The following is a 1069288-nucleotide window of genomic DNA, read 5'->3' as shown; positions in this document are numbered from 1 at the left end:
TAAAACCCCATGATCAGTAATGGAATAATGTTCCAGGTCATTGTATTTTACCATTAGTCATCAGGTTTTTTAATGTTTTTGGTCTAGTGAAATGGACCAGTGTTATTATGGGGGTGTATGTGGAGAGGTGTATATAGGCTGACAGTCACTCTCTAATTGGTAGTCAAGGGTGTTTTGAAAAATATACCATGCATTATTTCAGCTGTTCCAGAATCTACATTTTCTAAATTGCTGAGCACGTTTGGCACATGTTTCTAAACCGCTTCAGCGATCGTCTGTCAGAGTAAATCAGCAGGGATGACTCATGATGTGGTTTGCAGAGAGCAAGATGGTGAGAGAGTATGCTCGGTGAGAAACACAAGCAGGCTCACACACACACACACACACACACACACACACACACACACAAACAAATCAACTTCTTTGAATTATTCAATCTATTTCTCAGGAATTCCTCCATCTGTTCCTCTAGAATTCCATCAATTGTTTCTTTAGAATTTCTCCATCTATTCCTCTAGAATTCTTCCATCTACTCCTTTAGAATTCCTTCATCTATTCCTTTAGAACTCCCCCCAACTATTTCTCTAGACTTTTACCATTTATTCCTCTAGAATTCCTTCATTGATACCATCGATTTATTTCTCAAAAATTTCTTGATCTATTCTGCTAGAATTCTTCCATCTATTCCTTTAGAACTCCACCACCTATTCCTCTAGAATTCATCCATCTACTCCTCTAGAATTCCTATATCTATCCCTCTAGAATTCCTTCATCTGTTCTGCTAGAATTCTTCCATCTATTCCTTTAGAACTCATCCATCTATTTCTCTAGAAGTCCTTCATTTATTACTCTAGAATTCCTCCACATTGCTCTAGAATTCCTCCATCTACTCCTCTAGAATTCTTCCATCTATTTCTTTAGAACTCCTCCATCTATTCCTCTAGAATCCCTCCATCTACTCCTCTAGAATTTCTTGATTTATTCTCCTAGAATTTTTCTATCTATTCCTTTAGAATTCCTCCATCTATTCCTCTAGAATTCCCTCATCTTTTCTCCTAGAATTCCTTCATCTATTCCGCTAGAATTCTTCCATCTATTCTTTTAGAACTCCTCCATCTATTCCCCTAGAATTCCTTCATCTATTCCTCTAGAAATCCTCCATTTACTCCTGCAGACTTTTTCCAGAATTTCTCTTTCTATTTCTCTAGAATTCCTCCATTCCTCCAATCTAATTGTCTAGAATCTTTTCCTCTAGCTAAAAGACCTACATAGGATCTACTCTTTCATAGATCTTTTGATGATTTGCTCATTTAAATGTATATTTAGGGCAGGTACCAAGCCTCAGCACAGTGCTACTGCATTAAGGGACTACAGGCATTCAGGACAGTAGTTGCAGTCTGAAATGCTGCCTTTGCCAAAATCCATATGAATGCTGTACCCTGCTCTAATCTTCTTATGTAACTGTTCATTCATGCTTCATTATTCAAGAGGTCCTGCACTGTGTTTCATGGAAAAGTGATGACCACTGAGGCAGCATTCGCACAGATGTCATCTGAAATGTGTGTGATGTGTGTATTCATCCTGCTATACTTTTGAATTGTGTGTGTGTGTGTGTCTGTGCATAGCACTCAAATGACTGATGTGCCATAGAAACTGTGGAAGAAGTCTTAGAGGACATGAACAGATCAATCTGTCTTGCAGTTAGAGTGTAGAGAGTGCATGTGGGGTTCACAGGTGGCCCCGCCCTCACTGCTCATTCTGACTGAGAAGGGCATATTATGCAGTATGTAACGGGTTCAGATTCATCATCTGTGACGTCCACACACTAGGAGATCGATATGTGACCTAGAAATTCCAGGAATTCTATTGGTGCTAGAGCTCCCCACATGCAGTTATTGACGATGAATCAAAAGCAAATCTCCAGAACTGCTCCTCAAATTAGCATGTATAATTGCCCATACAGAAGGATTTTCACTGGGAAACACATTCTCGCCATAAAAAGCAACATGCTGAATGTATTAGTTTCTTTATCTAAATCAGTTGGCATATTGCTGCAATTTGATTCACTGTGATGTTCCCCCTGTCAGTCATAACCTGGCGTGTTGGTCTTCAGTGGCAGGCAGGAACACCAGTACAGCGTGAGGTTTTGCTGACTTACTTGCTTTTTTTTATTGTGTTTTAAATTGTCTTTTTTTATCATGGTAACAATACCATTTAAATGAATTCAGAGCATAATTTTTGAAGGCACATGGCTAACTTAAGTGATTTGATTTGCTTATTAATATTACAAGACATGGCAATATTGCAAAGGGATCACGTTTTCTGCAAACCCTATTCTAAAAAAATTGGGACAGCATGTTTACCACTGTGTTACATCACATTTCCTTCTAAGAGAACTCACTAATTGTTTGGGACCAGAGCACAGCAATTATTGTAGTTGTAAAATTGGATTTTTTTCTGATTCTTGCTTGATACACTTCAGCTGCTCAAGAGTCTGGGGTCTCTGTTGTCATATATTGTGCTTCATAATGTGCCACTTGTTTTCAATAAGAGACAGGTCTCGACCACAGGCAGGTCAGTCTAGCACCTGCACTTCCTCACCTCAAAGTCATGCTGTTGTAATACATGCAGATTACAAGTAGAGCATCCCTGAAAAAGATGTTGTCTAGATGGCAGCATATGTTGCTCCAAAATGCATAGATACCTCTCAGCATTAGTGTTGTCTTCATAAATGTGCAAGTTACCCATGCTACTGGCAGACCATGGACTGTGAACCACACTGGGAACAATCAGGGTGGTCTTTTTCCCATTGTGGACCGGAAAACATGGCATCCATTATTTCCAAAACTATGTCAGCAACATCCAGAAAAGCTGCTGACTTCTCTGGACTAAAGCTCATCTGAAATTGACTAATGCACAGTGGAAATGTTTATTGTGGTCCGATCAGTCAACCTTTCAGGAATAATAGACATCATGTTTGTCTGGGCCAAAAAAGTTAAGGACCATCCAGATTGTTACTACTGTATAGTCCAAAAACCAGTTCATATGAACGGTAACACACCTTTTTCTTTAGTACAGGTCAAACAGAATTTACTAATCACTGATTTCTTTTTGTATTAGCATTTCATACACTGTCCCATTTTTTTTTGGATTGGGTTTGTGCTGTGAATCACTCTGTTTGTTGATTGGAGCTTTAATTCCACCTGCTATGGTGTTAATCACTTTTTCTGGTTACTGTAGCTGTCTATAAGCCACTGAAGCTGTAAGTCCTTTTTATAGCCAAGACTGCAAATAATGTATAAGATGAAACTGAAAATGAAACTTAAAACAATGCTTTTTATTAAAGTCACATGGCGTGTAGGCTGGCAAAAACAGGGTACCAGCCAAAGCTGAACCACGTTTAATGGGTAGTCCTACTCCTTTACGCAATGAAATGTAGTGTCACTATATAATTTTCAACACATATAATAATACAAAAGCAGCATATCCATCCAGAGTATGTGTATGATAGCAAATACTATAAATACTTTTAAAATATTCACTCGTGGTTCTTGTTAATATCCCTTCTCCAAAATTAAACATCGTTCGACACAACATATTACAACGAGTTTAAACATCCTCCCCCCATCTTTAAGCGAAATCAGCGTCCATGCTGCTGGTACACAGTTAATGACCGTATTCCAACTGTTGCTCTGCATAATTCATGTTGGCGTTTCCTCTGTTTCTGTTATTGTGGTCAGTTTCTGAGCACAAAGAAACTATATGTCATGTCAGTGTCACTGCTGTGTTGAGAGTAGCCCATCATTCAAATACTCAAATGTAGGGTAGCTAATAAGTTGGATTACAACAAATGTACAATCTGTAACTGTACACCTATATGGTGGCCATCATAAATTATAAGCTAGTTATTTCTAATAAAGTGAATGATGAGTGAATATTTCATACTGCTCTGTTTACCATCTAAGAATTAGATTTACTTTGCATATAAACTGAAACTTTAGTGTGTAAATGACTGTAAAGTGTGCACTGCCAGAAACACATTCATTAATTCACTCATACCCTAGAAATCAAAGATGAAAGGACCAGGCACAAATCATGTGCATTGCTGTTCTGCTCTTGCCCTCTTTCTGTTCCTTCTTTCCTCCCTCTCTCTCTCCCCTCCTCCTTCCCCCTTCTCACTCTCCGGTTTTGTGCAGAAATCCTCAAGGCCTGTGAAGCTGTTCTCTTGCTTTTTGCCCACTGACACACATTTCTGATGACCTACAAAACTCGCTTTATTCTCTTGGCGGCTCCCTCCCTGCAACCTGCATTTGTGTTGGTGGTAATCTGAGTCAGCCTTCTTTCTTTTTCTCTCTCTTTCTCTCTCTCTCACCACTCCTCCATTGTGTTTCAAGAGGATTTCCTAATTATTTGCCATGTTTCAGATCTATCAACTTTTACACTGTGCCGGCAATGGAGTTATTCTTATCTGCTACAGTTCAAACTCTTGGACTTTTACAGATAGCTTACGCACTAGAGCCTCACAATATTGTGAAAATAGTCACCTCATGATATTTTCACTTTTGCAACAAATATTAGGTAACACTTTGCAGGCTATCTTCATACAGAGTTCATGAGAGGCATAAGCATTTAATAACATTTAAAAAGTAATACTTGAGTATTTATGGGCAGCTTATGTCAATATTCACAAGATGATATAAGATTATGAAGTAAGCAACATTGTATTGACTGAAGTAATGTTCTTAAGCATCATTAACTAGTAATGGAACTTGGGACATCTTAAGAATGCCATATGTTGTGGAATTTGCCGCAAACTAACAGGGCTGCACGATAAATCGTATTTTTATCGTTGTCGTGATATGAGTTTCCACAGTAAACACTTTGTTAGAGCGGCAATGACAGAACAGATCTAATTATCTCATACATGCAGCACCAGGGAGACGTCATTATGTTGCCGGCACAAACTGCTACAAGTCTACTTCTCTGCACTGGGACTGAACCTGCTGTCCCATGCGGAAGATGAGCAACTTAACCATTCGGGTAAATGGTCAACTACAAAACACACACTCTGAGACCTTACAATATCGGCCCATAACTCAGCTTTAATGGAAATTCAACTCAAAACAAGCTGCAGCAAAGGGGGAAACATGCAGCGCACAGGCTAGCTCAGGCTCTACTGTTTTCATGCTAGCCAGCTGGGCTACTGAAGCTTGCTACCTTACACCCCCCAGAGTGTGTCAAAATAAGAGTCCTGGACTAACTAAGAACACGATGCCTAACTGCATTCAATAAAGAGCAAGAATGTTATTCTTAAATGAAATACAACCCGGCGTGTCTGACACCACAATATTGAACTAAACAAAAAAATAACATGAAACAAGAATATGTATTTGTTCTTGTGTGTCTATATAAAATATAATTGTATATTTATTTGGTTTTATAGCCTTTATAGAAAAAGCTGTTGAGATATTGTTGTTTCTCAGCTCTTCAGTGCAGAAAAAATGTAATTGCAGTTGTGATGTAAGTAGTTGTTAGTATTTCATTTCTTTTTATTTTGCAGAGTAGTAAATGGTGCTTTTGTAATTATGTATTTTGCTATTTGTTTCGTCAACATTGCGACAAAACCTCTCACACCAGAGAAACAGTGTCCACCCTACACTGCAAAATAATGAGTCGTAAATATTGAACGTTTCATATTTACGATTTACAACTGGGGCAGCCCCAACTGGATTGGGAGTAGACTGGAGGAGTAAAGATCATCATTTAACATCACCTTGAAATCAGGAGACCTTTTGTGATTGCCAAGAGGAGCAAATAGCCATCAAAATCGGCCTGATTATCCTGTAGTGTGGGCATCACTTTATAAACGTCATTTTGCGAATATTTTCTGTGCTTCCTTTTTAAAAGTGTAATTTGATGCTTATGAAGCCTTTATGTGCATAGCCTCCAAATAAAGTATGATATTTGAAAATAAAAAAAGGTGTTAAACATTTACCCAGATAAACTATTCCTAAATGGAGCTGATTAATCCTTCAGGCAGTAGAAACAGAGCATTTTGCGGAGTGATTAATATCAGGAATTAATGCAATATTCTGGTTAGAGCTGTAAAATATAGACAAAGTCCCTCATTGCAGTAATATTGATGCGTATTGTGACTGTAATGTAACCTCAGGCACAATGAAAACACATTATGTGACCCCTGTATGTGATATGGATAAGGATCGGCCTGCGTTATTTTTGACCGAGTTATTTATTTATGTACAGTGAGGTGCATGCCCACTCTTAGAACATGAGCATGTGTCAGTCCTCTTTTCAGCCTGCCACAACAGAAGACCATCTGTTTTGTAATGATGTGATATAATCAAACTATATATAATAGAAGTCCAAGAAGAATGTCCAGTAACAAAAGTAACAAAAGTGCCATAACAGTAATAATAGTAACTGAAAAATTGCACAATGTATTTTCTCCTTTCTCTTTTTATTGCTTGAGCAGTTGTTGCTCAAAGGTTTTTTATACTGCATGTTGGTGTCAGCTGTCATGTGAGAGGTGTTGCCGACTAAAATCACGATTACGCAGATGCTTTATTGTGTTGCTTTGCAGCGGTGCACGAGGGCTGCTCAAGGTCAGTGCAGGAACATAAGCGCTCGTGCTCTTTGTGTTGGTAAATCAGTCTGTGTTTGTGGAGAGTGTGGTTTTGTTGGAGATAACAATAGACTCACGTGATGGCAGAAAAGATGGCCCTTTCTGTCTTCTGTCCTTCTGCTCATTCTGACTGAGTCAAGTGTAAAGCATAAACTAAAGGTCAGGTGAAATGACCATTGACATTGGTAAAACCCTCTCAGGACACATCATGTCTGAAATGGATTACAGAACAAATTTTTAATAGGTGGGCCCAGGTATCAGCACTAGGGGCACAAGGTAGCTCTGTGATGATCATGAAATTTTAGTTGATCAGTAACTGCCATACACTCTCAGAAAAAACTGCCACTGGGGCAGTACCCCTCTTGTCACTGGGGTGGGACCTTCAAGGGTACATCTCAGTACCTTTAGTCAGGGAACATAATTGCACAATAATCTGTTGACAAAAATTATATTTTCTAAGTTGTATTGACTCCACACACCCCGTCTCGTCTCCAGGCTTTTTATTTTATTGTTCTGTTTTAAAACATTCAGTTATGAAAAGGTACAAATACATACTTTTCACCTGGAAAAACTTATTTAAGGTACTTAATTGCACCTTTACCCCACTGTTGTACCTTTGAGGGAACATTTACGTTGTTTGTACCTTGATGCACGAAAAATGTAGCTGCACAGAAACTTTATTTCTAACAATTTAATTGCTTTTCATTCTATTCAACTATTAAAGAACAATCCATAAGTGGGCAAATTGGCTGATTAGCTATCTTGCTTCCTGGCTGTGGATACTTAGTAGCTTCCAACTGATGACAGAAATTCAAGCTCTAAACAAACAATCGTTATTTTTGTAAGATGTTGCAACAAATGTGTCGAACAAAATAAATGTGTTAGTAAAAGAATACCTTCATTCTCTCAAAGGGTGAGGGGGTGGGGTTATGGTAACTTTCTGGTGAACAATACTTTGGGCAGCCTTGCACTACGCAAATTGGTTCAGCAATGCCTGCCCTCTAACAAAACAAACCCCAAAATTGCAACCTCTATAATCCCTTGGCCTCACAGAAAAAGCCCAGTCTGAATGTGGGTGTGTGTGTAGCGTTAGCCTCTCCTTCTCCCACCCACTTTACTATGATAGGTTGCAACTGTGTTCCTAGTTTTGATCACTGCAAGTTGTTTCCATGAAAGACAGCAAATGAGAGACCATCATTAGACTCCCCGATAACACATAGACCACCACCACCAACAACAACCAATACACAACATGCTTACTTCAACTTACAGAAGATATAAAGTAACTTAATCGCTTTAGGGATTGTTTATCACTGTTTATCACTATCGCTTCATTTGGTTTTTCACAGCAGTCACTCACTATCAAGACAACACCGTGCATTTAGTCCGCTCCCAGAATCCTGTGTTACTGCTAGCAGGGTGATTAAACTCACATCAGCTCAGAATTCAAAACTCACTCACAAAGTAGCAGAGCTGTATTTTCATGCAACGGAATATCTAGGATATGATAGGATTAGTAACAGCAATTCATACCAAAAATATAAGTGCAGGACACATGTGGATATTATACAGTAACAGCTAGTAAAAGTTTTTTGACCCACATTTAAAATAAGTGGAGCCATAATATTTGATTCTGCTTGTATAGCATTGTTTAATTGCAGTGACTCAAATTACATAAAGGAGAGAACAGATGCAAATGTTGGTCCCTTGTGCACAGACACTTAGCAACTTGCACAGTTTTGCAGTGCTTTTCTTACACTTTTCATTGTAGTATCGACACACTAATAATTCAGCAGAGCAATGTTCATAATTCATCAGGGGACAGGAAATCATTTTAGCTGACAGGCAAAGTAAAAAGAATAAATCTCCTTCTTGGTGCTCATTTGAAATGGCTATACTTTTCTAGCGGTGCAGTCTGTGTCAGGGAATTTTAGAGCCTGTGCAGCTGTAATGGAAGCAGCATGACCTGGATCTGTGAAGGGTGAAGGCCCATGGAGCTTAAAGGGATGATATGGTAGCTGTGGCCACCTGCTATTTCACGGCTAAATTATTTAGCCCTTGGTTTCTAAGCTTGGGTAATGCAATCTACCAGGTTTCCTTAGGCTTCTTTTATCAGGCTAGCTCACTTACAGCCGTGGACACGAGTAATCCCCCTTTGAGTATACCCTAGCACTAGCATCCCCATGCTAGCTTAGCCAGCCACAACACTCCTGTTTAAAGCTCAAATTTTTGTAGCACAGAAAAGAGAAACCTGACATCTCAACAAAGTATAAGACAGAAAGAAAGAAATGACATGAAAAAAGGATTCTAAGGCAAAGAAGGGTTTAAATTCAGTCTAACTGAAGCGTGCAGCCATGGAATCCTGGATTAAAGTGAGCTTTAGCAAAGATTTAATTTCACCCATTTAACTGTGATAAAAGTGGTCAAGTGAAAGGGGGCTCTGTGTTCTGAGCGCAGACATTGATCCCATTATGAGCCATGGACAGAAAGATCAGCAGTGCAGACAGTGCTTTCCCATTCAATCACCAATTCACCACCATTAAACCACAATAGGCCCATGTGCATCATCTCTGACCTCGGCTGGAGATGAAGTCCAAATGGAAATCTTAGAACTAGAGGCCCTTTAGCCCAGAAAGCTGTTTTGATTTCTTCCGACATTCTGCTTAAATTTTTAACGTAATGTCACATTATTTAAAAGAGGCAAATGAAAGGAAATATACTGAGTGAAACCAAAGAAAGAATGATTTAACTTGACAAGGTCATCTACAGAGGAATGCTAGCAAAAGAGTCCAGATAATGCTTAATACAGAGATTTTGGAGTTTGCATAGTTCATGACTTTGACAAGTCATGCAGGGGCTGTAAATGTAGACCCTAATTCACAATGATATTTTAACCAAATAAGGCAATCAATACATTAATGTGTAGAATGCAGAATCACCATCAACTAAGCTCTACATTTTTGTTCCAAAACATGGTCAGTGAGTGGCCAGTTTATAACATTTACGTTTGCTGATCTGTGTTTGTGCTATCTGTGCAATAATGATGTAAATAATGTGAACCAGGTAAGCAGTAGCGCTGTATTTGAATGCCACTACTACACATATACCAAAATTTCATAGCATAATTATGCATGACTCTTTGTGCTAAACTGTTTGAGCCAAACAGTTTATTTGATTTATGTTATTTAGGTAGGCAACTTTTTTTTTTTGATCACTTATGAATTTAAAATGGCAGTTTGACCCACTAATGTGCAAATAGTGTGATTCATATTGCAACTTAGGCTAATCAAAAATACTGGCAATGTGCTAGTGTGTTTCATGAGTTCATTAACCCGACACATTATGAGCTTTGGGAAAAAATGGCTGATAACATTTGGCCAAATGTGGCCATCAACCAATTTGACTGTAAAGACATTGGTATCAGCCACAAAACTTCATGATTGGCACATCCCTAGAATAGACCTGAAAGCACCACCATCAACCTGAATTTGGCCCATTCACTCAATAACTGATCAGTTTTTTTTTAATTCATTAAATTCATTCTGATTTTAAACACATGTATTTATTTATGATTGCATTTTAGGAACTTTTTGAGTGGGATGCTTAGTGATAGTTTGAGCTTGGCCTTGAATATTGAATACCCTATGAATAACTTTCATGTCGTGTCAGACTTGTTAAATCTGAAACATTAGCAAGGTGTTGCCAAAGTACCAAAGTTGGTGAGGGCCCACAGTAATGGGCTCTGCAAAGCCAGGGCAGTCCATTTCTGTTCTCCATATCCATTAACCTCGCTGCTAATGTAATATATAAAAATAGAAGGGCACAGCTGGGTTTCCATCCAGGTTCATATTGAAGGTTCTCTCTCTGTCTCTCTCTCTCTCCCCCTCTCTCTCTCTGACAGCTGCACTCTTTTGCTTAGAAGAACACAAAGTGTACAAAGTGCATTTCCAGCATGTAATGTGATGGACATTCAGGTTAACCTAACCTGCATCATATTGTAAACTCAGACTCCAATGCCAGTCTAAAACCCAACCATAAATGCTACCTATTTCAGGCTTTTATGTGAAAATGATGAGTAAAGAATTTTTTGTATTTCTTGTATTTTTATGGGCACACTTATAAAGAGAGGCGCTTCCTATACTCTATTGACACTATGCACTAGTGGTGGTGGCCAATCTAGCAGCTTAGAATTTACATGCAAATGAACACAGGCATAATTTTGTAAGTAACATATGACCACTGTAATATAGTCTCATGTTTAGCTCACATACGTTTTGTATAAAAGGCCATTTCTGTCAGGCAGGAGAACAAAAAAAGACTTTATCTTTCTGTTTTAGGTTCAAACTGTGATGGTTTAGGTCAAAATAACATCAATTTTCTCAAGCTTTTGACATATTACTTATTTTTTCTTTATGTGTTTTAGGTAGAAAAAGCAGTAGTAGTAGTATGTCATTATTTCAACATAATACGTCAGAAATTCTAGAAACTGAGAAATGAGCTGAACATGAGTTCTTTGCTGAGTGCAGGAATAACAAAGTAATGACAAGCTTCAGTCAAAAGAGCCGTAAGAGTTTCAATATGTGCTTTTAACAATTGCTTGGTTTCATGCTTAACCATGAAACCCATTTCATGAAGATCCCAAAGCACTGCTCTTGTTGCTTCCAGAGGCAGATTGGAAGCTTTATAGTGAGTGAGGATAGGTGATTTTTACACGCTACATGCTTCAACACTTGGTGGCCCCACTCTGTGAGTTTGTGTGGGCTTCATGGCTTCTAGATGCTTCCATTTCACAATAATAACACTCACAATAACACTCTGTAGTTCGACCCATTCTGCTGACAGTGTTTGTCTATGGAGGCTGCAAGGCTATGTGCTTAACTTTATACACCTTTTGGCAGTGGATGTGGCTGACACACCTAAACTCAATAATTAGGAAGAGTGTCCACATAGTTTTGTCCATGTTGTGTAAATGTGTTGGAAAAACTCCTTATTTTTTTCTGAGCACAAACAATGGAGTTAAATAGTGCACAGTCAGTATTTACTATCAGGGAAAATGTCATAAATGCATATGCAGTAAGGCAAAACAGAAAAAGAGCAGCGAACATCCCTTTGGTCTTTGGACAAAATAAGATACAATAACATAGATAAAGGGTGCAATGGTGAACTTAAAACACTTGTAAACATCACCTTTAAAAGTAGTCGTTGCTAGTAGTTGCTGTTATTACTGTCAGAAAACAACTGTATAATCAGTGACTTACATTCACTAATCAGTGTCTGGTCTACAGAGTCATGAATTTCCTCTCATAAAGGAATTCTAAAATACTGAACCACTGAAATGACAGTCTTTTTTTTCTGATAAGTGTCATGTCATTCCACTCTCAGTTGTTTCTCTCCCTTTTAGACACTTAACATTGTACACCCTGGTTGAGGCTCCCTTTCACTAAGATGCAGAGTTTAAAGGGATGTGCTGTTAACCTTGTTACAGCGTATTTGGCTCCTGTCCGAGTTGCCGTGGTGCACTGGGGCTGGTCAGCGGTGCTGCAGGATCGATCCTCGCCTGCCTCCTGGTCTGCTGTGGGCAGGAGTAGAACTGGGTCACGAGTTTGGCAACGCTCCATAAATCTGGCCTCGGCTCACTCCCACTAACCCAATTCAGCCTGATCAGAGCGTAGTCCTGTCAGATTCAGACAACACAGTTCACCCAGGCTAGCGCACACAGTTTTACTGAGAAGGAAACAAAATCAGGTTAGTTCAAAAACTAATCCTTCTCAAGAGGTTTAATATTACAAAATAGCATTTTCTCTTGTGAATGTCTTTTCTAGTAATGTGTAATGTGTAATGCAGCACAAAAAGAGGCACATTTGTGCAATATCTTTTAATCCAGTGCTTCAAGTGGACAAACACTCTGACTTCAAAACGCCACACAGGGCCAGGGCGTGAGAAGGCACAGAGCAAATGCAGGCACATGCATGCACAGTACATCTGAAATTAACACTGTTTAAAACGATTCCAGCTAATCATACCAACTGGCCGCCTACCAATTGTCCTTTGTTTATGAGGCATGGGGTAAACAGCAGAGTCAGATGGAGATGTCATCAAGTTCAAGACAAAAGAGAAAGTTCTAAGATAGCAGAGTTAAAAATTTGTTGTTCTACTCTGGCTCAAAAAACAGAATTTATAAAGCAATAACACAAAAGACTAATGGCTTAGGTGTGCCTATGTGAACTCTGGAGATGTTTTGGCAGCTGAAATTGTTTTAAATATTCTGAAATATTCTTTCAGTACATCTTTGAGGCCTGTGCCGCCGCTGGCTGCTCCGACTGCTGCCGCTGTTGAAGGATGTCTCCCAGCAGCACGCTTTTGAGACACTATCGCTGATTTATGCCTGGCTTAGAGAAAATTTACACAAAACTGCCTGCTGAAACTTTAGTAAATCATAAAACAGAATACATAATCACTTCCAATAGCTCCATCCATTTTTGCCCTATCCTCCTGTATTTTGTGCAGTCCTCTGTCAAATGTAAAAGAGTGAGAGAAACACATTTTGTATTTTTCATGTAGTCTCTACATCCAAAAGTTTGTAGACACCTGCTCATCTAATGTTTCTTCTGAAAATGTCCCCCTTTGCTGCAGTAACAGTGCTTTCTGTTCTTGAAAGGCTTTACACTAAATGTTGGAACATTGCTGTGAGGATTTGATTGCATTAAGCCACAAGAACAGTCAGGTACTGATATTGTAACATTAGTTCTGGATCACAAATGCCATCATCCCAAATGTGGTGCTTCATCACGCCAGAGAACGCAGTTATACTGCTCCACAGCCCAATGCTTGGAGGTTGTATACCTCTCTAGCTGACGCTTGGCACTGAGCATGGTAACCTTAGGCTCATTTGCAGCTATTTTAGAATGTCCCATTCTATTAGCAATGCATACAAGCGGTGTGTACACAATTCAACGCCTGTGTCAGCAACTGGCTTTTTCAGGCAGAAGGCCTCCTATTCAGTCTTAAAACCAGGTGCAAATGGCTTATTATGTATGGTAATGGACAAAGTTTATGTCAGCTACAGTGGCAAAATGTCCTTACCATAGTGACACATATTGCAGATAGGATCATGCTTGCTCCTATATGTCCCAATCATGCAGTGGCACACTTCCCCCTTGCAGATGGATCTAATTCCATGCTTGTGGCCCTCTGGAGGAAATGTACTGTAGACAGGCACCAGCTAATCTGAACTTCAGCTGTCATGAGTACTGTAATGATTTCTGAGTAGAGAAAGTTCTCGCTTTGAAGCAGAGAACATGGGAATCCGATATGTTCTGGGATTCACACCCATGCTGCACTGTCCAAGCTTAAATAACAGAGGTGCTAAACATGGGACTCTTAAACCACGTTTTACCATATTGAGCATTCAGTTTTGGTCCTGACAGAGTTATACAGTATTGTGCAAAATTTCAGAGACCACTCTTTATTTATTTTATTTCCAATGAAAACTGCCATTAAGTACAGGATATTCATTCTTCAGTGTCAGGAAAAAAAAACAGCAAACATTGAACAGAAAATTACACAGAAACCCCAACAACTAAATATAATATCACATTGTTTTCAGTATTTAATGTGTCTGCCCTTTGACCTACTTTCTAAGTGGGTTTTAAGAGCAAATTTCTTCTTAAGAACGGTTGGTGAATGAGGCCCTTTCTTCTTTTTTGTCTATTTTCTTTTCTTAGTAATGGTTTCTTGAGAGCTATGTATTCTTTCAGACCCATAGCATTGGGTTGAAAGATGAAGAGAAACATTTCAGATTATTGTTTATCTGATGGTGACAGTTTGATGGTCTGTTGTTAAGAGTCCCATTTATTCTGTACTTTTTTAAACCATTTTTTGAACTCCAGTTTTGGAAACTCTTGCTCTTTCACTTATTTTCCTTTGTCTTTCCTCTTCCTTATGCAAGTGGATTGGATTATATCTATAATCCTGTCTCTAAAAATGTTGGGTCATTGTGCAAAATATAAATAAAAACAGAATGCAATGATGTGCAAATAATTTATACCCTGTTTTTAATTGAAAATAGTACAAAGACAACATATCAAATGTTGGAACTGAGAAATTTTGTTGTTTTTTCAAAAAATATATGCCCATATTGATGACAGAGGCATGTTTACCACTGTGTTGCATCACCTCTTCTTTTAACAACACTGTAAGCATTTAGAGACCTGAGAAGACCATTTGCTGTAGTTTTAAAAGTGAATGAAATGTTTTCCCATTCTTGTTTGCTATAGGATTTCATCTGATCAACAGTTCGGGATCTCTTTTATCACATTTTATGTTTCATAATTTGCTGAATGTTTTCAGTGGTGACAGGTCTGGACTGCAGGCTGGCCAGTTTAGCACCTGGACTCTTTTGTTATAGAGCCATGCTGTTGTTATACATGCAGAAAGTGGTTTGGCATTGTCTTGCTGAAATAAGCACAGCCTTCCCTGAAAAAGATGCTGCATGGCAGCATATATTACTCCTAAACCTGCATATATTGTTCAGCATGATTGGTGCCTTCACAAATGTGTGAGTCACCCATGCCATGTGTACTAATAGCATAGCATCACAGATGCTGGCTTTTGAACTGTGTGCTGATAACAAGCCGGATGGTTCTCTAGCCTGGAGGGCACAGTGTCCATGATTTCCAAAAAAAAATTCAAATTTTGATTTGTCAGACCACAGGGTACTTTTCCAGTCCATCTTAAATGAGCTCAGGCACAGAAAAGGCGGCGGCATTTCTGGATCCTGTTTATATATTGTTTCTTCCTTGCATAGTAAAAGTTTTAACTTGCAGTTGTGGATTCAGTGACAAACTGTGTTTTCCTGAGCCCATGCAATGATTTCCACTACAGAATCATTTCTGTTTTCAATACAGTGTCACCTGAAGTCACAGAAGATCACAGTTATGCAATATTAGTTTTTGGTCTTGTCCCTTGCATACAGAGATTTCTCTGGGGTTCTCTGAATCATTTAATGATTTTATGGGTTGTAGAAAATGAAATCCCCAAATTCTTTCCTTTTTTACTTTGAGACACTTTATTCTTTAATTGTTGCAGTATTTGCCCGCACAGTCTTTCACAGAGTGGCGAACCCCTCAATATCCTTACTTCTGAAAGCCTCTCTGGGATGCTCTTTTTATGCCCAATTATGTTACTGACCTGTTGCCAATTCATTTAATTGGTTGTGAGATGTTCCGCCTGTTCCAACTTTTTTGAAACATGCTGCTGCCATCAAATTTAAAATGGGCATATATTTTTCGAAAACCAATAAAATTCCTCAGCATTTGAATCATTGAGCCTTTGGATCATTTTGAATTAAATATAGGGTTTGAATGATTTGCACATAATTGAATTCTCTTTTTATTCACATTTTGCACAGCGTCCCAACCTTTTTTGGAAACAGGGTTATAAGCTACGTCTACTGAAAAGTAAAAACCTATGGGCTGTTTTGAATGAGAAGAGAAAGGTGCTTCAAAAGTATTTTTGACATCCCTCAGACAAAATTAATGCTTTCTTTCTCTTTTTCAGGTTAAGCTATTAACGTATCTCCACAAGCATATCTCCACAACAAAGGGAGCATTTTCATTGTTATGCCTTTACAAGCAAGGCAGTTTACTCTTTTTATCTGTAGGAGACTTCCTATATTATAAATACGTTCAGCACTTTAAGCTACCCCTTTCATAGTTCAACCAGTGATCTCCTCTGATAATGCTTCTGACTTTGAAATTTGACTTTACAAGGCTGTACTGGCTCGAGTCCCGAATAATACATACTCGAAAAGACATTTCTGAGTCTCAGAATTCATTTTTCTTTGAGGTTAGCCTGTTCCCCTAAGGTGAACATCTGATTCCATTTCAGCAGTGAACAGAATTTGAGGCAGGGCTGCTGCCTGGAAATTAAGAAGGCTTCAGCTAATCATCACTGGGCTAATGTTAATTGGCACTTGAGCAGGCGGGTGTTCTGCTGAATGGCTGTTAACTAGAACGGCTCGAGGGCCGGGCAGTGCTCTTTAGCCCTGCAATTTACTCTTGCTTGGCAGCAAGTTCCTAGAATCCCATTTAACTGTACTGATGAGAGTCAGACAGACAGGCAAAGCCTTTGGCTACCAGCAGAGATGTAGGTGAGGTGCTGCAACACATGGCTAATGACTATAATAATTACTTATGAGGTAAGAGACACAGTTGGCACGCTGTATTTCTCCTCCAGTTAAATAAATCATGCAATCTAGGATTGCCGCCGTAGCAACAGTCACCGTCCTCAAATTGATGGTTTTATTGTCTTCTGATTCGACTTTGCCTATGACGTCAAGAGCCAGTTATGTTTTTGTGTTCTTAGAAAATTGCTTGAAACTGCTTTTTTAAATAGAACATATGTACAGTAAACTACGTGCAAAACAGAGGCGAGCACTGTATTATACTTTATGAAATAATAAATGCCAAATATTGTTTTCTGAACCACCATTTCCTTGAACTCTATAAAAACATGTTTTATATGTAATATCCTGAGGTTAGAAAATAGTCTCTGCTTTGAATTAAACCGGGTTGTTTACAGGGAGAAATAAATATGATACAGTATTGAATTTGCTGAAAGTGTCTTATTAAATAGCTGGTTTAACACATTCACAGACTCAACATCAAATTCCTTAATAATAATAATAATAATAATAATAACTATTATCTTTCTTATTATTAGACACTATAATATTATTAGAAGTAATAAAGCAAAAAATAATATGAGGGTGGTATAATTATAACTCATAATGATGACCTGATGTGGATTTTAAAAATGCAGTAAACGTTAGAGTGCACTGTGTTGTGTTTATGGCTCTATGCTTGTGCATGGTTGTTGAATGCTATGCATTTCTTTAACACTGTCCTTCCTCAAATCATCACAGCTTCTCGGCTTTTGAAATACTGACGTAAGAGGCAAGCAGAAGCCTTGGCTTGTTCTCAGTGTTTCCTGACTTTTTGTAACAATAGTGGATTTTTGCCCTCTGTACAGAGCGGAATTTTAGGATGTCATTAGTTTAGTAAACTGCTGTGATCAATAGCTCAATTGACGTAAATTTAACATGGCACAAATGCACTTCCAATAACACAGCAATGTGAAAGCCTGTAAGCCTGTAAGCCTGTAAGCTTCAGTGGGTACAGAGGGTGCCGTGCTCCCATGACCAACTACACAGACATGCCTTGCGAATACATTAGTGTTTTTTGTAATATGGTAAAATATTTTCTGGCCATTTTCTGTCAGTTTGCTCACATCAGGAGTAGCTAACATATCTTACTCCTCGTTCCACTGCTGTAGGTAGGGTTAACAGTCTATTTCAGTGGAATCATGCAAGTCATTTTGAGCGCCAATCAGAATGTGATTGACACAATCATATCCTGATGAGGAGAAATCAGGCTACAACTAGCTAGCACTCTATACACAGAGTGATTTCAATTTAGCAGCTTTGCAACAGAGTGAGTGAACCCAGAAACCTCATCAGGCTAAATAGGGGGAAAAGTTAGCAGTTGAGCAAGGATAAAACAAGTGAACGCAGTCTGTCTGGAAGTAAATAGCTACACAGTACTACAAAAAATAAAGTGGAAAAAGTGACTGCAGGGGTTGATGAACACAGACATACTTGTTTATGTGAAACTTTTTTCCTCAGTTTAATATATTTCCCTTTGCTCTTTGAAGGACATCTATGATGAATAGGGGAAAAAACATTTTAATACAGCTTTTGTATATCGTATCTTAACCTATAATTTTCTCATGTTTGAATAAAGAGTCGTTTTCTGGGCATTGATTCCATATTCAAATGAGAACACTCATCAGCCAACTCTTTGTGCCTGTTCAGAACATGTGTGAGGGGCAGAGTCAGAGTCTTCATTGCGCTGCTATGTTTGTAGCTCAACAAAGGCTGCGGTGGATCACAGCACTGTAACACTGTATAGCATCATGTAGCAGAGTGCTGCTATAGAGTGCATGCAGTAAGAGGGTCAGTAAACAAGTTCAAGTTCCTTTTTACACTCCACTCGATTAAATTCAATTCAATTCAGCTTTCGCTTTGTGAGTGTATGGTGGTTCATTGACAATGCTATCTTGCTGACTTAGCAAACACACAGGAATCTAGCGATAACCATCCTATATAGACCAGTCAGAGATGTCTATGCAATATGAGAAAAATATCAGTTTTGTATCTCTAGTCTGACTAAGTTGAAATATCACTCAAGTCACCTAGTAAGTGCATTATTTTTCAAGAGCTTAGCCAAGAAGTGTCATCTTCAATCGCAAAAGGTATGCAAGCATTCATCCGAAGGGCACGTCATGTTACCAGTGCTACTTGCCTATACAAGCTACAGCTTGAAATGACCCACTGGAAGCCTGGCATCCAAGGACAGCATATTTATTCTAATTTATGTCTGCCATAGAGTTCAATGCGAATTCACATTGGAAGCAACAGTGGCGGCAGGACACTGTAAAGACAAAAACAGCACAGACTTCACAGTTGCTCAAATGCATTATACACAGAGAAATATAAGTGAACTGGCAAGAAAAATGCAGTTTTGTTTACTTGGCCTCTTTTAAAAAGTGCTGAGCTGTAATAATCAGAGCATTGTTCTTTCTTATTGTAGAAAAAACAAAGTTGCAACATTTAGAGTGTGACTTCTTTAAAAATGATTTAGCAAAGATTTATTCCTCGATCTCACCTTACAGGTCTCTCTCTCTCTGTCACTCTCTCTGACTATTGAGTTTATTTATGTCTTTACCTGTATGAGAGACTGCTTGGCTGTAGTATCTAAATATATTAACATCACATTTCTGACTGTGTATGAAGTAGTCAGCACGCTTACCGGAGGAATATATCTAAAAAAAAATCAAGTGGATAAATTGCTGCTGTCGCTGATGATGTTAATGGTAGAAAACTACTATACAGCTGTCAGTGAATTTATATGGCTTAGAGGCTGTGAATATAACACGTCTACAAAAATATTACAATGAGTGAAAATATTCTTATCCTGCAGCAGCAGTCATTATTGCACAATAGCTAACATATTTGCTGTGATACCACAGTACTTACAATACAATATTTTTAAAATCTAATTTCTATAGGCTCCTGGCTGTGATGGTAACTGAATAATGATCATGTATACGTGACTTGAGTTGTCTCTATAAGCATTTGGCTGAGCCACTTCTAATGGAAGAGTGTGCTGGCTCCTAGCAACAAGCCATCCAAAGTGCATGTGTGCATGCCAGTGGTGGCTCTTCCTACTTACATAGCAACCGTCACTAGTTAGGCTTATGGTTACCCCGGAGCTCTTAAGTGGAAAGTGCATAGTCATGCTCCATACGTCACAGCCTGTTCCCTTCCATTAATTTAAAGAGCTGTAATGATGAGGATGGTTATCTTAGGCCATCTATCATTTCCATTTGAAGAGTTCATTGAACCAATCAGAGAGATCGTCACCTCTGGTGCTTGTGCTAAAATTCAGTTCAGTTCAATTCTGTTTTATTTATATGACAGTCACAAAGCAGCTTGTTTGACCCCTAATGAGTAAGGCGAGGTCGATAGTAACAGGAACATGAGGAAGAAACATTGAGCGGAACCAAGACTTAAAACTCAGAAACATCCTGAATCTTTAGAAGGCTATAATTCTTTATTATAGTTATTATTATCTATGTGCTATACGTTGGATTCACATTACATGAGCTTTTATGTGCAATTACATATTTACATAACATGTTACATGGTTTTAGATGTAGTTCATGTAATTATTACAATAATCTCTGTAATATTTTTATTTTTTTACATCCTGTGTTGACTGATTTGAGTCTTCTTTTTTCAGAAAGTCCTGGTTGGCTTTTTCTTCCACAAATCAAGATTATATGCATTAGATTATAACTTTTGAATACTATTATAACTTTGAGTATTATACACCTTTACCAGTCTTTTTTTGCCCATCACAACCTTTTTGAAACGTGTTGCTGGCATCAATGTCAAAATGCGCATATATTTTTTTGAAAAACAGTAACATTTCTCTGACGGAATAACAAAAAAATGTGTTGTTTATTGATATTGTGAGCTTTTGTTCATGTGTGCACAACCTATAAGCTTAATCACATGGAAACATGGATAATACATGTTCATATTTATTGTTTTATATTTAGCTTTTACTTTATTTACATTTTAAAAAAATGACATTTATAGGTCTGATAAAATCTGAAAAAAAGCTTTTTTTTCGTATGTAAGTTTTACTGGCTACTGAGTTACCTTACTTTTACAGCTGTTATGTAAAAATACACGTGTTTAATGCTTATTTTAGCAGCACACAGCTACATCACAGTAATCTTATGGTCCAGGTGTCTGTGGAATATCAGTATTCAGTTACTATTTTATCATAAAATACAGTACACCAAATTACTGGGAAAGTAACGCAACTAGTATCCAGTACATTACTGCAATTTTACGATGTAAGAAGAGGCTTTTAAAGGTGTCTTGGGGGACCTTGGAGGGTAAAAGATGTAAAAATTGGCAGATTATATGGATTCTGTCATTGTATTATTTGCCTTCCACAGTGTTTAGTGTTTGTTTTACTGAACAAACAAGTGAATGGACGTCTCATTTGGTCTTCGGAAGCGGAAGCTGCAGTTTGAGCGATCAGGCCTTTAACAAGCGAGCTGTGCTTCGAGAGGCTGCAGACAACACGTGTCCCATCACCCACCTGACATCCATCAGGAAATGAGCGGTCCTCTGCACGTGGTGTGGTGTTAAGCAGAGTTATTGCTTTTCTGTAACCTCGCAACTGCTTGAACGCGTCCAGGCAAGGCAAGAAGAATGAGTTTTTCACTCTGAAATGGAAATGGAAATATGAAGGAAATAGAAAGAGGAGAGGTGGATGGAAAATGGGTCGCTGAGAATGAAAGTTATATTAGCAAAAGACGTCCCTAATTTGGGAGTCTTACAAGCCTTTCTAGACATGTCAGTCCAAACAAAACACACACAAAAAAAATACAACATTTAACAGTGTGTGAATATGGAAACAGTTTAGAGTTTACAGTTTATAAATTATAAACATCATATTTTATAAATTTACAATTTTAAATGTACAGTTTTAAATGATGTTATTTCACAATTTATTAAAACAATATATAATTGTAAAACATAAAACAGATTTTAAAAATGACTTGTACTTTATGATTTTCTCTCCAGGTTCTTATGCAAATAGCATCCCACAGAGTGAAAAAAAATAGCTGTGCAGCATTTTCAAGCATAATTTTTTATGGCAAATGCAAAGAAAGTCAAGAAAAAAAGGAAAAGCATTACATGTGTCCATTTTGCCTGTCTTTGGTTTAGCAAATCTGATCCAATTACATAAAATTTGATGGCAGTCTTTGATTCTGCTGTAATACTCTGAATACTGGCAGCCCCTGTAAAAAGGAAATCAATTTATAGTGTAAAGGGTAAAGCTTGTAGATCCATTGTCCTCTGTCCAGGCCTGTCTGGGTACGTGTGCCACGTGTGGAGAGCATGTGCCAAATAGGCAAAAAACGTGTTGCTGGCATTTCACTTAATGCAGGGATGAACTGGAGGGCGCTGGTTCTGATGCAACGTATTCAGCTGCAGGTATAAACATTCATTCTCACCTGTAAGAGGAACATGAATGAGGGAATGAATGAATGGAGTTCAGTTACTTCAGTGCATCTGAAGTAACTCTGGGGAGTCCAGCTCAGCTTAAATTTCCTGTAACAAGAACAGTTCATTGAGTACGTTCATGCTCAAATCAGGAGCTGATGAAACGTTGCCATGGCCATGCTAGGATTATCTCTGAGTTTAGCAACAGAGAGAATGATGAATGTGCGCATTGGGATGCTTCAGTGGATTTAATCCTTTTTCAGTGCTGGTATTTGGAAGCCTCAGTTGCTCCATCAATACCTTTGGGATGAGTTGGAATAGTGTTCTAGAACAAATCAGCCAACATCAGTACCTCATCACATGAATGTTCAATCAAAACCTCACAGCAGTGTTCCAACATCTAATGTAAAGCCTTTCCAAAAGAATAGAGGCTGTTGCTGCAGCAAACAGGGGTGAGGGGGAAACTACCCATTTATATCCTTGATTTCAGAAGAAACGCTGGATGAGCAGGTGTCTACAGACCTCTGAACAGTCAGTCTAAGATTCAATGCTTATTTTATGCATCCCCCAGTTTATGTATTCAAAAGAACTGGCTGCTTAGTTGTCACATGGTTAGTTGTGTGTTATTGCATTATTAGTTGATGCATAGGAGAGTTGATCAGAGTATGTGAGTGGTGCAGAGTGTGAAAAGAGTAGGGAGTGGCGCTGCATGATTTTTCCCAGATCCCAGATCAGCTTTTCAGAAAATCAGAGCATTATTGTTCTATCTCACTCCCAAATCGCTCCAGTAAAGCTCCATACCATGACCCAGACCTTTTTCCACATTCACTACCTCTGTGTGATGAGTGATGTGGCAACATGACAATACTTTGAGTGAGGGGCAGAAACGTCCTCTCGCTTTACTTCACTCATATACTCCAGTCTAGATGTGATAGCTGTTGCTGTTGCATCAGAAAGAAATATCAAAGCCACTAAAGCCACTTTAAGTCTTTAAAGACTGAAAATCAGAGTCAATAAAACATGGGCAAGTAACCTGTTTATCTAGTCATTGTGTCATTTAAAATTCATACAGTGCAGTGGTAAATGCAAAGATTGCGTCTTGACTGTGTCAGTAGGTGCATGGAATGTGTTCACCATGTCAGTACTTGCAGCTGAATCAATGTTATTGAAAGTAATGAAAAGTGCATTCAGTGTCTGGTCAAAAAATGAATTCAGGCAAGTTAAAGTTAAGTGGGGTAGACAAAGGAAACTGTAGGTACATTAAATTCGAACAAATAAAGCTGCAAACTCATAATCAATTTTGGTGACCTTGTAGCCTTGTAGCCAGTGGTCTTTCTTACAGAGAAAATGAAATGCCTCTAGTGGCACGGGTGGCCTTAGCTGTCTTTATGAAACATAAAAGGCTTGATTTATGCACTGGAAAGTCTAAAAGCTTAAGGTCTGACTTTAGCTTTACCTATTGAGATGCATTCAAGCTTGAGTGTGTTTGTGGAGCCATGCCATTTCACCAGCCATGCCTAAGTCATTTTACATGCCTTTAAGACGGATATATTTAAATTACATCCTTCTGACCAGCTGCAATATGTTGTGCTTCCTTCAAGAAGACTGAAACTATCCTTATTACTTCAACATGAATGGATGGTTTAACTGCTGTAGGCTTAATGGGAGGATACATGCGTTGTTTTACATGATGTTTTATACAACACATTACATTACAAAAAACAATGAATTCCAAACAGGCTGTTTTGGTAACTAAATTTTTATATGTGGACTATGTGGACTGGAGAGTAAATGCATGTTTGAATCTGTAATGGTGTTTACATACTACATGAAACAATTATTTAACTAGTGTAAATAAAAGTAGGGTTTCCATTATATTGGCCATTTAAAACATAAAGTCAGAATTAATATTTATGCAAAATAACTTAGAAAAATAGACAGAACACCAAGGCAGAGCATGTGTGACATATGATCAGTGTATCTGAATTAAGATGTTGCTTTAATGAGTAGATGGGTGCTGATGCACCGTGACAGAGCTGTTCACAATGACAAAGCTGCGCAGAAGTAGGCTGCTTCAAAAGCCTGTGCAAACTGATTGGAGAGGTGAATCACTGCCATGACTCTGACATGTATATGAGTGCTAATAATTGTTAATGGGGCAATGAAGTCTATTCACAGATGGCAACCTGTGGCTTCCGTCTGCTTACTCTGATGAGTCAGAAGCTGACAGAGGGCAAATGAGTCATTTACACATCTCACATATGTCTTTATATGTAGGGGTGAAGAAAAACATGCAAGGGAGTCAAAAAAACAGAGACATAAGATATAGACAAATCCAGGGTTACATTACAGGAGTTGTACCACACATGATTCGCGCATTGATTCTGTGCTGGGCTGCAGATTTTGGGGCACGTTTCTTTTGCTATGGGCGCATCCTAGTATGTGAGCTTGTGTGTTCAGTTTGTTTTAATATCTCAGCCACCAAAAAATCTAAAAAAATCTACAGAAATCTACGTAAAATTGTGAGATACTCAGTAGTAATCTGTTTGGAATAAAAGTTGTGTACGCCAGAGATGGGGGCTCAAGTCAGCTCAAACTGACCCTTTACTTACTTGCGATTCAACTTGACTAAAGGCTAAAAATTTTAGCCTGAACAAAATGGATTAAATTAGGACCGACAACCTTGAGTTGGTAAATGAATAGAACATTTAATTTTCAATCTTACATGTGTGAATTTGTAAGTTTTGTCAGTTCTGTCAGTTTTGTTAAGCTAATGCACAGTTATTACTGCAATGCCGTTTTTCTGCAGCATACAGCAGTGTCAGGTTCTATATGGCTTCACATAACGAGTTTTTCATTATAGAAAAACCTTCAGTCTGATGATCAGAATGAAGTACTACATACATTAAATGCCGTGTTTAAAGGAAAGAGGCAAAATAACTTGAAATGGTTGGCTAGCATGTAGTTTTTAGCTACCACATTGGCTAGTTTAGCTGTAATTGTCAGCTAATGTATCTGAAGTTTTAGTTTGTTACTGATCTAAAACTTCAGTTGGACTACCTATTTTATCTAGCAAGCATAGCTGCTATACAAACTACAACCAAAAGTTGTTTTGCCTTTTTCCTTTTAGAAAACATTGTATTTGCTGTGTGTAGCGCTTAAGTTGTATCATTAAGACTGAAAGACTTGTTATTTAGAACTTATTTACTTTTGTACAATGCTTTTTGTACAATGTCTGTAGCTAATAATGAGACTAAACTACAGTTACCTGCTAAAGACTTGTACTCGTGGCACTCCAGAGATTTGAGACTCAGACTGGCACCCCAGAGACTCCAGACTCAGCTTGAACTCTTACAGAGCTAGAGTACTCTCTGGAGTACACTCTTTAAAATAAAGGAGCTACAACAGGTTCTTTAGAGTGAGGCCATAGAAGAACTACTTTGCTTTCATTAACAACCTTTCGATAGATGTTTTTTTGGAGAATGATTTTTTTAAAAACGAGATTTGTAAAGTTTAAAGAATGTCCACATAGTGTAAATTGTTTATTTTTAAGGAAGTAAAGTACATATTTATGCACTATGCCTATTTATGCAAGATTGAATGAGACTTTTTTCTTACAGAAAACAACCATGCATTAACACAAATTTCATGTCCGGATTGCATCCGGATTTACTTTGGCCTGATTTAATTTACACTTTTCACTAAAATGTACCCCCGGTGTGATTTTACTTTCCGATTTTACTGTCCTGTATAAAAAAGCACATCAACACATAATTTATTTGTCTTTTTGGCTCACCTTCATTGGCCCAGAGGGCAAGAAGAGGTCTGGTTTCGGGATAACTCTAGCCTCACATATTCTTGATCTTGCGTTTCCTTGTTTACACTCTCACCTGCCAAGGAGCATTCGGCAGATGCATTTCTGCTTACATAACTGTATGCGGATATAGTAAACCGCATTCCATTTACACACGAAAATGGTCACGTTCCATCTCTGTCCACCTCCGAATGTGGTTTGTGTGATCCGATCATTATCCGATCACAGCACATCCTGGATGTGTTTACACCTGGCCTATCATGTGGTTAAGTGAAATCCGATGACCAAAACCACATGTTCATGCAAGGTGTAAACAGCCTTTGTGGTGTCTAGAATATTGCAGACTGGGAACAAACAGCAAGGTTTTCTGGCTCAATCCAGAGAACCTTAGGCACCTTTATTTTTAAGGGTGTAATATTTACAAGATTTTACAGTAACAGCTTCAGACTGTTTACCATCCCTAATATCTTCATGCCCACAGCAATGCTGCAACATCTGCAGGTTGAGTTTGTTAGTTAAGTTGAGTTAACTACAGTTACCAGCTGACCAGCTGCCGTCCTGTGTACTAACATACATCTTGAGTGCTGGCAAAGAGTCTACTGGTCGCTTTTGGCTAGCATCATGTTCTGTCCTTTATGCATGTAAATTGAGTTATCTGCTGAGATTCATAGTCATCCATGCAATATCTGCTCATGCTGTCAATTTGCATTGTCCTCACACTGCTCTCCCAATGTGCCACAGAACACTTACGTAACATGTTTACTCTCCTTTGCCATTCTCACCTTTGCCAGAAAGTTGTGCTGGCTGATTTGTGAGGAGTAAACAGCCAGTTAGCCTTTGCTTGGATTATGAAATCTTTCCGGTGCTGCCAACTGGATAGGAATATGCCTCAAATGTGAATGTTATTCAAAGGGCATATTTTCAAAGCCATCAAAGCTAAGTACAGGAGGTAAATAAACAGAGAATAAGTGTCCTGATTGGGTCTGAGGACGTGTCTTTAAAATGTTCTTTTTGTAAATGTAAAATATGGGCCTTAACTAACTGATGTGATTGGTCCCAATTAGAGAAAAATAGTTCAGATGACACTTGTATATATAACGGTAAATACCATATTAGGAGTCTTACCTAAAATTCCTATAATTAATAGTACATAGTGAAGAACCCTCAGAGCCTTTCAGGAGATTAGAGAAGGCCTAAAGGCTTCTGTGAATTTTTTTGGGGGAAAATAAAAACACATCTTTTATTTTTAGTACATTTTACTGAATATGATTATTTTCCTCACTGTACTTAAACTCTGCAAATGCTATGATAATGCTCGTATTTCATTGCTAGGCTTTGAACATCCTAGACCACCTAAACCAAAGATATCTAATCCTGGTGTTGGAGATCTACTACCCTGGAGAGTTCATATCCAACATACCTGACTCTACCTGACTGATGTTTAGATGTCTTTCAAGGCTTTTGTTAACTGACTGTGAGTACAAGTGGTGGCCTGATGCATTTCAGTCAGCTGTTAGAAATGGAAAACAGCAGCTCTGTTCTAGGGCTCTTTACTAAAAGAGTCACTGTTAAATTGCTGCATGCTATGTCAATGACAGTTACAAGTTCAAGATAAAACATGGAATGTTTTTACAAGCTTCAAATGTTTTTGCTTAATCTAGAACAGCCAACAAATATTAATGTGATATAGTGATAATGTTAGCAGAAATTATCATTATTGTAGAGGTGTTTTTTGCTTTTTTTTCACCAAATTTTGGCCTGAACTGAAGCCTAGCTCTAATAGTCACATTTTCCACTGAATAACAGTGGCATTCCTACTTTGTTAGGTAAACTGAGCTTTCAGTCTTCCACATGCTATCCATTTTGCCATTTAACTGTTTTCTGGTCTTGCTGCAAACATTTCAGAGGAACATGACTTGACGTTTTGATATCCAGTATGTTTTCCCTCTTGAACCCTTGACTGACATTTAAATTCAGAAGGGCTGGGGCCTCACTTTGTGATCTGATCTAATGAAAGGTGGAAGTATAGCGTGCAGAGCAGGTCTGATAAGCGGCTTATCTTGGGTACAGCAAGAGAGCAGTAGCAGCTCCCCTGGTGCGAGGTCACTGGCACATCATCAGCAGTTTTACACTCAGACAGCTGGATGTCTCCCCGCTTGTCTGTATTTTTATCAAATGCTGTCAACAAGTACCTCAACCATGATATCCACTGGATGCTTTTTAGAAAAGCATGCTTTTAGAAAATAGTCTCTACACTCTTTAAAGGGAGATTTCACTGATTTTTCTGTGTTTCTGAACAATTGAATTTTTAAGATATAAAGTCATTAATAGTGGTTTGATTTGAAATGCTCCTTTCTAGAGAAAATTACTCAGAATGGTTCACTGTGGTTATGACCAGAGCCAGACATCTGAAGCTTAGAGCTTAAGGCCTCTAAAAGCTACCTCACAGAAAGTTATTACATAAAGTGGTTGCAAAGCCACTGTCTGATGTCTTCCTGTAGTTTTGAGATAAGGTTTTGGCCTAAAATGAATTTTTATGATATACAGTCATGGCAGAAGGGTACATGTAGTGGGCTGTAAGGCAGAATAGTCCCCAAAGGTAACTTTTTTTTCGTGTTTACTGCTATTTTCGCAACATTGCAATATGTTAAGTTTTACACCTTATGTCTAAGATGAGAACCACTTGTAGCCTGGGGACAAACAGTGAATGTTTCCTGCTGAAGGCAGAGATTAGTGCTTTCTAAAAGACACTGTAGATGAACTCTCCCTGGCATCCGTCTGAATACCTGCTCTGCTTTAGCGTTCTACCCACTCAACTATATCACATGATGGTCCTGGTAGAGAACAGATCAGGCAGTTTTCTCATGCGATCCTGCTGCCGTCCATTCATAATCCAGTGCAGATTAATGAGAGGTGGAATAAACTCAGAGCATTGTTAGGAGGAGTTGTTAAGAGTGCAGTGAAGTGCGCTTGTTAAAAGACATCTTGTCCAGCACAGTGCGTTTGTTCATCTTGTTGAAATTTGCATGCAAAAATAATACTTGAGCACACAGGACTTTTTCTACAGCATGTTTTCCGCAGGCTCTATCTTAACTCCACTATCTAGTCTCACCCAGATGAAAATGGGTTCCTTTTTTGATTGTTGGTTCAGTTTTAGTAAAAAATTCAGGGCCGTCAAAGCCAGCACATGTAAACAGCTTTTTCCCCAGAGCTGTAGTGCTCATTAACCACTTTAGACTCCTCACATTTAAAATTAAACTGAAACCAACAAACTTACCTTACTGACCTCTGTAACATAATGCTTATGCATTGAAAGCAATGCCTCTGATAATAATGAACAACTGTGAGCTATTCAGAGCAAACTATCTTCAAGACAAAAGCTTGTTCTGCTGATTAGTTTCCTTGTTCATGATGCACATGGATAATTCATTATAGTTGGATGTGTGTATGTCAGTTTCAGGGCACAAGTCTGTGCACATTAATGACAAATACAAGTCAATGTGAACCATCATGTTACAAAGACTATCTGGGCAAAAAATCATTATTGAGGCTTGTAATGTGAAAGCAGTCGAAATTTCCACTGACCCTAGATCCTTCTTTAGTTTTGCACTGGAGCTATGAAGTAAAGTACTGGAAGCTTATAGTATTGTGCAAGCTGCATGGTCAGATCATCACTTCAAATGATCAAGTTGTTAAGAAATCTCAAATCAACCTGCTGATGTGGTTTCTGACACCTTGTCTTCTCTGTAAAAATGAACAATAGTAAGTAGCAAAGCTAAAGCTAGTGGTGAACCTGAATGAACCTGAATTTTGTACATTCTTTAGACTTCAGACTTGGACTAACTACTTTTGTAGCTCCAGTACAAAACTAAAGAAGGAAGCATGTCTTGGCTGATCGATTCCATTGATTTGGGGAAAGGAGAAAATTGTGAAAAATTGATTTTTTGCCAAATTCTCACTTCAAGAATGAAAAAAAACAGCATAACATCTGCTGCTTTGATCTCGCATAATAACAGGTTTTTGTACAGATGCAGTGATACACAGAACTGTCTTAGCCACTAAGTGACAATTATGTGCAGAGTTGTGCTGGGGTCACCGGCAGTCTAGTGAAAAAAGCCGCCAACCAGAAGGTAACAAGTTCAAATCGCTGCCTGGGTATACCTAGTTGTGCCCTTGGGCAAGGCACTCAATCCCCCACTGCCCACGTTTTTCCTGAATCTTACTATCCATTACTTTACTTCAGTGTTACTATGTCAATATCACACATCTGTACCAGCTGGAAAGTACAAGGGAAAACCTAGCAGTTCTTTTAGCACTTTAATATACACTGATCACGCATGATATTATGACCACCTCCTTGTTTCTACGCTCATTGTCCATTTTATCAGCTCCACTTACTATATAGGTTCACTTTGTAGTTCTACAATTACAGACTGTAGTCCATCGGTTCCTCTGCATACTTTGTTAGCCCCCTTTTACCCTGTTCTTCAGTGGTCAGGACCCCCATGGACCCTCACAGAGCAGGTACTATTTGGGTGGTGGATCATCCTCTGCACTGCAGTAACACTGATGTGCTGGTGGTGTGTTAGTGTGTGTTGTGCTGGTACGAGTGGATCATACACAGCAGTGCTGCTGGAAAAAAACAAAATCAGTGATCCCTGTAGATAGTGTTCACTTATTCTCACTTAGAACATCAACAAAACATGTAATTTCACTGCTGGTGTTCAAACCATTGCATACAGCTATGTATAGAAAAAATGTATGTTTTAAATTCATCACACATAATTAATATTACTCTCTTAGAGACACATGACTAATGCAAATTATTCTTATCAGGTCCTTAACTGAGTGATTCTTCAATTCAAAAGACACTTTTGGCCTTGAGAATCTTGAGAAAACACACTTTTCACAATTTAATAAACTTGAGTAGTGACAAGATGTGAAAGTTAACACATTTGTGTCACTGGAGAATATTGTGAATTCTGTCTGTTTTATTCAAAATCATCATGAACAAATGTCATTTCCACCACATCTGAAATCTTTTTTTTAATAACATTTTAAACAAATAAATTGTGTTACTGTAACAACAACATGGTCCCCGCTCAAATATAGATCATATAGATCATGTTCAAATATAGATCATAATCTATTTGATTCTTCTCAAAATGTGTGCAGTGATGGAAATGACAGAGTGTAATGGAGATGACTGTTTATGGTGGAAATTGCACTGAATGAACTGTCTTTTTTTACTAGCAAGATAAAACATTAAACATTATAATGATAAAGCAATAGCAAAAGAGGCATTAAAACAGTAAATCTAAAAGACTAAAAGAGATTTCTGCTAATTTTACCACATTCTGTGGTGGAAATGAGCCTTTGGTATAAAACAGTAGAATCCTTTTTCATGCTAAGGCTAGTTTGTAGCTAGCATGATGTATCATTAAAGCACATAATTACAGTTTTTAAGCAACTGTTTATGTACAACAGTTTCAATACTTAGTACTAAAACTCTTCACACAGTTAGTGCAACAACACTCTGTTTGGACCAAACCATGAACAGTTTTTCCTTGTTTGAATACTGTATGCATTCAGTGATCCTAATTGCCAAAGTTCTGTAATTCTCTTCTCACTCAGTGTCAGCCTATGACAAAACTGTGTGTGTTTGTGTAGCTCAATTTGCAAATGCTTTCACACACTGTTAGAAAACTGGTCCACTGTTCTCCAGTATCTAACATGAAAACAAACTGCATGTCAGTTTACTAAATCACAAATACTATATCAAACAACAGCCAAGGCCCAAAGAACGATCACAGTTATAGAGACAAACTGCTGATTGAATGTATGTAAATAGGCCATTCACAACTGATTCCAGCCCAGGTGTTGACCATCTGTAAAAAAGGGGTCACTTCTGGAGTTATTTTGCTCAAAATGAACCGTCCATTGTAGGCACAACACATAATAAGCATGTGCTTATTTGTATGTGTATAAACAATAGAGGACATTAGGTTTGATATGGATGAGAATGTGTGGTCATAAGATTCGGATCAGGTAGAGTAAGCTCTTTCCCACATAGATTTACACAAACTAGTGGATCTTAATGCCAACAGTTTTTCAGATGTCTGCTCTGATTGGTAAGTATTCCTGTTGTAAGAACATTATTGTTGATATTTTAATTAAGTTAATCTATTTTGGGATGTTTCTGCAGTTCTGCAGGAACTGTTGCACTGAGCTGCGTGTTCCTGCAGAGAGGGGTATGGAAAGTTTTGAAAAAAGTGTACTTGGCACTATAAAAAATTTATAATATTTTCATTTTTTTATGCTGTTAGAAATAAAGGTTCTGTGCAGGTACATGTTTTGTTCATCAAGGTACAAACAATATACCAGTGTAAATGTACCTCAAAGGTACAACAGTGGCTTTAAGGTCCAATTTTATACCTTAAAACAGAACAACAAAATAAAAAGCCTAGAGACGAGACGGGGTGTGTGGAGTCAATACAACTTAGAAAATATCATTTCAGTGGATTATGGTACAATTATGTTCCCTGACTAAAGGTACTGAGATGTACCCTTGAGGGTACCACCCCAGTGACAGGAGGGGTACTGCCCCAGTGACAGTTTCATACCTTTATTTCTGAGAGTGTATATGTGTAATATTAGACAAATGGCATACATTCATAACATAAATTCTTACATGAAATGCATTTATAAAGTAGTGCAAATAAGAGATGGAGACATGATCAAAAGTCTATAACTTTTGATCATATTAAAACTTAAGTTTTAATATGAGCTTCATAAAATAAAATGTAAAATAATCCACCCTTGGGACCTAAAGTGCCCATGGTTACAGCTACACCTGCAGATACAACTGCAATTAGATTATAAAAATTTAACTGTAATGTGTTACACGATTTTGTGGAAAAAGTCATTATTATAACACATTACTTTGTACCATTACCACCAACACTGGTGTTTAGTACTGCAGTAACCAGGCCCAACTTGTAACTCATATTTTTAGTCAAATCAGAATTAGATTTGCGCTGACGATCATGAGGTTTCAGCATTTACTGGCTGAGAAATACACAGCACACTTTCAGTCTGCATCCAAGTTTTCTATCTTCTAGTTTTTATCTGCTGGCTTAGCATTTTGCATTTCACGAAAAAGACTCATTTGTATTCATTCTGTATTGGGAGCACCATCAGCATTTATTTAAAAGGCATTAGCCTGGATTCCTGCATCGATATACCTATAGACACACTGATTGCTCTAAGGCAGCAAGATCAATAGTCTCTGAGCAACAGTAAAACCTGCAGAGCTGCCCTAACACAAAGCACACTATTATTCTGTCCTCAGAAGATCAAACCAATTTCAAAATAGACAGTACTCTTAATCAAATGATGCTTTTGATTTATGTTCTACATGCTTTTTTTTTGCTTGTCTACTCGATAGTCTTTTTGATCATGTCATGAAAGGCAGAAGAGTATATTGCGTCTTCCACAGGGTTAAATTTTCGATTGTCCAATTGACGGTAGAGTGAACTTCTTTTGGTGAGTGGCTTACGTGTCTGTTGCTGCTACATAAATTTAGAGTCACTACTTAAACTCTCCAGAGGATGTGCAGACTTTGCTCTTATGTAAGGCTCTAATGAGATGCCTGATTTCTCCCGATTGTGAGACTTTTCTTTCCTGAATACTGAATGAGCAATGTTCTTCCTACGTGTGGCTGTCAGTTAATTAACACAGAGAGCGACTGAGAATTAACAGCAAGTATTATGATGTCTATTGTCAATGGGAATTACATAAACCTCAGACTGTGTGCTAATGAGGTAGACCATCATTTTTGTATAAAGACTTCAGTTCACACTATTTCATTCCTGACAAGGCCCTGTTGCACAACTGTAGCACTAATAGGATTCCAGTAGGCAACGGGACTAGAGCCATTTTACGTCTAATATTTGGGTCTTGTTGAAAGTAACGTGTCAGTTCCTGCTTTTAAATGACTCCGTTGATATGGGGCAGAAGACTGTCAGTGAATAGGCCTGCAGTGTTCTCTTATGACCTCTGTGAGGTGAATAAGTAATCTGACAATGACGACTTCTGAGTGTGACAGACCCACTGACCTAATAATGTGTAGCTAATGTCTTCTTTTCATAGCTAACCAAAGCCTGCTGCAGCGTATCGGCTGCTGTTCAAATGTCAGTAGGAATGAATGTTGCTTGTGAATGTGCTCTTTATGGATCCAGATGTCCTCAGAATAGTGGAACTTGTGAACATTTCAACATTGTGAAGACATCTGACTGGTTTTAATGCAGATTTTGTTTAACGTTGGGCAACACTTTAGTTCCAATGGCACAATCTGATTATCGAAAAGTGTTAAATTTTCATGCATTTTTTCGCAACAACTGCATCATTACGCTGAGAGCCGGTTGCTAAGTAGCGTCTTGTTTACTTTCACGTGACATTAGTTGCTTGAAACCTACATCAGACTGAAATGTGCTTGAGTTGCACAATGTAAATTGTCATTTGAAACTCAGTTGCATCAGCTGGAACTGTCTTAACTTCGTGGAATACGTTTTATGTAACAGCCAATCAAAACACATAACACATCACACATTTATGTCATTTGACATCATTTCAAATGACTGATTTCACTGGATAAATAAAATAAAACGGGAGTTTATCAGGCAGTTTATTGGGAGGTTTAATGAGCCGTTGAAAGAGAGACCCCTGACTGATTTTATGCAAGTTTGGTAGTTTTTATTTCGTCAGTTTCCTGAGCCACGACAACAAATTCGGGTTTCTCAAAGCAAACGTTTCAGCGTTAACAAGGCGAGTTAACACTGACAGCTTACTAAAACACCATTCATTCTTCTTTAGCCTGCTGCTAATGTGATTTACTAGATTAATTTGTTCCTCACTTGATGCCACCTAATTTTACACAGAGCTTCATTTGCCACCCAAAGAATGAAAATCATTACAGAAGGGGAGACGGAGATGTAGTTCGTGATGAATCTGTGCTTCTAGGACAGAATGAGTGAGACATCAAGAAGGCTATAGCTGTAATGACTACATAAACATTTTTTTAAGTGATTAACATAACCATAACAGATAAAAAAACCCTTGATTGTATAGTAAAGAGACATAGATAGATAGATAAATGACAGATATATTGATATAGAAAGAAAAGAACAATACTGACAGCTGGAAAAAATATACATGAAGATGACAAAAAATGAAAATATGTAAATTTCCACTCTGGGGATGACTTTACAGCGAGAACGATATGGTGTATCAAACAATATGAGCTCCTAATTTAGCTGCCCATTAGAGTAACTTTTTTGTATTGCTTTGTTTAACTGTGAAGTTGCACAGAAATAATGTTGCAGACAACTCACAACATGCAACTAGTTGCATGAAAGTTTCACAGTGTAAAGCCAGCCTTATTACTACATACCAATGTTTTATGAAAAAGAAAATGTATGTTTAGAAAATGTTGGATATTTGTTGAATGTGTGGCTTTCTCCCCTTGATTTTTCATTAAATAGTATTCAAACGTGCAACTAGTCGCATGAAAGTTTCACCGTAAAATGAGCCCTATTACACTTCTACATTACCACATACAAACTCAGAAAATGAGGTTTGTTGGATATTCGACCTTCCATGAAATGTCTAAAAATGATTAAACCTACATTTTTACTACATCACTCTTGAGAAAACAAAGAACAAACAACAACCAAATATATTTCAAAAATATTTTCAGATAACCAGTGTGAGATTAAGGGGCAATCTGAAAAGGGCATAACGTGAACGTCTTTTAAGTTTAATTTCCCATGTATTTACAATACAAAACTAAAACTAAAAGAAGGCAAAATCACATCAAATCTTTTTTAGTAAAGAGAGTGGCTTCTTTCAACTGGGATTTGCAGTAGGCTTAAAAGAAGCCACTCCCTTCAACAAAATATTATTTAGTTTTGTTTTAGCTAAATACACAAGAAACGTGCTATGCATTGCTCCCCTTGACTTCCTTAATGACTGAAGCATTGGTGATCTGTGTTTCCAAAACATTATGAGCAGCAAAATTTAACTATGCACATTGTTAAGATATATTTGGTAGTAATTTGTCCACTGTCCTTCAGGAGAGAGAAAATATAGGTTTGATAATATTTGGATGTTTATTTCATGAGCAATCGAAGAAAGAAAATTGAATGTCCAGCAAATGTCCAATACAAAACCAACTTCACCATTTTAGCCATAACACAAAAGAATGCTACTTTTTTGCCAATATTAAGGAAGGAATTGCCAATATAGGCTTGTGTCTGTGACCGAATCACAACAGTGATGTTATTCATAATAACACACTCCCTCTCATAATCTATGGCTTAAAGGGCACACAGTGATATTGATGCAAAGCGCTGCTCTTATAAAGCATCAAAAGTGGTGCCCCCTTGTGGAGAATTCTTAGCCTGTTAAACGTGAGTGAGTGAGTGAAAAAAGGCTAACCTTAGAATTCTGGAGTTAATACCTTCATTGTATTCATTTTGTATTTAATTACATAATAATTATGTGATGAATTACATTCATATTTGATTCCAATTCTGTATCAACATGTTCGAGTCTGCACTTCACTTTTTTCAAAAGCATAAAGGCCCATTTTTCTTTCAACAAAACAAGACAGTATGCGCAGTAATGACTTTTTATCAAATTCAAATCATGCTAAAATGTCTCCTCTTCTGCCTTTCGGACAGAAAACAAATGTCATATTGACTGGAATCAGCACTCCTGAGAGAACATCTTTGCTTGCTTCAATTAGGTATGTGTTAGAACTAATTAATACCGATTTATATTATGCCTTTGTTACTTGTAAGGACTGGAAAAGCAGCAATTAGCTATAGCAAAAGATGTCAGTAGAAATACTTCATATAGGAAGAACAGAAACACAGTGTGTGTGCCTCAGACATTCTGCTAGCTGTGAGGGGCAAACATCCTTTTTAGGGTTTAGTTTAATTTAGATAGTAAGGTTAAAGGTGGGGTTAGGTTTGCGCATACACATGGCAGTATGTGTCTTGTATAAACAGCCTATGTAAAGTGGAGTCAGTATGTTGTGATTTTTGTTAATACAAATCGATTTATTGCTTTTATTTTCAAGTAAACAGTGGTTCTTTTAAAATGATATTTGTGAAAAGAGCACCATCATCTGCCAGTTGTCTTCTTTCGACATTTCGTTTTGCTGATGATTCCATTCCGCAGGCACTACCTCATACCTACCGCAGTTATGATTTTGCTTTCTTATAACTTTTGCTCATCTTGGCATAAGCTCTCAGCTCAAATGCTCACTGGCTCTCACTCCTGGAAGACTGATTTTTTTTTCCTAGCAGGGGAATAAAGGGATTGCCCTGTCTTTGAGGTCCTTTCAGAAATTCTCATTCATCTCAATTCTCCATAGCTTTTGCCTTTCTAGAAAGCTCCACTTTGAAATACTCCTCTTCCTCCCAAGCAGTAAGGAATAGTTTAATTTCCAATCCGTGAAGATGAGTGGGTCATGGGTAAACTGAATTCTTTGAAGTTAGTGAACTGCTACAGAATTCTGCCATATGAAATGCAGTATGTAATCTAAATAATGTCTTTTTGACACTATGATTGCTGAATTCAGCAGATTTATGTATCTACTTTGCTGTAGTTGTGAATCTAAAAATATAAATGTTACATTTTGCAGATACTAAAGGGCCCATATCTTAGATTTTTCTTTCTTTTCCCCCAAAGATCCACTTATAATATGTGTAGTTTTATGTACTAAAAAGAGCCAGAATTGATTTTTTACATGACCATTTTTTAATCTATCTTTGTCCTTTAAACGGGCTGTTTTGGTCATTTGTCCATGTGGCCTTGGCTAAATTGGGAAAATTAAAAACGAGAATTTGCGAACATAGATGTACATTTAGAAGTAAAGATGAGAGATCTCCAGTAGTGAGGCACTTTAATAACTGTAGGCCATGATGCCAATTCCTTCCATTTCATGAGTTTGGAAATGGTGAATCAGTTGCCAAGGGGTGGACATTGTGAGAGATGCCGCTTGCTGAGAAAGTGGCTTGGTACATGTTCTCTCTGAATACAGTGAAGCCATGTAGCATGAATGAAGATTTCTCTTTTACTTGTTTTTGTGTATATTATGTAGTTTAGAATTATTTATTTACTATTTGTTGAGTAAAAATTGACCATTTTGATAACATTTTTTCTTTTTAATTTATTATTTTTTTATTTTGGGTTTTGTAGGCGTAATTGTTTTCCTGTTTTTGTCACTGTGCCTTTAAGACTGATATAAGATAAATGACCTCTGTTTTAATTCACTGTCCTGTATTACACCTCATTCAAAAAGCACTTACAGCTGAGACAATTCCTTGAACTTCAGTATGAATGGGTGGAGCTAAAGTGCTGTAGGCTGAGTAGATGGAAATATGTAAATGAGCTGGTTCTTGTGACATCACAGAAACGGGCTGTTTTTGCAGCACAGTTTCCATATATGGACTGGGTAGTAAATGGTATAATTTTAGACTTCAACATTGTTTACGTATTACATATTACTCCTTTATTTAAAAAGTGGGAGAAATTTCACAGAATGTAAGTTGCTTTGACTAGAAGAAAATGCCATAAAATGCCTCAGAAAGTGACTGACACAATTTCATTCATACATACTTATGTTAACCCAACATGACATGACATGACAGGAGATTAGGGGCGAAAGCAGTGGTGCTGGTTCTGTCTTTCTTAATATTTGATCATAATCAGATCTCATGTCAGTCAGGAGTGGTATCACTCAGCTGCCAGCGCTGCTAAGACCCTTTGGATGTAGAAAGCAGACCTATATAAAGATCTATAGACCAGCAAAAATCTGAGTAATTGGTTTCACAAGCAGAGTAAAAACACACTCTAAGAAGAGGTATTCATCATACATATCTAATAAGATACGTCCTTGAATGTGGCTAGAATCGTGTTAATTTTGAGTGGAAGGTCTTATACTGTTAAGTATACTGTTAAGCAAGCAGTGGCTTTTTAAAATCAGTTATTTTGTATTATATTACAAGTATAGGTGTCTGTCTTGTAGAAAGAAAGTTCATTTAAAAGGCCTTCACTCAGACCTGTGCATACATTCAGTGAAGGATTTCTTGGCTATAATCACTAATCACTTCTGCTCCATACAGCTGTATGACAGAAGCTAAATCAAAATGTCACTGTAGTGTACCACACTACTCAAATAATAAGCTGCTTTTAGTTTTCATATCTTGGTTTTCATGTATTCCCAGGCGACAAGTGACAAATAGATTTGTGCTGTTCAAAGCACTGCTTCAAAAGCACCTACATGAAGGATACTGTAGCTGGAGAATACTTTACTTCATACTGGCAGCAGGCTTGAAACTGAGTGGTTTGAAGTCACATTTTAAAGGCTCTTATTTGCCTGTGGTCCACCAAAAGGGGTTCTATTGTTACGATGTCAGGCTTTTTACAACAGAAGAAACTCTTTTTGGTGCCATATAGAGCCATCTACAGCACATTCTCCATCAATCTGAAGAGCCCTTTTAAGATGCAAAGAAGCTTTTATCATATAAAGAGTTCTTTGAAAGTTCATGGTTCTATATAGAACCATTTTCTTTACTAAAGAAACCTTTGAAGAACCATTTTATGATTAAAAAAAAACAAAACAAAGGCAAACTGCATTTTCATCTTTGTAAGTGAGCAAGCAAGTCAACATTTATAACAGTGTTTTTTTGTTTTTTTTTACTGTGTATTGTTTTATTTTTATCATGGCAGTTGTACACATTTGTTTATATCAAGAAAGGTGGAGTTATGCTGTTCGTTTTGTCTCGGCACAAGCTTCTTTGCAAAGAGGTATGAAGTGTTTTTACAACAGGGCTTCACACCCCTCCCCTTTCTGCCCCTCATTGCTTGCTAGCAGCCCAACACAGACTCATAACATTTCACATGCAGAAAGCTGACAGCGACCTGGTTAATCTGTCAACAGAGTTACAGGTAAAAATGTTTTATTTGATTAGATTATTTTAAAATACCTGAGTAGATTAGAGGGCCTACAGAAAGTGGTTCATAAAAACCAAAGTAAATAATAAAATTGTGGACCTCTTGCTATATATCATATACTTCTAGGGGGTCTGTGGGTCATGTTTAGAGAAATACAGATGCTGAAGATAATCCTTAATAGCATCTGCTGTGAATGTCACATCAATGGCATGACTCTCCCGCCCCAAACATCCTCCTTTTAGTTCTGTTAGCACTGTGACTAGCATTAATCTACTTTTTCCTTCCATTTATTGTCAGTCAGTAACCTATAAAAACTAAGATATGATGTTGTAGCTTTGTGTTTGAGCATTATATTACATTATGTTGACATATTGGTTGTGATTCTGTCGCTGGGAGCAGAATAATGCTCAGCAATGTTTAACTACATGGATGCATAAGTCTAAAAAAGGCATTTACTAAAGCAAATGGAGTTGGAAGAAGGAGAGAGTAGCACAAGTCCATCACTAAGTTTGCTGTGTTATTGAGTTACCTCTAGAGACCCAGACCATGGTGTGTTCTCCACAATGAGGCACTAAAGGTAACAAAGCTTCCATGTTGCTCATTTGGATCTTAAGGACATGTGAATGAGAAGAGAATTCATTTGCCAAAGGCTGTCCATCAGCAAAGCCCAAGAAAACACTTGAAAGGTCTTTTGTTAGAAGTATTTAGGACAATCTACATTGCCGGAAACAAGAAATTCAACAGTGAAAGCAAGGTTAGGTGGGTCAAAGTAGGTCAAGGAAAAGACTATTGAGAAACTCTGATTTCTTACAAGTCAGAATGGCTGGAATACCATTGTGCATTGGGAATGAATAAAGACAGACTTCTTCAAAATTCCATTGAATTTACACTTTCAATTTATTTTAAGTCAGATGACAAGCATTTTGACGCACACTGCACGTGCAAACACAGACGAGAACTGACATCCGTGACGTGCTGCATGTATTACATTGCAAATTGTATTGAACAAAAGTAGAAATGGATTGTTTTCTTAACACTGGCTTGATTGTATTTTATAAAGTGGCTACATTATAAATATGCTGATGAGTTGGTGTATATTACCTTAGAAATGATGTCACAGTGTATCATCTGTGTTTATGGAGGGTTCATGCAGTTACTCCTTTCACTTTGGGTTACTGTTAACTTTCAAACAGTTCAAACAGTTCTTCCTGCAATGTGCTGTGCTGTACTGTACTATACACCACAACCACAGTGCTCTGCAGTCCATTTACTGCCAATGAGGTGGTGATCCTGATCTGAGTTAAACAGACTCTGAACCCTCCAGTTTCCCTGCAGACGTGATGGTCATACTGATTGGGTTCTACCTCCCATGATGTCTTCTGCTTGCCATGCTGACAGTTGTGACCCTGGAGGTCTGCTCCTGCTTGGACCGGGTTATGTCTGCATTTCTCCTGGAAAGACTGATATATGCACTTTATGCGCCTGTCCAGAAGTCATGGTTTTTATGGCATTAAACTCTAGGAGATCTACATGCAGCTTATGCGACCAATAATTCACACTAGTTACTGAATGATAAGTTTTAAGATTAGTAAATAAATAATAAGCCTAGGTCTCAAGGGGCTTCAAGCGTTTAGCAAAAAAGAGGCTAATCCTCAGTGTTCACAGACTTTTCCGTCCAAAAGAGAAAAATATGCATGTAATATCAAACCACAGAAACACTACAGTACAGGAAAAAAATGAGGAAAAAGCATTGAAATGTGATAAGTAACATGTGTGGCTTTGCAAAGGAGAGGGAACAAACGCTAGTAGTATACATAAACTCACAAGTGTAGCTAAACATAGGTAAAACTAATCAAAACAAATAAGATACAGGTGCCTAAAGTAAGGAGTGTGAAGAGCCAGATTTAAAGTGGGCAGAATTAGCATGGGCCAGAGGTAGAGTGATGGTTTGGGATATTTTAAGTACTATGTTGAATCCAAATCATGATGTTAATATTAATCCTAACATTCCGTTAATGGTTTACAGCAGTTTAGTGGTGAATGAGTGTGAGTGTTGACCAATACTATTTGTCCAAAGACATCCAGACACCCATTATAATTAGTGAGTTTAGCTACTTTAAGGTGCACCAATTAGAACGAGAAGCATTGTAAGATGCTGTGGAGCTACCCCTACATGAGCCTAGGTCACATGCCCAATGCTAAGCATCATCTAAAGGGGTATGAAGCCCCCAAGATTTGACTGGGAACAGTGAAATTGTGTTTTCTGGAGAGATTTAGCACCATCCATTTTTGTGCTGGCTGTTTTCACAGGAGGGGGTTCTCACTCCTATGCCTTTCACTCCTCATTGCTTGCTAGCAGCTCAACACAGAGTCATAACATTTCACACACAGAGAGCCAACAAAATGACTCCAGTGGGGTCTGTGGCTCGCACTTAAAGAAGGATGTTGAAGATGACCCTTAATAGCTTCAACTGCAAGTGTCACACAGGGCTGGAATGTAATGGAAAAAGTATTTGGGATATGTATTCAGAATACAAACATTAAGTATCTTTATTTAGTCCAAGTTATATTTTGTGAAGGCAGTATTCAGAATACAGTGACGTTTTACAATTTTATGAGAATACTTTTAGAATACTTACCCACTAAATTAAAAAAAAAAAACATCTTTCAAAAAAACATTACTGCTTGTTAAGTAATAATTTAAAAATCAGCATACAACATTCAAAGACTTTCTCTAAAGAAAAACCAAAAAAAAACGCTTCTTTACAAACACTGAAGATGCTGCTAAAGTCTGAGTAGACTAATAAATCACTGTGATTAGCTAGTTATTAATCTGAGTGTTTGTAAACTCTTTTGAGGGATGACTGAACTGAACAGTCCACTCAAGAGTGCACATGTTCACAAGTGATAAGCATCTGGTATACTACCGGATTTGTGCATGCGACCCAGGCCATTGTGTGTTCTCCACAACGAGGCACTAAAGGTAACAAAGCTTCCATGTTGCTCATTTGGATCTTAGGGACATGTGAATGAGAAGAGAATTCATTTGCCAAAGGCTGCCCATCAGCAAAGCCCAAGAAAACACTTGAAAGGTCTTTTGTTAGAAGTACTTAGGACAATCTACATTGCCGGAAACAAGAAATTCAACAGTGAAAGCAAGGTTAGGTGGGTCAAAGTAGGTCAAGGAGAAGACTATTGAGAAACTCTGATTTCTTACAAGTTAAAATGGCTGGAATACCATTGTGCATTGGGAATGAATAAAGACCGCCGCCTTCAAGATTCCATTGAATTTATTTTTAGTCCGGAAGATGATGAGCATTTTGATGCACACTGCACGTGCAAACACAGATGTGAACTGACATCTGTGACGTGCTGCATGTATTACATCTCAATTGTATTGAATAAAAGTAGAAATGCGTCGTTTCCTTAACACTGGCTTGATTGTATTTTATAAAGTGGCTATGTTGTAAATACGCTGATGAGTTGGTGTATATTACCTTAGAAATGATGTCACAGTATATCATGTGTTTACAGAGTTCTCGCAATTACCTCCTTTCACTTTAGATTACCTGCTGTTAACTTTCTGCTTCACGCTGTGCTGTGGAAATCTTTTGCTTCCTTTGCTATGGTTTCTCTCACTCTGAGAGTGTCTAGTGTTCTGTTTTGTGCTGCTGTGCTGATGCGAACACTTCTTCCTGCAATGTGCTGTGCTGTACTGTACTATACACCACAACCACGGTGCTCTGCAGTCCATTTACTGCCAATGAGGTGATGATCCTGATCTGAGTTAAACAGACTGTGAACCCTCCAGTTTCCCTGCATATGTGATGGTCATACTGATTGGGTTCTACCTCCCATGATATCTTCTATTTCTGATTACCATGCTGACAGTTGTGACCCTGGAGGTCTGCTCCTGCTTGGACCAGGTTGTATGTCTGCATTTCCCCTGGAACCCTGACAGGGAAAGACAGATATGTGCATTGAGGCCTTTCCAAAAGTCATGGTTATTATCCCATTAAACCCTAGGGGACCTACATGCAGCTTATGCAACTAATAATCATGTTACTTACTAAATAATAAGTCTTAAGGTCAATAAGTAAATAATAAGCCTAAGTCTAAAGGGGGTTCAAGGGTTTAGTAAAAAAGAGGCTAATCCTCAGCAGTGTTCAAACAACAGGCAGGCAAGTTTTCACAGACCTCTCCATAATCATTATCCCAAAAAAGAGAAAAACATGCAGGTAATAATAAAACCACAGAAACACTACTGATAAGACATGAGAAAAAAACAAGAAAGAGATAAAATAGCATTGAAATGTGATAAAATAGCATTGAAACTAACACGTGTTGCTTTGCAAAGGAGAGGGAACAAACACAAGAAGTATCATAAACTTGACAACCTAACTAAACACAGGTGAAACTAATCAAAACAAATAGAATACAGGTGCCTAAAGTAATGAGTGAAGTAGCCAGATTCGAAGTGGGCAGAAGTAGCATGGATCAGTGCTAGACCGATGATTTGGCACATTTCAAGAGCTGTGGTGAATCCAATCAAGATATTGATATTGATCTTATCATGCTATTAATGTTTTACAGCTGTTTAGTAGTGAGTTGACCAACACTATTCATCCAAAGGTATCCAGACACCCCTTCTAATCAGTGAATTCAGCCACTTTAAGGTGCATTCATTGCTTTCATAGAACATGAAGTGTAATAGGATGCTCTGGAGTGGCCACACATGAGCCTAAGGTCTCCACGTCTAGTGCGAAGCATTAGCTAAATGGGTATAAAGTCCCCCTGTATTTGATTCTGGAGTTGAGTTCTCTGGAAAGATGGAGCATCATCCAATATCTTTAGGATGAGTTGACATGGCATTAGTGATCCAGAACTAAGCATCTAACATCAGTATCAGACCTCACTAATGTTCTTGTGGCTGAATGCAATCAAATCCTCACAAAAATCTTCCAACATCTAGTGTAAAAGCTTTCCAAAAGAATAGAGGCTTTTACTGCAGCAAAGGGAGACAAACTCCAAATTAATATCCTTGATTTCAGAAGAAATGTTAGATTAGCAGGTGTCTACAAATGTCTGGACATATATGGTCGGTTTTCCAAACAGGGACTAATTTCTGGATGAGCAGGTGTCCGCATACTTTTGGACATATATCGTATACAGTTTGTGGTTTGGGGCTGTCCCCTGTTGTTGACACTGCACATAAACTATTTGTCCTTTATTCATTGCTTTATCGCAACCTGAACTGTGCATGGTCTACAGAGCTATACACAAAAGATTATTTATTCCCCAGAAACTTGGTACTTTTAGACATATAGTGTATGTTGTAGAGTTTTTGAAAGGAAATTAGGTTAAGGGGATGTAAATAGGATGGTCAGATTTATGAAATCTGTTCTACTGTTACCACATGAGAACAAATACGGCAGAGCAGTAATTTCCACAATGCTGTACAATCGCCCACTCACACAGTACCTGAATCCAAGGCAGTGGGCAGCAGTTTCAGCAGTTTATATCTAGGTCATATTTGCCTTTGCTTTTAATGCATACACTGGACAATTCATTTTTTTTCTATTCAAAAACGATGACATTATAGAACTACTGTGCATCAGACTTCCATTCTGACTCATAGCACGTACTGTGAATTCCACACTCTTTATTGTATCTGACACACTTTTATCCTCTTTGTTCTATTTCATCCTGTTCTTTGCTGCACTTTATTACCCTAGTAAAACTTGCTTTTCTTTATTTTAACATATTTACTGTCCTGTGTAGCACTTAATTGCACTGCATACTGCTGCTACATATTCGTCTATGATTTTTATGACAAAAAATGTCCAGTAGTTCAGTTATAGAAATAGAACGCTGGACTACAACTAGATGACCTTAAACATTGCTATACATGTTTGATGTCTCAGGTCCCAATGTACAAAGCCTTTTGTTCCAGTTTCATGTGCAAATTTAGATGCATTTTGTCCACGTGTTATGTACAAAACTGGTGCACCATCCTAAACCTGCAGTTTAGGGGGCCATGTGAATGGTAACGCACCTCTTCTTCTCATGCATATGCATTTGAGGGAAGGCCGCACAAATGGTGGGAGGATCGTGCGAAACATTGGTGGAGATATTACTCGTGCAGCTGATTAAGTTTTAGTAACATGTGGTGGCTGGTTTTAGAACTCCACTCCTGTAGAATGTTTTTGTGGGAGGGTAGTTCATTTTAACATCACTATCTCTTCATTATTGAACTTGCATTTTATGTTTTGTCTCCAGCTTGTTGGCAGCTCCATTATTTCACTGCCTCTTTTGTGTGATAGGTCTGAGAAAAATAAATGTTCAGGGTGCATTGTAGGTGCATATCGCAGTCGCATCATTTGGCCTGCAGCTGCGCTTGTAATTACATCTTGCCCTCGGTGCCCTGTTTCATATTACATATTAGTTCACAAAGTTCTCTAAGTCTTTTAAGATATTGTCTTTTTATACAGGAAACTATATGAAATTACAGAAGAGAACTATTCATCCTGTAAATAACAGCAACAAACAGTGTGAGGACAAGGTAAAAATAACATGTATACCAAGAAATTTCATTTGGTGTCATGTCTGGTACATAAATCATTTTGTCACAATGTCACAATGGGTAAAGCTTAACTAATAAAATGGTAAATTGTTGTTTTTGAAACGTAACTGTTTTCAGTATAACAGCATTCAAAGAACTGTTATTGAACAGTTTTCTACTGGATGTTTGCCATCTGTAACTTTTTCACAACTCACATCTTAGTTGAATGATGAATGTCGTCCAACCTTGTATCTTTTGCCTTGACACAAATACAACACCCACCTGATGAACATACTCAGCTAAATCAAAACATCAGAAAATTCATTTTTCTCTAAATCGCCCAATAGCAAGGGTATAAATCTCTGCACATGCCACAGTTCAGTTTGAACACAATTATTTAGGACATGATTCAGTGCACCAGTCCAATTCTATTATTTTGGTGCAATTCGGAATTATTTCTAAAAATCCATTGAATGTCCATGCATGACTGGAGGAACTACATGTAACTTGGACAATAAAAACAGTAGCTTTGTGGTGAGATTTTTATGTTTCAAAATTTTATTTTGGCCAAAAAATGAATGGATTGTTTAAATCAGTTACTGTCAGTTCTACCATTCCAAAATTGATGCCTTCAGACTGATGCATGTTTACACTCCTAGTTATGAAGTGATGTGGAAGCGGGCTAACTGGGATCAGGCACTACAGCTAAAAGGGTCTTACGCTCAGACAGACAGTAGGGTGGGAGGGAATGTCTAATGAGCTTTAGTCTCGCGCTGACAGGCAGGTTATCTCCGCATGAGGAAACCAGGATGTGCTCTAATCTCACTGTAATCCCTGCTCTGCCAAGTCCTCACACGGGACAACACAAGCAGGGCTTTGTTGAGAGGCAATAAAAAGGCAGCGAAAGGCAGAGGGACGATTGCTTCTCATGAAGTTGCCTCTCACGACCATCAACTGTGTCTGCCCATTATAGAGGGAGACACTGCTTGGTCTGTTTTTTGGTGACAGAAGGGGCCGTGCTCTTTACTGGCATTTGTCACCGGGGTCTGTCGCTGTCTGACAAGGGGATTTATCTGGGGGCTTCGCAGCAAATGCAAACAGTGGTCTCCCAACAAGCTGCAGGGTATTTAGAGCAATGAGATTAAGAGCACTAAATTTAACCGTTCTCTCTCCAAACCACTCTAATGACGTAACAATAGAGACAGCATGGTGTGAAAGGGGGGCCACATGAGGCTTGAGTTGGCTGTCCTCAGGGACTGTGGTGATATTGAAGGCTCTCTAAAATGACAGGGGGATTGGCCTATCCATAATCTGCCCACAGATATCTTCTTTCATAGGAATTAACCGTTTTCAAAATTCTGACAAGTTCCGCCTCCCTTAGTTACTGTTGCTATATCCGTTAAACTTTCGGCTCAGGCCACATGGTAGCATCTGCAGCACTTGTGCTAACAGATTGAAAAGTTCAGATGCACGAAGGACAACAGTGAAGCTCAAAGAAGAGTGCATTAAACATAAAATATAATGTAATAAAGTGCACCATAAGTTTTGCACAGGCCACATTTTATGATTTTTTTTTCCCCCCCAGTGTGTTAAATTTAGCAAATAAACAGTAACTGTGCACTTTCAACAAAACATGTCATTTGACCATGGCGCCCAAACTTTTGCATGCAACTGACAATATGAATATAGGGCAGTTTAAAACAAAGAACAAAAAGAAATCCAGAAACCATGTTTACTTTAATCAAACCAGGGAAACTGTTTAGCTGCTGTGCATTAATGTAGCAGTTTTTCATGTCTAATAAGGAGGAGGTTTGAGCAACAGAAGTGGCCTCTACAAATGAGCTAATGCTTAAGCTCAATTTGTTCTGTAACAGTATTTATTGTTAGATAAAACATGAGTGTTGGCAAGTTTAAGCTTAAGTTTAGCTTACCTTAAAACAGTTAAAATTGGCATCTATCATTGTTTTGCAAATGGTCAATTGTTGCGAGGTTGGACGTGCTGTACAGAAATGAGTTTAGTTTGGAGTTTAGAGTCAATACATCATGTTGAGTTTCCATTTTAAAAATACAAAGCTGGACTGTGTTATAGATAATTGAAAGTAGGCAGGATGGAAAAGACAACAAATTTGCCATCATTGTAAGATTAGCTGGATTACAGAAATACATCTGATAGATCATAACCATACGTGACCTTTCACACTGTGATAAATATCATTTATTCTGAATTTAGTTATTTTTACAAAAACTGAGTAAGCTACAGTTCCACATTAAGTTTAATGAAAGTTTCATCGACATTCTGTAAAGCTTATCTAGCCTAATAAGAAGGAGCACCTCAGTGGACGGAGCATGGATTTGTCAATTACTGGCCAGAGCCACAGAATCAGTCTCAGTTAAAAGCATTGCTAAGATCCAAAGTTTGCTGTAGAAGTGAGTACAGTTGGTATGATTTGCGGTGCTCATCATGTTTGCTGGAAAAAAGCTTAATTACCATTTCAATATACCTTTCTTTATTTGGAGAATTAAATTTGGAGAATTAAATTCCACCAGCAGTGATTCCAGTTTAGTATAAAAACATGAAAATGTAGCTCAGCAAATCAAAGCTGCAGAATCGTGGGATACATATGGTCACTCAAAGTGACGGCATCTCTCAAGCTTCTGTTTAAATATCCGTAAATATGGATTTGAAGTGCTGTTAGTATTATTCAAGATTTTACAACCAAGTAACATTTGCTTGGCAGTAATTAAAAATACCTTGATAAATTTACTTAAATTGCTGTGGTGAACATATGAGGATGTGGTGTTTACTGGTGTAAGATAAATACAAAGTGCGCTCTTGAAAAGAAAGGCATCCAAATTAAACCAAAAATCGTTGCTTGGAGTGATAAAAAAGAAGAGCCTGTTTTGCTTCTAGATAAGCTTTCAGTCAACGATCCTTTATTGAACCATTTTTTGTAAATGACATGCGCAAGTGTGAAGAACCTTTCATGTTAATTAAAGGGACACTCCAGCCAAACTAAAAAATTTTGCCATTTCTACATCTGTTGCAAACATGCCAACACACCTCCTGCAGTGGTGCCACAGTAGTCTCTAGAGCAAGACTTTCCAATTTAGGCAGGCTGTTTTCATTTTTCAGGTAGCTGATTAATAGAAGGAAGTCAGATAAATAAGATAATATTATTGTTAGGAAGGACCTATCAGGTCTGCATAATGCATGCTGGATATTGTAGTGAAAGAACATAGATGGATGAAAACACACAAACAATGCAAAATTTAAATTTTTGTCATACTGATGAGGTTGAGGTATGCAATTGTGGCCTACAGTATTTTGCAGAACATGAAAAAAATGATCCTAGAATGCCTCTTTAAATTCTTTACCAAGAACTGCATGTCCAAGCCAAGAACCACTAAGGCACCTTAATTTTTAAGAGTCTGCTTCACATGCTCTGCCTAGATGAATACACTGATACTTGGGTGTGTAATCATGTTTGTGTTTCATCTTTTGTTCTTTTGTTCCACCATGTTCTACACACACTCACACGTCCACACACATGCACACAAACTTCCTGTCCAACTTATCTCCTCCTCCACCCCTTTTCTGAGCAGTTAAGTCACTCAGTTCACATTAGCTTGCTTAAAGAGATCAACGGCTGCAATGCCCCAACTTTATCATGCACCAGAAGACTTGGGTGTCACTTCGGCCTGAGTGTGCAAACAAATGGGGAAATGCTGGTTAAGTGGCCTGAGCTCACATCCTTTTGCAACACTGGTCTGCGCTGTGAGCGTCTGTGGTCATACTTTATTCTTAGCATGCACAAATATCTCACTTCTCAACTTCTTGTGTGATGTATCACCTCTTAGTTTTGCCAGCAGTGTTTCTCTCTAGTCCTCTCAGAGCTTAGTTTTGTTAGTACAGATGTATGTGGAACTTCAGAGCCATCTGGAAACATAAACCACTACTATCAAAGCAAAATAGTTTTGATGTCTTTGAGATATGAAGGGTTCATACTGATCTTTTGAGTTTTCATTTTGCCTGAAGTGTAGTTTGTCCACTGGGAGGTAGTAGTGGGGTGTTCTTCACACGCAGAAACTGAAAGCGACCCATTTACTGTGACGCTGTGGAGAGTACATACAACACTGAGGCAGATACAATAACAATGAAGGCAGATAGATTAGAAAGACGTTGTTACTTTAGTTTAATTAATACATCTTTGAATAAGAAGAAACAAGTATGTAGTTTGTGATATACGAGTCATTATAGAAGATGCGCTACAGGTCCACTAAAAAGGTTTTGTGAATCACATAGCAAAAGCTTTTGAAACTTTTCATTAAGAAAGGCACTCCTTTAAATGGGCATTTGGTCAGTGACACTGTAATGAAGCTTGAATTATCAACACAGCTCCTGGGAGGATCTGTCCAGCCCAGCCCAGCCCAGCCTATCTGTCCAGCCCAGCCATCTCCAGCATTGGTTCACCAAATCATCCTTAAGGCTCTTCTCCATTCCTCTATCATCGCTTTCATGTCCAAGTTCATGGCTTTCTGAGGATAAAAGTTTCTGAGGAAAGCTGCTGCTCTGATAAGGGAGTTTAGATAGCACTGTTTGAACTTCGGGTGGGTGGGAAAGTCTGGAGAAGATGAGAAGAACTTAGAATTCAATTCACTTTAAAGTGATCTCAGCCATGGGTTTCCTGCTCCAATACTTTGCATCTCTTCTTGGTCCTTTAAAGCTTATAAGCGTCTATAAGGGCACACACTTCAGTTCTTCATTGGTTGGTCAGGCAATAATGATGACCCAAGGTTTTAACATTAATTGCAAAAATATAATCGATAATGCACTGATAACGTGTTAAAGCAGCATTGTGCGAGAATTGGTATTGTTTGCTCTTGTGCTCCCCCTACAGTTGCAGAGTGTGTTTCACTTTTACACCACTGTTATGAATACAAATCTAGTTGTGAGCTCCCCTTCATGTAAACATGCATTTGTTGACAGAATCCGACTCCCCTTCACGTGCATGCAGGCCCTCGGACACTACAGATTACGTTTGCGATTTATATGTGTCTATGTGTAAACGTCCAAAATCGTGAGTGTAATCTGTAGCGTCCATATGACTGCATGATGTGCGTGCACGCTGAAAGCGAGTTGGATTCTGCCAGGGAGACGGAATTTGGCACCTGCAAAGAACATCAGAAGAGGAAGAACCATGTCGACTTACAAGGTAGTGTAATATTACAGGATTTTATTACAGGATGTTGCAAACTTTCAAGGCTTGGCATGAGATTGACAAAGACTGACCAAATTTTTGGTGTGAGATGAATTTATGTCTTTGCATGCCAGCCTAAAACGAGATTGAGTTTCTGAGGTTAGATGTCTTTTGGCATTTGGACAAGTACAAAACTCCATGAGACAGGAATGACACTGGTAAGGTTGTTGTTTTCCCGTTAGCCGTGAGACTGTCTTGCATCCTTTTATCTCTTTTAGCTCTCGCCAATGAGTAACAGCCAGTCCGAGATTTACTCTTGTCCGGTCTCTTGCTCAGTCACTTTCTCTTTTTCTCTTCTTGGCTTCCTCCAATGTCTTCTTCGGTCACTTCGCAGCCTCTGCCATGATGTCCATGCTGGAAATACCAAGCTAGCTTCTTATAGCTATCTGAAGAGCCATAGTTATTAATGTGTGTAACATAGTGCCATGAGGTGTTATGCCAGAGTTCTTGCCTGAGGTTTCATAAGTTACATAGCGCTACAGCAGGCGTTCCAGGCCAAGAGTGACAATGACAGGGACGCCCTATTATAAATCAGTTTACCATCAAAATGATTTTGAAGCTGTTATTTTAAGGTAAAATTGTTACATAATGTTGTTTTAAGTAAATTCAAACCATTTACACAAAGGTGATAAAACGTTTTGTCTTGGAGGGCCAAAGTATACTGTTCTTGTTGTGGATTGAGGGCCAAAAAGACAAAGCATTCCACAAATAAAGACAGTAGGTGGGTTTTAAATAAATATTTTCTAACATTACCATATTAGTAAAATAGGTCAAAAATAGAAAAAAAAAATTACAAATGAAATAAAAATGTTTGTACTTCCATTGGATGAGGGTGTTGGGCCTACTCATGGGCCAACTGCAAATTAAAAAATAGAAAGAGGTATTTAATATAAAACAAAAATGCAAAGAACTCTGGGTAGCCCCTCCCCCTTTGTTACAATATGTATATAATTATTCAAGATTGTTGTTTGAGTTTAAAGGGTACATTTTCTATTATTGTATACATTTTTGTTTTGTATTGTTTTGTTTGTGTGGTTTTATGTATCAAAAACAATCATAATTCATTTTTACATGGCCATTTTCCAGACTCTCTTTATCACTTAGAATTAAACACGCTGTTTTTGTTTCTGTGTCTTCAAGACTGCTATATGCAAATGATTTCTGTTCTGATTGACATGACCCATTCAAAAGTTTTTAAGCCTGAAACACTCCTTATGACTTCATTTTGAGTAGGCAGGGCTAAACCACTTTGGGCTGAATAGGCTGATTTATGTAAATGCATTGGTTTTTATGACATCACAAAAAACAATGCATTTGGTCTACTTAAATAGGGACTGTTTCTGAGAAGTCCTATTGTGTTCACATTTGTGAAGTGATATGAAGGAAGAAGAGTGATTAGAGAGACTTCTTAATTAGAGACAAGCTATGAGGAAATTCAAAGATGTGAACGCTCTCTGTGAATGTCTGTGTGTTTGCGCATGCAAGTGAATATCTGCGATGTGTGCGTATCTGTGAGTACGTTTGTTCAAATGTGTCTGAATGTGCTAATTTGTGTGCCGTGTTAGTTCACAGATTCCCCCGTGGCCGCACTGGTACAGAGTGACATGTACTCTTCAAATATTTATGAGGAGTTTTTTCATGAATAGCACAGAGACTGGAGCGATCATGCCATTCCTCACAGTCTGCTCTTGGGGGCCGGGTGCCAGAACCTGTTCTAATCTCTCAGCCCGCCATTGAAATGAGGCTTATCTTTACAGAGAGAATTAAGAATTATACCATATTAATAATGCTTTATATATACTTTATGTGGACCATTCTACCAAATTACTTCTAACTGCGGTCCCACAAAATCACCATTTATAGGGTAGTATCTATTGAGAGGTAGCTGTCCCAAATCCCAGCCCATAAAATTTCAAATAGTACCTACTTTTTCGCATGTTTTTCACTGTTCTTAAGACCTTTCGATTTCTTTTAAAGTTGAAAGATTTCGATTTCGAGTTTAATTTTCAAATAAAGAAACTTTATTCAAAAGATGCTGTCCCACGTTTTTATGTCAGTACCAAAATACAAAGAGTTTTAGTTAATAAGCGGAGCCTTAATTTAGCCATACCCCTGCATTTTAGAGCAATAAGTGACTGCATCCCTGTCCTTCATGGCCACATGGTGAGCAGTTAGAGCCCAATGTTTTGAAGTAAATGTGTCCCCTGAAAATCAGTGTGAAACCTTTAGAATAGTCACTACTTTTTTCAATTAAGTAAATGTTTTTGTGTAAAATAAAAAAATATATAAATTATTTTATGTGCATACAGCTATTTAAAGCTATTGTTTTGTTTACTAATTTTTGCTAATCATGCACTGGTTAAGGTTTTTAAGTTTTGGCCAAAATTAGCAAAAATTGTCACTAACAAAACAGTCACTACTGAAACATTTGGTAAAATTTGGTAGTGTTATGATTTGAACTGACAAAACGGAATGTTCAATTATTTGTTTTAATAAAATAAACATAATTAAGGTATAGGGTCTCTCAGAGCAAAAGGACTTTAGTCTAAATTCCAAGTCAGTCAAAAAAGTTTTATTTTTTGAGAGTCCACTGTAGATGCTTAATAGATGCTCACCATGTCTGAACCTACCATTCACCTAATTATCTATTATTTGTAACTAAACTTTAGGAATGCAATAGATGCTAATAAATCTAACCCAAAACATAATCCCAAACCTAACAATACCCTAACACTCTTTATAAAAATCTGATTCACTAGATAACTTGTTTTCAATTAAAACGTCTATAGATAATTTATAGGGGACTATCAAAAAAATTACTGTGCCTTTTAATCTGCGCTCCTTCTTTAATAACATGATTTCTCAAAGTTGCTGTTTCATTTATTTTGATGTGTAAATAATGTGTTCCAACAAAGTCAAATATTTTTATTAAATACCATTTTGCGCTGGCAAGCAAATGTGTATTTATTTGCATGAAACAAAACAATAATAGGCCTTTAATGATATGTATTCTTTTCTCTGTTTGTGCCCATTGCAATTGCTATGCTGATACATTTTAGTATGCCATATGTGGCCGTTTTAGCATGGAAGTAGATTTTAATGTATTCTGGAGAGAGATTTTAAAGCTGCACTATGTAAGTTTTGGCGATTTGGAGCCTTTTGCAGTGGCTAATGTGTAATTACACTCAACGTGCAAAAGAACATATTTTAATGTTAGTTGTGCTTCAGTGGATGAATCACGCCCCGAGTGGATGAATCTGATGACTGCTCGATGCAATGATTGTGCGTTGAGAGAATATTCAAGTCAGGATGTGTCGTCTGAGGAAGTGAAATATCTTCTGTTGTTATCATATATTCATCATGGAATATTGATTTTGTATTTGAGATGTAAACATCGAGCCAAACCTTGTTTTTAAGTCAGTGTTTGTGACGTTAGTATGTGACATATGATGTGGGCTGAAAACCTCCTGTGAAGTCTGACCAGACACCTCTTGTTATTTCAGGCTTTACAAGGCAACTTCTTTCAATTTTACAAAAAATCTTATTTTAATGATTTAAATGGGAGAAAGCCAAATAGCCAAATTTGCCTAATATAGCCAAAGTTAACTAAAAAGGGTGAAACTGCATGCATGCATCTAGATTAATCGAATCTATTTATCTAATCAAAGAATCAAAGAACCTATAAAAGACTTATAATCCAGAAATGATGAATTATTCAATAACTACTCTGCAACCAATGCATGTGATATATGTGGGTTATGTTGCTATTTAAGCGTAGGTGGTTCCTTCGGTGGTTTACATTGATCTTGGTCCATGACATATTCAAACACACATCGATGTTCATATAGAGCACAGATTCAGAAAATACTGTGGAAATTCCCCTGAAAGCTACTCCCACTGAACAGCACTTGAGTTGCAATGGAAAGTAGAGGACGTTAGCTCTTGTTTAGTTTCGGAGAAAGCTTGGATGTTATTCCCCACTGAGCAGATCTGTACTTCTATGCCTTTGAAGTGCTTGCTGCTTTTTCAGACACATTACCTATTCCATGTCTTGGAAGCCACTGGAGAGATGATGAGAACTTTCAGCATTGAAGACTTGCAGGCCTTTTCTCCAAAGGAAGAATTTGATGTCAGGTTTTTTATCTGGGCACCAGAATGAGGTTTTTTCTTGATTCTCTGGATGCACTCTTGTTTTTTTAGGAATGCTGTCTGGAGCATTGCATCATCCAATAAATAGCTTGGCATGTAGCATTTCACACGTCTCTGAAGACAGATGCAGCACATTGCGCCATGTGAGCATTCCCTGAACATCTGCTTGATAATCTGCAAAGCCTCTTTAGCCTGGAGAAAAGGTCCATCAATGTGCTTCCACATGGATTGTGTTGTTTTCAATGGGGTGAAGCCCCTCGCTGTACTTTACAGTGCATTCTGTAGAGTGTTAGTGTAATCAAGCTGGATCGTGGGGCTACGTGTTGATATCCACACCCTTCATTTTGCTCTGTTACTGACACTTAATGGCTGTATCAAATGAGGCAGCAGAGAAGATGAATAAACAGTAGTATCTAGAGGGAGGTGGTTCAGTTTCTGGGTTATTTGAATTGATGTGGTTGAGCCACAAAGATGAAACACAAAGATGCTCAACAAGGACTGTACTGCTGATTTTTACAACAACATGCTGTTTTCTTAAATTATGGTATGTTATTATGAATGTTATTGTGAACCTGTTCATTCTTTACAGGTCACTGTATAATTTACAGTACATTCTAGTAACACGAAGACAGGAGATTGCTTCAAATTCTGCAACATTATTAAAAACTTCATGAAAAGAAGATTAAGTGTTTATGTAAAGTTTAAATGCATTAGGCATTACAAATTGAGGTAACAAGCTAGTAGTTGGTTTGTATGACATTGAGAGCCTTTATACATGGCAGAGTGAATCAATAGGTTATTGTTGTCAGCAGTGCTACATTTATCTGTGGAGTCAGTGAATCAGTAGGTTGGTATGATTATCTGTCGATTATAGTTCTAATAGGTGGAGTCAGTGAATCAGGTTGGTATAGTTATCTGTAGCATGTAGTAATAAGAGGTGGAGTCAGTGAATCACTAAGTTGGTATAATTATCTCTCAAATGTAGTTCTTTTTTTTTTACCCGATTTTCTCCCCAATTTAGTCGTCTCCAATTCCACCCGCTAGTTAGGACTCCCCCAATCACACGATGCTATCAACACTAGGAGGGTGAAGGCTAACACAGGGAGGACCAAGGGAGGAGCAGGAAAACCAAAACAAAAACAAGAGCACATTACCAGAGACAGAAGGGAAGGTAGACACGAAGGTGAAAAAGACAAAGTCAAGGCTGAGGCAGGGCAGGCTGTAGGTTGGTGTAGTTATCTGTAGAGTGTAGTTACAAGAGGTGAAGTCAATGAGTCAGTAGGTTGTCATAGTTATCTGTAGAGCAGCAGTTCTCAAACTTTTTTAGCCCAAACCCCCCCTTATGTATATTAATTGTCAGTGCTCCACCCTCCCTTACCCCCCACATCACCCCCACTGACCAGTCGTTACTTTCACTTAAGGAACTGCACATAGAAGATATGTAGTGCCGTTGTAATAAACTGACAACATTAAACTTCCAAATATGAACACTTCTGAGATTTTTCGAGGGCCCCTAAGTGTAGTGTCAGGGGGCCAGGCCCTCAGATTAAGACCTGCTGCTTTAGAATAAAGTTATAAGAGATGGGAGTCAGTGAATCAGCAGTATGGCACATTAATATAGAAATCAATTCATGTATGAAATCACATGTGAGCATACTGAGTATTTTACAACAGCAACATGGCCCAGCCTATCAGATTTTAGAACTGGAAAAAACCCATTTTGTAAATATTATTTTGCCACCAGTGAGTATTTAGCAGATATCATAAGCCACACCACCACATCCTGACCTAAGTTCCCTAGTCTTATAGCCCATAGAGAGTTCATTTCACATTTGTACTAAAAATAAAATAAAAGGGCAATGTGACTGTGGGATCTGTAATTGCTGTTTGCTTCTAGGCTATAAGCAGTAAACAAAGCCATGTGATTTGTATATTCTCAATGGAAATCTGCTTTTCAAAAGCTATCCGTGCTGCTGTAGAATTTCTGCAGAAATAATGATGACTGGAGGTTGGTAAACATCAGCATATAGTTTAGCATATACATTAATGATGCAGTGGTTAAAAGGTTCAGTTAAAAGGAAACCTTACACAGCACTGTTGTGTTTTCCTTGTTTTAACGCCTGCTTCCATTCAAAATTAGTTCAGTTGTGCATGTTAAAGTAAGGAAATACAGGGGGTGAAATGGATAATCACTGTTCTATTGCACCCACAGATCAGATTATTCTCACATGAAAGTCATGAAATGTGTAGTGTTGGTCTAATATTCCACACTGTGGCTCTTTATAATCTGTTCTTACTTTTCTTTTCAATATTTACTTTACCTTATTGAAAAACCTCATAGAAGGTGTATAATAATAATAATATGCAATATTTTTAATCCAAAAACTGTGTTTAATCCAAAAAAAGTGCTTATAGATGTCGTTTTGCCATAGCACTTCAATGTAATTACAAATTTACATACGTGATGACATAGTGAGTTACGTAATGAATCACATTTGATTTACATTCCTTATCAACAGGTTTGAGTCTGACTTTTTTCACTTGTTTCGAGGTCAAGAAAGACAAAAACATGGAACTTCAGATCCTTAAAATATCTTCTTTTGTTTACGTCTATCACAAATGTGGCTCTCTGCTTGTTTTGAAGAGTGAGAAATAATTAACATTGCATCACACTGTGCTTTGGTAAGTGTTAACTGCCACTTCTAAGGGATAAAATGAGAAGCAAACAGTACTATTTCATGCTGTACCACTTGTCGTTCCATTTCTCTGCTGTTGTACTGAAAGTTGCATCATGCTTTTTGAGAACAAACCTGACAGACTGTAAACCTGTCTGTTTAGCACTGATTTATGTCTAGAAATAAAATGAAGAAGGTGACCACACTGCGCATAACGGCCCCATTTATTTATTTTTCTCCTCTCCTTTTACCAGATTTGATAAAACATCTGCTTTTTGCAACCAGGGGCTCTGTACAAAAATAGGCTACCATTTCTTTTCGATTATGTGCAGTAGTGGGACAACCAGAAGCACCAGGCACAAGGAACAAAACACTGACAAAAAGAATTTTAGAGAGGAGCTTTAGAAAGTGCACTCACACAGCATCTGATTTGGATTTGTTATGCATTACGTTAAGTAATGCTAATGCAAAAGAAGGCAGAATTTTTTTTATTATTCATTTTATTTATTGTATTATTTACTGAATACTATCTGACACAGAGAGTCATGTTAGAGGGCACTTTTTAAAGGTTGAGTAATAGCTTTGAAGACTACCTAAGTAGGGACTTCATAACACACACAAGCATCAAATAATGCGTTTTAAAAAGCAATACTTGAGTAATACTTAAATACTTCAGTATATATGAATGTGTTAATATTTCTAAGATATAGGATGTTTTATGAAGTAAATGACATTGTTTTGACATAATTTGTTTTTATTTTAAAGTGACAGATGTCTATTTTATGTTTAGCATTCCAGATTCTTAATGGAACTTATCATGAACAGGCCTAGTTAGGAATGCAGTATATCAGTTCTATGAAAGACCCTAATGCTCTTAAACTCAAGTGACCATTTTACAATACCACTTTAGATTGGGGGTATGTTTTATACCTATATATACTGGTCAGTCAGAACATTAAAACCACCTCCTGGTTTCTAGACTTATTGCCAATTTATCAGCTCCACTTAATGTATAGGTGCACTTTGTAGTTCTACAATTACAGACTGTAATCCATCTGTTTCTCTGCATACTTTGTTAGCCCCCTTTTACCCTGTTCTTCTATGATCAGGACCTCCACAGGACGACCACAGGGCAGATTTTATTTGGCTGGAGGATCATTCTCAGCACTGCAGTAACACTGACGTGGTCATGGCGTGTTAGTGTGTGTTGTGCTGGTCTGAGTGGATCAGACACAGCAGTGCTGCTGGAGTTTTTAAACACCTCAGTGTCACTGCTGGACTGAGAACAGTCCACCAACCAAAAATATCCAGCCAACAGTGTCCTGTGGGCAGCGTCCTGTGTCCACTGATGACTAACACAAACTGTGCAGCAACAGATAAGCTGTCGTCTTTGATTTTACACCTACAAGATGTACCAACAAGGTAAGAGTGTCTAATGGACAGAGAGTGGACACAGTGTTTAAAAACCCCAGTAACACTGTTGTGTCTGCTCCACTTGTACTAGCACAACACACACTAACATGCCACCACCATGTCAGTGTCCCTGCAGTGCTGAGAATGATCCACCACCAAAATCTTGGTCCTGTGAGGGCCCCAGCCACTGATGAACAGGATAAAGGGGGCTAACAAAGTAGAAGTAGAGAAGCAGTCTGTCTACAGTCTACAGTCTGTATTTATACAACCCCAATTCTAAAAAAGTTGGGACACTGTGTAAAGTGTAAATAAATGTAAATAAAAACAGAATGCAATGATTTGCAAATCTCATAGACCCACATTTTATTCAGAATAGAACATAGAACACATATCAGATGTTGAAAGTGAGACATTGTACCATTTCATGAAAAAACAATAACTCATTTAGAACTTGATGGCAGCAATGCATCTTAAAAAAGTTGGGACAGGGGCAACAAAAGGCTAGAAAAGTAACCGGTACTAATAAAAAAACAGCTGGAGGAGCAATTTGCAACTAACTCTCATGATTGGGTATGAAAAGAGCATTTTGGAGAGGCAGAGTCTCTCAGAAGCAAAGATGGGCAGAGGTTCACCAATCTGCAAAAAACTGCATCTGAAAATTGTGGAACAATTTCAGAAAAATGTTCCTCAACGTAAAATTGCAAAGACTTTGGACGTCCCACCACCTGCAGTGCATAATATAATCAAAAGATTCAGTGAATCTGAAGAAATCCCTGTACACAAGGGACAAGGCAGACGGTCAATATTGGATGCTCATGATCTTCAGACCCTCAGGGGCAGCTGCATTAAAAACAGGCATGATTCTGTACTGGACATCACTGCATGGACTCAGGAACACTTCCAGAAATCACGGTCTGTGAACACAGATCGCCGTGCAATCCACAAATGCAAGTGAAAGCTGTATCATGCAAAGAAGAAACCATATATTAACAGGATCCAGAAATGCTGCCAACTTTTCTGGGCCAAAGTTCACTTAAGGTGGACTGAGGTGAAGTGGAAAAGTGTCCTGTGGTCAGATTAAACAAAATTGCTGCCATCACTTTCTAAATGAGTTAATGTTTTTCATGAAATGTTAAAATGTCTCACATTCAACATCTGATATGTGTTCTATGTTCTATTGTGAATAAAATGTGGCTCTGTGAGAGTTTTTATTTCTGTTTTTATAGTGTCCCAACTTTTTTAGAATTGGGGTTGTAGTTCACATACATGGAAAGTGGAGCTGATAAAATGATAAATGAGTGTAGAAACAAAGAGGTGGTTTTAAAGATATGGTTGATCAGTGTATGACATTCTTAACTAGGCCTCAGACTTATACGTTCTGTTGCTTGGAAATAATGCTTCATAACAGTGTTATAAATGGAACAAAAGTCATCACTATAGAGTAAAAATAATTGTCCTTATGTCTCTACAATTTCATTTACCTCACAAAACATCAGTGTCATCTGTGAATGCTGACATAATTTATTCCTAAATACTTACTATTTCTTTTTAAGTAGATTATTCAGTGCCGTGCAGTCCTTATAGAGGTAAAAGACAAAAGACAACATTTTCCCCAGTTATCTTTGTTGGGAGTAATTGCAGCTCATTGTCTGATCACTTGGCAGAGAATGATCCAACAACAGTCTACAAAAGTTTGACCTAAGAACACAGTCATTTCTCGTTGTAACTGACCAAGTGAAATAGATGTTGTTTATTGCTTCATCATTAGGACACAATTCACTTCCTTTGTGCCTGATTTGAGTTTTTCCTCTGGCACGTTCAGCAATATCTACAGTAATAAAAAGCCATGATCAGTGAGGGTTTGTGCTGGGTTGGCTTTTTCTATCAGTTGATTGCACTCCAGCAGTGCAATGCTTCTTGCCCCTTTGCACCTTATTTGCATTTGACCCCCAAACACAGATCTCCATTAGAATCCCACCAAACCTCTCTCTTTCTTTTATTTCATTAGAAATGTTATTATCGTGTGTCTGGGCTTCATATCTGATCCATACATGTGAATGATACAGCATTTTATCACCCTCATCACAGGTCTTTGTTGAGATGATGCAGACTAGAACTCTTCTAGCCAGCATGGGGAGCATACACACAGCAGCATAGGAGATAGTAGATTGAGTAAGAGCTGGCCTAGAACATGGCCCCTGTCATTATGTATGTAGGTCAACTATGCATCAGATTGGGATGGAAGCATGTTTAGCAGACCCCCACACACACCCCATTGTTTATAAACAAAGAACCCTGTCTGTTAGCCATTAGCGGATTGTAGGACCCAAGCGAGTATTCCCGGTACACGTCTGCCGGAGGGCTGCACAAAGGTACCCAGTGTTGTTTAAAAACAGCCGAAGGTAAACAGCAATGGGCTCTTAATTGAGCTGTTACGTCAATGAGCTTTTTCCGGCATCCCTGTTCTACGAAAAAAAAGGAACGCTGTGGATAGCAGATAATGATTTTTTTTCATACCACATTTTCCAGTTTGATGAATTTGCATACAAATGAGGCTTAATTATATGCAGATTTGACAGAACTAAAAGCAATACAAACGCTAGTAGAGTTTTAAGTCAAGTAATTACAAATGTATTGTGTAAGTAGTGTGAATAATCTTCTTATGTAAAGTCTTTAATGGGAAGTTTGGGCAAGAAAAAATATATGCGAGTACATTTAGAAACATATAGCACTACATGCATGCAGGTTCACAATATACACTCAGTGGCCACATTTTTAGGTCCACCTACTTTATAGCTGTAACAAATTAGACAGCCATTCCATTTACTGTAAACTGCAAATTGCTGCGATCCACAAAATATAGCATCACTGATAGAAACTATTTTTAATTGCTTTTTTTAAGGAAGCCATTTTTTTACTTTTAAGAAGACGTTTTAATGAGTGCATGTGTAAGCCAGATGTTTTTACATATGTCCACAAAAGCATTTGTAAATATTTGCAAATATAGTATAGGTCCTTTTTTAGGTACAGTTCTCATTTCTATAAAAGATGATACATGCAAGCAGCTAGGCTTGAGCCTAAGGGTGGACTGTATGATGAAATCAAAGGGGTTCGTTTGTATGATAGGGAGAGAGTTTTATAGTGGATTTGGAGTGTACAAACCCACTCCAAATCTACTCAATTCAAAGACAAAAGCACATTTGAGTTCAGTGGTGGAAAATCATGGGCACTGGTCTGCAGAGATGTGGAAAAAGGGATATGGTTAGATGAGTCATCCTTCACAGTTTTCTTGATAAATAGGTGAGTGAGTGTAGGGCGTACACCAAGAAGCTTGAATGCTTGACCCCTACAGAGATGTGGTCCGGTGGCTCATGCTGTGGGGGACATTTTCCACTTGTCCTCTTAGAGGGGAGAACTCTTGATCAAATCACTGATTGATCAACTTTATCCTTTGAAGAAATATTTCTATGCTGATGAGTTTGGTGTCTTCTAGTAAAACAATGACTTCATTGACAGGACACAAGTAAATGATCTGATGAGTATAAAAATGATGTAAATCATATGCTATGGCCTCCAGCCATAAAATCATAACTCAATTGAACACCTATGGGAGATTTTGAACTGATGTGATAGACAGTGCTCTCCACCACTATCATCAAAATGCCAATTGAGAGAATATCTTTTGGAAGAATGGTGTCCCATCCCTTCAGTACAGTTCCTTAGACTTTAGAATCTATGCCAAGGTGCATTGAAGCTGCTCAAGAAAACTGTGGATGGCAGATAACATTTTTTTTTCATGCCACATTTACCAGTTTAATGAATTTGCACACATATGAGGCTTATTTACATGCAAGTTTGTGAGGACTGCGCAAATTAAAAGCAATACAAACATTAGTGAAGTATTTAACCCAATTAGTTACTTGCTAAGACTCTTTATGTTGGCTTTTCCTTGAATTTGTCAACCAGCTGTTTGTGTACACACAAAATGTCAGTTGTTAACTCTATGGCAGTGACACAGAACATGTGGAGACACTTTGTTTTCATAAATGTCAGCATTTGTTTGTACGCCTGGGTGTATATCTGTGTTTAAACGCACAGAAAGTCACCTTTTGATCCATGTAGTCTAACAAAACTTGAGCCTCTGTTGACCTTCTAACCTGTAAATTGCATCTCAACCACTCTATCCTACAGAAGGTCCAGAGGACAGCTGTGTCGCCTCTGGGACCCACTGTGTATTGACCATCAATTATGTTTCCCATCCATGGTGCAGAATCTAATTGTAAGCTCCTTATTTGGCTCCAGTTAAGCTTTTAATCAATATGACTACAGCACCAATGTACTGTAGCTGTAAGAGCTTCTAAGAATAGGCAGATGCAATCATTGTTAAGCCGTTTCATCGCTATAGCGATACGGACACGTGGCTTTGCCACTCCCCTGCCTTACAAAAACCACCATTTCCCTGTGGACTGCTTCCAAGGTTTTCCCCCTCACACCCGACTGACCCCATTGTCTTCCAACTAAAAACATCCAAGTCCTGTCTGCGTGCAGGACAGCGAAAGCTCTGCTATTTATAACAAAGCCGTCTATCTGTCTTTCCCAAGCCCCACAAGTCTGCCTTTTGTGGATTTTTAGTGGCACTTGGTCAAGTTGAAGTAGTGCAAAGAGCTTAAGTCCTGGAGGGTACCTGATACACCACTGATCAAAGACTAAAGAAAAAATACTCTTAGGCCTTTAGGCTGAGTTAACCCTTAGAATATTAGTTGTTTCTTAACCTGTAGCTTGTTTAATCAAGTAGTGAAATTCTGTCTGATGCATGAATAAACTTTTGGTACCTCGTTGTAAGTATAAGAGATGTTTTATTATGATTTGATGAAAAGTAAAAGACTTTTGCTGCACTATTTTCTTTGTCAGGGTGGAACAAAATTTAGGTGACTATGGGTAGTTTAGGAGTGATGTGATTTTGGGGAGAATGTATAGTTTAATGAAGAGCTAATGTCAGCTAGCTGACAACCATTAGCGACAAGTGACATTATGTTGAATAAGGAGCAGTTTATCTATTGAGTACTGCTTTACAGAAAGACTAAAATCATTAATAAGCAGTTACAACACAGAAATAAAAAGGGCAACAGTGACCTGTTGCTTAGCAAATAGCAAGCCCACACTTATTTATACTGTTAAACCTCAGGTCTTGGTGCTTACTTATCTTACTTTGTTTTCTCTATAAGTCAGCATTATACCTGTCAGCTTCATCAGATATGCATATTCATCAGATATAACAGGTTACTGTTGATCTATTCATGTGTTATACGTAACTACATTTTAATGATTTTAAGGTGTTTATGGTCTAATTCATATCCATGAATAAACTAACTTTATTAATGAATATTGTTTTCTACTGGCTCGTTTTCCAAGGTTTGCAAATTTGTCTGGTTAAAGATCACATAGTTGAACTCAGCAAAATTAACCACCACCAGAAGCAAATTCCTTTTTTTCACATTCTTGCGTCCTTTCCCATTGAAGTGAACTGGCACATTGTACTTGCGTATGGTCTGACCACTGCTTTATTATTTAAAGTCTTGGTTTATAGAGAAAAAACATCTTTTACAGTTTTGCCATCTTTTTGTCATTTATTGACAGTGGAACAAATAGAAGTCAGGAGTGCAAGCATGAAAATGATACTACAGAATGTTAGCTGAATAAAAATATAATTGCAATGTAATTAAATATGTCATTATATAGTTACATTTAAATAGTTTAGCAAGTAATATATTGACTCCTCAAAGTTAAGTCAGTTTGTTTCAGACTGGAAAGCAAAGCTCGAACAGGTGTGAGCCTCGGTCTTTATGGCACTGATGCATCTGTGCACACGTGCTGAGGCAATGTGACGGCTGTCTTGGTCTTTTCTTGCCACACTGTTTGCTTCAGTTTACAACTTGTGTGAAACTATTTGTTACAATTCAGCTGTGCAAATGTACAGTGTGCAAGACTGAAGACACGGAAATCATTAAATATGCACATCAAAAAAACAACCCTGTCTGTATTTTCAGTTCCACCCACGCGCTGTACAGTGACTTGTACGTGTTCTGGCTCATCTTCAGATTCTCAGCTGTAATGCCGTAATGGAAGTTTTTCTAAGGTGAGCCAAAGTAACACAACACTGAGGCCCACTAAGCTCAGTAAACCCTTTTACCTCCTTGATGGGCCCAAAGCCCAATCTTAAGCTTAATTCATACACCAAAGCTTAACATTAACTCCTGAAGCTTAGTGAAACCTGTGAGCTGTTTAAATGGTCCAGATAATTGAACTCCTTTCAGACCAGAGACAACTCTGATTGATAAAAAGTATGTGTACAGTACTATACAAATGTCAGAGACCACCCTTCATTTATTTAAATTCCACACCTCCAGTCTTAGAAGCTGGTTGCATTTTTTGTTTCTTACCATCCAAGGAACCCCAAATGCATTCAGTTATGTTGAGATCTGAACTCTGGGATGGTCAGTCCATTGTTCTAAGGACACCGGCAGCTTCTTTGTTTGATTTTCCTCTTTTTTGTTGGTGGTTTACCAGGTCTTGCATGGTTGTTAGGACTCCAGTTTTCTCTACATATAGTTTAAGAATGTTTTGATATCCAGTTTTGAAATTACTGTTTTTTTTTACTTCCTTTGACTTTCCCCTTCCTTACGCAAGTGGATTATCTTGTACACAGTCTCCTCATAAATAACTTGTACTCAATAGCCATTTTGTGGGTGTTTAATTGTTGTGAAACATTAAAGCCCTGTTGGATGTGTCCTTAGAGAAAATGGGTCTATTTGTTTTCATGAGGTTCCTCAGCCAGCCATTAGCTCACTGTGCTTTGTGCCAGGAGCTAGCTGTTGTTTGTGTGCTGAGCTGTGTGTACTGCCTTTCAAAAGGATCATCCTGTTTTGTTTGAGGTCGGTCTAACACATTGACCCAAGACTTAAAGTAGTATATGCTAGAGTGTTTACCTCCTTATCACAGGTTAAAGCTAAATATATCACAATGCTATTTAAAGGATGAAGTGTGACGAGATGTCCTAATACAAAGCATTCAGCTGTAAGGAGAGATAGAGACTGAAAATGGAATATTGCTGATTTAAAAGTAAAATAGTTTTAATGCCATGGAGGATGGTTCTTTTATGGCTGTTTATGCTTACACTTTCAATTGAAATGAGCTAATATTCAAATTGTAATAGAAAGTTAGAGATTGCTGAAGATTTGAAGTAGTAGTTCTAATCCAGTTATTCACTGCCAGTCAGTAATTTGTGGGATGGTGGTGAAACAAATCATTCTTTTAGATTGAAAGGAAAAATTGTACTGGTACAAAATCCCTTTAAATGCTACAAATCAAATTGCTATTGCTATGTATTAACAAAACAAACTTGTTTAAACCAACCCATGTGATATTTCAACAATTAAATGTGATATTCTCCTCCAACTTCACTGGCTTACAGAGCGTGAGTGGCTCAGGCAGCGTTCACAAGCTAACCACGGACAAATGCTAGAGGAAACACAAAACGAGAGATTTACAAACCGCTGCTGATCATAAACTAGACAATAGCCATCTATTTTTAATGTAATATTATTAGACGTTGACCAGCCATCGCTCCATATGTGAATGCACAGTAGTGTAGTTAGCTAATAATCACATAATGTCGATACACATAGAATAGTGCAACACCCCTAGTCTCCTTGCTGTTTAGTGGAATTTCATTTAATTGTTATTCTTTTACAAAATAGTTTTTTTTTAATGAATAAGTTTTTAAAAGCTTTTGTGAATCAAGTTGATTTACTCTTAGCTCAAAGATTAACACCCATATAGTGGAAACTGATACATTCACATTGACCATTCAGATCATTTTTAAGCAAATTTATGGCCAACTGTTAAGTTCTTGTTCTCTAATTTGTAAAACAGAGTGTGTGAATGGGTTTTAAAGCAATATATTGTTTTGAGGTTTTCAAGGAAAGAAAAAGGCTGTTGATATGTTTGTAAATGTTCAGCAAGCATTCATAGCCACTCAGTATTCACAACCACCAGCCACATAAAGAGAAAAAAAATTTTATTGATTGTGCCTTAAATCCCCTTTGACCTGCTGATCCTGAAACTCACCTAAAGCCCCTGAAAAGTAATTTCCTGGCAGTCAGTTAGGTCCTTCCTTTTGCCTATAAATAACAATGCACTCTCACTTAATAACTTTTGCCTGTATGCCTAGCTCCCTGTTAGCACAGTATGATAAATGATGAGCCTGAGCTCTGTGCTTCTGTCCCACACATGGACTACTCTGTTGTCATCTGTCCACATAATACACTCTGAAATGAATTTACCAATATACCATGGCATCTTTTTGAAACTTTGTGGAGAAGATATTAAATAAACTTAATTTAAATAAACTTTTCTACTATACATCTACTATTTATTTTACAACAGGCACATTCTTGACCTCATCTGATGGGCAAAGGGTGTTTTTTATTAGTGCTCAGTAAAGGAAAAGAATTAATTGGTTTGCCCCAAACAAAACATTTTGCCCCAACATAACACTCCTAAACCAGTTTAAACAAAATGTATAAACTGTTAACTCCATTCCTTTTACATACAGGGGGGTAGATAGAACTTTTAGAATGAGGCGGAGAGGTAAGACCCAGAGTATAAAATAAGTCTGAGATTTTAATGGGTTAAATAGGTGGTATATAGGGCTAATATAATATAAAATATATAAATATAATATAGATATAATAAAACAGTAGGTCTAAGCTATTATACAAAAAGTTTGTTTGTATAAATAGTAAGCAAACACAAATGAAATTTTGCTGTGAAATTTGTGAATCAGTAAACAATTCCAGATGCAATATTAAATGTTAAAAAATGCATAGACATGCTAGCTATACCTATCTAAATGGTTTCTCGCATCACGACACGATACAAACCAAATCATACGAGAGTGTATAGAAAAGCACAGAGGACACTTTTGTCTACTTATTCAATAAGTATTCAACCCCCTTAAGATTCATCTGGATTACAAATGACACTTTACTATTTTGTGCTGTCATGTCTTATTTGAAAAGACTGACCTTACCGGTGATGGAGACTAGTGAACAACATGTAATTAAACTAGTACTTCAATTACAGTTAGCAGTAGCTTGCTAGTATTATCTTTTTGCCTTTTTTGTGTAGTTAACTACTTAACTACAAACAATTTTGGGCCATAATAGGGAAGGAATGTGTCTATTTTCATTTTACCATTGCTTCTCTATGGTGATTAAAGCTCTGTGACCAGCTCTGCTTGCTTTTTCTTTTAACATAACAGTGTCATATATGACAAAGTGGCTGAGGTGGAAGTCTTTCTGAATTCCCCGGATGCGTCTCCACTAAGTTTTGGATGCTGCAGGTCAGCGGCTTTTGAGTGTTGGCAAGTACATTCACAGTCCCAAACGGAACCGCCTTTTAGTTAAGAACTTTGAGAGACTGCCGAATAAACAAGAGATTCTGCTCTGACATGTAGGCCCTTTGTGAAGACTGTTTAGTTGTTAAGGCACTTTTTGCAAAAAACACAATTTGCAAATTAACGTTTTTTTACAATTTCGTATCACGTGTACATTGTCTGTTTAATCATTTCAAGTAGTTTAAACTACTTTTTCTAAGTGGCTTTCATTAACCCAACTAGATTTCTCACTGTGGCTTTGGCATAGTCCAACTTCTTCCAGTGTGAAGTAATTGGCAGCCTGCAAAGCCATGCCTTGAAAGTAGATGAGTAGACAAGGCTGTGAGACCATGCCTCATGTTCATTCCCGGTGGAGCTGCCGTGGGAAGGCTGAGGCAACAGGGGATGGAGTAACAAGTTCTCTGTCTCCCCCTCGGCTCAGGTTCTCGTGCTTCCTTTAGCAAGAGCCCAGCTGACGGTGGTTTGGCCAGGCAGTGCAAGTTGTTTCCCATGGCTCTTGTTGGGGCATGGGGCTCAGGTTCTGGCCTCATGCTGCCTGGCACGTCCTCTCATTAGCATATTTTAGTATATTGGACAGTGATAGGTTCAAGACTTACAAAACTTAGTTGCTATGTAGTGCCCCTCGAATCAGATGTACTGAGAAAGCCTGTGTTTTCAATGTAAAATTGTGAAGTCTGCACTATAGTAGCACCTTTTAAACAAAAAATGTACAAACTCATTTTAAGCGCTACTACGAATGTGATGTGCATATGCACATCACCACAAAACTTGCATGCACAAACTTGCAAAACACTGTTCCAACCTTTCATTAATAGTCTACTGCTGACCACAGAGCAGCTCTTGACTGGTTATTTTTAGGGGGTGGACCACTCTCAACTTGAGAGTGACACTGACACATTTAAAAACCCCAGCAACACCGCTGTATATTATACAGTCTTACAAGCATGACACACTACCATTCCACTAAAACGTCAGTGTCACTGCTGTGTTGAGAACAGGACATCAGTTGGTTCCTGTGGTCATAAACTATTTTTCTGTGTTATGCTCACAAGGTTACCCACACAAACAAGTAAATAAAAATGATGTCGGTATTATTGGGACACAGCAAGAGAATACACAATGATATAAGGTAATGTAAGGTAAACAGGGCAGGATGATATGTGACAGCAGTTTGCACACTAATATCCAGTGATGTCTGTTAAAGGAGACTATGTTATGAGTTAATTTTTAAGTAATTGTTGTTAAGAACAGTAAAAGTCTTACTTACACCAAAGAAAATTGTTTACATTTTATCTTGACACTAAATGTTTTTTGTTTTTTTTTTTAATTTAAAACCAGTGGGGCTTCTGGGACTTCAGAGAAGGCGTAATAATTTCAGTTAAAACAAAAACTGCTTGTGTTCAATTTTTACTTCTTGTTTTTATTTAATAGTAACATTGTGCTTGTAGTCTTTAAACTTTGCATGTATTGTACAACTACTCATTTCTTTTTTGTTTTGTTTTGGATGAAAACAAAAGGGTTATATTCTTGAAACACCCAAAAGGAACTAGGTAGATACAGCCAAGCAAGCTTTCAGGTAAACTGAAGGCCTAACATGTCAAATTAACCACCAACATAATAATAAGGAACTGACGGTGGAATCAACTGATCAGAGGTAGTTGGGGCTCTTTACTTAAAGAGTCGCTATAAAACTGCAAAATACAAGGTAACATATATGTCCATTATTTCAAATTAAACATAGAATATCTTTTACAAGCCTCAAATGTTTGTGTTTTAAGAACATCCAAAAATGTTCATGTAATTGCTGCTAGCAAAGTGCTAGCATACTACTATAATTTTATAGGGGCACTAGCAAATTCACATGAGGTGGGTTTCTTTCTTGTTTTTTTTTTTTCTTGAACTGAAGGCCTAGTCTAGCTCCTATCTTTGTGGGGGTTTTTGTTTGTTTAAATGATTAATATCGTGGTTAGAAGAACGCAGATAAAATAACACAGTTTGGTTCCTGACTCCTCAGTGCACTCCACCCTTTGCATGGATTTGATAAATTCCATCATTCCATGATTAGCTGAACTAGGTATCGGATGGTGACTGTAAGTACAGGACTTACTTGAGGAGAAGTTTGGAAGAGGCTAAGCGAACACACTAACAGACATAAAATCACAATGTACTGTGTATGTGTTCATCTGGATTGGTTCTAAAGTTAGTGGAGTTTGAACAAACAAATGCCTGGATAAATGGCTTTACATATTACTTTCTCAGATGTTGAAGACTTTTGCATATAACTGTATGACAGAAAATGGTACCTAGTGTCTAAAATGACTTGCTTTTGTTTCTAAATGTTGTTGAAATGTTTTTCTAGTGAAGAATGTTCTGTTAAGAGGTTACGCCACTGAAGTGAGGATAATTCAGCTACGGAATCTGCCTGTTAGTGATATTAATACCAATGGCAAATATCCCCTGTTGGGATATTTGAATTGGGGTTAGATTGGCATGCATTGTGATGGAGGGAGAAAATCAGATAAGGGGCAGTTCTGTTGTCAAAAACTCTTCAATGAAGAATTAGCTGGAGAAGTACTGACAAATTGTGCATGACTACAGATAGGTTACAGTCTGTAATTGTACACAGTGGTAGGTGCTGCCTGTAAAGTGTCCAGTACATGGAAATACAAAGGCGTTTTTACTATTAAAGTGGATTGTGTATATATGACATTATATAAACACTGTTCGGTGCTGTTACCTTCAAATTTGCGTGTCCCTTAATATCTAAGTGACATACCATCAGGGTAATAGATTTATATAGTGATGTCAGCACATATTCAGAAGCAGACTATCTGCTGTTGGGTCTTTTGACACTTTGCTCAACTGTGTCCTAGTGACTTTTCCCTCTTAGCATCTGATTCCAATGAAGATGTATTCTTCAAATGGCACTTCGTCCCCAGGCATCTGTCAACTGTTAGCTTTTCCTTCTGTCATCCTTCTAACACACTTGTTTATGTAGTGGTTGTGCAAGTTCAGTTCAGTTGAGTTTTTTTTTCCTGTGTTTGCGAGTGACTGTGCGTAAAACGACCGGCATGAATTCTGATGCAATGCCTGTGCAACAGATTCGGTTTTCTCATTATGCGCAGCACCTCTCTATTGGCTGCAGACTGTAGCACCCCAAGTCCTGTCACTAAGAAGAACTGAGCAGGTCTTTGTTCCCAGGCTTAGTGATTCCATTCCACTAACAATATTCGTGGTTGTTCTTATGGTTTTAAGATCAACTAATTTGCTTGTACTTATCTAACTGACAATAGATATTCTGTCGCTTAATAGTATTGTAATTTTTTTGTGCCTTTTATTTCGTCAAAGGCATTCAGAGCAATACAAAGAAAGCCTCCTGCACTTGTCTGTTCCCAGAAAGCTCTGTCGCAAATCAGCCGACTGAAAAGAGGATTTTAAATAAAGAGGAAAAGAGCCCTGATCCTCAAAACACCCTTCTATAAGGCAGTAAGTCTATATAATGTTTTTATAGCACAAATAAATATGCATTACACATATCTAAATTAATCCAGCTATTAAATACCATCAATCTCTTGTAATGTGTTAACAGCATATTCTGAAAAAAATCTATGCTTTTAGGGCAAATCCATGTAAAGCAGATATCTAGTCATTAGCATAAGACTTCACGACTACAGATAACCCATCACACTTTTTTCACATCAGTTCTCTCACATCAGTATGACAGATTATCTGTTCTCCGATGACAGCGAGGGCAGACACCCGGTGCAATATAGTTTAGAAAAGTCAGACAGCTCTTCAGTCAGTAGAGCTATGTAGAATGCACAGAGGTTGGCTGATAAATAATGCTAAATTTAATGAGCTCCCAACAGATGGTAGTTGGTCAATACTTAAAAACTCTTCTGCTTTCCAGTTTCCATCTGGAATACCTCTCTCTCTCTCTCTCCCCCTTAATCTCTACTTCTCTCTCTTTGTCCTCTTTCACCCTATTTTGAAACCAATTCAGCACTCTGCTTCAGTGCTGCAAGCAAGAAACACTGTCCTATAACATTAGCCTGCTTCTCGTTTAAGGACAGGGTTGAGATTGGACGTCAAGTTTGCTCTCGTCTCAGGGTGAAAGCAATATAAAAGGCATAACAGAGCTTGCAGGGTTGGTTTCCCCCTCTGCCCTGTCTCTATTGACACTGCAGTCACAGTTGATTTCAAACAGAAGCCACAACAGTGCAGAGAAGCGTCCTGATTGTGACCCTAGGTCATCTTTGTCCTAGAAAGAAGTTAATCAAGAGTAAAGGTGGATATGCATCACAGTGCCAGGTCTGGCGTCCATTCCACCAGCTCATCAGCTAAAACAGCCAACGGATTTTAAATTGGATTTTGACCCCAGCAACACTACACCCCTGCTGTCTACCATAATAGAATCACTTCTTTTAAATGTGGGGTTATTGATTTCATAGAATACTTTTTATAGGGTTCAGCAAAAGTAGGACTAACTAGATCCATGCTGTATTGCTCTCTGAATTACAGGGTAATTTAAGAAGTGATTATTATGAATAATTACCTATCCAAACCATTTCTAAATAAAGAATGTTTGAGTGGTATGGATTGTTCTCTATTTAGAGACAATATTTTTTTTTTTCGGTCTACCACAGAGTAAAGGATGAGCGTAGCTATCTATTCACTGAATTTATTACAAAGCCAGAATTATTAGCGACTCAAGCATTGTCACCAAGCTACCAAACTGGGCTTTGCCAATAACCTCTTCAAGCTTTTGGAGTGTCCAGAAACTTTATGGGACTGAGGTGCCAACCATAGCAACATCTTACCATTGAGGACAAGGAAGCGTATCCACTTTCTTGTCATTTTGCACCTAGGACAAAGCCAATTCCTACCCTTAGCAATGAATAGCTAGCTGCAAACCAGAACTGGACAGGACCCACTGTGACAGTTAGTCTTTCAGCAAAATAATGAGAGAGAAAATAACCTCAAAATCATGAGCTCCTTCAATGGCTCACAGTGCTAAGTAAGGCCAAGTGAAAGGCCAAACACTGATGCCAACCATGCTCTGTAAAAAGAAAAGAAAAGTAACCATGTTTATTATGGTTATCTAGCTAATGTATTTGTCCAGAAGCTATGTCTGCTAGCATGTGTTGTTATTAGAAAGAAAATTAGCTTGAGAAAGTATCTGAAGCTAACAAAGTGGGTTCTGGGCTCTGAGACAATCAATCCAATAAGGCTAATGTTATCTGGCTAGCTAGCTAGCTAGTTACTCTGACCAGCATACCAGCATCCAAAACATAATATGTCGTTTTTGGTGGTGATCAGCATAACAGCTTGCACTGCTGCTGACCAATATACCGGCATCCAGAACTGAACATATGCTGGTTTTGGTGGTGATCAGCTATGCTGGTCTATGCTGTTTTTCTAGCAGAGTTTGCACCAACATTCAGAGGTTCTTGTCTAGGCCATACATGTATTTGGGGGGTTAGGCTTTGGAGAGAACATCTAAGGGAGGGGCTATTTATTTGTGCATGCCTGGAAAGGGATGATGTAGCTGTAGGATTACCGGTTTCATCTTTTCTGTGGTCCTGAGGTTATTCTTCCATGTAAGGGAATTGTAGAAACATCTGAATTGCCGTTTGGATTTAAAGAGAACAAATAAAAACAAATGATGAGAGATACACAATCATGTAGTAGAAATAGCCTATAAAACACACATTATTATCAGCACTTCTGTGTTGGGAATATCACATTCTCCTGTTAATATGACAGAAGCATCACTGATCAGTGAGGAATCTCCAGAGGAGGGGAGACATGCTGGTCTGAATTGTGTCTGTAGCTGAAATTAGCCTGCACTAATTCAGATTTTCCTAGGATGCTACATCCATCATTTCTTTCTCACTTGTAAATGTTGGATCACATCCTATGACTTTGAATTTGTCAGTGTTTAATAATGTATGTGTAATAAAACTGACTAGAAAATTACATTTTTTAAAGAATTTCAGATAATCTAAAGAGGTTTACAAACATGTTCTCAGTGTATTTGACAAGAGCTGGTCAGAACACAGAATGTATTTAGAAATCCTTTAACAAAATAGACTATGACATTTTAACTCATCTAATTTTTGAAAGTCTACTGCTTACTTATGTTCAACTAAACTATTAAGTTTGGGTTAAAGTAGGTTAAGTTGTGCATACTTTCAACTAATGGAGCCTGAATTTTGCTCTGTTAACCATAATCCTCAAGAACCTGAGCCTCACTGATATGACTTCATCACTGAGCTTCACCTTGAGCCCCAGCAGTACCAATGCCAGACTCCAGAGGATAACTTTAAAGTCTCCTGCTGCAGAAGTGAAATGAAATGGCTTAGACAGACATGAATGTACCAGGTTAACAGTGTTTTCAGCTGGCCTCCTGCATGTTGGCAGATGTGTGTATGAGTGTCCGTATCTTGCATTTCTCTTTAAATGTGTCAGTGTAGAAACTGTGAATTTACAAACCTGGTTTGATAGAGCAGTCTGCAGTGACAGTCATGCATTAACTGGCTGACACATGCAAATGTCAGAATCCTTATTAAACTCGGCTGTTGCCATATTTAGCTGTAGAAAAGGTCTGATGATCTGTTCCAGCGTGGAATCAAATGCCACCTTTCTGAAATGCTTCTTGAAGACACACCAATTGGCTCAGTTGTTTTACAACCATAACAGAGTGTCAACAATCTTTTATTGCCGTTGGCGATGAAATCCCAGTTAAGGAAACTCATAAATTATTTGAAAGGTTTTATTATTTGATTGCTGTCATATAATGTGTAGGACAGAATGCTTGTCGCTTAAGGAACAATCGTTGTTTGTCAAAACAAAGGATTTGTGTACATAGTGTGCACAAAAACAAACCACAGTGGTTGCCTGACTTTATCAAATGAATTGGATTTCAAACACATATATTTAACAGAACTTTCCACAGAAGCCTCAATAACTAAATGTCTAATTTACTATATTTAGTGCATCCACACTTTGCCTTTATTACAGCTTCTATTCCTTTTTAGTTGACTTGCTTTCAGATTTTCATAGAAATCTGCAGGCATATTTTTCCACATCTCCAAAGTTCAGTCTTCAAAGTTGCTTGCATTTTCTGCTCCTTTTCAAGTAATCCCAAAAACATTCAATAATGATGAGGTGTGGACTCTGGGGTGGTCAGTCCATTGTTCTGAGAACACCAGCACCTTCTTTGTTTAATTTGCAAATTTCATTTTCTCAGGAATTTTCTCCTCTTGGCAGCTACACATTCTTTCGGACCCATTGAGTTGTCTTCTCACATATCTATAGATTTTTTTCAGATCTGTAGCAAGAGTGGAGCTCTGTTTTCTCCTCCAATGAAATATGAAAGCTACTACTTTCTACTTTTACTTTACTTACTACTTTTAAAGTACTGTTGATTTGATGGTCTCAGGAATATCTCATGAAAAATTATGAAATGAATGAAGGCTGCTCTAAAGGGTGGTTTTGCACAGTACTGTACCATTTTTTGAGTGTCTAAGAGGAAGGAATGACCTTATTTGGAATGAGACTGAATACGTAGAGGAAACAGGATTCGAAAAAGCAAGCTCAGGCTTTGTGAAAGGTGATGAATGAATGGGGCCTGCTGCGTGTGCTGTGAGACACACAAATGCCACCCCCCTGTTGACATTTATCATTTGATAACAGGGAATTATCACATGCTGGGATCAAAGGAAGGCACTGGGGAAAATAGTCATTTATCCTACTACGGACGCGCGCGTCCCCTTTTCAACCCCTAGTTAACGTGGCTATTGATAAGGGAAAATGCCCACCCAAGGCTGTAATTAGGACAGTGAAGGTCAGTGAATCTGTGTGGCTTTGAACAGGCTATGAACTGCTGGGGCGACTGTCTGGATTGTGGATCTGCAGAAGCAGGCACTATAATTATTAATGAGAGTTATTAATGTCACTGTGAGCTTACAGTGAACGGTGCGCGAAGAGGCGTGATCACATGCTGAAGCGTGATGTGTCCATTCAGCTGTGAAAGCTGTAATCAGTGGCACAAAAATGTGTGTGCGTGAATGGATGTGCACGTGTGTGTGCGTGTGTGTGTGTGTGTTGTCACATGCGCCTGTCGAATTCAGCTGGTTTATCCAAAATCGCATTTCAGGTCATTTTTATGTTAATCTTGTGACGTTCAAGCTGAGGCGGTGTGCTAGTCATCGGCCAATGCATTCGTCACTAGGAAAGCGCCTGGATAAGAAACTGAATTCAGGCGGTGAATGTATGAGGCCGACCCTCCGAGATTGAATTAGGTGCTGTTGTGTTGTTGATCCTTCTGTGACTAGCCTCAGGGAGCACTTAAACCTTTCCTGAAATAAGGCAGAGAGGTTGGTGAAAACAATCAGAGCTGTTTGGCCTGCCCACAGTGAATAGACACGCAGGTGTGAGCAACACAGGAGCGTCCTTCTACTGACCCCTCATAGACGTCACTGTCCCTCGCATCATCCGCTATGCTCCAGGTCTTGTCTTATTTGAAAGCATATTTTAAAGCTTTCATACAGTAGAGTTCACAGTTCTCAATACTGCAAAATGCAATATCTTGACAAATCAACAGAAGTTATGCACTAGAATTTGCAGAAAACTGTCATTATTAAGTTTGTTCCCTTAGTTTGATTTAGGAAATCAACAAAACATGTAATTTGACCAGGGGTTGTATACCTATTATTTCTAATTATGAGATTGTTCTAAGACTATGCGGTAGACAATTTTACTTTTTTACATAATTTTATCCAGTGAAATGACTTCACTGCACTGGCAAATATCTTTTCTTGTTTTATGAAATAATAAGAAAAAATGTTTGAATGAAGAAAATTAGCTGCCAGGACAGTAAGATAATTTTACTTGATATGATTGCATCATATTAATAGAAATGTCTAGAAATAGGTTGGACAAGCTTAAAATATTCTTATAACAATGTCGTAATGATGAAGATGTAAGATTATGTAAATATGCTTTCACTTGCCAATATATCATTTTTACAGTGAATTACATTAAACCAGATTGGTTTGCGGACACGTATGAAATCATTCTAATAAATCTCTGAAGTCTTGTGTTATGGGCATGGTCCCAACTACTGAATGTTAGGAGCTCTGAGTCTAAGCAGTTTTTGTGTATGTTTATAAAATCATCATTAGTGCACACTGTGGTAAACAAAAATGTTTCTAAGCCAATACATTTTACTGTACATATATTTTTCCCTTAGACGTCACTAGATTGTCTGAATTATGAGGTTTAATGTTTAGCAGTCAAAACATTAACAATGCATTAACTAAAAGCAAGCTAACATTCCTTCCTCCTAACACGCACTTCAATCAATCAATCAACCTTTATTTAAACTTGGAATACATTAACGGAGACCCTCATTTACAATGTAGCCAAGCAATACAGAAATCAGGGATTGAGAACTGATTTGACATTGCATGAACATAAGTCTACTATCAAACAACATTGTTATATACTAACATGAGATATCAGTATATATACTAACACCAGCTATACACACCAACATCGGCTACAAGTATATACACTAACACTGGCTACCAGTATACATACTAACACCAGCTATACATGCTAATATATACATACATATATATATAAACACTAGTACCAAAAATGATTCTTCTATTGATACAAGCTTGACATTGTAACAATAGCAGAACCCTTTTTTGCAGCATCTGTTACTCATTCAAAATGAAAACTACCTTTTTCCCTCTGAACAATAAAATGTTTTCAGCATGTATTCATCTGCTTGCTTTTTGCACTGCTAAACATTTAGTTAGTTTAAAAGAGTAACATTAAGCCTCTAGCCCGCCGTTAACTTCGGCCATAATACTTTATTGTTCTCCTCTTTCAGATACTTGAATATTAAAATTGCTCACATTGCACATTCATAGTATTTATAAGTATTGTTCAGGTTTTAAAAATAATGTGCTTAACATTAACTGTTTGAATGCTTTGAAAGTATTCTGCATTATGCTTTGAGTGTTACTGCTTTGGGATTGGAATCTGTGAAGTAGAGATTTGGAAACTGATCTTTGGACTGTGCATGCTGAATATCAGTCTTAATGTTCAAGCATTTACAACAGCTCCTGAATGTTTGTTTGTTTGTTGTTTAGAGAGATAAACAAATACAGTGTTGTTTTTCTTCACTATCCAGCAGTCTTCATGCACTCTGCCACTCAGTGATAGAGCAGAGGAAGATTGCACCAATGTTGCACCACTTTGCTCAGTCTTATATCACAGCAGTTCAAAAAGAGAGTTTCTCTCTGGTGTTTTTAGGGTGCACAACTCTTCATGTGCTTTCCTCCGAGTTCACACATTCTGGATTTGTGAAGGAAAACAGCAATCCAAGTTGTGTGTGTGCATGTGTGTGTGTGGTGCAGAATGTGTTAGGTCTCACTGGGTGTCCTTCAGCTACCTACTTTAATGTAAAGTCATACACTGAACAAAACAATGTATTTGATTTACTTTAATTCAAATGTGAGGTGTTCATTTCCACATGAATAAAATATAACACATAAACAAAATTTTCTCTTTACATTCTTACTTTTGGTGGTAATAAATGACTGCAAATGGCATTTGGATCAAAGAAATTCTTATGTGGATGTAATTCAATTCAATTATACGTGTCAGTCAAATGTATGCCAAACTACTGATTCTGTCAGAGGTATGCTGTCACTGTATTCTGAGAATCTGGAAAAAGCAGATAAAATACATTTTGTCCAAAATAAATGAAAAAAGTGGTAGATGATCCTAAAACAATTAGAAAAGCTGTTATGACATCAAGTATGAAGTTATGAATGTACAGAATTGCTTGTGTTGTTCATTTTTCTTCCCAAATTGCTTAAAACATTAAGTAAAAGATCTAAAAGTACCATTTGTTGTGTTGTTGGTTATATTTAAATCTGCTATGTATAATTTCTAATCAATATATATCAAATACTGATGAACGCTTTAAGGACGATTCAAAAACGTGGCTGTTTCTGCTGTTTAATCTGCTGTTCTCTGTTTATCAAGTGATTTCTCAATACTGTTGTTGCATTTATTTAATATGTAAAGAATTATCTCCTTTGTGTCACAGACTACCTTTTTGAACAAGAAATTAGGAATATAGGTGACATAACAGTAACACTTAATGTTACTCTGGTTTGCATTCCCATGAAAAAACTCTGGACATGCAGGCCTCGTGCATCGTTTATGCAGTGATAGAAAACACTGTAGCACACAGAACTCTCCAAATCTACAAGCTGTCATGTTTCACTCTGGCTAGTGTGCACTTGCATGTGCCATAGTTCCTCTGGTGGGGATTTGAGTGAAAGGGGCCAAATTCTCACAAAGACTTGCAGGCAAGACGTTTAGTTCCGTCAGATTAATAAGGCAACATTCACATTACTAGGCTGATGTGGCACAAATCATATTTTTTGCCTTAATGTGACACATGTCTGTTTCAAATCATATCTGAGTCACTTTCATTTGTGGTCCTAAATTGGATACATATCCGATTCGTGCATGTGCACCCTTTACAAGAACAGCTGAATTGGAATTCACATTTTTTTTACAGCGCATGCACCATAATTCAATGTTACCATGTCTGCAGCACCTACTCTGAAGTTAGTGCCAATAAATGCTGCAAAAGCCATGCATCTGACCCTTCTTTGCCTTCGTCCTGCTCTAATAAAGAACACTTGAGAGCTATTCATAGCAAATTATTTTTGCAAGGTTTGTTCTTACGATATTAATTAGGACAGTGGTCGTCCAACCACAATTTGCCACAGCTGCTCCAGCTAATCAACCTCTTCCTAAGCCCCTGATTGGCTGGATCAGATGTATTAGAGGGACGGGGCAGCTTATTGGATACAGTTTGGAACTGAACTCTGCAGGATGGTAGTTCTCCAGGACAAGGGTTGGAGACCGCTGGATTAGGATGTGCACATGTGGATTGTTTCACGACACAGGTTTGCTCATATTAATGACAAATTTGAGTCACTTACCTACATGAATGTGAACCTTCAAGTTAGAAAGATCGAATCTCAGCCAAAAATCGGAACTGAGCAGTGAGGCACGTTATGTGAACGCAGCCTGTGACAAGTGGTCCCAAACTTTTGAACAGTCATGTATTCAAGATGTTAGACAACATGATAGATATTGAATTCAGTATGTAGGACAAGGTTGCAAATATCAGAAATAGTTTATACACTATACACTATTCGTTAAAGTTTCTGAAACATCCAAGTGAGGCTTTTCATCGCAGCAGGAGGGTGAATATTTAATAGCTTTAATGTAAAAAATACCCTCTAACCCCACTTATATTTGCATTATTCCATGGAAAATGCCCTACAGTGAAGAGTGTTCAATGCAAAAGTGGGCTGCAAAATGTTTTGCAGCATTCAAAGTCAGCCTGATGCCCTTTCTAGACTAATCGCTCCTAATGAGAGAAGAAGCATTTACACTGCTGCCAAGCCTGGGCCAGATGGGGGGTGGGCTACACCCAGGCATTTCTCACGCTGTATTGTACTAATGAGGATGGATGCCCTGCTCAGCGTGCTGGGGACTACGGTTAAATTTGTCAGCCCGTTCTGGCACATTGCCAGTTGGGGTAAAAATCACCACCTGTGAAATATTTATAACCCTCATGAATTATTCCGACCCACACCTGTAGGGAAAGAGGCAGTGATGTACACGCTGTATAAAAATAGGCTGTCCCAGCCATAGAGGGACGTTTCCTGAAGTCATAATGTTGCAGGGGAATGAATCTGAGCTAGAGACATTTTAGAGGACATGCGTAAATTTGTTAGTGACTTTAAAACCTTTAGAGACCTGGAGCGACAGTAATATGTTGGTTTAACTACAAGAAGAGTAGAGTCGCTACTGCCGTTTTAGTATTTAAACATAAATATGCAATTAGTTCTGCCATTGGAACTGAATGTTTAGGCCTTATGTTTATTGGCTCTAACACAGACCAGGAGTTACATGATGCAGACCCGCTCACCTTAAACTCCACCTTAAAAATACTCAACTAAATTTGTCCTGCTACATACACACGCAGCCTTGCAAAATATCTTTTTCTAAAATCTCCCTTATATCTTATTTTTAGCTGTTATTTATCATGTATATGTTACACTGAGATAACCAATGTGGCTAGCTAGTGGTGAAATGAAAACTACCAAAGCTTTAATCTTAAATGTGACATAATCATGAGAGTCAATATGCTACGAACTAATGCTGGCCAAGTAAGGTCCTGTCAACATTTCTTGCTGTACACCTGCTCGGATATGTCCTCATCCTCCTTGAGTAGCCTCCTTTTTGCATTTCTAGCCATTGCTGTCCATCTTCACATGATTCACAAATGAAAATTGCAAACAAAAAAAAAATAATGAACTCAGGGCACTGCTTGTTGTGTCAGATTCACACCATTGCACCGAATTTGATACGTTAATTTTGAGGCTGATGTTAGCTTCTTTTTCAAATTTCCATTCCACCTTAAATAGTGCAGCAGTTACATGTTAGCACCCATAAAAGTGTCTAGCTGCTACAACATTTAAGGTGGAATGGGAAAATAGAACAAGAAGCTTCAGCAAATCTCTATCCACCATAATCCAGGGCTGTACCATTTGAGGTGGGGGGCTGCTGGTTTAACCCCTAAACTACTACAGATACACAGTTGGATGTAACATTTAGGGCTTGTCTGAGCATTCTTGTGCTTAAACTCTTTTCAGTAAACTCACAGTAACTGGCCCAAAATGCTACTAGCCCACTGGGAATTCTCCTGACCCTCCGATTACCCACTTCCACACTACATGCCCCTAATGTCAGACATGCCAGCGTATACAACTGATTGATTTATTGCATTGTCGAAATGTCTAATAGTAAAGACAACAAGATTGTTTAAGCCTATATATCTATTTTCTGTATATTAAATTATATAGACATGTTAAATGTGAGCTTAGGTGTCCCTGTTGTCTGCCACTATATAAAAGAGATGAGATACTGCTGTTGTGACTATTGGATGCATCTGCTCCAGTTACAAAATGCACCCATATTTAACACCTGAGATTATATTCAGATCATGAATACTATCTTTTAATCTTTTTGATGTCTGAAACTTGTGTTACATCAGAGTATAAACAAAGTACAGCTGAAATGTTATGTTTATGTCATGTGTTTTTTTTTTTTTCCTTTTTTCTCAGTTGTAGTTCTTGACAAATTCCACAGTTTTTTGTCTGGGAGCTTTTCATATCATAATAGGTGGAAATGGCAGTGTTCTGAACTTGCGCCACTTGAAGAGAAGAATAGTTCAAAAGGTGCAACTAGTGACTTTTGTCCTCTGCACAAAGGGTAACTGTTCAGTAGCTTTTTAAATAGGTGTGCACAAATATCATTAATGTGTTATTAAATCATTAACACCTATTAACTATGGATGTATCATGCATATGATATAAACTGAAAATTAAGCTACAGGCCATGAGGCTAGTTGGAGCTATTGCTCTCTGTGTTCTGAGTAAACAGAACATGCATTCACACCTGATTTATCAACCAAGAGAAAGAGAGGCTATATCTTGGCCAGTGCCTCATAGAGTAAGACTGAAAGAGAAAGTTTCCTTGGCCAGAAAATGTGCTCTATTATCATCTCCAAGTGTTTATGTAAGTGAAGGAGGTCAAACACGTTCGCCTTCTTTTATACCAGGTCCTATTCTAGGGCAAGCAAAGCATATACAAATGCAAAGCAGATAAATGACCTTGCAGCAGCTGAACCTCTGAGCGCTGTTGTATTCATAATGTGCATTTAGGTCATTTCTCTAATGTGTGTGTGTGTAAACCTTTGCAATAGAGCACCATCACTATCATATTATGTGGCTGGCGTGTATTGGCTTCTGTATTATGCAACTGTAGTGGAATATGTCTTGGGGCCACATGTGCGGCTACAGTTAAGGACACACACACACACACACACAGTGCTGGTTACTGTCTCACTCATCTCTTCAGCCCAGTTAACACTCATCCGATGAGACAAAACAAGACGAGGTGGTTTTATAATAGTTTAAAATGAAGTTTGATCATTCTGACCTGTTTTGAAATGCTGAATTTCAGCAGTTGGCGTTTTAAAAATGTTGAATGTGTTTAGTTGTAGAAGACCGAAATAGGAATAGAATTGAATTTACACATTCAAATGCATGCATAATGTGTACATGATTTCTACATGAATCAGCCAACACCAATTTTGCTTTCATAGATAATACAGCATACATAATACATATTTCATATTTTAACTAGTCGTGAGTGCGAGTGCAAATGTGGCAGGAGTGTATTTTGTACATACTTCTCGTAGAACAGGGGAATATTTTGATGGAAGGTGACTCTATACACACAGTCTAAACACTGGTAGTGCAGATATTACAGGTTTTCATTGTCTGCTTTACAACAGTTCCATGCTGTAGACATTTGCATCTATTTAGCTTCTGAAAACGTGACTCACTGCTGCAGTTTGTGGATTACATGTGTTTATGGAACCTCTATAAAATATGCCAGGAATGACTCTGATTGGGACATTCATGCATGCTCTATATTTTGGCATATAGGCCTTGGTGACCTTAGGTTCGTATGCAAGTGCTCCAGAATGTCCCATTCTATTAACAGTGCTTTTCTATAGAGACTATAGAATATATAAGCTTTGTGTGGACGATTGAACACCTTTGTCAGTAATGGGTGCAACTTAAAGAAACTGAATTTACTGATAAGAAACAGTGTCTGGATGGTCTTGGAAATTGTCTATTTTCATGTGAAAATGATGTACTCATTGGAGCCAAATAACTTCATGGCATTACTCTTTTTCAGTGGAATAATCAACATGTCATGCCTGCAACGCATTTCATAAAAATGGTAAATTGATAAAAATTTGGACAGTGGAGTGAGAAGAAAGGAGAGAGCGTTCCTTCTTGCATTTGCTCTGTCTTGCCTGTTACTGAAAGTTGGTTATAGGTTATAGGTTAATAGGGAAAAAGTCAAGAAAGGCACCTTCCTTGATAAATGTTAAAACATGTGCCCTGACTTTGTAGACTTGGTAGATGTTTTCATTTCTGTTTTTAGTTTTTTGGTTTTTTTTTTCAGTTGACCAACACAGCAAGCATTTCATTAATCTTGTCTATATCCATCCACCTTGAGGGACTGATTGAAAGAATGTAAATCAAACAGATAACTACAAAACTTAGATTTCTGAGTTCTTAGTTTTTTAAACTGTTCTGTGAAACTATTATTCTGTGAAACTATATTTCATTATGAACATTCAATGTTAGTTATAGCATTCTTCAAAAACTGTTTTGTACAACTTTCATTGTTTCATTTTGCCTACTAATTATAAAGATTGTTAAGATGTTCTTGGCTTCAGGAGTTCAGCAGTTGTAGGCAAAATCTTTAACTGATATAGAGCCTTTACATTAGGTAAATATTCTTAAACCCCTTAAATGTCCAGAACCTGGCAACCATTTATCTCACACTTCAACAACCAAAGAGTAAGTCTGCAATGTTGTCAATCAATGATGAACTTTAGTGTGGTTTTGTTTTAAGTGGTTGGAATTTCTTCACACTACACTCACACATCTCACAAAAATTAGTCTTTAAAGAATGATTCATTGAGAGGTTTTTTCAGTGAAGCAAAAATTGTTTCCTTTATGTCATCTGTCTGAAGAACCCTTTTTGTAGGCTTGAGTATCTCAGACTAATTATTACATTATGACCATCATGCTACAGTTTCCAATAATCCACTGAACCTGTCAGCTAGAAAAACACTATTATTAGCTGTGCAGCTTGTGGATGAAAGTGCAGAGGCAGTAGGGAGTGGCGCTGGGATCTAGGGCAGCCTGGCTGTGGAAAGTAGGACTATTTTGGCTGCTGGTTTCCAGGCTTTATCTCTTCTTGTGTCTTTACACAGCTGTGGATTTGAAGGGGAGGTCAGAAAACAAGCGATCCCCTTTTAAACCAACACACAAAAGCCACTGTGCTTTTCCTCAGTCTGTGTTCTCATACAGTACCAAGAGAGCTGAAATAAAGATCAAAGGCCCTCTTTGATACTTTAACATTAGAAAAGTCATTTTACAGCATATAAGGATTGCACTGGTTGACATGATTTGGATTTGTGTTTACATTTTTTTGTGTCCCACAGATGTTTTATAAAGTCTTAGTTCAAGAGTCAAGAATAAATATCCAACATTTAGCTCTAATTTATAATTAACTTCTAATTTCTTATAAAGTATAATTAGTCATGACATATACAGTACTGTGCAAAAGTCTAAGGTCAAGTTTAAAATTCTTTAAAACTATTTATCCTGCCAGGATGTGTGTTTTTGTCTGTAAAAACACTAAGTACCATTAGAATAAACACAAATAAATTAAACAATTGTCAGATTTAGCAACTTTCAGCTTATATTTAAGTATAACGACATCAACACTGGACAAGCAATTTAGAGATCCTAGCCCCTTTTTCACTTATTCCTTAATTGCAGATGACCATAAGTAACTGGACATTGGAATGACCATTTGTTGTTTGCCCTAATAAGTAGAGCCAATAGAATACATTGAGTTGATTTGATATATAGAATTTACATCTGCTGCTGTTCTCCAGTCAGTGCAATTAAATCGGGCCATCACGCGGCTTAATCAGAATAAGTTAATCACAGACAGAGTCAAAATGGTTGGTATAATGTTAAGAAGCATGATTGCACTGGACAATGGATCACTACAGTGGACAAGCAAAGAATACTTCCAAGCATGAAAAAAATGTTAAACAGATCAAGAACACTATCCAAGTTGTAGGCATAGATTTATCAAAGACTATAAGGAAAGAATTCACCAGTACGACGTCACTCTATGATAAGATACCAACTATTGAGAACTCTCAAAAACAGAAAGACAGTTTACAGTTTTCTAAAGAGCACATAAAAAGCTATTAGAGGTCTGAGTCTCATTGGACAGATGAGCTGAAGATTAACCTGTAACAGAGTGTTGGAATGAGGAAAGTGAGGAGGAAAAAAAAACAGGAACTGCTCACTATCCAAAAAATACCACCTTATCTACGAAGCTATGTACCAGTGAAACTGGTTAACTTGTCTTTATTGATGCTATAGATGGTCACAGACTTCGCACAATCACTGACCACAAATTTGTCCCATTACTTAGGGTAAATTATTTTATTTCAGGGCCGATGTGTTAGACTACAAAGCTACACCTTTTGGAGTAATACCATAGGTTTTCCCAGCCCTGGTCCTGGCTGCTCCCTGCTCTGCAATTTTAACGTTTTCCTATTTTCCAACACACCTGACCTAACTAATCAGCTCATTAACAACCCCCTACTGAGCTGAAGTAGTTATGTTACATAAAGCAAGAAAGCACTAAAATGTGTTGGAGGTCTGCACAAGCATGAAATTGAAGCACAAACTTGACCCATACCTTCGACTTTGAGACCCAACCCAACCGGATTGGTCTGTTACTGATAAATTTGATACTCAAACTTGATCCAAACCTGCTCACATGCACTAACACAGCAGAGAGCAAAGTTTTATTCTAAGGTCATATGTGTATAGGAAGTGTCTCTGCTGGTCTGCGAGGGGATGCCAGGGAGCAAGAAGGGTATTGGCGGGGCACTGGGAGGTGAGGAGGGGTACTCCTCCTTTTCCCTACTCTCGTTGTCCAGCACCCCTCCAAGATCAGTCATTACTTTCCCTTAAAGAATGAGAAACATGTCTTACCAGGACCTAATTCATTTTGCTAGCTTTCTCTGCAGATATCACTGACCTGCACACACAAGACATGTGGTGCTGTTCTACATTACAGACCACTTAAGGGGGATTTGGTTTGACTGTGAATTGGGATTAGTTGGCACGTATTTCATTTTAATAACATTTACTAACATCTATCGCTTTTAAACAAGTGGATTTAATAATTTACAAAATTAAAACTTAGGCCCAAGACCCCCAGTTTGAGAACTGCTGCACTTACAGATAGATTATTGAACACGCAGCTTTTCACTAGACACTTGAAATGCACTAAAAAAATCTAGTTAAAGAACCATTTTTAATAAATGAGATGTGTAAGTGTGAAGAGCCTCATTATAGTTTAAAGAACCTCTACATAAAGTGAAAAGCTCTATACTAATTAAAGTTTTTATTTCAAGAATACTACATCTAAGAGAAGAACACATTTAGCCACTTATGAACTGCACTGTGTACACCTAAACAAACCCACAGATGGCCCTTGTATTTAATGTCACTTAATGTTAGAAGCAGATTTGCCAACTTTGGTGAGATGTGATATTTTGATGTGGCTGGAGTGAGACTGGAGTGAGATTTTCAGTTTTGCATGCACAACATATCTACTGTTACATTGCTTAAAATGCATTCCTCAGGGACCCCTAGCTGGTCCACAATTTTGCTTTAACTCAGCTCCTAACTCACCAGAACCACACTAAATGGCTAATACAGGTGTGTTTTGAGCTAGGATAGAGAAACAGTGTATTCTGAGGCAGCTGTTTCTGAACTGTTTCTACTGGCTAGTGTCTAGGTTTCCAGTAGCTGAGCTAAAGAACTTAGCGCTTGTTACACTCAAGCTTTCTAAAGCCACTCCTCTTGGCACCACTCACACACTCTGGTCACTAGTTGTGCTAGTGACAGAAAAAGGTGTAGCTTGGTTGGCTTGAGATTTCTTTGCACGGCATGAGAGCTTGAGAAAAGATCCAAAATCACAAGTCTCACACTAAAACTTTGAGTTGGCCACCCTGCCCAGTGAGAAGTTTTAGGCCTTGTCCAGGTGAAGTAAACTGCTGTGGAGTGCAGCCGTATAGTAGCCTGTTTGGGTTATGTCTTGTTGATCTTTCAAAGATACTTTCAACGCCAGCCAACCAGGAGGCTCTGTGAACAGCAGCCAGAAGTTTTGATTTCTCTTCCTGCTTACTAAACAGGTTTGCTTAGGTTCCACTGGCTGAATTTTCCTCTCAGCATGACACATGCTTTAGATTCCCTCTGACAAAGCATGATGGCGTTATGAAACAAGATCAACTCGGACTACGCCATTTATTTTTAAGGTGCTTCTGAGCTTAATATCTTTTTAATGCTTGCCAAGAGAAGTTTTTGTGTGTGTGACTGTGAGTGTCTTTGTGTGTGTGTGTGTGTGTGTGTGTGTGTGTGTGTGTGGGTGGGTGGCCATGTGGGTGTTAGTTTAGTCTCAGTTCAATTATGCATTATCAGATTTCAAGAGCTTCTATATTTTATGCTGTTGTGTATTATGTAAGCCGGTAAATCATTTAAATTAAGCAAAAAAAATTTAAACTGCAGTGTACTGACAAGCATGACATTTTCTGGCATCGATTCAAAGTCTGAAATGGCAATTGTTAAAACGGAGCCATAGCCGATCTACGTGCAGCCTGGATTTGTAGGTAACTGTGGATGCCTTGACATGTGTTGAAATGACAAACCTGAAATGGTTTGTCCCGTTTAGGAGAAAGAGGCATGAATTTTTCCACACACACAAAAAAATCTCTTCCCTGAAGAGATGATACATGCTTTCATGGTTACATTCATTCCTGAGAGTTGATTATTTTTTGTTACCGATTCACTTCACAGATTGTATCTATCTAGCCGTAATTGTGGAACTCTTGAAGTAGCCCTGGGTTCTCTCTGCCTTCAGTTACAGAGAGCATGGTAAATGTTACTGACATGTTGCTGCATTTTAGTGGGGGCTGTTCTGTAGCTGTTTAAGGCAAAAGCCACCCTGGCAGCAGCAACTGAAGATTTAAAGCCCTGAAAAAGTAAACACTCTTTTTTTGTGTGTGTGTGTGTTTGTGTGTGTGTGTGCATGTTTATATGTTAATTTAGTCTGCGCAGTCATGCATTCCAAATTTCAAGGTACATTTGCATATTGCATAACCCTGTAATTCAATCAAACAGAGTGATGATTTCTTAAACTCTATTGACAGGCATGTCATATGCTGGCAGTGAATGGAAATCACGAAACTGTGCATAAGCATGGTAGTTTTCTCCGATGCTGAAGGCTCCATTTTATCCTCAGGGCACTTGTGTTTGCGTGTGAAGCACACGCAGCAGCGTCAGTCTATTAGCCAGTCTCTTTTGGATTCCCGCAAACCTGGATTTGGTGTCAGTCCCATATCTTCTTTGAGTTAATCTCACAGTGACCTGTCTTGATGATGAATGCTCAGGTGCTGTGTGACTGGAACTGATTACTAATGCACTCACTTATATCTGAGCTTAAAGGGACATTCCAGCCAAAATTAAAAATTCAACCATCACTACATCTGTTGTAAACATGAATGTAACAGTTAAAGTTAGCATATTAGCTACTTTGCCATCTAGATATTTTACTTCTCTGGCATAAGACATGACAAATTTGTCCATTTTGTGCTGAGTAAAGATAGAATCACTGTTTTCTCAACAACACAACCTAGTTGAGTTATGATAATGCCAGCTTTGTTGTATCTGTCAGCCTATAGATCATTGGCTAGGCTAGCAGTTAGGATTAGTTGATACCACAGGGATTCCCAATGGTTGTATGATGTATTTGCATATCGCATGCTGGGTATTGTAGTGAGAAAACATTGATGAATGTTCAATTTGGATTTTTAAAATTCAGTTGAATTTAGTGTTAAATTGTGTGATAAATATGGTAAGTCTGTTTCAGATACCATATGAAAGTGTGGGTTCTGTTTAAAACCTTACTCAATTTAAAGTGGAAGTATGAAGCCAAAAATATACCTGAGTGAAAGTCAGAAAGTATCTACATTTAAGCATATTCAAGTATGTCAAAGTGAAAAGCAAATGCTTGATTTGGGACATGGTGGTGTGTGGTGGAGACTAATGGACAATACTGGTTTAAACCAAAAATATTGATTTGCATAGTTATGGGAGGTTTCATTTTACAGTGACATGATTGGAAGATTAAGAGATTTGTAACAAATATTTTGATAGATTTTTCCTCTTGGAAACATAACTGTGTAAGAATATCCTTTGTGAAAGAAAAATGGATGAAAGTGTAATTTATAAAAGTGTATTTAATATAAAATGTACATACTAGCTGTGCTGCACTTAAGTAAATTTAAGTAATGTTGTAGACATTTTAGGCCAAAACCTTCTCAAATTTATCATAAAACAATGTCTCAGGCATCATACAGCTTATTCATGACCATTTCATGGAGTCACTTTTTGTGATGTAGCTCTTAGAGGCATTAAACGCCGTGGATGTCTGGTTCCTCTCACCACTGCTGTGCTTAGTTCTGACTCAGCAAGTTTCTCTAGAATAGAACAATCCATATCAAACCCCTATAAATGACTTTGTTTGTATCGTAACAATTTAATTAGGCAGAAATTTTCAAAAATCAGTGAAATTCTCCTTTAAGTAGCAGTTGAGTAAAGTACAACTTATAATACTTATGTATAGCAAAACGATACAGTTACTTGAGACCTAAGTATTTTCCACTCCTATGTGCCATATGGATATTTACTTGCTTTATATTCTCTGAAATGATGCCTTTTTAAGGCTGTTTTTTATTCTTATTTTGTTTGTGTGAGCAAGTAATATTTGTACTTTTTCAAAACATCAACCTGCAGTTAGAAAAATATCCATTTGGCTAAATGTGGCACGTTTAAATTATGTAATAGTTGCTGATTAGTTTGAGATGTGATGGTTAACAAATAAAGCGAATGTGTGAAATTTACTGGAAGAAACTGATTACAGGTTTCCAGTTCTGTGCTGTGTAACTTAATTCTCTATTACACTTCATGTTTTCGTAAGGGCTTTAGACTGTAATATCAGTCTTGGTTGGGAGAAGGAGCTTCCAGACATGAGTAATGGACTCTTTGCTCAATGCAGTGTAATAAACCGCTTGCACTCTTGAAGCATTCGATCAATAGTGAGGAGTTTAGCAAAAGATATAACACAGAACACTGGTATGGAGCACTGAAACTCTGAGTGGTTTTGAGATTGATTACATGTAGCAGGGTGGGTTGTTCGGCAGAGAAGTTGTTGTCTGTGAGTGTGTGTGTGTGTGTGTGTGTGAGTATGTGTGTGGTAATAAGGGGGTAGTTGGATACAGACTGCAAACTCATTGCTTCCATAATTAAAGTTAGCTACATTGCAGTTTTCTCCATAACCCATAAATACACTTAAACCACATTTACCAGTCAGTCTCATGATGTCCTGTGTATGAGAAATGATGACTCATTATAATATTACTTTTTCTGACATGGTAGCAGGAATACGGCTGGCTTCAGCGAACTGGACATGTCTAGACTTGTTCTAGCACTGACTGCCAGGGATGGTTTACTCCAACTGCTGACTGCATTGGTTTGTGTATTTAGTTCAGCCATAGATTACAGGTCTCCCTATATCACCTCATGGTCTGACACTGTTACTGTGGAACTAAAATAGCTCTGCTGGCTGCCTAACATATGGTGTAATGTGTTTCGCCTCTGCAACACTTCCCGCCCCTGCTTGACCTGCCATTAGGGGCCATTATGTCTCCTGACTTTCACTACAGGATTGAACCTCTTAAGCCTTAAACTTCTTGAGCTTTGTTATTGTTTTGGGATGCCATTTATAGGCAGTTAGACAATTATGTTATGAATTACAGTACTGTGCAAAAGTCAGATACCACACTTCATTTATTTCATTTCCAGCCAAAACAGGAAAAAAAGCAGAAAACATATATTTAACAGAAAATGACACAGAAGCCTCAACAATTACATATAACATCAATTTTTCAGTATTTACTGTGTGAGCCATTTGCCTTTATTACAGCATTCATTCTTTTCAGGAGACTTGCTTTTGGTTTTTCAAAGATATTGAGATTTTTCTCAAAAGTTCAGTCTTACAAGTTGGTTATATTTTCTGCTTCTCAAGATCCAAGTAATTTCAAACACATTAAGTGTTGTTGAGGTCAGGCCTCTGGTGGTGACCAGTCCATTGTTCTGAGAACAGGGCTGGCTCCAACCTAAGAAAGTTTTTTTACGGGCTTACCATCTTGTTAGCTGATGTACTAGAAAAGGCTAACTAATAACAATGATAACTGCAAGCTGTCTAAATTATACAAATTTATAACTGGCTGATTTATGTATTTTTGATGATGTGGATGCTAGTTTGAGGTCCTGATAAGTTATAGTTTAAATTACAGATAACCTTCATTCTCTAAGCATTCTCAAACCAGGGCTCTGTCTCACACAGTATTTCTTACTGACCCAGCTAACTTAAAGCTTATTTGTATTGAATCCTGGTGGCAGTGGTGACAGTGTTGCTTTTTAACATTATAAACCATTTAGCATTATATTTTTTTCTATTTTTCCTTATTTGGGGACTTCTCCTCATGTTTTTGTTCATCATAAATGTCAAGCTTTAATGTGCATGTGCACAAGAATTAATCACAGCCTGAGTATCTAAACCTGGATTCACAGAGACTGTTGTTAACTGCTGTTGTAAAATGAGTTAACTGCATCTGTGTTTGTCAGGTTTAGTGAAGCTGAAACTTGGTCCGAAAGCCTGTCTAAGTTGAACTTGACAGACCCCAGATCCACTTCTTTTTGTCCAAATACAAGCCAAATACAAGTACCTTAAGCTGAGAGCAAGTACTTCATGATTGAGACATGATTAAACTGTTGCGGTTAGCCTTTCACTCGAGCATCATAGTCAACATAATGGTACAATTATTGCATAGAGTTGTTAGGTGGCCCCCAGCTGCTAACTAAGCAGCTGCTTATGTCGCTTATTAGGTAGAGGTGGTACTGTCTGAGAACATCAGCAGCTTCTTTGTTTATGAAAAGTTTCTTCTTAATTTTTGTTTGTTTCCTTTTTTCAGTTTCAGCTTCTTGACAGCTTTACATCTTTTTAGACCCATAGCATTGAGTTGTCCACTGTCCACCTAAAGTGGAGGGATAGACAGAAGCACCTGTGGAGCTTGATTTTCTCCTATCTCACAAAGATTAAAGACTGTTTATCTGATGGTGACATTTTTGATGTTCCACCAGGTCTTGCACGAGCATTAGGCGTCCCATTTTTCCTATATCTTTTAAAAAATTCTTGAACCCCAGTTTTAGAAACTGTTTTTTTCACATTGACTTTTATAAGTGGATTATCTTATATCTATGCTCAGAACAGTTTTACATCTGTATTTACATCTGATTTACATTCTGTGTTTGGAGAAATGATTCTGCACTTCAGATTTTTTCCCCTTTCTTTTCATGTCAACAAACAACAACCACATGTAGCTTTGAATAAGAAAAATTCATTTAAATTCATATTAAATTACACCAAAGTGTTGTTATCGCTGTCGATAATGGTGATTTCTAAGAGTTAAACCCTAAAAGCCTGCATGTGGGCATGTTCTTTAGTTCCTCACTCTCATAAATAATACTTATACTACATAAATGATATATTAGTAGTCATACTAATCATAGTAGTTATTGAATGATTTGTAATAGTTACTGAATAATAAGTCTTAAGATTATTACCTAAATAACAAGCCTAGAGAGTTAATGGGGGTTAAACTTGTCAGCTCTCTTATGGGAATGAAACGCAACAGATCTGATGATTTAGAATTTGATGCAATCCCTCAGAAATGTAAACATAAAGATGAGAAGTCTTTTAGAAGGAAGAAGCCATTTGAAAATGTAAGTTGAACCAACCGATTATTAAACTGAAATTATGAGGAAGACCTGTGGTAATGATATCCATCTTTGCACATCCAAGCAGTTGTTCCAAAGAAGCATTATTCATAGCCTCTCCCTCCTGCTCTTCTCTCCTCCTCCTTCTCTTCCCCCTCTCTGCATCGATAATTAGGTGCCGCTCACACGGGAGCGAAAGTGAAAAGAAAAAAAATCTGAATTTTAGATTTTGAAGTAGATGTTGCACAGAAGTAGATGAAGTCCTAGTTCTAATCTCGGATTAGCCTAAGCATAAAATTTGCACCTTGTATTTTATTTTTTATGTCTGCTTATAATGTTTTTATGATTTTATGTCCCAAAAAGTCATAATTCATTTTTACATAACCATTTTCTAACCTCTCTTTGTCTCTTAGAATTAAACAGGCCATTTTGGTTTCTGTACCTTTAAGACTGATGTATGTAAATTACCTCTATTCTGATTGGCTGGCATGTACCTAATTTGAAAAGTTGCCGGACTGAAACATTCCTTATAACTTCAGTGTGCATGGGTGGGGCTTAACTGCTGTAGGCCAAATAGGTGAATATTTGTAAATGTGTTGGTTTTAATGACATCACAAAAACAGTTAATGCAGAACAGGCTTAGTTTTTGTAGTTTAGTGTACAGTATGTTTTGAAACTTTAATATTTACACACAACATCAAATTCTTTTATTGTTTTCCTTTTTCCTTTAACTTTTTATGTCACACATCCCAATAAAAAATATTAACCCTACTGGACCAAAGACTGAAAAAAGCACAATAAGAAAATTAGACAATGTAGCCAAACCATTTGACCAATTTCATTTTCAGATTTGTGCTCCGTGGAGATCTAAGAAGTGCTGTAGTAAATGAAACTTTAAAATTCCAATATGGACATGAACGGGTTAAATGGGATGTATTTCAGTAGCCACGTTTACATGCAGCCTGATAATCCGTTAATAATTCGACTAATAGCTCAATCGGAATAGAATACGTCCATGTAAACACCTCAATCGGAATAGTCTAATCCGATTGAGGCCATTCGGAATACAATTTCTATCCGATTCTATCTAGGTGGGTAAACTTCTAAATAATCCGTTAAATAGAAGAATAATAGCCATGTAAACGCCTGAATCCGATTACATTCCAATCGGAACGTGTAAGTATGTTCTGCGCATGTGCGTCGCGTCACGGCGAAAGTTTACACCGCTCAACATGGCGGAGCAGAAACTGGTCTGGACCTCACGTGATGTTCGCTGTCATGGTAACGTTTACTCTAAGCGCTACTCCACGCATGCGCGTCATTTTGCATCGGATTACTTGTAGTGAGCATGTAAACGAAGATTTTCCATCAGATTGTTGAATAGAGTGCATATAAACACCTCAGTCTAAATCTGTAATCGGATTGTATTCAATCGGATTGGCAAAAAGCGTTGCATGTAAACATAGCCAGTGTTACTTAAATATAATGTAAGTGTATATAAATTGTGTTTAGTTAATTCTGATAATGTGTTTAAGTGTATACTTAATTATGTTTTATAAAAGTGCACTTAAATCCGTGTTTTATTCATTGAATGTATTTAAGTGTTCTTAGCAACACAGAAATACAAGTATTATAATTTAAAATTTAAAATTCATTAAAGTGCGTTTTAGTTGCAGCAAAATTCAAGAAGTGACACTGAAGTATACCAGTACATCAAGCAGTATATTTATGATGTATGTACTTAAGTGCAAATTAATACTTACAGTATAGTGCAACTTGACTTGTTTGAAAAAAGCTCTCAAAAGCAGTAAATGCATTGTGCATATATTTAATTGTAGCATAATTACAATTCAAATACACTTAAGTTGCATCAGTTATTCCACAATAATACATTTAACATGTATTAAAGTATATTTAAATCATAAACAGGAAAAATATGTACTTTTCATATTAAATCCACTTTTGAAAAGTACACTTAAATGCATATTCTTTCACGAGGTGAGCATATTCAGTGTCTAAAGTTAACAGTAATCTGGACATTCATGCCCAGCTCTTGTTATTTCAGTGTTTGGCAGAGATGGAAAAGTTTCCCACTCTTGCTTCCTCAGCAACAGTCACTTTATTCAATCCAGAACAATAACTCCATTTCCACTGTACCACTGTAAGTAACGTTACAGGAATCAAGTGTGTTTGTGTATGTATGTGTGTGTGTGTGTGTGTGTGTGTGTGTGTGTGTGTGTGTGTGTGTGTGAGAGAGTGAGTGTGTTTCCAAGGACAAGAATGAATCACCAAAGCTTCTTGCACATTTAGCATTAAGGTCGCTGGCTGCTTGACGTTGTCTTGACTTCTTGTGATGCTACAACACCAAAAAGAAAGTGCTGAAGAAGTTCCACGAAGGAATCATTTTAAAAGGTTCGTGGAAGCTGGGAGTGTGCAGTCACACGATGATGACTCCAGCAAGATTGAATTGAAAAGGGTGTAAGAAAAAAGGGCGTGGAAGCTCCACACAAGCAGCTCCGTGAAAGTGAGACAGATGTTACCACTCCTGACGTCTTTCTCACTGAAGTTGTGAAATTTCGTAGTTCCGTAGAGTGACTGTTGTGTGAGCCCTTCCTATCTCTGTGCGTGATCCCCCGAGGCCAATGAGAGAGGAACAATCTGAAATCGACTTTGTTTCTTCTGTACTTTTTCTTTTGACACTTACTTTCAGGAGTAGAAAATGCTAGAAGAGCAAATCACCTGTTTACACTGTTTACATAGTGCATGAACCAACTGTCAAATATGGGAAGAGTTTTGTTCCAAAATGCATTATTGTCATCTTTGATTAACTCTGAAACTAATTAATGTCTAATCTTCTAGATGTAGTTCCGTTATATTTTTTACTTCATCACTCACCTTTTTAACCATCCATGTTTGTGACGTCTAAGCGGTTTAGATGATGGATGGATGGATGGATGTTTGTGACGTTGTTTCATTTGTTCATTTTCCATCCCTGCATTCTTTCATAAACTGCTGTTATCATGTCATAAACTGATGGCCATTTATTTACCTATTTATTTTCACCAGAAAATACACTTTGTAGTTAACATTAAATTTGATGTTAATTTATACTAATTACAGTTACCCCCTTCTCTCTCTCTCTCTCTCTCTCTCTCTCTCTCTCTCTCTCTCTCTCTCTCTCTCTCTTTCTCTCTCTTTCTATGGGTGTGTGTGTGTGTGTGTGTGTGTGTGTTTGATCTCTTTTTCTCTCTGATTACTAAAAAGTGTACACATACAGTCGTGTGCTAAAAAAGGGTGCCCTGGTCAAATGACCTGGTTTATTAACTAATTATTGTTTATTTGCTGAACTTACATTAGAAAACAATACAACTTTACATGGCCTGTGTGGAGGTTATGGCACACATTTTCTATATTATGTTTAATTGTTTCCCAATATGTTAAACTCAGCAAATAAATAGAAATTGTGCATTAAAATCAGCAGAAAATGACAGATTTTAATTTATTGATGAGTACACTTATTTTCATAGAAATTTCATTTCATTTCATTAAAATAATAAAACAAAAAATATGTAATTTGACTGGCTATTTTGAAACTTCTAGATGCAACCATATGTCAGACAATGCTGTCTCTACCAAATATACTGGGAAGGATAGTAGGTTACTTATAAGGAGATTTAAAAAGAGATAATATATTCCTGTTAATTTCTGCATTATGTTTCATGATGCTATATACTAGTTAGCAATGGGCTTTCTCATGTTCACTGTAGTATATACTGAGCAGTCAATGCACTAGCGTCTCAATTTCTCATTTGATCAATAATATAGACAAAAATATAGACTATGGCGCTTGTGGCTAAAACCAAAGATGTTATATCCTGTCTGCTTTAGCTGAGCAGTTACTGCATCTAGGCTATAGCACGCTGATTTAGCTAGCAACATTACAAATGGCCTAAATAAAAACCCAATCATGGGGTTTGCATTTTACAAGCGGAACCCATTAACTGTCCACATAAACACCCATAAACAAATGTTCTTGCACTAACTCTTACATTTATATCATAGCTGCATTACCCTATAGTATGTGTTTTGCATGCCTATGCATTTCAAGAAGTCAAAGTAACTCTGGGTAGCACAGCATCTCATACAGAGATAAACATAGCAGACAACTATTGGCCAACCACAACTGTTCTGAGGTCAGTTGAGAACCACACACTGCTGATTGGATAGTCTTGGCATGTAAGCTTTTCTCCATAGTAGATTATGGCACTACCAGGACGTCACTGCTTCCACAGCAAATCTCATGATTGGCGATACGTGACAAAACAGCTGTCCACATAGCTACATAAGGCCAATGCCTCTGATAGACTTTCACTTGAAGCCTTAGACTTAGAGGAAAGCACCAAATGAACTAATGGTTGGTGTACACAAGTTACAGAAAGATTTAGGTTATTTATTCATTCATTCTTAATTTGCCCTTTTATTCTTAACACTCCACAATATATCAAATTAAGTTTTTTACTTATTTGTTTACTCTCTGAAAGAATGTTTTTTTCCTCTCATATTTAGTTGTTTTTGTTAGCTTTAGCTTTTTCAGCTATCCTGAAAACTGCAGACAATGTTATCCAATTCTCTGTGTTAAGTGTTGAACTTGTATTCTTAAAAATAAAGGTTCCAGAGAAGTTCTTTGCACAGTACCATAGAAGAACCACTTTTGGTTCAATAAAAGTCTTTCAGTGGATTTTTGTAAATTACATGTGAAGAAGAAGAAGAATTTTTTTAATGTGAAGGTCTTTAAAAGATGTATCACACTCACAAATCTCTTTTCAAACATGGTGCTTTCAGGAATCAAAAGTGGTTCTTCTCTGGCATTGGTGAAAGAACCCCCTGCACCCCACCCCCCTGCCTTCTAATAGTACTATAGTCTTTACATACTATATGGTACATTGAGAACAGCACAACTACTTCAACAGTGTTGATAGTCTGTGTTAAATGATTGTTAGAGCTTCTCTTTTTTGCTTTTACAAGTAATGGACGCTTATGTACACCAGTTAGCACCAAGCAAACTGGCTAAAACCATCACACACATGCTCCAACATGGTTTGAGTTGTTAAGTATTCTCAAATAGACCTGATATGGTTTCTGAAAATGTTAGGAATGATTTTTCCCAAAATCATCACTTTAATTTGGCACTGGTGAATTTGCTTTGCATAAGTTTTCTTTACTTCAAATACATCCTATAATGACCTTGTTAAAATAGACAAGAAAAATGTAATCATCACTTCATTTGTTGTAAATATGACTGCCTCCTAAAGTGGTGCCACCAGAGTTTCCAGTTTAGGCTAGGAAAATCCTTCTGATGACATATCTTCGATGTGGGAGGGATGTCTGAAAAACTACAAGAGCTTTGGGATGCTTGAGGGCATGCAGCTTGAAATATCAATCCAATAACTCCTTACAAGGAATACATTTGAATGCATTCTGCTTTAGCCAAGTTTTGTACAATGACTTATGTAACTGTATGGTTTTATGACGCTGTTGCAACAACACATGAGTCTCACACAGCCTCTATCAGCTTAGCAGTGAACATGTTTTTGTTGTCCCTTTTTACTTTCTTCTTTGTTGTCTCACAAACCTGTGTTTCAGCAAATAATTTTCCAGACCCATTGTTTCAGAGACATTCCTGTAATGATGCAGCCGTGTGTCACTTGTTTGCCCGAGCGGCGGAGGGGTTTGTGTTTTTCTGATTAGCAGCACATCAGTTTCCTGCACACAGTGCTGCCGCTACTGCTGGTCACGGCCGCTGCTCTCCTTCAGGTTCTTACTGGAGCCCCAGGCCTCCTGCTCAGTTTCCTGTTTACATGTCGTACAGCAGCTTGGTTATTTTGGGCCATCTGAGGTACTAAAGGGGAGCACACAAGCCCTTGAAAAAAGGAAGCATTAGAGACCTATAGAAAGAGTGTGTTTGCTAGAAGGAGGTTACAACATATCACAGGAGAAGAATCTCAATTAAAGTGAAACATGTGTCAAGTTATATTTTTAGAGCTGGAGTTTCACAATAAGACCCAAGAAGGAAGTAAGGATGTGTACTCCTTCAGGATCAAGTCAAGTGGCCTTTACTGTCATTCCTATATGTAACTTGTATACATTGGACTGAAATGTTGTTCTTTAGACACCGTGGTGCAACACACAACAGCAGTGACATATGAGATAATAAACACACAGAACAATAAATACACACTCTGACTAGACAGGACAGCGACTGACTTTTTACTGACTTGGACTTTAGTTTAAAATTCTTTTGCTTTCAGTGACTCTAAACCTTAATTATTATTGTTTTAATAGTGACTGTTTCGGTAGTGACAATTTTAGCTAATTTTAAGCATAACTCAAAAACGCTACCCAGTACATGAGTAGCAAACACACCTTTGAACAGCTGTACACACATAAAATCATAACAGTTTTCATTAAAACATAAAAAAGTTGATATGATTACAGAAAATATGTGGTTTTCTTTTTTTTCTTAGTTTTTTTTTATTTAAAAATTAAACTCATGATAAATCTAAATTAGTTCTACTGGACTTTACAAGAAATCAAACAGATCTTTTTAAAAACAACATGAATTTTACAATACAGCATGAAGTTTACAATACAATTGTTATTTTCACAAGTTGAAGTTTTAGAGTTTAGGGTTTGGGACTGCCACTTGCTAATAGAAAGTTCCCTATAAATGATGAATTTGTATATATTTAGCTTATTACTATTTCAGTTAATGCCTTGGCTTTAAATGGATCATAACATGATACTGGATAACATAAATATCTAAGGTCTGAATACTTTATTGTTTTTTAAATAGTTTTTTACTCTGGGATCACAGTTTGAACTAATTTGATAGAGTGGTCAATGTACGAATTCAGAGACATGTTCTTTGTTCTTTAATGAACCACCTTTGTAAATGTTATGTGGATGTGAAGACCCTCCAAATAATGTAAAGGTTCTTTACCAATTAAAGTTTTTTTCTAGAAATGTATACTCACACTAAGAATCATTTAGGGACCTTAATTTTTAAAGGGGATGAATATGGGGATGAATATGAATTTGCAGTAAAGCCAAAGATAAAAAATAAACAAAAGTAAACATATTTTATGAAAAATGAAGAACATTGGTTAGCTGGCTGGCCTTTTAACATCCATGTTGCTTTTGCTTTTCTCACATTTTTCATGACAAAAGCAAGAGAAAAAGAAGTCAGTGAAATAAACCCATGTACAAATGTAACTACCTAACGTGTGAAGAGGAAAAGGACTGTATGTGTGTGTGTGTTTGTGCATGCCTTTCCATCATAAGCCAGCCCACCTCACAGCCTCACAGTGCATCAGAAAACTTTAGAAAACAGCACAAATACCAGATATTTGAACTACCTCACTACAGTGCCAGCATAAACTAGTTAAATTAACTCATTTAATTCATAAGTGATTATTTTTTTACAACCTGTCCAAAAAACGAAAGTGAAAATGAGAGAGTAAATCAAGTGACGAGAAGAAGAGGTTATCTGCAGCAGGCTAAGTAAGTGGAGTTGCAAGTATGTGCAGCTGCAACAGAGGTCATGACTGGTGTTCTCGCTTGATGATTGCTCGAGGTGGTCGGAAAACATGCTAAGATGGTATTAGTTAGTGTCATTTTTTCCAGCCACTGGAACATGGTAACACAATCAGATGTTAGATGGCATTTAAAGGTGACAAATGTCATTACACATTGATCAAAGATTACAGAGAAATAAAATTTTGTCTTTTGAATGATATGACACAATGGATTGTGCTTAAAATGACCAAGGACATGAACTTACAAGGTAAAAAAAGGTTCATTTTGATTTCAGTGTGACTATAAGAAACACTGAATAAGAAACATTTATTTACCTATATCCTACATTTTTTCTTCATTCTGTTGTTCCCTCAAGTCCACTTATAAAGTTTGTGTAGTTTTATGAGCCAAAAACAGCCTCATAATTCATTTTTAAATAACCATTTTCCAACCTTTCTATTTTCTGATATTTTTGATGTATGAACTCTGTTAGAGTGTCCTATATTGTGAGTCATTCAAAAAGCAGTCTGAACTGAAATACATCTTTTAACTTTTGCCGGAATAGGTGGGGTTAAACTGTTTTAGGCTGAATAGGTGGATATATGTAAATGTGTTGATTTAGTGACGTCACAATTCAAAATGGTCTGTTTTGGAGGCTTAGGGGATGAGATGTTTTGAAACTTTAACAGTGTTTACCAGTGGTGGATGAAGTACACAAACCATGTACTTGAGTTAAAGTAGAGATACCCAAGGTAAAATACTACTCCAGTAAAAGTAGAGGCCCTCCCTTTAGACCTCCACTTGAGTAAAAGTACAGACGTTTTTCCCCTTAAATGTATCAAAAATAAAAGTACTAAAATATTAATTATGCCTCTAATGTCCTATTACCATTTTTGTGACAAGACTTTTGCTTCATTAACTCATTTTAGGTGAGAATACTCTAGTGTTACTCTTGGTAAACCAATCTTTTAATAAAATGTCATTAATTAGTCTGACACTAATGTCTATTAAAATTATCATAAGCACAAAACACTGAAGGTAAACAATTTCCATTAGGTAGAACCAAGTGGCTCTGAAATAACTTTTTACAAACAAGCAAAGTTTCAGTTTAAGATTTATCTGCAACTTACTTACAAGTTTAAGTTAAACTTGTAAGCAACTTGCTTTAAACACAGGTTCACAAATGTGTTTTCCGTTACTGTAGTGCATCTGTAGGTCTCTGTTCATAAAAATAAACTAGCCAAAACAAATTTACTATAACATGAAATAGTGTTTGTATAAATTCAGAAAAAAGACACACCAGTCACAACTGTATATGTGTACATATTTCTATATTGCTGTCTATTTACACAAAGTTAGGTTAGTTCCATCATTTATGTTGGGATAGACACTCCCAAAATTTGACGCTGCTGCACTGATGTTGAACCGTACGCTTGCACTGGGTCGGTATGTCCAACAGGTCAAAACAAGCTCAAAACAAAGTGTGCACTGTTCCCTGATTGGTGTGCTTCCCTCACACTTTTTTTGTTTTCACGTTATGTTTTTATACACACATAAGCCAAAAGGAACAACAGATTTCACATAATATAGTGGAGTAAAAAGTAAGATATTTGACTTTGAAATGTAGTGGAGTGAAAGTAAAAAGTCGCCCAAAATGGAAATACTTCAGTAAAGTACAGATATGCAAAAAAAATACTTCAGTAAAGAATTACATTTACTTCATTACTGTCCACCACTGGTGTTTACATACTGCAAACTCTTGTATCTTAAAAAAGCAAGGAAAAAATAGTTTTCCTTGAAATGGGCCCTTACAGTTTGAAAGTTGTTAATGAGCGTAACCATGCTAAATAAATCCTTGAGATGGGCCCAGGCTATGTTTGGAGTTGTGATTAGAACTCTCCTAATAGAGTGCTAAATGAGCTGTCAGGTAGAAGAAGGGACTCTCCTGGGTGTACCATCGCACTGAATATAGAACACTCGTTGGTTACTGTGGATGGCGGAATATGGAGAGCAGAATATAGAAAGGCATTTGTCAGTTGCTGCACCCAGAGGAGTCAGCCCTGTCCCCTATTCTCTCCTCCATCATGCTTGCTTTATCTCTCCCACTTCCTGTGCTCGTTCTGTCATTTATGTGCTCCTTTTGCCAGCATTTTCACTGCACCCTTTCTACCCCTCCAACAACCTCTCTGTCAGTCCCTCCTTCACCCTCTCGCTGGCTACCCTCTCTCCTGTTCTTTTGCCATAAATCAGCAGACTGTGTCCTGGCCCTGAGCGCTGGGAGTGGGCCAATGACCTGTGAAATGTGCCGCTGCACAGCCCTGCAGCTGCTAATGAGTTTCTGTCAGTGCTCAGCTTTTAGGCTGTAGTCCAGCTTGTGCCCCGCCCCTGCTCTGCTACTACAGCCCGCAGAAAGACAGATACTAGTGATGGGCATTGTCACCATTTTTTCTTTTTTGAATGTCTGCATTTTAAACAAATAGTATTCAAATATCCCAACAAGAAAATAGTTTGCAGTCTTATGGATAACAAACAGGAGCTACCATAAAAGATTTTGGGTTGGTTTCTTAATCTGTCTCTGTATTTTGGATGTACACTATCATTCAAAAGTTTGCAATCAATGTTTTCAATAAGATCAAAACAATTGAATTGCAGTATAAAATAATTTTAAATGTTTGTCCAGTTTAACTTCACAGGTTTCAAATATAAGTACACTAGGAGGCTGTAAATAAAATGTACAAAATTTTAGATGTGTGTAAAGTAGAAAATTGTAAAATAATATGGAAGTTAATCTGAATTAATTAGATTAAAATGAATATCCAGGAATTATCTGACTTTAGAAGTGAAGGCAAATAACATGACAAAAAAATAATTGTAAATAGACATACTTTTTTATTTAATAACTCTGTTCAGAGAATTCTTGAACTATTAAACAAAACATCTCAAAAATACCTTCCGGCAAATAGTTTGTAATATTTCAGTCTACATTATATAAGTAATATAGAATGTATATAATATTGTATATAAAATAAATTGTAAATATACACACATATGTAGCTTCGTAGTCCTGCTTAGAACATGCCATTTTGCTCAATGTGAGATGCAATCAGTTGCTTGTGTCCCAACATTTTCTGTGGTACTACATTTCACTGTAGTCAAAATAATGCACAGTAAAAAGATGATGTGGAATTTCATATGTAATTAAATAAGATGAAGTCAGATTTCCATATATTGAAATTATGACACCCGCCTACTGGTTACAGGCAGACAAAGAGAGAGGTGTGGCTGACTGTAAGGTTGCAATAATTTCTATAATCAATCCTCTATTATTGAGTAAATCGAATTGTGGTTTCTTTTCACTTTGCCCCGTCACAGCAATAGCTGCTTTAACGGGGGACCTGACTTGCCAAGGCCCTTTCTGGATAGGGGGCCCTCCAAAAGCCTTGCAATGAAATTGATTTTGGTTTCTAATTTTGCTAATTTTGAAATTTTCTGTTGTTATCACAGTAATATTTATTTCTATAATATGTTCTGCTTTTCTTCCTGTTTGTGTCTGCTTATTATCTTCCTTTGAGTAAATCTATGGTGTAAATAACGTGGCTAAAGAGAGCAGTCAGCGGTTTTCGCCAGCTCTGACACTGAAATGAAACCAAAACCAAAATCAGGATTTCAGAAGCGCAAGGACCACAGAGAGAGAGAGAGAAAGTAACTGAGAGAGAAAAAAATGCAACTGCTGATGAGTTTCTTTCAGTAAACAGGTGAGACACTTCCTTTTCTGATGCAAATGAGACAAGACGAGCTGACCAAAGCCTGTAGCTAACAAGTGCTGCAACTTCCAATCAATCATTTGTTGAGTAATTTCAGTGAAAATGACAGTAAATATAATTTTTTTGTTTTGTTTTGTTTTTCTATTTTGAATTTCTCTCTAATTATGTTGTTTGTCTTGAACAGAGACTAAATTTAAGTGTAATCCTTTTTGAACTTCGGCAAGACTGATGGTTCAACATTTCAAAAAATTTGTAACGGCAAAAAAAAGATATAAGCTTTTTATAAGATCACTTTACTCTTTTCAAGACATTTTTACATGTTTTAGGTCATTTAGTAAGTCAGATTATCTCACTGTATTGGCAGATATTTTTGCTTGCTTTAAGAAACATGAAAATGGCAAAATTATCTGCCAATATAGTGCGATAACTTTACTGACAAAATCTCAAAATGAGAAATATTATATATGAACTAGATTTAAGGTAATTTCACTTGATACCATTTTTTGCAGTGAAAGCACAACTTTTTGATTATTAGCTGTTTTCTCCTTAAATGCATACCAACCAACCTCATAAAGAAATACAACCTAATAAACACTTTTTTTGCTTCTCTTGATTTGGTAGGGATTGGCATTTGCACACTACTGTGCCAGGGGCCTAATATTTGGTGCTACACCCCTGGCTACAGGGCAAAAGACTTTGAGGGCATTAGGTTTGAAGGCTTGTGTTTAGGACAGATTTATGCAACATACAGGCTAAGTGTATATCGAACCCAATGAATTATGTTCTGGATCATGTCTTTATGGACCTCGCTTTGTGCTGAGGTGTACAATCATTCTGAAACAGAAAAGGGCCTTCCCAAAACTTTCGCCACACAGTTGAAATGTGTTTGTATGCTATAGCAATAACATTGCCCTTCACTGGAACTAATGGGCTTTACTGTTGGCACTATGCATTCCGGTAGGTTGCATTCTCCAGACTGCCAGATAGTGAAGCATGATTCATCACTCCAGAGAACATATTTCCATTGGTGGTGGCATGCTTTACACCACACATACATACACAGGGTACTGTGTCTGTGTCTATATATATATATATATATATATATATATATATATATATATATATAGATAGATAGATAGATATAGACACACATTTATGGAATTTTTGATAAGAGGCCTCAAGAAGGCCGAAGTAAGGACGTATAGAGAACCACATTATGATAAAATGATAAGTGTGCCAGTTGGGACTGGGCTGTAGTAACAGTTTCTTCTTTTATGACAACAAAACAACAGAAGCTGTATCGCCTCCAACACTTCCTGTAGTGTATTGCAATGTGCCATGTATCATGTATCAGTTCTTTTGTTTCTATTTAAATGAGTCACTGCCTTGCTGACTTTTTCCGTGACCGACATCGTGAACTTTTAATCTACCTTTTCAACTTTACAACAATCTGATTGTTGTTTTACGTCACAGACACTCTCCTGTCCCGAACCATCCTCCCACTGCAACCAGAGCCCCAGGCTGGGTCTGCCGACTTTGCCTCCTCTATTTTTATCTCTGTACTCGTGTTTACTGAGCACATGCCGTGCTGTGACACATGTGCAATTGCAGCAAAACTGCAGAAGGAGGAGAGAAATCACAGAGCTTATTTTTAATGAATGGCTTGTCTACACAAAGACTCCTGTGCCATTTCTCTGTCTGAATGAGCCACACAGTGGGAGTCCCCACCTTGTCACAGCACTCAGAGAACAACCACAGTTTCCTGACACTAGCAGCTAATTCAAGTCTGTTGTTTTGTTTTGTTTTTTTTTCATCAGGTTAGCAAACCTGCGTTAGCAAGCCTCGTGACCCACTTACATGGCACTGAAAAAAAAAATCAGCTACAATAAAAGCAGGAGCGCACGGTGCCTTTGTGGTTCTGTAGTGTGGTTTTAAACACAGAGAAAGTATAGGAATAAGGTCAACCCCTGGAAGCCTAGACTAGTCAGTGTGGTGGTTGCTATTTCTGGGTTGGTGACGTAAACGAAACACCACAAACAGGGCCTGTTTGGACCGGCTAGAACCCGTACAGTATTGAACACACCTGTAAATAATGCTCCTGGCTCTTAAGAAACCCATATACACTGATTAAAATATAACCTAAATATAAAAATACACCACCTATTTTACAGATTTTAATGGCTGTATTGGTATATGAATTTGTTTATCTTGTTGTTTGTCAAAGTTATTATGCTCACAGGCTGCTTTATTAGAAACACCTATACTATGGATCCACTTTGCTAAAGTACATTTAAAGCATATTTGTTACCATGCTCAATATGTGTTAGCCATCCTCTAGACCACTGGTTCCTAATCCTGGTCCTGGAGTACCTCCTGCCCTGCACGTTTTAGTGTTTTTCCTGTTCTCAACAAACCTAGAGCACTGTTTAGAGTACTGTAGAGACTAGAGTACTGTTTACACTCCTGAAAAATATTATTATATTTATCTATCAGTGTTTATTTGCATAGGAAAACACATATTAAAATAAATACAAATAACACAAGTACAAAAAGTGATTTTACATATGCCAGTGTATTCACTTAACCATATCCATTTCCTCTTCTTATAGCAGCCTAGCATTATTTGTAATTATTATCTAGTTTTTGCTAATTAATGGTTTAAATTAAGAGAGAGCTGCTGATTGAATTCAAAGGGCCTATTTCACAAAAAAAAAAATTCTCACTATTTTGAGATAAATGAGTTTGAAGTAATATGTTAACAATGTTAACATTTTAAAAAAAGTACCACTTACTCCCCAGTCCATACAGTCCATATATTTAAACTAAGCTCCAAATACAGCCTGTTATGAACACATTTTTTCTGTGATGTCACAGAACCAACTCATTTACACATATTTTCGCCCATTCAGCCTACAGCAGTTGAGCTAAGCCCATTCATGTTGAAGTTCTAAGCAAACATTTTCAGCTCGGAGTGCTTTTTGAGTAGGGCACAGTACATGTATCATACATATATTATACACAGTATTTCATATATCAGTATTAAAGGCACAGTGACAAAAAGCCTGTTTAATTGTAAGGGGTAAAGAGAGGTTGTAAAAATGGCCTTCTAAAAATAGTATATAAAACCACACAAATGTCATAAGTTGGCCTTAGGTGGGGGTACGTCACAATTCTGATATTTACAGCTAATTTAAATTTCATTTCATTCCATTAGCCAGTCTCACAGTTACACAGGTACTTCCCCAATAAAGACAACACAAACAGCTTTGCCACCCCAGCAGTCCACTCTCCAACACCTGAGCAGGAGAGCCTCGCTGAAGGTGCTACAAAGCCATCTTTGAATATGGGGTTTAATCAAAAGCCAATGCCAGATTTCTGGAAAGCGCTGTGCACGTTTGCACATGACGTGTGCATTAGTTATGAGCGAGTGCAATATTTATAACATCCAGCACAAAGTAAGCCCAAGTCTAGTAGTCATGTAGTTTGCTATTTCTTTATCATTACTCGTATAAAAGGCTGTGTTGGAGAAGGAGGTGTTGACTCGTGTCTTCTGTGCATTGCGCAATCAGGAGAAAGTACTGACACTAGAGTTAACTCATTTAGTATCTTTCACTAACTGTCATTAAGGTATTCTGATCCTTGCTAGTTGTGTACTTGAATTAGTTTAGTTTGTGGATGTGGTAAGTTTTTAGTTTGTATCTTGTTGTGAGTAGCACTTAGCAATTAGTATTTCATTTACAGTTTAGAGCTGCTTCATGTTGTAGCTCTTTTAAACGTTCTAGTAAAAGTTACCATGGCAATAATTGCAATTCGCTGTTCATTTCATAGACTTATGTCCTGCTATTGACCACTGCCTGTGCTACTGCTTTTGTAATTACAAATAAAGAAAGTTCTTTCCTCTTCCTGATCCCTGTGCTCTAAGCAGCACTTCAGAGTGAGCTACACATATAATACAGGTCTTACAAGCATCCCTTGCAAACATTATTTATTTTTTCAGTACCATATTCATATCATAGACGTGTTTGATACGTTAAGAAGGATTCATTTTACAAGGCTAAATGCCCTATGCCTCATGGTATGTGTTTGTAAGGAGCAAGAAAGGGGGATACGTGGCAAGAAGCTTAATGTCTGATGCTGTACGGGACTGAAAATAGTTTGGGAACCACTGGTTTAGAAGATGGCTGCCAAATTGTGCATAACAACAGATGGTCTGCAGTCTGTAATTGTACACCTAGGTAGTGGACCTGTAAGGAAGGTGAACCACATAAAGCGGCTGATGAGTAAAGTACAAGGTAGGTGTTTCTGATAAAGTGTATAGTGAGTGTATAGTACTGCAGTAGAAAGCTTGCTGTTTCCTGAAGCAGAGAAAGCGAGAAATGTTGCTCAGCAGGTTGAAAGTAATTCGCAGGAATTTCAGTTCTGAATTTGTTTACCTCATCACACCCTACGCATTTAGGATTACATTCTGTTCTCAGATGAACTCAGTTCAGCCTGTTGCTTGTTATTAAGAATCGGCAACTCGTGATCTTCACAAAAGAAGACACCTACTCATTCATTCATGCGTGCAAAGAGCCTCAGGTGAAGCAGTTAGTACGTGCTAACAGGCAGTTATTTGGAAGTGTTCAGACGGTGGCAAGCAGGTGCTTGCTGTAGAAAAATCTGGAGCATCATAAGAATAATAAGACAAAATACTAAACATATTGCTAGCTTAATGTCTTTCCCTTCCACACTGATGTGTACATCCATATGAATGCCTGTGCTTCCCACCCATAATGTGAATGCCAGAGGTGTCTGCCAGAGAGGTTTCAGTGGAATTCCAACCGTGCAGAGCTCCTGAGAGAGCAGGTGAGGCTGAAGCATGTGTAGATCTGACAGGTGGAGGTCGAAGGTTCAACTTAAACCATGCTCTTTAGCTAAGTCAGCAACTTCACTGTGCCAATCTATTTTTGTTCTATTTTGCTGGCTCTCCTGTGAACAAGTTACTCAGAAAACCTAACAGCACATTATTCATTTGCTGAATTTACTTGATTGAAATGTGTACCTCATTTCCACATGAATAAAATATACTACAGCAATGCAGTTTTGTCTTTCTGTTTACTTTTGGCAATTTGTCTTGATGTCATATATTTTATTCATGTGGAAATTCAAATCAAGTAAATTTGATGCTCTTTTTCAGTACAGAGCCCATATCATACATTTCTCTTGCATTATATAAGATCCACTTATAAAGTTTGTGTTTTATTTGTATTGAAAACAGTCATAATTCATTTTTATATGACCATTTTTCAGCCTCTCTTTATCCCTGTTGTTTTTGGTGCTGTGAATTTACTGCCCCCCCAACCACTAAGCTGCAAAAACAACCTATTTTTACTTAATTGTTTTTGTCATGTCACGAAAACCAATGTATTTAGATAAAAGCAGCAATTCCGCATACAACAGTTTAGCCCTTCCCATTAAACATGAAGTTATGAGAAGTGTTTCAGCTTGGAGTGCTTTTGAATGAGGCACAGTACAAACCTTATCTTATTATTAAGCTTATCAGAACAGACATGATACACATATATCAGTCTTAAAGCTTCTGGAACGAAAACAGTCTATTTATTAGTTTTAATTGTAAAGAATAAAGAGAAATTGGAAAATGGTAATGCAAAAATAAATGATGTCTGTTTTTGGTACATATAACCACATAAATGTGATAAGTGGACCTCATAAGAAAACAAAAAAAACAAGAAAAATGTAGCATATGGGCACTTCAAGATTTTTATGTAAATGAGCTCTATTCTGATTACTTGTCCTGCATTGTGGCTCATTTAAAAAGCAGTCTGGCTGGAAAAAGCACGAATGGGTGGGGCTAAACTAATGTAGGGCATAGACAGATACATGCAAAAACACTGGTTATAGTGACATCACAAAAATAATGAGTTAAACGCAGGCTGTTTCTGTATATACACTGTATAGACAGGGAAGTGAATGGTAGATTCTGAAACTTTAACAGTGTTTACATATTACATGAAACTCTTTTATTTGAAATAAAAGTTAGGAAAATTCAATTTTCTATGATATGGGCCCTTTATGCACTAGCCATTTACAGCCTTCACTATGAGTTTGTTAGTGGACATTCCTGCAGATTTGTAAGGGTGAGATCTTGTTGACTCTGCACATGTGCAGCTCATAGATGAGTGTTTTGAACTTCATGTGGTTTTGTTCCATTTCATGTTCAACTTGAAATACAGCATTTCTCTGATATCCCGTGCTAGCTAAATGCTATTCATGCATGAGTTCCCAGCAAGACGAGGTTCACTAGTTACTTAGTAGACAGACCTGTTAAGAGATAATAGACAGACGGTCATATACCACTGTATCACACTGAGGGATGTTAGCCTTTTTAAGTAGCTTTACTTTTAGCATAAGCAGCTGTCTGTTGCTAGATGTGCAGAAGGTTACTGTCTCTCTCTTTCAGAATTGCTTTCATATATATTCACAGTATCTCTCCTGCCTTTTGTGAAGTCTATTTTGAGGGATCTTTGTGGGTGACTAGTGGATTGAGGCTTGCCGGAGATGTGAAAACAAAGGAAACAGGAAGGAAGTGACGGAGATTTCACTTTAAAACTGCCACTCTCTCTCTTTGTCATCACCACCAGCTATGGAAACTTTTTTTTTCTGCTACTGGACAGCTCTGCTTGGTTCTCATGCTCTCTGTACAAAGATGCAAAACACACCGCAAGGCCGGAGCCTTTTGCAACCAAATCTGGTAAACAACCAGGCACGGCATGTCTGAGTTACTCACCCAGAGGGAGAAAGAGGCCAGAGTAAGTGTAGAAAAACAACTCAGAAATCCATCAATTATAGAATGCTCAAAGAAATGTGGAACAGCAATGCTGAGCTCACCTTACTGTAAACACTAGACTGCCCTGCATTTTTTAAGCATTATGATGTGATCTATGATGTAGAGGGTTACCTCAATCCAAAATAATCGCAACTACCAGTTGTTTGCATTTGGGTGTTCAACAACTGGCAAATTTGTCATGTGTGAACAATGTGCACTACCATTCAAAGGTTTGAAACGGCTATTCAAAAGTCTGGAATCACAGTTACAGGCAGTTGTATAAAGTGATTCTAATATGCTAGCCATGTGCATCATCACATACACTATATGGACAAAAGTATTGGGACACCTACACATTACACCTACTTTTGTGTACTTTTGTGAAATCCCATTTTAAATCTATAGGCATTAATATGAAGTTGGTCCCCCCTTTGCAGCTATAACAGCTTCTGCTCTTCTGGGAAGCTTTCTACAAGATTTTAAAAGTGTCTCTGTGGGAATTTTTGCCCATTTGTTCAGAAGAGCATTTGTGAGGTCAGACACTGATGTTGCACAAGAGGGCCTGGCTCACAATCTCCATTGTAGCTCATGGGGTTGTTCCATGGGGTTGAGGTCAGGGCTATGTGCGGGCCAGTCAAGTTCTTCCACACCCAACTGTGCCTTTATGGACCTTGCTTTATGCACTGGGGCTCAGTCATGCTGGAACAGAAAAGGGTCTTCCCCAAACTGTTCCCACAAAGTTGGAAGCATACTATTGTCCAAAATGTCTTGGTATACTGAAGCATTAAGATTTCCCTTCACTGGAACTAAGGGGCCTAGACCAACCCCTGAAAACACCCCCATAGCATTATCCCTCTTCCACCAAACTTTACAATTGGCACAATGCAGCCAGGCAGGCAACATTCTCCTGGCATTTGCCAAACCTTGTCCTTCAGACTGCCAGATAGAGATGGTCCAGTATGCTTGGCATTGTGCATTTTGATCTTAGGCTTGTGTGTAGCTGCTTGGCCATGGAAACCCATTCCGTGAAGCTCCTAACATACAGTTTATTTGCTGATGTGGCTTCCAGAACTTGTCCAGGCAATTCTGAACTCTTTAATGAGTGATTCAGCAGAGGATAGGAACTGTGTGCTTCAGCGCTCAGCGGCCCCACTCTGTGAATTTGCGTGGCCTGCTGCTTTGTAGCTAAGCTATTGAGGCTCTGAGGTGCTTCCATTTCACAATAATAGCACTTACAGTTGACAGGGGCAGATCTAGCAGGACAGAAATTTCACAAACTGAGTTGTACCAAAGGTGGCATCCTATGACAGTGCCATGTTTAAAGTTACTGAGCTTATCAGTATGGCCCATTCTACTGCCAGTGTTTGTCTATCGAGACTGCAAGGCTATGTGCTTAATTTTATCCACCTGTTAGCAATGAGTGTGGCTGGAACACCTGAACTCAGTAATAAGGAGCGTGTGCTGAAAGATGAACAAAGCTGTAGATGATTCTGAAATGACTGAGAAAGCTGTATAATGTCAAGAATGAAGTTATAACAAAATAACAAAATTAATAACCAAAAGTCATTATATTTCAAAAGTGTAGATCAAAAAGCAGATAATCAGACAAAAAAGGAATGTAAATTAATTAATTAAAAATGTATATGAATCATGAATTATTTAGCATTTTATTCACTTCTTTTTCACACAGTTCTTGAAATGTTGAGTAAAACATCTAAAAAATATCTTTTGACAAGTAGTTTGTAATATTTAAACCCATATTGTATAAGTTATTGTAAAGTTTAGTATGCAAAAGTTTAAACACCCCAGGTCAGATTACATACTTTGCTGAAGTGAAAAAAGTTAACACACCCTCTACAGAGAAGAAACTTAAATATGGCAATTTTTTCGCAAATTTATTGCACAGTTTCTATTTATTTGTTGAGTTTTTGCTAAGAACATATTGGAAAAAATAAAAAATGTGCCATAACTTTTGCAATGGCAACATCGTTATTACAACCTCAATTCCAAATAAGTTAGGATGCTGTGTAAAATGTAAATAAATGTTAAAAAAAAATGGAATGCAATGATTTGCAGATCTAATAGACCTATATTTTATTCACAATAGATCAGATAACACATATCAGATGTTGAAAGTGAGACGTTTTACCATTTCATGAAAAACAGTAACTCAGTTAGAACTTAATTGCAGCAACGCATAGGTCCATATCTGCCATTGTGTAGCATCACCTCTTCTTTTAACAACAGTCTGTAGATGTCCAGGAAGTGAGGAGACCAATTGCTGGAGTTTTGGGAGAGGAATGTTGTCCCATTCCTGTTTGATGTAGGATTCTAGCTTCTCAACAGTCTTGGGTCTTCTTTCTCTGATTTTTTGTTGCATGATGCGCCAAACATTTTTTATTGGTGAAAGGTCTGGACTGCAGGCAGGCCAGTTCAGCACCCACATTCTTGATCTGCGAAGCCATGCTGTTGAGATGGATGCAGTATGTGGTTTAACATTGTCTTGCTGAAATATGCAAGGCCTTCCCTGAAAAAGACGTTGTCTGGATGGCAGCACATGTTGCCAAAACCTGTATATTTCGTTCAGCATTAATGACGCCTTCACAGATGTGCAAGACACCCCTGCCATGTGCACTAATGCACCCCTATATCATCATGAATACTGGCTTTTGAACTGTGCACAAATAATAATCTGAGTGGTCTTTAGACCGGAGGACACAGTGTCCGTGATTTCCAAAAAGAATTTCAAATGTTGATTCGTCAGACCACAGGACACTTGTCCGCTCCCCCCAGTCCATTTTAAATGAGCTTAGGCCCAGAAAAGGTGGCAGCATTTCTCGATCCTGTTTATATGTGGTTTCTTCTTTGCATTTTAGAGTTTTAATTTGCATTTGTGGATGCAGCAACAAACTGTTTTCACAGACAGTGGTTTTCAGTTTCAGTTAAGTTTTTCTGAGCCCATGCAGTGATTTCCACTAGAGAATCTGGTTTTTGGCCTTGTCCCTTGCATACAGAGATTTCTCCAGATTCTCTGAATCTTTTAATGTTATTATGTACTGTAGATGATGAAAAGCAAAAGTTCTTTGCTATTTTACATTGAGAAATGTTATTCTTGAATTGTTGCACTATTTGCTCATGCAGTCTTTCACAGAGTTGTGAACCCCTCCTCATCTTTACTTCTGAAAGACTCATTGCATTTTGTTTTTATTTACATTTTGCACAACGTCCCAACTTTTTTGGAAATGGGGTTGTAGTTTTAATCACATTATGATGTAGAAATTGAAGTGTTATTGACATATTTATAATTGGTGCATTGTTTGCCAGCTTGGTCCATGCATTGCCATGCTTTCAGAGAATGTACTGGCTGGTCATATGTCACATGGTAACCTCTAGTATTTCTGACTGTTAGAGACTGTTGTCAGCTGTTCACCTTCACCTTCCTTGTTGTAAACTCTGAAGTTCATGAGTGTCTGAATACACCATTATTTCAAGAAAAATTACTTTTGTTTGCTAATTACAAGATCTTGTCCAGAACTTCATTCTCATTAAGATTTCAAGTTGTATGGCCTTCTCACTCTTATGCTTGATTGTATTTCTGTTTTTGAACATTTGAGGGCTGCCCAATTAGCCCAATTGTATTAATTTCTGTGTAATAATGAAAAACAATGAATATTTCACTAATTTTGATCAGGAATACATTTACTAAATGCTAAGGTAAACACATTAAAACAGTAGTTAAGTTTGTATGTAGCAAATAGAATCTTTAAAATAAATAATATATTATTACAGTATTTGTTAATCAATGATGCCTTTATAGGACACTTCATTTTCAGCCAGTATCCTGACTAACACAGACTACTAAAAGAAAAACCTTACATATTCAGGGCGCATCTCATGAGTGAGGGGCCCTAAACTACTGCTTATACCTCTAAGAGATTGTGTGCTTCTGACAGCCACTATACATGGGTGAAAGGAGTGGATAGCAAATGTGCCTTCTCACACTCCTCTCTCTCTGCTCTCTCTCCCTGATCTGCTTACTTGGCTATGCAAGGCCATGAAGTTGACCATCTGTTGTAATGATGAGCACAGTGGCACGCGCTGATGCGAACATTCAAGCATGTGCCAGGTCTCCTCCTGATAGTTCACCTTGGAGGAATGTGGACACCTGCAGATTTCCATATGGCTCACGTTCCCCAGCACTAGCGTTTGTGGGCATACCGTGGGCATATTGTATGTTAACCTTTTAATGCCAAGGCAAAAAAGCAGCTCTTTCTGCTTTTAATCTAATTTAATTTCTACTAGTTTTTTGTCACAAACTACCATTTTAAGCAAGTAAACAAATGCATAGTAATATAGTCATAGACAAAAGTTTGGGCACCCCATTCAAATGACATATTACGTTGAAATGTTTAGTGAAAATGACTACATATCCTCTACAGAGAACACGTTTGAAAATTTAAATCACAATTACTGTTTATTTGCTGAATGTAACATATTACAAAATCCTTTATTTTTATTCCAATGTTTAACTAAACAATACAACCCCATTTCCAAAAAAGCTGGGACTGTAAATAAAAATAGAATGCAATAATATGCAAATCATATAAACCATATTTTTAAAGGAAAATAGTACAAAATGTTTACCACTGTGTGTCATCACATCTTTTTTTAACAACACTCAAATTTAAGCATTTGGGAACTGAGGAGACCAATTGCTGCAGTTTTGAAAGTGAAATGTTTTCCCATTCTTGTTTGATATTCAGCTGCTCAACAGTTTGGGGGCTCATCTGTTGTATTTTTCATTTAATAATGCACCAGAAGTTTTTAGTGGTGACAGTTTAGCACCTGGACTCTTAATATGGAACAATGCTGCTGTAATACATGCAGAATGTGGTTCAGCTTAGTCTTCCTGAAATAAGCAAGGCTTTCCCTGAAAAGGATGTCATCTGGATGGCAGCACATGTTGCCAAAACACGTATATATCGTTCAGCATTAATGGAGTCTTCACAGATGTTCACGTCACCCATGCCATGTGCACTAATGCACCCCTATACCATCATGAATACTGGCTTTTGAACTGCGCACTGATAAGAAGCTGAGTGGTCTTTAGCCCAAAGGACACAGTGTCCATGATTTCCATAAAGAATTTCAAATGTTGATTTGTCTGACCAGAGGACACTTTTCCACTTCTCCTCAGTCCATTTTAAATGAGCTCAGGCCCAGAGAAGGTGGCAGCATTTCTGGATCATGTTTATGTACATATTATTCTTTGCGTTTTAGAGTTTTAACTTGCATTTGTGGATGCAGCGACGAACTGTGTTCACAAACAGTGGTTTTCAGAAGTGTTTCTGCGCCCATGCAGTAATTTCCTCTACAGAATCATGTCTGTCTTTAATGAAGTGTCGCTTGAGGGCCCAAAGATCACAGCCAGCAAATACTGGTTTTTGGCCTTGTCCCTTGCATACAGAGATTTCTCCAGATTCTCTGAATCTTTTAATGTTATTATGTACCGTAGATGATGAAAAGCAAAGTTCTTTGCTATTTTATGTTGAGAAATATTATTCTTTGATCGTGCAGTCTTTCACAGAATGGTGAACCCTTCCCCATTTTTACCTCTGAAAGACTCAGCCTCTCTGGGATGCTTTTTTATATCCAGTCATGTTACTGACCTGTTGCCAATCAACCACCTGGTGTTTTCTTTAGCATTACACAACTTTACCAGCCTTTTGTTGCCCTGTCCCAACTTTTTTGGAACATGCTGTTGGCATAAAATTCAAAATGGGCATATATTTTGCAAACAACAATAGAATTTCTCAGTTTCAACATTTGATATGTTGTCTTTGTACTATTTCAATGAAATTTAAGGTTTAAATGATTTGCACATCATTGCATTTTGTTTTTATTTATATTTTGCACAGTGTCCCAACTTTTTTGGTAAATAATAAATATTGCAGAAAAATGCTATGTGTACATGCCTTCTTTGAGGAACTTATTGTCACATAATACACCAACAAAATATTTAATTTGACAAGTGTTCAAACTTTTGCATACAACTGTATACTTTACACCTCAGACATATTTTATTATAACTTCATTCTGAGTGTTCTTGTATGCTTGCTCAGAAACTATCACAGTGCATCCCACAATAAAGGCAGCACTGTGCATCTTTTATATAGTCATAGAAAACACAGTAACAGGCAGGAAACTCCAATTCCATATGCTGAAACGTGTTACATTGCCCAATGAGTTCCCACTACTCTGGGGGCAGATTTTAAGGAGTTATTAAAGGGGACATTTGGAAACTTTGGCAATGTGTAGCTGACAGAACATAGAACAACCTGATGAAAAAAGAAAGCTGCTTGTTTAAATCTACCCTCAGATACATGCATGGCCCTATTGGCAACAGTAATATCATTTTATTAATGCTTACCATGCTGCTGTGTTTCTATCACTGTGTAAAACATCCACAAGGCTTCCTTTGTTGTTGGACAGTTCACAGTTCAGACCAGTATGTTCTTATTATTGATTTGTTTAATGGTAACATTTAAACTGAACCCTGCTACATAACATAATAAAGTCATAAATGTCATGGCAGAGATCATATGATTTGTCAGATTATAACCAGTAACATAACAGTGTCAAATTATCATTACCGTTGATTGTCTTAATGTCAAATATCGTAATATTTAGTGTCATGATGGCTTACTAGAGAACACTTTTAGTAGCATTTGATATAAACACACACGACAATCACAGTTAATGGCAACATGACACTGTCATTACTGAACAACATATTACATCTGCTATAATATGTACATGGCAATATGATTATGTCAATGTTATGTAGCAGGTTTCAAGTAAAGTGTTACCTGTTTAATCAGAATAACGATAAAGCGCAACTGATGTGTGACTTCTATTGTTATTTATGTTTTCTTGCACAAATGGTGACACAAACTGACTAAAATCTCTCAGTGTTCAACTTTGTTAAATCATGTCATTTACATATCAAAATGAAAGCAAAACCTGCATTCAGAAATCGCATTATTAACTGAAAAAAGTAGATAAAATGGTGGAAATAGCCACTTTTTGTGGCCTTAAACCATGGTTATATATGCAATGCTATCACTGCCAACATCTAGGCTAATGCTTTCTATTCTCCACAACCATTCTCAGATTTGCTTTGGCTACTTCATCAAAGCAAGAATGTCACCCTCTACATTTTAACACATCTTTACTCAAACAAGCTTGTTCAGTTACAGCTATTGCTGCGGCATTAGGACCTACTGACGCTTCCACTTCACGTCCTACTGGAAATACAGCATTTTGAGACCAATGCAATGAAAATTTTTATCACCTCCATTGTTTGCATTTTAATTGTTTATGTAAACAAACCAAATTTGCAAAGCTGGCATGTGCACCTGCAGCACAATAGCAGGTCCTGGTCAATTTATGGACAAGAATGTGGTAAGCATCAATAAAACCCATACAGAACCTCTACACGACCTCTTCTCCTGCAAGCAGTACAGTCTCTCATGTAATCTTAAAAAACAAAAGGCCAAGTTTACATTCCTGTGTAAGCTTGTGGTCCTGTCTGGCTTGTCTCTGCCCTTCATGTTTATGAGAGAAAGACACTGATGGGCACGGTGACTGTACTCATTGCCATCAGCACTGGTCACTTGGGATGAAAAAGCCAGAACTACTAATAATGTCTCTTCATGATGGAGAGCCGAGTGAGAAAACTGTCACTCGGACACTGAGGGCTGCTTGTCAAGTGTCGCAGTTTGTATTTGAAGCAGAGAAGAACACCATCAGCAATAAAAACCACACGTCTCCCTACACGTCAGCAGAACATTCTCAAAGCGAAATTGCCTCTTGTGCGGACGTCAGATATCTCAGTTCAAATTCAATTCAAGGCAAATGGGTCAATACTGCATTGTGCATGCAGAGTTCATTAGCAAGCAAATGGCCTATAATGGTCTCTGTGTCCATTGGAACTCTGGGGCCCAGCTCAGTCAGTCAATTCTCGTTTGCACAGATTCCATGTTTCAGAGAAGAAAATGTTTATTTATGTGTTACTCCATACACAATGTAGGTTTAGGTTGAGATAAAGCAATGAATAAAGGGCCAACTGCAAACTACAAATCTTAAACACTATATGTTTAAAGGTTTGTAGGCACCTGCTTATCCGTTACACATATAAACATATATTTACACACACACACACAATAATAATAATAATAGTTAGCTCTGAATCTCAAACACCACTCCACCTCATCCCAAAGGTACTGGGAGGTGCTCTATCACTCCAGAGAATATAGTTCCACTGCTCGATAGACCAGGTCTGTGGGGCTTGGTCAGGACCAAATTAATATCATGTGGTCCCCTTGAGCAGCACACTTATGGTGCCCTGTTCCCGCAAACTCATTGATAATAACAACATAACACAAAGTATGAGGCCAAATTAATCACTAAAATATTAAGCCAAAAACTTAAAATACCAAGAAACCACACGGGTGTTCAAAAATATTCTATGTGTAATAAGTAGCCTAGTTCTCTTAATATGAAAATCCTGAATTGTCTTAATGATATTCTTAATAATTCACTTAAATAATAGTCCAGAACACGCAAGTCCTAGACGCAAGACATAATTTAACCCAACAAAATGATAACTGTGGACAAATTACCAAATTGTTCATCATAAACACGATAGGCCTATTCTTTGCAGTACTTTGTGATATTGCAGGGATTCAAATACATTTTGGTGCCCCTGGCAATTTAATGCCTCTGTTGCCCTGGTTGCCTGTATAATAGCCAACTTTAAATCCCTTTAGCTGACTCTTGGAATTGGCCTTGTACAGCTGCTCCAGAGCATCCCATTCTATTAGTGCTTTTCTATGGTGATTATACAAGCAGCAATGAGCGCACCTTAAAGCAGATGAATTCACTAATTAGATATAGCGTATTTGACTGTTAATATGCCAAGGGCTTCAGATTTTTCCCACATGGTGTCGTCACACTTAGTTTGACTCACTCAGATCTCCTGTAAATGACCTATGTACCAACGACATCAAAGAGGTGGAATTTCCCCAAATACACCCCCTTATTCCCAATAGGGTGAATCAACAAGCAGAAACGAATCTTAATAATGGATGATTAACTGTTAGTTGTTAGTAGTTAGTAGTGCTAACTGATATGTCTATGATGAAAATTGACATGCTATGCAGCTTCAGTTTCAGTTGTGTGACCGACTTTGTTTTGGCTAGTATGGTTCACCATGGCAACAGATTCAAAGTGTCCTGTTGGTCTCTATGGAAAATAATTTTTTAGGTTGCACAGTTATGTTTAATGTTTATATGTACACTGAGTAAACAGACTATAGTAACAATGAAAGGATAACATTGAGAACATTTCAAATAAACTTAAACTGGGTGGTGTGGCATACTCTCCCCATGGTTTATTTTCATATAGTTGGACAAAGCCTAAATTTAATTTTCACTTATCACACGGATCTCACTTACATTAGACTTCAGTCTTTTTTTGACTAGCTGAAGTTTCACTGGAAACTATGACTAGTTTCACTATTACCTTCTAGGTGAAATAAAAAGACACCAAATGCTGTCTTCACACCATATTCAGGCTTGACTTCTGCCATAGTCTTACTTGAAATATTCAAATGTTCACACAAAAAAGAACAGTTTGACTTGTTTTGGAAAATGGTGGGGGCGAGGCAAGATGAAGGCATGAGCTTTAAAGATGAATTCAGCTGTGTTTTATTTTTCAAAACTTCTGCACAATTGCGTTTATAAGATGTAAACAAAGTCATTCAGAGCGGTTTGGTGTGAAATGCTCGGTTCTAGTGAAACTTACTGAGTCAGAATTGTTCACGGTGGTGGTGGTGACAGGAACCAGATGTGTGAAGCATTTAATGACTCTAAAAGCTCCCTCATAAAATGGTATTGGCCTGATAGTAAAATGCATGGCCTGATAGTTTTGTAAAATGGTTTTGGTCTAAAATGCTTTTTCTAAATACATTTCATGTTGGAGAGGTACATGTTGTGAGGCAAAATATTCCCCAAAGAAAAATTATTTCTTTGGATTTGCACTATTTTACCACCAACATTACATATAAAATGCAGAAGATACATTAAGTTCACTGGTCATTTTGGATAGAAAATAAAATGTTGTATGCATTGCAACCCCTGGTACCTATCACCACCACTGTAAGAAAATCAGACTCTGTAAGTTTCTCTAGAATGGGGCACTTCACTTCAAACCACTCTGCATGACTTTGTTTACATCTCACTGAATTATGCAAAAATGTTTAAAAATCAGTGGAATTCCCCTGTAAGTTTCTTGAAAAACAAAACACTACAAAGAAACAACAAATAAAACAGGGAAACTGACTCAAGACCAGGCAAAAGAGGCAGAGAAACTTGGGATGGAAGGATTACAAACTACTCACAGGGGGAAAATACCAATGACAAGTTAGGATGACGGAGAAAACATGAGAGGAGACAGGAGAGGGCGGAGCCAGGAATGGGAAACTGTGACATTTAGCATTTTGTGAATATTTTTTATAGCTTAAATGAATGACATTTCTCAGAGTAATTTATGGTATGTCTTATGTAAGGTCATATTTTAGTGTCTTATTGTGCTTTTGTTCATCTGTGCATTTATTTTGCCACTACTTTAGTCTTCATGATTTAGTTTTAGACTTTGTTTTAGTCAGTGTTTCAATTAGTTGATTTTAAATCATTCACAAGACTTTGATCACAGTGAACTTATCCTCTAAGGTTGCTAAGTTCTCTGACATAACAGCAGCTCAATCAGCTCCTATATGATCCAAACAGGCCCCAAAACAGGTGCCTTTGTTTTGTTCGGCCTATAAAACAAAAACATAAATACATGCTTGCCATTTGAAAATGAAATACAAGCCCTCGGAGAGGAGAATTTCCATGCAATCTCCAAATCGGAGTTCTCAGACTGGAGTCTGTCTCGTGACTCTTGCTGCTCTCCTGCTATTATTCCATTTCCTCCCTGCAAACGGAAGGACTAAAATAACTCCACTGATATCTATTGCTCTCCTGGGGGAGGCTTTTTGTGTTGAAAACACTGAGAAAGAAGAAGCCCACCCAGAGTCAGCGTGACATTATTTGGGGTCAATGACAATGCTGCTTGCTGCATGCACTCAAGGTGGGCACAGGACATGGTGTGCAGATTGAGTGTGCATGAGAGTGTTCTTTAAACTCGCACCCAAGAGTAGATGTTTTCCCACCCCCTCTCTCTTGCACAATGACTGTACTGTTCAAACAATCCCCATAATAAACTAACACATATACAAAAGGAATGAAGACTGGATGTGGGTGTTGTCTTTTGAACTGAACAGTCGCCTCAGTAGTGAATGTTCAGCTTAGTATCAGTGTTTTATTGGACTGTACTGGCATGCGTTTTGTTACACACATGCTATTAACTGAAAATCACATAGCTGCCCATTTTATAGTCAAATTTGCAAGATTTTGTTATTGGGATATGGTGAATTGTTTGCTTAGTTCAGGAGACAGCAGTGGGGTTATGAGGTAACACAGCATAAAGTGACATTACAATAATGTGATTACTTTTTTCTGTATCAAAGAAGTGTATTAAGGTTTCATTTCTTGTAATCACATTACAGTTACTGACTTTTGAAGAATTTTGTGACTTGCAAGAGTTGACTGTGCTTAGACTGGGAATATGAGCAGCCGTCATAATTTTGTCCAGTAATATAACAATGTCACGTTACCATTGCTGTTATTTGTCTTGGCAGATGTCATAATTTTTGATGTCATGACAGCTAACTAGAGCACACAGCAAAAATTAGCATGTGACATAAGCTGTCATGACATCAAACACCATCTGTCATGACAACTATTAGTAATGGTAATAAGACACTATAATATTACTGAGCAAAATCTATCATGACAGCTCATGACAGCATTAGATCTCACGTGATATGTTTATGTCAATGTTACATAGCAGGGTCCAAATAAAGTGTTACCTGTTTAACTGATGAACGACAAAGTGTAACTGGTGTGTGACATTCCTATTCAGGTATGTTCTTGTGCAAAATGGAAGCTTGTGACAAAAGCTGAAAAAAATCTCTGAATTTTAGGCTTTCTGGATTTCCAAATAAATGCAACAACAGCATTCAGAAATCACATTATTAACTGAAAAGAGTAGATAAAATGGCAGAAACAGCCACAGAAGGACTGCTGGGTTTTCCCTTGTAATTTCTAGATGGTACAAACAAAACTAAGGGTGCAGATGTGTATGGGAGTAGATTTGGAAGTAAAATAATATTACAGGATGTAATAAGAAAACGAATCCCATTATAGTTTACGTAGTTTATGTACTGGGGGGTAGCCAGAGACTTCTGTTTCCCACTCTAGGTCAATGTTTTGTTTTTGGTGGGAGTGGTTATATGGCTGAGTTATAACTATGAGGGGGCCTATAATCCCTCCATCCCCCCCTGGAATTACCCCTATGGGTGCAGATGTGTATTTGAGTAATGTAGAGATAAAGTAATGAGTAATATTATAGGATGTACACTTAGAACACTAATCCCATTACAGGGTTACTTTTTTTTGGGTAACTACCCCAGCACTGATAATTAATTATTTTATGTATTGAATTACATTTACATAGTGGTGAACCATGACTATTAGAGCTAGTACTTAAATTTGAGCCATAAATGTCAAAACATAGCCAAAACATAAGAAAAAAACATATGCTAACCTCTACGATAATGTTAGCATCCCTATTGGATTCTAGTAGTTTGTTCAGGCTGTGCTAATGGCAATTCACATGAATATTTTGGCAGTTCATGATTAATCACAGACGTTTGAAGCTCCTTAACAACATTCTGTGTTTTACTTTAAGCTTATGACAGACATGTTAGCATACATTTTACCTCGTAGCTGGTTAACAGTGTCTCTTTCGGTAAAGAGCCCTGGCACAGAGCGGCCACCACTGTTTTCTGTTTGTAACAGCCCACTGATTAGGCTGCTGTTCATATTTGCAGTCAGTGATGTATCTAGGGCTTCAAAAAGGCCTAGAGTGATGTCATTAAATTGGTCTCACCTATTGGAAATCAAACCATATTAGTTGATTCCTCTGTCACTTCATATTTAGCTGATGATCTAACATGTTAAGCCTTCTTCTTCTAAGATAAAACAGGTCGCTTGGCTATACCTATCTAGTTACCACAGAGAAAAACAATTCCTGATTGGCTCATTTTCCGCTGGACGTTTCAAGCTTTTAACCCTCCCATCGAAAGCTTAACACTGAAATAAGAGTAGTACTGTAATATGTGCAGAGTGTAAATAAAAGCATGATTCTACTGAATAAAAATGAACGAAAAAAAAAGATATGTATTTTTCAGTTGCCAAAAATCATTCTCTGAAGGCCTACAAAGCCCTGAGAATTCCCCTCTGCATTTGCAATAGGTTTACATTTTGTATTAGCAGGTTTAAGTCCGCTTTTTTTTTTTTCATATTTGGTTCAACGTCAAGAAATGACAAAGGCATGACAAAAATTTAAAAGATGTTTTCTTCTTCCTGCAAGACTGCAGAAACAACAATAACTTTTCATCATATCTAAACAGTAGTGGTTTGTGAGTGCCATAGACAACAGAAGCAATTGCCTAGGATGGCAGCTTGCCAGGGGCGGCACCAGTACATCATGCCCACTGTCTTGCCCCATTAAACACTGCTTATTGGTTGCCACCTGCCACTCTTTTCACTTTTCCTGTTTTCTTATATATTTAACATGTAAGACCACTTATCTATCCACTCTCTCACCACTTATATGTCTGAGTGGGGCGTGTCTTAAATAGCTGAGCAGTATCTGACACATCATTGACTAATCATTGTGCACAACAAGCACCTAAATGTCTGAGTAGGTTTATTATGCTATCTACTGACTTTTAAACAGCTCTGGATCTCATGTTCACCCCGGATTAAACTGTTTCCTAAAATGAGCTCCCATTAAAGCAGCACTGCACAGCCAAACATGGTATTGTCCAGTCCCACTTCCAGTTCTCATTAGGAACTACTAAGACAAGTCAAGACAAGAAATCAGTGAAGATCTACTGTTTTGTACTGCTGTGGGTGACTTGCAGTGCATATCAGTTCTGAGGCAGCCTGAGAATGCTAATGTGGGTGTGGCAGCTTTTGTCAGTCTTTCACACAACAGCTACTGTATATGATCTCATTAAGGAGAGTTTTGTTTCACTAGAATAAGAATTTTGTGATGCAATCCAAGTTCAGACTAAACAACAAGACACCAACACATAGTATATACATGCCTATATACACCAAGGAATATATACCTATATACAACAAGGAGCCTATACAAATGTTGAAGGAAAACAGATGTAAAAGAGAAAGAAAGAAATAGATATCTTAGATGTGTGGGTGCATCTGTACACAGGTGAAACAAGAGACTGAACGGTCACAATGTTCTAACCAACAACATGCATTATTTAAGCACATGCTGTTGTCTCAGCTTGGAAAGACCCATATCATCTTCTGGGTAAAATCTGTTCTGATGTAATGTATACAGTTCAGTTCACATACCTCTTTTTAGTTCGAACAATTTTGCCTTATGACCCCATTTATGCAACCTAAATAACTTAAAAATGCTTTTCTGGAATCCTATGAGGTCCATTTTGGGGTCCATCTTTAGCTGGATTGATTGGGGTTTTGTACACAGTAGAACAACTTTTAAAACTGGGAGTTCCACTGACTCAACATACTTCAAATACACCATGTCTTGTAGCGCATATAAATGTTGCCACGTCTAGGAGAGTCGTGTCCACCAGATTTATTGAGAACGCTAAAATGTTTTCAGACTGAAATCTGTAAGGAGCAACTGTATAGCACAATCACCACATAATATATTGTTGATGACTATATGGGACTGTGCACACTGAATTACGGTACTTTTCTATTGCATAACTTGCAGTATGTGAAGTCATGTCAACTTGATAGTATCCACAATGGGAAATAATTCTACGCACTATCAAGCAATCTTGTTTTTTAAGTCTATATGGCATGGATACAAATCAGGCTTTAGGATCACTCACAATCCACAGCCATTAAAACCCAAGATGTTTTATCTTTATAGTGATTTTATGTGAATGGGTCATTACTGTTAGTAATGGTCACTGATATGAGTAATAATAATAAAGTAATAAAGAACCCCAGTAATTTTAACCCCTTAAAGGGCCCATATTGTGTTAAACTGACCTTTCTTTGCTTTTTTTAATAAAAGATTTTTATGCAGTATGTAAACTGCACAAGTTTACATACAGTTCACTTCCTTGTCCATGTTCACTAAGCTGCACAAACATTAGCCCCACCCATTCACACTGAAATTATAAAGAGTGTTTCAGCCAAAACTGCTTTTTAAAAGAGGCAGTACACAGGGCAGCCGATCAGACAACTGAGGTAATTTACACATATCAGTCTTAAAAGCAAAGGAACAAAAACAGCCTGTTTAATTCTAAGGTGTAAAGAGAGTTTAAAAAATGGAATTATGATTTTTGGCTCTTTAAACCACCCAAATATTACAGGTTGACCTGAGTGTAAGATATGGGCCTTTCAATTACCTAGAAATCCATGTTGTACACTGAACAACTTGCTTAGATCTATTTAAAGGGATCTGTCCTTCTTCTTTGTTCACTTAAAAGAGGAAAAACACAAAATAATGACAGGATATTTCATGAAGACAATAGCACACTGCTCATCAGAGGGAGTGGTTTGAGGAGGAGGAAATTCAGGTGATGACATCGCCTGGACAAATCTCTTTGGGAACTTGTAGGACTACTTCGGGAAACGTGTGGAAAATACAACCACTATAAATGGACTGTGAAAGGTAGTGAAGAATGCATGAAAAGCAAGTCTTAAAAGGGAACTCCACCAGTTTTTTTCAAAATTTATACATAATTAAATGGTTAAGAGGTAAACAAAGTCATTCAGAATAGTTTGGTGTGAAATGCTCTGTTCTAGAGAAACTTACAGTCAGAATTGTTCTTAGTGGTGGTGATAGGCAGCAAAAGGTTCCTATCACCACCACTGTAAAGAAATCTTAGGCTGTAACTTTCTCTACAACAAACCATTTTGTTTACATCGCGAAGGAATTATGCAAATTGGTTGAATTTCCTCTTTAAGATTAACTACTGAATAATAAGTTTGGACTTTAAGGGGTTAACCCCTTAAAATCCCAGGCTTATTACATACTAAGGCCTATTATTCAGTAACTACAGGGACTTTAGTTCAAACTGGCTGGGCTATTCTTATAGGAGTGTGTAATAAAACGTTGAGCCCACTGGTGGCAGGGCCTAACAAAGAGCACCTTCGGTGCTTGACGTCTTGATGATGTTCATGCAAAAAGAAATGAGCACAAGTGATTTTTTACCGCTAGCAAACTGAACTGCTTACGACTGAACATACTGATGAGTCAGATTATGTTTACTACTTTTGCCTCACATCATGACGCATTATTTTGCAACAGCTTGCTCAGCCTTGATTGTTACTTATTTTACAATTATGAGTAATAGTAATGAATGAATGTCAGTCTAACCTACAGTGGAGTCAGCATGAACAAGTGGCAAAACTATCCATAAAGTTTAAAGAAAATGGGTTGATAGACTTTTTCACTACCTTCTTATGAGTTTTTAATGGCAGCATATGTGGAGGCTGAATCATAGCATGAATGTGAGCTGCACACTCAGCAGTGGCCTAGAAAACCTATGATGTGATTTTGCCTCCTGTTTGTTTGCACATCGAAGCAGTTAAAAGCGCAACCTTTTCCCGTGTTTGGAAATCAGTGAACACTCTTTTAAAGGGCATTCCAACCATTTTTCAAAATTTCTACATGATTAAAAGGTGAAGATGTAAACAAAGTAATTTAGAATGGCTTGAGGTGAAATGTTCCATTTAAGAGAAGCTCAGCAAGTCAGAGTTGTTCACATTGTGATTACATGAAATGGTTATTAATGTACTGCCTGATGTCTAAAACATTGATTTGTGATAGTTTTGAGAAAAGTTTTTGGCCTTTAAAAAAATCCCTTCATGGCAGAGAGATACTTGCAAGGCATTGTAAGGCAAAATAGTCCCCAAACAGATTTTTCACCATTTCACCATCATCCGCGTTACACATAAACACTCAGAAGACACATGTAGGTCACTGGTGGCTGTGAATGGTAAATAAAAGCTATATTTGTGTTGTGTTCCCATCACTATCACTGTAAAGAAATCTGAGGTAGAAGTGTTGTCTACAATGTCTCGTTTAATATCAACCTACTCTGATTGACTTTATTTACATCTCAATTAATGACGTATGTAGAAGAATGCAGAATCGGTGGAATTCCCCTTTAAGTTTTAATTCACCAGCGTATATGTTGTAGCGGTAACAAGCATTTACTACTAAAGTCCTTACTGTGCTTGGGTTAGTTGCAGAACAGTCCGCTTGGCCTGGACTGTTTAAATCTCTAGCCACTTTATACAGTGTGAATTGAGCATAGAGAAAACAAGCAATATCTCTTTGCCTGTTTGACTCCCACTACTTAATTAATTTATTGATAATGTCCACTGAGTATAGAGCTTTATAGGCTGATCTAAAGATCTGTCCACAGTTTGAACCAGCACCACCACAGTGAGGTGAAACTGCCTGGATTATTAATGCTCACATCAGGGTTCCCACTACCATGGAGTGGTGGTTTCCCTGTAGGTGGCAATGAAAAATGAGACAGCACTAGTGGAACTACAGCGGATATAGGCCCCAGCATTTCATATAAAAAGCAATTTTAACTCCTTAAATTCTAAGCTTATGACTGAGTTATAAAAGGGAAATTACAGAGATTTTTCAAAATGTCTGCGTAAATCAATCATTAAGATGTAAACTTATTCACAGCAAAAAGTTTGATGTGAAATGCTCCATTTTGAGAAACTCACCATATCAGAAGTGGTGGTGACAGAAAACAGATATTCGAAGAGTTTGGTGCACCTAAAAACTCTCTCACAGAAAGTCATTAAATGAAATGGTTATGAACACATTGCCTGATGTCTAAGACTGTTGATCTAAAAGCATTTTTTCAGATTTATTTTAACATTATCAGTATTACATATAAAGATTCAGAAGACATGTATAGGTTCACTGGTGGTTTTGGATAGTAAATAAAATGAATAGTAAATAAAATATATCTGCATTGTATACCCCTGGTTCCTTTCACCACCATTATAAAGAAATCTGTTTCAGCTGGTAAGTTTGTCTACAGTGAACCTTTTCACTTCAAACTACTCAGAATGACTCAGTTTATATCTCAATGACTGAATTATGGAGAAATTTAACCTTCATTATTGTAAACCTATCAGATTACAGATTACTATAAATGATTCCTTAAGTACTATGCAACTAATATGCACATTCTGTTGTTAAGAGTATGAGGAAATGAAGCATGGACCCACACACAGGCCCTTAGAGTTTAAGTGGTTAATAGTGGGTTGAAGACTGTAGCTGCTACACTAATGAGGGTAGATTCAAGAAGCCTAATGACAAGTGCTCGTATTAGTCGTGTTCACATAAGGAAACAAGTGCAGTTTCACACCATGCTGTGAGTTCACTTCATTAACCATGGCTAATGCTGCTTATCCTGCTGTTCATGGTCAAAATAGAAAGGAACTTAAACGCGACCTGCCCTAAATCTGATCATTCTGCACCATTGAGACGTTGTTGCCATGGCTGTCTAAGTCAGATAATGAGCAAATTCCCAGAGTCAAAATGATTTACACAACAAAATATGACACTAGGCAATATGGCCTGCATCCTGATTTCATGAGCAGTTTGAACATCATCCAAGGACACACAAAGCTCTCCGATCCTCTTTATATAAAGGCAGAAGTTCTTAGAGTACGCACGTCTGATTCCTTTAAAGGTCACAATACAACCTGAACTGAATAAGCAGACTATTATTGTTATCATATTGCTATAATGTTATCATATTGCATGTTTGGGGTGGATAAAAAACCTGTATGGCCTGTACTGTTCTTTTGTTTTTTATTGGTAATTTTGTGAGGTTCACAAAAACAAACCACATTTACCGCTTTAAAAAATAATACACATTATGCATTTGATATTTACATCTCAGTACATTACAATGTTTTTTTCTCTTTTGCACAGCAAAGATAGAACATTGATGTTTATAAGAACATTTAAAAGGAAACGGTAGTATGTACAAAAATCATGAACAGAACGACTTAATTACAGCACAGTGCAAAAATAAAGAACAGAAAATGGTATATCTTTAAAGTAGCTAGCATTGTCAGGGCAGTCGAGGTGAGTCTTCCTCAAACTACAAAATGGGAGTTACACCATTCAGGGCCATTTTTTTATTTAAAGAAAGAAAGAAAGAAAGAAATAAAAAGAAAGAAAGAAAGAAAGAAAGAAAGAAAGAAAGAAAGAAAGAAAAGAAAAGAAAAGAAAAAACACATTTCCTTTAGGGAAATGGATTGGGTAAACAAATGTAAAATGTACACAGCCAAGTCCCCAGTGCTGAATGAACTCTTACAGTGTCGGCCCTTACAGTGTTGCAGTATCTCATAGTGTTGGATTAACTCTCACAGTGTTGCATTAACTCCTACAAGGTAGTCAACACTGCAAGAGTTAATTCAACATTGTAGATGTTCATATCAGACTGTGGGAGTTTGTTCAACACAGGGGATTTCGCTGTGCAGCTGAGGAGAGCACCTTTTTGCTCCGTGCTCCTTGTTTCCGTTGGGAAGGAGCATGCTCTGAGCTCAGCCTGAGGCCTTCATTCTGTCCTACGGTTTTCTCTCCAGTCCACAATCATGGCCATAAAGCTGTTTAACCCCAGTCTTCTTTCAAGTCATACGGATAAGGTGGCACAAACCCCCCTCCCCAGCAGATAAATTCTGTCCACAACCAAACAATGGGTCACTGTAAACCAGACCAAAAATCTCACTGAGAAGTAAACAGAGAGGTTTTCTGGCTAGTTTGGACCTCAGCCCACCTCCTGCATGTGTCCGTCTTGCTCTGTGTGCGGCGGATTCCCCGTCTCTGGGCTGCTCTCGATGGACGACTCACTGCCCGTGCTTTCGCCCGACAATAGCCGGGTCACCCTCAGGTCAGCCCGCAAAGTCTGCACGTCGTTCCCGATGGCCATTTCGCCCAGGTCACTGATGATCTGGGCCAGCTCAGCCTGCCCGGCGCCAGTCAAGACCTCGTCGCCCTGGAAACGGGCGGAGGCCTTCTCCTCGGCCTCTTCTCCCAGAGAGTCCTCGGTGATGGAGCCCAGCTTGGGTGCGCTGCGGCTGCGCTCTACGGGTGGCCTGTAGCAGCACTGGCCGTTGAGCAGCTTGCGCAGCGGCACCAGTGGCACGGTGCGCTCACCAACCAGCTGCTGCTGCTGGTGCCGGGCGTCGTCACGCCTCTTGAGCCGCTTGAACTCGGCCAGTGCCGCCGCTGACGTCTGGTACAGCAGCAGCGCCATGGCCTTGGCCTTCTCCGGCTTGGACACCAGCACGGCGTGGCAGCGCAGCATGACGGCCTTGTGCTTCAGCTCATGACGATAGATCCAGGCGAATATCTTGGGCAGGCGTGGGTCGGCCACACAGTACGTGACCCGGTGTAACAGGTATAGGTGGCCTGGGCGGCGTGCCCGCTCATCTGCGTGCACCATGCGGATGCCCTGTGAGCTGACGGTCAGTTTCATCTTAGTGCCGCTCTTGCCCATATCACTCTTGGCCCAGATCTTGCTTACAGCCACATCCGTGCAGCCATCTCCTTTGGACTGGATGGTAGTAGCGTTGCCCAGGTACAGCACCGTGTACGTGGGGTCCTCACCAGTGATCTTCACCTTCCTCCTCTTGGACTTGAACATGCTGCCCACACGGTGCAGGGCACTCTCTGGGCACGACCTGGCAAAAGAGGTGAGCGCCGAGTAGTTCAAACTCACGGCATAGCCCTTCTGCTTCGACTGCTTGTCGTCCTCGATCAGATCAAACTTGTTCTTCTTCCAAGGCAACATTATATTCGCGCTGCACGCCGAGCAAAGAACTGTGCGCTCAGAAAAACAGTCCTACTGCGCCTAAACTCTTACTACAGACAGTATTGTACACATATAAGCCTAGTCCACTACATTCTTGAAGTCTCTGACCACTTCATTACTGTAGCAGCGAAGGTACTTATCAGCTGTTCGCTCCGCCACTCGCAGCATCGTAACAATCCTGAAACTGACAGACGCGCAGCAGCAACTCGCGCTTATGTACAGGACTGAACCATCTCCCGTTCTCGGAGGGGTGAACGCTGAGCGTGGGACGCACCAAAATCACGGCTCCCAGCCTACCTGCGATATTCACACGAGTTGTTTAACGTACATGATGAGTTTCTTTTATTTTTTCATTATACATATGTGATGGCACTCACTTTTTATTATTTATCATTCGACAAAGTTTATAATTCCCCTATCGTAGTTCGCTGTTCTGATTTAATATAACTTGGGACCGCATGGACTTCAACAGCTATCACAGCAAGACGTTTACAACAGCTGAATTTACAGTTACAAGAAGTTTACAAGACGTTTTTGTTTGAAAGTATTACATTTCCTGTCTTGTATGTGGTCCTGATGTTAATCATAACAACTCCCGAAAGAGATATATTTTCCACCTTATTTTGTTCTGTTTAAAGGTGAACCTGTTGTCTATATCTGAGGCATAATAATAATAATAATAATAATAATAATAATAATAATAATAATAATAACAATAATAATAATAATAATAATAATTAGAAAGGGAAAAAAAACTGCCAGGCGCAACTGTAGGCATATAAAATACAAAAAGGCGATCTATGCTGCCATCTACTGGGGGTTATAGGTATCTTCACTCTCGTATAAAGAGAGCCGTCATCTATGCTCATATAAACCAATGCCTGCATATTACACATGCAGTCTTTAATACATCACGTAAAAAGGTGTCTTTATCGGTCTCAGGTGGTAAAACGTCTACCCTGGATGAAGACAGGAAATCTCGTACTATCAGTCATTTTGCTTCATTACAAATGAAAAGAGGTGCACTGTTGATTCTAATATATACATTGGTTGCAAATGAATTAAATATATTGCGTCCACACAATTACTGCCACAAGTAAGTCAGTGAGGGACATTAATTGTTTCGCTATAATATTTTATTACATGACATCAACTATTCTTCAGATTCATAAATCCATATATATATATATATATATATATATATATATATATATATATATATATAGATGTGCATTCAAGTTAATATTTTAAAATCATCACAAAATGTGTGCGTGATAGAGCAAAACTAATTGAATTTTGGAACTCAGCATGCAAACGTGTATAAAGCACATATTATTTTTTATGTGACAAAGTGTGTTTTCAAGGCATTGAGTATGGTGACATTTGTATACTACATGTTCCTATACCAGAAAAAAAAACAAAACAAAACATGAGCAACAACATAGAACAGCCAGGAGGTGTAATTACACATCAAATAAATCATTAATTCAAAATGTAATTACTCATCAAATAAATCAGTGCACTGTCACATCTTTCTTCTTAAATTTTTCTCAACATCAATCTGAAACACTTCATTATAAGTACACTAAAACTTACGGATATTTATTTCCTTTTCTAATATACATAAATATTTTTTAATAATATAAAACCGATCTAAAACACTTCTAACCATTTATGTAAAAAATTTATGTTAAAAGTCTAAAATTTTTTTTACTTTATTATTGATCTTAGGCTCATGTAAAGCTGCTTCAGAACATCCAGTTTTATTGACGATGGAGATTATACAAACTTTGTACAAATATAAAGAAATACATTCCTTTTCATGACATCACAAAAACAATGGGCAGTTTGTGCAGCTCAGTGTCCATTTATGGACTGTTTAAAATGAGGAGTGAATTGTAAACCATTACCAATATTTTTATGGTATATCAAACTCATATTTAAAAAAGGAGGGAAATATGGTTTTCCATGACATTTGTCTTTCAAAGTATTTTTTTTTTCATTTTATTTTAATATGAAAAGTTTTGTTATAAATCACACCCATGTTGGAGTATAGTTTATACAAAATATATGATGTATGCATGTTTATTAGTAATACAAATCTTAATGTATAATAATGATGATTAAATAGAACAGTTTTGGTTACAGCTTTCAGGTGACAGCCATGAGTAAATATCAGCACCATGAGATGAATTTTGTCAAGTGTAAATTAACATTTTTCTGATCTCTAGGCCTACATATATTACAGTACTACACTGATAGGTGCAACACAGAGCTCAACGTGGACAGCCTGGGAGCATCGGAGTAGGAACCATTGTATTGGAGTAAGAGTTGTTACGACACTTTTTACTGCGGCACATTGGACTCGACCATAAACGTGTTTATATTTCGCTGTGTTAAGTTGTCTCCCCTGTTTCATTCGGACAAAACACATCAGACCCCACGAAAACAAAACGACTTCATACAAGCACATAGAGCTGTACACGGATACACAGGACTAATCTAAAACTAGTTCACTGTCCGTAATTATGGTAAATATCGGAACGGGCCACCACACGTGACGTCATTCTCCACCTTCACGTCCAGCAGAAGGAGCGTGAGTCGAGCTGAAAGTCTGATTATCTCCACACAGCGAGGCTGAAACCCGCTTCAGCATTTCAGCATGGGCAAGAAGAAGGCCACCGGCCTCGGGAGAGCCCTGATTAAAGAGAGACTCGGGGCAGGTCGGGCCAACAGGAGGAACGATTCATGGGTACGAGTGGTCGCGGTGTGCGGCTCTGTGCTAACATGCTAACGCTAAGTTAGTCGTGGGGTTTAATTTAGTTCAGACCTCGCAAACTGCGCGGTAACTTACTTTACTGATTAACTTCACTAATGTATGCTGGCTTTCACTGTAATGTCAACATTTCAAGACATTTTAATAGCACCTTTTTGATTGATATATAAAAGGTGACAGATATTCTGTATCGTTCTGAAACACGGAGTTCTGACTAACTAACCTACATTGTCGAAATGTCCTAACATAGGTTAGGTTAGTTAGCGCATATTTGTAGGAATCGCTCCACATTAAACTATAGCTTAGGTGTGATATTTTGATAGCCTAAATTACCCTATCAGAAAATGCTACCAGCAGTTAAATCTACAGGTAGGATATTTTGACAGCCAATATCTCCGCAGCAGAAAACGTTAAAAAGCACTAAAATAATAATTAAGATATTTTTTGATAGCCTACATCATCTTATCAGGGGGTAATAATAAGCTGAGTCCGTATAGAAATAGCATTAAAAACACAATAAGTTTGAAACACTCTTACTAGGCTATACAAATTGTTAGGCAACTCATGACTTTAGGATAAAAAGAGGGAATTCGTGATAACCTATCAGTTGGTGATGCTCTTATCGAATATCCTTCTTTTTTCACCATTACTGGTGTGTTGGGAGTGACATTAGCCATTCCCAATAACATGAGTGTAATGTTCGTCTATTAAGTATATGACTAAAATAACGTTAGAGCTAAAAAGTAGTATGGCGAATACGAAGCTCTCCAAAGTGGTGCAGCTTGAAGTTTTGTGAAGGGGTTTGTTATTCAACGTTTTCAAAACCAGTGCACATTAATGACAACTGGTGGTTAGAAGCATGAACAGCAGCTATAAACATACTCTATCCTGGACTGATAAAATTTGAAAACTTCAATCTTCTATTTTGCATGTGTTTCTTAAAGCAATTAAGCTAATTAGTAACACAAACATGATGCTGTGTTACAGGCATCTTACAGGCTCAAAATAGGTAGTTTGCTGGCAAATCTCCAGGCAAACTCATGCTTAAGCTTATTTACATATATCTTTGCCCAAATCTTTCACACATTACTTCACACTCAAGATAAGAGAGAGATAGATAGATAGATAGATAGATAGATAGATAGATAAATAGATAGATAGATAGATAGATCTTGTTATTGTTAAAACAATGAAAAAAATATTTAGTAGCTCTAGAATTTAAAGCAACGACATAAATAGAAAAAGAAAAAGACAAATAAAGCAAAAGACAGATAAACACAATAGTATATACAGACATACTAGTGCAAAATGAAATATAGTGCAGATATGATATAGAGTGCAAATATTTAGTAGCTCTAGAAAAGCAAGGACATAAATGGAAAAAAATAAAGACAAGGCTAGTATATACAGACATACTATAGTGTAAAATGAAATGATATATATAGTGCAAGATGAAAAATATCTCAGTCTTAGTCTTAGAGAGGGGAGGAGGGACTTAAGCATCTGACTGCCTGTGAGGAAGAAACTGTTTTTTAATTTGTTAGTTTTTGCTCTGATTTATCGGAATCTCTTTCTCGAGGACATCTCATTCAAGATACAATTGGCACTTTGCTTCTTTTAAATCAGTAACAAAGCTTCGGATGCCATTGATCATGTCGTATGTTTTTGGAAACTAACCCAAACATCGATGCAGTGCTCCAAAGTAAAAGTATGTGGAGTAAAGTATGTTTTTGACACATGTTCTGCCGCTTCAGTATCAAGGGTAACATCACTGCTGAAAAGCAATATTACGATATCTGGGTATAGACTGTGTGGTCTGTAAGAACCCAGTTAGCTCACTGATTGGACCATGCTAGGATTAAGGGGACTGTTTGCTCCACTGTAGGGATTTTATCAAAGAATGTACTTATAATGTACTTACACCTAAAACTTAAGCATTTGAGTTACGTCTCTTGTGTAGTGAAAGGTACTGCATACCTCACATTTAGGTTCATTCGTCCTAAATCCCTTATTATTTAATGACATTAATTATTACTATTTACTGACAGTATATATAATATGCTCCATGCTGTTAGTTTGCAGAGTTGCTTAGAAGAGTTCTGTTTTACATATGATGTATTGTTATTTACACCTTTGTTACTAGCAGATGTATATTATACATTCTAACATATTTTACATTATGATTCTTTTTTTTCACCAGCTTCATACTAGTGAACTGAATGACGGATATGACTGGGGTCGCCTGAATCTTCAGTCTGTCACGGAGCAGAGCTCTTTGGATGATTTCTTGGCCACAGCTGAACTCGCAGGAACTGAATTTATTGCAGGTAGATCATATATATCGTTTACACAATTAAAATCCAATTGAACAGGTTATGTTGCTTGATAAACAACAGACTCATTGTTGCTGTGTGCTAAAATGTTACAGAGAAGCTGAACATCAAGTTCGTACCAGCTGAAGCCAGGACTGGCCTACTAACAGCTGAGGAGTCCAAAAGAATCAAGAAACTACATGAAGACAACAGGCAGTTTCTTCGTATCCCACGAAGGTAGGCTTGCTTTTGAGCAGTATTGTTGCATGTACATTACGGCTGGGTGATAGGGCAATGTAATCGGATATTGTCAATGATGGATAAGTAATCTGATGAGATTGTATCAGACCAATGTGTAAAAGGCGATAATGGCTGTTTTGGTAAAAGAACTGAGAGAATTAGAGAGGACTAACTTACCATTAAACAGCCTGCAAAATACATTGAGAAACTGGAGTTCATGTTTATGAAGTGTGCGAGCTCACACACCAGTAGTCAGTTTCACAGGAAGAGACAGAAGGAGAGAGAAGTTTGTTAAGAAACTGCCTGTGTTATTTCTCTTTGTGCACTGTAATGCTAGTTGTACTGCACGGATTTCCCTTACTTTACGTAAATAGAATTGAAAATGAATAACGATGTGCTTCAGAACTTCAGCTCGCCACAAAGTGACTCGCTCCAGTAAAAAAGAAAAGAAAGAGCTAAAATGGTTGAAAGTTAGCGTAGAGCAGCTAAGTTAACTCTAACCTGGAGAGGAAGTTCCTCTGATCCTCATCTAAGGCTGGTGTTTCCAGAAAAAAGGTAATCCTGCTGAATAAAAAACATAGAAACAGTTAAGTGTTTCTGTTGGTTCCTGAAGGTTCTGTAATGTGTTTCACCTTTTTTGATGGGTTGATATCACCATGTAAAGGTTCCTAATGGTTTAACAGGTGAACAGTGGCTGATTTAATTGCATTTGGTTAGTTGAATTATGAAAATGCCGCTGTAACGACGGACAGCGCATTGCTTTTAATGCGGAAAGCAGTTGGACATGACTTTCAAAATCACTTACAGTCTGAAGTTTCTCCAGCAGGGAGCCTTATAAGCATGCAAGTGAACCTGCTGCAGAAGAATCTCATGAATGCACGTGTTTGCAGTAACGTTTATTAGAAAGTCAGGTGAAGTGGTTCTCAAAAGATGTCGGGCTGCTCAGTATCATCTTATTTAATATGAGTTTTATTTAAAAATGTCACTGAAACAGTTAATGTTTAAAAAAAAAACATATAAACTAAAAAAGAATAGAAAGTAGGCAAAAGCTGCCACGGACTGCGTGTATTTGTTTTGGGGCGAGGGCAGTATTATTGGTAATGATAACTGGTTTTTTTTTGGGTTTTTTTTTAACTAAAAAATATTGTACCAGTTATTTTTTGATATCGCCCCCAGGTCTAATGTACATTAGTATTACCTATGCCCTGACATTTATAAATATTGTAACATTATGTCAGTATAAACTTTTGCTGTTCTGATTCAGTTTTAGTGTGTTTACATTTGTGGTTTGGTTTCCTCCGTTTGGACCAAAGCAGAAAAAGACACATTATTGCTTTTTAGATCTGTTTTGCTTAGTGTTCACACTGACATAGTTGACATCCAACCAATAGTTGTGGGGGAAAAAAAAGTCATACATATAGTCACATCTAGTTGGGTGGATTTTATGATGTACATTTGGTAACAATAATGTCAGAAGAACTTTCTGAATCATGCTGTACTTTGGATTAACTGAGCTTGTGTCTTCTTTTATATATGTCTTTAGATATTCAGTAAGCCACAGGCTAAGGATTACCGTATTTTTTCCATGACATGAAGCAGGGTGAAATTACTGAAATCGCTAAAAGCATACTGCCTCAAGTGTCTTCCTGTTTTACAAAATGTTGAAGAATTGGCACTTTAATATACAATATAGTTGATGGGTGCAGTGATGAGTGTGTACATCAAGTATTTTGTAATGGCTTCAACCTCTTTTTAAAACTAAAACTAAACCAAAACATGTCAAAACAGCGTCAGAGGAAAACGAGTCATTCTGTCTTCGGTCTGTTTATATGTATTTGGTCCATTTTGCGTTTATATTTCAAACTAACCACTCCAGATTTTGTTTGGAAGTGGACAGAGACTAACTTTGTTGGAGGTGAGGGTCTTGGTCCACTAATTTGGGGCGCACTGGGCTTCAAATGGCAGCATTTTTATATTCTTTACTCACAAACCACACTAACAGGGCAGCCAGCGGGGTTTATTTTAATCAGGTGTGAAGTCCCCATAGAGTCCCTTTTGATTGCCTGTTTTTGCTTTTCTTTTAGACCTCATTGGGATGAGAATACAAGCCCTGAGGTCCTCCAGCAAGCTGAAAGAGACACCTTCCTGACATGGAGACGAGAGTTGGCAAGGTAAGTGAATAACTTTTGTTTCAGCTCTAACACTTTTTGTGTTGCTCTTAAATGTGTTCTACCAGTTGTACAAGGTGTATATATTTGTTTTTCTGCTTTCTACATTAGGCTGGAAGAAGAACAGAAATTGATTCTTACCCCTTTTGAGAGGAACCTGGATTTTTGGAGACAGCTCTGGAGAGTCATTGAGAGAAGGTACTTTAGCCAAGTGATTGACTTATGTTGTGTTTGGAAGAGTAAACAAATGTTATTCTGTATGTTATTATTAAGTTATGTCCTTCCACATATTAAGTGAAGTTGTTTTTTTAACATTTTTTATTTATTTAGCTAAGGTTAGAGAACAACATAGTCTCAATAAAACAGCACATCATTTAGAAGCGTGAGGGGAAAAAACACCTCTTGCATGTGTACATAGTGGCTATCTCTCATTGTGCACTGACTGTTCTCTTGCCACAAAATTAACAAAGGCGTTTATTCAGGGATACATAGACACTGGATGTATACACTAATACTCAGTTGACATTAATCATACTCAATCACAGCACGTGGTGCATGGTGACCACCCTTGTATTAGATGAATAAATATTTATCCCTATTTATAATTTACTGGTATATAGATAATCTCTGACTGGTTGCCATATTTTTCTTAAAATACTGGATTTGTTTATTATGTATCGTCTTTTCTCTAAATATAGGAAATTGGCAAGGTCCCTGATCCACGTTTCAAAAGTAGACATTGATTCCAATTTCCACATTTGCAATATGGCCTTTTTTACTTGTATCATACACAGTAAAATAACTTGTATTTGGTGTTTTATCATCAAAATTCTCTATTTCTCCCTGTATGCCTATATTAGGGTCCAGCTCCTATTAAGTTTAGTAGATATTTGTAAGAAACTCTAATATGAGATTCCAAAATGTTTGTATGCTTGCACATGACTATAGGGAGTGGAAAAGAGTGCCCTCTGCTGTTGTGCATTTGTTACAAGTAGAGGTTATCTCAGGGTAAAACTTGTACGGTTTTGATCTTGAATAGTGTAACCTATGTATAATCTTGAATTGGACTAATACATGATGTGCATTAGTGGAGCTCCTATTTATGTTCTCTAGGCACTAATTCCATCTCTCACTGGTAATTTCAGTGTTAAACTCTTTTTCTCATTCTTGTTCAATTTTCTTTGCATGTGGGTCCACAATGTCTAACAATTTTTTACAGTGAAATGAGAGAGCTCTACCACTCAGAGGACTGTGTTGAAGAACTGATTCAAGTGTTGGATGAAGATTTTTTTCCTGAATGTTTTCCAGTAAAATATCTTATTTGGAGTTAGCAGACAAATTAGAGAAAAGCAACTCAAATTTCACACTTGATCAAATGTTCCAAAATGATCGTCGGTGTAAGTCAAGTTTTGTTATAATTTCACGTTTTTTTTTTTTTGTTGTTTAGTGATGTTGTGGTCCAGATTGTTGATGCAAGAAACCCTTTGCTGTTCCGCTGTCCAGATCTAGTAAGTAACTAAAACTTCAATTTACAGGAGTTTATTCTGTGTGCTCAGTGTATCTTTCAACTCACTCCATTGATTTGATTTCCAGGAGAAATATGTAAAAGAAGTGTCCAGTCACAAGGTGAACATGCTGCTTTTGAACAAAGCGGATCTGCTTACCAGAGAGCAGCGACGGGCCTGGGCCAGGTACTTCCAAAAAGAAGGCATCAGAGCAGTTTTCTGGTCCGCGCTGGCTGAGGCGCAGAGGCTGGAGGGTGAAGAGAGGGTGAGAACGTCATGAGCTTTTGTGATCCATCAGCCGATTTAGATAGTACAAGTTGATTTGTGAATTATGAAGCCAGTATGCTCTGATTAACTTCTGCTTGATTTTAAGGGAGAAGATGTGGGTGAAAATGAGGAGCTAAGTGATACAGACTGCAACGAGGCCACAGAGATCTCTTCCGTCAGCCACAGTAGAACTGAAAACTCACCAGAGGAGAATGAAGATGATGATAAGCATGCTGGTGAGGAAGATGAGGAAGAGAGTACAGAAGAGACGTTTGAGGACTGTACTTCAGAAGCAGACTGGCAAACATGCTCAGAGGCATCGGGAGATGAAGGGGAGGAAGAGCAGTGCAAAGGTTCTTCAGATTGCTCTTCTTTTTATAACTCAAGCCGTCTGCTGCACAAAGATGAACTGTTAGAAATGTTTAAATCTGTACATTCTGGACCCAGATGCAAGGAGGGACACCTTACAGTAGGACTGGTGAGCTTGAATTATAAATATTTACACACAGCAAGTATTGCTTTTGTTTGACAATCCGAGATGATTTTATTTATCTCTGTTTAAGGTGGGTTATCCTAATGTTGGTAAAAGCTCCACCATCAACACCATCTTCAGGAATAAGAAAGTCTCTGTGTCAGCTACACCAGGACATACAAAGCACTTTCAGGTATGTTTTTCACAAAATCAGGTTGAAAAGTAGAGCTTCAGTGAGGCCTGAAATTTTGATCCAAACCCACTCACATAGCCTGAGAATCTTCTGCCTCTGACCCACCTGACCCTACAGTACCAAGTATTGAATCTGGACCCAACTGTAGCATGTCATTATCTGTCCAAACCCAGCCACCACTAACTGATAACTCTGTGTCAGATTTAAAATTGCTTTTAGGGTAATAAAAGTAGAATGGAAGGAAAAAGTAGAGTTAAAAACTAATTAAAGGTGGGATACAGGGTGTGATGAACCTGACCCAGAACCAATACATATATTCCATGTCATGGAAAACCAAAATTCCCTTAGGTTTTTGAAATATAAGAGTTTGTTGTAATACGTAACTAAAACATACCGTTCACTTCCCAGTTTGTATGATCTAAGTATATGGAAATTAAGCTGCTTCTGTCTGTTTCAAATTGTTTTATTGATGTCAAGAAACCAACACATTCATATACAGTTGTGTGCAAAGGTTTGAACATTAAATTACATGTTTTGTTGGTTTTCTGAGTGAAAATAAGTTAATAAATCCTCTACAGGGAACAGATTTGAATACATTTTTTTCTGTATATTTCAGTGCACAGCTACTTTTTATATGAGTTTAATGTTTGGGGAAAAAAATAAAACATAAAGTAGGATGTGCCATAAACTTTGCACAGACGATATTTTTCCTTATTATATTAAATTCAGCAAATAAACGTTCATTGTACATTAACATGCACATACATGTGCTCCTGGATGATTAGCACATCTTTCATTTTCACCAGGGATGCACCAACTTTTGCCAAAAACTACTGTATATATGTCTATTCAGCCAAATAGCCCCTACCATTCATGAAGTTACAAGGAAGCTTTCAGCCTGGACTACTTTTTGAATGAAGCACAAAACAGGGCAGCCAATTAGAATGGAGGTCAATTACATGCATTGACTGGGCACTTTATTAAGTACTTTTTCTTACATCTGCAATCATTGTCATTATCGGGTCCACTTACCATATTGGTGCAATTACACACTGTAGTCCATCTGTTTCTCTGCATACTTCGTTAGCCCCCTTTCACCCTGTTGTTCAATGGTCAGGACCCCCCAGGATCATTGCAGAGCAGATTGGGTGGTAGATCATTCTCAACACTGCAGTGACACTGGCGTGGTGGTGTGTTAGTGTGTGTTGTGCTGGTACAAGTGGATCAGATACAGCAGTGCTGCTGGAGTTCTTGATCCACCACTCACATAGTACCTGCTCTGTGGTGGTCCTGACCATCGAAGAACAGGATAAAAAAAAAAGTGGGCTAAAAAATTATGCACAGAAACAGATAGACTGTAGTAGTTGTAAAACTACAAAGTGCACCTGTATAGTACATCAAGCTGATAAATTGGACAAAGAGTGTAGATACAAGGTGAAGTGGCTGGGTGGTGTATATCACATATATTAAATGTACAGTAACAAAAACAGTATGTTTAGTTCTAATTGATTAAAGAAGGTTGGAAAGTGGTCAGGTGAGAAAAGGGTGGAGACTTTTTGGTACATTATCCCACACAAAACATTCTAAGTGGAATTCAGAGGAACACTAAAATGCAAGAAGAATATATGATATGGGCCCTTTTTAAAAAACATTGTCTATACCCAACCCAAAGCCTGTTATGAATTGTTGGGTCCCGTTGAGTTCAGATTTTAAGTTCTATTGCACAGCTGATTGTATCAGGTAAACATTTGTGTGTTAAACATTTGTGTGTATGTGTTGCAGACTCTGTTTGTTGAACATGGTCTCTGCCTTTGTGACTGCCCTGGCCTGGTCATGCCTTCCTTTGTGTCCACCAAAGCTGAGATGATCTGCAGTGGGATTCTCCCCATCGACCAGATGCGAGACCATGTCCCAGCTATTTCTCTCATATCCTCTCAATATCTGACTCCATAATTGCATTCACCCATATATCATTACTGGAATGTCTGAAGTCATATATGAGAAATATAAGTACAGTCATATTACATACAGTAACATATTCTTAAAGTGATGCCAAAGTACCAAAGTAAAACCCTTAACACAAATACGTTTGTCAGACAATTCCACGAGCTGTGCTGGAGGGAACTTATGGCATCAACATTATTAGACCAAGAGAAGACGAGGACCCTGACCGCCCACCCACCTCTGAGGAGCTGCTAATGGCTTATGGATGTAGGCTTCCAGTTGTTATATTATGAAGCTGACCATAATGTCATTACTTAAGTAGGCTATGATTTAACTTGGAAATGTGGTTTATGGTCTCTTCAGATATGAGGGGCTTTATGACAGCACACGGCCAGCCAGACCAGTCTAGATCTGCCCGCTATGTTCTGAAAGATTACGTCAGTGTAAGTATTTATTTTGCTGCCACTTTCAGCTATGTGGTTGTGAACATGAAACACCTTCAATGAAATGTAGCAACCACATGAAATAAATAAATAAATAAATAAATAAATATGGTTTTTGTACTTGCTCTTGCACCTCAACAGGGAAAGCTGCTCTATTGTCACCCTCCCCCTCACATCAACGCTAAAGATTTCCAGCCTCAGCACTTGAAGTTTGCGAATCAAGACAACAAGGGTGATCCTTGCATTCATGCTGTCAACCCTTCCAAAGTCAAACGGATTGAGAACTCTGTTGATAAAAACTTCTTTCATCAGGTGAGGCACCACTGTTCACACCTTTTCTTCTTGAGTTTGATTTGTTGGCTCACTAACATTTTCCTACTTTCTTGAGCATTTGGGGCACTTTCAAATCATAAGCTTCAAAAGCGTCTAAGCATTAGATCATTTGTTCACCACAAGGCTGGGTGCACATTGCTGAGCCAGATCAGCACAATTTTGAAAACCATCCACCTGACACAGTGTGTTTGTGTGGAGTTTTGCAAAACATGACATGTTTACATTATGTTGTATCTCAGTTTTAAAGCAAAAAAGGCTCTGGCTGTCAATTTTTGACAATACGAAGACCCTGCGTAAGAATGAGGTCATATGTCATACATCTTACACAACAATTTTGCCCAGTCTAAATCTCTGGACTCTGGCTCTGTGGTCTCGAGTCTCACAGAGAATGTAGGTCCAATGTCTGATGTTCTGTGAAGTGCTCAATGGGCTAATGTTTCTAAATTTCTCATTAGAAACACTAATAATGAGGGCAGTTCAGTTCAATTCACCGTCATGGTTGATATTGATAGTTTGTATACAAATTTTGTTTGTCTAAAATATGTAGTTTTTATTGATTTATTTTTTTTGGAGCTCCTCCCATTTCATTTTTCATCACGTGCACTCTGCTACAAATTTTGGGTAACTACACAAGCAAAGTCTGCTTAAGCCAGCATCCAAAGCAGCCACTCTGGAAGTTCACAGAAAAGCCTGCTCTGCAGCCTAGATGAATAGCAGAATTAGACAGCTCTACGGCCCTATGGACTAGGTACATACATGTGCATGTTACATCCTCTTGTCTGCAAGTCTGTAGGTTTAGACTGGGCATTTGTCTTATTGGCTGCACTTTGGAAAGGTCAGTGGCAAACTAGGTCAGAGTTAAATCTGATTGAACTTGGAGCTCTGCAGCAAAGCAAAACGGCAAATTCGAGTGGTGTGATCCTGAAGGTGTGATGCACCACTCTCTCCTTCTCTACGCTAACAATGGCAGAACAAATCTGTCATCTCAAAGTGCCCTTTCATTACATTCCTAATTGTTCACACAACTCTCAATGCTTAAAGTGCTGTTTTATCTCTCTCAGGAGAACGTACGGGCACTAACCAAGGGAGTGCAGATGGTCATGGGCTACAGGCCTGGCACCGGCCCTGTGGGGCAGGGGAAAAAAGTTGACTCAGAACAGCAAGTTGGAAAGCCCTGGAAAAAGCATGGCAATAGGAACAAGAAGGAGAAAGTAAGAAGACTCAATAAGCACCTGGACGCCTGAATGCCTCTGTGTCCAGCATAAATTTGGGACTTCAATAAAGGAGACACTGACATAGATCATATTTGAGCCTGTCACAGATGATGGGGAATATATTTTACTTCTTCAAATGCAAAGCTCAATATTTTTTCTGTATATGTGATGATTGCTGCTGATCATTCCACCATGAAAACAGTTTCTAAAGTTGCATTTGTTTGATAATGCAATGTGATTTGTGTATTGAAAATGTCAGTAAGTTTTGGCTGAAAACAAGTTGGTAGCACATAAAGCCATTAGGCCAGCTTTATAATAAATTAAACCTTTCTTGATATGCCTAAAATGATTCTGTTGTTATTTTGTTGCATATTTGGGCTATATATCTCAAATATCTTTTTATGCATTCAAGTGTGTTTAAGTGTCATGTTCTTTTCGATCATTTTTTTAAAGTGTAAAGCTGAGAAAATGTTTCTTTACTGCACGTTGTAGTATACACCGATCAGGCATAACATTTTGACCGCCTCATTATTTCTACGCTTATTGTCCATTTTATCAGCTCCACTTACTATATAGGTGCACTCTGTAGTTCTACAATTACAGACTGTAGTCCATCTGTTCCTCTGCATACTTTGTTAGCCACCTTTTACCCTGTTCTTCAGTGGTCAGGACCCCCATGGACCCTCACAGAGCAGCTACTATTTGGGTTGTGGATCATTCTCAGCACTGGAGTAACACTGATGTGGTGGTGGTGTGTTAGTGTGTGTTGCGCTGGTCTGAGTGGATCAGACACAGCAGTGCTTGGCAAAAAAGATGAGTTATTACAATAGCAAAACCCTTTTTGGTGGAACCCAGGCCCTTTAAAGAACCTTATACAATAGATTTTCCATCATGGAATAGAACTATTTAATCATGTAAAACTTTTTATGTATTCAAATGGTCTGAGTTGGCACCATTATCGCTGCCTTTACCAGTGAACCCTTTATTTCATGTAGAAATATAAGAAATTCCCCTTTTATGTCCCTAATTCCCGGCAGCTGCAGAGTCCCTAAGGTTACATGATGATTATATTTTAAAAAGGCGTGGCCACAGATTAATATAGGCCTACTTAACTTGTGGGCTCAATATAATAATTCATGGTCTCAATATTACAATTCATGGCCTCAAGATAGTAACTCATGGCCTGAATATAGAAAATTGTGGCCTCAATGTACAGTGTAGTAATACATGGCCTCAATATAACATTGTGGCCTCAATGTAGTAATTCATGGCCTTAATATAGTAATTTCTGGCCACAACATCGTCTTTACTGGCCTCAGTATAGTGAATTCTGGCCTTACTACGGTAATTTGTGGCCTCACTATAGTAACTCATGGTCTTAATATAGTAAACTGTGGACTCATCATTTAGTGGCCTCAAATTGTAACCTTAATACAGTCATTTGTGGCCTCAATATATTCATTTGTGGCCAAGCCACCGTCACCTTAGGGGCTCCGTACAAAACACTTTAAAAAGTGTGGGTGCCAATTTATTAGCCGGTGGTGCTCAAAATAGCCTATTACGTACTGCTTGTGCCCAAAAGTATTAAGTAGTATGCAGTACAGGACTAACATAAATTTCTCCAGTAAGGCAAAAATACCCGGATGACGTACTGCTCCGGCAAATTTTCCAGAGCCAGAGCCAGAGTTATCTCCGTGAAATACTGCATCCCAAAATGCAACACGGTTTTACAGTTACTTACTAGCTGATGTTGGTCTCGGCCAAACAGTCCGCTCAGCGCCGGCCTTTCGGACTCGTGTGTGGAGTCACACAGCTTATGTACAGTCAAACTGGCTGATATTACCAAGTACGAGTGTAACGAAAACGAAATGACTCGCAAACGGAGGAAAACAGGCGTATCTGGAAACCACACAGGTTTACCACACAGACGAATTCAAAGCTGACACTTTTTAAAGTTTATTTGTGGCTTTGTAGATGAGGAAAAACATCCTGTCCTCTGTCGCTGTGTGGGGAACTTTGAAAGTCACACAAGCACATCTCTCGACCAAAATATAAACGGACACGCTGAAAGGCGGCTAGCAACGGTTGCTAAGCAGTGATTGGAGGGCGGGGGGAATGGGGCGGGTCTTGAGCTGGTCTGATTGGCTCAGTCCCTGATGTTGGCAGGCTAGTTACGCCCCTTCCCTGTAGTACGGAACTCGGGCTAAGTTGTATAAGTTACTGGATCCTGTGCATTTTAATACTGACGAAGAGCAGCGTGCTGTATAGAGTCTATACTGATGCGGTATACGGTACACAGAATGCTATTTAGAACACAGCCTTAGTATTAAGTTACTTGGCCTCCGCCATCGATGTAAGGGTAGACCATTTTCCTCCCAAAGGCACCTGCAAAGTCACGTGACCTTTGCCCTCAACGAATTTACCTGAAGAATCACGTGACTCTTCCAACACATCCTACGTTTATCTGCTGCTGGTGTTGTGAAATTGCCTTTTTTCTAACTTCTTTTGTTCAGATATGTCAGTGTTATTCTTTGACAGTGATGGATAAAACAAAATTCTTAGACCCTCTCTCCTGGTGGGAAGACGTCTCCAGCTGCTTTCACACTGGACACAGCGGCTGTGTCTCAGGAGCTCTCGGCGTCTTGTCTGTGTTATCACTGGTAATGTCGTACTGCGTGTAAGTATGGTCAGCACGCTTAGCGGCTCACATTTTCCATATATTTTAAAAAAGTCTCGTCGATCTTTGTGTATGTATCCCGAAATTAATCTGAAACGGCTCCATAGCTTTCTCTAAATCATGCAGTACACGCCATTAAACTGATTTATACATAGATAATGCACGATGTGTCGAGTAGGGGAGCCATTCGGTATCCAGTCTTGGTAATTGCATTTACTCAGTTAAATGCCTTTAAGTAAAATTAAATTTTTACTCCATTTAGTCCTAATGTTCAATAATTTCATATAACTTCATTATATTACTGTGGTGACAGCATCTTTACTGCTTTATGGTTAATTAAACCTCTGACTTTTAAGGTGTATATCAGTTTATTTGAGACCCAGAGTGCATTAAAAACGAGCAAAGAGCCTTACAGACTTCAGTTCCTGTGCTGATAGATGCTGGAAGCATTGTTGTTCCATTGTAGTTTTAGAAGTTAGTCAGTAACTTCACCTAATTTCTGTATAATTCAATTGTTGATATGTAAACAAAGTAATTCAGAGTGGTTTGATGTGAAATAGCTCATTGTAGAGAAACTTACCAACTATGATTTCGTCACAGTGGTGGTGATGATAGAAACCAGGGGTCACCATGTCTACACTGCTAATGTAACCATTTTATTTCCAGTCCAAAGCAACCAGTGGGCCTACACATCTTCAGATTTTCTACATGTAATGTTTTTAGTGGTAAAATATAGTGTCGACTCCTACTTTACCTTAACTTTTAGCTTCTAAGATTCTGATCATCTTGTTACAGAATACGTTAGAAGTGTCACCTTGTTCGGCCTCTCGATTCAGACGCTGTGTCCCTTTTGGGCAGATCCCATAGGGCTTCTTCTGGCCAGCATCACCCCAAAGACAGAAAGCACCATAAAAAATAATTTTCTCCTCACTATATTGCCTCACAAAAACCCCTGCATGTACCTGTCCCCCATGAATGGCTGTTAAAAATTATGTTAGACAGTTACACCACAACCTTCTCAAAACTATTGTAAAACAAACTCTCAGGCATCAGCCTGTGTATTCATAATCAGTTCATGTATTAACTTTCAGAGGTGGACAGCTGGTTCCAATCACCACCACTGAACATTTTTGACTTGGCAAGTTTCTCTAGAATGGAGCATATCACAACCGACCATTCTTAATGACTGTTTACATCTTATCCATTTAATTATGCAGTCATTTAAAAAAAAAAAAATCAATGGAATTCCCCTTTAAGTAGTTTTTTTGACCTGGTACTTTTGTAGTTGTACTGAAATGTTTTTATTATTATAATTTCACTTATTTATTAATTATTCATTTGTAAGTACTCAAGTACTTAAGTCATCGTTTTACTGAGTTACATGGGTTTATGGGTAACATATGGGTTTATGTTACTGTGCCCACCTATGATCCTGGTCTTATCTGAGTTCTGTTGCCTTCTTGTCGCAGACTTTTGTGCCACAGCTGTAAATTAAGAGCTTGTAATACAGGCAGCACTGTAGCCAGTGGCCTCTATTGTTTAATAGGAGACCTATGTAATGCTGCTGGATCAGTTCTCTCTCACCAGTTACCCCTTCAGGTGAGACCAAGAAAACACATTTCTATAATATCTTTTTTTTTACATGCAAGCACAAAATAGTGTCCCTGTCTTTATAAAACGGCTCATCCTAATTTCTGTTGTAGATTATAATGGCTTTCTTTATGGCAACGTTGGACGTGTTTCTGTTAATCTCAGTCGTTTTTCCTTTTTGTTGGTGGCACCATTCAAAAACTGGTGAGCTCAACACAACTTACTCTTTCAATGTTCCTTCACTAATAAGTATTGCATTAAAATGACAAATATATTACTAAAAAAATACTAAAATAAATTCTATATCTGGAGCCCAAAAGTCAAGGTTTCTGTCTTGTTCAAGGAAAGAGAGTGAGAATGATAAGTAGAAGAAGGAGGCAGAACTCTCTTGCTGTGTGCCTGCTGTTTGGAATGGGAGGATATGTTCACCTTGGCAAAGTTGCACACCACAGCCAGCCACTCACCAGCACATCTCCGACCAGCAGGAGGCTACTGAGCATCTTCCTGCATGTGAGTGAAAGCTCCTTCCACAGCAGTATGTTTCTTTAGAGGCATGTGTAACCTTTTTGACAGATATGCAAAACAGATCTCATGCAAAGCACGAGGATCGTAAACCTCTAGCCAAACAGTTGTGGTTTGCTTTTGTCTCTGAGAATAGGACCATATTGAACTCCTTGGTTATGTGCTTGGTCTCCTGTCCTTTGTGATCAGCTGGACCTCCAGGTTTCCCTTTTTCCTTAAAGCTGTGAGTAACCTGCATAAGCATAACCAGTCCTCTCTCTTCAAACACTATTTTTCATATCTTGCCTTGTGAAACTCATCAGCATAAAACGTTACACATTTGAATTCAAATCTACCTTACCTCTTTGTTTGGATTTACTGTGTGTAATTTGCACCTTGTAGAGCAGAGGAGAGATGAGTAATCCACTGCACGTGTCCTCAAGGGTTTTGAGTACTTTGGCTGGTGCCTTTTATGCCTCTGCCATACTCATTTATGACACACGACTGGAGTCCATTGTCAGAGCCCTGCCGTGGATCCTCTCAGGAGCCTGCTGTGCCATTTTGGACGTTGCTGTATCCTTGTTTTTTTTTTTCTAAAGCACCTGTAGATGCACCTCTTCTCTTGTCACACACCAGTGTTTTACAAAGTCTTTTCTGGGGACACCATGCATATTTTTGTGTGTTCTTTACTGTAAAACACCTGACCTGGCTGATGAGGGAAAGCTCACCCGATTAAGTTCCAAAATGCACAAGGTGTCGACTCCTACTTTACCTTAACTTTTACCTTTTAAGATTCTGATTATCTCTTGTTACAGAATACATTATAAGCATCACCTTGTTCGGCCTCTAGATTCAGACGCTGTGTCCCTTTTGGGCAGATCCCATAGGCCTACTTCTGGCCAGCATCAGCCCAAAGACAGAAAGCACCATCTTCCCACACGGAAGAGCAGCTGCCCGAAAATGACAGAGAGGGGACATTACATGGATGTTAACATACAGCCTGTTCGAAAGGTCTGTATTCTGTTCTCATGTGACGGAGCCTCCAGATCAGTCATAAAATTTAAACATTATTTATGCCCCAATGGGGAAACATGCTATACTGTGTTTATTCTTGTTTTTTTTTTATATCATTTTATTTTATTTTTCCCTCTTACGGTTTATTTATAACATTTGTTCAGCTTTATGTAGCAAAAATGGTCATTTATTTGAGATAAATAAGTTCTGTTGTGATTGGCTGTCCTGTATTGTCTTTCATTCAGAAAGCACTCAGAGCAAAAACACTGCTTAGAACTTCAGTGTGAATGGGCACGGCTAACTGCTGTAGGCTGAATATATGTAAATGAGTCTCATGACATCACAGTAACAATGAATTCAAAAAGGTCGGTTTTTGCAGTGTAATTTAGAAATATGGACCGTATAGACTGGGAAGTGATTGGTACAGTTTGAAAGTTTAACATTGTTTGCAATTTACTTCAAACACCTTGATTTAAAAACAACTTGGTGAAATTCCCTTTAAATTCCCTGGATCCTTTAAATCATTTGGCCCCAGATCATGTACTCTTAGTTGCTCAATGGGGGGAACAGTTGTTTTAGGAAATGCTTTGATGCTTTGTTCATAGATGGTATTATATCCTTGTCCAGACACGCTTTCGGAAAACTCGTCTCTGCCTTGTTCTGTAGGTGTGTCTGAAAGAGGTGACGATCACTCGGGAGGGCTCAGCAGATAGCCAGCCTCTGAAGAGGTCTGTGAAGGTGGTCAGAGTGGATGAGTGTTATTCTTCAGGCAGCACTACAGACTCTTCTTCTATCAGCTCTGAACTAGAGGTTAGCAGCTTTTTTTTGGATGAAGTGTATTGTAGCTGAACATGTTGCAGTTCACCAACTGTCAAAATACTGTCTGCCAATAGGAGGCAGTAAAGTGTTTGGAAGGACAGAGAAGTATCCTAACTAAAGGTTTTATATCTCTGCCACTATTAAGGATGTGAAGCGTTCAGAAAGGTCATTAATCTATATTATTAGAATTAGCCAATATTATTTCTATATGATAACACTGTGATTTGTACAGAATTGTGCAAAAGTCAAAGACCACCACTGATTTATTTAATGTCCAGTTTAAATAACCATTAAGTATAAGTTATTCATTTTTTAAGAAATATAAATATATTTTTGAAGAGATTAGATATAAGATAATCCATGTACATAAGAAAGGGGAAAGACAAATGAAAATAAGTGGGGAAAAAACAGCAGTTTCCAAAAATGTTCAAAAAAAGTATTAAAAGATGCAGAGAAAATTGTACTCCATGCAACCATGTAAGACCTGGAGGACCACCAAAACTGTCACTGTCAGAAAAATAGTACTTAAAGCTTTCTTCTTTGAGAGATCGGAGAAAATCAAGCTCCACACTTAAGAGCTGAAAAAAATCCACAGGTGTTTTGGTCCATACTTCAGGGAGAGGACAACTCGACGCTATGGGTCTGAAAGGCTGTGTAGAAGCCATTTCTGAAAAAAAGAAATGAACTAAAAAGAAGAAAATTTGCAAATTAAACAAAAAAGCTGCTGGAGTTCTCAAAACAACGGACAGTTGTCAGTCCATCCTGTGCGGTCTGATGCTGTTGCTTCATCTGCCTCGATCGGGGGCCCACTGCTCACCTGTCTCCTGGACCAGTCTGACCACCATGGAGCTTCCTGCTGTACAATCTTGTGCAAACCTCACCTGCATGAACTGACCCTCCTGTTGATGCTGCCGCTGCTGTACAGATTCAGACTATTTAATAATAGCCATTGCTTCACCTGCTCTTCCCCTTTTCTGTATTTTAATATTTTATACTAATGTTAAAACTCTTATTGCTCTTTTGTTATTGTTTGCTATCTGGTGTCGACCAAAAGAGGATGGGTTCCCCTTTTAAGTCTTGGTTTCTTTCAAGGTTTCTTCCTCTTAGGAAGTTTTTACCTTGCCACTGTTGCCATTGGCTTGCTCATGGGGGGCTTGGACCCGGATTTTTCTGTAAAGCCACTTTGCAACAACGTCGGCCATGACATGGCATGGCCGACATGTTATGATAAACAGCTAGTCATGTAAAATAGGAGAAGTCACCAAATAAGGAAAAAACAGAAAAAAAGCATTTATAATGGTAATAAAGCAACACTGTCACCACTGCCATTAGAATTCAATCCAAATAGGCTTAACGTTAGCTGGGTAAGCAAGAAATGCTGCATGAGACAGAGCCTGGGTTTGAGAATGCAGAGAAGGTTATCTGTAATTTAAACTGTAACTGTGACCCCAAACGAGCATCCTCATCATCAGCAATACATAAATCAGCCAGTCATAAATTTGTATAATATAGACAGCTTGTGGCCATCATTGTTATTAGTTAGCCTTTTACAGTACAACAGCTAACAAGATAAGAAGCCCCTGAAAAAATCCTGCTTGGGGCCCCCAGAAGGCTGGAGCCAGTCCTGTTCTCAGAACAATGGACTGGTCACCCCTGAATCCAGACCTCAACCTCACTGAATGAGTTTGAGATTATTTGAATTTGAGAAGCAGAAAATGCAACCAACTTCTAAAACTTAACTTTGTACGTGTTAAAGGGTGCAAAATACTGAAAATTTTGATATTATATTTGGTTGTAGAGGCTTCTGTGTAATTTTCTGTTAAATATATGCTTTCGGCTTTTTCCTGACACTGAAAAATGCATCAATTAAAGTACAATCTTATGCACAATGGCTATTTGACTAGAAATTAAATAAAGAAAGGGTCTCTAAACATTACACAGTACTGTACATGCTAGTAGTGGATATCCAGTATCTACACCACTGGAATGTGATGAGGCAGTATGGTGCAGGTATCACTTTATGAACCTACACCTAAGTAAAACAGGAAATCTTTGTCAGAGTGCTCTGGTGTGTTCAAAGCATTTCTTGGCCCTCTACATTGCTCTTAAGAATGCCAGGTCATTGAGGATGTAATTTAATTCAAAAACAAAGGCAAATTGCTCAGGGTGAAAACAATTGAACTTTGTTTTATTCACTAAACAGGAAAAAGCAAACTATGTGAACCTCTTCACCGCTGTGGACTATGAAGTAGGTTATAGTCCAGTGTTCAGTCCTCCTGCTGTAACTTTGGCAACGGAGTTCTCAGTGGCTCCTTCTATAACAATAAACCTGAGGCTGGCCTGATTTGACTTTTTGTTTTCCTATCAGACACAGTGCTCAGGGTGAGAAGGACCCCTTTAAACTTGTGTGAACTGATATTACACAACTCTAGGTTAGGGTTTGAACTTGACCATTTTGTTTTGCCTCTTTTTCTTTGTTTGCTTTCACCTTTTGTAAGTTTTAAAATTGTGCATGTGATACAAACAGAGCAGAAGGTCAGTAATGGACATCCAGTAATGATCTGTTAGTTGAATATTTTCCTAAAGGTCACTAAGGCACTTGTATAAACAGTATCTAAGACACTCAGTTCTCAGTGGGTGACAAAAGTCCATGTGCAGTAATGCTAAGCCATCTTGTGTAATTTTCAAACACTCTATCTGCAGAAATACCAAATCACAGGAAAAAAAACTGAAGGTTTAAATTTCCATTAGATCAAAGAATGGTATCTTCTTATCTGTTGTTTTCATGGTGACATTAAACTCTGAAACATTAACTTATGTATTAAATTATGACGTTGTTTGGCTGTGTGAGTCCAGGCTCTAAGCTATCAAGCCTTGACCTCAACACAGTAAGAGAGCCCCAAAATTCTCCTCCATTGTGTCTGGAGAACAGTGCTGAGCGCCCAAATAGGCTGGGTCGTGGCACTGGAGCTCTTTAGACTTGCTTTGTGTCTCAATTGTTCTATTAGGAAAGATCTGTGATAAAAGAATAGGGCAGGACTTTGCTGCTTCGGAAGTGGTGGAAAATGGCTGTGAAGTCTGCAGGGGATTTGGCCCCCTACTCAGCTATTTTGGGAGCTGTTTTCTGTCTGATACCCAGGGAACACTGGGTTGGAGAACATATTTTCTGATTGCTGCTCTTCTACACTTCAGAGCAGGGGTGTCAGTGTCAAACTCAACCACTAAAAAAGGCCATATTAAAAATTCTCAACAAATCATTGGGCCAGAGAACACCTATGTTTTCATTTAACTCATTTTTAAATCATATTTTGATAGGAGTGAATTGTCACTGTTTATTCAAAATATGGCAAAACATCATCAGCAAAATACAGGCATTTGTAGTAGACCTTGAATTATTACTTGAAAACTTGAAATATTAAAAAAAGAAAAAAAATCCCCAGGAGGTAGGTCTTTTAAACCTACCTGTTTGCTTGAACTAGACACCTGGCACGTTTTCTTTGCTGCAAGTTAATTTATTCTTGGGATCAGTTTCCGAGTTACTGAGCAAGTGACACAGTTATGCACTTGGAACCCACCACACTGCTTCATGTGCTTGTGTCAATGTGCTTGAGCTTAAAGCTATTCCAGTAATGCCTTTAACCCTCCACTGCTTTTTCCTTTCTCGCAGTGGGACTTTGAAGAGGCCACTCCACAATGGAGTTCATCGAACGGAGACCAACAAAACCCAGAGGCGTTCCCTCTGCAGGAGCGCATGGCAGACCAGAGGTTAAAGTGTGATAGGTCAAGGTTTCATGCCTGTTTCTGCAACAGTGGTGGCCTGGAGGAGCAGAGAGTTACTGCATCACCTGACACTAACTAGAGCTTTCAGACTCTGTTAAATGATTGATTTCACACCAGTGTTCTGGTTACATAAATGCTTCAGCATCAGCATTTAATCCAGTGTGAAGCATAATAAAGGAGAGCAAAGAGTGTAATTTATTGTTGTGATGTGCAGTGATGTAGAATAAGGAGTTATATGACTGATAAACTTCTTTTCCATATATCATGAGATTGTCAACATGACTAAAATTGGATTTCATCCAGAAACTCTAAAAGTTATCCTCAACTGTTATTAAAAAATAAAAAACAAAGGTGCCAAAAGGGTTCTTTTGGGTGAAGATTTGGAAGAACTTTTGGTTAACTATAGAAGTTTTCAGTGGATAGTTCATTCAAAAACTTAAACAAGTGGAAAGATTTTTTTACAGAACCAAAAGTGGTTCTTCTATGGCATTTCTCCTGAGAACCCTTTTGGCACCTTCATTTTAATGAAGTCATTACAGCCTATTTGCAGCAATTCAAATACAAATGTGTAAAGTATGCCTATGCTTATACTTATTTTGATATCTCATGCTTTATATATCAATAATAACACAATAACAATATTCTTAATGGGCACAATGTACATATTCAGTATAGAGCACACGTCTCAGGATACAGTCCTCATGGGCCAAAAAGGTGAAGACTTCAGCAAACTGCCTAATTAAACACACATGATTCAGCTCTTAGCTAAATCCTTTAGCAAGGCCTTCATGAACTGAATTCAGAGCATTGGATGAGGGTAAACATGCAGCACCTTGGCCCACAAGGTCCCCAGTTTGACAAGCCTGGTATAGAGAGTCAGTTTAACTGTTAAGGCATAAGTCAACAGGCAATATTAGTGCATTGAGGAAGTGTTGAAAACAATTCCAGAGAAGGTTAGTGCTTCTTTCTTTTTGTCATTACTGATTATAACTTAACAAAACAACAACATATTTTGGGTTGAATTAGAGTTTTAAACTGTTATTTCTGGCTATATAATAATTGATATCGGGTAGCTCTTTGCAACTCGGCCATGTGCTTTTTTGTGACCATCCAACAACCCCCAGAATTATCTTTCATAATTTGAAGAAGGGGAATGGCCCCCCTGGTCCACCCATTAATTTACACCAGTGGTGAAGAGCCTATGCCTAGCTGGTGGCTCTAGTGGCCTGTTCTTTCCTCAGGGTAACTAACACTTTTCATTACTTCCCTGTTCGTCACATGAATTATAGTCAGCCTCACAAGGCACACCACTGATTAATGTGATGACACTGAAAGCCATATCGAGCTAAAACACAGACAAATGGAGGGAGGTGTCACATAAACTGCCCTAATGAAAACAGGATCGCCCTTTCGCAGGCCTAATAGTTCAGTGGGTCATTTCCTGTATTTTGATAGTTGGACAGTTTTATCTAGGCTGGACTGAAAAAGGCCCAGCAAGCCCTGATAAAACTGAGACTAGACGACCTGGAGCTCTTAGGTTTCTTGCTGGTCTTCCGCCTTGGCCATTCTTGTTGTGTGACTTGGTGGCTTGGGCTCATTGTGCCCGAGTCAGTCTTAGCTAACAGATGAGTACCACGGAGATTTCCTTGAAAGTCCGATAGTGGAACAATGTAGTGATTAGAGTTTGTCAAGCACATTCCTCTCCCCTTGTGGGGACATGTCTCGTGAAAGATAAGGTACCAAATTGGAAGGAGCTCTAATTCAAACACAGCAGAGCTGTAAAGCTGTTGTCTAATGTACACAGTGTCTGAATAATTTATGCACTCTCACTTTTTTCATCCCTTAACAGGAGCAGGAACAGATCTTCAACACCACCTCTTAGGCTTAATGTACAGTTTTGATGTATACAAAAGCAATGCTGAGCCATCAGTTCTTTAACAAAAAAACTAAATTTTACCTTAACTTCTGACGTAAATGGCCTAGCCTTTCTCTGATGTCATCCAAACACTGCCTGGGCTTTACTGAGTAGCTTGTCAGTGGGGCCGGTGCTTGAAGTCTATCCATTTCCCCTTTGAGACTTGGAGAAATAAAAACAAACTGTCCGGTCTGTATAAATAGGTGGAATTCTGTTTGCACAATAGACTGGGAGCAAGGATTAGGACATCTGAAGCTGCAGTTCGGAACAAGGTTCTTGTTTTTCTTTTGGATTCATGAGTACGTTACCCCAGCTCCCTGTAAGACTGAACCAGTCGGGATAAGCACAAGCTCGTTTAGCTCGTTGTTAGCTTCAAGTTCAGTTCTATCTTAGTATTTACCCACTGACACATTTTGGGTCTGTAAGGGACACTTCATGAAAACTTGGGTTTATTCCAATTTCACTTTTTTTTAAATGAGAAACAGGAAATACTACAAATAAAATAAGCAAGTTACAAAAGTAGCAGGACTTAAAAAATAGATTTATCATTTATGGCCTATGACGTACACTCACTGGCTACTTTATGCAACATTTTTCTGCAAATGTTAATGCTTATGTACTTTATTTTTTTAATAACAGGAAAAAAAAAAGATAACATTGCCATGTACAAACATTCAGACAGCCTTCCAATTGTGAAGTCTCTGAATTTAACTCGTTAGAACTTAATTGACTCATTAGGACAGGTTAGGCAGGTCCAGAATTGTCTCTAGGAATTGTCAACTAGTCACAATGCCTGAGCGTAATAAATTCCCTGGCTCTTCAAACTTTGTGCTAACACTTAACAACCATGGGTTCCCCTAGTTAGCTAGCTGAAGATCTGAAAATGAAGCTAATTGGCCTCAATCACCAAAGGTATGCTTGAAGAAAAAAAACAGCAGCCAACTGTTAAGCGTGCGGCTTTATCTATCATGTTTTTGGTTTGTGTGGTAGCTACTGGCACAGGAAATGTGACAGTCAGTCAAGAAACAGAAGCTATAAAGAGGTGGGCTTCTACAACAAGATAATGATCCAAAACATACTTCAAAATCCACCATGAACTACTTCAAGAAATGCAAACTGACGTAATTTGGCCAGGGGTGAACGGTAGATGCACTTTGTTATTCTACAATTGAACGGTTTAGTTCCAAAACACATCAGAGACCACTTTTAAGAATCTTCTTTTTGGGAGAGAGCTTTACACATACAAGAAATATCAATATTATATGATGATTAACACCACCTTTATTCGAGAAATAAAAGTGTGTTTTCTTATATGTGACCTGTTGTTATTAGCTTCAAAAACTTGTTATATCCTAAACTTGTTACAAATGGATATACAGCTTCCTTGCATAATTTGTCAGTCTCCTTTACTCTGCAGGACCGCCACTGAGCAGGTACTGAGCGGTGATTCATTCTGAGAACTGCAGTGACACTAACATTGTAGTGACATGTTAGTATGATCACACCCAGCAGTGTTGCTGGAGTTTTTAAACAACAGTGTCACTGGTGGTCTGAGAATAGACCACCAATCTAAACTATCCAGTTAACAGCATCCTGTGGTCAGAAACTGACTACTGATGAAGGACTAGAGGATGACTAACACAAACTGTACTACAGTTTATTATCTATCATCTCTAACATCTAAAAGGTGGGCCAATAAGGTGGGTGTGTCTAATACAGTGAACAGTAAGTAAACACTGCTGTGTCTGGTCCACTCATACCAACACAACACATAGGCCTAGTAATATAACAACCATGTCAGTGTCACTGCAGTACTGAGACTTATCTACCATCCAAATATTACCTACTCAGTGATTGTCCTGTCCCCTGATGCATGGGGCTTAGTGGGAGGGGGTGGCTTGAATATGTACAAATGACTAAATGAATAAAGAAATGTGAACAGACCATAGATCAGCATACCAGCATCTAAAGAACAGCATATGCTGATTTTGCTGGTGAGCAGCTTTGCTGTTTTTTTCTAGCAGAGATGCTCAGTACTTAGGGCTAAATGGAGTAAACTAAGAATGCAGAATGTGAACTACAGAGTCCCCCTACATGGTAAGTGCAACTGATAAAATGGACGCTGAGTGTAGATAGGTGTTCATAATAAAGTGGCCAGTTAGTGTATATTTTAGTGAGACGTTGAATAAACGAAGAGCTTCCTGGGGCATACTCTACCATATGTGCCATAACACCTGCACCCATCCTATATGTCAACACTATAGAGTGCTCTAGGTCAGCCCTTCAGTTAATATGAGTCACAGTCTAAGTACAGGGTTATAAGGACACTATGTTATATGCGCCTTGTCGATAACTACATAACGAGTCGAGCCATTCTTGATACCAAAACGTGACTCCCACTCGCTCTTTACACGCTTCTCCAATGATCTCATTTCCCGTAACCTACCTCACTTCCTCCACAAGCGTTGGCGAGCCAGTTCGAGGCGGTCGAAGCCGCAGGGCGCGCGCGCTCCGTCATCACGGCGTTACCGGGCAACTTCAGCACGGACAGCGCGGATAACACGGTCACTTCAGACACTGCTGCCCCACTCCAGCGATCACGCTCTCCTTCACAACCACAGCGAGCGGCTCCACCATGACTTTAAGGTGATCTTCTGTCCGGGTGGTTCTGGGTACGTACGTCGACCGAAGCTGCCCTAATACACACACACATGCCGCTCCGTACGCATGTGTCAGAGACGTGAGTGTGTGTGTGTGTGTGTGTGAGAGAGAGAGAGAGAGTGGCACTATAAACTGCGCTAAAACTGAAGGTCTGAAAGCTTTAACCATGTCTCTTAGGGTTTCGGGAGTATCTTACAACGATCACAGCTCGTGCCTCGCTCACCCTGTCGACTCTATTGATTTATGGCTAGCCGGCTAACCAGCTTGGTTTATAAACGCTAAGCTAGCTGTTTAAGCTAGCTTCTAGCGTTAGGACTAGATGGCCCTCTCCTAGGACTTTCCATCTCCGTTATGCAGCCCATGAGTCAGTCATTATACTGTCAGACACGTTAATCGGTCTCCATGGCTGGCTAGCTCTGCTGCTGTATAACATTAGCTAGCTAGCTACGCTGTGGCCGCTACTGCCTGAACAGCTCTGAGCTGTCAGACTGAACTTGGCCGTCGTCGTTGTCTTGTACCTCGCTATGCTGTCGTCCCTTCGTCCATTCTGTCTTGGTTAAAGGGCGTAAAGCTCGTCTCTACAGTTCTAGCTGGACGACATCTTATTTGTAGTCATTTTGTTTTGCCGCCGTATGTAAGCAGTGTATTGTCCTACAGTATCCGAGATTAGCCACGCTTTGCTAGCCGCGTTGGCTAACTTAGTGATGAACTGAAACGTTACCCGAGTCAACGATACATGTCGTGCGCTTAGCTGTCAGCTTGGCTGCTTGCTATGTGGAAGACGGTCATGAGCTCTCATTGAGGCGTTTGGTTTATGATCTGTGGCAAATTTCACTTCGTTGAATAGAAAGGACGTAGCCTGCTGTCTTTGCTGCGCGCCTGGTTTAAATGCGACTGTTCTTTCTTGGTTTGTGTTTCTGCTTTAAAGAGGGGGGAATTTAAAATTATTAGTATATGTTGAATAATTCTAATTATTAAAGAAAACTATAGCTAATCCAATTCAGCAGACACAAATAAATAGGATGATTTAGCTGTTAATTTGCTCTTTTTACCTTATTTTTTTGGAACTCACGAGGCTTAAACGCATTAGGATATCTCATTTAGATTGTTTTACACTTTCGTGTTATTTGCTTTGTTTTGAGCATTGTTTTTTCCACTAGTTCGACCATTTAATCACTTTTTGTCATTATTATTCCAGTCTAAGTTTCTTTGATGACTGTTCTTGTATGTCTCTTGACTCAAAATGACAGTGGTGATGTAGAACAGGCAACGTCTAGCTGCTAGTTGTTGTTTTCAAGCTGACTGCTTCAGTAATTTTGCATGAATCGATGTGTTGAGCTCTGAACCTTAAGCGTTTATTTGCTTGCTGGCTGCTTGTAAGCATGTCTGAACTGTTAATGCTAATAGGTGTCTTTTTTTTTTATTTAATACACTATTCTGACTTTGAATGGACATATCAAGGGACTTGCAGACCTGGGCCTGTATTCATGAGTCTTGTTAGAGTGGGAGTCCTGATCTAGGATCAGATTCTTCTCTTATTTTTGTATGACCTTACTAACAAGAACAGCTCTTAGATCAGCACTCCAATTCTGAGAAGCTTCCTGGATGTTGACTCAAGTGAAAGCTTAAAAATTGTCCTAATGAAAGGAAATGGTTTTTGCCTTCAGTGTATATGGACATACTATAATGATTTATTACCAGAAGGCCATTTACTCTAGATGTTTTTTTGAAAGGTAGTGTCAGTTTGCAGACTAGACTATTAAACATTTAGATAATATGTAACTATCATACTTTATTCTTTGTTTGTCTCAGTAAGCAATCCTTAGAAGTGTTCAGGTAGTACAGGAATTTGCGTTTTGTATTAAAAAGAATCTCTTTAATTTGATCATGTGTATAGAGCCACAAACATTTTAGTCCAAACAAACTTATCCTTGACTTCTGGTTGACCAAATAAACACAGTTCCAGTGCAGTGGAATTTGTGGAGTGTGGGCAGAGCACCACCATTCAGATTCAGTCTATTCAATTTGAGTGAAATGTACCAAATCCTGGTGTTCGTGGTGGCTGAGTTCATTTAGGCAAAAAGGAACAAAATCTGAACTTGCCTTCTACAATGGTGTCATTCATATTTTAGAATGAGTAATCAAGCTGGAGTGTCGGTCTTGTGCTTTATCCTGCCTGAGCACCAGATAAAACATAATGATTGCCTGATATGGCAAGAGTAATTAGGCTACTGAGATGAATAAATGCTGTTTTATTACTGGTCGATTTCAGTAAAGGCTTACACTTTCAGAGCACAAAATGGAAACGTCTGAGATTGGTCAACATATTTAAAGCTCACTCAACCAAAATTCTTGGGATCTGTTAGAGTGTTCAGTTGATATGTGTTTTCATTTACATGACACTCAACTGCAACTGTGTGAAATACTCAGATGTGCCTTGTAAGTTCTATTAAACAGAATTCTTTAACGCTACAAATCAGGCTCCATCAAGACATGAAATCTAAAGAGCTCATATAATGCATTTTTCCTTTTATCTAGGTGGATTATCTTTACCTTATCTAGCAAAAATATTAAAATCTTTGAGTCTTGACCTCCAAACCTGATGGACATGCCTTTACATACAAGTTCAGTAATTTACTCAGAACCTTCCACACCTTTGTCTCCAGGCTTGGGTGACATGTGCAACTTGGAATTTTAAAGGTTGCCAGAGAAGTGTTACACTTGTATACCCAAGTGCTTTGAGGCAAAGTCAAGCTTACTTTTCACAGGCTTGGTTGAAGGCATTAGTTTATGACAGAAAGTCTGCCAATGTTGAATCGTTACAGGGGTGAGAAATGTCCTGACATGGTGCAAGTCCCTCGAGCAATGTCGGGAGTGTTTGCCTTGAACAACCGAGGCAGGATTGCAAAGAGCGGGGCCTTTCTAGTCATTCGTACGCGGTTTACCTCCAACAAGTCCAAGATAAACCCACTCCCCTCATGGGCGATGTGATGAAGTACCATGGATTTAAAATAGTAACAAATGTGAAATTTGGGACTAAGGTGTGAACCAGTAACCTCGGATTACAGCCGAGAGAGCAACTTTGAACCTGAGCTCTTTAAGAAAAAGAGATTGTTTTGAAACTCTGTGTGGACATTTATAAACGATTGACGGCAATAGGAGCAATAGTATGTTAAGGGAATGCTTTAAATGCTTCCTGTTTATTTCTGTGAAATAATCAGTGATCATAAAGGCCTAATTTGCAGCTGCTCATCTAGTTTTTAGACTGTCATTTCCTGTCACGTTTTCTGTATTTCACCATTTTATAGTCGTAGTGTGATAAACCACACCTCCATTCACTTTCACATTTTATCAGTAAGACACTCCTGTTCGCAAAGTACATTGAGCAGAGAAAAGCCTGAGACAGTCAAGGTTATGTAAAACTATAGCGTAATCTCTTCGCGGTCGATCAGCAGTTTTTCCCAGGCTGTAGTTCCCATGGAGCTGCTAATCCAAGATCATGTGGCCTGACTTAGGTCTGCATTTTGTATTTGATCTTTTTTGTTTATTTCTTCTTACCAGAGGACCACACTCTAACTGTTCCTTCTTGATAGACACGCCTCTGTGCTGCTGAGGAATACATTCACTCTCTCCGTCTTCCATCAGTCACATTTTTGATGGGCCACTACCATGTCCACCTACTATAAGCATTAGTGTAGCCTGTTGTATGAGAGTTTTGAAAGACTTGATTTGTCAAGGATCTTTTGTAAGAGACAGAACAGAACAACCCTCATTTTAACGGTAAGCAATGTCGGTTTGATGTTGGTTTTTCTTTTTCTTTTTATCTACAGCTGGCCTCATAAATTTGGGCTGACCGCCATAGTTTTGGTGTTGATGCACAGTGGAGATGTTAAAACCTGTCAGGTTTTAATATCATGGATATCATCAGTATTGATAGTACCTGAACTTCATATTAAGTGATTTTGAGTGGTCGCCTGTGATGGTGGTTCGTTTGAAATTGAAAAGATGCCTTTTTATTTCTCTCTGCAGCCACCCAACTACTTTAATCACACATTCTTGACCAAATTTACTGGCACAATCTGATTAGGAGCCTTATGTGGACTGTGCAAAAATCAGATAAACAAAATACTTGGCAAAAGGCTCACGTATTTCTGAATCCCAGCAAGGGACACTATCTTTGGTGGTATGAATGAGACTATTGAATCTATACTGGATCTGCGGAATAGAGCCTGAAGCCTCATTGCTCAATGAGAGAAGAATATGACTGAAGATAGGGTTTTGCCTTTTTGGCTTTAGGTAACTCATAGTTGTATAAGAACAAGTGCTTTGCATTTTATTTGCATTGGTCATAAATATTGTGTGACTTTTCTCTTCAGTGCTTTCCGACTCCAAAAGTAGGCGTCATTTGCTGCTTTGTGTTTCACAATATTGGTGCAGCTTTGTCAAGTTCACAGTGGTGTCCTGGGGGCATGTCACTGAATGAAATACCGCTTACTATAAGGTTTTTTTTTCTGATTCATGAAAGAAATTATAGAGCAATACATTATTCAGTATTACCTTGGTGATCATAAAGTCCGTATTTAAGTATGTGCATGTAAAAATATTAGCACATATCGTTTATTTAGAGCTTTTAAATCCTAAATTCCTCTCTGGCATGTGGGTGTTTTGAGCACAAAAGAGCTGAGTGCTCTTTTAGTCCTTATTCAAGGAAATTGATATGTCTTTGAAAGTACCAAGGTTCATTTAAAATTGATGTGTAATACTATTAATGTATTGCTCTCCTAAGCAGGTTAAAGACTGAGCCAGTTTTGAGATGCTGGAGATTTTTTGAAGGGTACGCATTTGTAGCTGTGTGTAGCTCTTTTGAGTAGTTTGAGTAGTGTGAGGCTACTTATTTCAAGGTTATTCTTGTTGTTTATTGGGGATAAATTTAATGTCTCAGTAATAGGGTACTTATTTATAGAAAAGGCAAGAAGAGTATCTATCTAAAAGTAAGCTGTTGTGCTTAAACTGCTTAAACACTCTACTAACATGCAGTTAGAAATACACAGCTAAAACCCTATTTCAGACGAAAAACAAATACAGTTTTTAATGTAGTGCAAGGCAAGTTTATTTGTATTGCACCTTTCATACACTTTGAATTGCCACCGTGCTTTACACAAACAGAAAAACTAAAAGCATTTAGATAATAAAACAGCTTATGGCGTTTCTGAGATCTAGTACATCAGAAGGGCTTTTGCAAAGATTGTTGCAAAGACATAAGAAGTAAGAAATGCAATTGTGATTATACTCATTTTCAGCACCCAAAGTGAGGAAGACCACCAAAGTTACCGCTGTCAACTGTTAAATAGCAGCAGCAACCAAATAAAATCTTACTTTGAAGTAATGACAGCCTCTAAGCTGTTAATCAATCCTTGGAATGCCTCTGCTTGCAAACTTTTTAAAAAACCTCCAAAGAGTTAATAAAGCTTAGGAGAAACATTTATTTGTCAAAAATCAAATTCAGGAGCTAAAGATTAAAAATAAAATAAGGGATAAAAAAGAAACTGAAGTAGTGCTAAGATAAAGTGCAATGAGTTAATTAAAAGAAAGTACAAAGTACATACAGTAATATAATAAATTAAAAGACAATAACAACTAAAATTAAAAGACAATAACAACTAAAATAAAGGGTTAAAAGAAATTAAAATAGTGATTAAGATGTGACCTCCACACCAAGTCTTATTTATCTGTCAATCACTGTAGGAACATAGGTAGAAGACAGAAGAGGAAGAAAAAATAAATTCCTTAAATAATAACATGACATTAATTCAGTATTTATTTATTTATTTTTGTTTATTGATTTATTTATTTATTTATTATGTTTTACTTTAACTTAAAGGCACACTCCCTGGGAAAACCAGTCTTTTTCAGCTGTAATAGAGTGATTGTTTTAAACACACACATCTGTTACAAGTATTCTACAACTTTCCAGTTCCACATGGAGAAACATGCCTAGAACCACTCAAATGCTTAACGTTGGACGAGAAGTACAGACATAGGTGATCAGCCAGGAGTACAGGAGTGAAGCCACAGTTTTGGGCTGAACACAGCTCTGTATCACTGCTGCCCTAAACAAAAGGCCTTGTTCTAATGGACTGCGATTAGGAGGGGAAGTGATAAAGAAAGCATTTTGAGCATAAAGCACCATTGCAACAAAACATTTGTTCCTACGAAAGCTTCCATGAATTATTACTGCAGTCATTAGGTCATTGCTTATTATTAACAATTGTGGTGCCCCTGTTGCAGGAAGGGGTTGTGCCGAGAGGTGGGGTGTCCTTTTTTCTGGAAATTGGAGACAGGGTCTGTCAAAGTGCTGAAACGGCTGGTTTCTGCTTAGAGCCACACCATGCATGTGTAGCCTATGATCAAACAACCTGTCTAGTCCTTGCATTCTTTCTGGTAAATGTGATTTCCTAAACCTGCTTTTGTAGCGCTCCCTTTTTTTCTGGAAACTGAAACCGAGTCTGTCAAACTGCTGAACCTGCTGGTATTGAATGCTCAGAGGGATATAGCATGGATGTGTAAGCTGTTTTGAAACTGCCTTGTGCAACGATCTAGTTTTGGCTCTTGCAATGGTGTCTGACTTCCTAAATTGAGCATGTGGATCTTGCATTCCATCCCCTCTTCTGTGTTCTTTAACATCAGCTCACATGATCTTAAACGTCTGCCTGTGTTGCCAGTCGCTCTTAGCACAGACAGTAGGACATACTGGAATCTGTGCTATTGTTCTGGGATTTCACATTACAACCTGAATTTCTCTCTAGAATTTAGATGGAAGTTATTCTCTATCCAGACGTGTTTTATCTACAAATTGTGCAAAGTAATTCTCAGTCTTATCCGAGGTTAGGTTGAATATCCCGAAAAAGAGCACATCCTCAGAGGCTTATGTTATTGACTTTTGATGTTGAAGAGTGGTTTTAGAAGGTGAGGCCTGTTATTTGGTTTGAACCTCATGCCTCTGGCACACTTGAATGGACATGAATTATGGTTTGGGTCCCTTGGCTGCATAGCAGTAGACAGTGTAGTCTGAGCCTGGCCATGGAATGCTATGTGTAATATGTATATCATTGCTGTTGGGACAAAACGTTGTATCTCTATTTTTGTCAAATCAACAGCACACCTCTTTTAATTTAATGAAAGACTGATTAATCCAGTCAGGTAACTGCATATCTTGCCTTTCTTGAGGAGATGTTTCGAAGTGGTCCCAGGGAACACATTTAAATATTAAAATATTTTTTTTTAAATATGGGAAAAAAATAATAAAAAAAAAGTTTCTAAGATTCTGAAGGGCAGTGCTATGTTGCTAAAGCAGAGCTAAACACAATAGGGCGAGCAGGTTGAAATGAGTGAAACCGGCTCTACATACGTAGATGGTGTTTTAGACTACCCCAATGTGTCCCCACTGTGGCTCTGCTGGATAGGCATTCAGGGAATGCAGTTACATTGCTGGCTTGGCCAGAAGAACGAACAGTCAAAAAATGCTTGCATGACTGGTTGGATGAAAGGATGAACAAACGAATGAATTAACGGTTGGACGATAGACAGAAAGACAGAAGAGCTAGCTTGATAGCTTATTTGTGCTTCCTATGTTTGCTTTCACTTGGGTTGTTAGCTTTTACTCAGTATTCTTTTCTGACATAAATGGAGAGATTGTGGGAAATGCATTGTTTTAGGCCTGCTTGGTTTAATTTGAAAAGGGAGTGCCTTAAGCTAACAAACTTGCATGCAAATTGAATGTTTTTGTTTATTTGTGTAACAGCTTTTTTATTTACTTCCCAGATAAATAGCTTTACATATCAATTTTCCAGATGCCGAAGACTTTTGTACAGCACTGTATATACCACACATTAACCTAAGGTCACCATGCCTAATGCCAAGCGTTGGGTCATTAGAATTCAGTGGAATTGTGTTCTTTGGAGTGATTTAGCACCATCTTTGGGATGCATTGCAGTGGTGATTGTGATACAGAACTTACACTTAAGATAATTTTAACAGTTACAAATAAATAACCTACTCATTTACTTTACTGTGTGGTAAAGTTCATTTTAGGCTAGGTCTTTCTTGAAAATCCTGAAAATCCTCCAGTTATATTAGTATAATCTGCGACTGAGTATTTGTTTAAAAATCTACATTTCTCGTTGTCATGGGCTGCCGAATAGATCTGTCAGAGTGTGAGACTCGGGGAAACGCAGACCTCTTTCCAAGAATGTGTCCTGTTAATCATCAGTCATTGCTTTCGTTCATTAGCAACCGGTAATTAAGACATTGTAAATATGAAAGCTTATTCACAGGGTTTAAGGCAATCTTGTTGTGCAGCCTATGGAGGTGAAGATTACAAAAAACTCAGAGTCTGATTTGTGGTTTGTAATAAAGCTTTCTCTTTATATGTCTTGCAGGGGTCCAGGTCTGTATCGTGAGAGCGTGTGAGCTCTTCCAGAGGAAGGGGCTGCCTCGGGCCCTAGTGCCCAAGGTTCTAAGGTGAGACTACATTTAACTCTGTACATGTATGCCTTTATATTAAAACACTGTTAAAGCTCAACTCCACTATTTTCCGACGTGCTTTGTCGCTCCTGGCTTCAGGATGGACATGGTGAAAGATGATGTTGGAAAAAAGTGTGAAGTTAAAGCCGTAAGTCCAGTATTTTAAAAAGCTTCTTTTCAAACGAAAAGAAATTAAATATGAAATATGTTTCTGTTGTCTGACTGAGGTACCAGTCATGGTTAGGACTTGCACAGCATGCAGTAACAGTGTTTGAATAGAAATTAATTTCTTTCATTATAATTTGGGTCATCCTCACAATATCCTTTTGTCCTTGCTTCCTATATGAAACATGATTGGTTGGTCAAGCACACTTGGAATGGATGGCAGAAACCGTAGCCAATATGTGATGCTTGTCGCAGGAGTAGCTGGTGTGTCCTGCTCTTGGACAAGAAGAGATTTTAGGTGCATACTGCAAGCACAAGTGGTGCATTAAGGCAGATGTGAGAAGATATTACAGGACTCCACTAAGGCTATATGGCGTTTTAGGTCACTTCAGCAAAACTTCTGTTTTGCTCTAATTGTACTGTTGTGAATGTGAGACTTTTAAAATGTTCTCTTTCCCCCTCTCCCCTCTAGCAGATCTCCATAGAGGCTTTTCATTTTGAATTGTTGGGTTAGGGAGGCCGGTATTAAGTGGAGAACTGAAATTACTGACAGTTATCAGAAAATTGGGAACTTAAGGGAAGGAATTAACATTCCTTACCACATTTCCACTTCCTCAGATACCAGCAGACTTCCATTTACAATGAGCTCCAAAAGTGTATGGATGTGTTTTGTTGTTTTTCAGTCAAGGGAAAGACTGTCAGTTTTAGTTTGGAATTATTTTCAAACATGCGTTCTAGAGAACCAAATGTATTCGTAGAGTCTAAAGCAGTTTTCTTGTCAGGCAGGTATTCAGAGTTCATTTATCCTTTGATATCCATTTGTGGTGTAGAACAACATAAGGATAGAACAGAACAGTCTGTGGAGGTACAACAAGCAGTCATGTGTGTCATGATTAAGAAGAAAGATGATCTCACCAGCAACAAATGACCACATGGATTTAGTGTTGTTCTAGATGTAGTATGCATCTTGAACCTTGAACAATGATCTAACAGATTTAGAGCACAGCATGGTATATTTAGGCCATGATGTGGCAAAGACTGAAGAAAACTGCAGTAGCTGAACCTCAGATAGTACACCACAAGAAGCAAACCACCAAGTCCCAAGAATGGAGCTGTCTATTTGTAGCATGCTGAGTAGTATTTAAAGGAGCCTGTTCAGTACTGGAACAAGCTTGAAGGGGCAGATGAGACAAAAATTTGTTCCAATGAGATGAATGGAAAAAAGTAACTGCAGATGATCCAATGCAGATCACTTCATTAGTGAAACATGGGCGGATTGTTATGATTTGTGTCTGTATTTGTGCCACTGGAACCAGGTCATTTATCTTCAGTGGTGGCATGACTGCTGATTGTAGCAACAGTATGAGTCTTGATGTCTACAGGAAGATCTTGTCTGCTCAGATTCTGCAAGATCCTTCAAAACATAATCATGCCGAAGGACAATGACCCAAAACACACTGCTCTGGCAATTAAGGGGTTGCACACAGCCGAGCAGTCGGCTGTTCTCGTTCAGGTCAGTCATCTGATCTAAATCCGATAAAGCCCTTGAAGCTGCTGGGAACGACTGCAATACAGACCTGCCAGAGCGACACCAAGGAAGATCCCCAGCATCTCTTGATGTCTTTGTGCATAGCCTTCACAAAGTCAAGAGGTATTTAAAGCCATAAATCTGCATTTTAGCTAGGGCCTGAGCGGTAGTATCAGCTGATATTGATGTCCCTAGACTTACCAGCATCTGTGAAAATATTGCTGATACTCCACTGATAATTAGTTGCTTGTTTTGTATTGAAAGGAACATGCACTTGTAATCTGAGTATACTGTTCATTTCTACTACTTACGTCTGTGGATTTCATTGTATTCCATTTTATAGGAACTGCACATTACTATTAAAATGCTTTTAGAAGTCAAACATGGAGGGTTTTAAATACTGCCTTCTTTGTGGAATCACTAGCAAGCAACTTTGCAAATGTACAATTGCTTTATTTCCTTGCATTCATCCAGTACTACATGACAAAGGAGTGGGAAAAAATGTCTGGAGCATGCAGGTCAACTCTTCTCAATATTCATATAAATTGTGCATGACACTGGAACGTGGCTGTGCTGTGCCTGGTCGACTAGTTTAAAATAGTAGGAAGGGCACGGTCTAAGCTAAATTTCCCCTTTCCGTGGTGTGTTGTGCGGGTGCAGGGGCCAGATAAGATCAGGGCCAGAGGCAGAGTGCAGGGAGCAGGGCCGCACTGCCGCCATGCTGCCTCCCTGCTGCCCTATTGTTGAGGCGGATGGGCACCATGCCCTGCCAGGAACCTCAACTGCCTTTCTTTTTTTTCAGCACCCTTTTCTTTCTGTTTTTTTGCTTCTCTGTCTTCTCGACTAGCTCACAGTCTTTACTCACTCACAGTCACACGCAGGCTCTGTCTTAAGGTTGGACATTCTTTAGAGGACGGCACGCACACACACAAAGGGCAACTTGGAAAGAGCTTCTCCGACTCCCGTTGTGGGATTTAACCAGAAATATTTTGCCAAATGCAGTCCGTTGTTCTGCAGATTTTAGCAGTATGTGCATTAGCACTGACAAGGGAAAGAGAAAAACAGTTTTATTGCGTTTCAAGCCAATTTCAATTAAGCAGACCTCTGTTAGATAGACTGGATAATTAGGCAGTTGATTCGTGGCAGGCAGTGAAATACTACCAAGCAGGAAGTAACTGTGAACAAAGTTTGTCTTTTAGCAATGTCAGTGAGGTAATACCAAGTACCGTTATCAGGCTAATACCAGAAGAAAACGCTGGATCGAATATCATTGGAAAAAGAGTCCAATCTGATTCTGTTACAAATCTAGCCTGAAGTATCACTGACTTGTTTGTAGCACCACATAACGTAAAGTGAAGTAGGTCATGTAGTAACTGTAGCCTCATGTAGCCTAAATATAAAGGGGAATTCTTAGTTTTTTTTCCAGTTCTGATTGGTTTAATGTGAAATGTTCCCTTCTAGAAAACGTACTAATTTGACAAACATTTGATGCATCACAGAAAAATATTATAAAAAATGGTTATGAATACATACGCCTGATGTCTGAGACGTTGTTGTACGGTAGTTATGAGATGTTTTTGACCTGAATTATACTGTTTTTTTTATTCTTTGTGTGCTAGAGAAGCACATACAGGGTGTCGTAGGGCAAAACGGTTCCCAAAGAAAACATTTGTTTCCAGATTTGCAACTATTTTACTATCCTCAAAATTACATATAAAAACTCGGAATTCACATGTAGGTTTACTGGTCATTTTGAAGCACAATACGAATGGCACCTGATTCCAATCAACACAATTGTGAACAATTTTTACTCGTAAGTTTCTCTACAAATAACTGTTTCACTTTGAAGTTCAGTGAATGACTTTGCTTACATTACAATGATTGAATTATGCAGAAATTTTGAAGAATCAGTAGAATTCCCCTTTAAGAACAGAACGAGTAGATATATGTTGTGTATATGTCATGCTGTGTTGAGTTTATTTGAGCATGGTACTTGACCATCTAAGTAAAATGCTTCAATTTCAAATTTATATTGGTTTCAGCTGATGCTCAACATTTCAGGATCAGTATCGCATATAAAGAAATGGGGTTGTGCTATGTATGTATGGTAGTGATCGCATATTTGTATGAGAACCAGTATCGGGCTGATATTAGCAGAAAATGCTGGCTCGCTTTTGGAGGGTGTAAAAAAAGAATGAATCTGATCCAGTGCTGTAACAAATTTAGCCTGAACTTAATCACATTGTGCACTTGTGCATTAGCACTTAATAACGTTGTGTGATGTTCTTAGCGGTGCATGTCTTGCTGTAGGGTGTTGGTGTTTGAGCACTTTGAGCATGGTAAATTTGTTTTAGATGCTCATCTTATGTGAAGTGCTTCAACTGAAAATGGACCATTTTAAAGCTTATTCATTTTTATAGGAAATATATTGGATCAGTATCCAATATATTTGGAGCACAGTGCTCAAGATTTCAGTATTGACATGCCTCCTTCTTATGGCAGCTTCTTAAGTACATCTGAGTCATCATTAACCGAAACAACAACATCATAAATAAAGGATGGATCACTTCCTGAGTCTATAATACCAGTTATTTTATTGGGTGTTTTCATGACCACTGAACACTGTGGTCACATTGTGTGTTCACAAAGAGTCTGTGTGGGGTACCTCGGTATGATTCAGCTGCCCTGTCCTGCAGCTCTGGCATTCAGCTCCTCCAGTGACAAGGAGGCAGCAGCTACCATTTGCTGGGCTTGGTCATTATGGGTGGGTGTTGTGGTTTGGAATGAACACCTGCTGTACTTTAATGGCTATATGAGAAATTGGCAACATTGTATTTATGCCAGTGTGAATGCGTTTGCTGTTGAACCTTGTTGTTACTACAAAACGTATAACTTTCGTATGCCTCTTTTGAAATTAGTTGGTCAAAAATGTTAAAATGGGAAGGCAACACAACAGAACCATAGAACAGTGGTATCTGTTTTGACTAAACAGTAAGAGGGTTTAAAGTCGCTGGACTTTTATCAGCAGGATGTTCCCCTCTCTTCTGTCTTGTCTTTTAATGTGAAGCTAGCTTATAAGATGAGAGGCTGAGCACACAGGCTGCTGAGGTCATATTCCCATTCCTGATCAAGAAAACTGCAAGGCCATGCAGCACCAAGTCATCACATATTTGTTATCTTATCTTCTCTGTTTCACTAACCCCAACTCAAACTGCAGTGTTAAATATTTTTACTGTGTGTGTGTGTGTGTGTGTGTGTGTGTGTGTTTCAGAGGTGGGAACAGGTCATTATGTTAGAAGTAACAAGTGAGTCGCAAGTGAAGTCCCGAATCAGTATAAGTAGTTTTCTAGTTGAGTCCTGAGTCGGTAGAGGGAAGTCCTATACAAATTCCATTTCAACATTGAGCACCGAAAATCATGGTAATGGTAATATAGACTTTTTTGATAGCTTGTTGAAAATTATTATTAAATTAATGTTAATTTTTTATTAAGTATTTTTTCAAATTAGTAAGTCCATGTTACATGGATAACAATGTTGTAACTAAAAGTAAGCACAGCTACACATGAAAAAAATGGAAACAATGATTAAATGTACTATTGAAACATAATAATAATAATAATAATAATAATAATAATAATAAAATACAATAACAAAAAACAATAAAAATACCTTAGAGTTGAACAGGATCATTGAATTCAGATGACAGACAGTAGAATTCAAAATGATCATGAAGGCTTATTGATGCTTCTTTTGAATTTTGCTTGTTTCAAGCCTATGGAGTTAAACATATAGTTAACATATAGTTAGTTAAGCATATGCCATTAAGTGAGTCATTTTGTGTGAAGAGTAGCCGACCATGTAGAGATTATTCTCTGTTTCTTCCACTTTGAGTCTCGAGTCTTTCTGAGTCATAAAGTCCGAGTCCGAGCCTGAGTCATTGGTGTTCAAGTCAAAGTTGAGTCGCAAGTCTTTTTTCATCTTGTTGAGTCCTAAGTTATCAAATTCATGACTCCAATCTGACCCGATTCCAAGTCATGTGACTCGATTTCACACCTCTGGTGTGTGTTGGTGTAAGTGAGGGAAAACACTTGTAGATGGCCATGTGTTGACCCTAGTGTGAAATATGTACATGCCTTTGTGGGAACCAATGTATGAATTGTGTTTGTATCTTTTAACAACTGTCCAAAATTGCTCTCAGCATGCCACACAGCTGTAGAGGTCAACGTAGGGACTGACGGGAAGTTGTGTATGACTGTGTGATCTGAGGTCAGGAGCCTGTCTGTGGAGCACAATGATATGACAGCTGTTGTGAGGCGTTCCACACTTCACAAACTCTATCACACGCAAACAATGTTCAGTGGCTGTATCCGTGATTGCAGGTAAGCAGCAGTGCCCAGCGGAGAGGAGGTGGAACAGGAGTGCAGGATGGAGAAGGAGGAACTGAAGATGGTTAATAAGGGGCAGGAGGATGAGATGGTAAGCTCCCTGCCTGTACCTAGAACTCAGGTTTGAGGTACTTCACTGTCCAGCAAGGTGCTTGGTTAAAAGTAAAACTGTAGAGAAAGTAAAACCAGCAGCATTTTTTGACTGGAGAGCTAAAGTTCTTTTCATACTTGTTTTGGCACACAGGCCTTCATCAGGGTTGAGAGAAAATGAATCCAGCATAGTTTAAATACGCAATAAAGCAAGACCCTCCTTAGTCTTTTTAAGCTTCAGTAATTTTGAATGTCTCTTTTGTTTTTCAAATGTTCCTGCTGGAACAAAATACCAGGTAGAGGCAGCCAACTTCATACGTTTAAGCTTTATATTGGCTGGCCTCCTAACCCTCTTTGTTTCTGATTGGAAGGTAATATATGGGTGTGTGCTGAAGTTATTGTGTTGGTTTTTATAAAATGGCTCTTGCTTTATTGTGTATTTAAACTTACTGGATTTATTTTCTCTTAACCCTGATGAAGGCCTGTGCTGAAATGCATTGGTTTGAAATTGTCTGGAGTTCTCCAGTCAACAAATGTTGCTGGTTTTGCTTTCTCTACTGTACCTAGAACTTTCAGTATATAGTGACTTATTTGCAGTCTGTTTTCAATATGATGGTTGTAGTCAGATGGTCATGAAGTTGAATTTGTCTTGCAAACTCAAATATACGTAGGTAAAGCTACACTATGTAAGATTTTTTGTTAAAATTGAAAGAAGTAGCATTTTTAGCAGTCACACTAGTCACTAAAATTAGTTGTCTGTGCACTGCTGTGAGTCACCCTGGAAAGCCTGAAATAATTTAAGTCACAAAATGTTCTTCTGCACGTGTTGTGCAATTACACATTTCCACCAGAGAGGTCTCCAAATCTCCAAATGCCCCATACTTATGTAGCTTAAAAATAAAGCCTCAGTGCTACACGTACTGTTGCTTGATGACCTAGTGCCCTGGCACCCTACCTGCTTTGCTTGAGTAATGTTAGTGTATCAATAAGGCTGAGGCATAGTCTCATGCAGAGTGGTGCCTGATGTCCCCCACATGACCTCAGTCCATATGGCAGTAGTGGCAAGGTGCCTATTCCCATTAGAGTTTAGCAGTTTAATACTGTTTGTCGGATGCAAAGCAAGTGCTAATGTGGACTTTCTATGAGGGCAGGTGGTGCAGCTTCTCTATGTTTTATTTATGGTGCATACTGTGGAGGTTTGGGGATAGGAACAGATTATTAAAACAGATTATAATCTGATCATTCCTATGAGTAGGCAGCAATAAGTCAATTGATGCGATTTTGATGTAGGTTGATGTAGGTTAATGAGAAAGTTGCAATGCTTAGTCTTCTTGAAGTAGCTAATCAACTTTCTGGCAGCAAAGACTGAACACATGTATTAGATCTGCTTTCTGCGTCTGTGTTGCAGGAGCTGAGTGGGTATCGGCTGTGCCGCTGGAAGCTAGCTCTGGTGGCGGTGGGGGTATTGTGCACAGGAGGCTTTCTGCTTCTGCTGCTCTACTGGATGCCCGAGTGGTGCGTGAAGGCCACCTGCACCCGCACCACTGTCCGAGACGCCCAGGTGGTGCTGCTCCGGAGTACTGTATGTATTGGTCAACACACAAATTATTATTGTTAGTAGTAGTATTAGTATTGTTATTATTACTTTTACTGAGACTGGCTGTTTTCCTTTCTAATAGAGCTAATGTTTGTAGCACACTGGCTTGTATGTTTGCAAGTTTGTATGATAAGGTCTAAGAACCAAATAGAATTGAATATAATTGAGAGATAGATAGATAGATAGATAGATAGATAGATAGATATATATATATATATATATATATATATATATATATATATATTAGGGGTGGGAATCTCTAGGTACCTCACGATTCTAATCGATTACGATTCAGAGGGCTGCAATGCGATTATAAAACGATTAGCGATTTTTTCTATATAGCATTTATATTTTCTCACTGTGTGAGCTCAAGTTTCGAGTTCAAGTTTCAAGTTTATTTGTCATTTGCACAACATGTCAGGACATTTATGCATTGAAATGCTTGTGGTGAGGCTCAGCTAATCACTCTACAGAAAGTAAATAAGTAAAAATACAAGAAAGACCAACAGAAATATATTAAATATACACACAATATAGAGACAATATACATTGTAAAGTGACTAAGTAACTCTGTGTTATTGTTATTTAAAGTGACTTGGTACTTTTAAAGCAAAGTATTTGTCATGATCCATAATGAATTTACTTCCAATATCTTTTTTTAATAAAACAAATGGAAGTGATGTGGCAAGTGAACTGGAATGCTCTAAATGTTGCGGCTCCCAAGTTGGTTTGATTTTTGTTGAAAGGTCAAATTGTTAACATTTGTGTTGTGATTCCTGACCTAACCTGGCTTTAATGCAGAGGGAGCCGGTCGGATTTCTCACTCATCCAGTTGTGTTTTTGTTATGTGCCGCCACAGACTGTCAGGGTGCTGCACTTCCGCACTTCCAAGTACAACACACACAACCCCAAAAGTCCCTCTCTGTCTAAACATTTGATGAATTATATTATTCATTCGATCCATGTACATCAAGTTTCATTCAATATATATAAATTTTCATTCCATATATATCAATGTTCAATCAATATAAATCAGTGTTCATTACATATATATCAATGTTCATTCCATATATATCAATGTTCGTTCTACTGAGATATATGGAATGAACATTGATATATATGGAGTGAACACTGATATATATTGAATGAAAATTTATATATATTGAATGAAACTTGATGTACATGGATCAGACAATGAGATGAAAACATGAATAATATAATTCATAAAATGTTTTGTTTAGACAGAGAGGGACTTTTGGGGTTGTGTGTGTTGTAGCCTTGCACCCCACCCCCCCCACCCCCAAACAGACTGTTTACATTGTTATTTAATGTTGCTATGTTGTTGTTCTTCAGCTACAGTGTGTGTGTGTGTATGTGTTTACTGTGTTATTTTGTGTCCAGCTCAGAGTTAATTAGAGTGTGTTGGTGTTTGGTGACCATCAGAAGAAAGAGTAGGGCTAGCAGTGACCTACCTCAATTTTCAGTTGCTTTTCAAGTGGCATTGTTTTCCCTTGCTCTCAATAAAAGAGCATTTTTCAAACAGAAGTTATGGCCTGATCTGACTCTTCTTCTGCACCATGTCAAATTATGTATATATTGAAACTCCACCCATCTGTATCTTCACATCATATATCAGCCACTCTCAGGTCACTCTGTCCACAGCATCACTGTGTATAGATACTGGTCAGAATTCCCTTCCTTTAAGCTCCACCTGGAGTTTGTTAATGCCGATTTATTGATGTACAGTTTTTCTTGGCCATCCTCAACCCTTCAACAGCGACTTTCATTCAATATATATCTATGTTCATTGTATATATATCAAAGTCCATTGTATATATATCAATGTTCATTAAATATTTCCTGTTTGGCTTGCATATATGTATGTATGTATGTATGTGTGTGTGTGTGTGTGTGTGTGTGTGTGTGTGTGTGTGTATATATATATATATATATATATATATATATATATATATATATATATATATATATATATATATAATTGACATTACTGTAGTCCACCTGTTTTTCTGTGTAGTTTGCTAGCTCCCTTTCACCTTGTTCTTCAGTGGTCAGGACCCCCACACTACCACCACAGAACAGGTAATATTTGAGTGGTGGATCATTCTCAGCACTGCAGTGACACTGACGTGGTGGTGGCGTGTTAGTGTGTGTTGCACTGGTACAACTGGCAGTCGTCACTGCAAGACTGAGAATCATCCACCAACCAAAAATATCCAACAAACAGCATCCTGCAGGCAGCATCTTGTGACCACCGACGAAGATCTAGAGGATGATTAACACAAACTGTGTAGCAACAGATGAGCTATCGTCTTTGACTTTACATCTACAGTGTGGGCCAACAAGATAGATATGTCTAATAGAGTGGACAGTAAGTGGACACAGTGTTTAAAAACTCCAGCAGCACTGCTGTGTCTGATCTCCTCATGTGGTGGTCCTGTGGCGGTCCTAACCATTTAAAGATCAGAATGAAAGTGGGCTTACAAAGTATGCAGAGAAACAGAGTACACTCTGCAGTTGTTAAAAAAAAAGTGCACCTGTATGGTAAGTGGCACTGATAAAATGGACAGTGAGCCACATTCACCAATGTTTTTTCTTATATTTGTTCCTAAAAAAGATTTTTTCTTAAACCGCATTATGTTATATTGATACATAACTGCATATAATATATATTATATTTTTGACTTTGCTTGTGTGTGTGTGTGTGTGCGCACCAGGATGAGTTCAAACGCTGGTTCCGGGCTAAGGTGCGTGTGATGCTGGCCCCAGGGAGGAACCCTTACATCAGCTTGGACTCTCAGACCACCACCCCCATGGCCAACGGCCACACACCCCACCCTTCTGACACCTCAGCCGATGGGTTCATCAGGAAATATGCCGAGTACCAGCCTGTACAGGTACACATACCTGCCACTTTTCACAATCTCGCACATGCACAGACTCATATGTATCTACACACCCTGACCCATGCGTGTCCTCATGGGAGTTCCAGATAAAGTACTACTGTGTGAACGTTACACCCTCCTGCGCAGTCTGACTGAGGTATAACAAATATGCACAATGCCAGTCTGTGCAGGTATACTCCACCTGTACCTAAACATGACTGCCACAAAAAAACTAAAAACTAAAAGGGCCATTTCTGTAGCTCTAGCACTTTGCTGAGTAACCCTCTCTCATGCTTTCTCTCTCGCTCTCTCTCTCGCTCTCTCTCTTGCTCTCTCTCGCTCTCTCTCGCGCTCTCTCTCTCTCGCGCTCTCTCTCTCTCTCTTTCTCTCTCTTTCACAGATCCGGTATTTTACACTCCATAGCACAAAGTACTACTGGAATGACACTATCCAGAACTTTGAAGTGTTAACGTAAGCAACTTCCCTTTCTAGTGATTTCTGAAGTGGTGAATGCAGTTTAGAATGCCTCTAGGGTGTTTGACTTGTCTTAATCCTGCTGTGTTCTGCTGAGGACAGGGGTCTGGAGGATATAGGGGTGCGGTGTTCCACCATCCATTTGGAGCACAGTGCCGGCCTTAGGCAAGACCAGCAGGAGTACAGGTAACCCCTGCCCTGCACATTTTAGTGTTTTCCTTGCTTTAACACACTCATTTTAGTGCGGGAAGGGTTTAATTAGCTTTACCAGCTTTAGCTGCCCACATACGGTAAATGTGCCACATATCTCCAGAGCTAGATATTCCAGTTTAAGAAAACCCCATTGTGATGATGTATGTTGTAGGTGGAAGGAACTATTGAAAGACTACTAGCACTTCAGGAGCATACCTGAGGGGAGCTGCTTATGACATGTTTGCTTGATGCGTGCTGGGTAATGTAGGAGAGAACATTGATCACCAAAAGCACAGAAATTCTGAATTCTATCAAAAGAGTGAATTCTGTCAAACCAAAGAGGCTGTGGGATGCTAGCATATTAAATGGTAGTTTTAGGCCGGAATCACACTTCAGTAGTTGGATCGGGTATGCTGGAGAAGAGAAAACACCAGAGTATGCACAACATGAGTGCTCCTTCACCATGGCTGGGACCCACTTCCCTATACGAATTCTTCTGTGAACAGGCCGTTTTTTTGTTTTTTTTTTAAGAGAGCATAAGAGTATATAGAAAAATACATGCAGACATCTTGTTCCACTGATCAGTGGTAATATAGCATATTGGCTTCCTCTTCAGGCATAGACGGATAAAGATTGCATAAAAGGGCTGTGGCATTCCCCATGGATCACTGTCCTCTGTGAGGCAAAGACACATTAAATCTAAAGTTGGAGCTTAAGTTCTCGGTCTATTAGGGAAAGTCTTTTTTAACCAGTTAGAGATTTGTGGGGGCATGTGTAACTCGGTAGGAGATCTGGCCACTATACTCTGTGAGGATTCAATGCACATTTCCTTCGGTGACCTGCCTTAATCCGCCTTGGCGAGCCGCAAACTTGACTGGATTAGGCCAACATAAGTGGGTGTTCCTGCAGGTGGGAATATTTAACACCTAAGTGCATATGTGGAAGCATGCCACATTAGAGGATGAACAAGATGGTATATACTTTACTTTTTGGTGTGTAATTTGCAGTTTGCTTTGGTCTTTTGCAGGAGATTATTTTTTGGAGTGAATGAAATTGCTGTGAAAGTGCCTTCCCTTTTCAAGCTGCTAATCAAGGAGGTAAGACAGTCAGGTTGTGTTACATCAGCTGAGTTTAATGTTTAATCTAAACAAGCATGGACTTGCAAAACAAATTTTTAATGACTGTGCTCTCAGGTGTCTATAAAGATAGCAGTGTTTTTTAAAAGCTGCTGTAACATGATCTACAGAAAGGATCCTATCAGTCCCATTCAAATTTGACCTGGTAGCTATGGTCATGTCTTGTGGGAAAGGAGTTGTAACTGTTTCGCTTGGAGACACTCAGGGAAGTTACTTGTATTCTCTGTGGCCCATATCACGCTTGTAAGTGCTGCTGTACCTCACGTGCAATGTTGGACATTAGAACCTGTAATACATTAGGAAAAAAAAACTGTAGTTTGATTTCATGTGGTGATTTTGACTGTAAACTCCCAAGCTGATGTTTATGCTCATGAGAAACTATATTTACTACATCAGCAAGGTAGTTGGTTGAAATATAAAAAAACTATTAAATTAAATGTTAGAACATTGTTTTCTATGTGTCCAATCTCATTGTGCTCAGAAAATGTTCTGTTTCTCTTTTTTCTGCTTTCTCTCAGGTCCTCAACCCCTTTTACATCTTCCAGCTCTTCAGTGTTATCCTATGGAGTGCCGACGAATACTACTACTACGCTATGGCTATTGTGTTAATGTCAGTCATATCGATAGCTACCTCACTCTACACCATCAAAAAGGTGAGTAGGGCTCTTCACCCCGTCTATCTCAGTACTGCACACTGTGTGGGAAAAAAAAATAAGGGCCTTTGTCCCAAAGAATGCCTGCTCAGGGGAGCGAAGGAAGTCAGAGGGTCAAATAAGACTACAAAGCTGCTTAAACTTTAGAAAGACATTCTGGTAACATTTAACCATTTGCACTTAGGTTACTTCATAAAATGATGTCTGTTTCCGAAAAAGATTTTTAACACTGCAACAATATTTTAGCGCAACATTGCAGACTCATTAAGAGTACTGTAAAGCATTGAGGTGGAATCACCAGAGTCTGGGGCTGTTTTTTATACAGTGGTGTCAGTGAGACTGTGTTCTTCACTGATGGGGTGATGAACTCTGAAGTGTACAAAGCAGGGCCCACCTTATACCAGTTGACCCATAATTTCCTGATGATAGGGCGAAACCATAGACATTTGTGCCAGAGGGCAGGTCAAGATGAGGCACTTTCTGTTTAACTGTATAATAGCAATACAAGCTGAACTGGTGAAAACAATCATGTTAAGCACTACAAAAAATGTAAAATTCATCCAGATAAAACCTTTAGTGTAAGAATAAAACAAAAAATTAGTTCAAAGAACTAGTGGAAAAATAAGAACAATAATAGGTGATGAATAGAAATCAAAAATGCAAAGTATACTGGGTATCTTGGCTGTAGGGCTACAATATATTATTTAAGGCTGAGTTTCTGTTGTTTAAGTCTAAGAAGTGTTATACCTGAAAACTGATAATCATGTCAGTAAAGCGCTGTTTAACTAAAACTATTGGGGTTTAAAATTACCGTCTAAAATATGAATGTAAAATATTTGTTATCTTAATTTTTTAGCCCCCTTCAGTGGGTATCAGTAATGGACACACATTTTTGACCCTAGTACAAAGGCATTTTGTATGCAAACCTGCAGAAGTTTGTAAAGAAACTGCTCAAATGATAACAATCTCAATGACACCAGCAGCCTTTTGAAAGAATACTTTGTGAAGAAGAAGACTGCACTCTCTGTTTTAACATGCATGCCACATGGTTTGACATTGTTTTTTTTTAACACAATGAACTTAATATATTTTAAGTATGGCACAAATGTCTAGTGAGCCATTTATCAGTGAGCCTGTGGTTTTTGAGGTTTGCTGAGTAGTATAGGGTGTTCATACCTGTCCAATTTTTGTTCCTATTTTTGTAGCAATACGTCATGTTGCACGACATGGTGGCTGCCCACAGTATTGTTCGTGTATCAGTCTGCAGAGCCAATGACGGTATGTTTCATGCTCCACATTTAAGTTCTTCTGATCCATAACTCCCTTGAAACAGTGTGTTTATGCTGAACCCAGACAGTAAAAACAGAAGCTGTCGCTTAAAAGTGCATGGGCGTCTAGAGCCTGGAGGGCAGTGCTGCAAGGGTGGATTACCTGCCTGAAGGGCGGCTGGTGCAGTGGTCTCTTCCATGATGAGTCAGCATTCTATCTGCTGTGCACAGGGGCGTGGGTAATGAGGGAACTGCTGAGCCAGTCTGGGTTACTGATGCACGTATCCCCCCTCCTTTCACCTCACCCTCCCTCTTTTTCTCTCTCCCCATCTCCTTTTCTTCCTCTCTCGGTCTTATCTGCCCTTATACAGAGATTGAAGAAGCAATGTCCACAGACCTGGTGCCTGGTGACGTCATGGTCATTCCCAGCAATGGGACCATCATGCCCTGTGACGCAGTGCTGATTAGTGGAACCTGCATCGTCAATGAGAGCATGCTAACAGGTTACTGGCCGTGTCTTTGCATTATGTCATCAGCTGATGCTGTTCTGTTACAGGAGCTGAATCATGTATTCAATATCAGTGCTGATTCACCCCTATCAAAGTCCAGTCCTATCAAATGTTATTTTTTATCTCTGTTCTTTCCTGGTCAGAGTGTTCCAGTCCAATGAACAGCAGTGTTGTCAACAAACAGAAAATTCCCTGAATTGTTCCTTTCATTTTATGTGACTTTATTTATCTCCTTGGGCTGTTTTTATGGATCTACAAACTGATCAGGTCACATAAAACTACAGAACACAGTCCTTAGTAATAATAAAGAATTTAGTAAAATTTTCATCTCTCTTCTCTGCTTAATAGGCGAGAGCGTGCCTGTCACTAAGACTAACCTACCCAACCCCTCACCGGCTGAGAAGGGGGCAGAGGATGACCAAGTATACAACATGGATGAACATAAGAGACACACTCTATTCTGCGGCACCAATGTCATCCAGACCCGCTTCTACTCTGGAGAACTGGTCAAAGCTGTGGTTGTCAGGACCGGTAAGTGTCTATAGAAACAAAGTGGACATGTGAAAGTGTTCTACCAACTCTGCTTTACTAACTCAGTTCACATGAATGAAATCACTGAGCTGTATTCAAATGTTAGGTTAATTGAGCACATAAAAAACTCCTTAACATTTGGTGGATGTTTGTATGTTTTTTACTCCTTTCTTTGTTTCCTTCAAGTGCACCATACTCTGTTTCTCAGTTCTCAGTCATCTCTGCACTCGTTGGCTTATTTTCTCTATTCTCAGTGTCCAACAAAGGAATGCATTGTATCTTTCATTAGCTACAACTCCAGCAGCTCCATCCACTAGCTATGTTATTGTAGTCCAGTCTCAGATTGTTGTTCCTTGACCTACTGTGATCACTCCTGCAGAGTAGGCTAAAACGTTGCTCTAGATATGGTGTTTAACTGAACTTCCAACATCTTAGTGCTTAAAACAGCTCATCTTCCATGATCAGTACAAAACTGTCATAGTTTGCTATAATATATTTGAAGTTGGATATGAATAGCCAAATAAAAAAGTCTACCAAATTGGTGGTAGTAGTACAGTTCAAAGGGGAGTTCCTCAGATTTTTTTCAAAATCTGATTTTTTCAACTTTTTATATACAATAGTCATCAGGGGTTGTGATAACTACAACACAAATACAGGCATAAACAACCACTGAACCTGCATTTGTCTTTTGAGTTTTTTTACAAGTGACATTAATAATAGTAAAATAGTAGTAAGTCTAAAAAGTATGTTTTTTTTTTTTAAGCCCCATTTTGCCTTGCACTGCTAGGAATAATATCTTGGCAAGTGAAATCATCTTAGATGTAGTCTATGTATCCAGTATGTCTCATTTTCAGATTGTTCTAAGAATATTATAAGGTTATTTAATTTATTGTAAATTTCTTTACTTGTTTTAAGTCCTTTTTTGGAAATTGTCTTATTCTTAGTGAATAATTTGAATTATTTCTTGACAAGCAAAATTCTGTATGATGTCTTAAAACAAGTGAAAATAAGACAATTTCACAGCATAAAATGACTCAAGTAAAAATGTATAGAAATAAGTAATCTTAATATATTTTTACAGTAATTATAGAATGAGAAATGTTAGATAAAGTGATGAAATTGACAACTTGTTTTTAGACATTTTCACTTGCTAGTTTTTTTTGCAGTGTCGAGCGCCCTGCATGTACCTTTGTGCCATGAGTGTTTTTTATCTGGCAATGTATTAGTAATCATTTCATGTAATAGCATCCTGTCGTGTAGCTTTTAGAGGCATTCAAAACTTCCCACATCTGGGTCCTATCACAACTGCTGAAAAGCTGTGACTCAACACATTGTGAAAGTTTCTCTAGAATGGCACGTTTCACATCAGACCACTCTGAAACACTTTGATGGCATCTTGAAGATTTAATGACGCAGAAATGTTTGAAAAGTCAGTAGAATAACCCTGTAACTGTGAACCAGTGTGTGTGCATGTATTATACCTCTGTAGTGCATGGAGTATCACACACATAACATGAAGCTTTCTTTCTTCCAGGGTTCAGTACTGCCAAAGGCCAGCTAGTTCGTTCCATCCTGTACCCTAAGCCCACAGATTTTAAGCTGTACAGAGATGCCTACCTGTTTCTGCTTTGTCTGGTGGGAGTGGCTGGCATTGGCTTTGTCTATTCGATCGTCCTGAGCATTATGAACCAGGTAGGACATTGTCCAATGTAACTTAAGATATCAGTGTATTAAACTGAATAGAGTAGTTTGGTTGTGGTCTTTGATTATAGACTGCAGTTTTTTGCAGCTGTCTTCACTGAAGAAGAAGAAGAAAAAAAGTTAAAACTACTTTAGAAGTGAAAGTGGTGTGATTTGTGTAATCAAGCTTTTACTTTAACTCAAACTTCGTGCTTTCATAGGTTCCAGCTAAGACCATCATCATCGAGTCTCTGGATATTGTCACCATCACAGTGCCGCCCGCACTGCCTGCAGCCATGACAGCTGGCATTGTGTATGCCCAGCGGCGCCTCAAGAGGCTCGGCATCTTCTGCATCAGCCCACAGCGGATCAACATCTGTGGTCAGCTCAACCTGATCTGCTTTGACAAGGTAATAACCAGTATCCTGCATGTACTGTATAAACGGGTATGGATTCTTGTATTGTATTGTTTCAGGAGACCACCACGTAATGATGGTCTTATTTGCACACTTGCAATATAATGTCATAATTCAGTTTATTTTTTAGAAACTTATTGCTTATCATAATACAGCCCAGCTGTATACTTTGTTTGTCTCATCTGCAAATTGCACCTACGATATTTTTCACCTGCGCTTACTTTGAAATCACCTGTCTGCTCACTTTTATACAGTGTGGGAGCAACATTTGTGCTGATGGTCTTCATCTTATTATGCTGTATGCCTAATTTACTTATAAAGTAGAGCTGTTTGCATGTTTAATATATTTTTGCCTATGGAAGAGTAGTCCTGCCAAGTTTTTCTCCTTCTCTGTTTCTAGCTGCAGCTTGTCAAAATTTTGTCTTGGCATCTCAAAATATAACTTACTTTCTAAAAGTATGTACTTGGTTTGAAATAATGACCTATGTCATGTTATTGAATTAATTAAATATTTCATAATAAAATAAATATTTTGTGATACTCAATGTTCTGAGACACTAAATAGATACTTTTTCCTCTACATGTTGTATGATGAAAAATATTTACCCAAATGATTGGGCATCTCAAATAATGACTTACTATATCAAAAGAATCACTTATTTTCTCAACATATTGACTTGAAATAATGACTTAGTGTCATCTTGAAGTAATTATTTAATAACTGATTTTTTCAACATATTATCTCAAGAAAAGAGAAGTTAAATCAATATTTCAGGAAAACAAGTGATTATTTCAGGTTGATAAGTCAATATAAGTCAATAAGTCAAAGAAAAAATTTAATTAACAAAGAAAGTCATTATTACAAAATAAGTCATTATTTTGACATTCAATATTTTGAGAACATATATCATTATTTCGAGATACTGTTTTGACATACTTCTGCAAGAAATTGAGAAGTGGGGGCAAGGGAACAACAGGTGACTTTTTCTCTTCTACCTGGCAGGAGTGAGCTTCCGTACTTGCCTTATCCACTCATAAAAAGTGTGTGTAACTCTGTCTTTCTCCTGCAGACGGGCACACTCACTGAGGACGGTCTGGATCTGTGTTGCGTGCATAGAGTAGAGAATGGAAGGTGGGCATCATAACTTCTTATTAGTGGTCATTTGGAAATGATGACACACTTAAGCTGTGAGCTTTTGTTTCTATGTTTCTTTCACCTTTACACAGAGGTTATATAGGTTTAAGCAGACTTTCAGTTAGGATGCACTTATGTCCATAAAACTGGCCCTTGGTCTACCAACGTGGTCCTTGTATTGTCATAATGATGCTGGTCTTTTTCTCACTTTCTAGTTTCCATCACACAGAGGAGAATGCTTACAAAGAGAGCCTGGTGAAGTCTCACTTTGTGGCCTGTATGGCCACATGTCACTCTCTCACCAAGATTGAGGGTCAGCTCTCTGGAGACCCACTGGACTTGAAGATGTTTGAGGCCACTGGCTGGGTTTGTACCTCATTACTCCTATCTCCTGTTGCTATAGCTCTCTTATTAAAAAGAGACAAGTCCAGACAAGTGAAACGCCTGGACCAGCCCACTTGTGGGCCACTCCCACTTGTGGTCATGTATCATGGGATTTGAACTTGTTTAGCAGTGCTTTGCTTGAGTAACAAAGGCAGCTTTTTGATCTTAAAGCAATTAACTTGCAAAAGGACTCTCCCTGGTCACATCTATTGAATGCTGTCTGTTGGCCCAAGTGATTGGGTGTGTGTTTAGTAATTTAATTCAAAAATGAATGTTTTCATGCAGTAGCGATGTAAGCAAACTAATATAGCCTAACCTAGCTCATTTCTACCTGGTAGAGGAGAAGCAGTCTGCTCTGTTTCTGGCGGCTGTATGTCAACTTTAACTTACTATGTCAAAAATACGTGTTTACTAAGAATATAGACTTAGGCAACTTTTCCTCCTCTACCGTATGATAAGAAATACATATCCAAATGATTGGGTATGTATTTAGTAATTTATTTCAACACTGAGTATTTTCACAAAGTAGCAATGCACACAGACAAGACAAACTTGAATGTTTAAAGCCCCAAGCATTCGCAAACATTGTATGTCATGTGAAATGTAATTTTGTAATGAACTGAAACTGTTATTCAACTTGATTTCTATTATGTAAACTGTCCTCTGTTGATTTTGCTGTGTGTGTCTCAGATCCTAGAGGAGGCCACAGAAGAGGAGACTTCTCTCCATAACCGCATCATGCCAACTGTAGTGCGCCCACCCAAGCAGCTTCTTCCAGAGCCAGTGATGTCACCAGAGCAGGACATGGTGCGTTCATCTGTGTCCTCTGTACATTTAAATAGAACATTTCATAATGTTCTATTGTCTAGCTACTGCATTTTTACATTTTAAAATTTATTTACATTTAATTTAAATGTATTCACCTTCTACATTAATCATTCTGCTGAATCAATCACTGACATTCCTTGTTCTCACTGTTTGTGGTTATGTTACAGGAGCTGTATGAACTGCCGGTAAGTATTTGATGGTTACTAATTAATTCTGTAGCTGTATAAGAATGTGGAAGAGCGTGGCTTAATTTTATCCCTTGCAGGCATCCTACGAGATTGGAATTGTACGGCAGTTCCCCTTCTCCTCTGCCTTGCAAAGGATGAGTGTGGTGGCCCGGCTGCTCGGAGAAAAGCGGATGGATGCCTACCTCAAGGGGGCGCCAGAAGTGGTGGCAAGTCTATGCAAAAGAGAGACCGGTTAGTTGAATTGGATAAATTTGTGAAGTACTGTTAATCTGCAGGCTTATGATTCAGCTATTATGAGAGAAAGGAGTTAAGGAGGAGTTAAGTGTATATTATTGTTCTCTGCTCTGCTCACAGTGCCGCAGGACTTTGCAGAGGTACTAGAGGACTATACAAAGCAGGGTTTCCGTGTCATTGCCCTGGCGCACAGACGCCTGGAGTCCAAACTCACCTGGCATAAAGTACAAAACATTAACAGGTACTGGAGAACACCCAGTATTTCCTCTCTACTCCCATGAGGACTTGGAGCCATCTGGCTCCTCACTCATTGATATGCCTTACACCATCTGTTTACATGATGTAGGACTGTTTACTGATGTAGGACTTTTCAAGTGTATTCATGGTCTTTGGCTGAGGTGGTTCTTCACTTTATAGGTCTCAAAAACGCCATATTTAGTATTGTGGTTATGGTCTATAATTCATTAACAGTAATTCTGATTGCCACAATAAACGAATCATGGTGAAAATGTGTATTTTATCATACATTAAATTGTTACCTAAAGAATTATAATTGAATTGAGTTGTTCACAGACCAAATATTTACACCCCTGTTAAACTTTGTTCTTCTTCTAATTACATAGTTGGTTTTGGTTGTATTGACATGACTGATTTGAATCCATAGGGATCATATAGAGACCAACATGGAGTTCCTGGGCCTGATTATCATGCAGAACAAGCTGAAGGCTGAGACTCCAGGAGTGCTGGAGGACCTCAGACGAGCCAACATCCGCACAGTCATGGTTACAGGTACAGAAAAACCTACGTTCATCTTGCAGAAGATAGCTCTTTCTACACGTACCATCAAAATTCATGTTTTACCACTACCCACGTGTGACCCTGAGCAAGCTGCGAAGCTACACTTAAGGGCTGTTTTTAGTGTGTAGACTCCAGCAGCTTAATGCCACTCTCACCGGGTTCATTAGGTATTTCTGGAATCCAGACTAATAAAGATCTCAGCTCTGGCTTACCGACAGAGAGCTCCAAAGTTCAGTTAGGGCTCAATGCGGCATTGTGAATCTAATCACACTATTAAATTGAGCTGCCCGGCACAACCTGTGTATTACCCACAATGTGTCATGAGGGACGCTGGGTGCCTGCCAGTAGGGTCTGACCTTTTATAGATGCTCATGCCATTACTATTGAGGTTTACATTGAGTCTTCTCTCCTGTGCACAGGCGACAATATGCTGACAGCCATCTCGGTGGCACGGGACTGCGGCATGATCCCACCACAGGATCGAGTCATCATCGCAGACGCCCTGCCCCCCAAAGATGGCCAAGCGGCCAGGATCAATTGGCGATACGCTGATAACCCCAGCAAGCACGCCAGCAAGGCTGCTACACTAGAGGTCAGTCTGCACCCTCTGCTGGACTGACACTGCTATTGCAACAGCAAGTGTCAGCCCAAGCTCTCGTTTTAGGAACAGAAGGCCACAGTCCAACATGCTTTTTATTTATTGTGGGCAAAGTCCTTGATTTGGAGCCTTTTCAGATATCTTGGCACCAGCAGAAGAAAGCCAAGCATGACTTGGAATACAGCAGTGTGATTAGGTCGCAGGAATTGGATGAATAATTGAATGAGTGAATTGTTCTCCGCAGCTGCCCAGTGTTCTGTCCACCAGAGTAAACAGATCTGTACAACATGGTAGTTGATGCAGTAAAGCCACCATGGAAAACATTTAGCATATGCACTACATTGATTGATTTTGCTGTTAGATATAAGTAGCAGGGTAAAAGCTTAGCTTTGGCAGAAAAGGTTGTTTTAACACAGGGGTTCTCAACCTTTTTCACCCCAAGGCCCACCTGTGTATAACTATAAAGCATAGCAGCCCACAGAAAAACTAAAATCAACTTTTTAATTTTTTTTTTCTTAATTGCTCACATTGAAAACCTGTGAATTAGCGCCTGAAAAAGATCAGATTGTCCATTTCACTTGATTCACAGAAACCAAAATTTACAGTTATGTTAAACATGTTTGCAGAGTCAAAAAAGGGGAAAAAGAAAAAAAGGTAGATGTAGATGTGGACTGTGATTTGGAGCTGCTGTCCATCGCGATTTCCCTGAAAATACTCTTGTGGCTCCCACAGGAGTAACTGTTTGGCCTGGAGATAAACCTCATTTGAAATCTCACTCCACTCACGCTTTTGGATCAGCGTCGCTACAATCAACATTGATAATAAACCTTACTTAATATCTGCTTTATTGTCATTAGTTTATCTAGTTGAGCTTAATTACTCAGATCACTGATGCTCGGCCAGAAATCAAACGCAGATCTTCGCTCTTATTTTATGGCTCGTCTGTCGGTTTTTATCAGCTGCAGCTCGAGCTGCAGGAACGACATTAGAGCAGTAAGTCAGACGTTAAAACAGGCAGATTATACTGACAGTACAGCTGACGTGCTGCTAGAAGAAGAGGAAAGCCGGCTCTACTAATGAATTCCCTTGTTTCATCATAAAATTCGTCCCAACAGCAGTGAACTGAACAGGGTTTGATTGGTCCACACCGAACAAGGTAGGAGAAACACCCTTAGGAACGTATCAGTCTCTGGCTAACTCTGCACTGCATGCCCACGGCTGCATTGTCTCAAACTGATGATGTCTAATGAGACTGCGACTGCAGGGCTTTTGTTTATACGTCTCTACCGGCCCACTACAAAGTACTGCCTCCCCCTAATTCAGGCCAGCAGACCACTAGAGAGTGCCCACAGGTTGAGAAACCCTGTTTTAGCACACATAAAATTTTGCTGGCGACAGCTAGGCTTTACTGATGCTTCATTCCTAAGAACCTTGCTCATTTGTAAGAGAATGTTGTATGCGCTGATGTAGGAGGTGGAGATCAGCGTGGAGGACAGCCCTGAAGAACGGAAGCCAAAGGAACAGTACCACTTTGCCATGAGCGGCAAGTCATTTGCTGTCATTACTGAGCACTTCCAGGACCTGCTTCAGAAGGTTAGGATCCCCAGAATTTAATCATTTTATGTGTTGCGTAGAGCCACATGTACACTAGCATTTAGAAAATTGCAATCATTTGTCATATTAACTGTTGCTGTTACTCGGTTTTATTCAGTGTCAATTGAAATACTATAAGCTAGATATAAGAGGGTATTTGTAGTATTTTCTTATAAATATATGCCTTAAGATTTGACCACCACTTTTTACATATAAAGCAATCTGGATGTTAATTTTATTATAGTCTTAGCCTCAGGTCTGCCCTCACATAATACCGAGCATCTGATATCTAAAGTAGGTTAAGCATTCCCACAACTGTTGGGCTTTTGCTAGTTCCGTTTTAATTGGCTATCCCCATGTCCATGTGCATGCATTTCCGTGCATCTGGGGTTATCATGGGGAACTGGAATTCATGGGCATAACATCTTTAAAAGTTATTCAAGAGTTTTCTTTTAAGCACTTGGTTGCTTTTAAGTGAGAGATCCTAGCATGTTTGCCAGTGCATACCCTTATATTACATGTAGGTTTGTTTTTCTTGTGGCCACATTTTGGTATTCGCCTGCCCTTATACATCATGCTAAATCAGTGGTCTGTGGCTGGTTATTTTGCATGCCAGTTAAACTTTACTTTCCTCTCAAAGTGGCCAGTTCTTGGTCGCGTGAATGGATGCTTCAGACTCTGTGATGATGGGCAGAAGTCTGGCTTGCAAGATAATTGTTTTATAATATAGAATTATTTTGTATAATTTTATTTTAATTTTATTCTCAAATACAGCTTTCTTAGGCATCTATATTTCTGATCCTCATTTATTTTTAGAGCTTTCTACTAATTTATAGAAATCTGAAGTTGTGGAGTAGCAAGTAGTGTCATAATAGAATTATTTTTATATCTCCTTTTTTAAAATTGAAAACAGTGATTTCAGACATTCAAATTGTGATTCCAAACTTTTGGATGCTAGTGTGTGTCACATAATTTTAGATCTTAAGTATAATGTGCCAACTGTTTTAAGAAGATTTTGGATTAACCAGATTAGTTGTTATTTCAGTTTTTTCTTTCTATGTCCAAAGGCTGAATGTTTGTCTCTGTTTATTAACACTTTGCTGTAGCTGGTTTTGCGTGGAACAGTGTTTGCAAGAATGGCTCCAGATCAGAAGACCCAGCTAGTGGAGACACTACAGAGTGTTGAGTGGGTATTATGCCAAAACACACACCGTCACACTGTTCAAGTTACTCATAAACAAATACAGAAATGCATGTAAAATGTAAACTTTTGAATCTTTTTTTCCGTTTCTCTGTCCTGTCTAGTTACTTTGTTGGAATGTGTGGAGATGGTGCTAACGACTGTGGTGTAAGTCCATTTTTGGTGTACAGTACTTCTCCTTCCTCATTTTTAAGTAGTTTTATGTTGTAAGACGTTTGGAATCTAGAACATTATACAGTTATTTTGGTGAGGCAGCAGTGTTTTCTAAGTGGCTTGGCCCCTTTTTTTTCCTAAGGCACTGAAGAGAGCTCATGGTGGCATCTCTCTCTCTGAGCTGGAGGCCTCAGTGGCCTCTCCCTTCACCTCCAGAACTCCCAACATCTCCTGTGTGCCCAACCTCATCAGGTACAACAAGCTAGTTCAACATTTGGAGCTTGCATAAAAAGACACCAAACTAATACTGAAGGGTGCTCTAATGTATTTGATTCTTTAAGTTTTAGAAAACAATTCACACTAAGATGTTTTGGTATTTATAGTGGAAGCAAATAGTCAGATGCACTTGGTTTTTCTTATTTGATATGAAATGCATACGCACGCACACACGCACATACACGCAGGCATTATCTAAGCTGCTTATCCTTCTGGGTCACAGGGGGTTGAAATACATATATCCACTTCATATTTACATACATATTGCCTTTTTATTTTGTACATATAAAAAGTATATATTCATAAGCATGTGATAAATATACAGATATTTTTAAGATGTGATTAAAAAACGAATATGACCATTGTCTTGTTGAAACGTCCATCTTTTCCCCAGATTCAGTTTCTTGGCCAATGAGATTAAGTTCTCCTCTAAAATGCCCCGGGACATCGCTCCATTCATGTTTTTTTAGATGACGTTTAATGCCTCAGTACCATTTGTACAGAAGCAGCCCCATCTCATAGTTCACTGTGGGATCTTGTCTTCTTGGGATCATACTCACAGCCTTTCTTTCTCCAGACATGAGCTAAATTGCTGCCAGAGTTACATTGTTGTTTTGTCTTTGAACTTGTTTCCCCTCACTGTATATTACATGCAACTAGCATAAAGCACTGGTGAGGTCAGAAGTCAAATATCAAAAAGTGATATTTTAAGCATTAAGGACTAACCACAGTTGGCTGATTTCTGAATATTTAAGGTACATTTTGCAGATTCTGCTGATTGAATTCACCAGTGAGTTTAGATTTGTTGGCATATTTCCAGAGGCTTCACTAGAATGTAAACCTGAAATGCTATTTGAAATTATTACTTGATTCTTTCTCTTTTCCCCTCTCTAACTGGGCCAACAAATGCACAGGTTGCTTGAATGTTTTGTCTATCATAGAAAACCTGGCCACATGTCTATATTTATCAAAAGTAATTGAATGATTGGTGAAATTTCTCATTATATTAGAAAATAACACTTACCGCTGCTGTGTTAACACAACTACGATTGCTGTAGTGACTTCTGGTTGAACGTAACTTTAACTCTGTAATCCAGTTTCTTGCAGAAATTCAAAGTCTGTCAGAAAATTTAAGTGGCCCATAATCACAGAAAACTGAATTTCCAAGCTTTTTTTAATTGAACAGCTTGTGGAATGTAAACATTGTTGAAGTTACCTAAAACATACCATTCAATCTCCATACAGTCCATATATATAAATTAAGGTGCAAAAACAGCCCATTTGGAATTCACTGTTTTCGTGGTATGCATACACACACACACACACACACACACACACACACACACACATATACACTATATTGCCAAAAGTATTCACTCACCCATCCAAATCATTGAATTCAGGTGTTCCAATCACTTCCATGGCCACAGGTGTATAAAACCAAGCACCTAGGCATGCAAACTGCTTCTACAAACATTTGTGAAAGAATGGGTCGCTCTCAGGAGCTCAGTGAATTCCAGCGTGGTACCGTGATAGGATGATAAGTCCAGTCATGAAATTTCCTCGCTACTAAATATTCCACAGTCAACTGTCAGTGGGATTATAACAAAGTGGAGGCGATTGGGAATGACAAACTCAGCCACGAAGTGCTAGGCCACGTAAAATGACAGAGCGGGGTCAGCGGATGCTGAGGCGCATAGTGCGCAGAGGTCGCCAACTTTCTGCTGAGTCACTCGCTACAGACCTCCAAACAGATTAGCTCAGGAACGGTGCATAGAGAGCTTCATGGAATGGGTTTCCATGGCTGAGCAGCTGCATCCAAGCCTTACGTCACCAAGCACAATGCAAAGCATTGAATGCCATGGTGTAAAGCGCCGCCACTGGACTCCAGAGCAGTGGAGACGTGTTCTCTGGAGTGAGGAATCACGCTTCTCCATCTGGCAATCCGATGGATGTGTCTGGGTTTGGCGGTTGCCAGGAGAACGGTACTTGTCTGACTGCATTGTGCCAAGTGTAAAGTTTGGTGGAGGCGGGGGTTATGGTGTGGGGTTGTTTTTCAAGAGTTCGGCTCGGCCCCTTAGTTCCAGTGAAAGGAATTTTTGACTAAGGAATTTTGGACAATTTCATGCTCTCAACTTTGGGGATGGCCTCTTCTTGTTCCAACATGACTGTGCACCAGTGCACTTAATCAAGGTCCATAAAGACATGGATGATTGAGTTTGGTGTGGAAGAACTTGACTGGCCTGTACAGAGTCCTGACCTCAACCCGATAGAACACCTTTGGGATGAATCAGAGCGGAGACTGCGAGCCAGGCCTTCTCGTCCAACATCAGTGTCTGACCTCACAAATGCACTTCTGGAAGAATGGACAAAAATTCCCATAAACACACTCCTAAACCTTGTGGAAAGCCTTCCCAGAAGAGTTGAAGCTGTTATACCTGCAAAGGGTGGGCCGACATCATATTAAACCCTATGGATTAAGAATGGGATGTCACTCAAGTTCATATGCATGTGAAGGCTGACGAGCAAATACTTTTGGCAATATAGTGTATGTCCAATAACAAAAACAGCCTGTTTCTCAATAGAGAGAGATTGAAAAACATTGTCATGTAAAAATGACTTGTGAACACTTTTTGTACATAACCCCACATAAATAAAATGTGGGATATGAGCCCGTTACTTAAAAAATAAATAAATAAATAAAAAATATGTTGCCTTTCTACACCTCTATCAATCATTGTGTGGTCTGCAATGCCAGAACTGTCCTGATCAGGCAGGCTTCTTGGGTTTTTCTAGTTTTTCACTTCATTTGAATTGTGGTTTATTTTTTTCCCAAATCTGTCTTTGGCTGATGAATATCAAATAACAAATCTTTAGGATAATTGAGTTGTCAGCTGCTTTAAACCACAGAAAAAATGTCGGTATGCTTCTTATTAAAAACAAATATATGTCTTTCTGAAATCTTCACAACATCTGTTTGCAGGGAAGGCCGAGCTGCTCTCATCACATCCTTCTGTGTGTTCAAGTTCATGGCCCTGTACAGCATTATCCAGTACATCAGTGTCACCTTGCTTTACTATGTGAGTGTCTTCCTTCAGTACAGCCAGAAGACAAGGAACAAGTTTAATAATTTCCACACAAATTTCTACACATTTGATCTTTAGAAAATCCCCCTACTGTAAACTTTGTATTATATAAGCCACTATTCTTAAATACTCTTAAATACCCTTGATGCATAAATGTGTTGTCTTGATAAGAACCATTAATTATTGATTTGGTATTAACTTCCTGCCCTGATTGAAATTTGACTCAATGAAAATTCCCTTTTCAGATCCTCAGCAACCTTGGAGATTTCCAGTTCCTCTTTATTGACATTGCCATCATCCTTCTTATTGTATTTACCAGTGAGTTTCATTCATAATACAAATGTTTACCAGCCTGAAAGGTGTATACTTTCACTAGAATTAGGCTTAACATTAGAGTCCGTTCACTAACTTGGGTCCACCATCAGACCATTGGTGATAGTGTCTGACTGTCGCTCATATTTTATATGATGTGTCCCACACTGTTGGCCAACTGAGCTTGTTTAAGCTGATTATTCAATGCCAGTGCAAATTTTATCACTAGGAATGGGCATTTTAACCACTTAAAGTCTAGTTTACATTTGAAGCTTGTAAGACAGTCAAACAATATATTCCTTACTTTGTATGTTGCAGTTTTACAGACTACTGCAGTTCCTGCTATAGAGTTGTTCCCTTTTCTCTTACTCTCTCAGTGAGTTTAAATCCTGCATGGAAGGAACTGGTGTCTCGACGGCCTCCTTCTGGTCTGATCTCAGGGCCCCTGCTCTTCTCAGTGATGACTCAGATCCTCATCTGCCTGGGCTTCCAAACCCTCGCCTTTCTTTGGGTCCGTCAAGAGAGCTGGTATGAGCCCTGGACCCCTGTGTCAGAGTGAGTGCTCACCTAAATCATTTATCCAAAACTCAGTTTAGAACAATATAGGATGCCTTCAGACTTGCTGGTTAATGCTGGGTGGTGTGGATGATTTCTTGTCCTTCTCACTTTCAGTGCCTGCAATACCTCCTCCCATACCAACCTCTCAGAGAACTTCACGGAGATTGATGAACACAACATTATGAACTATGAGAACACTACCCTGTTTTACGTGTCCTCCTTTCAGTACCTCATCGTTGCCATTGTTTTCTCCAAAGGCAAACCCTTCCGTCAGCCCAGCTACAAAAATTGTGAGTCTTTCCACAATGTGCCATTTACACAGAAACAAAATGCTATTTTCTCAGTGCATATATTTAGTTCTCAGAATAAATAAATGCTGATTCTGTCAGCATTTGAATCCTTATATTGAAGGGTGATGTGAAAGTCTAATAAGATCCGTTAAGATCAGCTGAGGTAGTTGTGATTATGTGTGCACTTGCCTTTGTTTGTGTGTAATGTCTGTGTGTCTGTCCACAGGGCCCTTTATGTTGTCTGTGCTCAGCCTCTACATGTTCCTGCTCTTCATTATGCTTTTCCCTGTCCCTGCTATCGATTATGTTTTAGAGGTATGTCCAACTAAATCTTTCTTTCCTTACTAGAGTGCCTTAGAAGCAGGGGTGGGAATTGCTGAAGGCCTCTATAATATGATAATATCATAGTACTTGTACCACAGTATGATTCTGTTGCAAAATAATTAAAAATGTGTGATATCATAAGTATTGCTCTATGATATATTGCAACCGAGTACATTATACTGACTGCAGATTGTGAAATTGATGTTTACTTTTTGTTCATCTCCCTTCAATGTTTTGTTTTTGTTTTTGTTTTTTTGAGCAAAAGTGATCTGTAAAGTAGACGAATCAACACTAAACTCGCGCTCCTTACATTTGCATTTTTAGCACATGTAATTTATTTGTAAAGTTCACAAACATTATTTGAAAATTTCAGGTTTAGATTTCTGTCTGAATAGTAGGATTGATCTCTATCAGTGTGTGCAGTGTGCAGTGTAAACATCGCCATCTTGTGGATTAAGATAGAAATGTTTTGGCAATCTATTACTTTACCTAGAGGCCTGATACATGAAAAACACTGGGTCCCCATGTAGAATTATCACTTTAAATCCTGAAATATAACTATTATATTTAATATATACCTTATAGGCTTAATTCCTATCTAGAAAACCACCCCATATTGTGTAGAATGTGAGCTGGAAATTTCATCTCTTCCAGATTGTGTGTGTTCCTTTCAAGTGGCGTCTCACTATTGTAGTAATAGTGGTGGTCAACGCTGCTGTGTCTGTCCTCGTGGAGGTAAGTGGGGTATCACAAAGTTCTTTTTTGTTTTTATTGTGTTTTTTTGTGGATATTAATTTGCAAATAGAAAATTATACTAACATTTTCCAGTTGGGGTATTCTGTTTAACAAGCAGGGCAACAAGAACTCAGTTCATGTAAGATGGATTTCTATATTGATTAGACTTGATTAGAATGTTTTTTGAGCAATAGTAACTGATGTTTTTATGACTATGCAGTGTGATGCATGTCTTTCCAGTAAGAATATATTTTTTAAACATGTTCAGTGAACTGTACCAAACCATCAAACACTGGGTCAGTATATTTGCTCACGCTATAACCGAATTAAAACCTCCCATTCCTCTTGCTGGGTCTCACAGTCACATAGGTCAACTTACCCAGTAAACAGTAGTGTGCAAATGTCAGACCTCCCTTCATTTATTTAATTTCCAGTCAAAACAACCATCAAGTACAAGTTATTCTTTTTCAGGACTTCTTTCTCAGGAGATTAGATAGAAGATAATTCATTTGCATAAGGAAATGGAATATGAAGGAAAAATGTATGGAAAAAAAAATGGATTTTCAAACCTGGAGTTTTAAAACTGATCAAGAGATATAGAGAGTTTGAGGCTCCTAACCACCATACAAGGCCTAGGTTACCACCAAAGCTATCATCATCTAATAAACAGTACTTAAGGCTTTCATCTTAATGCGCTTGCTTCAGATCTGAAAAAGTCCACAACTGTTTCTGTCGATTCTTTCACTCTGAGAAGACAATGCTGTGGGTCTGAAAGGATGTGTAGCTGTCAAGAAGCCATTACTGAGAAAAGAAAATAGAGAAAAAAAGAAGAAAATGTGCAAATCAAAAGAGGTTGCTGGTGTTCAATCAGCAGTTCAGCCCAGAACTCAACGCCACTGAATGTGTTTGGGATTACTTGAATTGTGAGAAGCAGAAAATGCAACCAACTTTTAAGACTGAACTGTGCAGAAAAATATCCCTGCAGATTTGATTTTGAACTGTAAGCAAGTCTTCCAAATGGAAGAATAGAATGTAATCTGTATAAAGGCAAAGGGTGAACGTAATAAATACTGACAGAAGTGATATATTTGGTCGTTAAGGCTTTCTGACACTGGAATGAGTAACTTGTACCTAATGCCCATTTTGACTGGAAGTTAAAGAAATGAAAGGTCATCTTGAATATTTACTGTACTGTACACACATATACACCACATGCATACATACATGCATAAACATAGTAATTCCTGTTTGCTCTCTCATGCTGTTGCATAAAGCCAATGACAATTTAACAGTTGCAGCTGAGCTATGAAGTTTGTAGTGTGATCATGTTTACCTCAAGCTCCCTTTGACTGCCTTTTGAATCCCCAAGACGTAGAAACATAGAGAAAATGCCTCCCTCTCCGTCTCGGAACCTGTTCCACTGGCCGGGAAACGTCACTGATTGACAGCTGCCAGCTCTCAACTTTTCACTGCTCTGTAGTGACATTATCAGTGAGCTCCCTCCCCTAGAGTCTCCTAAGCCAATGAGCTGCCTGCCACCGAGCGCAGGTGACGCCGTCTCCGTCCCTCCCCTCTAAAACCGCCGTGTTTTGGCCAATCAGCAGGAAAGATCAGATCATCGTGACCAATCATGTGATTAGTGGCTATAGTGGGAACATGCCCAGTAATCTTTTTGTTCTTTAGATGAACTACTGACTATTTTACTGGTTTCTTGTTGTCCACAATAACTCCTTGGCTCTCTTTCCCTGTCTCTCTCCATGACTAACGCACAGCCTGAAATCACTCCACTTCTGAATAGGTGTTATGTAGTTTTGCTACTCAAACGACACTGCTGAAGCAATTGAGATCTTATGAAAGCGATGTGATCAGTAGCTCTTTTCATTCTTTCCGCCCCACTGCAATATTCCATAGACCCTCGTCCTTGACGTCGTCTTATGGAAGCTTGCGTTCAGCCGAGACAAGCAGGGCAGCTATGGCGTCCTACCAGCCGCCCCGCCACCACAGGTTGGGAAATCTGACACTTCTGTTCACCGTTGCCTTTTTCACATCCTCGTGTCCCCCTCTCTCTTTGACTCTCTCCCCCTCCCCCCCCCTCTCCCCCCCCTCTCTCCCCCCCCCTCCCCTCTCCCCCCCTCCCCTCTCCCCCCCCCTCTCCCCCCCCCCTCTCCCCCCCCTCCCCCCCCCCTCTCCCCTCTCCCCCCCCCTCTCCCCCCCCCTCTCCCTTTTTCACCCTCTGTCTCTCTCTGTCTCTCTTTTCGTCCTCCTGACTTTTCTGCACTGTGTGACTCAGCACCCTGTTGTAACGTTTGACTTATGCATGCGCAAACGTGATTTCTTGAACGCTACTTTGGGTCCCCCTAGTGGGCATCTCTTGTACATCATACTGTGGAGGTTTCGATTACCCCCAAACTTCTTTCTTCCTCTAATTCCTCTAATGCTTCCTGTGTAGTGGCTACTCTGAGCAACCTCTGCATGCATCTTGAACGCTTTCTCTCTATTAGAGCTGGGTGCATTGGGGATCATGGTCCAGGTATGTTTCCACCAGAGACTAAACGAAAGGGTTAAAGGGTTTTCCCTGTTTGGTTTTATGCTGTCCAGATCTGGGGTCAGTGCTACATTTTAACATTGGCATTGGTTTAAAATCCACTGAAAAAAGCACCTGTGGTCAGTCCATTTAACTACTCAGTATAATGCAAGAAGTATAATTCAACGTAAGATCAGAGATGTGATCTGCCCCGTTTCAACACTGGTTTTAACAAGCCCTCGCCCACTTGGGGGAATCCATGACACCATCTTATGGTCCATTCCATTCCTTATTAGCTTAAGTGAAGTGGAGGCGTGAGAGATTTGGCAGCAGAACTTGTCCAGAAACCTGGTGCTTTTGCTTTTCAAACCCGAAAAAAATGGTGGACAAAGCTGTTTTTAAGTCAGGGCAGGAAATTACTTCAAAATGTTTAACATATCAAAATTCAATTTGCTGAGCTTTAGGTTGCAGACTGCTCCATCTGTTATACAACTTCATCACTTTGCTCATCAGCATAGTGTTTTGCACAGTGGTATGTAAAAGTTGAGATATACCTGGTCGAATTACGTTTATGTCGATTTTCTAATTAAAATTAAATCTTCTGCAGTAAACAAACTTATATATGGCAACTTTCTGCAAATTTTAAAGTACACTTTCTTTTTATTTGCTAAGCATAACCATATCCGTTGTACATGCAAATGAATTTACAAAATAAAATGTGCAGACGTGTTTTCTCTATAGAGGACTTTTGCTTTCACGTGGTCAAAGTGGGCGAGGGCACGTTAAAAAAAAAAGATATTTGCTTTACATGTATTCACAAACGCAATGTTTTATTTCTGTTTTCTGTCGTCTTTAGCATTGCCCAAAACCATCTCAACTTGAAAATTCAGTATGAATGAAGAGCAGATGAAAACATCTTTTCTTCCTTTCCTTTCTTCTTCCCTGTGTTTTTTCCTGTTTTATTGTACGTGCGTGCGTGTTTGTGTACGTGTGTGTGTGTGTGTGTGTGTGTAGGGAGGACTAGACTACTGTGGATCCAAGCACTTCTCCTGGCTTTGCTGCCAGCGGAGGAGGGTGCCCAAAGCACGTTACATGCATCTGGCCCAAGAGCTGAGTGTGGACCCAGACTGGCCCCCCAAACCCAAAACCACCACAGAAGCCAAACCTCCCTCTCTGCCAGAAAATGGCTCATACCAAATCATGTCTACTTCCTAGCCCCCGCCTTGCTTAAACTGCTTTCACATTACACTGGGATCACCACTGGTGGGGGATGCTTTTGGATTCTTCTAAAAAGACTTTTTGATGAGAAATGTCCCACATAAGTTATGGGAGGGCAGGCTCCCAAAGTTAGGAAACAAACAGCATTTTTCTGTTTATCCAGAGGAATAGCTACGATGTTGTGAGATAGCATTCACACAGTCAGTGTGTGTGCTGTTTTCCCCTTTTTGTGCTGCTTCAGTCCCCCTTCTCCTGCCCCTTAATTAATGCAGGTGGGCACCATGGACTGGAACTGTGGATGCGTCGCCCCAGGGGGTGTGGTCTACATACGTGAGACCAGCGTCAGTCAACATGGACTCAACGGTCAACAATAATTACCTTCATTTTCACAAGGAATGGTTCATACTGTTGTCACAGAACTAATTATCGGAACTAATTTGGTGATGGAGCTGGATACTCCAGACCGAACTTGATGCATCGTCCTGTTAGCCACGTGTTTAATGTTGAATGGGCTGTGGGGTAGGGGCTGCATGTTAAACCCTTGGAAACATCGTCAGCAATCTGCATGTGGAGCCAACCAAACTGTAACAGCTTCAGCATACAGTATTTGCAGCCATTTTTAAAAATATCTGTAAACATGCAAGATCTTTTCCTTTTTGTATTTCTTCCCATGGAAGAATAGAGTGATTATTTTAGTGAAAGGCCATGTGTACTCTCTTAAAAGGGCATAGATGATACCTTTGGGCATGGCCAGTTGGTAAACTTGTTAGCAGTGCTAGCTTGAGTGCCAGTCAGGAGAGACAACTCATATGAATATGGCCGGTTCTCACTCAGTGGTTAAATGCTCATTTGAAAACTATACATTCACATATGGCAGTCTGAATCAGCACAGTGGCCAGCCAGTGAGATGGCCAGTAGACACTGAATATTTGTAGTTCCCGAGAAGCATTTGGGGGGGCCAGTTAAGACAAAACACCGAAAGGTTGTTGACTTTAGCATTTCCATTTTGCAAAAATCCTGAGGCTATAGAACTGTTGCAGTAACCTCCAGCATAGTTTCTGCTCCAACCACTATAAATTCCTTATTTGCATCTGAAGTCCAGAGAAAAGACTAAATCAGGAGAATATTGATTCTCCAATCCACACATTTGCAGCAGTATCCATAAAAACTAGACAAATTCTACCACGAGATATTTGTCTTTCCTCCATAAAAGCAGAGCTGTTAGCAAAGGCGTTATAACCTGGAAGGCGAATTCAGTTATACTCCAGCAATATAGATAATACACACATATTTGAATTTATATGTGAAATTTGTCAATGGTGCAGCAAATACAGGAAAATCAAGGCTACCTCTCGCCTGACTCCACGTTCCGCCAAACATACGCTTGCAACATTGTTAATACTCTGTGTAGTTCAATCCTCCTGCCGTCAACATGCAGTATTGTTGAGATCTCAAACTCATTAAATGTCTGTGTTCATTTTACATTGTAGCGACATATCAGTAAGAATTTAGAATCTTATGTCGTGTATGTTCATCCTAGAAAGACATAATCGACAGATTTAGATCCAAAGTCTGGTTTTTTTTTGTTTTTTTTTAAACAGGTCTGTATTTCCAGAGTCATTCAAAATAATGCAAGTGCTGCTTTTAACATTTCAGTTCTACACAAGCATTTGAAAGCATATTTGTATCGTATGCAGTATCAGTAAAGTTAGCCTTCTCAGTTTTTCAGTATGACTGATGCTAAACAGTTTGTATTTTGTGAAAGCAAAAGCCAACTAAAATACCTGAACATGCTTAACTCAGTGATGAACGTCACATTAGGACTGTGGTTGTTGGACACTAACGCAAGTCAGTAACCTTTCTACTAGATGGTTATTGGTTTGTTAATTTTTCTTTTGACTACTTCCTTAGTGATACATTTTTGGTGTGCCGAACCATCTTCAGAAATCTGTGACCTCTTTTTCTCTTTACTTGATCCACAAAATCAAATCATACGGGTTCACGTACGTATGAATTGGACAAAGACGCAGCCAGGCGTTCCTTGAAAGAAACGTCTGAAATGTTCAACAGCTTCCCATGAACCTTTGGTGCAATGTCTGTATTGTGCTATTGAAAGAGAAAACTGACATAATAAAAATATCTGGAACAAAAGTAGATTGTGTGTGGAAAGCACAGTCAAAACTAGATCAGCCAGCATAACTTCTCTGAAAGTGATTGATATTTTATTGTTGACTCGTAGGCTTTTGCTGCCTAGATATCTGTCTGAAAAATGTACGTCTATTTATGCTTGCTCGAACTTGGCTTCAGAATCAGCTGTCGATATTTTGTGTTTGGGGCCTTGATTATTATTTTTTGGTTTTATCTAAATAAGGGCTGTAGCTTTAGAAGTTTTTTTCCTTTGTTATCCTTTGGTACTGTTTCGTATTATAAGTGATCACGTTCTACTGTCTGTATATGTTTGTGATGTCCGCGTAATTGTCGCTGATTGTTCCATAGCTGAGTGTCCATGTCACTAGCGCAAACGGAATCTGTTCGGGCATTTCCGTGAGGAGGAATTGATTAAATTTATTACTGTAATTGTTTTAGATGATATGGACGAATCGTCTACAGTATCAGTGCGTTCAAAAACGTACAAAATCTTTATCTCAGTGTGTTTTTATCATGTAATGCCCCAAGGAACCTAAAAGAAGAACAGATGCATAAGGGATTCTGCAAAGTTTAAGATCATCATGCACTGGATCTGGCTCACATACATGACAATCCCTTGGGTGCTTTGTCCCTGTCACGCAACAACCCGCATGTAAGCAATGCTTTTGGGATTGGGGAAAGCATTTGATTGTTCTTACTCTTATTTTATTGTTGTCAAACTTTTATTTTATTTTTTTTTTTTATTTAAATCAGTTACTGTTGGAGGCTATTTTTTGTGTGGACATAGCTTCTTTACTTCACTTCTATGAGTGCTAGGGGATGATTTCCCTGCACGCCTGCACCTTAAAGCGCTAATCCAATATCTTGCATACCTGCAACGTAGATACTTAGGTGTCCTGAACTTCGTTTTAGTCGGTTGTAAGTTGAGATACTTAGCTCTCTGAAAAAGGTACAGAAAATCAATTAAGGGTGAATAGCATGCTGTCTTGGACAATGAGGTTGTTTGTTTTCTGTCCTGCACTAGGCAGAATGTCAGATGATGCTATTATGAGATATAAGCATAGACATCCATAGAAATGCCTGTGTAAATGGTGGCTGTCTTTTGTCCAGCTTTGTCCTCACACTTCCCCTGCAGGTGGTCATGAACGTGCGCACATCTGCGTATGTGTTCAATGTCATTTTTGACTCCTGTTATCTTTTGTTTCGCCATGAATTTTTTGAACTGTACATGTACACCTGTACATTTGGATGTGCTTACATGAAAACATTGGATGATTTATTCGATTTTGTTTCATTTTTAAGATCAAATGGTTTCATTTCCTCAGGGAAATACATTCATATTTGTTACAAAGAAATAATTGACGCTGAATAAATAACCGGAAAAAAATCTTGTGGGTCAGTATCTTGGGCATCATCTGTGTCTAACAAATATTGCATTTCTGATCCATAAACAGTGAAAAATCAACCTTTTAATCCCCCTTTTTGTAGAAAATTCTAAATGATACCTTTTTTATCACCTGTAATTTATTTTCTATTTATTTTTTATTTGCATTTATTTTTGAGTATTTTTGTTGATGATTGTAAATTTCACCTTGATTATTTTGGAATAAATGAAAAAAAGATCAATTTTGTTTTTCTTTCATCATCGTGCTTGATTTATAAGAGACCAGAACATATATAGATTCATACAGAGAGAAAGATTACACAATACAAGGAAGTTAGAGACCACCCTTTGTTTATTTAGTTTCCAGCCAAACTAGCCATTGAGTACAAGTGTTTCATTTTTCAGGAGATACTTCTGATGAGATTATATATAAGATAATCCACTTGCATAGTGAGGAGGAAAGTCAAAGGAAAATAAGTAGAAAAAAACAGTAGTTTCTGAAAGTGGAGTTGAAAAATAATTACAAATATAGAGTAAATTTGATTCCTAAAAATTGTACAAGATGTGGTAGACCAATAACTATCGCCATCAGATAAACAGTGCTTAAAGGTTTCATCTTTGAGAGTGAGGTGAAACTTGATTTAGTGTTTCTGTCCATCCTCCCGGTGCGAGAAGGCAAAGCGATGCCATGAGTCTGAAAGGGTGTGTAGCTGTTTGAATGTGTTTGGCAGTTCTTGGATTGTGTGAAGCAGAACGTTAAACCAACTTCTAAGACTGATCTTTGGAGGTGTGGAAAAATATCCATGCAGATTGCTTTGGAAAAAAAAAAAATATATATATATTTAGTCACTGAGGCTTCTGTGTAATTTTCCGATGTCCTGTGAGCTCATTTTAAGAACAGTGTAGTTTCAGATGTCTCCTGGACGTCCCCAGCCATCACGTACATTTGTTAAATTCCATCACCAGCACATGATTTAATGTAATGTAAAGCATTGATTATCCAAACCAGGATCATCAATGCTTCAGGTAATGCTGATCTACTTTGAGGAGAGGGCTGGAAAGAGCTAAACAAACACACTGACACATGTAAAATCACTACTTATTGTATTAATGTTATTTCAGGTGCCTAAAACTTTTGCACAGTACTCAATGATTTTTTTGTTCTTTTGAACTTTTTCTTCATTGGTGTTTTGACTGAAAATTAATAAATGAAGGGTGGTCACTGGCTTTTGCAGAGTATGTTATTATTATTATTATTATTATTATTATTATTATTATTATTATTATTTTGGTGATACCTTTAAACACGTTTGGTTGCAGATTTTTATTTTGCCTGACAGTTCAATATTGAAAAAACTGAAAAGAAAAAGGACTCATTTGATAAAAAATGTATATAAATAAATGTAATTACTCTTGTTAGATTTCATTTGCTTGTATTTTACTGCATTTCAGGTACTAAAGGTGAAAAGGTGAGAGTATCAATTCTACAGTGTCTGTCGAACAGCGCGAGAGGAGGGATAGACATTGCATTGATCTAACATCATGTTTTTTTTTTTTTGTTTGTTTTTTTTACTTTTACTTTTTTTGTTTGACAGACGATTAAAGGTTAATTCTTCCTGTCTGAGCAAATAATATGTACTGCCTGCTCTCGACATACTACTTGGCACTTGAAAAGAAAACTTGTGCTCTAAATATGAACTCATTATTTGCAGTTTATCTTGGTTATTCTGAGGGTAAGTTGACCAGAGGTGGACAGAGTTGCCAAAATAACACAACTACCCCTGTAATAGTGAGTGTTGTACAAATTGCACTTTGAGAGTTATTAATGCTTTTACTGTTAATGTTCTCAAACAGCTCACGTGGAAGGCCCATGTCATACAATCTTTGACCCTGTTTTGGGGGTCACTGTACAAATAGCCAGCATAACCTTTGACCTGGCTTAATGTAACACTTGTGTGCACATGTTTTGTTGTTGCTGAGTTTTGTCCACCATAAATGTACACATTTACGCAACTGCAACCGCCACAAGAACCCAACACTCTGCAACCTTTGATCAAGATATCGATCAGGCTTTAGTTTTTGTTCGGTCAGACTTTTCTGGAATAAGGTTGTTCTCTTGAGGAAAGTCACAGAAGACCCCATGATATCTACCACTGAGGGAGGAATTACATACATTCACTTTTATATAATCAGTACCTGCTTTATCAGACACTCATTGGATGTGGTGCAATATTTGACTGAGGAAATGAATTTATATTCTTGGCAAATTTGGAGAAACAATGTGACGACAAAGAGGGAGGCCGAATTTATATTCTTGTCACGTTTGGAGAAATGATGTGACAACAAAAACAGAGGCCACATTATTCTCTCACACTTAGATCTGCACATTGCACTTTGTACTATCTATTTTGTTTCATGTTGCACCGTGTTCCTTGGAGGAACGTAATTTCACTCCACTGTGTACATAGATTGAATGACAATAAAGCCTCTTGACTCGCGTGGAAGAACTCTGTTATGCAATCTATCTTTGCTGAACCAAACAGGTTTTTATTTGATATATAGGATTCACAAATACAACAGAAACAGATAAACAGAAAGGCTGCAGTACTGCTAAAATGATTCGTTGAGCTTTTTTTTGTCTTTTTTCTTTTCTCAGTAAGGGCTTCTTGACAGCTGCACATCCTTTCAGACTCATAGTGTTGAGTTGTCTTCTCACCGTGGAAAGATGGACAGAAACACCTGTGGATTTTTTCAGATCAGAAGCAAAAGTGGAGCTTAATTTTCTCTTCTCTCTCAAAGATGAAAGCTTGAAGTACTGTTTTTCTGACAGTTTTGGTGGTCTATGGGGTCTTGAATGGTTGTTTTTCTTTGACTTTCCATTTCTCTGTGCCTGTGGATGTCTAATCTCCCAAAAAATTAAAGTGTAACATGTTTTAATGGCTGTTTTGACTGGAAATTAAATAAACAAAGGGTGGTCTCTTACTTTTGCACAGTACTGTATGTATCTTTGATCCTCATCATAATCCACAGGCCCATCTTTTTCTTGCTCTTAAGTAACCCAACACTTTGCCAGAACTCCTCATGTAAGTCCGCCAACCATCCTGCTTTGCCGGGGCTGTTTCTGTCAGCATTTCATGTTAAATATTGACCTAGCCATGATGAAAGTGGATGTCCAGTTTGTTGAGATTGGTACTCAATGCTCATCCCAATATTGATTCCCTTTTAGTTATTTTCTTATCAACTTACTTTCTTGTCACTTTATAAGCTGTAAAAGCACTCAGTTATTAACACTCATAATGAGCACCACCACTTAAAAACCTGACCTTGACTTAAAGGGCCTCCGCTTACATGAGATGTTAGAAATAAGTGTGATCACTAGATGAAGTGCTTTGAAGTCACATTGACCCATGTCCCACCTGCTTTAACCTTAGATAAGAACATAAAAGAACAATCCAGTGAAAAATAGCAGTGTACACACACACTCCTCCACATTTGTGTTTGGAACCGTGCAGAGTTTTCGATGGGCGGGGCTCGGTAGCAGACCTTTGATTGGACACATCAAACTGTTAAATAATTGTGTTTCTTGTCAAACCACCAGAACATTGTGAAACCTGTCAAAAGAAGCACAGCAAATTCAGCGGTGGGTTGTTTTCTGGAAGACAATGAGTGGATGTCCATTTTTGACAAGAAAGCATCAGTACGTATCGATTTTTTCAAAAACTATTTTTTTAAAATAGAGCTAAACAAATTTTAGCTAAGCTTTTTTGTGCTTTTTTGACAAAAGGAAAAGCTTGTAATGTCTTTTACCGTAAACGTTTCACTTATAAAATGATCACCTTCATCTGTAATAGTTGTATATGGTTTTGTGGTTTTCTTATAAGTAGATTTAAAGCCAAATCCAGTGACGTAGATGATGCCCAGCAAGGCATCAACAATGCCACCAAGGGAGGAATCTCCTACAGAGACTACCTACAGGTAAATAACATTAAATAAATAAAACGAAATCAGAGTCTAAGTAGATTATAGTTGTATGCAAAGTTTGAACAGCCTTGGTGAAATTTCTATTTGTTTGGAGAGATTAACATATATGTTGTCAGAACAAAATCTCCATTTTTGTTATTTTTTTTTAATTTTTGACATAGTTTGAAAATGTCTGTTGTCCTTAACATTTATGGATGAAGTTCATGATGACTGGACCAAAAAAACAGCCCAAAATTACTCTGGTTCCATTGACTTACATTAAAAGTAAATGTTTTCCCTCTCCTGTGAAGTTGTCATTTTGGAGATAGGAGGTTTTTTTTCCGACAGAATGTTACAAAACGTCATTTGACCAGGGGCGCCCAAACTTTTGCATGTTTTAGCGTGTTTCTACTGATGGAAAATTAGGGCAAAACTAAATTTGAAACATGTGTTTTCACTCATGTCCAAGACAAATGTGGACCAAATCTCTAAGTCATTGTCGCTCCTCCTCTTAGCTGGATAAGATTAATAACGCTCAGGTTCTGCAGAGTGAACTGAGAGGCAAAAAAATCCATGATGAGCACCTGTTCATTGTCACCCACCAAGGTAAGCTACTCCTTATCCATTTTCATGTACAATGTCTTACATGTGTTTTAATATATGAACGGTTTGTTAGGACACATTATCATTGATTTTGTCATTGATCTCTAACTATAACCTTTCTTTTTCCAGCTTACGAGTTATGGTTTAAGCAGATTATATGGGAGCTTGATTCAGTGAGGAAAGTTTTTATCCACAATCATGTGAGTCAATATTCAACAACAAAGTATACAACACACTACATATACCAGAAAGAACTACACACAAAGCATGATCAGTACTGAAGTGGTGAAGAAAGTTTTGCTCTCAGGTTCGTGACGAGAGGAACATGCTGAAGGTGGTGAACCGGATCCACAGAATCACCATGATCTTCAAGCTGCTGGTGGACCAGTTTGCTGTGTTGGAGACCATGACAGCTTTAGACTTCTTTGACTTTAGGTAACCAAACGGGGCAGTAAAGAAGGCCCAGCCACACAACAAGGGGGCTTGGTTGCACATTTTCAGTCATTCTGTTTGATAACCTTCTCATTGTGGGGCTTTTTCACCTTTAGGCCTAGGAATGTATGCCTCGATTCGTTTCACCTCTCCTATTCTCCTTCCACCTGGACTGACAAGGTTGGAAAGATAGGTTTGCTCAGTGTAAAACCACTTTTTTGTTCATGCCTTGCAGGGAGTACTTGTCCTCAGCTTCAGGTTTCCAGAGTCTTCAGTTTCGCCTTCTTGAGAATAAAATGGGAGTTTCAGAAAATCTGAGAGTTCCGTACAACCGCCGCCACTACAAAGACAACTTCCATGGGCAGGAGAGTGAAGCTTTGCACAGATCAGAGCAGGAGCCTACTCTGCTGCAGCTTGTGGAGGTAAAACATCTCTGCATACATGAATAACCTGCAGCATAGAAACACTGTGGATTCTTTATGAAGTTTTCATCTTGTTTAATGTGGGTAAGAGAAATTGGCCCAGACAGTTGGATACACATTCAGCAATCACTCTGTAACTCTATCTTCTAGCAATGGCTGGAGAGAACACCAGGCCTTGAAAAAGATGGCTTTAACTTCTGGGGTAAACTGCAAGCAAATATTGAGGAAGGTTTCAAGTTGGAGAAGCATAAGCTTGAGGTTAGTTCAACAACAGTTTCAGAACCTACCATTTTATTTCTCTTTACGTCACAGTCTTTTACACAGGGCCAAGTTTGCTGAGTGTTTTTTCTCTACTCACAGAAAATGCCAGATTGTGAGACAAAGCAGGATATGCTGGAAGATCTCAAGAAGCAGATTGAAATGTTCACCTCCCTGTTTGACTCCAAACGGCATGATCATCTTTTAAGCAAAGGTTAGCGCTGACAATTTGCTGTTCACGAACTGGTCATCACATTTTAAAAGGCTAGTAAAAGTCTAATTTATCTGTAGGTCCCATTATGTGTAAGAGCGTGATGTAATGGATTATTAGCGATGACTGACAATCTGTTACTGCTGTAAATCACACATGCAGGCAAAGTAAATTGATAGAGAACTGTATACACCTAATTTAAGTTAAACAGCTTGTCAAACAATGACATCAATGAGTCACATCTAATGTGTTATTGTCTTGTGCTGTCACCCCAGGATTGTTAAAACCATGGATTATTACAGGATTATTGCCATTAATAAGTGATAGGCTACAGTAAAATAATTTCTGTAACACTTAATAATAACAATATGCCAAAGTTTGGGCACCCCTGGTCAAATGACATGTTTTGTTGATAATAAGTTAATACATCCTCTATGGAGAACATACTTCTGCACATTTTAATTCACATTTACTGTCTATTTGTGAAATGTAATATTTGGGAGAAGAAGTAAGCCTGTGCCACAATTTAAATGTAGTTTTGTTCAAACTTTTGTATACAACTATGTAATTGTTACTTATGCATTAATAATTTATTTTGTTTGAAATATTAACTGACTGACTGATCAGTAATTATTTTTAATTGTAGAAATTTTATTTATCATTTAAGCATTTACTTAGTTAAAACATTTCGTAATAATTATGACTGAATTATTTACATTCTGTTTTAAATGATTATGTAGTTATTTGCTCCCTCGCTATTCTGTGATGCATAAACAATTCCTTAATGTTTAATTAATTATTATTAATTGGCTTGTTTATATGCTTAATCCATATATATATATATATATATATATATATATATATTTCTTTTTTTAACATTAATAATCATTTATTTGACACCTTATATACCTGCAACTTTATAATGTATTTAAAACAATATATTACTGATTATATTACTGATTGCACTTAACCATAATACATTTGTGAAAAATTTATAGTGCTCAAATAATTTTTACAATCAAAGGGTTAATATTTCCCAATGGTAGCAATTATTAATGGATAAATAAGATTTATTAACTACCACTGACTGTTAGATCATGATTCGTTTACTATTTACAGAGGCCTGATTTTATAAAGTATTATGCAAATTTCCTATTTTCTGTCCCGCAGGTTTCTTAGATTATGATATTCTGACTGAGCCACATTTTAAGCATTTTCCCTACAGCTTAAGTTTAATTATTCTGTAAAAGTTGGAAATTTTATACTGCATGATTTTCCACAGCTATCTATAGCTGAACTCCAGGGTGCTTCTGCTATAAAGACCAAAAAATGTATGTTTTAGATAATCCCAAAGAACAATAAAATACTGTGATAATTATATTTTAAGATATTGCCCAGTCCTACGTCCCTCCAGTACTGATACTAATCTTGAGTACTGATGAATCTATGACATTTATGACAAAGACCTGGACCTTCAGTGTGTGTATGTCATTATTTCCATCGTTTCTCGACAGGTGATCGTCGGCTCTCCTACACAGCCCTTCAGGGAGCTCTGATGATTTACTTTTACAGGTGAGGAATCAAATTCTATAAGCTATCTGTTAAAACCTTAGATGATGCATGTTGTTCAGTAGATTCTACACTACAGCTCATGTCCTACAGAAGTTCTCACTTCTTTTGGTTCCGCTTTCAGAGAAGAGCCTCGATTTCAAGTGCCTTTCCAGTTTCTGACATATCTGATGGAGGTTGATGTACTTATGACCAAATGGAGATGTAAGTCACGCCCACCCACCAATGCATCACATGAATGACCTGAAATGCGTTTAAGGAGCATCTTTTCATTTATGGCTCCTATTAGCTCATTATCAGAAGATGACTTTTAGGTAACATGCACCAACCCTCTCTACCAGATAATCACGTGTGCATGGCACACAGAATGATCGGCAGTAAAGCTGGCACAGGTGGCTCCTCAGGTTACCATTACCTGCGCTCTACTGTCAGGTGAGTGTGACCGCTTACCTCAGCTTTGCTGTTTCGTTTCAAACCACGCACTTCATAATCTGACAAAAAGGCTAACACTCTTAAAAATAAAGGATCCACAAAGGTTTTCTGAGCACCACTTTTGGTTCCCTCAAGAATCACTTTTGAAAATTAGATGTGAGTGTGAAAAGCCCTTTTAAAGTTCACAGACCCTCTATATAATCTAAAGATTATAGACTAGGTAAAGGTATTTCCTGAAACTGTATGTAAAACCCAAGAACCATTTAGCAACCTTTATTATTAAATGAGAAACATCCAAAAGTGCACAGACTGATTGAGTGGGTTTTCAGATTGTGCAAAATGGTGAGATAGAATCAATGCTGACACTTCTTTTCTCATGTAGTGACCGTTACAAAGTGTTTGTGGATTTGTTCAACCTGGCTACATTTCTGGTCCCACGGGCCTGGATTCCCATACTGAACCCCAGTGTCTATAAGTTCCCCTACACGGCCGAGTGCAGTGACAGCTCGTACAGCTCCTGCGGCTCATGCAGCAGCGAGGAAGACTAAACAAACCAAGTGCCCTGGCATGGCAGTGATGTTCAGAGATGCTAATTCCTTCCAAAGAAAATGACTGTAAAATTGCTGCAAGCATTATTACTTGGTGACACCTAATGACAACATTGCATACAGGCTGCCTAGACTTCATAATTACCAAAAGAAACTTAGCAACAGTCACAGAAATTCATAGAATATTTGCTCATTAATCATGCCATAACCTTGTTGTGTAGAAACAATGTAGTCACTGTACACAGTATTTATAAGCTACCATGTGCAATCAGAGATATTAATCCTAGCAGCGCTTATCGTTTCAAATAAAACATGTTAATATGCTTGCAGATAATTCTTATGTACATATGATATGTATTTTAGGTAACTGTAGCCTAATGTGACAGTGCAATGTAAAAATGTATATTACAGTATATATTTTAGTAGAAACTGCTGATTTTGTCCTGCACATTTTTAGACACTGTGTAATACTGTGAATAAACTTTTCTACTCTCCCAGACGCACTGTTTTTAAACCTGCCTAGTGTTGTGTCTGTCATGAAACCGCAGTGTCTCCCATGTACTTGCTAACCTTAAATATTTGTCTATGTGCTAATGGTAGAGTTTAGTGACCTTCATCTGCGGCCTCTCACTGATCAGCTGCCAGTGCTGCTCATTTGGCCTTGCCAGCGGAGGTCTGGAGGGTCTGGTCAAGTACAAAGGAAATGACTATAATAAAAGCAGGTTTGCTGCTGACAGCATGAGCAGAAAGTCAGAAGAATGTGTTTGGTATGACGGAGGCTTTCAAAAACGTCAATAAAATCAACAAGTCTGGAACTACTAACAAATCTAGGCCTAGAGATTGTGTATATTTATAATGCTTTGTTAGTGAGCTCAGACATACGTCTAGGCCAGCTGTGTTGATATTTGTCTAAAATGCGGCTTTGCTGAGATACTTTCCTTCTATAGTGCAGTGAATCGTACTTTAAATGTTATAGTCAAAAAACTTGAAAATTTCAAAATTGAAAATTTTCAGTTTAGAAACTTTTCGAAATGTTTTTCGAAATGTTCTTGGGAATTTTTATCTACAGCTAGGAGCAGCATCAGGTATGTGTTCATTGGTGCTGGAACATTCAAAGAGAGTGCTATACCATTGGCTGATGTGGTGCACATGCACTAGTGGTGGCACAGCATTAGTGGTGATGCTGAATGGGAGCTCACTTTCAGCAGCATTTTTCACTGCATTGACAGGTATCAAAGCCAAACTGGCTATAACTCTTTAACCCAGTTTTCCACAAACAATCTGACCTTGACTTAGATCACAAATGATATAAACAGCAGTGATTCTGTTTGGTACTTCTGTCATAGAACAGTGTGTACTTTTGAACCTGATTGCCAGCTGTGGATTCATAAAACAGTTTCCTTATTATTTGTCACTTTTTAAAACCTATAGCTGTAAACCAAAACGGTGGAGGGGAAAATGCTTCCAAACGTGCCATTACAATCCAAAGATAGGAAAAAGGAAGCTCTTTTAAAATGCAAAGATACAAAATGTTTTACGTGTGACCTCAGCATCATAACAAACTCTAGAAATTAATACAGTGCATAGCTTGCAGGCACTGTAAACCTGAAACTAAAGCTGACTTTAAAGGGCCCATGTCATGAAAAACTGAATTTGATGTCATATGAAAACAGTGTTAGTTTCAAAACACACCTTCACTCTCTAGCCTATACAATCAATATATGGAGACAAAGCTTCAAAAATAGCCTGTTTTGAATTCTTTGTTTTGTGATGTCACAAAAACCATCATGTTTACATCTTTTCCGCTTATTCAGACTGCAGCAATTTAGCCCCACCAAGTTAGAAGTAGTATTTTGGCCCAGACTGCTTTTCAAAATGAGGCACAATACAGGACAACCAATCAGGACGGAACTCCTTTACGCAGATTACACCTTCAAGAAATAGCAACACAAACAGTTTGTTTAATTCTAAAGGGTGGAAAATGATCATGTAAAAATAAATGGTGACTGTCTTTTGTACAAAAACACATACAAAAGTTATAAGCGGACCACAGGAGAAAAAGTAAAACGCAACAAAAAAGTAGAATACGGGCCCTTTAATGTCAACACAAAACATTAGATTTAAAGGTCAGTTTTAATGATGCATAACAAATTGGGGGTAAAATTCACATCACAAACACATCCAGTCTTGCTTATACAAGCTAACTGTTTGCACTGAGGTGCACTTTGACCTATCACAGTGCAGGTTGACTCATGCCACTGTTTGGTTAACCTCCAGTTCACAGACACAGTGTCATTATATTGCATAATTGAATAAAATATAGTCCAGTTCTACTGTGGCCAATAGAACTGGACTTTATCCTATATAATTCAGTCATAATAATATAACAATTAAACATCAGTAATGCAGATAGATTGTACAAAGTTTGTAGACACCTGCTCATTTGACATTTCTTCTAAAATCAAGGGTATTAATAAGGAGTTTTATCCCTCTTTTACTGTAGTAAAGGCCTCTGTTCTTCTTTGCATTCTCGCTGTGAGGATTTGAGCTCAGGTACTGATGTTGGTTGATTAGTTCTGGATCACAAACGTCACGCAAGTGCATCCCAAATAAATTGATTACGCTGCTCCATAGCCCAGTGCTGGTGGCTGTATACCCCTTTAGCTGGTGTTGGACATCGGGCATGTTGATCTTAAAGAGGAATTCCACTTATTTTTCAAAATGCCTGCATAATTAAACAGTTAAGATATAAACAGAGTCATTCAGGGTGGTTTGATGTGAAATGCTTCGTTCTGTAGAAACCTACATAGTAAGAATCATTCACAGTGGTGGTGATAGGAACCAGATGTCTGAAGAGTTTAATACCTCTAAAACTCCCTCACAGAAAGTGACTACATATAAAGTGGTTATGAATACACTGCCTGATGTCTGATATTTTACAATAATTTAAGAAGGTTTCTGGCCTAAAACATATTATTTTAAATACATTAACGGTGGACAGGTAAATGCAGACTTACCACTGTTTAAATATATAGTTTAAATTTAAATATCAGCATTACATAGAAGAACACACATAAAGACACACTCCTTTCACCAGCACTGTAAAGAAATCTGAGTCTGTAAGAAGTTTCTCTACAATGAAGCATTTCACATTAAAACATGACTTTATTGCAAAATGAGATGTTTTTAAAAATCTGTGGAATTCCCCTTTAATTTCACAAGCCGCTGCTCCAGAGTCGTCTCATTCTATTAGCAATACTTTTCAATGGAGATTATATAATTGAACAACTGAACACTGAGTGCACCCTAAAGTATTGGAATTCACTAATTAGAAGGAGTGTCTACAAACTTGTGGACACACAGTGCACCTTAGACCCCTCCCTCTTACACTTTTACAGTCTCCCCCTAGAGGGCAGCAAGTGTGTGCCGATTGTGGTGATGCAGCTGCCTGTGGATGTGTGTTGTGAGCTGTTGGTGGAGCTGTTGAGCACTGACCACTGCTGGGCTGAAATGAGATGGGGGTGGAGGACATATTTGATCAGGGTTGAGGCCCTATCTGGAGGAAGTCCGTCTCCTCCAAGTCTTTCCCTTTAGACTTCATTTGAAAGCTAATTGGCACCCTCCCATTCCTATTTCCTGAGGTTATCTCCAATCAGGCGAAGTCAATACAACACAGCGGCCACCGACACTGGAGAAAAGAAACCACAGCCCAGCCAAAACATCAGGCCCGAGAGTAGACGTCCACTGCCAAAATAACTAAACTAAACTTTATAAATCTGTGGTCCTCGCCACCAGTTTCTTCTGAAAGCCTTATGTCCCTGTGAATAGTGCATTAATTAAAAACAGCATACTGAATTGTTCATTTTGTGTAATCGTTGGCAATGGTGTGACACTTCTCTGGAAGACAGCAAATCCAAAGGCCATGTTTTTAAACAGTATCTCATTATACCCCTAAAAAACCTAATTTCAATTACTCCCCTTTTTCTTTGTAACTCTTGGTCTACTTTGAACCTACTATGGCTCCAAACTTCTGTGGAAGTTCTGTGAAAAACACGTTGCATTTGCCAAAGCTCCACAGCAGGGCTTGTAAGCCCCAAGGCTTGTAAGCATGTTTCCAGAGAAGGGAAAATAAGTGATGTTTCGCCCCTTGCTTCTCCGCATCTGGTTGGCAGATTGCAGCGTGAGATTAATGGATCTGTCACTATGCACACAGACTTATGAATGCTCAACAGGTCTGTCTCTGATTAGCTGTAGCCCTTTGTATGGCCTTGATTACTGTGCTAAATGTGTCCTCTGAGAGGTATGTGCATAGTGGCTGGCATCTCTTTTCTATTGTATTTGTTTTCTTGCTCTTGTGTTCTGCCTTTTATTGTATTCTCATACCTCCCCCACACACTTTGCTTCCCTCTCTCCCTCTCCGTCTTCTTTTCTTTCTCTTTCACCCACAAAAAAAAACACGTTTTTGTCTCTCACACCCTCTTTTTTGCTTCCCAACACTGCAGGCTCTGCAAGCTCAGGTGCTCATTAAGCACCCACAGTTTAAGACCTTACATGGCACCATTTTCCATTACCGTCTGGTAATTGCACCTCTATTTAACAAGCAAGGCCCAAGGCTCTGGGAACCAAAAAAACAACCCTTTTGTAAACTTTTAAACTAGCTGAAAAACGAAAGCAGAACGATGTTAATGTTACAACCAAGTCAAAACCCTTGACCTGAATGTGGACTTGCGTTCTCTGCTTCTGGTGTAATTTAATGCTGGTAGTGAATTCAGTTCCTCCTGGCAAAGAGCTCAGCATTCATTTCCAAGCCCACTGAATAAGAGTGGAGATTAAGAAGAGGACATTGGCTCCTGCCTGGTAGAGTCATTACAGCAGAGAGAGCCAGCGGTCACATTGCTCTCCCTTCTTTATCTGCCACGAACATAGGCCGCTCATAATCAGTGGTCAAATTGTAAATCATTTTCAAGATTGGTGGTGGGTTCTGAAGAAAGCCTTTTTAGATGTCTTAAACTGTGAACTAATACCATTTTAGGTTATTAACTGCAATCAGCTATAATTATGAACAATCAAACATCTGAAAATCTCACAATGACTTTGTGTTTTTTTTTTATGGGTCTTTTTATATTTTGTTCATTCAAGGCTGAAATCTCAAATATGGATGGAAATAAAATATTTTTAGTAGACATTTTGAGTGATTATATGGCATTTATTCAAAGGGGATGTGGCAGTTTTACAAAAGGGATGATTTTTGTCATTTTGACTTTGGGAATGACATTCTCTTGTATCTCTCCTCAGCTCTGCCTGAAAAAGATAAAATCTCTCCATTTTTCATTGCTTGCTGTTGTATATTCATCACTTTACTCTCCAGCAGGTGTTTCTCTAACAGGAAGCTTTTCAGACTTTCCACACAGATTTTCCAGCAGTGTAATGGTACTCTGTCATTGCTCTGTTAACTTGATATTATATCTATTATATCTATCTATTATAAGTGAGAGAACTTGAAAAATAACACTCAAGAGAACTTTGGATCTTTTTTTGTCTTTTTGTTTATGTTTATAGTGAAGTTGAAAGAATTAGGTTTATCATGTGTTTCATTTTTAGATAAAAAAGTGCTATCCCACGTTTTCAGGTCACTACCAAAACGCAAAGACTTTTAGTCCATAGGTGGAGCCTTATTTTAGCCACACCCCTGAATTTCACAACAGGAAGTGAGCTGCATCCCTGTCCCTCAATGCCACATGATGAGCAGTTAGATGCAATTTTTTGTCCCCAAGTCTGAAAATCGGTGTGTTAAATTAGGAATTGTCACAACAGAAACATAAATTTTATGCAATTAAGTAAACTTGTTTTGTATTTTGATTAAAAATACAAAAAGATTTTTGTGTGTACGGTTCTTCAAAGCTGTGTTTGCTAGTCATGTGCTGACTAGCGTTTTTGAGTTATGCTTAAATTAGCTAATACTGTCACTACTGAAACAGTCTCTACCGAAACATTTGGTAAAATTTCGGAGGTGTTATTATTGTGCTGGTAGTGACAAAATGGAATGTTCAATCAATTTCAATTTTCAAAAAATGAACATAATTAATGTATAGTGTCCCTCAAAGCAAAAGTATTTTAGGCTACAACCCAAGTCAGTTAAAAGTCCAAAATGTTTTTCGAACTCGACCTTGAGCTTCAAATATTTTAATTGCATATTACTTAAATTAGTGAGACAGGTGAGAAAAATATTTTAATTTGACGCAACCCAAAAAATTTATTTCCATCACTCAGTCTAAACCAAAGTAATTTCACGTTGGGTTGACTGACATTAACTAATGTATTTGTTAACATTGCAAACATGAGATGAAGATTTAGATTAGGTGACCCTTATTAGCCCCACAATGGGGAAATTTCACCGCCCTATTTAACCCATCTGTGCAGTGAAACACCACACACACACTAGTGAACACACTAGGGGGCAGTGAGCACACTTGCCCGGAGAAGTGGGCAACCCTATCCACGGCGCCTGGGGAGCAGTTGGGGGTTGGGTGCCATGCTCACGGGCATTTCAGTCACGTACTGTTGGCTCAGGGGATCGAACCGGCAACCTTCCGGGCACAAGGCTGGTTCCCTAACCTGCAGCCAATGACTGCCCCCTGCAGATAGATCTATGATACAGATACTATGTTAATTGTCACGATTCCTTTCGGCTCTGAGGTCTCTTTGGACTCCATATCCCAGAACACCCTGGGGATCACATGACTCCTGCCTCACTCTCACGCTCCAATCAGTGCTCTAGCTCTCCAGAGTACGGATCATGTCCACCTGCAACTCATTGATTATTTAAGTATAAAGCCTGGGCTTGTAGGATAGGTTCTTTATGAGGTGTTGCTTCTGTCTCTAGAGCTACTGAGCGGTCATATCTGTTTGTTATTCTGGTTCTGACTTTTTGTCCTGTTTTTGACTTACCTTTTGCCTGACCCTTTTTCAGATTGTTTGCCTGTATGTTTGTGTTTCTGTGTTTTTTGCCCTTTTTGGATCTGACCTATGCCTGTTTATTGATTTCAATTTTGGATTGTGTAAAGCCTCTCATTCTACTTTTACCTGCGAGTGTCTGCATCATTCTGTCTTGTTACATTAATAATGATAACCCATCGTCTGTCAGCATAGGACCTAAAATTTGTATGTCAATAATCTTCTCTTTTTGGAATCTTTTGGTCAGAAATAAAATGCTAAAGCTCTAAAGTAAGAGATGTAAGAAACCTTTATTAACATAGTATTTTATGAGCTTCTAATGTCAACAAATACATTAGTTATGTTAGTCAAAACTTTATGTGAAAAAAACATTAAGTAATGCAGTTGTTGCTTGTTTACTTAATATTAGCTAACACATTGATGTTGTACCTTATGTGTTGTTCATGTTAACAAATGCATTACTTAATATTAGTTAGTAAATGGCAGCACTACATGAATAGGTATCAAAGAACAATTTAAAATTATTATACTTCTCAACAAACATTTGGACAAATCTGAATCACCTCTCAGGAGAGAATATTGGTTTCATGTACTTGTGCTAGACTAATCAGAAGCTGATCAGTAACCATAGCCAATCATTTTGTATTATGGTAGCTGGACAGGTAAACTGCAACACAAAATAAAATAAAATAATAAATACCTAATAAAATCAAATAAATACCTGTAAAATGCATCCAAACCTAAAACTTAGCATGAAGATATAACATAACCCAAAATGATCTTTTTTAACAATATTTGATGATAACTGATGAAAAATATGAACAATATGAGCTAAATACCAGAAACCAACAGACTGCTAAGAATGCTGTGAACCTACTCCTTCCAGCCCACTTTCTGTCCACAAATACGACAGCAGATGTAAAATTGATATCATTCAAGTATCAGTAACTTTATCATAAACATCTCAATTTACTTAACACTGTAAATATGATTGTACTAAATCAAAAGTTGCCAGTTTCATGAGCTCAAAAAGCAGAAATTGTTGAACACACTTAATATGTTTACTACAGTGTAGCTGTTGAATATATTTAGCATTTGTTTAACTCAATCTAATTAATGAACTTCAACATTGGGGTTCACAGTGTGGAATAAACTAAGCTGCTGTTATGATTGTCCACCATATGTAATGCATCTGCTCATAAATGACTCTATCATATGTTTGAGGCTGGGTGATAACATGTGCACCCAAGCAAGGACTACTACTGTAAATCTAATTACATCTGTACAAACAGATTCGTGCTATTCTTCTGAAACACGATCATGACTTATGAGACAGATCCATGTTATTCTTATAATGCGCGGTCATGATCATGTGTTTTGTAATTTCCTCTGCAATAAATGATGAGACAGTGTGAACCTTTTTTTTGGCGTCAATCATTCACTTAACATTGAAATCTCTAATGAATTGGTTTCTGTACTGATATGCAATCCGTGCAGTTCTCAGGAAGCTCTTTCTCAAGCGATTTCATGGAAAAGTCATTGGCTTTGCCACTTGGACCGAATGCAGCAACTCAAGCTCAGCATATTCATTCGACCCGATGTGGGACGTTTCAACAAGCCTAGTATGTCTCTCCATTAATTATTCACACAGTATTCAGGACAAGACAGTATGTACTTGTTTATTGTCTAGCAGTGTAGAATGTCTATTTTTGTGGGTCTTCTTCTATCTGTATCGCTCTTTGTTCTAAACAGTTCCACACAGATTCAAGGTCTCGCATCTCAAAACTCCACAGATGGAAAAAGCTTGTCATGTCCATGTGTGAACAGGCACATAGAGACTTGACTTACAACTCTGAGGACAGCTTAAAGTTCAGTAGCCAAACCTCACCCAATTCCACTGAATTTAAACAGAAAAGGAAACAACACGATGTGATCCAATAACAGCAGCTGCAAAGTATGGTCAATAGTTGCGCCACTAGAAAAATAAATAAATAAATAAATAGAACTTTCCATTGTATTCATTTATTTTTGTGGGTATTGGCTCTAAACACTTCTCTGAAAAAGCCTAAATTGCTAATCCTCGTTTTTCAGCAGAGTCTGGTTTTGCCTCAAGATAACAATTCTTGCCCGTTTCCACTGAATTTCACTAAAAAAAAAGAAAGAACATAATGTAATCAAGAGATGTGGCAGCTGCAAAGAATTATTGAGAGATAAACCACAGACAGAATCCTTTTGTGAATCATGGAGATTTCTGCAAGAATGGCTTTGATCTTTATCTAAGCCATAGCAATAAATAAATGAAGACTTATTTAACAAATAATGCATTTGTCTGCCATATTCTTTTTCCACATATAGTTCAAATAATTAGGGTCAATGATGAAAAAGTTTTCTGAATATGTATATGTCTGGAATGTATTCCTTGAATTTCCTGCTTCAAATTATATTTTTATTATTTTTATATTATTACTTTTTGGTAGTTTTTGTCTATTTCATTGTATTATTTTTTTCAGATCATATTTTTTTCAGTGGAAATGAGGTCAACACTCTGACATGGCTATTCTAAAATACGGAATTACTTCTGGTTGAGCTGCTGTGTTTTCTTATGTTGTGTTGTGTCTCCGCTCACTGTCCTGTTTCATGCCCTAGCCTTTTTTAAGTGTCAGACCCCAGAGGCTTTAGATCATGTTCTCCTATAAAATTTCCTGACAACTTAGAATTCATTGGTTCTCAGTGAATGCAAACTACCTAGGCTTTGAAGCTGCAAAGCAGCCCCACACCATTATACTCCCACCATCATGCTTCACATTCTTCATAGTCAAGAAAAGATTTCTGTTTTCTTTTTTTTTCTTCATTTACATATACAATTATGACATTTGGTAGATGTTCTTATCCAGAGAGACTGAATTCTAAGGCATGCCCTTATACTGGATTGTGCAGGCCACTCATTCCTATGAAGAGGAGCAGCAGTGCTGTTGAACAGAAATCCAGGTCAAACCATAACCTGGACCGACTGGAAAGCCTGACTGAAATTACATTCTTTCCAAAAGGTCATTCCCCTAGAAGCTGATATACTTTTCCATCAATAGCCTTGATAGTTTAAACCATTTGTTTAAATGATTGAACCATTTGTGTGAGAATACCTTGCATTCCTGCATTGAAAACTCATGTCTCACAGTCAAGATAATTGAATATTCTCTTATTGTGGTAAAGTAGGTAGAAGAATACATATGGGATCTGAGGCTATTCCTCCATTACAAATCTCTCCAGGTCCATTGACATCCACTGTCCTCAGATTAGGCTTTCCTTATCGTCTTACCCTATAGATTTTCAGGTAGGTTTTTGGATAAGTGGTTACTTGAAAAGCTTGGTTCTAGGATAAATGAACCATTGTGCAGATTTTGAGGGATATGTTTTGGATCATTGTCCTTAACCTCTTTGCAGAGAAAGCATTCATGGCATTGGATAGAATCTGTGATACCTTGTATCCTGACAGTAATCCCAGAAACTTTGAAAGAACAGTCACATGACATAACAGATCCACCACCACACGTCTCAATGGATATCATGTTATATACATTTTTCTTTGTTTTCTCATGCCAAACACATCTCTGGTAACCCTAATATGCACTCCTGCAAATGTCTAGCTCCTTGGAGAAAGTTTGGCCCTTCAAACTATTTTCCTCAATGTGTGCGAGGTCAAAATACATTTGTGTTCTACTCTGGGTGAGTTCATTGTGGCTTCAGTTGCTTTAATCACAATGTTTATGCTTTTTATCTAAAATGACCTTGTTCCTAGAATTATGGAGGCATTTTTTTTTCAACAAAGCCCAAATTGAATAACAGTCTTGAAGTTCAGCCTGAAAACCTGTTTAAATTTAAAATGTATATATAATGGCATTTTTAAAACTATTAACCCAGCCATTGGAACAGACCCTTCATTTTGCAAGACAATTATGCTGGAAAATGAAGTACTTATTAAAAAATGTTTATTGAAAGTTTAACAATGCCATTGTTTGCAACACACACCCCTTTATTTGTGTCTCTGTATTTTAAGTGAAATGTTATTCTGGAAATGTAACAGGCCTATGAAATGCCAAGGTCCTTATAAAAAAGTCTATCTACTCAACAGCCATTTTCGCATACAAGACCACCCTGCTGAAAACGGACCATTAGAAACCATTCAAATTAAAATCTAATGGTTTGGCTTTCCAATGGGAATTGACTTAATGATTTCCATAAGATATCACTAGTTTCCTGTAGAATACCTTTAGGACCAATGAAGAAACCACCAACTGCATTTAGAATCAGCCACTGGTCACCTGTTAAACCATTAGAATTCTTTACAATGTGATATCGACCCTTTAACAAAACCAGAACACATTACAAAACCGTGAGGAACCAACAAAAACACTTAATGGTTTCTATGAGTTTTTCCAGCATGGCAGGCTCCTATCTCTTTGAATGGGTAGAAACTAAAAGCTACATTAATGTCATAAAAACATATTTAAAATCATTTATAAAATCTTACAAAAACAGCATAAACAGTTTACAATGTCGTAGTGAGAAAACACAAGATTATTTCAGTTTTCAGGCTACTGCGCGTGCGGATATCTCTACAACGAGGGGTGGCTTTTCCCACTTGCGGCTTAAACAGCGAGCTGATTGGCTAATTTTATTGAAGGGCGGGATTAAACCTCACAAACAGACGCCATGTTTAGCGTTTTCAACTCTCTTATTCCTATTTGACAGTGACCTGTCAGCTCTTTATAGTGTCTCTGGTAATACTGAAAAAGTTTGATGATTTTTTTTCCTACAATCAAAATGTTAGCATGTTTATGTGATGCTGTATGTTGCTTTAAGAGGTAGCTGAAGACAAGATATGATAACTTACACACTGTAGCCTAAGACAAACAAGGAATGTTTATTGATGTGATTTTCTTCATATGTACTGCAGTTCGCTTTAAGAAAAATGACTGACTTTGCTTTCTTTGCTGTTCTGTGTTTCTCTTAACCAAATAGTCTTGTTCTGCACAGCCATGCCTAAAACAGAGGGTTGTTGTTCCTGTGTGAGAAGCTGTGATGGAGCTGTGTTGCATTCTTTTCTAGGTTATAGTAAAGTTATAGTATAATTCATATTTATTTGACAGTGTCATAGTTCACTTTGAAATACACAGTGATACACAAAAATGCAATAGACCCAGTGCACTTATCAGTTTTATCTCTGGAAATGATTCAGGCTCAATGGTGTAACAAGAGCTTTTAGGACAGGGTGGCCAGATAAGTCCCAGAGATTTTTTGGAAAAAAAGCCAAATAAGTAAATAAACGAATACTTTTACCACACTAAAATTATGTAAATTGATAGGTTGGTTTTCCTCTGTACATAATTAAATCTGTCCATTATTTCCACACAAATAAAATAGGCTATTACGTCAGTACAACTACTGCCAAAAATAACCTGAAAGACACTCTTTTCATTGCACAATGTTACCTTTGACTGATTTTTGATAATTAATTAATGCATCCTAACATTGAATAGCCTACTTCTTGATGTAGCTCACAGAGCAGCACTGCTGAAGGGCTATAATGTACACTGCAGAGTAAATCAGCCCATCACAGCAATATATTAATTATTAAATGCAGCATCATCAGACTCTCATAACTGACTGGGAACTACCCCCAATGGCAGATTTGCACTATAAAGTGTATTTGATGCTTCATTAATGAAGACTGGCTGACTGATTTCTAACTGTCTCACTTTCCCTAACTGGGGTGGCCGGAAGGGCGCCTTGCGTACTGCCTGGGTGACACTGGCCACCACTGATCAGACCTTGGCTATGCCTCTGTTCAGCTTCTCTCTAGGACAGACAATGGCTGATAGCATGGTCAGCTTGTAGTGGCTCTCATCAGAAGTAAGTAGTATTTACAGAGTTCCAATGTTTTTGTATAGTTTTTGAACTTCTATTCAAGTTGTTTTTTAAAAAGTACATCTTTTTACTGCAGTCATGATCTTACAGAAGTAACAATATTTTCATTCTTTTGTTCCTCCTCCTTCTCTCCATTCTCTTCTTCCCCCAACAACTCTGCCTCTACTAACTCACATGAATGCTTCTTTCTCCAGCCCCCTCTATTCTTTAAGGAGTTTTTTCATTATATATTTATATAATATAATATATATAATGAAAAAACTTTATATATATACAAATTAACATAGGCGCAACTTCATAATTAACACATGACCAGCACAAGAAAGCTATGTGTTTGGTTCACAGGCTTTTTGTTTCCACCAGGTAGGAGAAAAATCCTTTTTATGTGTCTGTTTCAGGTTCAAACTGTGACTCATTGGGTCAAAATAATGACTTATTCTATCAGAATTTTGACTTAGTCAGAATAATTATAAAGTTAAGTAAAAAAGGTTAATAACTCATCAAAAAAGTATGTTAATATTTCAACATAATTAATGTTTTTTAATGTAATACATCAGAAATTATTTTTTACTTTCTGTTTTGAAGCACACATTGATTTTCAGCTGGAGGAGATGAGCTGATTATTGTTAAATCCCTGATTAATTTCACTGAGCACACCCCAGCACACACATAAGCCACAGCGCAGGAATAATGAAGTAACAAGTAGCTTTAGTAAAGTAGGGATTGAAGAGACGATAATTTTCAGAGTGTGATTTCAACAATTATTCGGAAAAAAAAACTCTCAAATTATTATATAGGTAAAATATGCTCTATGATAGTGTTGTAACGTTTAAAAATATTATCAAACAAAAAAAATTACTTGGTTTTAGATTTTTTTCTCATCATATTAAGAATAACATGAGATGGCAGGCAACTTTTTTTTTCTTTAACAATAAATATATGTGTTGAACAAATCTCTGAGCATAGACAATGGCAGCCATGTTAATGTCAAAAATAAGACAAGTTTTTCACAGGCGTATTGATAAATGGGACTGTGTGCTTCAGTATAATAATCTCCTCAGCAGTTTGATCTTGGAGAGGGAAACTCCTATAAATGCATATGCAATGAAGCAAAAGCACAGAAGAGCAATGACTGCTCCTTTTATCGTTTTGCGGCAGTTAAAGCCCCGTTGGACCTGTTTAGTATATTGTGACACTTTTTAACACCAAAGTGAAGTTTGTGACAGATGTTAGTCTGCCTTCTGGACTTGTTTTGTTTGCTTAACTGATACTTTGACTTGGCTGTGAATGTGAATGTTGTGTAAATGTAAGTAGATGGCAAATTAAAGTCAATTTTGAACTGAAAATTGTTTCTAAGAAATGGTTTATACATTACTGTGATTTGTGCGGAAATAATCAGAAAGGGACTCTAGGTTTGGATTTCTGTACCAACAGTACAGGTGGCTGTATAACTGTTTTGAAATAACAGATCCGTGATTTAGAGATGTGGCAGCGGAGGTGTGGTTAGGACATCTGTGGGGTGGGGAGCTGGTCTCAGTGAGGCAGCTGACTGATTGGTTATGACACTCACCTGTGTGTAATTGTCTGTCAGACTACTAATGTGCCTTTCTTTCCCTCAGTAGAGTTGAGAGACCAGAGAAAGAGGAGCCACGAGACAGCAAAGGAAAGCCGAGCCTGAACTGCAACTAAGAAGTTGACAGACTTTATTTGTGTCAGTGAGAGCTGGTTGCTCAGAACTTATATATTTTTTTGTTTGTTTTTGTCAAATACAGTAAACCTCTGCATCTCCACTCCTGCCTCTGCTGTACTCCTTCCCTATGTAAACTGTGAGGCTATCACAAGAGATTTTTTGTGTAAAGTGTTTAGAGAAAATACAATTTGTGTACAATCTTTAATTTGTGTGAAAGCAATGAAAACATACAATGACTTTGCAAAAATTAAAATTGTGGTAAAATTAGGATGAAATGCATGTGTAAATTGTTTTGAGAGCATTGATCTTAGAGCACTGATATTAGAGAATAATGTCATATCATCTAAGATTATTTTCCTCTTAAATAGTGGATCTGGGGATTTGTGGACATAGTTGATTAAGGCAGATTCAGCTCTTGATTCTGTCATCACTTTCACTTGCTCCCTCAGGTTTGTTGACAGGGCTTTCAGAGTCCCAATTTGCACTATGATTCCACTCTGTGTTGAGTATTGTGCATGCCAACCATAATTAACAGTGTGTTATATTTCCTTAATGTATGACTAAGGAAATGTTGATATGATGCAAGAATGTGACAGGGTATTCCTGTTATGATTCCTCCTGCTTTCTGGGTCTGCTTGATCACATTTCATTCAATTCAATTCAGCTTTATTGTCGTTATACATATATGGGGGGGCAATAAATAAACATAGAATAAACTAGAGAAACAGAAGTACTGTGGTGTACAACAACTGTGCCTGATGCACATCCCAGCACTGCTTTTGCCATTTCTCCACCTGCCAAAATAAAGAATACCTCACCTGGGTACTGAGTAAAGAGTAGTCTATCCACTCAAACATCTGTCATGTTTTGTAGTTAACTTTTCAACTGCTAACCCTCACATGAACTTCTAAGCTGTTTCTTGGAATTGTAAACCTGCATGATGCTCATTCTGACCTTTTTACCTACCATGTGTTCATTTCTAATGGGCTGTATATGTCTGACACAATCACTAGTCCTCTTGATCTCTGACATCCCTTTAATTTTGGTTGCTAGTCTATCTTACAAATCTTTCCTGTGTAAGATCTGTGTGCCATTGTTTAATCTTATATGTAAACTTGTATTACTTGTATCATAATTCATATTCCTGGCACAGCTGAGAGGATTTCCCTTTTAAGCCATTGTTCTTTTCAGTGTTTTGCCCTCATAATCTTAGGGAGTTTTTACTTTTGAGTCTATGTACTTCTCAGTATTTCTTCCTCATGTTCTTAGGGAGTTTCTCATTCAACCATCACTCTTGCTCATTAGGGGGCTTATCTTGGTTTTCTGTAAAGCTTTGCGATGATAGCTGTAAAAGGTATTATCCAAAAAAAATGTTTATAAAAATTCCTTCTTGCTGCATGATTAAAGGAAGCCATGGTCCAGGTATGCACAACTCTGTCTTGGAGGGCTGGTGTACAGCACAGTTTGGAGGTTTCCCTACTCAGACACACCCATTAAACCTGGCAATTAACAGATGAGTCTAATCAGGTGTGTTTGAACAGGTAAATCACCAAACTGTGCTGGACACCAGCCCTCCAGGACCAGAGTTGTGCACCCCTGCCACAAACCCTTAGGGCCTTCTAGGCCTTCAAGAGGACTAATGATTTCTGTGAATTCAAGTCTATAATTTGTACTTATTTTTATTTAATATCATCATCATGCTTATTGTATTTAAACTCTGCAAGGATTGTAGTAATACTCTTGTGTCATTGTTAACTTTTGATTGGAAACAAAAGGGTTACATTTTTGATACACCCAATGGAAGATTGACCAATCAGTTTTTTTTTTTCTTGTGGTATCTAGGCAGATGCAGCTAAGTGAGCTTTTCCATTGGTTAGGCCTTCAAGAGCTGAACTGAAGGCCCAATACATCAAATTAACCACCAACATAATTAGGAGGTGACAGCGGAATCAACCAATTGCATTTTGATTTCCAATGAGAGGGATTCATTTTGTGAGAAAAACATCACTTTAGGCCTTCTGGAATTCCTAAATAAATCACTGATTGTGCATAGCAGGCGCAGTCTAACCAGGTTACAGTGAGTTGTTAGAAATGGAAAACAGCGGCAGCCAGGACTCTTTACTGAAAAACTGAAACATGCAAGGTGAAATATCTGTTAATATGTCTGTCACAAGCTTCAAATGTTTGTGTTTAATCTGGAACAGAATGGACAAAAATATTTTGAATTGCTGCCGGCTTAGCGCTAACATACTTCTAAAATCCTATAGGGATGCTAGCAGAAATTAGCATTATCGTAGCAGTGTTTTTTTTTTTCCTCATTTTTGACCAAGTTTTGACATTAATGGCCTGAACTGAAAGCCTAGCCCTAGTAATCGTGGTTCACGACAAATTGTAGATGACCACTTACAGTGTGCTTAAAAAGATGAATTTGAAAATATACATATAGATACATTTTGAATATGTCAGTTAGGTTGTGTTCATAAGAATTTCTTGGGGTGCCTAAAAAAGTACATTTTTACTTTTAATTAATTTACCTCACAGAAACAATATATTTCTCCCTTAATTTGTTAGGCTGATTACCAATAAACATATTAATAGCTTTTTTGCTCATCCTTACCTAATTTTTGTTTTTTCTTTACTTTTCATTACTGGAATTTCCCAATTATGAAATATAGAAGTTCCCTTCCAACCACGTTAGTACATGTTCACAATCAATGTGCCAACAGTCTGTCCATGATCAGCAGCAGCTGCATAATGTAGCTCATACATCACACAGTATTTACTTCTGCCAGAAGACAATGTATATATTTCATGTATTTGTATATACTGGCCATGCATGGCTGAGGAACAGGGTTCTGGAGAAGCTAACAGTGACACTGTTGAGAGGTTTATACTGGTCAGCAGTGAGTCAACAATTTATGGTTTGCTTCTCCCTTCCCTGGAAGTCAAACTCCTAACAGTTTACATTATTGTCCTGCAACCAGCTGCAACCGAAAAAGACCTGAGAAGATTCCTGCAGTCTTACTCTGAACTTTCTCCTCACTGCTATGATCTTCCCTTTCTATTAACCTGTCAGCATGACCCTCCTTTTTGCAAGGCCTGACTTCTGACCTTTCTGTCTGACCCTCAACTTTCTTCTCTGCCCTTTTGGCTCATGACCTTTGACTACCTATAAAATGCCACGAATGCTGTACTCCTTCTAGTTTGGTGAATCGTTCAACACCTGACTTCATGAAAACATAGTGGTCTTGTTTAGCATTGCATGCTAGTATGGTTTCCTATCTTACAGGCCTATAGTCTGTCTCTGCCCTCTCCTCACACCCACCCCCCCGCCAAAACACAGAAACACGCCCCACAGCCCAGGCTGAATGAAGGCTTGCAGCTGCCAGAATCCCCCCAGATTTACAGTGAGTCTCCTCTATTAAACGCTGATTAGTACCAGATGTCTTTCCCTCGAACCATTTCTGCTCTCAGTCTCGGGGGTTGAGAAAGATTTCTTTTTTATGCTTTCATGAGCTGAAAAAAAGGAAAAGAGAACAGCAAAAGCATGAGATCAGTGGAAAAGGCCTGCTGAGATCAGGCCAAAAGTCACTCTCCTGTAATAGAATTTTAAAACAGAAATGAACCCTTGCTTTGTGGGAGAAACACATGCCCATTTCCCTCCGTTCGCCACCAGGCAACTGTCCTCATCCAAAACAAAAACACTCAAACTTCAGCACACACAGTGACAAATACACATATATACATACACACACATGCACACACACACTCAGAATGAAGGCACAGACATTCACGATAGCACAAACATTAATAATTGCTGTTATTCTATTCAATAAAGATTCAATAAAAAATATTTTTTCAATAATAATAATAATTTTATTGCAGATATTTTTATAGAGGCAGGTGAATGTAGCAGTCTTGCTCAAGGAAACTTAGTGGTTAGCACTCTTGGGGCCCTCCCATCTACATAGTTAAAGTTCTGTGAAATTAAAGACTAACTAACAACAAACACTACAATAGGATGTCTGAATTCTATTCTAATTGTGTATTGCTGATGACTGGATGCTCATTTAGAGTTACATTACAATTTAAATTACAGATTACCTTCTCAGCATTCTTGATCCAGGGGTCTGTCTAACGATGCAGTATTTCTTTCTGACCCAGCTAACTTTAGTCTTAGTTCAATTTAACCCTGGTGGCAGTGGCGACAGTGTTGCTTTGTACCATTATAAATGATTTAACAGCATAAGTTGTTACTGCTGTTGTAAAACCACATTTGTGTTTGTTAAAACTTTGCAAAAGCCTGTCTAAGTCAACCCTGCTTCTTCGACAGACCCCAAATCAATGACTGCTTGTTGTCTAAGTACAAGCCAAAACAAATGTCATAATGTTAACACCACAAAAATCCTTATATGTAACATTTTTCTCTTCATTCTTCTCTGTTTCATCTCTGTTTTTTGGTTCTAGATGCATATGGAACATCACTTGAACATCTTAGATGATGTAAGGGTACAGCAGCCCAAGGGTTAGTAGGCCCCCTGGCAGCTGTGGGGCCCATAGCAGCTGCTTGTGTCACTTATTAGGTAGAGCTGGCACTGGGCAAAACTGGGAAACTGCGAGTTTTATCCCTGGTGATGCCGCAGCCATCCGTGGCCAGAAGTCCAAGACAGCATAGCTATCACTCTCTCTTTGGGTGAGTAGGATGGCCCTTCATCTCCCCACTTCGCTCAGTGCAGTGCTAGCCAATGCCATTACAATGGTTACAAATTTGCTGCTTGATGCCTGAGACACTGTTTTTTTGATAATTTTGAGATAAAGTTTGGTCCTAAAATGTTTTTTTCAATCTATCCAGGGTGGAGAAGTCCATGCAAGGAATTGTCAGACAAATAAGTCCCTAAATAATTTTATTTTTTCAGGTTTACATCATCAACGTTACATATAAAAACTCAGAAGTCACATGTAGGGTCGCTGGTCATTTTGGATGGTAAATAAAATGATAATGTTTGCAATGAACCATTTCATATCAAACTACTCTGAATGACTTTTTTGTATTTGAACAATTTAAATTAAATTACAGCTCTGTTCATCATTCTGGAAGCATGTAATTTCTTCTTCACTTTATACAACTTCGTATGAATTAGTTTAAATCTATGAAGTTCTAGAGGATTAGCATCATATTAGAATCACTTTATATATGTATCCTGAAAAAATATGCTTTTTGTTTTCATATGAATGAAAACAGTGATTCCAAACTTAAACTATACAGCAAAACCGACATACACAGAATGACAGCACACACCAACGTAGACAGGCTGCACATGCACACACACAGGCTTCCACTCTTTACTGTTTCTTGACGGAGCGCCATCCCCAAGCTTCCCCTCTACCTCATCTTCCTTCCCGCCAACTCATATAGTCCCCATTAGAGCCAAAGCTCAAAGTCAACACAACCATTTCAGGCAGGGAAAATATTCCTCTCTTCCAGAAACCCCTTTTGCCCGCTTTTTCCTTTGGCCTTCTTTAACACAAAAAACACGCCATTTACAATGGATCCAGTGTCTCGAGCCTCACTGCCCATTCCTCCACAACTTCTCTTTCATTATGTACCCATCCAGAGAGACAGTTTGATGTGGTCACACTCTCAGGTCCCCTTTTGTTCAGCCTCTTTCGAAGGTCTTTAGTGTGTAATGTCTTCACGATGTATATGTGTGGTGTATGTGTGTCTGTAGGTGGTTGAGGGAGATGGTGGTTGAAATCCACAGCAGGGTGGGTGGCACTCCTCTCATGAGGTTTACGAGTGTCATCATGAATTTACTGTGGTTGTAGAGATTGAAAATGTCCCAAACATATGATATTAGTCATCAACCATTGGGATTTAATGTTGCAAATTACATACTAGTCAGTTTGTGTATAATGTATGATTAAAATGATGATACACAAATCACACAATATGACAAATAATTTGTGCAGTGGGCCTTTAGCAAATGATGAGTGATTTTACATTTAGACTACAATCTAATAGTTTTAGAGTGACCTCTCGCACACACACACACACACCGCAACAACTTAGTAGAATACAGCATAAATTAATAGCTAGAGCTTAAATTAGCAAATCACTATGTTAATGGCAAGAAGGCCTGTATGGTGAATCATTTTAGCTTTTAATTCAAATTTTCTTAATATCACAAATGTAATTTGAACAAAAATCTAATTTAACTTTTACTAGTAGGATTTTTTTAGCATGTAGGATTTCAGTCCTCACTAATAAGCACTAATAGCTTTTCTCAACGCATTTGAATGGAAGGAACCATTTTTACTAGTACGAATTAAATTTTATGGTGGTAAAATTCTAATTATAAGGTGTTAAAATTGATGTCTTACTAGTGAAAACTGTATTGTTACACATGAAAATGTGAACATAGAAAAATGTACTTTTACATGTAAGAACTAAATCATTGTAGCAATAAGTAATGGCTTGCCATATAAAATTAATTTTACTTGTAAAAAATGGAATTACCACTATTCGAAATTAACTTAAATAAAAAAAGATTTCTTCTTTTAAAATGAATTGAGAAAAGCCATAAATCCACTGCTAATGAGAATTGAAGGCCATGCTAATAAAAATAATTACCACTTGTAAAGGTTGAATTTTTATATGTTGCATGGTGTTATGCATTTTTACATTACTAGTACACAACACTGTGCTAGTATTAATTACATTTACTTAATTAAATTGAATGTTGACTATCCAAAATTATGGAGTAAAAGCTAAAAGTAGTCTTTCCATAGGTCTGGGTCAACTTGCATAAAGCAAGTATTTATCTTTAATGCTTAAGGAATCCATTTAAAGCTGTAAATTTACAAATCTTTTTTTACAAATCTTGCAACTGTCAAAAACATGGATTTGTTTCACTTTCCTTGAATTTCACACAGTTCACTTAAGTTAAAGTCGAAGAGGAAACTTAAGGCCATGATGTTTATGCAAGGAACCATTGCAATCTGGTCTGATCTGGGTTTCCATCACGGTCAACAAGCGCTGATCTTGGGACAGTTTCTAAAACCACCTCAGGGGTTTACGTAATCAGTCGTGAGTGACTCTACACATTGGGGGCGCTGTTGATCTTTCAGAAAGAGAAATGGAAGTGAGGGGGCCGCTTCATTTTTTGCCGCACACACATCCGCCCCCTTTTTGGCTGAGACTGAAGTCAGGATGCTGGTATGATGCTGAAGAGATACAGATGTTTGGAGAGCTCTCCCACCCTCCACTGGGACTGCAGCTACAGCCCCCCTCTACCCTTTTCTCTTACTCTCTCTACAACTTATGTCTCTTCAGTACTCTACTGTTTGATATAGTCCAGAGCTCAGTTTCTCAGCTCTCCCACACCCATCCTTTTATAAACTCTCAAACCCTCGTCCCAATGATGGCTGATATCCTTGTGCATGCATTGACTCACGCCTTTCATAGTCCTACTGTGCATCGGAGTCATAATCACGTTCACCAGCACCTCTCACGCACATTGGATCTGCTTTGGCACTTTTGGTGAGGGTCTATTACACAACTCATAAAGGAGGGAGGACAGAACATAGTGAGGAATATACTCAGTATTTCACATAAACTAAATGCAGACACAGTATAAATGATGTATTGAGCTGTTCAGTAGCTTGCTTCTGATTTGTTTGGAGGTGCAGAAGGGAAGCTGGCCTGTCTTCCAGCTTTTACGAGCACTATGAGTTATTCAGTTTCCCCAGGTCACTAAATGCTGTTGTAATGGTGCCAGAAACACATCACATCGATTCGCAGTCAAAGGGGAATTAAGTGCAGTGATTTACACGGAAAGCATATTTTCTTAAAATGTCACAGCTTTCGAGGATGCAGGAAAAATCGTTATTGAAGACAAAATGCAAAATATTTGAAATGTACTTTTTGCATACATTTCTGCGTTTCGTGAAAAACGGCCTAGAATTCGGTCGAGTACAAATTTTAAAAAGCGAAAAAGTTGCTTTAAGGCGTTTCACCTACACCGCGCATTTCTTTTCCCACCCGTATTCCGACAAAGCCCTCCCCTTGTTCTAAGATTGGTTAATAGCCTCCCGCTATCTGCACTTGGATTGGCTACCAGAAATACCTGCTAATCCGAGCGCAGGAGCTGAGACACTACGAGCCAATCCCAGCACGGGTAGCGACATATTACTAGCCTATCCTACCGCAAGAATCAGACCACTACTGGCCAATCCTGCTGCAGCTGGAGGGAGACCACTAGTCAATCTTAGCCCAGGAGGCGGGGCATGCCTGAATACAGGTGGGAAAAGAATCAACTCCTCTTTGAGGGGACGCGTCTTCCCTCACACTGTCCGCTAGTGCCGAGGGTAGGGGGGATTAAAAGTATCTAAAGTTGATTTTTTTATCCTCCCTGCTGTTCCACATCCCCCGTTTCCTTCTCTTACATCGCCGGGTTTGCACGGTTAACGTGCGAAGGCAGCGCGCAGGAGCATGGCGCTGAGAGGACTTCTTCTAACGGCTCTTTGCCTCAGCTCACTGGGGCCAGGGCTGCTAGCTCAGGATGAGTTTAAGGCCGTGTTCAGAGGTAAGGAGCTCTTCTTTTCTCCTTGCTTTTTTTGCTTAGTGCTAAATTTTGGGACGTTTGAGAGTTTTGGGAGCTATTTTTTCGGTTTTATTGGTGAATTTATATGCGCTTTTACGCTTGAAGTTTAGTGGAAAAGTGTCCATGTAAGGTACAGACTGATGTGGAGCAGTGCTCGGTGTCATTTTAATTTCGCGACATTGTCGCACTAATTTAGGCGACTCGTGATGTGGTTTGTCAGAGAGTTGTGTTGAGAATGTTCTAAACTATGTTCTCAGTTCCTTGTACTGCATACACTCCAGCATCTCTAGCACACCTGACGAAGCTCATTTACCAATTCTCGAGTCCTTCATTAACTGGCTCAGGGGTTTTAGAGCAGAGAAAGCACTAAAATGTTCAGAATTCGTAGCTCAGGGCTGGGACTGCTGACAGGGTGTGGGAGGGTGAGGCGCTGGAGAGTGCCTACTGCACAGCTCCCACTCTGGGATGCTGATGTGCTTCAATCAGCTTTCTGCTTTCTGAACTGATAAATGCAAGGAAATTTTTGCTTGGTTTAAAAAATGTTCTACTTTAACAGTGAGCACAGTAAAGTGTGTTATAAAACCTGCCAGCAGTGCATTGAGGATCACTGATAACAAGTGGTACTCCAGATTGTATATGGAGTATGTGTATATTCAATCTCAGAGTTTGTCCATTTGGTAAAGAGAAGTCAAGTCTGGGATCAGGCCTAACAGAACAGAACAGAACTAACAGAAGGGAACAGACTTCTCTGATTGACTTCAAAAAAGGCGTTGAATTAAATATTTAACTAATAACATAAGATACTGAAAGTGATTGGAAAAATATGGAAATGTGTCACCATTGCAGCTGACAACTCTAATGAAAATCGCTCTAGTGTTTTACTGTACCTTGGAGTCATGTGACCAGGTCACATGACACACGCCCATCACCAGGTAGGTCAAGATGGTGGATGAAGGCCTAGCTCATTCTGGAGAATGGGGTTTATACAAGCAGATGTACAGATGTTTTTAAAGAGAATAGCACAGATATATACATTTGCCTCTAGCCCCCCCCATTTGTGGTTAGTGTTGCCCTCCAACAAAGGTTTAGCTTTCAAATTTCCCAATTTATTCCCCAGTTTTAAAAATTCCTAATCAAGTCTTGAGGTTTACGAATTTGTGAGTGCATTTGTCTTGTTGCTGATTCTGACTGACCGTTCCTTCCACTGTAGAATGCCCTGTGGACCTTTTCTTTGTGCTGGACACATCTGAGAGTGTGGCCCTCAGAGCCAAACCGCCAGAGTTTTACATCAACCAGCTCAAGACCTTCACTAAGACTTTCATCGATGAGCTGAGAGAAATGTATGTGATACAGATGAACTAGCCCTAAATAGAGCTTCACTGCTGTGAATGTTTTGTACTGTAATCATATTCTGTGTTAAGTTCTACCTAAACTAGGTCTTCATTTTAATGAAACTTGCCAAGCTTATGAAAATGTATTTTTGTCCTGACACTGATTTGACTGTGATTGTGTTGTGTGTTCAACATGTGTTTCTCCTGATTGCTAGGCGCCAGGCATGTGATCGATATGTGGCATGGAACTCTGGAGCTCTGCACTACAGTGACGAGATACAGCTGATTAAAGGCCTGGTGGACCTGAACACAAAACGCTCCGAACTTAAAACAGCCATAGATGGCATCACATACATCGGCAAAGGAACCTACACTGACTGTGCCATCAAGGAGGGAATTGCTGAGGTGCTCAGAGCGTAAGTAGAAACACATTCCAGAGCCAATCAGCATCTCTCTCAGTCTTGTGTAGACGGGTAGAGTCGTAGTCTAATGCAAATACTAACATGATTACAGGCATGGATTTTAGATTTGTTTGACACATAGAGACAAAAGATAAGGTCTCACATAGGTTACAGGAGCACACATTTGACCTTCATTGAAGTTTTGTACAGCACTGCTTACTGTGCTAGATAATTGGAAGAGTGCCATCTACAACTAGAACTCTCCACTGTTTGTTTTCAGTAGGTATTTTCTAAATGGTTATGAATACGCTACTCTAATTTTGTCCATGTATTGTGTTTGTTTTCAGAGGCTCCCATTATCATGAGAATAAGTACATCGTGGTCGTGACAGATGGTCATCCTGTCACAGGTTACAAAGAACCCTGTGGAGGGATACAGGAGGCAGCAAATGAGGCCAGACAACATGGCGTCAAAGTGTTTGCTGTGGCCATTACCCCTGACCAGGAGGTACTATACCCAGATAACAATCGCACCGCGCTATAAAAATATGCATGGCCTTCTAAATGTTTCATAACTTGAAGTCTTTAATGTTCAGTTGTATGCATAATTTTGTGCTCCCTGGTCAAATCACATGTTTTGTTGATTTTCTTAGTGAAAATTAGTGAACACATTCTCTACAGAGGACACACTTCTGCACATACAATGGACAATTACTCTTTATTTTTTGAGTTTACAGCATGATGTGTTAACTTATTTTCACAAATCAACAGAAGATGTCATTTGATCAGGAGTATTCAGACTTTTTGCATGCAACTGTAAGCCATCTCTTTTCTGCACAAAAGTGGTGCATTATATTTACTTGATTCAAATGTGTGCAGTATTTCCACATTAATAACATATATACTGAAATATATTTCATAAACACAATTTTGGCAGTAATGATGAGATTATTAATAGAAAATTTGAGAAGTGACTGACTAAATCTATTAAGGAAAATCAGAAGCTTTAATATCAAGATCTGTCTGTTAATCCCTAAAATTGGTGGTGATTTGTAACATCACCTGCTGGTATAAGAGCAATACCAAGTTATCATGACTTGTCAGTCAGGCAAGCAGAAATAACTGGTGCAACTCAAATTCATTTCAGTCAGAACTGTGCACCTGGTCAGTCAAGAGGAAAGCTACTGCCATAATTCGTGATCCTATGCATTCTCTTCACTGCTCTTTTCAGCTGCCACTATTAGGCCACTATTATAAACTGCCTTTGACCAAAACAAAATGTTTCAAGTTATTCCAGTCATACCAGTAGCTAATATCATCAATCAGTAAAAATGTGAGCATTTGTGGTCAAAGCTTATTTTCTGCAAACACATTATATGCAATTGTGCTACCTTACATGCACAGCCTTCCATATACATACATGCAACTTTATTTTCTGAATATATTTCATATGTTAATAGCAATTATGCCCAGGATGCTCTTGCACACTTCTTCGTGTCAACATGTCAAACACAGATTTTTATTATGATGGACATCATAGACAATGATAGACAGTAAACATCTTAAATCTAAAGCTGAATGTGGAAATAGCATGCAAATTTGGATCAATTAAATTTAAAGCATAAGTTATTATGCATATAAGTTATTAAAGCATATTGCAGTGTGAGCATTTTAGAATGACCTGCTGGTCTCTCATTTTTTTGCAAAAATCTGCATCTGCTGTTCAAAGGCATGTGCCTATAGCTGCCTGAAGTAGTTGAGTATTAAAGGACCCATATTCTACAATTTTCTTCAAAGTCCACCTATAACATTTGTGAAATAACCAAAACCAGGCATTCTTTCAAAAATTATTCAGTCATTTCAGCATGACCGTTTTCCATCTTGTCTTAATCCCCTAAAATTTAACGGGCATTTTTTTTTCTTACTGTGCATTTAACCCTTTCATTTGAACACAGTGGAATACTTGTACAAAGATATATTACTACTTAGATCACACTGACAACATTTCATTTATCAGATTCCTTTTTTTTTTCAAATTAGCCAAAGTAATCAAAAATTATGAACGTCGTCTATCAGCGGGTTGAGCTGACCATTGAAGGTAAAGTGGCAGGAACATTGATAATAATGCAGTCTTGCAGTTAATGCAGTTGCACAGTTAAAATATAATTGAATATTTTAAAATATTTAATCTCACACACCACTAGAGAGAGAAACAGATCATATATAAAATAAAAGAATGAAATTAGACCCAGAACAAAAGCTAACATAAACATATAAATAAATAAGAAAAATACATAAACAGTAGCAGAGATATAAAATAATGTACAATTTGAGTGTGTAGTTAATCATAATCCTGTATATTTGTGCATTTCTGATGTTTATGGCAAAAAGTCTCTAATATCATTGGTAACAAGTAAGTTTGTATTCATTAGAATATGCTAACTTTAAATGCATTTAAATGAAAAAGTTAAATTAAAAAAACTTTTTTGTTGCATCATCAATTACCCTTAACAAACAGCTCTACTGCTCACTTTTAATGCAGCTCATAGATATTTGTAGGGGCATGATAGTCATGTAATACCTTTATTATGAGATACATATTAGGAACAAGTTTAGGTTAGTTTCTTATTGACCTTTGAGACTTTGACTAAAATACTTGATTTTTTAGGGGTCTGCCCTGGATGACCACTGTGCCCGCTCAGTAGAATAAAATAGTTACTATTTTTAATTGTTTTTTTTTATTTATTTATAAGTGAAATGAGGCATACCACATCCAGGCTGAAATGTACGGAGCAAACTTTAAACTGAAATAAAGTTCAGACTCAAATCCTTAGGGAAATTGCATATTACCAAATGTTTCTTTTCAACATTTGGGAATAAAAATATTGAGGGCTGCAATGACACATTTCCTTCCCAACAGCCATGAACAGTATAACGTTTAATCATTTTTCCCTATATTGTCAATGCTACTCTACAAACTGACTGCTGTGATAGCACTTCTTCATGCCACTGTAATCAAAATCATGCTAAAATGCTGTATGCTGTATGTGTCAGAGTTTCGAATCTTTGGGTTGACTATGATTCGATTTGATTCACGATTTACTGGCTTCTGATTTGATTCAAAAATGTAAATAACATGAATTAGGAATGATTGGAATTGCTTTGCTACACTGAACAGCGATTCAGTTCAGCAATTCAGGCACCTTTAAGAATTATTATAATGAATAAAAGTACTTATATAATGTAGTGGGCTAAAAGACATCCTCTAAGATATCTCAGGAAAAAACTGAATCAGTCAAATTACTTCAGTAATGTTTATTACAACAATAGTGATTCTAAAGGAACATGCTCTAAATAGGCTAAATTATCTGGACATAGACTATTGTTACAGTATACAATAGGTGTGTGTGTGTGTACCAAATCACTAACACTGACACAAACAAATCAGAGATGGCATAGAAAAAAATAATTTTCCCAAAAATATTAGCTGATTAAAATGATGTAGCATTGATGATGTAGCATAGCGGTTTTCAAAGTAGCATTCAAGAAATATTTTAGCGAGGCTGTGGAGAAAAAAAAACCTCTTTTGGATAACATATTCCTGAGAATGGTTTTTCAAAAAAAAACTTTCCAGTCTTTCCCAGTAATGAAATTGTGGTGATGCCTCCTTTGCTCCTCTGCGTATAAGAAGAGGGCTGTGTTAAGCTGGGGGCACTGCAGTCTTTAGTTTAGTTGGTCAGCGAGTTCAATTTCAGTGTATCCTGCACATTTTACCAAATAAACCAGCTTCGTTTAGCTCGTTGCATCTCTGGTGGTAAATCTGCTAAAATTAAACCAAAACATTACAGTGCCTGAGCAGTGGTTTGCAAATGTCTCATTCTGTGCTTCTTCTGACATTTGTGTTCGTCATTTGATTGTGAACGCTTGTGAGCCATTCACTCACAGTAAGGCTTTTTAAATGTTTAAATATCAAATCACAATTGTAGTATTAAAAAATCGATTTTTGACTGATACAATTCAGCATTTTTTTTCCTTTCATCATCGGTGCAGTTGCCTCAGGTGAAATTAAACGATGCATCAAGAAAGCAAATAAATTGTTACAACCCTAGTAAATGTCTTCATAGTTGTGACATCACAAACATGATCAATTCAGAACAAGCTGTTTTTGCAGCTAAGTTTTCATATGTGGACTGTGTCAGCTGGGGAGTGAAAAGTACATTTGCAACCTTTCACAATGTTTAGCTTGTACAGCAAACTCTTCTGTTTCAAGAGAACAAGGAACATTCAGTTTTCTATTTAGTGATAGCTGATTTAGTCTCTTTACAGGTATGAGATGAGAGTGATGTCAACATAGAGTCATAAGAATAAGTGTAATTATGACTTCTATTTGTCTTTTCTCACACCTGATTTCCCCCACAGGACACCAGACTGTCAGTCATCGCTACAGATGCGAGATACAGACAGAACTTCACGGCTGCAGACAACACCCGGTCCACACAGCTGAACACGATTCACACCATCATCAACATGATAGTGAGTCCACCTACAGACATTGTCCCCAGGTCCCTCTGAATTTTAATGGCTACTCAAGTCTGTGGGAATACTCCTTATGTCTTTATGACATGATTATACATCACAGGCTGGTTTAACCTAGGAAGAATCCACTCCATAACTGTATAAATTATTATCAGTTTCATAGTAGTTACCAAATGTATTAAAGAATCATCATTGACAGTAGTTATTGAATAATAAATCTTAAGATCCATAACTGAAAGCCACGCCTGCAGGGTTTAATCATTTAGTTATGCATTACAGGTAGCAAGAGCTTCAGATTCATTGCTCTTTTGATTTTGCTAACCCTAATTGCTCTTGTTTTCTCTTTTATCTATTTCAGACCAATGAAACCAAGGATGTGGTATGTTTGTTATCCTCATTTTTTCATGACAATCCAGATATGTAACATACTAGCCTTTTGTGCAATAACCATATTTATAGTCTAACTATTTCCACATCTTTTTCTTTGCAGTGCTGCTCCTTTGACTGCACTGTGAGTATCCTCATTGCATGCCATAAGTGGTCCAAAGCACAGACGTGATTCATCTTAACGCACAGTGTAGATTGTTATCTAATTGTTTCATGTGATGTTTTGACAGGCCCCTGGAGGGCCGATCGGACCCCCTGGAGAACCAGGGAGTAGAGTAAGTTTTAATGACTGCATATAGATGAAAACATTTTCCACAGTTTTTCTTTCCTTCTGGCCATCTTTGCATACATCCTGCCTTGATCTTACTCATTTGTTCACCATCTGTGTACCAAGACATTTTTTCACTGCAACTTTGGACGAGTAACATGCATCATATGGAGCATAGTTCAGTACCACTGTGTAAACAGTTTCTTCCTTTCCTTTATCTCTTTATAGGGGGAAACTGGAAGACCAGGAATGCCAGGAGAGAAGGGAGACACTGGGCCTGTGGTGAGTATACATATAGTTTTCCATAAGGAACTAGCACATAAATGACACAAACCATATTGCATTCCTGTAGCACACTGTTTATACTTCTTGTAGCTACATTATATTTTTGCAAGACATTCAGCATATACAAACTTTACACAGGCCAGATTACATAGATAGATAGAATGACCTTTTTGTTTTCATAGTAGTGATGCCAGTTCAGTGTATTACAACTTAGTTTACGCTCGTAATTCTTTTAAACCTCCAGGGAACCTAAATCTGTGTTCTCTTTCTAAGTAGGTTAATCTTGATGTTGTGTGCACACAATATGCACATACAAAGTATGTTCTGTGAAAAACTTTACAATGTCCGATGTATTTTGCCTAAATTTTCCTCTTTTAGTGTAAACTGGGCAGTCCTTATCTTGGGTGGTGCTTACATAAGCAGTCCCCTCACCAATCACAAGGCTGATGTGGGTTGTCCTGCCTACACAGCTTTAATAAAACTATGTTCCACGGCAGTCAAGTGAAAGCTAACCTAGCAAGCATCACTGAGCTAGCAGGCTCGCTCATCAGTTTGCCTGTTGTTCATCTCTTACTTCGCTCGTCCATTCCTCCACGCCAGCATTCCCTGGACGCACATCCAGCAGTAAAGTGAATTACAACCTTATCTTCTTTAAGATGTCACCATAGAAATGCCAGATTATCTTTTTAGTGAGTTATGGACAAAAGGTAAATCTATAACACGACTTGCGTGTGTAGGGCCCATTTCACTCATTTCTCCCTGCTCACACTATTGTGTTTGGTTCTGACCTAGCTGGCTGGGACAGAGGAATGTCAATCATGGCTGCTTATCAGAGTATAAGGACCACACCTAGACAGTTCTCAGAGAGATCTGATAAGCGATTTTTGAGCTTTATCATGTTTCTATTTTTAATTCAGTTTTACTGGATGTTTAATATAGCATTCTAAATAGCATTTTAGTATCATAAAAACATTTTTAATATTTTATGCTGTGTTTCCTTGTAGTGTGATTCTTCTTTGTGGTGCTGTAGATTTCTAGTAGTCATTCTGTCAGTAGTTGTTAAAAGCTCCTGGCTCTCAATATTGGTGTATAATCCAGAGTGAAACTCTGGAACAACTTAATGGAAGGCTCACAGGACCAACACCTTTTTACCCTCCACAGCTGCAAGAGTAACGTGTTCAGTTTCAGACATTACACACATTCACTTACCTCATTAATTTGTAGTTACTGACACACACAATAGGCTGACACAGTTATGGGATAGATCCAGAAACTCCATTAAGCAGTGTATGTATAGCAAGCCAGCAATTCCATTATTTTGAATCAAATGTTTATAAATGTGTAGACACAACATCGTTTACAGTACAAAGTTATTACAAATGGGCAGCAGGGTACAGTCCTCGGTAGCCCGACAGGGTGAAAATTGGAACAGAGCTGCTACCACGGCCAGCCTCAGGATTAGAATGCAGCCTGAGCCTCGGTGTGCTTCTCACTCGAAGAGTATTGTCGGTTAGTGCTTGCCAGGAATGGAAGTGCAGGTTAAGAGCACAGTGTTAAACAGGACTGAGATATCCAAAAATGCTGTGCATGCGCGAACAATATTGTAAGATTAATGTTAGGAGTAATTGAAATCCATTAATCCCCATGTTATTTTACACTCTACTAGCTAAGGTCATCTCAGTGTACACAATTTTTGAACTTGGCTCTGAGTGTATTTTCCCTTTATTGTTAGTATTCTGTAGAATCTCATTTACAGCTCTATAATTATTGGTGTTGTTGTTGCTGTTGTTATTATTATCTATTTCTTCCTAATAGGGAAACCCTGGTGATCCTGGACCCGTTGGTTACCAAGGCATGAAGGTTTGTCTTTATAGTTAACTGTGAAATATTTACATTTCCTTCTGTTTTGGACTGGAAAAAGATCTCCCACTGAAATGGTATCTTAACTGTTTTCCACTTTTTCTTTGTTGTTCTTCAGGGAGACCAAGGAGAAAGAGGTGAAAAGGTAAAACAGCCAAATTACAGCGGAGAAAATGCCATTCGTTTTAATTGGTTGACTTTATTCCAAAAGCTACATGTTGATTGAGTGGGAGAAGTCTTTAATCTGGCTTTTTCCTTCTTGCAGGGAGAGAGAGGCCACAAGGGCTTCAAGGTAAGACTACAGTCACTCATTAGAACTAGTCGTCTGTCATTTTGTTCTACCTCCAAACATTTGGCTTATGCTGTAATGTTTATACTTGTTTCTTCCAGGGAGACAAAGGACATTCAGGAAGAGATGGAGTTGATGGACGTAAGGTGAGTGCTTTTTTTGATTATTTATTTCTTACCCTCAAGAATTGCAGAGAGTGCTCATAATAAGGTATATGGATCAAAACTCATTTCAGACTTTTAACTGACTTGGACTTTAGGCTTTTTGCTTTTGCTTTAGACCCTTTGCTTTGAGTGACTCTATACCTTAATTAAGTTTATTTTATTGAAATAAAATGACCGGACATTCCATTTTGTCATTACCAGTCCAATAATAACATCAGCAAAACCTGACCAAATGCTTTGGTAGTGACTGTTCTTATAGTGTCAGTTTTAGCTAATTTTGAGCATACCTCAAAAATGCTGGCCCTACATGACTAGCAAACACAGCTAAAACACAAATAAAATCATAATATTTTTCTTGAAAAAACATAAACAAAGGTTACTAAATTGCAGAACATTTGTGTTTCTCTAGTGACAGATCTTAACATTACACACTGATTTTTAGACTTTGGGACAAGTAAAAAAAATGGGTTCTATCTGCTCACCATGTGTCTATAGAGTCTTACTTCCTACTCTAAAATGTGGGGGTGTGGTAAAATAAGGCTCCGCTTATGGACTAAAACTTATGTTTGATTTAAAAATTAAACTCATGATAAATCTAAATCATTCCATTTCAAGAAATCTAAAAGAACACTGAAAAAATAATGTGTTATTTTTACAAGTTGAAATTTAATTAATGATGTACCCTATACATGATGATTTGTTTTACGTTTATTACTATCTCAATAAATTCATTACATTTAAAGAGATCATAGTAAAATCCTTGTAAATATGTAATGAATATCTACAACCCCATTTACAAAAAAGTTGGGATGCTGTGCAAAATGTAAATAAAAACAAAATGCAGTGATTTGCAAATCATTTAAACCCTCTATTTCATGTAACATAGTACAAAGACAACATATCAAATGTTGAATCTGAGAAATTCTATTGCTTATTGAAAAATATTTGCCCAGTTTGAATTTAATGCCAACAACATGTTCCAAAAAAGTTGGGACGGGGGCAACAGAAGTCTGGTAAAGTTGTGTGATAAAAAACACCTGGTGGTTAATTGGCAACACGTTAGTAACATGATTGTGTATAAAAAGAGCATCCCAGAGATGCTGAGTCTTTCAGAAGTAAAGATGAAGAGGGGTTCACCACTTGAGTGACTGCACGAGCAAATAGTGCAACAATTCTAGAATAACTTTTCTCAACGTAAAACAGCAAAGGACTTCTGCTTTTCATCATCGTCATCCCTATATGCAAGGGACAAGGCCAAAAAGCATATGCTGCCATCCAGATGACGTCTTTTTCAGGGAAGGCCTTGCTTTTTTCAGCCAGACAATGTCAAACCACATGCTGCATGTATTACGACAGCATTGCTCCATATTAAAAGAGTCTGGATGCTAAACTGGCCTGCCTGCAGTCCAGACCTGTCACCCACTGAAAACATTTGGAGGGTTATGAAATGAAAAATATGACAAATGAGCCCCTGAACTGTTGAGCAGCTGAAATCTTATATCAAACCAGAACGAGAAACATTCACTTTCAAAACTATAACAATTGGTCTCCTCAGTTCCCAAATGCTTACAGAGTGTTGTTAAAAGAAGAGGTGATGCAGCACAGCGGTAAACATGAACCTGTCCCAACTTTTTTGGAACGTGTTGTTGGCATCACATTCAAAATGGGCATATATTTTTCAAAAAACAATTCAATTTCTCAATTTCAACATTTGATATGTTGTCTTTGTAGTATTTTCCTTTAAAAATATGGTTTACATGATTTGCATATCATTGCATTCTATTTTTGTTTACATTTTGCACAGTGTCCCCACTTTTTGGAAATGGGGTTGTAATATCTAATCTCAATACTGGTTTTTAAATAGTTTTTTTTACTGTGGGACCACAGTTTGAATTAATATGATAGAATGGTCCACATACAGTATTTATCTGTAAACATCAGAGGTAGGTAGAGAAGCCAGATTGTGCTCAGGTACAAGTACTGTTAATAATAATAGTTACTTAAAATAATAATTATCTAAGTAGAAGCCTAAGTATTCATCTGAATAATTACTTGACTAAGAGTAAGAAAGCATCCAGTATTTAGTGAAAAGTAGTGAGTCAGGCTCCCATATGCAGAGCTTTGCACACTCAGTAGTTTTCAAAATGTGAAAGGCAACAACCAAATCTTACCAATATGACTTTATGACAGTATGACTAATGAGCAATGACAAAATATAATATAGCAACTAACACACCCATACAAACACCAGTGTGAATATGAAAGTGATAAGAGAGAATGTTTTTCTGCCCTTTTCGCAGGTACAGAAAAAAACAAACTCCTGTTAGAGAAATTAAAATTGTGCATGTCTAAATTTTACATTAATCAACACTAGTACCTTGTAGAAGACCCAGAGCAGGTTCTATTTAAGTGATGTTTAGATTCAACAGGTCTAGCAGTAATAATGCCTCAGTGTGGCTAGAGAAACAGAACCCAATAGTCAATTGAATTTGGTTAACTGGTTGATTTAGTAGCTAAGCTGTTTCCTTTTTCGCATAGGATCAGGGAGGGCTGAACAGCATTTTTCCTTCAATTAATGAAATCATTACTTAAAAACAACATTTTGTGTTTATTTGCTTTATCTTTGTCTAATATCAAAAGTAGTCTGATGATCTGAAACTTTTAAATATGCAAAAAATAGAAGAAATTGGAATACTTTTTCGAATACTTTTTCACAGCACTGTATGTCCATTTCAGTTGATTGAATTGTCCAGTTTTCATGCCCACTTCTGGCTTATAATTACTTAATTACACAGACAATGAAGTATAGCTTAAAACAGCAAAAAAAGTAAGGTTTTTCGTGATATATTTATTTAAGCATTTCCTGTTGCTCCTCTGTGGGTATTAAACACAAACTGTAGTGCCCTGTTACTTAAATCTGATCCTGCAGAGCTGCAGCACAGCTCCAACATAGCTGACTCAAGAAAATCTCGAAAATATGTTGGGGATTTTTGAGTCAGGAACCACACAGCGGATATGACTAACAGCATAGTCATAGTGTGTTCTCAACTTAAGCTTTTCCTATTCTTTTTTCTGTCTTATTTCTGACTTAAATGCAATATTTCTATGAATTAGGTGCATTTTTATATAGTGAATGTTCTATCACTGCCTCTTACCTCCCTATAGTTTTGTGATTTACTGAGTTTACTGTTTGTGCTGTATGTATTAGTTTCCTTCTTTTCTGTCTCAGTGTGTGGATAAGTTTCCTCTATTTATATTGAATGCCTTGCAAAGGGTTTGACAGCCTTTAGCTGAGCCATGTTTAGTGATTTATGTCAAATCAGGAGCTATTTCAGACTCCTCCTGAGTCTTCACACTGTACTCAAGCTGTGGGATGACCCTTTGTTTTTACAACATGCTGTGCCTCACTCTTAGTCCTTTTAATCTGGATATTTATGTTGGAAATTTGTTTGTGTTTTATCTCACAGGGTGAAGCAGGGTTTCCCGGGCTGCCTGGCTGCAAAGGGTCAGCTGGGCCAGACGTAAGTCTAAACCATCAATTTTCCAGGTGCTTCGAGGACTTTACAGTGTGAAAGCTTCTCCCAACCCTGCATGTATACATGTGTTGGCTAGTCATTAGCAGAACAGATTGCTAAGTGGCTGGGCTGTCTGTGTTACTCCTCTTTTAATTGAGAAGTCTATGAGGCAGCTTTAAGGTTTCTAGTCTGCATCATCTGACCTCATCGGGCTGTGGCCTCACAGCTGAGCGAAACTGTAAAGTTCTGCCACTGAGCTTATATTCTGTTAATCCACTGATTGTTAAATGTATATTTTTGTTGTTTTACCATGGTAACATGAAAAATATTTAAAATGGGTATGACCACCTCTCATTAATAGTAAGTCATAAATCTGATATAGAATCAGACATTTGTTCTCTATCAAACACCTGGTACTGTATAAAGTGTAGATATACATCCTCTGCTTTAACAATCACTGATTGGTGTCAGGAGGATCCAATCACAGTTCATTGGCTAAAACCACAGATGTCCCGCCTCTCAGGTCAGCTGATTGTTTTGTTCATCCGTCAGTCAGGCTCTATGTGTAGAGCGGCTGTTTCTGCTCAGCCTACATCTGGAGCACAGGACTAAGGATGTTTGCCTCTCAGTGAGCCAAACATTTACTAAATCTGACATCCAGGCCACACTCAGTGCTCGCACTCTAAAGACTGTTTGTGCTTTATTTACATTCTGTAATAATGAGTCCGCTAGTGCAGAGGAGTGGGCTTTCACTCCATGTCCTGTATAAGTTATTGCAGAGCTTAGCTCTTATGGCAGCCCTTTTTCTTCCTTTAATTAAAAATGAAAATTTTGCCCTCTATTACAGGGTTTGCAAGGGGAACAAGGACCAAAAGGAGACCCAGGTCCTTATGGACCAAAAGGAGGAAAAGTAAGGAGATGACATTCCTGTCAGAGACTTAACGTTATCTGTCATTTCGCATTACAAACACTTAGACGCCAGTACTGCTCACCCGAAATGTAAATGTTTGCAGCTGATCATAGAAGCTGAAGACCATAGTACACAGACATGAACAGGGGTCTTGTCTCTGGTATAAGTATGATAAGCTGAGCTTGTCTCTCTTAGGGTGAGCCTGGCAGAGATGGTGAACGAGGAAGACCTGGTAACTATGGATCTCTTGGGGATAAGGTACATCAGTATTTCATTTAACCCTCGGTAAAAACTCTAACATAGTTGCCTTAAAGTCATTGACACTTGCAACCGATGATGTTTAGAAGTGGATTGATTGGCTTTAAACATCATTAGCACGCCTAAATATGGATTTAGTTGTCATAATTTAGGTCACTGTCCCATCAACACATCTCCTGTGCTTTTTTTGTAGGGTGACAGAGGACCAAGAGGAGCCAATGGGGACAAAGGGGAAAGAGGAGATGATGTAAGTGTTTTGTTTCCTCTTCCTTTCTTTTTTTAATAACATTGGTGATAGATGAATTCTGCATGGTGTATTCTGCACATGGATTCTGAAAATAATAAATCTTGAGTCAGGGATTGATTACTAGCCAAAAAAACATGCTAGATCATGGTATAAATCGGCAACTCCTTTTGAGCAGGCCAGAGGACACAAAGAAAGATTAATCAGAGAGATGTCTTTGATAGTAGCTTTCACTAAACTGTATTTTTAAACTTTACCGCTTAGTTTTAGACCTATTCACATAATCACTATCATCTGCCATGCTAGTCATAAATTTTAAATATTTCTATATAGTAATACCTAATAGTTGTATGTGTGTGCTCATGTGCGTGCTATTGTGTTTTGTACATGTCGGTTTGCGTAGGTAAGACCACTGTGTACTAGAGATTAGAGATAAATAGCAGTGAGAAAGGCTGTACTAAAGCTTAGTGTGATGTGGCAGCAGAATACAGACGCTCGTGGATGTAAGAAGAATGACAAGTTTAATATAATCAGGCAAACAAAGCAAAAGGGCAGAGCAAAAACGAGGTCACAAAAACAGGCAAGGAAGTCAAAAACACAGGTCAGTCCAAACAGGCAAAGGCACAAAAGGGGTAAGGCAAAAGGCAGAGTCGAAAATACAAAATGGTGGTCAATAAACGGAAAAACAGGCAAGAATATACAAACGCTCAGTAGATCACAAGGATACAATACTTCGCACTTAGTCTATCTGAAGCCCGGGCTTTTAAAGTAAACTAACTAGTCATGTGAGCAGAAACACAGGTGACACCAGTTAGTATTCTGGAGATGCAGAGCGCTGATTGGTGCGCGAGCGGGAGTCAGAAGTCACGTGAGTCCCCACTGTATTGTGGGAAATGGAGTCCGTGTCTGAGTCCGAGTCGGAGGGAAGTTGCTCCGTCATGTGATCTCCCAGAGGAGTCTGGGAGATGAAGTCCGGTTCTTTGCTAGAGGCTGTTGAATGTGTGACACTTAGAGGTAAATAACAGTGATAAAGGCTGTACTAAAGCTTAGAGGTAAATAACAGTGCTAAAGGCTGTACTAAAGCTGAAAGGTAAATAACAGTGATGAAGGCTCTGTGTACTAGAAATTAAAGATAAATAGCAGTGAGTGATAAGTAGGAGTGATAAAGGCTGTGTGTACCAGGGATTAGAGATAAATAACAGTGATAAAGGCTGTACTACAGCTGAAAGGTAAATAACAGTGATAAAGGCTGTACTACAGCTGAAAGGTAAATAACAGTGATAAAGGCTCTGTGTACTAGAGATTAAAGATAAATAGCAGTGATAAAGGCTGTACTAGAGACAAGTGATAAGTAGCAGTGATAAAGGCTGTGTGTACTAGAGATTAGAGATAAATAACAGTGATAAAGGCTGTGTGTACTAGAGATTAGAGATAAATAACAGTGATAAAGGCTGTGTGTACTAGTAATTTGAGATAAATAACAGTGATAAAGGCTGTGTATGCTGGAGATTAGAGATAAATAACAGTGATAAAGGCTGTGTGTACTACAGATTAGAGATAAATAATGGTGATAAAGGCTGTGTATACCAGGGATTAGAGATAAATAATGGTGATAAAGACAGTGTATACTAGAGATTAGAGATAAATAATAGTGATAAAGGCTGTGTGTACTAGAGATTAGAGATAAATAACAGTGATAAAGGCTGTATGTACTACAGATTAGAGATAAATAATGGTGATAAAGGCTGTGTATACCAGGGATTAGAGATAAATAATGGTGATAAAGACAGTGTATACTAGAGATTAGAGATAAATAATAGTGATAAAGGCTGTGTGTACTAGAGATTAGAGATAAATAACAGTGATAAAGGCAGGGTATACTAGAGATTAAAGATAAATAACAGTGATAAAGGCAGTGTGTACTAAAGATTAGAGATAAATAGCAGTGATAAAGGCTGTGTGTACTAAAGATTAGAGATAAATAGCAGTGATAAAAACAGTGTATACTAGAGATTAGAGATAAATAACAGTGATAAAGGCTGTGTGTACTAGAGATTAGAGATAAATAACAGTGATAGTCTGTGTGTACTAAAGATTAGAGATAAATAACAGTGATAAAGGCTGTACTACAGCTGAAAGGTAAATAACAGTGATGAAGGCTCTGTGTACTAGAGATTAAAGATAAATAGCAGTGATAAAGGCTGTACTAGAGACGAGTGAAAAGTAGCAGTGATAAAGGATGTGTGTACTACAGATTAGAGATAAATAACAGTGATAAAGGCTGTGAGTACTAGAAATTAGAGATAAATAACGATGATGAAGATTGTGTGTAATGGAGATCAGCAATAAATAACAGTGATAAAGGTGGTGTTTACTAGAGATTAGAGATAAATAACAGTGATAAAGGCTGTATGTACTACAGATTAGAGATAAATAGCAGTGATAAAGACAGTGTGTACTAGGGATTAGAGATAAATAACAGTGATAAAGGCTGTGTGTACTAGAGATTAGAGATAAATAACAGTGATAAAGGCTGTACTACAGCTGAAAGGTAAATAACAGTGATGAAGGCTCTGTGTACTAGAGATTAAAGATAAATAGCAGTGATAAAGGCTGTACTATAGACGAGTGATAAGTAGCAGTGATAAAGGCTGTGTGTACTAGAGATTAGAGATAAATAACGGTGATGAAGGTTGTGTGTACTGGAGATCAGCAATAAATAACGGTGATGAAGGTTGTGTGTACTGGAGATCAGCAATAAATAACAGTGATTAAGGCTCTGTGTACTAAAGATTAGAGATAAGTAACAGTGATAAGTCTCTGTGTTCTTGGAGATAAATAGCAGTGGTTAAGCCTACATTACTACTACTATCACTACTGTGATTTTTTTTCTGTATTACAGGGACCACCAGGACCAGATGGCCCAAGAGGCGAAAAAGTAATTTTTACACTTAAATTTGTCTTTGTCACACTTTTATTAGAATGCAATATATGTGCCATGTCAATTGGAGGCCCTTTATAGAAAAAAAACATTTAATATTTCAATCCTGTAGGGTGTAGCAGGAGAGAAAGGTGAACAAGGGGGCCGTGGAAACAGAGGACCCAGAGGAGAACCTGTAAGTTACTACGAACCTCATCAGTTACATAACACATCAGCCCAAAAGAAGTGATCCATGTGTTTGTTCACTGCTTTTCATGAGCCCTAAACTTTTTACCTGTTGAAGCTGTATATAGATTAGTCAGAGTTACATTTTTTAAGTCTGCTTCATCTGTCATTGTCCTTCAGCTGGACGGGAGCAGTCTAACAGATGGGTATTTTAATGTTCAGAATCCACCTCTGATCTCCGCTGTGGGAAAGCCACGATAGTGTGAGCCTTTAAAGGAAATGAAACAGATTAATTACATATGGCAACAAATATGCAAGGGTACACAAGTGCAAAACATATGAGCTTCCCACATGTAATGAAGTTCATGAGGCTATAGACTGAAAATGAAGGACTAATCTTTTGTAAATAAAGTTGATGTTAATTATAACCTTTGACTTTGGTAGGGTGACCCAGGTCCACGAGGCGAGCCGGGACGTGAGGGACCATCAGGACCTAATGGTGACCCAGTAAGTGACAACCATGGAAACCAAACACCAGCACTAGTATCCCCATAATGTGACCCTCTCTCTATCTACATATAATGGACATAGACTTATTGGTCATTAGGCATCACACCTAGCTTTCATATTGGTTCTTTGTAAGGAGAAGACCTTTAGAGTTTTGAATAATTAAAAACAGTCAGTATAGATGGAGGCCTTAGCCCTTGTCTGACCAGATGATACATGACTCCTGATTCTTGAGAAAAGATGAAAGCTAGAAGCTGACTTCATAGCTCAGGCATTTTGTGAGGCCCCCTAATTTCACCAAGGTCGCTGTTGGGTTATGAAGCAAGCCAGAGAACAGACGAATACATCCTCGTGGAGGAATCAGTTGCTTATATCAGCTGAACTGGGGTAAGAGGATAAGAAAAAAAAAATCAAAAAGAAGAGTTTAAGATTAACGAGTTTCCTCAGCCTGGCAGAAGGACCCCAGATGGACATGGCTAACTCAGTCCAGAATTCTCTGCTGCATTTTACTTTCCCTTAAGTTTCTGAGTGAATGGTTCAGTTAACGTTTTTTTGATATAAATTAAAAGTCAAAATCAGATTTGCACTGGAGCTATGAGGCTAATGTAACAATTGGAGTGGACATTTATACCCCACCAATGAGAATTGTGCAGTCAGCATGACCAGCCATCACACACTTGCCTCAAACTCTGTTGTGTTGTTGATTAATCTTAAGTAGGCCCTGTTCACACCTACCATTAACATACGTCTTGACATACTCAGTGGACAGTACTCAGTACATGTCCAGTTCATCTCTGGAAATGTATTGGGGTCTGATCACAGAAACCACCCTCGAAGGTCATCAGAGAACTGTTATTTATAAAAATAGACAAAAGTATGTCACAAAGCTAAAAATAGTAGTACCAGCCATTTGGAAGTCTACGTTGTCTGTTCTTTGTTCATTTTTTCAATAACAGTATGTATACAGTGTCACAAATCACATAAACAAGGCTAGTTGACATTACTTAACAACTGCATGTGGTTTGAAGCAAGAGTGTGAGGATTAGGCATGCAGTTTGCACATTTAGTTTTAACACACCAAACATATCTTGGCATTTTTCACTGAGTTATCACTTTAACTGGGGTAGAAAGCTGGATTTGGCACTTGGTATCTGACTACAGTGTTAAGCTCAACTTTTGGAGGGTCACAGCACTGCAGATATTGTTTTCTGTTCTGCAACAGATGCTCTTTGCTTTAGACTTTACACTTTGGCTTTTTAGACAAAAACACATGTTGTATGTAGTCTAATACAAGCATGTTATATAAGGAGCCAGCTGCAGATCAGTACTAGAGTATATTGGCTGAGGAGTCAGGATTTCAGGCAGGCCTACTCAGTCACACTATGTAATAGAGTGAATAAAAAATGTAAATAATTATTGCATGACAAGATTGTTTGAAACATTTTAAATGAACTTGAACACTTAAGCCTTACAGATCTTAGTGGGTGTATGACAAACTAAGACCATATGAGTGGTGTTTTGTTTTGGGACATTAGAAATCCTAATTGAAACGTGATAGATGAATCTGTTTATGCAATTGTGCGTTCTCAGCTACACACAAGACAATTTTACAAGTAATAAATCGTTTAGCCTCAAATTGATTGAGTCAGCAAATGTGTCAAGTCTTGGTGTCAGTTCACACTATATTTACACTATCTGACTTTATCTGTCACTGTCAGTTCAGTACAAACTGTGTGATTTGTTGTTACACTCTCTAAACCAGAGGTGTCCAATCTTTACTGCAACGGACTGTTATGGTTGCAGGTTTTCACTCCAGCAAAGTAAAAGAACACATTGTTTCAAAACTGAAACCTACTGATTCAACAAGTAGAATCAGGTCTGCTGCACCGGCCCTTTGCGTATAAGATTGGACACCCCTGCTGTAAACTCTGTGGTTGAGTGAACAAATGCAAGACATTCTATCAAATTCAGAGAAAAAATGGGGTTGTTTTACAGTTTTGGGTCATGGGTCTTTTTATTGAAAAAAGATGGTGTTGCACAATGTAGTTTATTAGCTTTCTTAGATCAGCCTGCTGGAAAAAAAAAAAATTGTCAAGGGTGAAGATTCTGCAATAAAATATTGATAACAGAAGGCAAAACAGCTACAAGGTGATGTAAGTTTAATTTGCTCAGATAACACTTTTGATTAATGAAAACAATAATCACGAAGTCATCATGAAGCGGCTTCCAGAAATATTGTCATGGTTATTTCATCAGTAAAAGTGGTAGGTAATATGCGTCAGAGCAAAAGCATGAATGGTAATGCCCCCCTCTTAAAAAGCAGGCACGGTAATGACCAACCCCTGGTAAAATATGTATTTTAGAGCAGATAATAATTTAGCAGTTTTGCTTATCTTGATAAGAGAAAGTTTTCCAAGCTGTAGGGCTTAAAAAGGCAAGCTGTCAAAGTTGTAGGTTCAAGTTTGTTAAGAGTCCACCATGGAGTGTGTCTCAGCACATCTCCCACTCCACCAAGCTTAAACTAACAATCCACTTGAGAGCCTGACAGAGAACCACACTCACTTTGTGTTTCAACCTCTGCTTTGCATTTCCTGCTTGGCTTAAACAAGTGGTGTTGTAGTGAAATGGCACATGTAGAATGGCCTCCCAGACTCCTTTTCCTCTTAAAAGCTTTATGTTCCTGAGAAAGAGACACCACACCCATCCAGCTGTTTCAGTTCTGTCTGCACTGTCACATGGTCTGAAACAGGCAAAGATTGGCCACAGCCCAGATGTTTGGCTTCACAGCTATGTGTGTAAAGCCTGCTCTGTTACCGCCATCTCAAAAATTCACATCTTGTTTTATGGAGCTCGAGTACCAACTGAATGACCACCAAACGTCTCTTTTCTTTTTTCATGTTTTTTTTTTTTACATTCACTAGCAGAGACATTTTTTCCAGTAGAAGTGGGTGGGAAAAAGCAAAGCCTCCAAATAGGTGGAAATCTGGACGTCTTTCTTAATTCATGAGTAAAGGCCACCGCTCTTTCCAAATCCACCATTTTGCTGATTTAATTCTTCCATGTTTCAGTATTCCCCTTCAGGAAAATGAATGCTTCATATGAAAATAAACAGTAATGTAATTTCTACTGAGTCATTTACCATAAGTGTGTTTTTAGTTCATGACGCTAGTACTGCTAAAAGTCAGTAGAAAGCTGGACTTCAGATAACTGTAACTTCAGAGTTTTATCAAAGTTTTTGGTGCTAATTTGCCACAAATGCATTTCAGTATTCCCTGTCCACACCCTAGTTTCCTCAAAAGGCCTTATAAACATACACAGGAATTTGGACTTGATTAGATAGCTCAGCTATTGCTTTCAAAGGAAATCTGATCTGCATTTTCAAATAAGTAGCCACCACTTTCTTCAGGGAAAGTTCAGGCTTTTGTGAATGTATCTCTGAGTAAAATCAAATTATCTTTCCAAGTGAAATCTAATTACTGATAGTTCCGATTTTAAATAATCATAGTAACACATCCTGTTATTATGGTTCTCAGTATTTTTATTAAATCTCATATTTCAGGGTGAGCCTGGAAGGGCTGGGTCTCCAGGTTATCGTGGTGATGAGGGTCCTCCAGGGCCAGAGGTGAGAGATTTAAGCACTGAATATTTGCATTCCAATTGAACTTTGGCATCTATATAGTCAAAACTACACTTACTATGTTTTCTCTCTCTGCATTAGGGGCCAAAAGGACCCAGAGGAATTAAAGGAGCCCCAGGAGACAGAGGTCTGATGGGAGAGAGGGTGAGTCATGTTCGCTGTCTGTACAAAGTGACTGATACAAGTTTCCACAAAAAACTCAAAATGATGCCTGTGATGTTGATATTTAATTCATAGGGAGATGATGGGCCACCAGGCAATGGAACGGAGGGTTGCAATGGTTTCCAGGTATAACAGTTTTCTCCTAGAAGTCTCCACAATTACTCAAAATATGTGTGTTGTTTCTGTAGGTGATGTCTCTCTGTCTCTTTCTTAGGGTTATCCAGGTCCCAGAGGAGATCCTGGAGAACCCGTAAGTATCTAACAGTCATCGAAAGGCTTCTCTTCTATTCTTAAGATTCACTTCTGGTTCCATTTTAGTAGTGCCTCTGATTCATGTGAGGTAATGATACTGGTTTGATACATAAAGTTTTATGGCCACTATCCTGGCTCAGCTGGAGAAGAAGAAAATGGACTATAACTATCAGATTACAACAGACTACATACTACATACTACAGTGACTCTGCATAGACAGACTCTAAAGTCCCATTCTTTTTCCTTTCTTTTTCCCTCTCAAGGGAAGCAGAGGATCTCCTGGGCCAAAAGGAGATGATGGAGAACCTGGTGACTCTGGTTCAGATGTAAGTTGCTTTCTGTATAAATGAATCAATTTTATGTATATACCTTCCCTTCCCCTACTCAGTCCTGTCTGTTTTATTCCCTCGCCCCTAATCTATCTATCACTTGTTCCCTCTGCTTAACTTTTTTTGCATCTACTTGTTATTTTCATAGTCTGTCTTTCTGTCCATCCTCTGTCTAACTCTCTCATGTGACAGCTAGCACACAATGAATTGTGTTACTGAGACTTGGAGTCTTTCTCAGCTCGTCTGTCTGATAACAGTCTGGTTGCTGACTCCAGCTTTGAGTTCAGGCAGCTGTGTGTATCTTGTTGTCATGGACATGTGAAAGCACAGTTAAAGGGGAAAGGTTTTTTCTTGTGAGAAACCATATTTTTTAGACAAATTGGACTCTGGTTGATATGAGTTAAAAGGAAGTGCTATGATGATGCATAGTACCTTTATGTAGTGTGAGGAACTCACTGAGAGGCAGTGCTCCAGACTTTACTCTTCTTTTAGCCAAAATGACATACGCATGATCAACAGAGACTTGAAACTTAAGTTTAAAAGAACTTGTACTAGCTCAGCTAATGCTGTCGGATAAACAGCAGTTGTATTATTAACTGAAGATAGCTTCTGAGTCTGTAGCAGCTTTTTGTCTATTGTTAATTCGTTGGCCTTTGGAAAGTATGGTTTACGCCAAGAATGTACTTCTCTGAGGCCAAACTCCTCAGCTGGCCTGCAGTCTGTAATGGCTCCCATACGCTTCATATCCGACAGACTGATCCTTGGGTCTCGCAAAACAACACATGTGTACAGCCAGTGGATTGTGGAGATTGGACACAAGAGTGTTTTTCAGCATTCGTTTCTGTAGTGAAGTGGAAAGTCATGTGGTAGACTGGGCTGGATTAGTATAATTCACCCAGGCTGTGTAAATGAACCTAGGTTGAGCGCTTTGTCCCTGTTTGTATGGAGCAGAAATATGAACAACACTGGTGGTGGTGCAAAAGGAGAAGAAAGTGCTTGAATATTACAGTGCCAGTGGGAAGTTGCTTTTCGGCTCTAGGCTGGCATGAATTAATTTAGTAACGGACAGGAAAAGGAAAATGGAAGAAAGGAGGTAAGATGGGTGAAGAAGTAGCAAGGCTTTCGGGTGGTAAAACCTCAATTCAGCAGAAAGCGAATTCAGCCAAGAAAGCAGGCACAAGTGTTTCAGCACACAAGAGCTCAGATTTGTCACGTTGCAACCTGAGAATGCTACCAGCAGACGGCATACATTCTTGAATGCTGTAATTTCTGGTCAGTGATGCCAATGGAACACAGTGAATCACCTGGCTTGGAATCATATACCTGCATCTGTTACACTGTTGACAGATTCAGATGATCTGTTGATTTAAACCCTCATCTTCATGTCCAAAGTTTTCTTTAAAGCAGTGCTGCTTGAATATCTCCCTCTTTAGGAGTTGTGTTTAGACAGAACAGCCTCATAATTGCTTTCTGAAATGGGTAAACAGTCGATTAAACAGCACTAAGTCACAGGCATTTTTCGCTCTGTCTGTGTTTACAAGACGGTGGAAATATGTAGGATTCACTCCAAATGAATAAACAGCTCCGGCCCTCTAGGATGGTCACCAAAACCACTGAAAACGTTCAGCCTTGCAAGGCCGTGTTTATTCCCAATGGGATCTGCGAGCTGGAGAGGTCTGAATACAGAGCCTGACCCTGATAGGGTGGCCATATGGTCCTGTAGTCATGTACGTGTTTGCAAGTTTTGAAGGCTTCTGCTAGCGAAATGCTCAATTAAATGTATTATCCAACTTTTGGCATTTGTACCTTTTTGTTCTGGCAGTTTCAGGGTTTGTGCAGAACAGATGTAGCGCAGTATTTTAATTTCAGTCAGCACTTGTGTTCTCAGTCTCCATATGAACTAATAATGAGGGTGGGGAGGATATAGCTTGCTGTAAGACAAGCTTCCCTTTGGAAGTGAAAAATCAAAGGTCTGTCTCAATGATGTCATGCTCTAGATTCTGTAACATTGTGATGTCACAAAAGCAGATTTACACCTGGAACTCATTTTGAGAGCTCATGGTTTGGTCAAAGAAATGGATCTAGGCAAAATCCCCATCCTGTTTGCCTCTATATTTTGAGACACATGAGGAGGTCTTCAAGTTGGCTTTTGATGAAATACCTCTTATCGCATATTATATCGCTTATTATATTGAAACGATGAGGTAATTTTTTCAATCCTTTAAGAGATGACCAATATGGGTTATTTGTAGCTCTATGAACTAGCTTAGAAGTGTCAATTAAGTCTTCAGAATCTCATTAATTTGTCATCTGGGTTTCAATTTGAAGACATTTCTAAAGTCCAAGACCTCCAAGTCCTTTTGGAAAACAGCGAAGTGGGGATCTTATAGCCTTTCCTAATCCACAACTTCATCAGTGCAGCCTACATTTTTTTTAGCCTATGTTTTTAACCCACAAAGGACTGGATGACTGTGAAAAGGCTTCATATGGTTGCAGCTTCCTCATTTCAACATCTGCTTCATGGCTTGTGAGCCAAACCACATCAGTTTTGACAGAACAAAGTAAAAACATATGACATCAGAAGGACGTCTGAGTCTTTGGCCCAGTATAAAACTAGGAATGTTGGTGGCAAAAGAGAAATACTGACTGAAGAAAAGAGAACTGACGAAGAAAGGAATATCAAATTTGAAAGAAAAGCACCATTCAAAACATAGCTTCAGTCCATGTCTTCTGTCCCTCAACACTAAGCAACATGCGATTCTTGTTTAGCACCCTCTTTTACTTTGCCCATGCAAGCCTACCTCTTCATTCTTTGTGGAGGACCTTGCTTTATGCCATAAAGGCCCAGCAGTAAAAGCTTTTTGAACACAATTATCCATGCACAGACACTATATTGACAAAGGAAAATATTCACCTTGTGCCACAGAGATAAAACATAAGTAAAATAACTTACAACTTAGAATAATTAACAAACTTACAGTGGTCATAAATTAAAATGTTAACTGCATTTTAAAGTCTTAAGGAGCCTGCCAAATGCCTTTCTAATAAATAAAAGCCCTAGTGAGGGAGGAAAAGGTGAACTGTGGAGTACAAAGTAACCATTAGGAGAACACATGAGCAAGCTTCATTTTTTTCTGCTGAACTCAGTGGACGATAAAGACTGAAATGGCTGGCCGGCCAGTTAAAACAAACTTTGTAAGGTTAACATAAACTGCAATGATTGAATGCATAATCAACGGCCAGATGCAGAAAGCCTCTGATCAATCATTTGTCCAGTTTACATGATGTGGAAATGCTTTGATTTTGCCATTGATGTGACCTTTGAATTTTGTGGGGTACATAGGCAACCATATGGTGCTAGTTTTTGTAGTCCATGTATACTTCATTATGGTGGTCTTTTGGAGACGTACAGCCTGTCACGATGAAGTGCGTAAAGGGTTTCTAGTGTCATTTTGTATGCATAGTTGCAGTGCTCTGGTTTTTAGGCATAAGGAGTACATTTAGCTCTTGGATCATGACTGTTTCCTCTGGTATATCTCTATACTTTCCAGGGTTTCTTTCTTCTTTTTATATTCTTTTTATACTCTCTTCATTTCCATAAGAAATAACTGTACATGTCTGTAGCGCATGCAAATGGAGGTAAAGATTGAGCTTATAGTCTCTGCTGATGACAGTATTAACATCAAAGTATTAATCACTGATTCTCTTTTCTAGCCTACTAATTGTATTGTAAAGCCATTCTGCATTGAGTGAGACTTTGAGCTGCACAATACATTGTTTTTTAATCATTATCACGATAATGGCTTTTACAATTGGAATTATTCTCTAACAAATTACAGACTTCATTATTGTGTGCTGAAAAATCCTAGATGATCCAGATTTCTGTGGTGTTTTAATGGAATAAGGCATTCGTGTGATCCAAAAACGTGAATAATTTTGGTCAAAATAGTGCAGACCAGTTTTTAATCATGTCATTAGATGTTACCAGTATATTTCAGCATATTGCAAGGCATATTACAACTGCAGTGCCCCAAACACAGCCTTTCCATTGCTAGAGAGATAGCTATCTTTATTTGGCAATAGTTTATCTGGGAAAATGTTTTACCCCTGTTTTGTTTTTTAAATGCTGCTGTACTTGTCGCAAGAACCTAAAACTCCACTTCTTCTGAATATTGTTCAGCTCTAGTGTAAGTGGCACAATTCTTTTGCTCATCATATTGTTGTAATGTCTTTGGGTCTTCAGAATAAAACTTTTTAAAGTAAATGGACTGTGCAGAGGCTCCTCCCATGTAAAAGTGCTGATGAGAATTCCTCTGCTAATCTGATGTGTATCTTCAGTGCATCATGATCATCCATTGCTTCTCTTCTCCTGTTATGGGGTAGCAGTCATTTCATGAACTTCCCAGATGTCCCAAAAGTGGACATTACTAAAATGTACAGTCCCAGTGTTAATGTTACTCTTGTGAAAGTCTTGTGACTCTCACAATAGCAAGAATAAAGATGTCAGTATATGCATTTTGCATAGTTACTGCTTATACATTTGTAAGATGAAGTTTCACGTGAAGTGTTATTGATTAATAAGAATCTAACAATCTGAACCTCTTTTGCACCTCTACACCACATATGGCATGGCCTTCCGTGGTCTGGGGTTTCTCTTAAAGGATATTCTGCTTTTCTGCTCCTGATGATTATTTGGAAGTGTGTTTATAAACATCTCATGGAGTTCAAGCAGCCTCTCCCTGGCCCAGGGGGCCTTAGATGGTCCGATGTCTAACAAGTTAATCACAGTGAGATACAACAATAAACCCTGGTCATTCTGTCCCTACGTTAGACCCTATCTGTGACGCTTCTGAGTTTTAAAGCACAGAGTTTAAAGGTAATCAAACTAACATGGTTGGCATTATTGTTTCAGCTTGGCATAAATAAGTGTACAGTGAGTACAGTGTAGTTGTATTTGCAGTGTTTTTTTGGGATTGAAAAAAAACAGACAAATATAAAGAGGCATTTGTAGCATAATCGTATGACAACTTTCAACTGAAACATGAATTGGGTTTAGTACAGACATGCTATATCTGTAAAATACTGGGTGAGATTTGTGTACTTTAAGTTGTATTTGGTACATTGTTGTATTTGGTTCTAATGGGCCACAGCAAAGGCTTACAGTTGCGGAATGCACACAAATGTCTTTGAAGGATGCTTGTGTTTCTATAAAACAATCTGTAAATATCTGTTCTTAACAGTTAGGTCCAACCTTAGAGTCTGATTGGTTGAAAAGCATTCTCCTTATGTTGTTATATCTGATAAAATACAGGGTTGCCACCTCTGATGGTTTTGGTGTGACACTCATGATTTTGGCTCTTACTCTGTGCAAAGAAATTTGCAATGTTCTGACAAACTGAAATCTGGTACACCTACTAAATGTTAATCAGTAGGTTGTTGCGCTTCTGCATAGTGTCCTTTTTTCAGCATTAACTTTTTTTATAGTTTTACATGTGAGAAGTTGACCCTGCAAGAATCTTGTGTCATCGTTTGGCAGCCACCACTTTTGTTAGACCAGGACTACTTTTTGGTGAAATAAATTGCAAATATTTTTTCTGTTGTATAAAAGCAAAAGAAAACTCTGCGTCATCGCAAATAACATCATACCTGTGATGATCTGTGGTACTCGCCTTCTGTTCATACCTGCAACCAAATAACTGTGATCTTATAGCCACACTTGCTCTCATTTTCTATGTCTTAAATAATAAATTAATCAAATTGTGGATGCATTTGTGTCACCCGGAAGTGCTGTGCTACTGGAAGGGATTATATTGCACTCTGATATTATATTGCAGTATAATTCAGTATTGCCCACATTCATTCACTATCAAACAAATGCAGGCTTTGCACTGGTTGTGTACTTGAGACTGATTGGGACAATCTTGTATTCCACAGAACAGTCAACCAGGACGGCCTGGGCCTAAAGGAGCAAAAGGCCACAGAGGCCCTGAAGGAAAGCCTGTGAGTAAAGATAGCTTGACCATCTTTACTTTACCATATTTTGTACAATGTACTGTAAATAAGTGCAGTCATATTAATGTCACTTTTTGTAGGAGATAATTCGATTTTTGAAAAACACATGGCACAAAACTTTCTTGGATCATGCACGGAACGCAGAGTTTCTAAAAACACAAATGTCAAATAAAATGCACAACAATAAACAGCTTTATGATAGCCTTAACACAGCATGCAAAACAAACTGGACCACTTCTGACCATCTAGATCAAGTCTAAGAAGCTGTTATACAAAAGCCAAAAGCAAATATTGAAAACAACTGATAAAATATACTCATATTCCAAGGAACAAAAGATTAAATCTCTCATGCTGTGTCCGTCAGTGTTCTGAGTCTATTTGCGCATATTTCTCCAGTACTGATGATGAACGCTGTCTATGAGTTACGAGCCTGTGGGAAGAATGTCCAACCACTCTCAGGCAGCAGTTCCACCATGCTCTTCTGTGCTGCTGGACACCATCCAGAAAGGAGGAGACTTCTCTGCCTCAAAAATGCTCTTATTTGGAGCGGAATCTCTCTGGAGCTCTGTCTTCTTTTCTTTTGGCAGAGCCCATTCTGTGTACTCTTTAAGAAAACAGAAATTGACCTTAGCACTGGTTTGTTTCTATCCAGGTCAAAGTTATAGAGAAGGCACAGTGTGTTAGCATATGGTGTGGTTATCAATGTGAGCTATAGAAATCTGTATGTAATTGTTGTTCCCTACTGCTTTCTTTCTAATGTCCAGGGACCACCAGGACCACCTGGGCCTGCAGGAGCTGATGTAAGTTGGTCTTGAGTGTTTTAGCACATGATTGTTAGCCTCTGCCAGAATGTTTCACAAGCGATGGCTGCCGTACTAAACAGTTTCTGTTCTTAATCAAAACTGATAGTGGTGGAACACTAACATGTTCACGTATCCTTTTGAAACATACAAAACAGAAAGTTTACTATATGAAAATGTTAGTAACCTATGGGTTCAAGCAGCATATACAGGTGTTGCCTAGGGTCCAACAGATGCTCCATGCAAATTATCCCGCTGTGTAGTGTTAAATCTACATGAGATCTGTACCATGCATAGATAATGCACAGCCAAATACGATAGCACAATCCTCAGGAGTGGTATTTAACCAAAAGCCAGAGATCATATGATTTATTAGCATGACAACTGTGGTTATCCTTTAGTCCATGAAGAAATATGCTTTAAGAGAGAGACAGACTTCTTGCATTAATTGCTAGTCTTTGGAGAGAGTTGTGCAGACTGCAGAGCAGAATTTCTTCTAATTAAAACAAGATGGACATTTGTGGCTCCATTTTGTGCAGCAAAATGGCTGCCTGAATGTCAGTTACTGAAGATTCAGTGTGTCTCCCCAATTTAAGAGTAAGTCAGTTTACTTTTTCTGTTTCTTCTGCTTCTAGGACTGTGAAATCCTGGATATCATTATGAAGATGTGCTGTGAGTTGTGTTTTACTCTTGGCAGTCTGTGTTGTATTTACTCATTACTTGACAGGCTTTTTGATCTACAGTATCATACCTAAACTGCCATAAATGGGATCCCAGTCTTAATACCTAGCAGGCTAACAATGTAGGCTACACTTGGAAGATATATAAATGGTGACAAGGCATGATACAACACAGGACAATGGGCAAGCTGTTTATTTATGCCACTGATCCAGACAAGGAGTTAATAAACTGTTTTTCTGAATTCTTAGTATGGTAAGCAGTTTAAAAAGAGCTCTGAGATAGAGAAGCTTTAATTGTGATAAAACCTAATTTGATTTTTAACCACTGAGAGCTTGTTCATGACTGAAATACATGCTGTAAGGAGTAGGTGGCATACAATGTGTTTGAGAACATGAGTAATGTTTTCTACAGCAGCGTTCTCCCAATATTTAATGTGGTTTTATACAGGTTATGGCCTAGCCATTGTGAAACAGCGTGCTCCCATTGTCCTTAAATTAAAGAACATCTCAATGACCAGCCCAGATTGTTTTTCTTTTAGGAAAGTCATTTTCAGTATACTTAAAGAAGCAGCATGTGCTATCTCTTTTGTGTGCACTCTTTTGATAGCACATGCTACTTCTTGTATGCAGATCTAGGTTTTGATCCCTTGTGTGTCAAATTTTTTATCACTTCCTTTCACACAATGCAATGGAAATTAAAATACCTGTGGGTTTCTCTTTCTTTTAAGCTTGCTGTGGTGAGTATGCCTTTTTTCTGTTACTTTGAAGTGTATAAGAGGAAATGCCTTCAGAGTGTATTTGGTTTGGATTAGTATTTGTTGTTCTTTTTCTCATCTGTTGGAGATGACTGCTGATAGAAACGGTTGTTTTGGGAATTGTGGTTTAACTGATTCTTGTTTGTTTAGAGTGTAAGTGTGGACCCCTGGACATTGCCTTTATTGTGGACAGCTCTGAGAGTATAGGTGCCACCAACTTTGCCATTTCTAAAGACTTCATTATAACTGTCATTGATCGGCTCATGAAGGATCAGCAAATCAGAGTAAGTCTTCTGTGCTGACTGGTGCTCACTCAATATGTGGCAGCTCTTGTGCGGGCCATGTAGCCTTCATTGAAACGTTGACTGTTATTCATCAAAGTTGTGTAAAAACAAGCACATATTTAAGCTCCAGAAATGGAGCACAATTTACACCTGATTGACGGCATCAAAAAGAACGGTAATCTGAGTACAGCTGATGCATCAGCTACAGCTGAGTGGAAACAAGCACTAGTCCCTTACTTACTTTATTTACAAATGACAATTCCTAGTTTACCCTCATATGCATATATATGAAACATGAGCAATTCATCCAGGTGTTGTAATAGTGAGGCAATAAAAGGAAAGTACTCAGCAAGCTCTTGAGCCAATGGCATGGGCATTGAGCGAGTAAACGTTAGAGAGTCAATATGGAAGGAACCGCCGGAATGTTGGGGTAATGACAGCCTTTAGCCTTGATTTAGCTTTTAGCATAGCTGTCCACTAGCACTGCGTGCAGTGCGCCTCCATTGGTCAGTGGTCTCGTGGCCGTTGCTTCAACCAAAAATTTGGAATATACATCCTAATCTGATGGCAGATATTTAATTTGGGGATATTTAAGTAAGAGCATAAATCATGGGTGGATATGTGTAAATTGTTAATAATTTATTTTGTTTTCGTTATCGTACACTTTTATGATAAAGTAGATAATGTGATTGCTTTGCACTGCTGTAGTCTCGTAATATGAGCAGATCACACACCGGGAAAATGGTTTGTGATGTGCTCATAATGTTAGTTGATAGTATCATTATTAATTGAAAATATTTTTAATTTAAACACTACTGTTTGCTCAATCACAAGTCAGAATGCTGTCAAGGGTAAACAATGTACCATGCTCTTTTATGAATTATACTTTTATTTAGCAGAATGGCTAATTTGACTGTTTATCCATTTGGTTAAAGGACATCTGTATAACTTTCTTGCTGTTCCGCTCAGCAGTGCAAATGCTGTATGTGTGAACGACCCGCCCAAGCAAGCTGTAGTGATGGGGGGCAAATGACCTAGTGTCCCCTACCTGTTCAATAACATTTGACTGTGTGCAGCTTTGATGAATAAGGGTTGTTATCTTAATTTTCATTTTAAGCAGATAAAACACCTTTAATAATGCATTGATAATGTATCTAATTACCTCCGTCCATGCTGTGTGTAGTTTGGTGGGAATGAGTCCCGGGTTGGCGTGGTGCAGTACAGTGGAGAAAATGCACAGGAGGTCGTAAGGCTTGGTGACCCCAACATCCGATCCCTAACTGACCTCAAGCAGTACGCTGAGCACAGAAACACACTTCAACACACATCAATTTCCCTGCATATGTATATCTTCAGTCACCAAGTTGTGTTTCTGTATTCAGGGCTGTAAAAAACTTGCGCTGGCTGGCTGAGGCCACCTACACAGGAGAGGCCCTCCAGTATTCACTTAACAATATGATTGACCGGCTGGTAAAGGAGAGGAGCGTAGTGATTGTTCTGACTGACGGCCGTTCAGATACCATTAGAGATATTGTGCCTGTGAATGTGCTGTGCGGAAAAGGGCTGAAGGTAAGAAAAGAACATTTCATGGTATTAGCATTAAATGCGTGTGTGTGTGTATGTGTGTGTATATATATATATATATATAAAATTGGTCTAATATGATGCTAGTACTATGCAATTTTAAAAGTTCAGGTAATTTTAAGTGAAGTCTCAATGTGCGTACTTTAATGAATGACTTCTGTCCCCAGAATACTTGACATAGTGAATAAACATCTAAAGTTTTGTTGTATAGTATGTACTGTATGATGCAATGATTTTCTCTATGGTAGGTTGGTGGTATAGGTGTTGTAGACTACGCAGGTAGACCACCCAAGGGGGAACAACTGGATGATGTGGCCTGTCTAAATGATCCCAGAAAAGGCTTCTCCTTTGTCCTTGACAACTTTGCCTTGCTCCTGGATGATAGCTTCCTGCAAAATTTGACAGAGAGAATGTGTGAAGGTAAGATGCTTCATTCTAATTCTCAGATCAGTTCATCATCATAAGATGTGAAAGAGCTTTGACTGAGTGCACTTTTTTTCTTTCTTTTTTTCCACAGACAAAAAGTGTCCCAATTATACTTGTCCAAGTAAGTGTCAATGTAATTCTCTTAACGATACATATTTAATATATTTCCCCATGTCCACCCCCGCTGTTGATGATGAACACTTTGTTAAATATTTTCCAATCAAATGTTTAAGCCTATATGAACAGTTTGTCTAGTATAAACATTTAGATTTTGGCATTTAGAATGAATTAAACCCACAAAAAACATATAAGTTGACCTAACAGCCACAGTGGTTCCACTCTGGAACCAACAGCAGATGTTACTGCAACAGATGTTGATTACCTACCGATCATGTAATATGTGGACATATTCGACACCTAACAGTGTCTTTAACTAAACTAGTTTGGCTTTAAAACATAAGCTTTGAATATTTTATTCCAGTTTCCTTCAGTGATCCCACAGATATCATCATTATGATGGACAGCTCAGCTAGTGTGGGCTCCAAGAACTTCAAGATGACTCAGGAATTTACCAAGAAGCTGGCTAAGCGGTTCCTGTCTGCAGAGAGGGTAGGAAACGTCCAGGTTCGCGTTGCTGTTGGCCAGTACAGCAGCAATGCCAACATTGAAGCTGAATTCTCTAACAACGCCACTCAAGTGCTTGATCAGATTGCAGAAGCCAGCTTCAGGAACGCTGGCACACAGGTGACAGAGGCACTCACTTTGGCCATCAACCGCTTCAGAGGTGGCAGGACCAGGAAGAAGAAGCTGTTGGTGTTTTCAGATGGCCGTTCACAGGGCATCAACAACATCCAGATAGAGAAGGCAGTGGAGCAAGTGAACAACAATGGCATTGAACTTTACGTTCTGGCTGTCGGGAATCAGGTGAACGAAGCCAACCTGCGCACTTTGGTGAGTCGAGGGCGGCCCTACGACAACACTTACGCCTACCGCCATCTGTTCAAGGCCCCTGACTACCGTGCTCTGCTCAGGGGTGTCTTTTACCAAACTGTGTCACGAAAGGTTTCACTGGTCTGAGGGGAAGGGAATGTAAGCTAAGAAGAAAAAAAGTGATTGGGCAAAGGGAGGGGCAAAGAAAAAGGTGTATCAACAACAACAGAGTGGAGGGCACGGCAGTAGAACACAAGTTTGTTTGTTTTTTTTTCCTCAGTCAATTGTGACTCATATCTCAATTTACATCATGTAGGGTTTTTCATAGTCATGGATTATGTTTAAGAGACAGAAAATGATTCTGTGTAGTATGGACAGTGACCATTTGTATGTCACTTGTATGTCTTTGGAAGGAAAAGAGATTAATGAATGTAATCTCACAATCAAGTCATATCATAATATGCTTTTGTTGGACCCCAGGTTACTTTGGTGCTTCCAGCATATGAATTCTAGATTTATGACCATTCATATTCATTGGAAATTAGTTTTTCATTGAACATGTCCCTAGTTTTATACACAGACAATATTCCTATTTGCTGGTCAAGAGTTGAGCCTCTCTCTATGAGATGATGCGTACGCTGAGTCATCCTGCCTATATATGCTGAAAAAAAATCCCTGTTTGCAACAAGATCTTGTTTAAGTAATGTACATGCTCACATTGTGTGTTTTTTTCAGAAGCCTGGGGTAAAGCAGCCCTCAAAGCGGTCATTGGTCTCATTTTTGAATTCCATAGTGTATCACTTGAATATGAATTTGGTGCTAACAGTATACACTCAGGCTCCTCCGGTCACTCAAATACAAAAGCAAAGTTGTTTCAAATATCTCAGTGCCTTTAATCAAAGACAGCGTTTTTTTTTTACCACTAGGATTGTGTAAAAATTTATATGTTTCATAAATGTATTTGAAACCAGCCTTGGGGCTGCTGTAGAGGTATTTTCAATAAAGAATGCTTCACTCCATGACTGCTGCGTCTTGTCAGAAATCCAGATTCTCTTAAAGTAGCAATGGAAAATGCTAGATGTCACCAAATTTCTAACGTGGGTGTGAAATTGCCAGTTCACTGGCACGTTGTTAAGTACAATTTAGCTTCTTAACCTTGAAGATGGGGTCATTGATTCCAGGTTATGAACTTTACTTTTTGTACACTTCTTGTAATATTTGGCAAATTTGTAACTTTCTAAGAGCAGCAATAAAAATATACTGAATAAAATACATGTTAAAATGAAACAAAAATCACCTGTGTCGAGCCCAAGAAAACAAACATGATGCACACCGCCAACCAGTGGTGGATGAAGTACACGAATCACGAATTTGAGTTAAAGTAGAGATACCCAAGGTAAAATAGTACTCCAGTAATTAATGCGTCTGTCACTGATGTCTATTAAAATTATCATAAGCACAAAACACTGAAGGCAAACAATTTCCATTAGGTAGAACCAAGTGGCTCTGAAAAAACTTTACAAACAACCAAAGTTTCAGTTTAAGATTTATCTGCAACTTAGTTACAGGTTTAAGTTTAATAAAAACTTGCTTTAAACACAGGTTCACAATTGAGTTTTCCTTTACTGTAGTGCATCTGTAGGTCTCTATTCAAAACATGAACAAGCCAAAACGAATTTACTATAACATATAACAAATAGTGTTTGTATAAGTTCAGAAAAAAGACACATGCCGGTCACAACTGTATATGTGTACATATTTCTATATTGCTGTCTATTTACACAAAGTTAGGTTAGTTCCATCATTTATGTTGGGATAGACACTCCCAAAATTTGACGCTGCTGCACTGATGTTGAACCGTACGCTTACAATGGGTCGGTATGTCCAACAGGTCAAAACAAGCTCAAAACAAAGTGCGCGCTGTGCCCTGATCGGTGCGCTTGCTTCACGTTTATTTTGCTTTGACGTGTTATGTTTTTATACACATATAAGCCAAAAGGAACGACAGGTTTCTTATAATGTAGTGGAGTGAAAGTAAAAAGTTGCCCAAAATGGAAATCGAAAAAACTACTTAAGTACAGTAATTACATTTACTTAGTTACTGTCCACCACTACCGCCAACCAAACAGGACAGGAGGTGTTTCCACTGGCTTTTAATAATGCTGCCAACTTGGCGTCTTTTCAGACTCTTTTGGTGTTTGTTTTTTTTTGTTGTTGTTTTTTGGGGGTTTTTTTTATCAAAGGGCTTATAACGACAAATCTAGCGACTTTTTGGACAGAGCTATTTCCCTCTCTCTGCGTCTGCTCTGCCCAGTGAGTGGCAGAGAGGCGGAGCAGCACGTTCAGTCCGCACCGCCGCTGACAGACGTGCATGAACTGCGCATGTGTAGTGCGCACAGTGTTACTAAGGACCTGTGTTGTTTGCTCCTCCTGTGTTTAAATCTCAGCAGTTTGGTTTCAGCGATTTGACCGTTATCACTGTCATCACTCACTACCAGGCTGAGAACGTCCTTGTGGTTAGTTACCCAGACTGAGGCTGCGCGGTGTAAGAGAAAAAATAGGATGGCTATTCTGTCACTTCTAACTTTCTCTCTAAGTGATCATTTTACATGTAATTATAGCTGAAATCACAGCATCGCTGTTGTCTTTAAATTATGTGTATGATTTTGTGGTTATAAAACCAGAATTTTAGCAGCGCAGAGCAGAAGCTTGGAAATGGCTGCTAACTTACTTAACGTAGTCGGTCTTATACTCGTCAGTTGTCTAAGAACAGAAACAGAAAAATATATAAATGAGAACAGCTTTATTGGGAATTTGGTTCGATTAAAATACAGTACAAGCGAGCACAGAGAGTAGGAGAGAGGCAACCAGACGTAAGAAGCTGACACCATCTGACACTGGGCGGAATGCAAATACGATGCAAAGATGTGACGAATATGTGAAAATAATAAAAGTGCCAGTTCCACCACTACCTAAGACGGTTTACACTAACCAAACAAACCAGGAAAAGAATGGAAGAAGAGCAGATATTGAAGAGAAAAAGAACATACTTAAGACCCCTGAAGAGAGCCCACAGACGTTGGGGCCGAAGAGCGATGCTGATCTCTGTATGAGCCAGGTAATTATGTTGTCCAGCACATTTCATTCTCTAAGTCATTATATTTTAGCTGGTTAGCTAACCTAGCTAATGTAGTAGCCCACTAAACAGGCTAGTGAACTTATGCTGTAGCGCTACTTTAAAAATTTAGAGATATTAGTTAGCCTAACGAAGTGGGCCTTTGAGGGACTCAACAACGTAGACATACAAACAAGGCTAACATTAGCTACCTACCCTCTGTAAGCTAGCGTTGGCAGCATATGTGATAGTCTTAACGCTGCCTTTACCTGAAGGTAAAAGCTGTCAGGGCAGTTGTACGCAGCCGACGGTGACATGAAGCCGTGTCCATGCTGTCATAGTGGCTACTACATGGTGCCCATGTAGATGACGTAAATGCTCCTGTACTGCAGCAGGTAAATGTATGATAATGTACATTTTAGGTATAACATTTGAAACAAATTGTCGAAGTGGCGGGTCATTATAATAACCAGCCTCAGGGACGTCTTGAATGTTCTTCAGTGTTGCAAACTAGCTACTTTTGCCATGTAGTTAGTACTGAAGCTAGTTGTCTAGCCACATTTCTCTGAATAGTAGCTTTTGTGCCTTTTTTGGTACCTGGTAGTTTATCATATGTTTTGGGATAGCTTTCCCAATACAATGAAAAACCTCACAGAAAACAAATGTCTATCTTATAAAATCACATGTAATAATTTCAGTTACAAACAAGTTTTGTGTAGATTTTAAGAATTTTTTTAGTAATTAAGGATTGTCTTCTCACACCGTGTGTGTGGTTTGGCTGGCTTGGGAGTCTTCTCAGGGCAGCCCATCCATGCACCTCACCCATTGATGCCGGGCCTGATCATCAGTTTCCTTTAATAGCAATATCATATAAAACATTAAGTTTATTGCCCTGCAGTTTACCAGTTTATCACCAAACTGATAATGGGGCTAGTTGCACCTGGATTTCAAGGTCATTGCCTTCAATATGTAATTGATATCTTTATGTATCAAAAACACAGTGATACTCATTGCTTGTTGTAGGTGTGTTTGTGGTCAGAAACTCAATCAAACATGAAAGCTTGTAAGTAGGGATGTGTAGTCTGACTAATTCAATAAAATCAATAAACAGACATCCTGTTAACTGCAGGGATGTAAAAAGCAACAACAAAATGGGGAGGGGAATCAAACCACTAACTAGTTTTGGGCTGTAGGCTTACTTATTAGAAGACAGTACTGGAGGTTAAAATTTGAAAACATGTATTCATATTTTTTTGGGTTGTTCTGGCTACTGTGCTTGCGCAGGTCTCCACAACAAGGGGGGAGGGTCTTTCCCCACTCACACACAGTAACCAGTAAGCTGATTGACTCTTTTTCATGAAGGGCAGGGCTTTCTCTGCAAACAGACACTATGTTGAGCATTACAAGCTTTCCAGTAGGCCCTTTTCACATACTGATACCGTTAGGAGGAAATAGCAACAAAACAGGTAAAAACACATCCGGTTAGCCTGCCATTCAATTCAAAACATGGAAGACGCTTCACAAGTTATCTTAAGGACCCTCCTCATATCTCTGATTTCTAAAACAATATACACACAACACACACCAAGAAGAATAAAGGATATAGGCTGTTTTTCAAACATTAAATTTTTGACCCTCAAGGAAAGTTGCTTTAACATAGCCAACTAACTTAGCTAACCTGACTAGAAGTTGTTGACTTGTTTTAATATTTATATATATAAAAAATATTAATGTTTTTATATGTACGTCATTTGAATGAAGAAGAACGCTGAACCTCACAAAGTACAGGTTTGTCACAGTTATGGCTAGGAATGAGGAGAGAGCTGCAGCTGTAGCATTATAGTACTGAGTTGGACAATCTCAGACATCAGCTATGAGCAGTTTAAGTTTGCGGTTGTAGTACTTTTTAAGTTTATGCTGCTTTTGCAATATCAGTAAACTGTGAGACTTTGTACTTCTAATGAAGGTGAAGTAGGCTTGCAGGTGCTGGAGTTATGTTCTGGCACCTATATGTCATTTAAAGTGACTAATGCATTGTTTAAAGTGGACAGAAAATTTGAATGAGAAGCCGACTTCATTCACCTTCTTATCCTTGCTGTTAACATCTGTTTCAAGCTGTGTGAATGCTCTTGAATAAACAGATTCTTGATTCATGGGCTTTTGAAAGCTATCCCAGAGGAAACGGCAGGGTACAGCACCACCTCTGAGCATGAATCAACCTGAAGGAGTTGTAACAGCTACAAAAATGAATGCTCGCTGTGTTATCTCTCCTTCTCAGCAAAGATCTTATAGAACTTCATAATGTTTTATAATGTCCCTGTTCTCAGTCACTTACTTGGCAACATGGTCTTGTGTTTTATAGTGGCAAAGTATAACATATTTACTTGCAGAAATGAGCAAAATTGTAATAAGTTACAGTCCTCATAAAACATAACAGCATTTCCCTGATTTGTTAGTCTGTGTATTTTCCCTGTATTCCTATGATGGAAAATAATAAAACAGAATACTGGTTACAGTAGTCAAATGCGTTAGTGTCCTGTTAAAACAATGGTATTCGATGCTTTTTGTCAGATCCTAAAATGTTCTTGTGAATGTAGCCTGACACTCGCAGATAGTGCATGTGGTCTACTTTTAATTCATGTTCAACTCCTTAACCGCTATTTTTTTTTCGTTATACCAGTCAAACCAAGGGATTAGCTTTTCCACAGCTAGATTGAAAATTTTTAGCATCTCGTACTACTGACTTTGGGCCATGGTAATTGTACGGTTTCGGGATCTTTATCTTTAAGGAAAAAACACATTACCTTTTAAACAATTAACTTTTTATTCCGTCTATAGACAAATAAAACAACGTTCAAAAAATGGCAGCATGACTGATTAGACCTGATTCGTGGTGGATATTTGTGAATGTGTGAAAATTCAGCTGGTTTAGTGGTTTGTTAAAAAAGGAAAAAATCTCCAAGGCAAGTGGCCCCTCGGACCCCTTATTTTTAGTGGCCAAAATCTGAAATAATGTGACCAGGAGCACTGGGCAATAGGAGATGTCAACCCCTGACATTAGGTATGCATTCCTACAGTTGCTCTTTTACCTGCAGAAAAACATGGACTCGAGGTGTTGAAAGTGTTTTATTGGGACTCTGTTCCTTGCTGACTGAAGGTAGCAGATCTTTTAAGTGGACTGTTCTCTCACAGATGTCCATCTGGAATTAGATCCGTTGGTTGAGCAGGCTGCTCTGTTAAGATGAATTCTGTGTCATATTCATGGAAACATTCTTGAACAGTGTTGACATTATGGCAGAGAACATTATCCTGCTAAAGAAAATCAATTTGCATGGATTTCCACTGACGCATTTCTGCCATGATGATGATGATGGTGGTACATGTTCTGAAAATGACTACCTAAATCATTGCATCATCAGTAGCAGTTTACAGTGTTTATGCAAAGTATAATAGGTAGGTAGACTTGTGTTTTTCTTTGGCTCTTAACAGTGAGAAAAAATATAAACTGGGATTCATTGACCCATGTAGTGTTGTCCTAATCCTGTAGTATCCAGTGATTGTTAATTTTGAACATTGGCATGACAGTGGCCAGATGTCTTTTGAGTCGTGGGCCATTCCACATACACAGAAGACACTGTTGAGCTTGACAGAACCAGCACCACTGTCTATGCCATTCAAAGGTACTTGACTTCCTTTTTTCTTGGACACTTTCACTTAAACAAGGCATATCTCTTTACCCTAACTTAACCGCTTTATCTGCTCTATCTCAAGTGGATTGAACAGGTGAAAGGCTGTAGGACTAAAATACTATAAAGAGAGTCTTTAACCCTTCAAACTGGTATATTTGGGCCTACACTTCAGTTCCTTACTCTCATAACCAACATAATAGTGTCATTGTAATAAATAATAAATAGGTAATTTCTTTTCTTCCCATTTATGCAAGGTGTAGCTAGCGTAAGCTAACAGAGAAGTAGCAGCCTGCAACCTGTTAGCCTTGTTTTGTAGGTGACCAATTCAGCTAACACATCCTACGCTTACCTTACGTGGTCTTTGAGACAAGTAGGCTTGGCTACTCAAAGTACCATAAGTGTCATTAGCCTAACTGAAGTTAGTGAAGCAGGCAATGTTTGAGGAGGGCTTGCAGTGCAAAATGAAGCTGCTGAGTACTGACCTAGCTCAAACAGCCCAAAGGGGCTAGAGTAGGCCAGCTGGCTGATAGCGCCTTTAGCTTGGCTAACGCTGCAGCAGAGGACCGGCAAGCCATAACGGGGATCAAGGCTAGCAATGTAGCGGCAAAACTCTGCGGAAAGTCCTCCATTTCCCTGGGAAATGTAGCCGCAATCAAGTGGGAAACCCACTGATGCTAATGCACTCTTATTGTTCTAACGTTATAGTGTTAAGGGAGGGGTATTTGGTGTTATCAAGCCATAATTTCAGGCACACCAAAAATCCTAAAGTCAAAAATAATGAAAAACAGTTTAATGGTCCAACTCCACAATTCAGTACTATATATAAGTACTATAATATACTTCACAGTCTTTTCACATGTTTTCAGCAATTATTTTTTTTAACATGTATAAAGTGCTTAGAAACAAATCTCTGATTTCTTTTACACAGACTTTGTGGTCAGTGTTTTGAACACAATATTTTAATTAATACTTTACCCACTGAAAAACAGATCCATACAAAACCTTTGAAAGACTTCAAAGACTACAAAATCAGTGTTTTGTGCCCTTTGCCATCTTTTCATTACCCTTTGTTTTTCAAACAACGGAGACCAATACAACAAGGTGCATGTTGTGAGAGCAACTACTTAGCTATAGCCAGCAGTGTATTTTCCCTCTTAAAAACGTACACAAGTGATTTGTGCAGAGATCTTTTACAGCAGTTTTCCCCAGAACCAGAAAAAAAGTAGAAATTAATCTGGGTCTGTACCAGCTAAAAACAATGCACATCTGGATGTATTCTGCTCTCATTGGAAAGCTGTTGTGCCTTGGAAACAATGTACCATGTGTAAGTAATCAGATAGTATTTGCTTGTTTGTTTGTTTGTTTGTTTTCTTTGTTGTTTTGGCTCTGTACTCCAGAACACTGGAAATGAACTCTGTGACTCTGGAGTTTCAGACTGTCAGCCTTAATCCGAAGATGTTTACATCTGTATGGGTTGACCATCTTGGAAACAAAGCCCTTTTTGTACATAGTCGCACATAAGTAATTCGACAGTTGGCTTTCTTGGCCAACTGTGTGTCATTAGATCATTGGTTCATGCACAAGAGGGCTAAGAAAAAGAGTTGGATTGATTCTAGATTACCATTTATATCTGGAACATGTTGCTGTTGTAAACATAAGGGCCAGAGAACTGTCAGTATCAGTAAAGTAGATCATTATGAGGCTTAAAAAAAATAAATTCTTAGGTGCCAAATCAAGTATTTCATATATTGTTAAGATGCAACAATGCACTGGTGATCTTAGCAACAGTAAAAATTCTGGCAGACCAAAGAAGAACATAGTAATAAGTGAAGAATATAGAGAATATTACAAGCACTGCCAGCGTCCATAACAAAACGGCCAGGTTATAGTTTGTTAAAAAATACATACAAAAGTCTTATGTAGAAATAAGACAAAGATTAAGCTGTAACAGAGTGATCAAAGTAAGTAAATGTGGATGAAACAAAATGCTCTTAATCAGCAGCACGTCATTTCCTCTGTGAAACAGAGGAATAGGTGTGATCTGGTGTAACAAAAAGTTAAACACTCTTAATTGGCCAAGTCAAACACCTGACCTGAACTCCACTGAGCATCCATTTCACAAACTTGAAGGACAAAAGCCCCTGAAAAAAGCAAGAAGTTAACATGTATTACAGGCCAGGCAGATAATTTCCAGAGATATGTAGTGTTTCGGCTTTGCACATCCAAATAGGCAAAGTAAACAATTCCCAAGAGCAGCACTTATGCAAGGGTAGCCAAAAATATCAAAAGTATTCTGTGTCCTTTGAGAAACGTGATTGCAGAGTATGTCATTTTCCCAAGCTCTCTACAAGTACACACCAAACGGCTGAAGAATATTACAATCGTTGTTCAGGTCGCTGCTAATCTCACCAAACCCTTCACTAAAACCCTAATTTGCATGTGAATTTCCTAAATCAAAGACGCAAGGAAAAGTGTAGGATCTGCATTAAATAGTGTAGAAGACCATGTTACCAATTAAATCGAGCATGTCAGGTTAGCTAACTGGCTGACAGTCTTTTTTGTGTTATCTCATTAGATTTAGTGGCATATTTAAGACAACAAAAAGAAATAAAAATTTAACCTGAAACATGTAGACAAATAAGACACATTCATACAGGTAATTTCACTGTATCATTAATGTTTTAACTATATGAATGTATTTGTTCTTTTGTACTTGACGAGGGACTACAGTTGAAAATCAGCTAAACTGGCATTTTTAGAGAAATGTGTATTAATGTGTGTTGTCCCTTTAAATATAAGTTGAATAAACTAGACTAAATGAAACGGTAGCATTTTCTGAGAAGATGGCCTACTACTGACTGTCTCATCTCTGCTCTTACCATCCCTGTCAAGAGAGGGAGAGTGGTGAATGAAACCCATCATATGAGCTTAAAATACTGGTGAGCTTTAGAGCAAAATGGAGAGTGGTGACAGCCTGTGATGGCCTAATCACTGTTTGCTAGCTAGCTTAGCTCACACTGTAAGTATTTAACAAGATGTGATAGGGCATAACACTAAAGCTAAGCGCCGAAAGCTAGGTTCCTAATTAGCACTATCCTGTGAAGGTTTCTTGTTTGTATTATGTAACGTGGGATGCAGGGCGTAACAAGAGGAAAACTAGTATTTATCTCCATCATCTCCAGCAAAACATGCAGGACACCTTCCATGTGGTTTAGTGGAAACAGTTTATTGGCAGAATGTCAAGATTCATGTCTGCATTACTATCCAGACAGCTTTAAAAAACATGTCAGTGTGTAGGCTACAAACCCTGCGAGAGACATCATGCTTACACAGGGAGCTACAACTTAAACTCTCTTGTGCACACATGCATGCTGCATAGCCTTTTAAGCAATATTTAATGGCCAAAGTCCTGTTAATGTGAATGATGGTAAGCTGGCAGGTAAAACATTAATTTATAATTAAATGCTATCAACTCACCAAAGGCAGGTACATTTTACACTTGCCCTACACAACTAAAGAAATAGTCTATTGTGTACTTTTTACATTACATACATTTCACTGTCCTTTTTGAAACAGCATGCAGTACAATTTGCAGACTTTTGCTGTTAGCATTGGCTCTCCAATGGGCTAAGTACAGCTAGCCTTCCTACAAACACAAGCTGATTGTTTATAATTCACCTTTATACACTTTAGAAAGCCGACACAAACAGAACTAAACTAATTTCAACATATATACAAGCTTTTGGATTTCGGCTTATGTGAACTTGAAGACAGATGTGACTGTATATGCATTGTTCACCTCCCAGCATTTCTCTTGAGCTTTCTTCAGGTGAGACCAAAGACTGTAAAGGATGTACTGGTAGAAAATTGGCAGAAGACTTCGATGACATGTTCTATGTTCTAGAAATGCGGCTCACCAAGACAGCAGCCTATAGCTTTCATAACACTTCTTATTTGTTATCCTTAAAATACATGTAATCATATATTTACCTACCCTGCAGTACAATAACATACTCTATCTCCATGTCATCTACATGGATTGCTATAAAATGAAGGATTCTTTTAGCACTATTAAGCTACCAAGAGATATCATTATGTATGTATATTGTTCCAAAATGACTAAGAATTTAATGTGGTAAATCGAATTCAACTTGCAATTGAAAACTCAACAGACATGCTTGAAAGCTTGTCAGACATAGCAGTGTTAGGGCAGGACATAGCAAAGAGTCAATTCAATTAGGTCAGTATAGTGAGAAAATGTTTTCAACGTTTATATGCCTAACAGCTACATACAGTTGTGTCACTGGTGTTGCATACTGTGTTTACAACCAGGTTATTGAAGTGATTACACAGAGACTTTATATTTATTTATGGTCTGAACCATGCTTCACAGATTTTTCAGGGCTCAAGCTGGTCACTATGTGTTGCTTATTTATACACATAATCGCATATCTGTTAATGAACCGTTACAGATAATTGAATATCGAAATTAGTAAGAATGCACATGACTTATTGGTGTATGAGCCTATATGGGTGTATGGGCCTATATGGGTGTATTGACTTGATTGTTCTGTTCTGCTTCTTTTCAATTCACATGTTTCCTCAATCTGTCTGTTTGCATGTCTGCTTTTGTGGTTTAAACAGTCATTTCCATGTAACTGCAACATCCATTTGTTTTGAGGCTCTGTAGCAGTAAGTCAGCACAGAAAAAACGCTCATGGTTTCATAAGCTAGGGGTCAGGGCTGCATTCCCACAAATTCTGCTGTGAATTTTAAATGGCAAGACTGACAGCTTTTATTTTTTGCCTTCTTGGGAACTCAGGCTTTGTTTTTACTGAGAAACAAATTCTTTTTTCTTCCTTCCCATGCAAGGTAAGATTTACTTCAAGCTAGATTCGGTTTAGTGTTACTTCTTAACATGCAGATGGAGCTGAAGCTTAGTAAGCCAAATTCCCCTTTGATGTTTGGCACGAAGAAACTCCTATTTAATAACAGCTTAGAGAGCCTGTGGTAAAACAATCTATCATAGTGATAAGACACATACTCGGTTGTCTGATGTCTAGGTTAACTCTTTCATGATCAGTGTAAATGCTTTATGCCTGAATAAAGCTGCTGTCAGTAAGCGTGCATCGTAGTTAAAAACATACTTTGTAGATTGGCATTTTAGAGCAGTGTCATCTGTCTTTATTTTGCAAGCTTTGCAATTCATTTTAACATCTTATTCCGTTTAAAATGGCGAAATCAGTTATGGTCAAGAAATGTGCGTGTTTCTTTCCAAGCATGGACCGAGCCAAATTTGTGCCCTCTTACACATGTACAACCTTACACTCCCACTCAGAACTCCATGGAGGATCCAAACGAGGACTGTGGCCATGGAAATTCAGCCCGGCTGACTTGGGAGGGGTTTAGGAAGAGGGGGGCGGAGGTTTGGGAGAACAGGCCAAGCTAACGACTCCCAGCTGCCATGGCTCCAAGCACCAAGACTCAACATCTGGAGGAGATCTTCTCCATGAGGACTAGAGGGATAGAGGCAGTCACAGCACAATCTGGGCATTAAGGATGAAAAGGATGAAAGTTGTCTACAGAAAAAGCTGAAAGGCGAAGTAAGGACAATAGAGATGGAAGATAAGAAAGATACAGGGCTAGATTAAGGTTAAAAACAGTTAACAAAAGAAGTTACCACAGGAAATGGAAAATTTATTGTTTCTTTAAGATTTAATGCTTGAAGTGGGAATACATCTAAAGTTTTAAGTGGGAGTGAGCAATGGAGTAGAAAGTAGCATAATGGAGAAGAGAGAGATTGTGGGAGAGTGGATGGATGAAGTTGCCCAGTATTATGTCGGTCAGTTCCACAGTGTACACCAAATGTGCTTAATCAGTGAGAAGCTGCAAAAGCTCCATGGTGAGGCTTTTGGTTAAACAAGGCTCAGCCAAAACAGCACAAAGCTGGGAAAGCAGATTCATGGTTAAATACTTAACCACACACAAAAAAAAACTTGTATACAACACTGTGGAGACCCTGAGTCATACACTGACCACTAAAAGTTGGCTGTCCAACATCATCAAACAGAAGAGTTTCACATGACCTGTAATCCCTATATTGGATAACTGTCTGTGAGGAGATCTACCCATGACGCTTAGTGAATCATTCGGGTTGACAGTCTTCTCCTGATGACATTAGGGTTTACACCAAGATCTAAGCAAAAATAATCCTTCATTTCCTTGGAACAAATAAGTTAACCAATGAAGACTCAGTCTTCAGCTCGCACCTTTTACTTCCTGTCTTCTCCAACAAAATTTCACTCTGTCGCCAAAACCCATTTAGCCAGTCACAGAATTCGAACTCAGGGAACCTCGTGTGTTTCCTCTGGCCAGTACACAGAGTAGAGCCCAACCAACTGACAAACCACAGCTTGTTTGCATGAAACAGTGAGTGAATGGAAGCATCCACTCACCCCATTAATACTGTACTTGTAACACACAGACTCTTCACTGCCCTCCGCTCTGCTCTAAACACTAACTGAGGCATTCTTTCCATCTGACTACAAGGCTCCATTTTCAAATGGACCCACTATTCGACAGTTTCTTTCCTCAGACAGGCAGGAGGCCCTAATTAGAAAGCAGCGAGCAGGAGGAAAATGATTATGTAATCATGAACACTTGGTGGACTATAGTATTATTTCGAATTATACACTAGTTGTAGTGGAATTACATGAAAACAAGGAAAGAAATGTGGCAGGGTATAATCCTAATGCAGTGTGAGATTTATTTTGTGACTGTGCCTGATGTCATCTTGTACACTGTAGAAGTCTAATTATTACAAATTAGGACAATTTTATTGGATTTGGCATCCATGAGTTACACCAACCCAATGAGCTGCTAGACCGTAACATTTTATACAAGCTGTTTCATGTACACTCTCGGCAGAATTCACGGAAATAGAATGAGACACAGAAAATAATGTAATTTTGTTTTAATTCACTGTAATTGGTTTGGTTACTTAAAGAGGCTGTCTGTGTATTTTCTTTATTTATTCAGGGGTGCAGCACCAAATGTTGGGCCCCTGGCACAGTAGTGTGCCCATGCCAATCACAAAAAATCAAGAAAATAAAAAAATGTGTTTATGTTGTATTTCTTTACAAGATTGGTTGGTATGCATTTAAGGGTAAAACAGCTAATAATCAATATGATAAGCTGTCCTTTCACTGCAAAAATGGTATCTTAAGAAATTACCTTAAATCTAGTTGATATGTATAATATTTCTCATTTTGAGATTTTTGAAAGATTATTTAACTTATTTGTAGACATTTTTTCTTGCTTTAAGTAATTTTGTCAAGTAAAATTATCTCACTATATTGGAGGATTATTTTGCTGGTTTCATGTTTCTTAAAACAAGCAAAAATATTTGCCAATAATTTGACTGTTTTCTGAAAGAAACTTAAAAGCATGTGCCTGCCTGCCCTCTTTTAGCTTTCTTTCTTTCTATCCTGATTTTGGTTTTATTTTGTTTTCAGAGTTGGCGAAAGCACCTGACTGCTCTCTTTAGTTGCGTTATTCACACCATAGATTTGTGCACAGATGGATCAAACCACTTTGCTTTTGAGGCAGGAAAGGAGGCGGGGGGCAAATAAACAACATGCAAATAGCAGAACTTATCATGAGTTAGTATTTCTTTTTAAAATAAAAGAAAGTATCAAAATTAGCAAAATTAGAAACCAAAATCGATTTATTGAAGAAGCTTTTGGAGGGCCCCGCAACCAGGCAGTGCCCTGATAAGTCAGGTCCACCTTAACCCGCGGTCCGACACCCCTGAATCTATTCATCCTTTTAGCTGTAGGGTCCTACAACAATTTACTGTTATTTACTGGCAAATACAGAACATGTTAAACGATTTTGTCCTTTTTGTGTTTCCTCTGTTGGGATTGAGTTGGGAAACTTTTGGGAACTTTTTTTAGTTCCGAACTAAAGAACTGAAGAGCAAGCTAGCTAGCATTTTAAGCATCTTGTCTAAAACACTATGGCTGAATATGCAAACTGTACAGGTTCAATTTTGGAAAACTTCAAACACAAAAATGTAAGTGTAACAATATCAGTAATTGATTGCCAAAAATTCACAGTGATATTTATTGTTTTAAATATCTTGTAAAACCAGGTATTTTACCAAAGCTAAAGTTACTAAATTAAAGGATATTATTTTAACTTTGGCTTTGTTGTAAAACCTGGGGACACTTTTCGCTCCAATGTGCAATTGTGCCAGTGTGCTTCCCTTAAGGAATCCTGCAGTGCTGCATATAATGCTCTTTGAGCCTCTAGGCACGCCCCTTTAACATGCACTGCCTCATATTCTAAACGCATTACTCTCAACCAGTTACGCACTTATTCACGCGTAACAAGTCTTTTCCCAGTCATCTATGCAAAATACAAAAGGCAATAAAGAACTGGATTCCTCCTGGTGAATGATTCCAAACAGGCAACTTTGACGTCTTAAATTCATTTTTATATGTAAAGCAGGCCTGGCTTATAACTCACTAACCCACTTTGTCACGTTTAGTCTGAATATTCTCTACAAGAGGGAGTTTTGCATGCATCGTTGAAAGAGAAGGAAATGGCATTAGGGCCAGTTTCCCAGACATTGATTATGCCAATACTTGGACTAAATTGGAGTGACAGAGGTGAATCGCTGTTGAAAATTATGTGTAACTGGCCCTTTGAGTTGAAGGGGTTAAGAAAAATGAATGTTACCTCATGGGTAATATAGGTGTGCTGTGTAATTACAACACTGGAGGTACTTCCAAATCAAATGTTTTTCATGGCCGTGTGGGCAATGAACAGTTAGGTATTATGTGATGTCATATGTAGGATTAGAGGATTTCCTAAGGGAGGCACATTGGCAGCACAAGTACCCTGCTTGGTTCAGGTGTGTCAGGAGCTAGGATAAAGCAAAACCGTGTGGAGATCCAAGAGGACTGAGGTGAGAAACACTACTCTGGGAGGATCTTGTTTGTGAACCGCTAAAATGTCTACCAAGATAAGTTGCATGCTTCTTGAAAGAGGGAGTAGTTATACACTGAGTAGAGTGACCTAAAGGAGTTTTAAGTGTAAGGCTCAATCTGTTACAAAAAAATTAAATGATTTAACCCCTTAAATGGCCAGGGCCCACTGGCAGGCCTGAGGTTTTATTGCATACTTCCATAATCTAATAATAGCTCAGCCAATTCACACTAAACTCCCAGTAAGGGGTTAAATGAATGCTGGAAGTCACTAAATTGATAGCTACAAGTTTTAAGTATGCATATGGACCATGCTTATGAAGTAGGCATGTGTTATTTATTATTTATTTAGTAGGCATGTGTTATTTATTATTTATTATTATTTAGTCAGTTAAAACATTTCTCTTTCAGTTTGGTTTCTGTTTGTATCTCTGCTGTTTATTTATGGACAAATGTGAAGTGAAAAACTGTAGCTGCTTTCTTGTACAGATATTCTGGATCAACAACAAAGAAAAGAACATTTAAATAAAATCACTAATAAAACAGCAGCCACTTCAGCTGTGCAAGCATATGAATCACCTACATGAAAGCAAAACAATATTTGTTAAACTCTGGAGCAGCGTTCAGCAGAGCTGCTGCAACATCCAAGTTTCTCACTGATGGCCCTGCTGTGATCATATGTTATACTGTGAGATTTATTATATATCGTAATTGTTACATATTACGTTGTAAAAAGTTTTGTAAAAATACAAAGTTGGTGGATTGGTTAGAGTGGGATTTAAGTGTGTAGTTTAAGGGGGAAAGTGTGGAGTCATTCCTTCAGTATGAGTCATCCAAGCTTTAGAGACAGAACAGACACGTCCCCCCACGTCTCTCTCTCTCTCTCTCTCTCTCTCTCTTTCTCTCCCCCTTCTCCTTTTTAAGAAAAAACATTCCCCATCACCAAGACGAAGAGGAAAAAGCATGAATACGTTGCGGCTTTCCCCAACCTGGCTGTTGTCCATCTGCCTAAGCTGAAATGCCTTTTCCTTTCTGTTAACTATTAAGGGAACCTGAAGAGTGGGAACTATCTCCGCCACCTCTCTCCACATGGGCAAACACACAGCTCTGCATTTATAAGATTATGGTGCTGATCTGAAACCACTCAGTCAAACCTCTTCCACTGTTGTTGAGAGAGTGAAGAATGAAGACTGATCATGCAAGGCTGACTATGGTCAGAACGCTAGCACCAAGGTCTGTGTATTGTGGTATAAAGTGAAGAGTGGCCTGGCAGCTGGCTCTGAGGGTAATACAGTGACATTACAGTGATGGTTTGTCCAGAAATCTAACTTGCACAGTTGTAGTCGGTCAGCCATGTTCGACGTCCAAAATTTGCTTCTTTTTGTTTTGCACTGGAGCTGAAAGGCTAAGGTAGGTATCAAGTGATTGTTTTTGTCCCAGTACTCTTCAAAGCCGTGGGGAGACGCCCCACCAACTTTTCATTGAGTTCAACATGGTGCTCTGACCTATACACAACAGATCTATAGGTGCTAAAAAGTCAGACAATCAAACTCAGTGGCTGAACCACTTAAAATCTCAATTTCAGCATGTGGTGGGACATTTCCCAAATACTGCCATAGTTCACTAATCTGTTAAATGTTCTTTACTGTGAAGCATGAACTAATATTAATGCACTTCATCAGTGGACCTAACCACAATGTAAAAATTAACTAAATGTCAGTTGCAATATGTGTTAGTGCTACTTTAGAAAGGAAGGATTTGATGTTCTTCAGAGATGTTAGCTAGCAGTATCAAAATAAATAACACTGATGCTGTTGATAAAAGTGCCAGAACATATTGTAGCATCCACCGCTATTAAAAGAGACGCAGCTTTCACACAAGTCATGGTGCAGCTACCCGGTGGGCTCCATCCATGTACATAGTCGTTCCTGCTAAGTGTGGAGAGACTATAAAGGACTGTGATGGAAAATATATAAAGAAGGGACTTTGAACAAAGAAAATAAACAAATGTAACAGTGCTGAGTTATTAGGGGTTTTGTAAATAAACCTAGGTGTTGACTGTAGGTGTGCTGAATGGTGAATCCCTCTTTTATTTTGGTTTAACCTTGCTAAGTGGAATGTATTTAGTGTTACAGTGGAACCCCAGATGGTCCCCTTCAAACAAAGTAACTCTGGTACACAGGGTTACTTTTATTTCCCATATTTGTGTTGATTTTCTACATTTCAAGTTGTATGTTTTGTGCTCAGGTTTATAAATTCATGGCCATTTGGGGTAAAGAGGTTTTGACAAAAAAAAGTCTATGACTAACTATATACTAACCACAGTTAAAGTCAACAGTAGTGGTAAGGCTATGGCCATATACAAGGCTGAGCGAGATGAACGGCCTGTGGTAGGCCCAGAACCCGACTTCACTGCTTCAAGTATTACTGGGTTGCAATGAGAAGTGAGTTAAGACACCAGTAGACCTGGGCGATATGGCCAAAAATGTTATCACGATAAACAAAATTCATATCGTTCGATATCGATACATATCACGATAAATGTCAAATCATTATTTCTTTCAAGTTTGAAGGCTTGAAGGATTTTGGCTCCTGGGTGGTTAATTGCTGTTTTAAATTCTCCTTTATGGTCAGAGCATGACAAACACTCACCAAACAGTGGAACATTTCACAAATCTGTCATGGGACAGTGGGAGAAAGTTTCTGGTGAGCTGTTTTTATCAGCTGGAAAAGCACGACGGCCACAGTTTTTGTAATATTCATAATTAAGAAAGAAATATCTTAGCCATCTGGTGACGAGTACTCGGCTATCCCGTTACAAATGCTACACAATTGGCCAACAACAGTGCTAAACTGTTTAGTTTCTCAACAACGTCAACTTAGTATGAACAGCAAACATTAGCTGGTTCGGTTGGTCAGTGATGGATCACACCACCTTACTGCCATCACTCCTACCACATCCATGTCAGAGCACATCGCAGTATTCAAACTCCAGCTAGCAGACGGCTAGATTTCTCTATTCTATCATAGTAGTTTAAGGGGTGAACAGCAACATATCTGACACCAGACAAACGGAGTCCTCCTTTTAGGTACGTTTAAACTGAAAGCAGTGCTTTTGTGTCTGGTTTGATCTACAGTATCATCAATTCGTGTTATGCGAGTGACGGAGCACTGCTTTAAGTTAGCCAGCTGCTAAAAACAGCTAGCCTGGAAAGATAGCATTCTCCCACTCTCCAATATGATTTTCTGAGCGCTGTAACAGTGCTGTAGTTGAGAGGAGCAGACGTGATTTAATGCTGCTAAAGCTTGTTAGGATGTACGGAAAGAGGTGAGTTCACTGTAGGACAGTACAGTTATGCCACTTATCTCATCACTCACACTTGGTCACAAGAGAACAAATCGCCAGTCGCTCCACTCAAACAGGGAATGTATAACTCCACGTTTCATCCGTTGCTAAAGACTCATTTCACTCGTCACCCCCTCCCTCTCTGATCATGTCGAAAAACTCGGAAGTGTGCCCTTTCCTGGCAACAGCACAGTAGTGTTGCTTTCCTTGCAGTAGAAAATGCCACCAGGGCTTTCGCTAGAACATGGAAGTGTGAGAATGGTGTATTATATAAAAAATTTATCGAACCTTTGTAATCGCTCTATCGAGGAAAAGTTTTTTCGCGATAATTATCGTTATCGTTTTATCGCCCAGCCCTAGAACAGCGCTATTGCGAGGTCATGGAACAAATGTGTGACAAGGTAGAGAAAGATTGTGCCCAGTCAAGCAGGCTACCAAGAGTCAAATTCAAACATTAGGGCAGACAGTGGGGGATTGCCTGAAGAAAAGAGATATGCAACTGAAATCTGTGATTTAAGTAAAGCCCCTTGTTACATCAACACCTGAAATCAGTGACCCCAGTTCCACAGCAACCACGTTCTCATCTTCAACCCCTCAAGCTATTGCCAGTTGTTTGCACTCCATACCATATAAAGCACCTATCAGTTGAAGTTGAGACCTGTAATGACAGAAAGGGAAATATTGCAAGTAATCCTCAGAAACTGTAATCCTAAGCATTTTAAGAGGAATAGCGACAATGTTTGATGAACTTGTGCAAATAGGAACATTGTTGAAGACAGGTCTAAAAGAAGAGATGTCCTTTTGGAGGCAACAGCAACAACAAGAAACTACAAAGAAGGCCAGAGTCACAATTTCACAGTTCATTGTAAAACCTGAGGTGCGGAGATAAGATTTTTATCCTTGGAGGTGGTGATCCAAAGCCAGGTCTGTGAAGCCATTTTTGACACAGGAAGTAGCCATTCTTTGATCTAATACTCGCCATGGGCTAAAATAAAATGTCACAAATTTAAAATAAAAGCACAAACCTTGAAGCCTAGTAAGGGGCAGTCATTCACTCTAGCTTGAAATCTTTGTACGGAGCCTCAGTGTTCAATACCTTAGACCTCAAGAGTGGCTAGTGGCCAGTAGGCATGGAGGAGGATAGTACTGCCAAAACAGCATTTATACAATGATGATACTGTTGAATTCTCAAGTGATGTACAGCAGCGTTTTCAGCAACTACACCAGGTGTTTAATAAATTGCAGTTGGCTGGTCTTACACCTAACCTTAAGAAATGCCATTTGTTGAGCTGATCACTTTCATTCTTAGGACATATCATTTTTGAAGAAGGCATAAGGATGGACCTTTCCAAAGTTGAAGCAGTTTGGAACTATCCAATTCCACGATTGGTAAAAGATGTTCAGCGGTTCCTAAGTCTTGTAGGGTGCTATCACAGGTTAATTTCTCACTTTGGTGAGTATGCTGCATCATTGCATGCCTTAAACAGGAAGGATACAGTTTGGGAACAGGCCTCTAAATGTCAACAAGCCTTTGAAGACTTGAGGAATGTTTTGCAAGAAGTCCCTATCCTAACATCACCCAATTTTTCCAAGCCATTTAAGATTCAAACAGATGCCAGCAAGGTTGATCTAGAGGCACTGCTGATTTGCAAGAGCCTGAAGGTGGAGAGCTGTGGTTGCGTATGGCTCTTGACTGCTACATGGTGCAGAGAGGGCTATCTCAGTATTGGAAAAACAATATCTGGCAGTTGTTTGGGCAGTAGAAAATGGAGACAATACTGGAGGGGCAATATTTTGAGGTGGTCACTGATAGGGGTGGGTGGAAAAATCAATTCTTAGATGCATCGCAATGTGAATCAATTCTGAATCGATTTACAAATATCAAAAATCGATTTTCTAAATTTTAGTTGATAATGTAATGTTGACGAAACGCAAAAGGCGGAACTTTGCAAAGTGCAGAAGTGCAGCGTCCGGACAGTCTGTACTACACTACTCTACATTAAAAGCTAGTGCAGGGGTCGGCAACCCAAATGTTAATAAGAGTCATTTTGTCCTTTTATCAAAAATCAAACATTTTGGGAGCCACAACATTTTGAGTCCATTTTACCATCTTGGCTGTAAATGTGTCTCAGTACATGCTAATGTCCTAGTGTAGGCTAAAAATATAATACAAACAAAAATGCAGACTTACTTTGCCCTGCTTTAAGCTTTAGCTCAGCTGTAGCCGCTTTTTTGCATCACCAGCTGGAAACTTTTCCACAAAAGTTGAACAGTTTCTTGTAAAATGTCTCTCAATGTTCTACTTTTCACGAGGCTGAAGTCAGTTTCTCGTTCTCCAGCTTTTTGTTTGAATTTTCCGGTTTCACCTTAAATGGTGCCTGAGACATCAGAATGTAACTGCTGCACCATTTAAGGTGGAACGAGAGAATTCGAACAAGAAGCTGGAGAACAAGAAACTGACTTCAGTTTCACATGTTTTTTAAGTCTTTGACAGTTTCTTGTTGCAGATTAAATGTATCAGGAAACCAGCTGGAGTGATTATAAATGCACTCCAGATAAGTCAATTTGTCTCCAAATTATTGACTTTCATCTTAAATCTTTCTCTTTGCCTTTTCGTTAGCTACTAGCTAGGTGAACTAGCGGTCATAGCCTGCATTAATTCCAGCATTTAAGATCATTTATTGTTAAAACTGTGTTTGAATGATCAGCAGAGCTTTATTTTACTGCAAAGGAGGATTATTTTATTTTTACCTAGAAATCTAATTCTGATGTGAAGCCGCAACCGGCCAGTAAAAGAGCCGCAGGCTTCTGTGGAGTTGAGGGGGAAAACCATATTACAAGTTTCCTCCCATTTCCCGGTTGTAGTTGCTGCCGACCAGAGGACCATCCATCCAGCGATGTCAAATTTCCACCCAACTCGGAAAGGACAAAGCGAACTACAAACTATGTTGCACACTTTGGAGCCGAGATGCAGCATCCTGTCTCGAAGATATTTTATTGACGCAGCGACCCCTCCACTCTCTACAACGAGACCAAAACCGAAGTTATAGAATCACTGAAGAAAACAATATCTGTAATCTGCTGTGTGGACATCCATTGCCACAGGACCTTATTTCACTGTAACTGCACATTTTATCACAGATGAGAGGCAGCCAGTGTCTGATGTACTCCACACAAGAGCAGTGAATGAGAGCCTTCCAGTTCACTTGCCACATCACTTCCTTTTGATTTATTAATAAAAGATATTGGGAGTAAATTCATTATGAATCATTACAGATACTTTGCTTTAAAAGTTCCAAGTTGTTACACAGTGAGAAAAAAGAAATCCTGTATAGAAAAAAAGGATGCATCAATAATCATTTTATAATTGCATTGTAGCCCTCTGAATCGCAATCGAATCGTGAGGTGCCTAGAGATTCCCACCCCTAGTCGCTGGCCACTCTGCTCTAACTTGAGTTTTAATCATCCTCTGCCTACGTCTTGCTTCACCAAATGGGCGATATGGTTGCAAGCGTTTGTTTTCACAGTCTGTCATCGAAAGGGGCAGAGCCATGTTGTGCCAGATTCATTATCTCGCAGTCTGATTGATCAAGGACAGAACGCCCCTTTGGTATGTCAAGCCTACTCAGATAGCAATTTACCTGTCATTTGGGAAGAAAATGGAAGATGTCCCTGCAACCACTGTGGGATACAGACAAATCTTCATCTGTAGATTCCAATGTCAAAGAAAATAACTATTTATGCAGGAGTATCCCTAAAGGTCAATAGGGGCAAGCATTGCAGCTGGTCATATCAACAAACATCAGAACCCAATTTCTTCAGTTTGCCAATGACAATACTTTGAGTCGACACGGGCTGGATAAAGACATTGTTGAGGCTATTAGGTGTTGCATATTAGCTACCAATCCATGAAGATGTGTGGAATTACTCTAGGCACTGTGTGACTTGCCAACAGTATAAGCCACGGATAACCAAACTGTCAGGACACTCGCAATCCACACTCGTCACAGAACACAGAACAGAAGTGTGAAATCCAATGAACACCACTTGGTCATTGTAGATGACTAGAGTAAGTAGGTGGAGATTTTCACCTGTTGGGGATCTCCTGTTTACCAAATCAGATAAAGGTCCAGTTTACCTCTCATTTCTTGAACACCACCTGCCAACGATGGGGAATGATCAAAAGTTAACCACCGTCTACCACTCACAGACATATGATTGCTTCTTATGTCAAAGCGAATCACCATACATGGGATAGGTGGCTCCCAGAATTCAGATTTGCAATTAACACTGCCTGACAAGAGAGAACTGGTTACACCTCAACAGAAATAGCCCTTGGGGGCAGGCTTAAAGGTTCTTTAGAGCAGCTTTCACCGAGGTCCCCTGAAACAGAACACACAACTTACCATGTGGTAGAATAACATCAAGAGCTTATGGAAAGACTAAGAGTCAGTCTGGCTAAAACGCAAAGCTGTCAGGAAAGATGTTACAGTCTCCACCGTAAGCCAGAAGCATTCCATGAACGGGATATTGTCTGGGTTCTTGTTCATCCGTTATTTCAAGCAGAGGATGCGTTCATGGCCAAGCTAGCTCTTAAGTGGTGTGGTCCAGCCAAAGTGCTAAAGCAGATCAGCAAAGTAAACTACAGGGTTGAAGTCTTAGATATCCTGGGTCAAGTTGGTACATACCATGTGCAAAATATGAAACAATATGACAGCTTGGTTAAGTCTTTTTCTTGAAGGCGGGGGAGGTGTGACAGATGTAATCCACTGTCATGGTGCTACATCTTTTCTGACTTCTAGGGGTCAGTAGAGGCTTCTTTGTACCCATTCAAAGAAAAAGGGGAGCAGAAGAGAGTTAGTTAAAGTCACCCATAACAGATTCTTGCAACAGCTAACTATACAATCTGGTCTGGTTTTCGCCTTGTTGAGAAGTGATTCTGCTCTCACGTTCAACACGTTTCCTAAATTTTATGTAACCTCCCCAGACAAAAAATGAGTCAGCTTGCATTTTTAAGGTGGTAATAACTTAAGGCTCCTGCAGATGGAGTTGCATGAGGATGATCGGGCTATAAATACCTGCAGGTTTGTGACGGGATTCATAGATTGAGAAGAGGTGGTAGAGTGCAGTAAATGTCTGGTTTGATGTGTGGAAAATGGGTCACAAAAGCAGATGTTAATGATTGGCAAAAAGGAGTGATTGCATTTTGGCATGCCCATGGCCATAGTGTGAAGGAAGTAGCTGAATTTGCAGGTGTACCGAAGTGTACAGTCATACGGGTCTACCAGCAGTGGCAAAAATCCCAGTCTACAGGAAATTTTTGTCAGAATTGTGGCCAAAAGACGAAACCGTTGGACAGGCACCGCCTGCGTGTTTTCTGGCTTGTGAATAAAAATCGCTTCACTTCCAGGTAAGAACTGCTTCTAGAAGTCCATGAAAGTCCTTCACAACCAATTTCTGAAAGAACACTCCGCAGAGAACTGCATATAATAAACATATGGAGCAGAGTGGCACACAAGAGGCCTTTGCTCACTTCTGCTCACAAAGTTGCCCAGTTACAGTGGGTCAGGAGACATAAACATTGGACTGTTCATAACTGGAAACATGTTATCTGGTCATTTGAATCTCGTTTCTGCCTGTATGTGATGCTAGGCATTCCTCGTAGACCTCAGGAAGCTTTCAATGAGGACTGCATGCAAAGTGTGGTTCAAGCTGAAGGAGGCTTTGTGATATTCTGCGGGTGTTTTATTTATGTGGAAATGGGTTCTTTGGTTGAGGTGACACTAAATGTGAACCACAGTGCCTACATTGAGCTGCTGGCCAACCAGGTTTCGCCTTTTGCTCATCATCTTACCGAGGAACATAACATTTCTATCCCTGTATTCCAAGATGACAATTATCGCATTCACAGGGCTGCAAATGTGACTAATTGGCATGATGAACATTCAGTAGCATTCACACATCTGGACTGGCCTGCAAAATCCCCAGATTTTAATCCCCTTGAAAATCTGTGGGGCTACCTGGAACAACGAGTAAGACGCCAGGGAAGGCATTCACGAACCGCACAGTTCTTTGATGCAAGAGTGGCTGAACATTGATGTTGCCTACATCCAGAGACTTGTCCAGTCCATGCCAAATCGAATTGCAGCTGTTATTCATGCTCATGGAGATATTACACACTATTACGTACGTTTCAGTCACAGATTACTAATTTTTTGTCTGGAGATCTTATTTTATGTGGTCGTTGTATTTGGTGGTTAATAGTTCTGCTTTGAAACTTCTGCTTAATGTTTGGGACCATACTCCCACTGGAAGTTTTACCAGCAAAGTATGCACTTAAACAAGTGGACATGGAGGTGAAGTTTGTTGACTTTGGGTAACTTCTTACTTATTGGCTGCAAACTGAATTACCTCTCAAAGGATTCTAAGGACTCTAAGGACATCTATCTGTTACCATTATGTGGTGCCCAAGAAGCCTTAACAGCTACCCGGTGAGCTCCATTCATGTACATTGTCGTTCCTGCTAAGTGTGGAGAGACTGTAAAGGACTGTAAAGGAAAAGAAGGGACTTTGAACAAAGAAAATAAACAAATGTAACAGTGCTGAGTTATTAGGGGTTTTGTAAATAAACCTAGGTGTTGACTGTAGGTGTGCTGAATGGTGAATCCCTCTATTATTTTGGTTTGTTAATCTTGCTAAGTGAAATCTAGTAAGTTTTACAATATTATTATAGCTATGAACGAGGTTATATGTAATGCTGAAACTAAGTTTTAGTTCAATGGGTACTTTAGACAGTGGCCTAATTAGTCCCATGTCAATAAAAAAAGGAGAAAACCAGACCTCTCTTTAACTGCTGTTCCATTATAGTAGGCACACTAATGTCAAGTCATGCCAAGCAGTTTTTTAATTTTTATTTTTTTTTTTCTCACCAATGAATAATTTTTTTCCCCACCAGTTTTTGGAAGTGTGGTGCCACCCTGGTGTTTAATACTGTTTAGAATTTATGATTGGAAATTTTAATGCTGGTCACGATGTCTAAGAGTTATTAACTTTGCCAGAGAAATAGGTTAAATGCTGGTCATATATTGCTTTTAATATTGCACAATATGTACATTGTGTTATCACCTGATGAGATGGGCCATCCCATTTCTTTGCATGGTCTCCAACTACTATATATATAAAAAAAAACACAGAAGCCAGTTTTAAACTGCAGCACCTTGAACTGCAAACCTAAGAGCATTTAACAGTCCGTGTTTTATTGCAGTGGATTTATTCGCCATTAGATCTGTATAAGCCTGCATTGCTGCTCAAAAATAATCAAAGAAAGGATTATGCAAACAACATTTGAGCTGAATGAGCAAGTTATCAGCCTAATTAACAAGGGGACATAAGCTTATTAGCTCTGCCTATCACTACAGCCCAGCCAAGCTATTGGGTACATTTGAACGTCAAAATGGCAAAATATCTTTTTAAGGGTTAAAACAAAAATATCATATGTTTAAATCATTAAACAAACAGATACAGTAACATAATATGGGATATTTTCCCTTTAATTTCTTTAAATAGTAAAGTTTTATGGGTAAATTTGCAGAAAGTCTATTACAGAAAGAAGAGTCAATTCCAACAGTTGAAAAACATTGCCAAGTTAGTTTGTGTTTAATGTGAGAAAAAATATATCTCTATAGGGTTTCAATCTGGACAAAACCATCAGTAAAAGCCATTGAAGTTTGGGCTTGGCGTTTGAATTGAATGTCCAGAGGGGTTTTTAATTTACCGTTTTTTACCGGTTATTAACTGGTATATAACGGCTAATGGTCCCTAATGCTGTTATCCGTAAACATGGACAAATGTACGTCATATAGTTATGTCACAACAGTAGTAGCAGCCATCTTAAGGTCTGGATTTTGTCTGTGCTTTTGTCAGGTATTATAGATGATGGTATGTCATCAGAGATGGAAAATGTATAGTTAAAACTGTTCTTAGTGAAAATATGTGTACTTTGTGAAAGTTTTACTGAATTACCAATGAAAGTATAGAGCCAAAAAAATAATTAGTAAAAATAAAATGTATTGACACTCAAACATATTCAAGTATGTAAAAGCTATTAAAGCAGAAATGAAATAGTGGTGTGAAACAGTAGTCTCTGATGCAGTGACTAATCACTGGTACTAATTCTATTACAAAGGCGAATTAGCATGGTTATGGGCAGCTTAATTTTACACTGGTATGAATTTAGTTGGATGTTTCAATATAAACAATAAATTCAGTTGTGCATGAACTCATCAGATTTGTGATTTGTATTGAGTATTTCAAAGTTCTTAGTGAAAATGTGAGATGTAAAAAGTATTTTGTTTTCTCATGCTTACACAGTTGAGTAAAAGTCTGCAATTCAAGTTCAAATCTACCAAAGGAATTTTTAAGTACAGTAATGAAGTACAACTACTCAAGTAGTCAGAACCACATAAGAAAGTCTATTTGAGTCTACTTAACATCTCAACATGGTATTGGGGCAAAACTAAAGACATAACATTTAGACACAACACGAGTCTGATTGACCAGATATGGTGTTAAGGTAAAATTATGTAAATTTGTTCACAAACTGTCCACATGCAGTGGTCTGGACAATATAGAGAGACCAAAACAGCTGCAGAGTCAGAGGCCAGAGCTGGCCGTAAAGCTCAAACATCCAGGGTTGCATGTGAATTGTAATTCTGCCATGCACATGTTATATATGTTTGCACACATACCACACACAGTCTGTTTGAAGGCGTAAGGAAAGAATGGGGAGGGTTAAAGACAGCTGTAAGCTGCTGCCCCTTGTGTGAATGTGTGTTTATGAGTATTTGTGAGTGTGCTGGGATGGAGCTGAGTGAATGTATGAAGGAGTGTATGTATGTATGTGTGGGAGGTGGGGTGCTGCATTAGCCTCTTGTTAACAAATAGACCTACCACTAAGCTTTAAGAACTAGCCAAACTATGCTTTGGTATTCTTGTAGCTTTCATTTTGTTTAGCTGCCTAATAAGACAGCTTCAGCTGAATGCAATTAATTACCATGTTTTGTTCCAAAGAAAACAGAGTTCCAAGCTGGATCATCTCACTTGCCACAGGCTATAAGGAAAACTCCATTTAGATCTGCTATGGGGTCATTTGTAAAAGTGCTGCACATGTCCTTTAGGTATGCAGTAACTATTAATATCATTTATGGAGTGTTATAAACATGCTGTAGGAGTAGAGCTCCTACAGCCAGCACGTGTGTTTGTACATTTACAGTGAGAAGCAAAAATATCAGGACAATGAGTTTTTGATACATACAGCTGTATGTTAAATAGGGCACTCCTGCCCAAGATACATGTTTTGTTGATTTTTAAAGTAACAAGAAGTATAACACAACCTCCACAGCAAACTGTTGGACACCGATCCAGTTGTAAAGTCTCAGAACTTAATTCACTTGTCAGGCCTTAATTGACTCATTAGGACTCATTAGACAAAGCAAGCGTTGTCACTGGGGATGATAAAACAGATAGTTCCGGTCCTAAAACCTGATCGGCTGAGCCACGTTTGAAGCCATTGTAAAATCCACAATATATGCACACCTAAGACCGCCTCACAGCGAATGAACTCTGTATTACTGCGCCACAGGACCAAACATCCTTGTGTTAATTGAATAATCTTTGACTCTAATGCTGCTTGCAGCAACCACTAAATGTACTGACGAAGTAAGAACCTTGTTTTGTTTAAACTGAGGGGATGGCACTTTATTTTCTTAACTAGAACTAGGCTGGTCAGCTAGCTAACAGGCTACAAGAAAGCTAACAGCCTAAACATCTCCATCATTAACATCACAGGCTTGAATTAAAGTACTTACAATATGAAGTACTTTCTACGGTAAAACAGCAGTATAAAAGTCTAAACAATGTCACTTGCATGACTTGCGTGCTTCAAATGTCTGTATTTCATTCAGAAGTAGCGTCAAACCCAGGCTGAATCCCAAACAGCTCTGTACTCCCTAAATAGTGTTCTAGCTATGGAAGTTTAGAAATTCTAGCCTTTACAGCCAAATAGTACATCTTTTATCAAGTATGGATGTTGTAAAATCCCAAAATGACTTTTTTTTTTAATCTATTTTACACAGGTCGAGTTCAGGAATTGGTATTTAAAATCCTACATTAAACAGTGTTATGTTGTCATATGTTCATTGTTATACAACAAAAAGTTGAAAAGTGAATGAAATGACTGCAGTATATAGTGATGGGCAACCGAATGTTCTTCTGCTAAGACAGCAGTCCGTGGTTGCTTGGCAGCAACACCATATGCTAAAGGAACTACATATCTTGGCAGAATACTTTTATATGTCAATTATTATCAATAATAACTTAACCTATATTCTGAAAAAGTGTGTATTTTATCATAGTTTATGTTGGTTGCAATTGGACTAACATTGGACTAACCCCTTAACAACATGGGCTCCTCTAAGCAGCTTACTGAGGATCTGCGAATGAAGCTAACTGAAGCTAACTCAAGGGAAGGCTGTAAAACATTAAAGTACTCTCTGTTTGCTATTTACACTGTCTGAAATGTCATTAAGAAATGGCAGTTAGGAAACTGTGTGAAAGTCAAGGCAAGATCTGGAAGACCAAGAAAACTCACAGATAAAACTGCTCGTATGCTGGCCAGAAAGACAAAGCAAAATCCCCATATGACTTCAAAGAACGTGCAAACCTGTATAGCTCATGGGTGGGGAACTGAGGGCAGAATCCAACAGAGTTTGGTTACTTCCCTGTGATAGCACACCAAATAAACCTGGTGATTAACTGGTTTGAGCAGAAAAATCACCAAACTGCAGGAATCTGGCCCACCAGGACTGGAGTTCCCCACCCCTGGTTTAGTTGGTGCACCATTGTGGTACACCGTCCTATTGTGCTGCATTGCTCACACAAAAATGATCTGTATCAGGAAAGTTGTTAGAAAGAAACCTTACCTGCAACTTCATTACAAAAGTCAATGTCTGAAGTATCAAAACAACATCTAAATATGCCAGAAGCATTTTGAAGTGCTGTAAATCTTTGGCTAAAATCACCAAAGGTAGGTTTGGAGGAAAAAGGGAGTAGCATTTATTGAAAATAACACCTTGCCAACTAGTAAGCATGAGGTGGAGCTTGATTATGATTTGGGGTTGTGTGGCAACCAGTGGAAACATTGCACAGGTAGATGGAAGAATCCACAAGTCCACAAAATATCAGCAAATTCTGGAAACAAATGCGACTAAAACTGAAGCTGAAAAGAAGCTGGCTTCTACAACAGGACCATGAGCCAAAATATACAATAAAATCCACCATAAACTCTTTAAAGAAATGCAGGCACTCTTGTAAGTCACTCTGGGTAAGAACATCTGCTAAATGCTGTAAATGTAAACACAAGCTGAAGCTTTTGAAATGGCCCTCACGGTCGCCTGACCTTAAAATCTGTGGTAGATTTTTAAACATGTTGTGCATGCAAGATGGAGAAGCATTCTGCAAAGAAGAGTGAGTAAAAATTCCTAAAATAAGAGTAGAAAGACTCCTAGCTGGCAACAAAAAGCTTTTGCTAGCTTATATGACGATAGCTCTTTCACCTCCAGCTCAAAAATGATTAATGTTTGTTGGTTTAACTGATTTTAAAAATAATGTTATACGTAATCAGTTCAATCCAAGTTATACAACTGTTGCAACAAAAGCTATCATTCTATTATGATATTGTTTTCCTTGCGCAGACTAGAGCGGTGATGAATAAAGTTAAATCAGCTACAGCATTGGCATGGGATGCGATTGCTTTGGTTTTTGAGGATTTAATATTAGCTTATTAGACGAATGCCCTCAATAACCTACCCTGTATACATGTTTTTCTCCTTTGGTGTGACAGCATGATCTGTTGCTAACATGACCTGTTACATTATGAACACAGACCTGTGGGCCAGCTCCAGAAGCAGGCTTTGATGCCTCAGACATTGACTCCTCCTTCCAGTGAAGTGGTGTGCTTATGATCATTTGCAGTCTCTCTTTCTCCACACCATTTCCTTCTTATCTCTTTGATGAAGTTTCATCTTTACCTCATCTGTCTGTAAAGGTTTGTTTCAGTCTTTGGGCACTTATTTGTACTTCTTTGGAAATTCCAGTGAAAAAGCCGCTTCTGTTCCCGGGTCTGTTCTGCCAAAAGTGCATGCTGACACTTTCACCCCTGCACTCTGTAGACTACTTTGTATTTCTTTGGATGTTATTTTGGGGTTTTTTCTTTACAGCTGTAAAAATGTTCCTGTGATTTACTGATATGGCCTTCCTGAGAAGGCCTGATCGTCACTTTTGGTAGTTTCTTTTTTTTCCATACTGTTGTTTTTGGAAAAAAAAAGTAGCAAAAATAACCTCATTGTCTCATAGTATGTTTGTCACATGGCCTTCTTACATCTCTGGACTTACACTGTCATGATTCCAATCCACCTCCAAGCTATTATGTAAGAAGAGATCCAGGGAATTTGAGAGGGGATTCAGAAGATATCCATCCCCATTTCCTTCTGCTCTGCCAAAAGCCCACAAAGCTGAAACACAGGGTCAATTCCCTAAATGTGCCCATCTTCCAGAGTTGACAAACTACACGTAGCACACAGTAGTGCTGAACAGATGCATTCCCACATGATGGATAATGAGAATAGCTTTCAATTAGATTGGCTTGAGGAGCTTTTGCATGCAGATAGTGTGTGTGTGTGTGTGTGTGTGTGTGTGTGTGTGTGTGTGTGTGTGTGTGTGAACATCTGATTGTGATTTCCTCTTTTTTCCTCTTTCAAGAGAAATTCCAGGTTGAACCATGGTCTATGGTTCGTTTCTGTTGAAAAACGCTTTACTGCGTCATTTCATACATAGAAAAAGAAATAGAAAAGTTCATGTGTCCAACATTAGTCGTTTGAAGGCATGTCATGGATCTCATGGCTCTTTGTATGATCCGAGTGCCTCTGTTGAATCTTTCTTGTAAACTTGTACAACTTTCCACAGTGTCACCCAGGTGAGGATAAGTACTCTTTTCGAGTTTTAGCTCCTTTCAGTGTTTGTTCCTAACGCTCTTAGGGAGATTTTCCTGCCACTGATGCCCTTGGCTTGTTCACTGGGGGGTCTGGACCTGGATTTCTGTAAAGCTGCTTTGTGACAGTGCACTCAACAGTTCTCTAGACACAGACCCAAGAGTGAGAAGTTCATTATCAGACCTTATGGACATGTCATCTTCAGTGATGCCAGTGCAGCAGAATGCTGTTTGCTATTAGAACCTAGACAAAACACTATATATTTGTTATTCAGTGAAAGGATCTGACCATTCAGTTGGTCAGTCAGTGTTAATGAAAAGACTTTCTTTACTTATAATGGTAGTAATAGTTAATGTAACATGATTTTTTCCTAGTAATTCTGGATATTTCTATCACTCCATTCATCATTAAAATGTTACATGAAAATGTAAAGGGCAGCAGTCATTGGGCAGGTTTAGAGTTAGTTACACACACACACACACACTATATATGTATGTATATATATATATATATATATATATATATATATATATATATATATATATACGTGTGTGTGTGTGTGTGTGTGTATATATATATATATATATATTTATATATATATACATATATATATATATATATATATATATATATATATACATACATACACAATTGCATAATGCTTGAAAATTTGAGGAAGGTGACACAAATATTTTATTTCCATCACTTGGTGTAAGTAAGCCAGTGTAAATAGATTTAAGGTAATTACAAAACTGCAACTTTTTTAAATACTTTGTGGCAGTGTATCAATGGACTACGCCACAAGTAACACACAACTGGCTTCAAAATGACTAGAATCAGCTATTTCAGGATTGGTTTTGTGTACTTGTGCCAGTCTGTGCAGACTTACCCCAACCAATTGTTAACCTCTATTGTAGTGATAAAGCTGACCTTGTACACTCAAACTTAAAACACCATCATGGGAAAATAACAAATACCTGTAAAATGCATTTAAACCTAAACTTTGGAGTGAAGATCTTATAATCCAAAATTAACTTTTATTTAAACAGAAGAAAAATAAGAGCTTTTTAACAAAAGCCAACAAAACCTCACATTCTGCACTAAATCAAAATTCCACTGAATCAAAAGTTACCAGTTTCATAAACCTAAAAAGCATATATTGTTGAACACACTCTTTGTTTACTTTAGTGTAACTGTTGGATTTGGATTTTTCTTTGTTTGTTTGTTTTCTTTCCTCAAGACATAAGAAACCAGTAAAAGGACTCTTTGAAGCTGTTTTTACTCTCATTTCACTATTCATTTCATTATTATGTGAGGAGTTATTTTTTCTGAGTGTGACAGAAGAAGTCAAGCATGGCAGAGAGTCCAACAGCTCCACTGATGTTGCCTTACCTGTCACCATGGCAACAGTCACAGAGACAAAATTCCACGTATCATTGCTCATTTTCCACTCACAGTCCAATTTACTTATTTTTCCAGCAACATTTTCTATAGTCAGCAACATTATCTATAAAATCATCTTATATTAGAGTAATAACTGTCAGCTTATTTTCTAAAATAAGAATCTGTGTGTGTTTAAAATCAGTTTGAGGAGATTAAAACTAGTTAGAGCTTGTATGCAAGACAGTAATCTGGGTTAGGGTTAGGGTTCGTCCGAGGGTGGACCAGCAGTGGCAAACAGTCAGCGGGTGACTGACCTTATCAAGCCTTTTCTTTCGATGGCCCATATTTCTTTGTTTCTGGTCCAAAGGTTTTGTTTCCCGCTGGATTTCGAACTGTACAAACTCCGCCCCGCTTCATTGATGTAAACGCCTCCTAGACGGACAAGATCTGCGTGGGTCCTTGCGTTGTCTAAAGTGTAGCACCTCTAATCTGGAACCGCCTCGCGACGGTTGTTATTTCACACCGGACGCAACACGCGTCGCGAAGCAAAAGCGGTTGCTGTTTGCGTTGCGTTTTCACGTAATATAAACGTCTCCACTGTCCGTTTATTACTCATATAAACTTTATGTAGGTGACATAGAGATCAACAATAAACCTGACCTGCTGCCATGACTGTTGCTGGCTTTCTCACCAGGCGATGCAGCGCTGTATGAAGAGGAGGAGATGCGTGTGGCTTCGTAACATTAACCTGCTCAAAGGATCCGCCAGCCCAGGCGCCGCGCACGTCACGCAGCAAAATACACTGAAATAAGTCATGGAAATCAGTGGATATTAAACAGAAAACCGTATAAAAACTTACAAGCGCTCATTTTTAAATTAAGCTTAATTCTTGACGAAATACACATTCTGTGCTGAAAACAGATTTCCCGGCTTGTCTACCAGACTTGAAACTTTTGCCTTAACGCTCGTCAGAATGCTGTCAGGGATAAATAAATATACCGTGCAATTATATTTTTATTGAGCAGAGTAACTGATGTGACCATGTATCCGTATGGAGAAAGCAAGGGCCGCGCAAACACATCATTTTGTCACAACATCGTCTACTTTCTTACAACGTTGTCAAAGGGTGGTGCTGTTTACGTCGTGTCACCAAAGTTGTCGCACCGTTGTCACAGCGTCATTATTTAGTCACGTTCTCATACTGTATTATGACTACTTATCATTTTAGCTAAATTCAATGGAGTTCCATTCACAACATAATGAAACTTAGGAGGTCGTGAGGAATCACATTTCAAGGTTGTCGCAACGTAACTGTGTTTGCTGGCTGTATGTATGAAAGGCCAGCGCGTTTGAGCTGCATCGCTCGCGCCACGTGAAGGTAGCATGTGTGATCAGAAATATACCCAAATCGCGCGCGCATTAAGTCCGCGGTGCTGCGTGACGCGCGTGGCCGGTGAGAAAGACTACATAGATTAATAAAGGAGCGTAGCGGGCGCGGCGCGGTTACCGCGTCTGGTGTGAAATGGGATTGAGACAGTCTCATAGAGCGAGTCTCTGAACACTAGAGCTCAGGATGACTGTAGCTCTGCACATCTGGAGGCTTTCCTTCGAATTCCTGATTGAGAGCAGCTGCACTGTCCCAGCACGGCTCTACCCCGAACGTTTACTATGTGAAACTTTTGACAGAGGTCAGCAGAAAGCATTCAGTTCAAATAAAAAAGCCCATAGTTGACAACAAAAAAGCTTCTATTTCAGATAAAAATGGTTTGCTTGTTGTTCTCACCAGACCTATTTGTCTAAAACTGGAAACTACATTAGAACAAGCTCTGAAAGACTGGTCACCCTCACAGCCACCCACCCAGTCCCTAAATAAATAGCTAAATAAAAAATGAGCAAGAACGCTGATGGAGTTTAATCTTAATCTCTCCCACATGTGCCCCAGTGTTGGAGGATATCGCTGGAGCAGGTACACTAAAGCAGACATCTTAGGGCTTTGGCGAACAAAAAGAGGTGTAATTACGTTTGTGCAGATTTCAGTGAGGGTCAACACTGGAAAACAAAGTTCGACAAACTATCTGATCTTTAGGCGCACATGTGGGTCTCCGCATGCTGAGCACGCAGCGCTGCCTCTGCTTCTCACCGCGCCGCCGGAGAGTGGACAGGTCGGCAGTGTGGAGGCACAGCGCCGCCCCGTGGACATACGCGGGAGTGTCCTGCGCTCCGTCCAGCTTTGCTGGCTGAGGGAGGGAGAATTGGAGAGGAGGCGCACAGGGGACTGCAGCAACGGCTCCACTCCTCACCCACTCCTTCCCTCTTCAAGTTATTCTGCTCTTTTTCATCTTCGTTTTATTTTCACCCCGCGATGAAGGCTTAGGAGAACTTAACGAAATTATTCTGGGCGATCTGTGGAGGAAATCTTGAAGGAGAAGAAGAAGTTGTGACTGGGCGTGGGTGAGGTGAGTGTGAACTTTGGGAAACTTGGAGCTGCTGGTCTTTTGGTTGTCCGAGGAATGCAGGAGCTGGTCAGACAGCGCTTTGCTAGTTGTGGTAATAAAAGACTGAATTCGTTTTGCAGCTGCTGGCCCTGTTTTTTTTTTTTTAGCAGTGGTCTGTTAAGTGTTAGCTGTGAGGATTATACAGTGTATCATGACGCACTAAGCTTGCAAAGCTACGATTTGGTAAGATGGTTCAAAAATGCTGTACTGAGCATCTAAAATAATGCTCTATCTGCACGCTGAATAAGTTTAACTGTGCTAGCCAAAGCAGTGTTTCTCCCCGCACAACACGTTGTAGTTTGTTCTTTGCTCTTACACACCCGTTTCAACCTCACCAGGGTTTGTTCGTTAGCTGATGGGTCGGATCAGGTGTGTTAAAGCAGGGAAAAGCTGAAATGTGTAGTGCAGGGCTTCAGGGCTGGGAGACACTGGCCTACAGCCTATCACTGTTCTGCTTGCGGAGGGTTCTTAAACTTGTTCTTTGCCTGAGATGGAGATAAGACATTTCCCATTCCTCGTGAATTATCAATAATCCAGTGGGAATTCTCAGCCAAAACAGAGCCCTATAGCGTTCTGAAGGTTTTAAGCTTGCGGTTAGCTTACAGCCAAATACAAATCAGCTATAGTAAAAGGGTAAATGACATGGGCCTGCATGATAGTCTGTGTAAAATGTGCTAAAAAATAACATTTTTTGCATCGTTTCTGGATTTTGGAGTGTAAAAATGTGAAAAAAGATGCAGAAATGACCTCCATAAGACTTACACGGGGAACACAGTTCCATCCATTTTCAGGTTAAAAATGGTCTAATACAACAACAAGCTGATGTGTGAATTATGAATGAGCGTTTTAATGTATTTACTGAAACTTTGAAGTGTGTATTAGTTTGATAACTAGTGTTCTGACTGTACTAGCATCATTTGCATGTGTTCCTCCCCTGAGCGCTCAACTACTGTGGAAAGTGATGACGTAAAACGCATCACTACCCCGCAACATTTAAACTAAGGCGGAGCAGTAAAGTAGTCCCAATCAAATTCCAAAATAAAAGCATTCTGTTCTTTATCGGGTCTTGCCAGGAGACAAGAGTGCGTAAAATAAGCTTAGGCGACTTAAAGTTCATGTCCATAGTGAAGCTTTATTCAAATTAATCCCTTAGCAAGCTATATTGCACACTTCTATAACCTAAGAATAACTCCATTAGTTTGCGATTGAAGTCTCTGTAGTTACTAAATAAGAAGTAGTAAACCTGATTGTTAAAGGGTTAACTCAGCAGCCAGAGTACAATAGAAAAAAATCTCTTTTACAAAAAAAATCGCATACTTAACTACCAAACATCATTAACAAAAATAACAACAACAAATGTGCTTTTTAACAGGAAGGGGCCACGTGCAGGCACTACTTTGCATGCCACGCCTCTTGAGCTCCCACAGTAGCACAACTGCTGGAACATATTATATTTTTTTGTATTTTAGAGTTTTAAAAAGCTGTTTCCTGTGTATGTGTTTTTAAACATATGCTGTAAACATGTATTAATTCGTATGCTTATGCTCGTTAGAAACCTATCCCTGTATACCTTATTTGAGAAGTGTTTGCTTGAGTCAGATTCAGATCAGCATCTTGTAAGCAATGAGTTTAAGTTGGCAGATTAGTTCAGAATGGACTGTGAGGGCAGGTCTAATCTTATAGGGAAGCTCAACGTCATTGGTTAACCTTACAGAGCATAGGCCCGTTGAGTCAGGCAGCTTTAAAATGGAATAGGAACCCTTTTTAATAGTCTAAATAAAGTTGTAAGCCTGCTTCCTAAAGGTTTAATCTAGCCGTTGAGCACAAAGGATACGGTAATGACATAGGCCCACTGTATGAAGATCCAGAGCACAAAGCGAGAAAGGGCGACCCCTTTGCACATGAGGCAATAGTGTGTACTGTTACAGAATCATCAGCATATTAATCTCTACACTTTTCAACTTTCAGTACAATTCCTTGATCTGTTTTCTGGTTAAATTTGATACATGATCAGTTTTGGTTAGCCTGATTAGTGACACTACACATATTATATATTTATAAATATGAACAAAAGCATCTAGAATCATATAAGATTTGACTCTTTTTGTTTTGTGTTATAATACTTACCAGTTTGTTGAATTTGTTATTTGTGCAAGTACAATGTTATAAAAGAATAGTATGTAAAATAGTTGTGTATACAACATATTTAAATGCTTTGTCATTGCACATAAAAAGCAATATTTTAGATATGTTCAAACAACATTATGATACAGCATGCATGGGTTCAAAAGCTATTGGTGGCCCACTGGCACACACTGTGGACTGTCAAACTGCCAGCTGTCATACAGCTCATAGTATATATTTGCTGCTGTCCAGCACTACCATATGCTAAACATTTTTTCAAGAATTCCTCATTTTTGATATAAATATTTAACATATTAAATTGGGCTTTTCTTGACTGATATACTCACAACCACTACACAGAATTATATGTGGAATCAAACAGAGAATATCTTTCCCTGTCAAATGCAAAACAATGAGGAAAAAGCTTGAAAAGTAAAGAATTTGCTAAATTTTCGTTGGCAGAGAGAAGCTAACACCCTCGCCTTGAGTACCATTAGGCCTATTTGGTACCAATACTCAGCAAGAACCGAAACTAAAAAACTGGAGTGGCCAATGGAAGAAGCACAGTTCTAGTTTTCTGGTACCAAAAGTCCTGGTACTTTGTGCAGTGGAAAAATGCCTTTAATGTGTGAAAAATGCAGCTGACAGACATTTATCACTATTTATTTCTCTGGTCCTACCTTTGTCAAATTTGTTAAAAAAATGCTATGTACACAAAACTGCGCAAAAGTCAGAGACCACCCTTTCATTAATTTAATTTCGTATTTCAGCAAAAAAAATTATTATTCATTTTTCAGCAAAAACATGTATCACTGAAAATTACACAGAACTCTCAACAACTCAATATAAGATCAAACGTTCAGTATTTAGTGTTTCCACCCTTTGGCTTAATGACAGTGTCCATTCGTTTTAAGAGACATGCTTTTTTTCAGAGAAATCTGCAGGGATATTTTTCTACACCTTACACAAGTTCAGTCTTAGACGTTGTTGCATTTTCTGCCTCTCATAATCCAACTAATCCCAAACACATTCAATGATGTTGAGATCGAGGGCCTCTGTTATTTGATTTGCACATTTTCTTCTTTTTTTTTTTGTCTTTTTCCGTTTCTCAGTAATGGGTTCTTGACAGCTACACATCCTTTCAAACGCGTTGAGTTTGACTTCTCACAGTGGAAGGATGGACAGAACCATCTGTGGATTTTTTTCAGATATGAAGCAAGAGTGGAGCTTCAATTTATCCTCTCTCTCAAAGATGAAAGCTTTAAGTACTGTTTATCTAACGGTGGCAGTTTTGGTTGTCTAATTGCATTGTTGTTAGACGTCTATGTTTTGTTTTTATCTATGTCATCTAAAAATGTAAAACTCCAGTTTTAGAAACTCTTTTTTTCATTCTTTGTCTTTGCCCTTCCTTATGCAAGTGGATTATTTAGTATTCAATCACCTCAGAACTGAGAAATATCTTCAGAAAAATGAATAACTTGTATTTTGATGGTTGTTTTAAACAGAATTTAAATAAAGAAGGGTGGTCTCTGACTTTTGCTCAGTGCTGTGTATACATAGAATAAATAAACAGCATTTTACCCCATGCACGGATCTCAGGGTTTCTCTGAAAAAATGCAGACACAGCACTGACAGTAGTGATATTTAGCCAATTTTCTAGTCTCTCATTTTAGATGTGGCAGTAATACAGTGGCAAATTCATAAACATAAGCTTACAGTTAAAAGCCACCATGTTCTACCAAAGAAATTAAATGAAATGTAAATTAAATGGTAGAGATCTGCAGTTTCCAATATTTTGTATATTTGTATACATCTTTGCAAACACTAGGAGTACCTTTTAATGTCACATTTGCTGGGAGTCTGTGGACCACAGTGAAGTTTCTGTACTGAGATTATGTGCTAATGCAAGTTGCCCAATTCTCAAAAGTGTTTTTGTGATAAATTTCTACTTGACACAAAAGAGGGTTTTCCTCTAGGTATATTTTAAAGAACTGGGGGTGTATGAAAATGATCAATCTCAAAAAACATTAAACACGTGACAGACAAGCTCCTGTTTTCTGCTCCCCCTAGCTGACCAGTCACTGGTAGCACCTCATCCCACTGAAACACAAAGACATAATAGGTTTTACATCACTGAGTTCTTCTGATGCAGGATCAAAGCAAGGCTTTCAGCTCATATACAAAATGACAAAATGTCTAGGATATTTTTTCGTATCACATTTTTTTCATACAAGCCTCAATTTCAAAAACAGTTGGGACAGTATGTGCAAAAATGCTAATAAAGAACAGAAAGCAGTGATTAGTAAATTCTGTTTGGCCTGTATTAAATGGAAAACAGTACAAAAATACTATTTCATGTGTTGTCTTATGATCTTTATTGTTATACTTACTGCTCTTAGTTGTAAATGTTGTTAATTCCAAATTTGATGCTTGCAACAAGTTCCAAAAAGGTTGAGACAGGAGTATGTTTACCACTGTCACATCACGGTAACAATGCTGGTAACAATCGACCATGCTGCTTTATAGCCTGGTTAATGCGATATACATTATGGACAGTCTGAAAGGTTGAATTGTCAGACCACAATACATTTTCCACTGTGCATCAGTTCGTTTTGGATGAGCTTGAAGCGTTTCTAGGTGTTCTAGGTAAGGCTTTCATTGTGCATGGTAGTCTTAACTTGCATTTGTGGGTAGAGTGTCAAATGGTGTTTATGTAACAGTTTGTCAAAATTTTCTCAAGCCTATGTAATGATATCCATCATAGATGATATTATTATATTATATATATTCTATTTAGTATTATATTAAATATGACATCATCTGAGTGGTCGACGATCACGGGCATTCATTTGTGGTTTTTGGCCTTGCCCTTTATGCACAGAATTTTTTTTTCAGATTCCCATACATATTCCAGATTCCCATCCCTCATTTGATAGCATTATGCACCTTAGAGGGTGAAATACCTAGCATCAGCACAAGAACTGGGCATCAGGAGCTTCTTGAATAGGGTTTCCATGGCCAAACAGCTGCACACAAACCTAAGATCACTATGCGCAGTGCCAAGAGTCAGCTGGAGTGGTATAAAGCATGCCACCACTGTACTCTGGAGCAATGCAAACGTGTTCTCTGGACTGATGAATCTGGCGGTCTGATGGGCCGATCTTGAATGTCAGGAGAACGCTACCTGTTAGAATGCACAGTGTCAACAGTAAAGTTTGGTGGAGGAGGTACAAGTCTGGGGCTGTTTTTAAGGGTTTGGGCTTAGCCCTGTAGTTCCAGTAAAGGGTAATGTTGATGTTACAGCACAAAAAATATTTTAGACAAATATATGCTTCCAACTTTGTGTCAACAGTTTGAGGAAGGCCCTTTCCTGTTCCAGCATGATTGTGCCCCTGTACCCAAAGTAAGGTCCATAAATATATGGCTTGGTGAGTTTGGTCTAGAAGAACTCCAGTTTCTTGCACAGAACCCTGACCTTAACCCCACTGAACACCTTTGGGATGAATTGGAATGTCGATTGTGAGCCAGGCCTACTCATCCAACATTAGTGTCTGACATCACAAATGTTCTTTTGACTGAACTGGCACAAATTCCCACAGACACACTCCAAAATCTTGTGAAAAACCTTCCCAGAAGAGTAGAGGCTGTTATAGCTGTTAAGAGGGAGCCAACTTCATATTAATGAAGGGGATGTCCAGCAACCTCATATGTCATCCACATACTTTTGGACATATAGTGTATCTTTTGAATCATTGAGGTATTTTAAATATTTGCAATTGAGTTGACACCCCATTTAAAAGAACTGAGCTCAGTTCATTCTGATGCCTCTGCTTAACAGTGTAATGAATAATAAAAAAGTAAAGCCAAATTCACATCATCGACAATCAAAACTACTACAGGCATTAATGAGTGAATGGCGCAAAGTCAGCATTTTGAAAAAGCTGTGTTTAACCCGTCCACACAAAAACACAGTTTCTAAAATCTCCACTCTGTAAGAGTTTTAAAAAAACCTCCATTTTCAGTGATTGGAGACCAAAAACTCCAGTCCCAGTTTCACATCATTTACACGTTACACATAATTTGCAACGTGAGCCGCAGAGCGAGTGCTTGTTACTGCCATTCTACCACAGAGGAAATCGTCAGAAGAGGTATTTTTCATTTGTAATTTTAACACTAAGTCAACTTAGGGTCTTTTCACACTGAATCAATTTATTTGGATGAAAAAATTGGCACTGAAACTTTCGTGATGGAGTCTGATAATAACTATATTATTAAACAAACTCTGAATATGGGAGAAATTTTCACTGAGTAGTAACAGTAGTAACAATGTTATTATTTCTCTTTTAGGGTAACAGCCCATACTATTAAAACGTTTTAGTAGCATGGGGTCTCAGGCAGGAGCTTAAAGCTCTAAATCAGCCTCTGTGTGTGTGTGTGTGTGTGTGTGTGTGTGTGTGTGTGTGTGTGTGTGTAGAGTTTGTGGCTCTGCTTCAGCTCGGAGCTCCTACAAAAAAGAAGTGAACAAAGCAGCCATGACCTCTCATGTTAAAAATGGTATTAGTGTTGACATGTACATTTTCAAAATTGAATCTTTGTTGTTGTTTTGTTTGTTTTGTTTTGTTTTATGTTGTTTTTTGTGTCTGTAAAACTCAAAAAGGCTCAGTGTGAAAAGGCCTTGGGCTTTAACGCCCCCTCTAGCGCAAATGGAAAATGTCCTAGATATGCTGAATGTACCGACATTTAGTGATAGTTTTGTCTCGTTTTAGCGATTTTTCAACATGGTTATCGTTCTTATTATACAACCTGCCCCTTATTAACTTTTCACTTTGGTAATCCTGGCAGTTGTTTTTTCTTTCCTTTGCAAAGCGATGATCTTAACACCTGTTTCAGTATTAAGCACCTGAATCTGAATCATTTTCTGGGTCTATTTGCCACTAAACAGCAGAGGATGGTGAAAAAATATGTGGGACTTTGTACATCCTGACCATTTGTGGAAAATCTGAGAAGTTTCTTCCATTAATATTGTAGAGCAAAGTGGTGCGGTTGAGGGAGCAATGTGAATCGTTTAATAAACTCAAGTCAACAGGGCCTACTAGGCTATGTTATATTCAATTTTAAAGCTGCATTATGTAAAATGTTTTGTAAAGGGATCTACAGTTTTATGCTTTTGTATTCCTTTAGTGTTATGTGCTTCTTTTGCATGCAAACTGTCTGCAAAGTTACAAAGCGCAAAGTACACACGAAAGAGAGAAACTCTCTCCCACAGAAACCACTTTATTCAGCTGCCTGAAACGCCTCATTGGAATTGCAGCTCTGTTGCTTTATTACAAAATAATGCAAACTCGTAACACAATCCTTATTGCCCACCTACCACCATTCTTGGCACATTCTCACACGAGAGCTATAAAGTTAAAAACATACCACTCTGAAACATCCTGCTCCAGTCGAGCTTGCACAGGTGGATGGTGTCTACCAACTTGTTCTACCTGACTTTTAGGATTGGACTCTGGCTTAAACTGATATGACAGAACTGATGCCAGTGTAAGAATAGCCACAGCGGTGTAGAGGCAGAACTTGTAGCAGGATGCCATTTGGCGGTTGACCAATCAGAACAGAGTGGGCGAGCAATCAGAGCACACTGGGCTCATCTGGCAAGGGGGCTTAAAGACACAGGAGCTCTAACAGAGCATTTCATACAGAGGGTGAAAAGAGATGTACAGTGTGAGAGAAATAATGTGTTTTTGGAACATGTAAATCTATTCTAGTAGACCCCAACAATAAAATTATGGACACTGAAAATTAGCGTATAGGTCCTCTTTAAAACTGAAAGAAGTAGCATTACTCAGGAGAAAAATACAAGCTCAATTATGGTGCTGGTGCGCTGCTGTGAGTCGCCCTGTTAAGCCTGATATACTAATTTGAAACTCAGTGGTATCAGGTTGGATTTTGTGCCAGGCCATGTCATAGGCCATAGGCGTAGATGTATAAACATCACACTCACAGACTCAAAAAGAAGTTTTAGATCAATGTTTAGGTCTTAAATGCAAAATCAACATTATACTGATGAAGATATGATGACAATAGAGAATCATTCACTTACATCCTCAGACAACACGTCCTTCACCAAGTTTTGACTGAGTTCTCTTTGAATATTCTTCTAACACAGTCATCAGATTCATCCACTCGGGGAAGGAATCTGAAGAATAACCGACGTTGCATAATGTTCTTCAGCATGTTAAGTGCAAATACACATTTTCACCAGAGAGGTCTCCAAATATCCAAATCTTTGTGCAACTTTAATATTAAATTCTTTTAATCAATTTGTTTGCTTTCAGCTTACTCTGCTTTCAGACTGGAGTCGTGTTAAACAAATGTTCATCCCATGCATTTATATTCTGAGGCTGTATCAAAGAATCATACAGTGTGAAGTCAGATTTGAGATCACGTCTGTTGATAGTCCACAACTGAGAGACAATATTGGCAGATGTCTCGTTATCTAGTTTGTCTAGGTTTTTTATCCATTTTCTTCAGTGTACTTCTGCATAATTTCAGTTTCTTTGTAGTGTCTTTGTTCCAGAATATACTTATAAATTTAACAGTAATCTGAAAATGAAACCTATAGAGAAAACAAATTAGTTGAGATAACTTGACAACTAAATATTATTATATTTACTTTATTATATAGTACAACAGAACACTGCAACTTCTTGGGTTCTTGGGTTTCTGTTGGCCTTGCTGTGCGTTTGATCATTGCACCCCAATCCCTTCAATGTAGTGAACAAAAACAAAAAATTGCAGAATTCTAATGTGATTATACTCATCATGTACATATAAAGTGCTACCATGAATGAATCTGAGATAAAATACAGCGTAACCATGTTAAAGATATGGGTTTAAAATGCTGAATGTTTACAGGATAACAAAACATGTTTCTTTTTCCCCTGAAAGGAAGAAGAGGAGGATGATGCTGACGAAGGTCATTGCTCTGTGCTTCCTGTATGGAACTGCAGTCTATGGCCAGGTCCCCGCATGCCACCGTGAGTGTCGCTCACCTGATCACTGTTTGACTGATTTGTTTATTATGTGATGATTTAATGAACTGACTATCAATCATAAAATGTCACCCTGAAATGCTGAAAGAAATACTGTGGGGTCCAAAAGTCTGAGACCACTGAGACCACATGTGCTTTTGTTTTGCATTCTTTTCTATTTTAATACAAAATATTTTACTGCAAATTATATTATCAAATGTAAAATACTTGCATAAATTTCAGAATTTCTTAGTATTTGGTCCCCTTTTTATTTGAATGACTGCTTCATGGCGCTGGCACAAATGTGCACAAAAGCCTCTGATGACTCGGAGAGACTTCTGAACACGTGCTTTAATGGAAAGGCCAAGACTTTTTAAAAAATCCAAACTTTTTGTACAAAAGCTTTAACATGGTCAGTGTTACATGTATGATGAAATATAAGTAGTGACCCAGAAATAGTGCAGAATCTTATTAATTTTACTTGCTTAACCTTTGTTATGTTTAAAAGTGCTTAAGTGTAAATGAAAAAAAATAACAGATTTTCAAAGTGATCTCAGACTTTTGAACCCCACTGTATGAAGTAAAAAAAACAAAAAAAGTCTCTGTGTTTGTTCATCAGTATACTGTTTTAAAATGATAACTATGAGGTTGTCATTTGGGATTCTTAACTTTTTCACAGTGGGCCCATTTTTCAAAAATATTTCACCCCCTTTTCTCCCCCCCCTCCACGTGGGTCACCGCACATGCCAGTATACACATTACAGAAATTATGTAAGAATAATCAAATAGTGAGTCTGCTCACTTAATGGGATGAGTGGGCCTGTGTTCCTTAACTAACACTCTGCCACAAACCACAAATCTATAGCCTGCTTCAAGTTTAGCACTCCATCATCTTTTAGTTCAGTCAAGACTCTCCCTCAAGCTCACCCAATAGAAATTCGGAATGGACATTAGCCTGTCTTCTGTGGCCCGCAGGTGGAGCTATTAGGCAGAGCTTGTGTGCACTTGTCAAAATAATTTTCTCTATAATCTTACATAAAATTTTTAAGCTAGCACCACTCTTGTGACCCCTTTAAGACCCCCAGGTTAGGAGCCCTTGGTGTAGGATGTCTACTTTAATTAGAAGATATTCATGTCTATGATGGGGAAACCATATAGGAGCCACAGCCATTTAATCAGGGAGGCACTGACGTAAGGTTTGTGGATCATTGCTGATATTTGGTATTTTTCATGTATGTATCTATTGATAAGGACGCAGATGCCAATACTCACATATTTCAAAAATTACAAATTGGGACTACATTGACCTGGATTAATGTTTATTTTTATAGGCTTACAAGTACAATAAAATGAATAAAAAGCAGACATTTTTAGCACAGTAGCATTCTGCTCTACTGAAATACAATATTTGCATCACCAAATATCACTGAATTATCTGTCCAATGCTGTTTTTTTAAACAATTTTCTGCCCATACTAACATAATACTGATATCATTATGCACCACTGATTTTCATATAAATAGTGTCTGCAAGTCTTTCAAAAGTCCTAACTTGTCTGAAATTACATTTTACAAATTAAATAATACTTAAAATACTTGTACTTAAAATAATATGAATGTGTATGAAAGTTCAACAGCATGTAAGATTTAATGCAAGCCCCTGTGTGTAATGATTCAACAGAATTCACACGCTTGCGGTTGAAGAACAAAAAGGAGGCTTTACTAGTGAAATCAGAGTCCAAGATCGTGGTCGAAAAAACAGGCAGGGTTCAAATCCAGAAGACACAGCAGATACAAACAAACAAACATATCACTCTTGCGATAATCCAAAAGGTGTAGGCAGAAGGTGTAGTCAAAAAACAAGCAAAAAGGTCAACAACAGTAATCAGAGATCCAGGGCAAACAATCCAGAGGGCAGAGCAAAAGGCAGAGTCGGAGAAACGAAAAGTACAGGTCATTCACAGAAATACACAATAGATACAACGCTCAGTAGTTCACAAACAGAAACAATACCTCGCAGCTTTCTATGACTAAAGCCCGGGCTTATAAGCTAAACTAAGAAGGTCATATGATCAACTACACAGGTGTCAGACATCAGTATTCTGGTGATCTAGAGCGCTGATAGGAGTGGGAGGAAAAGTCATGAGTCAGGTGATCCCCCAGAAGATTCTGGGAGATGGAGTCTGTGTGAGTGTCCAAGTTCGAAGGAAGTGTAGAAGTCATGTGATCTCCCAGAGGATTCTGGGAGATGGAGTCCGTGTGAGTTTCCAAGTTTGAAGGAAGTGCTTGCCTTGCTAGGATCCGGACTTGCACACTGTGTTGTGCGAGTATCCGTGTGTATTTTTATACTTGGTGTGCATTAATGAGAAGTCGGTCTTAAATTACTTATTTGAAGTGGTATTATAAAAGTGGTCTTAAAAAGTACTCTTTTTGAACTGTTTCTCTATGATTCCAAGTATTTTTAAGACATTCACTAAATTGTTCTGTCACATTGATTTCGTATTGGAAAGCTCAGTCTTGTTTTCTTGCTTCTTCATGAGGTACCCAGCTCCACGATATGGACATAAAATGTGATGTTGGATACCACGAAGATGATAAATTATTATTAAAATAGTGTGCCTTTGATTGGAAGTACAGACCTTTTTCTTGTGTAACCAGAAAACTAATTAAAATCTAAAAAACTAAATTTAAAAAAGCATTATTCATTATTGTGCAAAATAAAAATAATAAAATGCTGCAAATACATCAGAACTGAAAGCACATTTTTTGTGCACTGCAAAGGTGAACAAGGACAGAGTTTCAGTAGCACTGCTCTTATGAAGCATTAAAAGCTGCCCCCCGCAACCCAGAAGGATAAGAGGTCTAGAAGATGATGTATGTGTGTGTGTGTGTGTGTGTGTGTGTGTGTGTGTGAAACGTGAAAGAGTTGACTCTTCAATCTAAAAACAGTCAGGATTCTCTGAACACCTTTTTTATTTGTGTTTGTTGTCAGGCTACAAACACAAATTAATATGTATGTTTAGTTTTAATATTGGTCTACAAAAACTAATAAAAAGCTGTTTATGATGATGCAGATTTGTTGTGACAGAAGCCATTACTACTTCTTACATTTTACAATACAGTCTTATCTGTATTGTACTTACCATGTTAACGACATTTATCGTGCAGCCCTATAATAGACAGTTTTTTTGATACTTATCTTTTAGCCATTTTTGTCCTGATTCTTCAGTCTCATGATGACCTGCTGTATGGTGTTGACATTTTTGGTACCCCTGTAAAGAGACAGAAGCAACAGACAACACAAGTGAATGCCATGTCTAGAATTAACTCTAGACTTTTAGCTCTACAATGCATAGACTGAAGAGCTAAACTGTAGAGCCAACAGTCCAGTTACTTGGGGTCACCCGAAATGAGGGCACTATATTACTTGAGTAACCACAGTTCAGTATTTATTTATTATTCGCTTTTTTCATGTTAGTGCTATGGTAAAAAAATCCAGAAGCAGTTTCAAATATCACACTGTTGCTTGTTCATTTGTGACTCGTGTCTGTGTGTGTTCTGTTATTCAGAAAAACCAGAATGTCCCATCGACTTGTATTTCCTCATTGACACGTCGGAGACTATTGCTCTTCAGGAGAACCCGCCAGGCAGCTTGGTGGAGAGCATCAAAGATTTCACCATTGCCTTCGCTCAGAAGCTGGAGGACCAGGACTACAGGGGCCTGGTAAAGATCAGCTGGTCTGTGGGTGGCCTCCACTTCTCTATGACACAGAGGACCATCTCTACCTTAACCAACAAGAATGAGTTCATCCGGAGAGTGCGAGATATCCAGTATCTAGGCAAGGGCACTTTCATAGACTGCGCCATCACCAATATGACTAAAGCAATGATCAGTGCACCTCCCAAGGCCAACGTCAAGCGCTTTGCAGTGGTCATAACAGACGGTCATGTGACGGGGAGCCCCTGCGGTGGGATCAAGGTGGCAGCAGAGCGGGCTCGGGATGAGTTAATCAAGATGTTTGTCATAGCGTCGTCCAAGAACCTTGAGGAAACAGCACTGAGAGAGATTGCCAATTCTCCGGTCGGGGTTTATCGCAGCAACTACATGGCTGTCAACCTCACATCTACACGGCCCGCCATTTTAGCCAGCACGATTGACCGCATCTATGAGGCCATGGTAATGTATCTCTTTGAATGCTGTTAATGCATCTCTTTGTATATGCCAGGTCTGTCACAATTGGTACTTTATCAGCTGATTGAAATTATTTATGCTGGCCGCAATTATTTTTCACACTCATTAGCGTTCACAATCATATGTTTACATCACAACAAACATAATATGATGTGGTTGCCTCACTAAATTGAAGCAAGTACATGTAAAAAAATGTAAAAAAAAAAATGCATTTATTGGGACACATGATTTATTGAGGCACGTTCTGACTTCTGCTGTTGTGCTTTTACACCTTTAGAGAAAACTGTTTGGTAATGTTTTTTCATTTGAGCTCAAGCTGTTTCTGATGTCAGTTGCAAGCTGGTAAGTATCAACAGCTAGGACGCAAGAAAGCTAATTAGTGAATTTGACCACATGAGGCTTGTACTATAATCATTGCATACAGTGAACAAAGAAAGACTAATTGTTAATTGCAGTTATTCATATGGCAATTAATCATCAGCTAAAATGTTGTGATTGTAACATGAAAGTATTATATTTTTCATAATAATGGTCACTGAATTGAGGTCAGTTCCTCATGTGCTTAATACTGATTGGCTACCTCAGCATGTTTGCATTTTTGTTTCACTTTGTACAACCTGTGTGATGACTAACTCTAATCTCCCTTTCTCTCTCTACAGCTACATCTAGCCTACGAAGAGGTAAGATACCACTTACGTTGTTTGTCCTTCTTTTGTGATTAGCCATCAGTGGAGTGTCATATTGTTGCTGTTATACCAAAACTTTTAGATTTCACACTTTTCAGAAGAAGGAAAACCTTTCCTATAATATATGTTAGTGTAACAAGATTTTATTCCAAGTAATTTTGTACCATTTCTGTTGATCCATATGACAAATGTATAGTTTGCAAGGTGTTATAAGTCTAAAGAAATAAAACTGACAAAAATATTTGATGAGTATAATTAATAATGGACTATTATACCAAAGGAGGTCCCTTCAAAGCCAGGTTCTGATGGATATTGCATGTAGACTTTAATTTTTCACCTCTAATCACCTCTTTATAATGTTCTGACAGTGCTATAGCCTGAAATGCTTGGAGACAGCTGGGCCTCCAGGTCCACCAGGACTCAGAGGACAGAAAGTAAGTCTGGACTCCATCAAACATTTTTTTTAAGTTATGCCTGATGGCAAGGTTACTGCTGTTTTGCTCTCTTTCTTTGACTTAACTAATTTGATATGCTGATCGCAGGGTGCCAAAGGAGATAATGGTGAACCTGGTCTTAAAGGTGAAAGAGGCCGTCAGGTGAGTACAAAAGAATTGCTGCATTCATTGACAGGTCTCACATACTCATAATGTATAACCTCAGCGAGAGTTTTACAACACCATAAACCAGCAAACCGTTCAACAGGCAGCATTAATTACAGCATTATGTAGTTCACTGGTTGTTAATTCCATAGAGGTCATGACAAAAAGATGAGCAGTTAAGCTGACTTTAAACTACAGGTGGACAACTTATTTTTCTCTGTTTTTATTTGCAGGGTGACCCTGGTATTGAGGGTCCCATTGGTCATCCTGGACCAAAAGTAAGTCTTTAACATTAGGCACCATTTTTCAGCCAGATGTCTTTCCAAGATATTCTGTTTTCCTGATATTACACTCCTGACTGTTTATTTGTGTTTTAATTGTGTTTTATTTGTTGTTATTTCTATCATTTTAGGGAGAGCCTGGTTACAAAGGTGAAAAGGTGAGATTCATCCTAAATATAACCTATAAAGATAACTACATGACATGAAACACATGAACTGCACCTCAAGCAAAAATTCAGCTCTGAATAAACATTCTTTTCTTTTAACTCATAGGGAGAGATTGGCACACAAGGAAGGAAGGTAAGGTCATATGTCATTCTGTCTTTGTATGCCATTTATTTAACACAACACGTCAAATAATTCGGTAATGAAATGGTGCTTTTATGTTGTATTCTAATATCTTCTCTTCTTGTGCTAGGGAGTGGCAGGGCTGCCAGGACGTAACGGCACAGATGGTCAGAAGGTGAGGATGGCCATTTAGTATCTTTGATGTGGATATTGGATCTTGTTGGTAATCTTTAGTTTAGTTAAAGGCCTCTGGTTAATTCTGGCTAATTCAAGTACAAATGTAATCTGTTCTGCAGGGAAAAATTGGTCGCATTGGCGCCCCTGGCTGCAAAGGTGATCATGGTGACAAGGTATGTGTGTGATGCATTATATGTGAGCGGACACATAACAGTGACTTAAACAAGTGTATTAACAGATTGTCCATTCATTTGACAGGGTCCTGGCGGTTATCCTGGAGATGTAGGAGACACTGGGCAGCCAGGAGGTCCTGGAGAGAAGGTATGTTGATTCTACAGAAAAAAATATAATTAGCATCATATGCATGTAGTTTAATTTCTTGCACTTTTGCTGTGTGGTGATTTTAAACAACTCTTTGTTTCTAGGGAGATCCAGGTCGCCCAGGTAGACCAGGACCACTCGGCCCTCCTGGAGACCCTGGTCCTAAGGTACATTTTGGGAAAAAAAAAAATCAATAATATTTAGTTCAAACTAGTGAACTTAAAACATTTCTGATTAGATGTTTTATTGACTGTCTTATCCCCCTTCAGGGTGAGAGAGGAAGTCCAGGAACACCTGGTATCCCAGGGCAGAAGGGCTCTGCAGTGAGTATTTCGTTTTTTGTTTTGTTTTTTTCTATTGCTTTTTTTTCTTTGATATTTTCTGATCTTAAAAGATCTTTAAACTTTAACCTATTTTACAGGGCACACCAGGAGGCGCTGGCCCTAAAGGCGACCCTGTAAGTGAAAACATATTGTGAATTTATTTGAACTTGTACTGTGCTGTTATGTTGATATGTTGTATGTTCACATTTGCTGTTGTATTGATAGGGAAGAAGAGGAGACTTTGGACAAAAGGGAAGCCCGGGAGCAGCTGGGCCAAAGGGAGACAAGGTACATCCCATTCCCTTTGGCTTCTTTAGGCAGAATGTATATGTCATATGTTTAACACAGAATCTGACTGGTTTGCTATTAAAAATAAGAGGAATTAAGACTAGCCCAACAGTCAGTTCTATTGAAATGAAAGCATGGTGTGAATGATTGATGTGTGTTTCAGGGTGAACCAGGTCCTGAAGGTGTGAGAGGGCTTCCAGGTGAAGTTGGCAGCAAAGGAACCAAGGTAATTTCCTTCAAACCCAAGTTGTTAACAAGATATTATTATTCATTCTTCTTGGATGCATCTAGGACCAGAATGTCCCTTTCTTCATATATTTAGGGAGACCCAGGACTTCCAGGACCAAGAGGCCTACCAGGAGCTCCAGGAGAGCCTGGAAGAAATGTAAGATAACTTCCTGATGCAATTTTCAGTACTAAACTGAAAACATTTGTTTAATAGCTCCAATAAAATACAGAATATTAATAGTAAATGGTAGTAAATGGTTATTACTGTTGGTTAGTTTTTCTGCTTTTGGTTATAGTGTTTTATGTTGATCTTAAATCAGCCTTTAAATGCAGAAGACGTTCTTCTTTGTGGTAACAGGGTACTCGTGGTGACTCCGGCGATCCAGGCCCCAGAGGCGACCCAGGACCCCCAGGACCGAAGGTATGTTCCAAATGTGTCAAACGTACAACTTAATTTTAAATCTCAAATGAATTACAGGCTAAGTAAGATTCACCACTTGAGCAAACAGCATACAGAGCTTTGAACAGAATTCCACTCCATACACATTTTTTGTGGGTCATAGACTAGGATTTTGATGTGTTACTCTTTCTGTGAATGCCTCATAATGTTGCCTTTTGCCTTTATTGTTGAACAGAGAGAATATAGGTGATCTACCAATTCTCCATACATGTGTTGTTTGAAAACAAGTCACAAATTGTATGAATTCTTGGTGTGATATATTGTACCCAAAGGGATGTAGTTACAAAAAGTGTTCGTATTTTTTACTTAATGTTTTGTCCTTTGTGTATTACACTGTTTATAGTTACTTTTGATGTGCCATGATGGGTCAGTGGGAGAAGCCTTTTTCAGTTCAGAGTATGAGGAAGTCTTCTTGTGTTTTTTTAAGGCACTGTAGTATGAAAATGTAACGTAGGATTAGACCACGATTGTATTGATCATGCTGAGCATACTGACCACATGCTTAGCTTGTTTCTGTCAGATCTGTGTTCAATTTATTGTGTCTCATGTTACAGGGTGACCCAGGCAGACCAGGATTCAGCTACCCAGGACCAAGAGGACCAACGGTACCATGACTGTAATTTGGTTCAACATGTGAAGTTTACTTTATATGAAGCCACATGCCACAGCCATTCAAATTTCTAACCTCTCACAGGGAGACAGAGGAGATAAAGGTAGACCTGGACCGAGAGGGAGCAGAGGAGACTGCGGACAGAAAGGAGAGCCAGGCCAGAAAGGAACTCCAGGAGAGCCTGTGAGTAAATCTGTTACATTTTTTTCCTGTTTTCAAAGGATCAAGGCCTGACCTTTACAGTACACCATATATTTGGAAGTGGACTATAAAATTAGATGCTTGTTGAAGGCTTTGGTTGTTGTCTATGTCAGGGCGAGCCTGGACCTCAAGGGGAGCCTGGACCAAGGGGGCCAAGAGGAGACCCAGGAAGAGACGTGAGTATAGCGGCTGTTCAGACAGTATAAGATCAGATATTCTTATGTAATGCAACACATGTTGCATGTTTATTAGGGTTGTCTAAATAGGATGTAAGGTTAGTGAGGATACTTGGAGTTTCTACTTTGTATCAACTGATCCTTCTTTTCATCAGGGTGATCCTGGTCCAGAGGGAGACGCTGGCCTCACAGTAAGTGTCGGAATCTTTTTAGTTACCTTTTTAGATATTTAAAACAGTGGTTCGGTTTTATGGTGCTATGAACCTCTTGAATGTGGGGCTACACTTCAGTTCCTCACTCTCATAACTACATAACTTGCATTTTAGGTTCACAGTACAGATGATGCCCTAAAGAACCATATGTGAAAAAGAGTTTTGTGAGTGTGACCTTTAAAAGGGTTTAAATAACCTTCACACAATGTTAAGGTTTTATATCAATTTAAAGGTTCTTCTTAGAACCATGACATTAGGGGGAGGTTCTTTAAACTAAACTAAAAAGATTCTTCACACTATTCTCATTTACAGAACTCTCTAAAGAACCATCCAATGAAGGTTTTGAAAGGTTTTCAAGGAAGCAAAGTGATTCTTCTATGGCATCATTCAGCTCTTTTTGGTACTATCTTAAGATGAATCACTGAATAATAAGCCTAGCCTTCAAGAAATTAACTTCTTTACTTCTCCTCAGGAATGTGATGTCATGAACTACATCCGAGAGACCTGTGGGTGTTGTGGTAAGTGACCACTGACCTGTCAAGCCACAGGAAATGAACGGTACGATTACATAGTTTCGATTTCTGCAACTGACTTTCTCTGTTTCTTCCCTCTTGTGTTTCAGACTGTGAGAAGAGGTGTGGAGCTCTGGACATTGTATTTGTGATTGACAGCTCGGAGAGTGTGGGGCTGACCAACTTCACCCTGGAGAAGAACTTTGTTATCAACACCATCAACAGATTGGGCTCTATAGCCAAGGACCCCAGCTCAGAGACAGGTGAGGAAAATTTACTACTGTACCACACATAATCCAACATAGTTTATTAAAAACATGAATTAAGAAGCAAAATGAACAGAAATTGTATGTTGTGTGAAATGTTATCCAAACAAATGGAGGAATATGTTTTTCAGTTCTCAGTGGCAACAAGTTGTAATCTTTTGCTTTGCAGGAACACGTGTTGGTGTTGTCCAGTACAGTCACAGTGGAACTTTCCAGGCCATTAGTCTTAACGACTCCAAGATCGATTCACTGTCAGCTTTCAAAGATGCTGTGAAGCAGCTGGAGTGGATTGCTGGTGGCACATGGACTCCATCCGCTCTAAAATTTGCCTATGACAGCCTGATCCGTGACAGTCGACGTGCCAAGGCTAAAGTCACTGTGGTGGTCATCACGGATGGTCGCTTTGATCCCAGAGATGACGACTCTCTGCTCACGTACCTCTGCACAGACAGCGACATCGATGTGAGTGCCATCGGTATTGGAGACATGTTTGAACAACAAGAGGAGAACGAGAGTCTGAAGTCCATCGCCTGTCAGAAGGAAGGAAGAGTGATGGGCATGAGACGCTTCGCTGACCTGGTGGCAGAGGAATTCATAGACCGGATTGAGACTGTGCTTTGCCCAGGTACTAGGTCCATGTGTATAAATCAGTCCTTCTCTTCTATAATGTGTGCCTGTCACACAGAAATTTTGTTTTTGTCCATGTATATAAATCAGTCCACTTCTTTTGTAATGTGCGCCTATTCATACATTTTGTTCTTTGTTTTTGTGTTTTAGACCCAGTGATCATCTGCCCTGACCTTCCATGTAAATCTGGTAAGATTTGAATTATTTATAACTGGCTTTTTAAAAAAAAAATCTGCGTTTAAAAAAATCAGTGCTGGTTGGATTCATACCAAGAAACCCTGTCTTTTAAGTGCATCGCTGGAATTAACAGTTCACATTCCAAAGGGTAGATTATTCTTGTCCATTTTCAACATGAAACACATCCTAATCTCCTTTTTCACATGACTTAAAGTAGTGACGTCACATGCATATCCTTATCTCCCATTTACCTGACTTAAAAATCTAAGAACTAAAATCTCCTTCAATAGTCAGAAACTAGTGCTGAAGCCATGATTTGAATCACAGCTAGCAGGCTAACATTAAAGTAACAAATGAGAATGCTGTAAGAAGCCCCATATCCTGTTCTGTCTGAGCAGAATAATCCAGCTGCTTTATTATCAGCATAAACATATAACATTTCTGAGCACCAGAAATGTGTTAAAATAAGCATATCAAGGTGATGCAGGTAGCAGAACCCCAAAAAATCTAATGAGTAGCTCCATACAGTTTTAAAAATAGCAGCTTTGCTAAAACTCCAAACCATTATCAATCTAAGCATAGCTTGCACTGTGCTCAGTGGGCGCTCGGAGACCCCTAAAACTATTGTCTCACCGCTCACTTGCAGATGTGGAGTCCCAGTGGAATGGGTACCCCTTACACGGACCCCTTGCAGAGGAAGGGACGGACAACCCTGTCCCAAGCACTGTACCGAGCGTCTCAAACTTAATCAGCTCTCTACAGGAGGCCAAGCACCCTGATAGCTACAGCAAGGCTGTAGCCACAATGGCCTACACAGCCCAGAGAGCCAAGTTTGCCATCGGACCAGAGAGACAGCAGTGGACTGATCTGTTCATTGACTCTTTCAGAGTTGTCTATGGCGACATCATGGGCGACCCTAACAAAGCGTTGATGTTGTGTTAGGGAACAGTGGCTCCTGATTTGGCCAAATTGGGCTTTATATTGGCTATATTTGGCTTCATATTATTAATGGCCTCGCTGTAGATCTATGTATGAGAAAAAAAAATATCTAAAAGCTAGCTGGTCTAAGCATGATTGTAACATTATGACAGTTTAATTGTAGCTATACCCTACTGTGATAGCTAACATCGTTCTGAAAGAGCTATGTTCATGGCCAAAGGTGGATGACTAACATGTAATGGCCAGTTGGACGACCACTACTAAGCATGGCACTTTGCTAACCTGCTTTTTTTTGACTTGGAGGAGACCATAAGTGAGATGGAAACCTCTTCCTTCTGACCTCAGATCCTGCTGCTTTTTGAGATACTTTCACATTAGTCTCTTTAACCTATGTACTTGAAAAAGACGAAGAGGTAGAATGAAAGCATCCTGATTGACTGTGAGACACTTTGCTTGCACGATACAGTCTTTTTAACCTGGGCTAAGCTGCTTGAACACTCAAGATATGGGAGATCACATTAATTTTGGTTCTGACCTTACAGGAATCTTAATGCAGAGGGAGATATCCCATAGCTATGAATAATCAGCTGTGAAAAAGACAGTGATCACACAAATGCAAAGTGCTTGTATATGTTCCATCTATGTTGATCCATGATGTTTTTTTTCTATTAATGTGATACAGTTTTGCACTTTTCACAATGCTAAGCCCCAGCATTTCTTTAGCTTTCATAGCTCATCAGACGAAATGCAACATGCATCCATGATATGGTAAAGAGATTAGATGTGCTGTTGATCTGGTGTCATCAGTATCTAATTAATCTCTATTAATCAAAACATAAAGGGTAGAGGGGGAACAGTGTCGTCTTTTATGTCTGTTCTTTATGTAGGCTTCAGTTACACTTTACACTTTAAGTATTAAGGGAGGATAACCATTTCACTGTGATTAAACTATAAATACCCAACATTATTTATTCATGAACAAAAGGAGTAAGTAAGTGAGTAACAATGAAAATTAAAAAAAAATGGGGTTTCACATTATTTCAGTTTATGAACGTTTAAGTGAGAATGTCAGTAATGCAGATTAAAGTTAACATAGCTATCATATTTAACGTAATAGTGTTGTATATTAGGAATGTGCAATGAAAAATAAAGAACTCGTAAGACTGCAATAAATATACACAAGCTAAAGGGCATTATAGCTATTTTGTATCAAATAAACTTGTCTAGCAACCAGTTACTGATTTATGTTTTTTTTTATTGTCTGTTTTGAACCACTTCTTTGACTTGACTCGTCCTTCAGGAACATTATTCAGAGCATAAAGCACCCTCTGAGACAAACTGAGATATCCAGCATCAAACATGAACATTTATGGTTGAATGGCCATAATCATTAAGCCCCTGTCTTATTGGTTGCCCTACATGTGCTTCATTCAAAACAGTGGTCAGGGCTGAAACCCCCCTTATAACTTCACTAAACTGCTTTAAGCTGAATAGGCAGATGTTGGTAAATGTGGTGGCTTTAGTGAAATCACAAAAACAGTGAATACAAAATGGGCCATTTTGCAGCTTAGTTTCCACTAGTGATTCACCAAATTGAAAATTCCTGCCCAACACCAAAATCAACATTCAAGACACACCTGGCCTTTTTTTATTTAATTTGCCATTTTATTTATGATTTTGAATAACTGTACTAAGCATTAAAAACTCAAAAGTTAATAAGGAAAAGATTCTTATTACTGATAACATCTATTTTCAATAGGATAAACCCAAGCTGGCAATAAATAAAAATAGCTTACATTAAATAAACTTGCTAACACAGTATTATTATTACTAATATTATTATTATTGTTATTATTATTATTATTATTATTACAGCTACAGAATGCATCACAGAATCCACAACAACAATCATTCAAATGATTTGTAAGTTTTAGATTTTTACATTTTGTTCTAGTCTTATTATCTTTTTTTTCAGCCAAATTTTACAGCCTTTTTTTCTGTTTTGGCTGAAATGTTTTATGGGCCCTCTAATACGATAGCCAGAGTGAAGAGCTGTGGGGCAAAAATCAGTATGGTTTAAAGGTTTAATCCTGTTTTACTCTGGCTTAGCTGTTTAGTTTTAGCTCCCAAAACATGAATGTGTAGGATTCCTGTCACTTTTTATTTTTATTTCTACTGTGGATTGGACGTACTGTAGCATTTCCTCATTTACAGCAGTTCAGGAATAACTTTGGATAATGTGAATGTGGTATATGAAGTCAGTCCTAATTGTTAAGCTGTGTATTTGTCTCCTACAGAGCCAGCAGTGGCCAGCTGTGTCCAGCGGCCAGTTGATCTTGTGTTCTTGCTGGACGGCTCAGAACGTATGGGCCAGGAGAACTTCCGCCATGCACGTGAGTTTGTGGAGAACGTGGTTCAGCGATTGACCTTGGCTCGGAGCGACAGCGATGAAAGGAACACCCGCGTGGCTTTGCTGCAGTACGGTGATGAGAACACTCAGGAAGTGGCTTTCCAGCTCTCACACAATTTCACCATCATCTCCAATGGCCTGGCGAACATGAGGTACCTGGATTCGGCCTCCAATGTGGGCAGGGCCATTATGTACGCCGTCAACAACATCTTGATGAGTGGAACCAGCCGACTGGCCCGCCGAAATGCTGAAATCTCCTTCGTCTTCATTACTGATGGTGTCACCAGCAGTAACAATCTGGAGGAGGGCATCAGCGCCATGCGCAGGATGGAGGGTGTTCCCACGGTGATCGCCATGGGCAGCGACGTTGACCAAGAAGTGCTGGCGAAGCTCGCACTGGGAGACCAGTCCGCTATTTTCAAGGGACAGGATTTCACCCAGCTGTCCAAACCCAGCTTCTTTGAGCGTTTCATCCGATGGATCTGCTGAAAGTGGGAGGGGATCTTAAGCTCATACTAATGGAGGGGAGGAATTGGTGTGTTATTGGAGTCAGCTTGGTCGTTAGGGTCATTAGCAGAGTTTGAAGCAATTTCATCTCAGCTTTGTAGGTTCTGGAAATACATAAATTTAAAGGATCACATGAATTTATAGCAGAAGTGGGGGGCTTTCATGGGTATTCTTGGATTTCAATTTCCTGACCCTGCAGGTTAAGCGGAAAGAGTGATCTTTGGGTTGCATCCTAATCATCAAGCTCACTCCATAATGTACCAGTGGACTTGGGCTAAAGGAGCAGGAAGACACAAAAAAAGTTAAAAGATAAACACTCCAAAGATTATTTACTGAATGTTTAACTTTTTGATAAAGTTGCCATTGTAGGGTTTTCTTTTTATTTCTCTTTTTTTTTTAAAGAAGAGGGCTTTACCTAAATTGTTTTGTATTCACACTAAGGTGCTAAACCAGAGCAAGACTGGAGTTTTTCCTGTAAATCTTTGAAAGAACTTTTAATAAGTTGTCGCATACCAGCTGAAATCATTCTAATTCAGGGTTAAATGAAGCCATTTATACAAAAGAACATATCACATATCTCAGTCATAGTTACATAGTTGCCTCAGTATGTTGCACTAGATCAGGGGGGCTCAGTTCCGCTCCTTGAGGGCAGCACAGGTTAGTGATTTCCCTGCTCAAAAACACCTGATTTAATGTATCACTCATTGTTTTGATCATCAGATTTAGATGGTGTGTTGGAGCAAGGAAATCAGCAAACTGCACCGAACTTTGAGTTGAGCAGCCCAGTCCTAGCCTTAATGATACAGATAAACTGAAGTAGTCATTATTTACTTCATACCTGATACAGGGACCCAGTCACACCACAGCTTCTTCTTCAGTCACAGGGACAGACCAGAATTACCTATCATCACTCACAGGTGCACTCTTGCTTTGATACATGCTTATGAGAGGGCATGAAGTGTTCATGTTAAATGAAGTGTTGAAAGTATGTTCACATACTTAGCTATAAAAGGAAGAATGACCACAATTGAAAAATTGTTGCTGAGTCTTTAAAGAGCACTGTAATCAGATGTAGTCAGTACACTCTAGGATGCCATGATGATGACATGAGTATTTTGACGTGCTGTAGGACACCTGAAGGATGAACCCCATTATTTTGTCAACTTCAGTGTTAGTACAATAAAACAAGCTGTGGTAAACTACACTTTTGCTTTGCTGTCATTGTTGTCAAAATCCACACAACATAAAATGATGATGAACCGTAAAACAGTACTTTTCTCAGATTGCTGTATTACGTTTAACACTGGAAAAAAAAACGTAATTATAAAAGAAAATTGTGCTGTTTCCCAATGGGGACAAACACTTAAACTCATTTAATCCATTACGATCATGAATTATTTAACTCTATCTGTAATGAGATTACATTATTTTCTTCTTCATGGGAAAACAGGTAATCTCACTACTCATTACTTCTGCGTTACTCTCTTAAATAATACAAATCTGTACCAAAATCCTTATAGGAAAGTCTGTTCACTCGGTGGCCATCTTGGCAACACTGCCGGGCAGTTATTTCCAGCCATACAAGACCAGGGGCCGTACTACAGAAACTTCTTAACCCTGAAATCTTATCTGTTTAGACACCATGACAGCTTTAGACTGAATCTAGGAGAGAAGCTATTACAGAACAACAGTTCTTAAGTTCATAGTTTTATCTTGACTCCAGATAAGAAAAGTCTCACAGAAAAATCCTGACCAGACAAAATTTCCTAAATTCTAACAGAATTTAAGACAATCCCAGAGGTGTCTTAACTCTTGCTTTAACCATCTGTTTCTATTGTTTCATGCAGTGACAGGCAGCATAGTTCATTATAACTAGCATAATGATGTTACATTTATCTACATTGAAAAAAATGCTTTGACATTTTTTCTAGCAGTGTTTTAAAAATTCAGACACTGCAGACATGATCTCCACCATCCCCTCTTACTACCTTCTTGTGTTAATGTTAATGAAAACTCTTCAAGTAAAATATTACAGTGACGGCAGTGAATTATAAGGAGACAGAGCTGAATGTGTTGTTTATTAGGAGGAATAACGTTAGCGTGGTCGGCTGAAATGTTTGGGAAACTGAAAATGTAGAAGGGTGACGCTCTGATAACACAAAGCGCTGATACAATATTCTGAACTTTATCACGTGTAGGTTTTGTTTGACCTTTTTTACATCAGTAACGGTAGCTAACTGTCTGGATAACTTGATTATTTTAATTACATGTTTATGTTTCAGCTGTGCGTGTATGGTTGGTTGCTTGGAAACAGACACGACAGTTGATTGTCGACTTCGATAGAGTGAGTTAAGATTTCATAACTCAAGATAAGATGCTGTAAGATGAGATTCCTAAATTAAGATACGATTTGCTTCTGTCATACAAATTAGTAAAAAATGTTATCTTGACCTGTCAGATCTTAACATAAGACAAAAGGACAGGAAGTTTATGGCCTCAGGCTCCAATCTCTTTGAATAGGGAGAAACCAAAATGCTCAAAACTGAAGGTCAAATTACCGATTTAAAAACATATTTGAAATTACTGGTTAAATCTGACAAATACCTTAAAACAGTTTGCAGCGTTTGGCACAGTAACGCACATGAAACGTTTTTCTGGTTGTTCCTGCTACTGCGCATGCGCAGATCTCAACAGCAAAGAGTAGCTTTTCCTCTTGCGACTTAACCAGCGAGCTGATTGGCTCTTTTTCTTGAAGGGCGGGACTTTCACCGCAAACAGACGGCATGTTAAGCGTCACGAGCTATCACGTTAGTTTTTCAACCAGTGACCAGTTTCCTCTATATAACATCTCTGCCTGTGCATGGGGGGTCCCAGGCCCCCAGCGTTTGCCTTCCAAAGCATTAGGTGTTTATGCACGAGAGGACCATTTGAGAGCAGCTCTCCGTTCACGTCCATTCATTTCAGGAAACATTCAGTCCAAAAAATAAAGGCACACCTGAGCGGTTTTAGATTACCTTATAGTCCTGTCCTCTTCTACAGAGAGGGGACTGTCTGTTATTTTATCCACAGGTATGTCAATCACGATTTAGCTTAAAAAAAAAAAACGTGTATCCACAATAGTACAGAAAATGATGTGATAAAGCTGTGACTCCAAAGACTGCGTTGTAATGTTTGATTGTAATGTAGAAGTTCCTCACTAGTACAGAGCAGGAAACAGGTTTGCTATATAATAATAATAATAATAATAATAATAATAACAATAATTATTATTATTGACTGTAAAACAATAATAATGTAAATAAGAATTCCCCTTTATGTATGTTTTCGCTGTGCTGACGTTGTCTTGCTCTGCTTTCTAATTCTACAGGACATTTTACACAAACAACTAATGGTGGAGGAAGTAGTAACTAAAATTCATTATATGGTGAAAGTGTACTGTTTGTGGTGATTTATGCTCCCTTCAGCACGTTCACAGAATTTTGGGCAGCTTCTACAAACAGTTCGCTTATTTGCCCTACATGCTTTAGATTTGCGACATTAAGGCACCTGCGCAGTCTCACATGTTCCCGCTATCCACCGCACGAAAAGCAGATCAGGAAGTGACCTCTAGGATCGACCTCACCTGGTCCCCAGTGGAAACAGCTGGATGACTGGGTCTACTTTATATATACTGTCAATGGGGGATCTGCGCCCCCTGCCCGACCTGCCCCGCGCATGCGCACCTCTCCACTGTCACACATGCTTAGAGAACATTACTTTTACCAGAACTGCCCGATCTGTACCGCATACATATAAGCATTTATGGCTGTATAAAGGGGTAGTTGAGCTGTAATAAAACGGCCATATTTTTCAGCAGTAATTACGTGTGTATTTTGCGCTCTTCTCTGCTCGGTTGGCTGCTTCTCAGCGGTTTTGCTTTGTGTAAGACAGCGTACTTAACCTGTAGCATGAACAAAGCTGGGCAAAGTGTCCAATTCCTTTCTGTTTCCTATGTACTGTGCCTTTAAACAGTAATGTCTGAATAAAAGTAATTTATCTTCAGTCGTATCTGCACAACATCCTGTCTAGCATTAAGTGCACTATTGGGTGTCGAAGCCGTGATTTCATGACCTATGCACCGCACTGTACAGGGAGTTAGGAACCATTTGAGATTCAGCCAGACATGCTCTCATACAAAACCAGAATGATAGTAACACTGCGCAGGTTTTTTGTCCGTGTCCCTCTCATTTCTTGTGTGTGAGTAAATGCAGTTTGATTATAAGAGTTAATGCTACTTCTTTCCATCAAAAAGTAATTCCATTACTTTAACATGCTGCTTTGTGCCATGTTACTCCAAAACTGTTCTCTCATTCTCATTCTTCTCTCCAGCACTCTTCTGTGAGGAGAATGTGCTGCACACAGTTATGTGAAGGGCAACTGCAGTTCTTTTTTGAGAATTTAAGACGTCACCCTGTTTTACGTCCACCAGTTGAATGTGTTTCTGTGTATAAACTACTACTTCCTGTCAGTTCTTCCAAAAGAGTCTCCCTCTAAGTGTTATTTGTATTATTCATATACATAATGCATCATAGGTAGTCTGTCTCTGAAGGTTGGAAAGGTGAGTGGACTAAGCACAATTGATTCATATTGACCTAGCAAAGAAATCCCTCTTGTCCTGCAGTACAGGGGTGTACGAAATAACCACATAAAAATACTCACTGGCCATTTTATCAAGTACACCTACTATATAGGTGTTTACAGATGCTGACTGTAGCCCACCTGTTGCTGCACAATCTATCAGTCCCCTCTACCCCATCCATCAATGGAAAAGGACAACCGTTGACAAGATATTATTTGGGTGGTGGTCCATTCTTAGCACAGCAGTGACACTGACATGGTGGCGGTGTGGCGGTGTGGTATTGATGAGTGGAGTAGAAGGGAAGGCTGTCACATTGTGCAGCACAGATGAGCTACAGTCAATAGTCATATACTTACACAGCACAGCTATATGATAGGTGTGTCTGGTAAAACGGCCAGAGTATGAGTATTCCACATGGCCTTTCTCCTATTTTGTTATCCCCCCTATATATCTGTACAATGTAAATTCAAAAGCCAATTATTAAGCATTTTATTCATTACTAAGGGACACAATAAAGCACACAAAGCAACCTACTACAGTAACTATATCATTGTAACAATACGGCTGGTTTTGAGAAAACGTTATGGAGTGTAGGTGGAAATATTCACACGTTTCAACTGATGATCCGTTTCTCTCTAGAGTTTGCTTTCCCATTTTCACATTCTCTTTCTACGTATTGCTTTATCGCAGTTAAAGGTCAAAGTCTTCTTTCATCTCCATTTTTTTCACGGGAAAAGTTGCCTTTTACCCTAGAAGTGTATTACCTAATCACAGGCTCTGTCCAATATCCCCAAATGCTGCTGGGTCGTTAACTATTTAGCCAAGTGTGCACTTACGCTAAGTATTTCCATTATTTATTAATAGCACTCAAGCAGATACCTCTTGGCTGCATCTCAAATGACTCCGTACACTCTATACAGCGCTTCACACGGGTCATGAAATGATAGCTTCTCACCATAATAGTACACTACACGTCCACTACGGAACGATTTGGGATTCAGCCGTTGGAACTTCAGGAGGGACCGCTGTGCGTCTGAGACATTTCATTGGATGTTACTTCTTTCCATCTGCTGTATTAAGCCAATCAGCAGCGGCCCTTTTTTGGGAACGCCTCCATTTGCGCGGTTGTAGCAGGTAGGTTCAGGAAAAGGCGCCGCGTTGGAAAAGTGAGTGCTTTTTGGGCGAAGTCTTCTTGAATGTTATTTTATTGTGAGCTAGGCACGGAGGATATAGTGAATGGCGACTGGAGCAGTTAACCGTGTTTGTAAATGTTTCCTGACAGCCCGGTTCGGTGGGCCGTTCTTCCGTAAATACCAGAAAGAGCCTAACGTAGGAATCTGCACTGAGCTTGGACAAAATAATAAAATGAAGTCTTGTGTATCAGTGTAACAGTACTGTAACCAAGTTTAGCCACTAATGCTGTTTGTGTTTTTTGAGTCTGTTTTTCTCTGCAGTATTTCAGGATGGCCAGCACTGCTGTCGAGTTCATTAAGGATCTTTGTACTCCGGCTTTTGTTGTTGACCTCGATACCGTGAAGCGAAATGCAAGTGAGATGTTGGATCGCTTCCAGAAGCTCGGAGTGCAGCTAAGGCCTCATATGAAAACCCATAAAACACTGTAAGATTACAGCTCAGATCAGTCATTGACCACCCTGGAGGTACAATTATTTATCTGCTTTGAATACAGATAGGCTACCTCTGCAGAAAAAAGTTTCTAGTTCTCCAGAAAATTGTAGAGGAGTGCGATACCACGGTGAAGTTAGTTTTATTTTCGATATTCGTCTTTCCGGCGCTAATAACATTTGATCGGACTACAGTAGTCAGCGAAGACTTACATATTCATGACAGTACGACCACAGAGAGAGATGCACACCTGTTCTTTTGCAGTTTGGGTGACATTTAACGTACCGCTATTTTGTGTTAATACCATAGAACTGAGACACGTTTTTCAATCAGAAGAGAAAGCATGCACTTCTAGACCACACCTACATCCATGCACACGCCTCTGTTTTCCTCCAAAGCGTTTCAGTGCATTTAAATACATATTTAATTGTTCAAGCTAACAATAGACACCGCCAGACAATTAAACATCAATAGCTCCATAAACACTGTGTCCATACACGTCTGATTAATTGTGTTATTTGCTCTAAATTATGGTTAGAAATACACACCACTTTAATTTAGAGAAAGGACTTTGAATACACCTGTAACTAAAATGTACTTGCCAATACTTGTCCTAACAGTCCTGAGCATGCCTTACCTGTAAAAACTGATATTACCTGTATACTGATATAGCTAGTTAGCTTGATGATGGAGGTTCAGTAATCGACAGACATTAGCAGTCTTGAAGGTTCAATAGATCCTTAACCATCTAAAATATTAGTTTTAAAAATGAGAGCGTAGAAAAGAAAATGCCTTAGTTAAGTGGATCAAATTGCAAATCAAAAGTTTTATAAATCCATCAAAAACTCAGTGAGTCAGACTTAAGTTATTTTTTCCATTTTCAAATTCGACATTTTAGACAATGAACATTTAAAATACTGCTTAGATTCAAAATGCAGCATTCACTGCAATTAATACAGCTGAAATGCTTTTGAATGTTAAAATACAAATATTAATATAAAGTAATTATTGCAGTACATTCAAAATTCAAAAGTTGTGTATGATTGCTGTAACTTGCTGCACCATACACAACTGTTGGTAGTGTCGGGTGTAATACAGCTGAAATATTATTAAAATTCTAAATATATAAAAATTAATAAAAAGTAGTCACAGCAACATATCCAAAATCCAAATGCTGTGCATCATTGCTGACACCTCACTGCACCATACACAACTGTTTTTAATGTCGTAAATAATGCAGCTGAAATATTATTGAAACTCAAAATACATAACAATTAATAAAAAGTAGTTAAAGCAATATATCCAAAATTCAAAGGCTGTGCATCATGGCTGACACTGCACTGCACCATATACAGCTGTTTTTAATGTTGTAGGTAATTTAGCTGAAATAGCTTTATACTTTATATTAATGTTTATGTATTTTGAATTTCAATAGCATTTCAACTACATTACATACATCACTAAAACCCTTGAATATGGTTCAGCAAGATGTCAGCAATCATACACAAGTTTTGGATTTTGGATGTAATGCAATATCTCATTTAAATAATTTTTATATATAACTATATATAACTGCTTTATATAATTTTTTATTTATTTTGAACATCAATAATATTTCAGCCACATTACATACAACACCAAGAAATAACTGTATGGTGCAGCATTTTTTGGATTTTGGATCTAATGCAATATCTCATTTAAATAATTTTTTATACATTTTGAATTTCAATTATATTCCAGTAACATTGCATACAGCACTACAAAGAATTGTGTACAGTGCAGTGAAGTGTCAGCAGTCATACACACTGTTTGGATTTTGGATATAATGCAATAAATACGTTATATTTTTTAAAATTTAATTTGAACTTCAATATTATTTTGCCCATCTTACATACAACACTTAAAACTACTGTGTATGGTGCAGTGCAGTGACAGCAATGATGCACAGCCTTTGGATTTTTGATATAATGCAAAAACAACTTTATATTAATTTTTATTTATTTTGAACTTCAATAATATTTTGGCCATCTTACATAAAACACTAAAAATAACTGTGTATGGTGCAGTGCAGTGTCAGCCATGATGCACACCTTTTGGATTTTGGATATATTGCTTTAACTACTTTTTATTATTTTTTATGTATTTCGAACTTCAATAATATTTCAGCTGCATTATTTACAACATTAAAAACAGCTGTGTATGGTGTAGTGAGGTGTCAGCAATGATGCACAGCCTTTGGAATTTTGATATATTGCTGTAACTACTTTTTATTAATTTCTATGTATTTTGAATTTCAATAATATTTTAGCTGCATTATTTACAACATTAAAAACAGTTGTGTATGGTGCAGTGAGGTGTCAGCAATGATGCACAGCCTTTGGATTTTTGATATATTGCTGAAACTACTTTTTATTATTTTTTATGTATTTTGAATTTCAATAATATTTCAGCTGAATTATTTACAACATTAAAAACAGCTGTGTATGGTGCAGTGAGGTGCCAGCAATAATGCACAGCCTTTAAATCTTGGATATATTGCTTTAACTACTTTTTATTCATTTTTATGTATTTTGAATTTCAATAATATTTTAGCTGCATTATTTACAACATTAAAAACAGTTGTGTATGGTGCAGTGAGGTGTCAGCAATGATGCACAGCCTTTAAATTTTGGATATATTGATTTAACTTTTATCAATTTTGAATTTCAGTAGCATTTCAGCTGTATTACACCCAACACTACAAACAATTGTGTATGGTGCAGGTAAGTTACAGCAATCATACACAACTTTTGAATTTTGAATGTACTGCAATCATTACTTTTTATTAATATTTGTATTTTAACCTTCAAAAGCATTTCAGCTGCATTAATTGCAGTGAATGCTGCATTTTGAATCTAAGCAGTATTTTAGCTACATTATATCCTCAAGTGAAATTCAAAGTTTGTGTGTCATTACTAAAACTTATCTGCACCAAACACTGCTGATTTAAATGTTCTGTGTCTAAAATGTTATCGAAATTCAAAATGAAAAAAATGTACAAGATTTAAAACTTACATCTGACTCACTTAGTGTTTGATGGATTTATAAAACTTTTGATTTGCAATTTGATCCACTTAACTAAGGCATTTTCTTTTCTACACTCTCATTTTTAAAACTAATATTTTAGATGGTTAAGGATCTATTGAACCTTCAAGACTGCTAATGTCTGTCAATTACTGAACCTCCGTCATCAAGCTAACTAGCTATATCAGTATACAGGTAATATCAGTTTTTACAGGTAAGGCATGCTCAGGACTGTTAGGACAAGTATTGGCAAGTACATTTTAGTTACAGGTGTATTCAAAGTCCTTTTTCTAAATTAAAGTGGTGTGTATTTCTAACCATAATTTAGAGCAAATAACACAATTAATCAGATGTGTATGGACACAGTGTTTATGGAGCTATTGACGTTCTATTGTCTGGCGGTGTCTATTGTTAGCTTGAACAATTAAATATGTATTTAAATGCACTGAAACGCTTTGGAGGAAAACAGAGGCGTGTGCATGGATGTAGGCGTGGTCTAGAAGTGCATGCTTTCTCTTCTGATTGAAAAACTTGTCTCAGTTCTATGGTATTAACACAAAATAGCGGTACGTTAAATGTCACCCAAACTGCGAAAGAACAGGTGTGCATCTCTCTCTGTGGTCGTACTGTCATGAATATGTAAGTCTTCGCTGACTACTGTAGTCCGATCAAATGTTATTAGCGCCGGAAAGATGAATATCAATAATAAAACTAACTTTACCGTGGTGAGTGCGATAGTATCGTAATCATATCATTATTGTCGAATAATTGCTTAAAATAAATTATTGGCATCAAACAAATGTTTAGATTTGACCTATATTTGATGACGCATTTGTTATACTCCGCATAAAGCAAAAAACAGTATACTATGAGACTTTAAGGTGGCATAGAATGGAAAACTGTATTTACATTGGCATAGTTGAACAAGAAGAGTTTGGTACATAACTGACATTAGCCTCTAGCTAACACTTTTCTCTCCTCCTTCAACTGGAAATCCCGCATATGCAGAAGGGGGCGGTAAAACAGGCCAATTCCAAAATCCTAGACTGTTATGTAGGTTAACAGTCTTGACTCATTAATGTTTACACCCCCAAACATTCCATAAACCAGCCCACGTTCTAGCCCAGCAGGTATTGTGAAGAACAAAACAAGGACAATGGAGCAGCAGACAGTGCAGAAGTGTACCATTCCAGGCTGTGAAGGGGATGTTAACACTTTTTATATCCTTTCCAAGGAACTGAACTGTCAATGGGCATGGCTGATGTTCATCTTTAAACAAGGCTGAAGTTGGCTTCCTGTTCGCCAGCTTCTTAATGAAAGTTCCGTTCCACCTTAAATACTACAGCTAGTACAGGCAACAGAATGATGCTGCAGCACCATTTAAGGTGGAAAATGTGCAAAACAAGCTGGCAAATAAGAAGCCAACTTCAGGTCCCACATGTCTAAAAAAAACTCCCTGACTACTTTAATTGAAAGTTGTTAGTTTGCGCTGCACATTTTCCAGACAATTTCTCAAACCTTGAACAAAATCGAGCAGGCTTTGCTCAGCATTTGACACTGAAGAGACAGAGGGGAGGGGCAGTTCCAACTTTATTAGCATCACAACCCCAACAGCAGCCTGTAAGTAGCCATGATGTGTGATTTTATCCACTTTTTGACAGTTGAGGCCAGATTATCGCAAATTGAAAGTTTCATAGTGAGCTAACAGCTTTAATTTACTTTGTTGTCGAGACTGAAAGCAAATAACATTAGCTTGTATTGATAATCTTAGCTACTAGCAAGCTCCAAGTAGCTAGCATAGCTAACTAAACAGTATGAGGAGCTTATTTACACAGAGGTTCATTTTATTTCCCTGCCTGTCTCTATTTCGACATGTTGCTTTTGTGTGAGCCATCATGGTGCCTCACTGTAAACCAGCAAATCAGAGCAGAGCTCATCATATTATTCATCAGCCCACCAAAAAGGGAAAACGGCCTGTTTCATTCTAGGGCCAAATCCCAGGGTTGTAAATGGACGTGTAAAACTGCATCTGGGCTTTTGTCACCCTGACCAAGTCACATACCTTCTAAGTACACATCAGAGAACAATTTACATTACTAAGTTTAATTCATTCTGTGGCACCTTTAAAGACGTTTTTCACAGCACATCATGAAATTTAACATGCAGTAGTAGTGACTCATTAAGCTATCAAAGACTTTGAATAAAATTACGCATGCTTTACTGCACAAAAAAACAATGAAATATGCCTAATTGTGATCTCTTTGTAAAGAAACATTAGTTAATCAGTGTAAATTTAAGTACTGAAAATATCTATGTTATGCTTAGAAATGCATATCGTTTATCATGGTCATAACATTTATCATGATAACAATAACGTACAGTCATACTGCCCATCTCTGCCTCCAGAAAGCAGAGTGTTTAGGTGATGCTGGGCTACTGTCATAGAACGCCTTCATTTCTCTGTAACGCTAACCCAGGTAGTAGATGTAGTCCTAATTTTATAAATGCTTATTTAATAAATGCTTGTATATCAGCATCGGCAGGTATGTACACGAAAAATATCACGTATCTGCATCAGGCCACATTCCCTTTTTGGCACATCCCTAAAAAATTCCATGTCTAAATGGTCAGTTGCGCTTGGATTGCAACGTGCATAATTTTCTATTTTCCCTGTGTTGACCGCAGTGAATGTGCCGACATCATGACTGGGGGCTCTCGTCGCTGCATTGTGGTGTCCACTCTGGCCGAGGCATCTTTCTTTGCTGACCACGGTTATGATGACATTCTTTACGCATACCCACTGCCTTTCGACAAAGTGGAGCGCTGTGCAGAGTTGTCAGAGAAGCTCTCTTTGTTCCATGTGCTGGTGGACAATAGCCTTGCCCTACAGGAACTCAAGAGGAGACCACTGAAGCAGGGCAAAGCATGGCATGTGTGGATGAAACTGGACTGTAACAACGGTAGAGGTGAGATCTGCATTAGAGTAGGTGCCTTCATGTGTATTATGTATTTACAGAACGTTGTTTGAATGTAATAATTACTGTCCTAGAAATTAGTAAGTAGTAAGGTTTTAAGTAATAATGTAGTAAGAAAAGTTATTTATGAATAACTTTTGAATTCATAATTTCCCAATGCACTGTACACTCAGGTTCGAGGTTGAGGAGTTAAGATACTAGAATAAGGCATGTGATTTGCATTTTTTTCAGCGGGTGTTCCTCACTCTGAGCCTGCTGCCCTGCAGTTGGCCCAGGAAATCTCTGAGACAAAGGGGGTAGAGCTTACAGGAATCTATGCCCACTGTGGAAACTCCTATGGCTGTAAGGGGGAGGAGCAAATCAAGGCTGTTGCCCAAGAAACTACAACAGTCACATTACAGTTTGTGGAGAAGTACGCTGTCCATGTCATTTGCTGCTTTGAATGGCAAATTGTTCTGGCTTTGTTGTGCCAAAGCTCAGCCATTTGTTTGTACTAATTTACATGTCAATCACTCCCTTCATTAAAATCATTATCTTCACAAAAATGCAGTACTGGCTATGTAATACCTGATTTTAGTGCCATGCCTGCAATCTCTGCACTCAATCTCTTATTATATGATGCAGACTGAAAGCTGTTGGAGTAAAAGGTCCTAAATCGAGCATTGGCTCCACCCCTTCATGTAGCCACCCAGTCCCAAGACATGGCTATGTTAAGTGAGGTCCATCCTGGAAACTACATATTTTACGGTCAGTGGTAGGTAGTGTTGTTTCCTCAGTTGAGCATACAGAGGTGACACTGTTTATTAAATAGCCCTGGAAATAGACTTGTTTCATGTTTGATGCTCTGAGTCCTCTTTTTACTCTGCACATCTGTTGTGTGTGTATAAATGTAGATGTGCAGCAGTCACTCATTGGCTCCTGCAGGCTTGAGGATGTTGCCGTACGGGTACTGACGAGGGTTATAGGTCACTACCCACACAGGAACCAGCTACTGGTAGACTGCGGATGGACCGCCCTGAGCCATGATGGAGGAGGACGTTTACCTACAGGTTATGCCGTCATCGAGGGGCATCCGGAACTTAAGTAAGAAATACAATTAAGTATCTTGATAATGAACACAGGACCACTGTCTTCTCAAAAAAAGAAAACTGTAGTGGGCAGTTTGACATGGTGCCTGTAAAATTAATTGCTTAGACAAGGTGTATGACTATAGCACTCCAGGGATGGGCATTTCTGGAGATCAGCACAGTTTATTGATTTTCTTGCTCCAAGAAAATTTCTTGCTACAAATAATGCTTTCAGATAGCCTTGATTTTTTTTCTGAAGTCAGATGATGAAACTGGGTGCATTGAAGTCAGATTATGAAATCAGGCACATTGAAGGTTGTGATGGCAACACCATTTTCATGACCAAGGAAAGAGTAGGGCTGGGAACACTTACCAGTAATTAGAACCAATTATTATTATCAATATGAAATTGTTTTTATTTGTATGCATGAGTGTTTTGCACTCTGATCTGTGATCTGAAACTCCAGTGCTGTTTTATTTTTTATTTAACGTTTAATTTTTTATTTATTGAATGTTCAGTCATCATGCTCGTGTCGTGCTGAGTTCATTTTCAAGGAAGAAAAAGAAGGTGCAGTTTTTACCACACTGAAACTTTTGCTCCTCTTTTATTAAACACTTCTGCAAAGAAGATGAAGAGGAAGGAAAAATAGAACCATTGAGTAGCAGCGGTGACAAAGTTATCACTTTTCTTTTAGCCAGTGTGACTCAAACACACAGCCCATTCTAGTTTTTTAAAATAAAAAACAAAAACAAAAACAAAAAACTTCAATACCAACTCACAGCTGAAACTCTGTAAAGCAGGCTCTGTGTATGTAATTGAGTTTGAGGCTCTGCTTCAGCTCAGAGCTCTGAGCTTTAAAACAAGCAAACAAATTCTACAATTTTTCATAATTTTTGCATAATTTAGTTGTTGAGAGTAAACATTCTGAGTGGTTTGGTGTGAAATGGTTCATTGTAGAAAAACACCAGCTCAAAGTTCTTTACAGTAGTGGTGATAGGAACCAGTGGTCATGAAAAAGGTGTCCTTTGGGAACTATTTTGCCTTACAACACTCTGTATGGACCTTTCCACCATGATTGTATTTTTAAAAAAAAACCCTTTAGGCCAAAATGCAATAGCTTTCTGTGTGGAAGCTTTTAGAGGCATTAAACATTTTGGATGCTTTCTATTACCCCTGTTGTCAACAATTTGGACTTGGCTAGTTTCTCTAGAACAGCATTTAATGACTTTGTTTATGTTTAATGATTTAATTGTGCATAAATATTGAAACATGTGGAATTCCCATTTAATACTTAATAAATATATATCATATATACACCATATATATCAATAAATTTTCCCAAATTTACTTTTTTTTTCTTATATTGTAGTCAGTCAAGGAAGGTGATCAAACAACATAAATAACATAAATAAATATTAGTTTAACAGTAATGTTCAAGTGATTTTTCTATATGTACGGTTAACCCACATTTTATTTCTGCTACGCTCATGATTTAAAATAGGCTAAAATCCATAGTAGTTAATAAACTACAACAGTTGTTTCACAGCCTCCTTGTTCCATGAGTCAAAGAACAAAAGTGAACAACATTTTCTTTTGGAGAAAAACACTGGCTGATTTAAAAAGCAGGTAATTAACTGTTGAGCGGAACAAAGTGTACTTGCGCAGGAAAATAAACAAACTGTGCAGGACTGATACACACCATAGGAAGACCTTCTTTACTGAGCAGATATGAGGTGATAATTAAAAGCATTATGGATATTAAGCATGTTGTAGACTGGCGGTATATACAACAAGTATGTGATTGCAAAATAATGACAGATATTTTAGTCTGAGTAATTCTCCCTAAAGGCTGGAAAACATTAAGTGTTTTATGTTTTTGGTAGACTGGTGTCCATGACTCAGGAGCATGGCAGGGTGGAGCCCGTCTCTGGAAAGCTGGATTTTAGTCAGTTCCCTCTGGGCTCAATGCTCTCCCTTATGCCGCACCATGTGAGTAACCACTGTTTGTGTTTGTGTGTATACACCAACTGACCATTTCATTAAGTACGCCTCCTTGTATCTACATTCTTTGTCCATTGTATCAAGTCCATTTACTATATAGGTGTACTTTGTGGTTCTACAGTTACAGACTGTAGCCTCTTTCACCCTGTCCTTCAATTGTCAGGACCCTCACATAGAGCAGGTATTGTTTGGCTGGTGGATCGTTCTCAGCACTGCAGTGACACTGACTTTGGTGGCAGTGTGTTAGTGTGTGTTGCACTGGCACAAGATCAGATACAGCAGTGCTGCTGGAATCTTTAAATTCTGCCTACTTCCTGCCCACTCTATTAGGCATACCTGCCTTGTTGGTCCACTTTGTAGATGTAAAGTCAGAGACGATAGCTCATCTGTTGCTTCACAGTCTGTGTTGGTCATGCTGTAGTCCTTCATCAGTGGTCACAGGACGCTGTTGGTTGGATATTTTTGGTTGGACTATTCTCAGTCCAGTAGTGACACTGAGGTGTTTAAAACTCCAGCAACACTGCTATGTCTGATCCACTTGTACAAGCGCAACACACCACCATGTCAATGTCCTTTCAGTGCTGAGAATGACCCAAATAATAACTGCTCTGTGGTGGTCCTGACCATTGAAGAACAGGGTAAAAAGGGGGTTGGCAAATTATGCAGAGAAAAAGAGGATCTACAGTTTAAAGTGCACTTGTATGGTAGGTGGAACTGATAAAATGGACAATGAGTGTAGATACAAGGAAGTGTACTTAAAGGAGGGACCGATTGGTGTATATTAGCAATATGTGAGCCCAGCCAGCATAATCAAACACTCAATATATACGGCTTCAATTAGAATGTACTCATATCATTGCTGTCGGAAGAAAACCTCATATCTCCAAAATAGTCACTGTATAAGAGAAGGAAAAACATTCTTAACTTGTATTGGATGTTAAAAGAACAATTAATTTTTGACCATTTCTGTTGGTCTGTTCATGTTCATTGTGAAATTTTAACACAATGCAAAGAGTATTTGGAGTTCTAATTGATAACATATGATGGAAAGGATGGAACAGATGGAGCAGGCAAAGCACACAGTTATCTGTAGCACCTTTCTATCTGCAGAATTGTTAACATAGCATTGACTTATTCTATACGTTAAGAACCAAACTTGCATGTTGTTTAAAGTTCTGGTACCCCCCCATTGACTGCAAAGGGGAGGTGCTGTACTATCACAAGGACAGTCAGCTCCATCAATTTAAATGTGCTTTTTCTTTCTGATGTCCACCAAAAAAAGTTCTTCTGTTTTGTTTAGCATGTTTAAAGCTGAATTATCGTTTTGGATCCACATTGATAATTGTGTAATTTTTTTTGAATAAGAAGATTTGTTGTTCTGTGTAATTGCCATACTATTTCAGTATTGTGAGGGATTATATAATTGATGTGATTATTTCCAGTGTTTGCTTTGTAGTTATGTGTGAAAAGCGATTACAGTTCCGGGCTCAGTCAGCAGCCCTGTGGCGTAGCAGCATTCAGAGTAAATGTTTCAGAAGTGCTGTTGCTGATCCTCGCTACCTGTGGCTGTTCCAGATGATTTTACATAACTGCAGTTTTGAGTATTATGGTGATTTTACTGTAGTTTTCAATAGCGTTTTGATGTAGGTGTTTTATTGTCATGTGCTGTAGGGCTCTGGATTCTGCATCATCTAACCTGTTTTGCCTGGTAGGCAAACTATAGTAGATTCATAAGCCCTGCAATAGTGCTGGTAATGCTTTTGAGTTAATACTAAAGGGATTATTATTAGCTGTGCAGTAGGTGTGTGATGGTGGTTCTCTTGAAGCATACTGGAGATTTGGGTAGCTGACTGAAAATGCCTGTAAGCAGGGGGTTAGATGACTTGCCCAGTACGGAGGATGTAGAAGAGAAACTCATGAGTATAGACTTAAAAGAAATACAAAAATAGTACAGTGGTAATACTGAAATAAAGACATTGCATCACCTGAAGTATGAACACCTTTGTTTGTGTTTTACCAAACTTTGAGTTCAACTCAATCAGGACTAAAAGCAGTAAGAAACCTGCCGGTAATACATGCTGATACATTCTTGTGTTTTCCAGGCTTGTGCTACAGCTGCGATGCATCCAGTCTACTATGTACATTCCAAAGGGAAGATTGTAGGCACTTGGAAACCCACACGTGGATGGTAGTAGGCCAAGAAACACACCGTATTCCTTCGTGGCGAAACTTCTTTTAAGAGTTATTATTAAATGAACTTTAATCGTTTCATTATCAGAAGTTGATAGTGAATGACAATGATTTAGAGAATGTGTGATTAGGCTAACCTGTGTTGGTGACACCTGTCAATCCTGTAATCCAAAATTGCATGTGAAGTACAATGCCTATAAAAATGTATTAACACCTGTTGGACTTTTCTACATTGTATTGTATAATACAGGGGGTATGAGGAGCATTCAGGCCTGATTATGGATGGTTAGGAAATGTTCAATGGACCTGTATTGTTATATTATGTGTCAATAGTGTATTTTTTTGCAACTCATCTGCACAGTTCTTTGTAATGTCAAAGTCATAATATGACCAAATGTACTAAAAAATTAACATTTCACTAAATTAAAAATCCAGAAAATAATTGAATACATAAGTGTTCGTTCACACATTACTGCTCATTAATACTTTTGAAGTTTTTTTTTTTTTAATTTTCCTTATGATTTTGCAATAACTAAAATTGTACACGTCATGACCCCAGTTTGTTGTTGGTTGGGTTTGATCAGTGTGTTCTTATGTGTATGTGGGCACAGAATGAGCTCTACGTGTTTCCCAAGTCGCTGAAATCAGTTACAGTTTACCTTTTGCCAGAGATTAATTCATCTTTAGTGGCTAAAATATGGCCAGCAAACGCGAACACCACATCATGTTAGCCTACATGCAAATCACTCACGTGTAGCGGTGTCGTGAATGAATCTTTCTTTTGAATCAAATCGGTTCTTTTCACACCGCTCGAATTGATTCGCAAGTCCAAATGAATCAAACCTTTTCTAACACTTACACGTTAGGCCTTAGTGTGGCCGTCTGACCTGTAATAAAATGTAGTAAATTCAACCTCTTACAGTCACAGGTAAAAAGCCATATTATAGCTTACGTATTAAGAACAACCATGTTTGAATTTTCTGGCTGTGAAAATGTAAATAGCTTCCTCTTTCTGCTAGTGTTTGTGCTTTGTTCATTCTGACTACATTAGTGAGAGTAAGTAACATCAGACATACTGGACTGAACTTCATGTCATTGTGCGCAGAGGACATACATATGGCTTGACCTGTGAATCTATGTATCAATGAATCGTTGAATATAATGATCGATTCATTGAATCGGACACTTGGAGGGAATCGGTTTAGTAGACTGAATCAGACGACCCATCACAGCTCTCGTGGCCGCGTTATCGAGTCACCTGCTCACCTGACCAATAGAGGCTTCCGCCCTCTTACCGCCAGCCAATAGGAGCGCAGGACGCGCGTCAGCCTGCAGAGCTGCGAGTTGGCAAGGAGAGAGAGCGAGGGAGAAGGAGGGGGGTTAGATGCAAACACTGGAGGATTCTCTCGTCTTAACGTCCACAGAGGCCGCTCTGTATGCCGACATAGTCACGTTAAGGGCCTTTTAGAGTCGCCTCGGCAGTAATGGTATTCCTCAGAGCTTCGACGGTCGCCGTGTGGGGTCTTTGTTTTTAGCAGCACCCACTGCAGAGTGAAGGAGGAGCGGAGGAGCTGAAGCTTGCTGAAGCCTGTCCTCTTCATATGAGCCTTCGTCCCTGCAGCATCTACACCAGCCAGCCCACCGGTACGTATAATTCACACGACCACTGGACGTTAAATATGGACATAGGGCCACGTATACTGCTGAAGGGCATGTGGATATGATTACACAGCACTAAAGACTATCATTCTTAGCACAAGATAGTCGCTTCTGCTCGGGGGTCGAGTAAGCCCCGATCACGAAGAAGTTAACGTGGCGACCTGTCGTGTGCAGGTTAGATCAGCTCCGCGATACGCTGAAATCCGAGCCCAAAGAGCTGTGGAAAGGTCAGTGTTTCCCTGCTCCTTGTGTGTCTGGCAGTAATCCTACCTCTTAGCACCACAATGCTGGGTTTACTTACTTAGATACATTACATTAATATTGGAACTAAGCCTGTGGGCACCCACATTATGGCTCAAGAGCAGTGGGACACACTTCATAGACTGGTACAGACACAGTGAACTGAGTGCATGAATGAAATGGGCCCGCTTACAATAATGTGGCTGTATGATGATATTCAGGCCTGAGTATGGACTGTTAGAAAATTGTCCTCTTGAGTATGGACTGTTTTGAAATGTTCCTCCTGTCTTTCTTTTCTGAAGCCTTTTTATTTTGGACAAATTTTTAGTACAGATTCAATCAAGGGAGAGATTCAAAGCGTTGGTACATCAACCTGAAACCTCCCCACCCACCTTTTACAACTAAAGCTGCAAAAAACAAAGGAAGGTAACTAAGTGAGGTTGACCAGCTAAAAGGAACCCATCAAATTCATGGCTCAATCATGATATCCAACTTTTGAAAGCATGCAAGAAATGATACCCAAACATGATGCACACACTGAGTACTGAATTGTCTCTAGTTTGAGGCAGGACATGATTAAGCCATAAAGAGTGCTGTGGTAGGGCAGCCCTCTGTCATCTGCGTAAAACCATACATCCTGCAAACAGGGAAGTAAAAAACAGGGCATCATGCTTTTTGAAACCCTATGTTCCTCCTGTCTGAACACAACGTTCTGTCATACTTCATTGACATGGAGCTCAAGTCACTCTTGAATCAGTTCTGCTCTATTTGTCCACTAGGTTGTCCGCTGCCCGTAGACTACATCAGGAGCTGCTTATCTCTCTAAGTAGCTGCATCAGTGCCCTCACCAAGGACTTACACTGTGCAGTAAAGAGACCGGCTAATACCCAGGCCAGATTAGGGGAGACTGCGCACCAGCTGGCTAACTTGACAGGATTGAGAGTGATTAAAAGCACCTCGTTGTCAGCGAAAGGGGACCAAAACACAATGCATGAAAATGCATACATGCTACACGCTTATATGTGCCGGTCACTCTGTCCAGAAGTTGGCTGCAGGCCCGTCTGAGTGCATTGACTTATGCTATGAACTGAACGTTCATGTTTGAGCCAGCGTGTTTGTCGAGGTTTTGTGCATGAACATCACTTGAGATAGAAAGAGGACATGGAGTGTGTTGTGCGAGCACATGTCAGCAGATGCATGTGCCTAGACCCGTGAAAGCATGTGCTGCTGACAGAGTGGAGTGTTTTCAGATTGCCTTGGTTTTAACGCTGACCAGCGGCCTGCCTCTGTTGTCAGGTCATGGTATATTGTTTCATGTCGGTGCACTACTTTTGATCTTCCTTTAGAAAACCCCCCTTCCACCATTCACTTTCTCTCATCTGTGTCTTACCACTAAGCTCTTTTTAGCAATGTCTATTTTAGGCCTTGCACTAAGTCCCTGTTTAAGGGACTGTATACACTTAATTATCTGGCACAGAATCTTGTAAGCTTCTTACCCTGTAGAAGAGGTTAGAGAGCAGGGCTCTTCGGCCTGCTGGAACCAAACACCAGGGAAATACTTTGTTTGATCATGTTTCCTCTGGTTGTGTTTTTTTAACCCTCCTGTTTTTTGCCTGCACTTGAAGGATTAGGGCTGCAGTACAGTGTGTGCCAAATGTACCAAAGAACCTTACCCATATGTAATCTTGTGGGGAGTTGGTCTCTACAAGATTGCAGTAGTTGCAGTATTTATTTTCTTGAGGCATTGCAGGCAACAGTTAACAATTTAAGCAGAACAAGTTCATGTATGTTGTGTGGCCACGTAGCCAGATAGTGTTAGAAGTGAGACGGGATGCTACATTGATCAAATATGTCAAGACGTCAACATGCAGAGTTAGTTCATTAAACTGTCATGTAACCTCTTTAGAGCTGACGTGGAAATAACCTTCACCGACCTAGACCTACATAAGTATATGACTGAGGTTTGGACTGCTTTAAATTGGATTTACGAGTCTCATCAAATAGTGGGCACATGTTCAGGACTGTGGTGATTTCGCTAATCTGAAGTTCTACCAATGTAGTATGTAACCATAAACATGTTTTCAGGAAGGATGTGATTTTCAGTTCTGATGTCAAAATTAAATTAGATTTTTGATATTTTATGTATTGATTCTATATGGCTTGAATTATACACTACAAAGGTTTTGGTTCAGAAAAATTATAATTTTATGTAGAAAAAAGATTGCAAAGTAGCATGTTCTGGTGCAAAGTAATGATCTCAAAACAGTGCATCTGAGCTACAGATGGGTGACCATAAACATTAGGATGAATTAGTGCAGAAACATAACGTCATGGAGAACGCACATGGTTGGCGACCGAACAAAATGAAATGCTTAATAGCAATATGGACAGACACTATTATGCAAAACAAACTGCAGACAACTGAATAAACAATTGGTAACCGGTTGCCATGTAATGAGTGGACCAAGTTTAGGCCTACATGCATGTGGCAAAAATCTTAACAGGATACAATCCAGATACATGAAGTGACCAGGTGTAAACAGGGTCTGAGTAACTTTGAAGGAAAGTTCATTATTCACACTCGGATGGCAGGAGCTTTAGTCACAAAGGCTGTTCAACTGACTAGTGTTTTAGTAGAAATGGTAGTCACCTGGGGCCAGTCGTCTTCTTGTAAAAAGAGCGTCTGGTGCCAACCGTGAGAAATTTTGAGCTCAATTGTGGGTGAGAACTTGCACCAATCCAACACCTCATTAAGTAGGAGGCGATGTTGTGTTCGTCAGCATTTTGTTAGCTAATTTGTTTTGCCTGTGTTATCAAATATACTCTGCAGTTAATGAACAAAGACTAGAAGAATTTGGGGGCGTACTCTTGATTGCAGTAAATTTAGCACCAAACATTTAAAGCCCCGCTCAACGTGGTTTCACCTTTGTATATTTTTAAGATACGCCATGGTAAAAGTGTCTACCAGTGTTGTATTCAAAAATATATGTAAATTAATCCAATTTACTTCCAAAATTCTGTAGCAGCTGCCTGTTCTTAACTTTGTGGACATGTCAGAACGCAAAATGATTGCTTGGTAGATGCCACTGTCAATGTAAACAGCCTGGTTCCAGTGGCACTGCTGAGCAAAACTGCCAATCAGTGGTGGAGACATTTCTCATATGCCTCATTGTGCGCCACACTTGTATAAATGCGGAGAAATCTTGTGAGCCTTAGCTGGGGTGTCTACGTATCATTTTATTCCTACAGTTAATATGTACCACTAGCTACTGCACTCTCATAAATGAAGTTAATTGCTTGTAGTAGGACCCTGCGACAGGTGGCAAATGAAAGTAGGAAGCAGCATCTAGCTATGATAAAAAACAGTGGTGCAATAAACCTTCAAAGCAAGCACTGTTAACGAATTTCAAAAAAAGCTTAATTAACCTGCTAGCTCTGAGCTTTGGATGGTACTGAGAGCAGAGGGAGAGCAGTCACTTTATGTGTGGGAGAGGAACAAGTAGCTGACATACATGTTGTCAGTATGTCAGTATGCCAGATCTGATGTCACCCGCACCAAATTTATTCCCACCTAACTGAAACCCAACTGAAAAAAATGGCAGAAAAAGTTGCAAAAATTTGAAAAATCTCTAAACCAAAAAGACCAATGGAATTCTTTCTCTGCCAGTTCATTGGAAAAAAAATCACAAAAATTATATAGATGATGGTTAGTAGAAAATCATGAAAAAGAATAGACAGAGGCTTTAACAAGTTGTTCCCAGACTCATTTTCTTGTTACAAGATCACAACAGGAACAGAGACTAAAGTGACCGCTGCATTTAGATCTTTGGGAAAGGCCGTCAGTAATAGGGTTGGAAATTGTGTTTAAACCGCACATTCAAAGACTGTGATGCTCTTGGATTAGTGCGATATAAGAAAAGAAGAGCAACTGTTGCTTAAGGGACTGAGAATGTCAATGCAGGATGTGATCGAACTGTGCCAACAAGAACAGTCTGTCCAGGACTACATACAGAGGGCTATTATAGTAAGATTGCAGTGTGTAAACCCCTTATTGCTAGGACAAATGCCCATTTTAGTTCAGTGGTGCAAAAACTGTAGTCACTGGTGAACAGAGATTTGGAAAAATTATATGATCAGATAAGACATTCTTCACAATAGTCTCCACAAAAGAGTGGTAGAGACCAAAATGCTTGACCCCTATGGGGAGCTCACGGCCCAGTCAAACTTAAATACTATATTGAAGAGTATCCCGGCTCACGCACCAGCCAGACTCTGTCAAAGATGGAAAAAGATGATGGAAAAACATGGAAAGTTCAAGACAAATAAATCACAAGCCTACCGCAAACGAACAAGAACCTGTTCTTACACCAGGCACACATGCACACACACAAACACATACGCATATCTGTAATGAAATATTACTATGAGTATGAAAATGATGTAAATCATATACTATGGTCTTCACAGGCCTCAGATCTCAACCCAGATGAACACCTTTGTGCTGAAGTTACACAGCACTCTCCGTCAACATCATCAAAACACCAGTTCAGGAAATGATTGGAGGTCTATTCCAGTTCTGTTTTAAAGACTCATAGAAAAAGGTTGAAGTTGTGGTTGCCCAACACTTTAATAAGTTTAAAACAGTCTGTATAACAATTCAAAAACATGAACTTTCTAATATAAAAAGTTGTACAGCATGTATTCACCCTCCAAATTTCCAAAATTAGCTTATCACAACAACTAAAATACAACTAAAATATGTACAATACATACAAATACAGATTTGGTATGTATATTGTAAAAAAAGTAATGTTTTCTTTGAATGACTGAACAGTGATTAAACTCATAATTATACTCATACAGTGTTGTCTTAAGTAGACATGGTTGGGTGCTGTACTTAAATGAAGGCTGTATTTTCTCACATTTCCTCACTCTACAAAGTATCTCTAATCTAATATATCTAATAAATCAGTCTCAAGTAATCACCCTTAAAATGATCTTAACCAAACCACAAATTTGTAACTTTAATTAATTACTTAAACTATTAATTAAGCAAACAACACATGATTGGGATAGTTATTCAAATCACAGTTTCTAATTTCTAACTGAAGGCAGTAATATGAGTTCTTTTCTAAATACAGGCAGCAGCAGGGCTGGGCGATATGGCAAACATATATCACGATACTGAAAGACACTTACACATCACAATGTTTAGACACACATACACAATGCAGTATTAGTGCCATATTTAAAAGATGACATCAAGAACTTTGGGCACATTGTTTTTAAATCAACATTTCACGTTCTGTACTGCTCTAAATCCTTTTAAACGGGACTAATTATGATCTCCTTACAATGAAACATGCAGTTGGACAGTGTTTTTTAAGCACTGATGATATCGTTATGTTGCCCACCTCTAGGAAGCAGCCAGTGTTTGAGTGTTAAAAATTGACTGTCAAATGTTAATAGTTTTAACGGGTATTATATTTAAGTTGGTGTCTGAGGTGTGGAAAGAAATAAGCAGGTCTGCTCTGGTTGTGGTCTTTGTTTGTGGTCTTTGGACTCTATATGTTAATGGTGTTTGTGGTCATGTTTGGACTCAATGTTTATAAGGTCTGCTCTGGTCATCTTTGGATACTCAATGTTAATAAGATCTGCTCTGGTCATCTTTGGATACTCGATATTGTCGAGGTCTGCTCTAGTCGTGTGTGATCTTTGGCCTCTATGTTAATGAAGTCTGGTGTAGTTGCGTTTGATTGGTCTTTGGCCTCTATGTTAATGAAGTCTGGTGTAGTTGCGTTTGATTGGTCTTTGGCCTCTATGTTAATGAAGTCTGATGTAGTTGTGTTTGATTGGTCTTTGGACTCTATATTAATGGTGTTACTTCTGCTTGTGTTTGATTGGTCTTTGAACTCTATGCTAATGAGGTCAGTTCCGATCATCTTTGATCTTCGGGCTTTTAATGTTAATGAGGTCTGCTCTGGTTGAGTGTGATTGGTCTTTGCACTCTGTTAATGAGGTCGACTCTGATCGAATGAGTTTCTAGTGAATTTTTGCTGCAAACAAAATGGAAAATGGTACGTGTAAGTGAACCTGCGCAGTGCGCTTAGTGTTTGACATAAATTATATTCAGGCCTAATAATAAGAAGATGACCTGAAGTTTTACAGATGGTAAATAGTGCTGAGATGTTTTGTGAAGGTAAGATTGTATGTGAATATGGAAGAGATCCTGTTCATTGGCCACAGTTTCTGTGTTCATAGTGCTGTCTAAACAAACAAATGGGCAAGTTTGTTACAACCATTAACAAGAAAAGCTCAGCTCAGTTATTTATTAGTTGTAAGGGCCGGAAATACTTAAGTAATTGTGCTGTGTTACTACACTTAAGTATTATTTTGAAAGATATTTGAAAGATATATTTTGAGTATTACTGGAATTTTTTTACTCATTTAGTGATTTTTTCACTCACTTAATGAAAAATTAAGTAATCATTATGCATCTGAAAAACTATGAGGGTTTTCTCTTTTTCTCTTGTCAGTCTGTTGAGTTTTAGCTTGTTGCTGGATACAGTACTGCCTGTTAGTTGCCACACCTCCTCTGATGTGTGTGCAGTGTCTTGCAGGATGGAGACACAGCAGGGGATAATGCTGTGCGATGTGATGGTAATAACAGTATTATACATGCACAATATTTTATAAACATTTAAGAGTTGAAAACAAGTAAGACATGAAGACATGGCTGAATCACCAGCCTGGATGACACCGAATGCGATCGACTCATGCCTAAAAAATCTATAAAAAGACAAAGCACACCCTGACTTTTATATTCTTACTTTTATATATGGAATGCATTTTCATCTGTTGGGTTGAGAGAAATGCATGTAAATAAAAGAAAGCAAAATCTTCATTTATTGGGACATCATGGGTCTTATGAAAACTTTTGATCATTGCTATAACAGCTTTAAAGGGGAGCAGTGAGTAATGTTTCTTTATTTGTGCTTGAACTTTGTATTTCTTGGGAGCTACTTAGTATTGACACGTAAGAAGCAAGATGGCTAATCAACTGATTTTGCCACTTAAACTTGAGCCTACAATGAACAATGGAAAGGAAAAAAAACATTAACATTGTTTAGGGTTGGCTGAAATGAATTGAGTAGTAGTTAATGTTGGTATTCCTTTCCTTATTTAATATTTGGAAATGTTATTCTCTGTGGATTTCTGGTGATATATGAGTTATAGGGTCATAGGGGTAATTTTGACCATTTGAATTGTACTTGCTTAATTGTATCATGACAGAGAATAATTTTAAAAACAAATGTTGTGTGGTTGGTATATGTCATATGTCTGAATGACTAAATTCTTTTATTAATGAATCCTTAAACACCAGTACTAGTACCAGACAACAGAAGCTATACAAATACCTCAGAGTACGTATTTCTGCAGTAAAACTCTTGTTTCAAATGAATTTCTTTCACATGTGAATTAAAAGAACAGTGAAGCATAAAAACAGCATTGGTGTTGCATGCTGGCAGCTTTTTTACCAAAAAACAATTCAAAGCTTTGTAACAAATTTGATGTGTTTATAGCCTTTAATGTCTGATCTACTCCAGTGTATTGCTGCTGCTTTATTCTGCACTGGGTCTACGGCTGGTTGAGCTCTTTCGGGATACTTTGTAAGGTGTCAGATGAGGTGGTTAGGCTACTGAATAACCACTGCTAAAATACCATCCGACTCAGAACTTTTTTGTCTTGTTGTATTGTTACGTCTCATAACAAGGTCAAACTAAAATATGCACTAATTTAGTAAAAGTCAGGTTATGAACTAAGCTATGAACTTCCTGGAAACACTATATTCTAACCAATAATATCCTTGCATTTTTTTCCCTCCCCCTCCTACCACTCTTACCTATCATTGAGCGAGAACAGTCGACATCACCTCTGTTTCCAGCTGCATGCACGTGTGATGGCAGACAACCTCCTTTCTTCTCCTCACTTTAACTCTCACTTTCGTTTTTTAGATTGATTGTAAAAATAATCACTCATCAGTTATGTCAGTTAGTTTACACTGAAATAGTGAGGTAGTTCAGATTTTTTTCTTAAAGTCTTTTTCTCTTGCTTTTGCGGTGAAAGTGTAAAAAAAAGTGAAAGCAACGGAAAAGCAAAGAAATCGAAGGCTACCCTGCTAACTGGCTCTGGTCTCAAAAAGTAAAAAAAAAAAAATCAGATTAAGATTTCAATAAATAACGAATCATATTTCAGAAACTACAGACAATACATATCAAACTGTTGTAGCACTTAATTTCTGGCAAAATGTATCTTTTTTTTTTTCTTTGGCTTTTCTGCAAACCAGGTTCTTTTGACACCATGATGGCTACCTTTTACAATCCAGTCAAATCCTGAAGATGAAAATCTTGCTCCACCCGCAGTTATTACCAGTTTCAGCATTCTGTTTCACTTGGAAATACGTCACATTAAGGAAGAAGAATGCTTTTGGTTTTCGATTCACATTGACTTTAATTGCAGTTATGTATATGAAAATTAGTTGTTTGGGTAAAATTTCATGATCATGTCAGGCCTGCTGGTTAGCAGACGATGCTAACAATGAACAGGCAGAAGCAAATAAAGTACCCATTTTAATACTGATGAAGTTTGAAATCTGAAAGCAAATGAAGCAAATAAAGTACTCATAATACTGAAAACATTGCATGAGGTGTAAAAAAAAAAATCAAACAAGCCCACAATGATCTTCCTGTCTCCTCAGAATTGTGTACAAATGGGGAAAGCCCACTCTACATGAGCTCATGTGGCTACGGTGTTAGCTTGAAGCTAATATATTAACTCATGGCTAACACATTAGCTTGTGGTTAGCGCTTTAGCTCAAGTTAACTTGTAGCTGCTTTGGTCCAGTTATCTACACACTCATCACCCTGATCTGTCAGTCATTGTAACAGTAAGAAAGCAGTCAAACAATGTGGTGCAATGGTTATTAAGCTGAGATCATTTTGTTGCCTTGTGAAGCACAGCTTTTGTTTAGCGCTTATGCTGCTAAGAAACCAGTCCAAATGGGTGGGGCGAAAACTCCACTGTGCCACTTCTAAAGTCTTAAATGTTGTAGTTTTATGCTGAATGCTCTGGAAAAGGAAACATTTAACATTTTAACCTGTTAACTGGAGGTGCGTTATCAGAATTGACTGAGTTTGGAATCAGTTTTATGAGTTAAATACCCTAAGCCAGGTAAGCACCCACATCCAAATGATTTGTATTAAATACCTAGTTGCCTCAGTGTAGCACTTTATTCAGTTTCATGTTGTTTAGAAATGGGCAACTGTTAGGGATTGGTAAATAGCCAAATTGACCAGTTGCCCTTTTTTTTAACATGAAGCCAACACTGTTTGTTCTAAAGGTATGTATGGAACACACTAGCAACTTTCCAGCATTTTTTATTATCAAAAATCACTATCAACAATATTATTTCATCCTTAATGGGTTAAACTGACATTGTACATTTTTCAGTTTTACATAATTTCCCTATTTAAGTAACATGAATCAAATAAAGTGCTGTATCGAAACTGGCTGTTTAGCAGTGAGTCATGCATGATTATGCTATGACATTTTGGTACAGGTGGAGAAGCAGCATTCAGATACAGTTTGAATGCACTTACCTGGATTACATTATTTATGTTTTAAAGTTTTCAACACAGATCTGCTGAAATAAAAACAGTAAATTTTCTGATTTGCCAAGTCTGATCTTGGCTGATTCTCCTCACCACCTGTTTTTTGTTTAAGAATTTAGAATGGCAGTTTTCCCTGTTTAGGAGTAAATAATGTAATTTATGTTGCAACCTTCGCTAATACAAAGTACTGGTACTGGTTTGCTTCATATACTCACTTAGCCTACAATGTCTGAGTTTTGGGTTTAAAAAGTAAACAAAAAAGTACTTTATAGCCAATTTGGCCATAAAGAAATTGGAATTGGTCATAAATGTTATGACTGGTGCACCTAACTGACAAAAGGTATATTTTACAGGCAGTCATTATTTTTGCAGTATAGTCCTATGTATTGAACTGAGACATCAGCGTATCATGTTGAAGCAGATATTGCTTGGCCAAACAGAGAGAAAATCAGTTGATCATCTCTAAAACCTTGCATCAGTCTTCAGATTACATGATGACCTTGGTAATGGAAAGTTTTGTCCATAGGTGGTGCATCGCTGCCAGTGGTGTTGCCACCTATTGATATTCATGTGCATTTACACTGTTTTTGGGTCACTTAAGGCTGCGTGAAGCTCCTGTGGGGCAGGAAATGTTGACAGAAGCCAGATTTTGTTCAGCATGTGTAGCATATGTTCTTTTTCTCTCAAACCGCTCTGTGATATCTTTTAATTAGGACAGGACACTTTGTCTGGAGCACACATGGGAACAGTATGCAGAATTCCCTCATATCATTTCAGCTTACACACACACACACCCACAGACACACACACACACACACACATTAGTCTAGTAACTGTGATCCTATCAGTACAGGTGCAGGTAGAAATGGCAGCATTTCACTCTGCTCTTTCTCCTCAGGCTGTTCGACCAGCGATCAGTAGATCAACAGACAAGATGAAGAGTCAGAGTCAGATCCTCCCTCCTCTACACCACTGAAGCCTGAGTGAGCGAGGTGAGATCAGGGGGGCAGTTCATGAAGCAGGATTTTCTCAGTAAGCTGGATCACTTCTCCCTAGTGTGGATTGTCAAGTGGTAATGGACCTTAACTCCTCTCCTGTTGGTCATGCTTGACTTCTGGGTTTAAAGGGGAATTCCACCAGTCTTTCAAAATTTCAGCATCATTCATTTACTAATATATGAACAAAGTCATTTAGAGTGGTTTGATGTGAAATGGTTCATTGAAGAGAAACTTACAGACTTGGATTTCATTACAGTGGTGATGGTTGGAGCTAGGGGTCACAGTGTGACGTGTTAATAATGCTAAAGTAGTGGTAAATCCGTTTTCTTTGGGCACTGTTTTTACTTGGAACACCTCATATGCGTTTTAGTCCAAAGTCATATCAAAACTATCATAAAACAGTGTCTCAGGCATTCACAACCATTTCATGTAATGTGATGTAGCATTTAGAGGCATTAAACTTTTAAAAACTAGAGATACTGGTTCCAGTCACCTCCATATCTCTAGAAACCATTCTCACTGACTTTGTTTACATCCTACCCATTTAATTATGCAGAAAATTTGAAATTTGAAAAATTGAAATTCCCCTTCAAATTGGCTGATTTTGGCCTGATTTTTTTGCCTCGTTTATTAAAACATATTTTAAATTTCATACTCAATTTGTTCTTAATAGGAAAGTCACAATTATTTAAGCTGACTGCCATCATTTGCTTTATATTTTGTGGATCGGCTACCTTTTCAACAGTTGGGTTGAGACACATAGATAGTAAGAATAAAAGAAAGAGAAATGCATTCTCTCTAACGTGTCATGGGTCTTACAACACTAACAAAAGTACTAGCTCATAACTGGGTGCTTTAAGAGGAATGTTTGCTTATTTGTTAGCTACGTAGATAATGGTAAATTTGTTAGCATGTATCCTTGCAGAGAGAGTTTTATTAGCGTATATTTTCATACTCTTTGACAAGAGAACCACAAGAAAACCAAATTGTTAATCTCTCTCTGTTTAAGGTGGACCATGCTCTGTCCAGAACGTGGTGTGGTGGAGGAGTGGCTCTCAGAATTCAAGGTAAGAAGTTCTTTGCTGCTTCGAGGGCTATTAAAACACTTTCTTTACCATTTTCTGTGTCAGTTAAGGTTTACATAGATTCAGTTCCATTATTGATTCCTCTCATATGTTCTACAAAGACTGAAAGCACTTTTTTTTTGTTCAGAACTAAAAAAGTTATGCTTTTTTTTATGGGGAGAGGGTTGTGAAGTGAATGCAGAATTCAACACATTTTTGGAGATGTAACATAATTCATTACCAGCTGAAAACTGACTGCTAATGTATCTGACCCTGAAGCAGCTCTTCTTCCTTCCTTCACTTTTCTACCATAGACGTTACCTGATGATCTGATCCCTGGCTATACATGCCGCTTGCGTCTGAAGAAAGGCTTGGTGCCCGCTCTGTATGCCGTTATTCAGGAGCACCCCAGCAGTGAGGTAGGCCGCCTTCTTCTTTTTTTCATTTTTCTGGCTTTTTACACTCCAGACTGTATTTTTCTTGTGAGAGGAGTCCTGCTGTCAGCACTTATCTACTGTTCTGTAACTGTTTGAACTTTGCCATGTTGTTCTACAGGGCTGACGTTCAGCATTGTCTCAGAGAAACAAATGCTTTGTCTCGTTCCTTTCATTTTACATTCTTCTTTTTTCTATCGTTTGATAGTCTTTCTTTCATGTTTTTGTTGCCATTATCTCACAACTTCTGTCTTTTTCATTTTGCTGTTTTGTTTGTTTTTCTCTGCAGCTCTTGGCCCCGGTGTGTCACCAGCTGTTTGAGCTGTACCGGAGCACAGAGGTGGGCCTGCGCCGCTTCACCCTGCAGTTCCTGCCTGAGCTTATCTGGGTGTACCTGCGCCACATTGCCAGCAGGGAGCGCCATCGCAGTGGCTGTGTAGAGGCCTTGCTGCTGGGCATCTATAACCTGGTGAGCCATGACACACGTTGGATCAGCGAGGGCCAAGGGCAAAGTCAAAATGCTGCACTCATGCTGACCTCTCTCTCTGTCCTCTTTCATGTTTATCTCTAGGAGATTGTGGACAGTAAGGGAAACAGCAAGCTTTTGTCGTTCACTATACCCTCTCTCTCAAAGCCTTCCATATACCATGAGGTAAGCAATCACACAAACATTTTTAGGCACTATTGTGTTAAATATCCAATGTGATGTAGAGACCCTCCCATGCTGGCAAGCCTTGTATCAGTAAAAGCATAGAATAGACCATGGGAGGATATGGATTTTCATAATCCATATAAGGAGATTTGGCTTTCTTTACATGTAACGAAAATATACAACGTGAAGTACTTTGGTAGATTTTCTAAGCTAATGTCATCACATTTATATTTTTCATTATCGCACCCACTTACAAAATGCATTCTTTCTAAATAGAGCAGTGATGAAACAAAATACTTCTTATACTGTTAAAAGAATAAAACACGTAGCGCTTTATTGCTGTTTCCTGCTGCAGCTGAAACATGTGGAAACAATTTGATTGTGATTTGTTTTGCTTGTTTGCAGTCTGGCTCTTTCAGTCCTGCTTATAGTGAGCAATTTCCTCTATGCACATTTTCTTTCCATCAGCAAGCATTTTCTAAATCACTTATGGGGACAATTGGGTTAATAATAACAACAACAACAAGCAACCATTCTAGGTGCAGAAATGAGAACATGATGTCTGATGTAATCATCTAGACAAAATTTAAGTGTCAGTTGGTAGTTGGAGAGCTGAAAACAAAGTTTCAGGAAGGTTGATGAGAGGAATTGTGAATTTCTAATTGTAATTTGAAGTGTTGCCTCTTGTCTCTAAGGACCAATTGAATTTGTACCACAGATATGATGTGTGCAAAAACAGTTATGCTGTGTAAATTCCATGTGCTTTTTGGTTTGTCGGGTCATTATGTAGGTGTTTGTGTGTTGTAGCCCTCCAGTTTAGGATCCATGGCACTGACAGAGGGAGCTCTAAGCCAGCATGACCTGATCAGAGTGGTGTACTGCGGCCTGCTGCCCCAGAGAGAAACCTTCACCTCCCAGAACAGGTACCATGTGGGAATGCTGCAGCTCCAGTTTGTTCAATTTGTTCCACTGTGGCATGGGTGTTCGTCTGCAGTCCAGGGGGCACGTGTCCAGCAGAGTTGGTGATTTCCACAATGAGCTATTTTTAATTGAAACTCCTTATTTAAGCTTCTAAAAGTAGGCTTATGCTCAGACTTCTCAAACATGCTGCTACCCCACAGGAAGAAATATGCAGCTAACAACATGACATGGATAAAACACGGATTGCAGATATATGCAGCTAATTAAATAACATTTTGAGAATGACTTTTCCATAAAATCTCATACTCCAGTGGCATCCCTTTATCATTCTAAGATAAAATAGTGAGATTGAAGGTGTGTGCTGAGCTAAAAAAGGGAAGAAAGCCTCTCACCATTGTGGCAAGCTAGCACTGTGCAGCTAATGCCAGTAACTTTCGTGCAGCAATATTAGGTGATTATTAGGCAACTATGTTTAACTGTGCATTACAAGTAAACATGGTGTTGCTGTGTTCAGAATAATTGAGCTGTGATGGAGCTGTCAGATGTTTGTGTTGTTATTTGGTTTATTTATGGCCAGCAGTGCCATGCTTTTGTGTGTTGCGTAGCCACACATCTAGTATCACTAACTAGCAATGTTGTCTACTGGCGCTATGAAGTCCTCGTTCCCTGTACATGCTTTAAAACATTAAGACGGCACTTTAGAGTGTTTCAGGGTTGAGAGGCAGAAGGTAACAGTTAAAATGGAGTTAAATCAGGCTTGGAACTCAACTTTGCAGGGTGGTAGATCTCTGGGACCAGAAACCCTATATTATTTTTAAAAAAACACTGAATATACAAATATGATAGGAGGAACTGTATATGCAATGACAAAACACTATTATTAGTTTTTTATTTTATTTTGGCGAAATAAATGGGTACATACTTTATTCAATATAATTTATAATTTATTCTAATTCTATCCTGCCTTCCGCCCGATGACAGCTGGGATAGGCTCCAGCACCCCACCGCGACCCAGAAGGATAAGCGGTTTAGATGATGGATGGATGGATTCTAATTCTAACAGATGCAACTATATCCCCACCTTCAGAGAAATGGATTGTGATTGCACCCCTGTTGCATACTCTATATGGACACCTACAGGCGCTTTTGTGGTTATCCCATTCTAAATCCATAGGCATTAATGAGGAGTTGGTCCCCCCTTTGTACCTGTAACAGTTCTCTGTGCGGGGCCAGTCAAGTTCTTCTGCAGGGAACTCACACACAACCATGCCTTTATGGACCTTGCTTGTGCACTGGGTCTCAGTCATGCTGGAACAGAAAAGGGTCTTCCCCAAACTGTTATCTTAAAGTTAGAAGCATACTATTTGTCCAAAATGTCTTGGTATGCAGAAGCATTCAAATTTCCCTTCGCTGAGACTAAGTGGCCTAGAGCAACCTCTGAAAAACAACTCCATAGCATTATCCCTGCTCCACCAAACTTTATGGTTGGCACAATGCAGTCAGGCAGGTAACGTTTGCCAAAACCCAGGCTCGTCCATCAGACTGGCAAATAGAGAAGCATGATTTGTCACTGCACAGAATACGTTTCCACTGCTCCAGAGTCCAGTGGCAGCGTGCTTTTTTCGCTGTGCACTTCAGCAGCCCCACTTTGTGAGTTTGCATGGTCTACCTTCGTGGCTAAGATGTTGTTCCTGGATGCTTCCAATTCACAATAACAGCACTTACAATTGACAGGGGCAGATCTAGCAGGACAGAAATTTCACAAACTGACTTGTGGCAGAGATGGCATCCTACGACAGTGCCATGTTTAAAGTCATTGAGCTCATCAGTACAACCCATCCTGCAGCCAGTGTTTGTCCATTGAGACTGCAAGGCTATGTGCTTAATTTTATCCACCTGTTAGCAATGATTGTGGCTGAAACACCTGAACTCAGTAATAAGGAGGGGTGTCCCAATACATTTGTTCATATAGTGTATTTCTTTGAGGCTGCAAGCACAAAATGCAGGCATTGAAATGTTGACCTGTAGTTCTAGCTCTAAAGCAGTGGGTGCATGAGTGCAACACTAGCATACAGAATTTGTATAAGTGTTAAGTCACTGGAAATCCAGTTGACAGATGCGCCTCTGTCAGCAAAAACAGCTATGAGACAGCTATGAGCCCAATAAACCCAAGCTTTCCATCTGTTTATTGGTCAATATTTGCCTTTCTATTTGTAAGTCTAGTCACATTCTGTTTCTTGCATAGTACTAATCACAGTTGATCTTTAGGCCGTGCCAAAGATCTTTAGTTTGAATTTAGGTATAGCTGTATCTAATGCTACTGCATTACCTTTTGCCTTTTGCTGCTGCTCACTAATATTTAAGCTCAGCTGCCTTGGGCACTAAAGAATGTACCTCTTTCTCAAGTTCAATTTCTAATCATAATGCACTGTACTTGGTCTGTTCTGCTTTCCTTCTTTACAGTAGCCTCAGTCTTTGCTGATGAGGAAAGTTTCATGCTTTATTGTGAGATGATGTTTTTGGAACGTACTGTCATTTTTTTGCCAGTTGTCCTGCTATTAAGCCCAAGTTTTGTCAAAACATAAAATCTCTCTGCCTGTACAGTCCTCTGTATACACAAAACTGAACTTCTTGAAGAGTAATTTAATAGTGCTTCCTTATTAGGCAGGCAGGCTTTGCAGAATAAACATTTAAATTATCGTAATATAGTTAAGCAATGCTCGCTCTGACAGTCTCAGTTATAAGAGCCTTCATCTCCAATTTAGAGCTGTTGTTGACCAGTTGATGGCGGCATTGTGTCTTTTTCACTTAATAGTAATTATTTCAAAAAGCACCAAAAAGGCAGCTTTTCAATAGTTTTAAAATTTACTAGTTGAGTTGGGGCTAATATAGGTATAATTTAATGGATTGGATGTTGGCTAAAATAAGGAAGATTCATTTCTGATCTTTTGTTTTTGTTATCCTGCTCTGTTTACGCTTTTTATATGGGCAATTAAAATGTGAGTGTGTGGCTATTGCACTTCACTCTTGCCACATTTTTCAATTACAAGACACAATTGATGAAAAACAAAATCGAATCAAATAATTCTGCCCTTTACAACAGCATGGCTATAGTAAAACTAAACTGTCACCCATCGAAAACATTTGGTGCGTTATGAAACAAAAAATAAAACAACGGAAACCCCAAACTGTTGAGCAGCTGAAATCCCATATCAAACTAGAAAAAGAAAACATTTTACCTTCAAAACTACAGCTATTGGTCTTCTCAGTTCACAAACGCTCACAGAGTGCTGTTAAAAGAAGATGTGATGCAGCACAGTGATGAACATGCCCCCATACCTACTTATTTGGAGCGTGTTGATGGCATCAATTTCAAAATAAGCATAAATTGTTTTAAGAACAATAGAATTTCTCAGTTTCATATGTTGTCTTTGCACTATTTTCAGTGAAATATAGGGTTTACATGAGTTGCATATCATTACATTCTATTTTTAATGCATTTTGCACAGCATCACAACTTTTTTGAGGGGGGCCTGTAAATTAAAAACAATCGTGTTCAGCTATTAATTACCAGACTAGCTTGTCTTACTTAATTTGTGTGGCTCTGCTATCTGTGAAAACGCAAAGATCAGATTGGATTAGAACTATACCGGCTGATACTTAACATTAAGGTACTCGGATCAAATCAGAGGGCAGTAAAACTGGATTGGGGGCAATCCTAGTACTTGCAGTGTAGGGCTGTATGCAGATAAATAACTAATCTTTATCTTCTTCAAGATTGCGGAGTAGAATGTTTTGAAAAATTATATAATGGTCATTGCAGTTCAAATGCAGTATATGAAGTAAGAAAAGGCAAATTCTGTGTACTGTGTTTTGCTTTAGGTTTGAGGTGCTGTCGTTCCTCATGCTTTGCTACAACTCTGCTGTGGTCTACATGCCTGCATCCTCCCACCAATCAGCCTGCAGAATGAGCTCACGGTAATACTCTCTTCAGTCTTCATCATAAATGTATCGTTTCATGCATGTTTGTTTGTTTGTTCCTTTCTTTCTTTCTGTTGTGCTTTCTTTCTTTAGTCTTCTTCTTCTTTCCCCTTTGCTCTTTCTATTTTTCTGGCTTACTTTTCCCACTGGAAGGAGAGAGCCAGACGGGGAGGAAATGAATGGGATATTGATTAGACACAAAGAGCAAAGGCCCTCAGTTGGCCACAGCATTACCATACAAATGCATAAATAAGCAAGTCCTTAATGATTCCATGAATACACAAATCATTAATGATTCCATGAATAAACAAGTCTTTAATGATTCTCTGTCAGGCGGCCTGCACTTCCTGTACTTCCCATTCTCTGTTTCTGTTTTACGTTCATCAACCTTTTCTCTGTTTTCATTGCTCAGATTGTGTGTGTGCGGTTACCCACGGCAACAGCAGAAGTTATGGAGGGAGCCCTGCAACCGTGTGCGTCTGGACCCGGAGTTCATGGTGCAAATGCTGACGGCAGTTTATCATGCAATGTGAGTTCGTCAACCCTTGTTCCACCAGTGCAGAAGGGGCTGTTAGTTCTGTCCCCTAGCTCTATTCAACCCATTTCCTTTAGCCACCCAGCTATGTGCCGTGCTCTCATTGGGCTTGTTGCCCTCCTGAATCTGCTCCACTTCTTTGTGATAATTTGTTTAGTTGAACTGGAGCCTCGTTCAGCCATCTGGAAAGAGTTCAGTGCTCTCAGCCAGCACTGCTGCTCTTTGAACAGTTTGTGCATATGCCCACTGCACTAGTGCATCTAGCACAATTTTGGATCAAATGTTATTATTGTTGTTATTCTTGTTGTTTTGATTTCCGTTCCCATTACTGCATGTTCTATCTAATGAATTACCCTATTTTATCATACTTATCAGTTCATGGTAGATTTGAATGATTAATCTTATTTTTATTGCCATAATGATGAGTTTCTGTGATAGACATGTCTTTTGAACATGTGCTCAAAGACAGAATTATATTGGCAGGAATGTACCGTCAGGAGCTCTTTCTAATATTGGAGCAGAGATGTGCTTCCCCAAGGGAGTTTTGAACCCCAGGATGTAGAGTGAATGACTTAACCGCTCTGCTATAGAGGCACCTGCAAACACGTGTGCACAGCCCAAAAAGTACTTTATCCTTAACTAACTAACCTGTTGTAATGCGTCAGTCATGATAAAAATTCTCATTGCCAGTATTGTGTGTAAAATATGTGAAGCAGTAATGGCTACTGTCACAGCAAATCTTTGTCAGCATAAGGAGCATTTTTACTAATTCAATATGTATTTATTGTGTAGGCTTTTATAAAAAAGCCCTCTGTCTGGCAGTGCTGGTGGTATTACTAACAGTCATGTGATGCACAAAAAGTGTAATTGCATTTCTAAAGTAGTATTTCATTATTTTTATTTTGCACTATGTGCCGTAGTGAAAGGGACTTTTATATTGAAGAAGAATAAGAGGTTAGTTAGTTTTTTCCTTTCAACTACACAGAACAATAAGTCTGTAGTTGTTTCACACCTAGTCAGAGAGACATTTTTTTGAATCAACATTTTTATCGAAAGTCATATTCAACGTCCATATTCTGCAGCCGTAGTTCATAGCAGAAGTGACAGAATAAACTTGCAAAATAAATTGTACAAGCATAGATATTTATGGTTGAGCCAGGCAAGCTAGCGAAAAGATCTGTCATGTTACTGACGACTTGCATTGTTGTTTGTCCACTTCCCAGAAATTGAAGGTGATGACAAGGTGAAGTTATGAAAGATCGTTTATGTCTCATGTATGTGTTTACTGTCTAGACAGAATGCTGACGCTATGTGCTGTCCCTTTAACACAGCTACAATGGCCAGTGGGAACTCGGCAGAGAAGCTTTGGAGGACATCTTGTATAGAGCACAGCTAGAACTTTATGCCCAGCCATTACTGGTAACAGCCTTTTCCTGTCGCTAGTACATAACAATTTGCCTCAACAATATACACCGATCAGGCATAACATTATGACCACCTCCTTGTTTCTATGCTTATTGTCCATTTTATCAGCTCCACTTACTATATAGGTGCACTTTGTAGTTCTACAATTACAGACTAGTCCATCTGTTTCTCTGCGTACTTTGTTAGCCCCCTTTTTACCCTGTTCTTCAGAGGTCAGGACCCTCATGGACTCTTACAGACCAGGTACTATTTGCGTGGTGGATCATTCTCAGCATTGCAGTAACACTAATGTGGTGGTGTGTTAGTGTGTGTTGCGCTGGTACAAGTGCATCCTGACCACTGAAGAACAGGGTAAAAGGGGGCTAACAAAGTATGAAGAGAAACAGATGTACTACAGTCTGTAATTGTAGAACTACAAAGTGCACCTTTATAGTAAGTGGAGCTGATAAAATGGACAATGAGCGTAGAAACAAGGAGGTGGTCATAATGTTATGCCTGATTGGTGTAATCTCATATGCCCAAATCTGTGTTTTGTGTGCTGTGATATCTTAATGACCACAAGATGGCAGCAAAACGCAATCTTGTTTATACTGGACACTTCAGAGATAACCAGTGCATAGAATTCAGTTTCAGACTGAATGAATATATTTTGTTGATAGAATATATAGTTTCAGACTGAGAAATATATAACGCAAACATTCCGAACTTATAGCATGAAATGTATGTGTTTTAGGAATATTAAGAATAAAACTCTGCCATCCTTTTGACCATTAGGTAGCGAATGCTATGAATAGATCTTTGCCACCTCGACCACCGGAGGGCACTAGGAATCTTCTGGAGGTAGACGTGACCCCCACAACCAAACGTGTGTCTCAGACAGCCATCACTGCTGCTTCCATCCGCAGACTTCGCTGGAAACGAGAGGGTATGTGCATACACACGCTCACGACTCTATGTATGTGTAAAATACACATACGACATGAAGTTAAAGCTGAAAGAAGTTTGCTTTTCAACTGAGAATCTCATTTTTTTCTTTTTCAGTGTCGTTCTTTGTCTGTACATTGTTGAGGAATTTCACAGATTTTCTGTCATGTTAATAATTATATTTATTTACATTATCTAGTAATGTTGGTGGTACTTTCAGTGAGTCTCTGTACATTCCTCCACTACATTTCCCATATGTATAAATTCAGTTTGCTGCCAGGCAGTTGCCGGCATTTTATTGTCCCGGCCTTGCCCAGTGTCAGTCTCATGTTTAGAATGCTCACTGTCTTCACCTCAGATCGTTTTGATTTTTCGACCACGGCCGATTTCTACGCCTCCATCACTCCCAGTCGATACTCTCCCCCTGGAAAACCAGCCAATCCTGTGCCACATGGGTGGACAAAGTGCACCATCCATCTGACTATGCGAGGGGGTATGCAGGGCTGGAGAACATCTCAACTTGTAGAAAATCCCCCTGTGGATCCACCTGTGTTACTTATAGAATGTGTTTATTGGCCCACCCATTAGACTACGGGTGGAGGACTCCAGTCCTAGAAAGCCAGATCAATGGACAGTTTGGAGATTTTACTGCTCAGACTAATTAGTATGCTAAAGCAGAGAAATTACCAAACTGTCCAGGACTCAGGCCCTCCGGTCCCCCACCCTTGCTTTAGACCAATCCCAGTCCACAGAATTAGGCTTGTTTTCAATGGATGTGTTCCTGATCAAGCTGTCTGAGGGGTGTGTCCCAAAACAAACCTAATATGTTCACTACACTAGAAGAAAAACGGAGCCTCAGGATGTCCTCCTTATAAAGTAACTTATTATAATGACGTATAACCCAAAGTTAGCTTGATAACCCAGGTATTTTGTAGTGCTGTGTAGTAGTTCTCTCTGGCTGTGAAAAATTACTTACTGAAGTGTGAGTGGTGTCCTGACTGCTAGAATGATCAATTATTTTTTGTGATAATCAGTGGATTTGGATTACCAATGTCGGGTTGGGAAAAAAAAATTGATGTAGCAAAGAATTTGTAATATTCTGAATGAAAAAATTGATGGTATTGATACATTGTACTATTAAATTATTATTTTAATGTGTGTTAAATCAGTTGGTTGACGAATAGAATAAAATCATTATACTTAGCATGTCTTTAGAAATTACAAAAAAATCATATCATGGCTCAAGTATCATGATTAATAATGTCACTAGTGGGTAAAAAATGTACTAGAATCATATTGTGGCTCAAGTATCATGTAGGTATACATGGATATGGGAATTGTGGGTCGATGCTCATATCCAGTATTTTTCATGCACATATCTGCCGCTGCCAATACCAATGCTGATACAAGTTTTACAGTCATATGCAAAAGTTTGAATACTACTGGTTCTGTGTTTTGTTAAAGTTAACACATTTTCTACAAAGACGAAACTTAAATAGGATGTTTTCTGCAAATTTTGGGGCACAATTTCTATTTATTTGCTGAGTTTAACATATTGAGTTTAACATTGGAAAAAATAAAGCACAAAATGTAAAATGTCTCATAACCAATATGTTAAACTCAGCAAATCAGCAGTAATTGTGCATTAACATGTGCAGCAGTATGTTCTCTGTAGAATATGTGGACTTATTTTTACTTAGAAACTCGACAAAATGTAATTTGCCCAAACCTTTGCATACAGCTGTATATAATGCAGATGTTGGGGCTATATTTATGTAGATTAACTTTACAGAGAGATGTAACATGTATTTCTATAAGGTTAAGAGTGGAGTAAAATGAATAAAATAAACATTTTATTTTAGTCACCCTGCATCATGTAAACGTTCTGCTCTTCAGAGTACAATATATACACCATCAAATATGAGTTTGAAATGTCGGTGAGACCTAAGCATCTGTCCAGTGCCGATGATTCTTTTAAAGCAGTTATCTACCGATACAGATATGATATTGATATGGTCATATTTCCTAGTATTGTAATATTCCATTGTGGGGCCTTTGGTGATTCCCATCCCAACACTGATATAAACAGGCTTGTTACCTAACGTATCATTTAGAGTTTTATTCCTGTCCCTCTCTTTGCACCAGACGCTGATGGTGTGAGTTGTGGAGAGGACTCCTTTGACCCTGACGAGGGCTTCTCCTCAGGGGCGTCCAGCAGCAGCCAGCCCAGCAGTGTTAAACGAGACTGGGCTGCTGGAGCTCGAGGGTCCCGGGACCCTACAGCACGGCACAGAGAGAACACAGCGGCCGACACACGAGCGGCCCTGCGCAGACTTCATCAGCGTCACCAATCCCCCCCACCCTCCATCACCCTCCACACTGCGGAGAGCAGCCGCAGCCCCAGCCCCAGCACAACAAGGAGGTTCCTGGACCCCCATTACATTCCCCCCTTTGCCGGCCCTCCGCCCAGAACTGGTAGCACGTCCTCCAGTAAGTCTCTAGACTGCACTGGCCTCAACGGCTCTTCAGGGCCCACTGATAGTTTGTCGCTTGGCAGCCTCAGTGCAGATAGAGCCCACTGTTTGTCTGCTATTAGCCTGCAGGAAGAGCAGCTTGTGCGCGCAGCGAGGAGCCAGGACCTCCTCTCACCAGGAAGCCCCTTTTCTTCTGGAAGCCCTCTGTCCAAACAGTCCCGCTCATCCAGTTTTAATATGCAGATAATATCACAGGTGTAGTTAGTTTTGCAGGGTGTAGCTGTGTGTGTGTGTGTGTGTGTGTGTGTGTGTGGTACATAGAGCTTAATCTGGCCTGAAATACAGTCTAAGAATTTTCCGAGCCCAAAGCACATGAGGTTTCGAGACCCAACTCAACCTGAGTACAATAAAATTCTGTTCAAACTTGATCCAAACCATATCAAGTTTTAGACAGAAACAGACCAGAGTACAACAAAATCTGTTACAAACTGGACTGCACCAGCCTATCCACACCTAAAGTGCCGAGTAAAACCTGACCTTATGTCTTGGATAAAAAAAATAGATATAAATTAAAGATATAAATTTATTATATAAATAAATCAACTGTCCAAAAAAGAAGTTTCAATCCCATTTTAAAAATATATGAAAAAGTGCTTTGAAACAACATCCCTAGGTTTTTTTTCCTCCATTTTCTCCCAGTTATGAGCCTCATGGATCTTGGTGCTAAATTCATGAGTGGGTGACTCCAGCATGTCATGTTAACATTGGTTTAAGGTTATAAAAGTGGGGAGGAAGTAAGGAGGCAAACTAAAGAGGGGGAAATACAGAGTAAAATCTGTTTAAAGTTGGAAGCTGTGAGAGCCCAAACCTGAAATTTGACGTTTATGATATGACGTCTGAATCTGACGGAACCTGACGTGCAGTTTGGTCCCATCAGGTTTGGACAAGTATTTCAAGCTCTAGTGTGTGAGTGTGTTTGTGTGTGAATGTGTTGTAGGAACATTGCTGAAGACTGAAGTGTAACATGCATGATGAGCATGTCTTTCCGTGCGTGTGTTAATGTGTGTAAAACATGTTTCACAGTGTGCGTCTGAAAGAGGGTGTGTATGCGTGTGGGTGTGCATGTTTGTGTACATATATGTGAATAATTTACACTGACTTCATTATGCACTGGCGGTTTGCGTGGAGGAAAATAAGTGTTTTGCACAGTACTTCCCCTTGTGGACATGTTGAGAAGTGCACATGGTTTCAGACTGTTTTTAATGTGCCAACATAGCTATATCAAGAGGAGTAACAACTCACCAATTCTGCTGTATCCGAACAATGGACTCGAGAACTGACAATCATGTGAATCAAATGCTGAGTGGCCTGACAATGCATGATCCAAAGACTTCTATCTGTGAGACTGCAGGAGGTATTAAAGAAGCTTCTTCCATTTCACTGTCGTAAAACGGTACCGACTGAGCCTGCTCGTGTCACCTGTGCTCCTGATCCATCCAGATAAACTGAAATGTGCACAGCCTCGAAGAACCCACGGAAAAGCTCTAGTAAATTGTGCAATGAAATATATATATGTTGTACTTTGGAACAGGTTTATATCCAACCCGTGTACATTTATGTAAATGAATATTGTAAGATAGAAAGAGTATATGCTGTCAGAATCTCTCTATATTGCTTGTACAGAGATGAAAATCTATCTGGTAAATGGTGAATAAATATATTGTGATGTTCACTGAAATGCTGTCTTGTAATTATCTTTAGACAGACACCACCTAGTACACCAGTATACAGCCATGCAAATACGTTTGCAAAAGGAAACATTAAATAATTCTTCAATAAGCAGTGCAGAATTATTTTAATGATGAGTAGGATACAGGATCATTGTTGACAGATGTTTAATATATTTTTTTTTGTTTTGAAGATACATGCATTGCTATACACGATTTATTACCAAGACTTGTTTACAGTCATAAGGAGTGAGTACATCTTTAGCTGTAATATCCATATGATATTCAGTCCTCCCCCCCAAAAAAATATCGGCGTTCAGGATTGTGGTAGTATGGTTCTTCTGCAGTTGACTGTGTGTTGACTTGATCCCTAAATACTTATTCCACTGGTTTTTTTTTCTTCATTCTGTATAGTTTAATTGTGGAGATGTTTAAAGCTGGAAAAAAAAAAGTTTTCTTAGGGTATTATTTCACTTTTCAACACGCTGCATGTACCTGCCCATCATGTATGTTTTCGGGCAAGACTTTATCTCAAAACATCAGACAGCGTAACCATGTAATAACCCTGTGATGTAATTCTTGGGGGCTTTAAAGGGGAATCTCACCTATTTCTCAAAATGTCTGCATAATTAAATGTTTAGGATGTAAATAAAGTCATTCAGAGTGGTTCAGTGTGAAATGCTCCGTTGTAGAGAATTGTGCAGAGTCAGAATTGTTCACAGAGGTGGGGATAGGAACCAGATGTATGAAGCGTTTAATGACTCTAAAAGCTCCCTTACAGAAAAATGCAACATGAAATATTTACATATATATACATCAAACTACTCTGAATGACTTTGTTTACATTTCAAGGATTGGATTATTCAGAAATTTAGAACAATTGGTGGAATTTGTTTGACCCTAAGTCTGACTGTAAGTTGTGCTAGAAGGAAAGGTTTCAAATCAAACCACTCTAAATAACTTATAGGCTATATTTTAACTGTTTAGTTATGCAGATATTTTGCTAAATTAATGGGTTACCCCTTTAAAACTTTCAGAAAAGTCAACAATAAAAGTGATGTAATTTTTTTCTATCAATATATTGCTTATATACACAGAGGGGTAGTGGACAAAAGAAATACTTGTCGGTCATTTTATCAGGTACTCTGTAGGTTTATACGTACTGTCTGTAGCCCATCTGTTGCTGCACAATTTATCAGGCCCCCTCTACCTTAACCAACAATGGAAAGGTTTTACCATAGAACCACCACCACTTATTTGGGTGGACGATTGTCAACACGGCAGCGCACTGTGTTGTGTTGTTTCACACACTTCAGTATCATTGTTTGGTTGAGAATAGTTTGCAAACTAAAAATAGCCAGAGGATGACTGTCAAATTGTGCATGGACAAAGGTGACCTACAATCTCTGACTGTATACCTGGAAAGTGCACCAACAAGGCAAGTGTGTCTAAAAAGTTAGCCAATACATGTAAACAGATCACAGTGAAACATACACTGACAAAGCACTACCTCTCAGTGTCACTGCTATGCTGTGAATGATCCACCAACCAAGTAATATCTAGTCAGCGGTGGTCCTGTGGTGGTCGTTTTCATTGATGGATAGGGTAGAGGGGGGCTGATAAATTGTGCAGCAACAGATGGGCTGCAGTTTATAATTGTAAGCCTACAAAGTGCACCTACAGTCATATGCGAACGTTCAGGCACCCCTATCAAAATTACATGTTTTGTTAATGACATGAAAACAAGTTAACACATCATCCAATGAGAACACGCTTTACACATTTAAATGGGCTATTACTGTTTATTTTCTGAATTTGACACACTGGGGAAAAAAAAAACATAAAATGTGGACTATCCAAAAGGTATGGCACCATTTTCCCAATATGGTTAGAAACAAATAAATAGAAATTGTGCACTAATTTTTTGTGTGACTGAGGAAGAGGAGAGAACTTGTGCTGGAGTTCTGGGTGGCTTCTGCTTGGAGCTAGAAGGCCAGACCCCCATTTTGATGGACAGAGGTAGACCTGACAGATCAAGCAGAGGAAAACTTTGTCACAGGAAACAGAAAGTAGAATTAATTATTTATAGGGTGTCAGACTGGAAAGAGGAGAGGTTTCAGGCATGATTTTAATGACTTAAGACACTTAACACTTTATTAATCCCCAAAGAGAATTTAGTGTTCTAGGAGCATATATACAAGACAAACATAGAATACACATAAGTAAGGTAAAAACAATAAAACAATATGAATTCAAATATTCCACAACTCCATTTAACTCCATTTATTTCTTCAATTATTCCATAACTAGATAGATATTAAGAAACTGAAATGTTTGTACAGTTAATTGGTGAAAACGTGCCATGATACAACCATAATTTGCCATAATGGAGTGTTCTTTTAGACAGCACTACTTTGTTCAGCCTTTGAGAGAAAACCTCTTTTATGCTGTATATGATGTTATAATAATGATATAAATTCTGTAGACTTAGCAAACGACACTCATCACACAAGTTTTGTTCACACTGCAGTGGCCTTAAGGGGTTCTCAGCAGAAATGGTTCAGATCTGTCTCTCCCAGAGAGGTCTCAATCATCAATTCCACTATTTTGCTTTTTGATTTGATTGCATTGAATTGTATTTATAAGCTGCTGTTTGTCTTTCTGCATAAACCGTGTTTATATATAATTAGTTTCTTTATGCATAACTGGATACACAAATCTCAGTGAAGCACTCAGCTTGTTTAAGTTAAGCTTAAAGAAGTGTAGTTCCTGTTTAATCAAGATGGAAACGCAAATGCCCAGAAACTTAATTCGCAAACTGTGTTCAATTCAAATCCAATTCCATCCAAACATCTTCTCATTTGTAACAGTTACAGAACCCAAATATGCCACCTGCTGTTCATGACATGCCCATTAAGCAATAGCTGTTTGGAGATGTGGCACAACATTGCAAGCCCAATGCTCCGTTCAACACGCAAATGTCGCACATCACAGCGAAACATCTGTTTACTCTGTGGGCCTTGTTGTGTCCTGCCCTGTATTGATATTAACGGGAAATGCAGTTCATTTCAGTGTATGAAATAGTGTATTGTGTGTCAGAAGGGTGGGTCAACACGTCATTTCAGTTCTGAATCAGTTCTGCATGCTTCTTCAGCCTCACATTTTTGTTCAGAGTTGATAGCCAAACTGTGAATGGAGTGCCTCATTTTAGCTGAGGCGTTCCATTTTTACACGAGACTACAATGAAAGCTTTTCTTCCCAGAGTTATGGTGCAACAAGTATGAAACATAGTAGAAAATAATATCCAGCATGAAACAAACACTGCGGCAGAAATCTGAAATTGTAAATAGTGGTGGCCATATGACAATATTTATCATTATTCTGACAAATTGCACCACATTACATTGCAAAACAAGACGCTGCGCACAATTAGTCCTGTTTAACTGGATTTAGCACGGTTCAGTATGTGAAACGTTGAATATGAATCATGACGTATTCATAGTGTTTCATAGTTTTTTGGCACTACAGGGGGATTGCATATCATGATGTTTTATTTTTGCCATGTTGCCCACCCCTAGTTGTAAATGTCACATGTGCAAAACAAAAAGTAACAATAGCCTATCCAGCAGTATTTTTTGGGCTAGGCTGTTCCATCTTGGACAACTTTCTGTAGATGGGCCTGGATTAGAAGGATATCTTGAAAGGTTTATACCAATTTGTCTCTTATTAATAGTAATGGATTAACAGTGAAAAACTATATTAATAATAACATATTTCAGTAAATATACATTTATTTATTCATTATCCTGTTACTGTTGAGTTGTTAGAATTGTTATTATTATATCACCAGTAAGTGCTCTCAATTAGCCTATGGAATTGGACATACTGTTCAGAATACTCAGTATTTAGTAGTCATGTATTATGGCGAACATGCAGTATAATCCTGTATATAATCATAACTGTAGTTTCAGGGTGAATATGAACTCCATACTACGTAAGGGTTGGTGTGCAGCACTGCCCTTGAGGTAAAGCCTCTTACTACACAAATGGGCGTTATCAACTTTTTTTCCTAACTACACGGCTCCCTCGCTGTCTCCTCCAATCAAATGTCTCCATTTCCCTCCTACGTCAGGCTTTGTACAGCCCGGAGTTTCTGATTGGCTGGTTTTGCGCTGTCGCGGACGGCGGGATTTTCGGACGCCGCACATTTGGGGCGGATTTTTGCCGATTCGGCTTCAGTTTTCCCTCCGTCTTGGTTTCGGTCTGACAGCTAATATTATTTTACAAATACTTGACCGTTGTAAATCTGGGTACGTTAGACGTTGATTTCGAGCGGGACGCGAGTCAGAAAAAGGGTTAAGTGATCTGAAAAAGCCCGAAATTGGATTAACGTTAGCTCGCTAAGCTAACAGGCTAGCTTTCACTGGACTAGCTGTCTAGCCAGCATTAGCTTGCTAACGTCAACTTAATCCGAGATAGCGCTTCATCTCGCCCGGCCTGAGGCTCCGGACGGAGACAGAGAGCTTCCAGCAAACACGCTGCAGACGGAGTGCTGTAAACCGCCGGAGACGCCCGGACTGGATTGAATTATTAGTGTTGTTTATTAGAGATAATGCGCCTGTAAGTTAGTTCGTTGTTCGTATTCAATGTGATAGACTGAAGTTTAGACTTGTAGAATTAGACAGCTAGACCTCATGGAGAACTACTACCACCACCAACAACGCTATGACTCCTCCGGTCAAGGGCGAGAGAACAAAACGCACCGAAAAAAGGGTTTCGTGGTGGGAGCAGGAACTTCAGCTCACGGCACCTATGGGAACGAAGAAGGCGAGAAGAAGCCGAAGTTCGTAAGTAGCTCCACGCGTTTCCTCACACAAGAACAACACTGCGTTTCCTGACAGCTTAGCTTGGAAGCATTGCTGTCTCTCTTCACCTGCCTGTCTTCTAACCTCAACTCACATGACCCGACTTACGGGGCTCGACAGGTTCCTGCCCGCCACAAGCGTGCTCCTCTCCCATATTTCAGCAGAGGGAAGCCCTCTGACTGACAGGAATATTAAAACAATTTTATGAGGCCAACAATATTGCTCTAGTTCTGCTTTAGTAGGGCAAGACCCGTCCTGTCCGCTTCCCTCAGTTACCACAGGCGAGATGTTTGCAAGATAATGATTAGTTTGGTCAGATGAGGTGAAGTGTGTTGATTTGGCCTTTTGATGTGACATCATTTTAAAAAGCAGTGTTACATGAGAAATTAGTGCCGAAAGGTTACTGAGAAAGCGACAGCATTTCCATGAAGTGACTGATTAAGCAGCTGGAATGGACACTGCAATCTCAGAAACCCTTTCCTTACTGATTTACTCCCTGTATTTTACTCATGGTGGGTTTTAATAATTTATATAGGCATTATAGACTACATGTAAATTAGAGAGATGGCACAAGTATATATATAGGGGTTTCTGTATCTGGCCGATATCAGCAGAAAATGCTGGACTGGATATTGAAAGGCCAAAAAAAATGAATCTGATCCAGGCCTGTAACTAATACAGCACCTACTCACATTGTGTGATGTAATGCTGTTATTAGTCGTGTATTTCTTTTGTGAATGTTTTGTGTGGCCTAGTTATAGACGCTTAGTGAAGTGCTTCAGTTAAAAATAGCTCATTATAAAGCTTATTATTGTCATTAAGTGATGTCGATTTAGTCTCTTAGCAACCATGTGGATAAGTTTCTACAAATAATTTCACATCAGTATAGGCCAATACCTAACGTTTCGATAAAGAAAAATGGTAAGGTGCCTTCTCTTCTGTTTTCACTTTTGTTCTTTGAAAGAGTATTCTGGTAATAACTTTATGATAAGGAAAAAATATCCCAATGTCTAATTTTTTTAACTACTACTGCATCTTCCAGTCCCACTAGTTTGACAGATGCCTATGGTTGGTCTCTTTTCCACCTCTCTGTTACACTGAGATGTTGACTGCTGAGGTGTAGTGGCTAAATCAAAGGATAAAATTAGCAGAGAGATAAGGCAGACTAATCCACGGTTGTTTCCGTGCTCAGTGCTGGAGCGGTGTTGTGTCTGAATGTCTGCCTAAGCACCCATGTGGACAAACAGGCCAAGCAAAGGTAGGGGGAAGGCCTTAGGCTCCTATCTTCCATGCACTTTGGAGTGGATGTTGAAAATATGGAGCCTGTAATGGTTTTAGTACACAAAAAAAACCCTAATGTCATCAGCTGTCGCTCAGTCACAGTGTGACTTAAAATGTTCGACTCGTCACAGGCTGATTTAGTTTTAAATGAGAGTGCCTGTTATTGGTTCTCCTTGAATTGGTCCTCTTCAAATCAGTAGTTGGCAGTGCTGAATTGTGTCTGTCTTCGTGTCACACTCTCTCGTTCTGAAAGCATTTGGCAGGATCATCTGAGTTTCTGCCCCAGGCCTAGGCAAATTCTCTCTCAGCGCTGTAATGGGCAATCTTGCACAGATGATTAATTTTGCCCATAACCCAGATGCCTTAGGGACAGAGCAGCACTGCCATGATGTTGAGTTCTTACAATAGGAGAAGAGAGCGAGTTAACCTAAAACACGAGAGAAAGACAGAAAATGAGGAGGAAAATTTAGGACAGCCAGAGACTGTTAATGTCGTTGGAATCTGTTCTGGTGGTGTTTCAGTTGGAAAGTTTGAGAGGGTGTAGAGGGTGTAGAGGGTGTTATCAGTGTGTTAGAACATTCCTGAAATGTTTTCTAACTCTCCTTACAGGGTCAGAAGTATGCATAAGGAGAGTAACTTGAGCTGGAGAGGAAGCTTTGGTGGAAATCGTTTGTTTGGAGCAGTGTTTAACTGCTTGTCAGACGGTTTTGTCTGGTGCTGAGATTACTTACCCTGGGATGGATGTGGTTAAATTGGCAAAAATCCAGGTAGCAGCCAAAAAACTATTTGACCATTACTGATTATAATAAAAAATGGATAATATCAGCCAAATATGGTGCAATATAGTAGAAAATGAATTTTTTGGTTATATCAGAATTGTCTGATCATTATACTCTAAACAAGCTAGTAATTGAGTAATTGGTTTGGGATTTTGGGATTCACTTAGAAATCTGCAGGAAGTCAACACTGACAGACTGTTGTGTTGGTCAGACTTCATAACTTTGTCCTGTTGACTGCGTGATTGTAAAGGGCACAAGTTTGAGGTTGTGCTGTTTAACTCATTTGAAGTTGCTACGCAGTAGACTAGTGTGATGTCAGTAAGATTTCTAATTACTCTGTCATCGTCTCCTCTTTGTTCTGTCGTCTCTTCTTGTGTCTTGTATGCGTAGCTATTATAGTGAGTGACAATGATACCCTTATGCTTTCTTACCATTTTCAAATAATTAGTCAGCTCAGAGCCTGCTTTCAGCTTGCTGAGCTTGTGCTCCTGGTTTAAAAAGCCTTATGATGAGATTTACCATACTCACTGTACCATCTCATGATGATCATTGTACAGCAGTGTTTTTTGGAAACTGCAGAGATTGCTGCCCCCTCCAGGGTTTCACATGATTTAGACAATGATACTGAAAATGAGATACACCCCTTTCCGCATAATACCCTAAAAAGCATCTGTAAACATTAGACATCAAAGGTGCAGGGACTGTAGGGTATATTGATGTTGTTAGCCTATCGGCAGAAATTGACTTAAAAAAACAAAAAAAACAAAAAACTTCACAAGAGCAGAATATTTAGGTGATGCTGGGCTACTGTACTAAAATATTTTCATTTTAATCATTTTACCACATTTGTAACACTAGAAATAAAAATATTTCTTCATAATGCTAATCCTAGTGGATTGAGCCCCAATTTCTACATTTTATAAATGTTTATGTATCAGCGTCAGCAGATGTTTACATGAAGAATATTGGATATCCTCATTGGCTCACAATTCCAATATCAGTGCCTCCCTATTTAGGACAACTAAGTCCAAGACAGTTAGATATTGCAAATATTATTGGACATGCACATATAAATTAATGTTGGTAGCGTGTGTCGAGTGCTAGAATCGTAGAACTGTGGAAGTATTGCCAGTATTTACAAGATTGTCAGCTGGGATGACGTTGAACAGCAGACAGTATTTTCATTTTAATAGACTTCATAATCCAGTTTAGTAGAGCAGCAGCCTGTTACATGGAATAATAGTAATAGTTTAGAGTAATGTTTTCAGAGATGTCTTTTAAGTAACTTTATAACTGCCTACAGTTGGACACGTTAATATTGTTAAAATGTTGGAAAATAGTTTTAGAAGATGAGGAATCCAAAACAAAAGTCAGAGGCACCCAGTGAAAATGAGCTTGTCACTGCCTCAGTAACTAATGCTTCTAAATTTTAGGTGTTGAATGTTTCTGAGAAAAATACAGATGTGCACTTTCTGATGCATGGAAGTGTGATTGCAAACAAATGCAGTTCTTTACAAAACCAGCAAGGTTTGCATCCACTGTAGCATTCATGTTTAAGGTGACTTTGCTTATGAATGCAAAAGCTCAAGCTAGTCTTTGGGTTGCAGGCATATAGTTTGTACAGCTTTGCTGTTAGAGGTTGAATCATTCTCACTTTGCTATTATATTACAGGAGAAACTTAACCAGGTTTTACATCATTGTAATGTCACTGATATTTTTAATGTGAGTTAACACTGATTAAGACTTTGATTATGGATCAGGTCCCTCCTTTGCAGCTTTATGTTTGAAAAGAAATATAGATGCTGACCAGTAGGTGGCACTTTAAAACCATGTAACGGAGACTGCAGGGGAAAACCTCATTTCCATTAAGAGGAACATTTTGATCCTCACCGCCATGCTTTCATAACCACATCATTTTAGTGCCAGGTACATCTTACCCAAAGCCATCTCTAATTCCACCCTCCATATGAGGAGGATAAACCAACTGAAATACGGATAAGAGGGCTAGTGAAGACAAGGTGTTTCTGCTTTTGTAGTAATGCAACATAATGATGTTTCTGGATGTTACTTGTGGTGGTGTTTTTCTAATCTAAAAAAGGATAAAAGATGACATGAAACGACACGAAGCCTCTTCCTTTTTGACTTGAAATAGGCTGTTATTTGTTGAGTCATTAGTTTATGAGTGTTAGACGAACCCCAATTAAAGTAATGGCTGTTTACCGTCTGTCTCTTTTTTGCACAAACAAATTGCTCAGGGCGGCGTCATTAACGGCAGGAAAAATGGTGATCAAAAAGAAAAAGCTGCTCTTATTTCAAAATGTAGTTTCCATCATACAATATGTTGATAATTTTGGTACCTCTGGCATGTTATGTCTAGATGCTACTCTGATTGCTAGTCTGATTTTTTTAATCTATTTACTATTGTAGCAATCTGTGTTTTAACTACTAGTGGGCCCTGCTATATGTACATAGATGCACAGAGAAAGAAGGGCTGTTTTATGTGTTTGTCTCTGAATAATTAATACTCCTTAAGCATAAAAACCTCTGTAATGACTCTCTGGGCAGCGCTGTATTATCTGTCTGATGAGTCATAAATGAGTCTTGGGCGCAGTGATGCCTGGCAAATCCACCTGTGCGCTACGTGTTTTGTTGAAGAACACAATTGTTTAACCTCCCCCAATATTTGCTAATCCTTCAAGCCTTCAAGAAACTTCGATAAAGCCCAAGTGAGCTGTTTCGGCTGAGTCAGAAACCACTCACTTTAGCCGATTAGGCGCGATTACCAGAGCAGGTGTTCGAATTTGCTGGGTGACATTTGGGCTACCCTTCAGAACGCATTGTCCTGGGCTAAACAGTCAACTCCCCCATCTGGCTGTAATAAAGGAGGGAGACGGAGCGAGAGAGTGAAAGAGCACGAGAGATGGAGAAAAATAGATTTAGTGCAGCCCACAATACGGCACCGACAGGGGAACATAACATGGTGAGGGTCAACCAAACGGGAGGCATTACCACCAATTACGATGGCAGATTGATTCCTCGGTTACGGACAGGCAAGGAGCTGCTCAGGTGGAAGAGAAATCGAATGAGGACCTTGGAGAGGGGTAAAAAAAAAACAATTTACACCCTGCATTTATTGCTGGCCTTGGACATCTGGAGCAGAAACAGCTGGGTGAATCCACAGGGAACTCTCATTCTCTCGTCATTTTGAGACTGCCACTCGTCTCCCCTCTTCTGCTGTCTGCGGTGGAGCCTATGAATTATCCCTCATCAATTCAGGTGCCTTGAACTCTGAAATGGGTTGAGCCTTTTTGCAAGCATATCGTTATCAGCAAATCGTCCTCAAGTCTGCAGCCTGTTCACCTCTATTTGTTTGCAGGCTGGGAAACTAGCAAACAATCCAAAGAGCAGTACAAGGAGGAAAGGAAGTAAAAGGGAACAGCGAGGAGGGGTGCTATTACAGACGGAAAGAGTGCATTTGGCCTCATAGAGGTGAGGGGTCGAAATGGAAGCTGCTCTTGTCTCATTGGTAGGCAATGCGACAGCATAGTGCTTATTGAACAGAACCAATTCGGGAGAAGCAATTACAGGAGCTGCCAGCAATGCCCGTGGTTTATCACAACATGTCCGACCGCCCTAATGGCGCAGTTAACATTTGAGCACTCAACAAAATGAAAAGATCTGACTTTCCAAAAAGTAAAAAAGGAACACAAAACAACAATGCCAGAGAAGCTGAGTGGAACTATCAAGGTTACTTCAATTATGCCAATATTTTTTCCCCTCTCTCTTATGTTTGTGCTGATTTGTTTAAAAAAAAAAAAGTAATTTTCTTATTTAGCTCCTGTCACTCAGGGTTCAGGCAGACTACGGCTGCAGTTTCTAAGTAAGTTGTGATGGCTTGTTCCCTCTGGCGGCTGCACTTATTACCTGGTGTGAAGAAAAGCGTTTTGAGAGCTAAGCTGTCGTCAAGGCCGCAGGATGTTGTCTCTCTGTATGACAAGTCAAGCCTTGCTACACCTTTGAGGGGGAAAAAGCCATCTTTGCCTTGCTGCACTTCTGATTAAAAAAGGTTGCATTTTTAATGTGAACACCTTTGCCAGCACATCTCCATACTAAAAAGCATATATAAAGGGAACATACAGATGTGACAGAAAAGTACAGGCAAGACATATTTATAGAAAGACCTGTTTGGAATTACCGCAGGCTACATATCTGTGACTACTAATACAGCTTTCAGAGTTTATGTTCGATGCAGACAGTGCCAGCACTGTTGTCTGACTAGAAACTGTCATTCTGTGAGATGGGTCCCACTGCTACAATATGTCCATTATACTAATTAAGCCTTAAAGATGGATTTCTGTCTTACTTAAAGATTTAGAGCATGTTTTGTACACCTGGCAAAGCAAACATGCGTCCATGGCCAGATGTTTTGAGTGGCAAAACTGAAATAAGGTAACGTTACGTTTGATAAAATTAGATTTAATTTGCTTCATATGTTGATTTATTTATGACTCGGGTAATACAGTCTTTTTTATTTTGTTCTTATTTCATTTTATACACTTAAGCACTTAATGTTCTTTTTATTTTCATTTATGTACAGCACACTGAATTACCTTTGTGTTTGACATGCTGTACAAAAAAACGTGCCTTATGAGGTAGAGATTAGCTTGTATCTTATACATGGTCTTGTCACAGACTTTTCACTTTCTAGTGTTGTAGTAGTAGATGTAGTTGTAGTAGATAATACAGTATAATGTTAGACTAATAATGTTTCACCACATTCTGATCACAAAGACAAAGGCAGATATCCATTATTTAAAATATAACCTGAAACATTCATGAGCACGGTGAGAAAATGCTCACAGGTAGATCATTTTAGTGGTGTATTGTTAGTGCTGTGCTCTAAAGGGATAAAAACACCATGAACTACGATAGCACTACTGGTTGTACTGAACAAAGACGTAGCTCTGACTGCAACTGCATGAGGCATGGGTGATCATGACTGGCATGATGAGAACTCTCTCTCTCTCTCTCTCTCTCTCTCCCCCTCTCTCTCTCTCTCTCTCTCTCTCTCTCTCTCTCTCACACACAAGCACACACTTTGACTCTCGTTCTCTCTGGTACACACATACACAGTATCTGAGATTGTTTCTTGTAGCCATAGTAACAAAGTGCGGCAGCAGCTAAAGCTGTAGCAGAAGCAGCATATTCAAAATGCTATGAGCTCTTCCAGTTTGGAAATGGGAGTGTCTGCTGGTGGAATGGTGAGTGTTCCCCTTTGTGGTGACCTACAGAGTAACCAAATTTATTATTCAGTCTGGGTAAATTCTGATATATTCTTCTATGAAGCCACTCTGGTTCTAAAGCAAAGCTGATGAAATGAACTGATGAGTTGTAGCAGGTATCCAAATCAGTCCTCCAGGTTCAGCCTTGTTCTAAGGCGTGGTGATGCTTTACTTATAGCACTAAAGTTCTGATTTTTGGGGGGAGGGAGGCAAAATTGGCAAGCATACTTTCTGAACTGACTTCAAGGGATGAGTCAGGAAGCTGAGGCTTCCTTCAGGGCAGTCTAAATTCTAACCATTCAGTGTTTCACGTACATTTTTGTTCTCAGGCTGGGTGGTAGGCCTTTTAAAGGTACGTTTTGAAGAGTGGGCTCTTTTAAATAAATGGTGGGAGCCGAATCGCGTTATAGAGCCAGAGTTTCTTTGTTTACTATTATTATTTGTAAGTTAAGACAAAAATGGATAGATCTTCTGATGCTGTAGCCAATCTCTTTCCTGGGTCTCCTTGGAACATACGCCCCCTTGTTATCCCCAATCCTGTTGCTTGTTGCTAGTTTGCCTCTGGTTTTGTTCCTGGAAGTTTTCATGTAATTCTTAGCCATGTTACGGAGTGTGCCTTGTTAGTTCTTCTGATTTTTGCATTTTGTTTGTTCATGACTGGTTGATTTGCCTGCATTTTGTCCGTCTACCTATCTTGTGATCCCTGCCTTTTTTGGAATTCTTCCAGTAAAACTGGATGGATCTGACCTAATGTATTTTTTTTTAAAATAGCCAACATAGTGCCATTTCTGTAGATTAATTAGAATGTAGACTCGTATCTTATTGAAAATTAAATGATGAATAATATCGTGAACTTGGCTAATTTTGGGAACAAAAAAAATAACAGCGCTACAGAATGACATTTGGTATACTGAGCCGATTAATTTGACGCACTTAAAAGAGCTGAAATGTCCATCCGTAGCATGTACAACCCCATTTGCAAAAAAGTTGGGATGCTGTGCAAAATGTATATAAAAACAAAATTCAGTGATGTGCAAATCATTTAAACCCATATATTTAATTAAGAATAGTTCAAAGACAACAAATCAAATGTCGAAACTGAAAAATGTTATTGTTTTTTGATAAATATATGCCTATTTTGAATTTGATGCCAACAACTTGTTCCAAAAAAGTTGGGACGGGTGCATGTTTCATCTGTGTTTCATCACAGTGCACAACACTCTGTAAGCGTTTGGGAACTAAGGAGACCAACTGCTGTAGTTTTGAAAGTGAAATGTTTTCCCATACTTGTTTGATATAGGATTTCAGCTACTCAACAGTTCAGGGGCTCCTTTGCCTTTTGTTTCATTTTATAATCAAGACCTTCCCTGAAAAAGACATCCTGTGAATGGCAGCATATGTTGCCAAAACATGTAAATATTGTTCAGAATTAATGGTGCCTTCACAGATATGCATGTCACCCATGCCATGTGCACTAACGCAGCCCTATACTGCCATGAATACTGGCTTTTGAACTGTGCACTGATAACAAGCTGAGTGGTCTTTAGGCCGGAGGACACAGTGTCCATGATTTCCAAAAAGAATTTCAAATGTTGATTGGTCGGACCACAGGACACTTTTCCACTTCCCCTCAGTCCATTTTAAATGAGCTCGGGCCCAGAAAAGGTGGCAGCATTTCTGGATCCTGTTTATATATGGTTTCTTCTTTGCATTTTAGAGTTTTAGCTTGCATTTGCAGCGGTTAAATGTTTTCACAGACAGTGGTTTTCAGAAGTGTTTCTAAGCCCATGCAGTGATTTCCACTAGAGAATCATGTCTGTTTTTAATGCATTGCCGTCTGAGGGCCCAAAGATCACGGCCAGCAAATACTGGTTTTTGGCCTTGTCCCTTGCATGCAGAGATTTCTCCAGATTCTCTGAATCTTTTAATGATATTATGTGCCGTAGATGATGAAAAGCAACATTTATTTTCTATTTTATGTTGAGAAACATTCTTGAATTGTTGAACCCCTCCTCATCTTTACTTCTGAAAGACACAGCCTCTCTGGGATGTTCTTTGTATACCCAATCATGTTACTGACCTGTTGCCAATCAACCATCAGGTGTTTTTTTTAAGCATTACAAAACTTTACCAGCCTTTTGTTGCCCCCGTCCCAACTTTTTTGGAACACGTTGCTGGCATCAAAATCAAAATGGGCATATATTTAAAAAAAAAACAATACAATTTCTCCGTTTCGACATTTGATATATTGTCTTTGAAGCATTTTCAATGAAATATAATTTTTTTTTAACAAAACTGTAAAACCTGAATGTTCTGCTCTTATAGGTCTTCGGAATGTCATGACGCAGTGTCTGATGGGTGATCCGCCATTGTGGGCTTAAACAATTTTGATGTGGGTGCTTCAAAGTTAATAAAACCAATAAGACAAAACCTGCTGGTATAGCTTGTTATAGCCTGTTATTTACAGCCTAATAATATCAATGGGCCACAATAACAGTAAAGGAAAGCTGTAGTAACAATAGCCTATTGGCTGACTTCATGGTAAGCTTTAGTTGTTTCATTATTTTAACAAGGAGAGTTTTATAGGCTGTAAAAGCATGCTTTATTACATCTTTAGCAAAAAGTATCAAGTCATAATAAAGTTAGTCTGAGCAGAAACTCAAGTGTGTTTGTTTTATTTGATTTAAGCACGTTTCTGTGCGGTGTTACCAATTAACCTGAAGTACTGAAATGGGTTATTGGAGAAAGAAGCTGCCGAAATGGGCAACATCTGAGTCAATACATGGTCCATTGTACCATATTGGTTCAAAACACAATTAAGACTTTTAACTGACTTGGACTTTAGACTAAAATCCTTTTAATCTGAGTGAAAATAAATGATTAATCATTCCATTTTGTTGCTACTAATACAATAATAACGCCTCTGAAACTAAATGTTTAAGTGGTGACTGTTTCAATAGAGACTACCATGTGGTCATGGGGGACAGGGATGCAGTCTCACTTCTGCTCTAAAATGCAGGGGTGTGGCTGAATTAAGGCTTTGCCTGTGAACTAAAAGTCTTTGTGTTTGGGTAGTGACATGAAAATATTGGACAGCCTTTATTGAATAAAGTTTTTTAAAGTTACATTTTTTTTGAAAATCTAAATGTTTGAACTTTATTAAAAAAGTTTTAAAAACAACAATTTTTATAAGTTTGGGACTGGCACCTGCTAGTAGAAAGTTAGCTTATTACTATCTCAGGTAATGCCTTGTCTTTAAATAGATAATAACATAATCCTTAATAACATAAATATCTATGATCTGAATACTTAATTGTTTTTTTTTTTTAACAATTACCTTTTTACTTTTTAACTATGGGACTGCAGTTTGAACTAATTCGGTGAAATGGTGGTGTGGTTAAGTGACACAACAAAGTGATCTTTTAAAGGGTCTTTTATAGGGTCCAGCCACAGCCCCCACCATGCTCAGTTGCCAGTGGTGATTGCACATGCCTAGACAAGAACTTGACCCTCTTATTAAAAAAAAATAAAAAAACACATAAAACCCAATGCAAGGAAGCAAATGCTAGCTTGTCAGATATATCCTAACGCCTAAGTGATGCAGTAGTGTCCAGAAAATGTGATGGTGCTAAAATCTAGCCTCCTGTTAGGAAGTGCTCTTTTTGTCCTCATGTCCTTCTAATTATGGATAACAGAACTATTAACTTTGATTTGGTGGAGACACATGTGCTTAATAGTTTCTGCCATGTGTTCCCTGTCTTTGGTTCCAAAAGGAGAAGCAGGTCTACTACTGCATGGAAATTGAGTCTACTTTTGGGGTGTAACGCTTAACAAGTGAAGGCATTTTATTTCCCAGAATTCCCTGTGACCCTTTAAGTCCTGCCCTCATCTGAAGGAGCACAAGCCCTGCTGATCACTGACGCATGTGACAGAGCTTGAGATGTAACTTGCCACTTTACACTTCTCCAGTGGTGTAGTAAGTCAAAACGAATGATGCATTCACATGCTGTGAGAGAGATGGAGAAAGATGACTGCTCCTGTGTCAGAGATGCTGATGACCACTGAGCTTTAAGAAAGGTGTGATATGGTTTTAGGATGGTGTGTCTCTCCACTATCCCTTACCCCTGGTCCTGTCTGTCACTCGTTTGATGCGCTGATTGCTATGCAGCTCCGGGCCTGCCTTTGGCTCCTCTCTCCGACCCCAACCGTATCCGTGGAGACCAGCTGTCAGCCCAGTCAATTCCCCTCTTCCTTCTGACAGACCACATCGCCCTTCGGACGCAGACCTGGCGATTGGACTAAGGCCAGAGGTCCACACACAGTCTGAAGGAAAGATAGACAAATGCAGATGGACAGATAGGCAGACGGGCAGGTAGGCAAATAGGTATGCAGACAAGCCGCTGGTAGTGCTGGTGGACGATGTCTAGAATTCTCAAATCGGCCCCCGGAGCACTACTAGTAGTCGGCCTGTCACAGTTGTCACGTAATTATCGCAGTTATTGGATCTGACCCCATTTATTTTCCATAGTCGTTAGTTTTCACAATCACATTGTATCACAACAAGCATAATGTGAGCCAGATGTGTTTTTATTAGTTTTTATTTGTTTGTTTCAAATGTTGTACTTTTATAATACTGAAAGTAATGCTCTACTAAATTGACAACTGAAATATTAACATATCAATTATTAACACATTTTTTGGCCACTCCTTATTTTTCTGTTATCAATAGATTTTTAGTCATCAAATTTCACAATCATATTACACTACGACAAACATTAAGTAAACAGGATGTGTTTTCATTAGATTGTTTGAGCCAAAAAATGTAGATAAAAGCAGTCCAACTTTAGTTCTAACCTTAAAGAAATTTATAAAAAATGTTTAACCGGGTACGTTTAACACATTTATAGGGAATGTTTATTTGTTACCTTGATGGTTAATACAGCTAATGCTAATTTTTGCTTATATGCTTGCAGAACAAATGTTTTTCACTTAGACAGTTTAAAAAAAAAAAACAAGCTTTGGTTGACTAACTGTAGACATTTGTGACACAGATTACAGTGCAGTGTATCTTCTCTTGTTGGTTTCAAAGTGAAGAGCTAGGTCAACAAGATATAGACAATTTAGCTGCTTTAGACTTATAATTTATTAGTTGCATAAAATTAACAAAACAGACAACTAAATCATTACTCATAATTATGTATATAACAACTAACCGTCAGCTAACATTTCATGATTAACTACTGGCTAGGCCTGTCACAATGTGATCGCTATCAGGTCTGTAGGGAGATGATCACTTTTAATTAGTAATGCACCCTCACTCTTCTGAAATTTATGTAGATTCATTTGTGATCACCACTTTGGTTTCAGTTATTAATATAGCAGTTTGTGGCAGAAGTGAGATGGTTTGTGCCAGAGGAGCTAACTTTAGTCTTCTAACAGTAAGTAAGTAAATAAGTAAGTAAGGAAGTAAGTAAAGTTTATTTTTTATAGCGCTTTTTACCACAGGTGTTGTCACAAAGCAGCTTTACAAGGAAATCAGCATTACAGAAAGAAATCCGGGTCCAAGCCCCCATGAGCAAGCCAGTGGCGACAGTGGCAAGGAAAACCCCCCTAAGAGAAACAGGAAGAAACCTTGATTAGTTCATGTAGCAACAGCAGTAGTATCAGTGGGGTCAGGTTGTGAGGGTGAGGTTTGCACGGCGTTGTACAGCAGGAGGCTCAATGTTGGTAAGCCGGTCCAGAGGGCTGGCGAGCAGTGGCACCCGATCAAGGCAGAAAAGGCAGCAGCATCAGAACGCACAGGATGGACAGCTTGTTCAACTCGGCGAAGAAAAGAAAGGAAAACACACAGAGAGTCAGTTCTGTAATGGGTGACCGATCACAAATTACAGTGTTAGCAGAGACTCTGGCAGGTATAGAACTGACAGGGAAAACTAATTACCAAAGGCTTGACTATACAAGTAAGTTTTTAGCTTAGACTTAAACACTGAGGCTGTGTCTGAGTCCCGAACATTAGCAGGAAGACTATTCCAAAGCCGGGGGGCTTTGTATGAGAAAGCTCTCCCCCCTGACGTAACTTTATTAATTCTGGGTACTAATAGTAAGCCAGCACCTTGTGATCTAAGTAGGTGCGATGGTTCATAGTGAGGGAGAAGTTCACTCAGGTACGGAGGGGCGAGTCCGTTTAGAGCTTTATAAGTCAGTAAAAGAATTTTATAATTAATCCAAAATTTAACTGGCAACCAGTGTAAGGTTGATAAAACTGGGCTGATATGGTCGAACTTTCTGGTTCTTGTAAGGACTCTGGCTGCAGCGTTCTGGACCAGCTGAAGCTTGTTAAGGCTTTTGCTGGGACATCCAGCCAGCAGGGCATTACAGTAGTCTAGCAATGAAGTAATAAATGCATGAACTAACTTTTCTGCATCCTGTAGAGATAATGCATTTCTCAATTTAGCAATATTGCGGAGATGCAGGAAGGCTGTTCTAGTAATATTAGTTATATGTGCGTCGAAGGACGGATCAGGGGCTATAATGACACCAAGGCTTTTTACAGATGAGCTTGATGCAACTGAGAACAAAACTGTGCTCGGTGATAATTTCATTTACAACGACGGCTTTAGGAGTAAGGGATCTTATGTTAAGCAGTCCTAGTTTTAGACCAAAGGTGCTGTCACTGCAAACTGGTATAACTGGTCTGATATTAATCAAGTTACTGAAACAAACTTTTCGAGGCTTTTTGATGTTTTGTTTTATTCGGGGAACAGACACAGTCTCTATCGGGAGAAACCTATAAGCATTTATATTTATAGAATAGGTATTTGTTTTAGCAGTTACCCTATTTACAGTATAAATGCTAGCAATCGTCTTATCTTCAGCAGTAACACTAGCATTATGAGCTGTAGCGTTTCTATCTTTGCCGCTACTTACGAGGCCTTCACTCTAACAGCACAGAATCATGTAATTTCTTGGTTCTTAAAAAAAATAAAGCTTTTCTGCAAACCAGTGAAAAAAAATTCTATCTAGAAAGTGTACTTATTATGGTTTAAGGAGGCTAAGGCATGTAACATGGTGTTATAATGTAAGATGGGAAAGGTTCCGTAAGAGAATCATTTTTTTTTTCTATATGCGCTGTAAACTCACATGGTGTGCTGGTGGTGTGGAAAAGCAGCGCCACCCTAAACAGTCCTCTTCTGACATCGAGGTAATGTCGGTCAGTGATATCTATAATCAGATCACTGATCAGTGATGTCGATCCCTGATGATATTGTACATTTGACCTGGCGTAACAAGTATAAGACATAAGCTTTGGTTTGGTTGTTTCGTTTTACCCAATATGTGCATCTACGATGCCATTATCTCAAGGAACATTTCAGCACGCGCGTTTGTCCAGTTGGCCTCTTTTCAGGCGTTTTTCACGTTGAAGAAATGATGAGGTTTTCCGTTCATTTGAAGACTTTTTAGCAATTCAGTTTGTTAGGGAGAGCCATATAATGTTGCAACTCGGGATGTGCAACAAATGACTATCCATAAGAGTTAATGAACGCATAAATTGTTACCTTGGGGGGGGGGCGGGGCGGGGGGGCAATGATATTATAGCTGTAGGCTTACCTTTTTAGGTGGCATCTCTGGTGTTGCACAAAAACAAAAATGAGCGTTTTTGAACTGTTTCAAAATAGCCAAGGAAACCCGGTAGATTTTTCATGTGGGATGAATAATAAAGAGAGCCTCACATGACCTAATGACCTAAAACTACAGACAACTGGTACAATGCTGGGTGCAGATGAAGACTTGTCGTTTTCTTAAAGGTGGTCTTTTCTCGTCAGTGCACGATGTGCCAACATATTCGTCAGAGAAACATGTTTTCACTTTCTGGAACACGCTAACAAGAGTGGTTAGCCTAGTTAGCGATAAAGCCACACCGTCTCAGCCTTTTCAGTGATGTCCTTAACAACACTGTGTGCTCATGTTTAGGCACTCAAGTAGCAAAGTATAATATAATAAACCTACTTACTCACAAATATGAAACATGCCGTGTTTTACAGTTCTGTTAAAACGTAAAATTGGTGCATCACTGAATTGTTGGTCTGAATATCTTCCCATAAATAGATTTTAGTTTTTGAATACTGGCACCACCGTGACCCTATCTGGACTAAGCAGTTAAAGATGATAAAGATGATGATGATGATGAATTCTGGCACCTCAGATGCTTAAACAAGTACTCTAGTACCCTTGCACATACCAAGTTGCACCCACAATAAAGAAGTATGAATGTGTTTCCCTGTGTTTCTGTCATACCATGAGGACTTCTTGTTACATCAGAAAAGTAACTGAACACTGAGCATTCTTGCATTTAATTTTGAATACTGGGTTATTTTCGCAGAGCCAGGAGTAGAGCCAGACCGAGGCAGAGCCAAGACAGCTCTTTCATTATTATATTCAACTGTGCTTTGTTCACTTGGCTGCAGTGCAGTCTCTGTTTAGTTAACTTGTGCTCTAGGTTTTCCCTGTTGATTTTTTTTTGCTTTTATTTACTCTGTGGTTTGTGACTGTTTCTGTTTGTTTTACTGTTTATTTTGATCATGGCTGTGGATGAGCCTTTTTTGTATCTTTCTGATCTCTATTGGTTGACTCCTGCTGAAGAGCTACCTACATGATCTAGACCTCTGGAGGGATGCATGCAAATAAACTAACTCATCTTCAATGTCGCAACCAGATGACCATACTTTGTTGAAACACTTGCGTATAGACAAACACACTCTCCCCCCTCCACTTTGTTCATTGTCTGCGTAGAAACAGGAATGGCAGTCTGACAGCTAGTGATGGCGTCTGTCCTGAGCCTTATTGCCACCCTGCCACTCCAGTCTTGACGTCCAAGGTTAAGACAATCACTGGCAGGTGGGTGTGATTGAGCCTAATGGACTGCAATTGACATGATTAGCGACTCTTACCTCCGCCAAGGTGCTGGTGGATTGATTTTAATGGCCTCTCCTCACAAAGCACAGACTGAAGAATCTGTTTGGCATTCATACATCCACGGCTTGGCGTGACCTTCATGCTGACTGTCCCCCTCCTCCATACTTTTTTTTCTCTGTCACTCATCTGCTTTATTTTATTCAGATCTCAGTGTCCTTTGTTCATGTGGTTAATTTGTGCAGGTCTCGTTTTGTGGCATTTTTCCCTTTGTTTGAAATGGTGGAGGAGCAGGCTATAATTGAAGACATATTATCAGTGTTTAATTAAGGAGGCAGCAGTGAGATAACAGGCACGGCTGAAATGAATCTCTTACAAACTTGTCAGTTTTGCTCCTTGAATGACACTGTGACACTGCTTGTCATGGCTAGTTCTGAGATAAAGTTGACCACATGAAAGTCTAGAATATTCATATGAGGGGGGAAAAAAACAATTTTGAGTTTTAGAGCTTGAATGAATTTCTTTTTTTTTTTACATTCTTGCTTCCATCAAAACCTTGCTTGCCTGTTTTGTCAGCTACCTTATTCTAGTCCACTTGTTGTTTTGCTCTTGCTGTAGCCACAATGCCTGATTTCATTCATATCACTCCATTGGTTTTGAGCTGGACTGGGAGATGGGGTTTCCTAGCAACTGTTACAGGGTTAAACACAGAATCTTGATCTCTACTACCACTATTTCCGTCCAAAAATGGAAATGTAATAAATAGGCTTATGTCAATTAAAAAATTTGAATCTTAATATGATAAATGATAATCACCTATATTTCTATCACAGTTATCAGCATTTTGGTAAAAGATTACAAGGCGCACAAGCTGTGTTCTTAATTCCTTTTGGATAGCAGTACTGTACTTTTGATTGCACCCACACTCTTCTTCTTAAACTCCTATTTCCCAACATATTTACAAGCTGTTTAACGATAAATTAGTCCTCTTTAGTTCTCTCTTAGTTCTTTTCATGAAATGGCGGTTATCACCTTTTATGCATTGCCATGGGGTTACTTCTCCATCATCAACAACATGTGATTAGAACGCTAAAGGCCTAATATCTAGAAATTTAGATGACCATGTTTAAAGTTATCTAAGTTGTAACACCAGCTTTGGTTCACTTTGTTTAATTAACAGTGAAACAAAACATTTCTATATATTTAGGGACATGTGGGGTTTACAGTGTGTGGGTTATGTTTCATGCCTTGACATGAATTAAAATTCTTCCAACGTAACGGAAAGCAGTTAGAGTCTGAAAAAGCGCTCTCTGCCATCTTTGACTTTGATAGAGATGACCTTTTATTGAAGGCTGGTATGATGGATGACCCATCGCTGTGACCTAATAAACACGTATAATTATTAATAATGCATGCCCATGAAACAGGCTAATGTTGCTAATTACAGCAATAAGTCGTGTTAATTAGACAGGTGCAAAGACGGAGTGTGAAAAGAGTATGTAGAATATGGTGACTGAGTTTCAGTATGCAATATTTATTCATATTTCATTAAATATTTTAATCATTTATTTAATTCTGTGTTCAGTAAGGACTTTGCTATGCCCAGCTTGTTTCTGTTCAGAGGGCTTAGCCTTCACCTTTTGCTCCCTCTCTTTTATGTGAACAGTGGAACTGGCCTACACCCAAGGTGAGATTTGTAAAGACTTGCTTGGAATGACAATGCAGGTTTATAAAAAGCCGAGTTTGAAAACTCCTTCTCAAGGTCTGCACTTTAGTGCTGGTTCCTGTTTCTGAGTCTGATTGTTTCAAAGCCCTTGGCCCCAAAATGACAGTCTTTCATAACAGAAAACATAACCTTTCAATCAACTTACAACCAAATAGAAGGTTACTGTATATTCTTTATGGAAAAACCACTCACCATTTGTTTAATTTTCAGTCAACATGTCAAATAAGTGCAAGGTATTAATTTTTCAAGAGATCAGGCGATTAACTATAAGATAATCCACTTGTATAAGGAAAAAGTCAAAGAGGAGTGAGTGGAAAAACGAAAACTTTCGAAACTGAATTTAAAAAAAATATTAAAAGATATAGAGAAAATAGGACTCCTATTAATTGTGCAAGTCTCGGTTGACCACCAAAACTAGGGATGATCAATACCACTTTTTCTCAGACTGAGTATGAGTACACATTTTTAAGTACTCGCTGATATAGTATTTGAATGTTAGTTATTTAATTTTTGTGAGTAGGAGTAAATGAACACTGCATCAGACCGATACCGGTATTGGTATCTATGCATCCCTTACCAAAACTGTTATCATCAGATAAACTGTACTTAAAGCTTTCATCTTTGAGAGAGAGAAGGAAATCAACCTTGACTCTTGCTTCAGACCTGAAGAAATCCACAGGCATTTCTGTCCCACCTTCCACTTTGAGATGGCAAACTCAACGCTATGGGTCTGAAAGGAAGTGTAGCTGTCAAAAAGATGTTACTAATAAAAGGCAATAGGCAAAAAAGTAGAAAAACCTCAACATCTTTGAACATGTTTGAGATCAGTTGGATCATTAGAATCAAAAAAGCAACCAATTCCTAAGACTGAACTTTGGAGATGTGGAAAATTTCCCTGCAGATTTCTTTAAAAAACTGAAACAATACTCCCAAAAAGAATGGAAGTTGTAATAAAGGCAAAGGATGGAAACACTAAATACTGAAAAATTTTATATTTAGTCGATGAGGCTGCTGTGTAATTTTTGTTCTGCTTTTTCCTGACATTGAAAGATGAGTAACTTGCTTAATAGCCATATTAACTGAAAATTAAATAAATGAAGGGTGGTGTCTGACTTAAGCCCATTAGTTTATGTTCAAATCAGCGCACAACTGTGATAGAAAACTTTGTAATCTCTCATCATGGAATCAAGTGGGTTGAATGGCCACTATTGCATCACACTCTAATGTACACTACTGTGGACTCTGAGCTGTGAAAACTCTTCTTAAATGAGCTGTTAGAAAAGCACAGTAGGCTACTTTCATTTCCCTGTTTATTTTTTTGGTCTGTCCTACTGTTACAGCAAAGTTCTGTGGACATGAATGCACACAAATACCCATCGTTGTTATGAGCTGTTACGAGTCCTACTTGGTTACACGCTTGAGCCGGGCTCCCACAGATAAACCAACCACTGCCAAAAATGACCTACAATGGCAGTGGAGTGTACTGAGAACCTGTTTGTGCACGCTGTATAGGGTGTGTGTGTGTTTGGCTAGTTTTCTGCCATTTATTGAAGCGGTGACATCTCCCATGCTGTTGGGCTTCCTGAAGCGCCCAGTGATGGCCAAAATGTATCCAGCACTAATGAGTATGGATGGGCCAAGCTCCTCTATTAGCAGATTTTGTATTTAGGCCTGACATTCTTTAGTTTCTTAGCTTTTTTGTTTGTTCGTTTTTATGGTATTTGTAACAAGGCACTTACAGGCAAAGAAATTATAAGAGCCAAAATAAAATCATGCTCATTTACATGGAGAATGCTTCATTAGATTTGGAGACATAGAATTGGACACATATAAAATGACTGACTTGTAGCCCTTGTTTGGTCCCCATTTGAGGGGATTCTGTCTATTTCCTTCTTTCTCGTGTCTGTCTCCTCTGCCATCTCTATTTAGCACAGGCAGTGCTGTTGCTGGTTGTGTTTACCCTAATGAAGTTCGGTATGAATTACTTGATGTCATTTTGAGCAGAGTGGAGCCCGCCTGTGTTTCTAATGAGCTGTCTGCCACTAAAGTGAAGGTGCTTTTAATAGGTTTTAATGCTGTCAGGGGCCATTGCATTGAAACAGAGACACCACATCAGACACTGTTACTGAGGGTGTTTAATGATCCAAGTGCTTTGTTTGTGAGAGTGTGTGTGTTGTAGAGAGGGGAAAGAGACCTGAATGCTCATTATGATCTGCCCAGGATCCTGTTGTTGTACTGCTGCGTGAGATGCTTTTGCAAGGCAGTATCACCTCAGTGCGGAGGTCATACCTGACAACCCTGCTCTGCCTTCAAGATGTGTACACATGCACACACATGAATACGCTTAGTTCTTCACATAAGTCATGAAAAACACAGTCACTCTCTCTCTCTCTCTCTCTCTCTCTCTCTCTCTCTCTCTCTCTCTCTCTCTCTCTCTCTCTCTCTCTCTCTCTCTCTCTCACACACACACAGACACACGCACACACACAGACACACACCCTTCACAGCATGTCCGCCATTAGCTACCACCTTGCGCTGGGTCAGTGGCTTCACTGTAGGCGGTCAGCGCTTGCTCCGTGGGTTGAGGCGGAGCCTGACCAAGGTTGTGCAGGTCTGGGTGTGTTGATCCCATTAGCAAACCTGAACTCATCCTCCATCATTCCTCACACTTTTAATGAGCACCTCCCACTGTCTGACCCCAAAAACATACAGACTGCTTTTGCTTAGCTTCTTTGGGTGCCCAATAAGCAGAGCCTGCCTCGTCTCTGAATGCTGCCCACAATGTGAGATTGATGAGTGCAGTGTTTGATGTTTTCTTCTGATTCGCCCCCACCCCCTATCATCAAGGGGTGTTTTTTGTGCATCAAACTATGTCAGATTGCAGAATATCCAGGGGCAATATCAAGCTGTTAGAACACCAGTGTATCTGTTAGCTGGTTACATGGAAAGCAAAAACAGCCTCCTGTTGCTTCTGCCATGTGGAGTAATAAGAGAATGGCAGGATGTGTGTACTTACAGCTGTATGTGTCTGCATCTGTGCAGTTTGTGTAAAGATATCTTGATAATTAACTTGCCTGCTCCTTCATTTGAATATTTCAGCTGTGAGGAGGTGTACTGGTTTATTCGCTCGTGATATTGTGGGGTCTGCAGATGGCGTGATGGTGGGAGGTTGTGAAAATGGCAGAGGGACGTCGGGTAAAGAAACACCAGTGGTCGGGATTTACCACTGCGAGACTTCTGCGCCAATGAGAGCCTTAGTCGTTGTGTGAAGTTAATTAATTTCTGAAACATGCCTCCTATGCCCCGGGCACCTCACAGTGAACCCTAGGTTTTGAGTCATAGCATCTACTAGCCTAGATCTTGACTTGTTTTTGTCCAGAGAGCAAAGCAAAACCTAACTATCGAGAGTGGACTGATGCTTTGAGTTAGCTGATTCAGTGTTGAGCAGAAACTCTCGTTTTCCATAACTGTTTCCATAACTATTTTAATACTTCTTAAAATTCAGACTGCATACTGTTATGGGACTGTGACAAATAATCATAAATAAATAAACAGTCTAATGATGAATGCTCTTTGTTTAAACATTCATTTAAACAAAGAGCATTTATTTATTGTTTTGTTTGTTTGTTTGTTTGTTTGTTTGTATAGGAACTTGTGTGTTAGATGCAGGCTCTCATAGCAACCCATGTCCCAGATTATAATGCGGCTCACTGGACAAAGTTATTATTAGGTATGATTTAGTGGGGGGTTTAGCAGCCAGACACAGCATGGGGCCAGGGTTTACTATGCTAATCCTTGTGACCAGGACCTCTTTTGTCCATACGTCTGATTTAAGGACATCAGTGTTTACTTTGTGTAGGTGTAGGTTTCTGGCAGTCATATATGTGAGGCCTGACCTGTTTTGCTGTACATCTCACACATATCACTGCCAGATAGCTTGTTCCTTGCTACAGAGCTAAAGAGTGTAGATAACGAGACAAATTTATTTCTGGTCATGTTTGGCATAGCTTCTTCTGTTTGAAAAAATATTATTTTAAGGGATCCTGGGGTTATGTGCTTCAAGTTTATTAGTTTATGGCACATGATGCTGATACTGCCCTCAAATCCAAGAGTGTGATTTTTATAACACCCAGCATGTATCAAACCTGTTCTTTAATAGATTATTCTTCATTTATTGCAGTCTTTATAAAAGGCTGTTCTAGACAAGATATTTGGATCCAGATCATTCTGCACGTTGTGCATTTTTAGAGAAACTGATCACAGAGTGAAGTAAATTTAGCTACTTTTACATTTACATCTGCTGCATTTAGCAGACACTCTTATCCTGAGTGAAATTCTATATTGTCCACTCAGACGAGTATCTTTAGCTAGTACACATAAGTTAGAGTTAGAAGGCAATATCAATAAATTCTAGATTATTGTTCATTTAAATGCCTTGCGACAATTTAGGTCTTCAGTCTGCATTTGAAGACGGCAGAAGTTCGTTCCACCTCCGGGGTGCCAGGAGAGAAGAGTCCTGATGCTTGTCTTCCATGCATCTTGAAGGATGCTGGGTCATGATGAGCTGTAAATAACTGCTTGAGGGGTGAGTTTTGACAGTTACCATCAGCTAGGGAGGTGCAGGTTAATTTTTGGCTTTGTTGGCAGGCATCAGAGCGACAAGAGTGAACCTAGGAAGAATGAAGGCAAGCCATGCTGCTGCATTTCGGATCTGTTGTAAGGGCCTGACTGCATGCATCAAAACACCAACCAGGATGTCAGCCAGGCATGTCGAGAATCGACTGGAAACCTGAGGGTCAGCAATAGGGTTCGAAAGGAGTAGTTGAGAGTCATCGACATTGCAGAGGTAGGAGAAGCCATGAGAGGATATTACATCACCAAGAAAGCCAGTGTGAAATGAAAAAGGAAGACGACCCAGCAAGCCTGCACTGAATACATTATGATTCTCTCCATGTTACCTGATACCTATTACACAATACGTGACTCCCTGCAGAGCCGGTGAGTCCAAGATTGGTGAGAACGGACAGGAGGATCTTGAGGTTGACCGTGTTGAAGGCTGCAGGGAGGTCAGGAAGAATCAGTAACGATTACAGTTTGGCTGAACTTGCTGCATGGAGCTTCTCAGTCACTGACACGAGGACAGTGTGCAGGTTGGGCGCTAGGCTAGTTGGGATCCTGGAGGTGATTCTGAGTGAAAAAGAGAGACAATTCATCGACTGTACTTTTCAAGAATTTTTGAGAAGAAACAAAGGAGTGATGCTGGTCACCGGCTGCTGATGGGTGCCATCCTGGCAGTTTTGAATGCAGACTGTACACATGAACTGATAAAAAGGAGTTTATGATGGAAAAGGGTGGATGGGATTTGGGTCCAGGCTCTGTCTAGCACCTCAATGTGAAACATACCTATAATACCTATAATACAGTTGTCAGAGGCACCTCCAACACTTATTTATGTGTTTTATTCATTATTATTGTAGTTTTGTTTTGTAAACAAGCTTTAAAATTAACTAATTAGCATTTTTTCAGTGTTATGTATATATCCATTGTTATTGCAGTTATTGTTTTATAAAAAAAATGTGTGTTGTACATTTTGTGTCATTGTATTGTATTGTATTGTATTGTATTGTGACACTTGTGTTGTGGTACGTGTCTATAATTTCGGGAAGGGTTTTTTCCAAGTTTCCGTTTAGTTTTGCATCCGATACTTTTTTGTGTATAAAATGAAGTTTTTCTTTTGCCTTGTTGGCACATTCTTATGTTTCCAAATGATATTTTGTTCTTCATGCTGATGGGAAGGGAAGAATCTGCTTTGACAATACTTTGCGTATCTAATTAGCCACTCGGCAGCAAGCTACATATTTAATTATTAGGTTTATTGATTTTAGACTTCAGCTTTTTCGGTTATTGTGAAAGGTTGTGGTTGATGTATTTCTTTTGGTGCTACACTAAGTGTACGACAAAAGTGTTTCTTGTTACAAACTGCACTAGTCATTTAATGAATCACATGCATTGTCAGTAATCTTTCTAGAATATTCTGTCTCAGACAGATGAGAATTCAGACTGCTGGTAAAGCCTTTCCACTCATGTATAGCATAATGTGCTGCAGGTATGTGTTAAATATTAATACTTCTGTCAACATAAATTGAAACAACTGCTTTGGCCACTTTTGTGTAAGTACTAGCTACACAGTTATGCCTTGCATTATTTATGGTTTTCTGGACCATGTTATTCAAAAGGCCAGACTGTCCTTTTTTTAGCATAAAAATGACCCAGGTGTGAGTGTGTGAGTGTGTGTTCTTCATTACCAATGGCCTAGTGAACTGAGAGACTTTCAGAAATGCTTACCGAAAGTATTGAAACATATGTAGTTTAGTGCAAACACGCTTTCATTGCAGAATGTAATACTTTAATTGTGTACTTGATGATGTGTGTTGTGGAATGCTCACTACTAGTCTCTTATAGGCAAGGTGAGACAGTCATCCTCTTCTATTTTTAATGCGGCAATAGCTTAGCTGATTGAAGGCAGGTTTTGAATATGCCCTCAGGCTTTCATGTGCAAGTCTGGAAATGTGTGAATTATAAAAGTGCTCCTCATGAATTCAGATAATATTTCAGAAAAATAAGTATGGATGCTGGGTTGTTAAAGTAATAGACACAAGATGTATATTGCCATGGTCCCTGATATTGAAGGAGTCATTGTTAAGCCTTCTCAGTTATTATTGTTGGTGTATAATTTGACCCTTTGCATACTTTCAAACCTCACATTTACATGCTTGCCAGAACTGCACTTTTTCGTCTCTGCAATATTGCATGTCTTCACCCCTTGCTCAAGTTAAAAGACACTGAAACACTTGTCCACATGCTTTTATCACTTTGCAGCTTTATTACTCTAATTCTTTTCTTACTGGTCTTTCCTCAAGTACCTTAAATAGACTGCATTCAGAACATTTCCCGTTACTTCCTCTATGAAGTACAAGATACTTCTTATTACTCATAAGGCTGTGCATAGCCTTGCACCTCCATATCTTACTCAGCTCCTCCTGCAGCTCGTACATCCCTTTGCATAAATTCAGGTCTTCTGAGGCTGTTGGTTGTTCCCCAAACTACATTGTCTTGTTGGGATGGCAAGTTATTTAGTGCTACGACCCCTAAACTCTGTAACTCCTTGCCCCAGCACATCTATTTCCTCTTTTGAAACTGGCTTGAAAACTTACGGCTTCACTCAGTATTACTCTTCTGCCTTATTCTCTGCTCCCATTTCTGTACTGTTCATCTTATTCCTCTGGTTTGTATTGTTTATGCCTCTTACTGTCTTTTATTTTGCTTTTCCTGTGAAAATAATAACCTTTTTTTTTGTTTTTTGCCCTTTTACTTGTGTTACTATTGTATGTCTTGTGATGTTGATTTCCTTTACATCATCACTCTACTTTTTATTTTCTTTGATATTCTGGTGTTTCATAATTGGCTGCTTTACTGGCTTGTTTTGTTGCTCTGTAGGGTGACCTTGAGCTTTGTAAAGGTGCTGTATAAATAAAAGTTGTTGTTGTTGTTGTTGTTGTTGTTGTTGTTGTTGTTATGATTATTATTATGATAAGCAAAAAATACAGAATCAAACATTGGAGGCGGAGGAAAAAAGAATACTTTTGCAAATAAGGCATTATTTCAATGTAATTAGTCGCAATCTCAAGACATTTTAGCATGATCAGTCAAAATCTCGAGAAAATACACAAAAAATTCAACATGATCAAATTTTTGACAAATAAGCCATTATTTTGACAAAATCAGCCCAAAACCAGCAGCGTTGCAATGAAATAGAAAGACTCGATCAAGCTAGACAGGGTAGTGTGCTGATAAAAAAAAAAAAAAGTAAATAAACAAAGAAATGCTACGCAAAACAACCAGGCTTTATTGGTAGATAACAAGCTTCAGAAATACTGTTTACTCTCTTGAGGTGATCACAATATTACGTGTGAATTAACATCAGCAGAATTAAAGAGTCGGCTCCAAGCTTTTAGACTCTTGGAGTCTTTGGCCATGAGTTTACACCGATTCTCAGACGGATTGAGGTCAAAGAACAACTCACCGTCCTTACTGGCTTACAAAAAAACCTCCTCTGCATTGTAGCGTGCCTTGTTCCTGCTGTGTGAGGTGTTTTCACTGATCTACTTGTGGGACAGTTGTTTTATGGGAGACAGATAGTTACATGGAAAAATATAAACCTTCAAGTTAAACTTGCTCATGGAGTTATTTCTACTAGAGGTCAAGTTTTTGTTCAAATACAAATCCTTTGCTCCCTGTCTAATTGCCTGTTATGTGGTCTTGTTTGCTGTGGTATCAAATCAAAAAGTGGTATCGTACCACCTCTAGTAACGACCTTTGCAAGAAATAGCAAGGATTTTGAACATACTAAGTTGAAATAGTGCAGGGTGCTCAGTGGATGCTGAGAGCTCCCTAATTTGACTTACAAACTAGTGATTCGTTTTTATGGCGTGATGAATGTAGCGTTCCTCGAACATGAACATGTTTTTCTGCAGTTAGATTTGTCTTCTTTAGAAAACCAAACGCATCCCTTCTCTCGCCACATGGTGCAACACTGATTGAGTTAGGATTTTCGGCATCTTTGGCCTGTTTGCTTTTAATGAAGGGCATTTCTGCCACACAGCCTCGCTGATTGATCACCAGCTCCTAGTTGAACCACGTCAATTTGTTATGACTCTATTAATGAAGTAAGACTGATGCAGACGATACATGGCCGAGCGACCGGTAACCATGTGGCCCGTTTTTGACAGTTGTGTTTACCGCAATTTGAATTAATAGCGCGTGTAAATGTTTTGAGGGAGGTGGAGAAAATGTAGATTTGGAGTTTGACTGATTATAATGCGTGCCATCTGGAATGGGCTTGATATGCATTGTGACTATGAAATAAAGCAGTTCTCCCAAGCTAATGGAGCAGCGGCAAGAGCCTGAAGCTAGGTTAGAGGCTGACAGTGTGAGGGCTTGTTTATTTCATGTATTCTTATGAGCCTTTGTAAACAACATAAGTAAAACAATTTTGAGCATTTCTAACACAGCGCTTCACAAATCCTACCCACGGTCCAAAGCAACAGATGGGCATAAATTGGTCTGCAATCCAAAGTCCAGACACTTCTTCTGCAGATTTCTGCATTCATGTCAAAAAGGAACATTGCTCATTTGTTTCTGGCAATAAAACTTGTGTCTTTGACACAGAGTTTTTAATTTAATTTTATTTTTCCCCCACAGTAAATGCTAACGTCAATTTAAAGTGACTGTTACTTGAATCTCAGTCAAGCCTATTGATTTTAGCATATACATGTACATATTTTTATACTTGATAGACATTGTTGAGTAGAACTATGCAAGATTTTTTTTACAATAGAGACCCCTGACAGACGCTACATTTTCTCCTCTCTCACCTTCTTTTGTCTTTCGTCCATCTCTGGCTGTCTTATTCCCTTTTTGTTGCTTTTCTTCTTCCAAAGTGTTGCTAAATGGAATTCAAATGCTGAACCCAGAAACTTCGTTGACAGGTTGACATTTGTGTTCTTACTTGTGGATTTTATGCTAATTAAAAGCAGAGCGATTGACTGATATCTGTAACTCTGTAGCGTGCTGCAGTAGCATTAGGAAGCTGGATGTAGCCTAACCTTTCCCGGTCAATATATTCATGCACAGATGGAAACCGTTGGATGTGCTGGCACTGTTCAACTCCCACATCAATTCCACATCCATTAAATAACACAGTGAAAGTGCAGAGAGACACATCCCCCGTTGTTTGTCTGAACGAGTTTGTGTGCGCGTCTGAGGGGTGACGTATCTCAGCAGTGACACTTCATCAAGTGTGCAAGTTCCTGTTTAGAGAGAAGACATAACAGTTACAGAGTAAGAAGTTCTTTTGTTGGGTGGTTGTGTGAATCTTTCATGAGATGCTGCTATTCTAACATCAGCGGGTTTCGTTTACCTTGCGTCCTTGTTCACTTAGCTGTGTGTTTTTCCCTTGTTGGGCAGATTTTGACATTTTTTGTCCTCCCTTTATTCTTTTAATTAAGGTTGATTTTCTGGAACTAGAACTAGGGCTGTCTCTCAATAAAATTGATAATTCAAATATTTAGAATAACCGTTTACTGTTTATAACAACCCATTGAAGTCCATGGGGTTTGCTTTCCACACTGGACTCATCAAAGATGGAGATTTAGCGCACGCTGCGAGGCCATAGTATCTATTTAATCCCAGGTTCAGTCATAGAAGTTTCCTACTGCTTCGGATTGCTAGCTAACTATCATGTTTCAGTTGCTTTTGTTACAGAGAAAAAATGAGAACGTGCTGGCTAGCTAGCTATCCAGAGCTGTAAGAGAATTATTCTTAAGCTGTATGATAAAGCCGACCTGGCTGAGTTCAGTGTGTGCTCTGGTAGAAAGTGGTTTTGAGCACCATAAAGTTCATCACTCTCCTGCTAACTGACACGACGAAGACCTTCGTTAAAAAGACGCTATTTCCTACCCTGCTCACTGCTGTTCAAACACCCAGCAACTGCTGTGTTCAGATTTGCCACAATGACAAGAACCCTGATTTTAGTATTAATTTTAATACAAGTTGATATGGAAATTGCGATTTATCAGTGATGTTTTTTGTTGCATTTTAGTATTAAGCTTTATTAAAAAGCAAAGTATGTAAACAGAATTAATGCAGCAGAGCATGTTGATCTACTACTACAACTACTACTACTGCTGATAGCTAGTAACAAAAACAGCTTTTTCCTCCATTCGGTTATTAAACTGATATATATATATATATATATAAAACAGGCTAATCTGAGGAGCCTATTTGTCAAGTTATATATCTATTTTATATCTATAAGTTTTATATCTTGTTGGGGTCTTTGACTGGTTGAGCTGTAGTTGAATATACTCTAAAGCTGGGCATACACTGTGTGAGCTTAGAAATGTTGCTTACTTTACCTGATTACTTGCACTATAATGTCTATAATGCCCATCATGTACAAACAAAGCCTATGATTTTATGCTCACACTGTACAAAAACGATCTGTCTGATTGATATGCTATGTGAACACAGCCTCTACAGACAGCTCTGTCTAAGCACAATTTCCAACAAAGCTGTTTCATTCAAAATAACATGCTGCGCTCTGGAGTACTGAGCAGAAACATCGAGAAGCTGTGCTACAGCAGCTTTGCTAACTTGTGCCGCACTGTGCACTGAAACTAAAACTAGGCGATGATGTGCACGAGTAGAACAATATACTCTCTCTATAGTTTGTTGAACAGATACAGTTTTAAAAAAATCACTGTTATTAATGTTTATACCTTACAAATCTGTTCAGGCAAACAGAGAAAAGTCAGCATATTTGGTCTTTTGTGCTACAAATGTCGATTTTGACTCCATTTTACTCTGTCTTTACTAAAATTGAAGTGTGTGCCTGGCAGGAATCTGCCAAGGTGGAATGTTTAAAGTGACGAACAACTTTGCGTCTGACTGCCATGTTCTCAGCAGCATTTTACTGTGCAGGCAGTAAGCTTGAGTCGAGCACAGTAGGCGCACATCCCATGGTATCAGGTGGTATTGATTGTTGGTATCTGTTAGGGGTATAATGACGCACAAAAGTCATGGTTTGGTTCACAGCGTGGGTTGGACATCACTATTTGGTACAAGTTTGGTACAATGAGGGGGAAAAAAGGCAACACCACCACCCAGATGCATAAGGCTAGATTTCCTTTCATTTATTTTGGACAGACAGTAGCGCAAGTAACAGTTTGTTCCACCTTTTTTTTTGTATAGTCCCTAACTTTAGTTGGTACAGCCTGTAGTGTGTGTCATTTGCAATTGACGGGGAAAGTCACTAATGTTAACTAATTTGTGCAGCAATATTTAAGCTTCAGTGATTTTGTAGTTAGGAGCAGAGAAAACAGAAAAACTTCTAAGGCTTTGTGCTGAGTCTCTTCACAGGTTCCAAAAATGCTGCAGGCTGTGGACGGGGATAAGTCTCATTTCATTTAATTCCAGCTTGATTTTTTTTTTTTTTTAAATCCTTTTTAAAATCTCTCTTTAGTTAACTTGATAGCTGCCTTCGTCACCTCTCGCTCGCTGTTTAAAAACCTTAAACTCAGCCTCACAGCTGATCGGGGTTCAAGAGTTATGGAGCTGCTGCGGTTATGAGCCCTTGATAGACGCAATCATTTGGCGCTAGCTGCAGAGAAAGGGTTTTCCGTGGACTGCCGCTGTTAACTTGCTCATGGCTTACAGCTTAACGTTTCTGAGTGGAACTTGTACTTGTGAACTTTGGTTCCACATTAAGTTCATCAGTTTTTTTGCATACAATGTATTCTCTGTACGACTGCATACACTGAGCCATAATGTCCGAACATTGATGGTTCAGGATGAATACACATATCGTTATGCCCTTAGTATCTGTGCATTTTTATGAGTACAAGTAAATGAGTGTGTATTAGGCCGATACACAATACCAGTATCGGAATCGATGCATCCCTGTTTAGATGTTTTTTATTGCTACAGCTCATTCAGTCGCTCTATTGCTTGTTGATGTTACAATGAAATATTGTGCTCTCCCTCTCTGAATCACCCTCTTGCTTTCTCACCCTGGACTAAAGTAAACAAAAACCACTTGTTGGATCTGATTAGCATTAATGGAACGGTTTGGACAAGTTGTACTGCAACCATTTTGAATTCATTCGGCGAGCATATCCCCTGGTTGATGTGGAGCTGTTTGTTACCGCCATACACACATCCTTGCCAAGGCCCGCTGAGAAATCATTCGTTAACCTGCTGCAGGATTTCTCATGTTTGCTGTAGTGTTCTGGCATTAAGCAGCACTGCACACTTGTATAATACGTGCATCCTGAGCTGAAGTGCTTGTAAATGAGGCAGAGAAATCCCAGCTGCTTCCCTTTTTTTTTCTCCAGGGCGTTAAATGTAGAGGTACCTTATACATAAGGCTTATCTACTCATATCCTTGCCTATACGCTATGTCCCACGTGAAGTGTCTGACCACGCTTTTTCATTTCGTCATTTCATTCTATTTCAATTTGACCCATGTCAAGCGATTACTGCTATGAGGTTTGTTCTGTGTTTAGCATGGTATTTTGAAAATTTGCATTTACAGCTTGTTACCAGACTGATGAATCAATGTTCTAATCAAATCCACTCTCTCCCCTCCTTTGTAGCCCTTAAACATCCGAACCCTTACTGACGATGTGGTAAGATTTATTCAATTTTATGGCCCATTCACTAACAAGTTCTTTTCTTGCTTTTTTCTTTTCAAGTGTTAACTATTGCTGCATGTCTTATTTTTTGCCTACCAGCCAAACATAGAACCTGCTTACTAACTACTAAATTATCCATTGGGATGCTGTTGCATGATAACCTGGTTAACAGGTGTTTGCTTAAGCAGTGAGACAATGTTTAAAATATCCGGCTTTACACATTTTGAATAGTTTGCATTTAACCGCTAGTTTTTTCCTGAAAGGTCCCATATTGTTACTAATTAATTAATTTTTTTTATCTATTCATATGTTGAACTGCAGTACAGGTTAAGTCTTTTTCAGGTTTGTCTTATCTTTACTCTTGCTACATCAAACACAATGATCTCCTAGCGATCTCCTGCTGCTAAATACTACTATAAATAAGCTAATGTAAATACTAAGTGAGCCATGACTGTGAAATTAGAAAATTTGTGTATGAAATTGTTCAAAATTTCCAACGGCGTGTTAAGATTATTTATATGTAGTGTGTGGGCCTGTAGATTTAATATTTCGACATCTTTACATATGATATCCAACTCATTTATAGTCAAAAGGGCAAGTAAATCCACATTTTTCGCAATATGGGACCTAATAATGCATGTCTTGTGACTTGCAATATAATTTATACTCTCGTTCATATTTTTTGAAGGAAGGTGTCCATCTATAGTATATAGTATTGACTTTATCTGTTTTACAAGCATGAGCACTGTTTAAAAAATAAAGTACTGCTTTGCTGCCACAGAATGTTCTGAAGGTATAACTCATGAAATGGCGCTTTTGAAGCTATGAAGCAGGTACTCCAGTGGTTTGATGAAAATCTGTGTGACAGTTACGGTTGTATCGTATTGTATTGTTCTGTGTGACTAGCATGGTACTTTGTAGCGAGATAGTCATAATTCTTTTTACATTACCAATTTTCTAACCTCTCTATATTCCTTAGAATAATATGGGCTGCTTTTTGTTGCAGTGTATTTAAGACCGATGAATGTAAATGAGCTCTGCTCTGACTGGCTGGCCTGTATTGCATATCATTCAAAAAGCAGTCCAGATTGAAACACTATAATTGTTACATGAAGAGAGGAGACTAAACTGCTGTAAGAGTGCGACATCACAAAAACAATTATTTCAAGTCAGAGAACATACTTGAACTGATATAAGGATTGGCTACACATTAAAAGAAACACACTAAAAGAACTTGGATTACAAGACAAATGTGATTAGTGCATCTCAAAGCTGCAGCTGGCACGTTTTCTGACATTTAAATCGTCCATCTTGATTGGCAGTTTTGATGGACGCAATCTATCGTCGATTCACAAAGCTATCAGCGAACGGCTCAAGGTAGCTTTGTGTAACATTTGAGCAATTGTTTTTTGATTGGTCTAACATTTATTGAGTGGTGGACTCAAAATTGTGCAGTTGCTCAGAATAAGAGCTACTCTGTGCTCACAGATACAGACATCACTCGTTAGTAAAGGAATATGCGAAGTATTTAGTATAAAGTTTGTGTTGAGCAGCAAGATAATAAGGAACACATACTGAATTAAAAACAGGGGCGCAACATGGCAGAACCACAGAGAGAAAACTTGAGTGCATTAAGAGTATGGTATGAGAAAAGCAACTTCTGGTTATTGTAACCCTCATTAGACTGAAGTGTCTGCCTGAGGGAAGCTGGTTTTTATTAGGCCCCCCTTTAAAAAAAAAAACAAACAAAAAAACCCCACCACATTATTATAGAGGTGATGATGACAGACACTGTGATTTCTGTTTATAACAGAACTAGGGCTGAAAGATGGATCAGTTTTATATTGAAATCGCAATTTGAGCAAAAGAGTGCGAATTTCAAATCATAAGAGCTTCAATTTCAACCATACTTTATCAACAACATGGCCTTAACAGGATGAGGTGTTAGGGTGGGGACAGATGAGTTAGAAAGTTAGAAACAACCAAACATTTTTTGAAATGATTTTTTATTATTTGCACAAGAAGGTACAGTAAATACAAACAAAAGAGAGAGAATGTGCAGGCAAAGTAACAAGACCCACAAAGTGCTTGTACGAAGTACTTGTCCTCAATGGGGAAAAAAAAATTGGATTAAATAAATAACCCAGACAAAATCACAAAAAAAAATTCTGTGTTTTACATTTTAGAGGGAGAGTAGATGAGTTTTAATCTGTTTTTTGAAGCTGATATTTTTTAGATGAGGTGGTAGACAGTTCCAAATTGAAAGCCCTCAATGAGAAAGTGACATACTAAAGAAAACTGTGTGGAGGTTGTTAGAAGATCTTGTGGAGTGAAGATGAACATGAAAGTTGTATTGAAAACTTTTCAAAGGCAATCAGGAAGAAGATGGTGTGAAGAAAAAAAAAATAAACTGACATATTTGAAAATGGTTAATTTTATACATACTAAGTATTTGAAGGTTTTAGAAAAGTGCCGTGTACATGACAACCAGGCAGTATGGCACTCTGCGTTCAGCGTTCAAGCCTCAAGCATAAAAGGGGATAAGCTGGAGTTCTTGGCCAATAAAAGGCCTAGACCTAAATTTATAGAAAAGGGATTGCAATTTATATAGCAGTTGTAATATTTGTCAAAAAATCAGTTAGATACTTTCTCCAAAATGTTCAGCTCTAAAATGTTCCACTAGCCTCTTTGTACTTGAACTTTTTCAACTGGCATAGGAAGTACATCCACTGCTGGGCTTTTGCACTGGAGTAAATTAGTGGTCACCAACACTCCTTCCTGTAGGTTTCACCTCCAAACCAAATCTAACACACCTGTTGCATCTAATGAAGATCTTCTAAAGACAATAATCAGGTGGATCAGATAGTCAATTAGGGTTGGACCTAAACTCTACAGGTTCTGTAGAGTTTGACAGCACAGTCATCTCTAAGGGGTGAGACTGTTAACAGAGTTTATAACATACAATGGCAATCAAACTGTGCCATGTTTTAATAAATCTTAAAACCATGTACGATATTAACATTTTTCACAGTAGAAGGAAGTAGCTTAGTCTCCCTATCATGCCCCTATACAAGGCATATTTCTATAGCTATAATCTAAAGTATACAGTAATGGTGCTGGTGATAATCTCATACATATAATTTTTATATATAGAATTTCTCCTGCCTCACTTGCTTCTTCCTATTTGTAGGAAAGTTGATTATCCGCTGGCAGGTGGAGGCAGACGTGTTGATTTAGGAGAGTTTCTTGTGGAGCAATTGCAGGATAATATTTCTGAACACCCAGCTAAACTCTGAAAATAAGGTTCTTGTGCAGGTCCTTGGAAAATTGAAGTGTTAAAGGTTAAAGGATAAGGTGCAAGCCCATGCTGATGGCAACAACAGGCTATTGGCAGTATGCAAACTGCAGAGGTTCCAGACAAGGCAAGGTAATATCAGTCAGGTGTGATAACACCAGTATCTCAGAGGATTTTTAGGATTGCAGAGGTCAAGCCAATGACTCTGCAGTCACTGTGATGATACTGTGATGGTTGTTTTTTATGGTGTATTATTATGAGGCTTTTGAAGCCACGAAGCAGGTACTTTGCATAACTCCATTGGGGATTGGGACACTTTTAAGCATGATTTTTTGTTTCAAATGTTCTTTTATAATGTTGAATGCTCTAATAAACTGAAAATGAAAATATTAACCTGTTAATTTAAGGTAATTTTTTAAGCTCCTTTAGCTGACAGGGGTAAACGGCTGCAAGAACAGATGAAAATCTGTTGCTTTTCATAAGGTTGCAAATATGAGTTAAAAAAAAGTGGGAGATTCAGTTTTACCAAGTCAAGTCAAGTCAAGTCAAGAGGCTTTTATTGTCATTCCATCTATGTACAAGTACACAGTGGAGCAAAATTACGTTCCTCCATGAACAAGGTGCAACAAGGAACAAAAAGTACAAAAGTACAAAATTACAAAGTGCGAACGTGCAGACAGTGTGCAAACAAAAATTAAGCTAGAAACAATACAATAAATACGATAAACCAACATTAGGCACAGTAAACAGACCGGACAGTGTAGCACCGACACAGCACAGATTTCTGGACATGAAGTAGTGGAATAAGGTGCAGACATATTTAAAATAATGTGATCTGTAAGTTACGTCAGATAACATACATATACACAGCAGTTACTGAGGTAGTAAAACAGTTACTGAGGTAGTGAAAACAGTGTAAACACAGTATTGGCAACAATGTTCCAGATAGATAGTGCAAGTAGAGCATCACCATGTGCTCTTTAAATGAAGGTACAGCTGGCCGACTGAATAGCAGTCAGAATGGTGCGAAGGGGTAATGGTTTGTGTACTATTATTTGCACAGAGTGAGATTACAGTTAGCAAACATTTTTCCAACAACAGTGCTAGCTGCTTAAATCAAACTTTATTAGTATAATGTCCTTTGAGTGTAATTGTGACGGACTGGTGGGCTGGGGGTGGGGCAGTCTAACTATCAATACAATCTAGAGTCATCAGAGCTCCAGCAGGCTATTAGTAGTTAATAATAATTAGTAGTTAAATTATTATTATTATTATTATTATTATAATAATTGTTAGGATAAGAAATGGATTAAAACAGAAGGCTGTTTAATTTACTGATCTGTTCATTGGAGAATAATTTGTGTGTATAAGATGTTTAAGTGAAATTCACTTTGGAGTCAAACCAGCATAGAGCAGAATGTTTGGTGTGTGTTTCATACAAGCTTGGAATGGAATAAACAGCTGATGGTGCTCATGATAGAACTTTCCCAGCTGATACAAGAATCAGCATTATTAGAAGTTCCTGATTTGATAAACAAATTTGTGAGAGAACAATGGTGGGGTTGTCCCTTTAATTTGTGAGTGGGACTACAGTTCTCTTGAACATATTAATATTGAATTTTGGTACTGCAGTCTTTCTTCTATTGCATTCATAATCCAGTAGTCCAGTGTTTTTTCCACAGGTCTGAAATAAACCATAGGAACGAATGGAGTTTGTTTCAAAATGGATATCTGAACTCAGCACAGCATTTGTTTACTTATTCAGGTATTCAACTAAGGCACATTTTTTGTTTCATGTGAAGCACCTTGTGGACCTGACTCAGTGTTTAAGAGTAGTTTATGTCCAAGTGTGGCTTATGAGTAGGAAATACTCTAGTGAGTGTTCTGTCATTCTCCTCTCTTCATAGAAACAGGTCAGAGCTTGAGCTAGATTGAAGGGGCCATATGAAACAAATTCAAAGAATAAGACTGAATGTAGAGAGATGAAATCCAATAAAAGTATTGGATGTGACTTGAAAATCTGTCAGCATAAGGGCGTACCAAACCCAGTCAGAAATAAATTCAGAGTCTAGAAAGCAAATGTGACTGACTGCTTATTTTTAGCTGGAACCTTTCTGCACGAAGGAAAATGTAACAGACAGAGACTAAATGAAGTGCTGTCTGCTGTTCAGCGTAAAACTTTATTAAACTTGGGTATACATGGTATCAAACCTCACCAGTTGGACCTGTATCCTTAAGCAGTATTTGAAGGTAATGAAATATTTTGAGCATGGGACTATGGGTAGATGAGCCAGTTCATTTAAGCAGCACCAGGTCTGCTTATCGATGGAATTCAATGGCTATTTCTCACTCGCGCTGCAATTGGCAGCACCACTGGTGTTTAGCATTGCGGTCATCTTCATCCCTCTTTCTGCCTCATTTCATTCCTCTCGCTTTCCTCTCTCCTATCCGATATGCTCTTACTATTTGTCTCCTTTATCAGTTTTCCCCCTCCACTCTTCTCACTTTTAATCCCACACCTATTGAACCCTCTCTTATTTTCTCTTTCTGCTGTCCTTTTTCCCTGTTTTCTTAAAAGTCGTGTTGTTGCTCTTGTGGCATCGATTGGCATAAAAATGTGTTTTTGTTTGTGTTTGTTTGGTATTGATTCAGACGATCTCTTGATGCTAGAGGGGGAGTAGACACTGGAATAAGTTAATCAGCATTATTATGTGTTGGGCTTTGTTGGAGCACACATTCTTAAGCCAAAGATTTGGTTTTAGACAGATAGCCAGGCACACAAATGGATGAATAGATTGACTGTTGGCTGTGGTGGCTAAATCCATGACTAGATGGATACATTGCTTGATCGAAGTAAGTTCAGTATTTCCTGGCAGTAAATGACAGCCGTTATGATTTTGGATGAGTCCAGGGTGTATTCTAGGGTATATTCTCAGGTGTGTTTGATGTTTTTGAAATAATGGAGAGGATTTTTGAGAAATATGGCAAGGGATGGTTGACTATGGTAGAAATGTTTTTGAAGGTGAGGGCAGAATTACTTAAGAGGTGCCTGATGGAGGGAATAGAAGGAATGAAGAGAATGGAGCCATTAGTAACAGCATCAAAGGCTAGGCTCTCTCACAGAGGGAAAAGGGGGAGAGGGATATTGTGGGTGAGTGAGCTGCAGCCGCATAAACACCTAAACAACCCTGAAAAGCACTTCATCATCTGGCTCAGCCCATGTCAGGTGTGGTATGATGTCTGCTGTTGTTATCAGGGTGCCAGCTTCCCATATTTATTTATCTATTCTCTGGTAACGAGGGCTGAATAGCAAACTGCCTCTGTCCTCCGTTGGGGACGAAACACTGTGATTAAACTGATCAGTGCCATCAGTCAAAGTTGTGATGTGTGCTTTAGGGCAGCTGCAAACCAAATTAGACTGACGATCGTGTCGTCTGGTATCAGACGTCACACTCCCCATCCCTTGCTTCTCACTCTGCGAAAGTTACACGCCCTCGTCCTTTGCTTCTTCAAATGTCTTTAATTAATTTCGCATCACTGTCACTGCTGATTATCTGCGTGCAGAACTCTCTTGCTTAGTCAGATAACACACAATGGGTGGCCTCCATGAAAATATCCTTGAAGATAAGTGTTGGTAATTTACCCTGCTCCGAAAGAAGAAAGGGGCAAGCGCCTGAAAATAAACCACCTATCTTATCACCTAGCAGTGACATCTCAATCCCTAACTCCCTGCAGCCACCACTGGGGGGAATGAGAGAGCAAACAGCTCCCTGACAAATCTAATCTAATTAGGAAATCATTATCTATGTGATGCGGGCGCCCACCCCCCTCAGTATAAATCAATGCAGGGTTGCAGGGACACTGCAGATGCTGTGGCTCTCTGTCAGGCATGCCAATTGAAACATCTTAGATGATTTAGTATACTGTAGAACTTTTGATTAAAGTTTGCCACAACTATAGAGAAAAGAGATGCTGTGAATGTTTTTACGACATTAGGTTTGGCAATTATTCATCATGTTTGGATTTGATGAAGACTCACTATTAAGAACAGTAATAATGCTAATGACTGTACATTAGGGCTGTGTAGAAAAATGTAATTGAAAGTAATGGTAATCATCATTGAGGACACCCTTTATTATCCCTGTAAAGATTGTTTATGTGCGTTTTGCTCTGTGGTGTGAACTCAAAAGTACAGTCAGACTTTGTATTCTTTTTCTTTTTATTGACGATTGATGATTGACATGTTCTGGTTTGTTGTTGTTGTTGTTCTTAGCTGGACAGGTTTGCGAGTATCCGCATCCCAGGCAGTAAGAAGGAGCGGCCAAACCTTTCCCACATGACCAAGCACTCCTCCACCAGCGACTGGTCTTCTTCCTTGGAGTTTGAGGAGCTCTCATCCAAGATCACCACAGAGAAGGAGATCCTTGCCCTCTTTGAAAAGATGATGGTAAGCTTGGTGGCCTAGATAATGTGATGGACAAATCTGGTGTGATGTGCTTTGTCTGAAACAGCCGAAAGGTGCTATTGGAAAATGTGACTTTCATTGTTCCTTTGATAAGAACATGTCCAGTTGAGTGTTGCGAGGTGTAAGAGTAATATGTTTTTCTATGCTGTTTGAAAATTATGATGTTATGTCTTCCTCATAAACTACCAAACAAATACATTTCCAGTGCAGTTTTTATTTCACATAATTAAGTACGATGTTCAGCCCCTCTTCCACCCTGAAAAAAAAGCGATCAGCTTAAAAAAAAAAAATAAAAAAACTGACCCTTCTTCTGTTTTGACTTCTTCCAGTGTTATTTTCTGTTAGTTTCTATCTTCTTTACAAAGTTTTGTTTCATCAGTTGGTGAAAGGAATGAAAACTCCAGATACATCAGTTTTGTTTCTAATAGCATGACAGCACCGCCCACCCCCCAAACCAAAGTAATATTTGGGGACTGTTTGTTGGTATGAAACAAGTGGATACTGCCCAGTCCTTGTACAGTGTCACGAAAGATCAGACACATTCTGCTAATCTAGTGACCCCTATCACCTGCAATTACTATCCATGGAATTAATTTTAATAATGCTCATGTTTTTAAACCTTTAATCAGATAGAGTTTGTTATGGGTCAGTAATCATAATCACGTGACTTGTTACTCATTAAAGCCTAAATTTGCCGTGATGAAAGCACAACACCCATTTTGTTAAAAGATTTTCACCTTTTTAAAGTTATTTGGAAGCTGTAATGTCAGTCTGTGGTTATGGCTTATTGCTTCATGTGTATTTACTATCTCTGACTTTTAGTGGTTCTCTCTGTTTGTACAGGCTGCACTCATCCTTAAACATCCAGTGAATATCAGCAGCTGTGTTAATGGACTGAAATATCAGAAGAGATTAGGGAAACGTGTCTCTCTCTCTCTCTCTCTCTTGCTCACACATACACACAAGCTTACTTGTGTATGCACATCAAACATGATTTTTCTCTGCCAATAGTGCAGGACAAATCTGGCATAACTTGGCTAGTTTTCAATGAGCGGGTGTCCTTCGAGAAGGATAATGGCCGATTTAGCCATGGCCAAAATATAAAATGCTGCTCCATTATGAAAAATTTTGCACTGCCACTGCAAGAAATTGACTTTGACAAATTGGCTATATTCAGGTGTAAAGAGCAAATGTTTTCTGGTGTGTAAATTTAGTACCATTGACGTGCTGAATTTTCAAATGTTCACATATGTTTTTCTTTATTTTGGACAAACACTGCTGTTCAAAAGTTTGTAATCATTTTCAATAACATAAAACCAATTTTGTTGCAGATACATGTATAAAACTTTTTCAGAAGAAATGTTCTTTTTTTATATAATTTTATTTATATTATTTTATTTATTTTATGTTATATTTTTATTAAGACACTTGTCAGGTAACAGTTCACAGATACAAATGCATTTGGAAGGGACATGGGAGGGACCATGTGAGTGGAAAATCTATGAATGATTATACAACCAAAAAAAACATGGATAAGTACAAAATTAAGATAAATTATCAATATAATTCCAAAGAGGAAACCATATTTGCCAATATTTTTCTGTCTTTTGGTGTAAATCAAAAGTTAACTTCTCAAGAGTAGGTAAAGATGTTATTTGAGAAAACCACAGATTGAGAGATGGGACCTAAGAAGACCAGAGAAGTAAAATACATTTTTTTATTTTTTTTGCAATATAAACCAGCAGAATAAATATCTGTCTAGCAGTATAGTGAAATGTATCTTCCAACAGGCCAAAGAGTAAATATAATTCAGAAGAAATTTTCAATGATTAATGCATCTGTAGATTCCGTAGTCATTGAGAGAGTAGTATGAAAATCTGTCTTGCTGACCAAATAACTATTCATGGTTTTTAGGTCAAGAAACTACTATGAATGGTTTATCGTTCATAGCTTTTTACTAAGTGAAAAAATTCTCTTTATTCCCATTATTTTTTAAGCTATAAGTAAACTCACAGTTTACATTTTAGCCTCTACTATTACTATTATGACATGATTTCAACCTTTTCAACAGAAGTGTGTATAGTGTAAATGTACTAGACTTGGCTCGTCATGCTTGAACAAAACATTTCTTAAGAACTCTGCTTTTGCAGTAAGCCATTTGAACCACAGGAATATTTAATCAAATTTCAATGTTATCTTCTTGCTTGCATACATTTCCTGCTGTTTGGGTGCATATGGTAAGCAGCCCCTGCAAGTGCGAGGGCATTTAGTACATCCGTAGGTGTGTTTGTCACATTGCAGAGCGCCGGATTGAGTGACAGGAGCAAGAGCTGTTGGGAAGTGAGGATGAGTGTGGGTACCGTGGGTAGAGACGAAGTCATTAGTTATGGCGAGCGAGGCTTAGGATTCATGAGCATGCCAGCTGAGGTGACAGGGCCAATGGCAGTAATGGATGCTTCTCCTTTCTGCACCGTGCCTTACTCCATGCCACGCTTACCCCAGCCTCCCCCGACATGCAGGGACAGCTGCCCAACCGTGCGCCCATGACAAATCTTAAACAGGTTTGCTTATATATCATATCACTAAGGGGATGAAAGGGGGAAGGTTGAAGGCAAAGAAACCAAGTGAGGGAGACTTGCAAGAATTATATTAAACTGGTCGCCCTCTCTCTTTTCTATGATTAGCCTATATATTTTTGTTTGTGTAATGCCACGTGATTCCCTCCGCTCACGCCATCTGCTGAACATTGTTGGAGACGTCCCAAGGACGCGCTCTGTTTCTCTCCCTGTCTGTCATAGCTTCCCCTAGAGTCGCCGCGTTTGAAAAGTGTTGTGCGCATTGGCTCAGTATGTTAAAAAAAAGTGTTACTCCTATAAATTGACATCATGGATTAAAAGTTGACTAGAATAAAAGCTGTCCTAGAAGCTTGTGAAGAGAGTTAATGTTTAAGGGTGAGACATATGACTGTATTTATCATGATGGTGATAAATTACATCACAGTATGCTTTTCTGAGTATATCATGAATATCGTCAGAACCTTGACCAACTGCATGTTTTGTTACAAAGAGTGTAGTCCTGTTTAGTTGGGTTTATGCAGCACAGTATGGAAAATGTTTACGTTCTTGATGGTATTTTTTTAAATGTGGCAGTTTTGTCTGATTCAACCATTGATTATGCATATTGTTAGGGATATGCTGATATTAAAAATTTAAATCAAAACTATTACCTAACTTTTTATCACGGTTTACAATATTATAATATAAAAAAAATCAAATATGCTTTAAATGTCATTAAGATGTATTTTAAGATTTATGTTTACAATAAAATAATCAATAAAAACAAAAAAAGTAACGATCAATCTAAAGGTGTCCCACATAATATTGTATGATGGTGTTTAATGTGGAAACTTTGACTTTATTAGTAACCTTCAGCACTATTTGGACAGGATTAGTTTTACATGGTGAAGTGTGGTAGTTTATCATGGGACGTCTGTAATCTTGACTAATTCGCACGGGATAAGAAATGCCCTAAACGTCTGTCTTGTTGTAAAGTGAATGCAGTGTGTCATTAGTTTTGTTATTAGCTTCAACATTTACAGGCAACAACGAGTATCACTGCATAAAATAAAACTATTTATCTGTAATTTTTTACATTTTGATGTACTGAGTTGTACTCTTGAAGTAGGACAGTGTGGCTTGATTTTAGCCACAGAGTACACAAGTAAACGCTTCTTCGAGTGCTTCCATATTTGAGGCACTCCTTTTCCACAGAATATGATGTTTTTTTATGCATATTTGAACAAGATTAACATAACCTAAGGTTATTTGTGCGTTTGTTTTATAGAAGGTAAAAAGCCTTGGAATCATTACTCCAGGTGCGTGTGAAAATTATTGACATGCCACATTCGGATGGGACTAAAATCACTGAGAAATGGCAGTAAAAATTACATTACCCCACCTCCTCATGTGTGTGCTTAAGAGTTTCCATTTTGTTAGTACTAAGCTCATGATAGTGGAATTTTTTTGGCAAAAGAAGCTTGTAACAGATGTGCAGGTAACCTTTTTCTTACTTTGCTTTACAGTGAGTGCTTTAGTAAATATTTCAACTTGAAACCTTACTTTGAATGTTACTGGATTCACCTCTTAAGCCATTTACTTAGAGACAATTTTTCCTTCTCCAAGTTGAGTGGGACGTGAAACCGTGTAAACATTTCTGCCAATCTCATTTGTGTAATTAGTGTTTTTTTTTTTCAAAATAATAAATTGTACAATAGTTTAATCAAATCAAATCATGGTGAACTTTCAGATTTCATGATGCAATACACTGTTTTCACACTACTGTTAACTATTAATAACTATTAAGAGCAAGTTTTGGGCGTGAGGTTCAGTCATGTGATATACTTCAGCAATAGCTGACGTTTTACGCTGACGTTTGACTGACTCTCTCTTTGAAATGTCAGTACCTGCCTGTACGTCTGACCCAAATTCATAGCAAACTCATAGCATTGACTGAGCAACTTAAACCATAGATGGCTTAATAGCAAAAGTATTTTATAGGAATCTTAAGCCTTTCTGTTGCATCATACATGTTTTTCCCTCATAAGGTTTCATATTCTTCTCACTAGTGATTGTGGGGAGCTGCAGGAGTTACTGAACCGTTATCAGCCTTGCTTTGTATTCTGCTTTGATTTTTGGTTGTATTGACACCAGGGTGACTCTGTGGCTTTGATAACTGCTTTAGCAGTGGAGCTTGCATCACTTTCTTTTCTTTCCTTTTTTCATTTGCGCTCGTCTCTCCTTTTATCATATCTCCTCTCGGCAGTTTTGAAGCAGGATCTTATCGAGGTATCTAGGAGTGCGGTTTGTACTCCTGCAAATTTCCCCCTTTTTCGTTCAGGTGCCAATCTTTCAAGAGAGAGAACATGTGTTTTAGTTTGATTAGATATTTACTTGACATCCAAGAATCCTTAAATGTAATTAATATTGCTGAGTAACATAAAAACAATCACTAGACTTAAAAAAAAATGTGGTGGTGTTTTTGCGTCATGAAATCACTCCCTTCCATGGGTCGTATCATACTTAACCTATTAGTAAAACTTTAGATAGACTTTGAAAGTTTGAAAACAGGTTTTGCTAGACAGTTTCACTTTCAACCTTTTTTTTCTCCATGCTCTCTTTGTGATAGGAGGATATGAACCTGAACGAGGACAAGAGAGCTCCACTCCGAGAGAAGGACTTGAGTACTAAGAGGGAGATGGTGCTTCAGTACATCGTTACAGCAGCTAAAACTGTAAGTCTGTAAATGATCAAGCACATGCAGAAAGTCACATTCAAAGTGCATTTAGTGATTCAAGTAGAGGGTATCAAAGTATGTGGAGAGTGGTTGTTTTGCTGTTTTTGCTCGAGTTTGGATATGAAATAACACCATGAGAACGGTATTCAAAGAACAGAATCTCAGCTTTCATTTAGTGTTAAATATTCAGTGATTTAGTATTCAGTGATAATTCCAATGGTTTTCGGGCTTGAAAACGAGTGAAAAGTCAGTACTTTCAAGAGGCTGTTTACACCTTGCATCAACATGCGGTTTTGGTGATCGGATCATGTTTAGATTTCACTTGGCTGCATGAAAAGCCAGGTGTAAACAGCCCCAAGACATTTTGTGAAGGGGTTACGATTGGATCACTCAAGGTCATCAGAGATGGGTCTTGACCACATTTAGTACAAGCTTAAATAGAAAGCGTTTTCTTCACTCCTGTGCAAAGAAAATGGGCCAAAATATGATGTTTATTTTGCTGGTGGTTTTGGGCTGGTCGGAGTCACGATTTAAACCCTGTTGAGAATATTTGGTCTCACATTAAACACAAACTAGCTTGGCAATGTTTTTCAAAGGTTTTAAGCCATCAGTGTTGAGTGGAACAATATTGACTTTTCTTTAAAAGGTTGTCTGCAAGTTTAGCTAACAAAAGTTCAACATTTAAAGAAATCAAAAGGAAAACATATTACATACTAAGTTAAGATATTTGTTTAGTGATTTTGTTGTTAAGACAATTAAAAACTTAATGTTTTGCTTTTTTGGTCTTGGCCTGTCCATTTTGCATGAGAGTGTATCTGTATACAGTTACGTAAGTCTTTACTTCTATTTCATGTCTAGAAAGTCCTCTGGACAGTAGTGACACTGACTACTGGAGAAAATACAGCAGCTGCAAGACAAAGCCTTCTCATATGGAGATGTAGACAGTTTGTTACCTGTTTTAGTCTTGTCTAACATTTAACACACTGGTGGTAACAGGTGAAGAAAAAAATGTTTACAGTAGATTACCAGATGTAAAAAAAAGGAAATGGTGTATATGTTAATGTGCTTTTTACACCAGACACAAAACCTATGTTAACTACGTGAATCTAATGATAGAGTGGCCGCTAGGAGGAATGCCAGTTGAATCAGATATTTTGAGTTAATATGGCCAAATTACATATTTGTTACCCAAAATTGTATCAGATTAACTAGAACGCTGTTGGCTGTTGCGAGACTGTGTTGAGCTGCTGGTGAGCAATGAGGGGTGAAAGGGGATAAGTAGGAACCTCCTGCTGTGAAACCTAAATGATGAATGCGCTGAGATAAAACAGTCAGCACAGCTGCAGTTTACTTAATATCAATAAATTGCCACAATAAAAAAAGCAATTCAACACAATAAAAACACTCTAAAAAGCATATATATATTAACTTGCTTTCTCGCCTATGAAGGCAGATATCCAGCTCGCTTCTGGTTTTGTAAATCACACACATTTCCATCAAAGCATATTCCATCAGTGTTATTGAAGAAAAAAATGCATAGCACAAAAACTGAGGGACATAACAGGTGGAAATTGCATTTTATGGCTACTGTGAAAAGGGGTTAAATCTGCTGTTAGAGGAGTTATACTACCTGCATGTCCAGCAGTAAAACCATTTTAGTAATTTTATTGTGTAGAACCGGGCTTTCTATGTGCTACTGTGATTTCTATCACTAAATGAAATATGAAAAATGTTTTCTTATTGGAGGCACCGTGTGCATATGAACTCGTTCAGACCACAGCTCAGATCAGTAAGCGTTTATTATTGATTTATTCTCAGAGAGGAGAGTAAAACATGACTGTAATGGGTGGTTGATATGACAAAAATATTGTATCGCAATACTTAAGATCATGTTAATGACAACATAATATGTATCGCACATAGAGCTGTGATGGTATGGATTTCTTACCATGGTGAAAAAGCAGTGTATCCCCACTGTTTGGCGGTTCACCGCCAATGCCCCCTCGTCCCCCTGCTGACGACAAGCCCCCCGCCCATAACCCAACACCTGCTGCCATTTTTTGATATTTCTATGCCTAAACGGCTAACTTAACGTTAGCTTAGAGAGCAGACTACAGACCCAAACAGTGCAATCACCACAGTACAGGCATGATTCTGAATAACTGCTGCTCTGCTGACACAAGTTTAGATGATAAACTAAAGTCTGACTAATGTCAGAGCTAAAGTCAGATGAGTGACAAAGCCAAAATTGTGCCTGATCTGTGGTGCTGTCACCTTGGTACTTTCTTCTCTCGCACAGGCCATAGAGACTCCCAACTGTTGCTGCTGGCCTGAGGTTGTATCTCCTCCTGAGGCAGGTTTGCTGCTGCCAATTCTGGTGTTGCATCCGATTTGCTACGTGATTTGTAAAGGGTAACGTGAATTTGAGGGTAACTTTGTCAGATGCAGCACCGGTGAACACCGCAGGATGGTTAATTCTAAAATGTGATATTTAATTAGACGTATTTCTTCCTGCTCTTGTCGTCTGGCTCAAAGCCAAAATATGCCTGAGTTTTTGACATAATAATTGGCTTAGGAACTAGATTTGTGGCCATTGTTGAATAGAATAATGTCAACTGGTTATCGTCAACTGTATGGGCAAAACCACATAAGAGAAGTGTGTTCACTATAAGCACTTGCAGTTAAAATCCAACTGTTATGCGTCTTTCTTTAATGTCTGTGTATTTTATGTGTGGGTATTTATTCAAATGAATGTTACCTGTAGATATAACAACTACTTAAGCCTTGAAATAATTAATGATAATCAGGGACTGTCCCTCTCCTTTGTGCTTAAAGCTGAAGTGACCAGCAACTGAAGTTTTGTTTCTCCAGAATCCCTTAAACATAGAATTGAAGGCAGTCAATGATGATAACTAAACAATGATTAGTGTGTTTATATTTCATATCACACACCATATGCACACCAGTAACTTTTACCAGCAAAAAAAATAAAAATATAACGACAACAGAAACAATTGCAGGGATGACCATAATGAACTCAACCTCACAGTAGGCATCACATTTATATAACACACATGTAACTTTCACCAGCAAAACAAATGAAATACGAAAAGAAATATTGTGGGGATGCCTGTAATGAGCTCAACCCTGCAGTAGGCCTTACATAACTAGGGTATTGTGGTAATGCGATTATCATCACAGCCCTAAGCACAATAATTTCACAAATATACACAGTGCACTAGTAGTGCCGCATGTAAAAACTGACATCAAAACTTGAGTACGTAGGTGCAGTGATTTTTATTCAGTTTTTCACGTTGTACTGCACTAAGTCAGTAAAAAAGGACTATGCCCTTTTTTAAATGAAACATGCATTTGCTCAGTGTGCTTTAAGAATGAAAGATATCCACAGTATGCACAGAAAAGCATACTGTCACAATAAAACTTTGTCACTATAACTATAAACTATATTGTCAGATTGCTCAGCTCTGTTGTGAATTATGTTACCATTCATGTGATTTCTTGTTCAAAATGAGATTGTGACACAAACTAAATAAAAGTGTCCAACTTTGTTAGATCACGTTCTTTGCATATCAAATAAGTTCATTCAGAAATCGCGTTATTATCGGAAAAGAGTAGATAAAATGACAGAAATTTTATCGTAACCCCAGACTTAATGTGTAAACAGCCTCTAATGCTAATGTGTGTTTGACAGACCAAATTCTAGCTCATGTAGCTGGTATACTATACCCTAAATATGTTCGTCAATTTCTGTAACAGCTCAGATATGTAGCCATTCAACCTTTGTTTGCTTCTTTTCAGATACATGCTACTGTGTGTATCCGGGCTGCTGTGTGTCTTTGTTGTGCGTCTGTATGTGTGTGTGTGTGTGTGTAAGTCATTTAGAGCCGTTTGTGGGTGTGCTATGATATAAATATCTGTAACTACAGACCTCTCATATGAGGACATTGACAGGCTAAAGACTGTACTTATCTTTGATGATTAGCCCTATTTTAGGGAAGGTCTTTTGTTTCAGTATTTCAGGGTGAAATGGAGGCGTGGAACCACTAAGTGCTCACAACCTCTGTGGTTGTGACAGGTGGATTTTACATCATCTCATAATATGTACTGAAACTGCTTTTCATGACACTCGAGGCTGTATGAGGATGAGGATTCTAGGCCTGAGAATGAAGTAAATACTATATATCAGTATAAAAGCTTTACAAACTGCCTTACTGAAACAGGACTGTACTTTTTGAGCATGTCGTGCTGGTGCTATGAAATCTGCAAATTTTTGTAGCAGTAGTTAAAATATTAACAAAATAAAAACTACATAAGTATACTTCTAAGAAGTGTGAATTGCATTTAAACAACATCCCAAATAAACAACAAGGGGCCACTGTTAGTATTGTTAGTATTGTTCCATCATTGGAAGAGGCTCAACTTTATTTAATGTGTCAGTTTTAACTTGATGAGCTTATTATAAAAAGAGACACTTCCTTAAGGTATCAATGGCTAAGGATATTATGGATTTTGATTAGTGTTTTTGAATACCGCCAAATTGGGCTATTTTTATCAAGGTACAGTATTAGCATTCAAGTACATTGTACAATTGCAACACAGAATAAAAATAATAAATTGGCTGGTTGCTTATTTGGAGCAAATATCTGCCGATTTCATCATGCACCACTAATGTTTTTCTTAATCCATAATAAACAGAGACAATATCAGGTTGATTTGAGAGGAACTGGTGCCAACACTGGTGACTTGAGTTTAATATAGGTTTTGAAAGAGTATTGTATGTTTATTGTAATGTATAGTAGTCTATTAATTTCAGCTGCTGTGGTTTCCAAGAATGATGCATTAGAAGACTTTGATTTACTAGTTTACCAGTTTAAGGTGTCCAGCAGTATTATTTAGGGTTGGGAAAAAAAGTCAGTCTGCGAGCTCTTCAGCTGTAAAGTGTTTGTGGACTTCATTCCTAGCTCTGTGTATGGCAAGAAGCCAATTAAATGTTGCGTTAAAATAAATAAAGTGCCTAGCATGGGCATATATGCTTTAGTGTATAGTAGTACCTACAGTATTCAGTAAGTGCATTAAGCCTTAACCCCTCGCCAAACCCCTCCTGCACCCCATTCACCCTGGGTAACAGTAATAGAAACCACTGGAAATGACTTTGCTCCATTAACATTACTTAGATCATTAGCTGCCTACAGAAATTGCAGCTCTCCAGTCCTGACTGACTGCTGTGTCTTATCTTGGGTGAATAGCTAGATTAATTTTTGCTGTGATTATTTAGTGTTCCTGAAGAATAAAGTCTGTTTTATTTAAAGGTTCACAAAAGTCTGAAGGCTGCCATCGCTTTGGCTTACCTACACTTCCTCTCAGGCAGAGATGCATCTTTTGAACAGCCTCTTCTGTAGACCGCCGATGAACATTCAGACACTCAGTTTGGTGTGAGTTTGGCAACATTGAGTTTTAATGTTGCATGTGAAAACAAATCCAGTAGTTCCAATTCTGAGGGCACTCAACTGAACAGAAAATCTACATGCAGAGCGGGGATGGGTGGATCACAAATGCATTTTTTTCCAGCTGAAATTAATTCTCCAATCTAATCCCACCATCAGCTGCTCGTGTGTTCGCTTACAGTTCTCACAGAAGACAGAAGAGAAACAAGTGAGAGAGTTTAATTATTGTGCCTTTCTGTTTGTTCCTCTGGAAATGTAATTATTTTAAAGTGCTTGGAGATTTTTGGGATGATTCAATTTGTGTGTGCACTATCTGGAGTGCCTGGACGTACTTTTCTCAAGCTTTAACTTGCCTGAAAATAGTGGCCTCTACCATTTTTGTTCTTTCCAACAACTACAAAATGGCACTATTTCTACATTGATTTCTGTTACCCTGAAGGACTGCATCCTTTTGATGGGAATAGTGGTATACTAAAAGAGTCAGGGCTTTTGATAAGTAATACAATTAAACAAAATGAGCTCCCTAAAGTGTAATAAAAAGTCCATTCAGTGATCAATCGGAACAGAGCTTTTGCATTTTCATTAAAATCATTGACAAATAAGCTGCTTCTTGTAAATATACACATATTTTGTATGTTTTTTGAGTGTAACAACTACCCATTGCTTTTAGAAGTCCTTTTGTCTACAAAAACTGAAAAACACAAACGATGGAGTTTTTGACCAATAAAGCTCTGAAGGAATTGAGTAAATTTCCTTTTCATACTCAAATCCCCAGCTCATCGATGGACACTACTTTGAATGTGGAAACAATCACAGATAGACCCCCCGTCTGTCCCTCTCCCTCCTTTCTCTGTCTCTTGCTGTCTCCATCTCTTTTCCTTTGACATTCAAGCCCGGTTGTTTACCCCACGTCCGTGTTCTTGACGAATAATTGCCTCTTAGTGAAGCCCTTCCTGTTAGCTCTGCTCCTCTGTCTCGGCTGGTAATTGAAACTAGATTCTGGCCTAGTCTACTCTCCCTCTCTCTGTTCATAAAGCTCGCGTTCACCTTGCCATTACCATTAAGGAGCCCAGGCATAATTACCATAGTTTCACCTTGTGTTGTGTGCAGTTCGGTTAGGTTTTCCCCCCACTTCCCTCTCCTCAGTTCGCTACATGTGAGCTTAAATTGCCTCTCAGAGAACACAGAGGCCCATGTACATGATGGAAAATAACACACTCATTATTCAGGGGAGTTGATGGCTGCCTCACACAGTCCACAGTCTCAGTGCTTAAGGTCGGTAAACAAAACGGCCACACTGTGCAGATACACACTTTATGTCCATATGCATGGTGATGTCGTAGATGGTAGAATATGCATGTGACGAGTGTTCTGGACACCATGCTAATGTGTGCTAATGGAAGAAAGTTGACTCACCGTAGGCTGATCAGGACATCTAATGAGCAAAGAGTGACTGTGGGTGCACAGAGCCACTCAAGACTCCCCCAGATTAAAACTGATCTACTGATTAATCACTGTTTGTGTCCATTGGAGAGTCTTACCTGCCTTTCCACTGAGATTAAGAGAACATGAAGGGATGAATATAGGGAAACGTTCCTTCCTGGATGTAGATTCTTGTTTAGCATTCTTCACAGTGAGTCATTCTTTATGTACAATTCTAGGCACATTCAAGGTCAAATCAACTCTTTTAAATGAAAAACATTTTTCTAAGTATATCTGTAAGTATAGGCTAAGTATATCTGTAGTCACATGCAAAGGTTTAGGTGCCCATGGTCAAATTACTTTTTGTTGATAATAAGTTAACAGATCCTCTACACAGATTAGTTTGTTTGCTAAATTGAACAATTGAACATGAGCTGTTCTTTACTCGCAGTTGTTATTAGGTTGCAAGCTTAATTTAAACCACGAGATGACTTGACATTACACAGCAATAGTAAAAACACCTGTTGCAATTTTGGAAGCAAGTTATTTCAGGTGTCAGAAGCAGCAAATACAAGATTTACAAGTTTAGGTGAGTATTTAAAGAAGTAGAAGAACCAAAGAGCAGACTGGTTTCATTCAAGCAAGTGTTAGAACATCAAACTTTTACATGTCAGTTGCAGACATTAGGTGAGGCTTGTTATTAATGTATCACAAACCATCTTTATGCTGTCAAATCTAACATGATATCTGACAGTTTAAATTCATCACTTTGGGTGACGAGACCTTTTCAGTTGCTGACAATTTGGGTTTTCATTGACTGACTGAACATTGAGCACTAATGTATAGCATGTCTACATTAAAGGAATGACTCTAGCCTCTCTGTACATTTGAGTGCCTGAATATGTTAAGGTCACTGCAGTTACCTTCATTACTGACGTTTGAAGTTCAGTTTAACACTCAAAGAATGTTTGAAATTCAAATGAACACTCAAAGAACCCTTTGCATTGTGAAATAGTTCTTCCAATTGATGGAAAATGTGTTGTGTATGGTTCTATATAGAACCTTTTTGAAAAGGATTCTGTTACGCACCAAAAAGGGTTCTTCTGTGGTTACAAGCTTGATATCATAACAGTTGCAGAACCCTTTTTGGTGCCATATAGAACCATTTTCAAACAAGTTCTATAACCGTCTATAGCACATTCTCCATCAATCTGAAGAACCAATTCACAATGCAAAGAACACCTTTAATTATGCAAAAGGTTCTTTGAGAGTTCATGGTTCTATATAGCCAAGGTGTGTTGAAGCTATTCTGAGTAGTCCAACATCTTACTTTTTGTTTTTTGTCCCTTTGAATTGTCACCCATTTATATTTTAATAGCCATAGAAAAAAAGCTTAAAGAAAAGAATATGCTGTAGTCTTGTGGAATAAAGCAAAGAATACGGTTACATACTTTACCTACTTTAGAGTCCCTGCAGCTTGCTGTGCATGAAGGTCTGTTGTCACAGTGCAGCATCAGTGATGTTGTGGACAACGGGAAGAAAATTGTGTGCCATTTAAAAACACTCCCTGCTGGCATATTCATGACTAGGGGGAAAATTCAAGGCAATCTGAAGATGCCTATTAAGTGACTGCAAAAGTATGTGCAAAACAGATGCAGTGTAGTAGCTGATCAAGTTGATTGAGTTAAAAATGAGCCTAATGTCTGTTGCTTTGTAAAACATAAAACTACCTTTAATAAAATAAACAAATAAGAACAATTGATGTTTAATTTAGGAACTCAAGTTGTGTGGTAAACTGTGTGGCCAAAGGTATGTGGACACTTCGCATGACACTTGTTGGTCGCTTATTGGACATCCCATTCCAAAACTACAGTCATTAAAATGGAGTTGGGCCCCTTTTTATGGCTGTACCTTACTCCACTCTTCTGGGAAGGCTTTCCACAAGATTCTGGAGTGTGTCTGTGGAAATTTGTGTCCATTCAGTCAGGCACTGATGTTGGACAAGAAGGCCTGGCTTGCAGTCAACATCCTTGTTTCTCTCAATAATGTGCAGGCCACTGGAGTTCCCCCGTACCAAACAGGGACACAGTCATTTGGGAACTGGAAGGGCCTTTTCCAAACTGTTGGCACAAAGTTTGAAGCATGTTGTTTGTGTAATGTTGTGTAATATATCTTTGTATGCTGTTGCATTAATATTACTCTTCACTGAAAATAAGCTTAAACCGTGAAAAACTGCCCTAGGCTATTATCCCTCCTCCACCAAACTTTACTTTTAGCACCATGCATTCTGATGGGTATCATTTCCTTAGCATCTACTAACCCAGGTTCATTCATCAGACTGCCAGATAGTTAAGCGTGATGGATCACGACAGAGAACAATTTTCCATTGCTCCAGTCTAGTGGTGGTGAGCTTTATACCACTCTAGGCGAAGCTTGGCATTGCACGTATAAATCTTAGAAACCCATTTCACGAAGCTCCTGATGCACAGTTCTTGTGTTGATGTTGCTTCAAGAGGCCGTTTGTATTTGCAATAACTTTCTCCTCTATTGCTCCCTGTGTAGTGCAGTTTGTAGTTATATTTTAGATGTAGTAGCCTGCCGCTGTAGTATAAAAATTTAATTGTATTTTTGAATACTCTATATTCTAAATACATATGACAATAAACCAGTCTTGAATCTTGAGTTTGGAACTCATGAGTGATGCAGTGGAGACATGCCTCTCTGTGTTCTTTTTAGTTCTGTATAGAACTATTTTCAAAAAGGTTCTATCTAGAACCACCCACAGCACATTCTCCATCAATATGAAGAACGATTTCATTATGCAAAGAACCCTTTAATCATACAGAGGGTGCTTTGAGTGTTCATGGTTCTATATAGAACCATTTTCTTTTCTTTACTGAATTTACCATTTGTTTAAGAGTGTAGGCTTACCAGCCAACGTTATGTTGCACAAGCAAAATCTCTCTGGCTACACTCTTTTATTTTTTTCTCACCTCCAGAAATTGAAGTTCTGTGTATGTAAGGTTAGCAATCATGTTGAAGGTCAATCTCAAAACAGTTTTTATTCCATCGTTCTTTTCATGTGAAAACAAAATTTTGACCTTGCTGATAATTTAGTCTGAAAAGATTTTTTTCATGTGTTGAGCCATCGCAGACTTGAGGTTCTGTTAAAGTTACAAAATGGGCCATTGTGTATCGGCCTTTGCACATCACCTGGTGTGCGTCTGAAGGTAGCCTTGCATGTAATCGCTAATACACAAACTTGATTGATCTTCATTGAAATGTTTTCATTCCCTTTTCTTAGAATCTCCTATTTTTAACAAGACTTCTTAAAGCAAGCCGTTGGAATGTACCACCTGTGTTATGTTATATTAAGTATTAGTCTATGTACTAAAAATGCACTGGAAAATTCCTGGTCTATAATGACATCAGTATTAATACTTGCTCTTGGTGATATTTTACATTTATTAGAGAATTTATTAAGATCAATTTAAATAGGATTTTGATTAAAAAAGGATAGTCCCGTCTAGGGCTGGGCGATAAAACGATAACGATAAGTATCGCGATATAACTTTTCCTCGATAGAGCGATAAGACAGGTTCGATAAATGTTCAATATAATACACCATTCTCACACTTCCACATTTTAGCGAAAGCCCTGGTGGCGTTTTCTACTGCAAGGAAAGCGACACTACTCTGCTGTCGCCAGGAGAGGGCGCACTTCCGAATTTTTCGACTTGATTAGAGAGGGAGGGGGCCACGAGTAAAAAAGGGTGGCCAAATATACTTTAGCAACGGCTGAAACGCGGAGTTAAACAGTCCCTGTTTGAGTGGAGCGACCGGCGATCTGTTCTCCTGTGACCGAGTGTGAGTGACGAGGTCAGTGGTGTAACTGTACTGTCCTACAGCAAACTCACCTCTTTCCGTACATCCTAACAACTTCAGCGGTGTTAAATCATGTCTACAGCGCCGTGTTACAGTGCCAAACCGTCATATGTTAGTATTAGTGCATTCTCGAGCAGCGAAAGTGAAAGAAAGAAGTGGGTTCATGTTCGAAAGTAAACTGAGGAAGCTGTGAGGCACTGGAGAGCGGGAGAGCGCTGTCTTTCCAGGCTGGCTGTTTTTAGCTGCTGGCTAACTTGAAGCAGCGCTCCGGCAAAACACGGTGAATTGATGAGTTTAGCACTGTTGTTGGCCACTTGTTTAACATTTGTAACGGGGTAGCCGAGCGCTCGTCACCAGACAGCTAAAAATAACCTGTTTTATTAATTCTTAAATCATGACTATTACAAAAATTGCAGCTGTGCTTTTCAAGCTGATAAAAACAGCTCAGAAACCTTCTTCCACTCTTCCATGACAGATTAGTGAAATGTTCCACTGTTTGCCGAGTGTTTGTCATGATCCGACCATAAGTGATAGTTTAAAACCACAATTAACCACCCAAGAGCAAAATCAGCCTTCAAACGTGAAAGAAATCATGATTTGACATTTATCGCGATATGTATCGATATCGAACGATATGAATTTTGTTTATCGTGATAACGTTTTTGAACATATCGCCCAGCTCTAGTCCTGTCTGACAAAAAACATAAATAAATATATAGGTCTGGCCCTAATAGTGTGAATATTTGAGTATTTATTTGTCATGTTGTATGGTGTATGTTTCTCTATTTAGTATTTGGAAACTTTAACAAATGTTAAAATATAGCCTTGACAATGAATAGCACAGTTATTGTTAATATATAGAAAAATGAACTGTAAAAAAGTTATTGCTGGTTTAGTTGAATGCATCATAAATGAATGCTGGTTCACCTCAGAGTGCAACAAACTGTGGCTTTCTATGAAGATAAACAAGCAGAGATGCCTAAGAAATCTTGTGTAAGACCACAGGTTGGTGTACCATGGAGGTACAAGATGTTTGGTGAATCATTTCTAATACCTAAGTATAGCAATCCTTATCCGATAAATACCATGCATCCAATCCATAGTGCCTACGACTTGGCTCTGTCAATTGCTGCCTCAGATAGGAACCTTAGCTCTTTTTCTCCTGGTCTTTTCTAATTAAATAGCTTTACAGCAGGTCCAAAACTATCGACAAAGTCAGTCTTACCAATCTGCTACAAGAGTAACCTCCACACACTGTTAGTACAGCACAGGAGCTGCTCTGCAATACCAACAAGATCACATTTATGTAAATTATTTTAAATGTAATTAAGAATGCTATATAAAGTGGAAGTGTGTAGTTTTTACGGGATCTCTTCCACAAGTGGAAAAAAATGTTTTGCATTTTGATGAATGTAAGATGTTCCACTAATGCAGCCTGTGTGGCCCTAAACTGTAATGGAAGCGTATCTGTTTTGTCAAATAGATGATTTAAAAAGGCTTCAAATATTAGTGTTTTTAAAGGTGGTTTTCAGAATAATTGCTCCTTTGGAAATGTTGAGTGTTGGAATCTTATGAAATGCTGTTTGGACCAGCCCTACTCAGTATGAATCTTAGTGTCGTGTATAATTTCTTTCTTGATATTTGTGATTTGTTAATTTATGAGAGAATTTTTAAGCAGACTAGTATAAAACAAATTGGCTTGGTTTTTAGGCATATCACCAAAGAGGTGTGTGTGTGTGCTTGTCCCAAGATTGATAAAATATGGCAGCAAGCACGCCGAGTTGATCTCTGTTACAAGGACAATTCCACCATTAGTCACTGCTTTCATCAGTCAAATTAAGAGTGTCTTACACAGCCACAGAGAAAAATGGAAATCCATGGACTCCTCTAAAGGTTATGTAAATAGCCAGGAGTTTGCTCTTAGCACTGACAGAAATGCCCCCTCATTTATTAACTTGTTAACTTAATTAGTCCGCTGCACTCTCCAATTGTTTGACAAGTTTGCAGTGCTTGGGTTTTCCTGTAGCTTATCTTGCAGTCATCCCTCCTGTTTGGAGAAAGAGAGCCTGTTGCAAATGGAAGAGTGTCATTTTCTTCTAGCATATCAAATTCTTACAGAGGTGTGATGTAGGATGTACTGCCTTTCTTCCTTTGTGCGTGGTGTCTGCAGCCAATCACATTAACTCCTGCAGCTGCTTAATGAAAATACCCTTTGTTGAATCTTGGAGGCTCTTTTGCATTGATTTTTATTTAAAGAAACAAATGTATGCCCTGTGTGCATAAGCTTATTTCCACTGTAGTCATTCACATGGCTTTCAAGACCAAAATATTGGTTGAAAGATAATATTGGCTAGGGATGCACCAATATAGGAACCGTGGGCCGATGTCGATTTCTAATATTTTTCACTTGTTTGCAGTGGGCTACAAAAGCAGTATTTTTCGTAGTTGCAAAGCATTGCCTAAACGTTGTGCTCTTCCAGCTTACAATAAATACAGCAGTATCAGTTTGAAATATAAATAGAAAAATATATAACAAGAAATAGAAAAAAACATAGAATAGAAAAACCAAAAATGTCAAATGTATCAAGACCTAACCCTTAGCATGAGAACAACACAAAACCTTTTCTATGAAAAAGAACTGAAAAATAATGCTGCAACCTCACTTATATTGAATGCAACAATGAGCCTGAAATGTGCTAGATTCAATCACTAATGATAAAAATATTATTGATGCTTTCTCCTTTAGGGAACTGGGCGGTGCTTTGTGAGGTAGCAACAGTAATGAAGCAGGATAAGATCTGACATAAATGAGATTGCAAGTTGAACTTTTAGTTACATTGTCAAATGTGAAATGCAAAAGTGTATTGCATGCAGTCAAGGAGAAATTGTTAATGCTTAATTCTCTTTGTCACGTTGTTTGTATTGTAAATGCTCCCCCTTCCAGAAGGCTGCTATGGCTCTGTGGCTCTGCAAGAGCTGCCATTGATGATGAAGATGGATACAGTGAGCTGAATACACATAGCGTAGCGTGCTACTTCTTGGACTACGACCACTTCAACGCAGCTAGTCTCTCGGTCATTGGACTGTGGGACCTTATGCCTGGCATTTTTTTTCTTTGATAGCCTGGTATTTTCCTGTGTGCTGTTGGTCTCATAAAACAAAATAAAGCTGGTGTGTTCTGATGGGGAAATGCTGCATGTTGACTTGAAGCTACCATCTCTGCTCTGAAAGCAAGTAAAAAGCATTCTAAAGCTGCCACCTGGCCTCAGGCATTTGCATGCAAAATCATCTTTTCAGTCATCACACAGTTGCCTGTATTGGCTGTTTGTTCCTCCTATTCTTTTGGAAGCAAGACGATTGACACTGATGCATAAACACTGACCCATTCACAATGCATTGTAATCAGAGAATGACCAGACCTTGAGGTTGAGTTTTTTTTTTTTTTTCATTAAAATAAAGGTTTGCTATGTAGAACTGTGAGAGGCCAAGCTGTGATCCAAAGTCCTGCAGCTGAACGTTTTGTATTATTATTTTTTTTTTTTCTGTGCCCTGTCATAGAACTGCAGCATATAATGAAAATTCCTTTAATCCCGATCCTCGTCAGTGGTTTCCTCTGTATAACTCCTTTTCCACAAGAACATCCCAATTAGTTGCTTTACTGTAAAGCACTGTACAAGCCTGTGACTCTCACTTTGCCTGAAATTAATTGGCAGAGTACATTTTGTGTCCTCAGTGCAACAAAGCACGTTGTTCACTCATCAGCGCAGTTGCAACCATTACTGCAGTCCATTTTAAACAACTGTTTCACAGTACTCACTTTAGGGGGAATAAAAAGCATGGTGTTTGTTTGTGACTTAAAAGTTTATATCAAAATCACAATTTGCAAGAGTGCATTTAGACCTCTTTCCTAAAACATTGAGTATTTATCTTAAGTTAAATGATTTAAGGGATGCATTTAAAGATGTACGTTTACATATAAGCTTTGCAACTGTCAAAAAATCTTGTGCTGAATTTGACTAAAACTAGTTTACAATTCGTTTTTCTTTTACTTTCTGTGTAAACATTTCTCTGAAGATATTTTATGCAGCTCATTTAAGGTAAAGGGGAAATGTAAGGCCTCAATTCACCTAAGATTTTTTATGCAAATGACCACTGGAGCTTAATTTCTAGAAAATAATCACAATTGCAGTTTAAATTTTAGGCGCAATATTGATCAGAATAATCACAATTAGATATTCCCAACTAAATTGCTCAACCCTAGACTTAACTTGTAATTTCCACTGACTGAAGAAGTGTTATTTTGAAAACTTGACAACAGTTGTGCTTTTTCTGTTTTTCACCTCATTTTGCCTACAGTTACTACTGCTAAGATTTTTTGCAATGGCAGAATGGCTGCTCACCTTGCCTACCACAGGAAGGCCATTTAATCTTCTGTGAAATGTAGAGACTCCAGCTTTGCCTGCCCTGTGATTTCTCCCCTAAATGTGAAAATCAAGGGGTTGAGCTGAAGTTTCCGTCTGGAAACCCAGTGTGGCAGGCTCTTTCTTATTGCAGTGTGACTCTGAGATATCTGCACTAGACAGTGCCTTGACATTCTCTGATGTGTCTTTGTACTTCTTATGAAATTGCTTGGTGTAGATAGGATGAAGAAATTTATTACAACTGGACACGAAGAAGCCTGGCCTTGCTGATAAATGAACAAGGCCCATAGATACATACAAAAGTAGTGGGCACACTTTGTCATCTTGTGATGTTTTGGTGAAGTCAGTAAACATGCACACGAAAACATATGGTCTTGCACACAATAGGGCATATTGCTACCGTACCTGTTTGTCATTGTAGGCACAGCACTACACTCCTATAGCGTAAATGTCAGTGGAGTCTCGGTGTCTTAAGCAGTAGTCACAGTCAGTGTTTCTCATTGCCATGACTGGAGAAATGAAAAGCCCAGCAGTTGCCAGATTGGCGTGTGTTATTAGTCCAGGCTCAGGTCTGTTTCTCTGGGCTTGGCGGGATGCTGGGTCATTCTGCTCGACTCTTAATTCTCCTGACCAGCGGGACACTGAAGGGTCGCCGTTGGACGACACCAAGCAATCAAAATCGCATTTACTTGTCTAAACCCTATACCACCTCGACACCGGAGGGTGTCCCCAAAACTAATCTGTTTTGGGAGGGAAAGGGTAAGCTCGCCCGGCTGGCAATGTGAAGTGACCAGTGAAGAACATTCTACAGTTCAGCAGGGCTTTTCATCTGTATTATTGAGACTCTGCTACTTGATCCGTCGCTGGCTTACTGAAGACAACACTCATCTCCAGACATGCTGTCCTTTTGCAGACTGGAACACGCAGACATGATGCAGTATGAGTATGTTCTTAATTTTCAACTCTTCAGTTTTTTTTTCTGTGTATTTTAAGATTTAACTTCTATTTTACACTATTTTGCAGCTCAAGGACTCAAAACATGCCCCCTTGGTGAAACTCCCAAAAATACCCATCTGTCAGCAAAACTAAAAGAAGCAGCTACTGTTAAACTGTCCACTGAAGTTCTCAAATGTTAACAGTTGTCAGTATTATCAGTCTGTTCTTTATTGTTTTCTTTTTTTTTTTTAAATGCACTCTCAGTTGTTGGTAATAATTCCTTTGGGCTCCACAACTTTCCAGGCATAGAAAAAACCCTGAGTGATTGAAGGTGTATAAACTGCCGACCAAATGAATGTGCTTAAATACAGAACAACATTGTTAGATATGGTCTTATCATTATTATTATTATTATTATTATAGTAGTAGTAGTAGTAGTAGTAGTAATGGTAGCATCAGTTATTTGGACATGACTATTGCAAGTATCTGTTGCCCCAATACTGATGATCCTTCCTTTTTTCATACATTTTTCACTCCTCTTGCTGCTTTTTCATAGTTGGAGGTGATTTTAATATAGTAATCTAACCAACACTAGATAGATCAAGCACCACTAGCACTGCAAGAACCTGGCAGTTGGTGGAAACTTTAAAACAGTATGACAGACCTTGGCCTTATAATTGGCTGTTGTATGAACAACTCAAAAAATTATTTAACCTCACAAATTACAAACACCAGAATTCATGTACTAATGATTAGTGATGATGCTCCTGTGTTAAAGAGTAATCAGCCCCACAAAACGTCTACCAGATGGTGCGTCAGTACATCTTTTGCTTAAAGATGCAGAATTCAACACATTTCTAAGGTAAGAGTGGGCATTAGGCCTGGGTGAAAGAGCGATGTAATTAGATATTGTCGATGATGGACAAGTAACCCGAAGACGATGTGTAAAAGGTGATAATTGCCGTTTTGGTAAAAGTACTGAGAGAGTTAGAGAGAACTTATTTACTGTTAAACAGCTTGCAAAAAAATTGTTTAAGAAGTGTGCAGGTGCATAGACTGGTAGAGTTTCACCGTACAGTATTACAGAGAGAGAAAGAGACAGAGAGAATGTAATGTGACTGTAATGCTGCCTTTACCGCACAGATTCCCCTTAATTTACAGTGCCGACATGCTTTGGAACTTCAGCTCGCCTCAAAGTGACTTGCTGCAGTAAAAAAATGAGCTAACATGACTGGATGTTAGCATAGAGCAGCCAAAGATAACTCTAACCTAGAGGGAAAGTTCCACTGATCCTCGTCTATGGTCGATGTTTTCAGAAAAAGGTAATAAATAATATTAAATGAAATGTACACAGTGTTTTATTCTGTGATAATGGGGTCTTTAAAAGCTCTGGTAAAATAAACTCCCCACTGTGACTGCTGCGCGTGATATACTGCGTAAAATGTGCGGTATTTCCCGGTGGTCAGCTGAATTATGAAAACGCCACTGCATATTATCAATAATCGGGATTTTTTTTTTTTTTCCTGTTCATTAGAAAATACAGTGCAATTTATTTTTAGATATTGCCCAGGTCTAGTGGGCATCCTTTATGAAAATAAATGATTTTAAAAAAACACAATACCAAATATAATAACTTAAAATACAACAATAAATGTAGCACACATCTCACATATCAACTGAAGCAGAAAAAAGAAAAAGCATAAATACCTTCTTGGAAGAAAAAACAAAAGCTTGATAGAGAATGTAAGTAACAACGATAAAACTGTCTTCATTATGCGTCTGTGAATTGTTTTCCCTTGTGCTCTATATGTGTTTGTATGTATGTGAGCTTGTGCTGACGTTTTTTTTTTTTTCTTTCTCTGCAAAATATTTACTGTTTTGAGATTCCCCCCTGGCAACTGAATAAAGAGGCAGGCATTAATTATTTGTGTAAAGGCAGATTAAATTATTTTTCTGCTTTCCGTCCCTTTTATTACGTTATTTTCTACCCCCTGCCTACCTCAGCTTACCATGAATGTTATGCATTCATGAATATTATGTTGCTGCTGTTCAGATTGTAGAAATGGATTTAAGAGGTAGAAAAATGGAAAGTGTAGGCTATTCTGGTTAGATATTTTTGTTGCTTTTATATTGATTCTGTTTTTTTCCTCCTGTTTTTGCTCATTTTAGGTTAGTCTACAAAACACTGAGCAAAATATTTCATTCACTTGAATTGAAATGAAAACATTCTTGCCAGTAACGTAAGCTAGAGGCTTTCCATTCATAATATTCATTCTGTTGGTGTCTGCAGTACTATGCAGGTTCTGTACTTAGTTCACTTTCCTGCTGAACTTTTTCTCAGCACTGCTTAGAGAGAAAGGAGCTCAACTCAGTAGAGCTCTGTTCAAGGCCATTTCCTTGCTTTCGGAATAGTCCATGTTTATGACAGCTTCATGAAGATGTTCAGTTAAGAATGCGTTAAGTGGGATGTCTGCTGATCATTCAGAGTCGTTCAGAATGGTTTGATGTGGAGTGTTCTGTTCTAGAGTAACTTCTCAAGTCAGTCGTTCTTAGTGGTGATAGGAACCAGATGTCTGAATCATTTAATGCCTTAAAGATACATAGAAGGCTATTACATGAACTTTGTTACAAATATGCTGACTGATGCCTGAGACATTGTTTTGCAATCATCCTGAGATCAGGTTTTGGCCTAAAACAAACATTAAAGGCAGAGAGGTATATGAAAGTTGTTGTAAAGCAAAATTGTGCCCAAGAAAAGTTTTACCACTATTTCACCATTTCGACATTACGTTTTAAAACTCAGACACTTGTATGTTTCCTGGTAGTTTTTTATATAGTAAATAAAATGGCTGTATTTGCGTAGGTTTCTCTACAATGAACCATTTCACATCAAACAACTGTTATTGACTTTGTTTACGTCTCAACGATTGAATTGAGATTTTGAAAAATGGTTGTGTGGACAAACATGATGGGTTGCTCCTGAGTTCTGCCCTAGAATGAAATTTTGGTTTTTGATGATCATGATGATCTTTCCCATCAGGCAGTCCTGATCTCTGCCCCGGTTAAAGTTTCCGCACCCATTCAGTCTGTCCTTTTGTTGTTAAAGAACCTTGGTAGATTCTGGATAGGCCCAATGTACCATGTGCTCCTAGCCAAAAAAAGCCACAGCAACCTTTTAATTCATGCAGATGGGAAAGTCTGAGCTCACTGCACAATGGGACATAAGATTCTTACCCTTAATTTAATTTACTAAGTTCTACATTAGATGAGACTTTTGACAAAATCTTTTAAGAATCCCACACACCTAACCTCTGAGGCTATAGCTTAATCTAAATTGCTTGATGTTAACGCAGGGGTAATGACTGCCCTTTGAGAGAAGTGAGACAGGGCGCCGAGTTAAACTGATAAGATTCCTGCTTTGTGGTTAAATCAACAGAACGAGAACTCTGAAGGATAAGAATAACAGAATGGCTGCCCTTTTAATTATCTTTGCAATCGCCATCGGCTCAAGGAACTTTAATTTCCTAAACTCATAACACCTTGAGTTGAATATGAGCACCTTTAAAAAGTTAGCAAGGAGTCGTGGAGGCCATCGGCTTCCTTACTTAGGCTTTCACTTTCTAGTTCATACATACGGACCGGTGCTTTGAAGCAGCGGATAACTTGGAAGTTTCGGAGGACTGTTAGATCCCACTCTGAGCACGTTAATGCATAGCTTGTGATTAGCATGGCACTGATTCCACAAGGGTTGAGCTTCTGCAGAAAGCCTCTGAAATATAATCAAGAAGAGCTGGGTCATTTATGAATTGGTGTCAGGAGGGAGGAAAAAAAGTAGTTTTTCTGTCGTTCCTCCTGAGTGAGGGTCATCTGCATTGTCACAACTGTCGGCAGACTTGTATGCTTCTCGTTGATTGCCAGGATTTTTTACAAACTCATGGGACCTTGTGATGATTGACAATCTCAGAGTATATGGCCATGGTTTTGAAGTCTAATTAGATATTGTGATAAAAGGGGAGAGATGCTGAGCCGCTAGAATAGATATCATCCAGGGAGTCTTCAGTTCTGTCATTTAAGAGCTTGCTAACGTGCACACCTGCAAATTTTTCAATGCGTCTATGCTAATGCCAAATCTGCATTTATTAATTGTGCCTGCTTTGCTTCCTCTTCTTTCTCCGTGTTCCTTTCTTGTTTTTTCTTTTCCCATTTATTTAAGCAGAAGTGCTATCAAACCAGCTGTATACAACTTTTGGGGAGTGGGGGAACATAATTTTCTCTCTCTCTCTCTCTCTTTTGGTTAAAAGACAGCACCTGATTGAATTGCAAATAAGTATAGGTCTTCGTCTCTTTTGTGAATAATCCGAGCTCTTAAATTGGGCCGGGTTAACAAAAGTAGAATGAAGTTCTTTTTTACTGCAGCTGTCTTCCTTCAGTAAAGGTGCAAATATGATGTGTTTCACCTGAGTGCCATTTTTTTTTGCGTTTAAAATGTTTTAGCTGCCCAACACCTGTTTACTTCATGAAGCTACTGAAAAATCTTTTCCATTCTTGTGTCACCGAGTAATTGCGCTTTTTTCCCCCACCCCCTTTGTAGAAGAGTGCCTTTTTTTTAAAAAAAAAAAAAAGGTGTTAAAATAGCTCAATGTTCCTTCACAGCAAATGAGTGTTTTTCAGCGATAACCCACCCCCCGTGGCTTGTAGGAGATAATTGCAGGATAAATGGAAAATTCTCATTGCAGTAAAAGGCTTTTTGAACAGTGTATCTACAATGGTATGAAATGAACAGAATCTTAACCAGTTCAAAGCTCGTCTCTAGTGCTTACACTTTTACACCAGCGACTTTCATTGTATTTTTTAGTCTCCAGCTGCCAGCAAATATCGTGAAACTTTTTACTTTCTGCTTGTTCAATTTATGGCTGGCTCTCCAGTCAGAAATTGAAGTTTGTGCCTTCTTGCCTTTCCCTTCCACACTTTGTCTTATAAGTAGATTCCAGTAATTCTCCCTTGGATTTTGCAAGGCCATGATAGCCTTTTCGCAATCCACTCTCAATTGTAAGTCTGCTGCTGGCAAAAGGCAGTGTTTGCAAGCCAATTACTTTAATGGAGGGGGAAAAAGTCCCACCTTTTTGATTTTGCATTTCAGCACTTCCGATAAATTCTTTATCTCATAATTACACAGTAGGTATGGTAATGGAATGTGGGTTAATGAATCGAGGTTTGCATGACAATGAGACTGTGGAGTGACAATGGATGTACTGGGCTGCATCAGATATTAGAGTGGGAAAGAGCTCATGCAATTAAAGGTCCAGTTAAACTGACCACTTGTGAATACATATGAATGGTTGGATCTGAGACAAGGTTATACTCTTAGGTCTTTAAAGTCAATGATGTAGTGCCTACTTTTTTTTTCAGACTGCACTTTTTTGCTGTTTTTATTGTGAAAGGGCTTGGAAAACAGAACAAAACTGATTTGTTGCAGTATGTAAACATTGTTAAATCTTCAAAAATTTACCATTCACTCTCCAGTCCTTATAGTCCATATATGGAAACCAAGCTGCAAAAACTGCCCATTTTGGATTCATAGTTTTTGTAATGTCATACACCTGTTCGGCCTACATCAGTGTAGACCGTTCAGGCTGAAGGTATTATAAGCGTTTACTGAGCTTCTTATTGAATGAAGCACAATACAGGACAGCCATTTAAAACCAAGCTCTTGCATAAATCAGTCCTAAAGGCACAGTAACACAAACAGTCTGTTCAATGTAAAGGGATAAAGAGAGGTTGGAAAATGGTCATGGAAAAAATAATTATCACCAGTTTTGCTACATAGCCTAAATCCTCATAAACTTCATAAGTTGACCTCAGCATAAACAATAAAATGCAAGAAAAGTGTGGATATGGCCAAATAAGCTATATGTAGTAACTCTTTTCCTTTTATGCATGTATTCATATATTTATGATAGCTGTTGAGTAGTTCCACTTTTCCCATCTTTATAAAGTTTTAAAAATAACAATCATAAATATGCCTTTAATTGATTACATCTTTACTAGGGGTGGCACAATACGCAAGTTCGTATTAATTTTTTTCCGATACGGGGATCGCGAGAAGATAATAGCTGTGAATGCAGTTAGATTTCATGCTATAAAATACATGGTAACAGGAATGGTTTCTATAGTTACGTTGGTTACGTTATTGACACCGGTTACACCAAATCAGCTCTTTGTAAGGCAAGAGGAAGAAATTTTATATTCATGTTTTGATTCTTATTTGGGGGTCAAGATTAGGGTGAGATTGTATTGGCACTGATTTAACATACTTTCAGAGTAGTGGTGTAGATCTCTCTGTTGTCTATTTTTTGTGTGCATGCATGTATCCTTGATTATGTTTAGCACGTGTACAAAGAATAAAGGAAGCTGTCAGCTTGACTTAGTCAATGAATTTCACTTGCAGTGTAGTCAAGAATCAGCTAATGTTTTTTCATATATGGATTATTATAGTTGTCATTTGGTGTGACTGGCTCATTTCATGTGGCTTATACATGTTAAACCACAATGATTTAGCATTTTTTGTCTCTCTCATATGTAACATACATAAATTGTTTTGTGATTACATGTTATACTTTTTTCTTCATGTATTAAACTTCTCAATTTAAGCATGGTGTAAGTAGAGTAAGGTCTATTAAAGGAAACTATTTGCTGCACATAAAACTAGCGACCATGATATGATATAGAGGATAGAAATAAATGTTCTTTCAAACCACATAATTGTCATAGTCTCATTTAGCGTCTTCTGTGTTATCTGTGGTACTCTTAACTCTGAAGAGAGCCTAGCTGGGCTATTACAGCATTATCTCCATGTGTCTCTGAGCGTTGCTCTTTGTGCCTGTGTGTGAACTACAATGAGAGGTAATTGTTTGAAAAGCTCTGCCCAGGGATGCACTGTAGGGAGTTGTTTGGTGAGAGGTACATGCATTTCCTACACTGGGGCAGAATACAATGGCTCAGTGAGTCTGGAGGCTATCTCAAAGGGAAGGTGGGGGTGGTATATGGGTAACATAGTCTTGTTAGCACAGCAGTGAAAGGTGAGCCAGAGCTCTCAGTAGACATGTCAAAAAAGATCTCAACTTGTCAGCCTGCCGAGCACTGTGTGTGTGTGTGTGTGTGTGTGTGTGCGCGTGTGTGCGCGTGTATGCGTGTGCACAACCTGACAAACTGTCAGGTTTTTTTTTTTTTTTATTCCTCCCAGAGTCTAGATGTGTGTGAGGTTGTTTATTTTTTTGTGTGTCAGTTTTGATATGTTCACACAGGCTCTGGAGGCTCATGTACAGTTGAAGTGGCCTACTCATGTTTTCATTAGGATGCTGATGTATTTTTTGCTTTTACTTTTGGTATGAAAGAATGACCTTTAAAACAAAGAAAAAAAAAGAAAATGTTCAAAAAAACTGAAAAAGTTCAGTTGTTGCAATTAATCCTCTAGTCATATTGCCATGTGTACTAACAGTCTATAGTAGGGGTGCTTTTATTTGTGAAGCAGGCAAAGCAACATCTGAAACAGGCTTTATCCTAGCATATTTAAGAATGGCGGGAGCTTGTTATCGAGCACTTAACCCTTAACAAACAAGATAAAAAAGAGAAATGATTTTGTTTCCTTTGCTTCTCCCACACCGTCAGAGCAGACTTGTTCAGACAGTTTGAGCAGCAGCAGATCAACAATGGGTAGAAAATTAAACTATTTGTAAACTATTTCACTAATTTACAGTTTTTGCTCGATATGCAGAACACAGCAAAGTGACAGAAGCAAAATGTAAGTGTCCACTAAGCAGAACGACACCATCTGTAACTACAAGTTTTGAAATGATGAAAATAATCACAAAAACAGTGCCAAATTCATTGCTTTGGATGACCAACCGTTCTCTGTTGGATTGGATTAGATACTGTAGCCTATACTGTATACTGTACTAATTTTAGTAAGGGGTTTTATGTAAATTGTTTTTATTTGTCAGCACATGCTCAGTTTTGTCTTGTTGAAAGCAGATTTTAGTGATAATAAATAAGTGTTTTATTATAATTTTTATTTAGTGTGATTTTTCAGAAGCATAAAAAAGCATAAATGAAACAGCAAACAAAAAATGTGTCTTTCAAAACATGTAGCTCCCAGTACCTCCTATACATTGCAGTTAGTTTAAATTTCTGGATGTTCTGGAAGTGCGCAAAAAAGAATTAAAGAAAAAAAACACAAACTGCTTGGTGACTGGGACACCCGTTTACGGACATCACATCGTGAATTCATTGTGGAGTCTCTTTACCATTTAACATTACCATCTCTTTAACTTTAAATGTGTTGCTAAAATCATGCTAAAACTGAAAAGCAGTTTTGCAGTATGTAGTCAATATATCGCCCAGCACTGAATTAATAGTCATGTAATCCAACAAAAGTTACTCAATTTCGTAGATAGATAGATCACTTTATTAATCCCAGAGTGAAATTCTTCAATGAATGTCATGTCAATGAATGTAGAATGTCGTATCACAGTATTCACGGCAAGGTCTTTCGCAATACCAGAATGTAGCAGTGTAATTGAAAACACTAGTATTTTGTCCATGTTGTGTAGCCCTAGTGCTGTCTTTTGCAATAAATCCTATGATACAGTGAATCTCCTGAAATACTAGGAAGCGAGTGTTATACTATCTACTCTAACCTCGCCAATGACAGCAATTTTATGCTATCACACAGTCTGCGATGCTGTGTGTTGTAGAGTGTATGATTTGTCTGTCCCTGCATGTTGCTGGAATGTTGGTGTGTTGTAGAGGAAAAGGGGTACTCCTATCGATCAGCGCTATTCTTTTTTCTGCTAGATGCAAATAGATGCTGAACACTTTCCAGATTCCAATCACAGCCCAGACCACAATTAAAATGATTGATCATTAATGAAATCGATCATTAAGGGAGTAAAACAAATACCCAGCCGCCAGCAAATGTACACAGCCAACAATGAATGCTAAATGGCCCCTAATTGCGCTCGACTGTAGGCCGTATCTGTTTACTGTCTTCGCTGTAAAACAACGGCCTGGTTCCCTGTTTCGGTTCTCCGACAGTGAACTTATGGAGGCGCCAGTCTCGTTCGTAGGTCCAGGGTGAGTTCAGTGCCTTTTTTTGTCCTTAGGCTCAATATCCTGTGAAAGCTAAATCTGAGTCAGTGCCGTAAATGACTTTCCTTAAAGTCTGATACTTTCTCATGTTCAGCCTTTCAGTTATTTTTGCTCTTTGGCTGATCCAGTCACACAGCAGCTGTTGATTCTTCTGCTGCTTTTAAAGGACAAGTGCAGAGAAAGCTCACAGTATTATTCAGAGTTGCTTGATTGACCTATGGAATCAAAGGGGCTGATGTTTGATAATTGGCTTACCTCGATTCGGACTTCTGAAAAGTACTCAATGGAAGGACGTCACAGTGCACCAGCACAGCACTGGGCTTTGTTGATGAGGGAGCCAATCGAGAGAGAGAAAAAAGACATGCGATGCAGAATGGACACAGCCCACAACGGGAAAAAATGCTAGGTTTGTGAACAGACACATGGATTAAGTTCGAGTCCTCTCCTGTACCACAAGCTCTTGTGACAAGATCTTCTTGACAACCCGTTTCCATGGCAATGATTGTGATGTTGCCGCAGTGGCTAGATATGTTGAGATGATGGCTGTAGGAGGATGGAGAGGGCAGCTTGCTTCTTATCAACAAGGCCGCTCTCAGCTCTCTCTCTCTCTTTCTCTCTGTAGCACCAATGCTTAAGCTTGCATTGTCATTCTCTTGATATTCACAAGCACATTGGAGCTAGTTGATAATGCTCTAGTGGCCTTCACTAACTCACTAACTAGCCTACCAGTGGAATACATCACGTCCCAATAGTCGAACAGTTTTATTCTCAAACTGTGCATGACTTACTCCCCTAACCCAGTCAAATCTGCACAAGTATTATTCTTCACTCTGTGGTGATGATCTTTTGGTGAATATATCCTGACATTTTTAAGATTTTCATGAATGCTGAATATCATCCTTGCTGTTTTTTCAACTCCTATGCAAATGTCTCTTTCACTTAATGCCCTCTAGATGGTGCTGTATAGCTACAACTCAGCACTGAGCAGTGTGTATGTTTATGTATTTGTGTGTGTGGGTTTCTTTCTGTGTTGCAGTCTGTTCAGTCAGGAAATGGACACACTACACAGCATCAATCCGTCTGCTGCGGTTTGGTTTTCTAACAGCTAAAGTGGAACCCAAAATTTAAAGAACAGATGAAGTCCAGGAAGTCTGTGGATATGTCTGTGTAATTATCTATTCATCACTTGTTATCATCCGTGATGGGATGCAATACATTTAAAGTGTAGAACAAAAGAAGATTCAAAAAAGTGGATGCGATTGAGGACATTACCCTGTCAAGATGTTTCCAACTCCACACCCACTGAGTTGAGGTCGAACGACACCACCAGTTACTTTTTCTTATTCCAATATTGACTAATATTGAGACCTTGAGTATTGGCTGGTCTTCTAAATCTACTAGGCTTAAAACTGACCTATTTTAAAAAAAGTGGGCTGTCATGCCCAAACTTCTCAAATGTTCCTACCATCTTTCAGGAAGATACATAGTTTGGTGAGTGTCTGCTGTTTCAGACTAGATTTGATACACGATTGGATTATAGTTCATTCTTTTTTTTCCCTCTTTGATATATCCAGTCTTGTATTTTCTACTGACCTGGTATTAGTTCGCTGCCATCTCTACCACTAAATAATTGTTTTTGCTTGAAATGGGCACTAGACAGACCTTTACAATAGTATGTTTTTGTCCTGGGACATGACACAAACACCAGTACATAGCCTTTACATAGCCTTTTTTGGATCAGTTGCTGAGTAATAAGTCTGGAGAGTAAGCAATTAACATGCTTTCACATTGACATTCTGTTAATGACTTAATTAATGGCGTAAATTCACCACTGCTTTTGATGAACTTGGTGAGTAAAACTTTGAAACTGGTTAAAAATGCAATACAAGATGAAATAATTCTCATTGTGTTATTGCTGAACTCTCAGCATGTTGCCCTGTTCTTTCTTTCATTTTTTTCATTATTTCTTTCCTTCTCCCTCCCTTTTCTCTCTCTCTCTCTCTCTCTCTCTCTCTCTCTCTCTCTCTCTCTCTCTCTCTCTCTCTCTCTCTCTCTCCCTCTCTCTTGCTCCCTCTCTCCCTCTCTCACTCTCGGCACAGATGAAGGTCAGTGGCGTCCGATTGTATTTTGGAAATGGAAATTCAGAGACTAATGGGAGTGTTTTTTCCCCCCACTCACTCAGAGTCGCCCGCGTCTAATTGAATATAGATCACAGAATAATTCTCAGATTTGACATGATAAAAGCCACTCCAGCTCTGTAGGGGCAGTGATAAGCGCCTTCTCAAGATGGTGATTTAATACACACGATCAGGACATTAGGAGACCGAGCGAGAGAGGGCGAGCGAGATAGAGAACAAGCGGTAGAAGAACGAGAGCAGAATCCTCTTGTGGGCCCAAATCGTCGGCCCCGGAGCTCTTAATTATATCCGAACGTTGAAAGGAGAGTCGCGCCAACGCTCCTGTCCTCATTTGCATTATGCATTAAGGTTAGCCTTTGTGTTGATGAAGAGGGCTGTTTTAGCTCCCTTTCCTTCAGCTCTTTCACTTAATGTGGCCACTAAAGGCTTAAAATAGAGACAGGCCAACGTGGAATGTTTCTCAATAACTCATGCACAGACAAATGCGCTCTCACACCGATGTGCCGAGCTGTTCTTTGTCTGTACAGACCCTTAATGTTCATTACACGCAAAAATATGATGAATCATCAGAACATAAAGGAGAGGAGCATAGGCAATGAACCTTTGTACCTTGGTTACAACAACGTAGCTGTTAGAAGACACGCACGTGGACATGCTTTTAGAATTTGTTTTCTCCAAAACAATAGTGGCCGTCTCTCTTTTGCTCGCAGGGTTTGGATATCCATTAGCCCTGTGGAGATGAACTGTAATTGTGACTCGGTGCTGAATTGCTCCCCTGTGGCTCCTCCACCAGCAGATCACCAGCACGTAATGCCTAATGCTTGGGTCCAACTCTTTCTGCACAAATCCACCTGAAAGGCTCGCTTAAGCTGTTCTGAGTTGTTGTTTGAGATTGATGAAAGATTGATTTATTGCTGTGTTGAGATTTGGAAGCAGCTCATATATAGTCTTTTTATGAACAGCACTGAGGAGCGTACAGGGGAAGAAAGCACCCTGTGGAGTCCAATATTCGGTCTGCTCTCTGTTCAGAAAACAAGGCTGTAATAAGAAGTTAGGTGCTCTTTCCATCCTTTATATTCCTGGATTTTTGGCTGTTCCAGACTTGACTTGAGAATTTCAAATTCAGGCGTGCTCATAGCAAAACAAATTCTTGGATGATGGCAAATTAGACTGTGAGTCCAGGCTTTTTGGTGTATTGAGGCCAGCATCGGCCTTCCCGGCGGTGTGAGCTGAGGCCTCGATCATTAAAGCCTGTTTAGCTGTGCTGCATTCAGCCAGCGTGTGTGCATCCTGAGTTTCAGCTTTGGGTGGGTAATGATGATTTGGCTCATAATGAGTCAAAGCATGAACCTGAGGGATTACTTGCTCAGAAGCGAGTTTGCAAGAAGAGACCTGGGCAGGCGGCCATGTTTTTCACAGACTGACCACCCGGGTGCACGGCTAGCTCTGCGCTGCTAGAAAAGTGTGGTTTTGAGGGGTTTTGATGTAGCTTTTTCTACTCGGAAGGGCCAGGGGAGATGTTTGGCTCAAGTGGAGAAGCCTAATGAGCTGTTTTGGTCATTTAGTGAGAGATATGATCAGTTTTAGAGCGGTGCAAGATAGGCTAAGTGATTGTCTGACCAGACCAGGCCTCACAGATAGACAACCACAGAGTTTCTGTCCAGAAATGGGCAGGTTGTTATGAGGTTGCTGCATCAGGTCTGGGCATGCAGTGTCCACATTAAAAGAATATGATTGTTATTTGGCTGAAGAGCCCTGATATTAGTTCCACTCACGTGTTAAATGAACACATCTGGGAGGGGACAGAAGACAGAAGCACGATGAGAACATGTGACCTCAGTTAACGTGGCGTTTGACCTGGATATAAGTAATGTACAGTATTTGTTTACACTGTTTGTACATTGGATCACTGCTCCACCATGTTATGATTCTCAAACTTGCCTGGTCATGACATTTACAGTTAGGATGATGTTAACATCATATGACTGCATCATTTCAGGGACGTGTTTGGCTGTGAAAGACCAACACATTGTGACATTCTGGCATAAAGGGCTGTTAATTATCATGACCACAGGAAGCAGAACAGGTTGATTGGATGTTTGATGTTTTTGCCCTCTTTTGCTCTCCTTTCTGATTGGACGGGAGAGGCTCTGACATTTTGGAGGCATGGGTGACCTGTCCTTTAAATGGCTGATCAATTCCCTAAGCATGTCTGACATTTGCTTACTAGCTGCTATTTTCCACTTGCATATAATTATACAAAGCCTTACAGAGGAGAGAGGAAGCGAGGGAAATGAGCTGTGATTTGGCACAACAAAAGAAAGGGCTTTATTTGGTTTTCCTATTGTATCATATAAAGAAAAGGCAAGTGGCCCATTGATTTAAACCCTGCATACAGTTCAGTGATGCGACCTGTTGTTATCCAGTCCCAGTGGTGCTATGTGCTCTCTGGCCTGGAGTCCCTAGGCAACAACATTTGCATTATAGTGGGTAATGGACAGTAGGGGTCGCTCTCTCCCCTCTAAAGAGCAATGCACAGCTTCAGCTCTGGCGGCCACATAGTGGCATGTTGCTCTCATGGGCATGGAGGTCTAAGCTAGGGTGAGGCAAATTTTATAAAAGGAAAAACCTATTAAAAAGTTGTTCAAGAATTTGAACTACCTGTTTCACTTGCCTAAACAGCAATGTGTGTTGTTAGAAATCCCTAAAAAGGCTGTTAAACGGTAAATTATTTTTAATAAGGTGAATAATTTCAACCCACCGCTTATAAGGTGACAACACTTGTGATAACACATGCAGATCAGCGATAAACGCATGGAGCAAAGCATAGCGTCTCGGCCGAAATCTGTATAATTCTTCATTTACCTTCGAAAGCCCCACTTCATGGTTTATTAATGTCATAACCCGTTCAGGGTTGATCTAATTGGCCTGTTGTCTGGTTGCGAGGGCTTAGCACCAAGCAGACAGCTCGATCTGTAACCCAGGGCATGCCCTAGGATGTTTACCTCAGCTCCTTTGATTTCCGACACAAACCACTGCAAGCTTATCCAAGTTTCTCCTCTGAGCGCATCTGCTGAACATGAGGCCCTCCTGACGTTCCTTTGGTGCTGCTGAACGACGTGCTCCTCTAAAAATCCGAATTGATCGGAAGATCGGCCTACTGTTCTGAAATTCAGCACTGAGCCAGAATGAAGAGGATGTCCGCTCTGTAGGGGTTCAGACTTAAGGTGGTGTACATATGCTCCAGCGCACAGTGAAGGAGAGCGAACTGCCACTGAGTAGGTGGAACACTGCAGGAACTGATGTGAATTGATGAATCATGACTTGGTTATGAGCTGGAAGTTCCTATGCTGCCAAAAGTATTACTTTCCACCACTGGCTATGGCTGTGGCACCAGCTGTGTTATATTCTGCTGTAGTCATACATACTTACTGCTAAAAACAGATTTTTGAGTAGAAACTTTGAGTAGCAGTAAAGGAAAAAGGTGCACTAAGCCTGCACACTGAATTGTATTTTTATCATTGTGATATGAGCTTAGACATCACAAAGGGCTGTGATAACAAAACTGATCAAATTACATGAGTGGTGTAATTACTGCCTAATAGTAGAGCATTACTACAGGGGTGCTAACCCGAGGAGGGGCTCAAAACCTGCCCTCTTGTGTGGGGCGAGTGTTTTATCAACTCTGCTGTCCAGCTGCTTGCATACTTTTGAAGCTCAAGAAGCACCATGTCCTTAACTGCTAGCTGTGAAATTTGGTGCCTGGCTGATATGAAATTTTGTGGCTGACAGTATCAGTTTTAAGGGGCTATATATTTAGAAATTGACTATCAATGCTGATATAAGTGTATATTTGGATTTTATATTTTAAAGCGGCACTATGTAAGATTTCTCATTAAAATTGAAATAAGTAGCAATACTGATTCAGGAAGAAAAAACACACTAATACATGATGTGCGTGCACTTCTGTAAGTCACTCTGTAAAGCCGGACATAGTAATTTAAAAGTCGGAGGTGTTGGGTCAGGAGTCTTTCAGGCCACATCGTACATCTTTACATATTAACGTCACACGCACAGATGGCTCGATGTTTAGGTCCCAATACAGAATGAACATTGTAATGATGAAGATATGATGACAATATTAGATGATTCACTCGCGTCCTCAGAAGACATGTCCTTCACCAAGTTTTGGCTGAGTTCTTTTTGAATACTCTCAATGCTGAATTCAGTAATAGCCAAACAGGAAGCCAACTTCAACCTCGTCCATTTTCTATTACCTGGTTTTGTTATTACATTACTGAGATATCGATTAGAGTAGGACTGCTATTACTGAGAGAGCTCTGAGTTTGGCGAATTCTCCTTTTGCCTTTGCAGTACCCAACAACTCTATCACATATTGCATTTAATGTTGATATCATGCAGCTGTAATACAAAGCTTTTCCAATCAAACTGGAGGAAGCTGATGAATGATTCTGCCTTTCTAGTTGTCATGAACTGTTGTTCTTGCAAATAAGTCTTTTCTGAGCTGACTCACCTAAAGAAAACTTTAAATGTTCTTCAGGATTGTGGCATATTTATGCTTACATTTGCAAACATGGCATTACATTGAGTACATCGTTTCAGCACGTCTTAAACATGCATTATTGGTCTCGTTCTCCGGTGTATTTGGATCACCTGCTATTGTATGGAGGCAAAATAAACCCAGAAAAGAGGAGAAAAAAAGTGCACAAAGAATAATAAGAAGCAAATGTTTGCCTCCCTGTTGCCACAAAAGCAGTCGCTATGGTGACAAAGGAGTTCTGTTTGCTAAAAAGAGAATGAGAGAGCTGACAAAAAAAGATGGCAGGGAAAAGAGAAAGAGAGAAAGTAAGGCGAAAGTGAGAGAGAAGGGAAGAATAGGAAGCGGAGTGACTCTTTTGTGGGGAGCAGCTGCACCTCATGTACCTGGTGATTAAGACCTTGTTCTCCTGTGGCGGAGGTGGATGAGGGAGCGGTCCGTGGGCCCAGTGCACCATGGGATAGGATGGGCCTACGGCGAGACAGCCAGCTTGGAGTGGCTGGCCGTATCCACCTCCCACTGCCCATGCTCCTGTCCTTGCTGTTTTTAAGAAAGGAAAAAAATGGAAAAACAACTTATACTATGAAAGAAAGGAGAGCATGTAGGGTAATATTAAAGTGAGAAAAGCAGACAGTGAAAGTGCCGTACCAAACGAATTATGAGAAAGAAGGAGCTTTTTGAAGGAGCAGATGATTGAAGAGAAGATATGAGGTATATTTGGATAAAACTACAGTGATTTTTATTTAGTGTCTTACAAGCTGCACCGTACTATATCAAATTAAACAGGGCTAAAAATGCTCACTTTATAATGAAACATAGTTAATCAGTTTTCTTTAACGCTGACTGGATCCACAGTATGCTCAGTACCTAATAGATGTGGGAATATCTACACACCTCACCTTTCAATTCTGCTTGGTTTCAGAGTTTTGTTGTCTGTCTCTGGTTTGCTGCCTATGTTACGTTAACGGCATTTGGCAGACGCTCTTATCTAGAGCGACTTACAATTTGGTCATTTTCCACGGGTGGGTGAAGGTAGTGTTAGGAGTCTTGCCCAAAGACTCTTATTGGTATAATGTAGGGTGCTTGCCCAGGCAGGGGATTGAACCCCAGTCTACAGCATAGAAGGCAAAGGTGTTACACACTATACTATACCATCCACTACTGCCTATGTTATGATTTTCCCCTATTTGTTATTCTCAAGTAGTATTCAGGCCACCACACACTGAGTGTAGGGCAACGTAGCATTACATAGCACATACGATACACAGTGCTGCTATAGAAGAAATGCGAGTTCATTTTTACACTCTACTCACATAAACTTTTATCATAATTCATCATATTTGGCGTCAGTTTACTACCTCTTCACAAATTTTGTTTCCAAGCTGAAAGATACGAGGGTAAAGTTAGTTGAGGTAACATGCCATTAGCATTTGCTGTTTAAATTTCTCTGTTTTAAATTTCTGTAAATGTGATTTACTGTGGCTTTCTGTGGCCTCGATATGGCATTAATTTAATACAGTAATGGCAGAATTTCCAATGGCAATTATTCAACAAACCCACTATGGTTTCAGGCATTTTGTTTCATATACATGAAAATGGTGACCAAACATGCAAACATGCATGCCTTTCTGGAGATCCTGCAGAATTTTGTGTCTAAGAATCTTTTTTTTTCCCCACCCCTTGTACCGAAGGAGGTTATCTCCTTCATTCTTGCTTTCTTTATTCTTGTTTGCTTTCTTGTTTTCTTGCTTGCTCTATCCCCCCCAACCACCCCCAACAGTCACTGTAGTGTGTGCACAGTATTTGGTTGGGTAAAAAACACAGCCAGCAGTTTTGGGTGACACAACACATTGCGGGAGCAATTCACAGTTGTTCTTCGATGGATGGAAAGATTGGAGTATTCATTTATTGTCCTCCTCTTCTCAAACCCCTCAGGAAATCCACCCCCTTGTCCTCTTTCCCTAACTGTTTTTCCCCACTTTCCCCCTACTGTCTTTTTGTTTCTGCTTTTAGAATGCCCTCAAGGTCTTCACACTCTACAAAGTGTGAATATCTCCTTCTCCCTGTACTTTGTAAAGCATCTGTTAATGAGAAGCGGTGTGTAAAGTATGGTCTAGAGAGAGAGAGTTTGAGGTGGAAGGGTAGAGTTTTGCATTCTGTCTTCGTTGCATGTTGCCTGCTAGCAAGAGGACGTCTTATTTTGATAGGAATTGTAATTTTTTCTGTTAAGTAGTAAACAAAAGTAATTTGTTCCTGTCCATTGGCTCTTTAGATAAAGCAGTCCTCTGCAAAAAAGGTAAAAACACATATCTGCTTGTACACATCATGCATAATCCATTTCCTCATTAGAGCGCAGTGTCTGTGAAGACCTTTCACAACGGCAGATCTGAAAATGTATTCTCGTCACGACCGTACCATGTTTTGCTTGTGGGCGTTCATCACATCGCTTGAATTCCACCTCAGTGAATGGCATGGAGACCTGCACACCTAAACACGTGTTGAAAAGAATTCACGCTCCAAGTAAACGTGTGACCTGGTGGCCAAACTTGTGAAAACTTCTTAAAATACAGTGTAGATCTGCAATATGCTTTTGAAGGTGCTTTTGTGTGAGGGATGAAGAGGAATAACCAGTAAACTGATGAGCAGAGGATCTGGAAAAAGTACAAGCCAAAGAAACACAAGTTACCACTGTCCAGTTACAGATGGACTACTCTGTATGCGTGTCATTTTTTCCAAGTGATTATTATGCCTAAACACCTAATAAAACAAGGAGAGACCTTCCTCAGATCTGACTTACCACTCCAAATTCACTATGAACTGTGGAACAATTAGTGCAGCTGTATTTCACAAAGAGAGGAGAGATTTTCGGTGTATTTCTAGTAATATTAAAGCACTCTGTTTATTCATTGTTTTCAGGGTACACGTCTCTGTGAGATTAGTTATGCCAATATTTAAAATTTTATCTCGTCATTAACTGCAGAATGTGTTCCTGAGTAAAATACTAATTTGTGTTTGCTAACAGCCGCCGAGTCTTCCATTAGCATTTGGCATACAGCAGCCAAATGATCTGGCATGTGTTAGAAAACTGTTTGGAAATGAAAAGACTTTTAAATCAGACAATTAGAAAACAAGGAGCAAAACATTACAAAACAACCAAGAAATGGAAATCTCTAAGACAACTTCTTGAAATTAATAAATAACCATGCAGAACGTGTATATAAACATGAAACAATCAATAAGTGCTCTCTATTGTCATCCTTATCATTTCATTTTTCTTTTTTTTCCTTTTCCTCTGTCTTCTTGTTGCAGAGTAGTGAGTGGAATAATAGTTATTATTTTTACATGAGTAGTTTGAGTAAATATGTTTTAAGAAAAAGGTTTATATAAGTAGTATTTTTTCTTTATTTAAGTAATTTTGTTTTTATGCACCTTGTAGAACCAGATTTACAGAAGTCTGGTTCCAGACCCTTAATGAGCCAGCTGAGGGTGACAGTGGCAGGAAAAACATTGGCATGAGCAAGAAAGACTGAGAGGAACCAACTCAAAAGGAAAACGCATCGTCCTCAGGGGCTGTACCAGATAGTGGGGTTAAAATTATATATTGTATTTCATACAACAGTTAGTTCTGGCCACGCAAACTGAATCACTCCACTGAGATGACTTTGACAGCTGTAGGAGACGCTCAAGCCATTTGAACGTTTTTACTTCTTACTTTGCACAAACAGAAAATGGATACTTTTAAGATTACATTTGACCGACAGCTGATTTGGTCAGACTCAAAAGATGAGACTACACGTTTGGCAAATGGTATTCGGTTCATTTCTGGCTAATTCCAGGTTGTTTAGGTGTTCTTCTGTCACAGCTGCCAACTGAAAAGCTTGCTCAGTGGTGATGACAGTTTGGGAACTTAGTGTAAGGAGCTGGAGAACGAACTGCTGGCTGTGCAGCGAGTCAGCGGAGCTCGTTACTCTGACGTAGCAACATGCTGCTTGTTAAGGAACTATAATTTGGCGGAAGGAACTGCTAACATTAAAACATATTAAATGCCACGTTCATGACCCAAATTGTTCATTTCTTACTTTTTTTAAATGTTGTATAAAAGCAATAGAACACTTGAGGTCGTGTGTTATTGCGAATAACATCACGGCTGTGATGATCTACGGCATAGGCCGAAATCACATTCGTGATGTTATTTCGCGATAACGCACTCCCTCTCATGTTCTCTTGCTTAAATAAATCTACAAATGTAGGATCAGAACAGAACAGAACAGGCACTCTGTGTCAGATATCCAGTGCTGTACAAAGTTAAAGACTGCATTTCATTTATTCAATTTCCAGTATCAGTTCATTTTTCAGGAGATTTTTCTGAGGCGACTACTAGATAAATACTAGATAATCTTCTCGCAAGGAAAGGGAGAGTTAAAGGAAAATAAGTGGGACGAGCGGGGAAATTGTTTCTAAAAGTTCACACAATTATGGTAGACCACTAAAACTTTCACTGTCAGACACAGCACATCTATGAAAGCTAATAAAGAATAAAGCTCCTTGCTTGCTTCGGATCTAAAAACAAAATCTGACCATCCTTCCACTAAGAGAAGACAGCTCAATGTTATGGGACTGAAAGGCTGTGTAGCTGCCAAGAAGCTGTTACTGAGAAAAGAAAGTAGACAAAAAAGTCAAACGTGTAAGAATAAACACAGCTGCTGGTATTCTCAGAACAATAGATAACCACCCCAGAGTCCAGACCTCAACATCACTGAATATGTTTGGGATTATTTGGATTGTGTGAAGCAGAACATGCAACCAGTTTCCAAGACTGAACTTTGGAGGTCTGGAAAAATGTCCCTACATTTTACTGAAAGCAAGTTTCCTGAAAAGAATGAAAGTTGTCATATAAATAAAATGTGGATACACTAAATATTAAAAAAAGAGATATTTAGTTGTTGAGCCTTTTGTGTAATTTTCAGTTAAATATGTTTTATGCTTTTTTCCTGACACTGAAAAATGAATAACTCATGCTCAGTGTCTGATTTGATTGTAAATAAATTAAGGAAACAAAACCCTTAAAGTAAATTAGGGTGGTATGAGAACATGGAAGGTAAGAAGTTCAGTAACATCAAGAAACAGGTTGGATAATATCAAAAGCAGAGCATTTCAAATCAAAGCTGAAGATTCCCATGTTTGATATTTCTCTCCCTCTCTTGCTCTCTCTCAGGGAAGTCTGAAGAGCAGCAGCCAGATATCTCCTCAGGAGTTTCTCAGTGAGCTGAAAAGTGGAGTTACAGACGAGAAGCTGTTTGCTTGCTTGGATTCCCTCAGAGTGTCCCTCACCAGCAATCCAGTCAGGTACAACTCAAACTCACACTTTTCCTTTCTTAAACCATTTTCTGGACAGTCTGCCGTATTTCTTCATCTTTTAAATTTAATCTTATCCACATCTGCACCCACCCCCACACGCAAACACATACACACAGCTCTCTCTCTCCCATCTGACCCAGCTACCCACCTCACCTGACCTTTGACATTTGGCTAGTATCTAACTCCTGCACAGAGTACTGTGGTGTGAGCTTCCAGCAGCAATGCATGCTGGGAGGCATTAATATTTATTTCTGATGGGTGCCATGCTGGAGGTTCTCCCTCCTGCCTCTTAATTGTTTGATGCCAATCGTGACAAGCTCTCCTGCTGTTCGCCCATATTTGAACCACGAGCACGAGCCAGGACGCTCCACCAAGAGGAGGGAGCCGTAAATAATTTTTGAATAATTAAGGCAGTTTTTTGACAATTGAAGCTACTTTAATTGAACGCTTCTTGTTGTTTAAATGCAGTTTGCCCAGGCAGGGGTGGGATGCTGCAGGCTGTGGGCAGGGAGGTGGAGAAGCAAGAGCAAAGGAGGGATGAGGGGAAAAAAATGAAACAGATGCTCATTAGCTAGTGTACATTTCTTGTGGCCCTGGGATTTTGTCAGTAGCCTTTTTTTAGTACAGTGAAAATAAGTGAGTGTAAACATCAAAAATAAGCTGATGTCTGTGTTGATGACTTCTGTCTTCCAGGCTGCCTACATGTTTAAAATAATTCATTAAACAAAAACGTTTAGTTAAGCCAGCCGATGTAAAACCAGCTTGAAAACAAAACGGAAAGAAGGTACAAGAATCTTCGAATCCCTTTTTATTACTCCTTCTGTTGTTCAGAGTAGTTTTTCATTTGAAGCATTTCCGTAACTCTGATTACAAGAATCCAGTAGATAAAGAGGGTGAGAAAGTCATGTGTGTTTTTGTAGATAAAGTTATTACAGTTAATTTGGCAGACTATGCAAAGCAGCATGACTAATTTTGAAGGCTAGTGTTGGCCAATAAGCCCTCTGCCGTCCATAAAAGGACAGAGAGAGAGAGAGAGAGAGAGAGAGAGAGAGAGAGAGGGAAGTGATGGTAAACTGTTTTCATCCTCTCTACATCCTTTATTGGTGTAATTCATGAAACGTCATGATTTCTATTAGCTCCTCGCTGGGCGTTTGGGCACGTTCTGGCCGTGAGTGTCGCCGCCGGAATGATCCACGATCGACCTTGCGTGGTGACGACGGAGCGTGGCCATTACTCACGCTCTCCGCACCTCCTCGTTTGTTCGCAAGGTTAAAAAAACTCCACTAACCAATCCAATCTCGCTTTTAGCATGTGTCGTCCGGCTCCAGTGCCACTACGGGCGACGCGTAGCTGCTGCTGCTCGTTTGATTAATCCGTTTTGTTTCTGTCTCGTCTTCTGATTAACGCCTGCGGTGTCCCAGGGACAGAGTTCGTTTAGTTGGCTTGCTTGTTATTCATCTTACAACAAAGACTCACATCCCCCTCTTCCCCCACACTAAATATTGCCACAGCATCTAGCTGAAAACATCCCTCAACGTGAACATGATGTCTTGTGCCGGCTCACCTTGGTGCGGAGGTTTTAGGGGTTTTTGGTGAGTGAACTTCAGAGAGACACTTGCAGCAGTTGGCCGTTCATTAATGGCAGACTGAACAGTATTCCTTTTCCATGAGACTTTGATGAAGGGTTGCATTAACTACACTGTGGGGGAGGAGAGACGATGGATCACTGCTGGAGACTGATTATTCTAATAGGAAACATGACCAAAATGTGTATCTAGCATTAGCATACAGAAGAGAAACAGAAGGAACACACAGATTTGGACCTCGGCAGGAACTGAAATGTGTAGTGCAGTAGGCCTTGGTGCTATGTAGAAATAATTAGCACAATATTTGTTAGTGAAAAAAATTGTGAATATCAGATGTATCGCCCTCTACCCCTAAAGCTTTGGCTTTCTTTCTATTCAATTTTGAATTTATATGCTTTTTTACAATGAACATCTTAAAAATCACACATCGAGTAATATAATACTGAGTAACCCAACATCTTTTCCAAACTACTTTACCTATCATTTTAAAAGACGTTTCTGCAAACACATGTGTTCATGAGGTCCTTCTGGTGTAGATTTATGCTGACTTGTGTGTTAATAGTGCTGTGCCCTGCTGGAGGAAGTTCAAACTGCAAGTGATTTGCAAGTGATGACATAAAAAATAGTAATAGTGAAAAATGAGGCGATTTCTTGTTATAAGAGAGTCACTTTGGAATTTGGCTATAGATGCCTTTGAAAAGCTGTTGTATTATATTTTCGCAATTTTCATAATTCACAACAGTCACTTTGGCTTGGTTGTTTTACTGTAGCGAGTCACACTGAAGCAAGTTGAAATTCCATTTGGATTTTATGCACTCAAGCTAAACTTTTAACGTTAACTAAAATAAGTAGAGAGGGGAGAGTCGTGGGGAAGGTAAGGGTAGCATACCGTGCATAGCAGAGAGAACTAACAGGCAGGTCCTTAAACTCCCCACTCACTCTCTTGCTCACTCTCTCTCTCTCTTTCTCTCTCTCTCTCTCTCTCTCTCTCTCTCTCTCTCTCTCGACTATTGTGACATGAGCATGAACACTTCTTAAAGGAACATGAAGCCCAATTCCTCAACATATTTAGGAAGCTGTTTGATGGTAAATTAGTCCTCTCTACTTCTCTGTCAGTTTCCCAACATGGCAAATATCGCCTTTTTAGCATCATCGGGTTACATGTCAATCATCGACAGTATCCGATTACATTGCCCTATTGCCCAGGCCTACCCTACAGTGTCATTTATTATATCCCCTCCATTCTCCCTCCTTTCCCTATAGAATATATAATATAAAAATGGCTGCTTGCTGCTTCAAATGGCTCTGTCCCCGGTTCTCTTGAAAGCGTACTTAAATGGCAAAAAGACATAAATGGTTTCCTCTTTATAAGTACACAAGTTGGCCCTATGGTTGTTACTTCTGACAATGAAAAGATGTCCGACACTCCAAACTGACAGCACACTCTGTTCTTCCCTTTCCTCTGCTTAAGCTCATCTTAACACCTGAAAGCAGTTCCGTTAGCATCACGGTGTGAACGCACTCAGCGTTGGGTAAAAGAGACCCACAGACTGGATTTCTCATTAGCACTCTGGTGCAGTCGCCTTCATTTCGCCCACAAACGCAGTCACTCTGACAAGCCTTACCGCCGCATGTTTGTTACTGAAGAGAACAAAATAAAGAAAAAAAGATCACGACTCTTCTTGCTAAACACTGCCTGTCTGTGAAACATGTTTTAGGAAGATCAAGCACTGTGAATGCATCTCTTACAAGGACCCTCCGTTATGATCAAGAAAACTTGTGTTGTTGGATTGAGAGGAGAAAAAAGGCTATTTTTCGTCATCTGCCTTTTTGTTCTTTCACTTTGTCTCACAGCTCCACTAAACTCAAGTCTTTCTCAGGTACTGTAGTTTAAAAAGCAAAGCCCCCCTACCCTTCAATCCTGTATTTTATTTTCTGATGGCAGATCAGATTTTTTCTGACTTGTTCTGCCCTGTGACGTATGCATTATAAATTCCAGTCTCTCGTATGTTCCAGTTTCAACTTTCTGACAGCAGTGACAGCAAGAACATAGCGTCTCATCTTATCAATGTCAAATCATGCATTTAACTGCGCATTGTCAAAGGTGATGATTGTACCATCTGATGTTTGATTCTGCTATATCAGACTTCAGATACATCATAAGGCCTAGGTGTCTGGGGACATGTTTTACTCAGGAGAATACAGACATGCTGGCTCTCATGTGCATCTGTTTGTGCTTCAACTGTGTTGCAGTTTGCTAAATATGTTCATATTAGTGTGCCAAGACTGTTTTTGCACCTTTTAGTGTATTTTGATGTTTTTGAAGGTGTCATCTTCCCAATGTGGTGCTTGGTGATTAGTTGGAGTAGATTCAAAGTTTCTCATGCAACAAACTCACTTATTCCCTTTGCTCAATCAAATGTACAGTGTAAAAATATCTATTTTAGGGATATTGTGATCTAATCTAATAATCAGATGTTTAAACCACGTTTTTTACTGTCTGTTTCAGGATAGTGTCTGTGAACAGCACCTCTGTGACAGTAGTGCAAAACGTTTGTGTGGGCGGGGAAGAAACCAAAGGATTGGAAGTTGGTCGGAAATTAGTTAAAATAAGGCTGGGGTGGCTCCAATCACAATCCCCTTCTGATGCTTTTGTTTCTTCCCTGCTCAAACACATTTTTTATGCTACTTTCGCAGAGTTGCCGTCTATAGACGTTATCCACAACCTGCGGCAGTGCGGCACGTTTTTGGAGAGTAACAAAGCGGTTTAAATATCTGCAGACCTGTTTGTCACAACTGAATAAAACCAAATGTCATATTCAGACTAGGGATGTAATGTAAATTAGACTTTAGATTGTTGATATGCAAATTAGCTTCTCTTTAATATGTTTTAAGCTCAGACCCATGAGATTGCTAACTTTGGTCTCTATTTTCCACCAGAGGGCAGTCTAGAGCTGATTTAAGGATTGTTCGAATATTTTTCTAATGTTGTGTTACAAAATCTAATATTTTGGAAAATCGTCTTACAAATTTGAATATTATCCCTTCCTTAATTTAGACTGAATACCATCATAGCAAAAAGGAAGTCATTTTCCTGCAGCATTTTGAAGTAAGTGTTGGCCAAATCGTCAGGAAGGTCAATCATAATTAATATGAAACACACTATAAAATGGTGGTATAAAAGTAGGTGAAAAAACAAATCACTTTACATGATTTTACTGCAGTGTTAATTATCAGAGTAGCACATCTTACCTAATTGTGTGGCTGTAATAGCTATGAGAAATATAAATATTGTATCGGTATCAGCCAGTAGTCAACATGAAAGTACCTGGATTGGATTGGAGCGCAAAAAAACTGCACTTGGACATTCCAGATCTTTTTGTTAGTTCACTAGATTCCTAGAAGCAATGTGCTTGTGTGCTTATCTTTGGATTCAGTTTTGTTTTGTCAGAGTGCAGTTGAGTACTATGGCAGTGTGGATGTGACTGGCTGTGGGTGGGTAAGCGTTTGTGTGGGTGTGTGCGGTAAATGGGTAATGATGTTGATAAATAGTGTTTTTTGTTTGTGTGTGTGAGATTGCAGGTGTGGACAGCAAGATTCACCCTTCAGCTGTCTGCTGTTTGATTTGTGCCGGAACATCTCTCTCTCTTGCACACACACACACGAATCCCCCCCTCCCTCCCTCTGTCTCAGGAGGGAGGGCGGTTGGCATTGGGCCGTGGCAGAGGTGCAGAGGGGGCATAATTTATTCCCATATTCCCCTTTCCTGTTCAGGCGAAGCGTCTGATTGGACGAGTGAGTGATGTTTCCATTACCTGTCTCAGCCACCATGAGTGACATTGATTTCCTTCCCACCCTCCTCACTCTTTATCTCTTTTTTGGTGTCAGTTCAGAAGTTCATCCTCCCATCACAGAGCGGAATGCTAAATGGTTTTGAAAAGACACCTGTTCTGATTTAGCTGGCTTCATTGCGCTCCACTAGCCTTGACTGGTTAAATATTGAGTAGGTTGATCTTAACGAGTGTGGAGCCAAGTGGATGGATGATGACCTTTTCTCCACTGTTTCACTTCTTCTGCTAGATTAGAGAACACCACTCCTTTTGGACAGCTTTTAAATGAGAGCAGACCTCTCGCAGATAATGAAACGGATCAAGCAAGGAAACAGTATTATCAAGGATAAATCCTGGTGTTAAGTCCAGTGAATTTGAATCTTCCATGTTCACGCCTTAGAGGGCCCGTTTTATTTTCAAAGAAGTTTGATGTACTGTGCAAATATTCTTAAAGTTTAAAAATTGTCCCTCATTCATAAAGTTTATATGTGGAGACTAAGTTGCTATAATAGCATGTTTTGAATTGTTGTAGATATGGTTCCGATGTCATATGCTGTAGCCGTCCAAACAATCCAGTGTTTTAAAAGGAGTGGTTACAGTTTGTTTTCTGACATCCATCCAGGCTTAACAGTTTGTTCCACATTTAAAAGCTCAGAGAACCTAAACTGAGTTTTCTTTTAGTTAATCTTGTTCCTCTGGGACCAAAATATACATGTACAAAGTATGTCTTATGAATGCCTTCCCAAAGTCTAATAAATGTCTGCTGTATTTCACCATATTGTTCTCATCTTGATGTAAACTTGGCAGTCCTAATAGTAGGTGAATAGTAGGGCTGACATCTCTTGCCCCTCCCACACAAAGCAATTTCAGAGTCAGAGAAACTAAAACTAACCCAGCATAGCCAAAACCTAGCGAGCTAGACTACCTGTGTGTAGCTGCCTGTCGCTGTTCGTTCATTTATCTATATACGGAAACGGTTCATTTGTCCGTTCCTTTGTCCCTCTGTCCCTTTGTCCATCTGTTTGTTGTCTATGACTTTTTTTGTCCAGTTACTATCACTATTACTATGATTTTAGGTCTGAGTGATGGAGCAGGCTAGGAGTGTTGGACAGAGAACTGTCAGTCAAGCTGCTCATTAGCCACACCCACACAGTTCTCAGATAGGTCTAATCAGCAATGTTTGTCATATTTTATCATATTTATATCTTATATTTTTTCTTTAAACCTTTGTTGGATGGTTAAAATAATACTCAATTTATCAGACTATTAATATTTTACTCTGTGTTCCCTATGACTTTAAACCCAGGCTACTCTTGTAACAAGGCATAAAATAGGATGGCCAGTCAGAACACGTATGCACATCACCCATACAGAGAAAGAAAATATGCCCTTTAAAAAGAAAGGTTTGAAAATGATCATGAAAAAGTAGATTATTACTGTTTGTGGTGTAAGCCCAATTCCAAAAAGATTGGGTCTGTATGTGAAATTTGAATAAGAACAAAAAGTAGTGATTTGTAAATCTAGACAGTTACCAGTGTAAATTTCAAAAGCCAGGGTCTTTTGTGTCATGGGTGTGTATTAGTGCCCATTGTGGGAGACTTGCACATCTGTGAAAGCATGGTTAATTGCTGAAAGATATATATATTGCTACTTGACGCAACGCTACATGACAGTGCATGTCTTGTGTGCGGTCGCTTTGCAGTGTCCCCTCCTGCACACATTTCAGCAGCAAGGTAATTCTCAGACTTTACAAAACATTGCAGAGAGAAACATAAAATGGTTTGGCACAGACATCCTATCTGGCTCTCTTTAATTATTTAAAATTGAGTAAGCAGAGCACCTACAGGTTGTCAAAGCTAAGAAGCACTTTTAATTTTAATGTTTTTCTCCCCTTGATTTCATACAGGAGAGACAGAAACCAGGCCCAGTCATGCTGCCATTTTTCTGAATGGAAACTTTTATTTGTCTACAGTCAAAATAAAGTATTTATTGTTTAGAGTGATGTATTTTTTTGCTTAAACATAAAGATACATTCTGAATCGTGGGCCCACTGCCCACTGCACTGAATCCCCAATGTGTATATATGTACATACGCCCACATATTTTTTATGTGTCTTTTTTTTTTTAGGGATGTTCATGCTTATTTTAGCATGACAACACCAAGACACAAACTGCATGTGTTGCAGCATCGTGGCAGTGTTATCATATGTGGGATGCTAGACTGACCTGCCTGTCTCCTATTGGAAACGTGTGGCATATTATAAAGTGCAAAATAGAACATTTTTGGAAGGTGTTGCACCATCAAATGTTGTGTTTTTGTGCTGTTTTCAAACTAATGCTGGTCACACAGAATTTACTAATCATTGCCCTCTGTTTTTATTGGAATTTCACATATTGCCCTAATTTTTGAAGTTGGGTTTGTACATTACACCGTGTTATAAACGTTATAGATGAACTTCAGGGAAAATAACAAAAATGTAGAGTACAATTCTGGCTGTGAGTGGCTGAGTATCATCTTGAGTATTTTCTTGGACAAATACGGACTGGTGGTGCTTTTTGAAAGGGTGCTTGCTACAACGGTCTAGACTCCGATTGAAATGCCTGCCCTGTCTTGCTCTGTCATTTGCACTGAGGTATTAGGGGCATGATCCCCTTCACTGCTCCTGGCTGATATTCACACTCCAACAATGTTAGATCATTTTCCCAGTCCTCCAAATAAGATGCAATCCAGTTACCATCGCATCACCAAAGTAACAGCGAGGTTCAGGGCCAATTTATCACCACATGAATGTAAAATCAATACAGCCAAGAAATAAAAACCCCTTCCTCTCCCAGCCTGCACGGCAAAAGTCTGTTTCTTTCTCTAAAGTAGTTTACAAAACTCCAGGAGAAGGCAGCCATCGATATCAGCAGCAGCCTTGTTTACTCTAAGGGCGTTGAGAACTGTATGTCAAGGTCCCTCTCTCACTCCCTCTCTCTCGCTCTCTGTCTCCTCTTACTTGTTCACTTAACCCATACCCTGGTTTCAGAAATTGGGGCAGTGGTGCCTAGTTCCTCAGAGCGTAAAGCTATAACGTAATATTTCAGAGGTCCAATATAGCCTCCCGTCCAGCTTCTGAAAGGTCCACAAAAAAGACAGATCTACAAAAACTGTGTTTTTTTTGCTCTTGTTCCATATGAATGCATATATGTTTATAGGTACAAATTTGATGAATTTAAAGTGAAAGGTTTTGTTTCACTATATCTAAGCTGAAAAGCTCGGCAGACAGCTAACACACTAATCCAATAATATACAGTTAGGCTCGCTGAAGGATTCACTGTGGAGCATACAATGTAAAGAGTATGCCACTTAAATGTCTGTTACAAACTTCAGATGTCAGTGTTTAAGGAGACACTGGCATCAAATTCAAAATGGGCATATATTTTTCAAAAAACAGTAAAATTTCTCAGTTTCAACATTTGGTTTGTTGTATATTTCAACGAAATATAGGGTTTAAATTATTTGCGCATCATTGAATTTGGTTTTATTTAAATTTTGCACAGCATCCCAACTTTTTTTTTGAAGTGGGGTTGTACATATTTAACATTTTCCTACTGTTCTCACTCACATTAAAGCCACAATCATGCTAAAACATTTGCAGTTTGTGTAGACCACTGAAGTTGTGTGATCATTTTGTAGTCACCACCATGCTCTTACCCCCTATGAGGAGAATAAGTGGAGTTTTCGAACATTGCCTTTGTGGCATCCTGTGGTTATCAGAAATCTTCCAAAGCTAATATGTTTTGTTCTGTGTACATTCTTCTCGAATGTCACTGGATCCTCTGAATTATGAGGTTGTTAAAGAGTTGAAATATGAATACTGCTACATGTAAGCTAACTGCTCACTGAATTGACATCAGTAGACTGGCAGCCTCCTTTAACAAACACGCAAACCAGCACACTTTGCCAGTGTAGTGGTGTATTTCCATGTACAGAATGAGGGCAGATAAAAAGAAATCAGACAAAAATAAACAGGGTTCCCTGTTAAGTAATGCAGGTTCCGATGCAGTTATCTGTTCCTCATCTGATGTTCACTGAAACGCGTCAGATCTTTTACTTCTTTTCATAGCTTGCTTTGACATGCTCTATAAGATTACCTGCACTCAATATAAATATTAATATTACTGCTTACCCCCCTAGTAAGCTGATTTGAGCTATCAAAATATCCTAATTATTCTCTTAATGCTGGAAGAAACATTTTCTGACAAGGACATTCGCCAGCTTCTTGTTTGAATTTTCCCACCACGAAAAAGGGATGATGCTCTGTTTCTGCTTGACAGGCAGGTAACATTTACTTATTTTCACTGTTTCACCGAATCAACAAGTCAGTATTGTTTTATACCGTTTGCTACTGTTTATGGTGGTAATCAAGTAACCAATCACAACTGCTACACCATTTAAGGTGGAATGGGAAAATTTGAACACAAAGCTGGAAAATAAGAAGCTAACCTCAGCCTTCTAGATTTAACACTGGTAGTATTTTTTGAGGAGGAGTTTTAGCCTATCAAAATATCCTGTCTGAAGGTCTTATTGACAGGTATACCTATAAACATGTGCTACGGTAGGACATTTCGCTAAGGTTTGACTCTAATGATCTCGTAATTCAGAGGATCCAGTGAGATATTTTATATATATATATATATATATATATATATATATATATATATATGTCTATATATATGTCTATATATACAGGGGCAAAAGGTACACAGGACAAAACTTATGGATATGGGTAACGGGTTTTGAAAATTGTCATTTACCGCAGCATGTGATGGAGGCGATTTTTCAAAAAACCCATTCATTTTGGAGAAATCAAGCTTAGATCTTGACTTCCTAATATGGGCATAATGTGGACTACAGAATAACACATGACTACAGTGGTCAATTACCTTTTGCGAAATGAGCATGACCCAGGCTGGTCCAGAAGATTGGTGACAATAAGTCCTTGAACAGTTTGCAAGCTAGCTAACTAGCTAAATGTAAACAGCAGAAAAAAATGTGAGCATAAATACATCAGATAATGATGTACTTAGCATATTGCTGCACAGTGATCTGTACCTAAGCTATGTGTATTTTACTGCTGTGGTTGGCAGTAGTGGGGCAAATTGTGTGTAGCAGCAGTTAGCTAAGAAGCTGGCATTGTATTATTATCTTTAATCTTCAAAGTAATTTCACTAACAAATGCTAGTATGAAGCATCTGATGAAACAGATCATGGTTTACACACCCATTTATGTGCATTTGTGCCACATATATATTTGTGCATATTTTCAAAGACTTTTAATCTTTTTCAGTAAAGTATTTTGAAGTGGCTCCCTGACCTTATTGCCTTTCTAGTGCTGCTTCAAGGTTTTAAAGGTGCTTTAGTGTTTCCGCTGGCAACAAGAGACAGACATCTATTTGCAGGAAGTGCTTGACACCAGGCTTTTGGAGAGAGAGAGACTGAAACAGAGATTGAGAAATCAGGCTTTGGCATTGCAGCCAGTGGTGGAGCTTTCACGTGTTGGTAATAAAGAGGGTGTTATAGCACTGTTGTGTTTGGCATAATAGTGTTTAAGTGTTGTGCGAGACCACGGTGTGACAGGATTCTGAGTGTTTCTCACACCTGGCCATGGTTTGAATAGTAGCCAATGGCTCTGCCTGCTATTTGTGCACCTGTTTGTTTGGCAGAAGTAGCCCGTTGAGAGCATATTTAACTTGTTAGGAGGTGAGTGATAATTACCGATCTGTACCGAGCAATGGGGTGTTTAATGTGCGTTATGACAAGAGGGTTGTGGTGTTAGTTTATGATACTGTTTGAGTAGTTTGGCCTCTTTGTTGTCCAGGCACGTGTGTACTAGTGATGACAGCAGAGTGTTAAATCTTTTCAAGCAGCAGTGCCTGTCAGTGTGGTCTGTCTTGTATTCCATCAGCAAGTTCAGACATTTGGCTTTATCCTGAAATAGGTCTGGGTAATAAAACCGGAATGATCAAATATTTTATTTTCAATACTGATAACGCATGTTTGGAGGTATTTTTGAGAATGTGATTACTCAATTCATTCCCTTAATCTAATTTAACAGCAAAAGCTTAAACTTTAGACTTTTGCTATGCTGGTACATTATGTGCACCTTTTTCTCACTGAATGAGGGGAGGGAGAAGAAGTCTAGCCCTTCACTCATAACAGCACAAACCAGTGTGGCCATTTGAAGCATGAGCTTCTTAGCTTTTTCAGTAATGATATTATCGAGGATATCCATACATTAGGCCATACAGATAAGGCCATACACTTGAGAATAGTCTCAGAACAATAGATTGTATTGAAGTGTTGCTCTCAGTTATATTTGTAGTTGAGTAATCTACTGATTATTTAGATGATTAATAGAGTGCTCAGTCATATTATGTTAGCGCCAAACTACCAGTGGTGCACAGCCACTTCCACACAAGGTTTAGTACTACTTTGGTCAACTCTATCCACTCTCATGGATATTTTAAGTATTTGAATCTTCTGACAGACATTTTAAGTGTCATTCTTTACTTGTTACAGTTTTACAGTGAATACTTTGGTAAAGTCTAACTGCATATTATTGTAGTAGCCTGTTAGCTTGTCTGCTAAGCTGCTTACTTCACATACATGCAATTTGTAATAGCAAACATTTAGTTTCACTTCATATGAAAAGTGTAAAAACAAATATATATGCTTTTGTGAGATCCTGCTGGTGTGGATTTCCTCTTTCTGTGATGCTTAAAAAACAATATTGACTGTTAATGGTTCACCCTTTGTGGGTAGTCTGTTAAACATGGCTTTACAGTAACTTGCGGATTTGCTGATATCATTTAGGTTGTGAAATAATTGCTAAGCCGATTTATGGAGAATGTAATTTTTAAGTTTATTTTTTTATGGAGTAATTATGGCAACCTGAAAACTATGGCCTGTGCAAAAGTTATGGAATATTTTAAAGTTTATGTTTAATTCTTTTTCCAGTTAGAGCAAAATAAACAAATGAACAAAACCTTTAATTTGATTGGGAATGTTTTTTTGGCCAGCTCTGTTCTGAAGCCACTTGTTTTGCAGTTGAGCTTCTGGAATGCTCCATCTGCTCTCTAGAAACTCTAGCTTTGACTGCTTTTTCAGGCTGTCTGTCTGCAGCAGAGCTCGCTGGTTCAGTGGCTGTGCTGTGGCCTGGCATGGCTGTGAGCCTGTCACTCTCTATAGCGGTCACTGTGCCTGCGGTTGGCCCCCTGAGAGCAGCTGCCCATGTTCTGCCCTCCGGAGGCCCAGCCTGGACCAAGCGCTCTGCCTTTCACGCCCCGTCAAACTAACTCTCTCGCTCATGCGCTCTCTCTCTCTCACTCTCTCACTCTTATTCTCCCTCCCCCCAAAGAGAATGCATAGAAAGGAGAAAAAATAAGAACAGAAGGAAAGGAAGAAGCAGCTTTAAACAAAACAAAAAAAACCTAAACTGCTTTTGACAGGCTTTGAAGAATTCTCTTGCACTGCAATACGACAGTCACATTGTAATGTGCTTAGCTGAGACAGCGCCATCACTATAGATAAGAAAATTGCTTAAAGGTTTTGCTGCATGAGTTTTCCCTCAATAGATACTGATGCCACACAGGCTGGCTTTTAATTGTGGACTGCATTGTTATTTATAGGTGATAGCTTTGGCTTATTCTAATATCAATATTCAAGCAGTTTGCTAATGGCCTGTGGGAACTTGCTTCTTATGTATTTATAGACTTGGTATCTTTGTTAATAAAGTAGCACCTCTTAAATAATGGCAATTTAATAGTCTAAGTTTTCTTTTGAGCTAGTGAAAGACCTGCGGCTGATTTCACAGGTGAACTTTGTGATTACAGAGCTCAGGTAGATCTCTCGCTTGCTGGCTCGCTTGCTTGCTCGCGCTCTCTCTCTCTCTTTCTCTCTCTCTCTCTCTATGGGTTTGTTGTTATTTGTGTAGGTGTTGTTTATTTTCCCTCACTCACTTCATTTTTTTCTGTTTTCTCTCTATTTCCAGCAACCCTCTCAACCCGGCTCTGTTTGTGAATGCGAATCCCACACCTCTTCCTCCAAGGGGTCACTCGCTCTCTTTTGATTGGGGCCCATAGCTTTTGTTTTTGACTTACATGCAGGTTTTTTGCATCTTTTCTCATTCTCTCTCTCTTGCTCTGTCTTGCCCCCTTTTTTCCCTTAGCAGTGTAATTCCCAGTGTACTTGGGCGAGAGGTCTCGGCCTCGACCCTCTTTTACTCCTTTCCGTAAAACTTCCCAATGCTCATGCGCATCTCTCTCCTGCCCTTGCTCTCTGCAGCTGGGCCAAGACATCAGTGCAGGAAGCGTAATTGCATTAAACATATGTGATAAATGGTGCTGACAAACAGGTGGAAATTGGTTTTTGATATTATATTAAACCTGACCTTCAGGTTTAAGGCTTCAGATTTGTTATTTTGTCAGAACACAATAGCATGTGTTGGGACGAGCTCAATAAGTGGTGCGATGAGAGCCTAAGCCCTGGCTTTGTGACACCAGAGGAATACGAAGCACTCCAGTTGGACGTTGAGGGGTAAGTCTGTTTCTGCACTGGCTTCCCTATTCATCATCTCTGACAAGGGCTTTATTCCAACTCTTTTCGAAATTTGCACGCATATTTCTGCGGCTCAAGGTCTCTGAGGCCTTTTTCTCTCTGCTGACAGTTCAAAGTCTGTATCCTCTTTAAGAAGTGGTTTTGTTAGTCTTAGTTGTTTGTAGCGTTGCACGATATGGACATGAAATGCAATGTTCGATAAAGCAGTTGATATCACAAATCACAATGATGTAAAAAGCGATAGATCATGATTAGTGTGCTTCTGCCTGAACGTGTACAGACGCTCTCTTTTTTTTTGTCTTCTATGTAAAAAGGAATCTAATCTCAGCTTTAAGCAAATGCAAAACTACAAAACCGGTGTCACTATTGTGCAAAAATAAAAATAATGACATACTAATAGCTATTTAAAACTGAACTTTTTTGTGCTGTAAGACTGACTGACTGAAAATCATTCGGCACTCCTTCAACAACTTTTTCTATTAAAGCTACAAAAAAGAATATATATAGGCCTACAAAACGAGTAAATATATATTTAATTGCCCTAAAATCTCCTTAAAGTGATGCAGGTTTGTTGTGACAGTAGCTATTATTGCTTCATACATTTTGCACTGAGAGTGAGAATATTCATACATTTTTACAGGTTAGTAATTTAGGTTAGTCAGTACAAAAAATGAAAATGCACCTTCATCAAAGTGCAAAACACGTAAACAATGGTTCACATGTCTAATTTTGTGCCTTTAACAAGTTTTTTTTTTTTTACATATTTGTACTTTTTCATTACCTAGTTTTTTAAAACAGAACAATAAAATAAAAAAGGCTGGAGACAAGACGGGGTGTGTGGAGTCAATGCAACTTAAAAAAACTAATTTCAGTGGAATATGGTATGTTCTCTAACTTAAGATACTGAAATTGTACCCTTAAGGGTTCCACCTCAGTGACAAGAGGGGTACCATGCCGGTGACGGTTCATTTTTTTTTTTCCTGAGAACGGAAGGAACATGATAAAACATGATGCTATAAAAACATAATAGCACCAAAAATCTATGTGATGTTATTCTTAGCCTTACTTGTTTAATTGGCAATTAGTCGTCTCGCTTTACTTTAGGCCGTGCTGTTTAGAAAGTTGAGCTTTAAGTATGTTTAAGGTAACAGATTTAATAACAGTACAGAAGCAAATTAGTTACATATTTTCTATTAAAGAATAATGTAAATAATGTAAATAACAGACATACAGTATGGAGAATACTGTCTGAATGTTATCTGATAAAATCTCTCCAGGTATCTCTGAGCACTCAATAAAGGTTCAGAGTTCCTCCAGTCTTCAGTTGACCGTTGTTAGTGCTAGAAGCATCCCCCAACATGAAACACCAACGCCAGCAGGTATCACAGCTGCGGGAGCTCATGGTGGAAGAAGTGGTCTTTGATATGCAGACACTGTTAACAACTGTCCATTTGTGGTGGGGATGGAACAAGCTTCCCCAGAGGCAGGATTCTTCCAGAGCAGGGATTCTCAGAGCAGATTTTGGCCTACAAGATGAGCGAGTGATATCAGATCATTAGATGTCCTAATCAGTGGTGCCCACACACACACAGTAACATGTCTGTATCTGATTAGTGGGAGTCTCCTGCCAGTTTGAGTTGAAGCTGTTGCCAAGCCATCAGAATCAGGCCTGTAATTACAGTGATGGACTTGATGATAGATCTCATTGAGACAGAAAAGGGCACTCGAGAGACGAGGAGAGGAGAACAGCGTGGAGGACGGAAAGGAGAAAGAGGGGAGGAGGATAAGAAGGGGCAGGGGACCCTAGATACAGCACGTCACAGTCAAAATGGCTGAGAGAGTTTAAAAAGTCAGGAAAGAAAGGAAACAAAGGGGTAGGAGAACATAAAGAGCTGGGGCCTTGGGGAGCCGAGTGAAAATGAGCAAAAGAGTTGGTGCGGTATCAAACAGAGTTTTCCCTGTTGAATACAACAGTGGCTCTGCACAGTGCTGTACATATCCAAGAGCCACGAGAATTCCCACAGCTACCACTTGTAATTTAGATCTGTTAATTGTAATCAGTGCATTCCAGCTAGAGAATCACAAGTTAGAGTGAAAGAAAAATGAGATGCCAACAGATATCAGACATTACATCCTCATATAACTTTGGGATATAGAATAAAATCATTTTTTCTTCAATACATTTAGCAGCTTCAAGTGGCACTGTACCAGTGCAGTCTTGAAAAAAAAAAGTTTAAACAGTGTATTGAAATTTAAAATCATATCCCCAATATGCCCCTCATCATAGGATTCATATGACTCCCCCAATCACAATACCACCAGCGCTAGGTGGGCGAAGGCTAGCACAGGCTTCCTCTGAGACCTGTGAAGCACCATCGCATCTTTTCGAACTGCCACTCATGCAATGTCATTGGACAGCCGCACACGCTTGGAGGAAAGCGCCAACCGTGAGATGTTACGTCAGCTAACAGACGCCTGATGGGGGTGACTGGGGCTATCCTACCCACCCAGAGAGCGAGGCCAGTTGTGCTCTCTTGGACTCCTGGCCATGGATGGCTGTAGCATCACCACATCAAACTCGCCATCCCATGATGATGGGCCAACGGTGCATGGACACTACTCTTAGTGACTGAAACTAGGCCTCTTGGCACAAGTAGGAAGCAAGTAGGATGGGCTCAGTGCTGTGCATACACCCACGCTAAAACAACTGAGCTTTATTTCTGAAGTTGTTGATAAATTTTAGGGGTTGTGATTTTTGGGCCTTATTTTGTTAGAGGGCTGATGTGCAGTAATAAAATGTTGTATTTGAGAACTTTTATTTATCTATAATAGAGATGGCTTGATACTATTTTACCTTTTCTGATACTGGTATTGAAACCTTGTGTACGAATATCAATTTGATATAAGACTACTAGCTTCAAAATGAGCTAAATTTAACTGAGGGAATTTAAGATGGGAATCTAAAAGTAGGCTGTCCTGCTCAAATTACTCAAACACTCTACTGGCCCTTGTTGTCCTCCAGTATTCCGTTTTGCATTTTCTGCTGATATCTTCCCAATACTGATACCTGGGGTTGGATTGGTGCCATCTCTAATGTGAATCAAACCAGTCTGTGTAGTATAGAGCAATCCGCAATAAAGTCCAGCTCTGTATGATCAAAACATTTTAAACATACGTAACATTTATATAATATCACATTTTCAGTGTTTAGTGCGTCCACCCTTTGCCGTTATTACGGCTTTCATTTATTTATTTATTTTTTTACAGAGTCTTGCTCAGCTTTTCAAAGAAATCTGCAGGGATATTTTTTCCACATCTCCAAAGTTCAGTCTTAGAAGTTGGTTGCATTTTCTGCTTCTCACGATCCAAGTAATCCCAAACACATTCAATAATGTTGAGGTGTGGACTCCTGTGGTCAGTCCATTGTTCTGTGAACACGAGCAGCTTCTTTGTTTGGTTTACAAATTTTCTTCTCCTATTTCTTTTTCTCAGTAACGGCTTCTTGACAGCTACACATCCTTTCAGACTCACAGCGTTGTCTTCTCGCAGTGGCAGGATGGCAGACCCGATGCAGAAGTGGAGCTTAATTTTCTCCTGTCTTTCAAAGATTAAAGAGTTTAAGTTATGTTTATCCAGTGGTGACCGTTTGGTGGTCTGCCAGGTCATGGAGTCCCATTTTCTCTCTTACAAAATTTTTTGAGCTCCAGTTTTGGACACTCATGTTTTCTCACTTAATGGGCACCTTTTGGTCTTGGCTTAATACCGCAACAACTTTTGAAAAGCAGTGTGTTTCTCACTTGTTCAGTTTTGTGACGTCAGTCAGTGACAGTTCGCGTAAATGCTGGAGAAAGTGATTGATTTGGTTTTGGTTACTCACGGCGCTAACATAATGCGCAGTGTCAGGCTCAAGCTGAGGAGCTAATTCCTCCTGGTGCTGCCTTATTCCGTGCATGGCTGCACCCCATATGTGTGTGCTTTTTGTGAGTGTGTCGGCGAGCTCACTGGGGTGGCGCGGCAGTTATTATGTGCGTGGAGCTCTGCGTGTGTGGCGTATTTCGAAGCGGGTGTGTACATGGTTGCTGTCAGTGTTTGTGTGTGTAATGACTGTGACTTCCTGTTCCAAGTGTGCAAATTGAGTGTGTGCGTATGTGTGTGTGTGTCTGTGTTTGTGTTTTCCTTTGTGAATCCAGTCCCTGTATGGTTCCTGAGGTGCTCCGGAGGGTCTTATCCTACTTTGAAATATTTCTCCTATCTCATTGCCCCTCACCACAGACACTGCCTCCTTTTCTACCTAGCCTTAGGGAAGGCAAAGGCTGCATTCATACTTTGCATTCAAGCTTTCATACAGTACACGGTGGTGTTTCTGTATTTATTCAAGCTTCCTGGTGATGGTGAAGTCAGAGGTGGATGACAAGCAATACGTTAACAAGGTTAACAAATGGCTTTGAATTCACAAGCCATATTTCAAGGATGTAGTAAATAACCAGCACTGATTCAGAACCTAATGACTCTGAGACTTACTGTAGATTTACTGAGAGCTGGTGACTTTTACATACTATAAACAGTCACGTCATCATTCTGGCAAATGATGTTGCTCTTTCAATATGGATATTTTTCATCATTAGTTATTCAATTCTGTTCAATGTGGAGGTATTTTTTTTTCATCTGCTAATTGACTGGAAATTTCTGTTAGGTCAGCTGACAAGGCAAGGTCAGGAAGCATTTCAGAATCTGTTCGTTATGTGGGCTTAAGCAGCCCTGTCTCTCTTCACAGCTCCCCTACTTTATTGACACGAGAGCGCCTTTTGGAGACGGCGCTATCGATCCAGCCAAACTCAAATCCCTGTCGTAAGTTTGAGCTCATTAAGGAAGCTCCATGTTTATGTCTTCTTGTCCAGGCTCCCTCAACGAGCATTTCCTCAGCAGCAACGTCATGGAACGGCCGATCATCTTGCCAGCTGCTGCGTCGAATAATTGTGAGGCTTAATCAACCGCATAGTTTTGCGGATTAATTGATCAAGACAAATTGGCTTTGCGGTTTCCTTTGCTTCATTCACATTTGTTTCTGGAGAAATGCAGGGGCGTGGGCGTTTCAAGATGGAAAGGAAATTGTTCCTCTTATTGTTGGTACAGCTTCACAGTCACACTTGTCCTATTCGTCCCACTCTTCCATCTTAGAATCACTATCCAGTGATGCACCCCATGATAAACTTAATACATGCGAAGACTTGTGGAGGTGATTGTGCTTTAACCCTCATCCTCTTTCACCCTGTGCATTTGCCTAGGAGCCTAGCCTGGGAATAGGCTACCAAACGTGAATACTAAAAACCAAATATGGCTGTTGCCGGGGCCTGCATTTCAGCTTTTCTTTAGTATAGTGATTCTTTCTCCCTCGAACCGCTTACATTGATGCAAATCCCCTCTCCACACACTTACATATAGACTTTGCTAAATTGGCTCCTCGCAAAAATGCCTTTCCCGAGGAAAGCGCTGACTTCCCAGGGTGCACTGGGGGAGGTCTGGCGAACGGCTCCAGACAGGCCTATCAATCTGAATTTCTAATCCAGCCATTTCAGTCTTGTTTATGGGCTCATTTGCCTGCAATTCAAATGTCAGCTTATTGAGTTTCTGGCTGCTGCTCTCCCTCCACCTAGCTGCTCCCTATACACTATTCAAAGGTAAAGCAGTTAGTTGCACTCACTCCTGGTCGGCAGCTGAAGTTTATATGGAGAAACTTTACATTTACGTTTACATTTGGCTTTCGTTCTTTAGTTTGAGTAAAATTGGTGAGTAAAACTGGCACGTATCTAAATTCGCTTATTTAGAGTTTATTATTTTCTATGAATTAGAAATGCACCGATCCTACTTTTTCTTTCCCATTACCAATTCTGATACCTGGGCTGAGGCTGATGTGCTGGTATGGATTATCAAGTGCTCTTTTTTCTTCCTTTATTGTAAAATCTTTGTACCTCACTTTGTGGATTTGCTTAGGATAGTTCTTCTATGTGTAAGCTAATGTGAGACTATGACTAAGTACACTTCACATTTTTAATAAAGAAGAGCAACTAATACATACTTAAGAAATAAATTACACTTACAATTTAAACTGTGAAAAAACAGCAATGAATATAGATTGGTCATATCATAATTATGTTCTTTTATTTATTAATAACTCAATCTATAACACAAAAAACTAAACATTTAAATGTGTTTTTAGATGTTTATTCAATATTTTAGGAAGTTACAAAATTGATAAATACAACCCCAATTCCAAAAAAGTTAGGACGCTGTGTAAAATAAATGTAAATAAATATAAAAACAGATTGCAATTATTTTCAGATCTCATAGACCCATATTTTATTCACAATAGAGCATAAACATATCAGATGTTGAAAGTGAGACATTTTACCATTTCATAAAAACATTAACTCATTTAGATTTTGATGGCAGCAATGCATCTCAAAAAAGTTGGGACAGGGCCACGTCTACCATTGTGTAGCATCCCCTCTTCTTTTCACTACAGTCTGTAAATGTCTGGGATGTGAGGAGATCAGTCACTGGAGTTTTGGGTGGGGAATGTTGTCCCATTCCTGTTTGATGTAGGATTCTAGCTGCTTGACTGTCCTGGGTCTTCTTTGCTGTATTTTTTCATTTCATGAATGTTTTCTATTGGTTAAAATCTGGACTGCAGGCAGGTCAGTTCAGCACCCAGACTCTTTTTCTGTGAAGCCATGTTGTGATGGATGCAGAATGTGGTTTAGCCTTGTCTTGCTGAAATATGCAAGGCCTTCCCTGAAAGAGACCTTGTATGGATGGGAGCGTATGTTGTTCTAAAATCTCCATGAACTGTTCAGCATTACAGTACTTTTGCAGATGTGTAAGCTGCCCACACCATAGGCACTAATGCAACCCCATACCATCAGAGATGCAGGCTTTTGAACTGTGCGCTGATAACAAGCTGGATGGTCCCTCTCCTCTTGAGTCCAGAGGACATGGCGTCTGTGGTTTCCAAAAAGAATTTAAAATTTTGATTCATCTGACCACAAAACAGTTTTCCATTTTGCCTCAGTTCGTTTTAAATGAGCTTTGGCCCAGAGAAGACGGCGGCGTGATACAGCTTTAACTTGCATTGCACAGCGAACTGTGTTCACAGATAATGATTTCTGGAAGTGTTCCTGATTCAAGTACAGAATCATACCTGTTTTTAATGCAGTGCCGCTGAGGGCCCGAAGATCACGAGCATCCAATATTGACCGCTGGCTTTGTCCCTTGCTACAGGGATTTCTCTGAATCTTTTGATGTAATGTAGATAGTGGGATATCCAAAGTCTTTGCAATTTTACATTGAGGAGCATTTTTCTGAAATTCGGTTTTTCACAGATTGGTGAATCTCTGCCCATCTTTGCTTCTGAGAGACTCTGCCTCTCTAAAATGCTCTTTTACCGGTCACTTTTCTGGCCTTTCGTTGCCCCTGTCCCAACTTTTTTGAGATGTGTTGCTCAAGTTCTAAATGAGTTAATGTTTTTCATGAAATGGTACAATGTCTCACTTTCAACATCTGATATGTGTTCTATGTTCTATTGTGAATAAAATATGGGTCTATGAGATCTGAAAATAATTGCATTCAGTTTTTACATTTATTTACATTTATTTTACACAGCGTCCTAACTTTTTTAAAATTGGGTTTGTAATATACTGACCCGAATATTTCAGATACTTGAGTATTCGTTTGCTGATGCCTAAGAAATCACATGTGCAGGAGCACTTTAAATTATCAGATAATAAGAAAAATGATCAGTGTAAAAATTGGCAAAGTAGTGTAGTAGTGAATAGTGATCCTTATCTGAGAACTGCCATGCGTCCATTTCACACTGAATCAGCTTTGCAATATAACAGCTTATATTAGTTATTTTTCCTTTTGCCTTTCTACTTAAACAGTTTTATAGTAGGTTTAAAATTTGACAGCACAGACAGCAGATAAATTTATTTAGACAAAATTTTTACTACTACATCAGAGAAGAGAAGCCTTCACACATTGTTAGTACAGTGCAGGGGCTGCTCTCGCTCCTCTAGTGCAGTCAGTGTGAACTGATTAAAATGTAAACGCATCTCTTCCATCAGACAGACAACTTGAAATGTTATTGTTTTTAAGGTTTTGAGAATGAGTATTCGTTCAGAAATATCAATGAGTATTCAAAGTTTGTTAAATGCTGTTTGAGCCACCCTTCATTTTTTGTCAAATTATCTGCCTTAAGATTTGATCACCATTTTGCAAATGCAAACCTCTCTGGATATTCATTTTATAAAGACTTTGTTGTTGATGCTATACAGTTTTCACAGTAATTTTAGAATTCATTACAGTTCTGTTTATCTGGACACGTCTAAAATTTCCTAATGTATATTTGTTCAGCTTTATACTAATTATTTGAAACCTGTGAAGTTGCTCAGGGCTAGAGTGTTAGTGTTTTTATACATGTATTTACAACTACATTAGTCTTTTTTATTACTGAAAGCGTTGATTCCAAACCTTTGAACAGTAGTGTATATCAGATCTTAACATCACTAAGATTTTTATTTATTTATTTCTTTTTTGTAGCTGTCCTCATATTGCGATCTTTCAGGAAAACAAACACCATTTTTCTGATGTGTTGTCTGTGCTATTCTTCCATTGATGTCCACCAAACACAGTGCTGCCATTCCTGAGAAGTCAAGCTGGTATGAGGGACAGCTGTTTCTGAGGTTTTTGAGAGGGTGTGTGCATGGCAGAATAGAAGTCATATTGATTTCATTTCATTCTTCCAGGGCCGCGTTGCTGAGTGTCTGCTGGCTGTCTCTGGAATCCTGTCCAAATCACCTCCAACACAAGCTTCATAGCACCGAGCGTGTCATGTCACTTCCCTCCTCTCTTGCCTCTTGCTTCTACTCTATTTCAGTCTGTGTAGTTTTCTCACATGGTCTCTGTGGTGCCTAGATGGAGAGGAGGTGCTTTAAACCACATTAAACCACGGATGTGTGGGAGACTGTACTTGCAAAAGCTGAATTCTTAGAAATCTCTTTCTCTCTCTGTGTGCTGCTGCCACTTTAGACACCAGGACATCAGTGATTAAACTAACATTATAGTCCTGTTAGAATATTCAACCAAATAGAGTTTGTCATGAAGGGCCAGTGAGAGATTTGACGTGAGAGATTTGACGTGAGAGATGTCTGCCAAACAGTGGCTCAAGTTTTTTAGTGATGAGCTGCATTTTAAAGTAAGTTGATCTAGGAGTCGGTTCTGCTCAGGGAGGCAAACAAGAAATTGAACTGTGAACTAGTTTGTGATGTCCATGTCGAGTTGTGTACTGTTAGCTTTTTCTTCTTGAATAACCTTTGTGAACATCACACGTTTCCTCTATGAAATTTCGTGTTATCTGGGGATGATTCAAATGGGTAAAATTCCAGTTGCTGTTAATGTAGCATGAAAACACTTAGGCTAATCCAAAGCCCTCCCCATTGGCAGCTTGAACAGCCTGCACTCTTCTGGGAAGGCTTTCCAAAAGATTTTGGAGCGTGTCTGTAGAATATTTTCCAGTCAATCAAGTGATCATTGGTGAGGTTAGGTGCTGACTTTGGACAAGAAGGCTTAGCTTGCAACTGACATTCCAGTTCGTCCCAAATGTGTTCAGTGTTCAGTAGGGTTGATGTCTGGAACAGGAAAGGGCCTTTTTTCAAACGGTTGCGACAAAATTGGAAGCATGTGATTATCTGAAATGTCTTTGTATGCTGTAGCCCTAACATTATTCTTCGCTGGAACTAAGGGGTAAGCCCAATCCCTGATAAAAAGCTCTAGGCCATTATTCCTCCTCCACCAAACTTTACTGTTAGCACTATGTATTCTTGTAGATAGCAAACCTAGATCAAACTGCCTGCCAGATAATGAAGCTTCATCATTCGAGAGCCCAGTGACAGCATGCGTTACACTATTCCAGCTGATGCTTGGCATTGCACATAGTAATCTTAGGCTTGTGTGCAGCTCGTGAAGTTCCACGCACAGTATTTGTGCTGATGTTGCTTCCAGAGGCAGTTTGGAAGTGAGAGATGCAGCAGAAGAAATGTGGGCCTGGTTTGTGGGTTTGCATAGCGAAGCTGTTGTTACACGTAGATGCTTCCATTTCACGATAAAAGCTATTACCATTGACCAGGTATATTGAGCAGGGCAGAAATATTACAAACTGACTTGTGGCAAAGATGATATCATATGACAGTGCCATGTTTAAAGTCACTGAGCTCTTCAGTATGAACCATTCTACTATGTGCCTGATTTTATACATCTGTTAGCAAAGGATGTGGCTGAAACATCTCCACTCCATAAATAGGAGGAGTGTCTACACACTTTTGGCCATATAATGTAGCTGTTAACAGCATTTTGTTTTCTGTCTTCATGGCAACACATTTGAACTTAAACACAAGCTTCATAGCTTATTATGGATGTTATCAGTACCTAAACAGTACTTGACCAGCTGCATGTTTCTTTACAAAGAATGTGTAGATAGGCCTGTTGAATTGGATTGAATACCTAAGATTTAAGATTTCCTGCTTTTTTTTTTTTAAAGCTTTTATTTTCTGATAGGAATCAGACCTAGAATCTACATTAAATTATGGAACTCTACAAGTCGATAAAGTTAATTTGTTAGAAAATCTGCATTACAGCAAACTCTGTTTTTTTGTGCATTAATGTTCCTTTATGAAGTTATGAAGTGTTCCTGAATGCTATAAAGGGGATTACTATATGTGAGCTTTATTGGTAAGTCACAAAAAAACGACAGAAGGTAAAAATAAACAAATATACTTCAAATATATTTTTGACTTTTTCTTAGGCGGTTTTCCAGAGAGGTCGATGAGGTGGAGAAAAATCTGGTTGACTTTCACCGAAAGGTTGAACTGCACATTTTGATATATAATTCATAAGCTGTAAATCAGGGGAATTAAATTATTCTTATTTCTTGTTTCCTGTCTTCAGCCAAACAAAACAGTCTGTTGGACTATTAAGCTTCCCAGTTACATTTTGAGGTCATTTGCGTAATTTGAAAAACCTACTTTTGCAAACTAGTTTATGTTGCTACATAAAACTGCATAAAATTTGCCTCAGATAAATCAACAAAGATGGCCCAATCAATCAGTCAAAAACATTTCAGATTTGATATGCCTATTCAGTATAATACAGTTAAGAAACATTAAAAAAAGAGTTGTGTAGTTGTGCATGTGTTGGTGTGTGAATATATGTGTTAAGAACACTGTTATACCTTTTAGAAGAGACTTCAAATCGACCCTCTCACAGTAAAATAAATGTAGTGCATTGATGCAGTTGCATTCTATTATATGAGAGAAAGAGAACCTAAAAAACACAAGAATATGGAGAGTTTGTCTTACAGACTCAATTTTATAGCAGACTGTTGTAATTGGTAAAACTCCCTCTGGATAATTGCAGCTATAGTTTTCATTCCTTCTTCTCCAAGATACTGTCAGCTATGTTGTTAGTGGCCCATCAAATAAAACAAGAAATCCAAGAAAGAAATGTCAGAAAAGGAACTTAAGTTGAATAACTCTTTTTCTGCACACAATTGCCTCATCTCCTTGGACATGGTAGCCAATAAATTCAGTCGACAGAAAGAAAGGGCTTGAAGTCAGGCTATAGTCCCTTATGAGCTTTAGAAGCAAAATTATTTTCCATACCATGAACTCTGGCAAAGGCAGCAAGAGCTAATCTTGTCACAGTGTTGCCTTAGAGTTTAGCCGCTGCATTGGCTGTCTCTGGTTTGCTCAAAGTGTAAGCTTAGATTTTGTGTGTGTGTGTGTGTGTGTGTGTGTGTGCGTCTCACAACTGTCTTAACCCATTGCTGTCCTAACTAGGATTAGCCGTTCTACTGAAAAGAGAATGTTGTCATTCACTTATACACACTCATAAGTTTACTATAACATGCCGTTAGTCATTCATATTGCAAAATGGCAGTTTTGCTTGTGTGAGTTACTCTGTAGTAAAAATCCTAGACGCTGTAGACCTTCTTATTACCTATATGTGGGAATGTAAATGATGCTTTCCAAACATAATTAAACATTTGACCTTGTCACATCTTAACTAAGGACTAAAGATAGAATGTTTCTGACCTGTAATTTAAACAGTCAATAAGATCTCTAAATTCATACACAGGATCTGATTGCACAGCTGTGTAGTGCCATACAAATGCATCTACAAATGCACACTCATACACATTCACACATGTACACAAACTAATGGCCTATTTAAAACATGCTAATTACTCTTCCTAGGTCAAACAGATTTTTTAAAGACTTTAACCTGTTTATGGGTCTTCTGACCTTTAAATGATTTACTGTGCTTTTTAATATTTCTGCAGTTAATCTCAACACTTTATCTGCTTTGCTTTGCCACGTCTTTGGGATGGTTCAAAAGCACTTTTAGAAATGGCTGTTTTTATTCATTTTTTTTCTCCCATATAGTGTTCCCAGTGTGCTTGCCTTTTGTCCACGTTGTTGATCATAGGCACTGAGGCGTGGGGCTGAAACAGTTCCATTGCTTCCCCAGTGGCAACTCCCACACGGCCCACGGCCAATCACTGTCCAGCATTATCATTACACCGCCTGGAGAGCTGTCTGCGGGAATCTGCCGTTATAAATCATGCATAGATGTGTATAAATATATTCCTACTTATTGCTTTTACCTACTTTACTATCTGGGTTGGTGAGTCACCTCTGAGTGGAGACTCCCAGGCTGCTCTCTTCGCCGCTTTTCTCCAGAGGAGTGGGAGGGGTGGGCGAAAATAGGCCGAGACGGGCGTGCTAGACCCCGGGCCACTGCAGGACGTTCGGAGTTAATATTTTATTTTCGGCTCAGTGCGGCTCTGACGCGGTCCCAGTGCTAACACAGCTAACGCAGCCTTGGGGTAGACTCTCCAGAGGGAGAGGGGGAGTCAAGCTACCTTAGCCGTGAAGTTAGCCAGATAAGGTGGCTCATTTTTCTCCTTGATTTATGACTGTTTTTGTTTCCTGGGAATGGGATGATGAATTTGTTTTCCACTTTTTTTTAATGCTCAGCTATGAGAGAGAGAGAGAGAGAGAGAGACCCCCTCTGTCTCTCTTGCTGGCTCTAACAAGTGGATGATTGTACGTATGTTGCCTCGGCGACACTTTTTTTGCCGTGACTGACACATATTCCCTTAGTGAGCATAAATTTACTCCAGAACTTGTTAATATTTAGCACCCGCTTACTTGAAATCATGCCTGTCTCCAGACTGCTATATTTCATTTCCAACGATGGTTGTGGCTGGTCGTTGCCGCATTTTTGACGGTCAGTTTGCGTACATTAACCTTGTGACACCATGGCAACGGATGTTTTTAGAGCCATGATGTCGGGATTAATGGCCAACAGTCCTTCCGCAATGCCACCTGCTGTATCCTCTCAGGGAGACATCCTTGCGTTGTTTATTGTAAAAGCCCACAGTGCACACAGTGCGCTCTCACAGGTACAGGAAGGTGATGGGCAGAAATTGAGTGAGAGGGAGATTAGGTACACTCTTAAAAATGATGGTTCTTCTAGGGTTCTTTAGTACAGAAAGTGGTTCTATATAAAACTATGTACATTCACAGAACCCTCTGCATGATTAAAGGGTTCTTTGCATGGTGAAATGGTTCTTCAGACTGATGGAGAATGTGCTATATATAATGCTATAAAGAACTCTTTTAAAAGGGTTCTATAAAGCACTAAAAGGGGTTTTTCTGTTATGATATCAAGCTTGTAATAATAGAAGAAGCCTTTTTGATGCTATATAGAACCATATACAGCGCATTCTCCATCAATCCGAAGAACCATTTCACCATGCAAAGAACCCTTTAATCATGCAAAGGGTTCTGTGTGTGTTCATGGTTCTACGTAGAACCATTTTCTTTACTAAAGAATTCTTGAAGAACCATCATCTTTAAGTGTGTAGAGAGAGATAAATAGAGAGTGTGATTGAAGTGGCTGGTCGTTAAGGGTGTAGGAGGGTGTTACAGCCTGCTAATGAAAGCACAGCATTGCTCCTCGAGGCCAGATAGATGGACAAAGTTCAAAGCTTTCAGATTTTCACATCAATCACTCTCCTCCTATTTTTTCCCCCCTACTCTCTCTCTCTCTCTCTCTCTCTCTCTCTCTCTCTCTCTCTCTCTTTCTCTCTCTCTCTCTCTCTCTGCAAATATAAACATTTGCAGTCGTCTGAGCCGGCCCTCCCCAAGGAGGCTGGCTGCTTCCTGCTCATTGCCGTGACCGAGTGAGTCCTCATAAGCTCAAACTCGCTTTATGAACAGCGGATGAGATCAACAGGGCTTAGAGGCCAGGGCTTGGTTTTTGGAGTTTGCTGAAACCAGCGACTCGAACAGCATGCACATGTAAACACACATAAGCACACATGCACAGTCCAGTGAGTGGAAAATGCGTTTGTCCACCAGTGAGCTGCGTGTTGTGCACGACTGCCTTTTGTAACAATGTCTTAATGTAGTGCTGGGCAATATATTGTCTGTGTAGCAGTGCTGCTGTCTCACAACAATGATAATTTTTATCATTTTTTTATAAATGTGTAAATTACTAGAACTTTCCGAAGTCAAAACTAAATTAATAGCAAGTTTCCTTTCTGGAAATCTGCCTTTAGTTGGGTTAGTGTGTAAGGTCACCTTTGGTGTAATTTTAAGAGAAGAAAATATGACAGTCCAATCAAAACAAGTTAGCCAAGTTACAGATTTTGTATACAATTGTTTTTGTGTATAAATGTGCCATAACTTCTGCACAGGCAATATTTTATGTGTTGTTTTTTTCCCTGATATGTTAAATTCAGGAAATGAACAGTAATTGTCTATCGAAGTGTGCTTAATTTTTCTCTTAAACCCTATTTGTACTGGTTTAGCGTAACCTGGGGAGGTGCTGTATTTTGAGTAATTGCTGACAAGATCCATGATTTTAATTATGTTGAGTAATAATTCTGGAGCAAATTACTTTCTATAATTCGACAAACTCTGAGCTCCCGCAGTAATAGTAGTCCTGTTCAAATTGACATCACAGTAACAGTAATGTAATAGCAAAACCGGGTAATAAAAAATAGCCCCTCTTTTTTTTTCTTTATTTTGTGACCTGAAGACAAGGATAACAGCTAAAATGAGGCTTGATTTGACCCAATTTCTTAATTCTCAAGTTCATGCAAGTCTGCTGAAATTTTTGATGATAGCTGAATTACAGGGAGAAGGAAAATGAAATCTTGAAAGTATCTCTCACATGGCAGTGCATTTTCTGTCTTGTTGGGTTGCGTTTGGTAAGTTGAATGAACCTACTTTTCTAGCCTAATTCTAGTCTATATACCATTTAGCTGCACAACGTGTTATTGTGTGGAAGTATGGTGCCTGTCACATAATGCTGACATAAGTGTCCACGCAGTGATGTTTTGATCCAGACTGTTTGGAGTTATTTGGGGAAATTACACAGATCCTTTGTTCTGTACAAATCGGCCATTCAATTCACACACAAATTACTTTGCCAGACCTTTGTGGTAAAACTTATCCAGCCAGAATAGGCCTATAGAAAATGTACAAAATGTTATTTGAGCTGGGCACAGAAAAGAGCTATATGCCAGGTTTATAAGACATTCTTTCAGCATACCTCTCATCAAGCATGGGTTTCTCATCTTTATTAATGCACACTTAAATATCATTTTATACTGTGACATGCTTAGAAAATATTGTGATACTGAATTTTATCCCTGTTGCCTTGGACTGTGCCCAGTGACTGTAAAAATGCCAGTTAGCGCACACTCAGGGTTAGACGCTGTGTGCCCTAGCGGCAGGCAGATATCATGCCTGTTTAAAAAGGCACCTATGTTATGATGTACACTTTAGGACACTCTAAGACCACAGCTCAGGAGTGTGTCATGTTGCAGCTCAGCATCTGGCAAAATGGCCATGGACACCATGGCCTCTGACAAAACAGCCTCAGACATCAATGTTTGTGTAACATTTAGAATTACATTCTTATTAGATTTCTTACAATTAAAGATGACAATATAATAAAACCATTTTTATTGCTGATGTTATTGTTGTTACTATTATTTTTGCTATTTGTATAGATGCTTTGTGGAAATAAAAAATAAAAGGTAAAGTATGTCATGAATCTAACCTGATCTGTTGTCTGGCTTTAGAACCATCTGTAGCAGCGCAAGGTTAAGCTTTTTTCTTACATGTTACTGCAACAGACCTAGTCCCACCAATCTCTGTCTTGTTGCTGTAACGTTTTGTCTGGGTGTTATTGGTATATCACTGAAGTCCTGAAGCATCAAAGACAAGTGGGAATTAAGCTTTGTTTTATGAGGTCAATGTTATGAAGCATTCTGGGGACTTGCTTCAGCTTTTGAAGCCAATCTGTTAAATAAACAAATGCAGTCATAAGGGAAGACATGAAACGAGACCCATGCCGGGGTATGGAATATGACCGAACTGCCTCTGTACTTGTTGTCTACATGCTTTTTTTTGTTTTTCTTTTGTTTTTTTTCCCCTCCTCCGGAACGAACGTGGCACTTAACGTGATTATGATCTGTGGGACACAACACTCGTCGGTGCCTCTCTTGATTGGAGCCTCCCGTGGCGGTGAAGAGCTCTGCCTTTTGTTTAAGGCTCCGGCTCTGGCGCCACTTGAGCCACGATAGATATTGTTATTCCGACGCTACGCGTCCATCTCCAGATGTTCCCCCTTTTGTAATCGAGCGCTCCTCGGCGGGAGAGAGAGAGCGAGAGGGAGAGAAAAGAGGAGGTAGATGCTGTTTAATATCAGCCTTACTGATGCACAAAAGGCCTGCTGCTGATTACTTCACACTGCCTGATCAAACCAGCTGCATCCACTCCCATGGAAGAAAAGAGAGGGGAAAGAAGGAAAAAATCAGGGAAAGAAGAGAAGAATATGGTTCTCTTGCCACGGTTCCGAATGTGGATGCTCGTTCCCTGCGAGGGAGTCTCGCAAGATGAGATTTCACTTCAGATGATGTTAAGTTCACTTGATACCAGATAGCTGTAGTTCAGATGAAAGCACTTGCTGCCCGTGTGCGTCCGTGCGCGTGCACTTGTTTTTTTTTCTTTCCCTCTGTGTGGTGGAGGGGGGGCCTTTCTAGCCTCTTGTTTCCGGTAGGACACCTCTCTCTGTCGCACCGTGTTGACAGGAATTGGCACCCTGTCGGTGTGACGGCAGCTCCCATTGGTTTTCCGCTGGCATAATCCCCGCCATGCATCAACTGATTATTTTCCCCTCCTGCACTCTGCTTCACCTGCTGATGATGGGGAAATATGGCCACTCGCCTGTGAGCTATGCATTTCAATGAAGTGCTTGTCAGGACCCTGGGCCCTGCCCACTCAATATCGCTCACTGCCTCGGCCCCATCCTTCTAGGGAGCAGGGGGCTAAATTGAATTTTCTCTCCGACGCAGGAGCTTCATTCCTCAGCCGTCAGCAGATGGGTGACCCCCCCCAAGTCAGTGTCAGGGCCTCTCATTACTGACCCCCTTCACACCGAGTGCTATTGAAGAACAATCATAAGAAAAATCTGGCATATCAGCATAAGGGATACATGGAACACCGCTCTGCTACTGATGAAAAGTTTAATTGCACATCTTCACATTTTTAGAATTATCCATGCAGTTATGCGGTTGTTACCTGCACATGTCTGAAATAACCAGGGGTAACAAAATGCCCCTGTCTAAACATTATTGCCCTTTAAATTGCAAATACAGTTGTGAAAATGCCCCAGAGATGATTGTAGTAAATGTACAGTAGGGTCCAAAAAGTCTGAGACCTTTTAAGAAAATGCTTTTGTTTTGCATTCTTCTCAAATTTAAGTTCACTTTTTATTACAAATTTTATTATCAGCATGAAAAAATAGTGAACAGTAGAATCTTTGAAATATTTAGATGAATTTTACATTTTTCAGATTTTCAGGAAGTGTTTGTCCCCTTTTTGCTTCAGTCACAGTGTGCACTTGAGCAGGCACAGACTCTGAACAGTGACAGACACGTCTGATGAGTAGATCGAATCCACCTGAGAGTTGTCTGAACACAGGACAAGAAGAAAGCTCTTTGTACAATGCTCTGAACATGCTCAGTGTCAAATTTGCTTAAATTTGAATAGTGATAATTAGAAATAGTGCGGCATTGTGAATATTAATTTAACTTTAGTTCTTCTTTGTTTTTACATTTTTTAAATTCTAAATCTTTCTGTTGTTTATTTCCTTGTTTAAATGAGAAAAATCCCAGATTTTCAAAGTGGTCTGACTTTTGGACCCCTCTGTATATGAAATGTCAGAAATCAGTAGAAATAAAATGCCAGTACAGCATTAATAAAACAGCCAATATATCGCACACCATGATCTTGATGTGACAGCGTGAACATGCCTGTACACAAAATGGACCACCACATGCTGCTGCAATTACACTGAATTGCTAGTTGGTGTTTTGGGTACATTAAAATATTGGGATGAATCGATACCGTTTTTGTTTTTTTTTTTTTCCCCAGACTTTGTAGGAGTAGGAATACATATTGTTTTAGTATTCCTGGATACCGAGTCTGATGCCATAATGAGTAATCCACTTAGAATACAAATAAAGTGCATTAGCTAGCTATGCTAAATTATTTCATGCTAGCTTGGATTGAGTAGCGCTGCAGTAAAGAAGAGTGGGTTCCATGTCAGAAAAGCACTGCTGTACAGCTGTAGTTTTGCTCCTCATCTATATCTTTCAACAACAATCTCTGTAGCTCAGTAACAGCAGGAATCACATCCGAGGCTGATGCATTCAAAGAGCGAGTTTTATGTGTTCTCAGAGTCTTGGCTGGTTGGGCTGAAGCTGTATGTCCTCTAAAGCTAGACATACACTATGCGATTTTGGAAATTTTGTTCTTTGGCGAGTCTGTACATTTGAACAGATTAATATGTACTATAAGCCTATGATTTATATACTCACACTGTATGAAAATGCTCCGTCCATGCTACGTGAAACACAGCTCCTACAGACAACTCTGTCCATGAACACTTTCAAATAAAGCTGTTTAATAAAGTGATAAGCCACGAGAGGCCATGCGTCACTGCGATTTTATCACGGGAAAGGGTGTTTTTAGGAGCCTTATTTAGCACCCATCCAACGGCACCCCTCTTCTCACGCGGGGGGCTGAATTTCAAATTGACCCTTGTTCCCTACAAAATGCACTACATAGAAATTTAAATACTGGAACCTGCACCCCAACAGTGTCTATAATTTTAGCTAAAATAGTAATTTGGGATTCAGCCACCTCCATACCTGATAAATGATCCACTATTTAGCTGTAGAGGCTAGAATTTCTAAACCTCCTTAGCTAGCACACTATTTAGGGAGCACGGAGCTGTTTAGGATTTAGCCTGGGCTTGACGCTACTTCTGACTAATGCACGAACATTTGAAGCGGATAAGCCATTTTGGTGACATTCTTTAGACTTTTACATGGCCGTTTTACAATTAATCATATCGCAAGTACTTTAATTCAACCCTGTGATATTAATGAAGAAGTTGTTTAGGCTGTTTGCTATCTTTTAGCCTGTTATCTAGCTGACCAGCCTAGTTCTAGTTAAGAAAATATGTTGCCAGCCCCTCAGTTTAAACAAAAACAGGTTCTTCCATCATTAGTGCACTCGGTGGTCCATACGAGCAGCATGAGAGTCAAAGATTATTCCATTAACAGCACAAGGGTTTTTCGTGCTGTGGCGCAGTAATTCAGAATTCAGTTGTTGTGAGGTGTTCGTATGTGTGCATATATTGTGTACAGTGGCTTTGAACGCGGCTCAGCCAATCAGATTTTAGATGATGTTAAGTTCACTTGATACCAGATAGCTGTAGTTCAGATGAAAGCACTTGCTGCCCGTGTGCGTCCGTGCGCGTGCACTTGTTTTTTTTTCTTTCCCTCTGTGTGGTGGAGGGGGGGCCTTTCTAGCCTCTTGTTTCCGGTAGGACACCTCTCTCTGTCGCACCGTGTTGACACTGTTTTATAATTTAAAATAACATGCTTCAGTCAAACCGAGTAAAGTTGGCATAGACGGACTGGCATGGTAAGAAGTGTCAACCTGTACTGGGGAAGCGGTTGTGATTGTGTGTTTAAAAATGGGCTAAAATCACACAGTGTAGGTGTGGTGGAAATATACCAAGACAGCATGTTTAAACTGACCGACGGCTTTGTGTCCAACTGTGACAGTCAGTAACGCTTCTCTGTGTGAGCAGAGCCTCCTTCACTGCGATGCATCCCTAAAAATGTTATTTTAAATAATTTGCTAGGTTCTCCCTCATTTGTGTATTAAATGTCCCCAGTTAGTAGAAGTATAATCTGACCCCTTAAAATGGTTGTCTTCCTCCCCCTTTAACCTGTAGTACATCAGTGGGTTCAAAATCCATCCCTTCAATAGCAGTAGGTCAGGAATATGCCATCTGTACAATACTTAATACTTGCTATATCAAGGAGCATTATGCAACTGAACCAAGTGTTGATGAAATTGAACATCTTGGCAACAATATTTGACCAGAGACTTTTTGAGTGGGGCATACCCCAAACAAATACTCTACACTGAGAAGAAGCATGGAATTTAGAATTAGTGTAGAATTTACTTCATTAGTTTGGTTGATGGTAAGTTTGCTCCCTGACTGTTCATATGTGTGTCATCATAGCTTGTTTTCCTCAAAGCTACTGTGTCCCAAACAGTAAATTTACTTAGCATTGTTCTTAAGACAATTCGTACAGTAGATAAATGCAGTTTTCAGACCGTAGGTGTTGGAAAAAACTCATATCTTCAAAAAGGTTTACAGGAGAAGGAAAAATGTTCTTAACTTTTAATGTAACTTGATGTAACAAGATTGTATTGAATTTCTTAAAGTCTGTTTCTAAAAGTCCATTCATCATGAAATTCACACAGTGTAGCGGCCAGCTGGCATTTTCACATTACATTTAAAAAAAAGGACTAACATATAGGGTTTTGTTCTGACAGCAACTGTATGCAGTAGCGTATAGAAAGAATTATAATGCTCTATCTCTTTTGTTTTCTATGGACAATTTAAAACAATGTTAATGTTAATACTAATTGTACCAGTATACTTTTGGTGGCATTAACCATCTGTTTACAAATAATATAATCTGAAGCCATTATAAAGAGCTGGAATGGTCCCTGTTTGAAATTCATAAGCTGTTGCACTGGTTTTCTAGACTAAGGGTGTGTTTATATCTGTAGTTGAATTTCCTTGGTTTGGACCAATGAAGAAAATGACACATTGTTCGTGTTTTAGGCTATACGCATATATTTGACATCAAACCAAAAGATGTAAATGGATGTCATACAGAGAAAAAAAATCGCTGATTAGGAAGATGACATACATTTGGCGTTCTCTCAAGAGCCATGCTGTCCTCTGGCCTAACTGAGCATGTAGAATGTTTTTAATTAATGAATTTATTTTTTTAAGTATGCCTTGTTTTATCTTTGTCTTGTCATATTGTCAAAAAACAGATTGAGAGTTCAGTGGAACAATAAGTTAACATTTAACATACAGAACTGTATAATGTTAGTTCATATATTAAAGCTTATACATTAAAGCACTTATTTCAGGTATTTTGCTCATTTCATGGGTAGGTTATGTTATGCTTTACTACTCTGGAATATGAGTGCCTTAAAGGGGTATTTCTACATAATTCAATATTTGAGATGTAAACATCTCAAATATTTACAGTGGTGGTGATAGTAACTAGGGGTCATGATGTCTACACAAACATAGCCTTTTTAACGCATCTGAGTTTTTAATATGTAGTGTGGACAATGGATAGTGGTAGATCTGAAAAAAACATTTTTTTGGGGAGTAATTTGTCTCACAGTGTATTACATGTGCTTTCCACCATGAATGTATTTATCAAAAAAATAAGTTTTAGGCCAAAATCTCATCGCAAAACTGTTGTAAGACAGTGTCCCAAGCATGAGGGAGAGTATTCTAACCTGTTCATGTAATAAGTTCCTGTGAGGTAGTTTTTGGAGGCTCTTCGGACATCAGGTTCACCTTACTACAGCTGTGAACAGTTCTGACTTAATAAGGTTCTCTGATAAACTAATTACCACAAAAAAAGTGTTGATTTCCCTCAACCCTGTTTTGGAATAATAATACACGTCGACATTTTTAGTCCACTTTGTCTCTCATTTTAATCAAACCAAACCTGCCACATGTGAACATGCCCTAACACTGGCTTATTCCGTATCCCAAAAGGACCTGCGGAAGAATGCATTGGTAAAATGCCACTTAGAGGAATATATTTGAAACAATAATTAAAATAAACAAACAAGCAAAAACAATAAAGTATTGAAAAGGCCATCAAGGCCTTAGGTCAAATGCCACGTCTGTGTCCCTCTGGTGGATGATGCTGGGTTCTACAGCCCTTTCAACAGTGAAGAGGAATTTCCCAACTCTTTGAGGCAAACTATAAAGTAGTCTTAATGCTTCATAAGTTTCTAACATTAGTTCTGTTCCCAGGTGATGTTGAACATTTCTCTTTCAATTTTCTGTGATCATCTACTGTAAATGAATTAGACTTCACCGGTTCTCCTAATGTAATATGTGACCTGCCTGGAGGGAGCCTTCTCATTTCAGCAGTTATACATCACAGCAGGTTCGGCGTAATTTTTAATCGTCGGTTTTTGCACTCAACTTTGAGCTCGAGTGATCCTTCTCCCTATCTCCAAACACAGACGCCTTCTCTCTCTCCTCCTCCTCTTCTCTCCATTGCTCTCTCTCTCTGTTTGTGTCTCCCTCCTCCTCTCTCTTTTACTCTCTGTCCCTCTTCCTCTCTCTCTCCCTGTCTCTCTCACTCTCTCAGTGAATATTGATCCTGTTACCATTTCATTACACTTCACTGTTCCCCCTGTTCCTGTGAAAGTGCCTGATTATGCCGTTTCGCTGGAAATGGGCTCTAGTTGCAAACCTTCCATTCTGATTTTTCAATTATTGACATTTTCCCAATCTCATTCATGCCATAAAAGAAAAATAAGTGAATGAATTCGATTTTGGCATATGATGTACGCAATGTCCAAACCAGTGTTTCTCTTGCGCCCTGATATTGTTTTTAATTTAACTTTGTTTGGAGTGCTATGGCATGTCTATACGCTTCCATTCCACTAAAGCATCAGTTCATTTCACCCATAAATCATCATCATCTTCGTTATTATTATTGCGGCAGCGGCATGCGCTGGAATCCTATCACCAAATGAATGTTGCTGATGGACTTGACTCCCCTCTTCTCTTCTCTGCTTCCCTCCGATTTGACAAATTCTATTCAGGTTGAGCCCCCCTTTCGCTTCACCTTGAGGATTCACGCAGACATACATGCTAGGATTTGATTAGTAGATGCTGGGAGGCATGCAGCTTGTTGATTAGAACTGTACGAGGACTGCATGATGATGGCAGCGGATGGCTCACTGCCTGCCAGCCCCTCCCTTCACTCATTCTCTCTTTCTCTCTCCCTCGCTTTCTTTCCCCTCATCTCTCTCTCTCCTTTCTTCTCCTCCCTTCTTCTCTCATTCCACTCTCAGACACATGCACCATCATAGGCACTCTACCTGACTTTCTTTTCCACTGTCTTTATTGCTCACTACTTTTACACTTCTTTCAGACTATTTTGAATCACTCTTTTCATAACGTCTTACCTCTCTGGCCCCCATTGCCTCCTTCTTTTTTCTCCTTCATGCCCCCCCCCCAGTCCTGGTCAGTTCTTTATTCCCCAATCAGCAAGATCAGTGGAGGAGCAGTGCTGACAGAAATTAATATCATATGTGCAAACTCATCGCCTTTCGGTGAATATCACCACTTTGAATGATGAACATGCCATTCACATGAATCGTGTAGATTTAATGAGTTTTTAGTTTTGGGAGTGGGCGGGGAACACAGCACAGCAGTCATTATCCAGCAGTTATTATCCAATCAACCCAGTAATACATTAAATAAACTCAGAACTAAGATAGCATTATCATGATGTGAAAAGAGAGCAAAGGTTTTGTGAGCAATTAAGTTTTGCACATTTGCACATAGTTGCTGATTTAGAATAGTCTGATGGAATGTAACAGGTATGAGAGAGATAAGCGATAGTCTACAGATTGTATCACAAGTGGCAATCATTGGGTTCCAAGCAAGCACTATGGGTAACACTTTATTTGGAGTGGTTCTTGGTAGATGATAAATAAACTCTTAATAGATTATCAGTAACACATCAGCAACACATCAGTGAAGTAGCAGTAGTGAAGCATGTGAATATATTGAAGTAAATATCTTGATGTACTGTTGATACATTACTTACATTAAGTAGATGTATTGTTAATGTTACTTCCATTACGCAAAATCTAACCTTACCCAACCTTACCCAAAGCCTAACCCTGGCCCTAATCCTTACCTTAACCTCAACCCAAAACCTAATGCTAACCCTCATATGTTTTTGAGATGTTATTAAGAGCCAGTTGAGTGTTTGTTTCATCTAAGAAGGACCACTCAGAATAAAGTGTCACCGCACTTCGTGCCATTGTTGAACCCATATAGGCCTTTTTGTAGAATACCCTCTATTCATAATAAATGGCAGGTCTCAGAAGATGTCTGCTGACACTGACCTTTTGACCTTGGTGTGGATTTTTCAAAATGCCTTAAAAATAGTGCTATTTTTGGACATTACTTTTTATTTAAATAGTTGTTGAAGTCAGTGAACCAAATTCCATAGCAATTACCTCTGCGTTTTATCTCTTTCTCAGAGTTCACCAAAATGCACCTGAATTTTTTTATGTTAACGTCGCTGAACTTTTCTCCTAGGAGCAGTACTGCTGCTCCCTGTTACAGGTGATTGGTTTCTGAACTTGTCACTTTGTCACTCTTCTTGAGCTGTCATGTCTGGAATATTACTTTACTGTAGCGCCTGCACATTATGTGTAGCTGATTGATGTGTTGCACATTTACCTCTATGGCAAGGTGTGGTTAAGCAGTGCAGAGACTGCTGATCCCACTGAAAGCAGCTGCAACACCTTTAACACCGGCCCAGATTCTCCACCAAACATCCAGGCAATGACACAATTAAATATGTGAGCGATTTATTCTCTCCTGACCCGATTAAGAGAATCCATTCATTGGGAACCTTTATGCTTTTAGAGAGTGAAAAAGAGATGGAGGCACATTGGAGATGTAGATGACCATGTTATGGATAATGACAAATATTTAACAAGGACCCTACTGATAGCCAGCAAAAAGCAATAACTTGAAATTGGTGTCATATTGAACCTCCTTCTACAGAACAGTGGGTGGAAATTGTAAGACAAATTTATATACTAGAAAAAATGAGTTAGTAGGTGACAAAAATGGACGATATGTGATCCAGTGGAATTGACATGAATGCATGGACACTGCAGTCCTTAAATACATCCATTTGATAAGGGTTTTGCAACCGCTCAAAACTTTTTTTTTTTTTCCTTTTTGATGTTTTTCTGATTGTAATGTTCTCTTATTATATTCATCTTTGTTAATTTTGAAAGAAACTCAAACATTTAAGTGTCAAAAAAGAAAAAGAGATGAAGTAGAGGAATGGTTATCTACGTTTAGGTAGTGTTTTTTTTTTTTCTTGTTCATTCCTGCTATGACTGCATGGTATAGACAAAATATTATTGTGATCATACTGCAAGTATTGTTAATACAGTGTCCCTGGCAATATATAAAAATGCATTATGCATTTCAAAGGTTGATTTTCCCAAATTACATGAATACCTTTGTTCGACTAAACATTGATAGTAACACTGGAGTACATCTGGAACTGAAATTGGCCAAGATGCTTAAAGCACACAGTATAAGACATTGGAATTGCTTTGAAGGCTCATTCACTTGTTGCATATTGCGTATTGTATATGAGCCTTGCGAAAGCCAGTATCACAGTAACTATTAAAAGATGTATCTGGTAGCCTACATTCTTTGAACTAAAGGTGCCCAAAAGTATTATTCGTGGGAGCGACATTATAGAAAAAACAATGAATTGTTTTTTTAAAGAACAATTTTTGTAAATGGGAAGCTTTAAATAACCTCCACATACCGTAACATTTCTATACCACCAGTTTTTCAAATATTCTCCATAAATCTGTTGTTAAGATGTAAACAGAGTCCTTCAGAGTAGGGTGACATGAAAAGGTTAATTGTAGAGAAGCTTCCAATTATCTATACAGTAGTGGTGATAGGAAACAGGGATTACCGTATCCACGACTCAAATACAGCCATTTTATTTAGTATCCAAAACCACTAGTGAACCCACACGTGTCTTGAGGTTTTATTTGTAATGTTGACTATAGTAACGTCTGGGAAAAAAAGTTTTCCTCATCTTCGTCTGGTTCTTATCACCACTGTGAACAATTCTAACTAGATGTGTTTCTCTAGAATTGACAATTTCTCATTAAACAACTCTGATTAAGTTTATATCTTTACAATATAATGATGAAGAATTATTAAGAAATCTGTGAAATTCACTGTTGAAGTCTTTTCCTAGAGCTGTCTGTCCAAGCCAAGAACCATTTAGGAACCCTAGGCTGTGGTATGAAGAGAAATTAGGGCTTCCATCCTGTTCTGCAATAAGGAAACTCCACTTACTGCTTCAGGGAGCAATAATATGATGCTGTGAACAGCATACAGATATTTGCTGCTGCATACATAAACAGGCTGTGTGCTGTTTGCTGGAAATATTTGGTGAGGTAAGGGCTACAGTATGTGCCAAATCACACACTATAAGAAGAGGTTACTGTGCATCTTGTATTAAGATAACAGATCTTAAGATCATAGTTGGTGCTAGTTTCTGTAAAGATATCACGTTCCTAGCTCAGGCATGAGGCAGAAAATGAGACAGTAAAATGGACGGTGTAAACACTCTGGCTCACACAATATGAAGAAAACAAGTCCAGTGTCGGTGTTATTGTGCTGTGCGCTATCACTCTTCTGCTCTGGCACAGTGACTCAGGCGTTCTGAGTATGTGCCTGGAAAAAAAAAAACAAGAAATATCAAACCTGCTTCTTCTCAGCTCTGATAGGCCTGATGCACAGCGCAGAGGATGAACCCTCTCTCTCTTTCTGTTTTCATCTAAATAGTGTTATCGTGTTATTTCTCTCCCTCTCTCTCACACACTATATGTCCCTCTCCCTCTCTCTTTCTCTTTCCTCGCTAGTCCTCAGCTCTCAGTTTTCAGCATCCAGCTTGTGGTCAATTTCGGCTGTAATTTAGCCTCTGAAGCGCACCCATGCCTCTTGACACTGGCTTTTGGAAAATTGGCTATTGATGCTTGCAGCACTTCTTCACTCTCACCGAGGCAATTTTGCACGGCTGTGCGGACCAGCACTCTCCCCAACGTGCCATGAGTGACATGATGAACAGCTCAGGGCTCTGACGCTTTCGGCGCTTCGGTGAAAAAGGGCCTGCGGATGATCGTTGAGAGAAGCGCGAGATGAGCATTTTGGTTCCCTTCGTGGATTCCTTGCGATTTTTAAGCAGCACCGCTGTTTTAGTGCACTTCGATGCGTTTAAGTATAGAGATACGTGGTAGCGAGTGATGGCAGAGTTCAGGGTGCATATTTGTTTGTTTACCTGCCTCCCTGATTGCAGGGCTAGAGGTTGTTTTGCTGTCTTCTTGAGTGGTTTGGCATAAGTGGTTTGGATAAGGTTTTTAAGTAAAAATTGTCTTCTTCACTTCTTGAGCCTTCCAGCTTATCATTCTACGTTTCCAAAATCTTTATGAAGACATCCATTTCTTTCTGCTCTTTATTTCACAGTGCTATAATCTGCTGCTCCATGCAAGGACTGAACACATTGAAATAAAGCCTGTGTGCAAACTAGGGTTAATCTGTTTATAGTCTTTGAATACTCTTTATAAATCAATGTCTCACCCTGAACACTTAGTTATTGGAGAGCTAAATTTATACCGTGGCGTTTCCCACAGACAATAGAGGCCAAATCAATTGAGATGTGAAGTGAGAGATTCTGTTTGAATGGAATTAAAATAAACATCTTAGCTCCATTAGCAATGCCTTCCACTCATTGCTCCAGGGGGAGAGCTTAATCTCCTATAGAAGCAGGAATCTGCTGACGTTTAATAGGGTCTAACAAACACTGCTCTGATAAGGCCTATTGACTTTCATCTGTTTCTGCCTTTTGCTTGTGTATAATGTAGAGAGGCTGACTTGGGTAATATGGGATATCGGCTCGTAAAGCATTCTCTTGTTTTCTTTGCTGCCAGCGCTGGAGTTAGTGAATGGAAACGCTTGGCAAATAAATACAGTGCAAAGACTCATCCTTAGATACTTTATAGTAGAATTATCGATAGTGCTGAAAGTTAATTATAAATATTGCAGTGAATATTGTCTTGAATTTGCAAATATTTTAAAAGACATGTTCATGTACTTTGTATTCTGCTTCTGTTCTTACATTATATAATTGCTTTTTAACTGATAACCATGTGGTACATGGTGGGATTTCTATATAAAATAATGATGTGTATAAATAGAGTAATATTTTTGACTCATCAGTGTGAAAACATCTGACCTCAATGGACTGCTTTAAGGCTACTGCACTCATTCTTGTTTTTCATCACCACATGTTGCTTAAACTTTCTTCTACAGTTAGCTAAATATTTAAGCAAAATTCTCTTAGTTGATTTGCCAGCTCACGCTGAATATTGTAGATCAGGGGTTTTCAGTGGGCGGACTGTGGTCTGGATTCAGACCTTTCCAAGAATTTCCGTGGACTGTACCGGGCAATGGAAATTCTGTAGCAAAACCTGTTAACATATGATAAAAAATCGATTTGTGCTCCGCTTAGTGAAGCAAGAACATTGATGATGAAAACGTAGTGTTTAAAACCTGAATGAACAGACAACTGTGCATTTTCCTCCCCATTTCAAGGTTAAAACTCATGTGTCTCATCTGATCAGAGTCTAATGAAAAATGGAAACGTGCAATACCAGTTACACTGCAAATCCATCAAACATAAAACAATCACTTTAAATTAACCTACCCACAAATTTGAGTTCTGAACGCAAATAAAATGAACCCAAAGTTGAACAAGAAAGGTCGACCAGAGTGCTTGTCCATTCCCTACCAGCACAAGAGCATGAAGTGCTCATTAATTATGATACAAATATCATTATTTATCATTTATTTAGACAGGGTTTTTTCTTCTGTGGACAAATATTTTTAAAGGTATTTGTAAGACTTTTTTTTCTTTCAAATAGCCTTTTGGCCTTGTTTTAAAAGAGACAATAGCCATACAGTTTTGCTGATCAGATTCTAAAAGTGTGTAAAATCTAAATAAATTTCATTGGTGTTAGTTTGTTTATTCAGGCTTTGGTAAGCAAGAAATTTAATGTAATTGGACCTTTTTTACTTGAATGCCCCTGTTATAGATTATTCTGTTTTTATATAATATTAAGAAAAAGAATAAATATTTGTAATGGCAGTGTTATTGAATTTATTGAATATTTGTTGTAGTGCTAACTGTAAATAAAATTATGAGCAATTGTTATTCAAAAAAGGTCATAACAAGCAGCAATAATGACCAGGTTTAATTGGTTTAGTAAAACTCAAAGAAGGCAAGTAAAAGTATTAAAATGTTAGTGGAACAAACAAAAGTGTCTCTTTTCTTAATGTAAGTTAGTGTTTATTATGTTATGCATATCTTTGCAAAACTGATACTCAATCAGGCTTGTTGAAGTTTCTCTTTTGAATGGCTTTGAACATGTCTGGTCTCTTTTCACAACTTTACTACATTTTTTACACTTGTTTTTGGAATTTTCAATATATGTATAATCTATAACCATTTTGTTACTAGAAGACAGTATTTCATTTGACCGATTAATTTAACTCAACACGTGTTTTCTAAAGCAGCATCTTTCAGAATGTTAATGAAATTATGAGCCACACGTTGGATGGTGGCTTTTCATTGTAGTGCTGGAGATCTCTGGTTTGAACATAATATGCATATGCATTTGAACTAGTGTCCCAACAATGGAAGTAAAACTGGAGATTACATGAAAGCTTTCTGCTTAATTGGACTAAAAGTATTGATTGATTGATCAATCAAGTTACAATATTGCTGAAATGGTTTATATGGTATTTCCATAATACACTAACAAATGAGAGCGGTGTCCCAGGACTACTTTAGAGCACCGTATAATGTATTTTTATGTTGTTTGTTTCCAGCTGGGTGCAGAGTTTCGGTCATGAGGGATTGGGTCTTCTGCTGGATATACTGGAGAGACTCCTACTCAAAAAACAGTAAGACTACATTACCAAGAAGTCACTTGCAGAGTGCCAAATTGAGCAGTCTGTTGCCTATCGTGTGCATTTATAAAGGACAAAGCAATTTCAGTGCAATTCTCACGCTTGCATTTTACATACTTTGTCTTTTCTTTACTTGCTGAGTGCACCTTTCTCTCTTGTTTCCAGCCAGGATAAGGTTGATAAGAAGAGTCAGCACAAAGTCATCCAGTGCCTGAAGGCTTTCATGAACAACAAGGTAATACCGTCAGTGAACAGCAGGTTCGCTCTGTAACAGCCTCCCTCTGTAGGACAATCTACCCCTCACATATTGGCTAGGCTGTTTTTAAAGTCATCTGAAGTCATTTAAAATCCAACAGGCAGCACTTTCAAGGCTTGCACTGAACAGTACTTGAGTACATCTTTTTTGTAAGTATTACACAATCATATTTCTTTCTTTATGGACAAGGTTTAAATTAAGGTGATAACAGCCATAGTATAAACTAAATTATTCATATTTTATGCGTGGCTCAAGTTTCCGTTATTTACTGCTAGAATGTCTGGCATACATACGTAATTGATCTGCTAAGATTGGTTAAGAAAATAAAACAAGAAAAAAAAAATTTGGTTTATTAAAGGCTGACATTTTTTCTTAACTTCTAGCAAAGTTTGGCTCGGCTTACACTGTTATTTTCTTAGCCACTCGATATATGAAGTGTGGTCTTAAAAGAAGAGTTGGGCAAAAAATCTCAGTTAAAGTTTTCCACTTACCCCACATGTAGATGATCAGCCAGTTCATGTTTTGTGCCCAAAAATTACTGTTGTAGTTTATCACTGGAGCTGCACATGTAATGTAAGGCCAATAGAAGTCAATAGTCACCCAAATATCTTATGAAAATACATGCCTAAAATTTTCTCAACCCTCACTCAAACCTCATCTTGATCTTTATTAGGGTCACACAGTCTTATGGTTGTGGTTTAGGACACAATATGACAGTGAGATATAAAAACAAACAAAACTTTTTTCTGTAGCTGAATGCTGAGGGCAGCCGCTTTAGACAACAGGTGTTGTGCCGAATTCTTGTCCAGGCGCACACACACCACCAGGCATGTGCATTCGGTATGAATACACATACTGTCACACCCCTAGTTGCTAACAAACACTAGAAGTCAAGTCACCCAAATCTTTTCTGTAAACACATCCCGCTTAAACCACATCCAACACTTCATTACAGTCATGCAGACTTGCTGATGTGGTTGAAAGCACAGTATGACTTAGTGTGAACTATGAAAATGAACAAAACTTTACCATGTAACTAAATGCTAGCTAAGGCTATCGTATGTTCATGATTTTTGTTGTTTCTATTTATAAATGTATATCTACGGTTCGATAATTCAAGATTAATGGTTATTAATAGATGGAAACCACAAAAATCACTAATTGTAGAACTGCAGCAGCTTCATAACTCCTGACCCTGATCAGCTGTGAGGTGTTTGAACAGTAAGCGAGAGTTGAGGAAGGCAGCTATCATAGTAAATAAAAAGAGAAGGGTTCTTGTTTAACACAAGTTGAAATTAAGCTAACGAAATGAAACTTTTTTCCTTTCCACAGCTTGCAGTATTTTTGCTTCTGTGAGGTGATTCAGCACAAAGCCTTACAAATTTTTCTGTCTTCTCTGCTTCTAACTAAAAAAAAATCACAGCCTGAGTTGAACTATAGCCCTATTTGAACAGAATTAGTTTTACCTGGGGTTGTGGTGTAATTTGAGTGATTACTGACAAGGTCTGTGATTTGAATCCACTGTGAATCTCTCATTTTTGTAGTTTTTACAAGTCTGCCGAGTAATGATTCAGGAGTGAATTACCTCCTGTAATTCGCCAGACTCAGAGCTTCTCAGTAATAGTAGTCTTGTTCGAATCGACATCTCAGTAATGTAATAACAAAACCGAGTAATAGAAAACGGACAAAGCTGAAGTTGGCTCCCTATTTGCCAGCTTCTTGTTTGAATTTTCCCATTGCTGCTGCATCATTTAAGATGAAACTAGAAAATTCGAACAAGAAGCTGGTAAATAGGGAGCCACCTTCAGCTTTGTAGAAAGCAGTGCCTCCTTTTATATTCTTTTTTTGTGTCCTGAAGACAAGGCTATCAGCTAAAATGGAGCTTGATTTGACCCTTGCTTAAGTTCATGACAGGACTACTGAAATCCACATTTTTGGTAATGGCTGAATTACAAGGAGGAGGGAAATGAAATATCTCGCAAACACCTCTTGCAAGGCTATACACCGACCAGGCATAACATTATGACCATATCTTTGTTTCTATGCTCATTGTCCGTTTTATCAGCTCCACTTACTATGTAGATGCACTTTGTAGTTCTACGGGGACCCCCATGGACCCTCACAGAGCAGGTACTATTTGGTGGATCAGACACAGCAGTGGGGTCCTGACCACTGAAGAACGGGATAAAAGGGGGCTAACAAAGTATGCAGAGAACCAGATGGACTACAGTCTGTAATTGTAGAACTGCAAAGTGCACCTATACAGTAAGTGGAGCTGATAAAATGGACAATGAGCGTAGAAACAAGGAGGTGATCATAATGTTATGCCTGATCGGTGTATATCATTCATCGTGTTGTTCAGTAGAGAGGCGTCTGTCGCATAATGCTGTGGTAAACGTTTAACAGATGATGTTTTGGTCCAGGTAATTTGGGAAAATTACAGAGATCCATTGTCCTGTATGAATCAGCCAGTCAAATCACACACTTAAGACATTCCTAGACCTCCTCTGGTAAAACTAATCCCACTTGAATAGGGCTTTTTACCACACAAATTAGTTAACATTCATGACTTTCCCCGTAGAGTGCAAATGACCCACACTACAGGCTGTACCAACTAAAGTTACCTCAGGGGGAAGTATACAACACTATGTGGAGCAAGCTGTAACTGGCACTACTGTCTATTCAAAACATATGAAAGAAACCTAACCTTACGCCTTTGGAGGTTTTTGTTGCTTTTTTCCTGTTGTACCAAGCTGTGATGTCCAAACCACAGTGTGAACCATGACTTCTATGTACCGTTACACTCCTGTTAGGACCAGAGTTTAGATACCCGTTAAGTCTTGGCTGATCGTTTACATTTGTGGTAGGTAGAAAAATATGTAAATCAAATTGTTTTTGAAGTACTCCTTTAAGTATGCATTAATAATATAGAGATATGCTGGAAGGTATTGCAGAATTGAGAGAACTTGTCCTTTTTGATGTAGAGTAGATTTGTGCTGTTGATTTCCACATGCAGAGAACACCATATACCGTATACCAATTTCATCAGTCATTCACAGGGTTACTTATGAATGATCTGCTTTTTAGTTCATAAACAGTAGCTCACTAATTGTAGCTGCCATTTTTAAATATCATATATATGGGTGAATATATGAAGTTAAAAAAGTAATTAAAAATATTGCAGAATTCAGTCATTCTGTTTTGCCTTACAGTGCTTTGCATGTACTTTTCCTACAAGAATGTCTTTAAAAAGTACATTTTAGAACAAACCTTCACTCAAAACTATCAAAAAACAGTCAGGTAAGGTATTTGCAATTATTATGTGTGCTGTGTTTCTGTGAGGTACCTTATATCTGCCTCACTCTGGTTCTTGTCACCACTGCTGTGTACAGTTCTGACTCTGCAAGTTTCTCTAAGCGGCACATTTTACATCAAACCACTCTTAATGACCCTGTTCACATCTTACTGCTTGAACTATGCAGGAAAATCTGTGGAATTCCCCTTTAAATCTGCTTTCCTCAGACTAAGCTAAGATTTGGTTATTATGGTAAGTATTAAAAATGCACAAACCAAAGACTTTAGGAGGTAATGTACACTGTGTGGTGAAGATAAACACATTGCAGGAAGTCTTATCAGAGGACAGATTTCAGAATCAATTTCTTCATGTTTCAGAGCTGCTTCTAATTTGGAGAAAGTCCAGAGTAATCTAAACCCTAACGTCTCTTCATCATTCTACGGCATTAGCCTCCAAAGATGCTCAGTCTATCCTCTCCTTCATCTGTCTGGCAGTCCACTTATGTGCCTCAGCCCTCATCAAGCCCGCATTAGCTCTCCTCTGGTTCAGCGGTCTCTCTGCTCCCTGCCCGACGCCCGTAGCCGCAGCTGCTTTCGTATGGCCGGAGCCGATAAGAGGCGAGCTCCATAGGAAGGAGCCCTCGCCTGGCCGGCTCTGTGAACTCGGGAGGGGGTTCCTGGATACGGGTGCTGCAGAGGTCTGGGGGGGCTTTTAATGATTTGGCCACCCCTGTTAGAGCAGGCTGATAGAAGTGGGTCTCCAGTGGCTCTTCTGATGTGCTGGAGATGGCCCGCGGTCTGAGGAGTGTCTCTCTCACTCTCTCTCTCTCTCTCTCTCTCTCTAGCTCTCTCCCTTGCTCTCTTTCTCCCACACATACACATATTCTCACATGTGAAGCACACAGAGAGATCACAATTACTTGTGTGTGTTCCATCACAGTGTGGTCAAAACACTTGAAAAGGATTGATTGGGTGGTGGACATCACTGACCAGAGTAAACATGGTTCATATGGTGCTGAGTGAGAGATGAGCAGGTAGAAATGACCATGCAGAGATCTTTTGACATCCAAAAAAAAGTCTTCTGTGACTTCTGTGTTAGTAAACTATGTCTGATTTAAGGTAATTGATAGATCCTGTCTTGAAAAAAATCCTGGTGGTAAATTACATCAGTACGCTCCATTAGGTTATGCATCATATATATAAAAGAGGAAAAGAAATATTATAAGCCCTTTTCCTGCTTTCTAATGAAAATCTGCAGAAAGTCCTAGCCACTCTTTCTCTACAGTTATTCTTCAGAGAAATCTCTCTCTCTTACTCTTTCTTTCCCTCTCCCCTCTCTCTCCCCTTCATTCCTCCTTTCCCTCTCCCCCACTCTCTTCCTTTCCCTCTGCCCCCCCACTCACCCTCTGTACTTTCTCTTCTCTTTCTCTCCCTCTCTGCTTTCTCTTTCTTGCTTTCTTTCTCTGTCTTTCTCTTTCTCCTTATCTTTCTTTCTCCCTTCCCCCCGACTCTTTCTGTCTCTCCTTATTCCTTTCTATCTCTCTCTTCCCTCTCTCTCCTTGTCTTTCTCACTATCTCTCTGTGTCCCTCTCTTTGCACTGTGTCTATTTCTCTGTTTCTCTCCCTCACTCTCTCTCCCTCTTTTTGACCCCATCTCTCTCCTCCTCACTCTCTCCCTCTTTCTGCCTCTCTCTCTGCTTTCTCATCCCCCTCTCTGTCAAATTCTCTTTCTTCCTCTCTCTCCCTTTCTTTGCCCCTTCTCTATCGGTCTCTGTCTCCCCCTCTCTCTCCCCCCCTCCTCTCTCTCTCTCTCTCTCTCTCTCTCTCTCTCTCTCTCTCTCTGTCTCTCTCTCTCTCTCAGCCTGCAAGGTCTTGTGTAATCAGGTGGGGAAGAGTGTTATTTACCCACAGACCTGTCGCCTCTCCAGACCTCTCCTGCCGCCCTGCGGCATCCTGGGACACATTCCACCCACGGTGCCTGCCAGCCAGGTGTTCCTGCCCAGCTGGCACCCGCTTCAGCAGAATGAAGACAGCAAAGCAGCATAAATATGCTTACAGACATTTCCGCACATAAACACTCTGCAACATCTCTATCCCCACAGTGCTCCAAGGCTGAAAGAATGTTTTCATACTTAAATCTGGAGGAAAAATGGAAAAAAAAGAGAAACATCTGTTCAGAAAGAAAACATATAGTTCTACAAGCCATTAATTTCTTCAGTAATGAGCCTTATAACAGAGTTTAGATTTGACTTTGAATCCTCTCGATGCACAACCTCCTATATATAAATATCTATACGCTGTTACGTGGAAACCTCATTAACAGCTGAATCATTGTCAGTAATTTGGCTGGTTTGTGGTTTTGCACATCTGGTGAGTGCTGACATGGTGTGTCATGGTTGTCCAGAGATTATATACTGAGTACTGGTAGTTCTGAGGTGTTGTGTATGGAAAAATTAAATGCTAGATTTACTTAAAGGTGTTATGTCAAGTGTCCACAGGAGTAATATTTACTTAATTAGCATAAATTACACTAAAGTGATCTGATTGCATTCTAATTAACTGGCAGTTTTATGTATTATTCGTACATTTAACTTTTTATAGTTATGCTCATCTAATGACAGTAGAAAAAGCAATAGAAGATAGTAAGTTAAAGTGAGATCAGTTTAGTTTAGCTGAGTTGTTACTGTGCTACACAGCTGTCTTAAAAACATGCTCAGCAGCAGGGTTCGTGGTAACTCGCTCTTACAGCTCACAACAAGGCTAGGCACTCAACCAAAGAGGCTGTTTACACCTTGCATTAATGTGTTGAGTCTAGATTCCATCTGGATATACAGTACTCTGAAAAAGTCAGACCACCCTTCATTTAATCTGCAGTCAAAATGTCCAAGAAGTACAAGTTATTTATTTTTCAGCATCAGGAAAAAAGCTGAAAACATTTATTTCATAGAAAATTACACAGAAGCCTCAACAACTAAATATAATAGCTTTTTTCAGTATTTCATATGCACTCTTCGCCCTTATTACAGCTTCTATTCTTTTTGAGAGACTTGCTTTCAGTTTTGTAAAGAAATCTGCAGGGATATTTTTCATGACTGGAGGAAGGGTACCACCCACATTTACTCACTGCATTTGTTGTCAGACAGAAATGTGCTGCGAGTCCGTGTTCATGTAAATGAAAGGGCTGTTAGAAGGAGAAGAAGGGCTGTTAGTGTAGACCGCATGAACCGTTAATGCGACTTGTGGACAAACAGCAAACAAATGAAGCTTTTTTCGTCTCTGCAAAAGACAAAAGACGTCATCTCTGCGATTGTGAATGTTAGGTGCTCATATGCGTCCCTGATCACCTCCAAAGGTGGATCAATCGGATCACGATTTGTCTCCAAAACCCTGTTCACACTTGTACTTAGCACTGTCCAGTTATGATTGGATCTCCCGTGAGGCATGTTGATGCTAAGTGTGAACAGGGTCTTAGAAGTTGGTTGCATTTTCTGTTTTTTTATGATCCAAATCATCCCAAACACATGCAGTGATGTAGGAGTCTGGTCTCTGAGGCCAGTCCCTTGTTCAAAGAACTCCAGCAGCTTTTCTGTTTGATTTGCACTTTTTTGTCTATTTCCTTTTCACAATAACATCTTCTTGTCAGATACACATCCTTTCAGATCCATAACACTGAGTTGTCCTGTCACAGTGGAAGGATGGACAGAAACCTGTGGATTTTTTCAGATCGGAAGCAAAAATGGGGCTTCAGCTTCTCCTATCTCTCAAAGGAAAAAAAAAAGCTGCTGGAGGTCTCTGAACAAGGGACTGGCTACCTCAGAAACCAGACCCCAACATCACTAAATGTGTTTAGGATTATTTAGATGTTTAGATTTAGATTTCTGAGTCAGACGTGTTCATAGTTTTGGTGGTACAAATCAGACATATGAAGAGTTCAGTGCTTCTAAAAGCTCCATAACAAAGTTTCTACATTAAATCATTATGAATGCACTGCCTGAGACATTGTTTTATGATAGTTTAGAGAAAGTTTGGTCCAAAACATTTTATAAAAATCTATTCATTGTGGAGTGGAGTAAGATGTGTGGTGCTATAAGGCAAAATAGCCCCCACCCAAAGATTGCAACGTGTTTACTAGTCTTTTTAAATAGCAAATAAAATGGCTATATTTGTGTTGTAGACTTTGCATCCTCTAGTTTCTGTTACCACAACTGTAACAATATTTGAGTCGGCAAATTTCTTTAAAATGGACATTTCACATCAAACCACTTTGATTGACTTTGATTACGTCTCAATGATTGAATTGTGCAGAAACTTTGAAAAATAGGTGTAGCAGCCACCAGCCATTTATTTTGAGTGAGGTAACTGCATACATAATTCATCTTAGTTAGAGTGAACAGAAATCAATTTAGCATCAGAATTTTCTCTGAAGCGTTACGAGTGCCGACCGAAAAAAGTTGGACATTAGAAAGAGCAGCATTAACAAGTAATTCCTCCTCTGGTGTCGGCGCAGTCGCCGTCATTAGACTAACCCTACTGTGTTCTCTTTGACTCCACGCCTCTCTCTAAGGGCTCCCAACCGCTCTTGTCGTTCCAGACCCCCAAGGCTCTTCTGTCCTACGTCTACGTGTCGAATTCATGCACCTCCATGCTTCCCTCTTTCTCCCTTTTTCTTTTTCTTTCATTTGAACATTTACATATCCCTGATCGCATTCACACTGTTGTCATTATTCCAAGGACAGAGCACCAAGCAGCGCTGCGCACGGGCCCAGCTCGCGTCCTTGGGCTTCTCAGCCTCTGAAGTGCCACCACTAATTTAAAACTTTAGGGAGATCTCTGCTCCATATTCATATTCCTAACTAAAAAAGTTCAACACGACGTTCGCTGTGTCTTCCAGTAGATGTTAAAAGGGCACAGTCATGTTTCTGATATTTAAATGGCGAAAATGATCGCTTGCAGTCTGTGCCATGACACAACGCTGCCACTAACAACACAGCCGTTGTAGAGAGAAGAAACAAAAACATAGTGAAAACTAAATGTCTTGATATATGCTGCTGGATTTTGCAAGCACCTTAACATCAGCCTTCCATCTGCACCTGTATGTTTGAGGGCCAACTCTGAAACAATGGAAACACCTAGGCACTTTGTTTTCACTAGTTTTTTCCACTTTGCTTTGCTGCTGTACAAAGCCACCGTTTTATATCGTCCACCAAACATGCAAATTCCGTTCAAAACTGCATTTTTCAGACATAATGTTGGGAGTAATTCGGGACAAAGGTGGTGAACTTTTTTTTGTGTTTAATTTGCCGAGCAAATTCACTTAACTAGAGTCATTATGTTCTATTAAACCTACCTGAACTTTATGCAAATATCGACAAAAGAGCTTTTCTTTTCGAGTTCACTTCCAGCATTCCATGAGGACAAAGACACTCCATAGATGAATAGATTCAGTTTAATTCAGCATCAACACAATAAAGAGTAGGGTTGTGGCTTGGTGGACAACCATACAGAAGCTTAAAAGCCTCAGCATCATCACCCCAACAATCATTCAGTGAACGTTTTGCTCTGTGAAGGACAATGTGAAGCGTTTTATGAAACTACAGTTTAATTATAGATTTTCATTGTGTGCTGAGGGTTAAGACAGCTGAAGCAGAAGAGAAGTCTTAAAAAGAAGATTCTGAGGCTGTAGTTGAAGTAGGCAAGCAGATCCTTTTTAAAAAAAATGTTTTTTTCTTTTTTTCTGGTTCTTGTAGTTCTTATTGATGGGTGAGGGTGCTGCTAAGGTGACTGACGGCTAATGTAGATATTGCTTTATGTTGTCAGTATGGGCTGGAGCGGATCCTCGGGGAAGAGAAGAGTCTGGCACTGCTGGCCCGAGCGATGGATCCTTGTCAGCCTGCCATGATGACAGACGTCGTCAAACTGCTCTCTGCCATCTGTATTGTGGGAGAGGAGAACACGTACGTCCCCATGCTACTTTTTTTCATGATCTTCGCTTCCAAAGGAGCCCAAAGCTTATTCTAAGTTAACATCTTTTCTGTGAACATATGATCAATAACTGCATTTTTTAAAATTAAAGGGGCCACAAAAGGTTCTTTGGAGCAATGACCTGTAAAAACTGCTTTTGGTACTTTTCAATGGATGGTTCATTAAAGAGCGAATAGCTTTAAGGATTAAAGATCCTCTGCATAATGTAAATGGTTTCTATTAAACATGGTCTTAAAATCTCATTTCCTGAGCCACATTCGAAGCCAAAACTTAATTTCTTAACTAGAACTAGGCTGATCGGCTTGGCAAGTAGCAAGCTCCCTTATTATTATTCAGTGTTAAGCTTTGAATTTGAGTATTTACTGGAGAATTCACTGTAAAGTGGAATATACAAAGTAAAGAATTTATTACTTAAATGTCTTACAAACTTCAAATGTCTGTTTTTTAGTTAGTCTTAATAGTGTTAAACCCAGTTTGGGAAGACTAATGTATGCCACTGTTAGCTTGGTGCTAACATAACACGATATCATAAAGGCGTCAAAAATTTGATTAAGAAAAAAGCTACTTTTAAGATGAACGTTTCTGCATTAAACGGTGCTACATTATAATATGTTTATGATTTTATGACAAAGATGTTAAAATATTCATGAAATGACTAATATATAATGATGAGTGCCTAAAAGTCATTCAGTCTCTGGCCCAAGATTAGTTGACAGTGATAACCTAGTCTTAATCCACAATTCTTGGTGGAATAATTGTTTATTGCGATTATTATAAATGTAATTATTTGTTGAACATTTCTCATAATGTATTTTTTATGTTGTTTTAACGGCAATAAGCCACTCAAACCTGTGCATTAGTGATTTTATCATGGGTAAGGAGGTAAGCACTGACTCTTGCGATGTATTGCTTTGTCCTAGAACTGTACGTCTAAGCTAAGTGTATGTAAATCCAAACTGATAGGAACAACATTTCATGCTGCCTTTGTAAAATACCAAAAAATTAAGAACTTTGCTTAATACAGCCAGAGAGTGAAAATTTTAGAAGTTATTACAAATACAAATAATTTTTCAAAATGTCTGCAGTAGGTAAGATGTAATCAGTCATTTAGAGTGCTCCGTTCTAGAAAAATTGTTCACAGTGTGTGTATGTATAATCACACGTGTGGGTTCACTGGTGGTTTTGGATAGTAAATTAAACGGCTATGTTTTCATTGTAGACATTCCATCCCCTGGTTCCTGTCACCACTACTGTAAAGAAATCTGAATCAGTAAATTGCTCGGCAATGCACCATTTCTCCTGAAACCTCTCTGAGTGACTTTGCTTACATCTGAACCACTGAATTATAAATACATTTTATAAAAATCAGTGCAATCCTTCTTTAACATTGTTTAATTTTTTTCTACTCTTTGTTATAAGCACAGTGTTCTCTGATGTTCTCTCCTGAATAGCTAAGAAATGTTGATTATATCAACTTCATCTTTTATGTTTGATCTTGCTGTATCTGTTCTTTATCTATCTGTATTCTTTATAGCCTTTATGTAGTCTTTTATTTAGAGATCATGTCTCATCCTCAGTGTACAGTTAGCACAACAATTGACCGAAGGTTCATTACCAGTGTCTTAACAAAACACTCTCTCTGTGAATATCACCACTGTAGCCTTGCCAAGTAAACACAGCCAAGATGAAAAAAATGTCATGTTAGTTTTCGATGCACTCATACTGAGAAAGTGGGGAAAAAGAAGTGCAAGAAATGCAAACCCAGCATAACCCTTCACTGAAACTGTAAAAACGAATCAAAGCTGTGAGCATAGTGTCAGGAAGGGCAGCGGAAAGGAGAGGCACCTCTGACTGGAGAATAAGCTGAACGATAGGAAATAGCTAAAGACGAATGTACTGCATTTAGTTTTGGCCTTTTGTGCACTGATGCGTTTGATATTTCTCCATGTTTAGGTTGGAGAAGGTCCTTGAAGCCATCACAAGCGCGGGGGAGAGGTTGGAGATGAGTCGCTTCAGTCCCATAGTCCAGGGCCTCGCTGACCGCTCCGTCCAGCTTCAGGTAATAGTTTACCCCAAACGAGTGCCAGCATGCCCCCTGGCTTCTGCTGAGAGCAATGAAACTTTGCTCTCACCGCAAATCCTTCAATTTAAAACCAAACAAACTGAAAAAGGCCCACTCAATTCACACATATATTTTTTACATTTCACAGCTGCATCCATGAAATTAATAATAAAGGCTGGATACAGTCATATACCATAGCTATGGTGGTCAAATGGCACATTTGGTTGAATTTCTGAGTCAAAGTACATATTTTACAAAGTACACCTTTAGGGAGAATACACGTCTGCACATTATATTGCAAAATTACTGGTTAACATGTTTAACATAAAACATAAAATGTGACCTGTGCAAAAGTTATGAGACATATTTTGTTTTTGTTTTGTTTTTTTTCCCAATACATTAAACTCATCTCAATACTAGAAATTGTGTGCTACAAATTGCAAAAAGATTCCATATTTAAGTTTGTTCCCTGTATTTTCACATTTGACCAGTGGTACTTCAACCTTTTTATATGACTGCATGTGCATTCTCATAAATTTTATTATTATTATTTCTTTTTTACTGAATAGCACAATATGCTTCTACTCTGTACGAGTATCTAAAATTATTCCCATGTGTATTTCATTCTGTAGGGGTTTAACACAAAGACTTCAAGGTGGCGTTAATTAATATTTCTGAGTGGGTGGACTGACTCTGGTGTTTGGAGTACTGTTCACAGAGCGAAATTCCCTGTGGAATAACACAGTCAGAACATATAGATCTGATCCATTATGGAGCTAGTGGTCATGTTGCTGAAATGAAACACAGTAATGAATTTGCAGGTCCCAGAGCATATCTGGTAGGGATGTGTATTGATACTACAGTATTCTGTTAACAACATTTAATTTTTACACGGCTTTAAAGTATGGCAGTCTTAGTTGCGTTTAAGATGCAGTACATATTTATTGCTTTATTGCTAGAACACAAGTTCCAAGGATGCGTTGTTAGTGACATGATTGAGAAGGCAGGAATAATATGATCGTAACTACTCTTTCTGCCATTAGCTAGAACTAAAAACAGTGAAAGGATACTTCTCAGTTTTATCTCAACAAGCATTAGCTCATCTACTGAGGAGGAAAAGCTTAGTGTAGAAAATAAAGGAGTCATCGTCATCCACCATTGCACCACTGCAGCTCTAGTTCTCTGGTTCTCTGGTACAGTAACTAAAACATTTCTCCTAATTTTTTGTTTTTTTGTAAATCAGGCATTTTTGGTTTGTTATACTGTTTTTTTAATGTGCTAGCACCAGGGCACCAGTTTACCATCTTAGTTAGATGTGAAGCACCTAATGACTTGTTAACTAACTCTCTTATACTCACATTTAGCAGGCTGAACATTCTCCACAAGGGGGCACCATTAGCAGTGAAATAACTTGTGATGTTCATCAGAGTGTAGCTTTGCATCAGTGACACATCTGTCACTGTGTGTATTATGTTTAGGCGAAAAAGCCTTTTTCCCTGCAGTTACCTGAATATATGTTCATCTCTTTCAGATACTAGAATATCAGGATTCACATCCCTAAACTCTGAAATTTTTTCAGTTTTTCTTTGTTTTTGCCTGGCAGAACAGAATGAGCAGTAGTTAGATAGTTGAATAACCACTGCTTTGGATCTTTACCAGTAAGCTGGTCACAGCAGTTACTTGATTAAATGTGATTGTGAAATAAACATTGATTAGTTGCCAGTTTAGCTGATGTTAATGTAAACTTTCTCCTACTGGTCTCTTACAATATGAAACAGAGCCTGATGGACAGAGCTCTTGTTTAGCTGGCATCTTACTTCAGAGTTGGTTTTGCACAGTAGTGGATATAAAGCCTAACGGTAGACTGGTGCTAGTTCTGTGCTGTGTGCCCTGTGTATGATAGGAATGGTCAATGTGTAGGCCAAGTAAAGAGCTGTATTGAAGAAATGTATGTGAGTTTTGCTCTTATTTATTATTTGCAGGGCTGCATAGTCTGTGTCATGCTCTATGTGTCATGCTCTGTCTGAAATGTCTGACTTATGTGACATAAGCAAGCTGGTGGGGTGCCTTTTCACTGTCACTCATATCTGAAGGCTGTCTGATGCCACTCGTGCGTGTGTGTGTGTATGTGTGTCTCCATGTTTGTATGTGTGTGTGTATGAGAGAGAGGAATAGTTAAGAACTTTGTAAGGCTGCTCAATGGGTATTTCGACTACTGTTTGACCTTTAGCATGGTGGCCCCTCTGAGCACAGCAGGGCTGTCAGGCCCCCCGAGAGTGTGTGTGAAGGAAGAGAGAGAGAGAGAGAGAGAGACACACACACACACACCTCTCATTAGCATTCATTTCTGTCTGGCTGTTTTTTGTCACACTTGTGTGTGCATATACTTGTTTTTGTACATTTTCAGGACAAAAATCACAGCAGAAAAACAGAGGAAAAACAGGGCTGAAGTATCAGGACCACCTAAATGGTCCTTGTTAGGGTGCACAGATCGTGAATTTAAGACCAATATAGAAATAATATTGTTTGCTCTTAAATGGACCAAACTGCTGTTTTAAATACTTAAATGAAAAATCAGTTCTCTTCAGTGAATGGTTTATCAACATGTTACTTGTCTGAGAAATATATTTTCACAGTTTCTTGACCTAACATAAGCTAGAGTAGTTAGCTTAGTTGGCAGAAAAATTGCACCATAGCTGTCCATACTATCTCTGCCTTCTCAGTCATGTCCCCAACAATGCGTCCATGGCAGCGCACTCACATTTAGGCATTCGTGTTTTGTCACATTTTGCAGTCCTGTTAACACATAAAATCTGCATTTCCCTGAATTGTTAGCCTGTTTATTTTCTCCATCTTCCCGTAATGAAATGTAATGTATACCTGAGTAGTGATTTCCGTTCTTGAATATGGGCACTTTGAATGGTTAACGAAGTACTTGAGTTCCAGTGCCTGCTTACACTTAAGCTGGCACTGTACTTCACATGAAAACAATATATTTTGTCAGTAATTCATTAAAGGATTTACATGCTCTTAGGTAATCAGACAATGGGAAAACTCTCGTCAGTTATAAATAGGATTTCTGCTTTGCAACCCAACAGTAAACTCACAGAATAAGGCGTGATATAAATGTAACAAAACTTAAATGCAGCTGTTGTTGTTGTTGTTTTTTTTAACAGGAAGTCACTTTACTGTAATATATGAATAAATATGCATCATCACAAAGTTGAAGAATATTCACATCTCGCCAACGCTCTCTTAAATGTGGCTTCCTGTTTCTGGGACAGTGCTCTGGTTCTGCACAAGCGCAGACTGAAAAACAAAAGAAATCAGAGTAACTCTATACATGTGCTGAAAACCCCAGTTACTGTACTAAGATCCAGCTTTCTTTGGATGTCTTGAAATCCGATAAGAAATCAGAGAATGCTGTTTCCGTGTCCACTTCAATAATCAGATAACTGCCGAAATCCAATAATGATCGTATTATTGGTGTGCTTGTAAGTGTGTACATTATGCATGTTTTGTTTAATTATATAGATTTAGAAATAGATGCAGAAATTCCTATTACATACAGGTACTTTTGTATATATCATACATGCGGGGCATATGCGTGACCCCATGTAATGACATTGTGTGTCTGTGAGTGAGTGATGGTGTTCAGGCCGTGGTTTCTATGTGCCTGTCAGGGTAGAGTGGAGCAGTGCTGCAACGTGTTGTATTAACAGAGTTGCTACATTGTTAAGACTGATTAAAGCTTCAGTGTTTTAGTTTAATTGGTAGCAGAGGGAGGTGAGAAGAGAGGCACTCAGTTCTGCCTTCACTGTGGGCTCTGTCATTTATACCATGCACTGCCTGCCCACACACACACACACACACACAGTCACGATAAAAACACTGCATTATCGATTGGGAATTAAAGTTAAAATCGTCTTGCTGAAAATATAGTCATTCTGCTCTGTTCTATCTGCAAATGAGGAATGCTGTTCTATAACCTAAAGCACATACAGTTCATCAACCTCGTACCGCTGTCCAAGCAGCATTCTGGACGATTTACAAAGTGTTATGGTCAGTTTTAGTGTAAGGGCCTTTACCAGCAATGAATAATTAATGCAGGAAGTAGTGCTATGTTTTGGTAGTTTCCTTCACCTCACCTTGCCAAGGGAAGCAGTGTTGAGAGGGGAGAGAAATCCCCCTCCTAGCTGAACTCATTCATATCCACCAAGGCCAATTGGACGATCTCCACAATGTTTTATTGATATCACTGGCTAGTTCCAGTTTGCAAATACGCATCTGTGATCCCTTTTAACTTCATGAATCATTTAGCGAACACTTCTCTATTCTTATCGCTGGGAATATTTAAAGTACTCTGCCCGCATACATCTCCCTCTCTCTTTGTTTCTCTTGTTCTATTCCTCTTTTCCTTCATCCCTCCCACCCATGACCCTCCTCTGAATAGCACCTTACAATCAAAACACTTTTTTTTTTTCTCTCTAGTTAATTATATAGACATGTGCTTCTGGTACCTCTGACATTGTAAATGCAAATACATTAGTGCTAATACTTATTTTCTCTTTTCCAGCACCACTGTATGATTAGAACATGGGGTTTTTTTCTCTGTAAATAATTGCTAACCTCTAGGGACCGCAGTGCAATAATCAGTTCTATTTGCTCCATCTCGCACTACATGAGCATGAAAGTGCGATAACATACACTGTTAAAAATGATTCACTGTCCACTGTCCAATACCTCTGCGTCTTCTGAACGCTCCACTGCCTTTCTAAACCACACACACGTCTGTGTGTGTGACTGAAGAGGTTACAAAGATCACTGATCAATATTTGATGAGCTGTGTCCACTCAAGGGGATGGATCTGTGTTGTAGTTTGATGGAGGTGCAGAAATCTGTTCTGTCGTCCGAGAGCTCACTGATGAAACAAAATGCTCCTCTACTGTTCAGCCAAAAAACCTACCTCTCTGCAGGTCAGATGATCCTGGAATATCAATATCAGTGCTGCCCCAGCGCAGTGGACGACAGTGAGAAAATGTCACATCAACTGTGGTTTTGGAGATCTGTTCCCAGGATTTCTGTGTTTTTGTAAACCTATGAAAGAACACTGTGTAAAAAGTTTGCAGGGCTGTCACTATCGATTTATATTAGTAATTTGCTGACCACTTTGACACGTAATCAAGTAGTCAGAGTGTAAAAAGAAAAGGGCAAATAATAAAAATGGACTAATAAATAACAATTAATAACAAATTGTCCATAGCCAAGATTCTAGAATAGTGAATAGTTTGTATACAATTTTATGTATATTAGTATGGCAGTGTGGCTGTGTATCTTACAATAAAAGAGACCAGTAAAATATGTATCATCAGATTTATCTACGTATCCCAGAAATTATCTACTGCCTTCTGGTTTCCTGCGTGATTTCTCACTGATTCATTGAGAAGTTTTAATCAGTGACTTTTAATTTATTTTTGTTTTTATCGAGTAGTCAGTTTAATCGAGTACTCATGACAACCCTCAGTTTTTTTCAGAGTCTGAAGATCAGCCTCATGGTATTTAGCTAGTATTTAGCTTTTAACATCTGTACAAAAGACAGCAGACCTGACTCAGTTGAAACTCTATGCACGTTTTGTACTCATAAATAACTGTTGGAATTCATGTCCATCTGTTCCATTCTCTGCTAATTCTATGGTGACAGTGTTAGTATTCTTCACACTGGAATTCCTCGCTAACTAAAATGAATTTCACAGCACTGTGCGCAACAGTAGCAGTGAAATTGAATCCTTTAAAAACTTTATTAAGCTTTAATAAGCTTTTTACTGTTTTAATGGGTGGAGTCAGTCTTGTTCATTGATTCACAGTTCATACGTTTACTAGGGAAAATGTGCAAAAAAAAGGGAATATTTTATTGCATATTGCGTTGAACCCTACTGAAATAAATGTTATTAGGCCATTTTACATAATCACCAGTTAATACATAATTACATAAATAGTTTTTGGCTTCCACAATTATTAGTTTACATTGCAACAGAAAGACTGAATGGTTGCATTTTCATCAGTTACCCGAAGCCAGTGCATGTAAATAAAACAGAAAATTTGTTTTGGTTCTGGTTCCATAATACATTTAGTGGGCAGCGGTGAGTAATGTTTCTTTATTTGATCTAGTAAGTTTCTTTATTTGACAACTAATCAGCCAATATGGACACTTTATGCTTGTAACTAATTACTTGCATACAGTGAACAAAAAAGAAAATTAAATTCTTAATTGTTAATTTATGTGGCAGTGGGCGTTGGGCAGTGCTCGTGTTTAATTGCTTTAAAATTGTGGCAGTTTTAAGACAAACCTACTTCATATGTTCTTATTAAAGAAGGGGCACCGTCATTTAAAGTTCAAAGCAGAAACTTTATCTCCTCTGCAGACCAGTTTCTGCTCCCGTCATGTTGAACGTTATAAACTTTTGCTATGATACAAACTCACATACGCAGAATGTACTTAAACTTTTCGATTGTGAATATAATCGGATACAGGCGTTTACACGGTTATTATTCTTCTATTTAACTGATTATTTAGAGGATTACTTACCTTGTTCAATAGGATAGAAATTGTATTCCGAATGGCCTCAATTGGACTAGTCTATTCCGATTGAGGTGTGTACATGGACGTATTCCATTCTGATTGAGCTATTAGTCAAAATATTAACAGTTTATTAAGCTGCATGTAATGTGGCTACTGTGATTGGCTTATGATTCCTATATCGATGCTTCCTTCAGTTTAAGCCCATTGTAAAACAGGGAGAACTAAAACATGTGCAAGGATTGAGAAGCTCTGGTCTAGGTTTACCCATTTTAACATTTTCCCTGTATCAACATGCCCACTTCCACCCAAGAAGAACTTGTTAATGAACTGATTAGTTGGAACAGATGTGTTAGAGCAAGGGAAAACTCTCGCACCTGTTAGGTGTAATGCCAAAATACAAAGAGCGGTGAATAAATTAACACATCTTCACATACTGATATCGTTTTCCCCTGGAAATTGTCAGTTGTTAAATTGTGCTGTATTGTTAATGAAACAATTACATCATGAATCAACGGATATTTTCACACATAGCTGAAAGGAGTGAATAATCAGCTTCATACTGGTATGCATTTTTAAATAAATCATATGCTGAATTATGCTCTTTTCCCAAGACTAGTGACTATAACCTGTGCACAAATCTTCTATCACCATTCCTCTCGACAGATGAGTTACCAGGGATTCCCTCACTGTTAGGAGTGAAAGCTGTGGAAAATTAGAGTAATAAAATGCCACAACAGGTTTTGTAGTGAGAAAATGGGAGATTTTGTCTCAGCAGACAGAACACAAGAAGACCTTTGACCTCTTCCCTCCTACATCAAATATGATCCCTCTCCAGCTATTTCAAAAGTCTGACCCAAACAGCACTGCCCTCAGTGGTTTAATCTGCTCCGGACTTGTTAACAGAGCATCCTGCTGCACTGAGAGCAGCCTCGTAATGAACACGCTCTTAAACACACTCTTGCACGCATGCTTGCTGAAGCTGAATGTTATCTCTTCTTCCTAGGTGGCCTGTATGCAGCTCATCAACGCTCTTGTTACGTCTCCTGATGAGCTGGACTTTAGGCTGCACATCCGAAATGAGTTCATGCGCTGCGGCCTGCGAGAGATATTGCCGGTAAGCGGCCTGTCAACCGACTGTGTATTAATATTGAAATGAGTTGTCCACTTCAGTGAAATATTGTAAAATGGCTCCACGAATAATTTATGAGGCCTCGAGAAGAGGTCGTCCGGCTGAATCAATACCTACGCTGGGGAATGGATTTGTATGTGTCTCTCTCTCTCTCTCTCTCTCTCTCTCTCTCTCTCTCTCTCTCTCTCTCTCTCTCTCTCTCTCTCTCTCTCTCTCTCTCCCCCTCTCTTTCACTCTGTCTCTCGCTGTCTCTGTCTCTCTCTTTCCGTCTTTCTCTCTCTCTCTCTCTCTCTCTCTCTCTCTCTCTCTGTTTCTTTCTCCCTCCCTCTGTCTCTCTCTCCTTTCAGCATCAGAGAGAGAGCTGAACCGAACTACCCATACAAAACAGACAGGCGCTGTATTAAATGAAAGAGAGGGTGTAGTGAGTGTCTGTGAGAAAGATTAATGCTTTGCTCCTGTCTTATTTATTATTCAAAGCAGAGCGCTGCCTCTCTCCTCTGCTGCAGGACAGGAGAACAGACTGAAGTGGAAAGTCTGCAGAGTAAAAGAAATAAGGAGAAAATGAAATTTGCCTCTTTCTATCTCTCCTTCACCCTATCTCTCTCACTTCACTCTATTTCTCACTTTTTGTGCTCTCTCGCTTTGTTTCGCTTTTGCCTTCTCTCTCTTTCTCACTTTCTCTCTCTGTCGCTTTCTTCATTTGTCCCTCTCTCATGTTTTCTTTCTTTGTCTCTCTGCCTTGCTCTCTCTCTGTCTCTCACTTTTTCTCTCTCTTTCTCTCTCTCTTTTGGTTTCTCTGTCTTGCTGTCTCTGTCTGTCTCTCTCTGTCTTTCTCTATGGCTTTTCTCTCTCTCTGGCTTATTGTCACTATCTTGCAGTTTCTCTATCTCTCTCTCTCTCTCTCTCTCTCTCTCTCTCTCTCTCTCTCTCTCTCGCTCTCGCTCTCACTTTCGCTCTCACTTGCTTTTTGTCTCTCCCCATCTCACTTTCTCTCTTAAATTTCTCTCTATCACTTTTTGCTTTCCCTCGCTTTATCTGTCACTTTCTCTCTCACTTTGTCTCTTTACTTCCTCTTTTTCTGTCTGTCTCTCTCTCTCTTTCTCGCTTTCTCTCTTGCTTTCACTCCTTCGCTTTGTCTGTCTCTCTTCCTTTTTCTTCCCCCCTTTTTCTCTCTCTCTCTTGCTTTCTTTTTACTCTCACTTCCTCTATCACTTGCTCTTTCTCATTTTGTCTCTCGTTTTCTCTCTCTCTCTCTCTCTCTCTCTCTCTCTTTCTCTCTCTCTCTATCTCTATCTCTCTCCCTCGCAGTATTTCTCTCTCTGCTTTGTTCTGTTCATCACTTTCATCATCTCTCTCTCTCTCAGTCTCTTGTTTGTGTTTGTTTATGTGAATAGAATCTGGGTGCTATCAAGAATGAAGCTCTGGACATCCAGCTGAAGGTGTTCGAGGAGCATAAAGAGGAGGACATGATTGAATTCTCTCACCGTCTGGAGGACATTAAAGCTGAATTTGAATATCCTTTCAGCTGCAGCATGCTTACAGCCACAAACAAACTACTAAAGCACCCTGTCCCTGTTTGACTCTCAGCTGACTTTTTTAATCTCTGACATTAATCTCTGGCCATTCGCTGACCAGTCTAACATGTGTAATGTGTTTCCAGCACATATACTGTCGACATGGTTTTATTTATTTTATTTTTATTTATTTGTGTGTTTGTGAAGATGTGTTTCCCCTCCACCCAGGATTGCCATTTATCATCTACCTACTATTGTTGTATTTTGAGAGAGGGTGGGCAATATGGCAAAAAATATAACGTTACAACACTTCAGGACATTTTCACAATACATGACTGACTATACATGGCTATAAAAAGACTGAGTATTTTTATTTAATGTTTGCTACTAAGTGAAGAACTAACTGCTGGGTAATATGACATAATTGATTACGATAACAACAGTGGAGAACCAAGATAGCTACGCCTTCAGTTTGGGCATAGAAACATAAACCCTCTAATGTTCCCCTCTGTCTTCCTTGTAGAATATTAGCACTATGCTAACTCTGGTGCACATGAACAGTTTTTGGCTGTTGTAGATTAAACTTGGACATTGGAAGACATTTCATGTTTTATTTAAAGCCTATAAACATTCATTTACATATATTTCACCTTGTATGAAGTAGTTTTACAGTGACTCCTTCAGTATAGAGGCCTGACATAAGCTGCTGCTGCTGTTTTCCCATTTCTAACAACTTACTGAAACCTGTTTAGGCTGCCACTCGTATTCACAGACAGTGATGTATCTAGGATTTCCAAAAAGCCTAGAGTGATGTTTTTTTTACTCACAAAATTGGTCCCACCCAAAATATGATTGGTTGAGTCCACTGTCACTTCATAGTTATGTTGGTGGTTAATCTGACTTGTTAGGCCTTCTGACCAGCTCCTGATGTCTTAACCAGTGGGTGAGCTCACCTGACTATACCTAGTGGTTTTTGAGTGGTTGTGTTTGTGTGTATGGCACTGTGCTCCTTAACGCTACGTGTACTGATGTAGGGGACGTTTTCAACATGTTGTTCAGCGTGGTGAAGGACACGACTGCGGAGGTCCATTTCCTCTCCATCCTGCAGCACCTGATGCTCATCAGGAACGACTACTTTGTGCGGTAAGTCTGCAGCGGAGAATTATTGTTATGAGAAAAAAGTAAAGTTTATGGGTCGTGGTCTTTCCTACCTCCTTGAAAATCAAGAGCTGAGAGATTTTGTTCAAAGTCAAAAGCTTTTTTGAAACTTTTCTCCTCAGTGTGTTCACTAAAGACGCACTCTTTTCCTTGAATTTCTGCAGTTCTCCAGAATCTTTCTTCCCTATTTAAAAGAGATCAGCTGTGTGCTTTATGAGACTCTCGTAATTGTTGTGAATATATAGTAAAGTTCAGTGTTTTGCTTGTCTGATGGCTTTCTGATCTAGTCAGCCTCAGTGTTATGTCAGTCTGTAGAGAGCAGGACTGACATGAGCTATGTGTTAAATTAACTAAAGATAGTGCGGACCATCTGCCAAGGAGTTTCCCCCAGGCGACTCTTTGAAGAAACACTCCTTTTCCTTAGGGAGATCAGTCGCCAAGCATATTAAGCAGTGGGTTACTTTTGTGTATTCATTGGCTTCACACCTCCTACAAGTCCTCCTCTTCCACACCTCCATGTAAGAGTGACAGAAATATATCACAGTGTTTGAAAATATTTTCACAACTGATAGCATGTTTGACAATGTTGTTATTCTGAGTTTTGCAAACAATGATGCACAACACTATGAAAATATTAGTGCAGTGTTTTTTTTTTTTTTATGAATTCAGTGTTTACATTGATCTATTTTAAGAGGAATAGTAGGATAAGTAAAAATTAATTCTAAAATTAAATGGATTAAACAAGAAATGTCCCACTGGCCTGAATCTGAATCTGTCTTTACGATGCACCACTGCTTCTGTGGGGAAGTTAATGTTTGTGTAGCGATCAGTAGCATACAGTCACCAGCTCTACACACCAGACTCTTTGAAGATCCATTTCTGGCTATCTAATTTGAAATAACGGTGTTTTAAAGGGGAAGTCCATTGATTTTAATATTTTACATAATTAAATGTTTAAGATGGAAACAAAGTTATTCAGAGTGGTCTGATGAAATACTTCGTTCTAGAGAATCATACAGAGTCAGATTTGTTTACAGGTTTACAGTGGAGATGACATAAATCAGATGTCTGGCACATTTACTGTTACTGTTAACTGAAAGTAAAATGCCTATATTTGTGTTGTAAACATCACAACCCCCGCTTCCTGTTACCATCATTTTAAAGAAATCGGAGTGGCTAAGTTGCTCTAGAAGGGAGTGTTTCACATCAAACCGCTCTGAATGACATTATTTACATCCCAATGGCTAAATTATACAGAAAATGTAAAAAATGGATGGAATTCCCCTTTAAATCAAAGTGCAATCCAAATAAGTTTATTTCTGCTCTGGACTATTAGCTAGTTTAAAGTCTAACAGTTATGTTTATTTCTAAAATTAAATGAGAGCATGTTAGCTAGCTGGCTGAAGCAGCAGTAAAGCTTATTCATGTTGCCCTGTGCGTTAAAGCGGACATGTTTTAATTTAACTTATGTTGGAATTAATTATTTTTGCTTTCTAAAAACCTTGATCATTCCCCTGTTCCCTGACTAGACTTTACCTGAGTTTTTTTTAAAGATGATAGTTAAAAGGACACTGTTTTTATTTTTTGCTCTCCTGCATCTTTAACGCATTCAAATAACACCAGTGAGTGCTGCCTGGTCGAACAGGAACCACCAGATTATTATTTTATGCAACTGTGAAAATAACTGTTTATTACTTGTTACCTTTTTCATTATGCTATAAGATAAATTCTGTTTACTTCTTTTTATCTTTGAATTTATGTTTCCTGAAGAAACATTAAATTAAATGGCACAGGGTAACGAAAAAGGTTTTCTAGAAGAATAGAGGCTCTTACTGCAGAAGCGTGGGATAAACTCCCTATCAGTACCCTTAATTTTGGAAGAAACATTGGATGAATAGGGGTCTACAAACATCTGAACATACAATGTACATGCCATACGAGTGATAACCATGACAGTTCATGCATGACATAATTTGTCATGTTACAGTAACTTATCATAATGTTTTGCTCACTCCTTCTACATATTGTAAAAAAAAATGTGAGAACTTGTTCTCATCCCTTTTTGCCATTAGGGGCCTCCTGTTGGTTTCTCTCTTTTCTCAGAAGACAGGCTTGAGAACAGTGGAACAGTGCTGTTGATAATGTTCCCTTGGTTTCTCCTCTTTTCCTGTTTGGTTCTTACAAGCTCAGAGCTTTATCTGAGAGCAACAGTCTTGAACTTTCTAGACGTCTCTATGCAAACAGGTCTACTCTCATCCACTCTCCTGCATGCTGCTCTCATAATCATTTGATCGAGTTCTCTTGGTTAATTTCTTGTTTAATTGTTTAATTGCTTGACTTTCTCCTTAACCCCTGATTAGGATGAGCCTTTTTTGCTTTGTGTTCACTTGCGCTTGTAGAACCTCCTCATGTCCTCCTCAGAGCTGCTCTACAGCCTGTGCTGCTGGTCCCTCTCGCCAAATATCTCCCAATGACATTGTCCAACAAAGAGAATGAGCCTGCTTTCATCTTTCTCTCATCTCACAAACCCTCATCTCTCTGCTCTAGTTTTCTCTCTCTTTCTGTTTTCCCTCTCTCTCATTTGCTCTCTCTCTCTCTCTCTCTCTTTCTCTCTCGCGCTCTCACTCTCTCTCTCTCTCTCTCGCTCTCACACACGCTCTCCTCTCTCTGTTTCTCTTTTTCATCTGTAGTGCTTGCTCAAAGAGGGTTTTTCATGTCTGCTCGCTCACAGCTGGGTGTGTGTTAAACCTGGGCTTGATCAAAAGACAGGCTCTTAATCTGAGGAATATGGAATGTATCATCTGCAATTTTTCAAGATGGTTCTGCGCTCACCGGCGTAGAACGTCTTTGTCATCAGAGACACAAAGTGTGATTAATTTGTTCTTTCTGAAGTCATTACGCCTATACCGCGAACATCACAGCCCGCTCTCAGCCTCAACCATAGGCGAGGCCTGCTGTACTGATTAGGAGGGCGAAGGTTTGCTGGAAGGCACAGTACTCTGTTCACACACATTCACACACCCTGCTGCTGATTCAGTTATTCTCACACACCTTTTAGAATTTAGAACATCGGCTGGTGAGATTCAAACTGCTTTTTGTTGAGTATATATATTCACTACAGTTCACTGTGTCTACATTGTATCACTTATTATTTGATGTGTACTGGAGGCTGGTTGCACTCCAGACCTCCAGTTAACTAATGTTAACTCCATTAAGTAGGTCGACATCAGAATCACTTTGTTTAATCTCAGTGAATTCTAATAGTGTCTCTAATTGGCTGCTTCAACATGAACATCGAGACAAGTTCAGCTCTAAGCCACTATGAGGGGAAAATGAATGTCATTTTCACAAATCGCCCCTATTGTGCTTTGTGATTAAAGCTGCACTATGCAATATTTTTTTTGTTAAAACTGAAAGTCAAGAGGGGAAAAAAATGAAATAGTAATTTGGAGGCAGGGATGTTGGTCGCTTTGAGTTTTTCGAACACGTCATACTCAAGGAGGAGGCCTGAACCACAAGTAACGTAAGACAATTACACGTTTCCAAACCCCCTAATTTTACATAGTGTTGCTTTAAGTGATAAATACATACTATACATTTTGTCCTATGTAAATTTTTCCTTGAATATCACTATATATGTCTTTGGTATGTAGTACATTGAAATGAAAGTCCTTGGCCTGAAAATGAAATTCAGGACACGCTGAGCCGAAAACTGAAAAAAGCTGACAGTGAATAAATACATGCATACAGTTTACGTAAAATTAACTGATGAAAATATTTCTTTATTTGAGCTACAGTATGTGCCACAAAATCCAACACCCAGAGAACAGTCCTTCATCCAAGACAATGATTTACGTTTAGTCATTGGTGAATTTTGTCGTTTTAATAACTGAGGCTACCAGAAACTTTGATTTTTGCCTCTGTTGTTTTGCTGAGGTTTGCATATCAAGTTCTGCATACTGCTACATGAGTGTGAAGGGAACAAACACCATTTTTAATCATTATTTCTTATTTACTTTATCAATACATGATTATAAATATCATTATAATAGTTGTAAGGTCTTAAATTTTGACATTCTAACCATATTTATTCTTCCTTTTTTCTCTTTCACTTAAACTGAATATACTACTTTTTACCATTAATAGTTGGAATAGTTGGCAGACTACAGATCCAGTCAATGTCATTTACCACAGGACAGGTTCGATTCAGACTGATACAAATGTGGATGATAAAAGCTCATGTTTTGATAGAATAAAGTTCAGTAACTGGTGTTGAAATGACAGAAAGCCGAAATCAAGCCAGTTCTCTTGTGTTCAGAAGTGTAACATTAACTAGCAGCTTAATTAGCCAGCCAAAAGTGAATTACCATCGTTTTTAAGTTTGAGTTTTTTTTTCTTATTGTCTCTATAATGCCCAACCCTCCTCCTCACTAATATGCAACTTGTTTAATTGGGGATGAAGATGCCTCCGGGTTTTTGGGCGTACTCTCGTCAGCTCACCCTGATTGGGCCTGAACACCTCCTCTTGACAGTACAGTCATTACGTTTGTCAAAAACAATATAGCAGAAACTGTACAGCACACAATTACCAAAGCAGCTGTTCATTACCCATTCTTACACCGCCTACAGTATCCAGGCAACAATAACTGCTGTATTTAAATATTCCCACTGTGTTTAGGCTGACAGATATTAAAAAAAAAAGAAAAAGAAACTCTTTACGTAAATTAAATTAGTTACGCTGATTGCCCAAGATTACACATCTGTACCTCATAAAACTAAAATATTTATTCTGTTTAGTTCATTTTAAATATTTTAGTGATTTATTTCAGTACGTTATAGTGCTTTTGCAGTATTTACAACTCCCACACCAGCTATGACTAGTTTACAGACTGCCCAAACTGCCACAGTTTGTCAGCTTTATAAATTCATGTATTATATCAATGCTCTTTTGTTTTGGAAAGTTCCCATGAGCACTGGCTTTCCTTTTTGTTCCATTTAAATGTAAGTACATGAAAATGTATTAGAGTTAAATGTGGAATTAAATTTAAATGTAGTGGAAATTACAGTGACCGGATACAGAATCACTAGTCCAGATTCATACACTCTGCCTTGTGGAACCAGTAGAACACAAATGGTGGGATTTTTAGAATGACTTTTATTTAAAATAGATGCGGGGTCTCAAAAGGAGATTTTGTACGCACTGATATTTTGACCTTGCTATGGTAAGCAACAGATTTTTAACAAACAAATCAAAATACACAGATAACTGTTACAATATTTTGACATGACTTGTATCTGCATGGCTTGTAGTTGTTGAAGTCAATGAACTAAATAATTCCACAGCAATTACCCTGTAGATTATCTTAGAGTGCAAACTAAAATCATGGCTCATTAGTTTTCAAGTCTGCATATGGCATATTATCAGAAATCTGCTTTTCTAGTTTAGCGTTGAATTTTAAATTTGTGAATATTTTATGTTTTCAACGTTATTTAAGGTTAACACCACATGTCATGAACAGGCTGCCATCAGTTCTTAAAGGTATAATGAACCAAATGGAGAATGTATAGTCGTATGCAAACATTTGAACACCCCCTGGTCAAATTGCGTGCAAATTCTAACTCTGTTTCTGTTTATTTGCTGAATTCAGCATTTTGGAAAAATATAATATAGAATGTGCCATAATATTTGCACAAGCCACCATCTGTGTTTTATTTTTTCCACTGTGTTCGGTTCGGCAAATAACAGTAACTGCATTAAAATGTACAGAAGTGTGTTCTTGATAGAGATGCGTCTAAACTTGTGGTCACTCACAAAATCAATAAAAACATGAAATGTTACCTGTGGCACTTTTGCATACGGCTGTATGTGTGTTTCCTACACTGCACTCTTAATTGAAGTACATTGCTTTATTTAGTGTTTTATGTTGGATAGTTACAGTCAATGCTACTACAGTGTTATGACAGTGTTATAATTCTGTTATTATGCAGCATATACTCAGTTTGACGAGTTGGCAATATTATTATCTGCATGCTATTTTTAGATTTTTTTTTTTTGTTTTTTCTTTCTTTTCTTCTTTCCTTGCTTTTTTTCCCCCTCTCTCTCTGCCTCTTTCTCTCTCTGTGTCAGCGATGGGTAGGTGGATGGAGGTGTGGCTGCAGGCCCGATGGCCTTGCTGTTGAGATTAAGTGGGCCGTGCTCCTTATTGATTTTGTGTGAGTGCCATAAATTGTGGCATGCTGCCCCTAAGCTATGGCACGTCTTGTTAAATTCTTATCTGGAATCAAGGTCTCTTCAACCTTTCCCATCGCCGGTCCTCTCCGTGTAATTGGATACATTAAAGCGAGCAGCAGCCGTACCTGGCTCGCACCAGCCTTATGAAAACAGGAATAAAAGGCCGGTTAATTCCACAGTGGAGGTGACAAAGGGGGTTGCCTCAGGACGCCTGCCGGCCTGCTTCAGAACCTGATGAGCACACCCCCTGTCAGACCGGGAGAGCTAGATGATTCTTTTAAATCATTCATCTCATTTAACCAGCCGTCTCTTAAAAACAGCCAACTTTTATTATCTCTCTTTCTCTTGCTCTCCGTTTCCCTCTTTCTCTGTTGTGAGTGCAAAGGGCACTTTCAACAGTTGTGATGGCTTTATTGGAAATTTCATGAGTAGTTTTCAGCTTTCAACTCTTTTACCCTTGTGTGTGTTAAAAGGCCGATATCATGAAAAGATACATTTTCCTTTTGAATAAAACTGATGTTGTGAGTAAACTTTATTCATGTTCCAGACATATTGTTCACACTCAAGACCGCACAATCCATATATAGAAACAAAGCTATTAAAACGGCCTATTTTGATTTTGTTTTAGTGATTTAAATACAGAATTTTTTACATGCAATATGTATTTCCTATAAAAACACTTTGTAACATTACAGTAACTATATATTAGCATACAGTCATTTGCAAATGTTTGAATACCCCTAAGCAAAAATAAGTTAACATGTCATGTACAGAGAACACACTTTTTAATATATTGAAAAAAATAACATAAAACATGAAAACTTTTGCACAGGCCACATGCTGTTTTTTTACTCACAGTATGTTCAACTCAGCAAATAAACAGTAATTATGCATTAAAATATGCAGAACTCTGTTTTCTGTAGAGGATGTGTTAATTTACTTTTGCTTAGAATATCAGTGAAACCTAATATGACCATGGGCACCCAGACTTTTGCATATAATTTCAAATACAGTAAAAAGGAACCAGACTGAACACACAACACACAAGACACAAACTCAAAATAAAATAAAAAAAAAAAAACAATGATAAGATCTGGGCCTTTTAAATGCAATATTCTGAAACACAGACATCATAACACAGTCTTTCTGTTTCTGTCCTTTAGGCCTCAGTACTTTAAGATCATAGAGGAGTGTGTGTCTCAAATTGTCCTGCATCGCAGTGGCACAGATCCAGACTTCTCCTACCGCAAGCGCCTGGATGTGGACTTCAGCCACCTTCTAGGTGTGTATGAGAGTGTGTGGGTGAGATTGAGTGTGTGTGTGTGGCTCTTTAGGGCTGACCAAAAGAGCAATGTAATACCAGTGATGTTTGACAAGTGACCCCATACTGATCTTTGAAAGACAATAATTCTGCATATTGATATCCAAATTACACATTATGATTTCTATGATTTAGAATCATAAACTTTAATCTGCGTTCAGTGCAGTTTGGAGATACTGAGTATCCTCAACATCAAATTAATGTTTAAGATGTATGTATATGTGCAATGGACTTATCATTCTTTGGCAATGTAAGTTAAGACTTCAAAGCCATTAAAAAGCTGGCAATTAGTTAACTTGCATACAAGGTTGCTAACTTGTTGTAGCAAACTCACTGCTAAAGATGACCATAGCTGATCAGTTAACTGTATTCTGAAATCTTCAACTCAGCTTTGTTAAGGTAAGAATTTAGCTAGCTAATTCAGAATGGGCACTGGTTGGATTCATTCAGAGCGTGCATTGGTTGGATTTGTTGAGAGTGGGCATTGGGTGGATTTATTCTGAGTAAGCATTGGTTGTATTCAGTCCATGCCACCTTTGTGTTTGTAAGGAGAAGAGGTAATTTATTATGGTTTGAGTTGTGGCATTATATTTGCACGTACAGTTTTGTTTTGTGGAAAGAAAATCTGTGTTTTGTATTTTTCCAGTAATTTGTACCGCCAGGAGATAAGGACTAATTAAGGCCCGGTCTTGATGAGGACTGTGTTGTTTTGGGTTTTGTTACTGACGTTCACTTTCATTCGGACTCGGTCTTGACTCAGACTAGACTGATTATGGTCGACTTTTTACCACTATTGTTTCTTAATAGATTGTTTAAAAAGTCTTAAACCTAATTTAACCTGGCTTCATAACCATTAAGCCCTCTAAACAGCCTACTACTGAGCTTGGGGACATGAGTGAAGAATTTTGACTGTTTTTTCCGCATTCATCAGCTACACCGATTGGACCGCAGATGGAACCCTATAATGGCAAATCAATATGCAATTTTCAAGAAGGATCTCTACAACACTTTTTATAAATTTTTACCACAGCAACAATAATCAGCATGAAATTATGAACTATATGTACATTACTTATTTTTGACATAAAAGGTCAGGTGGATTAATTCTTAATAATTCTAAGCCCACAATTAATTGGTAGAAAACGTATACTACTACTATTACTACTACTACTACTACTACTACTACTATGACTATTAATAATAATAATAATAATAATAATAATAATAATATATTATCAGCTTGTCTAAATTTTAAACAGCTTGCCAAATAATATAAAATAAAATTTACATGTGATATTTTTTTTCTCTTTTGCTGTTATTGACCACAAAGTAATTTAATCTTGATTGTTAGCAAGAAAATACTGTGATAATTATTTTATTTTAGATATTAATCCACGCTATCATGTTTTTTTTTTTTCTGATATGAACTTACATACTTACATAATAATGGTCAGAGTTGTGCTGTTGCTGATATTTGTGTCTTTTTTTCCAGAGGTGTGTGTGGATAAGGCACGGGCAGATGAATATGAGCAGAGAGCCTCAGAGTTGGCTCAAAAGGTAATGCTTTTCTTTTTTTCCCCTCACTTCTTTCTCTCAGTCATTTTGTTTTCTCCCCTCCATCTCTGTGTAGTTTACTTCCATCTTGGCTTCACTCAGGCTTCTTTATTGAAGAATGCACTCTTTGGAGAGCATTCAATAATGCACCATTTAACTTTCCTTAATTAAAGGCGGAGTAGTAGAAATCGTTCAAACAGCCATTTGTAATTAACAGTATCCTGAGATTAAAAGGCGACCATATTGATTATTCTGGAGTGCAACTTTGGTAATTGCAGTCGGAAAGATACATACAGGTGGAGCATGCTGGATCTGCGGTTAAAAATCAGCTGCTCTGTGGGAATGATAACAGTACACACTCATACAGAATACACTATTGCACTTACCTTTCGTTCTTCTGGCCAGGGCTTACTCTCTTTATATGTATTCCATCGCCAGCGCATTACAGAGGTTTGTAAATGGTTGTCACACAAATACACTGACATATATAAAATCACTACTTATTTATATCAATGGTATTGGTATTAATTATTATATTAGTGTTGCTCTGAACAAATAGCGACTCACATATGTACATGAAAAGAGCCACTTGGGTGGGTCGAAAAACAGCGAAGTGGAGAAAAAAGTCTGCTCATGTGCACAAGCCTATGGTTAGTGTGAACAGATATTGATGAACATGGGCACAGATCTGAAGCGCATCAAAGCACTGCTGAAGTGAGTCATGGTGTGAAGCAGGCCTCATTAGGTCACCATGTGACTAATGCAATTACAGCAAGGCTGTTCCTCTAGTCTATATTTCTTCCACTTATAGATTTATCAATCTTTGCTGCTCAGGTGCTGCAGCCTAGGTTTATTTGTAGAAATTTGTGGACATTTATGTTAGAGCAATGATAAAAAATACAATGTATCGTGCAGTCCTAGTCTGAAACACCAAATACAGTGTAGGCCTAAGTGGTATGTGGTATTTTCATAAATCTATAAGTTGTAGAAAAATAGACAAGAGGGAACAGCTCTACTGTAATTGCATTGGTCACATGGACCTAATGAGGCCTGCTTCACACCATGTCTCACTTCAGCAGTGCTTTGATGCGCTTCAGATCAGCGCCCATGTTCATCAGTATCTGTTCTCACTAGTCACAGGCTTGTGCATGTGAGGAGAATTTTTCCTCCATCTGGCTGTTTTGTTGATTCAAGTAAGTTGTTCTTTTGTTGGTTTGTAATTGAAAGTACACTCTTAAAAATAAAAAAGCCACATAGAACTGAAAGGATTCTTTAAACTTTTGGTTCCCAGAAGAAAATTTTAATAGATGGTTTGTGCCACAAATAAGCATTTTTCATACCACAAACCACTCTTTTTACAATGTTCTTAAAGGAACTCTTAATCGTTCTTCATGGCATCTTTTCAAAAGAGGTTCTTTGTGAATCCAAAATGGGTTCCACCAAGAAGCAAAAGCTTTAGATGCTTTACATACAGATGCTTCTTTTTATAGCTTTGTTTGGAAACCAAAAAACTCCAATGTAAGTGAATTATAGGAGTGACCGGACTAAACAGCAACCAAATTTCGAGCACTTTATTGCCTTTTTAAGATTAAAGGCCAAAAAATTTAATTCACTAGGGGAAGTGCGTCATGCTAGCTGATATATCTTGGTGTCTAACTACCCCCACCATTATTATTTATAGCCTTATCTCACTAATTGTCTAGTTGGCTTTTACTTTTTTGAGACACAAACCTCTGCACAGTGCTAGCTGCTTATAACATCATGAAAGTTTCACCCACAGTTTGTGATAAAATCGATAACAAAAGCAGGATGATGCATGAAAAAGGGCAATTTCTGCTCTCTCTTTCACTCTCTTGATATATTTCAATTAACCTCTTCTCCAGCAGGGCACTGTCTACAGATCAGAACTGGTCCTTTTCACTTTGACGCTCTACTTGATTTTACAGTGATTTGTTTACTCTGTCTGGTCACACAATGTACTGTTCGAAGGTTTCAGCTTTCTATCTCTGGACACCATTTTATGATCCAACTATTATTATTCAACAATAGCAGTTTTTTTTATTTTGTCACAGAAGTCGTAGTTTTTCATCTTTAAACGTCTCCTGACAATCAAGGTGTTCTGATCTAATGCCCTTCCAACTTAGTTGTGGGAGATCATGAAAAATTAAGAAATAAGAAATCTGGTCCTACTTTAAAATGCATACAGCTTACTTATATAATTATCTTTAGTCTAGTAAGATGAAGAGAAATTATTGCCTATAGACAAGAGATCAAGCATTATTTGATCTTACCACTTTATGTGTGATCAAAAGAGGTGTAGATGATGTAAATGAGATAGATAGATGTATGAGTGTGAAGAACCTTCTTAAAGTTTAAAGAAACTCTTTTCAACCTCAGATGAACATTTCACATTGTAAATGTTCTATACTAATTTAAGATTTTTGAGGGTTGTAGATCTGATATTAGCACGAGTACGTTTGGCAGTAAAAACATCTTAAATATATATGTGTGTGTGTGTGTGTATAAAGAAAAGGTACTTTATACAGGAAATGTTTTCTAACAGTCTTAAAGTTTGCAGTAGGATCTGCCCTTGCTGTACATACAGTTGGGATTTTTTTTCTTATTTTGTTAATGATCATCAAAGCACATCCTTAGAATCATGGAGGTATTTTAAAATTTGCACTTGAGTTGACATTCCGTTTAAAAGAACTGAAGAAGTGCAGTTTAATCTAATGCCTCCACTTTACAGTTTAATGAAAAAGTGAAACCAATTATAAACATATTATGAACTCCTAAATCACCCCCAAATTGACAGACACACAAACAAGCCATTTATTTGTCATATTTCAGACAGAGTTTGAATGCTTAAGAAATGAAAACAGCTACAGGCATGCGCGAGTTAATAGCATGACATCAGCATCTTCAAAAAGCTGTGTTTGCCATCCTCCCATCTTCACAAAAATAGCATTTTTGGTCACTGAAAACAAGGGCGCCTGCATATGTCTCAGACAGTTTTTTTTTAATTCATCAGTTACTGCCAGTGACATCAATATGTTGAGGTGAAAATAGAAAATAACAATGTTAATACTAATAACTTTGCATGCTGCAATCCTTGGACTAAAGTGGATATATTTTTTATGTACATACTGATATAAACAAATACCATGAATATATGTTTAATTTAAACTTAGACTTGTGTCTTATACTACTGATACAGTAAATGACTGCCTCCCTACACTACACAGCATAGCTTACCTGTTACAGAAAAAGCTACCTCATATACTATAATAATATTGCTCAGGCAGCCAGTATTTTATGATCATACTACACTATGACCACTGAAAAAGGCTACAATTTATTTATTTCACATTTGATCTTTTTCAGTCATTGTAATTTACGATCTACCTCATGTACCTATATCTACCTCAATCTCACGGCATATCTCATGGCATATATGGAAAAGAAATGAAATGTGCTTTCATTTCATAACTTATATTACCGTACAAAAACTGTATGTTGGATATATATTATATATATATAGTATATTTTTTGTACTACAAGGGGGCTACACACCTAAGATCCTAAGATTTTCACTCAACTTTGAACTTTTGTAAATGTGATGTGACAATATATGTGATTTGATTTGATTTGAATTTTAACACTAGAAAGATATTTCTATGCTTTGGCCAGTAGGGGGAGCAGCACACATCTTGCTGCACCCCAAACTCCACTAATGACCATTGGCTCATGAGCTTGCTAAATACTTTTATTTTAATAGCTCCCTATTAAAATATTCTCATGAATTAAGATGTGTTTCATGTAAACTACAGTGAGACTTGAAAGTTTGTGACCCCTTAAATTTGATCTAAAACTTCATCAGATCAGTCCTAATAGTAGATAAAGGGAACCAAATTAAACAAATAAGAAAATGATCCAATATTAAATATCTGTGGGTGGCAAAAATATGTAAACCTTTGCTTTCAGTGTCTGATGTTACCCCCTTGTGCAGCAATAACTGCAACAAAATGTTTACGGTAACCGTTGCTTGTTCTTGCACATCGGCTTGGTGGAATTGTAGCACATTCTGTTATTTTTGTGGGTTTCCTCCGATGAACTGCTTGCTTCAGGTCCTTTCGCAACATTTCTATAGGATTAATTTCAGGACTTTGACTTGGCCATTCCAAAATAATAAACTAAATTACGATAAACTAACAAAGTGACAAAATGAAAACACTTTTTTCATTTTTGATCGACTTTAAGCTCAAAAAATTCGAGTTTGCAGGTTTAGAGAATATCTTGTTGCTGTCCAAAGAAAAACGAGTATCTCCAAAATGGTACCTTTACAGGAGAGGACAAAAATGTTCTTTACCTTTGATGTAAGTTATTGTAAAGACCTTCTGTTACACCCTATTGTGAAGCATTTCTAGTAGTCCAGTGATCATGAAAATTCCACACATTGTAAAGGGCAGCTGTTCTGATCAAATGATGTAGAAAAATAAAAATGATAGGAAAAAAATGAAGATACTTGTTTTTTTTTTTTGTTTTTTTTTTAGCAGGGACAGTATGGACCAAATGTAGTGTGCAATTTCAGATATGGACAACAATGGGTTAAATAACTTGCATACCTCAGAAATATCCACATATATGGCATGTCCTTATAAAAAGAAGATCTAATGGCAGTTCTGACCTGCAGTTTGACGAAGAGCTGATGGGCAGACAGGACGCCATGGCCCAGCTGCTGAAGAAGGAGGAGAAAATCAGTGAGCTGGAGGCAGAGCTGCAGGCCTTTAGATCTCAGGTAAAGCCTCTTTGTCTCACTCTTTCCATCACCTGTCACTGATTGTGTAACCATTTAGCATCTACTGCATGTGTATCTCTCTCTTTTATCTCTCTTCTCTCTCGTCTCTCAGTTCTCTTTCACTGTCTGTCTTTGTTACCTGATCTCTGATTCATGTTGTATCTTGAGCAGATAAGGGCCAATCACAGCACTCGTTTGACATTAAAAGTTGTCAGAGGTACATCGTCACAGTAAAATGATGATCCAATAGATACAGTGAACTTAAGTGACAGTGCCTTTACTGAGGAAATATGCAAATAATTGTGCTCCTGCTTCTAATTGTCTTTGCACAGAGGCCGAATGTTTGTTTTGTTGACAGCAAACAAGGATTACTTTTGAAATGAAAATTCAAATATTGTTAAAATTATATGTTGTTATTTAATGATCCTCTCAAAACCAAAGATGTAATACCTTAATTGATTTGTTTATTGACAGACCCTGAAAACATCGACAGTCCTTGTTTTTCAGGCATAAGGATTGATTTCAGTTTTAAAGTGATTTTCAATTTAGAAGAGGAACTTGTTTCAGAAAGTATTGCTTTAATGAAGCAGTTCTTTCTGCTTCTGCAAGAGACTCACACAGACACACAGTTTTACCAGAGTTAATTAGCCTGTCAGTGTTGTTTTCTCCAATTGTTTGTGTTATAAACATGCAAGTAGCATAGATCTAGTGTGTCTAAATTTACAGTGTTTACAAAATGGCATTATTAGTAGATGATGATTGCTGCGTGATTATCTATTTTATTTTTATGTCTGGCAGTTTCGCGCATTCCATAGTTAGTCTGCCAGTCTGAATTGGACACCTGCAGTGGTCAGGTTATTGCATTGCTCTTTTCTGTTTTTCAATCTTAATCTGTAGCTGTGATCAATATAGCTTTGGCCCTTTACCTGACAATAGGTTCAACGTTGTTGCTTTGGTAACAGGAGTTTTTTATTTTTTTTTCCCTGAGAAGAATAGATGCTGTAGCTGGTTTTGTGAGCTGCAGCCAGACTCTGGCTCTTCTCTACAGGATAACGCTGCCCTGTCCTCTAGGCAGGGGCAATCTTAGTGATTCTGGAGCCTTAGGCAACAGACAGAAATGGGGCCCCTGGATGCACATCTTTAAATTCGTGACACACCTTTATGCACTGAAAAATATCCTGACAATTGAAATTTTTTTAAATCTAGTCGTTACATCTAATATATCTCATTTTGAGATGCTCTAAAAATATAGTTTAGAGTACTTAACTCATCTTACGTTCGCAGATCATTTTGCTTGTTTTTTTAAAAAAAAAGCTTAAAATGAGTATCTGTTAATATAGAGAGATACTTTGGTTATTTTGATATCATAGAGTACAAGCCTTCCTGTGTAGCCTGGCTTTCTAGTCTCAAGAGTCAGGACTTATTTTGCTTCCTGACCCTGGATATGTTAAAAACTAATGTCTTGGGCCAAAAATCTCAATATCTTGAGATTTTGTCACTGCTTTTTGAATATGAGGCATTCTGGATATTGATTTTATTGTAAGTTGACCTTGTGATGCTATATAGTTTTCTCAGTCATTTTAGATTATGTTCACTTTACTGGCTGAAGTGGCACAATCCGGCTGGTCAGTCTGAATGGTTTGTGAGATCCAATTGCTGATTAACTTATTTTCTACAAGGCCCTTATGGCAGCTTTACAAATGACTTGGAGAGCAGTTTCAGACTGAATTTAACGATCAATAGAGCGAAGGGATTAAATTCCGGCGTCATCGTCAGACTAAATGGCCTTAAGATGTCCAATTCAGTGGCTGTTGCTGTTACTGCTTGAGTGCTTAAAATGCTTGACATTTTATGGAAGGTTTTTTATTTATTTATCTACTTTAATTTTAAGCATCTTATTAGGTGGTTGTTGTGTCTTGTGACAAAGACTCGTCCCTTCTTTCTGTCCTCAAGCTTTTCTTTATTCCTGCACCAGTTGATCCCCCAACCCTTAGATTGACGTGACAAATAGGGCATCAGCTGAACAGTTTGTTTGATCAATTGCTTTTTGGCTCACTAGGCCACCGTCAGTAGAACCGATCAATTGTTAAATAATGGAGCCTGATGAGTGAAGTGAAAGTTTGGAATGCAGGCAGTTAAACTGATCCATCTCTTCAGGTTGCAATCGTTTGCAGCGCCGCGAAACCGTAATCAGCCAGTCGATGTCCCAGATATATAGTGCCGTCATTCATTCCGCTTCTTTGGCTGTGAATTATCTCGAGACCAGCATGCGTAGTGTTTGAATTAGAGCATCCACATGTTCAATAAATTCTTCCCTGCAGCTGTACTCCATTCAGAATGAATGGAGTGGTTACACAAGAGAGTTACATATGGCATTTCTTGTTTTTGCCATGCATTTGGGTGTTTGAAGTGGAGGAGTTTGAAGCAGGAGGGGGTCGTGCTCTTAATAATCTTTTTAGTCTATCCATCTGGTTAGTGCTTCTATCTGAAGGGGCCCTTTTCATCTTTGATCTATCCATAATATACCCTTATGATTATGATTTTTGTTTTGTCATCTGTTAGTTTAGCTTTTGAATCAGAAATTGTAATATGGCCAAGGCCAAGGCTTTGCTTTGACTTTAAAGGGAATTCCACTAGTTTTAAAAAATTCTGCGTTATTGAATCATTATGATATAAACAAAGTCATTCAGAGTGGTTTGGTGAAAATGGTGCATTGTAGAGAAACTTGCTAACAATTTTCTTTGTTGATAGGAACCAGGAGTTGTGATGGCTACATTTTATATGTAATGTTACTAACAGCAAAGTTGGTACATTCCTGTAGGGACTATTTTGCCTTATAATGGTGTGCATGTACCTCTTCACCATAAATACTGTTAAAAAAAATACTTTTTAGGTCAAAATAGTATTTCCAAACTATTGTAAACAGTGTCTTGGCCATCAAGCCACCATATTGGGTTATAGCTTTGGTACTTATTGGGGCCTGTAATAGCTAGAGGCCCCTATGAATAGCAATTAGATCATTATTGAATTATTAATGGTTATTGATAGTTAATAATTATGAACACTTAATAATGATTATTGATTGCTTTTGTGCAAATAAATATGTAATATTTTATATTATATGAATCATTCTACCGAATTGGTTCAAAGTGTTCAAAACATGGTCCTGACTTTTAACTGACTTGGACTTTAGACTCAAGTCCTTGCTTTGAACGACTCTTAACATTAATTATGTTTTTTCTTAAAACTAACAATTGAACATTCCATTTTGTCGCTACCAAAGCCTTTCATAACATTACTAAATCGTTACTAAATGTTTTGGTAGTGACTGTTTCACTGGTAACAATTTTAACTTATTAGTACAAAAGTACTAATTTAGTACATGTCTAGCAGACACAGCTTCAAACAGCTGTACACACATAAAATCATAACATTTTTCATTAAATCACATAAAAGTTTATTTAATTGCAGGAAATATGTGTTTCGGTAGGGACAGTTTTTAAAGATGCACATTGTTTTTTAGAGTTTGGGACACATTTAACAAACTAATGGGATCTAACTGCTCACCATGTGGCCGTGAGGGACAGGGATGCAGTCTCACTTTCTGCTCTGAAGTGCAGGGGTGTGGCGAAAATAAGGCTCCTCTTATGGACTTCTCTGTGTTTTGGTAGTGACTTGAAATTATGGGACAACATTTTTCAATTTTTTTTAATCAGAAAATTAAACTCATGATAACTCTAAATTTTTCAACTTTTAAAAGAAATAAAGATTTATATGAAAAAAGTATTATACAAAAAATACAAGTATTATTTTGACAAATTAATATATGGGGTTTAGGGTTTGGGACAGTCACCTCAAATTGAAAGTAGCCTATTAATGATGATTTTGTACGTATATAGATCATCGATTGATCATAACCTAATCCTTGCAAATATCTAAGGTCTGAATACTTATTTGTTTTTTGAAATAGTTACATGTTTTGGACTACAGTTTGACCTAATTTGCTAGGTCCATTTAATATTTGAATGATCAAATAACTAAATAGTTATTAACAAAATAAGATTTTTACAGTAAAGAACAATGGCTTATTAGGGCCTTTTATTATAAAGTGTACCATAACTTTCTGTGAACTTTTGGAGGCATTCAAACATCTTTTGACCAACTCTGACTGAAGTATTTCAAAAATCGTGTGTTAAACATCAAACCACTTTCAATGACTTTGTTCACATCTTCACAATTTAATTGTGCAGAAATTTAGAAAAATTCCTTCAATTCACCTTCTAGGTTTTCTTCCTTCACCCTCCTCCCTCCATCTCTCCCTCCCTCCCTCTCTCCCTCACAATTTAATCATAGCATATCATAATCAAGTAGATATGTTCCCTATTGTTTAAGCATGGAGTGTATTGAGTTATAACTAAATGAGTTGAAAGTCTGTTTCATGGTGCGACTTTTGATTATATCTACAACATTAAACACGAGTGAAGCATACATGTATTATTTATTAACTTCATTCTCTTTCTCTTATTTCCCTTGTGCAGTTTGGAGCAGTGCCGGTGGGCATACCTACAGTGCAGTCTGTCCCAGCCTTGTCGTCTTCGTCATCTTCATCATCTTTTGCCCCAGGGGCCCCTCCTCCACCCCCTGTTCCTGGGGGTCCAGCTCCGCCACCCCCACCTCCTCCCCCGCCCCCACCAGGCTGTGCCGCCATGCCCGGAGTGCCTCCTCCTCCTCCTTTTGGCATCCCTCCCCCTCCTCCGCCAGGTCTGGGGGGCCTGATGTCCTCCCCCACCCACCATGTGCTGCCTTTTGGCCTTCGGCCCAAGAAGGAGTTCAAGCCTGAGACCACCATGAAGCGCCTCAACTGGTCCAAGGTAATTTTCCTGTCTGATGATGATGATAGGTTACAAATGCTACTGTATCTATGAATTGGGAAGTGAACTGCAACTTGGTTGTGTAAACTGCTGAATAGAGTTAAAGCTCTTCATCCCTTAAAATCTGGAGCTATTATTATTATCATGCTATACTTTACATAATATATATGTACATAAAGTATAGTTAGGTAATAAACTGTATTTACATTCCGTATGGACAGACTCCAAGCTATACCTTCAAATTTGTTACGAAATGACACAAAGACCAAAAGTGTAAATTTTGGTGTTTCTTTCCACGAAGGAAGACTATATACACCACAAGTTTTTTATCAAACTTCAACAGCACTGCTGTGTCTGATTCACTTGTACCAGCACAACACACCACCACCACCTCAGTGTCATTGCAGTGCTGAGAATGATCCACCACTCAAATAATACCTGCTCGGTGGTGGTCCTGTAGAGGTCCTGACCAACAGAGGTCCAGACTGAAGAACAGAGTGAAAAGGGGGCTAACAAAGTATGCAGAGAAACAGATGGACTACAGTCTGTAATTGTAGTACTTGCAAGTGTTCTTATGTGGAAAGTGGAGCTGATAAAATGGACATTGAGTGTAGAAACAAGGAGGTGGTTTTAATATTATGGCTGATCTGTGTATTTCCAGCTACTGTAATGACGTAAATTTATCACTGAACCAGTTTGAGTCTGAAGTGTCATTTACAAGCAAAACTGCTAATGCCAACAATATCAGTAATATCAATTACATTAGCACTGGAGGACACCTTCATCGGACTACACTGGACAGTGCTTACAGGAGGACTATCTATAGATCAGTGAACAGTAAACTACCAAACCGTGTATTTTAACGCTATGAGAGCGAGAGGCTACGATCTAGAAGGACTTGGTACATGCAGCCGCTGCTGCTCTCATTAGAAGTTTTATATGAAAATAGGTTTTCTTTAGGATCTATTTAGAAGAAGACAAATGTGATTAATTACAATTACTATTGTAATTGGTAACTATACATACTAATGTGATTAATTGTGAATTATTTTACTGGTTTGACAGCCCTAATAAAATTACACCATAATTTTGTTATTGCTGGGTACACACCAAGCACAGTTTATTCGCATGATTTATTTGGGTGACAATAAATTCATCACAGGACATGTATAACTGATGATATCGAACACTCCAAAGGCGATTTTTCGGACAGCGAAAATGCGACATTATTTTATTCGCCCTCTGTTTCACTTTTGCGAGCTTTCGGCAATGACATGAAAACACTGACTGATTACAGTCGTCTCTGGTGTTGGCATGGTGATAATCAAACTGACACATCAGCTGTGTCCCTGGACTTTTTTGCAAAATGTCAAAAGCATTAGAATCTCCAAAAGCAGCTCAAACAGGGCCCAAGCATTCTAGTTATAGGTGGAAGCATCCAGAGTGGTACAGTATAAACACCCAACTGTCCATACTACTTTAATTTTTAAAAAATGCAAAGTAGCCCACCCAGCATAATAGTTTCCCCATTATGAGAAGAGCAAAGCTCTCTTTTTTGCACTTAAAGACATTCCGCACATTTGTTTTCGGCTCAATCAGCTCAAACTGAGTAATGGAGATCCCAGGCGTGAGTAAAGTAGTTCATAAAGTTTTAACTCCTGAATAAGCAAAGAAACTCTTGGTTCTCCTTTCACTTTCCAAAGTGGAAAGCATTCTGCAAAATGTCACTGTTTGCCCCTTTTGCCAACCTGGCAAAATTCCCATCCAGTGTGTATAGTTTTGATGCAATAAAATTACGGCAGAATATTTGGTGTGTAATGGCCTTAACAGAGAACCTAAGAGATACAGAACAAGTGTAAAATGTCAACCCTTTTTTAGCTTCTTATTGTAAGCACACTCCACCTGAAACCATTCCACAACCTTACTCAATAACCTTCGCACAAACTCCCTCCCTCAGCGATGCAGCGTAAAGGCAACAACAATACAAAAGGACAGCTGTTAGCGAAGTGACTGTGAAGAAAACTTCTGCTATTCGGTGCCAAACATCATTAAATAAGAGCTCTAACTTCCCCGTAAAGGATCAAAAGCTATTGTCAGATGGCCTGTTGTGCTTCCTCAGCAGATGTTGCCTTGCATTCTCTTTGGAGTGATATTAGTTTGCAATATAACTATTAATATTTAATCTCTGCCCCCTTTGCAGACGTTATACAGATGTTCTTAAAAAGTTAGCCATATGTTTTGTCTCATCTGAAACCTGTTGGCAATTAACTGTTAGGAGGACACAGCTGTAGCCGATGCGTAAGACATACAATATTCATGATTTCTATCCCAAAACTTTCATCTCTTGTTTAGCAAGAACTGTGGTTTCTACTGGTGAACTGGTGGATGTTGGATTTTTGGAGAAGTAGGTTACCTGCATAGGGACTTCATTACATGAGCATAAGCAACTTAAGGTCTCCTGTCAAGTTCCATTACTTCGTAAGTGTTGTAAAGGGGCTTGAAACCAGTACAATATAATTTATATGTCTGTTCATAAGTACTGAAGTATTACTTTTTAAATAGTAGAGATCAGCATTTTGTGAGGTTGTTTCCAATTGTCGATTGTTCTTTACCACGATCGCCTGATGCCGATTCCGATCTGAGGCTGGAACGGGGTGACCTGACAAAACTGCCCAGGCAGAAACACCAAACAGTTTAAATTGGCTAAACAAAAACATTGAAAACAGTGCACTCTCTGATGAGTAAAAAATAGGGGGTCCCCTAACAGCTTCTTCTAGATTATTACAGTACTGTAATGTAGTCTGTGATGCTTGAGTGAGGGGAAAAAAGAGCAACGGTTTAATCTTGTCTCAGTAAGAAGAGTTGCATCTGGAGCCAAGAAATGGGGAAAAAAAAATTATGAGGAGAAAAAACTTTTTTTTTGTGGTGTGAGCATTATATTTATTGCGTGTTGTAGCATGTTTGACGACAAGAATCTGAGGTCTGTCTAACGAAGCAGTCAACATGGCTGTTAACTTAGACAAGCTTTCTGACTAATTTTCAGCTTCACAAAACCTAACAAATGCAGACATGGTTAACTTGTTCTACAACGGCGATTAACAGCCGTCTCTGTCAATCCAGATTTTGATACTTGGGCTGTGATTAATCATCTTGCATCTGCACATGTAAGCGAGGTGTCTGACAAACAGCGAGTCGAAAAAGAAGGAAAACGGAGTCTTAATAACTAAATATGTGGAAATTCAATAAGAAAGCATAGCTGATGCCACTGCTACCAGGGTTAGATCTAAGCCTAAAGTTAGTTGGGTAACAATAAATACTGCTTTGTGAGACAGATCCCTGCATCAGGAATACTGAAAAACTTATTTGTAATAATTAAATTGCAACTCATTACATATCCTCTAATTTTACAGCATATCAACTAGCAACATGGGGGCCTCCAAAAAACTTAGAGCCCCCAAAAAGCCAGAGCCAGTCCTGATTGCTACAGACTCCTGTGAAATAGGTGCACTCTTACATCTTCATGGTCAAATGCTTATACAGACACAAGTTAAACATTTAAGCGATTGCTGCAGCAAACTCAGAAGTCGGCAGTATCCATACTGCAATCTCACAAACTTCAAATGTTTTCAGACAGAAAACAATTTTAGAAGCAAGATCAACTATTTTAACACAGAAGAGCAACATGTTGTGGCCACCTGGCTGTGCACCTGACTCTGGCTTACCGTTGAGCAACAATGGCAGATTTTCTTTCACAAAAAGAAACATTTTGGCTTTCTGACACGGCAGTCTGTTCCTCCTCTTGTTCAAGTTATCTGAAGCAGTGCTGAACAATCTTTTGCTGTTTATGCTTGTGCAATGTGCAGAGAGGTATCCAGTGACATTGCCAAGACTAAGAAAGCCCTTATAGGCTTATAGAGTCTAGTAGTTATACACTTGAAATGCGATGTGAAATAAAGGGGATTATGGGTCTGAGACACCCTAATTAACTTTTTGGACCCCCTGAATGTCTCAAAATCAAAATTTTGGCACTGGTCCTTGAAAATAAAGGTATGCTGTCCATTAGGAAAAAATGCATGCTCAAATACAAATTCAGGAAAAGGTCATTGTTTAACTGCTTTACCCACATTTGGCGATATTCTGTCTTTGGTATTCTTACTGACTAGAGATGCAGCACTCGTCTGCCTCAAGGTCATGCTAGATTCTGTCACTCACGGTACTCGGTTGGATGACATACTCAAGTGTTGTATCTGGTTAATAGTGTTAAAAGTTAAAATGGTGTTTATTGTGCTTCCCTCAAGAGCAACGTTAGTTTTTCAGACCTTGCAAATAATGCTGTGGGTCAGATAAAGAAATCTACAGGACAGAGCACCAAAATTTGACTCACATTTTTTTGTCATTAATCATGTCACTGTCGGCCAAATTAAATGAATATCAGCTGGTCGCTGATGGCATATTTAGACTGAAAATAGGCCAGTTCCGATCTATAGCCAATCAATCTTTCCATGCCTAATAAATACATTATTTAATGTTTATGCATGTGTCATGAAGTCCATATACAGGTAGCCTTCAAATAAAATGTTGATGAAAAATGCCAGCCCACAGAACAAACCATCAGGAAGTTTAATAAGGATTGCTCATCTTAATTGCATCTCACTTGGTGCTACAAGCAAACTTGGCATCAACTGATGGCTCAAAATGAAACCACATGGGCAATTGAAGTTCTAATTTGTTGAGGGGATCTTTTCTGGAATCTGCACGCATAAGACAAATAATTGTGAGTGAGTTACAAACAAACAACAAAACTGCAAACTAAAGACTGTTTGTTTATACTCAGAGCTTGCATTTTTAAACTATCTGCTAACATGAGAAAAGGCAGATTATATTTCAGTAACGGTTCAGTAAAGACTACATTTATTTCTTAGTAAATTCTGTGATTGTGCAAAAACACAGTGATGTTTTCATTGATAAGTAAAACAGCTGAGCATGGCACAGGTGCGCGGGTGGTTCATTAGAACGTCTTCAGCTCATCGATCCTACTCTCAATCTTTACTGTCTCTTTTGTCTGAAGTGCAACACTCCATAAAATTGATTATCCCGCACAGCTCCCGTCTCGCTTGTTTCCATGGTTTCTCACCACAGTAACACAAATCAGCATAGCCATTAGACACTGTTCCTACCTTAGTGCTGACCTTAAATACACCAGGGACTAATATAGTTCTGTTTCTCTGAGGCATCACGTTGAATTACCTGATGAATATCACAGATTTGATGAGCTGTTTTTGTTGTGTGAATCTTCATCACGACATAAGTTTTCTCTTTTTCTACATGCTTCACTGCTTAGAATTTGTTTTTGATGTTGTGGCCTTAAATGTGAGAAAGTATGAGAAGTGTATTTATTTATTAATTTATTTTTAAATAATTAAGTCATTTTTGTACTTAGAGATGGCTGAAATAATGCCACTTTTTCTTTTTCAGTACCAATACTCCAACATTGAGTATCGGCTGATACTGATACGATATTTGTTTTTTTAACTTTTACTTCTTTTAAACATCTTTTAACTTTTTCTTTTAATACTACTAAGCTTTAAAATGAGCTAACTAATTGGTGTTGCATAAATAATTACCAGTACAGACAGAAATACACTTGAAAACATACCTTATTTTTCAAAAATTGGAGAAAATTGGTAGGGTTTTATGTCTGATGAGTAATGGATGCTGTTTCAGATGAGCTAATGAGCAGCTAACCAGTAAAACACTGGATGCCTGCCATCTTTTTATTGGTGGTCATTTGTTCTCGGTAGAAAATGTGTCAACATGCAAGTTTGTCAGAGAAATATATTTTTGCTGTTTCTGGACCTAGATAATATCAACTGGAGTAACTCACTTACACATTCGCAATAAAGCCGTGCTTTCTCTTCACTCTCAGTCTCGTCCTTCAGTCATGACCTTGGCAACACTGTCATGTTGTGTTGCAAAGTATAAAATAATACATACAGTTGTATGCCAACATTTGATTACCCTTGGTCAAATGACATGTTTTGTTGATTTTCTAAGTGAAAAGTATAAGTATAGCATATTGGTGAAAAAAAAACAACATACAGCATAAAACGAAATCTTTTACACAGGCAATATTTTTGTTTTTTATATTAAATTTAGTAACTAATAATGATTTATGCATTGAAATATGCAGAAGTGTGTTGTCTGTAGAGGATGTTTCTTATTCTTAACAATGCTTAAATTGACTGGGACGCCCAAACTTTTGACTGTACCTCCTCGCAAATGAACACAGAACAGTAATGTTAAAACATAAAACTTCCATTTATGTTTTGTCTTCCAGTGATGAAAAATAATGGAACAACCGGAAAGTCATTTCAATGTTTGAATATTTCACTTTGAGAGGTTAACCGAGTACTCAGTGACCGTGCACATCTCTAATGACATACGTGTTAATGACATAGTAGATCATAGCAGATGCCACGACTATTACCACTAATGGTAACATGACACTGTTACATTACTCAATAAACTCTGTCATGACAACTTATAAGAGACATGTTTATGGCATGGTTATGTCATTGTTATGTAGCAAGGTTCAAGTAAAGTGTTTCCACTTGTTTTGATGCTTTTTTTTATTGCTTTTCTGAAATACATTGGTTGATCATTCCTCATCATCCTAAACTCTTTCATGTCCTCTTACTCTCTCACTCTGTCTTTACACCTTTTGCTTTCTATTCATATAGTCATGCTGGCTCTTAAACTATGATTCTCAATTATGCCTTTTATTTCTTGCTTTCGGTCTGCCTGCTTTGTTTAGGCATGTGCGTGTGTATATGTGAGTAGGTAGAAGGGGCTGCGCTGTGTTGTTTGAATAGAGCACTCTTCCGTGTTGGAGTACACTGAGAGAGCTATAGATGAAGCACTTAAGGGCCACATTCAGCTGTCATAGACATGGGTGTAGACAAGAGTCCGAGCACGGGAGGAGGAAAAAACCCTGTTCTGTAGCACAGTATGAATATTTGAGTAGATATTCCTTTTATTTTTTCAGAAGCCTCCCATCCCTGGCTTGTATGTTTGGATTCTTATGTTGCCTAGCAACCCCCCTTTGACCTCCTAGCCAGAGGTGGGAGGAAGTGGATTGGCAGGTCATAATTTCCCTCCTTTTGTGTGCGCGTGTGTGTTCTTGTGTAAATGCATGTGTGTCTGACTGTGTACATGCATTTGCGTGCACACATACACACATACACACATACATGTATGTACGTGCTCATGTATTCATGTATCTTGGGTGTCTGTGTTGTAGATCCGTCCTCAGGAGATGTCAGAGAACTGTTTCTGGGTCATAGTGAACGAAGACCGCTATGAGGATAAGGATTTGTTGGGCCGCTTGGCTCTTACCTTCGGATCACAGAGAAACGGTCAGTTTATCCATACCCACACTCCAACACAGTTCCACACGCTTTCATATCTACATACTTGGACACATTCTCCCCATGCTGGCCCAAGTTGTGCACAGACCACCAGAACCCAGTAGATCAGCTCTGTTATCTCCGTATGGATCATTTTACCGAAATTGGTTCAATTTCAGAGTTCAAAACACATTTGGACTTTTAACTGACTTGGACCCTATACCTTAATTATGTATTTTTAAATATATTCTTGTTTTTTATTAAAACACATTATTGAAGATTCCATTTCCATATAATCATAACGCTACAAACGCTTTGCTAAATGTTTCAGTAGTGACAGTTTTGGTAGAGACAATTTCAGCTAATCGTGAGCATAACTCAAAAACGCTAGCCAGTACATGACTAGCAAACACAGCTTTGAACAGTTGTAGACATATAAAATCATAATATTTTTAATTAAAACATAAAGTTTACATAATTTCACAAAATATGTGTTTTGGTAGTGACCATTTTTTCAGTGTCACACACTGATTTTCAGACATTGAGGCACATTAACTTCAAAACAATGAGATGTAATTGCTCACCATGTGGCCATGAGGGACAGGGATACATTCTGACTACCTGCTCTAAAATGCAGGGGTGTGGGTATGTTTTGATCGTCCAATAAAATTGTAGGACAGCAATTTTTGGATTAATCAAAATTTTTCAACTTCACTTAAAAAGATATTTATATTATCACTTAAATGATATTTATTAAAAAAATCTTGAAAAATTAAGTATTATTTTTAAAAGGGAAGATTTAAGATTTGGCACAGACAGTTTGTAATAGAAAGGACCCTATGAATGATGACTTTGCGTATACCGTATTTAGCTTTTTGCTTTCTCAATGTCTAAGGTCTAAATATTCAGTATATTTTTAGCTAATTCGATAGAATGGTCCATATAGCCCTTAACTTTTGACAGGCAAAGTATTGTAGACTATTCAAAAGTCGTGTTTGTCAAACCACAACAAATTAAATATTAAATACAGAGCTGTTAAGATCTTGCCATATTCCTTTGCAAAAACAACTGAGAAAAATACTACCTTGGAGTGCCAAACTCATTTAATGTGCTTGCTGTGATTTCAGCCCTTGTCAGCACTCAAACCTTTTAGGTGTTTAAACCACCATTGAGTCAAAAGATTAAACAAAATGTGCTTTTAACAATAGTTTAAAAAGGCAAACTGTCATTCATTACTCAAGCAAAATCTGCTCTTCATACCATGAAAAAAGACACTTATGAACATGAAACTGAGCTCTGCAGAATGTGCACAAAGTATTAGCAGATAGTTTCATGTTAACACTTTAAGGCCAACCAAAAAAAGGTGCTGTTTCTGCTATTTCATTTACTCCAGTACTCCGTTCTGAATACTGCTGTTTGGGTGTATTTGGTATGGAAAGAATGTGATCTACCGAAGCTAAAAAATCTGAATTTTTTATGTAGTATGTGTCACAAACTATCATTTTGAACAAAAACACATGAACAGGAATAAAGTCACACATCAGTTGTGCTTCACTCTGATTAAACAAATCAGTAATGAGCACTTACCGATCTAAAGTCCATTCTGGTTGAGCTTATAAACTCCCTTGGGGGGAAAATGTTGCATGAAGAAAGGAAGCCCTGTGCTTATTTTGTACAGCAATAGAAAACACAGTAAGCACACAAAGCTCTGGTTGTGAAATTGATCAAATGGCTTTGCTGTTGCCAGTCGGGGCACTTTTTTGGCTCATTTGGGTTCATGTGGTCAAATACAAAGCTGTTTAGATCTTCCAATATTCTTTCGTAAAATCTGCAAAACTGAAAGAATAGACGAAATTACTAACTTGGGACAAATGCCAAACTCATTTTATCCCCTTACTGTGATGTTAGCACCCAACAGCACTCAAACCTTTCAGGTTTTAAAACTGCCCTTGAGTCAAAAGATTTTCAAAATGTGCTTTTAACAGTACTTTGGAAAAGAAAGCTGCCAAATCATTATTTAGGTGAGAGCTGCTCTTCCTGCTATGGAAGACACTTGAGCATGAAGCTGAGTGCTGGCTGCAAAATATGCTCAAAGATTTAGTGAATAATTTTATGTTAAAACCCTTTGTAGATGTTTTTTCTTACTTTAAGTGTCCATATCATATGGAAAAATGAATGTCCCTCACTGTAGGCTGAATAGGTGGACAGATGTAAATTGACTTGGTACTTGTGACATCACAGAAACAATGAATTCAGAAGGGGCTGTACTTGCAGCTTAGTTTCCATGGGCGGACTGTAATGACTGGGTAGTGAACTATATGTTTTGAAACTTTAACAAAGCTTCAAAAACAGCCCCTTCTGGATTCATTGTTTCTGTCATGTCACGAGTGCCAAGTCAATGTACTTCTGCCCACCTATTCAGCCTACAGCATTCATATTGAAGTTCTAAGGAGCGTTTCAGCTCTTAGTTCTTATTGAATGAGTCACGACTCAAGCCATTCAAAACAGACCTCGTTTATCTTATATATAACAGATGTTGGAAAATGGTCATGTTGAAATGGATTATGGCCATTTTTGGTATATAAAACCACACAAATGTTATTAGACAACTAAAATACAAGAAACATATAGGGAATGGGCCCTTTAATTGAAAAGTTACAGTGAAAATGAAACACTGACTAAATGCCAAAAACTTAAAAAAAGATTTTAATTCAAGGCAAGATGCCCTCAAACTTTTGACAGGCAGTGTAATTTCATTCGCCCACCCCTGGTAGCACTTCACACCCCTTTATTTGCACCCCCTTATAAATTACTATGTCAAACATAGACAGACAAGCCAAGCACAATTTGTTACAATTAAACATTTTCTCATCTTTATGCTGTTACGCTGAGTGACATACAGCCAACATGTGAGCTGGAAATCGGGATTGAAAAACCGTGACGTGCTCTGACTTCATAGCATCCTGGAACAAATCTTACAGCAGCTAGCGTTTGACTGAGGTGTGTGAGTGAGTTTGACTGCTTGTGAAGAACGCTCCTTTCTTCCAGTCTCCTCAAAATGACAGGATCCTGATTAGCCTGAGTCCCTGTAATTAAGCAGTGTCACACAGGAAGGGAAGAACACGAAAAAAAAAAAGTACTCAAATGTGTGTGTGTTCTTCTGACAGTTAGGTACTAAAACAGGCGAGTCTGTGGGCGTGTGGAGTGCAAGAGTATGATTTTGTGTACTCTTTTAAGCTATTAAAAATCTGCCTGTCTTCGTGTGTATTTGTGCCTCTGGGCCCTGTTGGTATTACTCTTCCTGTTTCATTGCTTTTTTTAGGGAACCAATGGCTGTGGGTGAAAATATGTTAATTTGTTTTGGTGCTCTTGAATGCTGTTTAATACTAAAAATGGATTTTACTCTCCAATATAGTCATGTCCAGTTGTTCCCACTAGCTACTTTTTCCCCTGTCACACAATGCTACCAAGGTGGGAGGGTGAAAGCTTCTTTGTGTGAGACACATGACAACAGCTATGGCATCTTTTCAAACTGCGTGATGTAATTGGACGACTCAACACACTTGGAGGAGAACACCTACTGCTAATTCTGTGACATTAGCTAACAGATGCCCATGATGGTTAGTGTCACGCTAAGTGATAGGGAACAGGGAGCAAGACCAATTGGTCTTTGGCTACAGATGGCTGTGGCATCGGCAGGGATTGAGCTTGTGGTCTTATGGCGATAGGAACTGTACTTAATGGAATAGAGGGGTATTGATACTAGATGTTTGTGACAGTATTAGGCTGTTGAGGCATCAAAGCATCTGAACCTGACTGGTTTCTCTAGTCTAAATTAGTACTTGACCGATATATCGGTTGGCCAAAAATATCAGGCTGATATTGACAATCCACAATTTAATTAATATCACAATAAATATTGCAGATTACACCCGAGTAATTCACCGTCCAATTAAAGCTACATTATCTAAGATTTGGAGGAAATGCGCAGAAGTAATGTCAGCTGATAGAGCAAATAGATGAATCTGATGATAATAGCAAGTGCACTGAAAGAGTATTCAGTATTCAGGACTGAGTGAAGAATGTGTCTTCCAAGGATGAGTGAATTCTTTACTATTGTCATCATATCTTCATCAGTATAAAGTTAATTTTGCATTTGAGACCTAAACATCAAGCCAGACCTTCTTTTTGAGTCTGTGCTTATGATGTTAATACATAAAGACATATGATGTTCTCCAAAAAAAATTGTGTGAAACCTTAACTGACTCCTCTGGCTTTTAAATAGTTATTTCATGCTTCACAGGGAGCTCGCAGCATCACACACCATATTTTAGCATGTTTTTTTTTTCTTCAGGATTAATCCTGCTTCTTTCAAATTTAACAAAAAACTTATGTAGTGCAGCTTTTTTCAGCTTAGTTTCCATATATGGACTGTAGTGAATATATAAAGTAAAAGGGATGTTTTGAAATTTTATACATGTTTATATACTTTATTAAACTCTTTTATTTGGAAAAAGAGTGAAAATGTTAATTAAATGTCAAATATAAAAACAATTATATTGGCCCCTAAAATAATTTTCATCAGTTGCATCCTGGTTTAAATGTCAATATTGCAGATGGTGTCAGTCTCATGTAGTATTAAAAAGCCTGCCATCTATGATGTAATATAGTCAGGACTATATTAAATCACTGAGCATCATTAAAATTGGAACTTCACAGGAGGGCATAGCAAGGGTTGTGTACCAGAGAATATTAACAAGAAAACGGTTCAGGGAACCATCCTGATGAGCTTGGAAAGTTTTTATTTTTTTATTATTTTTTTTTAAACCTGACCATGCTCAGATTAAATCTTATATGTTGGATATTTGTGAGCATATTGAATGTCTGTGTTCCCACAGGGCAGATGAATTACGTTCACCATAGAGCACCTGCAGCCTCTTGTACATGTAGGTGAAGAAAATCTGATGTTCAAACAGAGCTGATAATGTGGTCTTATACAAGATATATAAGAGAGTTAATGCGGAAATGAGTGTATCAGCAGGAGTAGAGAGTGGGAGAGATGCAGCTTCTCACGAATCTGTATTGACTTACTAGGCCCTATTTGCAAGTTTTGGTTCAAAGTGAATTTTTGGGTCAGGAAAATGATGTGTGAATGTGTCTGAGTAAAACCTGGATTTTGCTTTTATCCCACAATGTCGTCCTGTCTTATTTAAAAATTCAAAAAGTAGTTCTGTTATAACAGGGGTGCACAACTCTGGTCCTGGAGGGCTGGTGTCCAGCACAGTTTGGACACACTGACTAAACCTAGCAATTAACCGATAAGTGTAATCAGGTGTGTTGGAGCAGGTAAATCACCAAACTCTGCTGGACACCGGCCCTCCAGGACCAGAGTTGTGCACCTCTGTCTTATATGGTCGCTAAATAAATGTACACAGTGAACGATTTTCAAGACATCGTTCAATAAAGTGAAACCACTGATACATGTTAAAAAGTGCTACTAACTAGGAGAGAGGAGCTGGTTAGCATTAGCTTAGCTAGCAAGATTAGCTAGCAAGAACTAAAGCCCAGACACAAGCTTAAATGATAATGATTCAAATCTGAGCGAGTGAAATCAAACAGGCTACTGGCCCAAACAGTGCCACACATGACAGAGCAGATTTGATTCTGACTAACTGGTGCGCTGCTGAATCAAATTTAAATGACAAAAACATATTTCTGAGAGAGCAATAGTCAGGTGATTAGTGCTGAAGTGCCAGAAAGCTAAAATTAAACCTGTTCTGTGGTCTTTGGGACTGTAGCATTTTGGCCAAGCTGACAATAGCTTAGCTAACGCACCAAATGTGCTACCATAACAGCACAGGCTTGCTTCCAGCTAAGTGATCCTCAAATTACACCTCTTTAGAGGATATCTGAGGATATTTTCTCATGTTAGGTTTTGGTCACACCATGGCATTAAATAGTGCCCTGCAATGCTTGCCATCATATGTATTTACAGTCATTTACACTTTGCAGTCAATCTTGTTTGCATTTCTGCCATCTCGGTCTTTGGCATTGTACTCAGCGCTTTTCACAAAAGCTATGATTATAGTTGATTGCGTTCGAGACTGGCTTGTGGACAGCAGTTACGATTAAATGGGAATTCAGTTGTCAGGGTGGTTGGATATGAAATGGGCCATTCTAAAGAAACTTAATGACTCAGACTTGTTCACGGTGGTGGTGGTGATAGGAACCGGACATATGAAACATTTAATGCACAAAATGATTATGGATATGCTGTCTGATGTCTGAAACATTGTTTCACAGTAGTCTCGCAAGAAGTTGATGGCCTAAAATGTATTTTTAAAATCAATCAAGTAAAGTTAGTCTAGTCTGGTCAAAGCTAGAGGCTGCCAAATGCACCGCCCCCAAAAATAGTGTGAGATAAGGAAGTCATTGCTGGTGTCTGTTCTCGGTCGCACGTTCAGTGTAATAAAGTTTGCCGTTTAAGGGAATTTTAGGTTTTCCTTTGCAGATGCTAGTAAAACATGATTAGTGATTATACAAAAAATGTTTGTATGTGTGTGTGTATATATATATATATATATATATATATATATATATAATGTCTGTATATATAGACACCTGTTTCACAAAATGTTTGAAATATATTGAAAAATGTGACTACCAATAACCGAGCAAGACCTGGTGGACCACCAACACTGTCACAATTAGATAAACTCTCCATCCTTCCACTTTGAGAAGTCACACACTATCAGCCTGAAAGGATGTGTAGTTGTCAAAAAGTCATTACTGGGAAAAGGAAATTAATTAACAATAATTAACAACAAAGAAGAACATTTGGAGTAGATTATCTGAGATCTAGTGGAGTAAAGTTTTATGTTCATTGATTTAAATGCTATCATGACCACCAGAATAATTAAGATCTTTCTTTCTCGCTTTCTTTTTTCCTCTTTCTCTACTCTCATTAGTCCTTCTCTAATGACTCATTCACCTTGTTTTTATTCATCCAGACGTGTCACTTTACTCTTTTTTTCCCCCTGCAATTATTCATTTCAACATTGTCTACCTGTCACTGCTCAGGGCCGCATGCAAGTCTCAACACACACTCACACAGAGTCAAACTCATGGTCTTTAGAGATGGTGTGTCACTGTACCTTGAATTATACACACAGTTTAAATCTTCAAACAAGACAAATGGCGAAAGCTTGCTCCCTCGCTTGCTTTTACAAGGTAGTCAAACGTTTTAAAATGTTAATGTAATGCGCTGAGGTGGAGCAGTTGTGTTTTATTTTTACACTGCAGTAAATCAGGCTTTAATTATGTTAACATTCACTACTCTCTCACTGAACTGTGAACGCACTGCTCTCGCACTGGGGATAAAACTAAAGTTACTGTACAGTTTTCATGGAAAAATCGTTTTTGTGAAATTACCTTCAATTTCAGCTCTTCAACACAGTTTCTGCTCCTACTATTCTGGTTTTAAACACTATGCACGACTGTATAGCACCTTTACACAACTTTTCCTTTGTTCATAATTTAGTTCAAATGTAGGCAGAGGAGGACCCGAGAGGTTACTATGCGTCTGCCATTCAGAGGGCTGTTGGATCTTTCCCAGCTCACGCTTAAAAATAGAATTTCCTCTTTCTCTCTGTGCCCTTGAACAATGATAAAAGCTGTCGAGAGCTTTTGTTTCTGTTTTATTTCTTAATTTTCTGTGCCTAGCATTTAAAAATCTTCTCCTGTGGCATGTCACAGCATTTCTCTCTCTCTCTCTCTCTCTCTCTCTCCCTCTCTCTCTCTCTCTCTCTCTCTCTCTCTCTCACTCATATGCTCACCTTCTCTCACTGTCTCTCTCTTTCTGTCTTTTTATTTCTTGATCTCTTTTTCTCTCTCTCCTTCCCTTTCTCTCGTACTCACTCTTTCTTGGTCAATCTCGCTTTCTCTTTCTCTCGCTCTCTTTTTCCTTTTCTTCCTGTCTTTTTATTTCATGATCTCTAACTCTCATTTATTCTGTTTCTGTCTCATTTGCTCTGTCTCCCACGTTCTCGCTCTTTCTTGATCACTTTCTTTTGCTTTCACTCACTAATTCTTTCTTTCTGTATTTTATTTCTTGATCTCTCTCACTCTCTGTCCGCCTCTCTTGCACACACTCTGTAATTTGCTCTCTATTTTGTTCACTTTCTCTCTCTCTCGCTTTCTTTTTCTTGCTCTCTGTGCCATTTTTTACATTTTTTTGCTTTCTTTCTCCCACTCAGTGTCTCACTCTTCTCTTTCTGTCTCTATCACTCACTCTATCTCTCTCACACACATGCTTTTTCTCACTCTCTTCCTGTCTCTGCCTATTTCTTTCTTTTTTAAATTTTTCTCTTTCCATTTTTCTCGCTCTCTTTTTCTCCCGCCCTCTCTGCCCTGTCTTCATATCCGTCTCTGTCTCTCCCAATGCATGCTTTCTGGTTTACATCACCACTCAACCTTTTCTTGATTTCCCATAAGTGCAGTGACATCTGGAGCCCTATCAAACATTAAATCAGAAGTATGAAGACTCTTTGCTGCTGATGCATGCATTGTCACAACATTAGTCCCCACAAAGATTACATGTAGCATGCGTCATCTAATGACAAGAACATCACTCTCTGCCAGACGGTGGTGGCTTTTTTATTTCCTTTATTAATTATGAATCTGTATCTCTTCACCGCACCACAAAGAAGCAGCAATAGAAATTAAATTAAAGCAAAAATATCTGTGAAGAATGTTTACTAGGCCTGGATCTCACAGCAGATCTTATCTCTTTACAGAAGACCAGCTGATCGAGCATGCAGTCAGGCACTCAGCAGCCGAGCTGTTACTCAATTACCCCACTCAACCAAGCAACAAGCTAAAATTACCCATTAGCCATTAAAGAAAGCTATTTCGGTCTTCATTCTGCTGGTGCATGTTGGATTAGTGAGTGAGAAATCTGTGATGGATGGGTAGAAAAGTTCAGTACAGACTCACAGGTCTGTAAATCTCACACTTACAGGTGTTTTTTAAATTATGTAGAAAAATAAACAAAACAAAAAAATAAATAAATAATAAAAAAAAAAAGGACACAGAAGTGGAGAGACATGGTTTTTGCCTGACAGTGACGATACACTAACACGGTTAACAGGGTGATGAGTGGTACATAATCCACTCTGTTTACAATATACACATACATGACTTTTCACACACTGTGCTTTGTTGATCTTATACCAGGAACCGTTATTGCGCTGATATCAGCAGAACATGCTGGATTGGATATCAGAGGGTGAAAAAACTGAATCTGATCCAAACCTGTAACAAGCCTTTTTTCCTTGAAATAGCATTTTCTCACATTGGGTGTTGTGGTGTTGTTAACTGGGTATGTCATCCTGTGGGGTAGTATAGTGTTTGAGTAGTTTCAGCATGAAAGCCTACTTTTAAATGTTCGTCTTGAGTGAAGTGCATTAAGCAATAAGAGCAATAAGTAAGATGACATAAGCTGTCAAATTCATACTCCACACTCCAAATAAATAGAGGCAGCGTATCACCAGAAAGTTCTGGTGTCCGCTCCTATCGTAAGAAACAAGGAGATGCACGGATCCTTCTCCTCTCTCTTCACTCCTCCCCCACCTTATCAGTCTAGAACAGGGATCAGCAACCCAAATGTTAAGAAGAGCCATTTTGTGCTTTCAACAAAAATCAAGCCACCTTGGGAGCCACAATATTTTATGTCCATTTTATTGAAGTGACATTTTACTCTTTTGTTTGAAATATGGCTTGATATGTGCCAGCTAATGTCCTAATATAGGCTAAAAAATATAATACAAACAAAAACGCAGATTTACTTGAGCTTTGGCTCAGCTACTGCTGCTTTTCTCGCATCTCCAGCAGTAAACTTTTCCTCAAAAGTGGAATAGTTTCTTGTAAAACGTCTCTCAACGTTAGACTATTTACAAGGCTGAAGTCAGCTTCTGATTTACCAGCTTCTCATTCGAATTTTCTCATTCCACCTTAAATGGTGCCTGAGGCGCTAGAATGTAACTGCGACACCATTTAAGGTGGAACAGAAAAAATTCAAACTAAGCTGGCTAACGAAAAGCTGACTTCAGCTTCACCACTTTTTACTCTTTGACAGTTTCTCATTGCAGATTAAACATTTTAGAAAACCAGCTGAAGTCATTATAAACGCTAATAAGACCGTTTATGTCACTTCTTTTATTTGCTGCCATATGTGGTTTCCTGCCAGGAGAGGGCAGCAGTGGTGATAATGGTCGCTTGCCAAGAGCTTCAGCCAACGTTGCGTTTTCTGTTCTTTTAATTGGCTACCTGTCCTTGGTCTAACCCGGGGCAGTACCTTCAACATGATTGACGAGAGGTTAGAATATTCCCTCGGAGGCACTTCTTCATCTGCTCATGTTGAGCTGATGGCAGATTCTACGCTACAATGACTCACTGTTGCCTCTTGAGTGGTATTACGAGATAGGATGGGCCGGGGCTAGCTGCTTAGCATGCTAGCTTCAGTAGATATCTCTGCAACACGATGCATAGACGTCTTTGACATGACGTCAAAGCTGTTATTTCTTCACATTCGATTGATGATTTTAGCTCCTTTTGGGATGTTTTAAACTAAAAATCTTACAGATTGCACCTTTAATGAAAAATAGCTCCTTTTAAAGTAGTTTATTAAGGAAAAATGTCAGTATTGGTGCACTCTCAGGAAAAAAGGTACTAAACTGTCACTGGATTGGTATATGTAAACATGTAAAATGCCTGTTTTTGCTTTATAGACTTACTATACACATACTACTCCAGTGACAGTTTAGTACCTTTTAAGGCAGTTTCCAGTATGATTTTCACATGATGTCATTCAAGAGCCATCTGCAGTGTTGCTGTCGCAACAACACCTTGTGTCTCCAAAATGGTAACTTTACAGAAGACGGAATAAACTTTAACTTTGAATTGAATGGAATTTTTATCTATCTATTTTCTATTGCTCCATTCGTGATGAAATTTTAACACATTGCAAAGGGCAGCAGGCATTTTAAATTTCTGTTTTAAAGAAAAATTGACAAAAATAGTCAAACACACAGTTTTTATTTTAAGTGTACATACCTATGGTGTTATCTAAATGACACTTCATGAAGAAACAGTTATACTGACCTTCACTTTGTAGGTATAAGAATTGGATATTATAGCCATTTCATGGATTTTTTTTTCTTATTTGATTAAATAACAATAAGCGTATAAGCAATAATCGTTAGAAGCATTTGCATTGCTGTTGTATCTAATATATAAACTTTGTTGTTTCATGTGCAGCGTTTAATAGAACCTAAAAATAGGGTTTGTGTTAATGGTAGATTTTGTTACCGATTTAACTCTGCTCTGATAATGCTAATTTGTGCTGGACATTCAATGGGAGTTTTAATGTCAAGCTAGCAATGCTGAGGACTAACTTTCCCACACTGTATTCAACCAAAAATCCTTCTTCTTTTAGCAAATCTAGCTTAAACACTGATATTTTAAGCTTTTGAGAAAATCAAGTAATGTGATATTAACTTTTATAGTAAATGTTTCAGCTTAAAGTCTAACTATCAGGAGGCTGTTAGCTGTCTGTTTCTGTGTGTTGCCCGCTGGTCTCTGAGCTGTTAACCTCTGCTTGGCAGTATTTTTTGCTGTATAAAACATGCCAGAAGCGTGTCAGCTGTTGGATTCAGCAGAACGGCGAGGATGAGGGGGAATGTCCGAAGAGAGTGTAATTGTTTTGTTTATATCTTTGGTTGGAGGTGACTATTTCTCATCATCTGCTGTCAAATTGGGTCATTAACATGGCAAAAGGTCACATGAAACTTCTGAACATGTCTGACACTGCACGTAGCTTGTAATGAGCTTACAGTAAAGGTAGCATGGGTCCTACTGTTTCCAAAACTTTCTGTTTCCCTTTAAAATGTAGTCATAAACTGTTTTGATTTAATTCCATTTTCCTGGGATATAGCTATGTTAGGCCTGTCTATCACTGCTGAGTGAATCAGCGGCAATGTTAACAATTTTGCATAACTCAGAATCACATTCACATGGACGTCTGGCAAGTGCATTTCATACATTATCATCTTTACTCATAAAGGCAGTGAAGAGGACAGCCTTTTCATATAAATTTTGTTGCATAAGGGATCAAAGAGCGCATGCCTAAGCGAACAGCCTAAGTGTTTGCCTTTAGAACGAATGGAGCAAAAAAGCACAGCTTAAGTAGCAGAGGCAACAGCTTCTTCTCTTCCTGCATTATTTTAATTTGATGTAGCTAACTGTTTATCGTCTGATCATACTTGTGAAAAGATTACAATAATACAGAAGATGTGCCCTGCGATCTGCGATGGACTGGCGACCTGTCCAGGGTGTATCTTGCCTTCCGCTCAGTGACCGCTGGGATAAGCTCCAGCAACCCCCGCGACCCAGAAGGATAAGCAGCTTAGAAAATATATATGTGTGTGTGTGTGTGTGTGTGTGTGTGTGTGTGTGTGTGTGATACAGAAGATGTGTAGATCTACAAAGTAATGGTTATACCCTGACATGCTTATTGCATTTAGGCTACATTCACAAAAATCCAAGTCTTTAAAGTATTGCAGTGTTTTTGTTCATATATGACACAGATTCGTTTTTTTGTGTGAATAATAAAAAGCGCACTGAATCTAAAATTTCCTATGTGGTACTTGATACTTATCCAATCTGTAGCAATGCAAGCTCAGTCTGAACAGTCAAATCCAAGGTCATGCGAGTTGTATATCCGTCACGACTTTTAACACAATCTTCATTAGAGTTTTGCATACATGGGAATAGAGCCCCCCTGCAGCAACGCATTGTTACACTTCTCTGGTTATGTTTCACATCTTTTGTTTTGGATGACAAGTGAGACAAGCATGGGCAGTGTAAACAAATAAGCACATCACTTTCTAATGAGAAAAATCAAACTGAGAGAGAAAAATTACAAGAATCTAACAAACAGCTATTCAAAGTCCCAATTTCAAGTGCCTTTGTCCAGTATATATTGCTAATACTCTTTTTCACAGCAGATAGAAACCTTTTTCTGCTTGATTAGCTTTCACAATTAAAAGAAACACAGAAAGAATTTTTACTCTTTGTGAAAATGGTTCTATATAGTACTGAAAAAAGCTTCTTTGACTGACAGCTGAACAGTGGAATCTCTTTTGGTGCTATACAGAACCATTTTTTAAAAGCGTCCTTTAAAGAACCACGTACAGCTGGTTTTACATCATAGAGAAGAACCATTTGGCCATGCAAAGATCCATTTATGCTTTTAAAGGGGTCTTTGAGTGTTAATATATAGAACAGGAGGACAATAGGACAGCTACGCATCCTTTCAGACTCGCGTTGTCTTCTCACAGTGAAAGGATGGACAAACATCTGTGTGTTTTTTAGTAAATACAATAAATAAAATTTTGAAGCAGGAGTGGAGCTTGCTTTTTCCCTGTCTCCTAAAGATGAAAGCTTTAAACTGTTTGTCTGACACTTGGTGGTCTACCAGGTCTTAGACGGTTGTTAGAAGCCCCATTTTCTCTGTAGCTTTTAATAATTTTTTGATCTCCAATTTTGGAAAATTCATTTTTTCCCCTTTCTTTCTGGATGTCTTCTATCTAATCTCCTGAACTTGTACTTTTTGGCCATTTTGACTGCAATTCAATAAACAAAGGGTGGTCTCTGACTTATACACAGTACTGTACAGTACTGTACACTTTTATACACTTTTATATGGTGGAAAAATTGCAGCCGTCCTCAAGCCTGACAACAAATTCCTCCACGCTTTTGTATTCTTTCACATTAAAAAGTCCCCCGTTTTCGCCCTTGCTGTGCGTTTAGTCCCTGCTGCCTGCTTGAGGTTTAGCTGTGATGAGCACCTCCATATCTGTCCTCCGGTGACCGATTCATCAGAGCACGGCCGTTTCATCCGGTTGGTTAGTTTTGATAGCGCATCCTGCGTGAGGCCTCTGAGATACTGCCCAAGTGAGTTTGTCCCTCTTGTCAGCTGGTCTCCGCAGCTGTCTCACTGAAATGAATTAGAGAGGGAGCAGGTGGTTGTGGGTGTGTGGGGCTATCTGTGTGTGTGGGAGAGAGGAAGAGAGGAGTGCGAGTGTGTGTGAGCACAGGTGTTGTAGCCAGTGGGAGGGGGTAACATCTGCACAGTCTAAAAATCCCCCCAGATGTAGCCCTGGCCCTGGGGAGCAGGTGCTAGGATGCCGTTTGTATGGGGGGTAAGAGAGGGTCCCTGGAGAACCCACACTCTTCAGTTACTGTACAGTCATTGTCACCAGCGAGCTGACTCATATTGCTTTGTAGCAAACTTGTACCCAACACTGAAATCAAAAGCTAAGCTTTGAAGCGATAGGGTGGGGCAGAGGGGCAAATATCAAACGCACACGGTTTTCCCCTTCCCAAAACATAATCAATCAAGACATGTTTGGTGTCTGAAGTTTGCTTCTTTATGTTTTCACTAAGGTCAAGAGTTATATGTAGCTGACAAGTAATGGAAGTGTTACGTCACTGAATTTGTAATTTGAGCCCCCAGTAGACTTTGTGTTTCTGGCACGGTGTGACATACTGTTATCAGAGCAAATAGGCAAAAGTATGTCATTTAACCAAAAACAGTAATAGCAGCTGGGCTCCCAAAAGGTGCAGCCATCTAATGATCCACCCAGGAGATCTGGGAATCCCAAACTTGTGTAGCATTACTTTCAGTTGCATGAATATTTGTTATTAATGCAGACAATCGCTTTTGCAAACGGAAAGGCCTGTTTCCTACAGACTACCTCTGCGTGGTATAAGCAAGGTAGAATGTCTTTTTTTTCATATCGTAACCCATGTTCACAGGTTAGAGCATTAACTGCATTAGCTATGTGGCAATTTCAGCTTTTTTTCCCCAAAGACAGTGATATAAACTGTGAAAACCAATAAAAATGAAATAAACTTAAAAGGTCAAATACAAATGTCAGAACGTGGTATATAAAATGAGATACTAGGCATTTCATACTACATTTTCCAGTAGATCTATTAAGTGTTTTTTTTTTTCTAAATTCCTGTATAATTCAGTGTTTGAGATGTAAATAAACTGATTCAGAGTGGTTTGATGTGAAATAGTGCATTATAGAGAAACTTACTGACTCTAGTGTTTTTACAGTGGTGATAGGAACCAAGGATCGCAATTTCTACAATGCAAATTTAGCCATTTTATTTACTATCCAAAATGATTAGTGAGCGTACAAGAGGTTTCTGAATAATTATATGTGATGTGAGCCATATTCCATGCCATTGTAAAATGCTTGATAGTTGCACATAAACGAGTGTTCACATCAACTGAACTCTGTATTAATGCACCATGATCAGCGTGTATACGTCCCAGAACTGCATTAGACATATCCTTCATATAGTCTACATAAGAATCTAGTTTTGTTTAAACTGAGTGGCAGGTAATTATATGTTCGTTTTTATGTGACCAAAAACTAAAGTTGATGAAATGCCGTTGGGTCTTGGACTGAATGTGCTTCAGTAGCTTTTCAAAGCCATTGTTGTCCACCACGTCCTTCTCTAAAATGTTGCACACTTATGTGTGATTACCTTACACCACCGTGCATCACACTTTCTAGTGGAGAACCTGGATCCTCTCTGTGTTTTTGCATGTGGTTGTTATCGTAAAATCTACGTAGCTGTGCTATAGTCCTCTCGAAAAAGTAGTTCTGGAGAGCACTAAATTTAGTTGCCACCTACTGCACCATCATGCATACAATTAAGAAATGTTACGCAAGTGGAATGATAAGCCCACCTATTCAAATACCTATTCAAATTTGTTGGAAATGAAATAAAAGAACATTAAATTCACATTTTTTGTCAGTTAATGGTTAATTGGTTAATTATTTATATTCTTATTTAACATCTAACCACTCTGGGAACTTTGCTTACACTTTATCAATGTAATTATGGATAAGGTTTGAGAGGTTGATGGAATTCTTCTGTGAAGGCAAAAGGCTGGCTTGGCATTTTGTTGTGTGGCTTCCAGAGCACATTTTTGCTTGTAGCTTGTTTCTACAAGGGGGGGGTACATAAAACATTATGTACATGTTCAGACACACACACACACACACACACCCTGGATTTAGAACACCAACAATCCTTATAAACCCCTGCCTAAGTGCTGTTTGTATCTCTGAGTGGTGTAAGGTTGTTTGAGAGACTGCTGTGGGTGGTTGTGTGTGTGAGTGTGTGTGTGCGTGTGAGTGTATGTATGTATCTTAAGCTCTTCACATAGTGATATATACAGCTAAAAGCTCCTGCTGAGTTCGCATGGCTTTCGCTTAGCCAGGTACATGATAACAGGCCCTTTACCAGCACATCTGGCCTACTGTGGATTATAGGATGTTGTGAAAAGTGGATGGATTCGAGACGCGTGGGCTTTGCGGCTGTGGGACACAAACACCTAACTACTCTGTTTCTGCGGTCGTCCAATCACAGGCCTTGTTTCGAGTCATTGAAATGTTCCACACACGTACACACACTCTTGGAATGTTCTGGAGTGGCTTCTCAGAGCCTTACCTTCCACGGTTCTTATTCCTCTTCATCCCTCTCCCCGTCCTCTTCGGAAAGATGCACGTATGGTTGGTTGCTAGGTAACATACATGACAGTTGATTGTCAACTTCGATTGAGTAGGTTAAGATTTCATAATTTGAGATAATATAAGATACTGTAAGATAAGATTTGCTTCTATAATACGAATTTGTGAAAAAAATCTTATCTTGACCCATCAGATGTTAACTTGAGACAAAAAGAAAGGAAGGTTTTGTAATACGGCCCCTGGTGACTAAACAGGTAAGATTTCAGAGTTATGAATACTGCCCCAGATTTGAGATTGCTTTTGTATGAATATTTGTGACGGAAGTGGCGAGTGTACTACCTTGAGAATAATTTGATACTCCACACAGTTTACACTACTGACCACTTTTTAGGCACACCTACCTTCCTGGTGTTCAGCTCAGAAACTACAGCTCATCAATTTTCATGCTGGAGTCATACACTCATACCAGCACAACATAAACTACCATGCCACTACCATGCTGGTATCACTGCTGTGCTGAGAATGATCCGCCACTCAAAAACCATCTGGTCAGCGGCGATTCTATGAGGAAGTACAAGGTAGGTTTACCTGATAAACTGACAACTGAGTTGGGTAGCCTTGTTGTGATGTACTCATCAGTACCGAAGCCTTTCAGGTATTTAAACCACCTAGGATAAAAGATGTGCTTTAACAATAGTTTGGGGAAAAAACTCTTTGTTTAGGCAAACACTGCTCTTCAAAACAAGGAAAACACTTTGATGAACATGAAGCCTAGAGTTGCTAAATATACCCAGTGTTTTGTTAGCAGGTCCTTTGCTGTTTTACTTGAATAAAAACTAACAGCAAGAAAACGAAAATTTCTAAAGAAGGCAAAGTTTCAAAAGTTTGTGGAAACTTAGCAGAGAGTGTACACTGATATTAGATGTTTGAAATTGGATCGGTTTTTTGAAGTTGGGTTTTATGTACTTACATAGTACGTGCTAAAATCGTATTAGCACTGAAAGGTTATGAGAGTTTATGTGGTTGTGAGAGAGTGTGTGCCTCGCAGATAATCTTCTACTCCTGTATGTATGACTTGTTGTTTGGTCGAGGTTTACAGTTGTGTGGATGAGGAGGTTTTAAAGCAGAAGCATGATGCACATCTCTTTCATCTCCTTTGTTTTTCTCTGTCCTCGTCTGCTCTCAACAGTAATGGACTCTCCTACTGTTCTCCACGAACCGCCTGACCCGCTGGCTTGGGCTGCTGACTCATACCAGCCTCACACATGCAGTCTCACCTGAACACCCTTACTGTCTTACTATCCCCTTCTTCCTTTTCCTCTTAGACCGTCTTGCTTCTTGTTTTCTCTCACATATTCTTAGACACATTCTTATTCATTCTTTATTTCTTTTCATGTGTTACTATTCTTCCCTTTTTCTCTGTTATAATGTAATTTGTGTTTTGTGCTTGCACTTTGCAAAGGAAGCTTTAGCAACAACACCCATGAAAGGCAAAGCAATCAGAGCTTTATCGTAACTTTTAGACAACAGGACATACTGTTTACTTTGACGGGTTGGTATAATTTGTTTAGCCTGAAATTTTAATTTTTCACAATTGTCAAGCTGCGTTGAATCCTGAGGAGAATTGCTCTGCTTCTATTTTTCCCCACAAAAGATGAGAATTAGGAAAAGAGGAGAGAAGCCTGCAAAATGTCAAATTACAATGCTCCTGCATTTGGTGGAACTTTGTTGAGGCTGATAACATTTCAGCGCTTTAGAGGCCTCTAATTGTGCCTGAATAATTTTCATCCTTTTCATGGTGAAATTGGCTTTATTCTCATATTGGATCTTTTTAAGGTTCTGCAGTGTTGCCTTGGCAGTAGCTATCATACTACAAAGGTACAACTTTAAACTCTTTCTCTCTCTTTCTTGCTCACTCCCTCTCCTTCCTTTCCAGTACTGCTTTCACTAATAAACTTCTGCACTTTTTTTCTCCATACCTGCATGTGTTGGCTCAGTTGCACTCACTTTCTTCATCCTGTTCTCCACGAACTGCTTGGTGTTTGCGCTAATGGAGTTCAGACAAGATTGATGTATGGTTGGTTTATGTGTAAGGATAACCTTATGGCAATATACTTGTGTAAAAACCAAATATGGTGGATAAAGCTAGACACCGTCATCACTCACACACTGACACGCGAACAAGTTCTACCACCATATTGCAGCAGAGTGTAGATGTTCTTGGGTGTAATGACAGCTGTTTTGTATTGATTGATGAAATCACAGGCGCTGATCTTTGCCCTTCACTTTGCCATCACTTGTCTGCGTGTATTGATGTGCTCTGCGTAAAGACTGTCATGGATGAGGGGTAATTCTTGTGATTGCTTTCCCTCTGTCTGATGATGTGGCTAGTCACTGCTAGAAAATGATGGCTTCCTTTGTGTTGATCACAGCTCTCCAGCTCTACTCTGCACCAAGACTGGATCCGAGTAATCTTGCAAGGCAGACTTTTAACTGTCGTGAGAGGGTCTGGTGGATTTCATCACTCAACGTGGCCAATAGCTGCCTACTTTGACATGAAAGGTTTTTGACATATAAATGACCAGTCACAAACCGTTGTGTTAGCGTGTTATGCGACTGACAAAACTCCAATAGTTCTGGCCATCTTAGTGCATCCTGTACATCAGATGGTCTTTTGGGAGGAAGCTTGGATCCAGGTGACTTTTTCTGGAGGATAAAGATTAGCCGTGCCTAGTGAGTTGTAGTTCTCTCCTGAAAAGCAAATATTTTTTACATGGTTAATACATTCCAAAATATAAATAGAACATATTTTCAATACGTTTTTGGTTAATGTTTAGGTACTATACTTTTTGATATTGTGCCAAACTGTCCTGGTTGACCCTAGCTCAAGCTTGTCAGCAGATTTTGGGGTCAGTTGAAGTTGACAATTGGCATTCATGGTACACTAATCATGAATTTTTACAGTTGATTTTCTTTCTTTCTTTCTTTCTTTCTTTCTTTCTTTCTTTCTTTTTCACTTTCTTATGCTGATTTTTTTAAAATCAACAGATAAAAAAAATAATACTTGATTATACTTGCAGGCTAAGAGTACACACTGTAGCTTTAACATATGTATGGAATGCAGCACACATGGACTTAAATTATGTCATAAATTGAGTGAAAAAAAATTAAATGAACAGAAAATCTAAAAGAATGCATGAAATTGAGATTGAAATGTAGTATGGTATGCTGGTCAACAGCTCAAATCTGAATGGATCTTTTCAGTAGAGACAATATACAAGTTGTGTCATTTGGTCTGTGAAAAAAAGCCAGTCAGAAAGTGAGTTACCCAGTCTTTTATAGTGTACTAAGATTATAAAAAATTGTCTAGCTTATTTAGATAGATAAATAGATAGATAGACCCTTGATGCCACGGGTAGATACAACAACATTAGGAATTGTACAAGTCTTTTATCAGCATCTTGTTTGATTGTTGTGACTTAAGCTAACGGCACCCCCATAGTTTCAGATGACTCCACTCCTCAGTCAGCTTGATTGTTCAACAAAATGCTCAAAACTGAGAGGGACCCTTTTAGAAAGAGAAGAGGATGGGTACTACAGCACACAAAAGCAAGAAGAAAGTAATACTGCTCTGTCTCTGTCACCGTAACTTCTCTGTAGCCTGTTAACACGATTACAATAATGCTGATGAAACACACGCATGCCTTTACAAAATTCCCTTTCTTTCTTATTGCCAGAGAGAAGGAGAGAGATAGAAACTTGAAAGAATGAAAACGAAGAGGTGTGGACAGAATGGCCTTGATTATCTGAGCTGAAATCCAAACTCTTTTTAAGGAGGGCAAAATTAAAATCACTCTGGGAAAGTGAACATTCACCATCCTTAGCTTGCTGATGTAAGAAACTCTATAGACAGGACAAAAATACACTGAAGAAAGCTACGTTTTCTTGCTTTTTCCAGTTCGTTCATGTGATTTGCTGTGGCAGTTTCTCACCCAGCGAACCTTAACTAACAATGAGTAGAGTGAAAACAACTTACAACTGTGTTCTTGCAGTCTGCTTCTCATATTTAAAACTTATTTGTTCACTGCTACACGAGGCAGACATTGTAAACAGGAAATGGTAACGTTGGTACACTGATTTGCATATTCTAACATAGATTTGTGCTCTAGTCCTGATCTGTGTCATACATTCCTATAGTAGAGTTAACCCAGAGGCTGAACTTGAATAATGTTGTTATTTTGACAGTTAGATAAGTGTTAAAACTTCATCAAGACTGTTTCAGTTTACCTGCTTCAGTTAAAAATGGCTTTAATGTGTAATAACTCTTTAAATGAACAAACAGATTCAAAGACAACAAAAGCACAGAGGCCCAATCTTACGTTCAGATCAAAGTGTGTTTGTAAGGAGCATTAGAATATAAAAGAAATCTCGCTCTCTCTCACTCTCTCTCGCTCTCTCTGTTTGGGGTTATGTGAAGTTGGAATCAATGCAATTTGTAGCGCTGGTGAACTCAACAGGTGCCCCAAATACCTCGCTGCTCCGCTTTCCACATGAAAGCGTCTTTGAAGACTCTTTCTAATTGCTGCTCCTCTTCTGCATGACTTTGGGCAGACTTCGCCTTCCCACCGTCCTTTGTTTCCTTTCATGCCGACTCGTTCTTCCCTCTTTCAGCCCCGTCTGCTGTCTATCTCACCTGCAGTCACTTATCTAAACAGTCATTTGAGCACCAACAGTTTCTGCCTGGTTGTACACACTCACACGTACACACGTACACACACAGACATATATGTGTGTGTATATATATACACACACACACACTTACCACTAAGCTAATGTCTGTCAGGCTGGCACTGTTGATCCAGACAGTGTATTATAGCAAAGCCTCTGTTGTGTATTGAGTCGGATGGCTTGTCTGCATTTAGCTCAATAGGACACTCATCTTTATTGCTGCTGTTCACTTGCTAGTGAAAGAAACGAGAGGGCAGAGAGGAACTGAATATCAATGAAGTGTGATCTTAGCCACCTGCAACATCATTCTGTATGTAGCTTTACACTTTGCACAATGCTACTCTTGTTCACAATGCTGAAACACCATTATGTTCATTCCTTAAATATAATTATATTACTTTATATTATATTATATTATATTAGCAAGCAAGCAAAGTTTACTTGTATAGTGCTTTTTACAACAGGTGTTGTCACAAAGCAGCTTTACAAAAAAAATATATTATATTATATTGTTATACTTTACAGGTCCTTATACTTTGGATTACGAGTGCCTTAACATGAGCACATTGCCAAGGACTCATTGTAGACAGAATTGTCTGTAGAAGATGATGAGTACAGTACTGTTGCTGAGGTTAGCTGTAGTTTTAAGGTTAGCTCGTTTAAAGCGGCCTCAGTTACTTAAGGACTGTGACCAAAAGATCTCCCCTGGCTGTTTTTTAATAAGCATGTTTTCAAATGTACGCCTCTGGTAGCAGCTAACTTTTTGCTAATGCTACTCATTTTTGTTTGTAAGTGCGCTAGCTGCAGTACACCCATTTACCTTGCTTGTGTATTGTAGTGCATTACTAAGCAGAAAGATTTTAAAAATTCTTTTTCTGTAGTTAATAAAATATCTGCTCATGAACTCTTATGAGTAATGAAATTTTAAAATAAATTAGAATGCATTTCCCTACATCAGTTCATTTATTTTTATATTATTATTTTATAATTTATTTTTCTTTTATATGTTTTAATTTAATTTTAATAAAGAATATACTCCTGGTGGATTTCCCATTGCATGCATGTAGCTTCATGTACACTTTGTAAATAAATAGAAATATGTGGAGTGACATTTAAAAAGAACCCGTTATAACGGACGTAAGTGCAGTGCGTAAGTAGATGAGTGCAGTATTGAGTACTCCAAGAGATTCACACTAATTTATGTGTTTGAGGGGAGAGAGAGAGAGAGAGAGAGAGAGAGAGAAAAGAGTCTTTAACAGTACTCAGAATGACCTCAGAAATGCTTCTGTGGCATGCTGTGCATTTAGCACACCATTACAGGCTTTGTGTGTATGTGTGCGAGGGGAACATGCAGAGGTTAAATGACCTGAAATGACAGCGTGCCTGCAGGGTAGGAACTCCTCTGCTCTGTGCACGCATTTGAGTTTTCCTGGTGATGTGCACCTGCAGATTGTTCATGTACAAAAGGGCTACAGTGCTTAGCTCGTGTGTTTTAATGAAAATAATTATGATTTTGTGTGTGTACAATCTCAAAGCTGTGTTTGCAAGTCATGCATTGGCCAGTGTTTTTGAGTTATGCTTAAAATTAGCTAAAGTTGTCACTACCGAAAAGTCACTACCAAAACATTTAGCAAAGTTTTGACAATGTTATGACTGCTTAGGTAGTGATTAGATAAAATATTTAATCATTTGTTTAAATAAAATTAACATGATTATGATGCAGAATGATCTACATTTGATCTTTAGCACAATTTGAAAGATAGTTGTACTCTGACAGCAAGAAAGCGAGAACACTGCAGAAGTAGTAATGGTTAGATTATTTGGTTGAGTATTAGTTGATTTATCAAGAAATTGTTAGCTCCTGAGTGGCACAACCATCTAAGCGTTGCCCCTATCATCAGGAGATTGTGAGTCCAGTCTCCGGTGATTCCACAGCCATCTGTGGCCAGAAGTCCAAGACAGTATAATTGACTTTGCTCTTTCTGAGTGAGAAGGAAGACCCCCGTCACTCAGCATAAATGCTACCCCACACAAGCATCTGTTAACTGACACGACAGAATTGTCAGCAAGCATTCTCCTTCGAGTGCGTTGAGCCATCCAATGGCGTTACAGTAGTGGCACCAAAAACTGGGGAGAAAAGCAGAAAAAAGTAAAATGAAAAAAGTAATGATTATTTGTTGTGTCTCTAATGTAGACCCTAGCAGAGCCCCAGCCCAGTGCTGTTAAAAGTCCTAGTTGCAGTTGTGGCTATAAGTCCTCTTAGTCAAAAATGTGGTATTAAATATTATATATTGCCTCACTTTCAGAGGAGAAATATCTCACCACTACAATGACTCCATATTGGCCATTAGCTTGACCTCTTTTTTTCTTCTTGTTTGCCAAGGGCATTCAGTTTGCTAGCTGAGTTACTACAAGAGGTGTAAATCAACTTAAACTCGCACATACGATTATTAACTGGATTTACCCTCAGTGCCCTGTGTGTGCAGAAGATAGAAAATATGTTTTAATAGCTGTATAGGTTTTGTGCCTCTGCATGCATGTTTTAGATGAACCATACAAAAACAGTTAGAGCTTGCAGGCATTCAGTTTGAGGAGCTTTCAGTGGACTGTATTCATTAGTAAGCCAGGGTGCAACAACAAGCTGTGTAAGAGCTGACCTGTACTGTAATCTTGAGTAACACTTTAGCGGCCATGTGTCAACAGGAGCTCACTTTGCTCACTCATTATTCTGGCCACAGAAACGCATTTTGTTTTTTCTTTTTTTTGTTTTTTTTGTTTTTTTTTTCTAGTTATGGTGCATATGCATGTTTTCTTTTAGTGTATGCATGTGTGTGGGCGCACATAGACACATTATTATTTGCCTTTTTCTCGCTCACTTTCTTTTGCTCAGTCTGTCTGTGCAATTTTGTCTCCAGACCAAGAAAAAAAATTCTTCTCAATTTTATTTTTGGGTGCTTTGTAAGAACAGCTTGCCCTTAATAGCTGAGGTGCTGAAATATTAAGCATGTTAAAACATTATTTAAAAGTTAATCTCGGGTGTCTGTGCTGGAGCTGTCCAAGTGCCGCAGACTTAATATTTCATAGCCCGTAGCAACGGAAATCAGCTGAACTTTACTGTATTTTCGACCTCTCTCCGTCTCTTTTCCCCATCCTTCCTCATGTATCGACCCATTTTATCCGAACACAGCGCTCAGATTCTTTACACATTAATTTGAAATAGGGAAGTTAATGGATGGATTTCTTGTTCTACACTCATTCAGACACGTCTGCTGTGTGTACAGTGATGCATTTTGTCCCGCCTCTCCACTTCTTCTGTCTGTCTTTACAGAAGCCTTCAGTATCCCACCGTGTTGAGAAGCCTGCCCTCTCTCTTTGTGCTAGGCCATTAGAAGTGAGTGAAATTTGCAGTGGGGATTGAGGGAGAGACGGTAGTCCGGAGGAAGACAGGAGGAGATGGAGCTTAATAAATTGGAGAGATAATTGTAGTCTGTACAGTAAATCAATGCGTCCCCCTCACATAGGATTGTACTTGGCCTCAGGAAAAGGCTGTTGATTTCCAATTTCCGAGCCCATTAAAGAGGAGTGCGCTCTTTCCACTCTGTTAATTATGACGCTTTGCTATGTTGTTGCCTCTATGGCTACATGCATGCAGACACGTGCAATATGACACCTCTTTGTCTTTATTTGATATTGACATCTTCTTAATTTGATAGTGTTTTCTTGGTTTATGTACAGTACTGTGCAAGGTCATTTTTTTCACTTTCTTGAAATAAGAGTTTGGTGTAGTATGTTAACATGGTTAAAGTTTCTAAACATACCACTTCACTACCCAGTCCATATACAGAAACCAAGCTGCAACTACATATTTACATATATCCACCTGTTCAGCTTGCGGCAATTTAGCTCCACCCACTCACACTGAAATTATAAGGAGTGTTTCAGTCCAGTGCTTTTTGAATTAGGCCAGTTTAATTCTAATGGACAAAAAGAGGTTGTAAAATTTTCATGTAAAAATGAATCATAACTAATTTTTGGCACAATAAATGCAAACAAGTATTATAAGTGGATGAAAAAATAAACTACACGATAAATGTAGGATATGAGACCTTTAATTTGTAGTCAAAGCAGCCATTAAGTACAAGTACTCAGATAAACAATACTTAAAGCTTTCTTCATTGAGAAAGAGCAGAAAATCTATATATAATACTCATGAACAATATTAAAGTGTATTCTTGTTTAAAAATAATAATTGTTCTTAAATAATACTCTTGCTTCAGATCTGAAAATATCTACAGGTGTTTCTGTCCATTGTGAGAAGACAACTCAGCACTTTGCACCTGAAAGGATGTGTTGTTGTCAGGGTTATTACAAATAACTAAAACTATTACTAAAATGAAAAGTCGCAGTGAAAAAACATGCTCAGTAACTGAAATAAAAATAAAAAATACAGTTTTAAAAGCACAGAAACAAATCAGAGCCAGGAGGAATGTCTGATGGAGTGTCAATCACCCGTGCACACACTGCGGGCAGCCTCCACACCCGCGCACCGCCTCTGACCACACATACTCTCACTTGATCAAGTTCAATATCTTCAGTGAGCAGCTTCAGGAAACGCAAATGCAATGACAGATAAACAAGCACCAGCAATCAAAACCTGGCCCATCCCTCCTTTGCCAACAAGAATATACATGACAAAGACAAGGAAACAGAAGAAATAAATGAAGAAAAGCAAACTAGTTCATGTTCTTACCGGTGTGTGCTCCGTGTTGTTTATTTGGTCTTTTCAGTTGCCTTGGTTGCTAGCCTGCACATACATGGCTGCCTCCTGTGCGGGGAGGGGTTTTGGAGGCAGGGCTGGAGCGCAGCAGAGAGAGGGGGAAGAACTTGGAAGTTGTACTCTTCCAAACTTTCGAGCTCCACTCACTTCACAAGCTGACAAACTGTGGCTTGAATGCACACTTAACAGTTACTGAAGCTAAACTAAAATTGAATGAAAAGATAAATACTTCTAAAATAAAAAAATAAATAAATAAAACAAATAAAAACTAATGAAAATTTTAAAACTATAATAGCCCTGGTAGCTGTCAAACTGTTACTGAGAAAAGGAGATAGACCAAAACAAGAAAATTTTCAAATCAAAGAAAGAAGCTGCTAGTGTTCTTAGAACTACCCACAGTCCAGACCTCAACATCACTTAATATGTTTGGAATTACTTGGAGAAGAGTCAAGAGTGAAGACAGTAAATACTGAAAAAGTTGATATTATATTTAATTGTTGAGGCTTCTATGTAATTGTTAAACATGTTTTCTACTAATTTCCTGCCCTTTGCTAAATGGATATTTGTACTTGATGACCATTTTGATTGGAGTAAATGAAAGGTGGTCTCTGAGACAGTACTGCACAGTACTGTATACACTAGGGATGAACAATATTAGAGTAAAATAAAATACATATGCGATTGTTACTGTGGCATATGAAAAATGAAAAATACCCAAATTCTAGCAAAATAAATCTCATACTGCAATTACTTTTCTTCATACTGTGATTGCAATGTACCTTCTCATGTATTTAATGTTCTTAAACATAAACGTGGTAGCTCGTATTAGCTTACATTGTGTTTTCAAAAAAATATTTTTTGTGGCTGGTCACAATACAACATTCAGTGATTGGTTAGAGGCTCATGTACGCATGTAAGTGCTGCCCTACCGTATACTAATGGAAGCTTTGCTTTAATATTGTGTGCCAACTATACAAATGTCATCCTTAGACATTAAACAACAACTTGGAATATTTGACTGAGCATACATGAGAATGCACCTTTGAGAATAGTTTTCTCTCGAGCCAAATCGATGAGCGGATGTCGGGGCGAGTGTGTGGTTTAGGAAGATCTGAAGGAAGGATTTGAGAAGGCTGGGTTTGCTCTCTCCCACTAATCACAAGCCACTCTGCTTAAGACTGCTGCCGCCTTGCTGGTAAGTATGCGGCTAGTGAGGAAACCTCTGCTTTCTTCCTGAGAGCCTGGAATCTATTTCGTTTTTGAGAGACCATCAGTACGGTGTGATGGAAAGCATTCATGATTTTCTACAGGCCATTTCCACGTTTGCTTCTCTCCGTAGATTAATAAGAGAATGCCTGTGTGTTTTAGTGCTTTTTTTTTCCTTTGTATTAGTGCTGGTTAGCGGCTCATTCTAGCCCTGGAGCTTCTGGACCACCCTGCTCCTCCTGTAATTACCAGACAAGTGGAAAAGCAGGGCCAGTGGAGCAGTGAAAGACAAGCGGAGAGAGGGAGGAGAAAGTGATAAGTGAGGGAGGGCTACTCTTCCTCTAACTGCGGCTCTTATTGGGACTCCGGGCACGCTTTCTATTTCTCTCTGCCATGCTTTTTCTGATGCTATCTCCTTGCCCCTACATACAGCAGAAAGGTTGCATTAGCTTATTTCTCCAGAGATTAAATCTTATATCTCTCATAAAGCAATTTTCCCATAAAACACAGATAATACAAGACTGGGGGAAACTCTTGGGCAGAGAAGATAGTTAGTGCGTTATGGATGTCTGGCTACGGCCTCGCTTGCCAGCTCCCAACAGGAGGAAATTGCGCTTTGGGCCCTTAATGTGTCCAAGTTTGAAGCCCAGAATGTAGATGCATGGATATGTATGGGTAGGAGTATATGTGATCAAATCAGGGTAGTATATCACTGTGGCAGAGCCTTTAGCGGGCTCCCTTCCCCAGACGCACACACAAATACACTCACACAGCCCTAGACACAAGCAAATGCGTGATAAATGCAGAATGAAATGAAACAGTGATCTGAGGATAATGGTGCCGAAGCCTTCAGTCTCTGGAGGGTTGGGTGTCCACCCCTGATCTAAATTATGATCTGGGTCTTCATGTTCGGGACCTGTTTGGTGTGGACCAATCAAACTTCTTTAGTTTGCTCCATTTTGACAGGTATGAATGCTCAACCCATACGCTGGTGCACACCACACAATTGAACTGTGGACCGCTATGTCTCTGCATGCTTTTGAATGAATCCTGCTTTTGCTTCCGGTGGGAACACATTTTTACATTGATCAGCACCAAATGAGGGAGTTCAGACAGAGCTGCAACTAACAATGATTTCCGTAATCGATTAATTTGTTGATTATGGCTTTGATTAATTGATTATTTGTTGAAAAAACGGTGGCCAATAATCTGCCAAAAACTAAATATTTCACATCATACACAATGTTTTTTTTCAACAAATTAAAAATACAAGGATTGCCTTCTGCATTGCCCTTAAAAGTGCTGTTTTGTTCAGTGTCAAAGGTGCAGAAACAATAAAGGAACAACTCATGAACAAATCTCACACTGTAGCCCAAGGACAGTTATGAAGGACTGCATTGCTTTTCAAATGATTTCTTCTCTTATAATAAAGCAAAGCTAAATTAATTAGTTTGTCTGGTCACAAACATCATGTAATCCAACCTGATATTAGCGAACACACAGAAGCAGCATGGTTATCAGTCATGTCAAACATGCAGTGCCAAAAAGCATCTCAAACCACTCAAAAACAGCAGTAACCATGTGCATAATGTTGACACAGAAGCATCAGTCCACATGAAAACACAGAAAGAGTTAAAATTTCCAGCGTTGAGTGCAATTTCCAAAAGCTCCATTTGAAGTGATCTAAAGCGCCGCAGTCGGGAGGACAAAACACGGAGAAAGAAAGTATGCTTTCAAAAAAATCTAAGTGTGGCGAGCAGGTTTGTGCACATTAGTGCACTAAAAACAAGTAAGTATAATTTAGCCGGCAGTTTAGAAAAAAATGCAGCTCAGCCCTTCAGCCAAACCAGAACACCTTACTGAAAAGCAGACAGTGACACACTGTTTCAAACTTTTGACTACAGTTTTACTACAGTTTTCTCACCATGTTGAGCTTTTGTCATTGTCTGCCACAAATGTGTTTCTCAAGATTCTCACACATGACAGTTGCGCTGCCATCAGAAGTGAGCTCAGTCTTACAGATCTTACAGGAAACCATCTTTTTATATGATGTTTAAGTGAAGCTTTCCCGTATTTTTACTTTTTCATTCATGCATAATCCTGTGTTGTAGTCTTCATCATCCCTTTTCTCTCTGTTTCATCATGACAGCTAATTGATAACAAGATTCTTTGTCAATGTAATCGATAATGTTGATTAGTTGTTGCAGCCCTAAATTTAACAACAGAGCATGCTTTTCTCTTCTAGCAACACCTCAGAGCTGTTCTGGCCACATGATCTGCCTGTTTTAACATTTAACTTCTTAAAGACACTCTTAAATATCATTTTACAACACAAACTGCTTCATGAGCAAGGTGTAAAACCAACCTAAGAAAAGCTCATGTTTGTCCCGTATATGCGAATGTCTATGGCTTGCTCTGTATCTATATTGGTTTGCTTTTTCCTGTCCAAATGCACAGTATTAATGTGAATCTGTTTGTCGTATGTGGCTGAAAGTCCACATGCATTTTTTTTTAACATCGTCGCTCTTTATATTACCTCGAACCTGTTCATTCCATTAAAGTGATGTAGCGCATGCCTTGACCTCTGCACACAGCTGAACGGGGGGTACTTTGTCTGCACTAACAGCAGATCAGCACAATCGCCTGCCTCAATAATTCATGAAGTGTTTCGTATTTGTATTGAAAACTCTCCGAACAAGATACAATAGATTCTTAAAGGAGGAAATAAGTGCTCTCTACGGAGCGGTAAAGCGCTTTAGCTCTTTATTTAAAGAAACGGACAGAAAGTGCTCTGTATTTCGGAACAAGCGCCCATTGTAAGCCATTCTTCTCAGATGTTAGCCTTTATTTGTCATCCTCTGTGGCCTCATTTGCTGTTAGAGGATGTTAAGTCAGCACCCATTCTCTCATTATGCTTTTGAGACACGCTCACAGGGGAGTGATGCAGCTGCCATTTTCAACCGGACATTATCAGATATGTACGTAAAGTAATTTTCCGTGGTGTATTTTTAGTGTGCCGCGGCTGTGTTGTCAGGTAAAATGCTTTTATTTTTATTGATTTGTGCGGAAAATGAGTTTTATTTTTAGTGGTACCTGGGTTTGTTTAAATCGATAGCTGGGCGAATGGCTCCAGCAGGGGGTGATGTGTGTGGTGAAATGGCCTCCTGATGAGACCTGTAAAACACTGAGCGCTCCTTAGAAGAGAGAGAAGGAAAAGGGGAAGACGGAAGAGGGCATGGAGGGATGTAGAGAGGGCCAGACAAACAGAGTGATCGCATACGTGAGGGAAAGTGAGGGAATGAGTGAGGTGGTGAATGAATACAAGTGGGGGTAAGTGGATGAGTGGGTGAATGAGGCAGGGAGTGAAGGGGGTAGTGAGAATGAGTGAATGATTGAGCATCTTACTGAGTGATGGAGTGAGTGAATAAATGAATGAGGGTGGGAGCAAGGGAGTGAGTGAGCCAAAGAAAAGGCATGAGGGAGTGAATGAGTAAATGAGGGAGTAAGCAGTCAATAAGGTAATAAGGGAGTGAGGGAGTCAACAAAAGAATGAGAGTGTGGAAATGAATGAGTAAGGGAAGAGGTGAGTGAATACGGGCACTAGGAGTGTGGAAGTGATGGTAGATGAAGTGTTTTGGAGAGTAAAAGAGTGAATAAGAGAGTGAATGGAGGAAGGAATAAGGGATTAAGGGAATATGAGAATGAGTTAATGAGAGAGGGATTGAGGGTGGGTAGGGAGGAGGAAGTGAGACTGGCAGACCAAAACAGCAGACAGCTTTCTTAAATCAAGCCTCAGACTCCTCCATTCTGTTTGGAAACAGAACTAAATGGTGCCTTGCCCTGCTCCGAGGTGAGGACTCTGAGTTGACTTCTTGAATAGGGTCAGGTTAACTGGAGTTAATCAGTTTGACGTGGCCCTCAGGTTATCGTTCTAATCGGAAGTTAAGCAGAAGCTAATGATTCAGTGGTATTCTGTCTTTGAACTCCTGCTCCTCTAATTCTGTCCCCAGAAATGGCAACATTTACTTGCCGTTCTTTTTGTATGGCATTAATGCGTTTAGCTTGTAGCAGGTGCAAAGGATCTGTCTGTGTGTAGGTGTTTGAGTGTGTTTGTCTTAGAAATGGACGACTTTGACATTACTATACATAGTAAACAACTATATATCACATTTACATCAATTATAGAAACTGTAAGCTGTCCGAACAGCTGTTTAATATCCTACCTGGATATAACACTATGGCATCATGGTAAAGTTGTCCCTTTGAGCTTGTTATTTTCCTGTGCTGTTTAACTTACATATATCTGAAGTTATTTTAAATGACTGTTTGAATGCGGCATGTGTACTTTGGGTTAAGAAACTGAGGTAAATAGTGTATATAGTGGTGTAGAACAGCAGAGATTGGGACAGAAGCTGAGATTAAGTTGCTAAAGTGAAATTGTGACGTCTAATTGAAGGAACATACGGTAACATTTCAAACCAAAAACATGACAGATCTGTACAGTATAAGTGGTGCAATTGCAAGTTTTCATTCTTTTGGCCAGCTGGTAGGAGAGGCGGTGGTAGGAATTTGGGGAAAATTTGTTGCATGGAGTCCCTTGTCTCACCTTATTTCTCTTAGCAGAAGATGTATGCCAACATTTTCATAATCCTGCTCTTTATTTTGTCATAGCTCTTTAATTTTGATTCTTACTTAACATGCAACAAACTGTGTATATGAAATAAGCAACATGACTGCATATATGCAAGTGGCCAAAACTTTAATGTGTTCCTTTTGAAAAGCGTTTTTTGAAAACTCTATAACACAGGAGTCCAATCCACAAAGGGTCGATGTGGGTACAGGTTTTTATTCCAAAGTGGAAGAGCTCACCTGGTTCCACTTGTCAGTCAGTCTCAGTTTTTAAACAACTGATCAAGTGAAACCTACATCCATATTGGCCCTTTGCGGATAAGATTAGACAGTCTTGCTGTATTATATTTGATATGAATAATGATACATTTTTCGAAGCCCACCAAAATCTCAGCAAACATATTTGTTTTGTCTAACTATAGATTATGAAATTCACTCAAATATTTGAATTTAATGAAGAAACATTCAAACAATTTTCTATAGAATGAGAGAGTTTTGTTTACACAACTTTGTTACAACTGCATTTATCAAAGCGTAAGTATGCTTTCTATTAATGGCCAAAGTGTATCTTGCTAACCCAACTTTACCTCCAAAAACTTGGTGACATGCTGTCTTCATTGTTTTTCTTGTTCTTTCTTCATTTTTTCCTGGCATTTTTGAAATCTAATACTTATTTGAATTAAAAGTTAAAATTCTAGTTCTTTTTACAGACAGTGTCCAGGCTAAACCACTGAACATTTACACTGAGCACAGAACCCAATGCAGGATACATGATGCATTGCTAGTCTTACATAATGAATAAAGTGTTTCAACTACGAATCCAATCCTAATCTTCCCTCCCATTACGGCACCCCTGGCTGGAAGTAGGTTAAATCAGATACATCTAAACCACAAAGATAAATCACTAAATCAACCGGACGTCAGATATTGATTTCCTCTTATGCTAGCTTGAGAAGAATAAAAAGGGGATTTTTATAATTGCGTCTATATGACTAGAGAAAATGTATAATATGCTCATATTTTGGCTCTACCTCTGTTCTTTGGTCTTGTGTGTGTTTTCTTGTAGGTTTATGTGGTGAATGTTGCACATTGAGACCTGCTTTGGATCTTCGGTGTCTATCTACAGGGGTCGATTAAGGCTTTTAATGGCTTTTTAACTGGATTTGAGGCTGCAGACGGTCCACTAGCTAACTCACTTAGCACGCAGCATGGAGTGTCTTCATTTCACCATTATGCATGACAGCCCATATGGCTACCTGGACCTAACCAACTAACATTCTCTCTCTCTTTCTCCCTCTCTCTCTCTCTCTCTCTCTCTCTCTCTCTCTCTCTCTCGTATTCTCTCTTGCATGCTGTACGGACCCGTTGTCTGCTTTCTGGACCAGAGCCCAAAGGTCAGTCTGTTCCTCTTTTATTGCTCTTGCTCTTGGACTTGTTCTTTATTCCTCTCCTCATTTTGCTTATATGTTTGCTGTGCTCATGCACACACACACATGCACACACAGTGCTCATTTGGTGAGTCATTCAATGTGTCTCCTGATTTGCCATTTGAAGTACACTCATTTCTTTTTGTCTTACCCGGAGGGTAAATGTGTACCAGTCACAATAATGGAGAGGGCACTGACTAACTTCATTAGCCTGTCTTTAAATGTCAAAGGCCTGTTTTTCCTCCCCACCCCCATTCTCCATTCTCTTTTTTCCTATCTACATGCATTTCAAACACATACTCCAATGACCATTATATTAGCAGTCACAACCTTTTATTGAGGTCACTGGGGTGCTTGATGTGTGGAAGGGTGATTCTGTCTGTGCACGGTTGCTCATTATACACGGTTAATGCTTTTACTCTATGATTATGATAAATAAGGCTTTAAAAAGATAATAAAAGTAGAAAATTATTGAAATTAGTAATAATGTTTATTTTAGTATCTGCAAGAATCTTTTCAGTGAGTTAATATTTGTTTTGTCGCCTTTATCGAAAGCTTCTTTTCCACTGTGTTTTACTGGCTCAACTCGACTCGATTGTACTCACCTTTTTTCTATTAGGCAAACCTGGTACTTGGTTACTGATACTATTATGGTATCACCTCCGATGAGGTTCCAAGCTAGCTATGGCGATACCAGAAACTACTGATTGGTCGAAGAGAGTAGTCAGTATCACCCTAAATACATATGCTAACTTTGGCTACCAGGTTAGTGTACCCTCATGCATCACCTTTGAGCAACCTGAATCGTCACCTCATCTGAGCTTTGGTGTAGTATTTCCCAAACTCTCCTGTTTTTTTTTATTTATTTATTTATTTATTTATTTTTTGCCAGCAGTCTTTTGTCATGTTGCCATCAGACTCTTCTGAACCAAATTTGTCTCCTTCATGCAACGGCAGTTTCATGTGGCATTGCTATGATGACCAGCTACATTAAGGGGGTATTATATCTGCAGTGGAAAATGAAGTAGCCGGTCCCAAAAGGGAGTAGAGTCGAGTTGAGCTGTTCCATGCGTGGAAAAGCACCAGTAATGTAAATTAATTTTTAAACAGGATAATCCGTTTTACCACCTAGATAATGTCAGGTGGTGCAACCACACAATTATTTAAAATACTTTTCACACTCCTGAAATATAATGATTTTTGCTGAATTCACATAAAAGAGCTATTGTAGAATAAACTGGTCTATGTCATGCATTTATTGAATTGTTTTATAGGGCTGAATGCATGTTATGCCACTGACCCTAATGGACTGAATGAATGTCATTGACGCATGTATCCCCATCTCAACTTTCTTCTAGCAGCCTCACTTGCTTTCTCTTTAATTGTATGTCAGCTTTATGATAAGGGCTTGGTATTAGAGAGAGTGTGTAGTTGGCTTCATATGGAGTTCCCTTTTTCCAGCTGTGAACATGCTCATCATGTAAATGTCATTCTGGCCCTGTAGCAGTGAGGGGCTGCCCTCACACCAAAGCCTTTCTATCAGCTTTCTGTGCCTGACTGAAGCCACACACATTTCCGATGAGTCACAGGTTCTCCTATGAATATAAGTGTGAAAATCTGCTCCTATATGAGTGCAAAAACTGAAAGGGGTGAGCTCTGTGTTCTCCCAGCACTGTGCTCTCCCAAGGCTCCTCCCTGTGAGCTTCAGTAATATTGAACGTGCTCGTGGTCATGTTTACATTAGATATTACACTTTTTTATTATCCTGTCTAAATAATGCATTATCCTTCTAGTACAACTTGGGCCTACTGAAAAAGGCCAGTCAGAACAAAGTACACTTTGCAGCAGATCAAGGCAAGACAAGGACAGCTGTTTCACTGAGAAAGATATATATATATATATATTTTTTTTTTAGTACTGTTCAGGAAGCTGGAGAGAAAAGGCCTTGAAGTACGAATGTCTTACGCCAGCCTTGATCAATAGTGGTTGGATGAAGACAGAATCACTAACTATCTTAACATAATTAGAGATCCCCCCTCTCTTACTGTTCACATATAATTAGCCTCAGTTTTCACATTTCTGTGATATTAAATATTAAAGGATCTCTTTTAAAAAAGAAGAAGGGGAAAAAAAGACACCCAGAACACACACCACGTACACCGAGTCCAGGAATGGGGTGGGGTGGTTGAGCGAGAGAGAGAGAGAGAGAGAGAACTTGTGTTTGTAATTAAAACCCAATCAAAGAAATGCATTGCTGCTTTTCGTTTTCCCAATAATTAGCTCATCGCGCCCTTACAGAAGTGAAAATGAGAGAAGGCCGGGCGGGAGAAAAATTGCTTGAGAGAAGCGACGTTAATTCTAATGGCAGAGCTGAGCTTGTTAGAAAAGTCTGTGTAGCGTGGCATGAATGAAGGGGGAAAGTGTGCGGAGAAAGCATCTGTTTACGCCGGTGCCATTCACGCAGTTATTAAAAGGAGTTTTCAAAGGGCACAGTACGCCGTCCAGTCGCACAGTTGGACGCTGCCAAGCAAATGTTAGGGCTGGCATGGACCAAGCACAGACATACAGACAGACTCAGTGATCAGAATGTCACTGCAGAGAGGGACAAGAATACTAACAGGAAGCTAGACACACACACACACACACACACACACACACCCACACACCCACACATAGTGATTTTGGAATACATGACTACATTGAACTTGGATTTTGGCTACACAAAAACAGTTAACCTAATGATGGGCGGTTGAACTTTATTCATGCATTGTATTGGTTTAAATAGTAGTCCTTCTTTATGAAGTCAGTTTGTTCTGCCTGTGTTTAAGGTGCAGGGAGTTGGATTTATGTGTCCTGAAAACATTAAGAGGTCGTAACATTTCATTTGGAATCATTACTTGACTCACTGACATTTGTGACTCTGAGGGAAAGCACTATTGTAGCCAAATAGTATTTAAAAATGGATAAGTCATAAAACCTCTGTGGTCTGTTTCTGTGCTTGAAATTGAATTTAAACTGCCAGTCAAAAGTTTGGCTTGTTTTGAAATCTGATTTTTCCCCTTTTTCAGCAAGACAGCAATTTGCAGTAATATACAGTACTGCTCAAAGCTCTTAGGCTTTAAACAATCACATTGTTTAAAACAGTTTGTCTCAGCAGTGAGTGTTTTTATTTGTAAAAAGCACCATATATCATTAGAAGAAATGACAATAAACATAAATACAATAAAAAGTAATTTCTTGTGAGCCAGTTTGAAATACAATTTGTTTCTAGTTTAGTTAAATTCTATCGCCAGCATACCTGATTTAACTTAGAGAAGCGCTGATTAGCCAAGCCAGGTACTGGTTGATTAACTACAAATAAAATTGAGCAGCCACAAGGGGAGGTTTGGAAATGGTTAAATGAATGCATTGACAGTCATAAAATTGCTACTTAGTTAAAATTATCTGTTATCTATTTATTTTATTTTGGTACTTTTCTGAGCAAATAGACGCTTACCAAATGAACAGCTGCTGCCCAATTATTTTTTTTTATCGTAATTTTTTCAAGTGCCTAAAACTTTTGCTCATGTATATGTATATATATATATATATATATATATATATATTATATATATATATATATATATTTATGAGTTTTGCATGATTCATCTCATAGGCTGTATACGTCTTCCTTTGTGTGAAGGTGAGGTTTTCCCATGATAGTACTTGGGATGAGTCAGAATTTTTTAAATATTTCAATAGTCATGAAAGTTGAAAAAAGTGAATAGTAAATGAGGATTTTTGATGAGCAAACTAGCCGTCTACCATACGTTCTCAGAACCATGTGCTGTTCTCTACCATAATGGAGTTGGTCTGGCATTTTGTTCAGAGTTAATCTTTTTAGATTTAGAAAGACTACTGTGGTCAGCTAAAGGCTACTGAACACCAGAGTAGAAGCTAAATGCCACACCAGAGAGAGATTTCACGTTGCAGAAAGCATTTTTAAAGTACATATGAAGCAAAGCACTGAGTATAAATTTTACACTGTCCTCATATAGATTTTATGGAACAAAATTTGGGACGTTATTTAGAGAACTAAGTTCATAAACTTGCTTAATTCCAGTCAAAAGTATGAGGTGAAATAAGTTACAATGTGACTAAGCTACGCTATGCTTTTTTAGCTTCAGTACCAGTCAATTAACATGTGTCTGTTTCTTTTAAAGTCTTTAGATTGACACCTTTCTCAGTGTAAATTTCAAGCCACATGTTATCTGCTATAGATTTGTGGTCTTAGTCTGGATAGTAAACCTGGTTAGTCTCAAATATGTTACGTTTAGTTTGTTAAGTCCCCAAACTTTTGACAGGCAGTGTAGATATTTTTGAGGCTGTTTCTCAGACTCTGTGCCAGTCATTACTAGCAATCCTCTTTGATCTGGAGATGGCGTGCACTTGCTGCCTGTCTGTCTGCCTGCCGTCCAGACGTGCGGTTTGGCCACACTGAACCACCAGTGTGCATATCTATCCACTCTCTGATTAAAAGCGGCTGCTTTCCCAGAAATAAGAGATTATGATTTTATCAATCCGCAGTCTGCCGGGATGGAGGAGTTTCGTAAGGACACCAGTGATCAATAACTCTTGACAAGCGTGTTTTTTTTGTTGGAGAGTAGGCTTTTATCATTCACATGCATTCGCAAACAAAAACGAACAAAAATGTATGTGTTAAGCAAAGCAGTATGGATTCTGCAAGACAGTTGACTTGTTTTGTTCAGCATTGAAACACATGCATACAGACATCGAAGGGTTTCCCTTTCAGGCAGGGCATTACTTCATTTCCCTCTCCATCAGCACCCTGTGCTAAAGCAGTATCGATGGGGATTTGGGTCCTGCTACATCCCTTCTCCAGAAGGGGGTGATTGGTTTAAAAGGAGCCGTTGTGTTGCATGCTTGAAATCACTTTCGAGGGAGGAGGGATGACGGCCTCGAGAAAGCAGAAATAAACAAACAGAAGCTCCAGGAGGCCTGCGGAGAATAGAGTCGCACCTCAGAAGATTCTGGAAAGTGCTGTGATCTCCTGCTGACTCCGGGGAACCACTTAAAAGCAATTTTTGTCAGTAAATAAAAACAAAACGCTTAGAGGAGTGTGTTTTTGGGGGGGAAAGCAGAACAACTCTGGGAGAATGGAAAGATGGGGGAGAAAAAAAAAACGGCAAATGCTTTGTATTTGCCAGAGGGCTGAGGTTTGGCAGCCCGAGAGGCCCGTCTTCAAACACTGCTACTGTCATCCTGAAGGCCCTAAAGCTGTGCTTCCTTACCCCAGCTTACCGTGTCAGGCTATCACGTTAAGGGACTAAAACCAAACACTCATTCAAGAAGCCTGCAAAGAAATGAAGGGGAAAAAAATCTGAAAAGTGATACTGCAGAGCACAGGACACTTCAAGCTTCACGAAACTGTGGCTTTGAGCTTTTAGAAGTGCTTAACTTATTTAATATAATTCAGCCCAGTGCACAGATTAGACTTAGAAGGATATCACGGGGGCTTTTTGTTACTTTAGGACTTGGTCTGTCGCTAAAACCAGCTTACCCTTGAGCACATTTGGGCTTCTTAACGTTCAGCAGCTACATGAAGTGGCGGTGAAGCAGCTGTTAAGAGGAGGGAGGGGAAGCGTAACTTAGAACGAGCTCTGCTGTGATCCATTCAGTGCCAGCACACCTCTTGAACGCGACTGTCGTGTTATAATTCAGTAGTGAATTTACTGCAATCTAAACTGCACTGTATCCAAATAATGTGCTCTCCAGTATTGTCCAGGCCATTTAAGCGCAGTGTACTTTGGGCCGAACCCATTGCGGCGGCCTTTATGTCGAAAACAATGACGCCCGCTGAAAATAGCGGCGGCCATTTAAAACAATTGCGACCCTGCTCTGAGTCTTTGCCGTAAGAGTGTGTAGTGTCGTGCCGTGGGAGGCCTCGTTATAGAGAGGACGAGAACCTCCTCACATCTGCCTACAGCCTCTGATACAGGCACTCAGAGATAATGGGCGCTATGAAATTTCCAGCGAGTCGTGACGATTCCCACCTCTCCCTCTCGCTCCGTCCCACTTAACCATGACATTTAATTTCACCTGGGGATGCGGGGTAATGGAATTGTTTATTAGATGGCGCCACGAAGATAGATTTCCGAAGGGCCAAGGGTTTTAAGGCGCGTCCCCTCCTTCCACTATTCTCCAGGTAGCCTTTAAATTGGATGCTGTTGAATGGCCTTCCTGCCTTTTATTTCCCTTTGGCTTTGCCGGATGTGGAGCTGCATCCCAAATGCCGCATCAGAGAGACCTAGCGCTCCACTAAACTCCCTCTGCTCTTTCTCACCTCTGGCCCAACATACCCCATCCCCTCTCCGTACCCCGCCCCCCCCCAACCTGCCTGGTTCATGGCCTCAAGGTCAGCCTTGCAAGCGAAAAGAATACAGACAATGATGAAAGGAAAAAGGAGTACAAAAAACTTAGAGACATGAAAGTTCCTGGATGGTCAAAGTTCCAGGTGCCTGTTGTCTGGCAGGTCACCGAAGACGGACAGGGTTCTGCTGGGTCAAGATGTTCCAGACGGTGATTCTAGACAGAGGCCCCTTTAGCTTGATTGATTAGATGTTTTTAGTTATTTTTTTATACTACATTTATTTTATCCAGCAAGGCACACATAGGTGCTCATTAAATAGTACTTGTACAGACTCTGAGCTTTGATTTCAGCTTTTTTTCCAAAGAATGATGGAGATGAGCTGCTTGAGTCAGCAGTCATTTTCTTGTTATTTAGACACTGCTATATATTCCAGTTTAATTCTTCCTCTAAATGTCATCCTTAGACCACCCATAGCCCTTCTGTTTAGTGTTAGCTAAATGCCACAGAACGCACTTTACCGCATCACTTTATTTCATGTCCTGAATTAAAGAGCCTCTAAAGTACCTGGATCAAGCAATTTATGAAGCTTCTTACAAAGTGTTGGGCCCAATCCCTTTTCACCCCTAACCCCTACCACGTAGACTTACCCCTTTATTTTGCGCGTTCATATCTGGGGGAGGGGTTTCCTGATTTTTATTGGGATAGAGGGGTAGGGTGAAGTGTTAGGGCTACATGGCCCTCCAAACAGAGGTTTTTCAGAGACACACTCCAAACGGCAGTGTTAAGAGAAAAAGAAAAACCGCCAAGGTGGGTGCGCAAGTGACCAAAGAAACCAGTGTGAGTATTTTCTCTGTCAAAAGATTATGATAACCATTGTATGATCTTAGTTTAATGTTGCTTCAATGTATTATTGTCCTTTTCTTCATAATGAGCATAAAAATCACGAATAGTATACTAATGTCTTGGTAGCTAGCTAGCTAAATTTCCTGTTCCTCCTTAAATAGTCCAGCAGTACTGATGCCTGAGACACCAGAATGTAACTGCTGCTCCATTTAAGCTGGAATGGGAAAATTCTAACAAGAAGCTGGTGAATAGCTGAATTCAGCTTCATATCATCGAAGAATTAGAGGTGGCGATAATAATTGTCATCCCCCTCTTTGAAGGCATATGATGCCCTAAATTTATCTAAAGCCCAGCAGTGAGGTTGCTGAACTTTACCCTCCTCTGCTATCACTGCAGGCTGGCAGGGTTGCCTACAGAGCACTGCTGGTAGCCTGTTAATGAAGTACTGTTCTTCTTTATTTGAGGGTTGTCCCATTTCATAAAGGAAGATTTCAACCACTACCTCTTGTAACTCAGTTCTAAGGGGCAAGGTGACACTCGAAAACAGGCTAGGGGTAAAAAAAAAAAAAAAAGAAATTGGATTGGGCCTTGATTACGACTATCTTAAATTGGAGCTGGTGCAGTTTTACAGTAATGTTTGGATACAGAGAGCACGACAGGTAAATGTGGCAAACCAGGCATCCTGTCACATCGTAGTCTCATTCAGATATGAGCTGATATTCAATAATAAGGGCTGGATAATATATTTTGTATGCCATGAAATTTGAATTCCGTAATCAAATTCCACATGACAGAAATCCAAGGAAATAAAACCAATAAAACCTTTCACTTGCATGTGTATGTTGCTCTCCTGGGAAGTGTATGGTGTACTGCCCTGGGCAGCACGTCTCCGAGAGACTGCTGGTCTGGTTGTATGGCGGTAGTTCAGCAGGAGGCAGTAAGCTTGCCCTGGAGCCGCATGCTGTGGAGCTTTACGCTGCTCTGCCCATGCGTTTACCTTTAGCACTACCGCTACATAATGGATCTTATCATGCTAATTAGATCAGTGAAGACTGATGAGCACTTCAGTGGCTGCAGCGCACCATCCTCGCGCCCTCCCATCAAGCGGCGTAAGCTTAATGGCGGAGAAATACACGCTCCATTATCAGCGCCATCTACTCGCACTCGTTTACTCCCGACTTTTCTCCCCACCTCCACCCGCCTAACCCCCCCCTTTGGTTTCTCGTCTCGTGGCACTGCTAATTGTGTACAGATGTGTTATTCAGGTCGGACAACTAGGACATGATCCCTCATCCTCGCAACGCTGCTCTCTTTTGAAGAGAAAAGAGGAATAGTGGAGAATAGTGGAAGGCCTAGTTTTCTATCCACACAAAGAAAATTATGATTAATCTAGATTGTTTGTGAGCTCAGACTGTAGGTTCATTGTCTAGATCCAGTAAGAGAACTGTTGCACACGGCCTGTGTAATATCTGTGTTAGACCATGTTTTTGAGATAATTTAGAAATTAGGCAAGTTGACAACAACAAAAATGATTAAGCAATTTATGTCACACTTTTTTCTTCCTGTAGCAGCTTTGTTTGCTTTTCCAAAAATACAATAACAATACAATTCACACTTGTACAAATTGTAAAATAGAATACAAACGGCAACTTTTAAAGAAAATATTTTCAGTATTCTGTATTAAGAATTTTAATATAACAGTGTTATGCAAAAATTTGAACACCCCTGGTCAAACTACATGATTTTCTAAGAGAAAAGAACATGTCTTCTACAGTGAACAAACTTATGTACGGTATTTTTGTGCAATTTGAGTGCATATTTTGCATTTGTTTGCCGAGTTTAACATATTGGGTAAAATAAAACCTTTTTCAAAAGTCCCATAACTAATTATTTTTTTATTTCTTTATTTCCCTCATTACCCATGTTAAATTCAGCATATAAATAGTAACTCTGTGTTAAAATGTGCAGTGTGTTAACTTTTCACTTAGAAAATCAACAAAACATAATAGTTTGACCAGGGCAGCTAAACTTTTACATATAACTGTACAAGTACTGATTACAAAATAATATATATATATTTAATATAGGTGTGGTGTTGCTGATTAAAAACGTTTTAAGTTTAGTCATAAAAAAAGAGACGTGTGCAATCACAGGAATGTTGAGGAAAGGTGCTCTAAAGTTTAGGGGCAATGATTTGAAAATTAAAAGGTATATAAGGTATTAAAAGTGTCATATCCTTGGGAAATGGAGAGAGATGGTAGTTCCAATGAAGGCGAGTTTGCTTTTATCCTGAATTTGCATCGCCAGAGGAAAAGAAAGTGTTGTCATTGGACCTACCCAATTTAAAAAAAATGTAGAAATTCAGTCTACAGTAGATAATCACAGTGTGTCAGATCCATAAAACAGAGATTTACCATGATGTTAAGAGCAAATAACTGTTTTGCCATTTGCATGATACTTGGCGCCACCGCTCTTTTCCCTCATTTACATATGCTCTTAGCGGAATACCTTCTCATAAAAATATACGACCTAAACTAGTCCGAAGATAAATTTCCCCAGCAAGAAGCCAATGCAGATTGATTTGTCTTTTCTACAAGTTACCAGTATATTTAAAAGACACATTTTGATCTATCTGAATTTAGCATTATGGCAGCATTGTCACCACAGCTGTAGGAAAAGGTTGACTAAATATATATATATATATATATATATATATATATATATATATATATTGTTGCTATCGGACCGAAACCTTGCATCTCAGCTTGTATCAGTTGCCTTTTATTTTATGGATAAAGAATGGACCAATAGAAATGCTCCAAAGTTAATCTGAATGAATTGTTTTCCATTAACTTATAATGTTATTTGCAATATGATATATGAGATATAAAGGAAGTGTGTGTGTGTGTGTGTGTGTTGCTTTTCTGAGTGAAAATGATTTAACACATCCTCTACAGAAAACTTAAATTTAAGATTGATTTGTTGAATTTAACATGTTCAGGAAAATTAAAAGATGAATTGTGGCCTGTGCAAAACATATGGCATGTTTTTTTTTTTCTTCAGTATGCTGAACTCAGCAAATAAAAAGCTTTTGCACTAAAATTGACACAAAACTGCCATTTTTAAGTTTGTTCCCTGTAGAGGATACATTAAATTATTTTCTCTCAGAAAATTAACAAAACACATAATCTGATATGTTTGATGTAGTTTTTACACCCAAACAGGCACTGAGCTTTGGTCATGAATATATATTAAGGCGGCCACTTTTATCTGAAGATCATGTGAGTAAGAGCTGTTAAGCGTGTCTGAAATGCAGGAATCAGGCTCAGTTTTTGTTTTTTTTAATGACGCAGCACATTAGAATGGTATTTTTGGAATTGGTGGGCAAATCACAAAAGAAGTAACATAAATTTGTATTGACTGTGTGTACAAAATTTTCATCCATTGCTCACACTGTGTGCAAAGGCCTTAAGGAATGAAAAGAATTGGATGTACTGTTGGATGTAATTGGGCAGTTAACGGTCATGTGACACATCAAAGATGTTCCCCCCACTTTAGGGCATGTGATGTGCCTTGTTGTTTGACTTGACGTGTCTGAGTGAGCCTCTTGCTGTGTGTGCACATTCATTGGTATATTGCTTCTGCTCTCATGATTTCTGCACATTGGGGATCGGGCCTTAAGCAGAGCTGGCCCGGGCAGCCAAAGGGCTACAGTACAGTCAAGTCTGGCTGTTTGTTTAATCAGTGCCGCTCCAGTAACCCACTAGCCTGAGAGAGAAGTCGTATGCATGTCCATGTGTGTCAGCTCATGCACATCTGCCAGAAATTAGTCATTTTTAGTGTAGGCTACAAGTTGCAGGTGTAAGGCTGTAGAGATTTTCTCTTGATGCTTCAGTTTCGCAGTGTGTATAGGTGAGCGTGTGTGTGTATCCGTTTTGGAAAGGTGTGTATGGTGCAGGTTTCAGGCGTGAGGCAGCGCGTCCCCTTACATTCTCTCTTTATTAATCAGGCTGTCAGACGCTAACGCTTGAATCAATACGACGGCGTCCCACCAGAGTGGCCAGGGATTAAAACACTTCCACACACTCTCTCAGCACTCTGTCACCATGTGCCGGAACGTTCCACAAGACCACCGCTGCCGCGGGAGCCATCACACAGCCCTGACTGATATGTAATGAAGTCCCTATGAATCCCCGGAGTGTACAGAGCTGCCATAGGTCGTTCTGAAGGATCGGACTGCAGCCATTCAAGGGCTTTATTTTGCTCTGTGAAGAGCACTTTGTTCAAGGGATGCATTCACAGGCTTTGACCTGAGGTTTGCTTGACCACCATTTACTTGTGTATTAATAGGATCAAATGCATTTAAATCAAATTCCGATGTCTAGTGTCAACAACGGGAGGACAGTTTTTCCTTTTGATAGCAATGTCCTCATTTGATATAAAGGAAAATGGAGCCAAGTGGAAAATGTAAACCGCTTAAGAGCCACTTGTATTATGTGGAATGCTTCAACTGCAGTTAAGCTAGCCAGCTTTTATCAACTGGCTGCACATTAAATTAACAGCACAAGTGGTGGTGCGTTCATGGCTGAGAAAAAGAGCACTCACTTGAAATTAAAAAAAAAAAAAAGAATTTTCTCGATATGTAATCCAAAAAAATAACAAATGTGTCAGTTCGGAATGGGCACATACTAAAAATGATGTGACTTCACTGTAGCATTTTCAAGTATTTACCAATCTAACATGATTTAAATTGACCTAAATTGGATTAGTTTTACTAACTTAACAGGACCCATATCATTAAAAAAACTTTCCTCACTTTTTCATAATAAGAGTTTGATGCAGAATTTAAACGTAGTGAACGTTTCAAAACATGCCGTTTTACTCCCACAGCCCATATATGTCCCTATATGGACACTAGGCTGCAAAAACAACCCAGTCTGAATTCATTGTTTTAATGATGTCACAAAAAACATATTTACATATATCTGCTTATTCAGCCTACAGCAGTTTAGCCCTGCCCATTCATGGTAAGGTTGTAAGGAGTATTTCAGTCTAGGCTATTTTTGGGTTGAGGCACAATACTGAGCAGCCAATCAGAATAGAGATCATTTACATATTTCACTTTTGAAAGCAGAGTTGCAAGAACAGCCTTTAATTCTAAACTTCGTAAGTGGCTCTGGAGAAAAAAAAATAAAGCTCAAGAAAAATTAAGCATATGGGACCTTAATGTATTTGAAATGTTCACTACTCAGTATTCAATATCAGATCAGCACAGGCCGAAATTCAGTATCAGATCAGTACAGACAGATGTAGAGACATATTTAATATCAGATCAGTACAGATACGGATCTGAACCTGTATTTTATTAAAGCTGCTTTGTGACAGTGTAATGTTTAAAGCGCTATATATTTACACTTGAATTGAAATAAAACTATTGATCCGTCGATAGAATTGACCAATATTTCAAACCAATATTTGATTATGTATATATTGTACTGGACAAACAGAACATTTAGGAGACAGTGCTAAAATGTCTGTATTTTATTCATTTTATTGCATTTGTAACACATTACAGTAAAATGACTCTGTAATGCTTATCAAGGTAGATGGAGTCCAAATTTCTATGTTTTATAAATCAGGGTTCCCACATATCCTGGATAACCTGGAAATTTTAAAGATTTCCATTCATGGAAAATACCTGGAAAAAAGAAAATCAATGGAATGTTCTAGAAATATTTTTGAAGTCCTGAATAATTGTAAAGCATATTGGAATATTAAGCAATCAGGGTTGCCTGTTTTAGCACAGTTTTCAGCAGCCAGTGTCCTGTTTTGATGTTCATTCATTAGTTTGGAATTCTACAGTGTTGCATGTGGACTGAAAGGTGCTGTGTCGGAATGCCTGGTAGAGTGAGGCTGCATTAAAGTTCACTTTTCATATTTTGTTAAAACTTCTGATAAAGTGGTGTTCAGTGATGTCAATAAGGGGTTGTATTGTTGGCTTTAATGTTAAGAATGTGGGCAGCTGCACGTAAGCAACGGCTACTGTGTGTAAAAGTAGTGAACATTGGTCCTGGAAAATGATTTCCTGAAAAGAGTATCGGCATTGGCATCGGCAGAGATGTACATGAAAAAAACTGGCTATTGGCATCAGCCTACAATCCTGTATCGATTCAACCCTAAAAATCATTTTCATCTAATGTTTGCTCTTCTGCCTTTTGTTGTCTGAAGACAAGTTCCTAGAGAGTGACAGTGAGGCAGACAGAAAAAAAATACAGCTAAAGTTCTCTCACCATGTCCATGTTCCTCAGATCAGCCTTGCTCTTGCAAGCAGTGGGAAAAGAGCAGCTGCATTACCAGCGCTGGCCTTTACCTAGACAACCTCTCCACAATCAGCAGTGGCCAATTAGGAGAACTCCTCAAAGATCACACAGAACCACGGCGCCATTTTCCCCCAGACACGGAGAGCTGCTAATAACACACCCTCTGTTCTTTACAAGGAGAAATAGAAGAGAGAGAGTGGCGAGAAAAGGAAGAATGCCAGGGGAAACGAGAGAGAGAAAGAGAAATTGAGAGGGAGATGGAGGGGCAGGCCACAAAGGAGTGTGGCTGAGGTGATTGTCCAACACAGCGGAGATTAGTGAAGTGTGAGATGTGCTGCAGAGAAAAGCAAGTTGCAGGACTGGGCCTCGCTCGCATTCAGATCAGTGGAAACCTGTTAAAGCATCAGAGGAGGAGACGCTCCCTCTCTCACTCTCTCGCTTTCTCTCTCATTCTCTCACACACTCTCTCTCTCTCTCTCTCTCTCTGGCATATTGGAGAAGATAATTAGCCTTATTTACATGAAATACTGCTACAGCATAGCCTCTATGGTGACAGAAGGAGCCGTCCGCTACACACTAAATGCTGATCCAGGGACAAAAGCGAGTCGGTGTACACGCACACATGGGCATATATTTATAAAAGCATTTGTGAGGAACACTCAACCCAAAACAGGTTAATCACAGCCTGTGTGAGCCTGCTGCTCTCCTGTCTTCATTTCAGTCATGTGTAATCACAGATTTCCCTGTGGCCCAAACGCTCACATAAAACTCCCACCCAAACGGCCAAGCTGCTGCCTCCAGTACTGCACCAGCCAGAGCTCGCCAAAAAAGCTCCACAGTCCAGCTGTCTGAGTCTCTCTCTCTCTCTCTCGCTCTCTCTCTCCCTCACTCTTCTTCTTGTTCTGCTTCCACAACTCTTTCACTTCACTTTTTTTGTTCTTTATCTCTTTATTTCTCTCTTCTTCCCTCTCTTTCTTTCTGTTTCTTTCTTCTTTCACTTCTCTCTTTCTTTGTTTCTTTCTTCTGCCTCTCCTCTGTCCTTTTATCCCTTTCTCTGTCCTTCTCTCATTTTCTTTCTCTTTCTTTCTTTTTTTCCTTTCTTTCCTTCTCTCTCATTCTCTTCCTTTCTTTCTTTCTCATTCTTTCTTTCTTTCCTTCTGTCTCATTCTCTTTCTTTTTCCTTTCTTTCTTTCTTTCTTTCTTCTTGCTGTCTTTTGCATGTTTTTTTCTTTCCTTCTTTCTTTTCATATCTCTTTGTTTATCTGGTTTTGTCACTCTCTCACTCTCGCTCTCTTCTTGTTCTTCTTCCACAACTTTCTTCCACTTCACTTTTTTCTTTACCTCTTTATTTCTCTTCTTCCATCTTTTTCTTTCTTTCTTCTGTCACTTCCCTCTTTCTTTCTGTTTCTTTCTTCTGTCTCTCCTGTGTCCTATTATCCCTTTCACTGTCCTTCTCTCATTTTCTTTTTCTTGCTTTCTTTCTTTCTTTCTTTCTTTCTTTCTTTCTCTCATTCTCTTTCTTTCTTTCATTCTCTTTCATTCTCTTTCTTTTTTTCTTTCTTCATTTCTTCTTGCTGTCTTTTGATTGTTTCTTTTCCTTTCCTCCTTTCATTTTTTGGTTTCTTTCTCTCTCTCTCTCTCTCTCTCTCTCTCTCTCTCTCTCTTTCTCTTTCTTTCTCTTTCCTCTCTTTTTTCTTTGTCTTTTATTCTCTTTGTTTTATTTTGTTTTTCTCTTTCTTTCTTTCTTCCTTTCTTTCTTTCTTTCTTTCTCTCTCATTATAAGTTTTGTTATTATTTGACCAGATTATCTTCATTACTTTTTTGGAATGAGCTCTGAAACTAACATCTAAATACAGATTCTGTACATGAAGAGAGGTGTTGGCACTTTCCTGACCTCTGTAGGATGACTTTAGGGGTGTTTAAATTTATGTACTTGTTCTTCAGAGGCTATGCTAAGCTGTTGTCCGACTGAGATTATGGAAAGTTGCACTTGTCTTGTCCGGTTTGTGCAGGAGGATTAATATGCGTGTATCTCCTCTATCACTGGCCGTGGGCAAAATTAGCCGGCAGAATTACCTCCAAAGCCTTTAATCTACTTTGGCCCTTTTGTGTATACCTCTGGGGTGTGTGCAGTGATAGCACTAGGATACTCCACTCGCTCTCCGCTTACTAACAGTGCCACGCACATACACAAAAACAACGAAGCTGGTGGTCTAGTTCACACAATTCAACCAGACAGACACTCCTCCACACCATGCTCATTCAATCACTAATGAAGACACCTTTACACAAAACAGGCCCACACTTAACACACGCACACACACTCGCACCAAACGTGGCTTTCTCTGCGAGTATTATGTCAGCAGTGACATTAAGAAAAAGCCATTAGCAGTTCTGTAAGCAGGAGCTAAAAGCCTGCTTGGATTTCTGTCATTAGCAGAGACTGTGAGCTAGAGAGCGAGTGTGTTAAAGAGAATGAAGCCCTCCATTCAGCTCTATTCATAAAGCTTTTTCTCATCTGCACTGCCAGGGCTGTATCTTTTCCTTGCTTAATATTAAGCTAATACTTTGAGCTGTATTGAGCTCCTCTTATAATATAATGTAACTGATGGCCTTCCGTGCCTAAAGTATGCTTGGAATAAGGCTGGGTTTAGTTGCAGCGACAGCAGCTATTAAAAGGTGGTGTATTAGACTTTCTTTGCCTTAACAAGCTTCATAACCGTGTCCTACTTTTATGCTGTTACTAAAACCACATGGGGTTTATTACTTATGAATTCGTCCAAGTTATTCTCACTGTGTCCTGTTAGTTTTACCATAGAGCTTGTCTCTGTTAAATTCATAAAAATGCAACTCATGTGACAGGTGCAAAGAAGTACAGGTTAAAGACCAATCATGTCAGGCCTGGTGTACCTTGAAATCACTCATGTGAGTAGTCGTTGTTCACTGTAATAAAGAACCGACGGTAATCGAAAGGGATGTCAAGGACAAATAAAAAAAAAAGGAAAAAGGTCTCTACATGATAAAGACATTAAAAAAATATTGGCTCTGTGTCTGACTGATAAGACAGAGATGATAATGAAAAGATTATTTTTAGTGATGTATATATATATATAGTCAATATTAACTTCAGCACACTAAGGAAAACTTTCTAAAAAAAAAAAAAAAATTGTTAAAAATTAAAATAACTCTCAGTGTCATTGATGCAAAGCTCTGGTCATCTCCATGACCTAAACCTTCACTTAAAATTTAAAAAATACAACGACCATTGTTGCAGTAAGGCGCCTCTATAGGATTCCCCATGTTATCCTATTTGAATACCTTATTAAGTGACCTAATGCAGTGAGTTTGGATATCCAGAATCTGCCTCAAATGAGCTAATGAGTTAAATTACAGCTAACCTGTACACTATTAGATGTTGACGGAGACTCTTTTAGAGTCATCATGATATGCTCAGAAGAGTTTTTTTGATTGAAAAGTAAATTGTTATGAAATTTGCAAAGATAACATATGGTCATATTGCCCTCCCCTACCTTGTAGACCATCACATTCCTGTTTGAAGTTTTATTCGGAGAGGTTTAATTTTTCATGGGGAGGTGGGTTAGTATAATTTTACCACAGGATGTCTAATGTTAGTGCCCTTTTCCCCACTGGATAAGCCATCTCAGTTTAAATTGTAGAGATGGGTGGGGCTTCTTGATTTATACATTGCCATCATATAAAATGTTCCATGTGCAAAAAGTTCAGATGCTCAGAAGTAGAAAACGTGTCCCAGCATCAGCATTTAATTGAAATATATTTTTATTTACCCTAACCATCCACCTAACTTTCTTAAGTGAATGCAGTGTGTCATTAGCATTGTAATTAGCCAAGAATTACCATCATAAACTACATAAAGGTTTTCTGTTGCATTTTACATGTTTAATGTTCAGAGTCATACTCTAGAGGTAGGACAATGTCAGCCTGATTCGTGCCTCAGAGAATACAAGTAAATGCTTCTCGAGTGCCACCAAAAAGCATGAAAACTCCTTTTCCACAGGATATGAGGTAATATTTAGCGACTTGGAAATTTGCATGGGATTAATACAATTTAAGGTTATTTCTATGGTTCATTAAAAACCGGACAGAATATTTAATGATGCGGGAGCATGCAGTCAATATAAATGTCTGACATGGCGGATCCAGTCTGTACTAAAATTGTGAGATATGCCAGCAATAGTGACATAACCCCATCTCCCCTTGTAAACTAATCCTGTCTAAGAGTGCGCAAGTTTGCTGGGTTGTAGAAATAAATGCTCTTCAAGCACCTGCAATTCTGTATGCGCATGAAAGTTACTTATTCTTGACCTAAAGCAACTTCTAGAGCACAAGCAGGCTTACATTTCCTCTATTTCACTCTGTCAGCTTCCTGCAGGCACTAATAGAACCTACATAACTGAATTTATTTACAAAGTCAATGTCAAATGCTCAGTAAGGCCATGTAAATAACACGTAAGGTTAGCTAATCGATTGAAAATGTGTAGTCGCTGTCTAGGCTAGCAACAGGCCTGCTATGAAAGAGTGGGGCTTCACATCCATCATCCTGTGTGGCCTTGTTCTCATACCACAATTTATTCACAATTTGTTCTCTGTGGCTCCTACACTAGCAACATAATGTGCTGCCTCGTTTAAAACACATTTGCCGGCACGACTTTATTTGTTAAAAATGATATTCCAATCCACACTTGGTCTTTCTCCTTAGTGCATAGAGAGCTTGATAATAGACATGTTTTTTCCCACTCATCCCCTTATGTACCCTAATGATGGAAGGAAGAAGAAAATGACAGGAAAGGTGATGAGCTTGTTGTTGTTTTCCACCTCCATTCTCTTGCTGTCTCTATCAGATATGTATGAGGCATGTGTTTGTTCGCATTTGAGGGCATGCGTCTGTTAGAATATCACATAATATTAGGGAGAGTTAATGTTGTCAGCCTTGAAAAGGATTTCACAGGCATATCATAAAATACCATGGGGAAGGAACAGCTACAGTAGACTGATGAAGTTGGAGCAGTATACCATTGAACTCACTGGACTAATATTGTGAAAGATGTTTTTGAAAGCTAATATAGTTATGGATGCTTGTTTTTTTCTGTTTGTGTGTGTCTGGGCAGTATTTTTTGTCCGGTGTGGCTTGACCGAGATATCAGTGTTTCAGTGCATACTTAAAAAATTGAATAAAGTCCTAAAATAGATATGAAAAATAAAATAAAATGTTGGAAAATGTCTCATTTGTTACTGTTGAAGGTATTACATTTTTGGATATTCAGGCATATTTTAATGAATCAAGTATGGGTAAAAATAAGCACGATCCAGTCCTGATTTCAGCCTACTCTTCTTTGCAGAATTGTTTTAATTTGGATGCATTCGAAGGTTTTCAAGCATGAACTGTCCATTTAAGGTCTTGTCACAGCCTCTCTTTATATTTCAAATATATATATATATGAGAGGATGTTTGGCTGTCAATAAGCTGCTACTGAGAAAAGGAAGTAGACAAAAAGAAGAAAATTTGCAAATGAAATAAAGAAGGTGCTGGTGTTCTCAGAACAATGGACCACCCACCAGAGTTCAGACCTTAACATCAATTAATTTGGGATCAAGAAAAAGCAGAAAATGCAACTAATATGTAAGGCTGAATTTTGTAGGTGTGGAAAAACACTCCTGCGGATTTGTTTGAAAAACTGAAAGCAAATCTTGTGAAAATAACGGAAGCTGAAATGAAGGCAAGAGTGGACACACTAAATATTGAAGAATTGAATATTATGTTTAGTTGTTGAGACTTCTGTATATTTTTCTGTCAAACAAATATTTACTGCTGTTTTCGTGATGCTGAAAAATGCATAGATTGTAGTTACTGTCTGTTTTGACTCAAAAATTAAATGAATGGGAGGTTTAAGACTTTTCTACTGTACTATATCATTATCAGAATTTTAACCTCCTTAAAGTCAGTATCCATGTTTTTCGAGCCCTAATGTATGGACCCTTAACTGTAGGTGAGCATAAGTAATACTTTCTAAATGTTCATGGATTACCTATTAGATTCAAATTGTTCTGCTTGAGCCCATGTAATAATATGTAGCCTAGTTTGGTATCAGGCTTTGCTCTTATCTTTGGGGGCTGCCCTGGGAGGCATAAACTATAATGGAGCCATAACTGTCCATTGAAGAGCTAAAGGTTTAAAGAAAAGAAAGACTCAGCCAGAATCATAGCCAAAGCACAGGGCATATTAAAATTAGGGAGGAACCGTTGAACTAGATGATTCAAAATACATCATTAAGGCATTTGAGGACTTTATGATGTGTCAATTTATTTAACATATAAGCAATGAAGCATTCAAATGGCTCTGAAGGGCTTGGCAAAGGGTCTCAAAGGAAGATGATGGAAAGGTTGCGTCAGCAGAGGCCCAGAGGTTGTCGACTTAGTTCAATATAGTTATTGTGTACAAGTATGACTTTCATTCTGCTTCCATTTTCTTCTATTATTGTTTTCCATTTCACCTAAAATGGATGAGCGAGGGGAGATTTAGATGGTACGTGTTAAAATGGACAGACAGAATTTTTGCTTGCTCACTCATTCTCTATTCCATTCCTTCCTCCCTCCCTCCTTCTCTCTCTCACCTCCTATGTGGTTGCAAGAAAGGTAAGGAGTGAGTGAATGAACGAAAAGTTTGAGCCAACTAAAATGTGTTCGAGTTGGGAAAGGTTGCACCTCTAACTAAGCTTTGAGTGCTCTCAGAACTTGATGGATCTGTTTTTCGCTTCTGTGTCTAGATTCTCACGTAGGCAGACAAACAGCAATCTGTACTGCTTTGCACACAAACTTGTCAAACACAGTGGAAAGAAAAGGAGTCAGACTGGATGGACAGAGCAAAAAGCAAAGATAATAAAGCAAGAAATGAGTGAGAAACAGAAAGGCGGTGGAGACAGGTAGACAGATGCCGAGAAGTTGGAGGAGAGATACAGATGAGCCGTGAGTGAGTGTGTGTATATATGTGTGCGTAAGCAAAAGAATGCGGGGGGTTAATTAGTGTTGTTGTGGCTTTATTACGTCTATAAGCACAAGGCATTTTGCTGCCAAGCCCTATGATGGCACCCTCCCCACGGCCCCTTTCTGTTACAGGAGCAAATCTCTACAAATGCTGCTGCATTATTGACCGCACACGCGCACGGCTGCCAGCCACGGCACCAAATCGCCGATCATAAATATGCTCTTTATCATCATAATCATTACATTTCCCTCTTCTCTGGTGCTAGTTAGCCTTTTCGTTTCCCACAGATGGTTTAATCTCTTTTTAATGTGGCCTTCAGCGCAGAATGGAGCAAAGGCAAGAGAGAGAACAGGGCACTTCAAGCTATTCAGAAAAGTGAAAACCACAACCTTAAGAAGGCTGCAAAATGTGTTATTGCAGAGTTCCGAGAAAGTTCTCAGAAGGTTTATTGCTTTTATGTTTGCACATGGTACCAGGTGTGTTTTGTGTGTGCTGTCTTGCTGTGGATGCTTTGGTTTTACAGGACTATTTCTGCACAAGTTAGCTATTGGTTTACTCTCCTTAACCTAAAGCACATCTCAGATCTGCACATTAAAAAGCCATAGAAAGGAGAGAGATGACAGCAGAATTGCCACTTTCACCTGCTATATGGCTGCTAGGTTTGAGCACATAATAGTACTGTAAATGCAAATTGGCCAGTCAAGTTGGACCATTTAAATGTCAGCAAATGCGCCATCTGTGGCTTTAAAATGCATAAATGTAATCATATTTGTCTTGTGATCTGCGTTTTCTTTTGGTGTATTTAGTTTTTATTCTTATAGTGTGTAGTCCAGGTCTTCCCAACCTTTTGCAGCTTGTGGCCCGAACAATAACCACAAATGTTTCTGCTGCCCACAAAAAGATTCAACCTGCCTGATTGTTTCAAATTACACATATGTAAAACCATTGTCAATGCAGCCTCTCAGCCTTTCAGATTATCACACAACATGATAAGTAGCACAAATAATCTAAAATTCTTCTGAATATAGCCCTTTAGCCTTGATGGATGAATTCCATACAATCAAAATGTGAAACATTTCACATTGGCTTGCACTGAAAATATAAACATACCTAGCAAACAGTGACTGTATAAAGTGGCTAAAGCTTACCGTGTGAAGTTAGCCTAAAGACTACTGCTACATAGTCTATTATTGTTAGGTTGTCATTGATAACAATAACAGGCTTTTTTCAAGTAAAACCATGGGAAAAATATGACGTGGACTGATAGCAGGAACTTCCAAACTATACCAAGAACAAAGCTACAAGCTACATATTTCTGCCCAGAAACACAAACACATTTCCTCCAGTTTAAGTCAGCTTGTCTGTAGTGTTACCACATTGCCTGCCATGCTGAAACGCTCTGTTGGAGAAAGGTGCCACAAATATAAAGTAAGAGGATCCTTAATCTGTATATTAACATTAGGAGCAGCCTGTCGGGCAGTATTCCTTGATGAAAATGGGCTCCGATGATGAGTGGCAGGGTTTATTTTTTTATGTCTGTATGTATTTATGTATGCATGTAGACTTTCCTGCCAACATGCAACACAATAGTATCGTCCAGTGGTGCGATTGAAAAAGAATACATTGTACACAATTTTGCACAACTACAGACTTTATGGTGTGCATAATTTTGAACTCTTAAAAAAGCAATGCATCAAATTTACTAGAATCAAATGCACACATTGTTTCCAGATGAATCAAATTAATCAACTCCATTTTTGCCAAAAGTAAGTTAACTGAACATCAAAATTATATCGATGTAGTGTTTGATTCATGTTATGTACATCAATCATCCATCTAGTCAATTCAATGCGTCAATTCAATACTTTTTTCAGTACAAAATTCACGCATTCATACAGTTGTATGCAAAGGTTTGACCACCTACATTTTTTGTTGATTTTCTACAGAGAACACTTCTAATACACATTTTTTTTATTTGCTGACTTTAACGTATTAGAAAAAATAAAACATGAAAATTTTTGCAACGACATGCATTTTGTTTGTTTTTTTTTGTTTTGTTTTTTTTACCCCCAATATGTTAAAGTCAGCAGATAAGTAAATATTGTGCAATAAAATTCCACTGCAAAGGATTTATTTTCACTTGGAAAATCAACAAAACATATAAACTGACCAGGGGTGTTCAAAATTTTGCGTACGACTGTGTAAGATGTGCTTTGTAATTATTGTCTGTGTGTCTAAGTGCATTGCCTTTCTAGTCTCACGATGTTTATACGCTTCTTGGGGTTGAGATGTGTTTTTTTCTACTGTATGTTGGCCTAGTGATTTCGTCAAAGCTGTGCTAATGTTGTGGTGTGATTAGATCTCCCTTGATCACACTGCTGAAACACTGGAGGCGGTCCCTCAGGTCTGCCTGTCATGTAGCCCATCAGTCATTCTCTTTCAATCAATGTTTATTTCATCTCCCATTCTCTTTAGTAGTGCTCTGACAGCCTGAGCGTCTACAGATGTAGCATCCGGAGAGAGTGAGCACCAGAGTGAGAGAGAGAGTGAGTGCGAGAAACTGAAGGAAGTGACATTTTCCGACATCACAAGTCCCATCATCTTCTTGTGCCACTTTTTCCAGTGTGCTTTATGTAATTAATTATAGCCTTCCTTTTTTTTCTTACTGGAGCTTTTTTTTTGCGTGGTGAAGGTGTGTTTTTAAGTATGGATGCTGTTTTGTTGCCTTGTTGGACAGATGTTTCTTATGTGCATTACGGAGTTTATGGTGATGAACCAACATTTAGAGGAAAATCTGTTGTAGATGCTTATATCTCAATTCACACACATGCATTTGTCTTGGGGACACACACCTTCATGTCACTGTCCTGTGACAGTGTGTCATTCCCTGATGTGTGTGTGTGTGTGTGTGCGCGGATGTGTGTGTGCTGATGTGTGTTTCTTGTGGTGCTGATGCAGTCGGCTGATTTGCAGTAGTGCAGAAGCGATTCTTGTAGTGCAGAATGCGTTCTCTGCATTAGCTGCTATCTGGTACACCTCTGCCCCGATACAGCATGTGATAACATCCCCACCTGCACCCACCTGATTAACCAATGAACCCTGACCTCCTCTGGGGCCAATCAGTGCATCTGCATAATGAGCACAGATCCAGAGAGAGAGAGAATGGTTTGCTAGAGGTTGAGATTTAATTAGCTGATAAGCACCTGACTGCCATCATAGTGTATATCAGTAGATGTTTTAGTAATTACCACCCATGTTCTGTGGTTAATTACTTCCTGTCTTCGAGTGATACATTTCCCCCATCTCCTTCCATCTCACTTTTAATACTTGTTTGTTTTTCTTTTCCCATCTGAAATGCACAATGACTGGCCCAGAGCTTAAGGGACCGTATTACAGAAACTTACTGTCTTTTTGTCTTAAAATAAGATCTGACAGGTCAAGATAAGATTTTCCATAAATTCCTATTACAGAAGCAAATCTTAATTTAAAAATCTTGCAGCATCTTTTCTCCAGTTAGAAAATCTTAACTTGCTTGGTCAAAGTCGATAATCAGCTGTCATATGTTATCTAGCAACTGACCACACACACACAGATGAAACGTAAACACGAAATCAAAATAATCAGATTAGTTAGATAGATAGCTAACTACCGTTACTAATGTAAAAAAGGTCAAACAAAACTAAAACGCCATAAACTTAAAGTTTCTTAATGTTTCAACCACACTAACGTTATTCCTCCTAATAAACAGCAACGCGTTCAACTCTGTCTCCTCATAAACAGAAATAACAGTTCTTACAGAATAACAGTTCTTACATTCATAATCTTATCCTAACTCCAAATAAGAAAATAGTATTACAGAAACATCCTAACTGGACAAAATTTCCTAAATTCTATCCTAACTTTAGGCAGACAACAGTCTTAACTTCTGTTGTACCGTCGCTCTGTATATACCTCAAACTTCTGTTGACAGTTCAACTGATAACATATGTCATTCCAATATTTGACTCTGGAGTTTGTCTTCCAGCAAACTTGTCAACTTTATCAGGCTAACAGTGGAGCTGTCACTATTAGTTATAGGAAGTTTACTGTAAGGCTAAAGCATATCTGCACATGAATTTAGCATATACAGGATGATGATGGACAAACATCAGTCAATGACAGCAGTCAATTTTGTTTTTATAGCACAACAAAAAAAAATCTCTCTCTGCTGTAAATTTTTCATCAGCCGAACAGTAGAACTGTCACTATCAATTATAGCCTATTTGTAATTGAGTAATCTGTCGATTACTTTGACTTCTAATTGAGTCTTTGAAAAAGGTATTCATAGCCTTTTGAAGATTCTTATATACTTTAGTGGAAAAAATAGTAGGAAGCCTTTAAACAGGCTTCTAGAGGCACAAATATGCCTTTTCGCCATGCAGATTCTCAACGAGTTGTTGAAGATTCTTTAAGAAGGTACATTTTAATCTGGTTCAGTTTGTTTGTTTATTTGTTCGTTTAATTTGATAATTAAGTTTATTTGAGTAATCGTGACAGGCCCTAAGGTGGAATCAGAACTTCTGCTGCCTCAGGCAGGTGTAGTGGCTTTTAGTGTCGGTAGTTACGTGCCACAGATTTAATTAATTTTTGTAATTTAGTTGCCATCACTTCAGAATCTGCTGGCTTTGTCATGACTCCTCTAAATCGTCTCGTTTCTGAAGCATCAGAGGGTTTTCTTGTTCCATTTGATGGCATTTAATCTAAGTATCACATGTGGATCTGCATATGTGCTCCTCCAGCACATTAATGTGGCCTTCATGTTGCAGCAGAGAAATTAATTAACCATTTGTACATTGTATTGTGTTCTAAGATTTAAATATATGTCTATTCTTCTGCTGCAGACTTATTTGCTGTGGAACCCCATTTGTCAGTGCTGTGGGTTTTATGCACATGTTCAGAATCAGTATGAATGTGCACTCTGAGTATGTATGTTACATGTCTGGTGGTGTGTTTCTGTGTGAATAATGAACATACGCAGGGCCTTTTGACAACCTGGCAGTAAGTCATGATGAACAGATCAATACTGCATACCTTAATACTGGCAGTTTCGTACACACACAACAAACACTGAGTGCCATACACTCTCTTTTCTCTCTCTGTTTCTCTTTATTTCTACTAGATGGAAGAAAAGAGTGAAAGAGGGGGGTGAGAAAGAATGCATAGCTGGAGCCATGTATAAAAGGATCAATGAACAGTGTCTTTGCTTAGTGAATGAGTGTGTTCTAGTCTTTCATGAAATGAAAAATAGGTGGTGGGGGAGGAGGTCACAGAAGGCATTACACAGCATCAAAAAGGTGAAATGTAGCTCCAGAATCAGGGATGTAGTGGAGGATAATCACTGTTTATGCATCTTTTAAGGATGAGTGTATTGAATCAATTTAAGATGAGATTTCTTAAAAAATATTTTAAAAAGTTAACGTAACTACTAGTGATGCACCAAAATGAAAAGTGCTGGTCAAAACTGAAATTCAAAACACTCCTGGCAAGAAAACAAAAGAAAGAGGTGGTTATTATTATTATTATTATTATTATTATTATTGTTGTTGTTGTTGTTGTTGTTGTTGTTATTACATCTGTAAGTTATGCTTTTGATAAAGTATAGATAAATATGAAAACTAAAGGTATTAAAGAAAATACACATTTATCATTGATGAAATCTGCTTTGAATAGGACAAAACTTAGCTGACAATAAATACAGTTAAAATAAAAACAGTTTACGTAAACTTGCTAACATTATTACAGTATATAGGTTACAGAATGTGCCTATATCAGATCCTTGACAACAGAGATCAGTTGGTCTCCAAAGTGAATTCCGTTGTTTTTTACGAACATTTTGTACTTTGGCTGTCATTTGTTGTACACTTTTTTCCATCTTTTATAAACCTGTAGCTGCAGATAGTATTGTAGTAGCGGGGATTTTCCTTTCTGTTTCTGTTATTTTGCTGTATCAGGCAGCATTTCAAGCTTTCAAGTGGTATCATATAATCCAGATGTGTATATAATCCAAGTGCAGTGCAGCTAGCATGAAATATAACACTATAGTGATTAAATGGATAGAAAAATATGCTTGGTATGTATGTATGTCCGTTTATTTAGTTTTTATAATAATGATCTGCCCTCTGTTTATCCTGATTTCGACACTGATCTATATGCTGATGATGCAGTGATTTTTGTGCATGGCTGCACAAAGCTGTTGGTTACTTCCAAACTTACTAGTGCAATAAGCCATATTACAGTGTGGTTAAATCAATCAAGTCTCTAGCTAAATGAAACTAAAACTGTTGGTTGGTATTTTTTTTCCAAAATGGCCTTGTACCATTCCAGAAACAGATATTATGATATCAGAGCAAAAACTGCAAGTTGTGACTGAGTTTAAGTGTCTGGGTGTCTAGATTGATACCAATGTTTTTTAGAGTTCATTAAAATATATATATATATATATATATATTATCTGAGTCTGCTATGATATATATGAGAGCGATAATCAATATATGTTGTCTGGGCACAGGCTAACAAGTTCTGAGTAGGGAAAACGTTAAATATGTTAACCTTTGTCTTGTTTTAAAATATATCACAATAATGCCCCCCCTCCACTTAAAACATATGATGATTAAACATATTTACAGATTGTCCAATAATTTTTAATTTAGATTCAGTACATATGTACAAGTCATGGAATCCATCAAATTGGATGCCCAATCAGGTCCAGATCCAGCTTCTTTGAACATACATTAAAGTCATCCTGAAACAATATGATTAATCATATCTTTAGAATAAGTTGTAGTTATTGTTAGAAATTTTTTGTTTTCCATCAAAATCTTCCGTCAAAATACAGTTACTGTTACCCGTCTCTAAAGTGTCTTCTGAGTTATTTATTACATCATCATGCGCCAGGTCTCACCTCACACTCTCGCCACCCGCAACTATCATTTACTGCCATCGTAGTGCTCAGAGACCCTCCCTGATACCATGTTTGATATCACGTCACGGAAGGAAAATTCTGATGGACAGGTTCTGATGCGTGCTGACTTTAATCAGTGCAGTATATTACTGGGTTTTTAACTGGGGTTTGAGAGCTTGGACAATGTCCTTCTCTCCAGCGTTTTCAGTGACAGTGGCTTCCTGTGTGTTTATTGTGACAGCCCATGCATCCAGCAATGAGCCAGTAATGACTTTTTAGACTGGAACCTTTTTCTCAGTGTAGCTCAAGATATTCGTATTCTGCTTTTCTTCTGTGTTTCAGTGCTGTATGACTTTGACTTGCTTACGAAAACAGCTTTAAATCTTTACTATGTTAAGAAGCGTGAAACTGTGTGTGTGTAAGCAAGAGATAAAGATCAGGTGCATGTATGTGCTTGCATGAATTTCTAATAAGCCACCTTTTGTATGCCATAGCATGAATCAGCCAATTTGTTCCAATTATACTGCGAACATGAATTCTTAATGATGTTCTGCCATCATGACAACTGATTGCAATTAGATCGTTAGGCTTTTATTTTCTCAAGATTACATGCTCACAGAAGATTTACGCCACGTTCAGATCTTTGCAACTGTTCATTTTTAGAAGTATTAACAGTAAGGAAATGAAATGAAAGCTTGATTTCTTCTTCTTCCTTTTTTGTCACATTTACTCACTCACTCTTCTGGTTTTCATGCTTTTTCTTTCTTTCCTCTCTCTTTCTCTCGCCTCACTGAAGTTTGTGAGGAGAGTGAGCCTGCGGAAGAGCTGCCTGCCTCCAGTAAGTGTGTGTTTCTGTGTGAGTTTTGTGCTGTTGTAGTGGTCTCTGCTGTCTTTGTGGTCAGTAAATCCTCCCCCTTATTGCTGAAGGAGTCATATCCTCAAAAACAGGATCACAGTGAACTTTCTGCACTTTGTCTGCTGAAAATAAGAGAAAATGCTGTTAAAATCTGTTTACTGGCAGAAAAATCAAACCATGTTTTTTAAGAGCTTCAGAACTGGCTTCAGTTGTTACATGGCTCCAAGGTTTTATTGGAATTAAGCAAATATATATAAGGTGCTGTCTGCATGTCCCCGGCTCAAATTGAAGCATACAGCTACCAAGTGAACACGTGAAGCCGAAACTGCTGTTGCTAGCCAAAATGGAATATGACAAGTCAGCTGTTGCTGGATGTCATTCAGCCAAGAGCTTTTTGCACCAATTGCCTAAAGACAGTACTATTAGAAACACGCTGCTGTCTTTCATTTGCAGTGATGTACCAACCAGTGTCAGCCCCAGTGATTCAGGATGCTCAGTGCATTTCATCAAGTACTGTTTTAAAAACAGCGACCTGTACTTACCACCTATTTTACAATCCAAGTGCAATGCAACCTCTAGGTAAAAGGCTTTTATAGTATAGTCACCTTAGGATTTTGTTTGTTTGTTTTTACTGTTTTTACCTAGCTAAATATCAACCAATAATAACTAACCAAGCTGTTAGCAAACTTGCTAAATTTGTTACTGATTTGATTACTCCTAAGTAGGGCTACACAGTATGGACATAAAGTGCACTGTTCAATAAAGAGCTAGTTTAAAAAGAGAGAGTCTTTGGCTATAAAGATTTTTAGCTTGTGAAATGTGAGTTCTGTGAGGTGCTTCTACAAACAGTCAGGATTTCATGAACAGCTTTTTCGAATCGGGTTTGCAGTCGGTCATTTTCACAGGCTAGTAGTTTAGGATAGAGTATTTTTTGAGATGTGCATGTGGGTGTTTCGTAAATGGCTGTTAAGCTGCTAAGTTACTTGCTGACCACATGGCAGAGCAGGTTTAATGCTCAGCGCTGGAAGTACTTGTTGGTCTCCTACCATTAGTGATATCACAGTAACTCATATCAAGATAATGATAAAAATATGATTTATGACGCAGCCCTACTTGTAAGGTAAACCATACCATCTGATTACAATTTGCTTCAAGCTCAAAAATGCCCTATGCAGCACTTAGTTGTGTTTTCTCTGCTCTAACACAAATCATATAATGATCTAAGGATAAAGTCTGTGATGAGTTCAGTCAAATACGTCCAAGCAAGGAATACATCAACACTGATGTTAAGTTAAACACACAAAGCCCTATTCATTCTCATACAAAGACTTCACTACGGTTGCACGTATTCCAGCATTAAATCTGATGCTGCAGTGTAATTTTTTTTTTCTTTTCTTTTTTATTTTTCTTCACTGGCTCCAGACAGGTTGTCCTCTGAGAAAAGTCTAGCATGAATTATTCTACATTAGTTAGTGACCTTTGCATAAAACCCACAGACATATTAGTTCATTCCATTTGGGTGCTGAGCATTTATCGGGCATTCACCAGATTTTGTTAGCTAATCACAAAAGTGGCAAATAAAAACATTTGCACATGCAACTATAAAAACAGCATGATGGCCAAAGAAGCCATGAAAGCGATTTTTATTGTCAAAAGAAATGGATGTGTTTATTAGGACACAAGTAATTGTTTAAAGAAAATGACAGACTAAAAGAAAAAAAAGGAAAATGTCATTTTTCACGGTTGAAAATAGAGGTTTTTGAATACACTCTCCAGGATGAAGACTTGTGAAGACTCAAAACAGCTTTTTGAAAATGCCAAATCACGGCATTAACTTGACTGGGTTGTTTCTGTGTGTTTGGCAATTTAGGGATCATTTGAGGGGTTTATAATGTTTAGAAATCCTTGTAGCGCAGAAGTATTTCATCCAGAATGAAACAGCAGTATGTTTGATGATTAACTAGGGATGCATCAATACTGGTACTGGTATCGGGTATTGGGCCAGTACCATATATGTATTAGGGGTGGGAATCTCTAGGCACCTCACGATTCGATTCGATTACGATTCAGAGGGCTGCGATGCGATTATAAAACAATTATCCATGCATCTCGATGCATCTTTCTTCTCTATGTAGCATTTATATTTTCTCACTGTGTGAGCTCAAGTTTCGAGTTCAAGTTTCAAGTTTATTTGTCACTTGCATAACATGTCAGGACATTTATGCATTGAAATGCTTGTGGTGAGGTTTAGCTAATCACTCTACAGAAAGTAAATAAGTAAAAATAAAAATACAAGAAAAACCAACTGAAATATATTAAATATACACAAGGTGTCGCTGTGTCAGTAAAATGTCTTTGAGACGGGTCGTGTGCAACATAGCGCGAAAGCCCTGTTTCGCAACGACTGAGAACTGCAGGTCACATAGCAGCGATGCGTTATTCGCATTTATAAGCGCTGCTGTTGGTTTCCTGGTACGTTAAATCTGCAACGAGAGACTGTCACACACTAAAAAGTGGCGAAGCTGAAGTCGCTTCTCTTTCGAATTCTCCCGTTCCACCTTAAATGGTGCCGCATTTACATTCGGCGCCTCAGTCAGAATTTAAGGTGGAACGGGTAAATTCGAACAAGAAACTGGAGAATAGGAAGCGACTTCAGCCTCGTAAAACAGTCGAACATTGAGAGACATTTAACTGGTCTACTTCTGAGGAAAAGTTTTCTGGCGGAGAGGAAAGCGGCTGTAGGCGAAGCTTAAAGTAGAGCGAAGTAAATCTGCGTTTTCGTTTATATTGTTTAGTCTATACTAGGACATTAGCACATACTGAGACATACTGGACATTACATTTTGTGGCTCCCAAGGTGGTTTGAATTTGTTGAAAGGACAAAATGGCTCTTCTTATCATTTGTGTTGTGACTCCTGACCTAACCTGGCTATAATGCAGAGGGAGCCGGTCGGATTTCTCACTCACCCAGTTGTGTTTTTGTTATGTGCCACTACAGACTGTCCGGGCGCTGCACTTCCGCACTTCCAAGTTCCGCCTTTTGCGTTCCGTCAACATTACGTTATAAATTAAATATTTAGAAAATCGATTTTTGACATTTGTGAATTGATTCAGAATCGTTCACGTCCGCATCGCGATGCATCTAAGAATCGATTTTTTTCCCGCACCCCTAATATGTATGTATGTATACCTATCCTAAAACTGAAGGGGGAAAAGAGGATAACTTTGGATTGTTCTTTTTAGCACTGTCAGTTGAAAAAGCAAATGTTTCATGAGAACTTCCTTTAGAAAGTGCTGATTTAGGATCTTGGCTTCATCTTTTGTGTCCTGTTTTGTGTTTAAGTAGATGTATAGATTTACCTTCCTTGCATTTGATACCCTTCACTCTGTCTGTGTGTGTGTACATGTACAAATCACTGAACAACGCCCTTGTTTTGTCTGGTTCTCTGTTGAAGACACTGGACTGTCTGTTCCCTCTGAGCCTCAACCTTTTTACATTTTAATCAACACTGTTTTTTCTACGTGTATGTGCACATACAACGGTGGATGAAGGTCTGGAAGCAGACTTTGTTCCAGCAGATTAATTGTTTGGGTGTGTGTGGTGAGGGTTGCGCTTCTGGGTCAAGTGTGTTTGTGTGGGAGTGTGTCGGACTCTCTTCTCATAGATTAACCCCACGCTTTCTTCCTGGGCTTTGGGGCCGGTGCCTAGCCAGCCGTGATAATTAGCGCACAAGACAATTGCCCACCTTCCTCCTGGGACCAGCGTTTTGTTCTCTTAATCTGGTGCCTTAAATAATTAAAGTTGTGCTGAAACCCGCCTGCTTTCGCTTCCACCAGACACCCCTCCACCCACCCCCTCCTGCTCCTGCTCTTTCTCTCAGAGGTGCAGGCAAGATGAGTGTAGGGATGTTTTCTTTTTGTCTTCTCTTCCTTTTCTTTGTTTTAGTCTTAGCAAGTGGCCAAGTGTATGTGTGTGTTGATGCCAGCTACCATCTGTGAGTTCTTTGGCCTTTTACCTGGCTGTTCTTGCCTGTGAATCACTTGATTGTTCTGGTCATGTTTCAGTGTATCCTTGTGGGTGTTGAATAAGAGACACATCAGTGTTATGTGCATCAGTGTTACTCATTTGCCTCCTTCATTATGTACTGGTAGATTGTGAATTTGTGTGTGTGTGCATGAGTGTTATGTGATTGAGTGATTGAGAGCCCGTCACTGTTTGTTGTATAAGCATATTACAGTTTTATAAAATGACCATACAAAAATAGGCTTTAACTAAACAATATGTATACACAGTGAAAAGCCTATATTTTACATAAAATTACACCTCTACAACGAAGTATAATGCCTTTATTACAAGTTTCATTGTTTTCAAGTCTTGCTGTCAGTTTTTCAAAGAATTCTGCAGGGGTGTTTTTCCACACCTACAAAGTTCAGTCTTAGAAGTTGGTTGGATTTTCTGCTTACCACAGTCCAAGTAATCCCAAACTCATTCAGTGATGTTGAGGTCTGGGCTTTGGGTTGGTCAGTCCATTGTTCTGAGAACTAATGCTCACTAATGCTCTTGTGGCTGAATGTAATCAAACCCTCACAGCAATGTTCAAACATCTAGTGTAAAGACTTTCTAGAAGAGTAGCAATGGGGGTGAACTCCCTATTAAAACCCTAGATTTCAGATAAAATGTTGGGTAAACAGATGTCGGCAAACCTTTGGGCATATACATATTTGTCACAGAAAATTGCACAAAACAACACTACATATATTATTAATCTATCTGGAATTCAATTTGTTCACTTTTGTGTGCTCTACTGCCACTTTAGCTCTGCCATCCTTCCAATCTTAAAACCCATGAGTTACAACTGTATCTTCTTAATGGTGTCACTGACAGTATGTTCTCTTTCAGAGACTAACATTCACACAAGCAACTACCCAAACTCACCTTAGCTGCCTTGCAAGTTTCTTTTTCATGTGCATCTAAAACGACTAAAGGAGGTATTTCTGAGAAGATTAGATATAAAATGTTCCACTTGCATAAACAACAGGGAAAGTCTACAGAAAATAAGTGGAAAAAAACAGGACTTTCTAAAGAGTTCGAAAAAATTATTAAAAGATACAGAGAAAATGGGGAAATCCCCTTCTGATAAACAGCATTTAAAGCTTTCATCTTTGAGAGATCAAGGAAAATCAAGGTCCACTCCACAAGTGTGTCTGTCCATTCTGCCACTACACCTCAGTGATATGGATCTAAAAGGATGTGTAGCTGTCAATAAGCCATTACTGAGAAGAGAAGAAAATGTGCACTAAAACACCAAAATCAACTTTTAAGCTTGAACTTTATGGGTGTGGAAAAAAAATCTGCAGATTTCTTTGAATAACTGTTCAACTGTAAGTTAGAAAGGCAAAGATTGAACACACTAAGTACGGAAAAAAAATTGTATTTTATTTAGTGTTTGAGGCTTCTGTGTAATTGTATGTTAAATATATGATGCCTGCTGTTTTCCTGATGCTGAAAAATGAATAACCTGCACTTAATAGCAGTTTTTTCCTCATCTTTAACATAATGCTTTTCAAAGATTCCAAAACACTATGTGGCAAAAAGTGCATGCATTTGTCCTCTTCAAGCTCTGTTTCTTATGGTAAGAGAGATTAATAGGACCATTAGTATTATATAAACCGACAAATCTTTTTCTCTCTCTCTCAAATCAAATAATCAAATTTTATTGACTAATTTTGACAGTACTAGTGTACTGAGTCTGTGTGTGCGTGTGTGAGTGCTGACCTCATTCAGCTCAGTCATCACAGCTCTTTGGCTCTAATCTCATTCTCCATGGCCGTCTCACCAGTTACCAATCCCCTTACAGCCCCACTGAGACCATGGAAAATACACACACTCTTTTAGCCTCATGCATTCACACACTCACACAAGTAGAATGCACTTACGATTTACCCACACGTGCACACCTCCCCGTCATAACCCCCCCACTCATGCTAAATTCTTGTCCCTAAACAGATGTGTTTACAGGATGTCATCATCTGACCCCGGCAGGTCAACACATCAGTCAACCCCACGAGTCTTCATTAAGTAGACTACATTTCCCACTTGGCTCTTCTCTTTAATTATTCAGTGTTGTTTAGGCTGTTTGTGTCTGAGTGGAGCTGACTGTAGTTCTGTAGTTTTAAGCCCTGATTGACAGTGGTAGTGCAATTAAGCACACAGCTCAATGACTCATGATGTATTTCTGTCAAAACCTCTCATTAGTCCACATTAAATACCTTCCTCTCTCTCTCCCCCTCCCTCTCTCTCTCTCTCCCCCTTCCTTTATGTATGCCCATGTGTGAATGTGTTTGTACCATTTTCCTTCCAGTTTTGTAATTAAATGCTGTTTCTTTTTGTGTTTGTATATGTTTATGTGTCTAACTTGGTAATATAATGGTTATTTACCCAAAACAAAACTTAGGAACAGTTTAATGGTTTGTTTCTGTACTTCCTACAGTTCCCTGCTTGTGCCATTGACAGAGAGAAAGAGTTTGCATAGGAACTCAAACTTAAACTGAGTTTCGGCTGTTTTAAGTGCCCTTTACATCATATCACCTTCCTATGTGCTTGTTCACCACTGACTTGTGTATGTGTGTCAATGTACTTGCGCAGTGGAGTGTTAACTCTTTAAGGTTGATACAAAAAAAGTGGCTATTTCTAACACTTTATCTATTCCTTTCCGTTAGTATTGTGATTTCTGAATGCTGTTTTTGTATTTATTGGGTTTGTAAAGAGCAAAGCTGAAAAGTTCTATTCAGTCTGTGTCACAAATTTCCATTGTAAACAAGAAAACACACGTAAATAGGACTATAAATCATTGCTCTGATTAAACAAATCAGAAGTAAGACTTATTATAATAAGTCTTAAACGGCAACGGCCGTTTAGCACAGTGAATAATGCATAATTTTCCTAGAACATTCTTCTGTAGTTATTGCAGCAGCTTTCAGATTGCGTTGTGACTGCATTTACATTACTCACGTTATTTACATCATAAAACTGCAACATGGCTCAACCAAAAAAATAATAATAATTGACTGTCTGCTGTGTGTCTGGGGCAAAAAAATACTGATTCCAGGTATGCACCCCTAACTGGTGGGTGTTTGTATGTATCTATGTGTGTGTGTATCACTTGCTGAAATGTGTTATGCCCTGTGGATCTTCACAGCTCGACGAGAGGAGGAGGAGCTGGAAGAGAAGAAATCGGTGAAGAAAAGAATCAAAGAGCTGAAAGTGCTGGACCCAAAGATAGCTCAGAACCTGTGTGAGTACATGTCTCTCTTTCTCTCACTCGCTCTCTCTCTCCCTATCTATCTATCTATCTATCTCTTCCTCTCCTACTCTCTCTCCCTCGCTCCCTCTCTCCTTCTCCCTCGCTCCCTCTCTCTCCCTCGCTCCCTCTCTCTCCCTTGCTCCCTCTCTCTCCCTCGATCTCATCCCGCATTCTGCCATCCTGTCATCCTCATTTCACATTAGAACTACTGTACTGCATTCATTCCCCTCCTTTTACCCCTTAAACTCTAAAGGTCTGTATGTGTAGGGTCTCACCTCAATTCCTCACTCTTACAAAACATAGTAATTTCATAGATGTTACTGAATGTTTTAAAGAGGCTGACTTATTTCTCTTCTTACTTACAATGAATGTGCAAGAGAAGGGTTTAGTTTCTGAGAGGCCAAAAGATGCAATCATAAGGATTATATATGCATTAAATGCAGTAATGCAGATTACAGTGTAAGAAGTCATAGGTTTAAGCCGGCAACATACTTTAGACGAGAAGGACGTTTTAAAGTAAAACCCTGCTTTCTGGCCAAAATGATGCAGTGGGTTTGCCTGCAGCCAAATCGCTGTGTTATCTGTTCCCCCTGACTGTGATTGGTGCAGACATCACCCAGTTGCCTGTGTCCCTGCACAGTACAGAGTCTCTAATGGTGCACAGAGTGCTTTTTAAGTATGCTTGTGATAGCATGTTTGGCAGTGGTTCACTTTTGTTTAGTTCTTTCATTGTTTGAAGTATATTGCTGACTTCAGACGAATGCTTGTAATGATGTGGAAGGAATCCTGTATTGTGATTTATATTGCTATGTATTATATTTACAATATAACTCATATTAAAACTCCTTAGTGCATCTTTGATGTAAGCTGGATAAAGACTGGTCTGTATGATTTTTGGCAAAAATGATTTAAGTTTCTTTGACAGAAACAGAAACTCATCTTGAGGAGCTGAGGTTGCTCAAGATGGTTGCTTACAGTACATGAAACTTTCATTGATTGGTGAGATGGTCTATTTGCACATTGCAGCCTCCTACAATGTTTTGCAAAGGAACAATATTTTTTTTAGTCCAGGCTTTGCCTTCAATATAAAGTTGTAGTATGAAAAGAGACATTAGGTCTAGGTGGCTTCAGCTAGAAATCTAGACCCCTCCTTAATGAAAAACTTTGTTTTAGGTAATGAGATAGGAAGGTGGAGGAGCTTCAGGCATGGTTCTCCTCCCAAGCTTCAGTTATTTCAAAACTCCCACTTGGGAGAGACCCTTAGACAGTCGTTAGTCAAAGTCAACTTTCAGCACCTCCCTTTTCTTGCTCTGTCTCACTGCCTATCTCAGTCTGTCTGTCTGTCTTTCTCTCTTTCTCTCGCTGTTAGCTCCCTGCAGGTTTATGGGGAGCCAGATGTCACCATTACACACCCCATCTGCTATGCCACACACATTTATCCCACTCCTTGCACCTGTTTATCGAGTCACAGGCAACTTCTTTCTCCTATTTCTAACCTACCTACCTTGAACACCCTCCGTTCACTCAGCAGAATCTTCAGCATCTGTGTATCCCACGGCCTGAGAGGTGGTGTGGAAGTCACTGAGGAAGTAACCTGACCACTTCCAGTCATATCACACTCTTCAACGTCTCTCACTCACTGTACTGCAATAAAAAGCGCTGCTCAACCGCCTACCAGACCTTCCTCTGCTTTATTAAACAAGGAAGCAGAGAGCAGAGTGGATTGCAGTCAAAGCTGACAGTATATAGGGCCACAGGAGTTCATATATGTGACGGACATGGAATGACAGAGCTCTGTTCTCAGATGGTGTCTGACACCATTGGAATATCACTTGTGCTTTAACTGAAGTGTGTAATGAATGTGCATAGGAGTGCTTCAAATGCATTTGAAGAGAGGTTGAATGCATTTATATGCCATGTTATGTGGACCATGACTTGTAAATCACCTCTCGAACAGGTCCAGAAGATTGTGCACGAATGTGCTGCCTATCTTTTAGTCCTTTTGCCTTGCACACGCCGCCAAGTTTATGGCTCCAGCTTTACAATTGAGAACTTAGAACTGAGTGTCTGCTGGATTTCAGAATTTGCATTTGTGTGTGCATGTGTGTGAGAAGTTCACTGATTCCTACACTTCATTAGTTTTAAGTCGGAAGCCTTGTGACCTTTAGTTCATACATTAAAGCAAAATGGAAGTAATCAGCCAAAGCCGTGGTGATAAATTAAGCAGATAATTGATGGCTAGGGAAGAGGGGGAGGGGTTTTCATTTATGTTGGATTGTTGAGGCCATAGGCCTTTGTAACCCGGGTCCATGGATCATTCAGGTGTTAACGCAAAATCTCTCTTTCTTTTCTCTCTTTTCTCAGCCATTTTCCTGGGTTCTTTCCGTATGCCTTATGAAGAGATCAGGAGGATGATTATGGAGGTAGATGAGGAGCAGCTAACAGAACCTATGATCCAGGTAATATCTCATTTACACTCTTACATTTATTATTTACTATACATATCACCACCTTTTGGTAAAAGTCAATGTTTTGAATGATAATGTGGATTTCTGTCATCAGCATGTGTAAATTATCATTGATAGCGCCCAAGACAATTAGCTGTCATTTAGAATTTGTCTAAAATTGATGTAAAACATATTGATTTCTGTGAACTGTTGTGACTGCAATGAGAGCTAAATGACCATCTAATATATTGCAAATGGCAATCATCGGGGTCCAAGCACTGTGCGCCATTATGGAGCCAGTAGAACAACTACAAGAACCCACTACAAGGTTTTGATTTCTGAACTTGTCACCTTTTTCACTGATAATGAGTTTTTATGTCTGATTTACAGTCTACGGCACAAGTAGGGACATGTTTTCAAAGTATGTTCAAAGTTTGCTGTGACAAAGATGTTTTAGTTGTCTCGGTGCTTTTCAGCCTGCTTGGACTGCAAAAGATGTTGATGAGGTGAAGCAAGATTGAGTTGTTTGAGAGAAAAAGAAAGTTTTTATTTCTCTGACCTTCATGCCTTTCTTCCACACAATAGCTGTCTTCTCTTGGCCTGGCTGTATGACTCACTTTTTGACACTGTACAGTGTCGCCTTCATTAGCTTTGTCTCGTTAGAGACAGAGATGCATGCTGTCAAGAAGAGAGAGGGGCTGGGCGACACTGTCAGTAGTGTACACAGGTCGTCAGAATGTTCTCAAATCTCCTCAGAAAGCCCAGCAGGTTTCATTGTACTTTACATTCTTGCAGAGTTCCCATTCTTTTTTTTTTCTTTCAAGCCCGTGTTCAGTAATTACCACTGTCAGCTCAGGTCCAGTAACTTACAGGGGAATATGCGTCTAATGAGATGCATTAAGGGCTCAGATATCTTTCTTGCTTCTTTTTACTGTGTGCCTCATGCATCCATCCACACCTCATCTACAGCCCAATGCAGCTATGTTGATGCGTTTTATTTCACAATCTCATTAGCATTCAAATACATTACCCTATCCGCTCTTTCTAACTCTCTGTTTCCCCGCTTATTCCTTAATGGGCACCAAAACAAATATCCCTCTTGGCACCACCGCACCGCTTAGCATAAAGGTGACATCCATAATGATCGAACTCCACTCATGCTTTTGATTTGGCTTGTTTGATGTGTTGAAGGGTTGTGATATGTAAACAGGTCCTCTGCAGTCAGGAACCAAGGGTTTGCTTCAGCAACGTCTGGCTGGTTTGAATAGGCGGCTTCGTAAATATTGGAGTTTAAAAACCTGAGAGAGTTTGGGCCTCTCTTAGCCTGGCTTTAGCAAATTAAACAAACAGGCTGATGTTGAGCTCCCCGTCGATGGACTTGGTTATTAAAAGTGAATTTATACCACGACTATCGACGCTAGCAGCTAGGCATTATGGATTTCCCCTGCATGAGATGACAGCTGATTGTGGGGATGTTGATATACGAGATTTGGTGGGGATTATTCTCGCTAAATGAGAGTGGACTGCATAATGACAAACCATATATCTGCCCTTTGATGAACCTATTGGAGGGCAATTGAAGGGGAACGAGAGGAATTACTTGGGCAAATGTGCACATAGTAATCAAGAGGCTCATAGACTGCACTGGAAATGTGTAATTGAACAGGAGGTTCTCTTTAAAGCACTGGTGTCTCACTGTTGGGTACACCCTTTCCCATAGTGTATAGAAGCTCATATTTCTGCTATGTTTGAATGGCAACTGTGACATGGCCTTTCTAAAGGATCAGGCTAGCCAGTCTCTGGAGCTCAGTAGCTGTGATGCAGATGGATGTATTGTTTGTAGTTTAGCATCAGTTTGCTGATGCATTCAGATTCACCTGAGTGCAGCAGTTGTGGTTTCCTTGTGAATGTGTTTTTTTCCTGATACTGAAAATTAGCTTGAATTCAGTTGCTGTTTTGACTGAAAATTAGTTAAATGAACGGTGGTTTCTGACGTTTACACAGTACTGTGTATAAGATTATGTATTAGCTACATTACTCAGTTATACAATGTAGGGGATGGGATGGGGGCCCAGGACTGGAGTTGGGAAACAACATTTCTCACACGCTTGGAGATCACCTGATGCAACTGTGAGAATAAGAGCAGTTGATGAGGCAAACAAGCAATTACACAACAGACAGTGAACAGGTAAATGATGCATAATCACAGCGGTCTGCTGTTGGAGATGCAGTGTTGCCTGATAATACTGTGTGCCTTCACTTTCAGCTTTGCCCATCTCTGACATTTTCCTCATATGAACAAAGATGGCTGCAAGTTGGACTTTCTTTTTTGTGAGGTTTGACTGTTTTGAGCTCATTGATGTGTTTAGCTAAGCCATGTGTGGAAATAGGAGTTTCTGAGGACGAACGCCAAGGGCTACAATATCTCAGTTTTACTAGAAATCGAGGGACTGTATCAGTAACCTGAAGACATTGATTGAAGGTTGCTATAAGAAAGGCCAACTCTGTTATCCAAGTTTTCACCTCAAGAAACTTTAATAAAGAAACAGTGTGGACCGTGTAGTTGATATTATTTCTCTCTCACACACAGAATCTGGTGAAGCACCTTCCTGAGCAGGAACAGCTGAATGCACTGGCCAAGTACAAGAATGAATATGCCAGTCTGTCTGAACCTGAACAGTTTGGGGTTGTGGTAAGTAGTACACACACACTTTTGCAGTTTGCATACATCTAGAAAAATTGCTTATGATTTTAACAATATATACCTCAGCATATGTTTAATGCAACAGTAGTGTCTCATCTGAGACTGGAAACCAAATTGAAAATCCTGACTGTGCTTTTTTAAAAGGAGCAGTTCTGTGAAAAATACAGTTTACACAATTTTCCATTTACCTGAGATGTAGTCGATCAGCTAAGACATGATTGGTGTCTGAATTTTTCTTCTTTACTTTATTGTTGGAGCTACAATCCCGACATTGCTAACAAACACTATAAATCAAAAGTCACCCAAATATTTTCTGTAAATACATCCCAAAACTTCTCTCAACAAGTTTAAACTGCATCTAGCTTTTTATTCATTCACCAGACTTGTCGGCATGATTTAGGATGCAGTATGACTTTTATGAAATGAAATAAAATGAATAAAACTTCACTTAATAGTTGAACACTGCAGTCAGACGTTTTATACAAGAGGCTGTTGTGCCTCAAATTCCCCATACAGAATCTGACTTCCTGTGACCCATACGCACATCATATGTTCATATGGATACTAGATTACATTCACAGTTTCTATTGTTTCTGTTTGTCAACATATGTCTTCTGTTTGAAATTCAAGCTCAGCAATTAGTTATAAAAAGAAACAACAGGAATAGCAACCAAATGCCTGCATGGCATGCATACAGGTGAATGGAAGTTGGCACAAGACCTGTTGTCAAAAGTGGCTGCCTACAGAGTTCAGCTACATGGTGGTAATTTGTTGATTTTTATAGTTCACAGTAAGTCATACCACACTGACAAGTCTGCACAACCTTAAAGAAAAGCTGGATGCAGTGCTTGTTAGCATTGCTAACCTTGTAGCTCTAAATTAAAGAAGTGAAATTTGGACATTACACATCTCTTGGCTAATCAGCTATGTCTGGGATAAGTAGAAAACTGTGTTGATTTTTTGCTGAACCATTCCTTTAGGGTCCTGTATAGTTAGTGCTGTAGTGGTTGTAATTCAATACAAACAGTCTCTTTCTTTAAATCCCAGAACATAAAAGGAAATGCCTGTGCTGTACTGGTGTACCTGACAAACATCCTACCTGATAATACACTGTACTTATCCCTCTGCTCAGGGCAATTCAGGTGGTAGATTTATCTGTCAGTATGGAACATAAAGCCCTCAAATATTATCCACTTTTTTAACTTTCCCACCTCCAGCATCCTTCCAGTTAATTTATTTAAAGTAGTAACAAGATATAGTAGCTGTTACTAAGCTCTGTTAAAGCCTCAGTAGACTAATAAATCAATGTGATGAGTCAGTTATTAATCTCAGCGTTACTGAGCTCTGTTAAAGCCTGAGTAGATTGATAAATTAATGTGAGTTATAAATCTAAGTGTTACTGAACTCTTTTGTTAATCATTTTCTCTGGGATGGACATGTTTTCAAGAAAGTGAATGGTGCGAGTGATTGATGTGCTGGACTTCTGGTCGGGGGATTATGCAGGGGATAAGAAAGAAAAAAATGTTGAAAATGTTGGACCTTCGTTTAAACAATAAGTAAATTTTTCTTGAAACGTATTAACAGAAGGATTACATGAAGAAAACTGCCAACCAGCAACAGCAAAAAACAATTAAACAAAAAAAAATTTAAATGTTTCACTGTATATTCTAATTGTATTCTGAAAACGTTACTTTTTGTGTATTTTAATGGAAAAGTCTATTAAATACATTTAAAACAGTGTATTCTGTGTATTTAGTTTATTTAGCCATCACTTTTTCAACATTTTTTTTTCCAACTCTAGCACCTATGAGAGTATGTAGGCTTGCATCTCTCTCTGATTAGTGTTGCTGACTGCTGACTCTAACAATAGGCCTATGCTTAACCTTTAAACTTTTTAAAGTTTATTATTATGGAGTTTTTAACCTAAAGACGTATTATTCAGCGTCTACTATGTATTGTTCAGCAGCTTAAACAAATATGTAAGTAAAACTGTTATCAGACGGGAGGCATGGGAATCCGTTTCGGCTGTGGTTCTTTAGGAAATACAGAGTTTAAATTGTTAAGGCCTCTAGCATTAAAGGAGAGTTCTGGCCAAAATGAAAATGTAAACATTGTTACATTGTAATCATGCCTATTCACCTAGAGAGGTGCTGCAGTAACCTCTAGAGTGCAATTTTCTGGTGTAAATACTTGAAAAACCTCCTTGAAGGTGGGTGGATCTTTGGGGTGGTTACTGGAGGGCAGGCTGTTTGCAGTGTCATTATTGTGTTTTTTTTTTCTTTCGGTAGCTGGATCATTCAGAAGAAAACCAGATAGCTTAAGTTACTTCTAGGGAACGTGGGGCACATCATAGGTGCCTTACCTCAGTTTAGCTCTTTTTCTCTGGCTGAAGAAGTACAAGCTATTCTCTGATGCCCCTTCTGTGTTTAATGCAGACGGAATCACTGTTTCTGTACTACCTGTGTGAATTTTGCAAAAATCACCCTACTAGTCCACTAGATATCCCAATAATTCTGCTATTAAATCTCTCTAATAGGGCTCTGGTTTGAAGTGCTGGATATACACACAGGTTTGAGGTATATGAATGTCCTTTCCTGTAGTCACACCATTTTTGCATTTTGCAATTGTAAACTAATTAAAAATTTAACTAAGACATCTTATTTTGCAGATATCTTATTCTACATATGAGGCAAGAGCTAAACTAGTGCTAGCTAGCTACCCAGCTGTACTTTTTTAGCCTCTAGATCCGTGTTTAAGCTAGGAGTTAGGGTTTCTTTATCACTGTGAGAGAAAACAAAAAGATGCTAAAGCTAATGGATACAGTGCTGTGTTACAGTCAAAGCTATGTGACGTAATATAACCATTATTCCACCTTAATTCCACCTAATCCTAATTAATCCATTCTTCACCCTCCTCAGCTCTTCTTGAATGAACTTTGCTGGTTGGTCCGTGTCACATTAAAAATATTACAGTAAAAGCATGCACATATTTTATTGTGTGAGTTTTAAGGCATGAGGATGACGAATGACAGGTACCTCTGGTTACGTAAGAGAACTGCAGCTTGGGAGAGTTCAGCCAAGTTTACCCTTTCTTTCATTCTCTCTCTCTCTCTCTCTCTCTCTCTCTCTCTCTCTCTCTCTCTCTCTCTATCTCTCCATTTATTATCGCTCTAGCCTTACACTCTGGTCACAGCATTCACACATAGATAAATAGCCAATCACAGTGCTTCACTGTTCAATGTACACATCAGGAACTCGACCTTGCTTGTGATTTCATTGTTCTGGTCTGTCTGAACCACTAATCACTGCTCACTGCCATGTATGCTTGTGTGCATAAGCTTGTTTAGCGGAAGACCCATACCAACACTTTTTTCCCCCTCAACATTCAAAATGGAATTAACTGAACAATAACAAAACATGCATGGCCTTTAAACAATTCCAAAATGCTTATAATCTATAATCTATTACAATTTACTAATTACTTCTCTCCTACGTTGTAGTGGAATGCTTTACTTATTACTACAAAGAAACTGCTCAAATGCTAATGATCTTAAGCTCACCAGCCACCTTTTGAAAGAATGCTTTACCCAAAAGAAAACTGTCTGTTTAAAATTAATACCACTTGGTTTGACGTTTTCTTTCCTAACACAATGAATGCAGTACATTTCAAGTATGGCACAAAAGTAAATATTGACTTATTATACACCAACAAGCCAAAACTTTATGACCGCCTAACTAATTTGCTGTTGCTCCTCCTCATGCCGCTAAAACTTCAACAAGACCACTGTGGTATCTGGCACCAAGACATTAGCAGCAGATCTTTTAAGTCCTGTAAATCATGAGGTGGAGCCACTGCGGATTGGACTTCTTGTTCCACAACATCTTACAGTGGCTTGACATTGAAATGTTTGGTATTTAGAGGCCAGGGAAACACCTTAAACTTTTTGGCATGTTCCTCAAACCATTCCCAAACAATATGTGCAGTGTGGCAGGCTGATAGAGGCCACTGCCATTGGGGAATTACATTGCCATGAAGTGGTGTACCTGGTCTGCAGTGATGTCTAGGTAGGTCCACATGAATGCCTGGACAGAGAGTTTCCCAGCAGAACAGTGCCCAGATCATCACTCTCCCTCCATCGGTTTGTCTTTTTCCCCACAGTACATGCTGGTATCATCGCCTCCCTAAGTAAACAGTGCACACGTACCTGGCTGTCCATGTGATGTAAAAGAAACAGGTCTCATCCGGCCAGGCAACCCTCTATCATTGCTCCAGGGTCCAGTTCTAATGCTTGTGTGCCCTTTGTAGGTGCTTTCTTTGGTGGACAGGACTTAGCGTGGCAGTCTGATTGGTCTGTGGCTACGCAGCCACATATGGAGTATTACAATTTTCAATGACTTTAGCCACAGTAGTCCTTCTGTCAGTTAGGACCTGACAGGATAGCCATCATTGCCCTTACTCATCCATGAGCTCTGTGCGCCCAACACACTGTCGCTGGTTCATAGTTAGTCCCTCCTCAGACCAATGTAAGTAGGTTCTCACCATTGCTGACTGGGAGCAAAGTCCTTATAGGAAAGTCTGTTCACTTGGTGGCCATCTTGGCTACGTTGCCAAGCAGTTATTTCCAGTCATACAAGACTCTTATCTTTTTACATGAGGAGACACTTAAAAATTCAAAGCTGAAGGCCAAATTACCATTTCAAAAAATATTTTGATATCACTCGTAAAGTCTGCCAAAAATCTCGTAAATAGTTCGTAGTGTTTGATCACACAACCTAGGGGGCTTTCCCGCTTGCGCCTTTACCAGCAAACCGATTGACTCTTTTTGTTGAAGGGAGGGATTTTTCACCTAAACAGACGCGATGTTGAGCATTACAGGCTGTCTCCTGCTTTATAAAGTCTCTGCCGGAAGCACCCCACAAGCCTTGCTGTTTCTGAGTTGCTCCTACCAGTACATATAGAGAGCCCCCCAGCCCCCTTTTAAACTGTCTGTCTTCCTGTAGAATGGTCCTATTTTCCATGTGTGGTGTTGCAGGTGTTGCTGTGGGTAAATGCTTTTTGTTAGACATAGTTAGAGTTCCTGCTCTTACAAATTCAAAGTCAGACTGCAAGCATGTGGATTTCACAGTAATGAGTGACACACTGAACAGAGAGAGAGAGAGACTGCTGTTGCTCTAGCAACCAGTAATCATTCCTGTTTTTTTGGAGAGTGTGTGTGTGTTCAGGAGAAGAGTGAGGAAAGTTTTATTCAGGAAGAAGACTGAGCCAAACAATAGAGAGAAAATATGAAGCAGCAGGGTGTGTTTGTGAATGAGTCTTCTCATATCTGCACTACTCTTAAAGGCTTCTTTACTCTTCTCTTGTGTTTCTCTATCTCCCGAGTCTTCTAACCAAGTTTATACACCAGAGACAGAGAGCATTCAAGGTCTACAGGGACACATACTCCAGTGTGTTGCGGTAGAGGTGCTGGGTGTGTGAGTGAAGTGGTGATTTGGCTGTATGATGAGGAGCAGCTCAGTAGCTGTGATTCCCTCTGGATCCTCAGTGGTGCCAGAATCTCCTCTGCAGCACCTAGCACTGACAGGTGGATATGAATTTTACATTGGAGATGGTTATGGAAGTGTCAGCTATGTTTTTACTGGCGGTTTTTAGTGGCATTGGGGTATGGGGATTGTAGATTTTAGCCAGTTTTCTGAATACATCTCCAGTAAGTGTGGAATGAAATGGTCTTACTTAAAAATAACAGTTTTTGTCTGTTGGATAAGGGAAGTGCTGTTAATGGTGAATGTGAGGTTCAGTTAGCATTCAGTTTAATCAGATCAATATTAGTTTGTAAGATATGTGATGTCTGTGACCAAAGAAAAGAACAGATGTAAACTAAAGCTTTTTGTTAGGCCCCATAACCTAAATTTTTTAATTTTTAAATTTAGTTTTTTTCTCTGAAGTGATCTCGTGTTTGTGTTTATGTATCAAGAAAGGGTCACAATTCATTTTTATGCTATCATTTTCCAAACTCTCTTCATACTTTTGAATTAAAGTGGTTTTTGTTACCTTGCCTTTAAGACTGATATATGTAAATTACTTCTGTTCAGATTGGCTGTGCTGTATTGTGTCTCATCTGAATCACTCAGATCTCAGCTGAATCACTCATTACTCCTTAATTTCAGCATGAGTGGGTGGAGCTAAACTGCTGTAGGCTAAATAGGTGGATATATGTACATGCATTGGTTTTCATGACATCACAAAAGCAGTGAATTTGAAATGGACTGATGTTGCAGCTTGCTTACCATTTATGGACTGTGAACTGGGGAGTGCAGGGTGCGTTTTGAAACTTTAATAACACTCTATATACTACATTCCACATACAACATAATTAAAAAGTGAAAAAAACTTACATTTTTCCATGATATAGGACCTTAAAAGGCTACATTTTATTTTATAACAAATATAAGTTATAACTTTGATTAGTGAGGCTGAGGGTAGGGTTAAATTTAGAGTTAGACATGTGCACTGCTGTACCAAAATCTTAGGCAGCCAAGAAAATTGTTTAAAAGCAAATGTGTAGGCAGTAAATGTTTTGTGTGTAAAAAGACCATGCAACATTAGAATAAATACAAATAAACATAAATATAAGCTAACACACTTATACAATCACAGTGTATCGTTTATTTGTATTTTTTCTAAAGTCTTTTAAACAAATAAAATAATAATAATTAAACAACCCAGATAAATTACTTTACATATATTCCCAGATGCTTGTGACTTTTGAACAGGTCTGTATGTACACAGATCAGGCATAACATTATCCTTGTTTCTACACTCATTGTCCCCTTTCACCCTGTTCTTCAGTGGTCAGGACCCCCGTGGACCCTCACAGAGCAGGTACTATTTGTGTGGTGGGTCATTCTCAGCACTGCAGTAACACTGATGTGGTGGTGGTGTGTTAGTGTGTGTTGCACTGGTTTGAGCACAACACACACTAACACACCACCACCACATCAGCATTACTGCAGTGCTGAGAATGATCCACAACCCAAATAGTACCTGCTCTGTGAGGGTCCATGGGGGTCCTGACCACTGAAGAACAGGGTAAAAGGGGGCTAACAAAGTATGCAGAGAAACAGATGGACTACAGTCTGTAATTGTAGAACTACAAAGTGCACCTATATAGTAAGTGGAGCTGATAAAATGGACAATGAGCGTAAAAACTAGGACATATTATATATTATATGGTCATAAGGTTATGCCTGATCGGTGTATGTAATTTGGTAAATACAGTACTGTGTGAAAGTCTTCGACACTTGAGCCAATTGTTTTAAAAATGTTTTCCCCTGTTTGAAGTGGTGGGTGGGGAGGCAGGTTTTGAGGGTGTGTCCGTTATTCTGTATTCATGATGGTCACATTTTGGTCAGACAAGAAAATGAAACAATTGTTAAAAAAAGATATAGTGGTTGATGTGAGCTGGTTAGAAGAAAAAAGACTAGGTCCCAATCTTGTTCTCAATGGATATTGCATTGCATCACCAACTCACCTGATTTGATTTTCTATACTTGTTGTATTAATATTATTTGCATTTGTTCTAATATTAGTGCTTTTCTGAGCAAACAATAACTTTTTGAATATAATATCTCAACATCCTGACACGTCGCAAACATGAAACATGCATGTTTGTAGGATTCCCTGTTTTCTTCCTTTGCAAGTGTGTTTTTTTTTGGGGGTTGTGGTCTTTTGTTTTTACATCTTTTACACTTTTAACTTTCAGGTACAGACAATCAGCCTGAAAACCGCAACGGCAAACTTCATCTGAGTCGTATTTTTCTCCCGTGCAGCAAAGGCACGCTGATAAAAAATTCCATGTATCTCTCTCTGAGCGTGCTGTGGTGCTAATCCTCCTCAAACATTTATGGTTGCGAGAGCTTTGAATTGGAGTCTGTTTCATCGCAGATTAGATGCCGTGTGACACGCGCAGAGGATGCTTGTAACAAGTTGGCAGAGTGTTTACACACATAAATTAGACATTTATCTCTGCCCCATTTTCTTCCATTTCTACCCTCTGTTTTCGTCTGGGTTCGATTCTTCCTGCAGCATTCGTGTCGCTTATTTGTGGCAGGAAGAAGCGGCCCTTTGTGCTAATGCCCTCTCATTTATTTGTGTTTATGTGTGTGTGCGCGTGAGCGTAAAGGTACGTCTTGGGGGGTAGAATTTTTTGTTAGTCATAATTGGGCTAAGCAGCTTGACAGGGCCGATTCGTTTTGCTCAGAACTAGACTTGCTCTGAGCCACTGTCGTTCTCATTCGAATGCGCGAGGGCGATGGGGTCCGGTGAAGATTTGCATTGCCGGGAACGTTCCTCTTTCCCACCAAGAGCAGAAATTGGGATTGCTGCCCTTAAATTACACTTCACAGATGATTTATTATTGTTGTGTACTCGCTGTCTATGTACATTGTGTTTACTTGCTGTCTGTTTGGATGCTTGTATCAGTTCGGTGGCAGCTTTAATGTTTAGCATCCACTGAGAAGACAATAATATCTGATTATGGGGAATGGCTCCAGACATATTAATCATTTGTCCTTATTGAGTTACTTATCTACATGCTGGATGCACTATTGCCAATCTGTTTTCATTGTGACGAATTAGGCCCCGATCCCTCGCCGTCCATCACACGCATGCACACGCTCACACTTGCATGCCACGTAAGATAAAGTAAGCCGTAGGGCTCCCAACAAACCAATAATACATCATCTGCTCTTCGAACGGCTGTCACCAGTCTGTATCTCTCCCCCCCCCCACACACTTCATATAATTGTGCCCTCAGAGAGCTCTTCCTCTCGCCCTCACCGTGTCCACAGGGCGTTCCGTCAGCATAGCTGCCGCTCCGGAGCCCCCTGCGTTTAGAACGCAATATTTCCCAATTTGCGGTAATTGCGTAACGGCCGTAATTCGACGCCGCCTCTCGCCCGTTTCCCCCCACGGATGCTCACACACCAATTAACTCCGGCAGACGCAGCCCCGATCGCAGCATTGCCAACATCCATTACCATTGCCTAGCAACACAAAAAACCATGGCCTTCCCTTACGTAAATAGCTTTTTAAAATGCCAAAGCCAAAAGCAGCATGCACATCACAACTAAAAGTAATTTCGGAGGGAGTTGGTGGGGAGAAGAGAAAAGCTGTAAAGTGGAGGCTCTAGAAAAAGTTGAATGTTGAAGTTAGATTTGGTGTGTTTCCTTTTTTTGGCGTGTTTTGGGTTTAGGCCTTAGTGTGGCATAAGGCATTGTGCTTCAGTCCGCTCTTCTCTCATCAAACAAAGCTAGGAATAGTCACACTGTCATGTGTGCATAGATTATATAGAGTATCTCTGTTTATTTCTGTACAATTTAGTCAGATTCATAACTGACGTTGATCAGGCTTGTTTTGTGTTTGTCTCTGGAAAAAAACTAATTTAAAATAGTATTGCCATTTCACCACTTGGCCTCTTCAGAGGGTCCCTATTTTATCATCTTTTGACATCTTTCCCCTGTCAATGATCAGAACTAGGTATCTGGGTGCATCCTATCAGAGCAGTGGTTTCCAACCCTGCACATATTGGTGTTTTCCCTGTTCCCTATACAACTGATCCAATCTAATCAGTTAATTAGCGTGCCCTTCCTGGGTTAAACTGAGTGTTTTAAAGATATGCAGGGCAGAGGGTACTCCAGGACCAGGGTTGGGAACCTTTGTGTCAGAGTAAAGTAGGCTGGGAGGGGTAGTGGCTTATGTTATACAACACCTGTGCACAAATGACTCAGCTTTTCACAAACCAATTATAAATTCTAGAGGTTGAAATTTTTGAGGTTTATTTTGTTATAGGGCGTTTGTTAGAAGTTCAGTTTAGAAGTCTTTGTTTATTTGAGCCACACTTATCTAGTACATAATTAGAACTCTGTAGATTGATTTGTAACATTTTAATGCAAAAAAAATCAAACATCTAATTGATTCTGGACCTCGTTATATAAGACAAATTTAGGGACTCCTTATTTTTGCTGTATAGTAAAGTGTTTTGATTCACGACACACCAATATCTTCCTATGTTCATTCTTAAATTTGTTCTTGATAAAGATCCTAGGAAAAAGTCTACATTAGATACATGTTCTTAAACCTCAGAACTGTTTGCACCTTTGTACTCTTGAGCGTGTGTAGATTCTGTTCTTACCTAGGAACAAATCCTAAATAAGAAAACATTGGTAAATGTCAGAATCTTTGTAAAGACTAAATGAGTTTTAAGAAGTGATTTCAGAATACATCGAAAAATCACATTTGTATATTGTAATTTAAAACTGTATCGCCGATGTGTCCTCTGGTCTCTCATTTATCATCTTTCATGGAAACCTGTCAACAATCAAAACTAGGCATCTGGGTCCATCTTATTAGAGCAGGCAGGGGGAGGGTCTTATGTTATGTGTATAACATAAACCCAAATGACAGAGCTTTTTATAAATCAGTTGTCAGTTGTAGGGATTGTGATTTACAGAATTTATTTTGCAGGCATAATTTTAGCTCTGTAGAATAATTTGTGATCATTTGCAAAACTTTACCATAGAATTGACAATTAACTGTTGTGTCTCTAGTGCACATGCATGACTGTACAAACGTTAACCTCTCTCTCTATCTGTCTCTCTCTCCCCTCTGCAGATGAGTGATGTAAAGCGGCTGAGGCCCAGGCTGAACTCCATCCTCTTTAAGCTGCAGTTTGAGGAGCAGGTGAGTCACCTGCGGCCAGACATCCTAGCGGTGAATGCAGCTTGTGACGAGGTGAGGAAGAGCAAAGCCTTCAGCAAGCTGCTTGAGCTGGTGCTGTTGATGGGCAACTTCATGAATGCCGGCTCGCGCAACGCCCAGTCCTTCGGCTTTGACCTCAGCTCCCTCTGCAAGGTGGGTATCTTTTGTGTTTCTTCCCCCTCCCTCACAATCAATCATGGCCCCAGAAGGCTATGACTCATTATCATGGCATTCTCTCCAGCTTCAAGTTTCTTGCAGACGTTCTTCTACAGACAAGTGTCTTCCGACTTACACAAAACAAAACATCAATACGGAACAATGCAGTGCTTTTTTGTGTGCTGCTGCAGCTATTTGTTCCATGCATGAAATATGAGTTTTTATCCTTTATCTGTTGGTCTGGCATAGTCATATACAGCTCGGCTCGGGCTGCTTCTGCAGACAGTGCACACAAACACACGTACGCCCCTGGGTCATTAGAAGTGCCTTGTATCAAATGAAAGCATCGTATTGTCTCTCTTCTCTCTTTTCATGGAAAGATGTGGGTAAGATTATGGTTCTTTTTGAAGCATAGGGAAGGATGGGCCTCCCCTGCCCCCTCGACCCCTATCGGCCTCCACATCTAATGTGCCTCTGGTGGCCTGATTCTGTTTTCTTTGCTGAGATATCATTTTAATTTAACACTATCAGGCATGAGAGACCGCCATGTCTTGTGGTGTCCATTGAAGCCACAGAGGCCCAAAACTACTTTATGGCTTTTTCATCCACTCCAGAAGAAACATCAAAAAAATTACATAATTCTGACTTGTTTTTGTGAGTGTGTGGGTGTGTTTGCTCTTCTGCTTACCTATGTAACGACGTTTAGAGATTTTCTCCCTTCCAGTCATCAAAATTTGTATAATTGTATAGGTGGGTGAAGAGTGGGGGTGAGTAACTGAAAACTAATACTAATCTGATTGAAGCAGTCTGATTGTTTCTTTTGTGCATTACGTAACTTGTATTTCTTTGCACGTATTTCATTGAGTAGGAGGCTGCCTTGCATCTTTCAGTGACCCACCTATCCTTTTTTTTTTACCCTTTCAAGCTTTGAGGCATATTTTTTATTTTCTTCATGTTAGCTACTGTCAGAGGTGCAGAACATGATTATTTTACCCTGTAAAAAGCTACAGAATGCAGGTGTGAGAGTTTTGGGGGAGAATAGGTGTGTAGGGAAAATGAAAGAGAAAAATAGAAACAAAAAGGAGAATTTAATTACCACTCCAAATGAGCGGGTTTATCTAGGCAACCATGGCAACCCGCTGCTCATTCTGCAGTTTCTCTCCCTCCCATCTCTCTTTCTCTTTCTCTCTCTCTTTCTCTTGCCTACTCTTCCCTTTTGGGCTATGTCTCAGCTCTTCTGAAAATGGTCATTACCGCATTACAGCGGAGTAGCCAGGCCGGTCTCCTCTCAGGCTGATAATGAAATGCCTCTCTGTCTAATAAGTCTCCTATAGCACCTGACAAAGGAGCTCCACACTGACAAACACGTTCACATTTTGGACTTTATTAGAGGAAGAGGCGGATGGGCTGCTAGAAGAACATCTGCTTTTTAGTAGTTGTAGTGTTAGAACCTGATGATTTTGAACTGCACAGGACAAAGTAGTGGTACTTTCCGTATATTTTGCAACTGTATCACGATATCAGATATCAAGTTAACAATCCTTTCTAAATGGAGTACTGTACAGGTGGAGTGCAAGTGTTTTTTTAATTTCAAGTAAAAATCAACATTATTGCCATTATTTTTCATCGAAGGCATTTGTTAAGTGAGGAATGGAATATAGTCCCCAATACAATAAATACAGGTGATAAACTTTACATTTACTCTACATTAAAACAGTGGTCACAGGTCCTGCTTCTGGAGGTCTACCTTCCTCTGAAATTCAGCTGCAGCCCAGATCTGGCTTACCTGATCTATTTAGGTGGAGTAGTGATCTGGATCAGAACTGTTGAATCAAAGTTGGATGTAAAGTCTTGAGGAAAGTAGATCTTCAGTAGCTGGGTTGGTGACCACTGCACTGAACTATGCAACCTTGATTACAGGACAGTAGAGAGAAGTACAACTCTTCTCTTAGTCCTCAGCAGTAACGGTTATTTGTATTATGGGTGCACACTGAATAATAATAGTATTAATAGTCTTTAGCAGCAGGTAACAATGTCAAAAGTGTGGGCAGTGTGTACAGAATAAAGTGTCCTGTGTGTATAAAGTGAACTGTAAAGTGAACAGGTGCAGAGTGCAAGAGACGAAAGTGAAGAGTTCAGCTGAGGTAGTAATGCGGTCAGAATGTGTGAAGAACCACAAAGCAGATCTGCTTGGCAGTCTGTGAGAAGAATCTGCTCGAGTCAGGAGGACTTGACCTGGATGCTCCTGTCTTCCAGATGGGAACGGTGAGAGCAATCTGTGTGCAGTGTGAGATGGATCCTTCCTGAGATTGGCCGGGCCTACCTGCCTTCCGTTTGTCAAATATTAATCGAATAATATTGTGGAAAATTGAATATTATATTAGACTGAATTGCCCATCACTTAATATTGTATTCCAATCAAGGTTTTCAAGGGGCTTAAACACTACTTTCGACCACAGAACACGCTAGCTGTGTCGGACTTGCATGACCAAAAAAGTTTTCTTCTGCTCAGATTAGAGCTGTAAAACATTTAGTGAAAAACAGACTCTGCTACTGAGAGTCTGGTGGTCAACATGACCTTTTGACAAAAAGGGGCCATTTCACAGAGAGCCAAACTACTAACACTTGAAGTTGTTTTTTACATGCCATGTTGGCAGATGGGACTCATTAAAAAAGTTCATGGTTTTCTAAAAAAAGTAAAGGTAACGTTCTGCAGACATTGCACAAACACACGTACGCCCCAGGGTCATTAGAAGTGCCTTGTATCAAACGAAAGCGTTGTATTGTCTCTCTTCTCTCTTTTCATTGAAAGATGTGCATAGGATGATGGTTCTTTTTGAAGCAGAGGGAAGGATGGGCCGCCCCTGCCCCCTCGACACCTATCGGCTTTCACATCTAATGTGCCTCTGGTGGCCTGATTCTGTTTTCTTTGCTGAGATATCATTTTAATTTAACACTATCATGCTTGAGAGACCGCCATGTCTCCTGGTGTCCATCAAAGCCACAGAGGCCCAAAACTATTTTTTTTTTAATCCACTCTAGTTGAATGACATTCTTGTTTTTAAATATTTGAATTTTTAGCTTTATCGAATTAGGTTAAAATATTTTTCAGCTCTGTATATGCTTATTCTTTTTGAACTCTGTTCTTATTGAACTCTTGTTCTCTTTTGCTTCTACTAAAATTACACTAAAGCAAATGCTAACAGGATAGGTTTTCAAACAGGAAACGTGCCATTTATTTAGTTTTCAGAATTTTTCAACTCTTCCTTCAAAATAATTTGAAACATCCAGTAAGTTATACACATTGCAGATAAGTTTACAGATAGGTTTTTATCTATTTACCGCTGAACTGAAAATAAGTATCATTGTGTGACACCAATACCAGTATACCACTGGGCAATGTAATGCCTGGTATTATTTCAGAGAGACTGAAACAAGAAAGTTCTGACTGTAGATGTATTCCAACTCCACATCGTGCCTGCTTTTCAGATGCCATGCTATCCATGTCGAGGTGAGAAACTGTTGGCTGTTTATCTGCATTCATCTACCTTCTCGCTTCTCTGTGCATCTCAAATGATGGAGGGATTTGTTTCCGTCGACAAACGAGTACAGAAAGATGGGAGAGATCGAGACAGATGTTCTGCTGCTGATGGGCGGAGAGCAACAAAGAATGTGTGCCATTCCCCGCCTTTCAAGTTGCTCGCCTGAGGGCCTGTCCTGATGTTCTCTTTCAATGCCTGTGTTGATCTTTTGGTTAGTTAGTTTGTTTGTTTTTGTTGTGGGAAGTTTAACCTGTCACACGTGTACAGAGTTCGTCTTCTGGGTCGTGTTCGGCGCCTGTTTAGTCTTCAAAGGAGTCATCTGAGCTTTTCCGCCACGTTCCTTTGTGACTTCTTCTGTGATCTTGCCTCTGAAGGAAATATTTAGTTCTCATTGACACATTTTCTTTGAGATGTTTATGTTTGTTGCTCTTACTCAAAGCCTTTTGTTGTCAGTGGCTCACAAGGTCAAGACCAATTGCACAGAAATCGTGGTGCACTGGAAAAGGGAAGAGAGGCCATGCAAGGCCTTCGTCAGCTGAGAAACGTGACCTCCATGAACACTGTTGGAGTGGCCTTTTTGTGTTGTTTAGATGAGGAAATGCTGTTGTAATGATTGGATTGGATAGGTTTTGTTTTTTGCACTCTCACTGTTTGTGAAAAGAACATACTTTTTGTTTGTTTGTTTGTTTGTTTCTTTTTCCCCTAAAGTTAACACATGGCCTACACCCGGCCTCTCCCACTGGGCGCTGTGTTAGAGCAACAGAGCCTAATTTAGTGTTGTCCCACAGTTCTGCTTCCAAATTTCCTCACTGACAGAAAACATGAGCACTGGGTGTTTGTGCAACTACAAAAGCCACCATCAGAGCACACCCACTCTAAAAGAAAGCAATCTAGAAAGGAAAGAAAGAGAAATTTAATTTTCATTTGTTCTCTGTGCCTTCTCTCTTTTTTTTTCCTCCCCTCTCTTTCTCCTTCCCTCCCTCCCTTCTCCCTGATCTCTTTTGCCGATGGTTTTGCCGATACGAGGAATCTCACCAGGTGATCAGTGTGTCAGAATCAGAAGAGCACACAACCCCGCTGAGCTTAATAACGTTTGAGCTATCGCTCCTAATCAAATGCTCTTTGCATTCTGTTTTTCCCCCCTCGTCTCTCCGGGGCACCTCGGCCTTTACAAAGGCCCGTATCCGTATTGCTGAATGGTAATCATAATTGACAATGAAAACATCTTGCTTTTCCAATCTGGCCGCAATTTCAGAGCGTGCTATCAAATTAACTTGTCAGGCACAAAAGGAGGCTGCTGCCGATGGCTTCTTTCAAGATGCTGTTTTCCTTGCAAGCTCGCTCTCTCTGTCTCTCCCCCTTTTCTCTCTTTCTCTCTCTCTCCCCATAAATATTTACTCTCTTTTGAGTACAGAGAAGCGAATCAGGGGAGGGAGTGATTAACAGTGGAATAGTAGTTCCAGCTGAGTCATTTGTCCTTCAGTATCTTTCTAGTTGTTATTAACACAGTGTTTTGACCAGTGCTTGTGTAACTCCATATTGTTGCTGTCGGAACAAAACCTTGCATCTCCAAAACGGTAGATTTCTAGGAGCAGGGAAAATGTACTTAACTTTGAATATACGTTAGTGGAACAAGAATTTTTTTCCAGGTATTTTTGGACCATTTCTATTGGGTCGTTCATCATGAAATTCAAAAGGCTCACTTTTTCATCAGTGCTTCAGTGATACACTGAATTTTGGATTCACATGTCATCACTAATTGCTAGCATTTTATTTAACACTAGCTTACATAGTATAGTTTGAAATAAAAAACTAGTTGACCAGAAGGTCATTTAAGATTTTATTCTATATTTCAAGTTTTTCTGGGGAAAAGGAAGAAGTCTGGACATATCTTGCCAAAGATGAGGACTTGAGTCAGCGACATGGACTCAAATTATATGCTGACTGACTCATGACTTGACTTGGACTCACCCTTGGCTGACTCGTTACTCGATTTGGACTTAAGACTTGTGAAATTTCAACCAGAGAAACGTAACAAAACTAATAAATGAGTATCATAAACATTAATGCAGTAAATAAAGGAAGCCTTTCATTTCCACACTTACATGTGTGACTTTGATTGTCAGTTTTGCTACAGTCCTGCGCAGTTATTTCGACAATGATATCTGGGCTTGCAGCAGCATCAGGTTCAGTACAGTTTAAAAAAATCGAGCCTTTATAGAATAACCTTGTTTTTAAAGAAAAAAGGCTAACGTTATTTGAATGGCAAGTGTTCTAGCTAACTGAATTTGTCAGCTAATATAGCTGAAATTTTAGTAAGTTAGAGATCACATTCCTTTAAAACTTAATGAATCTTTTACTGGACTAGCTATTACGGTACGTAGCAGCATACTTAGTATGTAAACCACATACTAACCAGCCATTTTAAGTTACTTTGCCTCTTTCCTTTAAACATATTATTGAACAGTGGTTCCAAACTTTTGAATAGTAATGTACTTGTCTAAATACTGATAAATACCAAAATCATCAAATACTGCCATCTTTCTGATGATGCTACAGTTATACTTAATATCAACACTATACACAGCAGTGGCTTCATGCTTAAGTATGTGCCTTTCCTGAAGGAAGTCAGCAGTGAGACAGTATTCACAGAACAGTTTTTGAGACGAAGGCAATTTCAAAAGTGGCTTCTAGCCCATGGGATAAGATGCTTCCTCTTCAAGTCTCGATTGAGCTGCGTTTGAGCTTGTGTGTTCCAAATTTTAAGCAAATCATGTGCATTTCAGAAGTTTTCAACAAAGTCTGATAAAGTTTTGGAGCATTTGGCTAATTTTTTAAAAATCTGCTTGTCCTTTTATTTCCTTTTTAGCTGAAGGACACCAAGTCAGCTGATCAGAAGTCCACTCTGCTGCACTTTCTCGCTGAGGTGTGTGAGGAGAAATATCCTGATGTTCTTAGATTTGCGGACGACCTGCAACATGTGGACAGAGCCAGTCGAGGTATGCACTCAAATAAACACCACCTCAGCACGAAATTTAAGAATAGTAACAGCTCAGCATTAATGAGGGCATTTAAATGGGTATTTGAACTATTTTTGCTCTGTCAATACCTGCTTTTTTGAACGAGTAAAATTCAATGTCCCAAAAACAACTAAAATATAATTATATATTTTATGTTGTTGAAAACCGGTAACATGGAAGGTTTATCACTTGAAATTAGCACGTGCTCATGTATTGTCTTTGTGTTTCCATGAGTGTCTGAAGACATATCTGGCAGCACCTAATAAGCTGTTTGCTTTAATACATGTAACAGTGAACAGAGATGACAAATATATCAGGAAAGAGCTAAACTTCTTGGAAGTGAAGATTTTGAATTTCAGCTGCAGCTTCATCTAATTGGTTTACAAATGCCAGTTCCCATTTTTACCCTCTAACAATTGTTTATCATTACAATGAAGAAGAAAATACAGAAATAAGCACACATGCTTGAGATTACTTTACATTAGTTAGCATTTCTCCAGGAAGCATGTGAGACTTAGCAATATACATATACTTTTAACCTTTTGAAACTTTTAATTGCTTAACAGTCCTCGTTAATAGTGATAATAATAGTAATTTGCCTACTGAGAAATTAACCAGTATGATGTGGTAGTTAAGAGTAGTGACTTAAATGTTAATGCAAATAAAATGCAAAATAAAGCATGCTCAGTCCATTCATAGTTACATGTTGCTATGTACAGCATTATAAAATGTTACCGATAAATTAAAATAAGAGAGAGTTTATTTATTTTTTTGTATTTTAAGCTATACATGCCTTATTCAGACAGCTGATTAATTGAACAAATAGTAAGATGAGTTTGGATACCCGTGTGTTGGCATAACCATGCCTACTCCTAATCACAATCTGTTCCACTTTAGAATTACGCTGGAGTGAGTCTGAAATAATGGCTTAGAATAACACCGCTCTTAAGACACATGGTGTGTGACTTGCTTACAGGGTAAGATCATAGGCCCCCGTGCTGTGTGAAAACATGTGTGGTTTGTTTGTTAGTGTCTGTCACCATCTGCTCTCACTGAACACTCGTAAAGTGTGGACACATGCTCTTATTTTTAAGCATGTTAACTTGCCAGCTTAGTGTCTTTTGGAACCTTGTTGGTTTATGTGTTTTTTTTTATTTTTTTATTTTTTTATTTTTTTTTACTTCTGTCTGTTCACATTATATTTTGTGTAGCATAACAATGTAATGCCCTAAAGTATCCAGACACCTCTTCTAATTAGCGAATTCAACTAATGTAATGTGTACATATTGCCGCCACAGGTGTTCAGTTGCGCAGCTTGCATGATCTCCATAGAACAGCATTGCTAATAGAATGGGATGCTCTGGAGCAGCCATTCATGAGCCTGAGATCACCATGCCCAATGCCAGGCATTGTCCAGAGAGGTGTAATGGCTTCCGGAATTTTGACGTAGTGCAGCACAAAAAGTTTGTATTTATGTTACGAGATCACATCTGGTTCTGTGAGTCTACGTCAGGAGCAGCCTCTCAGTCAAAATTCCTAGCTCTTTTTTTTTTCCTGTCTGCTCTGAAAACGCACTCGGTGCTGGTGGCACCTGCCAACACGCCCCCACAATGGTATTGTCTATCAGTGATGGCTAAGGTATGATTGCACGGTGGTATATTGCACATGATCTCACAAGCCTAGGTTCTTGGTCCTTCTCTTCAAACCCTGCATGAGGGTTTGTGATATTTTTCCCCATCAGTGTCTAGTAAAGCACCTCCATTCAGCAAAGGAAATGGATTCTACTCCAGATTAGCCTTTCTCCAGGAGTGCCACACACAGTCAGCCTTACCTTCCTGATTCCTTGCTGATTGGTGTATGTGCTGTGTTCATTACCTAATGCCGTGCTGTGAGCGCACACTATGCTGTGTTGGCTGCAGATATTGCATGCAGTGAGGCTGAAATATTCTTGGTGTGAGTGTAAGAGTGTCGCAGCTGTAGGAGACACAATGTAGCTCTCCCAACTCTCCACATCCAAAACTCTGATATGTCGTTTGTTGACCGGAAAGCCAATGACCAGCACAGCTGTTTCTTGCTGTGTATAGATGCAGTGTTGCTTTGGATGTAGATAGGACTGAATTTAGTGTAGCAGTGTGGATCTGCTCGGCGCTGGTGGTGTGTATGATCATATGAAGTGACTAATGAACTATTCTTTCTGGTTAGATTTTTTTTTTTTTTTTTACGCCTCTCCATTTATTCTCTCTCCACCTCACTTGTTTAGTCCAGTCTACTGCCCAGTTAAATTCAGGATTTAATTATAAAGCGCATTTTACAATGGCCGTTGTCACAAACCAGCTTCACAGAAAATCTTGGTCCAAGCCCCAAATACACAAACCAAGGGTGACAGTGACAAAGAAAACTCCTGTTCTCCCCTGGTCGACGCCGGATAGCAAAACAGTAATACAGCACGAGCAACATGAATCAAAAATAGAATATATGACACTGAATACACATATTAAATATGGAATAAAGTAAAGAAATGAGCGAGTCATTGAACAGAAGTATTTAGATTAACCAGTGTATAAACAATGACTACTGTTAGAAGCCTATGGGAGTAACCTATGATGAAATCCAGTACTATAGCCATCCCCTGCATGTCTGTTCATTGTGGCCAGTATTTATTCAGTATACACTGTGCTGTATACCATTCTATATCAGATATGAAACAAATAAAGGCTGAGTCAAAGGCTTTGCTTTCTCGCGCTGAAGAGCATTTATTGATCATGCATTCATTCCACTGGTCTTCTGAAAAACCACAGATAAAACTGTCTGACAGACACACTTTCAGAAATGTTTGTCTTCATGAAAGTCGGATTTTCTGATTACAATAGCATGCACTTGGAAAACCCTGACATGTAGTGTTCCTACCTGCTATTAGTACCAAATGCAAGACTCACAACAGAATGGATGTTAGTAATCATATTTCTAGAAGGGGTGGACAATATGAACTATATCATATGAATTATATCATTATTTTCCACTATTTGTATGATAATGATACAGTCATGATTAACACTAAGTGCTGTAATCATTGTTATTTTTGTTTTGTTGTTGTTTGATTGATGGGGCCAAATCTAATCTAGACACATTTACTGAATTTCTGTGATCTAATTAATACTGAAATTTCATATGGATTGCTGTATTCCTGGAATTTCATCCCCTGAAAAATGTTTCAAGTTGATTCGAGTTGATTTAGTTTTTGTTGTTGGATAATAGTGATCCACACGTTTATATAAAAGTTGTATTTAAAAAAAAATGTAATAAATGTATGATTACTATGAGGTTAAGGAAACATCATTTAGTTTTGAGAGGGGAAAAAAAGTAATTTTTATTTCTTTTGAAGTCAAATCCCCAAATCTTGCACAGTGTAGCTTTAAAGCTTTTGATTGTATATTTAAAGTGTTTTTTATTTATTTATTTTTTTTATTTATTTTTTTTTTTTGTTCTTTGGTTTCATATATTGTATACATATATATAAGTCATGATATATATTGTGCATCTTGAAAATGTCTTCACGTATTGTGAAGTTATTTTCTCTACATCACCCTCCTCAATAATGTCAACTGATCATGACCCTGAAAAAAAAAAAACTATTTCAGTATGTATATATACTGTGCTTTTCTGTGTTTTATCATCATGCCTCTGTTGTGGTACGTATTGTTTTGTGAAGTTGCTATCCATACCTAGCCCTACTGGACACTTCCCTGCTGGAGCTTCTTCACAGCTGCGCTGTGTCGCTCCCAGTCCTGCTTGGAGAGACTGATTACATTGAATTCATCATCATTTCATGTTCTAAAACATGCTGTTTATTGACTAGAACGCCAGCAGCTCTCTTTCTCTCTCTATCTCTCTCTCCTTCTCTCTCTCCCTCTCTCTTTCCCTCTCTTTCTCTCTCCCTCTCTCTCTCTCTCTCTCTCTCTCTCTTGCTCTCGCTCTCGCTCTCTCTCTCTCTGTCATTTGTTCTTCTTTTTTTTCCCGACTCATCTCTTGTGTTCCTGTATTCTTGAGCTTTTTTTTTTTTCTTTATCAAGAAATCGCTCTTCTTCTCTTCTCTCAGCTATTATGTTACTACATATTCATTCATATTCCACTTCTAATGATTTTAAACTCTCTCCCATCACAGGAGAAATAGGCTCTCTTTTCAGCAGCACTGCGCTTTGCTAGTAAAATGCTACTTTAACAGTCATACCAGAGTGAGATTGTGATTAGTCTCTCATTATGAACTGTCTTTGAGTGGGAGGGAGTGTTGGTTTACTAATCCAAACGTGTTGCTGTGAAATATGTCACAGTAATAAGTATATACAATGGTGCAGCACTTGCAGTATTTGCCTTTGCTGTACTGTTATTGCTGTGTGTTGTCAGCAATATGACCATTCACTAATCTGACTGTGTATTTCAAAAATCCAGCAATTTTGTTCAAAATAATTCAGGCCAGTGTGTCACATTGATTCCACAACGCATTTTGAGTATATTACAAAGCACATCGCAATTGCAGTTTTTAGCAATTAGAGCTGTCAAGTGATTTTCTCTACATTACATCTTATTTTGAGGTGAATTGGACCTTTTTACTTTATTACTACAGCTGTTTGTTGATGTGAGACAAAGGGACAGGTCACTGGTTGAAATATGAATGGGAAAGCTCATAACACTCAACATGGTGTCTGTGTACAAGAAAAGTCCTGCCCTTTAAGAAAATGAGCCTAGCAGCAAGCTGTTTAAGCCACAAGTGGAAAAAGATGCCCCTTGTTGTGGAGATGTTTGTGTTATTTTAGCTATACACTACAAATAATTTATGCTTTTTTTGTCAAATTTTATCAGTGATTTCAGATACGTATTTGAAATTCTAGTGTGGATTTTCAGTTTTATAGGTCTCTCCTCATTCAAAGAGACAGGAGCCTGAACTTGTATGACTGGAAATGATTGCCCAAAAATGTTGCCAAGATGCGTGTAGAGAAAACAGGCATGACAATAGCTGGAAATATTTGAACGAGAGGGCTACCATCGTGCATTAGCAGCTTGACTTCAGGCTGGAACCACATGGTTTGAAAGGTCAAACTTGGAAAAAGCATTTACAACATTAAAAAAAATTGTTGGCATTATTCATTTATCATGTTAACACATTAATAACACATTATCATTGACACCACTAGTAACAGTGTTACAGCAGCGGCAGTATTCCGTTCTTATTGTGAAGCCCTACTATACAAAGAAATGGCTTTATTCAAAGCAATGACACTTTCCTGAAGCAAATCAGCAGTGAGCAAAAATTCACAGAATACTTACACTTGCGGACGTGTCTTCTGGCCGATGGGAGATCCTTCCTCTCTAATTTTCAGCACTATACTTTGCAAGCCGAGCGCCACTTTTGGTCATTTGTGTTGATTCCCTCATTATGAACTGCCTATGAATAGATGAGAATGTTGCATTAGTAATTCAAGCTGACAAACAGTTTGACTGTGTGTGAATGTGTACATATGGAGAGTTGGCAGACGTGGGGGTGCTGGATTGACGAGATTGCTGCGTGAGGTCACATCGCTCCCGGCAACCCCAGGAGCGGATGGGCGACACAACGACCGAAATGTCTCACTGTCTTACCACATTACAACATGCTTCGAGAGAGAGAGAAAGAGAGGGAGAGAGGGAGAGAGAACGTAAGCTAAAGGACTTGTGCAAGTAATCAACAGATGTATTGATTATTGTCTGTGGAAACCAGTCAAAATACTTTCCTCTTTCTTTCTGCCCACTGTAAGCGTCAGTATTGGCTGACTGTGAACTCAGTCTGTGTGGAATTGCATGCTGAGTGGAGTAGAAAGGCCATGTTGATTAGTAGCACGGTGCCTCCTTTTTAATTAGGGCCCAGCTCATTTAGTGCAGTCTCTGGGTGCAATATTTAATGGTAATTAATCATGGCTGTGCCCCTTGCCACATTAATACACAGAGCATAAGGTATGGAGGGACCCATTGAGCCCTTGGGAATTGTACGATTTGCTGGGCTCATGCATAGAAAGATGCTGTTTTCACTTTGTGTGCCATGCAAGTTCCTTAATTCACTGTGATTTAGTATTGTGAAATTAGGAAGGAATTCAGACGGTGACAAACTAACATCTAGGTACACATCATGTGACCCGGTGGCTTTTGGAAAGGGACACAAATGCTGTCCCTACAGTCTTTTAAGAACAATTTCTGGTTCCCTAAAGAACCATGTGTGAAATAGTTTTGTATGTTTACTGAGAACCTTTTAAAGGTTTAAATAACCTTCACTGAATGTTAGGTTTCTATACTGATTTAAGATTTCTGGAACTTTTGTGTTGTTTAGAGGTTCTTTAGGTTTTTTCAACCTCACATGTCATTTACAAAAATGGTTCTCAAAAGAACTGTCTATTGAAAAGGCATTTTAGGGAACTGAAAGCAGATCTATGGCAGTGCTCACGAACCCTCCACCTGGAGATCTACTTTCTTTCTTTATGTTTAGTTCCAGCCTGTATCTAACATGACCCCCACCTTACCTAACACAAATGCAACTAATCCAGACCTTGTGAAGAAGTTATTCAGCTGGAGCAGGTGTAGTAGATTGTGCTTGAAACTACACTCGGCAGGAAAGTAGATCTTCAGGACCAGGGTTGGTGACGACTGTTCTGTGGCATAGAAAATAGAGCAAAGAACTCTATACCTGTTCATGAATAATTTGCACTGGTCTGACACCTTAAAGGATTACAGTGTCTGTCAAGATTGTTTTCCAAATCAGATTTTAAGCCAACAAAAGAAGACTGATGCCTTTTGCTTCCGTCTGCTGAAGATTTCGAATTCTGCGTGCTGGCATCTGTTTAACTCACTTTAGATTTGAATTACAAAAATAAGAAATTCTTTTGCTGATTCTTCTTTGGCTTCCTTTTCAGATTCTTCTTCTTTGGCTTTTTTTTTAAGGCCCCAGTATGTTTGCAGAAACTAGGTTCGCCTGGCTCAATATGACATAATTGCGGAGACAACAGTCAACTGCAGATGTAGTGAAGAGGCTTTGCTCGCTGTGGCGCACACATGGCACCTGGGCGAACTCCATGGATGAACACACTAATTGACAAAGCCTGTAATTGGTTGGTGCAAAAGAGGCGTGGCATTATCTAGAGATGCTTCAGCCAAAATGAAACCGCAGGCTGTGTTCGAAATAGCAGATTGTGTGTATTGCATAGTGCACTGGTATATACTGTATACTTCAGCTACTGTTCGTCAGTAGTATACAGTATAGTGTCAAGTATGTTTCGAAAGGGGAGAGACTAGACTGCCAACATCAGGGACAATCAAACTCATCTCATGCCTCACGCTGTTTTCCTTAACCCCCTAATCACTGCTTAGCAACTGTTGCAAGTTGTTTGTCATATTTTGCCATCATTTATGCATTCACATAAGGATGAATCCAGAGCTGTTAAATTGTTTGGAGCCAGCCAGGCTGTTGCATCAGTGGTTATGTTGTCCAGAAATGACAATGTTCGTCTTCGTCTTCTTCTTCTTCTTCTTCTTCATCTACTTCATTATCTACCTTCTTTATCTTCTTACTATTACTATTATTGCTGTTATTGGATGGTTGGTTTGTTGGTTGGTTGGTTGGTTGGTTATTTATTTAATCATTTATTCATTCTTTCATTCATGCATGGAAATGGTCCTTAAAGCGGTCAGAGCTCTTGCAATCAGTACCACCCCGGTGCTTGCAATAAGGTCAGTGCAGGCTGGTTTTAGCGAGATCAAGAGTAGCAGAAACAGTGCGGCCTCTCACTTTCTCTCTCCCCTCATTCATCTGCCTCCCAAACTTTCTAACATAATCCCCACCTCTCCCCCTGCCTCTTTCTTTCTCTCTAATGTAATGGCCTATCTGTGTTCTCTCCCACTTCCACGTTTCATTAATAGCTCCCGCTCTAGCGTCTCTCATCAAATCGGGATGGCATTATGGGTAACACATCCCCAGCGCTCCGAAAGAAACTCGCACGCGAGGTCTGATTGTGTTACTCTATTACAGTTATTTCCATCCATTATTCTGTCTGTTGCTCTCCTCCACCGCTGTCTTTCTCTGTGAGATGGCAGGGCTTAGACAGGGTAGGGGTGGGATTGTGTGAGCGAGGTAGGGATGTTTTCATTAATTACTTATTGCTGAATAATAGTGTTGTGCTTTCAGCTCTCACAAAGGTATGATTTGGTCGGCAGTAATTGTCTTATAACTTTATTTAGGGATTTAGTGTTTGTGCGAGTGTGCGTGGATCTGACTGGCAGTTCTCAGCCCATGCTGTGAGTGTTTTGCCAAGGCTGTCTCGTGCTTTTGTTGAGGCCCAGTCGGCATCTAGTAGGTGTACACAAACAATTATATTGTGCTTTTTTTTCCCTCCCTCTGAAAACACATTACACCTACTACACTCAGGTTTTCACATGCATGCACTGGCATAAACATCCTAAATGATAGCCCACTCAGAAGCAAGAACGCAGTCCCAAGACACGCTCCAAGGCCAATCTGGTCAGTAAGCATACATACACAAAACATCCCATCAAATGCAGTTTGCATCGACGAGCACAATTCAGTTCAATTTCCATATCATTGATAACAGCAGCTGGGTTTTTCTCAAGAGCATGACAAAAACTGGGGCACAACCTTAAAAAATTAAAATGACTAAAGCATGTAGGGGCGTAATGTTTTTCTTTTTTGTTGGATATACAAACGTTGATGCCGAGCAATTATAAACAAATCTGACTGATTTCATTGATTTTAGTAACATTTTTCATTTTAAGAGAGCAATTAGGACACCAGCTAGCCACTTTAAGAACTGCTGTGTCTGATCCAATTGTGCCTATGCAACACACACGCCAGCTCCATGTCTGTGACTGCAGATCTGAGGATGATCCACCACCCATATAGTACCTGCTCTGTGGTGGTCAGGAATGTCTTGTTTTAAAAATAAGCCATTGTATACATTTTAAATTCTATCACCAGTACACCTGATTTAACACAATACTAATTAGTCAAACCAGGTATGATGATAACTAGGAGCTACCAGCCACTATAAGATAAATAGCTTTTTAAATCTTATTTTCACAGGTCTCTGTAACTTTTTTATTGTACAGTACTGTATATTTTACATAATGCACTAATATTCTATATTGTACATAATGTATTGTTGCAATTTTATCTCATTACTGTAACGCATTGAACTGTTTGTGTGTTACATGACATTTAATTCTTTTGGTTCACAAGGAAAGCTTTAACATAAGGAGATTCAACAGGTACTAGTTGATACAAACAGTTGTTCAATCAAACAAAAAAATAAATATATCAATAAGATTCATTACAAATATTTATATGAGAAATATATGTTGACACATTGTGGTAAGGAGAATGGAGGGGAGGGGAAGTAGAATCATTTGGTGGATGTGGATGTCGGTATCTCCAGCCCCAAATGTGTTACGTGGATTTGAGTTTTATTCCATTCCGTCTTGCAATTTAAATTAAATTACACCGAATGTAAAGGCAATTACTTTCTCTAATGGACAATGTAATGTTAACTAAAATCAATTAAAAACAATATAAGTTAAAAGAGGACATCAGGAGCCTCTTTTAAATAGAAGATGTACATTGATAAATTACCTGTTTTTCTTAAAAGCCTAACACTGCAGGATGTGGTAGAGTTTTTATGATGATTAGTCCAAGCTTTGATTACTGAAAGTTCTGGAGAAGTCTTCTGATTCTTTCTCGCTTTGTTAAATGTGAAAGATAATGAAGAGGATGATTGGGCTGTTGCATCCCAGTAATCAATTTCACAGGCACATTCTCCCTCCAGTTTAGGAGATCTGGCAGTGAGTGGTGTGTGTGTGTGTGTGTGTGTGTGTGTGTGTGTGTGTATATATATATATATATATATATATATATATATATATATATATATATATATATATATATATATATATATATATATATATACACATATGATTTTTTTCTTCCTTTGCACCCTGTCCACTGAAGCCATCTGACTACACTTTAGGCCTGACTGGCAATGACCAGCAAGTAACCCAGTCCCCAAACCTAAAAGAATATAAGTGCTGTGAGAATGAGAAGTAGGAACTAGAGAGCACTAATAGAATTTTAATCTGTTTGCTAAATAATGTTAAATGATATGTAATGTTTTATTCAGTTTTACTGTTACAACAATGGGTTATTGTGTGCTATTAATAAACCATTAGTGAATGGTCGGACAGATTCCCCCATCTCTGATTCCCAGGGTGCAACGTGCCATGATGAAAATGTTAAGCTTTTTTTTTTCTTTGTCCCTCTCAAGTGTCTCAATGTTTCAAATGACTCCCCAAAGGCATCTGTAGCTGAATTCCAGTTCACTTTTGCTATAGTGAAGGAAGTCGAACTCATGAAGCACATGGGCTCAACTCACTTGGGCAGGTTTGGGTGTATCATGAATTCAGATTTATTACAAGAAAATATTGTGCTAAATATTTTCAGACATTGCCCAGGCCTACTAAACATCTAAATATTTCAAACATGGCCTGTTAGTCTCGAGCCTTTCCATTCATCCGGCCCAATTCTTGTCCGATTTCCTGAAACAGATCTATCAGAGTAGACTTGTGAAGCAAAACCTTTCTGTGGGACCCCTGGTGTAGCTTTCTTTCATGTGCTACTGTTCCTCTTTTCCCAGTTATGTAACTCTGTATCCAGATTAGCAGTTCTGGACATAAACATAAGATCAGGAAATACTGCAGAACCAATGAATGGTCAATACAGTCAAATGCCTTTAACCTACTGGGCAAAAAGGCAATAGCCATAGTGAGCTTACCTGTAGATGTCTCTGACACGGGCATTTATTGTACTTTGCTTTGCCAGATAGACACAGTAATTTTTACTTTATGCATGATCCCATCATGAGCTTCATTAGAACAGATCTATCAACAGCCTGAGAATGAAATTGGTCTTCTGTCACTTTTCTCACATGGGTTGGAAACTTAAGGAGCACAGTCTGTCTTCCACAGATTTGGTACAAAGCCTATTTAGTAGGATACGTTGACCAAACCTCTTTTATCTGCTTCCCTCTGTTAGAATATTCAGAGCTATCAAAGCCAGCACAACTAGACATACTAACACCTCTTTCCCCAGAACTCTGGTGCTCGTTAACCGCAGTGGACACCTTGCACTTCAGACTGAACCTTGCAGACCTCCCTTAATGTGGCCTGTAACACTATTGTTCACTTCCACGCTGTACAGTAACGTGTCTTCATACAAGATGTAATGGTCTTATCATTAAACACATAGATAAAGTAACTTAATATGAGACATTTCTCTTTGATTTGTTACATTGACTTCCATTACAAGCTAAGAATGATTTTTTTTTGTGTGAAGTTAACATTGATATATAAGGTTTTGATCTGACAGTGACGATATGTGTTTCCTCAGGCCCTGCGCAGTATACACATTCACATAGTCACCTCTTTTGGCTGCTTTCAGTTCAGCTGTTTTCTAGAGAGAGCATTTTTTCCTTTCTGATATCAATACTGAAACTTTGAATATCGGGATATAACAATATTTTTTCCAATAATTTCAAAAGTACTATGCTTTAAAATGAGCTTTTAGATGTAGCACTTCACTTAAGATGAACTTCTAAAAGTAGGCGGTCATGTTCAACCTACTCAAACTCTCTACTGTAGCACAGGAGGAAATACACCGTTTACAACATCGCATCACTCAGTGTGAGTGCTATTTCACACTACCTTTGTTTCCAAATTGGATCAGATTCATGGGCGTCGACTTACGCAGATTTTTTTTCGGTTTTGCTTTCTGTTAATTACCTCTTATTTTTCTTATTTTTCATTAGTTCTTCTTCATAAATGAAGTTAGTTTGTATTAAGATACAGTTACACAGAACGCAAATCAATCTTGCTGGATGAAAATGACTGGAAAGGTTGCAGGAACATGAAAAAGAAAGCGGCTAAGTTTGCTTCTTGCAAACCTTGGAAGGCTGATCCAGTATAAAAAGGCAAGCTTATGTTGTCTTATTTACAAAAGAAATGGAGGAAGTGCTGCTTAATCAGCATTAAGTTACCAAAAAAAAAAGTTAACTAGCTACCGTTAGCAGTTCACCTATATATTCCTATATATATTCCTTCCTAAACCTGGATGCATCAGGACCGACCATACTTTTGCTCTACCCAGGCGAAGAAGATAGTGAGACAACTGGCAAAAAAAAATCTGATATCAGTCGGACTTTAGTATGTGTGTATGTGTGTGTTAAAAGCCATGCTGGCTGCTTTTGAGAGAGAACCAGTGAGACCAGATGGAGCAGTTTACTATCAGTACATAAATGAGCAGTATATGGAAACTGGAAGACCTTTGTAAAGATGACCTCTCCTGTCTCTCCCCCTCTTTCCTTTTCTCCTCCATCCCAGCCCCTAGTCCACTCTCAGTCCCTCCCTTTACCTCTTCTTCTGCCTTCCCCTCCTCCTTTCCTTGCTCACTCCATCAGAGGGAGCTAGAGGTTGTGTATGAGGACACAGTCTCCCCTCTCTATTTTTCGTGTTTACCAAAACCCGGGTTTGCTTCTCCCACAGCTGCCATGCCAACAGAACATGGGATTAATCTCACCCTGTCCGGCCATTTTGTCTAATTCAGACATTGAAAATGCCAGTCTGTGTGCAGCAAGGTTGGTAACTAACTATAGAGAGAGAGAATGGAGGCAGTGTAATAAAATCTGGTTGTTAGTGAGGCTTTGTAGATGTTATTGTTTGAAGAGAGTAATGGATAAAGTGCATTCAGTGTTAATGCAGGGCTGCTTTTACAGGTCATGAATCCAAATATGTTACAGTTTTAAAACTGAAATGCTTTCTTTCCTTTATTGTGCACATACTACCTGTAGCACACACTCTGGTAAAGAGGTTTTAAAGTTATTAGTTACATAAACAGTTCATCACAAAATCCACGACTGGACACTGGACACTGGATTCAAGCCCTGTATTTGTAGACTTTTGCTCTTGTAGCTTCTTCATATTCCCAGACATGCAAGGTTTTCAGCTTGTAAAAAGGGCTGCTCGTATTTCCAGGTTTAAATACGCAGTGCAACAACATAAGTATCCACAGTATGGTAAAGACTGTTACAGTTATAGGTGCAAAGGCTTTTTGCATACGTAATGACATCAAAGGGACATTCACTACTGTTTTGCATTTTTTCTCACTTTCTCACATTTTTGCTCTGACTTATCAAGGCTGATGGGAAATACTGACCCCATGATTATGAGTGCTACTAAACATCTATGAAAAGCTTGTCTTGTTTTTGGTGCTAATATGGCTGCCATTGTTCCTCAGAGACACTGTTCCAACAAAATGGGAGCTTTTTTTTCCTCTGTATTTTGACTTTGTATGTCAAATTAATGATTTGTCTGTAAATAAATTGACTTACTCAGAGAGCAATAACACATTATTTCGACATAAAATATCAAGAAAATAGCTCATTAATTGAGATGAACATTCAAACTTTTGGCAAAAGTCAAAATATGCTGTCAGAAACCAAGAGAGAAAACTATTAGAAAGAAAGAAATTTTTCCTTCATACCTGGGAGAAAAAGGATTCCATATAAAAGGACATAAACATGGTTTGTATCATGCTGGACATATGTTAATCACAAAGTTGTGCCTGTGTCCTTTTCTGTGAAGGTTCTTAAACCGTTGTATAAACCGCTAAATTGGCTACCTTCATCAATGCAAATACTTAAGACAGTGAAAAAAATCAACAAAATCTAACTAATGCGGTTACTAAGGTGTTTTTGCATTGAAAAAAGACCTTGTTTCCCACCTCATAGGGTTATGCAACCAATGTCAGCATTAAGCCACTTAAATGTTGGCATGGTGACAGCGTTATTGGCAAAAATAAATGATCGGAGGAGGAGCTTTAGCAATGTAAGTTGTTTATTTAAGGTGGAAAAAGGCAAAACAAACAGCACGCTGATTAGGAGTTATAGTTAACAAGCAGCGTAGACCACACCATATGAACATAAAGTACCGCAGTATTTTCACCATAGAGATGTTGACTTACTTCAAAACTTTATATTAGTTAGAAGTATACTTTGAAGTATATTTGTATTATATTTTATTATTAGTGCTATTAGTGCCATTTTTCATAGTTTTGTGAAGTATATATTATTGAAGCACACATGTCCACAGTATTACTTAGTAGTATTACTTAATATTTGTCTGTTTCTTACGTATTGCAGTAGAAATATTTTGAGTGAGAATGAGGTCATTGAGCCTCATTCATTAATATCTTCCAAAGTTTTTTTTTTTTTTTAAATTTGTGCTTGAGAAAGGTCGTACGTCAGATTCATGACGTGTTCCTAAACCACTGAATTGTGCTCTTGAGTGTGCGTAGATTCTGTTTTTACCTAATAATCTCAAATAAGAAAGCACTGGTGAATGTCAGAATCTTTGTAAATCTAAGTGGGTTTTAAGAAGATATTTCTTCTTAAGAACGGCTGGTGAATCAGGCCCACTGTGAGCACTTGGACATTATACACTGAACAGATGCTTCAAGAGCTTACTTTCTTATACCCATCCAATGTCTACATTTCCACCAAGCATTGCTCACATGCATCCCCTTTCAGTGCTCCAGAGCACTGTGGTGGTAAAGTTCATCCTTTCTCTACTCTCTCTGCTCTCTTAGCAGCCTCTGTGCTCTCTCACCCTGCGGCCCTCGGCACACTGAGCTCAGTGGCTTAGAGCAGAAGGAGAAGATGCACCCTGAGGCTTCTTAGTGAGCTACTGCTTTTTTCCATTACAACCGCAGAGTCATGCTACTCTGCTATTTATATGTCCAGATCAGCTATAGTATAAACACATATAGTTTTGTCTGTGCTAATAGCACTGGCAGTGCTGATAAAATTCAGTGTCATGAGATTTTCCAATTGTATAATAGTATTAGATGATGTTTAAGTTAGCAATAATAAAGTTAAATGCTCCATGCTTCTTGATTATTGGTAACAAAAAAAACTATTAAAAACAATAAAGAATTCAGACCTTAGATATTTCCAAGGACTATGTTTATGATCTGTTTTATTCCAAGGCAAGTGAGATGAATAAGATAAACATCATTTATAGGGTACTTTCTACTGGGAGATGGCTGTCCCAAACCCAAACTCCTAAATTTCAATTTATGAAAAACAAATTAAATTCATTTTGTGCATTTTATTTTTAAAGATTTTTTGATGTTTGATTAAAAGATTTAGCTTCATCATGAGTTTATTTTTTAAATTAAAAACTACTGTGTCATTATCGGAACACAGAGTTTTTGTCCATAGGCGGAGCTTTATTTTAGCCACACCCCTGCATTTTAGAGCAGGAAGTGAGACTGCATCCCTGTCCCTCATGACCACATGGTGAGCACTTAGATTCCATTGTTTTAAAGTAAATGTGTCCCAAAGTCAGAACATCAGTGTGTACAGTTAAGAATTATCACAACCAAAACACATTTGGCCAAGTTTCCGAAGTGTTATGATTTTTTTGTTAGTGACAAAGTGGAATATTCAATCTTTTATTTTAAAAGCATAAACATATTTAAGGTATTGGGTCATTCAAAGCAAAAGGATCTTAGTCTAAAGTCCAAGCCAGTTAAAAGTCTGATATGAGTTTTCAACTCTAAACCGGTTCAGCAGAGTAATTCATACATCGATGTAGCCTATATCACCTGGCTCTGACAGCTGATGTAACAGTGTTTATGCTGAATTTTAAATTTTATTAACCTGGGTGTTGATATGGGTTGTTATATGGATTGAGTATAGATGAGTGTTTATCCTTAATGTAATGTTGTTAAGTATGTAAGTGGTTGCTCAGCCTATTCATATTTAGGCCGTTTCACTGTGCTGCAGTTCTTATAGGCTACTTTTCAGCTTGGTCACTGCTTTCCCGTTCTGGCAGAATTTTCACAAAATCACTTCTGTATCTGTGCTGCACTGTGTTTTCAGAACAGCTGGCTGTGTACTCCATGTTCAAACCCGTAAAAATAATATGCTAGTATTTCTGGCCAAAACCCTCTACAGGGAGTTAAAATCCCGAACGGATTGTTTGTTTTTAGCCATTTATAGCGGCTGTGTGGAATTACATGCGACATGCGAATGGACAGACAGATTTGTGTAAATAGTGTGCATTAATGACTTTATTCGGATTGTTTGCTATTTAGTGCTTATATCCTTAATTGCTTCTTACAGATAATGTTCTTGCACTTGCCAAACATTGTCTATGTTGCCAAAATGGGTTGGAATATACAGTGAAAGCGTATTTCCCCCCTTTCCTGATTTTCTCTATTACTTCATATTTGTTACAGTGAACGCTTTTAGATCTCTAAACAAAAACCTTATCAAAGACAAAACACATTTTTGAAATTATTTCACTTATTTAAAGAACAAATGTCCAACATGTGAATTACCCATTTGAAAAAGTAATTGCATCCTTTTATTGAATCTTAGCAGCAATATCTGCATCCAGCATATCCAGCCATTTCCTATCAGCCTTTCACATTGTGGTGGAGAAATTTGAGCCCTTTCTTCATTGCATAACTGCTGTATTAAAAATATACTTGCTGGTGTTCAAGCATGAACTGCTCGTTTGAGACCCTGCTAAAGAATCCCAAAGGATTGGGTCAGATTCAGCACCACTCACATTTATGTTGTTTCTTTTAATCTTCTCAGATGCGTTTTTTTCTGTTTTGGATCATTGTCTTGCTGCATAACCCAAATATATTTCAACTTCACCTCATGAACAGATAAACAAACTCTCCATAAAAATATCTGATACAGAAAATAATTCATGGTTCCCTAAATGATAGCAAAGTCACAAGGCAGCAAAACATCCCCACACCTTCATACTACCAGCTTCATGCTTCACTGTAGGTAAGATATTCCTATGAACTGTGCTTTTTTGCAAATGTGGGATGAGCATTGATGTTTGTTTAGCAGTGTTTTCTGCTTTGTTACTCTTCCATGAATGCCACTTTGTTTGTAGATAATGGCTCTTACTGTGGTTTGATGATGTCCGAGAATCTTAGAAATCATTTTGTAACCTTTTCCAGACTGATATCCTTTGGATTTCTTTTGACCGTGGCCTGTTGTGCTTTGTGGTGATGACATCACTCTAAAAACTTCAGTATGAGTGAGGTTTGCATTCAACAAGCCAGGCTGCATTCATGCCTGGCTGTGTTCAATCAGCTGAATTTCATTATCAGTTAAATCTACCAAAAACAGTAACTAAGGGAGCAATCACTATTTCACTTGGGTGTTTTGCATGTGACAAATTACAGTAATGAAGAAAATCAGGAACAAGGCAAATACTTTTTTACCACACTACAAAATGTGTAGGTCAATCAAACTGTGTATAGTTTAGATACAATTTAATAAAACAAACATTTGTTAATCTGTGTGTTATTGGTTTACTCTGTTTTACAACCTAATCTGTATTTTATGATATATTCATAGTTTAATTTCTTCAGACATCACTTAGTGATGTACAGGACTGTGTAGAAGTCAGAGACCACCTATAATTTATTTCCGTTCTGGGCAAAACAGCCATTTTTTTTAAATCAAAAAAGAAATTATTTAGCAGAAAATTACTCAAAAGCCTAAATATAATATATTTTTTTCAGTATTTAGTCTGTCCACCTTTTGCCTTTATTAAAGCTTCCATTCTTTTCGAAAGGCTTGCTTTCAGTTTCTCAGAAATCTGCAGGGATATTTTTCCACACCTCCAAAGTTCAGTCTTAGAAGTTGGTTTCATTCGCTACTTCTCACAATTTAAGTTATCCCTCCATTCGTTGAGGTTAAGGTGTGGACACCAGCGGCTTCTTTGTTGGATTTGCAAATTGTCTTCTTGTCTGTTTCCCTTTCTCAGTAATGGCTTCTTGATAGCTACACATCCTGTCACACTCATGGTGTTGTCTTCTCACAGTGGAAGAATTCACAGAAACACCTGTGTGGTATTTTTCAGATCTCTCTCCTATCATTCAAAGATGAAAGCTTTAAGTACTGTTGATCTGATGGTTACAGTTTCGGTGGTCTACCAGGTCTTGCACGATTGTATCATTTTTTTTCTCTGTATCTTTTAAAAAGTTTTTGAACTTTGAACTTCTGGAAATTCTTATTTTTTCACTTTTCTCTTGACTTTCCCCTTCTCATGCAACTGCAGCATCTTATATCTAATGTCTGTCTCCAGAAAAAGGAATACCTGTTCTTAATGGTTGTTTTGACTGTAAATTACATAAACAAAGGGTGATCTCTGACTTCCATGCAGTGCTATGCATGTGCTGAGTTTTATTTTCCGCATTATGTATGTGTTGGAGTGAGTGTAAGGTGTTGAAATGGTGCTGCTGTTGTGCTGTACTTAATTAGAGCAGCTGTTGCACACATGGCTCCTGCGAGCTGAAAATCTATAACACCTAGCGGAACAGCACACACATGCACGTGTTATCTTCACTCTTCTGTTTATTTCCAGTAATCAGTGATCCAGGGTAAGCGGCAGCATATTCAGAAATGTGCATCACAGCTAAAGTTTGTGTTTGCAAATAGGGGTGACTGGTACTGAGGCGTAGTGCTGCTTTGTTGTTTTGTTTTTTTTTTGTCCCCCCTCCTCTTTACTGTGGCTAACAGTACCGGCCTAGCACAATATGGCGTCCTCTTTTTTAAATTGTTTTCTTTTCTTTCTCTCTCTCTCGCTCTCTTAAATGGTAGGTGTAAATACTGTTATTTGCTCAGTGGTACTATGATGAGGTAATTATATGATTTTAATAGGCAGTTCAGCTTTGATTAAGAAGCTGAAGGTACTGGGTAGAAAACAGAACCTAAATGCTTTTGCAATCCAGTTATGGATGCAGCAGGAACGTACACTGATACTCCACGGTGAGGAAGCCTGGTGGGATAGAGTTTCGTTTGCTTATCCTCTGCTTAGCTGGATGTAATGAATTATTTTTCATACTGCATTGTGTGCATGTTAAGCTACCTAAAGAGCTAAGCAGCTTAGCGCTTTTTTGCTTTCATTTTCTTTCTTAATCTGTTTAATTTGAGGTTCTCAGTATGGGCAGGATTCACTAGGCCATGTAGTAAGGTGTCACGCTGTCCTTGCTTCACCCTTTCTTTGCGAATTTGTTGCTTGACCCACTCGTGCACATATGCATATGTACATGAGAAAACTGTAATATGGTTTTAATTTTGAACTCTCACCCACATATGTAAATATTGTAGCTGCCAGTCAAAACCTTATAACTTAAGATCACCATTTTAGAGATACCAGCTTTTGTTTTGACTGACAGTATATAAGACTGGGTTGACGTGTGTATTTGTTTGTTTGTTTTTTGGAGAATGGAGATGCCTTTTTCTGTTGTTTTCAATGGAACAATGTTTTGTTCACTATTTAATGTCCCCTGTGTGGCTGTCCCCCTTAGGTATGAGTTTTGTCTTAACAGTTGTACACAAATTAGTGCAGATAATGTAATGTATAAACAGTGCAAGCCATGCTAGTCTCTTCTATCTGAAGTAGTCCACTTTGTTTTAGAGGACATAACCTTAGGCCTGTAGTTCAGGGTTGGCCTTAGCCTAACATGGACACCAGATCAGTTGTAGTGATAGTGTTTTCTCTTGTACCGCCTGAGAAGCGGCATAAATCAGCCAGCTGCATCAGACGACACTGTAGACTCAGGCCTTGTGCACGAAACAAGCTCTGAACCAGCAGATACTGAAGCGTAAATGACTATAATATTTTTCAAATTCCAGCACTGTCTCATGATAAGATGCTTCAGTGTATGGGACGCACGTATGAGGCCAATGACTTAAGAAATTTGATGAAGCTGAAGTCGACGTCATATTCGAATTTCACACTGCACCTTAATTTGCCTAGCAGTTACATCTAGCCACCTGTGCAGTTGCCAGAATGTACCTGCTGCTTCATTTAAGGTAAGGTGGAAAATTTGAACAAAAAGATGACAAATAATTCAGAGAGATTACATTATTTAGTGCCATTTTTGCTGGGACTGCTGACCTGTAGAATGCATTGTTGACATAGGTGTGTTGTCTGTATATTGTTAGTTTTGGTTTTACTCTTTTCCACAAGAAAAATGTATTTCATATTTACACTGGTTGTTAAAAATGTTTTTTTTTAGTAAAAAGACATCCCAGAAAAATAAATGCAAAATTACAAAAAACAGGTTTAATAATGCATCTGAAATTTGAATATGGACCCTCACAGAGCAGGTACTATTTGAGTGGTGGATCATTCTCAGCACTGCAGTAACACTGATGTGGTGGTGATGTGTTAGTGTGTGTTGTACTGGTACAAGTGGATCAGACACAGCAGTGCTGCTGGAGTTTTTAAACACTGTGTCCCCTCACTGTCCACTCTATTAGACACTTCTACCTTGTAAGTCCACCTTGTAGATGTAAAGTCAGAGACGATAGCTCATCTGCTGCTGCACAGTTTGTGTTGGTCATCCTCTAGTCCTTCATCAGTGATCACAGGACACTGCCCACAGGACGATGTTGGCTGGATACTTTTGGTTGGTGGACTATTCTCAGTCCAGCAGTGACACTGAGGTGTTTAAAAACTCCAGCAGCACTGCTGTGTCTGATCCACTCAGACCAGCGCAACACACACTGACATAACTACCCATACTTTACTAGTATTTGTGAGTAAGTTTGTATATTATACTTTGCTGTTCCGAAACACAAGTGGCTTAACATGAACACATTGCCAGGAACTCATTGTGAAAGACATGATTGAGAAGCAACTGTAGCATTATCGCTAACTGTGCTAACCGCTCTACCTGAAACAGTGGAAATATATTTCTCTGACCAACTAACATGTTGCCACATCATCCAATGAGGAGGAAATACCTTGTGTAGAAGACAACGAGTCCTCATCAGCATCTGGTGTTGTACCAGTTAGGTATAGATTTAGCTCAGATCTGAAAAGTCAGCTTCTGTTCCTCCATTACTACCAGTTTCCCTCAGCTTTTTTTTTTTAACCAAAAAACATGTTTTCAAATGTATTCCTTTGCTTGCTTCTACATTTTGGTTCTATTGAGGGTAAGCCTCTAGCCTTATGTTGCAGTTATGATGCTATTGTTGCTTAGAAACAGTTAAGACGCACAGCCACAAGCAACCTGAACCTGTAATAAAAAAAAGACTTTGCAGTGTACCTCATGTTTTTCTGCCTTTAGATAAAACTCAGTGTGACCCCAATGTTTAGGCCACCCTACTTTAAAGACCCATTACTCAGTCAGTCCAGTCAAATAATGTAGCAGGTACAGTAAGTGTAAGTGGGTCATTTGTGCTAGCAATACAAAAATTATATAATATTATTAAATTATTAAATTATAATACAAGTATGTGGAATTCATTTTCATAAAAGGTTTTTTCAGAAAAATTTTTAGCTTTCTTCTCACCAAGGAACTATGCTAGATATGTCAGTTGCTGCAGTCTAATAAAAACATATCTCTCTGTGTGTGTAGTATCAGCGGAGAACCTGGAGAAGACTCTGAGGCAGATGGAGAAGCAGCTGCTGCAGCTGGAGAAAGATCTGGACACCTTCAGCTCCCCCATCGACCAGCAAGACCTGTTCCACAGCAAGATGGCTATATCCTTTACCCTGTACACACACTCTCTGCTCTCTCTCAGAAGAGAACTCTTCTGTTCTTGTTCCAAAAACGTGTTCCAAAAATTGTTCCCTGCACTAACAATATATACTTACACTCTGTTTTGAGAACTGCTCCACACGCGCACACACACACACTTGCGTACATTGCAACACACTCACTCACACTGTCAAATCAGAGCGCAGATCAGTGTGTAAGACAGCTAGTGTGTGCATTTTAATTATTCACTACGAGTGTCAGCAGGCCACGCTTCAGGCTTCAGGCAGGTGTCTGTTCAATAATGGAGTTTCACTCTGCATTTCCACCCTCCATCCATCCACAGCTGTCTGTCTGTCGGCCTGCCTGTCTCTTCATTCTCTCTGTTCTGACTGCTGTCCTGCTCCAGCACTTTTGGTTTCTTCTGTCCTGAAGTTTAAAGACTTTTGGCAACACAATGTGTATATATCTTTTTTTTCTTTCTTTTTTTTTTTTTATAGTTTGTTTTTGTGTAATGTAGTCATACCACTACTACTATTACTACTACTACTCCTGCTAATAATAATAATAATAATAATAATAACAATGATACACGGATCAGGCATCCTTGTTTCTGCGCTCATTGTCCTTTTTATCAGCTTCACTTACTATATAGGTGCACTTTGTAATTCTACAATTACAGACTGTAGTCCATCTGTTTCTCTGCATACTTTGTTAGCCCCCTTTTACCCTGTTCTTCAGTGGTCCACTCGTACCAGCGGTCTGACCAGTGGTCTGATCCACTCGTACCAGCACAACACACAACACACCACCACCACATCAGTGTTACTGCAGTGCTGAGAATGATTCACCACCCAAATAGGACTTGCTCTGTGAGGGTCCATGGGGGTCCTGACCACTGAAGAACAGGGTAGCTAACAAATTATACAGTATCAAAACTCTAACTCTGATGCTGAATATATCCAGACAATAGTGTAGTATTTGAGAGTTAGTGAATAGTCAGAACTATAGCCTCTGCTCTGCTTCACCCTGGCTCCTTCCCCCTCCCCTCCTCTTTGACCTGAACTGGACTGCAGGCTGTCTGGGGAGGTCATTATCCTACTGGCCAAGGGTACACTGCATGGTCTCTCTGAGTGCGTGTATGTGTGTATGATTGATGTGCTGATGGTGTTTCCCTGTTGCAGTGTTGATGCCCTTAGAGCTTGCATTCTCCTTTCTCTTCTCTTCCTCTCTTGCTTGAACTTTTGCTTGTTCTTCTGTCTCTTTCTTTCTCTTCTCTGTTGTTGTCACACTACCTTGCTCTCATCCATTCTGTCTTCCACAATTGTGGCCTCACTAAAAAAGGCAAAAGAAAGGACTTAAAAGAGAGGTGGTCTTAACACCCTTCGTCTCACTTGAGAGGATGACCTCACAGTAAAATTAGACCTTTTTTTTCTTTCTCTCCTGTAGAACATTCATTTTCACATTTTAGTATCTCATCTCAGTCTCATTTGGAGTAGTTTTAAAACTAATGTGTGTGTCAATCGCAGTTCCACTAGCTGTCCAACTCGTGCCTCAACCCATTACTGAACAGATCAGCACTCTATCCTGACAGACTGTGTGCGCGTACATCTGTATGCATCTAAGGCTGCCTACAGATCATAAGCATTCTGTGATTTACTTACAGCAAGGTTAGACCAGTGCTATGTCATCTTTCTTTCTGGAGATCAAGTGGCTAAGAGTTAAAAAAAAAAAGTTAAAAAATTCATAAATTCATGTGTGCAATATATTCACAGAGTTGGGAATGTTGACCTGTATTTAAACAAAAACAGTACAAATATATTTAATGTGCTATCTTTATCATTATCAACTTCATAGTTTTTTGTAAAAACAAAAAGTTGGAATATTTAAAAAAGATCTTAAACAGGTGTTCAATCATGTCTGAGTAAAAAGGGACATGTCCAGGAAAGGCCTAGTCCTATATAAGCAAGAATGGCTTGAGGTTTGCCACTTTGGGAAAAAAACAGCTGAGTCCCAATTCAGGGGCTGCATCCTTCGAAGGACGCGGTGTACGAAGGCATGTCCATCGAAGGCTGCGTAGACCCGTGAAGGCTGAACTGAAATGAGACAGTCTGCCCTACGGCAGATTTCCTGTTTGTGTCACAGTCATGCTTCTGTCAAGTTCTTTTAAAGTTCTTTAAAGATGGAGCCAGATTTTAGTTGATTTTAGTTTTTTATTTTTTCGTTTATTAGAGCTGGAGATGCATCTCTGTGTCTGCTCCTTGCTCCTACATTTTGTTGAGACCACTTTTTAACATTTGTATCTTTCACTATTCGACTCAGTTTAAACCCAATACTTTCATGTTCTCGAATCCTCATCAGCACGCAGTGAACCTCGGGATATGTTGGCTGGCGAATGATCCACCCGTTGGATCCTTCATTGCCATGGAAAAGAAGGACACATTTGTCAGTTGCATATGAAGGAGTCTTTGAAATGGGACAGCCTAGTCACGCCGCTGTGACGCAATCGGCCTTCAAATGCGGCCTCTGAAGGATGCAGCCCCTGAATTGGGACACAGCTAATGTGTCAACCAAAATAAACAATGTTCCTCAATGAGCGATTGCAATAATTTTTGGTATTTCACCCTACTTAGTACACAATGCAGGGTTTCCAATTAGAAAACAGCTCATTTATATAAACCAAAGTTACAGTAACAAAAAAAAAACCTGTTCAATTCTAAGGGATAAACAGAGGTTGGAAAATGGTTATGTAAGAACATAGTAGATGAAAATTAAGATACAAAGAAATCTGAAGGAAGCCACCAAGTCCAGTAGGTGCTCTGCCTTGCTTTTAGTTCAGTCTCTCACTGACCTGAGATCTCATTTTGACCTGCTGGTGGAGTACATGTATTTCAGATATGAACTGGAATGTAGCTGGATAAAGGCTACATGAGGTGCGTGTGGTGAGTGTCTTGTATTGCGATGAGAAAAGATGCACATCTTGTCAGTTTGTGAGTGAGTGAGTGAGTGGGTGAGAGAGGCGTGTGTGCTTTGAGCAGAGCTTGGCAGGTGGTGAGTGTTCTGGGCTGAGTGTGTGGGTGTGTTTGAGTGTCAGTGTCAGAGCCGGGGTGATATAAGCATTGCTCCTCAGGTTTTCAGGGTAGGAATGTGTAAGTTTTAGTGTGCAAAGATGTGCTGGGGTGAAACGGTCAGTATGTGTGGCTCTAGAAAAGGGCAGTATGTGTCGTAAACGTGTGCTTGATGAGCGGTCACTATTTATAAACCCCACTAATGAGCAGAGAATGGCTGCTGCTGACAGGTCACTTGCTCCTCTTTCCTTCTCCTGCCTTCTATTTTCAGAGATATTCCCCTTATACACAGGCTATGTCCAAAACAATGATCCTATTCACCATGTAGTGCATTATTTTGGGAGTCTGCCATTTTGTAGCAGTGTCTAAAAACATAGTGGAGAACATCCAGTGAGGTGTTCAGCCCTATTTGAGTGGGATTAGTTTTACATGTAGTGGGCACATACATAAAAACTATAACGTTGCTATACTTGTATAGCAATAGATGTTTTCATGATATGCAATATAGTATATTTATGTAGTATGCTTACTTTTGTTTTACGTTTGAAGTAGGAGCAGATACATTGCGCCAGCAAAACGGTAGTGCCATATTTTTAAAAACTGCTGTTCCTACAGCCATTTAAACATGGTCAGTTATGCTTTTAGTTATGATGTTATGATATAAATGGGATTTGAACTCACAAACAAGATGAAACAGGGTGAAACCTTAAACCTGGCATGCGCAATTTGTATCCTGATTTTGCACCAGTTTGCACCTCCTGAAAAATTTTCACAATCAGAAGCGAATTTTGCAGTTCGGGGTTTGATCAGAAGTGATTCCAAACCAGAATAAGGTGGCCTTTCTCAAGAACAAATGTAAGAAAAAACTTGGGAAAGTATTGAATGATGACCATTTTATTGTAGAACCTATATTCAGGCCCCCCCCTCACCTACCATGGGTGTACTAGGAGTCATTTATACTTGTAAAGAGTTATGATTTCTTTGATATTAACAAATGTTTTTACTACCAATCAGTCAACTTATCTGTATATGCTGTTGAATTGCATACATCCTCTGTCCACTGAAAGCTACGATTTGACTGAGGTAACAATTAAAAAAATGTAAAAAATTGCTGCTGCTGTAAATAAACTGAGAAACATTTGTGTGCATTCAAAACATTTAGAGCTAGAAGATTTCAAGAGGGATTTAAAGTTTGGACTTTTGAACAGCATTGTATCCATACTGAAACTCTTTCCGAGGACACTCGACAGAAACAGAAAACCCAAGCTAAGGCTGCCTGTAACTGAGCCAACACTGCTTTAGCTGCTGAAAAGTTTAAAAAATGATTGTCTCTGAAGTGGCTTTGATGGCAAAAAAGCTGTTTTCTCTAACACATGGTGCAGCACCTTCTGACACTAAAAACACAACTGTTCCCCTTTATCAGTCTGAGTTAGCATAATTGACTGTGTTGCATTAGCTTACTTGTTTGCTTGCTTAAATGTAAGTGAGAAAGAGAGAGAGGGAGTGAGAGAGATAAAGAAAGAGACCCGGCTGTGCAGACTACAGGTCTATATGTGGCACTGACGTTTTTCACAAGGTTTGGCTGGTGTGGTGGCCGAGTCAAACAGACTAGCACTCGATTCACCCTGCAGCCAGCACATACACTCACACCCACGAGATCCACGCACAGCATGCTATCACCAACACCCACACACCCTCTTAAACACTTAGCTGCAGCATCTCACATACACTCACATCCAAACACACAGTAAGTTTTATGTTGTGATGAGATGTGAGAGAGAGGGTTGTGCAAGGCCATAGCACCAAACAGGATTACTATTTAAGACAACATCAAAGTCGGGGGATATTAGCAGTGACACTTAAAGAAAAAAAAAAAAAAAAACTCAATCTTTTCACAGGCAGTCCTGACCTCACAGCTAGGATTAGACCCAGTCTCTCTCACTTTCATGTTAGAGTAAGAGGGGAAGAGAGAGTTTGAAAGAGAGGGTAAAAAAAGGTGTTTGGAAATATATCTAACAGTACATATCAAAGATTTAGATAACTTATGATGGTTGTTTTATTTACAGACTTACAGCATCATACAAGCTTTCATGAGTAATATTTTCGACTGCAAGAGTTTTGACTAGGCTTCCCTCATACTTTATTTGCTTTATTGTTTAACTTTGTAAAGTGCCAACACTGTGAAATGTCTGCGGTGATTGCTGTGACAGCACGTATAAGAAAATCTCATAGCAAGATTGCGCGTGCACATACACACATAGTCTTTTACATTATTACAAAGCGCCTCTTTAAGTGGATCAGATGCAACAGTTTGTCAATATTGCATATGACTTAAGGCGTGAGTGGTTTATATGCAAAGCTGAAGCGCACTAATTGTAGGCAGTTTAATAACTCTGATGTATGATCTACTGAATACTAAGGGGATACACATTTATCAGTGCGCTAGTGTGTGCATGCAGGTGTGTCCTTAGTGCAGGGCAGATTGGAAGTGCTTAAAGTTCACTCCTCTGCCTCTCTGTGCTCTGACCAGCACCCCAGAGTGAACCACACCCAAAATATGTATACTTGTGCAAAAGTCAGAGACTATACTTCATTTATTTCCTGTCTAAACAGCCATTAAGTACAAATTGTTAATTATTCAGGATATTGCTGAAGAGAAGCAATAAGATAAGTGGGGAAAAAAACAGGAGTTAAAAAAAACTGGAGTTAAAAAAAAATGATTAAAAGGTACAAAGAAAGTGGGACTCCCAACAATCGTGCAAGACCTGGTTGACCACCAAAACTGTCGGCAGATAAACAGTACTTAAAGCTTTCTTCTTTGAGCCATAGGAGAGAATAAACCTCCACTCTTGCTTTAAATATGAAAAAATCCAAAGATATTTCTATCTATCCTTCCACTGTGAGAAGACAACTCAGCACTACGAGCCTGAATGGATGTGTAGCCATTACTGAAAAAGGAAATAGACAAATAAGAAGCAAATTAAATTTGCAAATCAAAGAAAGAAGCTGCTTGTGATCTCAAAACAATCGACTGACCACCCCAGACCACCTCAGCATCCTTGAATATGGGGATTACTTACAGAAAATGCAACCAACTTCTAAGACTGAACCTTAAAGGTGTGGAAAAATGTCTCTGTAGATTTCTTTGAAAAACTGAAAGCAAGTCCCCTGAAAAGAATTTAAGCTGTAATAAAGGTGTTACTGAAGAATGTTATCATATATTTATTTGTTAAGGATTCTGTGTAGTTTTCTGTTGAATTTGTTTTCTACTCTTCTTTTCTCTGACAAAATGAATAACTTGTTCTTAAAGGCCGTTACCTGGAACTTGAATGAAGGGTGGTCTCTGACTTTTGAGCCGTACTGTAGTTTTTAGAAGCTCCCCAAGACTAATCATTCATCATTCTTGTATTTTTTTAAACTAAAGATTATCCTCTTTCCCCTCAAACTTGTTTTAGGTTATCATCACCCCCCCAACCTTATTGTAGGTCATCATTCTCACCAAAATTTAATTATTTATCTATTTTATCTATTTATTTATTCATTTTTTAAACTGTAGTCTTTAAAACACATTGTAAATGTAAAAGGTAAATGTTGACCAAAATGTTTGTTCTATGTCTAGTATGTCATCTGGTGTGTTTGCATTGTAGTACATATTGTATGCTGAAGATGCTGACATTACACAGCTCTATTCTTGTGCACTTGATTGAGCTTCATGCTCAATTTCATATTTGTTCTTTCATTCTACTCTCTTTCATAACTGTACATCCTTTAGACGTAGGGCAAAGCTAATCGGAAATATACATTTTGTTCCCTGACATTTCTTCTGCCATTGAGTCAGGCAAAGATTTTTTTCCCTCCCTGTGTGTCTTTTCTGTTTTATCTCTTTTTTCCCCCCACTGGCCATTGATTTCTCTCCCTCTGTCCCTTTATGTGGATGGCTACCTATTCGCTCGCTATTGTGAGAGGGGAAACTTTGATCTTCTTCAAAGATTTTTTTTTCTCCCTCCTCTCTTCCCAAGCCAAGGCTGTGTTTTCATCACACTCTTTTGGAGTTAATAAACCTCTGAGAGCGTGTGTGCGTGTGTGTGTGCGTGTGTGTGTGCGTGTGTGTGTGCGTGTGTGTGTGTGTGTGTGCATGTGTGTGTCTCTGCATGAGGTCAATTGCCTTTCAAACTCGTCTAATAGTGCTTAATAAGTGATCTAAGTGGCTGTGGAGCTGTGAAATGTAGCGGGCTAAAAGGAACATTGCTATAAATGAATACAGCATGTTAGCAATGTGTTAAGTGAAGCTTTACCACTTGGTGTAATTTATGTCCACATAAAGTTGTCTTGGGTGATGAACACGCTTTCTGGCGAGTTTGCTTCAAACCCCGACCATTTCATTTGTAACGTCCTTAATTACGTTTGTGTTGAGAGAAATGCAAATGCGGCTCCCGTGTCCTGCACGTGGGCACAAACCTGGTATGAATTATGGCTTTCGCTGAAGGTCTCCTCATTCATACACAGGCATGTGCAGGCACACACAGGCTCATGTTCACGGTACAGGGTTTTAATTGGATTTAAAACTTTGCTAACACATTATGTCTGTATGAAAACAAGAGTTATTAGGGCCTCTTTTTTTGCTCTGCTTCTCAGTTTCAGAGAATTTGCATATCATCATAATATCATATAGTCGGCCAAATTGCTAACATGGAAGAACTGGTGGAACTGATGGCGTTCAATCTGTAGAGGTGCTAGTACATCAGATTATAATGATGAATTCCTGAGATATTTCATCTCCCAGGTAATTGCCATCACTCCTGCAATTCATAAAGAGTCGTTTATGAATTTTTCACTCTAGCATTCCATCACTAGTGCATTGCTGTTGGAGCAGTAATTTATGAAGCATTATCTTTTCACATGAACAAACGTACATTTAAATCCTTAACTGCAGTGCCTCACAGCTTCTCCATGCAGGCAAGGGAGCAGTACCAGAAGCTGGTCATCATGCATGGAAATATGGGCACGCTGTACCAGAACATGGTGGAGTACTTCGCCATCGATCCTAAGAAGACCTCAGTCGAGGAGCTGTTCACGGACCTCAGCAACTTCAGAGCCATGTTTGTGGTATGGGATCTAACTTCATGGTTTTGTTTGTGTGCTATGGTGTGGGGCTGACTTGCTGTTCTTTTATTTTCCCATGAGATGTCTGGGCCATTTCCAGTGTTCTCACTTAGTCTATTCCAGCAGAAACCCACTCACAAAAAGTACTTTCACAAGAAACGTGCAAGCCAAATAGAATACATCAGTGTTTACCAACTCTGTGTTCAATCTGTTTTCCTGCAGAGCTTATCTCCAACACAAATCTAACACACCTGAATCAGCTAATCATGTTTTGCAGGGTTGCAAGTCTTTTTAAATGTACGCTACCCATTTGAATGTTTGAGGACACTTTGCTTTCCTTCCAAGTTTGTAATTCTGAAATTCAATAACAACAGATGTTCTAACTAGGAACACCTTTTAATTTTAGTGCATTGGAGCTCAAGCTTTGTTTGTCATCACTTGGCCGCTAAGTATCGACAGCTAGGGAGCAAAATCAGCTAGTTTGACCACTTTAGGCTTGTTCTTTAATAGTTACATACAATAAACAAAAAAGACAAATAACTGTTAATCATTTATTTACATGCCCTTAATCATCAGCAAAAATTTCATGATCTTGACTGTTACATGAAAGTGTCTTTCTTTGTATGAAAAGTCGTTTTTCCTAAATAATGATTTGATGACAATTTTTACATATATTATGCCAAAGCAACAAAGAAACTTATTCGTATTAAAACATTTTGAAAAGTTGGCTGTCTCTGAAGTTTTGACATGTAGTTGGGAGACAGAAATAGGGTTGATGACCATTGGCTTGCAGTGGCTCCTACACTTGTTACCCAGTTTATTAGAAACATCTACCATTCCACTCTTACCCACTGTATGAGGTCCACCTACCTTATAGGTCCACTATGTAAATGTACAATTACAAACTGTTGAAAATGAGTAACACTAGTTGTGCATCAGCAGGTGGGCTGCAGTCTTGAACTGTGCATCAGCAAGGTTGAACTTTCTAATAAAGCATGTATGATCCGTCAACAGATGGGCAGTAGTTTTACCTGTTTACTAGAACCACATAACTGTCTGAAATGTACAATTTTTGTTTCAGCTGAATATTAACAGAACTGAACCAGACATAGACAGATGTCAGATGTCTTCATATTTGTCTGCTCCCTCAACAACAAACTGGAAATGTAATTGACTCCAAAACAGGGGATGAGGGACTGCTGCATTTTCATTTTCATTGAAATGTGACTGAAACATCCCTAACTAAGCCATTTAACTAAACGGGCTAACCTCAGGATATTTGGCACTGTTTGCACTGTTTGCATTACCTGCCTGTGTTTGTAACATACTGATAAACCTCATTTTATGAAGAATTTCAATCAGAACCAGTATATTAACCTATTATTATCACAAAGGAAACTCCGGTACCAACACGTGTGCCTTCTGCACAAGCTTCACACTGACCCAAACCAAAGGCAGTTTTCCCACTTTCTCCCCCTGGGCTGATGTGGCTGGAGTTTGTGTAATGAGCAGTATGTGCGCAGTGCAGAGATAATGCCACTAATTAGCAGCACGACAGCACTCTTCAGCGCTAGACTGACGGCTCAACACACAAACCACCAAAATGGATTTCACGCTCCCGCGCCTTTTTGTCTTTTATTCGCTACAACTGATGTGGTGTGTGCGTGCACATTTGTCTCTCTGAGTATGTCCCTGCGTGTGTGTCTGTCTCTGTAAGTGTGTGTGCGTACTTGCACGTGCGCTCTCACACACTGCTCTCATTCCAATTCTGCCTGTTACAGCGTAGTAATCTGACGAAAGAGGCGCAGGCTGTCTGCTTTATGAAATGCCATTTGAAATGCAAAGTTATTTTCCACTTGGCTGCGGCGATGATGAGACGAATCTCATTGCTTTTATTATTTTAAATGATTTCATGATGGAAATTCAGAAATTTGGGGAACAGGCCGACGACAGGCCTTCCATCAGATGCATGATAATGCACTCCTGCGGTGCACCACTGAAAGCGGTCCCCACTGAAGCCACTACTTTGCTCATCTGTGGTGCAATTGTAGCAGTGTTGCTACATCATAACTGTGTTATTTTGGGCTGAAGAGAGTCTTCACTTGTGGGGAACATGCAGGGCCTTCGAGGTCTTCAGTGCAGGCATAACGAGTCTATCATTTTTGGCTCATTTTTATTTAATATCAGACCCATCAAGATTTTGTCACCATTTTTTGTGATTTTGTGTTTTTATTTTTATTAAAATGAAGTACTTATAGTGTCCAGTAGTGCTGTGACTCAGAACTAATATGAACCCAGCAATCAGCACAATGCAAAATGCCCAGTGTCTATACTGCTATGAAAGGTTCAGTCAGAGCATATAGAGCAACTGCTTACAAAAAACACAGAAGACTGTTCACATATGCACGTGCTAAATGGAACTGACAAAATCATGGTGGTTGTGGGCAGTTTAGCTTAGATATCAAGCACTGCGACGTCGGGAGAATGTCTGAGACTGATGTAGCATAGAAGCTGCATGCTTGATTTTGAAAGCACTTCAGAGATTTACATGTTTAGTGCAATGTGATTGTTGTGTTTGATTCTGTTTGTCAGTGCAGTTTAGTTAAATTGTTGTGAAAGTTCCCATCATGTTACTCAAAATAATTATCTACTGCTTTGGAATTTGTAACTCGCACTTAGTGGTTAATACCTAGAACTTGGGGCCTTTAAAAGAAAGAATGGCAGAGTGCGGCAGTGTTTGTAGTGGCATTTGTCCCAATTGATTGCAATCGCCAGTGCTTTTGTATAACAATGATTATACCGTTGTTGTCACCTCATTGTTAGTTACATTGATAAATGATAAATCATAAAGACAACTCTTTACTGCAGATTGCAGTCTCTGAGAGCAGCCTGTCTCTTTGGCTTAGTTTCAGCAGTTTGAGCCTGTCATTTGGGAGGAGGCTATTTAGAAGGTCATCAAATTGGGTTTGCCCCCTGTGGGTCTGGCCAAACACACACAAACACACACACACACACACACACAGAGAGAGTGAAACACTCACACAACCCTTTTTCAGGCCAGTGAGCTTCCACCCCTCAGTAGCAGCTTGTTTAAATCAATGCTGAGGAGTGGCAGGGGACCAGCAGTCGGGCACATACTCTTCTCCACACACATACGCACAGATTCCTCTGTGCACTTGCACATTCCTGCACGCACACACACACATGCTCAATCATCCTCTCAGTGACACACACGCACACAGTGTTTTATTCTCTCAGTCTTTTCCAGTTTGGGCCTTTCTCCTGAGTGACACTGACAGGACGCCTGTGTTTGGATGAAGATTGTTTTTGGCCATCACTGCACCCATTCCGAGAAGTGCACACACTCACCACCTCCCCCTCCCTTTTCCCTTATTGGTCCGTTTTCCAGTTAAAGTAAAGGAGGCTGTGCAGCTGGAGATGAAACCTTGCATTACAAAGAGACAATTAGACATGTGATAATACATCACAATGCAATACATCACAGTGCTGAAATATTGGTAATAGCAACATTCATCCTAGACATGGGCAATATTGGCTGCATTCAGTTAATTACGCATCTAATACAGTTGCATTAATTTAAGGGCCCATATCCTACTTTTCTTTTATTTTAGTTTTCCTCTTTAAGGTCCACTTAATGACTTGTTGTCTTATGAACCAAATTTCATCGTAATGTATTTCTACAGGACGATTTTCCAGCCTCTCTTTATTCTTTAGAATTTAACAAGCTAATTTTGTTACTGTGCTTTTAAGAGCCCTCCACAAATATTGGAACCCCTGATAAATTCTTTATTGCTGATCCTTTTGATCTTTCATCAACTTTCCACAATTATTGACACACCTTCTTTAATTGTTGTGCAGCCTCCCTTTGCAACGATAACAGCTCTGGGTCCTCTTCTATATTGCTTAATGAGACTGGAGAACACATGGCAAAGGATCTGAAACCATTTCTCCATACAGGACCTCTCCAGATTCATTAGATTCCATACTTGTGGGCTTTCCTCTTCAGCTCATCCCACAGGTTTAGGTCTGGGAAAAGGGTTGGCCATGGCAAAAACTTAATTCTGTGGTCAGTGAACAATTTTTGTGTTGATTTTGAGGCATTCCTTGGACTACCACTGATTACTGTCCTGCTAAACTATGGTCCAGTTTAAGCTTCCTGGCTGAGGCAATCAGGTTTTGAATTCAGTTCTGTTGATACTTGTTGGAGTCTGTGATACTGTGTATCTGAATAAATTGTCCAGGGCTTTTGGAAGAAAAACAGACCCACAGTGGGGTACTTTTCTGCATGGCTATCTTGTGTCCACACCAAAATCACCTCTAAGGTCCTACTGAAAATTCCAGAGTTTGTTGGTCCTTGACAGCAGAGGCTTCTTCTGGCAACTCCCCCCAAACAACTTCAGGTTATATAGGCGGTGTTTGATTGCAGTTAGGGATACATTGTGACCCCAGGACCTAACTAATGTCTGCAATTCCCCATCTGTGATCCTTGAAAATTCTTTGTCTACTCGAGCTGTCCTCCTCACTGTATGTGAGGTCAGTATAGGCATATATCATCTTCCTGTTAGATTCCTAACATCTCCAGTTGTTTTAAGCCTCTTAATTATTGCCCTGTTAGTAGAAATGGGCAGTTGTAACTGTTTAGTTGTTTACTTGTAGCCATTCCCATTGTGCAGCTCAACAACCTTTTGTTGCACATCATTGCTGTACTCTCATAATGATGGATGACTGAGGGAAGTTGGTCTGTGCAGAAGGGCATTGCTGACCATTTACGTGTGTTCCTAATTGCTCAGGTGAACCTAAAAACATAAAATATGAATGGGAATATACCTCAGTTAGGTTTCACTGTTAAGAATTTCTAGGGCTGCTAATAATTGAGGCACACAGTTTTTTAGATTTTTTTTTTTTTCATGACAAGATTTAGTTTTTTCTTTCAATCATTATACTTTTTTAATAAAGGTTAGATTCTTGCATGAATGAAAGATCAAAAAGAATAAGTGGTTGAGATTTAAAAAAAAACAGTCTAGGCTGAAACATTCCTTCTAACTTCAGTGTGAATGGGCGGGATTAGACTGCTGTGGGCGGAACGGGCGGAGCTAAACTGCTGTAGGCTGAATATGGATTAATGTAAATGTGTTGGTTTTCATGACATCATGAAAACAGTGAATTTAAAAGAGGATGTTTTTACAGCTTAGTTTCCATATATGGACTATATAAATTTTGTTTTTTTCTTGGCTTTTGATTTCAGTTTAGCTTCAGCTTCAGTTTCAGTTTTTCAGTTTTAAGGGCACATTAGTAGTTTTACTTCTGTTTGCTTTTTTTTATTTGGGCTGTGTAACGAATAAAATTATCAGTCATTATTAATCACATTTGTCTTATTTACTTAACTTTGACCCTAAAGAGAGATTTTTTGAACAAGACAGCTACAGTTGCAGAGTCATAGCAACAGCACACGACTAGATGGGCTTTAGACTGAAACTAAGAATGAAAATGCATTAACAGCATTAAAAAATTGTCTGTTACTGATTTATCATGTTAATGTAATAGTAATGTGTTAACTTTTGCACGACTGTTTTTATTTATTTTTAGTTTTTAGTGTTATGATGAAAGCTGTAATAGAAGGTGTTTGATAAGTATAAGATAAACAGTTAAAAATGCACAGGTTGTAAAATCTGTTTTTACAGATTGTATAAATACGAAATACGAAAATGCATCTAAGCAAAACACTTACAAAGTTGACATTCTCGTCTCTCGAAATATGTACACCAACACGTCCTCACACTCGTGATGTTCAGATCACTATTCTCACGCTACTCACTATGGAGTTATTGAAAGCTCAGAGGTGGTGTGCTGTGTTTGTATGCCAGGCAGGGAGCGTGTCCCAGCAAGGCTAGCATTGTTTCCTTTCAGCGTTACTTTTAGCACTGCTCCATTCCCTTTTACCATCACTGCCAACAGGTGCACTTCTGCTTTTGTCAGAAACAGTCTCGTGGCTAGGTTGCAAGCTTTCCTTGCCAAAATTTGTTTTTATTTTTGTTTTTTGCAAGTGCTAGTTTTTATTTTAGTAAAAGTTTAAGTTTACATTAATAACCCAGGACACCAGTATCAGTAACTAAGTGTATCTTTACATCCTCCACAGACATTGCAGAGAATACTGAAAACAGATGGATGCTTGGGATGCATGAAATAGTTATGTGCAAGAAGACTGAATGAATATAATAGTAAGAAAAAGTTGATCTATCTTCAGTTCTAATGCTGGCCAGTGAAGCTCTTGCGAATAATTGAATTTCTTTAAGGAGAGGTGTAGAAGAGAAGAGTGGAACAGAGGGAGAGCACCTCTACGCTACGACCCACTTCACCTAGCCTCCTTATAATTAGCCTGCATACGGAGGGGAGCGAGAGAAGGTGAGAGAGAGACAGAACTCCCGAAATAGAGCGGTGAAATGAACGACAGATGAAGGTGCTCCTCTCCTTTGCTGCAGGCCATGTTAAACCTCAAGCTCTGATTATTCTCATTACCTGATTAGAGAAGGGTAGAGGTGGATGCGCGCACACGTACCCACATGCATGCTTGTACTTCTACCTAGATTGCTAGCTCCTGTTCTGCTTTATCAGTTCTGCTCAATATAGCACATTGTCCACAGCATTAGAGAGAAAGGGACGAAAATATGCCATATTTGTATTAATTAGGAAAGTGTGAAGAGCAGCATTACCCACAGAATGGCCCTCGATGTTTAAATTTGAATCAAAGCGTGTGAATAAAATGGGACTTTGAGGGGACATAATAATAGCAATTTGATTTCACACCTCCCCATAAGCTCTGGGAAGTGCTGAGAATTCATTATTGCATGTAAATCACTGCCAGAAAAAAAAAAGAGAGCATAACTGGCCTGTGGATTGTCGAGCAGAACTGGCCAGCGAATTAGAAGGCCAAAGATCAAGTTCTCTCAGAGCTACGAGTGCTTATTCAGTGCATCACCATCTGCTGGGATGGCCTTTCCATGGCTGCGGCCGAGACTGATTCACCCGGCGAGAGGCAGAGGGATGGACACTGTCCTTTGTTGAAGTGTGAATGCTGACAGTAGTTCAGAGTGCATTCACACATGATAATTTCCTCCCCCTGCATATGGCATTCTCTCTTTCTCTCTCTCTCTCTCTTCTCTTTCTCTCTCCTCTCTTTCTCTCTCTGTCTCTCTCTCTCTTCTCTTTCTCTCTCCTCTCTTTCTCTCTCTCTCTCTCTCTCTCTCTCTTCTTTCTCTCTCCTCTCTTTCTCTCTCCTCTCTTTCTCTCTCCTCTTTCTTCTCTCTCTTTCTCTCTCTCTCTGTCTCTCTCTCTCTCTTTCTCTCTGTCTCTCTCTCTCTCTTTCTTTCTCTTTCTCTCTGTCTCTGTTTCTCTCTGTCTGTCTCTCTCTCTCTCTCTCTCTCTCTCTCTCTGCCTGCCCTTTCTGCATGCCCTCCTTTGGCCTTCACCAGCTTGCGTCCCATAATCCCGTCAGTGGGAGTTCCTACGCCAGCCAGCCGCGCGCTATCATTACTGCTGTTGACCTTTGACTTACAGCTAGAAGCTCTATCCAATCAACATCTAACCGCATTGTTACATTGTTCCACACTTCTGGCCATTTATAAACTCAAGCCCTACAAAATAGACCGATTGGCATGGAACCCATGGAGCCCATGCTAGCCCAGCCTCGCTAATGGCCACTAAATTTAGCATATTGTTCAATCAGGCCATCAGCTGCAGGTCTGTGCTGGCTCCAGCACTAGCAGCTCGAGACATGCTAATGCCTGCCGTGCCCTCGCCCCAGCCCCGCAGCGCTTGAGCTCTGAACTCAAGAGTGTGGAGGGTTGCATGCGGCTATGCAGGCAAAGCCCATGTGAGGGAGCGAGACAGAGAGGATGCCCTCTCTTTGCCCTCTGCTTACTCACTTGTTGGAAGGCGACCTGCAGCTGAAGCATGGAGCTGACAGGAATCCAATTGAGCGTGGCTAATGATGAACACACAAGTAGGAAGGAGGTAGAAAAGCATGCATGTGATATGAATAGCGTTGGGAAGAGTCCTGATTAAGCCCCATTTAAGTGTGAGTACTGCTGCAGTGCTGTGTGATAATTGACCATTCCGATCTCCGCCCACAAAGGCAGTCTTTCATGGCAACTGTTGCACAGCTGAACAAGCTTTACGGAATGTTGCCCAAAGAAATCATATTCAACTAATGACAAACTGCAGCTCACAATGCTTATTTATTAATGTTTGTTTTGAATGCATGTGAAAGGTCACTTGAGTGTAGTTTCTCTTACTGTATAATTGTGTAATGTTGTTGTTAACCTTCCAGATTCTCTAGTTTGTTGTAGCAACTTAGTCCAGCTTGGTAGGGTAGCATAGGGTAAACTGGAAACAATGTTATGTGGCAAACATAAACAATTATTGTTGTGGCCTGAGATATATATATATATATGTGTGTGTGTGTGTGTGTGTGATAAAAATGTAATTTTGTAATTAAAAAAGTTATTACTTTTTTTTTTTCAATTTCTCATTACATTTAAATAAGATAAATTTGTGAGTGTTTTGTATAGCAATCGAAGTTGTTTAATGAAAAGTGACCGGTGTAGTTACTTTGATATTCACTGAGAAGTTTCAGTGCCCAGGGTTTCACCAGGTTTATTGACTTACATAATCTTATGTTAGCTCAATTAATTAGCTAACAGGCACTCACAATAAAACGTATGAACAGCAGCTTTAAGTAAAGAATTGTGATGCTTGTTTTTCTAAAATGAAAAGTATTCAGCCAAAGAACATAGCAGCTGTTTATCTACGATTAGCCGGACAGATAATGGCCTTTTTAGGATGAATTTGTTGTTATTTGTTTGTTTGTTTGTTTTTCATGGTAGCTAAATTGCTTGTTGTGAGATTGTGGGTTTAATGCCCAGCTTTAGCAAAGCCATCTGTAGCCAGGAGTCCAGGAGTGCATAGATGGCCCTCCTTCTCCCCGTCACTCATCCCGATGCTAGCTAATGTATTAGTTGATGTAAAACATAGCAGTTAGCATTCTTCTCCAAGTGTGTTGAGCTTGCGTGTGACGTTTAGCATTTTGAAAAAAAATCGTGGCTGGCTTCATGTGATGCAGAGGAAGCATATGTTAGCCTTCACCCTCCCAGCTTGGTATTCTCCTAAAAATAAAGGTTCCTAAATGATTGTTGGCTTGGATGTTCAGGTCTAGGAAAAGTTAACTGGTAATTTATATAACCTTTACATCATTTGGATGTTCCTTGAACTTAAAAAATCTTCACGCTCACACATTTAATTTCATTTCACACATTTCATTCATTCATTGGTTCTTTAAAGAACTATCCATTGAAAAGTGATTTAGGTTGAGTAAAATTAAGTAGATTTAAGTACAATTAGTATGATTTAATTGCACTCAGAAGCAGTAATTTAACAGGAGTAGCCGTAATTCGTTGTGTTTTAGCTCTAGATAGGCAATGCAATAGAGAGAGGCGTACTCCAAGCTCTCTTCCATTTTAAATATTGGGTTTCAATTTGCTTTTAAAGAGATCTTTCGCTTAAGAACTCTTTGCAACGAGCTGTTGTGCTAATGCCCATAAATTCAGTGATTTTTCTCTTTTTACACTCTCTGAAACTCTCTGCTCTTCCGCTCTCTCACTGTAGTTGCTCAACATTAACGTCCTCTCTTCTTCACATTCCTGTCGACTGAACACAGAGGCTGCTTTTAGTTCAAACACGTTTGCATCGCCTCTTCTCTCTAATAGTCATTAACTCAGGCTAAAGAGGCCTCTTTTGGCCCCCTCGCCCTCAGACTAATGGCATTGACTGAACCTATTGACTGGCTATTGTCTTTAACTGGGTGTTTGGCTGGCATGAACAGAGACCTGCTGGGCAGCAGTTGGCCTCCTCTTATTGAGTCCCTCTTGCTCGCCTTACAGCATTACACAGATTTTATCTCTCACCATTGACATCGTTTGTTTAGCACCCACGCTACACGTTGTATGGTATTCTAAGCGAATGTGTAAATTGAATTTGCCCTTTCGCTTGCTTTGTGTTGAAATCGACTTTGCATGTGAACTGGCGGTGTTTTGTAATTTGCGTTTTGTGTAAGCATCGCATTTCAGAGGACCAGACGGGTTCTTTTTTGAAACTTCTTTTTATACAGCTTCATTTTATGGGTACAGCCTTAGACGTATAGCCGTGATGTTGGTCTATTATGTAGGATGTACAAAGCTAATGAAAGTTTCAAAGAAATCTTTACGTGGGCTTCAGCACGAGCTGCATTCACTCTGATGATTATAATATTCAACTTGAAAGTTGGCGAATGCTCTCTTTTGACATTGGTAGTGTTCTTCAATGTAAATAAAAGCAGCCCTCTTCTGCCTCAAGCCAAAGCAATTACGGTTAGTGAAATTAGTTTCACTCACTCTATCTGCACTGTCTCCTGCTGCAGCTCATCCCGTCAGACTGCGTTTGAAAGGAGCAGTGGGGGAAACCGCCAGGCCCTCAGTCCTGGCACACTCGCCATAATTAAGTTCAAGCGGCGGCTGAAAGAAAGAAGACCAGCTGCTTTAATGAGAAAAAGAGTCGAGTGAGAAGAGTGAAAGCATTTTTTTTTTTCCTAATTCAGCGTCTTGCTTCCCCTGCCCCTTTCCCCCTAGCCCCCTCCTTAACACCTTTACTGCCTGGTTAGTCAAATGAGAAGCCTTGGGCTGGGTTCCTGATTGGGCTGATGGAGGAGGTGGGGGGGTCACGTGTAACACACTGCTGTGTTTTAGAGGGCATACGGAACAGTCTGGCTAAGTCTATTAGATTAGCGTATGATGATTAGAAGTAAATGTACAGCTCTAACGATCCATATTAAGGAAAGTCTTATGAGAGGGCCAGCTCTCAGAACCCAGTTTGTTGGGCATCAATCACCCATAACAGCATTGAGCATTGTGCCCTTTTTTGGATGCAGTGTGAGTCTCTCTCTCTGCTTCTCTGTCTCTCGCTCCACACTCAAACTGTTTTCAAATGGCTTTCTGGATGTAATGTTGACCATGTGTAGACCCCACTAAACCCCTTGCCATGTTAATGTTGTGGCAGGGGTTAGCCTTAGGAAAACGTGTTGGAAATAATTTGATAATATGTGCTAAACCTTTTTCTGAGTGCGCCTCTTTTTATGGTTAAAAATATTTTGCAAAAAATTTTGTGACTCTGAGTGATAAGCGGCAGTATGTTGATTTAGAAACATTTCTCTGTTTAGTATTTTTCAGAAAGGACGGCAAAGCTCGCCCTTTTGCTTTCTAATTGGCTGACGTTTCTGAGGTTCACCTCGGCATGAAGCGAAATTTGATGCTGCTAGTTGAGTTGTACTAAGATTTTTACAACTCGAGTGATAAGCAACAATATATGGATTTAAAAACGTTTCTCCATTTTTTATTTTTCATCATTTTTCATGTTCTCGTGTTTTTCCTACTCAGGTGACATAGCTTTTTGTCACTCATCAAAATTATTTTCTCTAAGGTATATATTTTCATAGCACCGCTCTTGGGACCCCCCTGGAATCACATTGAGAACCCCAGGTTAAATACCTCTGGTATATATGAACCACTTATCCTACTAATTTAATCAGTAATTTATCAACTGTTAAAACTATTGCAAACTTAGGAGCTTTAAATTACTGTTTTAATTTTATCGTGCACAACTAATGCTGTTATTAGGTAGAGCTGGTCCCTTGTAGTTAGCTGCCTGCTGTGCTCCCAGTTACACTAGCTTTTATCTGTGAACTTTCACTTGCAAAATTACAGTAATTTCGGTGGAATTTGCCACAAATGGTGGTTTTGCGGTGTGCAAAGCTTCATGTCAGGTTTAACTTTGGTGAACTTTGTCACATGAATTAACCAATAGCACTGCTAGAGCACTGTCCCAAAACTTAAAAAACATTACTGCTGAACGCTAGAGGGCGAATTGAGCTAAATGGCTAAAAGTGAAAAATGAATGTTTTTAATTGTCCGTGTTGGACTTTTCTTTAGTTTTGGAAAGTAGAAGGATGTATTCCATTAAGAAAATCAAACACTCCTGAAATCTGAATGTACTACCAGTGCTGCCAACCACACCAGTTATCTACACTGTTATCCCCAGTGTTTTTGCTATAACTCAGTGTACAGCACTTCTGTGAGTATATAATTGCCTTATATGATTATGTTCACTTTTGTTTTTTTTTACTGATCAAGGATAACAAGTTAACTAGCTTGCTAGCAGCACCAAAATGGAGGGTTTTTTTGTTTGTTTGTCCAGTGTCCAATGTTGCTGGGGCTTTATGTTATTGTCAAACAATTTATTTTTTTAATGTATAGACTTTAACACTGGTTATCATGTCTGTTTTTCTGTTAAACGTGTAATGATGGCACCACAGATACGGAAAGTGGGGCTGCTAAGGGTGTGGTAGTACGTTCAGATTTCAGGAGTGTTTAACTGCAACAACAAAAAAAAATAATAAAATAGTTTAAACGTAGGAAAGACCTATGTGTGTTTGTTTTAGAGCGGAGTTTATATTTTTATGTTATATTCATATATTTTCAAAATCTGTAGTAGCCATGCCACACTGTTTAAGTTAACAATGTATCTTCATTAAAGCGTGCCGAATAGCTTCCCTCGCCAACCGTTGGCTGCTTTAGACGCGCATCGCTAAAACACATTCAGGTAGAGGTGCAGAGAGGGAAAGCATATGTAGAGCTGTAGGCCAGTTTTGAGCCTCACAGCAGCGCCTAATATAGTTCTTAAACACCACAGTGCCACACATCATCAGTCTGACCTTATGGCACGTCATGACAGATTCTGTTTGATGCAAATGATCAAAAAAAAGTCAAATGAAAAAAGCTAATCATTTTGCTTGACGTTACCATTCTCATCATGTATATGATGTACATCTCCAGCAACACTTTTGGAAGTATTACATTAACCATTGCCGACTCTCCGTAAAGCAGTCATGCGGGCTTTTTCTTTTTATTTGTCTATTGTTTTCTTCCCATGAACAGCTTTCAATACAGACAAGGCCAAGAGGTGTACAGAGATTAAATAATAAGGATAATTAAAATGTAATGTTGAGAATTAAATTATTGATCATAGAAATCTTAATATAACTGTGTGTTTTCACATAGTATTAAATCTAAGGTAATGTAAGAGGGTAACAAGTTTTTACAAGGAAGATTTTTTTTATAATTGATATTAAAATGATTTATTCATTTATTATAAGACGATGTTTAAAATAGGCAGTGCCCCTTCAAGTCGAGGCCCGGACATGGCCTGCACATGTGTGTTGGGCTATCATATAACCACTGTGAATGAAACAGCCGAGTAAGCTCTGTGCTAATGGTGTGTAGGTGTGTTTTGCTCATTGACGCTTAGTGGTCATTCAGGTGGAGATGGATAGTACAGTCAGAGGAGTTTCCTCGGCCTCAGCTGTGTGTGTGGGATTCACTCTCCAGCCCTCATCAGTCATCTCCACACGCACACTCACACACAGAGTTGCTGACCAGCGGCTAACAGCAAGGCCGCTTAACGTGCGCTTGAGTGAGCAAATCTGTGTATCTTTTTGTCTTGTCACAATGGGCCTCGTCCGAGCCTGTGTTGACATGCATTTTGTCCCAGTTATATAAAAAAAAAAAAAATGCTTTTAACTTCTAGTCAGAATTGAAAAGGTCCATTTGACACAATTAATTTACAATGTCTTATTTGCTCAAATCTGACCCTAAAGAAAGAAATATTTTCCATTAAAAATCATTATATTGCATTTTATTTGCATTACAGTTGTGTGCAAGAGTAACACATCATCTACGGTGGAACACACTTCTGCACGTTTTAATGCACAGTTACTGTTTATTTGCTGGATAATAAAACATAAAATGTGTTCTGTGCAAAAGTTATGGCACTTTTTGTATTTATGTTGTATTTTTTTTCCCAATATGTTAAGCTATTGTGCAGCTGAAATTGTGCAATAAAATTTGCAGGACAAATGCCATATTGTGCTACTTCTTTTTATTTGCTGTATTTTGTTTGTTTGTTTGTTTTTTGCCTATTGGAAAAAAATAAAACACAAAATATAAAATGTGCCATAACTTTTGCACAGGCTACATTGTTTTCTCAATATATTAAATTCAGCAGATAAACAGTGATTTTGTGTGTTCTTTTGTAGAGGATGTATTATCTTATTGTCACTTAGAAGATCAGCAAAATGTCATTTACCTAGATGTGTTCATACTTTTGCATATGACTATAGTTATGTGAGGGGACAGATTAAGCTTTGTCATGTGTTTGTTAATTTCAGTAATTCAGTAGAATTATTTGAAGGCAGAGAATGCAGCAGTGGACACATATTCCATCTTACCTGTGATTTTAGCAGCTTTCATACCACTATGTTATGTTAGTTGCAGGGGAAACTGTAGCTTTCCAGTTTGCTGCTGTTTGTCCTGACATTAGTGCAGCATAAAGTTGTATGTAAAAAAAATTGAATGCCCCTTGTCAAATTACATGTTTTGTTGATTTTCGAAGTAAAACTAAGTTAACACATCAATCTACACACATCTGTAGAGGATGGGTTAACTTACTGTCACTTAGAAAATCAATAAAACACATACATTAACCATGGGTGCCCAAACGTTTGCAGTCACAGCATGTGAGCAGCTGGATAGAACTGCCAGTGGTGAAGGGTCTAACTAGGAAAATGCGTTAACAGCAATTCATTTACAACTTTTCTTATGACCACAACGCTATTTATTGATCTTACTCCTGTGCCCCACATAAAAGCAAATAAAGCCCCCTCTTCATTTGATTATTTACCCATAACCCATTCATGCACCCCATACCCCCACCCCTTCACACTTGTGTTTGTTTGTGTTTGTGTGTATATACATTCCCACCACTGCATGCGGTGACCCAAACCTGTCAGCTAATTAATTGCCATATGAGGGCATTAAGTGACATTAAGCAGAGACTGTATTTTGTCAGTCTAAGAAGTCTTATTCAGAATCATTACTGTATGTCTGGAAAGGGTCAGTCCAGGAGTCAGGGTAAGGGACTGATATAAGCCACTGGCTCACCCAAAGGCATGTGGACATGTGAACGCTTCTGCAGCCCATAAACCTTCTCATTGCCAGCAGCAACTGGGCCAGGCTTTGTAGAGGCTCAAGTGAGCGTTCTGGAATGGAATTGCATGAGTACTTCAGAGTCACATTCACTCAATACTGAAGTGGTGGAATTCCTGCTGAGCAGATTATTATATCTGAGACCAAGCGCACACAAAACATTATCCCAATTTGAATGAATGAAAATTACTGTGACTCTGGTGAGGCCAGCTTGGACATAATGGTCCCATACACTGCGTCGGATGTGCGCTATTCTGGGCTCTAGCTGCTTCTTAAATGCTGTCCCGTGATGCCTTTTCTATAGTCGGCCTGCTCCATTGATGTTGGAGCCGTGTGCGGCCGACATCACGAGTGCTATACCATCGACTTCCCTGTCAGCCACTGAGCAGATCAGGCCTCGCTGCCCAGAACCTTCTGGATAAGAGCCACGTGTGTGAAGTACCATAAATTGATGAAACAGCTAGGGCGCAATTGTGCCATCTCCATTCCGCCACCCCGCTGAGAGCCTGGGTCAGGACACCAGCGACATCACCTTCTTTGGAGGGGACATGATGACGGCTACAAGTGATTTGATGATCTCTCTGATACAGATGGAGTGTTTTTTTTTTCCATCTCTGGTGAAAAGAGTGACACTTCTCAGGTTGTTGACCGGTCTTACTCCTGCTGAAAATAACTACACCACCAGTTTATGCATTACCAGAAATTTGAAATGTCCTGATCTGACTTTGAAAGATCTGCATCATTGCCAATCAAGGAATATTTAATGACTCAGTCAGCCAATGTAATGATTTCCCTGCCCTGGCCCGATCATTGTCAGTGGATGCCTTTTTTATGCTTTCTACAGTCTTGTTTTGCCTGCTGTTATCACTCTACCCCTCCTGTTTGTAATTTTTCTCAGCTGGGGCCTGTCTCACAAAGTAGAATTTCTTGTTTACCCGGCTAACTTTAGGCTTACACATTAAATGTAATCTTTCACACATTTGTCTCATACCTTCATGCACACATGTGCAAGGATTATTTATAGCCTGCATATCTAAACCTTAACAGAGAAAGTTGTCAATCGCCTCCGTAGTTCCATTTGTTAGGTTTTGTAAAGCTGAAACTTCAGTCAGGAAACCTAAGTAGAACTGGCTACAGTTTCTAGTTTGTCTGGTCATTTTGGTTTTCTTTTGTTTTTCATTTGGCTTTCATTTCAGTGGATGTCCCTACTCTGCTTGACTCCAGTACCCCTTTCTTAAACACTGTGAACCTGAACACAGTTAAAACGACAAGTACTTGCAGCCTGCCACCTCTACTAAATATTTTAGTTTATTTAAATGTTGTTGAGGTGACACATTAGCGAAGCACATTAGTTACCAAATGTGTAATATTTGTAATGCCAGTGTTTCGTCTGCCGTAAGCTAGCTGCATTTCTTTAAAACATTGTTAATCATGATTAAACTACTCCTTTTATTTTGAATGTTCTTACCTCTCTCTCTCTCTCTGTCAACACAACACAAATAACTCAACACACAGCCATTAATGTCTAAATACACCTCACAGTGAACATGTCCAAATTGTGCCCAATTGTGTCATTGTCCCTCCCTGGTGTCATGTGACTCGTTAGAGTTACAAGGTTCCAGGTGTGAATGGGGAGCAGGGCTGTTAAATTTGGTGTTTTGGGTACAGTTCTCTCATACTGGCCACTGGATATTCAACATGGCACCTCATGGCGAAGAACTCTCTGAGGATGTGAGAAATAGAATTGTTGCTCTCCACAAAGATGGCCTAGGCTATAAGAAGATTGCTAACACCCTGAAACTGATCTAGAGCATGGTGGCCAAGGTCATACAGCGGTTTTCCAGGACAGGTTCCACTCGGAACAGGCCTCGCCAGGGTCGACCAAAGAAGTTGAGTCCACGTGTTCAGCGTCATATCCAGGGGTTGGCTTCAAAAAATGGACGTATGAGTGCTGCCAGCATTGCTGCAGAGGTTGAAGAAGTGAGAGGTCAGCCTGTCAGTGCTCAGACCATACGCCGCACAATGCATCAACTCAGTCTGCATGGCCGTCGTCCCAGAAGGAAACCTCTTCTGAAGCTAATGCACAAGAAAGCCCGCAAACAGTTTGCTGAAGACAAGCAGTCCAAGAAGTCCATGGATTACTGGAACCATGTACTGTGGTCTGACGAGACCAAGATCAGGCTCAGATGGTGTACAGCATGTGTGGCAGCGCCCTGGTGAGGAGTGCCAAGACAACTGTCTCTTACCTACAGTCAAGCATGGTGGTGGTAGCATCATGGTCTGGGGCTGCATGAGTGCTCCCTACTAGGGAGCTGCGGTTCATTGAGGGAAACATGAATTCCAACATGTACTGTGACATTCTGAAGCAGAGCATGATCCCCTTCCTTCGGAAACTGTGCTGCATGGCAGTTTTCCAACACGATAACGACCCCAAACATCTCCATGATGACAACTGCCTTGCTGAGGAAGGTGAAGGTAAAGGTGATGGACTGGCCAAGTATGTTTCCGGACCTAAACCCAATTGAGCACCTGTGGGGCAGGAAGGTGGACGAGCGCAAGGTGTCTAACATCCACCAGCTCTGTGATGTCATCATGGAGGAGTGGAAGAGGATTTCAGTAGCAACCTGTGCAGCTCTGGTGAATTCCATACCCAAGAGGGTTAAGGCAGTGCTAGATAATAATGGTGGTCACACGAAATATTGACACTTTGAGCACAATTTGGACATGTTCACTGTGAGGTGTACTCACTTGTGTTGCCAGCTATTTAGACATTAATGGCTGTGTGTTGAGTTCAGAGGACAGTAAATCTATACTGCTATACAAGCTGTACACTGACTACTTTAAGTTATGTCCAAGTTTCTTTTCTATAGTGTTTACCCATGAAAAATATAATAAAATATTTGCAGAAATGTGAGGGGTGTACTAATGACTTAATGACTATTCAAAACATGCTAAAATGGTGTTTAAAAAAAATCAGTTCAGAAAATGACAAATATTGGATGATCACTCAGTATTAAATCATTTGCATGATTAAAAAATTATTGGGGTATTACAATCAGAACCTTGTTTATATTCAACTGGAGAGGGGAGCTGCTGTATGAATAACTGGAGCGTGTTCCAGGTCTGCGTGGTGCTGCGGAACAGTGAGTTCTACCAAAAGCCTTGGTTTTATAAAAAACTGAGCACTGACAATGGCAGTAACTCTTCAGCAGTCTTCTAATGAAAGCTTGGCATCTCTTGTCCTTAAGCTTGACCCTTTTGAACATTGTTACATCAGTGTTCTTGTCCTTTCCTTCATACTTGCATTGATATTGATGTGCATGCATTGGCTGTGTGTTCACACTCCAGTGCTCCCCCTCCCTCCTAATTCTGATGAAAACGCTCAAAGCAATGGGCGAGAGCGAGGCCCGGGCATGGAGCTGGGGACAGGAAAGCTGCTTTAAGGTGATTTAGAGGCGTCTGTCCCAGCATCCGCTGCCTTCCTATGGATTTACTGTGATAGCGGAAGACTGTGGCCATAACCCTGCACAAGCTGCGGGGAATAAGCGCCATTAACGTTATCGTATAAGTTATACCACGTCCGCACACTATGTCAATACTCATATATCCAGCTTAATAAAAGGCACGAGTGTGGAGGCCTGGATCTTTTAGATCTTTAAGCCACGTAGCGAATATATAACCATGCAGGTTGACGCTGGAGACTTGGAGAAGACTTTCAATTCACAGTCAGTTATAAGAGGAGGATGAGTGAGTGCTATTGAAATGCTTTGGAGGAATTTGAGGCCTCGATAAGACACACACATGGCATTAAAGGAGGTGGGAGAGTGGAATGATTGCCAGCTTTCATGGCAGCAGAATGCACCCCTTAAAGGAAAATTCCAGCGTTTTTCAGCCTAATCTCTGTATACCACATCTGTAGTGTACGCTCGATTACCCCAATCCACAGAGAATAATTTGAGCTTTTCCCTGTACTTAGAGAAGAGCAAAACCCTGTTGACTTCAAATACACACAGTTCCAGAAATCTGTCAGTAAATGTTTATGCAAAACATAATTTTGTTTAAGATTTTCACCAAAGTTTTCAGTCAGTGGTATTTGGAAATTAGTATTTAAATCTGTATATTTTGTTCTTTCAGGCTGAGACTCGTTTTCCAGTGGGGATGTGCACAGGTACTCTAGTACTCAGTTAACCATTTGGGACATTTGGGAATTTAGTATATTTGCTTTTCATCACATGAACACCCAGAAAATGTTTAGACAAACAATGCAATGAAGCTGTGACTTTGTTTTAATGGAACAGTAAAACATGAACATTTTGCTCATATTTGCTAATGAAAGTGCATTCACATTATCTCAGCAAAAAGGTTTTGCGTGCGTCTCGTCCATTTGCTTTCAGTGTTTAGTTGTAGCCTAGCTGTTAGTTGTTAGCTGTTAGCTCATCCCACTGCTATTTTTGGATAACAAAAATTAGTTTGAAACAAATTCCTGTACGTGACGCAACATTTTTTTTGCTGTCACTTAAAAAGGTAAGCACAGCTCTACATAAATTTCAGCCCATTGTTTTTTTCTTCTCCATGGTTAACCAGATAGCCATTCAAAAACCTCAAATGGTCTGAATGCACATCCCTATTCCAGCGACAAGAATTTGTGGCAATGTATTACACATATGTTAACATAGTGCTATGGGTGTACAGAGATTCCTTATAGGAAACAGTAAGGAACAAAACATAAAAACAAAATGATTCAAACAAATTGAAATTCAGTCCTTTACATTGTATGAAAGTTTATGATGCATAGACCAACAGAAGTGCTTCAGAATAAAACTTCATGTTAATTTACAGTAACGGGTAAGAACATTTTGGCCTGCTTCTGTAAAGTTACTACCCCCAAACCTACCAGCTCTTGGAGGGCAAAGGCTAATACAGGCTTTCTCTGAGACCTGTGAAGCCAGCCGATGCATCTTTTTGAACTGCCGCTAACGCTAACATTGGATAGCTGAACCGCCAGTTCTGTTACGTCAGCTAACAGACGCCTGCGCTGGCTGGCATTGCTCTGAGTGATGGAGGGAGAGGGGGGACCATCTTACCCACCCAGAGAGCGAGGCCAATTGTGCTCTCTTGGACTCGTGGTCATGGATGGCTGTAGCATCACCAGGGATCGAACTCGCGATCTCCTGATGATAGGGCCAACGCTTAGACGGTTGCGCCACTCGGGAGCCTGTAAAATTACTATTTTGGAGATATGTTTTTAAATCTTTGGACAGTGATTGGTTGCATTCAATTCAATTATGTTACTTTGGTATATAAAAGTTGCATTAAACTTCATAGCAATGGTTTTCATAAGACATTCTCTCATGTCTGTCTAATCCAAAACTACTATTAGGGTGTAATGAGTGTAGTTGCAGATTTGCGCCACGCATTTTAAACATTAACTGACGGAATTTAGCAACTGGCCATTTGCTTCTGTTATTAGCGAGCTTTGTTCGTGGTAATAGACCATGCACTACAGAGATAGATAGATAGTGGTTGAAAAGATAGAGATTAGGTAAAAAAAAAAAAGCACTAAGCCATTATCATTACTGTATGGATTGTTGGGCAAATGAGAATTACTGCTGAATTACTGCTGGAACTTTTCTTTTGTACCTTCAGCTAATATGTCAGTGTCACAAAGAGTATGTAATCTTGCGCTTTTGCTTTGTGACGCTCCAAGGCAGAGTGTCCAGGAGACAAACCTGCCATTGGCATTATGCACTTGTGTCCACAAGAGGCTTTTATAAAGCGTGCGCACACACAGATACCCTGTCTGTGTGTTTGACACCTTTCAGGCATTTTCAGACCCACTCATCTTTTTCTCGTTCCGCAGACCGTCCTTTATGTCTGTGCGAGATGTGTAATTTTCAAAGCTCTACATGCTGTATTTAAGAACGCAAGCAACAATGACGTCTCAGCTTTTAGAGAGGTTCGAGAGAGAGAAGAAACGAAAGAGAAGCGAGCACATGGAAGGCCGGGGTGACTGTGCCCTAATGATGTTTTTCAGGTTTGCTTCTTTTTTTCCCCTGATTGCCTGTATTCTCACACCTAGAAAACTAACTCTCATCTCAGGGAAAAACAGGCATTACGAATTTCTAACAAGCCTCTCCAGCGGCTAATGGCTTAAGAAGAAAGGAAAGAAAGGGAGGTGGGGAAAAATATGCTCTGTACTTACCCCTCAGATTTTCTTGGAAATATTTTAAAGTGGTCCTAGGCTGTCAGAATCACAGAAAAGAGTGACTGTGCTAATGAGATCCCTCTTACTCTCCCTCTTGCTTTCAACAGCCTCTCTTATTCTCTCCTCCATTGCGTTCTCCTCTCTGCTTCTTTCATTTGCCCCCTTTCTTTCAGTTTCTCCTGCTCGTATTGCTAAGTATCCAAACGATGTTCTGCTGCTGTTCACTTTGCCTCTGCTACCTGCACTGTGACCTTCCATGCTTCTTGCTTTTCACTTATCTCTCTCTTGGTTGGCTCAAGCTTGTCCAAGATTGTGAACAGATCCTGCTCTGTGGGCTATGCACCAGTGAGCTTGTCTGGGATTGTCTGATATGTATGTTTGTCTGTCTGCTTGTGTATCTGTCTGACTGTCAACATCTCAATGTCATCTGTCTTTCTCTCTCTTCCCCTCCAGCAAGCGGTGAAGGAGAACGGGCGGAGGCGGGAGGCGGAGGAGAAGCAGAGGAGAGCGAGGGCAGCCAAAGAGAAGGCCGAGCGTGAGAAGCAGGAGCGGCAGCAGAGGAAGAAGAGGCTGTTGGAGGTCAATGCAGGTAAAAATTGTGCAACTTTCACATTCACATCATGTGAATATGCAACAAAAGAGAATGTGGGAAGGAAAGTGAAAAGAGGGCCTGGTGTGATTAGCTGTGTGTAGTATTCTGAGCGCATGTCACTAGGAGAAGCAGGCGGGCGAGACAGAGATTTGGTCTTATTTATCAGGTCATCAGTATAAAGTCTTTTCTTTACTGTTACCAAAGACTCTGTGTTCAGCAGGTATGAGCTTCCCTGTGTGCCAACATTTTCAGGACAAAAGTGTCCTGACTTTGTAAGAAAATGAGCTATGTGCAGTATGAGGAAAAATTAAATGAAATTTTTAAAAATGTATTTATTTATTTATTTGTTTATTTTAGTTAAAACAACACTGGTCATGTTTCAAATGGAGAGAGAACTCAGCTCCCTGGCATACAGGGTCTATACACTCCCCACCCAACAGCTCAACCCCTTCAAACTAACATAACAGAAACGGTGTATCCAGTATGCGAAATATACCCTGATATGTGGGGATTTCTTATGTTGTCTTGATGTCTTAATGTTTGGTTTAACCATTTTTCTTCTAGAAAATGTTTTTTTTTTTAGTTTGGTTTTGTGCTTTTTTTTTTTAATTAATTGAGATCTTGCACATAACTTCTTTTGTCTTTGGTTTGAGAAATAAGTAACAATTAACTCTTTCCACCAAACTCTTGGGAAATTGGGCAAGTTTTCAAATTTACAAATGTGCAGCGGCATATTGTAAAGTTTTTCAGAGGTATCCTGGGTATGGTTTCAGTTGCTAGGCTACGAAGAATTTTGATTTAGAGACATTCGGGGGGGTGCAAGAAGCTAATTAGGAGGTCCCAGACCCCCCAGAACCTCCATATTTCTTAGTTTGGGTGTATCCACAACCCAACTGGGACTGCAGAACCAGCCATAGTAGATTTAGGTAATAAGTAACTTTGAACGGAGACACACATTTTGTAACCTTAAGCAGGCACTCTTTCTAGCAGCTGAACACTGTTAGCTCGGTTATCACAGGCAGCCTACCTCAGCTTGGGTTTTCTGTTTCTGTCAAGTGTCCACAAAAACGTTGTGGATACTGACTGAAAAGTCCTTCTTACTGAAGTTGCTGTTCTAAATGTTTTGTGCTAGATGTGGTAGTGCCGATATAGCCATGCCCCCCACCAACTGAAAACATGTAGGAATCAAGATTCTGTATTAAAACAATTCAATATCTCTGGAATTATAGCGCAAAATGTCATGATTATAAGTTGTGAATGTTTATTTAGAGCTCTGGAAAATTGATCTAGACTATTTCACAGCCTGACTGGTCCCCTTTGAGTTTCAAATTCTGTATGAAGCCAAACATGTGTGTGGTTCAAGTGAGTGAGTATGAAAATTGTGTTACTGCCACCATGGACCATGGAGGCAGAAATATAAGCCTCTGTATGCACAGTTTGATCAGAATATGCTGAAATTTTCACCACAGTTGAGCTCAAATAGAGCTCAAAATTATTTGTTACGAAATAGCATGAGTAGAGCTACCTGTTGCTTTTTATTACTCACTTTAATAGCAAGAGGCAGGAACTCATTTGATTAAGGACCCTTTTGTAAGTAAGGTAGCTTGGTCTAGTCCAGCACACTGCAAACATATTCATTTCAAGCACCATTTCAGCAAGCCAGTTCCTGCTTGAGGACCCTCACTCATAAATGATTGGCAGACTGTTTCCTGCAAAACCTGCTGCAACAACTGGTTTTCCCTGATTGCTGTGGACCCCTGTCACTGCTTTACTTGACCTAGTTTGGGAACACTTGGACTAAAGCACAAAGGTTAAAGAACCCCGGCACTTAAAAGTTTGTCTTTTGAATAGTTAACTCTTCTTGGGTGGCTTATGTTATGGTTATATAGATTGATTTATATCAAATGTGTTTCCATTGAAAACACAGGTTTTCTCAGTACATCCAAAAACGCGATTTGTGAGGCGCTTTGTAGCAGTGTAGTTTTGTGTGTCACAAATGAGCTTGAACCTATTAGTATTCTAAAATATACTAAGTATTCCAATGAGAGGATGCGCAAGAGACAGCATGAGGTCAGTGCTTGGGCCCAAGTGCCGACAAGAGGCGGGGGAAGGGGCTTGAATGCAAGCTGCTAAAGCCAAACCAGCGCAGTTAAATATCAAAATGAAACAAAATGCACATCGCTAATATTGCCCACCTCTGTTTGGGATGCACTTCATAATTCTGTCCGTTTAGAGTCTGATTCTGAGGATTACAGTGCAGTTCCAGTGCTTCAGATGTGGTATCACGCCCTTACAGAGACACTGAACTGTGATGAAAGCGTGAATAGTGGGAGGCATAAGTGAATCCATGAACATTGTAGGGAATGATTGAGCTTGTTGTGTGCAACAGTAATGAAAGAGGCTGTTCAGCATTTCTACACACACAAACTCAAGCATCCATGAAAGGCAATAAGCAGCTATCTAAATGACTGAGTGGTGGAGGTAATAGAATAAAAAGAAGAGGAAATGATATTTGTGCTGTGATTTGGTTAGAGGATCAGCCAGTCACAGTATCAGCAAAAACAATTTCCCTGTTCTCTGTGCTGATGAGGCCTGTACTGCAATAAGATGAGCTGTAACATCTGATCGACTGATATATACACACACACACACACAAACACAGTATTAAGACAAGTGCACCCCTGCTGTTTTCTAAGAAGCAGGTATTTTCATTCATTCATTTATTTATTCATTCATTCTTTCATTCATTCATCCATCCATCCATCCATCCAGACACTTATTCCTTTATTTTATTTACAAATGTCAATTTCAAAAAAGTTGGGACAGTATGTGAAAAGCAAATTTCTACAGAAAGCCATGATTTATAAATCCACTTTGACCTGTATTCAAACAAAAGCAATACAAAGACAAGACATTTAATGCTTTACCCTATCATCCTTCATTGTTTTTTTTTATTTTATTTTTTGTAAATATACATAGTTTCATTTTGTAAGTGATGCCTTCAGCACATTCCAAAAACGTTGAGACAGGAGCAGTTTAAGACAGGGAATGTTGTGAACTATTCAAAAAACATCTTAAACAGGTGCAGTCATGCTTGGGTCTAAAAGGAGCATCTAGGAAAGGCCTAGTCCTTTATAAGCAAGCATCGGCTGAAGCATGCCATTTGGCAAAAAATGTGTGAACAAATATTCCAACAGTTTAAAAACAACATTCCTCAGCAAGCGATTGCAATGATTTTAGGTATTTCAACCTCTACAGTGCATAATCTCATCCAAAGATTCAAGGAATCTGGAGAAATCTTTATGTGTGAAGCACAAGGCCGAATAACACATCTGATTCCTCTTTCGATCCCTCAGATGGCATAACATTAAAAACATGCAGCTGTGATGAAATCACCACACGATCTTGAGAATACTTTGACAAACTGTTGTCATCATTCATTAGCGGAAACCATGTGTCAGCAATGTCCAGAAACAGCTTCTCTGGGCTCCAGCTCATCTGACACGGACTGATACACAGTGGAAAGTGTGTTGTGGTCTAATGAGTTTATTGTTTATGGAAATAATGGACATTGTGTTCTCTGGGCCAAAATAAAAAGAATCACCCTGATTGTTACCAGTGTAAAGTTAAATGGACAGGGTTTGTCATAGTATGTCATGACACTGTCAGCACCATCAAATATATGCACATTTTGGACCAACATATTCTGCCTTCTAGACGACGTCTTTTTCAGGGGCGTCCATGCTTATTTCAACATGACAACATTAAGCCACATTCTGCACGTGTTACAACCGGCCGGCCTGCAGTCCAAACCTGTCTCTCATTGAAAACGTGGCACATTAAGAAGCACAAAATATAACAATGAAGGACCCAGTCGATAGCGCAGCAAAAGACTTGAAAAACAGATGAATGGCAAAAAAGTTTACTTTTAAAAACTGGTGTCTTCAGTCTCCAATTATTGTTCAGACTCCAATTATCAGTCTCCAAGTGTTGTTAAGAGGAAGGATGATGCAACACAGTGGTAAACATGGTCCTGTTCCAACTTTTTTGTTGCAGGCAGCAAATTTGTAAAAAAAATAAGGTAAAACACCAAATATTGTGTTTTTGTACTGTTTTCAATTGAATACTGGTCAGAGATGAATTTTCTGATCTTTTGTTTTTGTATTTTATTAGTATTTTACATACTGGCTCAACTTTATTGGAATTAAGGTTTGTGTTTATTGTCTGTGGTGCATGCACGTGATGATAGAATGGATGGGCTCAGAGTTCATATGGACAGAGGGTGAGGACTACGATTGGCAAACCAAGGTCTGCTGTAGGAATGAGGAATAGACACATGCACACAGATCTGATGAGGCAGCACAAACTTCCTTGAAGCAAACTTGAACTTCTGAAATTCCAGTTACTGCAGTGTGGTGGGAGTAATTAAGAATTTTAGGTTTTTGTGTAGTGGCGGTACATCACATCAGGGCACACAGAGAGGGCAGATTAATGCCAACGATTGGTCAGAATTTGAATATAAAAAAAATAAATCAGCTAAGGTAGAATACAAGGCTCTGTACTCATATGCTTGGGCGTGCGGGAGAGATAGAGGGAGAGAGAAAGTTTGTATGTATTTTCAAAGCAGGCTAATCCTCAGTAGGAATGAGTCAAGGTTTTGTAAAGGACACTCAGTGAAGCTTCACTGATTCTGCTCAGCTCTTTTTAAATCAGATTCCAGCAGTTCTGTCCTTCCTTGAGAATAGATTGACTCTGTTGAATACCATGAATGCAAGGAAGCTTGCACTGAACAAAATGAATGATTTGCAGGTTTATTGATATGCTGCACCAGCCACTATAACACCATAGATGTAATCAAATGAGATATTTGAGCTGTCATACATGTAAACTCATTGCCTCGGGGCAAATTTTGAAAGATTAATGTGTTGTTTATGTGAAATGTATAGATTTTATGATTTTTTTTTATTTTGTCAGCAGAGAATTCTGAGGGAGAATCCCCCTTTTTTCATATCACCCGATGCTAGAGCAGCAAATGGCTTTTAGAAATAAGTTCTTTTATTCTTGTTTGTTACTATATGACATTGTGTAGTTTAACTTCATGGTGAAGTGAACTAACATTAAGGGGCCCATCGTGGAAAACTTTTCCACCCATTTTTTGAAAATAAGAGTGTGATATAGTATGTAATAAAGTTTCCCCAGTCCACGAAGTCTATACAGGGAAACTAAGCGGCAAAAGCTCTCTGTTTTATTCAGTCCCATTGCCACAGGTGTTTATAATCAAGCACCTAGCCATGCAGTCTGCCTTTGTAAACATTTGTGAAAGAATGGGTCATTTAAGGAGCTCACTGAATTTGAGCATGGTACCGTTGCAAGAGATCAGTCTTCTTCCCTCCTAGATATTCCACGATCAAATGTGAGTGGTATTGTTGAAAAGTGGCAGCAACTTAGCCACAAAGTGGCACACCATGTAAAGTTACTGAGGCACATAGCATATAAAAGTCGCCAGCGCTCTGCTGACTCAATAACTGCAGAGTTTCAAACCTCTGGCATTAACATCAGCACAAGAACTGTGTGCCGGGAGCTTCATGGCATGGGTTTCCATGGTCGAGCAGCTTCATGCAAGCCTTACATCACCAAGCACATTGGATGGAATTGTGTAAAGCATGCCTCCACTGGACTCTGGAGCAGTGGAAACATTCTGTGCAGCGACAAATTATGCTTCACTATCTGGCATTCTGATGGACGAGTCTCGAAGAACTCGACTGGCTGAGCCCTGACCTCAACCCCATAGAACACTTTTGGTATGAACTAGGACATTGCGAGCCAGGCCCTCTCGCCCAACAACAGTGTCTGACCTCACAATTGCTGTTCTGGATGAATGGGCGAAAATTGCTACAGACACTCTCCAAAATCTTGTAGAAAGCTTCCCAGAAGAGTGGAAGCTGCTATAGCTGCGAAGGGGGGACCAACTCCATATTAATTCCTATGGATTTAGAATGGAATGCCATAAAGCTCCTGTAGATGTAATGTGTAGGTGTCCCAATACTTTTGTCTATATAGTGTGTGTTTGTGCCTGTGTGTGGAATTGGTCAAGTTGTTGGTCAATAGGTGGCGCTACATATTGTCACTGCATCAGGAACAGCCAGTGTTTCATACTTGGATCTTGGGCATTTTTTCTGACATTTTTTATGTCCCACAATGCAACAAAAGCCTCGGGATCCACAGGGGTGTGTGTTTGTGTGTGCTGGGGTACCGTTATCATACACACTGAGCTTTTTTCAAAAATTTGTCATTTTCACTATTTCTTATTTTCTCTCACTTCTATTGAACACTGTTTTACTCTGAGAATAATAAAGGGGACAAATGCAGTGTCTCTCTCTCTCTCTCTCTCTCTCTTTTCTCTCTCTCTCTTCCTCTACACATCAGAGTCAATCTTCAGGATAGTCCTTGCATGTTTCTTGCATTTGCATACAGAGTCTATGGAGATTGAAATTTCGATTCAAAAACCGGTCTGGTGTTTGTGCATGCATGCACATGTGTGTGTGTGTGTGTTCGTGTGTTTTCTTTTTACTGTCTGTGTGCCTGCCGTGTGACAAATCGCTTGCATTAAGTCCCAGGGCGCACGGTTGGAGGGGAGTGTTTGTCAAACGACAGATTACACATCAGAGTTTTATTTAACATTCCAAACAAGACCGGCACACTGAATGATTGCGTCAGAGAGGGAGAGAGAAAGAGATAGGAAGAGAGAGAGAGAGAGAGAGACAGAGATGAACAGACTGGGAGGAGGAGAGATTGAAAGAAGCCTCCAGCTTTCCGAGCAGCTTTGCCCGTCAGTCTGAACGCTGTGGGTTCGAGAGAGAAAAAAGGGGCGAGCGAGCAAGTGAGTGGGAGAGAAAGACAGAAAAAGAGAGAGGGGGGCAGGGGGGCTGAGGGTCAGTATGTCTCTCAGCCCGCTCTATAGCCGTGTAAATGCATCTCTCTCTCTCGGCTGGCCTCAGGTGCCTCTCCAGCTAATGGCGCCCTCTTGTCCACTCATCCGGGGTGATTGCTCTCTCCTCCATGGCCACTGAGCTACAGAGTGGCCCCTCTTACCCTTCGGCAGCTGGGCCCCACTGTGTGCATACGTGTGTGTGTGTGTGTGTGTGTGTGTGTGTGTGTGTGTGTATGAGTTAACTGGTGCTGTTGTAGGAATTAGCCTTGACCAGCTGAGAATGCAGTAAGAATGGCCATGTTTTCTGAAAGCAGACAGAAAGTAGAGGCTGTCACGCACTGCCCTGCCATTTGCCGCACTTCTGATTTCACACACAATCACACACACAATCACATGCCACCTCACACCTGCAGCAGGAGCGGTTCTCCCCTACAGAACACTTTCTCTCTCTCTCTCACCATGCATCCAAATATAACCTGTGATAAATAAGTACAAGTGTTACTTTAAATGATACTAGAAATGCAGCTATTAGAAGTAGCAGTAGCATAAGGAGTAGTAGCAGTGGTAATACTGCTAGTATATAGTAAAACTCCTGGTATATAGTAATACTAATGCAGGTGTAGGCTACAGGAATTGCTCTTGTTGTTGTAATAGCAGTAGTAACAGTAGTGACAGTATTAGTAGTATTGGTAATGTTGGTTTGAGTAGTAGTAGTGGTGACCGTTATTAAAGCAATAAGCCACATCAGGCCAAAATCGCAGTAATGCACAGCCTCAAGTGGCTTATTGCTTTTATAAAATGGTGGCCAACATAAAATATGATAAAATACACAACTTATTATTAATAATCAACATAAAGTATTCCGCCAAGAAATGTAGTTGCTTTAGAGCATGATATTGTTGCCACACAACCATGGACGGCTGTATAAGGAGAACATTTGGTAGCCCATCGCTGTATGTTGTGGTCATTTCATGATTTTTTTTTGTCGTATAAGAATGAACATATGATAACACAGCACAGTTTAATGCAGAAACATTCTCTTTTTAAGTACTTTTTGGTCACCAGATTACCATCATGAGTCTTTTTTAGCACCAGTACAGCGGTGCCCTTCTTCTCATGCTGGGGTTGAATCTCAGCTCCCTGCTCCCTACATAGTGCCCTACATAGAAATTTAGATACTGGATCCTGCACCCCAACGGTGCAAAATACAGCTAAGAAATAGTCGTTTGGGACTCAGCCACATCTGTACTCGATAAATGGTGCCCTATTTGGCTGTAGAGGCTAGAATTTCTAAACTTTCATAGCACACTGTTTAGGGAGTACGGAGCCGTTTGAAATTCAGCCTGGGTTTGACGGTACAACTAAGCGTAGCACAAACATTTGAAGCGTGTTTAGACTTTTATACTGCCGTTTTACGTACCGTACTGTAATTCAAGTCTGTGATAGTAAGGATGGAGTCATTTAGGCTGTTGGCTATCTTTTAGCCTGTTAGCTTGCCGACGAGCCTATTTCCAATTAAGAACATAAGTCGCCAGCCCCTCATAAAAACAGCTTCTTACTTCATCATTATACTCGGTGGTCCGTGTGAGCAGCATGAGAGTCAAAGATTATTCCATTACCATTAAGTTTTTTTGTGCTGTGGCGCAGTGATACACAATTCAATTGTTGTGAGGCGGTCATAGGAGTGGTATATCGTGGATTTTACAATGACTTTGAATGGGGCTCAGCCAGTCAGATTTTAGGACCAGAGCTATCCGTTTAATAAAATAATAGTATTACAAGTAATAGTAGTAGTAGTGATTGGAGTAGTAATAATAGTAACAGTACCAGTATATAGCTGTAGCAGTAATTGCAGTACTTGTAGCATTTAAAAGTAGAAGGAGCAGTGACAATACTACTATTATTAATAATAATAAACTAGTAAACTAGTACCAGTTGTAATAGTTGTTATAGTAGGGATTGCAATAGTCTAAGTAGAAAAGTAAAAGTGGTAGCAGTAATAGTAGAGTTATAGACTAGTAATTGAGTGTAGCATCTGTAATAGTGGCTGTAGTAGTTGTAGTAGTATAGAAATAGACTAGTGACAGAAGCAAAAGGGATAAAAACTGTAATAGTAGTAGTATTAGTCATAGTAGTTAACAGTTGTCAGTGCATTCATTCACCTTCATGCTGCACCGCTGTTTTAGTTCAGTGTTCCTTGTCTGGCTCCCTGTTACCCGCCTTACGTGTGTGTTCTGATGAGATGTCATTTTAAAGGGTGCGATTGGAGGAAAAGGAGGAGTAGAAGGAGCAAAACGCTCCTGACGCATCTCTTCTTCAAGCCATGCAGCGCCAGGTGCGGGAGAGAAATGGGGAGAGGCAGAAAGGGGTGTGAACATCAAAGCAGGAGTGTAGCAGTGTCAGCTTCAAAGAAGGATTACCCCCTACTTCCTCTAAACCATCAGAAATGAGCCCCATCTCCCACCCGCCACAATCCAGCTCAAATCTCTCTCTCAGCAATTAGCTTCTAATCATGCTGCCCTCTCTCACTCGTTTCTCATCTCTTTACCTATATCCCCCCCCTCCACACACACACACACACACACCACACACACACACACACACACATTGTACTCTTGGTCTGTCTCACTTATTTGCTCTGTATTTTCTCTCTCTTACTCTGCTCTGTCTCTGTTTTTCTCTCTCTCATACTCTCTCTCTTACACTGCTCTCTCTTCTCTCTCTTTTCTTTGTCTTACTCTGCTCTGTCTTGTTTTCTCTCTTTCTCTCTCTGTATCTCTTCCACTGCTTTCTCCCTTTCTCTCTCTTTTTTACTCTTTATTGCTCTGCTCTCTCATTCTCTCTCTCACTTTTGCACTCTCTCTCTCTCTCTCTCTCACTTTCTCTTGTTGCATTCTACTCACTCACTGTGGCTTGTTTTTTCTTTCACTCTATCTCTCTTTTCTTATGTCTTTTCTCTATTGTACCTGTGAGCCACAGATAGAGCAGAGAGGCAGAGGGAGAGAGAGTGTGTGTGTATGTGTATGTGTGTATGTGTGTGAGACTGTTATCAGTTTATATTTACAAACATTTATCATGCTTTCACTACCTTAGACTCTTCAGCTCTCTCTCTCTCTCTCTCTCTCTCTCTCTCTCTCTCTCTCTCTCTCTCTCTCTCTCTCTCTCTCTCTCTCTGTATTTTAATGCTGTCTCTCTGCTGTGTGCTTCCTCTCTTTGCGCCTGTCAGAAGTCAGACGCACAAATCGGGTCTTTTGTGTTTCCAGGTTACTGTTGCCGCCTCCCCTCTTCGTCTCCACGGAGACTGTCAATTAAAGTGCGGTGGTAATGCGAGACGCCCCCGGTGGGCACAGCGCTCTGTGTGTGTGTGAGTGTGTGTGTGGAGGCAGAGCACTTTTTGGCAGTGGGTGGTAGGCTGGAGAAACACAGAGAGAAGGGTTTGTTGGAGGAGGTGTATGATAAATTGCTGCAGCACCACTGGCAGAAATTGAAGCTGTGCACCAGTTTTAGTTCAGAAATACTTTATACACACACACACACACACACACACACACAAGTTTGTTTTTATATCTTGCTAGCATATGTATGTACAATGTGGTAAGTGAGTTACTTAAAACAGTGCCTAGAAGGGTCGACACCTAAGAAACATTTTTTAGGAAATATTTTAAGAGACCCTTAAGAAACATTTGAAAATATCTCTTTTTAAAATAGCATTTAATTAGTTAATTAATTAAATGAAATCTGCAGGGATATTTGTACACACCTCCAAAGTTCAGTCTTAAAAGCCAGTTGCATTTTGTTATAATGTTATGTTACGTCCTTTATTGGTCCTACAAGGGAAATTTGTCATTTTGCTGCCTAACTATGCTGATCTGGGAGCAGCACAGCGTTGCCAGCAGAGCAGCGCCGCCTGGGGTAGTGGGAGTTAAGTGCTTTGCCCAACAGCACAACCTGGTATACCTAGTCAGTCATGGGATTTTCTCCTTCTCATGATCCAAGTAATCCACATTCATTGAAGTTGAGGTCTGGAATTTGCTTTGGCCAGTCCATCATTCTGAGAACACCAGCAGAATGGGCAGAAATACTTGTGATTTTTTTCATCAGATCTGAAGCAAGTGTGGAGCTTGATTCGCTCCTTTCAAAGAGGGAACCTTTAGGCTGGCTTTGCAAGGCGTAACTTTCAGGCAGCTAGTTGTATGCAACATAACTTCCATGCATTCCTTGACCGTTGGAGTTTTTAGGATACTTTACGTTATGCTACACAAGGGCAGTTTAGTTTTAGGCAACTAAAGTTGCTTTTAAGTTTCACCAAGTAAAGCCAGCCTTGAATACTGTTTTTAATGGTCTACCAGGTCATGGTTGAGTCCTGTTTTCTCTTTTTATCTAAAATTTTTCATCTTGTACTTAATGGCTGTTTTGACTGGAAGTTAAAGCAATGAAGGGTGCTCTCTGACTTTCTGAGGTTTTTAAATTGCACTTTTTAACATTTAAGGTTAGGCCTGTTTTTCTTTTGTTTTCCTGTGTTGGCAGCACTTTTGGAAGACAAAAACACACACACACACACACACACACACACACTCTCTAATGATTTAGAGCTAGGTTTGAGAGCTGTGATGGTGTTGTGGAGAGCATGTTGAGAAGTGAAGAGGAGGGGGTACCTGCTGTTGTTCAAGACCACACAGGTAACAGAATTAGGACTATGACAGCAAACATAGGGGTGCCATGCGGTGTATACATGCCTCATATGTGAGTTGTTCTCTGAGAGACATGCACAGTGGGCTGTGGAAAGTGCTGCCGCTGAAAACCTCCCAAGAGCACTGACCCCTTCCCAAACTGCTAGGGCATACACCCAATGTAGAATTACAGAACTATAGAAAAATCTGGCTGCACAAGAACAGACTGGAGAAATTCAGGAAAAGAAAACCCTCTCAGAAGGCTCTACTGCTTTATTTTGAGTTTCTTTTTTAATTATAGAACTTTTTGTTGCTTTCTTTGCTTAAATCATTACCATCTGCCTGCATTTTCTCTTTAGCAATTCACTGTATTCATTAGTTAAAGGAAACAGTGTATTTTAACTGCAAATGGGAATCTGGCCTCAAAGATGTTGAATGATTACATCGTACAAGTTTCTATTTCTGTGACCATGGACACCCAGCCTGTGTGGGAATGAATGCCTTCTTGTATTTTCTCCAGCGGCCTTGACTGCAGGCTACAGCGTTTGAAAGTCGCAGTTTTTTGCATGTTAAAGATATCTCTGCAAACTTTATCCTTTTGTCAAACAAATGAACAACAAGAGTACTTGACCTTTACGCCACATAAAATGACTTTAAAATCAGGATGCATAGCTGTCGGATCAGATTGGTGGCTGGCATTTTGCCAGACTGATACAGGTTGCATGGTAGAGCTCAGATGAGCTCTGTCACATGTATTTAAATGCTGCGATACAGAAGTGTCAGACTGGAAATAGAGAGGGACATGAGAATGTGCAGAGGTGGAAGCATAGGCGATTACAGGTCTGCTGTTTATGAGAACTTGTCTGCTGTCTCAATTGTGCCCTCTTCACATAAATGCTGGTGAATGGCATAGGATACTGTTGTGCTTTAGTTTGGGGTTTGTGTGAGCACATGTTTCCTATATAGACATCTGTCTGCTCCATTGAGGAATACATGTCTAATCTCTGGACTGGCATTAGATTTTTATATATGCAAATCTGTCAGCTTTTGGCAAAATTTGCCATTTTGAAAGACGAAAATTTCTATTCATGTGAATCATATAGATTTGAAGAGTTCTTCATTTTAGGAACACTTCAAAACACTTCTCAATTTATTTTTAGGCCTGTCAGAACTGAAATGTGAAAAGAGCTTACTTAGCCAAATAACCTAGGCAGTCGGCTGCCATTTAGTTTCTATCTGAAATTGATGTGGAACATATTTATTTCCGTGGACTATGATTGCTGTGAGAGCTAAGTGATCGTCAACACAGTGGCAAGTATTGGGGTCCAAGCACTCAGCACCGTATGAAGCAAATAGAACACAAATAATGGGATATGTTTTTAGAACGGCTGCTGTTTATAATAGATGTGAGGTCTCAAAAACACATGTCTGCCAAATTTTATACACACTGACCCTTTTGATCTTGATATGGTAAGCAGCAGTTTATTAACAAATTAATCAGAATAACTAAAAAAGAACAGTACAACATTTGGGCATCACTTTTATTGATTTCTACTGATTATCAACAGCAATAGTGTCATGGCTCGGTCTAAGATTAGGTGTATGATTATGTTAGGTCCATATTATGGAAAATTGAATTTCCTCACTCTGTTTGAATAAGATGTCAGCCAAGAATAGAGTTAATTCACATAAAAATTCTTAAAGGCACAATAACAAAAAGCTTGTTCAATTCAAATAGTTAAAAAGAGGTGTAAAATAGAAATGCAAAAATTATTATGAACCCAAGGAAGTTTTGAACCCAAGGAAATGTCATAAGTGGACCTCAACACGAAAATACAAAATGGAAAAAAAGTTGGATTTGAGCTCTTTAACTAATTATTCTTTGTCATTAGGTCAGACTTTGTTTTCTGCTCAAATGTGTTGTTCTTGGCTTTTTGAAAGGAGCATAGCGAGGAGAGAGATGTGAGGCTTCAGCAGTCAGCCCTAGTGTCTTTCTGTTGGCCACTAAATCATCCCATATCTCTTCTTCTCACATCTCCTTCTCTCCCTTCACTCTCCCCGTTATTAAACTCTCCCACCATTTCTGTCTCCTCCATCAGAAGCCCAGCAGGCCACCTCCTCCCTCTGCTCAATTCTCTATTTCTCTTTCTCTCTTTTTCTCTTCCCCCTGCTTTCTCCACTTCTTTCAAATGAGTTGTTCTCAACATCCATCCATCCATCCAGCCATCTCCCATCCATTCTTTAAATTTTCTTGGCAAATGTTCCACCACCACTAGCATCTGGAATACAGTGGAGGTGTGAGGGTCAGTAATGTTTTCAGTCCTCTCTTCATATTTTCTGTACCTCTTTGTCCAGTCTGTAAATGAAGTGTTCCTTTTGCACTTGGCTGATTGCATGGACTTAAAGCTGTGTAATTATTTTAATGCAGGCCACAGTGAGATATGTGGGTGTGTATTTGGTTTCATACATTTTCAGGACAAAAATGTCCTGACATTATAGGAAAACCAGTGAAAAACAGCAGTAGCCTGTTTAGAGACCAACTAAGTAGTCCTCACTTTGTGAAGTATTTTTATCAAGGCTACATGACTGTAGCTGTACACGAGACCACTGTTTGTTTAATTTCTAACCACAGAAGCCGTAAAGTACAAGTTATTCATTTTTCAGAGGTACCTCTGAAATTCGATGTGAGATAATCCACTTGCATAAGGAAGGGGGGAGTCAAAGAAAAATAAGTGAAAAAAACAGGAGTCTCCAAAGCTTGTTGTGAGTTCTCATTGTTCATTTTTTGCTATTTTTTTATAGATACAAGGAGAATAGGACTCCTAACAACCATGCAAGAACCAGTAGACCAAACTGTCACCATTCGACAAACAGAACCAAAACCTTTATCACAGAGAGTAAATCAAGCTGCACTCTTACTTCAGATCTGAAAAAATCCACAGGTGTTTCTGTCCATCCCTCCACTGTAATAAGACGCGACTCAACACTGTAGGTCTGAAAGGATGTGTAGCTGTCAAGAAGCTATTACTGAGAAAAGGAAATCGACAATAAAAGAGAAAATTAGCAAATCAAACAAAGCTGCTACACTCTCAGAAATAACGGTACAAAACTGTCACTGGGGCAGTACCCCTCATGTCACTGGAGTTGGGCCCTCAAGGGTACGTCTCAGTACTTTTAGTTAGGGAACATATTTGTGCCATAATCTATTGAAATGATATTTTTTAAGTCTCATCTCCAGGCTTTTTTATTTTGTTGTTCTGTTTTAAAACATTAGGTTATGAAAAGTACAAATGTGTACTTTTCCACTGGGAAAAATGTATTTACAGTATACAATTGGACCTTAAAAGCACTGTTGTACTTTTGAGGGTATATTTACATTGAAAACTCTCAAGACTGGGTTACTTATACACTGTGTGACACATATGGTGTATGTGTGTAACCCCCCACAGCTTGTATGAAAAAGGTGAGGGTGTTGCAGGAAATGGAGGTTTGTCCGTGAGCTGAGGCTGGAGTGATGTGGGTGTGAAGAAGCGGCTCTAGTGTCCTCGTACACACACACTCAAACAGGGGCATGATGCGTCCACCTGCTGCATCCTAATTCATCTCTCCTCTCTTTAGCCCTTTGCCTTCATTCTGTCTGCCTCTCAGCCCACCTCTCTCATCCTTTAGCCCCCCACTCAAAATCCTCTTTTCATTTCTCTCTCATTTTCCACCTCTTCTCAGCGTCCATATTTCCCCCTATTATGCTTCCTTTTGCCTTGCACTTTCAGCTTCCATCTCGCTCGGCCTCCAAACCAGTCTCTCTCTCTCCTGTTCTCCTCCCCTCCCTCTCTCTGAAAGCCTGATGTGGTGCAGCGTGGACCTTCCTGGCTGTGAGCAGGCTGCCTGCTGCTGCTGGCTGCGGTGCTGCATGGCTGGCTAAGGTTTGAGGCAGCTCGCTCTCCGTGCTTTTGGAACGATGCGATAAGTGATTGGCATTCACGGCTCGTTTTCCTGCAGTGGGGTTATGGCACTGCCATCCACCGTTACCCCGGCGCCACCAAGTAAAAATAGCCCATTGAACCATCTGACTTCCACCCCTCAACCACCTCCACTCGGTCAAACACAGCATCTGCTAAGCATGAACAGACTAAAGGAGATGGACTGTGTGTGTGTGTGTGTGTGTGTGTGTGTGTGTGTGTGTGTGTGTGTGTGTGCACTCACGTATTTAGCTCCTTGCGGGAACCAGATGTTCCAAGGATGATGGAAAGCATAAACATTGTGACATTGTGGTGGGGACCTTTGCCTCCTCCTGGTTAGAAAACTTTTTTTTTTCTCTAAAAATGCTATTCTTTGCAAAATTGAAAGGTTTTTAGTAACACTTGAACCCTACCATAAACATGTAATAGCAGATGTCATATGTTTTGTTCAGTAACATAAAAATGCCATGTTACCATTATCAAGAATTGTCATGGCAGATGCTTTAATGTTTGACATCGGTTTAAGTTCAGGCGAGATTAGGTGTATTGAATTTTTTATCTGCAGTAATACAAATGTAAATAGAAATAATTACAATAAAAGGAATACAAATCATCACTGTCACAAAAAAATAATCTCCAAAGTGGCATCTTTGCAGGAGAAAGCAAAAAACGTTCTTTACTTTTAATGTAAGGTGATGTTAAGAGATTTTATTTCAGGCAATTTTGAGGCATTTCTGTTGGTCCATCCATCATGAAATTTTAATTCAATATAAATTCCAGCTGCTGCTCGAATGCTGTAGAAAAATAAAAATATGGGGGAAAAGCTAAGAAACATTTCTAAAATGTAGAAACTTGGACTACCTGAATTAGCTCTACAGAGACACTTAACCTTTGTTTGTGTGGGGTTACAAATGCAGTAAAATCAATAAAAAGCTGACTTTTTACTTCAGTATAACAGCATTGCCTAAACATTCTGTGTAATTAATACATCTTTGAATATCAGTTTGAAATATTGGCCAAATCTGTCCAATGAAGTTTTTTTTTTTTCTAACTCAATATCTGCTGATACCGTTACGATTCTGATATCATCATGCATCCCTAATTTTTTAGACAACATGATGTTGAGATGCGTAAACGCTTCACTTTTGCCTACTTGGTACATTTCGAGTTTAGTGAAGTACAGATGTATTTAGCTACAGTAATGAGCACTTCAGTATAAAATATCCCCCAAACAGACAAGTAATCTTAGTAAACACATATCCAAAAGGAAATAGGCTTTAATGTGTTCCTGGAAGAAGGAACCGATGCTGCCAACACACATGCACGCGTGGCCGGCCTCTCAGTCCAGTCGGTTGCTGTACCTAATTGAAGATTGGCTAGTAAAGGTCAATGATGCTCTCCTCCCTGTGTATCTGTCCCTGATAGTGGATGTTACTCTGAGCCCTTTCTCTAAATTTTCCTGAAAGCTCTATACAATAGCATCATTCCTAGCCCTTAATTACCCGATCTGCTCCCTCTCTATCTCTGCCATACTGTCAAAGAATACGCACTGATTGAGACCACCCCCACTGTATTATCTGCCCTGAAATTATTGAGCCCTTTTGACTCCCCTTGTCTATTGAGACTGGTCTGCCACACGCCAACAATTGCTCAATCAGCATGGCTGTGTGACCCAGAGTCATGTTAATAACATCAGTGGAATGGTGTGGTGTAGCATAGTATAAGTAAGAATAAGTGGAGAAAGCAAAGTTAGTAGAGTTTAATAAAGAGATAAATAGAGAAAAATATGAAATGTAAGTCATGAGAAATATCCCTTCTCTTGTTGAAGCCATATTCGTGACCAAATTTCTGTCTTTGCTGCACAGTGTGAACGTAAAACAAATGAAGGTGTCTGAAATGACCTTACTTAATAAAAAAAATCAGTACCTTAAGAAAATCAATAAAATGAGATGTGGTCCTTTGCTGCAGACAGGGGTAATAGCATTCTGCAGGCAATACGTTATGTTTTTATGCCACCGACAGGAAAAAAAAAGACACGTCTTGTCCCACTGGCATCCAGTGGAACATGCCAGAAATTAATAGACTATGCCAAACACAAGTGTAACGTCACTGATTTTTTACCATATCTCATTTAGATTATTAATGTAATGATTGTTTAAAGGGGACCCCACTCTCCCGATGAGCCCTGTATTCTCTGATTGGTCAGCTCACCCACTCTGTTCTGATTTGACAACCGCTAGAGTTACACATTTCTCCCCTGTCTTGCAGTCTGCAGACTGAATATTCTGTCCTGAGCAGCTCTAAACACCAGTGAAGCTATTATTCCAGTGACGTCAGTTCTGCCGTATCGGTTTGAGCCAGAGTTCGAGTTTGAGCCTGTATGGTATACAGTCGTATACAAATGTTTGGCACCCCTGGTTAGACGTTTTGTTGATTTTCTAAGTTAAAATAACTTAACACGTCCTCTGTGGGATGGAACAAAAATAAATAAATACATAAGACCTACAATGTGTCTTTTACAAAAATTATGGAAAATATTATGTTTTCTTTTTTTTCCCAAGCAAATAAATAGTGCACTAAAATTGGCAGAAAAATGTATGTTTGTTCTTTGTACAGCATGTGTTAACTTCTTTTCACTTCACAAACATCATTTTACTTGGGGGTTTTCATACCTTTGCCTATACGACAGTAGTGAGTGAAACTGTTTTGTGCATTTTGCCACCAGCATGGAAGAAATTAAGTTTTACCAAAGTGCTTATAGGAAAGTCTGTTCACTCAGCGGCCGTGTCCCCGAGCAGTCATTTCCATTGATACCACACTAGACTCCTATTTCTTTGAAACGAGAAGAGATCTGCAAATACAAAACTAAAAGTGTCATTGTCACATATGAAATCGCTGGGAAAATTGTACAAAATTTTTTTTGATGGTTCTGGCTACTGCACAAATCTCCACAACAAAGGATGGCTTTTCTTGCTTGCAGCCTTACCAGCATCCCGATTGGGTCTTTTTATTGAAGGCAGGACTTTCTCCATAAACAGACACCATGCTGAGCGTTACAAGCTTTCCCATTCATTTTCCAACCTGTCACCTGTCTCCTCTTCCTTCATGGAAAGTTATAAAAATATTGTTAACTTTACAGCATGTAGAAAGGCATCTCATTAAGTAGCACAGTCAGTCCCTTATTCAGCCCTTAAAGTGTCAGCAAATGTAAAGTGTGACATCATGCAAGGAGATAAAATATAAATGCAGTGCCCTCCACAGCTGTTGACATGATTGATAAAGAGGAGCAAAAAGGCAATAATGTTTTTGTTGTTTATCAGCTTGATTCTGTAAATATATTAGGGAAATGTAACCTTTCAGGTGAAGTAATTTGGATGTCTAGCTTGCATGTACCTAGAAATTTACACCGAAGCAAAAAAATGATCCAGTTATTCTTAGAGCAATATGAAGAGGGATATATGTCAATTAAATCATAAAGTATTTATAAGCTTTTGTATGGGTGGCAATTATCATGATGAGTGTTTTTAGAAAAAGGTTTCTTATGATTAACTTCTTTCTTTTCACCTCACTGAAAGTTTAGATTTCTCAGATATTTTCAGTGTAAAATCCAGAGAATCAACAACAAAACACATTTGTCATTATCTTTTTTAGTCATCTTTACCAATGGGTAAAGAATGCCAGTGAATATGCATGCTCTACATAGAGTTGGAAGCAGGAAAATATAGAGATTAAAATTTCATTTGGTAAGTAAATGAGCAAATAATCAGAATGAATGCGATGAAGAAATGCCGATAAGTGTAGAAATAAAAAATAAATGTTTGTGTTCAGAATGCTAACAGTTTATTTAACACTGTTTGCCTCAAATTGTACAGTTACGCCTTCCACGTTTCAGCAGACTGTTAATTCTGATAAACGCTTATTAAGGTTCTTATTGGATTTTGCTCTGTGGTCAGAAACCCTTCTCCTTCCCCTCTGGCTATGACGTGGTATTAGGACCAGTTGGAGTTCATAGCTACACATTGAGGGTTATTTGCTTTATATTTGCTTTTCACTTTCTGCTGCAGAACTGTCGGCTAGGAGCTATGCTCGGAAGCTGTCGTGTTGAAAGGTGCAGCTGGCCTGCTACTGATCATTTCCCTAGGTTGGCTAGCCAGCTACATTAATCAGCAACCCATCAAATTGTGGGAGACGTAAGTAAAATTATGTTAGACCTTAGGTTCACATCTGAAATTGAAGTACTAGCATCAACGGTGCGTCTGTAAATGTGCTCTGACAACCTCATTTGAAATCTAGATCTGGTTACCACTACTTTTTAGCCTGGAGGGTTGAAAGTATGTTCTGAGAGGAATTTTCAAACAAGAATCCTGACCATTCGAACACACGAATGCTGTGAGAGAGAGCAAATTTACCAACATGGGTCAGGTGCGCAGCTCTGAAGTAAGAACAGAGTCTGACCCATCCTAGTCTTGTGATCTCGTAATGAGAACTTTATTCAAAAAAACTGAAAAACTTTATTCAAAAAATGCTGTCCCATGTTTTCATCTCTACCGAAACACAAAAAACACATTGTCATTTATTTTAATTAAACATAATTCATGTATAGCGTCCCTTAAAGCAAAGGATTTTAGTCTGAATTGCAAGTCAGTGAAAAGTCTGAAATTTTTTTGAACTCTGACTTCAAACTAGTTCAGTCGAATGGTCCGTTAATGTTATTGGGCCAAAAATATTAGTGCATCCCTAGAACAAATATCAGAATCAGAGTCAGAATCAAGCTTTATTGGCCAGGAATTTGGTTTTGGTTACACAGTGCACAGTATCAGACAAATATGTACATGAAGTGAATAAAATAAAATACAATACAAAAAAATAAAATAAAACATGCATTCCTACCATCACTCACTCATACACACACACACACACACACACACACACACACACACAGTCATATCTGTAACCTTTACATTGTGCAAAGTATGGGTCTAAAGTTAAAGTGCTGAGTGCAGCAGCAGTTAAAGGGGTGTATAGTGGCAAAGAAAGGGATCAATGAGGTGACAGTCAGATAAGTGGGGTAATATCCAGAAATGAGTTGAGTTTATCATTTATAATTAAGTCCAGGTTTGTCAAAGGGGGAGAGAAAACAGCAGCTCATATTCCTCTGGCTCTATGTCTGGGGCATTCTTTCCACACCTGGCTCTCCAGGCAGATGTTTTCAGCTGTTTCTGACACATACTGGAGCTCTTCCAGCCATAACAGCATGTTCACCTGTGTACTGCTAACTGTTACCTCGCAGCACACCCTGCGCTAATTGCCCCTCTGTGATTCTTTAAGATAACATGGCTTTGTCGCGTTCCTGATCATCAGGCCTGCAAATTTGTGGTTTTTGTCTCAGCTAGTAGGTGATGTACCTCAGGAGGCCTGTATAAAGAAGGAGTTCAGGTACAGAGAATGATTCTGCAGCATGTTCAGTTTTCATTTGAACCCACAAAAACTTGTTTTTTTGTGTTTTTCTTTCTCTTATATTTTTCTTTCTTTCTTCAGTATCAATATATCAAAGGATTGATGCAGCAAGGTTACGCTGTCAACACTAGAGGTGCTTACCAGTTAAACACAGCTTTCCAGTGCACTGCTGAAAAACACTTTTTCTGAAAACCTGCTGAAAAACACACTTTTCTGTCAGCTTTATTTCTCTCTCTCGCTCTCTCTCCTCCCCTCTTTTTCCTGTGTAAGCTGTGTGAAAGTGTGGGTGCTGTGTCATGTGTTCCGTTTGACTGTGTGGATATGGCGGGCTGTGCCGTGGTCAGTGGTGATTTAGTTGCAGGCTTTAGTCCAGCCTGGCTCTATTGTGCCTGAGGGGCTGCGGTGTCCGCAGGCCCGCTCTCTCTCTCTCTGCTCTCTGGAGGCCTCTGCAGCAGCAAAGCCAGTTGCTTCGGGTTAACGACTTCAGCTCCAGATCCGTTTTTATGAGAGGGCCGGCAAAAGCCACAAATACAGTGGATTTGTTTAGAGCGAGCGGCTCACAGGTGATGTATGAGCCAGTTAAGGGCCTGTCTGCTTCTCAAATCGCCGAGCTTTCCACCCTGATGTACTGCCCAGGGCCCGGCGCCTCTAATCTTTCTGCGCATTGCTATGGAAACCCTCACTCAAGGCCAGGAAAGTAAAATGGAAAAGAAATACCCCCACCACAATCTGATGGTTGTTCTTTTTTTTTTCCTTTCCCTCTTCTCTCTCTCTCTCTCTCTCTCTCTCACTCACTCACTCTTTCCCACTCCCTTTCTCCCTTTCTTGTTCTCGTTCTCTCTTTGTCTCTCTCTCTCATTCTGTCTATATCCTGCCTCTCTTTCTTGTTCTATTTCACTGGTTTTCTATTTCTCTCTTTCTTTCTCTCTGTCTTGTTCGCTCTCTCTCTCTCTTGCTCTTTCTTTTTTCTTTCTTTCTTACTCTCTCTGTCAAATTCAGTTTTCAAATTGCAAATAGCTTTATTGACATAATGTATTGCCAAAGAGATGTACTTACCAAGTGAAAGTAGTTACTAGTTCTTATACTAATGGTCAAACCTTATTCTCTGATGTTATTGTGTGCTATCCGGTGTCGACCAGAGGAGGATGGGTTCCCCTTTTGGATCTTGGTTCCTCTCAAGGTTTCTTCCTTTTGCTCTTAAGGAGTTTTTCCTTGCCACTGTTGCCATCGGCTTGCTCATGGGGGCTTAAACCTGGATTTTTCTGTAAAGCTGCTTTGTGACAATGCCTGCTGTAAAAAGCGCTATATAAATAAACGTGGCAATAAAGATGAAGAAATAACAAAATAAAATACATACATAGACACACAGACACTGTACACAGAAATGACATTTGAAATGACATTTAAAATTTTGAAACTAATACATACATATATATTAATATTAATATGTATGGATAGTGGCATATAATATAAATAAAACAAACAAATAAATAAACAATACATAAATAGTATATTTAAGAAGATAATGTTATCAGTGGACTTCTAAAGACCTTCCTAATAATCATTCCTGAAATTACATAAAGTGTTTGGCTGCGTCACTGTCCCGACTTATTCTCCAAGCACAACATAGTGTTTATCTGATAAATAAATACGTCTGATAAATAAGAAAATGTATTATTTATTTTTTCAAACTGTTCAAAGAATACTTCTCTTATTGATTGGTCTTTTGGGCAATGGAGGAGAAAGTGTGTCTGGGCTGCCAGGTTCTGTGATGTCTTCCTTTCTCCAGCCTGTGTTCACGTATTCTATATTTTGTTAGGATTTTTTTTTCCTGTACTTGTTTGATGTTCAGATAGTTTGCCAGTTTGGTGGTGCAATTTAGGAATTTAGGGACTGGTAGCAGTTTTACTTGCTGATTTAATTTATTTGTCCAAATTTCATTGTATATGAGAGTAAGAGTTTTGCCCATTAGTTTTATGCTGTTTATGGAGGGGGCAGAAGACAAACTTAGATGCTGAAGCTCAGTGAGCTTTTGTCTGAGCAAGCAGAGGATATGAGTTTCTGAGGACAGGTGATTGGTCAGAAGAAGTTTATTGAAAGGAAAGTTATTATCAATTTCCAATCTAAAATAAGCAAGATCTTGTTCAGTTATGAAGAACGCCACATATGACAACATTTAAGATGATCTTTCATGTCTGTATAAGACAAATTCCTAAGACTTTTATATCTTGGGTAACATATGCTAAAGATTGCAAATATGGCAATCAGTTCTGAATGTCCCTGCTACTGTGTGTGTGCGTGTGTGTTGCACACATGTATGGTAATTAGTTCAAAAAGTCCCTGTTACTGACCTCAGGTTAAATTTATGCATCTTTTATTCATGAAGTGTATTTCATTTATTTCATTTATTCATCTGTTTGACAGGGACAGTGCTCATTAATCAACAGATAAGAAAAAAAAATACTGTAAATGAGCCAGAGTTATCCCTATAGGCTATTGTGTGTGTGTGTGTGTGTGAGAGAGAGAGAGAGAGAGAGAGAGAGAGACAGAGAAGTACAAAAAAAGTCCCTGCTGCTAACCTTGAGTTGAACTAAGAATGTGTGTGCATGTGTGAAGCATTCATGTGCTTGTTCCATTCTACAAGAATCAGATGATCTGTCACATGCAACTAGTCTCTAATTTAACACTTATTGTCTGTCATATGCACAACCTGGAACCTAGGTTATGCTTTATTGAATTTGGATCAGCCTGATTGAGTGATAGCCAGTGTTTTACAGATCTTTTTTGGACATGTGTAGATGTGTAGCGGGTAAAGGCTTTCTCTCTCTTGCTCTCTCTCATTCACATTCTCTCTCTCCCTCTCTCTTTCTCTCTATAGAAAAGGATGAGACTGGAGTGATGGACAGCCTGCTGGAAGCGCTGCAGTCTGGAGCTGCTTTCAGAGACCGCAGGAAAAGAGCACCTAGGCCCCGAGGTGAGTTTCATCTCTTTCATCATCTCTCCTCTCCTTTCCCTCCATCACACACACTCCCTTTACGTCGCATTTATTTAGATGCACCCCTACCTCTCCAATCTTTCTTCAGTAATCCCCTTTTTGAAGAACACACCGTCTATCTGACCCCTCTAGTCATCAAAATTCATACCCTAACCTCTGCTTTCAAACAGGCCGTCTGTATGTATAATGTCATATTGTTGTAGCCAGCGTGGAGCCCCAGGGACAGCCCAGGAGGGTTGTTTTTTTCCCCTCCCAGAAAGGTAAGGGGAGCTGGGGGAGAAGGTGCCGTCTGCCCCCGGCCTATTATGACTGGCTTTCTGGCTCAGATCTTCATGCTGGCTGGCTGATGTCATAGCTGGTTACAAACCCGAGTGCCTCTAGTAAGCCCAGATCTGATCACACTGACGCCAGTCTGAGTCGATATGGGCCTTCTTCACGATGTGGACATGCAGGAAGACACACACAAGCACGCCAGCTTACACAAACACACAGTGAGATGTATGTTCTCCTCCAAACATACTGGCACACAATAAGATATATACTTGCCCATGCTCTCAGATAGGCTTGTAGTAAATAAATAAATGAAGTGCATCATAAATGGGCGCTAGTGCAAAACTGATCGTTACTACTGCAGACACAATGTGCAAAATGAAATCAATATTTCAGGAGCATCCATCTTAAGCTGCAAAAGTAGAAGAATAACTTATTATTATGCAGTACTGTGCAAAAGTCAGTGACCACATTCCTTTTATTTAATTTCCAGTCAAAATGACCATTAAGTACAAGTTATTAATTCTTAAGGAGATATTCAGAGGGGTTTAGATATAAGATAATGCACTTGCGTAATGAAGGAGAAAGTTGAAGGAAAATAAGTGAAAAAAATTAGAGTTTCCAAAAATTGACTTCAGTTTTTTTTGAAGATATAAAGAAAATGAGACTAATAACAACCGTGGTAGCCCACTAACAGTCACCATCAGATAAACAACACTTTCATCTTTGAGTGACAGAAAACAATCAAGCTCTACCCTTGCTTCAGATCTGAAGAAATCCAAAGGTGCTCAAACAAAGAAGTTGCTGATGTTCTCAAAACACCCCAGTGGACACACAAGAGTCCAGAGCTCAACATCATTGTATATGTGTGGGATTACTTGGATTGTGAGAAGCAGAAAATTTGACCAACGTCTAAGACTGAACCTTGTATGTGTAGAAAAATGTCCTTGCTGATCACCCAAACGAAAGAAAGCTGTTTTAAAGGTTTAATAAAAAGGTTTTTAAAAGTTTAATACTTCACCTTTATTGCACTTCACATTTAATACTGAAAAATAAGATATTATACTTGTGTAATTTTCTGTTATGTAGATGTTTTCTTGATGCTGAAAAGAATAATTACTTGTAGTTAATGGCCATTTTGACTGGAAATCAAATAAATGAAGCGTGGTCTTTGACTTTTGAACAGTACTGTATGAATAAGCTCAGGACAATTACTCAATAGTGCTTCCTATATCAAAGAAGAAGATCAAAAAGTCAGAATCAACTCCCCACTGACAAAGCACAATAGCCTTATCACCTCGCTATGGACAGTGATCGGAATATACCCCACTACACTGTAAAGAAATCAACCCCCTGTTGGCAAAAGCATTCAGAATAATAACCTAACTATCAGACTGGAGCAATCATACAGCCTGGCTGTATGAGGTGAAATCAGTCCCTCGCAAAAGTATACAGTGCCTCCATTCTCACAGACGGTATGTTATTAAATGCTGTGTATGTGCACGTATATGTATCTTTCTTAGTCTCGCACTCATACGTTATCTGTCTGGTGTTCCACAGATGAACCACCTCAAACGGTCAGCCAAAGGCCAGTTCTGAAAGACTGCAACCATGGTAAATAGAAGAGCAAAAAGAAAGCGTCTCTCTCATCTGTGTGCTTTGCTCACATTCTCCACTTCTGCGAATCTAACCTTAGTCCTTGTTCATTAACACCGTGCTGTTAGTCTTTTTCCATCTCTGCCACCATAAAGGCATTATGAGCTTTGCTTCATTCTTCAGCCACTGAGATCTTTGGGAAATTGAGATTGATCAAGCTGCTTCTCTAGTCTGTTCCAAGCTTAGTAACACTACCCGTGATTGTGATACATGGCCATTCATTAAGCCGGTTAAGAATTTGGCACCTAGCGTATCTGTGAACGTGAAAACTGTTGAATGTTTCACATTATGTTTATAAGTCTGGATGGGCAATATGGCAAAAATGTACAAAAAAAACAATGTACAAAGTGCACAAGGTATTTTCATGGTATAAAATTGTTTGCACACAATTTGGAATGAATAAAATCCACCAGCACAGCAGTTGGCACATTTTATAGAGGCTGCGAAAAGCTGGATACACATATAATATGATTATACAGTTTGTAAAAAGAAACAATTTGAAAAGCAAACAATTAGTAAAATAAGATAATGGCATAATGGACGGACATCCAATCAGCTACTTGCTACTATACAGTTACTGTAGTTAGTCTAAATTCATCTTTTTTATGGTGCATGCACTTGTTCAGTGTTTTAGAAGTAGCATAATCAGAAAAGCATATTGTGAGGTAATTGATCACGATGCCAATAACACATTGTCGTATTGCTCCTATGCCTAAAGGGACATTCCGGCCAAAAGCTGGAGTTTAATGTTATTTGTCGTGTTATGCCCTATTCACTAGCACAGCATTAAATCCCTTGGTCTTATCGATTTGACAGAATTCATGATTTTCATGTTTTCATTCATCAATGTTCTTTCACTACAAAACCCAGCATTACACAAACACATCATGTTACCCCTGCAGTGTCAACTAATCGTGATGGCTAGTCTAGCCACTGATCTGTTGTATGTAATAAATACAACCAAGCTAGCATTAGTGTAACTCTTACCTCTGGCATCAAACAAAGTTGTAAAGAAAACAGCAATAATATCTTTTTTAGCATAGTATGGATGCCAAGGTTTTTTTCCAGCCTGAAAATAGGACACAAACTGAGGTAACAAATCCAGATAGCCAGCTATTTTTAACTTTAGCTTTTAGTTTGTGCTCCTCTTCTGATGAGTTATTTCTGTCGTCTGAGTAATCCATCCTCTCCATTGTAATGACAATTAATAATTATATGGTTACTGTAAGATATTTGACTTCCTAGCTGTAACATAGAAATAAAAATCCCCCTAAAAATCCACTTGTAGCAGTTATAGTTCCTCCTACTTCCAAAATACGACATCAGAAAGGGCTTTTCCAGAAATCTCACTCTAGAGACTACTGCTACACTGTTGTTATGACGAGTAGACATGTTTACAACAGATGTAGCAATGATTTTATTTTGGCCGGGGTGTCCCTTCAAGTTCTTCCACCCATCAAGGTGCTTTTCAAATGTGCTTTGCCTCATAAATATGCTTTGGCAGGCTTTTAAACCAGTCAGATATTTTTGCTTTAGGCTTCATGTCTGGTTATGTGTCATCATTTAATAGCTTTTAAAAAGTGCTCTTGTCCATGGATGCCTGCATGACGGAGCTCTTCTGCTTTCTCTGTCTTCAACAACCGTCGCCTGTGTGTTTCCAGCCAATCGCGTGGCTCACAGCTTTCCTAGCCTCTCTGGCCATGATTGGCTCTTTGGCGTGGGTGTTTGAGCTTTTACTGAGCAGGGATTGTTGCTAATGTGCATGCATTAGCTCCGGTGACAACTGAGTGTTAATGTGCTCTGGAGCTGCCCACGGAGACTCGCTGATCGCCCACCTGTCAGAATGACACTTCACAAGCAGCCTGCCTGCTAGGATGTAGTTTTACTGGCCTGATAGCAATGGGAGCCAGGGGAGGGGTGGTTTGCTGAAGAACTTCACTGTCATGCTTAGAAGCTCCACGGCTTTGATCCATGTTTGCTACCCAGTGAGATCTGACATTAGCAGGTAGCATACAGGTGACTGATAGGGTGAACTTCATGGTAAGAGCTTAATCTCTAGCCTTTTTAACAGTATGTTAGAATGTGTAATAGCATACTTGTTAAACGTGGCGAAAGCTCGTTCCAGCCGAGCATGGCGGCGCCTTCAACAGCTGACTGTCTGCCTCCACTGAGCCTTTGCGGAGACTTGCTAACTGCTGAATATCTTCATGTGACCTATCTGCTTATGAAGATATTGAAATACTAATGAGTCTAAATTCAATTTCCCAATATTATGTATGGTAGGGGCAGGAATATAGTGCTTCATCAGCACGAGATAAACAACAGTGGCTGCCTTGTCAAGGTTGCACCATAATCGTTATTGAGGCACTTAAAAAATTAAGCTGTAACCTTATTAGCCTGTTATTGCTTTTAATAGGAGCCTGTGCAGCTGGTAGAGCAAGCATACATGAATACAATTACCGAGTTCTCCTCCCACTCTCCACCCATAGTACTGATAATGTCTCTCTGCCTCTCTCTCTCTCTCGATCTCTCACTGTTGCTCTCTCTCTTGCTCTCTCTCACCCGCTCGCTCCCTTTCTTAAATTAGATCGGAGCGAAGGAAGACAGAATGAACCAAAATGGAGAGAAAATTAAATACATGAAGGAAATTAAGCTAGTGATTTAGATAGAGGATAGAGGGAAACAGAAAGAAGGCACGTGTCCTGATGTGATCCATCAGCGGCTTTGTGCTCTTCTCACACATCCTACCGGCAAAAAGAAACGAAGGGCACAGTGCATAGTGGGACGGCTCGTGCCGCTGGCCCCCTTGAGGGCCGTGATCCTCTGAGGTTGTGCTGAGGACGCAGGCGTCTCTGCCCTTGTCTCCGCGCTCTCTGTGCGGCCCGCTGACTAATTGAGCCCCAGGCTTTGCCATGTCGGCGTAGGCCCCAGCTCCAGCAGGCCCCGGCACAGGCCCGGCTAATTAGCTCTCATCTCACACCAGGCTGCTGTCCCATTCATCTTCATTTTCACTCTGCCATCTGCTTTTTAAATAAAAACTCCACAGTGTCACACTCACATACACTCTCAGCACGTTCAGGCCCCTGGCCTGGTCCCCTCGGTGCCCTACCTCGCGGCCCAAACTTAATTACTGTTTTTTTGCACAGCGCCATGTGATGAGTCCGCGCATTTCTCTGGAGATTTGTGTCAGGCAGGAAGGTATTTGCGTGCACGTGTTGTTACTGTAGTGCTTGCATATGCATATGTGATCGCTGTTGCGCTTACTCAGACTCAATTAGAAAAAGCTTAGCTTAAAAAGTACTTTCTCAAATAATTGGCAGTGATTAGGTAGCAGTTTGCATAATGATTGCAAATTTTAAAATTCCTAAAGTCTTAAAGACTTTCTTGTAGAAAATAATTGGTTGGTTACTCAATGCTAATAGTGTTGATAGTAACAGCCTTAACGTGCATTAGGGCTACACAGTATAGACAAGATACAATGCCTCCGGGTTAAATTGCATGTTTTGTTGATTTTGAAAATGTGAAAATGAGTTAACACATCCCCACAGGGAACAAAATGCCATTGTCCTGCAAATGTGCTATTTTACAACTTCTATTTAACTGCTAATTTAACATATTGAAAAAAAACACAGAAAGCACAGCTTTTATTTTTTATTCCAGTATATTAAAATCAGCAGATGAGCAGAAGGGAATTCTCTGTAGAGGATGTGCAACTTTTTTTCGCTTTAGATAGTCAACAAATGTCATTTGAAAAGGGGTGTCTAAACTTCTGCACGTGATTGTGTATTCGATTATATGCAATTTTATACAGTGTTAGTCCAACGAAATCAGCAGATTTGTGCTTCGTTCATGTAAATATGCAATCAGTTTGTTTTTTTTTTAATGCTGACCTTGCGTATTTTTATGATGACATAATATGATTATATAAACAGTACGAGTGAGGTAAGTGCACTCTGTGTGCTGTATTTCAATGCTGCTGCTGCACCTATAGCTAACTCTAAGTGGTAGCTTGTAGCCACTTGTAAGCATGATATCATTTGTCTAATTTGTTTTTTTTTCTTTTAGTTTGTGACTGTCCTATCAATTCAATTGTAGTTACAGTGACAATTGCTTCAAAAATAAAGTTAGAAATTAGTCATAAGTTAAAATGATGTAGTTTTGAGAGCGAGGAATTGAAGTTAAGATCATAAATAGGCAACAGATTTTTCACTTCTATAATTACAATACCACTGTGGCCTGTTAAAGAACATAATGTTATTTATATTGTGACTCTGGCTGGTAGAAAGTTCACAGTGCAACTCAGAGTGAGCTTCAAATAAACAACATACTAATATAAATCATTATCTGTTCTTGTACAATGTCATTACCATCATGACACATTCATGTACACTAGATTTCGTCTGCATTGTTCTGAACAAAGTTATTTATGTTTGTTGGAATACATCCCTGGAAATTTACAGAATGTTTTAGGCCAAAAACGTACTTGGCACAATTATGTGAATGCAGTGAAAACACCCCGCCAACACATTGCAAATGCATGGCCCTTCTATGTGAACTCAAGTGTTCTTACGTTACTGTGGCTGTGAAACATTCAGTACTCAAGGGGTCGATACAGGACAACGGGGATCTACTTTCATTCAACAGCCACAACACCTAAACATGTGGGCAGTATGAGAGAGTGAGCTACTTTAGCAGCATGAAGAGGTGATGATATATCACATGTTTTAGAGCAAACCATTTCCGCCAGATACTCCTTCAACTGGCCGCATGACAGTTGACCAGAAGAAAACACACTAGCAATGCAAGGCCAGGCTTGGCTCAAGTTATATCTCCCCTTACTGTAACACTGAAAGCGCCTGCACATTCCGTGTATGTTTCTGGTCTTAAACTGCATTCACACTATTAAAGCATCAAATTATTTTCTGATTCAAGAAAACCTGAAATACAGACTACACATTTTTGATATTCTACTAGAGGTAAGCACAGCATCCAGTCAAAGTTCCACAAATTGTAACTTTTGCCGCTGTGCACCACTGCTTTGCACAGCATAGCTCTGCGTAGATCCACACAGGACAGCAAACAACAGCTCCATTAAAAGTGAAAGGCTGAGACACATGCTTAGGCTTTTTGCTGTGATAGTGTGAATGCTGCTTTGGATTAGACTTGGATGCTCAAAGAATACAATAAAATTTGTGCCTTCTGCCGTATCAACGTTATTACAAAGGTCATTACTCCGATAACAGTGAATCAGTGATGTATTGTGCAGACCTTGCACGTGATTGTATGTTTGTGCAGAGGAGGAAGATACTGTGCAGCTCATGAACGTGGCTCTCTGTGCTTGTTATTGTGTGTTTGCATGTACTGTATATGTGTAGATTATGCATTCGTATGACTCCTCAGTGCGATTTGTCTATTACAAGTCGTATTAAGCGTTTGGATGTAGAGTCAGTGACAGACTGGGCAGCTAATGGAAGGAGTGTGTGATGAAGTTTGTCAGCAGCCCTCCCTCACTCGTCCTCTCTCCCTCTCTCTCTCTCGCTCCCCCCCCCCGCTGTAAATACCCCTCATTAATTGATCTCCTGGGCTTTGGCGATTCACACTCCAGCGGAGCAGCAAAGAGAATTAAAACAGAAACATCTGCACAAGGAGATACCATAATCAAGTACAAAAAAGCCCAGTGCACCGGTCAGCTCTGTGTACAGTCATTAGTGTGGTGGGAGTTTGCTCTGGCTGTGGTGTGTGTAGGTGTGTGTTTGTGTGTGGTTTTGGTCTCAGTACAGAGATTCCATGGCAGGTTGATGGGATGTGTGTAGGAATTGGAAGGCACTACAGTGCTTTAGAGAGCGCAGAGGTCATTTTGCTTTGTGTAATGCTACCAGTACAGGGACGGACTGTCACTTTAAGGGTACAGTATTTGAAGTTCATGGGTGGAGCTGTAGATCACTAAGTTCTGTCTTTGGGGCCTCTAGGTTCTATTAGTGCAGTTCAATCAAGCGGGATTCTTAAAGAGAACAGAAATTGTGATAAAATAAAACATAAAAATGCACTAAAATTAAGAAAAATACCATATTAAGTTTATTTCCTGTAGAGCATCCGTAACTTATTTCATGTCATAAAAAAATCAATAAATTGGGACAACCTAAGTTATGCATAGATTTTTTAATGAGAAATCTATATCTATATAATACTGTTTCCATTTTTCCTGAGATGATGTTGGGGGGAGTGACAAATCATTAAGGTTTGTTAATGATTTGTCACTAGAGCTATGAGCTGAAGCAGAGCCTCGAACTCCACCATTCACACCCTCAGAGCCTCCTTTGTAGAGTGACTTTGAGAGTCAATGTTCAACAATGTTTTAGCAGTGTGGGCTGTTATACAGAATCAGAAATGCACTGGTTAAGAGACTACAGTGATTACCTTTACTTCTTGCTGAATCCATTTCATCTTCCACTTTGTCTTCTTCCTGCAAGTGTTTAATAAAGGAGTGAATTGTAGCAAAAGTTTCAATACGTTGAAATTCACGTCTGCTTTAGTAGTCGTAAAATATTGACTTTTGTAAAAACACTATGATGATTAAACATTATGAATGAAATACAGTTTCTAATGCCGTTTTCTCCATATAGCTGCGGACAAGTCTGAGTCCCCCTCTGGACAGCTCACTGCTGAATGTGTAAATTAAGTAAACTAGGACCGGAGTTTCAGATTGCAGTGCAGAATGCTCAGGCTTACAAAATGGAACAAAAAAAGCAGTACATTATAGATTTTATGTCCGTTATCGATATTTATTAAACTGATAAGGTGTCCCAGCTATAGGACACCAAACATCTTGCCTGACTGACTACATTTGGAGTAAATTGTGTTGATTTTGCTTTTTCTGATCTGCTACTTTAAAGCTTGTGTGGTAGTATTTACACTTACTTAAATGGTATACTGCTTGACCATATAAATTTAATTATTGATTGATTAATTGATTAAGGGGGGGTTTGATTAAGGGGGTAAAAGAGTTTTTTTTTATTTAATGATCCTCTCATTCCTCCTCTCCTTCTCTTTTGTCCCCCTCTATCACTCTCTCACACTAAGCCTCAGGTAACACTTAAAGCAGCTAAGTGTGACCGAAGTGCTGTCTTTTTTCTGTCAGAGACAGGGGGCTTTATGACTTGAGTGACTGGGGTTATGATAAGACCTAAGAGAGAAAGCGTTAGAGTCAGAAAGTGAGAATGAGAAAGAGCGAGCGAAGCGGCTGTAAAAGGGATTGGGCTTCAAGAATGATGGAGTGATTGTATTTGACCACATGGAGAGCTTTGAATCCACAAGATTGGCTCAAAATCCTGATTCCAGGCTCTCCAGCCTGTTCCGCCTTTTTGCTGCTTGCTACAGGTGCACGTTACTGTGACTGCGTGTCAGAGAAGCGTTTGACTGGACTCAGCCAAGAGAGGAGGCCGTCCCCCCCTTTTGCAGAGCCATTAGGCATGATTCCCTTCTTAATAGCCGACCTCACAACGATCATGTAATGTATATTTTTGAATTAGAGCTTGAAATTGATTTGCAGCCGGCCGGGAAAAGGTCAGCAAGCACTTGGTAAATTAAACCCAGGGAATGTTCACAGCCGGACGAGTGAGAGAGCGCAGAGCGCAACTAAAGGTTTTATGAACGTGTTTGATGGACACATGCCACAGTGTTCTCCATTCCTACTGGGAATCTTGGGCCTAATCTGAAATGCTGCATTAAACCGCTTTTCTGGGACATTTGAGCAGATATTGAGTTAATAGATTTTAGATTCAGAAAATCTAATGATTTATTACTATGAGCATTTAGCTAACCAGATGTCTTACATAAATACTTGTAAACGTTTTTCAATGTGAAAAGTAGAAGAAGTTGTTAAAAAAAGACATTTTACCAATTCTAAAAGCTGTTAAAACTGTAGTAAGTAATATGCTTTTATAATTTTTATTATTTAATTAATAAATCTTGAACACCTTTTGTGACTGCTGGGTTAAGGCTGCACCAAGGGAGACTTTCATGTATCATTCAGAAGACCTTTGTCACTATTTATATTTGCTGTCATGAGAAAACCTCCATAATCTCTACAACAGCTTACAAGTCACAGTTTTAGCCTAATTTCCACGAAACATGAAAACATGAAGTGCTCTTATTGTGTGTGTGTGTGTGTGTGTGTGTGTGTGTGTGTGTGTGTGTGTATATATATATATATATATATATATATATATATATATATATATATGCGCTCTGATTGGCTATCTATGTAGACATTTGTTCACACTTTGGTGTTCCTGTCTGTCTAGAACTAGAATTTTGTTTATCAAGCTAAATACCAGCTAGTCACCAGTAGTACGCAGTTGCAAAATTTATCTGCTGGATTGATATATTCCCTGTCTTCAAAAGTAATAGTTTAATTTGAAGTAGAAGTAAGCAAGATCCTCTCTTGCCAATTATTATAATACTTTGTTAGTCAAAAGGCCCCTCTCTGTCAAAGTTGTGCATTCTTGACCATGTTGAATGACAAAACATACCATTCTCTCTACATATAGTCAGATATCTGGGTCCCAAATCTAGGCTGTGTTTGAATCTGGCCTTTCCTTGGCAAAAAGACATGCTGTATCTTCTGAATAGCTTTGGTAAAGTTCATAGGATGTGATTCTTAAATTGTATACTTTTTCACTTGTTCATCCTGGGGCGACCTCTGGTATTAGAGTCAGTAAGGGGCTGGAATGAGAGTGTGAGAGAAGGAGGGTGAAATATGAACTTTTCCCAAAATGTTCTAGTGTCAATGTAATTGCCCTTGCCTGTTTTAATAGGCTTTAAGAAACAGTGGAGCTTGGACACCTACCCAGACTGGACTGCAGATATGCTGCAGAACCAAGTTACGCTATTCCACTGGGGCTTCCAGGATGTGCAGAGCTTTATGGAAGACACTTTCTATTTAGATTTAAATTACAGTTTAAAAGTTTGAAATCAGAGTTTTCAGTAAGAGAGAACCACTTTTGTTACAGGTACATGTATAAAACGATTCTAATATGACGCCGGTGTTCTGTAAATTCAGTAAAACAATTCAAGCTGTAAACAATCATGAAATTTTTTATGTGTCCAGAATGATGAACAGAGCTGTACAAGCCTGTTTCCAAAAAGTTGGAACATTGTGCAAAATGTAAATGAAAACAGAATGCAATTGTGTGCAAGTCATTTAAACCTTTATTTATTTGAAATAGTATAAAAACAATATATAAGATGGTGAAACTAAGGAATTTTATTGTTTTTTTTAAAATATATGCCCATTTTGAATTTATTGCCAGCTATACGTTTCAAAAAAGTTGAGACGGGCAAAAAAAAGGTAGATTTCTATAATAATAAAAAAAAGCTCTTGGTGGAACATCTCGCAACAGGTCAGTAACATAATTGGTTAAAAAAAAAAGAGTCATTTAGAAGTAATGATATGGAGGGGTCACCACTCCACAAAGAGGGCAAATAACTGCAACAATTCGAAAATAATGTTTCTCAATGTGAAATAGTGAAGAACTTGGAGATTTCATCATTTACGGTGCATAATATCATTAAAAGATTAAGAAAATTCTGAGAGATTTCCATATTTAAGGGACAAGACCAAAAATTTATATCAGCTGGTTGTGATCTTCAGGCCCTCAGGTGGCACTGTGTTAAAAACAGACATGATTCCATAGTGAAAATCAATGCATGGGCTCAGATACACTTCCAAAAACCCTGTCTGTTATCACAGTTTGTCGCTGCATCCACAAATGCAAGTTAAAACTCATGACATGCAAAGACAAAACCATATATAAACAGGATCTAGAAACGCTGCTGCCTTCTCTTGGCCTGAACTCATTTAAAATGGACTGAGGCAAAGTGCAAAATTGTCCTCTGATTGGACAGACCAAATCTTTTTGGAAATGATGGATGCCGCGTCCTCTGGGCTAAAGAGACAAGGGACCATCAAGCTTGTTTAAAAGCCGGCATCCGCGATGATATGGCGGTGCATTACTGCGCATGGCATGGGTGACTTGCACGTCTGTGAAGGCGTCATTAATGATGAACAGTATATACAGGTTTTGGAGCAACATATGCTGCCATCTAGACAACGTCTTTTTTAAAGGGAAGGTCTTGCTTATTTCAGCAAGACAATGACAAACCACATTCTGCACATATTACTACAGCATGCCTTCATAGTAAAAGAGTCCAGGTGCTAAACTGGCCAGCCTGCAGTCCAGCTTTGTCACCCATTGAAAACAATTGGCGCATTATGAAATGAAAAATATGACAAAGCAGACCTCGAACTGTTGAGCAACTGAAATTCTATGTCAAGCAAGAATGAGAAAACATTTCACTTTCAAAATGGCAGCAATTAGTATTCTCAGTTACCAAACGCTTACAGAACAATATATTTTTTTAAAAGAAGAGGTGATGACAATGATAAATGTGCCCCTGCCCCAACTTTTTTTGGAACATGTTGCTGGCATTAAATTCAAAATAGGCATATGTTTTAAAAAAAAAAAGATAAAATTTCTCAGTTTCAACATTTGATATGTTATCTTTGTATTATTTTCAGTTAAATATAGGGTTTAATTTGCACATTAGTTTTATTTACATTTTGCACAGTGTTTTTAAAATGGGTTGTAGATAATTCAGTAATCACTGATGAACCTGTGAAACAAAAAAGAATAAGTTATAATAACATGAATATCTGGAATAGTCTCAAGTCAGATAATGCAACAGGAAATTGCTATAAGTAGAAAAAAAACTGTATTATTTGTCGGTTAGTAATTTCTTGTTGTTCCCAAAACAATTTGAGTATTGAATTCAGCAACTAAAACAAAGCTGCTCAATATTGACACAGGTTTATCTATATACTCTTCAACTTTGTTATTTTCAGATTTACTTTGGTTGTTAAAAATGTATATATGCAATAATGCAATAATAGACCACTGTTAACTTAAGCATTTTAAATATTTTTTTTAGAGGAAATGTGTATATACTGTGATACATATGGAAACCACCAGAAATTATAGTGCAAAATAGATTTTTTTTAGCCATACAGCCCACTCCTACCCCAATCTAAAAAAAATACCGCAGAGTGTCTGGTTTATAATATTATGATAAAATAACAATAATTATTAATATAACAAATGAATTCAAACTTTTGTATCGTAGTGTAGCCTGAATAGTGATTGATGCTGCAGTGGAATCTGGGCAGGAACTGGGAGTGTGTATCAAATACAAGACTTTTCTCTCAGCAAAACAAATGTTCACAGAAACTTGACAAGGCCTGATTTACTGCCGTTCATTCTTGTATGCTCTTCCAATCACAGATGCCTCATTCAGTTTGACATTACAGCAGATCTAGACTTCACTGTAGGACTCAACTCATGGTGGCTGAAATTTTCAAGAGGGTCTGTCTTTTTTGGGGGGGGGAGGGGCATTTATGATTTGCTTTCTGAACTTGATCGATGATAATGAATGGAGCGTTTGTGAGGTTCTGCAGTGTTCCGGTGGTCTAATAGGCTTTATTAGAGATTACCATCAACGCTGGAGGACCCTGCCTCATTTTTCCTCCTTTTCCTGCCGAAATGACAGAAGCAGAGAAAAGAGAAAGCAATAGTTAATCACTGCCTCTCAGAGAGAGAGAGGGAAAGAGGGGAGAGGAGCGCTGTTCTCTCTTCCGTCCGCTCTCTAATTGATGCTACATGTCATTGTTCTAAAAGTTGGACTGTCAAAACTCTTGATTTATTGGTATTTCGGAGTCATACATCATCTGCACATCACATACAAGCCTTGTGCATTTCATTAGGGTGAGTGATTAATTCAAGAAGTGCCTGCACAGGAGCGCTGACTGAACACACACATGTACTCAAATTTAACTCAGATTTTTAATTTAAAACCCACACAACAACTAAGAACTCTGCATGTTTTTCAAAGGTCTGTGTAGCTGGAACCGTTTTGAGTAGTAGCCTTTTCTGTTGGCATGCCTGTCCAATCATTCTCCTTGATGTAGTCTTGTTAATTTGTATATAATAAGTATGTATGTGTTAGGGCTTGAACGATATATTGGTTGGCTGATAAAATTAGTCAATGTTAAAGAAAAATTGTTTTTGTGAAAAGTGGGATATACAGATCCAAGATAGTTGGTGTCCAAATTTTTTTGTTTGTTTGTTTTGGTTTGATTTTGTTTGGTTCAGGTTTCCAATTTATTTTTTTAGCATTGGAGCTACAAGGATTAAGTTGCTAACAAACGCTAGAAGACAACAGTCAACCAAATCTTTTTCTGTGAGTACTTCCTGTTCATCCTGTAAAAACTTCTCTTAACCTACTCAAACTTCATTAAGGTCACTCAGACTTGCCAATATGGTTTAGGACGCTGTTTGACTTTCTGTGAACTGTTAAAATGCACTGTGTAACTAAACGCAGAGGGCATCCATTTTAGACAACAGGTGTTGTGGCACATTCTGGCTCCCCTTCGAGCACATACAGGTCACAAAGGCATTAGGACATGATTCACGATTTATGTTGTTTCTACTTATAAATCACAGTTAATGTTGTTTTTTTAACTTAAGAGAACCGTTCATAAGAAAGAACAACAAAAATCGAGTATGTAATCTAGAGTCCCTATGTCTGCGCATCATGTGTATATGCAATTCTGCGGGGGGATTGAAATTCGGCATAACACTTTAATAAGTGACCTTAATGCAGAGCTGGATGTGGTTTGAGTGAGTTGAGTGAGATTTTGGGCATGTACTTTTAGAAAGTAATTGGGTGACCATTGACTTCTAGTGTTTGTTGGCAACATTAGCCTTATAGCTCTGGTTTTTAACCAAAAAAGCAAAGTTTGGACACCAAATGTTTTTTTTGTTGTTTTTTCCCCCCATGAAAATCCCATTAATAAAGCACCAATACTGCTTTGAAGATGCTTGCTTTATATTATAAAGACCACACTTCAAGTTATATATAGTTTAAAACTGTTAATTTCAGAGGATTTCTATGATGTAATGTTCTTATTCTATGATCTAATGTTCTTATTCGACTTGCAGAGTCTGGCAAACTAAAACTAGCAAACTTAGCTACAATAAATTGTCATGGTTAAAGTAATAAAGACATAGTAAATGTTTGTAAACTGTCAGCATTACAGTAAGGGAAGCCCCACCCCTAAGGTCTCTAAAATTTTGTATTTGTGAGTTTCTACTATTTATATGTATTTATGAAATGTAACAAATGAGCCCTTGCAATGAAAAACATATATGAGTATATATGACATTTCTTGAAAAAAATCATAGAAAATCATATAAGCATGTTATAGCATTGTTTGATGCCCTGTGTTTAAAATTAAGGGGTCACTAAAACACAAATAAAGCATAGTTTATTATGGAATGGTTAATACGTGGTTTTTCATTGGAGGGGCTCAATTTACATCTGATAATCACACTATTATTATTCTCATTTGAAGTTCACAGTTGACAGCTAACAATAATACCAGTCTGTGTTTAAGTAAAACCATTGAGTGTTTAATTTTTGACCATAATAAATTGTATTTATTATAGCTAAAGTATAGTTTTTAGACCGGTCAAGTGCTAGTCTCTCAAGTGTGTATTTTATGTGACTGTCTGTGTGTGTGTATGTGTGTTAGCGTGTGTGTGTGTGTAAGAGAGTGAGAGACAGGGGTATGCTCCTCTTGGTGTGAAGCATGCATGTGTGTAGTCTGTTCTAGTGTTGGGATGTTGTAAGCAGTGAGGGCGATGTTTCTCACACGGTGGTGATGAGCTAATTAAAGCCAGCACAGCGGAGGTGTTGAATATTAATGTACGTCCATGGGAGCGTGCGTGTGCGTGTGTGTGCGTGTGTGTGCGTGTGTGTGTGTGTGTGTGTGTGTGTGTGTGCTGGTGCTAATGAAGGGGTGTGTGTCAGCCCTCGCGGGTCAGTGCTGATGGTGTGTGGGGCATATTTAAGCCACACTGGTGTGTTCAGTGGGAGCAGGTTAATTATTAAACATGTTGACATGCTGTGGAGCTGGACGCAGTGCTCTGTACTTATTTTATTCCATACTGGAAGTTATCTCAGTCCACCAAGGCTTATATTTTTTGGTCTTTTGTTTTTCAGTCAAATTTTGTTTTCCTTTATGTATTTGTTTATATTTTTTCTGTTTTTATTGGTTTTAATCTTCCTCTCTTTTGCTTTTACTCTGAATTATTCATTTATTATTTAGTCAGTTAGTTAGTTAGTTATAGCATGTCATATATATCACAAAAGTTTAGGCACCCCTGACCAAATGACATATTTTGTTGAATTTTGAAGTGAAAAGAAATAAACACAACCTCTGCAGCATTTTTTTTTTTCTGCAAATGTTTGTGCACAGTTACTTTATATTTGATAGAGCAAAAATTAAAATAGTAAGTAATTTGACACACAAAGTCTAGTGTTAAAGTCTGAACACTCTACTAAAGCAGTCCTCGGTCACACCCTTTTTTGGCAAATATCACAGCTTGATAACACCTTTTGTAGCCTGGAGTCTTTCTGTTCTTGTTTTAGGAATTTTCACCCGCTCGTCCTTGAACACTTCTAGTTTACGATATTCTTGGTTTGTCTTGCATACGCAGCATGTTTAAGATGTACCCAACAGATTTTCTGTCCCCATAAGTCTAGGGACTGTGAGGGCCATTCCAGAAGCTTCAGTTTACATTTCTTGAAGTAATGCATGATGCATTTTGAGGTATGTAGTGGATCATTGACCTGTTGTAGAAGCCAGCCTCTTTGCAGCTTCAGTCACTTGAGTTTGTTCTTCCATCTACTTATGCAGTGTTTCCTGTGCCACCTCCAACCCAAAAGCATATTAGATCCAATTTTGACAAGGTGTGCTTTTCATCAAATGCTGTTCCTTTTTTGTCCAAACATGCCTTTGGTGATTATGGCCAAAGAGTTCCGTTTTTACCTATCGGTCCACAGCCAACTATATCTTGCTTATCAGGGTGGAAGTGTGAACAGAAACTCCTGTAGGTTTTTCCAGATATGAAAAGATGCAAGAGCAGCACTTGATCCTCTTCAATCTCTCAGAGATAAAGCTTTAAGTGCTGTTTATCTGATGGCGAAAGTTTTGGCCCTCTACCAGGTCTTGCATGGTTGTTAGGAGACCACTTTCTCCAATTTTTAAACTCTAGATTAAAACTCACTCTCACCTTTGAAACTCATTCTCTCTTTGTAGCTGTCCCTCTGGTTCACAAACATCTAACCGTGTCTGTGGGTCAAAGGCTCCTTCTTCCTCCTGGTGGTGATAATGACAAGCCGAATAAAGCCTGAGTGCAAAGCTCACCTTTTCCACAGAATTGGGCTGCTCGTGCCCCAGCAGTTGAAGGCGCAAGCAGAGGGTTTAATGAGCAGGCCTGAGTCACTGCAGACAACTCTGATTATCCTGTCCTCTCACCTTCTGCTTAGACCGCTCTGCTGGAGAGCAGCTATAACTCAACAGCAGTGGTCCACACAATCATTTTACAGTGGGCATGACCTCAGACTCATCCTCATCTAGGCAAAGGACTTTTTGTTAGGAATGTCTCAGTCTAATTTTCTTTTTTTTTCTTTTTTTTTGCCCCCAATTTAATATTTCCTTTAATGCTCAGCAGTGTTAATTTAGGTAAGATGTTCTAGTCTGCTTATTACTTTAACAGTACTATTATAAACTTATTTCAAATTTAGATCTTGCTGATGTCTTGTATTTTTTGGACTACTTCAGTAAAATAACCATTTTAAAGTGTCAAATTACATATTTTAAAAATCCAGTACTGAGGGACAACAAGTGGTCCGTAGTGGGCCGATGATGGCACTTTGGCACTTTAATAAAAATCAGTGAAAAAATAACTGACTTCACAATTAAAAAAAAAATGTTTTCAGATAGTAAAAATATTAATCCAAGCCCTGTTGTGAGAGTTTGTTTTCTGCATGTTTCTGGTGGCATGGTGCTTGTGTCAAGTGTTAAAAATATGCTTGAAGCCATGGACTTTTTACATGCAGCTAATTTCACCATGTTTTTAATAAAACTAGCTCATACGCAGTCAAGGCCCAGATGTAATGAGTTTTCGTTTTCTACAACTAAATAGTTTCACACTCCAGACCACTTCGTTACCTTCTGAAAACTTGCCTAACTACCACAGGTTGTGGATAATGTCAGTTTCTGGCACATCTATGACAGCAGTGTAAATAGAGCACAGAAAATGTAACCAAGGATTGGAACTGGACCAGGCTTAAAGCAGCCAAACCTGATCCATTAAAATATTCCTGGATTGGCTTGGATGGGGACATGCCTGGTTTTTATTCTTGATTTATATAGTTTTTAATATCCTGTGATCTGTTAGTGCTCTGTGACATTACTGTTTGAACATTTACAGTGGTCTGTTGTGAGAGTTTTCAGACAAAATTTTTGAGTATACAGTTTTTATTTTTCACATTTAGCAATTAGTCCTAATGTTCACCAACTACATTATTTAAGCAATTGTTTTTTAGCTAATGCTAAAGCCTCAAGACTCACACAGACACTGTACTAAAGGGCTGTGCTAGACTGATATGGCAAATCAATTTATATTTTGAGTTCCACAATTTGTTTTTATTTAAAATATGAACTGAATATTTATTTATTTTATTGCATCCTAATGAAAGTTATTAAATGAACAGATCTGTGGCCAGTTTGTGTGGGCATGACATATTTCATGGGCACAATAATGTTTGTCTGCACATATTTGCGGACCACCGCTGTAGAAGAAAGCAGGGTTGAAGTTTGGTGAGTGCCTTGTCTCCTTTCATTTGGTTGAGGTTGGTTGTGAAGTGTGTTCTGGCAAAGTTGGCGTCCTGTGTGGTTAGCTGCAAGACAAGAAACATGATTTTTGCCCAAGCTCTGAAATCTTGCTAGAGGCCATTCACACATATCTGCTCTCTCCGCATTCAGAGTAGATTATGCTTTACACCAGGTCTCTAAGTGCACTGCGCTTTATCTCTTCTTTTCTTTCTCTCTCTCCATCTTTCACTCCCTTGATCTCACCCATTTCCTCCTACTCTATCTCTTATCCTTATTTTCTTCATCCTTTCTCTCATATTTTCTCTCTTGTATTCTCTCTCTCTTTCTCTCTCATCCTCCATCTCTGTCTCTATCTCTCATCCTCCCTCTTTCTCCTCTCTCTGTCTTCTCTCTGTCACTCTTTCTCTTCCTCTCTTCTTTCTCTTATTCCTCATCAGTGGAGTCCTAAAGATAATTCTTCACATCCTGTGAAGCTGAGATGTACTTGGCTTCTCTCTCTTTCTCATTGTGTCCCTATCTCTCTCTATCTCTGTGGACTTGTCTAGAAGAGTGTAGTGAGTTATGGAGATTCTTGAGCAGAGAAGAAAACGAATGCAGGAATGCATGCAGTAGTAAGACAGTTATAGACTAATCAGGCCGTTTACACAATTCAGAGTGATCTGTAGGGGGTCTCTAATCTCTGATTGCTCCCCTTCCCTGCTTCCAGTCTACACAATGACTCTGCATGCTGGCCCTAATGCAGGCCAGTGCTGGATAGGCCTGGCACAGGAGGCTTTCTCACTCTCTGAGAGTGAGAGTGGCTAAGAGGGAAGTGGAAATGGTGATATAGAAGTAAGACAACATTACTGAGGAGCCAGTGCGTGAAAATCAGGAGGGGAAGTAAGGGGCTCGAGATAAGGAGGTCAAAATAGGGAGATGTGAAGACTGTCTACATAACAGTGGGTAAAATATGGAGATTGAGGAGAGTAGTGGCGGAAAGGTGAGAGAGGAGGAGGGCAGATAAGGGATAAGAGCGGCTTTGGCCATGAAATCCTCCGTTAGCATGGTAAAACTCTGCCAGCTTCCTCTTTCCATCTCTCTGGTGCTCCGCAGATGGAGCCTGCGCCAATCCGGCTCACGTTGTGAGCCCTAGCTGCCGTTACCTTCGACAGATGGGTCGCAATCCTGGCCGGCGTTCAAGCAGCACACTGCCCTAATGGAGAGAAGGAAGGATGGAACAGCGGCCGGTATTGTTGGAGTGAGATGAGCGAGACTTCATGCTTTTTTGTGCTAATTGAATTTTACCCTGCCTCTTATCTCAGAGCTTGTGCGCGGGCAAGGCCCTCCCATAGTGGCTCGTCTGCCGATATCTCTCCCTGAGCTGGGGCTTCTGGGAGGCACAACGGGATTGTTCCTGGACGCATTAGTCAGAGCTCCAGGCGGGAGGGGGTGGCCCACCCCGCACCCTGCAGCCACCGTGGCAGTGTAATTCTCAGGCTGTGTTCACATCACAAGCCTTACTGCACACTTTTTTTCTTTTTCTTTTCTTTTTTTTGCTCAAATCCAGTGTTTTTGTTTTGACAGTTCACATTCATGTTTGTTGCATATCTGTCATTATGAACACACCTCTGCCCTGAAAGAAATTTGATCATGACTGGCTGCTGACATGCTCCTGGCACTGGGTGATGTGATGTTTAGGAAAAGAATCAGTTTTTGTGTTTACACATCAGAAATCTACAGAGCCCCGATGGTGACATCCTGTATAAATAAAAATAATGCATGGCCACAACTTAGTAAGGCATGATCTTATTCCCATGCCTTACTAAGCCGTAGCCACACATTAGAATCTCGTTTCCACGTGTTAATAAGGCATGGCCACGCATTATTTTTATTTATCTGGGATGTCAAGAGCAGGGCTCCGTGGAAATCTGATTTGTTTCACATTCAGGCAAAAAATTCAGTTTGTTCCACGTCAGACCTGTAATGTGAGCACAACTTCCATGCACTGGAGCATCTGACAGGTAGATGGCAAACAGCAACTGTGAACTGTGCATGCAAAGAAGGCAGAATTGTGGATTTTCAATCAATTAATAACACGTTTTTATCAATTACACTCTTTTGTTTGTAAGTAGAAGAGGAGATTTTGTTGTGATTTGTTGGGTGTAGTCTTGTTATTTTGTGGAAACCATCCATTTTTGCCACACTTTTTACATTACTTGACATCAGAACAGACTGTAAGACAAAATTGTATTGTTACAGAAATCGAATGTAAGTGTATTTTATTTTGCAACTAAGAGATCAGTTGTATGCAGCGTTGTGCAAAAGTCATTGACCACCCTCGATTCATTTGATTTCAAGTAACAACTTCCAGTAAGTACAATTTATTAATTAATTTTGAGTGACAGGAAAAAAGCAAGTAACAATTTACAGAAAGTTATGCAGAAGCTTCAACAACTAAATATCAGATTTAAATCAGATTGTACAGTACTGTATTTATTTATGTTTAAACAGTAAAACAAAACAACAGTAAAGACACTAGACCTCTAAGGTAAACAAATTACTTTAAGCAAATTTTGTGTGTATTTGATTTGTCAGATTGCATCTAAACCACAAAGGCACTCTCTTTCTCTCCCTCTCTCTTTCTCTCTTTTTCTCTGTTCTCTCACAGTCCCTCTTGCTACTTGCTCTTTCTTCCTTCTTTCTTCTCGTTCTCCCTGTCTGTCTATAGTGTAGTGATTGATGTGAGACGGGCTGGGCAGCTGAGTGGCAGTTTAGTGTCTGGCTGGCGGTGTGCTGTCTTTGTGATCGTGTGTGGGCTGTGGGAGATGATTTGGGGAAACATGCACAGCATTGTTTATTGTTTAGACTCATCTGAGAAAAGGGGAGGGGAGATGGGGGCTGGCAGTGACAGAGACTTCAACACTACTTCAGAAATCACATGATTACAGCCCCTCCAGCACACTTACTTTCATATCTCTGCTACATCTTGATTGGCTAAGTGCCGTTGTTTTGGCGAGATTTTGTCTGGGGAAATTATTACACAAACATGAGAGGTTTGTGGTAATTGACCCAGCTGTAGCCCCATCCCTTCCTTAAGTGCTTTTGCCTGCTAGGTCAAGCACTTGATGAAATACATCGTCCTTATGGAGCAAATTGTGTTTTAAGATTTCCTTAACCCTCTCAGGTCCCCTGTGGGTGTTTGCACGCCTTGTGTTTTTGTCTTGTCTTGTTTAGCATGGTATATGTCACCGTAGACCTGAAGACACTATGTTTTTTCACTGAGCTGCCCACATACAGATGAAATGATGAATAAAGAAGTCTAAACAAGCAGAGAAATTCTGTTGGAATTGTGGATTCCAAACTTTCAGTCAGTTTCTCATTAGCGTTCAGAAGAAGTTTATTATGATTTGAATTTAAATAGAAAGTTATGTTTGTGTGCAGTTTTGTTGGGCAGAAAGAAAAACAATGAATTACTTTCATGTAGGGCTGAAAGATTGATCATTTTTACATTGAAATCGCAATTTGAAAGAGCTTTTCAAATCACAAGAGCTCCAAGTTTAATTATAACCTACATTTTTCAAAGTTAATGTGGTCTTGACAACTTTTAAGTGGGGAGTTTTAACCTAATAGCACAGAGCTTTTGATCTGCCTGTCTGGAGCATTCAACGTTCAAGCGTTAAGTCCAAACAATGGGTGCACTGGTCATCTTGGTAAAAAAGAAAGCCCGAAGCTTAATGTATAGAAAAGAATTACATTAAATTACAATTCTGAAGTGCAAACCCAGACCTGTTGATATAAAATGTAAATCAAATGTAACTAGTTCATGTGATTCACTGCAATTCACATGCAGTTAATTATGTATTGTAAATCAAATGTGTAGCAGAATGGCAATAATAATTCTAGACTAAGGGAAAGTATGAAATAAGTACATCTGTGCATGATTGAACACGTTTTTGCCTCCCAAAAGATGCTACTGGCTGAGAGGTTTGAATCCTCCATGGCTTGAAGTCAGTGGAGCACTTCTGGCACTGTTGTTGTGCTCTCATTGTGTGGGAAGAATGGCTTAGTTTCTTTTTCTCTATCGATAAAGGAAAGGTTATGTTGAGTTGTGTGAGCAGCAGCTGGAAGAGATGTGCTGAATGGCTGCCCGTGTCAGGAGAATAGCACTTGTTAGCCCTTATCCTTTCAGGTTAGCACCTAAGGGAGTCCTAAAGCACGCTTGGGAATTGCCTACAACCTCTTCAGAGAGAACAGTCTATATGGAAGGTCAGTTATACAGTCTTTATGACAAATGAACATTTTCAGCATATTGGAATATTACGATGGTGATCTTTAGATGTGAGTCAAAAGCAACTGACACCGCAAAGTAACAAGGACAAGTAACATACTCTAAGATTACAATGCTGTGCATGACAGTATAGCCTGCTGTCAACAACAGTGAAACCAATCTATCAAAGGAGTGGACAGTAGAGTATATGGAGCAGGCAAACAATATCAAACAACCAGATACAGATCACAGGAAAACAGTAGTGCCTGGGACAACTGCTCTATGGCTTAGAGAAGAATAATCTGTAAACCTTACTAAATAAACCTGAATGTGACTGCTCACACACACACATTTTCTAAACCGCTTATCCTTCTGGGTTGCGGGGGTGGGGGCTGCTGGAGCCTATCCCAGCAGTCATTGGGCAGAAGACAGGATACGCCCTGGACAGGTCACCAGTCCATCGCAGGGCAGACAGACAGACATACATATGCATTTATTTAGCATGTCCAATTAGCCTAACTGCATGTCTTTGGACCGTGGGAGGAAACCAGAGTACCCAGAAGAAACTTGTAACATGCAGGTTTGCAACAGGCAAACTCCACACAGAAAGGACCCTGGTCACCCAGCCGGGGAACCAAACACAGGCCCTTCTTGCTGTGATGCATATGTTGTTAAAACCACAGAAATACAAGGCAATATATTAGAATATATTTTGAAATAATACAATCACAGATGATCAGTTGGAAAGTTTCAGTATTTTAGGACATTATACTCATATAATTTTCTTGGTGTGACTTTGGTGTGTAAGATAATAAGATATTATAAGCAAAAAAGGCTGCTGGTGTTCTCTGAACAATGGACTGACCACCCCAGAGTCCAGCCTTTAACATCATGGTATGTGTTCAGGGGCAACAGATTAGTCAGTTGAATGAATGATAAGATGATAGGTTAATCATTTATAGCCATCATTGTTAGTTGCAGCTCTAGTCCAGTGTCCTTAAACCTTTATGATTAAGCCACATTATGTTTGGCCCTTGTGGAATATTTCTGCCCCCAGGCGTCCAATGGGTGGGGTGACGCTTGGCCCAGGGGCAGCTATACCCCTGCCCATGTTCTCCTAATCCCTTCTCACCTTCTCCTCCAGGCCCTGGGGCCTCAGTACCTGCCTCGCTGCTGCCCCAGGCGAGAAGAGTTCATTAGGACAGCACAGGCTGTGATCACCTCCCTCTGAGGTATAAATTAAGCAGGTCTGCCTCTCTGATCCGCCTTAGAATGACCCTCAGCGGGACTACCCCACAGCTCACCGTTATTAACATCCTCTCATCCCACATCATCATCCACACCATTAAGGCAAATTTCCACCGTGCTTCCAACGTTATGCCATCAGGGAGGTTTACAGGTGGTTTTGGTAGCACTTTATACGCCTCTTTCTCTCAATCTTCCTCTCTCTCTCTCCCTCTCTGTCTCCTAAAGCACTGTTGACCCTTCTGTTTTCCCGATATAACTCCTGTGTGGCATGACGTGACTGCTGCAGCAGTCATTTCATTGCGCCTCCCTCCTGCTGTGCTTGTTTCTATTAGAGTGCTAGAATTAGAGCTGCAAGTATGCAGTGGCGCTTTTAACGGAAAGCAAAGGAAAACAGTTTCAGCTTTGTAATTGCCTTGCTTGACATTTTGCTGTGTTTTGGTCTCAGGAGATTAACAAATCTCTGTCAGTCCCAGTCTCTCTCCATCTCTTTTCATCTTCACTCTCTCATTTGAGAACATCAGTGGTAAACCTCAGAAATGTGCACAATTCGAGTCTCATGTCACTGAGGTGTGAGTCTGAGTCAAGTCTCTGAGTTGCAAGTCTGAGTCAAGTTTCTGAGTAGCGAGTTTGAGCCAGGTCTCTGGGTTGAGTCTCTGAGTCGAGTCTCTGAGTTGCAAGTCTGAGTCAAATCTCTGGGTCGAGTCTCCGAGTTACAAGTCTGGGTCGAGTCTCTTAGTTGCGAATCTTAGTCGAGCCTCCGAGTTGCGATTCTGAGTCGAGTCTCTGAGTTGCCAGTCTGAGTCATGTCTCTGAGTTGCGAGTCTGGGTCGAGTCTCTGAGTTGCAAGTCTAGGTTGAGTCTCTGAGTTGAAAGTCTGGGTCGAGTCTCTGAGTTGCAAGTCTGAGTCAGGTCTCTGGGTCGAGTCTCTGAGTTGCAAGTCTGAGTCAAGTCTGAACTCTCTTAGGTGCAAAACTGAGTCAAGTCTCTAGGGTTCGAGTTCGATTCATGTCTTGAGTCTCTGAAGTGTGAGTCAGAGTTGAATCTCAAGTCTCTCAGGCTGTTGTCGTGACTACTCAGGGGATGTCTTCCCATAACCAGGCGTGAGGCCACACTAAGTTTAACTTTGCTGCCGCTCTGAGATAATGCTACATTTCACACTTTCCTGTTTCAAAGGTCTTTTGCTTTGCAGCAGTGAGTACAGTTTCCAGGGTAATAATGCAAATTCAGTACAGTATTCATAATGCAGTGCCCTCAAACATCAACACTGCATGACTGTAGTAAATCTGAAAGGTGAAATCACATATGTAAGGTTGGTTATTCCTTTCCAGCATTTTGATTGGAGGTCCTGAAGCAGTCACTTTTGTTTGTGCTTTTTTTCTTCCTGAAAATTTGTCAGTATTAAGTCTTGAGTTTGAGTCATGAGTCAGTTACACATGGTGGTTTTGGTTAAGCGAGTCAGTTAAGCCTAAACCCATGCCTAAAACAAGAGCAGATTGCATAGTTTAGAATTCTTTCACACAGTCAAATATGAGATGTTAGCACCAGCAGGCAAATGGCGTATCCCGTAGTCCCATGTGAGAGCAGTGATGGTACTGGCAGGAGTTTTACATTTATCATAGGGAGAAAGCCAAATAGGCTGCTGTTTGTTAACTTCTATTTTCAAATTAAATCAGCATGCGTGCGTGTCTGCATTTTCATGCTGGCAGAGGCGAGTGCGAGCTTTGGCCAGGGAAGGAAACTAATGAACGGGAATGGACAGAATGGCAATGTGATGGAGTGAGAGAGAGACGGGGGAGTGAAACAGAGACAGAAAGCTGTTTAAATAAGTCTGGGAGATAGATACCCCCACCAGCGAATCAGCCTTGCTGTGGCCAGTGCTAAGCGTCCTCGATTTGCTCAAACAATAAAATCTTCGCTGGTATCTCCTTTATGCAAGCCCCCCTATTAGCATCTCCGGAGTTTGCGTTCAAATTGGCCTGAGATGGGAGAGCTCATTAATGCAATACAGCCGTACACTGAGACAAATTACAGCTGCAGCACACTGATTGCCTGGAGTGGGAGGAGGTTTGTGTGAGTGTGTATGCCCACATGCATCATATTGCATATGCAATTGCACTGTTGCATTGAATCGCATTATTTTGGCTGTTTGTTTATTAAATAATTCCTCTTTAGAATAATAGTGTTAACAGTGTTTCATAACACTTCGCCTGTGTCATCTGTTCTTACCGCCAGAGGGCAGTTTGCTACTCGGGTCAAGATTTTAATAGATATAAGGCCACACAGAAATGGGAGGACATAGAGAAGTGTGGATATGCACAACAATGTAAGATCGCTGTTGTGTCTATTGTAATAAAACCTTGGGGAAGAAATAACAGATGTTCGGCAACATTTCAGCATAGAGAAACATTATAATGTCCATGTAATGCACATTTTAAGCCTTAATAAGCCAGTAGATGGTAAACTCCATGCTCATTACTCCATTAAACAGTAACTGGGGTGAATTAAACAGGTTCCAGAGCACATTTAATTGTGTATTGCACATCATATTTTTTGCACATTTTCTGCCTTTATTAAGCTTTATTGAGACAATAGCTGGTAACAAACTTGTTAAATCAATAAATACTAATTAACTGGTTGCCCATTACTATGTTAAAGAGTAACTACAACCTAAGACCTTTTTTTTTAAATGCACTGCTCTGTACTAATAAAATATACCAGCCTTGCTTGAAATGTGAACATCTTTCCAAACTGAAAAAATAATATTTGTATCGTGGTCAGTTCTGCCTCTGCAGCACCCCTCTGGTTCAGTTCTGCTATAGGCACGGATGACATGTCTTTGTACCAAAGTACCATGACACGTCACAGTATGCAGTCAACCAACATCACCGCCCCCTGATGACTCCCTACTTGTGCCATAAATATGATCATAAATATGAAAGCATAGGAGCCTAGAGCGAGGAGATAACCACACTCAGCACCACCTCACAAGGCTGCGATATGCCAGATGTCTGTACCTACTGTAAATAACCCAATTAATCATTTTAGTTTGTAATAAAGTTATGAGTAGCACATTTATTGATAATGTTCAGCGTATGACTAGGTAACCTGAAGGACCAATTAAGTGAGGATTCTTGCAGGTTTCCATAAAGCTGCTGATGTTGCATCCGATTCACGTTTCCCTTCACAAATCAAACCCTCAGACGTGCAACTCGCAGAACAGAAATCAACGGCAAGCAACACTAGAACTACAGAAAGTGAAACAGTTCAGGAAAGGTTAACATTAAATGGTCATTGTTACTGACTGTGTCAACCTCTCATCCGTACAGCCTTTTTTTTTTTGCTTTCTGTAGTTCCAGTGTAGTTTGCTGTTGATTTCTGTTCAGTGAGTGCGCGCCCAAGGTTTGATTTATGAAGGGAGACAATTTGAGTGGGAACTGAATCGGATGTCACACCGGTAAGTCCCATGAACAGCTTGCAGTACAGTAAGGATTTAGGGCCACTGCAGCAAACCCTGGCTGGCCGGTGATGCAGTGTGCGACCTTGATGTCAAACTGAATGAAACTTGGACAACATTCAAAGAAATTCATTCAGTTTATTAATTCGGAATTCAGTACATCTAAGAAATCAGGACGTGGGTTTTATCAAATATGGACCTGCTGAGCAGATAATTAGAAGCTACGATAGCTGTCACGGTTTTAGAGAATGTTCTACCATTCGTACGCCTCTCCCGCTCGCCATTTAATCATTTTCTTTAATCTACTACATTAACTCTTCGGCAGCTTGAGTCAGGGCTCATACTGTTAAGGCTCAAGACGCACTGCCTGATCAAAAACACCTTCCCCCGTCAAAGATGAAGGTGGTAGTACAGAAAAATTGTCAACCTTGGAAGTTGCAAAAGTGCCGTTTGATTCTGTCACTCTCCATATTTTCTGGTAGCTAACTTTAGCTATATAAAGCCCCTCCCATTTTTTAGCATTTTTCAAAGTTGAGCCAGGGGTGGAGTTAGCTGAAAATAGTGAGGTGTAGTTACTCTTTAAGGAGTGACTAGGGTAAGTTAAGCAGTTGTAATGCTCTTATAAAGATTTTAAATTTCAGTAGCACATCTTCTAGCTCTTACTTCATAATTAACTAATCATGAACTAATCCAGAGATAAGAGTTGCTTATCACTAATGACTTTAGAATAGACATATAAACTATTACTTCACAATGGAATAAGGAGCTTCCGCTTAATAATTAACAAATCATGTAGTGACCAGGAATTTAATCGTTTGTTTGTAAAATAACATATGTTAATACATATGTAATTAACAATGAACAAAAATCTAAAATTCAGACGTTGTTCTTCATTAGTATGTGAGTTTTGACAAAAGATATCTAAAAAACTAATCTTGTCTGCTAATGCAGTATGTCTTTTGTAAACTCCAATAAAAAGAATGTTAAAAGCTTTAGGCCTCCAAATCAGTTATTAAACATGCAAGCAGCAGTGATTTTCTGATTATGTTACATTTTACAAATGCTGTATAAGTTATATTTAAACTATCTGCAACATTTTTGCAGCCCATAAGTAAACATATACATAATTAATTTCATATAAATATCTGTAAATGCCCAAGTCATTCACAAACTTCTTTACTCTAGAAAAGGAGATATAAGTTCATGAGCAACCTCAGTAAACACTGCCTTTTAGCTCCATTTATAACACTAGACCAGACCACTGTTAAGAATGAAGGTGTAGGTTGGACCATTTTGTTAAACTTAAGGCAAAAACATGCACTGCAAACTGAAGCATTTGGTGTCAGAGTGAGGCTAACTGAAATATGAGAGCTTCTTATACCAAAGACAAGAATAGAAACCACCTGGAAAAAGGGGCATAACAGACTACACACAGGTATAAACACTAATGATAAGGCAGGACTACATGGAAGAAGATGAGGGAGGGTGGGAATTAAGCTGCAAAAACAACTTAGTCATTTGTCAACACAATGTAATGTTAATACATTAATTAATGATGAATAACTCTAAATGCCTCATTATTGGGTCAGTTATGGCATAACAGCTTATAGAAGTCTTATAAACTATTTATAACAATAATTATTATTTGTACCATTCTTTGTAGTCCAGTTAACATACACTATGCATGATAGATATATAAATATCTGAAATATATGTTAATAATATTGGCATATCTGTTAAATATATAATATATAATATTAGTATATCTGTCTTAGTCCCTATATTGAATTGTTACCAAATGGTACCAAAAGGGCAGCTGGCATTTTCAAATGATATTAAAATTTAATATAAAAAAGACGATATGCCAGTGGCAATCTATTTTATTTCTTCTTTCTGACACAGGACAGATCGTATTTGTTACTCACATGGTGTCACTTTAGACCTCCTTGACCTCTCATGCAGCTCTCATGGAACAACTCTTGGCTGTCCCCAATTTCCACTTGCACGTGCAATACCTTTTTCATTGCAGTACCTCCACCCTACCTCAACACATGATTAGAATAAGCAGCGCTTCTTTTGGGCTTTGGTAGCTTTTCATTTATATTTTGGCTGCAGTGGCCACTTTATTCCACTTCATCTCCCTCCTGGCTGAGGATCTGTCCCTTATTGTGAATAGATTGTGACATCAGAAGCGTCTCGCAGCAGGTGGACAGCTGTTTTACTTCAGAGCGCATCAATATTCTGGAACTTGAAGCAGCTCACCTGGCACTGCACCACGTCCTCATGTGGTCACTATGTTCTTGTTAGGGCAAACAACACGTTAAGAATGTTTTACATCAACCCTCAGTATTGGCTTTGCAGCAAGTAATGGCTCTTTTTAACTTGGCTTGAGAGCAACAGACTCCTGAGGCCTTCACAACCGTGGAGACAGTATTTCAGTAAGATGAGCTTAAGCTTGAGCTGAAGAGGTCACACAACATTAACAATTACAGTAATTATCAAGAGCAAATCTTTTGTTAGTAGCTAAAATGTGAGTTTGAGCTTGTTGCCTTAAAATGATCAAGCTGTTTTGTTTGAGCTTTTGTTTGATCTTGTTCAGCAGCAGAGTGGCAATTTTCAGTGACATTATGCAGAATGTAAAAGGCCATAAATTGAGGGGAACACCTTGGGACCAAGAAACTGCAACAGAAAAGGCCACATGTCCTCTGCAGTTTAGAACTGATTTGTTTGTCTTAAATCAGATGTTGATTTAAGGTGATCAGAGCAACCAGAAGAAGCATTTAGTTTTCTTCAAGATAAACAATTGAGGAAGGGAATACAATCCTTATCGGTAATGATTATTGATGGACATTTCAATTAAATTTGATATTCAAGTTTGTGAAGCATTTTTTCTGAAAAATATTCAAAAAATTCCCCTGCTTCAAAAATAAATAAATGAATAAAAATAAAAACATACAAAATCAATATATTTCCATATAAGACTCTTAAGCTACAGGATTTCATGGGCACATCAGGCAGGCACCAGTCTAAAAGGTATCATTCAGCATAAGTAGAGTAAATGGTAGATTCCCCACTGTGTCTGCTTCAGGTTTCCTTTGTGACATAGCGTCTAAGAAGAAGTCACAATATTTTCTATGTCCCGGTTCAGCTGAGTTAAATTATGAAAATATAATTGCTGCGTGTTTTTCCAAGGCTATCTGTTTTTGGTTTTCCAAAGGCGTGTAAAGCTGAATACCGGAGTGACTCGGCTATAATGATGGAAAACAGCTTTTGTAATATGTAAAGAATGTGGTCACGGCTTTGGAAATTACTCCTTTAAAGCATATGTTACAGTGTAAAGTTTGTCCAGCGAGGGCCGCTGTTAGCACGTCTTCATGGACCTACATCAGAAAGAGCTCATGAATGTACATGTTTGTGGTAACATCTATTAAAATGACAAGAGAAATAGTTTTCAAAAAATTTAGCTTACTTTGTATTATATTATCTAGTGTGTGATTTTTTTCATTAAAGATTTTCATTAAAAGTAAAAAAAGCATAGAAACTAAAAAAGAACAGAAAGCATGTCTGATCTGCAGCAGACTTTGTATATTGGCTGGGGGATATTGGTTGCAATCTATAATCAGGATTTTTTAACTACAAGATATTGTGCTATTTTTTTTATATCGCCCAGGCCTGCTCAGCATCTTAGTATTACTATATCACTACATTTAACTCAAACACAAACCACAAATCTGTAGTAGGTATGGCTTAAACATTTTAAAAAGCAGACATTCTGAAATCTTCAAGATAAGCAGACAAGACAAATAGCGTCTTCGTGAACGCTACTGCCCAGTCCCATCCCAATGTGATTAATTTACTAAATGAGGATGAAAGTTTTATTCCATTAAATATATACAAGTAGAGTGCAAGTTAAGCTTGACGTTTGTCAACACATTACAGCATGGTGCTCCTCTTCCAGTATGTGCATTTAGACGGCTGCAGTAGCCATTCTCTCCTTCATTAGATTAGACAGATAAGAAACTGACTAAAATGTAAGACGCAGCCTCTACACTGCTGTCTGGTGGAGTATATAAGTTCTTATAAAAATCTTTATATAATGTAAAATATAACATTTATTTAAATATAAATTTATTATAAATGTATTATTTATACATTTTTTGAACATTTTGATTAATTTATAATAGTGGTCAGTATTGATTGCCATGGAAATATTGCCAGGACATTTATTCCATGTCATGTTCTGACTCACTATATTAACATCTTGGACTGTGTGCAAGCAGGTAAAGTCCTCATAATTTGCAGAAATGCAATCACAGCTGTACCTGGTGTTTGTAATAATTGAGAGTTCCACCCACTCTGTAGGTGAGTAGCACCCTGTTGCTGCTAATTGCTGAGTTTTGGGTGTATTATGGTTTAAATCAGCTTCCATCCCTTCCATCCTCCCCTCCTCTCTGCTGAAAGAGAGTGCAGATTTGCCAGCCCCAGCCACTCCGCCATCCCATCTTGGTGGGATTATCACACCTTTAATGGCTTAAATCCGCTTTTGTTCGGCAAAGAGGAGAGGAGGGAGGGAGAGAAAGGCCGAGCCGAATGAGAGAGGGAGGGAGAGGAGTGCAGGGCTTCCTATGGTTAATCCTCCCGATCCAGCCCCCGCTGGCAAACTTGCGGGACGGGAACAATGGGCCGAGGCGTTGGAGAGATGGAGGGATGGGATTAGAAGACGAGAGCCACACGTGTAACCTTTGCGTCAAAGCAGGGGCGGGACTCCAAGCTGAGATGGAAAGATTATTTATCGCTGTGTTCAGTAATTAGGCCTCTTCCTAGAGAAAGACTGTGTTTACTTTGATCAAACACCATTCTTCACGGCTGAATACGTTCCCTGCTGATGCAGAGCATTTCTGCTTGGTATGTTTGGTGAACCGGTCTGTTATTTGGTAGCAATTGGACCCATATGTTCTGATCTCTTAAACATGAATTTTCTCAAGTAGCTGTTTACTTTCAGAAATGTTTCCAGTGTCATTCCAGCTTCTGATGATTAAGCTGTCTCTCCGGGTTGCCCGGGCCCCGAGCGTCCTCAGCTGAGAGCCGAGCTCTGAGAAGTGCACAAAAAGCAGGGCTTTCCACCATTGCCTCTTTAAAAGCTAATTACCTGTCTTTGAATAGAGTGAGGAGAGATGTGGAGCGTTAAAATAGATCAGGGAGACGGTGCGGGCTCTGATCTTCCTCTTCCAGCCCTGTGCGCTGAAATAATGAAACGCTCAAGTTCAACACCGCAGTTTTCATGTGCAAATTCGACTTTACACATTGACAGTTCCTGTCGGTTTTTCTTGAATGTCTCTCTCTCTCTCTCTCTTTCTCTTCTTTTTGTGTTAGCAGATGTAGTGTTGCCAGTCCACCTCTAATTCGCTCAGTAGCAGTAAAGGAGGTAAAGCAACTGACATTTCCTTTTGTAAATGTAATGGAGCTGATTTAGAGATGCAAGACAAGATGACTAAACAACAACAGGAAAACAAATGTGGTTTGAAAGCCGGCTACAACCCACCTTGTAGGGAGTGCTTTCCATGCTGTGAAGCGGGCAGTGCAAGGGGGATTTAGGAGTGGCACAGCAAGGAACGTTAATACCCAGGTATTTTAAGCACAAATATAGACTACGACTTGCTGTACTATCAGATCTCAACATAGACATTTTCCGCTCAGCTTTTCTGTCCAGTCTTTGTTTGTCCACACTGGTGGCTGTAAAGACAGTGTTCTGACAGTCAGCTATGTAAAGTATGGAATGTGATTTAGATCATTTCACTGTACAGTCATCTGCTGTTGTAGCCCATGTGCCTCAATTTTTGACGTGTTGTGTATTCTGAGATGCTTTCCTGCTCACCGTAATTGTACAGGGTGGTTACAGAAGCTACCATGGCCATTGTGTCTGCTCAAACCAGTCTGGCCATTCTCCACAGACCTCACAGCAACAATTTCTGTCTGCAGAACTGCCGCTTACTGATCTTTACCATTAGAAACCATCTGAAAACAAGAGTATTTTTCCATAGCCTTTTTCTATACGTCACTGATTGTTATGGATAGTAAATAAAATGGCTATATTTTTGTTGTAGACATCACAATTCCTGGGTGATAGGAACCAGGAATTGTGGTGTCTACAACATAAATATAGCCATTTTATTTGCTATCCGAAACAATCAGAGAACCTACATGTGTCTTTTTGTTTGTGATGTTGATAAATCTGAAAAAATATATTGTGTTTGGGAACTGTTTTGCCCTTAGAACGTCCTATATGTCCCTCTCTGCCACGAGTGAATTTTGAAATAAATATTTTAGGCTAAAACCTTCTTAAAACTCTCATAAAACAATGTCTCAGACATCAGGCAGCATATCCATAACCATTGCATGTGATAGCTTTTCATGAGGGAGCTTTTAGAGTCATTAAACACTTTAGATGTCTAGTTCCTGTCACCACCACTGTGAACAGGTCTGACTCTGTTAATTTCTCTAGAATGGAGCACTTCACATCGAAGCACTTTGGATGATTTTTGCTAACATTTTAATGATTTGTTTAGGCAGAAATTTTGAGAAAGTAGTGGAGTTCCCTTTTAAGTTTTAAGAGATTAAGACATTGACTGATGCATCCACATAATAGTCTGGAAATATTGTTGTGGAAAAAGTATGGAATTTTCAAATGTAAACGTGTAGAAACCCTGTGAGGAGATCTAAATCCACTTTTCTACTGTGAGGCTTGGTGGCTTTGGACCGTGAAGAAGTCGACCTATCCTTTGGGAAAGTGATTATGTGTGTGTGTGTGTGTGTTTGTGTGTGTGTGTGATTGTGAGAGAACCCCTTGGGGAGCGGCAGGTGTGTGTATGCGTCCAGATGTTGCTCAGCCAGGTGTGCACTGCTATGGGCGACGCAGAGGGACAGGTGATGGATGCTCTTTGGTTTGAGGCCTGGAGTTTGCTCTGCAACAACACTGTGTGTGTATTGGACGTATGTGCTGTGTGTTACATACTTCGGAGAGCAGTCCAGGGGTGTCTTCATTTCCCTCCAAATATCTGCTCACTCCTTCACTCATCATCTCTCTCTCTTTTGCTCTGTCTTTCTCTGTCTCTCTTTGTGTTGCTGGGTGTTGTCAAACATGCTCTAGCAGTGCTGAAGCAGTGGACGGTTAGTTCTGCATGTCTGTGTAGGGTGAGTTGGTCTTTCAGCCTTGCTGCTGTTTATTAAGACAGAGTTATCATTGGCCAGTCCATTGAGTGAGGGTTAAAGCTCAGGTGGGCTTCTCCTGCAGAAAGTAATTCATTCAGTGCTTCAAAGCGAAGCTGCTTGACAGATGCGGTTTATATCCTCTGCTAAGCTGCTAATATCATTTGCCATCTCATCTGATTTAGCGCTGTTGAACGTGTGCATAAAGAGGCCACTGACTGAGAGATTGAGGTTTCTCCTGTGTTTTTAAAGACCAGACACGGCCCGGAGAGACACGATTCTGCCGTTCATCTGGACACCTGTTCCACCTTCACGTGTGCGCACATGCACATGTGTGTCGAGAAAGGGAAAAAAGGGGAACAGAGAGATAGAAAGAAGGATGAGAGGCACAGAGTGATAGCAGATGGCTTTTGATGGGCTGATAGGCCTCTCTCTGTTTCTCTCTCTCTCTCACCGTCTGTCTTTTTCTGCTCTCTCTCTCTCTCTGCTTTCTTTTTATCCTTCTCTTTTTCTTTATCTACTGCTCACTCTCTCTCTTTGCTATATCTCTCTCCCTCTTTGCTCTCTCTGTTTTTCTGTCTTTCTTTCGCTGTCGTGCTCACTGTCTCTCTGCATTCTTGCTCTCTCTTTTTTCTGTCTTTCTCTGACGCTCCCTCTCACGCTCTCTCTCGCTCTCTCTTTTTCTTTGCTCTCTCCATCTCTCTTTTTGCTCTCTCTGATTTCTCTCTCTCCTTCTCTCTTTCTTTCACCTTTCTCTGCTTTCTTTGTCTCCTTCTCTCCCCTTCTCTTTCTTTCTCTTTTTTAATCTACCACTCTCTCTCTCTCTCTCTCTCTCTCTCTCTCTCTCTCTCTCTCTCTCTCTCTCTGTCTCTCTGTCTGTCTCCCTCTCTTTTTTTTCATCTGCACTCTTTGACTGATAAAATTGCAATTGATTTATGACAAATGTCTGGGTTAGCTGACGCCCGCTGCTGTTTTGTCACTGTCAGTTGGCAGCTATAGATAGGCAGGTTCAGACATCAATCAGCTACCATTGCCGTGGAGATGTTTAATGCCTCTGATGGCTCCTGCCCACTTGTATGCTGGGGACCCCCACAGTCGGGCCAGTGATACTCTGACACAAACAGGAAGCAATGCAGTGACTCGGAGGCAGTGGGCTGCTGATGGGTGGCTGGAGTGGGAGGGGGGAAGAGAAGAGGTGTGGCCTTTTGGTTTCATAAGTGCAGATGTAAGTGTGTGTGAGTGACATTTCAGCATAATTCTGTCCAGATATAAACATCATTCAGAGTGGTTTGATGTGAAATGGTGCCTTGTAGAAAACCTTCCTGGCTCAGATTTCTTTACAGTGGTGGTGATGGGAACAATGTCTACCACACAGATATAGCCATGTGCATGTAAACATTTGTATTGTTAATAATCTGAAAAAGTCTAATTTCTTTTAGGAATATTTTGCCTTATCCTGTATGTACCTGTCTGTCTTGAATGAATTTTGAAAATGAACATCATGTCAAAACTATTGTAAAACAGTGTCTCTGGATTTAAGCAATGTATTTGTGACTGTTTATATAATTGATTTGCCAGATGGCGCTTTTAGATGCATAAAATGTTTCGGGTGCCTGGTCCCTATCATCACCTCTGTGTACATTCTGGCTAACTAGGATGCTGTAGATCAAACCACTCTGACTGACTTTGATTACATTTTACATATAAGCAGAAGTTTTTAAAATAGGTGGAATTCTCTTATAAAGTAGTTAGATTTAGGTTTGGGGTTAGAAAGTTTGTGAATGGCCACTTAAAATTCTTTTTAGTCTATGTTTAGGCTTAATCTTGGTCTGAAAAATTGGCCCACAAATACCTGTGTGTGTATGTGTGTGTGTGTGTGTGCATGTTTTCCCCTCTGGAACGTTGCCGTAGGGGCTGAACTAAGCAGGCATTTTGTAGATCAGTAGTGCTGTGCTGATGTATTTGGCTTTCAGTACAGTGACAGTTCCTTAGGGAGAAAACCGGTTTGTTTCTGCCAACGTCTGTCACTTATACCGTATCACAGGTTACCCTGTCACTCCTGCACTGCTGTGATATTATTATATGCTCCGTGAGAGTGTGTGTGTGCTCGTGTTTGTGTGTACACCCAGTATCTTCCTCTGAAAGTCTCCAAAACACCAAAGCAGGTTAAGGTGAGGGGTCAAATGTTGACTAAGACCCTGCTGTCACAAACATAAGAAGCATTACCCAAGCTAACTGTCAGGGCCTTGTTGTCGTTGGCACAGGGCGACGGGCAGTGCCCCTGTAACCCCGACAAAGACCAGCTGTCACCACCAGTGTTCTGTAGTGAGGGACAGGACGGTGTCACCCTGCTGCTGTCTTCTCTTTAATAAAGGAAAACGTAGGGAAATTCACCCCATCTGTTTCTGTTCGGCCTCACTCAGTTCACGGACTGTAAAACGCAGCCGGGTTTTCGTTGCTTCATTGAAGACCACAGGTGAGCACGCAACAGTGATAGCTATGATTATTTGTCACTTACCTCTGTCCTCCCCCTTTTTCCTTCCCCCATTTTCAAATTCTTAAAGTATATGATTGTCGAGATGCATCACAGTGCTTTTAAAATCACATGCATCGTCTAATGCAACTAAGTGGCCAGGTCAGCCATGGTTTGTGTGTGCGCATGTTTGGGGTTGCTGTAATTACAGGTGCACGCGGCAGGTGAACAATTACGGCGACTAATTGCCGAGGTTTTTCTCTTTCTGGGGCCCGACGGAACACAACGGTGCGAGAAGAGCTCATTTGCAGCGGGGCCACCAAAGCAAAACAAGTGACCCAAACTGGAGATGCCTGTGAACTCTCATTAGAAGCTAATCAAAGGCAGATTAATTGGCTGGCCACACTGTATGCCTGTCCCCGTTAGAGTCTTCTTGAAACATCGGTTCTTTAGCATAGCCTGCAGCGCACAAGCACTATCGTGCAGTCCTTATTAAGGAATCTTTGATTTAGAGAATGTTTCTTCAGAACATCAATCATGCAGCCCATCATTTGTCTTCTGCCGCTGTGGATCCTCTACTCGGATTTGTCATGCATATATACGTCTGTCTCTTTCTTTGTTTCTTTTTTCACCCCCTTCTTTCTCCTTCCTGCATCTCTCTGTATTCAGCAAGGAGGCAGAGGGCCCTCTGCGGTTAGTTATTGAGAAGCTTGTTGTGTTGAGTGAATGGAGCATGTAGTAGGGTCAAGCATCGCAATTAAACCATGCATGTGTGCATTTTAATTCACTCACGTGACTCAGCACATTTAAACTTGCTGTAGTCTGGATTTGAATACATATATTTCACTTCTTTTCCTTTACATCAACACTTTTTCTGTCTCTGGTTTATTGTTAATCTGAGATGGATCCAGTCTAGGACTGTCACAATAATGCGACTGAACTCAATTACTTGATCTTAAATCAATCAAATTTTAATTTCTCAAGGAATCAGCAGTGATTAGTTGGCAGCGTTTATGATGATAATAAATAAATGCACACAAAGTTGTCCTGCTGATCTCTCTTATTTTTTGCGTCAGTGTTTTTACATATCGTCACTGTCTGAACCAAACCTCTTACCTCCAAAACGGTAATTTTACAGGAGAAGGAAAAACATTCCTAATGGTAAATGCAAATTAATGTAATGTAATGTCATTTTTTTTCACCTAATTTTGGACAAATAATGTTGGTCCGTTCACTCACGCATATATATATATGTTCACACACACACACACACAGAAAAATTACAAGAAGCCTCAAGAGCTAAATGTAATATTGAATATGTAATTGTATGTAGTGTGTCTACACTTCACCTTTATTACAACTTCCAATCTTTTTGCTTTCATTGTTTTAAAGACATCTGCAGGGATATTTTTCCACACCTCCAAAGTTCAGTCTTAGAAGTTTTGCATTTTAAAGATTTAAAGATTTTGGGGTCTGGACTCAGTCTATTGTCCTGAGAACACCAGCAGCTTCTCTGGTTATGCAAACTTTCTTCTTTTTTGTCTGTTTTCTTTTTTCCAGTAACGGCTTCTTAACAGCTACCCAACTCATAGTACTGAGTTGTCTTCTCACAGTGGAAGGATGGACAGACAGACCTGTGGAAACTAGAGTGGAGCTTGATTTTCTCCTACCTCATGAAATGAAAGCTGTACTGTTTATTTGATGGTGACAGTTTTGGTGGTCTACCAGGTCATGCACAGAAAAAATGGGACTCCAATATTTAAATAGTTTTCCTTGTTTTGGGAACTTCTGTTTGTGTAATAACTAATCTCCTCAGAAATATCTTTTGAAAAATGACTAACCTGTACTTAATAGCAGTTTTCATTGGAAATTATGTAATTGAATGGTGGACTTTTATGCCGTACTGTATATACACAATTGAAAAAAAAGATCTAATTGTTTAAGTGAGCCTTAATCCAGTCCTTGTTTGATTCTCAAATAGAGAGAAGAGGCTGGAGACAGGTGAAAAAAAGAAACAAAGGAAAAGGACAGTTCACCCCTGCACGCAGCATTTCAGTTGACATCTCGATGGGCATCTCATGTACTGTTTCAATGGGCATCTCATGCACTGTTTCAATGGGCATCTCATGGGCATCTCATGCCGTGCGTGATGAATAATAACAGCTCAGCGTGGCATTTCAATGGGCATCTTCTACCCTGTGTGATGAGTAATAACAGCACAATTTATGCAGCTCTCATGCATGTATTTAATTGAGCACTTCAACCGATTCTTACTCGTCTCTTTGGAGAAAATAAAGGGGCTTTTTTTCCGCACAGTGCAAGCAGTTCCACCAACAATTTCTGGGCAGAGACTTACGCTTGGCATGTTCGTCTCTTTGTTCATCTAAGCAGTTGCCTTTTTTCCTTATCTAAAACCCATTTGCCATTGGTCCATCCATATATCCCTCTCCATTCCCTTCATAATTCAGTTATACGAGGTCTCCAATGTGTTAGGAAGCCTGAGAGAAACCTCGAGAGAATGAGTTCTTCCAGGATTATCTAGTCTGGCTGGAGTATCACTGGAGACAGCAACGCCGTTCTTCTGTGCTTTGAAGGGTGGTGAGCCCTCATATATCATATATCCACACTCTCATTCCTTCTCTTGCTCTCATTCACTCCCTTTTTTTCTTCCCTGGAGGTGCAGCGAGTGAAATCCTTTTCCATCTTCCTCCGTAGTGGGTTCCACCTGGGGACCAGTAATCCTGCTCCAGCTCCATCTTCCACCTCCCAATTATCCAGAGGGAGAGAGAGAGGGAGAGAGAGAGAGATGTGGAAAGGAGAAAATAGACTAGCTCCAAACCTCCCCTGCTCTCTCCCAGAGAATGTTAATGTTCTTATTAAGGGAGATTAATTGCTTAATGAGTTTTTCCCATTGTTGTGCCTCCCCCCTCCAACTCGCCCAGACCCTTTCCAGTTTATTCTCGCTTCCAGCAGCTGCTTTCCCCACTGCTGCTGAGCCTCGGCCTCATCTCTCCCCTCTGCTTGTTTTTTGTTCGTAACATTCACACAAATGTACTCTTTTTCTTTTTTTCCTCAGTGCTGAAGTTAAGAGTGTGTGCAGTGTGTACTGTTTTGACAGTCTTAGGCGCAGGCAGACGCGCTAGTGTGGCCTCATGGGGAGTGATTAGAAAGCTGAGACAGAGGACACTTCTGCTCTGTGTCAGAGAGCCGGCCTGAATTAGCCTACATATACGCTCCCCTTTGCAGATGCATGACCGTACAGAAACTATTCCTTACATTGTTTCCTTTCCTCTTTTTCTCTCAGTTCAAGGATTGGCCTGACTGTATTGAGTACAGCGTTGCCAAAGCACAGAGAGTTTAACTGTCCATAGCCAAGCAGATTCAGTAGAATTGATAGACCTTAGAGGGTATGTAGTTCACCATTAGCATCCGGACAAGGCCTGGGTCTAAGCTGTTTTTGCTCTGGAAAAATGAATGCCATTTTTTTGCTCGTTTTGGTCTTTGTGGTCTTTTAGTGACAAAGGTAATTTTTGTCCTACATACAACCCAAACCCAAAATACGTCATTTGAACAGGAATATTACTACATCTATGCTCAAGTTAGCTAATCCTGCTGCTCATTTAAAAGTCTCATATCATGGAAAACTAAATTTTCCTTATTTAAAAAAAAAAAAAAAGTTTGATATATGTAAATGCTGTTGAAATTTCAGTCCATACAGTCCAAATATGGAAACTAAGTTGTAAAACCAGATTTATTTACACTGAGAGTCAGATAAAGTTATAAAATCATAAAGTGTGTGCAAAGTTGAGTATAGAAACCTATTAAGTAGCTTAAGTATTTTTAAGACTAGCACTGATGAGCGGTTTCTTGCTAGCATCCCTTGTAGGATTCAGCATATTATGCTAGCACCGAGCTAGCAGGGTATTAGTTCAGTGCTATGTTTGCATTTGATGTGCTCTCTGTTTTAAATAGAGGTATTTGAAGCTTGTAACAGGCATGCAAAAAAGCACTTTGTATTTCTGTTTAGAAGCTCCTTCTGTAAAGGCTTGACCTCAAGGTCTGTGTTATTATTGGTGCGTTAGCCTGTTGAAAAAAAAAAGGCACAGACCAGTATGGTCATGCTGGTCAGCATGGTCATGCTGGGTTGCCAGCACACCAGCATCCAAAACATAACACATGCTGGTTTTGCTGGTGACCAGGCATGCTGGTCTGTGCTGGTTTTTCTAGCAGGGAGCTCGTTCGCTTTTTGCTGACCTTCTCAGCCTGCTCTAGTGAGGGCAGAATATATCCAGTTACAGACTATATAAAGTATAAACCAATAAAAGAGAGTCTGATAACAGCAGCCAGATTTCAACTATGACAGCTAGACTTTTTGAAGAAATTAAACCATTTATTGGTCCTCTGAAGCTGTGTGCTTTCTTGAGAGGTTTATGCATGTGCCATTCCTGTTCTTTGCCGTACTTTCAGATTCACTCGCCTCTAGTGAACATAAAATGATTTTTTAAAAAGAAAGCACACTTTCTTTGACTTGATAGATTGTGTGAAACTGATGGATAATCAGTGTAGATACAAGGCAGGAGTGCCAAATAAAGCCTTTTTACATATGGGGGACTGCTAAGGCTTATTGAGGTAATAGTGGGGAGTTCATTACTCACTAGTGGGATTTGCATTAAAATTTCCATGAAAATCTCAAGCAAATTTCTGAAAAGTTGGTAAAAGAAAATGCAAATGATTCAGTGTTTCCATCAGCTACTGTTATGTAGAGACTCCTGAAGATGGCGTGACATGCTTGTGCAGTATATAACAATGAAAGGATTCAGTTTTGACAGCCCTCTATCAATTGTGCATAGCTGTAACTTGAACAGTTCAGAAACAGTAAGTAGAGCATGTAGTGGCCCATTTAATGAGGACTGAAGTCACTGTCCCACCACCACCCACCAAAGGCCACCGAAGGAAACAGATTTGATAGAACGCAGTGCCACACACATGATTTTCATTCCCACATTCTCTATATTTATTTGAAAAATCTTTTTCCTTCACCATGTTACACATTTCTTTTTTATCGGTAAACCAGTTCACCTCGTTCAAGTGTAAAAACAACTTTTTTTTGCCATATTTCAAATATCTGGTGGATGGAAAATTCTCTACTGTTCTTCAGAGGGTGGCATGTTGTTATGTGGCATTCGCCAATGATAGTTTGTAATTTTTCCACATTGAAGTTGTTATGAATTTTCACAGTCTCTCTCTCTCTCTCTCTCTCTCTCTCTCTCCCTCTTTCTCTCTCTCTCTCTCTCTCTCTGTCTCTGTCTCTATCTCTCTCTACATCTCTCTCTCCCTCTCTCATTTTTTCTTCCCTCTCGTCCATTGTTCCTCTGTAGTACCTAAACAAGCTGTAGCATTGTCCATAAGCATGTTTTCTCCTAAAAGGACAGATCTGTATGTTGGCTTCATTCTAGTTTTCATTTGAAGGAACCCCATGTCCTTCAAACAGAAAGCCATGGGCCTCTGCCCAAAGCTCAGGGAGGACAGGAGAGAGGGAGAGAGGGGGTAGATCGGGCTGGTCCTGACTCATGCTGGTTATGCTAATTCGCTCCTCACTAATTGAAAGCTGTTATGCAGCAATCAGAGACCTACTGAGCTACAGCCGCGTTCATTAGAAATACATATCACAACCCCCACTGCTTCACTGCGAGAGAGAGGGAGGGAGCGGGGGAGGGAGGGTGAAGGAGCTGTTTCAGAATGTAAAAAGCAGAGGCAAAGAGCAAGGGCAATGGATATGAACATCAAAGGAGAATGAATACAGAGGTAGATAGGCACAAATGTTCACTTATGCACCACAGTGACTTTATTATTTATGTATTCACATTTTGTTCCTCAGAGATATTGCAAGCTCCTATCCCTCTGAGGATCTAACCTTTGTGAAATCTTTTATTCCCCACCTCACCCGGCACCGCTTGAAAATCAGGACGTGTATGCCTGTGTGTGTGTGTGTTCAGGCACGTCAGATAAACTACATATTTGCTTCACGCCACCCACGTTTTGCTTTTAAAAGCCTTGGATTGGTTAACCTGTTGCTCAGTCAATACGTATGGCAGCAGTCAGTGTATTAGGATCCATTCCCAGTGATTAACACAGAAGCCCATTCAATGTGTTCACCATTAAATACATTCAAATGAATTCGCCTCATGCTGAGTCTGCCGTATTCACTTTAAATGCTTGGCTTTGTCTCCCACACTCCTCCATGGAATATGAGCCGAAATGGAGAAAGTTCACCATTGAATAGAGCCACTTGCCTGACATGGATCATTTTAATATCAAAGAGCTTTTGATCGGCGCAATCATTTAAGCTTTTGTCTAAAAATATTCCCACTGTACTAATTGTGGTTATGTATAAAGGCCCCTTCACATCGAAATCAAAAAAAAAAGAAAAAGAAAAAAAGCTGTGAGCTTCAGCACCTCTTTTGAACTGCTTCTGATTGGCACCCGTTTTAATTTCTGTCTCCCTTCGTAAAATTTTGCCTTGAATTGCAAGCCAGGTTAAAGCAGTGTGGCACAGAGCAGAGGTTGCTGCTAAAGCTGAGAGCCGGTTGTTGACACTACCAGAAGGGGGAGCTTGGATAGTGGAGTCGCTTTCTCCTACACAGAGTCATGCCCGTTGAACTGGAGCATCTGCATACATTGACTTCAAACTCAGCTTTGTAATTAGGAATAGGTAATTGTAATGATAACTTATTATATGAAGCATGATTTTTCAACATTTATGCCTAGTTCAATGGTTGCAGTGTAAACAAACTCATTCAGAGTGGTTTGATATGAAATGCTCTTTTCTAGAGAAACTTACTGGATGTCTTTACAGTGATGGTGATGGGAATCAGGGGTCACGATGCCTACATTGCAAACAGAGCCAAAACCACCAGAAAATGTACACATCTTCTTTTTTAATGTGTAATATGGAAAACGGTTAAACAGTTGTAAATCTGGAGCAAATAAAAAAGTCTCTTTGGGGACTGTTTCACCCAACAGCACCCTGCATGTACCTCTCCACCATGAATCCATTTTAAAAAATGTGCTTTAAGCCAAAATTCTATCTCAAAACTACTGTAAAACAATATCACGGGCAACAGGCAGTGTACTTGCAACCATTTCATGTAGTAACGTTCTATGACACATTCCCCCACAGCATTAAAAAAATCCTGACTGCTAGCATAGCCACTAATGTAGAGGCTAATGAATACAGATTTCATATTTGGCATCCCAGAAGTAACACTAGCTAAATTGATTTCTTTTTTATTAGCCAGCTAGCAAGCCTCACATTTGTGCCCCAAAGTTCTTTAGTCCCACCTTCGAAATACATCATCAGCAGGGGGTTTTGCTTCTCTGTTTCTTCAGCTCTCTAGCACTGTTCACCATTCACCTGACATGTTCAGACACTGCTAGCAACTTCAGTGTTACTAATCTGGGTGAAACTAACCAGATTAGCATGTTATGCCACTTTCTATGATGATATTTTTGACGTTATTGTTTTCTCCCACAATTTGAAAACAGAAACCTTCTGAGATACAATGCTTTGTGCCGATAGTGATGATTTCGATATAATAAATAGAATTTATGCAGAAGTACCAAAAAACAATACAGTAATAAAAACAACAATAAAAATTGCTTATTGTTTAATTTAGTTAGGTGAAACACCACATGAGCATTTCTTGTCCTTGTACAGTATTTCAGTATTTGACCCAATGTTTACGTGTATGATGCTTTAAATGAACATTACATAGCATTATAGGATGGTTTTAGATGCAAAGCACTTCATGGACCTGACTCGCTTACTCGCTCGCTCACGTTTAGCAAGCTGTAGATTCTCCAGAAGGGGGCACTGTAATAGCACTCAAATAGCTTTTGGTGCTTTGTAAGAGCAGTGCTTTGCATCAGCGAATCCTTGTTAAAGTAAAAATGTTAAAAATCCACTTTAGCCCTATTCAGATTGGATTAGTTTATCAGGAGAGGTATGTTTTAAAAAAAAACACATACACTTCTTCTCAGCAATAACACTCACGCATCCAGATAACAGTTTATTTTCCACAAAGCTGGATGCTTGCGGAACACATTTGTTTATTAAATAAATAGATATATTTATATATGAAACATATAAAGTAATGCCTTGATTATATTGTGTTATATTTTTAGCCCATATATGAATATGTAGTGTTTTACACGTAGCTGCCATTGTAATCGTCCCTTTAATCAGACTGCGGGATTACACTTCTCTGACAGACTTGATTTTGTTTCTCCTCCTGCTAATGCTCTCTAGTGTAGAGAAGATACAACGTTCTACCTTCCAGACTAAGTAAATGGTTGAAAGACTTCCAAACCCTCCGTTTCACAATCCAGAAATTGTTTGATACAGATGTATCCAGATGGGACTAAATTTATCAGACAACCTCTGAGTTTGGTGAAAAGCAGCAAGTAATTCGGCCTGAAATTATCTCTTGGCTGATCCGTGCAGAAATCCCAAAGACCCAACGTAAATTTAATCCCGTACGTATAGAGATATAGTTATTTTTTGTTTGTTTGTTTGTTTGTTTGTTTGTTTGTTTTTCAATAATCAACATAATTGATTTACCTGTGCCGTTCTAAATATCTGTGCATTTCCTTTAAAACTTTATTTCAGCTCGCTCCAGTCTGGTTGAGGCTTTTGAACTGTATCTCTTCATGCGGCACGCTTGCTAGGTTTCCCAGCATCCCGCAGTGTGTGGAGGCCTTCTGTAGGAGTGGGCAGCCCAGTGAAATGCCTGACTGCCTTCATCATGCTGTCATTATGGCCTTCCTGCCCTGTTTTTTGCATGCCTGCACTGATGACTGGATACCGTGATGAGATCGCTCGTGGCAACGGCACAGGTCTGCCTCCATCACGGTTCAGGGGAAAAGAAGGCCGAGCGTCCCCCTGTGGGAATCTACAGCCTGACAGAAACACACACATACAGAATTCTACAGCCCTCAACTTCTCTCCCTCACTCTGCCTCTGAGGAGGCCACCTGCTGGTATTTTTTCCTCCTGGAGGAAAACACTGCATTGCCATCCCTTTTTCCATCTTTTTCTTCCCCCCTTTCTCGTCTCTTTGTCTCTCTCCCACCCCCTCCACACCAGCTAGAATCATTATTCTTTCCGTCATTTCATTTAACAAGCCTTTTTAAATGCGCTTTAGCTGCCACATGTGATCAACGCCCACTGTACTTAATGAGCACTGACATTAGGACCTGTGTCCTGATCACTGAGTCATTTGAGACTTTATTAAAAATAGCCTGTTCTTTATCAGTAGCTCTTTAACAAACTTCGAATTTGCTCAAAATCTTACAAAGTAATGAAGGAAGTTATGTTCCTCTGAATGTTGTGGGAGCTGTGTTCTCCTGGACATTATGGAAGTTATGTTCCCCTGGAGGTTATTAATATTATGTTCTTCTAGAAGTTGTAGACACTAAGATTCCCTAAAAATTGGGGAAGTTGTGTTCTCCTAGAAGTCAGGAAAGTTATCTTCTGGAAGTCCCTGATGTCTCCTGTATATGTGGAATTTATGCTCTCTTCAAAGTTTTGGAAGTTGTCTTCTCCTAGAAGATGCGAAAGTCTTGTTTATCCTGGACATTCCTGGAGTTGTGGAAGTTATGCTATCTTTGATGTTGTGCAGATTATCTTCTCCTAGAAATCGTGAAAGTTTTGTTTTCCTAGACATTCCTGGATGTTGTGGAAATTGCTTTCCATAAGAGGTTTCAGAAGTCATTTTCAGTTTTAGGGATGCATTGATATGATTTTTTGAGTATGAGTACATGTTTTTCAGTACTCACCAATACCAAATCCAATGCCATACTGAGTATCTACTTAGAATGAAGCCGTTGCTAGTGAAAGTGAGTGCAATGTACCTTAACAGTTAAATCCTAAAAATCAAGCTGATTTTAAATGACGTACATTAGCTAGCTATGCTACATGAGTTACCTGGGATTAAGTATCGTTGCAGTGGAGAAGAGTGGGTTTTGTTCCGTATCACGTAGCACAGTGATGGCAGGAATCACATCCGAAGCTAATTCGTCTCACTTGAGGAGCTCACTTGTGGAGTTTTACATCTAAAGTCTTTTGTTTGGCTGGTTAAGCCGTAGTTTAATGTTCTCTAAAGCCAGACACACACTGTGTGATTTTAGAAACCTTGTTTTTTGGTGACTCGCACTGTACGAAAACACTCAGTCTGTGCTATGTGAAACACGGCTCTACAGACATCTCTGTCTACAGACAATTTTAAATCAAGCTGTTTTATTCAACTGAGAAACTGATTGATCAGCATGCTAACACTGTGCACTGAAATATACATGGTAGGACAATCTGTCAATCTGCAGCCTATTTTACAAAGACAGTGTAAAAATCACTGTATTAACCATAATAACAATTTTGGTACATATGGACTTAGTTGACTTTTTTCGTCTTCATTTAGCTGACTTACGTGTCTCCACCCATATGGGGAAGGAGTTGTGATTGTGTGTGTTTAAAAATGGGCTAAAATTGTGCAGTGAATTCCAGGCGGGTATCTGCCAAGGTGGAATGTTTAAAGTGACAAGTGACTTTGTGTCTAACTGCGTCCTTCACTGCCAGCTTGAGTTGTTTCATTAGTTTGGCAGCGTGCACTTCGCTTACGTCACACGGTTTCAGCGGATATCAGAATGTTGGTATCAGTGAATTTTTTATAAGTACGAGTTCAAGTTCAAGTGAATGAGTGCAGTGTCGACCTGATACCGATGCCAGTATCGATGCATCCCTGTTCTGTTTGTCAGGCAGTCTTGTTCTTTCCAACTTAGTCGTTTCAACCAGGCATTTCCAAATGTGCAGCAGCTTGAACCTGAGGTATTTCACAGATCATTTTATAGCTAATACCACAAGGCATGACGCTGTACGAGCACACCTGCCCTCCTGCAGTTGAATGCGGTGTGTGTTAATGATCATCTGCGAGTATGACTTCTGCAGAGTGGCAGAGGGGAATTTTGCAGGAATATTCCGGGTCATATAGCGAGTTCTTAATGAGTTTGCGCCACATCTCTGACAAGGTGTCTTCCCACCCGTCGACATCCATGTTGCGTCGCCGCTTTCACTTGTGTTACCACGGTGACAGGACTGACATTCCCTTCGCTGGTGCTGCCAGGTAGAGCGTCACTTCTCATTCTGCACCTGTCAGTCAAAGCCCTCCACGTGTGCTCACTCACCATGTGGGTGGATGGAGGAGGAGCCTCGGGATCTGAGCGATACGGAGGTGCGCTGCTTAGCTTTAGTATGTAAACAGGCTGATTTGTTTACAGACTTCTGTATATATAGGTCTGTTTATATCTGACTGATCACCACTTTGAGGAAGTTTGCGTATTGTTGTTGCATCACCAGACTGAGAGATCTGAGAGTTTTTCTCTCTAGTGTGTGTCGTTAAGTTCCACAGAACGATGAGAACTTTCAGCCAGTGCAATTACAGGCTAATGGAATTTTAAAACAGCACAGGAGAACTGCATTTATCAGCGCGTGATGCTGCCCCTATTCCTTCATTATACAACCTGAATTGTATTACTGGGGGGAAAAAGAATGAATATATGAAAAAGAAATAGTGGAGGAAAGAAATGTGAACAGAAATCTTTTTCTTTCTCTCAGTCTCTCTTGTGCTCTTTCTCCTTTTCTTTGTCTTTCTGTCTCTCTTTCTTTCTTTGCCTCCCTACCCCTTTTCTCTCCCCTCTCTTTTCTTTCTGTCTGCCACTCTCCTGCTCTTGCTCTGTTCTCTTTCTGTCTCCCACTTTCTCTTCTTTCTCTCTCTCTCTCTCTCTAGCTCTCTGTCACTGAAATTATTGCTGTGGCAGGCTGTGCATTGGTTTGGTCTAGTGCCCGTGTGTGTGTGTGTGTATGTGTGTGTGAGAGAGATTTGATTGAGTTTAGGGGAAATGCTCAGTTAATCTGGACTGCATACTGATGGACTACAAGGTCAAGTGCTGAAAGACAAATAAAGTACATCAGAAGCACGCTTGAATCAGAGAGCCACCAGAAGCATACATTTTAGTTTAATAAAGATGCAGTCTTGTGTGTCTCACTAACGCATGTTAGTGAATTAAGTCTTGATTTTCAGTACAGAAGTTAGACCTTCATCCTTCATTCATTTACTATTTGGATTCATGTATTTAACAGAAAATTAAACAAAAGTGTTAATATGACAGAAAAGCGTAATATGAGTTTTTAGTATTTAGAGAGTCTACCCTTTGCTTATGTTACAGATTGCATTCCTTTCAGGAGACTTTTTTCAGTTTTTCAAAGAAAACTGTTTGGATATTTTTCCACACCTCCAAAGTTCAGTCTTAGATGTTTGTTGTATTTTCTGCTTCTTTGATTGAAGAATTCCCGAACACACTCAGTGATATTGAGGTCTGGTCTCTATATTCACACAGCAGGTAAAAGTGGCCCAAATCTGATTTTCTCCCCAAATCCGGTTTTTGTTGTTTGGCTGTTCACATTATCTTTTAAATGCGACCTGTATGCGACATCAGTCTGAACAGATCAGCTCCTAAACCGACCCGCATGCGCAAATGAACAGTGCTTCACGTGGCGGCTCGTCCAGAGATAAACAGTCATGACGGCCAGTGAACGCCTGTCGCTCCCGCAGCTTTCAGCTTCGTCTTCGCCAGCATCACAGGAGCGAGTATAAAGTTCCAATGGTTGACAGCTGGGCTCATCACCCACAATGTGTTCGAGTTCGCCGTAAAAGGGGCACGTTATCCGGCCACTTCTTTGGTTCGACTCCTCGGATTCTTCAAACTCTTTTTGACACTGTAGCCTCGGTCTCCTCCGTTTCGTTCGAAATCTCTTTGAACACAGAACGGTGGCGATAATTCTCTTCTACTTTTTTGGTACAGAAACATCCGCCTAAATGTTTATGAGCCACAGCAGCAAGAAATTATAAAGAATGTCGAGTTGGACTGATGTAAAAGTCGCATGAATTCCGATCTGGATTTGGGCCACTTTTACCTGCTGTGTAAACGTAGCCTAGGGTGGTCTGTCCATTGTTGTGAGAGCACCAGCAGATACTTTGTATCTTCTTTCTTTGTCTATTTCCTACCTCAGTAACAGTTGCTTGACAGCTGCACATCCTTTCAGACTCATAGCATTGAGTTGTCTTCTTGCAGTGGAAGGATAGAGAGAAACACTGTAGATTTATGTGGAGAATGGAGCTTAATATTGTCTTTTCTTTCAAAGATGAAAGCTTTAAGTACCGTTTATCTGAGGGTGACACTTCTGGTGGTCTATAAGGTCTCATATGGCTCTTAATAGCGTTTTCTCCATAGCATTTTCTCCATCTTCTTAATGTATTTTTTTAAACAGTTTTGGAGACTCCTGATTTTTCACTTATTTTCCCTTGGTGAATCTAAACACCACCCCCCCGCCCCATAGAAATATCTCCTGACAAATAAATGATTTTTATTGTTTGTCTTGCACATCTGACTGCTTTATCTGTTCACCTTATGGTTCAGTAGCTCTGACAGTAGAGTTATCAGACTTATTCAGTGTTATTCAGTTCTGCTTAATAGATTCTGTTTTGGACTGTAACCTATTCAGTTGTTTCTGGTTTTGTGAACAGGCCTTGAGACCATAGTAACTTGTAGAAATTGCTGTTTGTTCTGCCAGTAATATTGGCACAGTTTAATCCTGTTATCTTTTTTATTTCACGAAAACTGTGTGTGTGTGTGTGTGTGTGTGTGGGTGTAGGTGTGGGTGTGTGTGTGTGTGTGCGCGCGTGTGTGTGGGGGTGTGTTGTGCCTTGGCTATGCGATCGATCAGACAAGATATGAAGTTTGCTTCTTTAGTTTTGTTTTGGAGAAATGAGGCTACTGTAACTAACAAGTAGTAAAAGCATCTGCCTCACCAATTAGTACTGTGTAAACTGCATGATTATGTTTTTTTTTTTACATGTCTGCATAATTAGATGATTATGATGTAAACAAAATCATTCAGAACAGTTTGATGTGAATGCTCTGTTCTAGAGAATCGTACCAAGTCAAAAATGGTCATTTAATGCCTCTAAAGGTCCTTTGCAGGAAGTTAGCACATGAAATGCAATTTAAATGGAATGGAAAAGGAATTTACTGCCTGATGCCCAAGACATTGGTTAGTTTCAAAATCAGGTTTTGGCCTTTTTTTCCATTCATGATAAAGAAGTACATGTACGGTGTTGTAAGGCAAAATAGTTCCCAAAGAAAACTTTTTTTTTAGGTTTATCGCTAGTTTACCATTATCAACATTGCATATAAAACATTAAAGACACGTGTAGATTCACTGATTGATTTGGATAGTAAATAAGACATGGTTCCTACCATCACCACTGTAAAGAAATCTGCAAAGAGGTTTCTACACCTCAAAAATTTGGTCTTAGAAATTGGTTTCATCTTCTGCTTCTCACAAGTAATCCCAGACACATTCAGTCAAGTTGAGGTCTGGGCTCTGGAGTGGTCAGTTCATTGTCTTGAGAACACCAGCAGCTTTTTGTTTTGATTTGCAAATGTTTTTTATTTTTTTATTATTATTTTTTTTGTCCATTTTCCTTTCTCGGGAACGGCTTCTTGACAGTTACAGATCCTTTCAGACCCATAACACTGAGTTGTCTTTTCACAGTGGGAAGGATGGACAGAAACACCTATGGACTTTTTCAGATCTAAAACAACGGTGGAGTTTGATTTTCTCCTTTCTCTCATAGATGAAAGCTTTAAGCACTGGATTTTTGAGATTGCTTAATAACTGTACATGGTTTGAGCTAAATGTGTTATGGTTTAGTCATGCAGTTTGCACAATGCTAAATAAAGTACATAAGCAATTATTTAGCTGCATTAGCTCAAGTTCAAACAAACTTCAGACAGCAAACACATCTTGGCTGATTGACTACATTAAAGGTGAGGGGAAAACTGCACAAATGACATTTCTCACCAAACTTAAATCTGTTAATGTATGGTAAAGGCAGGTTCTGTAGCAGTCAGCCCGTGCAGATACAGTGTGCTCAGTGAAGTTTCGTACCCCAGCGGCCAGATGGTAAAACCCTCTCTGTGTTAAACCCTTCAGTGTTATTATCAGTGCATGAGTCAGTAAGCTCTGACTTTAAGCACCACTACAAGTTTTGGAGATTGATGGATAATAGAGCTCTAAATTTCCTTTTCTTTCTCAGTGCTCCCTTCTTTTTCATTGCTCTTCACTTAAAATGTCATCTGCTTCCTTCCCTTCCTGACATGGGATGTATGTGAATAAGCATATTCAGATATTTAACCCCTTAGCCCCAGAATCTGAATCAGGCTTGATTGACAATGTACAAGAAATTCACCTTCAGTTACACTTAAGTGTCAGCTACTGTGTACTGTGAGCTACTGTGTAACAGAAGGAGAATACAGTAGACGTCTATACCAGTGTTCTACCAAACATACACGCTGTCATACACACATGCAGACATCTGTTCTATATAGACACTAACACATTCATAACTAAAAAGAGTATGCAGAGTATTTGTGTAAAGTTTGGTGTACAAATCCGTGTTAAATGTAGTAATACTGAGTCGAATAAAATAAACTAAGAAAGGTCACGTTTATTGTTCAGTCACTAATCATGAAACTCATTGTTTGATTAGTAAGTGCTTTGAATTATTTAGGAACTACTGTCAAGCTAATGTGTAGTTCTGAGAATGAGCAATTGCCAGTAGCCAGGTTAAGACTACGTCTGTGTGTCTGTGAACATGTGCAGCATTTGTATGTGGACGTTCGGCCAGCGCACTTACACTTAACATGAACATGTGCACTAGGGGGCAGTCCTCAAGAATTAAAACTAGCTTCACTGTTTTTGTAGTATTTTAAATATGGGTTGTGTCAATGTTTATAATGTTGTATCTCTTCTGCCAGCTGATCCTCAAACTGCTCCATTTGGTTGTGTGAAAGTTCTGGTTCATGTCAAGGTCATTTGTTTGGATCTCGTCCTATGCCCAAGCTATCAGCATTTGCTTGACGTACATCTCCAGAGATTCACCCTCGAGTGACATGGTGACATGCCTTTAATTGACTCACGACATCAAAAACTCAAGACCTACAACTCGAGAAATTTCCACCTGAGGAACACAAATAAAAATGATTAAAGTAGGACTGCAAATCTTAATACAGTAAATGAAGCAAATCTTTCATTTCTAACCTTACATATGTGACGTTTGGTGTCAGTTTTGCTACGTTATGTTGAGCCTTATTTGAGCTGGATTAGTTTTACCAGTTTAAACACATATTACTCATTGTAATGTGTGTGTGATTTGACCAGCCAATTTGTACAAGATAAAGGAACTCTGTAATTACCCAAATTACCCCAAAAAGCCCTAATTGAAACATCATCACAAAGACATTTACATCAGCATTTTCCACCAAAGATAAATCCCAAAACATTGACACTGGACTCCCGTTATCAATGACAATTCGAAATAATGGGGCACAATCATAGTGTATGTTTTTGGTGACTGGTCGAAGTGCCATTAAAGTGAAATTTGGAAAATGCCCCCAACAAGACAGAAAACACATTGCCTTGCGAGAGGTACTTTTGCGATGTTTCATTTTCCTTCTCTTTTTTTGTTGGCCAACCCCCAAAATAATGTAGATTTCAGTAGTATTGTTATGAACTTGAGGATTAATGAATTAGGTCAAATCAAGCTCCAATTTAGCTGTTATCCTTGTCAGGTCGCAGGAAAAAAGAGAATAAAGGGAGGTACCGTTTTCTATTACCCGGTTTTGTTGTTACGTTACTATTAACATGTCAAATCGAACAGGACTGCTATTACTGAGGGAGCTCTAAGTTCAGTGAATTATAGAAGATACTTCTCTCTGAAATTATTACTGAGCGGATATGTAAAAACAGCAGACATGGCAGATTCATACTGGATTAAAATCACAGATCTCATCAGTAATCACTCAAATTACAACACATCCCCAGCACATAAAACTAATCCAGCTAGAATAGGGCTTTAGTCCCATTGTTAGATGCAGACTTTGTATTGTACAAACATAAACCCCTACCAAAAAAAACTGCCAGGTTCAACATATAATGTTCTATTCAAAATTCACGCACATCCTCAAAAGACACAACCGGCATTTCAAAATGTCCGCACGTTGCGTGCAATTACGCATTTCCACCAGAGAGGTCTCCAAATCCCCAGATCCTACATAGTGTTGCTTTAAGTTGTTTTGCCTCTTTCCTTTACACATTAAGTGCATGTAGTGCACCAGTTCTGTCTTTCAGACTGAAGGTTTTCTATAATGAAAGGCCCATTATTTTAAGAATTGTTGAACCTGGCAGGTTCTTAGTTGGTACAGTACAGTGTCTACAGCTAATAATGAGACTAAGCTGAAATTCTCTACTAAGTTATCTTTACAGAGGAATAAATCACAGTCACCTTTACTTGGAATTTAAGGGGTTAACGAAGCCTAAGATAAATTGTATTTGTGTGTGCATGTAGGAGAGTGAGAGAAGAGGAAGAGATCAGGTAGCATTATCGAGTATCAAGTAGCTGAAGTGATGAAGTACATCAGGCCATCATGTACTGTGTAGGTCAGAGCAAAATAAATTATCAAGCGTCTGCATCTGTCTGCATCTCAGACTAATCACCACACGTACACCCACATTGTTTTCGCTCCTCTGCTTGAGCTTTCTGCTAAAAATGGTCGCTTGTTTTTCGTCTTTCCAGTGAAGAGGCTGCTTTGAACTGTCTCCGTGTTCATTGGAAGCACGCTGAAAGACGAGCCATATCTTTACTGGACTGATTGCTCATTTACTAAAAAGAGCGAGATTGTTCCTCAGAGAGGCTCCCGCTTTGATGTCTGATTTCACATGCCTTCCATCACTTTCTAGGATGCGGGAGACGTGCAGTACCATTGACAAGTCCAGAGCTTTTTTTTAATACACACTGAGAGTTGAGTTCGCTCAGGGCTTCAGTCTCGCTAGGAGGCTGAAACATGTCTCCTCACATCTCCTTTGCACATATACGCTCCTTCCTCCATCTCTCCGTCAATAGCTCCTTCTTTTACCCACTAATACAAACACGTCGTGTCTGTCTTTTCCTTTAACTGCAGCGCATTCTGGTGAGAGTGACTGGTTAGATGTAATACTTTGCGTTAGCCTGTATGGCAGGCACGCGGCTCCGATATTAGCATGCTACCCTAAAGTAATAAAACTCCGTTAGGCGCTGCTGCTTAATTTCCCCTGGCTTAAATTTCCAACGCGCTCGGCCCCTCACGCCGCATGACACGTGGCTTCCTTTATTGAATCCCTGCCACTTCCGCCGCAGCGCTAACTCGATAAGTCGAAGCGGAGGCTATGTGAATATGACTGTCAGGTGTTCCTCGGTAGAGTCAATTATCAGCAGCAGGGCCGCTTTTTCACGCCACTCTGTGGCTTTCCCCCTGCCCTGTCAGTCTAAATCTGAGGCTTAGACATCAGCCCGCTAGGGGGGAGAGATGCACCGGTTCACCAAAGAGGATTAACAAAGGAAAAAAGGGGGCCAGGCGAGGGCACGAACTCTCTGACAGTTTTCAAACTGCACCAGTTCAGCTCTCTCTCTCTTTCTCTGTATTCTCCTCTTTTACTCTTAGTCCCGGTTGCTTGAGCTCTGTTTAACACACTCCAGCTTCACTCTTTCTGCTCATTCTTCACTGGGGCCATACTAGAGATGCACCGATACCAGAAAACAGAAAAATAAAGTAAATATGACCGTCGTTCACGCTCTCAGTATCAATGACTTTGTGTTTTTTCTGGCTTGGTTGAAGCGACGGGCCGCGAGACCCCGCTGCTGAGTGATGGACCTGACCGACTGAGGCACACCGCGGGCAGGGCTAGTGGACGCACAGGCCCAGCTAGCAGGCTGCTATGCTAAAGGCTAAATCCAAACTAAGGCTATCATTACGCTGACAGTTCAGTGGTTCCTTCCAACCTCTCAATAGCATTAACTCAGACTGTAAGTGATCACACAGCGGCAGACGGGCTAAAAGAAGCTGCCGTTACAGATTCTGCCATGAACATTTTTACCGCTGCGTAACTTGTTGGTAAGTTCTGTCGACTGGTGTGCGCGCACGTGTCAGAAGTTGCCTTGTGGTATCAGTCATAGGTACATAGGTACGGATGCCGATACTGTGTTACAGTGCCAGTATCGGCACAGATACCGATACAGTATCCGTATCGGTGCAACACTAGGCCACACGCTACCATTCAGATGATTAAGTTACACATATTGCTATTGGTTCATAAAAGGTATTTTAAGATATTTTATTTAGCATTTCAAGTTTTTTTTTGTGAAACGACAAGACGTTTTTAACCTTAAATTATATACTGCAGTCTTCTACAGACAGCTCTTTCCATCTCCATCCAGTTCCCCATCTAATTAATCCATTCTTTTTGTGAGACATGCTGCCTGTTTCAGAAGTCCGCAGGGATGTTTTCCACACCTCCGAAGTTCAGTCTTAGAGGGATCTGAGTAATCCCAAACACATTTAATGATATAGAGGTTTGGACTTTTTTTTTGTCACATCCTTTCAGACTCATAACCCTGAGTTTTCTTCTCACAGTGGAAGGATGGACAGAAACACCTGTGGATTTTTTTAGATCTCAAGCAAAAGTGGAGCTTGATTTTGTCCTCTCTCTCAAAGATGACAGCTTTAAGTACAGTTTATCTGATAGTGAGTTTTATTGGTCTTTTAGGTCTTGCATGGTTGTTAGGAGTCCCATTTACTCTACATCTTTTAATAATTTTTTGAACACCAGTTTTGGAAACCTTTTTTTTTCACTTAGTTCTGTTTGTCTTTGTTCTCCCTTATGCAAGTGGATTAACTTTTGTCTAATCTCCTCGGAAAGGTCTCCTAAATAACTTGTACTTAATAGCCAGAAATAAATTGTACATTACTGTATCTTCAAAGAGTTCATACTTATTATTATTATTAATATTATTATTATTATTATTATTATTATTATTATTATTATTATTCAAAACTTAAATTTCTATCTTTTATATAGTTGTTCCAAACAGGTCCTTCCTGAGATGTTAGGGTGGATAAAACTCTAAAATCTAGAGAACATCAGCACTCCAGAAGCAAAATTAGGAACCACTGCTGTATTGGAAGTGAAAGAGGAGGACAAATGGAGGGAGAGAAGCAGGGCAGAGAGGTGGATGTCTTTGTCAGACAACCTGCTGCAGCTCTTGTTGGACTGACTCCCTTGTTTTCCTTGCGGAATTGTTAGCATAGTAGCAGAGCACTGCGGGAGCAGAGTCCACAGGTGTCGGCTCCATCCAGTTTGCTCAGCCTGGCAAGTGGCTAATCAGACTAATAGCAGCTGATTGGCCATAGCTATGCTAGCCAGAGTCTGATAGCATAGCATTTTACTCAAATACCCCTTGAGATTGCTGTTTGCTAAAGGCCAAAATGCACAAATGCCGCCCTGAGGCAGTTTTGGAATTGTCACTTTAGCAAAGCCAGCTTTTCAAAATGACACAAAAACGGCTTAGTTCTGACAGCACTGTATGAGAGAAATCAAAAACGCACCCCAGCATTATCCACTGCCCCAGAACTGACACAGCAGCGACCCCCGCTGCATTTTCTCCAGCCCCCCTAGATCTCTTTCCCCATCAGTTCAGAACCTCAGAGCTGCCTGTGCTCTGTTCACTTTAATACAGCTCACACAGAACAGAGGATAAAACTGTACCATCACATCCCAGCAGGAGCTCGCTCGCTCTGTCCCCTCCCTCTCCCTCTCCCTCTTTCCCTTTCTCTCTCTCATATGCTTATTCTCCCTCTCGCACTCTCTCTTTTTCTTTCGCTCTCATTCTCTCTTTCTCTCACTCTCTGTCCCTTTCTCTCTTTTTCACTCTCTTCTTTCTCATTCTTCCTCTCCTTTCTCTTGCTCTCTTTGTCTGTATCTCTCACCCTCACTCGCTCTCTCCTCTCATTTCTCTTTTGTGTGCTTTCTCTCACTCTCTCTCTGTCTCTCTCCCCCTCTCTCTTTCTCTCTCTCTTCTTTCCTGTCCTCTCTTTTGCTCTCTTCTCCCTTGCTGTCTCTTTATTTTTAATTGGTAATCCCTTTACATAAATGATGCTGAAATAAAGGGCTTTCAACATCTCTTTTGCGTGTGTGCTCTCTCTTCTTTTCTCCTTCTCTCTTGCTCTCTTTCTCTTCTGTCGCTCTCTTTTTTTCTCACTCTCTCTTTCTTTTCTTCTTTTTCTTTTAAACTGACATACCCTTTACATAAATGATGCTTAAAGAAAGAGCTTTTAAAGTCTCTCTCTCTGTCTCTCGCCGAGTTCATATGTAACAGACAGACAGACAGACAGAGAGAAATCCAAATCAAAACGCGGGGCCTCGCGAGGAGTCCTGTCACAGATTGTTATTGAGCAGCTACGCCGCTGCTGCATCAAACTGCGCTGATGTGGAGTTTAGTGGGCACACGCACAGTGGGGAGAGAAGAAGGGATGTGGAAGATAGGATCAGATGAAAGCCTTAACCCAGATTCCCTGTCGTTTAGCGCTGGAACCTCACTGAAACCTGTTGCTGTGCAGAGTTCAGCCTGCCGGGTTGAATTTAGAGGTGCCGGTTGCAGCTGGCTGCAAAAACATCTGTTGCTGGGTGCTGTGCCAAACCAGGTCAGCCTTGATAGATTTGGTCATGCTGGGCTTTGCAACCTCTAACAGGTCCAATGTAGCACACTCTTTAGGCTTTAAGTGGGACAGAGCAGAAATGGACTCCTCAACAAACCTGCTAAAGGCACAGTTTGTGTGTGTACATGTGTATATACGTGTATATGGATATACAACCCCATTTCCAACAATGTTGGAATGCTGTGCAAAATATAAATAGAAACAGAATGCAATGATGTGCTAATCGTTTAAACCCTATATGTTGTTGCAAATAGGACAAAGACAGCATATCAAATCCAGATCCAAATCCAAAAGATTCAGTAACACTGCCACCTTCTCTGGGCCCAAGCCCATTTAAGATGGACTGAGGTGAAGTCCTGTCTTTTGAAGAATCAGAATTTAAATTCTTTTTAGAAATCATGAACGCCACATCCTCTGGGTTGTTGTAATATAACAGCATGGCTTTGTAGTAAAAGAGTCCAGGTGCTGAACTGGCCTGCCCCCAGTGTAGACCTATCACCCATTAAAAACATTTGCTGCATGGAACAAAAATACAAGAAATATGGGAAACACTTTTAAAACTGCAGCACTTGGCCTCCTCAGTTCCCAAACACTTACAGAGCGTTGTTAAAAGAAGAGGTGATGCAACACAGTGGTAAACATGTGGCACCAGTACCAAATAATACTTTAATGCAATTGGTGGTTGAATTTTCTAAATGTACCATCCATTTCCCAGTCCATGCAGTCCATTTATGGAAAGTTGCAAAAACAACCTGTTTTGTATTCATTACTTTTGTGATGTCCTAAAAAAATGTAAGAGAAATGTAAAGTTTGGACCCTTTTAAACTTACTATTTACAAACTACTATAAAATGTTTGGGTAGTACTCTGACACTGCAGTGCAAGTTATGAGCAGGCCCTCGCAGTTTTAGGGGGTTCAAGTGGCCAAGGCCTGTCCAGACATTTATTACGCACTTCGGTAACCTAAGAATAATAATATTATTTAGTTCAGCTAGTTTGCGCTGTACTTCATATTACTGAGTAATGCTGAATAATAAGCCTTAGGATGTAATAAGCCTGGTATTTTAAGGGGTTAAAATTGATAGATACAAGTGCCATGTTTGTGCTTCCTCTGTGTGCTCAGCACTAGAGTGAACTGAGTTTCTCTCGCTATCTATTTTTCTCTCTCTCCCCTCTCATAAGAAGGATTTTAAGAGTGGCCATGGGTTCTGGCTGTAATCCACCTCAGATAGGATTTGAATTTGACATCGCTGCCATTCGCCTAAACCCCTTCTAATGACCGCGCAAACTTAATTATGAGGATAATAAGCAGGCTGATTGGGACCCTGATCCCTTCCATGAGGAGCTGCAAGCTCGATGGGAATCTCATGCTATCTCCTCATCTCCTGATGAAGGACTGAAGCCAATTGACCTCCACGCACATACAGATTAATTGCCTCTCTGCTCCCCCACCCCCACCCCCCCATTTTCTGCTATTTGCTAATTCAGTGTCATTTTTAAGGGTGTTTTTTCTGGATGTGTGAGAGGTGGAGGTGGGTGACTAAAGATGTACCTAACGGGCTGTTATTTGTCTCAGCGTCAGCTGCAGTGTAAACTCACTGCTCACCACACGCTTTATATCAGCGCTGATCAAAGCTCACAGCACACTCCACACTAGTACTGCTGCTTTGCACACACAAACAGGAGGGGAGGGGAATCAACTAGTCTGTTGCATTGTTCTTCTTGCAGATTGCTGGCTTTATTTACTTGTTTGTCTTTGGTTTTGTTTCTTCTCTCTCTGTATTCGGCGTGGACCGGGGAGGTAATTGCAGGTAGAGCGCCGCGGGGAGTCTCCAAGCACGCTGTGACGGCTGCCTCACGCTTTTGTCTCTCCAGCTCCTAGATTAAAACGAAAAGAGAGGAGAGGGGAGCCATGTTGATGTGCAACAAATTAGGGTCGCGGCACGCACAAACTGTTCTCTGAACCAGTGTTTTTGTGTTTGTTTGTATGTGGGGGAAACAATGTGAGAAGTGTCTTTGTTAGGCAGTTGCGAAGGTACACAATAAATTCCATTGTTTGATTTCGTGTAACAGAACCCTGTAGGATGTGAATAGTGGTCTGGGGTTACTGCCTCTATGTTATAGTTGCGTAGCCTTTATATCAGGCTACATCGACCTGTTTCCTGTAACCTAAGGGTTTTCAGCTCCCCGCTGCCATGCCCGGTTTCATGTTTTTCCCACTACGGCGCACCTGACTTGACTGGTGAGGAGCTTTATAATGAGCTGATGAAATGAAACAGTTGAGCGATGTAAACATGAAAGTGTGCAGAACAGGACTGGCTTTGAAAAGCACTGCAGTAGCTCATTAGGTCACCTAACACTGGGGTTGCATGATCAGATCAGGCAAGAAAAGAATCAGCCAATTTTCACGATCAGCAGTCGACTAATGTATTTTTTATTTTGGCTGATCTGCGTTACGATTTTATAACATGATGGAGATTTTCCCTCTGAATACTTCGAATGAAGTGAGTGCACATTAGTGCATGTGTCAGGACTACCCACCAGCTAATGTGTTTTTATCAGTGCATTAATTTAGCCCACAAAGCTTTGGTTACCCTCTTTTCACAGTAATGATAAAATCCAACTTCTGCCTGTTTTGGAGGTCCCTCAATTAAACTATGCAATATATTTTCCTCAACAACATTGATGAAATATATTTCAATGGAAATGTGCATGATTTACAAAATTAGAAGTGAACTAGATTTTCGTCTTTGAAAACTTGAGCAAGCAACTCAATAATTCCAAGTGTTTTTGTTCTAGCAGTTGTACGTGATTTTTAATATGAAGAAAGCTGCAGTTGTGCTGGCCATTTTGTCTCTGCAAGGCCGTCTTTTTTCAGAAGTGTGAATTGTTTTCGCAGTGAGGGGGTTCTCACCCCTCCCCTTTCACCTTTCATTGCTTGCTAGCAGCTCAACTTAGGCCTTGTTCAGACTGCCAGCCCAAATCTGAATTTTGGCACAAAGATTGATTTTTGATAGTCTGGACAGCAAAAAAAACCACGCCATCCGATTTTTGCGAATCAGATCCTAATCACATTTGGAGGTGGTTTGAAATGTGATTGTAATCTGATTTTTACAGATGCCTCTCAGACTGGATACTATGGCCCTCTGGATACTCTCAAATCAGTTTTCAAATTGTCCTTTGCGTCTTTTCAATGGGACAAACAGCAACAATGTCAAATCCAGTGTGATATAAGCATTTGTTTGGAGGGTAAGATGATGTGCCTTTTTCTGTCCTGCATCTAACCTGTACTCTTGTTAATATGTAAGTTGGCTCGTGCAGCCATCGTGGTGCTCTGTAGGCCTTATGTAACTCGCTGTGATATCATAAAAAATTCACTGACCACCCACAAACAAGGTAGCCAAACATTTGTGCCCAGGCATCAATAACTTGATGATCCAGGCCTTAGTATAACAGACTATGTTAACTTTACTCCCAGCCTGCACAACACTGACTATATACTAGTAAACATTAGCACCAAACATTAGCTGACCTCATTGAGTAACTTGTCATAAGATCCTTACCTTCGTAGTCACACAAGTAGTTCTTGAGGCAAAGCTTGTAATCTTTCAAGCTTGCTCCTCTTTGAAACTGAAACACTTTTGAGCAGTTTTCTTGGAAAAATAAGTGAAATACTCTAATGAGGACAGAAAACCTTTGAGTCCGTGAGCCCTTTACCTTCTTATTTATAAACTTTCTTTTATAAACCATTTATAAATTGTCTTCCCTACTATGATGACTTCCGCTAGGTCAAACCTGGAAGTGTGAAAAGGTTCTGTATCGATAAAAAAATCCTTTTCAGAATGGCCAGTGCACTGAGTGAGACTGCCACTATGCTATACGAATGTAAGTGAGATGTCTTTGTCCCTCACCATTTATGATTTTAAAATTGCCACTTGTTAATACAGAGTCTCTTAAGTCTGTTTTGTGCAAAATATTATTGCTCCATTTGAGACAATACTCTCCTACAGAAATCCAGGCTCTAGATGTCCGTAGTGTATTGTATAAGAATATAGTACATAGCGGCCAAATTTAGACACAGGGTGTAAATGTTGTCCCATATAGACTTCTTGGGTTTATTATGCCAGACTTGCTCGTGCGTGCACACACTTCCCTCCATCCTAGGCCGTTGTTGTCTTTCGATTGAGTGGAGTCGTCGACCCCCCTCCTCCAGCGCGACCAATACAATTCAATTACACCCTTTTCCCTGTTACTGGAGGTCAGAGGAAGTGTTCACTCCCTCAATTGATTTAAATCAATAATTTCAATCTAATCTCTAGCCTGTTCCTGATATGGAATACAGAACAATGTCCTGTTGTTATTATGTCTAGTGCTCCGCTGCATATGAGCTGCTCTGTTTCTACCATGTTATTAGCCTTTGAGTGCTCAGTTTCTACAGTGTTATTAGCTTTTTAAGTGTTGCTTTTTATGTTTCATTCTTCGCAGGTTAATGTGTGAAAATGTATTGCGGTACTATCATGAGGCGTCACCTTTGTAGGCGTACGTCAGTGTTGGAAGTATTTGATAAAAAGAGATAATAAAAGCAGTTGTAGTACAGTTTGTAATTGAAATTCATATCAAAGAGCAGTCGGATGATGTCAAGGTCACTGGCTGTGCGCATGCACAACTAATGACTTGTAGTTGCGCTTTATTTTTCTTCGTTTTTAAAAAGGGATCCGCAGCCCTACCTACTGCTTAATCTTGAACATAATTTCACACTTGGCGTGTTGCTGTGATAAATCCGTATGTGCTTGGTGGCTATCACACACTTCTGTTTCTTCTGCGTCTCACACAGCTTATGTTGTCTGTGTTTTGTCTCCGATTTAACCTTTTTACAGTAGCTGTAAAATGCGATATCTGCCTGTTTTGTGGGTAGCTGAGTTTTTGAGCTATGCATTTTGTTTCTTCAACAACAGTGATGGAAATTAGGGATGTGCACAAGTACTCGAGTACTTGGATAACTGTTTCAGGTGTCAGTGTTCAGATGCTGAAATAATTTTTTGGGCATTAGTTTGACTGTAAAATGACATGATTTTGCAAATATTTGTGAGTATATACATTACACTCTGCCACCCCTGACTACAAGCGCCTTAACGTAAGTGCATTGCCAAGGACGCGTTGTCAGGAATGTGAATGAGAGGCAGATGTAGCATGGCTTTATCGCTCTGTAGGCTGTTTGCTTTAGCTGAGGTTACCCAGTTCCAGAAACAGTGGAAATATATCCCTGACAAACTAACATTGACACATCATCCACTGAGAAGAAAGGACCTTGTGTAGAAGACGAGTCCTGATTAGCATCCAGCTGTACCAGTTACTTGTCGTTATAGCTCATCTGAAGAAGCAGCTTCTGATACTCATCCAACAAGAAAACTACAAACTTCCCTCTGCATTTTTCCCCCCAATTTTCTTATTGTTTTAACCTCGTAACACCAGAGCTGTCACCTGAAGTTTTACGTTTATTTTGTCCAAAGTACTTTTTTTTTCCTTACACTTTTTTGTTCATTAACTGTTTCGGATACTTCAGTATTAAAATTAGTCTGAATGCAGATCTCTAATGTAAATGTGTACAATTCACAAAAACAAAAGCCAACTAGATTTTCATCTTTGTAGGTAAGCTAACATTTATAAAAGTGTGTAGTGCTGCGTTTAAATGCTATTTTTTTGCTTTCTGTTTAATCTCAGCATGGCCATCTTTGCGGAGAGAAGTGAATTATTTCCACCACAGGGGGTTCTCGTACCTCCCCTTTCACCCCTCATTGCTGCTAGCAGCTCAACACAAAGTTACAACATTTCGCACATATAGAGCCAGCATTGTCCTAGTTAAATAAAAAAATAGAATATTTTTATCTGATAATATTAATTAAAAATGTCAATCGATTTCCATTCTGCCACTAGGGGGTCCTGCCTACATGCCAGCAGGGCATCCTGCATACATTCTAACAATGTATTCTGCATACAGCATGTGTTTGTGTCTCTTTCACTCATTGTGTGTGTGTGCGTTACAGTAAAAGGAGTGGGGTGTGGTGGGGGAATGCTGTGTACTTCAGAAGGACATGGGCGTAGTGGTCCATGTCTTTTTAATTGCTCTTTCTGCAGCGGGGGGAGCAGTCTCCACACACACAGTGGCGCGCATGTCTCTCCGGACAGCAAACTGACGGTTAATTTGTGTCCTTTTTACTCTTATCAGAGCATCCGTGACCTTCAATGAAGTCTAACATAGAGTCTAATTGCAACGCAGTGGCAGCAACAGTGTTCGGGGAGCTAAATTAACCATCAGTTTTGCCCACTAGGCCTACGGACAGCCGGCCTGTTGTCTCACACAGCGATGGGCTGTTGTCTTCAACGCTGTAATACCAAGAGGCAGAAATGTGAGACTAGCAACATTTCAAATGTATCTTAGAATGTGACAGATGATGGAGTAAAATTGAAACTACTGTAATTTTCCCCTGGTTCAAATGTTGAGCTCCTTTTTTATTAAAGAAATTGCTCAGCCATACATGCTACCTTTGCTAACAATCAGTGGAAGCTAGTAGCCACCAGTTACCATGATGTAATTTGCATAATGCTAATTGGTGGCTGTCTGCTTTTCTTTTGTTATTAGCAACATTAGCACTGCCATTCCTTTGAGCTCCACTTAAAGCTCTGATTTTTCTTACTGTAGGGGCTGTTTGTCTATATATTTGATGCAGTTACAGAAGCCTATATCCCTGCACACCCTCCCTCGTTTATGGCCTCAGATATTCATATCATACCTTAAGTGTTTCACTTTTTATCTGTAAACCCATTCAGCTCAATGTGATTTATTATGTCCAAGTGACTTTTCAGTTATTCATGCATCCATGCATGGGTAGTACTGTCTGGAGAGTTTTCTCATTAAAAGGGTAAATATGTATATGCAGAGTTTTCCTTTTATTGCAGAATAACTTCAGAGAGAGGGAGGCAGTGGCAGAATGGCACAAAGCATCTGCTCTTATCGCCTACGCCACCAGTCTCATTAGAGATTATAAGCTAAAACAATTCACTTTCTGTCTCTCTTTTGATGCCGATGGTTTAAGTTTAATTAAAAACATGTGACCTTCAACCCTCACTTCCATGTAATCCGAATCGAGCTTCATTTGTTTCTGCTTGGGCTCCTGTTGACCTGAGTGGGATAAGGCCCCGCAGATTTGATTAAATGTATGCTGGAGGTTGACATTATTGTTATTATTATTTTTTATTAGTTACACAAAAGGCTTGGCAGGAGCCGGCCTGAATAGAACACGAGCGCAAAGCGTCTGGTCACACAGTGAACGGCCAGGGGGTTAACTCGTAGGTCAAGTGGGAAAAACGAGCATTTGTATTGTGTAAATGTCAATCTCTGGATAATAGATTGGACCATACAAAAGGCCTTTTTCGCTGCCCGCCTATGGTTAAATGGAGAGTAGGACTCAACTACTGTCTCTTCACACCTTTGTGATAGGTGCTCGTATTCAGAACAGTAGTCAGTCTGCCTCTATACTGTCTCATTGCAAAAATACCTTCATGCTATAGAAGGGCACTTTTTGTATGAAGCCTTATGCTTAGCACTGAAAAGGTTTCTGTTCCTAGTACAGCTCAGTACCTGCCAGCTGGCAAACGGCACTGGCGTCAGAACATGAATTCAGCAAGACCCTGTCTTGATGAGCCTGTCTTTTTGCGGTGGAACAGTTATGCATGTGTGTGCATGCCAAGACTTTTAGAACAATAAGATAATTCAAAGCACTTTGTGTTAGAAACCTGAGCAGTACCAGTAGCAAGTTGAAAGAAAACAATCTGAACATGGAAAAAATAGAGTGCTGGCGACAGGGTGTTCAAGTACAGCTTCAGACCATATCCCCAATCAGCATGTGCATGTAGACATTTAGAGCAAGAAGTTAATTCAAACTGCTTTGTGCATTTTGTTAATTCAAACTGCTTTTTGGATGCCCATCCTAAGCAATACCATTGGCAAGTTAAAAGAAAGAGTTCAAAAATGAGAGGATGTACACAAAAACACAAATACAACTTCGCCAATCAACTCAACAAGACCACAAGCAATACCAATGACAAGTTGAAAGAAGAACATCTGAAAATGGAAAATATATAAATGTTTCTCATTGGTTACTCATAGTCAGTGACTATAACAGTGACTGTAACAGTAACACAGTAACAATGTTATTAGTCAGTAACTGGGACTGGTTTTCATAGATCTACTTTTCATTTGTTACTCTGATAGGCCTGCAACAATAGTAAGTGACTGTAACACTGTTACTAGTCAGTCTTGCTGTAATGGAACATTTGTGCACGTATATATAGGACAATGTGCTTAATAACAGACAGCCACAGCGAGCAATATCAATGGAATGTGGGGGAAAAAAGATGAGAAAATGGGAAAGAGGAGAAAAACTGGAAAAAACTGTGAAATAATAGTTTCTGAAAATATAGCTGCTGACCTGCCCTGGAGTCAGTGTAACTGATGTCTACCATTGACGCATGATTGTTGAAAAGCTGCTCTCAGATCTGCTGATCCAGGCCCAGAGAGCAGGGCGGAGCTGGGGAAATAGAGTGAAATTGTGGAGAAGAGCATACGCTTTGTTGACGCGGACAGCCTGTTTACCAGAAAGGCCCTGTCTCCTCGTGAAAGGGAGCTGGTGCGCCTGACGCAGCCGGATGTAATGCAATATGGCATATGAGATTTTATTTTTAGGACAGAGGGGAATCAGTAAGAAAGGTTTGTAGGGTTTTGAGTGGGCTGATCTTTTTAAATATTCAACTTCAATGAAATATGGAGCATGACTCCAGGCTGTTTTGAATTCATAAGTGCGTTTCGCCAGGCTGGATGTGCATACTGAGACCTGCCGAATTCGGCTTCCTCGCACAGCACTATAAACAGCCCGGTGACTCGAGGAGTGAGCAAGCAGCCCGACTCAGAACGCCTGCAGCGGGGGAAAGAGGGGGATGAGAAAAGAAGGGGGCAAAACTTCAGAAAGGGATCAAAATCTATTTATTTTGAATACTCATTTTCGAGTGAAGCAGAATGCTCTTAATTAGAATGCAAACTGTCACAAGGCTTGTGTTTATTAACTGTGATTAGGGTTAACGTTAGTGGTTATGTTAGTGACTGAGTAATCGGCTGATTATTTTGATGAATTATTGCGTTCCTGCGACTTAAAAATGGACCACCGAACAATGACAAACCATGCACAGCCTTTGAAAGATTTCATAGTACGTTAGTGGACAAAGGTAAAGTAAGAAACATTTAAAAATACTTTTTTCAACCAGTGAAAACTATTAATTGTGATTAATCCTTAATCTTAATTAATCTATGAATTGATTGGTTGAATTTGCTCAAATTTGACCAAAAAAAAGGGTTTTTTTTACATTTAAAAAAGCAGTTCTTTTTGTTACAGTAGTATGAGTGGACAAAAATGCTGTATCAGAATGTATGTTTTTCTTTCAATAATTTACTTACATTGTTTTCACTGTGTGATCCTAAATATGAAAATCATGTGATTTTCATAGGATGAACGCAGTTTACAGTCAGTGGTTCCAGCTCTTCCGCTATTATAGCCACTATCGTACTGGTGTGTTACATCTTGTTACAAGGGGAACTTTAGCTTTCTTTGCTGCTCTTTGCTGTTGCCTTTGTTAGTTTGCTGCTCTTATTTATTTATAGTTTTCCTGCAAGCTCTGTCCAGCGTAGTATGCAGAGTGTTTGATATTGCTTCGGTTTTACTACGACAGCCATCAATGGAACTTGCCATTTAAAACCTGTATTGGAACAAGAGGACTACAGTCCTACTACAGTCAGTCGTAGCAACAAACAGTGCACGAGCAGCTGAGCTTCAGTCTGGAACTGTGTATGGTTTGAAAAGTCAAAACAGGAAAATGCATTTAGACTGTAAAAAATGATGTAATTTGTGACAGAATCATAACTGTCACAAATTACATAATTTACAAATTATAAATGACCTAATCTAGGGTTAGGGTTACGATCGTAACTGTAACCCTGAACCTAACCCCCTACCCCCTTATAAAACATTTACACAACTTCTGCCTTTATCCTATAGAATGATGACAGTACTGCATCACTCTGCCTCCTGCCGCAGAGTCTTCTTGCTGCCAACGCCGAAAAGAAGGTCCTAAAGGTCCGCTCCTCTGAAACTAGCATTAAAGAATAGTAGATAGATTTCATCCAGTTGAATGAGATTATTGCTGTTTTTGTGAGTTGAACTGTCAAATTTCAGACAACAAGTAGCAAAGCAGCACAGCATGGGTAGATTAAACCTCCCATTTAAAAGAAATGCTGTATACAAAAGAGGGCCTGATTGATATGGGAATTGCAGGGGGAGGCGACGGCCTCTCTGAGCATTAAAGTGAAGGAAAAACAACAGGAGCAACCATGAGCTCTGATATGAAAGACAGTATCAGTTTTTTCAAATCTTTAAAGTGCGTTTTTTGTTAGTTTGTTTGTTTTTTATTTTGGTTGTCGGTGTGTACAACTCGGTGTGAAAAGGCCTTTCAGCATTGTCGCCCCCACTGGCGCAAATGGATACTGTCCTAGATATATTGAATATGGTTAACACTTTGCAATAAGCCTGCCCTTGATATATAATGATATATGAATGGTTTAAAATTAGTTTTATAATAGTTATTAATTTAGTCAGAAACACCATAAAATCAATAATAAGCAGTTATAACATAAACCTAAGGTGTTTGATCTTTTTAATTACTATTAACAAACTCATTTTAAACCATTCATAAACCTAAAGAGTAGATGTTTTGTAAAACAGTAGTTGAGTATGTAACTTTGTAATACTGCTTATCCCACACTAGCAAGAAGGGTCCTGTATGATACCAAAGGTTATTTGAACGGTAGTAGAACACTTTTTGGTATATAAAACCATTTTTTAAAACTTTACAGATCTGTATAGAACTGTTGCCTTCACTGAAGAACCCTTGAAGATCCATTTTTTTAAGTGTGCTAAAATATTCACAAAAATCCTTCCTTACATAATGAGATATCAAATAGGGCTTCAACAGCGTTCCAATTTTATCTAAAGCTTAGAACGGATTGTTAATATATCCTGCTCAGTATAATATTGTTTCAGGCTATAAGCAAATAATGGCAGAACATCAGTCATCAGATGAAATGTTTGCTTTTGCCAGCAGGCGCGAGTCACTGTTAGCTGAGGGCCATGTTCCACACTGGCCCAGTGCTGTGCCTGTGTCACTGAGGAGTCATCCATTACAGCACAGTCAGATCAATGCAGGCCAGTCCTGAGGCTGGATAACTGACAGACAGCCCACTGTCTACACCCCTCCATTCAGTCCCCCAACCTCTCTCTCTCCCCCTCGCTCCGTCTGCAGCTCATCAGTCTATCTGCTCATTAACCTAAAGGACTGCGATGGGAGAATAAGAGAGAGAGAGTCTGTGTGTGTGTGTGTGTGTGTGTGTGTGTGTGTGTGTATAAGTAGGAGAAAGAGAGAGAGTGTAGGCTGGACCTGAGATCAATACCACTCAGCTGCAACTGACAACAAAAGAGAGGAAGGAGAGAGATAGAGAGGGAAGTGGCAAAAAGACTGAAAGAATAAGCCAAAGATGCAAATATGGATTAGTCTGCGTCTGATTGGCTAATAATAATTGGCTAAGCTCAGTACATCAGCGGTAATGTTTACCTCCTCTAGGTTGAAGTCTTCCACAGACTCATCACTTTAATAAGTCTCTCTTTACTAATCTGCACAAGCCCTGTTCTCGCTTGACGTTTGATGGGATGTTATACTAAATGGACATTGTTGTAGTGGGACACAGCAAATGGCCCAGTGCAAGGAGGAGAGAAAAAGAATGTTCCTGCTGAAGTTGTGAGACTATTATTCATTTATGAACCTCAGCACTCACCAAAAAGTCCTACAAACCTGGGAATTGTGCAGACTGCACTGTGTCCACCCCACTGTCACTCAGTTCCAATCAGTCTTCTCTGTCTGATTCACTCTGTCCCTCATTCTATTACTCTCTCTTTCTCTTTCTCTGTCTCTTTCTAACTGTCTCACATTCTCTTTCTCTCTTTCTCGTACCCTCTCTTTCTCTTTCTTCACTGTCTCTTACTCTCTAAGATCTTTATATTTGCTACATGAATGAAAATGGTGTTATTGTTTCTCTCTCTCTCTCTCTGTTCAAGGTAATTCCATTCAAAAAGGTATAAATACATTTTGCAAACTTTAAATATATTTTGTATCTCTCTCTCTTTCTCTCAATTCAGTTAAATTCAGTAAGCTTTATTGGCAGGACTGTGTTTAGTAAAAGCATTGTCAAAGCAGCACTTAGACAAAAAGAATGAACATTTAGAACATTTAAGGATTTAAGCAGTCTTTATTTCAATTACAAGAAATAAAGAAGTAGCTTAAATCACCAAAGAGCACGCAAGAACAGCAATATAACAATTTAAACAATTAGGGAAAAGGAAGAAATACAATTCAATTTAGTTCTTTTCAAGGTTGCTTTATTGGCATGACAAAATCTTAGCACTTGAATTGCCAAAGCTTTGGTAAAGAGTTTTACAACAGCCCAGGAACATAAAAAAGATGTATTTTGTAAAAGTATGAACATTTTAGATTTACTTAGTTAATCTTTCAAGGCTGATGCAAAAACAAGGCTAATTCTGCTGTTTAGTTTACTCTTCTCCATTAATCACGATCTAACAAATCCAAAAAATATGTAGATTTTTATTTTGCTTAATTCACAAACTACGTTTTTGAACAAGAAAAAAACATTACTAGGAATAAAAGCCACAAATCATTCATACTTTGTCATTACTCTGATTAAACAAATCAATAATATGTGCTTAACAGTATGAACAGCACTCTGAATGAGCTTGTACGCTGGCATGGGAAAAACAGCACTGCTTATCTAACAATAAAGGAAGACTTGTGCATCTTTTATACAGTGATAGGAAACACAGTAGCTCACAGAAACCTGTGATTTTCTGCACTCTGGCCATTACAGGCATGCACGTGTTCGTAAGGCCTCTGGCAGCAGATTTGAATGAGTTAAAGGGGCTGTCGGCAAATACCATAAGTGAGATGCTCAGTTCCGGAGGGTTAAATAGTCTATATTTCAGTTACAACAAATAAAAAAGTAGTTTGTTATCCCAGAACCAGTACAAATGCGTGTAGCTCTGTCTCTCTTTCTCTCACTCTCTTTCGTGTGATAGCTTGAGCTGTGACACTAACAATAAAGTAAAACATGAATTAGAAAAGTCAGGAAAAAGGCTTGTTTGGCTTACTAGGTAGCTAGAAAGGGTACATTTCCTGACACTCATAAAGTAATGAAATCAGCACTGGGGAGATGATCTTTAAAGTGAATATCCCTACACACTTTCATTTTTTGTTCACCGTGATCTCCACTGCCTCCATCAGATTACTGAAATAGACCTCATTCCGTGTTGTCTACGTTATCTAAATAATTCACAGGGCCTATACAGCTCCTTTGCTTTTAAATGAAGCTGTAGATCTCTGATCAGATATTGCAGTTGTGATGTCTGGTTTCATTGACGTTTGCGTTGTGGCTTCCTTCCCCATCCTCCATGCGATACTCCGAGCAGCAGAGAAAGCCATACTGGACTCCTAACCTATTGATTTTTGCTTTTTCTGACAGACCGTCCGCTAGGTTACATAGAGATGATAGCGAAACGTGCAGTGTCTGAAATAAGAGACGTACTGTGGTGTCCAGTGTAACATTGTGCTTAACCCTATCTTACCTAACATCTCATTGGTGGTACATTTAGAGATATTGTTGAAGTTACCTTCATTAAAACCTGCCTACACTAGTTTGGACATGTTCATGTCGACATTGTGCAGAGTGAGCATGTGGAATTCGAGCTTTCTGTATGACCCAGTGTTTTCTATCACTGTATAAAAGACATGCAGTGCTGCCTGTATTGTTGGATGCATTGTAATCATTTCTGAGCGAGCATTCAGAACAGAATATAACTTGCTAGGGGGTTAATATTGATTTGTTTCATTAAAAGATGATAACTGTGAATTACATTACTGATCAAATGTTTGCTTGCTCCAAATGGTAGTTTTTTGGCATCCAAATTTTTGACTTAAATCTCAAAATATATGCAACAACACGCTCCTGCAAGTCTGACTCTGCAGGAGCGTGTTCACATGCCCTTAAAACCTCTTAATTTGTCTAAAATGTCACTTTACAAGTTAAAAGCCTTACTATGTATTAGGTTATCTTAAATTTAAATTTGTCTGGTTTTATATTTTAGAATACAGGCAGCTATCATTGAATTTATTTTAATAAAAACTTATGACATTATGTTCACTTATACTAAACTACCATTCTGAAGTATAAGAATGCACAAACAGTAAACACTGGTACTGGCAGGCTAAAAAATTGGTAGCGTGAAGCAAAGTGTGAGTACAATGGGCATTTGAAAACTTTTTAATGTTTAATTTATATGTTTAATAAAATATAAAGCTTGAGTAGTAAAAGCTTCCCCTTCAGATGAGCTCATGAACTAATACTAACACTGGAGCTAATTAATGCAGCGGTAGGCAGAGATGACTTGTGAGCTTCTACACTTCCTTTCCTTTCTGTACCAACAGTTTTGTCTAGTTTGTTGAGGTAACACTGAGGACAAAAAATATATATTAATTTTGTTGTTAATTACCCCAGTTACATTAGTTAGCCTAGTTCCCGCCACACTAGTTCTCTTTCTCGATCATAACCTTAGCCACGCATACTGGCCAGTGTTCTCACGCAGCCCTGTTTAAACTGAATTTAAATTTAAGGTTTCCACTGATTTGCTGGGCTGTATATTTTTCCCTGACTTTTTATGTTGCTGCATTAGCCATAAACCCAAGTTGCAAAATACATAGGATCCAGGGGGGCTACAAGACTGCCTAATTTAACTTCTTTGACCTCCTGAATGTCTCAAAATAAAAAGTCTGGGGAGGGGGTCCCTGACAATAAACTTATTATGATGTTATGCTGTCCGTTAGAGTAAAGTAGATATTCAAATACAAGTTTGGAGAAAGATCATTGTTTAGCCTGCTTCATTTACAAAATATCAAGTTTCTGTCTTTAATATTCTTAAATAACAGCACTGGTCTGCCTCAAGGTGGAGTTGTTGCAGATTGGTCCTTCATAGCCTAGAAACTGTATTTATGTGCAGGATACCTCTGAAAAAACTTCACAATATGCCGCAGCATATTTGTAAATCTGAAAACTTGCCCAGTTTCCCAAGAATTTTGTGGAAAAAACTGAATTGTTTCAACCCAAAGACAAATTAGGAGATGTGGAAGATCTCAGTTAATGTGTAGAAGATCACATTACCAAACTAGAAAAGAGCACTTCCGAGTTGTTAAACCAAGCATTTTGCTGCCATCGGCATCAGTGCCCCAATGGCAAGTGAGTTAGCAGCCAGGCAAGTAGCCATCTAACATGGGAGCCCCCTGAGTACCAGGGGGTATTTCACACAGTGACTTTATCACTGATTTCAGTGATAAAATACCTTTGAAGTGCCATTAGAATAGTCTTGAAAGGCATTAAATTTTACTTGAGGATGACTGCAGATACCTTCTGGTTGAGGAGAGTCTCCTTAGATTAAAGGAACAGTTCACTACCTGCCATATTAAGTGACCGAAATGGAAGTGACATCCTCAAACTATTAGGTCACATTCTAACAGTGATTGGAGGTTGAGTGAGAGAGTACCTAGTGCGAAATTGCCATCTGTGGCTGGGCTGTACGCTTACACGCTATGCTATCCATTTGATTAGCCAACACTCTGAGGCCCAGTCTGCCTGATTATCTCCACCTAGCTCATAATCACTTCCTTCTGTTTCTTCATCCCTCGCTTTTACTGGGAGCAAGGAGAGTAAAGATTAATGAGATAAGAGTGGACAGTCAGAAGTCAGAATAGGCCTGGAGTTTTGGATGCTAGCTAATCAGAGTTGCATGGTCATCTAACTGTGTATGCTTGTACATGCTGCATTAGCTATTATTAGCTTTCAGCACCTCTGTTCAGTAGCAATCCCCAAGTGTACTGTAGTGCTCCTAACCTCATTGCTCTGTAGTTAGTTGTGGTAGTTTGCAGTTAGCTTCAGTGCACTGTGATTATTGGTTAGTGGGTTGCCGCTGTGAAGCTTCTTCATCTGGGAATCTAAATTAAGAACTGACCGCTCCTTTTGCAAGCCCAGTCATCCTCCAAACCAAACTATGAGGAATGGTACGTCATTAGTGCTTGCTTTCTCACTGTTCACAATGTCCCGTTTATGGTTCTGGTTAGGAGTTGACAGTATGGCAAAAATATAATATTGTGATAGGTAAACATACCGTTGATCACTGCTCTTTAAGTATTGATAATTTTCACAGTGTTCTCAGAAAGCTTATTGTGGTGTCATTTATCGCGATAATGATTTATCGTTCACCTGGTCCTAGTCCTGGTCTAATGTGTTCAAGTTAACGTGGTTAGCTTGTTGTGGCCATTTGCAGACACTAGTGCACTGCTGACATTGGCATGTGTTGTTTGGCTTTCTTAGAGCATCTTTCATAGCATTTTCCGTGTTTTATTTATATAGTTATGCCTTGTTGCTGCGAATGACAGAAAGTGTCACTAACTGGTCAGTAAGTCCAAAAGCCACAGTAGACAGTTTCTCGCTGTGTATGTGTGTGCCTGTGTGTTGCTGTGTGTGTGTGTGTGTGTGTGTGTGTGCGGATGTGCGTGCTTGTGTGGAGACCAAAATATGATGAGGAGGCCAGGTGCAGACAGCTGTCAGGTGGTGTCATGGCGAGTTCTGTTTTCATAGGAAAGGTTTGGTCCAGTAAGGCGCAATAATATGATGTCATGCTTCACTAGCCAGACTCGCACTGCAGGGGACTGGTTCTACAGTTACATACAGAGCGCCTCTCTCTTTCTTCCTCTTTCTCTCTCTCTCTCTCTCTCTCTCTCGCTCTCTCTCTTGCTCTCTCTTGCTCTCTCTCTCTCTCTCTCTCTCTCTCTCTCTCGCTCTCTCTCTCTCTTTCTCTAACTCTCTCCCTCTCTCTCTCATATATTATTGTTGTCACTTCTGTTTTTTTCCTTTTCCCTTTTTCTTCTCACTGTTTTTCTCTTCTGTTTCTTCCTTTTTCTTCTCTTTTTTCATCTCTCTCCCCTTTCTTTTTTGTCCTTTGTCTCTCTCTCTCTCTGTCTCCTCTTTCCCTCTACCTCTATACTGGTTTCTTTTCTCTCTCTTCGTCTGTCTTCTTTCTTTATTTCCTTCCTTCTACCTCTCTCAGTCCCTCTCTCTCTGTCTCCCTAACTGTTTTTATTTTCTATTTTCTTTCATCTTTCATCTTGCTCTTGTTCTCTCTTCAGTCTCTTGTTTTTCTTTGACTTTTTCTTTTCCCTCTCTCTTCTCACTGTTTTTCTTTTCTCTCTCTATTTTCTCTCTCTTCTTCTTTCTTCTTTCTCTCTATACCTCTTTCATTGCTCTCCCTCTCTTTCTACATTTCTCCCTCGGCTTTCTCTTTTTTGTTGTTTTTCTCTCTCTCCTCTCTTTCTCTTTCTTCTCTGTACACCTACACTTATCTCTTTTCTCTCTCTAAACCCTCTTCTTTCTCTTTCTCCCTCCCTCTTTCAATCCCTTTCTCTCTGTCTTTATCTTTATTTCACTTCTTTTTTTCTGTTCACTCTCTTCTTTTATCTCTCTCTCTCTGTCTTTCTCTTTCCTTCTTTCATCTCTTTTTCTTTTTTCTCTTTGTTGCTTTTCTCTCTCTCCTACCTCTCTTTCTTCCCCTTTCTCTGTCCCCTCTCTGTTTCTCTAAACTTCCTTCATCTTGCTCGTTTTCTCTCTTCTTTCTCTCTCTCATTTTTGTTTTCACTTTTTCTTTTCCCTCTCTTTTTCTTTTCTCTTACTATTTCCTCCCGCTTCCTCTTTTTTCTTTCTCTCTGTCCCTCTTTAATTTTTTTCTCTTTTTACATTTTTCTCTCCCCTTTCCTCTGTCTCTCGTTTCTCTCTCTACTTCTATACTTGTCTCTTTTCTCTGTCTTTCTTTATCTTTTTTTCACCTCTCTTTTTCTGTCTTCTTTCTCATTTCTCTTTTGTTTTTCGCTCTTCTGTTTCTCTCCCACCTTGTTCTCTGCCTATCCCTTTTATCTCTCACTTTTTTGTCTTTCTCTCTCACGCTTCCCTCTCTCTGTCCCTTCTCTCTGTTTCTCTATCCTTCTTTCATCTCACTCGTCTTCTCTCTCTCTCTCTGTTTTTCCTCTTCTGTTACATATCGAGTTTGTGTGTGCGTGTGTGTTCTGGAGTCCACACTGAATTGTTTCTGTCCTCTGTCATTCAGTATGACTGATGTTTCTCCTCTGCAGTTGTGCATCATCTTCAGACATTGTGTTGATTATTTTGTCTACATCAACAGCTCCTCTACACTCTCTTAATGCTCCACATGTTTTAAGTCCTTAAATGCCATATCAGCTACATTTCATTCTAATCTCTCGCACTCTCCTTATCCCCTAAACAAACATCATTTGCTGACATTTTCTTTTCTCCCAGGGTTCAAGTAAGCATTAAGCCATTTTAATTTGTAATTAATTTTTTGCGAGGAGCTGAATGCTGTGGGATTAGAACTCCCCACAGCTGCTCTTTGTTAAGGACTCAATGCAGCCACAGCACTGCAACCGCAAAGAACTGCCTGTTAGACACACATAAACAAGTATGTATACATAGGCACACATTCTCAGAAATCTTACACCTACACGCCGGGGAGTTACAGGGGGAACCCTCTAAATTATGCTGTTTCTCAACAAACACCATTACCTATTCCCTTTCAGTGTTTCAAAATAAAAAAGCCATTGCGGAGTTCAGTTCACACTGAAAATCACACAGAATCCCACTACAACAGCAGGATGCACTTTGATATGAATCATTATAACCCTGCCAGGCATCAGGACGACTCCATCAGGCCAATACAAAGAACAGAGAGTTCCAATCAAAACTCACCTCCCATAGTTCCTCACCCTTCCTCACTTTCAGCCCCTTAACCTGTCTTAATAGTTTTTTGGCAGGAGTAGGAGAAAAAAATTGACATATAACATAGTATTGTATTACTTGCAGAAATGATCGTGATACCCAGAGCCCCAAATATTTCTGTTTTATTACTTGATGATTGAATAGCCAATCCAGCCTAAAACTAGCATTTGGTTTGTCATTTGTCATGTTACACAGCATTCTTTAGCATAAAATTGCATCCCTCAGCCTCATTAGTTTGACAGAATTCACAGTGTGTCCTTTTCGTGTTTTTGTGTACTTTGTGTTTTTGTATTTTTGTCATTCAGGTTTCTTTCACTACAGTACCCAGCATGCATACTGATCTAGATGCTAATAAACACAGATGTGATAATTGGCAGCAAAAGGGAAAAACAACCCGTCCTTAAGCATCCACCCCAAAGCAGTTGTGGTTTTCCAAAAGTCTCCTCCAACTTCAAGATACATCACCAGAAGGGGGTTTTCCTAGTCTTTTAACCGGAAATTCTCACTCTAGAGACTACTGCCACAGCGCTGTGAGATAAGAATAGATATGTTTACAGCAAATGTAGAGATGGTTTCATTTTTCATTTTGGCCAGAATGTGTCTTTAATGTACCATTGACATGGAAAAGTCTCCTAATGTTACAACCTATAATTGTAAACCACTCTGGCAGGGCTAGCCTTTTAAGGGCCATAAGCAGAATCTTTTGGGGCCCTAGGTGATGTACTGTAAAATTAAAGACTAATTAATAACAATGACAACCACAAGCTCTCTCAATTCTATACACTTATAACTGGCTAATTGTGTATTGCTGATGATGAGGATGCCCGTTTGAGATTCGAATAAGTTACAGTTTAAATTGCAGGTAACCTTCTCAGAGCTCCTTCTCACAGTGGCAACAGAGTCGCAAAGATTAACAGGGAAGGTCGTTAACCGCTGTTGTAGGTTTTGTGAAGCTGAAACTTAGTCAGGAAGCCTAAGATAAGCCTGCTTTGTTAGACAGACCCCAAATTGAGGACTGCTTATTGTCAAATTATATGCTAAAATGAATGGCGTAATGTTAACACCACAAAAAAACAACATACTTATCTTCTCTTTTTCTTTTCTGCATTTTGGCTCCAAATGTGTACATTCTATCCTACCTTTTATTTAGAGTCAGCACTGATTTTTTTGGCGTGCACAATAGTAATGGGATCAGTATTGGCAGATATTTGCTTAAAAAATAAATATCAGCATCGGACAGATGTTTAGATTTGGCCAGTATTTCAAACTAATATTTCACTGTTGTTAAAACAAAGCTTCGTATATCCGAGAAATTTACAGGAGAAGAAAAAAAACACACTTTACTTAATGTAAGTCAATGAAACCAGAAGTCTTTCCAAGTCATTCTGGGCCATTTCTTTTGGTCTGTTTATCATGCAATTTACACACAATATAAAGGGCAACAGGCATTTTCAAATTATGTCAGAAACTGAAAAACGACAAAAATGGAGATATGAGGTTTTGTTCGGACAGCAGCAATTTGATGGTGCATTTATTGTACTTTGGGAAAGCAAAACATTCAGATGATGCTGGACTGATGTGCTAAAATGTCTGTATTACACTCATTTTACAGCGTTTGAAACAATATACAAATAAATGTCTATCCATAGTGATAATCCAGGTGGATCTAGTCCCAGTTACTACATTTTATAAATGTTTATGTATTAGCATCGGCAGATGTACATAAAAATTTTGGATAACTCCATCAGATATCCATATCTGTGCAAGTTTTATTGAATGTTGCTTTTGTCTTCTTTGCCGTTCTTTTTTGCTACAGTAAAAAGGTGAATGTGAACAACATTGTAAACTTTTTTTAAAGCAGAAAGAAATCATTTACTGTCAATAGTGATAAATTGTAACATATCACACTGTGCATTATCGCAAAAGTTATCATATCCTTTAAGTATTGTGATATCATAAGGCCTTTAGTGGTTCCCACTCCTAGTTTTCACCCCTAATTGTCAGTCTGAAACATAAACATGTATGCTGTGTGGTTTGTGTGGTGTAGCAGTAGCCGTGGACTCTCTGGTGGAGTGTTATGGCAGTGATAATGTGCTTAATTACTGCTTAACTCATGTGGACACAGAGGGAAATGTGCAGGCCATCGCTCTGCTAGTCCTCTGCCTGACAGTGAGGGGCATTAATGCCTCCTCCTCCACCACATTTATCAACCCTTTGTACCATTAATGCCTTTTTTCCCCTCAGTCTCCCCTCATTTTTGGGCCTAGTAACTACACCCGCACACACAAATGCTCCGATTCCCTGATGTGCTCAAACGCAGTGGGTTATCTTTTTTTTTCTTTTTTTTAATGCTTCTCATGCACCTAAAGGCATCAATTAAGGTATTATTTATCACCGGTGGTTCAGGTCCAATTCACCCGCTTACAGAATTAGCTCTGATTCTCCCCAACCTTGTCAGCTCGTGTCATCCCCCCCTTTTTTCCCACCCAAATGTAGATAAACGAGTGTGCAGAGAGTCCAGAGAGAGAGAAAATGAGAGGTCCAGCAGGAGAGCCCTGATCATTAAGCTAGATTTAGTCATCAAGTGCTGCTGTTACATCATCCTGCATTAGTTTGCTTTACTGCTTTATTTCTGACTGTAGTTTTTCTGTTTTTTTTTCCCACAGACTTAATCTAACCATGCAGGCCTATAATTCTGTTATTATTCTTCAGATTTATTACTCAATAATACTTTATTACTCAGTATCTACTACTACTATGAATTATTCAGTAACTACTCAGAATTACTCAGTAACTCCTATGAATTTTACAGTTGCTACTATATATTATTCAGTAACTACTAAGAAACTAATATGTAGGTTATGTTGTTATGAGAGTGAAGAATTTGAAGCGTAGACCCACATAGAGTCCTTTGCAGTTTAAAGGAGTACTCAAGCATCTTCCAGTGTCTGCCACATCTGCAACAAATTGTTTATTATCACAAACAGTAATTTATCAGAAGAACAGAAACTCATTCACTCAAAACACACTTAAAATAGAGCTGAAGCACCTGTCCACTGACACCTATTCTGTCCTTTGAGTCAATGAATTTTCTCTTCTTTTCTGTGCACAGGGAAATTACTGTCCATGCTACAGATGCAGCACATAGAAAGGAGGTTAAGCAATGCTGGCTTATTCCTTTAGGAGGTTAAGGGGCAGATTTTCCTGTTTCACAGTGGTACAAACTCCATTATCTACTAAACAGGCCCAATGGTGCTTTAGCACCATAAGACCAAAGGAGCGGTCACTGCTTTTTTGCATATGCATTTATAGGAGTTTCTCAGAGCACAAAAGAGATTGTAACAATAAAGCACCTACTCCAGTTTACCCAGGCAGATAGTAAACACTGACTGTGTGCTATTTAACTCCTGAGAAAAGCTTGTCTTAATTTTGGCGCTAACATTGCTGCCTTTGTTTGCTCAGAGAGAACAGAGAGTTTTTCAAATGCATTTATTTTTTATTAAATATTTTTGATTAACTAAAAAATGTAAACGCCTGCCAGGCATACCATGTCTTTCTTACTCTGATGAAGGACATAAAAACCAAACCAAATAGTTTTAGAAGAACAATGTTTTAAACTGCTTTTTCATCATTTTTATATTTTTGGTAAATTGTATATTTTACAACACTGTCAAAGAGTAGATTTTGCTTAAATAATGATCTGACTTTTTGTTTTTCCAACCGATTGTTAAAAGACTTGGTAGTTAGCGCCTCTCTTAGTAAATCTGCTTCTAAGACTATGTATAGATGCATTTGTTTTTGACAAAATAATAAAATGCAAAAAAGAAATGATGTCTGTAAGATAATGAAAAGTATTGGGTCCATATTACAAACTTTCCCGCTTTGCTGTGATATTGTAACTGTCCCACTAATGCAGATAACCATGTTTGGCATTTCCCACTGATGAAATAATCAGTTCAGTATCAGCGACCATCATTGCATCTCCTTTCACACCTTTAGACATGCTAATGGAAAAGTAGCATTAGACTCGTTCCAGTCTGTGGCACAGTAGCGTCCTGCTGAGCTGAGAACTGTCCTGTTACTCTCCACGCTAGTTTCATTGTCTCCACTCGTTCACCATGTACCGTTCCCTGCTTTATGACCACGAACCAGGGGAAGACAGATTGCATAATTGCTCCTAATACGTCTATATATAACATTGCGGGGTGTGTGCAGTGGGAGGGAGTGCATTGTGCTGCTGTTTGGAATGGGACGTGCTCCGTCGAAAGCCTGTCTGCGCACCGGCTCGTTAGAGTGATCAAGCGTCCTTGTCGACTGTCACGTTCTGTCGAGTCGCCTGCCAAAATTTTTAGAGGCGAGGAGGGGAGAGGAGAGCGTGTGCGTGAAGGAGATGAAAAGAAAAAGGCATCTTTTCCTCACAACAGCCTCTGTGCAAATGCAAAATGAGCAAATGATCTTTCTGAGTTCAGAAATCTGCATTGTGCTCGGGTTCTGTTTGGAGAGAGAAATGAGTGTCTCTCGCTGTCGACTGGCTGGCGCCAGACGTGAGCAAATTTCTATGAGCGGAGCAGAGAGGACCAGGCGCTGATAAAAGGCTAGAGTGACATCCGTAATACCAAAGCACTCTGGGGGTGGGGAGTGCCATCTCTACACTCTTAGAAAGACACAGGGATACAGACAGCATGCATGGAGGGATGGATGGACAGATGGATAGATGGCTGGATAGGTGTTTGTTACTGAGATTGATGAGCGAATAGATCGGTACAGAAACAAGCTGGAATAGTTTCAGATCTTAAAGGAAGAGTTTGGTGATAAATCAGATTTACACTGTTTTCCCCTTAAATGTCACTAGCTGGCCGAGACACGTTAGATGTCTAAAGTTTGCTTCTTTAATTTTGCACTGGAGCTAATCTCAAATAGTTTTGTTTATGTGGCTTTTGACACTGTGTGACATACTATTATCTATTTAATAAACAAATGGACAAAAATCAGACTTCAAGCTGATGTAAAGTACTGTGCAAATGTCAGAGACCACCCTTCGTTTGTTTAATTTCCATTCAGAACAGCCATTAAATATAAATTATTCATTTTCAGAAATTTCTGAGGAGATTGGGTAATGCAAAGAATATACAAAGAAATAGACAACAAAGAAGACAATTTACAAATCAAACAAAGACACTGCTGGTGTTCTCAGAACAGTGGACTGACAACCCCAGAGCCCAGACCTCACCATCACTGAATGTGTTTGGGATTAATTGAATTGTGTGAAACAAAAAATGCTACCTAATTTGAAGATGTGGGAAAATAACTGCAGATTTCTTTGATTTGTTTGAAAAACTGAAAGGAAGTTTCCTGATGTGAAGTAAAGTTTGGATTGATGAGTAAATTTATTATTGGAGTTGCTTGGATCTTAAGAAAAAGAAACTACAGCCACCTTCTAAGAATGAACTTTAGAGAACTTTGGAGATTTCATCAAGTCTCACGAAAAGAATGGAAACTAATAAAGGCAGAGGATGGACTTATTTAAATACTGAAAAGTCTGATATTATATTAGTTGTTAAGGTGTGTAATTTTCTCTAAATATGTGTTTTCCACTTTTTCCTGACACTGAAAAATTGATAACTTGTACTTAATGGCCATTTTGACTTCTGTTAAAGATTTCTGTTAAATGAATGGTGGCTTCTAATTGTTGCACAGTATTGAATTTTTGTCTCTGCATATAGGTAACAATATGTCATGCAATATCAGAAACCACATAAGCAAATCTAATAACTTGGTTCGGGGCAAGTGTGTAAAGATTTATGCACAAAACTAATGTACATAGAGTCTATGAAAACTTCATTTTAAAAATAAATTTTTAGGCTAATTAATTACATTTGGTTTAAGTGAGAAAATAGTGTAAATTAGATTTACTTCCAAAAGTGGAAACCAAGACATCCAACAAAATAGGCTCACTTAGAATATCAAACAGAAGTTTCAGCCATATGAACAAGGCCAGCTAGTGGAAAATAAAGTTGAGACATCAAACAAAATGCAGCTAAATGTTTAAACAGGGAGCAAGACAAAGGAATCCAAGGGAAATAAAGGGAGATGAGAGGGAGGGAAATTGCGAAAAATAAATAAAGAAAGAGTGAGACTAATGAGTGTGGCCTGAAGCATGGGGCAGGGAGTGCCACACAGTGACAAACGAGTGTGCAGCCACACACAGTGGTAATGAGAGCAGAGTGGAATACAAACTTACAGCTCCATACCGAGCCTTCATCTCCACACAGCGCTTACCATCCACAAATATAGCTCCCAATATAGCTCGCATAACCTTCAGCTCAGAGCCACCCATACAGCTCACAGTGCGCTCTGCAACTCCCGTCTGCCTGCTGCTGCAGCTGAAACGCACTCGTTCAGAAATGAACAGCGTTTTCATCCGAAGCCGATGGTTCGTTTGTCCAACTAGGGGAAGTTTGAGTTTGTGTGAAGTGCTAGTTGTAGGTTAGGTCGCTGTAAGTGTTCAGCAGTGGACATTTACTATAACAGCCCACTCTAATCCACGGAAAATTAGTTTTCATAGACCCTTGCAGACCCATAGGGCAGAATTGCAACAGACCTATAAAATTCTCTGGCTCTGTATTGAATTCATGCTTTAGCAAGAGATTGTAACTGGTGACTGTGTTTCAATATCGGTCAGTGGTGAGGTCATTTTGTCGCTCTGCTGTTTGCAAACATATCCTGGAGCCACCACCACTCCACACACACGCCCCCCAACCCATGTCACTTATTTTGATCCCAAACAGTAGCTTCACATTGTCACCCTATCCATTCTTTCTTTACCTGTCTGTATCAACTCCCTCTATGTTTAGCTCTTGCTTCCCCAATTTATTTAAATTCAGTTCAGTGAGCATTATTGGCATGAACATTTAGTTACAGTACTGTCAATGCATTATTGAAAGAACATTTAGAGATTTCAGTTACAAGAAAAAATGTCATTTTGAATTTTCAAAGAAGAAGTATTATAAGAATGGCAGTTTAAAAGAATGCATAAAGGTGTTAACAAACAAAGCAATACGTTTATTATAGGTCCTGTATTTCATTGGAGGATCACTCACTGTCCTTATCGCACAATAGGACAGGCAGTTTGTATAAATTAAAAAAAAAATAATGATATCTTAAATTTGTATTTTTACAGAAGTGCTTTAGTTTTTCACTGTTTGTCTGAAAGTGCAATTCTGCTTTGACAACTTTGTTCTTGCGCTGCTGGCACAGTCTCTGCTCTTTTGGAAGTCATGATTTTTATATTGGCCTGTTTCTATGGCCAGACTGTGTTCACTGAGTCTGTACTTTGTCAGTGCAGTTCCCTCTCTCTCTTGTTCTCTCTCTCTCACACTTTCTCTCCCCCATCCCTCAATCCCTGACCCTTTAGAGCTTCTACTAGGAAATTTTGGTGCTCTCAGAGTGTCTAGGAAATATTCAGACTGCCAGACAAATTAAAAAAAATATACTGGTTTTAATGTTGAGCAAGAAAAATCCTTTTCGCCATGTACTGTATATGTTTGTATGTCGTGGTTCGAACAGCAAACCTGAGAGCGTTTGTCAGTTGAGTTTTCTGTGTTTTATTACAGTGGATAGCATGCAGATGTATTTATTGACTGTCATATCTGTATAAGCCTGCGTTTCCGTTGGTAAATGATCAAGTAAGGTTATCATGGCAAAATTTGAGCATAACTATTAGCCGTTTCAGTGTGGGTACACAAGCTCTGGCTGTCACATATATCACTACATTTAAATATAGCGTTACCTGTAAATGACAAGAAGATGAAGTTTATTTGCATTTGAGTTCTTGGTGTGCAGAGCAGAAGATTAGGCTAACTAAGGTTGAGCTGGAGCAGCTCTGTCCTTCGCTAAGTGGGGGTAGTCTAGGTGGTCTCTTCTCCATATATTTGACAGCAGAAGTACACTTCACCACAAAAATGAATGTTTGTTTACTTTATTTACAGTCCTGTGTATGAGTCCAAAGGGTGTAATTATTTAAAACCATTTCTCTTAGTGCTTAATGTGTTTTTACTTGACAAAAAACACCATATATCAGTAAGAATTTCTTATTTTGAAAAAATAGTTGATAGCTAGTTTGAAGAAAGAGTTTGATTCCAGGTGTCGCATCCATCCAACTAACATAATACTGAGATGCCACGAGGAGAGATCTGGAAAGGGTTAAACAAACACACTGACGTATGTAAAATCACTTTTCTCAGGTTAAAACTTTTACACAGTACTGTATATGACTGTTGTATTGGGTTTTTACTGGTGAAATACTGGTGTTTACCAGCTAGTGGACACCCCACTGTCTTTCTCCATCCTTCTATCTCAGTCTGTCTAACTCCCACCCCTCTTCCCCCCATATAGAGATTGTTCAGGTGAGCGTCTTTTAAGACACTCATCCATCACTCTCTCTCCCCCTCTGCACCACTGGCAGGTTGCGTTTGTGGTAGTGGAGCAGTTTGGCGGCAGGCTGTTTTTTCTGCCACGCTGATAAAACACACTGTCACGAGTGAGCGGTCCCGCCACGGAGTCGCCACTGATCTGGTGATAGAGCCTCATGCTCCAGAAAGAGGCAGAGAGGAGAGAGAGGAAAATACAACAGCAAAAAAAACTTTGAACAGTGTGTCCCTGCAGCCTCTGATCTGGTCGAAGCAAGGTCACATTAATATGGATTTCCTTTTTTTTTTGTCTTCCAACCTCTCTCCCCCCATCCTCTCTATCCGTCTATCTACATCTCCATCTTCATTTCCCTCTCTCTTTTCCTTCAGACTGATAAAGTTTAAAAACGCACTCAAGCTCAGAGACTGTAATTCTTAAGAGATGTCGCTTTCTCTCGTCTCTCTCCGACGGGCGAGAGAGGACACAAATCGAGACGAGATCAGGCGGAGGGAGGGGGAAGAGAGAGAGGGAAGAAAAAGAGAAGTTTAGTCATATGCCTCTGAGTTGGAGTCAATCAGGCAGATCTTTTCGATAATGGTACGTATGGCGGAGTGGACTGCAGGAGACGATATATCCGGAAGGCTTTTGCTTATTAGCCCCACCAGCATGAGCACAGATGAGGAGGAAGCGGATTTACCCCTGTGAAGAAGAAGAGCGGAGAAAAAGTGACAAGGGCCAGGAGATCGGGCTACATATCCACTGCAGCAACGGACAGAACAGAAATCAGCCCATTGCCAGTCCACTCCTGTTCACCTCTCTGTGTTCATGGGGGGCTTTGAGAAGGGGGTTCCTGCAGGAAAGCGTGTTGTGGAGCGATTCTCTCTTTTCGCAAGGATATGTTTCTGTTTAATTATATTAGTGTTGCAGAGCAGTTGTCATTTGCATGTCCGGTTGATTGACACCTTATCCCCTCCTTCAGCCTCCTCTCATTTATCTAATGACTGCTCGGCTCTGCACCAGCCATTTTTTCCAAAGGCTGCTAACAGGGATACGTTTTTTCATTCTTTTCTCATTCACACACTAGGGATGTAAATTGTGGCAAATTCCTTGGACCAATAACTGACTGTCATTAGTTGGTGTTTGATCGACATGGAGAATCAAATATCAATCGTTCACTCTGATCGATTATGATTGGATAAGCCATATTTGAAGCCAGTATAAAATATATGGCTGTATTTTTATTGCTACCATGATATGAGTTTTCACAATAAACACATAGTTCTGCAGTGACAGAACTAATTAAACACCCTCAAAAAACAAGTGGAAAAAGTGATATAGTTAGATTGGTGGGAATGTAGCCCAGCAAGTGTTTCCCTGTGCTGTGCTTAAACCCTGCTCTCTTATGTGGACAGCAAGTAACTTAACCATTTAGCTAAATAGCAAAAAACACCCATGTCCACAGTTCAGAAATGACACTATCCTGAATGACTAGCCTGTAAAAATGTTTCAAACATGATGATTTTTCTCAGACTGTGTTGTGTGTAAAATGCATAGAACTGCAAGTAGTAACAACTACTGTCACAACAAATCTGCATCATCACAAGGAGCTTTTTAAGGAATTGTAGGCCTAAAATTGAAAATAAAAACATACATATATATTCGTGTTTGTAGCCTGACTGCAATCACACAGAAAAAGCTGTTCAGGTAATCCTGGCTCTTTTTAGACTGAAGCATCTCATGGATTTCCCTCACGTTTTGCAAGCTATAAATTTTTCATATTGCCCTTATTAGCAGTCAGATACCTTTTGATGCTGCATATGAGCACGAGTTGACAACACCATTGTTAAAAAAAAAAAAAAAAAAACAGCCCCAGACGTCGATGTTTTCGCCTCTGTGATGTACAGAACTCTTAGCCTGGGCATAAACTACACTTTTAAATCTCAACAGATTTATAAGCCTTAACATTGGTTCATCACAGAATTCTGTGTCTTTTTGTTGTGTGGAAGTTCACACTAGATGACAAGGTAAGGAGAGACTATAACACACATAACGAGTTTTGGCTATGAATAACAACTCGGAGTCCTCAGAGATCACATGACACAAATAAAGCTAAACGTACTGGACCTGTTTGTGCTTTTATGTGTGGCAAAAGTGAAAACTGGGGATTAATATGGTTAAGAAACACTGAAATCACAGTAAGAGCTGAAGAAATATTTCACTACAAACTGGCAGCTAATTTGAAATTGTAAAGAGAGAGACGTGACATCTGGATCCAGCATTATAAACATGATAACGACTCATTTGCCACTCCGCGCTGCTCTGTTTGCATGCAGGTGCATGCACGACTCTTTGCCTTTTTCTCCACTCTTCTAGCTCTCTGATTGGCTGTTGTTTGAATCACTCATTGGGCGCATCTCTGACCTCGTCACACTACAGGACTCATGAACGTATTGATTCATAAATATAAAATGCACCATGGACTACAGCCTGATGTTATGAAGTATTGTATCACATGTGGTTTAATGTTGGAAATTTTCTTCTGCCAAAAAAACACTACCCTCTTGCATTATGGATAGAGCCAAAAAGGGTTGCAGTATCAGGTTCAACTCAGCTTTGTCAATATTTGCTAGATTAACCAGAATTCTGTTTTGTTCCAGCTAGTCCGCAAAGCACTTCACAGCCCTCCTTTTTTGCTGAACTGTATTCTTAATATAATGTAGACTGCTTTCACACTGTTTAGAATCTGACCAAACGGTCAGCAGGTGAAGTTTTAGCTCATAGAGGTTATCTAATGTATTAATTTTATGTTTTTGTGTGCTAAAGTGGAACCAGCAACTGTTTTATTTTTACAGACAAAGGATTAGAATCTCCAGAACCAGCTTAGACTGAGCTGCAGACATCCAAGTTATACGTGGAAGCGCTCAAAGTTTCAACTGCTGAATGAAGTAACAGCTATGTCCAGACTACTTTCACTCTTCCAAAATGTAAAGTAGCCTGCACAGTGTCACAGTTTGCCTGTTCTGAGAGGAGCAAAGGATGCCTTATTTACATTTGAAGACATTTTTCTGCTTCGTCATGTGTGGAGCTGCGTCTCAAAAATCAGCTCAAACTGTGTTGTGAAGATGGTGAAAGAGCTCATGAAGTCTTAGCTCCTGAATAAGATGGACAAATTGCCTGTTCTGTGTTCGTCTTTCCAAAGTTGAAAGCATCCTGTGTCACTTTTTGCCCGTTTCACAAAAAGCAAAGGATTCAAAGATCTAATCAGGTTTTTCTGCAACCTGTACAAAAAATGTCACATCCAGTGTGTATAGTTTTCATGTGAAAAAATCGTGTCTAAATGTTTCTGTGCCATCAGAACTAACTATAACATCATATGTGTGTATATTACATTATGTAAATACATACTGTGCACATTACATTAAAAAGCAGCGTCACCACTTGCACCAGAAAGTCAATGTGTTGTTTTCCAAAAGGTGCAAACAAGAATAAATAGTTTCATGAGAACTCACTCATTTCTCTTTATTCCCCCCCCATTCTTTCTCTTTCTTTTCTCTCTCGCTCTTTCTCTCTGTCTCTCTCCTGCAGAAAACACAAGGGTACCTCTGCAAAGGTCACGGTCCCGGCAGAATATCAATTTCAGCTCAACGCGAGCCCCCGCTGCCAGGGAGGCTCATTACGAGAACGAGGCCCATCCGTCTGCAGCACGGAGAGCAGCCCCTGCCCACCGGCCGGACAGGGAGAAAGAGAGGGAACGGGAAAAAGAGAGGGAGAGGGAGAGGGAGCGGGAGCGAGCAAAAGATCAGGAGAGCGAGAAAGAACAGACCCCGCCAGGGCGCTCGGCTAACGGGGACGCAGACGTGGAGGCTCTGCTTGCTCGACTCCGCGCCCTGTGACCTCACATCCCCTTCTGACCTCTGTGTACGGTCACCACGGCAACGGCCAGACCAAGCCCAATTAAGCTGGCCATCCCTCGCACTAATGAACGCCGTCAAGTAGCTCGCACACAAACACAAAAGTCTTAACAATTAACCTTTCCTTTCACACGTCCCTGCCCTTTTCCTCTCGACAACTGGCGAGGGAGGCGAGTCATTGTCCTCTGGCGCTTACCAAAAGCTTTTAGAGCTCCGTTCAGTTTGGGCGTCTTTGTTTAAACGAGAGGGTTTTGATGGTTGAGGGCGACCCCGCGGCCACACTTTCTGAGCTTAATAAAAAACAGAAAAGCATTTATATTGAAATTCAAGTTTAAAGAAATTCAAATCTAAAGGTAAAAGAGCCAAATGGCTAGAGAACAGTGGTACAGAGTTGTCAGAAAGACAAAAGTAGCTAGACTTCATGCTGGTCTTTAAGGCTACAGGGCCTTTGTCTTAAATACATATGTGCACTTTCAATATATTCTTTATTCTATGCAGACTCATGAAACTATAATATTTATGGCTTTTTATTTTCTAACTATAACAATTTTAGCTTTTAAAACGGCTTAGCCTCACATACAAAATAAGACCAAACTAATAATGAATAATAAGGGCTAGGAGATATCATTTGGTATTGCTGCATATTAAACCTAATTAATCATTTTTGTCAGCTTTATGTATAAAAAATAGACATCAAATTAAACTGGCAGTGTTGCTTTTGCAGCCAAAGTAAGACCTTCAGACAATGATTTTTAAAACAACGCAAGCCCTAAGTCACAGCTGTAAGCGTGGTTAACGTTTGAAATTGATCAAACAACAAACAGTAAACTGAGTTTAGACAAACTGTAGCTCTACAGTGCTCAAAAGTAGTCTTGGGACACCTCTATCATCATTTGGTTTTTTAGAATTATTTAATTTGTTAATACTGATGGATATTGTGCTTTACCATACTTAAAAGCATATCATTTCAGTTATAACTTATCAGTCAATACTTTGGGTTCAACTGTACGGTAACAGATTAGAATATTTTCACATAACCAGGCATTTTACTTCAAAACAAATATAGTGACGCTAATTGAAATGCACATGTTCAAACCAGAGATCTCTGGCGTTACTCCTGGAATGCCACCATACAGCACACCAGACCTGAATTTTAATAATATTCTAAAAGATATTGCTTTAGAAAACTATCTGAATAAAAAAATATCTGAATCTGTCAAAATAATGCTGTATCTTGGTTATAAAATGTGTGAGAGAAAGATTCATTTCACTGTCATCCAAAAGAAGGGGTATGCAACAAAATAGTGACCTGAATAAAATACTAAATTTTAAATGTTTAAGTACCTTACTTGAGTTTTCAGTGAATTACTGGGATTGTTTTGGGTTTCAGTGACTAAACCTGGTTGTTATTGCTGGCTGTTCTAACGTCTCTGATGGATACAAAGGAATGAATGAAAACTTTAACTTGGAAAGTAATACCTAAACAAGACATAAATTGTGTTCAGAGAGTGTACCAGGACTGCTTTTGAGCACTGTAAAGCACCTTGAACAGTTTTCATTTCTTTAAATCTGTACTCTGTGTCTGTGCCCTTCACAAACCACAGAAAGGCTTTGCTTCTATCACCATGACAGGTTAATGAAGGTATGAATTTCCTGTCACAATGACTGTATACTTATCGCCCAGCCCTGATGTCGGCGCCACATTCTAATTGGGTTTGTTATTGTCAGTATATTATGATACCCTGCCCTATGTTTGTACGTCTGTATGTAACCAAAAGAATGATTTTGTATGTACTGTGTATATGCGAACACAGATGAATCTGTATATCCTTGCTCCTTTTGTACTCCTAAAGAGAGAAGTAGATAAAAATGTAGTGGTAGAAGATGCAGTGATTGTTTCACCAGCAGAGCATCCACTATGCAAGACCTACTGTTTCCCATTCTAGTGCTGTTATTTGGAGACGTGAAAATGTCTCTCAAGTCAACGTCTTACACTTTTTCTATATTTTCTGTGTGAACAGACATCAAATTATCCGAGCAATTCAGTGTATGTTTCTTTTCAGTGTTCTTTGTTTTTTGTTGTTTTTTTCCTTGTATTTTCTTCTAAGGTAGTAGAGCATATTGTGTAACCTGGAACTTTTTATCTCTCTTAATCTTTGCTGTTCCTGTATGCGCTGTCTTCTCTTTTGTTCTGTGTGAGTCTTGAATTTAATTGACTAGTATTTCCCGTTCTTGTCAACATGATGTCTTTCCTTTTCTTGTCATCATCTTGTCTACTTCTGATCTGATTACTGTCTTGTTACGTTCAACAGTTTGGCTTCGAATTCAGCATGGTGTCACGAGGTAGATCACTGATGGAATTATGTTGGGATTTTTTGGCTTTTTTGCTACCGAAATCTCAACGTTTTTCATACTTTTAAGTACCACATCATTTACTGAGTAGCTTGGGTTAAAGAATGTGATTCTTGTTAGGGATTTGTAGTATCATTTGCAATAAAGAAGCAGAAAAGTGTCTCGGCTGTGGGTTTTAGTTCAGAGCACTGAAATCGGTGCTCGTGTTTTTTTCACTCAATCCTCTCATTCAGCTACCCTCATTACAAGGGAGAACACACTCGTTCGTCAGGATCCCCCGTTCATTCAGAAAACTCATTTTATGCACCAGCAACTGACTGTGTGTGTGTGTGTGTGTGTGTGTGTGTTCGGGGTGGGATATTGGGGTGAGAAAGGAGTGAAGGAGAGGTGGAGCACCTGGAGTGATGAAAGACTCTGCTACCCACAATCAAACTGTTTATTGTATTATAAATAATAATTACTGCTGTTTCCAAAGGTGCACATTCCAATTTAATTAATCTGGGGGAAATCGGAGTGGTGGGCTGTTGGCTCCAGAGGAACCCCCTCCCCCTGCACACTCCCCGAACTCCTTGACGCTAGTGGGGCTCAGAAGTAATTTACGCTGTGATTATTTGTATTTGCCTGTGTAGGCAGTGTAAAATGAAGCAGTGATTCTGGTACAGCTCCTTCCCCAGCTTAACCTGGACTTCTGGACGTTTGGCGCAGCTGTAAAACACTGCTAAGATGTTTCTCTTTTTTTATATGTACACTTATCTCTCTGCGTCATCACTATATTTGCTATCCCGCGCTTAATTTCTTCTCTTATTTCTTGCTGTATTTTTAAAGCTGGAGTTGGTAAGAGGCCCACTCTTAGGCACTGATTGCGGAAACAGGCTTCATGCGGAGCTAATTTGGCCCATTTTTGCAGTGGATGATGGAACCAAACTGCAGGAGACCTTGTTTTTCAAAATGTCACTCACAAAATCTGCCAGCTAAATGTCACACTCCCGTAAAGTGGTATTTGTGTTTAACCAAACACAGACAGGTTATGCATATCTACAGAATAGTGCTGGAGCATTAGCACGTAAGTGGTTTAGGTCAAGTCAGGAAAGATTTTGCATGTCCTGATCGATGTATCAGTTAGCTAATAAAATCAGCCAATATTAAAGTTTCATTGATTTATTAGTATTGGCAAAATGGTATATTTGTAGCCTGTTTAGAGCTGATATTGCTGTGACCTTGCTTGTTTCATACTGAAATGTAAGAAAATTCCTCATTAAATCTAAATAACAGTTAAAAGTCAGTTAGAAAAAATTAAAAACATTGTAATTGATTGTAGAGCAGACAGAGGAGCACTGTACACACTGTAAACAGGTATTCTGACTTAAAACTAGCATGTAGTATGTTATGTGTTGTGTCATGCTGTGTTCTGTAGCGCAGCATTACATACCTTAGCCTCACTGGTTTGACACAGTATATGATTTGAGCATGAGCATCAATTTCACATGTCATACAACCTTTGGAATCCCTGTGATGTCAGCCAATCTTGCTTGCATTGCCACTGAGCTCTAGGCTAATAAATACATTCAAACTAGCATCAGTGTAACTCTTACTTCAGTTGTCAGTTCTATCTTGATTCAGCCAGAAATGGGTACCAGAGACGTGTTCTTCCACCTTAAAACAGAAATATGATATCTACATAGCCAGGTAGCTACCATCTTAAATAGAGCTTATCTTGTTGCTTTCCTCATGTAATGAGTCATTTCTGTTTGAGTAATCTGCCCATTGTCTACCCACTCTGCCTGTGTAGCTCACATCTGCAAGCAACAAAACAAGATGACCCCAAAGCAACACAATTTTTAAAAAGTTTTCTCCCACCTTCACAATAGATCATCAGAAGGGGTTTTCCAGAAAATCTCACTGTATAGACCACCACAGCATCAGTGTAGGATGCAAGTAGTGATGGTTAAATGTATTATTTTGGCCATTGTGCCTCTTTAAGATATGCTGACAGTAATAATGCTCACAGCATGTAATTTACACTGTAGATTTTGGAGTAAGGATGCTCATTGGTTCACTGACACTGATATGATGAAGTGTTTAGATATTGAAAATTGAAATTTGAAATTAAATTTGGAATTAAAGTAATCTGGTGGGTACCACAAAAGTACTGAGTTTCAACACACAATTCCCGATGACAGTTTATTTTGAGTGGTCCTTTTTAGATGAAACAAACACTCAACAGAATCTCAGTAACATGAAAAAAACATGAGGGTTAGGATTAGGTTTTGGGTTGAGGTTAAGGTTAGGATTAGGGTTAGGTTTGAGGTAAGGTTAGGTTTTGCGTAATGGAAATAACATTAACAATATATCTACTTAATGTAAGTGATGTAGTACAGTACATCTTCAAGATATTTCAGTGTATTCAGATGCTTCACAACTGTTACTTCACTAATGTGTTGTTGATGTGTTACTGATAATCTGTTAAGAGTTTATTAAAGGACCCCTCCAAATTAAGTGTTACAGCCCTAAAAGTATGTATAGTGGATTCAGTAGCTCTTGACAGGTAATAAGTGGGTAATAATATGCTAATATTATGGTAACAAGTTGTACTTACAAAAAATGTACTTGCTAATTTATTAGGTCTTTACCAAATGACAGGCTAGTAATTGTGACGGTAACAAGCAAATAATAAAATACATTTTTAACATTTGTATTTTAAGCATTAATGCTGTCATTTCAGCAAAGCTACTTCATTGTGGTTTTTTTGTGGCAATATCCCTAATAATATAAAACCCTATAAGGACTTAAAAGATTCAGAGTGATATGTTGACTAAGCAGATACTATGCTCTAAGAGCTCGACACCTTATCTCTATAAATGTACATTTTTTTCCCATTTTATTACCAACTAGTTACTACTAAAATGACTAATTTATTACTTATTAACAACTAGAAAATTATGTAATTTTTAGGTTAGAATAACTTGTTCCCATTATTTTTGCCATTTTATTATCAATTCGTTATACTATAATTATTTATTTATTAACGGTAAAGTTCTTACCATTATACCACTTTATTACCAACTTGTTACTGTTATAATTACTAATCTATTATTTAGTAACAACTACAAAATGAGCATGTAACTTTTAGGTTAGTACAACTTAATACTGTAATATTACCATATCGTTAGCCAGTTATTAGCGATCTCTGAAGTGCTACCGTGGATTCAGTAGTACATGGAATGTCTGAATTACAGCTACATACATACATTCTGTAGTACTACTGTGGATCCAGTAGTATAAAGAATGTCTGTATTTATGTAGCTGTAATACTTCAGGTAGCTCCTGCTAAGTAAGCTGCCCTGTTTCTACTCCTGCACTGTGTCTGTATCTGTGTGGGTGTGTTTATGTGTGTCAGTCCCTGGTCTGCGTGTAGCATTCTGCTTTCTAGGGAATCTCATCATGCGCTGTTCGCTGTGCATATTCTCTGCAGCTCATTTTCCTCTGGCTGAACAGAGCTCAGGCTGTGGGCTGAGGCATCATGTTCCCCGCTGCAGGCCGTCCTCTGTTTCAGCACCATGGACAGGGACAGTAATGAAGAATAGCCTCCACTTCTCCCATTAGAGCAATGTGCTTACTGTAATCAACTCCAGCTTTACTGCTCTCCCACTGCCACAGCAGCGAGACTGAAGGGGAGAGACAGAGAGAGAGAGAGAGAGATATGCTATCAGTCCACTTACTCTCTTTGCTTACCTTCCTTTTGTCTCTCCTTTGTAGATTAACTCTCTCTCTCTCTCTCTCTCTCTCTCTCTCTCTCTCTCTCTCTCTCTCTCTCTCTCTCCTCCTCCCTCCCTCCCTCCCTCCCTCCCTCCCTCCCCTGCCTCATCTTCATTTTCTCTCCCTCACCCCATTCACTTCAGTCTGCCGTTTAATGTAATGCTGTAGAAATGGCTTTAAACCCTTTGACTTTTATTTCATTCTTTATTTATTTACTTTCCTGACTGTACAAAGAGCAAGATGGAAAGAAAAGAAAGCCCCGTCCACCGTCAGGTGCAGCGTGAACAACAGCAAACAAACTCTGGCTCTGCCACGTCCTCTGGCCGAAGACAAACTTGTCTTTCCTGGTTAATTCCTACTGACAGTCGGCCTTGTAGAGGAACGGAGCGAGACGTGAGGAGGGGGGGTTATGAAATGGCCGAGAGAGGTCTACTATTTCAGTGCCTCTCCTCCAGACATACCCACAGCAGCCTGCACAAAGAGTCCAAACAAGCAATGGAGGAGCACTGTGTCCTGCTTTTGGCCTGAGAGCAAGACATGGTGGGATAGAGGGCAACTGCAGAGGTTAAAGGTGCCCGTAAGCTTTTGTGTGTTTTTTTTTCTTCCTTCTATTGTACAGTAGCGCAGAAATGAAACTGTTCGTACTTCTTCTCTTATTTTCCTGACGTTTCTGCACAGCTATTTAAAGAGTGTAAGAAAGCTCGGTCAGCCCTGTTGTTTCATGTCCACTGACCTGAATTCATTGGTGCTGTAATTTCAATGACCTGATTTGCTGAAATTGAATGACAGATGTGCAAATGTCACACACATTGTATTTAAATGGTCAGCTGGTCACTTTGGGCATTTTTATTTGTCTGCATTTGTTTATAATTTGTTGTTGGTTTCTCTCTTTCTTTCTCTTTCTTTCTCTTTTTTTCTTCCCATCTCGACAGTTGGATGTAAATTTACCGGACAGACGGGCCTTCAGTAACAAAGTGAAGGTCTGGCTACTCTGCTACATTAGCTCTCCACACGAACACAGCCTGTCGAACAACAGAGGAGAGAGAGTGATATGGCCAGCGAGATGAAGAGAGCGATGGGCATCTGTTGATTCTGGACAGGCCTTGATGCGTCTCAAGCTGGCATCGCTGTAGCACTCCTCGACGAGGCAACGGGGGGAGAGGAGCAAAACAAAAGAAGGCGGTCAACAAAGGAAGGCTAGGAAAGAGAGAAAAAAAGTGGTGAGTAAACACCTCTTTTCCCAAAACTTAATTCCTTCTTCTTTTTTTTTCTTTATCTAACAGTTGTGCGGTAAGTATGTTTGTGTAGTAAAGAGGAACGGAACATATTGTCTAACAGATTGCAGTCTGCTTGGCTTTAATTGGAGATGGAGGGAAGAGACAGTTTGGACAAGTGATGTTGATTCTGGGTCAGGCTGTGTTCAACTGTAATTACTGAAATGCATCTTTCCTTTGGCCTTGTGCTGCCCTATGGCCAAGATATTGGACAAATATATTGATCTCACTCAGGGTCAGGATATGAGGTCATGCTAGCCGTTAGAAGCCCAGCAAAGAACTGTGGGTGTAGTACATTTCAGACTAGAGTCAAGGCTCGAGTTGTATCACTGCTATTGTGTATGTATACTGTGTATACAGTTATCAGATCCATTATATCAGAACAATGTCAACAAACAAAAGCTGAGTCTTCTTAAGTCTTTTGTTTCATTCCTCTTTCTGTCCTCCTGTTCTGTTTGATTGAGCTTCACAGAGCACCAGTCTTGTCTCGGAGTGTCGTTAAAGCCTCTGGGATCTGGCTGGCACACTCGACTGTTAGATCCTGTAAGGGAAAGATGTGTGAACAGCATGTCCTACCTGCCAATCTCTCCCACTACCACCCTGCCACACCAGCATGCTCCGCCTTCGCTAAGTGACAGGGCTCTCTGTTGAAGGCCTGGGTGTGCGATAATTACACTGAGATATAGTCGGGAATGTGCTTTTTTTTTGTTTTGTTTTTTCCTGAGATGCTCTATTGTTAGGAAGCACTGATAGACTGGGAATTACTCAACAAAAGTAAGCACCTGTGTTCTCCTGGATGGACTGAGACTTCTTCAAGGATGTGCAGGTGGAGCCCCTCCCTCCCCTCCGTTTGCTTTTCCCTTTCTTGCTATCTCTATGTCTTGATTGAGTAATGTCCTTCGAATGCACACATCCATGAAAACACAGGGCGCTTTCTAATAAAACATCAAGTCGAGGCGGGTGGGATAGTTTTGGTCTGCTTTTCTTTGCGAAGAAGCCTGTTGACGGATATGGTCTGCAGGGAGTTTCTCCTTTTAAGAGCCAGAAGGCTTGGCAGCTCCTGTGGTGGGTATCTCTAGCTCTGCTGCACTCGCAGACTTCCTGTGTTTAAGTGCTTGTCTGATCCCCTTCCTCTCTCTGCGGGTTTTGTTTTTCTCCGCCTGCGCCTGTTGCTCTCCTCACGTCTCAAAAAACACCCCAGCACCCTCAAAATGCGTTTCCTGCCTCCCCGATTGATCACCACTCCGACCTTCGCTGTCGATCCCCTTCCGACTCCCTTTCCTGGCCTTATTTTACACCACTTTTTTGGATCTCTTTCTCCACCATAGGAAGGACAAGCCCACTCTCTTGTTCTCTGGCTCGAGCTCAAGTCCTTTTCCAAATCCTCTGACGTGTGCCTGCTTGACAAATGACTTCTTGGAGGCCGACGGGACTTATAAAGGTCCTTTCACCTTGAAACTGCCGCTTACGGCAGCTTCTCGCCTCCTTCCGCTTGCTGTGCGCAGGAGAGTTTCAGGTTGTGGAGTCCATCTCTGACTTCTAGCCAGTGCTAGACACTGAGTCACCCGTCTTGGCCTGGCTGTGTCTGATTCGGGATTATCGTACTCCACTCTTGCTCCTACTTTATTTCTATCTCAAGGACAGGCCCTAAGAGAGAAGTTGGCCTCAATCACTGATGGAGGGCACAGTGTGCTGCAGAACAAAAGGTCTAGTGCTTTTGGGGTCTCTTCAGTTCTGACCTGGAGAGTGGAAGGCTGGCTCAACAACAGCCTAGAGATTTAGAAAAGTGATAGTAGCATTTTACTGCTAATGTGGTGAACGATAGAGAATACACATTATCCAATCACAGCTTTATTTCAAATACACTGTTAAAACAAAACCAAATTCTGTAAAAAACACCCTGAAAGAGTGACCTGTGAGCAGTCGTTGGTGTGGACTGAGTCAATGGCTGTCAACATAGCTTAAGTAAGGGGATATAGTGGACATCCTGTCCATGACAGACAGAGAGGTAATCAGGCCGCCCCCCAGGATGGATTCTGGGTCACCCTGTCTACTCAGTGCTTCTCAAGCCCACTGTGGCACGACCGGGGCGTCAGGCGTTCAAACGGCCCCACTTGCAAGGTCACGTCACCCTGAGCAAACGTGGCAACATGCAGGGCAGGCAAAGCTCAGAGCAGATGTGATGAAACGAGGGCATCGTAGTGACCCACGGCACACAGAGCCCTCGTCACCTCGCCTGATGTGACCCGGGTGGACAAGGAGAACTCGCTAACAAGAGCTAACCATCCTCTGCTTTAATTACAGTCCTGCTGCATTTACAACAAAGCTATCGTGATTGCTAGCTCAGTTCCACTTGTGATGTTTGCAATTTAGAGCGTTGATAATTTGAAACCTTTTTGAAGGTACAAAAGGGATTCCAGAAGATGCTAAACGGCCGTTCGCTTCATCCGAGCTCTCTAGAGGAAAACTCCACTGTTTATGATGAAGATCATGGTAATGTTGTTGTGGAAAGCTTTTTTCTGTTTCTCTCTACTGTCGGAGGGGCCAATAATTCAAACACTGTGTTTGGAGCGTGGCGGCGAGGAATGTTAATGTGAAGTGGCAGCCTTTGATCTCCATGGCAGTGATGACAGCGATGGGGTGCACAGAACGTTCCGGAGGGTCTTCAGGGATTCATTATCCTGTTTGTGAGCCGTTTTAATGAGGAGGGAGGACCCTGCCCTCACAAACAGTCAAAACAGCAAACCGTTTATGTGGCATGCAAGCGCACACACAAACATCAACGAAACAGCTGTGATTGTTCGATTACTAATTACTGTTTAAGACCCATCAAAATAATTTCCTGTACAGAGCCAAATGAATTTCAGTGAAAGCTATAATTGTCTTACATGTTTTGGAAACAGAGTTCCAGGAATATGGAACGTGCTGGTTTTTTAAGCAAATGTTGCCAATAACACATTTATTTTCTTAGTTAGGATCAAACCAAGGTACCATGCAAATATTACACTGCACAGGCCATGTTTGAGGGCCGTATTAATTACGAATCAGGAGCAGAAGCTTTGTTGTTTCACCATCAACCAAAAATGCTTAATCAGTACTTTCAGCTTTGTTTTTGATTTTTGATTGGTCAGAGAGTTAATTGCCATTGGGGAATGGGTTTTTTTTAGCCCACATGTGGAAATTTTCAAGGAGGAGGTCACCCTAGAACATTTATCAAAAAAAATAAAACATAATAAATAGGAGTGATAAATGGTAGCAATGAAAACAATTGTACACACTTAATAGGTATAAGCCTTTGATCATTAGGATTTCATTTCTGTCAATGTGGTATTATTTCAACGTCCTATATTTTGTCTCACAATGGACTGTTCTATGATCTATCAGTCTATTAATTCTATGTTTCCAGGTTTGCAGTTTTCCCATGCCAAATTGGGCTGGTTTGGAAATGCAGTCGCAGGAAATTTCACACAAAGTGTTTTTATCATTAATAAATGTTGAATAGCTCACAACTTTAAGGCAGCAGGTACAGTAGGCTACATGAGCATGAAGGAGCTACAAGAGAAGAAGTAGATGTTGATGTCACTTCAGTGGTTTACTTTCATATTAAATGTCTCAACAAACAGATATCTGCATGTTTACACTGGTAACTATTAATCATAATTATTTTTAAAAGGAAGAAAAAGGTTATTTTTGAGTCATGCAATGAAAAACTCAGGCAAGAAGTGGTAGATACATGCACACATTACCTATCTAGTGCAAAGAACTGAGTGGGCAGTGGGCAGATGTAAGGATTTGTATAGTATGATCCCTCTTTCTAACAGCAGCATATGGACAAGTTGTAATGTTGTCGTATCTATGAATATGTTGTTGCTGTTGGAACAAAAATCCATTTTTGTTTTTTTGGGTTTTTTTTGGACATAATTTGAAAATACCAGTTGCCCTTTGAATTGTTGCAAGTGTTTCATGATAAATTGTCCAGTAGAAGTTATCCAAAATTACACTATATGGGCAAAAGGACACCTGACCATCACACCTATATGAGACATCCCATTCTAAAACCATGGGCATTAATATGGAGTTGACCCCCACTCTCCACCCTATGTGACTATAACAGCCTCCACTCTTCTGGGAAGCCTTTCCACAAGATTTTGGAGTGTGTCTTTTGGAAATTGTGCCCATTCCATCAAAAAGCATTTGTGAGGTCAGGCACTGATGTTGGACGAGAAGGCCCGGCTCACAAACGAGGTCAGGGCTCTGTGCCGGCCACTGGAGGTCCTCCACACCAAACTTGTGAACTGTCATTATGGACCTTGCTTTATGCACAGGAGAGCAGTCATACTGGACCTGTTCAGTAAGATCAGGTTACTGCTTACCAGATCCAGCATGAAAGGGCCTTCCCCGAACTGTTGCCTCACAGTTGGAAGCATAAAATTGTTTAAAATGTGTTTGTATGCAGTATCATTAACATTACCCATCACTGGGACTAAGGTGGCTAGCCCAAACCCTGAAACAGCCCCAGATTATTATCCCTCCTCCACTAAACTTTACTGTTGACACTAGGCATTATGGTAGGTAGTGTTCTCCTGGCATCCACCAAATCCACATTCGTCTGTTAGACACCCAGATAATAAAGTGTTTCCACTACCCCAGAGTCCAGTGGCAGTGTGCTTTTTATGCTTTTCATGTTTGTATTGTCAACAGGCAGGTTTAGGGTGGATCTCTCCATATAAAGAAAAAATATTACAAGGTAAAACAAAATTACGCCACTGGTCAGACTGGTCCACTAGAGGACAGATTGCCCTTGACCCACTGACAGACTTTCTGCTTTCCCATAAACAAGAGTTCAGAAAGGGAAATTCTAGCATATGCAGCATCAAGGTACGTATTTCACATACATTCATGCATAGGCACATCCTTATGGTTTATAGTTCTTATATTACATAAAGCTGGCATTTGTGTTTGATCTCTCTCTCTCTCTCTCTCTCTCTCTCTGTCTCTCTCTCTCTCTCTCTCTCTCTCTCTCTCTCTCTCTCTCTCAGCGACAGCAAGGGACACAGCAGTGTAACCCTACCCCCTTTAGGTGAATGGAGGTCTATGTGTGTCAGGCTGCCCATGGGAAAGGCATAAAGGACACCTGAGCCTTTGAGTGCTGGCTGTCCTAGTGCATTTTAGCCCCAAATGACTCTGCCTTACCTTATATGAGGAAACAGGATCTCTGTTTACTCTCCTGTTGGGATTTGTTCTTCCTACCACGCTCCCCTCCTCCTGCTTTTACAGAACAACAATGTATTACTGCTTGTTATGGGCTACTATAGATCGCTGGCCATGTTTAGCCAGCAGTGGCTTATCCTAAATCATTTATCACCACAGAACTGCGGGACACCGGGACACTTTGTGAACAGGAGAAGGAAATGAAAAAACTGTGGATAGTAATCTGTGCGTTGTAATCGCGAAGGGTCTTCAGACATCTCAATGAAGATGTACCCTCGCTGTTTTGCCACTTGAAGTTGTTTAACATATAAAACCTCAACAAACTAGCGTACAAAGGAGTATCAGGTAGAGCTCCTCATTAACTCAGCGCTGAGAAGACAGGCTCACTGGGGCTTCTCGCTGAGTGCTGGCAGGGGAGCAGAGAGGCAGATCAGAGTGAAAGCCCCACCGTTACTACCATTCTCCAGCGTTTCATGCACACCCCCCACCTCTATGCATGGGAATAATGCATGCTTTGACAAAAAAAAAAGAAAAACTGCAAAATCAAATCACTTCACCACCTACTCAACTTGCCCCCGAAGTTTATAGATACACGTTTAATATTTAACAGACGTAATTTTGCCAAGAGCCTCGGATTAGTGAAATATGCATCGGGAGTGCAAGGAAGGAGAAAAGGAGGCAGAGGGAAAGGAGATGAAAAAAAGAAAATGAAATAAATAAAAATGAAGACTGATATCAAAAAGATGCGTTCCAGACATCTCGACGAGCCAATCTACGGGCGCGCGAATGAGTCGCTATGGATGGAGCTTAATGAGGGGGGAATTAAGATGGAGAGAGAGCAGTGGGCCACGGGGCTAGTTTTAAAAAAGTAACTGGAGCTGATGCCTGATCTCATTTGCAAACCCTCCACGTTGTTTCCAAATCCCTCCCTGTTTTATTTATTTATTATTTTTTTTGGACACTATGTAAAACAAGAGATGAATAAACAAACTGGCTTCATTAATATGTATAGCCATGCCTGCCTCCTGTAGTACTGGGGTTGTCAACAATGCTTTGTAACAAATAAGACTCTATTTCCAGCCAGTGCACTTAAATGCATTATCAGCAATCCAGCATGTTCGGCTCGTCTGAAATATGACTTGCGCACAACGATGTTGTTATGAGCTTGGCATTTTGCATGAGCGTGTTAATGAACAGTAGATGCAGTACAGCACCACAGACCTTTGCACACGCATGCATGCATGCGATCGCTACAGCTACTGTTCTCCTGTTTCTTAGTCTTACTGGATTTAAGCCCAGAACTCTCATTGGCACGTTTTGTTTTTACCTTAAAACAGTGTGCATACACAAGACGTACCCCAACACACAGTCCAACAGAGGACAAATGAGTGCGACAAAAGCTTCCCAATTATCTGCGGGTCACAAAACCGAGGTGGGGCGAAAAAGCAAGAGAAGAGAACATGTATGCTAATTACATTCCAACTTATGCAAAGCGGCCGCATTGTGAGCGAATCAAAGATCGGTTTGCCATTCAGGTTTTAATGGGTGCCTAATTGCTCCTTTCCCGTTAGTCATAGACTATTCATGTGCAATTAGCATGTGATTCAGCCTGTGCACAAGCACCATGGAGCAGCTTTGATGTGCTCCTTCTGTATCCTGTGGCAAGCGACGACTGCGAGAGAAAGCCAGTGCGGAGGAGCCGCGTCTTGCTGCTTTGATGAGGAACAGTGAAGGCCACATAAAGCCGTGTTTTGTTTAAGGAAAGCTTGCCACTTGCTGATCTTGCATTTTAAAAAATGTAGTGGCCGTAGTGCTGATCAGATTTGACGGCTAGTCTGAAAGGAAAACAATGGCAGCAGTGTTTGGTGTGGAGTCATACACTCACTGTCCACTTTATTAGAAACATCTACAGTCGTATGCAAAATTTGGGCACTCAGAGTTTCTGAAAGTGAAAATAAGAGAACACACTTCTGCACATTTTAATGCACAATTACTGTTACTGAATTTGACGTATTGGGGGGGATCAGACCTAAAATTAGGCCTGTGCAAAAATGATGGCACATTTTATATTTGGTGTTTCATTGTTTTTCCAGTATGTTAAACACAGCAAATAAATAGAAACTGTGAACTTAAATTGACAAAAAATGCCATTTTTAGATGTGTTCTTTCAGTCAGGGGTGCACAAACTTTTGTATATGAGTGTACATAACTTGTACTTCCGCTCACTGGTCACTTTGAGGTCCACCTATCTTTATAGATCCACTATATAGGTGTAAAATTACAGACTGTAGCCCTGTTGTCAAGCACAGTTTGTCACCCTCTACCCCATTCATCATTGGTCAGTTTTGGACCCCTAGATGGTGGACCATTCTCATCACAGCAGTGACACTGATGTGGTAGTATGTGTAGTGCTGATATATGCATATCAGATAGAAAAATATTGTTTTTTTTTTTTTAGAAGGGAGCCCTAAGGGCCTTCTTGGCCTTCAGAGGTGGTTTTTGTGAAATAAAAAATACATGTCTGTAATTTTTAGTTCATATTTATTTAATAGAATCATTGAGCTTTTTGTATTTAAGCTCTGTACATAGTGTAGCAGTGCTCTTATTTAATTGTTTAGTTTTGGTTTGAAACAATAGGGTTAAATTCATAAAACGCCCAGCGAAAAATGATTCATTTAGGATTCTTTTTTCTTTGTGGTATCTATGTGGTAGATACAGCCAAGTGATTACTTACCAACCTAATTAGGAACCAACAGTGGGATCAACCAATCGTGTTTTGATGTATGATAGGCAGGAGCAATTTTCTGAGAAAGAAAAGTCACTTCTGGTCCAAGATCTGTCGCAGACTGTATGCAAGTTGTTGTCTAACCAAGTATCAGTCAGTTCTTATAAAGGGGAAACAGCGCCAGCAGCTCTATGTCAGGACTCTTTAGTGAGTCACTTTAAAACAACTACAAGGCACAATGCATGGTTATGTCTTTAGAAGCTTCAAATGTCTGCGTTTAATCTAGAATGACCAAAAATGTTTATTTGCACCAGCGTTAGCTCAGTGCTCACATCCTAATAGACTTCTGTGAGCAGTCTAGGAGAAATTAGCATTATTATAGAGTTGTTTCTCTCCTTTGTTTTTGAAAGAATTTTTATGTTTATGGCCCAAAATGAAGGCCTATCTCTAACAATCACAGCTCACCACTGGGTTTTTTGCAACATTAGTATCATTACTAGTGTGAGAGTGGTCCAGCAGCCAAAGCTGTCCAGCTAAAAGTGACTCTATGCTCAGAAATGGACTGCAGTGATCAGTGATTTTAGAAGGAGTCCAGCATAGTTTGATTTCCCTTTGAAACACACCTACTAACAGATGAGCTGAATCAGTTGTGTTTGAGCAGGACTGGGCTGGACTGCATCCCACCAGGACCAGAATTGATGACCCCTGGGCTGATCCTCATTTTTGTCAGAGCCATTACCTCATAGGCAACTTCATAGATTTTATTATTGGAAATCATTGTCTTGCACATAATATCTCTCTAATAGCTGTTCTAACATCATTATCTGTTCGAGGTTGTCCTTAAAAACGCTTTCTCAGAGTTAATAACAAAAATAGTAATTTCTCCACATTTTTCCCCTCTTCAGCAGACTGAAGTGTTGGATGATTGTGTGAATTCAATCAGTGCTATTCTCTGTGTTTACACGCTTACAGCGGACCACTTGTGTTGTTCGAAGACGATTTTTCGCCTCTTGTTGGTAAACAGAAGGAGCGGTGGATCCATCGGCTCGGCTGGCGAAGGGGATGTGGTGGAAATTAGAGCGCTTTTGAGAGAGGCACGGAGGAGGCCGGCATTGGGAACAAAAGAAATAATAAGAGTCAGTTGCTTTAATTTCACTGAGATTCCTATTACTTGAGAAGCCTTTGTGTGGTTGAAGTTAATAAAATGCTGCTAATTTTCCAGTTCTCCTATGATGATGACATGAAGAGGATGAACGCTGTCATGAAATGTGGAGCGAGTGACTGGAGAGACTTGGAGAGAGTCAAAACAAACTCTTAATATAGAACACACTAATAGGGGCCGGAACGCAGTGAAGACTGGCGAACGAGTCATTTCAGATGGAAGAGAAAAGAACAAAGCTGAACTAGTTTGGAGGAAAATGTCTTCAATGAACCGTTGTCAATTTTTGGTTCACTCTTTTTTTTTTAATAGCAAGTGTTCTTTTATTTCCAGCATGGCTGTGATGGTGGTTAATTGTCGCTCTGTCACTCAGCAGATTTCCTCTTCCCTGTAAGAAGCATTTGTGTTCATTTTACACACAACTTTGTGGAACTCAACACTTTATGTCCCACTTACGCTGTTCATATGGAGGTCTGGTCATTGTAGTAAAGGTATATGAATGGCAGGCTTTGAAAATGCTGAGTACGACAGTAACGTTTTTCTGCTAATTGCCTCTGCGGTGATGGATCCATGCTGGTGTTCTTTACATGTGTGTGCTAGCTCTTGTTAGTCTTTCATGTCTCCATGGTTTCTGTGTGATCACCCTTGTGTAGGATGCACAGAGTTGAAAGTAAAACAGCGGTGTCCTTTCGTGGTGGCTGTACAAGCAGAGCATATTTGCTTTCTGTATTCCGCCCAGAGAGCCATCTTGATGACATTTTGGCTTCCTTTAAAAAAAATCTCACTTTTTTCTGTGTGTGTGTGTGTGTTAGTTTTTGTACATTTTCTGCACAAAATTATCCTGCTATTGTAAGAAATCCAGAAAAAAGCACAGACAATGTCAAATGTTAGTGCTTTTTACAAAAGTGACATTTTATGTTGTTTAACCTTTTGTTTTTGGAGACTTATTCCTTTAATTCCACAAAGCTTGTCAAAATTTCTGCACAGTTAAATCATAAAGATGTAAACAAAGTATTTCAGAGTGGTTTGGTGTGAAGTGCTTCATTCTAGAGAAACTTATAGAGTCAGAATTGTTCACAGTGGTGGTGACAGGAACCAGACATCTGAAGAGTTTAGTGCCTCCAAAAGCTCCCTCACAGAAACTGATGCATAAAACTGTACAATGTTCTACAATAGTTTTGATTTATTTTTGCCCTAAAACATATTTATTTAAAAATTACATTAATGGTGGAGAGGTACATGATGGGTGTTGAAAGGCAAAATAGTCCCCAAAGACTATCCAAAGCTTATTATTTCAGCTTTACCACAATTGTACCATCACCAACATTACATATTAAAACTCTCACTGGTTCACTGGTGGTAAAATGGCTATATGTGTGTTGTAGACATCAGGACATCTGGTTCATCCATCAGCACCACTATGGAGCAGTCAGAGTCTACGTTTCTCCCCAGAGAACCATTTCACAGCAAACCATGAATGAGTCTTAACCACAGAATTATGCAGCAATCTTCGAAAAATAATGAAAAATTTCATATTACCACAGGAGATCTGTAATGTTTATGAGCTGATCACACTGAATAAGAAATCTCAGTGTAAATAACAGAATTGGGCATGGTTACTTGACGTGTGCGTTGCTGTCATATCAAAAAAGTGTCATAGACAACACATTCAGCTGCTCACAAATATAAAACATGTTCAGTCATTTAGTTTAATCATGACTCCATTTACCCTGAATATCTATCTAGCTCAAATGTATGCAGTGTGTCATTAGCATTGTCATTAGCTTGGGAAGTTAACAACAGTCAACATTGCATCATAAAATCAAACCTTCTCCATCATTTTATGTTTTAATGTTCACAGTAGAACACTTGAGATAGGACAACACATACTGGCTTGATTTGGGCCACACAGAGAATACAAGTAAATGCTTCTTCTAGTGCCTCCAAACTTCGTTGTATGTAGACGTTTGGGCGCCATGGTTGGTTTTCTAAGTGACTATAAGTGCACATCCTCTACAGAGAACACACTTTAATGCACATTTTAATGCATAATTACTGTTTATTGCTGATTTTAACATATTGGGAAAAAAACATTGTGTTGTGCAAAAGTTCAGGAACACTTTATAATGTATGTTGTATGTTTTCCTATATGCTCAGCAAATAATTAGAAATGCCACACTAAATGTTTTCTGTGGAGGATATGTTCACTTAGAAAATGAACAGAACACATAATTTGACCTGGGGTGTACAAACGTTTGCATGCAACTGTACGACAAAGCGTGAAAACTCCATTTCCACATGATATGATGAAATATTTACTGACATGGGATTAATACTACCGAGGGCTATTTCTACAGCTCATTTTATAGTAGGTAAAAGGTGCCGAAAGCTTAACTGAAGCGTAGTGTCTGTCATGCCAATTTGGACAAAAATCACTGAGAAACACTGGTAATAATTACATTACCCCACCTCCCCATGTACAACTGATCCTGTCTGAATAGTAATGTACATTTACTTCACATTTTATATCAAAAACTCTGTAACTCTTTTTTCTTTTTTTATTTGATATAACATCTTATTACATTAACGTACATTAAAGTTACAAATATTTTATTATCCACAAGTTGCCCTTTTGAAAATACTAAGTTTTATTGCTGTCCAAAAAAAATACATCTCCAAAATGGTAACTTTACAGGACAAGCAAAAATGCAAAGGCAAAATCATTTACTTGTAAGTTAGTGTAAAAAGGTACCAGGGTCCTTTCTGTGTGGAGTTTGCATGTTCTCACCGTGTCTGTGTGGGTTTCCTTTGGGTTCTCCGGTTTCCTCCCACAGTCCAAAGACATGCAGTCAGGCCAATTGGACCTGCTAAAATTGCCCCTAGGTGTGTGTGTGAATGTGTATGTCTGTCTGTCTGCCCTGCGATGGACTGGTGACCTGTCCAGGGTGTATCCTGCCTTCCGCCCAATGACAGCTGGGATAGGCTCCAGCACTCCACCACGACCCTGAAGGATAAGCGGTTTAGATGATGTATGTATGTATGTATGTATGTATGTAGTGTAAAAAGATTTTATTTAAAGCAGTTTTGTATTTCTATTTTAATTGGTCCATTCATAATGAAACTTTCACACTATGTAAAGGGAAGCTGCTGTGTTCAAATAATCTAGGAAAATAAAAAAAATAAGCAAACCAGACATTGTATAATAAACCTGTGTGTGTGTGTGTGTGTGTGTGTGTGTTGTGTGTGTGTGTGTGTGTGTTTCGAAGAGGCAACAGAAGTTGATTATGATGGTCAGGGCCTAAATGAGCAGGGTTGACTGCTCTTTCTCCTACTGCTAACAGATCTTGTCGAGCGACATTACTGTACATATGGTCAGTCTGTCCTCAGGCAAGGAGTGTGTATGTGTGTGTGTGTGTGTGTGTGTCACCTTACCGAGGGAATCAAACTGGAAACACACACACACCCACACATATATACACATCAGCCCATATCAGATGATTTTCTTTGACAGTGGCAAAAGCATCACAGCTGCCTCTGAAAATGCATCTTGAATAAAGATATGCAGATGCCAAGTAACCTGCATATCTCTGTGTGTAGCTAAAGCCAGAGCAGGCCACGCAAAACACAGCCACACTGAGCCTAAACCCAGACTACAATGCGAGTAAACAAATGCTTGAAATTCAGATCAAGCTAGCGAGGGTGTCTGAACACTGAAAAGAGCCGTCAGTCGCTGCACATTTAAATAGTAGGTGGACAGCTGGATATACAATAGCGACATACTGATAAAACTGGGTCAAACAGTGTTCATACTGTTTCATATCACACAAAGACTACAATGAATAGTGAATAATCCTGAAAAATGTGTCTGAAGCAGTTACATAAAGCACTATAAAAGCAGCACTATTGAACTGTAAATCATACAGTACTGTGCAAAAGTCAGAGACCACCCTTCATTTATTTCATTACCAGTCAAAACCTCCATTAACTGTAAGTTATTTATTTTGCAAGAGATATTTCTGAGGAGGTTAGTTTAGGAAGAGGTAAGTCAAAGGAAAAAGATTGTTTCCAAAACTGGAGTTCAAAAAAGTAAAAGATGCAGAGAAAATTGGATTCTTAACAACCATGCAAGACCTGTCAGACCACCAAAACTGTTACCATCTTTGAGAAAATGAAGCTTAGATAAGCTTACTTCCGATCTGAAAACTGTCCAAAGGTGTTTCAGTCCATCTTTAAAATGTGAGGAGACAACTCAGCATTATGGGTCTTAAGGATGTGTGGCTGTCAAGAAGTCATTACTGAGAAAAGGGAAAAATGAACATTTTCAAATCAAACACAGAAGCTGCTGGTGGTCTCAGATCAATGGACTGGCTTGAGTCCAGACCTGAACATCACTGAATGAGTTTAGAATTAATTTGATCGTAATAAGCAGAAAATGCAACCAAATTCTAAGACTGAACTTTTAAGGTATGGAAAAATTGGCAGATTTCTTTGAAAAACTAAAAGCAGGTCTTGTGAAAAGAATAGAGGCTGTGATAGAGGTAAAGAGTGGGCACACGAAATACTGAAAAAATAATATTATTTTAAGTTGTTGAGGCTTCTCTGTAATTTTCAGGTAAAAATATGTTTTCTGCCTTTTTTTCTGTTGCTAAAAAATAATAAACTCGAACATTTTTACATACTATGACTAAAGTTTTTTTTACTTTAAAAGAAAGTATGTGAGTGGTACTATTAGAGTCTGTTAAGATCCTGTTATGATGTGCCCAATTTATGTAATGTAGGCCTTTTTAAAACTAAAACATCATATGATGTTCACTCAATGTGTTTTTATATTGCTGCAGTCAGAACAAAACCTCTTTACAGGACAAGGAATGATGCTCTTAACTCTTATTGGAAATAAATGGAGAAATATATTTTTCCAAGTAATTTTGGACAATTTCTGTTGGTCCATTCATCATAAAATTTTGACACAACATAAAAGGTAACTGCCTTTTTCAGATTAGGCCAAAAAATGAAAAATGGCAAAAATGGAGATACGAGGTTTTGTCCTGTTAATTTATGTTGTATAGCGACATACAGCCAAAACGGGGTTTAACAGCATTCATACTCTTAAACAACACACAAAGGGCAAAATGAATAACAAGAAATGCACACTGTGTGTCTGAGGTTTACTATAAAAGCTGCTTTATTGAGCTGTATATCTTTAATGTCCAATCTGATCTTACGCACATTGTATTTTGTATGTATACTTGACAACAACGCTGTTTGTTCACCTTAATATGTAATTTAAAGGAAGTATGTAAGTGCTTTATAGACTATATCTGTTATAGCCTGTGACCATGTGGCAGATTTATGTAATGTATGCCTTTTTAAAATGCCTACTTTACATTACATGCTGTGGCACTAAACAACCAAATGCCATCACTGTTATTTGTTTTGCCGTCTTCTGACATATTCGCTCTTCATATATATGAAGTGTCTTGTTACCGTTAGCTTGTATAGCACTTTTAAGAATGCAATAGCTCTCGAAGGCTTTGCTGTTTGCTGCCCAGGGTTGTTGCACATAAACCTACTGAATCAAATTCAGTCAATGCAGAGTATAATATGCCACTTGTTGATTTGTGTGGTGGCTCTGGCTTTTCTACGATGTGACATTCTTGGAATACATTGTTTTTTCTCTGAAACACCTCATAGCCCCGCAACAGGCAGGCTCGGATGCGGCAGTGTTTGTTATTCTCGGGAATGTGATGCAGAAATGAGTGATAGTTGTTATTATTTGGCCTTGTTGTGGGAGAGCCGCTATCTCTGACACATCACTGAAGGTGAGAGAGAGGGAGAGAGATTCGGCCTAGACTTCCAAATCCCGATAAGCGACCTGTCTGAACCAACATCGGGTGATAGTGTTGGGGCCAGTGACGAGTATAGTGTCGGATTTGTGTTCACTTGTGTGTATATGTGGCTCCATTCTTATCTTAACTGAAATCAATGCTGTATTCAGCATCCATCCCCCTTCCTTGTAGATATGTGGTCTTTTTTTGGAGGGGGGGTTGTTTCTCTATCTCATGGCCCACAGAGCTATAGCCTAGAGCAGATAGCAACGCTAGAGCTGGCACCCAGCAGGCCACTATGCGTGGCTACACACAGGAGGTCAACAGGGGCCTTGCTGTATGGGGAGATGGAGATACAGTATGAGGAGAGCTGCTTAAAGGACACCTCAATCTTCTCCTAACCTTGCCTTAGGTGCTAACTGCACTGCACTCAGGCTGGCAGGTGCTTTATTCGGTGAAGCGGTGTGTGACCGGAAAAGGCTGAAGGCTTTTTCCTAAAAACGCCAGCATCGTTTAATGATGTGCCATTGCGCTTAGGATGTTGTTGGTATGCTTTCTTTAAAACCACTCTTTCAGTACAAAGGATTTCAGCGGAACAGTGTGTGAGTTCTACCAGTAAATCTTCTAAATCACTGGAGGAAACTTCACAAGCGGGGATTTGAATGCAAGAACAAGCAGCTGATCCCATAACAAACCACATTTAAAGGCTCTACTGTGTTTAGACTGCAGGTAAAGGTGGACCAAATCTAATTTACTGCCCAAATCAGACCTATATCTGACATCATTACCTTGAGATTGATAGACTCCTTTCATGTGACAGCAAAATGAGCTAGGATAGGCAGGATATGCAGCAGACACCAAATCGAGTTTACAAAAGTGGTGAAGTGGTAATTGTGGAAGCTGAACAAGCAGAGAAAGAAGCTCAGTTTCTTTTGTTTACCTGTCATTAAAAAAGAACAAAGGGGCTAACAAAGGGGTGCAAACTCTGAATGACGATATCTAACTAGATAAAAGCACTTGATCTGTGTAAACTCCTTTGACTCCTTTGCTTTTCTCTTTTTTTCAAACTATTCCTGAAGTAAATGAATTTCTGATTCTGTTTGATTTTATTCGTTAGAAAGCACCATGTTCGCCTCGCTCTTCCTCCAGAAGGAACGACACAAAGCATAACTATAGTTACAGGTGTTTCGATGACGTTGCCATGAGGCATTTGTTCTCACATGCATGCAGTTCTGTTGAGGACAAAGAGTTGGACTGGTGTAAAAGTTGCATGAAATCCTATCTGTTTTTGCTGTTCACACAGATTTGGGCCACTTTTACTGGCAGTCTGAATGTAGCCCAAGTGGCTTGCATTGCATTTGTAATGCAGTCAAATCTAAGGAAGTGCCACTATAAAAGAGTATTTGGTAACCCTTTCTATGAATACCATATCTATGAGCATCGCTAAACACATTCATAACGTTATAATGCATTCATAAGGCGTTATAAACATAGCAATACATATTTATAAAAGTGAATTATACTTCATAGCCATGTTTATTATACATTATGGATTGTTAACATAATGCATTATAAGTAGTGTTAATAACATTATATGTCAGTGCCAAAGAAGTCAGGCCCAGCTTGCCAAGTATGCCAAGTAATGTGAGACAATTAAGTTTATTTACGCAATGGCATTTCCAATATTTTATTTCTCACCACAGGCATTTATTAGGGCTGGACGTTTGTGGCTCAAGTCCTTAATATTCAGATGCTCCAAACAACCAGCCCAGTTATTCCTATATTGCACTTTACTTAACCACCACTCCCACTTTCAAAATTAGATCACAGCTATTCTAGTACCCATCAGGCCCATCCCTGAAACCCCCTCTGACCTCGACACTGAGGATAAAGTAACTATGGAGTGAAAGTATGGAGAGTGAGAGGCAACATAGTAGAGTGCTATCATTGTAATCTGCTCTTTCAGGGGTTTAAACATTAACCACTAGAAACTTTCACTTCGTAATATCACTACAGTAATGCCAATTTCTGCTAGCAATCTATTGGATATGTAGTGTTAAGTTAGCACCAAGCTAACAGTGTACATTGACTTTCCCATGTTGGGTAAAATGCTACTGATGGCATCACCAGTTTAAACTCTGACACCTGAAGCTTGTAATGTGCTGTACTGTGTATGTTGGTGTTTCAGTAAATCCTTCAGTAAATACTTTAACTTGAAGCCTCACTCTTAGTATCGGAGAAGTCTTTAGTACAGTAAACCTCACTTTACTTAGAGCTGACAAATACAACTTACAAGCTCATATAACATGTCATGAGCACTACTTTTAAGCCACTTTTCCATTGCACGGTACTTGCTCGGCTTGGCTCAACTCGACTCACCTTTTTTGGTTTTCCACTAGGCAAATCTGGTACCTGGTACCAGGTACTATTTTTGGTACCACCTCTGTCGAGGTTCCCAGCGAGCCTAAGTCCTTAACCAATGGTGACGTAAAAATGCTACAGACTACTGATTGGTCGGAAAGAATTGCTAAACACATATATTTCCCAAACTCTCCTGTTTTCTAGCAGTCTTTTGTCTTGTAGCCATCAGTCTCCTTCGTGTCTCGGCAGTTTCATATGGTTTCACTGTGATGACCAGCTACATTGAGGGGATACTATATCTGCAGTGGAAAACAAAGTAGCTGATACCAAAAGCAAGTAAATCGAGTTGGATCGAGCCATACCACACAATGGAAAAGAAGCTATAATACATTGTTAGCAATTCATAATGCATAATAAGCATGGCTGTGAAGTGTAATACATTTTAATAAATATTTATATCCATGTTTATGATGCTTTATGAATGCATTATACTGTGTTATGAATGTGCTCATAGGTTCCTATAGACATGGTAATCTTAGAGAGTGTTACCGAATATTTTTATAAACTTGGGTCAAGACATTCAAACAAAAATACGTCTGATGACACAGTCGTTTATACACATGCTTCCTCCATATTACAGGCAGTACAACTACATTACGGTCATTACAAACAGCTCTGCAGTTTAAATTGGTCTTAAATGCTCATAAAACAAACTTCAAGGTCCTTTCAAAATCTTGATTACAGTTGCTTAATGAGCAGCATTTGTATGTCAAATGGTAAATCCATTGAAAGAGTGACTGTGTGCTAGTATTTGGGTATATGGACAGATGACAAGCTTTCATTTAAAGTACACATGCAAATGTAGTTGGGAGATTTAAAGTAAAGGTTTTAATTTTAGAAATAAATCTTGTTTTGCTTTTAATGCTAAAAAACAACTTGTGGAAGCTACTTTCCTGCCTGTGATTGATTATGGTGATACACTGTACATGCATGCATTCTCCTCCATTGTACAGGGCGTTGATTCAGAGTACCATGCATTGATACAAAAGACAACTACGAAGTCTTTTACTTACCATTGCATTCCTTATAATTTGTTGGGCTGGACATCTTTGACCACTCACAGACAACAGCACTGGTATATTTTTATCTGTAACACAATACTGGGTAAACTTCCAGCTTACCTCTGTACCCTTCTTTGTTTCAGCTCAGCTAGTTACCAGCTATGTTCTTCCAGGTGGTTACTTCTGAATGAACCTTGGGTTTTGACAGACCTGGGGAAAACTGCATTTTCTTATTATTCAGCTTTGACATGGAATAATCTGTAGAAAGATCTAAAACTAGATGCACTTACATCCACTGAAAAATTTACATGCATCATAAGGAATGTGGTAAATTAGACATGTGCTTGTTTTTCTTGAAAGGCCTTTGCATTTAATTAGCTGTCTTGTATATCATGTTGTGTATGTCATATTTTATGTTGTGTATGTTTTATTTTAATATGTTGTGAGTCTGCATGGCTGCTACCTCGGCCAGGTCTCTCTTATCAAAGAGGTTCTTTGATCTCAATGGGACTTCCTGGTAAAATAAAGGAAAATGAACCAATATTCCAGGGTATGATAAACACACATGCAACATTTTTGCTGTGTATAATATATTTATTATATATATTGCAATATATTAAAATGCATTGAGGACCCTTGATGCAATGAAGGAGTACAGTTACCACTGAACTCAGAAATGAGTTAATTATTGGACTGTCTTTCTCCTGGGGTCATAAGAATCCTTAATTGTATGCACATTTTTGTGCTTTCCCACATCTAGTACACCTGATTGAACTAAAATTACAAAACTATGCAGTGTCAATTCTCAATTCACTATAAAGAAAGCAGTGATTACTGATAACTCATGATGAATTCATAATGTTTGTGCCCCCTAAAGTAGAGTGATGAACGAGTCACACTTTATTACTCATTAAATACTGATTCTTCATGATGAATTCATGTTTGTGCCCCTGAAAGTGATGAGCGACTCACAATTTATTACTGATTATATACTAATTCTTCATGATGAGTTCATGAGCTAATAAAATAGCAGGGGTTAATCATTTTACTTACCAAAATGACAGTCATTCTTTTGCCCTCTCAAGAACAGTGATGAAGGATAAGCAGCTACTATATGGCTCATATGAAAACATGACATTGAGGAATAAATTAATAAATTATTCACAGGAATAAAGAAGCATATTTTATTATCATCTTATGACTTCTACACATTACACAGAACCAGAGCAGGTGAATCTGTCACTGTAACACGGAAAATGAAGAGAAACCAATGACCTATATAGGTTACTGGATCTGTAAAACGGACAGAACTGCTAGCTAATTAAAGTCACAAAGATATTCATACTGCAGCGGTGTTTCCAAATAACTCACACAAGCTGAAGATCCAGTCTGTGACTCTGCTTTACTGAAAAACTCAGAACGGAGTACAAAAGAAAGGGGAGAATATGACGCCAGGTTAGCGCTCGGCTAAGCGCAGTTAGCGCGCCCTCTCGCTGTCTCGGCTTAGTCTGTTTACTACACGGCCCTGTGAAGCACTGCCACCGCACACACAGCCCTTCACAATAAGAGTCCCTGTCAAAGGAGGAATAACAAGCAGCATAAAATTAACATGTGATTTTAACCAGACAGAATAGACGTGTCTGACGCCACATATTACTGCTACAATCACACGACGCTCGTGAGAAACACAAACACCTTACTATTAAAACCAAAAACAACAATACCACGTGTAAATATTATATCTGCGATGTAAATTACGTATATAATACAGTATGCATTTGCATAACTCACCTTTAAAAGAAATAAAAATGCGAAATATTGCAAAAAGGCGAAAAGAGAAATATATATATATATATATATATATATTATTTCAATTATTTTCATTTGCTGCTCTTAAACGTTGTACTAGAGTTATACACCCAAGACTCTATGGCTGCTTGACATATAGCATTTAACACAATTGCCATTAACTGGTGAAGAAAAATAGCAGTAATTTCCAGCGGAAACAGTTGAAGTGTTACATTACAAAATGCTGTGTTTCCATTAATAAAACATTTAGATATAGCACATTTTTAAAAAGAATAATAGATGTATAATGGGAAACACATTTTCATTTTCTGAAGGTGGTATTTCTCAGAATAACTGTGGCATATATTAAGATAATTCACAGTTTTAATTAAATCAAATGCCTATTTTCAGTAAATAAACTAGTTTACAGTTTATTAAACATACAACAGTTTATGTTTCTGTTGTAACAGTATGACATTGCAGTATGACATAGGCAATCATAAATTGCATGAATAGAATGAAACTAACAGAGCTTCTGGCAGTTCACCAATGTGTACTAACATTCTTTTTGTATGCTTAATTAACACATGAATTCCTAATAAATTCAGGCACTGAATGAAGCCTTTATTACCTTCATCTTCATTCATTAGTACATGCGTTAGTAATTTAGTCTTGTGGTTGTTAATATATGACTTATTCATTTGTTCCTGATTAATGACTCATTACTTTCTGATTAGTTATTCATTAGTAAATGCCTTCATTACTGCCAGTTCATGTACCCTTATTATAAAGTGTTACCGAAAAATACAGCTGCATTGGGGTGGATTTTTGGGGACAGGCTGTTTGAAATGTGTTATAGCTAACATCACTGGTAGGAACCAGGAACACACATTTCAAACCCCCTGCCTCCAAAATTCCCCCCAAAAGCAGTTGCAGTTTTTCAAAAGTTCCTCCCACCTTTACGTACGTCATCAGAAGGGTGGGATTCCTAGTCTGGCCAGAGTGTCTCTTAAAACTCAAACAGCAGAAACTCAGTCTTAAGTGCTAAATAATATAAGTAACATAGGGAGCAGCACTTTCCAGAAGTCTTAGCGGATTTGTTGGCTCTTATTTTCCATCAGTTCACTTCATAGAAAGCTTTACGTTCTAACATGCGACCTCAATAGCGGCTGATATTATTCGCCAACTGATATGTAGGCCCAGCCTTACTTTGCGCTATTGTTTCTTCAACCAGTCACCATCCACCTCTTTCTCCTTCTTTCTCCCTCACGTCAGCTGTGCTTTTATCAGTGTTTGTACAGACCCTCAGCCTGTTGCCTCTTAAACCAAGGGACGTGTACCCATGAGCCCCTCCCTACCGTTGTGTGTCTGCTTTGGCCTCCCCACAGCCACAGTCTGTCTGTACCGGAATACAAATCAGCAGAGCAGATCCAGGGATGGAAAGAGGTGAGGGGGTGTGTGGGAGGGGAGGAGGGAAAGAGAGAAAGAGAGGAAAAACCTTCCCGTTTAAAATTCGGCCTTTTCTCCAGGCCCGGAGGCGCTCCTGTTTCGTGGCTCTGAATGGCAGAGCCTTCCCAGGTAGAGAGATAAACATTTGTGAAGAGCCGAGCTGAACGGCGAGGTAAGTGGCCACTGGGCCACACAGTAAAAGGCACTTCACTCAAAAGCACCGCGCCCTCCACAAGCACGTTTAAAGCGCGCCGCACTCACCTCTGTGCTTTCCCTCCGCCGCTGCCTTTTAAAAAAAGATATAGTGTACGTTTATTTATTTATTTACTAATCATTACCGCAGCTGCCTAGCATTCGCTACATCAGCAGGGTTCTTTGCAAGTGGCTTTTTCAGGGCTAAATCCTGCAATCATAGCCGAGCGTTGGCAAACGCGCGGAACGTATTACCATAGCAAAACCGTGTAATATGGGTTGAGATTCTGGCAAATAGGCTTTTGTGTATATGCATGGGCGTTTATGTTGGCACACTTTCTAGGAGGCAGCTGAGGTTAGAGGAACGTAGAGGTGTACTGGCCATCTGCTTACCTTCACAGGTAAATGAGCATTCGCCTTTTGCTGGGCTGTGAGGTCACAAAGCTGCATTTCCTCTGCCTGTCTAAAAAAGCTGGAAACGAATGGCATTTCACAGCTCTGTGTTTGTGCGCACACATGCGTTATTCTCCCCTTTTATTTTTTTCTCCCATCCCGTTCATTTCGCCATTAGTGCTTCTCCGGCCAAGTGGAACCGTTTCCCATTGGGAGGGCTCCCAGAGAAGGTAGAATCCAAACCCTTAATCTGCCATATTATTGAATTAAAGGCTTACGTGCGCTCGGCAAGCATGTCAATTATTCCCATTTCAATGGGCACTCATTCCAGTTTTCAATTAAGGTAGATCACTTGCTTAAAGATGGAGAAAAGAGGGAGGCGAGAGAGGAGCGTGGAGGCGATCATGGAACAAAAGATGACGCAGGGAGGAAGGAGGCAGCGGTGTTTTAACCACTGCGGGTCAGTGAATGGAGAGGATTATGCGTTTCTGAGGAGCAGAATGACTTAGTATTTGTTTGGCCTTTTCCTCATTCACAATACAGGCTTTTCTTCTCTGCTACATATTTTTTCCTTGTTAAGGTTTGGAAGAAGGGCATCCTGAACTGAACCCCAGCTTCAGTTTCCATGGATCTATGCTCATTAAAAGAAAACAAATCTGAAGTAGGTTTTTTAAAGGAACCACTAATATCCTTCATTTTTGTCACTTTTGACGGTAGGGTTAGCAAAATGCTTCAAATGAAAATGACTAAAACAATGTGGTAGTTTGAGTTCTGTGTTGTGTCCCCCTGGCTGTGATTGGTCCTCATCACCGCATCATTTGTTCTGAGACATCCCTCGACTGTGATTGCTTCTAATTATTGCGTCATTCATTCTGAGAACTCCCTCTGACTGTGATTGGCTCTAATCACTGGGTGATTTGTTCTGAAACCTCGCTCTGACTGTGATTGGTTCTAATCACTGCATCATTATTTCTGAGACCTCCCCCTGACTGTGATTGGTTCTAATCACTGCATCATTATTTCTGAGACCTCCCCCTGACTGTGATTGGTTCTAATCACCACATCATTTCTACAGACACTTCCCCCTGACTATAAATGGTTCTAATCACCACATCATTGGTCCAGAGAACTCCCTCTGACTCTGCTTGGTTCTAATCATCATGTCATTGGTTCTGAGACCTCCTCCTGACTGTGATTGGTTCTAATCACTGCATCATTTATTCTGAGACCTCCCCCTGACTGTGATTGGTTCTAATCACTGCATCATTTATTCTGAGACCTCCTTCTGACTGTGACTGGTTTTACCCTTACAAAAAAAGTCACGTGAATTTCCCATGTGAATAAACGTGTGGTTTTTGCACACTTCACAATTTAAAACTGTATTATTACAGTAATTAGAACTAATCACATTCAGGGGGTGATTAGAACCAGTCACAGTTAGGGAGAAGTCTCAGAACAAACAACATGGAAACACTGTGTTGTTTTGGCCAAAAAGCTGTAGTTTTGCTTCAAAACATCATGTGTGTTTGAAGTATACTGTCAGTAAAGGTGAGAAAAATTAACTAAAATGTAAGAAGGATGTAAACACGTTCATTTAAAATAGGAAAAATGTTCCAACTTTAGATAGATTTTTTCTTGTAATAGTCCTAATATTAATCATCTCAGTCAGGGGGAGGTCTCAGAATGAATGACTCTGTGTTTATAAATAATCACAATCAGAAGGAAGTCTAACAACAAAAGACACAACAACCAAAAATTCTGTTTCAAGATGTAGAAGGACTTTGCCGTACCATTCTGAGAGCTGAGACACAATTATAGACTCTTGTTACAACATACTGTAATCATTCTTCACTAAATCATCTAGCAGTCATTCAAAAATCATTTTCAGCAAAATAATGGAAGATTATCATGAATTATAGAAACTATTAAATATTTCATTAACCTCCCCTCTGCACTGCTGAAGCCCAAACGTTACCTATTTCATTTAGGGTTTTAACTCAAGCACTGTTTGAGCTGGATTAGGCCTACTTTTACCAGAAGATGTTTTGTATTGTAATTTGGATGTTATTTGATTGGCTGTATGGAAAAGATGTGCATGTAATATCCTCAAATTCTTATAGAAAGCCTGGATTGAAACAATGAAGCCTCTGTACATCAGCTTTACATTACAGGTGCCACACTCAATAACAATAACAGCACAGCCTTTCCTCTTAGCTGGGTTTTGCTGTTACATTACCATGAGGTTGACTGCCAATTCTGAGAGAGCTTCAGGTTAAAAGAATTACACTCTGAAATGATTACAGTCAGACTTGTGACAGAGGCAGGTCTTTAATAAAGCACATTGAATTAAAAAAGATAAAAAATACAATGATAAATTAAAGCAACTACAACACACAGACCTATAAATAAATAAGAAAATAGGACAGATGATTCAAAAAGAAATATTCCAAGCACCGTTTTAAGAAACAGCTGTGTTGTAGAAAGGCATTTTTAGGGACTAGAGCCCAAACAGCAATTTAAGGTTATCTGTCACAACTGTCAAAACTGTGTGACAGCCCCCTACCCCATGTTACATCTTAAAAGCTCTAAGGATGAGTGCATGATAACCCATCAACTGCTTTTCAAGTCTCTATGATGATGCTAGTTAGTATGCTGGAACTGTGAATGAGCAGAGAGAGAGACACTTCAGAGGTCACCCATTTCCTTTTGTTCTCTGACGAGGGCACGCATATGAAAGCCTTCACCATGACTGATTCTAACATCTTTTAATATATTTTTTCCCCTGGCCTTTGAAAAGGTACTATGCTGCAGGTGTACTTTGGTTTTTTATATGCACATTTTCAGTACTGAGTGAAATAATGTAGAGCAATTAGCTTTAAATATAATCTTCAATCGTGTGCTGACTGATAAAATGCCTTTTTAAATCTATGACTATTTGACAGTACACCATGCTTCTGTTCTCAGCCCTAGTTCGGCGGCTTCTCATATTGAAAATGGAATGAGTGTTAGATTATTAGAAGTTTGGAACTGAAGTTCTTGTTTGTTTCTTTTGTAAGAAAGAAGGTAAAGCTAGAGTTAAAGTGTAGTCTATTCACTATGGCTGGGTGCTTAAATTTTGTTCCCAAAAGGGCAATGATATTTAATCCAAACAATACACATACATTTATATTTATTTGTGACTGTAGTTCAGCTGGCATAATACTCTAGGTGCCAAAAAAGGTCCTTAGGACTGATGCCATAGAAGAACCACTTTTGGTTCACTACAAAACCTCTCAGTGGATGATTCTTTGAATAACCATTTTTTCAACTTAAGAAAAGCTCGGCCAGTTTACATTGAAGTCCCTGTAATTACTGAATCATAAGCCTTGCTGTAATAAGCCTGGGATTTTAAGGGTTAAAATAAGGGTTAAAAATGATTCATAGGTTTTAATGTATCAGTTTTGATGGATTATCTGTTTCTAATAAAGTAGTGTAGTGTCCCGCTGCTGGCGCGTTAGGCCATGGAAGGTGTCGCCAAGTGTAGCAGCAAGTGCGGAGCACCACGGGTAATGCCATACAGCGGTGAGAGAGACATATAAACAGTTGTGGCTGTTAGCTAAACACTGTATATATGTGCTTATTGGGCTATTCTGTACTGGGTTGCAGGGGTAGTGATGCAGTGTTAGTGCCTACTATCGTCTACGATGACACCACAGTGATATCAGAAGTGGGGGGGGGGTGTTATGCCCCCACATGCCTCTTTGCTTGGACTCTGCCTGGTAGGTCGCCGAGATGGCTACATAGCAACACAGCATCCCCCTATGGGCTCGTTAGGCCATGGACGTGAGGGAGGTGTGGCCAGGCGGAGTGGTGAGCACAGAGCACTGCAACTACCACTGCTGCAGTGAGACAGACTTAATTCATGTCAATAGTTGTGGCTGTTAGCTAAACACTGTAAATATGTGCTTATTGGGCTATTCTGTGCTGGGTTGTGGGATAGTGGTGTCAGTGCCTACCGTCCTGTTGAAGTGTGTGGCTGTTGATGACCTGCCTGCTATTCTAGTCATTCAGTAGCACTGAGTGGTGGGTCTTCCCTGCTGCTGTGTTATAAAAAGTGTCTTTTCTGAAAGTACTTCTTCCTTTTCTACGCCAACGCTACAGAACTTTAGAATCCTGGAAAGGCTGTGCAGAATTTGTTACTGTTTAATTAAGTCTATAATTAAAAAAAATGAAATTTGATTGAGTCAAAATAACACATAGATTAATAATTAAGATGAATAATGTTATTTTTAGTGACAGCCGTACTGCCCACTAACTTCCTGAACATTACATTAATAGGTATGAACCACTAGAGACAGTAAATATTATAATCACTCCCTTCAAACTGTAAATTCACTGATACCTGAGTAGAACATTTGTACCATTAATATCATTAACAACAACAGCAATTTATCCCATTTTGATTTTCTTTATTGCAACATATTCCTCTGGTAATCAGACTAATTACTTCATACAAAGTCAGACATTTTTTTTTACTTCACTTACTGTTTTTTTTTTACTTGACAGTTAAAGTTAAACAGATAAACAGCCTCTTTTAGTTAAAGATACTCCCAAAGGCAGAGAGAGAGAGCAGAGCCAGGCTGCGTTCTGTGATGAACTGACTGAATAAAGTCTCTGATGATGTAACTTCATCTGTAAGGTGAGATCGAGGAAGTGTAAGATGATGCAACCTGTCGAATTCATACTCCACACTCCAAATAAATAGGGGAACACATCACCAGAAAGTTGTGCTATCCACCCCTATTGAAAGAAACAAGGAAATGCACAATACTGCCTCAAACATATTAACTTAGCAAACATTTTAACACTTTCAGTAACTTTAAACAATAGCTACGTCTATAAGCTACACCGATCAGGCATAACATTATTCTATCCTTGTTTCTACGCTCATTATCCATTTTATCAGCTCCACTTACTATATAGGTGCACTTTGTAGTTCTACAATTACAGACTGTAGTTCATTTGTTTCTCTGCATACTTTGTTAGCCCCCTTTTACCCTGTTCTTCAGTGGTCAGGACCCCCATGGACCCTCACAGAGCAGATACTATTTGGGTGGTGGATCATTCTCAGCACTGCAGTAACACTGACGTGGTGGTGGTGTGTTAGTGTGTGTTGCGCTGGTATGAGTGGATCAGACACAGTAGTACTGCTGGAGTGTTTAAGCACCTCAGTGTCACTGCTGGACTGAGAATAGTCCACCAACCAAAAATTTTCAGCCAACAGCAGCGTCCTTGTGGGCAGCGTCCTGTGACCACTGATGAAGGACTAGAGGATGACCAACATAAACTGTCGTTTCTGACTTTACATCTACAAGGTGGACTGACAAGGTAGGAGTGTCTAATAGAGTGGACAGTGAGTGGACACAGTGTTTAAAAACTCCAGCAGAGAATGATCCACCGTGATAGTACCTACTATGTGAGGGTCCATGGGGGTCCTGACCACTGAAGAACAGGGTAAAAGGGGGCTAACAAAGTATGCAAAGAAACAGATGGACTACAGTCTGTAATTGTAGAACTACAAAGTGCACCTATAAAGTAAGTGGAGCTAATAAAATGGACAATGAGCGTAGAAACAAGGAGGTGGTCATAATGTTATGTGTATTACTAAATAGCCAATGTTAGCATTAACAGCTTTTTACTTACCAGTCTAGGAGAAGCGAGTTCAGCATCAAACGTCATCCCTTCACTCACCTAGATGTGTCTACAGCTGTGGAAAGTAACTCCAGTGTTAACTTTGCCTGAAAAGAGCTTCAGCCATTGAGTGTGTTTACATGCACTCAATGATCCGATCATAATCGAAGTTCTGCTGTTATTTGATTATTCAAATGGTCTTGTAAACAGCATGCTTCGATTTCTCAGATCGGAGTACAGTCTAGAAATCTGATTAAAAAATCCAAAAAAGAGAGCTGGATTTTAGCTGAGTAATCAGATTTCTCAGTGCACGTATACTCTTACTCGGATTTCTTTCGGATTTCTCAGTCTGCACACGTGTGAAAACAGACAGCAAAAACGGAAATATGCAAGCAGCGTTGCCGCAAAATGGCAGCAAAACACTTTTGGAACGACTCTAAAACCAAATACATGCATTGCGAAATGAAGCTTTTAATTATTCTTGATCTTCTAAATGATGTATACTCACATTTTTGTGATATTACAAGTGATGTGATGTAAAAAAAAAAGACAGCATGAAGTTTTATGTTATGTTTACGTCACATCGTCTTCTGTGAGTTTATTGGCCGGTTGCAAAGCAGAAATCTGATTATTGCCTGAGTCATGTAGACCCGGAGTTTCCCATTATCTGATTACTCAAGAGGATGTAAACGCCTCACAAAATCTGATTTTCTGCAGTTATCAGATTTTTAAGTGTATGTTTACTGTTCCTTTAATTGGCTACCTGTCCTTAAATGGTCTATAATGAGTCTATACTAAGTTACTATGATGGACAAGAGGTTAGAATATGCCCTTGGCGCAGTGCTACTTCTTCATTCTCTCATGTTGGACTGATGGCGGACTCCACACTACAGTGACTCTTGAGGTATAAAGTGGTATTTAACACTGTGTCCACTCACTGTCCACTCTATTAGACACTCCTACCTTGTCAGTCCACCTTGTAGATGTAAAGTCAGAGACGATAGCTCATCTGCTGCTGCACCGTTTGTGTTGGTCATCCTCTAGCCCTTCATCAGTGGTCACAGGACGCTGCCCACAGGACGCTGTTGGCTGGATATTTTTGGTTGTTGGACTATTTTCAGTCCAGCAGTGACACTGAGGTGTTTAAAAACTCCAGCAACTTCATCAGCCTGTATAAGCTAACATAAAGTAGACCTTTTAGCAACAGAAGACCTGGTCCTTCAGCCTAAAGCCTGACACAATGTTGGAGTCCAAAGCACAGCTCCAGCATAAAAGTTCTCACCTCTTCCTGTGGTCTGCCCTCACAGTGTTTCTAATCAGCCTTTGTCTTAAATGATCCTGTCCTGACTCCAAAGCCCCCCTGCTCCCTGGCAGTGGCTAGTGCTAACCCAAGCAAGTTACCCAAGAACACTGCGCAACAATTTCAAACTCCACACTTATTTTTTTTTTATTCTCTCAGCTTTCAAAGAGCCAGATTTTAAGGGAATAAAAGCTTTTTTTCTGACAAGGCAGTAGTGATAAAAAGTCCTGCGTTTGGAGAGAAAGAGTGATTTGGGGTGATTCATGGCCTCACAGAGGCAGTGGGCTGAAGGCTTTTTTTGTTCAGCCGTTCTCTCGCTGGCATTGACTGATTGAGATTGCCTTAGCTTGCCTCCCTGGGCTCCTCGTGCAGCCGGAGAAAGAAGTGAATGGCGTGATCAGGGAGGAGGAGGAGGAGTGAAAGGGGTGATGAGAGAGGAGGAGAGCAGGCGAGTGCTGGACTCCCTCACCACCACCATACTGTGACCAGTGGACTCGATCATGTCACACTTCTCAATTTTCTTAATCCACACATCATCTCTCTCGGAAATCATCGCTTTCCTTCTGCTAAGTCTTGCCATGACCCTTGTTCTCTTGATCCTCTTCAATATCATCCCACTAGAGCTGCACAAGATATCGTTCCTTGACCCTAAAAAACACCATACAGTGTCTTTGTCAGTATTCCCCTCTTGTTGGCCTTCCTTGCAATCTTTTAGCTATGTGCTTTTGTTTTCTGTTTTTTCCTGCCCCTCCCTTGCCCACCCCTTTGTCATGCCCTTCACCTGTGTCTTGTCTGTAACTGTTTTTTTCGATCTACCTTGTTGTTACATTAGTGCACTGACTCACTATTATTTTGAAAAAAAAACTATATTACTATAAACTATACTACTACTGTACTTTTATTTGTTTGGGTATTTGTCATAATGACATTTCATAGTAGTAGTATTGTTTACCTTCTAATTCAAACTGTTATTCAGAGCACCAAAGTAAACAATTAGGCCTAATCTAAATGTTATTGTAAGTGGAGAATTACCATTGGAAATCCTTTTAAGTCTACCTCTGGAAAACTGGCCAGTAGTCCGCAACAGTGGTCATCCACCCACCTTCTGGAGATCTACCTTCCTCTAGCCTTTTGCGCCAACCCTATTCGACCCATCTGAGCCATCTAATTATTGTCTTTAGAAGCCCTTTATTAGCTGAGTTAGGAGTGTTAGATTTGGTTTGGAGGTGAAACCTGTAGAAAGGTAGATCTCCAGGAAAATGGTTGATGTCTACTGGTGTACAAGACATATCTAGACAGTGGTCAACCACCCTCCTGCTAGGGATCTGCCTTTCTGCAGGTCTCAGCTCCTAACCAAATCCAATATGCCTCAGGGAACTAATCAAAGACCTCTAAAGACAGTCATTATAAGAATCACATGTAGTGAATAAAGGTTGCAGCATGGAACATCTACAGGAGCATGGTCCAATTATTGTGTGCAGATAAACTATAAGAAGTATTTGGGTAACTTGGGTATTGAGCTTCTACTTCATATTTAACAAATCATATACTACAGGATTGTAATCCGTATTAGTTTAGAAATTAACAATCTACGTGTTAATAAAAAACTATTATTTATTCATTAATTAATGATGAAATTCAGGTTTTATCCACTATTAGTCAACACATTATGTAAGTATTTGCAAAATACACCTAAAAAATGACCTTGGCTGCTAATGTTTTTGTAAACTCCAACAAAGTCTTTGGTAAACGTTAACAAACAGCAGTGATTTTCTCTGTCATGTTTTTAAAAATGCTGTATAAGTTATATGTAAACTGTCTGCAACATTTTTGCAGCCTTTAATCTAAAGTAAAAACAATTCAGGTCATATAAATGTCTATAAATGCCCATAAGTCATTCACAGACTTTCTTGCACTAGAAAAAAGTGTATTAGTCCATAAACAACCTCAATAAATGATCCTATACACAACAATAGAAGATGTTAGTCCATATACAACTGCATTAATTGCTCCTATGTACTAGAACAGGAGATGTTTGTTCATAAACAACCTCAATAAATGCTCCTATACACTAGAACAGATGGTATTAGTCCACAAACAACCTCAATAAGCACTCCTATACACTAGAATAGGAGATATTCATCTAAAAATAACCTCAATAAGCCCTCTTATACTCTAGAACAGGAGATATTTGTCCATAAACACATTTGATAAATGTCCCTATATGTTAGAACAGGAGATATTAGTCCATAAACAACATCAATAAACACTCTCCTACACAAGAATAGGAGATATTAGTCCACATAGATATTAATTCTCCATTTGTAACACTAGACAAGACCACTGTTAAGGATGTAGTTGTGAGTTGATCCATTTTGTTAAACATAAGGCAAAAGCAAACACTGCAAACAAAACCTGAAGCAAATGATGCCAGAGTGAGGCAAACCGAAACATGAGAGCTTCTTATACCAGAGATAAGAATAGAAACCACCTGGGAAAAGAGGGATAACAAACTGCACACAGCTGGAAACACTAATGATAAGGCAGTGCTACAGGAGACAGGGGAGGGGGGAACAGGGCGCTGTGACATCACAGTCATTTGTAAACCACGATCAAGTAATGGTTTATATGTGTCTTGCAAAGTAATGTAAATATATTAGTTCATGATAAATAACAGCTAACAGATGTTTTATAAACTGTCATTAAGTGTTGCCATTTTTTGTCTGAAAAAGGAAATCAGAATAGGGCCTTCGAGAAGATCCAAAATTGTATCATAAAAGCCTAAAATATTGCAACCCCCTCCCCCCACGGTATATTTCAGCCCCACTTCCCACTCCACCTTTGTCCTTTTGCATTCCGCTCCATCTCTTGTCCTTTTCTTTTCTCCTCTTCTGCACTGCTCTGTCCTTTCTGCCATTCATCCATCATCTTGTTCCTCCTTGCACCTCTCTCCACAGGTTTCAGTAAGCTCTCTGGCCTGCATTGTGTCCTGTCCTTGACTGGGACTGAGCCGGTTGCTCTCGGAAGCGCTGATGCTTTTTCAACGCTCTGCTGAGACATCTCACTCCAGATTACCTACACAAATGGCTTCCTCGTTTAAGCTGTCATTTTTCTACCGTGCTGAGGACCTTGGCCATTGACCTCCCCTTCAGTCATCACTCTCTACTCTGCTGTAGGCCTTGGGCAAGAAAGAAGAGAGGAGATATCATTCTGCCCCACAGGACAACTTGAAAGGACAGAGTAAGCCCTTGCAATTTGACTGCAGTGAATATTACACACATACACTCTTCAGGCACACAAGGTGCAGGCTGAGGACACTGAAGGGAGACTTTAGATTGAGCATGACTTTCACCCAAGCCATTCATACCAGACAGGAACAGGAAGAGACTAGTTCTGCATATCGTTGCTGTCCAAAGAAAAACACGTTTCTCAGAAATTGCAGCTTTACAGGAGAGGGCAAAAATGTTCTTTACTTTCAATGTGAGAGAGGTTTTATTCCAAGCTGTTTTGGAGCATTTCTATTTGATCATTTATTGTGAAAGTTTCACACAATGTAAAGGACAGTTGCTGTGCTCAAATGATGACTTTTTTTTATTTGGACAGCAAAGATGTGCTTCTAGTGACTAGAGTCCAAAAGACATCCACCACCGTTATCACAGCATGTCATCTTATGCTACTCGCAGATCCCTCTATCTGAAGAAATAATCCTTGCGTTTTTCTTCTGTCAAGTAAACTTCATGGTTACACTGAAGGCAATCTATGAGGGACTTCATAATACATGCATAAGTATTGAATAACATATTTGTAAAGCACTACTTGAGTATTTCTGAACAACTTATGCCAGTAATAGCAACATGACATGAGATGTTTTACTTAGTAAATTGCATTGAGTTAAGGGATTTTAATACATCTGTTCCATTTATAACACTGTTATGAAGCATCGTTTCAAAGTAATGGCACTTATGAGGCAAAGGTTTAGTTAAAAACACGATTTATTCTTTATATTTCTTGAGTTTAAAGCTGCACTATGTAAGAGATTTTGTTAAATTGAAAGAAGTGGCGTTTCTGAGTCAGGAGAGAAAAAATAAAACATTCAAATACGGCAGGCACTGCTGTGAGTCACCATGCCAGCCTGAAATAACAATTTTAACCCCTTAAAATCCTAGGCTTATTACATATTAAGGCTTATTGTTGACTACAGTGACCTCAATGCAAACTGTTTGAGCTATTCTGAAGTTATAGAAGTGTATAATAAACCTTGACCTTTTTATGGGTTAAAGTCAGAGGTGTTGGCTTGGATTTTGCATGAGTTTTGGCCCACGCATGTGTTTTTACACATTAAGGTCACATGTGCAGTCTCAAACAGAACGTCTAGCTCAAAAACAACATTATGCTGGTGAATATATGATGACAATAATAGATAATTCACTCACATCTTCAGACGACACATCCTTCACCAAGTTTTTGACTGATTTTTCTTTGAATACTATTTCAATGCACACATTCATAAGATTTGTCCACTCAGGGACCGAAGCACAACTGATGTTACAAAATTTGCTTGTGCACATTGCATGCAATTACATGTTTCCACCAGAGAGGTCTACAAATCCCCAAATACTACATTGTGTAGCTTTAAGTACTTTGGGCATGAAAATCTTCCATTAAAGTCTTGCATGATATTCCTAACTAGGCCTCTATCAAGTATGCTCCATTACTTTGGAATGATTCTTAAAAACAGTGTTGTAAATGGAGCATATCTACTTATTCTGTCTATTAAGGGCCCTTGTGTCAATAAAGTATCATTTACTTTATAAAACATGTTATGTCATCTTGTGAATACTGGCAGAAGCTATTCAAACATTCACGTATTGCTTTACAAATACAATATTCAGTGCATGTGTTATGAAGTCTCTAGACTTCAAATAATGTTACCAAATTCACTAACACTCTTAAAGTTCTAAGCCATAGCAGAACCATTTTTTTATTTCTGTAAATAACTTTTCAATGGGTGGTTCTTTAAAAAAATATTTTTGAAAGTGAGATGTCTGAGTGTGAAGAACCATTGTAAAGATTAAAAAGAACATGTGATGCATAACATGTAGTGCTTTCTTTTATAGTCCCCTATGTTCTAGGAATTAGGTACGTGTAAGGAACAAATTCCAAATTCCTAGACAAATATTTTGTGACATGATAGTGAGTTATTATGTTAAATATTAACTCAGTACATCTGGGGTGCCATCTCTAAAGTGCTGCATTATTATTTTGAGTAAAATGATGACAAGCACACACACAGTCTAGCTAAATTACACTGAAATGACCCTGGATATTAAAGGCCATAAAATATCTCAAAATATTTGTAGCGTTGGCCCTATCATCAGGAGATCGCGAGTTCGATCCCTGGTGATGCTAAAGCCATCCGTAACCGGGAGTCCAAAAGAACACAATTGGCCTCGCTCTCTGGGTGGGTAGGATGGCCCCTCCTTCTACCCCCATCACTCAACGAGATGCTAGTCAGCGCAGGCATCTGTTAGCTGACGTAACAGGACTGGTGGTTGATGCTTTCCTCCGAGGGCGTTTGGCTGTCCAGTGACGTTGCTTGAGCGGCAGTTCGAAAAGATGTGGTGGTTGGCTTCACAGGTCTCGGAGGAAGCCTATGTTAGCCTTCGCCCACCTACCGTTGATAGTATTGTGTGATTGGGGGAGTCCTAACTAGCGGGTGGAATTGGAGATTACTAAATTGAGGAGAAAATTGGGTAAAACATACACTAAATTTTACTGTAGTGTCACATGTTTAAACAGGAGAGTAAATCAGAAACACTTTAGAATACTTGGTAAGCTATATGGTGTAAAATGATGCCACCAAACACAAAGATAATTGGTACATGTAAGCACATATATTGAGTTTTTTGTGTTTGTGTGTCTCTCTCCCTTCACAGGTGCACCTGCTTTGCCATCAGTCATGTGAGGCAGACCTCTGACCAATCAGAGGCCTGGCTGGTGTAGTTGGGGGAGGAGCCTGGGCCTTAAAAAAGAGGCCTTCAAGATGGCTGACGAGAGAGGACTGATCATGTGTGTTGTGTTTAGGTTACGTTTTTAATCTCTTGTATTGTCCTGTTTTGTTTTAGGTGTTTTACTAATGCTTCTTTTAACTTAGTTTATAAGACGTGTCAGGGGAGACACTTTAGTTTTGGTATTTTACCTGCACACTTTTAACTTTTACAAAAGATTGTTTAATTTTTGGACCACCTGGGGTTTCAAACAGGTAAAAGGGGCGTGCCTATACATTCGCATGACGTAGCAGTCTACTCTGTCTAGTTCCCTAGGTCAGAGGGTGGGCACTGCCACATGTACTTTAATTACTGGCCAGGGAAGTGTAGAGTAGTAGTAGTAGCTTTTGTTACCTTTTTTAGGTTGGCTAAGTACTTTTGGTTTCAGAGTAGGCAAGCGTGGTTAGGCTTTGTTTTCTTCTTTTCTTTGGTGCCGTCCACAAATTGACTCCAGTGTAATGGGCATTATAGCTCACCTTTTTATTGCGGTTGGTTTTAATAAAATGGCTTCAAAAGCTCTATTGGCCTGTTCCTCCAGCTTTTTAGCCCATCAACACCAGTTCAGACCTTTAATGCCACATGTTACTGATCCCACAGCACCCTAGACAAAACATGGGCTTGTAACATTATGGGGAGGACGCAGTAAATTCATCGCTTTCTTTTACAGCCCATATGCAGTTTGGTTTATAGGTAATAAATAGGTACTGACTATGTAAGACTGCCATATAACTACTCTGTACATTTTACCTAAAATAACTGCACAATACTGTGGAGTTTGTACCGCATACTTACCCAGTTTATACCTAGAACCTGTTGGGCATTTCAGTGTAATTTCGAACTTTAGAGCACTCACATTTACCTGGTCAATACTGAGAGCTTAAGGGACTGCAAAAGAAATCATTACTGCAAGAGATTTACTCCAATTAACAGGTTAACACTTTATTTGGCATGGTCCTTATAGATGATTAATAAACTCTTAATAGATTATCAGTAACATATCAACAACACAACAGTGAAGTGGCAGAAGTGAAGCATCTGAATATACTGAAGTAAATAACTAGAAGATGTACTGTTGATACATTACTTACATTAAGTAGATGTATTGTTAATGTTAATGTTACCATGATGCAAAACCTAAGCACACCTAACCTTAGCCAAAACCTAACCCTAACCCTGACCTTAATCCTAACCCTAACCTTAACCTCACCCTAAAACCTAATTCTAACCCTCATATGTTTTTGACATATTACTGAGGGTCCGTTGAGTGTTTGTTTAATTTAAAAAGGACCACTCAAAATAAAGTGTCACCAAGGTTTTTCTTGTACTATCTAAGCAGGAACCATGTAGGAACCTTGTAAACAGGTCCAGTTGAACAGTTTTGCCAGAAGAAAAAAAACTGCTGGAAAAGTACTGAGAGTGTCACATGAAGATTTTACAACCAAGGGCCTTCAGGTCATCACCCCTGGATACTAAAGCACTTAATACTCTTCATTTATAACTGGCTTGGGGCGCGCACTGCTGACATCAAGGCATTAGAGCTTCACCTGGAGCAGCTGCCTACGTCTTTCCTCCTCACGCTCTCATAAGCACTCCATTGCAAAGTGTTCCATTAAGTTGCCATGGTGACTGAAGCAGTGCTGGAGGGCCTGGGTCAGTTCTCCGGCATCAGCAGGTAGGTCCGCAGAGCTCCGGCTCTGTAATTCTACCTTTTTTCCTGCTGCGGGCGAGGGATGAACCGTTACTCCCAGCACCAGCAAAGTGACCAATCCCCTGGCCATTGGCTGAGGCCTCCATGGCCTCTTTCTATTTGTTCATTTCTTGATTTTATGTTTACTCAATTGTTATTTATGAAGCGAAAGCCCATCGAGGCCACGGTTTCATTTCTAACGGGGTCCAATGCGCAGATCAAGACTTAAAAAAGGACATAAACAGCATGCAAATTGGATCGGCTTCAGAACGAAGGCAGGATGGCGGAGAAGGAAAACAATGACATGGTGATCTGCTGCTGGAGGGAGAGAGGGAGCGTGGGTAATTTCTAAGCAGCGTTGCCTAAGGCGCTCGAAGCAGCTCCCAGTCGGGTTCGAATTTGATATTACGAAGGCATCGTTTTCTGTCAGGGTCAGCCCTCTTTGAAGAAGGATGACACCCGCACAAACAAACACGCAAACACAAATAAACAAACCACCAAAGCTCGACGATCCAGGATGCTCTGCGAGGGCCCCCCCTTTTTGAACTTGTCAGCGAGCGCGCCTTTAAGTATGCATTTGAATTGTCTGATTCTGTGCACTTACACTCATCTGACGCTCTCAGTGTTTTATTTGTGACCCCATCCTTATTCTGTTTGTGACGCTCGACTCTCGGTCTTAGCGCTGCTTTGCCTCTGGGTTTGCACATCAATAACCATCTTATTCATTCTTTAGCATAGCCATTTACAGTGGAGGTCGAGGTGGAGGTGGGGCAGTAGCTTCAAAGGAAACTTCATGTTTAAAATGTGGACTGATTGTTACACTGAATGTCCTCATTGTGGGCTTCTCTGACTCAAAGTATCACTGGAATTTACATGAAGATACCGTATTATGTATTTAGCTAAAAAGGAATAATCGGCACTTGTGGGTCCCAGAGCTTACAGGGCGAATCAATTTTTCTATTATTCATGTTCATTAATATTAGGAGGAAATAGTACTTTCAAGGGGAAAACGAGAAAGCGGTGGTGATGGTGGTGGTGGTGGTGGGGGGGTCTCTGGAATATATTCAAATAGTTCTGGATTAAGCTTCTGTTAATTATTTATCTGTTTAGATTGCACAATTATTGCACTGACTGGCAGCACAACTTTGACTGGCTCCAATTTATCACATAAATATTAAATTTGAATTTTTTGCTTAATTGTTTCTGCCCATGCGAGAGGAGCTGTGCCTTGTTTCATTAAATATTTGTGGCATAAATAATTCAGATGAGGCAGGGTTCATCAGATGGGGGGGGGAAAGAGGAAGGAAAAGGATAGAACTGCTTAAAGAAATGCTTTTTTTTTTCAATTTTTTTCAATGAGAACTCAAATTATACTTCTTTTGTGTGTTTTAAACAGGTTAAGCTAAGATGAATAAGAAAAAGAATAAATAAATAAAGGGCAATTAATGTAAATGCAAGGACAACACTGCAGATTTGAGGGTTTCATTGCTTTGTAAAGTCATTTCGTCTAGCAAGACAGCCCTGACCCCTTCTTTTTTATACTGATCTTCATTTCTGCGGCACTCCCTCCATTGATTGCCACTTCAGGCAGAAGGTAGTTGTGTTCTCAAGGCTGTTGTACATATTAGAAATTGGGTTACACGCATCATTATGTGTTAACTTGCATAAGTGTTGGCATTTTGTATGAAGCTGGGCATGCTAAAAATTGGGTCTGAGATAATTTTCAATTTTGTTTTTGCTTAAAAGCACTGTGGTATGCTAGAAATCTGAGGTCTGTTGTCTCAAAGCTTTGTTTAATTGCCCATGGACCTCTTCAAGACAGTAACACTGGAACTATAACATACAATTAAGTCTTTGTGCCAGCAGGAACTAACACCACATTGCAGGCCAGTGTCAAATCAAATAGGTCTTCATATGTTTTTTCTTTTTTGGTAATAAGCGACTTGTATTGCTTTAAACCCCATCTGGGTTGCTTGTTGCTGTGATCTTCTGCTGGGCGCACTCAGTTAATGCTGGTGCTGAAAAAAAAAACGTTTTTTTCCTACAAGCGATCACCTTGATGGACAGTACATAATTGCTGCAAGCAAGTCAACATAATCTCTATGCTGTAGATATATTCCTCCATTACTGGTATGATGCAGGGCAGTTTGGAATCTGGATCATTCTCTGTGGACCAGGAGAATGTTATGAAGAAGTATAAATCAGTTTTTGCATTTCAAATGATCTGTCCTTGCTCTGCCCATGAATATGCTCTTTCCTAGCTAGTGCTGTAAGTTTGAACAAGCTTTGCAGGATGTTGACAAAAAACCTTATTCAACCTAAGGAGAGACTGAAGAGAGCAGGACAAAGGGGCACACATTTTGTATAAGTTTGTCTTTAGTTAAAGCTACACTATGTAAGATTTGGGGATTTGGAGACCTCTCTGGTCAAAATGAGTAATTCCAGGCAACATGTGGAAGAACATTTTTAGCATGATAAAATAAAAAGTGCATTAGTTAAATAATCTCGCTATATTCTTACAGCAATCTTATAATTGAAAATATTAGATATATAGACTAGATTTAAGATGATTTCACTTGCTAAGAAATAATTTTATGCTGTGCAACACTTACGTAAGGACTCCAAATAAACACTGTAGAGATCCGAACAATTTGCACAATAAGTTGTACCTTCAGTTTCCTGCTGGGTTGAACAGGGTTAACAATGTTCTGTAAAGTTCATCCAACCTTGCAACAGTTGCTATGAAAAAAGCACATTTGTGGGCGGAGCATGGATAAGTCAATTGCATTGACGTTAACTGCAGTGTAAATGAACTTCTATTACAGTAAAGTGAACCAAGTTGATCTCGTCTTGTGTTCATTGCTCATTAACACAAGCAGCAAGCATCAGGGTCATTTACCGAAGTTCAAAAAGGCTGAAATTATCCATCTGCATGTCATTCACTCATGTTTAATGCCTTGATTGAATGATTAAAGGGCCTCTTGTCACTCGCTCCCACACTGACCCCATGCTGAGACAATGTTGCTCAGAAATCAGAAATCTCTCCCTCACTCTCTCTCTCATACGGCAAGAGAGGCTCACTCACAGCATGAGGCTCCTGCCTCACAGACATGGTGCATTATTATGGTACAGCCTGTAACGCCTTCATGGCATCCTAATGAATGGTGCCACTGCTCTGAGATCAGCCTGGAGAGGCTTTTAACTCTACAAGTCTCACCTCTCATCCAGAGAGAGACTCTGAGTGCTCAGCTCTATTCCACACTGCCAATTAATGGGTCGCTGTATTACCCAAATCACTGAGTAATGGGCTAACTTTCTGAAGCCTGGATCTCTGCAGAGTGCTATGTGTGTGTATGTGTGTGTATCCATAATGGTCAGGCAGTATAGTGATTTATTAGTAGGTAAAAATGGTGCAGCGGAGGACCTAGGAGTTCACTGAGTTGGCTGCACTGGGTTGTAATTGCTATAGCTGTTTAGGCACTTTGCTAGTCTAGCATTCTGCTCCACACACTTAGGCTGGCATTTACCAAACAGGGAGAGTGTGTGCATTTGGGTGTCAACAGTGTGATAGTTGGGAAATCAGTATAGCGCCAAATATCACCAACTGAACTGTCCCTCTAGCTCATTAGAGCATGCTGGCTGTAAGATGGATACAGGTTGACAGATTGCAGGTCTTATAATACATACCTGGAAAAAGGTTAAAAATAACAATGGAAAGTCTCCATAAATATATATATGTGTGTGTGTGTGTGTCAAAACACACAGTTTTAATTCAAAGGAGGAGCTTATTTTAGCCACACCCCTGCATTGTAGAGCAGGAAGTGAGACTGCATCCCTGTCCCTCATGGCCACATGGTGAGCAGTTAGATCCATTTGGTTTGAAGTTAATTTGTCCCAGATCTGAAAATCAGTGTGTGACATTAAGAATTGTCACTACTAAAACACATATTTCCTACAATTAAATAAACAATTAAATGTGTTTTAGTGAAAAATATTTTGATTTTACCTATGTACAGCCGTTCAAAGCTGTGTTTACTAGTCATTCACTTGGTAGTGTTTTTTAATTAGGCTCAAAATTAGCTAAAATTTCACTGTTTGTTTTGGTAGTGACAAAATGGAATGTTCCGTCTTTTCTTTAAAAAAATGAAATACAATTAAGGTATAAAGTCACTTAAAGCAAAAGGACTTGGTCTAAAGTCCAAGTCAGTTAAAAGTCTGAAATGTGTTTTTAACTCTGACTTTGAACCAGTTCAGTAGAATGATCTGTAGTAGCAGTGGTGTCAAAGTTAGCATGTTTATCACATTAATGCATTATTATGAAAGGCACAACTTTTTTAACGCTGTTATGTTCTGCAATTTCTCAGTCTGGCCCTTCCATGCTGAAGCCCAGTTGCTTGTGTGCTGTATGTTGCTACAACTCTACGATCGTGGTCCTCTCGTTCAAATATTGCTATTAAATGATAAGTTAAATGTCTCTCGATAAACTCAAATATATTTTCAGCTACTGCCATGCTGTTAATTTATCACCAAGTACAGTCATATGCAAAACGTTTGAATAATCCCAGACAAATGACTTTTTATAAATTTTACATGTGAAAATAAGTTAGCAAATGTTCTACAGGGAGAAGCTTTAATATGCTGTTTTCTGCCAATTTAATGCAGAGTGTTATTTGCTGAGTTTAACATACACATATAAAATATAAAATGTGTCATAACTTTTACACAGGACACATTTTATGTTTACCTTTTTTCCCCAATATGTTAAATTCAGCAAACAAACAGTAACTGTACATTAAAATGTGCAGACCTGCAGACGTCTGTAGAGGGTGTGTTAACTTATTTTTACTAAAAAATCAACAAAACATAATTTCACCAAGGGTGCCCAAACTTTGGCATATGACTGTACATCAAGTCTGAAGTATCATTTAACACTTTATTTGGAGTGGTCCTTTGTAGATGATTAATAAGCTCTTAACAGATTATCAGTAACATACCAACAACATATCAGTGAAGTAGCAGTAGTGAAGCATCTGAATACACTGAAGTAAATATCTTATAGATGGACTGTTGATACATTACTTACATTAAGTAGATGTATTGTTAATGTTACTTCCATTACGCAAAACCTAACCTTACCCTACCTTATCCAAAACCTAACCCTAACCCTGACCCTAATCCTAACCTTAACCTCAACCCAAAATCTAATCCTTACCCTCATATGTTTTTGACATGTTACTGAGAGTCAGTTGAGTGTTTGTTTCATCTAAAATGACCACTCAAAATAAAGTGTCACCTCATTTACAAGCAAAACCTCGCCATTAATGACCTTACAACCAGTTATATCAGCACAGTACTCACAGAAGAACTATGAATACATCAGCAATCCACAAGTTAACAAAAGTAACAGCAAAGAGGAAAGTTCCAGTTTCTCTCATAACTTAGTGCCATGAGAGTGACTACAAAGGGAGTTGGAACATGCGGGCACTGTTGCTCTCACTGGCCATTGGCAATGAAAATTGGAACCTTATTTGCATGTTCATCCTGCATTCATGTCATTTTAGGTTTATTTTCAAGTTGAAATAAGGCAATAAATACATTCTAATGAAATATATTTCATCGACTTATACAGCTCTAACAAAATGCACTGCCTTTAGAATGGAAATCTTTCTTTAGAATCAAATTAGAGCGAATAAGACAAACGTGATTAATTGTGAATTCATTATTTTCAGCATTTGACAGCCCTAGTTTATAGTGATTGCCGTTTCAGTGTTGACTGAAAATAGATTGCCATAGTAGAATGTTCTCTTTTCCAAGGCCAACCTGATTGATGCTTCCAATTGAACCATTTAATGTTTTATTTTCCTGTAGAGCTTGTGTTGATATATACACAATGATCAAATGTCTTATTTAGTTGTTGTCCAGTTCAGTGAGCATAAAGAAGACAGGATCCCAAATTGTTAATAAATGTGTAACACACCCCATCCTGAAGTCTTGTTTCAAGTATAGATACACTTCATGTCCAAACGTATTCAGACACCTTAATTAGTGAATTCAGCTACCTTAAGGTGCACCCATTGCTGACACAGATGTTCAGTTGTGCAGAAACAGCTTGTATAAACTCTATACAAAAGCACTGGCAACAGAATAGGACACTCTGGAGCAGCTGCATGTGAACCTAAGGTCACCATGCCCAATTCCAAGAGTTAGCTAGAGGGTTATAAACCCCCCCAGTATTAGGCTGTGGAGTAGTGGAGCTGTGTTGTCTGGAGTGATGGAGCTCCATCCAGTACATTTGGGCATTAGTTGGATTGTTGTTTGTGCATCATCCAACATCAGTACCTGACCTCAGTAATGTGGCTGAATGCAATCGAATCCTCACAGCAATGTTCCAAGTCTTCTCAGAACTGTTACTGGGTGACAAACTCTGTACTAACACCCTTGATTCCTGAAGAAACATTGGATGAGCAGGTGTCTAAAAATTTTTGCACATATAGTGAATATTAATATCTGTATTATCACCTTTGGCACAGATCATAAAGCTTGGTTTTACCTTGACAGACTCTGAGAAATGTGTCCTTTCAGAGGTGAGAAAAAGGATTCCTGAGGATCCTTTTCAGGGTTTTTCTTGGATTTATCTCAGGGGACTTGAATGGCCGCTGTGAAAGCTTGATTCTGTAGTCGGTGAGTCATGTTTGTGTGGATTTGGAGGTGCATTTTGTATCATTGGAACGTTCATCTACAACCCAATCTTGGCAGAGGCAGCCAGGTGTTGTTCTAAAATATTCTTGTATTTGATGGAGTCTTAAACCAGTGTATCCTAATAAGATTTCCAGGGCCTTTAGAAGAAAATCAGCTCCATAATATCATGGATCCACCACCATACTTCACAATGGGGATTAGGTTCTTCTCCTCCTTCGTCTTCTGCATGGCTTTTATTCTTCTTATGCCAAACCCACTTGGAGTTGTTGTACAATGCTTTTTTATCTAATGACTATGGAACCCATAGTTCTAGTGATGCTTAGCCAGCACCAGGCACATTTGGCACTTCCTGAGGCTTTTTAAATAATTAGAATTTTATATTTTCTTGGAATAAGTTTATCTTGCATTGAGAGGAGCCAGTTGAGGTGGTTCAGGCCTCTGATCTGGATGCCTCATGGTGGGGGTTTACCAGGCACAGCCTACTGGGACAAGACCTCGCAGTTGTCCTAGGTCCTTATATCTCCAAGTTGGCCTGGGAGTGGCACAGCGTCCCCCAGAATGAGCTGGAGGAAGTTGCATGGCACAGGGTTGTCTGAGATTCTATGCTCTCCCAACTGCTATCTGGATATAATCTCATTGAAATGCTTGGCTTGTCTTGGTTTATCAATGTACAGAGACATTTTCCAAAGTTATTTTGCTCTACCAAAGGTGCCAAAACCTCTGGAAGAACCTGCATTCGTTCACTGAAGAGTGCTAAAGGTTCTGTGTGGATATAAACAGTCAGTGTTTGACACTGCAGTACAGACTGTTTCGCATGTCCTTTCACGCATATTAAACAACATTAACAGCCTACACCACCACGTTCTACCCTGCGAATGGTAATTAGTGAGTGAATTATGTAAGCGCTTATGAGCTGCAAAGATGAAACAGGTAATTACCTTCACATCTTCATGTGTATAGAGAGCCATGAGTGATATCCCCATCTACTCTTTCTAAGCGCTATTCATCATTAATGAGACCCTTTTTTTTAATGTTTAGTCATCAAAAACTGCTCATTCATTTCTGGCGTTGAAAAGGATAGCTCCGTCTCAAGTAATTGTTTTATTAGTTGGGGAAAGGGACTGGTTTATTACTTGATAGATGTGCATGTCCTGATCCTTGTTCACAGCCACTTTTTTATTTAAGGTGTAAGAGTAGGCCTATGTGTCCATCTGCTGTATGAGAATTTGTGTGAGTGAATTCATGGAGACCATGCGAAAGGTCTAGGCAAGACATCATAAAAGAGAAGATAAATAATGAAGCCAGTCTTGGAGGGGTCAGCCAAATAGCTCTGCCATTCTCTCCTCCACACTCATGCGGAGGAGTGACCAGGGTGGTGCCAACGATATGTTCCATATGATTTATTCATAACATGAATAATTGACTCTCTCTTTCCCCTCTCTGTGTCTCTCTCCTCCTTTTCGCGAGGAGCCAGAGGTTATGCTAACGACCCTTAAGTGTCATTCCAGCGGCTCTGCCTTATCGAGTGAAGCAGCCGCTTGCTGCCGAGACACTGCTTGCCGAAGACGAAGACCGATAACGAAGACTGACTCCATTATAGATTCTCTCAACATACCACCACTGATAAAGCTCAAGCACACACACGTGTGCGCACACATAGACCTCAGAAGGTAGTCAAACAAGACACCGCCGACTTGCTCCTTTGCAGCCGAAGCCCTCTGTTCATCTCACTGAAAGTTATTCTTTATTCTCCTGCTACTCTTTTGATTCCGGGTATCCTTGTGACTAAATGCCGCTTTGCCTTTTTTTTTTAATTGATTCTGTCTGATTCAGTCTTCTATGTAGCAACGTGTAACAGCATCAAAAGAAAGTTTGTCAATAATAGAGTCTAGCAAGGTGGCCGATATTAAATTTTCAAAATAGGCAATACATATTTTTCACACATTATATTATTGTTCATATTTTAAAAAGGAGATGCTCATTTAACAACTTGCTTTCAGTTCTTCTGCAGGGATTTTTTCTTGTAAACACGTTTAAAGTTCAGTTTTAGAAGTTGGTTGCATTTTCTGCTTCCCACCGTCCGAGTAATTCCAACACTTTCAGTAATGTTGAGGTCTGGACTCTGTCCAGATTCAGTGTTCTAGCACAAATGTTCTTCTTTCTTTGTCTATTTCGTTTTCTCAGTAACAGTGTCTTGACAGTTACTCATCCTTTCAGACTCATAAAACTAAGTTTGGCTTCTCACAGTGGAAGGATAGACAGAAGCTTTAAGTACTGTTTATTTGATGGTGAGAGTTTTGGTGGTCTCCCAGGTCTTACACATTTGTTAGGGGTTTTTTAAACTTTAGTTTTGGAAGCTCCTGTTTTATGCATGTGAATTATTTTATGTCTAATCTCAGAAATATCTACCTTAGTTGTTTTAGATGCACATCAGAAAGAAATTTGCAAGGCAGCTTTAGTGAGTTTGGGTGATGTCGTGGCTCCTTTAGGACCAGCTTTTGTTTGAAGGATGCAGTCATAACTCATAGATTATAATATTGGAAGGATGCCAGAGCTAAAGGGCCAGTAGCATACATGAAAGTAAAGGCTCGTTTGTGCCCACACACTTCCATGCATCCTTTACATCGGCATGGATGTTAAGCAGTACATCAACCAGAGGGCAGTCCAGAGTGAAAGGTTTCTGACAAGAACAAACATGGCGAAGATGGAGGAGATTGTAAAAATGTACCAACTACGAAAAAGACAAAAGAGGCACCAGTGTAGACTGTGGTGGTCTGTGAGACCGTTAAATACCCACGTGGACGAAAAATTCTTTTCACTTATATAACCAATGAGAGAAATTGGCTTTGTGTCTGGCATGAACTACTGGCTTCACTGCCCCACAGCTTCCGGTGGTACTGCTCTGTTTCGCCCATATCCATAAGCTTTCAGAGAATGTGCACAAATATAAACGAAATAAAATGAGTATAAACAGAAGGCTCTGTTCATGTCCATATTTAGCATTGAGCATAAATGAGCCTTACAGAGTGAACAAATTAAGTACTGATATATTTAATATCATACTTTGTGTTGGAGGCCTTTGTGTAAATTCTTGTTAAATTTATGTTTCCTGCTCTTTTTTTGTAATAATGAATGGTACTTGGCTATTTTGACTGGAAATTGAGCAAACAACAGGATGATCTTTAACTTTTGCACAGTCCTGTACATTTTGGGGCTTTGTTGGGACAGTCTTAATTCATATCTAGAATCCTGTGTTTTTTTTGACAGTCTTAATGGGTATCATGTCTTTCGTTCGACTATAGTGTAGTAGTACAATGCACAATAACAACATTGTGTGCAGAATATTGAATATCAGCACATGTCTAGTGAAAACTACTTCTTCTGCAGTGATTCATTCCATCTCAAAATTGTCTGTTTGTACTCGGTGCTTCTCACAAATGTTCCAATAATCCTTGGTTTTATTTGAACTTGTCTTGCAAAATGCACGCAACTCAGCAGCAATGCCTTATCTTGCATGAAGACGTGATGCTCAGACCCCATTTGTTTTGGAAGATTTTATTTCACGTAAGCATGAGATTCAACATAGAAAGAGCAATATCCTGATAATGTGGTAGCCTACTATGCAGAAAAGCTTGCATCCCAAGAGTACTCAGTCATCAATGACACTACTGGTTCTCAGCTGACAGTGGTTGCCTGCTATGTTTAGCCTTGAAATACTCAGAGCGGCTTTGACTTCTTGAGGTATGTAACACTGCATGCATACGATAGACTAACTAATGATATGGCTATGATATGAATGTGTGTTTATAAAAGATTATGCTTGTAAAATGCAAATCACTGATTCTTTTTTTATGTAGACCACTTGAACTAAATCTGCATACTGTAGCCTAGTTGCAGTAGCTAAAGAGTTTGAGCTACAAGCTCTGTAGTTGGCTAAATTAGCAATCCAATGAGAACTTAATGGTAATTCCAACTTGTTTTATAACACAACTAGCATAACAAGACTAGCGTATCGATGGCATAGTTTCATTTACAGTAATTAAGAATTTAACAGGTAGGTTAGGCTACTATGTGTCAGCTGTATGAGTAACCTACCAAGCTTCCTGTTTAGCTAGCATTTTGAAAAGGCAGCCTTTTTGGCCTATTTATGTTTTTTTCAGTAGGACCAACGGTCAGGACCAAGACGTGACACAGTTGGGTCAATAAATATTTGGATGTCAACAAAGTTATTGGGCCTCATTCACCAATCGTTCTTAACAAGAAACTTCTTCTTAAAATCCACTTACGCAGTTTTTATGAAGATTCTTACATTCACCAATGTTTTGTTATTTGGGTTTTGTTCTTAGGTAAGAACAGAATCTACACACACTCCAGAGCACAAAGGTGTGAACAATTCTGCAGCTTAAGAATGTCATGAATTTGATGTAGACTTTTTCTTAGGACCTTTCACAAGAACAAATTTAAGAAAAAACTTAGGAGGATATTGATGAATGAGGCTCATTGTTATTTTAGCTGTCCACCACAGCACATTGGAGTTGAGCTTAAATAATGAATATGAGCTTAAAGCAGACTTCTCAAAGGTAACAGGACAATTGACTACTCAGCTGTACTCAAATATTCTGTGGTAACAAACTAAAATAACAAAAACTTTCTCAATGTACCAATGTTTATTTTTTAATGCTTGACAAATGACATTAAACTAACTGGAGTCCAATCAGTTTATGGAAGAATGGAAGGATGTGAAATGAACCAATATAAGGAAAAGGTATGTAACAAAAACAATGGGTAATAAGGAATAAATGCATTAATGAAAACTGGCAGATTACTCATTGGTAGTTGTGTTACATTCAACAGTTAGTGTATTTAATGTGTGGAATTGGTCACTTTTCTCCAAAATGGACAGCACAAAAATGTAGATCCTAGTTACAGCTTTCAGAAGCAAAGTTGCTGATCACTGATCTCATCTTTGGTCAAAACTGTTACAATCGCAGTCACTGATCACTTAGGCCTGCAGTTGTTACACTCATAGAGTTTGGCTGCAATGTGCTGGTAGTTTCTAGCCAAAATAAACACATTCCCTCCAAAAACACAGAAAAGCTTTTTGTTTTTTCCATGACTCCTAATCATCTCTAGGCAGGCAGGTGGGCCTTTGAAACACTGTTTTCGAGTTGTTTAAAGCTTGCGGCCCTCAGGCCTGCATGGACTCCTCAGTATGGCTTTCTCGCTGACCACCTGAGGGGGAGAAATAGAGAAAGAAATAGAGAAAAAGAGAGAGCGAAAGACAGACTCCTTCTCCCTCGCAGCATGCATGCTAACCTGACTGTGTCCACCCTCGCTTTGTTTTCCATTTGGCTTCATCCTTCTTCGAACACAGCCGGTGGATACGCTCACCGGGCCGACAAAGCCTGTGTCACGTCTCGCCTTACATGGCCCCCTGGCTGGTTTCATTTCCAGTGAATCCAGGGGAAAAATGGGAAAAAGGTCGCTCTCTGGAGATGCGTCCCCCTGCTAGATTGGGTGGCCTTAAGAAGGCCTTAAACAGAGTGATTCACACTCATCTGATTTGTAGCAGCGCTTCCGGTTTTTGGCCACCAGTCAAAGATAACAGCTGTACACTTTGCGGGTTCAGTGAACTCAGCCCACTCCCTGGCAGCCGGAACACCAGCGGGAACCAACTCATAATTAGAAACGTTTTGGGTCATCTTGAGGAAGAGAGAGAGAGAGACAGAGGGGGAAAAAGAGAGGAATATAGAGGGAGACATTCTCTACAGCAACACAGGCTCAAAGTATGCAGACTACATTAGAACTCATAGGCTTATAGTGGCCTAAGAGTGTATAAGTACACTCTTAGAAAAAAGGGTTCTATGAATTTTAACAATAGCAGAACCCTCTATGGTGGTATATAGAAGCATTTTTAAAAGGTTCTTTAAATGTAAACTCATTCATAAAAAAAGAATTTGGTAAAATGGCATGGACAGCACCTTATTTGCACATTTAGGCTAAAACTGGAACTACATTCTCAGGAGTGTGTTGTAAAATGTACATAGCGTTAGGAAAATAATACCTAGGGCTTGATTACTGCAAGAGAGTTCTGAAACCTACAAAAATGAGGAGTTAAATAAATCTACAGGTAGTCTGGTATGTTACCATCAATTTCCCACTGATGCAGACACATGCAAACTGTGGCTTTTAGCCATGAACAACAAGCTAGCAAGATAGGCGTTCAATAAAGTCACTGTGCAAAATCACGTGTATGTAGTGATCATTACCATGATGATCGCCAGCAGGACCGTCTAAGATCTACAGCTGGACCAAGTACATTTGTACAGTGACACCTCAAATAAGGGAATCTGAGGTAAGCACTGCCTTCGTGGTGCTCACTTACCGTCATGCCATATGTAGCTAAGAAGATGATCTGAAGTTGTTTTCCTATTCGGCAGCTTCCTATTTGAATTTTGAGTTGGTCTGGGCAGCCACTGATTGGTCCAGCATTTTATTGATAAATTTCTTCATGTGTAGAGGAGTACACTCAGAAGATTAATGTCTCTTTGTTACCCTGTGACAGGGGTTGCAAACATGCAGCTCTGAAACAAAATTTGATTTTCAGGTAAAAATAAACTAATCCTCCTTTGCAGTAAAATAAAGCTCTGCTGATCGTTCAACACAGTTTTAACAATAAATGGTCTTAAATGCTGGAGTTAATGTATAACTGCTAATTCTCCTTTTAACCCTAAAGATTGGCGTCCAAACTGCTGGTCACCATAGCATCGCAGATAACACTGTTGCCTAGATAACAGCTAATGAAAAGGCAAAGAAAAAGTTTTAAGATGAATATCAGTGATTTGGTGATGAATGGACTGATTTGCATTCTTTAGCACTCCAATTCTTTAATCTGCAGTGAGAAACTGTCAAACACCAAAAAGTCATAAAGTTAAAGTCAGCTTCTCATTCAAATTTTCCCGTTCCACCTTAAATAATGCAGCAGTTACATTCTGGCACCTCAGGTACCATTTAAGGTGGAACGGGAAAATTCGAAAGAGAAGTTGGTGAATGAGAAGCTGATTTTAGCCAAGTAAAAAGATGAACGTTGAGAGACATTTTACAAGAAACTGTTCTACTTTTGTGTAAAAGTTTCCTGTTGGAGATGTGAGAAAAGCGGCTACAGCTGAGCTAAAGCTTAAAGCAGAGCAAAGTAAGTCTGCGTTTTCACTTTTATTATATTTGTCAGCCTATACTAGGACATTAGCACACACTGACTCATATTTAAAGATGTTAAAATGGACATAAAATGTTGTGGCTCCCAAAGTGGTTTCATTTTTATTGAAAGGACAAAATGGCTCTTCATAACATTTGAGTTGCCAGCCCCAACCTATAATGTGTCTGTGTTGTGAATTCCCATAGTTCTGTCTTCAGTCGTTTTGTGTGGAATGATACCAAATTGTGCTAAGGAAAGAAGTGATTCCAGTTATCCTGAGTGGCTGCCTCTACTTTTAACTACATTTTTGTTAACCTCGTTTTATAGGTCAGTAAGTAATACTGTGTTCTGAACCACATTGGCGCGTCCGCACAACCTAAATTAAGACGGATGGGTTTTGTGAGCAGGTTGAAAGAAGTTTTGGGCGTGTATTTGGGAGACTGTTAATTTCCAGTGTTTGTTAGCTACATTAGCTTCACAGCTCCAATTCTAAACTAAAGACGCAAACTTTTGAGACCAAACATCTGATTGACAGCATTTGGGGTAAGTGGAAAATCACATAAATCGGATTTTTGTCAAAGTATTCCTTTAAGGATGCTGAAAATTCTCAGCCTGCTGATTGGCCCAGCACGAAACGAATAAATAAATAAAGAAACATCATCAAAGGTGACAGATGAATTGGGTTGCCCTTTGTGTATTGCTTGTCAGATTTTTAGAAGTGCTGTGTAATTTGTAATGTGATGTGCTGTGATGTGATATGTGAGCTGGTTCAATTGCTTTAACCTTAAAAACCACTCTAAAAACGTACAACTAATGCTGTCATTCCTTTAAGCAACTCAGCAACTTTTCACTGCAGCGTATATGCTTCATTTCTTACACACACACGCTGTAAACAAAAAAACATCAACACTACTTTGACTTGACATATTGCTCCCAAGGGTAAAAACTATAACAGCAAAAAAAGTACAGTGTTTTTTTTTTTTAAATGGACTCTTGCTGTCTCTCTCACTCTATCCCCACCCCCCATCTCTCTTTCTCTCTCGCTCTATCTCTACACTTTGCCTGAGGTGGAATAGAAACTCTGGTGACCTGTTTGAACTTCTTGCCACAGCAATGCTCCTTAAACTCTGACGTTCAGACTGCCCGCAGCTTCGGCCACTAGCCATTACCCAGATAGAGCACTAAGCACTACGCATTACACCTGTTCACATTAGCAAATACCTTACAGTTTACTCAGGCCCTGCTTGCTTGGAAAAACGACCTTAGCAACCTGACAAATTCTACTGAGCAGAAAAAAAAAACAAGAGAATGAAATTAAGAATTACAGGTAATGCAATATATGCCCATTAAAACAGCAAAATAGATTATAATTACAGAAAAAAAAACAAAAAGACTGTTTCTAGTAATAGAGCTGGGCTGATTATGCCAGTACGGCACATGATTTGCTACGTTCTATGATTGTTTGGACACAATATAACAATTACCCATGCAGTGGATCAGCATAAGTGTTGGCACTAATTGTAAGAGGCACCAATTAGCAGCAGATTTATGTCTCCTAATTATGACTGAAAAGAGACAACATACCGCCTTGATTCTAACCGCCTTCTCCTTAGGCTCGAACCAATCCCCTTACACATTAATTCATAAACATATGCTTTTCGCCGCTGTTTATATATATATATATATATATATATATATATATATATATATATATATATATATGTATATGTATATATATATATATATATATTATTATTCCCTTGTCTGTTTTCTGTGTAGAGCGTGATCTCCCTGACCTCCTCCTCCTTTTCAAAGCGCTGCTTTTTAAATTAGGCACACTGCTTCTGCCGGGGCAGCCTGCTGAGACACAATATTTCACACCAACGGAGCCGTGTCAACACCAGCAGGTTACAAGGAAGTCGGGGCTCGCTTGTAAATGAAAAAAAAAAGCACCCATGTAAAAGGGAGAGTGGATAATTCAAACGCTCTCCGGAGCTGGTGGAGAGGCAGTAATTGGCTGAGTTTTTGTTGGTGTTGATGGAGGAAGCTTCAGAGATGAGAAAGAGAGAGAGAGAGAGAGTGTGTGATTAGGAAAAGCTAGCTAGTATATATGTGAGTTGTCCACACCATTGCCTTATGGGCACACTCCCAAACACATTCGCTTTTTCACAGCACAAACACTCTCTTATAAAAACTTATATCCCCCTTGTTCACACTATCTCTGCGGTCCAGTTCCAGAAAAGAAATAATTCCCCTCTGTGTGTGCCCTCGAGGAATTCTGGACACCATCTTGTAGGTTATTCCGATTCTCAAAAAGGACCAGGGGAGGTCGCACTTAGTTTGATTTGACTTGGTATGAATCTTTTTTTTTTGTCAAAACCCTGTCGTGAAGAGCTATGCAGACCATACAACATACACTTTATGGTCAAAAGTATGTGGACACCTGACTATCACACTTCTACGAGCTTGTTGGACATGCCATTCCAAAATCATAGACATTAATATTGAGTGGGCCCTATAACAGCTTCCACTCGTCTGGGAAGCTTTCCACAAGATATTGCAGTGTGTCAGTGGGAATTCGTGCGCGTTCAGCCAAATGAACATTTGTGACATCAGACACTGATGTTGGATGAGAAGGCCTGGCTGACAGTTAACATTACAATTCATCCCAGAAGTGTTCAGTGGGGTTGAAGTCAGGGCTCTGTGCAGGACACTGAAATTCCTCCACACCATACTCGTCGAACCATGTCTTTATGGACCTTTCTTTGTACACAGTGGCACAGTCATACTGAAATAAAAAAGTCCTTCCTTAAATTATTCCCCAAACTGCTACAAAGTTGGAAACATATAATTGTTTAAAATGTCTTTGTATGCTGTGGTATTAACATTACCCTTCACTGGAACTAAGATGCCGAGCCCAGTCTACCACTTCATGGCTGTTTTGTTGTTTCTCCCAGACGCTTGCTTCTATTTCACATTAATAACACTTATGGTTGACCATGACCGATCTAGCGGGGCAGAAACTTGTGGTAAAGGTTTCATATGACAATGCCATGTTTAAAATAACTGAGCTCTTCAATATGACCCATTCTACTGCTAATGTCTGTCTATGGAGACTGCATGGCTATGTGCTTGATTTTACACCCCTGTTGGCAATGGGTATGGCTGAAACACCTGAACTCAATAAGGAGCACATGCTTTTGCCCATATAGCGTATATACTTGTAGCTAATGTTGGATAACTACATATGATAATTTTATCATTGACTGACATCATTGACATGCTTTTATCATTGACAACTTTTAAAACTATGGTAAATGCCAGTTAATATTGACAATAAGCTTGAAATTAAAATTTGTATCATTTTTATCTAAATTTTTTGTCGAACAAGGAGATTTTTATTGTTTAAGTTAATGTCTCTGGTCATATTAAGCATAATTCATCATATAATCATGTATCATTTAAAAAACAAAATTCTTCCATAATCTTTACTAACAATATAATGACATGCGCCTGCCTTTGAAACATCATAATTCACCAGCAACTAGGGAAAACTAATATTAACCAATAATATCATGTTTGACCTCAACTCCCACTGGTACATGACAGTAGAGAAGGAACAGTATGACATGTACGGTTTACGCTGACTTACGTTGAGCTTAGCTTACCATGATAGCAGACTTGTCCACTAATTAGCTAAGTGTAGCTTAGTTGATATTATCTTAATGTTAGATTACCTGACTCTGAAAGCAGGGGGGTATTTCACAAAGCAGGATTTCTTAGTTTAGCCGGATAACTTGGGTCAAAAGTAAGTATTTGCCCCATAGGAGCATCCCTTGCTTCCATCTGTATATACAGTCTTTATTTTTGGCTTGAATTATCTGGCTAACTTTGTGAAACAGCCCCCAGAGCTATTCACTAGGTAGCTCAGTGATGTTCACCTGTTATCAAGTTGAGTTAGTTAACATAAGTTAATATTATCTTACATTAGTCTACCTAATCTTAATTTCAAAGCTGTCTTCCCTCATAGAAAAACCAGCAAGACCAGTATATGTTGTGTTTTGGAGGCTGGTATGCTGGTTAACCAGTATGACCATGCTGGGCGACCAGCTAGACCAGCATATACTAGCATAAACCAGCTTAGACCAGCATGGAAGTCATACTGGTCTGTGGTGTTTTTTCAGCAGAGCTAGAAGGCCTTGTTTGCTGTTATAAAGTTTAGTTACGTTCATCAATATTAACTAAAATCATATTAACTATGTTAACTTACCTGACAATGATAGCAGAACAGTCTGCTAAGTGCTTGGATATTATCAAGTTTAGTGAAAAAGGCATTCGTATGTTATTTATATAATATGTTTTTCAATATTCTGTAGTGCTGCATTATATCCTCAGCCTCATTAGTTTAATTCACAATTATATCTTCTTTGTGTTTTCATCCATCAGTGTTCTGTCACTACAATACCCAGCATGCACTGCACAAATACATCATACAGCAGCTTGGAATACATGCGGTTTCAATCAATCCTGACTGCTAGCCTAGCCACTGATCTTTAGGCTAATAAATTCAAACAAGGTAGCATTAGTATAATTCTTCCCTTGGTCATCAAACTAAATTGAAAGAAATTTGAGATTCCATCTTTATTTAGCACAAAATGGACACACAGTTTTCTCCCATTTCTGTCAGAAAAAGGAGCCCCAGTTGAGGTGAGATATCTAGATAGCTTCTTTGCTAACTATAGCTTCTAGCTTGCTGTCCTCCTCATCTAACAAGTCAGTTGTGTTGTTTGAGTAATCCATTTTAATGATGATTTGAAGACAGTTACTACAGTTTCAGGGCTGCAAAAAGATATTTGGCTTCCCAGTAGTAACGTTGGCCATCTGTCTTCCTGCTACATTCACTAGCATTCAACAAGAAACAAACTTTAAACCAGCCTGCCTCCAAAAATCCACCCCAAAGCAGGTGTAGTTTTTCAAACATTTGTCCCAGCTTCAAGATACATCATCAGAATTTTCCTGAATCAGAAAATCTGACTCTAGAGACTACTGTACGATGCAAGCAAACATGTCTACAACAGATGGTTAAATCTTCCATTTTGGCTGGAGTGCAACTGTAAGTTAGCTACCTAGCACACTTTGAGTGTTTGAGAGGGTTCCATCTTTAAACTCACTGTGCCCCACACTTCCTTCAGCAAGCAAGCACTAGTGTTGTCTATGTGTGTCACAGATGAAAAGTTTAAGAGGGTGGTAGGGAATCCAAAGAGAAAAAGAAATGAAATTTGGATGGCAGAGGGAGGGACAGGGGCAGGGGTGGGAGGCACGTCATTACCTATGCTCCTTCATACACACATACGTCCCACCATCCCACTCCACTCTCACACTCCCTCACGCACACACACCCATCGTGCTGTCAGTACCCAAACCCGTCTTCCAGTCCCTGCACATAATTACACCTGCTGTCTGCTCATGTTGTGGCAACTGGGATCAAGTCAGTTCCACACTTGGTTGAAAGCAGCCCACCAGCATGGGGTGGGGACAGATGGGATGCCCCGCTCTTTCCCTGTCTCTCCCTCTCTCTCTATGTCACTTTCTCTTTTTTGAAGTGCCTCGGTCTCCCCCCTGTCCCCAGCTGATCCGTTTGTTTGTGTGAGACAAGAGACTTTACTCTCTTCAGGAGCACCAGCTCAAGACTGTGACTCTGTGTGTGTGTGTGTGTGTGTGTGTGTGTGTGTGTGTGTGTGTGTGTGTGAGTGTCTGCTTTGCTAGAAACAGATTGGTGTGAGCCAAGGTGTATGTGTAGGTGCAGGTGACCGTCTCTCAGGTGTTGACCACTCTGACAACTGCAACATCTGTTGGTGCTTGGAGGCACCTGCTTGTTTGCGTGTGTGTGTGCAGAGATGTTATAGGCCTGCAGCCTGCTTCTCTCTCACCCACACTGTGACTGTAGCTCAGCACTGTTACTTTCTCACTCACTATGGATGCATTGATACATTTTTTTTCAGAGTACATTGTACAAGTACATTTTTTAGTACTCACTGATACAGAGTCCAGTACCATAGTGAATTATCTACTTAGAATTAAGTAGCTGTTAGTGTATATGAGTGCAATGAACTTGTAACAATTAAATCATTAAAATCTAGCTGATTTAAAATGAAGTGCATGAAGTTTAGATAGCTGTGTTAGATTAGTTACCCTGAATTGAGTAGTGCTGCAGTAGAGAAGAGTTCTTCTGTACAGCTGTAAGTAAAGTATGTTTCGTAGTTTTGATGCTCTTCATCTCTTTCAATAACAGTCTCTGTAGCACAGTGACAGCAGGAATTACAGGGATTTATGTCTGAAGTCTTTTGTTTGGCTGGTTGAGCTGTAGTTGAATGCCCTCTAAAGCTGAACATACACTGTGATTTTAGAAATCTTGTTTTTTGGTGACTCACAATGTACGTTTAAGTAGCCATCGTATACGGACAACAATTTATATACTCACACTGTATGAAAATGCTCGGTCTCTGCTACGTGAAACATGGCCCCTACAGAAAGCTCTGTCTATCAGCAATTGCAAATATTCAAAATAACACTGCGCACCAAGAACTGAGCAAACATGCTGCTTATAGCAGCGCTGCTAACTCTGTGCACTGAAGCTAAAAGCAGGTGGTGATGTACATAGTCTGAAAATACGGTCTCTCAACAGCCCATTTTACAAAAAAATACTGCATTAATGCTTATCCCTAGCAGACAAATAAAATTTAATAGCAAATGTTGACTTTTTGTAGCCTCCGCTTTGCTAGCCTATGTGTCTCCACCCATATTAGGGAAGTGGCTGTGATTGTGCTTGTCTAAAAATTGGCTAAAAGTGCACAAGATAACATAAGATAAGATAATCCTTTATTAGTCCCACAACGGGGAAATTCACAGTCTTACAGCAGCAAAGGGATAGCAAGGCACTCAAGAAAAGAAGTAACAAGAAGAGAATTAACAAGCAAGTACTTAACCTTGTAAATTACTTACAGGGTTTTACAGTTTGTTGCTTGTTACTATATAGACTATATATATATATATATATATATATATATATATATATATATAAATATATATATGTATATTTATGAGTAAATGAGTGCAGTATCAGCCCGATACCCGATACTGGTATTGGTATCAATGCATCACTATCACTCACGCTTTCTCTCTGTACATTAGTAATTAACGAACTGGCTGATGAAACCAACCTCTGCAGGTTAAAGGAGAGTGTCTCTACATCTCAGAATGCTTTGATCGCTGCATCAGTTCTCAAATTTAGTGCACAATTTTTAGTGATTTGATAAGCTTATATTTTTTCCAATTCAGCAAATAAACAGTGAAATGTGCAGAAGTGTGTTCTTTCTACAGGATATGTACCTGTTTTCAACAGAACGTGTACTTTGACCATGGCTGTCCAAACCTCTGCATATGACCATATATATGAAAATAAGCTTTTATATAGCTTTTTGAATTCATCATGGGTGTGATGTCACAACCATGATTATATTTACATGTGAGCCTATGGCCATTCAGCCTGTTGTTGTTTTCCTGGCAGTTCATGTTGAAGTGACGAGGAGTGTTGTTACTGTAGACAGAGTTCCTGGAGTGGAATATATGGGAAAACTGATTAAAAGTGGTGCTGCTGGCAAATGTATCATTGCAACCCTCCACAGAATCCAGACATCCTAAAAGAGTGGCTGAAGTTTAATTTTTCCAACATATTTAAAGTTTTCAAACAGATTTAAATTCTGACATTAATACTTTGTTCCATTCATCTGGACTGCTTTGTGGATAGGACATAATACAGGGCAGCCAATCAGCGCAAAGATTATGCACTCTTGGAATAAAGAGAGGCTGTAAAATGATCATGTAAAAATAAATTATGACTGTTTTGTTGTCCATAAAACCACTCAAAATTTATAACAGGCCTTATAATAAAAGATACATCTGGAATATAACAATTTTAAAAGTGTTGTTTTCTCAAATCAATGATAAATAGTTAGTCTATTTTTTAGAAAATATCTTGTTAACTTTCCTGTGATTGGGTGGGTTCTCATCTATGCACATGCTCTCCAAGCCTGAGGTGGCTGGGATGTCCTCCTGTGTTTCAGCACGCTTCCCCCTCTGCTGGCTCTGCACCAAAGTGAGCCGGTGTTTCAATAATCCACCGTGGATTAAATGGGATCACCGTCGGGCCTGGTAATCACATCCTACACGCTTAAAGCCTAATCAATAAGGCCGTATCTCCCCCCGGCTCCACTGCCCCGGAACGGCAGCTTAGCACAAAAGCACAGCTCATGCTGCTGCCTTTGTTGTTACGCATGTGAGACAATGGATTTGGTGAAGCTGACCAAGGCCACAGGCCCTTTTAAATGGGGACTTGAGAGAGCTTAAAACACTGACCTTATGTTTTAATGCTTTAACTTGCTTTGTCTGGGACTGAATCAACATATATGTAGACTTCAGTTGCAGAAGTTCTCACTTGGGTTTGTAGGTGTTTCCCCTTTGCTTGACAGAGGAAGCAGTGGGTGTACTCTAACCAGATCTGGAAAAAGAAGAGTATCGCACACTTAATGTTAGTCTTTTACAGAATTTCTTGTACTTTGTTGCTAATGCACACATACTTGATGAAAAGAAGGAATTACATGCTGAAAAAGTTTCGGATGCAAAAGTGGACTCAAAATGCTTAATTTCCTCCCATTACCAAATGACCCAGACAAAGCTAAAGTGGACCTGACCTCTTTTCCGCTTATAAGCACTCAAGAAGCCAAAATGCAAGCTGGGGTTGAATGTGGGGTTGAAAGTTGTGTCCCTGTTGTCCACTGTGCTGCACACGTTAAATTGCTGACTATCTTGCACTATAGAACATTTTATGGAAGCCATGAAGGGTAGTATGAAAAAAGTTCAAAGTTTTTTCCTCTGCTGAGGTGCGCCAGACGGGTAACATATGGGAAAAAAATTGGCTAAAAATTTGAGGATGATGTGAGTTTTTTTTCGTTTCCTTACTCCTCGGGAAAAAAAGACATCCCCTGCTGGTCAAAGCTGGTTTAGCGTGCTAATTGCTAGCCATTTTTTTCTGCCTGGTCTCGAAAGGGTGAAGAATCAACAGCTGTCACCTGCTGGTCAAAGATGGCCTAACATGCCAAGTGTTAGCCTTTAGTTTATTTTTTCATGCAGTAGTGAAAATAGAAGTAAGAAAAAAGAGGTTTTTGATGGCCGAAATTGTGCAAATGATGCTAGAAATATGTTTTGGCTGTTTTTGTTTGTTATATAGGCAGAAAAAAAAAATGAAGTGGAACTGTTTTGCTGCAGGTGACCAACTCTGTAAGGGTGCTAAGTTGGTGAAGGCATATTAAAACCTTCATTGAAACGGAGGGTGGGGAGAAGAGAAAAAGAGAGAGAGATGAAAGTTTAAGGGTAGCTGACAGCACAACAGCGTGCACCAGTGGGCCCAATGACAAGACAGAAGCTAACAGAGGAGAAGTTGCTTCTGGTGTTCGACAAATTTGAGAACGTTTGAGAAATGCTTGTGCATTTTTCATAGCAGGGGGTGTGTTGTTCTCTGCCTCTCTCTCTCTGAAGTTATATTTAGACTTTGATGTCTGAAAGGTAAGATAGCAGAATGCCAACTACCAGCACAATAGAGTTTACAGTGATACAAAATGACTTCTTTTAAGAAGAATCATCTTCTGAATGCTTTTATAGAGAGTGTCTGTCTATTTAAAAGAATTGGAAAATTTGACACATTAACAGCTTTGTGAGAATTTGCATATTGGGACTTAAGCTATTCCCTACTTTTCAATGGATAATTGAATGTTACTGACCACTGGATGGAAGGGCATCACTTTTGACCTTTGAGATTCATTGGGTTTTAGAAAACACTGGAGCTTTCTATAGCTATAAACTATAAATCCGAACACATGAATTACAATCCATATATTTAACGCTTGCTGTTAATTTGTTGCTCTAAATTTTGTTCTGTAATATTAAATGCATCCAACTGAGCTTGTCTGCATTATAACTAAGAAATGTGATCAAATGTGACACTTCACATCGACCATTCTCAAGGTCATTCTCAAAGGATCAATTCTTTCATTTCCCTTCAAGTTCCTTCTGTTCAGGTTAAGGTGTCTGGCCATCACCTTCTGAATGACATTCAACAGAGCGATATCCCATATGGAATGGTGAATGAATATTAGGAGCAATATGAGCATAGGATTGGTTTGGCAGCGTTCCCCAGGGTGTCTGTCTGTCCCTCGCTGAGCTTTTCTGAACGTCCTTTCCTCCCCCGGCCTTCAACCAGAGATATCACTAGAGGCCTTTATTTGGGTGTAACCCTTATCCCCATCAGAAATCAATAGGTTATTTTTGAACCAGCTCGGATCTGAAATAAACCAGGAGACTGAATTCAGAGAACCAAACTCTCAAAGTGAAATGCCTCCTATCGATTTTGAATAATGAATTATGCAAGCATATCTCATAGAGAACAAGCCCACATAAGTCTATCCGTCTTAATGCGTCCCACTGCTGTAAGCCAAGCTGCTTTCTCCATACTCCGGGTTGACACTTAGGGATGGAGACTATGCCAGTTTTCCACGCTTTACAGAAATGGGACAGTTTTCTAATGGACTATTGTCATCTGTTGACCTCGAAAGAGGTGTTAATTCCTCACATCCAAATGGCCTTTGGCCTTCCTGCCATTACGTCCACCTAAAAGTGGATGCGTGTTGATGGGGAAGGACACATTGCTCGCTTCCTGTTGTCCAGTGCCTTCTCTATTGTCTTCACTCTCAACGTCTCTGCTTATTCTTCCTTCCAGTGCTAAAAGATTTAAAGGCCAGTCCTTCCATATGCATCCTCCGCGGAATCTTTGACGCAACATGTTGTTTTGAGTTCAGAATGTGTAGGTTTGTTTGCCTTTAAATACACTGGTAACTTTGCATGTTGCAAGCTTCTTCATCCAAGCCTATCTTATACAGTGCAGTTGGTTCTGTCCAGCCTTCTTAATATAACAAAAATCCCACTGTTATTCGTAAGGAGATGTGTGTAAATCACTGTAACTTCTTTCTGCAGGCCCCCTAGAGGACATTCTGCCCACAAAACAGAAACCAACCAGGATATTTGTAATTAATATGATCAGTATAATAAAATTTAATCTTTGTTTCTGCACTCATTGTCCATTTTATCAGCTCTACTTACCAAACAGGAGCATTTTGTAGTTCTACAATTACAGACTGTAGTCCATCTGTTTCCCTACACACTCTGTGCCCTTTGACCCTGTTCTTCAATTATCAGGACCATGACAGGACCACCACAGAGCAGGTATTATTTGGGTGGTGGATCATTCTCAGCACTGCAGTGACACTGACATAGTGGTGACGTGTTAGTGTGTGTTGCACTGGTGCGAGTGGATCAGACTGTCACTGCTGAACTGAGAATAGTCCACCAACCAAAAATATCCAGCAAACAACATCCTGTGGGCAGCGTCCTGTGACCACTGATGAAGGTCTAGAGGATGACCAACACAAACTGTGCAGCAACAGATGAGCTACTGTCTCTGACTGTACATCTACACGTTGGACCAACAAGGTAGGAGTGTCTAATAGAGTGGACAGTGAGTGGACAGTGTCTAAAAACTCCAGCAGCACTGCTGTGTCTAATCCACTCATACCAGCGCAACACACACTAACACGCCACCACCACATCAGTGCCACTGCAGTGCTGAGAATGATCCACCACCCAAATAGTACCTGCTCTGTGAGGCTCCATAGGGGTCCTGACCACTGAAGAACAGGGTAAAAGGGGGCTGACAAAGTATGCAGAGAAACAGATGAACTACAGTCTGTAATTGTAGAACTACAAAGCGCACCTATATGGTAAGTGGAGCTGATAATATGGGCAATAAATGTAAGATACATATTAAGTGTACCTAATAAAGTGTTCAGTGAGCGTTCCATGCTACTAAACAAAACAATGCATAGTGCAAAAACTGAGGGGCCTTCAAAATAGGTGGAAACTGCTTTGTGAAAAGGGGTTAATGCGTTTAACTGCTGTGAGCTAAGCTGATTTTTTCCCCTTTATTTGAGTTTGCCACTAACAATGGAGATGATGCCACTTTTCCTTGCTTTACAGGAATGGAAACAGTCTTCTACTGGACTATTGTTCTATCTTGACCTCAGAGGAGGGGTTACCTCTCCGTATCCAAGTGGACTTTAACCTTCATCATCATGGCTAGCTAAATGCGGATGCCTATTTTGTCGTTTCCTCTTGCCACCTCATCGACCCTTTCAGCTAGCAACAAGTAGGTGTGGCATCCTCCTTTGCCTTAGATCAGCCTTATTTCCAAACAATGCAATACAACATGCTACCATCCCTATAATTACCTCTGATAGCTTTATTTATGTGTTCCTTGTTTTGTTCTTGCTTTATTCTCTCTCTCTCTCTTTCTTTCTCTCTGTCTTCTCTGTCCCGCTTGCCCCTTTCTCCCGCCTGTTCAAATTGATTTAACTTCCGAAATTGTCACTGTGAAATAGGTTAGCTGCCTCAATTACAGAACTCCTAATTAAAAGAAGGATGCAAATGTATTCATAATTGTGTGGCTGTCTTATCTAGTCAGCGCTTGGCACTACTTTAAAGCAAACACAGGCAAATTATGCTCAGCGTAGGAGAAAGGGAAGAAGAAGGAGAGCAAGGAAAAAAAAAAGAAAGGGAGTGAGGAAGAAAGACCCCTCTCCGCCACAAAGATCTAATTAGCTGTCGGCCCGAGATGACAGTGTGTTCTGCAGCTTTCCCTCATGTTGTCTATTAAGTGACTAAAGCAATCGTTGGAGATGGAGCCTCCGGCCAGAGCTGAGACCTCACAGGCTCAGACTGCTGCCACACCAGGAGCAGCGAGAGTGACTGGCCCCCTTTCATCACCTCTCTATTATCCCTCATCTTTCCACTGGAGCTCGCCAGCCCATCTTTATTCGCACTCGTCTTTTCAGGTTCTTACAGCTGCCGTTCATAAGCCTTTCATTTTATTATATCTACACAACAAGGCTATTCTCTCTTCCACTCTCTCTGTCTCTGGTTACCCTAGGCAAAGTTTACGCTAAGCATACTCAGCAGAAGTGATAGAAATTAGCAGCAGAACAGCAGCATACTTTGTTAGTCCCCTTTGACCCTGTTCTTCAATGGTCAGGACTTCCACAAGACCACCGCAGAGCAGGTATTATTTGGGTGGTGGCTCATTCTCAGCGCTGCAGTGACACTCACATGGTGGTGGTGTGTTAGTGTGTGTTGTGCTGGTGCGAGTGGATCAGACACAGCAGTGCTGCTGGACTGAGAATAGTCCACCAACCAAAAATATCCAGCCAACAGTGTCCCTTGGGCAGCATCCTGTGACCACTGATAAAGGACTAGAGGATGACCAACACAAAATGTGCAGCAGCAGATGAGCTATCGTCTCTGACTTTACATCTACAAGGTGGAACAACAAGGCAGAAGTGTCTAGAGTGGACAGTGAGTGGACACAGTTTATAAAATCTCCAGCAGCACTGCTGTGTCTGATCTGCTCGTACCAGCGCAACACACACTAACATGCCACCACCACATCAGTGTCCCTGCAGTGCTGAGAATGATCCACCACCCAAATAATACCTGCTCTGTGGGGGTCCAGTGGGGGTCCTGACCATTGAAGAACAGCCTGAAAGGGGGCTAACAACGTATGCAGAGAAGCAGATGGACTACAGTCTGTAGGTGTTGAACTACAAAGTGAACCTATATGGTAAGTGGAGCTGATATAATGGGCAATGAGTGTAGATACAAGTAGGTGCACAGTTTAATGGACAATTACTGTTTTCTTTTACTTAATTAAACGTATTGGAAAAAAATAATACATAAAATCTGGCATGTGCAAAACTTTGTGTTTATTTTTTTCCAACATGTGAAACAAATACATAGAAGTCATGCAAAAAGTGCCATATTTATGTGTTTTCTGTAGAAGATTGTAACAGGAGTCTCCACACAAAAGGGTAAGAGTCTAGTGCAGGTTTATTGAATGCAAGAAACAGCAGATACATTGATGGGCCTGGATTAAACCAACCCATTTGTGCAGTCAATCAATTCAACTCATTTATACAGTCAATCAATTCAAGAATCATAAATGAAAAATATTTAAAAGAAAAATACAGGGTCATAACCAAAGTGACAACAAACAAAAACATGCTTAGAATTGAGCTTATATGCTTAACAAAATGTCCTCTAATTAGAGTCAAGTGCAAGCCTAAGCTGAGGTGGCTGCAGATGTGACAAAGATATGTACTTATTTTAACTTAGAAAATCAACAAAACATGTCATTTGTCCAGAGGTGTTCAAACTTTTGCATACTACTGTACATACTACTGTACATATGCTCACTGTCCAGATTCTGTCAGGTAGACTTGCTATATAGGTGCACTTTGCAGTTTTACAGTTACAGGCTATAGTCCATCTGTTTCTCTGCATGGTTTGTTAGCCTTCCTTTACCCTCAGGACTCCCACAGGACCACCGATGAGCAGGTAATATTTGAGTGATGGATCATTCTCAGCACTGCAGTGACACCGACATGACAGTGCCATGTTAGTGGCTGTGTGTGCTGCACAGAGGGGATTAGATGCAGCAGTGCTGCTGGAGTTTTTAGACAACTCAGTTTTGTGGTCATTTTGAGCAGCAAACTATTCTAGGACCAGAGTTTGGAACCTGTGGCGTAGTGAGTAATGTCACAGTGTAATACACTGTATTTAAAGGGGAAATCAACATTTCTTTAAATGATCAAGAAGTAAACAAAGTCATACAAAGTGGTTTGTTTTGAAATGTCCTGCTCTACACTGTTAGATATAAAGGTTCTGTGCAGGTACATTTTTGGTCCTTCAAGGTACAAACAATGTAAATGCACCTTCAAAGGTACAACAGCGGTTTTAAGGTCCAATCATGTACCTTAAATAAGTTTTTCCAGGTGAAAAGTATGTATTTGTATCTTTTCATAACCTAAAGTTTTAAAACAGTACAATAAAATAAAAAGCCCGGAGACGAGACGGGGTGTGTGGAGTCCACAATCTAGAAAATATAATTTCTTTGGATTATGGTACAATTTTGTTCCCTGACTAAAGGTACTGAGATGTACTCTTGAGGGTACCACCCAGTGACAGTTTAGTACCTTTTTTTCTGAAAGTGTAGAGAATTGTTCACAGTTCGCAGAGGTGGTGATAGGAACCAGACGTCTGAATAGTTTAATGCCTCTAAAAGATCCCCCACAGAAAGCTACTACTTGAAATAGTTATGAATACACTGCCTGATGTCTGAGACATTGTTTTACAATAGTTTTGTAGAGGTTTTTGTTTAGAACATATATATTTTTGCCTTCATGGTGGAGAGGTATATGCAGGGTGTTGGAAGACAAAATAGTCCCAAAAGAAAACCTATTTTTTCATATTTACCAGTATTATACCATTTTCAGCATTCAGAGGTGGAAAGTAACAAATTAAACTTACTCTGGTTACTGTACTTGAGTAAGTTTTTTCCCCTGTAACGGTATTTTTTGAGTAGAATTAAATCATAATACCACTATTTTACTTGAGTTAATTTCTAATAGAATACTTTTACTTTGCTACTTTTATTTTTAATAATATTGCTGAGCAGGATGACCAGATGGCCCTGTTTTCCAGGGACAGTGCCAGTTGTTAGTGGCCTGTCTCTGGCTGGAGCTGTCCCTAGAAATGTCACTGTTTTTAACAGTGAATTAAAAACACTTGGAAGTCCTAAGAAAGCAAGACATATAAATCTTTTATAGGACTGTTGTCATTTATAACCATGCATGCTGACCATTTTCTTTATTGAGTGTTCCATACTTTACCATAGCTTCACTCAGCATGGTAGCCTACTGTATTATTTCCTGACACAGTTTACAAAGTTACTTGGTGCCCAATTTCATCAGTCTGCCTTCACCACAGTTTATCGCAGTCCTAAAGTTACCACGGTCAAAATACACAAAACTGGAACTGCATCCCTTTTGTATTTTATAGATAAAAACATTGGATATTTTAATGATATATTGACTGCTGAAGTGGAAATCCCTGGCTTTCATTTCAGAAATCTGGTCACTTGATTACAGAGTATAAATAAATATGCATTTCAGCTCATAAACCAATCAGAAGAAAGCCTGGTTAAATTGAAAAGATACAGTTCTGAAAGCCAATGAAAACAGAGCAGCTCCCAAAACATTTCAGCCCTGATGAGTTCCATGACGTCCAGTTTAGTGGAGAAAGAGGTGAACATTACCAGCATACAGAAGGAACATACTTTCTTTCAACGGTCATCTTCATTCGTTTTCAAATAAACTAAGGAAAACAACATTAATATCAGCTGCTAAATCTGCTTCCTGAAACCCTGAAACCTAGGGAGATCTTGGCTTTGAGAACTCAACCTCCACCCTGAGGATGCAGCCAGTAGCTAGCTGACTGGCTAGCTGATCGTAGCTAAACAGGTAATGTGTTTGCTATTTTTTCTTGTTTTGTTGTGTTTGAATTAAATGGCAGCTATTTATTAAACTTAAAATCTGTTGCCTACATTTATTGCAAGTGTCTGTCAGGTAGCTACTTTAGTAAATGTAGGTGTCAGCCTTGCATTAAAATTAATTCACACTCTTGTCGCTTTTTTTCTTTTGAGCCCCCCCACCCCCCAAAATGTCTCCATGGGCCTGGACTAGAGGATGACTAGTGCAAACTGCAATACAAGAACTATCATTTCTAGCTTTATATCTACAGGGTTTACCAACAGGAGTGTCTGATAGAGTGGACAGTAAGTGGACACAGGTGTTTAAAAATAACAACACTGCTGTGTCTGATCCACTTAACACATCTATCATGTTACCACCATGTCAGTATGACTGCACTGCAGACAATGATCCGCCACCCAAACAATACCTGCTCTGTGATGGTCCTTTGGGGGTCCTGACCACTGATACAGAGGGACACAAGGCGATGGGGTGAGGGGTTTAAACATGTTGTGAAGAAACAGATGGACTACAATCTGTAATTGTAGAACTACAAAGTGCCCCTTTATGGTAAATAGACCTGAAAAAGTGGACAATACTTGTAGATACGAGGTGGATACCTGTAGAGTGTATGTGCATACTTTCTCTTTCTTTCACTCTCTGTCTCTCTCTTATTCTCTCTCTCTCTCTCTCTCTCTCTCTCTCTCCACACACACACACATACATACATACATACATACATACATACATACACACATACATATATGTACACAGACATACTCTTACTCATACTGTTATTGTCCTTTTCTTTCAGCATGGCTCTCTCTCGGCTGAAACTCTCTCTCTGCCCGCTGCCTTTGAACTTTCTCTTTGTTTGTCATCTGTAGCAGCTTCAATGCAGAACTCACAAATAAACCCACTCACTGTCTCTCCATCCACTGTTATAGACCATAAATACAGATCAGAGTTGTCCTAGAAACCTCCTTTACTCTCTCCCACTCTCTCTCTCACTCTCTGTCTGTCTCTATCTCTCTCTCTCCTTCTCTCTCTGTGTCCGTCTCTCACACTCTCTGTCAGTTCAATTCAGTTTCAATTGCAAGAGCTTTACTAGCATAAATTGCAATTAACAACTGTAGCCAAAGTCATGAAACAAGTGCTCAATATTAAAAGTAATAATAACAATAATAATAAAACTAAAACACATACTTAGACACACATACTTATGTTTTACACAGGAAAGTCATGTCATATATATATATATATATATATATATTCTATAGTAATAGGGATAATGGCATAAAAAGATTATAAACAAAAAAATGAAAGAATAAACATTTCTTTCTGTCTGTCTGTCTCTCTGTGTCTGTCTCAGTCCCTCTGTCTCTCTGTGTCTGTCTATCTGTCTCTCCCTTTGTCTGCCTTGCTCTGTCTCTGTCTCTGCTGTGTGCATTACAGTAATGAACTAACACACTGATCTAATCAACATAAGTGCGTGTGTGTGTGTGTGTTTGTGTTTGTGTGTATGTGTGTGTATTTAGCTGTTTGTGGGGACCTAATATCATTGATATTATTGAAATACTAAAAAAGAGAAAGTAATTTTGAAAAGGAAAAAAATAACATGTAAAAAATATTTTTAAAATATTGGCAAATGATGTTTCATTTGGGTTTATATACATAGATACATATAAATACAGCTACACTAATACAGTACAGTAAAACAGGAAGCAACAGAGGTACCCCACAAAGACAGGAATACAAACATACATGTATCTGTGTGTGAGTGTGAGTGTGTGTGTGTGTGTGTGTGTGTGAGTGAGTGTGAGTGTGTGTCCAGCAGATAATCCTCTAAATGAATCTGCTGCCAAAGTCACAGTGTGTGCTGCTGTTGGCAGGTAGCTGGGACAGCCTCACTGGGCTGCTCAGAGAGGTGGGGGGTGGTGGGCTATAGAGCTGGATTGTGAGCACAGCTGTGGAGAGGTGCAGAGATGTTGGTGCTAATCCATCGTTCAGGCACATGACAAACAGTGTAGACCTGCGCTAAGCCCTGTCCCGCACACTCCCGCTCTCTCCCTCACTTACAGTCCAGCTGCTCTATCTGTTACTTGGCCCAGAACAGCCGCAAATATTTGGACTACATTTATGCTACATTTGAGGCTTCACTTCATGCTATAGGCTACAAACATGAAAAGGAAAAACACGGAATGTAACAGTTAGTCAAAAAGTAACATCAGGTCACCTCTCTTCTGGAAATGCTGAGATCATGGTGTATTTCAAAAAGCAGACTGGCCTACTTCCTCACGCTACAAGATATCCAACAGTCCTTAATTACCTTCGCTAAGTGCCAAAAAGCGTTCTTTAGAGCGATGCCATAGAAGAACCACTTTTGATTCCCTAAAGAACTTCTCAGTAATTAGATCTTAGATATCCTACACTATTCTTCTATTTTTTCTGAGGTCCACTTTTTGATATGTGTTTTTGTGTATCAAAAAGAGCCCTAATTAATTTTCATATAACAGCCTCTCTTTATCCCTTAAAATTGAACAGGCTGTTTTTGTTACGGCTCCTTTAAGACCAGTATATGTAAATGGCTGCTGTTCTGATTGGCTGCCCTGTATTGTACATCATTCAGAAAGCAGTCCATGTTGAAACACTTTTTATAACTTCAATGCAAATGGGCGGAGCTGGACTGCTGTAGGTGGAATAGGTGGATATACAGCCGTATGCAAAAATTGAACACCCTGAATAAAAACAGATAGAAATATGATAAAACACTGCTGATCAGATCCATCTGAGAACTGTCTGGGTCCTAATATTCTAATAAGCATGCTTGATTGACATCCCTCTGTCCAATCACTCCCAGCCTGCTACTCCACTGAAGCAGAACTAAACACAGCAGCGAGGAGGGAGAAATGAGTAAATAGGCTCTACATATACAGATGGTGTTACATCCCCACTGTGTTCATGACTCATTGAAACATTATTCAACTTCTCAATCCCTGATTTCTGCTTTGGCTCGGCTACATTGTAAATGAGGGTCTGCCTCATCGTACTCCGAGTTTAAATAAAGGTTGATTGATTGATTATCCAACTTATTTATGGTGTTGACTTGACAAAGTCAAGGTTCTTATTCACTGTACTGCTGGATATGCATTAAGGGAACGGCCAATACAGGCAGACAGATGTGGTAGCTTGCTAGATTGTTTGTGCTTGCTGGGTTAGCTTTCGCTTTGTTGTTAGCTTTCACTAAGTTTCTCTGTTTTGGAAAGAGAGACTGTGGAGGAAAACAGTTTTGTGAGTGGGACAAACCATATTAGCTTTGGGATTGCTGAAGGTAATGCTTCGGTAAGTAGTAGCAAGATTAGGGCCACCCAGTTTATATCAAACCAGGAGAATTTTGGCAAAAGACATCACCCATTTTATGAACACTGAAAGATTATTCATGGGGCACACTTGTACATGTATAGCAGTGGTCACCAACCCTGGTCTTGGAGGTCTACCTTCCTGCAGAGTCTGGTTTCCACACCTGCTCCAGCTAATTAACTTCAATCTAGAAATCCTAGATTGGCTGGATCAGATGTGTTAGGTCAGAAAATCAGATTTTGTCAGTAATCCGATCAACACATTTTCATGCGCTTGGGTAATCAGATAAGGGGAAAACTCCGCGTCTACATGAGTTGGGCAGTAATCAGATTTCTGCTTTGTAACTGGCCAATAAACTCACAGAAGAAGACGTGACATAAACGTAATGTAAAACTCAAACTTCATGCTGTGGCTTTTTTAAAATCATTGTGCCTCTTTACCTGAAACTATGAACATACATCATCTAGAAGATGAAGAATATTTAAATCCCTCATTTCATCAAGCATGTTGTTGGTTTCAGCATCGCTCCAAAAGTGTTTTGCTGTCGCAGGCAACACTGCTGGCTTATTTCCAGTACCACCGTCTGTTTTCACACATGCACAGACTTAGAAATCCGAAAGAAATCAGAGTAAGAGTTTACATGCACTGAGAAATCTGATTACTGAGCTAAAATCCAGCTCTCTTAATTGGATTTCTTAACCGGATTTCTAGATTAGAGTATGCTGTTTACATGAGGATTTGAATAATCAGATAACTGCAGAAATCTGATTATGATCAGATCATTAAGTGCATGTAAACGCACTCAATGTTACAGAGGTAGGCAAATATAGTGTTAGGGGTCCAGACAAGGATTTCAAACCATAGTCTACCCACAACACTGTACCAACCAGCACGCTATTGGCAAGCTGACTGTGAAAGCCTTTACTACACATCACTGACAATGAATATTGAAATTGAGTTTGACCTATACCTCATCTCACCGTTGGCCTATTACTGCTTATTGTACATTGTAACACCTCACTGTATATACAACTCCTGGGCCTTATGTTGTATTTAGATATTAAGGAATATATATAGACACAACTATGGTTTTCACATAGTTACAAGCACAATCCTGTACCTTTTTCATGCTCCTCCTGTTGAAAAGCCTTTTTGACCAGTAAATATAGAGTACACATGGCTGAGGTGGAAAGGTCTTGCGAGTAGGCGATCCAGTATTGGTGTGTGTGTAATATGAGACAGGTGCTCGAGGGATGGATCACGCAACACGTTCACTGCTGGTACGTATCTCAGCCTGAGGAGGGAGATCCACAGGGCTTAACCTGGCCTTGTTAATGAATTAATGACACACACACACACACTCACACTTTCTCTCTCAGAGGGGACTTCATTAGAACATAATAGTATGACATGTGGGCTTGGTGGGTGGTAGATGTGACAGAAGGGGGCAGGAGGTTGAGAGCTGGTCAGGCTGAGGTCATAATAAATACATGCTGGGCATGGCTGTGGCTGCTGGGGGCTGGAGAATGGCCTTTAAAGCTGATCCTGGGCGCTGATCCTGGATCAGTTCCATTTGCCGTGACATGTTTACAGTGATATTTCCCTGAGGGAAGCACATCCCAGATCAGCATTCAAGTGCAAATACCTGGCATTACACGCAAGCATCACTGCATGTTTTATTAATTTTGCATGTTAAACTACAAGTACAACAAGTGCCATAATGTTTTGGTGAATGTCTTTCATGTATTTATGTATTTTGCATGCCTAAGTACAGAGAAGCAGATTACACCAATGAGTTGTCATTGAAGTATCAGAATTAATGTTAATAATAATAATCATTATACATTATTTATATTGAGTTGCCAGTGTATTGTGCCTACAATAATGAATCATTTTATCTGCAAAACACACCATATTGTAGATTTACAGATACTGACTGTAGCCCATCTGTTGCAGCACAGTTTGTTGGCCCCCCTCTAGTCTGTCCATCAATGGAAAAGGACCACCATATAACCACCACATATATATATATATATATATATATATATATATATATATACACACACACACACAAGTTAAAGAATTAAAGTCAATTATTACATCTGATACATTATGCTGGTTTTACTGGGCATTTTATCAGAAACACCAGACAATGGGCTAGATGTACAGGGTGTCCCAAAAAAATTGACATCATTTCGTAGTCTAATCACATAGCCAATTCTCCCTCAAATGATCTCAAATTTTAACAAAAAATCGGTTATAAAATCTACATCCCTCTGAATTTCTTGTTTGAATTTTGATAAATAAATCTTGTATTGTTCAAAATGAAGCCTATTTAATTTTGCTTGCCTAAGACATGTAGTTACTCAGATATTCACATCTCAAATGATGTCAATTTTTCTGGGACACCCTGTATAAAACTTGGCAGTAACAGCGCACTGTCACGAGAAGATATACATCACGGTAAATAAGAGCTTTTCAAAAAGTCACCATGGTGGTGATTTGTGCACCAGAGTCTTTTTAACAAGGTGGTATTTTCACTGGTGTCCTGAATAAATGCCAATGAGAACTGACATGTAAATGAACTCATACATATTGAAGACTCCCAAGTGAAGCTCCTGATGGCTGCCACAAGAAAGGAAAGCAAAAAACAAACAAATAAAAAAAACCTCAAAATTCTCAGAAACAAAGTTTATGAATTTTAACGGAAGATGTTCTGCCAAATAATATGTACATTTTTTGGTAAAGATGCTTCTAATCAGGAAACAAAGTTTCTATATTAGAAAATGTATACTATAATCATTTTTTTTTACTATAATAAAAAAGATGTATAAAAAATCTAATTATTATCTTACATTTTAAACTTTTAATTGTAGGAATTATATTTTCTCAATTGAATAATCCAATAATAATAATAACAATAATAATAATAATTCAAGCATTCTTAAATCGATTACAATTAAAAATAAAGTTTAATTAAATTAATGACAAAATTAAATTAACATGCTGAGGTTTTGATTACTATGGTAAGCCTTTTTCATTTTTATTTCCTTTTTTTCTTGATCTCAGGAAACAATTTACACGTGAAAATTCAATTTCAACTAGTAAATCATCAGGAATTTGCACATGTGAAAATTAAATATTAAATATTGACCATTAAAAATTCAGTTATTGCTAGTGAGAAATGCATTTTTTTTCTAGTAAATGTCATTTTCACATGTGTAAATTGTAAATTTGTCTGTAAAAACCATCATAAATTGAAAACTTGTATTAAAAGCTAAAACCATTTGCAGCAAAAGTAACTCAAACATAAGTAGAATTGTGTGTCAAAATTACTCTTCACTTATTTGGATTACAATCTAAACCCACTTTCCACACACAGGAGGGCGATTTGCGAAACACTGAATCTGACACAAGAAGAAGAGACTGTTTTAGGTACAGTGCCAGTTAGATCTGTCCGTCTGAAATCTCCTCTGTTCTGCTACAACAGCAGTTAGCATGTTTGTGCTGCTTCATCCAGACAGATCAAAATATCTTTTAAATATGCTGGTTAATCAGCTGAGTGTGTGTAAGTGATTTGTTGTATGTGTGACCAAATATGTTTGGAAACATTGTAGAAAATATCAATTAATCCACATTGACTTCTTATCAGGGAAACGTACTTCCAGAGTGCTTTATTTTTTTGTGGGACTGTGCGTTGTAGTGAATCGACAGCGCCATATTTGGCCACGCCCTCACATCGGACAAGTGGTAAAACTTGGTGGCAATCCTCCTTTATTAATGAGCAAACGTGTTACTGCTGCACTATTTGCTCCTAATGTCACAGTAAATCTGGTGCTGCATTTTATTAATCTGACCCTGAAGCTCATGGATAACCTCTTGCCCTTTATCAGTTGTCACACCAGTGACAGTGAGGTGTGTAAAAAAAACCAACAACATGCTGCACCTGATACACTGGTACCAGCCCAACACACACTACCATGCCATGGCAATGTTTGTGCCACTGCTGTCCTGAGAACGATCCGCCATCACCCAAATCCCATTTAGTCAGCAGTGATCTTACAGCAGTCCGTTTCCATTGATGGATGGGGTCTAGGGGGTCTGACAAATTGAGCAGCAACAGATGGGCTACAGGCAAGTACACCTGCAAGACTACCATTCGTTGATTTAATTTCCAGTCAAAACAGTACACATTACTGTATGTGGTAGATGTGTCTGTTAAAATGGCCAGTGAGGACAAAATATAATAATAATAATCTGGCAAAACTTCTACACATTAAATGTGGCTCGAAGTACCTCCGAAACAGAAAATGTTACAAAGCAAGGAGGTAAATCTTAGAAACATATGAAGCATGTGACCTTCTGAAACGGGTTTAATAAAAGCGAGTTTAAAAATGTTGTCAAATTGAAAGGAGCACAAAAGACATGAAGATGTTAGGAACTGGAAGCAGTATGTAATACAGTATAGTATGTGTGTTAGCTCTCCTCATGCGTGGAGGCTTTTGGCCCTGTGAGGTTGGCAGTGTGAAAGCTGAGAGGCTGGAGGAGGAGCACTCTCAGCAGGAGCTGAAGCAGCCAAGCATGCTGGAGCTTCAGGCACCGCGGCACTTTAGCAGGCCAACAGGCTTCTCCTGCAAAGGAAGACATGCTGAGAAGCTGAGGACTATCTGACGAGGCCTCTGCTGGAGTACTCTTCCAAAGGCCTGAGAGCATTTTGGAGGTTTACATCATCCTGCTAAAGATGGAATGTTTCTTAAAGGCCTATAGCATTTCTCTTTGAGAATATTAAACAAATGAACTTCTTAATGATTGTGGAATAGTTTGATAACATGTAAGAGGAGGCATTTCAAAGCATGTATACCATAGAGGACAGTTTCCATTCAAATGTTTCTCAAATGTTATGCACGTTTATGAAATTTTGGCAGAAAAAAAATGTGAATTAAGCCGTGTTTCCATCTACTACAGCTATGCAAAGAAATTTTAGATGTAGGCTACATTGATTAGGGTCTGCATCGAAATGAGGGAGATTGAACTTTGCTTTAAGTAGAATTATCTTTACAGACATTTGCCATCCTTTTATAATTGTTTGCAGTCCAGAGATGCCAGGCAGGATGAGCAATGGCCCACATAATGAGGGCTGAAATCTCTGTGCCTACCTTGCATCTAGGAACACAAACCCACCAGACAGTTGTAGGAGCACATTGAGCAGAGCCATTTTTTCAAAACAGCTTTGAATTATGGTATTTTAGAACGTCCAAAGCCACCTTCCAAAAGCTTTGCACCACGATCGGACCATCTGTAGGGTCAACTGGTTTTCACTTACAGCTTGATACGTCATCATTTATTCAAAAACTCTTTTTTGCATGCCGGCTTTAGCAATGTTCTAACCTTTCCAACTCGCCCTAGCGGAAAAATTCTTTTTTAAAAACTGCAAAAAAATGGTTTATGAAAATCCGCTAATAAAGTCATATGCATGTGTCATGTGGTGTCACCGATTATAGTAACTGTGACAGTTTTGTACAGTGAGTCACTTATTTATTGCTTCCACTTTTCATGTAACTAGACTCACGTTGGCAGCTTGCGTGTGGGTTGTGTGTTTCCTTTTTAATGACTGTAATGATGTACATCTGGGGATTCCCATTACTTCTAATGGTCTGTGTCACACACTGGGATTTGACTGAAACTATGGATGGCCTATTTGAAGTATGTTGGCTCAAGTGAGTTGAACATGCACATTTTTATTCTTATCGTCCTCCTACCTCTGTGACTCTGTGGGTTTCATGTTGTAACTGGATAGTAGCTAGTTATATTTACAGTGACGTTGACTTCCCTGTGTATTTTCAATTGGGAATAGGCTTATTTTTACTTCTGCTTAAGTATATTTGTGAGGAAACTAATCGAGTTTTTGCTCACTCCACATTAGCTGTTAATTATTCATTTAGTTATTAATTCCTTTTTTGTGTTTAATTGCATTTAGTTGGTTCACTGTTGCTCACACCTCTCACTTTTGAGTTTTAGCTCTTTATTTTAGGCCTAAAAGAGATTATTGGAGCCTAACAAACTTCAGCTCCTGTGCTGGATATACTAAGAAGTTCCATTGCAGTTAGTTTTTGAGCTGCTACTTTGTACCCATACCCAAGTTCTATGAGAGTCATTACTTGATTGAAGTAACAACACATCTACTTGTTTATGGGTTTAGGCTACTCTACCCACCTCTGGTTGTTACTTATTTTCAACGTATTAGTTTATATGCGCATAATTTGAGTTTCACAGTGGTCCAGCTTACTTCGGCATAGCTTCTATTAAATGTGTTAAATAACAACACAGTTGTGTTAGCCGTTTTACCACTTTTTGTGTTATAGTCTTTTCTGATAAAAAAAGTTAAAAGTAACACATAATGTGTTTTCTGTAATTGGGCACAGAAATATTTCAACACATTTTGGGGTTAAAATGTGTTGTTTCCAACTGAACACAATGGTGTGTCTAGTTAGAGACAGAATGTATTATTATTATTATTTTTTTTAAACATCTGGTTTTAGAGTGTATGAGAAAAAAATCAGTAACCCCTTAAACAACAGGCTCATAGTTCATTGAAAGGAGCCAGTTGATGCCGTTGAGGTAGAGATTTACCAGGCACGGCCTACTAGGACGAGACCCCGAGGTCGTCCTAGGACCCGCTGGAAGGATTATATCTCCAAGTCTGCATGGGAGTGACTTCCAGGGTCCCCTGGAATGAGCTGGAGGAAGTTGTGGGGGACAGGATGATGAACGGAAGTGTTTCTAGATTACTATCATTAAGACATAAAATAGAGGCCAATTTAATTTTTATTAATGTTTTTAGTACTATACTTTGATTAATAACATAATTTTTTGAAAAATGCAAAGGTTAGAACTGATTTGACATAAATGATACAATCTATAAAACTATATGACAATTTGGTACATGATTTACCAAGGTGGGTTCTTACCCCAGGTACGGGAGCTTCTTGCCCTCACAGTGGAACAAGATGCCCCTTTTTTAGACTTTCTCTTTTGTGCAATAGAATCCAGTTTATTTCCATTAATTGTACATAGATTTTTTTTTTACCTTCTATTAATTATTCAGTTAATACTACGAATATGTTGTTTAGTTATGCTGTTCCAGTTGATGTAGTTGTGAGAGAGTGAAGAATTGAAGTGCGGCCCATGTACGGTTCCATAGAGTCAGTTACCCAGTCAGAGATTAAGCCTAGTCCTAAACAGTTTGAATGGAGGTTTTCCATTGAAAGCAAAATGTAGTCTAGGAAGCTTATTCCCTGACCCCCAGAGTATAGGGGGTTACATTAATGAGAATTTCTTACCTAGTGGTTTGTCTTATGCCTTCCTGCTGTGCCCTTAAAGCTGTTACAATCATGCACGTGAAACATGCATTTAGTGATAGTTGCAGTGTGTTAAGTGGTCAGGATTCAAGGTTGCATGGCTGTTTTAGAGAGCTTTAATCATTAGTGGCTCAGCAAAGTAATAAAGTCTATTTTGACAGGACACTCTTTAGTTCTCTCTCTCTGTACCTCTCTACCTTTCTCTCTCTCCTTCCTCTCTCACCTTTCACTCGATTCCCCTGGCACACTAATTGCCACTGCCCTTTGATGGAAACACACACCCTCTTCCCCCTCTGTTGCATTAATTGCCACTGCACTCCCATAGAGACAATGTGTGTGTGTCTGTGTGTATGTATGTATGTGAGAACCACATACTCAAGGTCAGTGTGTGTGTGTGTGTGTGTTTAACAGCAGTATTGCGCTGCTCTGGCCTCTGTGCTGTAATTGTAAGTCCTGTGGGATGGTGCGCTGCTGCCAGGCTGCACCCGTGGGAGCCCGCACAGACGCCTCATCTGTAATAATATAAATCGGGTTTTAGCGTGGGTCACTCCGACTGACCCGCACAGTACTGCACACATCAGCAAACCCCACCGCTAGCGGCTACTATGGCAAAAAAAGGAATGGATACAAATACTCAGGGGAAAAAAGCTGTGTTTACATGGCTTAAAATACTCCTCCATATTCACTGCGCACACTGAAGACACATCACAGTAAATTCCTTCATTAATCACTTTCGATCGGGTCAAGTGGGATCAGATGAAGCCGACGGACCGTTTAATGACAAAATGACCCTCTATATTGACACAGGGAATGGACAGAGGAAAACGGGAGCAGATTGTGGGGGTTGGATGTATCAAGGTTTGTTTAAGCCTCAAGTTGGCAAACACCTTCTAGAACGACATTATAGTCAGCCTTCCTCACATCCATAGTGCTGAGATGTCGTCACTGTCGGAACTAAACCTTGTATTTTTTTGTTCTGTTTTTTCTCACTTTTTCACTTGATTTTAAAACGCCAGTTGCCCTTTTCATGATGAATGGACCAACAGAAATGGTCCACTAACTTCTCTTGAAAGATAAGGATGGATTTTTCCTTCTCCTGTAAAGTTACCTTTTTGGAGTGGTTTTCATTTCCAACATAGATATATAAAATATATTTGTTCTGATATAGATATATATCAGTATTACTTTCAAGAAATACATATAAATTAATTATCTATTAGAGTTGCTGCCTCCTCAGAACTGCGTAGTCATGTCAGATCACATAATGATTGACAGCGGAATCTCCCTGGCAATATAAACAGCCCTGTGCCAGTGGCAGTGGTAAGCGATACCACCAACAATGCTAGAGATGACACCTGCAGCAGGCGGATAGACGTCGTTCAGGTTTACATTTAATTTTAAAGAACAAGGGGAAAAGGGGAAAAGAATCTTAATGGTTAAAATAACTGAATCAAGAATAAATTAAATCCAATCTATTACAATATGTGGTTAAATAGCTTTCTTGATTTTTTTTTTGGACACAAAGTTTTCAGTGACATCCTCATAAGTTTTTTTTTCATCTAATATTGTGAGTAACAAACATCATACAAAAGTAAATAAAAGCAACATGCATGCTAAACCTTTTGTGGTTTGGGGCACCTAAGCAACCGCTTATACCACTTACAGCAAGAAATGGCCCTGTGATTCAACCACAGTACACAATAGTGGCGATTTAAAAAAAAAAATCCTTTCATTTCTTCCAAACAGACAAAAAACCCAAGGCTTGTCTGGATGCTAATGGCGAACTGCAAGATAATATGTCTTCAGGGGCCTGTTAGTTTAAAATGATTGAAAACCTTGGTAATATATGTTCTTCTATGCTTCCTCCATATGATTGGTAGCGGAGTACTAAGTGTGCTTTGCATCCTTCCTGTATCCGCACTTTACTAATCTAAACTCTCATGAGCTCTGTTATTGAATAACTGCCATGTTTCACCACTGCCAGCATGCACGCAGGCAAACAGCAACTGAGACTTGCGCGAGCTCATAATCAAAGAGGACTTACCTTAGTAAATGAGTTGATTTTGGCTGCGCCCTGTAATATATCTCAAGGCGGCCATGGCAGGGGGGCTGGGAATGACTGAACTATGCTGGTAGAGAGAGTTTCTGCTGATTAAGATCTGTAGGGATTTTTGCCATCATTATCACAGCAAAGAAACGATCATAAATATACAGCCAACGTAGATCTCTTGTACAGGCCCAATAAAAATGCAGTCTATTACAGGCTGGGGCTCATAGTCAGGAGTGCTTGAGTCAACATTTGTAATTCATTATATATGTGTGAGGAGAGGACCTGCCTGTGTGAATCCCTGTGAATGTTGAGTCTGTGTGTGTGTGTGTATGTTTGTGAGAGAGAGAGAGAAAAAGAGACGTGATTGTGCAAGCTAGATAGTGTTTGTCTGCATCTTATCTACTACATATCCAGGTCTTATTTGTGGTCACGCTGAGGTTTTTAGGTGAAAGGTTCATTCGTGCTGGTCACAGTGAAAACAAGGACACAGCTCCATTCTTTAAAAGCACCAAAAGCTACTTGATTGCTAATAGCACCCCCTTCTGGAGAATCTTCAGCCTGCTAAATGTAAGCGAGTGAGTCACTCAGTCACTTAATCACAAACCAGCAAAGTACGGTTACAATCCAAACCGAGAACTATCCGTACTCTGGTCAAATACTTGTGTCCAGTCCCATCGTGAATGTCGGTTCTCTTTAGCTTTTGTGGTCACATTATTTCCTGTGTGAACAATAAACACAAACAGTAACAACTACCCTACCAACAAGCCTCAAGCTCTGATTTAGCTGTGACAACTGCTTCTGACGAGTCAATGGTTTGCACCATTACTAGCTCCATCTATGCATCTCGGATGGGTACACTTGGTACTCTGCTGATTGCTGGTGTAGCATAGTGGTGTGATGAGGTCACTAGGCCTGCCCCATTATCAAGATTGTGGAACACTTTGTGTAGACTTTGGGGATTTTAAAAGAAAAACATTTGTAAAAGCCAATATAATATATAACTTGCCTATTAATACTGTCTCCCTGGTCCTGTTCCTTTAGGAACAGCAGTGCATCCAGCTTCCTCTGTTATAGTAGCCGAAGGGCCCACAGTTAACAAAAGGGGGCGGAGCCTGACATTGAGATACCCGTGGAGAAAATAGACAATGCTAAATATAAGCAATTGAGAACATACTTACCAGTAATATGAATTAATGGCCAATGGCGTGTCAGTATGTACTTTGGAGTTGAAAGTCTAATTGGCCTTGTGGCTTTAGTCTGAAGTTGAGTCAGGAAAACTTCTTTTGTTGGACTGATGCTTGTGGACCACAACAAGTCAATTAGAGTCTGTCTGTCTAGAAACTGTTTTTAACTCATTTATTTTCCTTTTCGCACAGTGTTTCTTTTACTTCTTTGAACACTAATAACTTACCTCAAACTGTTGAGCGGTCCTTACACAGCAAACCCAGGTTCCCGCACCTTGCACTCAACCACACATAAAACCTTTCCACAAGTGGGTAAAACCATTGCCTTTTATGCAGCAGACTGGGGTTTGATTTCCCCTCCTGGGCAACCACACCACGCTACACCAATAAGTAAGAGTACTTGGGCAAGACTATTTACTCTAAATTTACTTACCTCTGTAATGTTACTTAATTGTACATTGTTCCGAATAAGAGTGTCTGTCAAATGCATACATGTACCCCATCAAGAAGGGTAACCAAATTCAACATGGGTACAGTATGGCTCCCTTGGCAGTGGAAATTGCAAAATGCGTGATCACAGAAACCATAGCGTACCGCACTGCCAGGTGGAAAAAAACACCACAAGAGGGGCTTTGCATCAGGCACGTGCACACATAGACCCCGGCAGTGGGCAGGCTTGAGTCCCTTCTTCTTTACTCTAGACTGCATCAGTGTCTTTTTCGTTGGGGTGTATGAGCATTGTATGTTATATTGTCTCCACTATTGTTTAAGATTAGAGAAGGCAAATATCAGCTGATAGTCAAGGTTTCAATATTGCTATCAGTGTCGGAAAAGAAAAAGTGGTACTGTGCCATGTCTACTTAAGATCTATTTCATTAAGGCACACTTGGCCCAGGCTTGGTCTGGGAATAGAGAACCACAGAGTCGAAGAGTTATGTGAGACACAGTGGAGCTATAAAAGAGAATTATAATGCATGTGTTCCTCCCCTGTACTGCTGGAGAGTGCAGTTCAATTCCCAGAAATTTTAAGCTGCCTTATGAAAAGTTCCTCTTAATACTATGTGTGCTCCCCTCTGAGACATGATTAGACTGTCTTCCTGGATAAGAGAGACTTTCATTCATGTTTAGGTTGCTCTTCCTTCCCCTGAGACCACCCCCCCCCCAAAATGTCTGTGCATGGGCCTGCTTTGCATAAAAAGATATGCAGTTGTACTAAGATCAGATTTACATCCTTAGTTGGGGGTTGAATCTTCTTGCATTGTCAAGTTTTTGTGATGATTGTAGACCTTAGTGTGTGTGTGTGTGTGTGTGTGTGTGTGTGTGTGTGTGTGTGAGTGTGTGTGTGTGCATTAAAGAGAGCATGTGTTTCACATGTGTGAATGTTACTGTGTGAGCGAGAGTGTGTGCATGTTTGAGTGATCTGTTTCACCGCTGCAGGTCGTGTTTCCCTGTGGGGAGAGTTACAGCAGGTCCGATTCATTATTAATGTGGCTTTGTGTTTCTCTTCTCACACATTAACATTAGCTGTGATACATGTCGGCGAACACGGTGATCCTTGCTGTTGCTGCCTCTGCTCCCCTCTTGAGCTTGAAAGACTTGTCCATACCAGATGGGACCTGACTGTTCACAATGTGGTTTGCTCTGTTTCTGACATCGTTTCTCAAATATCTGTCGGGATAAAGTCAGGTTAAAATCTCACATTCAGGTTTCTCACAGCCCATCTCCCAGATTTTAGTCTAGATTTAGACTACCGCTGCTTTCAGTTTTTCTCCCTGCTTTATTCTTTTTCACTACTTTTATTACCTTAATTTTTAATCTGACACACTGGAGTCACTCATGTTTGCATGACGGTCCAGAGAAAAGCACATTATGTAAAGTTTATATTAAACATTTTTGACATGTTGTTTGGAAGCATTGATTGATGAACAAATTTATTTAAGTGGCATTTAAACGGATAATTAGAATTTTTTAGACATTATTTTATTTATATAATTATTGATGATGGCTGTCATTGTCGCTAGGTGACTGAACAGGTGCTATCATTAGGAACATGGTGTTTTATTTTGTCTCTGGCAGGTTGTGGTCAGATTTTGATTGATTTATTAAGCATGGACTCCATTACTGATCAAGCATTGACATAACTTTCGGTCCAGCATGGACATGAATACTTGTCAAACATGGACACCACTACCAGTCAAGCATGGCCTTGACTACAGGTGAAGCATCGCCTCGACTGCTGGTCAGGCATGGAGACGACTACTCATATCAAGCATACAGTCATATCAACCACTCAAGCATATAGTCAGTTGTTGGTTAAGCATGGATGCAACTACTGGTCAAGCATGAACTCGACTACAGGTCAGGCATGGACTTGCCTACTGGTCAAGCATGGACTCGACTACTGGTAAAGCATGGATACTGGCCAAGCATGGAATCCAGTACTAGTCAAGCATGGAACCTAGTACCAGTGAGACACAGAATTGAGTATCAGCCAAGCATAGACTGGACATAACTACTGGTCAAACATAGACTCGACTACTGGTCAAGCATAGGCACAAATGCTTGTCAAGCAGGGACTCGACAACTGATCAAGCATGGACTCAAGTTCTGGTCAGACATGGACTCAACTGTTGGCCAAGCAAGGATGTAATTACTTGTCAAGCATGGACTTGACTACTGGTCTTGCACGGATTTGACTGCTGGCCAAACATGGACTTTATTAGACTATATTAGACAAGTATGGCCAAAACTACTGGTCAAGCATGGATTCGACTAAATATGGAATTGTGTCCTGGCCAAGCATACAGTCAGTTGCTGGTCAAGCATGGATACAACTACTGGTCAAGCATGAACTCGACTACAGGTCAGGCATGGACTTGACTACTTGTCAAGCATGGACTCGACTACTGGTAAAGCATGGATACTGGCCAAGCATGGAATCCAGTACTAGTCAAGCATGGAGCTGAGTACCAGTGAGACACTGAATTGAGTACTGGCCAAGCATAGACTTGACTATTTGTGAAGCTTGGATTCAGCTACTGGTTAAACTTGAATTTGACCCATTGACAAACTTGGATTAACTACTGGCCAAGGGTAGACTCAACTACTGGTCAAGCACAGACATGACTACTGGACAAGCATGGAGTCGGTTACTACTGAAGCCATAGACCCATATGCTGCTGAAGCCATGGACTCAAATACTGCTGAAAGCCATAGACTTCACTCCTGGTCAAGCACTACTTGTCAGGCTTGGAATCAAATACTAGTCAAGCATGGGTTCTGGTCAAACACATGAGTGAGGCCTGCACAACATAATGCTTCTAAAAAATCTTCAGGTCTGAATGGAGGGTTACAAGGTTAGTCTCTCTCCCTCTCCCTCTCTCTCTCTCTCTCTCTCTCTCTCTCCCCATCTTCTCACATCTCTGTCCTTTCGCTCATTTCAAAATGTATCTCAAAAGCCCTGTAGCTTCTTGAGTCTGAATGGAATGCTATAAAGCTATGTTCGTGTTTCATGTCTAGCATGTGGTTTTCGGTCAGAGAGGTGTGAGGTAAGTGTGCGTATGAAGGCGGAGAGGGTGAAGGGTGAAAGATGCCAGTGTGTGTGACCTGTTGGAGAGCTAGTTATGGAGAGGCTGACCGGTGAGTGAGAGGTTAGGGTCACACAGCTGCGGGTTCACTCTGGAAACGAGTATACGCATGGCTCTGCTCATCATTACCATATCACACTTACACAGAGCACGATCAGGACAGTGGCCAATCTGCAGGAGAGCTGGAGTAGATGGAGGCAATCTGGACATGCTTGAGGAGAAGAGTGGCTGCAGAACAGGCCCCACAGACCAACGGCCAGACTCTCTCACTGTCTCTCTTGCCAGGTTTTCATCCAGCTATCAAATAAAATTTAAGGGAATAACTGAAATGTTGCAAAAAAAATTAAGTGACTAATACTGTTTGTATAAGCTCTGTACAACAGGATATAACTCTCTACATCACATCTGCCAAACACTTCTGAGAAATCTTTAACGTTGAGCAGCTTCTAATTGCTGTATGGCTGTATTTTACATAAGACTGTAGAAGCAGAAAGCACTGGCAAACATAATGGCTTTACTACATAATATCAATGTTATTGTTTATTTTCGATAAAAGTACTGTTTAATTTTATCATTACTCAACTGATACCTGCCTTCTGTCATGTTTCATAGCTATGGCTGGACAAAATCAGAAACACGTCATCAGAAACAAGAACATGACTTTATTCTATTCACATTATTTATTTGCAAAGTGCATTTCCATTGTAATTTATCACATTTCTTTTTTATTAGCAAAATAATGCAAACCTTTATGTGAATTTTGGGAATTTTATTCAAAATTTGCCTTTTACATCCAGTCTTCTCAATACGTCAGATTATTCAAACCGAACGCACTCGCCCTTGGCAGGTTTGCCTCAGTGAGCTAATCGGCTAGCCATGCAAACTTTCCAACGCAAGATGTTATTTGAGAAGTTTGGGCATAACATAAGTGACGTGTAACTGCATTGTCTGGCTATAAACTTGAACCATGGTGTAATGCCTTTCTTTTTGTTCCTGTTAGCCGTGTAGCATGCTAACAAGCCAGCTAGCAGAGGAAAGTGATGAAGTTGTATCAGCAGTCATGTATAAGAGATGAAGTAGTTTGTAACTTAAAGCCCAGTAAATCGAATGTTATGGTTCGGAAATATTAAGCATTTTAAAGTAGTTTATTGCTGTAAACATCTTTGTCTGCCATTGTTTTTGGGTTTGAAAAGTGAAATGTGTCAAGTCGCAATGATGTCTAGGCGAGTTCTTCTGCTGAAGTCAGCACTGGTGTTCGCCCGATTGCTCACCCCTCTAAGGGCTCATCTCACACCCGTCACTTGAGCTAATAAAGTAATGGAACGGTCCTTAAGATGGCGCTGGGGATTCCCCTGAGGGGAAATGATGAGGCCAAGTGGACAAGGGCTTGTTAAAACCGGTATTGAAGCGGGGGGCTAGCTAATGTTTCCCTCTCTCCCTGCCTGTCTCTCTCTGTCTCTCTCTGTTTAACAGATTCCCCCCACCCCCGCACCTTTTGTCGATGGTTTCTCACCTTGCTCTCTGTCTCTCTGCTCTCTCTCTCTGGTTAACAAGAAACAGAAATAGAAGAAAAAACAAAATAATAATTTATTTAAATTTACCTACAAATTATTTACAAATACAGAACAAATAATTTATTTATAAGATAATTAGTCATCAAAACATTTTTAAAGTAATAAGTTGATGCTTTGCCTTACTGATTGTGACAGTATACAGTACTGATGACAAGATACTACAAGCCTGTCTCTCTCTCTACATTTATATATATATATATATATATATACACGTTTATATATATACAGTGGAGGAAATAAGTATATGAACCCCCACTGATTTTGAAAGTTTGTACTGTGACAAATAATTAAACAGTCTATGATTTTTATGGTAGCTTCATTTTAACAGTGAGAGATGGAATATCAAAAAGAAAATCTAGACAATTAAATAATATTTAAATAAAACATAATTTGCATTTCATTGAGGGAAATAAGTATTTGATCCCCTAAAAACCATGACTAATGTTGGCTCCCACAGACCAGTGACACACCCTAATCTCAGTGAAGTCGTTACCTGCATGAGAGACACCTGTCCCAAATTGTCACCTGTATAAAAGGCCACCTGCCAACAGACTCAGTGACACGCCAACATCTCCACCATGGGCAAGCCTAAAGAGCTGTCTAAAGATGTCAGGGACAAAATTGTTGACCATTACAAGGCTGGAATGGGCTACAAAGCCATAAGTAAGAAGCTGGATGAGAAGGTGACAACTGTTGGTGCAATTATTCGGAAGTGGAAGAAGTACAACATTACTGTCAATCGACCTAGGCCTGGAGCTCCATGCAAGATATCACCTCGTGGAGTCTCATTGATCATGAAAAAGGCTAAAAATCAGCCAAGAACTACACGGGAGGAGCTGGTTAATGATCTCAAGGCAGCTGGGACCACAGTCTCCAAAAAAACCATCGGTAATACACTGAGACGTAATGATTTAAAATCCTGCAGTGCACGCCAGGTTCCTCTGCTCAAGAAGGCTCATGTCCAGGCCCGCCTCAAGTTTGCCAATGAACATATTAATGACTCCGAGAGAGACTGGGAGAAGGTGCTGTGGTCAGATGAGACCAAAATTGAGCTCTTTGGCCTCAACTCAACTCGACGTGTTTGGAGGAAGAAAAATACAGAATATGACCCTAAGAACACCATCCCCACCGTCAAGCATGGTGGTGCAAGTATTATGTTTTGGGGGTGTTTTTCTTCTAAGGGCACAGGCCAACTTCACCGCATCGACGGGAAGATGAACGGGGCCATGTAACGCAAAATCCTGGGTGACAACCTCACCCAGGGCACTGAAAATGGGTCGTGGATGGGTCTTCCAGCACGACAACGACCCAAAACATACAGCCAAGGAAACAAAGGAGTGGCTCCATAAGAAGCATATCAAGGTCATGGAATGGCCTAGCCAGTCTCCTGACCTCAATCCCATAGAAAATCTATGGAGAGAGCTGAAGCTTCGCGTTTCCAAATGCATGCCTAAAAACCTTAAGGATTTGGAGATGATCTGCAGAGAGGAGTGGGCCAAAATTACTCCTGAAGTGTGTGCAAACCTTATAAAAAACTACAAGAAACGTCTGACTGCTGTGCTTGCCAACAAGGGTTTTGCCACCAAGTATTAAATGATGTTTTACTAGGGGGTCAAATACTTATTTCCTTCAATGAAATTCAAATTAATTTTTATTTCTCATTTCATGTAATTTTCTCAGTTTTTCTTTCGATATTCTATGTGTCACTGTTAAAATAAAGCTGGCATAAAATTATGAGACGTTTCATTTATTTTTTTTGTATTAAAACTTTTAAAGTCAGTGGGGGATCAAATACTTATTTCCTCCACTGTATATGTCTTATGCTTTCAGGCAGTGCAGTGGCTGCTGCATCACCAACATTATCCCTTTCGCTAAGAACAGTGGACAGGTTTGACTCCTTTTTACTCAGTGGCTGTGGAGGCATGGCAGCTTTTTCTTTCTCAGTGGAGAACTGTGCAGTTCCATCCAAGTGGGCTTTTGATTAACTTTTGTTTTTCAACTCCCGACAATGTCCCAGGTCTCTGGTGCACTGAGGGTCGGCTATTTGGAGGCTGGCATTAGTAAAGTTTGCCACATGAGTCGGCGGATATGGTCAGTCTCAGGTCAGTGTGCCTGGCTTCACAGGTGCTAGACCATTTGAGATCTGACCTGTCTGTGTAGGTTTCAGAATATTTGGATGCAACACCTGTGCAGGACTGCCAGAGTGAAATGGTCAATTGGTCAGAGTGGAACAGGAGGACTGGCAGGATGGTCAGGGGAAGCTCCTTTCACTAGGGTCTCTGACTCTTGGGAACTTCAGAGTGCTGAGTAAATGGTCATTGTATTTTGCATGTCTTGAATTTTCCGACTCGTATGGATCTATGAGAAACTAAATGGACTGAGGTTGTGGGGACAGGCTCTTCACCTAAAGGTAGCTGGTGGTCTCTGTACAAAAGGCCCATTGAAAAGAGTGTAGGAGATTTCCAGTGGAGGATTGTACATGGGATTCTAGCCACAGGCACAAGGCACAGCTTGATCCTTTAGTTGGGGAAGGGTATCCTTTTTGTGGGGTTTCTGAAATGTTATTTCATGTTTTCATTCAGTGATCAGACTTTACATCTAATTAAGAACTGGGATTTAGTGATTTTAGGTGTCTTTGACCAGAGCTTATCTATGGACCAAAGTATTGTTTCAAGGAGGGACAAGGTCATTCTTTTAAACTTTTTGTACAGGTCAGCAAAACTGGTGACTTGTCATAGGAAGAACAGGATCAAAGCTGTGGGGGAACTGATCCTGCTTTGATGGTCGGGGGTTGGTATCAAGAACACTACTTTTGGAATACGCTTGCTATACTCTCACTGATGATGTGGACACAGTCTTTGCTGTGTGGGGGGGTCGGGGTTCATCTGTGAACCTGATGATCAGGGTGCATTTGTAGTAACTTTGTAGGGAGGGGAGCTCATGGTTTGTTTAGATGGCTCTTGTTTTGTTTATGGTTTAGTTTAGAGAAAGTTTTTTGTTTCATGTTAAATAAAGGTGCTTGAAAAGTCAAAAAAAGTCTCTCTCTCTTTCTCCCCTCTTTTCCCCTGACTCTCTCTCATCATTCCCTTCCCTCTCACTCTGTTTTTCACTGTTTCTATCTCTTTTCCTCTCACTTACCCTCTTTCTATCTTTTCCCTCTGTCTTTCTCTCACTTTCCCTCTCACTCTTACCCCTTTCCATCTCTTTCCCTCTCACTCTCTCCCTACTTCTATCACTTTTTTACTTTCCCTCTATCTCTTCCTCTTTCACGCTCTCCCTCTTTCTATCTCTTCCCTCTCTTTCTCTCACACCTCCCTCTTACTCTTTCCTTCTCTCTTTCACTCTCACTCCTCTGTCCCTCTTTCTGTCTCTTCACTTTCATTCTTCTCTGACTTTCCCTCTGACTCTTCTCTTTCCTTCTTTTGTCTCTTTTCCTCTCACTCCCATTCTTCTCTGACTTTCCCTCTGACTCTTCTCTCTATTCCTTCTTTTGTCTCTTTTCCTCTCATTCTTTTCTGTCTTTCCTTCTGACTCTTCTCTCTTTCCTTCTTTTGTCTCTTTTCCTCTCACTCTCACTCTTTTCTGCCATTCACTTTCTCTTCTCTGTTTCTTACTCACCATCTCTCTCTTTGAATTGCTGAAATGTAAAATTTCCTGCTTGTATTTACATTGTACATGTAAATCACTCACAGTAGAAAAATAAATAAACCAAAAATAAATGAATAAATAAACAAATATAATAATAATAATAATAATAATAATAATAATAATAATACATGTTGAAATGATATGTGATATATAAAACTGCCCTGGTCAGTAGTGTTGGATGTGAGGAGAGTGACCTAGACCTGGACAGATTTAATGTCTGGCTTAAGGGTTCACTGTAACGTGTGTGAGCATTACAGCTCTACTCCTCCGCTCTGCCCCGCGCTGTCAGTGTAATCACACACACACCTCTCTCCATCCTTCTGCTCTCACCTCATCCCCACTTTCTTCACCTCCTCCCCCCTTTCCACTCTCCTCCAGTTCACTGTACTGCGCTTTGAGTTATTTATTTATTTGACTGTCTTTGTTCCGGCGCTCCGCGCAATCAGATGAGTTTAGTCCGCACACACTTTGTTGCTGCCCGTGTAATCTTCGCACTGTCGTGCTGGGAGATGGAGAGAGAGAGGCAGACAGACAGGGGTCAAAATTGATACAAGGTTAATCAACCAGGTTTACAGAGCTATTCCACCCAGTAAACTTTCTGCTGGAGTGACAGGACTGTGGCGCTGACGCCGCTCGCTAGCGAGCACAGCTTTAAACCATTACAGTTTCAGTAAAGACACAGACACAGCGAGACACTCACTAGTGGTGCAGTCGGGCGAAAACGCTCGGATACGTCGTATTCTGACCTTTTTAAGGGCTGTGTTCGTGTTTTTCGGACTTCTAAAGAAGTTGTGGCGTCTGCCACCCGCTCCGCGTCTCAGAAGAGGCTTTAGGGGGCGTGGTATGCAAAGCTGCTCCGCGCGCGTCTCCCCTCTTCGTTGAAGCACATTTGTGGTTGTTGTTGTCAGTTTAATGTGTTTATGTGTTGACTGTGTTTTATTGTGTTGGGGTGTGGGTTAGTTAGTGTGGGTAGTGTTTACCATAGAGTGAAATGCTAAGGCTAGAGATGACCTTCTCAGCTATTCTCTCTGTAATTCAGTCGCTTTTTCTGTTTTGTTTGATGTCAGAGCATTTCCGTTAGCAGAGATAATGGCTTCTTCCGGCTTTCTTGTGTTGCAGGTTTCATAGTATCCTATGTTATTTTATAGCCTACCCACTTATCAAGGATGCCTCACAAGTAGGGAAAAGAAAAACATTGTGGTTGAATATCAATTGACTCAGTATTCCCTGTAAAGTGCTGCATAGATCATGAAACTATGCCTTCTATACCCACATGGTGCTCTAAACATTAGCTAGATAACTCATGCCTCTAACTCTAATGGCTGAATACAAATGGCATTCTATTCAACACAAGAAAACCATCATGCCTTGCATAGTGCACTACGTATGGAGTAGGGAGCAATTTGAGATTCGGCCCGTGAGTTTCACAGAGCAGAATGTGATTGGTCAATTCCATGACGAATGAACAATTCTGATTGGTTCATTGTTGCCTGTTTCTAGGGGTAATACCAATGGAGAAAACTGTGTTTGAGTCTCCTGCAGTCCCAAGCGTGTTAGCTACATAATTTGAGGTAAAATTCACAAATTGTTGCTGTGAATGTTTATTTTGATAAGCTTTAGTGTGACGTGACAGTCCATACTATGAGCCCGACATGTTAACTAACCTTGGGAAGTTTGCTAACGTCAGCTCTGTGAAACTGCAGCTTTTCAGCAGCTAGATAAGAGGCTATTAGCATTTTTGTAGAAGACAGACCACCGGATTAAAATAAGGCTAAAAGATTCTACAGTTCTACTTTTTGAGTTTGTTGTTGACCATGTGTGCTGGACTGGCACTTTTTTCTTTTGACTAACAGTTACACCACTGCTCACTGGCCACTTCATTAGAAACACCTGTGTTGTAGTTCCACCCTCCTGCTGTCCTGCACAATGTGTGCTAGTCATTCTCTAGTACAGGGGTCGGTGTGGCCGCACGTTATTGTTATATATTGTTCCGGCTACTGCGCTTGCGCAGATCTGGAAAACGAGGGGTGGCTTTTCCCGCGTGCGGCTTAACCAGCGAGCTGATTGGCTCTTTTTACTGAAGGGCGGGACTTTCACCGCAAACAGACCCATGTTGAACGTTAGGGTTTACAATTATGTAACTTCGCTGTATTGCAGCCAGTGACTTGTCTTCTCCTTTATAGCTAACTTCTCTGACTAAAGGCAGCTCAGTCATTGCTGTTTTCATGTTCAACTAATGTAACAACTGTTGAGAAAGCACAGCAAGGTATGGTCAGTTAAATGTGTACTACCTTTTGTTTTTAAGGCTGACTGTTCAAATGAATCTGTGAAATGTCATTTAGCACTTAGCCAGCTAAATGCTAGCGAACTTACATGAACTGCATAGAAGGTAGCTGTTATAGGTAGTAGCTAATCTTGCTAACATTAGCCAAACTCCAAATAAAGCAACGAATACCTGCTTGTTTCATTTTGTTTGCTGCTAGAAACCAAAAAAGGTTTAGCCAGTCCTAAACATTACTGATTGAAGGTGCACATTTCAATAACTCCTGTTTTCACTGTGACAGGTGAAACATAAAACTTCAATTTAGTGCTGTATGCTAGTATTAAAATATAACAGACACCACAAAAATGAATCTGGTTGTAAGTTAACCCAAGTATTGGAATAGACAATTTATTTGGGCTTTGGCCGAATCATGAAATGTGTTGCATGTTTTTGATTACCTGGTGTTCATTAAGTCTTGCTCTTCCATGACCACCTCTCAGTAGCTATGTGTCCCACTTTAGCCAACCCAGTCGCAATGTTGTGATCCGCTACTACTACTATATCAGTAGCAGAGTTTCCATTAAAATGTCCTGTAAATTCCCAAAAAAGAGTCAGTAAAACAAAGTATATTAGTCAGTCTTTCCATTAGCCAAGGTTATGCAAATTCCTGAAGATGATGTGACATGTTTGCGGTATATGGCGTGAGACCGGAATCTCACTCACAGTGTGTGGAGGGATTCAATCTTTTATTAGTGCTTGACAGCCTTCTGTCAAATGTGTATGAAAGTAGCCTCAAAAGTTAAGACACTGTTTTTCACATTTCACCATTATTGATTAACCAATATTTTCACCTCATCCAAGCGTAAAAACTTTTTTTTGGGGGGTCATGTTTAATGTAAAGAAAAAGGTGCATCACTCAGTCTACACCACAGCAAAGTGATGACGTTATTATGTTAATACCACAGTGTTTTGGCCCACGTTCTAGGCCTTCATCAGATGGCAGATTTAACTTAATAAAGTCATCCTTTTGGTCTAGAGCAGTGATCACCAACCCTCCTCCTGCTGATCCACTTTCCTGCAGAGTTTCAAGGTCCAATCTTTCAACCTAACATGCCATCCTCCCTTACCTAACACTAATGCATCTGTGCCAGATGTTCAAAGACTTCTGAAGTAGTTAATTAGGTGGCGCAAGAGTGACAGACTGCAGTTCGGACTTGACTCTGCAGAGAGGTAGATCTCTAGGCCAGGGTTGGTAACCACTGGTAGCTTCTTGACAATCCTTGTTTGATTTCTGGTTACACCTTACCTATAGTTGGTGCCTTCTTTCCTTGTCTTTTTGCAATATTTAGGCCTTCTTTTTGCATTTCTGGCTTTTCCATCTAGGTTGTTATATGCATTTCTAAAATGCACATATAAAAAACCCCATGTGCCACTTCAGTGCTGCCTCTGCCACTGTCTAGTCTGAGAATCTGAGAGTGACTAGTGTTAAAAATTGCATTACATATGCAGCACAGTGGTAAGTTTCCCCATAACTTTGGGTATTAAGATTAACAAGTATGCTAATGAGGTTCACAACGAATGTTCTGTCATGTGGGTTTCCCAAAAACCCTCATTAGACGGACTCTTAAAAGGAACTCGACAAACAGCTTTGCAAAAAACATTCCTGATAAAGCGTGAGCAGTTGATAAATCAAGGTCTCAAGTCAGGTGTGTTCTTCAGTGCTTTGACTCCTGTTGTAAATAATCAAAGAAATTTGATATTCTTTTAAACATTTTCTCATTAGCATCAAGTTACTGTATATACTCATACACTAGCTGCTTCCAAAGAGTTGGTAATGTGGGCCCATATTCACAAAGCTCGTTAAAATAGGAGTGCTGGCTTAGGACCAGATTCATATCTTATTAACAATGATCTTTATGATAGAAACAGATTCTAGATTAGCGCTTCTAATTCGAGAAGCTTTGTGAATACAGTTCCTAATCTCTTTGTGGGTGGATGTGGGCCGTGACATGCACATGTGAGTATTAAAAATTGCTTGATTAGCTACGTTTTAGTCAATTTTGCAAAAATCTTGCCATTTTAGATGTCATGTAAATTTACACCATATGTGAAGGAAGTATAGGGTCCACAAAAATGGGAGCCAGATCCAATCTAGAAGGTGCTGAATCTTTATAAGGCTAGTTCCAGCACAATAAAGCCTTGGACCTGCAGTCAGAAACAGACCAATGATGAATGGCCTAACAACAGATTACAGCTACAGTCTGTAATTATGCATGTTTATAGTGGACCTGTATGGAAGGTGAATCTCATAATGTGAAAGCAGAAGTTTCTGTTAAAGTAGGTGATGAGTGTGCAGTCTGTCTGTAATGGTAGAAAAATCATCAATCAAATGGCCAAAGCCTGGACGACAGGCTGCAGTGGAATTAGGAATATTTTCTTCAAGGCAAAACCAAGAATGACTTGTGAAATGAGAGGTCAAATTCTGCCAACCTTTCTCTCAGTGCAGTATTAGCTTTGCGAGAGCCTGAGACAAAAACTAAAAAAAAAACCAACAAATCGAAGACTGGACATGGGCCTAGTTTAAATTGAAAAGGAGAAATGTAATGGTAATTGTGTTTTTTTTCTTCTTGTGCGCGACAATGGAATTCGCTTTTATCTTAATGATTTTTCAGTCATGCATTAGGATGTTTCATTTGAGCGTTGTGTTAATTTCAATGTACTCTCAAATCTGATAACAAATTTGTTTTTAATGAAATGTGCCTACGCATGCTAAATACTTCATAATTAATTGAATGTTTTTTGGGCAGCAAACTTAATTGGAAGACATTAGGAGGAGTGAGAGGGGAAAAGGTAGCAACGGGAGAGCATGACGTGTGTGTGTGTGTGTGTGTGTGTGTGTGCGTGCGTGTGTGCACAGGTGGAACGCTCTGTGTCTGGTGAAAGTATGAAGCTAAGGGCACGTTTTCTTTCTGAGCTGGGTAAAGGAAGCCGCGACACTCGTCTTCTCCTCGCTCTCTTATTCGTTGTCCCTCTTCATCTTCCTTCGCTCTCTGTTTGGATCCACTGCTACTCGAACGCAGGTTTTACACTTCAGTGAAGGCTGTGGAGGCTTGTGAAAGGGTTTGGAACTGTAATTGTGCCATGCCTGGGCCTATAACTCTTCACTACCTGCTGAAAGTATTTTATCTGTTGTAGATGGGTGACTGAATTTTTATTCTGTTGACAGATGCTGTTCAGATGTTGTATACAAACAGTGTTTTTGCTGTAGATTTCCACTGACAGATGCTTTGATTGTGAGGTCATCACTGAATATTATATACCTGTGCAACCAGTGATGCACTCTTGCTCTACTCTTGCATAAGAAAAATGCATTTAACTGTATTTACTTGCACTTTAAAAATGATTTTGGAACAACTTTTGACAAGTGTATTTAAATTGTAATCACGCTATGATTAAATACAGGGGTGCTCAATCCTGGTTCTGGAGATCTACCACCCTTGAGAGTTCAGATCCAACACACCTGACTCTAATGTTCAGATGCTCCTGAAGGCCTTGATTACCTGGATCAGGTGTGTTAGATTAGGGTTGGAGCTGAACTCTGCAGGGTGGTGGATCTCCAGGAGTAGGACTGGGCACCCCTGATTAAATATATTAAAAGCATATAGTTTTTCGTTTGAGTACTTTTTTTCAGAGTTAAAGTTGTGTTTAAGTAGGTTTAAGTATGTAATTTGTAGACAAAACTGTTAATGCATTCAGAATATATAAATATACTACTTAAGTTAGTGCGGCTAAAATGCACTCTGAGTTTGAAAAACGAGCATCAGATTGCAGTGGTTTCTGCTGCTGAAGTCAACACTTACGTTGACTCGATCCTTCACAATTCATATAACAAACTTCACTTGAGCTAATAAAGTAATAGAACTGCCCTTAGGATGCCACTGAGGATTCCTCCAATGGGAAATAGCAAGGCCAAGTTGACAAGGGTATGATAAAAGGACTACTGAAATGGGCAGTCTGTCTGTCTGTCTCTCTATCTGCCTCTTTATTTCCTTCAGGTTTACATGCTGTCCTTCACTCATTTCAACACTCTTAGTTGTATAAACTGTATTTCTCCAGGCTTACATGTCCATCTCCAGTCTCTCTCGCTCCCATAGCCTCTGCTCTAAGCTTTAAACAATAGAAAGTGAGCTGGATAGAGTCCAAAAGTGTACTAGAGAAAGCCGGCGCTAACTCATCGCTGTGCGGTGATGATAGGAGAGTGTTCCCATTCACTCTACCCATTGTGTCTATGATAGAGCAAGCGGTGCCAAGACGGCATGCTGTGCGACATCCCATCCCTCTCTATATGACTTTTACTCTCTCACTCTCTCTCTCTCACAGGTCTTATGGCTTTTAGCTTTACAGTGATTATTCCCTTTTAGGAGTATGAGACAATCTGCAGGTAGAATTTTAAACTAAACTGAGATGAGGCTAATGTAGCAAATAAGTTATGGAAGTTTATATACCACCAAATAGCATTGACAGGAAGCCAGAGAATGAAATTTCTCAATTTCTACCTTTTTTAAAATGTAAGTGTTCAAACTATTCCATTTTTGGGTTTTATTAAATGGTATTGATGGACTATATTTTCATGGAATTGTATATGATTTACAAAGCAGAATAAACTGGATTTTTGTCTTTATAGGTGAGCAAGAAGGTCAACAAAGTGTTTTTTTTGTGTTTAAATGTTATTTTTACTGTGGCAGTTGAACATTTTTTAATATGAGGAGGCTGTAGTTGTGCTGTCTGTTCTTGGCATGGCCGTCTTTGTGGAAAGATGTGAGTTGTTTTTACAGCAGGAGGATCTCTCCCCTCTCCTTTCACGTCTTATTGCTCACTAGCAGCTCAGCACGGAGTCACAGCATTTAACAAAGAGCCAACAGTGTCCTAGTTAATCTGGTAAGTTATGGGTAGCAAATTGTTTTGTTTATAATATTTAAAAATTGAAGTCAAATTAAAAATTTCGAGTCAATTTACATAACTAATAGTGGAATGGCCACTAGGGAGCCTTCAGAAAGCGGTTAGGTCTTCACTCTATGACATACAAAAAAAATGGAACTACAGTATGTTTACTGCCTAAAATAGTAGGATCTCGAACAACTCAATTTGCCACCACACGATTTAAAAGAAATGTTTGATTTAGGCATGCAGTTGGCGTAACGCTGATTGTTTAGGTGTACACTTCACTGTGTAAAATAAGTGAGGTCAACTTAAAATTGTAAGACAGCTTACTTCACAGCTTTGGGTTGGGAGTGTTGCGTTACTTGTTATTTATGTTAAATCTTGTTGCTCAGCTAAACTTCAGGCACCAAACGTCTTGTCTGATTGACTAGCTGCCTAATTGAGTAAGTTATTAAGATACATATCTGGGTGTTAATTAACTGGACATTAATGTTAGAATAAATACTAATAACATTAATGCAGGAAGTGTTGGTTTTATGTTTGTCAATGTGCTTGCTCAACCATTTCCAAACCTCTCCTCAAGGAAGCCCAGTAGTCACCCTCCAGTACTTATATTGGCTAAGCAATGCTTCATTAAATTAAATAAAATTTGACAAATCCACGCAATGACTGGGGGCATCAAGGAGAAATCCGCATCCAAAACTTGTTCTTCTAACTATGTCAGAAGACTTTTATTGCATTAATATTTGTTTGGATTGGTTCAATTGTGAAACTGTTACATTTACAAGCAAAAATAGTCATTGCCCAGACAAATAGTTTTAAACAATTAGCTTAGCACCAAAGCGCCTAAGGCTTCTGCACAATGCTATATATAAAAAGCAACTCATAAAGAAACTAAATATTAGTGATATTTCTAAATATCCATTAAACTGACATTATTTTCCACTCTAACCACTTAGAGTAAAGCTGTATTATTTATTATTTAGTGTCCCAGTACATTATTGACACCCCAAGCCACATAACAGAGCATGAAATGGAGTGATTGTATATTTAGGTCCTTACCCCGGTGTAGTGAAGCCAGAAAGCATGATTTGGTGTAAGAGCACAGCTTGACTTTATTTGCAAGTGATGTTCTGAGCATTACGCTAGTGTTAGCTCATGTTTTGTTAGCCATTTCTAACTGGAGGACGTTGCTGTCCGCATACACCCCCATGGCTAGTCTCGTTATGTTCCTGCTAAGTGCACTGAAAGAGTTGTCTAGTTGTAAATTTTATTCTGCTTCTTCTGCCCCCCTGCCTTTTTTTTCTTTTCTTTTGTTCAGCTGCAGTGGTTGGTCCAAAATTGGACTAAAATGACCACTGCACTCTCGCCCCGATGAATGCACAACTGTCTGTGTTAAAATGTCATGGAAGAAGAGATTTCCTAATGCAATGAGTCATTCAGAACTATACAGTCTCAGATGTCCTCCCCTTTTGTATGTACGCGTGTGTGTACTGTGGGAACAAACTGGGCGCAAAATTGCCAGAAATAGGTCTGGGTGCGGTCATTAAAAGAATAAGACAGCAGGGCTGAAGAGTGTCCGCTTGCGTTCCAGTGGACAATGGCGATGAGTTTATGATGGGTTTTCTGTCTCTCTCTCTCTCTCTCTCTCTCTCTCTCTCTCACTCTCGCTCTCGCTCTTGCTCTCTCTACACAGAAATCTCCAGATTTCCCCTCAAGATTGTGGTCTAGCCATGAGCTGAGGCTGCAGTGGTCATCACCGAGATGAAGCGCCCACTCAGTCACAGAATGAACACGTGCGCCGCTGCTACACTGACTTCAATCACACTGCGATCATGCGCATGAGCCTCATCTGTGTGTGAAGAGCGTCTTAAGGCCATAGTACAATTTGCAACAGTAACCGTATGGGTGAGTGACTGGACCCTGATTAAATCTCCATTGTCCATCAGACAGTAGCCGACATCTACAATTTCAAAATGTTTTTGTACAAACAAACATGTTTTCTTTGTTTTTAATTGACTAATCTGACACATTAAACAGAAAGCTGTTTAGATCTTACACAAAAACAACTAATAAAAGTACTGCACTGGGAACCTTGATGTAACCCGCACTGCAAACCACTCAGGTGTTTAAAACACATTCGCAGCCAAAGGTTTTTCAACATGGGGTAAAACAACAACTCAAATCATTTGGACAAAACCTGTTCTTCAAACCAAGAAAGACATATTGGGCTTTTTCACTTTATATAGTACCATAAAACTGGAACTGGGCATTTTCAAAGAGAATTCACTTATAACTTGGTGAACAACATGCTTTTCAAGGATGCAAGTAAATTACTGATCTACTGTTGTATACGGTCTTCATTAGCATAATGTTCATTTTGCATTTGAGGCTTAAACATTGAGCTGGATCTTTTTGAGCCTGTGTTATCCGAAAATCTCCTGTGAAATGGTACATAATGCAGCTTTAACTGTAGTAAGAAAGGCTAATGCATTGGTTCCCACATTGACAAACATAAAATCAATACTTCCTGCATTAATGTTATTTGTATTTATGCTAACATTTAATGTCCAGTTAATTAGCACCCCGATAAGTATCTTAATAACTTATTCAGTTAGGCAGCTAGTCAATCAGACAAACCAAGTTTGGTGTTTTAAGTTTAGCTGAGCTACAATATTTAACGTAGATAACAAGTAATGCAGCTTATTAGCCAACATTTTTCATGTTGGCTGGTAAGTTAAGCTAAGTAGCAAGAAAGGTAATTAGTAAAATTAGATTCTTTTGGGTGGTGTAAATGACCAAAAATCCATTTCAGTCAGTTCTTGTTTTTGAATGTTCAGTGTAGATGCAATCTTTGATGAAAATGGGCCTGAGAGTTGCTAAAGAGACCCAAACTATCAGCAAATAGCAGTTTTAATTTATCTAAACTTTTTTTGCAGGGATTATTGCTTACTTAATGGAAAAGTAATAGTGTAATGTCATGGGCAATGTAGTGTTTGTAGTTTTGATACTAAATTGGGGCATCCGTGTATGTATGTAGAGTATTACAACGTTGTGTTTGAGACATTGTGGTTTGACCTGTTGTGAACAGATCTTTCCATGGTAGCATCTAATCCCACAAACGGATATGATTATGGCCTGTAGGCCTGTCTACTTATGACTCTTTGCGAGGCCAATGGGAGGATTTAGGCAAAGATCTATCACTTTCAGTTCCATAAACTGTACGTAGGGCAGACCAGATCTAATATAGCAGCGTTCTGAAATTTAGCCCAGCGGTGCTTGGGCGACCTCATCACTGGTAAGGCCTTCTTTTGCATTCATAATTATTCATGTGATATGGCATTTCCATTAGGTCCTGCGCATGTTCTTATTTATATAGCCGCCAACGCCCGCGAGCAGCAAGTGCAATTAAACCTGCGCCTCTTTAGATAAATGCAACACGACAGCATACAGGGCCGAGGAAACTATCTATTAGGGTCCAGGACAATAATTCACGTGGTTATCGTTTTTGATTGGTATGTTTTAAATCTGCATTTTATTTACATAATTTTGGCCTCATCTCTGCGGCATGCAGTCGCATGTGATAAATGTAATTGGCTCGCGCCATGGCGCTTGTCTCTTTCAGATTGTCTCTTTGTGATCAAGCAGTTTTTATTTTTTTTGTGTTATTCTGTGTGGTGCTGGTTTGGTTTGTGTTTCTGCAGGGGATCTGACTATTAACAGAGGGAAAGAGAGAGTTTCTACAATGGCAGTTAAAAAAAAGAATAGCTCAAACACGCAAATATCACACACTGATGTTTAGCCATTTTTAATGTGTTTGAAGGGATCTGTCCTTTCTGTTCCCTTAAAGCTGTTGTTTCAGCACCTGCCCATTGCCTTCTTTTAGAAGTTAATAGGTTTTCTGTTATTTTTCTGATAATGTTGCTCTTTTTGACAGAAAACCTCTTGACTCTAAACAGATTTATTTCATGTTTTTTCCTCTAAAAACCCATTGATGAAAGAAAGCCAATGGGCAGTTGCTTCAGTGTCTGCTGAGTGAGTGTTCTATTCTTTTTCTAAATACAAGAAAATGTGTAAAAATGAGTGTCTGTGCCAAAGCACCGTACAGTTTATATCCAATCCAGAGAAACAGATAACCATTAGGTTGAAAAACACTGGATATCCTAAGAAAACAAGATGTAATAGAAATTACTAAAATAAATGAGCCCTTGCAACAGAATATTAACAATTCCACCCTTTTTTAATTCCTTTCTCTGTTTTATTTTGTACAACCTTTTACATTAAAAAAACAAAACAAAACAAACAAACTATGCATTATTTACATTTTAGTGACCCCTTTATTTCAACTACAGGGCATCAAGCAATGCCATACCATGCATATTTAATTTTTTTTTACAAATGTCACACATGCTGTTTTTCATTGCAAATGTTTAATATTTTGGAATAACTTTTCATTAATATAAAAGCAGTTTTGTTTCAGTACTAAATAAGAATCTGATACTAATAATTGTACTACTTTTTCCCTTCCAATACCGATACTTGATCCTTGAGTTTTGGCCGATACTTAGTACTGATATCAATAAGTTTGTACAGCCCAATTTTAAATTAGCTTAAGTCCTGATATTTATATAGTTGCAATTTTTAAATGTTTTGTTTTGGTAAAAGCTGTGTTCTTTGTCACTAAAAAAAATTGATTCCACATTTAACAACTTAAATAAATTCAAATTATTTTTATTGCGCAAAATAGCTAACAGCAGAACTGAACGGTATGTGTTAATGTAGTGTATGTCATGAACACCTCTGGTCAAAATTCCTGTTTTTCTAGGAGAAAATAAGTTACAACAACAAAAAAAACTTTAATATGGAATTTTCTCCTGCAGATATTTTTATTTCAACATACAGCGTGATTCAAAAAGATTGATCCGATTTCAAAATGATTTATTGCACTTGTAAATCATTACAGAACAGTGCAGTAAATTGTAAGTGGTTTAAGTGAGCATGAAGTTTATTATGTAATTTTACAAGTGCTCAGTATGAACCTCCTCCAGCTGTACAGACAACATCAAAGCCATAGTCAAATTCATCCCATACTCAATTCAGCATGTCGGGTGTCACTGTACTCACGGCTCTTTTAATGCAATTTCGGAGATTATCCAGTGTTGTGGAACCAACAGCGAACACTTTGAGCTGTTGGAGGTTCACCGAGCTGTTGGAGGTTCAGTCAATCAGTCAGTTAAATAATTAAAAAAAAATATATAAAACATGCTACAACTTTTACAAAGGCCACATATTACGTTTTTTCCAATAGTGTATGTTTTATTCAAACTCTGTAGACAATATGTACTTACATTGACTTGTCAACAAAACAAACAAGGGGCTTATTGCATAGAACTCTGTGTAGGTAGGTGCCATGTAGCATTATGAATACTTCCCTTTAGGGTTACTACTATGTTTTACCATGTCATAAATTCCCATTGTTCTTAAAGTACTGTAAATTGTGAATAAAGCTTCGTTTTGGGGTCTAGTTTATAACCTTTCAATATACACCAAGTTATTACTCAGTAACATTTCTTAATAACAACTGATTCCAAACTTTTTGAACAGTAATCTCACAGCATTAATGTAAATGAAACTAAACTAAAATGTTTCTGTGCTTCTCCTACAAAGTTATAGTTTTGTAACACGAGTTTAGTTACGATAGTGACGCTGTGTTTGCATCTTTTGGTGTATGATAGTGATCACCGCAAAACATGCCATTGTTCTTGACTGCTATTGTATAAAGACAAGGTTATAAGAAGGAAAGTCTTTTGAAATGAAACAGTAACGCTCAGGCTTAGTTCTGGTTGAAACACGTTTAAAGCTGTTATTCATGCTTCATGAGCAACTGTCATCAAGGACTTCTGTTTCTTCACCAGCTTCACGGCTTTGTCTTTAACGTAGTGGCTCAAGGCTGTGGTGTGTGTTGCTGTAAGCGTATATGTGTGGGCATCTGTGCTTTGTGTGTGTGCACTCTGCCACTCTAAAGCTTTCAGGGTTTTTTTTTTCAGAGGTTTTTGCTCTACGAGTGTTTGATGGCAGTGGGTGTGCTTTAATCTTGTCTTGCCGGCACACCTGAATCTCCACACACACCAGCACTGAGTCATACACACACACACTCTCCTGCACATCATCATTACCATTAGAGTGTGCAGGGACACACACATTTCATATGACCATGTTTGTGTGTTTGGGTGTGCAAGTGCATGAGGCGGTGAGCCGTGTTTTTCCTGTTTCCACGGCGACTGCTGCTGATGTACGCCGTTTCATTTGGTCATTCTTTTCAGTCATTCTTCTGTTCGCTCCCCTCTCGCTGTCTAAGTGCCGCTCGCTCCATCAGCGTGTTCACTTGCAGTGGTTAAAGCACCATCTTCACTGTGATTAGAAACAGGATCTGGAGATTCATTCAAAGCCCCCCACAGCCCCCCCACAGCCCAGGCTTATTCCTGCATTCAGTGGGAAGGTGACTTGATGTGGCTTCCACTGCATTTCATCATTCATTTCTTGAGAGGAAGATTGATGTAATTGTTGATTTAAATTGACTGACAAGTAAGATAGCTGTCCTTTTACTTGCTTTCTCAGACTGAGATATCCTCTTCCTTTTGTCATTTTGAATGATCTGTCTAGCTTCCCTATTTTTTTATTTTTTTTTTTCCCCAGGCTGAGTGGCAGACACTTCAAAGCTACCATTAACATTATTTTTAAAAGTGCAGTGAATACATGTGAATACACCAAGTTTTAGGTTATCTACACATTTATTTTCCAGAAGTGCAATCGTGATTAATCCATAAGGAGTTTAAAAGTTTATTAAAACTAAAAAGGCTGGAACTCCATAACTACTCGACATTTAAGAGTTTCTTAACAACTAAAGGCCATAGAGTTCAATTTCAGCATTTTGAAGTTTACTTATTAAGAATAGAGAATAAAATAAGTATTTTTCTGTTGTTGGGATATTTCATAAATGTCTGGATGACCAATTTAAATGGAGAGTTTTGAAAATCATTTATTAATTAACCTGCAAACATCAGTACTGGTACTAGACAGAGGCTATACAAATGCCTTAAAGAGTAATTACACCCTGCTCTTTTCAGCTAACTCCAGCCCTGGCTCAATTTTGAAAAATGCTCAAAAAAATGGGAAGGGCACGCTGGGAAGGGGCACTGCAGTGATGTTTGGGTTTGGAGGTGGGGCTGCGAGGGGAAACTGGTTGGGCTGGGCCGGGCTGCTGTGTTTTTATAGTTGACGTTAGCTACCAGAAAATATGAGACAGAATCAAACAGCACTTTTGCAACTTATGAGTGACTTTTCTGACTTTTTTTTTATGACTTTTCTCTACTACCATCTCCATCTGCGATGAGGGAAGGTGTTTATGATCAGGCAGTGCGTCTTGAGCCTTAACAGTATGAGCCACTGACTCAAGCTGCCAAAGAGTTAATGTAGTGCCAGAAAATGATTAACAATGAGCGGCAGAGGCATCCAAATGGTAGAACATTCTCTAAAACCGCGACAGCTATTGTAGCTTCTTCTTATCTGTTCAGCAGGTCCATATTTGATAAAACTCACGTCCTGATTTCTTAGATGTACTGAATTCCGAATTAATAAAGTGATAGAATTTCTTTGAACATTGTCTAAGTTTCATTCAGTTTGACATCAAGGTCGCAAACTGCATCACCGGTCATCCAGGGTTTGCTGCAGTGGCCAAAATTCTCGTGTTCTGCTAGCATGGCACTTACCGGTGTGACATCAGAGTCAGCTCCCCCTCAAATACATGTTCCCCTTCATAAATAGAAACCTTAGGCGCGCACTCACTGAAGAAAAATCAATGGCAAGCAACACTCGGGCGTCATCAGGGTGCAGTAACGTTGGTTGACTGATTTGCATACTTTTATGTGTCATCGTACTTTGGTACGAAGACACGTCATCCACGCCTATAGCAGAGTTGAACCAGAGGGGCGCTGCAGAGGCGAAACTGACCACGATAAAAATGATATTTTTACAGTTTGGAAAGATGTGTTCACATTTCAAGCAAGGTTTATTTTATTAGTACAGAGCAGTGCATTTTAGCTGTTAATGAAAAAAAAGATCTTAGGGTATAGTTAGTAGTAGTAAGTGATATCTCTCTGTCAAAAACACATTTGCCGCTGTGATGCAAGACAAATTTTAGAGAAATCTGATAAGTCTATGGTATCGTATTCTCTATTGCACTTTGACAGTTCTTTTCCGATGTTTTTAGGGAAATCAGATAAGTTGAATGGGTTATTAAATAGCTGTGTAGCGTCTGACTCGTTGGAATACTGGGATTAAAGAGCTGGCTCCTTGAGACAAAGTGCAGTGTAAACAGTCAAAATGACCACCAATGGCATTATGACCTTTTTGTGCTTTTTAGTATTGATTGTATAAACATGTTGTACTAGAATATGCACTAATTTAGTAAAAGTCAAGGAACAATAGATATTGGAGTTTTGTTTTGTGAAAATGATCACATCTCAGTATTACAAAAGTCAAACTGACCATATTGGCCTTTCTGTTAAGACAATATACCAAGAGAGGTGATGCAATACAGTGACTTTATCACTGACAAAGGTAAGTGAAGCGCGGAGCACAATAAAACTCCCTTACCCCTGATAAGATCATTGTAACATACGGCCTTCCGCCTAGAACCGTTCATGGTTGCCATTCAATCATTGTATACTGCAGTGATTTTATGGACTTTAACTTTATTTCAAATAATAATGATCATATCATAATATAGCACTATTTAATTCAAAAACCTTTTAAGTTGTTTTTCTCACCAAATTAACACTGCGACAGCAATGCTAATTTCCATTGGCGCCTCTGTATGATTTCCAGTCTTATTTAACCGTAGGCTAATGGTGTTCTATGTCTCTTTTCCCACACCGGGGTTGATCTCAGATGGTTCCCTACTCCTTACATTGTGCACTACATAGGAATTAAAATACTGGCTACCGCAGGCATTTGAGATTAGGCCACATACAATTCCATACTGAACTATTTGGGTGTAGAAAAGAGAATTTTTTTTTACCTAAATGGTGCACTATATAGGAAGGAGGGAGCCATTTGAGATTCATCCTGGGTTTGATGCCATTTTAGGTATATCTGACTAAAACATGGACGTTTGAAAGCATTGAAGTGACACAGCCTTGACTCACAGATGTGCGAATCTAGAGTGTTTTACAACAGTTTCGAATGTGGCTCAACCAAACCGATTTTACAACGAAACTATACATTGTATAAAGTCAGTTTTTAAAGTCAATTTATATATCATAGTGAACAGTTCACATTGGGACAAATAATAATTTGCATGTATTTGTTGTATGTATGTAGACATAGTTAATAGTTCCTCCGTCCAACACTAAACGTTATTTGGTTTATTAATTCTTGAAGAGCTGGAAAAGTGCTATAGGAAATTGATTGATTATGCCTGTAGACATTCAGAAGGAGGAGCTCTTACTTCCTTCATCAAATTTTTACTAGCCCCTTTTTGTGGGTAAAATGCCATATTTCAGTAAATCTAATTCAAAATAATGTTTCAGTTTGCAGAGCACATTTGTTTTTTTTAGGGACCAAGACGTTATTTTGTTAAAGCCTAAAGTGCATACCATATAAGAACCGCGTTCTATAAGCATTTAGGTGTTAGCCTGCTAGTTACATCCTAAGTGGTTCTTGGGAAAAACGTTCAATGGCATGGAACAGAAGTGTCAAACTTTGTTCTTTCAGGGCCATATGACTGCAGGCTTTACTGTCCTGTCATTATGATTCTCCTGATCAAGTAATTGGCCTTTGTGTAAAAGGCGTTTGTGAGTTGAATCAGTGTTAACAGGGAAGAAGCTAGTATCTGTAGAACTGTGGTGCAAAAAGGAACCCAGTTTGACACTCCTGGTATAGAACAGGGGTGGCCAGCAGAATATATAAGTGGTGTGGAGCTTTTCTCTCTCACTCTGCTCTCTCACTGCTCCAATACAAAATGGAACATCCCTCGAGCCAGACAATCCTTTTCCACACTATCTACTTTTGCATGGCTTGAGTGATGCAGCAGCATGTCATTCATACACAGTATCTGTGCTGTGGAGCTGTTCAGCAGACCTACATACCTGAAATTTTCACCAACCACAGCAAAGTTACAAATATTAAACACAGTTCCACTCATGTTGTCCATTTTGCAGTACAAATGCTTAAGAAGATTGTTTTAAAAGCATGTGCATTTGTTTAGCCTCAGATTAGGCCATCATTTCAAGCCCATACCTACCAGAAGAAGCCTGTGTAGTGCAGAATATTTAACTAGTTTTTCGTTTACTAATGGCAACTAAATTATAAGTTTCATGAAATAAAGTGCTTAGTGTCTTATCAATATGTTCAAGACCTGATTATCATAAAAATGAATCATATGGAGCAAACATTGAGAGTTTTCTCTGAGTGTGATAGTGTTGTCAGAAGATCACCAGGACCAGAGTTGGGCACCTGTGATATAGAACCTTTACATTATATAGAGGTTTTTTAGGCTTTGAAAAGGTTCTATACCCTTTCACATCACAACTGTAAAAGTGGTTCTTTAAAGGACCATCTATTGAAAGGTTCTTTAGAAAACCAAGATTTGATTACATGGGGTCACGTTAAAAAGTAGTTTTTAAGATTCTGTCATGATTTGGAACGTCCCTTTTGCCAAACTCTGCATGAGCTCTATTTTGTGAAGTAGTGAAAACAAAAAAAAAAAAATGTGTGCACGGTGTTGAAGCAAGACTAGCCTGATACATAATCACCAGACATAAGTACAGTGCTGTGATAAAGTATGTGCCCCTCACCCGATTTCTTCTATCATTGATAATTTGTCTCATTTAAATGGCTGGCCATCTAACTAATTTTAATACAAGATAAAGACAACACGGATAAACACAAGATGCAGCTTGTAAATGATCATTCAAATTATTGAAGATAACGATTTATTCAAAACCTACATCACCCATGTGAAAAAGTAATTGGCCCCCAGAACATAATAACTGGTTGTGCAACTCTTGGTTCCATCAATTATTACAAGTTGTCCAGGTCTTGCAGAAGCGAAGCAGCTCCAGACCATCACACTACCACCACCATGTTTAACTGTTGGTATGATGTTCTAATGGTGGAATGCGGTGTTAGCTTTATGCCAGATGTAATGCCACTCCTGGCAATCCATAGCTAAAAATCAAGATCAGCTATTTTGGCTACTTTATGCTTGTATTTTAAGAGTACAACAATGTCAGCGAAAATTACAATTGTTAATCACATTTGTTTATATGGCAGTTCTCAGTTCTAGGGGTGCAATGATTATTCGACTTAGTCGACTAAAATTGACGACCAAAGTAGTTGGTAACTAATTTAATAGTCGATTAGTTGGTGACGTCATTACACGTCTTTCTAGCACTCACTAGGAACGTTTTGACACTACCGCTGACTGGAGACTTAACAACAGCACAATGGCAGCCTCAAGAACAAAATCCTCACAAGTGTGGGAGCTAAACTTAGAAAAAAGGTGGTCAGCTGTGCTATTTGTAAAGCCGACCTCAGCTGGCGTGGGAGCTCGTCCTCCATGTTGGAGCCTCTCAAGAGGAAACTTGTCGGCTCACTGGGTGAAGAAGATTCATCTCGGTAAAATACGCCGCGTCACAAATCGCATATTAGCACACTAAATAGTGTGGAAAAATAGCGCATATTCCATTAGAAGTGCACTCATTAGTGTAGTGTGTGAAGTACAGAAGTGTGTAGTTTGGGACGTGCCGATAGTTGTGCTGGCGAGCTAGTAGCTAATGTTAGTGTTAAATTCCATCCTACTTCATGTTGTGAGCTGAGCTGTAACATTTATTTCGAAATGCAGGTTCTCTGTAATCGTTATTGGGGTTGGAACAGAGAAATAAGTAACTATTATTCACAGCGACCCTGTTCACTTTCCAGATAACGCATACACTTTTAAACACTGCATCGTGGTCTTAACGCCGAGGCCGCCAGTGCACTGGAGATTGTCCGCGAACGTTTGGCTCCACTCGCTAACAGTTTAAGGACGTAGTTCTCGGTGAACCTGGACAAAGGGTTACCGTTGAAATGGAGTGTTTACACAAAATTGTTCAAATTTAACTGTTTATAGAGAAAAAGTTTGCCACAAACATTCCCCACTTTCCCATCGTCTCCAACAGAGGGGGTCAGGGGGAGTATCCGCTCTCTAAGGAGAGCGAGACCCTCACAGGAGCACGGAGAGATGCTGACTTCCCTCTGCTTTCAATAAAGACCTTTAAGCAGAGTGTAGGCAGACAGCAGAATGCACAAAGCTCTCGGTGTATTTAACATTTAATTTAAATTATTTTTTTATTTACTGGATTAAAGGAAAACGGATTCAGTTTTATTTTACTGCTGCTACTTTGCACATCCTTGGTTATAAATTTTGGAGTTTTATTTTTTTATCTTTTGTATTAACAGGAAAGTTCATTAAAACAGTGAATTCTTGAATGGTATTCATCTTTATTGTCTTCATTGTTAGTTAGCAAATGCATAAAACAGCCTCAAGCTAAATTTAAAAGCTGCTAGCTAAATAAAATTTATTTGGTAATGTAGTGATTCATAACCCAAATAATCGATTATTCGTTTCGGTAATCGATCGATTATTCGACTATCACATTAGTCGTTTGTTGCAGCCCTATTCTCAACTAAAATTTCATGATTGTGACCGGCCAACAGACACAGGCAGTTGCAGTATATTCACAGCTCAGGTGAAGTGTAGTTAGCTGTGTTATGTTATATATCATAAAGGCCTTTACCTTTGTTTACACCGTAATCATTTATTTATGCAGACATTTTTAAAAATCTGTGGAATTCCCCTTCAATGAATGGTTCTTCAAAATGCCTATGTAAGTTTTTTCTTGCATTTAATTTTCTTTCCCCCTGAAGTCCACTTTTAATATTTGTGTGGGTTTTATGTAAAACAGTCCTAATTCATTTTTACATGACCATTTTCAAACCTCTCTTTATCCCTCAGGATTAGACAGACTGTTTTTGTTACTTTGTTACTGAGACAGGTATATGTAAATTACATCTGTTCTGATTGGTTGTCCTGTATTGTCTAGTTCCAAAAGCAGTCCAGGCTCAAACACTGCTTATAACTTCAGTGTGAATGAGCAGAGCTAATCTACTGTAGCCTGAATAGGTAGCTATATGTAAATGTGCTGGTTTCCATAATATCACAATAACAGTTCCATAAAAGGCTGTTTTCCAGCTTAGTTTCTAAGTGTGGACTGAGGTGTGAAGTGTTGTTTTTATTTATTTATTTATTTATTTATTTATTTATTTTTTACATACCACATTAAACTCTTTTAATTGTGTGGGCCCTTAAAAAATAACTTTAGTAATTGAGATGTGTGAGTGTGTGAAGTTTATAGAACCCACACATAATGTAAAAGTTTTGTGCTAAGTATAGATTTTTTCTAGAATTGGATGGTAAAAAAAAATCTGCCTCCCTACCACTGAATAAAAGGTGATGACATATGTTGAAGAAAATGATGTTTTTTTGTTTGTTTGTTTGTTTTTTACCCCTTTTTTATTTATTTATTCATTGTCCTAAACAACTTTTGGTTGTGAACCAGCAGTCAAAGTCAAATTCCGGTTAATCAAAGACGCTGGATCAAGTTCATAATGTAGGCCAGTGATAAATTGCCCCTAAAAAATGAAGTGACACAAGGCAGCTTTCCATAAATGTTGAATTCTGAATGCTCCTGAGTCTATTGGATCTAATAAGAGACAGTTTGTATTTGGGGAAAAAAAAACAAAAAAAAACAAAAAAGAACCTTTGTCAGGGCCTATTTTCCTAATGATGTGACCGGTGGCTCTTGTTTGACCATAATAACACTGAATGCAGTATGGAAAATCCTTTAGAATGCAATGACAGCGCTTCATGCACCAGTTATCAGCTCTTTTAATGGCAAACTCTTTAAGTTCCTCCTCCAGTGCGCCTCCAAACCAAGGCCGCTTTGTTGTCAACTTCAAAGCGAGTCAGCATGTGGTAACAAGGAAAGAAACAGCTCTATCAAACATGAAATTCTTAGGCAAAGAAATGAAATAAAAAGGGGTGTTTTAAATCGCGCGCACACCACACACACGCAGTCCCGATGATATTGGTCTCCTGCTGGCTTTTCATGGCGAATCTCTGTGTCAGAGCTGTCATGTGGCCCGCATCGTATAGCTTGTGACACACTCAACAAAGCCGCGGAGAGAGAGTGAGAGTGAAGGAGAGAGAGAGAGAGACATATTCTTTGTCTGACAGCCCCCTCCTAAATATTTACTACATAAATACAGTTTAAAAATGAGGACAAAAAGGAAACATGCCAAACACTTAACTTAATTTCAGAAAATTGTTAAGCAAAAAAAAACCTGAGTGTATGAATGCATCAATACTATTTTTTTTAAAGGAGTAAAAGTATAGATTTTTAGTATATATATATAGATATAGTACTTGCTGATACCGAGTCTGATACATTAATGAATTACCTACTTAGAATTAAATACTTGTGAGTGTAAATGAGTGCAATTTACCATAACAGTGAAATTATTAAAATCTAGCTGATTTTAAATAAAATGCATTAACTAGCTATGTCAACTACATTAGTTACCTTGGATCAAGCAGTGTCGCAGTGGAGAAGAGCGGGTTTTGTTCCATGTCAGAAAAGCCCATCTGTACAGCTGTAAGTAAAGTAGGTTTCCTTTTTTTCTGTCTTAAAAGGTTTCTCTCTTTTGTTTGACTGGTTGAGTTGTAGTTGACTGTCCTCTAAAGCCAGACAAACACTGTGACTTTAGAAATCTAGTTCTTTGCTGACTCACACTGTACAGTTGAATAGACTGGACGAAGCCTACGATTTATGTACTCGCAGTTTACGAAAATGCTCCATCCATGCTGCATGAAACGCAGTATCACAGACAGCTCCATGTATGAACAATTTCAAATAAAGCTGTCTCATTCAAAATAACACAGTATACACTGAGTACTGCGCTGAGAAACTCATTGGGCATGGAAGCTAAAAGCCAGGAGCTGATGTACACAGTAGGGGAAAAAAAAATCACTATTCTGTTATTATCTCACTATTCTATTCAGTCCAACAGAGTAATATTGGTGTATACAGTCTTGGTAGAAAATGTTTATTTTTTTATTTAATTTTTTTCCCCACTCCCCCTTTTGCTAGCCTACGTGTCCATCCATTATTATTGTTATCTGTTGTTATATGTGTTTGTGTGTGTTTAAAACGGGCTAAAATCACAGTGTATTTCTGTTGGGAATATATCAAGGCGGAATGTTTAAAGAGACCAGCAACTTTGTGTCCGATCTCCAGAGTTTGTTACCACTTCTCTGTGAGAGCAAAGCCTCCTTCACTGCCACTAAGTCGTTTATTAGTGTGGCAGTGTACACTCAGCTTATGTCACATGGTATCAGCGGGTATCGAAATGTTGGTATCTGTGAATTGTTATGAATATTAGTAAATGTGCACTGTATCAACCTGATACCAGTATCGATATCAGTACATCCATAAGTGTAATAATAGAGGCCATGACAGTCTCTATTAGTGACTTTTCAGTGACCTCTGGATGCTCCTGTCAAAATAGTAGAGTTCCACATCATTTTACCATTATCAGATGGTAAAATGATTTCAGCAAAATTCATACAAGTTCTCAAAGACACTCTCCACAGCAAATATTAGAACATATAACATCAATACCAATTTGCCAGGAAGCTCAGCTTATTCAGACAGTGCTTTTTAAGACATCCAGTCTGGCTGTGTGGGGAAAGTTAGCCTAAATTGTCAGTTCATCATGTAGTCATGACCATGAGCACACTGTCGGCCTAAGTAAAGGCTCAGTGCTTTTCATGTGAGTTTTGAGTTTGTTCTCAGGGTTGGAAAACTGGGAAATAGTTATGGAACTTACTCCATACAGTGTATCACTGAGTTTCTTTTCATTATATGGTTATTCAGTATATTTCTCAGTCAAAATGTTGTCCGTGATGGAGTAAACTTTAGCTTAATGAAATCTAACAGACATCTCCAGGTAGCCAATTACAAATTTGGCTTCAGGCTATAATATCCCATGACAATATTCACTAATTATGAAAATCTTTGCAGTTGGATTTGCTTACTTCAAGTAAACGCACCATATACTCTGGACTGCTTAGCTGTAGTTTCTACAACTTTAGCTAGAATAGCTAACTAGTATTGCTGGGAGTTGGACACAAACAGAATCAATTCCTCAATTCTAGGCATTTGGGTTTCAAGAGTCAACTCTAAAGCTTTGGACTAAACTCCACACAGTGACATTCATGTTTGCCTGCACCTGCATGCCCTAAGTACCCCTCACAGAGTTTGAGATATTCTGCTGTCACTGTCTAAGATCAGGGGCTCCAGTCTTATCCATAAAGGGCCAGGGTGGTTGCAAATTTTTGTTTCAACAGAGGAGAAGCTTACGGGTTCAGTTGTCTGAAGGCTGAAACCAATTGAGTAAATAAGTAGAATCAGGTGTGCTCCTGCATGTTTTGAATGAAAACCTGCAGCATTTGCGAATAAGATTGGACACCCTTGGTCCAGACAGTCTGTACTAAAAATAAGTTCTTCTGCAGCACGCGCATTGGTAGTCCCACTGTATTTTACTTTAGATGAACAAAGTACAGTTATAAATTTGTACTTTGTAATGAAAAATTGGCTCACAATTAAATAATATTGTTGGTGCCAAAACATCTACCCACCCGAAGGAGTTGACAGAGAAGAATCAGGTACAACTTGGCCCCCTGTTAGTCAGCTAAGTTAATTTAGCTAGCATTAGTGCTTCAAATGTAAAAGTCAGACATAAATAATACTCAAGATTATTGTGTGAAATCGACTCTTGGAATTGACTCTATTGATTCCTCTCAATTGGAATCAAGTCCAAAATTTTTGATTAGCTGATGTTTGAGTTAGCTAGCTAGCTGGTGTTTGAGTTACCTAGCTAACTAACCGATGAATGTTTAAGTTAGATAACTGACTAACGTTTGAATTGAATATCTAGCTAATATTTGAGTTGGAGATGCTGAATCTTCGCCTATGCCAGGGGTCGGCAACATGCGGCTCCAGAGTAACACGGTTTTAACAATAAATGGTCTTAAACGCTGTAGTGAATGTAGCCTATATCTGCTAATTCACCTTAGCTAATCCTGAAGATTGGCGCACAGACTGCTGGTCATGGCAATACAGACATCAGTGTTGCTTGGCTAGTGGCTAGCAAAAAGGCAAAGAGACAAATTAAAGATGAACATCAAAAATTTAGAGACGAATGGACTTGCATTATTTAAGTCAGCTTCTCGTTCTCCATCCTCTTGTTCTAATTGTCCCGTTCCACCTTAAATGGTGCAGCAGTTACATTCTTGCGCCTCGGGCACCGTTTAAGGTGGAATGGAAAAATTTGAACAAGAAGCTGACGTCAGCCTCATAAAAAGTCAAACGTTGAGACATTTTACAAGAAGCTATTCAACTTTTCCTGCTGGAGATTTGAGAAATGCAGCAATAGCTAAGCTAAGGCTTAAAGTGGAGCATAGTAAGTCTGTGTTCTTGTTTATATTACATTTTTAGCCTATACTAGCACATTATCACATACTGGGACATTTTTACCCTCTTGACTGTAAATTGGACATATTGTTGTTCCTCCCAGGGTGGTTTGATTTTCATTGAAAGGACGAAATGGCTCTTTCCAACGTTTGGGTTGCGACCCCTGTCCTATACAGTGTAGCTGAAACTACGTTATTATGGCTTTCAGGGACTAGAAGTTTGCAGATATTTCAAGGACTACATATAAAAACCTGCCTTTCCTCAGAGTTATAGCTGTTGATTGAGCTCAGCAATACCAGTATGCTCTTAAAATGCAGTTGTTCTGTCGCCCCTTTTGCAGCACGCCGCTTGAATGCTTTCAACATTTTATACACAATACCAGTTTGTGTGATGCTAGACTCAACAGACTTAAACACCGGGAAATTTTACACCAACTATTGTTCTAAGCCTTGGTTTGCTGGTAGTTTTAAACCAATGCTTCTCTCGTGTGTCGCTGAAGGCTAGAAATTTAAGACATGACAGCATGTAATGATGCATATAATTTCTTATGTAGCAATAATTTAAACCTGCTTCAACCTTTCTACTTTTTCTCTTCTTCTCAACTTCCACCTTGGCTGTTTTGCTGTATATCTTCACTTACTTTCAGTGCCTGTTCATCTTATTCTCTCAGGTCCTGTAGAAATATTTTAAAAATCATTTCAGTGTACTTTTTTATATTGATTTTGACTTACTAGTAGGCAGTTTCCTGTGGTAGGTTTCTCCCATCATGTACGACAGTACCAGCTAATCAGGATGAGTGAACACACACGCCACCCCCAAAATACATTCAACTGTCGCTCCATCTTTCCAGCTAGGCAGTTTCTGCAAACACCTCGAGCAGCTGGTGGACCCACTCTGGGGCCCTCAGAACATAACGCGTCACTGTCAGGCCATGCTGGATGCTATTTCCGGCTTATGGCACCATCAGACCAGCCTTATTTTTCTCCAGGTGGCCCTATACAGTTATTGTTTGGCTGGAGCATTTTTCTAATTTATGCCCAGTCCTGATTTATAGCTTCACTATGACATACAGAAAAATGTCTGTTCTCTTCTTGATGTATAGCGCTGCTTTCAATTATGCATGCGTTTTGCATAACATGCATTTTACTGTCATTGACTGAACTTGACACTTTTTGATAGGTGTTTTTTATGCAGTGCCTTGTCGTAAAAAGAGCAGCAGGCATCTATTTCTGCTGCATGGCCATTATTTTTTATCCAATAAAGTATTATGGGCATTAGTTTTCTGGTAAATTATTTGGTTACAGGTTTTCATTTATGTAATTTTCTGTCACCTAATGGCTTTTTCAAGCAGCTAATAAGGGCGCATAATGCCCATTTGTTTATTTCAAAGCTTAAAGTTTAAGCTGTTTTGAAAGTTTTGGTTAGGAAAGGAAATGTGTGTGTGTGTGTGTGTGTGTGTGTGTGTGTGTGTGTGTGTGTGTGTGTGTGTGTGTGTGCCTGTGTGTGTGACTTGAATACCAATGCCAGGACTGCCTCAGAAAGCCTTCTACGGGTAATTACTAACTAATATTTGCTCACTTTAGCCAAAAAGGCAAGGGCTGCTGGTAGTATTTGACTGCTGCTGAATGGCAATTCTGTAGACTCCAGCAAAAATCACATCACGTAAAACCCAACAAATTGCATATGTCCTCAGGTTGACATGAGCCTTTTAATATCAGCCATCAATCTTCTCTGACAGACAAGGTTACCAAAAGTACACACTCGCTCACAAGGTTATTGAAATACATTAAAACATGAAATCGCACTTCCTTGGAAAAGCGAACAGACTTTATTAACATAAGGCTGTACTTCTGAATTGTGTGTCTATCTTTTATGGAAAAGCTAACAAACTTAACTAACTCATTACTGCAAGAGACTCGGGCCTTCTCCAGAAGCTCGCTGTGCTAACTTTGCTCTCATTTAAGCATACGTTTGATAAGTGCGTTCAGTGGTGTGGAACCTTCCAACTCGCTTTGTTCAACTCCTTTTTGTCCTTTATCACCGTGTTGGCGGGTAATGGTGAACCATGACTTACAAATAAGGTTGACTGAAATAGCATAATGAGATGTCCCTGTAAGATATCTCTTTTTAATTAATTGGATATAATGGGTGAGTTAATTGTCAGGCCCTCTCTGGGATTGTTTCAGCATATTACAAAAGGTCTAATGAGTTGGGTGTTACTGCGCGATGCTATCTGCTCTCCTTTTCTCCTCTCTTCTCTCTCCTGCACTGCGTTTCTTGGTGCACCCTCTCCTACATCTCCTCTGCCTTTTTTTTTGGAGTGTTTCAGTGTCTTCTTTGTACCTCCTACCTAGATTCTCACATCTTGTGTTCTTCCTTTTTGTTTGCTCATTTGATGAAAAACACATTTTTATTTCTATAAAAGGTAGAATTAATCATAATGTAGACGTGATTTTTCTTGGATGTGTGAATCCTGCTCCATTTCATGAGGAAGGGGGGAAAAACCAAAGTAGTTTTAGAAGGAAACCCTTCATTTTTAAATATATACATACGTGTGTATGTATCTCTCTCTCTCTCTCTCTCTCTCTCTCTATATATATATATATATGAAAGGTTGTGTGTGTGTGTCCCTCTTTTCTTTCCTTCCCTCTCTCACCCTCCCTTTCTTTCCCATTGTGTAACTATGCCCTGAAAAAGCCCATGTCAAAGAGAGTGTTGTTCTACCACTGTAATTTCGCTGGCTTTTCTGAAGGCCAGCTTAACGAGAGCTCTGGGGACCAAGGCTGCTGGGAAGTGGCTGTCGCCAACTCTTTCTGTCTTACAACGATACATGCAGACAGAGAAGGTGGGGGACTGAACGAGCGAGAGAGAGAGAGAGAGAGAGAGAGCAAGTAAGCGAGCAAAAAAGAGATAAAAACAAATAGGGACACTATAAACCATTCTTACACTAGGAGGAGTCCAATAATTTTCCTGCTGCTTCTGTTAGATGACGAGAAGCAAGCGATGCCCACACATTCAATGTTTTACTGACTCTTTTTTTTCTAACATACATATTTTCACAGCCCAGCTGTTTGTGAAACAGCCATCCAGAAAAAGAACATACGAAGTACGAAGTCACAACACAACCAACGCAGCACTCTCGCATTTCTACAGAGGAAGTAGAACAAGGCACATTTCCGTGGTTAATAGCAGCACTTAAATAATTCATTGGCACACATTGTACAGCATTAGCGTGATAAGTGCAACCCACCAAGAGTGCCCTGACTTAAGCCATACATGTAGATACTCATTTAAGGCCACAAAGGCCTTTAAAGACTGTTCAAAATACTTTACTGTAATTTCACAACCCATTCATAGTGAAATATATGCAGGACTGTATACATTAATCTAATTATTGAATTGCTATTTTTAGAGCACATTATACATTCTGACCTCTGTCTTCTTTTCCACTGTGAGCTCATTCTTGTTGGAGCTACTTCACTACTACTCACTTGGGAAGAAGCCAGGTGGGAAAGATACAGCAAGAGAGGCTAGGCATATAGGGACCATTCTACTGAGCTGATTCAAAGTCAGGCTTGAAAACACATTTTGGATGTTTAACTGACTTGGACTTTACATTAAAATGATTTTGCTTTGAATGACCTGATACCTTAATTATGTTCATTTTAATACGCTAAATGATTGAACATTCCATTTTCTTGTTACTGAGACTACCTAATATTTCGATGGTTATAAGTTTAGCTTAACTCAGACATCAGTAGTGACATGAAAATGTGTAACAGCATTTATATTTAAATATTTTGTTTTTATTTAAAAACTAAATTCATGTTGATTCTAAATGTAATGTGTTATTTTCACAAGTTGAAGCTGAGGAGATTGTGACCTCCCAATAGAAAGCACCGTGTAAGTCGCGATTTTGTATATGTTTAGATTATTATCTCAATTAATGCCTTAGGTTTAAATAGACCATTACATGATCCTTAGTAACTATAACTATAACTATAAGTTCTAAATACTTTTTTATAATATAAATTGTGGGATTGCAGTTTGAGCTTGGTAGAATGGTGCATATAGCTTGTAGGGTATTGTAGACTATAAACTAAACCTTAAGGGCCAGCTTCCCAGACAAGGATTAAGCCAAGTCATGGACTATATTTTCCTTTCAATACCAAATCCCAATATAAAATCCTGTGTAGTCTACAACTAGGCTTAATCCCTACCCAGGAAACTGACCCATTTGTTTTAACCCCCTAGTATGCAGTGAGTTATCTTAAGACATATTGTTCAGTAACTATTTTAAACTATACAACTACTATACATTATTCTGAAGCAAATTTGTGAGTTTTCTTGTGAAAAGTGAAGAACTGAAGTGTGCACCTACATATATGCCTTTGCAGTGTAGATGAGAATTTCACAGATTTCTCAGAATTTCTGCATAATTAAATTATTAAGATGTAAATAAAGGGATTTATTGTGGTTTCATGTGAAATGTTTCTAGAGAAACTTACTGACTCAGAATTGTTCACAGGGGTGGTGATAGGAACCAGATGTCCTCTAAAAGCTCCCTCAAAAAGTTTTACATGAAATGGTTACAGATATGCTGTCTGAGACTTTGTTTTCTGATATAATTTATTTAAGTAAGTATCTTTAAACTCCATTCATTTTGCTGTAAGGCAAAATAGTTTCCAAAGAAACTACTGTTTTTACTACCGTTTCACCATTATTCACATTACATATAGAACTCATAGATTACTGGTAGAACATAGATTTACTGGTAGTTTTGAAATGAGGTTTCATTCTGACAGTAACGATTTTAGCATGTATGTTTATATTGTGTTGTGCGTATTATTGTTTATTTATAAACACAAGCTTTAATAAAAGAAATTTTAGGATACTGGTGGATAGACTTGTTTGTCCTCTTAGCTGGATGACAGGGTTGTCTGCATTCTTGTTGTCATGGCCAGGGGCTCTATAGCCTTATGGACAACATTGTCGACAAGGGACATCCCTGGCATGTAGATCGCTCCAAAATAAGTGGTTTAGAAACTATACTGACACTGGCCTTTTGAGTTTGTATTTAAAATCTGAATAAATTTAAGGAAGCTTTTTCCAAATCCAAATCTAGGCAAGACATTAAATAAAAATGGCCTCTCTATTCTATAAAAGGCCTATTGATAATACTGCTGTCATTAACATCAAATTTTGTAAGAATTATGTTATGAACTCCAGTAATATTATGGAATCCATGGCATTTTTGAACAAAACCATTCTGATCGTCATGAACTGGATGTGGGATATAGGATTCTAATCTCCTTGCCAGGACTTTTCGAAGTATTTTTGTGTAAGATCCAGTTTAACCTATTGGTCTAAATGAGGAACACCCTGAGGTTTGCCTGGTTTCAAGATCAAGGTTGCCAGTTGTAAAGAGGGTGGGAGAGTTCCATTTTGATAAGATTAGTCATACATATTTAAGAGTGGGACTAGTAGTTCTTCTTGAAATGTTTGTAAAATGCAGTTGGTAGGCCATCAGACCCTGGCACTAAACTAATGTTAATACCTGGAGTAGCCCCTTCCATAGTTAAATCTCACTCTAATTCGTTTTTGCATCTTCCTTCAGTGTCTGAAATTGAAGCTGATCAAGAAATGTGTCCCATTCTTTTGAGATTTGGGGGCATTCCGATCTACTCCTAAGTTCCCCGAAGACGCTATTATACTGTTAATTGCTCTATCAGACTGTATTTGTTTGGTTCTCCAAGCCAAAAGCTTCCTAGCTTTTTTTTCTTGATCATAGTAAGATTACTACAGCAGATCCCTTTGTTTTGTTGGTTTATCCCCTTCATTTGAGTGACCCAAGTTAGTGTCACAATGGGGAAATTTCACCTATGCATTTTAACCCATCAGTGCAGTAAAACATCACATACACACTCGTGAACACACACACTAGGGGGCAGTGAGCACACTTGCCCGGAGCGGTGGGCAGCTCTATCCATGGCACCTGGGGAGCAGTTTGGGGTTAGGTGCCTTGCTCAAGGTCACTTCAGTCACATACTGTTGGCTCAGGGGATCAAACCGGTGACCTTCTGGTCACAAGGCTAGTTCCCTAACCTCTAGCCCATGACAGCTACCTACAGCTACCTACAGCAGATGTTCACCAGGAGTTCGAACCCACATTTGTCCATTGGATCTTAAGGCCAACGTCTTAACCACTTGGCCATCCTGGTGCCAATTTAGATACATCTCCGAAGATTTAATTTGCTATTCCAAATTTTCCATCTCTATTTTTGTTGTTTGGCATTGTTTCTTATATAACTGATGACGTCTGAGTGTTTATATGTATGTGTATGTATATATACGGGCTTGGAAAAGTGGAAAAAGAAAGTGTGAGAGAGAGAGAGAGACTAAGCTACAACGTATATACAGTTGTCAACCATGTAAGATTAAGCTTTAAAAAGCTCAAAATAGTTCAGTGACTTTCCAAACCCCTTTTAGTGAAATATATGCAACACTACATATATATAATACCAATCATTGAACCACTGTCACATATATCTCTTCCACCACATCAGCTCAAGGATGGTGTGAATTTATTTCTATTGCTTCGCCACTGCGAGAGGGGGAGATATTTAGAGAGAGTGAGAGAGGCTAAACTTGTACAGCTTATAGACTGTTACAGGATTAAGCGTGGACAGTTAAAAGTTCTATACTCTGTGTGACTGTAAATAGCAATTTATAGTGAAACATATACAACACTATATATGTGCAATACCCATCACTGAACCGTTTACTTATCACACGTTACTCATTTTGACCTTCATCTTTTCCACATTGTGAGCTCCATATGATTCATATTTGTTTCTGGTGCAGTTATTTGTTCTCTGTATGCTTAGGAAAGAAGCTTGAGAGAGAGAGAGAGAGACTAAGCTTATACAGCTTGTATATATTATACATTTATATAATAAAGCTTATGCAGTTTATAATACAGTTCTGGCAAATATCAGTTTCATTTCCAGTCAAAATGGCCATTAACTACAAGTTATTTAACAGAAAACATATTTAACAGAAAATTACACGGAAGCCTCAACAACTGAATATATTTTTTTCAGTTTTTAGTGTGTCCACTCTTTGCCTTTTATTACAACTTCCATCTCTTTCAAAAGTCTTGCTTTCAGTTTTTCAAAGAAACCTGCAGGGATATTTTTTCCACACTTCCAAAGGCAAGTCTGAGAAGTTGGTTGCATTTTCTGCTTCTCATGATCCAAAAAATCCTATACACATTCAGTAATGTTGAGGCCTGGGCGCTGGGGTGGCTGGTCCGTTGTTCTGAGAACACCAGAAGCTTCTTTGTTTTGATTTGCAGTTGATTTTCCCATCTCAGTAACGACTTGTCGACAGCTACACATCCTTTCAGATTCATAGCGTTGAATTGTTTTCTCACAGTGGACAGTAACAGCTGTGGATTTTTTTCAGATGGACAGAAACAAAGAGGAAAGCTTTAACTACTGTTTATCTGATGGTGACAGTTTTGGTGGTTTGTCAGGTCTTGCATGTTTTTTGGAGTCACATGTTCTCTGTATCCTTTTAATATTATTTTTTGAACTCCATTTTTGGAAACTCTTTTTTCACTTCTCTGTTTTTCTTTTATTTTTCTTTGACTGTCCCCTTTCTTATGCTAGTGAATTGTCTTCTAATCTCAAAAATCTCCAGGAAAATAAATTACTTAAACTTTAGGGTCATTTAGATTGGAAATTAAATAATGGAGGTAATCGGATTTTGCACAGTACTGTATACGCAACATCACATAGTACTATGCAAAAGTGGTTGAACAACAAAAAGTTGATTGTTCTACAGTGGCCAGGTCAAAGTCCAGATCTCAGTCCAAATGAGAATCTGTGTCACTGTTTGAAAATTGCAGTCCACAAGTGTCATCTAACCAACCTGGAGCAAATCTGCCTGTAAGAATAGGTGAAAATAGCTCCTAAACAGTGTGCAAAGCTAGTAAAAACCTACCTCAACAAACTTAAAGTTGTTGTTGAAGCAAAATGTATTTCTTCCAAGTATTAGTGTGAAGATGTAGCACCTAACTAGAATCAGCTGGCTCTCATTAAGGCAGCATGAGCACCTGAGCTGAGAGAGAAAGATCTGCCACCAGGATTAAACATGAGGCAAAGTCTAGCGGTCTAACTGCATAGCAGGAGGCGGGGCCTGAAAGGTAGTGTTTGGGACTTGGGCGCCATCACCACGCCCCTCACGGCTGTTGTCTTTCCATCGTCTCCCGTGGCTGTTGATCTCTTCCTGCTGTTTCTTGCGGCTGACATCCTCCTCCTGCCATCTCTCACAGCTCTAGGGTTTAGGCATCGCCTTCCCGCCACCTCTCGCAAGCAGCATTTTTAATTTTTTTTATTTAAAGTTCTGACAAATTATAAGTTTTTACTTTGAAAATGTATTATTTAAGAGCATATTGATTTGCAGTAAAAATACAGTGTGAAACAATGTCATTTGAAAGGGGGTTGAATACTTTTGCAAAGCACAGTATCTGTGATACTGTAATATGAAGCACTTGGGTTACTATTCTTAGCATATGTTATACATTATAACCACATGATGCTCTGAAATTTAATGCATTGCTATTGCAGATGCCTCACTACTGAGAAAAAGAGAGAGAGAAGCGCTGAGCACAGGCTGGACAGTAGGAGCAGTGGCAGGAGCGGGAAGGGACAAAGAGCATGTAGGATGACAGGGAACTAGCCAGCGCAACAGCAGCCGCACGCCTCAATAATTCACGCAGCCTTTGTGTTTGGCTGATGTAAAGGAGGAACACTTCAAAAGTCACCCGGTGCTACTGCGGTAGGTGGCAAGGTTTGAGTGTGTTCGTGCATTTTATCGAGAAAAAAGCACAAACTTCTCGGCTCTGTTAGGCTGATCCATGACCTGCTTTCCTCAGCTCTGTCTCAGCCTTTCAAGTACATGTGGCAGAGCAAAAACTGGTCTTAGACCAGTGCGATTCCTCCTGTATCCAGCATGTGGTGGTATCTCTGAGGGCTGTGTAGAGATGAATAGGTATGCAGCTGTTAATTGGAGCCCCATTCAGAAAGTACAAGCACAGCCAGAGATCAAGAGCATCTTTATCCTCCCACTAATTCCTGCAATCAAACTTAAAGGAGTCGCAGGGAGTGAATTAGCAAAAGGGGAAGGAGAGGCGGAAGAGGTGGAGAGAAGGCAGGAATAAGCGCTTCTCCAGGGACTCGCAAGGCCAAGGAATTGAACTGTGGAGCATTTAAATGTTTGAAGCATTTCTATGACACCCTTGCTCATTCTATCTCCTATATGCTTTAAATTAGATATTGTGTGAAGTGTCATCTGCTTGCCTCCAGCACTTTTTTTTTCCTACATCATTGCCACATTTATGGTTTACATAAATGTGCGATGTATGCAGCTGTCGTTGACTTTGCTGTGATCCATTAGGATACATATCAAATTAAAGCTACGCACTTATTTGTAGAACCCATTGACACTCCTGCTGTTCCCTGCACTCTGTCTTTCTGTGCATGTGTGTTTCGTGTGAGTGTGTGTTAATCATAATTCAAAGACAAGTTTAGTGTGTGCATTTAAAAAGAAAAAAGAACTTTATATGAGGTATGTCCTTTATATTAAAGTATATCATGCTTTATATGAAGGTCTACAGATAATATATACGTGTTGGCAGTTGAAACACCTTGTGTCTGTTCTTTGGCCGTTATATTAGAAACACTCACCAAATGTGTATTGTGTATTGTGTAGATTTGCAGTTAGTAAAACATATATTAATAGAAAATTACCCAGAAATAGAAAAATAGTATCAACCTGCATGATCAGTTAGCCACCTCCTATTCCATCCATTTGTAGAAAGGGACCACACTGCTGGCTAGTTATTATTTGGGTGATGGTCTGGTAGACAATTTTTAGCACAATAGTGACACTGACATGGTACAGGCATGTTAGTATTAGCATGTGTTGCGCTGGTACGAGTGTTTTAGGTACAGCAGTGTTGTTGGGGAGGGGGGGTGGGGGTTGTACTGCTGGGTTAAGAATAGTCTGCCAACTAAAACCGTCTAGCCAAGTGGCCAGTAAGTGTAAGTAATGTTTTAAAAATTTTAGCAGTGCCCCTGGAACGCTGGTAACAGCTCTGTTCTGGTCATAATTCATTTTTAATATGACCATTTTCCATTCTTTCTTAGATTTAAACAGACTGTTTTTTCACTGTGCATTTAAGACTTATATGTATATGATCCCTATTCTGTTTGGCTGCCCTGTATTGTGCCTCATTCTAAAAACATTTCAAGCTGAAACATTTCTTATAACTTCAACATGAATGAGGGTGGCTAAACTGCTGTATACGGTTAGAAATAAAGGTTTCCTGTGCAGGTACATTTTTGGTTCATCAAGGTACAAACAATGTAATTGTACCCTCAAAGGTACAACAGTGCTTTTAAGGTCCAATTGTGTACCTTAAATAAGTTTTTCCCAGGTGAAAAGTACATATTTGTACCTTTTCATAACCTAATGTTTTAAAGCAGAACAATATAATAAATAATATAGAATAAAATAAAAATAAGAATAAAATAAAAAGCCTGGAGACGAGACGGGGTGTGTGGAGTCAATACAACTTAGAAAATATAATTTCATTGGATTATGGTACAGCTATGTTCCCTGACTAAAGGTGCTGAGATGTATCCTTGAGGGTACAACCCTAGTGATAGTTTTGTACCTTTTTTTTCTTAGTTTAGGCTATACAGGATACATGTTTGTTTTCATGACATCACCAAAACAGTTAATTAAAAATGGGCTGTTTCTGTAGTGTAGTTTCCATATATGGAGTGTGTGGAATGAGGAGTGAACAGTATGTTTCGTATGTTTTAGTATGTTTTGCAAAAAAGTGAATAACATTTCAGTTGTTTATGATGAAAGCTCTTCAGAATTACCTTTTCTTTCATTCAGATATCTAATTTCTATTTCTGAAAAATATTTAACATGAGGGACATGCTGAAATGGTGAAATCAGTAGGTCAACAAAAGTATATCATTTTGAATAATCACATGATGTGTTATTACCGTTCTGATTGGCTGTTTCATGAAACATATTCCGTGAAGTTGAGGCGCTTGTAACTGTTGTGGATATGTTTCAAATAAGTTACAGGATCATGTACACCTTGCTGTGTACATGATCATTTACATTTCATGCTTACACTGCAAAAAAAAAGGTTCAGCATAGAACTACTTCATGTGGTAACAACCAAATTAACTACTTTTATTCAACTAAAATAAAAATTAAATAAACCATTGTTTAAATGAAAGTATTTATTTACAACCCCATTTCCAAAAACGTTGGGACGCTGTGTAGAATGTAAATGAAAACAGAATGCAATGATATTCAAAGCATGTAAACCCTATATTTAAATTCCACCAAACCCAGCCAACATATCAAATGTTGAAACTGAGAAATTTTATTGTTGTTTTTTCTTTTTTTTGGGGGGGGGGAAATTACATACATATTTTGAATCTAATGCCAACAGCACGTTTCAAAAAAAGTTTACCTCTGTGTTTCATCACCTCTTCTTTTAACAAAACTCTGTAAGCATTTGGGAACTGAGGAGACCAATTGCTGCAGGTTTGAAAGTGAAATGTTTTCCATTCTTGTTTGGTATAGGATTTCAGCTGCTCAACAGCAGCGACGGGGTCTCCTTTGTCATATTTTTCATTTCATAATGCGCCAAATGTTTTTACTGTGTGACAGGTCTGGACTGCAAGCAGGCCAGTTTAGCACCCAGACTCTTTTAATATCTAGCAATCCTGTTGTAATACATGCAGAATGTGGTTTTACATGGTATTGCTTAAATATGCAAGGCCTTCCCTGAAAAAGATGTCTGAATGGCAGCATATGTTGGCAAAACGTAAATATCATTCAGCATTAATGGCGCCTTCACAGATGTGCATGCCCCCCATGCCATGTGCACTAACGCACCCCTATATCATCATGAATACTGGCTTTTGAACTGTGCATTGATAACAAGCTGAGTGGTCTTTAGCCCGGAGGACACAGTGTCCATGATTTCCAAAAGGAATGTCAAGTGTTGATCCGTCGAACCACAGGACACTTCTCCACTTCCCTTCAGTCCATTTTAATTCAGGCGATGAGCTCAGGCCCAGAGAAGGTGGTGGCATTTCTGGATCCTGTTTATGTATGGTTTCTTCTTTGAGTTTTAATAAGCATTTGTGGATGCAGCGACAAACTGTTTTCACAGACAGTGGTCTTCAGAAGTGTTTCTGAGCCCATACAGTGACTTCCACTACAGAATCATGTCTGTTTTTAATGCAGTGCCGCCTAAGGGCCCAAAGATCATGGCTAGCACAAACTGGTTTTTGACCTTATCCCTTGCATACAGAGATTTCTCCAGATTCTCTGAATCTTTTAATGTTATTATACCGTAGATGATGAAAAGCAAAAGAAAAGTTCTTTGCTATTTTACGTTGAGAAACATTATTCTTTGATTGTTGCTCTATTTGCTTGTGCAGTCTTTCACAGAGTGGTGAGCCCCTCCCCATCTTTACTTCTGAAAGACTCAGCCTCTCTGTGAAGCTCTTTTTATACCCAGTCATGTTACTGACCTGTAGCCATTTTTTTTAGCATTACACAACTTTACCAGCCTTTTGTTGCCCCTGTCCCAACTTTTTTTGGAACATGTTGTTGGCATCAAATTCAAAATGGCCATATTTTTCAAAAAACAATAAAATTTCTCTTTCAACATTTGATATGTTGTCTTTGTACTATTTTCAATTTAATATAGGATTTAAATGATTTGCTCATCATTGCATTTTGTTTTTATTTACATTTTGCAGCTTCCCAAGTTTTTGGGAAATGGGGTTACTAATAGGTTAAATAATAGGTTGTTTACTATTTATTGAAGTTGAAGGAAACTATTTCAGTTGCTTCTTACCACATGAAGTTTTTGTTATTTTTTTAGAAATTTATTTATTTATTTTTTTGACAAACCATTTTTATAGGGTAGTTAGATAAGCTGTCTTATATTGAACTATTGGTGTATATGTAAGCATAGTACCTGATTGATCGGTAATGAATGGCTGACAAATAGGTACATTTATGTAGTTTTTTTTAAACTTAAAAATTGTTCCTCACACAAAAGAGACTTCTCTTGGCTTTGGGTTATAGTCAGTAATTCTATACCCACAATGTGCATCCATAACATAGATAACATAACTGAAAAAATGTGTAAAAAACTGGCTACTCACTCTATAGTATTTAACATTTTTTCTTGTGCCACATGGTGAACAGAAGCAACAGTGAATTCAGATTCAAATTCAATCTGTCTCTATCAGCGGCGAAGCCATCAGATACACCCCCACCTCCCAATTCCACTGATAACCGTCACACTCAGCCGCTGAGCCAGAGTAAATGTCAAACGCTATCTGCTGTTTGTTCTGTGGGTCCAGGTCCTCTCCTGCTCAATCAACCCTTCACCAAGGCCAGCAGCTTCAGACCGAGCCAAATCTGTTTCAATAAAATTCCCCTATAAACGAGGGGTCCCCACCAACCTGGCAACAGCGTAGAAAGCTTCGTAAGTTGGCTAGTTGCATGTGGCGTTATTGCAGGACGATTTATTCTCGTAAGCAAGTGCTCCAGTCATTGTGTGGTGGTGGGCTCCAGTTGGCTTAACGATGTGATGCAAAGGCTTTTTTGGCTGTGTTTGTATATATGTGTTTGTGAGAGTGTGTGCATGCTGAATGTTTTGGGAGGGGTTGAAATGATGAAAAACAGCACAGTGTTGAAGGATGCAACAGTGGGTGTAGTAAAGCGGCTGGTGTATTGGTGTTGGCCGGGGTGGCTCTAGGTCCCACATCCTCATATTAAACTGTCAACCGCCTGGCCGTCTGCGCCTCACCAAACCCAGACGTCTGGCCCAAGGACATGAGCTGACGTCAGCTCCCCTGAATATTCAACTCTAAAGCAAAATGAGAGGGAGAGACAGAGGGGGAGAGGGAGCCCAGATGAAAGTGAAGCTAATTTATGTGTCTCCTCTCATGCAGGCCTAAATGTTAATGGTCTGTTTTGGGAGACACAAATACATACAAATGCAACACCTGCCTTCTTACTGGAAAACATTACCAACGCTGCTCTATCACGAATCTTTTGGTAATATCTTTGTCTTGCAGAGAGAAAATGTTCATTGGGTTATCAGTGGGGGTGTTTGTTTCTCCTTGCTTCTTTCTTCTTGTCTGTACTTTAGCTTTGCCAGTGGTCGTCCGTCAGAGAAGGCAAGGGAGACTCACGCTCTCAAAAAACTTGCTCTAATTAAAATTAACCAACACGATTATATTATGTTTAGTAGGTTAAGTAGGTTGTTTGAGTCCTTTAGGGCTGTAGTCAAGACCGCCTTTGTCAAGTCCAGAAAAATGCAATGCAAATCATAATAAAACACCTCCTCCTCTGTACAAACACAAATGTGGTATACAATGAAAGTAATCCTTGTTTGTCAGTTTTGGCATCAGTATTATATCAAGATGTCTTCTGATTCTTTTCTGACAAAGTTGAAAGTCAAACTAAAGTCTTTAAACTAGCAAAACGAACTGTTTTAATCAATAATGCCTCCCTTCTGACATCAAGAACATTACCTTTCCTTTTACCTGCTTGAATCAGCTATCTCTTATGATAGACTTATCATGAGACTTATGATAGAGACAATAGAATTTATACAGTCAACATGTGAAATCACCTCTGTTCACTTTACAGCCAGGTTCAATGCCAATAAGATTTGGAAAAATTACTCTTCAAACTACTGTGAACCCCAATCTTTCTACCTACAATCACTAACCATTTAGTGACATTTAGCAATATTAAACTACAAGCACTGTTAGCTAGCTAGCTAGATGTAAACATATGCCTTTGACAACATATGGCTGTTAAATTCAGTGAAAGAGACCTACTGTATGAACAAATGTTTGCTGTAGTTTCATCAGTTGTGGCACCTGTATCTGGCTACACAAACTTGGCTGATACCTTTGTGACAGGATGCTTTAAATTTGTTCAGATGTAACAGGATAGATAATGGTAAATAATCTAGGCTATTTGTTGGGGTATATTGAAATGCAAACACATCTATTTACTTATTTACATAGTGGCGAAACTAAGATGAGAAGTCAGAGAGTAGTTTATTTCTGACTAGAAAAGCTCAAAAAATCCTCTCCCTTACCAATCATAATTAGTTACAGTTGTGTTCGATGCATAACATTTTATGAGCTACAGGGACAGTATTTAATATGATTATATTAATTAAAAATATAAATTGATTTTCAGTCCTCCAGAGGAATGTTCATGTGGAGGCCTGCAGAAAAGGCTAAACATTGCTGCATATTGACATGCATGGTTGACATATGCTCATAATTTTATGGCTATATTTAACTCAGTGTAAACAAGTTTAAAGTGATTACATTTATGTTTGAATTTATTGTTCAATTTGTTTTGTTTATTGTTTAAAGCATTATTTTTTGACATGACAATGGCATTCAATTTCCCTAGGTAAAATGACTTAAAAGAAGTAAAAGAGTAACTATTCTTATTGTTACAACAATTCCAAAATAGGACATATTACAAATATTAGTTAGATGAAAAGTGATTTCACTTGTCATGATATCATTTTTGCAGTGTGAGCCTCAACAAAACTAAAAGCCTAAAGAAACACGTGAACATACACACATACTCATAAAAACTCCCATTAGCATGTCAGCCTCTGTGACAGATTGTTGCTCTCATTCACAATAAATCTAAGAGCTGTATTTTGTAGATGGAGGAGTGTAGATGATGATTGGGGGGACCTTCTGCCACCTCCCTCCCAACTGCATGTGCTACATCTGTCGAACATTAAGCGGTAACCATGCTGGATTTGCCTTTATTAAGGGCAAATTAGATTCCTGGTGCTCATGCATCTGCTAGCTAGAGAAATAAAATGTCATCACCCACTGCATTGTTCATTTGACAGTTGGCATATACCATCAGTTCAGTAGGAAGAAAATTCACTGCTTGTTTTCATAACAGGATGCGTCCTACCTTTGTGTCTGTGCTAATAATAGTGTTACAGTTTAATGTGTATGACTCACCATACACACTTCACTAGAGTCTCCAAGATCAGTCTGAGGGGCCCCATTTCAGACCCTCTTAACTCTTGCTTCATAGTTTTACCTCCATATGCATGACTGTCTTGACCCTTGAAGGCCACATACCATAGTCCCACTGGCCATTTTGCAGAATGTCCCCATGCCCCTCATTACCCAGCAAGCACAACGGGTAAGGTCAAGGCAGTGATACATACCTGCTCTCTCACTCGAGTTGATTATGGAGATCCAACTGGAGGTCACCTTATACCATACCACCCCCTTTCAGCCAATTAGGAAGGCCCATTGGAAGATGAGGAGTAGTGGATGAAGTACATACAAACCATATGACTGCACAGATTCTAGGAAGAGCAATTGCTCACTCACTGAGGCTTTGTTCATACCTAGGCTTAACATCCATCATGTGTGATTTGATCGCAAGGTGGACAGTGAGACGTATACCCGTTAACACCTGGTGCTTCCATGTGGCTTGAATGCTTCTCCAGTGACCACTTATGATCAAATTTCCTGAGTGGATGAAGGGTACAGTGCACATTTATTACATCAGTCCTTAAGTATTTACAATCATTATGCTGTTTAAATGTTATGCACTCAAGTGTATCTCTGACCACCTCAAAATGTGGCTGGATCATCAAAAAATGCACTGGACTTCATTCACACCTGAACACATTGCCCTCCTAGGAATAGATCAGCCAGGATGTATGTTAATGCCGGTTGTACACATTTTACAGGGTCTTACAGTTTTACAGTGGTGTAAATCTCTGGTTTCACAACAGTACATTTGGAGTGTTAATAATTTCAAATGTATTGATTTTGTATGCATGTGATTGGTCACACTGTTTTGACGATCAAATTTAGTTATTTTTTTGGCACATAATTGGGTTAATGTTGGCATGGTGGCAAATCCATCTTTGCTGTTTCCAGCCTGCCAAGTTTCAATGAGCTACAACAATATAGCCCAACATAGCATACATTTTAAACTGGAAATTAAATGTTATGTAGTGGCTCTAAACAAATATTCTAGTGGTCTCAAGTGAAAAGTATGTGTATTTTGACAAAGTTGAAGTTAGAATCTCCCATTAGGTTGAAAGTGGGGTTTGTCCACTCTCGCAACAGCAGCTATGAAAGAAAGCAAATGAAAGAAAACCAACAGGCTTAAAGATGTTGCATGTATGCTGATGACTAGTTGGCTGCTGATAGTGACTTGTTTTAAATTATTCTATTTTGTTGCGGATGGTGTCCATCACTCCAGAGAATGCAGCTGCACGCCTCCAAAGCCCAATACTGGGGAGCTTTAAACCCCTCTAGCTGATTGTTGGCTTTGGGCATGGTGCTTTTACGCTACAGCGTCCACTTGTACTTTTTCTTGACACATTCCGACGCACCACATTTCTCTACTTGCCTCTGGTGTAAAACAGACTTATACTTTTTAGGCTTGTTTTTAATTTTCGGAGTGCATCAGTCATCCTCGCAAGCCAGAAAGTTAGCTTGCTCACATGGCCGTATCTGGTATGAGGACCCCAAGGTCCAGACCTCAGTAGTTTTGGAAGAGTTTTATAAGGTTCAGTATGAAAATAGCAGCAAGTCTACCCAATCAGCAATGACTGGTTCTAACTGACCTCGTAACAGCTGTAGTTTACTATACGCCACTTGTGTCAAGTTCCAGTCCTCGCAGGCCAAAACACTGCAGACTTCAGCACACTGCCTCATTAAACCCACCTGATTCAGCTCATCAGCTAATTAGCCTTTTTGAACAGAATTCGATGCATCAGATAAGGGGAAAAGGCTGATATCGGCAGCACTTTGGCCGAGAAGGTCCCCCCAGTTTGACAAGCCTGCTAGAGGCTAGCATACAACATAGCTATGATATACATGTGCGACTTAAGGAGGGCAGTTAACAGATTATGCTTGTAAAATGCAAACCCCATAATAGGTTTTTTATTTGGATCACTCATAATATTGCTAGCTATATTAGCATGCTGTAGCCTAGTGCCATGCTAGGCTACAAGCTCTGTAGTTGCTGTAGAAGTTAGTGAGAACTTAATGATAGTTCAAAGTTGTTGTTACTTACACTACAACAAGCATGAGAGAGTTCACTGTTGTTTAATATATTGATGGTATCATGGATCATAGTATCATGCACACATAATACAGAAATCAACAGGTACATTAGGCTGTATTATGTCTGACTAACTGTGAGTGTGAGTAGCCTGCCTTTCCGTTACCTGGGGTTTGGCAGAGGCAGCCTTTTATAATGTATTGTTAATGCATGCTTTGATGTTGTCTGTGAGGACCAAGAAGCAAGAGAGAAAAGGGGAGAGAGCGAGAGAGAGAGATGTAAATGAATTAAAATCAGTGTGAAACTATCAAATGATGTAGCGTATAAATAGTTTTCAACACATTTTCAGCAGAAAATAAGTGGGTAAATAAATAATCAAATTAACTACATCAAATTAATCAGGGTAACTGGTGTCAAATCAGTTTATGAAACGGTTGTAGCAGTTTATGGAAGAATGGTGGGATGGAAAGTAATCAAATGAAAGGAATAGGAACAGTTATGGATGGGTTAAAAGAAAAGGAAGGAATGTATTGTTAAAAGAAAACCCTAAAGGACAGTTTGATAGCTGGTGTGATACACATGTTCAGCGGTTAGTTCATTCACTACGAGATGTAGGTCACTTTTCTGCAAAATGGACTTCACTGAACTTTTTATCCTAGTTCTGGCCCTGCTTTCTCAATCTCAGTAGCCAGCTAGCAACCTTAGCATGTGACCTATTGAGCTCCATATGGTTGAAATTTTTTAAACTACATCCAAGCGAACATCTTCACTCTGAATCTTCGCTGTCAACTATTAAGTATAAACCTGATGTTTTGAAAAATTATGTAAATTTTTCATAGATTCAAAGAGAGTATTTGTTGCCCCTCTACTTTATTTTTTTGCGCATTGTGATGAAGACCGTCTGGTTGGCTAAATGCAATGCAGTGGCTGCACTTACCTGTATAAATTTTAAATCTGCTAAGCTTGTCCTCAGATTTTACTACACCGCAACCCACTCACCACATTCCTTTCATGAGCGGCTGCCCCACAGCGTCCATTTCTATTAGCAATGCTTTTCAATGGAGATTACGCAGGCTGTACAAGACAACACCTGTATCAGCAGTGGGTACACCTTAAAGTAGCTGAATTTACTGATTAAAAGGCCTATCTGGGTCCTTAGGGAGAACATAGGTACTGGCATTGTACATCATAAACCCTTCTCACATTTGACGTGGTATCAGCTGATGAAAAATCAAATGTGGAAAAGTAGCACCCAGGCATGCGTAAGTTATACTGCAACCAATAACAATGCAGGGCCCCATATTCACATTGGGAAAAAAAAACTGTAACACATTATACCACATTATACATAGCTCAGCTTTAGGATTTGAAACATTATTTTCCAATATGTAAAAGGCCTTATATTCAGCCTAGCTAAATGTATCTGTTCTGATGGAATCAGGCCCTGCGTATCTTCATTAACGACATAATTTCAGTGAACATACAGTAATTCTGATGTACATCAGGTAGATAATTCCACTTTAATTTGAAGAGCGAAGTATCACAGTGTCAGGTTTCATAGAAATCCCCCTCACACTATTCAATTCAATTTAATTTGTATCACCATAACAGACAATTACAATAGACATCGCACAAAAGCTGCTCAAGAGAAATTTGCAGCTTGTCAGAAATTAAAGTATGAAATTGCTCCAGCAGTAGCTACATGATAAGGTAATAATTGTTTTGGAAATTAATGTTGTACCATTTGTCCTTTTTTCCCCCCAATAGAAGGGCAGCTTTGGAAAATGCCAGCTGTGAGGCAGGATGACTAGGAGAGAATGCCAACATGGCTTGCTTGTGGAGTGGTCAGCATGGTCTGTGGTGCCCTGTGGCATGCAGGCAGGGAGCCAGCCTCAATGCATGAGGGTAGATGCCACCCCAGTGTTTGAGCTTTGACCTTTATGGGACACTCAGGCTAAGTGTGACTTTAATAGGGTCAGGGGTCTCTGTGCCCAGAGGATGCAGATGCCACTTAACATGCTGGCAAGAAGCAGAAGCAGTTTATTTGGTGCCTCCCCTGGAGTGCCATCTAGCTGGCATTAGAGGAGCTCCCTACTGACAAAACGAGAGAAAAGAGGAGAAAAACAGGATTGCTCAGTAAATCGGGATAACTAAAGCCAAATGTGAGGATTGCTGGTGGACAATCCTGATGTTCAGACTTATCTAGAAACTTGTATATACTGTCACAATGGCACAGACATGCACGCTGGAAGTCCAGGTTTACAGTGGGAGTTAAAGTGCAGGAAGAAACTGTTAGCAGTGAGCAGATACAACAGAAAACAGAAGACAAAACACACACACACACAAAAAAAAATGCAAAATGAGTACAAATGTATAAATGTCCCATATCTTAGAAATACTCTCTTTTTCAAATTTTTCTCTCTTTTATAAAATAAGAGTGCAATATAAGTAACTAGGTTTCAAAATGTTCCCATTAATCATTATCTCACTACCTGTTTGTATTTATTAAATAATAGAGAGAATAACTATAGAGGGGAGCTAATAACTAAACACAGGCATCTGACTTGTTAAGATGGCGGAGCGACGGTGAAAGAGAAACAGGACAGGAGTGGAGACTGAAATGAACGTGAAAAATCTGTCTGAACCCGACAGGACAGACTGTTCAAAACAGGTTCGGTAGAGTTCAGACATCTCAATATTTGTTGATCTCGGAATGAATTCAAATTACACATTTTCTTACAGCCCAACTCCTAACAGATTTTATCTTGCATTACTCTCGTTTTAGTTTTTCTGCTTACGTTATTTTTTATATGTTCTATATATTTTCTACGTAAAGAAACACATTTTTAGCATTAAACGGGCGAATGCTGAAGTCTCAGCACTACACAGCATGAGAACAGCACATTATGGAATGTTTATCCTATTGATGTTTGAGATGTTTGAAAGCATTGCTTAGTGATTACATTAGTTTAAGCAGATTTTGCTAATAGAATAGTTAAAATAGAAAGTTTAATAGTACTTAATACTGGACAGCTGATTGTGAATGTCATATTATTTTTTAATATTATTTATCCATGATCTAATGACTGCTGTTATTGTCGCCATCAGGTTTTATTCCATGATGGGCTGCAAGCTGAAGAAAACTGTTGCACAGGACAGTCACAGTGAATACATTAAACTGTCCACTGCTAGGGGACTGCTTCCCCTGCCAGAGCTTGTGTTTCTTCCCCCCATCAGAGAGAGAGAGAGTGAGTGAGAACACACTGTTGGGCATTCCAGAGGGCAGTTAAGTGCCGACTGTACAGTGTTAACAGTATAACGTAATACCCTTTCTATCAATTATTAAAGTCCCCAGGGACCACTAACGCCAAGTGGATTTAAAATGCCTCGGAATCCCCCTGGCACTACCCATACTCCCTCCCTCTCTCTCTTGCTTTCTCCCGCTTTTACCCTCTCACCCACTTCCCCTTTGTCACTCAACCCCTTTTTAGTTCATCTCCAATGTACCTCCCTCCACTGTCTCTCTCGCTCTCTCTCTCTCTCTAGCCACCAGGCCTTCAGTAGTCTGAGGGAAGCAAATTTAATAAGGGATGGAGCTAAATTAGCACTCAGATATCCAGCTGCCTTGTGGTTTTAAAGGTGACAGACAGAAAGTTTTACCCAACACTTGGTTTTCCTCTTAGAAATTCTGGAACCCACTGATTTATGCATTTACTATATATGTTACAAATCGTTCCCTTTAACCTAGTGATATTTCAGCCATCCCCTTCCCCATCTGGCTGAAAGTATGCTAGCAAAGCTAAAAATCAGTAGGAGCATTTTGAAGCCTGAATTTTGTCTGTACCGTCAGTTTTTATAGATAACAGTAGGTCATCCAGTGTCAGAAACCAGGTAAACAAGTCTATATCAGATTACTGAACAGCTATGACGATAATAGCTAACTAAAAAATGAAAATGCATTACATGGCTAAAAATAGTAGTAGAATAATGTCCACTTCACTGGGCTGTGGAGCAGTGGAACGGCTTCTTCATTAATTGTTAGTTACATTCACCTTGCAGCTCTACTGCAAAACTTAAGAGGCAGACTTCAGATACTAAATATGTATTGGTTGATCATCTACATTTAGGTTAAGGGAAAATTATATAAATTAGATTTTTGGATGAACTACATTTTATGGCTGCAGTGACTCACAGGATTATTGCCGTCCTAAATAAAATCATGAAAGGAAGGCAATGTCAATATGAAGGCACAGAGTAAAAAACATTTCCAGATCAAATGACATGCATAATAATTGAAATGGATAACTCTGTGTTATCTTCAGATTATCTTCAGAGAGTTTTGTAATACCCTTTCCTATAGTTTTACGTTTATGACTCTATGTACCATTGGAAGTAACTGTGAAAGCTCTGTTCTTGCAAAGATTCAGGAGGCCAGTTAACGCAGTGGTCACCAACCCTCCACCTGGAGATCTATTTTCCAGCAGGTTAGTCCCAACCTACATTTAACATGCTACATCTTGCCTTACCTAACACCAATGCCTCTGATTCAGCCAGTTAAAGACTTCTGAAGAAGTTAATTAGCAGGAGCAGGTGCAGCAGGAAATAGACTGGAAGGTAGCTCTCTGGGACCTGAGTTGCTGACCACTAACATTTAAGGCCTCCTGAACGCCTGATTAACTTGCAGAGTTAAAATACAACAAGCGTGTATTTTATTTTTTTTTAAGGTCTCAGAAATTATTTGGCCTTCTCTGAATCCTTAGAAGGCCTTCCCTTCTGCTATTTATACAATTGTAAACAAAAACAACACATCAAGCTTTTTATTATTTTTAAATCATTTTAAAATGTTTGGAAATTGTCTGATAATTCTGTATTATCCCAAAAAACGAGCAAATACTTTGTCTATTATTACAATGGATTATAATTGATTCTACCCTTCCCAAAATGTAGTGGAACGGCCACCTACAGATTGCTGATTGTTCCTTTTTACACCCATAATTGGACGTGGTTAACGTATCTCTTTTGATGCCTTAAAATGTTCTTTGCCTCCGTTATTAGGCTTCGAGTAGCTCCCTGTTCCCTCTGCATGTCTGTGCCCACAGTTAACCTGCACAATTTTTCTCTCATTAGCCGTCTCTGTTCCTCGGAGTCAGGAGATCTTGTGTAAATGCCCAGGCTGCTGAAATGCCAGCGCTTCAGATTAATGTGCAGGGGTGCTCTGGGTTCAGTTTCCACACATTCAGAACAGGAAGTGTGCTCCAGACGGGCTCCAAGTGGCACCGGCCTCCCCCGTGTGGAACATGCTGTTGCCTGTGACTGGTGGTCTCTGGGCAGGCTTTAGGGAGCTGTCGGATGTGTCATCCTCTGCCTCAGCGGCCAGCCTGTTCGGTCTTGGTGATTATGACCAGGTGGGAGGTTCTGTAGGGTTTGGTGGTGGTTGGGGGGTTATTTTGACACCTGGACCTTGGATGTCTTCCAGCCAGACATCTTGATGCACCTGTGGAGTTTGACTGCTCTCTGGAAAGACGAACATAATGTGGTGTGTGTGCGAGAGTGTGCTAGGTATACTAGGTGTGCTAGGGACACAAACTGCCATCTGTCGCCTCGAAACACTTCTTCTAGCCAGTGGCCAGAGGGAATTGTCCACTGCTGTCCACTGCTTTGAGTTTCTTATCAGCCGGATGCCCCTAGCCTTCTTTAATGCTGATTAATTTGTTTGTTTTCGCCAATTAATGCCCATACTTGGCTCGCGTTAGCATCTATGCTAATCCGTGGCGCAGCGCAACTTGATGAGTCAAGTTGCGATTAATAAATGCCTCGCAGGTCTGTCCCTGACAGGGGGCTTAAGCTGCCAGCTTACACGCAAATTGAAGCGCTGTTTAATATTAATGAATTACATTAGGCTGATATTTCATCTATTCTTAATGGGCTTGTACTGCTGAATTATACAAGAGCACGGCAAGGAGCTGTAACTATCACGAAGCCTGACAACTAACATGGTTAAACAAGTAATAGTGTAAAGGAACATATAACCCCAGTGAGAATAGCTACATGGAACCAGCAGAAGGCCACTCCAGGCACTGTCCTGCAAGACATTCAGATGGAGATTAAAGCCACTATAAATCACTAATTACATAAAGCTCTTTGACATAACAGTGCTGTTTGTGATGTGTCCACTATACTTATAAATTAAGGCTACTAAATAGAACTCAGATGTTCATACATTGAAGGCAGAGTGTTTTTTGTGCTGTCTTCCCACTTTGTGCTCTATCCTACCTCAAATACGACAGAAAAACAGCATTTTTGGTACATAATATGCATGTTTTTGGGAAGAGTGCATCTTATTTGCAGCTGAAACTTTGCACAAATAACACATTACATCCGGCATGGTATGTATGTAAACCTCTAAAGGTTGTACATGGTTTAAACAAATAATAGACACAGGCAGCACCTCCCCTTATATTCATTCAGAAGATGCTCCCTGAAACTGCTATGAATATCAGGTCCAATGCACCATGCTGGTCAATTTTTTTTTTGTGTGGCTGTTGATAAAGCGGATCTGGATGAAGCCAGTGTCTCCTGTCGACACTGGTTTGATTGGCTCCGAGCTTGAAAGAAAAATAGAAAAACGGCATGAAATCATGGCACTCCTTCATCAGAGAACTAACAGAATTGCAGACTATACACAACATTTTTACAAATGCTTGACTAATACAAATCAATACTAAGTCAAATTTACCCAGATAAACTTTTCCCAAATGGAGCTCATTAAAAGTTTCTTAATAACTTTTATCTATTCAGGAGCCACATATTCAAAACAGTTAACGTGATACTAAACCAAGGCATGCTGGCCAAAATAATGATTTTTTTGCAAAATGGTCAAACCTCTACAATACACTAAACACACAACACAAAAGTAAACTTTTTCATCAAACACTAAAGCTATCAGGAGAGTAAAAATATTCAGTTAGTCACTGAACAACCACCAAAAAACACAAAGGTTTCAATTTCACGTGTTTCCTTTATGCCACGCCTTCATTAGTGCCTTATAACAATGATGTACTATCTGCTACTTTACTGTAATCAGATTTAGATGTGCCAAAGTGTAAGTCTATCACAGTGTGAAACCTAGTCTTATCTCCTGGGTAGTGGTGAGAGTGGTGGAGGGCAGCATTGTCCAAAATGATGCCAAACTCTCAACTTGAGTATGCATTAGGCAAGGGTCAGACTGTGTCAGAGGTGCCCAAAGAACGCCTCAAACACCTACTTTACTGAGCTGAAATTTTCAGTGAAATTCAAACAAGTCATAGATGATGACTGACTGCTGAGTTGTTCACAAGGTGCTGAAGTTATATATGAGTATTTTCTATAAGCTGTCAGTAGATGCTTTACTTTTGTTTTGCACAGTTGTCCAATGAACTTGTGTGGTTTTGTATGAGATCTGTGTTAATTGTTCTTTAAAAGTGTGAAAAATGACTGAATGCAATGAGGTGTTAACACTTTTGCAAAAGGAAACTTATTTTCTCTGAACATTGTTAACACAATGCACTGCTTTTAAAATGGAAAATTGTTTATTTAGGGGCAAATTAGAGCAAATAAATGCAATTATTCACAATTAACTACACAAACTAATACGATTAATGAGAAATGTTTTAGCCATTAAACAGCCCTAATTAAAACACTTTGGTGAACGTCTGATGACGTTACTAAAGATTGTTCAGAATGATGCAGTTCAATGTTATTTGTGTTTTTTTGCATCACATGGACAGCACAGTGTTAAAAAATGTGTTATTCATCTGCAAAGGTCACTATCAGAATAATGATTATTTAAAAATACTGTGCAGCCCTAATAGCTGCTGATTTTCTTTATATGTATAAAAACGTTTGCCATATGCTAACAATGCAAGTACAATTTAGGATAAGTTATTATTTTATATTACGAGGAACATGTCTCTCTTATCCCTCTAACAAGTTTGATATGCCTTAGAGACTATTGCTGCTGACACACTTTTTGGTGCAAAAATACAATATTGCTGTTTTCCAGAGAAATAATGCATAACATGCTGACTTTGTCCATTTTTCCTCTTGTTTTATTCCTCGGGGTGTCGGGAGGGTGACTTTAACTAGATAAAAACAAATTGATAAAAATGAAAACCTTATTGTCTTCCAGAGGCGAGCGAGGATTATAATTTTTTTTCCTTTTTCCTCTGTTTCAAACAAATCTGCCGTTGCAGTAGGTGATACATTGGATGGAGAAGCACTTAACCAAGCATTTATCCAGAGGGAGCATGAGAGGTGCGCCTCATTATTTATTTGGCTCTGGAGTGAGAGGCTTCTTACTAGAGCTGTGCCTGTGAAATGGGTCTAGGCCTATAATCTGCAGTCACGGCAGCAAAACAATAACTAATATACATTCATCTGCAGGTTTCTTCCTGTTCACTTATGTATCTTTGGGCCTTGTTTTCTGAAAGGACCACCATATTTAGCGCTAAGTGGGTAAATGAAAGGGAGAGTTCACATGACTATTGTAATGAATGTTAACTCAGGGCTGGAGCTTACATTTTCAGAGTTCTTATTCTGTAGTAGTCATCATACCCATTTTAGGAACTCCAGGTCTAAACAATTCTTCTATCTGGGGAGAAATGTCCCCCAACAACGCTAAACTGGACCAGACCATTTGTGATTTGATGCATGCACAACAAAGACAGTGAAAATGTAAACTGGAGATAAATTTGGAGTTGAGATGCAGATATCACAGTCAGAAGAGGAGAAATATTTTGCTATGACCTGGCTGGTGACTTGTAAAGAGAGTGATTATGGGCCTCAACAACTCAACAAGCAGCTCCTCAGTCCACTGTTCGTGGACGCTGAGTGGCAGAGTGCATGCATGTCTCTTCACCTTTTTCTCTCTCACTTAGCTCTCTCATTGGCTTTTTCTTGAATCACTCATTCAGTTACATCGCTCACCATCTCTCACTACAGGACGTGAAAAAAGTCGTAAAAATCAAACAGGTTTGAAAATATCTGGGGGCCTCCGATCACTTTGGAGCTCGATCAAAAGGCTAAAGATTGACTCATTTCTCCTCTTACTACTAGATCATCCCGGCATAACTTGCTTCAGATCAAGCTCGACCTGGAAAATCGCTTGGTCTTGTAATAAATTGTCGGAAGGAGCACATCTGGGTTAAGATTGGGCCAAAAATTGTTTAGTGTAAGCCCAGCTGTTAACATGCCATTTCTCTATACATTTTAATTTTACAGTTTCTGTTTATTTGCAGAACATGTAATTTAAATAAGGATGCCCAAACTTTAGCGTATGGCTGTATAAAACTAAAAAAACTTGCTGCATTGCTACAGAATATAATTAATGTGAGCAGTCATATGTGTTTGTATTATAATGGCTTCGATTTAAAACTATCCTTTTTCTAATTACTGACACTGAGCTTATGAAGAGATGATTAAAATATGTTGACAGTTCAATTTCGAGTACTAAAGAAGGTGTGCAGAGAGAAGGGCTGGCTCTAGCCTTTTGGTGACCCTGAGCAGGATTTTTTGGGGGATCGCCATCTTGCTAGCTGATGTACGGTAAAATTAGAAACTAACTAATAACAGTGACTGCTACAAGCTGTCTGTATGATATACATTTGTAACTGGCTAGTTTAATGTGTAAGTTAGTGTTTTAGTGTATTGCTGATGATTGGATGCTTGTTTGGGGTTCTGAATAAGTTACAATAGAAATTACAGATGATCTCAGCATTCTTGGTGCAGGGCTCTGTCTCACAATACAGTATCTCTTGCTTACCCAGCTAACTTTAAGCTTAGTTCAATGCAACCCTGGTGGAAGCTTTTTTGACGTTATAAATGCTTTACTTTCTGCATATTTAGATAGCATGCTTTATTTTACTTTCTTTGGCGTCTGCTCCTCATGTTTCATGCAATTACCTTTTCATCTTATACATTTTTTTCTTTTGTATGCACAAGAGGATCAATCACAGCTTGAGTATCTAAATCTGGATTAACAGAGAAAGTTGTTAACCACCATTGTGAAACGAGTTAACCACATCTGTGTTAGTCAGGGTTTGTGAAGCTGACCCTTAGTCAGAAAGCATGTCTAAGCTGAACCTGCTTTGTTAGACAGATCCAATACTACAAGGCAAAATGTTAAAACCACATAATAAACAAAACATACAGGGTGATTAATCCGATTTCAAAGCGCCATATTTTACAACCGTGAGGTGCCTAGGAACCAATTACATACCAACTGAAAGAGGGGGTCTGACTGGCCCTGGAGATGGAGATGGAGACTCCTGAGCAGAAAGCGTTCTGCGTTCTCCATTTCAATAAGAGTGAATCCGTCATAACTGTGCGACGTGATTTTCATCGGCAGTGAACCTCCAACAGCTCCGAGCATTCGTCGTTGGTTCCACAACACTGGATGATCTCCTAAATCGCACCATACCAGGGTTTGTTTAAATCGAACCAAACCTGCCAAGTCTGAACATTCCCTTAACTGTTTGGAACATTGATATAGTGTCAAACACAACTGAATATGGGACATAGCACATTGTCATACAATCTGTAATGTGCATCACCTCCAAATCATTGTTAACCTATATTTTGAATGCAAACAGCAAGGGGTGATCTGACTTCCCTTCCCTGTAACCTGTTTTCTTTTAATAAAGATATGATTGTCAGATGCATTCTGATTTGAAATTTGAAAAAATCATTAAAACAGAAAGAAAAGAAATAAAAATGAAAAATAAACCAATTATTAAAATAAAATATAGGGTTTTTAATTAAATTCAAAGGGAAAAACTATTTTTAAAAATGTTTCACTGTTAGAAATAAAGGTTCTGTGCAGATACATTTTTCGTACATGAAGGTACAAACAATGTAGATGTTCCCTCAAAGATACAACAGTGGTTTTAAGCTGCAATTGTGCACCTTAATTAAGTGTCTCTAGGTGAAAAGTATGTATTTGTACCTTTTCATAACAGAACAATAAAATAAAAAGCCTGGAGACGAGACGGGATGCGTGGCGTCAATACAATTTAGAAAATATAATTTCAGTGGATTATGGTATAGTTATGTTCCCTGACTAAAGGTACAAAGATGTACCCTAAAGGGGACCACGCAAGTGACAAGAGCGGTACTGCCCCAGTGACAGTTTACTACCTTTATTTCTGAGAGTGTAGACTAAATAATGTTTGTTTTTTAGAGCTAGAAATAGACGCTGAATGAATATTAATAATAGGTAAATTACTATATTATGGAGGTTTTGGATTCATGACACCCATGGCATCCATTGAAGCTCCGCTCTAGGTGCACCTGCTGGGATGGATTTAATTCGCTCATTAGCATAGACCATGTGGCCAGTGCAGTAAGAAAAATATCAATCTGGTGGAGGAATGTCATCAACAGTGTAAAATCTGACATAAAAGTAAATTGCAACCCACCTCAGGCATATGCAGTCTACATACTACAGCTTCAATCTGACTAGCTCTCTGGTCCACCATAAATCCTCAGCGACTACCTCCTGTGAATCGATCTGCATAATTCTTTACACTCACACATGCGTTCATGCTCATTCACGTATGGACTCCATATGTGATAAAAGACGGCAATGTTCTCTCCCCAAGAAAACATGCAATCGTTCAATAAAGTGTAGCCAAATAACAACAATGTATTGAGCTTCTCACAATACTTGTATATTGTGTTTTTTTGCACTATTCATTCCAGAGCTTTCTAGTCCTACTGTTCCAATGAATCACCTTGACAATGGAATGGATGGCAGCGTTCACACACAGGCAAGCACGTGCCTACACACGCTCCCATGGGAAGAAGCATTGATCAGTTGACAGATAATGTTATTTTTCTGCTTAAAAGCACCTCCCATTACAGGCTGAAGTAATTGCTCCTGGCAGATTTGGACCGAACACGTCTAAACTGGATAAAAAGCTCGCTATGCAGAGAGATAATCATTAGGAAAGCGATTTTGCTTTGCTTAAAGATAAAGGTAGCGGACTCACTGTGGGTTTTGTACATGTCGGTCTGTCAATAGCCCCTAGCGAGACACACCCTTGATGGTTAAACAAAAGACTGTTTTCAATTAAAACTGTCAGTGGTTCAGAACACACAAAGACAAACATTTACACATATACAGAAAGTAATCACTTATCGTCAAGGGATAAGCCAGAAAGAAAACAATTGCTGCGTCTAATTTCTTTTCAAACTGCTCACGAATCAGAATGCTGAGTTTAGCCAAGCTTGCTATGGGGAGAGCTGTTATGGACAGTGGTCCTGTGATCAGACATTGACCACCGATGTAGGACTAAAGCGGTGGTCATCGACCCTCCTCCTGGAGATCTCCTTTCCCGCAGAGTTTAGTTCCAGCATTCATCTAACACGCTACCCTGCCTTACCTAACATTAATGCATCTTATTCAGCCAATCAAGAAGCCAATTCACAGGAGCAAGTGTGTGAGATTTAAGGTGGATCTCCAGGGCCAGGTCTAGTAACCACTGGGCTAGAGCACGTGTCAGACTGATCTCAGTCCACATGGGCCACTGCAGTTATATAGAGTTTTATATAGTGAGTTTAGTGTTCTGTCTCATTAAACACACCTGATTCAACTCGTCAGCTGAAAAAAAACATGGCCTTCCTGAGTTGAATTTGGAGAGTTAGGGGAAGGAAAATGCTAATCTCAACAGAACTCTGGCTCAGAAGAATTTGAATTTGATGCTCTAGGAGATATTAAATATCTAAATGTTTAAATATAGTTGGGCTAGCAAACACTTTCAGCACTTGGTAAACATATATATATCATTCTAATGAACTGGTTCAAAGTCAGAGTTCACAGCACATTTTGGACTTTTAACTGACTTGGACTTTAGTCTAAAATCCTTTTGCTTTGAGTGACCTTACGCCTTAATTCTGTTTGTTTTATTAAAATAAATAATTGAACATTCCATTTGTCACTGTCAAAACAACCATAATGCTACTGAAACTTTATCAAATGTTTCAGTAGTGACAATTTTAGCTAATTTTGAGCAGAACTAAAAAGTGCTAGCCAGTACATGACTAGCAAACACAGCTTTTAACGGTTATATACACATAAAATCATAATATTTTTAGTAAAGCACAAACAGGCTTACCTAATTGCAGAAAATGTGTTTCAGTCGAGACAATTCTAAAGCAGGATAAGCAGGATAAGTTCCTATACTTTCAATTAGGTAGTTTATTTGACACGCCAATCATACTTTTGCTAAAATAGTTTTTCTCTTTGATACAGTACCCATACTTTCACTTAAATGCAATTTTTTCTTTGATATTGTTCCCATACTCTCACTTAAGTGCAGTTTCTTTCTTTGACTTAGTTTCTTTCTCTGACAGTGTGGTCAATACTTTTGCTTAAGCATAGTTTCTTTCTTTGACAGTTACCCATGCTTTCACTTAAGTACAGTCTTTCTTTGACACAGTACCCATACTTTCCCATACTTTTACTGAAGTACAGTTTCTTCTTTAAACGGTACCCATACTTCCGCTTAAGTAAAGTTACTTTGACACACCACTCATTCTTTCGCTTAAGTACAGTTTCTATCTATGATACAGTACACATCAGTTCACAGTACCCACTTAAGATCAGTTTTTTCTTTGATGCTACATCCATACTTTTGCTTAAATACAGTTTTTCTTTACCACTCATACCTTGACTTAGTTTCAGTTTCTGCCACTGTGCCCAATCCTTTTGCCTAAGTATAGTTTCTTACTATGACAGTTACCCATACTTTCACTTAAGTCCAGTTTTTTTGATACAGTACCCATACTTTTGCTTAAGTACAGTTTGGTTGATTGATACAGTACCCATTCTTTTGCTTAAGTACAGTTTTTGTTGGACACAGTACCCATAGTTTCGCTTAAGTACAATTTCTTTGACATAGCACCCATAGTTTCACAGTACCCACTTTCACTTCGTTTTTTTTCCTTGATGCTGTATCCACACTTTAACTTTTTCACTTTCAGTTTTTTCTTTACCGTTCATACTTTGACTTAGTTTCTTTCTTTGAGGCAGTATCCATACTTGCACTTAAGTACAGTTTCTTAATTTGACACAGTACCCATACTTTTGGTAAAATACAGTTTGTTTTTGACGCATACTTTTGTTTACGTACAGTTTCTTTCTTTGATACACCACTCATACTTTAACTTAAGTAGTTTTTGGCACATGTGAAACAAAATGAGTTTTGATAAACGTGTAGAGTTTGTCTAATTTCTGTAGCTGGCCCCCATGCACTGAAAAGGCAAACTCCGCCCGTTTTACTGACCTCCCCTAGACAACTGCGTAGTTGGCTAATACAGATGCAGAGTACAGTTCTGAACCCAAAACTGTCCGCACACTGGTCAAGTGCCTGTGTCCGTTTCGAATCACGCAACCAAACCGTGAAAGTAGGTGGAATTCTTTTTAGCTTTTGTGGGCACTCAGATGAGTCTAACATAAACAGTAAATACCAACGACAGAAGAAACAATAGAGAAGCTTCAAGCTCTGGTTTATATTGTACTCTGCAGTCATTGTAGCATTTTTTTTATTTTTTTTTATTGATGATTGCAATCAGTGGTTTTCATCACTACTAGCTCCACCCACTCCATCTCGGTACACTTGGTTCCCCTCAGCACGGATGCTCAAGTATGGTATGGCTCACTTGGCATGTGTGAAAATGACGAAATGCGTGATCACAAATTTGAAACCGCATCGCGCAGCGCTGCCTGGTGGAAAAATATAACTGTTTAACAAGGTAGGTGTTTCTAATAAAGTGGCCAGTAAGTAAGTAAGTCAGGAAGGCTCTTTCAAAACAAGTTTTAATATTGGTATGAACAAGCCGCACCGTGTTAACTGTTTACACACACACGCACACAGCCTCACGTACCTTACTCACACATGACTTGCCGCACTCTAAGCTGTTTTTCAGAACATTCGGGATTGGCTGAAGACAATTTTTTGGCAGAGTGGCTAATCACACACTTTGCCTCATGTTATCTGCCAAGACAGACCGACAGGCTGTTCTACTCCATCCTTCTTGTTCTCACCTCCCGGATGTATGTTTGTGGGACTGTGTGTGCGCGTGTCTGTTTGGGGAGGGGTTGTACTGAATTGCCAAACTTACAAGTGTGTGGTTGAGGAGTGTAAAGTCTTATGATTGTGTGTGCAGCCTCGGTGCTGCCAGGTGTGGCTTAGGGGTACTGAGTGCAGAGTGTGTGTGTTAGAGAGAGAGAGTGAGAGATATAGAGAGAAGTGTGAGGCCTTGTGTGTGTCAGACTGATCCTTTCAGCATGGAGAGATTTACACGCCTGTCATACACTCGCCACTGGAGACCAGACACAGGCTGTCTGAACAGCCTGTCAATCTGACTGCCAGTTTCTCTCTCTCTCTCTCTCTCTCTCCCTCCCCCACCCCCCCTCACTGCCCCATCGACTTCCTCTAATTTCTGTCTGTGATTTGCGTCAAACAGAAAAATCAAACGTCAAACAGAAAAATCCACTGAACATAGTTCCTGACTGAAGTCCATTTCACAGTACATTCTGCACTGAATTACATTTAAACCTGCACATCATTTCATCATTTCTACATGAATAAAATATATTACAGCTACCGAAAGTAAATAAACCAAAAGACAAAGTTTCACTGATGTGTGTGTGTGTGTGTGTGTGTGTATATATATATATATACATACATATATATATATAATTTTTTTTATATATTTAAAACTGATGTTTTTGTTATTTGGTGGTCTGGTGGACCCACCGCGTTATTGTTTTATTATTATTATTATTTTTTTTAAATCAATACAGCCATAACAATTTATGTAAAATTACCAGATGTTAAAAATATCACAAGTGGTCAGCGTAGGGTTCTCCTTTAGCAGCTGTCAATGTTGTCCACCCTCACACACACACACACACACACATATACAACCACATACACACACACACACACACACACAGGAGGCCATGTAGGAGGACAACAGAGTGAAGGGACACAGCACCTCCACACTTTTATTCCCTACAGGTTCACCCCAACACCACGTGTAATATAAATGTGTAGGGCATGTACAGGGTGAAGTCTTTGAAAATGTGTTATTTTATATGTTCCTCACAGAAAATGAGCGAAGGCCAAGATACCTGAGGTTGAAACAATAATAAATCGCAATCTGTTCTTCTTTTGGTAAACAATGAAAACTGGGCCCACAGACCCCAACACCACACAAGGGTTAAACTAAATGATCTGTAAAACTTATTTGACTTACTTGAATATTTGAGAATTTTTTTTTTGTTTTTAAGAACATCCTTAAGTCCTTTTTTAAGATCCCTCGTAAGTTTTCTTCTTAGATATGCTTTCTTAAACCTGCCCCCCCGAACTGAAAAAAAAGTAGTAAAGTAGTAGTAATAAGTAGTATGTAGTAAAACCCTGTTTGTGCTTGTTTTAGTGTGGAGTTTATATTTTTATTTTGCGTATATATTTTTTTAAATTTGCATTAGCCATGTACTGTTGTAGTTAACGCTGCATTTAATTACCATGAGTCTAATCTGCACTAAATCACAAGCAAGTTGAGGAGACTAGGATATTCATGTGTCCCAAGCTGGCCTAATATTGTTTTTCTTAAAGTTAAAATATCATCTAATAATGGAATAATGTTTCATGTTTTGAATCCATTCATTTTTTTCAACTGCTTGATGTGGGTTCAAGTGTTAAAACCCCACATGTGACTTTGCACCTGACGGTTGGTTACGCGACCTATCAACAATCTGATGATGTGTCTTCAGAGGATGTAAGTGAATTATCTACTATAGTCATCATATCTTCATCAGTGTAATGTTGAGTGTACATTTGAAACCGAAATATTGAGCTGGCCCAAGTCTGAGCATGTGTCATTAAAACAGGAAGATGTATGACATTGTCCAGAAAACCACAGCGAAATCTGACCTGGCACCCCTGACTTTTAAATCATTAATTTAGGCTTTAGAGGGCCACGCACACCATATTTCAGCATTAGCAGAAATAGAACTAGTTATCACCTCCATTCAGTAACTTTATGCACTTACTACAAGTAATGCTGGCTGTTCTAAAAGTACTGCAAATACCCATGAGAAGCATGTGACGTAATTTAGCATGATACCGATAACATTGCCATATTGCCCACCCCTTTACTGCAAGCAATGATATCTCAGCAAATTAAACCCACTTATTGTCTAGAAATAAGATGAATCTTATACAATTCTTACAACAATCCCATAATGAGAGATATTAGATATACTGATTTAGGTTGCAGATACTTTCACTTGCACAAATATCACACTTTTGCAATGTACTTTCCGTGCTGTAGCCTGGCTGAAGGCTGAGGGAGGTAAAAACCCCTGTAGTTTGATAATTAATGACCCTGCTGGAGCCGATGTGTGCTCGGTTTGCTCCCTCCTCGGTGAAATACACCCTCACCACCAGCAGCCAGACAGGAGTTTACCTTCATCAAGCCACATCAGCGCCGTGCAATCAATGAGCCACTTTTTAATTAGTTTGAACGAGCCTGCATGCCTTCGCTGTATTTACACACACACACCTGCTAATGGCCTGCAGCAGCTCTCCGCAGAGCTGCATATGATGGTGTGCGAGACAGGCACGCTTGCCCTCACTGAAAACTGATGAACGGCAACATATTGACTCCAGCTTCTGTGGAAAATGAGCATGCAGGTGTGTGTGTGCTTTACAGAGGATAGAAAAGCGGCAGATGGATGCTGCAGTTTGGTAAGCTGTAAACAAACTTTAACGTGACTGTAATGTTCAGTTCTCTTAATGATTAGGTAGGGAAACGCATCCCCTCAGAATAGTTTGAAAGGAAATATCAGGTGTGCAGGTGTGTGTGGTTGAGGAGTATGCCAGGTGTGGCTTAAAGTCATAGATTGACACAAAATTTAACAGTTCGAACCCTCGATTGTAGTCAATCAGCCAAGACATGATTAGTGTGCTTCTTTGGTTTTGCACTGGAGCTACAAGGTTACTGTAGCTATTACCCTGCATTCACACCGGCAGCGTTGCGATGTGAGAAAGCGGCTGGAGGTTATTAATTTTCAACGAGAGCTGGTGATTTCTGGCCACAGGAGGCAGTGCAAATGTTGACGACACGAATTGGGCGGAGTCAGTGACGCAGCAAAGTTGAGCAGAGTTTCACTTTATGCAAATAAGGAGCAAAGTGATTGTGGCAATTACCAATAGGAATTATGCATTGAGCAGCGAAGTACGTGCTTTATCTCCGCCACTGTGAAACAGTACACTCCTTTTTTGGTTTCTAGATAATTGTTCCTACCACATGTGGAATAATGGCGGCGGTGCGCCGCATATAGACAGACCAAATTCTGTTTTCCTCACAAACTGACTGCACAGACACGGGGATTAAATAAAGTAGTTCAGAAACTCTCACAGGCAATGAGTGATCAGCGATTTGAGCAGAAAGAGGTGAAAAGTCACTGCCAGTGTGAACGTAGGGTTAGAAATGCACTGAAATTTGGAGACATTGAAATTTTTAGGTGAAAATTTGAAAGAGGGGGAAATTCTTTTTTTTGTTTTTTCCCAAAAATAAACAAATAATAAGACGATAAGATTAAATGGGTCCACAACAAATCATTTGAATGATCAAGAAAATGAGAAACAATGATCAAAATGCTATTTGTTCCCCTCGCTCTCCTGCACTGGTCAGCACCATTGTATACGTCCAGTTTGAGCAGCAGCAGATGGACAGTGAAACACAGTCCGAGGCAGCTTAGACAGTCATTCAATGTGGCCTTTAGCGTATCTGGGTTTTAGCGTGAACTAATTTAGTGAAATTCTTTCATTGAAATCAGAATTAAATTATGTAAATCTCAATAATCAGTAACCCAATATCTTTTCGTAATACACTTTCACCTTTAGTTGTTACTGCAAACAAATGCGTTCATTAGTTCCTACTGAGACTAATGACTGTTTCTTCTCCTCGAATGATGACGGACACTAAAGTGGTTAATGCAGTGAGGTCTTGGAATTCAGCTTAATTTGCACCATGTATGACACAGACAATGGGAAATTTACTGTACCGTAGCCGAATGGCTTAGTAATGCCCTGTAATGATCAATTGTTTTAACAGTAAAAGGGAATTAAAATTGAATTTACATATCATATGCATATTATTTATATATGTGTTATTTATGTATGTATATAAAAGCAGCATAGGTGCGAAAGAACTGTTGTCAACTGGACTGTACACTGGACTGGACCGTATTCACTCAGTCTACGGCAGATGTTTACAAGGGTCTAGATAAGTCCAGGTAGATGTTGAGGGGACATCAGTTATTTGACCACCTCTGAGAAGAAGCAGTGGCAGAGTCTGGAGGTGGTGGAAGATGGCAGGAGGGTGAAGAATCCTTAACAGAAGGGGGAGGGGTTGTTCATAAAGCCAGGGGCCTTGCAGATGCAATGGTAAGAGGTGTCTGGTGGATAGAGAGATCTTCTCAGCTGTCCTCACAATCCTGTGTAGGGTTCTGCAGTCCAAGACAGTGCAGTTCCCATACCAGATGCACTCTCCTGTCCCCCTGTAGAAAGTAGTGAGGAATGAAGGAGGAGGTCTGCTGTATTTATCCTCCGCAGGAAGTGCTGCTGGGCTTTTTTGGGTAGGAAAGTGGTGTTGAGGGTCCAGGTGAGGTCGTCAGTAGTGTACACACCAAGAAACTCTCTCCACAGTTGAACCATTGATGTGCAAGTGGAAAGTTCCTCCTGAAGTCAACAATCATCTCGTCAGTCTTATCAATATTAAGAGGGTGATTGTTGTCGCTGCACCAGTCTGCAAACTGCTCCAGCTCCTCCCTGTATGCTGACTCATGATTGTTGCTAAAGGACTCAACACTGTAGTATCATAAGCAAACTTGATGTGCTTTGAGCTATGCAGCTGAGTTTGTCTGCAACAGCCTCTGTCTGTTTGTGCCTCTAGGTCACTGGTATGTGTGGTTAGGAAGAGTGGCGATTATTCACTCAAAAAGTGGTGGGACATTGCCCCAGGGCTTTGACAGGCACTGGGTCAAAGACTAGCTGATTCCCATTGTTCCGGCAGCATGCTTTGGCTGTTTTGTTTGGTGGGGGTAAGGGGAGAATTTGTGTAAATTAGATTTTCTGCTGAGCTATCTCTTTAAACTATGAGCAAGTTCAGTTTTCCTGATTTACTACAGAAGAGTGTCCCTGAAAATAGTTCAGAAGGAAAGATCTGGTGCATGTGACTGTGACAGCGACTGCGAAACAATCTTCACTTTTACTAACGAGGAGATGAGTAGAACATGACAATGCTGTCAAGCCTTTCCTCTTCCCAAACCTGCCTATTATTTTGCCAGACAATGCCTTTCCTTAAGCGATGCCTTATTTAAGAAGACTCGGCTCAGCGGGGCCTCTGACGCTTCGGCTCACTATTGGACAGAACATCCTGCCGAGAACAGAGGCGATGCTCGCTTTCACATTGCGCCCAAACCACCTTCTGTGACTCTTCTCCAACCATACGGCTGATTCAAAACGCTGTTTTTAACACTAGCGCTAGCGTGCAGGAAGCGAGAGGAGGCCTCAGCGGAGGCCTGCTCCGCCGTTTGCCGCTGGAGAAGAGACGGAATAAGAGGGAGGAAGAGATGGGGCTGTCAACATTCTCCTGCGACAGCCTTGTCACATCAAGCCGGAGCTAAGTGACAGACGAGTGAGCAACGAGCCGATCTGAACGAAAAACGTCTCTCTCAGGGAGGCCCTTTTTTATTAGCGCCAAGCGCCGGAGCACAAACAAAAGCACGGTTTTTGAGGATGGAGAGGAGGCCTACTTGTGAAGAATTGGAAAAACACACTCTTGATACTTCATCACAGTGCTGTCTCCTCTGTCAGCAGCGTGAAAGACTTTCGTCTGCCAGTAGCTACCGACGCCACATGGTAGCACTCGTCCTGACAAAGCTTTTAATTACTGGCTAAATATCAAATAATGAGGGGCCAATATTTGTATGGCTCCTGAGAATTAGCAGCCGCAAAAAGTCCCCGAAGACGCCGGCGGTCCGGCAGAGAGGAAAGCTGATAGAACAGAGACAAGGCCCAGCCTGAGATGAACTGCCTTGTCTATTATGAAACACTTAAAGGGAAATTTACCTCAAGGTTGCACAGCATAAATTGTCTGGCGAGGCGTTGGGGCCTTCTGTAATAGTGCTGTGTTTGGAGATTTGAATGAGGCATTAGCTAATTCTTCCCCAGCCTCCACAGCCACGCGCACACACAGACGCACTCTCAATAGGACTACATCCAAAGGAGCTAATAGGATTAATAAATATGAGGGCATGGATAACAGTTTGCTCCTTTGTTTATTTATCAGATGGGTCGATACTCGCCTCGCCTCAAATTGGTGCTGCAGATAATCTGATGGGTTTTGTGTGTTCTTCAGGATAAGTGTCAGCAGTGCATTTGAGGCCTGGTGGGTGGAGGACAGACACATGTGCGTGCATACACACAGGAACACACATCCATATTTGATCATTAGATTCAGGATTAACTAGGACAAGGAAGGATGCACATTTGCATTGGTTTGCTTTTGTGAATAATTTAGAGGAAGGCAAGAATTCATTTTGGGGGGAGTGTGGAGTTCAGCTTGGAGCAGTAACTGGAAAATTAACAACTCAATTCCGAGTTTAAATGTTTAACTGTGCTTTATCATATGTTTATTTTTTGCTTAATGTAGAATTTGGTATGACTTTATTTGGATCGCCCACTGTACATGCTTTGTAGATGCTTACTTTGCCTATGACTTGTATTCCGCCAAATATCAGTTAAATCCCCTGTCTGCTGATTTTCATGACTTTCCTGTGATGTTTGTACTATGCACTGGCAGAGAAAGAATGTTGTCTTTCTGTTGAGAGAGTTTTGAAATGACTTTTTCTGCTATTTCTATTTTCTACAATAGAAAATTTATACATGCATGTCAGTATATATGTTGCATATGTTGCGACACCTGTTGCTGAATCCTACTTCATTTATGACAGCGCAGTAGCTAGCAGTCCACTTTGGGAACAAAATAACACATTAGCTTAATATTACGCTAGCTACCCTTCTTAACATCAAGGCTCACAATGTTTCCCTGTACCTCACAAGCATGGCTCACAACAAGGCAAACAAAATTCCTCCACAGTTTCTGCAAATGTGACTGTGCCGATTCACAACGGGATGTGTGACTTTAGTTTCAAAAGCATGGTCCAGCAGTTAGCTTGCTAGGTTACGAATATATGAATATAAGTACTGAGTGTTCAAATATGGCTTACAATATATCAGCCGTTAGACAGCTTGTTCTCTGTTTTGCACTTTTTACTCACCATTCAGAGAACTTCAGAGAAGAGCGAAGTGGTCTGTTTTCCTGTGGGCTGAACCACATCAGTCCGAAGTACCAATTCTAGCATTGTTGGCGATTTCGATATGATGAAAATTCATAAATATTCCGAGTAAAATCCAGCAGCTTGACAAATGATTACAGCTGACTGTTTGAACATCTTACCATCAAATTTCACAAAATGAGTGCGGAGAAAACTCTGAGGAAAGCATTACTGTAGTCTCTTTTCACGAGACTGAAGTTGGCTTTGTACTCACCAGCATCTTGTTTGATTTTGCCACTCCATCTTAAGTGGTGCAGCATTTACCTTAATGGTGCCCTCGTGCCAGAATGTAACTGCAGTGCCTCACACACAACAGAAAGCCAACAGTGTCCTAGTTGAGAAGTGCAGTACTTTATGATTGCATTTGTATCCACGGTCTTGCAAGGTGTGGCTTACGGGCTCTAAATGTAGTGAGTGAGTGAGTGAGTGAGTGTGTGTGTGTGTGTGTGTGTGTGTGTGTGTGAGAGAGAGTGTGAGGCCTTGTATGTTTCAGGCTAATCCCTTCAGGATGGAGATTTACATGTACTAAAGAGGAGGGATTATTACAGTAACACAGTATCACAGCTGGACAACCTTTGTTTTTCTTTTCATGTTTAACTACGTTCAGCTTTCCTGGCCTAGGTCAGCTAAAAAAAACTGATCTTAAATAACTGAAGTGTTGGAAGCCTGGAAGAAATTCCTGCAAGTGTTGTAAATATTAAGATACAGCAGAAATGAGCTGATGAAATGTAGTGGCGGATTTGTGCGCTGTGTTACAAGAACAATTAAACTGCATTCAGTTTCTACAGCACATTGCTAAAATTTGCTTTTCTCCTCTGAACACAATCCGAAAAGGGCTCATCAGTATTTTTCGGTAGAGTGATCTTATAATAGTGTTGCTTAACTACTTCATTTTTGTGTTTGGATTATTTCCATTTTAATTCTTTGAATTGGGACTAAACCGCCTAAAAGCACATCCAGCCTCGTTCAGTTGTGTTTCCTTCATTCCATATATAAGCCTGCATATCCTGGGCTCAGATTAGAGAAGCAAAATCCGCCATGTCGTCTCCTGCTATCTATTTCAGTTATCATAAACCGCCCAACTGTAATTGCATTTTCAAATCTTGTTAAGTGATTTATCTGATTTAATGTCTTTTATCGTTGTTTTGTTTCAAGCCTTCCCTGTACCGAGATAAAGGCTTAAGATACCGGGATTATCATTTTCAATCAGACAGAAAACACAGACCCCCCCTCCACCTCTTCCCTACGGACAATATCTAAGCCCCATGTACCAAACTGGTATTGCAAATTTGGAGACATTGTACGGCTGTGTTCAAAAGACACTTGTATTCTAATCCCTGCTGCTTATTTTGCGGCTCCTGTTTTTGTGTGTACGATGAGGACAGCGTCTCCTCCTTGCATCTTGCTAGCTAATGTATTCAAATAAGAGTTCAAATAAGTTACCATTTAAATTACATATAACCTTCTCAGAATTCTCGATGAAGTATTTCTTGCTTACCGAGCAAACTTTTAGCTTAGTTTGATGTAACCCTGGTGACGATGGCAGTGTTCCTTTTTACTGTTATAAATGTTTTACTTTCTACCTATTTAAATAATGATTTCTTTTTCCTTCTTTAGCAATGATTCCTCATTTTGTAATGCGATTGGCCATTTGACGGGCTTGCCCATGAGGATTAAGCACAGCCTGGATTAACAAATAGTTGTTAACTGGTGCTGTTAGAGTTAACAGTGTCTGGGTTTTGTGAAGCTGAAAACAGAAAGCCTGTCTAAGCTAAACCTGCTTTGTTAGACAGACCTTAAATCCACTACTACTTGTTGTCCAACTTCAGGTGAAAACAAATAGCATAATGTTAACTTTATGCTTTTTCCTCCTGTCTTCTATTTTATTTTCCATTTTTTCAGCACCAGATGCGTAGGTCCTTTTTTTGAGACATAATTAACCAGTTGCTTTTTCCTCCTCATCATCTTAGACAACATAATGGTACAATAATAGCCCATAAATTGTTAGGGGCCCCCTGGTGGCTCTAAGCAGCTGCTTATGTTGCTTATTGGTTAGAGCTGACGCTGCCCTTAAACTCATGTAACACATGTAAATGATTTCTGATCTGAATGGCTGCCCTGTATTGTGCCTCATTCAAAAAGTCCATCTTCCTTGACTTTCTCTTTGTTCATCATCATTGTTCATTCATCATTGGTTGGTAGGACAGGTAATGCCTCTGTGATTGGGTCCAGGTGTGAAGAGAGTTCTTGTATTTATTTGCTTCTGACTGTGTACCACTGATGAAAGTCTGTTGACTGAAACATTTGCTGCCTTTTTACCTCAGTTGTGCACCTGCAAAAGAAAAACTTTTGATGTCTCAGCTTTATAACATTTTTAACTTTGAGACTTTTATTGGCCTTTTTGATGTGCTTGGTTGCTGATGCCATGTGTAATTGTTTTTTGACCTACACACCCACGTCCAAACATCTTTTTAGTCTTCATTTAAGGCACAGTTTGAAGAGCCTTATTTTTAGATGTTTTGAATCTAAGCAATATTTACATACTACAACCACAATTCCAAAAAAGTTGGGACGCTGTATAAAATGTAAATAAATGTAAATAAAAACAGAATGCAATGATTTGCAAATCTCATAGACCCATAGTTCGCCGTACAATCCGCAAATGCAAGTTAAAGCCGTATCATGCAAAGAAAGAAACCATATTTAACCAGGATCCAGAAATGCTGCCAACTTCTTTGGGCCCAAGCTCATTTAAGATAGACGGAGGAGAAATGGAAAAGTGTCCTGTAGTCCAATGGATCAAAATTTGAAATTCTTTTTGGGAAATCATGGACACTGTGTCCTCCAGGATAAAGACCTCCCATTTTGTTATTAGCACACAGTTCAAATGCTAGCATCCATGATGGTATGGGGTTGCATTAGTGCACATGGCATAGGTGTATTGCACATCTGTGAAGGCGTCATTAATGCTGAACAAAATATACAGGTTTTGGCAACATGCTGCCATCCAGACAGCATCTCTTTCAGGGAAGACCTTGCATATTTCAGCAAGACAATGCTAAAACACGTACTGCGTCCATCATAACAGCATGGCTTTGCAGAAGATGAGTCTTGGTGCTAAACTGGCCTCCCTGCAGTCCAGACCTTTCACAAACAGAAAACATTTGGCACATCATGAAATGAAAAATCCAGCGAAGAAGACCCAGGACAGTCAAGCAGCTAGAATCCTACATCAGACAAGAATGGGACAACATTCCTCACCCAAAACTCCAGCAATTTGTCTCTTCACTTCCCAGACATTTGCAGACTGTTGTTAAAAGAAGAGGGGATGCTACACAGTGGTAGACGTGGCCCTGTCCCAACTTTTTTGAGATGTGTTGCTGCCATCAAGTTCTGAATGAGTTAATATTTTTTCATGAAATGGTAAAATGTCTCACTTTCAACATCTGATATGTTTTCTATGTACATTTAATAACATTTTACACAGCGTCCCAACTTTTTTGGAATTGGGGTTGTACATCAAACTAAATAACTGGGGCCTTTAAATATCCTCAGTGTGTTTGAACAGGCACTAAATGTGTTTGGACACGCTCACTGTTTGACTTCAATCTGGAGAAAATCGGCTCTGTGACCGCTAACCCTACACGTTTGACTCCAGTCGCAGAGGTGCGTGCGAGGAGACGGCAACGGTTCATTATGGTTCATCCTCATCAGAGGCCAGTATTACTGTACTAGTCTTGAAACTCCCCTTTTCACTATGTGGAACGAGAAGCATGAGGTCTCTGCCGACAGCACCTGCGGCAAAGCGCTTTCTATTTGGCATCGTTGCCAACTTTTAATAAGATAACATTGATGTTATTCATTATGTTTGTGTGTTCTTCCCTTTTTTCTCCCTTGTTCATTTGGACACCATCCAGGTAAATAAATGCCAACAAGAAAGCAAATAAGCGTTTAATTTATCTCTGTCCCCCCTAAAGACACAAATTCTCACTCTCTGTTCCTTCACTATCTCTGCCTCCCTATCTCTCTCTTTCTCTCTCTCTCAAACACAGACCAAAGCACGTTGTCTGCATCACTTTGCTTTACTCCGAAAGAGCCAAAATAGTGAGAGGGAGAGATATCGCTGCTGCTGTTGCCTGTTTTTATTTAGTCATTTATTTTTTTCCCCACCTTATTTTTTCTTGCTGTCACACGTCTGCCTTCTGGGACTGAGCCACATATGCTCCCAAATAGATTTTAATTATGATCTCACCCCGCGCTTTGTCTGGGCTCTGTGATTAATAATGAAGGAATCGGGGCTCTAATTGTTTATGAGAGGGAGTGAGTGCGCTGGGGATGGAGGGTGGGAGGAGAGGAGGGTGGTTGCTTTCCTCTTGCCTTGACCCCCATGCCCTCATGAGGAGGTTTTAGTATAAAGTTTTGTAGTCTAAAGTAATGGGTATACTGTTCCTGTGTCCCAATTTGTGAACTGTGCACTACTGACCGTGGTCTGAGGTGGGGCAAACTACGAACTGGCAACAGGGTGTTGGGTGCCCAAGGTTCATCGACATGTGAGGGCAACAAAGGCTATTCCGTCGGGTCTGAGCCAACAGACTAGGTAATGTGGCACACGTCGGTTACAGGAGGAATCTGTCACAACACACAGTGCATCGCACTCTGCTGCATTTGGGCCTATGCTAACATCTGTCCTCCAACGAAAGTGTCTACAATGGGTACGCAAGCATCGGAACTGGACCTTTCTTTTGCATCACATGTATGGTCAGATACATGTACACTGTTTACCTGGGCATGGGGAAGTGATGGCACCAGGACGCACTGTGGGGAGAAGACAAGCCGGTGGAGGGAGTGTGATGCTCTTGACAATGTTCTGCTGGGAAACCCATGCGAATGTCAGTTTGAGACATGCCACCTATCTAAGCTCAGTTTTACCTTTTAGACTTGGATGCAAAAAAAGCAGACACCATTTTCTATTACCTGGTTTTGTAATTACATTCCTGTGATGTCGAGTCAAACATCACTACTATTACTGAGGGAGCTTTGAGTTTCGCGAGTTACAGAAGGTAGTTTGTTCCAGCATTATTACTGAGCAGACTTGTAAAAACTATAGCCATTTAAGATTCTTATTGAATCTATGTTAAAATCACGAATCTCATTGGTAATCACCCAAAGCACAGCACCTCCCTAGGTAAAACTAATCCAGCTTGAATGGGGTTTAACTCTCATTTAAAATTTTGGTAACACTTTATTTGGATGGTCAACTGCAGATGTTTTGTAGATGCTCAGTCTACTTTAAACTAACATTCAACTAAATATCTATTAAATGCAACTAAACTTTAAGTTGCGTGTGAAAGATTCTGTTAAATCTGTCCCCAACCCTAAACCTAATCCTAATCTCAAAGCAAAACCTACACTCACTCCTAAACCTATCCCTAACCTTGATGTTGTTGATAATCAAATAATTATGACTGGAAAGTTTGTTAATAATACAAGTATCAGTAGATCATTTATAGGGGACCATCCAAATAAAGTGTGACCAAAATTTCAAACTGTCCTGGCGTCTGATGAGTGCAAACAGTGTGCAATGTTCCACACTATATCAGTCCATCATCCAGCTAACAGTATACCACATTTAGTGTCGTATCCCAGTGTGAACACAATACTTGCACTAAAAGTTGTTAGTGCACGGTGCAAGTACTTGATTTGAGAAACTACCTGTTAGCAAGAGTAGCCTAACTAGCACAGCAACATAACTAAAGCTAGTTACATAAATACCTATCATGTGTTTTCATTATATTCATAGTATATCCCTTCACCTATAATCTAGAATGACATAACTGTACACTACATTGTTTTTACATTCCACTGCTTGCACTATAAGTAGCTAGTACACAATGGAAGTACTTGATTTGAGAAATTACCTGTTAGCCAAGCTAGCCTAGCTAATACACAGCAACATAACTAAACGCTTGGCTAGCTATACCAATACCCGTCTCCCATTAATGTAACGTTTATGGTGGAATTTTTGATATCTTTTCTGGTATAACCTGGTAAAATGGTTATTTAGTCTCTAACATTAAGTGTTTACTCAGTTTTCAGTATTGATTATTGGGGAAAGTTAGTCACGACCTCCAAGGCTAGTTAAAATAGCTAGCTACCATTATTACAAACACAAGGGTCTCACTCACACGCAGAATTTTATCTAAATGCCTGTTTAGAACGGAGTTTATGTTAATTTGGTATTCTTTCTTGCCTCAAAACCTCATATACAATGATGGTAACAGCCAAAGTACCACTGCAGTGAGTACACAAATCCCTACAGATAATCTCAGGGTTTTTGTGTGTTATTTGGTATCTGTCAGCGAAAGTGGAAAGTGGTGCGAATGAGGTCTGGTGGATAGAGAGCACAGACATGTCTCTGTGCATACATGCAAGCACACACAAATACACATACATCATTTGATTCAAAACTACCCAGAAAGGTAGATGATGAATGTATGCGCGTTGGTTTGCTTGTGTAAATGCTGGCCCCTAGGCACCTGTTCCTGTGGAAATTGGATTTGTTAGTGACCGCAGCTCGCCAAGCCTCAACCTAACCCCCAACACCACCCAATCACTCTGCCATCAGCAGGAAACGATGTAGGTGCCCCACTCCTTGATAAATCTCCCCCTTTTATTTACTCTATCATGGAGGAGGGGGAGAGGAGCAGGAGTGTAGGGAATGGAAGGAGAGGACAGGAGGTGAATAGTGAAGAGGTGGTTATGTGCCTGTTAGGAACAGTCTGCAGATGAGGCAATTCCAGAAGCTCCTATTCTAGTGCAGTAAAGTGGAGAGATGATCATGTACCATACCCTCTAGCTTCTTATCCCCAGCTTCTTCTCTGCTTGACAGGTGCATGATCAGAAAAAAACCTTGTTCAGGTTTTAGGGAAACTTACCATCCCAGATTTTATTTAGACTAAGGTTTATGATTGTGGTGATGAGAACCAGATATTATCTGAAGTGTTTTAGGCCTCCAGTGTTACCTCACAGATAGTTATTACATAACGTGGTAATGGATTCTTTGCCTGATGCTTGAGACCTTGTTTACAATGATTTTGGGGTAAGGTTGTGGCTTAAAAAGTGCATTATAAGGCAAAATAGTATCCCCTTATTTTTTTAGGTTTAGCACTCTATCAATGTTACAAATAAAACTGAGTAGGTTCACTGGTCTTTTTTAATAGTAAATAAAATGGCTATATTTGTATTGTAGACATTGGGACTTCTGGTTCCTGTCACCAACATTGTAAAGAAATCCAAGTAGATAAGTTTCACTACAATGAACCAAACAAATATACTTCTGATGTCAGTCACCTGTTCTGATTAAACAAATGTTTCCCACATCCATAGAAAGATGAATTCTGGTCTAAGCATATGTTCACACTGGTTCAGTATGAATCAGCTGCCGCACTGCATCTAACAGCAGCAGCAGAGGTTGAGACAATGTTGTGAAGCTGTAACTCTGGAAGTATTAAAGCTGTTTCTATTTGACACATTCAGTGTGCTGCTTTCTAACATAAGGCCCTTTGCATCACACCTGCATGCATGCATGTGACTTAATATGTTTAAGATTAACCCTTTTAACTGTAGATCCTGGGGTTTACATTGCTCAACATTGCTAGCGCTGTAAGTGTAAAGAAGCTACAGCCCTTCTTACATTTGTTGAAAGACTGAAAATTTTGCAACTGTTTAAATGAATATGATTGCGTCAGTTTGCAATAACTTAAAAAAACAACAACAAAAAAAAAAATGCTGGCCAACACCATGGATAGTATGCTGGCATTATGATGTTGCACAGATCTCATTCAAATGACCACAAAAAAAGGTTCCAGAAAGGGACCCACAAAACATTTGTGGCCCCTGTGTTTTTTTCTGCTGTATTGCTAATAAGGTTCCTGCTGCCAAGTCAAAGCAACTGTTTAGATTTTGTCAAAATTGCTCACAGGGGCCCACTAGATGCTCCGGCCTCTAGGCACATGCCCGCCCATTCAGCTGTGATGTCAGCATCTAACACTAAAACCTTTCAGGTGCTTGGAGCCACCTTTAGAGCAAAATCTGTGCTTTTAACTATAGTTTTGGGGGGGAAAAAACAGAAGACACTTTTAGTAGAGAATTACAAAATAGCTGTTTATGTGAAGCTTTAGTGTTTTAATTAAAAAGTAACATTGTGAAAATTCAAATTTCAAAATAAAGCAAAGTTCCCACAAACTGGAAGACTGTATACATTCTAGAATCATGTTATGATCGCAGAACCACAATCCCCAAAGATCTCTTAACTCCAGACTTTTTTAGAGTCTTCTTTAATTATGACAGAGTATTTATCTGCTTCGGGTGATGTGCAAACTTCTCTTTTTTTCCCTTTGTAAAGGTTTGCTGCCTTCAGCTCTTTCTATTTCATGCACAAAGAAAGCACTGTGAGGGAGATGTTTATGCCTGGTCCCAGGGCTGAACTTTTGTGTCATGCATGCTCCTGCTGCGATTAAAAAACCTTACCTCGATACCCCAGAGGTTTCAGTGAATAGTCTACATCACATCCCTCCCAAACTTCTATTGTGAATTTTAATTAGCTTCACGACTACATCAAACCGTGTCTGAACTCCTAACCTGTTTCTTGAAGTTGTAAACCTGCTATAAATACATACTGAACTTCTTACCTACCTTGCTCTCTTATTGGACTTTGTGCATGTGTCTAACACAGTTAGCAGGCTGCTAGATATTTTCCAGATACTTTTTTCAATAGACTTTCAAATTTGTTGGCTGGTTTATCACATTAATATTTCTTCTATTGTTTTATTATTGGTTTAATCTGGCATATGAATTAACACTACTTAACACTACTAACTCTTATCAGCCTAGAGGATGATGGGTTTTCTTTTTGAGTCTTGGTTCCTCCCAGTGTTTTTTCCTGAGGGTTTTTTTCTGCCACTGTTGCCCTGGGCTTGCTCATAAGGGGTCTGGACCTGAATTTCTGTAACTGTGACAATATCGGTCATGAAAATCATTATATAAATAAAAATGAATTGAATTGCTTTGAACAAAATACAATTCAGGACTAATCTAGCTGTACCATGCAGCACAATAACAAAATGCTGATGTGGTCTGATGTTACATTATAACATTATAATTATAGTGAGAAGAACTTACACATATATATATATATATATATATATATATATATGTGTGTGTATATATATATATATATATATATATATATACACACACACACACACAATTTCACTCAATGTGCAGAAGTCAGTTGTGCTTTGGAACCCCTTCCCTGAGTGGATGAATCTGGTGATTTGTAAGCCCGTTGAAGGTGCCTTCAAAGCACTGTCAAGCTTGGTGAAGGACATGTCTTCCAAGGATGTGAGTGAATTATCTTCTATTGTCATCATATATTCATCAGCATAATGTTGATTTTGTGTGTAACATCAAGCTAGACCTTTTGCTAGAGTGTGTGTGTGTGTGTGTGTGTGTGTGTGTGTGTGTGTGTGTGTGTGAGAGATGGTAATATGTAAATAATTGACATGGTCCGAAAAACTCGAAAAAATCCAACCTAACAAGTCTGACTTAACTTTTAATTACTGTTTCAAGCTTTACAGAATGACATAAAGCAGTTCACAAGCACTGCCGAGTTTTACTTCTTTCGATATGAACAAAAAAATCTTTCATAGAACGATTCACTGAAAAATCACCAAAAACAAATCATACCACAATTATCTGAGTGTTGGTGATGCCACAGTAGTCTGTCTTAAAGAGCTTAACTGGCCTTGCTCTCTCTGGGTGGGTAAGATGGCTCTCCCTATCCCCTCCATATAGCCAACGTGGGCGTCTGTTAGCTGATGTAACACAATAGGCAGTTATCGTGTGTTGTTATAGTGTGGTGCGCTGTCCAATGACACAGCGGTAGCAGCAATTTGAAAAAGAAGCAGTGGCTGGCTTTCCATGTCTCAGAGGAAGCATGTGCTTAGCTTGTTACACCATGCCATAAGGAGGCCTATCTAGCAGGCAGGAAATTACTAAGTAACTAAATTTGAGAGAGAAGTTTGGGGAAAAAATATTAACCAAATATCTATTAAATTCACCTTACCCTACCACTAATCATCATCTTAACCCTGTTGAAAGTAACGATTAATCAGATAGTGTAATAACAATTTTAACATCTGCAGGTAATCTTTAGCAGTGGTCACCAACCCTGGTCCTGCAGAAATACCTTTCTGCAGAGTCTGGTTCCAGCTTTAATCTGCCGCACCTGCTCCAGCTCATTATCTTCTTCAGAAGGCCCTGATTGGACGCATTGAATGAATTACTGTTAGAACAGTAGAGAAACTTTGGAACTACCGTTGGAACTAAAGTGTGCAGGAAGTAGATCTCCAGGATGAGTGTTGGTGACCACTGATCTATAGGGAGTTTTCCCCTCACCCCATGTAAATAAAATGTAAGTGATCAGTCAAGATTTGACAGGAGCCTTGTCACACCAAAACTAAAGCAAACTCTGGATAGCAAACATGTCTTGGCCGATTAACTATTTCTCTAAAAAGAGTATATAAATAATGGTAATGTGCCCTAAATAGGAGAGTTAAATACATAAAAAAAAGAATAAAAATAAAAAAAGAAAGAAAAATAATAATTATAAAATCCATCTTTGATATGGAGATATGGTCCAGCCCATTCGCTGACACTCTCTCTCTCTCTCTCTCTCTCTCTCAATTGTCTGCTCATTTCAGTGGCGCTGCTGGCTGAACAATAACTTCGCATGAGGCCTACAATTAATGAAAACAAATCTGCCCTCAGGATATCCTGTAGTAGAAAAAAAAGAAAAAGCTCATGGTGGTTGCTCGTTGGCTGGTGGGGGATTATGAAGAAAAGAAATAGCTACAGTAAGAATGAGAAGCTGCAGAATCAGTATGAGTTTCAGAATTACCCATGGCAAAACAAGAAGGAGGGGGGAAAAAGGAAAAATCTAAAAACCTACAACAGATGGCTTGTTACTTGAGGTCTGTTTTGGGCTTGGCTCTCGACGCGCGCGCACGGAGATGAAGCGAAAGAGAGGGGGGCAATAATTAGCCGAGGGAAATAAATAAAGCTTGTCATTGTCAGATGACAATTATGTTCGCCGCTGCCGTCCCAGAATCCTGCGCTGTCCCACCATGCCTCTCGATGGGAATAAAGTACACACAGGCGAGAAAAGCAATCAGCACGCTGCAGAAAGAACCAGAGGCTCAAACGCAGCTCTGAAGCTGCTGCTCTTTTCTGCACTTCTGTTGCCTTCTCGTAGAGAAGCAGCATTATCAATAGAGAGAGCAGACTGTCAGAATGAGGGCATATGATGGCTCTGATTGCTGAAGCAAGAGTGTATGTGTGAAGGGTGGGCAAAATGTCGAAAATGTAACATCACAACACTTGAAGACTGTAAGACCTTGGTGGATTTGAAGAAAGACACAAAAGGCAAGGATACTTAATACTTGATATTGTCAGGACCCACCAGCAGGTCTAAATTTCTGTTATACACTGCTATAACTTAAGAATATGTCAGCTAATTTGCATTGTAGCCCATGTAATTACTGAATAATAAGCCTTAGGATGTAATATGCCAAAGGCAATGGCCCCTTAACACTAGAAAGGTCAGAATTCCATAACTACTAAAATGGCCATAGATGGACATTTAGGCTGCTTGAATTTTACTTGCTTATTCTTGCCATAGCAATTTTTGTACTGTTGAGATGTCATAAGAAATGTCTAGATGACAAATTGAAATATTGATTTAATTCTGGTTTTTGACAGTCAATAATATATTAATATATTAATTAGTCCCAGTACTAGACACAAATGTTAAAGGACATTAGCCAAAGGTTCATACAAACTACTTACAATTAACTTATCCTTATTCATAAAACACTTTCAAATATTTTAGTACAGTTAAATATTATTAGTGTAGTCAAAATGAAGTCAATTTTTAATGGATCATTCTGTGGGGAAATTGCATTTTGAGCACTTTAGCTAGATGATAGACTATATAAAAATACAAACACAGGTTAAATTCAACACTGCATGCCATTGTAGTAAAAATTGGTTTCTCACATTACCTCACTCCTTCCTCATTGCTGCCCAAGTGTTTCTTATATTTTTGTTCACGATATGTTTGCAGCCGTCCAAAGCTATCTAACCATTCTGATGGGTTTGGATGCCTATATAGTCTAATCTATTAATTTCTATTGCTATTATTTTATTCTATTCTGAATCATGCAGTAAACTGTGAATGCCAATGAATGCTGCTAAAATAGCTTCTGACTTGCAGGAATAGTGGGAGAAAGGAGTCAGCACATGGAGATGTGACATAGTTTATGGCTGCTAATGTCCTGACACGGTAGAAATACTTAAACCATTTTGTGGTGTGTATTATTGATATCATAACAATATCAGACCAAAAATATACACTAATTTGCAAGGCAGGGAGTAGTAGATATGGGGGTTTTGGTTTGTCAAAATAATCACATCTCTAAAAATGTCAAAACTTACTAGTTCTTTCTCAGTTAAATCTGCCCTGATAGCCTAGCTGTCAGTAGTAATGAGTAGAGATTCATTCAATAGTTCAGAACAGAAACAAACGAGGGAGACATCTTTTCCTGAAGTTCCTTCTCTACATGAATGAGGAATCGATCAATGATTACCAAAATTATAAGCATCTTCTTCTTCTTAATATTATTATTATATTGACTTTAGGTAAAAAATGACAATTTTATTGTTTTGTGTATTATTATTTTAAAAGATGTATTACAAAAATAATTTTCTAGTTTTGCACTCAAATTAGCAGCATCTGGGTTTTTGGTGCAGAACTTCAGGCAAAATTCAAATAAAGAAGCACTTTGTGAGTAATGAACCAGTCGTGTTAGCCATTTCAGCCAAGTTAGTCAAGTTACGAGCGAGTTTATGGAGCACTTTAGATAAGAAGGGTTTTGTGAAACACTTGCTAATTAACAAACTTTCCTAAATCAAGTTAACAAAGTACTGGGGAAACACACCCCAGATAAGCACTTATTCAGATCATAAAGTAATGAAAAATATGTGACTTTTGTGACACATTTGTGTGCACTTGCTCAAAAATGTTATTTGTCTGACAAACTAAATTAACAACAGTCAACTTAATCGTACTCTTTACATATAAAACACAACAGCAACATGGGATAAACACGTTATTAACAGAGGAGCAGATTAAATGCGAGATATAGCCACTTTTTTGCATCTGCCTTAAAGACTGAAGGGGTTAAACACTTTTTTTTTCTTTTTCTCCAACAAATGAGAGCTTCGATGCCTAAGCTCTGTATCTTTGCTTGAGTCTCGTGCTGAATTTGTCACAGGTCTTCGACAGTAAACCGAGGAAAAAAAAAAACACACACGTAAGTAGGCAGCCGTTAACAGACCATTACTACAGACCGTTATTGATTATGCAGTCATTCACCCAGCTCTCTTCTCCATTTACTTTCATGTCTTATTACAGTCCACTAGGTCTTTTCCTGATAGTTTTGGCTTATCTCATTGATGTACTTTCTGTATGATCCAGTGCCTTTGTTTAATCTGCCTTTTACATTTGTCCAAAATCCAGAGCAGCCAAGAGGAGGAAGGATTCTACTTTTTAGTCTTGGTTCCTCTGTGTTTTGTTCTCATGCTCTTAGAGGCTTCTTTCTTACTGCCATTGGCACCCTCTGCTCACTCATTATGGGTTAAGACCTGGATTTCTGAAACACTGTAACGATGGCTGGTGTAGAAAGCATTACTAGTCAGTCAGTAATCCATCGTTGTAATCCATCGTACATTACATTGCATCACAATATTTAGTTTTTGTTTGTTTTGTTTTGAGGTTTGCGACCAAGTTGTACCTGGAAAGCGGTGCAGTGTTTTAAGTTGTCTGAACAATTTTTTTTTGTGGTCCTTGCAGAAAAAAAAATTGTAACAGTGAGCCCTCCATCAGCAAGTTGTTACTAGTTCATACAGTTACTTTATGCTGGTTGTTGTTTACAGCCTCTCTGTAATTGGTCTGAATGTAATCGGTCTTTTTTCTTTTTTTAATTCCACTTCCACTCCTAATAGTTTGTGTGTGCATGTGAGAGACAGCGAGAGAGAAGGTGATTGTTCTGTTCAAAAGGTCATAGATCAATGACATTATTAGTCTTCTTGCCTGATCAGGGAGGAAGAGAAAGAGAGAGACTCATCGACTTAATGAAGCAGACATCAAATTGTACCTTTCCGGCTCAGAAAAATAGACACAGTCTTCTGTCCACAAAGATAGAAGAGAAGTCCAGACACAGGTCCAGACACTGTGTTTTCTTTCAAAAATACCAGTTATTGAAGATCATTTGTGCACCAGAACAAAAACAGCAAGAACAAATAGTGTGATGATGCATGTCAGGCTGAACACCAGCAGGACAAACACTAATAAGTCCTTTTTCTTCATATTTACCTCCAGTGATGAATGAGATATTAAAAAGCTGTTTTAAAGGCCAGACTGGGTTGAATATCTGTTATTGAAATTAGACAGGCAGAAATTCAGTGTGTCAGAGCATTACAACTTCTCAGTTCTTTGAATGTTAGAGATGGATTTTTTTTCCTTACTATACTGGGCTAGCAAGCTCCAGTTTGTGAATGTAGACAATTCCCATTTATCATCCACCTACCTCATACATTTGTAGAGAAAAATATATTTTGTCACTGCATGATGCCTTACTTGCTCTGTAATTTTGCATGTAGATCTGCTCTCATCCACCATAGATGTTGGTTTCTTATAGATTGACAGGTTTTAATTTTCTGGCTGTAGTAGGTTGATTATGGACTAATATTTCCCGTTGTAATGTATAGGCGTGTCAGTTGGATGGTATATATTAATGGTGAAGGTTGTGCTAAAAGCAGGATATATAATACTTGATGTTACTGTCAGAAATGACAATATACTTGGGCAAAACATTAGTATATGCACAAATGATTAAGGGTTTAAAGGTTTAGAGTTTTACAACTAAAGGAATCAGTCAAAACATCAACAGTCTCACAAGGCCAAATCTTGTGAATGAGAATACACATTTGGGGACAAATTTGCCACTAACAAGGGTACGCCCACTCTTAAACCTGCCCCCAAAATTTCAGTAGTCCGTGCTCTTTAGAGTACAAACAAAAACTCAAAGGAAACAAGGTTGCTAGCTAAATGATATTCTTACCATTAGTGACTACTGGACAACACCAGGAACCAAAAGAAACCTATAATGGTATAATGCACATGTGACGCACATCTGCAGGCCTAATTGGAGTTTTTTGGTGCACTTTGCAGCCATGCTAACTTACATAACATCTATGAGTCGACAGGCTCACTATTATGGAGGACCAGATTTGCCAAAAATGAAAGATAAATAAAATTAAAAATAAATGACTTAAATAAATGACGGAAATTAATATATGAAGTAGAATTGCAAAGAATAATGATGATAAATCTAAAAATAAATAAATAAAATAAAAACAATGAATATATTAATAATTAAAATCTTACATAAATTAATGTCTGCATTTATTTATGTCTGTTTAGTAATTCACCCTTCTCACTAATTTTTGTATTTATTTTTTTTGGTATTTATGTTTTTTTATTAACATTTTTTCTGTTTTTCTATTAATTTATTTTATTAATTTATTTCCATAACTATTCATTTCTATATTTATTTATTTCTCTATTTATTTCTGTATTTCCTTGTCCTTATGCTAATAAAGGGGCTGTCAGTCAATGATGTCACAGCGTCTTAATATACCTATTGGTTGATCGATGTCAGACTCTGTAGATCGATTGTACATGTCTTGCTCTCCCAGCGGTAACTAAGGACAAGACAGTACAGTAGTGGCTGTTTACAGCAGCAGACAGTCAGAGATCAGAGAGTCTCGGCTGATCTGGCTGAAAATGCAGGTCTGGATTATTCACTCTTCCGTTGGAGGCTGAGGGGACAGTTTGCTCCATTTTGCTGCCTCTGCTGATACAGAGGTCGACCAGTAGTGTTCAGAACTTTGGAGGAGGTGGTTCATCGTCTTTTCCTGCAAAATTCAGATCACTCAGACATTCAGACGCCCTTCTCACATATGGCCTGTGGAAGCCATCGAGAGTTATTTATCGGCAGGTTTGTCTGTCCGTGCAGTTCTTTATGGAGTTGGTGAAAGAACAGTTTAATCAGCTCTTCTCCTCCTGGTCTTGATTGCTAAGCCTGAACGTGAAAAAAACGCCCCCTCATTATCATATGAATGAAGAAATACAGAAATAAATAAATGAATTAATGAAAAAATAAATAAATGAATTGATGAAAAAAAAATAAATGAATACATGAATCAAAGAATAAAGCCAACAATTGTTAAAAAATATAGACATGGAAAAAATATAAAAATGGCATTAATAAAACAAAATAAATAATACAGAAATAAATACATTGAGAAATATATAACTGCAGAAAAAGGAAATATGTATATAATTACAATCACAATAAGCAATATATACTTTATTTAGTTTTTTATTTATTGATTCATTTACTGAGCCATTTATTTTTTAATTTTATTTATTTTTCAATTTGGCAAATCTGGTCCTTCATACACTATCGCCATCCACACGTTTGTGGGGCATTGGATTGGTTTAGAAATTTCACTCAGTTTGCTCCCGCCCTAATACATCTACTCTCCCACCCACATTTAGCTCAGGAATTTCTGACTTCATCATGTGTGGTCCATGAGACTAAAACATCTTTAGTGTCTGAAGTTTGCTTCTTTAGTTTTGCTAATAGCTAATATGGGCTTATTTGGGTTCTGATACATACGGTTACGTTCTGTGACTGTACTGTTACCAATAAAACTAAACAAAATGGCTATTTTCTCCATTTTTTATTTGTATAGATAGCAGCATAGTGTTGTATCAGAAACCACAAGTCTGTTTAGAATTACTTACCAGCTTAATGCAGTTTGAGGCAAGCTCATAATGATGCCATTTGCTTGATACTGATTGGTAAGTTCAAAGCTTTCATTGTTAGCTGTATTAGTTTTATGCAAAACTGAAGAAGCAAAGTTCAGACACCAAACATGGCTTGGTTGATATGACTACATTTGGGGTAAGGGGAAAATTGTGTGAATTAGACGAACACTGGACACCAGATAGCAGAAGGCTGTGGAGTGTAATGGAACACCATCCTGCTCTACCCAAGTTCATGTCATCCAGTGCAGCATACATTCTCTCTACAAGGTCTACGTGTGTTTTAAGACTCCATCTACTTCTTTGATGCTTCTGGGGCCACTCTTTAGTCTCATGTACTGGCCTTGGATAGTTTTAAGCTGCATGTTTACGTCCTTTTCGCACTGTTTTAAAAGGTTCAAACTGCAGGTCAAGCAGAGTTAAGCTAATATCTCCAGAGAACAGCTTTTTTTGCTGGAAGGCTGCGACATGTCTCTGCATGCCTTGGCGCATTTGTGTTAAGATTTTATGAAGAAATGTCATCTTTACTGGCTTTCTGGATCATGAGAACGACTCGCTTTTAGCGGCACACGGGAGCTGCGGTAACCGAGCTGTCTGGATGGAAACGTTTAGCTGATGAAGGCCGCCGGCCTGAGCGTGGGCTTTGATGGTGTTTGGATGTATGTTTTCAGACCACGTTAGTTCAGCGGCACAGAAAGATAAACTCGCTGAGACAGATATGGCGTTTGAGTGCATCATAGATACAAGAGGATGCTTTTTTGTAAGGAAGGATGACAAAGGAAAAAGTTTTTTGTTTTTAAAAGGATGCAATTTGTGAATTGGTGCGTATCAGACACAATTGCTTCTGAATTTTGCATTATAGATGATGCCCTTTTATGTAGAAATGTGTGAATTTGTGATGTATTCAAAAAAGACCCATTTTAGTGGTGGTGTTGCTGTGAATTTCACCATTTTTCCAGTAATTTGAACAACACAGAGCACATTCTTCCTCACCATATGCTGCACACACACAAAAAATTGTTGTATTAAAGTATTTAATGGGAAACCTCATTTTCCTGACTCTTTCAAACAGTGTAGTATAGAAACATTGCTAAAATTTGAAAGCATACACTCCTTTCCTAATTCGTACAGTCCATAAGCTGCAGAAACAGCTGTAAAGGAGCCTGTTTTGCATTTGTTTTTGTTAAGTCACTTTTATTTATATAGCAGGTTTAAAAGTTCTGCACAGTAAAATTAACTAGAAGAGAAAACTTTATGAAATAACTTCAAGTTGGCTTGACATTCATTGCTAAGTGTTGCTAGGCCATTGCTGTGGTATCCCAGGTGGTTGCTAAGGTATTACTAGGCCATAGCTTTGCTATCTCATGTGTATTCTAAGGCCATTGCTATGGAATTCAAGGAGGTTACTAAGGTGTTTCTGTGGTATCCTATGTGGTTGCTAAGGTGTTGCTAGGCCATTGCTGTGGTATCCCAGGTGGTTGCTAAGGTGTTACTAGGCCATAGCTTTGCTATCTCATGTGTGTTCTAAGGCCATTGCTATGGAATTGAAGGAGGTTACTAAGGTGTTTCTGTGGTATCCTAGGTGGTTGCTAAGGTGTTGCTAGGCCATTGCTATGGAATCACAGGTGTTTGCTAAGGTGTTGCTTGGCCATTGCTATTTTATCCCAGGTGGTTGCTAAGGTGTTTGTGGTTTTCCAGGTGTTTGCTAAGGTATTGCTAGGCCATTGCTATGGAGTCCCAGGTGGTTGCTAAGGTGTTGCTTGGCCATTGCTAGGTTATTCCAGGTGGTTGCTATGGTGATGCTGAGCCATTGCTCTGGGATCCCTGGTGATTATTAATATGTGTGTGTATGAATACTAGTATGTATGAGTGTCTGTATGTAATGTCTATGTGGGGCAGTGTGAGATGTCCTTTGTGACGTCATTGGTGGCAGATTTGAATTTTCTCAACATTCTGCTATTCATTTCTTGGAAGAAAACATGTTTGTGTGAGCGCAGTATGAAAGCTGCACGTGTGATCAGTCCCACAAACACACTATTCTCCTATAGTCCTCTATGATCCAAGTTTGTGGCTCTGACTTGAAAACTGTGACCCGTGAATGATTAGAGTACTGAAATAAAGAACATTTAAGTTGGCTGTCAAGGCAGTTTAACTTAAATGAAAACATATGAATATAACGAAGTGATGTCAATAAAAGACGATGCATTTACATACATCCGCCTATTCAGCTTACATCAGTTTAGCCCCACCCATTCTTAGTTAGGTGTGTTTCTTCCTGTATATGCTTTTTGAATGAGGCACAATTCAGGACAGCCAATCAGAACAGAGTCTATTTACATGTCAACGCAGAAACAAAAAAGAGCCAGGTTAATTGGAAAATGGTTGTGTAAAAATGATTTATCACTGTGTCTTGGTACACAAACAGTCTCAAATGGCTTAATAAAATACAGTGAAAATGTAGGAAATGATCTCTTTAATTATGCCACCCATTTCCATTAAATAGAATCAGCACAAACAGACTTGGTTAGCTCAACATAAAATGTTGACATGTTTAATGTCGGCATATTTTCTGTTTGTACGTCAAACAACTCAAAACAGAAACTGCAAAATAGCAAAACAGCAAATGTAGGTCCCTTTAATTACAGCTAAACCAACCTTAGTCTTTCCAAATGGGATAAACCCATGTACTGCATTTACTCATGAGCCTGTAACGCCTAATATCTCAAACTCTCTTAATTACCGCAGGCTTTTTTTTTCTACACCCCCCACCCCACCCCCACAACACACACTCTCCCCAAAGGAAAGTGACATTCTTTGGGTCTCCTGCTATGCCGAGCTTTGAATTAAGTCTTTGTGAAGACCTTGCAGATCCCACTCGCCATATCAATTAATCAAGCGGTGTTAATTATCTCATCATGAACAAGAGGTGGATGCCCATGCTGGGTTGGAGGGTGTGAAGAGGAAAGCACATGTGAAAGTGTGTGAGGGGGGAGAGAGAGATAAAGGTAGGAGATGCTGGCTGGTATATGACGATGAAGGACCTGGCCTTGGCATGTGTATGTGTGTGTTGCAGGGAGCAGAGGCTGAGTGAGCTATTCCTCTGGCTGAGGTCTCTCATCATCCTCTCAGCATGATCCTTCGCTCCTCTCCTCCATCACAGCTGGCCTTTCCCGTATGCTCCTCCATTCACAGAGAGTATTAAGCCCCATTGGGCGTCTGGCTCTCCTGGCCTCCATCACTAGCTGTTCTTCTCCTTTTTTTCATCTTGTCTCTTAGAGCCTTTATGCATCCAATGCATACTGCCTTTATGCAAACAATGTCATAGAACTAACGCCAACCAAGGCCGACTGATGATCACCTTTCGTCACCCCGCCGTCACCTCAAGTCTTCTGAGAAAGTTGAACTCTAAAAATAAATGTGCCAAAACAGGTTTTTTGGGGCAGTGCCATAGAAGAACCACTTTAGGTTCCGTAAAGAACCTTTCAGTGGCTGGTTCTTTAAAGAGCCATTTTTGAATGTGATTTAGTACTGTGCACAAGTCAGAGACCAGAGAGTATTTAGTGCGTCCACTCTTTGCGTTTATTACAGCTTCCATTCTTTATGGAAGACTTTCTTTCAGTTTTTCAAAGAAATCTGCAGGAATGTTTTTCCACATCTCCAAAGCTGAGTCTATGAAGCTGATTGCGTTTTCTGCTTATCATGAGTAAACACATTCAGTAGTGTTGAAGTCTGGGCTCTTGGGTTGTCAGTCAATTGTTCTGAGCGCACTGCGGCAGCTTCCTTGTTTAATTTGCAAATTTTGTTCCTTTTTGTCTGTTTCCTTTTCTCAGTAACAGCTTCTTGACATCTGCACATCCTTTCAAACCCAAATGGTTGAGTTGTCTTCTCACTTTGGAAGGACGGACAGAAACAACTGTATATAACAGATCTGAAGCAAGAGTGGAGCTTGATTTTCTCCAGTCTCATAAAATGAAACTTTAAGTACTGTTTATCTAGTGGTGACAGGTTTGGTGGTCTATCAGGTCTTGCATGGTTTTTAGAATCCCATTTAATTATTTTCCATTTCCCCTTCCTTATGCCAATGGATTATTTTATATCCAATCTATTTTACTTTATATCTCTTTTGACAGAAAATTAAGTGAATGATGGGTGGTATGACTTTTTCATAGCACTGTATAGCATACCCTCATGTTTAGGTTAAATACGTTTACAATACAAAAGCCTCTGTCTATCCACATTTACTAATCTTATAATTAATTTGATTATGATTGTTTGAGAAATGATTCCATACATAATGAACATTGCAATTTCACCACAATTGAATTTGGTCATTTTTGTATGAATTTAGAATTATTTTTAAACTCTTTAGAGGCTCCCAGGTGCTGCATCCTTGAGTCCAAGACAGGATAACTGGCCCAGCTCTCTCTAGATGGATAGGATGACCCTCCCCCTCGCATAATTACTCAGTAATATACTGGACAATGCAGGCATCTGTTAACTGATGTAACAGAATTAGCAGTGAACATTCTCCTTCAAGTGTTCTGAGATGATAAGTGACGTTAAGTTAGCAGCAGTTTGAAAAGATTGTAGTAATTGTTTATGAGAGCCCCTCTAGTCCCTACCCTCCCAGCTTCGTAGTATTGCTTCGTAGGGGAAGACCTAACTACTAGGTAGAAATTGAACATGATTGAGGAGAAAGTTTAATAACCCCACACAAAAAAACCCAGGTGTGGATAATGGACAATTAAAACAATGAACCAAGTCTTTTTTTGTTAGGTGGAAAAAAGCCAGAGAATTTTATTTTGGCTGAAAAAAAAACACAAACACATACTCGAATACTGTAATATAATACCTGATCATAACATTCCAAAATCAATGCAGGTAAATCACCACCTTCAAACAGATGCATAACAGTTTGTGGCTTGTATGTCAGAATATTGTGTTACACTGTACACCTGTATACGAATGCGGGAGTGTCACAGCTGGGGGAAATGTAGCACTGACTACCCAGGAACCTTAGATGGAGGGGTCTTCAAGGGTCCTGGACTAAATACAGACTGGATTTTGCATGCATAAAAAATATTGCAGACGCTGCTCTCTCTTTGTTGGTGCTGAAATTGGGTAGTTCACATCTTCACTACATTTGAAGGTAGCTTATTGTAGTGACTGCTGCTCATAGAAGGGTGTGCAAACATGAAAAGCAAAGTCAGGGAGTCAAAATGGGGAAAGGGAGAAAGGCAGAAATAGGAAAGAAAAGTGGAAGATAGCTTCTGACAAACGTCTTTCTGGCATAAGGTGAGACTGGCTAGCAACTGTTAAGCACTTTCTGTAGACCTAGTGGCTATTCTGCCAGAGGATTGTGAAATGAGTCAGATGTTTTTAATTGATATTATCAAAAAATATTTTTCCCTGTAACTTTGAGATTAATGAAGACACTTTGCTCTCTGTGTGCAAAAGGTGTTTGAGCTGGTAGTGAGCAATGATGGGTGAAAGGGGAGGGATGGGTGTTCCCTGCTGTGAGAAACAATTCGCACTTCTCCACAAAGATGGCCATGCCAAAATAAAAAAGGCTATACTTCAGCTTTCTTCATATCAAAAATCATGTACAACTGCCATCGTAAAAAAAACAGTTTTATAATATTGCTGTACTTGCTCACCTATGAAGAAGAAAATGCAGTTCAGTCCTAGTTTTGTAAATACCCAAAATATCTTCCATTTACATTACTGAAGAAAACAATGTATAGTGCAAAAACTGAGGGACCTCCAGAACAGGCAGAAATTGCATTGTACTGCTGCTGTGAAAGGGGGATAAGAAAAAATATTTTTTCCAAGTTGACTTCTATTAGGGAGCTCAGAAAGGCTACATCCTTTTTCCATATAGTTGATGTAATTTATTTTTGCACAGGGCCCAGAAATGTATGGGGCCCTGCTGTATGGATGGGATTGCAGTATGTTCTCCACTTGAACGAACAGGTCAGTTAGAGAAGAGCAGTGAAATCAGAATTAATTCAAAAACCTTTACCAAGACAGGTTTGCACCATGTGCTGAGATGAAAGAGCCACGTTCAGTGAAAGATTCATACTGTGTGGATTTGAAGGCCGCCGGTGGCCGCTCACCATCCAGGACTCGAGACAAAGCAATGACAAGAAGTGGACCATGAGAAATGGAGAAATGATCAAAAAGAATGTGGTAGTGAACTCTGTAACTTAAAAAAATCGTTATCTGCTTATTAGACGTCCCACTTTGTAAATTATATATGGAAGACATAATTACATTCATGGAATTTACCACATGATCAAAGTTCGAGAAGTTGGAAAAAAAAAAAGTATGTATTGAGGGAGGGAGCAGGACTGGAGAAATATATCCTATTATTTCAAGTTATACTTAATTCGTTCCACATTACAATATGAAAGGCAGTCACCACAGAGACGCAGTATAATTTCATTCTTAAACGAAGAGAAGCTAATTACTCTGACAGGGTTATTTTGCCAGATTCTTTGAGGCACCGTATTTCTTTCTTTTTCTTTCTCTCTTGCCTGGGCTCTCTCTCTTTCCTTCTCTCTCGCTCTCTCCTGACTCGCCTTTACAAAACCAGAAGAAAAGGATTTAAAGAGCAGTTGGTAGTAGAAGTTTAATCCCCCTTAAACATCCTTAATATCTTCTCAAGTGGGACTTCCTCCCAATGAAAAAAAGAGAGTGCTTCCCAGTTAATCTTTAAATCAGCTTTCACACGAGAGGCTGGGGTTCTTGGTCTTGGGTGTAAATAGACTGGAGGAAATCAAAACTCTCACCTCCTCAGTGGTGTTAAATTCAGCGTAGTCCTGCTCTTCAACTAGTCGCACGTGGCTACTGATCTTATGCTTTCATATGCATGCCTAGAGAAAAATGAGCTGTACACAAAATTACGCAAAAACCCAGATATTCCCCGACTAAACCTTACAGCAATCTCAATATTGTAGAGTCTTAAGAGAACAACTGTTAAGCTTTCAAAGCTAAAACAAATCCAATTCATTTGCACATTACAAGGTAATAATCCTTCTAAAACAGTGTTAGAAAAGACAGACTATTTTCTCAGGTGATTATCGAATTACCATCTATTTCGATTACATGGTGTTATGTGGTTGAATTCTAGCGTGAAGAAAAAATTGAATGAACAGGTTGAGGTTGGTAAGTCAATGAACAGATTCCGATTCGGGATACGTACAGGTACACAATTACACTGTTAAATGCTCAAGGTGCCTACCATACCAAAATCAAGACCGAGATGTTTTCCTACTCCCTACATGGATGGCCAGACTAGGAAGCCTTGTTGCTGCAAAGCAGCATCACTTAGGTGGCCAGTCCAGACAGCCATGTAGATGCAATGTAGAGTTGCTCAAATGGTGGTCCATGCAGCCTTGCAGCTGCAGTGTAGTGCTGTTCAAGAAGCTGGTTTAGGCAACCCCCTTGCTGTGGTGTCGCATCACTCAAGTGACCAGTCCAAGTGGTGTCGTAGCTGCAAAGTAGCAACACTCAAGTGGCCAGTCCAGGCAGCCATGTAGCTGCAGTGTAGCATAACTCAAGTGGCCGACTTTGGCAGTCTCGTAGCTGTGGTGTAGCGGTGCTCAAGTGGCATATCAGTAAAATCCCAATTATATGTTTTAGCAGGACTGAAAATTGTGACAGTTGTGCTCATATTTGCAAGCAGCTGTGTTTATTGCATTACACTTTGCAGCTACGAAACATGATTACATTAATGTGAGTGCATTGCCAAAGCATTATGAACGTGAATGAGAAGTAAAAAGGCAGAGTGGCTGTGATGCTGCTTTTTTGCTAACTTGGCTAACTACTAACTGCTACAACTGCTGTTAACAGTTAGAGTAGTTAGAGTAGTTAGTCTAGTCCAGAAACAGGGAACATATCATCGCTGTCCAAAGACAAACATCTCCAAAATAACAACTTTCTGTGGGGAAATTTCTGTGTTTTGTGTGTTTTTTGTTGTGTTTCAGCCTCCAGGGCTAACTCCAGAGTAGTCACCTGAGATAGCAAGCCTGCAGCCCTATGTTAATTTCTACAGGTTTTTCTTTTCTTTTTCCTTTCCTGCAGTTAACTGAACTGAATATCCAATCATAATGGATACTCGAATGTCAGAATTGCACATGCACATGCACATGACCAGCTCTGAGACATTTTGCCTCAGCTTTGGTAAGAGTGGAGTTGGTCGACAGACTGTCTTGTTTTGAATGACCTTTTGAAATAAAATGCAACTTCAGCTTTCAGAAAGAAACCAGACAAACCTGCCTAGTGCTTCATTGTCTGCTGCAAGAAAAGGCCATAAGCTCTTGCTAGATAGATGCTGTCTCAATACATGACATCCACCAAGCAGATGATGAGGTAGCTTGTAGCAGGTGAAGGCTCCAGCGATAATCAGGTCCACCTGATTAAAAGTTCTATCACTTATTATCCACTTTCTCTATGAAACACTTCTGTGATCCCTGCATTTACCCCTGCTTTGGTTCTTCTCCCTACTTCATACTTCCCTCATACTTTTATTACCTTAAACAATATTTAAATCTGGAGTCACTGGTTATCAGCACTGAGAACAACTGAAGTCCATGAGGCCAACATAACACATTAGCCTATGTAATGTTTAAGCTAAAAACTTTTGCGATTTGAAGGCTTTGATTAATGAATGATTTGTTAAAGTGGAATCTAACCCTCATTTTGGATGGCTGATGCTTAAGCTAAACGTTTTTTTAGCTGATGCTGGCACTGTCCAGATAACTAAGGTGATTTTGCTATCAGTTTATCATGTTTATTTTTGAAAATGTTAATCAAGGTTTGCACCACATGCTTTGATAAAAGCACTGCGTTCAGTGAATGATTCACATTGTACAGATTTGAAGACCGGCGCTGGTGGCCGCACTGCCTCCAGGAGAGTATGATGGTATAGTTGAGTGAACGTTTAGCATTGGTTGGCTAACTTGTTTGTTTTTTGCAGCTGTGAGTGACAAGTGACATTATGCTGTCTGAGGAAGAGCCTCCCTGTTTAGTGTCTTTCTGAAAGAAGACACCACAGCTCGCCCTCTTGTTTTCTACTGGCTGTCCCTTCCAGAGTTCTGAATTTGCAGGGTTGAAGTACACCTAGATGAACTTGTCACGGAGTGAAATCTAATGCTACTGGAAATTCCTTTTTCACGTCCTCGCATCCTTTTCCAATTAGCTTTTCTGCCAGGTAGATTTTGCTTGTGTTTGATGTGACCACAACTTTAGACTGTAAGAGCTGACAGGTAAACCTCTTCAACCGTAACTTCTAATGAGCTTCACTATAATTGTTAAAATAAAGCGTGAAGGATAGGCTGTTGAGCTTTTTCTTCCACCGTCAGTTCCAACTCTCGTTAGCAAAATATTTTGAACATTTGATTTTGTTCTACATTTTGCGGCCCTTGGGCGCTGATGTGATTTAACTGAATAACAGATTAATAGAAAATTGTATAATTTGTGGTAATCTGTAAAATATTACATGAAATTGACAGTCTACATGACAAGTAATCTGTAGCCTACGTATGAAATCAAGTAAGATTTTCTTTAAAAAATGCTTGATTTTTTCTTAAGAGAATATTTGAGAATTTTAACAGGAATTGCAATTGAAGAACATTCTTATGTACTTCTTTGTTTGCCTTAAGTTTTTTCTTAGGAAAGCTTTTGTGTAACAGACCACTTTAGTTAATACCAATGTTGTAACTGATTGGCCACCAGTGTGCTAGTGACCAGATTTGAAGACCTGCTGTCTAGAACCTTTACATTATGTAGGAGGTTTTTACAGTTTAAAAAAGTTTCTTCACAAATTTACATCCACTGAAAAGTTCTTTACGGATGCAAAAGTGGTTATGGCATCACTCCAAAGAACCCTTTTGACACCTTTGTTTTTAAGAGCATAGCTGGAACACCAAACAGAAATCAGATGCTGCTGGAGGCTACCCTCTACTTGCTTCAGCCTTGAAATTATGCCATTCACTCCACGTGTTCATAAGCCAATGCTCTGGAGTTCTCTTGATCTGGATAGTGAGTAAAGGGGATTGTGAATCACCCTGTGCACTGAGAAAGAGAGGGAGAGTTTCATGTGTGTTACATCAGGTAATGACTGGCAGGCCTACACGTGGTAAGTTCTGGGCAGGGGTTCTCCATCTGTACCTGTCAAAGAGCATCGCTACGTGGCATAGCTCCCCCTATCAGAACACACACTCTGCCCCCACCTCTCTTATCACGTCTCTGAATTACCAATGAGCAGAATTACTGCTAGAAAAAAAAATGATCTCGGGGTTTCAAGCGAAGATAAGGAAAGTTCCACGCTCTGTATTTTTTGACCTTTCTTGTTTAACATTTGCCTGCATTATCAGCGCTCTAATGAGGCTCTCCGCTGTGGCTTTAATGGGTTATCACAGAAGGTTATTACAAACGTTGCCTTGGCCACTTAGCGCCACGCAATGCCACCTTAACAGCAGCCATCGGGCCACTCTGAAAGCAGCCGTGGATATAAATTCCCTCTCCTCCTGTCCACCGCCCTGTGGTGCTCATCTTGGTGCTTTCTCCCTGGAGGCTTGAGGAGAGAGGCGAGCGAAAGGCTTTGAAAAAGTGCTGCTATTTATACATTCACTCTCCAACAAGGCAGGGAAGATCGGGTGAGAACAGAGAGATGAAACGAGCGAAAGAAAAAAGACAACTGACAAAATGCCACAACAAAGTGAACGAGCGAAGACGTTTAAACGGTTGTGACCCCTTCAAATTATTTTTTGTCTGAAAGTTGCAGAGTTCCAGGTGCAACGTTTCGTTGCAAGCTGTTGCGACACTTACCACAGCCATGCAAATTGTCCTGCTTTGCATAGTATTTTTAGGTAGATTTTGTGCGATGATGGCTTAGTTTTCAAACTTTTATGTTGCACCTCAGATAAAAGCAAAGGCATGAATGCTTAAGTGATATGAACGGTTAAGTGGTAAAGAAGCTTCTGCCATCAGAGACAGAGGACGGTATTTAAGTTGGTATTAGAAAGCCCTATCTCTTCCCTAAGCTGAAGAAAAGCTGCATAAATTTCTACTCTGTCTGTATTAGTCCCTTAAGTTCTCTGGCAGCCACCTGTCTCCTCTCCCCAATTGCCAGTTGTCAGATATTCCACGCATGATGCAGGAGCTAATTGACCATGAAGGTGACTAACCAAAAAGCTCTCGGTACAAGCCCCTTGCCATACTCACCTGTCAAAACACAGCTAAATCAGCCTAGGAAGAGAGTCTGGCTGTGGGGGCTGAAGCGTTGTTTAAAAAAAAAAAAAGAAAAAAAGCAGCATCAAATGATGCGATTGCTTTATTCAGGTGGCAGTCAGTGTTATCAAGACAACATTTGTTAGAGGTCTAGAACGCCATCATTATCGTTCAACGTGCAGAAGAGGTGGATAAAAAAAGAACAACTCAATATATGGCGGCACTCAAGGTGCGCCTGGGAAGCTGAGCTCCTCCACAGAGCTCTTAAGGCTCTCCTGAAATCTCTGTGTGATTGCCTCTTACAGCCACGGCCGAGCTTATTTAACCAAACAAACAGCCCGAAAAATAGGAGCGAATGCCGAACTTGCGCATGCTTTCTTTTTTCTCTCCTTTCCTCCTCTCGCCAACGTTTTTGCCTATGTGATATGCCCCACTGTTGTTTTGAATAAATCAGACTTGCAGAGAACGGTGAATGTAGATTACGATAGATTTATGTCACCCAAACAGAGCAATATTGCTGCATCTGGTATTCATGGCTTGGCGGCGATAAGCAATGCATAAGCTACCATTGATCCATCTACAGTGGAAATGCAATTGTCAGGAATGAAGCACTTATCCATCAGTTAGGTCAGGAAGCAGAAGGCAAGGGAGCGTTGCGCCGCCTCGGAAGCCGGTACATGAATTTCCCAGAGTGAGTCTACTGGGTGAATTATGACGCTTTTGTGTTGAGTCAGAGGTCCACATCCCGCCTACATAAATACCACTATTCATTTTCCTTATATATAAACTGGGACTGGGTGGTGAGACCTGATGTTGATAGTAGAGAGAGTGACACAAACCGTTTGTTTGTATGCTTGTCCAGCTACGTCCCTAGGCATTCTGTCAGTATTGACAAGATACAGTTTTGTCTATGAATGTTGTTATACTTTATTGATCTTACAAGGGAAGTTTGTCATTTTGCTGCCTAACTATGTCTGGAAGCAGCACAGCATCACAAGCAGAGTAGCGCCGCCTGTGGCAGTGGATGTGCTTTGCCCAATGGCACTACCACTAAAACCCAGGCAGCCTGGGAATTTAAATTCACAACCTTCTGGTTGCTGGCTCACTTCTCTTACAGCTGTATTTGTGATAAAGAAACAAAATGCACACACCTTGATGGACTTTTAAATCATTCAGCTTGTAGTGGAATAATTTGGTCTTTTCACCATTTTGATATACCACCAACTTTGAAAACATAGATTAACTAGCAGTGGGGAATTCTTAGGGCCTGTTAGGTCTTCAAAGAAGGCCTAGTAATTTGTAAAAACTAAGGAAATGCATGTCTGTAATTTTCATTTAATACAATAATCATGTTTGTTGTATGACTTCAAGTCTTGTAGCAGAACTTTTCCATTGTCAACTTTTGATTTAAAAAAAAAAGGGGAAGAAATGGGTTGAAATGCCAGAGATACGTTCTTGAGTGTCCAGTACCCAGTGTGCATGCTGTAGTCTAACCAGCTTTCGGTCAGTGAAAAACAGTGGTTGCATTTCTATGGCACTGCTCTTCACTCGAATCACCACTGTGCAACAGCAATAAAGGCAAAATATATGTTTAATATCGGTTTTAAACTTTAAATAAAAAATGAAATGTGTTTTACAAGGTTCACAAGGTCTGAGTTTAATCTAGTACAGCCAAAAAAAGTTAATGTGTACCAGTGTTAGCTTAGTGCCAACATCCTATTAGAAGTCCCATTAGGGAGCTTGCAAAAATTACCATTATTATACAGGATTATGTATTAAAATAATGCTATTATTAGAGGATTATCATGCCTCTAATAGCCACGGTTCACTACTGAAAGAAAAATATGGGCCATTCTGTTTAACCTAATGTGCCATAAATCTGCTACACTTACCAAAGAATATAATCTAAACATTGTGTCAGGCTGTCCAACTATCAGTTTACTGAAAGTTCCATTTCGGTTGGCAGTTTTTATAGAAATATACTGCTTGTTTCAAATCAATGAAACAAGTGGCAGCAAATGTTAATTGAGTGTATGTTGGGGCAGAGCAGAAAGTGATGAAAAAGGCATCTTAGTGAAAGCAGTAGTGAAAAATAATCAAAACAAGCGGCCAGTTTGTTGCGTCTGTAAAGTGGCGCTCGAGGTGGCTGCCTTGTTTGACTATGTGGTAAAGGTGGCCTTGCACTAGAGAGGGGCAAGTGTTCTGAGAGCTGTTAAGTCATTTCTTGCACTTTGTTGCTGGACAGTAACAGCCAGAAGGGTCAGATGTGAGTGAATTGGAAGAGTTGGGGTTAAGTGTGAGACAGAAAAAGCTGGTTGATGGTTTTTCCAAGGACTTTGTTCTGTGTTTTTTGTAAAAGCCTAATTGAGAATGGCATACAGGGAAATCTGCACAACATGATGCCACAAGCAAGGGCCTCAATAATGCACATCGTTTTACACTAGCTCTTGACTCTTTGACACGACACTACATAAAACATAAGCAGTCAAAAGTAAGAACTCCCTCCAGCAGCCAAGTCTGCAGTGTCTCTGAGGGGCTATATTGGTTTTGTGGACCTTGACTCCACTTGACACTTCTACTGAAAGTTTGGCGGGACCATAGAAAGCTTATGTAGACCAGATTTGTGCCATCAGGGTCTCAGGGATCTCTGACTGATCATCTGCCTTAGTAACAGCCCCCTGATTCCTTATTCTGTGATGGCAGGATGATCCCGACTCTAATCGAGGTCTGCCCAGATGTCTGCAGCTCAATGTTCCACTAATCCTCTCTTTCTATTCCCTATTCTCTCCTTCCTTGGACTCCCTGGGGTGGAAGCAGGCCCTGGGCACTGGGTGTCATGCTTGAAGGAGGTGGCAGCATTGGCCCTGCTGTGGCAGGGGATCCCTCCTCGGATTTAGTGGACTTTGCGGAGAGGATTAAGGCAGTGGTAACGTGGGGAGCCACACCTAGCCATCTGGGCTGCGGCCGATTGCGGGAGTCGATGGATTATCTCTACGAAGCCACGTCAATCAATAGCAGCAGTTTGGAGGCACTCAATTTCAATAGCTCTGGTTCACTTTCACCTCCTCCCCCACTCTCGCTCGCAAAACGCTGCCTAATGGGAACGAGAAAGCTAGACAGTAGGAAGCATTATGTGTTAGTGTAAAATGAATAATGTACTCATGCTATAGGTGGGTATTCTTGTACTGCACTATAGATTTCATGACCTCAGTATTCTTCAGTCCTGATGTAAGGGAGCACTTGACAAACTGTGACTGGCTGTCAGTTTTTTTGCCATACGCAGTTACTATTGCAATGCTGTTCTCCTGCAGCTTGCAGCAGCATCAGGTACAATCTTGCTTGCAGTAATAAGCCTTTTATGAAAATCTTCAGTCCTATTGGCAGAGTGAAGTAGTACACGCAGTAAATGCGGTGTTTAAAGAAAAGCTGCAAAAGAAGTTGAAACGGTTGGCTAGCATGTAGTTGAAGAGCAATTATGCTAGCTAGTGCAATAGCTATCATAGCTCAACCTGCCAACTAATCTAGCTGAATATTTAATAAGTTACAAATCACATTTTTTTAAGCTGATGTTTGATTGAACTATCTAGCTGATATTTGAGGTTGGAGTTGCCGAATCATCTCCTATGCCATGTATCCAAAACTAGGTTAGCTTATAGCTTACTGGAACCAGAGATTTGCAGCTGGTTCAGGACTATAGACCTTTACACACTGAAGACAATTTATTTGCGCAATTTATTCAGATGACAGTAAATCAGTTTGAGCAAGTGTATAACCGACGGTTTCTTGCACACCACAGGTGGTTTTTCGGACTGTGAAAATGAGGCATTATTGCATTTGCCCTCTGTTTTTGTGAACTTTTGCTGGCCACATGATCTCACTTGACCAATCATGGTTGCCTCCTCTGTTGGCATGGCAACAACCAGAATGACAGAGCAGCTGTGTTCCAGTAAATAGAACTTTTCCACACCCACTAAAAGGATCAGAATCTCCCCAAAAGCAGCTCAAACTGAGCTACAAATCAGTTAAATGCAGAAATGAACGTTTAAGCTTCTGAATGAAGTGATGAAGCTCTTTATTTTTCCAAAATGGAAATTAGCCCAGTTTCTCCATTTGTCCGTTCTGCTGGGAGCAAAGATCTTATTTGCCTGCACATTTAGCCTGTTTGTTTTGTGCTTCGTTTAGTGTGGAGCTGCATCTCCAACAATCAGCTTGAACTTAGCTGAGATCCCACCTGCCAGTGAAAGCACTCGCAAAGATCCTGAAGTGAGGTAGAAAAACTCCTTGTAGTCCTTCCACTTTTCCACTATGGAAATCACCCTGCCCACCATCACAGTTTGCTTGTTTCATAAGAAGCAAAGGTCGATATATTCTGCCAGTATATATTTTAATATATATTCTGCCAAAGAAATTCACGCAAAATTTCAAAACAAAATTGCGTTACCTGCAGTGTATATGAACTTGATGTTGAAAAATCATGTCACAATATTTTGCATTTGTGTCATCTTTTCATGTCGTGTTCAGTGTATAACAGCCTTAACACCCATACATAACCTGCCATTCCACAGAGCTATAGCTTGTGATTTAGTTTAGCAATACCAACATGCAGGAAACCTGGAGCCATATTGTTGACATTCCATCACCAAACTGGTATAAGCGGTCAATGCCGGCTATGGCTTCCGAATCAAGAGATCAATAAAAAATCTGATGTAAGGAAAAAATTTGATTTTGAGGTATTGATCCGTACCAAATCAGTGTTCTCTTAGAGTCCCAATTATGTGTTATTGCCTGCGATAGCATATCCAGTCATCTGTAATTACAGCATCTTTAATTATTTTGTCAGAGTCAGCAACATTTTGTCTTTGGAACACCATCAAACATCATTGTAATTGCATAAGTAAATAATAGGTGTGTATCTAGCATTAATAGCATTAATAGCATTCATAAGCATGGCTCCTTAAGCATAAGAGATCTAGGCATAACCTTGCTGGGTGGCCAGCTAAACCAGCACCTGCCCAACACAGACAAAACTACAGAATTCATGCTTCACCTAACTGTGTACCTGTGACAGACTGATGAGGGCAAACTTTGGTGTAGGAAGATGACAAAGTCTTTCCTTTTAATTCTTGCTATCCAGAGATTTCTCCTTCACTGGCTCAGTTCTTCAGCCTCTTTCTCCTCACAACATTGGTCAGTCGGGAGGCCATAAAAGCTAACTTTTTTTTTGTTGCTTTTATTACTACAGCCATGAATAAGGCAGCACAACATGGCTATATTTATTCTGGTCATCTGGTTGGTACAGTGTAGTGGGTAACACCTCTGCCTTCTGTACTGTAGACTGGGATTCAATCTCCCACTTGGGTAAGCACCCTAAACTCTACCAATAAGAGTCCTTGGGACTCCCACTACCTTCCCCTACCTGTGTAAAATGATCAAATTGTAAGTCACTTTGGATAAGAGTGACTGCCAAATGCCATAAATGTAATCTGTCAGGCTGCATTATTAACTAATGGTGTACAAGCAGTTGCTGTGTGAGCGCTGTTGTTGCTTCTGTGTTGACCAGTGGAATGTTAACAGTATGACAGAGACGACGTGAATTGAATACTATCTGTAAACTACAGACTAACCAGGCCAAGTTTTGCCTCTTTCCTTTAAACACTATATTTACTGCATGTAGCATTTTAGTTCTAGGTTTTTCTATAAAGAAAAGGCTCGTTATTTGAAGCCATGTTGAACCTGACAGGTTTCTAGCTGGGGTTTAAATTTATACAGTGCAATGCCTGCAGCTAGTAACAAGACTAAACTGAAGTTCTCTGCTAAAGACTCAAGACTTGACCCCTTTACTTGCATCCCATAAACTTGACACTCGACTCGACTTGGACTGTTAGCGCAAATCACCTTGTGAACATCTCTGTTTTTGTTGTGTGTGATAAATATACAATGGCCTCAAAATGTATATGGACGCTTTAACCATTGGTAAACTTTAATGTAGTTCTTTAGAGTACTTCCTGAATTGTTACTTCCTAAAGGCGATATTTGTTTTAGAGAAAAACGCTTTTAGCACAACATCAGACAGATAGTAAACTCTTTGTGTGGAGAAAGCCTGGAGAAGAATTCCAGCCAGACTCCTCTAAGGATACTGTAAAGCACAGAAGTGGGAACGTCAAAGCCTGGGGCTGTTTTTCTTACAGTGGTTTCGGGTTTCGGTGAGCTTGTGTTTATCATAAACTTGGAATACATTTTTGATGCAAACCTACAGAAGTGTGCAAAGAAACTACTCAAATCTCCAGATAACTTTTTGGACCACTGTTAAGCTCTCATGAACTGATTGATACTGGTAAATCAGTGTGACAACTGCTATGACAATCTGACAGTTACATGTAATTTAAATGTTCTCTAATTGCTGTGACTGCAAAAAATATATCTTAAATGTTAGTCAAAAGGATGCCTCGTAGGACTAATACTGCAGTTGCTGAACCTGTCACACAAGTGACAGGTATAGATGTATATCAGAGGAAATTGGGTGGATTAGACTTGGAGTGAAAACACCTTGGATGGATCAAGTACAAACTGCTCTGTCAGTCATTTGTAATTTAAAACACTATAGGTGAGCAATCAGAAACAATGGTGAAAATGTAATTGCTTCTGACAGAGATTGATGGACCAATGGTCCTAACAAATTACAATAAAACAAAGCTGTATCAGTCAGCTATTTCTTCGGAAGCATTTTCAGACACATAATCTGTCAATTAGAGTGTCCTCGTTTTCGTCAAGCTTCAAAATGTGCGCATCAGCCATAATTTGAATGATTTTAAATAACAAGAAAATATGTTTAATTGCATCACTTCAGAACAGTGTAGTGCTGTAGATTGAATTTGTTTCATATAGCCGTGTAACCACCCTCTAGAGATACAGACTAGCACAGAAGCACAAAAGCTTAACCTGAATCTCAATAAAACTGCTATGACATGATTTCGCTGTTAATTAACTTCACATTTGTTCTCCAAAAGCAGCGCTATTGAACTTCAGAACAGCACTGCCGAATCTAGTGTGTAAGCTCTAGTGTGTAAGCACATTGTGCTCGCTTTCAGAGGAAGGCCTTACTTTATCTGAAGTAAGTGGCCTAAAGGCTTTTACTTTTTGCATGAGGATGGATAAAAAGGTTGGTTAGCTGTCATTTGAAGACTGAACAGGATTTTACAGCAGTGTCTTTCTGTCAACAGTGTAAAGGATGAAATGAATACCGGCACTTTGGATAATATTCCAACCAAAACATTGTTTTAGTGTAAATGTTCAGGATTCACAAACTATTAATTTAACTCGTCTCTGTTATCATTATTGTTGTATCTCTCTATAATTGAGCTGTTTATGCTCCACCCACAAATGCAAAGTTGCTAAGTTGGACATAATGTAAGACATTTTTGCACTCAGTATTTTATTAAATTCGTGAATTAAGGATTCACAATAGATTGCTTTATTAATTTGAAATGATATTTCATTTGTATGTGTGTGAAAGGGCAAGCTGTTAGGACATATCTGGTGTAGTTCTTATCACATAGTTAAGCTAGTGTATGCATTGTTGCAAATTTGTTGTCATTTCCAACCTCCTGCATAGCAACAGCATAGTGCATCTTGGTAGGTAGCAGTAGCCTCTTTCTGGAGGCCCACAAATTACCATTCCAGTCAGATATTTTTAAATTAACAGAAGCAAGTTTTTTTTTCCACTTAACTCTGTTATAAAATGAACTGGGACACTGTAGGCTCTGCTGTTAAATGCTGCAACTCTAAGTTGATATGCTAGCGAGCAATGATGGGTGAAGGAGTGTGAAAACTGCTTTGAAAACAATTCACACTTCTCCACCAAAATGCCTGTAACAGGACAAATGGACATTACAGCTACATTGCTAAGGTGTTGCTATCGCATTGCTGTGGTATCCCAGGTGGTTGTTTTGATTGACCATTGTTATCCCAGGTGGTAAGTAAGAGATTGCTTGGCTGTCGCTTTGGTATCCCAGGTGGTTGCTAAAGTTTTGATTGATCATTGCTATGTTATCCCAGGTGGTTAGTAAGATATTGCTTGGCCGTTGCTATGGTATTCCAGGTGGTTGCTAATATGCGTGTGTATGAAAATATATATGAGCTAATATATGTCTGTGTGTAATGTCTGTGAGACGCAGTGTGAGAGTCCTTTCTCGTGTGGCAAGTAGATTTGAATTTTCTTACTCCATTCCTTTCGTGTGGGGGGAAAATAATCATATTTGAACAAACGCTGAATGAAAACCATTTGTGCTTTTCTCATATAAGAGCTGCAGTCCTGCCAAGTTTTGTGGTTCTAGCTTGAAAATTGCTACTTTGAAAATGGTACAAAAAAACACAGATTAATAAAATGAAGAACTGAATTCCACCACATTTAACCACAATAAAAATACTGTTGGAAATGACTTGCTTGCTTGGTCTCCTTTGAAGATAAACCAGTTTCAGGTCGTTGAACTGGAAGCTCTGTCTAAACAAATCACAGATTTGTTATATCGAATGTTACATATTGAATAGCAAAGGTTGCTACGAAAGAACGCATTTGTGGGCGGAGCATGGATGGTCAATTATACAATCTTCTCTTCTTCATGTCCTATATTATTGTAAATATAACCTTTTCGGTCTGGGCACGGCCCATTTTACCCAGCATGGGCCCATTAATCCTGCCTAACCTCAGAGGCTCCACGGCCGCATTATGAGGCCCTTGAGGCAGGCCCATGGTCCCTCGTTAGCCCCCTGCTCAGGCTACACCGCCATCCTTGCAAAGACAAATGAACTTCGTTATGTCGCTGCTTTAGACTGGCTGTATGGCAAACCAGACTGAAAGGAAAAGGTGGGGGGAGACTGATAAGTGGGGCACACCGCATGACTTTGAAAGAGAAAAAAGGAAGGAGGAAAAAATTCAAGATCGGCGTAGTACACATATGTTCAGCATTAATTACTCTCATAGAACATCCTCGTATTAGTGGTGTTACAGCGCAGCAGTCCCTCGAGACTTGTGCAATGAAATATCAGCATTTCAAAGGAGAGTCGGATTTTTCTTTGCTTTTTTTTTTTTTGGATTCAGGAAAAGTTTGCTTTTAAGAGTGTGAGTCACAACAAGGCCTTTGTAGTGATTTGCAGTAATTTAAAGGCACATTTGTTCCATGAGCCACAAAAATAGAGGTAAAAATAACCACTGGTGCTCAAATTATTCCATTGTTTTCTTTGGGTTTCAGTTATAATGTGTGAGGAAACTATGTAGAAGTCGTTTAATTCCTTTCCCTCAATTAATGTCTACAAAAAGCTGCTAAGAGCTTCATTTTACTTTATTCCCAAAGTGCAAGATGTATTCCTCACTTAAGGTGTTTGACACACCATTCTGTCAAATTTCACCACCTATCATGGCTAAAGCAAATTGTCTATTCCAGTGAGATTTGAAGCATAGAGCTGCGCAATTGCTCAGATTTGCCAAGCTGTTCGTCGCTTTTCTCATCCCTCTGAGTGCTATTTTTGAGAAAGAAAAAAAATTGAAATGACTAAGATGATGGATCGATGCGTTCAGATGTTTGTCATATTAAATTGAATTGTTCTGATAGCTGGCAGATTTGCTCTTTGTCGGAGTCAGCGATTGAGTCACTCCTATTGTTAACTTTCTTTTCATAGCGTTTTCTAAATGAGAACGCTGCATCTTGCGTTGAAAAGAAAAATCCAAACAAAACAAGATTACTGTTGTAGACACCTCCATGTTTCAGGCTTATTTGTTGAAATCTGCGGACCAGTAAGCAAACCGTGCTCAAATTACTGTGCTTTGTGAAATGTGCATTTAGCATATTGTTCAGTGTCTTCGAACTACTGCCATTACGCATGAGATCTACTTACTAACACAGGACAAACCTCTAACTTACATAGACGAATAACATTTATTCTACTTGGGTGAATGAGTGCTGTGGCCTTACTGGCTCTGTTCCACCCTGTGTTAGCATGAGCGCTAATACGGCTGTATAGCAACCTAATGAGGGGATGAGAGAGCGTGGTGTGGGTATATTAAGCACAATCAAGGCGTTCTGCTGACGTCGCACTGAGGGGAGGTAATTAACATTGCTGCCCTCAGACTGGCCCCAAGAGAGATGTCTAAAGCAAAAAGCAGGAACACACAATCATATTTAAATGCACGCGCACACCTATACTCAATGAACAAATTCAGATGCTTTCTCATACATATATGCATTCATTAGTCTTCATAAAGTATATATATATCATTGGCCTAATTTAAGCATTGCTCATGCAGTACACGGAATCTCCTTTAAAATGCTGTGCTGATTCAACTTGGTTGGGTGTAGCGTGCTGTCATAAGACCCTACATGTTCTTAAACTCCTCGGGGGTCTTTTCACCCTCCAGACAAACTGTCATTTCACAACTAAGAAGTGTCATTGCTGTGCCTCAATTAGCATATTATTACATATATTTCTGAACTAGACTATAAGGCTAATGCTTTATATTTGATATGATTCTCCATGACATTATTATGTATAAAGTGCTCAAGAACTTGTTTGACAAACTTTACAAAGGGCAGCTAAATTCCATTGTGCACCAATGCACAGCTCTGCTGGATTATGTTCACAGAATTTCATTAATCTCTACCCAGACCACTGGGAAATGAAGCAGTTTGTTGGCTAATGTAAGTCAGAGCTTTTCAGTTTTGTGTCTTTTGAGCTTGAGCATGTTGCATTAAGTTGTTCAACATGTAAACAAAACACTAACCTGGCTTTTTCTGTTGTCAGTATTGACCTTTGCACATTAGCTGGCTAACAAGCAAACTTGCCCATAAGCTAACGCAGTAGTTCTTCCATATTAAAAACGTGTACAGCAGTTAGTTATGTTCTTAGCCTGGCAGGCTTTGTATAATCATGTATGACTGACCATAAATCATTTTACGTGATGTCACAGAAAAACAAAACTAGCATGTTTTCGACTAGCATGTAGTTAGGTAACATGTTTTAACAGTGTAGATCTCATGGATTTCCTGCGATTTCTAGTTTTGGTTCTTCTCATTCTCTCCTTTCCCACTCATTTGCGCAGCTCATGAGCCCTTCCTCTATTCCAGATGTGCTTTATTCCAGAACCTGTGGAAAGCCAAGCTGAGTAATTTGCCTCATCACAATACCATCCTGCTGTGATATTGGATTGCGGCCTTCCATGAGCTTGGCCACAGATCTCAATTACCCTAAATCAAGTGCAGCTTTCCCCAGCTATCAGAGAGTTTGCTGGGTCCTGTTCCACACCCAGATCACATGTCCTGCTAGCAGGCTTTGGCTCCTTCACCACTGCTGTTGCACATCAATCTGAGAACATAAGCAGCAAGACAAAAGGAAAGCGAAAAGGAAGAGTTGGGGTGCACTTGCAGATGAATGTTACCTGATGCCTGTGTTTTAGCCTAAATATATTTAAAAAAAACATGGCAGTGAGGTACATTTAAGGCACTGTAAGGCCAAATAGTACCTGATTATTTATTTATTTATTTATTTTTTTATTGTAGAATATACCACTGTTATTAATAATTGGCTGTAGTTGTGCTGTAGGCATTGTGACTCCTGGTTCCCATCACCACCATTGTGAAGAAAGAAATTAGCAGGTTTCTGTACAATGCATCATTTTCCACCAAACCATGTTGTTATTTCTGAATCAAGTTAATTCAGAATAATCAGCAGAATTCCACATGAATAATTTTCCTTTCATGTTTTAGTTCACTAAAACAAGTGAACAAATTCTGTCAAGTGCAATTTCCAATCCATGAAAATGTTGTTGCACAATAATTCAATTTGATTGTAATATTACATTGCTGTGTAATTACTATGTAATTAGGTTTATTTATGTAACTAAGTAATTACAAATAAGTAATTATGTTTTGTTAATCAAATTGAAAGACAAAAGCAACTCAACACTGACAGAATTTGTTGCACTGAAAGTCACTGAGGCCTAAGTCCCCCTGTCCTTCTCTCACACTCGCCACACTTCGTTGTCGTTGGCTAAATTATATCAACATTACTTTGCTTTTCATTTCATTTATGAAATTGCTTGAGATTAATGAAAAAATACCCATTGAGAAAATTTGCTGTGACGAGTGGCATTTTTTTTTTTCTTTTTTGTTTCTTTTTAATTTTCTTTTGAGAATGGAAAAAATGCAGAAGCATTTCATTCTCACTCAAGGGCTGAAGGGAAATTAAGGACAAAGCAAAGAGGTAGGAGGTAAATAAAATAGTGCGGGAGTGGAGACGAACAGGACCGAAGCGTCAGAAATCATCCTTAAGCCGTGATAATTACAGAGCAAAATAAGGATTATGATGATGAGAGCGAGAAGGTGTGGAACACTGACCAAAGACTAAGAAAACAGTGCCTCTTATTTAGCAGTGAAGATTCACTGTAGCACTTAATAGAATTGCACTTGAGTGCACTTGATAGAACTGTGATTCAGAGGTCTGGATTGTGTTTACGCATATCACTGACTTCTTTTAAAGTGGAATCATATTTAAATACATTAAATCTAATAAACACTGAAGCACAGGGAAATACATGCTTGTGTATACTTTATAAGAGGCATCTAGGTTGTACGTCCTCTTACTGGCTATAAGCTGCACTCATGATGTGTTTGATGTAGCGGGTTTGCTGTTGAGTTATTCTCAATTCTCATTTTTAATCTTTGGCATATCTGCACGGTATGTATGATCAAGTTCAGTAGGGAAAGCAGTTCCTGCTTGACCCCATGAGGACAACCATTGGCTTATGAGACTGCTCAGTGCTTTCCTTTCATTTGAAGGTATTTGTCCTTTGCATATTATATGTAAATAAAGCGCTAATTCATGGCTGCATTTAAGCTGATTCATCAGTCATGCTCAAATCACAGCTTGTCTCAATGTCGTATGACAGTTTCGTGAATCGGGTTGTTGTGCGTTAACAGGTCTGCTGCAGTCTCTAACTGTACACCAGCAAGCTGTTCTTTTTTTTAGTACAACATCTAAATTGGATCTACAAAATACAGTTTAAGTTGAGCTTACTTAGAAACGTAGTGAATGTGGTTGCTTCCTTATGTGCCAAACTTGCTTACATTTTTTGTTGGATTTTTTTGTTCCTCCCTTCAGTTTAGTCATTGCCAATTCCCACCCTCGGGCTATCACTCCTCCAGTCACATAGTGTCCCCAGCCTGGAGGCAGGGTGAGAGTTTCTTCCTCTCAGGCTTCCGACCGCAGAGTGTTAAAGCATAACTGGGATTCAAACTCATGATGTCTTTTGATGAGCAGGCAGTTAGACAGTCAGACCACAGGTAACTGTTCTTCACTGAAGCACAGACAATACTGTCTGTCTGAGCATGAGGCACTGTTTGAGCACAGGTCACATGGAGTTAATTCACCTTTTCATTCTTTCTCACACACTGAGGTTTAAGTGACCGCATCTCCTGAGTGGTGCAACCGTGTAACATAAGATAATTGCAATAGATTTTTTTTTTCATTTTATAATAAACCATTAACTGACCTTTTAATAACTGTTAACAAATCATTAGTTAATCAGAATTTGACAATGTACAAATGTTTAAATGACAGTTCAAGTAGTTGTTTATTTGGGTGTTCATATATTTATAATTGCTATATATGGTGAAGCCCATCTCTAATAATGAGTTGTTCAAGAATTAAATGCGGATATTCACACATTGCATCTTTCACATAAAGGGATGTAAAGCACACTCGATTTCCAAATCACATAGTCACATGAAAGTGTATATGTGAGAAGTTCCTGTCATGTGAAACAGAGCAATGTGTTAATGTAGTTTCTTGCCAGTGTATCTCCACCTCTTTTTTATCAGCTCCCAGTTGTGATACCTTATGCAATTTTAGCATTGATTTTTCTGTCTCAAAAAACTCCAAGTTTCCGATCAGTTGAGGAGACATCGTCAAATGAGTTCAGCAACTGCAACAGCACATTGCTCAGCCTTCATTTTGGCAAAGTCACATGACAGGCACTTCTCAGCTTTATTTTAGAAACATGAACTAATGATGGACAGAATCAACTGTACTTTAGCTGCTGCAAAAATGTGCATAAATAAATAATAGATACACTATATGTTCTTTTCAAAGTTCTTTAGAGTGATGGAGCACCAACCAATACCACTGGGATGAGTTGGAATGGCGTTTGTGATCCAGAACTAATCATTCAACCCCAATACCTGATCTCTGTTGTGCTACCACTGCTGAATGCAAGCAAATCCTTACAGCAATGTTCCAACATTTAGTGTAAAGTCTTCTCCAAAAAGTAGACAGTTACTGCAGCAGAGGGGGACAAACTCCTTTTTAATACCCTTTATTTTAGAAGAAACATTGGATGAGCAGGTGTCCAGGTTCCAGAGTTCTGTGCCTCCAAAAGTGTGCAGCTTGGAGGGTGGGGCAAAAGGCAGGTGGGGACAGAATTGGAGACAGCATGAAGGTAAATACATGTAAAGAAGAGCAGAAAGGTAAGGAGGTGCCAGAGCATCCACGGGACTTGAAAACCAAAAGAAGTATTTTATACTTTATACGGAAGTGGACAGGAGGCCAGGGTAAGCATTTGAGAGTAGGAGTTACATGTTCCCATAGTCTGGTGTGGATAATAACCCTAGACGTTCTGGACATACTACAACTTCTATAGCCCAAAGGGAAGCCCATAAACAACAGCAGTAGTCTGGCCTAGATGTAGTCAAAGCATGGATAAGTGTTTCAGCTACAAAGTGCAAAAGAGAAGAACGTAACCATGCAATATTCTTAAGATCAAAATATGCTGTTTAAGTGATGTTTTAAATTTCACCATCAAATGATAGTCAAGAATGACACCAAGATTCCTAACCTGGGCAACAGAGGACATAGAATCTGGGATAACCAGGGTGAATTCTCTGATTTTCTTCAAGGTGGCAGAATGTGCAATTAGTATGGCCTCAGATTTGTCATTATTTAATTTTACGAAGTTCTTAACCATCCAGGTCTTTATTTTAGCCGAACGGTTGATCAAAGCAAAAGGTGGGAGTCTAAGGGTTTAGTGTACAGGGTTTAGTGGCACTAGAGGACAAACTGTCTGATGACCTTGCCAATCGGTAGCATATATATAATGAAAAGTAAAGGGCCGAGTACTGAGCCCTGGGGAACACCATGGAAGAGACAAGATGGATTAGGCATAAACCTGCCAATACAGACATATTGCTGTCTGTAAGATATGATCTAAAACATGTAAGTACAGCATCAGTGATGCCGGTCCAGATCTCAAGTCTGCATAGCAGAATATCATGATGCACTGTGTCAAATACAACAGTATGGTCCAAAAGAACAAATATATTTAACAACCCAGAGTCAGTTACCATCAATAAATCATTTATAACCCTTTCGGTGCTGTGGTTTGCTCTGAACCCAGACTAAATCTGCTCAAATAGGTTGTTGGAAGTTCAGCTCGGTGGCTACCACTTAAGCAACTAAGTATAGTTTAAAATGGGTCGGTTATTTCAAAAATGTTCAGGGTCATGTCCAAATTTCTTAAGAGCTGGGTTAGCCAGTATTAAGTTGAATGGAACCAAGCCAGACCTAAGAGAAGCATTGATGACTTAGTAATAAGATGGCAAAGAGAGGAAAGACATGCTGTAACCAGCAGAATGGACATAGAATCTAGGAGACAGGTAGTAGATCTGGATACTTTGATAAGCCTAGTAAAAAAAAAAATCATCTACTGGGGCAAAAGTAGAGAAAGAACTGTCAACTGGAGAAGGTAATAAGACTAGAGTATCTACAGAGCTAAAAGACTATTGGAGGTTTAAATAGATAATGTCAGTCTTTTCATGAGAAAAAAAAAGTCAGAAACTTACAGTATTGGGTCTTGTCAGAAGTTCTGATCCCAATGGTGACTTAGCCCTCCATAGTCAGACGCCTGAGAGCAGGAAGCCCTCTCTTACCAGGCTGGGTAATGTGTGATGGGGGAAGTCATATCCATGGCCGTAACTGGCATGTGGGCACAAATTTCTGGACCTCGGTAGTAGAAGTGCTTTATGAGATTCAATGTGGAAGCAGTGATCAGCAGTGACTGAGCTATGTTTAACTGTATAAGATGCTGTGTTACCCACGGTGACTTTGACTAAATGTCGAATGAAAGTTTATGAGGGTAGTTAACGGATGAGGCTTGAAAAATGCAAACTCATTAATGTTTTTATTTGGACCATTCAGAACATTACTAGCTAAATCAGTATGCTTTAGCCTAATTGCAGTGGCTGCTTATTTTAGGCTTCAGGTGCTGTGTTTTTTTTCTGTAGCTGTTTTAGCAATTATATTAGAAATGAATGGTAATTCATAGTTGTTGTATTGTGCCTACTCATAACACATTGGCACGAGCATGAGAAACTCCCATTACCTCTGACTTTTACATAACTATTTCAGGCTTTACATGTGTCCGTTCTCTGCTGCCTTCATTGCAGTAGAGCACGGACACATATTTTATGTTTTTCTCCTAACTCAGTAATGCCATTTCTTAATTTTAGCAGTCATACATAATGCAACTTTAAGAAATCAGCAGGGGTGTTAACTCTCATTAGCTGTGTGAATAGCCTGCTTTGAGAAAATTCAAAAAAGCTATACAAAAGGTTGACTTAAATAGGGAATTTCAGTGATTTTTCAATATTTCTGCATAATTAAATGATATAAAGTCATTCAGAGTGATTTGATGTGAAATGCTCCATTCTAGAGAAACTTAGTCAGAATTGTTCACACTGGTGGTGATGGGAACCAGACATCTATAGAGTGTAATGTGTCTAAAAGCTGCCTCAAAGAAAATTACATTAAATGGTTAAGAATACACTGCATGATGCCTGTAACATTGTATTTTTAAATTTTTTGTACAGATTTGGGCATAAAACATATTTTTTAAAAATGCATTCACAGTGGTGAGATACATGGCGGAATCATATTTTATATATTTATTGTATGTATTTTCTATGCAATCAACATTGCATATAAAAGATCAGAAGGTAGGTGTAGGTTCACTGGTGGTTTTAGATAGTAAATAAATTGGCTATATTTGTGTTGTAGACATTGTGACCACTGGTTTCACCACCACTGTAAAGAAATCACTACAATGAACCATTTTGCATCACACTCATTTTTATATCGCAAAGATTAAATAATGCAGAAAATTTGAAAAATCGTTGTGATTCCGCTTTAAATAGTCAAGTCTACCTGACTAATTTTTTTTACAGTGTACAAAATGTTTCTCATAGAGGGTCTAGTAAAAGCATACTGACTGTTTAAATATGATTAACTTCTTCCAAGATGCCAGTCCATCACCACTTTCTCCCTGTTCAGACACATGCGCTCTCTCTCTCTCCTACACATGCAACGAAGGAAGCGCTGCCCTTGGCCCCTTTTAAAGTGAGGCAAATTTCGAATGACATCTTTTTCAGCTTCTTTCACAGCACTTGGACTGCCCGAAAGCACGCTGTCATTGCTCCTGACTCGCTGCTGGAGACTCGCCCACGTTCAGACCAGCACTTAACCATGACTGCCATTTCATTCCACCATTTCAGTGCTACAGTAGAGGCTGTTTGTTTTAATATTCCTGTGTATGCATGCTTGGGTGAGTGTGTGCAAGAGTGGATGAACCTGTGTGGTGATGTTTATGTGTGGCCAGCTCGCCACCACAGTTACAGGTTTGGAGAGTGATAATGAGGTGTTGCTAAAGCTTACAGCACGTAAAGCACATCCATCCAATCACCAGGTGGCGAAACCTATTCCCACGAATACACTCGGAAAAAACAAGAAATTTCACTCTTACTATTTCAAGGTTGGTGTGTTCCGGTTCCAGTTGCTGGGTGTTCTGGGAAGTTTTGCGGTTTGACTTTCTGTTTTTTCTCTTTCACTAGAGGCTGCATTCTTCTCCCTGCTCTGGACCGCAGACCTTATTTTGTACTTTAACAAAAAAATTGTACATGTTGCAGTTTTAAAGTCTTTTTATAGTTGAAAGTGGTATTAATGAGTCAGGACAAAAAAACCTGCTAAAATATGACGTGTGCACTGCTGCTAGTCACCCTGTAAAGCCTGGAATAATTTAAAAATCAGAGGAGTTGGGGCAGATTTTTGCGAGAGTTTGTTCGTATTAACGTCAAAAAGGTTCAAAAAGAAGGTCTGGTTCGATGTTTAAATCTCAAAGACAAAATCAACATAATACTGATGAAGATATGATTCACTCGCATCCTCAGAAGACGCATCCCTTACTAAGTTTTGACTGAGTTCTCTTTGAATACTCTTTCAGTGAGTTTGCAACATTGAAGTGATCCGAAACACAGCAGTGTTACAAAGTGGAAAGCTGCCTTCATTCATTGTGCGCACAGAATAAAAGTGACTTATGTAGGCCTTGCCCACAAATGCCTCCTTTTGTAGTATCTTTGTTGCCAGCTTGGTCACTTTGATAAAAATCCTATTCAACCTTAAGAAAAATTATAACAGTCTTTGTTTAGAGCCACTAAACTGATACATTGTTTGTCTGAGCTACAGCCTGCAGTATTATTGTTATCGGCCGATGATATTGGCAATGATAAGCTGATAATTAGCTCCTTGTGAGGATGAAAACTCGCAGTCTTATACTGATAGGGCAAACCCTTATACAGTTGAGCCACTGCACAGCCCAATAAGATGCATGTTCTGTTTTACTACATGATAACAATACTGGCTGAACTGGTGAATCTGAACACCAAACACCATCTTGGTAAATAATGATACAAAACCATTTAAAATGTATCCAAACCTAACCTTTAGCATGACACACACATGCACACACACACACACACACACACACACACAAAAAAAAACACAAACTTTTTAAGAATTCTTGGTAGCTTCAGCCCCAGAGCTGCAGTATATTACTTAAGACTGAGAGTTTCTGTTTATTTGGGTTTAAGAAGTGTGACAGTTAAAAAATGGCCATCATATGTCATAAAATCTTTGTTCAGCGAAACTGTTTAACGATTGGAGAAAAAAAATAATATCTAAAATACAAAGATAAAATTATATCGGCTGATATTGTCAGTTATCACAATTTATAGCCCCAGAGTAATTATCAGGTTTTGTCTGGCACCCCTGCTGCTGGACTTTTTTACCCTTTTTGTATAGATAATGTCAATTAAATTTATATTAAATGTGTATCAAAACAAATGACAACAGTACTGAGAAAGGAGAACAGAAGATTAAAATAGTGACTTATTTGAGTTGACAGTAAAACAGTATCGTGACAGACTCAGTTATCATTGGCAATATCTTTCTCCTGGATTATGAATGGATCATTATGAGTATAATGAACAAGAGGCCCTCAAATTAATTTGCTTTACAATGAATATCTTTCATTGAGTTGAAAATATGAAAGCTCTTCCATAGTGTATTCATCTGTAGTTAATGGTCCTTGACGTTGGAATGTAATAGTATAGTATGGATGTTCATTATAGGTGGATATGTATGGAAAACAGCCTGCAGTAGCCTGCTGAGACAGATTCTTCAGTTATTTTCTGGGGTACGCATGGACGGAGATGACAATATTTGGATGGAAAAGCAGAATAAAGGGGCTCTTGACCCAACAATGTTTCAGTGCTCTGTAATTAATAGCACTGGTTACAGTTGGTGTAGCTTGGCAGTGTAAAAAAACAAGACACAGTTAAAGCAATGCTGCCTCTATTTGTGCTTTCCTTTCTATCTGTGTTCACTTCATCTCTTTTCTCTTTGTCTTGTCTGTTAGTGTACGTCTGTCATCTCTTTTTTTTTTTGTTGCTCTTTCTTTGGCAACTTTGGCAACTTTTACAATGTTTCTATCATAGCAACCGTGTGTCAGTGAGTGACACAGAACTTGATTCAGACTCCAAATCCATCACTCTTTGATCAACCTTCCTCTCTCTTACATTTCCCAAAAACAAAAAAACAGTTCACTGTCGCATCCAAATTCAGGAGAGCCAATATTTAAAGCCTCTGCAAAAATGGTGGGGGTGACATTCAGCGGCAGGTGAGAGCGAGAATAAATAGGGCTGCGGTATTTTTGGGCCGATTTCTACGCCGGTTATTCCGTCAGTGCTGCGCTTTGCCAATAAGAAAAAAAAAAGCAAAAAGAAATTTGATATTTGATGATAAAAGAAATGAGATTACTCAGGGCCCATAACTGAAGACTGTCAGGAAAGCGATGGAGTGAGTGATTGCTCTCCTTTATGCGTGAGCACTGTTATTCCATCAGAGGCTTTGCTGTGGAAGGTCCCAATCGCTACCTCAGTTACATCGGGGTCGTTTATTGCCTGCTGCACGGATCTATCCCCGCCACGCAAAGTGTCAGCAAACAAGATTTACGCTGCAGCGCATTATTGCCTGTGTATTTTTGGGGCAGAATCGAGCAAGGCAGGCAGTGTTTCACATGTAACCATGACGTGTCGTCAATAAGAATCTATTTTTAGGGATGAGTGCGTGTGTGCTTGTCTGTGTATTGTATTGCACAGTGAAAAAAGTGATGCGTCAATTTGATTGAAACGTGCACATAAATAAAATACATCAGCACTGTTTTGTCTTTCTGTTTACTTGTATTCATTAGGAAATGGTGTAGGCCTTAATGGTTTAATGTGTTGCATTTTTCAGTTTCATATAAATGTAGCACCAAAAAGGTTCTTCTATTGTTGCAAGCTTGACATCTTTACAATAGAAGAACCTTTTTTGGTACTATATAGAACCATTTTCAAAAAGATTCTTTATCGGACCTTATACACCACATTCTCCATCTATCCGAAGGACCATTTCACCATGCTAAGGACCATTTAATCATGGAAATGGTTCATTGAGTGTTCATGGTTCTGTGTGGAACCATTGAGCCTCATTCACCAGCCGTTCTTAATAAGAAATTGCTTCTTAAAACCCACTTACGCAAGTTTCACGAAGATTCTGACGGTCACCAATGTTTTCTTATTTGAGATTTGTTCTTAGGTAAGAACAGAATTTACGCACACTCAAGAGCACAAAGGTGTGAACAGTTCTGTTGTTTAAGAACATGTCATGAAGTTGACGTGGAATTTTTTTAGGACCTTTCTTAAGAACAAATTTAAGAAAAAACTTAATAAAATAATAATAATAATAATCATAAAATAATAATTAAAAAATAGTGAATGAGGCCCACTGTCTTTACTAAAGAACCCTTGAAGAGCCATGCTTTTAAGAGTGTACCAGGCCTTGCATGGTCATTATGAGTCCCATTGTGTCTATGTATTTTAATATTTTAATATGCACAGGGAATATCAGTAAGTAGACGATCAGCTGTCACTTAATCTGTTTGTCTCTCCCTCTCTCGTTCTCGCACACCCCTGCTTATACCCTGCATGGCCAAAAGTATGTGGACAACTGACCATCTCGCACACATGATCTTGTTGGCCATGCTATTCCAAAACCATACACAGTTTGGAGCTGTTCCCCCCCTTTGCAGCTATAACAGCTTCCAGTCTTCCAGGTAGGCTTTCCACAAGATTTTCGGATATTGGTGCCCATTTTTAGTTAGATAAATCAGTTATACTCCACTTAAACCCTAGTCAAGCTACAAGAAGGGGACCATGGAAGAATGCCCTGCTATTTACTGCACCATGATGATTAAATTTCAGATAATACCCAGCCTTGAGGTGTCCACATGTACAGCATATCCTTAAATAATCAACATAATATTCAGCGTAGCTTGCTAATGTTGCAACGCTAAAGAATTTACAGCTAAACTGTAACAGATTCATCCATCAGACAGTTTCAGTCAGTTTCATCACTTGTGGCGTGCTTTACACTACTCCAGCAGACACTTGGCATTGTGCATAGTGATCTTAGGCTTGTGTGCAGGGTTGTCCATATACTTTTGGCCATAGTATAAATTAGATACATTTCTTATTGCCATTTGGGGATTTGATGTATTATGTCCAGTTTCTATGGTTGCTGTGTTCATGTTGTGTCGAGTAGGCTAATACTTTCTCATGCATACACACAGATTCAGACACACTCTAATTGTGCTCTGTGCCAAACCTGCAAGTCTCATCTCAATTTACACTCTAAATCTCTTAGTGACAGAATGTGAAGTGTATGCATTTCTGCAGATGAATGTAAGAGAGCTTGTCCTTGGCTGAAGAACTTTGGAACGGTCTTCCTCTAAGGCTAAACAGCACATGAGAGCATGTCTTGTGTAGGTAATTTAACATAATTTCTGAGATGTTAACTAAAAAAATCAATTACACTTCATTTACACACTAGTTAAGCTACAACAAGGTGAACGCTTTGTACTGCTTCATGAAGATTAATTTTCTGATAATGTCTAGCCTTGACGTTCCTCCAAGTCAGTGTCTACATACGCAGCATATCCTAAAATAATCAGCATGGCATTCTGCCTGGCTTGCTAATGTTCTTAAAGAGCAGCATTAAAGAATTTATAGATGAAATGTAAAATAAACTCGATCTGGTACTGTCCTGGATAAAATCATTGTTAAATTAATGTTAAAGTGTCAGTGTTAACTTTAGTGAATCAGTGATACCAACTGATGTTGATTCTTAAGCACTTTTGTAGCCTGTATAAATACTGAAACAACATGGCTCAACTTTCTGTTGCATTTTCAAACACCAGTGCTAAATCAGGTTTTATCCTTTTAAATATGCGCTCAGACCTTTCCAAAGCCATCCTGCTTTATCTACAGCACGGATCATGATGTGAGAAGCCAAGTAAAACAAATTTAAACTCGTGGATATTTCTCTTTTCTTATTATTATTTCAAAAGTGGGCAGTCATATTTCTCAGCTCAGTGAATGACCATTAATGACCACTAGCTAACATAGCTATCATTCTGCAGCCATGACTGGACATTTTGTGACTGTAATGCAGATGTCATGTGTTAATATTAGCATAAACTAATGGTACTGCTTATAACCTTACCATAGTTTCATTTGGTAACATTAGATAATTTGCAAATGCTCTTTGGTCTTTAGTTCTGTTTTTCTTGATAATCATTCTAGCTAGCTAGATAACTTTATTTCCACTTTTCTTTAACTTAGATAAAGCTAGTACTAGCCTAATCAGTGCTATTAGGTAGCAGTGAAAAATAGCTAAGCTAGCTAGTACTAACTTTAGCTAGTTACCATTAGAAAGGTAGCTTTAGCTAGCTAGCTAGCTGACTGTTATTCCCACCTTTTTGTAACTTGGCTGAAGTTATTACTAGCCGAGCCAATGTAATAATGGGTAGCAGTGAAATAAAAGCTAGCTAAGCTAGCTATAGCTGCCTTTCTGTCAGTAACTTAAAGTTAGCACTAGCCCAGTCAATGCAATAGATAGATAATTGCTAACTAAGCTAGGTTGCTTTTATTTCCAACTTCCTCACAATAACTGGTAAGTTTATGACTAGCCTTGCTAATGTTACGTTTCTTGGACAGTGGCTTTCCATGGTTTAGATGCCAGAGAGAAGAGAGTGGAAAAAAGGAGATGTGTCTGATGGTTATTGGCTTTGCTCTGTAGAATTCACAGACAGACATGGCAAAACTGAGCAGTACCATCAAGGCATACTACACTATGTGTGCAAAAGACTGTAGATAGCTACTCAACCAACATTTCTTTTGAAATCAGGGGTGTTAATAGAGAGTTTGCCCGTAACAGTCTCTACTCTTCTGGAAAGGCTTTAAATTAGATGTTAGAACATTGCTGTGAGGATTTGATTGCTTTCAGAAACAAGAGCCAGGTACTGATGTTGACTATTAATTCTGGATTACAATAAACACCCCTATCTCATTTCAAAGGAATTGATAGGGTTGTGCTCCATCACTCCATTTATCTAAGCGCTGGGGAGTTTATTCCCCCTAGCCAACTTTTGGCGTGGTGGCCTTAGGCTCATGTGGCTGCTTCTGTCCCATTCTTTTGAGAAGGCCTTTCTATCTATAGAGATTATATGAGCTGTGTAAGCAACAGAATGCCTCTCTTATCAGTGGATGCACCATAAAATAGCTGACTTTTCTAATTCGAAGGGATGTCTGAATATTTTGACATGTAGTATTTCATTCTTGTGTGTTTAGATGTGCTGTAGCGCTGAGCCTTTTGTATTTCATGAGCTCATATAGCATTCTATCACCGCTTAACCATATAGCCATCAAATCATATGTATTTTTTCCTAAATAAGGTAGAGTTGTTAAAATAATTGTCTGTTTTAGCCCCTGTAAACCTTTGACATGTAAAGAGACTCAACATGCTGATGTTGCTCTGTGATGTTTGCTGACTGTCTATTTTTTGTGTTTTTGGTGATCAAGTGGCACTTCGCGAATTCAGCAAACAGTTGTTTAGCTCTTCAGTAATCCAGCCCAGTGAAAATGCCTGATAAAAGCATTTTGAGCAATAATACAGTGAAATGCACTTAAAGTCACATCTACATTCATCTACAGATGTCAGTGCTAACTTCTTTAGAGTCTGACAGGGTGGGCAGTAAGACATCTGTATACCTAGACATCTTGAGAGTATCTACAGACTTGAATGTATTTTATTTAGACCTACATTTTTACTTTCATTAACTAAATGTAAAGTGCTTTATGTTTCCTGTTGAAATGGACAGAATACTCTATTTGAATATTGTCAACAAAATGACTGTGATATCATTTTTCACTGTTTCCAGTTTCAACTAGACTTTTTGAGAAATACTCCAGTGGTGGAGCCTGGACAAATGACTCCATGGGATGTTACCTCACGTTATTTTCATAACAACAACAAACCAGATCACTGAACCAACTAGCCATAGGCAAAGCAATAGGTAGCAACAAGAGGGCAAACTAGGCCTCCAACCTGAGTCATAAAGACGTTATATACATATACAGTAGAATAATGCATAGGTTGCACTATATAAAGTGGTCATTACCTCCACTGTGGGAATAGGAAATGGTTTTTTTTTTTTATAATTTTCTGCTGGCACGTTTGTCACCAGTGGCGTCGTGTGTACAGGGTACAATCTGCTTTCTATGTTTTCTGAGTTTTCAATGGAATTGCCCAATTCCAAGCCCTGCCTCAGTTTCTCAGTCCTCCCATTGCTACTTCACCATTACCTTGGTCAAACCTTCAGTTCTTTAGCAGCACACCATCATTTCCCACAGAATATTTAGAGCTTGAATCTCTAGAAATGGTCACATAATATAATTGAGTCATATATTTTCTGTCTACCCTCTTCCAAAGCTGAAGCCAAATAAAACAGAACAGGTTTGGATTCTGTGTGGTGAAGAAAAGTGAATAATTTCAGTCAGTCAGGGCTATTTTGTGTTTCTGCTATTGAGGTTGTGTTAACAGCTTGCACCCTCTTGCATTTTGCTGTAATATTTGTATCATTATAATAATAATGGGATGAATTGGAAGAGGGAGGGATCCCTGTACACTGGCTCTAACTGGATCTCAGTTTCATTGTATGAAAGATGTGATATGATGTTGAAAGTTGACTTCACTTATGAATGAATCAGACATTTGATTCATTAAAATATGTGGTTTGAAATTCTGTTTGGTGACCTGACCTTGAAGCTCTCAGCTCTGAGGTGAGCACAGTGAAGTTATGTTGAGTGTGAGAGTACTAGATATACACCTATTCACATAAGCTGTTTATATGTATGTTTCATGAAGTTAACCATTTTATCATCGCTAATCCAAAAAAACCAGGCATTTCCGTTGTTTTCATCTATTTTTTTCTACGTCATTTGACAGCAGCAGCTGCCCTTTACACAATAAATCAATAGAAATTGTCCAAAATGACCTGAAAAAAAACATTTAATTACATAGTCTTGCATTAAAAGTAAAGATTGTTTGTGCCCTCGCCTGTAAAGTTACTATTTTGGATGTACTTTTTTTTTTTGGACAGCAGCAATATCATAATTACATTGGCCTGTGATTGGGTCTCAAATAAGGGGGCCCTTGTCCAAAAGCTTTTCATGCATGCCCAGAGGTTGAACACTGCTTAGCTGGTCAACTACAGACCAAGATAAACTGGCTTCCAAGCTGTGGTTCTGGTGCTGATACTCCTTTGAACCCCTTCGTCTCAATCTGCCTTCTTGTCTGAACAGAAGACAGCTGATCATTCTACTCACAAAACTGATTTACATTTTAAAGCATTAAGGTTATTTACAAAAACCTGAACTTTTCTGTTGATTTCTTCTGCTGCTCAGCCTTGTGTGACGTCTGTTGATATCGTGCCATTCTGCTGAGAACAAAAGTGTGAAAGCATTGTCAGTCTTGGTTGCCTTTGATGGAGACAAAAAGCCTATTTATGAATCAGTCATACTTTTGGCGTTGAGAACTCATACTTCTTCATTACAGGAAATCACACGGTGCTAACACCTTAGCATTCTGTTTCAATTTAAAAAAACTGAAGGAAGTAAAACATGCTGGATGAGATGTTTACAAGTCTTTTATTTGTTCAAAGTAACAGCTAATGGCTCTACTGTGTTTAAAGCGCACAATTCTTGCAATATAGAATCAGATTTGTAAGCAGTGGCTTTGTGTGCTGTTCATCTGGTGGCATAATGGAAATATAAAACAAGCAATGGTTTTCATTCAGTCAAATGCCACCAGGAGACCACTATTCTGGGCCTCTTTTTCGAGTCCTATTTATCTCATACAGTACTATCTTTAAGTTATCCTATGTCAAGTTGAAAATATAAGCTGCCCTTCCTTATTGTTTCTTTCTATGATTTTTCAGTATTCAGTCAGTAGTTTTGAGCTGTGCAGTTACAACTGAACAAGCATCCCATTCTAGCAAGGAAGAAAATCTTGGATATCAACTGTCTACAGAAAAAAAAAATGTTCCTGTGCAATAAAAAAGCTAGAATTGAGTCTTTGACTCAACATGGCTCAGTTCATTGTGCAAAATGAGTGGGCGGGATGAAGGGACCCTCAAGAAGTGAGAGGAGGAGGAGTGTGAGAACCGTATGTCTCGCTTTCACTCTGACAATAGGCTGCGCGTGTCCATTATTGTTCCTCACACAATGTGCATCGGTGGATCATTTCCTTTCTGTCTCGCAGCGCTTAGTTTCTGAATTACTGCAGTCCGTGGCATGCCGTTGTGTCAACAGATGACTCTAACAGTAACCAGTGCTGTTTGGAAAGGGGTGGGGGATGTATGTGAGGGGTTGTGTGTGTATTTTGGGAAGTGTTGACTGGGGGGCGAGGGGGAGGGAGTCGGTGACATTTTCACCTCGGCGTGTGCCAGCTGGTTTATTCAAACATTTAAATGTAGCAGCTCCTGACCAATCACAGCCCTTGCAACTGAACCATAACAGCAACAGCCACGAAAGTGGCATTTTTTGAATGTTTGAATGCAAACAGATGCTTTGACACTGGTGACATTTGGCCCTGAGTTTGTCAAAGGCAAAGTGTCATGTCCCTTAATGAAGGTAGGGGGAGTGTGTTCGGTTTTTCTTATTTCTTTTACCAACAGTCTTTAAAATAAAGGCGGTGAAAAGACACTATAGAACTGGGGTGCCAGAACTAAGTCTTTGGGGAACAGTGTGTTTGTAGTGGGCCAAGAGCCGAAAAGACCAAACGGTATACAAATAAAGACTCAAACCCTTTTTTTTTTGTTACTGATAAAAAATAAGAATATTTCTAAATATAGTACAGTTGTATGCAACAGTTTGGGTGTTTCTGGTCAAATGACATGTTTTGTTGATTTCCTAAGTGAAAATAAGTTATATCCTCTACAGAGAGCACATTTTCAGGCACAATTACTTAGTTTATTGTTGAATTTAAAACATTTAACACATTTAAACATAAAATATGGCCTGTGCAAAAGTTATGGCACCTATTGTATTATGTTTTTCGCCAATGTGCTATATATTAAACTTGTTAAAATTGTGCGCTAAACTTGAACGCTAAAATTGATTTTTGACAAGGGATGTTAAAATTTTTTGTGTAGGACTGTATAAAAATTAGAGCTGTCAAAGTATTAACTGCCTAAATGGCCAGGGCCCACCGGCAGGCCCAAAAGTTTATTGCACACCTTTAGAACCCAACAATAGCTCAGCCAGTTTGCATTGAAGTCCCTGTAGTTACTGGATAATAAGCTTTAGTGTGTAGTAAACCTGAGATTGTAAGAGGTTAAAATAATCATTTGTGTAATTGCAATTAATTGCACTTATTTGCTCAACTGGGACCCTAAAGAAGGACCCCCCCCACCACCACCTTTTAAAAATAGTGCATTTTGTTATAGCTATATGCCAGTTGGGGAAGGTGTCCTCCGGTGCTAATGTTACTGATGTTACTGATATTGCCTACATCATTGGTACGTTGGGCTTTACTATGGATCGTTTAAAGAGGCAAACTAGGAAAATGCGTTAACAGCATTAATTACTTAATGGCATTAATTATTTTCCAACTCCTCTTAGAGAATTAAACAGGCTGTTTTTGTTTCTGAGCCTTTTACGATTGACATATGTAAATGAGCTCTGTTCTGATTGGACACTCTGTATTGTGCCTCATTCAGAGGCAGTCTAGGTTGAAACACTCCTTATGACTTAAGTGTGAATGGGCAGGGCTAAACTGCTGTAGGCCAAATAGGTGGAAATGTGTAAACGAATTGTTTCTCATGACATTGCAAAGACAGTAAATTCAAAACAGGCTGTTTTGAGGGAAATTCAGATTTCTTTGATCTGGATATACCACTAATAAAAGGGGATGGGGTCCTCACGGGTCAGCTTTGGCTTGCAGGCCCTGCTTTAGACAGCTCTGCCAAGAATCACTTTTGGTTCCTTAAAGAACCTTTAATGAGACAGTTCTTCACAAAATGATTGAAACCATTGAGCTGAAGGGTATTTGTTTTACAGCATCACTCCAAAGAACCCTGTTTGGCACCTTTATTTTTAGAAGTGTATTGTCAGGTTCTGTCTCGTCTCATCTCGGCATCTTTAATGTAATACTTTGTTAAATCAATGTGTCAATAAAGCAGGAAATCATTACAGGATGTTAAAAGGTGCCATAATGATCGAAAAATATCTGCTTATTCAAACTCAGTAGGTGTCTTTGCTGCACACGATGAGCGTGGAGCGCAGAACTGACACATTCTTCTTAAAACATCAGGCACTTTCAAAAGTTTGTTGACTTAAAAGCCTCTTTTTTGTGCTGGATTTAAAACTGTCAGGGCCTCCGTCTCTGCCTAAGTGTTAAGTAGACAAGAGTGTGACAGGTGATAAGCAGTGGGCTTTTCATCCTCCCCCAAAAGATCAAAGTTTTTAAACTGTGCTGCATCTCTCTCCCCATCAGGGAGAGCAGTTTTGATATATATTTTTTTCTCTCGTTCTCACTTCTGCAGTTATTAGACTGCTGAACTACTCTATCTTGTTAAATTAACTCTGGGTGGAAGGCGTAGGTGTGATTGATCAGCCGTATCGGCGTGAGGAAAGTGAAGGCTCAGCTGAAATAAATAGCACAAAAATACGAGTGGCCTCTCTGAGTCACTAATGAAAGCCAGCGTGACATTTTCAAGTCAAATATTAGATTTAGGGAGAAAGGAAGCAGCCTGCGTTTTCTCCACCGCTAAGCTTAGTGATTTAAAGAAGGGGGGGAAAAAGAAAGGAAAAAAATTGAAAATACTCAGACTAAGTAGAGCAAAAATAGAGCAAATATGGAATGATCACCTTGTAAAACAAATATCGGGAGGAGGTATTTGTTATACTGAAAAAGTATTCATTCACATGGGTGAATTTCCGTATGCATAATGTATGTAACACAATTTTATCTTGAATTTTGGCAGTAATCATGTTAATGTAATATATTTTATTTCTGTGGAAATTATGAGAACCACTGTAGATGTGTCATAGACTTATTATATTAATATCAATGTGGTTATACTGTTTATTATAGTGTTATATTTTTATGGTTATACTGTTTATATGATACAGGCTTATATTCATATGGTTGTACTGTTTATAGTGTTATATAGTTATACTATATATTATAGGCTTATATAAATACGGTTATACTGTTTTATAGTGTTATATTTTCATGGTTGTACTATTTGTTTGTTATAGGCTTATATTCATATGGTTGTACTGTTTATGGTGTTATCTATATAGTCACACTGTATATCATAGGCTTATATTAATATGGTTATACTGTTTGATAAGTGTTACTCCTATGATTATGCTGTTCGGTATTTGCTTATACTCATAGAGTCATCCTGTTTGTAGTCTTATATAGGCTTATATTCATATGCCTGTACTGTTTAGTTTTATATTCAAATTTTTATGCTCTTCTTATATTATAGGTTTATATTCAATAAGGTTGTACTGTTTGTTGTTTATGTGTTGTGGGCTTATGTTCATATGACTGTACTGTGATAGTTATGGCATTGTACTTAGTGCGTTTTTACTGTTTACATGTTATAGGCTTATGTTCATTTGGTTGTATTTTTAATGTTACAGCTTTATATGAATAGGGTTGTTCTACTTATATCATTATATCCATACAGTTATACTGACTACAGGCTTATATTCATACGGCTGTGCTGTTTGTTACTGAGTTATATCCTTATGGTTATACTGTTTATATGTTATAGGCACATATATTTGTGCAGATGTACTGTTTATGTTGTAGTGTTATATTCACAAGGTTATATTCTTCATTTGTGATAACGATATTTATGTGGTTATACCGTTTAGATATTATCGCCTTATATTCATGCAGTTGTACTGTTTATTATGGTGTTATATTCATAAAGTTATAATGGTCATTTATTACAGTCTAATTCATGCAGTTAAACTGGTTATTTGCCATTGTTTGGTATAGTATTACATTCATACTGTGCATATGGTGTAGTAGTGTATTCATATGTTAATACTGTTCGTAAGTCATAGTGCTGTGTTCATTTACATTGGAACAACTCAGGAACTGACGCAATGATAACAAAAAGTGACTTTGTTGACCAATGGGAGCCTTACCCAGCGTCCTTCAAAAGCTACTGGCTGAAGTTGAATGCATGTTTACATTCAAAAGTCTTCTTCCTTCCTGTGGGCCTCCATGGAGCACTTGAGCAGGCCTTGCTCTCTTTCTGAATAGGCCAACAGCAGGATGAGAGGGCCAAACAACAGCCTGATGACGAGTGAGCCCATTTGCTAAGTCTGTCTCTAAGCAATAAGTGGAAAGGGGAGGACCCACTGAGTCGGCCTTCTATTGTTGACCATCTGCAAGCATGAGGCAAGAACCTGCAGCCACCGCAGCACACAGCAGAGGGAAGAGGCCCGCTTTGAAAAGTTCATTGTGTGTGTTGGGGAGGGGGGTTGTTACGTCTGTGTGTGTGTGTGTTCTGAGGGACCCAGGGGATTATAACGGCTCAGTTAAAATTCATTAACCCCTGTGGAAGGCCCCTTTAGGAAAAGTAAAGAGGCAGATGCTACCGTTGCTGCATTGCCTCCTGTAATTATGTAGCTACAAGCGAGACTCTGCGGTCAATTAGAGTGAAAGGGGCTCCTTGGGCTGTTGGCTCGTAGAGGGACTGCTGTGGGACAGGGAAATAGGGGCTCCTTTGAGTTCAGGAGGTTTTTGTATGTTACGTACTGCTGGAGTTTTTGCCAGGCACATACATTAGATCGCTTTGGTCTCAAACTGTGAGAGCTAATTCAAATTCTGCTGAATTTGTAAATAGTTGCAGTTGGAAGTGTAACTGTACAGCATTCAGTTTGCGGCAGTATGTTTGTATATATCTATGCCTCTTTATATTATATAATGCAGAGGTTTAACTGCATAGCATTCAAGCCCCAAATTATGTACAATTCTGTGTCCTTCATTCTTTTAATTTCCAGTCAAAATGGGCACTAAACATGTTATGTTATCCAAATTTCAGCATCAGAGAAAACATTACTCAATAGAAAATTACACAGAAGCCTCACCTACTAAAAATAATATAATTATTTTTCAGTTTTTAGTGTGTCCACCCATTGTCTAATATAGCTTTCATTCATTTTAGGAGACTTACTTTCAGCTTTTCTAAGAAATTTGCAAGGATAATTTTCAACACTTCCAAAGTTCAGTCTCAGAAGTTGGTTGAATTTTCTGCTTCCCATGGTCCAAGTAATCCTAAGCACGTTCAGTGATGTTGAGGTCTGGATTTTGGGTTGGTCTGTCCGTTCTTCAGAGCACACCAGCAGCTTATGTGTTTGATGTGCAAATGCTCTTCTTGGCCTATTTCTTTTAATTTGTGCTAGTGTTGAGTTGTCTTCTCACATGATGGTGACAGCTTTGGTAAATTTTCTGCTTCCCTTTTATATGTATATCTTTCTATCTAGCTATCTGTCAATCTACCTATATGTGTATATATATATATATATATATATATATATATATATATATATATATATATATATATATATGTATGTATGTGTGTGTGTGTGTGTGTGTGTGTGTGTGTGTGTTTTGACATGTTTAATCAGAGTACAGATACAACGTGACTGATGTATGACCTATATTCCTGTTCATGTATTTTCTTGTTCAGAATGGTAGTTTGTGATGCAAACTAAATAAAAATCTACAAGTTATCGTCTTTGTTAGGTCATTTTCTTAACATATCAAATGAATGCAACAACAATCACACAGAAAAATCGCATAGTTAATGAAAAAGAATATTTATATGGCAGATATAGCCATTTTTTGTGTTGTTAAATAAATGAATGGTGGTCTCTGACTTGCACAGTACTGTATGTATATATTATGTATCCGTTTATGTTATTATCATATCTCATGAAACAATCTTAAAAATAAAGGTGCTAAAAAGGGTTCTTTGTGTAATGCACAATACATTTTTGGTTCTCTAAAAAAACCTTGCAATTGATTGTTCTTCAAGGATTTTTTTCTAAATGAGATGTCAGCTGGAAGAACCTTTTTGAAGTTTAAAGAACTTGCATTTTGTCAAGGTTCCAGGAAGAATCCTTAAAGTGGTATAGAACCCTTACATAATTTGAAGGTTTTAAGGTCTTTAGGTCTATGAAAGGTCCTTCACACATACAGATGTCTTTCTGTGATTCTTTAGAGACCCAAAAGTGGTTCTTATAGCTCAAAGAACCCTTTGTGGCACTTTTAAAAAATGTATTGGGACTGTAGCTGAAACTGAAACCTGAGATTTTGCAAATGACTTTTTATAACCAGTAATAATCAGTATGTAGAGGTGAATAGTAACTAGTCACATTTATTCAAGGGCATGTACTTAGGTAAGATATTGATGGATATTGTGCTGTCCTGAGTATTTTCATATCCTAACACTTTTACTTCTACTCAAGTACATTAGTGAAGAAAAGAATCTATATTATACTCAGTTACACTGTAGCCTCTTATTTAGTTTCTAATTCCTTTCTATGTTTAATTTTGTTATGTTTTGTTGCTGGGCTGCTTTGAAATTGCTCATACTTTTCACTTTGGAGCTTTATTGCTTTCTTTTAGACCAAAAGAATCCCAAAAAGAGATGATTAGAGAGTAACAAACTTCAGATCCTGTGCTGATAGAAGCTGGATTTACTACAAACTTCCACTGCAGTTCTTGAACTCAGTACAGTATTTTTTTTAGTAGTTCTACACAAGTTGTTTTCTGTGAAGATACTTTTACTTGAGTCATTATTTTATCCAAATATTAATAATTTTTTTTCGAGTATGTGTTAAGGCTACTCTACCCACATCTGTCAGTGTGTATCATAAACTTGCTCTGGCTTCTAAGATGAGAGTTCTGTGACATGAGCCAGGAGGCCTTGGTAGCGAGGCATCATTCATGAGAAAGAGGGTAGTGTTGGGTGGAGGGAGACATATAGATAACTGCCTTTCATATGACTGTGATCACACAGTTGCATCATGATTGCAAGATTTGACCATATGTTATTAATAATAGACACTCCTCAAACATAAATACATGTTTTTCAGAACTGTATCTATAACTGCTTTAAACCAATTCAAATGAATGATACAGGCTTTTTTAATAAGTTACAAAAAATAAATTTCAAGCTGGAAGCACACTAGGGTTCTGTTCTATAATACAGGAACAGTATGTACAGTTGAATGCAAAAGTTTGGGCATGCCTGTCCAAATCACACACTTTCTGGAGTTTCTAAGTGAAAATAAGTTAATACATCCTCGATAAAGAAAACATTTCTGCGCAGTTTAATGAACAGTTACAGTTTACAGTTACAGTTTATTTGCTGACAGTAATATTTTGGGGAAACAACAGTAAATGTGGCCTGTACAAAAGTATTTTATGTTTTATGTTTTTTAATGTTTATTGTGTCTTTTCACAATATGTTTTCCCAATTGGTACCCCAAATTTGCTGAAAACACCATATTAAAGTTTGTTCCCTGTTCAGGATGTTAACTTATCTTCACTTAGGAACTCAACAAAGAAGTTAATTTGACCAAGGGTGTTCAGCCTTTTGCATTATACTGTATAGAGTATCAAGGACAACTTTTTAAAATATTAGAAATTTAGCAAACCATAGTCTCAGCTGCTGTTTCAAAATTTAAACAAGACCGACGACCTTGTGTTCTTCACATAGCAGTTAAGTGTTGACCTGAGGACTCCAGTGAGGAGTTTGGGAATGTTTGGGAAAACACCACAGAAAGATTATGTATCAACAATGGTGGAAAATGCAGGCGGATGACCGCACAGTTGACAACAGAAACATGCTTAATAGAACATTTTTAAGCCAGCATGTTTTGAGATGCTCCCTGTATGTTTCTATGAGGGTATGCAGGTGTGTGGTGTGTGTGTGTGTGTGTGAGTGTTAAGAGATGCAGTGGGTGGGTTATCTGATGAGTCAGTGATGAGAAAGTGCCAGCACACACCTATGGGGAGTGTATGCGAGTGTGTTAGAGGTTGGTTGGTCACAGTGTCACAGCAGCGGGCCAGCCAGAGCTAATCCCACACTCTGCCCCTGGCTTTACATGCTGTGTCTACAATTGATAAGCTTAGTGTGCAAGACCGACTTGGCAAACCAAACAAAGCCGACAAAGAGAAACAACAATGCTCACTTCAGCCTGAAGGAAACTAATGGAAATTAATGGCTTTTTCAAACTTGTCTGTCTGTGTGTCTGTGAGAGAGAGAGCAAGTGAGAGAGAGAAAAAGAGAGGGTGAGAGCATTTTCCTTGAAATGAATGTCATGCTCGTGTGGTGCCAAAGAACGTTAAAAATGCGACTCAAAGCACAAAGTCAACATTCCTCTAATTCTGCAAGTACAATCTGATTATGATTCAAATCAACGCCTCCAACAAAATAATGAGGGAAAAAAACGTCAGCAATTGTTGTTTGAATCCTCCACTAAACTCAGAGACTAGTACTGTTAAACGCTACAGGCAGAAGTCTCAGGAAACTGAACGGAAGCATTTCCTCCCAACCTAATGGCCCTTACTCATCAAAGTTGTGTACTGATCGTAAAATACGCTACACCAAACTCATCAAGCCATGTCTTTATGGACCTCACTTTGTGTTCAGGGACACAGTCATGCTAGACCAGGAAAGGGCCTTCCCTAAACTGTTGCCTCAAACTTGAAAGCATATAATTGTCTAAAATGACTTTGTGTGCTGTAGCATTAACATCACCCTTCGTTGGACCTAAGGGGCCCAAACCCTGAAAACCAGCCCCAGATCATTATCCCTCCTCCACCAAAGTTTACTACTAGCACTATGCATTCTGTTAGGTAGATAGCGAATCATGATTCATCACTCCAAATAATACATTTCCACTGATTCAGAGTCCAGCGCCTTTGTGCTTGACACCACTCAGAGTCGGCACTTGGCATTGTGCACTGTGATCCTAGGCCTGTGAGCTAATGAGAATATCATGTTATAACGTTATAACGGTCATTTTAGATTGAATCTCTTGGTCTGTTTACTGCATTAGGTGTAAGTTAGCATGCTCACTCACTCCAGAACTGAGGCTTTCTCATGATTTACACTGAGAGTCTAATGCACAAAGCACAGTATCCAATCCAGCCTGCTACTCAGGAGTTTTTGAAGTTTGTAAGTGGGTGGCAAGCATGGATGGTTCTAGATTTAGAGATCTGTGGCTCCTTTGAGATTTCGAATTCGAGGCAGTGGGGAAAGGTTGAAGCCATGCTGAACTTTTGAAATGTCATTTGGTGCAGCGGAAAAATGTGTTATAAACAATGCATTCTAATATTCCCTCTTCTGAGGTTGCCAGGAAAAAAAGGCTGCAGCTCGGAGTTATTCCATGTGGAAATTTATAAATCAGAATCAGAAGCTTTTATTCGCCAAGTGCAAGATGTACCAAGGAATTTCGCTCAGTGCAGGTGTCAAGGATAAGAATAGTAAAAATATATATAAAAAAAACCCATAAAATATACAATATACAACATTATCTAACCATTGTCTTAACAAGAAAGTGGAATGATAATGATAACAGTTAAATTTTAGGTCTACAGTTGTAAAGTGCACACTGTAAACAATATAAACGGTTAGAATTTGACATTACTGTGCAGAAGTTTTAAGCACCTGAGAAAATTAGGTTTAAAAAGCTGTTTATCTGGGCAGTAAGCATTTATTTGTTTAGGGAAAAATGTTTTACAGTGAATACAAATACTATTAATACTATCAGTAGTGGTTTTATATATGTCAATGTGTTTGTTTAACCATTTCCAAGTCTATTTTCATAGCAGCCTGGCATTAATTGTAGTTATCATTCCAATAACTATTTTGGCTAAGCAGGGCTTCGTTTAAATCAAGTGTGCTGCTGATGGAATTTAACAAATCTGTGGAATGGCTGACAGCTTCAGGGAGACATCTGGAACCAAACTTTTGCAAACTAGCTCACAAGAGATCAACTACTTTTCCAAAAATGATATATAGTGATCTTACCACCAAATCCTATTGCCAAGATAAATGGTTTTAAATAATGACCTCAGCTGCCTTTTACACAGTACTGTGTGTTATGTACATTTGCAGTACTTTAAAGTGCAACCAATTACAAAAGAGGAAAGTGTGAAGGGTTCTTTTTTAAGTAGATTTAGAATGACTATAAGCTGGAATATACAGTGGGTATATACACTGTTGTGAAAAAGTATTCGCCCCCTTCCCAATGTTTTTTTTTTTGTATATTTGTCACACTTGAATATTTCATATCATCAAACTACTTTGAATAATAGACAAAGATAACCCAAGAAACACAAAATGCTGCTTTTAAATGATTTTTTATTTATTTTATTTTTTATTTATCATTTTATTTATTAAAAGAAAATGCTGTTCAGCCCTATCTGGCCCTATGTGAAAACATAAATCCTCTCTTAAATAGAACCTGTCTGGGAATGTGAGGCAGGCTAGAAGGTCTCAAAAAGCAACTCATAATGCCACATTATAAAGAGATTCAAATACAGATGGCTTACAGAAGGGTTACAAAGCCATTGTTGTAGCTCTGGGACTCCAGCGAACCACAGTGAGAGTCATTATCCACAAATGGAGAAAAGTTGAAACAGTGGAAAACCTTTCCAGGCGTGTCCGGCCTACCAAAATTTCACCAAGAGCGCATCAATGACTCATCCAGGAGGTCACAAAAGAACCCAGGTGAACATCTAAAGAACTTCAGGCCTTACTTGTCTTGGTTAAGGTCAATGTACATGATTCTACAATAAGAAACACTCTGGGCAAAAATCACTCAATGGGAGAGCTGCAAGGCACAAACCACTGCTGACCAAAAAGAACACAAATGCTCGTCTCACATTTGTCAGAAAAACATCTTGATGACCCCCAAAACTTCTTGGAAGACATGGGTCCCGTTACATCTGCTGTAAAGCTAACATCGCTTGTCATAATTGATGGAACCATGAATTCTTTTCTTTATCAGAAATTCCGGAAAGAGAATGTCCATCCGTGAGTGTATGACCTGAATCTCAGGCACAGTTGGGTTATGCAGCAGGACAATGATCAATAGCACACAAGCAAGCCCACCTCTGAATGGCTTAAAAGAAACAAAAGTAAGATTTTGGAGTGGCCGAGCCAAAGCCCAGGCTTAAATTCCATGGAGATGCTGTGGCAAGTCCTCAAACAGGCAGTTCATGCTCAAAAATCCTCCAATGTAGCCAAAGTAAAACAATTCTGCATAGAAGAGTGGGCCAAAATTTCTCCACAGCGATATAAAAGACTCATCACAAAGTATCGCAAACATTTGATTGCAGTTGTTACTGCCAAGGGTGGCACAATGAGTTTTTAGATTTAGGGGGCAATTGCTTTTTCACATGAATGATGTAGGCTTTGAACAAATCTTTAGCTTTAATAAATGGAATGATCATTTAAAAGCTGTATTTTGTGTGTATTCGTGTTGTCTTTCTTATATTTAAATTAGTTGGATGATCTGAAGTCCATATATAAATTCATATTGACTATTCATTTGCTTAATGTAACATATTGGAGAAATATAAAACATAAGCTGTGGCCACAACGCACCATATAATTTGACTGGGTTGTTCAGACTTCTGTATTCTGTATATGACTGTATATGTGACTTGCTACCGAAGATGACTGTGGAAAGTTATTCAGTGAGAGTTTGCAGTGTGTTTTAGTTCCTTTCTGTTCAGGTCATGCTTGTCTAAATAAAGACTTTATGTCTATGTTGTTTTATGTATGGAAAACTGTTTTTCAGAAACTGCTCCTATCACACCCTGTGGTAAACAAAAATGTTCCAAAGCTAATTGATTTTTTTTTTTTGAGTCCTCTCAGTCACAAGGTCATTAATTAGTCAAAATGCAAATATTGCTACACGTGTTAGACACAAGCTAACACTGCTGCGCATTTAACATCACTATGCTGTATGAAAGCATGGCTAAGATTAATACTGTAATATAACACCACCGAATTATAGCCTACTACTGTCAAAGTCATTACCTAACAAACACTGACAAAGCCTGCTCTTTTGTCCAGGGTATTTTGGTGAGGTTGCCAGTTTTTATGTCAGCTAAATGTGCAGGAGTTTGTTTTCATGTGTGATAAACTGTGCAATATGTAGGAAACACAAACACTACCGTTCCTAAAATTGGAATCAATTAGAGTCATATAAAGAATTGCTGGTATTTTAATCAACAAAAAAACATATCATAAGTGGTTTAAAATCACTGCACAGAACGGTTTACTTAATTGCAGAAAATGCGTGTTACTGTAGTGACTATTATTTTTAATACTACACACTGATTTTCAGGCTTAGGGACACATTTAATTATTTCTGGAAAATAATGGAACCTGGATTCAAGGTCCAGATTTGAAGAACTCTGCTATAAATGATGATTTTGTATATATTTAGATGATTACCATCTCAATTAATGCCTTGGGTTTGAATAGATCATAACATAATCCTTGTAAATGAACTAATTGGGTAGACCAGAAGTTATTTTGAGATGTTTTATTTAATATTTCAAGTTTTGACAACAGCAAGACGTTACTAAATGATTAATATGCTGTATTTACCTTCTTAGATACATTTTCTGCTTCCACATTTCATCACCACTTCAGATACTTTTCTGCATGTTAAGAAAACAGATGAAGTTCCTATTTCTTGAACTGACACACCTTTAAAATGTTCTTAAAGTATTAGTGTTGAAAGAGCGTAATTATCCCGAGCGTTAAACCAAAGTCAGTCAAGTCAAATGAAACAGAATGAACGAGTTTCCACCTGGCATCATGAAACACGTACCTAATGTACTTATTATAAGATAAATCCCCCATACTCAACCATGTTGAGTTAGGGGAACTTCTTTGATGATATATTCAAAAGGGATCTTTGGGTTGGATCAATGTATTGAAACTTAAGTTTATTCTGTTGCCAGTAACAGCTGGAGAGACTGGCACAGTAGACCAGATTTTACTGGCTCCTGGTTCCATTTGTTTGTATACTGTGTGTGTCTTTCCCTTTGTTTTACTTACAATCTCTCTGTTTACTCCCAGGCTATCTTCCCTCGGGCATTCGCTTTCATTCTATGTTTTGGTTGATTGCCTAGCTTTGTTATTGTTGGCTATAAGAGTGCATTAACAAACTGTGTGGTTCTATAGTGACTTGGCACTGTAGTGACCACTTTTACAGTAACTCCAGCTGGATAAATTGGACCAACATCAGTAAAATCAGCGCTACACTGTTTAAAATAAATAAATAAATAATAATAATAATTTAATTTTCAACCTATGTAGCATTTTTTTGTTACCTGACCAGAGAATTAGAAAAATAATGGACTAAAATGGTAAGTTACTCCAACAAAATCTGCTTTAGTACCGTGAACCAAACAAAATACCTTCAAACAAAAAACCTAAAAGCTTAAATATCCAAGTTTTGCAGATGAAATTTATTTGTGCCTGACCTAAAATTTGGAGTTAATTGAACATCACATAGCAAGTTAACAAAACAACAAACAGTCTTGCGTTCTGTTATGTAAATCTGTTATGTTTGTCAATTAAATGTGCAGCAGTGTAAGTTTTAATGTAACATATATGTAGCAGTGTTCTACTTTAACAACCTTGCAAATAACAGTGATAAACTATGCAATATGGAGGAGAAAAGACACAGCATAAAATGTAGACTTTTAAGTTGAATTTTAAGTTCAACTTTATTTTTTTGCAGTGTAGTAAATCAAGTTCAACAAACTATAATGAGTTGAGATGGAAATGTGATCAGATAAAGTTTTGCCAATTTTAGCCAATTATTTTGGATCAACTTGTATTAAGTTGAAGTCCTTTCCATAATCGTTATGCTATTTTTTTTTTTCTTTTTCATTTTATAGGATCTTCATTCTCAAAGCTATACAGCTTTCTCAGTCATTGGAATCTTCTACATCTCTGTTCTTAATTCTGGATGCTGCTAAAATTATCTTAATTTTTTACAACTTTATACAAATTCAGTTTAGTACTAGCATCATAATATAATCATTTTACACTGAAGTTGTTTTTTATGAATGAAACCATTTTGAATGGTGATTCCAATTAAGCTTTAGAAAATGTTGAAAAATGACTTTTGTTTATCCCTTAGACAAAAAACGGCTAGCGCTCATCCAGATGCGAATGGCAGTCTTCAAATTGATGACACATCATCTGAGTTCTGTCATCAATGATGGGACCAAACATTGTCCGTGCATGCTGAAACCAGTTTAACTCCAAATTTAAGGTTGTTTACTGTTTGCTATCAAACTAGTGACTCATTGACACTGTGTACTGTACACAGCGCAGAATATGAGTACTGTAGATAGTGGCTTCAGTCTACTCAGGCTTCTATTTTTAGCCTTAGCTGAGAAATACCCCATACTATATCAACAAAGTCACAATCCATGCTTACTTCTCTCTCCTCTCAGATGATGATGCTGTAACAGAGGAGAAAAGGAAGACACATGTCACTTAAGATGTGTTGTACAGTGACGGACACTTGACAGCAGTGAGGGCTCAGGGCTTTTGATGCACAGGCGGGATAAAAAAAAAGAGAGAGAAAAAGCAGAGAGTGAGTATATTTCACTCATAACACAGCTTAAAAGAATTACACAAATGCTCCAGGGAGCACTCTATGATACCTCTATGCAAATCTTATACTTAATTGGCCAAGAATATGCAAAAACCTTGACACACCATCTTTCCAGCTACTTCAAGGTACAAGTTGTAAAAGCACTGAGCAGAAAACACATCGACATTATCCCCTTTTGAGAAACTGCAACTGTTCTCCAGTTTTGGAACGTTTGGTGACAAAAAGAGGGCAGTCACTTGACATGCCGATCCTTCTGCAATAATATGTAGACGTCTCAGGCTCAGTGCGTCCGTGCAGAATACAAATGCAAAGCTATGAATGGTGGCATATGCAAAGCTGACAAAATAACCCGTTTACTGTAAAAGCATTATGCTAACATCAATGTCAAGGCAAACTCCGACATCTATGATGTATGACGGCTGCGATATTAGCTTGATCAGCATTAGTGCATGTGCTTTCGAGCATTAAAACCTGCTGGAAAGTGAATGGGGTTGTTTTTCTTTTTCTTTTTTTTTTCTTCTTTTTTTGCTTGAGCACAAAGCAATGAGGGCTGTGCTTTCGGGGTCTAATGTAATCGCTGGATGTAGAGGGAGATGAATGCACAAAGAATTCTAGTGTTGCGGGAGCCATGCGGAATGGGTCGATTGCAGCGGGCTGATTTAAAAACCATGCCATTCATTTTCTCCTTTCTCCTCTTTCTGCGCAATACGATTTCCCAAAAGCTTTGACCAATAAAACTGCAAATGTTGCTGCCTATATCTCTTAAGTTTGCTTTAGCCAACAACCACATGACCTCATGGCTGGATTCAAACGCTGTTAGCTACAGAATGAGAAGTAATGTGAGGGACACTCACTAACCGCTTTATTAGAAATGCCAACCCTGTACTTTCAATCAATGGTCACTTTATTAGAAACACCAACCCTAAACTCCACTCACCAGTCACTATGATAGAAATGCCAACCCTGGACTTCCACTCACTGGACATTTTATTAGAAACACTGTCCCTGTACTTCCACTTACTGGACACTTCGATAGAAATGCCGACCCTGTACTTCCACAGACTGGCTACTTTATTAGAAACGCCAAACCTGATCTTCCGCTCACTGGTCACTTCATTTGAAACGCCAACCCTGAACTTCCACTCATTGGTCACTTTATTAGAAACACTAACCCTGAACATCCACTCATTGGCCACTTTATTAGAAACACCTACCCTGAACTTCCACTCGCTGGTCACTTTATTAGAAACACTGACCCTGAAGTTCCACTCAATGGCCACATTGCTAGAAATGACACCTCTCTACATCCACTCACTGGCCACTTTATTAGACTGACAACCCTGTACATCCACTCACTAACCACTTTATTAAAAATACAAACCCTGTACTTTCTCTCACTGGCCACTTTAATAGAAACACTGACCCTGTTCTTCCACTTACTGTCCACTTTATTAGAATCACTGAACCTGAACTTCCACTCGCTGGCTGTATTATTGGAAATGACGCCCCTGTACGTCCATTCACTGGAGACTTTATTAGATTGAAGACCCTGTACATTCACTCACTGACCACTTTATTAGAAATATGAACCCTGTACTTTCACACACTGGCCACTTTATTAGAAACACCAACCCTGAACCTCCGCTCACTGGTTACTTTATTAGAAACACCAGCCCTGAACTTCTACTCACTGTCCACTTTATTAGTAATGCCAACCCTGTACTTCCATCACTGCCCACTTTTTTAGAAACAGCAACTCTTTACTTCGTCTCACTAGCCACTTTATTAGAAACACTGACCCTATACATGCACTCACTGCCCACTTTATTACAAAAGCAGACCCTATACTTCCACTCACTGCCCACTTTATTAGAGGTGCCTGTCTTATATGTCCAGTATACAAGTGCACAATTACAGAGTGCAGCCTGTCTGTTGCCATGCACAGTTGGTCAGGTACCCTCTAGTGCATTTATCCTTGGTCAGTTCTTGGCCACACGGCCCCAGTTGACCACATATTATTTGAGTGTGATTCTAACGCAGTAGGGCTGTCGCACTGATAAGAGTGTTTCAGGTACAGCGGAGCTGCTGGAGTTTGTACACACGTCGGTGTGAGTGGTCTACCCAAGAATATCCAGCCAACAGTGTTCCTGTGGTCAGAAATTGACCATTGATGAAAGGCTAGTTGATGGCTAACACAAACTGTGCATTTTAGAGATACAGTCTCTAACTGTACAAGGCGGAACTAAAGATAGGTCTATTCTAGGTATCCTTACAGTTTGTTGTCTGAAGCTGTCTGTTTACCTGTTCAGATACCAGGGAAGCAGAATCCACAGCAGCAGATACTGTGGGGATTATGAATATTTGTGACAGTGCTTTGAAAAGTGCATATCAGCCAGCAGGTTCATATCTCCGGGTGATTCCTAAACGGATGTATTAAATACCTGATGATTCGGAGCAAATTGTCACGGCAGGTAGAGATTGTTTGATTCAGGAAACGTTTTGGCACCGTAGAGATAACAGCATTAATTAATTGTGTGTCACGATGGCGTGTGAAGCAGTCATAACAGCAGTATGGGGCAGATTTGAGTCATTCTTTCTACTCTTTCTGCAATTTAACCGAAAAAGATAACAACTACCAGGTCCAGATGAATAAATACATTTAAATGGCCTTTTAAAAAGGTCCTAGAGGAGTATTTTGGACAATAAAATGTCTGTGGAATCTACAGAGCGCAGTTTTATATGCTGTGAATTAGCCACATTTGTTCATGGATAAACTGCATGTCCAGTGACGTATTTAAGGTCAGTGTTTGTCCACAAAGTAGCTGTGTAGTTTTGAGCACTAAGCCTACGCTGTCAGTTAGAGAATGGAACAAACTGCTTGATTACATATGGATAATGATCGAAGCTCGGATTAAGCTCGGGGATTGTAAACATTGTAAACAGTGTGCTTCTTAAATTGTTCATATCCTAAAGGCTCACTTACATGCTTCAGAGACATTGCATCCCTCTTGAACTTCTGTCATGAATTGTAATTAGCTTCACGACTGCCAACTCTTGCATGAGGCAATGTTATAATCCTGTCATATGTTCAAATTGAACTTGTTACCTTCCATGTTCTCTTACATAACATCCTTAATCAGTAATGCACCAGATATATAACAGACTTTTACCACTGGGCATTGGCTTATTTCACTGATCTTTCCTCCATGTGATCTGAGCGCCTCTGTTTAACCCTGTCTTTCCTTACATCTTGTCAGTGATGCGTTCAGAGACTTTGATGAAGTCTCTCATTAAAATCTGAACCCAGGAGGAGTTGGGAAATGTATCAGCATGCGGAGTTAAAGCTTTCTGTATTGTACTCTATCACTATGTAAAAGAGGCACCGTACTGCTTTTATTGTTGAATGCACTGAGTGAGAGTGTGCACACATTCAGAACTGATCACCAGAGGCCTGATAGTATTAATTTGTTTGATCAGAATAATGATAGAAGACGACTGAAGTGTGAAGTATATTCCTGTTTGTGTATTTATTCGATACAGGCATTCTTTACCTATGAAAGTAAGTGTGATAACAGCAGGGAGAAATCACATTATTAGTGGAGAACAGTAGACTGCAAGACAGAAGTAGCTGCTTTTTTGTATTTGCATTAAAAGGTTTTTGGCATCTAGGTTCCTCCCAGAGTTTCCCACATTTCTGTTCTGATTCTGCTTCAGACTGCATCACACCCTGCACGAACCTCTAACTTGTTTCTTGATGTTGTAAAACTGCCTTAAACTTAAATTGAAATCGTCATAGTCTTTTCAAACATCAGGCATGTGTCTAACACAATCAGCAGTCCATCAGATCTTCTAACCAGATTGTTAACATCAGTTATTGCTCTGTGTGCTGTTGCTGTGTAATCATACTTTGTAAACATATATTACTTGCTTCCTCATGTTATTAGGTAGATTTATTTTTTGGTAAAATTAAAATAATCAGGTCAACTCATAATTGTAAGGCAACCAGCTGCAAAGCTTTTTGAGTTATTTCAACTTTAACTCAAAAAAGCTATGCAGTTGTTTCTCTTAAACCACTAGTTCTTCACTCTGACATGAAAAGAACTAGCAGTTGTAATAGCATAGATCTCAAATTTAACTTTACTCCTGCCCACAGCTTGAAACAGTTATGCCTGGTCTGGTGAAAATTCATCTTCTGACCAGTTGGTACAATGGTCTTAAAGTTATGCCCAGGAATTTATGACCAACTTAGCTTATGCCATAAGATAGTGCTGTCCGTCTTTGCCTGAGAAACAACATAATGCTGTTTTCAGAAGAAAACCTTGTATCTCCAAAATGAACTTTACAGGAGAAGGAAAAAACCTTCTTTACTTTTAATGTAAGTCAATGGAACCAGATTTTTTTTCCAAGTGATTTTGGGCCATTTCTTTCGGTCCATTCTTCATAAAATTTACACACAATGTAGAGGGCAGCAGGCATTTTCAAATTATGTCAAAAACTGAAAAACAACAAAAATGACAGCAGCGAAAAGCAACTTTGTGGTTAAATGCAAGATCCTAGGTTTGAATCCCAGTGGTGCCACAGCGCTCTATAGCTGGGAGTCCTACAGGGGTAGAGTTAGGTGGAGGCCCAGCCTCATAAGCTAGATTTCTGCCTGTTGTTAGAGAGTCCGTTCTTGTCCCTGCCTACTTTGACAGAAAAGAGCCATTTGGCTACATATATAGAAGAGCCATTCACAGAACATTGGGCCTCATTCACCAATATTTTCCTAAGTTTCTTCTTAAATTTGTTCTTGAGAAAGGTCCTGAGAAAAAGTCTACATCAAATTCATGACGTGCTCTTAAACCACAGAATTGTTCCCCACTTTATGCTCTTGAGTGTGAAGATTCAGTTCTTACCAAAAAACGAATTCCAAATAAGAAAACATTAGTGAATGTCAGAATCTTTGTACAAACTGCATAAGTGGGTTTTAAGAAGAAATTTCTTCTTGAGAACGATTGGTGAATGAGGCCCATTGTTTTTGTGTGGTGTATAAGGGCAGGTGATTTTCATGACAGGGTTATAAGAAAACAAACCTGCGGTAGACAGAGAACATCTCACTCTTCAATAACTTTTTAATACACAGTGCTGCACAAACATTTTTCAAACCAGCAGCTCTACTGCTCTGAAACGCCCAGTGTCTACACGTAGTCCAAGGCTGGTAGTAGTGGACTCCTAACCTGAAGGTGGGAAATAGCACTAAGTTAAGAATACTTTTTATTTCTTAAAAAATAGTTACCATTTTGGAGATACAAGCTTTTGTTATGACAGTGACGATGTGTTGTTTTTCGGATGCTGGTGTGCTGGTCACCTCAGTAACTCCAGACCAGTTTAGCAAGGAACTGATGCTGTTCATATTTTTCTTTCAGCTGGGTTGTGCAACTGTTGCCTGCAGAAACTAAAAATAGCAGAAACTTTGCAGCACAATAACAAAATATTGGTCCTGTAGCTGATATCACATTATAGTTCTAATGAGAAGAATGCTCTCTCTCTCTCTCCCAGTCTCTGTTTTTCTCTTTGTTTCTCTCTCCCTCTCTCTCCTAACTGAAAGCTAAATGGATATCTGGAGTGGAGCATATGGACAGCTGTCTCTCTTATTGGCCTGATTGCTTCAGCAGTGTGGAAAACATGATCTCGTCTTACTTAGCCACTCCATGGGCCGGTCTGTGGAAGCCGCTTGCGCACAAACAATCAATGCGAGATGAAAGCGGCAGCAGCAGAACGCCAAGCGCCGAGGTGGCCTGCCTGCCTGCGTTTTAAAAAGAGAAGTTTGGCCCTGCCGCTAACAATTAGCGTGTTTAAATACACATGGCTGCCGATCCATCTGCCTTTCTGTCACTCTGTCAACTTTTCACATACACTCTCTCTCTCGCACTCTCTCCATGAATCACCACTACGCCTCGCAGCTTTTAGCCAAGGCCCGTATCCGCTTTCTTTTAATGTGACAGCTTGGCTAAAAGGACTTCAAACATATGCAGACATACAGGCAAACACAAACACAGAACTATAGACGCGTGCACTTCGAATTGAATAATTAAAGGCCGAGGCAGTCTCCGTGGTGACTTAATTGTATCCAATAAAATGTTCTCAGGGAAATGTATCTACGCGTGTATTACTCAATGTTTATTTCAAGTGGACTGCTTTTTACGTATAGAGAGAAAAATTGGAAAAATTAAGAATTTAGCAACGGACTGTTAAAATGGAAAAGAACCAGTTGTGAATCGAAATAGTGCAAGACTTTTACTTTGTAAACTTGACAGCCTTAATCCTTAAAAGTTGCAGTTATGGACAGTAACAACAAAAGTTATGGACAGTAATAATAAAAGCGTGGTAGAGAGATACTCACATCACTTCATGTGAGTCCGAGTTGAGTCTCTAGTCTCTGGGCTGCGAGTCGAGTCTTTATTAAAGAATTTTAGTTTTGTTACTGTATTATCTGCAGTGAACGTCTACTAAAAGATAGACACAGCTTCAGATACTAAGCCTTTCATTATAGAAAAAACAGTCCTGAAGGACAATTCTGATGGCGCTACCCACAGTAAAGACTGCGTTTGATGCGAAAGAGGAAAACGGTTGGTTAGTCTGTAGTTTGTATATCAGGTATGCTAGCTAGCTAGCAACATGGCTAATCCAGATGAAATTTTAATAGGTTAAGTGTTAAATGAATCTCATCTGTAACGTACTAAAACTTCAGCTAGGTTAGCTGAAAACCTCAGGTAAGTTAGCTATTGCGCTAGCTAGCATACTTAGCAAACCGTTTCATGGCATTTTGTCTCTTTTCCTTAAACACAGTTCTGTTCTTCGAACTGAAGGTTTTTTCTGTAATGAAAGGCCCGTTGTTTGAAGCCGTATTGAATCTTACGCCACTGTGAAATCTGAGATAAAGACATTTCGGTGAGGACTGTGCATGACCTGCAAAGTCGCACATGTAAGATTTACTGCATTTTATATTGGTGAGTCGAGTCATGTCAGTCAACACAGAACTCAAGGTGCCATCTCTGGTGTGGTGTAATTTGATATTAATTTAAAGAAGCAGAGAAATTCTGTCAGAAGTGCAGACTTTAGACTCTGTCAACACTACATTTATGTTTATAAGAACAGATATTAATGCATGCAGGCTTGCTTTGATGAAAGAAAAATTTCCTCTTTACACTTTTTTGTTTGTTTTTTGAAGCACAAAAAACACATGGGGAAAATAAAATATAAAATGTGCTATAATTTTTGCACAGGCCATGTTTTATGTGTTTTTTTTTTTTTATTCAGAAAAAAGCACTAAAGCCTTTGACCCTATCAGTAGAGAATGTAAATCAATTGTAAATCTAATTCATTACAGAACTCATTGTCATTAAATATGTAATTACATACACTACGCTACAAAAGTTTGAAATCACTTGCGATATTGTTTTTATATACATTATATATAAAATTATAAAATTATACATTATGGAATTGTCTAAACAAACATTATTAAATGATAAATAATAGACTTTAGTTATTTATTTACATTTACAACCCCATCTCCAAAAAAGTTGGGATGCTGTGCAAAATGTAAATAAAAACAAAATTCAATGATATGCAAATCATTTAAACCATGTATTTCATTTAAAATAGTACAAAGACAACAAATCAAATGTTGAAACTGAGAAATTTTGTTTTTTGAAAAATATATGACAATTTTGAATTTGATGCCAACAACACATTCCAGAAAAGTTGGGTCGGGGGCATGTTTACCACTGTGTTTAATCACCTCTTCTTTTAACAACACTCTGTAAACAACTGCTGTAGTTTTGAAAGTGAATTTTTTTCCCATTTTTGCTTAACATGGGATTTCAGCTGCTCATCAGTTCGGCGTCTCCTTTATCATATTTTTTATTTTATAATGTGCCAGATGTTATCAGTAGTGACAGGTCTGGACTGCAGGCAGGTCTGTTTAGCACCCAGACTCTTTTAATACGGAGCAATGCCATTGTAATACATGCAGTATGTGGTTTGACACTGTCTTGCTGAAATAATCAAGGCCTTCCCTGAAAAAGACATCATCTGGATGGCATCATATGTATATATCGTTCAGCATTAATGGTGCCTTCACAGATGTGCACATCACCTATGACGTGCAATAATGCACCCCTATACCATCATGAATACTGAGTGGTCTTTAGCCTGAAGGACACAGAATCCATGATTTCCAAAAAGAATTTCAAATATTAATTCGTCGGACCACAGGACACTTTTCCACTTCCTCTCAGTCCATTTTAAATGAGCTTGGGCCCAGACAAGGTGGCAGCATTTCTGGATCCTGTTTATATGTGGTTTCTTCTTTGTGTTTTAGAGTTTTAACTTGCATTTGTGGTACAGCAACAAATTGTTTTCACAGACAGTGGTTTTCAGAAGTGTTTCTGAGTCCATGCAGTGATTTCCACTACAGAATCATGTCTGTTTTTAATGCAGTGCCGTCTGAGGGCCCAAAGATCACGGCCAGCAAATACTGGTTTTTGGCCTTTTCCCTTGCATACAGAGATTTCTCCAGATTTTCTGAATATTTTAATGATATTATGTACCGTAGATGATGAAAAGCAAAATTTCTTTGCTATTTTATGTTATGAAACGTTATTCTTGAATTATTTGCTCGTGCAGTCTTTCACAGTGGTGAACCCCTCCTCATCTTTACTTCTGAAAGACTCAGCCTCTCTAGGATGCTCTTTTTATACCCAATCATGTTACTGACCTGTTGCTAATCAACCACCAGGTGTAAGCATTATATAACTTAGCAGCCTTTTGTTGCCCCCATCCCAACTTTTGAAGTGTGTTGTTGGCAGCAAATTTAAAATGGGCATATTTTTCAAAAAACAATAAAATTTCTCAGTTTCAACATTTGATATGTTGTCTTTGTACTATTTTCAATGAAATATAGGGTTTAAATGATTTGCACGTTATTGCATTTTGTTTTTATTTACATTTTGCACAGCGTCCCAACTTTTTTGGAAATGGGGTTGTATATTTTGGTCATGTTATCTGCCTTGAAATTAGATCTGAACTTTTGAAATATGATGAATTCTGGATATTAACTTTTATTATAATTCTCAGTGCTATACAGCTTTTGTTTTATTCTGTTCTACTTTATTCTGTTTTACTTCAGAGTCATCTTCACTATTCATCAGCTTCCTAGTGACATAGGGCTCTACTAATTATTTGAAATGAGACATTAGATATATTAGAATCATCTTTAATGAAATTGTTAAAAACATTGTTAAAACATTGATTTAAAACCTTTGTAATTTGTTTAGCGAAACAAAAGTAGCAACCCTTGACCTCTAAGGGTTAAATGAGCATGCAGAATGAAATTGAGTCCTGTGCAAAACAAGGCCCATTTTATGTGTCTCAATTTATTTGGCATTAGCGATTTGACTGCAGATTTGTGACCTGCTAGCTTGCATTGCGGAACTGATGCACCTGTCCTTTGGTGAGGCTCTTTGTAAATGCCGAGGGTGGTGATGGAGTGAGTGGCGGAAGTGGGGGGCGAGGGTGGCACGTCTAATACCAGCGTGCCAGTTTCTCATTCATGCTTGACTGGCACTGGAAACACAAGCCACCCAGAAGACCTCGGCGCCGTTACCATATCCGCTAATTAGCTTCATTTGCTAAGAAAACAAACTAGGGCCAGATGGCGCAGCTCGCGAGCGTTCATCGATCTTGAGTCCCACTTGTGCTCCTGCTCAGGTTGGAGGTGGGTTGTCGGGACCAAAAACCATTCGGAAAGGGTCCCTCCCCCGAAGCGAAACGCTGGTTGGCGGCCGAGGAAGGGGAGATGGAAACGAGGCAGAGTGATGCATTGAAATGAGCAGTTCTAGGTGTTAGAAAACTCTTGGCAGGGGGAAGTTTTTGGACAAGCAATCAACAGTCTTAATAAACCAGGCTAGAATCCTACACTAAATGGCTTAACTCATGTATAGAGATAGCCAAAATGGTATCTAATGACTTATTGGATTGTTCTTGCTGGTACTACCAATCACACTGCTTTGGAACCAGTGATTGTCAGAGCAAGCCTTTATTGGGGTTAACACTGCTTAACATTGTTAACACTATTGAACCTCAGAGAAAAGGTACACAGCTAGTTTCATTTATAACAGCCCTTGCAATGTTTGGAGTTTCCTCAATGACTTTAACCTTGAGCTTTTTAAAGAACGGACAGCTCAGACTATTTATGGTCCGAAGTCTCTACTCTTTTTAATGGAATATACTCGAGGCACAGAAAGGAGCACAGAATTCGATAAATAAGAAAAAGGGAGTGTGCAGGAGGCACTTACAGTAATTCAGCTCTGTATCTCTCTGTGTGGCCCACTGCCATGAGAACACTGTCAGTAGTAACTCTTGTATTGCTTTCATACACTACATTCATTCTAGGTAAATAACATGATTTAAGAATGTCTGCCAGTAATCTAATCTAGTAATGCAGCTCTCCTGGGATTGCTGTCCTCGCTTCTTCTTCTTTTTTCCCTTATTAAGGCATCCTCGGAGCACACATATATATGTACACACCCACATACATACACCCTGAGCTCCATCTCGCTCTCATGGTTCTATAAGGCTAAGTTGCTGTCATGCTAGCAAGATTTACCTGATGGTATTCACCCACTATGCGCTGCAATTTCTCACAGAACCAACATCTTCCCTGTCTCCTCTCTATCCATTAGTTCTTATACAGCAGAAGGTGGTCTAAATATTAGGTCAGGTGAGATGGCACTCCAACACTTAAAAAAAAAATAATAAATAAAGGTGCCAGAAGAAATTGCATAGAAGAACCACATTTGGTTCCCTTTAGAACTTCTCAGTTTTTCACTTTTGTAAATGAGATGTGTGTGAGAGTGTGAAGAACCTTGTTTACAGGCTATGATGTAAAGGTTCCTTCATTCATATGTCTGAGTCAGTGGCCCCACAAGGCTAGTGTTGCACCGATACCGTATCAGTATCGGAGCCAGTACTGGCACTTAAATATGGTATTGGTATCGGTGATGGGGATACCGATACCTATGACCAATACCATTAAGCACCTTCTGAAGCATGCATGCGCACGAGTAGACAGAACTTAACAACACATCATTGGTGTGCAGAGGTGTGGGACGACAAGCAGCAGTAAAAATGCTCATGGCAGAAACTGTAACGGCAGTTTTTGGTGTTAAGAACACGCTAACAGAGCCGCTTACCTTAAGTCTTTCAGCAGTCACTTGTCTGCTGTTGTGTGGTCACTGACAGTCTGAGTTAATGTTATTGGAAGGAACCGCTGGACTCTTGGCATAATGATAGCCTTAGCCTGGATTTAGCCTTTAGCGTAGCAGCCCACTAGCCAGTCCTGTGTGTCCACTAGCCTCCCCTGCGGTGTGCCTCCGTCGGTTAGCTACATTACTCAGCAGCGGCTCATGGCCCGTCGCTTCAACCAGGCCAGAAAAAACACAAAGTCGCTGATACTGATAGCGTGAACAATGGTGATATTTACTGAACTGATGCTTACAGATGCAGCACGAATGAACAAGACGCACGTATGAGACAAATGACTTAAGAAATTTGGATGTAAAACCACATACAGCTCCATTTTTGAGCCAGAGAAGCTGCTATGTGCTGATGTGTAAACACTGCAGGTTTGCCTGTTCACTGTTCAGTTCTGTTTTTAACTGTTGTTAAATATGGTTCCTATTACTATCTATATAATAGTAAATATTAATTATATACAGTAAATAAACAAAAATAAGTTTTCTTAAGTATATAAGAAATATAATCCAACAAGTAAATGCCATCTAGTCAAGCTCAGTGTGTTATTTGTGATGTAAAACATAAATTTTACTAAAATATTATATTTAAAAAATGTAATTGTATAGATATCAGGAGTTATAGGTGAGTTAGGTAGATAGTGTTAGTATCGGTATTGGTACTCTGTGTCGGCTGATGCTAAAGGATCAGGTATCGGAATCGGAAGGGAAAAGGTGGTATTGGTGCATCTCTACACAAGTCTAAGGGTCAGCGGCAAATTGGGGGTGCTGCTGTTGTGCTACGGGTGTGATGTGGGACAAAGTAAATTACAAATGTCACTGATGCACTTTAACGCAGGCAAAACCCATATGTGAAGGAGTTTATCATGGGGGGTAAAAAAAATAGATAAAATGTCAAATGTGCCATAATTTTTTTTTAAACAAATAAACAGTAATTGTGTATTAAAATGTGCCCAAGTGTATATATGCACTGATTTTTGCTTGGGGGGGGAAAAAAAAAAAAGTCATTTGACCAGGGCACCCAAACTTTTGCATGCAGTTGTATAAATTTATTTTTGCTAACAGGTCATTTATAAAATGGATAGTTCTGCTTCCTAAATATCACTGACTGATCCATGCTTAGTCATTGTTAAATAGTCTACATAGACCATTCTACCACATTAGCTCAAATTATAAAAATAAAAAACAAAAGCTTAGATATATACAAGTATCTATTTAAAGCCAAGGCGCTAATTGAGATTGAGTGAGTGGTCCAAGCCAAAAAAGATTTATAAACCTTTCTTTTTAAGAGTGAACATGTAGTCACATGACTTCTAGTTCTCTTCTGACTGTGCTCTACTATTTTGCTTTGTAAATTCAGTTGCTTAGCTTTTCCTTCGGTTCAGTTCAGCAGTTCTTCCGTCGCTGAACGTGTGGTGGGACGTCGGGTAAATCTTGAGGTGAAAATAGAGGAGGCTGTGTATTAGGTCTATTCAAAACTGCTTGGTAAAGTCAGCTGTGGTGGGAAATTTATTTCTGTAGAGCTGGTCTGAAAGATTTGTTTCCTGTCTGCAGTTTTTTAGACTGTACTGTTTCATTAGTGAGTGGAAGGACAATTTCAAGGGAAGTCCATGAGACTGCAAGAGGTTTCATCATTAATTGTAAACTCTTTCACAATCAAGGTTTTGCTTGAAGAAAAGTATTTCAAATGAACATTTGAAAGTATTTAGTGCTTTGTTTGTTCACAACAGAACCGTTTGCGAGCTTGTCTTTTTCTGTCTTGATTGGAGAATGAAAATAACTGGCACAGGATCAGTGCTTCGTAGCAGCAGTGCTGGGATAACTAGAGGTTGAGCGCTTTTGTGATGGTTAATCTTATATTCAGAGTGAAGCCACTCCAGCCTGTTTTCCAGATGCACATTCAGAAGAAAAAGCTGAGCTGTTAAGATGTAAACAAAGTTATTCAGAGTGATTTGATGTGAGAATCTCACAAAGTCACAATTGTTCACAGTGGTGGTGATAGGAACCAGACGACTTAAGCCTTGAATACCCCTAAAAGCCAATTCACAGCAAGCTTTTATACAGCCCCATTTCCCAAAAAACGAATCATTTAAACCCTGTATGTAATCGAAAGCCGTACAAAGACAACATATCAGATGTTGAAACTGATTGTTTTGAAAAATATATGCCCATTTTGAATTTAATGCAAACAACACATTCCAAAAAAAGTTGGACAGAGGCATGTTTACCATTGTCATCGCCTCTTCTTTTACCAACACGCTGAAGGCATTTAGGAACTGAGGAGACCAATTGCTATAGTTTTAAAAGTGAAATGTTTTCCCATTCTTGCTTGATACAGAATTTCAACTTCTTGACAGTTTGGGGTCTCCTTTGCTGAATGTTTTGTTTCCTAGTGTGACACATTTTCAATTGGTAACAGGTCTGGACTGCAGGCAGGTCAGTTTAGCACCTAGATGCTTTTACTACAGGGCCATGCTGTTGTAATATGTGCAGAATATGGTTTGGCATTGTGTTGCTGAAAGAAGCAAGACCTTCCCTGAAAACGACAGTGTCTAGATGGCATCATATGTTGCTCCAAAACCTGTATACATCATTCAGCACTAATGGTGCCTTCACAGATGTGCACGTCACCCATGCCATGTGCGCTAATGCACTCCATATCATCATGGATGCTGGCTTTTAAATATTGTGTTAACAGGATGGTCCCTCTCCTCTTTAGCCCGGAGGATGCGGCGCCCATTAATTTTTTTTATTTTTGAATTGTCCAATCACAAGACACTTTTCCATTTTGCCTCAGTCCATCTGAAATGAGCTTAGCCCAGAGCCCTTTTTTTTTGCATAATAGTTTAAACTTTCATTTGTGGATGCAGCAACAAACTGTGTTCACAGACAGTGTTTTGCAGAAGTGTTCCTGAGCCCATGCAGTGATTTCCACTACAGAGTTGTGTCTGTTTTTAATGCAGTGCTGCCTGAGGGCCCAAAGATCATGACCAGACACTATTGATTTTTGGTCTTGTGTCTTGCAGGTAGAGATTTCTGCAGATGCTCTGAATCTTTAAATGGTATAATGTACCATTGATGATGAAATCCCCAAGTTCTTTGCAGTTTTACGCCCCTGATCATCTTTACTTTTTACATTTGAAAGATTCAGCCTCTCTAGGATGCTCTTTTTATACCCAATCATATTACTGATCTGTTGCCAATTAACCTAATTAGTCATGATGTTTAACCAGAAGTTTTTTGCATCACACAACTTTACCAGTCTTTTGTTGCTGGCATCAAATTCAAATGGGTGTATATTTTTCAAACAACAATCACATTTCTCAGGTTAAATACAGGGTTTAGGTGATTTGCACATTGAGGTGGTATTTAATTGTAATTGTGTTATTAGTTATAAATATGCTGCTTGGTGTCTGAGACATTGCTATAGTTTTGAGACCAAATATTGGCCTAAAACATTTACAAAAAAAGGTTTTAAAGGTCATTCGTGGCAAAGGGGCTCATGGCGGGCATTGTAATGTATAATAATCTCCACAGAAAACTGATTTATCACTATCTTAGCTTTATCAACATTTAATATAAAAGTCGGAAGACATATGTAGGTTCAGTGGTCATTTTGGATCATAGATAAAACAGCTATACTTGGCTGTAGACAGCGTGACTCCTGGTTCTGATCACCACCACTGCAAAGACATCCAAGTCAGTAGGTTTCTCCACAAATGCCCCATTTCACAATAAACATTTAAATTTAAATCTAAAGGACTTTATTTACTTCTTGGTTATGGAAGTATGCTAAAATTTTGCAAAACTGGTTTAATTTCCTTCAAACCAGGCCAACCCAGGTGAAATCCAGTACCTCAACTGACAAGGGAGTGTGAAATAACACTATTGAATTACAAAAAGAAACAGTATACTTCAAATGCAGTCATGCAAAATCATCTGAAATGGATCCTACAGGCTCAATTTCAGTGCAATTTCAGTTCCCAGTGGTAGTGGCAGTGAACTTAGAGCCTTAGAATCTCTACCAGTTCTACAAGGTCAAATTCATACAATTCCTAAACATATGAAGAAACAAAGCCACTATAGGTTTAACTTCTGTGGGAGCTCACCTGTATCGTGTACACCTTTTTAAATGATCAGCCATATTCAAAGCTGAAAATCAGTGGGAGCATGTGCCTGGGTGACAGACCAAAGTTGTTTTCATAAATCCTCCCCCCAAAATACCCTCTAAATTTTGCCAACACATTTTCTACAGTGGTCCCATCCAATCTCAGCCCCTATCTCGGAAGGCCATTAGTTTGCTGTCTGAGGAGTCTGTAAGTAATCGCTTGCAACAGCAGGCCGAGATAGACAAGTGCTCAGCGCCGAGAACAGATTAAATATAATTCAGCAAGCCTTCTGAGTTCATTTCCGATGGCTCTCTCATCAGGTGACAGATAGAAGCTCATATCTCCGGCCCATCTCCAAATTCGCTTTCTCCCCTCCCCGTGTTGCTCGCCGCAGTCGGGGGAAATCAGTCAGGGGACACTCTGCACTCTTCCTCCTCTCTTTCTGTATTCCCCTCAACTAGTCCCCCCCCCTTCATCTCATTCTCTTTGTTAATGGTGCTTTACCTTTTCTCTTCCCTCCATTCCTTATTGTCCCCATCATTCTCCCCTCTCTCCCTCGCTCCCTCCATCTCTTTCTCCCTTTCATTCGCCGACTCTCCCCCCATTACCACTGAGCCCTTTTAAAACACACATCACTCACTCACATCATTGAGCCCTGGAGCTGAAGGCAGGACCTTCAGATGTCATTGGGCGTCGTCGTCTTGGCCCGTGTGGCGCTCCCCACAGTGTGTATGTGTGCGTGCATGTGTGTGAGAAAGACTTATGAAGATATTGGGCCGTAAATCTGACTCCCCGGACAGATGGCAGGAGCGTCAGAGCACCCACAGCCGCAACTCTCATTTTTATTCAGGGACACACTCACCCTAGCCGGGAAAAATGGACAAGAGTGAAATAAGGGGCAGAATTGAAAGAGGTTTCATAGAGGGACGAGGAAAGTGTAATCAGAGAAAATGAAGCTGCGGTAAAGCCTGATCGTGTGAAATTGTGCTGTTAGATTGAAGACACAACATAAGGGGCGCTTGTCTCTGTATATTGTTTGTATTGTTAATTTAGATCTCATCATACATCGCACTGAAAAATAATTGACCTATTCATGCTCTGCTCACGAATGCACTCTTTTGTAGGCACTGTTGTCAGGTTGGACAGGCTTTACAGAACATTCAGTTTATCCAAATCTAATTTTTAATTTAATTTTATTTTTTTTGCCAAACAATTAAAATATGAATTGTGATTAATCACATTATTAATCATGATTAATCAGATTTATCTCATTTGCTGTGACTATAAAGAGAGTTGTAGTGCATGTTGTTTGTTACTCACTAGGCTCACAGGTATGAATATAGTTTTTAGCTTTGCTAGGTCTCTCACAAGCACTGTCCACCGTAGTCTGCCGAAGGTGCTAAAGATATCGCTTTAAAAGCTTATTTTGCTTTGGGAGGGCAACAATCACAGATTCTATCATAGCAATTTCCAGCATGTGAGCAGCTGGGCTTTAGCCTGCACCACTATGGTTGGTGGTTGGTGTGGCGTAGTGTGTAACACCTCTGCCTTTTACGCTGTAGACAGGGGTTCAATTCCCCACCTGGATAAGCACCCAACACTATACCAATAACAGTCCTTGGGCAAGACTCCTAACACTACCTTCGCCTACCTGTGTAAAAATGATCAAATTGTAAGTCGCTTTGGGTAAGAGCGTCTGCCAAATTCCATAAATGTAAATGTAATGTAAATGAATGGTTAGAAGAGTAAAACTGGAAAAAATGTGTTAGTGGCGTTAAAAAACTTGTGTCCTTAATAATTGATCGTGTTTGTGTGCTCCCACTGACAGTCCTACAAAATTTCATAACTTACTAAAATTAACTCCACTGAAATATAATACAGTCACCCATTCACATTCACATTGCTTGTATGTGTTGGTTTTTACTATTATACCACAATAACATTGGCTCAATTTGCAGTTGCCCATGTCTCAGGGTATGACCTGTTATTCTACTGACTAAAATATTTGTTTGGAGTTGCTATGCATTGTTGAGTTTTACAGTTTAAAATGCCATGCTGTCAGTGTTGGAATATGTTGTTCTACCTAATCGAAGATAGACAAATTTGCCACTATGCAACCAACTTGATTACATACCAAAAAAGACCTACATCTGATCTGTCCTATTGACATGACTTTTCATAAATTTTTTATAACATACATTTATAACATACTCTAAATCTAAGTATTTTGGCAATAACTGAGTTGTGTGCTGTAAGTTCTGTGCTATTAGCAATAGGTAAAGCCTAGAAGAGTCCACTGACTATATGTTTTGAAGCAGGTTGTAACACATTGGGGTTGGGTTTTGGGGTTATTCAGGTGCCATATACCAAAACTGAACTGTTTGTTTCATTATACCTTTCTAGAATGGCTAAACTGTGGTGCTTTCAGTCTCAACCTCAGACGCTCCACTCACTATCTGATATCTATTTCACACTAAGCTGCTCATGATTATCTGAATTTAGGTGCATTCTGATTGCTGATCCATGTGTCTTTGTACCAAGACAAGTCTTATGGAACAAGATATAGTTGCTGGATTGAAAACATGTGTGAAGTTCATGGCATCACATCTTTAAAGATTTTTCAACAGTTTTCTCTGAAGCTTTTAGAAGATAGTATGATAGTTCAGACCATGCTTTCAGTATGGTTGTGGTGTCAGAAGAGACTGTGTGATTGTAGGAGGGGGAAAGAACTCACAGAATTTCTAAGTGGCTTCTGCTGTAAGCTAGAAGTCTGCACCCCCCCCCTTGATGAGCAGAAGTGGATTGAGAGATGGGACTGAAGTGCAGGGAGATGGGGTGGTGGTGGCAGGGTGTGAAACCTTTGTCACAGGAAATGGAAGGTAGATATGAAAATCTTCAGGACATTATACTGGAAATAAGATGGAATTTCAAACTTGGTCCTCTTCCCAAACTTTATTATTCTTCATAACTCCATTAAGCAAGATATCCTATCAAGTTTGTTGGCGCATAACCTTATTTCCTACGGGTTTGTTTTTGCTGTAGCCACGTTTTGTAAATCGTGTGCCCCTACATGTCCCACACAGTAGTTTGTGGCTGATTATTCCGTCACACGTCAGTCAGACAGCCCTTTCCTGCCAAAGTAGGTGGTTTATTGCCACGTTCAGTGAAAAAATGCGCCAGACTCTCTGATGATAGGCAGAAGTTTGGCTTGCAAGACTAATGCTGCATATATTTGCAGCTGGACATCAACTGCTGAAACAGGATAGCATCACTGTTATATAATATTAGTCATGAGCAAATTAAAAAGAACAAGCATCTTTTTTTTATTTTTTTTTGTAACAAACCAGTGTAAAAGCATCAGTACACAAGAACCATGCTATGGCCCAAACTATGCCCTACATAGTAGAAGCCATAAGCTAGTGGTAAATCAGGCAAAGCATTTCTTGTACCATATAAATTAAGATTAAATTGTTTGTTTCATATACTGTCCTAGAACGGCTTATCTATGCTGTATATATTTGCATTACTGCTGCTTTCTGTAACATCAGCACTTTCTGATCAAGAATAAAAATTGAGAAGCGTTTTCTTTAGAAAGAATTAAAGATAACATGATGTCTCTCCCCTTTTGGTTAACATCAGAGCGGTTATGTTTAGCCTGCAAAATGGAGTCTTATTTTTATCCCCGGCAAGTCGAACACACACAATCCCTGTGTCTCTTCCTCCAGCGCTGGTCCAGACACGCGCTCAGCCAAGCTCTTCAAGCCCAGCTGCTCGAAAGAACAAAAGGCCCAGAGAGAGGGAGAGAAAAAAGAGAAGAGAAGAGAGAGAAGTCTAGGACCCATATCTTCGGTAACCAAAAGGAGCTTGGTGCTTGGCCAGCAGCTGAGATGATGCGATCTCCACTCTTTCCTTCTCTTTTGGCTTCAGTCGATTTATCCATGCTCCGCTCACTGATGCGTTCTTTCACAGCAGCTGTTCCCAGGTTGGTCAAGCTTAACGGAATGTTATCAAAAAGCTCATTCAACCTAATGAGGAGTAGCATACGACTCTGTTTTTTTGTCAAAATACTGTTATTCATTTCAAATGATATTTTTTTTTTTGCATGTAAAAGATCATACTGTTCAGATCAGATTTAGCTGTTTTATTGTTGTGTAGCCATGCTAACATTAGCATGGTGACAAATATGTCATTGTTGTTCCCCACCTGCATAATTTTTATTACAACAACGTCCAGCTTGGAACTGGACACTCGGTGTTATGTTGTAGGGATGTTTACAAGTTGTTTGATGTAAGTGCATGTAACGTGACAGAACAATTCGCGGATAAAAAGAACAAAAAAGGCTTTACTGTTTGAATCATCAATCAAAATCATCATTGTCAAGAAACAGGCACAGGTCAAATCCAGAAAGGGCAGCAAGTAAAGACACACAAACATAACAACAGGCAAACACAATCCAAAAGGGGTCAGGCAAAAACGGGTGAGTCAAAATACAGAGGATAAGTCAAAACCGGAAAACACAGCACAGGAAATAAACACTCAGTAGCTCTAGAAAGAAGCAATACCTCGCACTGAACTGTTCTAAAAGCCCGGGCTTTATACTAAAGCTAATGAGAGCTCAACAGGTGTAACAGATCAGTACTCAGGAGAGAGAGATCTGTGATAGGAGCATGGTGGCGGGTCAGGAGTCATGTGATCTCCCAGAGGATTCTGGGAAATGGAGTCCAGGGAAACCTCTGAGCCATAGGGATGCGTGACAGTGCAAATCAAGTCTCGAGTGATGGGTGCGAGTCAAGTCGTCAGTAGAGAATTTTAGTGTAGTCCGTTATTAGCTGCAAGCATTGGGATTTTTACCAACGTTGTGTAAAGCTTGTCCAGGCAAATAGGTAAAGCCTGGAAAAGTCCTTTAACTGTGTATTTTGAAGCAGGTCATAACACATTGGGGTTGGGTTTTGGGGTTATTCAGGTGCCAGATAACCAAACTAAACTGTTTGTTTAATTATGTATACCTTACTAGAATGACTAAACTGTGGTGCATCAGTCTAAACCTCGCACCACCAACCAAGTTGCCTCATGTGAGTGCAAGTCAAGTCTCGAGTGATGGGTGCAAGTCTATGCAGCTAATAACAGACTACGCTGAAATTCTACTAAAGACCTTTAGAAGAGAATTTCAGTGTAGTCCGTTATTAGCTGCGAGCATTGCATTGTACAAAAGTAAACCCTGCTAAAAAAATGCAGCTTCAAATAGCAAGCCTTTCTTAAATGGTGAAAGGAACAAGACCAAACAACATAAAATGATTGGTTAGTCTGTTGTTTGCATAGCAAGTATGCTAGCTTGCTTGCATAATAG

The 1069288-nt window shown here is 39.1% G+C and overlaps 10 protein-coding genes and 1 long non-coding RNA gene across 16 annotated transcripts; 9 read left to right on the top strand and 2 right to left on the bottom strand.

Moving 5' to 3' along the window:
• Positions 1–132591: 132591 nt before the first annotated feature.
• On the bottom strand, positions 132592–134799 carry fam43a (family with sequence similarity 43 member A). Its single transcript, XM_036587175.1, has one exon. The coding sequence runs from the start codon at positions 134596–134598 to the stop codon at positions 133573–133575; it is 1026 nt and encodes a 341-aa protein (XP_036443068.1). The 5' UTR covers positions 134599–134799; the 3' UTR covers positions 132592–133572.
• A 2169-nt stretch (positions 134800–136968) lies between these two features.
• On the top strand, positions 136969–148832 carry lsg1 (large 60S subunit nuclear export GTPase 1). The gene is made up of 14 exons (XM_036586958.1): positions 136969–137371; positions 139596–139722; positions 139824–139944; positions 142032–142118; positions 142227–142313; positions 143563–143623; positions 143709–143885; positions 143994–144365; positions 144451–144552; positions 146335–146478; positions 146640–146763; positions 146860–146939; positions 147081–147251; positions 148334–148832. Exons 1-14 carry the CDS (start codon positions 137282–137284, stop codon positions 148514–148516), a joined length of 1926 nt encoding a protein of 641 aa, XP_036442851.1. The 5' UTR covers positions 136969–137281; the 3' UTR covers positions 148517–148832.
• A 1852-nt stretch (positions 148833–150684) lies between these two features.
• Positions 150685–159119, top strand: tmem44 (transmembrane protein 44). Its single transcript, XM_036587353.1, has 9 exons — positions 150685–151163; positions 152633–152762; positions 152867–152957; positions 153097–153263; positions 153412–153498; positions 153657–153827; positions 154047–154265; positions 154935–155078; positions 158755–159119. The coding sequence occupies exons 1-9, from the start codon at positions 151027–151029 to the stop codon at positions 158944–158946; spliced, it is 1338 nt and encodes a 445-aa protein (XP_036443246.1). The 5' UTR covers positions 150685–151026; the 3' UTR covers positions 158947–159119.
• A 4109-nt stretch (positions 159120–163228) lies between these two features.
• atp13a3 (ATPase 13A3) lies at positions 163229–209548 on the top strand. 3 transcript variants are annotated; one of them, XM_036586183.1, is made up of 34 exons: positions 163229–163454; positions 171882–171963; positions 178039–178135; positions 179543–179716; positions 182467–182646; positions 183035–183105; positions 183211–183294; positions 184328–184397; positions 184955–185089; positions 186295–186367; positions 186729–186860; positions 187215–187397; positions 188932–189089; positions 189299–189487; positions 190564–190625; positions 190844–190994; positions 191703–191819; positions 192008–192025; positions 192106–192259; positions 192383–192503; positions 192927–193051; positions 193480–193652; positions 195129–195251; positions 196358–196437; positions 196557–196599; positions 196748–196857; positions 199865–199961; positions 200213–200285; positions 200657–200834; positions 200952–201127; positions 201354–201442; positions 202106–202186; positions 204098–204190; positions 205725–209548. In XM_036586183.1, the coding sequence occupies exons 3-34, from the start codon at positions 178085–178087 to the stop codon at positions 205923–205925; spliced, it is 3765 nt and encodes a 1254-aa protein (XP_036442076.1). In that variant the 5' UTR covers positions 163229–163454; positions 171882–171963; positions 178039–178084; the 3' UTR covers positions 205926–209548. The 3 variants fall into 3 exon arrangements, with proteins under 3 accessions (XP_036442076.1, XP_036442077.1, XP_036442078.1); XM_036586184.1 differs by lacking the exon at positions 204098–204190 and having other exon boundaries at positions 163230–163454; XM_036586185.1 differs by lacking the exons at positions 163229–163454; positions 171882–171963; positions 178039–178135; ... (3 more) ...; positions 183211–183294; positions 184328–184397 and adding an exon at positions 184519–184679.
• LOC118818771 lies at positions 200229–204260 on the bottom strand. The gene is made up of 2 exons (XR_005008112.1): positions 203520–204260; positions 200229–200824 (listed from the first exon to the last, which is right to left on the bottom strand). It is a non-coding gene; the product is annotated as an uncharacterized LOC118818771 (long non-coding RNA).
• A 3465-nt stretch (positions 209549–213013) lies between the features above and the next one.
• On the top strand, positions 213014–218409 carry tdo2b (tryptophan 2,3-dioxygenase b). Of its 2 annotated transcripts, none has more exons than XM_036586181.1 (12): positions 213014–213157; positions 213342–213435; positions 213936–214026; positions 214153–214223; positions 214331–214458; positions 214691–214877; positions 215028–215135; positions 215238–215349; positions 216861–216918; positions 217040–217119; positions 217257–217347; positions 217730–218409. In XM_036586181.1, the coding sequence occupies exons 1-12, from the start codon at positions 213123–213125 to the stop codon at positions 217893–217895; spliced, it is 1221 nt and encodes a 406-aa protein (XP_036442074.1). In that variant the 5' UTR covers positions 213014–213122; the 3' UTR covers positions 217896–218409. The 2 variants fall into 2 exon arrangements, with proteins under 2 accessions (XP_036442074.1, XP_036442075.1); XM_036586182.1 differs by having other exon boundaries at positions 213019–213157; positions 213345–213435.
• Positions 218410–240779: 22370 nt separating this feature from the next.
• col6a1 (collagen, type VI, alpha 1) lies at positions 240780–276001 on the top strand. The gene is made up of 35 exons (XM_036587398.1): positions 240780–241049; positions 242278–242407; positions 242614–242814; positions 243147–243306; positions 247218–247331; positions 247693–247713; positions 247825–247845; positions 247952–247996; positions 248218–248271; positions 250090–250134; positions 250253–250279; positions 250400–250426; positions 250525–250569; positions 254055–254108; positions 254950–255012; positions 255208–255270; positions 255464–255517; positions 258417–258452; positions 258568–258630; positions 259065–259127; positions 262687–262749; positions 262846–262908; positions 263002–263052; positions 263141–263176; positions 263443–263505; positions 269443–269508; positions 270285–270320; positions 270956–270992; positions 271729–271737; positions 271906–272039; positions 273223–273332; positions 273422–273608; positions 273872–274043; positions 274141–274170; positions 274531–276001. The coding sequence occupies exons 1-35, from the start codon at positions 240956–240958 to the stop codon at positions 275124–275126; spliced, it is 3033 nt and encodes a 1010-aa protein (XP_036443291.1). The 5' UTR covers positions 240780–240955; the 3' UTR covers positions 275127–276001.
• A 34790-nt stretch (positions 276002–310791) lies between these two features.
• Positions 310792–335881, top strand: col6a2 (collagen, type VI, alpha 2). 2 transcript variants are annotated; one of them, XM_036585847.1, is made up of 28 exons: positions 310792–311004; positions 320116–320204; positions 323767–324374; positions 325049–325069; positions 325444–325509; positions 325618–325671; positions 325908–325952; positions 326087–326113; positions 326229–326255; positions 326374–326418; positions 326540–326593; positions 326679–326741; positions 326846–326908; positions 327011–327064; positions 327163–327198; positions 327290–327352; positions 327516–327578; positions 327675–327737; positions 327939–328001; positions 328595–328645; positions 328735–328833; positions 328965–329027; positions 329183–329218; positions 329712–329757; positions 329862–330014; positions 330187–330642; positions 330795–330833; positions 334058–335881. In XM_036585847.1, exons 2-28 carry the CDS (start codon positions 320129–320131, stop codon positions 334657–334659), a joined length of 3036 nt encoding a protein of 1011 aa, XP_036441740.1. In that variant the 5' UTR covers positions 310792–311004; positions 320116–320128; the 3' UTR covers positions 334660–335881. The 2 variants fall into 2 exon arrangements, with proteins under 2 accessions (XP_036441740.1, XP_036441741.1); XM_036585848.1 differs by lacking the exon at positions 334058–335881 and adding an exon at positions 331468–332993.
• A 4554-nt stretch (positions 335882–340435) lies between these two features.
• On the top strand, positions 340436–352664 carry zgc:162816 (uncharacterized protein LOC571260 homolog). Its single transcript, XM_036586475.1, is given in 9 exon segments — positions 340436–340624; positions 340750–340913; positions 346667–346947; positions 347188–347368; positions 347581–347653; positions 347655–347703; positions 347850–348039; positions 349908–350013; positions 352128–352664. Coding segments are annotated over 9 exon segments (1227 nt in total). The 5' UTR covers positions 340436–340531; the 3' UTR covers positions 352218–352664.
• A 903-nt stretch (positions 352665–353567) lies between these two features.
• Positions 353568–378931, top strand: LOC118819058 (protein FAM126B). Of its 2 annotated transcripts, none has more exons than XM_036586675.1 (12): positions 353568–353859; positions 364684–364777; positions 365793–365850; positions 366162–366266; positions 366571–366750; positions 366853–366933; positions 367741–367856; positions 371737–371832; positions 372248–372364; positions 373702–373789; positions 374570–374720; positions 376865–378931. In XM_036586675.1, the coding sequence occupies exons 3-12, from the start codon at positions 365800–365802 to the stop codon at positions 377452–377454; spliced, it is 1575 nt and encodes a 524-aa protein (XP_036442568.1). In that variant the 5' UTR covers positions 353568–353859; positions 364684–364777; positions 365793–365799; the 3' UTR covers positions 377455–378931. The 2 variants fall into 2 exon arrangements, with proteins under 2 accessions (XP_036442568.1, XP_036442567.1); XM_036586674.1 differs by having other exon boundaries at positions 364684–364857.
• A 4208-nt stretch (positions 378932–383139) lies between these two features.
• On the top strand, positions 383140–816648 carry diaph3 (diaphanous-related formin 3). Its single transcript, XM_036586844.1, has 29 exons — positions 383140–383767; positions 414979–415011; positions 422586–422759; positions 427962–428066; positions 465256–465386; positions 509711–509785; positions 509957–510026; positions 519159–519295; positions 521277–521382; positions 528969–529079; positions 530489–530607; positions 531635–531751; positions 539162–539280; positions 540812–540876; positions 545567–545671; positions 550210–550542; positions 557843–557957; positions 591287–591295; positions 626878–626973; positions 629347–629441; positions 632020–632121; positions 642802–643041; positions 649456–649585; positions 671151–671275; positions 679280–679444; positions 701246–701381; positions 725280–725375; positions 727227–727280; positions 815505–816648. The coding sequence occupies exons 1-29, from the start codon at positions 383615–383617 to the stop codon at positions 815810–815812; spliced, it is 3624 nt and encodes a 1207-aa protein (XP_036442737.1). The 5' UTR covers positions 383140–383614; the 3' UTR covers positions 815813–816648.
• Positions 816649–1069288: the final 252640 nt, after the last annotated feature.

The sequence above is a fragment of the Colossoma macropomum genome, unplaced genomic scaffold, assembly GCF_904425465.1.
Source record: "Colossoma macropomum unplaced genomic scaffold, Colossoma_macropomum, whole genome shotgun sequence".
Lineage (NCBI taxonomy): Eukaryota > Metazoa > Chordata > Actinopteri > Characiformes > Serrasalmidae > Colossoma > Colossoma macropomum.
Note: the sequence above shows the minus strand (reverse complement) of the source record. Positions and strands in the feature narration are given on the sequence as shown.

Excerpts from the sequence above, each read along its gene's own strand:
- tdo2b (XM_036586181.1), top strand. The coding sequence starts at position 213,123 with ATGAGTGGATGTCCATTTTTGACAAGAAAGCATCA. Across the intron at positions 213,436-213,935 it reads CCTACAGAGACTACCTACAG|CTGGATAAGATTAATAACGC; the intron begins GTAAATAACATT and ends TCCTCCTCTTAG. Across the intron at positions 215,350-216,860 it reads TGATCATCTTTTAAGCAAAG|GTGATCGTCGGCTCTCCTAC; the intron begins GTTAGCGCTGAC and ends GTTTCTCGACAG.
- lsg1 (XM_036586958.1), top strand. The coding sequence starts at position 137,282 with ATGGGCAAGAAGAAGGCCACCGGCCTCGGGAGAGCCCTGATTAAAGAG. Across the intron at positions 144,553-146,334 it reads GACATACAAAGCACTTTCAG|ACTCTGTTTGTTGAACATGG; the intron begins GTATGTTTTTCA and ends TATGTGTTGCAG. Across the intron at positions 146,940-147,080 it reads TTCTGAAAGATTACGTCAGT|GGAAAGCTGCTCTATTGTCA; the intron begins GTAAGTATTTAT and ends GCACCTCAACAG.
- col6a2 (XM_036585847.1), top strand. The coding sequence starts at position 320,129 with ATGATGCTGACGAAGGTCATTGCTCTGTGCTTCCTGTATGGAACTGCA. Across the intron at positions 326,419-326,539 it reads ACGGCACAGATGGTCAGAAG|GGAAAAATTGGTCGCATTGG; the intron begins GTGAGGATGGCC and ends TCTGTTCTGCAG. Across the intron at positions 328,646-328,734 it reads CAGGACCAAGAGGACCAACG|GGAGACAGAGGAGATAAAGG; the intron begins GTACCATGACTG and ends AACCTCTCACAG.
- col6a1 (XM_036587398.1), top strand. The coding sequence starts at position 240,956 with ATGGCGCTGAGAGGACTTCTTCTAACGGCTCTTTGCCTCAGCTCACTG. Across the intron at positions 250,280-250,399 it reads AAGGAGAAAGAGGTGAAAAG|GGAGAGAGAGGCCACAAGGG; the intron begins GTAAAACAGCCA and ends TCCTTCTTGCAG. Across the intron at positions 274,044-274,140 it reads GACAGAGAGAATGTGTGAAG|ACAAAAAGTGTCCCAATTAT; the intron begins GTAAGATGCTTC and ends TTTTTTCCACAG.
- LOC118819058 (XM_036586674.1), top strand. The coding sequence starts at position 364,799 with ATGAAGCAGGATTTTCTCAGTAAGCTGGATCACTTCTCCCTAGTGTGG. Across the intron at positions 364,858-365,792 it reads CTAGTGTGGATTGTCAAGTG|GTGGACCATGCTCTGTCCAG; the intron begins GTAATGGACCTT and ends TCTCTGTTTAAG. Across the intron at positions 365,851-366,161 it reads AGTGGCTCTCAGAATTCAAG|ACGTTACCTGATGATCTGAT; the intron begins GTAAGAAGTTCT and ends TTTCTACCATAG.
- atp13a3 (XM_036586183.1), top strand. The coding sequence starts at position 178,085 with ATGGAGAAGGAGGAACTGAAGATGGTTAATAAGGGGCAGGAGGATGAG. Across the intron at positions 178,136-179,542 it reads AGGGGCAGGAGGATGAGATG|GAGCTGAGTGGGTATCGGCT; the intron begins GTAAGCTCCCTG and ends TCTGTGTTGCAG. Across the intron at positions 183,106-183,210 it reads CAGAACTTTGAAGTGTTAAC|GGGTCTGGAGGATATAGGGG; the intron begins GTAAGCAACTTC and ends TGCTGAGGACAG.
- tmem44 (XM_036587353.1), top strand. The coding sequence starts at position 151,027 with ATGGATAAAACAAAATTCTTAGACCCTCTCTCCTGGTGGGAAGACGTC. Across the intron at positions 151,164-152,632 it reads CTGGTAATGTCGTACTGCGT|ACTTTTGTGCCACAGCTGTA; the intron begins GTAAGTATGGTC and ends TTCTTGTCGCAG. Across the intron at positions 153,828-154,046 it reads GTGCCATTTTGGACGTTGCT|ATTCTGATTATCTCTTGTTA; the intron begins GTATCCTTGTTT and ends TTACCTTTTAAG.
- fam43a (XM_036587175.1), bottom strand. The coding sequence starts at position 134,598 with ATGTTGCCTTGGAAGAAGAACAAGTTTGATCTGATCGAGGACGACAAG.
- diaph3 (XM_036586844.1), top strand. The coding sequence starts at position 383,615 with ATGGAGAACTACTACCACCACCAACAACGCTATGACTCCTCCGGTCAA. Across the intron at positions 465,387-509,710 it reads CTCACCAGCAATCCAGTCAG|CTGGGTGCAGAGTTTCGGTC; the intron begins GTACAACTCAAA and ends GTTTGTTTCCAG. Across the intron at positions 725,376-727,226 it reads AAGAGCACCTAGGCCCCGAG|ATGAACCACCTCAAACGGTC; the intron begins GTGAGTTTCATC and ends GGTGTTCCACAG.